Source organism: Polypterus senegalus, chromosome 7 (genome assembly GCF_016835505.1).
Source record: "Polypterus senegalus isolate Bchr_013 chromosome 7, ASM1683550v1, whole genome shotgun sequence".
In the NCBI taxonomy this organism is placed as follows: domain Eukaryota; kingdom Metazoa; phylum Chordata; class Cladistia; order Polypteriformes; family Polypteridae; genus Polypterus; species Polypterus senegalus.
Genome location: NC_053160.1, coordinates 65,319,822 through 66,471,948, shown reverse-complemented (window position 1 = coordinate 66,471,948; position 1,152,127 = coordinate 65,319,822). Strand labels below are relative to the sequence as shown.

The following is a 1,152,127-nucleotide window of genomic DNA, read 5'->3' as shown; positions in this document are numbered from 1 at the left end:
TTTATTAACAGAAAAATTCTCTGTGGCACAATAATAAACTTCAAGGACCATAAACTAAAAAATCACAGACGGCAATGCCTTGAGAATAGGAAATCCCAATACACAAAACCAAGCATTGTCAAAAGGCAAGTCCAGTAACGGTCCAGTAATTCACAATAATGAAAACAGCAATAGGCACAGGAACTCCCCAGAACCACACGAGCATTCACAATGAACCACAAGACACTGCAGCTTGTCCTCAGCCTTTATAGGGCAGTCCCTTGAGGGTGATGGGAATGTGGCCCTGCCTTTTGGGGGACCACCCAAAAAACACATGAAACATAAAATGAGATACCAAAGTACATAGAAAGAAAATGACCAACACAGGAATTAAAACTGAAGAAAAGAGACTTCAAAACAACACTTGAAACCCAGCCAGGGCTGAAATGTACTGTATAATGGACAGTGGTGTGCAAAAGTATTTAATGCCCTTGAAAGTCTTCAGAATTTTCTGCTTGACAAAAGATTTGTACACATTTATCCATTCAGTCTTTTTAACGTGAACTCTTATGCTGTAACAGGAGATTTCCAAAGTCAAAATAAACCATTTTCTGTAGATGTTACTGTAGTGTTTGCATAGTGCGTTGGAAGCTCCAGGTTTATATAGCTGACAAATTAATCACAAATGACACAAAGGTGACAGTCATTTGACCGTAATCAAACCTGTGAGTCCTTTATATCTCACTGGATATAAAAAAACACCCATCGTATGGGCCATAGTCTTTGTTGGACTGTCACTGCAAACGTCAAGGTAAAGGACCATTCATTTGGTATGAGAAACAAAATCACAAGTCGGGAACTGACTACAAAAAATATCAGAGTTTGAATGTCCTGTTAGGCACTGTCAGATCCATCATTAGAAAGTGGAAGGTTCATCACAGCACCCAGACTCTTACTAGAACAGGCCATCCCTCGAAATTAAACATTAGTGTAAGACATCAACTGGTGAGAGGGGCTACTAAAAATCCAACTGTCACTTTCAGAAGTCTGCAGTGCTCTTTGGCTTATACTGGAGTGAAGGTGCCTCGGTCCACTATTTCAAAACCTTTCCATAAAACAGGCGTCCACAGGAGGACAGCGAGAATAAAGCCATTCGTTAAGCAGGCCCATATAAATATGTGTGGTATTTACTACAAAAGCATGAGAAAAGATGTGGGAGAAGGTGTTTATGGTCAGATAAGGCCAAAATAGAACTTTTTGTTAGACATCAAAGAGGTATGTGGTGTAAAACTAACACTGTCCATGCTTCAAGAAACACCATACCTACGGTTAAATATGGTGGTGGCAGCATCATACTATGGGGATGCTTTTCATATGCTGATACTGGCAATCTTGTCAGAGTTGAAGGGACAATGGATGGACACAAATACAATATTTTAGGAGAACTTGTTTCAGTCTGCTATGAACTTATGGCTTAGAAGAAGATTTGTCCTTCAACATAACAATGACCCTAAGCAGAAGGCCAAAGCAATACTGGAATGGCTCAAAAACAGAAGGGTGAATGTTGTGGAATAGCAAAGTCAAAGCCGTGATCTTAACCCTATAGAGAATGTGTGGCATTGTTTGAAAACTGCTGTCCAGAGATGCCATCCCACCAACCTAGAGGATCTCTATAAATTCTGGCAAGAAGAATAAGGAAGAATCACTCCTGAACGATGTGTAAAAGAAGGACATATTTACTACCCAAAAAATTAAGGCTGTTATTGCAGCAAAAGGGTTTTTGACAAAGTACTGATGTGCAGGACTTATGCAAACACTAACCTTTTGAGTTTTTCTTCTTCATCTTTCTAGGGAATTGAATACTTTTGCACACCGCTTTCACTTATCTTTCTCTATCTTACTAGTAATGTGTTCATTTAATTTTTTTTATCCAGAAACTTGGTCAAGGACTGATAACAACTGTCAGTCTTAAATATTTGCTAGCAGATAACATCTACAACAAAAAGAGCCTCAGCTGTTAAAGGGAGTACAGAACGGTGGCGAACACAACCTAAAGCAATGCACAAAATGGCAGCACATAAGCCTCATAATTGATACAAAAAATAATTTACTTCGCATCAAAAGTAAGGTTTATATCCACAACATGTCAAAGCTAATTCCCTAAAGTTAAAGATCAAGACAGGTCATGTTTTACGTGCTTATTTGCGTCTTTTTTTGTACCACTTTATACATCTCTGCTAGTGCTTTTAGCACATTATTTTCTGTAATATTTGTGAGTTTTGTAATGCTTCTGATTGTTTCTTTTTGGCTGCTGCTTTTTTCATATTTCTTCAGTGCCATGCTGCTTTTTTTGTTTGCTCCCCAGGAGCTAGTTGGTTTAGGCAGACCTCTAAGCAAAGAAAAAGTTTGACCCTAAGGTCTACATAATGAGCTTCATCTTCAAGCGGAAGTGGAGTTTTGTGGCACGTGCTGAGCTGTTGCTGTGTTGCCTGTACTTTGGGAAGTCAGTGGACATTTGTATGCTTCAATAATTTTCTGTTTGTTTAAGCCAGTGTTGGTGTCTTGAGTCAGCAGAAGGCACCCCAGTATGCCATCCTACATATGCCTGTGTTATGTGCTATGAGTTCATCGAGTGAAGAGGAGTAGTGGTATGACACATGTGTTTAGTTCTCTCCATGGATTGCACAACAGACATGAATGACTGGCGAAAAGGGGGTTATGATGTTCGGCTGTGCCAAGGACCACAGTGTACAGTAAGTTACCAATTTTATGGATGTGTCAAATGGGTCCAGTGGGGTTTTCCAGCAGTGTCGTACATTGCAGTCAAATGCTAACTGTGACTAGAACTGTGGTTGAAGGACGGTGCTCACAGATGGGGGCCATCACCGTTCATCATGCATTGTGACAGCAAACCACTTTGCCATCAGTCAAGAACTGCAGCAGACAGTCAGTGAAGGCCTACAGCAAGCTGAGTGAACACTCGGAAGGAAACTGAATGCCATTGGTATCTGGAGCACATCAAGACAGAAGAGTCCCTTGTTAATAGCTATTGATAAAGCTGCACTATTACAGTGGGTGCAAAGCCACAAACGGTGGAGTGTTGACGTCTGGAAATGTGTTACCTGGCCTGCTTGAACATGAATCATGCAAGATGATGGGTACGTCATAAACCACAAGAAGCCTTCCATTAGGACTTTGTGTGAGATGCTATTCACACAGGACAGCTCACTGATGTTCTAGGGGTGTTTTCAATTACAAGGAAATGATGGCACTCCTCAGAGGGCGACGTTGCAGAGCTCTCCGTGTCAGGTTATTTCTTTTTCCTCTTCTTCTTCTTACTTTTTTGTGTCGAGTTAAGACATACTCTGCAAACGTTTTGTATGATTGGGCGACCTTAGTACAACTGAGAGAGCGCAGCCATATCGGACTTTTCGACCCGATCTCGCTGGAATTCTACCCTGAGCTAGCATGCTATGCTGACTCGACGCCAGGCCGGCCCCTGACAGGGAGCTCTTCTGAGAACAGGCTGAAGCAAAGGTGCGGCAGACAGGGAGGAGCTGACCAAAGGCTCCAGCACTTGGTTAGGAAGGGAAGGCTAACCCTCCCAGTCATATTGTTTGCAAACGTTCAGTCTGGAAAATAAAATGGACGAGCTCTACGTTCGGATTTCCATGCAGAGGGATTTTCAGGATTGCTCCATATTGTGTTTCTGCGAAACCTGGCTGGGGGAGAAGACACCTGATGAGGCAATAACACCAGACAGCTACATGGTCTTCAGGGAGGACCAATGTGCTGCGGACAGCGGTAAGACTCGCAGAGGTGGTACGGCCGCCCTTGTTAAACGTTTGTGGTAAGAACATTTCTAACTCCTGTTCTGAAAACGTGAAATATCTGACTTTGAAGTGAAGGCCATTTTACCTGCCCAGAGAACTGCAACGCATCATTTTGAGTGTAGTGTATATCCCCCCCTCCGATAAGGAGGAGGCTGCACTGAAGGAGCTACACAATATGATTAACAAGCATGAAAACACATATTCTGACTCCGCTGTTATCATTCTGGGAGATTTTAACCACTGCAATCTCTGAAAAAAACATGCCTAGACTGCATCAGTTTGTGACCTTCCCCACTAGGGGAAATAAAACACTGGACCACTGCTACAGCAACATCAGAAACGCCTTTTCAGCTGAACCAAAACCTCATTTTGGTAAGTCTGATGGAACTGCACTAACAGTTTGATGAGGATAAGAATTTGCCCTAACTCTGTGTAGGACGTGAGAAGTAGCTACAAAGCATTCCACGCCCACTTCCAGCAAGGAACAGGAGTGAATGATGTCAAGAGAGTGAGATGACATCAAGATTTTACCACACCCTGAGCGCCCACATGGCACTTGTGATGTTTTGTAGTTTTCTGATACTATCAATATAAAGATACTAGCCATGTGCACTCAACTACGTTGTGCGTGTTAAAGTTGTCTGTGATGAGCTCCCTGTTTAAATGCGGCTGCCAGTCGTGAACTGGGCCCTTCGTCGCACAGCATTATGATTTTTTATAAGGGAAACAAAATTACAAAAGAAAACCCTTGGACATTGATTCGATAGGAACGGCCTACTCGGAATCACTGTCGGAATAGTAATTATGTGGTGGTGTGGGAGCATTTATGCTTCTGTCCGTTCACAATCCGTCTCGTTTTCACGACGCTGTTGTTTCCTCTCACGATGTCTTCTCAACCTTTCTCCAATCTCGCAGGTTGCTTTGTGGCAATCCAAAGAGTAAAGCAATATACACGGAGCAATGGTTATAAAATGGGGACACATAGGTATCCAGGCTCTTTAAAGCATAAATAGGGATCACTTCACTGACATGTGAGCAAGCCACAGGACAAGGGTGAGACGCGCAGCACTCGACAGCTACAACGTAACAATAATAATTTCTGGAACGTGCTGTTACGTTGTTATTCATTTTACCCACTGTCTTTCTTTCATTCATATGTTACGTAGGCACGTACCTTTTATCTTCGGCAATCTCATTCTCTAACCAGGCCTCAGGAGCTAACCAGCGTAACACTGTCCACCACCCCTTTCCTTATTCCGGCACATAGGTGACATCCGTGAGTAACAACAACGTACTAAACTGGAAGGTGGTCTACGCATGCGTGGAATTCGTGGACAAACAAAGATCAAGATCTAAATGAAGATCTCTTTAGTTAATTTAAAGCACACCAATTTGTTTAGTTTGAATGTCTGTGTTTTGAGGTGTGACTGGAGTACTACAGTCTTCAGTAGTATAAGCCTGGAGGAGATTCTTAATGCAATTCGTATGTTTTAGCTGTCTTTCTACTGCCATCTAGTGCTTCTTCTTCTAATTCATTCGCGGACAAACAAAGATCAAGATCCAAATGAAGATTATATAGAGAGATTAATAGTAATAATAATAATGTCCATTAAGGAGAGGATATTTTGCCAAGCTCCACCTTACTGATGCCGCTTTGCAACAACATGAAGAATAACACTGTAAGGAGCACTGAGATGGAATGACCGAGACATACAAACTGACTGAGAGTAAAGCTTGAGAGTGACCATGCGTATTTAACAAAGAATGGTCCACAGTCGTACTTTCCAACTGTTATGGCCACATTAAACACCTTGTAAGGTCACAGTTATTGATACTAGCCACGGCTATTCTGGCACTTTTTATTTATTGAACTTTCTTTTGTCCCCTGGGGGGAAATTTGGCATTTTACAGAAGCTCTTTCAATCAACAGAAGTGTTCTGATCGTCTTCCACACTTTTTGCCATGTCTGTCTACCTCCAAGATCCTCCATGATAACTTCTGTGAGACTGTATGTATCTAATGCTCCAGGAGTCTCTGCCTGCCATCTTAAACTTCTGGGGGTTGTAAAGTGTGATATGAATGTTCCCGGGGTTCAGAGCTTGGCATATCTGTGTGACATTTCACGCTCAGTCACCCATCATGTCCCACCTGTCTTCAGTTTAATATGCTGGCTAGTACAGTAGAGTTTGTATTCCTTGACCACCTGTGTGTTGATACTGTGGTGTCTGTGTGCACATTCACACTTGGGGCAATGATCTATATGTACACCAACAACCCCAAGAAAACCAGCGCCCTGAGTGAACGCAGCTTGCATTAACATCGCCTCATGTAGAGTGGTGCAGAAACGTATAAATCAGCGTATTACCTCGTGCGTTGTATGAGCATTTAAAGTTTGGTGCAACATTTGCAAATCTGTTGGTTGTGACATAGCCAAATCATCTTTATTGCAAAACTGCGTTTTTCCTGTGCCTATAAGACATACGGTCACCAACACTCTCATTTTGGTTGACAGCACATGACTTCTTCATGTAGCTGGAGCGATCATGTAACCTACAAGATTTGCAATGAGTGTTATTTTGTCACTGTCAAATCTGTAACTTTATACAAGTTCACTGTTGTCCAGTATTTCCAAAACATTGGCCCGATTGCTGCCTGAATGCCACACCATCTTATGGCACCTCCTAGCAAGATAGCACACCTCAGGAGCTCTCGTAAATCCTGGTGAAGTTAGCAGTCGTTTACGTATTTAAGATAACTGCTGAAATGCTTTTTCTCCTAGAAGTAGGACCATGAGTGCATCACGCGGAGAATTTGGAGCCAGTAAGGAGCGTTTTCATTCCCTGAGACCCTTGATAAACATGGGCACAACTCTTTGTGTTTGGCACCCTGCGTTTTGAGATTGGCCTGAGTGTGTGTGATCCCAGTGACGAAATTGCTCTCTGGCTTCTCTTTCCTCCACGTTACACGTGTTTTTTTTTCATCGCCATGTAGAAATGTTTTATTAATTCTGTGGACTGGAGTCAGAAGCCTGTTTTGTAGTTTCTCATTCATTCATCATCTAAATTTGCTTAGGGTGCATAAGAACATTTAAAAACGTCATATTATTTCTATCCACGCTTCTGTTTACTGAATGACGTTTATCAATTTTTACATTCTTGGGGAGCTGGAGCCTGTCTTGGTAGCACTGAGCTCAAGGCATTATGGGTCATCAGTTCATCAGAGGACACACTCTCCCACAAAGCACCAGTTCTCCAGTGTCAGATAGCTTAATGTACACATGCTTGGAGTTTTCAACCCAGGAATCTGGAGATGTGAGGCAGCAACCCTACTTGCCTCTTCAACACGCTACTCACATGCTTTGAGAATGTAAAATTTGTTCATATAAAAACTGTAGCCACTAGAAGGGAAGCAAAATGAAACCAAATCGCCAAAGCTCATCCCTGTTAACTTTTCTGTTTTATGATGGCAATGACAAAAGGTCTTCATACTTACAATGCAGCTTGCACAGCAATACAGTAAATCCTCAGGAGGACGAGCCTGTCTTTGTTAAGCTGCAGTGAACTCAACCTAAATTTACAAATGTCTGTCTATAACCTGATGGAATAACAGGAATGATCCATCTGTCCAAAATCTAACTCAGAGCCACTTAGTAAGAGCTATAATGACGTGCACGGAGTCTCTCCGGTTGCTTTGGACGGAGCTTGGCTTACATTAAGATCAGTGGGGTGCATCTTGGTGGCACCAGGCTCTGTTATCACAGTGACAGCCCCAAACTCACACACACCCTCACTCGTCCACCTTCCAATTATCTCAATTGCATTTAATTTCATGATTATTTATAAAGCACTTTAAAACAGCAGGAATTGAACCCCAAGTGCTGTACAAACCATATATCAGGTAACACAAAAGGTAAGAGTTTAAATGACAATAAGTAAAACAAGTGACAGATAATTTCAAAATCAGGACAAACAGCTCTCAAGCGGAGTTAAAAGCCAGGGAATAAAAGTTAGGTTTTAAAACGATATTTAAAAACAGGCAGTGAGGGGGCCATCCTAACATTCAGGGGTAGACCATTCCATCAAAGTTTAGGAGCCCAGACAGAGAAGGCCTGGGGCCTCATGTATAAACGGTGCGTACGCACAAAAATGTTGCGTAAGAATTTTCCACGTTCAAATCGCGATGTATAAAACCTACACTTGGCGTAAAGCCACGCACTTTTCCACGGTACCTCATGCCTTGTCATACACAAGTTCTCCGCTCGGTTTTGCAGTTTTGCACCCAGCGTCAAAGCAGTGCTACTGTTCTTGTGTGATTACTCATTATTTTCATGACGCGGCTTTATAAATACACAGAAACTAACCGCATATTGTTTATTAGTGTAATGCATCTGATTGTAATTAACTTTTAACAATATAATGGTCCAGGGAACAGCCATAGTATTCCAAATACCATAACTGATTTAGCATTGTTACTCTCACTGCACCTTCCTCTTCTTATTTTTCTTCTTCTTCTTTCAGCTCCTCCCGTTAGGAGTTGCCACAGCGGATCATCTTTTTCCATATTACTCTCACTGCACCACTCAGAGTATTTATATCACTGTATCTGAGTGTGAATCACAGCAGCAGGTGATCGGAAAGAGAATTATAGGTATACAGCTTCATGGACACTCTGTCTCAGCCACTGCAAAATGTTTTAAAGCCTTTCCTGTACGGACCTCGCGGTTCAGAAACAGTTTCATCCCAAGAACTTTAAATGCACTCAATCAATTGCTCCTTGTAGAACGGTTTGTACTTATAAGTACAATCACCCCACTGTAAACTTGCATTACAGTTATAATATCGCACAACCTGAGCCACTTTATAAAGCGCGTATTTACATATGATGACGATATCATTTTAAGATGAAATGCAGCAAAATATGTTTATTAAATTATACAGATAAAACTTTAACTTCATTTAAATAATCTATATTCTTCACTGGGAGTGTCGTTAAGGATAGAATAATTAAACATGTACTACAAAGATATTTCAATGTTCTTTAAACGTTTTGAAGAATCGGCGCAAAGCTTACAGATGGCTTAACTTCTATTACAGAGCTGATTGTGTGGCGATCGGTTACTTGGGGAAAGAAAAGCACTGACTGCAGTGACGGCTACGCCAATATATATTGAATATAAAACAGTAATGATAAAATAACAACACAGCTAAAAACGCAGCGACAAATTTCGGCAAAAGTTAAATGCTTGTGTCATGAGCACGAGGCGGCTATGCAGCCATCCACCATGCATAAGCTACCTTACTGACGGGCGGGCGAAGGAGTCACCGATTCTTCCTCTGCCCAGTGCCACCACAAGCCTAGAGCCGCCCCTGAGTACTGCTGCAATAAATTATTTCATCGAAGTGAAACTCATGTTTAATAACGTGCTTTAACTCCTATCATCATGAAAATGACATCACGTATACATCTCAGTATTTTAGTTATTCAGAGAGCTGTAATATCACGAATTTAATGGACCCTGTGTCCAGTTGGAGGAAGAGAGCCAGTTTAAGAAGCAAGTAGTGATTCACACACATAGATCACATACGAGTAGAAGATCAAATACAAAACAAAGCATTTAACTTGCTACTTTAATTACGATGTGATTTGAGAAACTGGTTAATTAAACGATTTTAAGATGAAGTTTATGATGTTCTACTTTAATGACAAAATAAACTACGTGATTAAAGTGGAAATGTCGAGATTGAAGTTGACATTTCGTGCTTTTTCCCCACCGTGTGCCTTTTTTCTCTTCACCCTAATAAGCTTTCATATGACACTCAGACAGTGGGCTACAACTCGGCTTTTCACGGCGACTTTGATATGTGACTTCTTTTTTATTTCCGGCACTGTGCGATTTTGTGAATGTGAGCTTTCAAGTTTCTCCAACACGCTAAGTCACCCGATCAACTTCCTTTTGTTGATTAAACCACGGTTTATTTGAACGAATAGTATGCTTTTCCTTTGCCTCCTCTTGGTAGTCGCTGAAATTCTTATATTTTCCCCCGTGCTTTTCCTATTGTCTTTTCACAGAAGGCTGCGCTTAAGGGTGATTTATATTGATTTGCATATTCAAATAGGCGTAATTCTGGGAGGAGTTGGGGCGTTACATAATGCGCGTGCACGAGCGTTAGTTTTCACGCTGATCGGGATTTATGTAGCGGAAGAACGTGGAAGTTGGAGTACGCACAGATTCCTGCATCTGGATTTTTCTGTGCGTAAGCACATTTCGGCTTTTGTGCTTACGCCACGTTATAGTGCGAGTTCTACGCACGGCGTTATACATGAGGTCCCTGGTCTCCTCTCTGTTTCAGCCTAGCCTTTATGGCAATCAACAGAAATAAACCAGCATACTTGAGAGACTTGGGGTGAACTGAATAATCAGGTCTTTAAGGTAGATGGGGGCCAATCCTTTTATAGCTTTGAAAATAAAAATAAGAACCTTAAAATATATTCTGAATTGTATTGGAAGCCAATGGAGGGATGCAAGTATTGGGGTGACGTGATCACACTTCTTAGTGCCTGTAAAGAGAAGTGCTGCAGCGTTCTGTACCAACTGAAGGCAGGAGAGGGAAGCCTGACTGACCTTAGAGTACACGGCATTGCAATAATCGAGACGTGATGAGATAAAAGCATGGATGCGTTTATCGATTAAAGTCTTAATTGGAAAAAGCATGACTTTCTCACCAAGCTAATTTGATTGTCCATTTTAAAATCATCCATAATTGCTCCAAAAATTCCTTGCAGAGGATTAAACAAAAGGTTTCAAAGGATCTAGTTTAAAATAGGGGGAAATCACTGGTTCCACTAGGTCCAGAACTGGGGATATTGATTTTATTCTCATTAAAGTTAAGAAAATTCAAGACCATCCAGGCTTTGATGTCCTCCAAGCAGTCCAACAATGGTTTTGAAGGGTTGTTATCTTTCTGTTTAAACAGAAGGTTTGGGTGTCATCTGCACGACAACGAAAAGAAGAACCGTATTTTCATAAAGGGGACGAGTGTATAGAGAAAAAAGGAGAAGCCCTAGGACAGATCTCTGGCGGATTCCGCAGTGGAGAAATGCTGAAGAGGATGTTGACAGAAAAACAGGTATGATTTGAACCAGTCCAATGCGGTGCCTTTAATGCCCACACAATGCTCCAGGTGGGAAATAAGTATGTTATGGTCAACTGTATGAAACGCAAGATCTAAAAGAACAAGGATGGCACAATCACCGGAATCAGTAACTAATAGGTTAGCTTCCATTCCGGTGATGGCGGGTTCTGTCACTGGTTAGTGCAGCACTCGTTTTGCAGGCACGTCAGTGAGGAAGCCATGTGTAGCAACTTTATTATTCCTGAAGGGAATTGTAGGGTAACATTAGCAAACACAAAAAGCCACAAATATCAAGAGTTATATAATCTTAGGTATGCAAACAAAGTACAAATACAAACAAGAGTATAAATAAAAGTGTGTAGGGATTAGAATCGCACATCCTCCTAAGTTACAGTTTTACAGTACAAGATATTGGCCATTAGCGCAGCATGTGGCAGGCCCGCCGCCAGAAATATTTGGGCTCCAGACAACTGGGTAGGTGTGGGCCCCTCTGCCTTCCCCCGGGTCCCCACATGCCAAAACCTTCAAATACTGTACGTATACAAAATGATCGAAATGTAGTTTATCCGACAGCGACAATGCTGCATTTATGAATACCATACTAGATGAGTTATGCCTTCTCGCACATCAAAGTTTGACTGCAAGAAGGAAAGCCAGTGCTAACGGAAGCTCATAGCGGAATTGAAACAATACATTCATGAGATAGGCCTATGTATTATCTAACGTGTAACGGTACAATTATACCAATGCAATGAATAGGAGTAACATCTGAACATTTTAATATGTACTAACGGTTAGGGTTATCTACATGGTATACAACCAGTACGGTAACTTGCTGTATCAAACTTCAAAGTTTTCAAAAAATCCAGGTGATCCAGAATCTTTAGTGATACACACAAAACCAACGCACACTCGTCACTGCTTTAAAAGCAACAATAAACACCCAAGCGAATGAATTTTCAAACTACGGATACGAACTTCTGCTACACCATACACATCAACATCCATGATAGTGCACAACAATATTGCTGTTGTCTGAGACAGAACAGCGCCTGTGTTTGTGAAACGGAAGTATTCAATTACAGCGGCGAAGTCAATCCGTTATCCACGTACCTTGTACAATAAACATACTACTCAACGTCAAGCACAAGGACGTCAGCATTGGCTCTCCTTTGTCTTTGAGAAGCGTGCCGCTGCCGGCCCCGTTTAACAAGTGTGCTTCACACGACACGAGCACGATATCTGCTTGCGTGGAGCGTGCGGCTATTAAAACACTCACTTGTATTGTTGTAAGCTAAGTGATTTAACTTTTCTATTATATGTAACTCGAATAATTGTCCGAATATATATCTACGCGCACAACATCAGCATAAAAAAAATCAAGTGTGAAGGGGCCCCCTTCCATTAGGACCCCGGACCAGAGTCCCGTTTGTCCCCCCTGGCGGTGGGCCTGCATGTGGCCCAAGGTGCCCTCATCTGTTAAGGTGTCTGCTAGAACAGCTCAGTACCGTTCAGCACACTGGAAACAAGACCACCGCGGCTGAGGGGGAGACTCATTATGGAGTCTGATGGCTAAGGGTATAGCGCTCCTTGGACAAATGGAAATAGTTTGAATTTCTTTCTGCAGGGATGTGGATGTGTGCAATCTGAAGACGTGGATGAATATCTGATAACATTCTCATCTTACGCAATGGACGTGTTTGGTAAGTTTTAAGGCTTTCTTTTATTACCTATGGACCTGTGTACCCTTTGGAAGCTGCAAAAAGGTATTTCTAAAATTTTAAGTGGCAAATAAATTAATACTGGGATTGTGAAGAAATAACTTTTACTTGAAAAATAGTGAACTTATGCTACTGCTTACATTATCTATATATATAATTCACTAAGGGTACGCAAGACAGTGAGCACAAGCAAGAGAGAGAGCCAAGCCCGCCTGCCAACTCTAAGACCATGAGATACTCTTGACAGAGCCCGCCCGCCAACTCTAAACCTCCTAGCCTGAGGGCTTGCCGTTGATATCTCCCGGGACTCTGCCGGCTGCTGGTTGTGACCCCCGGGGTGATCCTCTGTGCCTCTCGAGTGGGGGTTGGGGCTTCTCTGGTGACGGCCTCCCTGGGGTCTCCGCGCTCTGGGGTGACCTCTGGATCTCTGGGCTTGGAACTCCCTCCATCTTCCGCACGTTTTTGGGAGCAGGTCTGTGGCCCTTCACACTCACTATTGGATGCTCCTATAGAGAAACCTTACACATACAAGCGTGCGTACGCACACAGGTGCTCACATGGTGATTTCATAAGTATGACTTGGACATCTTCAGCACATGATCTAAGGTTGTGGTGGCCCTAAATGCCTTAGTAAGAATTACTGTATGATTGTCAGCAAACATTTTTACTTTTATATATCTTCATGTAGCTAATGCAGCAATGTTTTTGTCTTGTGTTTTTTTTTTTCCCTCTCTTTCTGCAGGTCTAGAAGCGGACTCTGGTTCATTTATTGTTTATTCTATACGAAAACCCCCCCCTTCCCCCTTTACCTCCATCTCTTCCTTCTCTCTCTTCTTTTCTTTCACTTTTGTCTCCGTGTCCGGTTCGAATCTTAAAACATCTAAAATATTTTTAATAAAGTTTTGGTATCAGGCGTGACGTCAGCAGAAGCTGTAACGCTCCACCTGAGAGAAAAACTGTAAGGCTAGTCGCCAGCATTCAGACATCAATTCTGATTGCTTCACAGCCGAACAGGACACGGTAAAAAAAAAAATAAAATAAATAAATAAATAAACCTCCTACCGCGTCATGTGATACGCATGACAGAGCCACGCACGGCAACTGTAACCGTCCTCCCGCGTCCAGCGTCGCTCTCGAGGCATGTGCACTGCCTACTCGTGTGCTTGCATGCAGCAACTCACCAAACAGCCTCAGTCGCTTTCGTCTGTGCAAAAGTCCACATGCACCTCTGAGCCACATTGACTTTTCACCGCACACAAGACAGAGAGCCACCCCCGACAACTCACAGAGCCCCGCCCGCCAACTTTAACAGAGCCCCGCCCATGGGTTACTCACGAAAGAGCCACAAACGCCCACTCTAACCCACGTCATGGGGAAACGCACCACAAGGCCCTGCCCGCCAACTCTCACCCTTTGGAGGCTTCCAACATCGCTCTCGAGGCAATTATATGGTGACATCGACTTCTCAACTGTCACTCTGGAACAACTCGGTGCACGAGCTATATTAAGCATCACCAATGAAGACTCACTACACCTTAATGAACAGGTGCTGAAACTTAACCCTAATGACAAAGTAACTGCCACCAGCGTTGACTCCATCGTCACAGACGATCCTGTAGATCAACTTGCATTCCCCGAAGAATTTCTTAATAGTCTTACTCCCACTGGCATGCCTTGGCATAAACTCAAAATTAAAATTGGTTCAGTCATTATGCTTCTCAGGAGCCTCATGTCAGCAAAAGGTCTCTGTAATGGCAAGTGTTCACTTATCAATAAATAATTATATGTGGCGTATGCTACGCCGTGGGTTGGCTAGTGTGTAATATTTGATTAACATGGTGTTATACCTGCAGCATGGTGTTTCTAATCCTAATGAATGTTTGCGTTTTTGTTTTGGTGTTCTTTGGTTAACTCCAGTTTGGCGCGTTTGACAAATGGGGTTTTGTTCTGGTGACATTGCGGCGTGCTGGGCATCTGTGGTGCTAATCTCTATGGTTGATTAACAAGTCACTTGGCATTCATGCATTTTATTTAATTTATATTCTTTAGACTGCAATGGTTTTTTTTTTATTAAAATACTTATTAGAACCAAGGGCAGGATTTTTTTAATTGTATATTTATTAGTGACCTCCTTTAAAAATCCAAATGCCCATCTTAAGGTATTTGGGCAGAGGGTCCCCTTGCTCGTTCCACGGCCGCATTCTCTGTCAATCCTTACCAAGTGTGGTCTTCTCCACACCTATGGGCCTCATCCTCTTCAAATCCTACCCAGGAACTGTTTTAGGCTCTAGCTGCACGTGTGTGTCTTTTTCAAATTTATATTTTAACCCCCTTCTACTGTACACGTTCGCTTCTTGTCTGTTGGTTCCCATTATTAGTGGATGCTGACGGCGGCTGGAGTGAAATTCTGAAAACTTGCAATATGTCATCTGCAGCACTCTGTGGGTTTTCTGGGCCGGTAATCATTCTGCCCTTTCAGATCTTGTGGGTCTATTAAAGAAAACATGAAAGGCAAAAAAGCTTGCAAGTTTATAAATAAACTGCTCTGTTCAATCAGGTCCCTGCTTTTGCTTTTATTAACGTTTTTTTACGTGTATAAAGGAATGAAATAGATGGACAGATTCTGTAACAATTTCTGCCAGGACAATTGGTATTATAGTTGCACTTTTTGGTTTCCCTGGGTGTGAAGACGGCGGTTAAAATGAAGGAAACAAGAGTGAAACGAGGAAGGGCAGAGTGATGGTGGAGCTGGTGCAGCAGATGAGAGGAGGCTGGCGCTCGGGTATGGCCCGTGGAGATCACCCCTGCTGAGACCCCAGTGGAACAGGACTGGCCACGTGCTCAGTGCAGGCCGAGGAGTGGCGGTGTGAGAATTGGCCTGCGACACCGAAGGAAGGCAGCGAGAGACACGTCGGATTTTACCTGTCGGTGGAAATCTCCCCTTGCTGAAGAGACCCAAAGGGTGAGCAGAGGAGGTGTCAGATTCAGAGTGGCAACACTGCGTCTAGGGATTGTGCCTCTGGATATGTTTTAATAAATTATTCATATTATTGAATTTCAAACCCTCTTTTGATTGGTTTACGGTTTTTATTTATTGCAGCCGCACTGCACTGTTTGAACACTTGTTTGTTTAAAATAAAGGGACTATAAGCACTTCACATCTGTTTGGTTCATCCCAGTCATGTTCTTGATGGTTTTGGGTTCAAGGATGTTGTGACAGCTGGAGCCAACCCACACAGGGTGTTGACCTCTTCCTGCAAGGTGGGGTACACTGACCACCTGGCCACTGCCACATTCCCATCCAGGATTGGGCCTCACTCTGCACCTGAAAAGTTCCGACCCCCTACTACATTTCAAGGTTCACACAAACTCCCACCTCAGCAGAGCAGTGACTTACAGTACCCTCTCAACAGTGTGGTAACTCAAACAAGAACCAATGAATTCAAAAAGATAAGACCTGAACTGCCACCATCAGTGAGTGATGGGAGTATGAAGTGCCACAGATTTGTGTCGGCTGGTGATCCACTTAACACGGTGCACTGTAGCTACTGGCCAACATGACTGGCAGACGAGGCCCCGGTGACCTGGACAAGTGTTTAACTGCTGCTACTTACGGGCAGGCACTTCAGTGACCGAAGTGTAACACGTCATTACACGTTGTGAAGAGCGACGGAGGGCATCCATGGAGGGCAAACCACTTCTTTGTAGGAAACAGTGACACACAAAGCCACAGACGTCAAAAAATGGTACGTGCGGTGCCTACATTCACCATTTGGAAAATGGATCTGTTCATAGTGGCCTAAAATAATTACAAATATAAAAAAAAACCCAAAATAATTCATCACATTAAGTATTTACCCCCTTTTAAAACCCTTCATCATTCCCATGTCATCATCTTCTTCCTCTTCATCTTTTCCAACTTCTGTGTGGGGTTGATGTGCCTGATCAACCTTCTCCAAACAACTCGGCCCTGCACTTCCTCCCCAGTGAAGCCCTTTTCCTTCAGATCTCCTTTTATTTTATCCATCCTCCTCCTCTTTGGCCTCCCTTGCTTTCTATTCCCCCTGTACTTCCATTCCCATCACTCTTTTGCCCACATCCATTGTCTGTCCTCATCACATGTCCATACCACTTCAACTTAACGTTCTTGTACTTTCTTCGATATCTCTTCCACTTTTGACGTGCCTCTGATTGTTGAATTTTTATTTTGGCATTGTTTGTGAGTCCACACATTTATCTCAACATTCTCATTTCTGCCATATCTATCTTCTTCTTCTGAACTCTGTTTACTGCCCATGTCTCAGCTCCATACATCATTGTTGGTTGTACCACTGCCTTAAAAACCTTATCTTTAACCTTTGCCTTAATTCTCCAATCACACAATACTCCTGAAACATTCTTCCAAATATTCCATCCACACTGTACTCTGTTTCTTATCTCTGTATCTAGTTTCCCATCCTGGGCTCCCGCCGATCCTAGATATTTACATGTATCCACTCTTTTCAATAACTTTCCCTGCAGGCTAACCTCTGAATCCTGATTCTCAGTAAACCTCATATATTCTGTCTTCTTTCTTCTCCATTCTTCCAGCTTCCTCTTCGCTTCTTTGTAGAGGTCGTAACCTCTACGATTCACTACGTTTATAGTGATGTGTTAATTCCGGATTGCACGTCAACCCCAGACTTCCTTCGGACCCCTTCTTGCAGTGCCGAAAGATTACATCAACTAATAACATTTATTTATACAAAAATGACCCAATGTAATTAATGACATATGTACAAATCACACAAATTCCCCCAGATGTGCCAATTCCAAAACCACCCCCCCATTTTCCAACACATACAGTATAAAAATAACATGGAAACCATGGACTCAAAATATCACACAATGTCCACTCAGTTTTGTCTCCCACAATGTTTCCATTCTTCAGGTGTGCTATCCCAGAATTTAAAGATTGTTATTTGCTCACTCAGATCTCGATCCTTTCCACTGTCCAGTCCACTTCATTCAGTGTATTTGGATTTCTTCAAGGTGGCCACTATCAAACTGTAGAGGACTTCGGTGCTCCACATGAAACAATCTCTTTCCTGGCTTCAGATAGTTCACGTCTGTCCGCTCCACCATAAAGCTCGGGCTCTGTTTCTTCTTCTGCCCTTCCTGTCTTTTCGCGCTCCTTTTTTTAACAGTGTATCCGCATCTATTTCCATGGCACCCACCCAGAAATCGTGGCAACAGACCCATACCTCACAAAAGTCCTCCCTATTAACATGTATCCAATCTGCCCATCTTAAGCCTTACACTATATTTTATATGTGCTCCGATGATTGGTCAGAACGTAATAGAGAGACAAGAGATAAACCAGCAAATAAATGTACGTGGCAGTGCTACATCCTCTTTTCTGGTGCTACATAACACAATGTCATCAGCTCAAAGCCTGCACCGGGGGAATTGGTCTCTTATCTCATGACGTGACACATCCATAACCAGATCAAAGAAGTAAGGACTTCAAGAAGACCCCTGGTGCAGACCTGCTCACATAACATAAATGCTGGTTACAGTCAATCAAAATTTAGTGTGAACTATGATCGGCCGTCCATCCCGTCCAATACCCCCACGCCGCTAGATGGAGCTCTTCCGGCAAAGGATAGTGAAGACAGCAGAGAACATTATTGGGGTGCCTCTCCCTTCACTACAAGACATATTTTACAAACGCTGTGTCCGCAAGGCCTGCAGCATTGTGCAGGACCCCTTACACCCCTCACATGGACTTTTCACACTTCTGCCATCCAAGAGAAGATACTGCAGCATCAAAGCCAAATCTGCGAGGCTGCAGGAGAGTTTTTACCCCCAAGCTGTTAGACTCCTTAACACCAGGCTGCCCCCTGGGACCTTCCCCACGGCCTCAACCACCTCTACAAAACAGAACTTTTATACATGAAAACCACTATCCAGCTAAGAACTGAAAATCTCATACTGACCTCTAAGGATTTATGAAACATTCTGACCTGTCATTGTTTACACACGTCTTAAACAACTATTATCATACACTGATAATTTCTGTATTATCTATATCTATTATTTATTATTTATTTACTTATTATATTACATATCTTACACATCAATATTGCTGCTACTTGTTTGTCCTATCTTTGCACAATGTCTTGTCTTGTTTGTGTTTTAATTATAAATTTTAAAATTTTTATTCTATTTTTAATTTACTATTTGCACATCATGTTGTTACACTGTGGACCCTGAGCTTCGCAATTTCGTCTATCTGTATACTTGTATATGGTTGAGATGACAATAAAGTTCACTTTGACTTTGACTTTTGACTTTGAACATGGAGGTGCCCCGAATTCCAGCAGGGCATTATGGATATTGGAGTTTTCCTTTACAGCCCTGCTGGATACCATGGGGGCCGCAAGGAGACGCTTCAGGGAGGCTCAGAGACTTCTATTTGCCATATAACCTGGAAGTACGTCCTGGTCACAGTGACAGAGTAAATGACGTACATCCTTGATGAAAAAGAAGAGTTTTTGATCTGACCCGGAAGTGCTAGGAAATCACATGGACTGAGGGTTCAGAAGCACTTCCGGGTCAAGGACTATAAAGAATTGTGGGAAATCCTAGGCAGACGAATTGAGTCGGGAGGAAGGGTGGCAACACATCTGGGAGTAGGAGGATTGATTTGTGATTGATTATTGTTTATTGTATGAATATAGTGGAGTGAAGGGTGCTTTGTGCACTGGATTATTATAATAAATCCAAACTTTGGACTTTTACCTGGTGTCTGGAGTCAACTCTGAGGGTTCAAGGGATCGACAGCGACCCCTATCTACCACAGCAGCAAACTGAGGTTTAGAGTTTCCAGATGGACACCAGACCACAAGAACTGGGAATGACAGCCTGCTAAGTCAAGAAAGAAGTCCAACTTAATGCAAGAGCTGTTTGGGACAAAAACCTGCAGCTTCCGTGGCCCCCGGTCTGAACTTGAGGAGTCCTGATTTAATGTATTACTTTACTGGATTATTCATTATAATATTGTAACTGTTTATTCCCTTTGTGACAAGAACAGAGCAAAAAAATGTTTACGTTAATAAATCCTTTCATTTTTTTGCTGGTTTTAAAAATCTGGTACATCAGTTGAAAGTGAAGCAAACTGTTGAATGGTATTTTGACACAATTTCAGATGTTATCTGTGGATTTTTTTTCTTTTGATGCTCTTTTCATGTGGCAAGTAAATGAAGTGCTGCCTTTGTGCCTCAGCCCATTTCCTCAGGAGAACTAAAAACTGCAGACAGAAAATCACAATGGTCCCCCGCAGCACAGATGTTACGCAGTCACTGTTGTGGCATTCAGGGAACATGCAATCAGACATGGCCTCAGATCAAGCATCGCTCCACTTTCATTCTCAAATGCCTCCCACATATGGAGCAACGTTCCACTGCGCAGGATGCCCACAGGCAGATTGACCTCTCCTGGTGACTAACCGCTTCACTGAAGGTGAGGTTACAATCATCCATCCTGTCTGGATGGCCCTCGCCATGTGCTGTGTGGACATTCCTGCAGCTGTTTCCAGTTTGTGTCTTTTTATGTGTATCCATTATTCAGTTCACAGTCTCTGGAAGTCTTACCAAGTCTGGGCAGGACACCAGTCCGTCATGGACTCTCAGAGAAGCTCACCAAACAAAATGCCCAATTTTCTGAGGTGTGGAGAGAAACATGAGAAGGATGTGCAAACTCCACACTGAATCTGACCTAATGCAGGGAGCCCACCACCTTACATCTGTACAGCATTTTAAAAAATAGATAAAATTGCCCTTTTTAATGTTTAAAATTTGATTTTTTTCTCCAGCACAGAGATATAATACTGTTCTTGCATGCCCACTTTGTGAGGAGACACCAGCTGAGTCCTGTAACTGCCCATTTCGTCCATGGCACCCACATGGCAGATGCACATAAAGAACATCAGCCCCTGCCGAGGTGCACACCTACAGGAAAGTCTGTATGAAAGATGTCCGCTGCTTCTCTGTATTGTCTGAAGAAGGCATTGTGGCAGTGCTTTCTTGCCCACCCACCTCCTGTACCCTTACAGCTCAAGCCTTGGTCAATGGGGTCTCCCATCTTGGTGTGGCCTTTCTGTGACGATCTGGGTCGACTGCAGGCTGCCATGCTTCTTGAACCTGGGACCGCTGATGAGCCAGTCAATGAGGAAACTTAACAGGTAGGGGTGGTGCAAAGTGCATAAGTGCTTTTATTCAAATAAACAACACAGTTTCAGAAAGTGCAGTGTGCCTTCCACAAGTCCACAAAAAACAAGGTGATGTGGAGGTTAAACCGATCAATCAAGTCAAGTCAAGTTGGGAAGCATGCACTGGTACAGTGTGTTGCCGCACTCACTACACGAAGAAACAACTCGTGATCCTGGTTTGCAACCCCCCAGGCAGACACGCGGTCCAGTCCCATCCTCCAGAAATGACCCTCTATCTGCCGCAGTCAGGTGTTATGTGGGCAACCCCTTGGCCTGGTCCAGCCACTCAGGTCCCCAACAATGAGGATCTTATGAGCCGGATTACCCTCAGGGAAATGCGCCACATGGCCGTAGTGCTGTAACTGACGCTCCCTCACAGTGCAGGTAATGTGCCTCATTCGGGACCCCATGAGCAGCCGCTCATTCGACACAAAGTCAAACCAACGGTACCCAAGGATTTTCCGGAGAGACACAGTACCAAAGGAGTCCAGTCTTCATCTCAGATCACTGGATAGCATCCATGTTTTGCAACCATATAGCAAGACAGGAAGCAGCAGGACTCTAAAGACTTGGACCTTCATCCTATTGCATAGATATCGGGAGCACCACACACAGCCCTTTCCAGCGACCTCATGACCCCCCATGCTCTCCCACAGGAAGGGTCACCAGAGACATGAATGTCACTGCGAAGGTAAGTCCTCTCAACAAGGTCAACACTCTCTCCGCAGACAGACACACTGCTGATGGCTGTGCCCAAGAGGTCATTAAAGGCCTGGATCTTGGTTTTTATCCAGGACACTCGCAAGCCCAGACACTCAGACTCCTCACTCAGTCTCTCAAGTGCCCCGATCAGAGCCTCTATTGACTCCGCGAAGATCACAGCATCGTCAGCAAAGTCAAGATCCGTGAACTAGTGATGGGCGGAGTGAAGCCTCATGAAGCATCAAAACGTTTGAAGCAATTGTGTCGGAAATCGTATCGAAGCTTCGAAGCATTTGACACTCACCTCTTTAGTGACCCCTCCTGGCCATTTTCATTAACATTACACAAACTCATGATCCACTTCAATGACGTCTGTTATAACTCTTATTGCTTTTATTTTTTCGCTGCTACAGACTGACAACGAAGAGAAGGGTTCGTCAACAACTTCTAGTGTCTGATGTCTAAAATATATATATATATATATATATATATATATATATATATATATATATATATATATATATATATATAACTAACGACAAGCAGAATGCACTATACGATAGCAAGAGTTAAAATAAGACGCCTCACGCATGGATTCCCGGCTCTTTCAATTAGTATTTACCTTTGCACTGTATCATTATAATCGCTCCTATTATTAGTATTAGAATTAACCCTCATCTTTTCTTGAGATCACATTTAATAGCCTTAAATGTTTTCCTTGGTTTGACTTAATTAAAATGGAGTAGACGGAAAATAATGGTTTATCCCTGTACTTTGCCATGATATAGGTAAGCACATTTGAGAAAGAAAAGGTGAAATCCTTAAATCAGTTGTTATTATTCGATCAAGTATTGAAATATTTCATTTATTAGTACTTTACAATATTTTGTGGAGCACGAAAATAACGAATTAGCTACAACGAAATGACGCCGTCAATGGCACAATTAACTAAGATGGTTGCTTTTCAAATTCTGAACGTAGTGCTAGCCCGAGTTCGATCCCACTTAAAGACTCATCAAAATTAACAATAATAAAAAAGGATCAGAATTGAAATCTTTATAACCAATTTGAACTAAATAATTTTGAGAGATACTGTGGAAGGATCACATAAGAGATCTGTTCGGGAATCACCAAAATCGCCATCAAAATGCGATGTCTAATTGCGGATGGCAGCTCACGTATTTACATTAATCCATTTCTATTCATTGCCATTTGACGTCCATGAACCCCTCCATTGAATAAGGCAATGGTTCTCAACCTGTGGGGCGCGAAGTAACAAAAAGGGGGGCGCGAAGATGTGAAAAAAGAAAACATCTGTTGGAACCAAAACAAATTAACTTAAACTACATTCTGATAATAGAACAATAAATACTGTATAGAGTTAGATAAATGTCGATAAAAGTTAAGTAGGTATAATCAAATATGCATCTACATTTCAAAAAATGTTGGGGGGGGGAGGCGCGATTAAAACTGTTATGAAAACTCTGGTCGCAAATACTTAAAGGTTGAGAAACGCTGGAATAAGATGATAACAAACCCACTGTGGTAGATCAGGTTGAATTTGCTCTGCTGCACCAAACATTCAAAGGTGTCAATCCAGAGCACATCAGAGAGGCTGAGAGACACGGCGTAGATCAGTCACCGGCACACAGACACACACGGGACACTCCAATGTGAGCAGTGCACATATCAAGGTCGGTTGTCCAGTCTGTATCATTCCTAAGCAATCTTCCAGTAATAGAGGCGCAACCCCAGTTACTAACACATTAACACTCAAAGCAAGAACACATTCCACCTTATCAATTTAATATTTAAAAATTTAAACCGCTAAACCCGCCATCAACAACTACAAAAACAGTTGAAATCGTTACTCAAATATTTTTTTTGTTATAGACATAAAACAAGATGCACGTTTCCATTTGATATATCCTTACTAGTGTTCTCGCCTTGCTCGCTTCCGGTCCACGCTGGAATTTGCTGTTTAATAAAAAAAAAAAGAAAATCAGACTCTTTTGGGTCATAATTTACAGAGGGTGGACGTGGGACCCGAACCCACGTATGCTTTAGTATGAAGCGGTAACGCTAGCGCTGCACCACTAGTATTTTCAGGAGGATGGTATATAATGTATGTTTTTTAATGTATACATGTATGTATGTACTGAAGACGAAAACAATTATATATAGATGTATACTATATGACATACCTTCAGTGTTGCATGAAAACGTTGCATGAGGCGAAGAATGGATATTTAGGAGAGTATTATAGTGAGAGATGTGTCGTCACCCGTATTGCTAAAGCTCTTCTTTGCAGCATTATGCATTCAACAAGTCGGCGTTTGTATGATGTATAATTTATAATTCTATTTTTTGCCACAATGTATTATCGGGCACGATCATTTAACATGTATTGATCATCTACAAACTTTCATTTCAATGGGAATTCTGTTGAGTTTTTTTAACTCTGTTGATGCCATATGTAGCCTACTTCAAACGGTAGCTCGTTGAACAAATAATGAGTGGAAGCTTTGCGAGAGTACTGAGATTGCGTCATGACGGGCTTTGAACGGGTCTCCAAGCCTCAGACATGCGTACTAGTGAGATGATGACGGACATACCGAAGCCTCAGACATGCGTACTAGTGAGATGATGACGGAGCACCGAAGCCTCAGACATGCGTACTACTGAGATGATGACGAGGCAACTGAAGCCTCAGACATGCATACAAATGAGATTGCGTCATGACAGGCTTTGAACGGGCACCGAAGCCTCAGACATGCGTACTACTGAGATGATGACGCGGCTACTGAAGCCTCAGACATGCGTACAAATGAGATTGCGTCATGACAGGGCTTCGAGCAGACATGGTCACTGGTTACTGAATCTTTGTAAAGCCTCAGCACACTGAAAGGCATTGACCTCTTAATTTTGAGAGTCTATCTGACACTTAACTCTCTAGTTATATTTTGTAATTCGTATTGACATTACACATTTCAGTTGATATGGTTAAGCTACAATTCAGGTAGTTGCTGAGAATTAATTATTGTTCTTGTGGATTGCTGTGATTTCCTTTGTCTGATACATAGTGTCAAAGATATATTGTCATATATTAACTTTATATATATATGAAAAGATTAGGTAAATCGTTCAACCTTTTTATGGAACACTTAATTTTGTTCAAAACCGTACGTCATATAGTATACATCTATACATATAATTTTTTCGTCTTCATTAGGAGAATACAACAATGATACTCTCGTATCAATTAAACCATTTTAACGTGCATGTCAAACAACATATTTCATCCGCCGCAGTAAGAACAGTAGTAGTAGTTCAGTTGTGCAGAGCTCGTTAATTATCCGGATTAGGTGGCTCAGTGGTGTTGTCGCTCAGGTTCGTCGCTGATCCTCCTCTTGTGAAAGTTTTTTCTATTCCTCCATTTAACAAGCTTGGACGGATAGCGAGCGAATCGAGCTATCGAGGGAAGGTTGGGCCACCGTAGTCGGGCAGGTGGCACACGCCCCTAATTATATTGTGTATGTAAAGAGTTTCACTGTAAAATGTAATAAGCTTCATATTTGTGTGTTTGGAGACCCAGGTGTCGTACTGAATTTGTATTGTAGAAAAATAAACTACTGTCCATTATGCCTAAATGTGTCTTTTCGTGTCTGATCGCTATATGGCACTTCCAACTTGGGACAATTCGCTATAAACAGTTTCAGCCAACCAGCGCCTTCTAAACATGCAGAACGACAGTGTGAACCTTTATTATTACGGCGCAGCATCTTCGTTTCAGTCAGTCATTGTCCTGTTAGACTATTTACTGTTAAGTGCTGCTTGAGCTACCGTTTATAGTACAACAGGTGGCCTACGTAGTTCTTAAATCGATATTGAAATGCACACACAAGTCTCCTAAATTATTTATTGAAATGCCTACATTTACAGTGTCCGTTTTAGGAAGTCGTAGTTTTACTTGTTCCCGTTATTAAGAATTATAATTTCTCAGTGTCACATATTATTCGTTACTACTCGCGAGTCCCGTATCATTGAGATTCTGTTTTATATTCTGTATAAGGAAACTTTTAAAAGTAGCGTTGATTAAACTGACTATAGCAGACTTGTCATCTTCTTAAAATGATTTTATCGATTTGATATTGACAATTAATCATTAGGTCAAACATCAAGGAGGATTTGAGTTAGCATGGACTGCGCTGTTTCTTTTTTTTCGTGACATTGCGTCAGTAGAGAGTGCGTCACGTTAACAATGCATTCTGTCCTAAGTGACAGCGCACACGCTTTTTTATATTTCCTAAAGGCCAATGTGTCTCAATTTTCTCATTAATATATTTTGACAGTGTCTTTTAGTGAGAATGATTATAAACATATTACATGTGATCTGTAACGTTTGGTGAGTATAAATAAAAAGTAACAACACATATAATAGTTATGTTGCATTGTTTATGATTAACAAAATTCATCGTTTATCTGAAATGTTCTACGTATACAGTCGATTTATTCCACTTCTGAAGGTGTACATTGTCGGTATTACTTTATTACATGTTATTACTTTAACATGGCCTTTTTATAACTTCACTTTAACTTAATCCTGATACTCTGTATGTTCAATTCTTCATAATAACTATTCATGGTGGCTCCAAAATCCATACTGACCCCTACTCTCTCTTCTGTTTCTTTTTCCGGTGGCCTGCGCCACCACCACCTACTCAAAGCATCCTGATGCACCAACATTGATGGACTGAAAGCCAGAAGTCTACGTGACCATCATCATCAGGTCCTTCCATGAAAACCCTAAATACAAAGAGGACTGTTTGACTTATGTTAGGTAGATTGTCCAGAGGGGACTGGGTGGTCTCGTGGTCTGGAACCCCTACAGATTTTATTTTTTTCTCCAGCCTTTGGAGTTTTTTTTTTTTTTCTGTCCAGTCTGGCCATCGGACCTTACTTATTCTATGTTAATTAATGTTGACTTCTGTTTATTTTTTATTGTGTCTTCTATTTTTCTATTCATTTTGTAAAGCACTTTGAGCTACATTTTTTTGTATGAATATGTGCTATATAAATAAATGTTGATTGATTGATTGATATTCTCCATTGCATTTGCTCCAGAGTGTAACGTGTGCCAGTGTAACCGAGGGATGGCAGACGAGCTCACGTAATGGGTGACAAGGCACATTCTCATCCTGATGTCCAGGCTCTTGTCATAAATATTCCCATCTTGTGCTTTTCTCGTTCCTGCAAGTTTACTATTATTATTGGACATGTAGAGGAAATGTGTTTTATTTTATGTCTATGAAAGGAAGGACGGTAAAGCCTTGAATGAAACTGAGTGTTGATGCTTTGGGTAACAAGACAGGTTAAGGAGCAGAGAACATTGAATGTGACATTGACTGCGGGGGATTGTGTAACTGGAAGATGGTTTAAGAATACAGAAACGGCAAAAACTTAGTCTTTCAGTAATTCTATTTACATCAATTATTTACTCTGTTGTGCTGCACTTCGGAAGATTACTTATTTACCCCCCAGCGCAGCCTTTGATAAGATGAATTCACAACTAAAGGAATGTTCATGACAAAGTCAGGTGCTTTTTTGAAAGTTTGGCTCCAGATGTGCTTATCCAGCTGCTCCTTCTTCTCAGTACTTGAGTGATCTTTACGTTCACCTTTGGATGAATTTGCAAAGTTTCTTTACAACTTTTTTGTCTCATTAACGCAGAAATCCCGAGGCTTTCCTAAAATTGCAGAAGACACTGTTGATGGCGCTGATTCTGTTTTAAAGACAGTTGTGATTAGTTATGCAGAACACGCTTTTACTCACATTGCTTTTTGGAAATCAATAATACAAATCAGCAACAGATCTGGGAATCACTGAATAGTAAAAACGTTTAATGAGGAATGTCTTGCGCATATACTGGTGTAATGACCACGTCGGCTTTAGTGAAGCATTTCTTAGCCTCTGTGATATGATCGACATGGGGTAGAATAGATTCTGGATTGTTACAATACGTGCTACCTTACGCAAAATATGCTCATCGATTTGTTACAGATTCTTGGTGGACACAATTCCACACCGAGGAAAAAGGTGCCCCATGTAAATCGTTCATAATGTCTCCAAAATATATTTGTTAACTTTCAAACAAGTACTACTTAACTGTTTTATACAAAATCCTCATTTCAACATATGCGAGCCCCAACTAGGATTTGAACTCGGGTTAGCGTATTTTATCAATATAGCACAGACAACCGCTTTTACGCTTTCAGCCAAAGCACTTCAGCAGACTAGTTACTGACCAAATCGACTGCTGACTGCGCGGATATCAATGACGTCATTACGCTAGCGTGCTCAAAATCACGTGACTGGCACATTTGAAGCAAGCCTCGAAGCGGTGCTTCGATCTCCAGTGCTTCGATAGCTCGACACAGTGTCGAAACCTGAGTATCGAGCGGCCCATCACTACCGTGAACCTTTCTTCACCAACAGATGCCCCACAGCCGCTGGACCCCACAACCTTGCCCAACACCCAGTCCATACAAGCATTGAACTGAGCAGGAGCAAGAACACACCCCTGACGAACCCCAGAATCAACTGGGAAAAACGCAGGGGTCCTGACTCCACTCTGCACAGCACTCACAGTACCAGTGTACAGTAATGTACTGATGTGACATTATTCAAGCTGGAAAAGCATGTGTGTTTGTGTCCAAGTTTGCGGATTCAAAACCTGAACATGTTTGCAAGAACTTTATTCTGAAATCCAAATTTGGTTTTGACTTTCTGGTTTGACTTGACTGAACTCTTTGGTTTTGGCCAAAAATTTGGTTGATGTGTTGGGTTTTGTCATCTCAATCTTTTGCTTACCTGCTTGTGATGCTTGCTACTACGTTGTGGTCTTGCTTTCGTCTCCTGATCCTAACTACTGTAAATACTCACGTACTGTATAAGTCGGGTCTTGAAACCCGAAAAATCGATCATAAAATCAGACCCCGACTTATACGCCCATTCAAAAATGCGACAATTTATTTATTTATTTTTTAATATCCTCCAATCTCAAATTTTGTTGCAGCAGCGCAGTTACCAATTTCTTTCATTACTTCAACGACATTTAATTTGAAGCCAGCTTCATATCTTCTTCTGATCGAACACCCCATTGCAGATAAGGGATGCTCTTATGATAAAGGTGTATGAGAGTGTGAGATACAAAAAACATAAATCAGTGCAAACATTGCTTCGGAAAAGTTTGGGTGTTACCGTGTGGTCACGTAGGCACAATATATAGAGAGAGGGAGGTTAGGAGCACACGCTGATACAGTGCATTGCCGCACCCTCATAGAAAAAAAGGCAGTGTGCTCCGTGGTTACTCTCTCAGGTGGGCGTTAGCATATCATAACCTCTTGGACCAATAGCGTGAGTTTTCCGCATTCGACTTATATGAGCAACATTATAAAATACCAGAAATTATACTGTAAAATCAAGCCCCGACTTCTCCGCGGGAGAACTTATCCACGAGTATATACTGTATTGGAAATGTATCCACCCAAACCTTTCCTCAGAACGTATTTATTTATGTATATCTATTTTATGTTTCCTAATGTACCGAAAGTTTTCTGTATTTTCTTACTTCCTGTATAGAATTGTGTTGATCATCCATTTTTGGAAATGTGCTGATTTTTTCCATATGTATACAGTGATGGAGGCCCAGGTCTTTAGTCTTCTTTCTTTGTCTTTTTCAGTCTTCATAATTTTTTTGGTATTCATTCAATTCTCTTTTAACCTCCAGAAATCTGAGTTATGAAGAGCAGACTACGTACAGTATGTACACTTAGAGTCACAGCTCTAGATGTTTGACGTGGTGTCTGCCTCTTGCTGTTTTGGTGGTCTGAGCAGAGTGATGTCAGGCTGGTGGTAGACAGGTTTCTTCTATGGTTTGTCCCCACCATTCATTCATCTGTCAGAACATATGTGACGCCTGAACAGGTGGCTAAGCTGTCAGCTCATTCAGTGCACACAGCGTGATGGCACTTTTTCTCAATTCTGACCTCACCTTTACCTTCCCATTCTAGCCCGCCCTGTGTCTTCCATTGAGAGGAGCACGGATCACAAGCCTAAACTAAGGGAAAACTCACACTGGCAATTTGTTCAGTGCGTGAGCATATTTGTTTGCATGTAATCCACAAAGTCTAGTTCGTTGGACTAGTGTGATCGCTCTGTGCCAGGCCAACTGTACTGTACCCTGGCCCGCTAGGAAGAGGTGTACCTGGGCACAGTTCAGTACCATCGGGGATCATGCCCGAGCATGAAAAACAGAAAGGATGTCAATGATGTGACAAGTCAGATTCAATTCTCATTTCATTCAATACCATTTGAGTTGAAAACAGGTTTTTATTCTCAACTTGCAATTCCTCCCTTATCATCAGTAAAAATCTTCCTATACGTGTAGCACGATTAACATTAAAATACTGCACAGCACACTTAATAAATCTGTAAGAGGGTAGAGCGTTATCCTGACCAACACAACTCCAAAAAAAACACTAAATAAGAAAAATCGTTTTGACATGCATGCTGACACTTTTGGCTTTACATGACGTTGCATGGTCATGACAAAAGTGTGCCCAGGTTCAGAATGTTAAGCACAGTGTAAGTGCAGGCCAGCGGGGGAGTAGGTTTGGGGGTACAATCGTGCTTGGGTACGGTACAGAACAGACGTGACTAATGTGGGTACACCCTTAGTGAAGAGTTTTTAACTGAAGGCTTAAACATTCTTATTGTCTTATTAAGAGGAAGCAACAACAGCATGTAAAGATGTAACATACTTGTGTTCGAATCGAAAAGAGCCCAAAGCAGTAGCGGAGGACAACGTTCAACACTGGGATGGCCACCATGTCAGCGCAAGTGTTTATCTCAGTATTAGAGCCTTGCTCTTATCCTATATCACCTTTTCTTCTACAGTACTTGGCCCTTAAGGGTCTCTCATTATATAGGGTCTACCCACCTACATAGACATCTTCATTTATATACACATTTGCAGTATCACAGATCAGCCCACCTCCTCACAAGGCAGGCACAGAGAGATTCTATAAGGGGATGTGTGAGGAACTGCAGATGTGTCGATAAGTGCTCTTCTGTCTCCTCAGGAGAAGACAAGCCACATACAGCCAAGGCCATGCTTAGTCAGATCAGAAACACACAAGTATAAGAAATCCACTGCAGAGGTCCATCCGTTCACATCTGGCACCAAGCAGGTGTGAATTCTGAAGTGGGCCTTGACCAGACGACGAAAGAGGTGGCTTTATCCTGCCATAGATGTTGTCTCACTGTGAGCCTACTGAGTTTCCTTTTGTGATCCAATTAAAAAGAGCATCAGTTCTGCTAACTTAAATGAAAGCATCTCCTATCAGACAGACTGGAGACTTAACGCCTGCAGTTTGAAGTGTTGGCTGATGAAAGCCCCCCTACATGGTCACGATATCCTGAAGGTAATCCCTTTTATAACTTACTAACCTTTCATTAGTTTGACTTTCACGTACGCTACACTAACATCAAGCTGGCAATACAAAATTGCTTCTCACCAAACTTCTCTGTGTCCCTGTCTAGCCACTCTCTCCCAGTGTGACCTTGACCAAGTGCCAGTCCTTCAGATGAATGTGACAACTCATGTGATCATTGAGTGCGGCAAGGGAACAACCATTATGAAGGCCCCTGGATCCCATTTCAATTTAAATTGCAGTATCCACAAGATTATTACCCTTCTAATTATTTGTAAACTTCTTGCAGCCTTCGCTCTTACAGATGCATTCTGGTGCTTTTTATGTCCCTGCTGTTTTCTGATAAACACTTAGAGAACAACTCCAAAGTCATAATTAGAAACTGCCTGAAAGCAGATTGATCAGCTTCTACTGGGGCTCTACACACCACGGTGGGGCTGCTGACGGTGACAGACGGGTCGTCTTACAGAAAAACAAGCCTGATATATGGAGAGCAGTAAATTCAGCTACCCTCTGCTTTATTTACTGTGCTTTTAGTTTTACTGGATATCAATGAACTCTGTGAGTAATGGCCGCCCAGTCCAGCGCTATCGTCACATTCTGTCAGAGGTGTTCAATTAAAGCAGCTCAGTTATTAATACAAAAGAGCATTTTATCTCCCATTTTATAAGCGTTGTCACCAGGTGAGTCCTACCTGCCAGGTCATTTATTAACTTTATCTTTTATCTGTCCAGGTTGCTTCCTTTCACACTTTGGCCTCCAGTCAGCCCGCACTTAATCTGCAGACGTTCATTCACATTCATTCTTTTGTGTTTCATGTTCTGTATGGAAGGTGCTACATAAATTGTAGAAGTTTCAGCTGAAAAGGCCCTATATGACTTGCAGGGGCTCTTTTTAGTAAGCTTCTTTATATTCTGGTGATCGTCCGTCACAGCTCTGTGGCTGCACTTTGTTTAGGTGACCATTAAGTGCTTAGCATGACTACAATTATTCCACAGTTTACTTATCTGTGCATATCAGCACAAACCGCTATAACTGTGCGCTGTAGAAAACATTTTGATGATTACGGAAGAGTCCATATCCTATATGGAGAAAGACTATTTGGCCGGGATCTAGGCGGTTTTGCAAATGTTTGTCACCTCAGAAGACGAAGGTGTGACCTTGGCCAGACTGTGTTAAGCGGAGATGGAGAGGTGCTGACACCTTGTGAGGAAATTGTTGAGAAACACTCAACCTGATGGGCATACTTTGGAATCAGGAGGCAGAGTTGGACACATCTGGTGGGTTGGGAAGAATCCCATCACTGTTGCTGAATGTCATTGTGGTAAGACTGCTAGGGTGGATTAGATCGGAACAGAGATGTTGAAAGCACTGGAATACCATGCGTCCATTCAATGCTTCATGGAAGGGCGGATAAAGTACCCTAGTAGGGTGTATCCTGATGTCCTGGCTAAATTGTTCATCATGGCCTGGTCATTCTGCCCTGTCTCTAATTGACTATTTCTAACCACCTAATAGCTAATGTGTGGTGAGCGTGCTTGCACAAATATGGTTGCCGTCTCATCATCCAGGTGGAGGCTTCACATTGGCGGTGGTTGAAGTGGCTCCTTACTCACTGTGTAAAGCACTTTAAGTAGTGATAAAAGTGCTATGTAAATGTAAAGAATTATTAATATTTACCCTTGGACTAAAGACTGGTGTGGTAGTCCCAATGTTGAAGAAAGGAAAAAAAAAAAAAGCATGTACACTTGAGAGTCACCTTCTGGGCTCACTAAAGGTATGTGGTACCACCTTGGGATGAGACGGGGCGTTGTCGCTAACAGTCTGGTCTCCATTTTCCCTCACAGCTTCGGGGAACTGCCTCTTGAGGGAAAGGAAGCCCTTTTCCTCGGTATAAAATGGAGATGTGCCCTGTAGGTGGCATCTGACCACAATAGTAAACGCTAGAGAAGAGAAGAAGAGGAAGGGCGACCCTGACAGGGCACTGACTCAAAGGAATTCTCCATAGCAAAGGCGCCTCTGAGTGTGAGTTTTCTTTTTTTTTCTGTCGTTGTTGGAAGTAAACGGGTTTTGCCCAGTTGGCACTCCAAGCATTTGGCTTTTGCCCTGCCACATCATTCGCCCCGCTACAGCAGAGACATCAGCAGATGATTAAATGTGGTGACTTAAACAATCACTAATTTAAAGTCGACATAAAGCCAGTTGGCATCTAAGAAAGCGTGACACTGAAATAAGGTCATTAATAATTAACTTTTAATAAAATCAGATGACATGTTTAATACCGCAGTGCCAATTCTAAATCACTCGAACCCTCATCCTGCTCCTGTGTCTACAGCACTTCTTTTATTTTTTGCAGTCTTCATTGTTGCTGACCTCAACTGAAAGTCTCTTGTTGGCTCCGTCCTTCTTGTAAAACAGAGCAGAGATAATCCACCTTGACAGGATTCCGAATGCACAAGAGCACCCTGGCCCTGTGATTTTATGCTTTATTACTCTAAAGGGCCTTTTTGAAGCAGGTGATCTGCAGCACCGGGTGCAGCCATGAGTGAGAATGTACAAACCACGGTGGTGTGGCAGAGCACACGCGTCTGACTTTAACTTTCTGTGAACATTTTCAACAAGGCTGCAAAGCACAGTGACAGAATGCCGTTCGGCCGACCAAATGAATGCAATTCATTGACAAGAATGACGAGATTCTTTAGAAGTGCCAAACAGACACTGGAGGGTCACTTGAAAATCAACAGGGGGAGTGCCAAAACAAATAGAAAAGTAATTTAAATAGACAAGGAATGTACAAAAAGCTCAAATTCAGTTTGATTGAGAAAAACAGAGCTTTCAGCGCAACCTCTAGTCGACGCGGCCCTCAGAAGCATGTGTGAGCAATGGGATCATGAAGTTATGTTTTCAAGCCCACTCATTCCAATCTAATCCGAGATCCAAGTGAAATGCCAATGTGTCACAGGGCGGCCACACACACACACACACACACACACACACACGCACAGAGCAGGCCATTTTCAAGATTTAGAGTTAACTGGAGAGAGAGGCAAAGGCTGAAATGGGATTTGGAGCGGGGACTCTATGGTGGGAGTGCTGACCATCAGTAGAACCTGTTCAAACAGATGCAGTGTTCAAGATTTTTGGAATGCTAAGAATGGAACGCACATTTTTTTAATGTATTCCTATGCTAGAATATTTTATAAATCTTCAAAACATTTCAGCTATACACCAAAGGTATACAATATATAAAAAAAGATTTGTGACATCTGCAGTGGGCTGGCACCCTGCCCGGGGTTTGTTTCCTGCCTTGTGCCCTGTGCTGGCTGGGATTGGCTCCAGCAGACCTCCGTGACCCTGTAGCTAGGATATAGCGGGTTGGATAATGGATGGATGGATGGATTTGTGACATGGTCAGATTTTGGTTTTGAATTTTTTCATAGTGTCTGTTTATGTGTTTGTGTCTCAGGATGTGAGTGTAAAATGACATACTTAATCCAATCAGCATCTAAAATCTTATACGCCTACTAATTTTGAAAAAAAAACCCACAGAAGATAACTGCCTACCCTTAATACAATGCTTGTGAAAAACAGTATGACAAGGTTAGGGGGACATTTTCACTTCCACTGCGTCAAAAGATTTACACATTTTCAGCATCCCTGAATATGATTTGACCACTTTCAGGGTGATGTCTATAACCGTGTGTGTGTGTTTCAGGATGTCAGTCTGTGGACAAAAGGCCCAGAAATAAATCACACAGTAATAAGCACTAGCAAATGCTTGAGGCCTATTGATTTTGATCAAAATACTCCAGTAGGTTTTGTTCTAACTGGGATAATTTTGCAGTTTTTGTGCATAATTATGTCTTAACTGCAGCACAAATCAGGAAGTAGAATATAAAAAGTTCCAACAGGTTATAATTCTCCGTTTCATTCCTTCACTTTGCTTGGATTCAGTCATATTGTGCTTTTGTTGATGGTGGTCACGTTGGCAGCTTGCTGAACTGGACAGACTAGGTTCTCAACAATCTCTTCCAACTCCTCCCGTCAAATTCCAGAGATAGTTGAGTGATATCATCCCTTCAGCTTTTTCTGGGTCTTCTGCCAGTGGTTCACGCCTGATGCTCCTCCTGAGCAGTTCCAAATCTCCAAAGTTGAGCTCCTCACCCTAATCATGAAGAGCAACCCCAACAATCCTGTGCAATAACCTTCATTTTTACAGTCACTACTCAGAGCTTGTGACCATAGATGAGGAGAGGAATGTGCACATGTTGGTAAATACATCTTAGGATTTAGATCCCTCTTAGCTACCACAGTCTTGCAACAATGTCTGCTGCTGCACTGATCTTTTGGGCTAACTCATCTCTTCCCTCACACATGAGCAAAATCAAAACGTGCTCCTCTTGCTTACCACTTATCTAGACAGAGCAAACCACTGTTCTCCGGGAGACAACCATGACATCAGCTTTTGAGGCACAAATTCCCATCCTGACCACATCACGCTCAGCTGTGAACCATTCTGGTCCACACTGGAGATCTTTTGAGGCGCAAATTCCCATCTCGACCACGTCACGCTCAGCTGTGAACCATTCTGGTCCACACTGGAGATCTTTTGAGGCACAAATTCCCATCCCGACCACATCATGCTCAGCTGTGAACCATTCTGGTCCACACTGGAGATCTTTTGAGGCGCAAATTCCCATCCCGACCACATCACGCTCAGCTGTGAACCATTCTGGTCCACACTGGAGATCTTTTGATGCACAAATTCCCATCCCGACCACATCACGCTCAGCTGTGAACCATTCTGGAACACACTGGAGATCTTTTGAGGCACGAATTCCCATCCCGACCACATCATGCTCAGCTGTGAACCATTCTTGTCCACACTGGAGATGATTGCTTGATGGGCCCAACAAGACAACATTATCTGCAAACAGTAAAGAACATTTACATTTACATTTCCCTTTCATTTCATTGCATGGCTTACAATGTTTTACTTGTAAAATCGTGGCTTTATGTACTGGACGTTAAGTCGCGTGCTGGATAAATTATACTTTTTACAGAACATGTGGAGCCTGAATCTATCATAGCAGGACCCGGTCTTAAACTTGTCGAGCGGTACATGTGCACAGTCATGCCAGAGTAACAGACGGATAATGAATCCAAGGAGAACGTGCAGGGCTCCATCAGCTAGCACTCCAGCTAAAATCAAACAAGAGTGTTGTAAAGGGGACTGGTACTCATGGGTGGTAACTGGTACTGTGTACTGGCACTTGCACGTTGTGCTGTTTGGAGACCACACGTGTTTCCATGCATACGGGCAGTGTTTGAAGTCTGCTGGTACTCACCAGTATGCAACATCAGCACGTCTAATCACCTGTCAGCACTATAATCTTTGTAACCAGCCGCTATCTCCTGGCAATCGTAGCGAGAGGAACCACAAACGACTCATCCCCCACTTCTGGGGGTCTTTAAGCTCAAAATCTTTCCATCTTGAAAATTAGATATATATGAGGGAGCCTGAAGAAGCTGAAAAGCCTGGAGTGCGGGTTTCACAGGGTAATTTCTATTTTAGATGAGGTGAGGAGCAGGTCTCAATCTATGGCAACATCAGCTTGGATCAGGTCAATATGGAAATAAATTGCTGTATTCATGAAAGGTGCTTTGTCAGCTTAAATATGCAAAGGCAAATGAAAGATGGAACAGTAAGGGGGAGCTCAATACCAACATTAAAACTTTCTCATGTACTGTAGATAAGTGTGTTTGACCCTTGGACTTGTGACACTGCAGTCTGAATGATATCTGCAGACTATGTTCTCATATTTGTAAGGAATATTTTAAAAAAGTTCCAATCATTTACTTCACTTCTAAGTACGGTTCATCAACTGAAGTGAAAGTCTTGTGGGCAGTGCAAGCAGGAGAGCTTGTGACCTCCTTCGTCTCGTCAGATCAAAGGTTTCCTCTACCTGCTCAGGCCTGTTCACGCGGTCTTCGGTGCACTAATTACATTCCAGTCATTGTTTCCTTGTGAAGTCATCCGACTTGTGCCGGAATGCTGCAGTCGCTCATGTGACCATTCATTGAGTCCCTCACTTGTGAACTTTGCTTAATGGAATGAAAATAAAAAATGAAGGCTTTTATTGATTTGAAATTGTGCCATTTTCTTTGAAGTCTGAACCAAAAAAAGAAAGGCACCTTGAAGTCCGGGATAACAAAAAGGTGGCACAAATGGCCAAGCAAACATTCTGGCTGATGTTTCAAATGGCTGGATAATTCCTACATTCTGCAGATAATAAACCTGAGGACTTTGCTTGCTTCTCTTTTTTTTTTTGAGTTATTTTCTCTTTTCTTTTCCTGCCTACAACTTTGAGAGAATGCTAGGCGAAGTGGAGGCATTGATTTATTGTCCACTTCATCTGCTTTGCACCTTTGTTTGCATAATGTTCAGCATGTGGGCAATTAAGAGTTGATTGAGGTTGGTTACAGGCCCGCATAGGTGATTCGCTACCTTAGAGGGGAGAGCAGCAGATGGCAGCTGGCAAGGACAGATGGAGAAAGGCCCCTGGTAGCCATTCATGCAGATACTTGGTGGCAGCTTTTTTAGTATTTACTAGTGCTGCATGTATCATGATCTCAAGCTGGACTAGCTTTTGGGGCTCAGAAAGTTTTTTTTTTTTAATCTCTTTTATTTTTATTATTTGTTTGTACTCTTCGTTTTTGCTGTGTTCATGTTGTCATTTGGTTTCTCTTTAGCTTTGACGCTGTGACGCTGTTGTGCATGTCTCAGTCAATGTCACATGTATTAAATGGCACCTTTTTTAAGGCAAAGGGTTAAATTTATTATTCATCTGAAGTTCACTTAAAAATAAAGGAAAGACTTTGTTAAAAACAAGAAACACACAGTTTTGCTTGAAAATTATGAGTTCATGATGAAGCTCCTTTGACTAAAGTTTCTGATTTTGACCTCATTTGAAATTTCCTCTATTTGACTAATTGTTTCTTACAGTTGTGAATTAGGCGCTATATACTGTAAGCGCCCAACCCGGCACAGATTCACACTGAGGCACGTGTTAAAAAGACACAGGCTTTATTTTTCTTCACCTGTGGGGCACGTCTTCCCCATGAACCCCACAGGTAATACGCAGTCCCAAAGCACCTTAATACCAACACAGCAATCCTTCCTTTGGTGCCACCACTCTTCTCAGGCAACCTCGTCCTCTTCCTCCCGATTCTGGCCCTGAGTGGTGGTTGCTGGTTCCTGTTATGGCCCTCTTGGAAGTGCTCCCGGTGCTTGCTCACCTGTTGCCTGTGGCGGCCACCCCAGATCCCCACAGGGTTGTGGAGAGCTCCACCTGTGGCAAACTGAGGCACCATCGTCAACTAGGGAGGCAGCCACCAAGCATCCCGGGGGAGGAACTAAGGAGCCCATGGCTGCTCCCCCGGAACATAAGCAGAAGGGGACCCGGCCACCCGCCACACAGTTTATGGTTACTCCCAGCAACACGCTTTCCTCATGAGAGACATTCTGATTGGTTGATGCTTGCTTGAAGTCATCCATGGTAACTTCACCCAGTACTACAGAGAGCGGCACACTTCTAACACCCGAGTGCCAAATCGGTCACATCATGTGGACATCACGGCAATGCGGACAAAACCCAAACATCGTGATGGATAATCTGAACCTTCAAAAGCCATTCAGGAATGAGTGACTTGATCTTTCTACTTACGTATAGTGTGTTATGGATCGTTGTACTTTTAGCATGTTCTCTGGTCTCCTTTCATGTATTTTCTTCATTTTCTTCCTTGGTGAGGAATTAGGTTAGATTAGGTCAACTTTATTAATGGTCAAATTCTAAATTAGGTTGTTTTATTTAGTGATTTTGGTAACTTTTTGCGGTACTTCCTAATTTTTCACACCTCAGCATTGTGCCATTTTGGTTAAATGTTGTGTATAGTACCTAGCTCCAGTGGAACTGTATGGCAGCAGAAATGTCACAATGCATGACATCACCGTTGCAATGATATAAAAGTCAGTGTCACACACTTCCTGGATGTCCAAGAGTCTGGATATTCTCTGAAAAAAAATAATGTCAACGTATGGATTTAGGGCCTAGAACAGGGGTGGGCAAACTCCGTCCTGGAGGGCCGCAGTGGCTGCAGGTTTTTGTTCTAACCCAGTTGATTAATTAGAACACAATCCTTGGCAATAATTTAATTTCATGGCTTGTTAGTGCTTTAACTCTGCCATGTCAGGTCATTCTCAAATCCTAGACTTTTTTTTTCCTTTCTAAGGATATCATCCAAATGATTTGAAGTCTAAAACTCAGTCCTTCATTTTTCTCTCTTCACTTTCCTTCCAAGTATTTAATTAAACCAAATAGTGAACAATAAATCCACACAGGTGTAAATGGAAACAAGCTAAATGGAGAAATGCTGGTCTCTTTTATCATTTACATTATCTATACTAATAAAAGGCAAAGCCCTCACTGACTGACTGACTCACTCATCACTAATTCTCCAACTTCCCGTGTAGGTAGAAGGCTGAAATTTGGCAGGCTCATTCCTTACAGGTTACTTAAAAAGTTAAGCAGGTTTCATTTTGAAATTCTACACATAACGGTCATAACTGAATCCTACTTACGTACATATATACGTCCATAGACTGCAGCTTGGTCGCCGTGTGAGGTAGAGTTGCGTCCCCCATCCCCATTCCTCCCACGTAATTGGCTGCCTGCCCATATAAGGCCGTCCGTCAGCAGCAATCCAAGGTGTAAGAAAACAGTAAAAAGGAGGCGTGTCAGACGTCGTGGTACATTTTCTGATGCAGCTAGACGGAAACAACTTCGTGACGCTGCCGCCAAATACTCGCAGAAAAATCCACAAGTTCATAGAGACTCTGTTGCTAAATACTCGCAGGCAATTCCACAAATTAATAGAGACGCTGCCGCTAAATACTCGCAGGCAAATCCACAACTTCATAGAGACTCTGTTGCTAAATACTCGTGGGCTAATCCACAAGTTAATACCGGGAACGCCTGTTAAACATCTTAGATTCGCGAGTACCGATTTGGGTGGTGAACACTTCGATGAATGAAACTTGTTATCTTTACAATGGTTGACAAACATGGAATGTAACTTGAACACAACACATCCTCCAAATACGAACCCGATTGAAAAAAATAATGATAATCAAATCCTTGATGACAGCAACACTCATAGCACTCACAAAACAATTACATTGACAATCACGTTATGTTATCTTTAAAATGTTTCCTTTTCTTTTTCATAACTTCTTTAACACACTACTTCTCCGCTACGAAGCGCGGGTATTTTGCTAGTTGCTAATAAAGGGCAATTGAAACTGAGAATACAGCTGTTTAAAACTAAAATAAACAATAAGCGTTCAAAATCTTAACGAGCGAGACAACTAAAATAAGGCAGAAGTGTTACTTGAGCAATGAGTGCTTCTTATTATGTACCAGGGCTGGAACCAAAACCCGCAGCTACTGCGGCCTTCCAGGACCGACTTTGCCCACCCCTGGCCTACAATATATTTTCTTATGTGTATTTTTTTGTATTGGGCTTCATTATTTCTAGCCAGGTTTCATTTTGTTAGTAACCCCTGTTTGAATTGTAAGTTTAATTTTGCATAATGTCCATTTTGCAGTCCTTAAAAATCAACCCTTGGCAGGACACAGGAATGAAGCATTGCCACTTTGAATACCAAAAATCTTCACTGAGTATTCTTAGCTTGGAAGTTTAAATTACCTGATGAAATGAGTACAAATACTTGGTTTGAACCTGGCAAGAGTCTCTCACGGCAACAGGCTCTTCAATATCACAGTATGCCAAACAGTGCTGGTCAAAGCCCATTTGGAGCCCTAGACAGAGTTGACAAACATTACCCCTTGTCATCCATGGCAGGTATTTGGTATTATTAAACTTTGAGAACCTGTGTGTTGTCCTCTTGATTTCAGGAATGCATGGCCCTTCAATAGAAGATGCTGCACCCCTTTGTATGTATACCGCAGACTTCAAGAGGAACATGGAGCTTGCGCACATTTACTTTGATAAGCGTTAATGCCACCCATTCTGTATCATCACAGTTTGACAAGGGAGGGGTGGGAAGCCTTTCTGTGTCTGACATGTTTGTGCCTTGACTTTCATAAATGGTGTCCCTCAGGTGATGGTGCCTATGTCGCCTATTGGCCACCTTCATCAACATCAGAAATATGGCCAGAGAAGACACTTCAAAATGCAGTGTAGAAAATTATGAGGTGTAACAATTTATTTCCAGGAACAGCCAGGTAGGGTCTCATGTGTGGGTAAAATCTTTTCTTTTTTGTTTTTAAACAAGAGGATAGTCCCTCAAGAATTCATTGAAGAGGGGCAACCAGTCAACAAACAGTGCTGTTTAGAAGTTTTGAAAAGGTTGTGGGATTCTGTTTGAAGGAAAAAAAATCTGAACTTTGGCCTGATTAGTAGGTCATCCATCATGACAATGCCCCAAGCTGTGATGCAATCAGAGTCCATGATTTCCTGGCTAAGAAGTTAATTACTTCATTGGATCATCAACCCTATTCACCTGACTTAGCTCCTGGTGATCTCTGGCTGTTCCTAAAGATAAAAATTGCTGTGAAAGGATGAAGATCTTCAGACATTTCTAACAACCAGACAAAGGAACTCAAAGGTGCTCCAGAAACAGCGATCCAGGTGAGTTTCCAGCAATCGCAACATCGTCTAACTAACGGCATAGCTGGGGAAGAAGATGACTTCGAAGGTAGCTGCCAGTGCACAGATAGATGGATCTCATGTTGTTCTCCCAGCAATGCTACATTCATTTCTTTACACATTATTGAATTCTTAATTTTTGCAAATGAAGTACTTGACATGGTGCCAGACTTCATGAAAACATGCCAACATACCAACTGTCTACCTTTAATTTGCATGAAGTAAGCAACACAAATGGTTTCGGTTGGTTTTTCTTGCTCATTTTAAATGTTATCACTTCTCACCACTGTAAGTAACTGTAAATTTAATAAGCAAAAGTAACCACATATGCATGAAATTATACACAATACATTATTCGCATTGAAAGCCCAGATCTGTACAAAGATTCTGTCAAAACGTCATCCAGAATGTTTAGGATGCCATTGTTATCTTTCTGCCACACTGGTGTACCTGGAGACATCAAGAATGGGCCTCCAGTATTCCCATCCTAGATATTGGTGTCCATAGCAGACAAGTTTCGATTTGCTTTGAGCTCCATGAAGCTAACAATAAAAAATAGTTTTGCAGTCATTGCTCGATTGTGAAATACAAAAATTAATAAAGAGCTTCCTTGGGGTTTTAAATGCTTTCTTAGGAATGCTGTCACACCTCCGTCTTCACCTGCATTCTTACTCTGGTAAAGTCAATTCTGTTTGTGCCTCTCATTCACATCTCTGCGGAGGAATGTGGTGTGTGTTTCCAAGCGGTGACCTTCTGCATATTTTCGACATGAAGACACACTGAATTTCACTGTCATGTACATTGCTCGGTTTTCTCCACGGAAACACTCAGTACATGGAAAGCTGTCATTTTTTTATGATGTCTTTTTAAACACACAATAGTAATACAAGCTACATTTCTATTTTGTAGTGTCACTGAGTCCTCTTTTCCATTTCACCTCATCAATCTGGCTTTCAGCTTGAGAAGTGCAAAAATCTTCTTCTGCCTTGAGGTGACGTGAAATGAAGCCCACAGCATTTTTGTACATCAAGCTGATTCTAGAAGGGACTCCCCTTGAGCAAATATGTTTAGAATGTCACCTGTGGGCAAGTGACCTTCCAGTGACGATCACACTCTTCAGATCTCATTTAAAACGAAAATACCCAAACCAAAATGGCAGCTTCACTAGTATTAGATCTTGACTCACAGGGACAATTGTGTTTCTAGTTTTCTAAGTAGTGCGTGTCCAGAAATTGCACCTTCCACAAATTTTTGATTTATTTTCCTTTTAATTTTATTTTTACATACTCTCAGTAGCGTTTTTAGTGTGAGAATCCTAGTGGTTTCATAACCAGAACAATGTCTGTTAATGGGATGCTGGTCTGTGTCGATCAACATCAGATCATTGTGATATCCTCCGACATCGTCTGACAAGAGACAGCCAAATTGATTTAAGTGAGACCCTCACTGCCACCCACTGCTTAGGAGAATTTGTTGTCTATGAATTTCTTAAATCAAAACGGCAACACCTCAAGTTTAGAATCAAATGGCTGTGAGTTAAATAGCAAAGTTACCTACCGTGCAATCTGCTGATTGCCAACAAGCGAATGAAAAATCGACTTTTGACATCCACACCTCTTCTTTCCACACCAGATTCGTGCTGTTTTAAAATATTAGTGTCAAAGTGGAAGGAGAGCATGTAGGCTTCCTTCAAATTTCGTGCGGCCTCCTTAACACTGAGCAAAAAATCAAGATGCAGCACAATGTCTTGTGAATGATTCATTCCTGATGTTGAACTCCCTTCTTTTAATGTAAATCACAGTGGCTACCTTTAAGGGACCTTTTAATCTCTTTGCTGTGTGTACCGCCTGGCCTCTATTGGTAACAGATCAAAGTACAAGTGCAACTGCTCGACAAAAACAACAAATAAATGAAAACAGGTGATCTTTATTCTAGCCTTCAAGCCCCATTGCTAAACTAGAAAGATCAAATTGCATATGTGCACACATGGCCAAGGGTAGAGAACACTGCAGGGCCAGTTGGTCCAGTTGCTCAGTCTTGTACTACCTGGCATGAAGACCATCTCACACACACACTACAAGCCGCACTATGTGTCTAGATAAGTAATTATATTGAGTCTGTGATGGAAAAATGGAGAAACAAAGATTAACAAGACAAAGCTGAAGGTTCTTACAAACATTTAATTTACAGATCAAAGCTTTTAACTTATTTATACAAAATCTTTTGGAGCTCAATGGCCTGTAATATAGAAACACTACTGCATAATTTTATAGTGAAAGAACAAATATGGCATCCTACGATTCATTATAAAAACAAAAGGCTATGCTTAAAATATTTATTCTGATTCAGGATCACATGGTGTACAAGGCCGGAAGCCCTCCTGAACAGAATTTGTTTTGAATGACCAGAGCCTGCTCATGGAAGTTAGTTCTTGGGCCATTGAAAGTGATGGCTTACAAAAATATCAACCAGATACTAGTAACCTCATTTCAGCACTCAACATTTGGCATCTCCTTAGTTTAGGATGTATACAAATGTGTTTGTTGCTCATATACATTATGTAGCAAAGGCTTCCTTTTGATCTTAGTACCACTTACAAAGCATCAGTGAAGTGGCTGGTCAACTCTGTACAATGTGGCCTACTAGGAGCCTTGCATACGCTGCCAAAATTGCTTTGCTTTGTCTTATTAAGCTTTAAATAAGAATTCAAGTTTTACACTCAAGTATGCCATATAAAGAGAAATGCGTCTCACTTGAGTCACCTCAGACCATCCCAAAGTGAAGTTATGTGAACAGGCCACGTCACACAGACAAAGGGAAGAATCCACAATTCATTCTTTTAAGTACCACAATTAACAAACTTCCCTCTAATCTTTTGGATCTTTCTTGCTCTCAGTGGAGATTGTGATCTGCTTCAATGGGTGTTAAAGTCAAACCGAAATGCAATTCTCAGCCAGTAACCCTTTTTAAAATCACTGCATTACAAGAGCAAAACAAAATGATACTTCAGTCCAGTAATCTCATAATTTCATTCTAGCAGAAGCTGAGTTTCTTTTGTTTGCTCAAGTGATGAGTGTCGTGCTAACATCTTTACTTGTCGTGGTCTAAGCCTGGACTCCTCACAAGGTCATCTGCCCTCCTTTATTGTGGAACTGCAGTATGCCAGCATCACACACCGCACCACAGCCACAAGTTGTAAGTATCGGATAGGTTCAAAAAACATCACACAAACAATTCCAACTCGTTTCTGAAAAGAATGTTATCAAATCACAATTTGCTAAAAACTGATTCTCCACAGAGACATATTGTATGGTTGTCACGTCTCAAACAGGGTTCCTCCTCTAGCTGGGGTTCAAATTCAAGTTTGATTTCTCTTGTTTATTTTTGATTCTTTTATTTATGTTGTCTATGTGCATCATTCTGTATTTTTGGCTTTGTCTATGTAGGTAAACTGACTTTTTTATATTCCATGTGTGTTGTGGGTGGTCCTCCAAGAGGCGGAGTCACCTGCCAATCACCACCAGGAACTGCCCTCCGCCCTGTAATGTCCTAGCGGTTCATTGTGGAATGTCTGGCTTAATGATTTTTTGGATTCTTTTGACTTATTGCTTTGTTTTTCACTATCACTGGGATGTCCCATTGGGATTCTGCTTGATTTTTGGATTTGCTTTTAGCAGACATTGTATGCCTTTTGTGACCTTTGGAACTTCTCAGTGTTACAGAACATTTTTTTGTGAAAAATCTATATTTTTCTATGTATAAAGATTCTTGTTTGCACCCTTGTTATTAGTCGGGCTTGATGATTTCTCCCTCTAGAGGGTACTTCAGGGACTATGTGCTTTGGAACTTTCTGGCACTTGGAAGCAATGATTAGGCCTCAAGTATACTAATATAGCTATAATACAGTAGATTTGACCAGAATCTTGTAATCTGAATTTAAAAATGATATCAGCTACTATGATGCACAGGCTTTGGCATGTCTCCCTTCTTTTTTTTTATTAATTTAAGTTGATATGGACTAAAAAATCAAAACATTTTGTTAAGTTTAAGTTATTTTGTGCTCTCTGTTCATTTTGTGATCATGTGTGTTAAGAGCTATTTATCTGTTACATTTAAATATAACAAATGGTTATGTAGCCTTTTTAAATGTTATACAGTTTGAAAATATTTATTATTTACGTGCAGGTCTAAGTTGTAAACATATGCTGAAAAGCATCAAATCAGGCAGAATTTAACCTGAGACTGAATGAAACATGATAAAGAAGGAAGAAGGGCCAAACAAATTTCCTTAAAAAGTACAGAACGAATCAGACAGCATCACATGATCTGCACAACTGTCATTTTCTAACGCATTTTAGTTGTGAACACAGTCGCAGGGGTCTGGTAAAGCCAATCTCTGCTAGCATAAAGGTGCAAAACAGGAACAAACCCTGGATAGGGTGCCAATCCATCACAGGGTTGAACAAATTTACCCTTCCCATTTCATACGAGTGACTTTTCAAATATTTCTTCATTAAAGTTAACCTTGTAAGTGCCAGGCAAAATTATCTGGCATCACACCCGGGAAAAATGGGGGTCCCTTGCCGAGAAGGGCAGAGATGGACTGGCATCAACCTGGACAGGAGGTCAAAACAAAAGAGCAATGGGGGAAGGTGCCTATTTTTATTTTCCATCAACTTGATGGCAGCACCCCAGGACCTCAGTAAATATGTGGACACCTTCATGGCATGATAAGAATTGTAGTTCCATGAGTCAACCCTTCTGGATGCCATGGGTGTTGCCACAGGGTGCAGCAGCATTTCATAATCCCTGTTCCTCAGGGCTTCTGTTTGACCCAGAAGTGCTTCCATCACACTATGCCCTGGCACTGTAAATACTCCCACGTCCGATATTAAATTAAGCCGTCCATCCTCCTCCAGTTGAGTCAGAGTCCGGAGGAAGAAAGGCAACACTCACTGGAGGGAGGTGGACAGATAGGAAAGAGAAGAAAGGAAGAAGAATTTGCTTATTACTATGCTTGTGCAACCTTAGAAGAAACCCTTATGAGATAATTTGATAACAAAAATATCTGTTTTGAACCCATAACTGCATTTCTGTCCAGGTTTTGGGGCTTGGTGAGTCCCCCTATCTGTCACAACCTCCAGAAAACTGTTATTGCTGTACAATCGTCTTCTTTGACACCCTGGTACACATAAAAAGGCAAATTCATCAGAAGTGCAACTTGGCCCAGAAAATTCAGTCCAACAAAGCAATGAACATCTGCAGTAATGTTTGAAGCTGCGGGCTCTCTCCATTTGCGCTAAATGAATTTGTTTACACTGAGAAGGCCCTTTTTAACTTCTTTCAGATGCGGTCACAGCAATGTCTCACAGAGGGGACTCTTCTCCTTTACCGCTGTCCGTTTAACTTTGTTAGTGAGTCCCTTTCTTCAGCTCCTTGCTGCCTGCCAAACACTGGACAAGATGGAGTATCCCACTGGTCTGAGGCCGTCCTCTGAATTCTGGGAAGTCTTCTTTATATGTCAAGATTTGGGGTCTTTGCATATAAAATTGCATACAATTATCTGTAAATTGCCTTGGTGAGGAATTTGCATACACATCATCAGTCTGGGGATTAGGGAATGGCTTTGGAGTTCCTGTCTTGGTGCTAATTTATTAGTCTAATTGTTTATTGCATCCTGTATTCATACACAGTAGATACATTGATTCAATTAAGTTATAATTGTTGTGTAAGAAGTTAATTAGGCTAGAAGCAGCTGGAGTCACGCAAGTTGAATTAATCATCCAATGGCCATGTTTATAAAATGTCTCGCTGTCGGAGAAGGTTCTTTTGCTTTACTAGTGAATGGTTTATCCTGGCATTTTTATCCAGTGAGATGACTAGAATTCTACAATGCAATGTGAGAGCCAAACAGCAGGCAGCGTCAAAGGTGACGAGTGGGAAGTTCCCGACTGACTTGGAATATCAGACCGTGAATCAGCAGTCCTCTGGGACAGGAGTCTGTGCTGTGATATTATACGGACACGAGTCATTGAACTATGATTTAATACCTACAGAGTGCCAGTGAGGGAGGGCAGGCTGGACTGTGACTGAGGCTTTTGCTATGGTGACTCGATAGCTATGAAGCTGCATTTATGAACTTATTAATATTTAGTCAATTGTGAGAAATAATAGGCTTAAAACTGTTAATCTTCCGTAAGTATTGATGATTTTCTTAGGGGGCAACAGTAAATGAGGTTGAGACAAGTTTATTAACACAAAATGAGGGGAACCTACCACCAGAGTGGATGGTGGTCTTACAGGTTTATCTGGATTAAAAAATAATTTGGGTTGCGTTCAACAATAATATAATACAATACAACTTATTTTTTTGTATAGCACTCTTCACTGAGTGCAGGCTCTGTGCACCGTGAACAATTCTCAGTTAAAATACAAATATAGACAGTGATGTACGGTGAGGTTCATGGCTGGAGAGGCACTGATTCCAGTCAGAGTTGCAAATACATGAACCCCAAAGAGTAGCTTATTCACTATTCAAATGGCAGCATGCACATTGACTACTGGTTATGTTTCATATCTCATCAGCATTCTTTACACATACATAGGTAAGGTACATATTTGGATAAGAATGAACGTTACATTTACTGTATAGCAGCAAGAGACAGTGGAGAGAGTGCATTTGCTCCTCACCCTCTATGTGTTCTAAATTTGTCGTTGCAATTCCACAATTCATACTCCTTCAATACAAATGAATGTATAGCATGGTGTACACTAAAACAACCGGATTTCAATTTTGACCTTAATTAAAATCTTTAGATGTTTTTAAAAGCTTTTAATTCTGATGCTTTAATAACAAGAAAAACAAAAGATATTTTATTCAAGGTCAAATTTACATTTTTAAATATAGGATTTTTTTTAAGTCTGATCCCATTTTTTTATAAAATTGAAAACCATTTATGGTCTTACCTTTATTTGTAAATGAAGTCCATGTGCCTATCCTTCTACACGAAAATCTCTGTTACTTTCTTGTAAAAGTCCTCCTTATTTTCCTTTAGTTTTAAAAATCTTAATCTTCCATTTTGGCAATCAGTTGCAACAAAAAATAAAACTAAACAAGCCGCTGCAGTGCACTTGACTTTCTGATATCACTTACTTATTGGCACCTAGAGCCTCTGCATAGAAGAACAGTAACGAGCACCTGTTGGGCTAACATCCACCCCTTCAGTGAGGCACGGTACTGTCTGCCTCACCTTGTCCCTTTTCCCTGCAGTTTTATGTTTAATCAGCAAAACTAAATATGTCACACATATTCATTAAAGATATTAGCCAGACTGTGGAAAGTCAGGGTGTATAATACTGTAAATGTGTCTGCAAACATTATATTGGTGACATACAGAGAGACATCAGCAGGCACGCGCCAATTGTACTCATCAACCCAGTTTGTGAGGGATAGCGCAGTCTAAGGTGAGGTGGGGCTCATCTGTGTCGCACTTAGCATTTCTCCCCTGTATTTGAACACGAAATACGCCAATTCAGTGATTTTGACTATAAAAATTATCAAAATTATTGGAATCATACAGAAAACAAATTTATAGCACAGACAAGTGGACTTATTTATTTTTTTGTTATCATTATTAGTTTTTTTACTTTTCATGATGAGCCTCCCCTGACCACGTGTCCCTGAATATAGAGTATACAAATTAATGAATGCAGAACTGGCACACATAAAAATGCAGATTTGTTCAAACACAAAGAGAACAGGATAGAGTCGGATTAAATATAAATCAAAAACAACCATGTCTGTCCAATTAATTAATTGATGAACTCTGGCCAGTTGACAATGGCAGAGATTAAAATTGCAAAAGAGAAAATCAAAAATAAAATCTCCGTCCTGGAGACCTCATCCAAATGGCTGCCCACCCACTCCCAGATTTTCTATAGTGTAGTCTGTGTTGTCCGTCCAGTCTGATGAGAGAATCTTTCCATCTGATGATTCCAAAGTTCTTTTATCTGAAATGACTTTTCCATATACTGTACGAGAAGGCAGCCTGACAGTAGAGCATTGGCACCAAGTGCCATATCCAGATATGAAAAAGAGAAGCAGAATAGAGTAGTGACTTATTAATGTAAATGGCTAGTAATGTTTTACTACTTATATTTCTGTGCAAACGGCAACACAACACAAATCAATCAAACACCGAGCAACTTCTACAAACAGGCCAAGACCAAATCAAATAAAAACGAAAGTAAAATGGCATGGGTTAATCACCTCCAGGGCATTATTGTATGTCCATTATTTATTATTGGATACTATAGCACAAAATAGATATAAACTAAGCTTGTTTTATTATGCAACACTCTGAAAAGCCAATATGTGTGCAACAGAGAAACTTGTGCAAAATGCAGCCATTTCCGTAGTGGAGTATCTTACATTACATGCAATTTGCTGCATTATTTATCACGTTATGCCTGCTCAGACTTTGTATGAAAAATTCATAGATAATAATATAAGCATCAACACCATGTGCTGTATATTGCAAGAGGTCGATCATTGCAGGCTTACAGAAATTAACGAGGACTGACCTACAAATAAAGCAAACACTGAAATGGCACCACCAGTTCTACTGTGTGTGTAGAAATTTATAGTAAAGCAAAATTTCAAAGAAAATAAGTAAATAAAATGAACCTGTGAATGACACCCTCACACAGAACAGGACAGCTGTAAACATGTTTGAAGGTGGCACACTGAAAATCATCACTGAATAAATGACACTACTGCAAATAATGTGTAATTAATATTAACCCTATGCCATTACCCATTTCCATTTTAAAGCAATTAAGCCAAAAAACAATTAAAATGGCTAGCATAGTGTGAGTGTAAATATAAGCAATGCAGACATCTGCAAGCTAAAAGATAAATCTATGCCAATTTGCTGTGACTTCTTTTTATGAATGAAGCTGATATTCAACAACATCCATCACTGCACTATGAGACCCGAGCAACAAACTTCAAGCCAGTTAATCGAATGGAGACAAAGAGTACAGACAGAGGGAGACGCTCCATACTTTATCATCAGGGCCTGTGCTTGGATAATTACTACTGTCTGATTTTTATGACTGATGTTGATATTTAGGAAATTAGCCCACCGTAAAGAAGACATAGCAGCATCTGAGGCTACGCACGGGAGAGCAACCAAAAGCATTCCAGGACTAAAGCATGTGAAAAATAAAACTTTATCCTGGAGGGTCTGCAGTTGCAGTTACAGGTTTTTATTCTATCCATTTTCTTAATTAGTCACCACTTTTTGTGGCTAATTAACTTCATTTATTGTATTTTCTATGTAAGACTCAGACCCTTTAAATCAGGGGTGAGCAGTGTCAGTACTGGAGGACCAAAGTGGCTTCACTTTAAGTTTTTGTTCAAACCCAATTGCTTCATAAGAAGTTATTGCCGATAAGGAGCTTATTGCTCAAGTGACTCAGCCTAGTTGTCTCACTTGTTAAGATTTTGAACACGTAAGTGCTTATTTGTTTATTTTTTAATTGACTTTATTAAAAGCAAGTAACATTCCATACAATCAAGTCAAGCTTAACAAAACTAAATTCAACACCCACCTGAGAGGAAGACCAACATCCAGAGTAAAACTTTAAGAGTAGAAAAGAGGGAAGAGAATCCTCTTCCCCAATATAAATGTTTATTCTTAAATATTATTGATTAGATCCTGCCAGGTTTTTAAAACATTTTGAACAGATCCTTTAAGTGAGAATTTGATTTTTTCCAATTTCAAACATAACATCAGTTACTCACTGAGTTAAAAGAGGTGGGCTCAGCAAGATATGTCTACGTGCCAATAGTGTAGTAAAGACAATTCCAGTTTGTTTGTCCTTCTCCACTTTAAGCCCATCTGGACGTACACCAAACACAGCTGTTAGTGGGTTACGAGGGATTGTGACTCCAAGGCTGTCTGATAGGCATTTAAACATTTTGGTCAAGAATGATATTAATATGATGCAGGCCCAGAACTTGTGACTTATGTGAAGCAGGAGCTCGACTGCAACATTCACAGGTTGGATCTTTCCATGGAAACATTATAGACAATTTTAAATGAGATAGATGTGCTCAATAAATAATTTCAAGTTGAATAATTGATCGTTTTGTGCATATAGAGCTAGAGTGAATTCTGTGCATGGCTGCCATCCATTCCTTTTCTGAAATGTTGAGTAAGAGTTTCCTTTTCCTACAGTACTCTGGGATCTTTGAAAGGGAGTGACTTTAAAATGTTTTATATCTTATAGAAATGTTGTCTGGGTCTTCAAGACTGATCAATATTTCTTCTGGAATAGAAATAGGTGGGAAGTGAGGAAAATTAGGCAGACTCCATTTAGCAAAGTTTCTAATTTGAAAGTAGTCAAAAAATTGTGTTGACGGGACGCTAAATGTAAAGTGTAATTGTTTGTAGGATGCAAAAACATTATCTTTATACAATTCTTTAAGTCAGCGGTTCCCAAATTCGGTCCTGGGGACCCACTGTGGCTGCAGGTTTTTGTTCCAACCAGATTCACAATCAGTGAGAATAATCGATAACAACTGATCTCGTTTAATTAATTGGTCTTTTTTTTACTCTTCTCTTATTCTGCATTCAGAAAAAACACAGCAGTATGGTTTTTACATTTATAGGACATTTAGAAATATTTCCATTTTTTTTTCCCTAAAACTATAAATGCTTAACTCTCTTTTGTTGTTTTCCTATTATTTTCCCCTTTTCCTGTGTAGTTTGCTCCCTTCATTTAAACCTAATAGTGACAATTAACAACGAGCAGAGCAGATACCCAGGATGATGAAAACAGCAACGACTTCAGTGTCAGACCCAGTAATTAGTAAATAATCAATGAAATAACCAGAACACCTGGAAAAGCAGAATGAAAATTAGGTTGAAAATACTGTTAACGACTTAAGAAAACGACATACTCCCCAAATAACTGCTTATTACATTTTAATAAAAATATACCAAACTTTGTTTGTAATTTCTACATTGACTCCCAAACACAGAAACTGGGCAATAATGACTCCCTTAATTAGGCTAAGAGTCCAATGATAAATGAAAGTTGGTTAGAATTAAAATTTGCAGCCACATTTGGTCCCCAGGACTGAGTTTGGGAACCACTCCGTTAAGTGATTTAAATCCTGTATGTTTTATAAAAATTAACAACTGCATAAGTTTGAGAGGTTGGAAAAAGGTGGTTATTGTGTAGAAGTGCCACAGATAAGTACTTTCTTCATTGGTTCCATATTCTGAGTGAATGAAGGACAATTGGCTTGTTAGTATATTGACAAGATCTTGTATTTACTGGGGTACAAAGTAATGAAAATAAAGAAGTACTGCAGGATTTCATTTGTATTGCGGGCCAAGCTTGTGTGTGTTTATCAATTTGTGTCAATGTCCAGGTTTTTATAGCTTGTATATTTGCCACTCAGTAATAAAACTGAAAGTTAGGTAGAGCCATGCCACCTTCTGCTGTAGGCCCTTTGGAGGCGTGGATGTTTTGAATTTCAAATAAATTTGGTTATGTATATGGGGGTGTTCTGAAATAGAAACAGAGGCTTGGGAAGGATATTTATCTTGACAATATTGATTCTCCCTGCTAAAGTGAGATGGAGGGTAGACCATCTATGCATGTCTTGTTTCATTTTTTCCATGCAGACAGCAAAATTTTGTTGAATAAGAGCTTTATGTTTACTTGTGATGTTTATCCCTAGGTATTTAAACTGATCTGCGATGAAAAATGGGAAGGTGTCCCATCTAATATTGTGTGCTAGAGAGTTCACTAGAAAAAACACACTTTTATTCAAATTAATGTTGAGCCCAGATATTTTTTTAAATTCTGCTAGTGCTGTTAGGACTGCTGGCATGGAATTTTGTGGGTCTGCATATAGTGATATTTTCTGTTCAAGTCCTTATCTAATATTCCCCTTTATCTCAGATACATTTCAAAAGTGGCTCAATGATGATTGTAAAGAGCAGTGGTGATAGGGGGCATCCTTGTCCTGTACTACATTCTAGTTTGAAGTAGTCTGAAATAATGTTGTTAGTACAAAATGAAGATTCTGATACAGTAGTTTGATCCATGCACATATGTTCAGGCCTTACCGAAATTTGTGCAATGTGTTGAACAGTAGTTCCCATTCAACCATATCAAATGCTTTTTCTGCATAAAAAGATAATAAGATCTCCGGGTTTATAGGTGAATATATTACATTAAACTGTATTTGGAAGCTAAGTGTCTGCCTTTAATCAATCTGGTTTGGCCTTGTGATATTAGGAAGGAAGCACATTCTCAGTCCTTCTAGCTAGAACTTTGAAGAGTATCTTAACATCATTATTCAGAAGTAAGATTGGTCTATACTGTATGTTGCACATTATAACAAGTCCTTATTTTTCTTAGGAAAGACCTAATTAATGCTTGATGAAACATTTGAGGTAGAATTTTATTGTCACTGGCTTCTATAAATGCTGCGAATAATAGGGAAGCTAACTTAATTAAAAAATTTTATAAACTTGAGCAGGGTAGGCATCAGGGCCTGCTGCTTTCCCACTCTAAAGTGAGTTTATAGAATCTAGAAATTCTGAGAGTGTCAGATGTTCATCCAGTTCATCTGCTCTGAGAGTATCTAGCTGTGGTATCTCTAGTGCATCAGAAATTCATTAGAACTTATAGAACTCTCAAAATGTGTGTATTATATTTTGTATGGCCAATGATTTTATCTCTGTCTGTATTGGTAAATACTGATATTGCATTGCAAACTTCTTGCTTGTGAATTTGTTGAGCTAAGCTCTTATTAGCCTTCTCTCAGAGTTCATTGTAATGATGTTGCAATTCAAAAATGAGTTGTTCCATTTTTCTTGTTGTCAAGAGGTTGAATTCTGATTGCAAAACCTGTATTTTCCTATAAAGTGCCTCATCATGTTCATCTATGCAGGTAATTTCAACCCTGGACATGGGGGCTATCTGGACATTGGACACACTAATCCGCACACCTACACTCATTCCTGCACTGACCAGTTCAGCATCATCTAGCAGCTCTACCAAGCACAAAAAGCAGGTTACTTGGAGAACAGACCAAGTTGACAGAGAGAATGTGAAAACCTCCCACAGACGCCTCTTGGGCTGTAGCTGTGCTAAACTCTGTGTCATATAAAAGATTTAGTTGAAATGAGCGCATTTGTGTTTTAGAATCCTGTCACAGAGGGCAAGAGGAGAAACTGAGAATTTTAGAGTTACATCAGGTTCATGCAGCCTATTATTAAGACATGGGGGAATTGTAACTTCACGCCTTGTGCCATTCATATCAATGTAATGAGTCACTTTGACAGGAATATGGCAGAGCAAAAGGGACTTTCGGCATTCTTCCGGTGAGTTACTTGTGGAGTGCTTGAGATTCCTTTTCTACTGATGCATTACATTATGTCACTGATACAAATACTGGTATAATAAAAACAAAAGTATTCTGTTTCAGTTTTGATGAAATTGGTTAAGTAGTTATGTTTTTGTTTTAAATGTTACAATAGATTTATTGTTCTTTCTGGTAATTAGGCAGATCAGTGAAGAAAAAGGCCAAAAAGGCAATCAGGAAAAAATGTATGAGTACATTATTACAAATTATCTATCTATCTATCTATCTATCTATCTATCTATCTATCTATCTATCTATCTATCTATCTATCTATCTATCCATCGCTTTTTAAAGGAATATTCTACTCAAAAATGGTATGGCATGTATATGTTACTTACCCCATGTAGTTTATAGTGATGGCTGAGAAAATCATATTTTCTTGGAGCACAGAGATTAAAAAACTTCTGATACAAACTAAATCTATGGTGATCAATGCTGAATAAGAGCAAACAATATCAAAATGTCCATGAAAAAAAAAGTCTCACGTTACTTGTGTTGTATATGACCAATACCCTCCGAACCCCACCTTATTAATCCACCCAATCTCCCTCATTTTCTATATATTGCTTTTGATTCCTGTAAGTCTAATCATTTTCCTATGATGATGACACCTGGTGGGTTGTCAAAAACTGAAGAATTAAAAACTATTTTAGGATAAGTGATTCATTTTCTCCATTTGCAGATTACTAGCTATAAATATATATGTACTGTATAAATATATGTACTGTATGGATAATTTCTGTGAGATTAAAACTCAAGCCGTGAGGCCGTTTTTTTATGTCTGTATGCTAAACATTTAGTTTTCTTTCACAAAAAGGTGAAGAGACAAATGTTTTCTTTCCTCATATGCAAAACTAGTGCCATTAGCACATTTGTATTCATCTCATTTGCAATTTTCCATGTGCATAGCATGGCAACATTTATTTTTGAGCAGGGCATGAATTGGAGGGGCATATCAGAGGGGTGCAGCTAAAATGCACTGGGCTTGGGAAGGTAACTACCGATAGACCCCCATAAAGACCCTGGCTTGGAGTCGGTACAAGTTAGTGCAGATGCTGTTCCCTCTGCCCCTAAATGTGTGGTGTGAGGCAGGACGAGTGGCATGAATGTGCAGATGTGTAACCACATGGAAGAAGCCATGAAAGTATGGGTGGCTTTGGGAGGACAACTGTGGAAGGAGACGGTGGTTTGGGCTGCAGAATAACCCTTAGGCTTCTGTAATCTTTAACTTCCACCCTAGAAAAAGCAAAAATAGCTCTGTACTTTCAAATTGTAAAATCACATGTGAAACTAATTTAAAGAACAATTTTGTGATATGAAGAAGAAGGGTGGGTTTCTACAACTTTTCCATGCTTTCTGCAAACGCTTTTTACTTTCACAGCAACGCACTGAGTGTAAGTGCCTGGGGCAACCATAAAGAATATCATCTGTAAAAACAAAATCTGTGTAGGACAGGAAAAGAATCGAATGTCTTAGAGGTATATAAAAAATATACATTAAATAAAACACTTTGCAAATGAACCATAGAGTGCAGTACACAAGAATCCACTTCACCGACAGGAGGGTGCCCTGCTTATTCAATGTGGCTCCACTCTGACTGATTACAATGGCAGGGTGCTCCATTTCCGGGAAACTGCTGGGTTTTGTTCCTGCCATGTTTGTAATTAGAGACAAATTCAGACCATGGATTGGTTTTATTTTTTTAGCCTCCTTGTTTCTCAGTTTCCAAGCTCAGTGGGAGGATTTAAAGCGATTCTTCAGACGCTTCAGGGTCTGTTGTATTTCATTCCTCTCTTCAGCTGGAGAGGCGTCCACCCCTCTTGTTGACCTTGTACTTAGTTACGCTTCTCATTTTCCAGTTTTCATAAACAACTTACATCTTCGTAGCTCTGCTTAACCTTATAAAAATACATCCTGTTGTGACAGATAGTCCAAGATGAGAAATGGCTTCTTTAATAATAATAGTTAAAATAGTTGTTGGTCATCAAGCAATTGGAATGTTCTTTAATGAACACTCTGCAGATCAGAACTGGCATTTAAACACAAAAGCAAGAAGAATCTAGAACACTTGTAGAGACACCTTTCAGATGTTTGCAGCCCCGTATTTAGAGATCAGAAGCAGGGCAGATGGATTGTCTGCGTTTTGTAACAAAAGAGAAATGACGCAGTGAAAGGCATAAACATTTTCTTAGAAAATGAGAAGACGGGGACAACCTAATGATGATGATTACAATTATGGCGATGATGATGAAGAGACTGCCATCTTGAATCTCGTGATATTTTTATAGTATGGTTTATGGGGGGCGCGGAATGTTCTACAACATTGTGTATAATAAGAGTAATAACTTGACGATATCTTGAAGGACTGATTGGCTGCCTCTTGAACTTTCCTTTGAAGGAAAAGTCCAATAAAAAAGGAATCTCACTTAGTCAGTAGATATAAAAGCTCTACTGGAACACGAAGCTGCCCCCACTGTGGAGTCTGACACCTTGGGTCCACTGTTGTCCACATTATGTGATATCGGACCTTCTTAATACAACAAAGATTAGCCAGGAACTGAACCAGCTGCACGTGGAAAGTTATGTGCCAAAATATCAATGATCAGCCATGTTTTTCAAAAGTGATTTGCAGGTCACTGGATTTGAGATGGTTACTCAACCAGTTGTTTAATGATCCATTCTGCTTTCCAGTAACAATCATCTGATGAGGTAACATTTGTGACTTGTCCATAATAATAATCTAGAATACATGCAAAGATGCCTTTCAGACGTTTCTAATGCTGTATCTTGAGATCAGAAGCAGAATGGATTATAAAATGATTAGTATTGACAAGTGCTGGCACTCAGACAAAGAAAATAAATAAAACTGACCCGATGAGTAACCCTAAACTGGGCCAATGAGGATGTGTACTGCAACTGACTGGCACCTTGCACTTTACTGAACTCGACTCCAGTGCCAGTCACCATGACCTGGATTGTTCTGTTTCAGTTATTGATGAGTAGATAAAAAAACACATTATTTTAATGAAATATTTAAACATTTCAATGGCCTAATTACAGAAGGAAGCAAAAATCTCTCTGCATTTCTATTGTCACACACATGCGAATGGAGACAACTTCTGGGCCTGTCTGCTGGTAATTCCACCCCGAGCCACATGTTGGAGCTGTTTCTTCCGGCTCTCAGCCCTCAGAGCTCAAGATCGTCGGCGTGAGGAATTGTAACATCACTTCCAGCTCAGATGACTAGTCTTCCCAACCGCCACAAATCCTCTTCAGTCAGCGAATGGTCTTGTGTCTAAAAAGACGTTACTCTGCAGCGAAACCATTGCCAGCATCTTCTTCCAATTATACGAGGTTCACCACTGGTGCCCCAACACTTTATCACTGTTGTATTTAACACATTATGACCTGCCATACTTGATCTGTTTGTGCTCATCCACAGTATCACATGGAGGCCAGAGAGTGAAATGACTCCATTTTATCCAAACGAACAAGCCTGCGCTAAGCTAGCAGTTGACTAATATTTTTGAAGATATCTTGCTGGCATTTCCTTCATAAAGGTGCTGCTATTGATTTTTTTTTCTGCTCCTTATTTGATTTGTATTGGCTGAGCACTTGAAGAAGAAAGATTTTTTCATTAAAAAGAAGTAAAGAAATAATGAGGAAACCATAGAGCACCCTTCAGAAATACAAGCTTTGCTTTGTCAATAATTTCAACTAATTACTCCTTTGTGAGATTTTGAAGGTTTGCTGAAGCTGCTTGGATTCTGTGAGCCGTGAAGCCACCAATGGACTGCGTGTGCGTTGTGACTTCAGGCCGCGTGTTGGAGGGGCCTAGCGTATCCTGTGTCAGGATTTTATTGTGGCGTTTGCAGGGATGTTTTATGGAAGTAACCAAGGACCTGAGTTTAATTGTGCTGAGAACGTGAATAAAATAAAAGGCAAGAAAGAGTGTGCCTGTTGGAGATCCATCCATCCATTATCCATCCTGCTATATCCTAACTACAGGGTCACGGGGGTCTGCTGGTGCCAATCCCAGCCAACACAGGGCACAAGGCAGGAAACAAACCCTGGGCAGGGTGCCAGCCCCCCACACACACACACTAGGGACAATTTAGAATCGCCATTACACCTAACCTGCATGTCTTTGGACTGTGGGAGGAAACCGGAGTACCAAGAGGAAACCCACACAGACACGGAGAGAACATGCAAACTCCATGCAGGGAGGACCCGGGAAGCGAGGCAGCAGCGCCACCCACTGCGCCACCGTGCCGCCCGTGTTAGAGATCCATTCTAAAAATCCTCACAGTGGAACTCTCGCCAGCAGCTGCACTTGGAGGTCTTAGGTTAGAAATGTGTGTAACTCATTAGTGGACGGGCTTAATAATAAAACTGCTGACACCCTATGACAAGACAAGAAAGAAGAAGAATAAAACAAGAAAAAATGAACATAAGGGCATCAAAAATGGCCTCACAGCTTCAGCTTCACTTTATTTATTACAACGTACTTGAAATGCTTCAGTCTGGCTTTTACGCTGGTCATTGCACAAATATATCATTAACTCATACTGTTTATGACATTATAATGTAATGAAGCAAACACTACGGTTATTAGGATGGTAGATTTATGCACAACGTTTGACACGATTGCCAAGCTACTAATCCTACTCATGGAAATTAAAATCTGGTGCTTTGCAGTACGACAATGAGAGGAATGAATGGGCTTGTGTGCATCCTGTCCATAAAAAGTAAGAAGTCTGAACAACAAGAGGAGGCCATTGAGGGTTAAGCCGCCCCAATATCTCGTCTCCACCTGTCTAGCTTGGCCTCTGTGAAGGTGGGTAGCCAGCTGGCCTGGCCTACCACACCTGCCATTTTGTCTTACTGGAACTGTTATTGGTGTTAATTGTGGACCCCCCAGAGATTTAAACAGTCCACATATTCTGCTCACCAGGTTTTGTTTACCTCTTCAATATCATCAACTGGCTATATCTCAATTATAATAATAAGTCGCTTTAGATTATCACGATTTTATTAAACGTTAATCGCTAAATTTGCTCCGCCGAGCCGTGTGCTCAATTTAATTTGTGCATTTATGTAAATGTATGGCTTGAAAATTACAGCTAGTATATGAGCCATGCAACAGTAAACTGAATTGATGTAAAGTGAATGAAGAGCACAAGCCACTGCCAGATCTCATCACAGTTTCAGCTGCCGAATGCTCCTTTTCATGCACATTCATATAAAATGCAAAGCAGCGATTTTGTGGAGATTGGTTACACTTGTCAGGAAAGTTTAATTTTCTTTGAGATATCTCAAAATGAGAACACTGTACAAATCTGTTAAGTGTCAGAAGCTCCCATTTTAAAAGTGTTGTCAAGCCCTCAAAAATATCAGCCGTAAAGCAGATTAACATTCTCTGCAATAGAAAAGCAGGTTCAGAAAGAGGACGTCTTCATACAAACCATACACACGTGTTTTGAAGATGAATATTTCTGACACATTTCTGGCTGCCACTAACATTTGAATTGTTAAAGAAAACAGCTGCAAAGGTTTGGCCTCCCAGGTGGGCAAGTACTGTTTATTGTAGAAGTTAAAGTGGGTGCCGACATAGTCGCTGTGGTGTTTTGTGCACACTGCAGGAGAATCAAAGTCTGTCTTCCAAAGTGTCATAACAGATGCCTCGTAACTACAGCAGTGTGTAGAGAGTGCCTGGGAGGAGGTGGTCGCTGTAAAGATGGGCAGTGCCAGGTGGAGGTCACACAGTAATCCACAGTTTTAGTACTGAAAGGACAGAAGACAAACACACTCTGGCATCTTCTGAGCCAACTCCATTGAACACTCTTGACAGGCTGTACCAGCATATTTGAGGAGAGGATCCAGGCTGGTCACTGTTTGGAATTGTTTGCTACTATGTGTGATAGCTGCCATTGTTTTATTATAACTATTTTGAACACCAGGGGTCGCTGTTGCCCTGTTAGACCCAACAGAGAAGAATACCAAGAAGTATTCTTTTTATTCTTTTTTTCCCCTTTGTAGTGCCTCCAAAGCACCCCAGCCACAGCAAACAGGCAACACAATAATAAATAAACACAATAATTTTCTCCACTACACATCCGAGCCAGCTCCATCACACTCCTCCCAACTCCAGCTCGCTTGCTGGGTCTCCACCAGTCCTTTAAATAGTCTTTGACCCGGAAGTGCTTCTGTCCTTCCGGCCACGTGACTCCGGGTCAGATGGAGAATTGCATTTTTCTTCAGCCCGGAAGTATCCCTGTGACTTGGGAGTACTTCTGGGCTATACAGAAAATAAAGGTTCTCCCGTCACCCTGCAGCATCTCCTGGCGGCAGCCACGGGGTTGTAAAGTTGAACTCCAAATCCCATGCTGCCCTGCGGGAATCTGGGGTACCGCTATGCTACAGTGACATCCCCATCTGTCGTCCGGGTGGAAGTAGTGTCCCTCAGAAGTTGCTTTCCCCCATCTTTCTCCTCAATGGGCGTCCCAGCTGGGTTGAGCAGCTGGCCGTCCACCACACTATGAAACCAGTCTTTCCTCACAGAAAGATCACTCTAAAACCAGTCCTTGCCAGTAACAGATCTGACCTGAACTTCATGACTTGTTAGTGTTTTCAATCTATTATGTCAGGTCATTTTTATATCGTAGACCTTTTTCTTCCTGCGGATATCATCCAAGTGGTTTATAGCTTGAAGTGGATTATTTATTCTCTGTCCTTCACTTTTTCCTCTTTAGAATCCTTCCAAATATTTATTAAACCAGACTAGCTGCGCTACTTATCTAAGACAGGTTGAAATCTAATTAATCAATGTAGACCTCGATGTTAATGTTTGCAGTGCACTGTGCACTGTGCACTGTGCAATGCATATGTCTCTGTTATATACCATTTGGTATGGGATTTGTAAAAGCAGAGTTAATGTTTGTGTTGTGTCATCTATAAGAATTGACAAATGCAAAGCATTTTATTACTACAAATGTTTATGATGCGCCATCTGTTGGAATGACAGAGACACAAAAACTGGACTTACACACAGACAATTCTCCTTTTATCAAGATGGATAGTCTATGGTGAATACACACAAGTGTTAAATAAGAACAAGTTAGAAGGAGACCTGCTAGTTCCTTTGTAATTTGTATTTTATTGTTATTAAGGAGTGTGGCAGACAGCTGGGACCCTTACCCGGCTGGGATGCCTGGAGAACGAAGAGGCTAGGAGAGAGGCAATATCTCCTCCTCGGACGCAAGAGGGCAGCCCCCTACATTACATTGGGGTCACGGGCTTGGAGCATGGAAGCTGTGGGGGCCCGTGGCCACTACCAGGAGGAGCCTGGACAATCCTGGAGCCCTGGGGCTGCCTCACTCCATTCGGGGAGCCGGAGTCGGGAGGCAGAGAGCAGAGCTTGTGAGGAGAGGAGTGGAGGCGGCAGAAGAATAAGGAGAAAGACAATAGAAGGGAAAGGACTGAGAGTTTATTGAGGTGATTGATACACTGTGTATTGTGTGTGCTAAAGAAAAAGAAAATGAAAAGTGTGTGTTCTGGACATTGTGGGTCTGCGTCTCTTTCTGTAGCTGGGCTGATCTTTCCACAGGAGTCAATAAAAACAATGAATGCTGCTGTTTAGGAAAAAAATAAGCACTTAAGCATGGGGAATCACAAACAATGAAATAACAAAAATGAAGCGTAGAAAAGGTTGATTGAGCAGGAAGTGTTTCAAAAGCAGTAAGTGGATTGTTATCAAGAAACTGGGTTGGAACAAAGACCTGCAGCAACTATGGAATCTCCAGGACCAACGCTGCAGATCCCTGCTTTAGGGGATACTGCTGATGTGAAGAAGGGTGAATGAGACCTCAGAAGGCCTTTGAGTGGGCATGATGCTATGTTGCACCCAAGCTTCTTTCAGTTCAAGCTCAAATGGAGACTGAAGACTTGTTTTACTCTCTGGCCATTCAGTTACGAGCTTCAAAATATTGTGCAATTCACAAAGCTAACAGATTGATTATTGAATTTATTCAATCAAATTCATGGCGGCAAAGAGCAAGAGCGGGTTTCACCCTGTAATGGATGGGGAGTGGGGACACCGCCGGGCAGACTCTTCTCACACATGCACACTCATTCATACTGGTCCTGTTTAGAGCTGCCAATAAAGCCAATCCATTTGGACGATGGGAAACAGTCAGGCACCATCCTTGGACTGCAGACATGAATCCAAATGTGTCCCTTCCCAAAACTGTACCCAGAGTTGATGGAATGTCATTTGTTTTTTTATTCTTTCTAAAGTTTATCCTTAAATCCGCTATCAGAACCTGACATATTAGTAATGCCAATAAATACAGTGTATCTGGAAAGTATTCACAGCGCATCACTTTTTCCATATTTTGTTATGTTACAGCCTTATTCCAAAATGAATTAAATTCATTTTTTTCCTCAGAATTCTACACACAACACCCCACCTTTGGCAGCAATTACAGTCTCAAGTCTTTTTGAATATGATGCCACAAGCTTGGCACACCTATCCTTGGCCAGTTTTGCCCATTCCTCTTTGCAGCACCTCTCAAGCTCCATCAGGTTGGATGGGAAGCGTCGATGCAGAGCCATTTTAAGATCTCTCCAGAGATGTTCAATCGGATTCAAGTCTGGGCTCTGGCTGGGCCACTCAAGGACATTCACAGAGTTGTCCTGAAGCCACTCCTTTGATATCTTGGCTGTGTGCTTAGGGTCGTTGTCCTGCTGAAAGATGAACCGTCGCCCCGGTCTGAGGTCAAGAGCGCTCTGGAACAGGTTTTCATCCAGGAAGTCTCTGTACATTGCTGCAGTCATCTTTCCCTTTATCCTGACTAGTCTCCCAGTTCCTGCCGCTGAAAAACATCCCCACAGCATGATGCTGCCACCACCATGCTTCACTGTAGGGATGGTATTAGCCTGGTGAAGAGCGGTGCCTGGTTTCTTCCAAACGTGACGCCTGGCATCCACACCAAAGAGTTCAATTTTTGTCTCATCAGACCAGAGAACTTTGTTTCTCATGGTCTGAGAGTCCTTCAGGTGCCTTTTGGCAAACTCCAGGTGGGCTGCCATGTGTCTTTTACTAAGGAGTGGCTTCCGTCTGGCCACTCTACCATACAGGCCTGATTGGTGGATTGCTGCAGAGATGGTTGTCCTTCTGGAAGGTTTTTCTCTCTCCACAGAGGACTTCTGGAGCTCTGACAGAGTGACCATCGGGTTCTTGGTCACCTCCCTGACTAAGGCCCTTCTCCCCCAATCACTCAGTTTAGATGGCCGGCCAGCTCTAGGAAGAGTCCTGGTGGTTTTGAACTTCTTCCACTTACGGATGATGGAGGCCACTGTGCTCATTGGGACCTTCAAAGCATCAGACATTTTCTGTAACCTTCCCCAGATTTGTGCCTCAAGACAATCCTGTCTCGGAGGTCTACAGACAATTCCTTTGACTTCATGCTTGGTTTGTGCTCTGACATGAACTGTCAACCGTGGGACCTTATATAGACAGGTGTGTGCCTTTCCAAATCATCTCCAATCAACTGAATTTACCACAGGTGGACTCCAATTAAGCTGCAGAAACATCTCAAGGATGATCAGGGGAAACAGGATGCACCTGAGCTCAATTTGGAGCTTCATGGCAAAGGCTGTGAATACTTATGTACATGTTGCTTTCTCAGTTTTTTTATTTTTAATAAATTTGCAAAAATCTCAAGTAAACTTTTTTCATGTTGTCATTATGGGGTGTTGTGTGTAGAATTCTGAGGAAAAAAATGAATTTAATCCATTTTGGAATAAGGCTGTAACATAACAGAAGTGATGCGCTGTGAATACTTTCCGGATGCACTGTACAAACATGCGGTTTAGATGATAATACTTGGTATATATTTTTAATCATGCTGTACTTTGCAACCTTCATAACAAAAGCCTTTGTGGAAAGCATCATTTTTTGTGTGTCCTTTGGAGTTTGTCTTTTTGTCCCATCTGGTGATTCCCAGCAGAGTCTGAAAATAAATCTGGGTCAGTCCCTGAGCATTCGCATGACTAGCTGTCAGGCGTTTGGCCACACATACATCACTGATTCCATGGGCCATAAAAACCTGGCCAGTAATAAGCCGGTTTGTTTTTTAATGTCATATTAAAGAAAACTTTGACTTTCTTATAGGTGACTATGAGTATAGTTGAATATGAATTCTTTATTTACATTTCATTGATTGAGAATTTTTTGATGAAAAACGATTTCTCCTTTACTGAATGGAAAAAAAAAAGAATTAACACTATGGCTGTCCTCTGCATTTTCTCCTTTTTCTTTCCTACAGTAGGTTCCTTGTGGTGCCGTTTCCTGTTGTTCAGCAAATCGCTTGGTGAAATAAATGTCCTTGTTTGACTTTACGGAGAGTCTCTCTCAGTTGCTGGGTAATTACCTGTCAGCGAGTTCCCACATCTTCACAACGCTAACCCCCTGGTACTGAAAATGATTTCCTTAGAAATGGCTTCTACAACATGAAGAATTGAGGTATGCTTGGTTTATTCCAGCCCAGATGACCTTTATTAATCACGTCCAGGAAAAAAGTGAGGGTGAAAGTAATTAGTAATCATGGAATGGTGTGCAAAACTGGCACACTTGCTATGCTTTTGTTATTTTTAGCTGAGCATTTAAAAAAATAAATTAAATCTTTAATAGAGGAAAGTGAAAGAAAAATAGAAACTAGAAAAATTGATATACATTGCTTTTTTCAGTGACCTTGAATATTTTCAGTTATATTAAAAGATACATATTTTAATGTATATTTCATTTTCCTGATATGCACATTTTTTAAAGTATTTCTGGTATTTCGTCATTGAGTCAGAAAAGGAACACAACAAGGAAGGAGAGTTTTCTAATAACTGGATCAAATGGGTAGGCACACAGAACCCACATCATAGCAGCAAGCCCAAAAACAGATAATTAAATGTGTAATGTGTCACAATAACGAGACATAAACAGATAAAGGTTTGGGGCAGCCACCCGTATAACATGGTATCCCGGCTGCAAAAGTCATTTTTATCAAATAATCCACACTGAAGTGCATACAACTGAGTCCAGAACAAGACTGAGGGAAAAGGGAAAAAGGGCAGGCTTTTAAAGGGAAAGACAGGAAGTGAGGTCATAAGGATCGGGCCCACGTTCTTCATTCATTGGATCGAGCCCGGACGTGACATCAGAAGGGCCGGAGCCGGTAAGGTCTACTTCTATTGGCTCGGTCCCGGAAGTGATGTCAAGAGAGCCAGGTGGAATCTCCCGGGAATGGTCTACAGGAAAGGGAGAGAAAGAGTCAGTGCACTCTGCCACATCCCGGCATGCCTCCGAACTGCCTTCACTCAAGCCCTTTAGTTGCCTCCCATGCGCACGTGTGTGACAAATGTTACACAGAAATCCCATCAGCTATAAACTAAAGCTCCCTTGATTTATAACATTCAATGGTCAAGCACAGTGCACATCTGCATTGTTCAAAAGCACATTTACTCTTGAAATGGCCAAATAATCAGCACTGCACTGCACTCTGGGTAATACTATTATAGGACCGGGCTGACCAGACTGACATATTACACACAGGTCTCCTACAAGTCCATACATATAAGACACAAACACACTAACACATTTCCATTCTCCTACTGCTTGCACATTTTGTGTTTAAATATATTTCTACGTTTTCCACTAATTTATAGCTCACTACTGAGATCAGAGTTATATACCCTGGGGGGAGACAGGCTGTCCCTTCCAACTTTGGCTGCTACAGCTCAGTGATGTCAGGCTGGCCTCACAATGTATCATGGGGTGCTGGGAAAAAAAGTTTGTCTAAATGAGCTGCATGGCGAATTTCCAGAAAAATATGTGATGAAGAGAGGATATTCTCTATGAAAAATGATTTGGCAAATTTTACAGATCAACACAAGTCATCTACAATTTGGCAGCACCCTTACAAAAAAGATAATAATAAAAATTTATAGCAACATTCCTGTGGTGGGTTGGCACCCTGCCCAGGATTGGTTCCTGCCTTGTGCCCTGTGTTGGCTGGGATTGGCTCCAGCAGACCCCCGTGACCCTGTATTCGGATTCAGCGGGTTAGAAAATGGATGGATGGATAGCAACATTCCAATATTTGACCAAAGCATATAAATGTTCACTAATGAAATTCAAACAGTAACTACTGAAAATACTGACAGTAATTTTAAGCATTCAATCTGACCAAAAAGGCCTTCAAATTATTCTTCTACAATGTTGGAAACTAAAAAGCTTTGGTGAAAAGTACAAAAACTTAGTGTCAAAAAGCAGACAAAAGGAAGGTTTGTTCCCTGGCTGAAATATATTTTCTTTTTTTCTACTATTTTTGAATTACCAACAACAACATTTAATTATATAGCACATTTTCATACAAATAATGTAGCTCAAAGTGCTTTACATGATGAAGAAAAGAGAAAAACAGACAAAGGAAGAATTCAAATAAGACAACACTAATTAACATTGAATAAGAGTAAGGTTCGATGGCCAGGGAGGACAGAAAAAAAAAACCAAAAACTCCAGACAGCTGGAGAGAAAAAAAAAAAAATCTGCTGGGGTTCCAGACCCCAAGACCACCCAGCCCCCTCTGGACATTCTACCTAACATAAATGAAAACAGTCCTCTTTATATTTAGGGTTCTCACGGAAGGACTTGATGATGGTCATGTAGACTTCCAGCTTTTAATCCATCAATGTAGGAACATCATGGTGCTTTGATTAGGTGGTGGTGGCGCAGGTCGCTACCACAAAAAACTGGGAAAAGAAACAGAAGAGAAGCAGTATTTTATACTCGCGGATAAGTTCTCCTGTGGATAAGTCGGGACTTGATTTTACCATATAATTTCTGGTATTTTATAATGTTGGTTGTATGGTATAAGTCGAATGTGGAAAACTTGCGCTATTGGTCCAAGAGATTATGATATGCTAACTCCCACCTGAGTGAGTAACTGCAGAGCACACGGCCTTTTTTTTCTATGTATTGTGCCTACGTGACCACACGGTAAAATCTGAACTATTCTGAAGCGAAGATTGCACTATTTTGTATTTTTTTTGTATCTCACACCCTCATACACCTTTATCGTAAGATCATCCCTCATCTACGATGGAGCGTTCTATCAGAAGGAAATATGAAGCTGGTTTTAAATTAAACGTCATTGAAGTGGTGAAAGAAATTGGTAACTGTGCTGCTGCAACAAAATTCGATGTGTCTGAGAAACTGGTGCGAGTTTGGAGGAGGCAAGAAGATGTAAAAAAAAAAAATAATTATCATATTTTTATAAAGGGTGTATAATTCAGGGTCTGATTTTATGATTGATTTTTTTGGGTTTCAAGACCCAACTTATACACGAGTATATACAGTATTATCTGTCATGTACTTTTCATTATTTTGCTGGTATTTGATTTCTGAATTAGTACTTAAGCATTGTGTTTTTAAGGTATATATCCCTTGTATTTTGTGGGTTGAACCTCAAGGGTCAGGGCCACCATGATGTCACCACTGAGGAACCACCCTCAACTGTCATATGACTGATGTGGTGATGGTCCTGGCAGAGCTTCATTGACTGTGGAGGAGAGCGTATCTGTGAAGATTCATTTGTACTGTATTGGTCTTTTTTGTACTTTTTTGCTTTTCAATTGCTGTATGAAGGACTGGACTTGTTTCACATATTGGTTGTTTTTTCTTTGTCTTTCTTTCATTATTGTGTTAAAAAATGTTTAGAAAGACTCTTTTTGGCCCTTTCCTTTAAGGCAGATGCTTTACAGTTTTCTATACCTTGGAAGACATTTTTGTAAATTTGGGAAATTCATAAAGTCTGTGCTCCATTTTTGGGCCTGAGTAGGCCTTGAAGCCTGCCTGTTTATTTTGGGGGTCAGACTGCCAATTTCTAGGTGAAGGTCCTGGGGCTTCATTTATAAAGATTATATACCACAAAAAGAGGCTCAAAATGTGCGTTTGCAACTTCACACACAAACACTGGGATTTATAAAAGAAAAGCTGATTGGGGAACAAGTGTTTATTTAGCAGCTCTGACCCATACATGCACAACATTTTGGAGAATGTGAGAAATGACTGCACTCATTGATAAAGTATGGAAATGCAGGCCGTGACCTTCAGCTCTCTCTGGATCGGTTTGCAGCTGAGTGTGAAGCAGCTGGGATGGGAATCAGCACCTCCAAATCCGAGACCATGGTCCTCAGCTGAAAAAGGGTGGAGTGCCCTCTCAGGATTGGGAGTGAGATGCTGCCCCAAGTGGAGGAGTTCAGGTATCTCGGGGTCTTGTTCACGAGTGAAGGAAGAATGGAGCGTGAGATCGACAGGCAGATCGGTGCAGCATCTGCAGTGATGTGGGCTCTGCATCGGTCTGTCGTGGTGAAAAAGGAGCTGAGCCGTAAGGCAAAGCTCTCAATTTACCAGTCAATCTACGTTCCTACCCTCACCTATGGTCATGAGCTTTTGTTGGAGTGGCTTAACCCTCAGTTTTCCATATAGCCTGTACTATACATTGTAAAAACAATCATGTCATTATATGTTACTGTGATGGTAGGGGTTGGCTCCGTGCTAACTTTTCCCTCTGGAAGCCCCTTGAAAGCAGAACATAACCGGGATGAGCTAGGCAGATGAGGACACAACACACAAAGCAAGGGGTAGGTGAAATAGTGCCAGTGTTTGTATCAAAACAATCAAAAGCAGTGTCTAAAACACAAAACAGTGCAGTGTTCAAAATCCATAATAAATAATCCTATAGAAATATCTATAAAAACAAAGTTAAAAACACAGGCAGGAAACTGTCCTTTACAATTCTTAGCCCTGGTGTCTTTCCGTCTTATCCTGACTGGGCATCACGGCATGAAGTGATGTTCATTCAATAGGTGCAGACAACCTTTTATCCCGGCCCATGTCCCAGCGGCCAATCCTACAGTGTTCCACAGGGAGTTGTTGAACCCTGCTCTGCTCACACTGCTGCCAAAACCATGGCTCCTCCTGGCAAGAGCACACCCTGAGCAAAATGGCCACTTTAGTTACATGGTCGCTCAACAGGAGTATCCCCTCAGTCCCCTACTAAGTGCTGGCCACATGCTCCTTCCTTTCACTGGCTCTCACTCACTCCTGCCTATTACTCTTAGTTGCTCTCTTTAACCTCCCTTTCTTTCTTTCTTTCTTTCTTTCTTTCTTTCTTTCTTTCTTTCTTTCTTTCTTTCTTTCTTTCTTTCTTTCTTTCTTTCTTTCCTGTCCCGTCCTGTCCTGTCTTGTGCAGGCTCCCCATATACTACTACTCTTAACTGGGCACATGTTTGAACGTGCCATGCTCTGACTGGCCTGACTGGCACACACACTTGCATGTGCGTTCACAATCAGCCAGGCTCCCCCAGTCATCCTCAGAGTAAAACACATTTGCACTTCCACCCGTGCCCAATTGAAACCTGGACATTCAGAGCATGATCATTTATTTAAAAATGAGCCACAGACCCAGTATACCACAGTGCCAAGTAATAATACCTGCATGCTCAGACACTGGCACGTTACACTGTCAGAACGCAGAGAACAGGAACTACTATGCCACAAATGATTTTGTACTCTCAAGCAGGTGAAAGCAGGTGGGGGGTCTTGATGTGTCAGGTGGGGAACTGCTCTGCCAACCAATAATGTTCTGCAGTTTCGTGACTGCATATGTATGAGGCTGATTAGCATGCTCATGTATACATATTTACAAGGCAATTGTGCTTTTTTTTTAATCATTTTTCTGTTTTTTTTTTGGGGTGCCTTTGTTTTCATGCTGAAATCCACAGAAAGTTTTACGTATAAATGAGACCCCATGTCTGGTTCTGCTCCTTTATGATTCTTTACACCTTTTTGACCATTTTATGTGCACTTTATCAGTGCAACCCTAGCTCATTTGTGGCATTAAGGTTATATTATCAGGTAAGTAAGGACCAGCCACTTAGGATACCTCAGGCATGGTATTATTCTGCGACCACAGTTCTCAGTACTGTTAAACTTGAACACTGAGTGGGCTGGAGGAGTCACGCTTGTACTAGCGGGTCAGATACACCTGAGCCTAGCCTTAAAATGGTCCCACATCAATCACCTAATATAAGAATTTAACGTGAGTCTGCTTCAAATAGGAGATGAGCCACACTTTAGTGAGTGTATCAGAGATAGAGGCTTGCCATTGGGAATGCAGACAATAGTTTCAATATGCATCTTTTTATTAGTTTTAAAAAACAAGTGTAGACAGGAATATTAGAGTCACAGAGGAAAGAACTTCAGTACGAGAACAGGACCTCATAGAATTAATCAGTGGCTGGTATGTTAAAACTCTAGATTTAGTATTCTGTAAAGATCATGATAGAATTCGGGGGTAAAGGTCCCTGAGCCGTTAGAATCTAGCAAATATAATATGAAACAACCTAATACACGTCAGAGTGTTTGGCAGACTGGCCGTTCAAAAACTTTAATGGGCAAATGCTGAGAAAATATTGCAGATCTAAAAAAGGAAACTAAAATAAGCTTAAATATGTTGAATGAGCTGAGGAGAAGTGAAGGAGGCTTTAAAGTATTTTATGTACAATGCAGAACAAGTTAATCTAAAAATTTAAAAGCTGTAAGAGATAAAAGTGAACTTTGCAATGGATAAATAATGAGCTAGAAAAGATTGCCCAAAGAAAAGAAAACAACTGTATAAGACGTAGAAGACAACTAACTCCAAACATAGGCATGGGCCTATGAGAGCTTAGAAGCAACTGTTAAAATGGACATTAGGAATTCTAAAAGGCAATTAGAAGGAAATATGGTGCAAAAGGTAAAATATGATTCAAAGATATTCTTTTACTTTTTAGTGGTAAAAGAACAATCAAGGAAGAAGTGAAGTGTTACAGGAATGTTAAGGGCGAGCTGAAATTTACTGACCGCGAAATAGCAAATACTCGAAATTTTTTAGAAGTTGTTGTAATAACCTCCCAGCAGTTACAGGGAATATCAAGGAGGTACATAGTGATTAGATGCTTAATTTAACATGCCTCACATCAAATAAATCACTGAAGCCAACTCCTGATTGGCCTGATCCAGGCAGCTATAGGCCAGGAAGTTTACCATGCATCATGGGTAAACAAATAGAAGGAAGCATTAGGGAAAAGCACTGAGCAGCAAAAGGCAATGACAGGAGTGTTAGTGAGCAGTCAGCATGGCTTTAAACAGGAGAGATGGTGTGTTACTCACATACTGGGATTCTAGGAGTAAACAACAAAAGTGTTATGATATTACTTATGCCAAAATGTTTTGATAAGGTCACACATGAGAGGTTAGAGATTAAAATAAGTGACGTGGGAATTCAAGGTGCAGTGTGCAGATGGGTGCAGAACTGGTTTAAACCTGGAAGCAAATATTTATGGTATCAAGAAACTGGGTGGAATTCAGGCTTGGGCAGATTTGTGACAGATGAAATAAATGGGGAAATAAATACAAGGAATTATATGTAGGAAATATGAATGTTAGATTTAAAAACACAACGGCAGGTCTGAAACTTGTGCTCCTATGAGAATGAAATAAGAGTCTTAGTGGATGTTAAGTCAATATGCTTTATTGTCTGCTTATTCCTGTTAATTAAATTAAGAAGTCTAAGGTGCTTGTTACTGCTCAGAATGAGATGGTGTTGAGGTTCCACCGTGTTTGGTTGGCCCTGAGTCTCTTTAACCTTTAAAAGGTTGTTCTGGGAATTCAGTGTGCAACATCCGGAACCTTGGCGTGTAACAGGAAATGTGGGGAAGCTATTATTAGCTATTATTCAAATCTCTTTTGTAAGTCACACTCCATTGTCATTTCTGTCTTTCTTTAGCCTTTGCGCCTTATTTTGTGCATTCCTCACTGTGTTTCTCGAGCACTAGTTAGTTTTTGAGTACACCAATTGTTCATTTATTTTCATTGCCCCATTTTTCAACACAGTGGTGTTATTTTCTGAGCTCTTTAAGTGTTACAGTATTTTATTCAGCCATACCGGGGCATCTGACTCCAGCCTTGGAGGGCCACAGTGGCTGCAGATTTTCATTCTAACCCTTTTCCTAATCAGCGAGCAGTTTTCATTGCTAATTAACTCCTTTTCCCTTCATTTTAATAGCCCTATTTTGAAGGATTCAGCCCTCTGAATTGATTATTTTTTTCACTGAATGGCAGCCAAACAGAAATGAAATATGAAACGAGCCAACAGATGACCAGCTAAATCAAGGCTTCAAACTCCAATCACTTTCTTAATTAAAAGCAGACTCATGTTGTTAATCTAAACCCGTTATTTAATTCCATGGCTTGTTGCTTCCACAGAAGATGTTTCCAAAACTGTTTTTCTGTTTCTGTTTTTCTAAGAACACCATCAAACTGGTTTGGTGACCTGAGAAGATCAGCCTTACTGAGACCTTCATCTTTCTTTATTTTCAGATGTTGTGTGATGAGCACAGGTGAGCTTGTCATGTGGAGGCTCATTTTGTGTCTAATTATTGTTTGGCTTCCAATTAAGGAAAAGGAAACAACTAAAGAGTCTGATTCGAGTTAATCTAAACCATTTAATTAAAACAATTTAAGTAGCACCAAAAACTGGTCACTAATTAAGAAGATGGTTAGAATGAAAACCTGCAGCCACTGCGGCTCTACAGGACCAGAGCCGGACACTCCTGGACTATACTGTTCAGCACCCGGGTGTAGTATGAATTTACACTGTGCACTGTTATTTTGAAATCAACAAATATTTACTGTTGAATTTCAATAAGATGCTGCAGATGTTCTACCAGACGGTTGTGGCGAGTGCCCTCTTCTATGTGGTGGTGTGCTGGGGAGGCAGCAATAAGATGAAGGACGCCTCACACCTGGACAAACTTGTTAGGAAGGCAGGCTCTATTGTAGGAATGAAGCTGGACAGTTTGACATCTGTGGCAGAGTGATGGGCACTGAGCAGACTCCTGTCAGTCATGGAGAATCCACTGCATCCACTGAACAGGATCACCTCCAGACAGAGGAGCAGCTTCAGCGACAGACTGTTGTTACTGTCCTGCTCCACTGACAGACTGAGGAGATTGTTCCTCCCCAACACTATGCGACTCTTCAATTCCACCCGAGGGGGTAAACTTTAATATTATTCAAAGTTATTGTCTGTTTTTACATGCATTTTATAACTCTTTAATTTTAAATATATATATATATTTTTTTTTTGTGTCAGTATACTGCTGCTGGATTATGTGAATTTCCCCTTGGGATTAATAAAGTATCTATCTATCTATCTATCTATCTATCTATCTATCTATCTATCTATCTATCTATCTATCTATCTATTTTTCAGTAGTTGTAATTAAGCTGGCTGCATTGTAATCTGCTGATCTATACTAATAAAAAGCAAAGCCCTCACTGACTGACTCACTCACTCACTCACTCACTCATCACTAATTCTCCAACTTCCCGTGTAGGTAGAAGGCTGAAATTTGGCAGGCTTATTCCTTACAGCTTACTTACAAAAGTTGGGCAGGTTTCATTTCGAAATTCTATGCGTAACGGTCATAACTGGAACCTATTTTTCTCCATATACTGTAATGGACGTTAGCCCGATGGCAATGGGGGGGCGGAACTGCGTGTGACATCATCACGCCTCCCACATAATCACGTGAACTGACTGTGACCACAGTACGTAGAAAAGAAGGAAGAGTCCCCAAAGAGCGCTGAAGAAAAACGCTGAATACTTTATTCGCGAGATACAAGTTTAATGAGAAGACACAAGGTATAAACGAGACTTTGGATCACTTTGTAACGGAGTTAAAATTGCTGTAGCGAGAAACTTTTAAGTGCCGGGTCTTAGCTAACATTAAATAACACCGTGGACATCGCGAGATCGCATGAGATAGCACAGGCACAGCTCAGAAGCTTCGATGCATGTACTCCGAGCGGCTCATGTGAACTGACTATGAACGCAGTATGCAGAGAAAGCAAGACCTCTAAAGACCGCGGAGAGTTTTGCTCACGTGAACGTGTCTGCAAAAAGTGCCGTTTCCTGCACTGCAAAAATACTACAAAAGTCGGGCAGCTGGCGCACGCACGGGCATGCATAGTTGTGCCGGCCTTTGAGACGCTGACTGCGCTTCTGCCTTAAGTGAAAGTAAACACTTTTAATTTTTTTCCCCCTTCCCATGAGCTATAGCCCAGACAACTGTAAACACGGGATCCCATTTCTAGACCGCAGCAAACTAATATTAATGCGCTTCGCACTTTCTTTTACACGTATACGATTATGAGGTCGTCAGATAGGATTATGAAGACACGCACAGGAGTGGAGGACCGACAGTGCCATCCCGGACAGTTAATGGCAGGGCCGTCTCTCCAGTCTACACGAGACCCACCGTGACCCTCATATCGTCAGCGAAGACCTCTCTCTACACTATATTAAAGAAAATGTCAAGTTTCCTTTCTTTACACTTTTTTTCCTTTTATCCCCAACCAAATCCTTAACACTGCAGAGGACACAAAAATTATTTTCTTTAATTGCTGGTAAGGCACATTACCAGAGGCAGAAATTTGGATGTTCACATAGAAAATGTAATTTCTATACCGCAGCTGTCATGTAGCGCCTTTCAAAAGGGATCAACTACCGAGAGATGATCCATATACATTTTAGCTGCTGTTAGTACTACTTACCTGTTCTGTTACACAGTCTTTAAAATGTAGTTTGAGCACTACTGGAGTGGTTTTGGGTAATGTACCTGTACTTCTTAAAACGTTAATGTTTTACTGTTTAATAACTTATAGACTACATTTTATTATTGTTCCCTTGCACTCAGTGACCAAAGCTATACACATATAGACACAGACATATATATACTGTACACATATATACCTGTGTGTATGTATGTATGTATGTGTGCATATATGATGTAGATAGGTATGTATATATATATATATATATATATATATATATATATATATATACAGGTACAGTAATCCCTCGCTGTATCGCGCTTCGACTTTCGCGGCTTCACTCTATCGAGATTTTTTTTTCATACACGCTTACGTCAATACGCATGCGCTTTATGAGAACTTTTATCTAAGCCCCACAATGGCTCCTAAACGTGCTGCTTTTTCTAAGCTTTCTGAAAATAAAACTAAGCACCAGAGGAATATGCTTACCATCCAGGAGAAGGTGAAACTCTTGGATATGATCAGAGATGGCAAGAAAATCATGGAGGTTGCCCGGCATTACAACTTGAATGAGTCTACTGTTCGCTACACCGTAAAGATGAAAAGAACATCCGTGAAACGCTACTGTCTCTTTCAACAAAGAAGCAAAGCGCATTGTGACAAGTCGTAATAAGTTCATTGTGAAAATGGAGTCTGTCCTAGCAATTTGGATCAGCGACAGCTGCAAGAAAAACATTCCGCTGGATTCGCTGGTCATCCGGAGAAGGCAAGGCAGCTCTATCAGCTTTACGGCGGACGATCCTCAACCAGGACCCTCTTCTGCAACATTTATGGATTTCACGGCGAGCAAGGGTTGGTTTGAAAAGTTCCAAAGGAGGTATCATCTGAAGAGTGTCGTTCTCCACGGAGAAGCTGCCTCTGCTGATCAGCCTGCAGCAGAGGACTACGTGAACAACACGTTCAAAAAAATCCTTGAGGAGGGCAAGTATCATCCAGAACAGGTGTTCAATATGGACAAAACAGGACTTTTCTGGAAAAGAATGCCTTCCCGGACATTCATTTTCAAGGATGAAGCCAAGGTCTGTGGCTTCAAGGCGTATAAAGATCGCGTGACTATAGTTATGTGTGGAAATGCTGAGGGATTTTTGCTCAAGCCTGCCCTTATCTATAAAGCCAAGAACCCTAGAGCCCTGAAGAATAAAAACAAGAACCAGCTGCCAGTGCATTGGATGCACAACAACAAGGGCTGGATCACAAAGCAGCTGTCATCGGACTGGTTTCACGAGTGCTTCATCCCCCAAGTCAAGCTGTAACTCGCGGAGAAGGGACTCGAGTTTAATGTCCTTCTCCTCATGGACAATGCTGGAGGTCATGCGCAAGACCTATCCTACGGCGGTGTGCGGATCGAGTTCCTTTCTCCCAACACCACTTCGCTGATCCAGCCCATGGATCAAGGCGTTATTCGCGCGTTCAAAGCCCTCTACACGCGAAACACCCTGCAGCACCTCGTCGAAGGCATGAACTTTGAGGAGAACTTCTTGCTGAAGGAGTACTGGCGACAGTATACCATCGCAACCTGTCTGAAGAACATCCAGGCTGCATTGAAGGACATAAAGACGGAGACCGTGAAGGCTAGCTGGAAGATGTTGTGGCCAGAAATTGTCCACGACTACAGAGGACTCACCCCAGAGGATATAAGCGACTCGGCAGTGGATAAGGCAGTTAGGCTAGCCCACATGCTGACAGGAGAAGGTTTCGCGGATATGACTCGCGATGACGTGGATGAGCTGCTGGAGACACACTCGGACCCCTTAAATGACGAGGATCTGGTGGAGATGACTAAATCTGCGAGTGAGGAGGAGGAGCAGGAGCAGCCAGAGGTTCCTGGGGGTCAGGAGGAGGAAGTTGGCCTTACACTTGAGCGTCTCTCACAAGTCGTGAGAACTATTAAGGAAGTACAGGACATGATTGGCGAATGGGACCCACAAATGATGCGTGCATTGCACTTCCAGAATGCGCTTGATGGAGCGATCGAACCATACAAAAGCCTCCTCGCGCAAATGAAAAGACAGCGCAAGCAACTGCCTATCACGATGTTTTTTAGCCGCGCACCCAGACACCCACTGCCTACTCCTAGTACTGCTTCAGCAGAAGAAGGCAACGATGCACCTGCTGAAGATACTGAACCACCTTAAGACTCTCCTACTGAGGTCGTGCCTTCATAGGTTAGTGGTTGTGTGTAAGAACGGTGTGTGTGTAATTAATTGTACAGTACAATAATAATATTATATTTGTAACATCTGTCTTATTTTCTCTTATTTTGTGTAATATATTGGGTAATACGCGTGTAATGGTGACTAACAGGTGTTTTTTCATGTCTAGAGGGCTCTAATAATGTTAAAAAACGTATTTAAAAGGTCGTAAACAGGTTTTCTATACTCTAACTGCGAAAATCTTTGATTTATAAATAAAGAATCCTACTTCATTTATCGCGGTAGAGTCTGGAACGGATTAACCGCGATAAACGAGGGTTCACTGTATATGTAGACTCAAACCGATTATAACAGCAGCAATCCAAGCTGTGAGAAAACACTAAAAAGGAGGCGTGTCAGACGTTGTGGTACATTTTCTGATGCAGCTACCGAAAACAACTTTGTGACGCTGCGGCCAAATACACAAAACAATTACTTTGACAATCATGTTATGTTATTTTCAAAATGTTTCCTTTTCTTTTTCTTTACTTTAACACACTACTTCTCCGCTGCGAAGCGCGGGTATTTTGCTAGTCTATACTAATAAAAGGCAAAGCCCTCACTCACTCACTCACTCATCACTAATTCTCCAACTTCCCGTGTAGGTAGAAGGCTGAGAGTGGCAGGCTTATTCCTTACAGCTTACTTACAAAAGTTAAGCAAGTTTCATTTAGAAATTCTACACGTAACGGTCATAACGGTCGATAACGGTCAACAACATCCGCCATGTTGAACTTTCTTATTTACGGCACCATATTCACGAAATTTGGTAGGCGGGTTCCCTGCACTAACCGAAACCGATGTACGTACTTATTTCGATGGTATGATGCCACTGTCGGCTGCCATATTGAACTTTCCAACATCACTAATTCTCCAACTTCCCGTGTAGGTAGAAGGCTGAAATTTGGCAGGCTCATTCCTTACAGCTTACTTACAAAAGTTAAACAGGTTTCATTTTGAAATTCTACGCGTAATGGTCATAACGGTCAACAATGTCCGCCATGTTGAACTTTCTTATTTATGGCCCCATCTTCACGAAATTTAGTAGGCGGCTTCCCTGTGCTAACCGAAACTGATGTACGTACTTATTTTGGTGCTATGACGCCACTGTCGGCCGCCATATTCAACTTTCCAATGTCACTAATTCTCCAACTTCCCGTGTACGTAGAAGGCTGAAATTTGGTATGCTCATTCCTTACAGCTTACTTACAAAAGTTAAGCAGGTTTCATTTTGAAATTCTACGCGTAACGGTCATAACGGTCGACAACGTCCGCCATGTTGAACTTTCTTATTTATGGCCCCATCTCCACGAAATTTGGTAGGCGGCTTCCCTGCGCTAACCAAAACTAATGTACATACTTATTTCGGTGGTATGATGCCATATTGAACTTTCCAATGGTCTTTGTTACTTATGGGCCCATCTTCAAGAAATTTGGTACGTGGGTTCCCAACGCTAACTGAATCCTACTTACGTACATATATACGTCCATAGCTTGCAGCTCGGTCACCGTGTGAGGCAGCGTTGGGTCCCCCATCTCAACGCCTCCCACGTTGTTGGCTGCCTGCCTATATAAGGCCGTCCATCACTCCGGTCTCTACATTCCCTTCCTTGCTTTGCCACGGAATTCACGTCTCCCTGCTGATAACTACAGCCTTTTTATTTAATCCACGGCTTCTCTGCTGTTTTATTGTTCGTTTATTACGATTATAGTTATTGTTTAGGTATTTTAGACTTACGTTACATTGTTCAGGTACCCATTTCCTTTATCATTCCAACCGTACCCCCATTAACATGTCTATCGAGGTGATCACCATTGAACAAAGAACTGTCACTTACCGAGTGGTTTCCATGCCTGGAGATGGCACCTGCCTTTTCCATTCTCTGTGTTACATATTGCACGACCATATCAAGCTCACTCTTGATATCCAGAGGAACATTGTGTCTTATGTATTGAATTACTGGGACAGGTTCAAGGTGTGGACTGATGACAGTACAGGAGATAATTATACTACACAGGAGCACTATAAGAGTGAAATGCTTAAGCCCTTTACCTATGGATCTGCATGTGAGTTGATGGCTGCCACTGAATTGTTCGGTTGTCGCTTTCAAGTGTACCGAAATGGCCAAATATTTTACACCTTTCGACAACTGCCAGTGCCTCTTAAACATTTTAGACTCACAGGTGACGATTTCAGTAGTGGACACTTTGATATTTATGAAAGTTTAAACTCTTAAAAGCTGGATGTGAAGTTATCGATGAAACCGGTTGTATGCTTACAACGCTTGACAGATGCTGAATGTCAATTCAACACAAGTCCTGCAAATACTGTCGTAATTGGAACAAACCATGAAATTCAAATCGATTATGACAGCAGCAATCCAAGCTGTGAGATTTGAAACAAGATTACTGTTCACATGGCCAGCTGTACGTTGCATGCTCAAGAGTAAGCTCAGCGCACAGCTTGGTCATATTACAACCGGAGGGCCGAACTCAAAATGTGGTATACAAAGAGATTCTTAACAAATAATTATTGGTATATTTTCCCTCAGTTTAAAAAGGTTTAATAATAAAAGAAACTGAACAACTAATTTACAAATCCAGACATCATTATTATGAACATGGAGAGAAAGCTAATAAGCTTTTAGCTCAACAAATTCACAAGCAAGAAGTGCGCAACGCAATCTCGGTAATCATCAACACGAACGGAGATAAAATTGTCGAAAACCAAAATATAATGCACACTTTCAGAGACTACTATAAATCCCTATATACTACTGAGTTTAAAGAAGACAATACACAATCTAATACATTTCTAGATACATTACAGATACCACAAATAGACGCTTTTAGTGCGGAGGAACTTGATAAACCTCTGGCATTATCAGAATTACTAGATGCTATAAAGTCACTCCAAGGCGGGAAAGCAGCAGGCCCTGATGGCTACCCTGCAGAATTTTACAAGAAATTTTCCGCTCAGCTAGCTCCCCTCCTATTAGCAACATTTAAAGAAGCCAGAGATAACCAATCTCTTCCACAAACCTTTCGCCAAGCACTAATCACTGTTTTTCCAAAACAAAATAAGGACTTATTACAATGTGTGTCATACAGACCAATTTCACTTCTGAATAACGACGTTAAAATACTCTCTAAAATCATAGCTAGAAGGATGGAGAAAGTGCTCCCTCGGTAATATCACAAGACCAAACTGGATTTATTAGGGGCCGGTACTTATCTTCAAATCTTCGACGCCTGTTTAACGTAATATACTCACCAACTAAATCAAACACCCCAGAAATATTATTATCATTGGATGCAGAAAAGCATTGACATGATTGAATGGAAATACCTTTTACTACATTGGAGAAGTTTGGGTTTGGCCCAACATTTGTGCATGGATTAAATTACTGTATACTAACCCAGAAGCTTCAGTTTGCATCAATAACATTTGCTCAGACTACTTTAAACTAGAGCGTGGCACTAGACAAGGATGCCCTTGTCACCGCTGCTGTTTGCATTGCCATTGAACCACTGGCAATACATTGTCGAAATACTGATCAGATAAAGGGGATTAGCAGAGAAGGACTGGAACAGAAAATCTCATTATATGCAGATGACATGGTACTGTATATATCAGACCCAGAAAATTCTGTGCCTGCAGTCTTAGCAGCACTCACAGAATTTCAAAAGATCTCTGGTCTCAGAATTAATCTGAATAAAAGTGTACTCTTTCCAGTGAATTCTCAAGCATATAATATTAGATTAGATACCCTACCTTTTATCATTGCAGAACAGTTTAAATACCTCGGGGTAAACATCACAAGTAAACATAAAGCTCTTTATCAACAAAATTTCGCTGTCTGCATGGAAAAAAATAAACAAGACTTGCATAGATGGTCAACCCTTCATCTCACACTAGCTGGAAGAATTAACACTGTTAAGATGAATATTCTTCCTAAGCTCCTTTTTATTTCAAAACATCCCAATATACATTAATAAATCATTCTTTAAGCAATTAGATTCAACAATAACCTCATTTATTTGGAATTCAAAACATCCACGCATCAAAAGAGCGACCCTACAAAGACAAAAGGCAGAAGGTGGCATGGCTCTACCTAACTTCCAGTTTTATTACTGGGCAGCAAATATACAGGCGATAAGAACCTGGACACAAATAGAAGAACATACACAGGCTTGGACCGCAATAGAAGTAAAATCCTGCAGTACTTCTTTGTATTCCTTGCTCTGTGCTCCAATAAACACACGCTATCGGCAATACACTAATAACCCAATTGTGCTCCACTCACTTAGAATCTGGAACCAATGTAGAAAGCATTTTAAGACGGAGAAGCTTCTATCTGTGGCACCCTGCAAGAGAACCACCTCTTTCAACCTTCACAAACATATGCAGTTTTAATATCTGGAAAAATTTGGAATTAACTTGCTTAGAGATCTTTATATAGACAACGTCTTTGCATCCTATGAACAATTACATTCCAAATTTAACATTCCAGCTACACATTTCTTTCACTATCTTCAAATCAGGAACTTTGTTAAACAGAACCTTCCAGATTTTCCTCATCTTGCACCCTCATCCATGCTGGAAAAATATTGCTCAATCTCAAGGACTTAGACTCCATCTCTACAATATATAAAATCATTTTACAATCCCTCCTTTCAAAGATCCAAGAGGACACTGGGAAAAAATCTCTCAATTAATATATCAGAAAAGGAGTGGAAAGTAGCAATGCAGAGAATTCACTCGAGCTCCATATGCAAAGCATACAATTATACAACTAAAATTATATATCGAGCACATCTGTCTTGACTAAAACTCTCCAAAATGTTTCCAGGGCATGATCCAACCTGTGAACGTTGCAACCAAGCCCCAGCCTCACTAGGTCACATGTTCTGGGCCTGCACCAAATTAACATTATTCTGGACAAAAATTTTAATTACCTTCAGACAGCCTTGGACTCACAATCCCTCCTAACCCATTAACAGCTGTGTTTGGGGTTCTTCCAGAGGGCTTAAAGTGGAGAAAGACAAACAAATTGTGATTGCATTCACTACACTGTTGGCACGCAGAATTATTCTGATAAACTGGAAGAACCCAAACTCTCCTCTTTAAGTCAGTGGGAAACCGATGTGTTATATTATTTGAAATTGGAAAAATCAAATACTCAGTTAGAGGATCCGTACAGACTTTTTCAAAACATGGCAGGATCTAATCAGTAATATTTTAAAATAAGTTCATAAAGCACAGAGAATTTATTAATTTAGGTATGTTTAAAAGCCTTAAATTTTATGCCGTTTGGCTTGCTCTCTCTCTCAAGGGTGGGGATCGATCTGTACTTAACTCTATTTTTCTTTTTGTAAAAACTTGATTGCTTTGTATAGAGTGCAATAAAATTAATTAATAAAAAAAAATAAAATAAAATAAAAAGGTTTAATTTTCTTCTTAATAAAAATTATAAGGCAGTACTTCACCGCTGCGAAGCGCAGGTATTTTGCTAGTGTAAAATAAAATTAATCACTTTGTACCTGTTGAAGTAGAGTCCCCCTGTAATAATACCAATACATCAGAGTATTAGGCTGGGTCCATTAGACTGACCCTCATAGACTTTTTGCAGTTTTAGGTTTGAAGGTACAGTCCATCTTGAAATGGACTATCAAGTGCAATATATACATGTGTACAGAAAAGAGAAACCAGACACTTCCTGGGATAGACAGCTATGTCTTCTGACAAGGCAATGAACATCTAAATATTTAAACTTGAATGGAGTTGTCTTCATAGAACCTAATCAATGTGATTAATGCTTTCTGTTAAAGCAGCTCACCAGAGCGTAGGCCCACTAATATCACAGGTGAGTTATTATTCAGGGACTGGCATTGAAACTTACAGTAAAGAATGAACAAGGACAGCCAGCTGTGCCATGGCTTACCATAGATCTGGAGTTGGAGACAGGTATTGGGGAAAATTCATCAATCAGGGACTCCACATCCGCCAGGGGCTGTCATAGACAACAAACATGACAGCAATGGCCAAGAAAGGTCTTCAGAGGCTTCACTTTCTGAGGAGCCTGAAGAAGCACAACTCCCATAACAGCTGCTGGTTAACTTCTACAGAGTCTGTCATCACGTACTGCATTACAGCGTAGTGCTCTGAGTGCATCTCTGAGAACATATCATCAAAACAGCTTAGAGAATTAGTGGCGCTCAGCTACCATCACTGGAAGACATTTTCACTTACCTGCTGCAGCAGAGAAGTGAAGAACATTTGTAGAGAGCCAACCCCTCTGGCCATAGCATTTTTACTCCTCTGCCCGCTGGCAGGTGCTTCAGAGCACTGCATGCCCACACTACCAGCTTTTACCCCAAAGCAATCAGCGATTACTGCCCCTTTCTATGCAGAACCACCTCTGTATGTATTTGGAACAGTTAATAGTAAGTGTGCTTCTCATGGTTAAATGTTTACTTACAGTAGGTTTTTGTCTACTCTTAAATACTTTTATCTAAGGCATGTATAGGCTTGCTCCAAACTAATCAATCAATCAATCAATCAACATTTATTTATATAGCACATATTCATACAAAAAATGTAGCTCAAAGTGCTTTACAAAATGAATAGAAAAATAGAAGACACAATAAAAAATAAACATAAGTCAACATTAATTAACATAGAATAAGAGTAAGGTCCAATGGCCCTGGTGGACAGAAAAAACATAAAAAACTCCAAAGGCTGGAGAAAAAAATAAAATCTGTAGGGGTTCCAGACCACGAGACCGCGCAGTCCCCTCTGGGCAATCTACCTAACATTAGTCAAACAGTCCTCTTTGTATTTAGGGTTTTCATGCAAGGACTTGATGATGATGGTCACGTAGACTTCTGGCTTTCAGTCCATCAATGTTGGTGCATCATGATGCTTTGAGTAGGTGGTGGCGCAGGCCGCCACCACAAAGAAACCGGAAAAAGACACAGAAGAGAGTAGGGGTCAGTATGAATTTTGGAGCCACTGTGAATAGTTATTATGAAGAATTAAACATACAGAGTATCAGGATTAAGTTAAAGTGAAGTTATAGAAAGGCCATGTTAAAGTAATGTGTTTTTAGCAGTGTTTTAAAGTGCTCTACTGTATTAGCCTGGCGAATTCCTATTGGCAGGCTATTCCAGATTTTAGGTGCATAACAGCAGAAGGCCGCCTCACCACTTCTTTTAAGTTTAGCTTTTGGAATTCTAAGGAGACACTCATTTGAAGATCTAAGGTTACGATTTGGAATATAACGTGTCAGGCATTCCGATATATAAGATGGAGCGAGATTATTTAAGACTTTATAAACCATAAGCAGGATTGACTTTAAAATACTGAATGACACAGGCAACCAGTGTAGTGACATCAAAACTGGAGAAATGTGTTCGGATTTTCTTTTCCCAGTTAGGATTCTAGCAGCTGCATTCTGCACTCGTTGCAAGTGATTTATGTCTTTTTTGGGTAGTCCTGAGAGGAGTGCGTTACAGTAATCTAGTCTACTGAAAACAAAAGCGTAAATTAATTTCTCCGCATCTTTCAATGATATAAGAGGTCTAACTTTTGCTATGTTTCTTAAGTGAAAAAATGCTGTCCTAGTGGTCTGATGAATATGCATTTAAAATTCAGATTACAGTCAACGGTTACCCCTAAATTTTTTACTTCCGTCTTAACTTTCAATCCTAGTGCATCAAGTTTATTTCTGATAACCTCACTGAATCCATTATTGCCAATTACTAAAATTTCAGTTTTCCCTTTATTTAGTTTGAGAAAATTACTATTCATCCATTCAGAAATACCAGTAAGACATTGTGTTAGTGAATCGAGAGAGTCGGTGTCATCAGGTGCTATTGATAAGTACAGCTGTGTGTCATCAGCATAGCTGTGGTAACTCACGTTGTAACCTGAGAGAATCTGACCTAATGGAAGCATATAGATTGAGAACAGCAGCGGACCCAGGATAGAGCCTTGTGGAACACCATATCGGATATCATGTGTCTTTGAGATGTGATTACCACAACTCACAAAGAATTTTCTCCCTGCCAGGTAGGTTTCAAACCAATTTAAGACACTGCCAGAGAGGCCCACCCATTGACTAAGGCGATTTCTAAGAATATTGTGATCAGTGGTGTCAAATGCGGCACTCAGATTTAAGAGGATGAGAACAGATTAATGGCCTCTGTCTGCATTTACCCGCAAGTCATTTACTACTTTAACGAGTGCAGTTTCTGTACTGTGATTTGTTCTGAAACCTGACTGAAATTTATCAAGAATAGCATGTTTATTGAGGTGGTCATTTAACTGCATAATGACTGCCTTCTCTAGAATTTTACTTAAGAAGGGCAGGTTAGAGATGGGTCTAAAATTTTCAAAAGCAGAGGGGTCAAGATTATTTTTCTTGAGCAGGGGTTTAAATACAGCAGTCTTAAAACAGTCTGGGAAGACCCCCGTATATAATGACAAATTTACTATGTCAAGAATATTGTCAATTAGCATGCCTGATACTTCCTTGAAAAACCTTGTTGGTATTGGGTCAAGGACGCAGGTGGAGGGTTTCAGTTGAGAGATTATACTATGTAATTCAGGTAAATCTATCCTGGTGAAAGCATTTAATTTGTTTATAACGGAGTACCGGGGCTTTGGAGGTTCTGCAGTGTTGGGGAGATATACTATGTTATCTCTAATATCATTAATTTTTTGAGTGAAAAATACAGCAATGTTCTCACAGGTTTCAGTGGAACTAATTGTACTGTACAGTGACAATAAAGGTATCTTACATCCAGAGGTGTAGGCAGCTTGCTGAAGACCCCTGTGCAGCGCCCTGAGGTGGCCTTCCTGTCTAGCATAACTGTTAGTAATTCATTCACCACTAGATCCTAGGGGCTGGCTAGGCAGTGGCATCCGTGTCACTATCAGATCACACACTGGTGACAAACAAACCAGCTCTCTAAATAAAATTTGTAACAAGTTTTTAAATTACTTTATTACATCCGTTGTAAGTTAGCAAAAAATGAAATAAATTGTGGGAATGGAATGTGGGAGGCGTGGGTAGTAGTACTAATACAAACATCTATGTAAAATGTGGGCCCGCTTAATTTTCCAAAACAACTTTGTGAAAGAAGATGATTAAAATATAACGAAAGCTACAAAGTAGAAACTATTCTGTGCTATAAAATTGAGCCATTTCAATTTGTAACAAATTAAAACGACAACACCGGCTGACAGGATACTACTACACAGTCGACCTGTTTTACACAAGTTCTGAGAAAACGGACATCATAAAATGGTCACGTTCACAAATCCTCACTGTAGTGACACTAATGCACAGTAAGCCATACTAAGGTACACAATAAAACAGATTACAGATTTGTTCAAATGTTATGGCTTACAAAAAAGGAACTGACTGACAAGTCTCAAATCATATTACTTATAATGTCACTAGTACGGTAAAATACTCACTTGCATGCCTTCTGTTGCGCAAAAATCTCATGTTTGACACGTCAAGTTGTCTGGCACGGTTGTCTTTGATTGAGAGTACAGCCAAGCCACTAAGTCTATCTTGCGACGTGGTGCTTCTGAGGTCATTTTGAATGGGTTTTAACTTGGAGAACGATCGTTCAGATGCAGAAACAGTCACTGGTATAGTCAGCAGTAATATGTAAAACGTGTAAACGTCACTGAAAGTAGATGACGGTACACAGTGATCTATCAGCAACAGTTCAGCTACTTCGAAAACAGTCGACTTGGTTAACAGGATGGGCTGAAAACATGCACAAAATGACAACAATTGAGCGCAAAATACTGGTGACATGTCAGTGCTATTGCATTCAACAAGAAGCTCAGCAGTAGCATACAATATGCTGTCAGCCATCAAGGTCAAAATTGATGGTAACAAGAGATTGAGCGTTGAAGCCACTGCATCGACACTATGAAACCGTTGTTTTAGTTAAGTAATTAAAATTTTTCAAAAAATCTATATGGCCCTGAGTAGGCCCCCTAAGCTCGTAGGACCTTGTGCTTCACACAATCTGCATAGTCCATTGCTACGCCAGTTCTTGCATCTTTGTTTATCCAGGGCAAAGACCAAGAGTTGATACTGCAAATGCAGACAGAAGAAGAGGACGATCACACAAAACAGAAGAGAAGTTGGACACATCCCTGGGCAAACACTTGTGCCCACCGACAAGGTAAAGGAAATCATACTTTTCACACTGGAATTATGACATCTTTAGAGAGCCTAATCCATTGTGATAAGAATGACACAGGTACATCAAAAAGGTTTGGGGCAGCCACCCATATATTATACCCTGGTTGCAAAAGGTTAATTTTATGAGTTGTGTTCAGGTTGAAGTCTAAAACAGAACTGACTCAGGTTGGATAAAATGGTGGCTTTAAAGGCCATTACAGGAAGTGACGCCCTCTGGACCAGAATCGGAAGTGATTTCACCGGGACTGGGAAGTGACATCATCCGGAATGCTGGAACTGGAAGTGACGCCATCAGTGTTGCCAGTCATGGAAGTGATGTCATCAAAAGCGTCGGCACCTAGTGGGATTTCCCAAGAATAGTCTGCAGAGGACGGTGAGAGAGAGTTAGTGCAGCTCGCCACCCCCTGGTCTGGCTTGATATTACTATTATTTAAGCCCTCTAGCTGCTTACAGTTTTAAATATTGGCATCAAAACTTGTGAAAATGTGGAAAATGAGAGTCGACAGCATGGATGGGTTAACAGCTAGAGCCAAAGGGGAAAAGGTAAGTTGTACAGTAGTTGAAATAAAGACACAATAAAGTCACCACACACATCGACAAGAAGGATTGATGATTGAGGGGCTAAGGTAAATTGTTGTTGTTAAACAAGATTTAATTTCACAAACACTGACAAAACAAAAGAAAACTAAAAGTATTAGGCAGACTCGAGCAGGAATCACCAAGGCTCACTCTTGCACTTGCAGGGCGAGTTTACAGTCGCCTGTCATAAACTTGTCACTGGGGTGTGGTAAACACTACACCATGACTGAAAATAATGCTTTACGTTCAAAAATGCTATAAAGATGCTACAAAATTTTATATGGCAATATAAGCTTCAGCTTGGCCTATTTTGAAAAAGGCACTTGGCTGGATGGGCTTGCTATTTTTAGCTAAAGAAACAGAGGCAATTGAGCTGTTAACAGCACAGCACACGTTCAAGGAGAACCGGTTAACATTTTCAGTGTCCAGGGAAATAAGCCCACACAACATCTCATTTCAGAGGCTCCTGCACCAGATTTCCAATAAGATTACCGGAAGAGCTCAAGGAGGGGTAGCCTTTCAAAGTCCTACATATTGCAAATTTGCTTGTTACAAAAGTGACTACTTCTACAAAAACTCTAAACCACATTAACACAAAGCGTCGCACAAGCAGTTTTACTTAAGACCCACGCTTTGTGTTTATGGTTTCTATTTTGTTTCCTTTTATGAACATTCTCTTACTGAAGGAAATGTAACTGTGCACTTCACATGAAAACAGGAGTCTTGAGAATTTAGCTTAGCTATAAAAAAAGAGAGAAAATAGTACTTAAAAAATATATGTATTAAATCATAATATTATGATTATTATTACAGAATAATGGAACCAATACCAATAATATGACTAGAGCAAAATATTCTTGTATTTATTACCCACATTTATTAAATTCAGGTTTAGCCAGTCCTTTCAGGCACAATAATGTGAAGTCAGTTTTAGTAGTTCAGTTTAGTTCTTACAATAATATATTTTTCTAACACCTTTTTAAATGAACATATAAACTGAAAGCTGAAGTGTATAATAAATTGATTGAAATTCATCCTTAGCTGGCACAGTTGGGATCTTCACACCTTGCATTGCTTACGATTCTGCATGGAGTTTCTCCCCATGTTTGGCCATATCTCCTCCAGCAGTGCCAGTTCTCTCCTTCCTTTTAGCTGATTAACTACTTGAGAGAAGGCATCGTGGTTTTGTAGGTAAATGGCTGCAGTTCACTGCTGCGCTTACAGTAAGTGCTCAGCCCGGAGGCACATTAAACTTTCATTCGTCAGGAGTATGTCAGCAGGGCCCTGTAGCACAGTGGTCAGTGTTGTTGCCTTAAAGCTCCAGGTTACTGGGTTTCTTTTCTGGCCTGGTCACTATTTATGTGAAGGGTGTATCTTATGTGCTTATAGATTTGCTTTATTTTTTTTCTCTGGGTATGTCTGTTTTCTCAGATATCTCGAATAGATGAAATCTAAATTGATCTGGGTGAGGGTCTGCGTAAATGTGCTCTGTCTAGTGAGGTGACAGGCATTGCCCCATTCTTGGTCCTAGTGCTGCCAATGATTGAATAGTAAGTCAAAATTGTTATTACAATATATATATATATATATATATATATATATATATATATATATATATATATATATATATATATACATCCATCCATCCATCCATTATCCAACCCGCTATATCCCAACCACAGGGTCACAGGGGTCTGCTGGAGCCAATCCCAGCTAACACAGGGTGCAAGGCAGGAAACAAACCCCAGGCAGGGTGCCAGCCCACTGCAGATATAGATATATATATATATATATATATATATATATATATATATATATATAAAGACATCCTTTAATGCCAAGCAAGCATCCTTGCATCTTCCAACTCTACTTAACCTGGGTAGAGTTGTGGGAGCCTGGCTTAGCAAGCAGTGGGCGCTTGGCAGAGCACCAGTCCATCACAGGGTGAACACACTCACACACAAACACACACCAGGGACACTTTAGCATTATCAGTTCATCTACCCAGCATGTCTTTGGGCTGTGGAAAGAAACCTGCATGGACTCAGGTGACATGCAGATGCCATGCTGGGAGCACCATGGTGCCACCCACAAACAAATAGAAAATCTATAAAAGTAAAACATGCTAATGATGAATTATAAACAGAATGAATGATATTGTAATATGGAGAAGAGCAGATAAAACATACTGTAGACAGGAGTATTGCTTTCAGTAGAAAAGCTCCCTAACAAGGACCCCGCAAGTCGTCTGCTTTGTTTGTTCAGCCAGCCCCTGCTGTTTCCTGAGATCTCCTCTGTCTCTTTTAAAACATCGTGGTGGGGATTTTGTTTCAAATTAACAAGATTTTTTTTTCATACTGTCACAACCCTTTGTGTAAAAATATTGCTTAGTGTTCTGTTTTCTAAAGGTATTTGTTCTGTCAGGGTGATGTAGCATCCTAGAAACATGAAAGACAATTTAATGGAATTCATACCTTTTAATTTTAAGAAATGCATTAATTTTCTGCATTTTACCTCTTCTGGTACGTTTGTTTTAAGCAGACAAAAAAGTAATTGATGACTTTGTGCCCGCACACTCAACCCTGGGGTAATCAACAGGGGGCGCTACAGAACCCCAACCTCCAAACACAAATGCACAGACAAGTCCTGGATTCAAACCAAAGGTTTTTATTTGAAAGAAATACCTCCATACAACAATTACAAATACACAAATAATCTTCTTCTCTCTCCTCTTCACTACTACTACTCCCAGGAGAGTGTTGCCCATCTCCTCTCCCGGCTCTGACTTGACTGGACAAGGCAGTGCAATTCCTTTTATTGAAGACCTGGGGGGGTTCTTCTGTTGCTGGGGCTTTGCCTGTTGGAAGTACTTCTGGGTCATACGGAAGTGCCAAAATGTAGGAAGTGTAACTCCCTAGAAGCACCCATGGACACCAACAGGGCTGCACTAAAATTCCCAGCATTCACTGAGGGCGTCTGAATGGGTATTGAAGCTCAGGGAATGCTGCCATCCAGCAGGTTGGAGACAGCAGAGCCTTGAGACGGAGCCCCACCTGATCTCTCTGTTGAACTGGCCTCCTGGCCAGTTCAGAAACTGGGGCCAATCCCAGCAGGAACGCCATCTCATATGTGTTGTCCATTACATTGGATTATTTTTCATCTGTTATACAGTATATATTATTAAGAGGGTGCCCGTATGATAATTATATTTAGAAGAAATTCAGAAAATGCATTTTTTGCCACACTTAACATGTTTTCTCCTTTTATTGTATCTAAATATTGCCAATTAATGAAGTGCAGTACAAATGACACTGGGCGCTAAAGAGAAGCTGCTACTTCAATGTCATAGTTGTATGGTAATTAGTAAGAAAAGTGTTAATTAATCAGAAAATTTAAAAGGTAAAAAATCAATAAATATCAAAAATATTTCACCCCACCATAATATAAAGCTTGCTATAATCCAGATTCCAACAGAAGTACAATTTCTGGATTGAAACACACAGGCAAAAACTGGGAAATAAAGACTTGTTTAGTGAGGGCAATTTGGGATGAAGCCCTGATGTTAGAGTGGACTGGACCTCAGAGCCACTGGTCAAAGCCTTTTCTTACTAAACAGAATGACTATGAACGACTCAAGTGAAGTGGTGGCTCTCCTTTAGTATTCAGTGTCATTTGCACCCGTATCTGCATGGCCCATCACTGCTGCTATTACAACTAGTATTAATATACACAGCTGTACTCATTGGGATGCTTCTTCTATAGTATACTGTATATAAATATTGTAGGAAACGGCTGGCAGCTCATCCTGGCTGGGACGCCCCTGAAGTGGAAGGATTGGGGAAGGCAGTTTTTCCAGGACACTGCCTCCCCCAAGGGACTAGGTGGCAGCTTCCCTGGACTATGGTGGTGCCCTGGATTTCTGCAGGGCACTATGTGACAGCAAGTTCGGCAACACAGCACTGCTGGGTATCGTGGGTGCCGCCAGAGGATGCTGTGGGAAGATGGTGGGAGACAAAGCTTTCACCTAGCCCGGAAGTACTAGGGGATCACGAGCATGGAAACCCTGAAGTACTTCCAGGATGAAAGAACTTGAATTCTCCGTCTGACCCTGAAGTGCTGGCAAGTCACGTGAACGGAAGAGGAGAAGGACTTCCAGGTCAAGAACTTTATAAGGGACTGCTGAAGACCCAGCAGGTGAGCCAGAGTCGGGTGGAGGTGGACAAAACTTGCTAAGAGGTGAGGAGGAGAAAGAGAGAGAGAGAGAGAGAATAATGTGCTTATTTATTTGTGGCTGTAGTGCTTGGGGCACACTGTACAAGAAGAAAGAAGAATAAAAAGTAACTTCTTGGTGTTTTTAACCTGTATTCCTATGTCTGTCTGTTTTAACAGTAACCCCTAGCGTCCACTTCTTACAATATATAACGTATTGCAACAGCGCTGAACAAATTACATCAGCTTAGGAACACTAAAACAATGTACTGGCATTACATCTTCAAAAGCAGGAGCACCCTATAAAAACAGCAACTCTGCCCAATTGCAGGTGTTTTTTCCAACTAGTGCAGCATAAGGCAAGCAGTCCTTTTAAGGATGGTGAGCCACCTCAAGGAGTCATGTAAAGCAGCGTTTCTCAACCTGTAAGTATTTGCGACCCAAGTTTTCATAAGAGTTTTAATCACATCCTTCTAACATTTTTTTGAAATGTACAGTAGATGCATATTTTATTATACCTACTTAACTTTTATCTACATTTATCTAACTCTATATTTATTGTTCTAGTATCAGAATGTAGTTTAAGTTAATTTGTTTTGGTTTCAACAGATGTTTTTTTTCATTTTTTGATTCTTGTTTTCTTTTTTTCTCATCTTCGCGCCCCCCTAGGGGGGCCCGCCCCACAGGTTGAGAACCACTGATGTAAAGAACAGAGAATGCATCCATTGTGGATCTCAGCCATGTGTGTACACAAGAGTTCTATCGGATAAGTGACTACCAATCAGAGACCTCATACATTTCTACGTGTTAGCTTACTGCCGCTTGGTGTGCATTCTCGATGTTGCATCTTTCACGTTACCTAAATTTGTGTATTCATGTAGAGCAAGCCTTGTAAGTGCAAATACTTTATGCATGTGCATACACTGAAGTGAATATCAGGGCGGATAAATACATTTTGATTAAGGCAACTTGGCTGCAACACCTGCAATGAGCACAGAACACAACAGTCAGTCAGTTGTCAGTAGTAATCACACCACCGCAATAAACTCTGAAACAAGTGAGAGGTATTCCAAAATACGCCATCCAGCGGCGGCTTAAATAAATGCCCCACAGTGCCTTCAAAATAGAGGCCCATGGGGCAGCACACAGTGGGAGATCCACATCTGCTATACTGGGTAATTCTTTGGAATTAGCTGACACCCCTGCAATAGAATAGATGATAGCTCTAGAATCAGAACCCATTATTCATGGAGTTGGCTTAACTATTACAGTGTATATGCAGGCTTCAAGAAAACCACCTTTATTCCAATTAAAGCAGGAACACTCAGGGTCTTCATTCAAACAGGAGCTTCCTCTTTAATACACACAGACACAGCAAACAAGCAGTAATATGGCCAGGGTAGAGGTAGTGGTGGGGGATTGTCGGGGTCTCAAACATCTGGCTTGTGCAGTTCAATAAGCTATTGGAGTACCCATCATGGATAAACTTTACTGTACCTGAAGTCATCATGAACTATGGCATGTGCAGATTCATAGCTGATGTCCAAATATGCAGCAACAATGGGCAATTTAATTAATCTATCTTCTCTGAGGAAGGCATTCACCATGTCGATATGGGCTTGTGTGTTAGTTACACTTCATTAGTTACATTTGTTCTTCCCGCTTTAAAGCTTTCTACACACTCGTAAACATTGCAACGAGTCATGCTGTTTTCACTTCTGTACTGAGCCACTATCCTTTGGTGAATTTAAACAGGTTTCACTCCCTCTGGCCAAAGAAATGTCACTGTGGCATGTTGTTCAACACTAGTGCAATCCCGTAGATGGTGTCCATGTTCATTTGACCTTAACTTCAACTAGGCTACCAGCAGAGCGCTGTATTGTGTTAGTTTTTATCTGTTGAGGTTATGGATTTAGCCTTGTGTATATATGGGTATATATATATATATATATATATATATATATATATATATATATATATATATATATATATATACTGTGTATATATATACAGTGCATCCGGAAAGTATTCACAGCACATCCCTTTTTCCACATTTTGTTATGTTACAGCCTTATTCCAAAATGGATTAAATTCATTTTTTTCCTCAGAATTCTACACAAAACACCCCATAATGACAACGTGAATAAAGTTTACTTGAGGTTTTTGCAAATTTATTAAAAATAAAAAAACTGAGAAATCACAGTGGCCTCCATCATCCGTAAGTGGAAGATGTTCAAAACTACCAGGACTCTTCCTAGAGCTGGCCAGCCATCTAAACTGAGCGATTGGGGGAGAAGGGCCTTAGTCAGGGAGGTGACCAAGAACCCGATGGTCACTCTGTCAGAGCTTCAGAGGTCCTCTGTGGAGAGAGGAGAACCTTCCAGAAGGACAACCATCTCTGCAGCAATCCACCAATCAGGCCTGTATGGTAGAGTGGCCAGACGGAAGCCACTCCTTAGTAAAAGGCACATGGCAGCCCGCCTGGAGTTTGTCAAAAGGCACCTGAAGGACTCTCAGACCATGAGAAACAAAATTCTCTGGTCTGATGAGACAAAGATTGAACTCTCTGGTGTGAATGCCAAGCGTCACATTTGGAGGAAACCAGGCACCACTCATCACCAGGCCAATACCATCCCTACAATGAAGCATGGTGGTGGCAGCATCATGCTGTGGGGATGTTTTTCAGCGTCAGGAACTGGGAGATTATTCAGGATAAAGGGAAAACATCAGCATTAGCAATGTACAAAGACAATCTGGATGAAAACCTGCTCCAGAGTGCTCTTGACATCAGACTGGGGCGACGGTTCATCTTTCAGCAGGACAATGACCCTAAGCACACAGCCAAGATATCAAAGGAGTGGCTTCAGGACAACTCTGTGAATATCTTTGAGTGGCCAGCCAGAGCCCAGACTTGAATCCGATTGAACATCTCTGGAGAGATCTTAAAACGGCTGTGCACCGACGCTTCCCATCCAACCTGATGGAGTTTGAGAGGTGCTGCAAAGAGGAATGGGCAAAACTGGCCAAGGATAGGTGTGCCAAGCTTGTGGCATCATATTCAAAAAGACTTAAGGCTGTAATTGCTGCCAAAGGTGCATCGACAAAGTATTGAGCAAAGGCTGTGAATACTTATGTGCATGTGATTTTTTTATTTTTAATGAATTTGCAAAAACCTCAAGTAAACTTTTTTCACGTTGTCATTATGGGGTGTTGTGTGTAGAATTCTGAGGAAAAAAATGAATTTAATCCATTTTAAAATAAGGCTGTAACATAACAAAATGTGGAAAAAGTGATGCGCTCTGAATACTTTCCGGATGCACTGTATATATATATTGTCACACGTGCGCATGGGAGGCAGCTAAAGGGCTTGAGTGAAGGCAGTTCTGAGGCATGCCGGGATGTGGCAGAGTGCACTGACTCTTTTTCTCCCTTTCCTGTAGACCATTCCCAGGAGATTCCACCTGGCTCTTTTGATGTCACTTCCGGTACCGAGCCAATGGAAGTAGACCTTACCAACTCCAGCCCCTCTGATGTCACGTCCCGGCTTGATCCAATGGTTGATGAACACGTGCCCGATCCTTATGACCTCACTTCCTGTCTTTCCCTTTAAAAGACTGCCCTTTTTCCCTTTTCCCTCATTCTTGTTTTGGACTCAATGGTATGCACATCAGTGCTGTTTACTGTAAGAAATAACGACTTTTGCAGCCAGGATACCAGAATATACGGGTGGCTGCCGCAAACCTTCATCTGAGTATGTCTCATCTTTGTGACTCTATATATATATATATATATATATATATATATATATATATTGTGGTATCTGGCCGGTTTGTCATCCTGGCCAATACCCCCAGGCCACAGGATGGAGCCCTCCCTGCAGTATGGAGGTGCCCCGAAGACCAGCAGGGAGTCATGAGCTTTGTAGTTTTTATCCTCAGCCCTGCTGGTCTGCAAGGGGCCGCAAGAGGGAACTGCAGGGAGGACCGAAGATTCCTTTGTGCCCTATAACCCGGAAGTGTGTCAGAGGAAAAGCGACGTGCTTCCGGGGTGAAGGAAAAGGACTGGTACCTAACCCGGAAGTGATACAAGATCACATAGACTGGGGATTGGGAACACTTCTGGGTCAGGGAGAATAAAAGGACTGTGAGCGCTCCCAGACGGGGAGCTGAGCTGGGTGGAAGGGTGGCAACGCGTCTGGGAGTGGAGGATTGTATTATTGTGATTATTATTGGTTTGTGTATGAGAATAGTGGAGGAGAGGGTGCTTTGTGCACTGTGGCAATTGAATAAAGTCACTTTTACCTGGTGTCTGGAATCGTGGACAGAGGTTCAAGGGAGCGAGAGCGCCCCTATCTGTCACAATATATAAATATATATATATATATATATGTATGTATATAAATATTTATATGTATGTATTGTAGGAAAAGATTCTAACACAAGACAAGAAATAAGAGTTGGGGATTGTCCCTGTATAGTGTCTGGCGGTCTTCAGAAATAAAATGGAGGAAAAAGTGATCAAAATCATAACAGCTGATAATACATAACAGTTGAAGGTGAGTATTTATAGAAAATGGCGACAGGAAGGAAGTAGTGGTAGAAATGACGTCATAACTGTGCGACTGGAAGTGGTGTCATCAGGGGGCAACCAGAAAAGTGCCGTTGCCGGCATTGATGTGACTGGAAGTAATGTTATCAAAATGCGCCAAAAACAACTTTAAATGATGAAATGGAAGAGGAGCCACTTTGGAAATCCTGGACTATTGGTGAGTGAGTGAGTGAGTTTATTGTTTTTCTTCGTTAATTCTGGTGAAAAAGGAGCAAGGCGTTAATACCCAATACCACCCCTTTGTCTCGCGATCTTTCACTCTCCTCCAGGCTTGTTCACTGCCTTCTAACAGGACGACAGATTGCTGCGTCTGTGGAGGGCTGCTTGTCCGTTTCCCTGCAGCACAGCAGCATAGCACCGCAGAGGCAACTACGAGCTGATTGTGGTTGCACTATAAGCACCTGTCGTCGATGGGTGATGCAAGGAATATTACAAATGCAGGGAACAGTATAACTTGGCCACTGACCTGGTCCCAACCCTGCCTGTTTGCTGTACCAGTGTATCAGAGAGTGGTAGATCCCACTGCAATAAATAACTGTGCTGTTCCTGTTTCAAGTAGAATAAAGCTGGTTTTGATAAAGTACTGAGACTCAGCCACGTGTTTTTGGGTGCAAGACAGTGACTCATGCATCACTATATATATATATATATATATATATATATATATATACTGTATAATACACACAGTCTTGGATTCTAATGAAAGCACTAACATAGCACATTAATATAGTTAAATACCAAGTTTCATTATCAGCAAGGACTATCTTCTAATTAGGAGACTGTGCAACCACCAAAGCCCTCCAGGTACCGTGAGTGAAGTTCCCTGCTCTAGTCTGTGACCAAATATTCACGCTCTGTAACCTGGGAGAGACATGGCTTCAAATCAATCTGCACACGGCAGTAACAGGAGTAAAAATGCTTGTTGTTGGCTTGGTCAACAATCTCCTCTCAATGGGAGAATCCATTGGCAGCAAAGGATGAATGTAGCAAACCTCTGGACTGTCATCAATGGCTGTGCTTTCTGTACACAGGTTAACAACAGGACTTACACATATGATCGAAACTGAAGCTGACTCAAGTGCTGGCTTAAATGGATGGATCGGTAATAGACAGGTGTGAAGAGAAAATAGCAACTTCAGTGTGAGGTCAAGAGCTGAATGTTGGACAAACATTACACATCTAAAATAAAGAAGTGCAAAAACAAAATCAAACTTTTACAGATGCAAAAGATCAAAAAACTGAAGTCATCCACAAGCAAGTTTCAAATGTAAACAAATAAAACATACAGAAAAGAGACAATTAAATATGCTGTTTTCAAAACAAATTAATTATTAAACTTTCAGACATTGATCAGAAGCTCCATGTTTATTAGCCAAACATTTAGGGATCGCCTTCATTATTTTTTGTTTATATTTTGTAAACATTGTTGTTCTTTTGCTTGCAGAGCTTTTTTTGCAGTTCATGCTGTATTTGCAATTCATGCATACATGACTTCTGTCTGCTCAAGGCAGGTTAAACATGAAGCCCAAAGGGTGCCAATGAACAGTCCATTCACAAATACAAATATGGTAAGTACAGCCTGCATCTGAACCATCGTGTGGTACTTTTAGATAGATAGATATGTGTCCCCAGGTTTGGGCAAATTACGTGGCTTTTGAGTGTTTTGACTCCTTTGAACAGAAGAGTGCACCCTGAACACAAAGAGACGGGGCCTCTACTTTAGGCTCTGTTTGTGTCTTTCACAACATCTGGAGGCTGTTTGGTGTATTCAACTTATCAGAGTGTGTCTTCCTTCGGGCTGTCAGTGCCTCTCAATAAACAGATAGATAGATAGATAGATAGATAGATAGATAGATAGATAGATAGATAGATAGATAGATAGATAGATAGATAGATAGATAGAACTTAATTTGTCCTCACGGGGAATTGTGTTTTTACAGAAGCTCTTTACAGAAATAAATACATAAATAGACAGATGAATAAATATATATGCTGTTGGTATAACAAAGTGTGGAAGAACCGAACCGATGCAGACCGAAATAGTTCAATAAATTAATTTTAATTCAGTCACAGATGTGTACATGGATTCTATATTGCAAGGCAGAACAGCAAAGTCCCATTTTTTGATCGGCTTTTTATATTTTCTTCTTCCTCTCCCTTCCCTTTATTTATCCAAAACACAATTTCGCTTACTTTAGCATTTTATTTTATTACGCCGATGGGCAATCTGTTCTTATTTTTTTTTTACTTGTCAGATAGACCCTAAAGAAGGAAAGGTCATCTTTCCTATGTCAAATAGACGTGTGGCTAAAGAAACTGGAAGTTGTCCGAGGTCAGCTTACTGCACCCTGTCTTATGAATAACCTGCTGTTGTAGCAAAATAGCTTTGTCAGCTATTAACCCTAAGTAGCTTGCAAGCACTTAATATTTCTTTCACAGGAGCCCCAGTAGTGTTTTTTCACACACTTCTGCTCAATGATTCGTTGGCTGAAAGTCCTCAGAGTCAGTTTGTCAGAGGGAGCACATGCAGCATTGTTCATGATGGTATTCAGTTTTGTTTTAATTCTCTCTTCTGTTACAACCTCTAGGGGGTCCAGAGGGCATAGCTAGTTTTGCAGTCATCATTTTTCACTTGTGGAGGTGGAGATCAATTACATTTTGCGGTTTATGCCATTTTTTCAAAAATCTAATATCCACACAAAGATACACTAAAAACCAATATCATGTACATTACTGTGTATTTTCAGCAGGATAATCTCACAACACAGAAAGCTGCCCTCTCTACCTCAGCACTACCTAACTACTCCCTTCTTGTCATATTTCATCCAGTATTTTCCCACTGGCTGGGGTTCACAGTTGTGTTTCTTGTTTGTATCATCTAATTTTATGCCATTTTGGGTATGTTGGGAGAAGGATGCTAGGGATGGAGGTGCCAGGCTGGAGGAAAAGAGGAAGGTCTAATGGATGTGGTAAGAGAGAACATGCAGGTGATGGGTAACACAGAAAGATGTAGAGGACAGGAAGATACGGAGACATGTGATCCGCTGTGGCGAACCCTAATGGGAGCAACGGAAAGAAGAAGAACAAGAAGGTTTTCTTTTATTTCTTATGCACATGTTTCTTTGTGTTTATTTGTAAATTAGACAGATCTAGATCACGTTCCTTGTGTTTTGCGGGTGGTTCCCCAGGGGGCGGAGTCTCCTGCCAATCACTGCCAGATGCAGCTCTCCATAGTTCCTGGCAGTTCATTTCAAAAAACCTAGGGAGAGGAGAGTTTATAGTGTTTACTGTATCTTGTGTTATTGCTTTTTGTGTATTCTGGATTTTTTTAACCTCTGCCTTGTTTTTGACTATGCATCTGAATTCTGTATTGGGACTTTGTGTGCTTCAGGTATTGCTGCACCCACCACAAGACGAAACAGCTTGAGATCCTGGCTGGTAATCCCCCAGGCAGACACGCGGTCCAGTCAGAACACCTTGGAAATGACCATGTATTGTATCTCCTGCGGCCTGGTGTTACATGAGCGTCCCCTTGGCCTGGTTCAGCTACTCGAGTCCTTAACAAGGAGGATCCTGCGAACCGGATCACCCTTGGGGAATTGTGCCATTGGGCCATAGTGCCATAACTGATGCTCCCTCACAATGCAGGTAATGTGCTTCATTTGGGACTCCGTGAGCAACACAAAGTCAAACCAGTGGTACCCAATGATTCTACAAAAAGACACAGTACCAAAGGAGTCCATTTTTCGTTTTAGGTCACTGGATAGCATTCATGTCTTGCAACCATATGGCAAAACAGGAAGTACCAGGACTCTAAAGACTTGGGCCTTCGTCCTTTAGAAAAGATATCAGGAGCACCACACACCCCTTTCCAGAAACCTCATAACCCTCCCATGCTCTCCCAGTCCATCTACTGACTTCATAGGAATTCATATAAATATATTCATATTCACATTCATAGGAATATTGCAGAGCCTTTTGATAAAATAAACATTGTATTTTCTAGAGATTTTTGAAGGCCCTTTTGGGTGTCTATTCTGGGTTTGGATGGTAACTCCACACCTACAGCAGGCAATTTTGAAAGTGTTTTTGGAACTTGTGCTTTTGAGACTTCCCGATCACGACACTTCTACTGCATCATGATGCCTCCAAAAGAGGTTGAGGATTCACATTCGTCAAGTACCCTGGAGCTTTGAGTTATTTTTCAGTCTCCGATGTATCTTTAGAATTGTGATCATCAACATTGTCATCATAATTGGCAAAGTGAGGATCGTGCTACAAGAAAACATCAGGCAGCTCTACAAAATGCTTACATATGACAGGAAACGAGTCCAGTGATTTTGTTTTCACTAGAGAGCTTTATTTAAATATTAAATGACAGGCAGGCACATGTGGAGTCAAAGCATGTAAAAAATTCCCGACAGGACTAATTACCTTTCTGTCTATGGATTGAATTTTGCTAGAAACAAAATGTAATTTTGTTTTGCTTAAAAATTAGCACCAATTGAGTGATGATCATTTCAATCATCACTACTTATCGATAATAAAATGAAGTGCATTTTTAATAATTAAATTAAAATAATTTCTAATTCAGCTTATGCAGCAGGGATCAAAATAACTGAAACATATACCGACATTAATCCAAACATACAAGTCTGTGGATAGTTAAAACATTTTATAAAATAATTAGCACACACTTGTTGCAAAAGTTCACATTTCAAAGTTTCAGTGCACACTGTTCAGATTTCGACTTTACTCTTTAAACAAGCCTCTGTGCCTTCTATTCTGTCTTCTACTACAGTCAGGTATACTGATTGATCGATTACATAGGAACTCTTTTTGCTCCAACATACCATTTCTTCAATCAATGGGTATTTTAAAACTGCTGCTAAAGGAAAAGGCATGCTGGGAATGGCTAAAATCCTCATTAAGACCGACATATTTTCATATGCCTTTGAACAATGAGTAAGCTGTCAAGAAGAAAAGCAATTTAGAACAGAAAAGAGGCTTCATATTTCACAAAATCAAGACAGTTGTAATTTGAATTTGTCATTTAGCTAAGACACATCTTTAAAAATCATCTTTTTATCTTGTAATGTTTCCAAGATCAGCTCATTTTATACTAAATGTGATAAACAGAAATACCAGGTGGTCTGAGAATACAGCGAGCTGAAATGTATTTGAGCAATCTAATCCCAAATGAGTCCATGTTTCTGTCACGTAATAAAAGGCATGCAATTCAGCCTATCACAGCGTGTCAGTGTCTGCTCCTCTAACATTTCCAAACTATTGCCAAGTGGAGAAGTGAAGGTCCCCAAGAAGCTTCTTTCAAATCCTCTGCTAGGTAACTTGTCCCATGCATCAGGAGTCCCCAGTCTGAAGAAATAATTCAAGTAGGGGAAAAGAATCTTTGAATGGCCTTCATTTTCTTGTTGAGCATTTAAAAGTAGCAACTGGTATTCTTCATGGTTTATTCTTCATTATTCTGTCTTCTTTTAGCCTCAGTTTGCATAAAAATTCAAAGACTCAATTTCTCTTCATAGCACATACCAAGCAGTCCTGGAATCAGACTGGTAGTTCGACTGTGGGCTTTGTCTTATGCTACTATACTCTTCTTGTAATATGGTGAACAAACCTGTGCAAAATATTCCACATTCAACCATGTAAAAAGAATTCTAGACTCCTAAAGAATCCTAACTGTTTCGTTTCTTACCCTACATTCCAAAAGCAGTTGGTGTAACCCAATAACTAAATACCATTTTAAATTGCTTCTGTTCACTGCCGGGTTATGACCAATGACTAGTCCACAGGCACATCCAACTGTTTTTCACATAATGTACACTAACTAGTCCCTCACAGTGCTGTTTCACTTTTTTTCTTTCCTATGGACAAGAATTAACATTGATTCACACCAAATGTCTCAGTCCATCATTTTAAATTTTGTCTCACAAATTTATGCTAGGGTCATCTGAATATGTAACCAACTTGCACATTTATTTACATCATTTGTATAAATAAAAGATAATGGACCAGCACCAGGTATCAGAATGATGAGAAATACAACCTGACTGTATGGAAGAACGTACAGCTATGAGCGAATTCCAATAGTAGCGGCACGTAGGGAAACAAGTAACCAACAGGGTGGCATAATGGTTAGCATAGCTACCATCGACCCAGTGTCCTGGATTACAATCTCGAGGATTATACTTTCTTTTCATACTTTTGTGGGTTTTTCCTCTGTGTACTCAAAATATGTGGGCTAGGTAGATTGATTGGTGATTCCAAACTGGTTTAGCGTACTGAAAGTGTGAGTGTGTCTAGCGGTGGACTGGTAACTTATTCATGGTTTTTTTTCCTGCCTTTGCTCACAATTTGCAGAGATACAATCTAACACTCCACTAGGTTTGAAATGTTTATATTATTTTACTAGAGAATTACAGTTTGACTAGTCCTTGGACCATTCTTAACTCAAGGCTTGAAGAAGTACGAAACAGTTAACATGCATTAAACAACCACCGGAGTAGCACAGTTTACAGCCTAATACTGATTACTAGTTTTGCTCTGCATCCATTTGAAGTAAGATTCAGTTGTGCATAGTAAAGCTGCTTTTGTGTTCCTCAGTCACAACTATAAAACTATTGACATTTCAACACCAACTTCATTGAAATACTATATATGTTACCTTTCAAAGACATGGAAGAAATGGAATACATTTTAAAATATTTGTTATTTTTCTTGCCCTACATGTTATCTTCAGCACCATTCGTCCATGTCCTTGCATGTCTGAGCCTCTTGTGCCCTTCTATTGCTTCATCTCTCATTCCTGTTCCCTGGTTCTCGGACTCTGTGATTTCAAGGCGTTCCATCTGCTTTAATACTTCTCATCTATGAAGACGTCTCTCGTGTGCCCCCTAAGCCTTTACTCCTCCTAAATTTGTTTTGCATTTGTGCTTCCTGTTTTAACCGTGTCTCCAACGCAAAACTGACATTTTAGATTGCTGTGAGGGACTAGACACACACATGGGCCTCTTGGGCCTTAGCCTTTTATTATGTACAGTAGGACACTTTGTAAAGCATTGCTACATTTCTTCCTAAAACTCATATCACCATCAAGTTTAGAATTTTGAATACAAAAAGATTCCTTTTACTTTCAGTAGATTTTCAGCTACAACAAAGGCTCAAATTTATGTAGCTCTTCTTCATAGAAATCAATTTTTTTCATCAAAATTCCCAGTTGAATCAGTAAGTAAAACTGGAAGTCTATTTTCATCTAAGCAAATGATTGCATTATATTTTGGACAGTTTCTTTTTAACTTTGTATTTATAAAAAAAAACTACCTGTTTTATTCTCTTCATACTACTTTGCTTTTTGGTTATTACTGGGAATGTACCTTTTTATGTCTACATTATCAGTTGTTCGGAAGGAGACGACGTTCAGGTAAGAATTTCTTTGTACTATGTACACTACATGCAGCCATACCACCTGCACTTCAGAACTGGTCATCCTGAAGCTAAATATGTTCAGTCCAGCCAGTACTAGGGTGGGATACCATCTTGGCTCACTGCTAGAAAAGGCATTGGTGAGACCATCACTGGGTGCTTACCCCTGTGATCTCTGTGTGGATTCCAAAGCCCCAGTGCTGTAATTGGGACACTGTGCTGTAAACAATCGGTGCTGTCCTTCATATGAAATGTAAAACCAACGTCCTGACTAGCTGTGGTCATTAAAGATCCCTGGGCATCCTTTGAAAAGAGTTTGGTGCTTCCCAATGTCCTGGCTAAACTGCCCAACAAGGCTTCATTCATTCTGCCAGTCATCCCCTGTCCCGTTTTGGCTAATTTCTCTCTCATCTCTTCACCACCTAATAGCTAATGTGTGGTGAGCATGCTGGTACAAAAATGGCTGCTGTCACATCATCCAGGTAGATACTACACTCTGGTGTTGGTGGTTCCCTGCTGTTTATGTAAAGCACTTTGAGTAGATAGGAAAGTGCTACATACTGGAAACGTAATTAATGAATTACTATTATTATTATTATTATGTACTTTGTACACAATAATATACTTGACTTGACATCAGCTTGTGCTGTCACTATGGACTTCTCATATGAGCTAAAGAACTGCGTGTTTCAGCAGCTGAACTTGATTAACAAACCAAACCAAGTCTTTTGGTGGGTGAATAATTAGGAGAATGTCAGGAGTCAACTGAAGACCATTTTTTAAATCTCTGGGTTTGAGGTTTGATGTCATTCCTATAGTTTAGAAACTGATAACCCCTTCTCACTATGGGTTTGTTGAATCTTTTAATATACTAGAATAAGAAATTTCTTCTCCAGTTCTGTGGCAGAGCGACGGGCGCTGAGCAGGCTCCTGTCAATCATAGAGAATTCACTGCATCCACTGAACAGGATCATCTCCAGGCAGAGGAGCAGCTTCAGCGACAGACTGCTGTCACTGTCCTGCTCCACTGACAGACTGAGGAGATCGTTCCTCCTCCACACTATGCGACTCTTCAATTCCACCCAGGAGGGTAAACGTTAACATTATCCAAAGTTATTGTCTATTTCTACATGCATTTTTATTACTCTTTAGTTTAATATTGTTTTCTGTATCAGTATACTGCTGCTGGATTATGTGAATTTCCTCCTGGGATTAATAAAGTATCTATCTATCTCCAAGTCCATCCATTCCACCTAAAGATCAATCAGTTTATGGATTAATCTGTGACGTCATAATAAAAAGCATTCTTAATGCAGTCAGGAAGTGCCAGGACTAACATCACCACATGTTGAAGTAGGAGAATCTTACAGTTGTGGCCGTCTTCCTGTTACTTTGTTCAGTTTACGGAAAGGTGTCCCTTTAAACCTGCTTTTGACCTCCATTTTGGGTCAGAAAAGCCTGAAACTAATGTTAATAAACTAATTCAAAATATTCCATCAATGAGATGGACATGAAAAAGGCAATAAAAGGATGCTCCACTGTCACAAAAATGAAACAGCTTGACTATTCTGGTCACTTTCCCATCCGTCTTTAATTTGAAAATAACAAACAAGAAGAGACGTTTGGACCCAAGAACAGAAGCTTATGCATGCTCTTTCATCTCTTAAATAAATTGGTGGAATGACTAAAATGCCATCTCTCTTCCATTTAAATGGCATACTGAATATTCTTCTGGTTCATTCAGTTTGGAGCATGGCACAAGCTTTCTTGAGATTCTGGTTACTGTATTACAAGGCAGCTAGTAATTTGAAGAACCTGTTTTCATGGTTGTTCTTGGCTAAAAGCCTTTAGAGAGTGGAGCTGGAGATTGGGATGAAATAAAAGCTCAGAGACAGAATTCTAAACCTTATCTGCCTCTTTCAGATTCCCCTTGAGCTTCAGAATAGTAAGTTTACTTTGAAAAACAGGAAAGAGTGAGAAAAGATTGCACAAAGCTATCAAAGAAGATAAAAGACTACGAAGCTCATTTTACATGTTCTAGTTCCTGTCTGCTGGGAGATGTGACCTCTCCTGTTCCCCAACTCCAAACTCTACTCTAAACACATCTAAATCATATTATGTAATATCAACTACTGTTGAATTCTGCTCTGTACTTGTAATATTTCTGTTGCACTATTCTACTGTATTGACGATTACTTGTGTTCTGTTCTGTGTATTGTATTGCATTGTATTTACCCCATTTTTTTGACACCCACTGCCCACCCAACCTGCCTGGAACGGGGTCTCTCTTTGAACTGCCTTTCCCAAAGTTTCTTCCATTTTTTCTCTACTCTGTTTTTTTTTTGGGAGTTTTTCCTTGTCTTCTTAGAGAGTCAAGACTGGGGGGCTGTCAAAAGGCAGGGCCTGTTAAAGCCCACTGTGGCACTCCTTGTGTGATATTGTATTGTATTGTACAATGTACTCTTTTCTCCTGCCTTCATTTGCTTTGCCTCTCTTACTCTCCTTTGGAACCTCAGCCTCTGTTCTATGCGTAAAGAGCCTCCGCCTGTTTTGTCTCCTAACTGTTTACTCAGTAAATTCATGATCAGAAACCCTTCTGTAGTCATTCACATTCTTTTAAAGCCCTCCAGCCATTTGGTTGCAGTGTCCACTAGAAAAACCTGAAAAATGGTGTTTCCCTTAGGACCTTTAATTGTGTGATGTCCTCTTTCTATCCTCGACACTCTCACTTCATATTAGGGTAATTAAAGTTATGTTATATAAAGTTTTATAATTACAATGGTCTGCACCAAAATCCTCCAACACAAAAAAGCCTGTTTATAGATTTAGGTGTGCCGAGTCCACTTCTGAAATTGGAATTTCTTCAACACAAGCTGTGTCCGTGAGATACCAGATTCAGTGAAAAATGATGTTTGAAGAAAAGAAAAAATAAGTTTAAGTTTAAAGACAAAAGTATTTGTCATGCTCAGAGTATTACTTGATTCTTAACGTCGTTAGCTGAGGTGGTAACAACCCAAACTCAAATATCTGTGCCACATTTTTTTTCTCTCTTCTTATTCCTTCAGAATAGCAAGGAATTTATATTCAGAAGGTTAGAAAGCAGCATTTTTATCATCCAGAAGTGAAAATGTTGTTTAAATTTTTATTTTTTTTTACAGAAATACTAGGGAGCTTTGCCCCTTGCTTGCTTTGCTCATCAACCCCCCCGGCCTGCTCTACATGCCAGCCACTTCGCGTCTCTGCTGCTCACGTAAGTGGATTTCACTTTCACCAAACTACAAATCTTTTAATTCTCGTGGACAGGCCTCTTCATTGGGTAGAAACACTACTTTTCCCTGATGGCAGCACAAATTAGACAATTAACAAGTCTCAGGTTTAAAGTTTAAATCTGAACAATATATTCGATCTCTTTTCACTGTTCCATTATTTCACCGAGTAATCATTTCTGTTTGTTTGTGCTAATGTGATCTTTACTATCATTTTTTTGAGACTTTCGAATTTTAGTACTTTCATTATCTCTAACTTGCAGTGGACTATGGCCGGCCAGTCATCCCGGCCAATACCCCCAGGCCGCCAGGTGGAGCCCTCCCTGCAGCATGGAGGTGTCCCGAATGCCAGCAGGGAATTATGGACAATGGAGTTTTTATCCACAGCCCTGCTGGCTACCATAGGGGCTGCTAGAAGGAGCTGAAGGGAGGAGTAACGAGTGTTTTGCCTACAACCCGGAAGTACGTCCTAGTCACATGAACAGAGGGAATGACGTGCTTCCGGGTTGAAGAAGAGGAGTTTTTATCTGACCCGGAAGTGTTACTGGTAACATGGACAGAGAGAGAAAACACTTCTGGGTCAAGGACTATGGGAAATCCCAGACAAACGAGCTGAGCTGGGAGTAAGGGTGGCAGCGCGTCTGGGAGAGGAGGATTATTTATTGATTAGTGATTGTATCATGATTTATGAGTATAGTGGAGTGGAGGGTGCTTTGTGCACTGTATTGCTTTAATAAAGTCGATTATTGGACTTTTACCTGGTGTCTGGCGTCTGATCCAAGTGTTCAAGGGGACGACAGCACCCCCTATCTGTCACACTGCTCTGCATGTGTTTTTGAATTCTTTACGACATTCTACTTTGTCATCTACTCTTTGATTTATTTCCGGCCGCAGGCATTGTTAAATCTGTTGGCACAAAGTGAAAGTATCTCTCTGAAAAAGTCAAGTCTCGTCCCATGATTTTTTTTATTATAATAGAGAGATGCACAGGGTGGGTTGAGCCATGCATTGTCTTGACCAGGTAACGGGTAAGCAAACTGTGCAAGAAAAAATGGAGTTGCTTCTTATGAACATGGGGAGAGCGTCCATGGTAACGTCACTCAAATGGAGAGACGCTGCAAAGGAATGTGCGATGAGTCCAAGTTAGCAGACATCTGTTGGTCATTCCACCATTAAACATCTAGGGATTGTAAGAGGGAGAAACTAGGTGCCTACTTTTTGAAAGTAATAATTACAGTAAATGTAACACAATTCAATGTGTAATTTATAATTTAAAATAATACATTTTAAAATATATAATGTTTTTAACCTAAAATATTGGCTTTTTGTTCCCATTTTATGCCTTCTTCACTCAAAAACTGGATATAACAGAGCAATTCTGTGACCAAATGCAGAGTCAGCATCCTCAGATCTATAAAGTACACCTCAAATGTTTGTCTGAAGCGTAAAAAAACGTTTTTTTTTTTTTTTTGCAGAGCAGTGCTATTGTACATTTATCGGCACAGATAACTAATTGAGTATACCACACTCTGGCGTCTTGTTAGTTTTTCTTGTTATGTTTCTTTTCTTTAATAAAACACCCAACTTTGGGATTTAGCCACGATTTATTTGCTATTGCTGCAGTGTTATGCATACAGTATGTGTGGGGACAAGCATGAAGAGCTTTAACATTTTCATTTCCAGTATTTGTAAGAACAATTCCAACTATTTGCTTCTATTATTGTCAATTTCTTTGCTGTTCTCCCATCTAGCAAGCCTTTTCATATTTACTTTGTCATTTTCCTGTTTTAGTGCATACTGCTCTAATTATTATGTTTGGCCCTTGGTATTAAACCTATTAATACTTAAGGGGAACTGGATTACAGCATGTACATTGCCCCCCCATTTTAACTATACGAACCCCACCAAGTAAAACTGACAAGTAGTTAACTGCTAAAGGGCTTAATCTGATAAACAATTTATCATATTGGCTGCAGGCCAAGATGGATTTCAGACAAAAGTAATCAGGGATAATGGAAATAAAGAACAGAGAGGAGCAGTCGTGGGCACAGCTGGGGCTGGATCATAATGGGACTGTCTCCAGCTGATAGGCAACGGTTTCTGCAGTGCAATCGAACATGTCACTTGTCAGCCAATGTAACTTTTACTAATGTCACTTGTTTATTGGGTTCACACAAATGCTGCTGCTGAAGTTTTCCTCTGTAATTATAATATCTATTTAATACTCTTGGAATAGTTGCTTTTCCATCTTGACTTTGCCTGCTTTACATGCTGTTGTAGGCACATCGACCTAGTGTGTCACTGCAAAGCGGAGTGGAAAAAGTAATAAAAATAATAATTTTTGGCCAAGTGTTGTTTGATCACAACCGATTTTGTGATAGAGACTAGGTAGTCAGTCCACTAAACAAGCAAGTTGGTCAAAAACACCAAAAATACCCAAAATGATCCATGTCAAACATTTCTGTTGAGACTGAGACATTTAACAGAGACAGACAGACCTGGAGCTCTAGTCCGCACAACTGATCCAACACATAGAGGAGGAGGAGGTGGCTAATCTGCATTAGTGTAGAAATTTGACAGATGTTGCCCAGATGTTTTTTAGGGAGATAGTGTGCCCCACCATATGAAGAGATCTCTGACCAGAGAGGTAGGAGCAGGGGAGTCACAGCTGATTGTAAGTGCAAGGTAAAGGATCATCGATACCAGACTTGGACATTTCAGACCATTCTCAGGACTCTGCATAGCTGAACGATGATTTAGATAACTATGATGTGGGAGGCATTTATGGAGGACCCCAATGGTTTACCTCAAAACTTGTCCCCAGAAAGAGAGAAGCAGCAACAGTGAGAGACTCAGGCATTAGGGGGACTAAGACACAGATAGAATCTTGAATGGTGTGTCATATTCTAGGTACACAATTGTTTGACTTGCCTGGAAGGGTGGATAGGCTCCTGGTCACAGTGGGGGTGGATCCAGTAGTCAATGTCCAAGTCTAAGACTTGAAAGTTCCCCTTAAGAGAAGGATCTATGGGTTATAGTTTACTTATACAGTAACTGTCTCAATCTAGACAGTGTTCAGAAATCATTAAGAAGCCTAGCAGAATGTTAGGTTATATAGAACCTAAATGTTCAAGTAGGTTCTGCTCAAGCTTTGTAATGCACTGGTGAGGCCTCATCTGGAGTACTGTGTGCAGTTTTGGACTCCAGGCTACAAAAAGGACATATCAGCGCTAGAAAAGGTCCAGACAAGAGAGACTAGGCTCATTCCAGGGCTACAGGGGATGAATTATGAAAAAAGATTAAGGGCTGAGCTTTTTCATTTTAAACGAATGGTAATTCAGAGAATTTTGAAAACCTAAGAAAAAAATTGTACAGTGGATCCAGGCTGTTACTTTAAAATGGGTTTTTCAACAAATATTCAGAATTTTTTCTTCACTTAGCAAACCATATACACATGGAATAAATGACCAAGCATTGTGGTAGACAATAGGACTTTAGGGACCTTCAAAACGACTCTTGATTTTGTTTCTAGAATTAGGTGGATAGGTTTGGTGAGCTTTGTTGGCCTGAATTGCCTGTTCTTGTAAAATTGTTTATAATGTTTGAATAATACATAGGACCACACACTTAAACTTTACAGTATATACTGTTCTCAAAAGCAAGGTGAAGTTCTTTCTTTTGTTTTTGTTTTTCTAATAATAGCTTTCTTTTCTAAAATTTTGTCACAGACTTATGACACTTGACTTGTACTAAAGAAATACTGCATATCACTGCAAGCTTTCAATCTTCTTACATAAAAAAGTGACCTCTGTTACATTGTAGGCTGTGTGGTTTGTGTCACTGTTTTATCAATGACACCACAACATACAAAATTTAATCAAAATGAGGGGAGCAAACAAAATGTCAATACATGGGAAGACCGTTTTGTTGGCATACCTGCCAAAGTGAGTTGTGAATAACTGGCCAAAATGGTGAGGCAATGCCTGGGATGTGAGTGCATTTATCACTGCATGCCATTTGTTGATGCTGTTTTGTTGTGCAATCTTCAGTTAAGCCTAACAAAATATCACTGACTACACATCTCAGGACAATGCCGTTATTTTATACTTCCTGCTAAACAGAATGTATCAGTCAGTCATTTTCCAACCCGCTATATCCTAACACAGGAGTCTGTTGGAGCCAATCCAAGCCAGCACAGGGCACAAGGCAGGAACAAATCCTGGGCAGGGCACACACACGGGACAATTTAAGATCGCCAATGCACCTAACCTGCATGTCTTTGGACTGTGGGAGGAAACTGGAGCTCCCGGAGAAAACCCATGCAGACACGGGGAGAACATGCAAACTCCACATAGGGAGGACCCGGGATGCAAACCCGGGTCTCCTAACTGCGAGGCAGCAATGCTACCACTGCACCACCGTGCCACCCAACAGATTGTACAGGGTGACACAGAAAAACGGGAACTTTTGAAATGCATAGTGGCAGCCATGTACAGTTGGCAGCACTGCAGAACAGGCACCTTGAGCTGTAAACAATCTCGCTATTTAGTAATTTAGTAATCAATTGCAAGGCAATCAATGGCAGCTGTGCGAGAATTGTTCAGTAACCGTGTCATCTCAAGATTTGGTGACATTCCCTGGCCCTCAAGATCATCGGATTTATCCGTTTGTGATTTTTTCTTGTGGGGCTACCTTAAGAGTCGTTTCTACATGACTCTGCCAAGGACACTGAATGAATTGAAACAAAGAATTCAAGACGAAATTAGTGGTATCCCAGCTGAGATGTTGCAGCAATCAATGGGGAACCTCAACTGCAGATTGGAAGAGTGCATACGTACAGGAGGACGCCATCTACAGGACGTTATTTTCAGACATTGATAATTTGGATTACTGTCTCTTAAAAGGCAAGTTGTAGTGGTTCAATTTCTGTCAATAAATTTTTTTTTGTTGGATTTCTTCTATTTTTATTGGGTTTTTCAAAAGTTCCTGTTTTTCTGTGTCACCCTAGTATATTAAATTTAATTTTACTACGTGGCCTTTTTATTATGAAAAACACGCATTAAAAATGTATATACTGTAAAGACCCGGTGATGCAAGGGGCAAAGATATTTAATTAACACTGTGACAACATTGAACTTAATTTGTCCTTAAAGGACTTTCTGTTCCTATGTGGCCGATCCCGTTGCTCCAATGTGTTGTGGCTCCATACCTGACTTCTGCCTCACCCTGTGCTTACACATTTACACTGCTAGCTCTGATTCACATTGCTTAACTGGGGTCAGTGGCAACACCATCTGCCACAGCTTCCCAGGTCTATCCTACCCGGGGCATGGTGGTGGCCACAAACTCAAGCCAATGAACTTTAGCAGCAGAGGAGTTGTCTCCTGTAAGTGTTTCTCTCAAGAGCTGTGTTATGGCTGACCTCTCCAGGTAGCTGTGCCCCATCTGATAGTCCATGCCCACTTAAGAAACCTGTCCCCCACGGGTCCAGGACATTGGCATACTGGTTGTATGTTCGTTCTATTTCTCCTTTTCATTGCAGAAGTTGTACATGTTATTGGCACATGACAAGATGGAGGTGGTGACCTCTAATTTCCCATAAGTCATGCTGATATTTTCGTGATGTCACAATAATTCAGTCAAAATATAAATAAAACTGGGCTGACCCGCCCTTTAAGGCGACCGACTTTTAAGTTGACCACTTCTTAAGGCAATTCAATATGTAGCTCAATTTGATATTTTATACAAACTCATTAATTTGGTTATATTGCATTTGAGCGGTATTACTTTAATACTCGTAGTTTCTGTTATTTTTGTGATGAAATTTAAACTTTTTTTCTATATTGAGGCCGCCCTTTTAAACCCCCCTGATATTTACTACGTGGTGAGACATTTGTACTCCATCAACATTAATTATTTCCAGAGACATAATTTTGTCTATTTTTCCAGCGCATCGCGCACAAAAGCAAGGGAACGATGGGAGCACCAGAACTCTGCTCACATCATGTCGCTTCGTACCACAAGCTGCAAGTAGTAAGTCTGTGATCAGCGTAATACCGCTACGCCTTCCACTCACGGGATGGAAGGACAATCCCGACCGCTTTTATATAGTAAGAAAGAAGAAGAAGATATCGCACAGTCTGGAGTAGAAAATCATCTTTTACCTGGAAAAACGAAACTACAAATCCCATCGTGCATTGCAAAAGGGACAGGGCGTGTGTGAAACTCCGCGCTTGCGTAGCACTCACGGGACAGAAGGACAATCCCGACTGCTTTTATATAGAAAGATATTGAGTATATTGGTATGTCCCTTTCTCAACTGATGTTGTTACAATGATGTACCTTGTTTGTTCCATGTTAACACAAAATGAAAGAACGCATGCATGCATACTGTAAAACAATTTTTGCTTTTCATTTGCTTTTTCTACACATGTTGTAAATTCACTCTTTTCAATGAGTACTAATTACTTTCCTGCATTGCATTTAACTGCCGTTCTCTGGCCATATTTTTGAAATTGTTCAGTGAAACTTGACTGCAGGTTATCCTGAGGAGATTGTTGTGATGAAACATAGATTCATGCTATAAATACCCACTTTTATGAAAAATGTTTAATTTTCCTTGCCTTCAACTAACTTCTATTTCTAAAGCAATACTGGCTAGATATGATGATGATATGGGCATGAATTCTAGATTTTATTAACAGATTTCAAACAACATACCTCTGGCTATTCTAAGATGGATAAAGGATCTTTCCATTTGAATTTCACATAAGGAATGGAACATCAAAGGGTCATCTTCTGGCCTCGTCAGAAGTAGGCACTACAATCCCGGGATATTAGGGGGCACCATCGCTGACTCTCTTGTCTCTTTTTCCACCCACAGCTCCAAGAAGAAGCCCAATAAGAGCAACTCACTTCACCCCTTTCAGTCCACAGACTATAACAGCATTTGCACTCCTGGAAGGAGGCGTCTCATTTGGGTACAAGCAACCCACCAAACGGAGCTCCATCCTGAAGCCCACCTACTCTTCAGTGCCTTTTTCACACCAGCTAATGGCCGAAGCCGCATTTTGTTGCTTTTTGTGCCATTGTGCACCTGTTATTTTGTTCCATATTATTATTTCAGTAAATGTGTTGACTTGGTTGGCACCCCAAACTTTAATTTGGATCCTCGATCGATGACGCTATTCGTAAAATAAACCTCCTCTTCAGTTTGTGCAAAACCTGCTACTGTGTAATTCAGCAACAAATTGTGCATGATGTATGCATATCTCATGAGACATTGTCTAAAACGTATCCACAAGAACATCTGAATTGTGAACATTGTTGTCAAGTACCCATCTCACTTGGGAAGGCTTCTCACTCTGAACATATTAGATTAAAGTTTTTACACATCTCACTTGGATCTGCAATCATTCCTAGGCCTTTTAACATTAGTATCTGTAGTAACACTAGATCAGATAAAATTATTTATAACTCAAAGGGAAAGTGATCTCTTATATATATTGTCTTAAAATGGAAAAAAAGGAAATTTTCTCTCTCTCTCTCTAAGGGACAGTTTAAGATCAAGGTTAATCTTATTTGACATTCAAACCACACACAGCAGTGCAAAGCAAATGGAAATTGCGTCACTCAGCCCAGTTACTGCATGTGTAAAAATAGACAACAAAACAAGAATAACAACTGGAATAAACAAGAATAAACAACAGAAAATCACCATCACACATACTGACACACATACAACCTGCAATACAGCACAATCCATTACATACATCTAACAGGAAATGTTACTGAACAGTTGGTTTACTGAGTATGGTGTATACCGTATGGATATACCATACAAACTATCAAAGTATTGCACCAAAATTATTGAGAAGAAACAGACCAAATATTGCACATGTGTAGAATGAAAATAATATTTTAAAGCATGAAATACATTAGCATTGCATAGATAAGTTATTTTCATTTTGTATTATATTAACAGACTGATCATATTTGCTATTATTTGTCAGGAAGTTATTAATATTGTTGTAAAGTAGCTTTCCATTTTTTTACTTGACTTCTCCTACTGTCTTAATATATATGAGGAATGACTTTGGGCTAGTTTGTCAAATAGCTCTCTGATGTGTGTAGATGAGTGAGGTTGTGTGTTATTTCTTTAGCTTGACTGAACTTTTACTCCCTCTTTTGGAACACACTTACTGTAATGTATTGTTTATACAAGGGTGGCACGGTGGCGCAGTGGGTAGTACTGCTGCCTCGCAGTTAGGAAACCCGGGTTTGCTTCCCGGGTCCACCCTACATGGAGTTTGCATGTTCTCCGCGTGCCTGCGTGGGTTTCCTCCCACAGTCCAAAGACATGCCGGTTAGGTGCATTGGCGATTTTAAATTGTCCCGTGTGTGTGCTTGGTGTGTGGGTGGGTGTGTGTGCCCTGTGGTGGGCTGGCGCCCTGCCCGGGGTTTGTTTCATGCCTTGCGCCCTGTGTTGGTTGGGATTGGTTCCAGCAGACCCCTGTGACCCTGTAGTTGGGAAGTAGTGGGTTGGATAATGGATGGATTGTTTATACAAGTGCATCTTTGTGGTACTCCATGAAGTTTGTTTTCTTAAATGAGACTTACAATAAAAAAAATATATGGTTAAAATTAATTTAACATCACACTCAATAAATGACACGCTTATTATGCACAACATTTATTCCAAAACTGCAAGAGATGTGCAGAATAGGACTTAGACAGTTTAACCTGATTTCACGTCACTGCTGGCCAAAAGCGCTGCCTGACGGTATTAGTTTTTCTACTGCATATATCAGGGTGGCCCACGAAAAAGTAGCCCGCCTCCCTGGCGAAAAAAGGCGCCCTTCCATAAAGAAAGAAAGAACATGAAATGCAAAAATCTTTACTCACTCTTTACAGAAAGTGCTGAAAATGATCTCCTTGTGCGTCAATGCATGTTTGGGCGCGCCTTAACATGTTGTCATATACGCGACGCAACTCTGGGGCGCCAATGCTCCGAATTGCATTACGAATATTGTCTTTCAACTGGTGTAAAGTTCTCGGGTTATTAGCGTACACTTTTCCCTTCAAATTGCCCCACAGATAAAAGTCACAAGTGCTTAAGTCCGGCTATCTTGGAATACATGTCGCTCAGCTCATACTAACACGTTTGCACTACGTCTACACAGCTTTCGTGATGAGGGTAGTCAATCGGCGCGCCACTCTGGCAGGAAGGCGGGCTACTTTTTCATGGGCCACCCTAAATGATTAGCAATAGGCTGTGATCATTTACTTATAGAACAGAACTGAGTCCATTTAGCTTCAGTAGACCCTCAAATTGCTTAACTGGTGTTAACAAAATTCGTCAAACACCCAAATTGAAAAGCAACCAGATTCCCCTTATCTACTATCGTCAGTCACTAATGAAAGACGGTATCTTGACAGAATTACTCCTTTGATCAGAAGTTAAACAGATTGTGGTCAAACACACACCGTGTCACATCAGATATGTAGAGAGAAGTGGATTACTGGAGATGGGTACACACTGGACCACAGAGGAGACTAGATCTTCAGGAATCAGCTCTACTGCTTTTACCAACTTGCCTCCTGCCTCCACCTGCTCCAGCATCCTGAATTCTAGGAACAACAATCAATGGAAAGGAATGCAGATTTACAGGAAAATCAATCTCAGTCCCAGTGCCTCGAAGCTGAGGAGTGGCAAAGAGCCCCAATCAGGATGACACTTGCTTAATTATGGAATTGCCTGTGTATGATTTACTGTATCTGTCCTTACTTTTATCATTACTACTATTGTTACATTTAATCTAGGCATTCATTTTATTTTTTATTGCATTATATTATTGTATTGACAATTGGCACACCAAACAACTTCTACAGTATGTCCAGTCACTATTCAAGGAATGGATGTAATGGTGGTGCACTCCTACAAGTACTTGGGGGTCCACATTAATGACAGGTTGGACTGGTCTCTGAGCACAGAGGACCTCTGTAAGAAAGGGCAGAGCAGCCTTTTTTTTTTCTTAGGTGACTGTGTTCCTTTAATGTGGGTAGTGACATCCTTCACATCTTCTATAAGTCTGTGATGGCCAGTGCAAATTTCGACACTGTGGTGTGCTGGGCTGGTAACATCGCTTCGAGAGAAGCCAACTGAATGAACAAGCTAATTAAAAGGGCAGTCTCTGTTATGGAATGCACTCTGGACCCCCTGGATGTCGTAGTGATGGAGAGAATTAAAACAAAACTGAGTGCCATTATGAACAATGCTGCACCGCCTCTCGCTGACACACTAACACTGAAGACCTCCAGCCAACGAATCATTCAGCAGAAGTGTGTCAAGAAATGCAACTGGAGCTCCTTTATACCAACAGCAATACATCTCCATAATGCCTCTGTGATAAGTGGGGTGTGTGGCATAGAATAGGTTTGTAAATAAATAATCGAGTCCAAAAAGTGCGCAGACTCAGAACAGGTGCAGGTGCGTTCATGATGCCACTGCTCCACGGTTGATCGCAGTGCTTGGCTGATCGCACACTCACATTCAAATGGAGGTGGATCAATCAGGGGCCGCATTCACAACTCAGATTGGGCAGAGGATCTCATCTGGACCCGATTAGATGAATTAAAGGGAGAGGGGGAATAGGAAAACAAGAGACAGAAAGAGAGAGATGGAGGTCTAAGGGGATGGAAAGAAGGAAGGAATGACAGAGATGGCAGGATCGTGAAAAGCCAGTGTGCGGCAGAGCGGAGGCAGGCAGATGGGTAAAGAGCCCTGAAGAGGGGTGTATGGCAGGGCCTCAAAGGGGCTGAAGAGGGTCACTCCAGCTGAGCGTCTTCAGATAGCTGGCATGACCTGCTGCTCAAGTGAGCTCCTGTGTAAGACCAAGGGGTGGCATTGGGAGTTGGAGATGTGAGGCTCAGTGCGGCACTCTACCGGGGGGCCTCAGAAGGCAGCAGTGACCCAAGTCTGGATTTTGAAGGTTGGTTATTCCTGTTGGATGGATGTCTTCTCGTGGTGCTGAAAGAGGGTAAGCCGGGGAGACATCAGCTTTTAGAAAAAGGCACCAGGACTTGTGCGTTTTTAAAGAACAGTTTCCTGGGGTCATTTTGAAAACTCAATTTTTATGGAATTCTTTATTGCATTGTAACCTCCACATGGACACTGTGTTTTTTTTATGGATTATTTATTTATTATGGATGATTCACTGCACAATTTGCACTTTGATGTGTTGTTTGAATATTAATAAAAGCACCTATCACTTTTGCACCTCCTCCATTGTTGTGTGTCCTCTTTCGCCCAGCTCATGTCAGTGTATGACTATCGACAGTTTCAGATAAAGATAAGGGGGCATGGAGCCAACCCGGACCGTCACAGCTTCATTGTGACTGGGACTGCCAACTCAGGAGTTTTCTTTCTTTTTAATTTTCTTCTTTTTTAGTCAGTCTGGTGTGTGTTCAGACAATTGTGTGTGTCTGTCTATCAGTCTGTCTATCTATTTAAAGAGATTGTTTAAAAAGCCAGATTTCCTTTTCAAATAGAGTTCTATCTCTCTATTGAAGCTGATAAAATAAAAATTTTAAATCAAAGAAACTTAAGACTTCGTAAAGACACGAGACTGAAGATTTCAGGGAGACATTGAATGATGTGCCACTATATAACTGAATTGTGAGTTACCTTTCTGAAATGAGAAGCGCTAATTATATGTTATGTTGGAGGTTTTTACTTTTCAATTTTCTCATTATGTTCTGCTAGGAAACTATGAGCTGCAATTATTCTATTGAATTAATAGAAGGCTAAATTGTGTAATAAGTACAGCAAATTAAATGAATGCTTAATTGAGTGGATTTAATGAATGAATAAATACATTTCAGAATGAGGTAAGCAGTTCATATTTGGCACACGTGCTTTTCAAAGGTCTATAAATTCAGTCTCCTAACATTCTGCAAAATGCAATGCCCACAGTAAAATAAAAGAAATATCAAACGACAGAAACAAAATCAGCAAAGTGCGGTCTCAGCAGGATGAAGTGCAACATTTTAAAACCACATTATATTACCCTACTTGACAGAAGTGCTGATCCATCCAGTCACAATATTATATCTTATAAAAAATGGATGCTACCATAGCTTAGCCAGCGCACCTTACAGTGGGTTAACCCTTCCAGAGCCTTAAATAAGAGACCCTGGCGCCTGGTGAAAACGGATTCTGTCCACTAAAAGCAGAGTCCTCTTTCTTTTTAGTAACCTTGATGGGGATTAATCAGATTTGACAATGTAACAATGTAAGTAGTGTATGGATAAACACAGAAATACTGGAAGTATGAGTGGAGCTTTGTGTGTGTTTATATCACATCCTCCACAGTTGCAGTTGGAAACAAAGAGCTGAACGTCCAGACTACATTAGAAAACAGAAAAATCAGGAAAAAGAGATTAACTGCCTTGCAACTGTCCTGATTTCAGAGTGTCACAAGTGAACCTGAACACCATGTGCCTGGACTGAGACCCAGATGTTGTATCTTCTCCAAGTACTGAGAGGAATCCTAGGGACCTGCTGGCTTTTAGCCAGGACAAGCAGCTAGCTCAGAGTCAATCTTAAGAACTTGGCCCTTTGACGCCTCAGGGTTCTTGGGTACAGAGCAATGTTAACATAAAAAAAACTAACTAAAATAACAGAATAACAAAAAAATATCTTGCTAATTATTAGAAAAATTAAACTAAAAGCTGATTGAAAATGAAACTTTAACTGAAATTAAAATGGCATACTTGAAAACTAACTGAAATAAAAAAAAATGGGCTGCTGCTTCTGCTTTTAAAATAAACCAATTGCCGGTAGCATACTGTTGACTGCCCGTCCTTTTTCATGAACTGGTTATGTAAAATATGCCTACAGTTAGGTCCATAAATATTTGGAGAGAGACAACTTTTTTCTAATTTTGGTTCTGTACATTACCACAGTGAATTTTAAATGAAACAACTCGGATGCAGTTGAAGTGCGGACTTTCAGCATTAATTCAGTGGGTTGAACAAATCAATTGCATAAAACTGTGAGTGAACTAAAGTATTTTTTAACACAATCCCTTCATTTCAGGGGCTCAAAAGTAATTGGACACATTAAATAACTGGGAATAAAATGTTCATTTCTAATACTTGGTTGAAAACCCTTTGCTGGCAATGACAGCCTGAAGTCTTGAACTCCTGGACATCACCAGATGCTGGGTTTCCTCTTTTTTAATGCTCTGCCAGGCCTTTACTGCAGCGGCTTTCAGTTGTTGTTTGTTTGTGGGCCTTTCTGTCCGAAGTTTAGTCTTCAGCAAGTGAAATGCATGCTCAATTGGGTTAAGATCAGGTGACTGACTTGGCCATTCAAGAAATTTGCTTTAATAAACTCCTGGGTTGCTTTGGCTGTATGTTTTGGGTCATTGTCCATCTGTATCATGAAACACCGCCCAATCAATTTCATTGCATTTAGCTGGATTTGAACAGACAGTATGTCTCTGAACACCTCAGAATTCATGCAGCTGCTTCTGTCCTGTGTCACATCATCAATAAACACTAGTGTCCCAGTGCCACTGGCAGCCATGCACGCCCAAGCTATCACACTGCCTCCACCGTGTTTTACAGATGATATGGTATGCTTTGGATAATCAGCTGTTTCACACCTTCTCCATACTTTTTTCTTGCCATCATTCTGATAGAGGTTGATTTTGGTTTCATCTGTCCAAAGAATGTTTTCCAGAACTGTGCTGGCTTTTTTAGTTGTTCTTTAGCAAAGTCCAATCTAGCCTTTCTATTCTTGAGGCTTATGAGTGGCTTGCACCTTGCAGTGTACCCTCTGTATTTACTTTCATGCAATCTTCTCTTTATGGTAGACTTGGATATCGATACGCCTACCCCCTAGAGAGTGTTGTTCACCTGGTTGGCTGTTGTGAAGGGGTTTCTCTTCACCATGGAAATGATTCTGCCATCATCCACCACTGTTGTCTTCCATGGACGCCCATGTCTTTTTGCATTGCTGAGTTCACCAGTGCTTGCTTTCTTTCTCAGGATGTACCAAACTGTAGATTTTGCCACTCGTAATATTGTAGCAATTTCTCGGATGGGTTTTTTCTGTTTTCGCAGCATAAGGATGGCTTCTTTCACCTGCATAGAGAGCTCCTTTGACCGCATGTTGTCTGTTCACAGCAAAATCTTCCACATGCAAGCACCACACCTCAAATCAACTCCAGGCCTTTTATCTGCTTAATTGATATGACATAACGACGGAGTTGTCCACACCTGCTCATGAAATAGCTTTTGAGTCAATTGTCCAATTACTTTTACAATTACTAGCCCCTGAAATGAAGGGATTGTGTTAAAAAATACTTTAGTTGCCTCACATTTGTATGCAATCGTTTTGTTCAACCCACTGAATTAGAGCTGAAAGTCTGCACTTCACCTGCATCTGAGTTGTTTCATTTAAAATTCATTGTGGTAATGTACAGAACCAAAATTAGAAAAAAGTTGTCTCTGTCCAAATATTTATGGACCTAACTGTACATATGTAGCTGAATGAAGGTAATGGTCATCACCTACTATAGCAAGAAAGAATATGGACACACTGCAAAAACTGGATGCAATTGCTAATGTAGTCTGTCAGTACTGTGAGAATAACACTGACAATAACAACAGCTAGTGCATAACTGATATCATTATAGAAATAACCGTCAACATTTTAAAACATACCTAAACTGTTTTCACAAAGATGTCTCAAAACCTAAAAAAATACAAACCTACCAAAGCCAATAAAATTACAAGCTATGTTTGTCAATAAATTATAGTTCCTATCTGCAGAAAGCTGCTGTCTGGTCACCTCAGCTGATCGAATACGAAAAGAGACAAAGTGCGCCGGCACAGCAATTTATGGAAGCCAGAGTTTGTAGCAGGCGCCATGCCAGTTACTCGTCTTTGGAAGGTACTGTGAAGTATTTGACCCAAATCAGCCCAGGGATCCTAAAGTGAACAGCCCACCGCTTAAACAGAATGACACTGCCACAACGCCAGTGAGAAACATTTTGCAAAAAGTGTGGAAGATACTATCGGTATAGACTGCAAAAGAGCAAAGGTGCTCGCTGCATCTTTTAGTAGCATATCTGCATGTTTCTGCATATCTCTGTGCTATGGAGGCACAGTATGTGTTTCATAATCTTCATCAAATGGAGTATCTAGAAGGTACCAAATCTGACCAAAAAAGGTCACCTTTGGGACTGGCCTACAGGTGAATCACTGGTGAGCTTTAAAAATGGCTCCTTTTTTGAGGTTAAATTAAGCTGTTGTTGAAAGAAATAGCCAGAAGGATAAGAACATAAAGGCAATCCTCTTAAGGGACAGGAACAACATTTGTATTTGACAGACCCAGTGAGGCTTTAGGATTTTTTCTTATCTTTAATTTGCTTTGTTGCTTTCCCTACATTAAAAATAATAATAATTCTTTACATTTATATAGTTCTTTTCTCACTATTCAAAGTACTTTACACAGCAAGTGATGAGACATTTCAGCTACCACTAATGTCCAACATCCACCTGGATGATGTGACGGCAGCCATTTTTGCTCCAGTACACTAGCTATTAGGTGGGGAAGAGGTGAGAGATAGTTAGCTAATTAGATACAGGGGACGATTAGGGTGCCATAATGACTAGTCTATGGTGGGCATTTTAGCCACGACATCAGGATAAACCCTAGTCTTTATGAAGGATGCCCAGGGATCTTTTATGACCATAGAGAATCAGGACATCGGTTTTACGTCACATCCAGAGGAAGGTGCCATTTTGCAGCACAATATCGCCGTCACTCCGCTGGAGCATTGAGATCCACACACAGGGTAAGTGCCCCCTGCTGGCCTTACCAACATCTCTTCCAGCAGAAACCTAAGCTTTTCCTGGTTGGTCTCCTATCCAAGTCTGGCCGGACCTAAACATGCTTAGCTTCAGGTGGATGACCTCTTTTGAAGTGCATGTGATATGGCTGCATTCATTTTTGCTTTTTGGTTTTATGTTGAAATAAAATGTTTGTTTGATCTTTTGGAGCATTTTAGTCAAGGGTTAAGTGATCTCTGGAGAGCTCTTTATCCATCAAAGTACAGTATTTAATGCTTGTATATAGAAAACGTATAACAAGATGCAGAGGACAGAAAGATATGGAAGATGATCCGCTGTGGCAACCCCTAACAGGAGCAGCCGAAAGAAGAAGAAGAAGATAGAAAACGTATACACATTGTGTTACTATGCTGGGTCCAGTGGTGTTCAAAAGATTGCAAACAGAATACTTTTTTTTGTTTGCCTGCAATTTCACACATAATTTTAAATTCAAAACAAGGTGGGAGAACCTGGAAAAACTTTAGTTCAGATTAACACAGGAAAATCAGCAGTAGCCTTCTAAACAGAAGACGGCCAAGCTGAGCAAGATAGGTTGTCCTAATTCTGACAAAATCTACTAAAGAATGGCTTAAAAGGAAGAGATTTTGAGGATGGAATGGCCAAGTTACATCTGAACCAGAATTAGAAATGATGCAGACAAACAAACTGAACTAGATTGGCCCACATTTCAAAATTGGTCCTCACACTGTAACCAGAAACACCTTGGAAATGTCAGTATGGGTAAACCACGGTTATGGGGCAATAAGCCATATATGGTTAAACAGCACCCTAGATATAATGACTCAGTGGCTACTAGTAGCAGAGAGGACATACGGGATGACGTGGAATCCAGGAAAGTTCCCCAAAACAGGAGGAGCCCAGTTACAAGTTATGGAAGGCAGGCTGTACTGAAACCAAAGGCGCCTGGCCCTTAATTGTACACTGGCACTCAGCTCAGGAGTTCAGGAGTAGCTTGGAGAGGGCATTCCTGACCCTAATGTGTTTCCACAGGCTTCTCCCAAAGCTACATCTAACTGGAGTTTCAAAGCCATTCCATACCAATGGCCTGATAAAGACAGGAGAAGGGAGGTGAGATTGAAAAAGGCAGTGCAGGCAGAGGTAAGACAGACGGAGGGGAACGCTTGAGACTTCTGGGGATGGGAAAGCCGCTGCACCTGAATGGAAAAGACTTGAAACTGTCCAGCGAGGCCCAGAGGTGAAGCTTTGTCTTGTGCCTCACATGATATGCTTAGTTCTCTCTTTTTAATTGTTCCCCAGTCGATTCGTTGAATAACCTACCATTTTTGATGCAACTTTCTTCTCCGAGTTCAGGTAGAAAACAGTTGTTCTCATATTCTATTTAATTATTCAGTATGGAAATAATCTAATTTCTACATACTGTAAAGTGGAAAAGAGGTAAACATATAATAAAAAAATAAATACAAATACAAGTATGATTGTGTTTAATAAAGATAGTGTTTCTACCTTTAAGCATTACTCTCGTTTTTTTTATGTTTTCTGAGGTGGCTTTTTCTAACCGTTACATATACAGTAAATATTCCATCCCACCTCATGACTTCTTTGTGAGTGATTAGGATTTTCCCTTTTCCCTTGAGAATATACAATTGTGACTGCACTCAGGGTTCTTTTTACTTCAGTGGTTTCAATTTCAAATTTTCACCCACTCAGCATTCACCCTGTATTTTAACTATTTTACTAAGCAAGATTTGATTTTGCACTAATTTGTCACCTCCAAAAAAATCCCAAAATTTATATTGATATTTAGTGGTTAAATAAAAAAAATGCTGGCTGGTCTCATTTAAACCTTGTCTTGATGTTGGCCACTCAGCATTTCATGTGTCATGCAGAGACTGCAATGTGCTGCTTAGTATGGTAGATGAGTAGCCAGAGGCTACAGAAAATGATTTTTTATGTGGCATTGTGTCTAAACCCCATTAAGGAAAGTGCACTTATTGAACATTAATTGTTGTATGTAACACTGGCTGTTTGAAATTTTGTGGAGTAAGGTCACTTTGAGAGTATGCCCTGTAGTTCAGATGACTTTTCATTACTTTAATAACTTTGCCTTTTATCAGTCCATTGCTAGCTTTTAATCTGAGATGGCAGGTCTTTAGACTAGTTATAAACTCCAAAGGCAATGCCAGTTATTTGTTTTATATTATTAAGACAAGCTCAGTACAAATACCACTGTTAGCAAGAAAATAATCACTTTAACATTTTTCGATGCAATCACCTATGTGGCCAACAATGCATGTGAGTTAAAAATCAAAATCAAAATTAAAAAAAATAAAATACAAATCCACCTTGGAAGGGTCACAAGTCTACTGCAAACTGCTTGCTAGATTCTTAAATTAAGAAATCAGGTTCAAACCTACAAAAGAAAACCTGAGGAAGTTAATCATTAAATATGCAATTATCCAAGTGAAATACTGAATAACTAAAATGAATCACTTGATGGCAGCATGTGATGTTGTCTTAGCCAGTCTACCCATTTGTTTCAGATTAAATTTGTCATGGATCATTTTAGGTACTTTTTAAAGAGAAAGCAGTAGATGCACATAAAAGGATGAAATTCTGATTTTTACTCTTTCAATAGATATCTTATCATATTAAAAATAATATTTGAGTGATGATGTGCAAATACCATTTTATTAAAATTTTGGTCCTGATATCAAAGACTTATTGTCTGTCCTCTCATGGCATTGATTTTATGAGGGCGCTGTGAAATCCGGGTTGGCTGCAGCACATATACTCCCTTGAACCTGGGACATTGTTAATCATAGACTGAGGACAAGGCAGTGCAATGAGGACTTAAATGAGCAAAGGCTGTTGTGATCCAACAATGAATTAAGTGCAATGCAGTCTACTTGAATAAATAAATAATCCTCAATAAAAACAGTGTTCAGGTGGAGGGCAGAAGTCACAATAAATAAATAATAAATGCATAAATTCAAACAGGTTTAAAGTCAGAAGGCTAAAACATAGTTAGGATCTTCTTTAAAACCAACATGGAATCTCTGTACCTTTCATCAAGACCCCATCCCTGCTGCTCACATGACAAGCTCTACTCAGCTAGCAGACACCCACCAACACATGCAGTCATCTGTTACAACTGGCTCATGTCCGCCACCGCCATCCCTCCACCTTCAGACCCCACGATCCCTGCTCCTTTCTCCCACTGCCATTCCTCAGCCTTCAACAGGAGCCCACTGGGAGTGGCTGGTTGCAAAGTGCATTCAGCATTAGAGATTTTTCCCCCATGAGTACCATCTGCTTGCTCTTCCGTTCCACATCCCAGCCTCCTCTCTGCTCCACCTGCATTGTCATGAACCTAACCTTTTGTTTTTTTTCCATTAAACCCATCTTTTTCTTTCTTTCTTTTTCTCTCTCTTTCTTTCTTTCTGGCTTTTCTTATCCTTGAGTGGGCACAGTTGCCTAATTACATACCCCTAAGCTCTAATAAGGAACCGGCTAAACTACACACATGTACATGTGAATTCAGGCTTGCCATTTGCTTCATCACTTCCCTGGGGATGCTCCGCCACACTACCGCATGCATCTATGCCCCTTCAAGCCCGAGCACACCTGCAAACTGCACTTTACCAGAGGCATGGGAGTGCACAGTTTTGTTGCAGTAGCCTAACTTGCCTCTTCTCTACCATCTCAGGACGGTTGCATGCATTAGTTGCCCACTAGATGCCCTCCTGCTTCTCAAGACTTTGGAGAAAAAGAGATAGAGAGAGATGGCTTGCAGGCTTTCAACAGTGGAAACATTAAGACAAAGACATGCTCACTAATATTTACTTGATTTCCCCAAAAACACTTTACCTACAATAAACACAGACCTGATTGGCTCTGCAGAACTTTATCATCCTTCAGTTGGCTTTCTTTACATTATATTTTCAGTTAACCTATTTTTTCCAGTGTCACGTATTTAAAAAATGAGCAGTTTAAGGTTATATATTACATTTAGAAACATATCATGCCAGTTGTATCATTATTTAACATTTTTTTTACTTAATATGCATTCTAACGTAGCAATCACAAAGAATAACTTTATGCCAAGTGCTGTTAAAATTTAACATCTTTTGTTTTTATTCCACAAAAAAAAAAGGTTTCTCATGTCTTGGGTGTCTCCTATAACCAGCTGTTATTTTGTTGCCTCTCAATTGCATCATCTTTACATTCAGGTCAGAACTTACACACAAACATATCACTGTCACTGATCCTGTCATCTCCATAATGACTTTTGCTATGTCCATGCATCCCTAGCCTCTGACGCTTAACTAGAATGCTCTGCAGCCTGCGGCTCTCTTGCAAGCCATCTGCTGCATACTCTTCACTGCCCACGACTGTATCTCTCCTCCACTTCTGACGCTTTTTCCTGGCTTCTCCTTCAGAGGAGAGCATTCTGAGAGGGAGGAAGAGAAAGTGGCAAACATGGCAGGCCGGTTAAAGAGAGAGAGTTCAATTTATTAAATCCAACAATAGGCAATGTCATAAGCAACGATAATCTGCAAATGTGAAACAGGATTAAAGGAGCAGATGTGAATAAGATCAGATCACAAGCATAATGTCAATACATCATGAGGCAGAAACATAGACAAAGGTCATGTATAAGCCAATTCCACAATCAATAGATGAGGCTCCGGGATATTTTAAAAGCTAGGAGTGTGGAACAAAAATGAAACTCGGAGCTAAGATATAAAGCATGCAGGGCTCATTGGGTAAAATACTGAAACAAAAATTCTATTTAAATACTGGGACACTGCTGTGTTTTCTGAAAATAAAGTGATGGGGATAATGATAGGCAAGTAGCATGAAAAAATTCAGTCTGAGGATAGAAATGAGGATAACCAAAGCCATATCGCCACATCTGTCAAAATATATGAACAGCTATAGGTTAGGATACATTTAGTCAGAATGAAGAAATAACAATATGTGTTGAGTCATAGTTCCGAGTAATGGGCATTATATTTATATACCATGGGCAAGAATAAGTAACATTTTCTAAAAATAAAAATAACCCACTAAATTCTTTGACTTAAGTGTTTATTAGAAAGGTCAAACTGAAACCTTTTAATCAGTAAAATAATGAATAAATGTGTAAAACAGGTAAAAACAGTCCAACACCACCATGAAATTCAAGTCCCTCATGATCCTAACAGTATGTGAACCTTCAGCAATGTTCACAGGGGCCACCAGCCAAGTATATGGAACTATAAGGCCAGGTAAGAAGAGCCCCTACAGTTTCTACATTTTGCCATCTGCCGTTTCACTCGGCTGAAGTGGGGACCCAGATCCACAGTGGGACTGGGGCCTTTTTCCAGCCAGGTCACCCCCATAGTGAAAGGACTGGGGGAGAGGACATGAACAGGGCACTACCTCCCCTGGAGCTCTAGATGGCAATCCCTCTGGGTTGCAACAGTGCCTCTGATTCAGGGGAGTTGAGTTCAGCACAGTCCTGTTGGATCCCATGAATGCCACTGGGGGGTGCTGGAGGAGTGGCGGGGCCCTACTATATTGGGCTACCACCACACCTGGGAGTACATCTGGATTATGCTGATGGGCCAGCATAAAAGGGACCACCTCACTTCATTGAGGGAGCCAGAGTTGGGAGGAAGAGGGACAAAAGTTGCTGTAGGAGGAGTGGAGACAGAAAAAGAGAAGAGATGGCGAAGAAAATAAGTGCTGTGCACTGTGCTGTTTAGGTGGGAAACATTTTGGGAAGAGTTTCCCCATAGCTAGATAAAAGCCTGTCTTGTTCTGGTACTTGTGTCTGTCTGTGTCAGGTTTGGGGAGCTGATGCACACCCTGCAGGCTACAATAAATATACTTATCATCAAAGGAAGGGAATGGAACTAGAAAGACAGCCAGCTTTACAATATCTTCACATAATGCACCTTTACACAAAATATTGGATAGTGCTGGTTCATTAAGTGTCGGATATTAAAAGTGATGGTGTTTTTATGCACTTTTGCTTAGTTATTACATTAGTTTGTATTCATTTTAATTATGAATCAATTATTACTTTAGACATGTTCTTGTGTGTTTCAAACTATTCACATTACACTTAAAGGCTGTACTCTACTTTGCATGTCCATTGGCATCCAGATTAAAGTATAGCAGACTGTCGATTTTAACAGTTAACCTTATAGTCATCTAAGAATTAAAAGAATAAGTCCTGAGAATGTGATGTTGTACTACTGATTTGTCACCTGTAATATAAAGGCGCTATATTGCGCCAGACCCGGCATAGACTGACCCAGAGGCACATGTAAAGGCACAAAGACTTTTATTTTTCTTCACCTGTGGGGCACGTCTTCCCCGTGAACACCACAGGCAATACACAGTCCCACAAGCACTTAACTCCACACAACACAATCCTCTGGCACCACCACTCCTCCCAGGCAACCTCAACCTCGACCTCGATCTCGACCTCAACCTTTTCCTCCCGATTCTGGCTCCTGAGTAGTGGCTGCAGGCTCCTTTTGTAGCCCTCCCGGAAGTGCTCCAGGTGGTAATTGGCCTAATTAGGCTGCACTTCCGGATGCAGCCCACAGAGGCTCTTTAAGCCGTGAAGCTCCTCCAGGTGGTGGCCATGGAGCCCATGGAGCCCAACAGGTCTGAGTCCTGAAGTCCCGCACCTGTGGCCCCGATGTAACCCAGGAGGGCTGCCACCAAGCTTCCGGGGGACGTAGGGTGCATCCCTTGGCTGTTCCCCAAGATCCAGTGTTGATGGGGTGTCATGGCCGGGCATGGGACCCGGCCGCCCGTCACACACTGCAATCCTGAAAGAAGAATTGGGGCTATTTTTGAATTAAGCAGTTCTTTAGGTAAGAGTTTATGATTGTAGACCTTGTGAGAAGTCAAACAAAATGATACCTTTTATTGGCTAACTAAAAAGATTACAATATGCAAACTTTCAAGGCAACTCAGGCCCCTTCTTCAGTCAAAATGTAAAACAGAAACTGGAGTTCCCTGTGAACATATAGAGACCAGGACAGATACAACACTGGAAACCCTTTAAGTGAGATGTCTTAAATGTAAAAAATTAATAGACCTCTCCAGGCTAAGATTCATTAAGCAAGAGAGGAGAACAATGTATTCCACATCCCAAGAGTCAGTTTCTGTAGCTGAAGAGCCTTCGGCCACTACCCAATTCACACTGCACCCAACCTCCTTGGCCCCTCCCATAGGTGGTGAGCCCATGGGGAGGAGAACCCACGTTAGCTCTTCAAGCTGTGCCCAGCCGAGCCCCATGGGTGCAGGTCTGGCCACCAGGTGCTCTCCATCGAGCGCCACCTCCAAGCCTGGCTCCAGAGGGGGGCCCCGGTGACCTGCGTTCGGGCAAGGGAAAACGTTGTCCAAAGTTTTCTTTTGTCATTGGAGGTTTATTGAAAGAACGAGATCGCGAATACAAGGGGCTGAAATGAGTTTCCTCCGCAGGGTGTCTGGGCTTTCCCTTAAAGATAGGGTGAGAAGCTCAGTCATCCGGGAGGGGCTCAGAGTAGAGACGCTACTCCTCCGCATCGAGAGGAGTCAGATGAGGTGGCTCGGGCATCTGATCAGGATGCCTCCTGGACACCTCCCTGGTGAGGTGTTCCGGGCACGTTCAACCGGGAGGAGGCCCCGGGGAAGACCCAGGACACGCTGGAGGGACTATGTCTCCCAGCTGGCCTGGGAACGCCTTGGGATTCTCCCGGAAGAGCTGGAAGAAGTGGCCGGGGAGAGGGAAGTCTGGGCTTCTCTGCTTAAGCTGCTGCCCCCACGACCGGACCTCGGATAAGCGGAAGAGGATGGATGGATGGATGGAGAACAATGTACGGTCAAGATCTTTGGATGAGATAACTGTCCAACAAAGTCTTTAGAAGTTTCTGATGTGTTTTTCAATATAATGTGGGTCTGTAGTCAGGTTGTCTGTGTCAGTCTGAGAGATGCAAACAATCCTCATACCTGGCCATAAAACTCTTGTCTCTATTCAAACCATGTTGCAATGTGTTAAATTTTAGCATGAGTTTAACTTCCCACTCTATTCTCTCTTGCTGTGTTCTTAAGTTGCCCACAGTAAGCACTGTGACTTTAAAATCCCTCTCACAGTGTCCATGGCTGTTGAAGTGGGCCGCTACAGGAACATCTGTGTTGCCATGCTTGATGTGGAACCTGTGTAAATTCATTCTCTGGCAGAGTGTTTGTCCAGTTTCTCTCACATTGAGGACATTTCATACAGAAAACGAGGTAGACTACATTAGATGATCTGCAGGAAAACAATCCCTTTATGTGATGTTCTAGTTGGCAGTGTGGTATAATTAACAGAACATTATATTATAAATTATAAATTTATATATATAAATTTTCTGCAGGCAGGGAAATGTGCCATTTTCTGTTGGTCCACTTGCTTTAATTGGGTTTACTGTATAATTTGTCATTTCTTTTCTCTTCTCTTTCTTACTTAGCTAGGAGTTAGATGTTTGATCAGACAGTGCAGTTCATTGACGGTCTCAGTGCCGAGTGAATTTTTAGACTATAGCTTTTATGATTTCAGTGGCCAGATCCTAGTATCCAATAAATGTGGAAATAATAATTTTAGGTTCATTTTTGTTATTTTGTACATCCAGGGTGCTCCTTTTTGTGTTCATAGGATCAACTTCAGAACAAACCAGGTTTGAAGAAAAAGGGGAAAATCTAAATCCATGATGACATTTTTGGCACAAGGCAGAAACAAAGCCCAGGCAGGGTGCCAGCCCACCGCAGGGCGCACACACACACACACACCAAGCACACACTTAGGACAATTCAAGATCGCCAATACATCTACCTGTAACCTGCATGTCTTTGGACTGTGGGAGGAAACCGGAGCACCCGGAGGAAACCCACGCAGACACGGGGAGAACATGCAAACTCCACGTGCCACCATGCCACCCACATACATGATTGGTACATCCTAATTAAAATTTATCAAACTTAGTTTTGTAATTTCTACATTCACCCTAAAAAATTTAGACATGAGCGTCAGTAGGCTTTGCACCCTAAGAACCAAGTTACCCAAACTATTCACTAACATTTAAGTAATTATTTACTGCTCTAATGCTGAACTTTCTGATCATAAAAGAGTTCATTACGAGAGCAATTGCCGAGAAGAATTCAGAATTAATTGCAAAATTTCAGTATTTGAGGGTTCTTCTAGAGTGGTTCTTCCTCTTGCATGATTTGGCTCAAAAAATACTCAGCACATCGTCTTCTCATAATGGGCTTAAGTTTCGAGTTTGGTATGTTTCCGTCCAGCAGTCTTAACTCTAGACTGTTCTCAAGGAACTGTAACACAGACACACACACACACCCATCATCGAGATATCGATGTTTTCGGTATCAGGTAATCCTAAAATATCGAGATCCGTTGAAAACAGGAGATCGGAATTTTTGACAAATCTAAAGCTTTCCACAATAGGTTATGGTGAGGAAAGGCGCAAAGCAAAAATGGAACTAACAGCGTTGCTTGATAAGGCTTGAAGTCTAAATGTAAACAGAACTTGGCTGGAACAAAAACCTACATCCGCATGGGGGCCCAAGGACAGAGTTTGAACCATTTCTTGAGGTTACAGAATTAGGGAAGAAGTTTGTAACAAGTTGTCATGAGCCTGAATGCTCCTAAGGTGGGATTTCACATTTGTTGATCAGATGAAGTTTTGCAATAATGTTTCATATATAGTGTTGGAATATCATGGTGTATATTTGCACGGTAACCAACATCCCAAACAAAAATTTAATCACTGCCAGAAAACAGTGGGTAGTCTAAAATGATTAGTTTGTAAATAACCTGGCACAGTAAATAGGTTCTTGTTCCCAGACTCCAGCCTATTTAGTTCATCGTCCTCCCATTAACTATTCATCAAACATGGCAGCTACCTATGATATCCATCAAAAACAACATGCAGCTACTGAGATGTTAATATGCTAAAACAAACAGAAGTGATTACAAAAGGTTCGATACAACTGATAGGTTGGCAGTGTGAAAAACTGAAAGCAATGTGCAGGTACTGTATATAAACTCAATATGTGAGGAAACATAAACGCAGATTACAAGAAGGTGTTTTCTTCCTAATGGATGTGCATATCAAGTGTAACTAATTAGGTACATCTGGCCAGCCCACTTAATTAAGTGCTCAATTAGTGGCAGCATTATATGTGCAAATCCTGGCAATGCCTTGCATGCGGTAGAAAATCACAACCTAAATATTAACAAATACAAGACACAAAAATACATGTCTGTAGATTCTGTTGCAGTTTATCATGGTCAGCAAAAGAAAACATATGAGTTTGTATCATGCACACGCATACACCAGTCACACATATAATTATAGCATCCTGATCCAGATATGAATATTAAAAAAAAAGGCAACGAGGGGATGAGCTGTTGCAAGATTAGAAGATCACAGAATTAAAAAGCTTGCAGTCATTGGCGCAGTGCTGAATGCTGGATAAGTAAAATAAACCTATGGACACTTGATACAGTGTTACATTAAGGGCTCAAACTCCCATTAGAAGATGTTGGTAAGAGTGAAAATAAGAAGAGAGAAGGAAAACAGCTTTTTGTCCTACTTGGGATATGGGGAGGTGACAAACCATTCTGCCTAATAGCAGGGTGTACCTTGATGTTAGCTAGGCCCGGACAAGCTGCTGGGTTTTACTGCTGTTGTCTTTTTTAATGTACTTTGTGTTCTCCCCTCCATGAACCTACCGTTATCATTATAATAAAATGAGACATAAAGCTCCTTGCATTTATTCCACTTCTGAAGAGAAGTTACGATGGTGGCCTCTTTTTTCATTACAGTGCATATAGATGAGCTTTCTGCCACTTCTCATTAATAAATGCTAACAGTAATCAAGAAAAATGCAAGGTCCACCGCGGCTTTGCTTGCAGTATTAACAGTGGGCAGTCGACAAGACGCTTCAGCAGCAGGTCACTGTATACTCCTTAATCAGTCTAAAACTGATTAAACCTTATAAGCAGAGGAATAAAAAGCATGCATGCTTAATTTATTCAAGATGTGTTTCTCTTTGCAGCAATATAGTGTGATCATTTTCAGTCTGCTGATTTAATGCTGGGGCAGCACACTGGCACAGTGGTTGGCACTGTTCACCTGCAGCAGACCGGATTTGAATCCCGTGGCCGGTGGAGAGTGGCAGCTCTGCAGATGGACCAGGTTTAATGTTGGGGATGGGACTGTGGAATGCAAAAATGGTGACAAAATAGCTGCCATAAAAACAACTTCAAAAATAATTTGATACTTAACTTGTTTTTTTTTTCAGCTTCCAGTCAATAGCCAGGCATTGTCAGAAAGACTCCATCTGAATAACAGCAGGGTGAATGTTCACGTAGCTATCTTACTCTCCCTTCCTCTGTTCACTGAGGCCCTCTTGAGGTGCACGGACCGTTATTTTGTCCAGGTTTAGTTAAGAGTGTACAGAAAAATCTGGAGGGCAGAAGGCCCAGGTGCTCCAGCGGGTCCAGCAGCGGTGAGGTTCTCAAAACGTCAGGCTGTTGTAACTAAAACATAATGTTGATTTGGTACATCGGTGTCAACTTAACAACTCAACAGCCCATTTTCTAGAAACCTTGGAAAAAAGTAAGAACCTTCTCAATGTTTGTCTTGGCAAAGCCAAAGAAATGCTTTCTCAAATATTTCTAAAGCCAATGAATGAAAACAAATGCAAATATTGCAAAAAGGAAAAACAAACACTGTAACAGAGTGAGAGTAATAGTAATGAGCAGAAGTGAAAAATATATGTTGTATGACGTTTATAAGCAGCTCTATATATACATCTCTATACCAGGTGAGTCACAAAAATAACCGGATTGGTAAAAAAAAATATATTAATTGATGAATTACAGCTTTCTAAGCATTGTCACCTTCTATATACTCCCCCTCCTGATCTTTACACCACTCCAGACATAACCTCCATTAATTGAAACAGTGCTGGAAGTCTTCTTGCTTGAGGCTCTCCAACAGGCTTGCCGTTTTTGTCTTTACTTCATCCGTTGAAAAAAATGTGTTCTCTTCAGGTCACTTTTGATTTTCGGGAACAAATAAAAATCACAGGGAGCTAAATCGGGCGAATAGGGAGGATGATCGAGGACAGGAATGCTTTTGTCTTTTAAAAACTGATTTTACGGAACAGCATTGTGCGCAGGAGGGTTATCTTGGTGAAGCGCCAACCCATCGACCTGGATGTTGAAAGTGTTCCACATTTTCTTGTCCTTCCTTGAAACGTTTGTGCCACTCAAAAACCTTGTGTGTGAGACAAACTGGTACACTGTCTTTATCATTTAATAAGCTTCTGTGGCAGTTTTGTTCAATTTCGCGAGAAATTTGATGTTGATTCACTGTTCGATTTTTTTTTCTTTTTCGACATTATAACGGCAACTCGTGTAGCGATTGTTGTGCATATACTGACTGGGCTATTCACAGGATGCTGCCTCCCAGTGGACTGGGAGAATATAACTAATTTTGAAACAGCCTGGGCCTGGATAGTTATCAGCATGGCATCTCAACCAGGTTAACTCACCCCTAACTGAATGTGTACTTCCATATATCTCTCCCATTCTGCCTGCTTCCTTTTGCAATATATAAAAAGAAACATGCAAATATGTATTATGTGCACTGTATATGCTTTATTTTACATGCTGTTTATACTTGTTTTGTGCAAATCTTTTATTGGTGCAATGTTATTGTGAGCTGTTATGAAAAATTATCCATCCATCCTCCAACCCGCTATATCTTAACTACAGGGTCACGGGGGTCTGCTGGAGCCAATTCCAGCCAACACAGGGCGCAAGGCAGGAAACAAACCCTGGGCAGGGCACACACAAACACCAAGGACAATTTAGCATTGCCAATGCACCTAACCTGCATGTCTTTGGACTGTTGAAGGAAACTGGCGCACCCGGAGGAAACCTATGCAAATACGGGGAGAACATGCAAACTCCACGCAGGGAGGACCCGGGAAGCGAACCCGGGTCTCCTAACTGCAAGGCAGCAGCACTACCACTGCGCCACCATGCTGCTTATTCTTGTTGCCTTGACGTTGTCAAATTACACAGTAGGAAATAAACAAATTAAATGACTCCCTCATTACTTTTCAGTACAGTTTCACCTTTCCTATTACATTGCAAAAATGCACTTCAGTTTGACAACCAACTTACATACTGCCTGACAGCACCAGTGTCTGTACAAATGTTTTCCACATTCAGCTGTATAGGTCAGTAGTTTTCAAACCCGTTCTGGGGACCCACTGCGGCTGCAGGATTTTGTTCCAGCACAACTGAAATACGGTGATTTCATTTAATTAGCTGGTATTTGTTTCCTCTTCTCTTATTCTATACTGGGCTGACCCGCCTTTTAAGGCGACCGACTTTTAAGTTGACCACTTCTTACGGCAATTCAATATGTAGATTAATTTGATATTTTATACAAACTCATTAATTTGGTTATATTGCGTTTGAGCGGTATTACTTTAATACTCGTAGTTTCTGTTATTTTTGTGATGAAATTTAAACTTTTTTTCTATATTGAGGTCGCCCTTTTGAACCCCCCTGATATTTACTACGCAGTGAGGCATTTGTACTCCATCAACATTAATTATTTCCAGAGACATCATTTTGTCTATTTTTCCAGCGCATCATGCACAAAAGCAAGGGAACGATCGGAGCTCCAGAACTCTGCTCACATCATGTCGCTTCATACCGCAAGCTGCAAGTAGTAAGTCTGTGATCAGCGGAATACCGCTACGCTTTCCACTCACGGGACGGAAGGACAATCCTGACCGCTTTTATATAGAAGGATTCAGAAAAGCACAGCAGCATGATGTTTTACATTTATAAGACATTTAGAAATACTTCTATTTTTGCTATAGATTTAAATGCTTTATTTCTCTTTTGTTGATTTCATTATATTTTGCCCTTTCTCTGTGCAGTTTTCTCCCTTAATTGTATTTTAATAATGACAATTAAAAACTAGCAGAGCAGGCAGTCAGGCAAACAACTCTGAATCAGGATAGGCTGCAACTACTTTAGTGTTAGGCCCACTAATTAGAAAATAATGTTTTAATTAAATGATTAGAACATCTGGAAAAGTACAATGAAAATCAAGATGAAAATATTGTTAAAAAGAAAAAAAAAAAAGATTCCCATATAACTGCTTAGTATATTTTACTTTTTTTTTTTTTTTTTACTAAAGTTAATTTTCTCATTTCTATATGGTTCTCAAAACACTGAATTTAGGAAATAACAGTTCACTTAATTAGCCTAGGAGTCCAATTAAAAACAGATGTTGGTTGGAACAAAAACCTGCAGCCACAGTGGGTCCCAAGGACTGAGTTTGAGATCCCTTGGTCCAGGTCAGTCTTTCCTCTCTATTCTGTCATTGCACAACAAATCTGAAACATCAGACAGACCAGTTCCTTGTGCTGCACAATCCAAGACATTTCTGTTGTCCTTCATATGCATTGTAGCTCCTGTTGAGTGCTCATTGGTTGTCAGCTGTCACACACACAGGGGCTTTGCCCCTACAACTTAAACTGGTCTGATTTTGTCATGGCTTGTCACTGAGTACAGGTCTTGCTAAGTCAGGGCTCCTCAGTCACAGTCCTGGAGGGCCGCAGTGGCTGCAGGTTTTTGTTCTAACCTGGTTGCTTAATTAGAAAGCAATTCTTGCCAATAATTTAATGTCATGGCTTGTGAGTGCTTTAACTCTGCTATGTCAGGTAATTCTCATATCCTTTGATTTTCTTCCCCTTTCTAAGGATATCATCCAAATGGTTTGAAGGCTAAAATGGACGAGTAATTCTCAGTCCTTCACTTTTTTCTCTTCACTTTCCTACCAAGTATTTAATTAAACCCAATTGTGCCTGACAAATACACACAGAGGTGTAAATGGTAACAAGCTAAATGGAGAAATGCTGGTTTCTTTTGTCATTTGCATGTTATTGCTAATTAGGAGCAATTAAAAACTAAGAATACAGCTGTTTAAGACTAAAATAAGCAATAAATGTTTAAAATCTTAACAAGCAAGGCAACTAAAGTGAAGGAGAAATGTTACTTGAGCAGTAAGTGCTTCTTATTAAGCAACTGGGTTGGATGAAAAACTTGCAGCCACTGCGGCCCTCCAAGACCGTGATTGAGGACCCCTGTGCTAAATGATGGGCTGTTGTGGGTGCAGGCCTTGATTGTATAAATGAAGGCTACAAATAAAAATCATTGGAAAAGTTGTGTGGTGTATTGCAGGCTTTACAGTTAAGGGCACACAGCTGATGCACTGGGACTCTGCTAGCTGAAGGTTAACACAGGATAGGAACACAGTAAGGTACTGCATTTGTAATGGGCTACAACTCAGCATTATAAAGAAAATAACATTTTGGTGTGTTACTTAGAAAAGGCAGAATTTCTGGAAAATTCTGCTACAGGTTATTGCTGATGGCTATCTACAGGACATAAATATTTACCTGTCTTGCTAAAGAGTCACCTGCTTTGAATAGTCAGACTGCTTTGACTTAGTATCTCATCTACATACAATGTGGGGATACAGAACTGTCTGCTTCCTTGGAAAATTGGTTTCTAATCAAGGACTCAAAGTAAATGTGTTTACACTATTTGTTATGCAGAGGAAATTGGCTTGCACCATTGGCTCCTCAGCCAAGCACATACACCAAATGTCTGAACCTGCGGTTCCTCTCGTACTGAGCAGGATTGCTATTGCGACAACAAAGCTTGGCTCGAGGGCTGACTTTCAATAGATCGCAGCGAGGGAGCTGCTCTGCTACGTACGACACCCCGACCCAGAATCAGGTCGTCTACGAATGATTTAGCACCGGGTTCCCCACGAACGTGCGGTGCGAAAGAGGAAGAGGGAGCGGCCGAATGGCGGACTCTCGCCGGTCCGCCCCCATGGGGAGGGCGGCCTCCGGCTATCCCTGGCCCACCGAGGCGCCGCAGTGGTAGGGTATCGTCATGTTTAGGAGGGATTCTGACTTAGAGGCGTTCAGTCATAATCCCGCAGATGGTAGCTTCGCACCCCGGATACTTCACCGCAACCTCCTGCTGCCTGTCAATGACTTACCATTTGAAATAGACACTAAATCAAACACAGTGAAAAGGAAAATGCAAAGACCAGCAAGAACAAAGAGTGAGACACCAGACTCAGCGTCTGATCACTCCGATGAGGATGCAGAAACCTCATATGGTCCCCGTTGCTTGTCATGCTTTCCAGCACATGTCAGATCTGAAGTAATAGAATCTGAGTCACGCTCCAGGCTCAGAGCCAAGGCTCGAGAGTTCTACCCTGAACCACGAGAACCACGACAACCTGACAGAAATCCTTTGCAAGGAACATCAAGGGAACAAGGACTGGAAATGGAGAGCAGTGTTGCTGAACCCCAGGTGGAGAACATTGATGAAGTAGTGGAACCCACAAATGGTCAAGAAGACCTAGCAACAGAACACCAGAGTGACAGAGAAGGGGACACTTTAAGAAGATCGGCTCGCACTGTCAGACCCAGAGAAGTATTCACATACCACAGACTGGGGCAGCCATCATACCAGCCTTGGAATCCTGGTGTCCATGCAGTTATACAGAATCCTATGTATCTGTTGCCAAGCCACACAATAGTGTATCCAGCATACCCAGGATTTGATTATTATCTAAGACCACTAGTTGAGACACAATAGACACTGAACCAAAGGCTGAGCCTTTGGAGCAAGATGTCAGGAGACATCTCAAAAAAGTAGGGGAGAGTGTAATGGGCTACAACTCAGCATTATAAAGAAAATAACATTCTGGTGTGTTACTTAGAAAAGGAAGAATTTCTGGAAAATTCTGCTACAGGTTATTGCTGATGGCTATCTACAGGACATAAATATTTACCTGTCTTGCTAAAGAGTCACCTGCTTTGAATAGTCAGACTGCTTTGACTTAGTATCTCATCTACATACAATGTAGGGATACAGAACTGTCTGCTTCCTTGGAAAATTGGTTTCTAATCAAGGACTCAAAGTAAATGTGTTTACACTATTTGTTATGCAGAGGAAATTGGCTTGCACCATTGTTTTCACTGTTTGCCATGTTGATCTATGCAGAAACTGAAGTATATATATATTTCTGGAAAAAAGAGAACAGAGAAGTATGGTCTGAGACTCGGGACTGCTGTCTGTTTCTTTTATGCTTTACACCATATTGCTGTGGCTACACCCTGTAGCAACAGTGGCTTGTACCTGGCCCAGGTTCCCCTAGGCCTGAGGTCAGTAACACATTTGTATTTTAGATGTAGAGTTGTTACAGCACTCTGAGCTTGTACTCAGTAAAACAAATGCTATGCAAAATAAATTGACTTGACCAACAACTATTATGATTCATGCACAGAGAATTTCAAAATAGCAGATGACTAATAACAGCACATGATGTTGATGTGCATCCCAGGTCCTCCTGCGTGGAGTTTGCATGTTCTCCCCGTGTCTGCGTGGGTTTCTTTCGGGTACTCTGTTTTCCTCCCACAGTCCAAAGACATGCAGGTTAGGTGCACTGGCGATTCTAAATTGTCCCTAGTGTGTGCTTGATGTGTGTGTGCCCTGCAGTGGGCTGGCACCCTGCCCGGGGTTTGTTTCCTGCCTTGCTCCCTGTGTTGGCTGGGATTGGCTCCAGCAGACCCCCCGTGACCCTGTAGTTAGGATATAGTGGAATGGATGGATGGATGTGCATTCTAAGACAGGAATGATAGCAGGAAACTTGAAAATATGAAAAATTTGTACACATGTAAATCATTACACGCCATCCAACCAAACACCAAATCCTCAGCCCCAGTCTTCCTGAGATAGTTGCAGGGCCAGTCTAGTTAGTACACATGTTACAAATTACATGACAGTAAAGTGAGATATGTGTGGCTAGTTGAAAAAAAAGGGGAGGAGAAGAAAACCTGTAGTTTATAGTGCTTTAATTCAGACACAGTCACAGTTCTAATGACCAAAGTCAAGTGGCCGACCACCCTGTCCCATGCACAGTACAGTATAGATAAATTTGTGCTGGGTAGTCTAGTAATCATTTCATCTTTGAGTTTGAAGGCTATGGATGTTTCTGGTGTCTTTTCCTAGGGCACAAGATGAGCTTGACAATATAGCAGTGGCACCAAGTACCACAACAAGACAGCAAGAAGAGAAAGAAATTAGAAGGATCAGTAACAGTTTGTAGTTATGGTCATGTCTATTACTTCTCTTACTAGATTTGTTCTGAAGAAGATGCACTCACTCTTGTCAACTGCATTATTGATTAGAAATAATGTGATAATATCATTCTGTTTTCAAATGTTACAATACACAAAACATTACACAATTCATTCACCCGTATTGCTGCATATACAGCATTTGTTTCATATGTGTGTTTATCCTTTGTTATTATCTATTAAAAAACATGGAAATTGTGTTGTGGGGTAGGGACCCTAAAAGTTGTGCAAAATGATAACTTTTCATGTGCAAACATATTAGCTGATGAGTAGCAGTAGACAAGTGCTAATTTCATCCGATTGCTTCTGTCTTGAAGTCAAAACATTTTTTGCAGAATGTAGTCAAATCACAGCAACACTTTAACATTTTGTTCATTCCTATAGAGGGTGGTCCAGATCTAATTATGCAGATCCAGATCGTCTGGATGACTTTGATTTATGTGGGGACGAATCCAGTTCGGCGCGAAGACAAATCTTCATGTCATCAGTTCGCACACTTCTCGATGGTCTGTGATTTTTCGGGCCGATTTTCTATGTAATAAACTTAATAAGTTATAGCGTAATGAAAATTGCATAATTAGATCTGGACCAACAACAACAACAACATTTATTTATACAGCACATTTTCATACAAAAAATGTAGCTCAAAGTGCTTTACAAAATGAAGAATAGAAAAATAAAAGACACAGTAAGAAAATAATATAAGTCAATATTAATTAACATAGAATAAGTAAGGTCCGATGGCCAGGGTGGACAGAAAAAACAAAAACAAAAAAAACTCCAGACGGCTGGAGAAAAAAAATAAAATCTGCAGGGATTCCAGACCATGAGACAGCCCAGTCCCCTCTGGGCAATCTACCTACACAAATGAAACAGTCACCCTATAGAAATCCCAGAAATCATACCGACCTAGGATATTGCTAGGTGAAGTTCTCCAAAAAGGAAGTGTGACTTTAAGTTTACACATTATCTCCACCCAGGAATTGAAGGGTACATTCTTAGGATGGCCTGCATGCATCAAACAGGCTTATTTCATGTCTTCCAGCCTTGTATCTGTGACACCAGGTCAAAGAAGTCTATAAGCCAGAAGTTCTGTATGCTAGTGCACAACAAAGCTAAATGTCGGTCTTTTAGCAGTGGCATGGAGTGACAACATTACACTGGTACACATTTCATATAAAGTTATAGATCGGAACAAAAGAAAAGAGAAACTCTTCCTATGCAAGAGTCACTTTAGCCCTATTTTTGATGTAATGCAATGATTCCAGTGAATTCCTAGTGCTCTTTTTGAGCAGTTTATGGTAAATTAACAACATGTCTCAGATCCACTTACAGATGCTTCACCAGGTCTCATCTATCAGGTCTAAAGAGAAGCAGGGAGGAAGAGCTTCTTATTTTATTTGTTACCTGCTGTTTGCTTTGTGCAGAACTTGCAAGTACTTTAAATAAATGTGAAAGTCACTCAAGGAATTGTCCCATCAATTGGTTATTGCGAGTAAAACGTTTTGAGGCATTAATTGCTGAGCTACAGTCATTTGTTGCATCTTCTTATAAATCAATCACCCAATCAATCCGATCTTAATTTTGCAGAATGTATTCCATGCTGAGCTAAGACCAAAAACAAAGGGCAGTAAAACTGCTTAAACCCAGATTCTCGCTATTTTTTTTTTTTTTTTAAGGACTACTTTAGGCTATTTTTTTAAATTATTGAGCTGCAGCTACCTAGAGTCAGCGATATAGGAGAGTTACTGATCTAAAAGGTGATTAATATATACTCTATTTATAGAAATTTTATTTAAAAATATTGAACAAGAGCAGATCTTTCAGCTCAGCACGGCTTGTCAATTCCTTTTTTCTGGTGTCTCTAAAATTATATCAGTCAATCCATCAAGGTCCCCCAGGAGCTACTTTGCTTCAGATTGTTATGCAGAATGCTTTGCTTTATTTAGAATTTTTTGTATAAATGTTTCTCATCCTTTGTGTAAAATCTAACAGTCACTGCCAAATTATACATGGATCCACATTTTCCATATGTTCACTTCCATTTTAAACTGTGGATTAATTTGTGAAAACTCTAAACTACTTTGTCAAAATGAAACAACACTCAAAACCATTTTCTCTCTTCTCAAAACTGATTCCATGTACCAAAAAATACACACAGCTATCATACGTTTAGGTCATAGAGAGCATCAAATAAACACTGATGTGATTAATTTAAAGCACATCCAAAGTGTTCGTGTATGTTTTGGATTCATGAGGCCATGTTACATATTCAAATGCATACACATGTGTGGAAATAAGTTTCCTTTTTCTCATTTTTGTGAAGTGGAGGGTTTTTTGTCTAGAAATAGCATTTACAGTACTACATACTGTATATATGCAACACAAATGTTACCTATTTTATGTATGTAGCAAAACTCAGTAATGTAAGTACAGTGAGAAGCACACTATAAAGAAAATCAGTGCACAGATACAAAAGGTAACAAAAGAAATATTTGTTACTGCAAGACAAAGTGTCCAGCTGAACTGATAAGAAACAACTGCAAAATGCAATGACACAGATCACGTTACATCGCACCTCTGGTCCTGGTCAGGCCAGAGGACTTCATCCACATTGGCTGCAATGTTCTTCCTGGCCAAGCAAGCAGCAGGGAAAAATATGCCTGGCATGCCAGATCTATCGCAGGCATTCATCTGTGTAGATGTCATCACATGCCTCCTTCATTGCCAGGAGTAGTGCCATACACTCAGTCTGTGTTCATACACTTTCCACTGCCATGCTGAAAAGAATTGGATTTAGAAATGGGGAATATGGTGGGAGGTACATCATTACAAAACAGGTGTTGTTGGCAAACCAGTCGTCGACAAGAGCAGCCTGGTGGAAAGTTACATTATTCCAAATGATGACAAAGGTGTCTCTGTTTCTTCTTCATGTGGGAGGATGAGAACATGTTTGAGTTTGTCAAGGAATGTTAGCAAACAGCGAGTGTTATAGGGACTAAGTTTTGCATAGTGATGTTGACCCCATCCTGACCAACAGCGGCACACACGGTGACATTTTCCGCCACGCTGCCCAGAGACATTGCAAATGGCACAGTTGCCAATAATGTTCCTTCCCAGAATGCCTGGTCTTCTGCTGGTTGAACCCTGCTTTGTCAGTGAAGATATATTTATGGGGAACAGCACTGGCATCAAGTTCAAGCACTCTCTGACAAAGGGAGAATGAGCATATCAGACAAAAGGCATACACATAGGAACACTGAGATATATACTGTAGTAATATGTCTATAGAGAGTACTGAAAGGACGCTGTACTCACTTACACATATTGGTGTTATTGCTCCTTCACTCAGTCAGAGTTACGCTCAAATAGAACACAATATACTTGTTTAAATTCGCAGCTGGTGTTGATTCAAGACATGGTTGATTGTGGAATGGCTGACCTGGGGCCTCATGTATAAACGGTGCGTACGCACAGAAATGCTGCGTAAGAACTTTTCCACGTTCAAATCGCGATGTATAAAACCTACACTTGGCGTAAAGCCACGCACTTTTCCACGGTACCTCATGCCTTGTCGTACGCAAGTTCTCCGCTCGGTTTTGCAAACTGGCGGCACCCAGCGTCAAAGCAGTGCTACTGTTCTTGTGTGATTACTCATTATTTTCATGACGCGGCTTTATAAATACACAGAAACTAACCACATATTGTTTATTAGTGTAATGCATCTGATTGTAATTAACTTGTAACAATATAATGGTCCAGGGAACAGCCATAGTATTCTAAATACCATAACTGCTTTAGCGTTGTTACTCTCACTTCTTCTTTGTCTTCTTCTTCTTCTTCTTCTTTCAGCTCCTCCCGTTAGGAGTTGCCACAGCGGATCATCTTTTTCCATATTACTCTCACTGCATGACTCGGAGTATTTACATCACTGTATCTGAGTGTGAATCACAGCAGCAGCTGATCGGAAAGAGAATTATCGGTATACGGCATTAAGCACACGCTGTCTCAGCCACTGCAAAATGTTTTAAAGCCTTTCCTGTACGGACCTCGCGGTTCAAAACAGTTTAATCCCAAGAACTTTAAATGCACTCAATCAATTGCTCCTTGTAGAACGGTTTGTACTTATAAGTACAATCACCCCACTGTAAACTTGCACTACAGTTATAATATCTCACAACCTGGGCCACTTTATAAAGCGCGTATTTACATATGATGACGATATCATTTTTAAGGTGAAATGCAGCAAAATACTGTATGTTTGTTAAATTATACACATAAAACTTTAACTTCATTTAAATAATCTATATTCTTCACTGGAAGTGTCTTGAAGGATAGAATAATTAAACATGTACTACAAAGATATTTCAATGTTCTTTAAACGTTTTGAAGAATCGGTGCTAAGCTTACAGATGGCTTAACTTCTATTACAGAGCTGATTGTGTGGCGATCGGTTACTTGGGGAAAGAAAAGCAAGGACTCTTGGGCAGCCACGCCAATATATATTGAATATAAAACAGAAGAGAAAATAACAACACAGCTAAAAGCAGCGACAAATTTCGACAAAAGATAAATGCTTGTCATGAGCACCAGGCTCATGAAACACATGTTTAATAATGTGCTTTAGCTCCTATCATCATGAAAATGACATCACGTATACATCTCAGTATTTTAGTTATTCAGAGAGCTGTAATATCACGAATGTAATGGACTCTGTCCAGTTGGAGGAAGAGAGCCAGTTTAAGAAGCAAGTAGTGATTCACACACATAGATCACATATGAGTAGAAGATCAAATACAAAACAAAGCATTTAACGTGCTACTTTAATTACGATGTAATTTTGAGAAACTGGTTAATTAAACGATTTTAAGATGAAGTTTATAATGTTCTACTAAATGACAAAATAAACTACGTGATTAAAGTGGAAAATTCGAGATTAAAGTTGACATTTCGTGCTTTTTCCCCACCGTGTGCCTTTTTTCTCTGTACCCTAATAAGCTTTCATATGACACTCAGACAGTGGGCTTACAACTCTTCTTTTCACGGCAACTTTGATATGTGACTTCTTTTTTATTTCCGGCACTGTGCGATTTTGTGAATGTGAGCTTTCAAGTTTCTCCAAGACGCTATGTCACTCGATCAACTTCCTTTTGTTGATTATACCACGGTTTATTTGAACAAATAGTATGTTTTTCCTTTGCCTCCACTTGGTATTCGCTGAAATTCTTATATTTTCCCGTGCTTTTCCCATTGTCTTTTCACAGAAGGCTGCGCTTAAGGGCGATTTATATTGATTTGCATATTCAAATAGGCGTAATTCTGGGAGGATTTGGGCGTTACATAATGCTTGGCGTGCACGGCGTTAGTTTTCACGCTGATCGGAATTTATGTAACGGAAGAACGTGGAAGTTGGAGTACGCACAGATTCATGCATCTGGATTTTTCTGTGCGTAAGCACATTTCGGCTTTTGTGCTTACGCCATGTTATAGTGCGAGTTCTACGCACGGCATTATACATGAGGCCCCTGGTCAATACTGGCGAAATAGACTTTGCCTTCCAGGACTGTCTTTGATTTACCTCACGGTGAGGACATTATTTTCCAAAACCATGCGGATTATAGTGCGCTCTTCCTTGTCTGTGAATTTCTAGCCTCTGCAACCTCTTGCTGGCCATCTTTCTGTTCCGTGAAAATATATACACTCAATATAGGAAACATATTTTTTTTGTATAGCTACGCAAAAGTAAAACAAAACATTACACTATAGGGTGCATTTTTGTGAGCACTGTAAATATCCATAGAAACTATAAAGTTATGGTATACTGTAATTACTGTAGAGGGTACTGTACAACTTCTCAAGTGGTTACTTATGTTTTTCTCTTCTCTAAAGGCCCAGATAACTGTGACTACTGTGAAGCAGCTCAGATTCAGCTGGACTTAGTGCCCAACTTCAGCCATGGTTAGGCCATGACTGATTACATGGTCCAACAAAATTGCACAAATTTCATTACAAATATTGGCTTGATGTTTCCCTCCTCTTCCTGGATGGCCTCTACTTAGTCTCACTCTTCCTCTCCATTGTTGCTGCTTCATCTTCATGCATAACAGCTGTAAGTCACTTGAGGCCTCTTTTATACTCTGAAACAACTAAATTGTTATTCCAATTGAGTTTGCACAGGAGCAACGTGAGTGCGACTAATTGGTCATCAGGGTGTTACATTTTGAAGGCCAGTGTTTCTAGGTGAACTAAGTGTGCTAAATGGTGCAATCTGTGTTCAGACATTTGTAAAACTGTGATTTAGAATGATATTTGAGTGAGACCAATGGAACTCTGCTTAGAGTTTTCAGGAGTCAGAATTATGTGCATCGTTTTTTTGTGTGTATAAAATGGGAAAAAACTGTAATAGCCATTTGGTCTATCTACAATTATCATACACAAGTAACTTAAAACAAAATTTGAAGGTAATAAAATATAACCCTAAAGTGTAATCGCCTGCATTTTGGACTAAAATAATTGAAGTGATGAACACGTCCTTACTGATACTTTTTGTGTTTATTATTAAGAGGAAGATTATTTCAGGTATATGAAAGAGAAACAGAACACGGTTTAGTGTTCTTGACTACAGTGCCATCTTATGGTGCATAGTGAACTGGTCTTACTTCTTTCAGCAAAAACTTGGTTTCTTTTTTTCAAATGCACTTATTACAATGAAAGCTGTCAGGTTTTTGTAAAATATAAAAAAAATGGCAATAACAGTCACATTTTAGTGGCCTGTAAAATATATCTTTAAAACTATTAACTGCAAAAAAGAAAAACAAAAGTTAATATATTATGCTTGGATGTCATGAAAAACTAACAAACATAGCAATTTTATGATTTAATAAAAATGTAAATTGCAAACTACCATATATCAATTAACCGATGTAATGTCCTTTACTTCCCTCCAAAAATCCTATTCTGATCAATACTTTTCTGCCAGTGCTCCAGTAGAATCTGAGGACACACTTTTCATTAAACTCTTTGAGCCAGCCATGTGTAAACTGCAACAGAGCATGGTCTGGACAGCCTTATTTCTATAGTCGCTACATGTTGATTCTCTCAAATTATCATAACAAATTTTTTTTTTTTTTTTTGCTGCTCCCCTTTAAAGCAGTTTAGGTTTATGACCAACACTAGGTGGAGGTAGGTTGTCCATGCTCCTGTCTTTAAGGAGAAGATGGGTGCGGAGGATGCCATCATCTATATGCGACACCAATCTCTCTCCCACTTGGACAGAGGCAATGCTAGACAGTGCTATAAGAATTATGTTTCTGGACTTCTCTAGCGCCTTCAACACCATCCAACCTCTGCTCCTTAGGGACAAGCTGACAGAGATGGGAGTAGATTCATACCTGGTGCCATGGATCGTGGATTATCTTACAGACAGACCTCAGTATGTGCGTCTCGGGAACTGCAGGTCTGACATCGTGGTCAGCAACACAGGAGCGCCGCAGGGGACTGTGTTTTCTCTGGTCCTGTTCAGCCTATATACTTCGGACTTCCAATACAACTCGGAGTCATGCCACGTGCAAAAGTTCGCTGACGATACTGCTATTGTGGGCTGCATCAGGAGTGGGCAGGAGGAGGAGTATAGGAACCTAATCAAGGACTTTGTTAAATGGTGCGACTCAAACCACTGACAACTGAACACCAGCAAAACCATGAAGCTGGTGGTGGATTTTAGGAAGCCCAGGCCCTTCACGGACCCGGTGATTATCAGAGGTGACTGTGTGCAGAGGGTACAGACCTATAAATATCTGGGAGTGCAGATGAATGATAAATTGGACTGGACTACCAATACTGATGCTCTGTGCAAGAGAGGACAGAACAGACTATACTTCCTTAGAAGGCTGGCGTCCTTCAACATCTGCAATTAGATGCTACAGATGTTCTATCAGACGGTTGTGGCAAGTGCCTTCTTTTACACATTGGTGTGCTGGGGAGGCAGCATAATGAAGGACGCCTCACGCCTGGACAAACTGGTGAGGAAGGCAGGCTTTGTTGTAGGCACGGAGCTGGTCAGTTTGACATCCACTCTTTAATTTAATATTGTTTTTTTTATTTTTTTTTTTATCGTCAGTATGCTGCTGCTGGAGTATGTGAATTTCCCCTTGGGATTAATAAAGTATCTAAACTGTTTTACCCATCATCTGACACTAATAGAGCCCATGTCCTTGTCAGCTATTTCCTTTAACTTAACTGTAAATGTATAACTGAAGTGGGTGAGATGACAATACATACAATATCATGGATTTCAAAGTAATCAAATGCTTCTTGTGAATCCCATGACTCCTGTAAAGTTTATTTTTTTCAAATGAACACACGCATACACTGTATAGTAAAACAAAGAATTTGTAGTTCAAATCAGATCAGAACCATTAACTGATTTGTTTCTTCAAATGAAGAATAATGAACAGATGTGTAACTGCATAGTCAGCAGCCAGTATGGTACAATATTGGTTTGCTTGTGTGACGACTTGGTGCATTATCTGAGACTGGAGGTTGACGACACTGGAGAAGCTTTTATTGTGAGAATGGAGGGCAGAGTCAGGTTTTGTATGGTTTTTCCTCTGAACTGGTAACTGAAATGCTGATAAAGCTGCAGACATAAGTTTTTAATTTATAGGCCCATGGTTCTCAACCATGGGACTGTGGCAGGCAGTTTGATGTAGAGGTTAAAGGTTTGAACTTCACACCCTGACATTGTGGGTCTCAAATCCTGCTACTGACACTGTGTGGCCCTGAGCAAGTCAGTTGATGTGCCTGTGCTCCAATTGGAAAACCAAAACAAATGTGACTAATTGTAACTAAAGGCGTCAGCCAAATAAGTAAATGTGGCCCGCAAGGGGGCTCCAATTAACATCCCTTGGGGACGTAATGGCTGAAAATAATTATAAAATAGAAGCAAAATACAAAATCATTAAAAATCAAGCTAGAGCAGGGGTGTTAAGCTTATCTTTTACAAGTGGACTGCTTCATGAATATTTAAAGCAAGTAACATACAACATGCAATGGCTTTTTCAAAGACCCCTTTTAAAGTTTAATATATACATTATATCCATACATGGCTTAGCTGGATTACATTTACCCCTGGCATTGAAATGCATTTCCAGTGTCTGCATCATGTCTGGTTAGAGATCGGATAGATCCTCACTCACTGCAGCCACTAACCTGTGTTAAAATCATTATAATGACACAAGAAAAAAGGTGGTGCCACACTGATAGAAAAGTTCGGTGTTTTATATGGCAAGGATTTGGCAGTCTCATGAAGGAAGTAGTAGGTTGACTTCACAAATATCACTGCCGCTACTGTGCTCACTTTTTAAACTGACACAGATGTCAGCACTGACCACATTTCTGCAGACTAACTGACCATAAAGCTTGTGTTTATTTTGCTGACTTGATTGTTGTATGTGGAGAGAAAACACATTTTAATTTCCACTCATGTCAAATATAGCTGATGGAAATGTTCCAGTGCTGAATCCAGAAAATAGCAAAGTACACTATGTAATTAAGTACGAGGAAATGTCTGTAGTGACTAATTCTGCATTACCATTGTTTTCTTTACTTTCTGAAATACTTAAAAAAATAATGCAAGGGTAAGATAAATATTTTTCAAGTTGAAGTTATTTCCTCTCAATCATGGTATATGTTAATTTGCTACATTAAATTACATTATAAAGTGAAGCATATTTCATTAGTTTTAAAAAATAACTAGCCTCCTCTTGCCTTTTTATAATAGAGTACCATAGTCCCATTATTAGCCAAAAATTTTGTTGAATATTGATCGGCCCTTGAAATTCCACACACACTGCAAAACATTATATCCAAGTTTTCCAAGAAGGCCAAAAGCATAAAGCAGAATGTTGTAGTGTTATTCAGTTTTTTTTAAAAGGAGACTGGCAGTGCACTTTACTTTGCCGCTTGTCTTCCTTTGCAGCAGCTTTTAAGGGGCTAGGTGTGTGGATTCACCTCAGAAAGTTATGTGCTTTTTTTTGAAGATAGTGAATGTTGATGCCCAGATTTGTGGTGGCAACATGCGTTCCCGGATGCTTTGTCCTTTTGCCCACTCATGCACGCCACCAGGCTCCACCTCAATTCACTCACCTCTGTGAGCTGACCCAAGGCCAGGGTCCACACTTGAGACTCACTGCTAGCTTCGCAGCAGGACCGATGGACTCTAGCAGCAGGGAGACACATTAAAAGTGCTCATTAATTCTTGCGTTTGTACAGAACCAAAATATTCGAGCAAATTTTCCTCTTGGGGACCAATAAAGTGAAAAATACGTAAAAATTAATGCATGGCTTTAATTGCAGTACTTATCCATGCAGAACATTTCCTATAATGACAACACTTATAGCTCCTTCATGTACAATCAGGCTCAGAAACAGACTAAGCAGTTATTTTGAACATTAGGTATTGTGATCTCACACTTGCTTATCCCAAATAAGCCCACTTACCTACAGCTCAGTTCAAGGATAAAATGGACACCTATCTATTTACCAAAACCTGTAGACAGAAAACTCAAAGGGTCAAATATAAAATGGTGATATACTTCCTGAGTTCAATGCAACAGGCAGAAACACTAGAGATGGGGAAGCTCATAAGTTACATACATGGGAAAATAAAGCACAAACATCACAGTACACATCCTGCTGCCTGTTAAACAAAGAGCAAAGAGCCTGACCAGGTGACCCAAAATGGAAAAATGGGAAAAGGTAAACTGCTGCAGACTGAACACTATCTTTTTAGTAATATCAAAACTATTTATTTTCAGTATGTGAGCAGACATTATTGACAGACTTGCCCGACTAGAATCTGCCTAAAATATTAATAGACTCTCTCTCCAAATAAAACTGAAGTTCATTATATACTGTACATTTTTTAATACTAGTGTTGTTTGGCATATGCTTGCCATGCTGGGTTGGCTCCTGGATTGTATCCAATACTGCTGAGAAGGTATAAAATATCTATTTCCTTTCTTGGTACATTTCAATGCATATTACAAAATCCTTCGTTAAAAAATGGATACAACTGTGTACTGTCATTCAGTAAGAACATGATACAGTGTGTACAATTTTTTAATTCTTCAAAGATGTAAGGGTAGATCTGAAGCTAGGGATCTGCACCAGCAATTGAATGGTTGGCAGTTCAAAGCCTGTAAATGCCAAAAGTAATTCCACTTCCTGGGGCTCTTAACTTGCAATTGCTCTGTCCTGGATATGACGTTAACCTGTATCCAGCCCTGTAAGCAGGTTCTCCAAGCTGCAGGAAAACTCAGGAGTTAGTGGCAGGATCGGCACTCCAGCCACTGTAAAAAAACAGAAAAAACTCACACGGTTTTCATTCCATTTGAAATAGTGGGGTGCTAAAGTGTTGTATGGCTGCACTTGGGCCCTAATTTGGTATCCTGAAATGGTTCGTCATGTGGTGGGAGCAGCAAAGTGCTGCATCAGTGCATGCTCCAAACCTCTCACTCTCTAAAGATGTAAAAGGCAGGCTGGTGGGTACATTTTATTCTACTGTTGGGTTGTGAATACAGAGTATATTGTGAGACTTCTTGTTAAAGGAATCAAAAGAGAAATTAACAGCCTGACTAGTCATGGAAAGGAAACCCTACCCTAATTCTCCCCTACATGCTTTGTTATGTGTACAAGTTAAGATGATTTACCACCAACTAAGTAGAAATTTTGCAGTTCTTATAATATCATAACAGAGAAGGGAACAAAGACTAAGAATTTATTGTTAATTAACTACACACTTGTAATATATATATTATATATATTATATATACACTCACCTAAAGGATTATTAGGAACACCATACTAATACGGTGTTTGACCCCCTTTCGCCTTCAGAACTGCCTTAATTCTACGTGGCATTGATTCAACAAGGTGCTGAAAGCGTTCTTTAGAAATGTTGGCCCATATTGATAGGATAGCATCTTGCAGTTGTTGGAGATTTGTGGGATGCACATCCAGGGCACGAAGCTCCCGTTCCACCACATCCCAAAGATGCTCTATTGGGTTGAGATCTGGTGACTGTGGGGGCCATTTTAGTACAGTGAACTCATTGTCATGTTCAAGAAACCAATTTGAAATGATTTGAGCTTTGTGACATGGTGCATTAACCTGCTGGAAGTAGCCATCAGAGGACGGGTACATGGTGGTCATGAAGGGATGGACATGGTCAGAAACAATGCTCAGGTAGCCCGTGGCATTTAAATGATGCCCAATTGGCACTAAGAGGCCTAAAGTGTACCAAGAAAACATCCCCCACACCATTACACCACCACCACCCTGCACAGTGGTAACAAGGCATGATGGATCCATGTTCTCATTCTGTTTACGCCAAATTCTGACTCTACCATTTGAATGTCTCAACAGAAATCGAGACTCATCAGATCAGACAACATTTTTCCAGTCTTCAACTGTCCAATTTTGGTGAGCTTGTGCAAATTGTAGCCTCTTTTTCCTTTTTGTTGTGGAGATGAGTGGTACCCGGTGGGGTCTTCTGCTATTGTAGCCCATCCGCCTCAAGGTTGTGCGTGTTGTGGCTTTACAAATGCTTGGTAACGAGTGGTTATTTCAGTCAAAGTTGCTCTTCTATTCAGCTTGAATCAGTCGGCCCATTCTTCTCTGACCTCTAGCATCAACAAGGCATTTTCGCCCACAGGACTGCCGCATACTGGATGTTTTTCCCTTTTCACACCATTCTTTGTAAACCCTAGAAATGGTTGTGCGTGAAAATCCCAGCAACTAAGCAGATTGTGAAATACTCAGACCGGCCCGTCTGGCACTAACAACCATGCCACGCTCAAAATTGCTTAAATCACCTTTCTTTCCCATTCTGACATTCAGTTTGGAGTTCAGGAGATGGTCTTGACCAGGACCACACCCCAAAATGCATTGAAGCAACTGCCATGTGATTGGTTGATTAGATAATTGCATTAATGAGAAATTGAACAGGTGTTCCTAATAATCCTTTAGGTGAGTGTGTATATATATATATATATATATATATATATATATATATATATATATATATATATATATATATATATAAATATATATATATATATATATATAGTGGGAAGCAGCCCAGCTACAGACAGGTAGACATTGTTTAAATGCACCACACATGTTTATTTACAACTATTTACAATAAAGTGAAGCACACACAACCCACTTTCACCCCAAAGTCCAGGCCTTTCAAACAATGCCTTCTTCACCGCCTCCACTCCTCTCCTCCGAGCTCTGTCCTTCTCCTGTCCCGACTCCAGCCATCAAATGGAGGGTGGCGGCCCCTTTTATAAGCACCCAGACATACTCCGGGTGCCTCCCAATGAATTTCTGATGGCCTTTCCTGGTGTGGCAGAAGTGCCGACTGCGCACCTGGAAGCACTCCGGGTGTCCCTGGTCTTCTTCCCCCAGCAGTGGCGGAAGTGCTGAGGGCTAGGGCTCTTCAGGCATCCGGGCACCACCTGGTGGTGACCACAGGCCTACGGGTTGAGCTTCTAAGCTCTGTTCCTGTGGTCCCCAAAGCCACCAGGGCGGCTGCCCTCTTGTGGTCCAGAGGAGGCGTAATCCCTCTTCCGGTCCTTCTGGGGATCCCGGCTGGGTATCACCTCCAGCCGCTTGCCACAATATATATAATATATTAATTTCCTAAAGGATAGGTTTGACATTTTTGAAACTAAATTATTTATTCATAATCTTGGTATATACTGATTTGTTTTATAAATTATGTTCTCATGTTTAAATGAAGTTATTGCAGTGGGGACCAAACAATTACTGAATACATGCATTTTTAGGTAGCAAAGGTTTTGATTAAGAAAAGGTGCCTTTTGAAAATGTAAGGCATGTTTGTGACCACAAACAAATTGGAAGCTGACTTAAGATATATTTTATCACAGATTCTTGGTACTTTTTTCTTGATGTAAGCATACATTTCTTAGTCGCATGTCTGCTCACAGCAGCCATTGTGGTTAGAGTTTTACATTTTCCACCCCATATCTCCAATTGTCCTCTACCTCACAGTAGTTTCAGCTTACATATTTTCCTCCTTTATTCTGTTCTATTTCATTAACAGTTATGTTCTGCAATAGTTTTTAACAAATGATGCTCTGCACAAAAGTGTGCCGAGTGTCTGATACAGCAGCAAAGCAATCATTATGGCATGAAGTCATCCGATCCAAGTAGGCATATGCCATCAAACCATTGTGACTGTACATGATTCAAATACATGCCTGCATGTGCATACTCAAATGATTTTTTTTTCTTATGTGTACTTAAATCATATTTCTTTACATGCTATGCTAGCACACAAACTGAATCATATACAGACACAGCGATTTAATGATTCTATTATCATAAATGTCACCTCATGTTGAATCAGATTACATGTTGGATCAGCAATTAGAGCTAAAGTCTCAAATATGCGTCAGCATCAAGCAAATAAAAACTACTATTTATTGTCACATTTTCATACATTTGTTAGGTCTGCTGTGAGCATGCCACCTTCCAAAATTGCACTCTTCGTCTGCAACTTGCTCCTTCCACCGTGTATTGTTTTCTCTTTTCTCCATGTGGAAACTCATGTAGGCTGTGTACTAATTACTCCTATTTTTTTTTTTGGAAATCACTGTAATATAATTTCTGAGGATTTTATTTACAGCTTTACCTAATAGAACTCATGAACCTTAGAACTTCTGCTGTGGGGTGATCTGGCTGGGCTACTTTTTTCTACAACATTCTGTGCTGTTATATTTTATACAGCCTACGAAGTGAGATTCATATGTAGCAGCAGTGTGGTGTATGTTGGCCAAGTAAGCAGATAAGAGTTCAATTGTACTTTGTACACATGGCAATAGGCGGAATGATGGCTCTGAGTCTAAGGATCTGCGCTCGTATCCCAAAGGTTTTCATTTCGAATCCCCGTCACTGCCAATAGAGATCCTACTCTGCGGGGTCCTTGAGCAAGGCCCTTAACCTTCAATGTACAATGGCTAACCCTGCGCTCTGACCCCAGGGGGTATGCGATAACTAACAAATTCTTAATTCGAGAAATTGTATAAAGTGAAATAAAGAACAAAAAAAATAAATAAAAGTAAACACACTAAATGCATTTGTATTAATAAAAATCTAACGCCTTAGACTTGAAAAGCCAAGGCCATCTCCATATCGATACTAATTTCACAATGCCAGTCAAACAACACTCAGCATTATGTAATTTCTGTGTTTATGTGTACAAATAATAAAAATATACTTTTTCATTTCACAAAGACAGATTATGCGAAAGAGTCAGATTGAAGCAGCAAAACCCAGTTATCAAATTTTACAGTACACGCTGAGCCACTTTTGCGGAGGATATGCTAATATGAAAACATTAAGTGAGTAAAAGTAATCTGCCACTTTGTTTTTCTCAGTAGGCTCAAACCCCAAATAATTCTGCAATCTATGACTGAAATAACTAAAGCATCAACATTTTTTTTGAGATTTGTCTAGTATTTTCTTCATCACATTTAGTGGAAGACTAAGTTACTGTACGTGTGACATTTTGTCAGCAATTGTTGTCAACACAGACAGCAATTCACCCCCTGGCAGCAACATTTAATAATGTCTACTGTAACGGCAGCAAGAAGTGGAAGAGATTTTGAAGTGGAATGAATATATGAATATATAATCCTTGAACCGTCACCTTATCGTGGTGGAGGGGTTTGCGTGTCCCAATGATCCTAGGAGCTATGTTGTCCGGAGCTTTATGCCCCTGGTAGGGCCACCCAAGGCAAACTGGTCCTAGGTGAGGGATGAGACAAAGAGCGGTTCAATAAACCTCTGATGAAGAATAAAACCTTGGACGACGTTTTCCCTTGCCGGACGCTGGTCACGGGCCCCCTCTGGAGCCAGGCCTGGAGGTGGGGCTCGATGGCGCGCCTGGTGGCGGGCCTGCACCCATGGGGCTCGGCGGGCACAGCCGAAGAGGTAGCGTGGGTCCTCCTCCCCATGGGCTCACCACCTATGGGAGGGGCCAAGGAGGTTGGGTGCAGTGTGAGTTGGGTGGTGGCCGAAGGCAGGGACCTTGGCGATCTGATCCTCGGCTACAGAAACTGGCTCTTGGGGCGTGGAATGTCACCTCTCTGAAGGGGAAGGAGCCTGAGCTAGTGCTTGCGAGGTGAGAGGTTCGGCTAGATATAGTCGGACTCACCTCGACGCACAGCTTGGACTCTGGAACCAATCTCCTTGAGAGGGGCTGGACTCTCTACCACTCTGGAGTTGCCCCGGTGAGGCGCCGAGCAGGTGTGGGCATACTTATTGCCCCCACTGGAGCCTGTGCATTGGGGTTTACCCGGTGGGCGAGAGGGTGGCCTCCCTCCGCCTTCGGGTGGGGGGGAAGGGTCCTGACTGTTGTTTGTGCGTATGCACCGAACAGCAGTTTGGAGTATCCACCCTTTTTGGAGTCTCTGGAGGGGTTGCTAGAGGGCATACCTTCTGGGGATTCCCTCGTTTTGCTGGGAGACTTCAATGCTCACGTGGGCAATGACAGTGAGACCTGGAAGGGCGTGATTGGGAGGAATGGCCCCGATCTGAACCCGGCGGTGTTTTGTTATTGGACTTCTGTGCTCGTCACGGATTGTCCATAACGAACACCATGTTCAAGCATAAGGGTGTTCATATGTGCACTTGGCACCAGGACACCCTAGGCCTCAGGTCGATGATCGACTTTGTGGTGTGTCGCCGGACTTGCGGCCATATGTCTTGGACACTCGGGTGAAGAGAGGGGCGGAGCTGTCAACTGATCACCACCTGGTGGTGAGTTGGCCGATGGTGGGGAAGATGCGGTCAGACCTGGTAGGCCCAAGCGTGTTGTGAGGGTCTGCTGGGAGCGGCTGGCAGAGTCCCCTGTCAGAAGTAGCTTCAACTCCCACCTCCGGCAGAACTTCAACCCGTCCCGAGGGAGGTGGGGACATTGAGTCGAATGGGCCATGTTCCGTGCCTCTATTGTTGAGGCGGCTGACGGAGCTGTGGCCGCAAGGTGGTGGTGCCTGTCGTGGCGGCAATCCCGAACCCGTTGGTGGACACCGCGGTGAGGGATGCCGTCAAGCTGAAGAAGGAGTCCTATAGGACTTTTTGTCCTGTGGGTCTCTGGAGGCAGCTGATAGGTACCGGCAGGCCAAGCGGAACGGCTTGGTTGTTGCTGAGGCAAAACTTCGGGCATGGGAGGAGTTTGGAGAGGCCATGGAGAGCGACTTTGGACGGCTTCGAGGAGATTCTGGTCCACCGTCCGGCGTCTCAGGAGGGAAGCAGTGCAGTGTCAACACCGTATATGGTGGGGATGGTGCTGCTGACCTCACTCGACGTTGTGGGTGGTGGGAGGAGTACTTCAAGACCTCCTCAATCCCACTAACATGCCTTCCAATGAGGAAGCAGAGCCTGGGGACTCTGAGGTGGGCTCTCCCATCTCTGGGACTGAAGTCACCGAGGTGGTCAAAAAACTCCTTGGTGGCAAGGCCCGGGGTGGATGAGATCGCCGGAGTTCCTTAAGGCTCTGGATGTTGTAGGACTGTCTTGGTTGACACGTCTCTGCAACATCGCATGGACATCGGGACAGTGCCTCTGGATTGGCAGACCGGGGTGGTGGTCCCCTCTTTAAAAGGGGACGGAGGGTGTGTTCCAACTATAGAGGGATCACACTCCTCAGCCTCCCTGGAAAAGTCTATTCGGGGTTCTGGAGAGGAGGGTCCGTCGGATAGTCAACCTCGGATTCAGGAGGAACAGTGTGGTTTTAGTCCTGGTCGCGGAACAGTGGACCAGCTCTTCACCCTTAGCAGAGTCCTGGAGGGTGCATGGGAGTTTGCCCGACCGGTCTACATGTGTTTTGTGGACTTGGAAAAGGCATTCGACCGTGTCCCTCGGGGAATCCTGTGGGGGGTGCTTCGGGAGAATGGGATACCGGACCCCCTGATAAGAGCTGTTTGGTCTCTGTACAACCGGTGTCAGAGCTTGGTCCGCATTGCGGCAGTAAGTCGAGCCCGTTTCCAGTGAGAGTTGGACTCCGCCAGGGCTGCCCTTTGTCACCGATTCTGTTCATAACTTTTATGGACAGAATTTCTAGGCGCAGCCAGGGTGTTGAAGGGGTCGGTTTGGTGGACTCAGGATTGGGTCACTGCTTTTGCAGATTGATGTTGTCCTGTTTGCTTCATCAGGCCGTGATCTTCAGCTCTCTCTGGATCGGTTCGCAGCTGAGTGTGAAGCGGCTGGGATGAGAATCAGCACCTCCAAATCCGAGAGCATGGTCCTCAGCCGAAAAGGGTGGAGTGCCCTCTCAGGGTTGGGGAGAGATCCTGCCCCAAGTGGAGGAGTTCAAGTATCTCGGGGTCTTGTTCACGAGTGAGGGAAGAATGGAGCGTGAGATCGACAGGCGGATCGGTGCGGCATCCGCAGTGATGCGGGCTCTGCATTGGTCTGTCGTGGTGAAAAAGGAGCTGAGCCGTAAGGCAAAGCTCTCAATTTACCAGTCGATCTACGCTCCTACCCTCACCTATGGTCATGAGCTATGGGTAGTGACCGAAAGAAGAGATCGCGAATACAAGCGGCTGAAATGAGTTTCCTCCGCAGGGTGTCTGGGCTTTCCCTTAAAGATAGGGTGAGAAGCTCAGTCATCCGGGAGGGGCTCAGAGTAGAGCCGCTGCTCCTCCGCATCGAGAGGAGTCAGATGAGGTGGCTCGGGCATCTGATCAGGATGCCTCCTGGACGCCTCCCTGGTGAGGGGTTCCGGGCACGTCCAACGGGAGGAGGCCCGGGGAAGACCCAGGACACGCTGGAGGGACTATGTCTCCGGCTGGCCTGGGAACGCTTTGGGATTCTCCCAGAAGAGCTGGAAGAAGTGGCCAGGGAGAGGGAAGTCTGGGCCTCTCTGCTTAAGCTGCTGCCCCCGCGACCCGACCTTGGATAAGCGGAAGAGGATGGATGGATGGATGAATATGTCAGAAAAAAACATGACCCTGCAACTCAAAGAGTGCTGTGAGAGAGAGAGAGAGAGAGAGAGAAGCAGTGTTGAAGTACACAGCCGGTCTTCTTTTAAAATGGCCAAATATTACAAAAATGTTTTAATTTTTTGTTTCCTTCCTAAAATGACTTAGATACACCATTTTACAATATGCGCGCAACCTCAAGACACAGACCAGTACTCATTAACAAACTGAGTCTTTTTTAAGGCTTTCACCTTTTCATTCATAAGCATTGGGCTAAAATTTAAAAATGAAAGAACAGGCTTGTTTTTTTTTTAATTTATAAAACAATACTTCAGTTTAGAACATAATTTCACGTGCAAAAAAAAATGTATGGCATGACTGTAAAAATAAACTGGAAAAATACCAAACTTATCCTTTAAATAACTGTGCCTCAAATATAATCTTTCATCAAAACATTTCTTTTACTACATGCATGTCAGAGTTTGTCAAATGAAACCTGGCTTACTTACCCTAAGCTTCTCTCAATATCCAAAGCAGCTGTGATAAATATCTGAGATGGTGCTGCAGTGACTTTATAGTTAGATTTTCAGATAATGAGTGGAAGCTGGCCTTTGGTAAAACACACTCTTTTTGAATCTGTGAAAAACATAGTCAAACTCAACTCAAAATTGTACATCAACTCATACAAAACTGGAGACTATGCACAAAAAAAAAAAAAATCTGGATCAAGACCCAAATTGAGAGCAACTTTTCCAAGCACCTGCCTCACTGAATCACATTTTGGGAATGACACCTGCTCAGACATTATTAGAATAAAATGTGCTTATTTATCAAAACAGTCTTGAAATGGCAATAATTCCTAACCCTTTAGCAGCTCTATTTAGAACAACATACCACGGAACATTACTTCTTGGAAACAACTGATTGTTTTAACTTAGACTACGTTACCGGCTAATACACCATTTTATCTTGCTGAACTCAAAGAATCCTAACCCCTTTTACCATGACACACTAGGAAAGAATACCCTACTATTTTTATTTTACTTTAAATTGGATGAATTACTTATGATATTTCAGCATTTCTGGGCGATCATTTCATATTAAATATTTTACTTTCCCTGATCTCTAAATCATACAAAGAGCGGGTAGGTGGTGTGATTAGAACCAGGAGTAGTATTGTATGGCTTATGGATTTGTAATTCATTCATTGTAATGAAATCCTTAATATCAATAATATAAAAAATGTCTGCTTGCAGTCACCCTTTAGCTCCCTCTTCTTTAGAATATACAAGTGTGTGTACTTCTAAAATAAAACGGCCAAACAGCCACATCCTACAAAGAACATTTCCTTCTGGTTGTATAGTGCGGAACCAATATTTCTTGTTAAGAAAAAGTTGCAACAAGGAGAAAAAAAAAGTACCTTTGTCACCAAAAGCACAAGATAAAAGCTAACTAAGTGGGCAAGCATAGTGTGTCAATATGGCAACTACTGCAACTCTTCCAGTGGACAGGAAGCCTTTGCTGGGAAAAGCTACGCATGGTTGTGCTAAGAGAATTTGTCCACACTGAAATAAAAATGGCCAAGAGCATGAACACCCCTCACACAGCAGCAACAACATGTACTAGGAGGGTATTTCATTAGGAAACATTCAAATAAACAAACAAAAATAAAAGGTTAAGAACCACTAATTTATCATAAAGTCAGGGGCACGGTACGGTAATAGCTGTTGTCATTAGGAAGAGGAATATTATTATACACAAATAATTTTTTATGTAAGCCCAATTTGAACTAATTAGGAGTCAGAATGAATCAGGACCTCAGCAGGTCAGAGAATCACCAACAGAGTGCTATAGAGTTTCATATTTTAGTTCAGAGAGGTAGCCAGGGCAAACTGCCAGCCACTTTTGAATATGTAATGGTAATTCAATTAAGTCTGATCCATGTGCCTAGGATTTAGAAGACTATTTTGTACACTGGCCCAGGTACTGTATCTTTGTGGATGTTTCTCTGGGTAGTCCAGTGTTCCTCCCACATCCCAGATGTAGACAGTATGTTGAATGTGAATGTTTGTATAAGTGGGCATGCCACAGAGACTGGCGCCCCATCCAGAGTTGGTTCCTACCTCGCACACAATGCTCTTGATTCCCAGTAACACTGAATTGCACGCATGTGGTTGTAAGTTTCTTATGTATCATAATACACTGACTTTACTAATGTTTCTTCCCTGAGAAACAAACCATAAAAAAGTAGAATAAAAGGAAGGATTAGAAAAAGTTTGGGCTATACCGAATATATTTTTACTCCATATCTAGTGTTCAGAGCTTCTTGATTTGCAAAGTTTAATAACATTAGCAAATATGCAGAACAAAAACTGCATTTTTAATGATCATTAACCTCGAGCAGGTGCAAGATTTATAATCAAATGCTAGGAGCATTAGAAAATTTTCATTTACTTGATATTACACAAATAAACTAATTGCATTTAAAAGTACAATTATTTTCCCTTTGCCACCATAAATGCATTACTGCTTGTGTAAACATGTGTGAGACTTTAATTTAGCACTTATCCTCTGTGCTCTGTGTAAGAACTGGCTGATTAAGAACTAAGCAGGTTCAAAACGGCCCATTGCTATGAATGCAGATGAGCTGAAAATCTTTACTGTTGTATTATTCAGGGGCTGTGCACTTGAGTAACTGTAGAAGTTAGCCCCCTGCTACTTATTGGGTGGGGAAGGTAAAAAAATCCTGATTTTGACTAAATACACATACTATATATATTCTTTAACATGAGAAGCAGTTTGATTTAGAAAAAAACTTTAAACATAGTAAAATATGCAGAAAAATATGAGGTGGTTTAATAGAAAACATCCAAAGTCTGGAAACTCAGAAAACTATTACAGGATTAGGTGCTAAAGATAAGGATCACAACCTATTCGCTAATGACATTTTTACAAGATCTGAAATCAACAATTTCAGTATCCAAAATGAAAAATTAAGTAAGATTCTTTGTAAATATGTCAGAAAAATAGTACTGGGATGGAATTAACAACAACTAAAATGTAGAAATCTGTGTGTCAGATTAAATTCAATACAGCACTTTGGAAAGAAGGCCTATCAGGGTGGCTCTGTCCCATTTATTTGTTTTAAACTGGTTCATGTGCAGTGGTATACTTGCCTGAGATGTAGAAACTGTCATTGATGGAGGTCTCAAGGTTGCCAAGGTCATTTTCCCTCACCTCCATGCCAAAGAAATACTTTTGGCAAGAATAATTATGATACACATAAAGACCTTTCAAGACCACCACCATTTTACTTACTCTACAAACAGAACTGTACAAGAAGCACTGCTTGTTACTGTTACTTGATAACTCTGGCTTTCTATGTCAGAGCACTATTTGTGGATATATCTAATGTTCAGTACTTTTTTTTTATTTTATTAATTTTATTACAATCCATACAAAGCAATCAAGTTTTTACAAAAAGAAAAATTAAGTTAATAACAGATCGATCCCCACCCCTGAAAGAGAGAGCAAGCCAAACGGCATTAAATTTAAGGCTTGTAAACATACCTAAATTAATAAATTCTCTTTGCTTTATGAACTTATTTTAAAATATTACTGATTAGATCCTGCCATGTTTTGAAAAAAGTCTGTACGGATCCTCTAACTGAGTATTTGATCTTTTCCAACTTCAAATAATATAACACATCGGTTTCCCACTGACTTAAGAGGAGAGTTTGGGTTCTTACAGTTTATCAGAATAAGTCTGCGTGCCAACAGTGTAGTGAATGCAATCACAATTGTTCAGTGCTAACTGGCCTCTCATATTAATTGAGAAGCTGAAAAAATATGAATGTTAACTCAAATACTGCATTATGGATTCTGGACTTTCTTCTATATTGTTGACAGTCAGATTACACATTTTCAAAGGTCATTATACAAATATATGGGTTTCTCAAGGTTCTTTTCTTTCTCCTTTATTATTTACACTGAATACTAGTGATCTATGACATAACAGTGATTAATGTTCCATGCTGTTTATACTCTAGTCATAAGTTGCTACTAGGGAGGATGAAAGTCCTTACTTCAATCAAGTGAGTGTACTATTTAGTATATTGGTACAAAGATAATTACCTTTCTTTGAATGTCAAAGACTAAAGAAATGACATTCAACTTTATGACGCAGAAATAAGTACGTTCAGGAGGTAGAAATACCGACATACAAATATCTAAGAAATCACATTGACAATGATCTAAATTTGACTATAAATGCAAAAAGCATTTATTCTAAATGCAATCAGCACTTACTTCTGTCATGCTCTACTTTTACCACACTGTGATCCAGTCAGCTATCACTGCCAGCTCTACTGTCTGGTTTTAACAACTGACAAACATACAGCCAAAATCTCTGTAGCTGATGTGAATGATTTAACACACAAGTCAGAAAGTATTGATGAATAACTTGGCAATCATCTCAGCTCACACACATACACACACACACACACAATGTCTACAGCTTCTCCCCTTATTTAAAAAAAAAAAAAATGAAGACGACAGGTTTAGAGGTGGAGCGTCTCCGTATGCGTGGTAAATTAGTGTGGATGAAACCTATTGTCAATTTGCAAGATAACAGATTGACTGAAAAAATACTACAAGAATAGTGATTTTGCTATAGAACACTTATGCTTAATTGCTGTAATGTGTTTTTAAATACTACAAATGACAAAGCAAATTATGACATTTCCTAATCATTCTGCTGATCTTGCTCTACTTGGACAACTTCTGCAAACAATTATCCATCCCGCTATATCCTAACTACAGGGTCACAGAGGTCTGCTGGAGCCAATCCCAGCCAACACAGGGCGCAAGGCAGGAACAAATCCCGGGCAGGACGCCAACCCATCGTAGGGCGTGCGCGCGCACACACACACACACACACACACACACACACACCCACACCCACACCCACACCAAACACACACTAGGGACAATTTAGGATTGCCAATGTACCTAACATGCATGTCTTTGGACTGTGGGAGGAAACCGGAGCACCCAGAGGAAACCCACGCAGACACGGGGAGAGCATGCAAACTCCATGCAGGGAGGACCCGGGAAGCGAACCCAGGTTCCTTACTGCGAGGCAGCATTGCTACCACTGTGCCACCGTGCTGCCCTGCAAACAATTAACTCAGGTTATTGTTTATGTCACAAAGAGGAAATAGTCTAATTTTGCATGCACTCTGGTAGGATTTACAGAAAATCCGACAGCATTAACTGTTATACTTTGGCTACAGGCTTGATAATAAATTCAGAAATATGAGGGGCACTCAATAATTTATCTACCTCAGTAGGAATGAAAAGAGTTTTCAAAAAATGTGTTTTATTTTTCAATATACTCCCTTGAGCTCCATAACACTTCATCCACTCATTAATTCCTACAATGACTTTAACCCCTTTGAAAAAAAAACTTCTGTTTGACCTTCAATCCAGGGTGTCACAGCTGCCTTGACATCTTCATCCTTTGAAAACCACAGTCCAAAGATTTCTTCAAAACCCAGAACAGGAAATAATCTGAGGGAACCAGCTTAGGGCTGTAGGGTGGTTGGTTCAGTTGCTGGAACCCACATTCTTGGATGGCAGCCTCTGATTGACGTGACATGTGAACTAGCGCATTTTCTTGAAGAAACTTACTTGATTCGCATGACAACTCTCCTGACATCCTGTCTCTTGGAATGTTAGACTCGCATTGAGCCATGAGCTATGCACGAGTAACCTTGAGACATGTCACAACATGCCCAGACTTGTTTCAACATGCTTCCTACTTTCTTTCATGCTCTGGTAGATAAATTATTGAACATCCCTCTTAGTAACATCCCTCCTAGGGATATGCACTGACAATCGGAAGGTTGCCGGTTTGAATCCCGTAAACACGAAAAAGTGACTCTACTTCAATGGGCCCTTGAGCAAGGTCCTTAACCTGCAATTGCTCTGTCCTGGGTATGACATTAATCTGCATCCAGCCCTGCATGTAGGCCCTTCAAAACCTGCAGAGAAAATCCTAGGGGTTGGCGGCAGAACTGGTACTCCGGCCACCACAAAAAAAACTCACACTGTTTCCATTCCATCTGAACTTGCACTGTGCTGAGGTGTCACCTGTTGCATGACTCGCTTGTTAAGATTTTGAACCTTTAATTGCTTGTCTTAGTCTTAAGCAGGTGTATTCACTGTTTGAACTGCTCCTTATTAGAAATAAGATGCAAACGATAACGGAACCAGCAGTTCTACATCTAGCTTGTCTCCATTTCCACCCATGTGTATTCATCATTCACGATTTCGTTTAAATAAGTACTCAGAAGAAAACTGAAGAGAAAGTGAAGAACTGAAAGTTACTCATCCATTTTAGGCCACAAATCACTTGGATGATACATGTATCATTAGAAAGGAAAAAAAATCTATGATTTAAGAATGAAATTAAATGGTAGAGTTAAAACACTAACAAGTCATGAAATTAAATAAGATCTATTATTGGCGAGAACTAGCTTCTAATTAAGCAACTCTTTTGGAAAAAACCTGCAGGAACTGAGGCTCTCCAGGGTAGGGAGTTGGCCATCCCTGGTTTAGGGATTCTACTCTCACAGGAGATTCCACGTACTGCAGCAATACAGCACTTTTTTCCACTAATGCACATGCGTTTTTTCCACTAATGCATGTGTGAGTAACAATAATACATTATTTACAATTAAGTACTATTAAATACAGTTTTCAAAGATAGTACGCACACATACAGACACATGTAATTACCAAGAATATATTTCCATACCGCACGATTTTTAATAACGTAAGGATGCATCTTTCCATCACAGTGTACAAGGCAAGAATGACAAGCCAGAGTAGGCACACTGACAAAGGGAGAATGTGCAAACTCCACACAGACATGGGATCAGGGGACATGGGATCAGGCTTCTTTTCAAACTCAGGGTTAATTTAAACAAGGCTCCAAATGCTCTAAACAAGCAACATTTAGACTGTCAAATACTATAATCAAATACAAATACTGACATAAATAAGACACAAATACAGAAAGAAAGATGTAATTGTTCATCATAATATAGATCCAACTGTCAAAAAATAAAGGTGAGAAAAAATGATTTACTTACTTGTATATTGTTACCGATGGAAACTCCAGTGTTAAAGTGCAGAAAAAATTATATTTACTTCTCTTGAATTTGTTCTACCGCATTAAAATACTAGTAAATCTGCACTTATGTCTAGATAATCATATGACAAGTCTTTATAATGGTTCTTTATTGATATAAATTCTGGAAACATATGCATACAAAATAAAATTTTCATCATATTAAAAGATATAACAAATCTTAAAGCCACTTACATGTTCCTTAAAAAATGTTAATTAAAATCTTCCTTAGGAAACATGTCTAGTCCATGTGTCTGCTAGCATATTTGCTAATGCTTGCAGACACTGTATCCATTATCTGTCATTAGTTAGTGATGCTCTAACAGAACTCCTGTTGTCAGACAGGTGCAGAACAAACAATCCAAGGACAAATGCTTCTATTATAAGTCAAAAAGTCCCAATGAGCAGCTTCAAAGCTATGTATGGCAGGCTTGTGCTATGTAAAATCAATTCATAGGCAATTACAAGCCACATAAATATTTCACTTTGAAGAGGAGTGTTAACATTGATTTTCCAGGCATGCCATGCTATCCTGAAGTGCAGCAAGTGGTAGTTAACACACTGGTCGAAAACCTGAACTCAACTTAGTTCTTAAAAACCAGCTTCCAGAATTCTTGAGTTGTAAAATTTTTATTTCTCTCAACCAGTGCTCTGAGTGCAATTGCTTCCTTCTTAGACTGCTCAAAACTTGGTAACCATATCTCACGTAGTGGAGACTGCTTGGTGTGATCTGTTGAGAATGAGAAGGCTTTGGGAGCTGGGCAACTAAGATGATGTGCTTCAGCCTGCCATAACATTGGAGCCAAACCCTGATGTAACAGAAGAGATAAAGAATAAAAATATCATAATATGAAGAAGTGATACAGGAAAGTCTTAGAAGGAAAAGGGAATGGTATTCCAGAATATCAAAATAAATATAGCTGTGAATGTTGCTTATGAAGATAATGTGTGTAAACATATCAACATGTGAAAACATGGCACTAGTTTATATACATGGGACTGAGCTGAGGTTTTTGGTTTAATGTAATTGCGTTTCATTACTTTATGAGACTTCTTATCTTTCCCTGCAGTGTTCTGGTGCATCTGTGCTATTCTTTTTAACAGAAAAAAAACATGGAGCCAGCTGTTCTTCAATATTTTAACTCTTTTTGCACATTTCCACTAATATCTGGAACCAAATTTAGGCCAATGACTTGGTTCTGTGTGTTTATCCATTACATTCAGGAACACTAAAAATGTTGGAATGTGTACACTTTTGATACTAAATGAAAGTAATAGATAATTGCAGAATTACTTGCCTGTTTTAATGGTTATTTTTAGTGCTTTTTTATAGTATTGTTACAGTTATTTCTTCAGTGTAGCTTTACATGACACACACTATCCGTTTCCTCTCTAATATATGTCTGCATGCTACATTTTACTATGGTTCAATGTTTTCAAGTTGCTTTGAAAACTGTCATCAGCTCAAACTGCAATAAACAAACACTTGGGCTTCATCTGCAATCTAGGTATCTGTAACTCCATAAACTACAAAACAAAACCAATTCAAATAGCATAAATACTGAAGAAGAGCACTTGTGCTTAACCAGGCATAGCTTGGGACCACCTGCTTTAAATTACTAGTAGAAAGAAAGATTAGTCTATAAAGGGTGCCACAACTGCTGTGTTGGAACCTTCAACAGACTGTTTCGATGTAAGATCTATAAAATAAGCAACAACTGCTAAATAATGCAAAGCCTTTGCCTGTGATACTTAATTCCTTAAGGCAATCTATTCAGACATTTTTGCAGAGATTTCTAAAAAGGCTACAATAAAGCAACTTGTTAGTTTTTGGTTTATAATGAATTACCTCCAGTTGTGGCTTACCTGCTCTTTCCTCTTGGCATTTTCCCACACTCTGTTACAAACCATGCATTCAAATGCATCAATGTAATTGTCCTGGAAAACATCCTGAACACCCCATCGGCGACGCTTTATCTCAGAAAAGAGTTTCTTGTTTGATATTTCACCTTTCTTTTTCCACTTCAAGTAAACTTCATATGCAGTGTCATTTTCATCTAAATATTTAATATACTCAGCCAGTTCCTGTGGTGAAGAAAAATTTTTAACAAAAATTGCACTTTTATTACTAGGCAGCCAGTCCACAACATTGGGGGCCCCATAGTAAACAGGAACCACCCCAAGAAAGAGGGGTCGCCAAAGTTTTTCAGTGATGTAGTCATCACAAACAGCATTCTCAAAAGCAAGACTGAACTTATACTTTGCCAGGATCCTTAAAAAATGGTCACTGTCCATTGCCAAGGAACTGTTAAGGTCTGCAGGAAGGTCTTTGTTGTGCAGACACTCCCCGTAAGAGTCTACTTTAATGTACTTCATAAGCTCTTGAATATAGCTGTCTCTATCAGATGGAGGATTGCAGTCTGACTGCACATATACCAATGGAGCCAGCTTCTGTCGCAAACTCTTCTTTTTCAACAAATTAACAAAATAAGTTTGGGATGTCAAAGTCTGTACACTTTTCAGGTATTGTGTGGTGAGAGGCATGTGAGAGTTATTGCTAAATGTTGCAGTGTGATTAAAAAGTGTAATAGCTGGCTCATGGAAAAGTTTATAGTTGTTTTTTGGAGACTCTTCATGAAACAGGGCCCAGTGATGTGTTGGTTTACGAGGAAGTGGGAGACTTTTAATGTTAAAGTCTGTACCTATTGACAAAGGAAACAAAACAAATATAGTAATAGCAGATAGGTCAAAAAAATGAGCCACATGACACATTTATAAGTTCGAAAATGCACACATAGCATAACAGCCTGGTGTGTTTGGGGACTGGGTTAATTAATTTGAAGGTTGGAACATTTTATTTTTTTTTAGTTACTTAATCAATGTTATAACCTTGGTGTTTCAATATTTGTTTATAGCAGTGAGTCATATTACAAATAACAGGGATAACAGAATTCCAATTACATACATTAGTAGTATACATAAAAGACAATCTACATAAAATAAAAAAGGTTCTTTTAAACAATACGTTACCATGTTGGGTGGTCAAAAATATAACCCAAATAGGCTTGTTCTGGTGTTCAGTATATAGACAGACATAGATAGCAGATGCAGATTCAAGTGATGTACAAATTACATTGTTCGATGTTCTACTGTTAGTTGTGGAGGTATGCAACTAACTGTAGTTCACATTACTTAAACAAAACATTTGAAAGATATACCTGATGGAGTGTTAAACTCTCTGCTGACGTCTTAAGGTAATATACCACATAACTCATTTTTTTCCTCATACATTCTCTTAAAATTAAAAGCCTTTTTGTCTTTTTTTAAAGAGTTAACTTACCCCAAGCAGCAGCTGAAGTTGAGCTGGTGTGGCTTGCTTGTGGGTACCGCTCTGTCAGCTGGGATAATGAATAGTGCTCGCTGATTCTACCAGTGGGTTACCTAACGTAAGTGTATGTAACTAACAATAATAAATGGTTGCTTTAAGATTTTTTATCAAGCATAGAAATAACATTAAAGCTCCTAATGCATTTGTGGAACAAATCATGTATCTCATTGTGCAGCATTAATCAAATCAAAATATGCTTGTCATAGAAAGTGTTATGCATGCCTAGAAGCAAGACAAGCTTGTTAACAAAATGCCTCAGGCATTATAAGAATTTGTTAAAGGGCTAGCCTTAACAGTGTGAAGTGACAGTAATGTGATCAGCCATGAGGAATCTAGTCTGTTCTAAAGCCAAGTTTAAAAAAAAAAAAAAATAGGAAAACTCATTTCCGTAAATACTACTTTACCATCAATGGAAAACATCTACAATATAAAGCAAACATTTTTGCATTGTGTGGTAGGCAAGCTCAAGACAGCAAACTGTTAGAGATAAGGGTTGATTTGTTTTTGATCTTATTTTTGTAAAAATTGATTTTTTTGTAAGGGAGGTTGTGTGATTTCAATAAAATCAATAAAATAAAATAAAAAAGACCGCAAACTATTGTGGTCTGAAACATGGCTGGTGAAAGTCAAATATGAAGCAAAACCAGAAAGAATGGAGAGAAGAATAATCAGACAGTTATGTGGAGTTTCATGGAGTGAGAGGAAGACAAATACTGAGTAAAAAGAGAGCTTTGGTATAGGGATGATAGATGGAGGAGAAGCAGACCAAGGTGGGTTATATATGTGGTGTGAAAGGCTGAGGATGACAGGGTTACGAGGTGCACCAAGATTGAAGGGGTGGAGGTGAATTAAAGAAGGGGTTTGTTTTGTTTTGTTTGTTCTAGGATGACCTTGTATTTCCCTTCATACTCTTAATTATGTGGACCTTTATAAAAATACGTCAAATCCCATACTCTTAGTACTGTCAGGTACTGTACTTAAACACTTCACACCCTTCCCTTTTACATATATAACATCAGGCAAGAACAGAGAGTAAAAGAACAGGCAGGAGAGAAAGGTTACACTTTTATGTATTACAGATAACATATCCAATAAAATAAGCAGAGTTCAAATGAGTGTAGGCAAAATAATAATAATAACATGAACTGGGTAATATTCTGTTCAATTTACTTAGACTAACCAGTGGCTATGTCTTATGTTAGCCTCTGGTCCAGTATGGCCTTTGAATGAACATGACCTGGCTTTGTACTCATGGATGAAAATGGCAGACAGAGAGATAGAGAGAACAAACTTGTACTGATCACAGACCAATGGAGCGTCATGACTCTCCTTATTCGATGACCAATCCTAATAACTATAATCCACAATATGCCTACTCCCTACTTCATACCAGTTCATTCCAGCTCTAGGGTAATCTTATTGCCTCTTCATCTCAGCCTAGCTGGACAGCTTATGGCCTTTGTGGAGGGGGTGGCTCATCAAATACACTGTACAGAGTTTTAGCAAAACTTGAATTGTGAAACCAATTGGAAGTAGACTGAGGAATGCCTCCAACTCCCCACCACAAATACCACTCCCCAAAGAAACACTTAACAAAAAGTTCTTATCAGTGATAGCGTTCCTAAAACTTTGGGATATTTACAATGATGTTTAAATAACAGTTTTTTAAGTCACTAATTATTTCTTAAGCGACAATTTACAAACAATTATCAAAACATGAATCTATATTACGGGGTCAAAAAAGACGTTATTTAGAGGTTGTATCTGATAATACGAAAAGAATATGTCTCACCCCAAAAAAATGGCCAGGACCATGGAAGGTGAAAGATTTGGAGGACAATTGTCTAACCTGGGTAAACCTTGAAAATGGCTTTTAAATCTGTGATGATAATAATTGATAAAGCTTTATCATTAAAGTTACTGCCACTGAACTATGACTTTTGTTTTATAATATGTTTAACATTAAGTAATTAAACTGTTTTAACTAGAAAAATGCAATATATGACATTAAAGAACTGTTGCATAACAACATAGTGCCCTCACAATAGAAAAAAAAAATACAACCGGTAGTAAAAATTCAATTTTAGAATATACAACTAATTGTATATATTAACAATAACCCATTCAAAGTTAGGATCAAAGAATATTTATATACTGGGGAAAGGAATGGATTGAATTATTTTAATATATTATCATCCTATATCAGATCTACTCTTATAAAGTAATAAGAGGAGCAGATAATGTTAAAATATGCTAACCAAAAAAAGAAGTGAAACTGAAGCAAAAAACTATTTTATAAACAGTGAGAGACAAAATTCTCTTTACTTCCCATTTTGCTAGTTACAGAGTCTTCAAATGCTACCTAGTGGTAAAGTATATTTATCCTTCAAGAAAGCCAGTTTACTATGCCTCAGTAAAAAAATGCAGTACACTTGCCAGTACCTTAAATGACAAACAAATACATGTGAAAGATTTTATCAATATACAAGAGTAGTCAAAAAAAGAAAAAACCTAAAAGAATAAAAATATTTTCTTTATCTAAAGCAACTTGTATGAATACTATCCTCTTCTGCTGTAAGTACAATTAAAATAATTTTCTTCTCAGGTTTGATTTTTACCTTCTGCTCAGTGTTGCCAGGAAAGATACCAGCTCCCTGTGACCCTAAACTGAATAAGCCGTTTGAAAAATTGACAGATGGAGAATTTCTTACTACAAACAGTATTAATTTAAACTTTAACAAAAATGCTGGATTCAAACTTTGAACTTAAAACATCAATCAGTGTTTGGTTTCGCCATGTAAAAATCTCACTGTTGGACTTACGTAGTAAAATTCAGTGGGTATTAGAGAGTAAAAAGGCTGCATGGTAATAGAATGGTTCGCATTAATGTCTTGAGAGCTCCAAAGTGCTTGGTTCAAATTCCTGACCAGTCACTGATTGAATTGAGATTACACATTCTCCCCGTGTTTACGTGGGTTTCCTGTGGCCACTCCAGTTTTCTAACATGTCCAAAGGCTTTTAGTTTAGGATGATTGATGAATGTAAAATGGCCTGGAAAAAAGTGAACTGGCCACATGTTGCTGCCAGTACAGACTCTGCACACCTTAAATGTATACTGAAATAAGAGGATTCAAAATGATAATAAATACACAATAGAACAACATGATTATTTTTCATGCATTTTTCAATACAAACACATCAAATTAAATTGTGAAATAAGGACACAGCATAAGGAAAATGTGGTTTTACTGTTTATCTAAGAAGCCACTCTGTCCTCAACTATAAAGCCACGATGAGGCACTGTATTTCAGGAAAAGAAGCACCTCAGTATATCCTGCCTGTACATACTATAGGATCTGTGAGGTGTAGCTATGTTTCTTGTCTATAAAAAAACTCTTTTACTGCCTGTGATTGCCATTCACAATCAATACTATGATCAAATAAAATTGTAAATCCATCTAAGTACATTTTCTGTAGCCAATGATCTTTGAACAGCAAACATAAACCTACAATAAACAATCCTTTAATGATCATTATCTATGACCTTTAAATTTTACATTCTTTCATCAGTTGCTTTACTCTGCTTCACTTTACTATACTAATGAGAAGTGTCCAAAAAAAGATAAAGAAATAACACAAACAATGGGGTGCAGTCAAACTCCTCACAGACAGTATCAGGGCTAAAATTCAAAAGCTATGAGGCATTAACAATTACAACTGTATCACCATGCTGCAGGGTGCAACAGTTTAAGCACTTAAATGTCAAGTCTTTGTGATAAAATCTACAAATATCCAAGTGTGACTAACTTATCAAATTATCATTATTCATTTCTTAAATTCCAATAGCTAATTCCATATTGTAAATCTTTATTAATTAATTTAATGTGTTCAAATTACAATTTGGCATTTCACCTTATCAATTATTAATTAAGAATCTTTCATATGTACTTTTTTTCTGCTATTTTCTTCCACTGGTCATCATTTTAAAAATGCATTTGATTAAAGACACCTTATGTTTAAAATAATGTGTGTGCCTCCAAATGCCCCGTATTGATCCAATTAAGCATATAATTAGGGTAATTAAGCTACGAAGAGCTGAGCATGAATAAAAAGCAAGGGTATTTTAGAATTGTCAAGGACCAGAGTTGTGTACCCCTGGGCTATAACTAAAATACTGAAACTGTAGCAACAGTAAAATCATCTTAAATATACCCACAATACAATTTTCCATAGGAGTTAAATGAAACAAGAGAAAGATGATGAACATCATGTCCAAAGAAACTAATTAAGGTTGTTAAACCTTATCTGTTTATTCTCAAAACTTATCTGTTTTGAAGTTGTAACTTAATTCTAATCAGTTATAGGTATATTAAGTGACAAATTTTAAAAGTCATTCATCACAGCTAATGTTAATAAAAAAATGCCACATAAAACACACTGTTAGATTTTCAAGACAAAAACATTTTAACATCAAGGAAGATATTATTTTTAAAAGGAACATAATTTCAAGTTAGGCTGGCAAATATACAGAACCTTAGACAATTATAAGGGTTGGTATACTTGAATACAAAGAATATAGTATGTACATTTTTATTAACAATCAAGACACTTTCAAGTCTGAGGGAGACAACTCAATGTTAACTCAAAAAATAACAAATCTGGTTAAGGGTGCATAGGCATTGCCAGTCTAAAACCATATGTGAATTTCCCCTTGGGATTAATAAAGTATCTATCTATATGGAATATGAAACCAATGTCTTTTTAATGAAAATGAAGACATCAAGTCATGTGCTTCCATCTAGTGTTTATTTATCAAAGTTGGGAAGTGACTTAGCTTGCACGTGTTGCCTGTTAAAAAGGAACCTAAACTTTGTGCTAAGCTATCATCTTACAAATGTTTTAAATTTTTCTTTCACAAAATGTATTGTTAAAAGAACAGATGTATGGTATTTATCCCATTTAAAAATACTATTTTGTGCAATCTGACTCTTTAAAACCATGAGTCACCCTAAACAGCAATGAACATATTTTGACTATACTATATGACTGTCACTTTGAAATGCTGCTAACAGATGCTTTCTTTCCATATTTGGAACACTGAAAGATGTTTAAAATGTATTTCTATTGAAAGCGTGAATTAGACATTTTATTGAAAGGCTAAGCACATGGATTGCTCTTAAAGAGTAAACTGCAAGCAAAAGAAACCACTTTTTTTTTTTTTTGCGCAGAGGACACAAGGACACAGTTTTGTAACCACAATAAATTAAAGCAGTACTTTCAGGACATTCAAATTTCAAACCAATACCTGCTTGCAAACACAATTAGGAATTAATGGAATTTGTAGGAGTGAATACCTTGTTTTTGACAAAATTTAATTATGGTACTCAAATAAAATTTCCCTTTCATTGTGTCTAGTATCAAGCTGCTGGAAAAGTTGTTAAAAACTACTTTGCCAACTTGCTGGAGAGGCTGTCTGCTTAGTGAAGTTGTTGTGTGCATTAATTCTGTATCTTTCATTAACACTAGAATTACCAGAGCCCACGAAAAAACTTGTAGAACAATCTATGTACAGTAAACACATTGTTAAAAAAGAAACTTTTTCATGTTTTAGTAACAATTGACAAAATGTAGACATGAAGTGTATAATGTGTTAAGCCAGATTTCCAAATATCAAATAAACACTTTCACAAAAGGTACAAATATAACAGAACAAGTGTGCTCCTATTCAAGAATATAACTGCAGAAAAAGAACCTGTGTTAGGGTGCGACATTGACACGCATTTACTACGACCGCTTCGGTGGTGCAACGGTATCAACTGTTGACTGGTAATCAAAACTTCACGGGTTCGATCCCGGACAAGTCCGTTTTGAGAAGTGAGCTGCTCTTATTCTAGCTATTTTAGAATAAAAACATACATTTGATTTCAGTCTGTAACAGTCAGTTAGCTTTGCTTTGTTTTTTTTTTTTATTCAGTTTTATTCTCTCAGTCGTGTTCACGATCCTACATCCCCGTGACACTGCTGTTTTCACATAAAGACACACTATAGCTCTGCAGTCTGCTTGTGACTTTACGCTGTAGGAAGTAACTAAACCAAGGAAAATAAGTAAATAACATTCGATCTGGCTCTTATATACAAAGTACAGTGACGCCAGCTTCCACCTACAGGTATAGACTCCTCAGTACGCAAGCGACTCTACGCTAGTGTTTAGATCTGAACAGTGTATGTTCCCCCAAAAAAAGATTGCTTGAAAGTCTGCAAGTAGAAGATGAGGAGAATGGCAACCATAATGAACAGACAAAGAATAGAAAATTTGTAGAATGTTTCTATAATATGCTTAAGCCCAACCCACAGAAAGATAGTCAAGCATATTAAATGCAAGACCATAATTGATAATAGTTCAAATCACCCATAGTATAAAATTTCCTGAGTTGACCAGAAATCTAAACTACTGTAATGTGAGACTTCAAGTCTTCAATTTGACCTATTCTCAGCTGTTGGTATATATTTAAATGGAAGAAGCACACAATGAACCATACTTACCATAAAACAAGAATGCCTGAGTCATCTTATGATTATAAAAGGTTTGATTAATAGTGAAGAAACACGTGTCTTCTCCACATTTGCCTATTCTGCCAGTCTCACCAGTAAGTGGTGACCACCACACAAGGATAGGGTATGAAATTCCTGGATTATGATGTTTGATATTGTCAAGACTCTTTTTGCTCAGAAAGGCTCCACGAAAGGCCACACCTTGCTTGTTTCCTTTGAGTAGAGACTTCAGCATCTTCTTTTTTTCAAATTGTCCAAGTTCCGTGACTACCTTAAATTTAAAGAATAAGTCTTAAAAAGTGACCTATTCATAAATTTCAAAACAAAAATATATCCTACCGCTATAAATTAATCTTGTAAATTATTTTATTAAAATTTTAAAATCCATTCAACACCCTGAATAGTATTTATTTAGGGGATAAAACCTCATTAACAAACAGAATATTCTATAATGAAATAATGGAAACTAATGGAAACATGCAAACAAGTTTGATTGAGGGATATGCAGCATAACAATCATTAAAGTCAATCATTACATTTACTAAACCACTCACCCAGATCACATTTAAATTTTTGTCACATTTTTAAATATATTGTATAAAGAAACTTTTGGGATACTTATGTCCATTAAACACACATAAAAACAAAATTATATAAAATGCCACTGCATTCAACTTAAAATTCCAGTAGTTCATCAAATACTATTGAAAGTCTAGTCAATACAATTCAGAAAATTATTTTTCAAAAATATCTTTGATGTACAGTATTTACTATTACATGTTTCTGAATAGGATTGTAATTAATATTAATACAGGAAAGTCCATGTAAAAGGAAAAGTTGGTGTGTTATTACCAAAAATAAAAGTTTTTTTTTTAATCAAAGTGAGTAATAAAATAAACAACAATAAACTAAATAATACAATCCTTAGCCACTCTGGGGATTACTAAGACAAACAAATGGTTGTGATGGAGCAGCCCTTGTACTGACCAAATTTCCAACCAGTAACTCACCACTTCTCTTCCTCCCTACCAAATAAGCCCTTGCTACCACTCCACTCCCAACTCTAGTCACATCTATCTGGGCACTGGAATAGCTATTATTCTTCTGGGACTACTACTGGTCCCCAGCATTAAATCGCTTTCAGGGTCAAGTACATTCCATCAAACTGCTGATAACTTCCATGATAAACCACCCCTAGGTTTCTATGTAGATCTGAATTACTATCTACTGTATACAACAAGAGCCAGAGAATCCTGCAGCGGTCAGGTGTCTGTGCTAAAGCCAATATGCCTCTCCGCTGACAACCATCATCTCTGAAACTGTTATTTCCAGGGATGCTTCATTATCTACAATTTTGGAAACTCTGCCAGGACACAAATATTAACATCTGGTCCCTGAGAATACCTAATGAGCGGTTATTATAGTCCTGACCATTCAAACATTTACAATATATATATATATAAATAACAATTTATAACAAATACATTTTACAGGAATTATAGTATACAATTTTTTTTTCTAGTCAAAACCAAACATTTTACAGTATTTGTGTAATGAATGTTCCAAATAATGTATTTGTAATCATAATGTAATTTGAAGAGTTAAAACATTTCTACTGAATACTGGTAATACTGTATGGTTTTTAAAAACAATCGTGTTGCTGTTCTATTTATACTTAATTAAATGCTGAAGACAATTATTTGAAAAATTATAATTGGTACACTTTTATAACTTAGTCTGGAATAGATTACAAGCAGAATACATTAGCAAAATGAACCCTGGCAAATAGTTTCACTAACTAGATGTTTCTGATTAATGTAATATTTAAAAATGGTTGAAAAAAACAAAAAAAAAAAAACACACAAGTTAATAGAAAGGAAATTCTACAATTACATTTTTACGTTCTGTGTATTTTGTTTTAATATAAACTACTGATCAATCATTTTATGTTCCTATTTGGGTTGAAAAATAGATTACAGAAACTGGCATCATCACTATAGTTTTTGGTATCAGGTCGTCAATGGGAATATTTCTAAACGTTAGTCTATGTTCAGGATATGACTGATAAACCTGATGTTCACCATTCTCATGTGGAAAAAAAGGTATGCCTCCTAGGCCAACCAGCACAGTGGACTGACTTATCTCAAACAGAAATGTGACTGACTTGTCACACAAAGAACTACTGTATGCTGTGGTTTCAATTGCTTTCATTTTTTTGGAGATATATTATGAGACATTTATTGACAAATACAGGCAAAGCACAAACGCATCATAGTAAAATATAGGAGCTGGATGGGAGCATGTGAGTACCAACAGCAATAGGTTTATTTACATAAGCAGTGTAGCTTTCAAAATTTTTTCAGAAGCGGGTTTAATAAAATGTGCCTTACAGCAAAGAACAGTCCAGATACTGAATTATTGGGTATAAAAAAATTATATTATATATACTCAGGCAGTCCCCGGGTTATGTACGAGATAGGGACTGTAGGTCTGTACTTAAGTTGAATTTGTATGTAAGTCGGAGCAGGTACATAAATTTAATAAATGGTACTGTTGACCGACTAACCAAGTGCTCCATTAATGAATGATGAATTCACCTGTCTCTGACCTTTTTATTATTTCTACTTTATTTTCAAAGGTGATGGTTTTTCTCTTCTTTACTGTATCACCAGCACTTGTATCAGATTTGTGTTTCAGAGACATTGTTGAAGAGTGAAGACAAAAGATTGAGATGAGCTCTTCTGCACAGCACTGTACACGCTATCACAGCAGGAAGGCACCAGTAGTCAACACGTCTGATGTACTGACAAGAGACAACTTCCTGCTATGTATGTAACAGTACAAGCTGGCTTGCTATTGAGAATGAATGGGGGCATCGAGGGGCAGTTCATCACCAGCCCACCTCACAGTCACCTCCACTACAGTATGCTGCCTGCAGTGTCCGCCCACTGAGAACGAACACGGTGCGGCCAGAGACGGGTAGTGAATTGCCCCCCCATTCAATAGGCAGCCATTCGATGCACACTACAATGCTAACCCCTGCCGCATTGCAGCATTACCAGCTGCCCACCGAGAATGAACAGGGCAGCCGCGTGTGGTGGGTGGGCAGTGAAACTGATTGCCGCCGGTAGCCGCCCGAGGGACACTACACTGCAGGCAGCGAAATCGCCCTCCTCCAGCCACCACTTGCAGCGACCCTGGGCCGAAGATGACAGAGCCGCAGTTATATAAAATACAACAACAACAAGAGCCATAGATAGATACAATAAACTATTTGTCGCCTGCAGGAAATCTGGCATTATACTGAAAACTTGGATGAAGAAGAGTCAGATAAAGTGGGTTAACTGCATTATGTAAAATCCAGAAAGATATTTGCATAGTACTGCAAAACAAGTTTAATTTTTCTTCTGTTGTTATTGTTGTTGTTTTACATTCATCTTAAAGGCAAAGTTACTCTTTTTACTGCACGAATTATCAGTTACTAGCCAACCCGCGGCGTACCATACGGCGCATAATCAGGCCGTTTTTTAATGATTTTTAAGCACAGGGAGAAAATTAACATTTGAAAAATTGGTAATGTAATAAATCAGCAAGAAAAGCAACATTGTAACAATGCACGGAACGAACCAACACACAATCGTCCATGACAGAAAACTGGCGGACCACAGTTGCGCCTTCTCTTGCCAGACGAAGGGATGGGGGTGCACGGCGCGGAGTGTGGAACGAGAGGAGAGGAGAAGGACGTCCATTCGTCATGCTAGTCTGCTGAATTCTCGTTCAGTATGTACTGCCCGCTCATGTGCCCACCTCCAACTCGTCACTTGAGTCGTTGGCTGCTTTTCTAAATATAATCCACCAAGACACCCGACCACGGTAGTAGCGCGGTGGGAGGGGGGTGTGCACAAAGGGTAGGGACGCAACCAGTGGGAGCGTATGAGTCGCACTTAGTGGGAATTCCACGGTTTGCAGCCTGAATGGGGAATCAACGGCTTACCCATGCCTCTCTGTGCCGGGTAAACACACTCTCAATCTCATGCATAATTATTTTTTGAATGCTAAACACTTCTGGAAAGATACGGTTGTCTAAAACGGGTTGGTGTGAGAATACAACAGTAAGTGAATGAAAAGATGGAACTCTGGAGAGAGCAAAATGCAACACAATAGTGAACCCGCGGCATAACAAACGCCGCATAATTATTTATTGATGGTTGAACACTTCTGGAAAGACACAGTTGTCTAAAAAGGAAGGGTTTGAGGATACAACAGAAAGTGAATGAAAAGATGGAACTCTGGGGAGAGCAACATATAATTGTCCATGAGTGAAGAAGACGCATGTTTGTCGCGGATGCAAATTGCTTTATGTAGCGTGTAAAACAGTTTGCTATGGTGCACACGGTCGTGCGCCGTAATCGAAAATTCGGTTTTTAAAGACTGCTTACTTCATTGTGTTTTAACCTCAGTTGTAAAGGATTGTTTTAAGCATCCCATGGGATACCCTCGAAAACTGTTTTACACGCTGCATATGGCGACTCACCTCCCATGAGAAACATGCCTCTATGAACAGTCAAGGTGGCTCGGAGGTACATGAGGCCTCTACGACAGACGAATATAAATGACGCCGTTCTTTCTGTGTCGTCGCCCGAGTTGGTGGGCGTGGCTCTGCGAGTTCTCGTCGTATCCAATGGTCTTGGAGTTGGTGGGCGTGGCTCCTCCCTGCGTGCGTCATAGGTGTCTTACTTGTCGGCAGCTTAGTGAATCCACGCTGCTTTCCATGGTTGTCTTGCCTTAGTGAATTATATATATAGATAATATACTATGATATAATATGAATGTTCATGCAATTCATAATAAACAATGTTTCTTATTAGTGGATAATATTTTCTGTTTATTAATTTGTTTGAAATTTACATTGTTTTTATTTAAAAATATGTGTTTTGTACAACCTGACAAACTGCTAAGCCCTCATTTTTAGGTCATGTTATTGCAAGGTATAATCAATCTTTTTATAGTCAAAACTTTTTTTATTTGCATTTAGAAAGAATATTATATAAAATGTATTTTAGAAATATGAATGAATCTTTTTTTTTTTAACCTGACCAAGTGTAACATTTGGAATCTGGAAAAAAGAACAGGCACTATTCATTGACAATAGTGGTGTGAATTAGTAAAAAAAAAAAAAAAGGCAGATTTTTGACATAAGCATTGGTCCTAGTGGGTGTGTGCAAGTGCAATGGACCCCTGCAATGGACTGGTGCCCTGTCTAGAGATTTCTTCCTACCTTGCACCTATGTTTATTGGGACCCCCGTGACCCTACTCAGGAGTAACTGAGCTTAGAAAAATGGTATGGTATGGTCAATGACATGAAAAATCAATTCAATTTTAGTACATCTAAGAAGGCTTTCCACCAAAATAAGTATTTTAGTTAGTAAAATGTGGATCACTACAAACCTAAACTAAAGGTATAAAACAGCAGAAGCCATGGTAAATGTTATAATGAGTGTGTCAAAAATTGTTGACGACTACTTGGAAATTAAATCTTTGTAGTCTAACTATGTCTACTTTGTCTGACACATGCAATTGCCTGGTGAATTTTCTGAATCAATCTTATTTAACTTATGCTGGAAGGGCAACAAATATGCAAATAATAATGAAGAAAAACCAGCATAAAATAGAACAGAAACTTGTCTCTACAAATGACCAATAAACTGTAAATAAACCTTTGAATTAAAATAATTTTCTGGAAAGGCCCTGCTTTGTGTTGTGGTCCTTTGAAACATTATCTTAATGCAACGAATAACAAAATATGAAAACTACCATTTTTGCCTATAAAGGAAAATATGAATAAACTGTTTAATACTGTACTAGTAAAAATTGCAATGTATAAACAGCAAAAATATATATACTTTATTACCTGTTCTACCCAGCTTTTCCCAGAAGAGTGATAAAATGTACACTACATGAGTAAAATAAATAAAAAGTAAATCTGACACTTGTGATCTAATCGTGGCAGAAATAAAAACAGGTTTTTTTGCATTATTTAGGATCTTGTTCTTCTGAGCTTTTTAAGCCCATGAGAAACTTTACTGTAAAATTAAGTGTAAGGTTTAGAGAAAAAAGTAATTTTACAGCAAAGAAATTTTTCTAGAACAGAAATAATAATTATCTCTATTGTAATAACAACACTGAAATGTTACAGAGCATGTAGGGTGCTCCACAGTCATAATCTCAAAAGACTTTCATTACACCAGCTCAAGCATGGATCTCATCAAAAATTATTTATTTGATCAATTATTTGCCCTAGACAAAAACTGAATATGATCTTTTGTTTGTTATAAAATGAGCATTCAAAAAAGAGGGATTGGATTTTTAATATGATAAACTGTTAAAGAGTTATTAAGCAGTAACTGAAAATCTTGCTATTTTTTTTAAACACACTTATATATTTAAAAATTCTTAATAATTATGGTGGTCAACTTAAACACCTGAAACTGGCATTGTTTTGCTATTCAATCATTTCTAATTCGTTTGAAGTGAAAATCACATGGATAGCCTTTTGTGTTCTGGAGACAAGAAGGTTAAAAACTGCAAAAGTCCAGTGAAAATCTCAACTTTTATCGGCGTAAGTTTTTATTTTTTTCTAGTTATTTATGTGTAGAAAGTAAAGTCAGACTACACCAGAAATAACTGTAAAGTTTTATAGAACTTCATGTGATGATTTTCACATAATGCTCAGAGAGACAGAAATTAAATTTCTTACATAATAAGAATGAAACATATAATAGATTGACACTGACGGTGCGGGGCAGCTCCATGATTCCTCTCTTGTCTGGGAGCATCTTGAACCCAACACCATCGATAAAGTAACCGGATAAGTTGGCAGATGAGGATACAATACAAAACAAAGGGTAGGTGCAAAAGATGCAGAAGTGCTCTTATTAAAAAACCTAACAGTGTCCAAAGTAAATAATGCAGTGCTTGAAAAATGTTCACTAAATCAATAATCCATAAAAATGGTGGACAGTATGGAGGTTAAAATCCAATAAATAGACATGACTTCAAAAACTGTAGTTAAAATCTGAGTAGAGACCGTCTTTTACAAACACATAAGCCCAAATGCTTCCCTCTAAAAACTGGTGTCTCCTCCATTTATCCTATTCGGACCTTGCAGCGTAAAGAGACACCTGCCAACAGGTGTATTCAACTTCAGTAAGTCCGGGCTCGGATCACCATTGCCAATCCTCAGTCAAACCTGGGGTACAACGCCGAGCCACACTCGTCTCCCGCTCATGCTCAGCCCTTGCGGGAGACTTTACTGTCAGGCCACTCCTACTTCCTGGTGATAACGCAGTAGGAGGGCCCCTTCTCCAGCCCCTGGCTTCTGCATGCCCTGAAGCTCCAATCCCAACCACCTGCCTCCATTCTGCTGCATGGGCTCTAGGTCTCCTGTCTATCTTTGTAGTACTCTTGCTTCGTTCAACCACCTTCAATTTCGTTGTTCCTTTGTAAAAGTGACAATGACAATAAAGATCTATTTATCTATCTATTTCATCTCTCCTGTTGGCCAGTCTATTATCTCCTTTCCTTCAATCTGCTTCGTTCTCGCCTTCTAGTCCTTGCACATCCTGTTTAAAACAGTGTGTGCCTCAGCTGCAGAAATCAGAAGCTCCTGGTGCCAATCCTGCACGTGTTGCCTAAGTGCAAGGCTGTCCACTCCCGCATTGCACACAGGAACCGCTCTCGCCACGCTACGCCGCCCCACCCAGAGATGCGAATGTGGAAATTAATTGTTCATTTAAAATACACCAACCAGCCGCAGACCTCACTTTACCAAATAGACAGATTTTAAATAAAGTGCTATTCTTTCTAAGCAATTTCAATAAGGCACGCTATTGATCTGTTGCTGCCATCTAGCAGATATGTAATGCTATTAGTTTAGTATTATTTTAGCTGACAACAGCAACTTTTAGTGAGGTTTCAGATTTTATCTTTTTTTAGATATTTATATATAGAAAATATAAAATTTTATTAACCATATTCCAAATGAGACTATCACTGAAATAACTGCAAATGTTTTTAGAAATACGTGTGATGGCTTCAGTTTGATATTCAATTTTATACATATAAATTGTAAGTTCACAGGTCAGTTATACTAGAGAACTAGGGAAAGTTAATCACATTGGTATTTGATGGGCTTAGGTCATGTATACAAAAAAAATAATAATTGCTATGAATTGTAAACAATAAGAAAAGACATCACCTGCTTGACAAAAAAGGAAAAAAAAATAATGAGGACCTGTTTACAGAGGAGGGAGGGAGATGGGCTTAGTTGGATTGGTTAGGCAGATAGTACTTTATTGGTCCTAAAGGAGACAAACTATTATAATAAATAGCAACAATCCTAATCAAATATACACAAAGAATGAAAAAAAAAAAAAAAATGTCCGACTTGGCTAAAGATTAGAGAGCAGTCACTGTGAAGGATTTTAAAGGTGCACTGCTATAGATAAGAAGCCCCAATAGTATTTCTTTACACATTTCTGTTGAATTTTTCACTAGTTAAAAGTAGTCAGTGTTAGTATGTCCAAGAGAGGATGTGCAACTTTGTTCACAATGGCCATCAAATTCGTCTTCATTCTCTCATCCTCTGCCTGCTCCGGTGGTTCGAGAGTGCATCCCATAACTAAACCAGCTTCTTAATTTGCTTGTTAAAGGAACAGGTTCCAGATGAAAATAAAAAAGGTCTTCTCTGCCCTTTCTTATGTAGTTCCATTTTTAAAACTAGACCAGTCCAGCTTGTCACAGATGTGTAGCAGCCATGTTAATCAGTCTCAAAAATGTGTCCTCATAATTCCTTACAGAAGCGTTTTAAAATGAGGATCTAGTGCTGGTGTTTGTTGACAATGGCTTTGGATGAATGGAATATAAAAGAAAAAAAAAAAAACACCATCAGGCCTGACAACTTCGCTAATATGATCTGTGCAGTATAGCTTATGGAGATACTTCACGCCAGTTGCCTTGTGCATATGCTCACTTTGATATCTCAGGCTGCTATAAAAATTCCAATTGCCCACTTACTTGGCTGGGTGAGGCACAATGCATGCAAACTTATTCTACCATAGCAGTACAGTTATCCATGTGCTTAAAGAGAAGCAATATTTATTGGGATTTGCCAACTTACAAACTTTTGATTGATGCTGTCAAGCAATGGATCAGCACATCGGAAATGCTAGACAGACTTTTAGAACAACAGCCAGCCAGCCATTTCAGAAGCTCTGCACAATGTACAGTATATAGACAGACAGAGTGGTTTCTCCTGGTGTAACTGAAATGCAGGGTGCTTGTCTGCAACACATTCTCCACAGTTGCCCCATCATTTCTAAACAAGTGATGTGGTTTATCATGTAGGAATCTGCTGCCCTGTTCAGCTGCCTCAAGTTAGGGCTAGTCTCTCTGCTGACCTGAGAGATGTGGCAATGCTTTGCTTAAGATCTTCATAAAGCCTAGGTAAAATAACTTCACTCATTTGGTTTCTGGTTGGTAATGGCATACCATAGTTCGAAATCTTGTATTTGTTGAAAGCCCTCATTTTCAACAATGATGTGGGCTCTCATATCTTTACAGGTAAATACTACTAGAGATTATTTTTTGGGCACGAGGCAAATTAAATGAAAGTTTGTAGCTGCCCACTGTCTCCAGTGTAAATTCCTTAGGCTCTACTCGTTTGGATGTTGACTGGGATTATGTTTATGGGTGATGTCAGGATAAATAATATTTCAAATTTGTTGTGTTACAACAATATTAAACGTCTGAGCTTCACAGGTTACATATGACTTTGCTTTTATCCAGTTCTTTATTGATGCACCGTTTGAATTCGTAGGAAGTCGACACATCTGCTTTGTGTCTAAGGCGCAGATTTCAAAGGAAGAGGACACACCATTTTATGCAGTCCTACCTACAACTGGACCCTTCCCTTTCTATGCGATGTAGTAAAGTGCTTTTTCCATAGAAAGACTTAACAGATACATTAGTGACATCTACTGGATCAAACGAAAAACAAACATTAGGCAAAAACAAAGATAAGCAAAAATGTACAGTAATTGAGCAGGATAGAGATTCACAAGATTGATCTTGAGACTTTAAGAATCAATATCGAATCATCTAAACAAAAAATAACGATTAATCAGAAAATCAATATATCTACCCGGGCCTACTTGTCAATACACCCCATTAGAGCAGAATCAGAGAATTTCTGCAAGTGACATGGCGTTATATATTTAAAGTTCGAGTTGTACAGGGAGAAGAGAAATGGAGACAGGACTGTTAATTGTGGCACTCTCACCCACATCTGAGATGCAGTCCTTCAGCTTCATAAACTGCGGCCTGCTTGATAAGTAGTCCATTATCAAGGACACCATGGACTCACCCACCTGAACATCCCTGAGCTTGCCCCCCTAATGGATAGCTAGATGGTGCTGAAGGCACTAGAGATATTAAAATACATAAACCTCACACACACTGTGGTTAGCTTTCTCCACATGGTAATAAGCCTTTTGAAACAGATGGATAGTTGCATCATCCACTTCAGTCTTTGTCTAGTAGGAGACTGTAGCGGGTCCAAGTGGTCTTTCTCAAGAAGATGCAATTAATCTAGGATGTGGGGTGTAAGAGAAACTGGTCTGTAGTCCTTAAGTGAAGAGGTGCCAGCCTTCCTTACAACTAGATCAATACAGAATTTTTTCCACAGCAGCAGCACATTCTGGAACCTTAGTGATAGACAGAACAGGTAGCAGAGAATACCATAAAGTTGGCCAGCACAGGACTAATTTTATCAAGTGCTGAAGCTTTTCCAGGGTATAGACTTCAGTTGTCTCCTCAAAGCTGGCCAACATTTCTAGACTACCCATGCTAATTGTCAAAGGTGGATTCTTCACTGGGCATACCAGCTGAAGAAATAAAATTTATGATGCAGAAGAAACTGTGTTAGAGACTGGTCATCTATGGTAGGTGGTAGAAGTGGGAGGGAAAGCTATTTAAAAATTAGTTTAGGACCTTAGGCTTTTGTCCACGTTCCCTTTCAGTACCTGGAATGCTTGAGGTTCTGACCATACTGTATATTTTAAACTTCAAGCAGTAACTGCACAGAAAAATATACACATTAACAATCACTTGTGATTTATTGTCCCATTATGAATTATATTTTAAATTCAGTGGCATCCTCTCGTTAATACGGCAGATTTGGAATACTGCAAACTTGGAATTCATTAAAGAGGGCATGTAGCCTAATACCACTTAATGATAGAAAATAAATGGAGCAAGAAAACTATTTAACATCTAAACCCTTATTTTTTGATTACTTTTCAGTCTCTATCTGCTATACTCTCTAGACTTTGACCTATTTAGGCAGCGGTTATTATTAGGTAATTAGCAAATGGTGATTAATTATACAATTATGAGCTAATTATAAGGAGTTCATTGGTAAAAATCAATAAACAGATAGCTGCATTTGGAGAAAGGTAAACAGAACAGTGAAAAATATATTTTACTGCATATGGTACAATATGTAAAACATCCTTTATACAGTTTATGTATGTATATAAGTACAGTGGATTTAGAAAGTATTCAGACCCCTTCACTTACTGCAGACTTTGTGCTTTAGATTTAATTTTAAACAGATGAATTTGCAATTTTTGCCCATCAACCTACACTCAATAGCCCATAATAACAAATTAAAACAGGTTTTCAGAAAGTTTTGCAAATGTATTTAAAATCAAATCACTCATTTTTATAAGTATTCATACCTTTTGCTCTGGCACTCTAAACTGTGGTCAAGTGCATCCTGTTTGCTTTAATTACCCTTGAGATTGATTAGAAATCAATCATGGAATTGATTAGAATCCATCTGTGGCAAATTGAATTGATTACAAATAGTTTAGAAAGGCAAACACATGTGTGTATGTAGTTTTACATTTCACACTGCCTGTCAAGATAAAAATCAAGCCATGAAGTCCATCTAATTCTCTGTAGACCTCCATGATAAATCTGTGGTATGGCATAGATGAGGGCAAGATTACACATAAAACCATTTCTAAAACATTGAGTGCTCCCACATGCACAACGGCCTCAATACTTGCGTAATGGAAGAAGTTTAGAAGCATCAGGACCCTTCCTAGACTTGGCCATCCCCCCAAACTGAGTAACAGGGCAAGAAGGGCCTTAGTCACAGAAGCTACCAACAACACAATGGTCACTCTAATAGAGCTTTAAACTCCTGAGAGGGAAGAACCTGTTGGAAGGATGACCGTATTGGTAGCACTTCATCAATAAAGGTGTTTATGATGGAGTGGCTATATGAAAACCAGTCTTGAGTACCAGGCATATGACAGCCAAAGATACTTGGGTCTGGTGAGACAAAATTTAATTCTTTGGGCAGAACCTGAAGCACTATGTAATGTGAAGATCTGGCACTGCTCATCACCTGCCTAACACCATCCCTAAGGTGAAACATGTTGGTGACAGTTCTTAGTGGCAGGCATAGGGAGATTGGTCAGAACTGAAGGAATAGTGAATGCAGCTAAAGACTAAGAGGTCCTTGAAGAAAACCTGCTCCAGATTGCTCACAGCCTCAGACCAGGGCTATGGTTAAGTTTTCAGCACTAGTGGCCAGAAACATACAGCCAAGACAACACTGGATTGGACTCAGGACACATATGACTGTTCTTGAGTGGCATAGCCAAAGCCAGCAATTAAACATCATAAAACATCTGTGGAGAGACCTGAAAATTGCAGTTTACAGACACTTGCTCTCCAATCTATCAAAGCTACAAAGAATTGATCTGCCAGGAAGAACTGGATAAAAGACCTAATCTGTGTATGAAAAGCAAATTTGGCAAATTGCTGCCAAAGGAGCTTCTAAAAAGTACTGACTTAAGGGTCAGAATACTCATCTCACTGGGAGGTTTCAGTTTTTAATTTTTAAATAAAAATTTTAAAACAAAAACATTTCTGAAAACATGTTTTTACTTTGCCATTATGAATTGGAGAATGTAGGTTAATAGGCAAAAATGGCATACATTTAATATTAAATCTACAATACAATAAAGCATGCAGAAAGCGAATACCTTCTCAAGCCACTGTACGTATGTATATATGTATGTATATATACATATACAGCTTTATGCACATAAAGCTTTTTTCTTTAGAAATTAAAATATACTGTATTTATACAAAAACATATTTTCTATAGCATATTCTATACACAATCATCAGAATATATAACAAAATGACAAAACTGAATATTAATTTAATATAGGGCTAAAGTCAATGAAAAACAAAACTGAAGGATCATTATGTATGTATAGTGACACATATTAAATTTCTATTGCAATGAAAGTTAATCTACAACAGCAGATTTAATTTACAAAATTGGGCTTAAGCAAATTACTACTCAATGGTGCAAAGCACTGTGGACTGCTTAAAATATATTTTAAGTTGTTACAGGTAAAGGCAGATGCAGGATCTATGCCAATACCAACATGTTCCAAATTAACAAGAAAAAAAAAAAAAAAAAGGTCAAAGTCAAACACGCTGAAATTACTATTCTTTACAGGGGATTTTAATACCCATTCAGACTAAGATCTTCTGTACAGAAACTTAAATATAGCACATAATTTTTAAACAGATTACTGAAGTAAATATCATTCCAACTGAATTTTTATTGTAGCATAATTTTTATTGTTAGCATAAAGCAAAACTACTAATTCAGTTTTTTGAAAACCATTTTAATACACTGTACTATACTGTACAGATGCCTATTTATGAAATCCCCAGACAGGTTATGTGGACCGTCAATTCTAAATTTAACCCCAGTGAAAATAAGGGAGGTCGTGTGCACGACTACACCTTTAGATAAAATGGCACAATGTCCTGGGCTAATTCCTGGTTCATGCTCGGTGCTGGCAAGACAGGCACTGGCCCTCCTGTGACCACAAACTGAAAAAGTCTGATAAAATAATTTTATGTTATACCTTATGAATGGCTAATAATATCTTCAAGTGGGCTCCTAGCTTTTTTCCAACACCACCTCTAACTAAAGAAACAACTGTTCAATAGTCATGAAACGACTATTTTTTTCTCATATATTCTATTGCAGTATAGATAGATAGATAGATAGATAGATAGATAGATAGATAGATAGATAGATAGATAGATAGATAGATAGATAGATAGATAGATAGATAGATATTGCAGTTTCTGATTGATTTTTTTTTTCCCCCAAAGTGAATGATATGCTATTGAGATCACAATGACGTGATGTTATCAAGTGTAAACAATCGTGGTAGCAAGGAGAGTAATGATTGCCTGGTCTGAATAAGCATTAAACAAACACATGGATGTTATGGTGTAAAGCATAAATATTGTGTAGGGGTATGAACATTTTGTGGGTGACGAGTATATGCATTAAGTATTGGTTAATAGAAAGTTAATGGACTGAGAATCAAACTTTTCTGCTAATGCAGACTATATGTAAGAAATTAACATTTTGGCTTTGTATAAAATTATAAAAGCATTTATCTTGAGCAATTACAAGAACTGTCAACAAGAACTTGAAAAATGTTTCTGCAAATTTCAAAACTCGTATATGTGGTGTCACTTAACTTGCATCCTTCTATATAAAAGCGGTCGGGATTGTCCTTCCGTCCCGTGAGTGCTACGCAGGCGCGGAGTTTCACACACACCCCGTCCATTTTGCAATGCACGATGGGATTTGTAGTTTCGTTTTTCCAGGTAAAGATAATTTTCTACTCCAGACTGTGTGATATCTTCTTCTGCTTTCTCACTATATAAAAGCGGTCGGGATTGTCCTTCCGTCCCGTGAATGGAAAGTGTAGCGGTGTTCCTCTTATCACACGACTTGCAGCTTGCGGTACAAAGCGACATGATGTGAGCAGAGTTTTGGTGCTCCCATCATTCTCTGGCTTTTGTGCGCGATGCGCTGGAAAAATAGACAAAATTATGTCTCTGGAAATAATTAATGTTGATGGAGTACAAATGCCTCACTGCATAGTAAATATCAGGGGGGTTCAAAAGGGCGACCGCAATATAGAAAAAAAAGTTTAAATTTCATCACAAAAATAACAGAAACTACGAGTATTAAAGTAATACCGCTCAAATGCAATATAACCAAATTAATGAGTTTGTATAAAATATCAAATTGATCTACATATTGAATTGCCTTAAGAAGTGGTCAACTTAAAAGTCGGTCGCCTTAAAAGGCGGGTCAGCCTAGTATTCACTAATTAGAAAGAAAAAAAAAACACATTTAAACAATTCTACTAAAGTTTTACACATTGTCTTCTTTGGAATAGTACTGTATTTACTACCAGATGATGCAAAATACAAATACACTCACCCTAGAGCTTCTGACCAAAAATGTATGTAGTATACTGCAAATGTTTCACTATGTCTCACTTACCCTATTTCCACTAACAAATAGTTTATCAATTTAGACTTTAGTAATTTCCTTTAATTGATAAACAAAATGTTGCACATATTCCTTATACCAAACAAGCCGTCAAAAATCTAGCAAGCAGCTGTTCTTGGGTGAAGGTAGGAGAATTGTTTTTTTTTGTTCTTTGCTCACAATAAAAAGAAAGACAAAGACAGTTGTTAGTTGTGCTGAGGCCTGCAGGTTAAAAGTGTGCATTCCATATTTGTGAAAGTTTATTTGGTTTTCACAAAAACAACATTTATTTCTTTGAAACTCCACCATTTCAAAATAAATAAATAAAATAAAAATTTATGGCTATTCTCTTCACGTTACTCTTGGTTTCCCTATATAGTAGGTAACCTGTCATCCCAAGCAGTTCAGCTACAGGTAGCTAGCCTTCAGTAATGTTCCAGGAGAGATTTTTCAATTTGCCAGTATCGAATTATGAGATGTGATTAAAATGGTTAGGTTTAATATTAATAACATTAAATATAAAAACTGGATGACCTGGAACTAAATCTAGCATATAAATATGAAACTATAATACAAACAGAAACCTGACTAAATCCAAGAGATAGGAATGAGTATAACATAAATAAAAACATATTATTTAGCAAATACAGGCTTGCACATTCAGGAGGTAGAGGTGGACAGATACATAGACAAAATTTTAAAATTATGCTGCTATGAATGAGTGTGATGTACTGTAGACATTTCACAGCTACTTAGGGACATGTAAAATAGAAAAAAAATCAACCAATTAATCAATGATGTTGTTTCTAATCTAAATAAAAGAAATGAAAAATAGAAAAAAATAGCTTTTCTATAAAAATATCAACAACATTACATGCAATATTTAAGAGATTGACAAAACATTTACAGTTTATTTCAGTATATCCAAGTCATAATGTGTTGAATCTGACAAAAATATATTCATTTTTTTCTTTTCCAATAACCAACAATAACAAATGTAGCTCCCTAGTGTAATTGTACTTTCTGACTTAGCGACTTCATCTACATTTACTACATCGTCTTTGCCAAAATTACAATATATGTAGATTTAAAAACAAAGTTTGAAAATGTACAGATATTGTTCAGCACCATGCTCAGACTGATTGTTGACAATGGAAGGAATCAACCTGTCAGGAAAGCAGGACAGAAATAGAACCACAAAATAATTTTCAGATGCTTATATTGTAAATCAATATGTGATTTGGGAAATGTAATTTAAAGTGTTTAACAGCGATTAGTTATATTTTATATCACTTCCTAGTGCATTATAGTCACAGCTATAGTTAAACGGTAGTTGTATTATAATTGACCACCCACCCCCTTACTACTGTATGACTAGCATGTTAATTTGGTAAATATGGTACATACTGTACATTAAACTTTTTTCCACAAAGGGTAGGCATTGCATCTCCCATAAAATAAAACACCAAGGTCCACGTGTGCTGTCCCTCTGAGCAATATGATTGTTCGGTTTGGGTTTGGTGGTGGAACAAAAGAGGATGTATGAGTATGAGACACACAGGGAGAAGTAATGATGCATGCTGAGACAGTTACTGTCAAATATAAAACCGAACATCGAGTGAGAAAGGCACCTTGAAATAAATAAGAGTCTCAGAAAGAGGCTTTACAGAAATGCACATGACAGTGAAGCGACATTCAGACAAACACAGAGGAAAGGTGCTAAAGGTAAAGTAGGGCAAGAGACAGTAAATATTTTTAAATGATTCAATTATCTGTCTTTGACAGGTACTGTGGCTAGTTATTAATATTATACAATATCACAACTGGAAAACATCTCTTTCTTTAATGGTCTGTTTTTTGTATGCACTGTACTAAAAATGTTGCGCTTATTAAGTATTGTTATTGAAACATAAGCTTTTTAAATAAATAATTGAAAGAATAAAAAATTCCCTTTTTGAATTCCCAGGCTTTCACATGTATAAATTTCTGACAATTTTTGAAGCGCATGCTCTAAACATCTGTTGAAGTAAGCTTTTATAATGAAAGACTCAAAATCTAAAGAGAAGTGTAGCTTAATGTACAGGTTGCTCTGTACCTGAAGGGTTTCAGTTGTTTGAACTAAATTCTTTACGCAAGTAGTAGGGCTTATTATAAATTGAAAAAGGCAGTCTATAATTTTGTGAAGACAAGCTGGTTTATGTTAGCTAGTTAGTGAACCAGGTTGGAGACTTACAATATGTTAGTGGTTCCCAAAGTGTGGCTTTCACATACTATAGATACCTTTAGTAAAATTAATATGTAAATATATGTGCAAAGTGGAATTATGCTAACATGGCTATAATGCAGATGGTCTGGTGCACTCTTAACTTTGCCACTTTCACTACCAGTGACTGGATCAATAAATTACTTATTTCAAATGTTGTAACAATGTTTTTTCAATAAAAAGACACATGCACTGCTTGATTTGTAATTTTCTTTTTATTACTAATGAGACTAATTAAGTCAATTTCACAATTCTGATAACATAAACTATCATTTTGCATAAAGCCTATATTTGTTTATAATATTAGCCTAGATTTTATTTTCATTTTGTGCGTATATTGTGGGCTAAATAGTTGCATATATTTTACACTAGCATTTGTAATTCTATTGCAACTCTGACACTAAGGAAATATTCAGGAAAGAAATTCCAGAAGTCGAACCCACATGCGCTGGAGCAGCATAAAAGGAGCTGCACTGAACAAGAGCAATAAGTCAGAATGGAAAGGAATTAGGCAGATAGCATTATGAGGAGAATTCACAAAGATGGTGACCATCCAAGAAAGTTCAAGCACTTCACCGGGCATGTCCGTAGGAAGATGATAGAATTTAGTCTGGGTCCAGTCACGAAAGAGCTAATAAGCAGTCCTACTAAAGGCCATTAACTGCTGTTTGTGTCACTCAGTCCTTTTTTACAAAACGCATCAGGTTATGCCAATACATTGAATCTATTAGAAAAACTGAATGTTGGACGAGTTCAACGCCTAGCTTGACACTGACCGGCAACTTCATGACTTATGGATAGAAACTGTCCCTGAATCTGCTGGTATGGCTGCTCAAGGTCCTGTACAGTATACCACACAAAACGTACAACAAAAGCAGCTGTGCAAGATGACAGAATTATTTAAAATTATAAAGAAAAACTGATATAAAGCTCTTAGAAGTATTAAAAATGCATTTCTTCACACAGGAAACTATAAATACATTGAACATGCATAACCGAATTCAGTACCTTTGAGAAATTCATTTTATAGTTCAACTATAATCTGAACACATTGAAGGGACCTGGAACAAATGAATGATTTATATAGTTGAAGCAGAAATATTAATAGCTTTCAAAAAGAATCTGGATCAAACACAATTAGCTATTAACTAAACTGTAGTGATTGCAACTGCTATGCTTCACTAAGTTTATAGTGAAGATTTACCTACTGATTGCATGTCAACCCCAAATTGTCTTCAGACCCCTTCTCACAGCGCTGAAAATGACATCCACTAATAAAAGTGATTTTTACAAAAAATGATCCAGAGAAAAGATGCAGCAAAAAAAATGTAATTAAAACTTTACAATCCCACAAACTCCCGGTACATTAACCGATTCTGAAAACCACCCACCCTCTCCCAACATATACAGTAAACAAATGTCATAAAATCATGTACCCCAAAAAAAAAAAACCCACAATGTACATTCAATTTAGTCTCTTTATCAGATTATCATATCTCCCAGTATCTCAGTTTTTTTCAGACATGCCAATCCCAGAATAAAAGATTTATGGCTCACACTGATTCCGATCCCATCCACTGTCTAGTCCACTTCCCTCAGTGTATCAGGAAAATTCGAGGTGGCCACCCCAAACTGCATCGGACTTTTGGTGCTCCACGAGAAACAATCTTTTTCCTGGCCTTAGATAGGTCATGTCTTTCCACTCCGCCATAAAGATCTGGCTTTTTTTTCCTCTTCTCTTACTGCCTTTTCGCACTCCTTTTCAACAGTGCATTCATTTCCATGGCACTCCCGGAAATCACAATGGCAGCCCGAAATCTCACAAAGGTCCTCCCTATCCAACCTGCCCATCTTATGCTACAGTGTGCTCAGACGGAAACAGGATTCACATAAAGAGACAAAAGATAAACCAGAAACATAAATTTAAGTGGCAGTGCTACAAAACAAACTAGCCTAATGGACCAAATAGCCTTCCCTGGTTTATCAAACTTCTTACATCAGAAAAATGGAAATTGAGAAAGTATGATATCTAGGGTTGAATGGTTCTTATCAACACAATCTTGACCTTATGCTCTTATTTTCAAAATGCCACCAGCAACAGCAGTGCATGCCTCATTTACAAATCCTTTGTAACTCACAAATGTATAATTTCCCAAACCTGGGCTAATTCAAATTGATTTTTTTATCCTTTACACATTTGTCTGATGTGTACTAAACGTATAACCCATGTTTCAGTCAAGATGTAGTTTACCCAAACTTTAGAATGTACCTGTTAAATGAGATAGCCTGAAAGGTGCTAATACCCCAGCCCTCTAGCTCAGATATTCCGAGCTGATTGTAAGTGTGTAGGTGCTAAAGGAGCAGAAGAAGGGAACAGCTAAACCAACATAACAATAACTACTATTTTTTAATCGTGAAGCCACAAATTTGCAACAGCTACTGCACATGCACCATCAAAAAGTTACTATATGGAGACAAATAAAGTCCTATCAATCTTCAATTTAAAATATGATATAAATACTGCATGCTGTTTTTCCCATAATACCATACTGGTGAAAGGGTAGGGTATAGGCTGCACATTAATGCTAATTTAATAATAAAAGCTTTTAGTAATATAGTGTACTGCCAAAGAAGTTCTGGCTGTGCTCAGAAGTCACATTTGCTCACTGCCAATGCCAGCAAAAATATACAGTATATCAATAAGTGTCTTCCATTTTGTAATGAAATATATGCTATAATTTGAACTCAAGTTCTAGAAAAAGAAATGTTGTGTTTAAGGTCTGTGCCATAAAATCTATTAACGTTAATCTAAGGAACCATTTCATTTGAAAATGTGCAACCAATACACATTGATAAGATTTGCTTAACAGTAAAAACAATTAATGTCACAGTATAGTAAAACAATAAATGTATAGACACTGCTTAAAATACCTGGAGACATTTTTTCTGGTTTAATAGAACCATGAAAATTAAATATGCACAGTAGTTTATACAAAATTCCTACTTCTTGGTCATAATGAAAAAAGAAAAATTGTACTTCTTCTATTAGGATATTGTTTGAGGTTAGAATGAAATATAGAAAGACTAGTTGCTAAACTGAAAAATGTATTCCTGAAAGGGAGCAGAGTCTGTAAATAAAACTAAACACAAATTCTGCATGCTAAGAAGGGATAACATTTACCTAGAAAACTTAGCAGCCCTTAAAGTAATGTAATAGTGGTGTAGATTAAATTGGCCCTATTAATGTTCAAATCTGGAACAAATAAAAACCCAAGGTACATCTAATTATTTCAGAATTAACAGAACAAAATTATGTAAGTCATATTATCTATATAAAGTATCTGATACACCTGTCCTATACTCGTTTTTTCTATTTCTTATGCGATTATAACTCAAACTGCAATGATCAGCCACATGACTCACTCACACAAATTGCATTTGTAGGTCAGTCCCAACAGTGTCAACATTGGACTGCAAGAATAAACTGTCCATTTTCTTCAGCTTTTATCAGTGGCCTTTTAAGCTTATTTGACTGCCCTTTCATCATGAAAACAAGTCAGAATATCATCTGGATGGGAAAGAAGAAATGTATTTTTTTTTTTTTTAATTTTACCCTGAACAGCCGACACTGAAGATGGACCAGCTTATCAAAAAATGAAACAGCAGTAAAAACTCTCAACTTGATGAAAACAAGAACAGTTTTATTTCAACACCTTTGTCACAAAAGTGTTTACATTTATTGTAAGTAATAAAGGGGAACTACACATAGAGATCCACTGGGGGAAGTTAAAAGAACGTTGCTAGAACAAGTAGGAAGTTGGGGCTAGGGAATGATGCTATAGCGTGTCATAAACATATTACTTTTGAGATAATGATCTGCTTTGATAGTTTTTAACAGCAGATACGACATATCCACCTTTAAAATAAGAATAATACATTATTTTAAACATTAATGCTACAAATTTTATAATCAGCATCACACAGTGACTATTTCAGATATCTGACTTGATGTCTACCAGTCTACCATCTGAAAACTAAATTATTTCCAGTATATTACTGTTACAAAAATAAAAATAGCAAAATGAGCTTGACAGTACACTTTCAATAAATATTCAGTGTTTCAATGGAATATACAGTATGTGCAGTTTGGTGTTTCTTAATGCATGGATTAACAAATTTAATTAGAACCACCAAACAGCTGGTCAGACTTTGCACATGGTTGGTCTTCATGTTCTAAATGGAATGCTGTACAGTACAGGCTTTTTAAGTCACGCCTCTTTTCCCTGCAAGCAGAGTTAGAAATGCTTTTCTGTAATTTTGGTGCACCATTCTGTCATTTTTTTTTTTTTACAGCTACCTGAATTTCATACATTTTTCATTTTATTATACTTGCAACTCACTGAATGCTGAAAGTTATTTAAAATAATTGATCTGCTTTTCTGCACATTTCTAATAGCACACACCACATATACTGTACATAAGCTAACCAAGCTTTCCAAAGCCAAATTGCAATTGTCAGAATAAAGTAAAAATAAAGTGAAAAATGGCACAGCCCCTCTTAAAATGGTACAACAGTACAAAACAGTACAACTCTACCATAGAAAGGGATATAAAAATACCTAAAATGGAAAAGTCGAAGTTTGCTACATGCTGGAGTTAATGGTTTATAATGTATGAGAATCTCTGATAGGTAACACATAAAGGCACAAAGGGTCAGGAGGACTGCCGTATGGCTGCTTGTAAATTGGACGTTACATATAAAATTCAATAAACGGGTTTGATCAAAAGATCAAAACTCAAGAAGCCAACTCACAAACAACTCATGTGCAGTTTACACAGCGCTACCATATCTGTATAAAGGTGAATGAAACATGAGCACATTCTAAGAAAAATGTTATCGTTGTCAAAGTATTTGACAAAACAGGATTTAAGCAAAAAAAGTTACTTAAATTCTCATTACAGAGCGTATAGCTACAAACATAAAAAACATTATTTAACACACCAGACTAGCTCCTAAGAAGTCCTGCGAACTGATTTCGCTGCACATTTACAAAAGAAAAACACAGCTAAGTTCCTACAATCAAACCTCGCTTCTCTCGTTTGGAATAAAATGATGCTCTGATCAGTTTTAATACTAAAGAAAGTAAAAAGTGTATTTTTCATTTCATCTGTACCTGGAGTGTAATTATAAGAAAAAACAACGTTGAAAAACAGAAGCAATACACACAAATTTTCTTCGAACCCCATCGTGCCATGATACTGAAGATGCTGTTCCCCACTTTACTGCAGGAGTACTATAGTTTACATTTCGTCATTGTGCCTCTGTTTCCAAGACCGTGGAATTCCGCTCACCAAAGCTCCAATGAAATCTCTTCCCGGTGTTAATGCTGGAATTTTATTGGAGAACAGACCTGTCAATTAACTAGTGATTGAAGTCTTTGAGAGAGTCGCCATATTAAAACAATTTCTGGTCATGTGAGAAGGGCTTCGGACGTCCAAAAGCACTTGAGTACTAAATCTAAGAAGCAAGACTGCATGATGAAAGAACAGCGTAGTCTCCTTTTCATAATGAAATAATTACATACTTATTGTGTTCAGAAATATACGGAAAATGAAGAGAAATAAAAAAGAACTAAAATTAATGACTGAGAGTTGTAATAAAATGAAATTTCTCAATGGGCTAAGCGCCTAAACTTCTTTTAATCCAGTTTAATGTGGATATTTTAATAACATTGTACTACGTCACAAAGTGAATAAATTAAAAAAAATACTAATAAAATTAAAAAGACGCAAATAATTTAACATAATTCAGCTGAAACACGTTCCTTGGCTGGTGTGTGCTTCGTAATAGCTCCTTAAGGACAATATGGTACTGTTTTAGAAACCCTGATGAACAGCAACTGAGAAGTATTACTTAAAAGCCAGCTATCATCTACAAATTTATGGGTTCTTTTAAGTATGGTATATTAAGTCTACTAACTTTAATACCTGTTTTGCGGTTTATATGTGTTGTGTGGCTTGTTTACTTTGGGAATGAGTTTGTTGGTATTGGGTTCAACTGTGTGCAACATGTCATGTCATTTTGTAACCTGCATAATCCAGACTACGGGATTATGAGCAATGGCCTGGAGCATATTCCATCTAGTATAGAGGCAGGAACAAACCTTTGACAGGATGCCATTCCATCATTAGGTGAATATATACACACAAACACACCAAGCATACACTATGGCCAAATTAATGTTGCCAATTCACCTAACCTACATATCTTTGGGCGGCAGGGGGAAACTACAGCACCTGGAGGAAACCCACGCAGAAAGAACAGGCAATCTCCACACAGGGAAGACCTGAGACAAAAAAAAAACCCTGGTCTCCTTACTGCGAGGCGGCAGCAGCAGCACCACCGTGCCATTCACTGTGTGCAACATTGTGCAAGCCATTTCATTATTAAACAGGCAGTTGTATAGGGCACTAAGATGATAAGAGTTGGGAGGCATTAGAGAAGAGGGTTCCACAAGAGCACTTTCAAGAGTTATACTGTATAGTCTTATACAGTATATTAGCAGATTGAAAAACACAGATCATGCAATCTTGATTTCTAATTTATGTAATCTTTTATATATATTTCTCTTCTGGTTTGTCCTACTTCCTCTTCAAAACCGGTCCCCCCAACACGCAGCCCACACAGCATTTCTTGATTCTTATTGGTTCGTCCTGATTCCTCTTCAAAACTGGTCCACCCCACATTCCGCCCACACGGCATTTCTCACTTTCTATTCCTCCTCTTCCAAACCGTTCCCCACACTGCCTGCAGCCTCCTATACACCTCCCCACCGCTTTTCTCGATTCCTATTCCTCCTTCGGACTACTGCATTCCCCGCTCCTCTCTCATGACCCCATTGGTGTCACATCACTGCCCTATATGTAGCCTGACCGCATGACCTTTCACTTCAGCCATGTGTGTGCCTGGGTGTCCTTTCTGTAGCCTGCTACAGGAAGGTACTCTCTCGACCATCGGCATTGGTTTTGCTCCTTGCTATTTTCGTTATACTGCGACGGTTGTTTCCTAAGCCTATTTTTATAAAATGAATTACAATTTATCTCTGTCGACGGGTTTTTGTACAACGTCACCTGCAACTGCAACGGCAACTGCCTGTTCCTATCACTGGGTTATTTCTTGACACAAAAGGTTGACGAAGGCAATACACTGTCACTACGACATAGGGCCGTAGATTCCATTGCATCACATTGAGACAGATTTGGAGACATTCTTCCTGTTGTTCTTTCCAACGCAATTTGAGTTATCACAAGTCATGAGTACTATCAATACATGGCAACATCTGGAGTTTATGGTGGTGAAGCTGAAATTCAAGCTCTTTCTTAGATTCTCCATGCCACTATTGTCATTTACTTCAAACACGACCCCAACATCCCGCCTTGCATTACATTTGCAAAGATTTGCGTTAATCTACAACAACCAGTCTTCAGCCACGGTCAGTTGTACGTGGCTTTTTCTAGGGTTAGATCTTTCGACTCATTATCTGTCATCTCCAGGAAAACACCTATTCAAAACTGCGTCTTTCAAGAAGTATTTCTTTCCTCTTGATTTCTGAATTTCTTTCTCACCATTTTCTGTTGCTATTCTTACACCGTTGTATGTTACGGCGAGCGTCAGCTAGTATAATACTATTTTAATAAATTGTCTGGACCTGTAGTAGCTTGCATTATTTAAACACATAAATCAATATTTTTTCCATCCATCCATCAATCCATCCATCCATTTTATTCTCATTTAGGAAATACATAGAGCTGAAGCCTCAGCAGAAATGGGTCCAAATCTGGAAACCAGCCATTTAGAAGATGTAAGTCCATTGTTGTGTTCGAAAGTCTAATGAGGGATGGATGGATTAAATGACGGTTGAATATTTCTGTTAAATGCACACACTTCTCTTTCATAAGCCTTTCAGATTTAAAATTATGTGAACATAGAAACATTTTAAATTTATTTTCAGTTGTACTTAATTTGAAATGGCACAGTGTGGTTCATTTACATGTTCAGATATGTAAGTATGTCCAAACTTTGTATAAGGGGAGACTTTTATCAATTGGCTATAATTGTGTTGTTTCAATATAGCAAAAATGGCAGAATAACTCAATGCTGACAGCTTTGTGTACTTAACAGATGCATGAAATGATAATTTATATTGGCTTGTTACTCAATAAAGATGCCATCTTTGCTGAAGAAAAATTAAATATATTAACATATAATAATAAAATGAAATATTTGATGAAAGGATTGTTTTCTGTGTCCTGGTAAGCAAATGAAAGGCTTGAGTGCATTTAAATGCATCTAAGGAAATAACAGAGAAACTCAAAAAACAATAAAACAAGCAGCAAACATTACCTAGCAACTCTGAGTCAAAAGAAAGGCAAATTTGGTTTCAGAGCATGCAGTACAAGTGACTAAAGAAATGGGCTGACATATTTGTCCTTTGGCATTCAGCATTGTGGGAGAAAAATACTCTCACTTCCATTATGGCTTGCAAACATAAACTAAATACAGAAAACAGGTATGAATGTGGCATAAGATAACCAGTAGTGATGATAAGAAATATAAAATGCAAGGCCACTCTGAAACACAAACACAATCCTAGGGGAGAATGTGTGATATGCCGAGGTCGGATTATATCTGTATGCTCAAGCACTATAGGATCTCTGAGAAAGTGAAGGTATATTTCCTAGGGACAAATTAGCATCATGGTGTGCAGCAGTCTTCTACTGTAATTCAACTGATTTCTAAGAAGTGTCAGTGTTGTAAGGACAGAGTTTTTTTTTATCTTTTTCCTTTTTTATTTTTGTACTTGACTGATAGTGCCATTTAAACAAGCCACTGACATGTTGTATTTGACAAGAAAGCCATTGATTAAACAAGCCAAAATGAATACATTAGAGGGTCAGCTCAGATTGTACAGTTGGGAGACAAAATCATAGAGGTGAGATTGTGTTGGTTTGGACATGTGCAGAGGAGAGATGCTGGGTATATTGGGAGAAATATTTTAAAGATTGAGCTGCCAGGTAACAGGAAAAGAGGAAGTCCTAAGAGGAGGTTTATGGATGTGGTGAGAGAGGACATGCAGGTGATGGGTGTAACAGAGCACAGAGGTGTAAGATGCAGAGGACAGAAAATATGGAACAAGATGATCCTCTATGGCAACCCTTACGGGTGCTGCCGAAAGAAGAAGAAGAAGATAAACACATACCATGTTTCATTTTCTATGCTTGCTTTTTACCTGGGTTCTTATCTGAGTGATCAGGAGTCAGAGTCTACTCTTATTGGAAACACATATTTTGCAACACAACAAAGCATACTTTACTTTTATACTGTACATACTTTTAATGTATTTCTATAGTAAGATACTTTGCATACTAAAAGGGGTGAAATGTTTAAATCTGTATTTTTGAGCCTAGGAAAGTTAAGGGATTTGTTCTAGACAAGCAGATTTTAAGCAGGAACCTCATGGTCTACAGTCCAATACTTTAGCTGTTAAGCCACGATGACAAAATGTGAAGATTAGAAGGCAGGAATCAGTCATTTTGGATCAAAATTTTTAAGTTTCAGACAGCCTTGGTGTCACAATCCCTCCTAATCCATTAACAGCTGTGTTTGGTGTTCTTCCAGATGGGTTTAAAGTGGAGAAGGACAAACAAACTGTGATTGCATTCCCTACACTTTTGGCACGTAGACTTATTTTGCTAAACTGGAAGAATCCTAACTCTTCCCTTTTAAGTCAGTGGGAAACTGATGTTTTATACTATTTGAAATTGGAAAAAATCAAATATTCAGTTAGAGGATCTGTACAGAATTTTTTTTAAACCTGGCAGGATCTAATCAATAATATTTTAGAATAAGCTCTTAATGCACCGAGGAAGCAATTATCTCCACATTTCTTTTTCTTCTCCATTCATCTCTATTGCCCTATTAAACTCATCAATCTAGGTATGTTTACAAGCCTTAAGTTTTACTCCATTGGCCATGCTCTCTCTCTCAGGGGTGGAGGGGCGACTTGTTTTCAATCCTATTTTTGGTAAAAATTGATCTATTTGTATGGAATGATTACAATAAAATGAATAAAATTAAAAAAAAAAAAAGAAGGCAGGAATCAGCAATGGATGAAGTACCAAGACAATTCAGAACTGCCAAACCAACAAAATGATGCCTGTTTCTGTCATTTTCTCTTCTGTAATCAGTATATACTTCAATGTTGTATTAGTATGTTTTTTAACACGTTTTTTCAGCATTATAGAAATATTATACTAAATTAAATAATTTTAAAATCTCTAGTAAAATTGTGGTTTAACCGCTAACATATTGTGTCTCCAAGCTTCTTTTGACCTTTTTAGTGTGGAAAATATATAAAAATTATTTTTACCCTTTCAAAATAGAAGTGCAATAAATTTTAATGAAATCTAATTCTTTAAAAAATATCCTAAAAATGTAATGTGTAACAGGTAAACAAAAAAGCAATTTAGTTGGAAGTCAATACAGGAATGTACAGTAAAAGAGAAAATAATAAAGAAAAAATCTGTTTCCTTTTCTCATCTTACCACTAGGGGGCACATTTGAATTCTAGTTTCCTTTTACTACCAACAATGTTAAAAGTGAAAAGCTGAATGTTTTTTTTCTTCAAAAAAAAAACAAAACTCTTTCAACGATATACAGTAGATAGTAGTAATAAACTTATGGACTAATAAATGGAAAGGGGACAATAAAATAGATAGATAGATAGATAGATAGATAGATAGATAGATAGGAATACAGGCTTCAATCTGTATAATTTTCAAGGGATTATGAGATCAATATTTTTGTACTCTGTAGCGTACAATTTGTATATGCACAGATGGAGTGTCAGAGACACACAAGAGACATGGGAGGCAATTGTATACACAAGGCTACATGATGTCCGCACTAAAGTCTGGATGGTTTCCTCTTTTTCTAATGACTTCTGTTATCAAATGTGGCTTTGCTGTGCCCCTTACCTTACATTACCCTTTATGCCCTAATGCTCTTTTCCACTTGAATGTAATACCATCTAGGCAGGCATAACATTCCAAAACTGCTTTCCTATTATTCATTATCTGAATGAGAGCCATTTTAATATTCATTGAAAGTCTTCTTTTTTTCTTATATTGTTTGAAGAAACCACACAGTTCAAATGTTGTTTCTATACTGTTTTCTGATTATGTCATTATTGCCAGTAATTTGTTTTGTGCATATATTTATATATTTTTTGTATGTATTTACTATCATGAGCATATTCTGTTGGCACCTTTTGGACAAATACAAAAAAAATCCATACACCATCAGCAGTTCTGAGCTATTCATTTTATACCTCTCAATCCTCCCACATTGTATGCTGTCTTGTTCACTTGATTAATGCAATTTCTCTCTCTGCCGCATTAATGGCAAAGTCAAACAGTAACACAGCAACAGTCAAAACCTTAGGAAGAAGTATGTCTCTTCCAATACTACTAACATTGCTATTTTTTTCCAGAAAGCACTAAAAATAATACTCTGCAGTGAACTAGTGCCCTGCCCTGGACTGTTTCCTGCCTTTCACTCAGTGCTGTCAGGATAGTCTCCCATTCCTCTTAAACCTAAAAATGTAATGTTACTTTAAGATATTTGAAGCCAGTTTTAAGCTTGTATTATGTTAGGTGATGTATTATATTTCCAATGGCAAGCTGTAGACATTCATAATTTAAATAAAGCACAAACAAATCAAGAGATTGTGGGTGCAGGTCCCTACCTTATGTTCTAGTGATAATCCCTGGCCTGCCAGTCTCAATAATTGGGCAAGCCTGTTCAGAAATTGACAGATGGAAACGTCAGCAGGCCTCCCCAACTCCAATCTTTTCTGCTTGAAAGTAACATGTTCAGATTCTATTTGTAAAGGTACTATATAACATTCATTTGTTGTTCCCACATCACTGTCATGTTCAGTGGCCTGCTAAGTTTAACACACTGAGTTACTGGTGAGAACTGAATCTGCAGTCTTGCAGTTTACAGCTGAAACCCTTAGCCATTAAGACATAACACCTGAATCAGAACCTGCTAGATCCTTTCATTCCTGTTAGCTGGTAAGCTTTTGTGACAATGGTGCCATCTTGCATTATATTGAATTTGCAGAAGCCAGTAGATAACCAATCATAACCTACATTTTTTTATAGCTCCTTAACATTGATCACAAGTTGCTTTACTAATGCAACAGTGACAAAACCAAATGGAAAAAACAATACCTTTAATATACAAGGCATAAGAAAAGTACATGGATGCACTGTCAAAATGAAATGTCACATAGTGAAAGCTGAGTGCTGAACAGAGGCGTTAATTTTATTCTGTCAGAGTAGCCAGCATTTTCCTTTTCAAATGATAGTATTTAGCTTCTACAGCATTTCTGTCTGCCCATCACTCTTCTTATTCTCCATCCTGGGTGACTATTATCACTGACATTTTTTGTTTTAACACTTTCTCTAATCAGTAGACAATTCCTGCAGCTAAGTGTGTTTCTTTCTAGTACAGGCTCTTAGTGTTCAGAACTGAAGCAGAAAACTGATTTAAGTGGTGGTGGAGGAGCTCAAGTGATCCCTTACAGCTAATAAACTGTACTGAATGCCATTAAGGTCATGTTTAGATTTGGAATATTTTTAGTTTTCAAACATTTAACCTCCTTTATTCTGTGGCTGGCTATAGTTTAAATCTTTGAATACACTTTAAACCATATATCAAGCTGAATGGTATTACCAGTTGCCGGCAAGCACTGGGAACATTTTTTGATCTGAGGGGTTATGGCCATTCTGCTTAGCTGGGATCAGCTAGAGTCATGTCCACACAAAGACACAATCTTTGCTATTAGGCAGAAGTGGACACAGTTTTAGTCAGAACTAAGGCAGAGGGTAGTTTTAACAAACACACTTATCTGGAGGTCATATTGTTAATTTCACAAGGATGTGAACAGTTTTACTCTCACTACTACCAGATACTAAAGTTTTATTCATGTCAAGGAGCACTGCTGCTTCTTTAAATTACAAGAAAAGAATAATCCATCTACTGGGGTAGTGATTGGTGTTGTTGTTTTCTTTGTCAAATACTGTATATGCAGGGTATCACCCACCAGGAAAAAAAATCTACCAAAAAGGTACACACATCAAAAGCAAAAGGTCTCTTCAAATGAAAGATGCCATTTAGTGAATTGCCAGGTTTATCATTTAATTTATCTAACTGAAGCACATTTCTAAAGACTGTTGTACCAAATACCTCAAACATCAGTTTTATCCTGAGTTTGTGTGCAATAAAAGCTCTGTTATTTACATATTAAGAAAGTGGCTTCTATAAATGTGTTGAAGAAAAGAATGCGTTAAAACACAGCGACGGCGTCTTTTAAAAAAATGATTGAAAAAAAATGTAATGGCATATTCCCCAAATATACCACTCTTTCTGAAAGGTGGATGTTTTACTTTTGAGCAAAACTGACAACATCTGAGCATGCATTTGGAAGAATGAAGATACAGTAATGTCTGTAATTTAATATGCACTTAATAAAGTTAATACTTCATGTGTGAAATGGCATGTTTTCATTTTTTGTGTTGTCATCTTGTTTTTTACTATTTCAATGAGTGTTTGCATCATGCTTAATGATTTTGAGCCTGCAGCCACTGTAAGAAGGGGTAACATTTTAGCACTGTGATGCACACTGGTCATTCAGTTCTTAACATTGGTTACCATCATGCTGTCCCAATCCTAGCTTCTGCAATTTTTTTGTAATACAGTACCGCACCAGTAAATCATGTAGATTCAAAAATTAAACTGCGTGTGTTTCCCTCTAGGCTCTTGCAGCCAGTAACTATCTTTTAATACTGCATGGAAAAATGTGTGAATGAGCAATTTACAGAAAATAAGTACTGACTAATTTGATTTAAAAGCAGCTGTGTATTACATAACATCAGAGCAGAAGATGAAGGGTTTTCTTTTACTATATATATGTAAATATATATAGTAAAATAATCAGCCTCGATACACAAAAAAAAGTTTTGGGGCAGTCACGTGTATATTATCCCTGGTTGCAAAAGGGTATGAAGATTCACTCTGTAGTTTATTGTTTGGAGTCCATGACTGAACTGGACTGAGAAGGAAGTGGTCTGTTATTTAAGGCAGGTAACTGGAAGTGATGTCATTGAGGGCCAGTGCTGGAAGTGATGTTCTTGGGGCTGGGACCGGAAGTGACATCAGTCTTGGGTTCGGAACTGGAGGCAGTGTCTTCGAGGTTGAATCAGGCAGAATTTCCTGTATCTGGGGCCTCATGCATAACACCATGCTCAGAATTCACACCAAAACATGGCGTAAGGACAAAAGCAGAAATGTGCTTATGCACAAAAAAATCCAGATGCATAAATATGTGTGTTCACCAACTTCCACATTCTTCTGCTCCATAAATCCCAGTCAGCGTGAAAAGTAACGCACGTGCACGCGCACGCGCCTGCTGTCCCGCCCCGGCTACTCCCAGAATTACGCCTCTTTGAATATGCAAATCAATATAAATAGCCCTTAAGCTCAGTGTTCTGTAAAAAGACAATGGCAAAAGCACAGGGGAAAACAGAAGAATTTCAGCGAATACCAAGTGGAGGTAAGGAAAAAAATACATTTGTTGGTTTAAACAGTGGTATAAAAAACAAAACGAAGTTGATCGAGTGACATGGAGTATCATAGAAACTTGAAAGGTCAATTTCACAAAGTCGCACAGTGCCCGAAATAAAAAAGAAGCTGTCAGATATCAAAGTTGCAGTGAAAAGGCGAGTCATAGCCCACCGCCTGAGTGTCATATGAAAGCTTATAAGGGTACAGAGAAAAGAAAAAAATAGGGGGGAAAAATTTCGAAATGTCAACTTTAATCTCAAAATTTCCACTTTAATCACGTAGTTTATTTTGTCATTAAAGTAGAACATCATAAAGTTCATCTTAAAATTGTTTAATTTACTAGTCTCTCAAATCTCATCGTAACTAAAGTAGCACATTAAATGCTTTGTTTGGTATGTATTCTTCTATGTGCTCTATGTGTATGAATCACTACGTGATTCTTAAATGGGCTTTCTCTTCCTCCGACAGGACACAGAATCCATTACATTGGTGATATTACAGCTGTCTGAATAATTAAAATACTGAGATGTATACTTGATATCATTTTCATGATGAACACGGTGGCGCAGTGATTGTTCATGCCTCATGCAAGATGCTTGCTGCGCCGTGTGCGACCTTCGATGAAATAATTTATTGCAGCAGTACTGTCTCTTTCAAACGTACTTACCCCCATTTTCTGTCCTTCCTTTTATTTCTTCAAATACCCAATCGCCACACAATCAGCTCTGTAATAGACATTAAGCCATCTGTAAGATGACAATGCCGATTCTTCAAAACTTTTAAGGAACATTGAAATATCTTTGTAGTACATGTTTAATTATTCCATCCATCTATTCTTCCAGTGTCACACCAGTCCCAGCAAAAATACAGCGAGAGGCAGGAACAATCCATGAACGGAGCACCAGCTCCTTGCTAGTGCTGCGACACCGTGTCCTCACATGTTTAATTATTAACAATATAGATTATTTAAATGAAGTTAAAGTTTTATCTGTATAATATAATAAACATATTTTGCCGCATTTCATCTTAAAAATGATAATGTCTTGATATGTAAATATGCGCTTTATAAAGTGGCTCAGGTTGTACAATATTATAACTGTATCGCAAGTTTACAGTGAGGTAATTGTACTTATAAGTACAAACAGTTCTACAAGGAGCACTTGATAGACTGATTGATTGTGTTTAAATTTCTTGGGATGAAACTGTTTCTGAACCATGAGGTCAGTAAAGGAAAGGCTCTGAAGCGTTTGTCACATGAGAGCAGCTCAAATAGACAGCATGGCTGAGGCAGTGTGTGTTAGATCCTGTATACTGATAATTCTCTTTCTGATCAGCTGCTGTTGATCTGTGATTCCACACTCAGATACAGTGATATAAATATTCTGAGTGGTGCAGTGAGAGTAATATAGCCTGATGTGGAATTACCTTCACTTGGTTCATTCAGCTTCCACCTATATGCAAATGTGTGACAATATATATATACAGTATATGTGTGGGTGTGTATTTTTTTTAAACAACTAAAAGTATGAAATATTGGGACTTCAAAATTTGAATAATTAATTAAGTGAGCTACTTATTATTATTTTTTACTTGTGGTTTATTTCTTTTAATTTGTTAAAGATTAGTGGTGAAGGAATAGAATCCTGCTTCACAAAACCTGTTCTTCTACCATGCAGCTAGAATGGTCACTGGCACTCATAAACTGATGGTGCCTGAAGGTGTTCAACATCTCTAGGTAGGAAAATCCTTTGACTCAAAAATTTACTGCAAATAAAAATAGACACTGGTAATTTAATAAAGGTGTAAAATGTAATCAGGGTTTCTTCGTACTTACATCGGAGCTGATGTGTCTACCGGGTTTGAAAATTCTGAACCTTAAAAGCTTAAAGATCAAGCTTTGGATTGAATACAAATTCACAAAGTCTTTTCTTAAAGTTCTAAATGTATATGCTAAATTTTACAGACTTCTTGGAAGTGGGTTGGTTGTTGTTGGAATTTTCTTTAAAAAATTTTGACCTTAAAAGCACAGACCTGAATAGTTGGCATTCACACAAAACCTAATTAGCTCTCAAGACCAACAAGTGCAAATTGTCCACAAAATTTTAAAAGAATTAGTCCACTAATTCATTAGTTAAAAAATTTCAGTTTTTTTAACCACAGACACACAAACACACCACCAGACTGACACATGGACAAATAGGTTTTCAAAAATGATCGAAACATGTTGTAGGGATATCAAAACATGCTTCTCCACTGAAAACCATAAGTTTATTTTTTAATGAAATCAATACTTTCTTCATATAAGAATTAAGGAGAAAATAAAAAAAGAGAAGCAAAACAAATTTATTGTTTAAAACACAAAGCAGAGATGTTTATAATGATGAATCTAAGCAGAAAATTGCACCACGTATAAAATGGAAGTCTTACTGTCTATAACAATACAGGCTGAGTGCCTCACTGTGTGGCTGGTCAGCTTGCACACATACAAATTAAAACCAAGAATATAAAATATTATTTCTCATCTATCTCTTTTTAATTGTAGACTCTGGCTTTTCTTGTCCCTGCCAGTCAGCCTCACCCAACTCACATATTGATTGCAAGCTTTAATTAGATATTGCTGTGGGCAGACTTGTAAACCCTACTTTGGGATTACTTTCTGGCCAAGGATTAAAATAAGTTCTAGAAACAAGGATGGTAGCTTATAGTTAAAGGACCACAGCATCACAGTGTCCCTTGGTGGCTGCTGGTGTCCCTGCTCCCCTAAAGTTTCCCCCAAAGTCTATTAAGCAGAATATATCTAGTAGTAAGCTGACAACTCTAAATTATTTCACTTGTCTCTGCCTAGTTCTCCTGTACCTCTCTTTTACTTTAACACTCCCCAGAAATTCACCTGCTCATGAATGGCTTCTTCGTGGTCCCTTGCCTTTCAGAATGGCAAGGTCAATGACATTTTGATTTTTCTTGCAACACTAATTACCTGTCCAGACCAATTTTAATGTTTGTATTGGTTAATTATGGCTTTTGTTTTTGACAAAAATACACTAGTGGTACAGCCTTCAAATGGTCCTGAGTTTAAAATCACACCTAACATTTTAGCAGAGGTAGATGGAGTAGCACCAGATGGGATGAAAATGTGCTATAAAAACTACTTGTAATATCCTAAATAACATTCTATCTATCTATCTATCTATCTATCTATCTATCTATCTATCTATCTATCTATCTATCTATCTATCTATCTATCTATCTATCTATCTATCTATCTATCGCACACTACTTTACGTGAAGTTATTTTGCTCAGATGGAAGATAATAATTCTATATTATCTGAAATTAAGAGAAAATCATATTCTCTTTATGAGAATCTGTTCAGTTATTTATATAATCCTAAAGTAAACATCTGCTAAACCGTTCTAATTAACTGCTGTTTTACCCATTTTAGAGGGACTGTCGAGTTGTATATCTCACTTTGTTGACTGGGGAAATGATATGAATGATATTTTACTCGCTATTGTCTGTGCTCCCTTATAATATTTTGTTTCCAAATAAAAAGGAATTTAAAAAATCATTGTTTTCTGGTCAGCTCTGAACACTCACTTTTGGCATCTATCTTCATTTTCAAATGGTGTTTTTTTGTGTTTATACAACAGTTTATATCCCCTTTTTCTCATAGAGAATATCACATGAATCACCAGATTACCAGATCAAGGACATATGTGAATAAAACCAGAATGAAGTATCCTTATAAACTAAATTCAGTAATTTTTCAAGGTCAAGACCTATTAGAACTGCCAGTAAAGCACTGGGGCTGCTTATGTGTAAACAAAGCCATAACATTTCTTCACCAAATACGCAAAACTCCATTACAGTTACACATTAGGCAAGCTACACAGAGACCTCGATGTTTTGTAAATGTTTGATTGTTTAGCAATTAAAAAAGTGCACAGATTATGAAATAAGAGAAATAACCTGTAGTTAAGAGAAGGAGACACCAATGAACCATCAATTTCATAGCTGTTGTTTTCTACCACTAAAAGTACTTGGTGAGCACAAACAGCAACAAAACTGGCATAAAATGGACAAAGAGTAGTAGATGAAAATTTCCTTTGTAAACAGCCAGAACTATTTCTTACATAAAGGGTACTAGTGCAACCCAAGACGTACAGAGCCCAGTTTCTTGTGGCATAATTTAGAGGAATTGCCTACATTGGGTCTGACCAGACTCTAAAAGAAACAGCTCTCTGGACAGGTATGGCACAGTGGCTGGCGAAGCTGCCCAATGCATCTAGTGTTCTAGGTCTGAATATATCACCTGGTTGCTGTTTTACTTGAAGTTTGCATTATTTATGTCATTTTATGTCAGTATGGGTTCTCTGATGTTCTCTGTTTCTGTGATAGTTTTGTGTGTTAGTTTACTGTCAATTCTGCTGTGCTGAGTGTGATGAGGGCAGGTGAGTAAGAGAATTTTGCAATCGACTAGCACCTCACACCCAGGTTTGTTTCCTGTCTTCTGCCCAATAATGCCAAGACAGGCTCTATCTCACCTCATTCTTGAAATGGTTTAAGCAGGTTTGAAAATGTTATGTTATGTTAGACCTCTAGACATCTGCCAGTCGAAAGGATGACTTGACATTCTACAGTAGAAGGTTTAGCAACATTATAATGTTTGGGGTTACCTGGACTCTGTTTTCCAGCTGCCACAATTCTGGTCTAGTGCTCACTCACATCCTGAAAAAATACAGGGTGGTCCAGGTCTAATTATGCAATTATAAAAAGGCGAACACATTGCACCCGCTGTTCTAATGACAACCGTTTTCCCCGCCATTTTGGAATGCAGGGCGGGTGCTGCCATCTATCAGCAACAAAAATAATTTTTTGTGAATTCTCTATGTAATAAACTTAATAAGTTATAGCGTAATAAAAATTGCATAATTAGATCTGGATCACCATTGTAAATGTAATTATTCACCACTATTGTAAATGTCCAGTGTCCATATACTAGTCTCTGTGGTGTGTACATGGAGTGTTAACTTAGAGATCATGGTAAGGGATAAGACAGTATACTCACTTCCCATGGTCCCTAAGCTCACAGGAAGGTAACAAATTGGACAAGAAATGCAGTTTAATTTAAAAAAAAAAAAGAAAGAAAAATATATCAGCACACAACTCATTTGTTTTTAGATGAACCTCTCAATGTCAATATTTGCTGCATACTACGTTTGTAATTAATTACCGCATCATGACTGAAACACTTATCAGCCTCAGTAAGTGATTAATCAATTAATTAACTCATAAATATTTTAAACAGAAAAGTGAAAAAGAAAAATAAAATTATTGACGTTTTTTGAGAGTGTTCACATCTGGGTCTTTGCTGACCTTTTCACCACAAATTATTTATAACTTCTCAGCTCGACACTTCTACAGTGTGTAATTAATAAATGGCTCACTTTACATTTGCCTCAGTATTTGAATTTAGTCAGCTATTTCTTGAAACCCTTGTAGCTGACAAAATGTTAATACTTTCTCATTCATCTGAACATATGGAAGCTTTTATCAGTTCAGTTTTTTCACATATAGTGTGCTTTTTGGAGACAGACACAGAGTGCTTAGATTAAGAAGGTTAAGAAAACTATAACTTGAATATTTTTATAAACATTATTAAATTAGAATTAAAGAAACATAGGCTGCTCATGTGAGATTCAAAAATGCTTAACAACATAATAAATTATTTTATTCATAATTATTATATTATTTTTTATATTTATAATTATTATTATTATTAATTACAAAAAATAATAACACCTTATACTACTGATTCACATATCTTCAAACTATAATTTAGTGTTTGAAAATTAAATACTTTATAAAATGAAATCAGTTTCTTTTTAAGCTAACTATAACAAATAAGATGATGATTTATATAAGTGAATTATAGATATGCATTTTAAAGTAAAAAAGAAATAAAAAGAAATGATTTTATTACCTATTATAATGAAAACACATAAATTAATGCTGGATTAATGCCTAAGTGGACTAAAAGCATTCATGGTAATCGATGTTTCTTCATACACTTATCCCTCACACCCTGCTACGCCACACTGATTCAGCATCAAGCATTATCTTCTTCTCTGATACAGAGTGAAACAAACAAAGATTAATATTACTTTTTTGATTCAAATGGAGCAAAGTAAATGTTCCGAAACACAATGAAAACTGGACCCTGTGAACCATGCATAAAGAAGACACTTTGTGAGGAAAAGCAGGGCTTAAAATAGTGCCAGGATATAACTCACAATTAGCACATTCAGCCAAATTGGGTTATTTGAGTGGCATTAACAATATCAGTTTTTTAATATACAACGTACATTAATACAATCAAATGCAAACATCTGATCTTCTCTTTTTCCTTGAATTACAAAGCATTTGCATTCAAATCTTTTGTCTAACCTATGTATATCTAGTATATACTGTATAACCGATACTACTTGCAAAAATTATCTCTTGTTGTATTGTATGATCATAATACAGACAGTTTAGTTTTAAATTAAACACATTGCAACTATCTACAAGATAGCAAAAAACCTGAAGGAAGAATTCTGTGTATCATTTTTTTCATGTGTTATCTTAACTCTTTGAGGGCTGAATATTTTCTCCAAAAAAAACATAGCTTCTGACAAGCAATAGTTTCACACAGAAATCAACATAAAATGTCTGTTGCTGCATGCTGTGGCTGCCAGTTTGCCAAGAATATGTGGCAGGCTTGCGGCCAGGCTGTCTTTGCGTGGTTGGGACAGGGTCTCAGGGCATTGCAATCTGGTTTCTACCTCTTATCATTGTTAAGTGGCAGTCCTCCCTGGCTAACATTGTCAGTACAACGATTAACTGGGTACCAATCAGCTGAAGCTGGAATCTCACATTCATTTTCAATCACTTATATCAAAATCTGAGTCCGACAAGTCATAGTCTAGCTCAGAGATAATAGGCAAAATGTCATCCACTGAGTATTTTGCTTTACGCATTCGCTTTGATCTCTCAACAGATGTCAGTGCCATTTTTGCCGTTGATAGATAGATAGATAGATAGATAGATAGATAGATAGATAGATAGATAGATAGATAGATAGATAGATAGATAGATAGATAGATACTTTATTAATCCCAATGGGAAATTCACATAATCCAGCAGCAGCATACTGATACAAAAAACAATATTAAATTAAAGAGTAATAAAAATGCAGGTAAAAACAGACAATACCTTTGAATAATGTTAACGTTTACCTCCCGGGTGGAAATGAAGAGTCGCATAGTATAGGGGAGGAACGATCTCCTTAGGCTGTCAGTGGAGCAGGACAGTGACAGCAGTCTGTCGTTGAAGCTGCTCCTCTGCCTGGAGATGATCCTGTTCAGTGGATGCAGTGAATTCTCCATGATTGACCGAAGCCTGCTCAGCGCCCGTCGCTCTACCACAGATGTTAAACTGCCCAGCTTCATTCCTACAATAGAGCTTGCCTTCCTCCCAAGTTTGTCAAGGTGTGAGGCGTCCTTCTTCTTTATGCTGCCTCCCCAGCACACCACTGCGTAGAAGAGGGCACTCGCCACAACTGCCTGGTAGAACATCTGCAGCATCTTACTGCAGATGTTGAAGGATGCCAACCTTCTAAGAAAGTACAGTCGGCTCAGACCTTTCTTACACAGAGCATCAGTATTGGCAGTCCAGTCCAATTTATCATCCAGCTGCAGCCCCAGGTATTTATAGGTCTGTACCCTCTGCACACAGTCTCCTCTGATGATCACGGGGTCCATGAGGGGCCTGGGCCTCCTAAAATCCACCACCAGTTCCTTGGTCTTGTTGGTGTTCAGGTGTAAGTGGTTTGAGTCACACCATTTAACAAAGTCTTTGATTAGCTTCCTGTACTCCTGATGCAGCCCACAATAGCAGTGCGAACTTTTGCACGTGGCAGGACTCCGAGTTGTATTGGAAGTCTGATGTATATAGGCTAAACAGGACTGGAGAAAGTACAGTCCCCTGTGGCGCTCCTGTGTTGCTGACCACAATGTCAGACCTGCAGTTCCTGAGACGCACATACTGAGGTCTGTCTGTAAGACAGTCCACGATCCATGCCACCAGGTGTGAATCTATTCCCATCTCTGTCAGCTTGTCCCTAAGGAGCAGAGGTTGGATGGTGTTGAAGGTGCTAGAGAAGTCCAAAAACATAATTCTTACAGCACCACTGCCTCTGTCCAAGTGGGAGAGGGATCGATGTAGCATATAGATGATGGCATCCTCCGCTCCCACCTTCTCCTGGTTTGGTTGTTTGTGCCTTGCTACTCATGTGAGCGTAGGAAATCTCGGTCAAACCAATGAATCTAACTTACCTTCTAGTAATGAGAGTCCAACTAAAACATAACGGCTGGTTTTGTCACAGTTTACAGTCGATTACCATCGTCAACTCCTCCTTTTGACAGAAGTCGACATCAGCCCTGAAAGAGTTAAGGAGCCCCACCATACTATTATACAGTAACTTGTTCTAAGTGGTCATAGTAGGCTGCTCATCTGTGTATCTAATAATGCGATCAAATATTTATTGATAAAGTGAAAAAGAAATATAGTAAAAGGAAACCAACAATAATAACTTATTTGTGGGCTATGTAATAACAAAAACAAACACTCCCATTGGAAAATAACAGAGATGGCTGATTAAATAGAAATACAAAATGCAACAGGATTGCAAAATTAAGGAGCATGGAGGTGCCATCTTGACTTATTGATTTTTCCACACTTGTCTGTCCATGTTTGAAGGGCATAAGACACAATGGGTCAATAATACAAGAAAGGGACTTACCTTTATTCGAAAGAAATGGAAATGAAGTTGAGCAATGGGTAGAAATCATTTTAATTTCTATGGGAAACCAGATAGGATGAGGCTGGGGAGAGCATACCCAGCTCCAGACTGATCTTAAAATAAAGACAATGTGGTATAGCTAAAAATCTGGGTGGGAGATGCTACCATCTCACCTTTAGCGGATCAGAGTGGGGTCTTTAATAGTGAATCCAAAGGAATGAAGACACCAGAAACTTAAGAGATTGCCAGAACTTAGGAGGGGGAGAAAAAGGGAGTACAGGAACTAGAAAAAGAAACTAAGAAAAGAAAATCCAACTACATCTCTCCAGTTTTGATGTCACTACATTGGTTACCTGTGTCATTTAGAATTGACTTTAAAATACTGCTTATAGCTTAAAAAGTCTTAAATAATCTTGCTCCATCCTATATTTCAGAATGTCTTTCACCTTACACTCCAAATCATAACCTTAGATCGCTGTTTTATCTTGGTAGAGTAATATATATATTGCTCTACTGTCCCCTATTGTATTATTAATATGTAGCCTTAGAATACCTAATCTCACAGACTTACCACTGTATATAACTAATCCCCACCTTCCCTTCTATATCTATAACCTCAGGCAATTAGATGTAGTAAAAAGACAAGCAGGAGTTAAGTTACACATAAAATAATGTATTACTGATAATATTCATAAATAATAACAAAATGCAAAGTACATTTGAATATTGGCAACCATACAACCTGATAAAATGGTGATGTGTAATTCAGGTGGCACACAGACTTGCAGTTACTTAAAATGTCTCTAGTTAAGGCATCGTTGGTGCTCAGCTTTCAGCCACATGTCTGTTCAATATGGCTGCTGAGCTGTGCTCTTCATTGTGTTGTCTTCATCATTACAGGTTAGCAAGAGAGATGCTTCTTCCATCATATGTGAGTCAGAGAGAGAGATGCTTCTTCATCATATGTCAGTCAGAGAGAGAGAGAGAATGTGGTTGAGCAAGTACATTTATAGATGTTCTCTCCAATTCCTAGAACCAATAGGACATCATGGTACTTAAAGGCCTCTGAGACAAGCCAATTCCAAACAGCCATATCTCAGACCAATGAGAGAAATAGTACATTTTAACACCTCAACCCCCCAAGACCATATGTTAAGCTAACCTGGCTTTGTGTGGGAGATCAAACTGGTTTAAGACACATCCCCCCAAATCCTGTCATAAAATTACAAAGAGACAGTTGTAAAAAGGGGGATGGGGGAAGGCAAACACGAATACCTCTCACCACTTGGTTTGCCTAAATTATAAATAAAGACATACAAAATATTTATCAAATTATATGTAAAATCTCACATCACAACAATCGCCAAATGAGCATCTGCTTATAATTCAAAGAGCTAAACTTAAAAGAAGTAGTGAGGCAGCCTTCTGCTATTATGCAACTAAAATCTGGAATAGCCTGCCAATAGGAATTCACCAGGCTAATACAGTGGAGCACTTTAAAAAACTGCTAAAAACTCATTATTTTAATGTGGCTTTCTCATAGCTTCATTATAGTTTAATCCTGGTACTCTGTACTGTATATGCATTTAATTATCAATATCATTCCTGGTGGATTCATAATCGATACTAACCCCTACTTTTTCTTCTTTTCTTTTTCCGGTTTTCTGTGGTGGCATTTTGCGCCACAACCACCACCTTATCAAAGTACTGTGATGCCCCTACATTGATGAATTAAAGGCCAGAAGTCCACATGACTGTCATTATCAACTTCTTCCATGTGAACCCTGAATACAATGAGGACTGATTGAGGTCATTTATGTTAGGTAGAATGCCTAGAGGGGGCTGGGTGGTCTCGTGGCCTAGGAACCCCTGCAGATTTTATTTTTTTCTCCAGCCGTTTGGAGTTTTCTTTTGTTTTTTCTGTCCTCCCTGGCCATCGGACCTTACTTTTACTCTATGTTAATTAGTGTCCCCTAATTCTATTTTCTAATTTATTTTGTCTTTTTTCTCTTTCTTCATTATGTAAAGCACTTTGAGCTACATCATTTGTATGAAAATGTGCAATATAAATACATTTTGTTGCTGTTATAGAGCTAACAAAGTTAATTCTTGAGAGAAAATTCATTTTAATGTCAGTCTGAGCTGGAATGAGAGAACCTCATTTGATACATATAATATTAGGCATTCTGAGTGGCATTGTGGTACACTGGTAGTACTTCTGCTTCACAATTAGCAATAATAATAATAATAATTTTTCGCATTTATATGTAGACCAGGGTTCCCATCGTATGTCCTCACTGGAGTTTGTATGTTATCCCTGTGTCTGTATGGGTTTCCTCTGTGTGCTCCAGTTTCCTCCCACAGTCCAAAGACATGCAGGCTAGGTGGATTGACCACGCTAAATTGGCCATAGTGTGTGGCTGTGGGGTGTGTATGTGTTCACCCTGCAATTGAATGACACCTTGTTCAGGGTTTGTTCCTGCTTTGCGTCCTATGGTAGCTGGGATAGGGTCCAGAACCCCTCATGACCCTGTTCAGGACAAAGCACTTTGAAAATGACTGAATTGAAATATTAGGCATTTTGCATCCAGAAGTTATGAAAAGCTGCAAAAGCTCTATGCCTATGATTTTCTGGACTGAAACCTCATGGCATAGCAAAATGTTAATTTGTTGGATTAAATAAAAATAATTAGATGAGAACAGGCCATTCATTGCAACAAAGCTTGCCAGTCCAATCCACTTAATTTTTCCAAAACAGGATCAAGTCTAGTTTTGAATATCCCTAAAGTCTTATTGTCAAACACAATACTTGGTAGCTTATCCCATGTGTCCATGGTTTTCTGTGTAAAGTAAAATTTCCTAGTATCTGTGTAAAATTACAGTCAGATCCATAAGTATCTGGACAGTGACACAATTTTCCTAATTTTGGCTCTGTACAATGAATTTGACATTAAGCAATCATTATATGATTGAAATGTAGACTTTAGCTTTAATTTAAAGGGTTTCAGGGCCTCAGAGGTATTTGGACAAACTGATATAATCATAAATATAATGCTCATTTTCAATATTTGCTTGAAAATCCTTCACAGTTAATGACTGCATGAAGTCTAGAACACGTGGCCATCTCCAAGTGCTGCGCTTCCACTCTGGTGATACTTTGCCAGGCCTTTACTGCAGCTGTCTTCAGTTGCTACTTGTTAGTTTGACTTTCTGCCATCAGTTTTGTTTTCAGCAAGTGAAATGCATGTCCAATTGGGTTGAGGTCAGTTTATTGATTTGGCCATTGAAGAATATTCCTCTGCTTTGCATTGAAAAGCACTTGGTTTGGTTTCATAATATGTTTTGGCTTATTGCCCATCTGTGCTGTGAAGCGTTGTCCTATCAGTTGTGTAGCATTTGGCTGAATCTGAGCAGACAGTATAGTTCTATGCACTTCAGAATTCATCCTGCTACTTCTGCCAGCAGTCATATCATCAATAAACACTAGTGACTGACTTTCATTTCCAACCATGCATGATAATGCGCCATTTCTTGTCTTTGTCCATAATCTTCTCTTTCCAGCATTTCGGAATACATTGACTTTAGTTTCCTTTGTCCAAAGAAAATTGTTCCAGAACTTTAAAAAAAATGTTTTCTGAACTTTTAAATGAACTTTAACAAATGTTTTCTGTCAAATTCTAACCTCTCCTTCCTATGCCTCAGGTTAACCAGTGGTTTGCACTTGAGGGTAAATATTATCCGGTCTGGGTGATTTGTTTGATTTTAGCGTATTTAATCTGAGCAGTATTTCTCCCTCTGCGATTTCCAAATCACTACGTACATCTTTAATAGCTCCTTTTACCACTGAGAAGTTATCCATTTTGCCACAAGGGAAAACCTCAAAAAAATGCAAGTTTAGAGAATCTGCTACTTAGCTGTCTCTAAACTTTAATTCACCTTTACTATTTCTGATGCATTTCTCCTCCTCTTTGACTGTTCCTTTATTAAAATATTAAAAGAATCTCTTTGGGTCATCTTTTACCTTATCTGCAATATTCCTCTGCAACAGCCTTTTAGTTTCCCTAATATTCTTCTTAATGGTTGCTCGCATGCTCTCATGATTCCCTATGATTCACTATAGATTTAATTAATTCAATTTTAATTATTCTTATACACCTTATAGAGTTATTTTCTCTTTTGCAGTTTTTATTTTCTCTCCCTAACTACCCACTGTGGACCTTTGTTTAGCCACTAATTCCAAATGTCATGATGTAACTGTCTTGCATTATATGAACATTATTAAACCTGTTCCACTGCTCCTTTACATTTTCCACACTTAAAAGCTTATCCCAATCTATCACTTTTAGACTTTCCTGCATCTGCTCATAATTTATACTACCAAAGTTGAACTTAACTTTTTTGGTCTTTGTATTTATGTTCTTCCAAAACATTGAGAATTCTATTCTATAATGGTCACTTGAGCCTAGCAGTTCAATCACCTCTACATCCCGAATTCTATCCTGATTATTGCAAAATACTGAATCTAGAGACATTGGTGCTTTAACATGCTGTGTTAAAAAACAGTCATTAATTACACTAAAAAACTCTTGCTCTTGTACTCCACTACTTGCAAAGTTAGTTCAGTCAGTGTTTAAGTAGTTCAGCTACCCCATGACTATATAACATCCCCTTGTAAACTTGCCTTTTTAATATTATTAAAGAGATCCACACTAAAATTACTATCTGCATTCAGGAGTCTATAGAACACTCCTAAAAGAGGGCCTTTTTCCTTAAAGCTTTCCAGATGAATCCAGACATCCTCACTAAGATGGGATTCATCATCCAACTAAAGAAGAAGGCATGCATTTAAATTTTGTTTTGGATAAACAGCACCCCACCCCAATTTCTGCTGTGTCTATCCTTCTTAAAAATGTGTGCTCATGTATGTTATACTCATTTTTGTTATTTAGCCAGGTTTCTGTTATCACTATAATATCATAATTAGTCACAGCTGCATATAACTCCAACTTTTTGATGCTCTTAGAATTCAGGCAAACTATTTTTAATGTGTTACTTATATTACTTTTGCACATAAAGTTTTGGTTAGAATTTTCATCACTGTGCATATTTATTTTTACACTATTGATTGTCCCCTCATGTATAATTCTAAACCTGGTCTGTCTTAAATTCTCTGTTCTCCCATTCCCTAGTTTAAACAATCCTCAATTAATCTACTCATATGCCTCCCAGAAGGGGTAAGCTTTGTTTTTATGGTGATTTATTACACAGTTTTGTTTTAGATAGCAGCTGAGGTAATGAGCTGCCTGTTCAGTCTTCTCCTCTAACCTAGCGTGACCCTGAGCAAATCAATTAGCTCGCCACTGCTTTTATCATAAAAATGTTGCTTATATAATTTTATGTACTCTGATAATAATAGCTTCTAATTTGCAGTGAGAGCCTGATTTGTCTGAGGCATTGGCTTAGATTTGTCTTCAGTGAATACTGGATGAGTCCCCACACTGCACACACAAAATCAGTGAACTTTTTCTCCCTGTCTTGGAGAATTGCTTTAACTTGTTTCCTATGTTATGTGCTTTTTTGTGTGTTGTTAATACACATAGCAGAACATGTCAGTCCAAAACACTATAGACGAAGGCCATGTGAAAAAAACATACTTCTGAAATTAATACATTTCATGACTTGATGTTTTAATATAACATTTTCCTCATTTATGTAATTATTGTAAAAGGAATACATCCCTATTACAGCCATCTAAATTAAAAACTGTGTGCTATGAAACAACAGCAAATCATAATAAACATTCACTTTAATGCTTGGTTTTACAAGTTTGTTAGAGCACAACTTAGCTCAGTATGGATGGCATACACTGCTGAATGGACTAATAATGCACAATAATGCACATACAATCCGAAAAAACACTGGTAAGACAGAAAAAAGTGTACAGCATTTTGTGTGTTGATCTCAAGCCTGCTCCAGAATTGCTTCCTGCTCACGTAGGAGCCTTTTGCTGCCATCTGTCAGTCTGGAGGAGTTCTGCTGGTATCATGCCAGTCATATATATATATATACTCACAGTGACTGATACACAGTGCTTGGTGAAACAGAAAACAAGGAATAAAACATAATGTTAGAATTCAACAATTTATCCACATTTCTTTAGCCTGTAGTAGAACTTTATTGAAAACAGACACCTACATATATACTGCATTTACAGTTCCAGGACATCGGTCATTTGCTGTCCAGATACATACTGCAATTCTGTCTGCTGCACTGGCAGTTATTGTATATGACTCCATGTGGAGCAAGGCACAAAAGGAGTACAGTAATTCCTTTCCAGCCTTCCAACAAAGTGACTCTGTTTCTTGTTCCTGGGGTGTGTCCTAATGATCATAATATTATTTCTGCTGCTTGCACATGAAAGGATATCAATGCCTGATCAGTACGACTGACATGTCTATTGTGTTATTGTAGGCTACCACAGCATGTGGCTTAGTGACTTCCACATTTTCACCGACATAACCATTGACAGTTGCTGCATTGTGCAAGAAGGCTAATGTCTTGCTTATCCTTCCACTTGATCACAATCATTTTGAGTTTTGCCATGCTGAAGCCTCATTTAACTGAATTCACCAGTCAAATCATGGCAGTTTGGTCATGCGGTGCTGTACGTAGTTTCACTATCTGTTTCAACATCTGATGACCAATTCCCATTATCATCATTATTGCTTGATTCAACTAATGGCTCAGTTTCAGTTTGTTCTAAAACATTCTTTACCACTTCTCATTTACACACCACTGTGTGCTTTGGATGAAGGCACCACCCCACTCTACCACCTCACTCTTCTTTAGAGTTGCAAAATGCAGAGAAATATCCGCTATTTTTTTTTTTTTTTTTGCAGCACGATGCTATTTTATCCTCTAGATGGCAACAGAATGCTGTCTTGAGACTGTACATCAAGAGACACATTTTGTTAACTGTTTTTACATAGAATTCCAAGCCCAAGAAATTGAGATTAACGACAAGGAGGTTAAATATTGCGTTTAGTATTTATTGAATACGGTATGTTATCAACAGCACCATCTGCTGGGAGTTGAGGCTGCAGTGCCCCACTTGTCCTTAACGTAGAGACACCACTGATTATGTGTATTAAAAGATGCTTATCATATGAAATATTTTTTTTTTTACATTTTGTTATTATCATATACTGTATGGTCAATTGTATATAATATTTGGTAATATTTCTTCAAGTTTTTCAAAAATTGACAAGGTATTGTTGTTTAATTTTATTTGTAATTTAATTATTCATTTATTTATTAACATTTATTTTAATTTTATTATAACAATGTTATTTGATTTAGCAACGGATTCAAGTCTGACGATGAAGAGTGGATGTGAGTACATGAAAAGAATGCATCTTTTTAATTCAGCATCAATATTGCTTACCTCATTTATCTAGTAAATGCCACTGAACCAGCAGTCTGACTCCAACTGCATTTCTACCCAACAAAACATAAATTCATAGCATGCACACACCTCTGGATCTGATCCACTTTTAGCCGTTACCAGATTTACAGTTGCTTTATGATATTCAAAGCACTCAATTCAAAAGCAATATACGTAATAGAAAATGGCAATAAAGATATTATAGATTAACTTTATTTTGCTTGATCTGAAGCAGACTCTGTTTGCAAATCAGATTCTTTAGAATGTCCCTTTGTCAGGCTGTTTTGTCGTACAAATGGATGCGTCTCAGTATAGATGGAGTGCATTGCTGTCACAGGAGTCTGAAGAGGGAAGAGCATTCCACTTTGTAATTAGGCATTAATCTTGTGTCCTGTGAAATGAATTATTTCAATACTGAAAAGGAGTCAAGAGACCAAATGGGTTTCTAGGGCATTCTGCAATTGTTCTTAGAGATGGCAATTCACACTTGTGACAGCTTACATCACCATGCAGTGGCTCCATAGAAATAAAAATGCAAATAGATGGTTCATATAAATCCAGCACTGAGCTGATAAAATATAACTCATTTAGATGGCCTCCAGCCATAGAAATGAGTTCCCCAGATGTGTTCGTACCTAAAAGGCAATCAGAAACTCCTGAAATATCCACTCTTAGCATTTTCTAACAAGAACAACAGGACAGCTTTTAGGAGTGCACAGTGTTAATACTGGAAATTGCAGGTTATAAGTAGATGTCCAAATCGACAAAGCAGGCACAAATTCTTAGACATGTCATATCTAGAACATCAGTGTTAATATATTTTAGCTTTTATTTTGTTACTTCCTCATCTTTGTCATGTACAATACAGTGCAGCACATGGGAAAAACAAGAGCTGCACGGAAAGAAAAAGGGCTCCTTACAGAGTGTGTGAGTAGGGTGCATAAAGATGCACCAAGAAGACAAAGTCATTTACTATGCAAAAGATCAAGTGGGAAATTAGAGGACTGTGGGGCTTAAAGTAGGGGCTGACAGGAAAGCTTAAACGTACAGGATGTTCACAACATGCACGCACTAGAAATCCAAATCTTACACAACGTATTCTTACCCATTCTTCTTTACAAAGCTGCAACAGCTTCTCCTGATTTGTTGTTCTCCTGCATAAACAGACTGTTTCAGGTTTTTATATAAAATGTTATAGCCTGGTTGCATAGGGTAAAACAAAACTACTGTAGAGCTATTGCCAACTCTGCCATGCCTGCAAATGTGTTCAATAGCGTGGGAGAAGAAGAAGGAGTAGCCTAATACATAATAAGGGCACTTAGAACACACAAAAAAAAATCAGTTGGAAAAGCAAATGCTGTCTGGGATGTTTTCTTTCTGCACTGTTACACTATTATTATTTTAAATTCAAATGCTTATTCACACTCAGCCTCCTTCAAGGCTGTGGAAAGTTCTGTGCTCCCACACACAGCATGTATGACTATACTTAATAGGGTGTGCCAGTGGAAGCACACAATATATACTTGTCAGACTCTGCAGAGGCTTAAGTGGGACACTAGTGACAATGATTACACCAGTCACAACTCCTCCCTGAAATACTTCACCTCTATTTTACTACAAATAAACAAAATCAAAAGAACTCAAAGCCATATATGAGGCACTGGATTTTGGTATCCTTTTCGATAAGCCAATAAAGGAAAGATTGCTAAGATAAAAAGAAATCCTATTGATTTTTGGCTGCCATGCTTTGCTTTCTAAAATGCCACATCCTTCACAATACAAAGTGTCAGGGAGATGTAATCTGAAGACGTGTGTTTGTTTTAGGCATGATATAAACTGATTTCATTATATATATGTTCATTTCAACTGATTTTATAAGGTATGAACTATTTAACTTATTGAAGCAAACTGCAATTCCAAGTGTGATGTATTTCATAGCCAGCTTTCTTGTTTTTCTTTAAACTTTTGTGCAGTTAGGCCATAGCTTTAACTCCTATAGTGATTTTGAAAGAAAAAATAGGTGTGAATATTAGGACACAAATTTATCTTTCTGCAAAAGAAGAAATAATATAATTTTGTAGTAAACAGAGTGGATTAGGAGTATAATTTGCCTGGAGTCATGTTCTTAACACTTTTTGGAAAGAATTGTTTGTCCCTCTCACTTATGTAAGTAAATGAAGAAAGCGTGAAGTTTACTGGCATATGAGCATGCTTTACAATCATGGCACCACACACTCTGAAATCTGAAGGAGAGGATGCATCTCATTTTCCTTTCACAAAAAAACGAGGCACATTCAGTTACAGATAAGGAAGTTTGAGAAGCTGTAACTCTGTCAAAACTGGTATTACAGCACACCCAATTTCTTATTTCCTTTATGAGGTGTGGGTTGAAAATAAGTCATATTTTTACTGATTACCCATTTTGTTGAGAATAGTGCAGCTAAATTAGGTTAAAAGTTAAAGAAAATGCAGACAATAAAGCAAAAGTAAATACATTTCCTGGACAAAAGTCCTGTAAACCCTAATTTGGAATTTTTTTGTCAGAAAGACTAGAGGGCTTTTCCCCCTGCTCGCTTTGCTCGCCAATCCCCCTGCCACCGCTATGCGTTAGCCTCTTTGCATTTCTGTCCCTCGCGTGTGGGGATACAGTTGTACAATTTAAACAGATTTTTATTTTCATGGGAATTGTTACATATGCATAATAGAACTATTTTACATTACAGCGAGTAATTAACCACATTAAAAAAGAGTAAAACATAATAATTTAAAAAGTAAATTATGTTTCCTGTTGCGTTAGAGTTATTTATTGTGTAATACGATTTTGTTGTTTGGCTTTGAAATTAACATACAAATACTTTTTAAACTTACACTTTTACTGTAAAACTTCAGTTAAAACAATTTTTTGAATTACATTTTTTTTCAATATTGCATTGAATTTTGATTCTGTATTCAGACTTTCATTGTGACAACGCAACGTATAACTGCCCGTGATTGAATTTCGCATTGTTCTCTATATTAAATAAAATTACTTTTTCAAATGTTTGGCTCTGAGATTTGTTAATTGTCTTTGCAAAAGCTATTCTAATGGGAAACTATTAACGTTATAATACGAATGGCATATCAAGATCTCCTTTGTTGTGTAATGTTATCCGCAGAAGATGTACTACATTATCTGTCTTGGAATCATCCTTCTTTCTACTTCTGCAGTGGAAGACCGGATGGTGTTAACAGTTGTAGATATTCTTCTGCATGATCACCACCAACTGTTTCAGCATAGTCTATTGATACTCATTTAACCAATTTGCTGTGTAACTGATCGTTATTTTTGGCATTAATTTGTTTGACTTCATTGTTTCTTGGTGCTATGATTGGCCATGTACTCATTTTGTCTGTTGATAAACCTTTGTGATGAAATTCTTCAATAAGATTTGGACATAATACGACTTCTTTAATTGGGAACTTAACGTAAGGAAAATGTTAAAATTTATAAGAGCTGAGATAGCAAGAACTATGTCTGTCAAAAGCGTTCACACGAATAAGAGGTGAGAGTACCGTGTGCGTGGTTCAATATGGTTGAGAGGAGGGTGTGACTTGAAAAAATCTCATGGCCAAGGTCTCAACTTCCGGTACTTGTAAAAATCTTCCAAAAAGTCTTGTCGTATCGCAGGATATTTTTATATAAGAGAGATCTGTGTAGTCTTTTAAACAAAATTTAAGACAATGAAGGGCACAAATCCTGCTAAAATAAAATTGGCTGCTGTGATTTCACCTGTGACAATGGAGGATTTACTTAAATAAAGATTTCTACTGTGATGTCACATCCACAGCGACCACACACACATACCAAGCAGTAGTGCAATTCCTCAAAGCACCCAAGAAAAATAGTTAAATATTTATATTTACAAACAGAGAGAAGTGATTGTAACAGAATAAATAATAATTTAAGTATCTGTAAAACAGAGCACTGCCAAGGTGGGTTAATGGCAGGATGCGTCACAGGAAGGTTTATGTTTCATGCTCAGTGCCTTCATTTACCTGCAATTTGTCCTTGGCCACTTTTTCTGTGTCTGTTGTTGTGCAGTATTATTAATGGTTGGTTTGATGAGAATGGCACTGGTAATTAAAGAGGGAGCCTAACCAGAAGTCTTTGTTCTAATATTGTGCATTCTGGCATTGCGACAGACTCTAGACTGCTCACAGATTAGCATTTTGGATGTTTTGGTTTTTGATTTTCATGACTATTTGCTTCTTTTTAGATTGTGCCATGATTTAGAGCTTTTCCTACTTTTGTGTTAATTTTTCTTGTGCTTTGTTTCCTATTTTACAACTTGAATCTAAACACTGTCTTTCAGACAGCCACTCATGATATAAATAATTAAAATTGAATAATATTTTTCATGCCTTTTGAAGTCTCCATGAAGTCCTAAGGTTTTTGCCACTTCATCATACAGTGAAAATAACTTTACATATCTAAAATGTCAGTTACTGGAAGAGATACTCTATGTGAATCTGAACAACATGTTAGATACCTGATAGGCATTAGGCAAGCCGAAAATTTGATGGACGTGGTTTGTATGAATAATTTGGCTACCACAACTCCATGAAATAATATAGTAAGAGAAAAAGAAAAATCCGTAGCTAAAGAGTGTAAGACTGAAACTGTTCTTGTTAAAGTCATTCAGGTTGTTTATGATTCCTGTCTTGTGCTCTACTCAGACTAAAGCTTTGCCTCGTAAATCTAGCTTCAAGCTTCAAATTAGCCTACACAAAATATGAAAGGGGAAAAGGCCCAAAAATATATTTAAAAACTAAGAAAATACCAAAAGAGGCAGGAGGGGATCCATCAAAACTCAGGCCCACAATAACAAAACAATGTTTCTTTATAGTTTAAAGATTCTGTCAACACAAAAATAAAGTATAAGAGCAAAAGACTGAAAAAGGTATAGCTAAAAAGACAACCTACAAAATTAACAAAAATTGACCCTAACCCTTCACCCAGAATACATATGCTAAGGGTGGCCCATCAGCTGTGACACTGGGGTTTAACACAAGAAAGAAGATACAAAAACAGAGCAAACATAATTCAAAAATACAAAAGAATTGAGAAAACAATATTTATCGAAACAGAAAAAAACATAATCCATAACAGTTATTAAAAAATAAATAGACAAACGTAAGTATTGAACATAAGAAATTTGACAAATGAGGGGAGACTGTTCAGTCCATGAAGCTAATTTGTTTAGCTAATATCTAAGCTGTCCCAATATCTCATCCAGATTCTTCTCAAAGGCTGTCAATTTTCCCGCTTCAACTGTATGTCTTGGTATTTTGTTCCAGGTTCCCACAACTCTTTGTGTAAAGAATTGCTTCTTGGGTTTAGTTTTAAATGCCCTTCAATTTAATTTCCACTGATGTCCTCGAGTAAATGATTCATCATTAAGTTGAAAGAATTCTGCTGGATTGTCTTTGTCAGTGCCTATGTGGATTTTGATGACCTGGATTAGGTCCTCACGCACTCTCCTCAGCTTGACACTAAACAGGTTTAAGTCTGTTAGAGTAGGACAAGTACCCAAGTCCTGGAGATGCATTTGGTTGCCTTTTCTGCACAGATTGAGTGCTGTTAAGCCTTTCTTGTACCATGGTGACTAGAACTGCATACAAACTTCCAGATGTGGTCTCATTAATGCGTTATATAGTCTAAGCATAATGTCTTTTGATTTATTTTCAACGGTTTTTATAATATAACCTAACATTTTTTGCCTTTTTAATAGATTTTGAACATTACTTTGATGATGAAAATGTGTCAACATTATCCCCTAAATCCTTTTCAGAGGATGCTTCCTGATTGACATTGTCTCCTATCTTGTATAACTGACATTTCTTTTGCCCTCATGTGGCACTGTGCACATTTCTACATTTAACTGCATTTCACCCAGTTCTGAAGCTTGTCCAAGTCTTCATAAATGTTTTTTCGGCCTCCTCAATGTCTGCCATTGCTCCAATTGTAGTGTCATTTGCGAATTTCACAAATTTACTCACTATTCTGCAATCAGTTTATTTATATAAATCAGAAAAAATAACAGTCCAAGGACAGACCCGTGAGGGACTCCATTGGTGACCTCATTCCACATATAGCATTCTACTCTCATCTGCACTCCTCGTCTCCTGTTGAATAATCAACTTGAGAGTCAGTTTCGTAGGTTACCTTTGATGCCTACAGCTTTTAGTTTTAAACATAAAAAAAAAAAAAGAAACTTGAGCCAGGGTAAATCCCTTATTTTAGCATAACAAAAGTGAGTGCAAAGTGAGATCTCCATACAATTACATTATTTAGTAACACAGGGATCAATTATTTGTTACGGTCACACAAGATCATTGTCTTCAGCAAATTACCATATAAGTTACTAAGGATGCATTGGCATAATTTTTAATGTAATTTTATATCGGTCGATGCTAAAATAAGATTTCTTTTCATAGTGTTAACACATTACCTTTGATAGGCACCAAACATGACAGTTACCAATTAATCTCAGTTTAAACCAAACCTGCTAACACATAGAATTTGAAGAATTGAAACTTAATTTTGAGAATAATAAAGATGAGCTATATAGCTAAAATATATCTCATAAACTTGTTTTAAATATAGGTAGCTTCTGTCAAAGCAAAAGTAGTTTGAGCAAAAACTCCCTGTGGTTTAAAAATAGCACACGAGCTCTTAAATTAGAATGCGTAGATGGAGAACAACTAAATTACTGGTTTACAAAACAGCATGAACTGTGTTAAAAGTTTTATAAGGCTGTTTATCTGGTCCTCTCTCAATACGACTGAAAATTAATAGATGCAAAAGAAAAAAATCTTATATAAAAAAGTAGTTAATTTTACAAATATGAAGTCTGACATGGCACATAAAATTTTAACTGTACTAATTTTAACTAAATGAAAAAGGCAGAATTCAATGACTTCTTAAATGAAATTAACCGTCTATTCCTTAAATTGAGTCCTACCTTCAGAATCATTTCTTAGTGTTGTTAATACGTTCTTATTAAAAGATAATGTCCCTCGTGTTTATTGTCCATTGACATTCTATTAATGAAATGGAATTTTGATTTGAATGACTAATTCGTTATTTTTTTCTAAAGTGTCATATTTTTGGTCTGATTCTTTAATCTATTTGAAAATTTTTAGTCTGGTTTTTGCCAGGGTAAACCACCAAAGCAGCCTTATATTGTTTGCAGGATGATCTTTCAACTTTTGACACAAATGGCCACACCACTGGACTGATCACTGTTTCTGTTATGTGGTTTGGTTCGTTTTAATAAATAGTCATCAGTTGTTTTTAGCTGTGATGTTAGTACTCCATCATTATGTTCTGAATTTAGTCATGGTATCCCTCAGGGCTCAATGCTGTGCTACTAATATTTTCATTTTTTATGTTACATTTTGGAAATATCCATTGAAAGATATTCACTTTAGCTCATATGTAGATCACTGTCAGCTTATCAAACTTCATGAAGTTTCCCCAGTTTTAGTAACTATATGCAAGGCTGAGAAGATCTGCTGTAATCGAAAGAAGTTCTTAAGATTAGCGATGATATTTAAAAAAAACAGGACGTGTAAGCATTAGGCAAACCTGAGTTAGAATATGCATGAATCAGAAAACATCGTCACAGTGTTGAAACTGTGATATAACTCAGTTAGCTTTATCTGCACTTCACTATTTTTACTTCTGGGACAAGTTGTTGATTGGCTAACTCCCTTCTGTTTATGCAAAACAGTGGTGAAATCATTTTAGAGTGTTCAAACTGAAAACAAAAATAACCTAACCTGGTTTCTTTTGTTGCAAGAGTTTGGACTGATGAAAAACATCTCACAAGATGCCTTTTCAATCGGCCTGGTCAGTATCTAGAGCTTAACATAACTGCAATCAGATTTTTTTTTTTTTTGACTAATGATATGAGCTGTTAGTTTAAAACCACATCTAATGTTGTATGTTCATGTATTTCATGGCATGAATTTAATAACTAATATACAGCAAAAACCAAAAACACTTTTGAAAACCCACTGTATGTAGATAAATGTACTGTAGGTCACATGTCAGAGGGGAACATTTTTGTACAATGGGTGGTTTTATTTTTCTCTTCTCTTTAGATGAAGGGGCAATAGGCACACTTTGTTGAGACTGGGTGATAAATGAAAAGGCAAATTCCCTGAATAATTGTTCAATGAGTTATTATGGATGGCTGACTACAGGACATAGATATTTTCCTGTCTTGCAAAAGAGTCACCTGTTTTGATGATTAAACTGCTTTGTATCTCATCAACATACAAAATTGTGACAGCAGAACTGACTGCTTCCTTGGAAAATGGTTGCATTTACCTGGTTTGAAAATTAACACATTCTGGGGACAATTGGTTTCTAATCAGCATACACCAGTATATTTACTTTTTATAGCTGACAACAATAGTTTTTTTTTAAACCAATGAAAATGTGTTTACACTATTGATAAGCAAAGGAAATTGATATGTATCATTGTTTAATCGATCATCATGTTGATCTAGGCTGAGACTAAAGCAGTTATACTTCTGAGCAGTGTTCGGATGGAGCGAAGAGAGAGAGTGGGAGCAAAAGAGACAGAGGGATTCCAGAGGATGGTGTAAGAGGGCAGACGGTGTTGGAAAGTGGCAGTCCACTGAGAATGCTGTCAAGATCACTCGCACTGAGTGCAGGGACTCATAGGCATATGAGTGTATGTGGCTGACAAGACGGAAGGCTCATGGATGGTGACATCTACTTCCAGGGAGGAAGAGACAGTTTCACCAGATAGATGCCGAGACCAGCGAGAGACGAGAGACTCATGAGAGGACCGAGACGGTGGACAAGAAGCAAGACTTCTTTTGAGAAACAAGCATTAGGCCAACAGAGTGTTTCCATGGGACAGTTGGAAGACTAATTGTTATGCTAACACAGCATGCAACTTGGACTTCGCAGCACCAAAGGTTGTATCCTCTACTGTTAACGTTTAAACGGACTTTAGAGTGTATACTGTGTGCTTTTCTTTTTAAAAGATTTTCGGTTCTGGTATTTGGAAATTCTTATGTACTTTCATCGTCTTGGTAGATTTTATATTGTCTGGTATAATACAAATTACTGTTGCTTTTCTTGAAATTGATGTCTTTCACTGGGTGTCATAGTTGGATATTTTAAGTGTGTTTAGGTTAGATGACTTGACACCTGTGAAAAAAAAAACCTGGACATGGACACAAATAGATGAACATACACAGGCTTGGTCTGTAATAAAATCCTGCAGTACTTCTTTAAATTCCTTGCTTTGCACCCCAATAAATGCAAGTTATCACCAAAATACTATTCACTCACTCAGAATATGGAACAAATGTAGGAAGCATTTTAAGATAGAGGATCTTTTATCGGTGGCACCTCTGCACGAGAACCACCTTTTCAACCCTCGCAAACATATGCAGTTTTTAATGTCTGGAAAACATTTGGGATTAAATCACTTTCACAACGTCTTTGCATCCTACGAACAATTACATTCCAAATGTAACTTTCCAGCAACACATTTCTTTCACTACCTTCAAATTACAAACTTTGTTAAACAGAACCTGCCCAATTTTCCTCACCTCACCTCCCACCTCCCTCTATGCTGGAAAAAATATTGACCAGTTTCAAGGAATTAGACAGCATCTCTGCAATATATAAAACCGTTTTACAGTCCCTCCCTTTCAAAGATCCAAGAGGTAAGTAGGAAAAGGATCTCTCACTCAACATCTCAGAAAAAGAGTGGAAGGTAGCAATGCAGAGAATTCATCAGAGCTCCATATGCACAAAGCATACAATTATTCAACTCAAAATTATATATCAAGCACATCTGTCTCGCTTAAAATTGTCCAAAATGTTTCCAGGACAAGATCCAACCTGCGAACGCTGCAATCAAGTTCCAGCCTCACTGTGTCACATGTTTTGGGCCTGCACCAAATTAACATCATTCTGGACAAACATTTTTAAATGCCTTTCAGACAGCCTTGGTGTCACAATTCCTCCTAATCCACTAACAGCTGTGTTTGGTGTACTTCCAGCTGGGCTTAAAGTGGAGAAGGACAAACAAACTATAATTGCCTTTACTTCACTATTGGCATATAGACTTATCTTGCTAAACTGGAAGAATCCTAATTCTCCTCTTTTAAATCAGTGGGTAACTGATGTTATATATTATATGAAATTGGAAAAAAATAAAATTCTCACTTAGAGGATCTGTGCAGAAATTTTTCAAAACCTGGCAGGATCTAATCAATAACATTTTAGAATAAGCTTTTAAAGCACTGAGGAAGAAGATTCTCTCCACATTTTCTTTTTCTTCTCCATTTATATATATTCACTTATTAATTTATCTATTTACTTATTTTTACTAGGTTTAAGTTTTAATCTGCTGCCCATGCTCTCTTTGTCAGGGGTGGGGGTTGATTTGTTTTCAATCCTATTCTTGTAAAATTGATCTATTTGCATGGAATATTGTGTGATTTCAATAAAATCAATAAAAGTATTTAAATAAATAAAATACAAACAATAACTGAAAATTGGGCTTACAATCATGCCAAAATTGCACAGTGTGTGCCCAGTTTAAGGTGTCTTGCTGTGAGCATACCCAGTGTAGATGGACAATCATGTCATATGTGCTTTCAGCCTTTTTAGTATAGATGAAAATACTTTCATAAAGAACATGAAAATGATGGAAATCATTTTTGTTTAGACTCGCTGTTTTTAAATGAAAATGTTGTAGTGTGGAGGTGGCCATGCATCAAATGTGGCCCTATTTAATTTATATTACAATATACTGACATTTGTCAGAACAAGGTGAGCAAACATTAAATACAAAAAATGGTTAGCTGAATCTATCACCATATTGGCATAAGAAACAAATTAACACTGGTAATTATAAAGGAATACTTCCACAAAAAATGTATGGTCTTCTCCATTTTAATGCTTTTGTTGTGTAATGTTTTTCAACAATACCCTTTTATGGCAAAAATGGATTTTGCAAAGTGAAAGAAGAGAGGTGAAATAAGCATCATCCACTTCTGGATAACTAACAGGAAGCAGGTTTACCTATCAATGCATCACTTCTGAATTTTGTAGAAGGGGCTAATTGAAGACAAAGGGGACGGAGTTCCTTACATGAATTGAACTTCTAGGAATATGTGTTTCTGTTATTTTATAGGCATTGGTGTATTACACCTGATTGAACCTACAATCTTGTCCTTTTTGCATAGATAGCACTGTGACTAAGCATTATGTGCTTTATTTTAGCTGTATGCATTACTTTGTTATATTTCTTTTGTTCTATTACTGCGTGAGAGGCTAAAATAAAATTTTTTTGTGCTAGCATGTGTACATTTTCCTTCACTGTAAATAAGTTCTTCTGCTCCTCAAAATATATTACATGCCTGACAGTTTAAGGGCATCATTGACCATGGAAGCCATCCCAAGGGTATGTAGGTGTGTACAGTTTAAAGTGGCTGCTGGTGTGTTGGGTCACTAATTGTATAATAAATAAGCACCCTTACTCACTATAGCACTGCACATTGCAGGTCATCGATATCTCAGCTATTAATTTGTGCCTCAGGAACACCTGCCAAGGGCAGAACTTTGGAAATATCTATATCACACAGTCTGGAAAATGAGAAATGATATAAATGAGAAGAAATCATTCAATCCAGCAAGCCCCTCTGGATACGTAATAACTAAAAGATCTAGTGAATCTATCTCATTAAAGAAAACAGTGACATTATCTTCTTATATAATACTCTACCATGGCTGTTCGTTTGTCTGTCCAGGATTTTAAATCACCTGCAGCTCGCAAACTATTTCACCTATTGACTTGAAATTTAGTACACATATACTATGTGACGTCTACTATCCGCTTTCAGGGTGATGATTTTTATTAGTCTTTTTATTTTTAGTTTATTTTATTGTAGAATCAACTCTCGGCAGCACACAGCAGGACGGCTGTGCGGCGCATGTGTACAGGCGCCATTCTCATTCCCTACCACATTCGCTAATCATTCTTGAGGCAGATTGAAGACTTAAGTGCCAGCTTAAGTGAAAAATTAAAGGAAACGTACTAAGTAATTGCAACATAAAAACTAACTTAATCAGTTTTAATGTAAAAAGATGCAGAAGAAAGAAGAGAAGCAGCAGGTCGCTAGGGTGGAGAAAAGAAGAGCCGCTCAAGAAGCAGCAAGCGCATCAACCTCTGAACAAACGAATGCTAAACAGAGACAGAGGAAGAGTATGAAAACTAGGAATGCTCAAGTCAAGTGTATTCACTGCACGTTATCATGCAGTACGCCGTTACAGGTAGTCTTATAATATCAGTAAACATTGGGGTGGTTACATTAATACCAGGGCTAGGCCTTTAACTCAGAGTCAGAAGACAAAAAACTCATGTCTTAAAACATCTAGCATAAATGTTTACCTGAAAAACATGAACTAGGGATAACAATAACTCTCTAAGACTTCATGATGTAGATGACTAATGAGCTGCTATGGAGGCTTCTGCAGGAGTTCAAGTCGTTTTTTTCAACTATGCCTAGACAACAAATATAATGTGACACAGACTTGTGTGTGTAGCAAGATGACTCTTGAATAGTGTGGTATCTAAAGATATTTTGAAAAGACTCTATAGAATTTTCTTTCTATCCTTTCGAAAGACAGTTGGTGGGGGAGGGGATTAATAAAGACATCTTTTAGCAAAGGGTAACGGATTTAATAATTGTATTGTTATATGTTATTCTGGTTTTGTAACTCCTCATATGTTCAGTTATTTAATATGGAATATACTGTAGTCACAGGGCATGTTATTTCAAAAAAAATCCTAACAGTTTGTATGGTTTGTCAGTCCATATATTTTCTAAACCACACATTTGGATGGGGGTGTCATTTTGCTGTGGAACACTCGAACCCCTACATACTCAAATTGAATTCATCTATGGCTATGTCTCTGGACTGCCTGACAAAATCAATGCATATTGCTTTGTTGTTGGCGTGATTTTCCTTGATGTCACTGCCTAAGGAAGGGTTTGGTCAAAACCATTGTATAATCAATGTTAAAAATTTTAGTTTGACATCAGTATCACTCTGAAAATTACAAAATAAAGATCATAAATCATACATATTACAGTGCAAGAACAACTGTTGCTTATCTCAGTTCTACTGAAATACTGAGTGATGAAATCCAAGCATTCTTTTCAATTTCCTAGATGCAGTCTCAGTAGCACACGACAGTTCACGAAAAGCATCACTTGATTTAACTTCAACAGCATAATGTGACTGACTATGGGTGTGTTTGTGTGAGTGTGCCCTGCAATGGACTTGTGCCCTATGTTCTTGCCATGTCGCCATTAATCACATGAAAGACACTTGGTTGTTATGATCCAAAACTGGAGAAAATGCTTGAGTGGGCGGATAGATATTATTTTGTGTGTTCCCACAGAACAATCTTTGATTATTTAACCACTATAGCTAGCAAGTGAACACAGAGCTAAATCAAGGTGGCATATAGCAATGCTGACGGGTTTCTTCATTTTTAGAATTATGTAATTTTACATTTAGAAATTGCTCCCAGAAGAAATTCAAACCCAGTAAACGCAAGAAGGGATTCCACTCCCTTGGGCCCTTGAGCAAGTCCCTTAACCTGCAATTGCTCCATCCTGGGTATGGCGTTAACCTGCATCCAGCCCTGTAAGCAGGTTCTCCAACTTATAAGGAAAACCTGGGGGTTGTTGGCAGAACTGGCACTGCAGCCACCATAAAAAACCTCACACTGCTCCATTCCATTTGAACTAGTGTGGTGCTGAGGTGCCACCCCTTGCATGGCTGCCCTCGGGTCCTAATTTGGGATCCTGAGATGGTTTAATGTGTGGTAGATGTGGCAACATGCTGTATCAGTGCATGCACCCAACCTCTCTTCAAAAGAAATGCAAAATAGACTTTCCTGCCTGTCTTAGAGTGCATCAATTACATACAGATGTAGGGGTACATTGCAACATACTGCTTGGTATATCTAGAGCGGCTAAGACATTGAATTTCAGTTCCGTTCCCCTTCTCCAATGAATTGTGTGACCCTGACCAATTCACTGAACTTTCTTGTGCTCCAACTGTAAAGAAGGACACAACTGCAATGTAATTCCTATCTTGTAAATCACCTTGAGTCTGCTATATATAAAATAATGTGAATTGCTTTGTACAGTGCACATAAAAAGAAAAGATTAAGCAATCTACCTCAATAGTAAAGTCGCATCAAGAGCAATGCATCAAAGAAATGAAGATTAGACAACAGAAGAAAATTGAGTTTCACAACCTAAACAGAACAATGTCAATTTAAAAGTAAAAAAGGAAAGATCTGGGTCTTCAGCTTTACTGAATATGAAAAGTAAAACAAATGTCCTGTGTGGCAAGCTCATTCACAGAGAATAGAACCAGCTGGACTGCCTGGGGGTGACATGTTGATTCCCAGCAAAATGTCATTCTGGAAAAATAAATGTAATTCATTCTGCCTTGAAATATTTACTCAAACTGGAGAATACAGCCCATTTTTTTGCTATATTATTATCTACATTTTAAATGGATTTTGGCTTTTAATTATATGTATCTCACTATATGTTTTTGACCATATTCTTGTAATGTTTGTTTGTTAGCTTCTGTAATTTTCTGTTGGGATCAATGAAATATCTGTTTATATAAAAAAAAAGTATTACGTTATGATGGATTTGCAGATGAAGGATTCACATGTTTTTTTGGGGTTCATGTACAGTATTTTCCTTTATGTTTATCCAGCCTAGTTATAGCTGCTTTTAATGCCCACTATCATTTTTAGAAAAGAGCTGCAAAACCTGTTGCCAACAGACATAGACAGTTGGTTAATTAGATGCACTAAGCTGTCAAAGCACCTATTTTGGATTACATTCGCTTGCAGTGTGTGCAGTGATTATTTTCTGTAATAACTAAGGCGGCTTTAGTCCTGCTATTGGTGTGTTTTATTGTTGGTGACAGATGCATCACTGATTAGTTGCTGTGCAGAGTAACATTCATTTACATTATTCTTCTGCAAGGCCTGACAGCTTACATGAATTGCATTTAAGGTCAAAGGTTTATGTGTTTTTGTATTGACTCTAATGTTTTTAATTATGGAAGTTTATATTTAATAATATCACGAGAATAGACCACCCAAACATCCCATGTTTAATACGTTACATGACATATTGTTTATACTGTAAGTGAAAGAAAAAATTTGAATCTTATGCTTTCATGCAAAACAAAGATAAAGTTTCTGTTAGAAGAATTACAATGGTGAGTAATGCTGGACAACAGCAAACAATATTAAAAACTTTCATGAAAATTTCCCAAGTTAATCATGTCACATAATGCACATGACAAGTCATTCAGTCGTATGCTCACAACTACCCAAACACACATATTTTTACTAAAATGTTAAAACACTTACTGAAAATGTTCTCATAAAAGAAAATATAGCAAGCTCAAACAGGAGTAAGTATTTGAAATTTAGACCAACCTCCCCTCATTTCTCTTATATTTTTATAACCACAACCAGAGTGCCTCAGGATTATTTAGCCGCAGGCTATGAACTGCATAGGTTTATTTGATCCTCTGCCTTTCAAGGTATCTCAAACATACACAAGTGCATTTTTCTAAGCCTCACATTTGGATGGGGCATCATTTACCTGCAGAAAACCTAAACTCTCTTGTACACAGATTGCAACATTTTAAACTCTGTTTTCAACCTAATGGCATGTCTCTGGATGGCCCAACAAAATCAAGGCATATCATTTTGTTGTTGGGGTCATTTTCCTTGGTTCCTTGTAGATCTACCTCTCATCATTTCATTTATAGTCATATCCACAACTGTGTGCCACAGGATGATTGAGCCACAGGCTGTGAAACTGCGCTGGTTATATGACCTTCGGCTTCTTGAAGCATCTTGAATATGCACAAGTACGAGGCTCTACTTTAACTTCTAATCTTCAGTTGTGCTCATCTCTCAGTGCACTTCGCAATGTTGATATTACACGAACAGTAAAAATAGCACTTAGATTAACATTATATAGTAATTTAAGCTTTTAAACAAATAGTTATCATGACATAGGAAGGCAGAAGATTCATTTCAGCAAAGCTACATTGGGTACTTTCCACCTTGTTGCTCAGTTTGTTTCTCTACAGCTGTCTCAGAGAAATGGTCTGAATTGTGGATATCCTGATAAATTCAAACAAGACACCACTTAGATGTTAAATCACTGTGTTATAGCTTAAAACTCATAATATGCTTTTCTTAGTACATATATATAAACTGCTCAAAAAAATTAAAGGAACACTTTGAAAACACATCAGATCTCAATGGGAAAAAGAAATCCTCCTGGATATCAATACTGATATAGACTGGGTAATGTGTTAGGAACGAAAGGATGCCACATCATTTGATGGAAATGAAAATGATCAACCTACAGAGCCCTGAATTCAAAGACGCCCCAAAAATCAGAGTGAAAAAATTATGTGGCAGGCTAGTCCATTTTGCCAAAATTTAATTGCAGCAACTCAAAATTGTACGCAGCACTTTGTATGGCCCCTGTGTTCTTGTATATATGCCTGACAACATCGGTGCATGCTTCTAATGAGATGACAGATGGTATTGTGGGGGATCTCCTACCAGATCTGGACCAGGGCATCACTGAGCTCCTGGACGGTCTGAGGTGCAACCTGGTGGCATTGGATGGACCAAAACATAATGTCCCAGAGGTGTTCTATTGGATTTAGGTCAGGAAAGTGTGGTGGCCAGTCAATGGTATCAATTCCTTCATCCTCCAGGAACTGCCTGCATACTCTCACCACATGAGGCCAGGAATTGTCATGCACCAGGAGCCACTGTACCAGCATAGGGTCTGACAATGGGTCCAAGGATTTCATCCTGATACCTAATGGCAGCCAAGGTGCCTTTGTCAAGCCTGTAGCGGTCTGTGTGACCCTCCATGGATATGCCTCCCCAGACAATCATTAACCCACCACCAAACTGCTCATGCTGAATGATGTTACAGGCAGCATAATGTTTTCCATGGCTTCTCCAGACCCTTTCACTTCTGTCATGTGCTCAGTGTGAACCTGCTCTCATCTGTAAAAAGCACAGGGCACCAGTGGTGCATCTGCCAATTCTGGTATTTTATGGCGAATGCCAATCGAGCTGCATGCTGCTGGGCAGTGAGCTCAGGGCCCATTAGAGGACATGAGGCTCTTGGGGCACCCTCATGAAGTCTTTCTGGTTGTTTGGTCAGAGACATTCACACCAGTGGCCTGCTGGAGGTCATTTTGTAGGGCTCTGGCAGTGCTCATCCTGTTCCTCCTTGCCCAAAGGAGGAGATACTGGTCCTGCTGATGGGTTATGGACCTTCTATGGCCCTCTCCAGCTCTCCTAGAGTAACTGCTTGTCTCCTAGAATCTCCTCCATGCCCTTGAGACTGTGCAGGGAGACACAGCAAACCTTCTGGCAATGACACGTATTGATGTGCCATCCTGGAGAAGTTGGACTACCTGTGCAACCTCTGTAGGGTCCAGGTATCGCCTCATGCTACCAGTAGTGACACTGACTGTAGCCAAATGCAAAACTAGTGAAGAAACAGTCAGAAAAGATGAGGAGGGAAAAATGTCAGTGGCCTCCACCTGTTAAACCATTCTTGTTTTGGGGGTCATCTCATTGTTGCCCCTCTAGTGTATCTGTTGTTAATTTCATTAACACCACAGCAGCTGAAACTGATTAACAGCCCCTTCTGCTACTTAACTGACCAGAATAATATCCCATAAGTTTCATTGACTTTATGCTATACTCTGATTAAAAAGTGTTCCTTTAATTCTTTTGGGCAGTATATATATATATATATATATATTCAAGGCATTCGAAGTCTGAATCACAATCTGATTGTATGGGTGGTTACCTACCAGGTAACGCTTGTGGTTGGTCAGCAAGTCGGCTAACATTTGCCACGGTGCCCTCTTTCAGTTGCGAGAAGCAGATCATAGAATGGTTGAAATAGTTTTACTGTCAAATAATGCAAAGAGTATGCGACACGTGTTTCACCCTAATTCTAGGCTCATCAGGCGTACACACTCACTGCAGCCCCTCTTGGGGGACGAACCTCGGACGTCAGCGCTAGAGGCGAAGCCTTTTGCGTTGTGCCACGGCGTGTGGTTCATTTATTTGAGTCTACACTGATTATTTAGATTTTAACCTATATTAAATGGGTAACACAACTAGTTACTTGTTAAAGCAGTCAGAAAGCAACCATTGTATTTATTATAGTGGACTTGATGTAACTTCTAAATGTTTCCAGCTTGATGGTGTTCAGGACAATGGACTATGTGTTGAGCAGACCGCAGTTTGTGAAACTCCAGGGGTCTCATGTATAACGCTGTGCGTAGAACTCGCACTATAACATGGCGTAAGCACAAAAGCCGAAATGTGCTTACGCACAGAAAAATCCAGATGCAGGAATCTGTGCGTACTCCAACTTCCACGTTCTTCCGTTACATAAATCCCGATCAGCGTGAAAACTAACGATCGTGCATGCGCATTATGTAACGCCCCAAATCCTCCCAGAATTACGCCTATTTGAATATGCAAATCAATATAAATCGCCCTTAAGCGCAGCCTTCTGTGAAAAGACAATGGGAAAAGCACAGGGAAAATATAAGAATTTCAGCGAATACCAAGTGGAGGCAAAGGAAAAACATACTATTTGTTCAAATAAACCGTGGTATAATCAACAAAAGGAAGTTGATCGAGTGACATAGCGTGTTGGAGAAACTTGAAAGCTCACATTCACAAAATCGCACAGTGCCGGAAATAAAAAAGAAGTCACATATCAAAGTTGCCGTGAAAAGCCGAGTTGTAAGCCCACTGTCTGAGTGTCATATGAAAGCTTATTAGGGTACAGAGAAAAAGGCACACAGTGGGGAAAAAGCACGAAATGTCAACTTCAATCTCGACATTTCCACTTTAATCACGTAGTTTATTTTGTCATTTAGTAGAACATTATAAACTTCATCTTAAAATCGTTTAATTAACCAGTTTCTCAAATCACATCGTAATTAAAGTAGCACGTTAAATGCTTTGTTTTGTATTTGATCTTCTACTCGTATGTGCTCTATGTGTGTGAATCACTACTTGCTTCTTAAACTGGCTCTCTTCCTCCAACTGGACACAGAATCCATTACATTCGTGATATTACAGCTCTCTGAATAACTAAAATACTGAGATGTATACGTGATGTCATTTTCATGATGATAGGAGTTAAAGCACGTTATTAAACATGTGTTTCACTTCGATGAAATAATTTATTGTCGAAATTTGTCGCTGCTTTTAGCTGTGTTGTTATTTTCTCTTTCTGTTTTATATTCAATATATATTGGCGTAGCCATCACTGCAGTCAGTGCTTTTCTTTTCCCAAGTAATCGATCGCCACACAATCAGCTCTGTAATAGACGTTAAGCCATCTGTAAGCTTAGCGCCGATTCTTCAAAACGTTTAAAGAACATTGAAATATCTTCGTAGTACATGTTTAATTATTCTATCCTTCACGACACTCCCAGTGAAGAATATAGATTATTTAAATGAAGTTAAAGTTTTATGTGTATAATTTAACAAACATATTTTGCTGCATTTCACCTTAAAAATGATATAGTCATCATATGTAAATACGCGCTTTATAAAGTGGCTCAGGTTGTAAGATATTATAACTGTAGTGCATGTTTACAGTGGGGTGATTGTACTTATAAGAACACACAGTTCTACAAGGAGCAATTGATTGAGTGCATTTAAAGTTCTTGGGATGAAACTGTTTCTGAACCGCGAGGTCTGTACAGGAAAGGCTTTAAAACATTTTGCAGTGGCTGAGACAGCGTGTCCTTAAAGCTGTATACCGATAATTCTCTTTTCGATCAGCTGCTGCTGTGCTTCACACTCAGATACAGTGATGTAAATACTCCGAGTCGTGCAGTGAGAGTAATATGGAAAAAGATGATCCGCTGTGGCAACTCCTAACGGGAGGAGCTGAAAGAAGAAGGTGCAGTGAGAGTAACAACGCTAAAGTAGTTATGGTATTTAGAATAGTTTGACCATTCTGTGGACCATTATATTGTTACGAGTTAATTACAATCAGATGCATTACACTAATAAACAATATGCGGTTAGTTTCTGTGTATTTATAAAGCCGTGTCATGAAAATAATGAGTAATCACACAAGAACAGTACCATTGCTTTGACGCTGGGTGCCGCCAGTTTGCAAAACCGAGCGGAGAACTTGCGTACGACAAGGCATGAGGTACCGTGGAAAAGTACGTGGCTTTACGCCAAGTGTAGGTTTTATACATCACGATTTGAACGTGGAAAAGTTCTTACGCAACATTTCTGTGCGTACGCACTGTTTATACATGAGGCCCCAGGACTGTGTTTCTGATACAGATGTAAGCAACACTGGAACACCTCAAGGAATAGTCCTGTCTCTGTTTCTCTTTACTTTGTACATCTCAGACTATATATATATATATAACAGCAGGTCATGTCACTTGCTGATATTCTTAGATGATTCTGCACTCATGGGGTATATTGATAAAGAAGAGAAGACAGAACAGTATAGAATTCAGGTGGAGAACTTTGCTTCTTGGTGCAAACAGAATTTTCTGCATGCTAACATTAGCAAAATCAAGAAACTGGTTATTGACTTTTGCCACACCAAAAAGCCTCTATGTGCAGTCACTATTCAGGGAGTGGATGTAGAGGTGGTCCACTCCTATAAGTACTTGAGAGTCCACATAAATAGTCTGGAATGGTCTTGGAAAGCAGATAAACTATATAACAAAGGGCAGAGCAGGCTCTTTTTCCTTAGGAGACTGTGTTCCCTTTAATGTGGGAAGTAATATCCTTCACATTTTCTAGACCTCTGTGATGGCCAGTGCAATTTTCTAAGCTGTGATATGCTGGGCTGGTAACATCAAATCAACAGAGGCCCACAAGATCAACAAGCTAATCAAGAAGGCAGACTCAGTTATGGGATGCACTCTGGACCTCCGGTGGTTGTAGCAAAAGAGAAAATGGAGGCAAAACTGAATGCCATTATGAACATAGCTGCACATCCTCTCTCTGACCCACTAATGCTAAGGAAATCCAGCCAATGAATTATTCAGCAGAAGAAACGTGCGTGAAGAAACGTAACTGGGGCTCCTTTGTGCAAATTTCTTTGCTTTTTATTTATTCTGTTCAGAGCAAAGTGTGTGTATATTTATTAAAATATGTATTTATTTACCTATTATTGTATTTACAGTCAAGGCCAAAATTATCAGCACCCCTGGAATTTTCCCAGAAAATGCACCATATCTCCCAGAAAATTGTTGCAATTACAAATGTTTTGGTATACACATGTGTATTTCCTTTATGTGCATTGGAACAACACAAAAAAACAGAGAAAAATCTGACATCATGCAACACAAAACTACAAAAATGGGCCGGACAAAATTATTGGTACCTTTTTCAAAATTGTGGGTAAATCGTTTTATTTCAAGCATATGAGGCTCGTTTGAACTCACCTGTGGCAAGAAACAGGTCCTGGCAATATAGCAATCACACCTGAAGCCAGTTAAAATGGAGAAAAGTTGACTCAACCTTTCTGTTGTGTGTCTGAATGTGTCACACTAAGCATGGAGAACAAAAAGAAGAGCAGAGAATTGTCTGAGGACTTGAGAACAAAAATTGTGGAAAAATATCAACAATCTCAAGGCTACAAGTCCATCCCCAGAGATCTTCATGTTCCTTTGTCCGCTGTGCGCAACGTAATCAAGAAGTTCACAACACATGGCACTGTAGCTAATCTCCCTGGATGAGGACAGAAGAGAAAAACTGATGAAAGACTGCAACAAAAGATAGTCCGAATGGTGGATAAACAGCCCCAATCATCTTCAAATCATATTCAAGCTGTTCTGCAGACTCAGGGTGCAACAGTGTCAGCTCGAACTATCCGTCAATATCTGAACGAAATGAAACACTATGGCAGGAGAGCCAGGAGGACCCCACTGCTGACACAGAAACATGAAAATGCCAGACTGGAGTTTGCCAAAATGTACTTGAGGAAGCCAAAATCATTCTGGGTGAAAGTCTTCTGGACAGATGAGACCAAGGTAGAGCTTTTTGGCAAAGCTCATCATTCTACTGTTTACAGAAAACGGAGTGAGGCCAACAAAGAAAAGAACACAGTACCTACAGTCAAACATGTTCTGGGGATGTTTTGCTGCCTCTGGCACTGGATGCCTTGACTGTGTGCAAGGCATCATGAAATCTGAAGACTATCAAAAGATATTGGGGTGCAATGTAGGGCCCAGTGTCAGAAAGCTGGGTCTGCGTCAGAGGTCTTGGGTGTTCCAACAGGACAATGACCCAAACATACCTCTAAAAGCACCCAGAAATGGTTGAAGACAAAGCACTGGACAGTTCTGAAGTGGCCAGCAATGAATACAAATCTAAATCTGATTGAACACTTATGGAGAGATCTCAAAATGTCTGTTGGGAGAAGACGCCCTTCAAATCTGAGAGACCTTGAGCAGTTTGCAAAAGAAGAGTGGTTGGAAATTCCAGTTGAGAGGTGTAACAAGCTTGTTGATGGTTATAGGAAGCGCTTGATTTCATTTATTTTTTCCAAAGGTTATGCAACGAAATATTAAGTTGAAGGTGCCAATAATTTTGTCTGGCCCATTTTTGGAGTTGTGTGTGACATGATGTCAGATTTGGCTTTTTTTCTCTGTTTTTTTGAGTTGTTTGAATGCACATAAAGGAAATAAACAAGTGTATACTAAAACATTTGTAACTGAAACAATTTTCTGGGAGAAATGGTGCATTTTCTGGGAAAATTCCAGGGGAGCCGATAATTTCGGCCATAACTGTATTTATTTAAATAGCTTCTGTAAGTATGTAAGTATGTGAATTTCCCCTTGGGATTAATAAAGTATCTGTCTATCTATCTATCTACGTAAACAGCCAAATTTCTCCCAGGGCCAAATAAAGTTCTTTCTGTCTATCTAAAACTAAAAAAAGAAGAATGTAAACTTCAAACTATTAGCCTTGTTGAAGCCAGATCCTAGAAGCTCTGAAGTTTCACCTTTAATTACTGATCTGCTATAGTTTATAGTGATTATTACTGTTTATTTTATGTATAAAGCTTTTACAGCATAAAATGGTAGCAGACAATTTGAATGACATCATCATCATCTATATGTTCTGCCAACAAACATTTATTGAATCTATAAAAAAAGCAAAACGAACACTGCAATTTTCAACATCAACCCAAAGAAAATTGATTTATGCTAATTATGAATCTAGTCCAAAATGTTGATACAGCAAAAGCGAGGCAGAACAAGAGCACTTTGCAGGGTGGATAGTAAAATTGGAGTGGTCAGAGGTAAACTCAATAGCATGATTTAACTCTGGTAAATAATGGCAATCATCATTCAGACTCTATTATAATACACGTAGCAAAGAAAAAATATGTTGCATTATATTGATTATAGGGATGAAGCAATCAATCTACCAGATGCTGAAAAGTTGCAGGTGCCCTGTGTAATCCAAATGGGAGAATGTAATACTGCCAGTTATTACCTGGAGGACCCAAATCTGTCCTTAATCATCCATTAGGAGAACTTTTTAATAAACTTGCATTATTCCCAAAGTCATCATATATTAAGTTCTCAATAAACTAAAAAAATCATCCTTCTATATAAAAGTGGTCGGGTGTCCTTCCGTTGCGGAGTTTCACACACGCCCGGTCCATTTTGCAATGCAAGATGGGGTTTGTAGTTTTTTTTCCAGATAAAAGATGATTTCCTACACCAGACCGTGCGAGTAGCACGGAGTTTCATACACGCCTTGTCCATTTTGCAATGCATGATGGGATTTGTAGTTTCGTTTTTCCAGGTAAAAGATGATTTTCTACTCCAGACTGTGCCATATCTTCTTCTTCTTTCTTACTATATAAAAGCGGTCGGGATTGTCCTTCCGTCCCGTGAGTGGAAAGCGTAGCGGTATTCCGCTTATCACATACTTACTCCTTGCAGCTTGCGGTACAAAGCGACATGATGTGAGCAGAGTTCTGGTGCTCCCATCGTTCCCTTGCTTTTGTGCGATGCGCTGGAAAAATAGACAAAATTATGTATCTGGAAATAATTAATGTTGATGGAGTACAAATGCCACACCGCGTAGTAAATATCAGGGGGGTTCAAAAGGGTGACCTCAATATAGAAAAAAAGTTTAAATTTCATCACAAAAATAACAGAAACTACGAGTATTAAAGTAATACCGCTCAAATGCAATATAACCAAATTAATGAGTTTGTATAAAATATCAAATTGAGTTACATATTGAATTGCCTTAAGAAGTGGTCAACTTAAAAGTCGGGTGAGCCTAGTTAATAAAGAAAAATGTAACTTATAATTGATTTCTTAATAGTGTTTTGTATACAAGAGGCCACTATATGGCAAGGGCATTAATAGTAAAGGGATGGAAAGTACCTCACACATCATCTTGAGGACATAGAACAGCCTCTTATTATTCTTGAAGGAAAGGCTTTTAAAATGTGCTAGAGTGGAAAAGAGGAAAACCGTAAACCTCTGGTCCAAAAATAAACATAGCCAAGTTTCTTTAACATAAAAGAATTTAAAAACGGATCACAAAATCAATGCATGAAAAGGCAAAAATAGTTTTTGTCCAAAAGGCAAAACCAAAGGAAAAAAAATGTAAAAGCAGAACTGAAAAAACAGTAGATTAAAATAAAGCAGGAATGGGAGAAGAAAATACAAATATCAGAAGAAGCAAAATCCAAAAACAGGAATCCAAAACAAAGACACAATGTGAAAGCTCCCGTGTAACTTGAGAACTGCCTTAAATACTAGCGGGGCCAGGACCCCAACTGCCTCACCAGGTGACCCCACTTCCTTAGGTTGAGTATAAAGAAGACAAGGCAAATAAACAAAACTAAAACAATGAAACATTATACAGTAATACTGAATAACTGATAAATACCACAATATTACATATATGCAATAAAGACAAAACCAAACCAGAAAAAGAAATAACAAAACATACACAAAGTAATATTAAAAAAATAACAAAAACATCGGGATTAGATCCTGGCTGAAGATTATAGCCTGGTGCACTGACCAGGGTTGCTTCATACTAAGGACACAAAACTGGGTGGAAACACATGTTTAGAAAATAGAAGGATGTTGTTACTTTCCCATTGTTGAATTTTAAGTTTTCCCTTGTTATTTTTAAATGATTCTTTTGAATGTGCTGTGCTGGTGCTGACCCAACTTTAATGTAATAAACCCATTATTTCGATAGATTATACAATGATAAATATTCTGTCTTTGATTGGTTGGTTATTTCTTTTTAGTACCATGATCAAAAATCTACCTACTTGTGCAAAAATACTACTGAATGAATACACGTAGTGGTGTTTTGATCTTTACGAAAAGGCTATGAAATTGTGTGTCCTGGTAGGTTTCCAAATATCTGGCTGCAGATTTTCTTCTTTTATTTTGGACAAGCGTATTGTGGGTAGAATTCCAGGCCTAAAAGTAAAGCAAAGCTCTCACTTGCTTATCTGCTGTAGACAGACACATCCAGAGAAGAGACAACTTCAAAAGATTTCTATGGAGAAAATTGTACCCACTTTAAGATTTTAAGCAATATAATCAAAGTTGTGGGCATTTATTGGTCAGCAAGGCTTCATACATGTCATTTTTAATCACATGCCGAAGGAAATAATATTACTAAATTAACCTGATTGGTCCTTGTCATTACTTATTCATTGAACCCCTTTCTTGTTATCCTAATTTAAGTAGCATATCAGTTTAGTTGGAAGTCGTAAGAGCAATAGTTAGCATGTGACGGCTGGGCGGGAAGTGCAAATGTTGTGGAAAGAAACCTTCATTTTATGTTTTACAGAGACAGAGGGGCCAAAAATGAAACAGGAAGGCAGACTGATGCCAGAAATTCAGTTTAGAAGTTGAGGAATAAGAGTAGGCCCTTTACTGGTAATATATAAAATACAGTTTGTTTTTATTTATTTTTTAATATTTCATATTTTTTGTGCTTCATTTGATCTATTTATTTATTGTTTATTTAACTTCTTGTAAAGCCCTTTGACCTAAATGTTTGCCTAAAATTGTGCGATAAAAATATATGTTGCTTTTGTAGCTTTGATGCCAGAAGTCATCTTCGAGGAGACATGTTGAGATTAGAGTTTCTGTCAATAAAGGCAACTTTAAACAATTTATGGAAGTGTTTGCAAAATCGGATGATATGTTGTCAGCTCCCTTTGTCATTATCTGTGTTTTTTAGAATTCTAGCATGTCACAGTTCGTACAAAAAGATTTTATTGTTGCTACAGCAGCTACAGCTGTGGAACAGGTCAAGGATGAGGTCAAAGAATCGTTTTTGCCTGGCAAGTAGATATGAAAACAGGCCTTTCATATTGCACACAGCTGTCTTTTACAATGGGCTATGTGGATATTACTGTCTTAATTCAGGAGTGTTTTATTAGTCTCTTTGATGTATTAGGAGGGAGACATGCAGCATATTCTCCCTTAATGTAAGCAAAAAAAGATTGCTCATTGCTCCATCCATTGCAATAAAGGCTCATTTAAAGTCATTCAGTCATGCTAGACTTTATAATGTAAAATGCAATAAAATGGTGTACAATTCAAGAAAACATGTTCTGTACAGTGCATCCAAGGTTCTTCTGTTCAAAGCAACCAGGCAGACATGTTGGTGTCAATTCAGTTTCTACACAGGGGAGATTATGGAGCAACTCATCATGAAGGACTAATAAGGTTAGATGTAAAACTTAACACAAATCTACAGAGAGACAGGCCTATCTATAAATACATCTCCTAATTACTGTACAGGTTGCTGCCGTTGCACTTCACTGTCTCTGTTGTACAGAGTAAGGGCTTATAATCTTATGAAGAAAGACACAGTTAGCTAGTACAGAGTTAAACAGTAAAGGGAGATTCTTTTACACACTTTAGTAATTCAGTGAGTGTGTAGCATAATTTATTTTGTTTTAGCCACATATTCTGTACTTTATTTTGTAATTTTTGGAGCTTTATGTGCCCCACCAGCCAGCCACTGTCCGCACATCATGTCCTGGTAAGAAAGAAACCTGGAACTACCTCTGGTAGCAAGGGCTTTCTGTTAATCTATTATTAGAATTCTGTCTCATACTACATTATTAATATTGCCAAATAAAAAGCGTTTCATCAAATTTTGTATTCATTTCCAAACTGTACGTGGTGTAGGTGGGGCATGTTGTCATGTTAAATGCATATTATTATACAAATTAACTTTGCTTACTGCAATGTCATTCTTTTATTCAACAATAGTGTATGCTAACGTCAGAAATATAACAATAAAACTCTTTTGCTAAGTTCAGTTTTACACACATTTTCAGTTTAAATTTTGCACCAGAAGCTTTATATCTTTTATTATTTTTTAATTTTGGCTTAAAACAAATTCATATAGCCTATTGCTGTTGCCCTATATACAATGTGTTAACCTACATAGGAATCAGAACTTATTTGCCAAGTGAACAGGTACCAAGTAATAGGAAATGAATAACAGAAAAAAATCCAAAATGATTACAGCCAAGCAACACCATAAATTAAAAATGTATACAACATGTAGTTAAAGAAGGCTATGACACCATACATTTATATAAAGAATAAGGAAAATACTGAAAATTTCAAAAATATGACTCACCTTTACTATATATTCAAATGTATAGTATAAGATAAACATAAATAGTACTTGAAAATGTGTATGTACATATATATACATATATATATATATATATATATATATATATATATAGAGTATATATACTATATATATATATATATATATATATATATATATATATATATATATATATATATATATATATATATATATATATATATATATATATATATATATATATATAAACTGGTCAAAAAAATTAAAGGGACACTTTTTAATCAGAGTATAGCATCAAGTCAATGAAACTTCTGGGGTATTTATCTGGTCAGTTAAATAGCAGAGGGGATTGTTAATCAGTTTCAGCTGCTTTGGTGTTAATAAAATTAACAACAGGTGCACTAAAGGGGCAACAATGAGATGACCCCCAAAACAGAAATGGGTTAACAGGTGGAGGCAGGCCACTGACATTTTTCCCTCCTCATCTTTTCTGACTGTTGATTTCACTAGTTTTGCATTTGCCTACGGTCAGTGTCACTACTGGTAGCATGAGGCGATACCTGGACCCTACAGATGGAGTACCGTGGCACTCGATTGTCATTTGCCATTGAATACCAGAATTGGCAGGTCCACCACTGGCCCCTGTGCTTTTCACAGATGAGAGCAGGTTATGCTGCTTGTAACATCGTTCAGCATTTGGTGGTGAGTCAGTGATGGTCTGGGGAGGCATGTCCATGGAGGGACACACAGACCTCTACAGGCTAGACAACAGCACCTTGACTGCCATTAGGTATCAGGATAAAATCCTTGAACCCATTGTCAGGCCCTGCGCTGGTGCAATTGGTCCTATTTCCTCCTGGTGCACGACAATGCCCAGCCTCATGTGGCGAGAGTATGCAGGCATTTCCTGGAGGACGAAGGAATTGATACCATTGACTGGCCCACACGCTGGCCTGACCTAAATCCAATAGGACACCTCTTGGGCATTATGTTTATTTAAGTATGCAGTCCTACAATACTGAACTACTATTTTGTGAACTGGTTCTGTTTAATTCTTCTTCAATACATTTTTACTTTCACTATTGTAACTTTTATACTCTTGGGGTAATGAAGTTTTTAGTTTCACTTACATTTTGGTATCATTTTTTAATTAATACAGATTACTGTATATTTATTTGTTTACTATTTAATATTATTTTGTTTTGGCATTGCTTTTTCCATTTTGTTCTTTGATTGTTATGATATAACAACTAGGGAGGAGGTTACCGGAAGTCGCCATTATTACAATAATATTTAAACCTGTGTCAAGCATCTAGGATTTTGGACATCCACAAAACCATTTTTTAATGATAGGGAAGTTTTCAGATTAATTTGGGGCATAGAAACTCTTGCTTGTGTTCTTTTGATTACAATTTTGATTCTGTTTATAGCACATGTTTTAGTCTTACCAATATTAAAGCTTAGCCTCTTGGCCTCGATTCATATATATGGTGTTGATGTTTGCCCCAGGTATACCTGTACTGTTGAACACGCATTACATGGTAGGCTATAAACTGTGTTCCCTGTCTCTGCTGCTGATTTCTTATTTTTGCCATTAAAAAGGACTGTGCACAGCATGTTCGTAGGCTTGTGAACTACTTTGATGCCTGCTCTGGACAGGATACAAGCTGTACCTTCTGATACCCAGTGATGATAAGGAAGTGTGTGCTAGATGGGATGGGGGGGATCAAGTTGTCACACTTGCCACACGTATACAGGAACATCGCAATGCAGTCAGAAGAAAGGACCCTCTGATTTACACACATGCAAATTCGACCGGACACACATTTAAATGAGACTCGTAAAAGTAAAATTCAAGGCTAATAGTAAAGTGCCAGAGAACTGGCTGAAACATGCCTATAAAATGAAAATGTCATTAACAGACATTTGGACATGAACCCAGCATATGAAGGCTTGAAAGAAAGAACATGCAAATAATTAATAAGACTTTTGATAAACACCCTCTAAGCCCCACCTCATCAACCACACATATCCATCTCTTCTCTCCTCCTTATTTGCTATATATTGCCTTGAGTTCCTGTAAGTCTAATCATTTTCCTCTGATGATGATTCCTGGTAGGAATCAAAAGCTTAGGAATAAAAAACTATGTGATTCATTTTCAACCTTGTGGATTTCCATATATATCTATGCTACTAAAAGGCAAAGCCCTCACTCACTCACTCACTCACTCACTCACTCACTCACTCACTCACTCACTCACTCACTCACTCATCACTAATTCTCCAACTTCCCGTGTAGGTAGAAGGCTGAAAGGTAGCCTTATTCCTTACAGATTACTTACAAAAGTTAAGCAGGTTTCATTTCGAAATTCTACATGTAACGGTCATAACTGTCGACAACGTCCGCCATATTGAACCTTCTTATTTATGGCCCCATCTTCGCGAAATTTGGTAGGCAGCTTCCCTGCGCTAACTAAAACCGATGTACACACTTATTTACACCTTTTGACAACCGCCAATGCCTCTTAAACATCTTAGATTCACAGGTGACGATTTCAGTAGTGGACACTTTGATGTTTATGAATGTTTAAACTCTCAAAAGCTGGATGTAAAGTTATCAATGAAACCAGTTGTATGCTTAAAAATGCTTGACAGATGCCGAATGTCACTTCAACACAAGTCCTGCAAATACTCTCGTAATTGAAACAAACAATGAAACTCAAACTGATTATGACAGCAGCAATCCAAGCTGTGAGATTTGAAACAAGATTACTGTTCACATGGCCAACTGTACATTGCATGCTCAAGAGTAAGCTCAGCGCACAGCTTGGTCATATTACAACCGGAGGGCCGAATTGACAATGTGGTATACAAAGAGATCCTTAACAAATAATTATTGGTATATTTTCCCTCAGTTTAAAAAGTTTAAATTTTCTTCTTAATAAAAATTTTAAGGCAGTACTTCGCTGCTGCAAAGCACGGGTATTTTGCTAGTATATATATATTGTCACGCACATGCGAGTAAGGGGCCACGGACGGACCTAAATGAGATCGTAAAGTCATACACCAGGAGGGAGTGGCGGGGTACTAACCTTTCTCTCTTTGTTTCCTACAGAAAGAAAGACGCACTGCCGCCATGAGTCTACCTTCACCAGTTCCCGCACTACGCTACTTCCGCCCTTCCTCTGTCTGCTCCCTATGACGTCATCGATCCCATCAGCCATCTCGGCACCTACACAGCATATCTTCAGCCCGAAAGTACTTTAGTTCTTCCATCCCCGTGACTGGTAAGTACTTCCGGGCTATAATTGTGGGCATCCGGGGCACCTCCATGCTGCAGGGAGGACTCCATCTAGCGGCCTGGGGGTGCTGGCTGGGATAAACTGCCGGCCACCGAGGTAATATATATATATATATATATATATATATATATATATATATATATATATTGTGGTCCCCGGCGAGGGCTTGGGCCTCCTCCAGACCGAGCAGGGGCGTCCGTCCTGGTTATGCTGGAGGCCTCGGGTAGAGGGCTTGGAAGTCCAGCCCTGTAGGGACCCGTGGCCACCGCCAGACGGCGCCCCAGTGCCTGATTATCCCGGGAGCCCGGCACTTCCGCCACACCAGGAAGTGCCGGGGGGAAGATGACAGGGGACACCCGGATGGCTTCCGGGTGCGCAGCTGGCACTTCCGCCACACGGGGGTGTGTCCGCGGGAGATTGCCGGGAAGCAGCTGGAGCCCATCCGGGTTCCTATAAAAGGGGCCGCCTCCCTCCAGTTATTAGTGGATGTCGGGTGGAAGTGGACAGAGCTGGAGAGAGGATGGGAGGCGGCCAGGAAAGAAAGGCAAAAGGACTGTGAGGCCTGGACATTTGGGGGAACGGTGAGGAAGGCACTGGGAAGTGCACTGAGTTTATTATCTGTAAATAGTAGTGTAAATAAACGGTGTGTTGGGTGAAAACAAAGATGTCCGTCTGTCTGTGTCTGGGTCAAAGTTCGCAATATATATATAGTGATATAGTGGTATATGGCCGCCAGATGGAGCTCTCCCTGCAGCATGGAGGTGCCCCAAAGACCAGCAGAGAATCCTGGACAATGCAGTTTTTATCCACAGCCCTGCTGGATACCATGGGGGCCGCTGCAGGGAGGAACAAAGATTATTTGCCCTACGCCCCGGAAGTACATCCGAGTCACATGGACAAGAGGAATGACGTGCTTCCAGAGTAAAGAAGAAAACTTTTTTTAATTAACACTACCATTCATACTCATTTTTGAGTTCATATTTACATTTTTTAAGTATTTGTTTCATTTTTTTCTTATGATGGTGATGTAATTTTACTGCCATTTTGTACAGTTTTCCATAATGGTCAAGACCACTTCTTTATGGTTGTTATGCAGGTTTTTACGTTGTGGCTCTTATCACAAGATGTGTGTCTCATTTCTCTGAGCATACTTGACGGTGCTGCAGTAGTGTGGACATGGCTTTTGAATAAAAAACAAAAACAACCTCCTGTGTTTCATGCTTTCATGTTTGATTTGGGAAATTCTTTTGTTAGCTTGGCCCTTGACCTTTGCTCTCTTTTTGATCAGTCTAGCGTTTTGGCTTGTCAAGTATGTTTTTCTCTCTTATTTAAAAATTAACAAACTCATGCTTTTCTTTTTGATTAGTTTGACTTCTCTGTTAACCGTCTCACTTCCCGGTTGTTATCTCAGAGATACTGGAGTCCACGTTAACATGGATAAATCTGAAAAGTTTCAATTTTAAATATTTTCATTTCACACCAGTTTTTTTTCTGAACATTTTCTATAAGATTACCTTCTACTCTGAAAGGGCAATCTTATTGAGCGTGTATGGTTTATAAGCTAAGAGTGCTGTTTGTGAACGGTCATACCCAAAGTAAATCGATATGCCAAAAGAGTATGGAAAAAACAAGATGGACTTCTTTATGTGGAGAAATGATAAAGCACAGCTGCTTTTAAAGATTACAAGTGAGTTTAAGGTCGCGAAAGCCTTGACAAATATAGACTTGGAAGTCATGTGAAAATAAGTATAATTAAATATTCAAGGGTTCAAGGATTCAAGCTGCAGTACCCATCAACTGGTTCAGAGACATTTGGAAAGGACTATCCCAACTGTAAAGATGAGAACATTAATGAAACTACTAGGACATTATTAGTCAGTGCCTGATCACATGATAATCATACATCAGCATTATTGAAATCTCTGTTTCCCCGCTGTTATTGAAACACAAGACATGTTTTCAAATTTGTACACTTAAGAGAGAGATTTCAGAATGATTCCTTTTTGGCACTTGAAAACTTTGCTTCAGAAGATGGATGGCCAGCCAAAACCAGTAAAAAAAAATGTATTATCAAATTTATTTCTAATAAGTCCTATTTGGATGGCATTATGTTTATACCAGGAGGTGGGGTAAAGTATTCCTGGAGGACCCCTTTAATTTTATGCCCCGTTTGAATAATTTATGTCCATAACTTTTTATGGACTGTCTGTTCACATCTCAGTAAAGATTATTGAGCCCTTTACCTTCTATAAAAAGTCTGTAAAAGTAAAATCAGGTTAATTGACACGTCAGTAAAATGTAATAATTTGAGCAGTTTGGATGGAACTAAAATTACAGAGGCTGAATAACAGCAGCTGGGTTGGGGAAGTGGGAAAGTTCTCCACAGAGGTCTGAAGGCATACCAATATATATTTAGTTTATGTTGAAAATTGGGTTGGGTGAGCCTGGGTCCCCCGTGGAGGTGTGAATGGACATTTATATTGTTATTACAAATGAGGGTTGCTAATGGGGTGAGAACTGATGGTATGCATTTGTTAACTATGGAGGACGGGCTACCGGTACACTGATTTTACCCCACTTCCTGTCTGAAGAGTGCTAAAGTGTGAACTAAAGTCTTAATGGACATTCTGTTTTCTTCAGATTACATCACAACATACTTAGCAGACATTGCCTAATATTAAACAATGTGTACAGTATGCTAGTTTCAGTTATCCTAAGACAATCCTATCCCTACAGTATATATTCTGTTTCAGTTCATATTATGTGGTGCTTACTTTTGATTTTTTATCATTATCATTTTCTGAATTATTCTGGACAATGTATGATGCATGACCAATATCCATTGTTTTTTAATGTGATTATGCTTGCTAAGAAAGGTACAACAGTTTATAAAATAAAGATTATTAGATTAGTTTATTCTTCTTAAAATTTGTGTAAATGCTGAGTGGTCATAAAAATAAAATGAAATGTGTAAATACTGTATACGATGTACTGTACTTATTGTTCTTCTAAAATGATGAGGAGGTTCACTGCAGTAATAATCTGATTTAAGGTCACTTCTGAATGCCACATCAGATCTTAAGGATTCTTTAAGTTAATGCTCACAGATTCAAGCTCTGGCTTGTGTTTTTCCACACAATCTAAAGTGCTGAAACAGCAGCTACTTAAGACTCAGCAGCATAGCTGTATGTGATCGAAAAAAAATTAGGCCTCTGAGGAAGTGACAGGATACAGCAAAGCATCTCATTGATCAAAGTGATTTGATTGTTTTTTCTCACCTAGTAAGCAAAACAATGCATGCCTTAAAGAGTTCAATTTAACCACAAGTTTCAGATACAGACTACGTTTCCACAAATTTAAAATGGATTTGTTTTTCATTCATCCATTCAATTATGCCATGGAACATTTATAAAGAAATTAGTTCAAATTGGCAAATTAGAAAAAAGACAAGTGAAGGACATGCATATATGCTGTTTTGCAATGTTATTTTCAACAATGAAATAATAAAAAGTAGAAGAGTAAAAAATTTTATTTATAATGTACCTTTCTAAGCCCAAGGGCACAGTACAAATAAGATAGATAGACAGATAGATAGATAGATAGATAGATAGATAGATAGATAGATAGATAGATAGATAGATAGATAGATAGATAGATAGATAGATAGATAGATAGATACTTTATTAATCCCAAGGGGAAATTCACATACTCCAGCAGCAGCATACTGATAAAAACAATATTAAAGAGTGATAACAATGCAGGTATAACAGACAGACAATAACTTTGTATAATGTTATTGTTTAACCCCCGGGTGGAATTGAAGAGTCGCATAGTGTTGGGGAGGAACGATCTCCTCAGTCTGTCAGTGGAGCAGGACAGTGACAAAAGTCTGTTGCTGAAGCTGCTCTTCTGTCTGGAGATGATCCTGTTCAGTGAAAGCAGTGGATTCTCCATGATTGACAGGAGCCTGCTCAGTGCCCGACGGATGTCAAACTGTCCAGCTCTGTACCTACAATAGAGCCTGCCTTCCTCACCAGTTTGTCCAGGCGTGAGGCGTCCTTCTTCTTTATGCTGCCTCCCCTAATAAAACATCTGCAGTATCTTATTGCAGATGTTGAAGGACGCCAGACTTCTAACAAGGTATAGTCGGCTCTGTCCTTTCTTGCGCAGAGCATCAGTATTGGCAGTCCAGTCCAATTTATCATAACAAAAAAAAAATCATAGCAAAAATATTAAAAACTACTGTGCATAAAAAGATGCCAGAAAAGAAAAAAACTACAAAAATTACGAATTACAAAAAAGACTAAGAAAACAGGCAAGTCTATTTTTTAAGAACTAGTAGTGACTTGACTTCTCTGAGCTTCTGAGGATGAGTATTCCACAGGATTGGAATCGAAACACAGAAGGCTCTGTCACCCAATGTACTCTTCAGTCCTAAGAATGGTAAGTGAGGGCAGTGATTTGAGATGATCAGCAGGAATATACAGGTGTAAAAGATCAGAGAGGTAAAACTGAGCTTAATCATTTAAGGCAGGGGTCTCCAACTCCGGTCCTGGTGGGCCAGAGTGTCTGCAGGTTTTTATTCTAACCCTTTTCCTAATCAGCGAGCAGTTTTCACTATGAATTAACTCCTTTTTCCTTCATTTCAATAGCCCTGTTTTTAAGGATTCAGTCCTCTGAATTGATTAGTTTCTTCATTAAATGGCAGCCAAACAGAAATGAGATGTGAAACGAGCCAACAGATGACCAGTTAAACTGGGATTTCAAACTCCAGCCAATTTCACATACAACCAGTTTCTTAATGAGAAGCCAATTCTTGTTGTTAATTAACACCACTATTGAATATCATGCCTTGTTGCTGCTCTCATTCTGCCACAGCAGACTGTTGGTTTTCTGTTTTTTCTAAGACCACCGTCAAGATGTTTTGGTGACCTGTGCAGCCCTACATAACTGAGACCTTCACCTTTCATTATTTTCAGGTTAGCTGGTCATGTGGCAGCTTGTTTTGTGTCTCATTTTTGTTTGGTTGCTCATTAAGGAAAAAGAAACAACTAAGAGTTTTGAGTCACGTCAATTAAAACTAAGACAAAACAAGTTAATCAGCAGCAAAAACGACTCACTAATTAAGAAGATAGGTTAGAATGAAAACCTGCAGAGTTGGACACCCCTGATTTAAGGCTTTGTAAGTTAACAGAACTATTTTGTAATGAATATGACATTCAATTGTAAACCAATATCATTCTATCAAAGTTGGTGTAATACTGTATGTTCCCAGGCCTTTGGACTAACTGAGAACCCTAGAAGCAGAGTTCTGAACGTACAGCAGTTTGGGAGACAACAACAACAACAACAACAACAACATTTATTTATATAGCACATTTTCATACAAAAAATGTAGCTCAAAGTGCTTTACATAATGAAGAATAGAAAAATAAGAGACACAGTAAGAAAATAAAATAAGTCAACATTAATTAACATAGAATAAGAGTAAGGTCCAATGGCCAGGGGGGACAGAAAAAACAAAAAAACAAAAAACTCCAGACGGCCGGAGAAAAAAAAAATTAAATCTGCAGGGATTCCAGGCCATGAGACCGCCCAGTCCCCTCTGAGCAATCTACCTAACATAAATGAAACAGTCCTCTTTGTATTTATGGTTTTCACGAAAGGATTTGATGATGATGATGATCACGTGGACTTCTGGCTTTTAGTCCATCAATGCTGGGGCATCATGGTGCTTTGAGTAGGTTGGTGCTGGCGCAGGTCGCCACCACAGAGAAACCAGAAAAAGAAACAGAAGAGAGAGTAGGGGTCAGTACGGATTTTAGAGCCACCATGAATAGTTATTATGATGAATTGAACATATAGAGTATTAGGATTAAGTTAAAGTGAAGTTATAAAAAGGCCATGTTAAAGTAATATGTTTTCAGCAGTGTTTTAAAGTGCTCTACTGTATTAGCCTGGCAAATTCCTATTGGCAGGCTATTCCAGATTTTAGGTGCATAACAGCAGAAGACCGCCTCACCACTTCTTTTAAGTTTAGCTTTGGAATTGTAAGGAGACACTCATTTGATGATCTAAGATTACGATTTGGAATATATGTGTCAGACATTCCAAAATATATAAGATGGAGCGAGATTATTTAAGGCTTTGTAAACTATAAGCAGTATTTTAAAGTCAATTCTGAAAGACACAGGTAACCAGTGTAGCGACATCAAAACTGGAGAAATGTGTTCGGATTTTCTTTTCCTAGTTAGGATTCTAGCAGCTGCATTCTGCACTCGTTGCAAGTGATTTATGTCTTTTTTGGGTAGTCCTGAGAGGAGTGCGTTACAGTAATCTAGTCGACTAAAAACAAAAGCGTGAATTAATTTCTCAGCATCTTTCAATGATATAAGAGGTCTAACTTTTGCTATGTTTCTTAAGTGAAAAAATGCTGTCCTAGTGGTCTGATGAATACGCGATTTAAAATTCAGATTACAGTCAACAGTTACCCCTAAGTTTTTTACTTCCGTCTTAACTTCTAATCCTAATGCGTCAAGTTTATTTCTGATAACCTCACTGAATCCGTTTTTGCCAATCAATACAATTTCAGTTTTCTCTTTATTTAACTTGAGAAAATTACTATTCATCCATTCAGAAATACCAGTAAGACATTGTGTTAGTGAATCGAGAGAGTCGGAGTCATCAGGTGCTATTGATAAGTACAGCTGTGTGTCATCAGCATAGCTGTGGTAGCTCACGTTGTAACCTGAGATAATCTGACCTAACGGGAGCATATAGATTGAGAACAGCAGCGGACCCAGGGTAGAGCCTTGTGGAACACCATATAGGATATCATGTGTCTTTGAGTTGTGATTACCACAACTCACAAAGAATTTTCTACCTGCCATGCAACAAGGCATTACAGTAGTTTAGCCTAGATGTAACAAAAGCATTGGTTAAATACTCAGCATCTACAAACAACAACAACAACAACAACATTTATTTCTTTTGTATATTTTTATACAACAAAGTAGCTCAAAGATGGCAAAAAAGAAAAGAAAAACAATTCAGGTTAGCCAATAATATTAAAGAATAAGTAACAACAAAACAAGGTAAGATCAGATGACCGGGAGGGCGGAAAAAAAAAAAAAACTCCAGTTAGGATGGAGTAGAAAAATTAAACCTGCAGAGGTTCCAATTCCAAAGTCTGCTCAGCCCCCACTGGCCATTCTACCTAATAAAATATGTTCCTGAATGAAATCTCTTGGTTTTCATGCTTCACATGATAGGATTTGAAGAAGAGCTGAGACACTCACTCATCTTCATTCCATCATCACAGGGAGCTGCATGTTGCCTTGATCAGGTGGTAGTGGTGGTGGTGCAAATTGCCACCACTGAAGAACTGGAAAAAACAGCAGAGAATAGTGGGGATTAGTACAGAATACAGATCCCTGAGGAATATGACAATTCAATACCGTTATAGTCTATTAGGAGTACAACTGAACAGTAGCTACGGAAAAAAAAGCCAAATTAAAATAATGAATTTTTAGCAGTTTTTCTAAAATGCTCCATAGTATTAGCCTGGCGAATTTCTACTAGTAAAGTATTCCAGATTTTAGGTGCATAACAGCAAAACGCCACCTCACCACTTCACTGTAACATATTTGGGGTCCTGAGGTGGTAACCCACTATTAGCACCATGAAATGGGCAGAGTGACTATTTAATTAGCTTCAACAAAAGAAGAAAGATTAGCTTCAGTACATATCATAGTTTACCAATGCATATGACCCTGCTGTCTATCACATGACCTATGTAATTAACAAGTGACAATCAATACCACTGTTGAGGTACTGCCTTAATGCCACTGAAGAATGAAAGGTAAAATATCAAGAGCAGCTGGACTGGAGGTCAGAAGGAGAAGCATTGGGTATTATGAGCAAGAAAATCAATTAGCACGTCTAAGAAATCATTTCAAATGTGGACAACACAAAATATAGGACTTATAGTAGTGCACTGGTCTAGTGACCAAGATGAAGTGTATTCTACTATTAGAGCAGATGAAGATACACTAGTAGGACAGGTGCACCTGCATGAGCTAAAAGGAACTCTCCCTAAGCACAACACTGCTGGCAGTTCTGCCAAAGTTAAAGAGGGCCAGATCTCAGACGCTGTGTGTGTGCCATCTATATCTTTAGAATAGGTCAAATCCAATGAAGGGGTATAGTCTCACTGTTTTAGGAACATCTTGTGCCCATATTGTCAGGCCAAATTAGTAGTGGATCAGCAGCAGCCACCATGTAGTCTATGTTACCATCTGTTAGGTCATAATTAAGAGAGATACTGGTCAGCACATCCATTTGAAAAACTCCATCCCTATCTGATACTGCTGGTGCCAGAACAGCAATGGGCGAATGGGACTGGAGCGTGTGTGTTCATCTCTGGGGCAATAATGTCTTCAGGGGTGTGTTATGATTTGGGTTTTTGTTTTCTTTTTATTCTGGGTACTGTTCATTACCATTTACTTACCATTATAGGCCATCCTTCCGGTGATGGCATAAAGGTCAGCGTTGTTAGCTGTAGATTACAGAGTTAAGTTAAAAAAATAAATAAAAAAGTTAGCCTTAAGTGTTCAGTTTTTTTGATTTCTGGTAAGTACAAACTCTTGACTACTATTTGTTGTTTCTAGTTCTGATACAGAAGAAAAGTAGGACTGACTCTTGGTTTCGATATTGACGTGGTTTTTCATATACAGTCAGTCAGTTGGTCATTTTCCAACCAACTATACTATACATTTATTATCCTTGGGCTAATTAATAAATTAATCTGCTTTGTATTCTTCATTTGCAGAACGCGTTGGTGGACTGGGACTGCTGGGAGCTGTAACTACTTGGTAATGACCTTAGGAAATTTCCTATTTAAAGTGTGGAGCCTTGGGAAGTGATGCCGAGGTGATGACAGTAATTAGTGCGTGGATTCCTATTTATGGCTCCCTGTTTAACTATGGAGCACTGGATAGGTTGATGGGTATTTTTTCTGTTCAGGCAATTGTTTTACTCTTTATATACAGATATTTTGGAGTAAATAGTGACAAGGCAACCGCATGTAGTTTTGCTTAATTACAGTTGCTTTCTTTTACCATTTTTAATTTAGTAAGTAATGATTTTACTCTGCATGTTACAAGGATTTCCTACTGGGACATGACAAGTGCATTGAAAGGTGGCATCAGCCTTGGGATCGGGTTAAGACAAGACTAGTAAAATGGCAAACTCGTTTCATTTTATTTATTCATGTGAGCATTAGAAAATAGAAATGATGAAAACATTTGCTTTTTTGGGAGCACACTGCAAAGGGATTTTGAAACCTGTTATTTTTTCTATAAAGATTGCATTTATTCACCTTTTTAAAGTTTACTTTATTATGTTTTTATATTTTTTGCTATAATATACATGTCAACAGAAACTGACAGAAATCTAGGACCTCTTCTAATAAGTGACTGAGTTTTGCATACATATAAACAACTCTGAAGTGTTAAAGCTTGGGAGCCCATAGCTTGGTTTTCAGCACTCAGCACCTCCAAAGTGATGAACCTTTATTACTATTTCTAGTCAAAAAATGCAGTCAATTTAAACTTCCTATCTTTAGTGAAACTTCTTAGAAACCTTTTTCTAACAGTTACAGAGTTGCTATTGCTATTCTGTATTGGCAAAAAGAAAAACACAAATATATATCCCTGTTTTAAACTTAAAAGTTTCAATATTTTGGCCACACTGTGATTTCTGCCATCAATTGCAATACCACAGTGAGGTACTGTACATCCTGAAGTGCTTTTAGAGCGAATAGGGTGCAGCCAGGACATTCATTATTTCTTTTGTGTTAGAAGATGGGAATGGAAGATGAACAATCCATTGACTTGTAGCTGTGTTGATTCTCAACTGTGCTTTTGTACTTACAACATTCTCCATTTAGGTGGTCTCACAAAATAGTCTGTCACTTTTGCTGAGGAGCTCTTGCCCTTAATAGCAGTTCTGTACTTTGCAGACTGAAAACGAGTCTCTGGCACCTTTATTTTCTACCAACACAAACATTTGGCTTCCCAATTGTAGCATTTTTAGCTCAAAAACATGAGTGTTCAGTTTTTACCTCATCTGTTAGTTTGCACTTTTTCTTAACAAGCCGTTTTCATAACAAATAATTGCCTTGTTCTCCCAGTTCTCAACTGAGTTAAACTGCCATACATTCATTTCTTTAAACAAAACCCTCTGCGCTTTCCAATAATGTCTCCATACAGTAAGCACAGTTAAAGTACAAGTTCCTAATATCTACCGGTAGTGAATAGAATGAATAAAACAAACATTTTAGAAATCACTATAAATCCTAGTTAGACTAAAATGTATGCCTCAAAAAGACAACATCACTCTACACAAGCTCCCTTCACAATGAATTTATACTCATGACTACGAGACTTAGAATATTTATCATCACTTTGTTGTACAGATGTGGGAATATAAGTACGCAATCAGTGCATGCTCAGATTTACTGTGTGAATGAGGCCGATTGTGTGTCAGATAAATGGCAAACAAATCCCAGTTGAGTTTAGGCTAATTTGCTGGTTAGCTTTCTTCAGATGAAAAGTATAATTGCAGTAAATGGAAAAATGCATCTTAATTCAAACTTGAAAAGCAGCTCATTACTGATATAAGCTGTGCCCTCTTAAAAAGTGTTAATTTGCAACGAGAGGTTGTAATGAGACAAACATAAAGTAAGTGTCCTTTTCCTGACAGCGTTCATAAGGCTTATTGAGACTGATTGTTGGAACAGCTCGGTGTTCGTGAGATATCCCACAGTTTTGCCATTTTTTGGCAGGTTAGGATGGGCCAGCCTATGTATAGTTATCAGTCTATGCCGTGTGACACTCTCATTTTATTGCACCAGTGTGGAAATGGCTTTGTGCCTCGATCACTTATCACTGAGAAGGTGTGATGTGGGTGCATACTCAACATTTCACCTTTATTATGGATGTGTTTTTCTACTTACCCATGACTCACAGCCAGGTTTTACAATCATGTTCTCCAGCAAAGGAGAAGCATTTTAGTTTAGTGAGTTTAGTGAATAGAATTGGATCAATATGCTTGTACATTAAATGAATAAATCATCTTCCCACACCATCTTCCCAAGTGAACTGCTGCACAAACTGCTAGTGAACTCATTTGACAGCCCGTTGTGCTTACATCTTATGTGGCGTTTGAATTATGCATTTTCATACAATCTTATTTATCATGGCATCCTACAGTGGAGCCATGTTGCGTGTTTGTTTTAACTCTCCGGGAGACAATTACTACTACTGTTAATACTTCTACTACAAGTCCTTCATGTCTCCTCTGGCTTATTCAGGAAATACCCAAGTGCACAAAGGGCCCCAAACAGGATGTCAGGAATGCCTCATTATCACATGATCACTACTTCACCATCCTTGAGATAAAGCCCAGCATCACTGTCAGCCTTCCTCTTAGCCATGAGTGTAACATCTCCACATACCACGCAGAGCTCTCATTGCATACATTAAGTATTGAATATACCATTGGGCTGCATATACCATGAGAAAAATAAGCTTTTATACAGGTAGCAAAATATTTAAATCAAGCCTGAAGAAAAGAGAGGAATATTTCATATTCACATCTAATGCTACATAAAGTCGCGAGACTGATGAGCATTCATTTTAATGACACAAAAGAGATGTGCTCTGATTAGCAGAGATTACTTCCCCCAAGCTGGTGTTTAACTTGCCCCCCCTAAAGCCACATCTCACTGCTTTGCTGAAGGTCTTAGTTTTCTGTATTATCATAGGGCATGGCTCTGAATAATGAATGTTTGAAACCATTGAGAATGATTGTACTTTGTGGCTTTGACCTTTGTGATCCTTTTTCTGCTAAGCTGTAGATGTTAGATTTTATCATTTCCCCACTGAATAGAATAAAGCATGCAAAATAAATTGCCATTTATTTTTTTTTACACCTGTTTGGAAAGTTACTTTCAGGGAAAGCAGCCGTCAGGTTGGATGCTATAGCAACCACATCATAAAGGAATTATTTGCAGGATGAATAGTAGATGAGTGTTATGTAGAACAGAGCACATCTTTGTACGCACTACATTATGAACACAGCTTTACATATACTGTGGTGTTCTAATAGCAATATATAACAAAGATTCCATCCAATACCATAATTGTATGTATATACTGTAGTATACACCAATCACCCACAACATTAAAACCACCTGCCTAATATTGTGCAGGTCCCTCTCTTGCCACCAAAACAGCTCTGACCCATCGAGGATTGGATGTCACAAGATGTCTGAAGGTGTCCTATGGTATCTTGCACCTAGATGTTAGCAGGAGATTCTTTAAATCCTTTAAGTTGTAAGATTTGGATAACATGGATCAGACTTGTTTTTCCAGCATTTCCCACAAATGCTCAATGAGTTTAAGATTTAGGGAATCTGGAGGCCATGTCAACACCTGGAACAGTTTGTCATGTTCCTCAAACTATTCCTGAACAACATTTGCAGTTTAGCAGTGTGAATTATTTTGCTAAAAGAGGCTACTACCATCAGGGAATACTGTGTGCGTGGTCTGCAACGATGTTTAGGTAGGTGGTACATGTCAAAATAACATCCACATAAATGCCAGGACCCAAGGTTTCCCAGCAGAACATTGTGCAGAGCATCACATTGCCTTCATTGACTTGCCTTCTTCTCATAGTATACCCGGCTGCCTCCTGTTCCCCAGGTAAACAATACACACACACCCAGCAATGCACATAATCTAAAAGAAAATGTGATTGATCAGACCAGGCTACCTTCTTCCATTGCTCCATGGTCCAGTTCTGAGGCTCACATGGCCATTGTATGCACTTTCAGTGTTGGGTAGAGGTTAGCATGGGGACTATGAGCACTGTTCAGCTATGCAGCCCCATATGCAACAAGTTCTGACACCTTTCTCTCATGGACAACATTAAGTTTTTTCAGCAATTTGTTCTACGGTAGCTCTTCTGTGGGAATGGACCAGACAGACTGGTCTTCTCAACTAACACAAATCAATGAGCCTTGGGTGTTCATGAACCTGTTCACCGGTTGTACTTCCTTGGACAACTTTTGGTAGGTACTATCCATTGTATATCGAAAACACCACCACAAGACCTGCAGTTTTGGAGATGCTCTGACCCAGTCCTCTAGCCATCACAATCTGGCTCTTATCAAAGTAACTCAATGCATTCATCACCTGCAAGAACTGACTGTTAACTTGCTGTCTAGTATATCATACCCCTTGACAGGTGCCATTGTAATGAGATAATCAGTGCTATTCACTTCACCTGTCAGTGGTTTGAATGTTGTAGATGATCGGTGTATACCAAAATTATATTTTTTTTCTTCAACAAGCTTTGAACATTAGCTGAGGGTCATCAGCTAAATATGAACTAAATTACTGTATATACCAGGAAAGAACACATAAAGAGAACCTTATATCCTCAGAGTGTCCTCAAATGATTAATGGAGGTCTCCTACACTGTGTAAATCTAGAAGTTATAAATTGTGTATTATAGTTCTCAAACTCCAGAAGGGCAATTATGAAGCAGAATTTGGAATGGATGGGCAGAGAGTTGATCTTTGCTCATCATCATCATCCCTTTTGAATACAATCGGATACACAGAGGGGAGACATGGAGGCCATGCTGTTTAAGTAATAGGATACATTGACTAAAGAGTAATGATGATGGTTAGCTAATAGCTAAGATGTCCCACTATCTCATCCAAATCTCTATATATAATTCACTAAGGCAAGACACCCACGGAAAGAACGCCGGAAGGGGCGTGGATTCACTAAGCCGCCGACGAAGTAAGACACCTATTGCGCACGCAGGAAGGAGCCACGCCGGAGGTGAATCGCCATATGCAGCGTGTAAAATGGTTTGCGAGGGGTATCCCATGGGATCCTTAAAACAATCCTTTACAACTGAGGTTAAAACACAATGAAGTAAGCAGTCTTTAAAAACCGAGTTTTCGGTTACGACGCATGACCGTGTGCACCATAGCAAACTGTTTTACACGCTACATACAGCAATTCGCATACGCAACAAACATGCGTCTTCTTAGATGCTTCTACAGGAACACGGAAAGTCTACGTGAGTCACATGTGCATCTGGACTGTGCAAAGATGACAACGACTCAAGTGACGAATTGGAGGTGGGCACATGAGCGATGGCGGTCCGCCAGATTTCAGTCACGGACAATTGTGTGTTGGTTCGTTCCGTGCATTGTTTCAATGTTGCTTTTCTTGCTGATTTATTACATTACCGATTTTTCAAATGTTAATTTTCTCCCTGCGCTTAAAAATCATTAAAAAAACGGCCTGATTATGCGGCGTATGGTACGCCGCGGGTTGGCTAGTACTACATAAATGTTATGAAGGTTTCTACTTTAAACACATATCTTGGTTGTTTGTTCCTGATTCCCACAACTCTTTGAAGGAAGAATTGCTTCCTGGCTTCAGACTTAAATATATTTCCACTGGTGTCCACCAGTACTTGATTTGTTATTTTGGTGAAAGAGTTCTGCTGGATTAACTTTATCAATGAAGACCTGAATTAGGCCTTCTGCTCCAGGCTAAAGAGATTTAACTCCCTGAATATTTCATAGTTGGACATGCACTTTAGACCTGAGGTGAACTTGGTTGCTCTCCTCTTTACAGCTTCACGTGCTGCTATTGTACGTCTTGACCAGAACTGCACACAATGCTCAAGACTGCAGTTTTACTAGTGAGTTAAATAATGTAAAAACAACATCCCTTGATTTAAACTCAACAGTTCTTACAGTATAATCTAACATTTTAATTGTCTTTTTTAACTGTTTCAGCACATGGCTTAGATGACGAGAATGTGGTACATTAACCCTTGAATCCTTTTCAGAGGATGCCTTCTGTAAGATTGCATCTCCCATCTTCATATTCCTTTTAGGTTTCCTTGATGACTAAAGCAGAACAGTTGTTCTCTCAGCCTTGCTTTTCTCCTTCCTCAGTGGTAGATTTTTGAGATTCTAAGTTATTTGTGTGACGTCTGCATCTTCTCCATAGACCTGTATGGATTTTTGCTCAGGTATTTTATTTTCCTCCTACATTCCAATAGTGTGCTTGTCAAATTAATTGCTGACTTGCAAATATTCCACACATGTGTGAGTGTCGGTGTGTAAATGAGAGCGCCCTTTTAGGGGTGTGCTGCGCTATCTAGGGTCGTTTCCTGTTTATGTGAACATTACTGACAAGTTCCAGCAATCTGTTAACACTAATTTTGAATTAAGAAGGATAAAAATGGTTGGGTGAACCTTTTTAAAATGCGTTAGATGCCCTACTTATATGTGAAAGCACAAAATCAGCTGTGTGAAATAACCTAGAAGAGAGAGACGTTATTTAATTTAAGTTCTACTTTGTATAGTTGCTTTATATTAAATGACATAGAATTCTTTTAATTACTTGTTTTTTGAAAACAATAACAAAAAGAACAAAATGTCAATCTGAAAGCGTACTGAAAATTATTAACATAAGATCTTTTTTCTTTAATATGAAGCCTACATTTCTAGATCGGCAATGCAATAACACCAATCAATAGAAACTTTGCGGAGTTGCTCACAATGAGACACTTCAGTCAATATGGTTTACTGCAGGAGCCTTTAATCTATAGTACCTTTAAGCTTCAGATGACATTGTGTACTTATCCTGCTACTTCAGTAATAAAACATTTCAATCTCTCTGCATTAAAAGCACCCACGGTTATGTATGTTTATTAAAATTCAATTGAATAAAACAAAACCATTTAAACCCAAGCAGAAAGAAACACTTGCTATACAAATTTGTGACTAACAAAGACAAACACTAATTCTCTGCTTTCTTAACAGAAAGCAACTTCTTATTAAACAATGCCTTCAATCCTTTTAATTTCACCTTGATTAAACATAATTCAGTTTAATTCAATTCAGTTCCACAGGTCTTTACAAAATAGTTACCATCAATAACTCCAAATAGATCTTCAGATTCTGAAAGCAGTGTAAGGGAAGGGCAGTCTTTGAGAAAACAAACAACAGTAGTCCAATAAAAATGTAAATGGACTTACAGTTGGAAATGTTTCCAAAGAAAGCATTTATTAATGCAGATGCCTTATGTATTGACAGGAAATCATAGTGGTGCTAATTGACATCCTGTTAAACATCCAAACAAACACTGTGCACCAAGTGCATGGGTGTGAAGCAGGCTAAATTTGGTTTCCAAAAATGTCCAATGTAAGATCCAGAAAAGAGAGAACGTACATGTTGGAAAACAGCTTTAGGCACTTGAGAGTTTAATGGATGGATCACTTCCATTTCCTGTCGTTTCACAGACACTTGCATATTAGGATCATTTGAGACCCCTGCCTGGCCCTGTGCGAGTGACAGTGTATGTACCTGAGTTGTGCCCTACGATGAACTGGAGTTCTGTCAAGAAACGGCACATCTTCCTAACCTCCAATGCCTTTAAAGTACGCTCTGCTTTCTTAAACATTGTCCTGAATAAAACAGGATCTAAAAATGAATGGACAAATGAATAAACCTAACAAAGCCTAACATTTCAGATAAGCAAGATGTGGTAAACATCTTATGAATCCACACGCTTCAGTGAAGACATAGGGACACAAATAATTACAGTAGAATTTCATTTAAAATGAGACCTGAGATTCTAATTAAGTTCTTGGCAGGAAAGACAAAACAGCAGAAGCCATTGCAGCCCTCCAGCAATTGAATTTGGAATCAGTAATTACACATGTATATGAACTGTATAAAAAGTGATTTTTTTGTTGTTAGAGGTTTTTTTTAGGTATTCTCTTTTGTTATTTCGGGGGGATTACATTGTTTTATCTTTAGATCACAAGTCGTTGGTGGCTGACATGCAAGAGGACAAAAAATGCTGTTGTCAAAAACATTAAATTAATCACAGTAAAATTAACAATTAATTAATAACGACAAATAAATTAAAAACATTGTAAAGAAAATGTTAAATAAACAGTGATGAATGCTTAGTAATTTTACACAAAACAAATCTGAACTATTTACCATTAGAAATATCAATCTAGCTATCAGGAAATACTGTACTTAACAGCTGTAAGGGACAGCTGGTAGCCTTACCTGACCAAGACGCCCATGAGGTGGAAGGATGGGGGCAAAGGCAGTTATTTTGGGTACAGCTCCCCCAGGATCACCAGATAGTAGCCCTTCTAGATTGCAGTGGTGATACAGTTTCCCACAGGACATCATGGGAATTGGAGTTCTTTGACTCTATGGGTGGCACCAGGGAGTGCTGCAGGGACTTCGGATCCCTACTTTGTTGGGTTTCCACCTCACTCAGACGTGCTACTGGCCCACACGTACGGACCACTGGAAGTACTCCCGAGTGCAGGATAAAGAAACCCGCTGCCACTGTTCAAGGAACTAGAGGGACACAGCTTGCTGGAGAACGGGAGCAGAAAGACAGAGCAAGAGAAAGTCAAAGACAAGAAGAGTGAAGTGCTGTATTCATCTATTCTGCTATAGTGTTTTGTCCTGTGACTGTGCTGTGGGAAACAAGGGAAGCGTTTCCCACTGAATAAAGCCTGTGTTGTGCTTGTGAACTTGTGAATGCATCTGTCTGTGTCGGGTTTGGGGTGCTGGTGCACCCCCTGCAGTCCACACAGTATATGGTATGTTCATGTCTATAACTTTTCTTGTAATAATTAGTGTAATTTAGTTCACAATGAATATAAGGTTGCTTTTTAAAGTCAGCCAAGCGACATAAGAAGGTTGGTGTACATAGATTAGAGCTGACAAAAAAAAACATTAATTCTAAAAGCCGAATGTAATGTTAACAGGCACCTCATGGGCAATGGTTTAGAAGTGCTTTCAAGAGATCTCTCCAAATGAAAATTCAATAACTAATTATTATTTCTTATAATGAATTAGAAAATAAGCAGCATGGTTGCTAAGCTGAGCTGCTACCTTGCAACTTCAGGGGCTTTTGTCTGATTCGTTGTTTTAAGGAGTTTCCCACTATTTTCCTGTGTTTACAGTGATTTTCTCAGGATTAACCAGTTTCCCCTGATTTCCTAAACAGAGCACATTAGGACAAAAGGTGCTTCTATTCAAGTCTCAAATGGGCGAGTGTGCCCTGCAATCGAGCTGCTCCTCATCTGGGACAGCCTTCTGCCCTGCTCCTGATTTGGCCTGGGTATACTGTAGCTCCCCACATAGCTGTGCTGTGGAATTTGGATTTGTAAATTGAACAGATGAATAAATATGTTACCAAATAATTAATTTGACGATACACACAAACAGAAATGAAGTTGAAATCACAATGTCATCAGCAAACATCATAGTCCACGGGGACACCTGTCTAATCTCCTCTGTCAACCTGTCCATCACCATTGCAAATAAGAAAGGGCTCAGAGCCGATCCCTGATGTAATCCCACCTCCAACTTGAATGCATCCATCACTTCTACCGCAGGCCTCACTACTGTCACACTTCCCTCGTACATATCCAGTACAACTCTTATGTACTTGTCTGCCACTCCCGACTTCCTCATACAATACCACAGCTCCTCTCGAGGCACCCTGTCATATGCTTTCTCCAGGTCCACAAAGACGCAATGCAACTCCTTCTAGCTTCTTCTAAACTTTTCCATCAACATCCTCAGAGCAAACATTGCATCTATGGTGCTCTTTCTTGGCATGAAACCATACTGCTGCTCACTAATCATCACCTCACTTCACCTAGCTTCTACTACTCTTTCCCATATCTTCATGCTGTGGCTCATCAATTTTATCCCCCTGTAGTTACTACAGTCCTGCACATCCCCCTTATTCTTAAATATTGGCCCCAGTACACTTCTTCTCCACTCCTCAGGCATCCTTTCACTTTCCAAGATTCCATTAAACAATCTGGTTAAAAACACCTCCATGCTTCCATAGGTATGTCATCTGGACCAACGGCCTTTCCATTTTTCATCCTCTTTATAGCTGTCCTTACTTCCTCCTTGCTAATCCGTTGCACTTCCTGATTCACTATCTCCACATCATCCAACCTCTTCTCTCTCTCGTTCTCTTCATTCATCAGCCTCTCAAAGTACTCTTTCCATCTGCTCAACACACTCTCCTCGCTTGTGAGTATGTTTCCATCTTTATTCTTTATTACCCTAACCTGCTGCATATCTTTCCCAGCTCAGTCCCTCTGTCTAGCCAATCGGTACAGGTCCTTTTCTCCCTCCTTAGCTGTCTGTCATACAACTCATCATACGCCTTTTCTTTAGCCTTTGCCACCTCTCTCTTCACCTTGCGCCTTATCTCCTTGTACTCTTGTCTACTTTCTGCATCTCTGTGACTATCCCACTTCTTCTTTGCCATCCTCTTATATCTAAAGCTTATCTATAATTCAGAAATGAGAAATGAAATTAACGATCCACTGAATTCATTTGTAACATATGTATTGTGATAATATTTGTGATTTTTATATGATGAAGTAAATAACTTAAAAAAGAATTACTAATCCAAAGACCTTGATTATAATGCACACAATAAAACCTTTGTTTTGTTTATTTATTTATGAATGTATGTATGTGCTTGCAATGTGACAGTATCTGTTTAAATATACCTTTCGAAAACTGGTTAAGGTAAGGGTAAGTTAGCTTTATGAGAACCTACTGTAACCCACCCCAAACCTTAACCCCTTAGTCAGAGTGGGTGGACAATTAACTGACACGATTTAAACTTTTTTGAAACCATTTAACATTGTTTTATTTAGTAATGATTTTTAAATATTTTTGCTATTAATAAGATGTTTTTCAATGTGATTTTAAGCATATGTTTTCACTTATAATCAGCCATTTGGCATATTACTTCAGCAATGTAGTTGTGTTTGACGAAGGTTTCCAAATGGTTCAAAAATAGTTCAGATGACATTCTAGACATTCTGGCACTGGTATGACTCGTTGTGCAAAAATACTCTACAGTCCAAGTGCCTTCGTTTTAAAGCTTTAGTGAAATTCAAAGCAAACAGCCATCCATCCATCCATTATCCAACCCGCTATATCCTAACTACAGGGTCACGGGGGTCTGCTGGAGCAGTTCACACAAAAAAACAGAACAAAGTTCATAATTTACGCAAAGAAAAAAAAGGAAACTTATGATATTCTGCTTAAGTATCTAGGTTACATTCCTTAATTATGCATTGTTCTATGCAATGGACTTTCAGAAAACTATATGCCCTCAACATCGATCTGTCTGACCGTTCATGTTTCTTTGTAGCTGTCTAATTTCGATCTCTGGGCTTTTCTACTGTCACACAAAGTTAAGATTATGAACATTCCATTTTCTATAACTTATAGGGGGCTAAACTGAATCTTCCATTATCAATGTTATGCCATATTATATTCAAGTTGAAGCTAAGCAGACTACAGAAAATTTACCACTAACATTAACTTAAAGGATTTGGCTCTTACAAATGGCCATAGTCATTTTTGTTATTGTGATTTCCACACAAGTTACTTTGTGATGCCAATTACTAACTGTCGTGGTTCATCCATGGTTTTACTCCTGGCTCAAGGATATCTTGCTTATATTTCATGTTTTGTTGACTTTCATATATTATTTTACTTTTGGTTTTGTCCTTTCTGTGTTTTGTTTATTAATTATTTTGCATTTAATTATATGTTTTAAGTGTGTCGACTCCCTTTTCATGAGTTAACATACTGTGCTGGTTTAATGATTTTAGCTTTGTTGTTTTTTTGGTTTGCCTTTTTGTTCATGCCTTATTTTTTGTGCAACCCATTGTTGAATTTGCTCAATAAACATTTAAATATTAAAAGAAATGTACTAGATTTTCTAAGCCAGGGTTTTGTTAAGGCCCCCCCATCCAAAATTTTAAATTTGGGCCAAAGGCCTTCTCTTCTGTTGCAAGTCTGTAGTGGAGTGCTACTCTGGCTTTGCTTTTTGGGGTCTGCTTCCTTTTTTGAGCCCAACAGCAGACAGCTACTTGAGTAGACAGCATACTTCATTCTTCATCCATGTTTCTGAATACTGTAAAAGCAAACTATTGAACATATCTCTAGCAAGATATGGAAAGGGTTATAAGACTTTAGATTTGTTTTTTTTTGTGGTGGCATGCCTTGTTGTTTTAGGCAATAGCTTATCATTACTATCAAGTGACTGACAGCGGCATTTCAAGGGACATTATTATATCATTACTATTAAAAAAGGAGGCATGTGTGCCCAGGTATCTAGGCTTTGGACAAAAGACCTTTTTTTAACATTTTCATTTCCGGGCTAATCTTCATTAAATTTTTAAAAGCCCTTGCCCAGCCATCTTCATTAGGAAAACAAATTTTAATGGCAAAGTTATATTAAAGTGTTAAAAAAAAAGTTTGAAGATGAAAAAATAATTTTATATTGTAACATGGTTGCTTGGTAGTTCAATGGTTAGTGCTGATTTCAAATTCCAGCCTGGGCATTATCTACATTTCACTTACACATACTGTCTGTATCCATTTTTCCTTGTGCGCTACAAAGACAGGCCGTTCAGGCTGCCTGAAGACATTAAACTGACCCAGTGTGATTGGTCGTGGGAGTGTCACTAAATATGCTGTGTAATACGCTGTCTCCAGCTGCAGAACTGGTTCTTGTCTTGCACCACATGCTGCTGAAATAGGCTTTGGCTACCCATGACGTTAAAACTGAAATATGCTCTTTCAGTAAATATATGGGGGAACATACAAGGGTCTGACACTACTGCCTCAAAGCTTAAAAGATCTGGCTTCAAATCCCATACATACAGTTATTTATGGTATACCCATCCACTGCATTCATTTGTAATGTATGCATTGTGATGATAGTTTGAAGGAAATAATTAAAAAATGAGTACCCATCCTAAGTTGTTTGCTTTAATGCATGAAAAAAAATCAATGATTTATTTATTTAATTATTTATTAAAATCACAAGGGGGTGCCACTGAGCCCTAAACCACAAACACAATAATGCCCAAACACAATTCAGAGTTCAAATAAAATATTTTTATTCATCACCAGGAGCCTCATGCATAATGCCGCGCGTAGAATTCACATTAAAACATGGCGTACGGGAAAAAGTGGAAATGTGCATATGCACAAAAAAACTCAGATGCACAAAACCATACGCAAGTCAACATCCACGCACTTCAGCTGCATAAATCCCAGCCAGCATGAAAAGTAACGCATATGCACATGCGTGCCATCCCACCCCAACTCCTTCCATAATTTTGCATATTTTAATATGCAAATAAATACAAATATCACTTTATGTTCAGCGTTTGGTTAAACGACAATGGCAAAAGCACATGAAAATAAAAGAATTTCGCCGAATGTGAAGTGGAGACAAGGAAAATGTTCTATTTGTTGGCTAAAGCATTGGTAAAAACAATAAAAAGAAGTTGATTGGAGGACACAGAGAGGAGGAGAAACTTGAAAGTTCAAGTTCAGAAAGTAGTACAGTGTCTGAAATAAAAAAGAAGTGGTCAGATATTAAAGTCACAGTGAAAAGACGAGTCGTAGCCCACTGTCTGAGTGTCATATGGAAGCATATTAGGGTACAGAGAAAAGAAAAAAAATAGGGACACAGAGAAAAAAGGGTTGAAATGTCCACTTTAATTTCATAGTTTATTTTATCGTTAAAGTAGAATGCCGTAAATTTAATCTTGAAATCAATGCTTAATTTACTAGAGTTTCTCAGGTCCCATCGTAACTAAAATAGCATGTTAAATGCTTCGTATTCTATGTGTTCTTCCATGTGCTCTATGTGTGTGAATCACTATGTGCTTCTTAAGCGATCTTTCTCTTATGCCAACAGGGCACAGAATACATTACATCGATGATATTACAGCTCTCTAAACAATTTAAATACTAAGATGTATACTTGATATCATTTTCATGATGAAATGAATTAAAGCATGTATTAAACATGGGGCACAGTGACACAGTGGTAGTGATGAGCTGGCACCCTGTCCAGAGATTGCTCCTGCCTCCCACAAGATGCTTGCTGGGACATGTGCGACTCTCTATGAAATGATTTATTGCAGCAGTAGTGTCTATTTCAAACGTACCAAATCCCAATTCTTGTCCTTCGTTTTCTTTCTCCAGTCCCAGCAAGCATACAGCGTGAGACAGGAACAATCCCTGGATGGGGCGCCTGCTCATTGCTAATGCTGCTCCACTGTGCCCCCACATGTTTCATTTTTAACAGTATACATTATTTAAATGAAGTTAAAAAATTATCTGTATAATGTAATGTGCAAACATACATTAATGCATTTCATCTTAAAAATGACATCAAGAGCTCCAAGAAGATAGCTCTTGGAAATTTAAATCAACTTAGAAGCCAGTTGTCATCATCTGTAAATACACGCTCTCTTCTACTGAATTGAATTGAATTCCTTTATTTTTATTGTATGGCACAATGAGATTCAATAGCTCTTGGAATTAAACTGTTTCAGAACCATGAGGTCCCTACAGGAAAGGCTGTGTAGCATTTGCCGAATGGGTGAACTTCAGATAGACTACACGCATAGCTGAGGCAGCATGTGGTAGATGCTGTATCCTGATTATTTTCTGTGCTCTCAACACAACCCGCAGTAGAGCTTTCTGATCAGCTGCTGTACAGCTATGATTCCACACTCAGATACAGTATTCTGTACTCAGAGTGTATTTGGAATAGCTTGGCCATCCCATGGAACATTATATTGTTACAGGTTGATTACAATCAGATGCGGTTTATTTCAGTGTATTTGATAAAACCATGTCAGGGATGTGAATCTGAAAAAGAAAGGGAAAACACACAAGAGCAGTAGCACTGCTTTGACACTGGGTACCACCAGTTTGCAAAACAGAGAAGAAAACTGGTGTATGCCTTTGATTGAGCTGGCGTGAGAATGTACGTGGCTTTACGGCAAGTTTAGTTTATATACATTGCGATGTGAGCATGGAAATGGACGTACGCAACATTTTAGTGCATACACACAGTTTATACATGACACCCCAGCACTTTACTAAAAAAGCACCAGCCACAACACACAAATACAAAATTGTTTTCTTCTACCCCCCAAGTTAGTGTTGCCCACTGCCTCCTAACTCTGACTCAAATAAGTGAGGCATTCTTTTAAAACTGAACCAGGAACTGTTTCTGGTGCAACACACAAGTCATCCAGAGCACTTCTAGGTTGTGCAGAAACCAAGACAGTCCTCCAGCAGCAGTACCCTCTGTGGGTGTTTCTGGAGTCAAAGTCCCATGCCATTCTGCAGGTTTCCTGATTGGGTTCAGCCCTGAGGAACACCCCAGAGAGCCAGTTCTCCCAGTCCATCCATTATGGCCTTCTGGCCAGGCAAGAATCTATCCTTTATCCTGCCCAGGATTCCTGTTTTTCCTCCCTTGTACCTACAGTATATATACCTAACATGACAGTACAAGTTTTTAAATTATTTTTTTAACGCCTTTCCAAAAGTGGTTAAGGTTATGGGTGAGTTAGTGTTGGTCTATACAGGAACATACCGTAGCCCAGCTCAAACCCTGACCCCTCAGTTAAAGGATATTTACAATGATTTTTACATTTTGTAACCATTTATTATAACTTTATTAGGCTATGATTATAAATAATTTTGCATCATTATGATGTTTAGAGCTGCAGTGGACTGGCACCCTGCCCGGGGTTTGTTTCCTGCCTTGCGCCCTGTTTTGGCTGGGATTGGTTCCAGCAGACCCCCGTGACCCTGTAGTTAGAATATAGCAAGTTGGATAATGGATGGATGGATGATGTTTTGAGATTTGACTTGGACCATTTGTTTTCACTCATAATCACCACCATTATATGTATTATTTTAGTGGCCATGGCCGATTTTCTTTAAACATTATTAAAAGAAGCAGCATGCTGCCACATGTTCTCAACACAAGTTTCTTTGTGACATCATCTACTGGCTATCATGGTTTAGCTAGAGTTAGGTCAACTCTCGTTCTGTCACTCTACTGCTGTCTTTTGTCCACATAGATGTTCTCAGATTTTCTTGCTATCACCCACATCCCAAAGGCATTTTCTGTAGACTAAATGGAAGTAACAAACTGTCCTGATGCCAGTGAACATGATTGTAAGTGAGGGTTGGCCTCGCTATGTCAAGCTGGTAAAGGAAATGAGTAGAGACAGAGTCTTAAAGGCAAGTGTCCTGATTAGATAATAGGCTGTGGGAAAGGCCAATATGATCTCCTCAGCTAAACAACATTTACAACTATAAACTCCCTCTACCAGTTTCTGAATTAGTAATAAAGTCACTCCTAGGCTCTGAACTCTGAAAGAGCTTTAATCTGTGTTTCCGAGGTCCCTAAACTATTTAAGGATATATGCTAAGTCACTGCTTTCATAAACAAGCATATAATGTCAACATCTCAGACTGTAAAAATTAAATTGGATTCCGAACGTCTTTAACAATATCATTAAGAAACAACTTACCAATAGGTATGCCCTGTCATTAATAACAATCGTCTTGGATGAAATAGACGTGGTCTTGAAGCACCAAGAAAGCAAACAGAAAAAAGGAAGGTGAAAAAAAAAATGTACTTGGAAATATGGTGCCATCTAGTGGTGCAGGTTTGTAACAACTTTCATATTATTGTGCTTGGACTTACTTCCAGGTTAAACTACTTCATCCTGGAACATTCACCTGAAAGTAAGCGCAAGGAAAACAATACGAAAGTCATTTGGAGGTGGCAGAGTTAAAGATGTTAAGATTTGCATTCGCTGTAACAAGGATGGGCAGGATTAGCAACAATTACATTAGAGGGTCAGCTTGGGTTGGATGGTTTGGAGACAAAGCCAGAGAGGCGAGATTGCATTGGTTTGGAGGAGAGGAGAGATGCTGGGTATATTGGGAAAAGGATGCTGGGGATGGACTGTCAGACAAAAGGAAAGAAGGAAGGCCTAAGGGAAGGTTTATGGATGAGGTGAGAGGGGACAAGCAGGTGGTGGGTGTGACAGAGCAAGATGCAGAGGATAGCAAGATATGGAGATGGATCATCTGCTGACGTAACCCCCTAACAGGAGAAGCTAGAAGAAGAATTACATTGCTGCACCACTAGATGTCACCATTTAGCAAAGTGCTTGTGTGAATCAACATACTGTATTCAAAGGCTAGCTAGGTATCTGCACTGGCAATTGGAAGGTTGCCGGTTCGAATCCTGTAAATGCCAAAAAGGGACTCTGCTCTGTTGGGCCCTTGAGCAAGGCCCTTAACCTTCAATTGCTGAGCGCTTTGAGTAGTGAGAAAAGCACTATATAAATGCAAAGAATTATTATTAAAAAGTAAGGATGATATACAGTATATGAGACCAACACCTACAGTATCTGTGTACACTCCAATGTTTTACAGACATTTCTCACAACTGAAACACCAAATGGTTAAACGACTTAGTGCTTGAAGTCCAGTGCCTTAGTCATTACACCATACTGGAATTCAATTCAAGGTGGCTGCCTGTCTTACAGCAAATGTTGCCAGAATTGTCTCCGGTCCACAGCAAACCTGTGTTAGAATGAAACGGGTCTGGAATGTGAATGGCTGATATACTGTCAGAGATGTAATGTGTAAACCTGTCACATAAGTAGCACACTAACATCACCACTGTGCCCACATGCAGTGGCGGTTATTGATATGGGCAACATGGGCCGTTGCCCAGGGCGGCATCGGCAAAAATTTTTATATTTTTTTTTATTTTTGCGCGCGCCCATGCTGACCCGACATCATGTCAGCGCATTTTTAGGATTGCATGGGCACCGATCGGTTTTCTATTGCCCATTTGTGGGGAGTAAGGGCGCCCTCCATTTGCGAGGTGCGCTTGTTGCTTGCAGAAAAGGGAGAAATGTAAAATTTGATTTTGTCTCTGTTAGACATTACATTTCCAATAGTTTGTTTTATTGCACTGTATTTTTTCATTGTTTATTAGAATGCTTGGGGGGCGCAGAGGGGGGTGCGGGGGGCACGGGGTGTGCGAGGGTGCCAGGGGCACCAGAGGGGGTGTTTGCCCAGGGCACCAAAAAGGCTAAGACCGCCCCTGCCCACACGAATAGTAATGAAAGTATCCTGGCTAAAGAAAGGTGCCACACAGAACTGGGAAGGACAAAGCTGTGGGTCTCATGCCTGAAAGGTTTATGCAACAGGTGTGGCATGGGATGTGTACCATAATAGGTACAGAAAGGTCTAATATGAGACAGAGTGTCTGCTCTCAGTGATTGTGTACAAAAATGCCAATGTTTGAAGGGCTTGTTACAACTTTGCGCATGCTGCTGCTGCTCCTGCTGAGATCATGAATAATTTTATAAATGTGATTATGATATCCCAAAAAAATAACATATATGTTGCACTCTGTAATCTTTACAATGCAACATTTCAAACATAAAGAATAGTTGTTAAGAGAATGTGCCAAATTAACATCCCAATTTACATTCACTTGGTGATTCCAAACATTATACAAATGTCTCTTTCTGTTTGTCCTACAACAGACTGGCATCTCTTTCAGACAGCAGTCCTGCCAGCAGCTCATTTTTAATCACGACAGGCTCTAATGCACCCAAGTTACTTGAAAATGAAGTGAAAGAGCTTAACAGAAAATAACAGATGATGCTCACATATTATTATTACAGCTCAAATGTTCAAATGTTATTATGCAGAATCAAATTTGCAATGACTTACGTTTCAGTAGCACCCTTTCTTAGCCCAAGAGCCATACCTCATGTTAATTTCTATATGGTTACTGAATATGTACTGCGGTGGGCTGGCACCCTGCCCGGGGATTTGTTCCTGCCTAGCGCCCTGTGTTGGCTGGGATTGGCTCCAGCAGACCCCTGTGACCCCGTAGTTAGGATATAGCGGGTTGGCTGTTGACTGACTGATTGACTGACTGAATATGTAGAATATCAAAGGTTAATTTTTATGACAGATACTTTAACAAATCTGGCTGAGAGACTTCGGGAAACAGGCCTTAAGCCTGAAAGTCTTGTCATGCTAAACAAGAGAGCAGTGTATTCTGGGAAAGCTGAAAAACAGGCAAAACGGGTTTTAGAGTATTTGGCTTAGTTAGAAAGTGCAGTTTTTGATTTCCATGAGAAAATAGCTTATGATAATGATTTAGCAACATTTTATGGTTGTTTTGAGAAAACAGTATGCTCCCAGTTAACGGAGGAGAAAACAAGCATTCCATGTGTGTGAAGTTTTTCACAAAGTGTTCCACTCCCTCCACTGCTGTATGAAAATGGAGCTTTTAGTTGCTTTTCTGACACGTTTGTAAAGCTGTCAGACCTATCACTGCTACAGACACTTTCATGGAGCTTTTCTTTGTTTCTGCTGCCATGGACACATTGCAAAGAATCCTCTCTCCAGAAAGAAATCTTTTTATTTTCATTTTTCAATGGAGGATATGTAATTGGTAACTAAGAAACTGGACTATCTGTGAAAGTGTTCCCTGCATTCTTGCTGTTGCTAATTGGATCAAATGAAGACTGTGTGAATCCACCCGATTTTGTAATTCTTTGCATTGCTTGTATTTGCAGCAATTTTTTATGATACAATTAAATATTCTTTTTAAGTGAACGCTAAACTCATTATCTTTGTCTGGTTTCATTACCTTGTCTAGGAGGGGTCCTTTAGGGGAATGAGAGAATGTGCTTGTGAAGTTCTCTATTGGTGGTAAACCGGGTTGAAGTAAAAGAGTGAACATAAAAAACAGCCCTAGTGCCATAGAGGTCCCCCAGGGCTGAATATGCGGGGTACAAGACAGGCAGGTCACAGGTAACAGCTATATAGCTGGTTTTCTGGTTTTAACATTTTTTCCTGTCCCACAATAAGAAAAGAAACAAAGACATAAATTTGATGTAAACCATATGTTACAGATGATCTGACAACACAATAAAACAAGGATTTTACAAGGTAAGAAAACTGATGGATGAATAATACCTAAAAATGAAAAATGTATGTGCTAATAAGGGTCTGAAAACATTGAGGGGTCCACCAGACCAGAGTATGGAATTGGTGATTTCACAGAGAGGAGCAGGACTTGAAGGGGAGATGGTGACACTTCCAGGCAAGCATTGGCTGGTGACTTTGTTTGGTATAATAAGCTTACACATCCTTTAAATGAAAACTAGGCTATTCTGAACTGATTGTTGAGAAGGAGCCAGACAGCAGTGGGCCGTGAACCCTCTCTCCATTCAGTGCCCCCTCTATCCTTCTACAACACAGGTGTCAAACTCCGGTCCTCGAGGGCTGCAGTGGCTGGAGGTTTTCATTCTAACCATCTTCTTCATTGGTGACCAGTTGTTGCTGCTAATTAACTTCCTTTGCTTTAGTTGTAATTAACTTGACTCAGAATCCTTAGTTGTCTCTTTTTCCTTAATTAGCAGCCAAATAATAGTGAGACACAAAACAAGTCGCCCCGTGACCAGCTCACCTGTGCCCATCACACAATATCTGAAAATAAAGAAAGGTGAAGGTCTCGGTAAGGCTGATCTCTCAGCTTCACCAAAACATTTTGACAGTGTTCTTAGAAAAAAACAGAAAAATCAACAGTTTTGGAATTGTCTGTTGTGGCAGAATGAGAGCAGCAACAAGCCATGGAATTAAAAAACAGGTTTAATTAACAGCAAGAATCGGCTTCTCATTAAGAAACTGGTTGGAGTGAAATTGGCTGGAGTTTGATGTTCCAATTTAGCTGGTCATCTGTTGGCTCCTTTCACATCTCATTTCTTTTTGGCTGTCATTTAATGAAGAAAGGAATAAATTCAGAGGACTGAATCCTTAAAAACAAGGGTATTAAAATGAAGGTAAAAGAAGTTAATTAGCAGTGAAAACTGGTCACTGATTAGGAAAAGGGTTACAATGAAAACCTGCAGCCACTGCGACCCTCCAGGCCTGGAGTTCAACACCCTGTTCTACAGTATATGAGAAATACATCACCGAAGAGGCTGAGTGATTCAGTCCCTTTTCAGGGACTACAAATCAGTAGACATGTATGTAAGCTTAACATCAACAGAGCAAAGGATTCAGAAGCTTTTTATGTTAACATTCTGAATTTAATCTGTACAATATAAAGTGCATATTGATTAGCACATTCAAGTCAGAATTTCACTCTTTATATGTGACAATAATGGCATAATAAACTCTATAAAGTAAGTATTAAAGAGTGCTTATTCCCAGGGTGGCTCTTATGTTAAATAACATCATATTCTCGACTCCCCTTAAAGAGTTCCCAGAACACATCTCAGCAGCACCAGGCACAGGAGCCAGGCCTTGTAAAGGGGTGTCAGTCTGTGGCAGGGATGACTCGACCATACACACTTAGGGTGAACTTACACTAACTGAATTACCTGCATGTGGATGTGTGAGGAAAACCTGCACAGAAACAGAAAGAAAGTGTAAACTTCAGCAAGTGAAACAAAACTCTCCAGATGCAGGATTTACACTCAGGATGCAGTCTGTAAAGTGCCTGCTCTTACCACCATCTCACCATGCTGCCCTGGCTTGTCACTTGCTAAATAATACAAAAGAATCAATGCTACATAATTCACACTGTGCTGTGTAACTTTACTAAGGCCCATCTTTAAATACTGAAATATAATGAATAGTCGTCTGTGTTACTAATGGAAAGTACTACCTCCTCCTTCCAAAGGTCATTTTAGCATTTGTTTTAGCTGGTTTCTTGTAAGTCATAATTTATTAAATAAAAAATTCTGGCAGCTCCTGCAAAGGGCTCCAGTGGTTCAATAAATTTAACTTTTATTTTAGTAAGTTTTTTTTTTAACTTTTAACATTTCGCATTTGCTTTATCTGGACCTTTTTGTGATCTTCTTGGGCATGTGGGTCATAAAAAACTTGCAGTTAAAGGAAACAAACAGAACCTCTAACTTTCATTTAAGATGAAGTTCAAGAGTTTGCATTCAAGGACATATGCCTGGCAGAGGGAAGAAAAGAAACAGAAAGGATGATAAGGAGGCAGAAGCAAAGAAAGCAGTGGGCGTTGTGAAGCTGAAGGGATCAGCCGCTATAGTGATTGTCAGCCAAGTATTCAAGGACCACTTTTGGCATAAGAGTTCTCTCCTCACAAAAAAAAGGTGAACTAGCTTTGCAAATTTGCATTAAAGTATCAAAGTGTTGCTAGTAATTATTAGGTCTTTGGCTTCAAATCTCTGGAACACATTACCATTAAACATTAAAGCCTCAGATTTTGAAGTACATTTGAAAACATACATATTCAATTTTTTATTAATTTGTTTTCTACACTAATTTGTATTGCTTGTACAAAGAGTGGTTTTGCCGTTAGTCATGTAAATGCAATCTACAGTACTTCTTTAACAGTATTTAGTATATATGAGTAAAAAAGCAATTGACTGATGCATAATTCTGTCTCATGATAAAGTAAGTGCCCAGGTAATGGAGCCTCACATGTGGACAGACGATGATGCCAATCACTTTAGGTATGAGGCCTGAGTTTGCATGCAAAACAGATGTGGGATCTTCATGGTCATGCAGTATGACAATACATTCACAAAAGTCTGCATATGACCACAAATATTTTTATAAAATTAACAACCATTCTAAATCAGTTAGACCTGCTCACAAGTGTTAGTATACAACTTACTGTAGATAGATAGATAGATAGATAGATAGATAGATAGATAGATAGATAGATAGATAGATAGATAGATAGATATGAAAGGCACTATATGATATACAGACAGACAGACAGACAGACAGACAGACAGATAGATAGATAGATAGATATGAAAGGCAATATATGATATACAGACAGACAGATAGATAGATAGATAGATAGATAGATAGATAGATAGATAGATAGATAGATAGATAGATAGATAGATAGATAGATAGATAGATAGATAGATAGATAGATATGAAAGGCACTATATGATATACAGACAGACAGACAGACAGACAGATAGATAGATAGATAGATAGATAGATAGATAGATAGATAGATAGATATGAAAGGCACTATATGATATACAGACAGACAGACAGACAGACAGACAGATAGATAGATAGATAGATAGATAGATAGATAGATAGATAGATAGATAGATAGATAGATAGATAGATAGAAATGACCAAACCAAATAATTAGGCTCGAGGTATCAAAGTAGAAGGCGTTTCATTTAATTAGCACTGGTGTTTCACTAAATATACTGTTTTGTGCAACATGAGGTTGAGAATAAAAGTGCAAAGTGACTAAGGCCGTTTGGAATTGTAATGCAGTTTCTGCTGTGGCTTTCTCTTACATTTCGTTCAAACTGTCGCTTAGCTACAATGCACCTGAGTAATTTTTTATATTGTACTAAAATTCAAAAGAAAACTGCTCCACTAAAGAGACAAGTATAAATCAGGCGATTCTGATGAAACAAGACCTTGCTTTTGCTGCCTCATAACACAGTTTTCTGGCAACTGGAAAGAAATGCCTGAGTTGGAGGTCACGCAGTTAGCAGGTGCCAAAAATAATGCAATCGAACAGAAAATAAGTGCCAGAGTGGAGGCAGGGGGTGGAGAAAGACAGTGGCCTTGTGTCTCCTGCCAAAAACTAAAAGCAAAAATTGAAATGCATCCCAAAGGTTCTTCATCAATAATGTCTCTTTTTATAGGAATGTACCACACCATGCATAAATTGTATTATGGATCGTGATGACTGCCTGAAGTCATAAAGCTAAGCACAGAAAGAAAAAAGTAAAATATTTGCATGGATCTGTATATTTTTTACGTGAAATAAATAAACAATGAATCCTGCTGTGTCAGTGTGTACTGTGCTGTGTTTAGTAAAGTGTACTGCTTAAGGGGCATGCTGAGGCAAGGGTGTCTGAATGGATTTTGAGCAATATACTCCTTTTTCCCAGAAGACATACTGTACATGCCTGTTTGATTAGCAGCTCTAAACTGTCCATGCGTATCAGTGTAGGTGGGTAAGGAATTATAACCTGTGATGGACTGCAACCTCTCTAAGGCTGTCTTTCAGGCCTGGATATTGGCTTTATACAACCCTGAACTGGATAAGTGGCTTAAATGGCTTTGTAGTTCTTTGGTTAACACTAAAACCCACAGCTATAGATGTTTTTATTTCTGGTTTTCTTATCAAAGAAGTTACAGTACTACATACTATATTTAAGAAAATATATACTGTATATATATATATATAAGTGCCAAGCAGGATTATCTGGCATCCTGGCCAGGATGAGTACGGAATCGTTACTTGGACGGAAGGACAAGATAAGAAAACAGTGGGGGAAAGCTCCTAAATTTGCATATTTTCATACCCCATCCTCTAGATGGCAGCATTCCAGGACTGTGGTAATCATGAGGAACCTCGTGGGACATGAGGGGAGTTGCAGTGCTTAAAGTTAGTCCTGCTGGGTCCTATGGAAGCCACATCCAGCAGTGGGTGCTGCAGGTAGTTGCAATCCCTACTTTCAGTATCTCTGCCTGACCAGGAAATGCTTCCTTCGGGCTATGCCCTGGCACCAGAAATACTCGTTGGTCTGACATAAAAGGAAGAGTCAGAGATAGGAGCAAGGAAGGTAACACTTGGTGGAGGTAGGTGGACAGGTAAAGAGATCCCTGTCTCTTTCACCCGGCATACAAACCTCTGTCTAAATAGGAATTTCACTGACTAGCAGCCCTTGTATTGTAGATTAACTATCACGCTTTGCTCATTTGTCTTAACAGTGGCTACTTGATCCCCATCACATTTGTCCAGAACCCTTTTACAACTGCATTCCTTTATTTTGTACCTTACAGTACTCTCTTACCTATACAGCTGATGTAACCAGCCCCTCCTAGGCTTTGTAAATATCGTCCCATGGCTTCTATTGGAGCATTTGCAGTGTCTTCCAGTTCACACATTGGTGCCTTAATTATTTTCATTACTCTCAACAGTGTCTGAAGCAGAGATAATAACATCTCCACGTCTGTTGGATCAATTCACCATTCGGGCTAGTTCCTCATTCATTGGGTAAGACTTTAGACTTTTACGTCACACTTCACTGAGTCGGAAGTTATGCATATCTCCTGTGCATGCCCTGTAGGTTGTTCCCAAGGATTATGGGAGTTGGAGTCCAGATAGTCTTCATCAGGACCAGTCAGTCCCATCTCTACTAATTTATCAATGGACTCCCAACACTTATTCTGAAGATTAATATGTGAAATGCAAGGATTGATTACCACAACCTTTTCCTTTTGTGTTTTTCCTCAGGCTGTTTTGGAGATCTGGATGTCTGTGTTCCAGTCAGATCTTTTTTTCCCCAGGGTGCACCAGTTTTAACCATGTGATCTCCATTCGCGAACAGTGATTCGAGATTCTCAAAGCAAGATCAGCTTATCTGCTTATCTATGCCATCTTGTCTGGAGCGAAAATTGCACGACACGCTGCAAGTTGCATTTCTGCTGTCCAGGAGGTATGAACAAGACACACAGTTAGACAGTTCCCCAGCTAGGTTAAATCCAGTGACGGCGCATACCTCCTTTATGGTTCCATCGCCGATTATGGTGTTAGGGCAGTTCTGCATGCTCTCCTCCACATAGCTTTAGCTTTTCCTTCTCCATTGCAGAAGTGGTTCAGTGGGTTGTATTGCAGACCTGCACTCCTCACTATCCCTCAGACAGTTCAGGAGATGAGAGATGATTGGTCGCTTGAAGTTGTTCCATTCTTTTTCCACAAATTTTTTTCTCATTATTATATAAAAAAATAAAATCTCTTGGGTTATGGGTGGTACAGTTGTTCAGAAGCTTTCTGCCGTAGCAAAATTTTAATAAAATGGGTTCCTGTGAAACAGACAGGCAGAAAATCCTGCCAACTACACCAGTTGTGGCAGACAGGTGGCTCCACTAAGCCCCAAATCCCAGAAACAATGACACACAGATGGTCATGGGTTCCAAATAGAAGTTTATTATAAAATACCTGACAAGAGGTTTCTTTCAGTTCACAAAAATACAAATATACACAACTGTCTTCTTCCATTCCTCCTTCCATCTTTTCTCCCTCTGTCCACTTCACTCTAGAGAGTGTTGCCTTCCTTCTAGCTGTGACTCTCTGGAGTAGGCTGGACAGCGTCCTTTTATGTCCGACACAGGAGTTCCAGTGCCAGGGCTTAGCCCAAAAGAAGCACTTCTGGGTCCTGAAAAGTAGGGAATGTAAATCCCAGCAGCACCCTTTGGACCCAACAGGGCCAACTCTTGGCACTACAACTCCCACCATGCCCTGCCAGGATCCACATGGTTACCGTGGTCCTGGGATGCTGCCATTTAGTGGACGAAGGGATGAAAATACACAAATTTAGGAGCTTTACCCCACTGCTCCCTTATCTTGTCCTTCTGTCTAGGATACCAGATAATACTGCTATATATATAATAAAAGACCAGAACCTAGTCCTCTACCTATAGATGATTTCTCCAGAGTTTGATTCCTCTAATAAGCCCTTGTTAAAGTGAAATTAGGCATAAGTGCTACAATAGAACACCATGAGTAGAACAGATTATGATTAAATTAAAGCTAAAACCGAATCCACAATGGCACACTAAAGCCATTGCCTGGTAGAGAGTCACAGGCATCAATATGGCCATTCTATAAACAGCAACAGTCAAGCTTACCTTGTAACAAGACCTTATTTATCCAACAGGTACTACGAAAGTGGTCACTAAATATTGTCCTACATACCATGGAATAGCTGCCTAAGTGACTCAATCAGACAACAGCTAAGAAAGACAAAGAGAATAAATTAACAGAAGGAAATTGTGATGACTGATCAGCCTGACAGGCGCATTTTTGTGTTTCTCAGAGTGTACAGTTTAAATTATCTGTCACTGTCTTCCTTATCTATGATGTATTTCAAGCTCTGTCTATCATCAATTAATTTATACTTCTTCTTAACAGGTGAAATTTCTGTGTACATGCTGTGTTTCTTAACAGAATTCAAACATCTAATGGAGCACACAATTATTTAACAGGCCATCACTAACTGCTGCATCTAAAATGAACTCATGGACACTGATCAAATGTTCTTGAACACCTGATGACCTTTAGACCATGCTTAAGAAGGTCATGTCTTTGAAACTGGGTGGGCTCTTATTGTAGATATGCAAAGTTATATCCAATAAGATCTACATTAAGTCAGGAATAAAACTGAAACAATGAAATAGTGTGCTTGTGGTGTTGACAGCTCTGGTCATTTTTTAATTTCTAATTCAACAATACAAGATGCTGAGTTATATAACACACTGCATGCAGAAAAAGGCAAGAGTGGTTAAGGTTAAGTTGTACCATAATACTGCATCCTGTTACGGCTTAGAAGAAGGCCATTACAGAGCTTGACAAGATTCAATAAAAAAGCTACTGGACTAATTCTAGGAAAAGTTTAAAATTATAAAAGGGTTAACACATATAGATGGTGATAGGAACACAAGGACACACAGTAGATAGATTTTGGCTAAGTGCAAATTGCACTAAACTGTTAGCTACATGCAACAAGATACCAAGCAGTTTAGTGGAAAGCAGCATTGAAAGGATCCAGGAAAAGAAATCAAATCATTTTTCACTAACTGGATAGCTGATGTTATTTGTTTCTGTGGCAGAGGTTAAGCACCTGTGTACTAAATACAATATGGATCTGTAAACAAGCAAGGGCTTTTTTCAGAAAAGCATTTCAAACTTTGTTTTATCTTAAAGGTTAGAGACAAAACTCAGCGTTAGGACAAATAGACATTAAACCAGGAATTTATAAAAGTCAAGGTCTGTAAACAAAGGGTTCGACCTTTTACGCAGAAAATATTCTGATTAAACAAGGCACCCACAATGACACTGAAATGGTGACTGCATACACAATTGTTGACTATTAGGAGAATTAGGTGAAGAAAAAAACACAGAATGCAAGTAACAGCGATTGAGCAAGCAGTGCAGTAAAAGAAAGAAAAAACAAAACATGGCAGTTGTTGACAAATTATGGCTCTGCAGACTGCACAGATGAGACCAGAATAAATAACTTCAACAACTATAAATTACGATTGGTTAATGGCCCTTATACATAAAACTATTTGGCTGGTGAGGGCCGGCTGACTTACATAAATGCAAAATCATTACTTACTTGCATGTGACTGTACAAAAAAAAAAAAAGGTGAGTCACACAAAAACTGCTCTGTCTGGCTCAAAAGAAGTGGAATCCTGCCAGTCAGAGACACGCAGAAGACACCAGAGAAACAGCCAACTGAAATGGCATCACCAGGAGTCAGAAGTGCCACCAGGTAGTTGAACAATAAAACAGTGATCCCCCGTTATATCACAGTTCAGCTATCGTGCCCCTCTACATCATGGATTTATTAATACTATTATTATTACTGGGGGCACTGACACCTGCTTGCTTCGGTCGCCCACCACAGGGTTTGGCTTAAACAATTTAAAGAGATTGTTATTTTCATGGGAATTGTTACATATGTATTGTTTTCATTTTTACGTTAAAACTTTGTAAAAACAATATTTGTCCTTTATTTCCTGCCTCGGGCATGGTTAAATCTCTTTCTCGCGGCACTTATAACACTGCTCGCGTTGTGAAGGGGGGGTCTGAACGCACGCTAAAGAGATGCGATTGGTTCAGCTGGTGTCTTGCTGCTGGCCAGCTGTGTGTTGTGCTTGTCGCGCTTTGCGTCAGTCACTTAAAAGCCTGTACAGCAGCTTTACTTTTGCCACTTCGCATCTCTGCTGCTTGCTTTGTGAAAGGGGGGAGCTGAAAACACACTAAGCAGAAGTGGACGGATCTTCTACTGGCTTTGTGCTGCTTCTGCCAAGATGCCTGTTCTGCTTGTCGCTCTGCACATTCTGAAGGAGGAGGAGGAGGGGGCTGAACACATGCTAAGGAGAAGTGCTCGGATCATCTGCTGGCTTTCTGTGGCTAATGCTAGCAAACTGCGTGTTCTGCTTGTCGTTGTTTTAAGAGCTGGGAGCACCTTGTAGGACGTGTCAAAGTCACCATCTCACAGGTTTTGCTTCCTAAGGTTGTAATGTCTAGTCTTGCGTGTCGTCAAAGTGTCTGTCAGAGATGATCTGGTCTCGATCGTTTCACTCAAACCCCCCCGAGAGGTGCGCTACATTCCTGTCACTTCGCATTGTGAACAGGGGAACTGAATGCACGCTAAGGAGAAGTGGACTTTGTGCTGGCTTTGTGCTGCTTTAGCCAAGATGCTTGTTCTGCTTGTCGCTCTGCGTGTCAATCATTTAAAAGGCCGTACAGCAGCTGTTCTTCTGTCTCACTGCCTTGTCTTGAATGACGTTAAAATGTTTTATAATAGAGAGATGTTACTCATATCCTTAGCCTGACATCCACATATCATGTGTTTACAAAGTGTGTTTTAATAAGTTTACATGTGTTTAAAGCGGGTGGGATGGGCATTTTAAGGCTTAAACTATAAAAAAAAATGTTTATTTATGTAGTCTTTCTATATCGCGGATTTTCACCTATCGCTGACGGGTCTGGAACGTAACTTCCGCGATAGGTGGGGGATCACTGTAATCTACAAACTATAAAATCCCTTTGTAATCCTTGCTCAGTCCAAACCTGCAGGTCCCTGACAAGAAAACAAGCTAAAATGACAGCAAAGGAACAGGTATACATATATTTTATTCCATATTACATTTTTAAAAGTCAGTTATTTATTCACAGTCAGGGTATCCATTAATTTGTCATAGGAAATTGTGTAAGTGGCCGGGGAGAGGGAAGTCTGGGCCTCTCTGCTTAAGCTGCTGCCCCCGCGACCTGACCTCGGATAAGCGGAAGAGGATGGATGGAAGAAATTATGTAAGTCACTATAATCCATTTAATAAATTCCATGCCATCTTTGGACCACCAGTATAAAAATGAAAAACGTTTTAAATTGTACAGAACATGTCCATTTTTAAGCCAAGAATGCTCTTGAGCATCTTGAGATTAAATGCATATTGTAAAACAGCATATCCATATTATTTTCAGAAAAGAAACATTTTTTCTGAGATTCTGTAACTTGTGCTCTTCACCTCATTGTCTGCCTCCCTCTGTGGAAATCTTTCACTCCCAAGCGTGTTTTCCCATAGCTTGTTTTGTGCATGTCGCAGTTGTCATTTCTCTCAAGAGTAATTGCACAGTTGGGTCCCTGGGGGGCTGGCAGAAACCAGACACCCCCACCCCCACCCCTCCATCCAGATCCATTGTGAAAAGTGTCCGTTTTTCTGAATGGCAATGCATTCAGCTCCCACACTTGTTAAGTCAGTTTCACTACCGAGTTCAGTACTTTAAAATCTTCCTGTGTTTTAACTTAGCAAAATCCTCCATAAGGCTTGGTCCAGATTTACTTTATTTACGATGAAGTGCTGTGCTATCTAATTTTAAGTTGAGAGTACATCAGAGGTTATGTTTTTGTGTTAGATGCAGGCAGTAGTAGGGTAAACTTTACAAGGTTCATTCTTTGTTGCGATTAATTTTGTTTGATTTAAAAATGTTTATATGTTCTAATTAATAAGCTCTTTATGTAAAACCTTCAGTCCTACTATAGGCTTTTGGAGTCACAAAATTCAGTCCTTACTTTGATTTCTAGTTAGGGTTCTATTTTAAAACATTTTCCAGACATTTAGAAAGGCAGTTTCTACATTTACTTATTTGGTTGATGCCTTTATCCAAGGCAACTTACAAATTGGTTACATTCTTTTTGGTTTTCCAGTTGAAGCGCAGACAGGTCAAATGACTTTCTCAGGGTCACACAGTGTCAGTAATGGAATTTGAACCCACAACCTCAGGGTTTGAAGTCAAAAGCCTTAACCAGTACACTATTGTCACTACCACATTGCTAGCAAAGTAAATTAGAAGTGCCAACATCATCATCCCAATGGTGTAAAGCTCACTGGCATGTATGTCATTCTCTTCCAAGTTTGCGGATAAAAACAAAACTCCTTGTGTTCTTCACATTAGCTATCTGGCTTACACCTCTGATTTTTGGTTTCTGGGTTTGGTAATAAATGGGAGAAACTTTGAATTTCTGATTTACTGGCTTTTTTTATGTTTCTTCCCCAAGTCACCTCATTATATCATTCTGTCTATCCTTGCATAGATGTTATGAATGACACGTTTTATTAATTTTTAATGAGTCTACTGGCCAAGGTAATATTTATTTTGACAATTTTCAGAGTTTTCAGACACAAGGAGTTCAATGGTATCCTTTATTTTTCAATAATAGAGGCATCTCTAAAAATAATAGTTATTTACTGACATTTTCAGATAGTTGCTGGTCGTTGCCATGATGCCTTATGAGCATGAGACAGGTGAGGTCAGTGGCACAAGCAGACATAGGTCACCATGTGCATTCCTGGATTCATTTCAGTAAATATTCACCTGTCTGTTTCTCAGCAGAACGGCATTATGAATGTCAGGGAGGGTGGAATATTGATGAGGGTAGTACCAGTCACTATGCAAAGTTCACCATCTTAACAGCTTGATGGAAGAAGCTGTTACAGAGCCTGACGGTCTGGGACTTGATGCTATGGTATTACCTCTCTGAAGGTAGTAATGTGAACAAATTCTGGTCGTTGCCATGATGCCTTATGAGCATGAGACAGGTGAGGTCAGTGGCACAACCAGACATAGGTCACCATGTGCATTCCTGGATTCATTGAGATTGATTTAAATAGAGATTTTACTATTCTTGTTTTTTTGTGACTCCTAGCTTTAGAGACTAGCTTTGAACTTTTGATTTTAATTTCACAATTTAGCTTTCTTACTGACTTCTGGTATTAACCCTTGCCTGTTTTTTGCCCACTTCTTTTCACTGCTCATAATATTTTTTTTACTGACTACATTTTTATTCACTACAGTACTGAATAACATGTGTATTCCTATGTGAATCTTTAATTGTTAAATATCTTTCATTTTCTTTTTTTGCGTGGGACTGTATGTTTAGTGCGGTGCTGGGTTTTCTTTATGCATGATTGCTATCACCTCCATGCATATTTGATAGATACAATCCTGTGCTTGGCTTAAAGCAGAATCATGTAAAATACCTTGATTATGACATAATAAAATAAACAAAAGGAAATTATTATATTAAGAAAACAATGACAGAAAGCAGCATGTATAGACTGATGACAAAAAGATATTCATCCTTGGTGTGCAGTAGCTCAGTGAAATTATTCTTGTTTTCAAAAGCATTATTTTGCAAAAACTGCAGTCTTTCTACAAAAGGATGTTGAATTATATATTTAAAATTATTCAATGTTTTGATAAAATATATTACTTTATACTAAATTGGCACCCAATGTCAATCTTTTTCAGACTAACTGTTGCAAAAAGTGAAAAAATGTCCACAGACAGTAAACTGTAAAAGAGCAATGCAATAAGACTCAATGGGGAATGCTAAAGAAATAATGAAGATAAACTGGTGTTGCTCCTTAAGCAAATCAGTCTGCCTCATTTTTGACATTATAAATGAGCAGCAGCTATAGCCAGGCCAAAGTAATTTACAGAAGTGAGCTGTAAAATGTAAGGAATCCCAAGCCTGTAATTCATGAAAATGCTTTGGATGCCTACCACTCCTTTCTTTCTTCTATCTTTTAAATCTTTCCTGTCTTGACACACTCTCTCCATGCCAGCTTCTCTCTGTTATGACCACTCAGCACTTTCCATTAAAGTCAAGATGGACCTAATTGCTGAGTTAGAGAGATTGTAGGGAGACACTAAAGGGCGAGTAAAGTCACTTGGTTGTCACATCACTTAACACGAATGCACAGGTGAGTGAAGAATTTGTGTGCAAAATCCATAGCAGTAGAGCAATGTTAATTTTGAGTGCAAATTTACACAATAGAGTACACACATTTAAATATCAATTACTCAGTCAAATATTGTTCAAAATAAATGCATTTGGCATACCGGCAATTCATATATTATACAAAATTGTGGTTATCATGATTAGGTTTTGTGTAAATTCATTTGGTATTCTCGATGTCTTGAGCACTACTTTTATGTCCTTATATTGCCACTGCATTCAGAGCCGTTATTGCTGCCACTTCCAGTGTTGGTAGGGGTGTGGCTTCTAGGGTCATGACCTGCGGAAAATGGGCAAAACGGGATAAATGGTCTGTGGGTTCTTTTCATTATTCAGTCTGTGGATACAAACCTATGCTTAAAAGAAACCTTTCATTATTCTGCTTCTTGTGTGTTTCATTTCGCATGACCTCTTTACCTGTTTTATTGACTTCTTGTCTCTTGTTACAATCTGGTAGCTTGGTTTATTTTTATTTGCTTTGGTTTCATTTTTTACGCTTTCTACCAGTTCATTTCAGTAAATATTCACCTGTCTGTTTCTCAGCAGAATGGCATTATGAATGTCAGGGAGGGTGGAATATTGATAAGGGTAGTACCAGTCACTATGCAAAGTTCACCATCTTAACAGCTTGATGGAAGTTACAGAGCCTGACGGTCTGGGACTTGATGCTATGGTATTACCTCTCTGAAGGTAGTAATGTGAACAAATTCTGGATTCAGATGGCTGAGTTCGTTAATAATCTTCTTGGCTTTCCTTAGGCACTACCTAACTTTTATGTTGTGTAGATTAGGAATGTCATCTCCAATGATTTGTTGGGAAGAACACATTAATTACCCTCTCCAAGACTTTGTGATTGAGAGCAGCGCAGTTCCAATACTAGGCAGTGACACATCCAGTTAAGATGCTTGTAAAGGTGCAGAGACGTAGCTCGGGTTTTCAGCGCCCGGGGACAACTGAAGATTTCGTGCCCCCTCTTGTTTGTCAAAATGCAATAGGGAAGGGAAAGAAAATTTTTAAAAATGTATTTAAAATAATAGTATTTAAAAAAAAAAATTTCATATAAAAGTCTCCGAAAATTATAACGCTGCCTCGTGTTCGTTAAAATCTAAATCCGTCATTAGTTTTTGTAAGAAAAAAATTGTTTTCCACATTTAAAAATGATTTTAAAGAAAGTATATAGCAAATTATAAAGCAAAATAATTATATATTTATAAAAACGTACGAAAATATGATGGGGAAACGTCTAGACCTTTGCAGTCATCTACTCGAATACTTCACCACAGCCCAATCAATCTTCTATCAAACACATAAACACAAATCACTTGGCACACAGAAATGGCGTTTGCAACAACTTAGACAATGATACACTAATGCCTCATGTCAGTCGGGCGATCTGTTTAATAACGTCAAAATGTTTCTGGGTGCCCTTCGGACAGATGTCTGCCCCCAGCTACACCACTGTGCAGGTGTAAAATATTTTGAAGGTGCGCAGGCTCTTGCCAAGCTGCCTGAGATAAAAAAAGGCATTGTTGAGCCTAATTCACCACCTTTTCAGTGTGATCCATCCACGTGAGGTAACATACTGTACACACCGAGGAACTCAAAACTGCACATTCTCTCCACAGTAGCCCCCTTTGATGGTGATAGGGGAGTGTACATCCCTGAAATATACTATTATCTCTTTAGTTTTGGCCATATTGAGGGAAAGGCAGTTATCCTGGCATCAGTATGGCAGGGCTCTGATTTCCTCTCTGTATTTAGTCTCATTGCAGTTGGATCTGCCCTGATGATATGCAAGTTTTAGTGGGTCTAATGTGGCAGAAAACATGGAGCAGATACAATAGGGGTTAGATCAACAGAGTTCCAGTCATTTAAGCATGTTACTGTAGAGACCCTAGGTATAGGAACCAAGGTGGACATTTTGAAGCATGCAGGAACAACCGAGAAGGAGCTGTTAATACACGATTTTTGGTTGGGGTAAATTTTTATACTTTTGGGCAAAACAACATCTTGTTTGTTTATGTTTTATATTAACTTCCTTTTTATTTCATCTTGTAAAGCACTTTGAGCTACATTGTTTGTATGAAAATGTTGTTGGTACTGTTGTAAGGATGACAACTAAAATTTACTGCCACTAAAAAAACAAAGTTGTAACCAGAAGATTGTAAACCCGCGTGCTTACAAACAAAAGCTTTCTCACTAAATTGTTCCTTTATTTTGTAGCAGACTTCAGAGACATGTGAGAAAACATCATATATAATATGGCCACCATGATTTACAGATCACATGGCACGTGTCTAATGTCATGAAACATCATGAAATCCAGAAACAATAAGCTGTGCTGCTTAAGCAAACAAACACACAAATAGTGACAAAGTGATGTTAACTAAATCCCAGCAAAAATGTAACTAAATAAAGTAGACAAAATCAGAGTTTCAGTTTTGTACACCTTACCAAAATCTTACCAAACCTTACCAAAATCCAGTCCTGAGAACATGGCCACCAGCTTTAGCGAGGTGCATTAAATGAAATTACTATAGTAATCTGGGAACGTGAACAAACTTATCTTATACCTGTGAAGTGACCTCAAGACCAGCACCTTGCCAATGAACTTAATATCTGGCCACGATGATGAATGATTTTCTGATTCCACTGCACAACAAAGTTTTTGCTTCTTGAACACTGTTGGGTGTTTCTTATAGATTTTTGGGTGCTGATCACGAATATCACATCAAAATTTACTCATCACATAACGTTTCAGTTTTGTCATGATTTTTTCTTATATTTGTATTCAAACATTTTCGCTTCCGTAAGTGACTTATCAACAAAGGTTTGTGCAGCCTAAGCATGTCCAGGCCTGGAATCAGGCCAGGTTGGAAGCTGTTCTGTGGAAGTTGAAATCCTTACATGCCTGGGCAGGTGTGAATGAGCTTGACGCTGTCTCAGCAAGCTATAAGGGTGGTTTGCATACACCGATCCTGCTCATTTGGTTTATATGGACAGTCAGTGAGTATGTATAGTATCAGTATAGTAAAGTATAGTATCTGTAGCAATATAACAGTAAGTAAGCTTGATGCTATAGACGTTTTGGTGTCGGGCGATATGTCTCGTCAATGTCGTAACAGCCACAATACATTCTGCTATTTATTTTCTTTCTATTTTATTTTCTGCTATTTATATAACCCTGCAGATTTTATTTTTTTTCTCCAGCCGTCTGGAGTTTTTTTTTTGTTTTTTCTGTCCACCCTGGCCATCGGACCTTACTTATTCTATGTTAATCAATGTTGACTTATTTTTATTTTTTATTGTGTCTTCTATTTTTCTATTCTTCATTTTGTAAAGCAATTTGAGCTACATTTTTTTTTTGTATGAAAATGTGCTATATAAATAAATGTTGTTGTTGTATATCTGCTCCTCAGAGACGTTAGATGACTGCTCTTGTAAAGATAGCTTATCATCTGTATTTCGGCTGCAAAATTGGTGATCAAGACAAGGAATGGGCGCCTCACATTTGCTGTGCGACATGTGCTGTCAGTCTGAGAGCCTGGCTCAGAGGCACTCGAAAGACGATGCGGTTTGCTGTTCAATGATATGGAGAGAACAGAAAGACCATGTGACAGACTGTTACTTCTGTTTGACTAATATGTCTGGTTTCTCTGCCAAAAACAAGAAGTCAATTGAATATCCTAATCTTCCTTCAGCAATGAGACCCGTGCCACACAACGACAGTCTTCCAAATTCCGAAACCAGCAGAGGATTGGACCTTAGACGAACCAGATGAAGAAACTTCAATGCAGGGTACTGACAGTGACATTGACTTGGATTTTGAACAGTGCTCATCAGGTGATCCACATCTGATAACACAGCCCAAATTGAACGATTTGGTCAGAGATTCGGGTCTGTCAAAAGCAAAAGCCGAGCTGCTGGGTTCAAGACTGCAGGAATGTGTTTGCTGTCACCAGGTATGAAAATTTCTGTGTTTTGAGGCTGACATCATGATATAACCAAATTTTTTGCACAAGTCGACAGTCTTGGTTTCTGTTGTGACATTGAAGGATTGTTCTCAACCTTGGGTTTTGGTCACAACCCGGAAGAGTGGCGTCTCTTTATTGATTCGTCAATGTTAAGTCTGAAAGCTGTTCTGCTACACAATGGCAACGTTTAGCACACACGAAAGAAACGTATGAGAATATGAAACTGTTGCTGAAGCACGTCCAGTATAGCAGGTACAACTGGAATATGTGTGGAGATCTTAAAGTCATTGCTCTGTTACTAGGACTGCAGCTCGGCTATGCACAGTACTGTTGTTTCATCTGTGAATGGGACAGCCGTGCCAAAGAGTCACACTATTCTCGACAGAACTGGTCACTCCGTAAAAAGTTAGTTCCAGTAAAACCAAAACTATATTTGTGTATACCCAGTAGGTACCTGTCACAATCAGCAAAAACTTTTCAGGAAGCAAGGCTTTTCAAAAAAATTGTTGTGCAGCGTTCTCTGTCGATAACTGTTGGGGATGAGGTGTGGATATCAAAGAATGAGGCCTACAATGAACCAGTTTCAAATATGATACGTGGAACTTTTAAGTAACCAAATATGCTACAGTGTTTTCACAATTTATTTTTTTACAGTGGATTTAATTGAGCTTTTTTGACACTGATGAACAGAAACATTTTCTTTAATGTCAAATGAAATCTCTAGAAAGTGAACTAAGTTAATTACAAATATAAAACACAAAATAACTGATCGTATAAATGCTCATCCCCTCATCTGAGTCTTACAACACCATTTAGTGTTCTGTTTGTTGGACAAATATTGCCATTTTGTAGACATTTGTTTGTTTTTGTGCAGAGAAATCAAACACTCATTCATCAGAGCCCAACATGCTAATCCAAAATAAAAGATTAAAAAGAAAAGATCAAAGACAAAAGCCTGTTTAGCTGACATTTCAATGATATTTTGTGCTCTTTTACACAAGCCTTTCCACTCTGTTTACTACAAAGACGAGGTAAGAAATGTACTCGGGGTCAGACAGTGAGGCAGTGGTCAAGACTGAATCTTGAGATTTAAAGTCGGGAGTGTTAGTTATCAGCCTGTACTGCTTGCCAGAAATTCCACAGAAGGCACGACTCTTAGTATAGCTCAATAATATCATATAGATAGTCATTCTTAATAGTTTTAATTCATATCATTATATAAAATGGATTATTATATTATTATATTATAAATTAAATTGACTATTATATAAAATGCAAAGTTGACTGACTGATTCATGCATTCACTCATCCACAAAAACCTGAAATTGGGAAGGTTTATACATTCTAGACCATGTAGTCATTTTTAAAAATAATTTAATTAAATATTAATATCTTTTAAAATGAAATTTGAATGTACTGTTTTGGAATTACATGGGATGACCAGGTTTGCATTAAAATATCATCTGGCAGGGGTGAATCATAAGTGAATCATAATATCAGTTAAGCTGTGGTTATTCTCCTGTAATAAACAATGTAATAAAGTCTTCCAAATTAATTGGGCTGCAAGGATGGAGCAGATTAGACCGGTGGGTGGCCATGTTATGGAGCACAGCACATGCAACAATAAATATGCTGTTTTTTTTTTCTGGGGATGCTTTCGGACTCAGTCAAAGGTGTGCACCATGTCTTTTAGGACTCTGACTGTCCTTCCCATGTGAGAATAGGCGTTTTGATGGCCTGGACTGCATCACAGCGCTACAGGCTTGCCTGGATGGTGTGCAGGTGTCCGAAGGTATCTACTTAAGTGAAGTACTTGGTCACCTGGTAGTACTCAAGCCTGTTGTTAAAGAGTCAAACAGTGAGTGTGCTGCCTGGTCACCTGACAATAATATTATATTATCTGTGGTTTGTCAGTGTAAACCATTTGGCAATTGACTGATGCATTATTTTATCTTATGATAAAGTCAGTGCGCAGTAATGGAGCCTCACATGTGTCTCACATGTGGACAGTCAATGATGACAATCACTTTAGGTATGAGGCCTGAGTTTGCATGCAAAACAGATGTGATGGTGGGGTCTTCATTGTCATGCAGTATGACAATACAGCATTTGTAGACATTCACAAAAGTCTACATGATAACCACAAACATTTGTATAAAATTAACCACCATTCTAAATCAGTTAGACCTGCTCACAAGTGTTAGATAGATAGATAGATAGATAGATAGATAGATAGATAGATAGATAGATAGATAGATAGATAGATAGATAGATAGATAGATAGATAGATAGATAGATAGATAGATAGATAATAAATATGTAAATAAGTAAATAAATATACACAAATGTACACTTTGGTCTGAACACATGCCAGAATGACTGTAAAATAATTCCTCTACACACTGCAACTCTGCACAAATACACACTAAGACAAGATATACTGACCCTTATGTGTTTCCAGATCATTGTCACATATTCTCCTCATTGTACTCTCATTTCTCAGTCCATTAACCATTCACAAGCTTTTTGACACTCACTTTCCACCATGAGCATGATACCAAGACATCGAGCAGACAATGTGACCTAGTCACTAATGGACTGGACAGTAAACATTAAAGAAGGTGCTATATAAAACACGTATAAGATATGTATGATTATAGAAAGTGGGAAGCAACTCCAAATGTGTTTGGGGCGCTGGTGGGGATGGCAGCATGGAGCCACAGGAAGGACTGATATGTCAACACTGCTATATGACACCCTAGTACAGGACTGAAAGTGATATTCAATAATGTTATAAAGGTAATTAAAAATTATTCAAAGTTGACTTAAAATTGTCACAAATGACAATCTTGTATTGGCATCAAAGCATAAAAGGTAGAATTGCTTAAACACATTATGGATTTGAATAAATGTCTACCAGCAAGAAACAGGAAAAGTTACTAATTATTCTTATTCACTCAAACATCCTGTCCTCAAATGGTTGTTTTCTCTCCACCATACTGTATTCTGAACAAAAGTGACTCAGAGTGGTCCATTAAAATAATGGAAATAATGGAATAGCTAAGTTTAGCTTACACTTGTGCACTTCATGCCACAGATAATGCATAAACTGAGTGTGGTTTAGTGTTGGGAACTTAATTACCAGAATGAAGGCGGTAGCTCGTCAGTCACGTGACCTTCTGCGGTGAATCCTCTGGGACAAAGCCTGGAAAACAATCAGGAATGACTTAAGGATGTCTCTGCTAGGTAGAATACTCATAGGGGGCTGCCTGGTTTTCTGGCCTTGGAACCCCTGCAGATTTTGTTTTGTTTATTCTTCAGCTTGTGTTATATCTTTTAATGCAAGCTAAATATAAAATTATTACTTGTGTTTTTCCGGTGGTGGTGGTTATTTCTGTTGCTATTGTTGGTTTGTGGCTGTGTTGACATTCCCACAGTGCACTTCTCAGCATTAAACTAGGTGAATTCACGGCGCTCACACTTCCTCCTGGACACTGAGCTGAAACACGACTGTGACAATTAGGTGATATAGACTGAGCTCTTCTGGTGAGAAACAGAGGAAAATGGGAGTAGAAAAAATTATGAACAGTACCAAAAGTGTAACTAAACAAGAAACGATGAAACAGGGATATTGACAAAAAAATGAAGAAATTCTAGACAAGAGAAACATAACCTTAACAGTAATATCATAAATTCATTAACTTTCTACACCAGCTTATTCTAGCAGAGAGTTAGTCCCTGAGGAATAGCCTGATTTTGTAGTTATTATATTAACTTTACTCTTAGCAGAACATCCTGAGAACTTCCATTTTAAATGCGATTGTATGTGAGAAATGTTTTGTTATTATTATGAAATGATAATGTTATTAATACCATCACTCCACAACGTCAACACTGAAAGTGAAACTGTTCCATGAACGCAGAGCAGCAGTGCCATCCACTGTCACTACTGATTATGCTCCACTGCCCGGCCCCATTTTCACATGGAAACACAACACTCGACTAAGTCATTCTCCTTCGGTTAGGTGCGGAGGATTATGCCAGCTGTAAAAATTATTGATTTACATTAAGGCACAGCTTTCATGATACTAAAGAGTAGCAGTGATTTGAAAGAGTCATCTGCATTATTTAAGACTGCTAGCAAAAAATACTGCGCTACTGTCAGGGAAAACCTCCAAGGAAAGAAAATCAAATACGACTACCTTAAGTGACTTTCTTATTAATATGTGATAAAGGTCCATCCAACAATTACACCTTTCTTACAAGAATAAACAAACAATGCAGCAGTTTCTCTTGCATTTGGGTGCACTAACTGAAGAAACAAACTGACATAATATATGGACTAATGCGCCTTTTTGTGAACTCCAGCTCATTAAAATGAATTAGATTGCCTTCATTTTGCATTTTTCTCTTAATAGTCCTCTTCCATACAAATAAAATGCTTGAAATGTCATTATTGATGAGCTTGATTTGATGTTACATGTCTGAAAGTGACATCCCTGTGCCTACACATGGAGGGTCTTGTGATGGATGCTCGATATATGTAAGAGAAACCTTTTTTTAAGTTGCACTCATCGTAATACTTTATAAGGACACTGTGACCGGAAAGAACAAAGTCCTTCGTTCATCAGCTTCTGTGGCCTGGATTCTCCTAATTTAAGACAGACATAACATCAAAAACACACATAACTGGGGTCTGAAAGAAATACTGTATTATATAAAAACAAAAGTGTCAAGATACTGCTGTAGTCATCTTGTGCAAGTTGTTCTCCAGAATTTGTAACGTGTTGTCACTCTAAGGTATTTTATGGTACTGTATTGTAGAACAGAAAATCAGCTTTTACACAGAGTGCCCTTATAAACTATAAAGACATCATGCTGTGTCCACCAGCCACTTCAACATGCTACTTATGGCACAGCATTACATTTGAGTGTGGGAGGCGTAGCTGAAAACACCGGAATGTAAATATGCGGCCTAACATATTTTCCTAAAAGCCATACAAGTTTTAAATAAATTTGACTTGTGAAATGGTGGCTGAAGATTTTCTACCCGAATCTTGCTTTCCATCATGCTAAATGTTGCTACTATATTCAGTAACTATAGAAGGTGCCCTTGTGGCATCTCACCACAGCCTTAATGACACCAAGTTTTCAATCTCCTTATGCTCTGTGTATTCTGCATTTCTCATTCCCCAGTGACCACACCAAAGGAATTTAGTTAATTCATTAAATGCATGAATTGGAAATGACTAAAACTGAAATAGAAATGCTGTGTTCATCTATAGAAAACATATAATACATAAAATGGAGGAATTTGAGAGCTGCTGATAGCACCTCTTACTCTAAGATGGTGCTTATACAGCACATGTCTGGGCTACAGTAAATTGAAATTCCACCTATAAATATCTTATAAAATAAGAATATTGGACATTATAATGCATATACACACAAAGAGCAGTAAACATACTGACAATGCTTTGAGGCCTTGAACAGAAAGCAGATGGATGAGGATTAAGTGGATAAACACAACCATGCTTCCTTCTGCCAAGCTGCTTTCGATTGCATCATCTGATAGAGACAAGTAAAAGGAATATTACCATATTTACTTAGCATCAATACCATGTATTGACATAAAGAATTTAACTGACAATACAACATTTATGGAAAATGAGTATGTAGGAAAGTCCAGTCCCACAGTACAGAACGCTGCACCTTTTCCTGGCTTACCTAAGATGTGTTGAACACCACTCTAGGTGGCGACCAGAGTCCATTGCTTAAAAATGAGATGAGGTTTTTAAAGAACAATACTATTCATAAAATAGTGTAATTCATTACTACAGCAATTTTAATCAAAATCTCAGATGAAATGGCAATTTGTTTTTAAAGTTTCTGGTGGTCCGTCATGGAACAACAGTACTGAAGAAGATAATAGTGATTACCCAGACCTCATTGCTGGTTGTGAATTGGCTCTCATAACAGTTCAAGCTTCAGACCCCCAAAAATGTAGGTCCACCACTGGTTGTTGGGTATCAAACAATGCAGCATGGAAAGGTAGTTTTACCTGCAATACCACTTCAAAGCCAATACAACAACATCAAAAACTAATTACACAAAAATATTTTTATACTTGTAAAAGAATCATTTTTGTGAAAACCCATGTCAGGCTCTGTTAGGAAAAACCTACTAAATATTGAATTCAGCTGCAGCGGTTAGGATGTTAGCGCTCGCTCTTGCTCTGTTCTCTGTCAGCTGAGGAGCTCACAGTGCTCCAGATGTTGTCTTCTCCAGATTCTGTTGGAGTCTGCAGAAATTTTTAGCATGAATGGTTATGCAGAGTTGCAATTCAAATGTTCTAGAGTTGGACAGGTCAGCAGCTGTAGTGCTCCAGTATGTCTGGGGTTCAGCAGTTCTGGGGTTCTTTTTTTTAAAACACTAAGACAATATTTGGTACAAGAAGCCAAATATAGTTAAACTAGAAGCTTCTCCTCACTTTTGCTGGAAATCCCTGGAAACAAACAACTTTATGATATATTCTAACAGCTCGATATGGCATCATAGCAAAAACAAAAAAGAAAGAGTGTATAATAAAAGGAAAAGCAAGTAATGGAGCATCCATCCATTTTTTAAAGCTGCTTATCCAGAGCAGGGTTGCTGGAGCCTATCCCAGTCAAGCATTGGGCACAAGGCAGGACCAATCTCTGAACGGGACACCAGTTCATTACAGGGTGAGCACACATAAACACACAGCTGGGGCCAATTTAACATTGCCATACATCCTACCTATAATAAGTAGAAATAAAATAAATATATTGTATATGAAAGAGTAATATTTCATAAGCAAGTTATTTATTGTCTGTGGGTTCAAATCTTATCATAGGCCAAAATGTTATATTGAATGTTGATTAAAGTTCATTGCTGCCTACATCAACTTAGCTTGTCATATTCTAAAAACATTTCTTATCTATCTCACCATATTCAATATTTCACAGAAACACAATCCCTGCTTCCCGCTTACATAGTGATAGCTTGTCAAAATATTCTAGATAGTATGAACCTAAAAAGATTTTGAATTATTATGATACATAATTTTTCTGAAGGAACAGCTTGGCTTACAGCTTTAGACATGCACTGCAACCCATTAATCTTTATCAGTACCTCCCTCAGTGAGTTGCTTAACCTTCTTTGGTTCCAATTGTAAGAAATAGATATACAAGTAAAGTATACAACCCTAATTGCATGACAGTTCAGAAAATTGCTTACTGTATGTATAGAAATTCATATAACTAATGATATATTTTTAACTTTTAAACATGTATGTTTGCCTTATCCTGCCAGGATATGCAAGCTTTGTTTTATTCCTATGACGGGGAGGTCTTTTTCAAGGACAGATGTTGAAGGACATTGATAATAATAACTTCTTATCACCATAATTATTTTAAAAAATGTACAATTTAACATACATTATGATTCTGGACTTTCTTTTTTTATCTTGAACCTTTGCTGTTTTTAAATCTTTCACATTTTTTTTTACCTTAATTTTGTCGTTTAAGAGTTAAAAACTTTTCACAATTATATTTTCTTTGGTCACACCATTATTTTTTCTATTTGCGTGCTATTTGGAGGTTATTTGTTGTCGCGAGCACCGCTCATTGCTAATGCATCATTTTGCTGAGTGACATCATCTTCTGGGTTCTATAAAACACATGGTGACAAACAGCAGTTAGCATCTAAGTCTGTGGGTAAATAATAAAGACAGCATAAGGTAGTTAGTTTGACATTTTTAGTAGCCAGGACTCTCGGATTGTATATTTGAATTTGATTTCAAGAATTTGTGTTACGTTTGCATATTTTGGTGCATTAGGCATTCCAGTATCAGCCTAGGCTTGTGTTTTGTTGGGGTGGTATAACAAAGGGACCCCATTTCATCTATAATCCCCCCAATTTACCCTCTTCCTGTTTATCTATCAGTCAGGGGTCAGGCTGCTATATCTTTCACTCTAACTGAGCACAGACAGACCAAACCAGGACTGACTGTACATAATATCATTTATCATTAACTTAAGCTGATGTCACATTTTTTGTTGTGGGTCAGTTACTAATCTTGTCACACAACATGTCAAATTACACAACTAAGAATCGCAGCCCATGTGACGTTTACTGACCTCCAGCGCCGTCATACTCTGCCCTTTTTCTGACAGCCAAGAGTGTGCTCTCCAACTGACCCTGCAAAGTACAAAACTAAATGAGTCCAGTCTCTGCCCTTTATTTCTGTTTTCTATTATGTTATCTCTCTATTATATAAAAAAATTCTTCAACGCGACAAGACTTTTTGGAAGAGAGATTTTTTCAGGTCCTGCGAGACGAGACTTTCGCCTTGAGATTTTTTTCAAGTCACGCCCTCCTCTCAAAAATTTTCAAACAAGTCCACAGTCTGCTCAACTCTCATTCGTGGGAATGCTTTTGTTAGACACACTTCCTGCGCTCTCAGCTCTTCTACATTTTAACGTTTTCCTCACTTGAAGTTCCCAATTAAAGAAGATGTATTATGTCCAAATCTTTTTGAAGAATTTCATCACGTAGGGTTATCAACATAAAAAATGAGTACACGCACAATCCGAGCACCGACAAATGAGGAAGTCAAACGAATTAACGGCAAAACTGTCGAACGGTTACACAGCAAATTGGTTAAATGCGTATCAATAGACTATGCTGGAACAGCTGGTGGTGATTGTGTGGAAGATGAAAACAACAACTTATAATATCACAAAGAATATTTACAACCATTAACAACATCCGGTCTTACAACACACAAATTACTGTAGAAAGAAGGATGTGTCCAAGAAAGGTAATGTAGTACATCTTCAGGGGATAGTATTAGACAACAAAGGAGATCTTGATATTCCATTTGTATTAAAATGTTAACAGTTTCCAGTTAGAATAGCTTTTGTTAAGACAATTAACAATTCTCAGAGCCAAACATTTGAAAAAGTCATTTTATTTAATAGAGAGAAAGAAACAAAATTAAATCACGGGCAGTTACACGTTGCGTTGCATATGTAACAATTCCAATGAAATTAAAAATCTGTTTAAATCCTCATCCCCATATGCGAGCAGAAGAACCGCAAAGAGGCTAGCGGGTAGCACAGACCAGGGGTTTGGCGAGCGAAGCGAGCAGGGAAAAAGTCCCCTAGTGGAATATAAAATATGAGCCATCATACAGACGAGTATCTCTTCTCTTTGCAAGGTCCACAGCTCCCGTGATGCCTGACAAAGATGGCGTTATTTAAAGGGTAACACCTGTAGCAAGTTCAGAAATCTCTCCTCCTTAATTTCTTTATTCAACTCTGTTATATTATGTAACATACAAGACATCAGAGAGAGAAGCTTCTCTTCGATTTGTGAAGTTCACATCTCCTGTGCTCATTAACAGAGCAGGTGCTACACCAGCACTAAAAGAAGGGTTAATAGCTGTGGTGTGTTCAGCAGAAGTTTCTACCCTGCTTTTCATTCTGTTTAGTACATAAAACAAATGACATTAGACAAACAGACTTCTCTTCTATTAGTGAGGTTCAAACACATGCTCCTTTCTCCTTGTTGCTATATTCTACGCAATGTACTTCTGGATGAGCATTCATTGGTTGTCAGCTCTCCTGCATATACAGCCTGCCTCTCCGAGTAACAAGAAAATCAAACAGGTTTGATTAATTTGTAGCCAGTCACAGACTAGTTGGTCCCAGTTTTTACGCATGTCACATTAGGTGACCATCTTCACGAGAGTGCACCACCGACTGCCTCAGAGAGGCTAAGGTTATTTAAGTGGAGGCTACAACTGAAAATCACTGGAGATGTCATCTAATGTGACATGGGCTTAAGTCAGTGACAGTGAACAAAGTGTGTAATAATAAAGCAAGGGTACAGATTCAACTTTTTATTCCCTCTTTACACGTCTTAAGAAAACATGTTCTTAATTCCTAACATGTCCCTAAAGCTTAAGTAAAGCAATTACCTACGAGTGTGGCACTTACCCCAAATACAACCTGGATGGATAGCAGCGCTTCTCATCGAAGACCAGACACCCAGTTTGCCTAGTGCTCAGGTGAAAAGTCTTCTTGCATTATGCAGTGAGCTGCTCAGTCTTTCTGGCTGGGCCAAGCCATCGATTTGTCATGGTATTTATGTCTTTTTCACACTTTTTTGAGACTTTTTGGGCCCATGTGCCATTGAAGAGCAGGGGTTGACACTCTGCCCATGGTGGCTTCTGGCCCCTTTATGAATCCTTTCCAGGTCCTACCTTTCTTCTCAATTCTTCCATTAGTCAATGTTTTACCCATGAAAGAAGTCTCACAGGACATATATCATACTTCTTTTACACCCTCTTTCATGGTTTGTGGCAGTCATAAAGCAAGACAAGCAGCTCAGAAAAATCTTATAACAGCGCAATTTCTAGACAAAGCACAATTAACCTTAAACCTTCCTGTTTTACTAGTAGATGCTTAATCATTATTGTATTATGTGCTTAATCAATACATGCATAAGATATGGGAAGCGCACAGTACATAATTATTCATAGTCCATCATAGTTCCTCATGGTCCATCTTCACATTAACTTGTTTAAGACTTTGTATTGGAATATTTACAATACATCTCCTGATCATATTTCCTGCCTTATCATCTGTCATTTTCTGTCTTAACCATTACAGCACAGTAGAAAAGTAAAAACACAAAACATGTCAAAGTGTTGGGGTCCCTGGTGGGAATAAACCTGTTTAATTACCTGTGGCAAATTTGAAATAATTAAGTCAGCGAATAGAAGTTTGTAGACGTAGCACCAATCAGATAAATGACGGCAACTTCCTGCCTGGTCTCTTTTCTTTATGGCAGAAGTGACATCATGTATCTTCATCTTGGTTGAGTTCTTCCACACTGAGGGTGGAAACAGAACTGTGATTTGCAACAGTGCAACACCCTCTCTTTTCCCCCATGTAACTTTCAAGAATACTGAATCTGAATCTTGGATCAGTCAACATCTGTATAAAGTTTGCTCATTCATTCGTTTTGTGTGAGGACTTTCTCTGGGTCTAACACGTTTCCAACTATGTTAAAAAAACATAAAGATTAGGCCAGTCAGTGACTATAAATTGGCCTTGAATGTAGTACATCTAGGTATTCTCTCTAGAGACAGGTCCTGCAGTACTATCGATGCTGCTTGATACATGGAGCACACAAATTAATTCAGTTTCATTTATTTTTAGATAGCATATTTCTATTCACAAGCTAATGATTAAGTACAAATTAAGAGACACAAGAAACATAGAATAATATATGAAAAAGCACATTGGTACTGTCAGATCTGAGAGCTTATATCTCTCATTTAGTTTCTGTTTGCAACCTGAAGTTTAATTTCCTTAAGGTCTAAATCAAACATAAAAGGAGATTTGTCTTTTTTTCTTATGAAATACTGAAAATATTAATACACAGTGGCAGACAAAGATAAGCTGTTCTACAGATGTAGAGTTAGATCTTGCTTTGTGCTTGATATGGTCAGGATGGCCTCAGGCTCTCTGTAACTGCGTAGTGCAGAAAGGAGATTAAAAATGTAATTACATATTTTTTCCTGCATTTCTATTGGATTATGGATGTTTGTAAATGGGCAGCACAGTGGCACAGTGGGTAGTGTTGCTGCTTAGCAGTTAGGAGACCCGGGTTCGCTTCCCGTGGAGTTTGCATGTTCTCCACATGTCTGCGTGGGGTTCCTCTGGGTACTCTGGTTTCCTCTAACAGTCCAAAGACATACAGGTTAGGTGCATTGGCGATTCTAAATTGTCCCTAGTGTGTGTTTGGTCTGTGTGTGTGTGCCCTGTGGTGGGCTGGCACCCTGCCCAGGGTTTGTTTCCTGCCTTGCGCCCTGTGTTGGCTGGGATTGGCTCCAGCAGACCCCTGTGACCTTGCAGGTTGGATAATTGATGGATGGATGGATGTTTGTAAATGACATAAATACTACATCATTTAAAGAAGAGCATAGGACTATTTACAATAATCAGAGTTGTGGATGCCCTGCTACTTCAAACAGTACATTTCTACTTCAGCAACATCCCTGGTCAGTTTCTTATGGACTCCCACCACTGGGATGGAATCTACCCATCTAACAATTCATAGTACCTGCTTAATCCAATTAAAGGTTACTAACAGTTTTAGACCATTTCAATAGCATTTGAAGTAAGCCTGAAACCAACAATAGAAAGAATGGCAGTCAACTAGATAGATAGATAGATAGATAGATAGATAGATAGATAGATAGATAGATAGATAGATAGATAGATAGATACTTTATTAATCCCAAGGGGAAATTCACATAATCCAGCAGCAGTATACTGATACAATATTAAATTAAATAGTAATAAAAATGCATGTAAAAGCAGACAATAACTTTGAGTAATGTTAGCATTTACTCCCTCGGGTGGAATTGAAGAGTCGCATAGTGTGGGGGAGGGACGATCTCCTCAGTCTGTCAGTGGAGCAGGACAGTAACAGCAGTCTGTCGCTGAAGCTGCTCCTCTGTCTGGAGATGACACTGTTAAGTGGATGCAGTGGATTCTTCATGATTGACAGGAGTTTGCTTAGTGCCCGTCGCTCTGCCACAGATGTTAAACTGTCCAACTTTACTCCTACAATAGAGCCTGCCTTCTTAACAAGTTTGTCCAGGCGTGAGGCGTCTTTCATCTTTATGCTGCCTCCCCAGCACACCACCGCGTAGAAGAGGGCACTTGCAACAACCGTCTGGTAGAACATCTGCAGCATCTTATTGTAGATGTTGAAGGATGCCAACCTTCTAAGAAAGTATAGTCGGCTCTGACCTTTCTTACACAGAGCATCAGTATTGGCAGTCCAGTCCAATTTGTCATCTAGCTGCACTCCCAGATATCTATAGGTCTGCACCCTCTGCACACAGTCACCTCTGATGATCACAGGGTCCAGGAGGGGCCTGGGCCTCCTAAAATCCACCACCAGCTCCTTGGTCTTGCTGGTGTTAAGGTGTAAGTGGTTTGAGTCGCACCATTAAGCAAAGTCTTTGATTAGCTTCCTGTATTCCTCCTCCTGCCCACTCCTGATGCAGCCCACAATAGCAGTGTCATCAGCGAACTTTTGCACGTGGCAGGATTCTGAGTCATATTGGAAGACTGATGTATATAGATTGAACAGGATCGGAGAAAGTACAGTCCCCTGCGGCGACCCTGTGTTGCTGACCACAATGTCAGACCTGCAGTTCCCAAGACGCACATGTTGACTACTGAAGTAGTAAAAATAGTAAAAAGTGTCCTGGGAGCGATTCCACATAAAAGAAAGTGGTAGAAGTGATCAGTGAATTGAGAAAAAAAAAATAGAAAAAAAAACAGAAAAAAAGATAAAAAGATAAAGTCATACACAGAGCTGCTGGAAAGGCTGCCACTCGGATGCGGCGCAGGAATTGCTGCAACTACAAGGGAAACTTAATTCCACTCTGTTTCCAATTACCATCAGTGACAGCTGGTAAAAAAAATTGGGCGGGATGCAGTTTCTGAGGGGACAAACTGAAGCAGCACTTCATAGCTCAGGAGAAAAGACAAAACAAAAACACATACAGAAACTGTAATGTTGCCTAAACACAGAGTATATTGTAGTGACCCGGCAGCCAGCGCTGGCGGCATGATGCATTGTGGGTAATTTATGTAAAGTTTACTGTTGTGTTAAATTAGCAAGGCAATCAAATTATTGTTCCTGTTGTAATTGTTGTATGTGTTTGTGTTCAACTGGTGGGGTGGGTTTGGGTTATTGCCGTCCGGGGTTATTAAATTGTAAATAGTTACCATCAATGAGAAAGATGGCTTCGTTAATGACCTTGGCAATGGCTATGCAATGAGATTGAGCTTTGTTTTCTGACTATCTGCTCTAATAAAGAGATACAACAGGACAGAGCTGTGTATTGCTAAGATTTCATCTAAGCAATGATTGCCAAGACACTCGGAGTCGTGCGGTGTATGGGACACGAGTGCTCGCTTGCTTAATGAACTAGGTATAGCTGCGTGCATGGCGCTGGCATTCCGCTGGCCGACCAGCTTGGGGGAAGTGCACGGCTGAGCTCGGCTCTGAAAACTTTAAGACTCAACCACGGTTCGCTACAATATTGATTAATGAAAAAAATACTATATAAATGTAAATAATCATTATTATTATTAGTAGTAGTAGTAGTAGTAATTGTAGTAGTAGTAATAGTAGTAGAAGTTGCATAGCCAGAAATGTGTTGGTGGGTGCGCATATATGAAAAATGCACACAACGTTGGAAGATTCACACACACAAATTCAAAGACCCTGCCATTTAAAAAAAATATCTATTCTTGGCAATTATAAGAATAAAACTAAAAGTATGGCCTTATGATGTTGTAAAAAACAAAAATCAAACAAAAAAAATTAACATTCAACTGGTATGATAGCATCCAAACTAATGACACCAATAACAGCCTGCGGTGAACAACACTGTCAAGTCAATGTTTTTCAATCTCTCATGCTCTTGCTCAGTTCTTTGCCTGCATGACCTTAACAAAGAGTACACCTGCTATAACTAAAGCACGCTAAGGGAATAAAACACTCAATGTATATTTACATGTGTTGTAATTATATAGGATGATATTTAGTACTACGGTACACTATGAATTATGCAAACATGTACAGTTACTACATCATCAGATCAGCTATAAATATAATAATGTCAGAGGATTTCAGAAATTCCATTTATTGTCAAAATTATGACAAACAAAACCCAATATTTCAGACATTTTTGAAATATTGCTCAAGGCCATAGTCATCATTATTTTTCCATCTTAACTTTCAACCAGTTGCTAAGGCACACAAGTTTGTTCACATTTTCAGCTGCTAGAATAGTTCTCTTTTTGTGTACAATATGAAAAAGAAAAAAAGGAAGCTGCAGAGCAGCAAGGAACAAGAGCATCAAAGACTGATTTTGAAATGTTTGCCAGAATAATAACTACCTGAATCACAATATCCCAAATCTATTGCCAGGTTTTATGCAAATTATTTTGTTTGCTTGTATTTGTTAATATTTATTTTCTATTTTACTTAAATAAATAACATTACTTAGCCCAGCACTGAATTGCTTCTGTGGTTACATGTCGTGGATATCCTGAATGCTTATAGTTGCCGGAGCTGTAAAATGCCTAGTAAAAGGAGGCCCTTTGTTATCGAGGCAGCTGTTGTTACATAAGAAGTTTAGGCACCACAGCATTCTCCACATTTTTAATGCATGGTTTGAAGACGTGATCACTTGCATAAAATAACCCTAAAACAACATTAAAAACTAAGGAATTAAAAAATCTCAGGAACTGATCTCCTTGCAAATAATACACATACAAAGACCTGCCCTTTCTTTATTCATATTTGCTTACCGTATCTTAGCAAAAGCTCAAAAAAGTCTGTGTACTAAGCTCGTCCTCAATCAGCCCTCTGCTGAATTCTTAAGTTAGGTTGGTCTGGTACAAGGTCCTTTATCTTAATTTTTTCTTCAAGTGAACAATTTATGAAGGAGTGTTTCATTAAAGAAATAACCAAATTTTCTTTGATTCCTGAAGTTATGCTTGAAGTTGCCATCTTCATAAAGTTGAACTAGCTCATCTGTAGCTATATAAAGTTAAAGTCGGGTGTGAACTGTGAACCATTGATGTCAACATGACATAGTGTGTTGCTGATTGTCCAATCACATGAGATTAAAAAAAAAACCTACAACAATACTAATTTGCTGTCAATAAATGTGGGAGTGTTCTGGGCTCACAGAGCTGCATCCCTGGAAAAATCTAAAAGCAACCAATTAGAGGGCAGCCTCAGATCAAGGACTTCCATAGACTGTCATTTGGCCGGCATCCTTTTTTTTTTTTAATTCACACAGAAATTAAACAAATATAAGTCAGAACCATAACCTAATCTAACCTAACACCAGGCACATTGCGCAAATAAACACATTTATTTCATGATTATTCTCACATTACCTAATTAATTTAAATTGTTTTTAAAATATTAGTGGGGTGGGGGCGCCCCACATTACAAATTGCCACTGGTTACCATTGAGCAGAATTGCTCTGTCCAGGGTTGGTTCCTAACTTGTTTATGATGCTGTTGAGGCTCTGGTTCCCATGATCCTCAGTTGAACAAAGAAGTTGCTGAAAATAGATAGTGTATATAATAGATTGATAGATGGAAAACCTAACATTCAGGCATTGGGAGTGGTTGAGATATGACCACTTGCTTACTAGGTAACTATGAACAAGACATTTAACATTCCAAATAAATAAAAAATACAACTAAGAAAATGATGGTGTTCTGTGAAAGTAGCATTGCCTTCTGATATCTTGCTCTCTCACACTCTCTATCTCCTCTGCAAAGCCTGTCAATACACAGTATCTTCAGGGATGGATGGCGAACAGACGTGCCTTCAACAACATGTCCAAGTTTTGCATGGCAATTCTGGCACATTTGTATTCCATTAATGTTACCAATTACTGTGCTCTATTTCATTACTCAAACCGATAACATATTGAGCTCTATTTGATGAAGAGGTCAGTTCAATAAACTGAAATCACTGCTCTGCTTCCGGAACTTATATGGGTTTGTATTATTGGAAAGCATCCTGCTGAAATTTTTCAGGTATGCACGTTCTTCTTTTGTCTAAGTCTGGTTTTAAAAGTATTTAATTCATTCTTTCTGCTACACCCCCAAAGACCCCAATGCTTGGTTGATTGAGTCTGAATTGAACCTGTATGATAATGCAAATCCTGCTTTCTGGTCAGTGCTGCAGATATGGTGTTGGGCTGTCAACAAACCTCACATTCTATAAAATGGACAAGAACATGGAAGGATGAACACCAGCTCTTACACTACACAGCTATTATCACGCTGTGTCTAGCAGCAAGTCAGGCTCCTAGGCAGGCAAAGGGTGGTAGCCAAGAGGGTTATGATATTCTAATGTGGTACAGCAGGGCTATTTAAGGAGTACACAGGACAGTCAGTTTAAGCCAGCTAATTATCCTAATGCTATAAAATCATCTAAATCACAGCACCTCTAAGTATCTAAAATGGCAGGGGAATGGCTTTAGTAATCAAAAACTTCCAGATATACTGCAAGATGTGTCTTCTTTGTCCTTCTACCCCAAATTCTGCACTATTTGCATCCATAATATGAAATGTACATTAGAAGAATCCTTTCAGAAAATGAAGGAAACCATTTGCAAACAACAAAGGTTTCTTGTGAAAATATTAAGAGTAGCAAAAAAAGAGGCAAATTTGGCCAGTGATTGTACTTTGTTTTTACATGTAGGCCAGAAACGGACTTCAGAACGTAAAAAAATATTTCATGGGCTGAAAAGGTGGAACCACAGCTTCAGTTTTAGAAGAGGAAAAGCTAGCAAATATCGACATCTATCTAAATTTAAAAAAATTTCATTAAGTATAAACTATCACGCAAGGAAGTACTGTATGTTACTTCATAATATAGTTGAGAATATGCTTGTTGGTGAACTTGTGTCACTTTAAGCAGCAGACAGAAATGGCTGTTCCTGTAGTTTTTAATCTTAAACAGCATTAAGCTGTATTCATGGCAGAGCCATCTTGTATTTAGGAAACATCTCAACACCTCATTTAAATAGCCATGATCAAATGGAAGCGTTTTTGAAGACCTCAATGTCATGAAGATTCAATACGTATTAGAAGAAGGTTTTTGAAGGAACAAACAAGTACTTCACTTTTTATGAAATTGGTAGGGATGGCAGATTGTCTGTCTCATTCTCCACACTGGAAAGTCAAGACCTTAACAATCAATTTCATGAATGGAACTGCACACTAGGAATCACCAACCATGTCTTAAACTTGTGGATGGGTTACCATAAATGGGACGTGAATCTTGAAAAATGGAGGATGCTCATCTGAGGCTCATTTGCATGGTGCATATACTGAAATGCTCCAGTTTATTTGGTACATGCAAGCATGACTTCCATTTTAACTTTTACATGGAGCCTACTGTAAATGTGTTTAGACTGACTGTGCCATTGGAATTCACCAGCTTAATTTAGACTGATGCCACATGTAGTGTTTACAAGCCATGTAACAAATGTAACACATGCAGTAACACCTCTGATAAAGAATGACAGAGGGGACAATAAGACACACTAAACACTGAATGAATGACTACTGTGATGTGGGCCAGTCCCTCATACAAAATAGATGAACGGCTAAGTTATTGTATGGTAAGACTCTAAAGAGCTATTTAGGATTGCATACATTGTGCAAAATTGCACTGGGGATATTAATAAGCTTTAGAGCTCCACCTAAATGTAATTACTGGGTCATGACCCATATTGAGTGCACAACTGCCTGAACTACTTTAGCCTCAGAAATTCAATGATCAAGTTAAATAACAAAATAGTCAATCATTTTAATTTTTAAACAGATACATTAAATCAATAATAACAATGCTTAAAAACAGTAATCCTTGTGGTCGCCTTGAAAGGATAACTGGACAAGTCGGCAGCAATACCTCTCACTGTATCACTGCAAACAACAGATGACACACCAAGCACTTAACTCAAACAAATGTCCATAATAATGGCACCATTTTTTCCTGGGGATGATTAAGCAACAAAAATGCCGTGGTCTATGTCGAAAGTAAAATGAAATTGCTCAGCTGCAATACAATCAAATCAATATGGACTAATTCTGCAAGAAAAGCATCAAAATTAAAAACTGCAACATAAAATATGCAAATGATCAATGCAAATATAATAAAGTTCTTACTTTTAAAAGGCTACAAACATAATATGATGAATACACATCGTGCTTAGAGTAAAAAAAACCTTTCAGTCCATTTTTCATGTGCATGTGGAAAAGGTACAGTACAAAATCAGTGTACAATTATGTGGGCAGTGGGTGGTACTACTGCTACAGGCAGCTGAGTTGTATGTCAGTCCAGCCAGTCAACCAGTGTCTGCATGGACTCTCCACCGGCTAAACCAATTTTGAACAAGCTCCACAAACAAGGGAAAAATCAGGATTCAAAAACAAGTCCTAGGAGAGGTATCTCAGTATAGTAGGTACCGCTATGGTTTAATTATATATACAATGTTTATGTATTATAAATAGCAGGAAAACTCAATGGACCTGAGTGAGTGTGCCTGTCTGCAGCCTGATTTTTTTGTTGGTACCAATTGTATTACTTCTGGGCGCCACACCATGCATCAGCCTTTACATGAGAGATCTTCTTTTTTTAATATATTGTAATTGATTCAATAATGTTATGAATTATTAATGTTAAAATTTGGCCTCTGGCTTGTAACTATACATTTTTTGATTCATTTTTAAGTTAAATTGAAGAGATGCTGCTGTCAGTTCAGCCAAACAAACTGCACATTTGAGAGATGTCACAGTGTGAGCGTGTAGGATCTGATGGCTACCCACATCTATAATATATGAGAATGTAAGAGACACATAGGAACATAACCTGAGATACATTCAGTATTCCCCTATTCACCTAGTAGCACCACCAAAGGACCTCCGTTACAGTGTCACAGCAGTTGCTCATCCGTAGATAGAAAGGAAGGAAAGGCAAAGATGCAGAGCAAGGATATTAGTTGCAAAGTCATCCAAGGATGTAAGAGGTAAAGTTTCGGAATAAGGATAAAAGTAAGGTGTAAAGGATTCAGATCTGGCCTTACTCCATATAATGAGAAATATTCAGCTGCTTTTATGTAAGTTTTATGAACTGGTACATCTCACAGCGAGTTACGATGAGTACAGATACTGTGACATTTTGTGTACTTCAGAGAATTAGCTTTAACTGCTTATTTCAGATGCTATGTTAATGCTGGATGGGTTACATGAGACTGAAAGGAAAAAACAGGAGGGTGCATGAAGATTTATATGAATAAGCAATGGTGAAAAGGGAACACAGTACAATCAAAAGTAAATGTGTAATCTAGACAGTGAAATGCAGACAGAATTTGTCCATGTTACTGCACAGGGAGATACAAGTCACGTCATCCTGGCTGACTCAACAAAAGAAATGATTCACTCTGTTATCAATATCTTAATGAGGAATCATTCTGAATGCTGGTGACTTCAAATAAGAAATCAAGTGACTATTAGGCCTGCTCCATTTGTGGACACTACAAGCTGGGCTTGCTTTTCCCTAATATGAATGGTTTTAAATATAAATCTGTGGTAAAATCTGAGCAGGACTGGCATTATCTTACTGCCATTACAAGTCTGTTATTGACAGCAGCATCTCTCTGTTACCCAAGTGAGAAGTTATTATATGTGTTTGAAGGGGTTATTGTTTGGTATAATTTATTTTACTTTGAGATTCTGTAAAGTTTTTATTTTACCTTGGGGACAAATAAAGTATCTATCTATCTATCTTTTTAAATACATAATTAAATGAAGGAAGGAAGCTAGCCTAATGTCCATATAGCCAAAAACCACTGCCCTCGCCACAGAAATGACTGGGGTTCATCCTGAAAGAAAAGAAAGACAACATAAGCAGTACGTTTTTATAAGACTTTTGTCATTATGTGTCTTTGATTATGTGACCCTTGTAAACACATTTTACTGCATATTTGGAGCCTTAAATGTATGCATTAGTTGAAATACCTGCACATGCAGTTTGTTATATATTTATTATTCCCTCATTTGCTTTGCACAGAACTTTGTAAATGTCATTAATAATTTTAAATAAAAATGAATTGTTTGTCATATGTTTATTATTAACAGTCACAAGATACCCTGTAATTCTATACTTCCAGTCTTTCATTAGATACTGTGATATTTGCCTGGACACCTTATAAAAGGCACACATTTATTAAGCACAAATAAAGACAAGATTTAAGTCCCGAACACCACACAATGCACACAGCTATTAACCAACACAATAATACTCTTCTTTTTCCTCAGTCCTTGGCCACCTATCTCCTCCTGGGAGCTTTGTCCTACTCCCACTCCCGACTCTGGCTCCCTGAGTGTAAGAGGGCAGTCCCTTTTTTTCCCACCCAGATGTGCTTCAGGTGGCTGATGACGGCCTTCCGGCGGCACTTCCTGGTGTGGCAGAAGTGCTGCCCTTTGCCCCGGAAGCACTCCAGGTGTCCCTGGTAGGTTCATCCGCCATTTTGCCTGTTGTGACGGAAGTGACAGTTTTCCAAGTCCCACGAGGCTTACATCACCCCCTGGCGGTGGCCACGGGTCCCAACAGGTTAGGAGCTTTTCTTTCTTCTTCCGTGGTCCTCTCCTATTCCAAGGTGGTTGTCCCCTCATGATCCGGAAGCTATTAATGCCTCCTTCCGGTCCTTTCAGGCATCCCGGCCGGGTATGAACCCCAGACATCTGTGACAATATAAATTATTATTATTATAAAATGTTTTTTGCATTTATAGTAAATGCTTTTGCATTTGTCTCAGAGTTTGACTATCATTGTCATTTGCTTTTTTTTTTGATCACGTCCTGTCCCGACTGTAAGTATTCTCTAACATATAGAGAATTAATCTCCATTACCTTTGCTCCTTTGTGACTAAAATTTTTTATATAAGAAATTGACTAAATATCATGGTGAAGGCAGTGTAACACTGGGATTCTTGCATGTAAATTATCACCAGATTGTCGGATGTTATTACAGCCAGTCTGTCAGCTTATTTATAGCCAAAATCTCAGATAAAAGGACTCATTTTGCAACACAAACAGCAAAATGAGTAACAAAAACTATATGTGGCAACTTATATTATCCTGTAATTAAATATTTCATGGATTTTAAAATGCTATACTGTATATGGTATATACATCTAAATATTAATGGTTGGGACATCAACATTCTAGCAGAGGTTATGTAGGAGCCACCATTGATCAAACCATCTCATTTTATCTTAGGACTATTATTTGCCATTTTTGTTTCTTTATCACGTCAATACAAAAATACCTAAATGGAGTTTTAACTTAATTATCTGAGTGGTCAATGCATCACAATAGACTTGGCTTCCTTCTTGTCTGTTTTTAAAGCAGTAGCCTACTTCTTGTTGTTACTCTCTGTAACCATCTAAAAGGCAATCATGCTGAATGGAAGAAGTGAGAAATTAAGGAGGAATACCTAAAGACAAATCAAACAGGTCACTGTTGTTAAAATGGGTTGTGTGAATAAGGTGCTATATAAGCATCTGACCTGGCACAGATTCACACTGAGGCACGTATAAATAGAACAGAAATTTTTTATTTTTCTTAACCTGTGGGGCACATCTTCCCTGTGAACCCCACAGGTATAACACAGTCCCAAAGTACCTTACTGTCAACACAACAGTCTTTCGCTGGCACCACCAGTCTTCTCAGGCAACCTCGTCCTTTTTCTCCCGATTCTGGCCCTGAGTGGTGGTTGCTGGCGCCTTTTATGGCCCTCCCGGAAGGGCTCCTGGTGCTTGCTCACCTGTTTCCCATCGCACTCCTGGGTGGGGCCGATAATTAGAGCAGCTGGGCTCAACGATTTCTGCCACGCCCCCTGGCGGCCATCCCAGGTCCCCACAGGGTTGTGGAGAACTCCATCTCCCATGAAACCTTGCAGGAAACTGAGGCATTATCGTCAACCAGGAAGGTTGCCACCAAGCGTCCCGGGTGAGGTACTAAAGAGTCCTTGGCTACTCCCCTGGAACATTAGCAGAAGGGGCGTCCTGGCCGTGCATGGACCCCGGCCGTCCTCCACAGTTGTTAAAAAAAAAAAAAAAAAACTGGCATTTGCTTGTAGGTATCACTGGGATGCTAAGATTCACGCTGCCCGATGACGGTGATTTATTCATTTTATTGTAGGGACCTAAGGAACAAACCCATCCTTGACCTGGCACACACACACTTACACACAGAGACACTGATTAGCTGCTCAATGAATTACTGAATAATAAAGATAATAAAGGATATATTAATCAAATAATGAAATGAAAAAGCAATATTACAAAAAAACGCGTACACAAATGCACACCACAGTTCCCTTACAGCAATAAATATTTACAAACACTAATCAAATATAGCAAAAGGCACTGCTTAGTAAACAATTAACACTCATAATAAAGTCCAACACAGTTCAGCAGCAGCACATGACAATGGTGTGTGGTATAAAAAACCTTGTGAATAGATCTCTGAATGAAATGTAAAGTTTTGTCCTACCATGTTCGAATTGTAGTGTGAGTTGGCATGATTGGGAGCACTCCCCAAATGAAGATGCATCCAACCAAAATGAAATCACTGGAGAATCAGGCAAAGTACAGTACATATATTCTGAAGAAACTTTAATCCAAGGTAGTTGTATCTGTGGTTATAATCCAATGGCCTGTATGATGGGCAGAAACAAAAAACAAACAGATGATCGTGATTTCTTTGGTGTCTTTTTTTTTCAAGCTCTCTTGATTAATCTTCTTCCCAGCAACCTCTGCATCCTCCAAATCTGCCCAATAGTATTCAACTGCCGGGGCTGTTGGGAGACGTAGGCAATTTTGAGTTGTGATGCTACATGGTGAATTTTTATTTGTGGAATTTTTGGTCCTATTTGGGGTTGCGAATATTGGAGAACCTAATTATTTTGTTCATTCTCTTCTCAAGAGTGTTTTTCTTTAAATTAATCTGTGTCTTGCAATAACACTCTTATTATCTCAACATTTTTGTGGTATATTTGTTTATGGTTGCCCTAGTGCTCGGTGATGCAGTGGTAGTGCTGTTGCCTCGCAGCTAGGAGACCCAGGTTCGCTTCCCGGGTCCTCCCTGTGTGGAGTTTGCATGTTCTCCCCGTGTCTGCGTGGGTTTCCTCCCACAGTCCAAAGACATGCAGGTTAGGTGGATTGGCGATTCTAAATTGTCCCTGGTGTGTGGGTGTATGTGTCCTGTGGTGGGTTGGCGCCCTGCCCAGGATTGGTTCCTGCCTTGTGCCCTGTGTTGGCTGGGATTGGCTCCTGCAGACCCCCGTAACCCTGTGTTTGGAATCAGTGGGTTGGAAAATGGATGGATGGATGGTTGCCCTAGTGTTGCAATGCAGGGGCAGACAGAATTGCTACCAATTTTCAAAATGCTCCTCTTTTGTTCCCTTAAAGAAGCTGCCCATAGCTCATGGGTTGGAAGATATCTTTATTAAAGAAATTGTAGGGATGTATGGTTTCCTTTTTTATAAAATCAAACCATACTCCCTAATTTATTATTTGATTGTATGTTTTTGTCTGCAAAAGAATGAGTTGCGAAATTATTCCCACTTCTGGTTATCATTCAGTGTCTAGTGGCCAGGCAAAACGAATTAAATAAAACACAAAACGTAATCATGGTTACACAAGAAACTTGTCTTTGTTCCAGGCGTGCTCAGAAGAAGTCCTTAACACTCTGAACAAGAGAGAATCTCCCCCTGTACCATGCACAAGAATCGTCTCTAAGCTTTGCGACCTCAGTTAAGTTCTCAGTCTGCCCCTACTCTGTGCACATGACCCCCAGATGGCTCCATCCAACCCAATCATAGTGCAAATGTTTTTTGTGATGCCATTTGTTCTAGTTCAGGAATTAGTGCTATGGAAATCACAGAGTGTCAGCCATGAATCCACAATATCTGGGTTACAAAGATGCACTCAGAAGAACCCCATCAGTGCTTTGACAAAGAGAGGATCTCCCCATCTACCACACACAAGGACAGACTCTACTGATAATGTCAGCCCCCACACTGTGGGCAGCAGCATTGGACAGCTGGACACTTCTTGTGCTTATGAGTCTTATCTTTGAAATTCCAAGTGCAGATGCTAATTGAAATGCATCATGGTCTTTTATGAATAGAAATCATGATGAAACATATGTTTATAGTGGAATAGTATACTAATGAAAAATATAGAAAACACCAGCAATAGCATGAAGATATGAAGAATAACAACTCAAATTAAATTAAAACTACAATAAAACATAAAATAAACATTAAGCCATAGATTTAACCTTGGCTAAAACAGTGGGTAAGCAAGCATTAGAACCTGAGTTCAGGTCCTGTAGTGCAGTGATCCCCAACCTTTTTGACAACAAGGACCACCTTACTAGAAGCAAATTATTGCAGGGACCGGGGATTGGGGTTTGTGTTTTGGGGGCGTGGGGGGGATGGGTTTCTGGGATGATTATGGGCGGGTTCATAGGGCAGTTTTATACACAATTTACATTACATTTCTATTATTATGAAGTTCTAATTTAGTAATAGAAATTATATATCTTATCATAATGCAGAATCAGTGAGAGCAATGAGCTTGGTTTTCCTGCAACCAAATGATCCCATCTGGGGACGATGGAAGACAGTGACACGCAAAGTGTGTTGCTTATGTTCAGTCTACTCTGTAATCTCATTTAAGTTGCTTTCACTGCAGAAAATGCTGCCTCACAAAGATAGGATGTTGGAAATGGAAGCAGCTTCTATAGCTTCTTTCGTGTTAATTTTAATCTTCTCCTGTCTACACGTTATGCTGACGAGAATTTTTCTCAGCATTTCCTTTCGATAATACATTTTCAAGGTGTGAATGATGCCCAAATCCAATGGCTGAAGCACTGCCGTGCAATTGGAATTCAACATGAACATTATCTGAATGCGGAAGCATGTTGTGGGCAGCACAGTTATCAATCAGAAGTCAAATCATCCTTTTCTTCTTCTTCATATTGTGAGGTTTCTGAACTCTTTTGGGATCCCCCCACCCAACGGGAACGACCCGCTGAAGTGCATCCTGAGGTGTGATTGCCACGTCTGTGTAAGATTGTTTGTCCGTTGCCGGGGCAGGGAAACAGCAGGCTCAGAGCGTGTTGTCCCGTTGCCGGAGGTCCCAAGAGAGTTTAAAAACTTCAAATTTTCTTGAATGAGTGCCACATTAATAGGAATATATCTTGAAGGTGCATCACTGAACCACATTAAAACGGCTTTTTTGGTGTCTTCAAATGCAGTGGTTTACATACGTTTGCAACCCGAGATTTTTCTTCTTTTTTACATATAACAAAGACATATGCATTGCATTTGTCATTGCAACAGATTGCACAATACAAACATTAACACTGTTATCGTTTTTTTCGTGTCTGTCGTTTCTATAGGAGGGTGACAATAAGTTCAATTCCGATGGAGTACATTTTTTACAATGTTTCTGTTTGGGGATCGTTGTGCACAACTGAGCTGCGTCCACAGAACTAACTGCTCTGTGGATGATTCATTCAAGCATTTCAAGGTCACTTTGTTGTAATGGAAGTATCTGCTGCTGAATGTACTTCGTAGTAACGTGATTTCTATAGACTCGTATCATATGGTAACTGTCAGAAACATAAAAATACTTTGTTGTAATACTTTCTCACCTCGGTCTCTCTCCTTTCTCTGCGCCTCTGCAAAGCCCTGCCCGCTTAGTGTTCTGAAAAGTGTCCTCAGTGAAGGGGGCAGCTTTTTTGCTGTAGCCCTTCACTGAGTGAGTCTCCATTGCCGGCAGTTCTCTCACGGCCCAGGTGTCAGACGACCGGACCGCCGACCGAGGGTTGGGGACCCCTGCTGTAGTGTACTCATAGTTTAATCAGAAAGTGTCACTTTGAAATTATGGTTAATTTGAATAAAGCAACCCACTTTGTGTTTGAGTGGCAGAGATAAAGCATTGGAATCCATTAAGAACTAGACTGTAGAGAATTGATTTGCAGGCACGGGACCTTTACATGGAAGCCTGAAACACTTAATCAGCAAAGCCAACAAACAAATCAAAACAATTATTAAGAATCTCTAGTTGTTACGGCAAACAAAAGTATAGTTTGCTTTTTTTCAACTGAATTGGCTTAGCTCTTAAATTTGTAGTGCAGTAATATGAAATGAAAAAAGGTGTAAGGTCTCAAAAGAAAAGAAGCAAAACCAGACCAGGACCTTAACCGGTCTTTAGACTTTAACCCAGACAGCCTGACCCATAACTCAACAGGCAGGCTTGAAGGCCTACCCAGGCCCAAAAATGGGGTATAGGCTTTTAACAGTTCAAAAATATATAAATATATTTAAAACCATACTCAAAAAGACAAACAAAAGGCAAAAATAAGCAAAAAGGGCATGCCTAAAAAAGCAATCCAATGTGAACAAGTCCAATTCTAAATTCAGAAATCAAAACCCATGCAAAAGTCCCAAATCAATTCAATACAACACTCTCAGATATGCCCCCCTCCTCAATCAATGGAGTCCTGCTGGACCATCTTCACCACCTCACTTTAAAGGCTGACACAACAGTGACATCATGGTGACCCTCTCACATGGAGTTCCATCCACAAAACACAAGGGATATGATCAGACAACTTAAATACATAAGACAATAGTAATTTGCAAAAAAACACAGCATTATTAACAAAAAAACACCTTAAACAATTATTCAAAAACATCAGTAAAAAATTTACATGCACCAGAAAATGTACTTTTTTTCTTTTCTTTTTTTAGGACCAAAATTTAGATATAAATCAATGTGCACTGCTAACGTTTATAGTGTCAGTGCCGTGACATCACATTGCTGCTGACCATCTAAGTTACAGATGGGTGCTGCTGCCGTCACCAATATTGTCATGCCCTTCGCAGTTAGTCAGTCATTTTCCAACCTGCTATATCCTAACACAGGGTCACAGGGGTCTGCTGGAGCCAATCTCAGCCAAGACAGGAACAAACCCCAGGCAGGGTGCCAGCCCACCACAGGGCACACACACACCCACACACCAACCCTACACTAGGGACAATTTAGGTTCGCCAATGCACCTAACCTGCATGTCTTTGGACTGTGGGAGGAAACCCACGCAGACACGGGGAGAACATGCAAACTCCACGCAGGGAGGACCCGGGAAGCGAACCTGGGTCTCCTAACTGTGAGGCAGCAGCGCTACCCACAGCGCAACCATGCTGCCCAAAACTGGGTTCAACAGTCTTCCAAATGTCATCCTTGACTGCAGCATGGCTTGAAAAATAAGAAAATCTGAGTCTTTTGCCTGTTAAATGAAGATTCACCATTTTAGGTACTTCAACAATGGAAGTGTAGTGCTGTTGTCAAAGATCCTTTTGTTTCACCATTGTCAGCACTCTGGGCCTGTGGCCATTTTCTAGGTCGGGGGTTCCCAAGTTCAGTCTTAGAGAGTTTCAAAACCTTCAATTGACCTCCAGTGTGTTTCCCCAAAGACGATCAATCTTAGTGAACACAAACGAGATAACGAACGATGTAGGTAAAGAGCAAGTGCACTCTGCGATTACTTATCTGACATTTAATGAATGAGCAATGGGGATGAATAGCATAATAAATTAAATGCGATACATGATTAATCCTTTTGTTTTTCAATAAACAATGTAGCTTTAATGTTTAACTGCTTTGCAATGAATGTCAAATTAATTTAAACAATAGCATTATAAAGAATGCAGCAACATTAGATATGCTAATAAATCCTGTCACTAACAAAAAAAATGGTGGTAACGAATGATATAATTTAAACATCATTTATTTTCAATGGATAGGTTAGGCTGTAATGTTTTTTTTTGTAATGAACATGTAAGCTTAATTTAAATGAGAATTCTGCAATATCATATATGCTAAAAAAAAAATCCCCCTGTAACCTTTCACGAAGTTCTTGTTTCTCATCAAGTGGGAATTTCATGAACTCTCAATCCATAACACTCTGCTAAGTCATCCCTAGCCTGGTATGGAGCAGACTAAGACATGGCGATTAGCGGCCTCGGCTGCCAAGCACCACTTGTCTGAATCCTCTTTGGTGGAACAGAAATGTGCTTGGCGTCACGATTTAAAGGAGGCTTACTCATAATAACCCAGGATAGACAACACAGAATGGTGAAAGACTGCAGCTTCCTGAGCATCAGACCCACTAGTGGGGTCTTTAGTAAAAAAATGGCCAGGACACCTGGGAGATCAGATTGAAAATCATGATAAGGATGGTGAAAACCTTTAATGTTTAAATGAATTCTGTGGCCTTTCCGGAAAAGAAAGCTATCACTTCATACTGTAAAGAAAGCTGGTATAGTGGTATTGCTGACCATTTGAAATGATTTAAAACACTAGCAGAAAGTTAAGATACTGTAGATGACTGGAGAGTCTTGTATTATATTTTGTTTAATAGATTCTCAGGATCTAAGGATTCTTTTAGATGCGTTAGGAGAAAAAAGGCTAGTCAGTTACGCAATGACAGTCAGCTGCAAAGAAGGGCTGCGGCTATTAGTCAGGATGAGTCTATGCAAGTAGGATGCCCCTGATTTTCAAGGCAGGAGGTTTTGTAGAAAATAAAAGTGTCACAAAATTATTTTCCAGTGTTATGAGGGAAAGGCAACAATTGGAATAAAAGCCATGCAAAAGTGCAGGGATTGAAACTTGTCAGAATGCAGTATGGTGACCTCAAATGGTGGAATGGCACAATGACATATTTGCTGGCTATCTGTGGTGAAGTCAACTCGACAGAGGCAAGACAGCTAAATTACCAAACCTGATGCTTCAGTCTGTCTCCTCTTCCTCCAAGCAGGTCCTCTCTGATGGATGGCACAACGCAAGGACTGAGGATGGCTCTATAGCCCTCCCAGGTAGGATGTTCTGTTCCTTGGTAGGATTTTCTAAATTTTCAACTATTTTGTAGAATAATTCCAGTTGTAAAGATTGCATATTTTAGGGCGCGTTACACCTACAGCTGAGATCAGTAGGATTTTTTCGCAGATTCTTTTCACTCTTACACTGACAGAAAATACATTTTTACAGAATAACCCTGCAATGAAAAAAGCTGTCACAGAAAAGACAAGTGGATAATTTATCAGTTCTTGATTTTTTTCTTTTTAGCACAGAGCTCTCTGTTGTTTTCCTTCAGCCCAGTGTGTTTGCTTCCCATATGTTTGCACACAGCTGACAAGATGACTCAGCTCTCCAGAGCTTACTTTAAGGGTATGTCAAAAGGCCACCTCACACAGGCTTTGCTTTCTTTTTTTGAAAAAAAAAAAAGATTGACAAAATGTATAGCCACATAGGAATCTAATCGAACATTAATAACATATGAGGTAACCTGCTGCAACAATTCAAATTTTACTAAAACACTGAAGCTAATCACCCACTTTAATCAAACTAAAATGAGATTTTTTCCCCATTTCAATAAAATAATGCAAATTAAGCTGGAAAAAACCTGCAAATTTCATAAAGTAGTACTAGCTAATTTGTTAAGAAGTCAAATAATTGACAAGTAATTACAATTTCCAGCCATAATAAAACTATCATCAGTTTTAGATTAAATAATGTAACGATTTCTAATGCAGCATAATTATGAATAATGATGTGAATATATTAAGATTTCAAGCAAATAAACATTATTTAAGGGAACAGAAAAACATGACTCTGTATATTGTGGAGAAGCCCATTTAATGTAACGTATCTTATTTCTAAATGATTCGAAATGAGTTTCTGAAATAATGAAAAGATTAGGTTTTCCATTTACAAAATAAGAACTGGCCTAAAAGAGCAGGAAGCAAAAGTCCAACAGAGTAGAAGCTTAAAAACATCACACACCCTGCCAGCCAGCCTTCCAAGTAACAATAAAATTTTTATTTCTATGGCACATTTTCATATAAGGAATGTAGTTCAAAGTGCTTCATACAATATAAAAGAAGATTCACAAAAGAAAAAACAGTTTCACAAACTCGACCAACAGCCATAGCAAGGTTTGGGGAAGCCACCCATATATTGTTTCCTGGATGCAAACTTGAAAAAATGATAGCACTGACGTGCACGATTCAGAGTCCAACATAGAACTGAAGGGATAGGGGAAAGGTGACGGCTTTTAAAGGCCAATATAGGAAATGACATCAGGATGGTCGGAACCTGAAAGGTCTTCATCCATAGGTTCGGACCCGGAAGTGACGTCAACAGGGCCAGGCGGGATTTCCCTTGAACGGTCTGTAGAAAAGCGAGAAAAAGAGTCAGTGCAATCTCAGAGAGTTCGGACACGTCATTGTTGTTATTGTTTACATCCCTCCTTGGGTGGATGTGGAGAAAGTGGGTGACATCATCCGTTCCGTTGTTGCTAAATTACAAACACAGCACCGAGAGGCGCTTGTGCTAATTGCTGGAGATTTTAACCATGTGACGCTGGACAAAACATTACCTGCCTTCTCCCAGTAGGTGGATTGTAACACCCGGGGAAACAGGACTATTGACCTACTGTATGCAAACATTAAAGACGCATACAGCACCACCCCGCTGCCTGCACTTGGGAAAGCAGATCATAACCTGGTTCTGCTTCAGCTTCACTACAAACCAAGAGTGAGGGAACTACCTACAACCACACGCTCATTCAGGAAGTGGTCCCATGAGGCAGAGCAGGCACTGAGAGACTGCTTTGGAACTACGGACTGGGATATCCTGTAGGGGTCACATAGTGAGAACAATGAGGTGGTTGTTGACTGCACTACTGACTACATCAACTTCTGTATGGACATTGTAGTTCCAGTAAGAACAGTACGCTGCTATGCTAACAACAAGCCATGGATTACAAGTGACAACAAGGGCCTTTTAAACTAGAAGAAAAGGGCTTTTAAAGGCGGTGATCAGCATGAGCTCAAGCGCGTGCAGAAGGAACTCCAAGCCCAGCTCAGGGTGGCAAAGGAGCAGTACAGGAGAAAGCTGAAGCAGAAGTTGCAGAATAACAGCATGAAGGAAGTGTGAGATGGGATGAAAATCATCACTGGCTGCAGCTCGAAGCAGGGTGCCACCATTGAGAGAGACGTGGAAAGAGCAGACCAGATGAACAACTTCTTTAACAGGTTTGACCACCCTAGCCCACTCTCACCTTGGAGTACTGCACCCTCCACCCATCCTTCTGCTGATACCAGCATGGGAGACACATCACCACCCACAACTACAGCAGCCCAGGTGAGCAGAGAGCTGAGGAGATTTTGTGCCAGCAAAGCAGTGGGTCCAGATGGAGTATCACCACGATTGCTGAAGGCCTCTACAGCGCATTTTCAACCTGAGCCTGGAACACGGGGGAGACCCGAGGCTTTGGAAAACATCTTGCATGAGCCCAGTCCCAAAGGTATCATGTCCTATTGAGCTGAATGACTTCTGGCCTGTCGCCCTGACGTCATATGTGATGAAGACCATGGAGTGGCTGTTGCTTCACCACCTGTGGCCACAGGACCGCCATGCCCTCGACCCTTTGCAGTTCACATACCAGGAGAAGGTGGGAGCGGAGGATGCCATCATCTATATGCTACACCGATCCCTCTCCCACTTGGACAGAAGCAGTGGTGTTGTAAGAATTATGTTTCTGGACTTTTCTAGCACCTTCAACACCATCCAACCTCTGCTCCTTAGGGACGAGCTGACAGAGATGAGAGTAGATTCATACCTGGTGGCATGGATCGTGAACTATCTTACAGATAGATCTCAGTATGTGCGTCTCGGGAACTGCAGGTCGGACATTGTGGTCAGCAACACAGGAGCACCGCAGGGGACTGTACTTTCTCTGGTCCTGTTCAGCCTATATACATCAGACTTCTAATACAACTCGGAGTCCTGCCACGTGCAAAAGTTTGCTGACTACACTGCTATTGTGGGCTGCATCAGGAGTGGACAGGAGGAGGAGTATAGGAACCTAATCAAAGACTTTGTTAAATGGTGTGACTCAAACCACTTACACCTGAACACCAGCAAAACCAAGGAGCTGGTGGTGGATTTTAGGAGACCCAGGCCCCTCATGGACCCCGTGATCATCAGAGGTGACTGTGTGCAGTCAAAAAACAAGGGGAGCAAACACATGCATAGGAGGTTAGAGATAATGAAAACTGGAATTCAAAAGACTCAAAAGAAATGTAGGAGTGAAACACATGCAGAGTAAAATACAGAATATGAAAGAAGAAAAAAGCGACAGTGTCAAAACAAAGAAAGTAAAGATCGCATTAGCGCAAACAAAGAGAAATTATTATAACGAAAAAGGCGAATAGAGATCGAATATATAGACATAGGTGATATGTCAGAAGTATGTAAATATTGTAAGGCTTTTTAGTTTAAGTCAGAGAATTTCTAAAACGTGGTTTACCTCACATGCATTTATTGGTTACATTGCAAAAATAATTATTAACTGCTGATGATCTAGATTGTTTTGTCTGTGCTGAAATTCCAAAAAGAGAAACCTGTCTTGAATTATGGTAAAAAGTCAATAAACACGTCTCACAGAGCTCACTTAAAAGATTCGGCATGTTGGGACTCAAAAGATTCCAAATATTTTTTTTAACGAAGTTCTGAAATAAAAGTGAAACTAATGAAATAGCAACAATTCAAAAAAAAAAAAAATCTTAAAAGTGTGTTTCCAGAAAACCAAACACGGGGGTTGGTGAGCGAAACCCCCTAGTAATCTATAAAAAATAACTTATACAGAAACACACTTACACTTACATGTCACAGATATACAAGTAGTAGACTCCTAATTTGTCTCTTATTTTTATACATCCTTTAAGATAAGTCAGATCCTATGGTCATAAGGTCAGGATGGACAGAAAGAGAGTAAGAGGTTTGGAGGCTACACTGATACAGCGCATTGCCGCACCCACCACACGACGAACCACCTCAGGATCTCTAGTTAGGACCCGAGCACAGCCATCCGACGGGTGACAAATCAGCAACACACTGAATAGTGTGAGGTTTTTTACAGTGCCTGGAGTGACAATCCTGCCACCAACCCCCCAAGTTCTCCCTGAAAGCTGGAGGACCTGCAGATGCAGATTACCGTCATACCCAGGATGGAGAAATTGCAGATTAAGGGCCTTGCTCAGGGCCCAACAGAGTGGCATCACTTCTGGCATTTATGGGATTCAAACTGGCAAACAAAACAAAAAGAATACTCCAGGTATGAGATGCAGAGTTTTCAGGGCAAAGACCACCCAGCCCCTATAAAAAATATATCCATATAATTGGTAATTTCAATGTATTAGAAATGTATTATAAACACATAAGAAAAGTAGACACTACATTTTATTAAATATTAAGATGTGAGAGTTAGGAATAAAAAAGCTTATGCCAATATATTTTTATTACCATGTATAGCCACAGACCACCATTATCTCTCAAAGTTAAAGTCCGGACATGCAGGGGAGTTGAGAAGAGATGAACCCCTTGATAATGAGGGGAATGTAAACTCCTGAGTTGCAAATAATGGGTGAGCGCTGGGAAAGAAGGGGGGTGCAGGTAGGGGCTGTCAGACAGTTATGATGGTCAGCGAAGAGTTGGACACCCACCCAGCCGAGAGATAATGGTAGATTAATTAGAGGCAGGACTAGAGCAATGAAGTGCTAGAAGTAAGATGAGGAAGACTAATGATTAAATGATAAGAACTGTAATAAAAGAAAAAGATGCCATTGCTGGAGGCTCATTGTTCCACCTGAGATGAGTCTGTATGCGCGCCGTACAATAAAGCTTAATTCTGCTGTCTGTTCTGAGGTCTCCGGGTGCCTTCATTCAGGGTTAAGGGCACCCCAGCCTGCTTCAACACCCCAACTGGGACATTCTACCTAACATAAAGGTGCTAAAGTCAGTCTTATTCATTTTATTCTTCATTTTACACAATTCGAAGCAGTGGGTCTCATAGACAGTTAGAGTATCTATTGGGGAGATAGGGAGATAACCCAACATTGCACTGAGGACATCATTGCTGGACTTCTCATCATGAAATCCCCGTCTGGACAAATGAGATCTCAACCTGCAACCTGCCTAACCTGTACATGTGGGTTAGACAAGCTCCTGGATGTTGCCAGACATCCCTTATATACGGGACATGTCCCATACTTGATAATTTTGTCCCCTGTTCCATAGTGACCTTTCAGGGACACCCAAATGCCCCGTATTTAGTTCACTATTCAAATTTTGTAATTAAAATATATTTTTACTACCTTCTTACAGTACTTAGTTGTAACTTTATAAGTAATTATACTTTCTTTTCTCAGATTCTCTTGATGAAAATAACCCAAATGTAATGAGGAAACTAGTGTTTGCTGCCTGTTTGCAACTTGTTCAGTTGCTGTGGTTGGCCGAGGACAGCAACACTGTTACTGTTTTGCTCTCCAGCCGCACTGCTGTGCAGTTCTGGATCAGCATCGCAACATACAGTGCCATAAAATGCGTTGTTACTACTTGCCACGGCCCACTTTTTTTCTAACATAAAAATGAATCCATCTATCCATCCCAAGATGCCAAAACGTAAGTGTAAATTTTGTGATGAATATTACAGCGAATGGACATTTATCAAAAAGGCAGAGGCTGTTTTGAAGCTAACTGTGGTGTATGTAATTGCACTGTCAGTAAATCATTTTCAGATGATTTTACTTTTGTTTTCCTCATAACCCATTTCAATCCTTGCTTTATGTTTTAAACTTATGTCTCTACTTTTATATACTATATTGGTCTGGGTGTGTAGGGGGTATGTATAAATTTATATATATATAGTAATATAGAGAGATTTGAAGAGTGTCCCATATTGCTAATTTTCTAATCTGACACGCAATTACTAATCATCTACGTTGGTCCTTCCTCCGCACATGTACATTTAGTGGATGTTTAACATTGCATTTTATGTAGAGGGTCGCAATCCTCTTTTGATTTGTGTGTCTATCAAGTCAGTTTATTAGAACACTTTACAGTACCTCGTGAGTGCTTCTAGAAAATGCAAATGGCAGACAATTAGAAGGAGGGGCATGCAAAACAGGAGGGGTGTGTGAAAAATCCTGATGTCAGAAAATGAAAGGATAACATGAGCCACACACATAATATGTGTTAGCAGTATGAAGACGACGATTTAGTTTGTTGCCGTTTCTCGTATTTTCTGACACTAGAACAGACAACCTGTATTATCCAGCATCTCGGTGTATGATTTTCCACTATATCAACTCTAAGTTTTTCATATTCATATTCTTTGTCCAGCCATGACTATCTCACTATTGTGACTCTTTCTTAAATGTTCAATTTTCTTTGAAAAAAATACAGAACATTATCATTAAACAAATAATGATAACATAGTAGATACAACCATTTACTTCAAGTCAATACAGAGGAAACAAAAGAAAAACAGAAATGCACAGAAAAAAATGAGAAGAAGAAGAGACACAAGCAAAAAAATAGAAAACCAAACAACTCCATCTGACTTTTTAAATATAATTGAAAGATTAATAGCATGAGACCCAGCATGCTTAATCTAAAATAATACAAATTAATTCTTGTCCTGTTTTAGAAATGTGTGGACATATCCTGTAAGAGAGAACTTGGTTTTATTCTAATCTCAGGTAATACTGAACATCAGTTACCCACTCATTTATAGAAGGTGGGTTGGGATTCTTCCAGTTAAGTGAGATCAGAATGTGTGCAGGTTATTATAATCAATTTATCCCTATTTACGTTAACCATTCAGGAAAAGATTTCTAAATAATATGGGCACAATTTTAAATTGCATGTAATCAAAAATTTTATCAGAGCAAGCCAATCCATTAGGTGACCTACATGTTCTCTCAAGGAGGGGCGCTGTTTATGTAACTTAATATTGTCATTCTACCACTTATGCTTTATGTGGCTTGTTTGTGGTTGGCCATAAGTAACATAATATAGCTTCCCGATACCACAAACTGCTCTGAACTCCAAGTCAAGTCAAGTCAAGTTGGGCAGCATGCACTGGTACGGTATATTGTTGCATCCTCTAAAAGATGAAACAACTCGGATTCCTGAATGGCAAACCGGCAGACACTCTAGACACTCACATTCAGTTCTACCCTCCGGAAATGACCCTCTATCTGCCGCAGCCAGATGTTACGTGGGCGACCCCTTGGCCTGGTCCAGCCAATCGGGGGAAATGCGCCACATGGCCGTAGTACCGTAACTGACGCTCTCTCACAATGCAGGTAATGTGCCTCATTCGGGACCCCATGAGCAGCCGCTCATTTGACACAAAGTCAAACCAACAGTACCCAAGGATTTTTCGGAGAGACACAGTACCAAAGGAGTCCAGTCTTCGTCTTAGGTCACTGGATAGCCTCCATGTCTCACAACCATATAGCAAGACAGGAAGCACCAGAACTCTAAAAACTTGGACCTTCATCCATTTGCAGAGATATCGGGAGTGCCACACACCCCTTTCCAGCGACCTCATGACCCCCTATGCTCTCCCAATCCATCTACTGACTTCATAGGAAGAATAACCAGAGACATGAAAGTAAGCAACCCTCTCGACAAGGTCAACACTCTCTCCACAGACAGACACACTGCTGATGGCTGTGCCCAAGATGTCATTAATGGCCTGAACTTCACAATCCATTAATTTCTGAACCCGTTTTCTCTATTGCAGGGATATAGAAAACATCTTGCACAAAGCAGGAATTGGCCCTTCACATGGCACGCTCATGTACTCATGATGTAACCAATTTAGTGCCACCAGTTAACTTTACACAAGTGTCATTAAGATGAGATAGGCATAAACAGAGAAAACCCCCACAAGCAGAGGGAGGACATGAAGACTTGGTGAAGACATTGACCAGAGAAGGTCATGATGGGAAATCCCTGGAGTCACTGAGTAGCTGTGCCAAGTACCTGATACATATCAACAGCTCAAATGCATTTTTTAATAAAAAAGAAAAACATACCAAAGTTTGTATTATCCACTTACCATTTCTTGAAGTTCACAGAATCTTTAAGGGTTGACCACATGAATGTCAGCTAGCCAGTCTCAGCAGAAGACTGCCTGAAATAATTGAGAAAATGTGTTTGTAGTAACAAAGAATCATATAAATCCTCTCCATGAGAGATCAGTAAGTAAAAGTTATTAGTGAGACATAGTCCAGAAATGACGCTTTTAAAATTGTTATTGCCATACAGTTTCAGGTTGTGTTGGAGTTTTACTGCAAATAATATCCAAAATTTAAGTTTTGCAATGTGCATTAATAATAAGTAATAGTAGTAAGTTTTAATAATAAGTAATAGTAATAAGTTTTAATAATACAATGTCTCTACTTTTTCTATGTCATACTCTTATTTGATTCTAACACAAAGGCAATATATGATGAGGAATGATAATATACAATATTGTGCTCCGTAACATCTTTCTAATATAATTTTCTAAACTGCGACATTTACTTCCTTTATAACACAAGGGTAAACAAGGGTTCAACAAAAACACAAAATGTGTCAAAAGGCCCTGAGTGAACAAATAACACAAACATTATACAGTAATCCCCTGCTATATTGCGCTTCGACTTTTGTGGCTTCACTCCATCGCGGATTTTAAATGTAAGCATATCTAAATATACAGTATATCACGGATTTTTCGCTGGTTCGTGGCTTTCTGTGGACAATGGGTCTTTCAATTTATGGTACATGCTTCCTCAGTTTGTTTGCCCAGTTGATTTCATACAAAGGACTTGGCTGAGAAGCTACCCAATCAGAGCATGTATTACGTATTAACTAAAACTCCTCAATGATATACGATATGCTTCCAGTGTGCCAGACACTTAAAAGCTCTAACAGCCCGTATTGATTTTTGATTGTTTGCTTTTCTCTGTCTCTCTCACTCTCTCTGACATTCTCTGCTCCTGACAGAGGGGTGTGAGCAGACGGGCTGTTTGCTTAGAAGATACGGACGCTCCTCTAAAAAATGCTGAAAGGCTACCTTCACATTGAGCCCTTCATTGCGGCCACTTTATTGCGGGTGCTTTGTATACTTAAAAGCCCAACAGCCCTATTGATTTTTGTTTACTTTTCTCTCTCTCTCTGACATTCTCTGCTACGCGCACTCCTTTGAAGAGAAGATATGTTTGCATTCTTTTAATTGTGAGAAAGAACTGTCATCTCTGTCTTGACATGGAGCACAGTTTAAACGTTTGACTAAAGGGTGTTACTTCATGTCTAGAGGGCTCTAATAATGTTAAAAAACATATTTAGAAGGTCTTAAACAGGTTTTCAATGCTCTAACTGTGAAAATATTGGATTTATAAATAAAGAATCCTACTTCGTGGGAATTCATTTATCTGTCTGGAGCGGATTAACCGCAATAAACGAGGGTTTACTGTATAACTGTGCGGAGAATATTTATAAACAGTGTGGGAGAGTTTCTAAGGGCTTAAAATATATAAACATAACAATACAAACATATGGTTTCTACTTCGCGGATTTTCACCTATCGCGAGGGGTTCTGGAATGCAACCCCTGCGATCGAGGAGGGATTACTGCATTCTTAAGATATGAAATAGCCAATGCAATAGAGAAGAAGTCATTTCTGTGTTGGATTCCTTTTGTATCAGTGTAGAGTTTTTGCAGTGTTCAAAAAGTACACAGGGGTTTCCTTTTGGAGTTTGACTAGACTTCAGGTCACAAATATATTCTGGCCATTCATGTGAAAGAAAGCAAAAGAAATAGCAAACATCACGTGTGACAGATTATTGGCTCCTATAGCCTGAAAATAGCTTCTGGAGGAGTTGTTGTCTTTTTGGGCTCCAAATGAACACTGACTTCCTGGCAGAGGCTGGTTAAATAGTTAAGGAAGCGGAGGGGGTGCAGTCATTGACGTTCAGATTGGAAGTGATGTCCGTAGTCTTCCAGGGTGTTATTTTCTACTCTAAAGTAAACAGAAGTTATACTAGTGGTGGTGCCATATCAAATTGTTTCCCTGTATTTTTTGTTGACCCAACTAAAAGACACTTGGAATGCTTGCATGGATGACACTGTTTACACCTTACAAAATTAAAAAATAAACCTAGTTTGCATCCTGTATATGACCTTGCAAGCACTAGTATCACCTAATTGGCCCAATGGAACCTGGAACTAGGCATCTGCTTACAACATCTAGATCTTCAAGCAAAAGGTAACAATAACACAAAGAACACAACAGATAAAACATTAAGATTGAGACATGAGCAGCAGCCCAAACCAATATAGTAAGGAGTCACAAGCAAAAGTGCACTCTTTCCACAAATCAACAGCTCCAACCTGCAGCTTGACCTCTCTTCAGGGCCTTATCACTTTAGCCAAAGGCAGAAACCATCTTTGTTCTGTTTTGTGAGATATTTTGGTGGAATTTATTGTTTCACTAAATGGGGTAACTTGGTGGCCATCCCAACATTCATTTAAACTTACATATTCCTCTTGGTTGACAACACTGTGAATTAACTACATGAGCGACTCAATTACATAACACAAGGGGAGAAAGATAGGAATAAGAAAAACAATTAATGGAAAACTTTCAGACAACTGCTGAACCTGACACTGATGGTAAGTGAAAAAGTTAAGTTTAAAAATGGTAGAAATGTCTTCAATAAGACCATTTTGGTAGCGTATCCCATCAGTTGACCTCAATTATTCCTTTGAGTTCTTTTGTTCTTACTGGCAGGAACAAATTATTTTTTCACACAGTATGATGGACTATCCTGCATGGCAAATAAATTTAAAGAGCCTGACTTTGGTGTCACTTTTTCAATCAGACTCTCTTCCTCAATATACTGCTAGAGTCCATGAAATGATCAGACATAACTGACCATTAAAGTTATTATATATAACAGTGCAGAAAATCAGACTGGACTAAACACCTTCCTGCAGCATCTGACAAAACTACTGCACATTACCTAATTAAAAAAATATTGCTTTGAATTTAATCTTATTCTTTATTTTATGTTGGTGTATTTGTGCTGAAAATGTGGGAATTTACACGTTCAACACATTCAAGAAATTTTTATAAAGAAAAGTTAAGTACAAAAACACCTTTTATTATAAATCACTGTTTTTTTAATGTGCACAAGTTTCACGTATTTCTAAAGTGTGAGCCCAGACAAGTCAGGTGATGACAGAGATTAAATTTACTAACCTGTGGGTTTCAGTCGGACTCCTCAGGCAGGAGCAGCCAGTCTGACAAACAAAGAAATGAGAAACACAAGGAGCTAAAACAGCAACGAGAGCCCAACGTGCTGTATTCCTTAGCAATGCCAGGAGCTCCCAAAGGTTTTAAGGCAGAACAAATGTCTCCGCTATTATGTTATTGTATCTGACTACTCTAACTTAAAACAAATTATACATCAGCTCATTGATGATACCAAATTCATTCTATCTGGCCTTTACCTGAAATTCGAAATACCGCTCATGGGAGAGAGAGAGAAAGAAAGAAAGAAAGAAAGAAAGAAAGAAAGAAAGAAAGAAAGAAAGAAAGAAAGATCTCCTTTTCTAACAAAATAAATAATAAAGACCAAGTCTTTTGTGGCTTTCATTTAATAAAATCATCTCAGATTATACTGCTATGTGAAATCAATGTGTTTTTATAGAAGTGCAGACAATATAATATTATTCAACTACTTCAGCAGAATTACTGCATTTTACAAATATTTGAACTCTTTATTTGATGTTAAATTTTATAAAATTAAGCTCTTAGCATCCAGTAGACAAAGTGCAGTTATGCTATTGTTATTGTAGCTGGCTTTATTTGGTTCTTCCACCATTTTTAATGGTTATCTCCTTTTAAACAGCAGTACTTGACAATGAATTGCAGTGAGCATTTAGTGCATCCGAAAACAATCATCTTTGATCTTTACTTTTACTTATAATTCCCAGCTCAGTTTCATTTTTCATCCATTTAAATAACTGTTCTTGTGGAGAGGCAATTAGTAACTGCTGATAAATTAATTTTTTTATAAGAAGGTATACAATACATATGATGCTGACATGCATGTTAAGAGAGTGAAAATGTGAAGAGGTGCTTATTACAGTAAGATCTCATTCTGCCAAGGAGGTGTGCTACACCAAGAAAAAGTCAAATGCATTTTTTTCTGTACTGTAAATATAAGATAATGAATATGAAATATTGAAAATGATATGCAGTAGAAGATGAATGTTAAAATAATGACGAGCAATAAACAAAACAGCTGAGTTTCATTTTGTATGTTGCTTTATGACATTGCTCCTCAATTTTATTTGGTATGCAATTTTGCAAAATTCACTAAAATGTCTTTTTTTTGGTGGAAAGAAACGAATATTGTTCCCTATGGATTATTCTGCAGCCAAAACTGCTGTCTCCTTACACGGCCCCCCTCCAATGTTTCTGCCATCACATCAGCTTTCAACATCTCCTTCCATGCGGCTCCATGTGCTCCCCTCTGCCTCATGCCCTGGCTGCCTGCACATTCGCTCTGCCTATTTTGAGTCAGAGATATGAGTGAGAATTAGCGCTCACTTCCCTCAACCGCATAAAGTGATCTTCTGGAAACCCTATGGTGGCCACATACCCAGGATAATAAACTTTAGCAGCAGACTATCAGCCCCAAAGTCCTTACAGGTAAATTCTTTTTTTTTTTTACATACTTTATTAATCTCTAAAGGGAAATTGTCTTTTCGCATGCCCTTTGAGAGCCAGAGTGCAAGGCCAGCTATTGTACAGGACCAATTTTCAGGTTAAGAGCCCAACAGAAAGGGATCTCTTCTGGCAGTAACAGGGTTTGAACTGATAACCTTACAGATGCCAAAATGTCAAATGTCAAATTTATTTATATAGCACATTTAAAACAACATAGGAATGCTGTGGCCAAAGTGCTTTACAATAATATAATAAAAGAAAAACATACAATTAACATGAATAACATAAATAGAAATAAAATAAATGAACATAAATAAAATAAATAATAAACAGAAGTAAGATTACATAATCATAATGAGGAAACCATCAGTATTACTGAAGATCACGGAATACAAGTGAATAGAAATGAATCTTTAATCTTGTTTTGAACAGTTCAATTGTAGACGACTCCTTTATGTGATGAGGTAAAGAGTCCCACAGGCGAGGAGCAGCAGCTGTAAAAGCCCTGTCCCCCTTAGTTTTACATTTGGTACGAGGGACAACAAGAGACAACTGACCAGAAGATCTAAACACTCTGGATGGCTGGTGTAAAGCACACAATGCAGATAAATAGGCAGGAGCAAGCCCAAGTAAAGATTTAAAAACTAGCAACGAGATTTAAAATCAATTCAAAAACTGATAGGTAGCCAGTGTAAAGAAGCTAACATTGGAGAAACAGAATCAGACTTTCTTGCCCCATCTAGAAAGCGAGCGGAAGCATTCTGGACCAACTGTAACCTGCGTATCAGGGATTTGCTAATCCCAGAATACAGCGAGTTGCAGTAATCAAGGTGAAAAAAGATAAAAGCATGAGTAGTTTTGTTCAGATCCCTAGTAAATAAAAAAGGCTTGATCTTACCTAATAGACGAAGCTGCAAAAAGCAACTCTTAACTACAGAATTAATCTATTTCTCAAAAGAGAGGTTACTGTCAAAGATAACACCAAAACTGCAGACTTGAGGTTTGCAAAAGACAGAGAAAGAGCCGAGAAGTCCAAGGCCAATTTGGGCTTTAGCTGGTGGACCAACTAGAAGCACCTCCATTTTATTTTGATTCAAATCAAGAAAATTATTAGCCATCCAGGATCTTAGTTCAAAAAGACAGTTGTGGAGTTGATTTATTACAGACGTGAATATGAACCTATGTATCATCATCATGGCAGTGAAAAGAAATGTTACATTTCCTAAAAACAGCTCCAATTGGGTGAAGGTATATAGAGAATAAAATAGGACCCAAAATGGATCCCTGAGGAACACCACATTTAAGAGGAGCAGTAGACGAAAAAGAGGAATTTAAAGTCACTGAAAAGTGTCTACCAGTTAGATATGACCTGAACCAGTAAAGAGCAGCCCCTTTAAGCCCAACAAGATGTTCAAGACGCAACAGCAATATCTCATGGTCAATAGTGTCAAAGGCAGAGGACAGGCCAAGGAGGACAAGGATTGCAGCACCACCTGAGTCAGTAATAATAGAGATGTCATTGAATACTTTCAGGAGGGCCGTCTCAACACCATGATAACGCCTAAAGCCAGATTGGTAGATCTCAAATAAATTATTGGAGTTAAGGTGATAAACCAATTGATTATAAATAATTCTTTCTAATATTTTAGCCAGAAATGGCAATTGGGAAATCGGGAGAAAATTGCCTAAAACTCCAAGATCTAATTCTGCCTTTGTTAGACAGGGACACACCACAGGATGTTTAATTAATGAGGGCACAACCACCGCACTAATAGAAATATTGATAATGGCTAGTAAAATTGGACCCAGAACATCAAAGGCTTCCACTGAGAGGCGTGGTGGTACAATATCAAGAGGACTGAGAGTAGGTTTAAGGGTGTCAATGGTATTTTGTAACTGTGGAAGTGAGACAAGATCAAAAGATTCCAAGACAATACCATGATTAACAGTAGGAAGTTCATAGCCAGTTGGAACAAAACCACAGCAAATTTTATCAATTTTACTGACAAAGAAGGAATGAAACTACTCACATGAAAGAACAGTGCTATTTAATACCATCATAGAATGAGGGTGAATGGCCGCATTAATTGAATTAAATAAGACCCTAGCATTCTTAGAATGACAGGATACTAAATCAGTGAAGAAATCATGTTTAGCTTTCTTAACTGCAACCTGGAAGTTGAATAGAGAAGTCCTAAAATCTGTTTAGAAACAATCAGTTCATCTTTTTTCCAACACCATTCCGCGGTTCGACAGTGTGGTATAGCGGTCGTGTAGTTTCACTTAGCGAGGGAGCAGGTCTTCCCATATTACAGCGTATCTTGAGCGGAGCAATTGAGTCTAAAACCGCTTTACAAGAAGAATTAAATTCTAAGACAGAATCATCAATACCATCATATTGGACATGCACATCAAGACTAGAAAATATGGTTTTAAAATCGGATATAATAGAAGAATTTAAAAAGAGAGAGCAGTGTGGAGCACAATTAGTAGTAGGGACATCGACAGTAATATTCAAATCCATCATTATAGAAAAATGATCAGTAAAAGAAATGTCATATAAATCAATATTATTAACTGAAATATCATGTATAAGAATAAGATCAAGGGTGTGACTAAGAGAGTGAGTTGGCATATTAATATGCTGGATAAAATCAAATGAGTCCAAGGGTGATAAAAAGTCGTTAACCAAAGGTTTCAATTGACAACAAACGTGAATGTTAAAATCACCAACAATAAATACTTTGTCATGGGAGAGGGTGATATCAGCCAGGAGATCAGAGAATTCAGAAATGAAGATATAATTAATTACAGGAGGTCTATAAACCACAGCAAACAACGAAGAAGGGGAGCTGCACACTTGTAAGGCTCCAACACAAGAAAATACTTCTAAAAACAGTGGCAATGCCCCCACCCCGATGAGTCAGCCGAGGAGAGTTTAAAAATAAATAACCTGATGGGACCAAGTCAGTAAAACATGAAGAGTCACCATTTACAATCCAGGTCTCAGTGATGAAAAAGAAATCCAGATTATTTGAGATAATAAAGTCTTGCAGAATAAAACTTTTATTAGACACTGATCTCACGTTCAAGAGAGCAGCCTTGATAGACATTGAAGAGCTTGCTGCGCGATGAGCACGGGTGAGTGCAGAAGCTTCACTTTAGAGCTACCACTTCCCCATATGCTCTCTATCTATAACTCTCTTCCCATGCTCGGCAGCAGAATACATTTACTACAAAACAGGGAGTAGACACAGGGTTTCTACAACTACTTGGGAGTCCATAATAATGACAGGTTGGACTGGTCTCAGAACAGAGAGGAACTACAGTATATAAGAAAGAACACAGCAGGCTCTTTCTCTGTCGGAGACTGCATTGCTTTAATGTGTGAGGTGACATCCTTCACATCTTCTACAACTCTGTGATGGCCAGTGCGATTTTTTATGCTGTGGGTTTCTGGGCTGGTAACATCACTTCAAGAGAGGCCCAACAAATTAACAATTTAATTAAAAAGGTAGGCTCAATTATAGGATATACTGTACAGTACTGTGCACCCTCTGGAGGTTGTAACAAAGGAGGGAATTTAAACAAAACTGAGTGCCGTCATGAACAATGCTGAACATCCTCTCCCTGACAGGACACTAACACTAAGGACTTTCAGCCAACAAATTATTCAGTAGAAAGCTGTCAAAAAATGCTACGGGGGCTTCTTTACACCAACAGCAATGCACCTGCATAATGCCTCTCTGTGACTATGACTGCAAAGTCAGACATTTTTATTTCTTTTTAAATGTTCTTTCTTTTGGAGGTGCATGTTAGAGAAACGAGTACCAGAGAAGTTTGTGAGGATTGCTCAGGATATGTATGAGGGAGTGAGGACTCGGGTTAACGACAGTGTTGGGGTAACAGACAAGATCCAAGTTAGAGAAGGTCTGTACCAGGGATCTTCTTGAAGTCCTTACCTCTTTGATCTGTTTATGGTTGTGTTGAGTCATGGGATTAAAGACCAGTGCCCTGGTGCAAGCTTTTTGCTGATGACATTGTGTAGTGTAGCATCAGAAAAAAGGAAGTGGAGAGGAAAGTTGAAAGAATGGAGAGGTGCTTTGGAAGATAGAGGGTTGAAGATAAATAGGAAGAAGACAGAATATATGAGTTTTATTGATGATCAGGATTCAGAGAGAGCTAGTAGAAAGAATGGATAAATGTAAATATCAAAGATCAGTGGTAGCCCGAACAAAGACAGTTCTATCTAATCTATCTACTGTATTCATACTCAGCCAATTTAGAGTTGCTTTGAATTTAACTTTGCTAGCTTTTGGAAAAAATAGAAGTAATAGCTCCTAGAGAAAAAAAAAAACAAGTAACATCGTTAGAATCGAACATAACATCCCTGAAATACAAACAAGTGCTCTTTTAGATGATCCACTTCTTATCTTTAGTGAAACAGAAGTTGCTACACACTTAATGAAAGCTGCATTACACAGCCGAAATGTGTTTAGCCATCTTGACCTTTACCTTTTTACCTTTTGCAGATACACTCAGATGTATCTCTTCTCCTACCCCAAAATAAATTAAGATCTTGGGTCTAATTACACAATCAATGGATGATTTCCCCCCCATCCACTGGATAGAGTGCCTAATATACTGTAATTTCAAACCAGCATGATTCTTAAAGTTCTCTCATTCTTCATTTCTTCACCTTAATTCTCTGGTATCACCTCCACCTGATAGCAGTACTCTTGTTGCTACCATCTTTCACTAGGACTCGACATTCACTGGCCTAATGGCCAGATGGGAGTTTATAGTTTAAGATATATATATACTGTATGTTCACAACTTCTCTATTGATCTCTGGTGTCCCTTAAAATGAACTAGGAGGCAATAAGTAAGACAATGACCGTGCTATTGTTTATCCTGGGCTGAGGGGCCCTTGCACTGTATAATAGAATTGGCCTGTGTACTCCACTTCACCGCACTGAGGGACTCCTGGAGAACAATCAACAGCCCCCTCAAGCAGTCTTGGTTTTCCTGAGTCAAATGTCCATACATACAATCCCATCCCAGACGCAACCTCTCCTCACCACATGTTATGTGTTCTCTTTAAAATAATTGTTAAACTTCATGTTTATTCTGAATAAATAGATAACCATGTTTCCTGAACCTGAATGGGCCACTGTTAAGATTGCTTGTATATTTTTCATTAAAATGAAGGGGACGAATTCTTGAGATTTGATTTCTGTATAAATGACACCTGATTTAAACACTCTGCTGATGCATATCCAATACAAAGGAAAATAATACAGTGTGACAGTAGTTGTTCATCAATATACACAACTGCATATAATTATTGATCAACTTAGACAGCACTGATGTGCGCATGCAGTATACGTGAATTGATTTCTGGAGCTGAAAGTTCACATAATTCTTGCAGTAGCATTACATTGAGACAAAACTAACAAATAACTTCTCTATTGAGAATGAAGTTCCTTTAGACCTGGGGCTGTCAAGATTAATTAATAGATAAATTCCCAGAAGACACCTAAATCATATGAAGATGCTGGGTTTTTTCCTTTCAATAAATCTGTGCTGACAGACCAATTCCTGTCAGATGGAAGAGTGGTAGATATTGTCCCAGTATTTAAAAGAGTGATAGCGTCAGACCTGAACATTAAATTTCAGCCAGCACAACATCGATCACATGTCCAATGATGGAGAGGCTAATATAAGCAAAGTCCGAAGGATCGCTTACACATAAGCAATTGCGTCACGGCAGTCAGCGCTGCTATAAAGAAGGGGAAGAGGAGACCTCAGCATTCACTGCTTCTTGACCACTTGGCTGGAACTAACATGCCATTGACATCAGTCAGGTGCTAAAAGAAAGCACTTAGCAGTCAGGGGCAATTTCTTGTGACATTTGTCCTACAGTAAAATGTGGCTTAAATGTTTTTAATTGGTTTTTGGCAATTTTACTCATAAGAATTCAGGAACAAAGGAGGTCATTAGGTTGGTCATTCATATATGGCTATCCACTTTGGGAGCTAATTGATCCAGTTAATTCATAAACTGTCTCCAGGGTACATTGTACAATAAAATGAACAGTCATGTCTTAAATTCCATTTTACCTCATGCCCAGTCATCACATTAATCTACATTTTACATAACGTTATTCACAGAGACTCTTTAATGGAAGAGAAAAGAACAGATTTTTACAAAGAAAGAAAACAAGTACTGGCTGAAAGGCTGAGTTACTCAGAGCTGTGCAGTGAGTCAGGACTTGAATTGTCATCCTTTTGAGTTCAAGTCCATCTGTTTAGCCACCTGGTCTACTAGCTAAGGCACAGTCTGTATGGCGTGTGTCCGGATCACTTTATAGGGCTTCTGCTGCTACCTGTTTCTGGATCCTAAATATTCCTGAACTCCTAAATATTTTATAGGGCATGGAGGACTTTTTTTATTTAACCCGGTTACAGGACAGAGCAAATACTGTAAGTTTGTTACTGCTACTGATCTCGACCCTCTTCAGTTTGCATATCAAGCAAATAGATCTGAGGACAATGCCATCAACATGGGGAATTCACTTTGTACTGGAGCATCTGGACTCCAAAAGGAGCTTATGCCAGAATATTGTTTGTAGACTTCAATTGAGATTTTAACACCATTGCCCCTGAACTGTTGGTAAGTAAACTTCAACAGACTGAACTGAATCCTTCCATCTGTAATTCTGTAAATGGATACAGTTTTCTGTCAAATCAGAAACAATATGTTCGTGTGGCCTCTCACCTCTCAGACTGTCTCAGGCTGTTCACTTCCCTCCCTACTTTATTCCCTGTACACCAATGACTGCAGGCCCACTGATCCTTCAATTAAAATCATTACGTTTGCTAATGACACCACCATTATTGACTAATTACTAATGGTAATAGAACAGCTTACAGAAAGCAGACAACTCGTCTTGTGTCTTGGCGTTCTACCAATAACCTGGTCACAGTGGAAATGCTCATTGACTTTTGCAAACTAAAAATGAATGATTTCGGCACCAATATGGTGGAATTCTTCCCACTTCCAGTACTAATAAGGCTCAGCAGTGGCTGTACTTTTTACGCCAACTAAAGAAATTAAATATTTCCCTGCCAACCCTAGTTCAGTTTTACAAAGCCATAATTGAAAGTGTAATCACATTCTCCATTGTTGTCTCATTTGGTTCGGCAACGGCACGCACCAAAAATAAATTACACTGTGTTGTGAGGTCTGCTGAAAATATAATTGGCTGTGCCCTTCAATCTGTTGCAGACCTGAATGTATCTCGCGTCACTGACTGTGTCAAAAGGATCACCACGGACTCATCTCACCCAGCTCATCACAGAACCCCTTTCCGGTAAACGCTTCATGTCAATTAAAACCAAAACTAACAGACACCTAAAGAGTTTCTCCCTCAGAGCCTCAGCCCTCATAAACCAGTAACTTAGCCTTTATGTAATGTTGTGTTATGTTATAAGATGCTCCAAATCCAGCAAGCACTGGCGAATAAAAGTGATTCTGATTCTGATAACCTATAGAGGGGACTGGGCGGTCTCATGGTCTGGAATCCCTACAGATTTTATTTTTTTCTCCAGCCGTCTGGAGTTTTTTTTTTGTTTTTTCTGTCCCCCCTGGCCATTGGACCTTACTCTTATTCGATGTTAATTATTGTTGATTTATTTTGTTTTTCTTATTGTGTCTTTTATTTTTCTATTCTTTATTATGTAAAGCAGTTTGAGTTACTGTTTGTATGAAAATGTGCTATATAAATAAATGTTGTTGTTGTTGTATAGCATAATAGATAGATAGATAGATAGATAGATAGATAGATAGATAGATAGATAGATAGATAGATAGATAGATAGATAGATAGATAGATAGATAGATAGATAGATAGATAGATAGATAGATAGATAGATAGATACTTTATTAATCCCAAGGGGAAATTCACATAATCCAGCAGCAGTATACTGATACAATATTAAATTAAATAGTCATAAAAAATGTATGTAAAAGCAGACAATAACTTTGAATAATGTTAGCATTTACTGTCCTGGGTGGAATTGAAGAGTCGCATAGTGTGGGGGAGAAACGATCTCCTCAGTCTGTCAGTGGAGCAGGACGGTGACAAAAGTCTGTCACTGAAGCTACTCCTCTGCCTGGAGATGACACTGTTCAGTGGATGCAGTGGATTCTTCATGATTGACAGATGTTTGCTTAGTGCCCGTCGCTCTGCTACAGATGTTAAACTGTCCAGCTTTATTCCTACAATAGAGCCTGCCTTCCTAACAAGTTTGTCCAGGCGTGAGACGTCCTCCTTCTTTATGCTGCCTCCCCAGCACACCACCGCGTAGAAGAGGGCACTCGCCACAACCGTCTGGTAGAACATCTGCAGCATCTTATTGCAAATGTTGAAGGACGCCAACCTTCTAAGGAAGTATAGTCCGCTCTGTCCTTTCTTATACATAGCATCAGTATTGGCAGACCAGTCCAGTTTGTCATCCAGCTGCACTCCCAGGTATTTATATGTCTGCACACAGTCTCCTCTGATGATCACGGGGTCCATGAGGGGCCTGGGCCTCCTAAAATCCACCACCAGCTCCTTGGTCTTGCTGGTGTTCAGGTGTAAGTGGTTTGAGTCGCACTATTTAACAAAGTCTTTGATTAGCTTCCTATACTCCTCCTCCTGCCCACTCCTGATGCAGCCCACAATAGCAGTGTCGTCAGCGAACTTTACACGTGGCAGGACTCCGAGTCGTATTGGAAGTCTGATGTATATAGGTATGTATATTATTATATATATATATATATATAATAATAATATGCAGATATCAAACAATGAAAATTCAGGTTGGCCTGCATAGTTCACAATTTTAAGTAGCCAAAAGTTAGAAAACAAAAGAAAGTTAAAATTGTAGATAACAGCTCACAACCATTCAAAAGGCAATCTTAAAACCTTGAGAAACAGTAGCCCACAACTTCACATCGCCACCCTCTAGAAATGGTAAGGAGAAAACACACATCACAAGGCAAGGCAGTACACGGTGGGAAGACAGTGCTAAAGTATCCTTTGAAAACTCACACCATTTCTTTGTGAAGACGTGACATCATTGAAGCATTTACTTTACAGGGACAACACAAGAGCAAATCATGTGCTCTTTAAAAGTTCTTCAGAATTACAAGGCAGCAGTGACAAATCAAACAGATTTGGGGCCAACCTTTGCCCACTCTTAGGGACACTAGCTCCAAACTGCTGAGAAACCTTAAACCCCTCATTCCTCATTCCTTTTTAAGCAGCCTAACTTTATGGCTGCAATTATTTTCACAGTGAATAACCCTGAACAATTCTAGAGAACAATGGCAAGGGGACATCTGAATAACACCTCACACAATAGATGAAATGCAATAATTTACAACATACACTTTTCTTTAATTTATGAAAAAGTATGGTATAGATCTTCATAAATTTGTGAATCATGATTCAAGATTAACTCTTTCAGGGCGGGTGTCAACTTTTCTCAAAATTCAGAGGCACAGAACGATAATCTGCTGTGAACCGTGACAAAATTCGGCGTTACATTTTAGTTCAGCTCTCTTTGCTTGAAGGAAAGTTCGCTTCATTGATTTGACTTTGATTCCTTCTGTGTGCATGAGTAGCAAGGAGCAAACAACTTCTAAAATGGCATCAACGTCTGGCGAGAGACCAAAGCGAATACGCAAAGGAAAGTACTCCGTGGATGACATTTAGCGTAGTATCACTGAATCATGAACTGTCGGACTCCAATTTTGATTCTAGAGATGGAGATCAAAAATGAAAGTTAGGTACCAGCATCAGCTGATTGTGATGCTCAATACAATCTTAGTTGATGCGCATATGGCAGGGGTCCTCAATCCCAGTCCTGGAGAGCCGCAGTGGCTGCAGGTTTTTGTTCTGACCTGGTTGCTTAATTAGAAAGCAATTCTTGCCAATACAGCACTAACAAGCTATGAAATTAAATTAACTCTGCTATGTCAGGCCATTCTCATATCCTAGATTTTCTTTCCCTTTCTATCATGCAAATGATTTAAAGGCTAAAATGGACGAGTAATTCTCAGTCCTTCATTTTTTTTTCTTCATTTTTCTTCCAAGTATTTAATTAAACCCAATAGTGCAGAAAAATACACACAGGTGTAAATGTAAATACGCTAAATGGAGAAATGCTGCTCTCTCTTGCCATTTGCATGTTATTGATAATAATAATTAGCAATTAAAATAGCTGTTTAAGACAAAATTAAGCAATAAGGGCTCAAAATCACTAAAGTGAAGCAGAAGTGTTACTTTAGCAATAAGTGCTTTTTATTAAGCAACTAGGTTGGAGCAAAAACCTGCAGCCACTGCGGCTCTCCAGGACCGTGATTGAGGACCCCTGCCCTATGGCAATGTTTGCCTGGAAGGACAGCTACTTACGATGACAAGCGATATAAATGAGATCGCATTGCACAAAGACAGCCAGGTATCCAGCCCACCATGCATTCCTGCTGGCCGTCGAGCCCCAACAACAACAACCCCATTTCCACGTGCAGCCAATGCCACCAGTGATGGTGAACAGGGACCGACAGCAGCCACAGCACACAGAAACCAATGTGTTATGTTGATCTTGTGTGACACCATTGCTTTGTGTTGAAAAAATATTCAGCCTTCAAAGAGTTAATATTATGTAAACAAATCCAGGTGAGAATCCTAATTGCAAATAATTTCATCGTTCGCAGGACCTGATAATACTTTGGGATTATCATATACAGTACTAAGATCATTGTGGGGATAACGTGTCAGGTTGTGGTGGACTCTTATCCTGACCCCCTAATCACATTCTCTGGAGTAACATAAGATTATAGAATGATAGATTCATTATGAACTCCTATAATATGCTACACGTATGTCAACACGTCTTGCTATACTAGAATGATTGTAGGCCACTATCCATAACTAAATGAGAAGTCAATTATATTGTTATGATATCTTATATTATTTAAACCTAGAAAAAACTCATTTTCCTTACGGAGAACAATACAAAGCTTTATCAGAATTTAGTAAGAATTCACAAATTTTGTTCTAAAACTGCCAGCCTGGTTTCTGTCCCATTTTTGTGTTAAAATACAGAACATGAGAAACTCATAATGGGGTGGTGCTGTTAGGTGGTGATTAAGCTTTAACACACATATGAATTTTGTGGAATATTGTACTGATTGTATTTTAGATTTAATTTTGTTTTACTTAGCGTAATGTGCTTTTTTTTCAGAACATTAGCAGGATTCTTTCGACTTAACGGGGAATCGCATCCTCAAAAACATCAGCAGAAATTAAGAGGAAGTGTATTTAGGACTGAAGCCAGAAAGCACTTCTTTACACAAAGAGTTGTGGGAATCTTTTCATCTAATTTTCATTTATTTTTCTTTGTATGTAACTACTTCTTTGACAACTTGTAAAGCACTTTGAGCTACATTGTGCTATAGAAATAAATGTTGTTGTTGATGAGTCAGCAAACTACCAAGAAATGTAGTTGAAGCAGAAACCTTGACAACCTTGAAGAAGAATCTGAATCAGATACTGGGACAGCGTAACTATTAACTAAATAAATGGGCTTGATGGACTGAAAGATCTCCTCTCGTTTGTCTAATGCCTTATGTTCTACGTTTTGACAAAAACAGGCCATTCAGCCAAATACTTTAACCAATCCTCTTCACCTAATTTCTCCAAGTAACACTGAGCAGAGTTTTGAAGGTCTATAAAGTCCTGTTCTACCACACTATTTGGTAATGTATTCTTTATCTAAAACAAAACTTTCTCATATTTGGGAAATATTTGCGTTTAGAAAATTTCCAACTTTGTCTCTGTGTTCTTGTTAAATTCATTTTAAGGAACAATCTCAATCCAATGTAATAATTCCCTTCCTTGATTTTAAACTATTCAGTCGTGTCATCTCCTAATCTTCTTTTGCTTAAACTGAAAAGGCTCAGCTCTTTTAATCTTTCTTCATAATTCATCCCCTGTAGCCCTGGAATGAGCCTAGTTGCTCTTGTCTGGACCTTTTCTAGCGCTGATATGTCCTTTTTGTAGCCAGGAGACCACAACTGCACACAGGTCTCCAGATGAGGCCTCACCAGTGTGATAGATAGATAGATAGATAGATAGATAGATAGATAGATAGATAGATAGATAGATAGATAGATAGATAGATAGATAGATAGATAGATAGATAGATAGATAGATAGATACTTTATTAATCCCAAGGGGAAATTCACATAATCCAGCAGCAGTATACTGATACAATATTAAATTAAATAGTCATAAAAAATGTATGTAAAAGCAGACAATAACTTTGAATAATGTTCGCATTTACTCCCCTGGGTGGAATTGAAGAGTCGCATAGTGTGGGGGAGGAACGATCTCCTCAGTCTGTCAGTGGAGCAGGACAGTGACAAAAGTCTGTCACTGAAGCTACTCCTCTGCCTGGAGATGACACTGTCAAGTGGATGAGTGGATTATTCATGATTGACAGGAGTTTGCTTAGTGCCCGTCGCTCTGCTACAGATGTTAAACTGTCCAGCTTTATTCCTACAATAGAGCCTGCCTTCTTAACAAGTTTGTCCAGGCGTGAGGCGTCCTCCTTCTTTATGCTGCCTCCCCAGCACACCACCGCGTAGAAGAGGGCACTCGCCACAACCGTCTGGTAGAACATCTGCAGCATCTTATTGCAAATGTTGAAGGACGCCAACCTTCTAAGGAAGTATAGTCCGCTCTGTCCTTTCTTATACATAGCATCAGTATTGGCAGACCAGTCCAGTTTGTCATCCAGCTGCACTCCCAGGTATTTATATGTCTGCACACAGTCTCCTCTGATGATCACGGGGTCCATGAGGGTCCTGGGCCTCCTAAAATCCACCACCAGTTCCTTGGTCTTGCTGGTGTTCAGGTGTAAGTGGTTTGAGTCGCACCATTTAACAAAGTCTTGGATTAGCTTCCTATACTCCAGCAGCAGCATACTGATACATAAAACAATATTAAAGAGTGATAAAAATGCAGGTATAACAGACAATAACTTTGAATAATGTTGTTTACCCCCCCCCCACCCATGTAGAATTGAAGAGTCACATAGTGTGAGTGAGGAACGATCTCCTCAGTCTGTCAGTGGAGCAGGACGGTGACAGCAGTCTGTCTCTGAAGCTGCTCCTCTGTCTGGTGATGATCCTGTTCAGTGGATGCAGTGGATTCTCAGTGCCCGTCACTCTGCCACAGATGTCAGACTGTCCAGCTCTGTGCCTACAATAGAACCTGCCTTCCTCACCAGTTTGTCCAGCCATGAGGTATCCCTCTTCTTTATGCTGCCTCCCTAGCACACCACCGCATAGAAGAGTGCACTCGCCACAACCGTCTGATAGAACATCTTATTGCAGATGCTGAAGGATGCCAGCCTTGCACAGAGCATCTGTATATATATATATATATATATATATTGTAATAAAACGAATACAAAGACAGATAAACGTTTGGGGCAGCCACCCATTTAATTTGGTATCCTGGCTGCAAAAGTCGTTTTCAAAGCACTGGCACTGAAGTGCATACAACAGAGTCTAAAACCAGACTGCGGGAGAAGGGAAAAGGGTAGGCTTTTAAAGGGGAAGACAGGAAGTGAGGTCATAAGGATCGGGCACGTGTTCATTATTCATTGGATCAGGCCCGGATGTGACATCAGGGGGGCCGGAGCTGGTAAGGTCTGTTTCCATTGGTTCGGTCCCAGAAGTTTTGGTCTACAGGGAAGTGAGAAAAAGAGTTAGTGCACTCGGCCACATCCCGGCATGCCTCAGAACTGCCTTCACTCAAGCCCTTTAGCTGCCTCCCATGCGTGCGTGCGTGACAATATATATATATATATATATATATATATATATATATATATATATATATCAGTATAGATAGATAGATAGATAGCTTATTAATCCCAAGGGGAAATTCACAAAGCTTCAGCAGAACCTCCTTGGACGGGTACTCCACACAGCAGGGCGCTATATAACCAAATATTCTGTTAGCCTTCTTAATGACTTCTGTCCACTGTCTAGCTGTAGATAGTGCTAAGTCCACTGCTAGGTCCTTCTCATAAGATGTACTTTCAAATTTTAAGCTTAAGCATTTAAAAGAGACAGAGATAAAATTCAATGTACTGTAAACCACAAAGCCAACTAATCATATGTTGATTATGCACATAGCATCAACATGGCCAATTTCATAAAGTCTGATAAAGCACACAAGGATCAACTTCACCACAAAACATTGTGCTTAAAGAAATCAAAGGTTATTTTTAATAATCAGAGAAAATCAGTTGTGGTTTGGGATTTTGATTACTGTAAAACCAGTAGTTAGTACATCATGTCTCAAGGTATTGGGCTTCAGGTCTCGTCATATTTCACCACTTCTCCTCTAAGTAACAGTCCCCAAGTTCATATTACTCTAAGTGACCATCCCTGTACTAAATGACATGTTCTCCTCTAACAGGCTAAGGGAATTAAACCTCTTTTCAGCAGAAGAAGATGCATGGCGCCATAACTAATATCTTCTAAATTCTTAAAGGCATCAATCAAGTTGATCTAGTAGCAAACTTCCCGTTAAATAGCAAATCACATACTCAAGGACACCAATGGGAATTAAAGGGAAGTGCATCAGAGGCAGAAGCCAGGAAGAACTTCTTCACACAAAGGATAATGAGAATCCGAAACAAACTACCAAGTCATGTAGTTGAAGCAAACATCCTGACAACCTTTAAACCGTAGCTGAAGGAGATGCAGGGGTAACTTAGCTATCAGCTCACCAAAGGAGATTGATGGGCAGAATGTCATTGTTCAGACTGTTGATGTTCTTATAACTCACTGAGTGCTGAGACAATGAGCAGTTATCAAAGCTCTGAAATGCAATACCTCGATATGTTGATTCAGAGTTGATCAATTTTTTAACGTTACCTGCGCTAAGAAAAGAAGATGGAGTTGGTCTTGTCCGATGCGGGAGATGGACGTCTGAAGTGGAGCTCCGCTAGCAGTGGTGCTATTTTTCATATTATTTGCTTATTATTCTGAGATATCCTGTATTTATTCGACCCGAGAGGGACCGCTACAGTATATGTAAACACATATAAACATGGCCAACAAGAAGGGTCCGAAAGAATCGAAGACTAAAGCTACATCCAAGCTGCGATCAGCAAGCCCTAGTTCGAGATACGGCCTCTCAGAGACAGACCTGGATCAGATGGGCGAAAGTACAGACTCCTCGGGACCACGGTCCGCTACATCGCCGCCGGCTGAGAGCGAAAAGGGGAGCAAAGGTGCGATCGTGAGTGCAGATGTGGATAGCTCGCCGATTGGAGAGGATTACCTGAAACTGGAAAAGGCCGGGAGGTCCGCGGCTTCAGTTACGCAATACGGGACTGGAGCAGCGGGACACCGCTTCAGCAGAGTCTACTGCTTCATCTACGGCACAAGAAGGCACATTTGAGCTATCTGAACTGAAAGTGTTGCTCGCTGAGCTCAGGCAAGATATAAAGAAAAGCGAGAAGGCTAATGAGAAAGCAACGGCAAAGGCACTTGAGAGACTGAAACAGGAATTAAAACAGCAGATGAAACAGGCCAATGAATGTCTGCGACAGGAATTCCAACAGGCAAATGAAAGGCTGCGTCAAGAGGTCCAACTTGAACTTCGACAGGTGCTGGGTAAAATTGAAGAGCGCATTGAGAAAAACTCGCTAAACTGAGCACGCTTGCTGATCGATTGGAGCATCTTAGTGAGACATTCACGAATCAGATCGAAATAGCCGAACATCTAGCTGCCAGTGCCGAGGAAAGAGCAGTAAATGTCAGTTCGGAATGTAAAAAACTCGGAGAAAAACTTGGAGACAGACTGGCTGCTTTAGAAGATGGGAATAGAAGGTATAATGTCAGAATTGAAGGCTGCCGGAGAATCGAGAAAGTTTAAACCCGTGAAATTCGCAACTGAACTTTTTCTAAAATAATCGGGCGACTTTAAAGCAGAATCTGAGATAGCAGCGGCTTACAGACGCTGATCAAACACCGTCAGACCCCGACCAAGATCTTTTATAGTTCGTTTTGAACGATTATCATTTAAGTTAGAGGTGATGGAACTCCTCAGGAAAAAAGGAAGATATTATATATGAAGATTGCCACATTGCGTCTTCCCTGACTTCTCTCCAGCAACAGCTATCAAACGCCGCCTTCTATAATATTAAACAGCGCTACGGCAAGCCAATGTCAAATACGGCCTCCTGTATCCGCAAAACTGAAAGTGGAATGGCAGGGTCATTTCTATGTTTTCGCTAGCAAGGAGGAGGCAGAAAATGAGTTAAGAAAGCTGATCCCGGACTATTCTGATACATAATTGTGAGTCATGGCGGTAAATGATAAAGCTAGGATTAATAATCTACTGTCTGATCTATTTGTTTTAAAATACGGGTTTTTATCAGCATATATTCTCATATTCTTATATTATTATTACTTACTTATTACTTATCATTACTTAGTATTACTAGGGCTAAATGTTTATGTTTTATTGTGCTTAATTACGTTTTCCTCCTCTTTTTTCTTTTCTAATTATTTCATGTGTACCCTAAATGAGACTGTTCAATATCATACCCTTGGTTTGCTGTTATTGCTATTACTGCATTAAGACTTGTTATGCTTGTTTTGGACACATCTTTAACACCATCACCTGGGTTTATTATCTGGGGATATCATCTTAATGCACTAAAATTGATGAAGATTATATGTATGTATGTATGTATATATATATATATGTATGTATGTGTATATATATATATATATATATATATATATATATTAAGTGAAAAATTCTTTTTTTTTTTTTTCTTTTTCCTCTTTTAAAGACTATATTGGTAACAGATATCTCTATCTTTTAACCTTAAAGCGCCACTGCATGGGGGCTTGATGTGCTTTGGACGTGCTCTGTCTCTGGGTATGTCAGAGGACTGGGACTGCATGAAGTGGGTTTTAGCCTCACCTGGGGAGGCAAAAAGGGAGGGTGGGGGTTAAGGGGGGAAGAGAAAGAGAGCAGGCTTGATCTATATCTAATCTATCATCTCAATCTTTATAATTATAACTATCAACGTAATAATAAGCTGCATGGCAACAACTCTTGGGGGAATAGGAAATTAAGACCTAAACTATTTCACTTCCAGTTAAGACTATAATATGACACCAAAAACTCAGAATCAGTGTCTCCATGATGGGACAGTTAACTTCGTAAGCTGGAATGTTAAAGGCCTGAATCACGAATTAAAGAGAAAGAAAGTACTTTCTCACCTAACAGGTCTAAATGCTAAAATAGTATTTTTACAGGAAACCCACTTACTAAGTAAGGATCAGTTCCGCTGCAAAAGACTGGACTGGCCAAATGTTCCATTCTAGTTTTACAAAGAAAACTAGAGGGGTGGGAATTCTCATACATAGAACAGTACCATTTGTAGCATCAGATGTAGTATTGGATCCTGAAGGGAGATATGTGATGGTCATGGGAGACTTATCTAACTGTAAAATGATTTTGATAAATGTTTATGCACCTAATGTTGATGATAAGGAATTTATACAAAATTTATTTGCATCCATTCCCAATCTGAACACTCATAAACTTATAATGGCTGGGGACTTTAATTGTGTTCTAAATCCACTTTTAGATAAGACTTCCTCCACAGGGGAACGCAACTAACACCGCAAAGATAATTACAAAGTTTATAACTGATCACAACTTATCAGATCCCTGGAGGTTTTAAACCCAAATTCAAGAACATATTCTTTCTACTCACCAGTACATCATTGCTACTCAAGGATTGATTACTTCTTTATAGATAATAACTTCTTGCCTAAGATTAAATCTTGTAAATACGATGCTATTGTTATTTCAGACCATGCTCCGATGATCTTGGAGCTGAAATTACTAAGCCCCATACACTCACCCGCAGATGGCACCTCAATCCGCTTCTATTAGCTGACGAGAATTGTACTGAATTTATATCCAAACAAATTGAATTCTTTCTAGAGACAAATACATCCCCTGAGATCTCTGCAGGAATACTCTGGGAAACTCTTAAGGCCTTCTTAAGAGGACAGATTATCTCATATCTTTCCCACAGAAATAAATCCGAGAAAGAAAGTAGCAGAGATAAAAAGCGAAATTACTAAAATAGATGAAGAACATGCCAGACTACCAAGCGAGACTCTACATAAGAGGAGGCAGGCTCTACATTCAGAATTAAACCTCTTGACAACTAAAGAAACCGAACAACTAATTTACAAATCCAGACATCATTATTATGAACATGGAGAGAAAGCTAATAAGCTTTTAGCGCAACAAATTCACAAGCAAGATGTGCAACGCAATCTCGTAATTACTAACACGAATGGAGATAAAATCATCGAACACAAAAATATAATGTACACTTTTAGAGACTACTATAAATCCCTATATACTACTGAGTTTAAAGAAGACAATATACAATCTAATGCATTTCTGGATAAATTACAGATACCACAAATTGACGCTATTAGTGTGGAGGAGCTCGATAAACCTCTGTCATTATCAGAATTACTGGATGCTATAAAGTCACTCCAAGGTGGAAAAGCAGCAGGCCCTGATGGCTACCCTGCAGAGTTTTACAAGAAATTCTCCGCTCAGCTAGCTCCCCTCCTATTAGCAACATTTACAGAAGCCAGAGATAACCAATCTCTTCCACAAACCTTTCGCCAAGCACTAATCACTGTCTTTCCAAAACAAAATAAGGACTTATTACAATGTGCATCATACAGACCAATTTCACTTCTGAATAACGACGTTAAAATACTCTCTAAAATCATAGCTAGAAGGATGGAGAAAGTGCTCCCTCAGTAATATCACAAGACCAAACTGGATTTATTAGGGGCCGACACTTATCTTCAAATCTTCGACGCCTGTTTAATGTAATATACTCACCAACTAAATCAAACACCCCAGAAATATTATTATCATTGGATGCAGAAAAAGCATTCGACATGATTGAATGGAAATACCTTTTTACTATTTTGGAGAAGTTTGGGTTTGGCCCGAACATTTGTGCATGGATTAAATTACTGTATACTAACCCAGAAGCTTCAGTTTGCATCAATAACATTTGCTCAGACTACTTTAAACTAGAACGTGGCACAAGACAAGGATGCCCTTTGTCACCACTGCTGTTTGCAATTGCCATTGAACCACTGGCAATACATTGTCGAAATACTGATCAGATAAAGGGGATTAGCAGAGAAGGACTGGAACAGAAAATCTCATTATATGCAGATGACATGGTACTGTATATATCGGACCCAGAAAATTCTGTGCCTGCAGTCTTAGCAGCACTCACAGAATTTCAAAAGCTCTCTGGTCTCAGAATTAATCTGAATAAAAGTGTACTCTTTCCGTGAATTCAAGCATATAATATTAGATTAGACACCCTTCCTTTTATCATTGCAGAACAGTTTAAATACCTCGGGTAAACATCACAAGTAAACATAAAGCTCTTTATCAACAAAATTTCGTCGTCTGTATGGAAAAAATTAAACAAGACTTGCATAGATGGTCAACCCTTCATCTCACACTAGCTGGAAGAATTAACACTGTTAAGATGAATATTCTTCCTAAGCTCCTTTTTTTATTTCAAAACATACCAATATACATTAATAAATCGTTCTTTAAGCAATTAGATTCAACAATAACCTCATTTATTTGGAATTCTAAACATCCACGCATCAAAAGAGCGACCCTACAAAGACAAAAGGCAGAAGGTGGCATGGCTCTACCTAACTTCCAGTTTTATTACTGGGCGGCAAATATACAGTCGATAAGAACCTGGACACAAATAGAAGAACATACACAGGCATGGACCGCAATAGAAGTAAAATCCTGCAGTACTTCTTTGTATTCCTTGCTTTGTGCTCCAATAAACACACGTTATCGGCAATACACTAATAACCCAATTGTGCTCCACTCACTTAGAATCTGGAACCAATGTAGAAAGCATTTTAAGACGGAGAAGCTTCTTTCTGTGGCACCCTGCAAAAGAACCACCTCTTTCAACCCTCACAAACATATGCAGTTTTAATATCTGGAAAAAATTTGGAATTAACTTGCTTAGAGATCTTTATATAGACAACGTCTTTGCATCCTATGAACAATTACGTTCCAAATTTAACATTCCAGCTACAAATTTCTTTCACTATCTTCAAATCAGGAACTTTGTTAAACAGAACCTTCCAGATTTTCCTCATCTTGCACCCTCATCCACGCTGGAAAAATTATTGCTCAATTTCAAGGAGTTAGACTCCATCTCTACAATATATAAAATCCTTTTACAATCCCTTCCTTTCAAAGATCCAAGAGGACACTGGGAAAATGACCTCTCAATTAATATATCAGAAAAGGAGTGGAAAGTAGCAATGCAGAGAATTCACTCAAGCTCCATATGCGCAAAGCATACAATTATACAACTCAAAATTATATATCGAGCACATCTGTCTCGACTAAAACTCTCAAAATGTTTCCAGGGCATGATCCAACCTGCGAACGTTGCAACCAAGCCCCAGCCTCACTAGGTCACATGTTCTGGGCCTGCTCCAAATTAACATTATTCTGGACAAAAATTTTTAATTACCTCTCAGACAGTCTTGGACTCACAATCCCTCCTAACCCATTAACAGCTGTGTTTGGGGTTCTTCCAGAGGGTCTTAAAGTGGAGAAAGACAAACAAATTGTGATTGCATTCACTACACTGTTGGCACGCAGACTTATTCTGATAAACTGGAAGAACCCAAACTCTCCTCTTTTAAGTCAGTGGGAAACTGATGTGTTATACTATTTAAAATTGGAAAAATCAAATACTCAGTTAGAGGATCTGTGCAGACTTTTTCAAAACATGGCAGGATCTAATCAGTAATATTTTGAAATGATTTTATAAAGCACAGAGAATTTGTTGATTTAGGTATTTTTAAAAGCCTTAAATTTTACACCTTTGGCTTGCTCTCTCTCTCAAGGGTGGGGATCGATCTGTTCTTAGCATAATTCTTTTTTTTTTGTAAAAACTTGATTACTATGTATTGATTATAATAAAATTAATAAATAAATAAAAAAAAAAGAAAAGAAGATGAAGAAAAGGTTAATGATTTAGCATGGACTGAAAACGAAACATTGTTGTATGAAACTGTCAGCATCATTAGAGAGATAAAGAATAACTTGTGGTTATTAATATAATGTTGGTGGCGGCTCAGTATTACAGGCGTTTCATATTTAGCTTCTATTCGTACAAACTACAGTCGACCATTTAGTCTGACGTTTCCTTAATTACCAAGTCAACAGATTTAAAATGCAGATTTCTCCAAGCCTTTCTTTTTCTATTTCAAACAACTTCACTAGAATCAGATGTTATATCTTCAAATCCTCAGGGTAATATCGTTGTCACCGTGTCTACCAATAAAATTATGCAAGTGTATGCAAATGTGCCTGACTTGTACTGAACGCCTTATGAAGAGGCCCACAAGTACAATAAATCATTCAGCTAAAATAAATATTTAACTTCTGGTTTAGATATATATATTCTATGGTGAAAAGTATGTATTTGCATTCATTTTTTTCAGCGTCTCATAATTTAAGATTTTCTTGACAATCTTTTTTACAACTTATTAATGTGGGGTTTTATTTTATTGGGTTACTCTGACAGAACATCTATGTGGCGTTAAATTATGCAGAAATGAAGATGCAATTTGCAGATCTCGGTGATCCGCTGGCCTGACTTGGTCTTCTGTCTCTTTAGCTCTGTTTTTCCCGGAGACCTGCCGAAAGTGTTACATCACATCTTGTCAGCATGCTAAGTGTTGCAGCAATGAGGCGGTAGTGGGAACTGAACTGGTGGTCTTGTAGTTCTTCTACCCGCTATGATTATCACATTAACAGGTAAACGGGTGCCTGAGAGTTTCTCAGTATTACAAATATAGCATGTGAAAGATCATTCCCAAATACAGCCACAAAGCCACATTTCATCAAAAAAGGACTTTAACCAAACAGTAAAAGTTCCAGAAGAACACTATGTTTTTGTTTCAGGTCAGTCTTGTTTATATTAGCTTGTTTAGGAGTAAATTAGTGAGCTGTTTGCCAATGTCCTCGGAAAACATTTCCTAGCTGATTTTTCCCGGAGGTTTATGAAGAAGTGGATGTCTAATAAATTTAGAGGCCCAAGCACACCACTGATCTGTCCTCTTAGCATTGCTGTATTTGTGTACAAGGGAGGAAAATACAAAGTATTTCAGTTTTCACTGGATTTGAGCAAATGTAAGAAAGGCAGAGGATCAGAAGTAGCTCATATACCATACACCCTAAAACTGACTGTGAGGTTCAGCTAAGACGCTTCCCAACGTGAGAAGGAGACTGCCATTAATAAAACTTCATCCTGCGGACTCCTGTGGTCAGTAGGCACGTGACTTGAACCCATAAACATACGAGTTCATGCTATATAATTCTGAGCACATCACTTACTCTGCCTGTATGGCAAACTTAGCTGCAGGAATCACAGAAGTATAATGGCATGCAAATCCGATCTTAAATTTTAAGAATGGGCATCCATTTTCCAGACACATTTTTTCGACACACTGCTACAAGGACCAAGAATCCCTTCTAGCAGCACATGGCATGTACTAGTCCTGAACAAGACAGCAGTGAAGTGCACAGCAAATACAATCAAATAATCAATACGTCACTGTGGTTTGTGATTCAGATTGCTGTGAAGACATACACTCCTTAGATACGGCATATGCTCATATTTACACATTGGTATATCTTGCATTTACACACCCTTATTAAAATACAACCACAGTGTCTATCAAAGACTGGTAATAGAAGCATTTAACAATATTTGCTGTCTCTTGCCCTACATGTAGTTTCGGTACCTTCCATCTGTATTCACATGTGTCTGTACATCTCCCATTCTTAAACATCTTCCCATAAAGCCAATTGTTATTTTTCTTGCTTCCTGTACGTTTTTATTTCTTTGTTTTTTGAAGGCGATTCCCTCCAATGGCCTCATACTTCTTTACTCCTCATGTGACTCTCACTCCTAAGATCTTCTTCATCACATCACTAAAGCCAAACTGACCAATCACACAAAAGAGAAACTAACCACTGAGATTACTCTGAGAGATCTGACATGCAGATCTTAGTCTTTTATTACAGACTAGATTTGGTTTTTACAAGAGAACTGTCTTATGCTAAACCAGAATAATTTAATCATGATTTTAACCTAGATCTTTTATAGAACAAAGAACCTGCTAGATTTATTTTTTACTTACAGGAAGAAGCAAGAATAACATTTAAAGCAAATGTATCATGTATTGCACTAATCTTTGTTAACACCATATTTGAGTGAGAGGATAATAGAGTGGCAAACATTTGACTGCTTTTCATATTCCAGAGATAGATAGATAGATAGATAGATAGATAGATAGATAGATAGATAGATAGATAGATAGATAGATAGATAGATAGATAGATAGATAGATAGATAGATAGATAGATAGATAGATAGATACTTTATTAATCCCAAGGGGAAATTCATTTAGCTTTCTGATATTTCTTTACCTGAACCAACTCACCAGGGGACTCTTTAATAAAGCATGCACATGCACAAAAAGAGGCTTAAAATGTGTATATGCAGATTTTCACCCAAATGTCAGAATTTATAAAAGAAAACTTAATGGGGGAACAAGATTATATTTAAGGCAAATCTGCCCCATCTGAATGCAACATTTAGTGAAAGTGGGAAGTGATGACACCCTTGATCAATTAGAGAAATGCAGTCAAACCAGGAAAATGACAACTCATATGTATAATAAATCATATCACCAAGCCACTATTATAATTTGTGCTGATGTGACAAACACATTACACCTCAAAAGTGATTATTTTGATGTATAGACAGCATTTTAGTTGCCTTTTCAGAGGGTCAATGCTGCGTATTTACTCTAAATAACTTTTTTGGTTTTTCTTCACTCTATACCAGCTACCTGTTGTCACTTCTGAGGGAACTGGTGGACAGGTCAGGAATATCCCAGCTCAGGGCTGGATTAACCTTTAAGCAAAATAATCCATTACTGGATTTACCATGGACCATATGGTGCAAAACTGCAAATGGTGCAGCTGAACCAGGTTCCACAAAAAGGGGCTCAAACATTGAATGAAAAAATTACACGCTGTCATACATAAAAAGGATTTCCATGACAAAAAAGAGTTGGGGACTGTCCCTGTATAATGTCCAGCACACAAAGTAAAGAAATACTTGAAAAGGATTGATCAATGTACTCAAAAACAGCAATTGAGAAAATGAAATAGGGACATGGCATTTTTATACAGGAACAAAATGGCTGGTGGAAATGATGTGGCAGGAGGTGACGTTGTAACTGGAAGATGGATGTGATGTCATCAAGAGGAGACCGGACGTGACGTTATTGCCAAAGTGACGTTATCTTTGGGAGACCGGATGTGACGTCATCTTCGGGCGACTGGAAGTGACATCATCAGTGGGAGACAGGACGCAACATCATCAGTGAGAGTCAGATGAGGAAAAGACGTTTGGTGGCCATCTTATGCATCTGGATGTGTGTGAGGTAAGTGTACTGGATTATTTTTCTTCTTTTGTTCTGAAGAGAAAGAGAGAGAGGCGTTAGTATCATAAATCAACCCTTCATCTCACAATGTTTCACTCACCTCAGGGCTTGTTGATGGCCTCCTAAGCACATGTGTGTGACAATGCACATGTATACAATAATAAAAATACTAATAAAATATGAATATTCGAGGTTATTGATACATATATTAATCTTGCGAATACAATAAAATTAGAATCTGGTAACTGCCACATGGTCCACCGAGGATCATAAGATTGTTCTTGTCTTGTTCATGTCAGCTGTATTGTTCAGTCATTCACTGAGAGTGAGTGCAGCACAGCATTGCCAGATGTACGATAATTATCTTGCATGTATGATAATCTTATGGCATGTACGATAATACTTAGCATACCATTAACGTACATGTTTTATATAATAATTTCATGAAATATTCATTTTGTACGATAATTTTACATGGAAACAAAATAAATATTTTTTAATGTCACGTGTTTTGAATTTACACACAGAGATTCCCCTTATTACTGTACACGCATGTGGTGCTTAGCAATATAAGGGAGCACCAAAATCTGTGAGTTGGTTAGGGTCTCTAAAAGTCTTAATCCGGTCCAATCCCAGCCTAGCTTCACTCTGTTATGCCCACTGTGCTGGAAGCCATTAAGCAACCAGCGAAGTTAGTTAAGTGCTGTTCTTCACACTAAGGTTCACAAGTTTTGTTGTTTATCACCCATTTTGAGGTATATGCTTGTGGGCTAGCAGCTGGTACAAATATTGTCTGTACAACATAGACACCCAGTCCATTGCAACTTTTTAGTTCAAAAAATTGTTGGTGTATAATTGTTAGCCATTTACATGCATTTTAGGGGTGCTTTGAAAAATCATAAAAGTAATTGGAAAGTCTGTGGACAAAAGTAGGATTTGTTCTTTTCAGGTTTGCCTGGCACTATAAATTCTCCTTTTCCCACCTCTCAACATGTTTGCTAGGCAGCTTATTGAAGCAGGCAGCCATGTAATGTGAGGACTTTGTAGGTGTGTTTATACAGGACCACCTATGTACCGTATATACTCGCATTTAAGTTCTCCCGCGGATAAGTTGGGGCTTGGTTTTACTGTATAATTTCTGGTAATTTACAATGTCGGCCGTATAAATCGAATGTAAAAACTCACGCTATTGGTCCACGAGGTTACGATATGCTAACGCCCACCTGAGAGAGTAATCACGGAGCACACGGCCTTTTTTTTCTATGTATTGTGCTTACATGACCACACAGTAATACCCAAACTATTCCGAAGCGACGTTTGCAAATTTTTGTGTTTTTTCGTATCTCACACCCTCATACACCATTATCGTAAAAGCATCCCTTATCTACGATGGAGCGTTCAATCAGAAGAAAATATGAAGCTGGTTTTAAATTAAAAGTCATTGAAATAGTGAAAGAAATTGCTAACTGCACTGCTGCAACAAAGTAATTTGAGATTGGAGGAGGCAAGAAGATGTAAACAAAAAAAATTTAAAGGTCTGATTTTATGACCGATTTTTCGGGTTTCAAGACCCGACTTATACGCGAGTATATACGATAGCTGTGTGTTTGCCAGTGATTCTTAACCTTTTTTGAGTCACAGACCCCTTTAAGAATCTGATGAAAGCTATGGACCCCCTTTCCCCAGAAATATTCACATAAACACATCTTTGCATGCAATGAATATAATGTACTTTATTTATCGAGATTTATTGTTTCATACATATATGACATACACAAAGTAATAAACTTTAAAGTATACAATCTAAAAAAAAACACTCCTTTTTTATACAAAAAGTAATGGCCACTCATTATAATAATGAAATACAATCCTCTTGTGAAAATTAAAAAGATCTTCTACTACTACTACTACGTTTTCTACTACCATTACTACTACATCTGCTCTAAATCAACAGTACTGAGCTGTGTCATGAATATACATGTTAATACTTATGTAACCCTCACGGACCCCCTGAAACCTATCGGGGGTCCATGGCCCTCAGGTTAAGAACACCTGGTGTTTGCCGTCTTAAAGTAACTTGGTAGTGACTGTCATATTTTCAAATGCTATGGGATCTTCAAGTCCTTATTTCTCTGGATGTTTGCTTCTGCTGTGTGTAACTTGTCTTTTCTGCTTAAGACCATGTCACAATATACAACTTTTCCAATGATATCCAGTTGTAGACTTCATTTACATAATCTTAGGGAGTTGGAGGTAGTCATGGTGCTCCTGTGACCACCAGCTGCATATACTTACTCAACAACTTGGTCCAACTAGTCCATGATTCCCCCCAGACAAAATCAAACAAGCCTTATTTTGTTTTAAGTCCTGTGTATGCGAGAGCTGTACACTTGGAAGTATAATGCATATAATGCAGTAATGAAGAATATGGAACACAGATGTTCTGGAGTCACAAAAAGATGAGAGACTCATCTGTCTGATGTCTCATTTTTTGCCTACAATGACCAAATAAAAAAAAAGAAAAGAAAAAACAGTGTTGAGGCTGTGTCTGAACACTCCATACCTGTAAAGCCTTCTAACGGCACCATCTCTGATACAACACCTTATTGGGTTGAGTACGTAATTCTTTGGAAATGTGAGACTTGTAATACGCAAGCACTTGAGGAGCACTCTAAGTGCTTTGCTGATTCTAACTCTCCACCAAGCCATGAGGGGACACTATCTAATAACATTGTCTCTTCTCCTTTCCCTTCTGCAGAAAGGAAGACTGACAGATTCTCATCCATGATGTCACTTCCAGCTTCATCGCACTGGGACCCAATTCTTCTTCCCAGGATACATCTTAACGGGAACCGCCACCATCTTCAACAGTCCAATTGATCTTTAACCAACCACTCAACATAATTGCGCTGCACAACACGTTTCTTTTTATGCCTTTTGTGTACTTTCAATATATGGGGTTAGTAGTACAATGCCTCAGACCTCTTTCTTTCTTTCTTTCTTTCTTTGGTTGACTCATTACAAACTGTGCTAGAAAGTTGTCACACAGTAACAGTGACATGCCCTACATTTTCTAGTCATGTAAACTGAGAACAAGATCAGCAAATGCAGTCATCTAGGCTGAGATCCCCTCTGACACTTGCTTTGCTGTGTGCCATTCCATCCTTGACTTTTAAGTGTGATTTTAATTTGTAGGGCATCAATCCTAATAAGCAGCTTTATGGATTTCTTGGTTCTCATTTTTCTTATGGCAGAAGCTGCTACATGTGAACATCATAACCTCACCAGACTCAGCACTGCTCTGCTCCATAACCAAATGCTGGCCTTCCATTTAGCAAGACGCTGATGCAGTCTGTCAAGATGAACACACAGCAGTATTGATCATTTTTTTAGCCCAGGCATGGAATTAAGATCTACCCCTGGAGCTTTTGAGGTGACTACCAGCTTACACTTTTGAGATCCTACAAAACTTGTCACTATGAATTAAACTTCATCATGCTGAGGTTTCCAATCAAATTGGCAGACTTGCGGCAGAGTATTGTTTTCTAGTTGGGATCAGAGGGGATGTGGCATTTCAGACCAGTGGCAGGTTCTACTTGGAGTCTCGGTTGTTTCAGCACTCATCTTGAGTGAATGGCTTGTAGGTATGTTACCACTATACACATATGGCGTATGATATCATGACAACCACTTTATATATGATGTTGAGGGCCATGTGTTTCCCTTTTCTTAGCATTGTTTACCAAAGGGAAGGTGAAAAATGAACTTTTTAATAGGTTTAGGCTAAAGAAAAAAATTATTAGCATTTAAACATCAAATGTTTAGATTATTTAAGGTTGCTTTTTCCCCTTTTTGGACTAGAGAATTTGTGGATTTTAAACCTTGCCTGAATAATGACAATAATTGGGATAAGCGATAAGAAAATCAATCACTGACACTCAAATTAAATCACTATGCCTGACAATAGAGTTTCTGTGATTGATGAATCTGTAGGATTGTACAGCTAAAGGCCATAAAGCCTTGAAACTGGAGTGGAAGGCATACAGACAGGGATACTTAATATCATACCAAATAAAAGGTAAATGTATTCTGCAGTCCATTCAGTCCAACCTCCCAACACACACCTTTAAAGGGTAGAAATGCTCAGCTAACCTATCAATAGTAACAAAGGAAAGGCAATTGGAGGAGCTTTAGGGAATATCAAAAATTGTGCAGGTTTAGTTTTTTAGATTATTCATAACACATTGAACAAAGAATATGGACCTTTCTGTCCTTTATTTTGCCATGTCTGTTTCCCCATATTCCTAATCATGACCTTAGATCATCTGCAACTGGCTTGGTAGTGTTCAAAGAGTGAGGATTGAACACCCACGTGGTAATGCCATCTTCTGTTTTAAGCACCAAATATATGGAATATTTTACCACTAGAGATACCACTATGATTGAACACTTCCAAAAAACTAATAAATACCCACCTCTTTAATTTGGATTTTCCTTAATTTTTTCGTCTTCAAAATGGTGTTGGAGGGAGTGGTGATGATTGGTTCAAATCATAAATGCAACTATTTGATAGACTAGTCACTAATCACTACTTCTGTGTGTTTTCTTTTTCCAACATTCGATGGTGATGATCTGCACCACTCCCAAATGAGCAAAGGACATTGCAGTGACGTGTGATGAAGGGAAGAATGAATGAACTAGTATCATATTGTTGTGATTAATAATATGTGACATATTAGTTTGTCCTGGTTTGTCGCATTATAATTTGGAATTAAAATGGATTTTCATTTGGATTTTATGTAAAGGACTTAATATTATAGTCCAAATTGTTTTAAGTGGAATGAAACATTGTGTATATGTATATGCAGGGGCGGAGTGGTGGCTCTGAGGCTAAGGATCTGCGCTGGTATCCTGAAGGTTCCTGGTTTGAATCCCCGTCACTGCCAAAAGAGATCCTTCTCTGCTGGGCCCTTGAGCAAGGCCCTTAACCTTCAATTGCTCCAGGGGCGCTGTACAATGGCTGACCCTGTGCTCTGACCCCAAAACTGACATGCAAAAACTAACAAATTCTTAATACAAGAAATTGTATAAGGCAAAATAAAGAACAAAATATATATATATATATATATATATATATATATATATATATATATTGCATAGTTTACTGTCAAATAATGCAAAGAGTACACGACATGTGTTTCGCCCTTATTTGGGTTTAGCAGGTGTACACACTCTACTGCATCCCTCACGGGGATTGAACCTCAGACGTCAGCGTCAGAGACGAAGTCCCTTTACGCTGTGCCACAGTGTATGGTTCATTTATTTGACAGCCTGACATGCTATGAATATATATATATATATATATATATATATATATATATATATTGATTGTGGAACTTGACCCGGACACAGACAGACGGACATCGTAATTCACCCAACACACTTTTATTATTTACAATATTTACAATCGTTAGTGCACAAACCCAGTGCCTCCAGCACCGATCTCCCAAAGTCCGGGCCTTTCACAGTCTTTCAATGCCTTCCTTTTTGGCCGCCTCCAGTCCTCTCTCCAGCTCCGTCCTTCTTCCACCCGACTTCCGCTCTCTTTTATCACACTCCAGATGGGCTCCAGCTGCTTCCTGTCATCTTTTTGGTCGTGAACCGAGTTGTACGTGAACCGAGGTTCCTCTATATATATATATATATATATATATATATATATATATATAGTCGATGAGTGGACGCTAGGTGGCACTGTTGCCCACCATTTTCCTATCCTAACAGACAAACGCAGGACGCAGGTTAAAACACCAAGAAGTTGGTTAAAATCTTCTTTAAAATGAAGCCCTTCAATAAACAGGCAAGAAGCACCAATAACAATAATAATAATTAATCTCTCCTCAACACCTCCCAGCAAGCTCTGTCCTACACCTCCCGACTCCGGCTCACTTGCTGTGTCTCCAACAGTCCTTTAAATTGTCCAGGTCAGGTGGGGAACTTGTTTTTTCTTCATCCCGGAAGTACTTTGGGGCTTCCGTCCCCATGACTTTGGAGTACTTCCGGGTTATGTGGACAGTAAAAACTCCCTGCAGCATCTCCTGGCGGCAACCACGGTACCCAGCAGAGCTGTGAAGCCGAACTCAAGTTCCCTGGGTGCCCTACAGGAATCCGGGGCACCGCTATGCTGCAGGGAAATCTCCATCTAGCGTCCCAGGCCGGGTTGAGCTGCCGGCCGTCCATCACAATATATAGTATATATATATATATATCGATCCATTTTCCAACCCGCTGAATCCGAACACAGGGTCACGGGGGTCTGCTGGAGCCAATCCCAGCCAACACACACACAAACACACCCACACACCAAGCACACACTAGGGCCAATTTAGAATCACCAATCCACCTAACCTGCATGTCTTTGGACTGTGGGAGGAAACCCACGCAGACACAGGGAGAACATGCAAACTCCACGCAGGGAGGACCCGGGAAGCGAACTGCGAACTTTATATATATATATATAAAATAAAAGTAAAAATTTTAAAGTTGTGAGTCCATGTGCATTCATCCCCTTTGCTATGAAACCCCTACAACATAAGATCTGGTCCAACCATTTAACTTCAGAAGTCACATAATCAGTTGATTAGGGTCCACCTGTGTGAAACCAAAGTGTCAAATGATCTGTCACATGATGTCTGTATAAGCAGACCTGTTCTGAAAGGCCCTGCCTCTGCAACATCACTAAGCAAGAAACATGAAGACCAAGGAGCACTCCAAACAGGCCAGAGACAAAGTTGTGGAGGAATATTGATCAGGGTTGGTTTATAAAAAAAATATCTCAAACTTTGGATATCCCATGGAGCACCATTAAATTTGTTAAAACAAAATGGAAAGGATATGGCACCACTACAAACCTGATTAGAGAAGGCTGCCCGCCAAAATGTATAGGCTGGGCAAGGAGGACATTAATGCAAAAAAGACATCAAAAGACACACTAAAAGGAGCTGCAAAGAACCTTGGAGGAGATGGGAGTATCTGTCCATAGGGCCTCTTTAAGCTGCACATTCCATAGAGCGGGGTTTTATGGAAGAAGGGCCAGAAAAAAAGCCATTTCTTAAAGGAAAAAAGAATAAAAAATGTTAGGAGTTGGCCCAACAGCACAGACTCCCCAGAAACATGAAGGTTGTCTGGTCAGATGAGACTACAATGGGAATCATGATGTGTGGCACAAACCCAACACTTCCCATCAAGTTGAGAATACAATTCTCGCAGTGAAGCATGATGGTAGCAGCATCATGTTGAGGGTAGGGACAAGAAAACTGGTCAGGAACAATGGATGGCACTAAACACGGGACAATTCTTGCTGAAAACATCCTTTAGTAGGCCAGAAATTTGAGACTGGTATGAAGGTTCACCTTCCAGCCGGACAATGACCCTTAGCATACTGATAAAGTGACACTGAGGTGGCTTAAAGGGAAACATTGAAAGGTCTTAGACTGGCCCAGTCAAAGCCCAGACCTCAATCCAGTTGAGAATCTGTGCTATGACTTGACGATTGCTGGACACCAACACAACCCATCTAACTTGAAGGAGTTGGAGCAGTTTTGCCTTGAGGAATAGGTGGAAATTCCAATGGTTAGTTGTGCTAGACATTCCCCAAGAGACTTGAAGTGGGAATCGCAGCAAAAGATGGCTCTGCAAAGTATTGCCTTTCTTATGGGGGGTGAATACCTGTTCTCACTCAGGATTTCTGTTTTTTTGTTTGTTTTCTTTGCCTTAATTACAAAGTGGTAGGCAGAAACCAATTTTAGATCCAGGTTGTAATGCGACAAAACAGGACAAACACCGACGGGGATGGAAGGCACTATAAGTCTTACCCTACATGTACAGACAAGGGGCTGCACGGTGGCCCAATAGCATCACAAATTCAGCATCCAAGACTTGAAACCCATGCCTAGTTGTTGCCCATCTGCAGACGGCATGTTTTCAGAGTGTCTGTGTGGATATTTCTTAATGGTTCTCTGGTTTTCCTCCTGTCTCAAAAGATATGAATATTAAATTCACTGCTGATTCTCAACTGGAACCTGCAAAGGACTGGCGACAGAATAGACTTCTACCATCCATAACTGTAAAACGGGGTTAAGCAGGTTTAAGAATGTCATGTTATTATTATGTCTGCATTGATTCTTATCTGCTGTGGAAATATCTAACAAGACATTATAGGAGTAACTAAACATTAGTCAGCTGTAGCCAGTTTTGGTGCATAGAGAAATGTCAGGCCAGTCATCTAAAAAAACCACAGAATCCTTGGGATTAATAAAGTATCTATCTATCTATCTAGCATATATATATCATTTAAAATGATATATAAATGATATAAAATGGTATAAATTTTGCTTTGTAGACTTCTTTTGCGTCGTATTTGTTCCACAGTACACCAGTTGAAAACCGCTGCTCTAAATCCCTTGGTGCCTTGCCACACATGTTCAGGAAATGTCCCACTTTTTGGTGTGCATTGTGTCCCGAAGTTTCTCGCATTTATTCTTTTCTTCAAAATCCCTTTCTTCACTCAATTCCTCCTTCTTTTGGACCTTTGTGCTGGTTCTCTTTCTCCTATCCAGTAAAGGCTACTCTCTCTGTAGGCACCAATACTACTAAACTGGCCCTTGGCCTCCAGCTGGAAGTCTTTTAGTTCTCTATGCTTTAAATGCTTTTTTTTAATGTTACGTCACCTGAATCATCTGCAGTATGGATTTATGGCGCCTCCAGCTCTTTTCTGTGCAACTTGTCATTGACATAGAGAGGGGAGCTGTGATCCAGCATTCAAGTATTTATTTATTTATTTTTTATTTTTATACCTTTCCCCTTTGTTTCATTTTGGGGCTGTGTCTGTTCATACAAAGCCAGATGTGGGTGACAACCCGGGTGGAGGATTGAGCTCCTTGGGCTGCGTATTTTTTTGTCCAGTTATAATCTACTATGATTGTTAATGATTCCCATTCCACTAATAAAAATGCGATCAGAAAAGCTGACAGCTTATCTGCTGCAAACAAAGTCCTTAAATTTGGAAGGCAAGGTCAGCGCCATGAGGGGGCAGAACCCCATCCAGACACGTGTGCCCCCTAAAGCAGAATCTGTAAAAAAATCTAATAATTACTGTTTAGATATCTTAAACTTTATCCCTTGTAAAAGATGTGTTCTCTACATCAAAACTGTAAAAGATTTTAAAATATGATCCACTCCAGTTTTAAGACAAACATAACTTTAATGTAAAATCATCCAGCAATATATCGTAACAGTTTTGCCACCGGCGTATTCTCTTGAAATTCAAAGACACCCCCAGGACAAAGTGTTACACACTAGGGAACAGCTTTTGCTGGAGCTTTTAAAGGAACATTACACTTTATATCTAATGCACATTATGTGACACAAACGTCGAGCTTAATTGCCACCCACATGGTAGTACCGATTTGAGAGAGACTCAACATAACGTGGTGCTAAACATTTCACAGACAGAACAGCTTTATTCAGCTTTATAACAAGGGTTTGTGTTTTCTCTCCTTTTGGGCAAATATGTTTCTTTTTTCATTGGTGTCTTTTTAAATCTTTCTACTGCATAATTCCGTGGTAAAACCACTGTCCTCAAGGGGCTTCTATATCAAATCTGAAATTATATTTAAATGTGTATTGTATATGAAATGGAAATTATTAAGGGGGTGTTACCCGTAAATATTTAAACATATCTGAACCTGTTCATCTCATCCCACAATTCTGATGACTCAACACCCACTCAAGTTGAGTTTTTGACTTGCCAGGTTCACACCTTCAAAATTTTTTTACATTTCAGCTGGTGTTCCTCACCTGGCAGGGGATCAAATCCATTGTTTTATGTCCTCTTTGTTCTTGGCTGAGCCATTTATTTAAGTTAATGTTACTTATCTTAATAATCTGCTTTTTGCCTTTGTTATTTTTTATTCGTTTTATAGGTGGTCTCCAAGAGGTGGGGTATCCTGGCAGTCACCACCAGGAACTCCCTCTCTCTCTATTATAAAAGAAATCCTGGGAGGAAGACTAAGGAGACGAGATGTGATCTTCTCTGAAGACAATTTGACGTCCCGTGAGAGACACTTTAACGTCACGCGAGACAAGGCAGTGAGACAACATTTAAAACAAGTTCACGGACATCTAACCAAGTAGTTGTTGGAATCCTTTTGGCAGACAAACACCATGTACTCCCAGCTCTTAAAACAACAACAAGCGACAAGAAAAACACGCAGCTTACCTGCAGGAGCAGCAGGAAGCCAGCAGATGATCTGACCTCTTCTCCTTAGCTTGTGTTCAGCCACCCCCCTTCCCCTTTCACAACGCGAGTGGCATGAAGTGGCAAAAAGTCAGCTGCTGTACAGGCTTTGAAATGATCGACGTGCAGCGCAACAAAAAGAACATGCAGCTCGCCAGCAGAAGAAAGACAGCAGCTGATCTGATGGCATCTCCTTAGCGTGTGTTCAGCCACACTCCCTTCACAACATGTGTAGCGTTATACGTCTTGCGAAAAAGAGATTTAACCACGCCCAGGGCCGGAAATAAAGGACAAGTATTGTTTTTACAAAAGTTTTAAAGTAAAAGTGAAAATAAGGCATATGTAACAATTCCCTGAAAATAACAATCTCTTTAAATTGTATATCCGGTAAAACAAACCAGGGGGTGAGTGAGCGAAGCGAGCAGGGGGCTGAGCCCCTTAGTGTTCTGTAAAACTGGAGGATCTCCCATCTGACTGATGAAATACTGTGATCTTCTACTTTTATCGTGATTTTCAGATTTTGATTTTATCCTCGAATCCGATTCAATGGGTTGGAAAATCGATAGATGGATGAGTTTATGCTCTGTTTTTGACATTGTTTTGTCTTTCTGTATTGGGACTTTGGTTGCTTTGGATTGCTTTATTGTTTTGGGGTAAATCCTATTGCCTTTGCACTCCTCGGGCTTCATTATTATTGAAGATCATTTTTGTGAAGAATAAATCTTTCATTTTATAAGTTTCGACACAGCCCGTCTTGTATCTAGCCAGGGTTTTTGATGAGAGTTCCCCCTCTAGTGGACATTTTTGTAAGTGTTTTTGGGATTTATATACTTTGAGACTACCAATTATAACAAAGTTCAGTAGTTTAGCACCTGCCTTTGTATAACCTCACTAGCATTGTGCATCAGCCTTGAAGTAGTCTGACTTTATCTAGTGCTTTCATAATGAATTGTTGAAAAAGGCAACAAATAGATAGCGTAACCCTTCAGTAGTACCCCAGCCGAATTAGAGTTGTGATTGGTCTTTACTAAGTTGAAACTTAACCACGTTTTACTTTGAAGTTAGCTTGCTCCATTTAGTTTAGTACTGTTTCAGTAGCAGAGCACAGTTTTGTTCTTTCTAGTCCTTAAATGTGGACATTGGCATGTTTCAATATAGTAAGTGTAATTAAAGTTATGGTTCCTTAAAGTTCTGTATATAATGCATTACATTTGTATATCTATAGTCATAACATTTAAGGAAATCTAGAGCACTGAAGAGTAATGGCACTGCAAAGTCATATCGGCATGCAGATACATCATCCACAGTATGAGCTGCCATTCCATCTTGCAGATTATTAGCGTAAAACGGCAAGCCTGCCAAAGTCACATAAGAATTCCAACTTGTGCGGCAACAGTGAGCGGATCTTTTAAGGATAGTGACCTACCTAAAAGAGCGATGTAAGAGCAAGAGTGCGCTGGCACTCCACACTGACACTATACCACTTCAAACAGGCACCATTTCGGACATTACATGCATGTTGTTTAGTTCTAGGAACATTTTCAGCATGTCTGGTATTATTAAGTCAATATGTATTCATACATATATTTAAAGACAACTTTATATCTTTAAGTGAATTTTTTACATTATTATATAATTTTCATCCATATTGGTGGTAATTCTATATTTAATGTGCCATCTACCAGGTCAACACTTAAACTGTTTCATATTTTAATTGGATTGCTAACATTAGCGTTTAACAGCCAGTTACAAGCTAGGATTTAACTATTTCCAATAGCTAGTATTTAGTAAGAGTACACCATCAGGTCAAGCGAATCGTAAAAGAAAAGTAATACTTACAGTGCATCCGGAAAGTATTCACAGCACATCCCTTTTTCCACATTTTGTTATGTTACAGCCTTATTCCAAAATTGATTAAATAAATTTTTTTCCTCAGAATTCTACACACAACACCCCATAATGGCAACGTGAAAAAAGTTTACTTGAGGTTTTTGCAAATTGAGAAAGCAACATGTACATAAGTATTCACAGCCTTTGCCATGAAGCTCAAAATTGAGCTCAGGTGCATCCCGTTTCCCCTGATCATCCTTGAGATGGTTCTGCAGCTTAATTGGAGTCCACCTGTGGTAAAGTCAGTTGATTGGACATGATTTGAAACGGCACACACCTGTCTATATAAGGTCCCACAGCTGACAGTTCATGTCAGAGCACAAACCAAGCATGAAGTCAAAGGAATTGTCTGTAGACCTCCGAGACAGGATTGTCTCGAGGCACAAATCTGGGGAAGGTTACAGAAAAATTTCTGCTACTTTGAAGGTCCCAATGAGCACAGTGGCCTCCATCATCCGTAAGTGGAAGAAGTTCAAAACCACCAGGACTCTTCCTAGAGCTGGCCGGCCATCTAAACTGAGTGATTGGGGGAGAAGGGCCTTAGTCAGGGAGATGACCAAGAACCCGATGGTCACTCTGTCAGAGCTCCAGAGGTCCTCTGTGGAGAGAGGAGAACCTTCCAGAAGGACAACCATCTCTGCAGCAATCCACCAATCAGGCCTGTATGGTAGAGTGGCCAGACGGAAGCCACTCCTTAGTAAAAGGCACATGGCAGCCCGCCTGGAGTTTGTCAAAAGGCACCTGAAGGACTCTCGGACCATGAGAAACAGAATTCTCTGGTCTGATGAGACAAAGATTGAACTCTTTGGTGTGAATGCCAAGCGTCACGTTTGGAGGAAACCAGGCACCGCTCATCACCAGGCCAATACCACCCCTACAGTGAAGCATGGTGGTGGCAGCATCATGCTGTGGGGATGTTTTTCAGCGGCAGGAACTTGGAGACTAGTCAGGATAAAGGGAAAGATGACTGCAGCAATGTACAGAGACATCCTGGATGAAAACCTGCTCCAGAGTGTTCTTGATCTCAGACTGGGCTGATGGTTCATCTTTCAGCAGGACAACGACCCTAAGCACACAGCCAAGATATCAAAGGAGTGGCTTCAGGACAACTCTGTGAATGTCCTTGAGTGGCCAGCCAGAGCCCAGACTTGAATCCGATTGAACATCTCTGGAGAGATCTTAAAATGGCTCTGCATCGACGCTTCCCATCCAACCTGATGGAGCTTGAGAGGTGCTGCAAGGAGGAATGGGCGAAACTGGCCAAGGATAGGTGTGCCAAGCTTGTGGCATCATATTCAAAAAGACTTGAGGCTGTAATTGCTGCCAGAGGTGCATCGACAAAGTATTCAGCAAAGGCTGTGAATACTTATGTACATGTGATTTCTCAGTTTTTTTTATTTTTAATAAACTTGCAAAAACCTCAAACCACCGGATGCACTGTATTTTGGACATGCTCATTCATATTTTACCGGATGCCCATGATGGTTTTAAATTTATTTGAACCATTTCCTCACACCACTAGATGTTAAGGCACTGGAGTATTAATAGTATTTTTTAGTAGCCTTGTTAGTAACGTACAGTAGCAGGTTATTGCATTTGTGATCTCCACTTGCACAGTGGTGTGTGTCTTTTTTTGTATGAGTGGCTTGCATGAGTTTGATCAACACAGTCGCTCCACAGTGCAAACCTGTGGCGTTGAGATGTGCTGAGGTTCTGTTTGGTCTCATCTCTGTTGTCTTTGAGCTCGTCTGTCAAATTTGTTATAAATCAAAAATACTGTTGGCTTTCTTTGTATTATAATCATGCATAGGCCCCCCCTTACAAAAATCCATCCTGCCCCGATGCCAAATATCTCATGACTCCATCAATGGTGGAAATTATCAATGTATGCTGCCACGTGTGCCAAGTGCACTCGTGTCCTGCGGCTCGTCTAGTGTTAAAATTCAAAAGATAAGTGACCATTTCAAGTTATTATTTCTTACTTCTCGCCTGCTCAGTTAAGAATCATAACTACCAGAAAGTGCTCTAATCAGACATACCGAGTATAAATTGTTAAACGTCTCAGGAATCTTTTAAGAGCTGGCAGGAGAAATGAATTCTTGTAGTGGGCTGCTGTGTTCATCAGCCTTGAAATCTGCACTTAACTCTAACTGTATGATGGTGTCAGTACAGGATCTCCTGTTTTTGAGATTTTAGAACATCATTTTCAACAAACAGTACGACTGATTATGTGTTGGAACTTCAGAAAAAAGCCAAACTAACATTTCTGACAAGGGTTATGTTTTAATTTGATCAGACTTGGCCTGCCAGATTATATGTTTTTTAAAACCCTAAATAATAATTTTAAATTAGTCAGGTCTAAATCTTTAAGGTGTAAAACAGTGGCTGCATTGAAGGAATTTAGCAACAAAAACAATTAACGACGATTTATTAATTAAATTCAATCGAAGCTGTGAAACTACTGCTAGTGAATTTTTCAATAAACAGATTGCACCTGGGATTAATACTCATTTCATAGGAATAATGTAATTTGTATCAACTAGAATACCATGTAAAAGGCTTGACATATTATTATCCATCAGTACTGAATCACAAGGATGATTGCATAGTCTACCATCTAATGATTTCTGTTTTGTCAAGAGATCGAAAACGGTAGGTCATAAGGTCAGAGAATGACAGATTAGAAGATGAAATGTTTGTCAGAATTGGGCAAGGTCATACGAGACAAGCAAACGCTATCACTCGTCAGAAGCAAAACGTGGATGATGAATCCAGATTTGTGTGCCAGGAATCTCAGAAGGTATCAACAAACTTGGACAAAGAGTTACCTGCAACAGCGGCCTAAATACTCGTATGGTCACACTGATTGGTGACATCACCTGATGTAACTTCCATGGACAGACTCCTTAGCAACCCGCCATCGCATCCTAGCAACGATCACTCAAAATCCTAGTTCCTGTTAAAAACAGAAAGGGAATATTTCGAAACAAATCAGCAAATACAGCAAGTCCAACTATGCCAAACTAATTTTAACAATGGTTTGGGAATCTTTCAAAATGTAAGAAAACCGAAAAAACTTTAGGTTTGTCGCTTTATGCTTATTTAGGAAACATTCTGTTATGTCATTATTGAAAAAAAACTTATGAACTGGTTAATAATATTAGGGGAAATTTTCCAGGTAGATCTGACTTATTATTTTTCAGGTTAGCTATTTTTCTTAGAAAAAATCAAGGGATGGTCATAATAGTTATACAGGAGAGGCTGATGTTGAATTTGACGATAATACAAGAAACGTTTTCTGAACACTAACAAAAAAAGCAGAACAACTGAATGATCTCAATGCTGAAAATAAAACTGGGTCAAAACCAAAAAGCAAAAAGCATCTCAACAAAAATGCCAGAAAAATGAGATTTCTCCAAATAAGAAAACGTGCTGCTACTGTTATGTCTCACACACACAACTACAGAGCCACCATTACAAGTCTGTTTGAAATGTGCTACACTTATCTTTTACTCTAATTTTGATTTGGAACACTTGATTAATTTGTGGATGATTTATTAACATTTGCACACTGCCATTATTATTTCAGTTCTGTTTATGGGCAGCACCAATTTGAGAGTTTTGTTTTCGACAATGCTGCCGGTTGCTATGCTAAGACAGTTGGAAGTCACAATATGTGACATCAGATGAGCGCCGGTATCGAAGTCAGCAGAGCGGCTCATCAGCGTTCAAGTTTGAGGATGCTCAAAAGACTCTGTATGAGGCAAATGGTGATTATCTTTAAAGGAAACCAGAAAATGTTATTTTGACTTTGAATTTTAGTTTCCATTTTGGCTTTCGGAGAAACACATTTTTGACCTCAACATTTATTCTGTTTAATCTCCTGGCCCTTTTCATTGTGCCTATGGAGCCTGCTAGTCCCATCGGCCTTGGTAGAACTGCCATGGCCTTCTAGCAATGCACAATGCCGTAGTAAAAAAAAAAAATCAAAAACGGTGAAATGATGATATTATAATCATCATACAACATCGAAATTGCAAAAAACTGAGCAAATACAAATAGTAAAAGGATGCAAGTTTGTTTCAGCCAGTCAGTTTTAACTAAGAAGCCTAATGAGTAAACATCAACAAAGGCAATCCAATATATTTCATTTGAAGAAGAGGAGCACAAGCTTCAGGGCACAATATGAGATCTACTGCTCGCTCCCATATCAAGCCACATGATTTCAGGTTCAACCACAGTGGAAAGGTGGAGGTGAGCCACAGTCTGCAGTACACAAGATACTGGAAAGGATGCCTTATAAAGCTTGAGAAGTGGTTACTGAATACTGGAGCATGATTATGATGGGCCAGTGGAAGAAGATGATCACTGTTGGAGCACACAGGTTTGTAAAGATCAAGTGGCCTTGGGTAGAACTATGGTAGTGATGCCATAAGGGAAATGGCTCATTGTAAAAGAAACTCTAATAGCCTCTGTCACCTTCCACAAATGTTGTTAGGATATGTCTTAGGAATTTGACCCTGGACTATAAAACCTTCAAGAAGAGAGACCAGTGTAAAACCCCCTTAGAAAAACTTCAGAATACTGATGTTAATAACTCAGGAATGGAAGCTGTAGTTTTACAACCAGTGCTTTATGTTTTTGTCAGGTGGAGGACATACTGTGTTATGTTTCATTTCTCTGTGAAGTACTATGTAATGTCTAGAAGTCCTGGAGGTGTCAGCACTCCACTTCACTTCCACAACTTTCTCATGTACAATGACTCTGCATCATTGATATGGCTACTCAGCCTTCACTGGTGTGGCATATGGCTGGGGGTGGTACCCAGCTGGAATGCCCAGGAGGACCGGAGGAGTGCTTATGCCTCCTCTAGACCATGAGGGGGCGACCGCCCTGGTGGCTTTGGGGACCATGGGAACTGAGCTTGGAAGCTCAACCCTACAGGGGCCCGTGGTCATTGCCAGGGGATGCTCTGATGCCTGGAGAGCCTTGGTCCTCAGCACTCCTGCCACACCCGGAAGTGCTGGGGGGGAAGACGACCAGGAACACCCGGAGTACTTCCGGGTGCGCAGCCAGTACTTCTGCCACACTGGGGAGCCGGCAGAAGCTAATCGGGGGGCACCTGGAGCACATCCGGGTGTGTATAAAAGGGGCCGCCTCCCTCCATTTGTTGGCTGGAAACATGAGGAAGAAGGCAAGGGCTTGGAGGAGAGAAGTGGAGGAGGGCCAGAGAGGAAGGCAATGGAGAAAGGCCTGGACTTAGGGGGAGTGTTGGGTTGTTTGCTTCACTTTGTAAATATTAGTAATTGTAAATAAATGTGTGTAGGTTTGAACCAACAATGTCTACCTGTCTGTGTCCGGGCTGTGTTCCACACTGGGAAATGGACAGGCAGCTTTCTTTTTGGCGTGAGCAGCATTTGTGGAGGACTGTCTTTCCAGTAAAAGATCAGGGGCCTCATGCATAATGCCATGCATACAATTCACACTATAACATGATGTAAGCACAAAAGCGGAAATGTGCTTATGCACAAAAAAATCCAGATGCATAAATCTGTGCGAACGCCAGTTTCCACGTTCTTCCGCTGAGCGTGAAAAGTAGCGCACGTGAATGCGCCTGCTGTCCCGCCCCAACTCCTCCCAGAATTATGCCTCTTTGAATATGCAAATCAATATAAATAGCCCTTAAGTTCAGCGTTCTGTGAAAAGGCAATGGCAAAAGCATGAGGGAAAATAGAATTTCAGCAAATATCAAGTGGCGGCAAGGAAAAACGTACTATTTGTTGGTTTAAGCAGTGGTATAAACAAGAAAAGGAAGTTGATCAAGTGACATTAATGTCGGAGAAACTCGAAAGCTCAAGTCCACAAAGTCGCACAGTGCCCGAAATAAAAAAGAAGCTGTCAGATATCAATGTCGCCATAAAAAGGCGAGTCATAGCCCACCGTCTGAGTGTCATATGAAAGCTTATTAGGGTACAAAGAAAAAAAGGGCACACAGTGGGAAAAAAGCACGAAATGTCAACTTTAATCTCGAAATTTCCACTTTAATCATGTAGTTTATTTTGTCATTAAAGTAGAACATCATAAACTTCATCTTAAAATCGTTTAATTTACTTGTTTCTCAAATCCCATCGTAACTAAAGTAGAACGTTAAATGCTTTGTTTTGTATTTGATCTTCTATGTGCTCTGTGTGTGTGAATCACTATGTGCTTCCGGGCTTTCTCTTCCTCCAACAGGACACAGAATCCATTACATTCGTAATATTACAGCTTTCTGAATAATTAAAATACTGAGATGTATATGTAATATCATTTTCATGATGATAGGAGTTAAACCATGTTATTAAACATGGGAACATGTGGTGCAGTGATTGTTCATGCCTCACACAAGATGCTTGCTGCGCAATGCGCGACCTTCGATGAAATACTTTATTGCAACAGTACTGTCTCTTTAAACGTACTAACCCTCAATTCCTGTCATTACTTTTCTTTCTCCAAATACCCAATCACCACACAATCAGCTCTGTAATAGACGTTAAGCCATCTGTAAGCTTAGAAAGCCAATTCTTCAAAACTTTTAAGGAACATTGAAATATCTTTGTAGTACATGTTTAATTATTCTATCCGTCTATAATTCCAGCGGCGCGCCAGCCTCAGCAAATATACAGCGCGAGGCAGGAACAATACGTGAACTTGCTAGCGCTGTGGCACCATGTCCTCACATGTTTAATTATTAACGATATAGATTATTTAAATGAAGTTAAAGTTTTATCTATATAATATAATAAACATATTTTGCTGCATTTCATCTTAAAAATGATATTGTCATCATATGTAAATACGCGCTTTATAAAGTGACGCAGGTTGTGCTCTGAAGCGTTTGCCGTATGACAACATTTCAATAGACAGCATGGCAGAGGCAGCATGTGCTTGATGCTGTATACCGATAATTGTCTTTCCAATCAATTGCTGAGCTGTGATTCCCCACTCAGATACAGTGATATAAATACTCCGAGTGGTGCAATGAGAGTAATATGGAAAAAGATGATCCACTGTGACAACCCCTAATGGGAGCAGCTGAAAGAAGAAGAAGGTGCAGTGAGAGTAACAACGCTAAAGCAGCTATTATATTTAGAATAGTTTGACCATTCTGTGGACCATTATATTGTTACAGGTTAATTACAATCGGATGCATTAAACTAATAAACAATATGCGGTTAATTTCAGTGTATTTATAAAGCCGCATCAGGGATGTGGATCTAAAAAAGAAAGGAAAACCACACTGGAACAGTAGCACTACTTTGACGCTGGGTGCCGCCAGTCTGCAAAACCGAGCACAGAACTTGTGTACGCCAGGGTATGAGCTACTGTGAAAATGTGCGTGGTTTTATGCCAAGTTTAGGTTTTATACATCGCGATTTGAACGTGGAAACATTCTTACGCAAAATTTGTGTGCGTATGCACCGTTTATACATGAGGCCCCAGGTGTGTGGTCAGGTTATGCTTAAGCTTTATAATGCATAGTGAGGCCCACCTGGAGTACTGTGTTCAGTTTAGTTCTCCACATTACAAAAACATGACATACTGTAGCAGTGCTAGAGAAGAGAAGAGCAATCAGGCTGATTCTGAGACTTAGTGGTATGAGCTATGAGGAGAGACTGAAGGAGTCGAACCTTTTCAGTTTAAGCAAACAGAGGTTAAGAGGTGACATGATTGAAGTGTTTAAATTTATGAAGGAAATCACTACAATGAATCCCAGTTTTTACTTTACAATAAATTCTGCATCATCAACACTGGGACGTGGTTTGAAACTTGTTAAAGACAGATTTCACACAACTGTTAGAATGTTTTTCTTCATGCAAAAAAAAAAACAAAACAACATAGACACAGGGAATAAAACTCCAAGTAGTGGTGTCTCCCAACCTGAGCTAACCCTCTAATATCACTCCTGACAATCTTCTCCACCAATTCCATCATGCCTGCACTCTCTTCTTCACCTGTCTTCCACAATCCCCATTACTCTGTACTGTTGATCCCAAGTATTTAAACTCATCCACCTTCGCCAACTCTACTCCCTGCATCCTCACCAATCCACTGACCTCCCTCTCATTTACACACATGTATTCTGTCTTGTTCCTACTGACCTTCATTCCTCTCCTCTCTAGAGCATATCTCCACCTCTCCAGGGTCTCCTCAACCTGCTCCCTACTATTGCTACAGATCACAATGTCATCAGCAAACATCATAGTCCACAGGGACACCTGTCTAATCTAGTCTGTCAACCTGTCCATCACCATTGCAAATAAGACAGGGCTCAGAGCTGATCCCTGATGTGATCCCACCTCCACGTTGAATGCATCTGTCACTCCTACTGCAGACCTTACCACTGTCACACTTTCCTTGTACATATCCTGTACAACTCTTACGTACTTCTCTGCCACTCCCAACTTTCTCATACAATACCACGGCTCCTCTCGAGGCACCCTGTCATGTGCTTTCTCCAGGTCCACAAAGACACAATGCAACCTCTTCTGGCCTTCTCTATACTTCTCCGTCAACACCATCAAAGCAAACATCACATCTGTGATGCTCTTTCTTGGCATGAAACCATACTGCTGCTCTCTAATCATCACCTCACTTCTTAACCTAGCTTCCACTACTCTTTCCCATAACTTCATGTTGTGGCTCACAGTTCTGCACATCCCCCTTATTCTTAAAATTCAGCACCAGTACACTTCTTCTCCACTCCTCAGGCATCCTCTCACTTTCCAAGATTTCATTTAACAATCAGGTTAAAAACTCCACTGCCATCTCTCCTAAACACCTCCATGCTTCCACAGGTATGTCACTTGGACCATCTGGCCTTCCCATTCTTCATCCTCTTCATAGCAGTCCTTACTTTCTCCTTCCTAATCCGTTGTACTTCATGATTTACTACCTCCACATCATCCACCTTCTTTCTCTCTCATTCTCATCATTCATCAGCCCCTTTCCATCTGCTCAACACATCCTCCTCACTTGTGATTATGTTTCCATCTTTATCCTTTATCACCCTGACCTGCTGCACATCTTTCCCAGCTCAGTCCCTCTGTCTAGCCAATCGGTACAGGTCCTTTTCTCCCTCCTTAGTGTCCAACCTTTCATACAACTCATCATACGCCTTTTCTTTAGTCCTTTGCCACCTCTCTCTTCACTTTGTGCCTTATCTCTATGAGTCCTCTCTGACTATCCCAATTCTTCTTCATCTACCTCTTCCTCTGTATACTCTCCTGTACTTCCCAATTCCACCACCAGGTTTCCTTATCGTCATACTGCTATCCAGATGTCACAGTGTTTCTAATGTATTCATTATCTTGGAGCTAATATAGCTTTGCAAAGAAGACCCATACTGCTTTATGAAAGGAGCAAAATCTACACTGCTTGGAGGACATTTCGCTGACACTCAACCACATTAGCATAACCTCTCAGCAAAGGAAAACATTTGACAAGACACACTTAGGCTGGAAAGCAAGAGCTGACCAGTAATGGAGTTTCATACTTATAATGAAGGTGAGATGAGATTTTCTGTGATGCATCTGTGATTGAATGTGTTAAAAAATGGCAAACTGAAGCAGAGCAGGAAGCCTGTTTGCCACGGGTTATTTTTACACTTGTCTAAAAGCTAGCCTTAGCAAAACTGAGGCCTTGGCACCTTTCTTTAAATTGTTTCAGTAAAATAATGTAAAGATTCAATGAATACTTCTGAGAGCAGTGCACCTGAATTAAGATGTTACTTTTTAAGCCATAAACAAAATCTTGTTTCATCTTAAATGTTATATATATTATGGCAGCTGGCTGGCGTCCATGCCCAGCCAGGATGCGCCTGCACAATATATTCAGGGGGAGCAGCCCTGGACAGTGCAATACCTCCCCCTGGACGCTAGATGGCCGCCCCCCTGGGTTGGAGTTGTGCCTCGGTTTCCACAGGGCTCGCTGGGAATTGGAGTTGGGTGCAGCCCTGTTGGGTCACGCAGATACCGCCAGGGGGTGCTGTGCTTGGGACTCCTGAGCCCGTGCAGGCAACAGATTCATCACACCTGGAAGTGCTGCCGGATCTCGGTGATCAAACACCTGGAGCACTTCCAGGTGACCTATAAAAGGGAGCCAGCAACCACCACTCATCGGCCAGAGTCGGGTGGAGGAGGACAAGGTTGCTGGGGAGGAGTGATGGTACCAAGGAGAAGAAAGTGCTTATGCTTTACTGGGGAGTAATAGTGCTTGGGACTGTGTTGTGGCTGGAGGGATTACGGGGAAGATGTGCCATCCAGCTGAAGCTAAATAAAAGTCTGGTTATTTTACACGTGCCTCCAGTGTCCGATCTGTGTCGGGTCAGGCGCTATATAGCGTCTTCTTACAATATATAAATATACACACACACACACACACACACATATATATATATTTGCTATATATTTTTGAACTTACAGGTAGCATTTTATTAATATATCACAATTTGAATATTCTGTAAGCAGTTTACTATCAAACTGATTTAATCAAGCGCAGACTATAAGAAGTCCTTACGCAGCTATAAAGAACATCGGCAGAGCTCCCCACATTAAAGTCCAGAATCGCTTACTCCAGCAGGCTATTCGTCACTTTCCTTCCCTCACAGTATATCTAACGTGAATCTGACAAATGTGAACAGATAGATTTTCAGCCAGCATACTGCATTAGCAATAGATTGTAGGCAAATTTAAAGACTTCCAGGAAATATAACTTATCTAATTAATACTCCCTTAAATAAAATAAGAAAGAAAAAAATTACAGGGACATGGTCATGGACAGGCTATCATTACTGATTTTAAAATACCAAGTGACTGCAATGCGTACAGTAGGTTGCATTTATTCTTAACAGTGTGTCGCTGCGTCTTTTCCAGGTTCCCAAAATCGAGCAGCTATTGAGCTGACAAGGAAGGATCCAACATGAGTCAAATGCGTAACAAAATAAATTTCTCAGTCCAATAAAGTTTATTTTAAAAAGGTGTAGTGACAATTCAAAGTCAAACAATTATTACACTTGCAGGAGAAAAGATGAAAAAGGAAAAAATATTTGTTATATAAACTTAGCTTTTTCTTGTTAAAATTCAGTTACTTTCTATACTTAAAGGTTGTGTTATTTCTCTATGGCAAACTTACATATGCTTTACTTATTACATTCAGTACGTTCTATACACATGTCACATTCAATATGGTTAATACATTGAATACGAAACAATACAGTTTGAAAAGTTTTGTACTTCATGTCTTACCAACTGCAATGCAGATCACAAATTGTAGTCAGAGAGACAGACATTATTAAAATGCAGTAATCCCTCCTCGATCGTAGGGGTTGCGTTCCAGAACCCCCCGCGATAGCTGAAAATCCGCAAAGTAGAAACCATATGTTTGTATGGTTAGTTTTATATATTTTAAGCCCTTATAAACTCTCTCACACTGTTTATAAATATTCTCCGCACAGTTATACAGTAAACCCTCGTTTATCGCGGTTAATCCGTTCCATACTCTACCACGATAAATGAATTTCCACGAAGTAGGATTCTTTATTTATAAATCTAATATTTTCACAGTTAGAGCATAGAAAACCTGTTTACGACCTTCTAAATACGTTTTTTAACATTATTAGAGCTCTCTAGATATGGAAGAACACCCTTTAGTCAAACGTTTAAACTGTGCTCCATGACAAGACAGAGATGACAGTTCTTTCTCACAATTAAAAGAATGCAAACATATCTTCCTCTTCAAAGGAGCGCCGTCAGGAGCAGAGAATGTCAGAGAGATAGAGAGAGCAAGCGAGAGAAAAACAAACAATCAAAAAATCAATACGGCTGGTAGAGCTTTGATCTGCCAATAGCGTCCCTTGTATGAAATCAACTGGGCAAACAAACTGAGGAAGCATGCACCATAAATTAAAAGACCCATTGTCCGCAGAAATCTGCGAACCAGCGAAAAATCTGTGATATATATTTAGATATGCTTACATTTAAAATCCACGATGGAGTGAAGCCGCGAAAGTCGAAGCTCGATATAGCGAGGGATCAATGTAGTCCATTTCAGTTGAGCTTGTGGGGGATATAATAGAACCTCCCATAAACTATGCATTGATATATAGGCAAGTATTTTAACAAACGTGTTCAAGATTCCACAGGTTGGACAATGAGCAGCACTTCTTAACACTTGACATGGATTCTAAATTGGTCAAAAGCCTGGACTGTGGAATACTTCAAAACATTGACTTTTTTGTGTTTAAGACCTTTAAGGAATGATTCTCTCTATCATACAAAGTCAATATCCTGCAGGAAAGTGATCTTCAAATTCCCATATTAATTTCTATGTTTAAAAGTCCCACCTGTCCTCACACAGAGAAATGGCGCCACAGTCCATTATTGACAGACCTTGTATGTCATAACAAAAACAGTGGAATGGAATGAAATCTGTCATTTTCTATTAGGAATTTAGGCAAAACTGTAAACTTTACTTGTCAGCTTGAATTCTTTTGTGGTGACAAACTGTGTCATGATTAAAATATAACCTTTTCCAATTTCACAATGGGTAACACAGTGGTTCTCAAACTGTGGGGCAGGCCCCCCTAGGGGGGCGCGAACTAATGAAAAGGGGAAGATGTGAAAAAAAGAAAACAAGAATCGAAGATATGAAAAATACATCTATTGAAACCAAAACAAATGAACTTAAACTACATTCTAAAACTAAAAAAATAAATATTAAGTTAGATAAATGTCGATAAAAGTTAAGTAGGTATAATAAAATATGCATCTATGATATATCATTAATTTAAAAAGACCAAATTGGTATTAGTGGGCTCCTTCAAAAAACGTTAGCGGGGTTGCGATTAAAACTGTTATGAAAACTCAGGTCACAAATACGTAAAGGTTGAGAAACGCTGGGCTAACACAATGCCTTCCAGCTCCAGCGGCATGGGCTTCGTTTCCAACGTGGTCACAGTGTCACATTTATATTCTTGTACTGTTTACATGTGTTTTTACCAAACGCTGCTGTTTCTTCCAAACCACAAAGACAGACATGAGAACATAACAGACATCAACAGTTGGTGTGTGAGTTTAGGGGGTGCTTGAGTGTGCCAGCTGCTCTGCAAGTGAGAAAAATACGAGGCAAAAAAGAAAAATATGGCTACCAGCAACAAGAGATGAGTGATCATAAACTAACAAATGATGCAGAGAGAGAGAAAGAAAGAAAACCTACTGCCAAAACCCAATACATAAACCAAAAGTTAAAAAGGAACAAGCAAAACGTTCTGACTCTCTAAAACAGGCTCTAGAAATAACATATAAAGGTTTTTGAGATTATCCAGAAACCTGGATGTGCCACCATCTTAAATAGGAAATGGCCTGTGACATCATACTCATAGCGATGTATGGTCTTGTAGCAGAAACGGCCCCAGTAACAGTAAACTACATGGCCTCTGCTATAAACAAAAGCACAAAATGACCAAAAGCAAAAAAACAAAATCAATTTCCAACTGCTGCCACATCCAATAGCATACAAAAAAGTTCAAACATCACTGCAGAGACTTATTGACTTACCCTTGTAGAAATGTGAAGTATGACCTTAAGCCATTGCTTAACAACTTCTAGTTCTGCACTTAATATCAGTAGTGTCTTGAGACATTTGTCTAAAATAGTGACCATTACCAGCACCAAAAATGATTGCTAGCTTGCCAAGGTTACCTGAACCTCTTTGGAGATAGAGGGTTAGAGATCAATGTGGAAACACCAAATGTGGCAGCACCTCCTGGTCATGAGGGCATGCATGGACCAAGAGAAGCACATAAGAGGCCATGTTTCTATGATACAAGCAGCATGGCTTTTTAAAGCCAGTGGAAGGCTCAGACATGCAAAGACATTACTGACACTCGGCGCAGCTCCAGCCTGCTGTAAAAATAAGGCCTACCTGATGCTGGAAGTTCTTTCAGGGCATGACCAGAGATGGCCTCAGTCGAAAGTGATTTAATAAGTGAAGAGTAAGGAGTAGAGAAATTGGCAAGAGGCTTGACTGGAGGGGGAAGAAGGCCAAAATCTGAGAGACAGATAATAAGAAGTACAGTGAGTCTTTGACCATGGTGGACAAGTGGACTACAGCTCCTCTTTATAGTTAGGGGCTCAAGGATTACACAAGCAGGCCCAGATTGTCTGAAAGATTTTAGTTTCCAATCATCTCTTTGTAATTTTTCTGCTGCACAGTGGTCTTTTCTAATATATCTGACCCCTTGCTCTTGTTTTTGGTTAAGACATGCTGCAAAAGCACCCCAACTGTTCACAGTGTGTGTCGCTGGAATAGCTTTCTGTATTCCCCAGTTATGTTCTCTGTAAATTCTGTTAAAATGATTAAGGCTATAAGACAGAGATACAAGCAAATGTGAACTGTCATTGCACTCTTCCAGACTGTTCACAAAAACACACAGTCATGTTTGCCTCACGCCTACAGTTCAATATGATACCAGTCCAGTTCAAGGATGTAAAGCTCCACCCAAGAGGTGACCAACAGACTGATTTCTGGATGCATCAGCAAAAAATTCTAAGTGACTGGCATGCAGCTCAAAATGTACAGCAAACTCACTGGTTAAAGTCAAAAGGCCATTTCTTTATTTCATGAATCTTTCTTACTGCCACAAATATTGAAGGAGGTCAAATGCATTACACAAGGTCAGTACATTTTATTGCTTACCTACAGTTTTATCTTCAGGCAGCAATCCTTTTATCTTTGTTTTGTGGAAACAGAAAGAAACAAAAAAGAGCTGGCAGCAATGCCGCGACATTAAGGTTGCATTTTTCAGTGTTAAGTTGCTTTAATCCTGCCTGCCCCCTCCAGATACACAAAGATATGTGGATGCATGTCATCTCTGCCTTGTTTTTCTCCTACATTAAATGTCATGTCTTTGCCACAGTATAAGGACAGGCACATAAAAATACACAGTCTGAAGAACAGCAGCAGATCTGGAAGTACACGTTGAGAGCTGCATAAACTTGACCACAATGCAATAAAGAGACAAATGGAAAAAGTCAGCACTGCAACTTCAATATAGCTTATATAGAATGTGCCACAAATTGTTCATAAAGGAGGAAAACAGCTTTACTGAACAGAACTGTGACGTTACTCCACAAAATTGTATACATCTACAATCAGGTCCATAAGTATTTGGACAGTAACACAATTTTCATAATTTTGGCTCTGTGAACCACCACAATTGATTTGAAACAAAGCCGTGAAGAAGCGACTTTCAGCTTTAATTCAAGGTGTTTAGAAAAAGACAGACATACGTATACATGGTCCCCCTATTGCAAATGCAAATTGCACACTTGGAATCAATTCCAGACCTTCTACCTGCTTAATAGTTAATGAAATAATGAGGGAACTGCTCCAGCCTGGCTATGAAACAGCTTGTCAGTCAAATGTCCAAATACGTTTGAGCTCCTGGAAATGGTTGGGCGGATATGCAGAAAAATGGCTATCATTTCTCAAAGGCTCACACAATATTTTTGTTAAACCCCTTAAATTAAAGCTAAAAGTCTACACTTCAATCACATAATGATTGCTTTATTACAAATCTATTGTGGTGGCATACGGAGATAAATTTATAAAAATTGTGTCATTGTCTAAATACTTATGGACCTGACTGTATGAACCCTACAGAGAGACTTCAACATAAGTACGCTTTATTAAAAATCAGCAGAAACAAGAAAGCTGATATGGAAAACATAACAAATAACTACTCACCAGTAGATTCCAGAGAAACTGTGGACTTCCACACCCCTCACTGCAGCTTCAGGGGCTTCAGAATCACACGCAGCTGCACCCGGAGCAGCAGTCCAATCAACATGTAAGGCATCACTCAGAAACAAGTGCACGTCCAGGTAAGGGATGGTCAACACAGGCCGGGGGTAGCTGGCATTTCAAAATGTCGCAGGGAGATTCCTACCATGAAAGGTCTAACTGTATGATGTGTGACAGGACCTGACATATCGTTGTGCACCCAAATTCCCACTAACAAGTGACAGAAGTAAATGTTTACTGCAGACAATTACACCCCATAAAAACTGTACAACTTCTTTTTTTATAGAGATCTTCACTTAGTGCAGGTGCAGAGTACTGTGAACAATTCTCAATTAAAATACAATTATGGATTACACTAATTACTAAACACAGAACTGGTACACATTGTCATAAATGAATAGACAAGGAGCCACAAAAAGGTTTGGGGAAGCCACCCATGTAATTTTTCCTGGCTGCAAAATTGTTGAAAGTAGTGTAACGGTTGGAGTCAAGAACAGAACTGAATTGCTGAGGTAAAGAAGGCGGTTTTAAGGGAAAGCAGAGGAAGCGACATCAGTGGGGCTGGAACTGAAAGTGATGTCGCCAGGCCTGGAACCGGAAGTGACATCATCGGAATCAGTACACTTCACCACCCCTGGTCTGGTATGGAATTGCTCTCATTCAGGCCCTTTAGCTGCCTCACATACACACATGTGTGACAACATAAAGATACAGATTTATTAAAACACATAAAGAACAAGATAGAATCTGATGAAACATAAATCAAAACTAACCATATCTGCCCATAAATTAATTGATGAACTATGGTCAGTTGACAACAGAGGAGATTAAAATTGTAAAAGAGAAAGTCAAAAACAAAGTCTCAGTCCTGGAGACCTTGGCAAACTGGTCGCCTACCTGCTCCTGGGTTTTCTATAATGGAGTTTGTGCTGGCTGTCCAACTTGATGAGAGAATGATTTCAATGCTTTTTAGGGGAGGGTTAGTAACGGTTCAAAAATATTGTGATACGTATGTTTCTGTACAAATAACTAAAAAACAGAAAAGCAGTATGCTTAGCTAATCAGCAGCTCTAGTCAGGGTATACTAAAACGAAGTAGTGACTCCTCAGCTTGGATTTAAGAACTGAGACTGAAAGGGCAAGTCAAGTCAAGTCAAGTTGGGGAGCATGCACTGGTACAGTGCGTTGCCGCACCCACTACACGGCGAAAAAACTCGGGATCCTGGTTGGCAACCCCCTAGGCAGACACGCGTTTCAGTCCTACCCTCTGGAAATGACCCTCCATCTGCCGCAGCCAGGTGTTATGTGGGCGACCCCTTGGCCTGGTCCAGCCACTCTGGTTCCCAACAATGAGGATCTCATGAGCCAGATCACCCTTGGGGAAATGCACCACATGGTTGTAGTGTCATAACTGATGCTCCGTCACAATGCAGGTAATGTGCCTCATTCGGGACTCCATGAGCAACCGCTCATTCAACATGAAGTCAAACCAACGGTACTCAAGGATTTTCTGGAGAGAAACCTTCATCTCAGGTCACTGGATAGTGTCCATATCTCACAACCATATAGCAAGACAGGAAGCACCAGGACTCTAAAGACTTGGTATGTTCATCCTTTTGCATAGATATCGGGAGCGCCAAACACCCCTTTCCAGTGATCTCATAACCCCCCATGCTCTCCTAATCTGTCTACTGACTTCACAGGAAGGGTCACCAGAGACATGAATGTCACTGCCAAGGTAAGTAAACCTCTCAACAAGGTCAACACTCTCTTCACAGGCAGACACACTGCTGATGGCTGTGTCCAAGAGGTCATTAAAGGCCTGGATCTTGGTTTTTATCCAGGACACTCACAAGCCCAGACACTCAGACTCCTCACTCAGTCTTTCGAGAGTCACGATCAGAGCCTCTATTGACTGCGCGAAGATCACAGCATTGTCAGCAAAGTTGATCCGTGAATCTTTCTTCACCAACAAATGACCCACAGCCGCTGGACCCCACAACCTTGCCCAACTCCCAGTCCAAACAAGCACTGAACAGAGTAGGAGGGGATCCCATGAACCCTCAGGATGTCCCACAGGGCAGCTCGATCAACTGAGTTGAACGCTTTGCGAAAATCGATAAACGCTGAAAAGAAACTCTGCTGATATTCGAGTTTACGCTCTATGAGAACCCTCACTGAAAGGGCATCTCTTATAATAGCAGTCTAGATTATTCCACAGCTTTGGGGTCCATTAACTAACAGCACAACCTCCAAGTGTTATTTTAGCAGTCATTGAAATCTAAAGTAGGCCGACATTTTGAGATCTCAATGTGCACTTTGGTTTGTATGTAGAGATGAGTTAAGATAGGTAAGCAGGCCCTCAGCCATTTAAAGGCTTTGTATGTTAAAAGGAGATCTTTGAAATCTGCCCTAAACTTAATCATGAGCCAGAGTAATAAGTACTTAAGAAGAACTGAACTGAACTGAAGTGTTCTTATTTTCTTCTCCTTTTAATAATTCTTGCAGCAGTATTTTGAATGATCTTTATTTATTTATTTTTTTTTAATTTTATTAATTTTATTGCAATCCATACAAAGGAATCAAGTTTTTACAAAAAGAAGAATTGAGTTAAGAACAGATCGATCCCCACCCCTGAGAGAGAGAGCAAGCCAAACGGCGTGAAATTTAAGGTTTGTAAACATACCTAAATTAATAAATTCTCTTTACTTTAAGAACTTATTTTAAAATATTACTGATTAGATCCTGCCATGTTTTGAAAAAAGTCTGTACGGATCCTCTAACAGAGTATTTGATTTTTTCCAATTTTAAATAATATAACACATCGGTTTCCCACTGACTTAAAAGAGGAGAGTTTGGGTTCTTCCAGTTTATCAGAAGGAGTCTGCGTGCCAACAGTGTAGTGAATGCAATCACAATTTGTTTGTCTTTCTCCACTTTAAGCCCCTCTGGAAGAACCCCAAACACAGCTGTTAATGGGTTAGGAGGGATTGTGAGTCCAAGGCTGTCTGAGAGGTAATTAAAAATTTTTGTCCAGAATGACGTTAATTTGGTGCAGGCCCAGAACATGTGACCTAGTGAGGCTGGGGCTTGGTTGCAACGTTCGCAGGTTGGATAATGCCCTGGAAACATTTTGGAGAGTTTTAGTCGAGACAGATGTGCTCGATATATAATTTTGAGTTGTATAATTGTATGCTTTGCATATGGAGCTCGAGTGAATTCTCTGCATTGCTACTTTCCACTCCTTTTCTGATATATTAATTGAGATATCTTTTTCCCAGTGTCCTCTTGGATCTTTGAAAGGAAGGGATTGTAAAATGATTTTATATATTGTAGAGATGGAGTCTAAGTCCTTGTGCTTGAGCAATATTTTTCCAGCATGGATGAGGGTGCAAGATGAGGAAAATCTGGAAGGTTCTGTTTAACAAAGTTCCTGATTTGAAGATAGCGAAAGAAATGTGTAGCTGGAATGTTAAATTTGGAATGTAATTGTTCATAGGATGCAAAGACGTTGTCTATATAAAGATCTCTAAGCAAGTTAATTCCAAATTTTTCCAGATATTAAAACTGCATATGTTTGTGAAGGTTGAAAGAGGTGGTTCTCTTGCAGGGGTGCCACAGATAGAAGCTTCTCCGTCTTAAAATGCTTTCTACATTGGTTCCAGATTCTAAGTGAGTGGAGCACAATTGGGTTATTAGTGTATTGCCGATAACGTGTGTTTATTGGAGCACAGAGCAGGGAATACAAAGAAGTACTGCAGGATTTTACTTCTATTGCAGTCCATGCCTGTGTATGTTCTTCTATTTGTGTCCAGGTTCTTATCGCCTGTATATCTGCCGCCCAGTAATATTGAATGATCTTTATAACAAACAATTTGAATAGGCACTGAATAGCACATAGAAGTTGTTAATCCTACTAGAAATAAATGCTTGAATTCTTTTCTCAGTATCTTGCATATTTAGAAAATTTCTTAATCTTACAATATTTTAAGAAAATGGAAAAAAAACATGTGTTTGGGTAGTTTTGTAATATGTGTTTTAAATGACATGCTAGTGTCAAAAATAACACCTAAACTGGGATTGGCTCCAGCAGACCCCCGTGACCCTGTGTTAAGATATAGCGGGTTAGAAAATGACTTACTGACTGTGTGGTGATTCAGTTAAATCTGATGGTGATTCCAACTGAGTTACAAAGTGACAGAATGTTGTATGACTGTTCTGGTGGCATTCTATTTAAGAAAAATGTCCAGGTTATGTTTCTTTCAGGCCATTTCTACGAGTCAGTTTAATGATTAATTGTTCGACAACAGCAGAGTAGTAAGGTAGATTGCAAGTTCTACACCTCCTCCCTATGCTGTCATGAAATGGAGTCTTCACAAAGGCTGAATGAGTTTTGACCTTCAGAAACTGGCAAGGATCTTCACTAGAGGCTCACATTATCTCAACCAGGCCCCAAATATTACCTGCTGTCTTCAGCTAGAGCAGGCCCCAAAATAGGGAGTTGGCAAAACAACAGAAAATGTCTACAAATCTATCAAAAAGCCCTGTTAGAGGGAGGACAACAGTCAGCGCCAGGCTTGTGAACAAAAAGGGACAACAGACACTCTTTATAAACCGAACATTTGTCGACAAAAATAGCAAATCAGGACAAAATGCTCAATAGAGCAAGAAAATGCAAAAAGCAATACACAGCAAAGCCCCTCCTGAAGAAAAATCTATATATATAATCGACCAAGTCGCCCGACCATGGGGTATTCACGATGGAGCCCTGCCCACCAACTCTAACCCTCCTCACGCGCCCACTCTCGCTCTCGAGGCATGGGCACTGCCTGCTCATGTGTCCGCCCCCAACACCTCACCAAACACATCCTCAGTCGCTTTGGTCTCTGCTACAGTCCACATGCACCTCTGACCCACGTTGACTTTTCATTGTTCTTCTTGGTTCGGGCTGTTTTGCTTTGCTAACAGGTCTCTCTCATTGCTGCCGTCTTTATTTGTCCCCACAAGCTTCTGTTCTCCCTGTTGTTTCTGTGCCCCTTCTTTTTTTCCTTTGTTAGACCGACACCGAACCCGGAGTGATGGTCGCCGCTCTATCGCGATGCTGAATAGGGGATTGTTGAACTGTGTCTTTCAGGAAGTGTTCACCCATCAATGAATAATTATGCAGCGTATGCTATGCCAAGGGTCAGCTAGTACCAGAAAATAAGTCAAAAATATCATAAAAATAAGTAAATCCAAACAGAAATCACAATACTCACAGGACTCTGCAATAAAGCAATGACCCCAAGCTCCAGAAACCTCTCAACTAACTTAAATGGCCAGTGGGAGGGCTGATGTCACAGTGGCCCCGCCTCCTAGGGCTCCACCTATAAAATGCAAGGGTATAAGTGAACATAATCCCTAAACAGAAGACTATGAACAAAAAATAAATAATCACAAAAAGATATAAAAGAGGAACATAAACAGAGGCCAAGAAACACACCCTGGCAGACACATCACACATGCTAAAGATGGAGCTGGCGATTATGCACACCAAGTCCAGCATAGCCTAAGAAATGCAAGTTCAGTAACTAGCAAGACTGCATCTTTCTGTTTCCATTGGCACATTCAATGTCCAGCAAATTCAATCCTGGTTCACACGGGTCCAAGCTCCTCAAGTGATGCCAGTCCTGTCCCAGTCAGTGATGTCTAGTGGTCAGTGGCAAATGCCATAATGAATGTCATGACTAGAGTCATCGTTCCATTGAAATAGTCATGAGATGCTGCATTGGCCTATTTCTGAATCATCGTGACTTTCGTCTGGCCTTCACAGACACTTCCTGATAAATGTAAGCATCATGCCCGTCATATTCCCAACCATCACATCTGTATCAATTTAACTCAAATGAGTTTCTTTTTGCTATTGTAACCAATTATTTCTCTGTTGGATTCTGAGGTACAGAATACACAGGATGGGAAACAAAAATAATAAATTAACAAAAGGTCCGCCTCAATCAAGAGCATAATGTTGTTGCTGGCCTGAGACCAACGGCTAAGTGAATGCTGTTTTAAAAGGCTCGTCAGTAGGGTCAACTCAGGCAGGATTCCAGATTAATAATATTGCATTTTAATTAAATTACTTCATCTCTATACTTCCAGTCCCGACTTTATTCTTTCAAGTATTGTGAAGAGTAGGCGCCCGTATTGGCAGCACTGGGCAAAATCCTGGCGAACCTAGGCCAATGGCCAATTAATTACTTATTAATACGCATTTTTATTTAGGATTTGGGAGGAAACAACAGCAGCAGAAAAAATGCATGAGGATATGAAGAGAGGAGAGACGGCGACTGGGTGAGGAATCAAGTGCAGGACTTTGGAGACGTGAGACAGCGGCAGTAAGCACCACTCATGACATCATTTAAATTGAAATACAAATTATTTTGGACTTACCTTTTTTTAACTATACCCTTTTTTTATTCTAAAATCTATAAAAACCTATTTGTGGTAAGTGAATTGTTGATTGCTGGCCATATCTCTTGTACTTACCAACTGACTTTTATATTTACTCTTTAATACGTATGAAAGTTGATGGACCTTTTAAAAAAAAAGATAAATAACTTAGTAAAGCCAAAGAAGATGTCTAAAACTGGCAAAGAAAAGTGCCTCAGTGTAAGAGGTGGAGGAGGAGGGCATGTAAAGTGTAATGGATATTCTTTTCCACATACTGTACGTCAGTCTGTTCTGAGACATGCAGTGAACGGGCAGCACACCCCGCCATTCGTTATGGAGCCTGCTTCTGGGGAAATAAATGAGATGTGCAATCGGGCATCTATATGATCTCTGAACTCAGTCGCTGAAAAGATCCAACTATAATGGAGTTCAAGTCAAACTTGGGCTTATAAATGTATATGAAATTTGTTCTGTAAGAGGAGACTGCCCCTCAAACTTCCAACACTTGACTCTCATTCCCAATTAACATCAGATTTGGTTGGTTATCATATACCATAAGCAGGCTGTCTGAAGTCTGCCATCCAACATGAAGTACTTCATAAAATGCAACAAGAACGTGTTGGCTTGTTTTGTTAATTTTTGTTTATTGCTTTTCTCTTGGCACAGTGGTTGAACTTACTGCCTATCCATTCAAATTCCAGCAAGGCCACTATCAGATTTTTCAAAATACTGTCATGTCTGCAGGGATGTTGCTGTCCCGTCTTATCCCAAAGATAGACATAAGAATGTGAGATTGTGGGAATGTGTGCCCTCTGGTGCATTTGTATCCCACCCATTGCCACTTCCTACATTGTGTGTGATGTCACCTCTCATGACTATGATGTGGATCATCCACATTAAGCTGATCGGTGACCCTACTTTGGCCGGGTATGAGTAGGTAGGAGCCCTAATCCTAGGACTTGTAGTATTGGGTATTCTCACAGAGGAGAGTGCAGTGAAATCCTTCCTTGAATACAGTGCATCCGGAAAGTATTCACAGCGCATCACTTTTTCCACATTTTATGTTACAGCCTTATTCCAAAATGGATTAAATTCATTTTTTCCGTCAGAATTCTACACACAACACCACATAATGACAACGTGAAAAAAGTTTACTTGAGGTTTTTTCAAATTTAAAAAAAACAAAAAAAACAGAAATCACATGTACATAAGTATTCACAGCCTTTACTGAATACTTTGTCGATGCACCTCTGGCAGCAATTACAGCCTCAAGTCTTTTTGAATATGATGCCACAAGCTTGGCACACCTATCCTTGACCAGTTTTACCCATTCCTCTTTGCAGCACCTCTCAAGCTCCATCAGGTTGGATGGGAAGCGTCGCTGCACAGCCATTTTAAGATCTCTCCAGAGATGTTCAATCGGATTCAAGTCTGGCCTCTGGCTGGGCCACTCAAGGACATTCACAGAGTTGTCCTGAAGCCACTCCTTTGATATCTTGGCTGTGTGCTTAGGGTCGTTGTCCTGCTGAAAGATGAACCGTCGCCCCAGTCTGAGGTCAAGAGCGTTCTGGAGCAGGTTTTCATCCAGGATGTCTCTGTACATTGCTGCATTCATCTTTCTCTTTATCCTGACTAGTCTCCCAGTTCCTGCTGCTTAAAAACATCCCCACAGCATGATGCTGCCACCACCATGCTTCACTATAGGGATGGTATTGGCCTGGTGATGAGCGGTGCCTGGTTTCCTCCAAACGTGACACTTGGCATCCACACCAAAGAGTTCAATCTTTGTCTCATCAGACCAGAGAATTTTGTTTCTCATGGTCTGAAAGTCCTTCAGGTGCCTTGTGGCAAACTCCAGGCGGGCTGCCATGTGCCTTTTACTAAGGAGTGGCTTCCGTCTGGCCACTCTACCATACAGGCCTGATTGGTGGATTGCTGCAGAGATGGTTGTCCTTCTGGAAGGTTCTCCTCTCTCCACAGAGGACCTCTGGAGCTCTGACAGAGTGACCATCAGGTTCTTGGTCACCTCCCTGACTAAGGCCCTTCTCCCCCGATCGCTCAGTTTAGATGGCCGGCCAGCTCTAGGAAGACTCCTGGTGATTTTGAACTTCTTCCACTTACGGATGTTGGAGGCCACTATGCTCATTGTGACCTTCAAAGAGGCAGAAATTTTTCTGTAACCTTCCCCAGATTTGTGCCTCGAGACAATCCTGTCTTGGAGTTCTAAACACAATTCCTTTGACTTCATGCTTGGTTTGTGCTCTGACATGAACTGTCAACTGTGGGACCTTATATAGACAGGTGTGTACCTTTCCAAATCATGTCCAATCAACTGAATTTACCACAGGTGGACTCCAATTAAGCTGTAGAAACATCTCAAGGATGATCAGGGGAAACAGAATGCACCAGAGCTCAATTTGGAGCTTCATGGCAAAGGCTGTGAATATTTATGTGGTTTCTCAGTTTTTTTATTTTTAATAAATTTGCAAAAATCTCAAGTAAACTTTTTTCACGTTGTCATTATGGGGTGTTGTGTGTAGAATTCTGAGGAAAAAAATGAATTTAATCCATTTTGGAATAAGACTGTAACATAACAAAATGTGGAAAAAGTGATGCACTGTGAATACTTTCCAGATGCACTGTATCTGACCAACATCGACGTACCTCCAATGAGGTTGTGGGTTTGCACTGAAATGGCACCTCATCCACTGTCAGATCTTCCTTTGTATCAAAGCCCTGGCTCTCTGCACCGGAGCCAGAATGGGCAGGTTATGAGAATTAATGAAAGGATGGATGGATCTTGCATTTACTCGTTCCTCTCTTATATAAGAGTCACATTGTCATGAGTCTGGATATCATCCTTGAGCCACACTCCTCCCGTCATGAGGCGTGCGCTGCGGTGTGCGTTCACAGCTCGCTTATCACAAAGGTACAGTGGCCTTGTTTTATGATTGATACACAATAGCCCACAGCCATTCATTTAAAAACTGAGCACAAAGGTAACATATTTGAAGGCTGCCTTTAATTATGAATTTTATTTCTGCTATAAACCTAAAAGAAAAAAATCATTAAACTTTATAATGCTGGCAACAAATCAAGTGCAACAGGGAAGCTTACACAAAGAAGCGACTAGCAGAAATGCATGCGTTAACGGAAAATTAAATTCAATGAAATGAGGGAAACTGCAGCAGTCCTGAATGGCGCTTGGCTCCTCTAATCTCAGGATCCTAAAATGAAAACTGCAGGCTGACTCCCTCCTACTCGCGGAGTTCTTTACAGCAGTCACCCTGATTAGGAGCCATGGATACAACAGCTTCCCACAAATTAGCTTCTAATCTTTTTTTTTCTTTTCCTTAGGAGTTACCTGATCCACACCAGATGCTGACATTTAGCATAGCAACGTATAGAAAATAAAAAAAGAGGCAGTAAAATGATCTAAAGGTGGCTTAGTGAAAATCAAGTAGCATTCTAATGTGATGAATATACATTGAAGGTTAGCCTTTCATTTCTCCGAATTTAATTCTCACAAATGTACCTCTTTGGAAAAAGGTGGGAGATGAATAGGGCTAACCTTGGTTCCAGTCGCAGGCTTTTTCTAATTAAACGTTCCTTCCCGAGCGACTTGGATCAGATACGACTTCCGATCGACATGAGAAGATGAATAATAGATGTTTGTCACCATGACAAATTTCAGTGTTTTTGTCATGCACTGCAAGGTTCAGCAAGCTTCAGAATGGCTTACAGGGCTGATATTCTCAGAAGATCCCTCTGCCCCGAACGCTGGCTTTATTAGGATGACTAATGTTTAATTTGGGCAAAGTCGCCCCACTCTCCTGTAACGGTCAGTCGCCATCTTTATTCCAGTGCTCCCCTATTTTTGCATTCTACTCATTTCCCCTTTAATATCAGAGTGATTGTTTTTATTAAACTTGCCGTAATGGAACTGGGTGAGAAACCAAAGAAGCTAATTTTCCGTGAAATGTGAATTAATGCTTATAGCATTTTAATTTCTTTCATCTAAATATAAGCGACATTTAAAAAGCTGCCTGCTCTGTTTTGGGTTATGCAAACATAATTTACTTTCCCTCTTAGCCCATAAAGGATTGTCATCTTTCATCAGCCCCAGTGGTCATTATACTTGTAATTTTTAATACATTGCAGGACACCAGAGGAAGCTCATGACAAATGAGAAGCTATGCGGCCCACTATACAAATCGATAAAGTGTATTTTCATAATGATGGATCATCAGTCTCTTAAGTCACTAAAGTTTTAAAGCGTTTTACATGCTTGTCAGGAGTTCTGTGAGCTGGACAGTGAATCGGAATGTAATGTGGTATTGAGCTCCTGTGCCAGCCTTGCCTGTGGCCAGACATCTGTTTTGTTCTGGTCAGGGACTAACCTGGCACAATTACAGCAAGCATTATCTGACTTAATAGGAAGGTTGGCATTGCCAGCGTCCTGAAGGAGAACGTAGCCAGCAAGGTGCCATAGTGGTTGGTGTTGCTGCTTACTTGAGAACATGAGAAGAACAAAAGAAACCTGACAAACGAGAGGAGACCATTCAGTCCATCAAGGTTGTTTGCTTAGCTAATAGCTAAGATGTCCCAATATCTCATCCAGATACTTCATAAAGGTTGTCGAGATTTCTGCTTCAGCTACATGTTTTGGTAGTTTGTACCAGATTCCCACAACTCCTGAAGTGTTTCGTGGCTTAAGTCCTAAATACAGTTTCCTTTAATTTCCACTGATGTTCACGTGATTCACGTGAATACGTAGGATCTGCGTTATCTACTTCACATCTTCTGCTTCATGTCACAATCGCTGACTGTGATATAGTCTTTGTAGATTATCTCCACACATATCCCACTTGTGTGTTATGTTGTTGTAAACTGTTACTCTAAGCGGGCCAGCTGTGGTAGTGTATGTGGCCTGTGATGATCAAGCTCCACTCACCGCTACATCCTGCTTAGCTAAAACCCAGCAGCACAACAGCAACGTTTATTTCTGTAGCACATCTTCATACAAACGTCATGAAGTTGTTACATGCAACAAAAAGCAAATTAAAATTAGATAAGAATTATAATGCATAAATAAAACAAACATTTTGAAAACTCATCAGAACTCAATGGGAAAAAAAATCCTGCTGGATGTCTATACTGATATGGACTGGGTAATGTGTTAGGAAAATTATCAGCCTACAGGGGGCTGAATTCAAAGACACTCAGACAATCAAAGTGAAAAAATGATGCAGCAGGCTGCTCCATTTTGCCAAAATTTCATTGCAGCAACTCAAAATCTTACTCAGTAGCTTGTATGGTCCCCACGTGCTTGTATGCATGCCTGACAACGTCGGGGCCTGCTACTAATGAGATGACGGATTGTGTCCTAGGGGATCTCCTCCTAAATCTGGACCAGGGCATCACTGAGCTCCTGGACAGTGTGAGTGCAACCTGGTGGCATTGGATGGACCAAAACATAATGTCCCAGAGGTGTTCTATTGGATTTAGGTCAGGCGAGCATGGGGGCCAGTCAGTGGTATCAATTCCTTCATCCTCCAGGAACTGCCTGCATACTCTCACCACATGAGACCAGGCATTTTCATGCACCAGGAGGAACCCAGGAGTCCCTGCACCAGCATAGTGTCTGATAAATGGGTCCGAGGATTTCATCCTGATACCTAATGGCAGTCAAGGTGATGTTGTCTAGCCTGTAGAGAGGTCTGTGTGTCCCTCCATGGATATGCCTCCCCAGACCATCACTGACCCACCAACAAACTGGTCATGCTGACTGATGTTACAGGCAGCATAACTTACTCCACAGCTTCTCCAGACCTTTTTAGGTCTGTCACATGTGCTCAGAGTGTACCTGATCTCACCTGTGAAAAGCATAGGGTGCCAGTGGTGGACCTGCCAATTCTGGTATTCTATGGCAAATGCCAATCGAGCTCCACAGGGCCCACTAGAGGACGTCAGGCCCTCAGACCACCCTCATGAAGTCTGTTTCTGATTGTTTGGTCAGAGTCATTCACACCAGTGGCCTGCTGGAGGTCATTTTGTAGGGCTCTGGCAGTGCTCATCCTGTTCCTCCTTGCCCAAAGGAGCAGATACTGGTCCTGCTGATGGGTTATGGACCTTCTCTGGCCCTCTCCAGCTCTCCTAGAGTAACTGCTTGTCTCCTAGAATCTCCTCCATGCCCTTGAGACTGTGCAGGGAGACATAGCAAACCTTCTGGCAATGACACGTATTGATGTGCCATCATGGAGAAGTTGGACTACCTGTGCAACCTCTGTAGGGTCCAGGTATCGCCTCATGCTACCAGTAGTGACACTGACTGTAGCCAAATGCAAAACTAGTGAAGAAACAGTCGGAAAAGATGAGGAGGGGAAAATGTCAGTGGCCTCCACCTGTTAACCCATTCCTGTTTTGGGGGTCATCTCATTGTTGCTCCTCTAGTGCATCTGTTGTTAATTTCATTAACACCACAGCAGCTGAAACTGATTAACAACGCCCTCTGCTACTTAACTGACCAGATTAATATCCCATAAGTTTCATTGACTTTATGCTATACTCTGATTAAAAGGTGTCCCTTTCATTTTTTTGAGCAGTATAGTATAGAAATATAACTTAGGCACAGTAACATTCAAGATTTGAGGTTTATTCGTCACACACACACAGTTATACGGGTATAACATGCAGTGAAATTAAAAAACGTGCCTTCTCCAAGACTGTGCAAAACAAAAGCAAACACACAATAGAATAATAAGCAAATTAAGAAAGGATAAAAAAATGAAATAAATTAAGTCAGATTAAGTTAAATTAAGTTAAACTAAATTACATTTAAGTTCAAATCTGAAGCAGCAGAAAGTATAAAGTGATCGTGCAGTAAGTTACAGTGAGTGTGCCACAAGTTTTAGGTTTGAATGGCGGCGGCACAGTGGCGCAGTGGCAGCGCTGCTGCCTCGCAGTTAGGAGACCTGGGTTTGCTTCCCGGGTCCTCCCTGCATGGAGTTTGCATGTTCTCCCCGTGTCTGCGTGGGTTTCCTCCCACAGTCCAAAGACATGCAGGTTAGGTGGACTGGCGATTCTAAATTGGCCTTGGTGTGTGTTTGTGTGTGTCCTGCCGTGGGTTGGCACCCTGCCCAGGTTTCTGCCTTGTGCCCTGGGATTGGCTCCAGCAGACCCCCATGACCCTGTGTTCGGATTCAGCGGGTTGGATAATGGATGGATGGATTTTTGTTAGCATAACAAAGTTCAGGATTCTGAGGGTAAAACTCCTCAAGTCTTTCAGTGTTGGCCATGAGAAGGCTGAACAGTCAACAACATTTATTTATATAGCACATTTTCATACAAAAAAATAGAAAAATTGAAGACACAATAAAAAATAAAAATAAGTCAACATTAATTAACATAGAATGAGTAAGGTCCGATGACCAGGGTGGACAGAAAAAACAAAAAAAGTCTGGTACTGGGGTGGGTGAAGACGGGCCGTCTTAATGTATGGGCACAATGGGTGGTGGCCGGGAGTCCCAGGAGCATAGGGGGCCCACGATGTTTCTGATGTCTGTCTGTTTCTGTTTTGCTACCAAAACAGGGGCCCCATTGTACTACTTTGCCTGGGGGCCTATGAAGCTGTTAAGATGGACCTGGGTTGAGTACATTGGATGGATATATAATCAAGAGAAATAGAATCCTTAAATATAGAATTGCTTTTTTAAATCCTAATGATATGGTCAGATGCACACGGGCACTTGAATTGTAGACCCATCGCCTGTCATTATATTTATATTCATATTCCTAAGTGGACTGCCTCGAGATTGTTTAGCGGTAGGCCGTGAAGCCACCTGAGTGAACTGACCTTCTGCTTGCTGCAGCAGTGTGGATATGCACCAGTCTGAGGCACGTGGTCTTCCTGAGTAGGTTTTCACTCGCTTCTCTTGAACTTTTAATCTTTAGTTGTACAAGTCACTGAGTTAACTTTACACTGTTGATATCACATGAAATGCAATACTAGCTACAGAACAAGCTGTTATTGGGCCAAACTCGTGACCAATGAATGAAGAGGGGAGGCGGGACCTCAATTTAAATGCTCGGCTGTGTCTCAGCGTGCGTCATTTTAGTTCACGAGTGTGCTTTCCAGAAGTGATTGATTTCACAATATCTTAATAGACATGCTTGTGTTTGGGACAGCACATGGCTAGATAAGGTCACATTAGGATTATGTGACACAAGAAGCGTAAGTTTTTTTTCATGGATACTTTCATCAGGTCTGGTGCCAGTGAAGGCCTATGCCCACCCCCAATGAAAATTAGCCTATATTTCACTTATGCATTTTAATACACATCTTCTTTGAATAAAATGTCAATTATTAAACTTACCCAGAAAAATCGGCAGTGTAAATTTCATCACTATAAGAGTTTTAAAAAAAAAAAAAAACTGAATTAGCGTAAGCCACAATTATTCAGGTTGTGTTCATAGGAAATGGAACGATTTACTTCATAAGACAGAAGTACATAATAAACAAGAATAGTTGTGTTAAATATTTGAAATATTAAAATGTAGGCTTTGATTTAAATATTTAAAGTCTAAATATTCTTGATTGCAATAACAGCAACAACAATTTATTTCTTGCACATTCCAAAATTGCTCAAGGAATGGCTCAATGGGCTTTAAGAGGCCTTGTTTTTTGGGCAGACCCCCAGACTTGACTCTCTAAGAAAACAAGAAAAATCTCCCAAAAAAAAAACCTTTGTAGGATGTCAAAAAATGTGGAAAATGCAACCCACAAACGAGCAAAACTAATTCTCTTTACAGAGCTGGATGGCCAATCTCTCATTGCCACCTCAGAAGTACAATATAATATTACAGTATAATTGGCTTTCACATAACGCCCCTCAATAGGTACAGGTGCAGAGCGCCGTGACAACTCTCAAGGCAAAATGCAAGAATAGATCAGAGCACTCATTAAATACAGAACTGTCACATATTAGGACACAGATTTGTTCAGATATATCAAAAACAAAGCAGAATCTAACAAAACTAATAAACAACATCATCTGCCCATCAGCTAACTGTAGGACCACTGCCAGATTGTAGAAATGGATTCAGACAAGCCAGACACAGTCAGAGTCCTGGAGACCTCGGCCAACAAGCTGCCTTCCCCTCTAACAGCCATTTGACAGCAGAGTCAGCGCTGGGCCGGCCAAACTGATGAAAGGACCCTTCTACCCAATGATTCTAGGTCTCCTTCATCAGAGATGACTTTTCCATGGCAGGCAAACAACTTGGCAGTAGAGGTGCCACATGGGGATACTGAGGAGATAAAACTGAACAGGGGAGGCTTAGTAGAAATGTATTCTTTTTCATCCTCTGTTAGAGGTCCTCAGAGGGCCAGATCCTTAGTAAAGGGTCAAAAACAGCATCACTGACCTACAAATGGTCTAAATTGATTCCCCACATGCTTATGTTTGAAATGTATCACTTCTAACCCTCTGTGAGTGGCTCTTAGAGGGTTAGGACCACCAGTAAATAATCAAATATCAAAAATTGCATATTTGTGGTAAGCAACCTTGAAATAACATAAAACGACACTCCACGGGCCTATATTACCGATTGCCATTTTTTCAAAATTTTGTGAAAAGAAATAACTTTGACCACTTGTATCCCATTAGGGGGCAATTGATGTGTCATCCACAATTTCCATTTTTGCTAAAAGACACCTATTGGTTTTTTTCTTTATCACCAGGATGTAACTTCATGCACATAACATGGTCCAAAAATGACCAACACGTGAGGGTTTTTCGGGTCAACAACACCAAAAATAGGAGAGAGGGGCCTCAAAAAGCTTGCATAGCTAGACATCAAGACAAGTCGAACGGTTTATCATATGTGGGGGTTTTCAAATACCAGTGAGTTAAAAAAGAAGACGGAAGTGATTTCAAAGAATTGTTATGAACAAAATATTTGCAAAGTACAGGGTAGCGCAGGGAAACGGGAAATTTTAGAACTAGGTGTTGACAACTTTGGGGCATCGGCAATTGTTTGAGACTAATGAGACCTCGTTTAGAACCCCTTGACATTAGTTATAATGGAGCAGTGGAGTGGTGCGCAACAAGCGTTCGCTGTGAAAGGCTTTTATAAGACTGGAGATAGTGTGACTGCTGCACAAAGGGTATTCTGCCATCGTTACCTGTTAGGACAATTATGATCACGTCCCATCTGCTCATGCGATTACAACATGGGTGTGTCATTTCGAAGAAGTGGGTTCAGACTCAAAAAAGAAGTCCCCAGGTGGAGCCACTTCTCATACTGCCGGACAATCGATGGCACCTATTCAACGATTTTTTGGAAGGTGCATCATTTCACGCAACAGTGACATTCCATGGCCTCCGAGATCCCCAGATCTCACTGTTTGTGATGTTTTTCTGTGGGGACATCTTAAAAAACAAATGTACCACACACGTCTTGCAACCATTGCTGAACAAATCGCTGGCACTCCTCTTGACATGTTACATCGAGCAATGCAGAATTTACACAACAGACTGTCAGAATGTGTACGGAGAAATGGGCAACACCTTCACAATGTTTTCTTCAAAACATAAAATGAATGTTGAATGAATATTGATTACCATCATTGATTGAATATCCTGTACAACACATTTCATCATTAAGTGTATTTTGTTTTTAATCGTGCGCTGAACATCAATTGAAAATTTCTTGTTTCCCTTTATATATATATATGAATAGTCATTTAATGTCAAAAGCTAGCGTCTATGTAACAAGGTTTAGAAAATAAGGTTGACTTCAAATTTTATTAATCACAGACACTCAAAACATTTGAGTTAGCAACATAGTGAATTTACTAGTTGGGGGGAGGTAGGCCTTGTTGGAGGGAAACACGAACGGAGCAAGATATACATAAACGATATCTCGACAAAAAAATTCTTTTAAGGTTTTATAAGCAAAAGGAAACAGCCAGCCAGCACTACGACATATGCCAGACTCTGATGTTGGTATTGAAAATTTCGGCAATGTCCCAATAGTAAGTGAAGACCCCTGCCCTAGCTGTGCTAACTTCAGTGCTAGTTTTGCTTTCAGCACTACTTCCGAGTGTACTGGACAATCTACAACCACTCCGCCGCCAGATGTCGAAGGATAGGCAGGTAATAAATTTACCTGATGTTCATGAGACACCAAGTCAGTCGGTGTTAAAATCTTCAACATTTACAGTCGGTAAGGTAAACAGTTTTGTGGCTCAATGATACAAGAGATACAGCGCATAGCTGGAGTACGGTGTATTGAAGTTATGCGTTTTGGGCATTTCGCTGATAATCTAATTAAAAGGCAGATTCACTCGTAAAATTCAGAGACTGGAAACGCAGGCGTCAGGTATGCATACACAAATAACAAGGAATAGTAACAATGGTAATCCATTGCTGTAATATGATGTTACTGGTCACAATTATAACGGATTTTAGTCAGATGTTTGTGTTTTGTGATGGGCTGGTGTGTTGAATGTAGCATTAAAAGACAGGCAGTAAGTGGATTTGGGAAAAATCATTGAAACTAGCTATGCAAAAGAAAAAAGAAACATGGCGCCATTTATGTTGGCATGACTGGACTTTTAAGATGTTTTTTTTAACGAATGTATTGTAACAAAAACAACAATAGGCCCACTATTTGATGAAATCCTGGTGCCACTATTGGTTTCGATGCTGTTTGCTTCTGTCCAGAGTTGGTCACCATAGACCTCTGAAATTTTTTATTATCTCAGTTCCGCATGAAAACATAAGAATACATGTTTTCTTGAACATCACTACAAAATACGAGGAGTAAGTAAAAAAATTAAAAAAGAACATTTTTAGGTGGGATGTTCCTTTAAGGCTGTGATGCCCTGTGAGCCTATAATTGGATTAGATATCTTCAGACAAGTGGATAGGTACGAGTGTTGTTTCGTCCATACAGGGACAACATTAAAAGGCACACAGGAGCAGGGGCTTCACCAAATGCTTAATATGTCTGTCTATCATTTCCACACTTCACTCCCACATGGAAACATTCAAGGAAGCCTAACGTGAACAGCGCTCAACAGTCTGGTGACCAGTTGGGTAGATGGGATTCATGCCTTTAGAAAGGGAACGCAAGCTTGAACCAAAGCTGACAAAGATGTAACAACATCTCCACTTCAGAAAAATGGCAGATAAATAAATAACTGACACAAGAGACTGAGTGATCTGGCCCTAATCTACTGATAACATTGTGTCTTGTTGTGGGAAAAACATTCCTCTATTTTCAAATAAGTCAAACTTGGTGACCGGATGACAATGCAGAACGGTTCTTTATTTGTACATAGATATGCACAAATGTCTGAGTCCATGGTGTGAGCATTCAATAAAAAATTCATTCCATTTTGTACTTTCCTATTAGATAGATAGATAGATAGATAGATAGATAGATAGATAGATAGATAGATAGATAGATAGATAGATAGATAGATAGATAGATAGATAGATAGATAGATACTTTATTAATCCCAAGGGGAAATTCACATAATCCAGCAGAAGTATACTGATAAAGAACAATATTAAATTAAAGAGTGATAACAATGCAGGTATAACAGACAATAACTTTGTATAATGTTAACGTTTACCCCGCCGGGTGGAACTGAAGGGTCGCATAGTGTGGGGTCTCCTCAGTCTGGCAGTGGAGCAGGACGGTGACAGCAGTCTGTCTCTGAAGCTGCTCCTCTGTCTGGAGATGATCCTGTTCAGTGGATGCAGTGAATTCTTCATGATTGACAGGAGTCTGCTCAGTGCCCGTCGCTCTGCCACAGATGTCAAACTGTCCAACTTGTGCCTACAATAGAACCTGCCTTCCTCACCAGTTTGTCCAAGCGTGAGGCGTCCTTCTTCTTTATGCTGCCTCCCCAGCACACCACCGCGTAGAAGAGGGCACTCGCCACAACCATCTAGTAGAACATCTGCAGCATCTTATTGCAGATGTTGAAGGACGCCAGCCTTCTAAGGAAGTATAGTCTCTTAAGGAAGTATATACTCTTATAATCACAGGATCCATGAGGGGCCTGGGCCTCATAAAATCCACCACCAGCTCCTTGATTTTGCTGGTGTTAAGGTGTAGGTGGTTTGAGTCACACCATTCAACAAAGTCCTTGATTAGGTTCCTATACTACTCCTCCTGTCCACTCCTGATGCAGCCCACGATAGCAGTGTCGTCAGCGAACTTTTGCACGTGGCAGGACTCCGAGCTGTATTAGAAGTCTGATGTATATAGACTGAGCAGGACCGGAGAAAGTACAGTCCCCTGCGGCGCTCCTGTGCTGCTGACCACAATGTCAGACCTGTAGTTCCCGAGACGCGCATACTGAGGTCTGTCTGTAAGATAATCCACGATCCATGACACCAGGTATAAGTCTACTCCCATCTCTGTCAGCTTGTCCCTAAGGAGCAGAGGTTGGATGGTGTTGAAGGTGCTAGAGAAGTCCAGAAACATAATTCTTACAGCACCACTGCCTCTGTCCAAGTGGGAGAGGGATCAGTTTTAACATTACCTTATCTAATACATCACGTCATCTGACTCTACTCCCTGCTCTGTGCCCCAATAAACACACGTTATCGGCAATATACAAATAACCCAATTGCGCTCCACTCACTTAGAATCTGGAACCAATGTAGAAAGCATTTTAAGACGGAGAAGCTTCTATCTGTGGCACCTCTGCAAGAGAACCACCTCTTTCAACCTTCACAAACATATGCAGTTTTTAATATCTGGAAATAATTTGGGATTAACTTGCTTAGAGATCTTTATATAGACAACATCTTTGCATCCTATGAACAATTACATTCCAAATTTAACTTTCCAGCTACACATTTCTTTCACTATCTTCAAAAAAAGGAACTTTGTTAAACAGAACCTTCCAGATTTTCCTCATCTGACACCCTCATCCATGCTGGAAAAAATATTGCTCAATCTCAAGGACTTAGACACCATCTCTACAATATATAAAATTATTTTACAGTCCCTCCCTTTCAAAGATCCAAGAGTACACAAAAGATCTCTCAATTAATATATCAGAAAAGGAGTGGAAAGTAGCAATGCAGAGAATTCACTCCAGCTCCATATGCGCAAAGCATACAATTATACAACTCAAAATTATATATCGAGCACATCTGCCTCGACTAAAACTCTCCAAAATGTTTCCAGGGCATGATCCAACCTGCGAACGTTGCAACCAAGCCCCAGCCTCACTAGGTCACATGTTCTGGGCCTGCTCCAAATTAACATTATTCTGGACAAAAATTTTAATTACCTCTCAGACAGTCTTGGACTCACAATCCCTCCTAACCCATTAACAGCTGTGTTTGGGGTTCTTCCAGAGGGTCTTAAAGTGGAGAAAGACAAACAAATTGTGATTGCATTCACTACACTGTTGGCACGCAGACTTATTCTGATAAACTGGAAGAACCCAAACTCTCCTCTTTTAAGTCAGTGGGAAACTGATGTGTTATATTATTTAAAATTGGAAAAAATCAAATACTCAGTTAGAGGATCCGTACAGATTTTTTGCAAAACATGGCAGGATCTAATCAGTAATATTTTAAAATAAGCTCTTAAAGCACAGAGGAAGCAATTATTTCTGTATTTCTTTGTCTTCTGCATTCATCTCCATTGGCTTATCAAACTTATTAATTTAGATATGTTTACAAGCCTTAAATTTTACACCGTTTACCTTGCTCTTTCTCTCAGGGGTGGGGATCGACTTGTTCTTAATTTTACTTTTTGTAAAAATGGATTGATTTGTATGAAATGATTGCAATAAAATTAATAAAATTTAAAAAATAATAATAATGATATGCAGAATTCTATCATTTAGCCAATTGACTACAGTAACCAGTAACTGTGCACATGTCGATTCTTCCATTACTCTAAAAATCGCTTCATTAATAGGGGTGTCCTCCGAGTTTTCCCATTGATCTTATCACTGCTTCACAATAGCGGTGTTTGGGTTTTCTCTCTAGTTTGTCCCTGCTTTTTAAGGGGGTGTTTATCACTCATTTACTTCATTTTAACCTTATTAATTACCTTTATGGTTTCTCTTAAGATGAGGCAACCCTCACATGCTCAACCTTTAAGTCGTGTTTAGTTAAGCCTTTAGTTCCCTTCACTCTTACACATTTAATAACTTTTGATACAAGTATAAGTTGTATTAAATTGTAAAACTTATCATTGATTGATTAAAAACATTTGGTTAAAAATCTATAGTCTAATTTTGTTTTCAGTTTTTCAGCATCAAAATCGTTTTCTTTGTAGATGAACACACATGCAGCCTCTCACTATACAGGGTGATTCAAAAAGATTCATCCAATTTCAAAGTGCCATTAATTTTATAACTGTGAGGCGCCTCAGAACCAATCACATAGCAACTAAATGAGGGGGTCATAGAGCTTCTGACTGTCACCAGAAGATGGCTCCCTTCAGTCTGCGCGGAGATGAGCTTTTCTCAACAACAAGCTCCCTCATCGCTGGATTGGCCGTAAAGGAGCCCACGATTTGACACTCCACTTCTGGCCCCCAAGACCACCAGATCTCACACCGTGTGACTTTTTTTGTCGGGGCATGTTAAGGATTCTGTTTATGTGCCATCAATCCCAACAACACTGGATGATCTCCGAAATGGCATTGAAAGGGATGCGAGTACAGTGACACCCAACATGCTCAATCGAGTATGGGATGAATTTGATTATCACGTTGATGTTGCCCATACAGCTGCAGGAGGTCATATTGAGCACTAGAAAAATGAAGTAATAAACTTTATGCTCACCTAAACCATTTGCAATTTATTGCATTGTTCTGTAAAGATTTACATGTGAAATAAATCATTTTGAAATCGGATGAATCTTTTTGAATCACCCTGCATTATATTAAATAGACATTATATTAAAAACACTAAGAAAAGGCGAGTCAGGTAAAGCTTTTAGTCTGGGCCTCTGCTAATGACATTAGTGGACCTACCGTCAAAGACAGGACAGCATCAGTCTCTTCATCCTGCACTACCATTTCAAGTGAGGCTCCTTCAGTGTCTGGGCATTTATTGTGATGCTTTAGGAACGTCGGCATGGAAGTGGCAAGGTGCCACTTTATGTGCTTTGCTGGGATGGGGGAGAATCAGGCTGAAAAGCAAGCAGATGAAACAGTGTTTACAGCAGGTTTCAGCTCAGATGTTTAAGATCTGCTGCTTCTTGATATGTGCTTTGTAGCGACAGACTGCAGGCAAGCTTCAGCTTTGGTGAGCAGCCCGACAAGCGCCATGCCATCCGTCTTCATGCGCACACATTGCATTTTATTACATCAAAGCAGCAGCAAAAGCGCATCCTCTCCCCCTCACTGTCATTTCCAGTCTGCAAACAAACCCACAGGCTTAGCTTTATTCTTCTAGAGATGTGATCTGTGGAGAAAAAAAAACAGATTTTTATTAATTTAGGGTCAAGAACTTCAAATGAATGGAAAAAAAGCACACCAGAGAGTGTAGAGGAATGCCTCTGAATACACTGGGTTGGGTAAATGAGTTAATGGGACTGTGGATGAGAGGAAGTCGGTGTAAGAGTGCTGCAGGGGTGTTCTTGGCCTTATCAGCCATGGAGGCAGTGTCATCAACAACAGCAATCAGAATAACGGGTGACACTGTGGGGTTGTCAGGTGGCAATCCCTCCTCATGTACAGGTGACTTTTGAAGATCCACTTGGTTCTGCTGATCCAAATGAAGGTTCCATTTCTGTGTAGATCCAACATCTTTGGCCTAAGGGACAGGTCTACGTTGAGGAATCACTAGTTGAGGTGTCCATCTCTTTCTCCTCCTATGCAAACTGTCCATGTCTGAATGTAAATCTCTGCAAAGGATTTGGGAATTCTGTGCATGCCTTACAGTGGACTGCATGCTGGGTTTCAAGGAATCCAAACACGTGAGTAACTAACGGCCCACACAAGGCATTGCTCCGTTTGTATGGTGTGGAGTCCTGAAGTATTTAGTGTTAGCTGGTCGTCAACTGAGCCCTCTAGGGACTTTAGTGCTGGCCTAAATGTTTGCACTTCACCAATAGTGGTGGTGTGGCATGGAGGTGAGCACATGTATCTACCATGGTTTGCTCTCAGAAATGTGAATTGTGGTCCATTATTACTAACAAGGATTTCAAGTATCCCATAACAACTAAGGGCATTTCTGAGCACCTGAAGGCTCTTGTTTGTGCTCATGAAGTCCATTATTTGCACTTCTGCCCATTTCAAATGAACTTCAACCAGAATCATAAACACATGGTCTTTGCCCAGCAAAACCTACATGCAATCCATCGCCACAGGTTATTTGGCCAGAAAAATAAATGAAGTGCTGGTTAGCACAACGTGTTCTGACATTGTCCTGCATTATTTATTGTAGATGTTTTTTTTTGTGATTTCCATTCAAAGTGAACTTTCTCTGTCAGAGCCAATCTTCTAATAGGAGACATCTTTTTTTTTTGGATAGTATATAACAATCATGTTGCTTTTGTTACTATTTAAGCAGACTTTTTTTCGCCTAGTTACAGCATTTGGAAGAAATGTTGCATTGAAATGTAGCATGTCTAACTCTGCTTTTCCGGCTAAGGTGTTTTATCTTTGGACTACTTTTACTGACAGATCTCACTTGTTTAAGTGACACAACAATCAAATAAAAAAAGACACAACGACACACAGTAAGGCCGGTCTGAAAGGTAATCTGCATGCTTTCCGAGGAGTGACAGCTGCCATCTCTCTTTATCACTCTGTCTCTCCCTTCCCACTTCAGCCTCAGCTCTGCTAAAGAGATAAATAGCCATTGTGCAAGGGAACCGAGAAAGACTGGACTCACAGACAGACTGCCTGGTCGGTTAACAGTTTGTTTGCTGTCTCTCCTGTAAGGCACTATATACAGTAAGGATTTATTGATATGTCTTGTGACACAGAAACTTCTATAGGGGAGCAACCTATCTGAGTGGTCTGCAGTGAATTCAGGGGTACGACAAGGATACATTATCTCATTTTATCCATTGACTGAGTCATGAAACAGACAAACCTAGAGGCATACAGTGGACTCTCTTCCAACGGCTTGAAGACCTACTGACATGGGTCTTTTGTCATCCGCACATGTCCATCTACAAGTGAAGGCCAATGGATTGGGCAATTTTGCCGATCAAATGGGCCTCAACATAAGCACCACCAAAACCCAACTGATGAGCATCAATGCAAGATCTCATGAAGCCATTATTCTGAAAGGAAGTCCACGTTGAGGAGCTCACTTACCTTGGCCATCTGAACAATGCTGCACCTGAGGACATTAAGTAAGACTAGGGAAAACCTACAGTGCATTTGCTAGACTCCAGCCTATCTGGAAATCCACACAATACTCCCTCAGAACAAAGATGAGACTACAGGGGGTCCTCGGGTTATGACACAGTTCCGTTCCTACAACAGTGATGTAACCCGAATTTTGGTGTAAGTCGAAACACACCCTAGTCTAAGTCACTTACCTATCCTAACACATTTGCAAAATCATAATCTAGAACATAAAAACACAACTAAGCCAGAGGAAAAGGACATAAATATACTGTACTGTACACTGTACTATAGTAACAGAAAAAAATGAGTGTAAAAAAAAATCCTTACCTTTATTCCTTCTCGCGTCTCAATTTTTTAAAAGTTTTAATGGGAGTGAGCGTTGTAAACTTGAAATGTTGCAACCCGAGGACCCCCTGTATACAACAGCAACATGACCTGCTGTACAGGTCAGAATGCTGATGTGTCATCAAGAATGACAATTCCACAATAACTTCCGCAGTAGAATTTACCGTATCTTCTGGCCAATGAAGAGCTCAAATATTGAGTTATACCTGTACAAGAAGAGCACTTTTTATAGTGTGGAGATAGACATCAAGGCCCATGGAATGAAATGGCTTGGGCTTGTCCTTTGAATGGACCAGAACCACATTCCAAAAGTAGCTATGAACTGGACACCACCAGCGAAATGAAAGCAAGGAAGGCTGAAAACAACCTGGTGGAGGATTGCAGAAGCTGAACTGAAAGAGATTGGCATGGCCTCATGTTCCATAGGGAACTAGGAGACATAAGGGAGGAGGAGATGGGAAAAACCAAATTATGGTTGGGGATGAAACACAGCATCAAAAAGGCCAGGAAATTCCAAAATGAAGCTAAAAGTATTTTGAACTGTTAGGGAGAACGTTTAAAAATTTTAATCAAAAAGACTGATAGCTGTGCAACAAAGACTTAATGCTTGTAGTCAAGAATAAGTTACAAGACGTCTTTAGCCTAAATGTGAAACTCGCTCCGAATGGTTTCTGCTATCTACAGTCTTGTACAACCAAAAGATATACAGCACTGACCTTTATACTGTGAACCTGATGATGTCACAGGTCATGTGGTCATCTCGCCGTGGTAACCACATCAAGAACCTACAAAATGGCACCTCCCAATAACAAAATGGCCGTGCATAGAACATGTGAAAATATCAAACAAGGTCAAAACAAAGCAGAAATTAACAACTAGTAACCAAGTAACTGCAATGAAATTAAACAAGAAAAAATGAACAATATCAGGAAAAAATGAAGGAAGTCAAACTATGTCAGTGGTTCATTAACTGTATTTTACCAGACAGGTCTCTGCAATCTCATTAACCTTTAATCCTTTTATACTCACAAAAAAATGAGTTCTTCAGTGTGTTCTGCAGGGATTCACCATAAACTTTCTTAAATTAAATCCAAACAACTGAAAAACCTTATGAAGAAGTAGAAGTAGAAGACATGTTAATCATCACACTAGCAAAGCTTCACCAGCCACCATCTCCCACATCTTCCTGCTGGAGCCATTTATTCATCCACCTCACTGTAATTCCTGACGGCTAAGGCACTGCATTGTAAAGCCCAAGGCCTCCCCACCGTGACTCATTGGCTGACCCTGAGGGGGCACCTAACAGATAAACTGAAATGACGTCACCCGACCTCAGTGCATGTAACGCTACTTCAAATGAAGCACAAATGGGCACAGACTCTGCAGCACGCTGTATAAAGTAAATAGTTAGCTGGGATTAACTTCAATGAGCCGGTGCTGCCCAGCTCTGCTAAAAGGGCTCCTGTGCTCCTCCCTTATACCAATCGTAAACTGATTAAGTCTGGTCGAAGGAATTTCCTAAATAGGAAAAATCCATTTTTAAAGTCCCCCGAAGCTGCCGATTCACATTGACAGCCCATATTTCTTGATGAGTCACCCTGCCCTTTCAGCAGCCCGAAGCTCTAAAGCCGACTTCAAACATTTTTCTCTGCATAGATGAAAAAATGTACTTGAAAAAATAGTGAGGGGGAAAAAAATCCTGCAAAGTGCAAACACAACAACAAAGGCTCCATAAAAAAAAAATAAATAGGCAGCCTGGTTCAAAACATGTCAATCAGAATAAAAATGAGACTCCTGAAGACATCAAGCAGAGAAACTGCCGCCTTTGACCAAAGGTAAATGTGAGGGTCTCCCCATCACAAGAGCCAATCTGGTGGGGGTCATTCTCTATGGCAGAAACACTTTGGGTCAGAATTAGCCTTTTAACTAAAAGGAGAAGCAAAGTGGATCACAGAGAACAATGTATAGGCAGCGATGCCAGGTATGACCAAGATGGGGTGTTACTATCATGGTGCAGGTCCAGTCTGACCAGGAATCAATGTGATGAATGCGGATCAGCATCCCTAAGAGGCCTTCAAGGCAGTGTGTCGTAGCCTTGGATCTATGGTTTCAAATTGTTTGTTGGACTAAATACGAGTTCCAGCAATGGTTTTCTCACTCTGTGTTCCATAAGTCAGCACTTTATCTGATCATCCCTCCTCTGGACACCTCGCCTTTATCCTGTGTGGGGAACAGGCCGGACACAGACAGGCAGACATCGTTTTGTCACCCAACACACGTTTATTTACAATATTTACAATACTGGCACACACAACCCAGTGCCGCAGCACCAATCACCCTCAGTCCAGGCCCTCAGTACGATGCCGTTTGTCTCTTCACAGGTCCACCTCCACTCCTCTTCTCCGAGCTCTGTCCTCTTCCACCCAACTCCAGCCATCGAATGGAGGGAGGTGGCCCCTTATATACACGCCCGGATGTGCTCCAGGTGCTTCCCGACACTCTTCCGCCGGCACTCACCTGTGTGGCGGAAATGCCAGCTGCGCACCCAGGCGGAAGTGCTCAGGTCCAGGGCTCCAAAGGCACCGGGGTGCCCCCTGGCGGTGACCACGAGCCTTTACTAGGTGGAGCTTCAAAGCTCTGCACCCATGGCCCCCAAAGCAACCAGGGCGGTCGCCCCCTCATGGTCTGGAGGAGGCGCAAGCCCTCCTCCGGTCCTCCTGGGCGTCCTGGCTGGGTACCACACCCAGCTGCTCGCCACACCTTTAAACATATGCTGTGTCGCACCTCTCAGACCTCTTAACCTGGACAACTGTATGTTTAGGACGAGTGCCCCTCTGACACTACCTGAGGCAGACTAATGACAGGCAATAGCCCATATCCTCAGGCTCAGCTATGGCCTGGTTAAACTCTGCCAATGGAATTAAACATCCCATTTCTCATAAACTCCATCAAGACATCATACTCCTCAACACGATCATTTAAACAGGCAAGGATACTTTTCAAAAGGTCATAGAAAAGAGCCAAGGGTGACACAGACACCCACTGAACAACAGGCGACACTGGGCATGTTTCTCTGCATTCAGCCTTGGCGAGTTGCCTTTAATGCTAAATTTTTACTCTCACTGTCTTGCTGCTGAAATGTGTCCACAAACGGGATCCTCCTTTGGTCCTTTAAAAATGTTTAATGCTACTTGTTTTCATGAAGAAACTTTAATGTCCCGTGATACAAGGCAGTAAGACAAAAGGACAGCTGCTGCACAGGCTTTTAAATGATCGATGTGCAGCACAACAAGCAGAACACGCAGCTCAGCGGCAGCAGCAAGCCAGCAGATGATCTGTCCGCATCTCCTTAGCGTGTGCAGCCCCCTTACCACACAAGTGGCAGAGACATTAAGTGGGGGAGGGGTGGGCAAGCGAAGCGAGCAGGGGGCAAAGCCCCCTAGTTATTCATATATTTCTCTTTCTCTCCCTCAAGCTTCTGTAAAACTCCACTTTTACACTGGGGGCAAATAAAGTACTGTACATCTGTCTATCTATCAATCTATCTATCTATCGTGGACCACTTACACACCCAATCCAGACAAGCTGAGACACAAGGCTTGCCAGGCGACACACCTTTATTTAAGAGGGGAAGGGTTTTCTTTTTTATTCCCCACTTCAAAGCTTTGTCTTCCACCTCCCAACTCTGGCTCCTCGACTAATGGTGAGGCAGCTCCTTTTCTAGTGCACCCAGAAGTGCTCCAGGTTTTTCTTGAACTTCTTCCGGCTGCACTTCCGGGTGTGGCAGAAGATCCCAACAGGACTGTTCCAAACTACAAATCCCAACATGCTTTGGGGAATCTGTGGTGCTGTAGAAACCTAGGGGGGCTGCACTCTAGTATCTCGGGGAAGATAATAACTTCAATGTGGTCTCTCCCACCCAGCTGGCATCCCGGCCAGGTAATATCTATCAAATCCTACCGACTACGCTAAAATATCTATCAAATCCTACCAACTATGCTAAAATATCAATCTATCTATCAAATCCTACCTACTGTGCTAAAATATCTATCTATCCATCTATCTATCTACTTTGCTGCCAGGAGTGTTGGGGACCGTTACTTTTAAAAGCAATGTAACAACATAACTGTAAAAATCACACCAAAACCCATTGTGGAATGTGGCCCGGACACAGACAGACGGACAACAGTTTGTCACCCAGCACACACATATTTATTATATGCAATATTTACAAGTCAAGTGCACAACCCAGTGCCTCCAGCACCGATCCCCCAAAGTCCAGGCCTCACTCTCCAGTGCCTTCCTTCTGGCCGCCTCCACTCCTCCCTCTCCAGACTCCAGTCCGCTTCCACCCGACTCTTGACTCAGAATGAAGGGAGGCGGCCCCTTTTATACCAGCCCAGATGGGCTCCAGCTTCTCCCTGACACTCCTCCGCGGATACTCCTGTGTGGCGGAATTGCCGGCTGCACACCCGGAACCCCTACAGGGTTGAGCTTCCAAGCTCTGCACCCGTGGTCCCCAGTGCAACCAGGGCGGTCGCCCCCTTGTGGTATGGAGGAGGCACAAGCCTTCCTCCGGTCCTCCTGGGCGTCCTGGCTGGGTACCACCCCCAGCCGCGTGCCACACCATAAAACATCGACCCCACAACATGTGGGAAAAGATGAAGAGGAAGAACAAGAAAAAGACTGATTACTTACAAAAACGTAACACGTAACTAAATGTGTTATACAGTTACTTATTGTACCATGCAATGTGTTAGAAACAGTTAGTTACTTAGATAAGATTATTTCTTATCTTGTATGAAAAACTGCACATTTCCCTGGCCACCATTTGTTACTAAATCCAAAGTCTGTATATGAACCTTCGTGAATCTCATCAGAAAACAGCCAAATTAGTTAATTTTCTAGTGTTTTATAAATACGTTTAGTCCTTCATGTGCTGTGAAGTAAATAGCGCACATCAGCTTTTTCCACCCTCAACTGAGCCTACGAAGGCACTCAATCAACGAGCTGCTGAAGGACCGCCGTTCCAGCTTCACATACACAGGATGAGGCTGGTCCTTCGTCAGTGACATCACAGTATCTGCACCCAAAAACAAAACAAAATTAAAAAAAAAAAATACAGAAAGAAATACAATAACAAAAACAAAAATACACACATTCAATAAGAAACAAAGATGACACAGAAAAGGGACAACAAAAATAAGCCAGGGAACACAGCCCGGCCTGGAGAAACCCATGTTATGTTCTAACCAGGGCTTATTCAGTTACCACTCGGGACCTTTGGGTCACACAGCTCACCTTCGTCTGCTTAAATGGCTCACCTTTGGTTGACTACCTTAGAGGTCCTCAGGTTCACTGCCAGCCCCTTTGTGAGAGAACGAGAAACAGGGAGGGTCTGTCACGATTCGCTTTTTACAATTATTTCGAGGCTTCTAAAAATAACCTGAACAATTTGGGGTTTTAGAGGTCAAAGAATCCTGTTTTCATTGTACTGTACATCCCACCATTTTGAGAACCCATATGTAGGAACACATTCACAGGCTGCCAAGCGATGTCTATTGTGTTCAACATGTTTTTGGGGGATTTCAACACCAGGGACTTCATTTCTGACATTAATTTCTTCATTGTATTTGTTATCTAAAAGTCTGTCATTTTTTTAAAGTCAATCTCAACGGCGCTTGTTTTTGCTGATGGGCACCGGCATGTTTGAGTTTTCGCATTGCTTCATTCCATGGGATTAAGTCCCATAATGCATTGGATGGAACATAGAGATGACTTCAACAGTGTGCCAATATAAAGGTAACCTGAGCCAGCCTTCGATATCCAAGACTGTGTAAAAGCCACCACTTTTTGCATGCGATCTTCATATTTCTTTTGACACTTGACTTCTTGTGTGACCTCAGTTTCTGGCTAGTGTTTCAGGTCTGTCGATTGTGTTTCTGACTTGCAGTTTTGACCTATGCATCGTTTCTTGAACTACGTCTTTTCTCCTAAAGCTCTTTCACTGACTTCCTCCAGTCAGTACATATGCAGCTTCCCTGTTCATGTGAGAATGTGAAACCGAAAGTGACAGCATGTCATGTTTCAGCCAGCATTTTCCCCCTGGCTGTTGTTCACAGTTGTGCTTCTTGTCTGTTATGTTTAATTTTGTATCATTCATTTGTATTAATGTTTCTTTCAGTAACAATGTGCATTTTTCTGTGTGTGTGTTGGGAAAGGGGTGTGGCCTAAGTTATGACCCTTGTGTTTTGTGGGTGGCTCCCCAAGGGGTAGGGCCACTTGCCAATTACTGCTCGGATTGGCCCTTTACTCTGTTTAAGGGAGGGGCTCCCATAATTCCTGGCGGTTCACTGAACTTGCTTTTGAGTGGAGTGGTTTCTTGTGGTTTGGTGCTTTTGTTACCGCTTTGTGATTTTCTGGATTTTGAACCCTTGCTCACTTATTGACCTCATTTCTGGATTTCATATTGGGACTGTGTTTATTGTTATTTTGAACCTCTGCTCTGTTTTCTGACCACCATTTTTGGATTGTGTTTTGAGACTGTTTTTCCTTGCCTTTCAGGCCGTTCTTTGTGCTCTTCGGAGCTTTGTGCCTGCACAGACTTTGGTGAAAATAAACCTTTTTATTTGATAAAGAATCCTCTTGGCCCTTTGGCTTTCTAGTTAGGGTTTTAGATGGTGTTTCCTCCCTCTAGTGGGCAACTTTGGAAAGTGTTTTTGGTACCTGTGCTTTCAGGACTCCTGAGATCACAACACAAAACTCTTGAATGACTTCTCTCCAGTGTCTATGGAGCCTGCTAATGTGTAATATACCCTCCCAGTTGTCTAATCTGAGTGGCTGCTGTTCTTCAACTGGATAAACTCCGGCTTACGGACTTGGAGGTCCAAGATTCATAGCCAGCCTGTCCATGTGAAGATGTGAAACAGAAAGGGACAGGACCCCAAGCAATCTCTCAGCATTAATGGTCTGTCCTTGTCTCTCATGTCTGTTGCTAGCTGCATAGGCATTGGTGCCACGAGTCAGCTAGTAGTTTTGGAAGCCCACCTGGCTCACTTTAATAAGAGGTGAGTCTAGTACGTAAAAAAACTCCAAGAATTTGACCCTGTTTACATGATTTGTCAGACAACATATAAAGACAAAACACATAGCATTCACAAACCTGCTTATTTCAGTCGATGGCCATGGCGAGGGGTGGAATGGGGAGTCCAGAGCTTATCTTGTAACACTGGGGAGAAATGCGGCATAATACATTTTTTTGAAATGTAATATTCCTCACGTCATTCCAATGCCAAAACCCACCTGTTTGAGAAAAATAGCAAACACAAATTTAGAAAATAAGCAGCACGCTGAAGACACCCGAGAGCAAACCAATGGTGGTAATAGAGCAGAGCAGACAAAAAGTAAAGTCTGACCACAAACCAATGCAGCAAAGAGTTTAAAGTAGTGGACATGAGACTGAGAAAGAAGCCAGTGGGTACCGTCTCATGCTCCAAACACTGAAGGAGTTTTTGTTTCATGGATCTTTGATTAAAGAATCCAAGTGTGCAGGAGCAATTCTGATCATCTGTGGTTGCAGACACCGTACCAGCTGTGGCGGTGCCTTACGACAAAGATCAGATTCACAGACACGACTTATATGTATGTGGAGCCTTAAGAATGCTACGCGTTCACAAGGATGTGCTTTGTGTGTGGAATATATCTGGCTTTGTAGATAAGAGATGATAAAAGATGGAAAAAGATTCTGACACGGGCCCCTAAAGCAAAAAGCCACATGGCAACAGGCTCTTGTTAACAGAGATGGATGTGACAGCAGTGACTCTGTCAGGCATTGATATAGATCACACTAAAGACGGCGGTGATTTTTAAAGAGACATTCAGAAGCTGTCTCCAGACAATGGATAAACCTGTCACAATCACACGCACTTCTGTAAGAGTGAGTCAGCACAGCCTGTGGAGGCACAGTGAGCGGCCGATTCATCTGGGTGACATGTGGCAGGAGACAACTTAATGAGCTGGATAACATATGACTGAAGCAAAAATGTGCATAATACCAAATACTTTGATTACATGGAGAACCTCCCACAGGTTTCCATATTCTCTTTACTTTAGGCCCACATCCACCATTATTACACTGCTGCTTTCTCCACTTTATGGACACCCATATCCAGTAGATGGACAAAGAACACCAGAACTTGCCCCAGGAGCATTAGGAACAAGGCAGGAACATCCCATTGATGGGGCACCATCACTAACACCGTCTCACTAACATAACCAGCTCTGGAACCCGTAGGAAGCTTTTGTAGGTCAGCCAGCAGCATGACTGTAATGGCTGGAAACAAAAAGACTTCACTGCAGCCTGGATATGTGCTGGAGAGTGAAAAAAAAATAAAAAATGAACAAAAGGAAACAAAAACAGTAGAGTACAGCAACATGCAGTCAAAGTGATAAGCAGAAGGAAATGAGCATTGCAAATAAGCTTCAAAAGAATGAATTCCCTCTTCTTCCTCACTTCTCCTAATGGGACAACAGTCCATCCCAGGGCACACACTCCTACACTAGGAAGCATGTCATGGCAAGTTGTGTAGAGCCTGAAGACCTTTCTTTGAGCTGTTGTAGGGACAAAGAAGCTTATGATGCCCATTAATCAGATCATTGACTGAGCCCGCTTAATCCAAAAACTAGCAAATGACCACTGACAGTTCAACCAGCCTGTAAACTAAAGGAATGTCCACTTAGGTAAGAAGGCTACAGCACTTTCTGTACTGAATGAATGTTATGGCCAGGGGGACACAGCAGCACCCCTTCCCCGATTAAGATTGCCCTCAATAATTGTTAAAATAAAGTAATAAATAATAATAATTATTAAAATGTTAATAACCGCCCTCAACCTTAAGAAATTGTAGCCCAGTTTTTGCTCAACCTTAAGAAATTGTAACCCAGTTTTTTCATAATATGCTCAATCTAATTATGTTGCCGTTTGTGGTATGTGAAATTGTTTTTGTGTCAAGAGCTGCAACCCTGTTTTCAGCTCTAGCTCAATTGGCCCTGCAGTGTTCTGCTTCTGCCTTGCAGGGTTGTCATTGTTGAGGATCCGAGTGGCTGGATCAGGCCAAGGAGACACCCAAGTAACACCTGGCTGCTGCATTTCTAAGGGTGGGACTGGACTGCATGTCTGCCTGGGACGTTGCCAACCAGGATCCCAAGCCGTTTCGTTGTGTGGTGGGTGCGGCAACATTCTGTACCAGTGCACGCTCCCCAACTTGACCCGACCTAAGCTGTGTCTTCAGCAAAGATGATCAGGAGGACTTAAAGTTACCCATGCTACATCAACTAACCCCAGGGCTTCACCCACTAATGGGATATGAGGGGTCAAAGGTGCTCTTTTTCACAAATTTTGAAAAACTGAGGATTTGTAATACAGGCACGTGGAGTGTCGCTTTATGCTTTTTTAAGGGTTGCCGATTACAGATATATTTTGATGTCTGATTCTTTACGGGTGATCTTTGCCCTCTAAGAAACAGTGCTAGAAGGTTAAAAATAACAAATTTCAAAGCTAAACCTGTGGGGGTATCATTTAAGGCTATTTCAAGGTCAATGATTACAAAATATGTTATTTTTAATCCTTTATTAGGGATTACGAGCTCTGTGGATCTCTATCTGAGAGTGAAAAGTGACAAGTTTCTATTACAATCGAGAATATTTAGACTTCAATTTTTAAATTAAAGCACACATTTTATTATCTATACTAATAAAAGGCAAAGCCCTCACTCACTCACTCACTCACTCACTCACTCACTCATCACTAATTCTCCAACTTCCCGTGTAGGTAGAAGGCTGAAATTTGGCAGGCTCATTCCTTACAGCTTACTTACAAAAGTTGGGCAGGTTTCATTTCGAAATTCTACACCTAATGGTCATAACTGGAAGGTATTTTTCTCCATTAACTGTAATGGAGTTGAGCTGGAAAGACGTGGGGGGGCGGAGTTTCGTGTGACAGTGCGTAGAAAACCAGGAAGACCTCCAAAAAGCGCTTAAGAAAACATGCATTATATAATTAAGAAGGCAGCGAAACAATAAGAAGCGAGCGAGTGACATATACTACCATATTCATGAGTGCTGCTACCTCGGAAAGAAAGCAAGGTGTAAACCTAAGCTTTAAATTAAGTTCATAGACAGGCTACCGCTGGCGTTTGGGGGAGTCACGTCATCATCTCCCATCCCATTCAACTCATTTCGCTCTGAGCTGAGCGCCACGGCTAACGCCGTCTTCCGAAGCAACTTCGTCAGACTGCCAACAAATACTCACAGAAAAATCCACAATTTAATACACATGCTGTCTCTAGAGTTTCTCCACACTGAATCCTCCAGGCACTACTTACAAAAGGTTACATTGACAATCGTGTTACGTTATTTTTAAAATCTTTCCTTTTCTTAGCACAAGCACAGCTGAGAAGCTTCAATGCATGTGCTCCATAACGCGTTAAAAATAATGCATTTAATCACACTTTGCATTACAAGCAAAGGGGAGCTTTTGTCAATGCATGATTTTCTGGTACACGGATTACATTGATCAGCGCACCCCGATTCATTTTACCCTCGCACCACCTTAGTTTGAGAAGAAGTATGAAAAAATATTAGGTTAACACAGAAAAACAGATCACCAATTCAAGCATTATGAATAATCGATTCGCCATCAATAATTGTTTTGGTAAAGCCATCCTCCTTCCATTTTATAATTTTTCCGCCACTAGCCATGATTAAATGAGCGGTAAAAAGTAAGAGCAAAGCGAGGGTGACTTATTTAGGCAGGCATATATATGACAGCAACACTCATGACAATGTCAATCATGTTACGTTATTATTAAAATGTTTCCTTTTGTTTTTCATTACTTCTTTAACACACTACTTCTCCGCTGCGAGGCGAGGGTATTTTGCTATATATATATATATATATATATATATATATATATATATATGAATGGCCTCCAAAGAGCGCTGAGACTTTTGATATCATGAACGTGTCTGCAAAAACTGGGGTCTCCTGCCCAGCAAAAGCCGAGCAGCCACCGCGCGTGCATAGCTGTGCCGGCCTTTGAGACGCTGACTGCGCTTCTGCCTTAAGTCAAAGTGAGCACTTTTAATTTTTTTTCATCCTCCCCCTGAGCTATAGCCCTGACAAGTGCAAACACGGGACCCCTTTTCTACACCGCGGCAAACTAATATTAAGGAGATTCACACTTTCTTTTGCACGTATACGATTATGAGGTCCTCAGCTCGGATTATGAAGACACGCACAGGAGTAGAGGACTGACAGTGCCATCACAGCCGATTAATGGCGGGACGTCTCACCAGTCTACACAAGACCCACGCGACTGTCCCCAAAAGGCGATCATAACGTCAGCGAACACATCTCTCTATACTATATAAAAGAAAAAGGCAACTTTCCTTTCTTTACACCTTTTTTCCTTTTATCCCAAACCAAAGCCTTTCTCTCTTAACACTGCAGAGGACACAAAACTAATTTCCTTTTAATGCCGTTAAGGCACATTACCAGAGGCACAAATTTGAACATTCACATAGAAAATGTAATTTCTATACCACAGCCGTCGTGCAGCGCCTTTCAAAAGGGATCTACTACCGAGAGATGATCCATATACATTTTAGCTGCTGTTAGTACTACTTACCTGTTCTGTTACACAGTCTTTAAAATGTAGTTTACCCACAACCACTCCAGTAGTGCTCAATGTAGCTTTACTTCTTAAAACGTTAATGTTTTACTGTTTAATAACTTATACACTATATTTTATTATTTTTCCCTTGCACTCAGTGACCAAAGCTATACACACACATATATATTTATATACACACACACACCCCTATCTACATTATATATATATATATATATATATATATACACACACACACACACACACACACACACATACATACACACACACATATATATAATTTGTGTGTGTGTATGTATTGTATGTGTGTGTATATATGATGTAGATAGGTATGTGTATATATATATGTGTGTGTATATGTAGATATATATATATGTGTATATGTAGATATGTAGATATGTATATGTATATATATATATATATATATATAGACTCAAACCCATTATGACAGCAGCAATCCAAGCTGTGAGAAAACAGTAAAAAGGAGGCGTGTCAGACGTCGTGGTACATTTTCTAATGCAGCTAGACGAAAAAAACTTCGTGACGCTGCCACCAAATACACAAAACAATTACTTTGACAATCATGTTACATTATTTTTAAAATGTTTCCTTTTCTTTTTTATAACTTCTTTAACACATGACATCGCTAAGCTTGGTATTTTGCTATATATATATATATATCACAGCGACACTCATAACAGTGACAAAACAATTACATTGACAAGCATGTTACGTTATTTTTAAAATTTTTCCTTTTCTTTTTCGTACCTTCTTTAACACACTACATCTCCGCTGCGAAGCGCGGGTATTCTGCTAGTTTTAAATATTTGATGGAACTATTCTGGCTTGTTATGCACTTTTACTTCATGAAGTAAATCATTACATTTCTTATGAACACCATGAATTAGGCCAGTTTACGCCAATTCAGACTTTTTTTGTGTGAATGACTAACAAAGAGAAATAAAGTAAGCACAATCAGATTCTCAAGTCAATATGTACTTAACAGTAGAATCCCTGAAGCCTACGAAAAAAGTCAAAATCCTGGAGCACCTTAAATTCCTTCACACCTCTCCATTAGCGTCTTTTGTGTTGCAAATGTGTTGATCAGCACAAGCAGCAAGCAGCCTCCTACCCAATTCCCCACACCAACGGAGCTGAAGTCACTGGCAAAATTCTCAGAGCTCAAGTCTGATTATCTGGGTGTGAGGTGCCTCGAGTTGTATACGGTAAATAATATATTGCATTTCATGTGTGTTCCCTGTCTACAACAATCTGGGTAAGTGTAGGAAGGCAAGAAATGCTGAACACATACCTAAAACAGAAACTTTTTCCATGTTATACTAATAATGAATGACATGAAGTGTTTAATGTGTGAAGACTTTAGTCCAAATATCAAATAAACACATGCACTTTTATTCAAGAATATGACCAAAGAAAAAAAATATTCAGTCTACATGTTGCTGTCAATGAGTTAAAACCTTACACTTATTTCCATTAAATTTCATCTGCCAGAAATCTGTCCAAGCCTGCATTATTCTATTGCTCCATTACAGTAGCAATGATTAGTGGATGTCAGTTTTAAGAGTTAAGGTTTTTCATGGCTCTCACTGTTGTTGCTTAATAGGTCTTTCACAAAGTCATCTTAATGACTATTGGATAATTAGGGTACAACATTCTTACACTGATGGGGATTAATATGGAGGCAGTAATCAGAATCTCAATTTACAATCAATAGTTAAGTCCACAGCGGGTCACGCACCAAGCAGCAGGACTCAACAGCAAAGATCACTTCCTAGGTAAGCAGTAGATGACTACTAAGGCATCAGTGTGGATCTCAATGAAGCCATAAAGCACTTTATAAACCTAGTAGAAGATATTAGTTTTATCACAATTCAGAGAGCTGTAATCATTTGTGTGTAACCATACTGAAATGTCACTCTACATTATTTTCAGATGCTGTCCTTCACCAACACGGGAACAGTACTGCCAGACTGAGAGTGCTTACAATAAGCGGTGAATGCCGCATTAAAACAGCTTTCTTAATCACAGAAACGATTCAAGTGATCAGGCAACATTATAGAGCTACAACTGAAATAAAGGAGGCAATTTATCTAGCTAAAGAAGGCCTTCCAGAAAAGCTAGTCTAAGGAGCATAGCATACTGTAATAGAGTGATACGTCCATGAACAAGATACAGTGTGGAGCAATTTCAGAAAGAAGAACTCAGAGGACAAAAGATCACCTTGTCATATGGTCAGCCAGAAAGTACAGCCTGCGAGAGCTTCAGCAGAACAGTGCCTCTGTCTCTAGCCGACCAATCAGAAGTCCTTCGAGTAAGGCAAGCTAAATAAACATTTAGTGAGATTTCAGAATGCATTTTATGATATCTGGAAATACAGCTCAAATTTCTGAAAGCTGTCTTACATGATATTGTTAACTGCATTTTAAAATGTCTCCAAGAGATTTCAAGATATTTTGAAGAGATACTCTGATTGTTTTGAGATATATCTAATGCTAATCTAATCTAATAATAAGATATCTGACACATAATTAAAGACTTCTCAAGATACCAGAAATGTAGTTCAAGGCATCACAAAACGACTGTCTAGAAAATTGCTTAAGTTTTCAATGGGACTTCTGGAAATGGATTTAAGATTCAATATATCAAAATGAACAGAAGCTACTTTAAGATATCTGGTATCTCAAAAATGTGCTGGAATGTGTTACTTTGTATCTCAGGTATCTACATATTGACACGCTTCAGATATCTAAGATACATTTTTAGATATTTCCAATCAATTTCATTATATCTGGGCCTTTGCTCTATTTTCAGGTATTTTAAAATATATTTCAAGACATCTTGAATTTTATACCATAAGAAGTCTCTACAAAGACAAAAACTTATTTCAAGATATTTTAATTTTATTTTCAGATTACCTAAAATGAATTTTTGATATCTTAAAATGAATGCAAAATCAATTTGAGATATCTCAAAACATATTGCAGGTATCTTACAATGTAAAGAGCATATTTTGAGATATCTGGGAATAAGTTTCAGATATCTTAAAAGGTGAGCTGAATTTTGAAATATACCACATATTTCATATTAATTTAATGATACTTTAAAATAAGTGCCTGTTCCATTTGAGAGAATATATTCCAGGATATCGCAAATACATTTTAAGATATTTTTAAAAAGAGGAGTTATTTCAAGATATCTCAAATACATTTCCAAGATCTCAAAGTAATTCCCCTTGCATTTCAAGATACCTCAAATGCATCAAGATATCCTAAAATTGACAGGAACTCCCATGGAAAGAACAGGAACATTTTCAGGAAGTGATTTGGGATATCTGGAATGAAATTTAAATGCATGCAAGGTCAATTTGAAATATCCAAAAACGTATTTGAGGTATCCTGAAATGCATAGAATGTTATTTTGTGATTATCTAGAAATATATTTATGATACCTTGAAATGCACTTCAAATTTAAAAAAGCACTACAGGTACTTATTTTGGGTTATTCTTAATTTGGCTTGCCATATTAGACAGTTATTTAAGTTTATGTCACATTACTCAACTGGACAGTTTACATGATTGTCAAATTTAGCAGCCAATCTTCCAGCATAGTCAAGTTCACCACTCTTTCTGACAGATAATAGTGTGTCTCACATTCCTTTTTTTTCTTTTCCCCAATTCTGTTGTGGTATGTAAAACACAAGACATCAGAGAGATGAGCTTCTCTTCTCTTTGTTAGGTCCAAAACAGCCACATTGCTTATTCCTTGTTGCTGTTGCATTTTATGTAATGAACTTCCAGTTGAGCATTCATTGGTTGTAAGCTCTGCTCTCATGAACAGAGAGATTCTCCCTATGGCTAAAGACAAAGACCTATTTGAATTTGTCAGGGTGAGCCACGGACTAGTTGCAGTGAATTGCTGGGTATGTCCAACTAGATGACTGAACTCACTTGGTAAGATTACATAAGTGAAGTCTGCGACTGAGAATCCCTGGAAAATTTGTCTTATGAGACACAGCCTTAAACAGACTGAGCTAGAACTGCTCTGATGTGACTATGAGGTCTAAGCAGCCTAATTCTGAACTTTTAAATAAAACAGCTATTTCTTTCTTAATATTATTCCACTCCATGGTAACAAGAGCTGCAGCTTGGCCCTGATAGGTTTTAAAGTTAAAAGATTTGTTTACATGATGCCACTTTTAGTATGGTTCGTAAACAATCAGTGAGCACACACAGCAGGTTGGCAGCAAAATGATTGTAGATACTTGAAGTACAATTGGCTGAATGGATTAAACAGCAGGGTAATTTCATGGTAAAGGGGTGTTGTGCCTTGGCCATGGAAGTTTTGAATTGAGGCTCAAGATGCCGTTAAAGTCATGTTTATTCTCCTTGACGAATAACAGAAAAAATGAACATGACGGACGTGTTCAAGGTGTGTCTGATGCGGATTCGAGTGCATGCTGTGCTTTGATGGCAGGGAGGAAAGGCACATCAATTTAGCCCAATCAATCTTCTCGGTCTTCTCTTATGTAATAAGAAAGGAAAAGAGAAACCAAACACAGACTGCTAACCAACAGTACATATGGTACTTCTTTCATATTGACTTTACACTAGATTAATTAAGATTGCTAATTTCAGATAGAGGAATAAAATAATGATCTGAAGACAAGGCTATTTAAACTGGAAATGTGCTTCTGTTCCATTTCAATTGTAATATTAATTTAAGTTTGGGAGTGGATTACCATTCTTTCTGTATGTGACCTTGCTGTCCATAATGCAGTAGCACATTTACACATTAATTTTGTACTTATTTCTAAATTTCAGTTTAAGTTAGTTGTTTTTTGCACAGTTACCAAACAGAATGATTCAATGTTCTTATGTTATTGATAACAAATGACAAATAAAAGGAGATTACATAGAATTTTATTTTGCAGTCCTTCAACAGTTTAGGTACCACCTAAATCTTGAACAATGAAATATGCTTCTTCATATAAGAAACAAGAACCATCGTGAATGTCAATAAAATTAGCCTAACAACCAACAACATACCCAGGGCTTAAATTATATAAAAACTTATAGAAAGAATGGCAGAAAACATTATTTTCAACAAGTACACAGCTGAAAATTGTACAATATCACAGCTTTCAGAGATGTGTCCCTGGGCTCATCTTATACATAACACTTTGTATGTATATTTAATGAAGGTTTTAGGTACCAACACCCCTAGACACAGGCATAGGTGGTTTATTTTTTCCATATTGTTTTTAAGGAGACCATTTATATAATAATTGGTATAAGTGATGGATTGATGTATGTACAGTAATGAAATTAAACTCTACACAAAATGGTATGCATTTCTTTACTCATTTTTCACAATTCAGTTTCTCAGATAATAACTGTTTTGCCTGCAGTGACATATAAATAAATAAAAGGAACAAAACAGACCAAAATGGAATCAAAGTCCTACTGCTAGTCATTGCTGAGAACACACACTTAAGTGCTGCAGCCAAGAGGTTGGAGTTGAATTTTGAATACTTTGAAGTTTTCTATTTTCTTTTACAATCATTTAATCAATGTTAACATAAATTAAAATGGACTAACTGTAATAAAAACAGAAATTAAGATGTTTTCTAACAGGAACAGCTACAAAAATGTACTTGTTTGACTTAATGTGGAAAATAATGCAAGAAAATTATACCTGCATAGGCCTTTATATGAAACATAGTAAGATTATTTTGGCCTGAAAAATAAACTGGAAAAAAGGGGATTGAAAATTAATAAATTAACAAGGTTTTCAATCAGTACATTATATATATATATATATATATATATATATATATATATATATATATATATATATATATATATATATATATATATATATATACACACACACATACAGTCATGTGAAAACATTAGGACACCCTTTGAAAGCATGTGGTTTTTTGTAACATTTTTAATAAATGGTTATTTCATCTCCGTTTCAACAATACAGAGAGATTAAAGTAATCCAACTAAACAAAGAAAACTGAAGAAAAGTCTTTTCAAGATCTTCTGTAAATGTCATTCTACAAAAATGCCTATTCTAACTGAGGAAAAGATAGGACACCCTCACATGTATTCCCTCTTAAATTGGCTCAGATCTCACACAGGTATATCACACCAGGTGCACATAATTAGTAGATCGTTACTCTGCATGTTGAATGAGGCTTGCCCTATTTAAACCTCAGACATTTAGTTTGGTGTGCTCCTGACTGTTGAAGTGAGAGTGAGCACCATGGTGAGAACAAAAGAGCTGTCAGAGGACTTCAGAAAAGATTGTAGCAGCCTATGAGTCTGGGAAGGGATTTAAAAGATCTCAAAAGATTTTGAAATCAGCCATTCCACTGTCCGGAAGATAGTCTACAAGTGGAGGGCTTTCAAAACAACTGCCAACATGCCCAGGACTGGTCGCCCCAGCAAGTTCACCCCAAGAGCAGACCGCAAGATGCTAAAAGAGGTCTCCAAAACCCTAAAGTGTCATCTCGAGAACTACAGCAGGCTCTGGCTACTGTTGATGTAGAAGTACATGCCTCTACAATCAGAAAGAGACTGTACAAGTTTAACTTGCATGGGAGGTGTGCAAGGAGGAAACCTTTGCTTTCCAAGAGAAACATCGAGGCCAGACTGACATTTGCCAGAGATAAAGTTGACAAAGACCAGGACTTCTGGAATAATGTTCTTTGGACAGATGAGTCCAAAATTGAATTATTTGGACACAACAGCAGAGGACATGTTTGGCGTAAACCAAACACAGCATTCCAAGAAAAGAACCTCATACCAACTGTGAAGCATGGAGGTGGAAGTGTCATGGTTTGGGGCTGCTTTGCTGCAGCAGGACCTGGTCAGCTCACCATCATAGAATCCATGATGAATTCTACTGTGTATCAGAAGGTGCTTGAAGAACATGTGAGACCATCAGTTAGAAAATTAAAGCTGAAGCGGAACTGGACCATGCAACATGACAATGACCCAAAACATACTAGTAAATCAACCAAAGATTGGCTGAAAAAGAAGAAATGGAGAGTCCTGGAATGGCCAAGTCAAAGTCCAGATTTGAATCCCATTGAGATGCTGTGGGGTGACTTGAAAAGGGCTGTACGTGCAAGAAACCCCTCAAACATCTCACAGCTGAAAAAGTTCTGCATTGAGGAGTGGGGTAAAATTTCCTCAGACCGATGTCGAAGACTGGTAGATGGCTACAAGAACCGTCTCACTGCAGTTATTTCAGCCAAAGGAGGTAACACTCGCTATTAGGGGCAAGGGTGTCCTATCTTTTCCTCAGTTAGAATAGGCATTTTTGTAGAATGACATTTACAGAAGATCTTGAAAAGACTTCAGTTTTCTTTGTTTAGTTGGATTACTTTAATCTCTCTGTATTGTTGAAACGGAGATGAAATAACCATTTATTAAAAATGTTACAAAAAACCACATGCTTTCAAAGGGTGTCCTAATGTTTTCACATGACTGTACACACACATATATATATATATATATACACATACACACATATATATATATATATATATATACACACACATATATATATATATATAAATAAATAATATCTCTAGATATTATCTAGAAACAACTAACTCAGCAAAGACGTCTACTTTAAATGTAACCGTATTCATTGTACCCATGCAGTTTTTTGCATCTATTAAGGCTACTGTTATTAAATCCAAACATTTGATTGTCCTGAACAGAACCTGTATGCAGAATAAATTGAAAAAAATATTAAAGAAATACATTTATGAAAAGTAACATTCAGTATTGGGGTTTACTTCTTAAAACAATACAAATCCTCCTTAACTTTAAGTATTTATTTTAAAACTTCCAGCAAAACATTTACAACAAAAATGTTTACATCACTTTGTATTTTATTCCCCCAACAAGTGTAAGAATCAAAATCAGATTTAAATACAGGCAGACGTTTTTGCATCAGTATGAAATTTGAATTACCTTCAAATATATGGAGGGCAAATATCCCAATAATCTGGCTTTTGTATGTTTCTGACAACTCTTGTCGACTTGTAATTGAGGCATTATTTTGCTATACATAATAGAAATCTAGTATGTTAGATTTTGTTGAAAATACTCCGAACTGTACTAAGACAAGAGCTGACACAAATACTTACAGCGGTGATAAACTGAAGACTACACTATAATAAGAGGTAAACACTAACATTTTAAAAGTTGTGGAGTGTTTCTTCCCCAAACAAAAAAGCTAAAATGACACCTCAAATCAGAGGCACCTGAATTGTCAGTACCATGTCTAAATTAAAGCAGAAGGTATCTTACCTTCTTAGATTTCATGTACCTAAAGCAGCTACTCTTAGAAAATTAAAAAAATGACATTAAACATTTATCCAACTTGTTTTCTTTCAGTACCTCATAGAAACACAAGAACCATTAAATTAATGTAGTCATTAGACTACCATATTAACACATATCGCCACTGTATGCACAGAATAATTACATGTCCCCTCTATTTAAGTCAATATTTTAAACACTTTGAAATTGTATTTATTTTTATTTGTTTAAAATACTAGTTAAAGAATGGTTATTGTAATATTACTCTTATATTTATAAAATAGAAGGGGCAACAAATGTGAGAAAAATATATGATAACTCTGTACATAAAAGTACCTCGATTTAACTGGTGGTGAAGGAATAAATTTGTTCCCTTCTATTTTCAGTACAAATTGTTGGACACAATGACTATGTCTGTCTAGTCTTTGAATTAATTTTAATATCCACTCTAAAGGATTAAAATGACTATGAAATATATCGTACTAATGTTGATAGGAGGCTGTACAAGTGCATAATGCGTAAGGTAATAACAAATTGTGTAAAAATAAGAAAACAGCAGACAGACGCGCGCACAAACAAAATTATTTGAACACTGTGTTTAGCGGGCTGTTGCTCTGGGTTTTCCTAAACCCTTCAGTAATGCTGGCATTTGACAATGGCAATATGCATCAAAACAACAACTCAGTACTCTGCAGCAGCTTTTTAGACAATATGCTCTAAATCCTCAGTGAAGTGTCATACCACTGGGCAAAGCAGTCATGAGCATAACTTTAGCTGTAAAGTCATGTATGTATGCGTATCAGGTTTTGCCTTATAAACTTCAATAAAGAAAACAAAAAAGTCTCTACCTTCTGACACTCCTACCAAAATGGTGATGTTTTAAACAGCTTTGTAAACGGGCTTAAAATAAGTTATTTATAAAGTGCTCTATAAATACTAGTTATGTCTTTACAATATTAGATATGAAATTAGATTTCAAAATTACAGAAAATTTTATAAAAGACACAAATTAGGATAGTTGGCATTTACACTACTTAAAAAAAACCTTCTTTATATTTTGTAGATTTTACAAAATGAATGGTTCACCCTACTGAAGTAGAACTGTTATTCTTCCTTTTGTTGCTCAGGTTAATGACAATCCTCTTTAAACTCAACACGTTAACTGATGCTGCACTTTGAAGTAAAGAAACAGAAAAAGCACACACAGATAACACAAATGTAACACTATAATACTGCTTGACATTAGTGTTGACTTAACACGCTCAGATCTTGAAACAGGATAAAGTAGCCTTCAATTATGTGTTTTCTGCTACTTTACACCAAAAACATGTTCTTTACTTTTAACCAAAATAAACTTTAATATAACTTAGCACAACTTCTCAAAAGATTTCTTTTATCAAAAAATACATCAGCTTCATATATTTACAACTTAAAGTAAATTTTTAATGTCTGAAGTGAACTGAGCAGTTGAAAGGACACCTCTATACATAAAGGGGTGCTACTTACAATAGAATTTAAATGCTAAAGTATATATTTAAAGTACTGTACCATCTATGTTTTATATGGCTCTGTCAAAAAATATACTCACACATCACCTACAAACAATTAAAACCACGATAAACATCAACAGATAAGCCATCTATGACAATTGCCCTCTGTACCATGTCTGAATTTAATACAATTTATTTACATACCTCAGTTAAGAGGTGTGGACAAAAATTAATAAAATATCATTTGCTTTGCCTAAGAGACAGTAAATAGTTGTTCTGATACTCTATATACCCGACATTGCAGTGTAAAGTAAGGAGAGTGACACTTTTGTTTAAAGCCTTGCAACAAAATAAATTCTACAACCATTTATACAGTAAGCAACAAAATATACAATAGAAAATAATACACAAGCACCAGTCAGTAATTTGCTATTATTAATGGACTGCTGCTTTGTTTCTCTTTATTTTCAATCCTTTAACTCTCCTCTGGCAGTGCCAGATAGTTTTACATTTTATCTTTTTTTTTTTCTTTTTCATCTGATGCACTTGTTAAGAGAAAATGTGGCAACCTAGGTGATCTTTTGCTTTGAATTTGGTGCTTCTGGTCTGCAGTCTTTCCTTTCTGAGATATTGCGCTTGACTTTTGCGTTGGCTGGTGAAGACTCCTGGTTGAGTGAAGGACTTGAATAGGATTTCTTAAGCCCACTGCCGTCACTTTCCTTGCTGGGCAGCAGCTCTTTTACTCCTTCTTTCAGAAGTTTCACATATGTTTCATATCTGTTTTCCTATCAGAAAGGAAATTTACCTATTAGTCATGAGATTAGTAGATGAAAAATATTTTAAAACTGTAAATATTTTTGTACTAAACAGTATGCTTAACATGTACATTGTATGGAATATGAATGTTCCACTTCTTAAACATTTTAATTGTACAAAAGTACTAAAAAAAGGAACTAATGAGCCAAAACATTATGACCACTGCCATATGAAGTGACTGATGTCCTGACCATCTCATAACAATGATGCATCTCAAGTTCAGTGATATATTACAATAAAATCTGGCATTAGATACTCTTAGTTGAATGCAGAAGATATGAGCAGATTTAAAGACCTGAGTAACTTTGATAAGGTTTACATTGTTACGGCCAAACAACTGTGTCACAGCATTTCCAAACTGGCAAGACTTGTAGGGTACTTGTGGTCAGCTACAGTGTATAACCACTCACAATGGTCCAAGGAGGAAAAAAAAACCCAAAAAACCACAAACTACCAAAAGGGTGTTGCGTGGACATGACTCGTTGATGAGAGTGGTAATGAAGGCTACCCTGTCTTGGCATGAAGCAACAGAAGAGCTACCATGGCATAAATCAAAGATAGATTGGTTACAGGAATAATGTGTCATGACACACAGTAAATCAAACACTGTCCCACAGGCCAGTCAGAAATGCATATTGCTAACACATAGAAATGATTTGAGGAACATGGTGCAGAGTTCAAGGTGTTGCCCTGGTGTCCAAACTCCCAAGATCTCAATCTGATTAAGCACCTGTGGGAAGGTTGAAATAACAAGTCTGATTCACTGTGGCTCCACCTCTCAACTTGCACAAGTTAGTGCCAGATACCACTTTTTGTAGAGCAAGAGCAGTTTTAGCAGCACTCAGAGAAGAAACAGCACAATAGTCAGGTGGTCATAATATGCTGGCTCACTGGTAATCAGTATACTTGGGATTATACGAGGTGTGGCAGAAAAGTAATGAGACTGATTTTTTATTTACCAAAGTTTTTATTTTTTTCAAACATCAATGTTATCCCCTTCAAAGTAGTTCCCTTGGGCAGCTACACACCGATGGAGACGTTGTTCCCACTGTTGGTAGCAGCGCTGGAAGTCTTCAACCGGTATGGTCTTCAGCATGTCCTTTACACTCTTTTGGATGTTTTCTAAAGTCCCGAAATGACGTCCTTTGAGGACATTTTTCAGTTTAGGAAAAAGGAAAAAGTCACACGGACTGAGGTCAGGTGAATAAGGGGGCTGGGCAACCACAGGAATGCCTTTTGAGGTCAAAAATTCTGTTATGGAGAGGGCAGTTTTTCGGCACCATTTTGGCACAGACCTTTCGCATGTGCAAATGTTCTGTCAAAATTTGATGAACGGTAAATCTGTTCAAATTTAATTGTTCACTCAGCATTCTTAATGTTAAACGACGGTCTGATCTCACAAGAGTGTTCACACGTTCAATGTTTTCATTGGTTTTCGAAGTTGAAGACCGCCCTGAACGGTGTTCATCTTCAACGTGTTTTCTGCCTTCTAAAAATGATTTGTGCCAGCGAAAAACTTGAGCTCGGGATAAAGAATGTTCCCCATAGGCCTGTTTTAACTTTTCAAACGTCACACTTGCCGTTTAATGGCACAACGTTGCTCCAAATTCCGCTGTTCCATTTTGCGTGACACACAACCAAAAACACAACTTCGCTAATAGCAGTCACAAAAATCACGTAGTTAACGGAAGGAGTAGAAACTCGCACTGAGCTATGGGAGGGTACTGATACACCTGCTCTATCAAGGACAACAGCGCAGCGTTGCCAGATCGCTTGCAGTGTTGCCAGTCTCATTACTTTTCTGCCACACCTCGTACACTAATATAGCAAGACATGATTAAACCACTCTAGGGACACATCATCAAGAATAAAAAAAAAAGTGTTGCACAAAATAAGTGTGATTATCAAAGCTGAATTACAAGTCTGGAGATTTCACTTATGAAATGTCTTAAGCATTAAATAAAATTCAGAATTTACAGTATATAATGTTTAAATCCATTTTGAGCAATCTTGGGTGACCTATATATAGTATCTGGTAGCATGTGACTGTTTTCTCTTAAGCTATGAAACTTATGCATGGGGAAAGTATGCACACATGAAACTGCATTTTGAGAAATAATATTTTTAACATGTTTATCACAATCTTAGTAGAGTACTGATAATGTCATCAATAATTAAAATGTTTTAGTAAGCTGTTAACTACCTCTGTAATGATTAATTAGAATACAATTTGAGGCAAATGTTAAGAGATATATAAAAATCATTCAAAAATAAATTGGTCCTAAAATTAATTTAATATTTCCTACCTCAAACTCCAAATAGTGCTCTTTGAGTCTGTATTCATCAATCTCCTTCGCTTTCACCTTCTTATCAGGTGGATAGGATCGGTGTTCAGCCAGCTCAGTGGAAATATGCTTTAGTTTGGCCTCATGAGATTTTAGCTGTTCCTCCTGTCAATGAAAGGTAAAAGTCTTGGTTATTTTTGCACCAGCAAAATTATGGCAATATGAACAAAACTATAAGTATTATACATGGGAGGGCTAGGGAGGCCAGTTAGCTTGGTGCAGCAGTATTATCAATTTCACTATGAACTCCCCCGAAGTTTCAGCTCTCAATGAATGTTGTTAACCAGAGTTTTTCCTTTTCTTCGCCTCCTACTCTGGTTATGTTGGTTACACATGGAAGTATAAATTTCACTGTACAAAATGCAACAGAAAATACTACCATACTCCCATGATCATGCATTTGTTTAGTTTGCATTTGTGTTAGTATAATTTGATTTTCCTAGACTTACTGATTTCTCTGTTAATGTTTACTAATCTTGTATGCTTGATGCAATGCAATGCACTGTTGCTTTATAACAATTCTCAATCAGTATAGGTTCTCTGAGCCTTTATTCATTGATGAGTGCTATCTACATAAGAATAAATCAAATTGAAATTCTTCTTCCTTGAAGAAGGAACTACATGAAAAGCCTATGCTAATAATATGGATGGAATCTACTGTGGTTTGAGAAGTCATATATTTTGAGGATGGTCACATAAGTAGCACATACAGAAAGTTTAAAGTAGTGTGGATTAATTTGACTATGTGCTATGTTGTAGGCTCTACTGTACCAAACCATGCCTGTCTCCACTCAACAAAATGGATGGATAATACCGGTCCCTAAAATGCTGCACAACAAAAGACTGTGGTTCCAACCAGTTTTTCTTTTCTTTTTTTTTTTTTTACAAGACACTAGCACTTGCGATGAATTTCATGTTATTTGTTTTTTTAAGATACTTCATTAAAGCATATTCATAATAAAAAATACAGTTTCACATGCTGCTGAGTATCATTGACAATTGGCTAGGATGTCACAACAAGAATATTATTCCAACATTTAGGCCATGATACTATATCACTGCATTAGTTTTGTTATAATATATTTAAAAATATTAAGTATTAACATGAAATTCTGCAAAATTTACAGCTGCCTTTTTATTTGTCTCTTATTTAAAGCCTAAGGCACAAATCTGTCAATCCGACATCCCTAAAAATAATAGAGGTTCACATTTAAATCTCGTTTTGTAATTGAGTCACTACACAATATGGCTGTCAACCAATAAATGATGTAAGAGTAATACATATTACTTAATTACATAGAAATGCATTTTTGAAATAGTTTGGGCTATTTTGTCAGTAAATTATGAAATTATTACAAAAGCAAAATGTGTTGAATACCATCCAGTTGTCAAAAACAAGTTCCACATTTTGCATCTTAAGCACAGTGGTCTTCTTCTGTGAACACTGACTTGTAACAGCTTAAGTGAAGGTATGTTTGGCCAATTAGGAATATAACAAATATAGACTATATATATGCTTATGGGTGACTTCCAAATCAACGGGTTCAAGTGTTTCAGCCACACTTACTGTAAGACAGGTGCATAAAATCAAGAAAATAGCCATGTAATCTCCACTGACAAACACTGGCAGTAGAATGGGCTATACTGAAGAGCTTAGTGACTTTAAATGTGGCACTGTCATTGGATGCCACCTTTGAGACAAATCAGTATGTGAAATTTATGCTCTGCTAGATCTGCCCCTGATGTGAGTGCTAATTTTGTGAAGTGGGAATGTCTAGGAGCTACAACAGCTCAGCCATGTAGTGACAGATCACACAAACTCAAAGAGTGGGAACACAGAGTGCTGAAGCACATGGCGTGTGAAAATTGCCTATCCTCTGTTGCATCACTCACAAAAGAGTTCCAACTGCCTCTGGAGGCAACTTCAGCAGAAGAACTGTGTCAGGAGCTTGATTAAACCAGTTTCTATGGCAGACTCCAAGGCTAAGATCATTATGAGCAATGGCAAGTGACAGCTGGAGTGATGAAAAGAACACTGCCATTGGACTTTGGAGAGGTGGGAATGTGTTTATAGGAGTAATAAATTAAGTTTCACTATTTGGAAATTTAATGGGCAAATAAATATGGGTTTAGTGGATGCAAGCGGAAAACTACCTTTTGTACTGCACAGTGTCTATTGTAATATTAACTAGAAGAGGGGAGATTGGGGCTGTTTATCAGGGTTTTGGTTAGGCCCCTTGGTTCCCCTGAAAAGACATTTTTAGACCATTGCGTGCTTTCAATTTTGTGACAACAGTTTGAGAATGGTCTGTTCTAGCATAATTGTGCCCCTGTGCATAAAGTCGGGTTTATAAAAGCATAGTTTGATGAATCTGTTGTGGAGGAATTCTAGTGGCTTGCACAGAGGAATATCCATGATAATATACTCAAAGTATACTGAAAAGAGCACCTAGAGTGGGCAATTGTATTTTGTTATGCATGCACCAATAAAAAATGCATTGCTTTTACATTTCCACAGCAAACCTTGGGACTGCTACATAGACTCTGATATCAGTACCTGGGAAACCACGCAAAGAAAAAAAAAAAACATTCTATTAGTGTATTGATGACATAATGAGAAAAACATTACACTCCTCTGGTGCCAAGTTAATTTGTTATTATTGGCTGCTTTTTATTAATTTAATATTAATATGCTACTGGTTCAGACGAAAATGCAAGCTGAAACATAGCAAAGAATGTGGGTTATCTATCCTGCTAAACAAATGAATATTGTTGGTTTCTGAGGTTTAGGATGTGACTGTGAACAAGTAACTCAGAGTAATTTATTATAATAAAACAAAATTTTCTGATTATCCTTTTTAGTTTAACACTGTTTTTTAATTTGATGATATTATTAAATTGAATAAAATGTAGGCAGCACATCTATCTTTGTGAAAAGCGATCTGGCTTTTTCAGGCAGGTTCTTTAGGCATCTGTACACTTTGGTACAAATTATTGTATGCAAGTCTTCTCCACATGTTTCACTGAGTGTACAAAAACTACAATGATATGCTATTTTTTTCAAACGACTGTTACACACCATGTAAATACAACTGCCGGATGCAGAGCCAACAATTAAAAAAAAGTTTTAGCCAGTCTAAATGTTAAATTGATTCATCAATTATTATGTGATTGTAAGTCAGAAGCAGGATTACAAGAAGCTGCACTATTTCATGCTTGGGTTTCAGCAAGAAATCTCTCCAGCAAAATGCTAGTGAATTTGTTTAGAAGTATAATATGGAATTACTTTGTAAACTGCACAATATGAAGTAAACATTAAAAAATGATTGTTTGCATAAAAATCTTGGCAAAAGTAGTCATGCAGAGAATGACACGTTCTAACAACTTGATTAACATATAAAGAGATAAATGTTTTAAAACTTTATTATACTGTTTTCCAGTACTTCACATTATAGTATTAAGTATATGGATTTTAATATACTGTACAACATAATACAGTAAAACCTCAATTATCTGTCACTCGATTAACTGCATGCCACTGTCTACCTACTACTTACTGCCACACGATATTGCAAGCTATGCACATTGGAAAAACTCTTCCTTTTGCTAGCATGTAGTGTTTTTCCCCAGCACCATGTATCACGCAGCATTTTGAAATCACATACCTTCAGCTTTAGTGACATTTTGTAGTTTTTCTCTTTTGATACAACTAAACTACTTTATACTGTTATGGCCAATAAATATATGCATGTGGTGTTGAAATTGTAACAAAAAATTATTAAATGTTTACGAAATGGTAAAAGCACTTCCAAGTATTGTTTCAATTTATGGAGTAGGAAGAACAACAGTGAACGACATAAAGCGTGATGCTGACAAAATTGAAAAACATGTCAAAACGGTAACCACTGACAGTAATGTTATTCTGTATTAATGTTAAATTTCTTCTGCATTGTAGTCTTCTTTTTAAATTCTGTTATATTATGTTTTGTTAATATATTGTGACATGCAGGCAGCTTCTGATATGCTGTGCGGGAGCAGAAAGGGTGGAATGTTGTGTAAGTGATAGGACTGGGTGAAGGGTTATGTTCTGTGATGGACGGACACGCTTCTTAGGAGATGAGTGACATGAGAAGAAGTTTTGAGTAGGGAGTCAGGAGAAAATAAGCATGAGTGTTTGCAGTATAGAGAAAAAAGGAATATTAGTAGCAGGAAATAAACAGGTTGGTAAAGCTTTCTTTTACTGTTTTGGAGATATGCGCAGCAACCCAGATAGTGGAGTATAAGACAGGGCACTGTTTGTTACAGAACAAAGACTCCAAGTAAAACATACAAAACTCCAGTACCTCTGAATTGTATTTGTTTATTATGCTGGTCATTACATTATTATATAAATTAATTAATTCTGTTAATATAGTTTTTTTGTGTAAATAAATACAACTATTCTCTAAACTAGTCTGTTGTATATCATTTTTAAAGTAGCTGTTCTGTTATCTGTCACAGTCTCAGTCCCAAAACATGACAGATAATCGAGGTTTTAGTGTATTCTCAAACCCACTTAATTGAATTCAGGATTTCGGAGGCCAGAGGCTATCCCAGGATCATCAGGCACAAGGAAGGAACCAATCCCAGTCCACCACAGGTCACACCCATAAACAGACCCACACACAAAATCACCAATGAAACTAACACATAAGTCCCAGGATTGTGCATAAGAAACACTAGCTATCAGAACTGAAAAGAATTTCAGTTTTCTTGAAGGGATTGAATGTACTTTCCTTTTAGTATTTTTAATAACAGATTTTAAAAGGGAATCTAATTAAATGCAACTGTATAAAAAAATGGCTACAGTAAATACATTTATTTATTAAAATCACTATTTACTTGCAATGGTGAAATAATGATGGCTGCTTATGTTGAAAATGTACTGCTTAAATGTAACAAATCGAGCCATTCATAAAAGTACAGGTCATAATATATAATGCAAATAATAATGAGAGTTTAAAACTCACTCCGGAGATAAGATATTGATCACACCATTTCAAACTATCCCACCCCCACCAAAAAAAATGTAATTAAAAGAGATGTAATTAAAATTGGTAATATTGATGAGCACATTGGATGAGTCAGAAGTATTACACTATAGTACACTAGCACTATTCTTTCAACTATGCCTAATTTAAAGACATTATTCCTCTGTCTAAAAACATTGCTGTGTAAATAGACTACACAACTCAAGTACTGAAGCAGCAGTCTAAACCTAATGCAAACATCTTTGAAGTGGTTGGACAATTTTTGAAAATGACAAAGCATATACTGTACTGATATAATAAAATTATTTGTCATTGAGGAATTTGTTTAATATGACAGAGAGGAGAATAAAATATTATATGTTTGACAGAATTCAGCTCTAAATCTGATCATGATTTTGACTTGGAAAGAAACATTTCTAATTAAAAAAAAAACAACTTTTTCCAAATACAATTAAGCTTAAACACAGCAAAATGCAGATGCAGAGTATATATATATTTACAGTATTTTAAAGCAAATCTAAAATAATGATTCTGGAAAGGTATATAAATGTTATTTAATTGATAAGTACTGATGCTCTGATAAAATTACACAACAACAGATTTGATTAGTGATTGGCAAATTTGCTGATCACAAAAAAATTATTTTTTCAGCACCTTGCTTCTCTAAGCATTACGGCATTTGACTTGTAGTACTCCTTTACACAAGATACTACGATATTTCAGCTAGCGCACATTTCTCTATCTTTTTTGGCTACAAACTTCCTGAAAGAGACAGAAAAGACTGGAAAATGAGCCTTTGCGTTAAAGAAAGTGGAGTAATAAACTGAGGTAAAGTAAACAGAGGATTCATCCTGTGCAATTAGACAGACAGCAAGAAAAACTACTTTAATGAATTCAGACTTTTACATCCTTTAATTTAAACGGACATTTCTTGCCATAGTATGGATGGTGAGCAGGCTTGTGTCAAGTACAGCAGCTAACTATTAGCAAAAGAAAAGATAAGGAAGAATTTGAAATTGTTGCTTAGTAAATAATAGGCTGGGTAAATTAAAACCAAAATTTGACTATTTTACTTGTTATATAAACTTGTCAATCATGCTAGGTTGTTTCTTTTTAACACTGTAAACACCTTGTAAACATTTTATAGATCTGCATCTTTCTATAAAAGGTTTGCACTGTGTTTATTATTTATTTGTGTGTATCATACAATATACATTTTGGTTAGAAGCAAGTTCTACTTAATTAAAATGGTAATCCACATTTAGAATTACAGCTCAAGAATTGGGAATGTCTAGTTGATACAATGTAAAAAATGTATATATAATTAATGTATATTTTAACAGCAAAAAACCTGTAGTGCATTTATTGACTAAAAATGATTCCAAACAATAAATGCATGTATAATATATGTGAAGTGTAAAATGTTTTTTTAAAGGGATAATAAATACATACATACATAAAAAATCAGAATTCGGTATTGAAATCAGCCAATTCAGTAACATGAAATAAGTGATCGGTATTGGCCCTAAAAGACCTGATCGGAGTATCCTTAGCTGTACAAACAAGGTGATTGATACCAGGCATTGTAACATCACAGGGGCATATCTTGATGGCAGGAGCAGGATTCCCAAATTTGAACAAAGGACTATAATTGAAGGATGAGTAAACCAGTAATCACCCAAAAGGAAGGATCTATGAGCAGTCGAGAAACCAATAGCAAAACCGTCTACTTCATTCCTTTAGACATTAATGAAGACTCCAATTGTGACTCTTCTCTCATCAAAATTACAGTTCTTAACCTGCCCATAACTTGTGTTGTATAGTAGAGACCCAGTGTTTATAGGCTGTGGTCATAACAAAAGTTAGAGCTAACCTTTTACTCCAAAGGGCTACTATGCTGGACTGGAAGGGTGGAAGATTTGTTTGTAGTTGAGTTGAATGAGGTTACCATTACTCAAAACCTTGCTGAGGAATTGCAAGTGCATAAGCAGAGAGAAAGAGACCATATACATAAAGCCATGGGTTAGTCTTTCTAAAGAGGTTTGCTGACTGATTACCAGCCAACCAATCAGGTATATTGTTGCTAGCAACTGAGGACAGTGTGTGGGTAAAAAACCTTAAAGAGAAATGTCAGTAACTCCTGTAATCAGAAGATGTGACCAACAAGATGATAAGCTTCTAAACAAAAGAAAGATAGCACATTGAAAATCCTTCTGTGTGTCTGAAGAAAACTGACCAGGAAAGGAACAAAGCATAGCTAAAACCAAAACTGCATGTACACCCCACTTGATACTGAGAACTATTAATTGTAACTTAGTAGATAGGCCAAAGCTAGCTAATGTATGGTAGGTATTGGTGTAACTTTAATGGATAGGTAATGATCTTTGTGAAGGTTACGCCCTAGATGAGTTGTACATCTTCCAGAATTCACACCTGAAACTGTGTAAGTGTGAGTGTGTTTGGGTGTTTGTGGAGGAGAGGTCCCTGCACAGAAATTAGCTTTGAGTGAATGAACAATACTTCCTGGCATTAGAAGCGTTTAACCAGATAAAAAACTTTTCCGTCTTAACCACATGAAATGAAAGATCAGAATTTATAAGTTACGTGCCTTTTTCTATATTAGAGAAAAAAAAACTACCTAAGCAAAGAGATAGAATTAATAAGTTATGTGCCCTTTTCTATAAATAGGAAAAAGTTCAATTGAGCTTTTGTAATTTTTAGTTTTGTTTGTCACTGTCATTCTTCTATATATTTACATACACATGTCTCTCTGAATACTTGCATATATTCATCTTCTATTATCTTTATGTTATGAAAACATCTGCTCAATAGTTTAAAATTAGAAATCAAACAATTCAGACATGATTAAAGTGTACATTGCACACTTTGACTTAAGGGTATTTGCATACATTTCAGTCTATGTAGAAATAAAAAACACTTATTTTACATGGTCTCCAAATTATTATGGAAAAGAGAGGATAGTTGTTTGCGGAATATGCATTTTGCAGTCTTGGATAAGACTGGAAGAAGGGAGACAGAACATATATTCTCAATGGCAGATGGGTTGAGAGATGGTTTCATAATGTTAGGGATAACAAGACATTTCTTGAAATCAATGGGGAAGATACCAGAGGTCAGTGAGGTATTAAGATGAGAATACATGTATGGCTTGAAGGAGGGACTGATGGAATGAAGAAAATGTAAAGGAATAGGTTCCAGTGTACAAGTGGTGGGTCTGTGGTTACAGAGTGCGTAAAAAATATCTAAATTATTCAAAGGAAATTGAAAAAAAAAGAAGGACACAGAGGTTGGTCATAGGAAGGTTTGGGAGACTTAAACTGTTTTTGCATGCTTTTTACTTACTGCCCTTTACACCCTCTGGCGTGTAGGGCAGCTGCAAAGTTCTTCCACAGCAGTCTGTCTTTGGCCATAGTCTCCAGTGTGTCCCAAGTATTGTTTACAGCCTTCATTTTGTCAGCCACCATTGGTCGCCAGGTTGTTCTTGGTCTACCACATTTTGTATGTCCTTCTGGTGTCCAGTAGAGTCCCGTTTTAATGAATGTATCAGCATCTCTCCTCCTTACATGTCCCAACCACTTCCTGTGCCTCTTTATTATGGTATTACCCATCCCAGAAATGGACAAATTTTCAAATACAGAATTAAGCGTATCCATTATAAACCCATCACTAATTACTTTATTTTGTGCTTTGCAATCTTGACAGTTATACTGTATCATTCAAGTTTATCAAGCTATATGGGCAAATAAAGAGGTGTCTCCAATATGATGGGTCACTGTGTATTATTTTTTTCTAACTAGTCATGCATTCCCTATTCTTATTTGGAAGAATAAATTAACCTAGTGATTGCTTTGAAAGTTATATGCAGCACTCTTTAAGTTCAAATACTAATGTTTAAAAAATATGTTGCCTGTATATAAAATAAATTAAAACAATTTCTAATGATTTATTGTCCTTTTTTTAAACATCTATACATTTTATTACTTTATATACACTAGTGAATGATGCTATCGTAAAGCACATGCCCAGGTCGAATTAACTGGCAACTGTCTAGACAGCAAATATTTTCTTCATTTTTGGATTATTACTTTGCTATATTAATGGAAGTTTTTCTACAATTAAAATTGAGAGAAAGAATTGATTTATTCTTAATTATGTGAAGGGCATGGCACAAGAATGTTACATTTTACTGACACTGGGTTTAACTATATAAAAATGTGCTCAGTCCATTATCATGTCGCAACACCCTTATTACAATAACTGCATCAATAATTCTGTCTTCATAAATTCACTGCATCTCTTTAATTTGAATTTCAAAACCACAAACGATTCATTGAAGATACTGTGCGGTAGGTTGATCGCACAAAAATTTAACAAAATGAGATTCCACATCATGCTTACTGTATCAACGTTTACTGAGATGTGCGGATGAAAATTCTTGCTCATTTCATAACCAATTTAGAGAAGAGTATATTAAATACAGAGGATAATCTTAATTATAACATGTAATCAAAACCAGTCTGTCAATTTTTTTCTGCTTTCATTACCTTTAGTTTTACTACATTTGCTTAATCATTTTACAATTAAAATCTGTACACTCAACCCACACTTTATGAAGTGATGTTCATGCAGAAAGGGGTAATTTTCTCAACAGGTAGTAGAGGATAACGGAGCATAAATATTCATACATATGTGCATTATACTGTCTTGCTTGCATCCAGAAAGAATGTCACCATGCCAAATTATTCCAGATTTTCAATTTCATGAAGCTGCTTTTCATTATAGGCCTAACAGCATGGTGTGCACACATATGTGATATGCATGCTTGTCCATTTGTTGAAAGTTTATTGTAGAGCCTGTACATATATTAACAAATTATACCATCTTTTCTTTCTCAATTTAATAATTAAATAACTAGTAACATGATTTAGGGTTCTAATTACTTCCTACAGTTTGCAATTCTAATGTAATTCCAGCAAAATCCAGGAATATAGCTATTAGCTTGATGCACTAAGTAACCACCTCTCATTTGTGGAATTATTTATGTTCTATTACAGTTTAAATTCTGTGATTACAATAATTGAAAATGAGTGTGGAGAGGATGAAGTTACTGCAGACCTCAATAGTGCTTTTGTCATTTTGATATTACAGGACCTGCTGTTTTAAGTAAATCCTATAATTGTTTCTTCATTGCATATTTGATTTCTAGATTACATTTTTTTGCTCTGAAATATGAAAGAAAACTGCACCTAATTGTTTAATGACAATTGATAGAAACCTCTTTAGAAAACTGCATTCAAACTCTCAAAGCAGAAAAGAGAGCAGAATTCACTTCTTCAGTGCCAGGTTAAATTAAAAAATGGACAAATTACTAATAAGCAAGAAGAATGGAAAAGTCTATCTAGCACTTTGAGCATGGGAAAGTTGCAATTATAAATAAAATATATCATCAATATCAACATTATTTGCTGATCAACCATTAAATCTGCCCTTTGGAATTTTTTATTCTTGTTCAGGATTGTAACATGGACTGTGTTAGATGAAAACTTGTACATGGTTTTGTCCTAGACCAAACAAATTCCAATACAGGGTAAAAGCATGAAAAGCACCACTGTATTAACAGTTCCATTCCTAGTTTTAGTTATTTTTCTATGGTTTGGTGTTATGCACACCTCTTTTTTTCAGTATATATACAAATTAAAAAAAAAAAACAGGAATAAAAAATACACAAATATGCAAACACATAATTAAAGGAAACAAATTTAATTTGGTTACAAATAACTACTGTAAGTAAAACCACATCAAGACATGACTCACAGTCACTTCTATTTCTCCTCCTCCAACTTAGGTATGTGGTTTCATACTATGCAGATTTACAACCCGGGTAACAAGTGGTTGTATGGGTAAGGAGTGGATGTAGAAAGTAAATTATTGTCATCCTTCTGGATCTACAGAATGCATTACCCTTTATTTATCATGGCTTCTTTTGATATGTGAAAAACCTGTTCAAATTAGGGCCCACAATAAGAGTGCAAAAAATCTTAAGACAGTAATGTGTCACTCCCAAAATATTAACCATTTTATTTGACTGCTAAAAACACATTAGAAGCCTCTGTAGAAGTAAACATAAAAATGCATAAAATATACACATTAAAGTGACCTGTGAAGAGGAAAAGTAAACTCATCCATAACCGAAGTCATGGAGAATGTTCCTGTGTTTCACTCACCAATGTTTTTCAATTGAAGATTTATATATTTCAGAAACTTGTGCAGCACACTCCATTCGAAATAATCTCAATGAAAACTGATCATTCCTTTACAGATTTCCATGAAGAATAAGTGTGGAAAATTTCTACAAATTTAAGTCCTCTGAGGGATGAGTTTTTAAATGCGAACAGACAAACAGACCGCAGCAGAGGCTTTTTGCATTGTATGTAAATTCACACAAAAAGCTTAACTGATGCACTTTGGTCTATGTTTATTATAATCAAGACATAAAGTTTGTTGATACTTAAAGCCTTTTAATATAGACATTCTTCTTAATCGGATATTCGTTTATCTAATTTTTATACAACATATTTGGTATCTGGACTGGTTTTATGCCAAAAGATACACTTCATCTGATGAAAGTCAAGCCGTGCAAGTCTGCCTGCATAAACAAGCCTACTGCCATTGTCATTCACGTGCTTTGAGCTTCCTGCTACCAGTCTTGGCCCATTGTTTGCTTACCATTACATGCTTATGCGGCTGCTGCTGTTGCTGCTGCATTTATCACTATCTGTATTCCTGAAAAAACCTTTGAAAAAGTCAAAGTAAAAGCAGTTAAAAAGATAGAGTAATTTCTTCTTTTTTGTACACACATTTTATCAGTACATTTTGCTATGAGATCAGCCCATCACGATAGTTGTCCAGGGAGGAGAGCCATCTGCACGAAAGCAGTAAAGACCCAGTTGTTCTCTTATATCCCAAATACAGGCAAATATGCGGAATCACTGACCACATTAACAGATTTTTAATTAGGTAATTGATAAACTGTTTAATTTCATGAAGACATGAAGGCTGATGGTTATATAGAGGCTCAAGAGTGTTTTGGTGATTGGGAAAATTGACTGGGGCTGGCAATGCTGTTATTTTTCCCAATTAAAATAATAGCAAACAGTTTTTTAGTATTCAGTTTTCCGGTTTCCAACCCTACATAGTTATAATTAGATTAGAAAGGATGATTGTGCTAGATATTTAAATATGAGACATTTCCTTACATAACAGAAGCAGCAGTATTATTTAGGAAAAAATTATTGTATGCACTTGCATTTTAAACAGGCACCAATTATTACTAAGAAATATTCAAACATATAATTTCGATCTACTTTTATTCACCTTATATACAAACAATACTGAAAATAAACTCAAATATGCTTAAAACAGATAAAAAGCAAAACAAAATTACACTGTCCAAAACCGGTTACACCAAGAAGCTCCTTTCTGATGTTTGACCATCCACATTAAAGAAACTTAGGCAAGGTTAACATGCTTCAAACCATCATAGTACCTCCACCAAAAAACATATGGTTTCATTATGTTATATGACAGTCACCATGACTTAGTCTTATCATCTGTGTACACCAAGAACTGGTGTAAGAAATGTTTTGAGATTCCATAATTATTGGATGTTTGTTTTCCTCATCCCTAGTTACAGGCATCTTCCCTTATTTCCACGGAAGTGTGTAACACAAAGTAAGCCATTTTACATCTTAACTAGGATAAGAGACAACAAGTTGTGTATTCTGTTTTACTCCTCTTGATGTTACCATACTTTAATTATTTTAGTTCATCTGCAGCTATACAGAATTCCTTTCACTGCCCTCTGAAGTCTCACATTAACAAGCTCTCCTTAAGCACATCATTTCTTTTGGCTAGATGTCAACTGCTTATTGGATGGTCCTCAAAACACCTTAATGTCTGTTGTGTGTAAAAATTTCACCATTGTGTCCATGGTGCCAACTAGTTTTCCACAGCAAAAACAAGTGTTAAGTGTCATTTTTCATTGAAAATACACAAACTGAACACATCCAGAAAGCAGTATAACAAACTTGTACCCTAATTTGCTCAGCATGAAGTTTATAAAGCAAAGAATGGCCATGGACTTAATGATTCTACATAACAGACTGCACACCAAGTAAACAGTATAATCATAGCCATCTATACAGCATATATTTAGCATGACAAGAGAGAAGTATTTTAAAAAAAGGAATTTTGCCAAACTAAGTTTACCAGTGCAGGCTTGCTTTATGGCTTTTGTGTCCCTTTAATTTGCATATTAGGGTGCACATTGTATTATATTAGGGATAAACAAACCCGCACAGATGAGCTTGTTGTTTCTCATGTGAGGGCTTGAGACTAAAGGCAGCATTTTCAGTGGGCTGATCTGCTAAGTGAAAAACCAACTCATGCAATTAACCTTTCTGATACTTAAAAAACAAAAGCAAAGCAATTCCATTATTCAAACTAAAAACAATACATTTCAAGAAAATGAATCTAGTTATAGTAAGAAAATTGTAGATGTAAGATTTTTCCCTACTTGAGACATTTTTGTTGTAGTTGCTGGTAACAGAGGCCGGCTAAACTTCCTCTGTGAACCAATTGCTGCAGGAAAAGATGGTGCAGAGAACATAGCAGCCACTGAGTTGATCTTTCGTATCCAAACTTCCATTTCTTCAGCACTCCTGAAAGGTAAAGGAAAAGAAATAAATAATCTGTAGCCCTTTGATCAAAAATAATAAAACTCATAATAGTAATATAATAAATTTAGAAAATAAAAATATCGAAAAGTCTCAAAAGAAATTCCACTTTAATGCAAATGACAATCAACTGATTCTCCTCCAATGAGCTAGTAAGAACATGAGCTAGTATGAACGTGACACAATCTCTTGACTAATTTCATCTTAACGTTTATATTTTCCAGCATATTAATAAACCTGGCAGAATAAATCTTTTTTTTCCCCAATTCTCTAAATAGGTATGTGCATTTGTTTGAGATCACAGGATGGTACTACTTCTGCTCAGTTTTAGCCAGAAGTATTTACTTAAAGGCTGGTCAACTCTGATTAGTGGACACAGACATCAATGACGGTTATGACTTACTGTAATGTTTTACTGTTTACATCCGTGTTTGATCATCAGAAGTTCTCTCCTAATTGGGAATCGTTTAGAAGGAGGTAATTGAACAACAAAACAGGAACAGGACATCACAAACTAAAGCCATCAGCTTGCCTACCCCAGTTTTAGTAATGAAAGAAAATAATCCAATTAATTTGTGATATAAAATTTCTAGTTTTACATTTTTTTTTATTTTTCCTCTTTGAGTGTTCTCCTTATTTGCCTTATAATGTTACATTCTTTATTAGGAAGATCTTTTCCATAATTCAGCTAATAAAATAAAAATTTCCACAAAAATATGTATTAATGAATAGATAATCATAAAACATCAGTATATAAGACATATATACATCAGTATATAACATTTATTCTCAGTATGTAGAAAGTGCTTGGGCAAAGACCTGAACCAAGTGGTACTGAGGAAACTAATTTGGTTGAATTTCCCAATTGAAAAAGAAAACTTTTTCTTCTTATGATATGGTGCTTTCTCGAGCTTAGAGTAAATTCCTTTACTACTGCCCAGTGTCCTTTTGTTGCTGATTTAGATATGGATGAAAGTGTGGTTTTTAGCTTTTCATAAAAGTAAAAGTGACATTTCTTAAGAAGAGTTTATTTGTGAAAATACTGAGGATTAAAATGACATCTCTCTAGTGATAAATAACATAGATTAGAATGTGATTAGATTTAAAATTAGATTAGAATGTGCTTTTCATTTTTTTTTTTTAAATGTGTCAATATTTACTTGATGTGCTTTTAGAATCATCCTAAGAACAAATAATAGCTGACAGTGTCCTTTGAAACAAGGTCACTACATTGTACTACTGACCATGCCTAGAAAAATTCCTCCCAATGAGGTATTGTCAGACACCTTTTTAACTTAATGTATTACATTTTGCTTTTTCACTAGCTTCTGTCATCTGTTTTCATCTGAGGCTATATAAGTCTTCAATAAAGGAAGTTAAGTGCTTAGCCAGCACTAAGAAAACTAAATGTGCCCTATGTGCCATATTTTCCTGTATCTTTTTTTGGCAATGTGGAAGAGATTTATTGATTTCAGCAGGTCATGACTTCTCAAGCCCTCAGGTACAACAATTCACTGGGAAATGTTAACTTTAACAGTATAATTGCCTCATTTGTATTACATAAGACATATTCCTGATTAACCATTTCCTACTGACTGTAAATGTGATTAGGTTCTCTTTTCACAATATACATTATAACTACAATTGCTTGTGAGTTATCAATAAACCTGAAACCTAATACCTTTCTGAAAAAGAAAAAAAAAAAAAAAAAAGGTTATCTTTGTATGTTAGGTCTCTTATAGGTTTACTGGAAAAGCGACCAACATATTCATGACCAATATTAAGAGGCAGGGCCTGTTAAAGCCCAATGCGGCACTTCTTGTGTGAGTTTGGGCTATACACAAATACATTGTATTGTATTGTATAACTAAGATATTATGGTGAACAATTCTGTCATAATGAAATTCCTTCTTGCAAGTATTGCATTATATCCGGAGTTTTGTTTAAAAACTCCTTTATCTCATAGTGTGTTACTGGTCACAGACATCAAATACATGATGACTCACATTTAAAAGATTTTACTTTTTCTGTGAAATTTGCAGGCTCTTGACTCTACATATAATTTGATTGTAAGACATTATTAGATTTTGCTAAAGAAGGTTTAAAGGGCTGCTGCATAATTAACCTTTTGTAATTTTATTAGCAAATTACCCTGGAGAGACTTTTAGTTATCATGGTGCAGAAGACCTGCCTAAAGCATGAAGATTGCATTAAATCCTTCATTTTTTAAACACAAAACGTTATTCCTGGACAGAATCTACTAAAAGCTACAGTAAACAAGTCTTCAGATTTCTATCCCTGGGAAGAATGAAAAAGCATATTTTCTTGACATATTTAATTTAAGACAGCCCATATTAAACATACAGCATTTAAATTACAAAATGGAACAAACACACGTGAATTTCAAGAAAATGGTTAAAAGATGAATCGCCATTAATTACATAATTTTTCTCAAATATCACATTTTTTAAACGGTAACATTAATGAGAAAGTAGACATTTTTTCTGGTTTACTGGTTCTGGAAATACTCTATAAAGTCAGATGAATGGTTTGGTGGGCATGGTGATGACATGAAGTTCATTTTTCCAAGAGAACACACTAAAATAAAGTTTTTAAAATCATAGAATTCTTCTAACTTTGTAATCTCCAAACTTTAGGTTCCAGTTTTTGGATGGTTCTTGATTGGTGTTTTATTACTATTGTAGATTTCACTATGTTAACAAATTAATGCTGCTTTCTACAAGAAAACCCTTACTTTAATACAATATAACAAGTTTTATTATACATCTCTCTTTTTAAATAACACAAACAACTTGATTACTTGAAAAGTAACTAATAAGTGCCATACAAAAAAATAAAAAAAAACAACTATCAATCAGCTTTTCTTTCATTTATTGAAGCTGTATAACCATGTGTGTTTTGACTGAAAAATATCTGGGAAGGCTATAAATATTTCTGCAAGGCATGGCAATTTTTGTAACCTGTTTGAAAGCTAAAAGTGAATGGTGCAGACATTCACCTTTAAGTATGGGATCCAAAATGATTTTAAAATAACTGAAAAAAAAAAGTAAAGTATTAGTGGTTACTTACAGGTGCCGGTCATAAAATTAGAATATCATGACAAAGTTGATTTATTTCAGTAATTCCATTCAAAAAGTAAAACTTGTATATTAGATTCATTTATTACACACAGACTGATGTATTTCAAATGTTTATTTCTTTTAATTTTGATGATTATAACTGACAACTATTGAAAGTCCCAAATTCAGTATCTCGGAAAATTAGAATATCAATTAAGACCAACGCAAAAAAGGGATTTTTAGAAATGTTGGCCAACTGAAAGGTATGAACATGAAAAGTATGAGCATGTACAGCGCTCAATATTTAGTTGGGGCTCCTTTGGCCTGGATTACTGTAGCAATGTGGCGTGGCATGGAGTCGATCAGTCTGTGGCACTGCTCAGGTGTTATGAGAGCCCATGTTGCTCTGATAGTGGCCTTTAGCTTGTCTGAATTGTTGGGTCTGGTGTATTGCATCTTCCTCTTCACAATACCCCATAGATTTTCTATGGGGTTAAGGTCAGGCGAGTTTGCTGGCCAATCAAGAACAGGTATACCATAGTCCTTAAACCAGGTACTGGTAGTTTTGGCACTTTGTGCAGGTGCCAGGTCCTGTTGGAAAATGAAATCTGCATCTCCATAAAGTTCGCCAGCAGCAGGAAGCATGAAGTGCTCTAAAACTTCCTGGTAGACGGCTGCGTTGACCTTGGACCTCAAAAAACACAATGGACCAACACCAGCAGATGACATGGCACCCCAAACCATCACTGACTGTGGAAACTTTACACTGGACCTCAAGCAACATGGATTCTGTGCCTCTCCTCTCTTCCTCCAGACTCTGGGACCTTGATTTCCAAAGGAAATGCAAAATTTACTTTCATCAGAGAACATAACTTTGGACCACACAGCAGCAGTTTTGTCTTTAGCCCAGGCGAGACGCTTCTGACGCAGTCTCTTGTTCAAGAGTGGCTTGACACAAGGAATGCGACAGCTGAAACCCATGTCTTGCATACGTCTGTGCGTGCTGGTTCTTGAAGCACCGACTCCAGCTGCAGTCCACTCTTTGTGAATCTCCCCCACAGTTTTGAATGGGTTTTGTTTCACAATCCTCTCCAGGGTTGCTTGTACACTTTTTTCTACCACATCTTGTCCTTCCCTTCGCCTCTCTATTAATGTGCTTGGACACAGAGCTCTGTGAACAGCCAGCCTCTTTAGCAATGACCTTTTGTGTCTTGCCCTCCTTGTGCAAGGTGTCAGTGGTCATGTTTTAGACAACTGTCAAGTCAGCAGTCTTCCCCCATGATTGTGTAGCCTACAGAACTGGACTGAGAGACCATTTAAAGGCTTTTGCAGGTGTTTTGAATTAATTAGCGGATTAGAGTGTGGCACCAGGTGTCTTCAATATTGAACCTTTTCACAATATTCTAATTTTCCGAGATGCTGAATTTGGGACTTTCATTAGTTGTTAGTTATAATCATCAAAATTAAAAGAAATAAAAATTTTAAATACATCAGTCTGTGTGTAATGAATGAATCTAATATACAAGTTTCACTTTTTGAACGGAATTACTGAAATAAATCAACTTTGTCTTGATATTCTAATTTTATGACCGTCCCCTGTACATGATGCGAGTACAATTTATTTCCAAAATCACAGAATGACAGGAAAAAATAGAATATGCTATTAATGTAAAATAATATAAAAAATTCCTACTGAAATACAGTTTCTGTTCCTGCCTTGCATCCAATGTCTGCTGGGAAAGGCTGTAGCTGCCCTGTGACACTGCCCTGGATAAGTCAGTTTGGAAAATGAATGGATGGATCTTTGCTTTTGGAAAAGGCTCAGACAAATGATTAGCAGTGTGAAAAGGATGAGTTACTTATTAAAAAATTCACTACCTATTAGTACATTCAAAAGCTAATACAGGAATGACAAGCATTTACTTTGAAAATGAAAAGTGATGGCTTATTTCCATTTCACTGTGCTTTGTTCTTTTGTTTATTAAACAATATCATAGCTTTTTAAAACCAATGCAGAGATGATTTTAACTTTAAACATTTAAAATAAATGTCAGAGCAGGTATTATTTAATGAAACAAGTAATTGAAATTGTAATTATTTTGTTATTGAATTTTTTTTACTGGAAGTGAAAATCTTCACTGCATAATCAACAAAACTCAAATCAGGACTGTAGTACAAAGAAATTCAAGAACCATGCAGACAGACATCAATTCAGATTTATTATTTGTCTGTTTATTTAAAACTAAGGAAAAATACTTCTATCCATTTTAAGTTTGTGTGGAGAACTGTAGTTAATTATAGCAACAATGAGTGGAAGGTAGAAAATGTTATACTAAATAACACAGTACTGTTTTCAAAGTACTTTTCTCTCTATTATAAAAAAAAAATCTTGGAAGGAGACAAAACATGTCTAGGAGAGACACTTATACGTCCCGCGAGAAAGAGATTTAACCATGCCCAGGGCCGGAAATAAAATACAAAGAGCAGATGACAAAGTAGAACGTCGTAAAGAATTCAAAAATGTCGGCGCGGTACACATGCACAGCAGGTTAGAGATAATGGAAGTACGAAAATTTGAAAGACTCAAAAAAAGGATAGGAAAGATTGCATTAGTGCAAACAAACGGAAATTATTACTCTGTGAAATAACGGAACAGCGAAAAGAGATCGAATATATTTAAACTTTAAGTCGGAGACTTGTAGATCGTCTAATTTGGTACTGCCAGCGAGAATTAAAACATTCCAAACCAGTTGGTGCAGTATGAAGTCTCCTGAGACGGAGACTTTTAACATGAGATTCTTTCAAGTCACGCCCTACTTACAACTATTTTCAAACAAGACCACAGTCATCTAACCTCAGTCGTGTGAATGCTTTTACAAGACACACTTCCTGCGCTCTCAGCTTTTATAAATTTTACCAGTACAATAATTTTGTATGTTCTAGATGACAAGTCAACAACAAAGCGAAGAAGAAAGAGCATGGACAAACATTCAAAAAAGTCGTATTTATTAGAGCGAAAGAAACAATATTCACTCACAGGCAGTTATACGTTGCATTGTCACAATGTAAGTCGAAACACGGAATCAAAATTCAATGTGATCTTAAGGAAAAGTTAATTCCAAATATTGTTTATACTAAAGTTTTAAAGTAAAAGTGAAAATAATGCATATGTAACAATTCCCATGAAAATAACAATCTCTTTAAATTGTATATCCGGTAAACCAAACCTGGGGGTGGGCTAGCGAAGCAATAATTAAATAAACAGAAAAAAAAAGATTTAAAAGCCAGGCAAGGGCTCTGAGAAAAAGCTGCTTCTGTGCTTCTATTACACAATGTAATCAAATTTATCATTTTCGTATCTTATACAAAAACATCTAGAAATCTATGTATTAAATGACCTTGCATCCTGATTGTCTTCCAATGTTAAAAAGGCTGTAGGATAAACTGTAAAGTATCAAAAGAAAGAAAGGTCTTGACCAGCTAATTCTAACCTCATGGACAGCACTGCATTAAAATTTCAACAAAGCAGATTTGTAAATTTCAAAAGCAATTCTTAAGAAAATGTAAGTAGAAAAAAAAAAAAAAAAAAAACAAACAAAAAAGAAAAGTAACAACACGAAATTCTAAAAACTGTAATCCAATTTCTAGTTGAAGATGGTGATGAACATACCAGCATTAAGACAGAGAAGGCAGGAAACATGACTGGACAGAGTTACAGTCCACCACAATAAAATGCATCCACACTCTGATGGGACAAAGTCAAAATGTGTACCACAGCAAATATATTACTGCAACTGATTGAATTGTATATATCATTATGAATATACTAATGGCTTGGCATTAAAACCCCAAATATATTTCCAAAATGTGGCTATTTATCTTTTTATTATTTTCTCAAGTTTTGATATTTGACAAAATCCATTTATTGTCTCAATACACCAGTCTGGCACTGCAATCTTGAATAGGAACATTTACATTATTAAGGGGTGGAAGACCAAATATAAAATATAAGAAAACAATAGGAAAATCCAACTCTGCCATATTTCAAGTCTACAGTGCATCCGGAAAGTATTCACAGCGCATCACTTTTTCCACATTTTGTTATGTTACAGCCTTATTCCAACATGGATTAAATTCATTTTTTTCTCAGAATTCTACACACACCCCATCATGACAACGCAAAAAATGTTTACTTGAGGTTTTTGCAAATTTATTAAAAATAAAAAACAAAGAAATCACATGTACATAAGTATTCACAGCCTTTGCTTAATACTTTGTCAATGTACCTTTGGCAGCAATTACAGCCTCAAGTCTTTTTGAATATGATGTCACAAGCTTGGCACACCTATCCTTGGCCAGTTTCGTCCATTCCTCTTTGCAGCACCTCTCAAGCTCCATCAGGTTGGATGGGAAGTGTCGGTGCACAGCCATTTTAAGATCTCTCCAGAGACGTTCAATTGGATTCAAGTCTGGGCTCTAGCTGGGCCACTCAAGGACATTCACAGAGTTGTCCTGAAGCCACTCCTTCGATATCTTGGCTGTGTGCTTAGGGTTGTTGTCCTGCTGAAAGATGAACCATTGCCCCAGTCTGAGGTCAAGAGCGCTCTGTTGTACATTGCTGCAGTCATCTTTCCCTTTATCCTGACTAGTCTCCCAGTTCATGCCGCTGAAAAATATCTCCACAGCATGATGCTGCTACCACCATGCTTCACTGTAGGGATGGTATTGGCCTGGTGAAGAGCGGTGCCTGGTTTCTTCCAAACGTGACGCCTGGCATCCACACCAAAGAGTTCAATCTTTGTCTCATCTAACCAGAGAATTTTGTTTCTCATGGTCTGAGAGTCCTTCAGGTGCCTTTTGGCAAACTCCAGGTGGGCTGCCATGTGCCTTTTACTAAGGAGTAGCTTCAGTCTGGCCACCCTACCATACATCCACAGTGGACCACTGGAGCTCTGACAGAGTGACCATCGGGTTCTTGGTCACATTCCTGACTAAGGACCTTCTCCCCTGATCGCTCAGTTTAGATGGCCGGCCAGCTCTAGGAAGAGTCCTGGTGGTTTCGAACTTCTTCCAGTTATGGATGATGGAGGCCACTGTGCTCATTGGGACCTTCAAAGCAGCAGAAATGTTTCTGTAACCTTTCCCAGATTTGTGCCTCGACACAATCCTGTCTCGGAGGTCTACAGACAATTCCTTTGATTTCATGCTTGGTTTGTGCTCTGACATGAACTGTCAACTGTGGGACCTTATATAGACAGGTGTGTGTCTTTCCAAATGATGTCCAATCAACTGGATTTACCACAGGTGGACTCCAATTAAGCTGCAGAAACATCTCAAGGATGATTAGGAGAAACAGGATGCACCTGAGCTCAATTTTGAGCTTCATGGCAAAGGCTGTGAATACTTATGCACCTGTGCTTTCTCAATTTTTTATTTTTATTAAAATTGCAAAAACCTCAAGTAAACTTTTTCACACTGTCATTATGGGGTGTTGTGTGTAGATTTCTGAGGAAAAATGAATTTAATCCACTTTGGAATAAGGCTGTAACATAACAAAATGTGGAAAAAGTGATGAGCTATGAATAATTTCCTGGATGCACTGTCAATTAATGAAACCTTTCCATGTTTGAAAGAATTAGTGTAATGGTAAACAAAATGATTTGATTTACCAAGATACCTTGTATATCAAAGTAGATCCGAACATTTTGTTGAAAAAAATTAACAAAACATTTAGTAAACAAAAGATAAGGAAGAAAGGAAGAAACATCAATTTTTAACTTGCAAATCAAAAGAAACACAATGGATTCTCAAGAGGGCTAAAAGCTGTTTTTTCTGATTAAGTGCTTTTTTTGCTTTAGTACCACAAAATACTGCGAAACAACAATGGCGGCCTTAAGTGTCTAACAGTGAGATAAATAGCTTTTCATTTTATATTTCAAGTAGAGCATGAAATTAGATTTTCTTAAAGTAAAGCTCCTTAACCTACCCACATATCCATACACAAATCAGACACAACAAATAATATTTCTTCAAAAAAACATTTTTCACTAAATGACAAAATACATACTGAGCTTGGAAAAGGAAGACTCTCCAGTCGGCTGTTTTAAGCTTCAGCACATTGGGTCTCTTTTCATAGTCTGTTGCCTTTATAGCCAGAGCATGATGGATACTGATTGCATTTTTCAAATCTTCTTCTGACAGGGCTTTCTCAGGTTTGTATTCACCCTAAACAAAAGAATGAAAAAATAGATTTTTGCAAGATGAGCATTGCAGTAAGCTATGCTTTGTTACATTTAAAAGTAAGGTATACTAAAATAGAGAAAAAATATTTGAAAAATTAATTGCGAGAATACTAAATAGTGAGTTATGGGGAAGTTTCAGTGAAGAATGTAAAGAAATAATCAATACTATTTAGCAAAAGTATTTTTAAAGGAATACAGCATGAATACAATGACATTTTCCAGATTTCAAACTTGTATTGTAAAATAACGTCTGTAATAAATGAGAACACCTGGTGTAAACAATAAGTCCGTTGTGTTAAACAGTATGGGCAATTCAACAAGGCCCTAACTACTGCAAACTGACGTGGAAGAATGAAAATGTTACTTCATTCTCTATCTGCTTGTCCTGATTATGCTCTGAATGGCAAATATACCAATTCAGACATTTCAAGTCAAGTTATTCTTGTAATGCCAAAGTGCTCCCAAGATAGCTGAAAATAAAATCTCTCCCGTGTGCCCAGGGTCTGCCAATGGCTCGTCTCCTGGTTTGTCATACTTGATACACTCAATATGGAGGACATTCAGTGGACATGCTCAATGGCTTATTAAGGAGAGAGATAAACTGTATAAATTGAAACAGTTCAGTTATAAATGTAATTCAGTAGGAATTTTTTATATTATTTAATATCAGATTCTTCACCATTACAGTCCAGAGGGTTAAAAGTCTTCCTACTACAATGCAAGTTTTTTGCATTTCTTTAATAGAATAAATGGGGAATATTTTAATAAACACATATATAACAGCAGGGCTGAATATTTTATGCATCTTACAAATGAAAGTAAACAGCACATTTTTATTTGTTTTTAAAAGTTCCTACAAGTGACAATAATTTGGTTTGGAGTTTATATTTAAATTGTATTTCCTGATGTCATGTTGGTATGAAAAACACAGTTGACCACATTATTTTCAATTCTGAATTGACTTTAAGCATTGAAATACAAGGCATTTCTAGGTCATTTGAGGTTTGAGTATGTAAAACTCCCAGTTGTTGACATGTACGTCACAAATCTAATTTTTCTACTGCAGGAACTAAGGCTATTTAACTATAATTACAGTTGGGTCAGATTTTCAAACCAAGAAATTTAGCTAGGCCAGACATTTTCAGAAGCCGGTAAACAGCAGGTAATGACAAATTTGAAATCAACACAAAGGTATTTAAAAACAAGTAATGTGTATTCATTGTTTCACTTTTACATTTGGTCACCTCTGACACCTGCACATCAAAAATGTATAAAAAACCAACAACAAAAAAACCTGTAACTGAACAGAATTTGTGGTAGTAGCAATAGTTTTTTTTCCCAATTTGAAAAAATAAACATTTTGCTCACATCTGACCCAGGCACATCTTGAACTGCATAAAATCAAAAAAGTGCACAATATTAGCAATAAAATCCATTCATCCATCAATTTTCCAAACCGCTGAATCCGAACACGGGGTCACGGGGGTCTGCTGGAGCCAATCCCAGCCAACACAGGGCGCAAGGCAGGAACCAATCCTGGGCAGGGCACCAATCCACTGCAGGACACCCACACCCACACCCCAAGCACACACTAGGGACAATTTAGAATCCCCAAACCACCTAACCTGCATGTCTTTGGACCGTTGGAGGAAACACACGCAGACACTGGGAGAACATGCAATCTCCACACATGGAGGGCCCGGGAAGCGAACCCAGGTCTCCAAACTATGAGGCAGCAGCGCTACCACTGTGCCACCGTGCGCCCAGCAATAACATTTGTTTCCATTTTGAAATATGACATCCTCTCCCAATTTAAATTGGTGGTCATGACAGGCAAGGGATTTTTTTTTCTCCATAGTAGTTAAACTATTTCATTCATATGGTTTTAATCACTCATATGACAGAGGTTAAATTTGAGTTCCAAAACAAAGCCTTTCCTGTTGAAACTGTTTCCACACCCCCCAGAAAAACTAGCCACCACGTATGGCATGAAAGTAGATTGGCACATTTATTTTAATGATCTGACTATAAAATGTCTTTGTACAGAGTTCTTGGGTGTCAAGTAATGAATTATTAATTATAATTATTAATATTATTTTTTACTAAATACTATTTTCCATGTTTCTTTGTTGATCAGCTCCTGTTGAAGAATTTACTGTTAACAGAACATACAGTGTGCATGCCAAAATGACTGCAATAAAAACTAACAAAAGCAAAAACTAACATTTTTGATACCATTTTAACAAACTTTACTATCCGCCGTCAATCACAAAGGACCCTGGTAAAATGATTAATACACCTTCAACCTTAAAACGCAGACTAATCACATCAATGTGCGTGACAAAACAAAAGGCAGGCAACTGCTAGTACATGTTTACTGACGGTCCATCATAGAGCACTGATGCATTACTGACCAAAATTAAAATGGCCCATTTGGCCCTGTAGAGGTGAATGTGGTGTACGTGAGGGTGCCTAGTGATGGGCGGGCACTCATGGTTGGTTACTGCTGTATGCAAAGGCCACCAAAATCTTGAATTGAACAGGGATGAATGAACAAGGAGTAATCATTTTTTTAATAGAAGTTTGATAGTTTTAAAATACAAAATCAGTAAATGTCTATGCCAACATGTAAATGCATTTTTAGTGCTTTTTCAAATTTTAAAACACAAGACTCCAAAAATGCACAATTCTGGGTCAGATAGCTCTGGGGTCTGTCCTAGTCCACAAAGCATATGGACAGAACCTGCTTCGGTCCTAGTGTCAGTCTGCTGCAGTTAAAAAAGGCATGCGTTTTTAACCATTCTATACATATTTTCACCTATGAATGCTTGGCGGACTGAATCTGTTTTTATTTTGCCTAAACATCTGATTGAGGAAGGGTATGTGTGACGATGTGGGTTCTGGCTCCACACTCCCTTTGCTATTGGAAGCACTCGAACCCAACACCGTCGATAATGTTGCCGAGTGAGCTAGTCAATGGAGGCAATAATTGAGCATCTTAGCAAGGGGAAGGTAAAAAGTGCAAAAGTGCTTTTATTTAGAATCAACAAAACAAAAACAGTGTTCCATAAATAGTGCAGATCTTCAAGTTCTTCAATAAATAAATAAATAAATAATCCATTAAAAGAACACGTGGGGGTTAAAACTCAATAGAAAAAACAATCCTTAAAATCGAGAGGTTAAAATGATCAGGAAGCTGTCTTTAAAAACAACAACAAATAAGCTTGGTGCTTCTTTTCTGTATGCGTCTCACCTGCTTATCCCGTACGGGCTTAGCAGCAGGCAAGACGCTCTCTGCAGCTGCCCTCCTACATCACACGCTCGAGACTGGAGACCTCCCGATCCCTGGCTTCGGTCTGGCACTCATCCCAGTCCCCGAGACTTGATTACCCTCAACGGCCAGGTCGCCAACGTTGGGGATTCCATCACCAAGTCTCCCGACTTCCGCTGCCTTTCCGCGGCCTTCTGCGGCTCGTCGCTTTCACCTTGTCACTCCCGCTACCAGATCGCTCAGCGGGAGCGACATCTACACAAACACCTGGGTGTCGGCCTAACACCCAGCTTCCTCGCAGCTGCCCACGAGCGCCGATCGCGCTCACCACACGCTCCGCGTGTCCGTCTCTCTCCTGCACCGCTTGCTTCCACGCTCCCTGTAACCTCCGTCCTCTCCTTTCCTTTCTCTCCGATCGATTCTCTCTCTAATCGATTCTCCCCTCTTTCTCCCCAACCGACTTGCGCTTCTTTTAAAAACGTGAGGGGCCATCACAGCTGCAGCATTAGCCACGGGAGCAATCACGAATGTGGGCAGTTCCTCACCTGTGCACACGGTGAGAAACGCCCACATCGACGACGCCCCGCTGCTCGCATAACAACCCCCCCTCACGAAGCCGCCTCGGGTGCGATGATTATTTATTTAAAATCAATGGCCTTTTCTCCACGAGCTGTGGACCCATAACACCACAGTATGATTTTCAGTCTGATATGGAAGCAAACTGCATATGTATCAGTACTGTGAATGTGCAAAATTCATCTGCCTATGCATAAAATAAAAATAGACAGTAACATCCATTACAAAAACACAGAGTATGGAACACAGCAGGCAAGCTAATACACCATACAAAAATTTATAGAAGAAAATTTAGAGAAGTATTACATGCAAATTAAAAAATATACCAAAATTACCATTTTAGCATATTTAAGATCATTTATTCACTGCACCATATTTGTTAAAGGGGTGGTAAATTGCGGAAGATAAAAGTGTTGTAATAAAAGGGAAAAAACAGAATGAAATAAAGCTGCTAGTCATTACAGAGACTGTGTTGGTAGTAAGACCTGGCAAAACTAAAACTGTGAGTAGGTTGCACACTTTTTTTCTTTAGTTTTCTTTAGGTACGTGTGCCCTCCTACTGAACAACTATAGTTAATTTCTTGTGGGCGCATGAAGTGAATAAAGGGTTAGATTTAAACAATGCAGATTACAAATGTTATTCTTATTATATGATAGATGCTTAATCAAGGCAGTGTGTCAGCTGTCATATTTTCCTATTCATGCTAAATCTACCAAAAGCATCAAAAAATCTAACTACATCTAAAAATAAATTTGAAACGACAACTGCAACACTTTATTACAATGTAAATCCAGAGAAGTATCTGTAACACTGAGCAACCAGTAACATAGTATTAACCTAGGTTATTTTCTAGGTCCTAATTATTTTGCCAAAGATCATACTTTGTATGGTAGATACCTGAGCAAATAAAGGGAACAATAACCCTTGTGACAAAAATAACTTCTAAGCATCTTTGCTTGTCAAGTTATATTTCTACAAGTAATTTCAGAAGGACTTGTTATCCTGTTCCCTCACCCTTCCAAAATTTTAACCCTAAATAATACTTTTGGGAACATTAGTCTCTCTCAAATTAAACTGGACCTTAATGTTTAAAAAAATCAACAGCATCCCACTAATGGCTTGGCCAAAGGCAATATAACTGCAAGAGCCAACAAGGAGGTCAAGACTTGTTAAGAGCTAGGCTACAAATGCAACAATATTTTGTCTAGTCAAGTGTTGCAACTGAAGTCTTGGCTGAATCAGATTATTGAAATGGTCTCCTTCTAAGTGTAAAGAGGTTTTAATCAGTACCAGCAACTAAAAAAATAAGTTTTTGTCTTATTCAGTGAGAACGCATGCAGAATTCTCATCCTTTAGCCAATGAACAAGCAAATGGACATATACACACAGGTCATAACTTAAATAGTGAAAAAAACGCTAGATTTGTTTTATTTTTACATTGCCAAACATTGTACAATTCAATACAGAACAAAAGATATAACATTAAGGAGGCAGAATAAATTAGAGTGATTGTCCAGTGAACAATGAATTAGCTTGGTAACTCAACGAAAAAGCCAAGGCAGGAGAAATGACATGCAGTAATATTTTATCACTTCTCTTTCAGCATCTAAGTATCCTGCTAACAATTTAAAATTAAATCCATAAAAATAACCGGATAATTTACATGAAACTAGTAAAACAATCCTTAGTGGAATCACTGGGCCTCCAGCACATCCTAGATGAGGTTCGATTTGGCTGTTCAATCCCTATGGACCCTTGCCATAGTATAAAATGATAACTGGCAGGTTGCAATAATGTGAACAAGGCCCACTTTCAGGTAAGAAAATAAAATTCATGAATTTATTTCTACTTGAATAAAATACTGTTTTGCACTAATTTAAAAAATACATATATACAGTATATACACACACACGCACATACATTATATATATATATATATATATATATACATATATATATAAAATAAATTTGCAAAAATCTCAAGTAAACTTTTTTCACGTTGTCATTATGGGGTGTTGTGTTTAGAATTCTGAAGAAAAAAATGAATTTAATCCATTTTGGAATAAAGCTGTAACATAACAAAATGTGGAAAAAGTGATGCGCTGTGAATACTTTCCGGATGTACTGTATATATGTAGACTGGCAAAGGAACGAGGGATAAATCCTGGCTGGTTCAGGAAATTGTAATTGATTGATTTTACACATATATGTGTAACCCAGCTGGAGCGGTTCTCAGTTACTATCTTAGGAAGAAGATGGAAGAATAATGGATGGTCTAGGGGAGACTGACCAGCAAGAGCAATTACTTCCCCAGTACAATAGATAGTGGTGTTCCCAGTATGGACGTCCTCAGGACAGAGTCCATAAAGTGCTGTTAGTGGGCGTGGGGGAAGACCTCCTTGTTATGTGGGTTCTTCTTTAAAGAAGCTGCTCCACCTAGGAAAGGGGGTCAGAGTAGGTAATGCTGCATGGGAGAGGCAGAGAGAGAGGAAGGAGCAACAATTAAATTGCATATTACTATGTTATTGTGTCAGTAAAAGGCTTCGCTTGTCCACCCCACAACCCAATCCGGGGGCAGGCTTCACGCTAGCCACTTTGCGTCTCTGCTGCTCGTGTTGTGAAATTGGTTTGAATGCATGATAAGGAAATGCAGACGGATTAGCTGCTGGCTGTCTGCTAGCTGCTACCGAGCTGCGTGATCTGCATGTCGCGCTGTGCGTCAATCATTTTAAAATCAGTACAACAACTCCTGCTGCTATGCTGCATGATCTGCATGTCACGCTGCGTGTCGATCAATTAAAGGCCTGTACAGCAGCTGTCCTTTAACCCAGCTGCTGCTGCCATGCTGTGCATCGATCATTTAAAAGCCTGTACAGCAGCTGTGCTTTTGTCTCACTTCCTTGTCTCTTGGGACGTTAAAGTGTCTCCAAGAAATTGTTTGTAAGTAGGGCGTGATGTACAAGAAGTCTCGCAGGACTTCAAGGTGTCTCTCCGAGATGATCATGTCTCGACCCAAATTATATATATATATATAGTGGTGGATGGCCAGGGCCTTTGCCCAGTTGGGACACCTCCACACTGGGAGCACTAGGGAAGCAAGTGTGGCCAGAGCATTATCTCCCCCGGAACAATAGATGGTAGCCTCCCTGGGTTGCAGTGGTTTCCTCGGACTCCCGCAGGGCTTCATGAGAGTTGGAGTTTGGTACAGCCCTGTTGGGATCTGTGGGTGCCGCCAGGAGGTGCTACAATCATTGCAGAGCCCTGGAGAGCAGCTCTACCGCTATACCTGGAAGTGCTGCTGGAAACGCATCATCAGACACCTGCAGCACTTTTGAGTGCCCTATATAAGGGGCCAACAGACACTACTCCGGGAGCCACAGTTGGGAGGTGGAGGATGAAGTTTGCCAGAGGGAGATTAAAGAAAGAGAAGTAAAGCATGTTGGTGCTTGTTGGAACTGTATAAACAAAAACACGTGTACTATGGTACTTGTGACCTTAGCATCTGTCTGTGATCCGGGCTGTTCATTATATAATATACTAGCAAAATACCCGCGCTTCGCAGCGGAGAAGTAGTGTGTTAAAGAAGTTATGAAAAAGAAAAGCAAACATTTTAAAAATAACGTAAGATGATTGTTAATGTAATTGTTTTGTCATTGATATTGAGTGTTGTTGTCATATCTATCTATTTATATATATATATATATATATATATATCTGTATATATTTATATATATCTATATATATATATATATATATATATATATATATATATATATATAGCAAAATACCTGTGATTGGCAGCGGAGACGTAAAAAGAAAAGGAAACATTTTAATAATAACGTAACATGATTGAAAATGTAATTGTTTTGTCATTGTCATGAGTGTTGCTGGCATATATATATATATATATACACACACACATATATATACATACTGTATATATACACACACACACATATATACATACTGTATATACACATATACATATCTACATATATACTGTATATACACATATATATACAAATCTACATATATATATCCACATATATATATATATTAGGTGGGACTCGATTAAAAAATTAATCCAATTAATTAGAGGATTAATCGTATGTAATCGCACGTAAATTTGCCCCAAATCGCAAATGTTTTTTTTTAATTTAAAAGTGTTTTAGTGGGCGACAGAATCAAATAATAGACATGTACATGAATATTGTAAACTGAAGCTGTTTTAATTTCTGAAAAAAAGCCTTTAAACTGCATTTGAATTCAAAACAGAAACAAAAATATCATCCCTGGTTAAAATTGGGCAGACTTAAAAATAAAGTGGTAGTTTAAGTACTTTAAGTAGATTTTCAGAATAGTATTGTCTTTAAATAATAATAACCAAAATTTCAACATAAAGTGCAGTTTTCTTCTTAAAAAATAAGTCAGAAACATAAAAGGTAATTTGACCAACTTAATCTTTAAACTCTGAGTAACCTTAGCCAAAATTATTTTGTACATTAGGCTAAAACAGTGTGATCATTGAACATTTTGTAATTAGATGTATTTAGAATTACTAACGGTCACGGAAGTCCAATGATCCCCAGTAAGAGCCACAAAGTCCGCTTTCTGTAATGCATCTAATTTTGCTTGCTTTTCAGTGTGCACAAAACCATGCTTTTATCAAGGCTTTCGGGAAGTCGAAATGATCAGTCGTAGGAACGCGCTTTATTCCGACTCTAACATTTTTGTAGCTGTGATGTGTGCATCAGTGTAATGGATGTACCAGGAAATCATGCATTGACAAAAGTTCCCGTTTGCTTGGAATTGAAAGTGTGATTAAATGCGTTATTTTTTTAACGCGTTATGGAGGACATGCATCGAAGCTTCTCAGCTGTGCTTGTGCTAATAAAGGGAAACATTTTAAAAATAACGTAACATGATTCTGCGTTAACCGAATATTTTTTCATACGTCCCAAACCAAGAAGATCGAAGGTAAAATGAATCGGATAGCGGCGTACATACTCAGTGCATCCCTCTCGAATCGAACCTCGAATGTCGCATTAGAGGCGAAGATTCTACAATTGCCACAGCGTGTGGCTTGTCTATGCGAGTATGTACTGTAGATCGGGGTATATATATATACATTTAAATATATACCCGCGTATCGCAGTGGAGAAGTAGAAGTTATGAAAAAGAAAAGGGAACATTTTAAAAATAACGTAACATGACTGTCAATATACAGTATTTGTTTTGTGAGTGTTACTGAGTGTTGCTGTCATCAAGGATTTGATTATCATTATTTCTTTCAATCAGGTTCGTATTTGTAGGATGTGTTGTGTTCAAGTTACATTCCGTGTTTGTCAATCGTTGTAAAGATGACAGGTTTCATTCATCGATTCGTTTCTTACTGCATCAATAAACAGCTCGTCTTCTTCTTTATCTGAGACCTGACACACTGCATGCACGGGTTTTTTTTACACTGTCTTCCTTTAGCGGGACATTGACTTTTTCCACCGTGTGCTTTGTTTCCACAGTAGCAGCATTTATGAATATGCTGTATGTATCAGGCGCTTCATATTTTTGCTGCCTTTTCAATTGTGTAATTCGGTTTTGTTCAGCTCTTTGGAACTGTTGCCTTTTATCTGTGCACTCGCCAGTTCACGTGAGCGCTCGGTGTACATGCATCGAAGGTTCCCAGCTGTGCTGGTGCCATCTCGTGCTATGTCCATGGCTGTATTTAATGTTACCTTAGTCCTGGCACTTAAAACTTTCTCTCGCAGTTTCGCTGAGTTTGTGTCAAACACCACCCTGACCATCTCATCTTCCTCTCCATAAGCACAGTCCTTAACCCGTGAATATTTAGTGGAGTTTGCTATTGGATTGCCGCTGACGGACGGCCTTATATGGGCAGGCACTAAATTACAAACGCCAGCGCAGCCTGTCTATGAACTTAATTTAAAGTGTAGGTTTACATCGTGCTTTGTTTCCGAAGTAGCAGAACTCATCAATATAGTTGTATATGTCACTCGCCGCTTCATATTGTTTCGCTGCCTTCTCAATTATATAATGCATGTTTTCTTCAGCGCTTTTGGAGGTCTTCCTGATTTTCTACGTACTGCGTGATTACGTGGGAGGCGTGATGATGTCACACGAAACTCCCCACGGCGTTCAAGCTCATCTCCATTACAGTAAATGGAGAAAACAGCTTCCAGTTATGACCATTACGCGTAGAATTTCGATATAAAACCTGCCCAACTTTTGTAAGGAAGCTGTAAGGAATGAACCTGCCAAATTTCAGCCTTCCACCCACACGGGAAGTTGGAGAATTAGTGATGAGTGAGTGAGTGAGTGAGTGAGTGAGTGAGTGAGGGCTTTGCCTTTTATTATTATAGGTATATATATATATATATATATATATATATATATATATATATATATATATATACTAGCAAAATACTGCGCTTGCAGAGCGTAAATTAAACCTTTTTAAACTGAGGGAAAATATGCCAATAATTATTTGTTAAGAATCTCTTTGTATACCACATTGTGAGTTCGGCCCTCCGGTTATAATATGACCAAGCTGTGCGCTGAGCTTACTCTTGAGCATGCAACTTACAGTTGGCCATGTGAACAGTAATCTTGTTTCAAATCTCACAGCTTGGATTGCTGCTGTCATAATCGGTTTGAGTTTCATGGTTTGTTTCAAGTACGACAGTATTTGCAGGACTTGTGTTGAAGTGACATTCGGCATCTGTCAAGCGTTGTAAGCATACAACCGGTTTCATCAATAACTTCACGTCCAGCTTCTGAGAGTTTAAACATTCATAAACATCAAAGTGTCCACTACTGAAATTGTCACCTGTCAATCTAAGATGTTTAAGAGGCATTGGCAGTTGTCGAAAGGTGCAAAATATTTGGCCATTACGGTACACTTGAAAGTGACAACCGAACAATTCAGTGGCAGCCATCAACTCACATGCATAACCATAGGTGAAGGGCTTAAACATTTCACTCTTATAGTGCTCCTGTGTAGTATAATTATCTCATGTACCATCATCAGTCCACACCTTGAACCTGTCCCAGTCATTCAATACATAAGACACAATGTTCTTCCGGATATCAAGAGTGAGCCTGATATGGCCGTGCAATATGTAACAAAGAGAATGGAAAAGGCAGGTGCCATCTCCAGGCATGGAAACCACTCGGTATGTGACAGTTCTTTGATTGATGGTGATCACCTCGATAGACATGGTAATGGAGGTACGGTTGGAATGATAAAGGAGATGGGTACCTGAGCAATGTAAAGTAAGTCTAAAATACCTACACAATGACTATAATCATAATAAAGGAACAATAAAACAGCGGAGAAGCCGTGGATTAAATAAAAAGGCTGTAGTTATCAGTAGGGAGACGTGAATCCCGTGGCGAAGCAAGGAAGGGAATGTAGAGACCAGAGTGACGGAATGCCTTTATATAGGCAGGCAGCCAACAACGTGGGAGGTGTTGGGATGGGGGACCCAACTCCGCCTCACACAGTGACCGAGCTGCAGGCTATGGACGTATATATGTACGTAAGATTCAGTTAGCGTTGGGAACCCGTGTACCAAATTTCTTGAAGATGGGCCCATAAGTAACAAAGACTGTTGAAAAGTTCAATATGGCGACCGACAGTGGCATCATACCACCGAAATAAGTATGTACATTGTTTTCGGTTAGTTCAGGGAAGCTGCCTACCAAATTTCGTGAAGATGGAGCCATAAATAAGAAAGTTCAACATGGCGGACGTTGTCAACAGTTATGACCGTTACGTGTAGAATTTCAAAATGAAACCTGCTCAACTTTTGTAAGTAAGCTGTAAGGAATGAGCCTGCCAAATTTCAGCCTTCTACCTACACGGGAAGTTGGAGAATTAGTGATGTTGGAAAGTTCAATATGGCGGCCGACAGTGGCGTCATACCACCGAAATAAGTATGTACATCGGTTTTGGTTAGCGCAGGGAAGCTGTAAGGAATAAGCCTGCCAAATTTCAGCCTTCTACCTACACGGGAAGTTGGAGAATTAGTGATGAGTGAGTGAGTGAGTGAGTGAGTGAGTGAGTGAGTGAGGGCTTTGCCTTTTATTAGTATATAGTCGGGGGGCGCAGTGTGATAAAAGTCGGAATGTGATGTCAGAGTCTCTGGTTACTATCTACATGTGACAGAAATGTGCGTGCTTCGTTGTTTGATAAATAGTTCAATGTGGTGAAGCAAAATGCCAACATACAAATGCATCTGTGGTGCTTTTATATTCAAGCGTTGTATATTCCTGATCGTAATGACATGGTACATTATAAAAGTCTCACATACCATGTTTTGTGCCGTATTTTTTTTTTTTGCAACTTCACAACAGCAACATAATGTACAGTGCTGTATTAAGGACATGGTGAAAACGTGTATTTTGTGATTTAAATTGGAAATTTCGGCTTTAATCTCGAAATGCCCACTTTAACCTCGTAGTTTACTTTATCATTAAAGCAGGCCGTTGTAAACGTCATCCCAGTTTTTAATCGCTATGAGCTTCTTGGATCTGACAGCAGTGGCAAGCAGCAATAGATCACCACACAGAACACATTCCAACTCTCTGCAATTTTAGAATCTTTAGATTTATACTTGATATCACTTTCATGATAAAATGCATTAAAGAATGTATGTTATATTTTACAGATAAATTATTAATTTCATTTAAATAATGAATACTGTTAATGATTACACACATGGGGGTGACACGGTGGTGGAGCGGTAGCACTGCTGTCTCACAGGGAGTCATGTCGCTGGTATTCCCTGCTTGGAGTTTACATGTTCTCCTCTGGATTTCCACACTGTGCTCCGGTTTCCTTCAAAAGATGTGCAGATTTGGGGATTTGGTGCCGCTAAAATGACTCCAGTGTATATGTGTGCTTGCATTCACATTGCGATGAGCTGAGGCCCCATCCAGGGTTTGTTTGTGCCTCGTGGCCAATGCTTGCTGGAATGGACACATCACTGGATTGATGGATTTAACACTAGAATTACCAGAGCCTAAGAAAAAACTTGTAGATCCGTCCCACCTTAAATCCATTTGCACCTCTCCGTTAGCATGTTTTGTCCTGTAAATGTGCCGATTAAGACAAGCAGCCATTTTCAGTAATGAGCTGCTCCTATTGTTAATATTATACAGTACACACATGCATTTGGGTTTGCGTCTGTTAACAGACCGTGTACATTTATAGTACTGTACATGTAAAAGTTACTGTTTTTTTTTTTACACTTCACGATTACGATACATACTACCGCCCTAGGAATCTGAGCTTATTCAGTGCAGCAGGATCAACACACATGTACTGTGCAAGGTATGCACGTGGGTCACTGTGAAAAGAAGAATGTTCATGGCTCATATTGCAGAGAAACTTTGTCGTTGCATCTTACTAGAAAAGGCGATAGAAAAAGAAAAGAAGGATGCAACATCGACAAGCTTCTGTTCCAAGACAGCCGCTTCCCCAGGAAAGTAAACTGAGTCAGTGTCAAGTGCCCTTTCAATGTAATAGAAACCACAGCATAGAGAAAAGTGTGTGCATTGCAACAGGTACACACGTCATAAATGCAGGAAGGACGGATCTCGCAGCACAGAGAAAAAAAAGAAAGACAAATATATGGGACATTGGGTATAACTTTATGGTACTTGTAAAAGTTAGCTTTTTTCAGTTTTATTATCTCAATCACGATCACGCTCTAAACCCGGCCTCTCCTGATCTGACTGTAAGTAACAGCGCCAGCGTAAATTCATACCCGATCTGACGTTGTTTATTTTCAAAGAATATTGCATTAGTGCGATGATGTTTTCTGATTGGTACTACTCGGGTCATAAAATGATTTATTGAAAATGTCACATATATTGTCTCTTTCTTTCAGGTGTGTAACAGAAACCACAGCATAGAGAGGAAGGACTGTCCTTGCGGTATGTGAGAACTGTTAACATTTGAACTTGATGATTGCATATAGAGCTGAACTGACCTGATAAAAGGTCATAAAATGAATAATTCCAAATATCATATATACCTGTCTCATTTGAAAATGAACAGCATCAGGTTGAGTGTGAATTTATGCTGGAGCTGTTACTTAGAGTCAGATCAGGATAGGTTGGGTTTTTTTGACATCATAAACCATAACGTACATACTAATTCTGCGTGAGCAGGAACACTCAATAAAACTGAATGAAAAAAAAAAATAAAAGTGACGGTGAGTTGCGAAGAAGGCAGATTTACCTGTGTTTGTGTGTCAGCTTTTAACCCTCAAGATCAGAGAATGCCCAGTTCCATTGCCTCAAAACACTACTCACATCTACAGTTATTCCCAGTTTCAAATAAAAACTAACAACGTCAGATCCTAGGGTGGTAGTATGTATCGTCACTGAAAGAATAAAAGTGGGGAAAAAAAAAAAGTTAAACTTTACAAGTACAGTACTATAAATGTACACGGTCAGTTACAGATGCAAGCCAAATGTATGTGTGTACTGCATAATATTAACAATAAGAGCAGCCCACTACTGGAAATGGCAAATATAGGAGGCAGTGGGGATCAAACCAGGGACTCCTGATTACAAGTCAGCAAATCTTACTGCTACGCCACGGAAGCTGTTGTATCGTCCTTGAAACTTTTGTGAAAGTATTTATTTGATCTTTGGACTTCAGGCTTCACAAGTTCTATAGTTTATGCTTACATTTTGTAACATTTATTACTAAAATATGAAAAAGTTTCTGTTTTAACAATGTGTTTATACGGATTACTGTAGAAATGGAACACACATGAAATACATGTGTTCCAAATAACAATCTATTATTTCCACTCTAAAATTCCAGCAGTTCACTCCCAGATAATCAAACAAGGCAAGAGCTGGGTGAAGTTTGTGAATGTTCTGCGACAATGGGGGGATGGAACAGCAGGCTGCTTGCTGATTGTCTTAATCAGCACATTTACAGGACAAAAGACGCTCACGGAGAGATGCAAATGGATTTAAGTCGGGCCGGATTTAAGAGTTTTCTCATAGGCTCTGGTAACTCTAGTGTTGATCATTAAATATCCTTTTCAGAGATATTGCGTTAAGGTGTCATCGGAATTTAATGGATGTTTCAGGCAATTCACAACACAGCAAAGCCAAACCTGTTCTCACTGTGATGATATCTTGCACTGCCACCTGCTGGATCCCACCAGATTTATGTAAAGTATGCACACAAGTATAAACAGTAAAACGCTTGCATAGCAGAAGCGTCCGCTGAAGCATGCGTCACGTGAAGTATAAACTCGGCCTAAAAATTAAATAAAATTAAATTAAATTAAATAAATAGGCCCTGATCTAGAATTTGATAGTATCCATTCTTTTCATCCGCATTCCTCATTTAAAGCTTTTCAACCCAAGGCTCATAGGTCAACTTCTTTTTTTCTTCTTCTCTGTACTATGTTCAAGACTTTATACATGGTAATTTCTTTTTGAAATATAATATTTGCTTAAGCAAAGTGTCTATGTGCATTCTGTAGCACTTTAAGTAAATAAAGAGAAATATGGCAAACAACACTGAGATTTCAGTATAGCAACAAATATTTTTTACAAAAATAAACAAGGCAGCAAAACAAAACACCCACAGCAAAGAAAAATGACTTACTGCAATTAAGTAATTTTTGGTATACAACTGTGACTTCAACTACTGTAAATCTATCAAGAAGCAACTGTCAGACTATAACTAATGACTCAGCAGGCAGGCAGGGTGGTACAGTTTAGTGACTAATGGGGGAAACCTTAAACCGCAAGTTTAATTGCTGTGTATGCTGGTTTACTTGCTGCCTCTAGTTTACTCTCCGACTCTGAGAAAGTAATTTATGCTACCTGTGCTCTATCAATGAAAAAAAATGCCTGAAAGATATATAAAAATAATATTAACACATAAAATTAAGACAGAATAGAGATCAGTGAGAAGGACTGATTTAGGTTTAAGGATGAAGCTATTGATTTGTGTTGAAGAGAGTACACAAATTAACATGTAATCTTTTTTACCATATTCAGTTCATTTTTGTGTAGCACTTTTCACTAAGTGCAGGCGTAGAGCGTTGTGACAAGTTTTTAGGTAAAATGCAAATACAAACTTTACAAATTACTAATTACATAATGAACACACATAAAGATGCGTATTTGTTTCAAAAGACAGGAAAACAAAGTAGTTTAAAATAAATTAACACAACTGGAACCCAACAATATGTGTCTATTAATTAACTGTTGGACTGTAACAATGAAAATACTGGTAATGGCCTTAAAGACCTAATTAAAGCAGCAAGCGACTGTTAAAAGCTGCTTTCAGTTTGCCTTCTTTACATTACGTCCTACCAATACTTCTACAGTATGTGAGATAGTAAGTTGCACTTGACTGATTAGGCTACATGGAAAGTGGGAATCTGTGGTTTCCCAAGATTAGTCGTCAATTTCTTTCAAAACAGCATTCTCCAACTTTCAGCGCTTCCTCTTTTAATAGTGTGACCGGTTCCAGTGTATTTACATTATTTTTTTTTTAAATTCTTTGTACTTTTAAAAGTATCTCAGTAAAACAGGGTAAACCTTAACCTTGATAACAGGGACTGTTCTGAAAATCTGAGTTTGGCTCCTGCACCATCTCAACTCCTCAGTGAAAGCTTTATGTTAGTAGACAAAAAGGAGCTTTGTTATGTTGGTATGTTATTTTGCTACAACTGCAAACCTGACTGCTAGCAAGAAAGGCAGAGGTTAAGGGCTGAATCTAAAAATTAAATGTTTACTTTATGCAAAGGATAAGACTAACTAAAGAAATGGAGGTCAAATGCTTCTTCCTGAATTAGGCAATTAGCTGCTTTAAGAGCTATATAGAGTCAAAGGAACCCATTTCATATTAGAGATAAGTTCAACAATAGCCTTTAGAAAATGATTTAATGCTGTTCACAATAAATAATTCATAAGTTTTTCTATAAGATTTCTTTGAGAATACCAGTTAGGTGCAAAAATGTGTATAGTGGATAAAGAACAGATACTCAGTGCTTTTAAAGAATACTTTATATTTTCCCACACGAAAAAAAGCCCTGCTGTAACATACATCACATGCAGTAAATTTTTTAATCTCTGTATTTAGAAGTCAAAGCAGATGCCAAAGATTCATCAATACATGTATTTCTTATTTTGTAATGTGCATTTGTAGCTCCAATGATCACAATCTTATCAGATTCATGGTATACCATTTTGTTACTACAGAGTGGATCTTAGTACCAGACAGGCTACGTGTCCCAAACATGTGAATTATACCTGTGTTATTGTGGAATCACACCACATTCCATCCTAGTCTGGACATTTGTACTGTTGCACCTACCAGTGGGCAATAACAAACCTGCAATGTCTGGATTTCAAAGACCCTGACTGAAGCAGCTTCTTTTACACTGTGAGCTAATAGGAGACTAGATACTGATTTTGTTTTAAAAAATACAACTACAATAAATCACAAAATCTGCACAGACGAGTTGAAGCTGTTCTGATAAAAAATCTGGCTGAAAATAAAACTGAATAAAAAAAAAAAAAAACAAAGCTAACCTTTACAATTATCATAAATCACACCAGCTGTTACAGATTGGAATCAAATGTATGTTTTTATTCTAAAATAGTAAGAATACGTACAGCTCACTTCTCAAAATGGACTTGTCCGGGATCGAACCCGTGAAGTTTTGATTACCAGTATATAGTTGATACCGCTGCGCCACCGAAGCGATCGTAGCAAACGAATGTCAATGTCACACCCTAACACGGGTTCTTTTTCTGCAGTTATATTTTTGAATAGAAGTGCACTTGTTCTGTTATATTTGTGCTTTTTGTAAAAGTGTTTCTTTGATATTTGGAATTTAGGCTTCACACATTATACACTTCAAGTCTACATTTTGTCCATTACTAAAACATGAAAAACGTTTCTGTTTTAACGATTTGTTTACATAGATTGTTGTAGACACGGAACACACACGAAATGCAAGTGTTCCAAATAACAATATAGTATTTATAAAAGGTGTCATTTTCCTTGATTTCTCACTCTATACAACTCCAAGTAACTGACACGCAGGTAAACAGACCTGAGCTGAGAAAACTGTGCCTACTTTGGGGGTGTGATAGCAGGCTGCTTGCTGTTTGCTGCTTATCCACACATTTACAGGACAAAAGACGCTGACAGAGAGGTGATAAGTGATTTAAGGTGGGACGGATCTACAAGTTTTTTCGTAATTCTAGTGTTAAAAAGGTAAATTAGTTACAAATCATTATTTTGCAAAGCTCATTTCACTGCTACACTATGTGACTCATATACAGAAAAGACGGGGGCTAAACAGAAGTGCTTCATAATGTGTTCTGGAAAAGGAATCAAATCAAATTGGCTTGTGCAAGCTAAGTTGTTGCTCTGTTACTTTTTTGGGTATCTTGCTAATGCTCTGGATGAATCGTGATTTCCTAAAATGCAAACTTAAACATAATCAATGCTATAATTGTACAGTTTAAATTCCAAAAAAAAAAAACAAATTCCACTGACACATGTTAAAAGTCCATGAAACACTGAAAAGTATACAGTAATTAATAATGTAACCATACAAAGGTTTATCTTTGAATAGGTGTCTAGTTAAAAAGATGATGCAAATGAGTCTGTTGTTTTAAGAATATACTTTCTAATATTCATTTCTGAAATTTCATACATTCATACTTAACATTTCCTGTGACTTGATATAAATTCTTTCATCACATGAACAATGGCTTTTCTATCCTGCAGGGAAGCCGTACCTTTTGTATTTTCATAGATAAGAATTCCAAATACAGTAATCCTCGCTATATCGCGCTTCGACTTTACCGGTTTCACTCTATCGCGGATTTTAAATGTAAGTACATCTAAATATATATCACAGATTTTTCGCTGGTTCGCGGATTTCTGCAGACAGTGGGTCTTTTAATTTATGCTACACGCTTCCTCAGTTTGTTTGCCCTGTTGATTTCATACAAGGGACGCTATTGGCGGATGGCTTAGAAGCTACCCAATCAGAGCATGTATTACATATTAACTAAAACTCCTCAATGCTATAAGATATGCATCCCGCGCGGAGCTTGATTGTTTGCTTGTCTCTGCCTCTCTCTCACCCTCTCTGACATTCTCTGCGCCTGATGGAGGGGCTGTTTGCACAGAGGCTGTTTGCTTAAAAGATACTGACGCTCCTCTAAAAAAATGCCGCTTTATTGCGGTGCTCGGCATATTTAAAAGCACACATTGATTTTTTGATTGTTGCTTTAATCTCGCTCTCTCTGACGTTCTCTGCGCCTGACGGAGGAGATGTGAGCAGAGGGGCTGTTTGCACAGAGGCTGTTTGCTTAGAAGATACTAACGCTCCTCTAAAAATGCCGCGGCAAACTTAAAAGCACAAGTATTGAATTTTTGATTGTTTGCTTTTCTTTGCGAGCGCTCTCTCTCTCTCCCTCTGAAATTCTCTGCTCCTGAAGAGAAGATCTATTTCCATTCTTTTAACTGTGAGAAAGAACTGCCATCTCTGTCTTGTCATGGAGCACAGTTTAAACTTTTGACTAAAGGGTGTTATTTCATGTCTAGAGGGCTCTAATAATGTTAACAGTGTGGGAGAGTTTATAAGGGCTTAAAATATATAAAAATAACTACACAAACATATGGTTTCTACTTCAGGATTTTTAGTCTATCGCGGGGGGTTCTGGAACGCAACCCCCGCGATCGAGGAGGGATTACTGTAGTACAATAGATATTTATTATTATACTGCAGTGAGAAATTCCACAATGTGCATTTGAAAGATCATGAGAAACTCGTTGTCCTGGTGAACATCTCTCTATTATAATAAAAAAAAAACTGCGACAAGACAAGACTTTTTGGAAGATTTTTTCAAGTCCCACGAGTTGAGACCTTGGCCCTCTTCTCAACAATACACAACTACGCACACTGCACTCTCACCACATTTATGTGAATGCTTTTGGCAGACACATTTTCTGCTCTCTCAGCTCTTATAAATTTTAATGTTATGATCACGGTGAAGCGATGCAAAATAGAATCGAAAGAGTTAAACGATTGGCTGTATTAGAAATTTTACAACCAATAATGGATACAAATCCATACGTCTAAAAGTATCGCACTTTACACAAAATTTATCTGCAAAACGCTCACATGCCTTTATTGGTTACTTTTCAAAATAAATTATTAACTCCCGATGATGTATTTAGTCTGTACTGAAAATCCGAACAGAGAAATCTATCCTGAATTATTAACCTATACTGAAGTTATTAAACACATGTCTCACGGACCTCATTCAAAAGATTCAGTATGTTGCGACTCCAAAAAAAAAAAGTGTTTAAAGAAATTTCCTAAAGATTTCGTTAATCGAACAGATATGACTAAGGCTGGCTTTCCTGATTATCGATGCAGAGATAATCGTCACGAACAACACACTTATCACGGAAGGAAAGTTGTTAAAATCGTGATGATTGATAATTCAATGATTGTACCGTATAACCTGTATTTGCTCAAACGATTTGATGGTCATGTTAATGTCGGGTATTGTGCATCTGTTATGAGTATTAAGTGCATCCACAAGTACATTCATAAAGGACACGATAGAGTATGCATGAATGTATCCAAAGAACAGTCTTAGGACGAACTTCAAGCATATTTCGATATTTGGTATGTCAGTGCAATGGAATGTGGGGGTGGCATTTAATGGAATTGCCAATGCACATTCGAAGTCATTCTGTTGAATTATTACCAATTCATTTATCAGGTCAGAATATGATTCAATTTAAAGAAGGTGAAGAAGCACAAGCTTTAAAGGTAGAAAAAAAAGGCTTATTTTGAGAATTACGTAAATGCAAAAGCATATACATTTTCTTTCAATTTATGACGTTTGACTATTTTTTACGATGGATAATTATTCACTGCACTGTAAAATATTTCTATTATACATATGTAACAGTTCCCATGAAAATAACAATCTGTTTAAATTGCACATCTGCTGACCCAGACATGACCAGCAGAGTCCCCTAGTCTTTCATATGGATGTCTGATATAGCCCTGAAGAGCCAAAATTGTGTCATCCGGCAAAAGAAATGTAAAATCTCACATGTAAAACCAACTAATAATCACTCATTTGTGCACCCTGGATTTTGTACCCTGATGCTGAAATGAAACAGTTGCCTAACACTTGACAAAGGAAAAGATTTGTTTGTGAATAAAGTTTAGTTGATTATGGAAGGAGGTGTGCATGTGCAGAGGAACAAAAAAAAAGAAAGCTTAAAACTGCTGAGGACAGGAAGAAGGACAAAGCACCAGTGTTATTCCTGTTAAGGAAAACTAAAGTAATATGTTGTTGACAAAAAAAAAAAAAACATATTTTAACTCAAACTAAAATAAAAATCAAAACTAGAACTAAACGAAAATAAGAAAATAAATCCAAAAATGAACCTAGCTTTTGCAATTTTAATTTAGATTTTCACCACACTTGTCATTTTGCATAATGTGCACACGTGCATGCATATATTGGTATATTTAATAAATTATTTAAAAGCACAATATTCGGTTAGAGAAGAGCATTGAGGCATATGTGTGTTTTTAGTACCCATCACTGCTGGTGTTGGAATCTTTGGATTTCAATGGTCATTTTAGCTGTCAGTCAACTTTACCTTTTTGAACTGAGGGTGAATACCCAAAGTTCACCTTTTGCTACTTACCTATACTGTGGATTTCACTGACCACAACTGACTGTCAGTCATGGGTGTCCCGCTAATTGTCCATGACTCACAACTTTCACCAAACTTCAAAAAAAATGTATGTAAATTAATACATGCCAGATGTTACTTTGGAAGACTGTCCTGTTGTGAAAAACCTATGATTGTAGTGCTGCAGACTGTTTATATTAGGTTATAACTATTTTGCTGAAACAAATCAAGATGATTTGAATTTATTGGACTTTAATTACAAGCATTGCAAGACTTTCTTGTACATTGTTTTGTATTGTACTAGTAATTTATGAGTTTGTTCCAGTCAGTTTCTTTTCCAATTAGCTTATGACCTGGGAAAGGGAAATAAATATAGTTGGCACAGAACCTGTTTGAAATTAATTTATCCTGTGAACGGATGGATATTGTAAGACTAGGAATGACAGAACTTGTTTACAGCTTGACAAAGAAAGGAGTATGGAGTTAAATATAAGATCAAACACACTGATCAATCATTCGTTATCAGGATAAGACCGCCAAACAAATCTGTGCAATATCACATATCTCAAAACCCTATATGTGCATTTTAACATAAATATGAAGGACTAAAACAGAAGCAAAATAAAAAATAGAAATCAAGACATGTGAGACAACCTGATTTGGAAAATGTAACCTATGAATAATACCAATCGCTGAACCAAAATACACCCAGGCCAACATCCACCCCTTGACACTTCTGATTTTCAGTAAGCTTTTGAAAGAATATTTATATCCACATTTTGCTTTCTATTTTATTTTCTATTATGTTTTCTTCTATTTTGTATTGTTATATATTAATAAATATCACATTGCTTATATATTTCCTATATTTTGTCTTTTATCAAGAGTGACTGCAATAATAAAAGGGTAACCAAGTTTAAGTTATATTTCTATATTCTTATTCACAGAATTTATCAAGGCTATTGAGGTCAATCCTCAATTAGAAAAACTGCAATAAAAGCAAGACATAGTTTGGTTAATAAATAGCAAATAACCAAAACAGCTGCACTGACGCCCAGATGTTATATGTATGCATGTGTAGCTGTGTCCTATGTGGAATACTGCAGAGTGACTGACAATTGGCACCACTTGAGACTTTGTCTGGATAAGATCGCTATGTGCATGTGTGTGTGTGTGTAAATCTTTAAGAGGGAGAAAAGATGAACCCAAGAAACAATCCTGGTTAAGTCTCACAAATTTCTCGATAATACATACAGCTAAGTAATTTGAAAATAAGAGCCATGGAGGAGTTGTCAAGCTCAAATAGACACCCTCATGCATCGCATTCAATCAATTTTTAAACTGGAAAAAAATTTTATCTATATACTCCGAAAGTGGTATGAATTCCAAAAATTTCAGCCTTATTTCATAGATATTGCTTGTTTGCCAGCTGCACCATTGCAGTGACATATTAAGCAGATACACAGCATGCAATCAGTGCCATCAACCAAGCTGACATTACTTGTATATATTTTGTTTTAATCACGTGTTTAGTACAGATATTTCACCATGAGCGGTGTGCTGTCACAGAGCGAGCTCCTGTCACACTATCGTGACAAATTTCTCAATGTCAAATACTCCATCAATAGTAAATGGTCAGACTGCGATATTCTTATTATAATAAAATGCCACAGTATTGCACAGTTATTTTAAAAAGAGCAATGTACCAAATCGGCTTGATATTGAAATAAAGTCTGGCAATGGATCTATGTGCCATGAACTTTCTATATCTAACAATGACATGCTTATCATGACTCATCAGTGGTAAAGCACTACAACTATGTGATTCTTTGCAGACTGCAATATTGATGCATCATACAAAAATGAAAAAGGAAAAAAAAAAAAAACCTTGAGCAGTCTGAATCTCTAAATAAAGAGTGTTTAACCTGAAGAACATCGGAGATCTGAATGGGTTTTTTAGAACGGTAAATGAACATCTACTAAAAAGTCTATGTCATCCCAGTGTTTGGCTGTAAAGCAGAAAAGAAAATCCACTCTTATCCTATTAATCATTCCTCATCACTGTGGGTGATTATGACATCTAAATTTATATCCCTACATTTAATTATATACAAGTTGGATTACGTTATTCATTTCTTTCTTCATTTTGTCCATCTTGTTTCATAATCTAATTGACAGCGTTGACTTTCAAATAGTTCTCTCTCTGTTGTTTGGTGTTTAATGTTTGATATTAGTCTGTATACTGTGTTATTAACATCATCTTTGCTTTGTTCCTGTTAAAATTTTTGAAAGTACTATCAGTACGGGGAAATATGCTATATAAATAAAATATCATTATTATTACACAGTGCCATGAGTTCAGTACTGATTGCTAACCTTGTCAGTGTCGTTTTTATGTTCTCCCCATGTCTATGGTGACTGAGTGTGTATAACTTCAGATATTGTTTTTCCGCTGGCTATTGGAATTGTGTCATTAAGCACTCTCAATTGCCAAAATCTGTTTATTCCCATGTGTATTGTTACATTTTCCCAGTTTAGGCTCAAACTCAGGGTTTGCATGTTGCTTATAAAGTGAATGACTTTAGATGTTACTATAACAGATTTATTGAAAATAATATGCGTGTGGAAATGCACTATATGCACAGAGATCCTTTCACCTTTTACCGGCTATTATTGTTCTTAACACAATTTAATTCAAGTAGTATTTTTTAAAAAATAGCCAAATTAAAAATTCCCTGAAAAAATACACTTTATAAGTTTCAAAATGAGCACATGACATTTATTCAACATCAGGAATTATGAGAAGTATAAAATAAGAGTATAGGTGTATGGTGAGCTTACTGCTCGCAAAAGGAATCTCAAAACTAAAATTAAATTAAATGACTATTTCCTTAAACTTGATGTATGTTAAAGTAACAAATGACATTGGAGCATACATGTTTTTTGATTTTTTCATTTTTGGAAGCCTTCAACTGTCACATTAGAAGAAAACAGCGGTTTCTTATAGACACTATGTATAAGATGATAGGTACAACATGAATTACAGTTTTACATTTACAATATATTTAGAAATTTCTGTATTTTTACCATTACCCTATTTCTGTAGAGTTAGCTCCCTTAACAGTATCAATTTCAACATTGATTAGAGCAGATACCTTGGGAAATGTCACTAAATGGTGAAAGGCTGCAGCTACTTTAATGTCATTCCCACTAGCACTCTCATCCACCTTAATAAAAGGAGAAGTGTCTGTGTATTTCTGTGTCTACCTACATGTAGTTGCTAAGGTTAGGAAGAAATATTTAACAATAGGCTAAACATTAAGAAGGAGGGTCAAAAAATCAAAAATGATATTCTGTGGTTTAGGTCAGATGCTGGTAACAGCTGAGTGCTAGTGATTTTCTTGCATCTGCACAGGCCACGTGACAAGGTTTAAAGTTATAATGCTAATTTGCTGATAACTTCATGTGGTGGGCGATGGGTGAGCGAAAATAGTGACAAATCGACACACACTTCAGGAAACCAAAACCCCAGCAGGCCTAGCCTAGATTAGCTAAATCAGGCCAATGTCGTAGCAACCACTGTCGCATTTTCCCAGCAAAACACTCCAACTAAAAGAGTGGTCAGTTTGACAAGCGACGCAGAGAGGAAGTAGCGAAAATGGAAGACTCTATCCAAAGAAGTAATGGTTGCCAAATGGAATAGAGATCGGTTGCAGAGCTCACAAAATTAGTAGCCCGACATCTTAGGCCTATTAACTTTTCCTATTGGGCTACCAAAATGTAACACCACCCTGCCTGACAGGCTACCTGAAATTATACTCCAAGTGAAATCAAATTCCCTTCTTTATTAGTTTTTTCTGCTCTCATGACTTGCTATTTGAAAGGAAGAAAAAATGTTCATGGAACAAATAGGTTTTTAATCAGGATGATTTGTCTGCAGAGACACGTACGCTGTTTGTGTGTGTGTAATGAGTTTACTACTCCTCTCTTTCATATGATGTTTGAAGTACTATGGTGTCGTACCACGTTTGCCATTATGGATGTAATGAGAAGTCAAGCAACTCAGGCCCCTTCTTCAGGCAAGAATAAAGGGCCTAAGTTGCCTCGAAAGCTTGTATATTGTAATTTTTTAGACAATAAAAGGCGTCATTTTGTTTGGCTTCTCATATGATGTTTGGCAAATACAATTGGTGCATTGCTGCTACCCCGTGTAAAGGAGTGTAGGTCTCACTTCATTTATTTACTGTTGTTTTACAGAACCTCTAAAGGGAAATAGGCAAACAAGAAAGTCCCGTACAGTTTTGCGTGTGCACACGAAACCTTCTGATGCTCAAGTGAAAGTTTAAAACAGGGGTCTCCAACCTTTTTCCCCTGGGAGTTACTTTTACAAAATGAAAATGTCAGAGAGCTACTCATGTTTTCTAACGTTTATTCTCATAGCTTAATTTGCATTAAAACATCACAAAACATATTTAGTTCACCTGCAAGTGCATTTTGCATGTCTGTATGCATTTTCTAGTGTATCTCACACTATTGAATTAAAACATGAATGCTGTCAAAACAAAACAATTCAATAACAAATACACAGATATTACTTATTCATTTTTCATTTTGTTACAAGTCATTGTTTCACTTCACAAGAGTATTCACATGTTCAGTTGCATGTGTGATGTGATTTTTAGTTAGGGAGATGACTGGCACTGCATGGAGTCAACAAGAGAGGTGTATAGTGGAGTGTAGGCACTTAGGTTCACTCCTATAGAGTTATTTAAATGTTCATCTGTCAGTCTTGTTATGAACTTTGAACTCTGACTTCATGACATTCATGTCAGAAAAGGCAGACTCACAGAGGTATGTAGACCCAAACAAAGCAAACATTTTCAGAGCTGCTTGGTGAAGATTCTTATAGTTACCTGGCTCTACTAAGCTCCAGAAATGCTTGAGAATGCTGTTGAGACTTTAACTGCACATTATGTTGAAGGTTTACTAATATATAATATATAAAATCCAATGTCTGTCAGTCTGTACGTCTGTCCGCTCTTCATGAGAGAACTACTTAACGGATTTAGATTGGGTTTTATTCAATAATTTGCTTGAGAATTCTGGTTGATTTTGCTATGTATCATAGTTCACATGCAGTACCAATTTATTTGCACGAAACTGAGAAACACACAGAAGGCTGAGGGGAGGGGCCTTCCTCACTCACTCGCCAGCTTCGGGGCATGTTCCTTAATTAAGTTTAGCTAGTGAACAAGAGAACAATTGAATTCAACTTTGCTTGATATTTAAAATAAAGTGTTACTTAGGTCTTGATGAGTTTGAGTCTGGATATTCTCTTAAGTGTATGCCACATTGAAAAGATAGATTGCAATTCAGATTGTGGATCGTGATTTTGTGTTAAAAGGATCATGATATGATTTTTTGTAAATATTGCCCACCCCTAATTTGACTAATCAAGTTTTCAAACTTATGTAGGATTCATTAACCCTTTGGCGAGCTACTTGGAAAGGGGTTGTGAGCTACCAGTAGCTCGCGAGCGAAGTGTTGGAGACCACTGGTTTAAAATGACTTTTTTTGTTTCCCATGACCCTTTAGGGGCGCCATAGAGTTTGCATGGGCCATGAAGCTATTTAAATTATACCCTGTGAAATTGCCGACGTGTGTGTGCACACATGTGTGAAAATCTGAGAAGGAGGCGCTCCAAGTTCCAATTTACTCCAATATTTCAGCTCTGTTTGACTAAAACTGACAGGTCAGAATGAAGAACAGGAAACAGAAGAGGAGTAAACTGCCACAAAGTGGAAGAATTCAGAAATATCAATTTCCTACAATTTCTGACTTGACGAGTGGTTTTGTTACTGGAAGCTTTAATTTTAGGAAAGACCCTATCAGAAAGCATGACAAACCTGTGCATCACATGAAGTGTATGGGTGTCCAGTCTGCAGCTTCCTTCACTGAACAAATGCCAATAGCAAAGATCATAATAAAAATGAACAAAGCACAACATGGAAGTCCTGACAAAACCTTTCAGAACAGCATACTATGCTGCAAAAGTGAAATACCAGCTTTTGCAAACTTCAAGCAGCAAATGACCTAGATCTTGGTTCTGCTTATCATAATGATCATGCATGGAGAGAATTTATTGGACCAAAAGCACACGTCAAGAGATCATATTGAAAAGGAAATACGAGAAAGCAAACTCTTATCAGTTCTTGCAGATGGCAGCACAGGCACTGGCATCACAGAACAGGTGTGGATTAATGTCAGGTATGTGAAAGATAATGGTGACATACCCACTTACATGATCAGATGTCAGCTAGTGAAGAGCACAAATGCTGCTGGTGTTTAGAAGGTACTATCGAGGCAACAGACAACATGGGTATCAGTAAAGTGACACAGAAGGAGAAATTAGCGTACGAAAATTTTGATGGGGTTGCAATGAAGAAGGGGAAGAAAACAGAAGTAGCTGGAAGACTGAAAGAGTGGATACCCTGTATTATAACAATTGACTGTGAGGCACACAAGTTAGAATTAGCAGTACTGGATAGTTTGAAAGGCTGTTGAGTACCTGGTCAAGTTTGAAGATACACTGAAAAACATCTTTAAGATGTACTACAATTCTACAAAGAAGCGAAGAGAACTGAGTAAAATAAGTGAATTGCTTAATGAAAATGTGGCTCGTTTCAGTGGCCTGAAAAGCACATGGTGGCTGCCACGAAGGCTGAGGTGTCTAAAGGCCGTGGAAAAAAAAATTACACTCCCATCATTGTGCATGTGGAGAAAATGGCAGTGTGATGTTAAGTCAGAGGACGCTGTCAAAGCAAAGGGGGTGGTGCAGGATATGAAGACCAAGAAATCTGTTTGCTTCCTACATTTCATGTTGCACTACAGTACCATCTTACTTAACTGCAGTACTGATTTTCAGTATGACAACTTAAACATCATGCAAACAAATCAGTTAGGGGAAAGCACATCATCATGTTTACTCAGCCTGAGAACAAAACCAGGAGAATACCAGCTACTGTGGAAATCACAAAATGCCAATAACCTGCTAGAAGAAGCAAGAGCACAGACAAAAACACCCTTTGGTGAAGAGTTTCAGAAGATTATTGACAACACAATTAAGTACATGGATAGCAGATTTAAAAATTTGTCTGAAAAGCCTCTATCTTGTTGCAAAGAATCATCCACTCTTCCCCAATTTGCTATATGATGAAGAGAAGGAAAAAACTCCACAAGAATAGACAGATCTAAAAATGTGGCTTTCAGAGCATCGGGGTATCAAGCTAGATTGCTTGTACAGAGATCTTCTCACTGTGAATCCAGATCAACTCTCTTATATCTTGTTACTGTTAAAATTAATGTGGACACTTAAGTCTATCTACAGCAGGAGTGCTCAATCTGTCGATCGCGTTGCATTAAAAATTTTTTTTTTTTTTTAAACGTTAGTCTATCGTATATCCTCCGTATAGCATTTGCCACCTGATTGACATACAGGGTGGCCAGTCTGAGATCTCCTTTCTTCTAACACACTGATCATCCCACACGCACAATCAAACGCGCTAGCTACTGCAAAACTCCGGGCAGGGTAAGGGCTTTATGTGGAATTAGAAGAGGATTTTTTTCTCTCACAATGTCACAATCGAAGTGCGTTTGTCTGATCTGTCAATCTGTCATTGCTATTCCAAAGAATGAAAATTTGGAAAGGCACTTTCAAACTGTTCATAAAAACTACGAAACTGACTTCCTTCCGAAAAGCGATCTGAGAAAGAGAAAGGAGAGGGAACTAAAATTGCAGTTAATCGGACAGCCATCATTTTTCACTCGGCTGAATTCAAAAACTCTTTGACTGCATTATTCGGCTCTACTTATTTATGTGAGTCAGCCTTTTCCCACATGAAGATTATTATATCCAAATACTGTAGTGTCCACAAATGTATTGAATTGTTATTGTGCCATAAAGGTTATTCATTTATGCAAGGATACGACATACATATATATATATATATATATATATATATATATATATATATATATATATATATATATATATATATATATACACTCACCTAAAGGATTATTAGGAACACCTGTTCAATTTCTCATTAATGCAATTATCTAATCAACCAATCACATGGCAGTTGCTTCAATGCATTTAGGGGTGTGGTCCTGGTCAAGACAATCTCCTGAACTCCAAACTGAATGTCAGAATGGGAAAGAAAGGTGATTTAAGCAATTTTGAGCGTGGCATGGTTGTTGGTGCCAGACGGGCCGGTCTGAGTATTTCACAATCTGCTCAGTTACTGGGATTTTCACGCACAACCATTTCTAGGGTTTACAAAGAATGGTTTAAAAGGGAAAAACATCCAGTATGAGGCAGTCCTGTGGGCTAAAAATGCCTTGTTGATGCTAGAGGTCAGAGGAGAATGGGCCGACTGATTCAAGCTGATAGAAGAGCAACTTTGACTGAAATAAACACTCGTTACAACCGAGGAATGCAGCAAAGCATTTGTGAAGCCACAACACGCACATCTTTGAGGCGGATGGGATACAACAGCAGAAGACCCCACCGGGTACCACTCATCTCCACTACAAATAGGAAAAAGAGGCTACAATTTGCACGAGCTCACCAAAATTGGACAGTTGAAGACTGGAAAAATGTTGCCTGGTCTGATGAATCTCGATTTCTGTTGAGACATTCAAATGCTAGAGTCAGAATTTGGCATAAACAGAATGAGAACATGGATCCATCATGCCTTGTTACCACTGTACAGGCTGGTGGTGGTGGTGTAATGGTGTGGGGGATGTTTTCTTGGCATACTTTAGGCCCCTTAGTGCCAATTGAGCATCGTTTAAATGCCACGGGCTACCTGAGCATTGTTTCTGCCCATGTCCATCCCTTCATGACCACCATGTACCCATCCTCTGATGGCTACTTCCAGCAAGATAATGCACCATGTCACAAAGCTCTAATTGTTTCAAATTGGTTTCTTGAACATGACAATGAGTTCACTGTACTAAAATGGTCCCCACAGTCACCAGATCTCAACCCAATAGAGCATCTTTGGGATGTGGTGGAACGGGAGCGCGTGCCCTGGATGTGCATCCCACAAATCTCCATCAACTGCAAGATGCTATCCTATCAATATGGGCCAACATTTCTAAAGAATGCTTTCAGCACCTTGATGAATCAATGCCACATAAAATTAAGGCAGTTCTGAAGGCGAAAGGGGTCAAACATCATATTAGTATGGTGTTCCTAATAATCCTTTAGGTGAGTATATATATATATATATATATATATATATATATAAATTTGAATGTAGGTAGATCATTTCGACCTGGTCATTTTAAAAGTAGCACGCAAGCTGAACAAGTGTGGGTAACCCTGATCTACAGTTATTTGTGAGAGGATTTTCTTGCATGAACCGAGTAAAAACCTCATACTGTACCTGTCTACAATCTGAAACCCTGAATGACTTCATGCATCTCTCCGTTAATGGGTAATTATTTGAAACTTTTTGCCCCGAGAAGGCAGTTAGTTCCTGGATGTCTTCTAGAAAAGGCTTAAGACAACTGGAACATAACATCCCAGCAAGAACAAAGAGCAGAGAATTAGAGACTAATGCACAGAAGCCAAGGGAGGAAGCTGATAAAGCTGTGCCCTCAACAGCGAATGGCACTCTCTTATCTGTGATTTCAATTGAGATCTCAGATTTGGAGTCTGTCAAAGACTGCTTCATTTTTAAATTCATCATATTGTTCAAAAGTTTCAATTCAGGTAGAACTGAATGCATATTTATGCTGATTGATGTTGATGATTGTTACTTGATTGTTGAATAATTTATGTATGATTATTGCTATTTGTGTTTGGAAAATAAATATTTTTGATAGATTTTTCAACTATAGCTGACTTTCTACATTAAGAAATTGTCTTTTTTATTTGGGATAACCCTAACCCTAATTCATTGCGGAATATCAAAATCCGAAGAGTGCCTGCACGAAGGGCTACCAGGGATTTTGACATTTTGTGAGCTCTGTGGTGTGTTTTATTATAATAGACCAAATAGACAATCCATATACCAAATAAAAAACAACATGAGGTCTATATTGATGACTTAGATTTCAACCCATGTTAGACAGGTATGCAGAGCTAGTTACTAAAGAATGGCTTAAAGAACCAGAATACATGATTATTACTGATAAATTATTTTTATGATTAAAGATTTAACAAATAAGATCAAAAACACTAAATTATTACCAAGTAGCATACATAAATGCATTCTGCAATTCTGTAATAAAAATTAGTATACCATGGTTGTAACTTTGACACCAAACCACAGAAACAGAAAAACAGCAGCTTAATTAAAATAGGGGGCCAAATACAATCAAACGTTGATTGGAATGAAAAAAAACTGCAGTTACAATGGACCCCAGGGCTGAACTTAAGATCTTTCTGGTTTAGAAGATGAAAGTCTGCAGTTGGGCTTGGGGTCTGGGCACAAGGGGTAGCATAGTGGCTACAACATTTTCAAAATAAACAGTGCAAATGTTTTTCACATTAGAATGAAAGCCAGTATTATTTTAGACATAATTAATCACAATCTAGGTGGATTGTCACATGTAACTCATGTTTGAGAAACTTTCAGTGAAATATAAATTGTGGGCTTAGTACAATAATTAGTTATTCTGTAAAGATGGAGGTATCACGTTGCCGGTATTATCAGAACTGTGGTGGTGTGTAGAGAAGAAAGGAAAGACAAGATAAAAAGATAGAAAAAGAAAGAAAAAGTACTTGTGAAGAATTTAGTGCAACCCATAGCACTTAATGCCACATAGTACTTGATATTATCACTATTTAGTTCTCATTTGTACATTCTTATTATTGAAAAATACAAATATAAACAAAATTCTATGGTAAGCAGCTCAGTTTAAGTATCAAACTAAGAATTTTTTGACCACATCGTCTTCTCACACAAGTCAATTAAATCATATTCAAATATTATTTCCATGTTTTACAATTAAACATGAAAAATATTTAGCAATTTCTAAAATAGTGTAGGTCACTGAAATCCTTAAGCATTACCTTCTGTAAGTAAAGGATCATTCCCTTCAGAACAGCATAAAAGGTCTTCCATCCCCTTTTGCCTCTTGGAGCTGGAAGAGAAACATTTTTTTAAGGAGCTGGTTAAACAAAAAGGAAATATTCTACTTTTTCAAAGCATTAAAGAAAATTATGAATCTCAAACAGTGAGAAGTCTAGCATGTATGTATTTTGTATCTTGGCAGAAGCAGTGAAGAACAGTAAAAGGGCTTTCATTATTGAGATGCTGAAATGTATATGACAGATTATTTCAGTGAAGAAATGACAATTTACCTAGGAAATTCATCCCGATAGACCTCTTGCAAAATGACAACAGCCATAAATATGGGGTAGGCTTTACAGAGAAGACACGAGGACTGCCAAAAAACGAAGATGCACATCACTCATTTTCATTATGGGCCCTTGAGTTGAAAAAGCAGGTTCAAATGATTCAGACTTGTGCAATTTTAGCCTTTTCAATGAAACTGATAATTTGTTTCACACTTTATACCTCAACAAAACATTAACACTAGAATTACCAAAGCCTACGGAAAAACTCGCAGATCCATCCCACCTTAAATCCCTTCACACTTCTCCACCAGCGTCTTTTGTCCTGTAAATGTGTTGATAAGCAGCAAGCAGCCTACTATCACATCCCCCCATCGCTGCACAGTTATCTCAAGTCTGTTTACCTGCGTGTCAGTTGCTTAGAGTTGTATAGAGTGAGAAGTCAAGCAAAATGACACCTTGTATAAACGTTTATCGTTATTTGGAACACCTGCATTTCATGTGTGTTCCGTGTCTACAACAGTCTATGTAAACATATCGTTAAAACAGAAACATTTTTCATGTTTTAGTAATAATTGACAAAATGTAGACATGAAGTGTATAATGTGTGAAGCCTTAAGTCCAAATATCAAATAACACTTTCACAAAAGGTACAAATATAACAGAACAAGTGCACTTCTATTCAAGAATATAACTGCAGAAAAAGAACCCGTGTTAGGGTGCGACATTCACACTCCTTTGATACGAACGCTTTGCTGGCACAGCGGTATCAACTGTTGACTGGTAATCAGAACTTCATGGGTTTGACCCCGGACGAGTCTGTTTTGAGAAGTCAGCTGCTCTTATTCTTACTATTTTAGAACAAAAACATACATTTGATTTGACTCTGTAATAGCTGGTGTAAATTTATGATAAAAGTGGTGGTGAGAATTGAAGTCTAATTATCAGGAAAATAAATATGAAGCATTACACTTTTAAAATCTAACAGGTAATAAGTGTTAACTGTTACTTTGCCTGAAAATCTCATTAAGCACTAGTGAGTGATGCACAATGTTACTTTGGATATTGACTATATCAGCTAGCATTGGTAAGAAAGTAAAGAACATGTATTTGGCAAAACAATGATGTATTCAGTGGATTGATGCAACCGTCCTTGAATAATTGCTACAAATGATTGAGGTATTTTAGTAATTCTTGTCTTTCCTTTAAAGGTGCAGGAGGAAGCGGCTAACAGCTAAGTACTGCACTCATGTCAGTAACAAAATGCAATATAGCACCAAAACATATCACAATTTGAAATTCAATTTCTTAATTAGTTTGTGACCCTGAGATTTAGGTAACTTATTATTTGTCTAATTACAAAAAAAATGATCATAGTAAACTCACTCAATAGGTGTAAAACTTAAAGCATAATGCACAGATCTTTACACTTAGGCTTACTAGCTACAAAATATTGTGCATTTAGTTTTATTCAGAGTTTGAGGATTGTAAATTAATTTTACATAAGTAAATTCACTATTTAGAAGAAAAAAAAAGCCAAATTTACAGAAGGACCAAAAGAGTATGAAATATTTAACCTACACAAAACTGGATGTTATAAATTCTGTAAGTAAGAAACATTTATATATAACAGAAGTAGAATAAGAGAAATTTTTATTTGACACTACCTACAACGTTAAAATCATTCTAGAACCAACTTAACATATTTTGATAAATCATTTCCCAGGAATAGCTCTATAACAAAGGTTCACATATGACCATGTAAACCCAAGGTGTCAAACTGAGACCGAGGAGGGCCACAGTGGCTGCACATTTTCATACCAGCCACATTCTTAATTAGAAACTAATTACTGCTAAAAATTAAACAGGCTTCTTTTAGATTATTTTGCCTCTCATTATTGCTTGATTGCTAATTAAGGGAAAACAAAACAATTAAAGTGCCCAAGTCTTAAAACACAAGTGAATTAAAATGCAAGCAAATTTTATTACCAGTAATAATTGAGTACTAATGAAGAAAGTGGTTGGAATGAAAACTTGCACCCACTGTTACACTCCAAGATCAGAGTTTGACACTCTGATATAAACCACACTAAAATGGTTAAAATACTTTACACATTGTTACAAGTGTGTGCATAGGAGACAGTTTAAGGGCTCAGATGATGGTAATTCTCCACCAGTCCAAGGTGTGGGGTTGTGTGATAATGCTCTTTTTCTCTCTCTGTAGACAGTAAGACTGACAGCTCTCCTCCAACAATGCCACTTTAGGTGCCCGCCCACCTGGAACTACCTTTTCCTGCCTGGTAGCCATTTGAGAGAAAGAACTGCCATCTTGGACAGTCCGAATAGGACTCTGGTCTGAGAAGACTTGATCTTGCATTTAAGCACGCATAGTCTTTGATCAAAGCTATCTCAACTATACAGAGTTTGCCCAGAGGTGCCCCAACACTCTGACTGTCCCCTTTCATCTTATTACAACATACATACATACCTGAGGACTCATATTATATAACTTGTGCTTTTTTCATTTTTATAACCACAAAATGCATATTTAAACAGAATTTGTTTCCTATTAAAAGAGCCATACTTGTTGCTGTGAACAAATGCAAAGACTAAAATATTTAATTATATAGTATTAGAGTTAATCTTTTATAACAGACAAATAATTAATAAATCATTAATTGGCCAAATTAAAAAAAAAGTGCTTTAAGCAGTTTTCTTAAAACATTCAATAGTATTATACTTCTGTATTTTCATTGGTAAATTAATCAAGATTTTAGCTACATAAAAGATATGAGATTATGATAAGGAATATGTGAAGACAGGATTTTGGATAAATAGGTAGGTTCAAGGTTCCTGAGAGTATTACAGACATTGAATTATTTTAATATCAACCCTAGAAAAGGGTAGCCAATGTAATGTTACTAAAACTCATGAAATTTGTTTTAGGTTTTCTCTTATTTGTTAAGATTTAATTTAAGATTAAAGTATATAGTTTTAAATAAGCTACAGCAGATTGATATCATTTATTGGTAGTCTTAATCAAGTTGATCAAAAAGCAAACCATGTCTTTCATTTTTCAGCAATACTGTATGTAACAAATAAATTTTGCTACATTTCTTATATGATAAAACATGGTCTTAATAATATGGTGAACTGTGGTGAAAAATGTGCTTTTCACTGTTTTTTAAATAATACTTATGATTTTTAAATTTTTGTGGATATTAGGATTATTTCAATAAAAATCAGATATTATCAATTTTTATGTGATGCTTGCTATGGTGCTTAAACTTTATACTTACAAATTAACTGGCTTAAATAGGGGGATATAAAGTCAGAATATCAGGACCTAGAATTAATACCATTATCCATATCATACTCAAAAGGCTCTAGACTGTGACTAAAATGGTCACAAATACAAAAAATAATTATACTTGTTGTAAAAATTTAAATTTTTGCCGCCAATGGTGACTAACACTACAGCTTTTTTCTTTTATCTTCAGTTATTTAAGTGCAGATTTAACGTCTTTACCACCATCCCCTGCAGGTCGCATGTGCAAAGTTGACTTGTTGGTTATATGTAGGCACCAAACACTCAAGTTTAACTGTCATGGCATAAACAGCGTCCTCAGCTGATCGGCTGAAAAGTTTTGGCCTCTAGGGAATAAAGGGTCAGTACGAAGGGATTTATAGTGTGATTGGAGTGAAAGTGAGGAAGATAAAGGTAATAATAGCAAGCTCTATTACCTAGAAGGACTTTATTAAAGAATTTCATAAAGCTATGTCTGGTGTTTTGCCTGCCCATTTGTTTTTCAGCTCCTGAAATAGGGGACACAACTACTTTACTGCTGAAAAGCAACTGGTTGTCGTAATTAAATAACCAATTATACTGTGCATTGGATTCCTACGATTAACCAGGATATTGTATAAAATTAAAAGTGTTTATGCTGTGCAAAACATTGTTCAGTGATCAATATGTGGACTATTAGTGTATCCATTTTGATTAATGGCTTGGATATTTGCAAAAGCATATTCCTGCTATATATGCTTGCTTTGAAGGTGTTATTGTGTAAAACATAATGTGTAATACTGTGTAATATATGTGTGGTTTATTTCTAACTTTATCTAATACTAGGGGGCATCGCCCCCTGCTTGCTTCACTTGCCAACCCCCCCGGCCTGCGCTACGCCCCAGCCACTTTGCGTCTCTGCCGCATGTGTATGTGGATTTCACTTTCACCAAACAACAAATCTTTTAATTCTCGTGGATACACCTGCTCATTGGGAAGAGCCACTACTTTTTCCTGATGGCAACACGAATTAGACAATCTACAAGTCTCCGACTTAAAGTTTAAATCAGAACAACATATTGGATCTCTTTTCACGTTATTTCACCGAGTAATAATTTCCATTTGTTTGCACTAATGAGATCTTTACTAAAATTTTTTTGAGACTTTCGAATTTTAGTACTTTCATTATCTCTAACCTGCTATACATGTGTATCGCGTCAACATTTTTGAATTCTTTATGACGTTCTACTTTGTCATCTACTCTTTGTCTTTTATTTTTGTCCCCGGGCATGGTTAAATCTCTTGGCACAAAGCCTTGTCTCATGGGACGTGAAAATTCAGTCAGTTCGGATGGGCTGCAACACTTCCAGCATCATCACACTGAGCACTGGAGCGCCGCAGGGCTGCGTGCTTAGTCTACTGTTCTTCACCCTGCTGACTCATGACTGCACAGCCACACACAACACCAACCACATCATCAAGTCTGCGGATGATACAATGGTGCCGGGACTGATAAGCAGGGATGACGAAACAGCATACAGAGATGAGATGGAACGGCTGTCCTCATGGTTGAAGACAACAATCTATCTCTCAATGTCAACAAGACAAAAGAGATAATTGTAGACTTCAGAAAATCACATCCTGCCCACATCCCACTCAGCATCAATGGTTTAAATGTGGAGACTGTTAGGAGTACCAAGTTCCTTAGTGTACACATAACTGAGGAACCTACGTGGATACATAACACCTCATCACTAATCAAGAAAGTTCAGCAGAGACTACACTTCCTGAGGCGGCTGAAGCGAGCAAGTCTTCCCCGTTCCATCCTCACCATGTTCTACAGAGGTGAGGTGACCCCTTACACCACTCAAATGGACATTTCACACATCTGCAATCCAAGAGAAGATACTGCAATATTAGAGCCAAACCTGCCAGGCTGCAGAATAGTTTTTACTCCCAAGCTATCAGACTCCTTAACACCATGTTGCCCCTTGGGATCTTCCACACTGCTTCAACCACCTCTAAAAAACAGAACTTTTATACATGCAAGCCCCTTTCCTGCAAAGACAAATGTGCATGTAGAAAAGAACTGAAAATCTCATACTGATCTTTAAGTATTTTGCACACTGCATTTTGACATTCTTTGATATCCTCCTGCTATGAAACATTCTGACCTGTCATTGTTTACACATGTCTTAAACAACTATTATTATACACTGAATTTCTGTATTGTCTATATCTATTATGTATTTATTAATTATGCATTTATTGACTATATTTATGTATCTAGATTGCATAATACCATACATTGCATCAATGTTCATATTGCTTACTACACGTCAATATTGCTGCTACTTCTTTGTCTTGTCTTTGCCTAATGTCTTGTCTTATTTGTGTTTTAATTTTAAATCTTAATTTAAAATTTTAATTCTAATTTTTTATTTGCACTTCATGTTGTTATACTGTGGACCCTGAGCTTCGCAATTTTGTCAATCTGTATACTTATATATGGTTGAGATGACAATAAAGTTCCCTTTGACGCTTTGAAAAAGTCACGTCTCGTCCCTGGATTTTTTTATTATAATAGAGAGACAAGATTTAGAATATAATCCAGCTGATTATATTTAATATTTTCTATTAGCAAGGATCATACGTTAAGTAAAAAATGTAATGCAACTATGTAACTGCATGCAAGGGATTACAGTTGACAAAATCTTGCTAATGAAAAACAATGAAATGGGTATATAGAAGACATGATAACGACATAGCATGAGCTGAATTTATTGGGTGCTTTGCAGAGAACTTAATGTGCAAACACTAAATGGGACTGAAAAGGAAAACAACACCTCAGTCACTACAGACAGTGGAACTCCTGCAAATGGAAGAAATAATGTTTGAAACGTTTTTGAAAGTCGTAAGCCAGGGTGTCAAAATCAGATCCTGTGATGCCACCATGGCTGCAGATTTTCATTCTAGCCAATTTTTAAATTACTTGTCGATTTGCTGCTGCTAATGCAATAGCAAATTGCCTTTAACCGCTTTGTTTTTTAAGACTGTTGTTCTTTTGAGGGAAAAAAGTGAAGGTATGAGAAATATTGGTATGCACTGGCTCCACAAAATGTTTTGACGCTGTTCTTAGAAAAAATAAAAAAGTCATTGTTTATTTGTCTTGCCTATATTTTTAAATCAATTTACTGATGACTTGACATGAAATGTCACATTGTTTCAAAAGCACGAACATTTTTCATTTCAAACTTTTCAATACTAGCATACATAGAACAAAATTGCATTGAATGGTTTAGATAAAACACCCATTTAAATTAAAGAGAAATACTGTAGTAAGTATAAAGAGAATAAAAACGAATGAGCATACAATCTAGATTTTCATTTGTTGAGAAGCAGTGAATCTGAAATGAATGGATTTCACAAGAAGGTGTCAGCATTAGATATTAGAAATAAAAAATGATATTGAGATACAAAACATTTTGGAAAGTGCCATTTTTAGATTTCTCAGCCAATCTGAATCAGTGTACTTTTTTTAACAGAACACCTCCAAGATCAATTTCCACTAGCTGTCCACTTCACGTTTCAGTGATTAATAAAATAGAAGCATATCTAACCAGCTGTACTTGTACTAGAACAAGATTGGAAGTGATGTGCACACCACATTGCAACTGCAGCACACCTCCCATGTTTTAATAAATACTGGAGTTTAAGTGTAAGTAAAATGCATGGTGTGCTGTGGCTACTCACCAGCTGCAATGTGTTCATTAGCACAGAAAACTAAATGAAGTGGTGGCATTCTGTAATAGGTGATCATCTCCTTTCAATTAAGCAATATGGGAGTGAAAGTGAAATGTGATGCATGACGGAAGAGAATTTGTGTATATACTAACACAAGAATATAAGCAAAACAGATGGCTGCCAGAAACTGATGCATTGCTCTTACAAATTAATATGGCAGAGGAAATGAACTGGATGGTGAGATGTGACTGTCAACTAATTTCCATACATTTATTAAAAGTGGAGACAAATTTGAGACTGATTTTTACAGTATGAAATAAAATCGGCACATAAGTAAAGCAGATGGCTAATAGAAAACTTAGTCTGGCATTCGTGAAGCTTTAGTACATTTTCTTTTAACCAGTTTGCTTTATCATGTGCTGATGTGAACAATAGTTAAACAGGGATATCAAACTTTGTGAAGAGATGTGAGATGTGATATCTACTAGTTTTTGGGCAGCCCGACAATAAAAGGAATCTGATATAGGGGGGTGTAAATGGCTGTTTCAAACTAAAAAGTGGGAAACAGTCATAAGTTTTCATTAGGAAGGAGGAAGAGTGGCTTGCAAAGGCTGTAGGCTTAAGCAAGAGGGAGTGAAATGGTCATGCTGGAAAGCACTCACATTTCTAGGAACAGACTTAAAATTATTGAAAGTTATTAATTTCCTACTGAGCAATGATTTGATGTTTCTTTGATATCTGCTTTATTTATGGTATTTTGTGCTCTGGTGTTAACTGTCCTGTGAGGCTCTACAACAGTATTGCTTCAGAGGATTTAAATAACTTCACAGTTTACAGTTTTATTTCATGACCAAACTAATAAATATTTTGCCTGGCTTGCATAGAGAGATTTAGTAGTGAAGCACAAAGCTTCTCTCCAGACTGGCAAACACTGATAATGCACCTCCTGCAAAAGTAGCTTTAACTTTTGCTGATTTAGTTTCAGAGGTCCCATCTGCATGTATGACTAATGTCCCTAGAAATTTAAATTCTGGTTTAAGTCATGACTGGAAACAAAGTGGCAGAGCACCAGAAATTTTTGGACCTCCAGGCTCTCCTGATAAATAAAACCTTTAAGAGGCACTCACTCATATTTTAGCTTGCCACTTTTTGGTTGCACTCATCTTGCCAGACTTTCAGGAAGTCACACCCTGTGCTGAAAACTAGCTGCTGAGAATCCCTGTGTGTGAATCTGAGAAAAAAAATACATCACTGATTTCTACTGAGCACTGACTGCCTGCGGGGAATACCCTCTGTTGTGGAGAGGCACTGCCAAGTTCACTGTGTTAACCTTGATTGAAATTTTTCCAGCTTCTCTTATTGTTGTTTTGAGTATAAAACAAAGTTACACTGTAAGGATAAAAAAAGGGGTCCAGACAAGATATTCAGATTTTTTTTTACTTAGTACATAAGGTGTTGTGTGTCTAAACTAAAACAATCAGTTACTCTAACTCATCATTAAAAGTGCAACATTAACCTTCGATGTGACTGTTAACAATTATAATACTGTCCTAAGCCACTAGGAAATGAGACTTCAGGAATTAGAAACAGCACATAGTGTTTAGTGATTCAGAGGTGGAAAGGGATAATTAAGAATAACAAAAGTGAAGCTGCAAATTGATGAGAGGCACGAAAAGGTTTTATCAGTCTTAAGGTTAATTGCATCCTTTACCGTAGGTGTTCTCTCAATGTTGTTCACAGTATTAAAAAAGTAAAGAGTGTGGTTTAATTTATCAAAAGCTTGTCAATTCAAAGACTGTAATTAGCATTTCACAACAGCAAGATCCCTTACAGTATAAATGCCATTAGAAACAGTTTAGAAAATTGCCTATAAAAATATTATGTTTTATTGGCAATGACCCATCTACACAAAAACGCTTTCATATTTTTGCAGTTACATGGTTTGATCTGAGTTTAGATTAAATGCACCCTTCTCTGGGAAGTCCAACAATTACTTAGTTCAGCTTTAGAAGACTGCATCATGATGACAAAGTAAGATCTAAGGCAAGTTCAGGAGAGTTTCCTTATTTGGATGGAGCCAATAGCTGCTTTAAGATTTATAGAATTATACATGCTGTTGAATTATTATGAGATTTTTATGAGATGCTCATTTACCCAAAAGCTAACACATTTTTCCTTTAAATCTCCATTTTCAGAGACACATTTGCTAAAAAAAATCCATCAAATGAATGGTGGTCAGAGATATCTACTAGATGGATGGTTGAAATAACTAGTTAAAATGAAAAAAGAAAAGAAAAAAAAACTATTACAGGTTGAGTATCCCTAATCCAAAGTTCCAAAACTTTTTTAGCACCTATATGATGCTACATGTAGAAAATTGCAAACTCTGACCAAAAGTTTCTTCTTATTTTGTTTTTTTTTTAACTGATTAGAGGATGTGACTAACACAAGAGGTGGTGCTTACCGTTTATGACTTATAATAATAATCCCCCTCTGAATTTCAAGTGGCGCACCAACAAAAATTGACAAGTTACATGTGTGGGGTAGGAATGAATTACAAAAGAGAGAAAGGCATGATAACAGCTGTTCTGCTTGGAACTTCCAGACTGCTGTGTTGGAGGGGGAGTGAGCAGTGCAATTTATACGAGCTGCACGCCATAGGTTAGGGAAACATAGGCTCTGAACTCTGCTGGCACCAGTTTGATATCAATCATCATTACCGCTGGACCTACTTGCACTACTCACCGTGTGTTTTGCTTACTCTTTTTGTAACAGTAACCTTTTAATCAAAACACAGCATCGTAGGTGGAGAATAAAGGGCTGTTGTTTGTTGTCGCTTTTAGCTGATGTAGGTATTCTGCTGTAACATATTACATAAAACTAGCCATGTGCGCCCAACTACGTTGCGCATGTTAAAGTTGTCTGTGAAGGGCTCCCTGTTTAAACGTGGCTGCCAGTCGTGAACTGGGCCCTTCGTCGCACAGCATTATGATTTTTTATCAGGGACACAAAATGACAAAAGAAAACCCTTGGACATTGATTCGATAGGAACGGCCTACTCGGAATCACTGTCCGAATAGTAATTATGTGGTGGTATAGGAGCATTTCTGCTTCTGTCAGTTCATTGTCCGTCTCATTTTCACGACTCTGTCATTTCTTCTCATGATGTCTTCTCAACCTTTCTCCAATCTCGCAGGTTGCTTTGTGGCAATCCCAAGAGTAAAGCAATATACACGGAGCAATGGTTATAAAATGGGGACACATAGGTATCCAGGCTCTTTAAAGCATAAATAGGAATCACTTTACTGACATGTGAGCAAGCCGCGGTACAACTGTGAGACGCGCAGCACTCGCCGGCTACAACGTAACAATAATAATTTCCAGAACGTGCTGTTACGTTGTCATTCATTTTACCCACTGTCTTTCTTTCACTCATATGTTACGTAGGCACGTACCTTTTATCTTCGGCAATCTCATTCTGTAACCAGGCCTCAGGAGCTAACCAGCGTAACACTGTCCACCACCCCTTTCGTTATTCCGGCACATTGTTGACATCCGTGAGTAACAACAATGTACTAAACTGGAAGGTGGTCTACGCATGCGTGGAATTCGCGGACAAACAAAGATCAAGATCTAAATGAAGATCTCTTTAGTTAATTTAAAGCACAACCATTTGTTTAGTTTGAATGTCTGTGTTTTGAGGTGTGACTGGCGTACTACAGTCTTCAGTAGTATAAGCCTGGAGGAGATTCTTAATGCAATGCCAATGCTACTGCCATCTAGTGCTTCTTCTTCTAATTCATTTGTGGACAAACAAAGATCAAGATCCAAATGAAGATTATATATAGAGATTACGTTTAGGTTATGTGTATGAGAAGTGTATGAAACATGAATAAATTTTATGTGAAGACTTGTGTCCCATCCCCAAGATACCGTACCTCATTATGTACATAAAAATTTTCCAAAATCCAAAAATATCCAAAAAAAAACCAAAATACTTCTTTGTCTCCAGTATTTCGGATTAGGGATGCAAAAGAATTTTGATAATGTTAATTTTGTTTCTTTGCTTGGTGTGCGATTTACTATTTTTATCAGTTCTAAGTATAGAAAATATGTATGTACCAAATATATTTGTAATTATCAGATTGTTACCTGGCAAGAGTATTTATGGGTGTGTAAATATTTTGACACTCCAAGTATTTAGTAATTTAACTTCCAGTTCATGTTAACTAGTGGACTTGTTAATCAGGAATAACAGGCATTAAGTCTCAGAAAAAAGCTAATTCAAGGCAAAATTTGGGTAGCTGGTGGCAGCATTCAAACATTCATCACTCTCTTGCGTACAAAACGTGCCTCTCAGAATGAACTGCATTAGTTGCATATGTAATATAATATAGCTCAAAGTGGTGAGATGATGCAACTTCCACCAACATTGCTTTCAAGAACAGTGCTCTTAGCTCTTGTCCACCATGTATGATGCCTTACGTCAGCAGATTGTACCCTGTTTTTGTGCTGCAGTGTGAGGTCTGGAATGCAGATCAGATTAGACAAATAAAGGCAATCAGGTCTGAATTTGATTGTAGGGTCATGTTCACTTTTTTAATTAAAGTATGCAGACAGCACACTGCTATGGTTATCTGTATAATTTTAAACAGAAGAATGATGTACAAGGCAGACACAGCAAAATGTGAACAAATACAATGATGAAACCTGATGTATTCTTGTTTTTCTTCAATATGTATACTGTAGGTTTACACTGAAACTATATAAAGTGCTACAAAGACAACAAACAGGATTGCAATGTGCTGTGCATTCAGTTCACCCCTGTACAAAAACACATCTGGGCACATAAGTGAAGCAAAGTATCTCCAAGGCTATAGGGCATATTCATTTCTGACAGGTAAAGGGGAACACATTACTTTGATGACCTGAATAGGAGGTTTTTATATTTATAGTAGGTGTTTCAAACTCAGTTATATTGAGGGCCACAAATAACACTTGATATACCCAATATAAGTCAGACTATATAAACACATAAGTACAGTAATTCCTCGCTATATCGCGCTTCGACTTTCGTGGTTTCACTCTATCGTGGATTTTATATGTAAGCATATTTAAACATATATCGTGGATTTTTCGCTGGTTCATGGGTTTCTGCAGACAATGGGTCTTTTTACTTCTGGTACATGCTTCCTTAGTTGGTTTGCCCATTTGATTTCATACAAGGGACGCAATTGGCGGATGGCTGAGAAGCTACCCAATCAGAGCATGCGGTTAAGTTCCTGGGTGCTGATTGGATCAGCGATGGAGCGCAGAATTCAATTCCACTTTGCGTTAACCGGGAAATCTCTTCTCGATCATTCAGCATCAACGTGTTTCGCTGTGTAAAGAGTTAAGTTTCGTCAATGAGCTGCTCGATGCCCACTTCAAGATGCTGAGCGACGAAGATTTGGCCGAGATGACCAAGTCAGCGAGCGAGGAAGATAAGGAGCAAGAGGACCCAGCACAGGAAGAAGACACCAGCCTAACTCTCGACCGTCTCGCGACCATTCTACGAATGGCAAAAGATCTCCAGATATCGATTGAAGAATGGGACCCGCAAATGATTCGTTCTTTGCAATTTAGAAATGCTCTTGACGACGCCACGGAAGTGTATAAAAACCTCCTTAAACAAATGAAAAAGCAGCACCAGCAACTGCCCATCACAATGTTCTTTACCCGCAAAACACCGCCTTGTAACACCTTCAGTGGAAGAAGAAATTCCAGAAGACAACGCCGGTGCTACACAGTCGCCTGAAGAGGCTCCTTTAGAAGAACTGTAATGCTCTCCTTTGTTAAAATTAAACTCATAGTTATCAGACAAGTCATCGTGTCATTGTTGGTGAGTACCCATAACTAATTTTCTACATACTTAGTACATGTACGTATGTTTAGTGTAACTGTAACACATTTTACTGTATCCAATTTTTCTTGCATTGTACGTATTTATTGCTGGAGGCCTGTCATTCGTAATGTCTGTAACATATATGATATTGGAGATGCTCGATATCTTTAAAACAACATTTAGGTTTTACTGTATATAAACAGTGTGTTTACATACATAATTTCAACGTATCTTACCTAATATCTAAGAGAATATAAAGGGTTTATGCTGTATAACTGCGCTGGAAATGTGTATAAGTGTGTGGAAGAGTTTATAAAGGCTTAAAATATATAAAAATAACCATATAAACATATGGTTTTTACTTTGCGGATTTTCACCTTTTGTGGGGAGTTCTGGAACACAACCCCCGCGACTGAGGAGGGATCACTGTACCACCACATTTCCTTTACAAACAAGACACACAGGTATCTTAGTGCTCATCCTAATTATATATTCTGCCTCTTGAAACTTATGCACCTGTCATCCCTCTTTATCAGCTTTTCCTTCCTTGGACATTACAGCAGGTTAGGAAAACTAACAGCAGTCACTGGACCAAAATCAGCACTGAGTGAAAAAATTACATCAGAGCATAAAGCCAAGTAAGAGCGACAGTCAAGACAAAATAAAAATTTTATTTGCTGAGGCAAAGTACATCTGCTTATTCTTAGATTAACATGCATAACAATCAGATGACATTTCACCACATTAAAAAATAGGGTGCAAATGGACTAATGATGCATCACACAGACTACTTTTAGAGTTGGCCAAAAACAGAATGCTATTACATTTAACACAAATGAAAATTCAAACTTGTTTTCCAACCTCGTAGAAGAAAAGAAAAAATAGTTGTGTAGGGCAGTGGCGACAAGCACTGACACCTGTGCAGCTTTAACTAGTCAGTACAGTGGCATGTGTGAAGCTGAACTACCATCTCTTTCCTGACACTGTCATATCTTTGGCATCAAGCTAAATCACTAAAGATGTTTTTATGCACTGTAATGTGCCAATTTCTCTTATCTCTTTTTCTTTCTGGGACATTACAAGTACCCTGTCTCTGTTCTAAGTACATATTAGAAGCTGTGATGTCCAGATAATCTGAACAGGCACAGACACATTTCAGTGCCAGACTCAGAATTAAATACAGATACAATCAATATATGAAACACAGGTGAAAGAGGGACTGCAAGAAAAGTAACAGTCACCAAGGATCACGCACAATATGTTTAGAGTATTGATGAAATAGACTCTTTAAAAAGGTCCAGTGACTCAAGTTTGACACTTTGGATATAGATAATGTAGAGATAATTTATTAATGATGCCACAGTGACAATATAGCAATTAAATAATACAGGATGGTACATATGAAAGGTCAGCTTTTATTTATACATTTGCATATTACCTGCTTTTTACCATTGTTGAGTGTATTGTTGAAAGGAAGAAATAGGCTTTTTCTTGTGATCTTGCATGTTTCAGCTTTCAATCAAGCCAAATTATATATAGTATCTCTTTAAGAAATTAAATTTTGCAACATATTCTTAAAGCATATGTGTATGTAAGAAAAAAAAAAACTTCATATTTAACAACTTACTTTTCTTCCCATCCATGTCTGCATGAATTTTCCGAGTAAGAAAGCCTGTTTTGTACACTGCAGCATTTGGATCATAGGTGATGTCAATAAAGGGGTTACTGCCACTGCCGATTCTACTGATGGTTTTCATGTGTGCATTATCAGATTTGTTTTCGGCAAGCTCTGACAAAGATTTCTTTAGCTCATCTTCATCTCTAAAATATAAAAACAAATCAAATAGTAATTTCACTAGAACAAAAAACAATGTCCCTTCTGAACAGTTATAGTAAATTCTTAATTAATTATGATTGATGCTATAACAGAATCTCACATTAGAATAAATACTCAACAACAGTCAAATGTATTAAATATAACAGTATTCTTTAAAATGAGCACAGCAGTTATTATACCATACTGTACAATCATTAAAGAAAAAAAATTCAAAAAATTTTCCCTCTATACCAATATATATTTTACTATATATATTCTCTTCCTGAAACCAATCAAAATGGATAATTTTGAAAGCACAGAGGCATCTGTTTTTAAATCTTTATATGGAAGTTTAACAGCTTGGGAGGTTTAGAGTAAAATAACATAAAAACATTTCAGAGAATAGCTGAAGGAGCACTGGCTTAGTCTTATAATATTATAACCTTGACATGAATTTACTCATATGTGCTGTAATAGGCTTTGTATAAAAAAAAATATATATATTTTTACCAGACAAACTCAGTATAATGTATACACTAACTGTAATATATATTTTAAATATTAATAAAACTGGCATTACATGAAAAGCAACGGTGCATTTACTGTAAAAGTAACTTGCCCTGTTAAAGCAGAACAGTCGCACAATTTGCTGGGCTGACAGACAAGTGTTTTTAGTAAGCCAGATCCCTGTGGAACTGCCTGTTTGTCTCTTAGTAACTAGAGAATGCGGTCGCCATAACTACTGCATGTGCCTCAGAGACAAGTGCAAGATGCTCTTTTAACAGACTAACCTCTGCTTTTACGTCTCATCCTTTAGATGGCTGGGGTGTACATAACAATATTTAGCAGTGTAGGAATGAAGTAAGGCTGGATCATTCAAACATATCTACTAATTAGATTATAATCAAAACCAAGAAGCAAAAAAGTAATGGAAATTCAGTTATCAGCTATTTACAGAATTATTTCAATTCAGAAAAAATACTCAAGTGTAGGTGCATTTCCTTGAAGGTTTTAAATAAATTAAAGCAAGTCTTCACTATTCTAAATCAACCCTTAACTTCTAATGAAATATAATGCACACATTAGTAGCAGAAAACCTAAAATTGATGAATCCACATTGAATAACATATACAGTAAATAGATTACTAATTTTCTATGTGACACATTCTTGTTTACAAATCTAGCTCCAAACACAAATTGACCTTATGGTAGTCAAAAAATGTTTTGAGAGGTATGGCAAGTGCCATTACATAGTTCTTAGAAGCTTATGGGAGCAAACCTTGTAATAAATGGAGGAAGGCAGTTAGGAAGCCTGCAGGGACTATTAAACACAAAGGATGGAGAGTTAATCCATGTAGGTCAGGCACAGGCAAGCGATGCAACAATGATGGCTATGTGCTCATAAATTTAGGGGAACAAAAGTACAAAGAAGCAGAAATCTCACTAAAGAAAGGGATGAGCACAAAATAATATCATAAACACAGAAGTACACCCAAGAAATTTACTGACAGACGACGTAATAAAAATGGAAAAAACTTTTGTCTTGTACTGTTGCATTACACTTTTGCAGGCTTCCATATTAATCAATGCCTATTAATTTTTTTTTAATCTGATCTGAGGATGTAGTACACTTTTAAAAATACATATTTTTGCAGATGTTTAGAGACTGATGCTTGACCCAGGATTGCATTGCATCCAAAACAGTCATGGTACACAACAGCTTCCCCATAACCTAATGGGTTAGAAAATAGGTGGATGAAAGGAGATGTCAAGAGACTGGCCTGATAAATGTGATAAACACCAACAGTAATATTGTGAAAAAATGTTTTGAAAAGACTCCCCTATAAAATAATTTTTTACAACTCTATACTTTGTAAAATATTTTTTTTCAGATTTTCCTTCATTTAGTAAGAAAGAGTATTATAAATATTTCCCTTTGTTGACTAAATCATCTGTCTGGTCACCACTTGTAAATTATTCTTGTCTGGACAGGGTTTTTCTTGAGGTATTCCATTATTATTTGTTCCCATGGTATCATGGGTGTCAATGCTTTTGGGTCAGGTTGTGGGCTCCTGCAACCCAAAGCTGGATTAAACAAATCAAAAAAAAATATGCTGTCATCGTTCATATAATGATGTAGTCACCACTTTCACAAATCAATTAATTACCCGGTAATTAAAGAAAACAGAAGTAAAATGCCATCTCTTACTTATTTATGAGATCATTTTAAAATTTTAGGGCATTATCCATAAAAAATATTTTTCCACACCATCATGAATAAAAAAAAAAGAGGCAAAATGAAATTAACAGAAAAAAACTATGTATACTGAAAAAGATACCATTGCATGTAAAATGAAAGCATATTAGGAACTGTTAAAAATGTTCCCTTAAAGGTACTGACAAACATCTAACCAGTTTGCATATGACAATGATGAGTAGACCTACAGTGGATTCAGAAAGTATTCAGACCTCTTCACCTTTTCACTTTCTGCACACTTTGTGTTGTAGATTTCATTTAAATTAAACTCATACATTTGGCATTGTTGCTCGTTAATCTACATTCAACAATCCATAATGCCAAAATGAAAATATGTTTTCATCAAAGTCTACAGATTTATTTACTTTGCCCAGAAAATTTCCAAAGAGAATGGGCACTGGTTAGTAGTGTTTGTTGACTGGATGAATCAAAAGTACTATGTAACTAAGTACTTTTCTGTATACTATATATATATACACACACACACACACACACACACACACACATACAGTAAAGGGCTTTGCTCGCCAACCCCCATAATTCAGGATAGGTTTCTCTGTTTGGAATTTCAGCACAGACAAATGATCTACATCATCAGCTGTTAATTTTTTTTGCAAAGTAACCAATAAATGAATGTGAGGTAAACCCCGTTTTTGAAATTCTCTGACTTAAACTTTAAAGCCTTACAATATTTACATACTTCTGGCATATCACCTATGTCTATATATTTGATCTCTAGTTGCCTTTTTGTTATTTCTCCAAGTAATAATTTCTCTTTGTTTGCGCTAATGCAATCTTTACTTTCTTTTTTTTGACACTTTTGTTTTTTTCTGCTTTCATATTCTGTATCTTGTTCTGCATGTGTTTCGTGCCTACGTTTTTTTTGAGTCTTTTGAATTCCACTGTTTTCATTCTCTAACCTGCTCTGCATATGTTTGGCCCCCTTGTTTTTTAACCTCTTTATGACGTTTTACTTTTTTTATACTATTTGTCTTTTATTTCTGACCTTGCTTTGTCCTGCTTTTTTTTCAATGACACCTGGTCCATGGTGATTATTTTCCCTTTTTTCGAGTAATAATTTCTGTTTGTTTGTGCCACTGCGATCTTTACTTTCTTTTTTTGATACTTTCTAATTTTCCTGCTTTCATATTCTTTAACTTTCTCTGCATTTGTATAGTGCCAACCTTTTTTTGAGCCTTTCGAATCCCACTGCTTACATAATCTCTAACCTGATCCGCATGTGTATAGCAACAACATTTTTGAACGTCCTTATGAAGTTCTATTTTGTCTTTTAATTCTGAGCCCGATTGGACTTTTTTTTCCAATTCCACTTGTTCTGGGCTGATTATTACTTTCCTTATTTCCTGAATTTGCACCTAGATTATTATTTTTCTTTTTCCCTCCCTCAACGCTTTTGAGTCTCTTTTCTTTATGCTGCTTTTTCTTCTTCGCTTAGTCACAGACGTTTCATCTATAACGTATTGTCCTTATACGCTTTAGATGTGCTGAGAGTCCTCAAAGCCAAAACACGACTGAGTGTTTTGCTGCCCGTGGTCTTATTGGATATTGGTTGTAAGTAGGGCGTGTCTTGCAAGAATCTCATGTTCTACGTCCCCACGAGATGGTCCTGGGTCAATCTCTTGGCACATAGTCTCATGTTTAAGGTCTCCGCGAGATTTTCAGTGGCCAATCGCTTTAGTATCGCTGGTCTTTTAAGTGTCTTGCCTCCCTAGTCTCTCTCCCAGGATTTTTTTTTATAATATATATATTTTACCAGGGGCTAATGTTATCCATTCACTGGCGTTCCTTATTCTTGAATATACTACATACAAATACCAATGATTAAAATATTTATGCTGTAAATCAATGCATACTTTTCCTACTGAAGGACCTTGGCTTTTGTAGGTAGTCACTGGAGAACACCATTTTAAAGAGAACTGTGCTATTTTTAATTGAAACTGGTTAATTAGTCGGAATAACAGAAATTTTGAGTATAAATATAATTTCACCTGTGGAATATCTCATAAAAAAATGGAAAATTCAACCAAATTTGAATGTAATGCTCTGATCTGTAATCTTGAACGTTTAGGAGGGTTTACCTTAAAAGCAATATACACTGAATCATGGTTTAGTTTAACTTATTACACACATCATTGACATTTGCAGACTGCACATTTATGTGGCCCATGGAATGAACTGAACGTTTTAAGCAGTGTACAGAAAAGAACAGAGGAAATGAAATAATATGGTGAACTATGTACAATGCCAACTGTATTCAGCAGGATAATGTGTCCTGCCACACTGCAAAAACAGTTCATGAATGGTTTGAGGAACATGACGAATAATTCAAGATGCTGATTTGGCCTTCAAATTCTCCAGATCTCATTCCAATTGATCATCAGCTGTTTGAAAGAATATCTTATGCCTTGTCCTCTCACAAAATTTTGAATAGGTTCTGGTCTTGATTTTTGTTTTTGTGTATGGTCTGTACTCTGTACTCTTCTTGTTACAGTATAGCTGCCTGGATGTTTGTATCAACAGTCTTCTGGTACCAACAGCCATACCACCTACACTTCAGAATAAGTAATCAACCTGAAGAGAAGCATGTTTGGACACAGCCAGTGCTTCAATGGAAGGGGAGATAAGAAAAAGCTTGGGTTGCTACTGGAAGACATCTTGGTGAGGCCATCAGTGGACTCTTACCTAGTAGTCTGTATGTGGATCCCAAAGCCCCAGTGCAGTGATAGGGACACTGTGCTATAAAATGGTTGCATTCTTGGTGTGACATACTAAACTGAAGTCCTGCCTCTCTATGCTCATAAAAGATCCTTGGGCATCTTTCAAAAAGAGAAGGGTGTTTCTTGACTACCTGGCTAACCTGCTCACCATGGCCTGATAATTCTGGCCCCCTAAACTTCTTGTATCTCTAATTGGCTAACAATAGCTAATGCGTGGTAACTGTACTAACACAAGAATGGCTGCTACCACATCATCCAAGTGGAAGCTGCATATTGGTTGTGATTAAAGTGTTTACCCACTGTCTGGGTACGTAAGAAAAACGCCATGTAAATATAATCAATTTATTAATTATTTAATCATGGTCATTTTATATAACACACTTTCAGTTCAGTACAAGGGGTCTCATTTAAAAAACTCTACGTGGATTGGAGCATGAAAATATGCATACAGAAAAAAAAAAAGGAAAATGTGTATGCCAAACAACAAAAAACCTCCTTATAAAATCTGGTGAACAGGCATTTTTATGCAACTCACCCTTTATAAATCTCAATCATCCCGGAAATGTACATGTCACTGTGCATCAAATCTTGCCCATTTGCCACACTGAAACAATATATGTACTACGTTAACCTTAGTCTACTACCAACATTTGAGGAGTCTATGCTGCTTAGCCATACGCAGTATTATAGCGCCTATCATCTGCGTTCTGTGGGTTGGAAAAAGGCATAAAGCACCAGCACCTAAGCAAGTGGCCACAATCACCTGGAACATGTAATGACAAGATTGCTGTTACAATGAATAGTACAGGCCATATGAAACAGCAAGGGTTTGGCCAATTACCTTACAAACAAACCAGCCGACACATACAGTAGCACCAGCAAGTTGTCTGCCAAAGCTACTTTGTCCCAAAATAAATGAATTCTGGTTTGACCCAGACCACCATGACAAGATGTTTTTTAGTCTCATCCTGGCATCAAAAATGACTTATACATTAATGGCATGTAACTGCTTAAAGTTAACAAAAGCAGCATGATGCCTTTATTGCAATACAAGTCCAGTTAATTGCTCTGATTACATTAGGAAAATGGGACATTGCAACAAATTGATTGCTTTTTGTATGTACACCCACACCATACGGAAACTGAATGTAAGGCCTCATGTACTGGTTAATGGCTTCCATCAGAGCGGGCATGATGGAGCTATCAAGCTTGGATGAGATATTCCTGACTTGTCAGCCAGTTCCCGGAGAAATGACAACAGGCATCCTATAAAAACTGTTGAAAAACCAAAGAAATGATCCAGTGCACATACCCTCTTAAAAGGGAAATGAAATAGTTTGCTTATCATATTAATCTCTTATGAGGTTTAATAGGTTTGCCATATCAACACATATTATAGTAACAACTGATATGAAATACAGCTGATATTATTTATTATGTGCTTAAGTCTTTTATTAGTTGGTTTGGCTGCATTTCCCTACTTTATCAAAGGTATCGTCATTTCCCACTTTGTCCAAAATGTTGCATAAGCATGAATCTTGCAAAATTGCCATAAATAATCCTTTTATAAATCTCGACTTTGCGTGGAAAGTTTACATATGCACATTTTGGACCTCTTTTTGCGCATATGCAAGTTTTATAAATCCGTCCCCATGTAGCCTATAGACAACTCATATTATAATTTATACCTAGCAAAATTCAGACTTTTGTCAGTTTCAGCAACAAGTTCATTTGCTGTAGTAGCTAAGAAGCTCAATACTACTACATTGTAACCAGCAGATCTAAATGTGAGGTAATTCTACACGCTTTTTGACAAGCTTCAGAGGAAGAGGACTCTTCTTTTAGGAGAGAAGCAGTTTTTGCTTTGCTGTGATTCCATGAAGTACATTATGGTTTTATCATTTTTTGACATTTAACTTGTAAACTCATAACATGAGTTTTTCTGTGATCTACTTGTTAAGCTCTAATTTTGTGCTATGAGATGGTCTGGTACTATTTCTTCTCCTGGTTGGACACTTTTGACCACATCTACTTTGGCCTCAGGCTGAGCCATGAATCCTTGGGGTTCTACTGGGCAACAAAACCAAAACGCCTACATTTTGTTATCTTATTAGTTAGCTAATGAAAGGTGTCATATTTTTCAGAGCTTTGATTTAAAATACTTATATGTTGTTATAGTATTTGATTTCTGCTTATTGAATGAATAAGAATGATATAACAATAAGTATAATCTCATTTTATACCTTCTACTTTGATATTGTGACTGCTGGGTATTAAAATGAATTAAATATTTTACATTATGATTAAATTAAATTAGAAGGATGCAGGACTTAAGGACATCTTGTGGCTAAAGAGGGTGAGGCCAGGTGAATAAATATATTTTCAAATCCTCTATCACGAAGTCTGTAAGGCAATGGCTATGACCACTCAACCTTCCCACACCTGTATTATGGTCAACAGCATAGAAATATTGGCACAACTAATGGGATTGAAGAAACTTTCTCTTTTGCTATAAAATCCTACAGAGCAAGTAGGACCCAAAACATTTATAAATGATTGTGCAACTATTTTAAACTAATGAGTATTAGTAAATTATTTTTTTTAGGATCCTTTGAGAATTCTATACACCAGGAGTGGGTGCATACAGACTTATTTTTGTTTTAACCAATTTAATGATCAAAAGCTGAAAATTAATGGAACTGCTTATTTACAATTTTTGTTTTTTAGTCCATAAACCAAAAATGTCTGATTTGTTTTTAGTCTCTTTGTTTCAAGTGTACTTTTCTGTGAAACACTTCTATAAAGCTGTAAATTCCTAATGAGCAGAAACCAGCATGCATGAAAAATTAATTAATAACCTCTATAATCCTGATTAATTTGATGACTTGTTTTTTGCTTTGTGTCAGAAAAGGAAGTTCATGGCAGTTCCTTCAAATTAATTTTCATATGAATTATTTTCCTCTGCTACATGGACCCTGGTCAAAGTTGCCGGAATTTTATTTTCTTAATTCTCTATTAAACATTGTATACATCCATTATTGAGTATGCTGAATCTAAATCAGGTTTGCTGAAAAATAATAGCCTATCGTGGCAGGATTAGGTACAAGGCAGGAGCCACTCTGGATGGGAAGCCACTTTATCACAGGGCATATTTTTTAGTGCCAAGGGCGATTTTGAGTCCCTGACTCTACACTGGAGCCAGGCAGGCAGACTCTACACAGACAGTAAGCAGTTCAAGGTTAAGCCGAGTATCCTGAAGTTGTAAAACTAATCACTGTAAAATTGTGCAGCTCTCTATTGAGGCATTATAATTTTTGCTCAGTCCCCTTTAGAAAAACACTCATGTTCCTTTAGGAGATATTAGCATGTTCAGCTCCTTCAAAAAGCATTTACAATTTTACATGTGGACCTAAGCCCCATTAGGAGGCTAAACTTCTGAGTTCTGGCCAAACAACAAGAAAAATAAAAAATAGACTTGCTATATAGATTTACTAGGGCACATTTCAGTGGTGCCTTCGCTTGATGTGTAAATCAGAAGCATCTGTTAAGTAGTGTATTGTACACTGCACATTTGCTCAAGATGACAAGTATTTTCTAAAAGAAAATGGGTGGACTAGACCCAAAAACATGCATATAAAGAGAATGTGTAGTTAGACAGTGTAGTTGTATATACGTCTTTGCTTTACTACAGAAAATGTATATTTTAGTGGCAAGAGCAACAAAATGAAAAGAAATAACTGTTGCCCAGTGTCAGATCCAGAGAGATCCCTGGGTTATCCGAGTCTGTCCCCGAGCAACAAGCTAAAGAAACTGGTGAAAGCAGCCATTTCTACTAAAAAGATTTATGCATTTTAACACATTCTTATTATCATGGGACCAAAAAGTGGCAATGTGTTGCATTATGGTTGGACATGCAAGCAAGAATTTCACTGTATTATATACAGTTGACACTAGTACTAGTAATACTGTTACTATTAAAGCCCAGTATACAGTCAGCAGATAAATTTAAAAGCATTTGGGTAGATGAGTATATAAAAGGTAAAACAATCAGTGAAAAAATACAGTAATGATAATTATGACAATCAAAACAGCAAACAAAGCAATATTTGCACAGTATCGTAACTTTTCTAGAATTTTTCTGCTAAAGAAATTAACAATGAATGTCCTCCAGTTAATTTCTGCATTGATTCCAGGTCACCATAAAAAAACACAACAAAAAACGTGTCAGTTTATTTACCCAATTTTATGCTGAAACCTTTCATCCATCTTTGGTTCTTTTGTGAGGCACTTTTGTGTATTCTATGAATGACTTTATATAAAATAATGTTGGGTTATCATGCAGAACATATTATTGACTAACATGGTATTAAAATAGACTGAGTACAGTTCAGTTCAGGTTACACTGTACTTCAAGTTATATATACTTCTGTCAGAATCTAATAATTTCTTGCACACACCGATATTTTCCTTTTTTCCTCCCAACATCTTTCAAACAGTTTAACTACATGATAAAACATGACATCTTTCCTTGGTTTTTATCTCTCTCCATCTGTTTCTTTTTTTTTTGTTTTAATAAGTATCAGCCAACAAGTCAACAATTTCAAGAGGTTACTCAGTGCATCATTCAGAGTCACCCTACTACATTTATGTGTTATTTGGTTCAAATTCTTTAAATTGCAGGGACTCCAATAGTGTAACCAACTAATGAAAACATGCTCTTTTACTCTTTTAATCCATGTGGAATCACTGACTGTCTTTGACCCGAAGTGAACATTATGCCAAGCACAAAGGTAAAAGACTGGGATGGAATCTCCTTTCCTGGCATTACTCTTATGCAAAAGAGATAGTAAAATACTGCATGCATACCTCGCTTTTTTAACATTTAATTTCATTTTCGTTTATAAAAAAATAAAAAACAAGACAAAAAAAAAAGATCTTTAGTATTCTTGTAGGAGGAATACGAAAGGAGGTTTAACATTACTGTACTTCCTGACCTGTGCACCTACAGTCAACACAATTGCAAAGTGGAGTGCAAGTTATGTCAATACTTTTTTTTGAAGGAATATTATAGCTAAAAGAACTCAAATTTGTTTTCAGAAATAGTTAATTTTTTCATCTGCATTCAAAAACCATGGAAAGCCACAAAGCACTATACTCACAAATTATATTATAATAATCTTGACGAAACACCCAAAAACAGGAATGCACATTATTGTTAGTTTGGTATTGTCTGCAACCTAAGTGGTGTAACCCATCACTTTGCATTCTCATGTACACATCCACTGAGCTGAATCTTGCTGCTGTGTTTTATTGGTCACAATAAAGTATTATTCTTGGATAAAAACTGATCTACATGGATAGTTAAAGGGAATGACTTGCCAGCAGTATTTTTGCATGACTGCCAAAGGCTGCAAGGTTGAGAAAATAGGGAATAATGTTAAACTTTGCAATCAAAAGCTATCAAATATGGAATTAAGCAGCATTCCCAATCCAGAGTAGTAAGTAAGGCTTAGACTTGAAACCAGACTAAGATTTTGTGCACTAAGCTCCTCTGTGAAATGCAAGATTGCTTCTGCCACATCTTTGGCATAGCAAAACCATAGTCAGAAAGAGTGAGATTACATATAGGTGCCGGTCATAAAATTAGAATATCATGACAAAGTTGATTTATTTCAGTAACTCCATTCAAAAAGTGAAACTTGTATATTAAATTCATTCATTACACACAGACTGATGTATTTCAAATGCTTAATTCTTTTAATTTTATTAATTATAACTGACAACTAATGAAAGTCCCAAATTCAGTATCTCGGAAAATTAGAATATCAATTAAGACCAATGCAAAAAAAGGATTTTTAGAAATGTTGGCCATCTGAAAGTTATGAATATGAAAAGTATGAGCATGTACAGCACTCAATATTTAGTTGGGGCTCCTTTGGCCTGGATTACTGCAGCAATGCGGCGTGGCATGGAGTTGATCAGTCTGTGGCACTGCTCAGGTGTTATGAGAGCACATATTGCTCTGATAGTGGCCTTCAGCTCTTCTGAATTGTTGGGTCTGGCGTATTGCATCTTCCTCTTCACAATAACCCATAGAGTTTCTATGGGGTTAAGGTCAGGCGAGTTTGCTGGCCAATCAAGAACAGGGATACCATGGTCCTTAAACCAGGTACTGGTAGTTTTGGCACTTTGTGCAGGTGCCAGGTCCTGTTGGAAAATGAAATCTGCATCTCCATAAAGTTCGTCAGCAGCAGGAAGCATGAAGTGCTCTAAAACTTCCTGGTAGATGACTGCGTTGACCTTGGACCTCAGAAAAAGCCAAACCATCACTGACTGTGAACTTTACAATGGACCTCAAGCAACATAGATTCTGTGCCTCTCCTTTCTTCCTCCAGACTCTGGGACCTTGATTTCCAAAGGAAATGCAAAATTTACTTTCATCAGAGAACATAACTTTGGACCACTCAGCAGCAGTTTTGTCTTTAGCCCAGGCGAGACGCTTCTGACGCTGTCTCTTGTTCAAGAGTGGCTTGACACAAGGAATGCGACAGCTGAAACACATGTCTTGCATACATCTTTGCGTGGTGGTTCTTGAAGCACTGACTCCAGCTGCAGTCCACTCTTGTGAATCTCCCATACAGTTTTGAATGGGTTTTGTTTCACAATCCTCTCCAGGGTGCGGTTATCCCTATTGCTTGTATACTTTTTTCTACCACATCTTGTCCTTCCTTCGCCTCTCTATTAATGTGCTTGGACACAGAGCTCTGTGAACAGCCAGCCTCTTTAGCAATAACCTTTTGTGTCTTGCCCTCAACGTGTCAATGGTCGTCTTTTGGACAACTGTCAAGTCAGCAATCTTCCCCATGATTGTGTAGCCTACAGAACTAGACTGAGAGACCATTTAAAGGCTTTTGCAGGTGTTTGGAGTTAATTATCTGATTAGAGTGTGGCACCAGGTGTCTTCAATATTGAACCTTTTCACAATATTCTAATTTTCCCAGATACTGAATTTGGGACTTTCATTAGTTGTCAGTTATAATCATCAAAATTAAAAGAAATAAACATTTGAAATACATCAGTCTGTGTGTAATGAATGAATCTAATATACAAGTTTCACTTTTTGAATGGAATTACTGAAATCAATCAACTTTGTCATGATATTCTAATTTTATGACCGGCACCTGTAAATAAGAATGCAACGAACAGAAAAAAAAAGAAAAATCAGGTCTGGATAAGGCATGAACATCTCACCTAACTGGATGATACAGTAACACCAACAAGAATTCTCAAGTAGGCGGGCACAAATTTTATGTTTTGCTGATGTTTAAATCTGTGATTGCACAGTAGTCTCTAGCATCTTAAATGTACTGACCCTAGGAAATGATCTCAGCTAGACTTAAAAAAATATTTTTTTGGTAAGGGACAACGAACCAAGAGTGGGAGGTAGCAGCAACATATTAAGAAAGTTTAGTAGCATGAGAGGAAAACACTATAATGTTTTGGATGAAAATAAGCTGCATCAAAATGATACTGCAGTATAAAAGAGAACCAGTAAGCCACTTATATTTTGCATGCTTTGTATGGTCAAGTATACCGTATATACAACTACTAGATACGTTGTTCTTAATCACTTGACATACAGTACTGTTTCACACATTAAATGTGAAGAAACTGGGTTTGAAGAAACAGATGTTTTTTTTTTATTGAAGCTGAGCTATTATTTGCTTAATGAGTCCCAACAGTTCAAATTTCCTGTCAGTTTTACGGATAATACTCCTCTTAACAAATAAACCTGAAACTTAGATGCCTGGCTCTTCTGCTCTTTGACAAAATTGAAAAGGAATTCTAAGCTGTCTTTTTGAAATAAATAAATGTATTCTTTATGTTGTTTTTTTTTTATTATAATATATAGCACACGTTTCATGTTTTCTGTTCTGAGATGGCAGATACACATCTGGTCCACGCACAGGCAATTAAGACTTGATTTTTTGGACAAACCACTAATGACAGCCTATGTCCAAGCTTTCATTAACAAAATGCCAGAACATTCATTTCATTAAAATATCTGACATTCGAAAATCATAATTTTCTAGATTTCTAATGCACAATGAAACTGCCTCTGACATTATCATCAATAGGCTGTCATTCTGCTATGTGTCCTTTATTGCAGGTTATATAATATTAGACTTAAAAACATTAAAGCATTCTATGTGTGTTTTCATTGGAGTTGAACATTTACAGTGCATTATCAAAAGCATTTACAAATTAAAAAATGAACATTACTTATTTTCAACATACTGCACAGGTAATTAAATGCAAAAAGTACTGTAAATTAAAATGTTTCTAGGTAATTGCTTATTCTTTTTTCTTCATCTGTAACTGTACAACAACAAATAACTTATAATCATGATGCTTTCTAATATATTTTATGTAATCAAATCTTTAACACTCCAAGAATGTTTTCATTATATTATTTACCTAGTAAGCTTAAACTGAAATTTTTGTTCAAAATGCAACATGAAGAATTTTATTTTGGCATTATGAGCTTATTTTTGAGTTATGAGCTTGAGACTGTTGCTCAATAAAGTTCACTATTAGCTGAAGCACTGGTAAAGCAACAAAAATTTCCCCAACAATCAGGACAGGACAGCATTTTGATCTGAGAGATTTTAGGGCAGTAAATTTCACCACACAAAGGCGGGATGATACAAAAGATAAAAGTATGTCTATTGATTTCCTGTCAGGTCAGTGTATTCTTCTCAAGCTCCAATCTGGAAATGTGTAACAGAATTTGATTTAGGCTCTACCAGTGATTTGTTTTATCTTTACACAGCTTCAAGAAACTTTCTTGTCTCAACAGTTGCAGGTCCAAATAATAACTACGGCAAAAATCACTGAGCAGTATCTTTAGCTGTACAGTGACACCTATAATACTTGAACCGATCAAAAATACAAAACTGAATAAAACATTCACTGTCACCATGCAGCTTATGAAAACAGTACTGAACATTATTTAATACACTATTAAATTTTTTTTATTACTACTGTATAAAAATATACTTTCATTTCACTGTCACATGATATGTAAATTGTATGCCAATTTAATTTCATTTTAGATAACCTTTCTCTAAATATGTCCTCCTGTAAAAAAAAAAAAAAATAAATAAAAAAAATAAAAAAATACAGCCCCAAAGCACTGATGCAAACAACCCAATCCATGCTTAAAAAAAACATCAAAATTTTTGTTATGGTTTGAAAACATATAAAGTGTTTATATAATACAAAATAATGTTTTTATGAAGATTATCTTTTCGGTACTTTCTTTTAATGAAGACTAGACACAAGGCAAATGATAACATGGCTTTAAATGTAGTGTTTCTTCCAGATTGCAGATATATAAAAAAAACTCTGTGCTACCAACTGTGGTGGGGGCTGCTATCTGCAGGCCCACTTTACAGTTTCAACTTGTTTCCTTGCTAAATGCAACCTGTTTTTTAAGTTTGTGACATTTAAAGCATGAGATCGATTTCATTTTTACAGGTTCATCACAGACCAAAGCACAATTCTTTGAAACTGTTCTGCAATAAAGGACTCACTCCTTCCCAGTTTTCTTCAGCATGGCTAAGCAACATATAAACAACCACAATAATGAGAATTATAATACATTGAATTTATATGTTAAAACAAAATTCACAGTATCATCTTAATTGCTTTTGTTGTTGCAAGTACTGTATGTGCTCTGTGACTGGCTTGTGAACAGAAAAAAACAGATTCATTCTGTCCTGATTATGTACACTAGTATCGGAATTTTTTATGCATGTAATTTAGCCTACTAGTTTCTCACATTAACAAGTAAGAGTGAAGGGCAAAGATTATGACTTAACTAAAACTGGGAACAGATGCAAAAAAAAAAAACTTTTTTTCTATCATGATATATTTTTCAGCTATAATGTACCTACACTCTGGGGCTCACCGATGACTGTGCTGGAAACCTTCAAAGTTCTGCAACCCCTCATCTGTGAATATTTTTTCTTTTACATTTTTGTCATAACAAACCTCAGCTACTTTTAAATGACAACAAAACACACAAATGATATATATTTTAAAAGAAAAAAACTGTATGGCTAAATGTAACATAAAAGTACCTACTATTGAGCGTATAGCAGGTGACAGTTTTTGTAAGGACTACATGAATGGTGGGATTGAATTAGAATATAAATAAAGCAGCCAAAAATTAATTAACCACTTTATTCATCTTATCTTATTTACCAGTCTTAAATATTTAACACCACTAACCAATATATTGAATGCTGATGGCGCCGCGGAAACAGCCCGTCTCACACTTTGGTATTTTCAACCTTTCTTTTAGTTTTCCATGATCCAACAAACATGCCTTTCATACTACTGAAATTTATCAGGCCACTTTAAAATAGTACTACAAGTTTCCAAGCCCATGGATGTTAGACTTAATGCTAAATCTTCTTTGTAAATATTTGGATACAATTTATCACATTACGCTGAAAACATAATAAGGTGCCTATATACCACTACTGGACCCACTATACAGTATATACCCCCATCCTAGTAACTCACTGCCCACCAACACCTCAAAAATCACTCCTTCCTCATGCCATATCCATATTCTGAAGCAGCCACAGTTTTTCAGTAGTCACTTATGTGAAAATATTCTCTTAGTATACACACTACCAAACTGAAGAATGCTCCTGATCACTAATTCATTAAAAAATTACATAGGAGGTCAGCCATGAAATTAATGAGAATAATAATAAAGCTGTGTGCTGTCAATCCATTTTGGAGGCTTTCAAACACTAGCCAAGTTTCCATCCAGTTTTTTGCGACGTTTTGTTATCGACAAACAGAATATACGTAAAAAAAATGTGCGAAATTTGCTGTCTCCAGCCTGTTTCCATCCAACTGGCTTTTTATCGATAAAATGGTGTGCATGATGACGTCATCCCCCCCAAAACGAACTGTCGCATAAGTTTTGTTATATCGCCCGTGAGCCGTTTCCATACATAATTTTGTGTATGTCGCAAATTATCTACCTTTTGTTTTCCACGTTACACCCCCTCCACTAAACAAAGAAACAAAAAAACGGAGAGATTATTTAGACAGTTTTTTGAAATTTGCCAGCTTACTGTTATTTCAGTTTCACAAATAATTGGAATTGTACATAATATCCGAAGACGACAGCAGAATGAAGCAGTTGCTTGTCCGATAGCCCTAGAGCTCGAAGAAAGTACCCCAGTGCGACGAAACCCACGGGTATGGGAGAGACGACGGAATAAGACCTTCTGGGAGGAGGTGGTGGAGAGACACTTTACAGAAAATCTCTGGCTGCAACATTTTAGAATGACACGCCACGCGTTTGAGATGTTGTGTGGATTCATCAGTCCTGATGTTGCGCCAATCACAGGTTGCCATCGACCACCGGTTCCAACCCAAAAGCAGATTGCCATCGCCCTTTACAAGCTGGCAACCTGCGCCGAGTATAGAGTAGTTGGAGAAACTTTCGGGGTTGGTAAAACTACCGTCCATCGATGTGTATATGCTGTGTGCACCGCAATTAAAGAAAAATTAATGCGGCGTTATATCACACTTCCGACTGTAGCGGAGGCCAATGAAATTGCATACCGCAATTCCTTGGTGCATCCTGTGCCACAGATTTACGGTGCGCTGGATGGCACACATGTGCCTATTCTTCTCCTGACGGAAGGCTACCGCGATTACATTAATCGCGAAGGGTAGCCATCTATTGTTCTCCAGGCCCTTGTTGATGACAGGTGCATGATACGAGACATTTGCGTTGGCACTCCTGGAAGTGCCCATGATGCAGCTGTGTTTGCAACATCGGATCTGTACAGGTGAGCCTAGCTTTCAACATCCCTTCTCTGTGCGATAACAACTGAATTAGTACTGTAACCTGCTTTCCTTAAGGTTTTTAATTAAAACTGAAATTTGAATTAATACAAAATAACGACGTTTAATAAAAAAAAAACTAAAGTTAATATTAATGAGAGAATTTCTCATATATGCTAAAACATCTGCCATTTAATAATAATAAAAAAAATGTTTAGATAATGAAACACACGGGTTATTAAATATTTTGACTGGCACAGTAAACTACCTTTGCGGTTTTTGTATTATTTAGACATCCTGAGAGACACCCCCAGGCTACAGTTGATGTGGAGGGAGTTCAGGTACCCCTTTTAGTAGCAGGAGAGCCAGCCTATCCGCTACTGCATTGGCTCATCACGAGAAATAACGAGGCTCTTCATCAGACCATGCGAACCACTCCGCTATTCTCGTTCTGATTGCACGTGATGAAATTGTATCATGTGACACATTTATTTGCGTTAAAGCCCTTTTTTCCGACAAAAAATGTTTCCAATGAAGTTTTTGCAACATCTGAAGTATCGATATGGAATTTATGCGCTAAAGTTAAACGGAAAAATATTATGTCGACATGTACAACATTTTATCGATAATTAGCATTTCCATCAGCTAAAATTTGAAGCGCTAAATATTTTTTCGCAAAAACTCCTTGGATGGAAACCTGGCTACTAAGATTAATATCAAAACAGACTTTGTATTAATGTTTTTTTCTTAAAAACAATGGGACACATCACAGTTAACACGAACAGCACCCATGCATTATCCATCATTTAGAGTCCTTTTTCCAAATTACTCAGCTTGTTCTGAGATCAAACATCAAAACAAACTTGCTATCAAGGTAATGTATACCAATTAATGATTGATACATTGGTTTAAGAACATAGTAATTTTACATAAATACTCTTTGTTTGCTTTGTAGAAATGAAAAAAAAAAATCTAACAGGCTGGGGGCAGGTGTACAGTAAGGGCCCGTTTATACTTCATGCTCAGAACGTGTATGTCCTCTTGAGATTTACGTGACGTGTGCATGTGTTGCAGTACCAGCAGAAAATTGGGGGGCCCAGTGTGTTTAAGTTGGAATGGAACGTCAGAGTCTCTGTTTACTATCAACATATGACAGCAAGCTTATGGGTGCTTCAATGTAATGGTTTGATGCAGTGAAGCAAAATGCCGACATACAAATGTATTTGTGGTGCTTTTCTTTTCAAGTCTTGCATATTCCCAATCGTAATAAGACGTGTAAATTCCACATGGGTTGGACGGGTATCCCGGCCAGGAGAAAGGAAGAAGCCCCACCTGGAAATAAAGGCTGGAAGGGATGGACGGACAGCCCAGTAGGAATAAAAGATGCGGCAGGGACACAAGATGGCAGCAGCCCTCTGTATCGGCTTTGATTTGGGAACTAGCAGGGAATGCTGGGAGATATAGTCCTGCAACACAGCCCTGCTGGGTACCATTGGTGCCACAAGGGGGCACAGCAGGGAGATGACCGCCCTAATAAATGCGACTTCTGTATAATCCAGAAGTACTCCTAGGTCTTTAATAAAACGGACCACATTCCCTTATCCAAGTTAGTCAGAGCTGGCAGGATGTGGAGCAACTCTCGACTGGATGAGGGCAGTACAGTGGTGAAAGGATAGGTGAATTACAGAGAGAGAGAAAGATAGAAATAGAACCTGTGATTGTGCTTTTGCAACTTTGTGGAGGCGAGTTTAATAAAGCATCCTTTATTTGAACCTGGGATCGTGTTTGGGGCTTGCCAACACCCTGGGATCCATCACAAACAATCCATTTTAAAGGTCTCAAATACCATCTCCAGTTCCATCTTTTCTTTTTTTTTTGCACCTTCACAAGATGTAACAAGAATGCAAGTTTAATGTCACTGTGCTCTGTACAAGAAATTATTTTATAAATTCAATCACATATGCAGGCCAAAGTTAGCACACAGGGGCTAGTCAGCATTTAGAAACCACTAGTCTAGCAGTTTGGAGAATGATGGGGACAACTGCGAAAATAGGCATTGTACTATTCCTGTATGTTAGAGATGAAATTGAATCTTTTCCTTTCCTTGTTTGGAAACCAAAGAAGGGCCTACACGTGGAGAAGACAGTATAAATACGCGGACAAGCAGCCAAACACTTAGAAGATTGTCATCCGTCCGGAAAATCCTTTCAGTGCAGTGATAAAAGATGGCAGACTGTATTTATCAAGATCTCACCTAGATAAAGTTTGTCATGGCTTCCTCGTCTGTAATGCCATGTAAATCGTCATTAAAGAGAGCCAAGTTATTTTCTCTTATGTGATTTTTACCGCCATATCACTATGCGAGGGATATCTCTTTTTACATTATATCTATATAGTTTCTGGTTACTTAAAACCCGCAATTTAAAATAACTTATTCCAATTAGGGAGCTAGTGCCCTTAAAGGAAACACAAGAGCATCACAATGTACGGAAGCGTATTGAGCCACAGCGAAAAAAAAAAAATTAGGGACACAGTGAAAAGGTCTACTTTGTGATTAAAGTGGAAATTTTGGCATTAATCTTGAAATTTCCACTTTATTTCTTGTAGTTTATTTTGTCATTAAAGTAGACATAAACATCATCTTAAAACAGACCCTTAATTCCTATGTGACAGCAGCGGCAGTTAGCAATTGCCAGACAAAACACATTAAATTTATGATATTCCAGCTCACTGCACATTTAGAATGGTTAGATTTATACTTGATATCACTTTCATGATGAAATGTGTTAAACTATGTATGCTACATTTTACAGATAAATTGTTAACTTAATTTAAATAAATAATTACATATGTGGGAGTGGCATGGTGGTGGAGCGGTAGAGCTGCTGCCTTGCAGGGAGTCATGTGCCTGGTGTTCCCTGCCTGGAGTTTGCATGTTTTCCTGGTGGGTTTCATAGTGTGCTACGGTTTCCTTCTCAGGACATGCTGGTTTGGGGATTTGGTGATGCTAAGATGATGCTAGTGCACGTATGGGCTTGTATTTACCTTGCAATGGGCTGATGGTTGCCCGGAGATTGTTTCTGCCTTGTGCCCAATGCTAGCTGGAATGGGCGCGTCCCTGGATTGATGGATGTAATCATTAAACATCCATCCTTTTCAGAGATATTGTAGCAAAGTGTCCTGAATTTAATGGATGTTTTAGGCAATTCACAACACAGCGAAGCTGGATGTTGTTTTCTCACTGTGATGATAAGTCGCAATGCCACCTGGTGGAATCCTCCAGATTTACATAAAGTATGCACGCAAGTATAAACAGTACACGCTTCCGTAGCAATACCGTCCACAGGTGAATGTATCACGTTGCGTGAGGTGTAAACCTGGCCTAATGCTTACCAATATCTGCAAACTTCTAACTGAGTCAAGGGGCTTTTATTAAGTTAAATCAGAAGGAAAGCTGGATATTCTAACCAACAGGAAAAAAACACAAGTATGTTAGTTTTATAATGTGTTTTACCTGATTGTTTGACTCTGGGATAAAAACCGTGAGAACTGGAGAAGAATAAAACATATCATGCTGCTCTAATTATGAAACACTTTTTTGAAGTAAAGCAAAGGCAGTTACTATGATCTGTATTTTTTCACTTTGAGCTACTTTCAGCAGTGCTTATTGAAGAATGTAATCCATCAGCTTTAAAGCAAGCAGTTCATAGTGTTTATTTTACCTTAGCTTAAGAGAAAGCATTGTTTTAATAAGCTTTAAAGTTGAGTACAGTAGTTAAAAGAAATTAATTCTCTAAGAGTAAATGGTCTTACTGGATAAATAAAGCTATTTGACAAAAGTGACAATGTGGAGTACAGTATAACATATACTGTTCCAAATGACTTTAAGAAAACAGCATACTTGAATGATTTAAAAAATGCAAAAGTATTCTGATTTATTCTGGGGAAAGAATCTATGAAGAATTTGAAGGGGAAAAAATTATTTTGAGTTTGCACATTCTTTCTTTGCCTATGTCAGAATCTGTTTACCTACAGGTACAAAAAACTTATAGACTGGGTTTACTGGAGACTCTAACTTGTCCCAGTGCAAGTAAGCATTAGTGTATGTAGAGCAATAGTGTGCTTATAATGGACTGGTGCACAATCCAACGGCAGCTACTGCCATACTCAGTCAACTCAAATTCTTTATGGTGTAACACTAATCAGGCTCGCAAAGAAATTGTTAGGATTTGAGAAGAATTTAAATCCGAGAAAATTCATGTTAATATAAGAGAAGGTGCATTGGGAGTATTTTGGTGTCATCCTTTTAAAAAACTCTCCCTGAAATTATAGTGACCTTACAGTTGCACGCAGTCTCTGGTTTGATTACGCTGGCTTTAATATCTGTTCAGGTGTATATATTTAAATTTAAGAAGTCAGGAAGAAAAGAGTACATTGAAACATAATGAAACATATTCTATTGCAAACAAACTAAAGGTAATTTGAATTTAAATGACATATTATGCACAGAGCACTGTCATGAATTTAAAGTAATAAAACCTTCCTTCTCTTCAAATCAAAGCAAAAAACTCTTTTTTACAGTTCTTTTATTTTGCCATACATTTGACTGCACAGGGACAAGTTTTTGGAAGGAAATATATGACTTCATCTTTAGCTAGGTATCTGAAAAACAACACATGCTTGTTCCTTTTTCTGTACAAAAAATTTCCGTCTTTAGCAGCATAATTCATATACAAGATGGTTCAGTTTGTACTTAAGATCTGTTGCATTCCCACAATGAGCACACAGTCTACTGCTGGACTGGACTGACCACAGAGCTGTGGAATACAATGCATGCCATGTTGAGAAACAAGCCAGTGTGTTTAAGACTGCAGCATTCAGCATTCTGACAAGTGGTACACAGGGCTTACTGTTGATCTTATAATGGGGGAAAAAAACCCTGCTTGCTAAGGAAAATCCAAAGCCTTTTTTAGTTGAAAGGCAGCTCATACCAATCTTCAGTTGTGATAACATATGTTGTTTTTACAAAAAATTAGGTAATATTATAGATTCTTAAGCATATAATAAATTCAATCAGCATAACAGAAAAAAAAATCATCTGGTATGTACTGTAATCAGAAAAAAAATCTAGCTAGTAGGACAATTTTTAATTCAAAACATTAAACTGTAAATAAAAAAATGTAGAATGCTTTTTAGAGTAAACATAAAAAGGCATATCTATTCCTACATTAATTTAAATCTACAAAGATCAATCAGATGAATTTAATTTATTCACTAAGCTACTTCTTGGATAGTTATTAAATATGATTTGACCAGATGGCTGTGTATGCTGAATTGCAGCTTTCCAAAATCAATTTAACTGTCCACCATTCTACACTGTTGGGGATGCTAATTAAAATCTTTAGAATTATAAATCAAAACAGCATAACAATGTTGATTATTGCAAGCACTTGAATGATGAAAGATGTACGGGTGCTGGTCATAAAATTAGAATATCATGACAAAGTTGATTTATTTCAGTAATTCCATTCAAAAAGTGAAACTTGTATATTATATTCATTCATTACACACAGACTGATGTATTTCAAATGTTTATTTCTTTTAATTTTGATGATCATATTGTGATATGATCTCAGTTATATAGTATTGTGGGTACTGTGATAAGCCCAGAAATGGGGAACCACTAACACCCTTTTCAAGACCTTCAAAAGTTGAACTTACAGAAATTCTGTACACTTCATGGAAAAGAAAATTATTTCCTACACACAACACTCATGATGCTTTTATGAGTTGAGAAACTCCACTCTTGCTGGTGTGGAACAGAGTGCTGCACAACATTCAAGAGTGAAAAGAAAGGAAATAAGCATTTTTGACCTTGGAGATTTCACTTCCCTACTTAAACAGAAATTCACTATGAACACCAACAATATACTGAAAGTTAGTAGAGTAAAATTACACTGACAAAAGATTAATCTAAACAAAACACATAAGTGAAGTGTCTCAATAAAGGAAATGGTACAGTGTTAAACAACCAGTAACAGGAAAAGCCTTCACCAAGTCTGTCTTCCTTTGGTGGTTTCATATCCTCAAGAATCCACAGTGGTTCACTCCTTACTCATCAGTCATATGCCTGTAACTTAACCAGAATGCACCAGCCAATGGTATTCTGGTAATTAATCCAAGTCAGCTACATCTCCTGATCATCACTTTTGTTCTGCCTCCATTTAATTGCTGCTTCATATCCTGCTCCCCGTTCTCAATCTTACACCTTCTTCTCTCGTCATGCTGTGTTAGCTAAAGGTAGAACCACCACTAATCCTTTAAAACACCTGAAAATCATTCATGTGTGAATGTAAAGAAGCTATGAAGCAGCACGCAAGCTTAAAACATCAGAGTGCAACCTACAAACATTTGTTGATCAAAGCATAATTTTTGGCAGGCAAACCATATGACAAAAAAATGATATAACATACAATCACCTAGCTAAAGGTATTGAATTGACTCAGACTGATCATAGAGGTAAATTCAGAAAGTTGATTCGAACCTTGGACACAAGATACAAGATAACTGTACATATTTTAGTGAAATGTGTGTACCAGAAAGTCATGACTGGGTTGTGAATGACATAAGTAATGCTACATTCTTTTCTTCATCAACCGACTTCATTGTCAAGCCACACCATTTAGCCATATGGAACATACAAAAAGTCTTGCAATACACTATAATGACCACAAAGAAAGAAAGAAAAATGTATGCCTTTAAAATTCATACATCACAGATGATCACACAGGAGGAAAAAATTGCTTCAGAGCTAAGGAAGCTTCTTTCGTCTTGGAGCTTGAAAGAATTGTGTCATATTTGTAGAATAGTAGAACAAATGTGATTTTAGATGCTGACTACACATTGATATTGGTAAATTTAAATTGCCTAAACACAATGCTTGTTAGGAGATTCCTCACAGGTATATTTTAATTAAAGCATACAAAAGTTGTGTGCTAGCCTAACATCCAAATAAGACATGGTTTGAATTGATCATTAATAAATTAGAACGTGGTTTCTGCTTATGTTCTATACTTACCTTTAAAGTTACTATAAATGAGCTATTTTGTAAACAACCCAACCTCAAAAAAGGAAATATTTTCATAAACCTAGTACATGTAACACCAACATTTAAATTTGGTACTCTTTATTCCTAGTATGTTTAAACAAATTGTGTTATTTGTTCATGGCTTTCTTTTTTTCCTGCTTGTTTCTTAATTTAATTCAAAATGTTAGCTTTTAAATATATATTAATGTTTGACATTAGTTTGTATCATGTGTTATTAAAGTCATCTTTGCTTTTATTTTTATTGCAATCTGTTGACTATTTATGTAGCGCTTTGAGCAAATGGTGCTATATAAACAAAATATATTACTATTATTACTAATACACAGATCCTTGAATTCAGGACTGATTGCTAGCCTAGTCAGTGTCTGTATGGAGTTTGCATTTGTTTGTGTAACTTGAGATATTGTTTAATAGCAGAATATTAGAAATGTGCCATTTAGTACTCTCAATTTCCAAAATATGTTTATCCTGTATCTGTTGTTAAATTACATCCTCCCAGTTTAGGCTTGCAGGGAGTTCCCCAGCTTTAACATGTTGCTCATGAAGTGAAACATCTAATAATATGTTGCTACAACAGATGTTCAGTATTTAATATAAATGGTATGCTTGCAGAAATGCACTTTATAAATGGAAAAACTTTCATCGCTGTTTCAGCTATTATTGTTAATAACACAGTTTATGTAATGACTTCAACAGTATTTCAAAGCATAAGCAAAGTAAGAATTCCCAGAAAAAATACACTACCAAAGTTCTGCAATGAGTTAATGACATATAGTCTGCATCAAAAGATACAAAAATAAAAAATAGTATATGTATATGGTGACCTTACTACAAAGTGAAGTATATTTTTTTTCAAAGTGAAGTATATTTTTTTTAATAAATAACCATTTGTTTAAACTTGTTGCAGGTTCAGGCTACAAATGACATCAGAACACACATCATCTTATGCTTGCAGTTTTTGAGTATACTGAAAGCCTTAAACTGTCATATTATCATGGGAAAATGGGAGATCTGTCACAAACAATTTTACACATTAAGTTGACAGGTAAAACATTAATAATTTATGATTTGACAACTACAATGAAAACTGTTTTTACACTTGCAAAGTGCGTCTTTTGTGGACATTTTTGGTGAGTAAAACAAACCTAATTAAATGGAACAAAAGCTGAGAATTGCTGAAAAACTAAAACTAAATAAAAGCAAAAAAAGCATAAAAACTGAAATTTGAAAATGGTGAAAAACAAACTAAATAAAAACTAAAAAATATCTTAAAACTAGAAAAACACTGCCAAAAAACAACGAACGATACACAAAGTACACAACAGTACACAAAGTAATAAGATTTTATACAGTAAGAAAATTGAATTTGGAGAGTACATAATAATAATTCGGGGCAGCACAGTGGTGCAGTGGGTAGCGCTGCTGCCTCACAGTTAGAAGACCCGGATTTGCTTCCCGGGTCCTCCCTGCGTGGAGTTTGCATGTTCTCCCCGTGTCTGCGTGGGTTTCCTCTGGGTACTTTGGTTTCTTCCCACAGTCCAAAGACATACAGGTTAGGTACATTGGCAATCCTAAATTGTCCCTAGTGTGTGCTTGGTGTGTGTGTGTGTGTGCGCCCGCCCTAAGGTGGGCTGGCGCCCTGCCCGGGGATTGTTTCCTGCCTTCCGTCCTGTGTTGGCTGGGATTGGCTTCAGCAGACCCCCATGACCCTGTAGTTAGGATATAGTGGGTTGGATGATGGATGGATGGTGTGGTCCCCGGCCGGGACGCCCAGGAGGAGGAGAGGAGGGCTCGTGCCTCCTCCAGACCGCGAGGGGGCGTCCGTCTTGGTTGTGTAGGGGACCACGGGTACAGGGCTTGGAAGCCCAGCCCTGTAGGGACCCGTGGACACCGCCGGCGGCGCCCGATGCGGTTTACCCTGTGTGGTCTTTGGCCGGGGATGGAGCCCGGCCGGGACGCCTTGGAAGACCGGAGGAGGGCGAGTGCCTCCTCCAGACTGAGTGGGGCGTCCGTCCTGGTTAGGCAGGGGTCCGCGGGTACAGGGCTTGGAAGCCCAGCCCTGTAGGGACCCGTGGCCACCGCCAGGCGGCGCCCCGGTGCCTAATTATCCCGGGAGCCCGGCACTTCCGCCACACCAGGAAGTGCCGGGGGGAAGACTTTGGGTGGCGCCCGGAGAGCCGCCAGGAAAGCAGCCGACACTTCCGCCACGCTGGGGCGTGGCTAAAGAGAAGAGGCCGGAAACACCTGGGGCTCATCCGGGGCATTATTTAAGGGGCCGCCTCCCTCCAGTCATTTGGTGGAAGTCGGGAGGAAGCAGACGGAGCTGGAGAGAGGACAGGAGGCGGCCAGAGGAAAGGCACAGTGACTCTGGGCCCTGGACTTTTGGGGGATTCAGTGCCAGCAGCACTGGGGTTGTGTGAGTGCACGTGACTTTTGTACATAATAATAATTGTAAATAAACAGTGTGTTGGGCAAAATATGTCGTCCGTCTGTCTGTGCTGGGGCCAGCGTTCACAATGGATAATTATAATTCAGAATTCAACTGGATCCCTATGAATAGTAAATTCAAAAAGGTTATAGCTCAGGGGAATAAAAGAGTTTTTAAACCTACTGCACTTCAGCCCTGATATTCTATCTCAGCAGCAAATGAAACTTGTGAGAAAGAAATGGTTATTGAAAAGAGTTGGCTTTTCTTAAAAGTTTTTTTTAATATGGCACACTGACTGAGATCTGCTGCATACCAGTAAGTTTACTACTAATTTTCAAAATGATGTTTAGAAAGACAGTACTAAGTTTTCCAGACCTACATGAAAAGCAAATGTGATAAGACTTGTGACAAGACTTACACAAGCCGTTTCATGGTAGTTTTGCCTACTTAAAAAGAAAAGCCATTACTGCCTCTTACTACAGATGTGTTCTTTATTGAGATGAAATGGGCTGAATGATACACCCGGCTTAATTTTACTTTCCAAAGTGCTACTGCAAAGAAAGAGCTTAATATGAATCATGGAGTATGCAAGCATTTTATTTTAATGTCAGTTACACTAGTATACTTACAAATTAGACAAACTAGAATGATGCAATGAACAAAAAGTACTTTGGAGTATCAGTAATCTGCAACTAAAACACATTTGATAGATTTCTTCAAGCTAATAGAGAAGAACCAAAAACTCAAATACTGTTTGTTTACAACAATGGTGATTAGAAGGGCATCTGAGCACACTGGATCTTAAAGCAGATGGATCCCTTCCTCTCATGGCAATAGTAAAGGCTGGTGTTTTACTGTAAAAGTGTGGAGAATGTTCTTATGGCAAATACCAGACTTCTTAATATCAAATGAGCATCATTTGAAAGTCGCATCGTAAGGAAGTATTGTTGCCGACGGGGTATGTTCATTTATGACCACAGCTGAAATGGGACAGCTAGAGTAGGGCAATGCATCACAAACCACAGAGCACCTTAAGCAAGCTTCACATACATGACAGTGATTCTGGTTCCCCCTCCTCTCAGTGATCTCGGTTCAGTACCCCAGGAGTGTACTAAAATTGGACATTTATAGCCTTAACATGTAGCTAAAAAAGGTGCTGGAACTATGTGATGCTATCAGATCAGAATGCACCAGAGTCCAAATCTCAAACCGTTTGGCCTATTGACGTGAAATTTGGTACACATATACATCGTCAGTTATGCCTCTGAGAGGTTTGGTCAGATTGAGAAGGGTAAGACCAAGTCCACCTCATATACTATGAACCGCAGGGCTCTCAACATACATCAGATACAGCAAGAGCTTCGAACCCTCAAGAGGCAGTACAAGACAGCTGCTGATGAGGAAAAGCGGGCATCGGCAGAACTGCAGAACATCTTGCGGAAGAAGCTGATGACCCTTTGCAGAGCAGAGTGGCACAGGATGTGGGGAAGAGAGAGCGAGGAGGTGGGCGGCCTTTATTGCCAATCCCTTTGGTTTTACGAAACAACTGCTAGGGGATAAGCGCAGTGGGCATCTTGAGTGTTCATCAGAGGAAGTGAAGTGCTTCCTCCAGGACACATTGAGCGATCCTAGGAGGGATCAAGATCTTGATGCCAATTAAGCCCTCATCAACCCTGCCCTCCCAATAATAGTGTTCAAGCTGGGTGAGCCGTCTGAAGGAAGTTGAGGAGGTCATCAAAGCAGCCCGATCAGCTTCCACTCCAGGCCTAAGCAGCGTACCCTACCTTGTCTATAAGCGCTGTCCTGCACATCTCCAGCACCTGTGGAAGAACTTGAGGGTGATTTGGTGAAGAGGGAAAGTCGCTGACCAGTGGATGTGTGCTCTCTCCCTGCTGAGTGTACAAGGAAAGGTGTTTTTCAGCATCGTATCCCAAAGAATGACAGAGTTCCTCCTCAAGAATAACTACATCGACCCTTCTGTCCAAAAGTGGGGGATTCCTGGAGTCCCTGGCTGCCTGGAGCACACGTGTAACTCAGCAACTCAGCTTATCAGAGAGGCTCATGAGAACAGAGGCGTCCTTACTGTTGTTATGTATGGCCGGGTGTTCATCCCTGCCAATACTCCCACGCCACCAGGTGGAGCCCTCCCTGCAGTATGGAGGTACCCCGAAGACCAGCAGGGCATCATGGACATTGGATTGGAGTCTTTATGCACAGCCCTGCTGGATACCATGGGGGCCGCTAGGAGACGCTGTAGGGAGAAACAGCGAATATTTGCTTTACGCCCCGGAAGTACGTCCGAGTCAAATGGACAAGGGGAATGACGTGCTTCCGGGGTGAAGAAAAGGACTTTTGATCTGACCCGGAAGTGATAGGATATCATATGGACTGGGGATTGGAAACACTTCTGGGTCAGGGAATATAAAAGGACTCTGGGAACTCCCAGACGACGAGCTGAGCTAGGTGGAAGGGTGGCAACGTGTCTGGGAGTTGTGGATTGTTTATTGTTATTGAGTATTGTTTAATTTATGAGTATTGTGGAGAGGAGGGTGCTTTGTGCACTGTTTGTGAAGAATAAAGTCAATTATTGGACCTTTATCTGGTGTCTTGGACAAGGCTTCAAGGGAGCGATAGCGGACCCAATCTGTCACAGTGGCGTAGTCGGCAGGATTCTCTAGCGTCATTTGCATAGGACCTGTACCTAAATTTTCTGTGGGCAGAGAACCCTGAGAAGACGTCGTTCAGACACACCACGACATCGTCAGAAAACCCGTTTTCCAAGTCCATAATGGGAAAGAAGAGGGGTAAGCAGAGCGGCAGCATCCGCGGAGGTTCCACGCTCATCACAGAAGACGTTCGGGATGAGTTGAAGAACGACTGCACGAGTCGGGAAAGGCCTCCGGAGAAGGACGACTGCCAAGAGGTATGTGCTGGAGATTCAGTTACTAACATCTTTAAAATAACACATTTTGTTCCGTGCACATACTTCAAGGAAGATCATCCGGAGGTCCTGCGGGATGCAGACAAAAAACCCAGCGAAGGGGCTATGTTCTCGGTCCAGCAGACGAGCAAGAAGGACTTCCGCATGTTGGCGAGGGACACGTGACTCAACCCGAAACATTGCGGGAAGGAGGAGGTCCGCGTCCTACTGCTTACAGCCATACCTTGGAAAAGATGGACTCGGACATTTCGAAGGGGAAGGGGGAGGCGAGTGAAGCACCGCTCAACCCACGAAAAGGTAAAGAGGGCCGGGAAATGGCTGATCGATCGAACGTGGAAAACCCCCAAAGCAAACAGGACATCCCAAAAATAAAATCTCCTGAAAAAGAAAGAAAAGATATCGTGACCGAGGCGGCAGGGGTCTCCTCCTCAGCAATAAAAGGGGCGGACCTAACTTTTCCTAATTGTTTTAAGTCCCGCAGGGGGAGAATAACAGGAGGACGGAGGCAGTGCTACGGATGCCGAAGGTTGGGCCACATTTGGCAAAACTGTCCTTAGAGAGCGGGGGACCAGGTGTTGTTTTGGACTAATATTCCCCCTAGATTCTCCAGGGAACGAGAAACAAGGATCAGCCAAGGTTCGACCGGAAACTCCTCTTGGAGAAAGACTTCCCTTGCGGGGCTAGCCGCTCCAAATTATAATTGTTCGCTGGGCGAGGAGTACTATGATGTATGGCCGGCTGTTCATCCCAGCCAATATCCCCATGCAGCCAGGAGGTGCCCCGAAGACCAGCAGGGCATTATGGACATTGGAGTCTTTATGCACAGGCCTGCTGGACACCATGGGGGCTGCTAGGAGATGCTGCAGGGAGGAACAATAAATATTTGCCTTACGCCCCGGGGTGAAGAAAAGTACTTTTGACCTGACCAGGAAGTGACAGGAGATCACATGGACTGGGGATTGGAAACACTTTCAGGTCAGGGAATATAAAAGGACTCTGGGAACTCCCACACGATGAGCTGAGCTGGGTGGAAGGGTGGCAACGCGCCTGGAAGTGGATGATTGTTATTATTATAGTGATTAGGGATTATTTATATGAGTATTATGGAGAGGAGGGTGCTTTGTGCACGGTTGTGTATAAATAAAGTCAACATTTGGACTTTTACCTCGTGTCTATCGTCTTGGACAAGGGTTCAAGGGAGCGATAGCGGCCCTAATCTGTCACATTGTGTTGTGGTTGGACCAGGCCAATGCCTATGGGTCTATACCACACAAGCTGGTTGAGCTCGTACTACATCGCCACCATGTTCCCAGGAAAATCAAGGATCTGATCCTGGATTACTATAACAACTTCAGGATAAGGGTCACTTCTGGGTTAGAAATATCAGACTGGCATTGGCTTGGCAAGGGAATAATAACAGGGTGCACCATCTCCATTATTCGTTTTGCCCTTGCCATGAATATGGTGGTCAAGTCAGCGGAGGTAGAATGTAGAGGGCCCCTGACTAAGTCGGGTGTTCGACAGCCCCCGATAAGAGCCTAAATGGATGATCTAACCATTACGACAACATCGGTCCCAGGGAGCAGGTGGATCCTACAAGGACTTGAGAGACTCATCACATGGGCAAGGATGAGTTTTAAGCCTTCCAAGTCAAGGTCCAAGGTGCTAAAGAAGGGGAAGGTGACTGATAAGTACTGATTTGCTATCATGGGAACAGTCATCCCATCCATCACAGAGCAGCCAGTCAAGAGTTTGGGGAAAGTCTTTGACTCAAGTCTAAAAGACACAGCTGCCATTCAGAAATCCACCCAGGAGCTTGGGACATGGCTCACCAAGGTTGATAGGTCTGGCCTGCCTGGTAGGTTTAAAGCCTAGATCTAACATCATTCAATCCTGCCAAGCCCAGCAAACCTCCACGTGTGGGGAAAGCGAAACACCATCCTGCCCACTTTGTTCAGGAAGAGGCTCTCTAGTAGATGGCTGCTACTGGTGGCACCATGACAAGGTGCTCAAGGCAGTTGCTGAAAGCTTGGCTGCAGCCATCAAAACAAGCAAACTCCTCCACGGCTCAAAGAAGGCAGTTAACTTTGTTAAAGCGGGAGAGCAATCCCAGGCAAAGGCAGTAATAACAGGCCTCTTCCACACAGCCTCTGACTGGCAGCTGCTTGGGAAAGCAGCTAAAGTTCCAACAGCAAATTGTAACATAACCTCTCTGGCCAGACATGAACATTACCTCTGAGGCCTCAAAACAGCTGATTATGCTGGAACTGACAGTGTCCTGGGAAGAGCGTATCGAGGAAGCTAGCGAGAGGAAACGTGCCAAGTACCAGGAACTGGTGGAGGAGTGCAGGGACAGAGGCTGGAGGGTAATCTATGAGACCACAGAAATTGGCTACAGAGGATTTGCAGGACGCTCACTCTGCAGAGTCCTCACACGGCTGGGTATAACAGGAGCGGCAAAAAAGAGGGCCATTAAATCCGCAAGTGAAGCAGAGAAAGCCTCAAGGTGGCTTTGGATAAAGAGGGCTGGTCTATGGATCACTACTGGGATGCAAGTTAGGGTTTGATCAACCCCGGCTGGTTTGCCTGAGTGAGGGTGTATGATGTTGCGAGACCTGAAATGCCCGATGACCTCAGGATACATCACTGATGATGTGTCCTAGTGCATCCAGGTGATGTTTCTTATACAGACTACATGACCTCTACTTTCAGCTTTCGGGGTGATGATTGACCTCCAAGCTCAAAGATCAACCCAGGAAGGTCAAGGTCGAACATCAAATAACCTGTAGCCTGAAATTTGGTACACATATACTACGCTGAAACTCTGCACTACAGCTTTATATTAAAAGCAAAGAGTTTTGGAATTATTACTCTTTTATTTTTATTTCATTTGATTGTAGAATCAACTCTGTAGGTGTAGGTGTGTATTACTTGTAAATGGAATAGAATGGACTCTATAACTGAATAATTGTTACACATAAAATAAAAACAAATCCTTGCTGGTGAACTAATATTCTAGCGATTTGGGTTATGCATAAGAATTTCATACTTGTGAGTGGAGGTTTAGAGACCCAGCTCTATTTGTGAATGAGATGAATGAGTTCCAGGTGGAAAAGGCTACACTGGACTTCTTTTTACTGCTTTTTGACTCTCTTGAACTTCAGCACTAAGAGTGATCACCTGCCAAACACTGTTGAGGTAAATCACCAAAAAACAGTCCTGTATTACATAGAACAGTTCACAAACAGAAATTAAAATAAAACTTTTCTGTAAAGTCACATGAACAGCATTTAGACAGTTTTTGTGAGGTTCAGATTTATGAAACAAAATGAGGTATATACTCCTGTTTTCTATCTTTTTGTGTGTTGTATGACAGTTTTGAGTTTGTCAATTCTTTATTCTGAGTTACCTACTCTGTACACACAAGCATGATATTTATTTTAAAAGAAAATGCTCACAGTATGAAAAAGGATACCCTCAAGAGGTACATTAAAATGCAACCCAAGACAGAACTATATTTTACAGCAATTTATACAAATGAAAAACCAGCAAGCTTCAAAAAGCAAGTGGAGTTATTTTTAAATGGTTGATTCAGAAATACTGGTAAACCTTGACAAGCATAGGAACTATATTATTATACGATTTCCATGCTGGTCAAATAATATTTAAATTATAATATGTTCAAAAAGCCTTTAAGCAAAGAGTAATGACACCTCCTGAACACTACGCAAGAGGATTTTCAAGTTGTACTCTGTATTCACAGACTTTTACATTGGTACACATTAATTTAAATACAAGTACAGGTATATACTTACATTGCCCACTCCAGCTTCTCATTTTTAATGGAATTGTACAAGGCCTGTAAAAAAACAAGAAAATGTAACTATTGGTTTGAAGGCATTCTGATCTCTTTCCCAAGGAAATAGTGTCACATAATGGCATTTAGAAAAAAAAAATTTTAAGTCAGGAAATAAGTGGGAAAGCATTTATGTTGAATACTTACCGATTATTACTAAAGTAGGAAAAAGCTGCACTATTGATTAGGATAATGACCTTCCAGGTGAAAGCTATTAATACTTGCATCCAAAACATATATGTTGAATTACATACAGTCATATGAAAAAGTTTGGGCTCTCAGACTGCATAATAATTTACTCTACTTTCAGCAAAAAAGATAACAGTGGTATGTCTTTCATTTCCCAGGAACATCCGAGTACTGGGGTGTTTTCCAAACAAAGATTTTTTAGTAAAGCAGTATTTGGTTTTATGAAATTAAATCAAATGTGAAAAACTGGCTGTGCAAAAATTTGGGTACCCCTGAAATTTTGCTGATTCGAATGCATGTAACTGCTCAATACTAATCACTTGCAACACCAAATTGGTTGGATTAGCTCGTTAAGCTTTGAACTTCATAGACAGGTGTGTCCATCATGAGAAAAGGTATTTAAGGTGGTCAATTGCAAGTTGTGCTTCCCTTTGACTCTCCTCTGAAGAGTGACAAGCATGGGAGCCTCAAAGCAACTCTCAAAAAATCTGCAAACAAAGATTGTTCAGTATCATGGTTTAGGGGAATGCTACAAAAAGCTATCTCAGAGGTTTAAACTGTCAGTTTCAACTGTCAGGAATGTAATCAGGACATGGAAGGCTACAGGCACAGTTGCTGTTAAACCCAGGTCTGGCAGGCCAAGAAAAATACAGGAGTGGCATATGCACAGGATTGTGAGAATAGTTACAGACAACCCACATATCACCTCAAAGACCTGCAAGAACATCTTGCTGCAGACGGTGTATGTATACATTGTTCTACAATTCAGCGCAATTTGCACAAAGAACATCTGTATGGCAGAGTGATGAGAAAGAAGCCCTTTCTGACCATATGCCACAGACAGTGTCATGTGTTGCATGCAAATGCTCATTTAGACAAGCCAGATTAATTTTGGAACAAAGTGCTTTGGACTGAGGAGACAAAAATTGAGTTATTTGGTCATAACAAAAAGCGCTTTGCATGGCGGAAGAAGAAGAACACCGCATTGCAAGAAAAACACCTGCTACCTACTGTCAAATTTGGTGGAGGTTTCATCATGCTATGGGGCTGTGTGGCTAATTCAGGGACTGAGGCTCTTGTTAAAGTAGAGGGTTGTATGAACTTTACCCAGTATCAACAAATTCTTCAGGATAATGTTTAAGCATCAGTCACAAAGTTACGCAGTTACTCCAACAACACAATGACCCAAAACACACTTCATAATCTACATTCTATTCTATTCATGCAGAGGGAGAAGTTCAATGTTCCGGAATGACCGTCACAGTCCCCTGATTTGAATATCATCGAAAATCTATGGGATGATTTCAAACAGACTATCCATGCTCGGCAGCCATCAAATTTAACTGAACTGGAGAGATTTTGTATGGAAGAATGGTCAAAAATACCTCCATCCAGAATCTAGACACTCATCAAAGGCTATAGGAGGCATCTAGAGGCTGTTATATTTGCAAAAGGGAGGCTCAACTAAGTATTGATGTAATATCTCTGTTGGGGTGCCCAAATTTATGCACCTGTCTAATTTTGTTATGATACATATTGCATATTTTCTGTTAAACCAATAAACTTAATGTCATAGCTGAAATACTACTATTTCCATAAGTCATGTCATATATTAAAAGGAAGTTGCTACTTTGAAAGCTTAGCCAATGATAAACAAAAATCCAAAGAATTAAGAGGGGTTCCCAAACTTTTTCATATGATTGTATTGACTTCCTGTTACTTGGGAACCATCAAAAAAAAAAATAATTTTGACTTGCCTAACCAAAGTCTGCTGAGGCAAGCTTGAAGTAGGAGAACAAAAAAGAAAAACAGGCCAGTTTAAGAAAGGGAGATAACCAGGTATATTGACTGATTAGTATTACATGGACGTGTAGTGCATTTTGGCATTTCTCAACTGAGAGAGAGAATATTTTCATTAACTGGTCTGATGTGTTTACTGCAAAAGGTTTACAGAACCACAGTGTTTACTTAGGGCCAATGATATAGAAAGCAACATACAATGGAAATGTATTTAGATGCAATCTAGAAAGACCAAACCTACATCCCCAAACCAGTAGATTTGTGAAACTATTAGGGATTCCTATGCTAATTGGTCATTTGCTGTTCAATTTTAACTGCAGCTACCTAATGGAGTTTGTGAAGGACCACATAGGTCTCTTGAAACTGATGATCAATGATTTGGTGGAGCATTTAATGCCAGAAACCCATTTCTGTCAGATCTAACTCTGAGATGGGTTGTAGAGGAAGATCCTACTTGTAAGTAAGGGTGGCCAGATACTGATGGTAGAAAGGCAAGTGATAACTGTTGAAAAGGAGAAGAGACATTGGGAAAGAGAGTGGTGGGAAGGAAGCAGGCCACTCAAAACAGGAGAATCCTGTATCTCTGCACTTAGACCTGACAAAGCTTAAGCGTTATTTTTTAATGTGTACGTGTTCTTTGTTAATTTTTTTCCATATTATAGTTTTTTCACTAAACAAATCCTCAAAATTGAAAAGGTACATGCATCACTGAGTCCAACCACTTAATCCAGGGTGAGATGTGATGACATTGACTTCCTTGTGTGTTGTGTAATATGGGAAAAATAAACATTTAACTCAAGTTTTATGTTTCACCTTTCTTCTTTTAAAAAAGAAAAATCATCAATTTTCTATTTTTAGCAGTTGTGAATGTGATACTTTCTTAAAGGGTGAAAGGTTTAGTTCAAAATTCAATGGTTTAAAACAGAAACTGTGAATGTACAGTAACTCAACAGTGTTATGATGTAAAAATGACAGACCAAGAGTTGGAAATCAACACATTAATACCATGGGCTGGCATTTGCAGCAAGAACTATATGAGGGAATGAACTCATTCATAGCATGGACTGGACATGTGTAGCATTAAGAAGTATTTGAGGCTGTCACTGCAGTACTGACTCTCTGAAAATGTCTAAAGGTTTCACAGGTAAGTGTGCCCCACAACAAATCACAAACTTTATCAAAAACTTTATACCAGAAATCAACCTCCCGACTGTGACCATAAATATAGTAAGTTGAAACTGAGTTTCACAATTCAGTCTAGATTTGTAGTTGATTTGAAATTCAGAATTAGCTTAGCCTTCAGTATCACTCCTATGGCAATACAGTGATCCCTCGCTATATCGCGCTTCGACTTTCACGGCTTCACTCCATCGCGGATTTTAAATGTAATCATATCTAAATATATATCACGGATTTTTCGCTGGTTCGTGGATTTCTGCAGACAATGGGTCTTTTAATTTATGGTACATGCTTCCTCAGTTTGTTTGCCCAGTTGATTTCATACAAGGTACGCTATTGGCGGATGGCTAAGAAGCTACCCAATCAGAGCACTTATTACATATTAAATAAAACTCCTCAATGATATACTGTACGATTTCCTTCCCGCGCGGTGCTTGATTGTTTGCTTTTCTCTTGTCTCTCTCACTCTCTCTGACATTCTCTGCGCCTGACGGAGGGGGTGTGAGCAGAGGGACTGTTTGCCTAGAGGATACGGACGCTCCTCTAAAAAATGACGCTTTATCGCGGTGCTTCGGCATACTTAAAAGCCCAAAAGCACATATTGATTTTTTGATTGTTTGCTTTTCTCTCACGCTCTCTCTCTCTCTCTGACATTCTCTGCTCCTGACATGCACTCGTTGAAGGGGAAGATATGTTTGCATTCTTTTAATTGTGAGAAAGAACTGTCACCTCTGTCTTGTTATGGAGCACAGTTTAAAATTTTGACTAAAGGGTGTTATTTCATGTCTAGAGGGCTCTAATAATGTTAACAGTGTGGGAGAGTTTATAAGGGCTTAAAATATATTAAAATAACCATACAAACATATGGTTTCTACTTCACGGATTTTCACCTATCGCAGGGAGTTGTGGAAAGCAATATTTTATATATATATATATATATATATATATAAAATTATATATACAGTGAAACCTCGGTTTACAAGTGTTCCGAGCAAAAATTTTTAATAAATTTTGACTTGATAAATGAGCGATGTCTTGCAATACGAGTAGTATGGATATACTTTGTCTGCTGAGCGTTATGTGATCACAACTGAGCTGATGGTTCTTCTCTCTCTCTCCTTATCTCGCTCGCTCGCCCAGCGCGTCTCTCTCTCTCTCCTTATCTCGCTCGTTCGTCGCGTCTCTCTCATCTCGCTTGCCCAGCGCGTCTCTCTCTCTCTCTCTCTGGCAATCGACTCCTATTCTCCGTCTGAGTCTGTGTGCCTCACTCATATAGTCAACGTCTGTTTACTACAGCATTGTGACTGTGTGTGTGTGCGCTGTGAAGTGCGAGTCCCCATCTTGCTCCCCAAAACACAAAGCTGAGTCTCAGTACTTTAACACCAGCTTTATTCAGCTTGAAACAGCAACAGCGCTGCTATTTATTGTACCGGGATCTTTATAATGTTCCTTGTATGACCCATTGACAACAGGCGCTTATAGCATGTCTGCGATCTTTTTGGATGCACTTATACGGCTAACTGCTACAGCACTGGGAGACTGCGATTGCTTTGGGACGCTCTTCCGCGTGTCCTCCCGTTGGTGGAATCCCACATGAGTTTAGAAACTCACACCAGCCATGATTCTTTATAAAGGTAAAGTGCAGGTTAATTTGTATTATGTATTTTACTTTATATTTTGTATTAATCATTTTTATATGAATAGTTTTGGGTTGTGGAATGAATCATCTGAATTTCCATTATTTCTTATGGGGAAATTCGCTTTGATATACGAGTGCTTTGGATTGCGAGCACGTTTCCGGAACGAATTATGCTCGCAAACCGAGGTTCCACTGTGTATATATATATATATATATATATATATATATATATATATAGTAAACCTAGTGAGATAAGCAGTGTAATACATTAATGCAATATACTCAAACATATAATAAATGTAAGTCAAGCTAAATAGACAGAAGTGTTTTAGAAGTAAAAGACAAAAGTAAATCAAATCAAATTATATGTTTTAATTTTAGGTGACTTTTCTATTCTGATCATAATTCTTAATCTGGTTACTAACAGTGAACACAGACAAAATTTCAAGAATTCCAGGACAATATTGTTAACACTATGAATTTTGGCTCATGTACTAAATTGTTGGCAATAATTATACACTATATATATATATATATATATATATATATATATATATATATATATATATATATATATATTAGATATTAAAGCATATAAATAAATTCTATATCCAGAGAAGCAATAAGCAGTTTGTTCATTTTTAATTACATTGAACTACATGAATTAAAACCAAATATATCTTAACTTTCAAGTCCTGCCAAGACAGGCTCTGGGTTCCAGCAAATTTGATGTGGATTAAGTGGATTTGAGAATATGTTATATTCCACTTTAGCTACAAAGAATGTTTGTTATTAAATGCTGCCTACAATTCCTGCAAAACTTTGTTTGAGATTATAGCATTGACTTGCATACAACTGTGAACATGCAATGTTTCAAATGAACCGTTCAAAAATGTAGACACACACCGTTAAGTAGTGCCAAGCAGTTCTACTATTGCCAAACTACATTTTATACATGTTTCTATATCTAATGGATTACTGACATCTGGCTAAAGGTACCACAATTTTATGTAAAAGTAACTTTGATGATCAATCACACTCTTTCAGCCTTCTGATCATATATTCTAAAGATAACCAAAAGTAAACATAACATGTTATTGCAGCAGCTTACCAAGAAATTACCTATTATAGTATACTCACTCATGGTTTGATTTACTTCAGTTCTTTGTTTAGAAATTTTGCTGAAAGCTTTTAATGAACTGGGCAAAGACTATTATTTTACTAAGACTACGATTTAATTCAAGTTTATTAACAAAACCAAGTTAACTAGATGTATAGTATACACTGATGGTCTAAAACATTATGACCACTCCCAAGCGAATTACACTGACTATCTCATAAGAATGGTAGATGTTAAGGTCAGGGATACATTATACAGCAAAATTGAATTAGGTGTTCATTGTTGATGTATTAAACGCAGAAGATATGGGCAGGTGTAAAGACTGGAGTGTCTTTGATAAGGGCCAAATTGTAATGGCCACACAACTCAGTCAATTAATTTCCACAGCAGGAATGCTTGTCAGATACCACAGAACACCTTCAGAGGTTTTGTTGGAATCATTGTGAGAAAGGAGAAACAGCATATTAGGCGGGTGCTCACAATATTTTAGTTTTTCATAGCTCATTAATGTATACTAGCCGGCGCTAGCCGTAGCATACGGTGGTGTAAGAATAGGAACGAAAAACAGTGAGAAAGGAATTCCGAAATCAAGAAGAAAGAAATACTTCTTGAAAGACGCAGTTGTGAATAGGTATTTTGCTGGAGATGATTTGTGTCAAGAAATAACCCACTGATAGGAACAGGCAGTTGCCGGATCCCGGAATAGAGATGACGTTGTACAAAAACCCATCGACAGAGAAGATACTGTCATTCATTTTACAACAAAGGCTTAGGAAACAACCGTTGCAGTATAACGAAAATAGCAAGGAGCGAAACCAATACCAATGGTCAAGAGAGTACCTTCCTGTAGAAGGCTACGGAAAAGACTCCCAGGCACACACATGGCCGAAGTGAAAGGTCACGCGGTCAGGCTAGATATTGGGCAGTGACGTGATACCAATGGGGTCATGAGAGAGGAGCGGGGAACGCGGTAGTCCGAAGCATAGATATATATAGATAGACGCCGCATTCACTGTGTTGCCCAGTAGATGCGATACGTCTGCGCGTCCGCCCTGTTGCAAGTGGCAAAAGTGCCATTTAAACTAATACAGGTAGACGTGGAAAGTGAGTTTTCTGATGAAAAAACAATAATGTTTAAAACAGTATCGTTTACATAAAACAGATTTTGGTGAATCATTTAAATGCAATTATTTATACACTAATAATGGCAATTATTAAATAATAATAATAATAATATTATTAAATAATTCCTCCCATATAAGTAACATTTCTCGTACTGCCTTCTTCCATCTCCGAAACATTTCTAGACTTTGTCCTGTTCTTACGTAACACAGTACTGAAGTATTGGTTAATGCCCGAGTCACTTCACGTATAGATCACTGAAATGCTATTCTATCCGGCATCCCACAAAAACGTATCCATCGCTTACAACTTCTTCGAAATTCTGCTGCCAGGATAATAACCTGTTCTAAATCCACTGAACATATTACACATATTCTCTCTTAACTTCACTGGATCCCTGTTAACTACAGAACACAATACAAAATACTGGTCTTAACATTTAAAGCCCCCCCCCCTTCCCCCTTACTGATCTCCTACAGACTGACACTCCTCTGGCTCACTCAGATCCTCATCTGCAGCTCCACTTTCTGTACCACACATCAAACTCTGTGCTATGGGGCTTGGTGTGGGAGGGGCCGGTTTTGAAGAGGAAGCAGGACGGACCAGAAGAGAAATATATATAAGAGATTCTGAAACTTGCTGCACACTTGTCCCTAAAGTCCATTTAAGTTTTTCATTTCTTAAAAAGACTTACCCAGCAATACTGATTAACTACAAACTAACATGTTTAAACATTCCAGAAACAGTAATAATATGAAAATGATAGCATATTAAATTTTGCAACTCTCAAGGATATACAGTGTGTCATTTTTCTACATTTTTCTTTTTGGTACTGTAAGTGGTACAATAGAAAAAATAAAACAAGGTCTGCTTAATGACTTTTCATGAAATCCCCATGATGTCTTATGATTCATTAGTTTTCTGCAATGGTTCCTTCCATTACAGGGCAGCAAGACAGCAGAAACCAAGCCAGAAGAAATCAACCCTACATGGGACATCAGTGCACCAGTGGGTATGAACACAATTAAATTGGCACTTGTTCATCCTAAACCTATTTACAGTCCACAATAAACATAATATGCACATCATCGGAGGAGGAAAAAGAGAAGAGTGGTAGCATTTAAAAAGCAAAAAAAAAAAAAATCAAAAAACCTAAACAATGTGGCTACAACAAGTAGATGGAAATTTTCACACAGGCTGAGATGAGAATCAACTAACGGTCCCTGGAGCTATAAGACAGTATTGTTAACACTATAGTCTTATTTGGCTTATTTTCTTTACCAGAATAATTCTTTATTTTATTATAGCCATCAGTCTTCCTGGTAGAGAATTACGGTGACAATAATGGCAGAAATAATGTAAAAGCTTCAAAACCGATTCGAAAAACAAAGCTCAACCGAAAGGTTTGCTCATGTGTGTCAACAGCCCTTAATGAAATTAAACATCAACTGGCAAATATTGATGATGTTTCCTTCTTTTCTTTTGTTTTTCTTCAGTTATTTCACAGATTTTCCTTCAGTATTCTCCCCTGTTACAAACTGGATCTGACAGAAATAATTAGCTTTGTTGGTAAAACTCAGCATACTGATAAAACAAGAAAATGAGATGTCCCTGTTGCGGCGTTCGAATTGCTTGCTAGTTTAGTATAAAAAGGAGTTCTGCCTCTTCTGCAGCTTTTAGTTTACTTAGTTCTCCTGTGTAGTGATTACCACTATTTGAGCTTTTTGTTCCTTAAAAATCAACAGGAATGGTAGCAAATGGCACCTCAACACTTAGTGTACTTTTTTCTAACCACAACTCCTACACACTAGATAAGGCAGATATCAATGCTTTTAATGTAAATCATTTTTAAGGAATGAAATTGAAAAAAGCTTGCTTTGTCTGTTTTTTCAAGTACTCAACTCAGCATTCATGACTGAACTGAAATGGTGATAGGTGCTTGAGGTAATTAGTCATTACCATAATGTGATTGATTTATAGCTTTTGAAACATTCTAAACACTGGCCGTTTTATCAATGCAAGTGAAATGCATGTTTCCACATAAAATAATTGTTACAAAATATACAATATAGATATACATGCTTACAGTGCCTATAGTGACTTATGAAAAGTTAATAATAAACACAGTGCTACTATTGAAAAACTTTGTACTGTAGACTGGACGGAAGGGACACCTGATACTTAAATTTAAATTGTGTCCACCTGTCTAATTATGAGATCCTTTCAATATCTTCTTCTAAGAGCCCTGCAAACTTTTATTTGGTAATTTAGAAAAAAAAGACTATTTGCTTTACTGACCTGGACTGGACACAAGTAAAAATATATAAATGCTATTTAAAAATGTATACATTTTGCTTTTATTGTGTAAAGTTTGTTAAAACATAGGAATCAACAAGATAAATTATGAGAGTTAGTGAAAAGAGGTGTCAGTCAGAAAAACGCATTTGTGTAGCCTCCACCAAATTGACTAAAATGGAAAAACACTTCCTAAAATAAAAGTAGTAAATTGGATATCTGAATAGCATGAGGTTTTGCTTTAGAAAGCTGATCAATTTTCTTTGCCAGGCACTTTCAGCTGTAACAGGAGCCAATGTTATCACTTACAAATATGTTACCTAAGATAAACACTGTATTGGGACCCTCTGTAAAATCAGCTTACTGATCTGCAAAAGCAAAAGCACATGGAGGGGGTGAAACAGATCTTCATAACAAGTGTTTTGGAGCAGATTGTCACCAGCGATGAGACATGGGTCCATCGTTGTGAGCCAGAAAGTTAGAGACAAAACATGCAGTGGAAACACCAGTCCCCCAGTAAAGAAGAAATTCCCCCAGCCAAGAAAATCAAAATGACCTTCTTTTAGGATGTGAAGGGTCCTATACTGGTGCATTTTCAAGAATAAAGATAATCAGTGACCAGCAAGAAGTGCTGCACTATGCTTAGAGAAACCTGAAATTCAGAGCAAAATAGGACAAGGTAATGGAAGGTTATATTATCAAAACAACTGAAGACTTAAGCTGTGTTAAATTCCTGAGAGCCATGCAAATTGGGAAGCGTCTTGGAAACCAGAAAGGTGGTTGTTCTTTGATGTTTGCACCAAAGATTATAAAGTGACCTGGCTAGTCTGCACATTCCACAATGCTGAAATGATACATTATTATTAATTTTTTTGCTTCATCCATAAATACTTGTTTTTCAGAAAAACAAAGCACTGTGACTTAAGTGCTATTTTTCATTGCTAAAATCCTGTTTTCATTGTTCCATATAGACACCTTTTTTATTAAAAGCAATTTTAAGGAGATAGGTTTGAGTAAGAATTCCAGTGAACTTGTGTTTATCAATTGAAAAAATCAAAATTGAATTCAACTGAAAAAGCAGAGCTATTAATAATGTAGGTATACATACAAATTCAGATAAGCATGTCTATCATGAATAATTCTAAAACAGTTTCAAAAATGTTTTTTTAAATAATTTTAAGATAAACTTCAAAATATTACTCTTCATTAGGCATTGTTACTGTTTAAATATTGGGCTTATAAATAAAGAGTAAATAAGTAACTGTTAGCCTTTCTTATAAAACGTGTCCATGGTAACAATGCTGAATTAGCAGCTGGCATTACAGGCTTTTATTTACTTTTTTTGAATTAGCTAATGCTGTACAATATCAACAATAAAATAGTGTTTTTTGTCATCTATGCTGATGTGATCATATTCCTGAAATATCAATTATTTGCTAGTCATCGTATTATTTGTACTTAGTCCTAGGGTCCTTCATTCATATTACCACACTGTAACTATATGAAGTGTGAATATTCTTCTTCTGCAGGACTTTCTTCAAGACAACCAGTTTCCTTCAAAATCATAAAACGGATTTTAGGTTGATTGGTGACACTGAAATGGCTCAATATAAGTGACTGAGTATGTGCGGTTCCTGCCTTCATTCTATTCTGATTCACAAAGCAGTCAGAAATGTAATGTGTAGATTGTCAAATGTATTCAAGGTATACATTGTTCTGCCTGGATGGAAAAATGGCAGAATAAAAGGACAAAGTGATAGACCATGAGATAAAAGAGAGAAAATCAAAGGTCAAAAGCAAGCTGAAGTCCAGGAGATCAAAAGACAACTGAATACCTAACTGCAAAACATTGAGCAAAAATTTTAGTTGAAAAATAACCATGAGAAAAATCCTAATATCCTGAGGAAACACTGAAGCTAGCTACTGTAAGAATACATTTTGTGAAATATTTTTGTACTTTTTTGTGGAGATGAAATTAGTTGCAGATGAAAAAAGGAATATAATTTTGATTATACAAAGAGAATTATTATTACTAAACTAAAACAAAATAGCAAACAATAACCACATTTCAATTTAAAACTAAAAAAAGTTGCCAATAAATATAAACCAAAAATAATAATTAAAAAAATCAGTGGGTCTTGTATTATATCCTGTATATTTATGCATATTGTAATTCTTCCAGACCATATTCATATTACTAAATGAATGGTTTACAAATAAGTAAGACTAGGATGAATTCGCATGACAAACCATACACTGTACATGCATAGACAGATTTTTAACTATTGTTGCAACTAACACTGTAAACAAATATCTAATGTATAGCTCCCCTAAATGTAGATGTTATTTTTCATGGTTCCTTACTTCTTCACAGAAGACCAAAAAATCTCTTTACATTATGTTTAACAGTTTTGAAAAAATCCCTTTACATTATTTGATAAAGAGATTATGCATTAAACTAAAAGAAGTGGAAGTCCAGGGTGTAGTGTGTAAAAGGGTGTAAAATAGGCTCAGACACAGGAAGCATGGTGTGGTGGTGTGAGAGGCAGATGATCTAGAATCTGTTAAATCATTACAGAGGGACTTACCTGGATAACATACAGGGTTAGGCAGATTTGTGGCAAATGAAATTTAATGTAAATACATGTAAAGTATTACACAATGTGAGGTCTAAAAATTCAAAGTACACCTTATGAGAAGGATTTTGGAGTTAGAGTGGACTCAACACTATTAGCTGTCAGATGGTGTTCAGAAGCCATTAAGGAGGCTAACAATATTAGACTAAATAGCACAATGTGTAGAGTAAAATGCCAAGGAGTTTATGCTCATACGTTATTATTTTTTTTGTGTTTTTTCTTTAGATGCATTTTTGCATATAATGTCATGCCCTTCTTCAATTATTTTCCACTTGTACTTGTCAAGCACAAATTAGTCAAATACCAGAGAAGGTGGGTATGTACAAACAGGCTCACTTCTTCTGCTGTTTGTGGCGAGTTAATTAATAAATAGACGTAGAAGCTCAGAATCTATGGTCATACTTTAAATACACTGGTAAGGCCTCACCTGGAGTACTATGTACAGTTTGGGTCTCCAGGCTACAAATAAGGTCAAAGCATAACTGGGAAAAGTCCAGAGAAGAGCTATTAGGCTGATTCCAGGGCTACAGGGAAAGAATTTAAGGAAAGATTGAAAGAGCTGAGTCTTTTCAGTTTATGCAGCCTAGTTATATATATATATATTATCATATTGTGTAAAGTATAGGTCAATAGAGGTTATGCTGAAGTTATGTAACACACTGGTGTGGCCTCATCTGGAGTACTGTGTACAGTTTTGGTACCCAGGCCACAAAAAGACATAGCAGCATTTGAGAAAGTCCAGAGATGAGTGACTAGGTTGACTAAGAGGTATAAGCTATGAGGAGAGAGTAAAAAAGTTGAACCATTTCAGTCCAATCAAACAGAGATTAAGAAGGAATATGAATGAAGTATTTAAAATTCTGAAGAGAATTAGCACAGTGGATCGAGACATTTTAAAATTAGTTCATCAAAAACACAGCTGGAAACTTGTTAAGGGTAAATTTCACAAAACAAAAACATTAGGAAGTTTTTCTTTACACAGAAAATTACAGACACATGGTATAAAGCTAGCAAGTAGTGTGGTAGACAGTAGGACTTTAGGGAGTTTCAAAACTAGACTTGATATTATTTTTAGAAGAATTAAATGGATAGGACTGCCAAGCTTTGTTGGGCTGAAAGGCCTGTTCTTGTCTAGATTGTGCTAATGTTACACAATTTTGTAGGTGGTAAAGAGACAACTCCTGCTGGGCATTATTTGTTAACACACTAAACTGCTTTGGAAAATTCAGTAAGTAATGGTTGACCTGCTGGTTAAGCCAAATTAAGCCAACTTTGTCAAATATTTCCTGTGTTATTACCTGACACTGAGTATGCTTTATGACTCATAGAATAAAACACATGTCACATTTTGTGCTTTATTTTTTCCAGTCTGTTAAATTTGATAAATAACTAATATAATGGCATTAAATCTGCAAAAATGTTATGTGCAAGTTTGTTGCTCACAAAGGTTGTGCTATTTACACAAACTGTCTGTAGTATCAAAACATTTGCACACAACTACATAGTAAGTTGCACCATTTTCATGTCAAACTTGACTTCAACCCTGTCTCAAATCCATTAGTAGAGCTAAGAATTTAGAAAACCAAATATGAAATCTGAAAGGTTGGCAGAGGCACATTAACAAATTCTTGACAATTTTTAATACAGTAGAGTCTCGCTTATCCGACATAAACGGGCCGGCAGAACGTCGGATAAGCGAAAATGTCGGATAATGGGAGGTGTTAAGAAAAAGCCTATTAAACGTCAAACTATGTTATCATTTTACACATTACGAACCTCGGTTCACGAACGTCTCTGGACACATACAAATCAGGTTATGACCAAAAAGTTCAACAAACTTTTGCATCTGTTCACAACCACACACTAGGTATACGAACGAGCCAGTTTCCCTTTCGGTTTGTGCGCGCAGATGATTTCCGCACGTGTTCATTTCTCCCTGTGCATTCCCTGTGCAGCAAGAGAGAGAAAGCGTGAGAGAGAGACACAGACAGATGCGCACGCGTGAGAAAGAGACACACGCACACAAACACGCTCGAGAGAGACACACGCACACAAACACATGCGCGTGCCAGAGAGAGAGAGAGACATACGCTAACACGCGGGCTAGCGAGAGCGACACACGCACACACGCGCGCAAGAGAAAGAGAGACACGCGCAAGAGAAAGAGAGACGCGCGCGCGTGCACACACACACAGGCGCACGCACAAACACGCGAGAGAGAGAGACACACGCACACAAACACATGCGCGTGCCAGAGAGAAAGAGAGACATACGCTAACACACGCGCTTGCGAGAGAGACACACGCACACACACGCGCAAGAGAAAGAGAGAGACGCGCAAGAGAGAGACGCACAAGAGAAAGAGACACACGCGCGCGCGCGCGCACGCACACACACACGAGAGAGAGAGAGACACATGCACACAAACACATGCGCGTGCCAGAGAGAAAGAGAGACATACGCTAACACACGCCCTTGCGAGAGAGACACACGCGCAAGAGAAAGAGAGACACAGGCGCACGCACACACACGCGAGAGAGAGAGAGAGACACACACAGATGCACACACAAACGCGAGAGAGACACAGGCGCGCACACACACACACATGCCAGAGAGGGCTGGCCACATAATCCACTGTAATTATGTTTTACAACAAAACAACAGAAAATTTTAACTGAAAATATGAACTTCGCCACTAAAAATAGACTAAGCTCACGCTCGCAACTTGCAGTTCTTGTTGCCGATTGATGCATTTTTTTTTTTTGCGGTGGGACGTCGGATAATACAGAATGTTGGATAAGCGAGACTCTACTGTAAATGTTAAGGAGTTCCTTATATGAAAAATGTCATTTTTTCTTTTTTGAATTAAATAGAACATCCTTTCCTCACTGTATTTATAATGGATGGTTTAGTATACTTTCAGATAAATTAAGATAATGGAACAAGCATGTTAGAAGATATTAAAACAGATTTTTCCTCACACAGTATTATCTACTTACAGTAGGTCATACTTGTTCTGACTATATCAGTGGTTTATGAAAAATGTACATTTTTATATTCAAATTCATATTTTATAAACTATCATTAATTATATTATGAAGGGGAAAGTTGTTCTTGATGAGATTGCAAGGTGGTAATATCTGAATGAAAGCTGGAGACTATCAATCTCATGTTCCTCTTATTTATTTCCAGCTGCAAAAGTGCTGAAAATCCTGTATTGGAACTGTTTTTTGGCAATGGCAGTAGATACTCCAGAGTGATATCAGTATGTCCAGAATACTTGATAACATGTGGAGCAAAAAATATGTCAGACTTTGATATTAATTGCTTTAGCTGGATCCATGTTTGCAAACATATTTCTGAATCACTGCAATGTTGCCTCTGGCTCTGTAAAACAAATTCTGAATCATTCATGCTCTAAAGTTAATCATAAACTGTTCATTGATTTGTTGCTTAGAAATAATAAGACAGTTGCTAGGATTTGTGAATGAATCAAATTCTCTGTCACCATTAAAGACTTAAATTTTGTATGTTTCATCATATGGAAGAATATTTCAGACAAAATTAAATAAATAAATGCGTAAATAAATAAAAGTACTGTGAAATGTGAGCATAAATAAACAAGTGTGTCATGAAATGAGAGCCTAAATAAATAAATATGTCATGAAATGACAGCATAAATAAATAAATGTGTCACGAAATATGTTTTTTGTTGCTTATTTATTTATTTAATTTTGTCCGTAACATTCCTGCAAACCGTCATGAAATACGACTTGAAATAAAGCTGTCACTTTCACTTGTTTAAGTTGAGAGGGTGGGCTCTAACACGCCCTCTAGTTACTGATTGGTGAATCGAAGCACAAGAATTAATTAGAAAAATGCTTACTACTGCCGATGAAATGGATTCTGCCGAAGATATTACGTATTTCAGAGAGAGAATTGAAGATTTATCGGAAGAAATTACAATGTTGGCGGCCCTTTTAGACTCCGATGCAGATGAAACTATTTTTGAAATTATCGAAGAACAGGTGGAACGGACTCTACTACACTCCGGTTCAGGTGACACAGTTCCCTGCTCTGGATGTCCATCCTTTGACATCCCAGCTGATTCAATAGAACACCTTCTGTTATGCTGTTTAAAAGTACGACAGATTGTAGATCTATATGGTGTATCCGAGATGACGATCACAAGGCGAACGAGCCAGTTTGATATATACGGTAAGCTGCAACAGCTGTATTAGTTTAGGTACTTTGAAATGGAATGCCCAAAGCAACTCCAACTAATTTTTTTGAACTGAGTATTTGACCCTTGTTTTATGAGTATAAAGTCAGGTGCATATTCGCAGCTACTTTTTCATACAACTTGCTGTAGAGTATTCTATTAACTCTGCTGGAATGTCAAAGGATGGACGTCCAGAGCAGGGAACTGTGTCACCTGAACTGGAGTGTAGTAGAGTCCGTTCCACCTGTTCTTCAATAATTTCAAAAATAGTTGGCAGTAGTAAGCATTTTTCTAATCAATTCTTGTGCTTCGATTCACCAATCAGTAACTAGAAGGCGTGTTAAGAGCCCACCCTCTCAACTTTGATGAGTGAAAGTGACAGTTTTATTTCAAGTTGTATTTCATGACGGTTTGCAGGAATGTTACGGACAAAATGAAGTAAATAAGCAAGCAACAAAAAACATATTTCGTGACACATTTATTTATTTATGCTCACATTTCACAGTACTTTTATTTATTTATTTATTTATTTAATTTTGTCAGAAATATTCCTCCATATTATCATAGATGGTAAAGCCAAAAGAAGTTGTGATATGATAAATGAAAAACTTAATACTGGGTATCAGCCCGATTGTTATAAACATACAAACAATTATATCCAAGTGACAGAGGCCTAAAACAAATATTTTGTATTGTGTCACAATTTCTCAACTTTGCACTCCTTTCAGTATTTTAAAGTTACATGAAGTTCTAAACTTGGATGTTACAATAGCATCAAACTGTACTTAACAACTGAAGTCACACTGGTCAAAGAATAGTAAATCAAAACATGAACCATAGTAGATGAGGACACCCATACTATAGATTTTAAGATATGAAACCCACTGACCTGCCAACATTAACTTACAAAAGTTGCATTGAAAAACTATAAAGGCACATAGTCAGATCAATTTAAGCTGGGATGATTGTTGTGACAGAAGCTGTTGGGCTGTTGAAGGCTGTCCCTTCTAGTAGATAAGTCAGTTCTACTGGATGATTTATTCCAAAGACTGGGTACACCATGGTTAAGTCAGTTTTGTGAGAAAAGCTGATATTATGAATACATATGGCATTGCTGAGCTGGAGAGAGAGATAGATGGAGTAATGGTAAAGACGGTGGAGTTGTAAGAGAGGAAGAGAACTTGAGATGTGGTAAGCACACTGGAGCAAAAAGAGCAAGTGAGTGCAATCACTGCTGCTGAACAGAAGTGGAGGAGAGTAGGAAAAGAAACAGTGTCAGGTGAAATGATGAATGGAGTGTTTGCATTTATTGTTTTAGATGCATTATACATTGCTGCAGCAGTTGGAGTTTGTAAGTTGGGGAGAACCTATGTTGGGATGAACCTAATTTTTTAATTCACTTCAATAAACAGAACTGTCATTTCTTCTGGATGTCACAGATTTCCATCTTTGTGCATGTTACATTTTATGATGAGCAGTGTGAAATAAATATACCATAAATAAAAATAAAATGAGAAAAAAACTACAATATTTTGAAGGAATGCCTAATAGGGCAGTTTGACAACAAAAAAAAAATCAGAATTGGCACTCTGTTGCTCCTTTTCAGGCTTTTATGATGACCTGAACTCTCTGAGGCATGGACTTTACTAATGAAGAACAATATTCTACATCAAGCTTGTCCTTACTTTCTTGTATGTCAATTAACAGATCATCTTTGCAGGATTGAGCCTGGTCATGAACCAATTTTCTAAATTTCTACCATTAATTTCAATTTGATTGTGATCTTGACTGTTTGGTGGCCATGTAATTTAGTTTATAGCCTTTCCTGAACAAAAGCTTTAACACTCTTTGCTCTGTGGCAGGATGCATTATCATCCTGAAAAATGACTTTATCACCAAACATTTTCTATCGATGGAATGAGAAAAGTGTCCAAAATATCTAGGTACACATGTGCATTGACTGTTGAGGTAATGATTGCCATCTCGAATGATCCTTTACCTGACATGCAACCCATGATAAATAATGAGTGAGAATATTTGCTTGTTTTCTTCAGGCAGACATCTTTCCAGCATAATCTCCTTGGCCAATGCAAATTTGTGATTCATCATTGAATATCACTTTCATCCAATCATCCACATTCCATGATCGCTTCTCTTTTTTACCTGTTTTCTTCAGTTTAGATGTTAGTGCTGGTTTTGTTTAGCTTCTCTATGTGTAAATCCCATTTCATGCAGCAGTTTTCTTATATTCCTGATACAAATGTTGACTCCTGTTTGCGCACATGTGTTTCTTATTTGTTTTACTGTGCATTTTCTATTTTCAATGCATACAGCTTTGAGCTTTTATCCTGACACTTTGATGTCTTCCTTGGTCTACCTGTATGTTTGCCTTTTATAACCTTCCCAATTTGTTTATACCTGCACCAAATTTTAGACACAACTAACTGGAAGCAATCAATAACTTTTGCCACACTCTTTGTTGAATTTTCTGCTTGATGAGTTTCATATGACAACTTTTAATTAGCCAAGTCCAAGAGCTTGTTAGGTCTGTTAGCGCATTCTTTTAACTGCAGACTAATTTGTATTTTTGGACTTGTGGCTGTGTTTGTTTTAGAAGCAAAAATTATAAGGTGATTTCATAATGTTTTCCACAATATTGAGTGATTCCATACATTTTTCCTGTACTTGATCAGGAAATAATATGCCACTAATTAAAATTATGTAATTTTTTTGAGGTATGTTCCATGAAGATGGAATGTTCACCTATTAAGCAAAAATTGCTTAGTGTTATATCTGTGATTTGTTTGTGCACTTCAAAGTAAAAAAAAGCTGGGTAAATATCCTTTATGTGGGGTGATGCTAGGCGTTGCATGAAATCAAAGAAAAGAAAAAAATGGATGTAATTCCAATAAAGTCAGATGATTTTTCTCAAACGACAAAGTACAAATTAATAAATGTGATATACTTTACTATTTGTTTACAAGTAAATAGTTGTGCATAAAAGGTCACATGGGTCTCAATTCAAATTGCTGAACTGTACAAGGATAAGAACATGCCTGCTTTTTCCAATTCAGAATCCTTGATAAACATGTGACTATTAATCATTATTTATTTCTATGTGACTCATATTCATTAAGTGTGTTTTGCCTATTGGGTCAATTTTTAAACTCTAAGCTTATATTTTCCTATTTAAACTGCAATTAGTCTTTAAATGTACTCGTGGAACTGAGGATTGACAAAAAAAAAATATGTGGCTTCAGCTAAATTTGATTTTGTTTCAGGAAAGCAACAAAAAATCTAAGATAACAATTGTGTATTCAAAAGATTCCCCACTGTAATGGGAATCACTATGAAAACAGAAGCATTTGTGGCACGGGAGAGCTATTTGATGCCAGTGAGGATCACTGCTACATGAGTAAGCCTCTTAAGTCTGGCATCCATGCTGGCATTAGCTAGACTGGTCCTATACTGAACTATTAATCACATTTTAAAGCTCCAGTATTAATAGAAGACAAATCTGTACAGTGTAATATTAACATTAAACTGTAACATAAGACCAGCATTGTGGTGATATGTGGAGTTTGGCAGTCATACAGCTCTTAAACCCAGTATGATTTACAGTGGAGATATTTTCTGTGTGCATTTTGCATGTCCCCTTCTTATTTGCACAAGTTTAAAGCTCATTCTCCAGGTTCCTAACATAGTTTAAAGACAACTTTCAAATTGAATATTTTATTGCAAAATATGGGATGGGAAGTGGTGGTGTACAGTCTAGGCCTGTAGTTCCAGATCCATAGATATTTTCCTGATTTCCTAATTTCCTAATCTTGTTTGTTTAGAGTCAATATTTCCACATTACTGGTCAGTGGCCACCCAATCTCTCATCAACTAATGGGCAGACATCAGATTCTTGATACTGGAGCTGGATGACTCATTAATTCAGAAAACAGAAAGCTTATCAAAGTGTAAACGGAACACTTCCATTAACTGACAGAGACACGGTTGTGAAAACTAGATTTAGAGGCAGATGTTACCCCTGTCGCAATGGTACCCAAGAAAAAATCCTCTGATCTACAGAAGGAAGACACCGAGAAGATAGGACTGGGGTGGAGAAGCAGTATATGGGACTGAGTAAGAAATGTCAGTAGAGAGAATTGAGAAAAGAGTGGTAGAAATGAAAGAGCAGAATGAAGTAGCAGTGGGAAGCTCCAAAATATCTGGGGGATTGAGCCAGATGCATTTATAGAGCAATAATGACAATGTGGCCAGTCCCATAGCAAAATGCTTATGGCGCACAAGAAAATAATGGAATATATTTTTGAACTGGTGGTGATGATATCTTGACGTTTTGGAAAAGAATGCAATCGTTTTAAAAATAGGTAGAGTGGTGGAGGTGTCAGGTTACCCTGTAAAATGGAGTAAGGATGTAATTAATAAAGTATCTATCTATCTATCTATCTAAAAGGTTTTAAAAACTTGGAGAAAAATTAATGCTTTGAGCAAAACAGGGTATCCTTCCTTTTAAGCATTCCTGTAATAACAGTGGAATTTTGTCCTGTTTTGTTAAGAATAAAGATATGAGATCAAAGAACTCAGATTACACACATTTAACATCCATCCAGTTATGCTCACCAATCTATTTAACGGTTTTAAAGGGGTTGACCCACTGGATACTGTGTTACTGAATCTTATCTGATATTCTTTTTGTGTTCCTTAGATGTCACTCACAACAGACATCTTAGGAATTCTATAGGAGTACTTGTTCTTGATTAATTAATTCTTATGAGCCATTTTCCTGTAATAGGGCATCTTCTAGCTCACTTAATGTGTCTTACAGTGTTTATGACTAAGAAGCATGTGTGTGACTTGATTGTATACAGTAATCCCTCCTTGATTGCAGGGGTTGCGTTCTAGAACCCCCCGCGATAGATGAAAATCCACGAAGTAGAAACCATATGTTTGTCTGGTTATTTTTATATATTTTAAGCCCTTATAAACTCTCCCACACTGTTAACATTATTAGAGCCCTCTAGACATGAAATAACACCCTTTAGTCAAAAGTTTAAACTGTGCTCCATGACAAGACAGAGATGACAGTTCTTTCTCACAATTAAAAGAATGCAAACATATCTTCTCTTCAAAGGAGTGACGTCAAGAGCAGAGAATGTCAGAGAGAGAGGGAGAGCGTGACAGAAAAGCAAACAATCAAAAAATCAATACGTGCTGTTGGGCTTTTAAGTATGCGCACCACGATAAAGCAGCCACAGCAGAAGAGAGCAATGTGAAGGTAGTCTTTCAGCATTTTTAGAGTAGCGTCCGTATCTTCTAGGCAAACAGCCTCTGTGCAAACAGCCCTCTGCTCACACCCCCTCCGTCAGGAGCAGAGACCGTCAGAGAGAGAGAGAGAGCGCAGATTAAAGCAAACAATCAAAAAATCAATACGTGCTTTTGGGCTTTTAAATATGCCGAAGCACCGCGATAAAGCGGCATTTTATAGAGGAGCATCCGTATCCTCTTGGCAAGGATTTTTTTAAGAAGGCAGGCTCCATTGTAGGATTAAAGTTGGACAGTTTAACATCTGTGGCAGAGCAACGGGCACTAAGCAAACTCCTGTCAATCATGAATAATCCACTGCATCCACTTAACAGTGTCATCTCCAGGCAGAGGAGCAGCTTCAGTGACAGACTTTTGTCACTGTCCTGCTCCACTGACAGACTGAGAAGATCTTTCCTTCCCCACACTATGCGACTCTTCAATTCCACCCGGGGGAGTAAATGCGAACATTAATTTTATTTAAATTTTTTTTCATTTTTATTACTATTTATTTTAATATTGTTTCTTTGTATCAGTATACTGCTGCTGGATTATGTGAATTTCCCCTTGGGATTAATAAAGTATCTATCTATCTATCTATCTATCTATCTATCTATCTATCTATCTAACAACCTCTGTGCAAACAGCCCCTCTGCTCACACCCCCTCTGTCAGGCGCAGAGAATGTCAAAGAGAGAGTGAAAGAGGCAGAGAAAAGCAAACAATCAAGCACCGCGCGGGAAGCACATCATTGAGTTTTATTTAATACGTAATACATGCTCTGATTGGGTAGCTTCTAAGCCATCCACCAATAGCGTCCCTTGTATGAAATCAACTGGGCAAACAAACTGAGGAAGCATGTACCATAAATTAAAAGACCCACTGTCCACAGAAATCCACGAACCAGCGAAAAATCTGTGATATATATTTAGATATGCATACATTTAAAATCCGCGATGGAGTGAAGCCGCGAAAGGCAAAGTGTGATATAGCGAGGGATCATTGTACACAACAATAATATCACTATTACATCTACAACTACTAATATTTCAACCCATCATCTAAGAATGAACGTAACATACCATATAAGCACTACTTATTGAATAATTTATTTGTACATAATTAATTGCAAAAATAAAGTTAAGAAATGTTTTTTTAAGACAAAAGCAGACACTGAGACAACTGAATGTGTTCCCTTCTGCTAGATCACGTGTGCCTTTGGCACTAGTTGATTTTTTGACCTGATGGATGTGAACTAATGAAAAGAGTAGGTGTGTTAGTAGAATATCTTCATTAGAGTATGATTTTATTAAAGAAAAACACTGAAGCTGTAGTTCTTACAGTGTGTCTATAGATGAGGCCCTATAATTTAGAAGGTCATGGTTGGAATGTAGGTAGGCCATCATCTGTAGTCGTCAAAGCTATATAATCTCCAAACCTCTTCTATTAGTTCATGTTTATGCTGAATTTAAGGCAAAGAATAAAGAATTTTGCTCTAAAGGATCAATTAAGTACTATCTAAATAAATTCCTTATTAAAAATGGATTTGTAAAAAATAGTTTTGTTTTAAAGATTCTGATTGCAAGAATGAACCTGACTGTTACCATATGTTTTAATTTATATATTAAACCAAGAGTTTTTATAAATTATAGAGAAATGATACTTATCTTTATGTTATAGCTATCATCAAGATTTTTAAGTAGTGGATGACAAGACCAAGAAAAAGTCAAGAAATCTAGGGCACATGTAATAATATGAGGACATTATTTTAAAATTAATACAATTTTACACAAAAGTAACTAAGGAAGCTCCTGCAAATTAACCTTCCTTGATATTTTTTCGTTGAAAGTGGGGGTGTCTTTAACCTTTCCCCAACATGCAATTCTCCACATTTCGGCTACATTTAGAATGGCAGTGGTGGAAAGGGAGAGCATCTCCTTGGTGATTTTAATATAAAGGTGGGTGGATATTAGTAGTGGAGCTATGGCTGTTTTAAAATGCTTCTCTGCGTCACTACTAACATCTTTCAGAAACCACTGCTTTAAGCAATGAATACTTAATAAGCCTTAGTTTCTTCATTTACATTAAAAATCTAACATTTGCATGTATTAATTTAGTTAACTCTTTCCTAGCACAGTTGTTTAAAATTTCTACAGTTGAGGCACTGGCAAGTTCAATGATTTACAGAGAATCACATCGTCAGTTGGTAGGGTAAACTGAATGATGAAGTCATTTAGTTCACAGCATGCACTTTTGGATATAAAAACACAAAACTTCTACAAACACAGTACAATGAAGTCGATGAACTTGAGAAATGGGTATTGTCGTTTTGACAAGGATTCCAGTAAACACACAAGGTTTTCTATGCTAAAACATACATATGATGAAAAATGCAGTACTTTTCCTTTCCCAATGAGTGTTGAAAGTTATCTCTCTTGACATTCTGATGCACTGGGGAAAAGTCAAGTTTGAATTGTCTATACAGTAAATCTTGATTGTTAATGACAGGCAATTAGATCTCTTTCCAGCTCTTAAGGGCACACTAAAACACCTACAGTATAGGCTTCAAAAAGGCAGGCTCTGAGAAAAGCTAGCACACTGACATATATTTATTTGTGTGGCCACTCCTCACCTGCAGTTGAGCTCTAGCCCCATGCCATGAACACAACACAAAAGGTGGGTCAAGCAAAACCTTGCCTCAAAAAGAGAATTTCAGCACATTATCTCAGCAATATAGAAACCAGCAATATCAAACATTACCTTGGTGCCTCATGCTGTACCCAAGAAGCTATGAAGCAGATGGCATTAAGATCGTCAAATATAACAAAATTACATTTCATATTGTCTTCACAAATACACTATGTTTGTTAAATGAGTGGTCCAAGTGTCCAAAGTCACCGCAAGAATGTTCTGACATATATGTGAGTGCCACCACATCCATTTCTATGACAAACATGTTCTGAGATTGTTTAGGTTAAGGAAAGACAGTTATACTCACTGCTCATGGCGTTAAAGAGTGGTGATAGGTTGCATGTTGATAAGTACATTCCATTAAGAATTTCACTATAATTTGAACACATGATCCTATATAAATCTACAAACACACAACCATTTGAATTCTTCTCTGGAACCCTGATCAAAACCCATGGCATCAGTCCACAGAATGCAAGACAATGTCATGAAAGATGGAGTATTGTTACCTAATTTAGAAATCTTAATAGCTAAAGAACAGCTTGCCAGAATTTAGCTACATATTGCTTTCTTGCTTTTAACAGCTACTTTGCGACAAGGATTTGTAATAACAGCAATAATGCCAGATGGTATACAAACACATTCAATGATGTGCATTCTGAGCTTGTGTGTGCATTAACGCAATATAGTCTGAAGAACAGAGAAATGACGCACTTGATGCCAATTTCGAAAACAAGCTCAACACTTCTGCGAGTATTTCAGTTAAGTTTTTTAGGAAATGATTAAAGGTACATCAGAATGACAACCTCCTGAGACTTGTCAGCTATTTTGTCACCTCGCTTTTAAGTATGATATATACTTTTGAATGCATTCATTTGAATCATTCAAATATACCATGTTCAAGACAATAGTAAATCTTTTTCTACAAAGGCTTTCTAGCACAGAATCTCTCCAATGGCTGAACACTATTAGAGCGATATATGCACTGTTGTGTTCTAATTAAGTGTAATTATATTATTCTTTACATAAAACATGGTACGCTCCCTGCTAACACACTGTTCTGCTGTTGTAGATGACAAACTGATTACAAATTGAAAATGAAGCTACTCAATTTTAGGATATAGTTTATATAATGAATCACTGTTACACCTGACTGCATGGGCATAATAAAATATCATTAAAACTGCTGTAGCATTAAGTGTGAGAAGAGCAGTCATGCCCATCTTTTACAGTCAGAAGTACAACTCCCATTAAAGGAGGAAGCATTTTGGTATCCTTTGTGTGTTACAATATTGGAATACAAATTTATTCAAATTGCTCACTGCTGTGGAATAAATCACAAACATCAGATCCACACTCACAAACAACCAATTCCAAACCCAAAAAATATCTCATGAAGTAGGCATCTTCTTACCCAAAACCAGAATTCCATGAGGTTACACCCATTACTACACTCGTACAAAACTCTGGAATCCAAAGAATGCTGACTGATGTTTTCTATTAAGCAGATTAGAAAATACAAGGATGGGGGTTTCTTAAAACATATGTGATTTGCATACATAAATTAGGCCATTTGGCTTGGAGACCAAATTCACCAAAACAGTTGAGTAAAAGTACTGTCAGAATCTGTATCAAAATTCTCATTATTTGCATTGCTAAAACTAAAGTTAATAGTGAACTAAATATCACCAGTCTTTCAACATTTTTAAAAAGTACTTCTAGTATTGTTGCATGAACCTACAGAATACATTTTTCATGTAGTGTATACACTTTATGGCTTTCTGTATATTGTATTATTTCTATGTGACAAAGATGCAAGAAGATCCAACTGTATCTGTTTTCATATAAACAACACAAACAACTAGGGGCAGCTTGTACCAAAACCATTTATTACAAACTGTATAACTGTAGGTCAGTGATAGCTATAACAAATGTCAAGCTATGCAATTTGTTTTGGGAAAAAAAAGTAAAATCAGTTTGAATTCAAACCAATCAACCTATGACAACGATTTTAATTAGGGACCTACTTCACTGCCAAAGACATGTGTCTTAAGTTAATTAATGATTCTAAATTGACCCAAGTGTGTGAATGTTCCCTGCAACACAATGACACCCTGCCCAAAGAACAGAAACCGCTTACAAGATAAACAAGTTTCTGTGTAGGGAGCCAGCCTAATTAATGTTTTTTATATTAGCTAGCATCTACCCAGCATGTTCACTTTATGCTACAATATCAGCAGATCAATGTAATTTTTCTGTATGACTATATATAGAAGCTTTATAGAAACTAATCAAACATTTATAATGTACTTCAGTTTAAGTAGGTAGTTTCCAAAACAAGTCCACCATGTATTGTAGTAATCCGGGAATTCCACACCGAATCACAAGAAACCTTTACCTCACTTCTTACAAAGAACACAAGGAAGGTATGTGAAGGAAGATGCGTCACAAGTGGGTTGCTGTGACATCCAATCAAAAAAAGCAGGTCCATTACTATTTTCTGAAGGGTAGCATATACTCACAATTATTACATTTCCACACTTAAGCTGAACTTTAGGGAAAAACCTTCCAGACTATTTTATATTAAAAAGTATCTTGATTCACCAAATAGTATCTAGCATTCATATGTTTATAGTATATAAAAGTCACTGATACCACCTTCCCTATACCTAATTAAAATACCATTTAAAATATATAGCATAGAAAAATCTAATTTGTAATTTGATGTTAAATAGACAATTTTTACTCAAAGTTCTAAAATATTTACATTAACTACATCTCCAACATGCCTTATCTATTTTTCATTAAACCCTTAAAGAAATTATAAAGAGTACAAACTGTTAAGACAACAATGGTGTACATATAAATAATAAATGAGTTAGACTTGCTTGACTTCAACAAACATTTAAGGCTTCCAGACAGTCAGCCTGCTAATATGGTACTGTAAGTGATATTTGAAATCATACTCTTACTAGACATGTCATTAACAAAATGCCATTTTCCCCAGCGACAGAGCACTACGTATCTGAAAATACTACAAGTTATAAAATTGTTATGGAGTTATTATTTATTAATAAGGGTGTTAAAAAATTTTTTCAACATAATGAAGATGACCAACACCCCTTTTTGGCAAAATATAACAAGGAGGAGGTAAAGCAGTTTCAGTTGACATTATAGGTTTATAATTATCTTGGAATACAATTCCTTGTTTATGTTTTTCAAAATTTTCCCTTAGCCTTAATTTTATTATACTTTATTACACAAATTATATATACTACTGCATGCTGTATGGTCAAAACACTGTCATTTTATAATAAAGATGCTGATTTGCCTGGGGATAGAAAAGAAAATTAAGAATAATGTACATTTTACATAGAATCCTCATAACATGGGAAAGAAAATGAAAAAACACATTAATACAAAAAAAAGCCCCATGTGTAGATCTGTAATTTTGGCAACAGCTGCTCTAACATTAATATTTTTTCCTTTAACATGTATAAATAATCATTAAAATTTTAAATTACAATTTAATGAGCACAGTTAATCATACTATTTATTGTGAATTACTGTCATATGATTGCAGTTGAAAATTTCAAAATACAACCCCCCTCCTTTCTCTGTAAGTACTTTCATGGCATCTCTACCACGTAGCATTTTGTCAATGCATTAATAAGAATGTTACAGAAAAATACCACCTAAATTCAAATAATAATTTTCACTTATTAAAGTAGTATTTGAAACGCTTTTGCTGTAAATGAAAAAAATAATGAAAGAGGGAAAACTGACATCTAGAGGCAATTTGTCAGTTTTATTGATGAACCAGATATATAGAATTATTCATACTGTATTACCAGTTCTGTTTATACAGATGAAAGGATGAAATGATACAGCTATGTATCACAAAATATATGCTCGAATACTATATATGCAGCCCTTTTTTCTCTTTTTTACAAAAATGAGTCATAAGAATGCTGAAATAGAGAATCCCGGGATATTATGAATTAAGCCTATCATTCATACTTCTGCATGGGAATGAACAGGTGTCTCATGCCATAAGCAAACAAGTGGCTGGTTATCCTGCATAAAGAAAAACTGATAATAATGCCAGTACTTATAGTCTTTTGATTTTATTAGTATTTCAGGCAGCATAAACGTATTTCAAAGAAACAGCCATGGTAAAATGTAACAGCTTGCCACACATTTCTTTTCCATATATTAGATCCATATACTGTATAATGCATGCTTAAAAAGTGTTAACTGCTCTTTTTGTGGTAAGGGTACAACACAATGAACAAACCATGCTGTAATATGATACCGCTCCCCTACATTAAAGCATGCAGCAAAACATATTTGATTTTAAGTTATATTTTTAACATCAGTTCATTTTGAGAATGCGCTGCATAAAAAAGGTATAATTTACCTTGCTTTGTTTCTGTTGCCCAGTACAAAATTCAGAAGAGTTAGATACTTTCAAGGACTTTGAACGGTGAGCCTGCCGACGAACTGATTCATCCCTGGCATATTTGACTGAGCCAGTTGCTCGGACCCTCACCTTGCTCGTACCCTGGACACTGTTTACACCAATCATTTCCAAAATGAGATTCCAGTAGCTTTCCTCTATTTAAAGTAATCAGATGTAAAAATCTGAAATGTTATAATCTGTAAATTTTCTAAAATGCAGAAAGAAACATTCACTCCAAATGCAGTGGGTGACTGAGAAGCTGTCAGCTTCAAAGTCCGCTCCCTGCTTTAGCTAGCATCCTCTACTAGTGTTTTGATTCAGCCTGATTGTTCCAAGGCAGAGCACACGTCAGTGACTAGGAGTTAAAGAAAAATCACCCCCTCATATGCAGTGAGCCAATGGCATAGGGCCAGGCAGGCAATTCATTTATATTCCAAATAGCAACACTATTGCTCTTGCGATGCCGAGCTGCAAGCTCATTAATGTCTGCAGCGAGATGCCACAAATAAAGGCTTTGAGTAGCCTGTCAGCCACTGTAAAGGAGGCAGATTGAGGCAGAATTATCAAAGGGCAGGTGCTGATGGGCTCAAGAGTCTATCACAGGGTCTCTCGTCATGAATAAGAACTGTTCACATTTCTGCTGTTTGTGTGGTTTCATACCTTTAAGTACAGGCAAGCGTAATGTAATAAATTTTCTTTTTTGCTCTTATGATAGCTACGTATTTTTCTCTTAATCTAGGAGAAATTTCTGCATTATGACACTATATGTTGTAGACTAACTGTAAATGTTCAATTTTTACCGATAATCTTTTACTTCTTAACATTAGCTAGTGATTAAGACTATACTGAGAACTAGGCACTGTAATTTGATGGCTTTCACAAATATTGTTTTAAAACCTTTACAAACAGAAAATCTGGCTGCTAAGAAAGAGGCTAGCAAATGTATTATGAAGTACTGCTAAACACAATAGTAAATATTCATAAGAAAAGGGAATTACAGTTGCTTATTTTGAATGCTGTTTGTCATTTCTTAAAGTCTGCTTTATAATTATACATGTTGTTTACAGCTAAATTATCTTGCTAAATTAAGCAGTAACACATTATCTCTTAAAAAAATGACATATTTAATTAAATTAGTAAATAAAATTTACACATTTAATTGCAATTATGTATTAACATGCAAAACATATTTCCTTTAAGAGTAAACAGTATTTGTAGAAAACATCCAGATTAGTTGCAGTAGGACACAGAGTATTTTGGCTCAGTCCTGCATCATATAAATACACTACCACTCAAAAGCCTGGACACACCCAGATACATTCATGTTTTTGACAGAAATTGATAACTTTTTTTTTATCAAGATACCATTAAATTTATTTTAAAAATACAGCCAATGCATTATTAGTGTTTCAAATGGCTATTTCCAATTGAAATGACTAATTTTTCATTTATTATTCACATGTGACTGCATATTACTGGTCAGTTAGCTTATCCTTGGTCATTTAAATGCTAATGGGTTATTAGAGAAACCTTTATAATTGCATGAGCACAAGTGAATTTCCTGGTGTTTTGTTCACTTGGATTACAAGGTACTGGCATTCCTGAAGTTCAGTTCTGGGTTTAAAAATGGGCCAACTTTTGTTTTTTTGCAGAAAGAAGGCAATTTCATGTGACAGATAACTAAGAAACTAAAGATTTCCTGTGAAGGTGTAAGAGGGCACACTGGATCTAAACAGGAGTGAAAAAGAAGGGGAAGGCCCAGATGCACTCCTGAATAAGAGGATAAGGACATCAGAGTGTGCAGTTTCAAAAGAAACACACTACAGGACTTCAGGTGACTTTTTCCATGAACTTTACGAATGCCAGTACCTTGTAACTGAAGAGAAGAGAATAGCAGATTTTAGTGGTGATATTGAAAATACAAAGGTTTCTCTAATAATCAGCATTTATATTTTATACATGACTAATGAAAGATAAGCTAAGGGAGCTCACCATTAGGACACTGAAGGAATAGATGCTGAAAACAGGTGCTTTGCAGTCACATGTTAGTAATACAATTAGAATCATTCATTTCAAGAAGTAGTTGCCAGTAGAAACCCTAGCAATGAATTGGTTATATTTAAAATCGGAGTAATGGTAACTTGAAAAACTAAAATATAACTTTCTATCAAAAACATAAAAAAAAGACTTTTGGCTGGTAGTGTAAATATTTGGTACTTCTCACCATTAGGCAGCTTTTTGGCTTAAAACTTTTGTGCAGATAAAATCCTGTACAGATGATGTCACATAGCACAACTTCCACAAGTCCTCAGCAAAAGATGGCAATTAATTGAAACTGACTTTAAATCAGGAAAATGTTACTTTTGAATTCCATGTCATTTAAAATATACATTTACAGTAAAGGATCTTTTTTTGTTTTTTATTTCATATAACCATGTTTGCGTCATCTTGTGAAGCACTTTTGAGCTACACTGCTAGTATGAAAATGTGCTATGTAAATAAGTGTTGTTAAAAAGGAAAATTTATAAAGTATAGGAAAAATTTAACAAAACCCAAAAACTTTGAACCCAAAGCAAAAAACAAAATGATTGAGGATTGTGCAAAAAACATTTTTCAATGCTAACCACGACTTACTATTACATGCAATGTGTCTGATGGTAATAAACTTTAGTAATATGTTTGTTTTAAATATTATCAAAGTGGCAAATATTTGGAAACTTATATATTTAATCATGTTAGCAGAAACATCCATCCATCCATCCATCCATCCATTATCCAACCCGCTATATCCTAACTACAGAGTCATGGGGGTCTGCTGGAGCCAATCCCAGCCAACACAGGGTGCAAAGGCAGGAAACAAACCCCGGGCAGGGCGCCAGCCAACCGCAGTAGCAGAAACAAAAATGTGGAAATCAATGACAAGGAAATATTAAATGATCTCAGAAGTAAATCACTGCAGTCAGGTATGATGTCATAAGTTAAAGGAATACCCCACCCAAAAGTATTTTGTTTAAATGGCACCTAACCCATGTGCTTTGTAGTGAAGGCTGGGCATTTTTTTTTATTTAATGCTTTTGTTCAGTCCAAGATAAAAGTGTCTAAGACATAATGGAACAAAGAGTAATGGTGACCAGTTCTGCCCAATGACAAACAATATGAAAACATCCATGGAAAAATGTTTCAAATTCTCACATTAATCGTGTTTTGTAGGAAAGACGTTTTACCTGTTGATATTCAATGACAATAAAATGGGAAGTAACTTAATACATTTTTTGCAAAAAATGCACACATATTGTATGTTTTGACCACATGAATGGACTAACAGACTTGTGGATTATTGAACCAAACTTATGTGAGAATTTAAAACAAATTTTCCATATATTTTTTCACTCTGTTATTGAAATAAATTGTCACCCATACTGTTCTATTATGCCAAAAACACTTTTCTCTTGTCCTGCATGAAAACACGAGATTAAATGTTTTCTTGGTCATACCTTAATTTAAATTTTTACTTACCCCATGTGCTTTAAAGTACCATGTGTGGGTGTAGCATTTTGTTTAATAAAGCCACTCTATCCTATTAGATTTATATTATCATTAATGATCATTAATGTTTATATCTTGTTCAAAGACTTTTTAGAAATGTGTGTGTTGCCTTCTTAACACTTTCAGCACCTGCTAACAAAACTTAAACTTTTAATGTGAACTTTAGAATATCCGGCTACCCATATAATAATAATGTTTTTATTGTTATTTTTACAACAGCACAGTGGGTGGTGTTGTGGTCATATTTGGTATGTATGTAAAGTTGATCTCAGGCTGGACTGTTCTGTGCAGTTTACAGGTTATCCCTGTGACCAAAATACCCAAAGTTAGACCAACTATAAACTGTAAGTAAAACTGAGTGAGCGTGTGCCTTGCATTGGACTAGGATCCTGCCCAGATTTGTTTCTGCCTTACATCTTTGACTGTTAGGATAGGTTTGGACTATCCACATCTCTGTATTAGCAAAAAGTATATTTTGAAAAATTAATGATTTATTATTATTATTATTATAGTAAACAACTTTATCATCTTGTAAACTATACTGGACTATAATCTAATTCGCTTTTTAAAAACAATGTGGTGTGTGATGCATCAGGTGGTAAATAAAGGATAACTGATATTTATTTTTAGTCAGACCTAGTAAAAGTAGATAAGAGTCCCAAAAACAAAACAGTACCAAGAATATTACTGTCTTCTAGACAAAGAAAGGTCTGCAGCACTAATTAGAATGATGCAAGTCAGTTACCAGATTTTGTTCTATGTGAGACATGATGGTGACAATAGAGGTTTAAAAGTGATATTCACACCAGACTATAAATAGCATGCATGATCTGATGATAAGCTACTGTTATATTTCTTACAGCTGTCTATCTTCTGACTTAATACTGGACAAGTAAATATATAAAAAGCTAAACAAGTGTAACAGTTTAATATTTGTCAATTTATGGAAATAATTTCGTATGTACTACTCCACAATTCAGTATATAAAACTGAACGTGTGTGTGCTTGTACGTAATATATTAAAAATTTTAAAAAAGAGGCCAAGGGGATGCCCATGTAACGCCTGGCTGTTGCAGTTAGATGGTCATTTCCGGAGGGTGGAGCTGGAGGAGTGCGCCTGCTTGGCTGATTTGCCAACCAGGATCTTAAGCTGTTTCAACGTGTTCCCCTGACCTGACATCAGGATTGGCTGATATTAAAAATGGTGTCACACATGGTAAAATTCCGTTACAATGAACTCCCAGGGACCTAAAAAATATTTAGTTGTAATGAGAGTCTGTATTTGTTACTATAGTGCTTTCTTTAACTTGCGTCCAGGCGTTTGCAATTATTTCAATAGCTCCTATCGCATTAATTTTTATTTCCTCCTGCCTACAAGTTATGCTGACGAGAATTTTTCTCAGCATTTCCTTGCCATAATACACTTTCAGTGTGCGGATGATGAGCAAATTCAATGGCTGAAGTACTGCTGTGCAATTGGTGGGAAGAATTCAACGCGAACATTATCTAAATGTAGAAGCATGTTGTGGGCAGCCCAGTTATCAATCAGGAGCCGAATTATCTTTTTCTTCTTCAAATTGTGAGGTTTCTGAACTCTTTTGAGACACCCCCCACTCCCCACCCAAGGGGAACGACAAGCTGAAGTGTGTCCCAAAGCGCGATTGCAGCATCTGTGGAAGATTGTCTGTTGCCGGGGCAAGGCAACATCAGGCTCATAGCGCTGCAGTGAAGCGACACAGAAGAATATCATAAAAGATCTGGGTCGTGCTATAAGTTCCTGTCTTGCACCCCAAAACACGAGGCTTAGTCTCAGTACTTTAGGAAAACCAGCTTTATTCAGCTTGAAACGAGAATGGCACACTTATTTATAGTACTGTGATCTGCCACTCTCCTATACACAGACACAGCAGTCAGGCAGGGTCATGGCCAGATCAGTGACCAAGTAAACCTGTTGTCTGCATTTACAATGTACCTTGAATTACCCACTGATATCTTTTCTGTTTGCTTTGGCGGAGAGACGCAGCATAGCTGTGAGCCTGCTGTTGCCTAGGCAATAGATAAACAGTCTTCCATAGATGTGGAGATCGGACTTCGGGACGCTCTTTGGCGTGCTGTCTAGTTGGGGGAGGTCCCAAGAGAGTTTACAAACCTCAAATTTTCTTGAATGAGTGCCGCATTAATAGGAATATTTCTTGAATGAGCATCACTGAACAAAATAAAAAATGCTTTTTCAACGTCTTCATATGCAGCAGTTCACATACATTTGCAACCCGAGATTTTTCTTCTTTTTTTGCTTGGTCTTTCAAGAAAGCTGACAATGGAGAAATTCTGAATTCACTGACAATGCCTTTTCTCTTTTTGCCGCAATCGAGAGCTGTAAAAAGGTAAATTTTTTTTTCTAATATGAACCTGTTATCGTTTTTTCGTGTCTGCCGTTTCTATAGGTGGGTGACAATGAGTTAAATTCCAATGGATGTTTTTCAAATGTTGACGAGCAATAAGCAAAAGGTATCACTGAAAACCGCAGGAAACAAAAAAGGCAAAAAAAAAAACAAACAAACAGTATGAGGAAAGTTTGAAGAAAGAAATAAAATTGCAATGTTTCTGCTTGGAGATCGTTGTGCACAACTGAGCTGCGGTCTCAGAACTAACTGCTCTGTGGATGATTCATTCAGGCATTTCAAGGTCTTTTGGGCACTTCATTGTAATGAAAGTATCTGCTGAATGTACTTCGTAGTAACGAGATGCCTATAGACTCGCGTCATATGGGGAAACTGTCGGGACCATAACAATACCTCGTTGTAATGAAAATTTTGTTGTAAAGATATTCGTTGTAACGGAATTTTACCTGTAATTTGGATAGGAATATAAACAACAAGCTTGTTAAGTTTGCAAATGATACAAAGCTAGGTGGATTAGCAGATAATACAGAATCCACTGAATCATTACAGAGGGACTTGGACAGCATACAGGCTTGGGCAGACTTGTAGCAGATAAAACTTAATGCAAGTAAATGTAAAGAATTAGACATAGGAGTTTAATATATTAGGTATGAACGCACAACGTGAGGTCTGAAAACTGAAACTACACCCCATGAGAAGGATTTAGGAGTCATGGGGGTTTCATTACTTCCAGACAGTGTTTAGAAGCCATTAAGAAGGCTAAGATAATGTTAGGTTATATAGTAGGTTGTGCAGATAACAAGTCACTCTTTTCTTAGTAATGACAATGGTATTTAATTTGGAGGTCTCAATTTTTATCCATGACTCTTATAATTTAGCTGTGAACCTCTCCATTGCATGCCTGAGGTGACCATCTGATGAGGCCATGTGGATTTCATCATCCGCAAACTGCACAGATGAAACACTTAGCTCCCCAAACTGAATATTCTAAAAGCTTTAGGTTCAATTTGATCTGCTCTTCATGGAAATCACAAACAGGAAAGGAGACAACACTCGCCCTTATTGGAGCCTATATACCCATTCATAATATATCCACTGACTTAATGTTAAGCATCAAAACACAACTCTTACTATGTAAATGTAGAGAGAAAACGACATAAACAAACACTTTTTGCAAGTTCCACAAAACGTTATAAGGCATGAAGCCATAAGCTCTTTCAAAGTTTACAAAACTTATGTTGTCAGAAGCAACAAACTTCTTTGAACTGTCATATTGCTGCGCAATGAAAAAAACAGAGCTGGTCCACTCTCTCATGAACAAAGAAAAGAAATGAAAATTGTTTTTTCCTAAATCTCAGGTTCAATCATGGCAATCTCAACACTTGAACCCAGCAAAGACTTTCTGAGTGAAGCAGAATTTTGTGATACCTGGATAATTAGAATTTAGCTTTACTGTTATTTTAAAAAATGTGGACAACCACCACCACCACAGTCTGACAATCTCAAGACCAAACAACACAACCAAAATACCTCAGTACATGGCAAATTTTCCAAGACTTCTACCAAATGGACAACTTTAATCACTGCAGTAAGCTCAGCCACAAAACAGAATCAATTCCAGATGATACACCCCCTTTAGAAGTTGCAGTATTGGATACACTAGATGTGGGGAACATACAAGCTTTTTTAGATTATTTCCACCAAAATGTTTGTATGTTGTTTTACAGGTGTTAATAGTATGGTAATATTTGATATTAAGGTGTAAAAAATAATTTATAAATAAATGTTACCATCTTATTTTAAAGAAGGACTTTAGGGCTAAATGTAACTGGAACATGAGTGCCAAAGATTCACTGATGAGATTGTAGGCAAAAGCTTGCCTGTCTGGTCCAAAGTGTCAGAAAAAACAGTGCGGACAGTGCAATGCAGATTGCTCTATATGGGGCTGCATATCCATAGACCATTCAGAGTGTCTATGTTGATGCTATATACTGTTTGCATGTATGATATACAGTGAACATGCATTTGTCCTCCTCTTCCTGAGTCTTCTGTTTTTGCTTATTCATACAATTTAATTGTTTCTGATCTCCAAGCAAATTTAGTACAATACAAAAGACAACCCAAGTAAACACAATAGTTTTTAAATGATCACTTGATTTATAGAAGGAAAAAATCTCACCAACACCTATATTACCTATGTGAAAAAGTAATTGTCTCCATAGTCACTCAATCAACCAATGAACCAAATTCAAATGACAACTGGTTAAATCAGACTAAGCACACCCAAGCTTGATTGCTGCCAGCTCTATTGAATCTAAACATCACTTAAATAGAACCTTAAAAAGAAATATACTATACCTTGAACAAAAGAAATTCCAGAAGACCTGAGAAAGTAAGTTACTAAAACTAGATCAGTCAGGAAAGGTTTACAAAGCAATGTCTAAAACCCTGGGATTCCATTAGGAGAGCCAGTCTCTCCTAATGGAGAACACTTGAAACAGTGATAAAATTGCTCAGGATTGGGCATCCTAGCAAAATTACTCAAGAATGCATAGAAAACTCATCCAAGAAGATACAGAATACCCTGGATGAACATCTAATGAACCACAGACATCTTTCATATCTCAGTTGATTGTCAGTGCTCAAGATCTCGGCATTAGGAAGACACTGAGCAAATATGGTATCCGTGGAAGAGCTGCAAGGTGAAAATCACTGCTAAACATAAGGGACATAAAGGTTTGGCTGTCATTTGCCAAATAACACTTGAGACAAAAGGAATACCACTCACAGACTAAACACTGTGGTGGCAGTTTGATGGCGTGGGGAGGCCTTGCTGCGAAATCTCTATAGAGGTGTGCTCCTTTCTTATAGCTCCGTCTGGGAGTACCCACACACCCCGATAGGGTTGTTCTCCAAGACTACATGTCCCAAGGTTACCTGTGGGAATATCAATGGAAGCTCTGCATGACAGAAGCTGCCACCAAGTGTACTAGGGGAATAAACAGCCCCCAGAGACAACCCTTCCCTGTCTTTCCATTTTATCCTGGCCAGGAAAGGTACTGAAAATGCATCCAGCCAGGACGCCTGTCCATCTACCTGGAGCTTCCCACCCGGTTAAGAAGCTTTCCTCTCTTTGTTGGGATGCCAATTCATCCACCTGGGTCTCCCGCCCAGGTAAGGAACTTTCTTCTCTTCAGGTCAGGATGCCCATCCATCGCATTTGCACATTTATACAATTTAAGCATGGACCTATAGTTTAGTGGCACAGCAAGTGAAAATCGGAAATGAACCAGGTATGCTTCGTTCCTACATCGTCTTTAATTAAAACAATTTAAGCCTCTCTCCCACTAGTAAAGTAGCTCACATTGCAAACCTTTACTGCCAATCCAAATACTTAAATAGGTCACCTGTGCCGTTTCAAAATACTTTTGAGTTACCTGTAAACTAAGCACATCCACTTACATACATTTTCAAGAGCCCACGCTGAATGCATTTCTTTGCTCAAGCATGCACTATAAAGTAGTTATGAGATCTTATCTTGAGTGCAGTGTGCATTTCTGATGTCCACACAAAAAGATAAAAAGCAGTAAACTAGAAAAGGGGAACCTGTGTTGGAACATTATCCACCTCTTAAAATTCTCAAAAGCACACAGTTTTTATCCAGCAGATTTAAAAAAATTTAGTAAAAAATTAAAATAAGAAATTAAATAGACATAACATTCAAAACAGAAACCACAATTCTCCTTTTTAAATGTGAAAATCTGAAAAAAACACCAAGTGATGTGAGTAAAGTACAGTAAAGTAAAGTTGAATAAAAGGAAAAACTGTTTTAAGTTTTAAACGCTAATCCTCTAACCCAGGACTTCTCAGACTGATGATCAACCAATGTTCTCCCTTAGGATAGGTGCCAAACAATAACATTCAAGAATGCAGCATAACTTTATTAACAATTTTATCTAGCAATATACAACACCAATTCCAATGAAGTTGGGACATTGTGTAAAACATAAATAAAAACAGAATACAACGATTTGCAAATCCTTTTCAACCTATATTCAATTGAATACACCACAAAGACAAGATATCTAATGTTCAAACTGATAAACTTTGTTGTTTTGCAAATCTTCACTCATTTTGAATTTGATGCCTGCAAAATGTTCCAAAAAAGATGGGACGGGGCAGCAAAAGACTGGGAAAGTTGAGGAATGTTCAAAAAACACCTGTTTTGAACATTTCACAGGTGAACAAGTTAATTGGAAACAGGTGTTTGTCATGATTGGGTATAAAAGGAGCATCCCCAAAAGGCTCAGTCATTTACAAGCAAGGATGGGGCGAGGTTCACCACTTTGTGAACAACCGTGTGGGCAAATAGTCCAGAAGTTTAAGAACAACGTTTCTCAACATACAATTGTAAGGAATCTAGGGATTTCATCATATACTATCAATAATATCATCAAAAGATTCAGAGAATCTGGAGAAATCGCTGCACATAAGCGGCAAGGCTGAATACCAACACTGGATGCCCGTGACCTTCGATCCCTCAGGCGACACTGCATTAAAAACCAACATCACTCTGTAAACGATATTACTGCGTATGCTCAGGAATACTTCAGAAAACCATTGTCAGTTAACACAGTTCGTCGCTACATCTACAAGTGCAAGTTAAAACTCTGCCATGCAAAGTGAAAACAACATACCAGCAACACCCAGAAACGCCGCCGGCTTCTCTGGGCCTGAGCTCATCTGAGATGGACTGACACAAAGTGGAAAAGTATGCTGTAGTCTGACGAGTCCACATTTCAAATTGTTTTTGGAAATCATGGACGTCATGTCCTCCGGGCCAAAGAGGAAAAGGATCAGCGCAAAGTTCAAAAGCCAGCACCTGTGATGGTATGGGGGTGTGTTAGTGCCCATGGCATGGGTAACTTGCACATCTGTGAAGGCACCATTAATGCTGAAAGGTACATAGAGGTTTTGGAGCAACATACGCTGCCATTCAAGCGACGTCTTTTTCAGGGATGTCCCTGCTTATTTCAGCAGGACAATGCGAAGCCACATTCTGCATGTGTTACAACAGTGTGGCTTCGTAGTAAAAGATTGTGGGTACTAGACTGGCTTGCCTGCAGTCCAGACCTGTCTACCATTGAAAATGTGTGGCGCATTATGAAGCGTAAAATACAACAATGGAGACCCCGGACTGTTCAGCAACTGAAGTTGTACATCAAGCAAAAATGGGAAAGAATTCCACCTACACAACTTCAAAAATTAGTGTCCTCAGTTCCCAAACACTTATTGAGTGTTGTTAAAAGGAAAGGTGATATAACACAGTTGTAAACATGCCCCTGTCCCAGCTTTTTTGGAATGTGTTGCAGGCATCAAATTCAAAATGAGTGAAGATTTGCAAAACAACAATAAAGTTTCAGTTTGAACATTTGATATCTTGTCTTTGTAGTGTATTCAATTGAATATAGGTTGAAAGGGATTTGCAAATCATTGCATTATGTTTTTATTTACGTTTTACACAACGTACCAACTTCATTGGAATTGGGGTTGTATAAATAAAAATATATAAAGGATACAAGCAAAATAAGCAGTAAAGATTAAGACAGTATTACAATAAAAAAAATTACACTGACTAATCCTTTACTAATGTAAAAAGCAAGCCTTGGTCTCCTTTTCCAGCTCATGCAATCATGATTCAATGCAGGACAATATCACTTGCAATGGAGAATGAATGAATAATAATGGTATTTCTGTACTTCATCTTAATAGCACTCAAGAATGTAAAGGAAGTCTCAAGTTTTAAAATCAGCAGACTTATAATATTCCACTTTTACTTTTATCCAAAGGGAAGCAAATGACATGGTTTCAAAAAATCTCCATTTCACTTTAGCCAGCAGTGCCAATAACCTTTTCTCCATAGGGACAGTTAATTAATCTTTTAGGCTAAATTGAATTTTGATCTATCTAGTCTCTTTATGTGGATCTTCTAGTGTTGGAAAATAAAACTTTATGGCAATTTTTTCAAATGTTCACTGACAAAAAAATCAATAAAGTTTTACTATTAACTGCTTCATCTGAACTGGCAATGACTGTCACTAATTTGTAAGACATGTCCTAATAATCTTATAATATATGAGTTTCCTAGGTTCCCAATTTTTGTTTCTGGTTGTAGATCTTGTCTATGAATATTAAAACAAGAAGCCAACCTTTCCCCAAATTGAGGTTTTCATATCATTAAAGATGGCAAAGTTATCAGTTAAATATTCTAGCATGGCTATCCATTCCACCTGTCCATCAACATTTGTAACCCACTTGTTTTTTTGCTTCAAAAAACAACTAAACTCATGGCATAACTTAAACTGTCTTTGCAGAATGTTTCCCTTAAAAATCAAATGTATATCAGCATGCAAAAGGACATTTTTTTTAATCAGTTCCCATATTATCACATAATGCAATGAATTTTGCTTTTAAAACATTAATCTTCACATGGTTTAATATTATGATTCTGCGCAAAATGTTTTGCTCCCATGACAATTTTTTGTTTCAATACTTTACTGGTGAAGATAACTATGACCATTTAAAATCAGATGGAAGTGCCTAATCTGTTAACAGTTCCCAGTTGTCACCAAGAATATTGTAAGAGTACCATTAGAAAATATGCCAAAATGTTATTATAAATCCAGCCAAAAGAATTTAATGATAAAGTCACTGAAAGTTCTGAAGAGTTCAGATCTATATTTTTGGTAACACAAGATAAGAAAGAAGTATTCCTTCAAATCAATTTTATTTTCAAAGTGCACATCAGAAATGGCAAATTTTAGAAATCTGTATATTCATCTACCTGCAAACAAAAGCACTTTTATCAATTTATTTTGCTCTATGAGCGGTTTTCTTCTGCATCCTGTGCCAGATCTCAGATCTGTTGAGCTATAGTGTCATTTGAAAGCAATATCTAAGCCATTTTCTTTGTCTCCAGCTTAACTAGTAATTCGATACAGCAGCTTTTTGACAATTGTACAGAGCAAAAATAAACGTAAAAACCAAGAGTGGAAGGTGCTATAATAGTGAATCATGAACTATGCCTTGAGACATAATGTAAAATAATGCCATATGACTGTACCATTAAAGAAGAGGAAAAGAAACATTTCATTTTTTATGTTAATGAAATATACTGTACTTGATATTTTCAGACAAATGATTTCTGAATATGAAATGTATATAAATAAAATTTCAAAGATATAGGATGATTTCTAAGTACATGGAAAGTTGTTACCTTTGAAAGCAATATTGCTTGAAGCTGCTATCTGTCTTACTGATTTGAACTTTTAATGATTCATGGAAGCATAAGAGATAAATGTGAGAAAACATACTAATTATTTAAATGCAAAGAAAATTTAGATGCCAGGCACCAGTGAACTGCACTGATGAACAAAATATGATGAGCACAGAAAGCCTGAAATGGTTAGAAATGTGTACAGAGTTGCTGCACCTTGCACATGGGGGTGGTGAGCAAGTGCCAGACTTCATCTAATGACTACAAAAGGCAGATTGCTTGCGTTGCTGAAACTCTGTAGAAGGTGGTCCCCTACACCTTCCAAGACAGCTTGCAAGCCATCTGCTCCATGTGGTACGGGTCTGTTGTCAATAAAACACACCAATATAGATAAAGCACTTTTTTGGCATAAGAACACCATGTAGCGCATTATCGCTTTTATTAATCAAGTGGTCATTTCCCACTTGAAAAAATCACATAGGATGACAATAGTTGTTCTTATAGGGTGTTAATACTAAGATTGGTCATTAGTGAAAATTTTACAGCCAAGAATAGTGAACAACTTGCATATTCTATTAAATATGACTATTTCATTTCATTGAATTTGTATTGATCAACGACTCATAAACATGTGCTTATATTGACAGCTAAAAGAAGAAGAGATCATATTTCCTAATTAAGTTGTTCCTATCAGAAAGATCCATTTATACATATTATGGAAGAAAATCACAACTTTCACAGAAGGCCAGTTCGTATGTTCTGCAGATCCATCTTTGTGCATTCAGACAAAGTGACATGCTTTGATTGTCAATCCAGATACAAAGCTGCACCATCAAATTGCTGTGTTTCTGTGGACTTGTCTGCATAACCTCACAGCACAACAGCTACAAGAACAGCTTCAAACACAGCTGAACAGTGGTCAAAAAAGCAAGTTTCAATTTCTACTGTGAAGATGAGACTTTGTGCTGTAGATTGACAGGATGAGTGGAAGTAAGAAAGCTATTCCTTAAAGGACAAAATAGGTCCTTGAAATACTTCCTATGGACTACTGTAGACTGGATAACGTCTCCTCTTAACATAATAGGTACGCAAGATACCTATCACGCAAGCTACAAACCCTCAGAAACTAGTCTTCTGATTGGGTTGTGACTTTGGGTATGCCGGATCTGCTCCTATGAGAGTTTCTTCCAGTTTCCAATTGCCTTTGGATTGTGTAATGTACTCACAGACACATTAATTATTACTATTTTTTTTTGCAATTTCTCTAAATGAAAGGCCTACACTTCTAACAGTAATAATGCACTCATTTAATTTGTTAATTGCCGTTTTCTTGCCATTATCATTGAAATACTGTCCAAGTAGTACTTCAGAGGTTGTAGTAACACAGTCTGTTCCAATTCTGCTTTAAGGTAGACAGAGGGTTTTTAAGTAATCAACAGAAGTTGTGACACCTGTGCAAACTATTTGTTTCAACTTGCAAGGCTTAATTTACTTTAATTGCTGCAGAACATCAGTAGGTTGTAACCTATTAGTGGATCCCTGAAGAAGGTTCATTTGTAATACTCTGACATTTCCTTTTTGTTGACTTTTTGCTAACCTAAAATTTTAATGTGAACATCTGGCAGTTTACTGCTTACCTTTCCACCATGTTAGGTTACTCATTGCATTTCAACTGATTAAACTGAAGAAAAACTAGAACAACTGAGGTGTTCTAAAATTTATGACCGGTAGTGTATATAAAAAAAACTAATTTCTGATTTACTAAAAAGCAAGATGTTAATAAAACTACAATTTACTTGTATTTTAGTAATGATATTCAATAAAATGCTCAAACCTTAAGCAAAACAGTCACAATTAAGTAAAAAACAAAAAAATCAAAATGACATAAGAAAATCTTAAATGTACAGCATGTCTTGCAGCTACAGTTCTGTGAAAACTATGTACTTAGGGGGTTTGTATAATCAGTATTACAGTATTATAGTGGACCTGAAAGCAACTGTGTGCAGTTTTAAACTATCAGTATATAAATTTATTTACAAATATGTGCTTTCTCACATATGGAAAATTCAACACTAAAGAACAAATTTTAAAAATCCACAAAACTGTTGAATGTGTGTTATTAACAATAAACATCCTTAATTACTAACTTTATTAGCTCTTCCAGATGGTTCGAGCTTCTGGGGCCCAAAAGTGTGGTCTATTTAGATGGGCACTGCACATACTGTACAGTAAAGAATCTGTTATTACTCTGTTTGCAGTCCATTGCAACAATGACTCATCTCCCTAGTCGGCCATTCCATGGGGACTTTGGCAGAGGTTTGAGAGATTTGAAAGGTGGAAGAACAGTGCTGCCAGACTGTCCTGCAATTTGCTTCCAAAAATCTGTACTGAGAATACTGTTATTTTATACTGTGGACATGCCTTCTCTCCAATCAACAATTAAATGTAGTATTTAAAATATTTATAATCCATTGATATTACAGATGCTGCTACTAATCATACACCACAAATTAAATGACACTGCAATATTCCAGAATATCAAATATCATTTTGCGTTGAATTCATTTGTGTAAGAAAACACCTGCATATACAGCAATGCTGGCAAAAAAACACTTGCCTTAATGCAATAATATTATGTTTCAAAAAGCCTGATTGTAAGATTATTTATGTCTGCAGTTGTCTTATGGTGTGATGCCTATTGCGAAAGATGCTGCATAAAATAAAGGCTCATTGTTTGTCAGATATTGTTTGAAGTTAAAATGAAATTCATTATTTTTCTAAAAAACGACTAGAAAGTTAAGTATAGTGTGGTGAAGAGAAGTCAGTTTGATCTTCCCAAAATTAGATTCAGCTTTACCTAGTGAAAGTTGAGATGACAAGCTGTACAAGAAAGATCAGACTTTTTTTTTCCTTCCAGAAATTCCAAGTCTTAGTAGGAAGGAAACTGCTAATCATCAATTACTATACATCCTATTATAGTCTTATTTCTAATAATTTATAAATCTGTACAGTAAAATTGAAATTTAAAGATTTAAATACCAAACCATGCAAGTATTTTGTAGAAACATCACACACATCTTATTTCCAATTAACTTGAATTAATTCAAATAAAAGGAGTTTAACCACTATTTTAACAAGCCTGTTTAGGAATCCTAGAAATTAGAATACCCATACTGCTGGTACAGGCAACGGATTTAAGAAACACTAAACCAAACAATGCAGGTAGTGATATCAAATGAATAAGAGTACAAAACCTACAAACTATCTTGTAAAACTGATCTGCACATTTTTTTTTTTAATATGTATAATATATCCAACATACTTTCCAAAACACTTGAAGTGCATCATGATCGAGTATCATTTCAAAGCTCCTTTAAAAGCTGTTTTCACTTGTCCATCAGTCACAGTTGCTAAGCAACCCTAAAACATTAGTTTCTTGTTGAGGGGAACTTCAGCAAATTGAGGAGAATGAGCTACAAAAGCATTTTCTGAGCTGCTGCACTCCACAAGATTATAGATAAAAAGTCTGTACTGTTCCATGCCTTTAATAGGTCTATATAAAGGAAAGGTTGATTGATAAAAAGCTGTGTCTTCACTCCTCTGCCCCTGCATTGCAAAGTATCTATGTCTAATTCTCAGGCCACTCTAAAATTATTTCTAATAAAGTGTCTCAATAAATGCACACAGGTCAGAGAATTAGTTTTAAAAGCATATGTAACATATGAATCAGGTGCATCGAATGATAAAAAAAGACTATCCAATGGTAAAGTAGATTGCGACATGGTAAAAACATTGACAAAGTGATACAGAGAGAAGGATATATATTATAATGTCTCTTGTTTGTTGATGTTTTAATCAGACACCTGAAGAAAAGTAAGAGACAGTTATGTCCTGATGCTGAAGGTATGGAAATTAAAGGAAAGTTTGGGAAGTAAACCTGTTGAAACATGGGTAGCAAAAATGAGGTTTGGAAAGCTGGGCCAAAGAGAACACGGTGGTGGAACACTGAGGCAGAAACGGCATTTGAGGAAAACATGAAATGCTGTAGCTGTGAATCACGTTAAAAATGCTAAAGGGAACAATGTGACTGGTAATGATACAAGTAGGGATACCTAGAAGAAGTACACAGAGAAACAGCTGTATGAGATGAATGAGTGGGATAATGATTGTGTGAGAAAAGAAGGACAAATGTTTTTGAAAAAAAGACGCCATAAACGCATTGAAAAAGATAACTACGTAAAACAGTGTGTACAACTGGAGTGAAAGGTCCTGAAGTTGAATGGCTGACAGTCAAGTGCAACAAGACTGTGTATAAAGGGAGTATGTTCATTCCAGCCTACAACAGAAAGAGTGATCCATAGTGATGGATAGTGAAAGAATGATGTGAGCTATATTATGCAATTAGGTCTTTTTAGCAAATAGTGAATGCAGTTGAGAGAGTATATGTGAAAAGAAACAGGGATTAGTCAAATGTTAGGGATATATAGTTTGGTTTAATGCCTTGGAAGGGGATAACAAATGTGAACTTTGTTGACAGGGAAATGCAGGAAAAACATCAGGTGAAGGGAAAGAAAAAGCATTATTGATTAAACAGTGGTATAACAGATATTGAGAAAGCCAGGTGGGGCTGAATGGTTGGTGTCTTCAGTTTTGTTAATGCATGAGGAAGTAAGAATTGCAGTCAGGACAGCAGGTAGGTACAGTGAAAATTTTAGATTGGTAAAGGTGAGACTGCATAAGGGAACCACCTCTGAGTCAATTGCTTTTTATGATAATGATTGGGATGAAACCCACAGAAATGTGTGAAGAACTGCCATTGTACCTCTTGTACGCTAATGTACTTTTTCTGATGGCTAAAACTTAAGCAGGTTTAAATAAGAAGACACCAAGACAGAAAATCAATTTGGAAATGAAAGAGACCAAGTTGAGGCCTGGAAGTGAAGGGGAAGAATACACAGATGTGCAGCATGTGTCGTAAAGCTGCTGGTAAAAACAATCTAATGAATGGTTTGTCGAAATTAGGTGTATAAAAAATATAGTGATGTGAAAGATAGTCTGCAGGTGGAAAGTGCATTGGGCGGCTTAAAATGCTGATGTAGCAAGTATAAATAGAGAAAGTCATTGAACTGATCAGAAAGTAGGGGAGGTTTGCTGCTTAGGTGAATTGTTAAGAGCACAGATAAAGGTGCCTGCACAGCAATGACAGCCAGGGTGAGAGGTGCATGAAAGAAATCCTGTGGCCTATCTGACACTGAAGGAAAAAGTTTATTAAGCTATATGAGCAGTAGTATGGTGTATGGAAGTTAAAAAACGAATGACTAAAATAGGTAATGAAGTAAGGCTTAAAAGAACAGATTTGGGAATTAATGATTGGATGGATGCATAGAATGTCATGGAGTTAGTGGAATACGAATGCCAAGTTACAGGAAAGACTTGGTGTAGAGGTGTCATGTGGTGTGCTAAGACACAGACTACAGTGGTTTGTGCATGTGAGATGAAAGGCTGAAGACGATGGGTGGTGAGCTGTACAAAATGGGGGTGGAGGAGATGAAGCCAAGGAGGAGGATAAAAAGGACGTGGTTGAAGTAGTGTCATATGAAGATAATGGCTCTAATCCCAAAGGATGACAAGGACAGTGGACAGTTGAGGAAAACAATTCAATTTTAGGAGCAATCAGTTAACCTGGGAAAACCAAAAATGGCTATTAAACTAGTGATGATGATGATGCCTAAAAATTTTGCATAATACCGTAAATATAATCATTGCGCCACTGCTTACTGCTCATCTTATCAAAGATGCTAGGTGGAGGTCGGATACTGAATAAATCCTGCCAAGATAGGCTGAGCTCACAGAATTTTTAAACTTATATGTTGAGAAATTAGATAGATGAATGTATGTACAGGAACAGAAGTCATCTGGCAAACCCACACCTGGACAGAAAGAACAACATTTGCAGCTGTTAGTTCTACAAAGTTTTTACTTATTTTACAGCATCTCTCTGCACTCCTAGTTTTAAATTTAATTACCTTTTTCTTTACTGTCACAGGGCTGTCTAAATCCGCTGGTGGACTTCAAATGAATAGAATTTGACATTCTGAACAATGTGTTTTCTAAAGGTGGCAGAAAAATGATGCTCTTATTAGCTGTGGAGAGATTTTTTTAAACTAGGCAATGACAGAATGAGGAAAGCATGTATAGAGAAGACAATACAATACAGGCATGTGCTCATGTTCCAAATATGCTACCAGCTGCTTGAATGCCATCAAGTGCAAATTAATAAAAGAAGAGTCCATGGTGGCAAGACAACAGCTTAAATAATATTTCACTTTGTTCGCTTTTGGTTTTAATCATTATTAATCTTTGATGCCCTAATATGATAAAGGCAGAAAAGAAAATATAGTTTAAACTTTTGGTTTATGTACACTGCCTGCAAAAAGTATTCAACCCCTTGGAAGTTTTCACATTTTATTGTTATATAAAATTGAATCACAGGGGATTTAATTTGGCACTGATCAACAGAAAAAGACTGTATAATGTCAAATTGAAAACAGTGAACAAATTTCTCATTCAACACTGTGATCCAACTGTGTAAGACATTTTCTAGACAGATTTTGTTGTCCTACCCCTTTTGCTTAGGATAATCAGATGTAGAAAGATGGATGGATCCATATATTCTACTTGTCTTGCAATATGCTGAGCTTGACACAGCAGACTACTTTACCCTAAGTATCTACTCCCATTCTCTCCTTTGGATTTTCCAGATGCTCCCAGGCTACTCAAGGAATATAACCCATCAGAGTCTGCCATGGGTCTTCTCCTAGTGGGCTGTACCTTGTATACTTTCCAAATGAAGCACTGTTAGGCCATCCAAATTAGTTCAGAACTACTTCAACTGGCTCCTCTACTGAGAAACAGAGCACCTCCCATAAAGTTCTCCCATAATACTAAGCTCCTGACACTTCATGGACAGTGAAGTTGACATGGCCGATGAACCTAAATGCAGCTTGTATGCTTTATTTTAGTCATTACACGGTGAGGGCAGGAAAGTAAATTAACCAAGAAATCAAAAACAAGTGACAAAAAATAGGTAGTAACCTCAAGAAAACTGAAAAATAAAATAATTTGCTGCATTTTTAGGCAAGTAAAGCGCTTTGGTAACTAAATTAGTAAAGTCTTGTCTTGTATTCTGACTCTTGTTTGTTTTTCTAATGCTTTGTTTGTCCGGCCTTGCTGTTAAAGACGGAAATATACAGGTATGTGTTGATCAACAGCTCCCTTGGAAAGGCTGTGATCACTTAACCTTCATTAAACTTACGGAGAAGGTGGGCTTCCTTGTATTTTATCTAAAAAAGTATAATATACCTTCACTTCACCTGGACCTGAACCCCACCAAACAATGTTTTCTTTGTGGGATGCAGTGATACACTACAACCAGAAACAGGTAAATATATTAGTTACTTTACACTTCTGAAAATTGCATCTCAATATCAACAGGAACAGCATCTGGATGAATCAAATAAGATTTTCCTCCAAATTGTTCAGTTGTTTATTGGATAAACTACAACACATCAAGCTGTTCACTGTTCTTGTGCTTAGCCTCAGCTGTAACATGCATCTGGCTCAGCCTTGCTTCTGTTGCTCTACCAGTCATGTTATTTTGCCTCCTTCTTAAATTAGGGTGAATATTTTGACTGGATATCTTTGACTAGAGAAGATTTGTGAAATAAGTTGTGACATGTGAGCCCATGCTCCACTCACAAAGCTTACCTGACAGCAGCATCCAAATCAATACTGAAGGTCTGCTTAATGACTTGTAGTTTTATTCATTGATGTTTTGGAGTCATTTATGCTTTAGCAATGTAATGAAATGTCAACTGAATTTTTTTCTATGTACTAAAGGCTGAGTTCTTTCATTTTAATGAGAACAAGCATAGCAATAATTGAGAGGCCCTAGTGTGTTACAAACAACAAATAAAATGAATAAACTAATAGTTAATTGGTAGAAATAAACAATAAAATGCAACCATAAATACCATAAATAAAGGAGTACAGCTGCAGCAACTGGACAGAACCAGGAGGCACAGTGATAGTCTAGCATTCACTATGGTGAACACAAATGTAAAGGTTTAAGGGTGGCATTCAAAGTTCATGAAATAAAAATTAGATTTTTAACTCTGTATTTCAGACATGTTACAACTAAAATAGATCTATGAAATCATAATGAAAAATGATTATTTTACTTTACTCTGTAAACTAAACAAAGTACTATCAAAAATACCACTCTTTTAAAAAATAAACCTATTTAAGAGTAAACAGCGACTTCCATTAAGTCATTTTACTTTGAAGTCAGGAAATGAACTTCCATCTGATTTGTGTGATAGTTTTTGTCATGCTTTTGTTTGTTAAACACAGTTACGTTGTTATAATAAGCATTGCTTACTCAAATTCCTGTTGGGTTTTCAAAGCATTAACTGTCATATCCACAATTAGTACACATTCCTTTTACTGCACAATGTCAACAATACAATTATTAGCTCTACATAATGACCTTTAAAAAGGCATGTTTAGCAGTACATTCACCAATGTAATCTGAGACTTGCATCTGTTAGATAATCTATGACATTTTCTTATTTTATTGGTGTGGCTTAACAATAGACCCATTGTTTTAAAATGAAGTGCAAAGTCTTTTCCCCAAAATAGTCTCAAACATTCTCATGTACAAACTCCTTCCCTCCTTCCCACATCAAAACATGGCAATATTTTTTACGTAACTTATAATTTGATAAAGTAAACTATTTTTTCCCTTCCCAAAATACATTTAACTTGATTGAGAATTAAAAAAAAAATGAGTATAACTATAGTTAACAAACTTGTTTTACAAAAAGACCACTGCCTAGCATATTATATATATACAGAGAGAGGCCTCAGGTCGATGATCGACTTTGTGGTCGTGTCGTCGGACTTGCGGCCATATGTCTTGGACACTCGGGTGAAGAGAGGGGCGGAGCTGTCAACTGATCACCACCTGGTGGTGAGTTGGCTTCGATGGTGGGGGAAGATGCCGGTCAGACCTGGTAGGCCCAAGCGTGTTGTGAGGGTCTGCTGGGAACGGCTGGCAGAGACCCCTGTCAAAAGTAGCTTCAACTCCCACCTCCGGCAGAACTTCAACCACGTCCCGAGGGAGGTGGGGGACATTGAGTCCGAATGGGCCATGTTCCGTGCCTCTGTTGTTGAGGCGGCTGACCGGAGCTGTGGCCGCAAGGTGGTCGGTGCCTGTCATGGCGGCAATCCCCGAACCCGTTGGTGGACACCGCGTGAGGGATGCCGTCAAGCTGAAGAAGGAGTCCTATAGGACTTTTTTGTCCTGTGGGTCTCTGGAGGCAGCTGATAGGTACCGGCAGGCCAAGCGGAACGCGGCCGGTTGTTGCTGAGGCAAAACTCGGGCATGGGAGGAGTTTGGAGAGGCCATGGAGAACGACTTTCGGACGGCTTCGAGGAGATTCTGGTCCACCGTCCGGCCTCAGGAGGGGAAGCAGTGCAGTGTCAACACCGTATATAGTGGGGATGGTGCGCTGCTGACCTCGACTTCGGACGTTGTGGGTGGTGGGAGGAGTACTTCAAGACCTCCTCAATCCCACTAACATGCCTTCCATGAGGAAGCAGAGCCTGGGGACTCTGAGGTGGGCTCTCCCATCTCTGGGACTGAAGTCACCGAGGTGGTCAAAAACTCCTTGGTGGCAGGGCCCCGGGGTGGATGAGATACCGAGTTCCTTAAGGCTCTGGATGTTGTAGGACTGTCTTGGTTGACACGCCTCTGCAACATCGCATGGACATCGGGACAGTGCCTCTGGATTGGCAGACCGGGGTGGTGGTCCCCTCTTTAAAAGGGGACGGAGGGTGTGTTCCAACTATAGAGGGATCACACTCCTCAGCCTCCCTGGAAAAGTCTATTCGGGGGTTCTGGAGAGGAGGGTCCGTCGGATAGTCGAACCTCGGATTCAGGAGGAACAGTGTGGTTTTAGCCCTGGTCGCGAACAGTGGACCAGCTCTTCACCCTTAGCAGAGTCCTGGAGGGTGCATGGGAATTTGCCCGACCGGTCTACATGTGTTTTGTGGACTTGGAAAAGGCATTCGACCGTGTCCCTCGGGAATCCTGTGGGGGTGCTCGGGAGTATGGGGTACCGGACCCCTGATAAGAGCTGTTCGGTCTCTGTACAACCGTGTCAGAGCTTGGTCCGCATTGCCGCAGTAAGTCGAGCCCGCTTCCAGTGAGAGTTGGACTCCGCCAGGGCTGCCCTTTGTCACGATTCTGTTCATAACTTTTATGGACAGAATTTCTAAGCGCAGCCAGGGTGTTGAAGGGCTCCGGTTTGGTGGACTCAGGATTGGGTCACTGCTTTTTGCAGATGATGTTGTCCTGTTTGCTTCATCAGGCCGTGATCTTCAGCTCTCTCTGGATCGGTTCGCAGCTGAGTGTGAAGCGGCTGGGATGAGAATCAGCACCTCCAAATCCGAGAGCATGGTCCTCAGCCGGAAAAGGGTGGAGTGCCCTCTCAGGGTTGGGGGAGAGATCCTGCCCCAAGTGGAGGAGTTCAAGTATCTCGGGGTCTTGTTCACGAGTGAGGGAAGAATGGAGCGTGAGATCGACAGGCGGATCGGTGCGGCATCCGCAGTGATGCGGGCTCTGCATCGGTCTGTAGTGGTGAAAAAGGAGCTGAGCCGTAAGGCAAAGCTCTCAATTTACCAGTCGATCTACGCTCCTACCCTCACCTATGGTCATGAGCTATGGGTAGTGACCGAAAGAACGAGATCGCGAATACAAGCGGCTGAAATGAGTTTCCTCCGCAGGGTGTCTGGGCTTTCCCTTAAAGATAGGGTGAGAAGCTCAGTCATCCGGGAGGGGTAGAGCCGCTGCTCCTCCGCATCGAGAGGAGTCAGATGAGGTGGCTGGGGCATCTGATCAGGATGCCTCCTGGACGCCTCCCTGGTGAGGTGTTCCGGGCACGCCCAACCGGGAGGAGGCCCCGGGGAAGACCCAGGACACGCTGGAGGGACTATGTCTCCCGGCTGGCCTGGGAACGCCTTTGGGATTCTCCCGGAAGAGCTGGAAGAAGTGGCCGGGAGAGGGAAGTCTGGGCCTCTCTGCTTAAGCTGCTGCCCCCGCGACCCGACATCAGATAAGCGGAAGAGGATGGATGGATGGATGGACAGAGAGAGAGAGAGAGAGTCTCGCTTATCCAACATTCCGTATTATCCGACGTCCCACCGCAATAGAAAACCCAAAAAAAAAAAACGCATTAATCAGCAACAACAACTGCAAGTTGCGAGCGTAGTCTATATTTTATTGCTCCTGACTCTACCACAGCTAATTACAGTGGAACCTCGGTTTGCGAGCATAATTTGTTCTGGAAAAGTGCTCACAGTCCAAGGCACTGGTACAGTATATCAAAGCGAATTTCCCCATAAGAAATAATGGAAACTCAGATGATTAGTTCCACAACACAAAACTATTCATATAAAAATGATTAATACAAAATATAAAGTAAAAACACATAAAGCAAATTAACCTACACTTTATCTTTGAAAAGAATCATGGCTGGTGTGAGTGGGTTTCTAAACTCTTGTGGGATTCCACACAACGGGACGACATGCGGAAGAGCGTCCCAAAGCAATTGCAGTCTCCCAGTGCTGTAGCAGTTCGCCATAAAAGCGAATACGAAAAGATCGCGCACATGCTATAAGCACCTGCCATTGATGGGTGATACAAGGAACATTATACATGCGCAGGCACAGTATTACTTTCCCCCGACCCTGCCTGACTGCTGTGTCTGTAAACAGGAGAATGGCAGATCCCGCTATAATAAATAACCGCTCTGTTGCTGTTTCAAGTTTAATAAAGCTGGTGTTGCTAAAGTACTGAGACTCAGCTTCGTGTTTTCGTGTGCAAGACAGGGACTCGCACATCACAGCACAAACACACACACACACATGCAGTCACAATGCTGTAGTAAACAGTATACGCTCGTATGGATGTTGACTATATGAGTGACGGAGTTAAGGCTCTAGAAACTGCAATTAAATACATTGAGCAACAAGAAGAAGCTACGGGAATCGACATAATGATTCTGCAAAGATGGCGAGACTTGACAGCGAAGAAACGGCACTTGTCAGGAAAGCAGGCTACGATCAAAAATGTCATTAAATCATCACAGGACTGAACTTTTTAAGTACAGCACATACTGTATTTAACTTCAGACAATTCTATAACTGTAAGTTAATTTTTTCATTTAATTTATTCTGTCGTTTTGTTGTAAAACATAATTATTAGGTTCGTAATGTGTAAAATTATAACATAGTTTGACGTTTAATAGGCTTTTTCTTAACACCTGCCATTCTCCAACATTTTCGCTTAACCGACGTTCTGCCAGCCCATTTATGTCGGATAAGTGAGACTCTACTGTATATGTACATATATACACACACACACAAATAAATAAATATCTCTATTATAAAAAAAAAATCCTGGGGAGAAACAGTAGGGTGGTGAGATGTGATCTTATAAGATCACGGAAGACATTTAAAAGACCCGCAAGACTAAAGAAATTGGCCACAGGGCGTCTCGCTGGGACCTTAAACTTGAGACTTTGTGCCAAGAGATTGATCCAGGACCGTCTCGCAATGACGTAGAACATGAAATTCTTACAAGACACGCCCTACTTACAACCAAATAACAGCACAGGCAGGAACACACTCACTCGTGTTTTGGCTTTAGGCACACACAGATCCAGGACTCTCAGCACATATACAGTAATCCCTCGCTATATCGCGCTTCGACTTTCGCGGCTTCACTCTATCGTGGATTTTATATGTAAGCATATCTAAATATATAATGCGTTGGTTTGACTTTGTGTCGAATGAACGGTTGCTCATAAAGTCCCGAATGAGGCACATTATCTGCATTGTGAGGGAGCATCAGTTACGGCACTACGATCATGTGGCGCATTTCCACGAGTCTGATCGGGCTCATAAGTTCCTCATTGTTGGGGACCCAAGTGCCTGAACCAGGCCAAGTAGTCACCCACGAAACACCTGGCTGTGCAGATGGAGGGTCATTTCCAGAGGGTAGGACTGGACAGTGTGTCTACCTGGGGGGTGGCCAACCGGGATCCCGAGTTCTTTCGCAGGGTAGTGGGTGTGCCAATGCACTGTACCAGTGCATGCTCCCCAACTTGACTTGACTTGACTAATGAACTGTAAAAACTATTTAAAAAACTACTGGAACAATATGTACAAAGTGAAACTGACGCCATGGATGAAACTCAGTAAATTACTGAGCCAACTGACTTGAACTGGCTGCACGCAAGCACATAGAGGTAAGCAATGATGCTTGCAGGCCAGTCTTAATGCTGTGGCTCAATCCCTGGGAGAGTGAGGCTGCAGTGCTGCAGGGTGTCACGCTTTGGTCACAGAATTGCACAAAAAACACAGGAGATTGTAGAGACAGGAACTTTATTCAAACACTTCAAACAAACATGTCTCTTTCAGAAGTAAAAGGAGCTCAGCATGCAGTTAGCTATCGATTAATACTAGAATTACCAGAGCCTACGAAAAAACTCGTAATTCCGTCCCACCTTAAATTGCTTCTTAAATCCCTTCACCCCTCTCCGCCAGCGTCCTTTGTCCTCTAAATGTGCTGATAAAGAGAAGCTAGGAGCAGCCGGCTATTCCATCCCCCCACCAATTTAGAACGTGCACGAACTTCTCTCAGCTCATGCCTTGATCGAGTATCTGGAAATGAAGTGGAGTTTTAGAGTGGAAATAATAGATCGTTATTTGGAACACACGCATTTCATGTCTGTTCCGTTTCTACAGTAATCTGTGTCAACACATTGTTAAAACAGAAACATTTTTTATATTCTAGTAGTAGATGACAAAATGTAGGCATAAACTATATAATGTATGAAGCCTGAAGTCCAAATAACAAAGAAACATTTTCACAAAAGGTTAAAATATAATACAATTGCACTTTTATTCAAAAATATAACTGCAGAAACAAAAAGCCGCCTTAACTTGCGACATTGACAGCCGTTTATTATAACTGCAATAGAATCAGTTCTCGCCTTGGAATCAAAATGTTGCGAGTTCGATCCTGCACCACTCCGTTTTGAGAAGTAAACTGCTCTTAGTCTTACTATTTTAGAATAAAAGCATACATTTGATTTCAGTCTGTAACAGCCGGTGCAATTTATGATCCTTGTAAAGGTTAGCTTTTTTTTTAAATTCACTTTTCATTCTCTCAGTCGCGTTCAGAATCAATCCATACAACCCCATCTGACACGGCTGTTTTCACATAAAGACGCGCTATAGCTCTGCAGTGTACCACGATGCATACTAACGCCCCCCCAAAGGGTTCTGACACACAAACGCTGGCGAAGCTGCCATCTTCGTATCTCACTGTCACATGATTTTCTTTTTATTCAGTTTTATTGAGTGTTCCTGTCAGTCCCCGCATGTTGCTGTATGCTGTTTCTTTTGTACTCCAGGACATGCAGAGGAAAGAATGGTAAAGAGCAGTTACTTCGGCGCTATATGCAAGCATCAGACGCTCCCATCTGCCCGTGTCGCTCAAACACAGGAACATATGTTGGTGTAAAAGTATAACAAAAGTGCACTTTTATTCAAGTGCACTTTTTCCCATCGCCTTTTCCTGTAAGAAGCAATGTACACACTTCTCTCTATGCTGTGGTTTCTATTACACACCTGAAAGAAAGAGACAATATATGTGAAAATATCGCACTAATGCAATATTATTTGAAAACGAACAGCGTCAGATCGGGTGTGAATTTATGCAGTAACTGGAAATTCTCTGATGTGGGACCTTCCCCCAAGGAAGAAAGTACAGTGTCAGGTGCTCATTCAGTGTAATAGGAACCCATAGCACAGAGAGGTGTGTGCACTGCAAACAGTACACGTGTCGTAAATGTACGAAGGACGGTCCTTGGGTGTGTGGGAACTGTTACTATTTGAATGTGATGATTTTATATAGCACGGAATGAAAATCAGCACTTCTTAGCATTGCACCATGCAAGCTGTCGTATCAATTGCCTACTGTAACTTGCTTTCTTTTTTCTTCGGTTATACAGGTAGTGTTGAATAAAAGTGCACTTGTTTTGTTTGCGAAATGAAGTGTCTGCGTGCACTTTTCGTGGCATTACACGTGTATTTTTTGAGCATGCCCGTTTGAGCATGCTCAAACACAGGAACATAAGTTGGTGTAAAAGTATAACAAAACAACGGGCAGATGGGGAGTGTCTGATGATTGCATATAGCGCCGAAGTTACTGCTCTTTACCATTCTCTCCATTGATGAATAAAAAAAAGAAACGTTCCTTTTTCAGGACTGTGTATTTCAACAATAATGTTTTAAAAATCCAAATAACTTTACAGATCTTCATTGTAAAGGGTTTAAACAATGTTTTCCATGCATTTTCAATTAACCATAATCAATTAATTAACATGCACCTGTGGAATGGTCATTAAGACACAGTTCTAAAAACGCAGGACACTAAAGAGACTTGTCTACCGACTGTGAAAAACACCCAAAGAAAGATGCCCAGGGTCCCTTGCTCATCTGCGTGAACGTGCATTAGGCATGCTGCAGGGAGGCATGAGGACTGCTGATGTGGCTAGGGCAATAAATTGCCATGTCCGCACTGTGAGACGCCTAAGACAGCGCTACAGGGAGACAGGAAGGCCAGCTGATCATCCTCGCAGTGGAAGACCACGTGTAACAACACCTGCACAGGATCGGTACATCCGAATCTCACACCTGCGCGACAGGTACAGGATGGCCACAACAACTGCCCGAGTCACACCAGGAACACACAATCCCTCCATCAGTGCTCAGACTGTCCGCAATAGGCTGAGAGAGGCTGGACTGAGGGCTTGTAGGCCTGTTGTAAGGCAGGTCCTTACCAGACATCACCAGCAACAACGCCGCCTATGGGCACAAACCCACCTTCACTGGACCAGACAGGAGTGGCAAAAAGTGCTCTTCTTGTCTCTTTCTTTCAGGTGTGTAATAGAAACCACAGCATAGAGAGAAGTGTGTACATTGCTTCTTACAGGAAAAGGCGATGGAAAAAGTGCACATGAATAAAAGTGCACTTTTGTTATACTTTTACACCAACATATGTTCCTGTGTTTGAGCGACACGGGCAGATGGGAGCATCTGATGATTGCATATAGCGCAGAAGTTACTGCTCTTTACCATTCTCTCCTCTGCATGTCCTGGAGTACAAAAGAAACAGCATACAGCAACATGCGGGGACTGGCAGGAACACTCAATAAAACTGAATAAAAAGAAAATCAAGTGACAGTGAGATACGAAGAAGGCAGCTTCGCCAGCGTTTGTGTGTCAGAACCCTTTGGGGAGGGGGTGTTAGTATGCATCGTGGTACACTGCAGAGCTATAGCGCGTCTTTATGTGAAAACAGCCGTGTCAGATGGGGTTGTGTGGATTGATTCTGAACGCGACTGAGAGAATGAAAAGTGAATTTAAAAAAAAAAAAAAAAGCTAACCTTTACAAGGATTATAAATTGCACCGGCTGTTACAGACTGAAATCAAATGTATGCTTTTATTCTAAAATAGCAAGACTAAGAGCAGTTTACTTCTCAAAACGGAGTGGTGCAGGATCGAACTCGCGACCTTTTGATTCCAAGGCGAAAACTGATTCTATTGCACCACGGAGGCAGTTATAATAAACGGCTGTCAATGTCGCATGTTAAGGCGGCTTTTTGTTTCTGCAGTTATATTTTTTAATAAAAGTGCAATTGTGTTATATTTGAACCTTTTGTGAAAATGTTTCTTTGTTATTTGGACTTCAGGCTTCATACATTATATAGTTTATGCCTACATTTTGTCATCTACTACTAGAATATAAAAAACGTTTCTGTTTTAACAATGTGTTGACACAGATTACTGTAGAAACGGAACAGACATGAAATGCGTGTGTTCCAAATAACGATCTATTATTTCCACTCTAAAACTCCACTTCACTCCCAGATACTCAAACAAGGCATGAGCTGAGAGAAGTTCGTGCACGTTCTAAATTGGTGGGGGGATAGAATAGCCGGCTGCTCCTAGCTTCTCTTTATCAGCACATTTAGAGGACAAAGGACACTGGTGGAGAGGTGTGAAGGGATTTAAGAAGCAATTTAAGGTGGGACGGAATTACGAGTTTTTTCGTAGGCTCTGGTAATTCTACTGTTAAAGAATAGACAAACATCATAGGGGAGCACAACCTCCAACAGGAGCAGAGAATGTCTGGGGGAGGAGAGAGAAACAAAGCAATCAGCCAAAAAGTACAGGTACCGTTCAGGCTTTTAAGAAAGCGTAGCGTCACGCGAGAAGCCACAAGTAGGCCCAGTAAGTAAGGGAGGAATGTGAAGCTAATCTATCAGTGTTTTTTAAGAGGGGTTTTTTGAGGAGCGTCTGTGTCTTCTAGGGGTGTGTTCAGCTCCCCTGGTCACAAGGGGCTGCCGCTAAAATTCACACCGTTGAGAAGACAGTGATTTATTTATTTTTATTGTGGAGATTCCAGGGATACACCCAGCCCTGACCCGACCCACACACACTCACAAACAGAGACAAAGAAAAAGCAAACCGGTAATGAAACAGCAAATAAAGAATGTAATGAAAACAAATGAAATAAGAAAACAACAATACCATCCCCGTTCCCCTTATGGTGATTACACATTAAATATAACAAAGCACAAACAAAACACATTCAGTAAATCATGAAAAAGTTCATGAAAAACTGCAACGGATGAAATGTAATGATGAAAATAGATAGTCCAGAGATCCGCATGTTGAATGACAATGTACAGATAGTCCTACCGGTAGTTCCTGAAATGGTGAAGACGGGTGGATGGGCTAAGGAGCGCTCCTTTCTTTGCTGGTTGGCCATGAATCCACTTACAGTCCTCATGTACACAGGCAGACAATCCAGACGTAAGAAACGATCCAGGACAAAATAATTACAGTAATATATATATATATATATATATATATATATATATATATATATATATATATATATATATATATATATATATATATATATATAAATATAAATATACACACACATTTTTTTATGTTACCAATGTGGTTTGTTGTGATGGAAGAAAGAAAATGTAATATTATGTTTTCATGGATAATTGAGAGTTTCTGATGGACAATGTACAGGTGCTGGTCATAAAATTAGAATATCACGACAGAGTTGATTTATTTCAGTAATTCCATTCAAAAAGTGAAACTTGTACATTAGATTCATTCATTACACACAGACTGATGTATTTTAAATGTTTATTTCTTTTAATTTTGATGATTATAACTGACAACTAATGAAAGTCCCAAATTCAGTATCTCGGAAAATTAGACTATCAATTAAGACCAATGCAAATTGCATCTTCTTCTTCACAATACCCAATAGATTTTCTATGGGGTTAAGGTCAGGCGAGTTTGCTGGCCAATCAAGAACAGGGATACCATGGTCCTTAAACAAGGTACTGGTAGCTTTGGCACTGTGTGCAGGTGCCAGGTCCTGTTGGAAAATGAAATCTGTATCTCCATAAAGTTCGTCAGCAGCAGGAAACATGAAGTGCCCTAAAACTTCTTGGTAGACGGCTGCGTTGCATTTGGACCTCAGAAAACACAATGGACCAACACCAGCAGATGACATGGCACCCCAAACCATCTCTGACTGTGGAAACTTTACACTGGACCTCAAGCAACATGGATTCTGTGCCTCTCCTCTCTTCCTCCAGACTCTGAGACCTTGATTTCCAAAGGAAATGCAAAATTTACTTTCATCAGAGAACATAACTTTGGACCACTCAGCAGCAGTCTAGTCCTTTTTGTCTTTAGCCCAGGTGAGACACTTCTGACGCTGTCTCTTGTTCAAGAGTGGCTTGACACAAGGAATGCGACAGCTGAAACCCATGTCTTGCATACGTCTGTGCGTGGTGGTTCTTGAAGCACTGACTCCAGCTGCAGTCCACTCTTTGTGAATCTCCCCCACAGTTTTGAATGGGTTTTGTTTCACAATCCTCTCCAGGGTGTGGTTATCCCTATTGCTTGTAAAATTTTTTCTACCACATCTTGTCCTTCCCTTCACCTCTCCATTAATATGCTTGGACACAGAGTTCTGTGAACAGCCAGCCTCTTTAGCAATGACATTTTGTGTCTTGCCCTCCTTGTGCAAGGTGCCAATGGTCGTCTTTTGGACAACTGTCAAGTCAGCAGTCTTCCCCATGATTGTGTAGCCTACAGAACTAGACTGAGAGACCATTTAAAGGCTTTTGCAGGTGTTTTGAGTTAATTAGCTGATTAGAGTGTGGCACCAGGTGTCTTCAATATTGAACCTTTTCACAGTACAGTAATCCCTCCTCGATCGCGGGGGCTGCGAAGTAGAAACCATATGTTTGTATGGTTATTTTTATATATTTTAAGCCCTTATAAACTCTCCCACACTGTTTATAAATATTACCCGCAGAGTTATTCAGTATCCCTTTGTATTCTCTTAGATATTAGGCAAGATTCATTGAAATTATGCATATAAACACACTGTTTATATACAGTAAAACCTAAATATTATTTTAAAGATATCGAGCGTCTCCGATATCACATATGTTACAGCCATTACGATAGACAGGCCACCAGCAATAAATACGTACAATGCAAGAAAAATAGTATACAGTAAATGTGTGTACAGTGACACTAAAACGTACGTACATGTACTAAGTACTGTAAGTAGAAAATTAATTATGGTTACTCACCAACAATGACATGATGACTTGTCCGATAACAATGAGTTTAATTTTACTGCACAACAAAGGAGAGCGTTAAAGCCCTTGTAAAGGAGCCACTTCAGGCGATTGTGTAGCACTGCCGTTGTTCTTCTTCTGGCAGTCTTCAATGCAAATCCTTAAAGCAGATTCCATCCAGACTACTGCTTTATTACATCCACTTACAACTCGTTTTGCACCCTGGTTAAAAGGACACTGCGGCCGTAGATCTTATATTCCTTTCCTACTTTTTAAATAAAAAGAATCGTACCCTTCTATGGCGTTATTTCAGTGCCACTATTCTGAGCGCACGTAAAAAAAGATTGCAAGTGCAAGTGTTGCATTTTGAAGAGAAATTTATTTTGAGCGTGCATAAAAGCTGAATTTGAGTGAACAAAATTCATTGCTGCGTGCAAAAAATGTATTTCAGTGTTTGCGCTTATCCATATACACACACACAATAGCACCCCCTCACGCTCAGTTTTTTCATTTGCGCTTGCTCGCAATGTGTTGCTTGCGCTCACAACATTCTCTGCTGCGAGCGCTCAACTCTCTGTACACCGTTATAAGTGTGCCACAAAACCAACCAATCACAGACTTGGTTTCAAAAATTCTGATTGGCTCTTACGGTCTCCAATCAGCTCGCTAGCTGCTGCATTCCGGAAACAGTCCGAAATGTAGCTAAATCCAGCTAAACTCAATTAAACCCCAATTTGCGGATTAAAGATATTATAATACATTTTTTGCACGCAGCAATGAATTTTGTTCACTCAAATTCAGCTTTTGTACGCTCAAAATAAATTTCTCTTCAAAATGCAACACTTGCAATCTTTTTTTACGTGCGCTCAATATTTTTTTACGTGTGCTCAGAATAGTGGCACTGAAATAACGCCATACCCTTCAACAAATCCAAAACATTTACCTTTTCGGCAATTGTTAACATCTTCCGTTTGCGCTTGGGCACGGCCCCTGAAGCAGTAGCAGATCGTTTTGGAGCCATAATGAAGGGCTTGACTATGCACAAAGATAAACACAAAAGAGCACAACTCTTTACACAGAGAAACACGTTGATGCTGAATGAGCGAGACAAGACTTCCTGGTTAACACTGCATTCAGCACGCAGGAACTTAACTGCATGCTCTGATTGGTTAGCTTCTCAGTCATCCGCCAATAGCGTCCCTTGTATGAAATCAACTGGGCAAACCAGCTGAGGAAGCATGTACAGGAAGTAAAAAGACACATTGTCCGCAGAACCCGAGAAGCAGCGAAAAATCTGTGTTATATATTTAGTTATGCTTTCATATAAAATCCACGATAGAGTGAAGCCGCGAAAGTCAAAGCGCGATATAGCGAGGGATTACTGTATTCCAATTTTCCGAGATACTGAATTTGGGACTTTCATTAGTTGTCAGTTATAATCATAAAAATTAAAAGAAATAAACATTTTAAATACATCAGTCTGTGTGTAATGAATGAATCTAATATACAAGTTTCACTTTTTGAATGGAATTACTGAAATAAATAAACTCTGTCATGATATTCTAATTTTATGACCAGCACCTGTATATATTTTTGTGTAACATCGCTAAATTGGCTTAATTTACAATTGCAAGGCAACAACCACACCTTCTGTGGAAATGCATGAGGCCACCAAAGCCTTCTGGTTAAAGATGGTCCTGAATGACATCTATATGTAGGAAAATAGCACTTTACACTTTTGCAGCAACATTACAAGAAAACTGCTTGGTGCACATTCATAGCAAGACTGACAAGAGTTTCAAGAAACAACTTGAGAGCTTCATCTTATAAGATGAACTACTTATTCTACTGCAGCAGTTCTTTGGTTTCTGCAGAAGGCCAGTGGATTGCTAAGGACAAAAGGCTACTTCCAGCCTGAATAAATTATGTCTTCAACTGGAAATCTTACAAATACCAAAATAAGTTTTGCTTATAGAGAAAAACAAGATCATTAGTATGAGAGACCTCTTGCTAAACATGGTTTGCAAATTCTAATACACAAGAATGGCTGCAATTCAGCTCCTCAGAATATACCCCTATACCTACAGTATATGCAGTATATGAATCATGCTTCTCTTAAGCAAACATTATCAAAAGCCAAGGCAGGAATTGATCCCCCAGTGTACATCTGAGTCAGTGCCTTCGCATTGCTAAACTAGAAACATTAGCCTTGATTTGTGCAAATATTGTTGATTTGGTCATTTTTACTGTGTGTCATAGTTCAAGATTGAGGTATCTTTTTTGCCATCCTTTTCATGATTACTATTGAACTGCTGTGTGTCTCCATAACAGGGTAAAGGTCCAGGAAAACCAAAAGGAACCCCACAAGAAAGGTTTCCCTCTCTCTCCTTCAGGTCTCTTGTTCTCTTACCACTGTCACTGCTCTCACTGAACACTGAGTAAAGTCAAATATACCAGTAAGTCTTACATAGGTAAATACATTTAATACTGTAATATAAGGGAGCTGCAATAAAAGCTACAGTAGAATTATTTTTGTGATCAAATATTTATTGGATTATATATAAATATTAAAAGACACATATCAAAATTTTGATACTAAGCAATATGAGGCTGATGCACTGTTCTCTTGGTTTCACACTGTAATATATTACATGGATTTTTAACATGTATATGAGCAATAATTTTTGAACTGATATATTAAAAAATATGTACTCCAGAACATTTAGCAATAATGAACCACTCAGTTTCACTTTACCTAGAAAATCATCCACAAAACAGTAAGAAGAGCCAAGAAACTAGCATTAAATTTACAACTATACATGTAGTAATGTAAAAATGCTAAGATTCTAACATGCTTTATAACCTGAAAGTTCAGGTTTCTTATTAAATGGCAAATTGATCAAACTAAAATATTGAAACTATTTCAAAATTATTATCTATTATTTAATTAACATAAGTTTTGGTTTGCTCGTGTTCTTTAGATAGATTTTCCATTACCATTTACTATTTTACAAACATATGCATAAAATATTATTTTAAAAATAGACTAATTCAAAAATAATGTTTGAAAAATATATACATCAAGATATCAAGTACAGGGAAAGAACCTTCTTCTGACATACAGCACTGCATTAAACATTTACAGTTAGCTATTAACAAGTTGTATGCATGAACTAGTATAAGATTGCAAACTATAATAACCTCTGGAGTGGCACACGCTTGATACCATGAGCACTGATAAGTGAATACTTACAGATTAGGACACAGATATGCCCATTAAGTGATTGGTACTCTCATGCATTGAATTTGGAATGTCAAAAGTAGAGTTTACTGGCCAGCACAGGGCATCCATAAAGCGAATTGCGGCTTGTAACATGATCTACTCCTCAAAAAGGACACTTAATACACCCTTATAATAGTTACTGTTGAATATTTAAGCATAGCAACATTTCTTCTTAGCATATCTCAAGATGGTTGAACAGAGTCAAAACCTGACCCCAAAGATTTGAGATGTAATCTCATTAAAGGAGAATGGTTTACACTATACTATATATTCCAGTTGCCAAGACATCAAGCACTGAAGCAAAACATCAGATTGGACTTTTGTGGTCTAGAAAGTTTTGGTTACACAGACAGGGTTGCAAAAGTAGCAACAAAAATACACTAATAAAATTAATTTGCAGATGTCCACACCACATAAGCTTAAAGAGGTACATAATTTGTAGTGGTATTGATTAAGAATTATATAATAAACTTTTATTTTACATGACATATGAAAAATTAAAACTGACACTTGTAATGTGTCAGAATCTGCTAGAAACAATGCACAGCAGATCAATCCTCTCAAAATCATAATATATTCACTATTGATCAGAAGTTTTAGAACACCTCAATGTCTGCTTTAAGGCACACAGAGGGTTTTTAGTAATCAACAGCAGTTGTGACACCTGTGCGAATTTGGTTCAACATACAAGGCTTAATTTACTTTAATTACTAGAGAACATCTGTAGGTTGTAACATATTAGTTGTTCCCTGAAGAAGGCCCATTTGTCATGTTCTGATATTTCCTTTTCTGTTCAGTTATTGCTAACCTATTCTTTAAATTGCAATCTCTGGTAGTTTACAGCTTACATTTTCACCATTTTAGGTCATTCATTTCATTTCAACTGATTAAATTTGAAGAAAACCTGGAAAAATGGAGGTGTTCTAAAACTTTTGACCAGTAGTGTACATCTGAATCATCATTTAGGTTATTTTATTTTGTTATTATTTATTGTTTTGCTGGAAAGGTTATTATCATCAGTGCCATTTTATACTTTGTTGCTCACAATACTAGAGCTGTGCAAACAATTCAGGCGCATATGATTATGGGAGTCATCTAAAACTATGACATACTTGCCTGGCCTCTGCAATTTGTCTCTCAAAGACAAAAAAACTCATTGGCACAAAAAGACTACTTGTATACTCGACCCCATCCCCAGCACACTACTTAAATCCTGCCTTCATGCCATAATCCCGACTGCTACAACAATAATAAACTCATCACTTGACACTGGCTCTGTACCGCTCACTTTTAAAATCGCTTCTGTAACCCCAATGTTAAAAAAGTCTGGTATTGATGCTGATAATCTTAACAATTTTCGGCCTATTTCCCCACTTACCTTTTCTGTCAAAAGTTCTTGAGCGTGTTGTAGCTTCCCAACTCACCAATTACTTAACCTCTAATAATTTGATGGAACCCTTTCAATCTGGTTTTAGGGCGTGGCACAGCTGTGAAACTGCTCAGCTACGGGTAACTAATAATTTGCTTATGACAGCAGACTCTGGACAAACCAGTTTATTAATTCTGTTAGACCTCAGTGCAGCATTTGACACTGTCAGACATGAGATTCTACTGTCCAAAATGGAGAACATGCTGGGTATCTCTGATACTGCCCTCCACTGGTCTTGGTAGCAGCAGATCCAGCTCGGCGCCAGTCACACAAGGAGTTCCTCAAGGCTCTGTCCTCGGCCCTCTTCTCTTCTGTATTTATATGCTTTCCCTTGGCCATATTATTCGTAGCTATGGACTGGGCTATCATTTTTGTGCAGATGATACTCAGCTCTACTTCAATGTTAAAAGTGGAACTTCATCAGAGCTTTCTCAGCTCACAGCTTGCCTCTGTGAAATAAAAACCTGGATGGAGCAGAACTCTTTAAAATTAAATTGTAACAAAACTGAACTCCTGCAAATTGGGACTAAAATGCAACTTAATAAAATGAGCTCTTTCACAGTCCATCTTGGCGGTGATCTCATCAGACCTGCCCCTATTGCAAAGAATCTTGGTGTCATTTTTGATTCCTCCCATTCTTATTCCGCCCACATAAGTCACATTAAGAAACTTTCTTACTTTCACCTCTGTAACATATTCTGTGTTCGCTCCTTCCTCTCCTTTTCTAATGCTGATGAATCTGTCCATGCTTTTATTACATCCCGCATCGATTATTGTAACTCGCTGCTGGCAGATGCCCCTTCTAATCTTATATCACAGCTCCAGCTTATTCAAAACTCAGCTGCAAGAGTCCTTACTCGAACCAGCAGCAGCGAGAACATCACACCCATCCTGCTCTGTCTTCACTGGCTCCCTGTGTCTTACAGAATCGAATATAAAATCCGTGCCAAACTACATCAGTGACTCCCTCCATCACCATGTGCCTGTCCGCCCACTAAGGTCCTCTGATTCTGGTAATCTTGTTGTTACCCACACTAATTTACACTCCATGGGTGACAGGGCCTTCAGCTGTATAGCACCCAGACTCTGGAATGACCTAACAAAATTAATTCGATCACCTGACTCCATGAATTCTTTTAAAAAACAACTCAAAACTCATCTGTTCAGGAAGTCTTTTAGCTCTACTTGACTTTATTGGCCTTCTCTCAGTTTACCTCTCTGTCAAGATGCTCATGTAACCTGTGTGTGTGTATGTGTGTGTTCTAGACCATCAATTATGTTGTCTGTTATGCTTTTTTCTTCTTTTTTCTCTGAATTCACTGTCGTAATCTTCTTTATTAATTTATTTGGTTTGTACAATGCTATATACTGTATATCCTGCCGTTCTTTCTTATATTCTGTAAGTGCCTTGAGGATGGGAAAGGTGCTATATAAATAAAATGTATTATTATTATTATTAAGCCTCTTAAGCAGTTTTATTTTTCTTTTAATATTTGTTCTTGTTTCTGACTGGGCTTATCCAGTTACTCCTTTGCTAAGATTTCATTGACATTCATTAATTTATTGCCACTTTGGCATAAATAATCTGCTCTGCGTGATCACTTATTGGACAATGACTGTACTAGAACACCGATACATATTAAAAAGGCTAATATGATGTGAACTTTGGACCACTATACTGCGCAATTTTCTTTCAAATGTATTTTCATAAAGCAAAAAGCAAAGTTTCAAATCATTCAAAAATCCATGAAGATATTAACCAAAATATTACAGTCAAGTGAGATTTAAAGTCTGTATTTGCAAAATTAGATTTTTTTCTTTTTTTGCAACTGACTGTTGGTCAAGCAGCTATCCATATATCATAGCCAAACACTGACAAAGGTGTCCCAAATCTCTGGCCAGGGCACCACATCAGTTTTTTACTTTCACTGATAATAGCAAAAGTTAACATTGTAAGAGTTTTTCCTTTAACTGCAACTTACATTACATAACACATATACTGTGGGACATATTTTCATAGTCTAGATGTACTGACGCCTATTTTTAAAAAGACATCAAACCTGCAACCAATGCCATTGGCAGGTCTGATCATTTTCATACCAAGATAGTTAAGCATTTTAAACTATAACAGTGAGAAAGCACAGAAGACAGTGAATTGCATTTTTAAGAATGTAAAATACAATTGCAGGTTAAATAAAATAATTTTGTTACTTGAAAATCTTCCACAGAAGTTATTATTTTTTATGATCTAATAGAATTACAAAAGAATTAATAGTTTTTTGCCTAAGGCACTCTCAGAGATAAAAATAAACTACAAAATGAAGATTAAAATCTAGCCAGAGGAAAGATATAACACGAGATTCCCATTCCTGCTTAATCCACATATTATGGATCAGACCACTGTATAAAAACAATTTGCCAATTTTACCGTTTGATCTGAATCTAAGCATAAAATGTCATTAAAAGCTTCCAAGGACATATCATTTGCTTATTAACTACAAATTGTAATTAAAAAAAATCTTTTAACATGTTTTTGATTATTCAACACAAGCACTGAAAAACAGCAAATGTTTAATAAACAAGTGACTCACAGATTTTAAGAAAACATACATTTTGAACTGTTCTAAAACATTTTTTTTCTAACTGTAAATTTCTGAATGTGGCAATAAATAGTTATAACCATTGCAAATTATACTTTTGAATACTAAACCTCAGTTTATTTAATTCTTACTGAATGAAAATCTCTTTAAATGATGCTTTGCCATTAATAAAGCAGCCCCTTTGCATCCCAACAATCAGTAGTAATCAGAGTGATAATTTTCCCTTTAAAACTAATTTTAAATGGATGCATTATTAATGAGATTATAATTCCTCCTACATAATTAGTCACTTTGTTGGTTCACATACTGCCTGTGTATAAATTTGTTTGGAGAAATCTCATATTTTAAAAAAAAAAAGTGTTTTTACTTTAATGTACTGTAGAATAGCAGCAATCATGTCCTAATACAAAAAAAATAAAGATAATAAGTAATGAGGAAGAAAGGAAATTAAATATAATGAATATTATGTGACACCAGACTGAAAAGTTTTCAGGTTGAGCTGGACTGACTATGGTAATTTGCCTATAGGCACAGCAGCATTAAAAGTATGGGCTACATGTACACCATATATAATGAATGTGTGTCAACAAGTTTGATAACATGAGACTACAATTACAATATCAGGAGATTGGGAAGGCTAGAATTATGCTCAGATGAACTTCAATCTAAAATTGACTCTCTTCACTTTATGGCATTTTGTCAAACAGTACTGTTCCATAATATATACTCTTCATCAATCCATGCAAATAACAATTCAATTCACCTTAATACTATACAGTGTACAGATCGTTCTAGATCAGAACTGTCCAAATATATCAACAACATGACCCCTAATGATGCAATGTAAATCTGGCATCGCCTAATACAATACTTGGGGATCCTAAATTATTGCAACTTTGGGAAAGATATTTGATCACCTGTCAAGCAAGATACCTCTGGATTTAATTCTGGCAGTGTTCAGAGTAACACTATAAAATTATGCTATTTAGAGATAAAATCACTGTGATCTCCTTTAATACACTCTCAGCTTGCTAACTGATTACCTGTAAGAATCATAATGCAATGCAGACTAATTCTGTGGTGGTGGTGGTGGGTTTGGGGTTACCTAAAACATTTAAAAAAATGTACTTTGCATAGAATAGTGCAGATTTTTTGGGGGGGGATTTGGCAATATTTTATAAGTGCTATTTTAAAATCGACCTGCTGGGGTCCAGCCAATGATTCCACTAAACATTTACTGATTCAGTTAATATGAAGAAATTAAATATTTAGGCTTTTTCACATCAAATGTTTCACTGACATGGTAAGCAGTGTATGTTTGATTGTTAAGTTTTTGTAAATTAAAAAGATCATTGTTCCAGAAGTGATTTTTTTTAAAAACTACAAACTGCACATTTACTCATATGTAGTATTTAATTTAACAAACTTTGCAAAATGTGTAAGAAAATAACACAGACATAACAGTGCTTGAGCTATTTACCTAAACACAGGATTCTGGAGTCAAAATATAGGACAAATAAAAAAAACACATTAGGGAAAAATAAAAATATTTTAATGCTATATTTCTGTGTATATAATAGTCTCACAAGAGCTCACAAAAAGAAATGTCCCAACAATTAATTTGTATTTATACAAAAAATGGGTACAATTAATTTATTCTAAATGAATCACATCTGTTAACATGCTTTAATAAATGTCCTCAAGTATTACCACTCTACCCGGTACCTCATAGCTTGTATAGAGTTAATCAGGTTTTTAGATGATCAATTTTATCTGATATAGCATCATTACAAGGTGAATCTATAAAGCAAACAAAAAACTACAGTAATTAAGCATAGAGTTCCAATGAAAAGAAGTGTAGAAAATAAAACTTAAGACTGGCTATCACAGACTTTTTCACCACTGTTTCATTCTGTAAATGCAGTAAAGGACAGACAGGTTTTTGACTATTTAACTGACCAATATGGTTAAACAAACAAGGCTGTATTACTATGGACAGGTAAAAATCCCCATAAAAGTAAAAATCATAGAAGGAAAAAGCACACAATATTCTGAAATCCAAGAGTGAAGAGATCCATTGTTTATATGAAGTTAAAGGGAAAGTTTAATGAATCTCATTAAAATTTTTTATGATGTGATAAATGTTGATGCCAGGCAGTTAATAAAAACAGTAGGAGCAAGCCACAATGCCTCCAGAAATTATAAAGCTTAAGCACGTCCCTGTTTAAGCTTGCCAAGTTACTAATAATATGTTTCTGGAAGTAATAATGAGAATAAAAACATGTATTTATATACAAGAGACCAAATCATGCAACTAGGATATAGCAACATAGCCTATAATAGGAGTCAACAGCCACATGCTGGTATTCCAAAATCTCCTGTGAAATGTGCCTAACAGCAAGGAAGTGCAGACTGATGTGAAATTCTGTCCAAGCTGGTAAAAATCTCATGTTATACAGCTTTAGCCCTGGCAAAAACAAAATACTACACCATCAACAAAATTTTATTAGGGAAATGATTTATGAGCAGTCTGCAATTTAAAACACATCTTAAAGAGTCTGAAATCAAACTATTCCATTATTCATAGTAGGAAGAGGCTGCTGAACATTTCCCTGGTGGATATGTTCTCACAAATACCTAAGTACTTTTTTACCACTGTCTTGTTAATCTCAAATTTATTCTTCATGAGAGCAGGGCATGAAGCAATCTCTGACAGGGCATCAGTCCTTTAAAAGTCATACTTGCTTACACATCCTCACTAACTGAGGCCATTTAACTGAACGTGTCACATCTTCTTCATGTGACAGGTAACTGGTGCACTCAGAGAACCAGAAATAAATTCACCATATCACAAGAGGTGAATGAGGAATGGTGTAAAAGGGAGCATATTACAGTTAAAACTGTAGCTTGTAATACAGATGTTGAAATTCTGGCTGTTACAATTCATCTGTATCATTTGCCCAGGGAAATAAGTTACATGTTGTCACAGAAGACTGGGGGTCAGAACCAGCCGGGACGCCTGGAAGGAGCAGGAGGTGGTCTATACATCCCCCGGGCCATGAGGGAGCAATCGCCCTGGATGTTAAAGGGGACCACAGGGAAGGAGCAAGGAGGCTCAAGCCCACAGGGGCCCGCCAGGGGGCACCCCAAGTGCCGTGGAGCCCGGGAGATCGACACTTCCGGCACACCTGGGAAGGTGGAGGAAGGACCTTCCAGGGACCTGGAGCACATCCGGGTGGAAAGAAAAAGGGGAGCAGGACGAAGCTCCCGTGAGGACAGGAAAGGTGGCCCATGGACATTTGAGAGGAAGGCCCGTGTTAAGGGTGATTGGTGCGGGAGCACTGTGTGTTGTGTGGACTATTGGTGTAAATAAACGTGTGCTTTATATAGGAGCGGTGTTTGTCTGATGGTGTTTGGACCCGTGCTCACAATGTCCTTATTGATGTTTATATTGCTTCCTCTACAAATGGGGACTCGGCAACGGAAATGGTTTACCCTGTCACAAACACTTTAAAAGCAAATCATCCTGACCCTACAGTTATACTATGTGGCGACTTCAACCATGTGACTTTGGTAGAAATTAAGCCAAACTGTACCGCTCAAGGAAATAAGAAGCTGGATCTGCTTTATTAAAATATTAAAAATGTCTTTAAGTGCAAACTTCTGGCACCTTCAGGTAAATCTGACCCACAACCTGATTCATCGTATTCCATTAGCATAGCGAGGAACTGCAGCCTAGAGGTTGAAATAGCTCTAAATGACAGCTTCTAAATGACAGACTAGATAATTATGTGTGAGTCACATGGGGATGATTTTGACAGACTGTATCAAAGACAATATTAACTTTTGTGTTGACACAGTGGTACCATCAAAGACAGTGCATTGCTTTTCAAATAACAAGCCTTGGACTATTAAGGAGCTAAAAAGTCTACTGAATGAGGAAAAATACAACATTCAAATCCATTGACAATAAGGCTCTGAAGGACACATAGCGAGTGCTAAAGAAAATGCTAAGTAAAGGAAAGGAATCTTACAAAGCTACAATAGAAAACAAAGCAAAAAAAATGAAAGGTGTCTGGAATGGACTGGGTATAATTACTGGACTCAAGCAATCCAAGGTATTGGTGCTAGACAGGGATGTGGATAAGGTAATACCCTGAACCAATTTTCCCTCCCACACATTCTTTCAATGACCAGTCTCCCCACACCATCCCTAATACATCAACAAACTCTACCGTTTCAACTGGAATGGTCAGTGACATGTCCAATTCTGACCATCCGTATGAGCAGTCCATATCTGAACACCAAGTGATAAGACAACTAAGGAAGTTACACACTGGAAAAGCTGCAGGGTCCATTTACAAACAGTTCTCAAGTTCTTAAGGCCTTTTCACCGAATGACTACAGACTAGGGCTGTGCGATAAAACAATAAAAGATAATTATAATGAAATAACTTTTTCTCAATAGATATATAAGACATGCTTGATAGAAGTTTATAGTACTCATTCCTTCCATGTTTTGACAGAAAACACGAAAAACCGACGAGAATAGCGCCTCATCGAACCAATCATGTGGCTGGAACAGTTACAGACACATCAGGTTAGGTTGAGGCACACAGCACATAGTGTATCACATGGCAACACCACACATGGGCTGCAAGTAGCTACGCGCACACCAGAACATCAGGAGTGGGAGTGAGTTAAAAGAAAAAATGACAACAGAAATGTTAACAAAAACTCAAAAAAAAAAAACATTGTTACTGAAGAAAACGCTCTAACAAGGCTAGCTCAAAACTCAAAAGATGACAATGTTGCTGAAAAGAAGGGTCAGAGGAATTTGGAAGTGTGGAGATATTTTGGTTAGTTAAAGTCCGACAAGAAGCAGAGTAGCGTGCACTGCCAGTCGTGTCAAAAGCATGTTTACAAGAAGACAGGTAATACCAGTAACTTTTTGTAGCATCTGAAGCAGTGCCATCCTTTAAAGCACTTCTTGCGCCTTTGTTTTTTTTTTTTCGTCTTGGAGCATAAGATGAGCACAATTGAGTGAATATACTACACGTCAATATTACTGCTACTTCTTTGTCTTGTTTGTGTTTTAATTTTATTTTAAAATTTAAACTTTTAATTTTTAAAATTAAATTTTAATTCTATTTTTATTTTTTTATTTGCACTTCATGTTGTTACATTGTGGACCCTGAGCTTCGCAATTTCGTCTATCTGTATACTTGCATATGGTTGAGATGACAACAAATTTCGCTTTGACTTTGATATATGTTATGTTATCCTTCCTTTACATTTCAAAGCTGCTTGAATTTATACTGAGGATATAAACAGAATGTTTTTGTCTATTTTTTGGGGGTTTTGATCCCAACGATTTAATACAGTCTGAATATGTACAAATGATACAGTACAGAAGTAGTTTTTTTGATATTTGATTTTAATGTCGACTTTATTTATTTAGAACTGATTAAAGAATTTACTTTGCATTCTCCTGTATAACTTGAAAGCTTTAAGATTTTATCTTTAAATTGAAAGTTTTAGAATTTTAGAAATAAGATTTTATTTATTTATTTGGAGTTGACCACCAAATTTAGTGTGTTCTCCTGTAAAACCTGAATGTTTTTTACTGGTCAAAACTGAGACTTTATTTTGTATTAACTGTTGTATTTATTTGGAATTGACCAAAGAATTCAGTTGTGCATTTTATTTGTGTGCTCCAGTAACACTTCAAGCTTTTCATGATTTTATTTTATTATAGACTAGCAAAATACCCGCGCTTCACAGCGGAGAAGTAGTGTGTTAAAGAAGCAATGAAAAAGAAAAGGAAACATTTTTAAAATAACGTAACATGATTGTTTTGTCACTGTTGTGAGTGATGAGTGTTGCTGTCATATATATATATATATATATATATTTACACACACACACACACAAAAATATATATATACATATCTATACATATACATATATATATTTATACACATACACACACACACATATATATATATATATATATATATATATATATACATACATACATACATACATACATACATATCTACATATATACACACACAGCTATTTCGTATCAGTGCAATACGCTGCTTGTTAAAACGGATAACTCCCGCTCTTACGTGCAAGTCTGCGTGGATATTATGAACTATCAGATTTGTTCAAGTTCTATTTAAATTTTAAATAGAAGGAATTTTTATTTAGTCGACAGAAATATCTTTGGTAGGAATGGTAAAAACAGACAGGAATATTATTCCTGAATAAATCAACTCAAACCTTAAACAACTTATAATATTTTGCTCTCCATAAAAATATATCCTGTCTAAATTATACAAGTTAGAAATAAAGTAAACGTTAAAAGAACAAACATTCAAATTTCTTTACTCTTATGTAATTTTATATAAAAATAAACTTAGATTTTAAATATCCCAAAAGATTTTGCTCTCCATAAAAATATAAATATATCAAAATTATACAAATTCAAATATGAACATGCTGCATAACAAAACCTGGAAATATAAATAAAATGTGTTCCTTTCAGCAATAACAAATCAAATCATTCAGTTGTCTTTGCTCATATGTCATTTTAGAGCTGGACGCCTGGCATCTTTTTGGCAACAGGTTCGTTTATGTTTGGTGTGAGGTTCTGTGTTGTGGAGATTCTCAGGATGGATTGCAGGTGCTCATCAGTGAGGCGACTCCTGTGTGCTGTTTTGTTAGTCTTTATCACTGAGAAGAGCTTCTCACACAGATATGTGCTACCAAACATGCACAAGGTTCGAGCCGCATGTAGACGGACTTTTTTTGTTCTTCAAAGTCACCAAAGCGCCGTGCAAACTCAGTGCGCCAGTTTATCAGCAAAGTGCGTATTTGGGAACACCGTAGTGACGGCTTGGTTTAACATTACTTGGCAACAGGGAAAGTACAAGTTGCACTGGTGCATTTGTGTCTCCCATAAAAGAAGCTTCACTTGAAATCACTTTGTGATTGTGCACGGGTAAAAACGTCCGCTGAAGTGTCAGATTCTTATTTAATTCTTCTGCTTTCTGTATCTTCTGCATTGCATTCAGGTTACCCTGATGTTTTGTCTCATAGTGCCGTCTTAGATTAAATTCTGTAATTACAGCCACATTAGCTCCACAAATGAGACACACGGGTTCAGTAAACATATACTCAGCCTCCCATCGGTTTTAAAGGCTCTATTTTCAGAATCAACTTTTCTCTTCAGCATCGTGTGAGCTAGCTTCGCAATAACTTGCAGCATCATAAGGTAGACTTGATTAACGCGGTAAGTGTTCGGCAAGGCAGCTGAAGCGCTGCATTATGGGATCTGTAGTTTATTGTGTTACCAGCGCTTCATATACCCGGGCCATTAATAACAATAATACAGTATATAAAATGATCTTGGGCCGGATATAATTACACGCCGGGCGGATGTGGCCCGGCCCTTGAGTTTGACACATATGGACTAAATAGAACTTGAAAAGATATATTTTTCAAATGTGATCGCGCAATTCAGATAGAGTTGACGCGCACTACAGCCTGCATGCCTCAATAAGTCATCCTCCTCGCTCTTACTTTTTACCGCTCATCTAATGAATACACTGAGTATGGCTTTACCAAAACAATCATTGATGGCGAATAAAGTATCCATTATTCGAGTATGTAGATGTAGTATGTATATACATATATATATACCCGCGTATCGCAGCGGAGAAGTAGTGTGTTAAAAAAGCTAGAAAAGAAAAGGGAACATTTTAAAAATAACGTAACATGACTGTCAATATACAGTATTTGTTTTGTGAGTGTTACTGAGTGTTGCTGTCATCAAGGATTTGATTATCATTATTTCTTTCAATCAGGTTTGTATTTGTAGGATGTGTTGTGTTCAAGTTACATTCCGTGTTTGTCAATCGCTGTAAAGATGACAGGTTTCATTCATCGATTCGTTTCTTACTGCATCAATAAACAGCTCGCCTTCTTCTTTATCTGAGACCTGACACACTGCATGCACGGGTTTTTTTACACTGTCTTCCTTTAGCGGGACATTGACTTTTTCCACCATGTGCTTTGTTTCCGCAGTAGCTGGATTTATGAATATGCTTGTATGTATCAGACGCTTCATATTTTTTGCTGCCTTTTCAATTGTGTAATTCGGTTTTGTTCAGCCTTTGGAACTGTTGCTTTTTATCTGTGCACTGCGTCAGTTCACGTGAGCCGCTCGGTGTACATGCATCGAAGGTTCCCAGCTGTGCTGGTGCCATCTCGTGCTATGTCCATGGCTGTATTTAATGTTACCTTAGTCCTGGCACTTAAAACTTTCTCTCGCAGTTTCGCTGAGTTTGTGCCAAACACCACCCTGACCATCTCATCTTCCTCTGCATAAGCACAGTCCTTCACCCGTGAATATTTAGTGGGAGCTTGCTATTGGATTGCTGCTGATGGACGGCCTTATATGGGCAGGCACTAAATTACAAACGCCAGCGGCAGCCTGTCTATGAACTTAATTTAAAGTGTAGGTTTGCATCGTGCTTTGTTTCCGAAGTAGCAAGAACTCATGAATATGGTTGTATATGTCACCGCTCGCTTCTTATTGTTTTGCTGCCTTCTCAATTATATAATGCATGTTTTCTTCAGCGCTTTTTGGAGGTCTTCCTGGTTTTCTATGTACTGCGTGATTACGTGGGAGGCGTGATGATGTCACACGAAACTCCGCCCCCACGGCGTTCAAGCTCATCTCCATTACAGTAAATGGAGAAAACAGCTTCCAGTTATGACCATTACGTAGAATTTCGAAATGAAACCTGCCCAACTTTTGTAAGGAAGCTGTAAGGAATGAACCTGCCAAATTTTAGCCTTCCACCCACACGGGAAGTTGGAGAATTAGTGATTAGTCAGTGAGTGAGTGAGGGCTTTGCCTTTTATTAGTATAGATACCCATTTTATTTATTTGAAATATAGTCGTATAATGTTCTACAGCACATTTGTCATGTTCAACTTCTGACATAAAATAAATATTTAAACCAAAATTAACCTTATGGTATCTTCACGTCTCACTTAGGAGTAAAAAGGAATCTTTAAGATTGACAGAAATAGTAATTTGATTTATCTCTATATATAATCTTCATTTGGATCTTGATCTTTGTTTGTCCACAAATGAATTAGAAGAAAAAGCACTAGATGGCAGTAGAGAGACAGCTAAAACATAGCCATTGCATTAAGAATCTCCTCCAGGCTTATACTACTGAAGACTGTAGTACTCCAATCACACCTCTAAACACAGACATTCAAACTAAACAAATTGTTGTGCTTTAAATTAACTAAAGAGATCTTCATTTAGATCTTGATCTTTGTTTGTCCGCAAATTCCACGCATGCGTAGACCACCTTCCAGTTTAGTACGTTGTTGTTACTCACGGATGTCAACAATGTGCTGGAATAACAAAAGGGGTGGTGGACAGTGTTACGCTGGTTAGCTCCTGAGGTCTGGTTAGAGAATGAGATTGCCGAAGATAAAATGTACGTGCCTACGTAACATGAATGAAAGAAAGACAGTGGGTAAAACGAATGACAACGTAACAGCACGTTCCAGAAATTATTATTGTTATGTTGTAGCCGCGAGTGCTGCGCGTCTCACAGTTGTACCGTGGCTTGCTCACATGTCAGTGAAGTGATCCCTATTTATGCTTTAAAGAGCCTGGATACCTATGTGTCCCCCTTTTATAACCATTGCTCCGTGTATATTGCCTTACTCTTTGGATTGCCACAAAGCAACCTGCGAGATTGGAGAAAGGTTGAGAAGACATCGTGAGAGGAAACGATAGTGTCGTGAAAATGAGATGGACTGTGAACGGACAGAAGCACAAATGCTCCTACACCACCACATAATTACTATTCAGACAGTGATTCCGAGTAGGCCGTTCCTATCGAATCAATGTCCAAGGGTTTTCTTTTACAATTTTGTTTCCCTTATAAAAAATCATAATGCTGTGCGACGAAGGAACCAGTTCACGACTGGCAGCCACGTTTAAACAGGGAGCCCTTCACAGACAACTTTAACACGCGCAACGTATCAATATCGACTGCTATGAAAAAAAATACTGTGACAATTTTTTTTCCCTACCACCCGGCCCTACTACAGACCAGTGGCACTTGCATCTCAAATCATGAAGACTTTCGAGAGGCTGGTCCAGGACTATGAGTTCTCTTGTGATAGACTACCTGGACACATAGCAGTTTGCTTATTGGACAAAGACTGGAGAGGAGGATACAATTGTCTATCTGCTCTATGGTTTGGGATAAAACTACTTTACACATATTAAGCTTGATTTCTATAGAATCTTCAGATTTTTTTTCTACTTGTTCAAACACTAGCATAAGAAATGAATTGCAAAAGTTGAAAGAATTTATTAGAGTAATTAGAATATAATGCTACACTATTAAAATTATTATAAAATCCTGCATTTTTTAGGATATATTCCATGCTTCACACATCACAAAATAACAGCTTGCTAACCTTCTCGTTAGTTGTTTTGCTGCTTCAATATCTAAGGTTTAATTTACATTTTCCTACAATTAAATGCATTTTACATGTAGTTGCATCTGAATACTGAAACCTTCCTGTTTGTATATTAGATGACAGCATTTTCTAAGCAGCTGCTTCAGTCAGGAACACATAATCCTTATTCTAAAGACCAAAAGTATTTAGGACATAACAAAACATTAAAGAGTAACTTTTTAAGCATGCATCTGTTGATGATGGAATTCCATTCAAATAACATCTAAGGGACAAACAGGCTAAATGTTCTGTCTGATTAATGCATTTCAAAACCACTTCTGAATGTTAAGCTGATTTATGTAATAGCATAATACCTGACACATTGAGCTATATGTTGTAGGATTACATGCTACTGAGAACAGCTGAAGACAAAATAAGAATAATTTTGCGCATAAATAAAATAAAACTGAGTACCTTGAGCTTTTTACTAGCAAATAGTAAACACTGAACTGTTTTGTTTGTAACATAAACACATAAATATCCAAAGCTCCCCTGAAAAATATTTTTATTTCCAGTGTTTCCTTTCAGACCTGTATTAATATCCTTACTAAATAATTTACACTTCCTGAACCAGTAACGGTTGTTTTAGAGAGCCTGCTTTGTATTTACTCCTTCCCTTGTGACTGGAGACTTTTTGTGCTTTGATCTAATCTACCATTATGCCTGTACACCAAAGGAATGACGTTCTGTAGCCTGTAAGGTTGAAAAAAATGATACTTTTATCTTATCTGCCAAAGGATATGCATATGTAAAGGAAAAAAGGAGAGCTATCAAAGTAAACCAGCAGAACCACTAACATCATATAACATACAGTAAAGAAAGCAAACTCTTCAACTGTACTGTCTTTAGCCTTATTTTATCTAAAAGATATAACATCTTTTAATTAATTGTAAAGTGTAATAAACTACCTTTGCACAAAAGGCTATGGTCACTGTACCGTAATTGACTGCAATCGAATCTATGCAGAAAGGAAGGATATACTCTTAGGCTCAAGATTGCAGGGAGATAATATTAAAAGTGGAACTTTGTCAAACAAGCCAACTTCTTTACAAATGTTTTCAGTCATATTAACTTACAGCTGTCTCACTATGTCATTAAATAAGAAGCCATTACCTTAATGAAACAGCTTGCTATTTTATTATTGAAAAGGGATCCTCAGAAGTAAGTTTTCATTAATATTACGTACCAGCAACAGTGCCAATCAATTTACATGATACTAGAAAAAAAAACACGTACTTCTGAATTTCCAGAACGGTGTCCAGCAACTTAATAATAATAGTTCCGTGTGTTACTTACAGTATAGTAAACATTATTTAATATTGGAGTAATGTCTATTAGGTTCACTAGAATGAAAAAGTAAAATATTATACAATAATAATCAAAAGAAAAAAACTGGATTCAGACAGTACAGATATAAATATTGATTTTTGCAGCAAAACAGTATCTCTTTTGCAGTGACTTTTTGATGAGCTTAAGGAAAATGTCATATCAATTACAGATCTACTTAGTAACTGGAAATTATTATGCAGCATAATACCCATTAGAATACATGAATTTTTGAGCTTTAATTAATGCTCTCTTTCAGAGATATGCTTTCCAAGGTTTCAAGATCAACCCAGATGCAGACTAGATCAACTAGATCCTGCCTAAAATTAAGAGGTATTATACCTATACTGTATTAGCATTAATGTGTCAAGGGAGGTCTGATTTTTATGCAAATTTTTATTTTGTAATAGAAATGTAATTTGATGCATCAAAATATTAATATGAATCCTACTGATGTTTCTGGAAACCCTAACGAAAGAAATATTACTCAAGAAACAAAAAAAGTTCACATTGCCACATACCTCCTTTATATCTTAATAAATAAATCCATACATCGAATATCTTTGGTACCTCTTTCAAATATAAACACTCATACTAAGTTTACGACAAAATCACTTAAGAATTTTGAAAACAATACAGCGTTATGTTATTTTAAAGAACCAGACTGGGTTCAACAAGATCAGACACTCATTTTCAGGTGTGTATTTAATTTACGCTATACTTTACCTGTATCAGAAAACACACAGTTTAGCAATACCTAAAGAGGAAGGAAAGGCTTTCAACAGAACTAAATATGAATGTGTATTTGTTGTACTGTATAGGTCAGGGGTCAGCAACCTGCTGCTCACGATCCACATGTGGCTCTTTGACTGTGACTTTTCCCAGAATGATAGAAGCATTTACATTTTCCTGTCTTAACATATTATTTGATAATACTTTCGTAAAGTCTATCTATCTAAAGATAAATTATTTATGGGTTAATATTATTTTTCATTTATATATTTCTTTAGCAATATGTGAATCAGGTGGTCCGTCACGCGTCTTTGTTGCATTTACCCTCTTAACTCCATCGTCTACATCTTCCTCAAATTCTGTTCGACGAGATTACATCTTCGGTCAAATGATATGCTCTCCAGAGTTTTCTTCAGTATCAGAGATTGGATGTATGCTTCAATGTTTATTGGGATTCGTAATTCATTCATATACTTTTTATGGTTAATCGTCACCATGCCTTTCCAGGTCTTTGTAAACATTATTATATTTCCTCTTATTTACATGTTATAGCCAGCTCAGTTCAGAGTGGCGAGTACATTTTGCACTGCTCACTCAGCACAGTTAAAGTAGTGAAGTGAAAAGAGAAGGGCAGACAACTGAAGAGCTGAATGAACTTTACTCAAGAAAGGGAGGGTGAGGGTGAACCATATCATTACAAAACTGAACAATGTTGTGATATTAGTCACCTTTGCACTATTACACATTTGAGTGATTCAAAACTGAGGCTCAAAACTCTATGGGTCTTCTAAGACATCTAAATTGCAATGACAAGTTACATAATAACAAAAAATTAAATATCGAACACCAATTTTCAACAAAGCGCAACGCATTTGCACAAAAAAAAAAAAAATCATTCAGAGATAAAAATAAAAGCAATGACAGAATTAAAGTAAAATATGCAACAATCAGAATTTTTTTGCTGTTTCTCAATAGACTGCAAATCAGAGAAATCCTTTCACAGATGGGAAAATATGAAAAAAAAAGTGCTTTTGAAATTTGGCCAAACATCTCTACTATGACTTCAAAAATAAAGAAGATATTGTTAGGAAATTAAAGATACTCCACTGTCTGCAAAATACTGTTCACGACAGAATCATTAGGATGGGTTAAGAATGTGACAGATCAACAGATTAATGATATAATATTGGCATCTGTATTTTCTTTGGCATGTGATGAGTCGTGACGTGAAGGAAATCACACAAATTAGCCTTCTGGGACGGTATGTATGTTTATAATAAAGGTCTCCATGAAGAATTACTGGCTTTGATACCTGTTAAAGGACAAACTCGAGGTGAAGGTATCTCAACAATTTTGAAATTTCCAACTGTTAGGGAAATTGATATCAATAAATTGGTATCTATTGCTACAGAAGGAGCACCCAGTAATGACAGGTAAAATAAAGGCTTTGTTACTCTCTTCAAACAAAACTAGTTTTGTTTGCAAAAGACTTGAAAAGTGGAAATCTGTTTCTTTTCGAAACTTTAAAAATCATCTGGAAACTTCTGGAAGTGCCACTGACAGCAAGTTGTTTCTGGCAACTATTACAAAAATACATGATTCATTTGCACAATCACATCACAAATTTCAGAGATGAAAAGTCCACTTTTTCATTTTGAACAAAAACATTTGCGGCACATGCCAATTGAATACATTTTTTACTGATTCAAACGGTTGACAGACCTCAGTTTGAATTACAGCTAACAGACTTGAAAAGCAAAGATTTGTGGTCTTCAAAATTGACATCTTTACAAGTGGAACTAGAAAACCTGAAAAGAGAAATGGCAACTTTAACTATAAATTAGAAATGGGTGAAACTTTCCAACTGACTATTACTGTCAATTTAAAATAATAGTGTTTGGAATTTTGATGAGTTTTTGAATCCACCTATTCTTGTGAGCAGACGTTCTCCCAACCTGAATGATATCAAATGCAAGGTAAGAAGTCAGCTTTATGAAGTAAGCTTGGAATCATGTTTAAAATTGAAGACTTCCAACTACTCACCGAACATGAAACACCTCTGTGGAAATGCAATGTCAGAAGTCTCATTAAATTGTTTTTCTTTATTTCCTTCAAGTACTTGAAGTTTTGTTTTTGTGTTAAATGCATATATACTCATATTGTTTTAAAAATCGTATCTCAAACCTCCTTCTCTACCCATTGCAGCTCTTTGTAAGTATTGGGTCAAACATTTAGGATAAAATGGCTCTTTGCTATAAAAATGCTGCCAACTTCTGGTAGAAGTCAATGTTTCAGCCTAAGGTCATAGACTGGAATACACAATTTTACATAAATCATAAAAATAAAAACTCCAATTTCACATTTAACTCCAATAACACATTTTTTCTGATCTGATGCTGCATTTACACGCAATGGGAAAATTCATTACTGAACCTTGTGACATTTCATTGTCTCTCTTATTATGTTCAAATGAACGTCTGATCTGTGCTTAGGAAGAAAATGGAGATTGTAAATAATGTGTTACTTGATTCAATTTTTGCAAAAACAAAAGGCATACTAAATGTATTAAGTGTACTACATCAATTAATATACAATAGGTCCAATTTTAGTCACAAACTCGGCTCTGAACTCAGCTATCACTTTAAAGGGTTTCTACTGTGTTGCAAATGGTATATTCCCTGGGTTGCATTTACTTTCTGTTTTATGGTTGTTTTCTGTTAATATTATTTTTTCATGCTTTTATGTTATTTCTGTTAAATGTGTTTATTATTTGTATTCTGTCTTTTTAAATGCACTACCATTCTTTGGGCTTTGGGAATGGAGCTCCAGGAATCAGAGTCAACCTGACTTCACTGTTGCTCAGTCCTCCTTCCTGATTTTACACTGTGCCAAAAAAGAGAAACCCAGCAGCAGGGCATTGAGTTGTGTGAGTGCTGTCTATCTTTTAGTTGTTGGATTTCTTGTTTTCTTTTTAGGATTTGCTCTTTAAATTGTATTTTAGGACTTGTTCAGCACATATTGCCTTTTAGGCAAATCCTTTTGCCTTTTTTGCTCTTTTGAGCACGTTATTTTGCATTTCTATCATTGCTAATAAATTCTTCATTTATAAAGATTCTTTGTTCCCCTTTCTTTCTTAGGCCAGAGGTTTATGAAACCCCAAACTCACAGTTGAGAATTTTTGGAACACTACTTGTATTTTCATCTTTTAAAGCCAGTTCCCCACTTCTCAGCCTGTTTAGGCCACAGTCTGCAGGTAGCAGTTGGGACTAGCTAACTTGGACAAAGTGCCTCCTCTGGACAGGCTGCTGAAGTACTTTGCATGCTTTTGAAGGCCACATACCCTTTGCCATGTTTGTGATTTCAATTCACAACAGAGTCCACCTAAAACTTTCCACTAGGAGATTTATGCCTTTCATCGTCCTACAGAATATGAATACATCATATGATATAAAAGACTCCAGAAGGATACCCTCCTTCTCTCCTTTTCTTCATTGCTACAGTGATGCTGTAATAATGAAGATGACAAAGGTATATAAGCAGCAAACCTAAAACCAAAACTTTCACTGAATGCCGACAAAATGCTACTATATTTTACTAACCTAGGTAATTCACTAACAGGCACATATCAGATTTCTGGATTCATGAAAAAAACTGAATCAAATCATATTACTTTCTTTGAATGTTAGTATTGTCATTGTACGACTGAATAGCTTCTTTTTCACTTGACAAATAGACTTACATATATGTAGGAGTTATTATTATGTACACATGCACAGATATTATGATCAGGAGAACAAACTGCCTGCTTTGCAAAGAGAGAGGATATAGCATAGCAATATATGGCAAAATACTCTTGGCAAAGTGACTTTTGCAGACATATGTAAAAAAAGAAAACACACTACATAAAGTAATATCCGTTGGAGCAGATGTGTATGTAATCCTGTGGCTTCACCTTTTAGTTCCCTGCAATGAATTAAATCGTTAGGAAGTGCACAGCTGTATTACAATTGATTCTGCTCTAGCTCAGATTATGCTTGAACTCTCCACTATCATTCTGTTTAACAGGGTGCTGTGCAATGTGCCAGATACCTGCTTCTGGAAACATGGGAGTTTTGCCTAAGCACTTACTGTTTTGTGGAGCTGTCACTGGGTTTTCGTGACAGTGTGATTTAATATTTTTCTCTTAGTTATTCCTTTTTTCAAACTGAATTGTTTGAAATAAAGAATGAAATCGTTAAAATACAAAAGAACTCAGACTGAGGTCTACTGCGCACCACAGAACTCAGTATTATGGCAAATTCAGCACCTGCTTAACTAATATTTCACTTCTGTCATTGTCAGCATCAAACAGGACTCAAAACTCCAAATGACATAGTGCTCGTTCTCTTTTCATTGAAGGAAGGCACTGAAAGTGCAAATGACAGGACACACCCAAGAGGAGAAACTGGAAACACAGAGAAACCAGAGTGGCCTAGAAAAGTCTAGTAGGACACTTTAGGGATTCCCCTCTAGTTATGCCTCAGATCAAAGTGGACAGCAGTTCAGCTGACCATGGGCATCTTTTATAAAACTTTGTGGGTCTGAGCATGAAAGTATGCATATGTCAGAAAAACATGATGGATTGAAATGTGACAGAGACATTTCTGACCTGTTGGCCAGTTCCCAGAGAAGTAAGTTATTAGCTGGTTTGGCTGCATGTTCCTGTTTGATCAAGGGTGTCATCATCTTCCAGTTTCTCCAAAACGTTGTGTACAGATGGGTTATGGTTACTGTAAATATACACACATCCTTCTATCACATTTTCTTTAATAAATCCTGAAATGTCTATGGAAAGCTGCATATGCACATTTCGATTCTCTTTTTGTATGTACACAAGTTTTATAAACCTGGCCTAGGACAGGATCTCTGTCTGAAAGTCATATCCAGGAATCCCAGAGAGGAAATAAAAATCCACACGAACAGGAACAGTATACATCCATCCATTATCCAACCTGCTGTATCCTTACTACAGGGTCACAGGGGTCTGCTGAAGCCAATCCCAGCCAACACAGGGCACAAGGCAGGTAACAAACCCTGGGCATGGCGCCAACCCACCGCAGGGAACAGTATACAGTATACTATAAATAAATAAGCCAATATGCAGAGGCTGAAAGAAGTTCAACATAGTTGCCTCTCTTGATTTTCAAAATGTCCCTCAGAAATCACTATACCATATATACACATATGTACATGCACACAAAAAATCATTTGCTACTTCAATAAGCACACCTGCTCGCTAACATAAATAATCCATTCCTACAAACAGCCAGCCATTTGGCATAACTCAAAATATATTGCAAACAAGTACAGTAAAGTTGTTGCTATTTGATATTTAGGGATGTAATCAACAGTGTTGAAACAGATTTAAAATGATACCTATGTTAGTGCCTGATTCTCAGTGAATTTTGAGCCACAAATGTACTAAAACTTTGATGGCTATGTACACGGCGGGTACTCAAATATTACAGCCTGGCTAGAATAAATCTATGAGGGTTTTCAATTATAAACAGGAATTTTCATGCTCTGTTCTTATAAAGAGTGCAAGGTAGACATGCATGTTTGTACTTGTTGTTAGTAGTGCTAAGCTGCTCTTTCCCCCATTCCTGTTAGTTGTAATCAACATGTCGGATCAGGAGATACACAGTAGTGTCGCACAGCGAATTGTAATTACATTTTTGACACATGAAATAGTTATTCCATCCCATATTTATTTGAGACATAAAAATCAGTTTGGGGATGAGTGTCTCTCTCTGGAATATATGATTGGTGCAAGTAATTCAGAGAAGGACTATCATCTCTTCAGTACACTTAAGGAATTTTTAGGAGGGAAGAAATTCAAGTCGAATGAGGAGATTACTGATGCTGTGCAAGAATGGGTCAACATGAAGTCTCGGATTAAAAAGCTTCCTAAGCGTATTGCTGCACTAGCAGGAGACTACACAGAAAAATAATGTGTAAATCATTTCATTGTATTCAATAAATAAAGTGCAGCTCATAAATTCCTGTTTACATTTGAACACAACCTGTATAACAACAAGATTCAATAAGCTTATTTTAAATGTAATATACCAATTCATTTGTTCTTTCAAAGATCTACACATTTATTCAGTATGCCCTACAAGTCCAATACAGTGTCAAAATATCCAGTATTTGAAACAGTAGTAGGCAGCAGTTTCAGTCATAATATACTTAAAATAGTAGCAGAAGAATCAATAAATAGCTGTTCTTCCTACATTGTTTTAATTATCATCAAGACAAATATTAGGTTAAGCAGAGGTAAAAAAAAAATAAAAAATAATCAACTGTGTTTCATCACATACCTTAAGCAGATCCCTAGGGAAGTCCTGGCCATCATTAAATCCATCTAAATTGGTGATGAATTCTTGACAGGTCATCTTCTTCCCAATATTCTAAAAGAATATTCAATTAATTCATTAAGTTAGATTTATTTTATTAATTTGACAGGAAGTAGTTTATTAAAATGACAATGGTATATTAATGGAATCTACAAATTCATTTGGCACCCAGTACCAAACGTAAAACAAAACCAGAAATATCATTACTAGTACATTATTGCTTCATTGAATAATGTTCTGACTTATCTTCGTGTTTCATGCATAGCTTAGTCCAAAAAAAAAAAAAAAGGAAAAGTGGATGATACTAATATCTTCTATTAGTCTTCTGCAATATGCAGGCAAGGAAAAAATAATTGCATACACAATACACAAAAGTAATTAGAATTGAAAATGGTAAAATGCAAAACCCAAGTTCACTATTTGGCATTTGGAATGTGCTTTGCCCAAAATAATAAATTAAAACTGTTTTAAAATTATTTTATTGGAACACAGCGCTACATGAATAAGTGATGTAAGTAATTAAATCACAAATGCTTGCTACATGTATACAGCTAAAATATAACATCTCACCCCCAGAAAGACGACAAAAGCCCTGCAAGTAACATAATCATATCCTACAGAAACAACTATAATATTTTCTGAAACCTGCAATCATAATCCTTTAAATGGATCAGACTGTGAATAAAACTGTTGATGTATTCATGTAGTTGCAAGCGCAGACATAAAGATGCATGCCTTTTAGTATTTCCCATCTTATTGCAAAATTTCTTAAGTATTTTATGTTGGCAAATCAGTAAAGTAATGAAATGCTGCAACCTATAAAATTATGGATGTAGTTTCACATTTAAAACATAAGCACAGGTATTACAGAAGCAGTCTTCGCATTTAACTCTAATAAATTTTTTGTCTACGATTGTCACATGAAATACGTAATTAAACACACTGTACATATTTCTGTGATACAGCCTTTAATCTATATATTTACAAATCCACCAGTTACGAGGGTAGTGAGGCTTAAAAAGAAGTAGGAATGAGGGATTACACACAATAATTACTTAATTCAGGCTTACTGTTATATCTACATTTATCTATATCCCAGTCAATCATCCTATTCATCCAAAAATACTAATAGTTATTCCATGTGTAAAGCATTTACATTATTTATCTTTAAAGTGTTACAAATTCCACAATACCTATTTAAGGTTAACTTCCTGTGGCAAATTCACATTAGTTTGCAAGATAAGCAAAAATAGACACAATACAGTTAGAAATGTATTTTTTACCTACTTTACTTAATTCCCATGTGGTACGTCACCAAATAGTAAATTAATGAGCTCTAAATGTAAATACTGTATTATACTTTGGAGATTTTGAATTTCTACATCAATTTTGCTGTGAAAGGCTCTCTACCTTTCTTTTTTTTTTTACATGACAAGGCAAGGAGTACTGCTTGCTGAAACATTTTAGCCAAATTTACATTGCTGAAAAGGTTCCACTTAGGTAATGTTTTGATTCAATAGGACTGGTGGCAGTCAAGCTTAGGTGTATCTAGTCTAACGTAGCCCATTATCATTTAACTAAAGCACACTACAGACAGGAACACAGTCCTGAGAAATAAAAAAGATTTGCACTTCTTTTGGTTTATCCAAACAGTGATACTTTTTAGCCGCATACTCACATGCTGTTATGACATATGTTTGCCTATGGGACAGCAAATGTAAATTCAGCTTTTAGGTTAAAGCACCTCTGCTGGCTCAAGGACGCAATCTAGTCACAGGCATTAGCACTCCAATATGTGAAACAAAAATACTGTTTTCAGGTAAAAGCAAATTACCAATTCATTTAGAAAGAAGTTATCTTCCCTGACAGTTAAGTGTGATTTGTTGTGGGATTTTTGGCTACACCGCTAAACTAGTGGTTATCCTGGTCAGTGTTTTTTTTGTATGGCTGACCCAGCCAATGACTGAAAGAGTACTGTAACAAAGTAAAACCTACACTGATTATAACTGCAACAATTGAAATAATGTTGGCATTTGGATACTCTCATTGCAGCTTCACAATCGTAAAGAAGACATTGCTGTAAACAAACTATAGCACATGCAGAAGCTATGCAAGAAAAACTATTTAAATAAATGGAATGTTATAACTTACAATTAAAAACAGATTTATTAAAAATGATTAGCGAAAATAAGTTATATATTAAATAAAATATAGCAATCCATATAACTAACTTTTTTTGACATAAATTTATCTTTATAATTAGATTTATAAATGGATCCTTTAACATTGACACTGTTAACTTTTTAAGCAGGTAAATAAAGATATTAATATACACAAAACCACATGTCATTTACATTTTTGAAATATTTTAGTCACTGTCATGGTTACACACTGCCATCCATATCCCCAACTCTCACACATAGTATAGTATACAATACATACATATACTAAAAAGTCAAGCAAGTACAAACAAAAATATTTCTGAATCCTGTATACATATAAAGGGTTATGAATTCTAAATATAAAGACAAAAAGACTAGCTATGCATTGAATCTTTTTGCACTCTCTGCCAAGCGGTCAGTGTGTTTTGAAACCTTTTCAACTTTTGTATTACAGTGGAGGAAATAAGTATTTGATTCCCTGCTGAATTTGTAAATCTGCTCACCTACAATTTTTATGGTAGTTTAATTTTAATGGAGAGAGACAGAATATAAACCAAAAATCCAGGAAAAACACATTACATAAAAGTTCTAAACTGATTTGCATGACATTGAGAGAAATAAGTATTTGATCCCGTAAAACCCAGCCGGAATTCTGGCTCCCAGAGATTGGCTGTGTGCCCATGTGGCACACAGATTACAATAAATCAATCAATCAATCAATCAATTATGGATACTCTTGATCTCAACTCATTATGTGTATAAAGGACACCTATCCACAGAATCAATTTCTTCCATTCCAACCTCTCCACCATGGGCAAGACCAAACAGCTATCAAAAGATGTCATGGACAAGACTGTAGACCTGCACAAGGCTGAAATGGGCTACAACACCATTAGTAAGAAGCTTGGTGAGAAGGTGATAACTGTTGGCGTGATTATTCGAAAATGGAAGAAATATAAAATGACCATCAATCGCCTTCGGTCTGGAGCTCCATGCAAGATCTTGCCTCATGGGGGTGAGGACAATCATGAGAAAGGTGAGGGATCATTCCAAAACTACACGGGAGGAGCTTGTTAATGATCAGAAGGCAGTTGGGACTACAGTCACCAAGAACACCACTGGTAACACACTACGCTGCAATGGATTGAAATTTTGCAACACCCGCAAGGTCCCCCTGCTCAAGAAGGCACATGTACAGGCTTAAGTTTGCCAGTGAACATACCATTACAGATTCATTGCTTATAAATAAATGCTAACATAAACAATCCTGTCTTTCTGAAGAATTTTATAAATATGTTATTTATAATGACTTTTGTGCTTTTGATTATTAATTTTTTGTTAGATGACAAAATAAAACCCACTGAATAATGGAGATTCACCTGCTTTGTACAAAAACGTGCTTCCATTGGTATGCTCATGAAATCTATAGTTTTAACAATGTAAACTTTCTAAAAGAAAAGATAGTTAAGGAGTTTACATTAACAACATTAATAGAAACAAAGTCTTTTTTAAAATTGTTAGTATACAGTAATGTACTTCATAATGGTGTTAATATTGCATTAAATTATTGCTACTTGTTAAAAAGTTACCAACACAGAATCTAAAGAAAAAACTTACCACCTGTCAAGCAAAATAAGCAGAGTCAGCAGGTCCAAGAAAAATAACATTTAGAAAACAAACAAAAAAGGCATACAATTAAAATGCAATAACAGTAAAATTTGCATACAATTATAAAGAAAAATGTACAGCAATCACATACAAGCTATGTATTACTTGTAATTATATACCTAAAATACTGGGTTTTGCCTTTAAAATTCAGTTTTTATTATGAATTAAATCAAAACATAATTCTTTAAAAACTTAACTTTGCAAACTATCAAAACTGCCTATATAGAACATGTAAAAACAAATAATGTAGATAGATAGATACTCATAAGCATGCTTTAGCTCATCGAAGGTAAATGGCAAATGACCGCATGACATACTTTACAAAGGAGAGTTGAACAGCAAACACTACATGGAAGAATAAAGATTTACATTAGTTCTCTTTTAGGCTTTTAACTTAAACATATAACTACAACTATATAGTTATAGTTGTATATTACATAAAAGATATAACTATAACATTAAGAAGAACATACAAGGAGAGATCCCACACCTTATCCTGCTCATTGGAAATGACAGGCAGGATATGGTAAATAAAGGAGCTACATCTATATTACGAAAGACTCCAGAAACTCCTTATTGTCAACAAAAAGAAAAAGCTGCACAGACCGCAAGAAAAAGCTGGACACTTAATAGAAATAAATAAGAAGCAACAGACCTGTATTGTTAATCTCTCCTTATACACCACAAATGAAGCCAAGATTTCAGTAAATACAAAGGGACTCTTATATTTTCCTGCAAAGCCCATTGACAAAATTAGACTCTGCAGTGATATGGAAGAATTCTTCAGAAAACTCAGACTTAAAAGAATTTTTCCACAAGAAAGAAAACGTTGACACACATGAACAAACAACAAGCTTTTACAACAACCCCAATAATAAATCTACATGGACACCAGAACCTGGCAGAAACTCCACCATGGACAATTACATAGACTGGTTCTGACAGAGAGTCAAAACTGGGATCCTAAATAGACAGCAAAATTAGGATACAAAATATCACTATTCACAAGCAGAGAGCCACACATTCACTAAGAGAAAATACAGAGATCATTATTAAGCAGGCAAAGGGGGTGCCTTAGTTATCATGAACACATGTGACTATATACAGGAGGCACAAAGGCAATTGTCCAGTACTATGAATGAAACTACATGAAGACTCTACAGATCTCTACAAGAAAGAACAAAAAAAGATAGTAAATAGCTTTCCTCTTGACATCAGGGATCATGTAAACAGTTTAATTCCTGAGAACACCTAAATCGGTTACTTCTACATGCTTCCTAAGATCCACAAAGAAGGAAACCCCAGAAGGCCTATAATCACAGGACTTGGTTCTCTTACAGAAAATGTTTCAGAATGGGTGGAGTACATCCTTAAACCCCTCGCCCGCAATGCAAACAGCTACATCCAAGACACCATTGATTTCCTAAAAAAACTGTCTGCTATAGGCCCCTTACCTGAGGGAACCTTACTGGCCACATTGGCTGTTGAGGCACTTTACACAAACATCCTCTATGATGATGGCATATTGGCAAGTGAAATATCAAAAACAACATGATTTACCCACATAAATCAGTTACTCAAATGATAAAATTCACTCTGACGCACAAAAGACTTCTACTTGCAACAAAATGGGACTGCAATGGGCTGTTACCTTGACATCACCATTCAACTTCTGTTTTTCACAAACCAACAAACAGAAGGACCTACCTGAGAAGTGGAGAAGTGATAGCTTCCACCCCAAGCATATAAGGCTCTCCATCATTTTCAGCCAAGCAATACACAACAATCATATTTGCTCAGACCCAACAGACTGGGATAAACAACAGTAGCAGCTTAGACAAGATTTCATTAGACAAGGATATACTCCCAAAATAACAGACAAACAAATAAGAAGAGCTACTGCCACACCCAGAGACAGCCTTCTGGAAAATAAAAACAAAGACAACAAGAACCACCCCTTGTTATCACCTATTGAAACACTTAGAAAAATTATGAAAGAACTTGAGCCATTACTAAATAATAATGAAACACAGAGATTTCCAGAACATCCAATAATAGGGTTGTTCCTGTAGGAGCTCACTTCAACAGCAATGGACCCTGTGAGGAGGACTTTAAAGTAACAGTGCTTATGGGCATCTTCAAGACCCAGCAAGAGAGAGAAAAATGGGAAGTTACACTGATGCTAAAATTTAACAAATTACAACATGGTTTAAATAGAGACAAGAGTTTATCCTCCCCTCTCGCTAAATGAATCTGAGCCTGGAGAGGTCTACTTCCAATGCTGTACCTCTTCTAGTGTCTATATAAACACAGGGAATTCCAGTTTCTGTATTACATCTTGCCATAATAAGGGGCCTGAGCTTACATATTGTACACTTGTAGTTAGCATCCATAATGGCTAACACCCTAGTACAATTTAAATACTTAAAGGTATATACAAAACACAGCTGTCAAATCAGACAAACAGGAAGGTTGCACAGCCATCTTTTTTTTTTATTTTTACTGATGGCTGAGTGTGAAAGTCCTTCTCAGGACAACAAGTCTTAAAAGCAGCCATTAAAAGGTGTTGTGCTTTCTTACATTATTAATGCTTTTTTTTTATTTTTTTTACTTATGCATCAATACTCATCAAACATATTGAGATGTTTCTTGCTGTCAAACAGGCAAAGGCAGAGAAGTTTTAGATCAAAAGAAACACCGATTAGGGTTATTAAGAAAGCAACAAGGTCAGAACAAGTAGAGTAAAAAAAGCAGGCAAGAGGGAGGCAGGTCAAAGGTGGACTTGTTATTTTGAAGGGGTCCAACGGGCAGCGGCGTGGTTATGTTAACATCATGACATTCAAAATAAAAGCTAGTCGGCACCCATGGACTCATCTAGAAAAAATGGAATTATCACAGTATCAAGTCAGTGTCCACCCAATCTGTCTACTTTTTTCTTCTTTACAGATGCAGAAATATTTTAGTAAAGGTGACCTAAATATTTTTAATTACACCTAATTGTTTTAGACATTATGTATCAAACCAACAGCCACATAAGAGGGAGACTAATTGTGGGACATGATGTGTCAGTTGATTAAGCATTTTAAAGTCAGGATTTTAAAGAATAATAAAGGGGAAATCAGAATTATGACAGTTATTTTCCATTTGCTGAAATGAGAAATTCTTAGCATTAAACAAAAGTTAAGGATCTCATGTTTAAAACTGAATGGGACAGAATCAGATGCAAACTGATACTTTTATAGCACAGGAGAAGCATTTAGAAAAACTGCTCTGAGTACACTTGTAGACCAAAGTGAGGAGCAGTGAGGCAAGGAAAAAAAACCATTGTGAAGTGGTCTGGCTGCAAGTTTTACTAACAGACAATAACAAGCTGTTCATTGAAAATTACGAAAAAGATGATCATGGAAAAGAAGTGCAAAAACAGATCAGTAAAATACCGGAGCTTGGCATAGTACATCTAAAGTAACTAGATGCCAAAATTAGTGTGGATAAAACAAGCCTACAGTTCTTTTGACATTTGAATGTCAATTTTTGCCATCAAACAGGAACTTTTTTTAAAATAAATTAGAATTATATTTGAATAGCGAAGTTCAACCTGACAGCCCTAATACAAAATCAGTTTCTGCATGTGTCAAATGATTCTTTGGGTCACTATGGCTCACAGATCCCTATATAATGGAGCTTAATTTCTGTTTTTAAAATAATACACTATACCTTGACCATTTAAAATTATTATTATTGAAAGAAATATAGAGTAAATAGTAACTTTACAGTTTCCCTCTTAAGATTTTGTTTTTGCGTAACAAATATTTCAAATATTTGATGAGTCGCAGTTACATAGCCCATATGCCTTTGCAGCAGCAAACTAAGAAAAGTTACTGTAGGATGCAATAATGTGCAATAAAAAAATCCAGTAAAAATGTTCAGCTCTTATTTCAGCTGGACCATACACTAACATAGAATGCTGCTGTGTCATTCTGCCATGTAACAGATTTTTTTAACTGTATAACTGGCAAATGGATACTTATTTCAGGTGTAAATAAAAATGGGCAGTATACATATATATATTATATATAATGATTTTCATAATAGAAAACAGGCCATATTGAGTGAGTCTCTTGTTAATTAAAAAAATATCTATATCAATTACAAACTTCATTAAATTTCCTAAATTCAAGTTTTTCCTTATCAGACTTCACGTTGTCACATCCTGGGCCAGATGATATTATTCCAGAAACATAAACCTACAATGCTAACTTCAGGAACTTGCAAGCCTTTTGATTTTAATGAGACAGGGAAAACAGAACGGCTAATTAAGCTGTGCGCTTTTAAGGAATACATCATCATTTTATATTAAAAGCCATCAAAACATAATGATGGAACATATTACCTTGAATAAAACCTAAACTCTTAGTCTTTAAACTAGTTTACATTACACTTTGTCATCTGGAATAGTACACTTCTGTATTAGTTTAACAGTAGTTTACACATTCCCCAATAATGAACATCTGTTTCTACAAAAAGCACATTAAAAAAAAGCAAAATTCTTTTCACTGTGTTATCAAGAGTGTACTGCATGGGAACTCATTCAGGGACAATCACATGTATCCTGGGACAAAAGTCAATCACTGACGATTTAGACTGACAATTCCTGCAAAAAAAATCCTGTCATTACATAGTACAGCTAAAATTGACTAATGAGTGAAACATTTTCACCTTGGCCACAGTGCCTATTTCAGTAATGTTGTGTGCGTGTGCAGCTGTCATTCAGCTATGTACATAAATCTATTCAGGACAAGCATGGAGTTACTCAGGCATCTTTTTGTAGGCAGCTGAGGATGTACTCAACCCAAACAGCCACAATTAGAATTAATTTCCCTGGACTGAGAATCTGAGGAGCTATCAGATTTCTTGGCTCCCTAGTAACAGGACAGTCAACGTTTATGTTTTTGACGTGTCCAGATATGAGACAGTTGTGTTTGTAACTGATTCATTATGTCTTTCACAATTAAAATTCTGAAACCTGGTTTCTAAACTAATTGATTTAGGCATATATTAACATCTATTATTGTCTATTTGGAAAATATGAGCATATTTACTTTGTTGTTTATGTTGGCATAGTATTTACAATCTGAAACCTGTAGAAACCATTTAATTTAGAGTAGCAGCACTTCTTTTTAAGGTTAACAAATAGCCTTTCACATTCAACTATCTATGTTCCACTTTTAAAGTGAAAGGCTAAATATTTAAATTAAAGAAACTGTTCTAGGTGGGAAGATCATTTGGTCGGGAATTTTATACTACTTGGAAATCTCCTGCTGTCAAATTCTTTTAGCTTTAATGATGTCAAGGGCGGCATAGTGACGCAGTAGTAGCACTGCTGTCTCGCAGTAAGGGGACCTGGGTTCACTTCCTGGGTCCTCCCTGTGTAGAGTTTGCTTGTTCTCTCCATGTCTGCGTGGGTTTCCTCCCACAATCCAAAGACATGCAGGTTAGGTGCATTGGCGATCCTAAATTGTCCCTAGTGCATGCTTAGGGTGCGTGTCTGTGCACCCTACATTGCCCTGACCGGGGTTTGTTTCCTGCCTCCTGTAATTAGGATATAGCGGGTTGGATAATGGATGGATGATGTCAATGAGAGATCCCCTATATACAAGTACATTTCAAAATGAATAATATATTTTTACCTTTTCTGTAAATGTGATTATCACAACTGTACATTATATCTGTAGACAAATAATTAGGGCTGGGTATCAGCACTAATGTCCCAATTCCATTCGATTTCGATTCATGATGTCCTGATTCACTTCAGTATCAATGTTATCTTTATTTAATTAGCACGCACTGATATATTTAAAGTTTTAGCTTTTTTTAGACATTATTTAACCATGCACTGAGAACATTAATATAATGTGACAAATTTCAGTAACACTTTATTTGAAGGGTGTCTACATAGTGTGTTCATAATATATGCATAAGCATGGAATGACATTTAAGAATCAATACTTTATTACTTTATTAGTAATGAACAGTTAACATTAGTATTTGCACGATGTGGAACAAAATATTGCTCTTTAAAAAGAAACTTTTTCACAGCACTGCACTCATTCAAAATTGACTATAATTTAGCAAAACATCTATTGCCACATCAGATTCCACATATATTGGGGGGGCTCCTTGTATTAATACAATGCAGTGGCATTTACTTTATAAAATACCTGTATCATCTAGAAATTACTATTATTAAAAAAATAATTAAATATTGCTTCTTAAATACTAAACTATTCAGTAACCTTTGAGCCAAATGTATTACCCTTTTGGAAATTTTAAATTAATCTTGAATTAGTTGAAATTAAAGATACAGTGGGAAGATTCAAGTCTTTTTTATAATTCTACAATTTACACATACAGTTGCACATGTGTAACTGTTGGATTAATCAGTCTTTAAAAAAACTGTATGTCCTCAGACAAAAAAAAAAGGAAGATGCGTTTTAAAATGTGGATCTGTGCTGAGGCTTGCTGACAGCAGTGCTGGATGAATGGAACATAAAAGACAAACAGCCACTGTGACTCACACCTCCGCTAATATGATCTGTGCAGTACAGCTTATAGAGCTATTTTACATTGGCTGCTTTGTGCACATGCTCAATTTGGCATCACAGGCTGCTCTGAAAATTCCAACAGTTCCAACAATTGTCACAAGAGAAGAAAAGAGAATTGTAAAAGAGAAACAATGTTTACTGCACTTGCCAACACACAACCTTGGTCACATTGGAGATGCTAGAAAGGTTTTTGGAACAACGGCCAGCATCTAAAGAGCTCTACATACTGGGCAGCGAAGTTGTCGATGCCCCTTTGGCAGCAATTACAGCCTTAAGTCTTTTTGAATATGATGCCACAAGCTTGGCACACCTTATCCTTGGCCAGTTTCTCCCATTCCTCTTTGCAGCACCTCTCAAGCTGCATCAGGTTGGATGGGAAGCGTCGGTGCACAGCCATTTTAAGATCTCTCCAGAGATGTTCAGTCGGATTCAAGTCTGGGCTGTGGCTGGGCCACTCAAGGAAATTCACAGAATTGTCCTGAAGCCACTCCTTTGATATCTTGGCTGTGTGCTTAGGGTCATTGTCCGGCTGAAAGATAAACTGTCGCCCCAGTCTGAGGTCAAGAGCACTCTGCAGCAGGTTTTCATCCAGGATGTCGCTGTACATTGCTGCAGTCATCTTTCCCTTTATCCTGACTAGTCTCCCAGTTCCTGCCGCTGAAAAACATCCCCACAGCATGATGCTGCCACCACCATGCTTCACTGTAGGGATGGTATTGGCCTGGTGATGAGCGGTGCCTGGTTCCCTCCAAACGTGACGCTTGGCATTCACAACAAAGAGTTCAATCTTTGTCTCATTAGACCAGAGAATTTTGTTTCTCATGGTCTGAGAGTCCTTCAGGTGCCTTTTTGCAAACTCCAGGCGGCTGCCATGTGCCTTCTACTAAGGAGTGGCTTCCGTATGGCCACTCTACCATACAGGCCTGATTGGTGGATTGCTGCAGAGATGGTTGTCCTTCTGGAAGGTTCTCCTCTCTCCACAGAGGACCTCTGGAGCTCTGACAGAGTGACCATCGGGTTCATATATCTTTATTCGAGTTCCGGTTGAGTGAACGCTGACGGGACTGGTCGCCGCTGCTCGCCGGTAACTAGAATATTGATTTTGTTAAGACTAGTGATTTTGATGGTATTTCTTTTGCCATATTGCTGACATCTCTGCGTGGCTATATGCTATATACTACAGTGGAGGAAATAATTATTTGACCCCTCACTGATTTTGTAAGTTTGTCCAATGACAAAGAAATGAAAAGTCTCAGAACAGTATCATTTCAATGGTAGGTTTATTTCAACAGTGGCAGATTGCACATCAAAAGGAAAATCGAAAAAATAACTTTAAATAAAAGATAGAAATTGATTTGCATTTCATTGAGGGAAATACGTTTTTGAACCCTCTAACAAAAAAAGACTTAATACTTAGTGGAAAAACCCTTGTTTGCAAGCACAGAGGTCAAACGTTTCTTGTAATTGATGACCAAGTTTGCGCACATTTTAGGAGGAATGTTGGTCCACTCCTCTTTGCAGATCATCTCTAAATCCCTAAGGTTTCGAGGCTGTCTCTGTGCTACTCTGAGCTTGAGCTCCCTCCATAGGTTTTCTATTGGATTAAGGTCCAGAGACTGACTAGGCCACTCCATGACCTTAATGTGCTTCTTCTTGAGCCACTCCTTTGTTGCCTTTGCTGTATGTTTTGGGTCATTGTCGTGCTGGAACACCCATCCACGACCCATTTTCAGTTTCCTGGCAGAGGGAAGGAGATTGTCGCTCAGGATTTCACGATACATGGCTCCGTCCATTTTCCCGTTAATGCGATTAAGTTGTCCTGTGCCCTTAGCAGAAAAACACCCCCAAAGCAAAATGTTTCCACCCCATGCTTGACGGTGGGGACGGTGTTTTGGGGTCATAGGCAGCATTTTTCTTCCTCCAAACACAGCGAGTTGAGTTAATGCCAAAGAGCTCTATTTTGGTCTCATCAGACCACAGCACCTTCTCCCAGTCACTCTCTGAATCATTCAGGTGTTCATTGGCAAACTTCAGACGGGCCTGCACATGTGCCTTCTTGAGCAGGGGGCCTTGCAAGCCCTGCAGGATTTTAATCCATTGCGGTGTAATGTGTTTCCAATGGTTTTCTTGGTGACTGTGGTCCCTGCTAATTTGAGGTCATTAACTAACTCCTCCCATGTAGTTCTAGGATTCTTTTCACCTTTCTCAGAACCATTGACACCCCACGAGGTGAGATCTTGCGTGGAGCCCCAGAGCGAGGTCGATTGATGGTCATTTTGTGCTCCTTCCATTTTCGAACAATCGCACCAACAGTTGTCACCTTCTCTCCCAGCTTCTTGCTAATGGTTTTGTAGCCCATTCCAGCCTTGTGCAGGTCTACAATTTTGTCTCTGACATCCTTGGACAGCTCTTTGGTCTTTCCCATGTTGTAGAGTGTGGAGTCTGCTTGATTGATTGATTCTGTGGACAGGTGTCTTTTATACAGGTGACTAGTTAAGACAGGTGTCCTTAATGAGGGTGACTAATTGAGTAGAAGTGTCTAACCACTCTGTGGGAGCCAGAACTCTTAATGGTTGGTAGGGGTTCAAAAACGTATTTCCCTCAATGAAATGCAAATCAATTTCTATCTTTTATTTAAAGTTATTTTTTCGATTTTCCTTTTGATGTGCAATCTGCCACTGTTGAAATAAACCTACCATTGAAATGATACTGTTCTGAGACTTTTCATTTCTTTGTCATTGGACAAACTTACAAAATCAGTGAGGGGTCAAATAATTATTTCCTCCACTGTATATGCTGTGTCTGCATTTAGCTTCAGCCTAACCTCCGTTTCGTTTGAAACTTACCGGTTTATTCTCTGCACGTCTGAGCTGCTTGCGGCCTCCTCGCCTACAATGTGGACTGGTAGGATTTTTGCTTGGTTGTTTGTTTGGAGTCTTCTGTCACATGTTATTCAACCTGCGACTGGCCTGCTCCAGTACCCAGCTGCTGAGCTGCTTCGACTGCGTTTTCTCCAGTCTGTGCCTTTGCTGTCGGTGCTATATTTCGACCCGGACGTCATACTTCTCCCTCGTCGGAGATACATCCATTGTGGGTCCCGCCGGAGATTCCGAACGGACGCCTCGAAAGGAATTAACTCTTTTTGGTCTGATTTTCGGCACCCTCCACATAACAAAGATAGGAACGCCGACCATAGCATGTTGGCCAGCTTAGCTCGGTCGACTAACACCACTGTCAAATGCGACAGCAACATTGTCAGCTTTGGTCTATTGAACATCCGCTCACTTACGAGCAAGGGACATCTCATTCAGGATCTCCTCATTGACCGTAAGTTTGACTTTCTCTGTTTAACTGAGACTTGGCAGCAACCTCAAGACTTTTCACAACTTAATGAATGCACCCCCCCGGGGTTTGTTTACACTTGTCAACCCCGTGCATCTGGCCATGGAGGAGGTGTCGCGATAATTTATTGCGAGAAGTGGAAAGTCCTGCCGTTGCCTGCTCCTGCTGTTAGCTCTTTTGAATCGACTGTGTGTCAACTGTCTGGGCCAGTTCCAACCATCATTGCAACTGTCTACCGTCCTCCTAAGTCTAACAACAATTTTTTGAACGATCTTGCTACCTTCCTTACCAATCTATCTGTAATTACTCCAAATATAATTCTGCTGGGGGATTTTAATATACATCTGGACAATATCAATATCCCTCTCACTAGAGACTTTTTATCTTGCCTGGAGAGTTTTGGATACCAGCAGCACACTGATGTTCCTACCATTGTAAAGGACATATCTTGGACCTGATTTGCTGCTCTGGTGTTGTTCCTTTTGATCTTACAGCAGATGAACTCACTATAACCGACCACTTTCTCCTCTCATTCAACGCTAAACTTACCTTTTCTGTTCCTAAGCTTCCACGCCTCATAGCCTTTCGTAACATTAAGAATATCAACTTGAATTTGCTGTCTTCTAGAATTGATTCGCAAATGGACTTTTATAATTTATCCTCTCCCATAGAACTGGTCTCATATTATGACACTTGTCTTAATGGTATTCTTAATTCTCTGGCTCGCTAAAACCAGATCTGTTTCTTTTCCTTTTCTGCCCCTGGTTTACGCCTGAACTTCGCTTCTGAAAGCTAAAGGCAGGCAACTTGAAAGGTTGTTTAAAAACAGACTCTTTGTCCACAAAGAGATGTATAAAAATCATCTACTCTATTACAAGGATTGTATAGCTCAAACCAAATCTAATTATTACACTCAGTTAATTACTAGTAATACAGGTAACACCAAGTCTTTGTTTTCTTTACTTAATAATGTTACACAACCTCCAGACTCTTTACCATCTCACCTTCACTCAACTGCCTTCTGTAATTCTCTTATGTCTTTTTCAATGAGAAAATCCAAAAGATACATCAGCACCTTGGTCCAGATCCTTTCTGTATTTCTTCTGAACTACACTCACCTATTCACTCTTTCTCTTCTTTCCAGCTTCCCACTTCCTCTGAAATCTCAGATCTCATCTGCAAATCCAAGTCATCTACTTGTCAGCTGGACCCCTGCCTACAGTTTTGGTTAAAGCCTGCCTCCCTCTCTAGTCCCTCTTATTTCTGCCATCATTCACTCTTCTCTTACTACTGGTATTATTCCCTCATCTTTCAAAACTGCTGCTATAACCCCAATATTAAAAACCTGGTTGTGATCCTACTAATTTCAATAATTTTCGCCCCATTTCTAACTTGCCCTTTATCTCCAAAATTCTTGAAAAATAGTAGCTATCCAACTTCACACCCACTTGTCTCACAATAATCTATATGAGAAGTTCCAGTCTGGTTTTCGCCCTTCATAGTACAGAAACAGCACTTGTTAAAATTACTAATGACCTCCTTATGGCTGCTGATTCTGGTCTAATCACTATTCTCATCCTTCTTGATCTGAGTGCGCCTTTGATACTATTTGTCATACCACTCTCCTTAATAGATTATCTTTGATTGGCATTACTCACACTCCACTTGATTGGTTTAGATCTTACCTTTCAGGCCGCACTCAGTTCATACAGCTTAAAACTTTCACATCCCAACCCACGCTGTTACTTCTGGTGTGCCCCAAGGCTCTGTCCTGGGGCCTCTTCTTTTTATTATTTACCTTCTTCCCCTTGGCAATATTTTTCGCAAATATAACATTAATTTTCACTGTTATGCTGATGACACCCAGCTCTACCTTGCTGGTAAACCCACCTCCTCTTTTCCACCACCCTCACTTATTGATTGCATTTCTGAAATTAAATCCTGGTTCTCTTCAAATTTTCTTAAATTAAACAGTGACAAATGGAGGTTCTCCTCATTGGTTCAAAATCATCATTATCCAAAACCAATAATCTTTCTTTTATTATTGATAACTCTGTTGTTTCCCCATCATCTCAGGTCAAGAGTCTGGGTGTCATCCTCGACAGTACTCTATCTTTCCAATGTCACATTAATAACATCACCCGGTCTGCTTACTTCCACTTACGTAATATTAATCGCATTCGCCCTCCCTCACTCCTCATACCACTGCCATTCTTGTTCATAGTCTTGTCACTCTCGGCTGGACTACTGCAATTCACTCCTCTTTGGTCTCCCTAATAAATCTCTTCACAAGCTTCAGTTAGTCCAGAATTCTGCAGCACGTATCATCACTGGAATCCCATCTTTTCACCATATTACTCCGGTCTTGCAGCAGCTTCATTGGCTCCCGATCAAGTTTCGTATTGATTTTAAGATTCTGCTACTAACTTTTAAGGCCATCCATAACCTCGCACCTCCATATCTGTCTGACCTTCTACATGTTGCCATTCCATCCCGTAACCTTAGATCCTCTTCCTCCACCCATCTGACCGTTCCTCCCCCCGCCTAACCACCATGGGGAGCAGAGCTTTCAGCCGTTCTGCTCCCAAGCACTGGAACTCATTACCTGCGGATCCCGAAATATCAAATCATATTCATCTTTCAAATGTAAACTTAAAACACATTTGTTTAAAATGGCTTTTTCTTCTTCCTCCTAATTATAGTGGTTTTGTTTGGTTTTAATTTTTAGATTTTCTGATGTTTTAAGTTGTTTATAATTGTGTCTTTTATTTATTTATTTATTTATTTGTTTGTTTGTTCGGTGTCCTTGAGTTCTCTGAAAGGCGCCTTGTATAAATAAAATGTATTATTATTATTATTATTATCTCCCTGACTAAGGCCCTTCTCCCCCAATCGCTCAGTTTAGATGGCCGGCCAGCTCTAGGAAGAGTCCTGGTGGTTTCGAACTTCTTCCACTTACGGATGATGGAGGCCACTGTGCTCATTGTGACCTTCAAAGCAGCAGACTTTTTTCTGTAACTTTCCCCAGATTTATGCCTCGAGACAATCCTGTCTCGGAGGTCTACAGACAATTCCTTTGAATTCATCCTTGGTTTATGCTCTGACATGACCTGTCAACTGTGGGACCTTATATAGACAGGTGTGTGCCTTTCCAAATCATGTCCAATCAATTGAATTTACCACAGGTGGACTCCAATTAAGCTGCGGAAACATCTCAAGGATGATCAGGGGAAACAGGATGCACCTGAGCTCAATTTTGAGCTTCATGGCAAAGGTTGTGAATACTTATGTACATGTGATTTCTCAGTTTTTTTATTTTTAATAAATTTGCAAAAACCTCAAGTAAACTTTTTTCACGTTGTCATTATGGGGTGTTGTGTGTAGAATTCTGAGGAAAAAAATGAATTTAATCCATTTTGGAATAAGGCTGTAACATAACAAAATGTGGAAAAAGTGATGCGTTGTGAATACTTTCCGGATGCACTGTACGTGACAGGCGCCCAGTCATTTTTAAAGTAATGACATGTGATTGTCACATAGGAGTCTGCTACCCTGGATTTCCAGCAGTCACGTGTTAGGGATACTCTCTCCAATGAACTGCAAGACATTTGCTTAAGATCTTCATAAAGCCTGGGTACAATGACTTCCTCATTTGCTTTCCTTTAGGTATATAGCAGTTCCAAATCCAGTATCATTTGTTGAAAGCCATCGTTGTCAATAACAGTGTAGGGTCTGATATCTTTACAGATAAAAACTGAATTAGATTATTATTATTATTTTTTGGGCAGAGACAAATTAAGCTTGGAGTTAAACACTATATCCAGAGAAGATTGTTTGGGCTCTATTCGTTTAGTTGTCGACTGAGACAATGTTTCTAGGTGATGTCAGGGTAAGTGACTTCTCTAATTTGTTGTGTTACCACAATACTTAACTTCTGAGTTGCACAGCAGCTTTGCTTTTATCTAGCTGTGCTTTACCAACACACTGCTTGAATCCGTAGTAAGTCAACAAATCTAATTTATGTAAAGACAACTGATTTCAGTTAAGGAACACATGTCAGTTTGTGCAAAGTACTTATATGTAGATTTTTGCTTATCTTCGTTTAGTGTCAAAGATGCGGATTTCAGAAAAGGAGGAGGTGTCACTGGATCAGACGTCAAAAACTAAGATTAGCAAACATCTACATGTGGTAATAGAGCATGACAGAGATCTTCTAGATGAATCTTGAGACTTTAAGAATCAATATCAAATTATTTAAATGAAAAATAATGATTATTCAAAAAAATCTATATTTTTACCCAGGCCTAAAGATAATGACGTATATCTCTGTATACAATTTAATATATGAAGATCTGAAGATAATAAAGAAGTGCAATTGTGGCACAGTGGACTGTCAACTGGGCAATGGGTGCTATTAATAACTGTTATTTATCCTGTTTTAATGTTAAAACACTTTGTGTGAAAATATCATACATTTAATGTATTTCTTCAGTATTTACATATTTAGTATTAGCTAAGGAAAACTAATACTTAAAAAACATCAGCACAATCAGAACAAAATGTATTTGAAAAAGTCTTACTTTCTGCCCGTTTTTGTAATAGCCAGGCCTCCCCAATAATAGGATGCAACTTTAAACTGGAAGATGTTAAATCTGACATACAGTGTGTAAATGTATACACTGTAATGGGCAGCCAGGATGCTTATCTGGCCGGGACACTCCGTAAGGGAAGGACCGGGAAAAAAGAGGTTGCACGGGCAATACTTCCCCCGGGACGACAGAGGGCAGCCCACCTGGCTTGCTACACTGACAATCATAACAAAATGTATTTGAAAAAGTCTTACTTTCAGCTCGTTTTTGTAATAGCCAGGTCTCCCCAATAATAGGATGCAACTTTAAACTGGAAGATGTTAAATGTGACATACAGTGTGTAAATGTATACACTGTAATGGGCAGCCAGGATGCTTACCTGGCTGGGACACCTCCGTAAGGGAAGGACCAGGAAAAATAGGTTGCACGGGACAATACTTCCCCCAGAACAACAGAGGGCAGCCCTCCTGGCTTGCTACAATGCCACGTAGCAGGGAAGCTCGACCCTGCTGTGGCCCATGGACACCGTCAGGGGGCGTGTGGAGAACAGCTGAGCCCTCCTGTGTAGGGCTGCCGTCACATCCGGAAGTGTAGCCGGAAGGTGATCATGGAACAGCTGGAGCATTTCCAGGTCCTCCATAAAAGAAGACAGTTGCCACAACTTAGGCAGCGAGAGTTGGGTGGAAGGATGAGTAAGCTTGCTGGGAGAGGAGTGGAGGCAGCTAAGAAAGAGGAAGAAGGGACTGAGTAGTGTGGTGATTGGTGCATTGTGCTGTGCCAAGGAAAATAAAGGTGTGCTGTGTGGCAAAATTGTGTTGTCTGTCTGTGGTCCAGGCTTCTGTTACAACATACAAAGAATTTGTTTCTGTTTCCTACTTCTTGTAGGAAAAAAATCGCTAATCACATCTGGTGAATACAGAATCTTTGCCAGAAAAAAAACTTCTTATTAAAGTTTAACTCAACAAAGTTGATAAGTTTACTCACAAACACAAAGGATATTCACACAACAGCTAGGAAATGTATACATTTACATTTATTCATTTGGCTGACGTCTTTATCCAAAACAAATTACAACATGTGAGACACAATTGGTCACATTTCTTTTCTTTTACCAGTTGGAGCACAGGTGGATGAAGTGACTTGCTCAGGGTCACACAGTGTCAGTGGTGGGATTTGAACACACAACCTTGGGGTTTAAAGTCCAAAGCCTTAACCACTGTGCAACATTTCCTATTACATCTTAGCAAGAGAGCACAGTAATGCATGAAGACTTGTTTCATGTAAGGGGTGAAGTCAACAATGTGCATTATCATCTTTATAACTGTTAACATACAGTACATATAAAAGTTAACTGTTAAGTAAAATTTTCAGTTACATGTAAGCAAATAATAACTGAATAACCACAGTGGAAAAAAACAACAGAGTCAGAGAATTAAAAAATTAAAATATACAAGACCATTTTATTTTTTAAAACTTCTGGAATCAGGAAATAAACAGAAACCTAAAGACTCACAAGAAGGACATAATGACTTGAAGACCTGCCCCTCCCAGTCATTCATTGGTCCTGCCTTCAAATTCAAAAAGTCCATCTAATGAGATTTTAAATTTCCTGTTTATCTCCCCACTGGTAATACCATAAGTAACTATTTAACAGTATTTTAGCAAAGAACATTTGTTTTGCACTTTTTTAGCGATTGACTGCATAACAGACATGTGAATTAAGAGATATAAGTAAAATTATTATTTTTTTCTTTTTTACATGGCAATTTTACACATTGTTTCATTGTACAGGACTGGTCATTCTTAACATCTGTTATACCATAAACCTCTATCTCCAATCAGAATTCCTCATCTACTACTACAAAGTACATGGAGTAAGTAACATATAAAAATATATTTTTGGGTGGAGTGTTCCTGTAAGATGGAATGTAGAATCTGCTTAAGAGGTGATGAAACACTGGAACAAGCTGTCTAGTTAATGGAACCATTTAAATCAGTTAATCACTAACCTTAACCTAAACTGGGACTAGTCTAAGTGTTACGTTTACAACTGAAAAATGTTGTAAAAGTTGAATCGACTTTAATAAATATTATCAATATTAAATTATTTTTGTTTTTATATACTTACATGGCCATGAAGGTCAGTATTTAGCAGCATCAAGGCACAAGTAAGGCAGTGAACTCCATCTAAAATTAAATATTAACAAAACACATTTAAATAGCTAGAACACACCAAGAAGCTAATACAGACAGACTGCTGAAAACTGTTACTGAATACAATAATAACCTAGATCAGGGGTGGTGAACTCCAGGCATCGAGTGCTGCATTGGCTGCAGGTTTTCATTCTAACCAAGTTCTTAATTAGTGACCAGTTTTTGCCGCTGACTAATTCTTTTAATTAACTTGACTCGGGCCCCATAGTTGTTTCTTTTTCTTTAATTAGCAGCCAAATAATAATGCGACACAAAACAAGCCACCACATGATCAGTTCCTCTGTGCCCATTACATAATATCTGAAATTAAAGACAGGTGATGGTCTTGGTAAGGATGATCTCTCAGGTCATCAAAACATTTTGATGGTGCTCTTAGAAAAAACAGAAAAACAACAGTTTTCAAAATGTGTGCTGTGGCAGAATGAGAGCATTCCATGGAATTAAATAGCGGGTTTAATTAACAGCAAGAACTGGATTCTCATTAAGAAAGTGATTGGAGTGAAATTGGTTGGAGTGTGAAGCCCCAGTTTAGCTGGTCATCTGTTACCTCGTTTCACATCTCATTTCTGCTTGGCTGTCATTTAATTAAGAAAGGAATCAATTCAGAGGGCTGAACTCTTCCAACAGGGTAAAGTGATGGGGAAAAAGTTAATTAGCAGTGAAAACTGTTCACTGATTAGGAAAAGGGTTAGAATGAAAACCTATATCCACTGCGGCACTCCGGGCCTGGAAAAATGCCATAACCTTCTTATTGTGTGTATCCTAAAAATAATAATATAGATATTACAAACTAGCGTCCAAAGTACAGTGCCCCAAAACATAAGCGCAGTATCCACTTAGGGATGATGACATTAAACTGCTACAAAGAAAACAGTACATATGTACATCTTTGTCTATGGGTGTTTTAGCAATGTGTTGGGACTTTGATAATTGGGGAAATTCATATAATTTTTACTGCTTTAGATTTTTTATTAAAATTATTACCTTGTCCCTAAAGTTAATTCAAAACATTGCCAAGGAGATGAAGCCAAATTGAAAACACTACTCAATTTTTTCTATGTTAGCATATTCTAATTTGTGGTATAAACCACATATTTAAATGTATTTTGCAGCTTTTTAGTACATTTAGTTTGTTGTTCAATATTTATCACAGCATAAAATTCTAGAGCTCTCCAACCCAACTGATGGTCACAAAAGGTATGAGCCAGTGTTGGTAGCATGTTCGACACCGTCTCTTGTATTTTTCAACCAAAAATTGTTTAAGAATTTGAAATTATAATTAGGAAAGTGAAAAAGTTCTCTTTATTAAGTATTACATCTGAAAAGAATACCATTTTTCCTTCTAAAGTTTGAAATAAAAATGTTAGACCAGGATTGCATTTTATTTTTTTGTGTTTACTCTTAAAAGGACCACAACAGAAAAACTTAATTTCTCTTTTTCTATTATCACAGTTGTTGTTTAAAAAATGTATATCATAAATAATGACAAATTATGAACATTTGTTTTGAATATCTTAAATGACAAGGTACAAGTCATCTTTTTGTGTATACTTTCAGGAGATGCTGCCAAAGTTTGAGCTCTATGAAACTGGTGCTCGGATAGTACAACCTATACAGATTCACTGGGAACTGATTGTGCTGGCACAGTTTGTTTTTAAACCTTTCCATACCTAAAAGTGGTTATCTTTCACGATGTGCTTGTGTGGAAAAATGTACTTTGCACAACTAAATATTTAATATCTTAAAAACTTACTTTATGTTGTAAGACACTAGAGGTCGCTGTTGCCTCTTTCAACCCAACAGACAGATGCTGACACAGGGTAAAACCACCAAGAATATCTTCAATGATCTTTTCTTCTTTTAAACAGTGCCCGAAAGCATCTCCCCCACCATACACAAGCAAGATGACAATAATCAGCACACAAATCTCTCCTCCACTCCTCCCACCAAGCTCTGTCCTACTCCCTCGCTGGGTCTCTACCAATCCTTTATATAGTTCTTGACCCGGAAGTGCTTCTGTGCTTTCGGCCACACAACTCATCTGCACTTCTGGGTCAGATGGAGATCTGTGGATTCCTTCAGCCCAGATGTTCTTCTGTGGTTCCATCCCTGTAACTCGGGAGTACTTCTGGGATATATGGAAAGTACGGATTCTCAAGCCCCTCTGTAGCGTTTCCAGGCAGCACCCAGCAGGGCTGTGAAGCTGAACTCCAACTCCCAAGGTGCCCTGTGGGAATCTGGGGTGCTGCTATGCTGCAAAGGCATCTCCATCTGGTGTTCTAGGGGAGGCAGTGTTCCTCTGTACCTCCTGTCCCCCATCCTACTCCTTTCTGGGCGTCCCGGCTAGGTTGAACAGCCAGCCATCTGCCACAATGTCTAAATGAATCAAACTGTGTGCAACTACACAAGCAATTCCACTGTGTTACTGCTGTCCTCGGCCCTCTTCTGTATTTATATGCTTTCCCTTGGCCATATTATTCGTAGCTATGGACTGGGCTATCATTTTTGTGCAGAAGATACTCAACTCTACTTCAATGTTAAAAGTGGAACTTCATCAGAGCTTTCTCAGCTCACAATCTGCCTTAGTGAAATTAAAATCTGGATGGAGCAGAACTCTTTAAAATTAAATTGCAACAAAAATGAACTCCTGCAAATTGGGACTAAAACGCAACTTAATAAAATGAGCTCCTTCCCAGTCAATCTTGGCAGTGATCTCATCAGACCTGCCTCTAATGCAAAGAATCTTGGTGTCATTTTTGATTCCTCCCTTTCTTACTCCGCCCACATAAATCACATTAAGTAACTTTCTTACTTCCACCTCCATAACATATCCCGAGTTCACTCCTTCCTCTCCTTTTCTAATGCTGAGAAACTTGTCCATGCTTTTATCACATCCCGCATCGATTATTGTAACTCGCTGCTGGCAGGTGCCCCTTCTAATCTTATATCACAGCTCCAGCTTATTCAAAACTTGGCTGCAAGAGTCCTTACTCGAACCAGCAGCAGCAAGCACATCACACCCATCCTGCTCCGTCTTCACTGGCTCCCTGTGTCTTACAGAATCGAATATAAAATCCTACTAATAACCTACAAAGCCTTAAATAACCTCACGCCAAACTACATCAGTGACCTTCTCCATCACTGTGTGCCTGCCCGCTCACTAAGGTCCTCCGATTCTGGCAATCTTGTTGTGACCCACACTAATCTACACTCCATGGGTGACAGGGTCTTCAGCTGTATAGCGCCCAGATTCTGGAATGACCTAACAAAATTAATTAGATCAGCTGACTCCATGAATTCTTTTAAAAAACAACTCAAAACTCATCTGTTCAGGAAGTCTTTTAGCTCTACCTGACTTTACTGCCCTTCTCTCAGTTTACCTCTCTGTCAAGATGCTCATGTAACCTGTATGCGTGTGCTAAACCATCAATTATGTTGTCTCTTAGGCTTTCTCTGAATTTACTGTCTTAATCTTCTTTATTTATTTATTTGGTTTGTACTATGCTATATACTGTATACCCTGCTGTTCTTTCTTATATTCTGTAAGTGAATTGAGCATGGGAAAGGCGCTATATAAATAAAATGTATTATTATTATTTATCAGACTTACAAAAGGTCCTTTGAACCATTTTATGAGCTTTTTAGTTGCTGGGGTCTATCTAGAAGTGGTACAAACAGATTCCAAGCTATTGTCTGCAACTTTCAAGTGACTTTCTGGAGTGGACAAAATCAATTTAAATTATTTTTTTCTGAAAAAGGTGGGGGTGGGGTGGAGCGGATATCAGATTAAAGCAAATTCACTAACCTTTTTCACTGTGTTGTTTGTTTCCAGGGGATTTTTCAATGAAAGTGGAATGGCTAATAAAAGGTCTGACAATGTATTACTCGCTTTAACTGAATGTCAAAAAAAATGGGAAGATATGGAGACTTAGGGGTCACCTAATAATTTAGGATAAAGTGTTTTGATATGCTTTCCATATTAAAATATTGCATCCATTTTAGAAATATAAAAGGGTTAATAAATGTCAGAAACCAGTTCAGGCATATCAAGAAACCAAATAAACGTCAAGTGAACAACAAAGACAAGAATGTACCAGGAGCAGGTTGATGTAATACACCAAATGTATGATTAAGAGATCAGCAGAAGTCCTGTAAACAATAAAATTGGACCATTGTCACATACACTGAGGTTTCAAGGGTAATATCTAGGCTAAGAGATATTGAAGAAAAAGGATATAATCAAGAAAAGACTTTTATTTAAGCTGGTTGTGCTCTGTGCTAAACACCTCATGTATTTTAGCCAATCAGAGTATGATATGTAACCATTAATCAGCACTGTTATTTATATTCAGTTATCAATAAATTATGAACTTTGGCTTTTATTCTGTGATTATTCTGTACCAGACTGTTACTGTTGTGAAGGATTCTCACTCTTCAGCATGGTACTACAGTACAAGAGAATAAATGGAAAAAAATTAATGACTTTCCTCCTGCCTGATTTCTGACTCGAAGAGATCTTATCAACTAGAGGATAAGCTTCTTCCTTTAATTAAGATGTTCAATTTCTACTACAATACAACTATATTATATTGTCAAACTTACCTTTATACATCACTTTCTTACAGTAAATACTTCTTAAAAGTGCTTCTCAAATGAAAAGCTCCACTGCATTTGTTTACATATATAGTTTTCCAAATGAAGCTAAGGCAGTTTAAGGAATTCCTTTTGGGTCACTTTAGTGAGCCGCAGAAACACACTGAACCAAGTCCCTTAGTCACTTAGCCACATAAGTTTAAAAATGTCTGTTTAGCATATTTAAGGTGTTCTATAAACTTTAATACCCTGCAGCATTTTTTTGAAAAGATTTTATTACCTTGTGTAGAAAAGGTGCCGGGATTACATTGGTAATATCGATTGGAAAAGTGCATTAAGATCCGCTCTCTTTCCTGCGTTTCACCCATTAGTGCAAAGGCTTTCAAGAAACGTCTAAAACAAAAAATATAATTAGTATTTAAAAAACAAAAACACATACAGGACTGCCAGCATAACAACCTGTTTACATTTCTAATTAACATTATGGCAGAGGTGGCTGCTCCAAAGTATTTCCAACACAAAACACTTATTTGATTAATAACTAGGGTGTCTTCTGGAGAGTGCTGCTGATAAGTAGATTTTTTTTGTTAAAGATAATAAAACAAGCTAGAAGATGATTAACATAATAAAGAAATCACAAAATCAATATGCCACAAGTTTGTACATACAATGTGTATAAAAACCTGTCAGAATAATTCATTAATAGGTGTGCAGCCCATGCCATTTGAATTTGGTAGACCAATAAATCTCCTTAAACATCTACATACAACAGTGCACCACACCCTATTAAGTCACAATTTTTTATTAGTATCTGAAATAGGCAATGCAATGTACTTGTGAACAAATTACATTAGTCTGTCAAACTGGTGAAAAAAGACAACACACTAATACAACAGACAGCTTTACTTTTTCACAAATACTCCAAGAAAGGAATGTAAAGCTGAGCTCAGAAATAAACTGGTGGCGGAAATCTTGCTCATGGGAAAAAATTTGTAAATTTCTTCATGTCTGCATTTTTGGCTTATTATTTGAAGAAAATACAGAAACTACAATTCTTTGTGTTATTCTCTAACATTAAGACTGAATAGAATGTAGCAAGTTTTTTTCATGGTTTTATATAGTACAGAAAGCAAATGTGCATTATAAAACACCCAATAACACACATCAAAATAAAGAAATAAAGTACAGTCAGTCCTCTGTATCCATGGGTTGTGTATCTGTGGATTCCACCAACCATCGACTGAAAATTGTAGAAAAAATAAATTCCAGAAAGTTTCAAAAAGCATAACTTGAAATTTCCATGCACAAAGCACTACACTAAATCCATGTGAATGAAGTGACATATAAATATACCCTGCTGTAGGTTCCCATAGATCTCCAGTCTATCCCCAGCACTCAATGTTCGAACACTGTTTGCTACTTCTGTCTCTCACACTTACACACACTACACAACAGAGAGAGACAATTTATTTATATTTTCTCCATTTCTAATTATATTTTTGATATATACTTGTTATTTTACACATTCTGTTTTTTATATGCATTTTTCTTTCAGGTTGTTAAATGAAAGCAATCTGTAAGCACTGAAAGAAAGAAATCGTTACTTGGGTGCTGAAACATACTATGTTGTTAGGCCTATAATGGTTGCATCTGCACTGAACATGTATGGATTTTTTTTCTTGTAATTAATCCCTAAACAATACAATAACACAAATAATTATAATACCTAATACAATGTAAATGTTATATAAGTACCTAATACAATGCATGGTTAAAAGTATATGGGACATTATCGTAGGTGTTATGCAAATATTATTCCATTTTATATAAGGGACTTGAGCATCAGTGGATTATGGTATCCGAGGAGGGTCCTGGAACAAGTAAACCACTGTAACAGGCGCAGTGATTTTGGGAACAAAAAAAACACTTTCACAGGCCTATGAATATGCTAGCATTCTGAAGAAAAAAAAAAATTTAAGTCACTGATTAGTCATGTACTAGTCTCATGGGGCCAGACGAGATTCTCAAACAAAAATACACAGCTCAGTAACACAAGGTAACTGAAGCCTACTAATTAATTTACACATTGTAATGAGTGCTGCAACAGTAGAGACAGAAGACGCACACTCATAGATCACCACTACTACGCTCCACATATTTAAGAAGTGCCTCTGTCTGCCATGATAGCTTTCTGTTATTTTAACTATTGCATCCCTATGACATAGCAACAGCAAATAAAGTTTAGATCAGCATTATGGTTTATGCATATATAACAAGTGAAAATGCTGCAATTATTTTGCTATGGCATGTTTGCATTTCAAATTAAACAGTAAAGATAAATTTTGTATTAGTTACTCATTTAAATATGCAGTCAGAAGGTGGATGTTGTGCTGCCTTATCTGTGTACCTACTGCTGTTGTTCAGCAAATTTGTTGATTAGAGTATTTTGAGTTCTAAAATCTGCATCTCTTTTGGCTCTTCACTATCAGCTCTATTGACAGCAGTCCCTTTAAACAGTGTGGCACATTGTTTACTTTAAATGCCTATTTTGTAGTTCATATTTTCACGAATAGAAGCTAATTCTTTCATGCTTACCATTGACTCCAATGCTATCGTATTAATGCTGAATACAACAGAGAGCACATGCAGCCTGCAACAATATATTGTTCACTTTTACCATTCATCCATTGATGATGTCGAATGTCAATGTATAATCTCATGCTACAGAAAGAGTTCCCTTGCTTAAGGTTATGTTAAATTTGGAACAGGTTATGCTTATTTTTTAATAGGGTTTTTTAGGAGACTTTTTGACTGTAAATAGTACCTTATAAACAGAAGCTTGCTATCTGTCAGAGTAGGTTAACGGGAACATTTTACCCTTTGCAGTTCAAAATCACTGCCTCTACTTTGAATGCCTTCATGAGGTGTTTAATTGGTTCAGAAATATGACACCCAGTGATCCTTCTAATTGTTCCCACCGAGTTTTACACAAAATTCATTCATGGTTGTCTCCTTATACTATACATCTGGCTTCAGCGAGACTAGAGGTGTACTAATATAAACAGCAAGGTATTGTGTATGTCTGCTTGGAAAGATCACATCCTGGTACATCTAAAGTATATGTAATATTGAAATAAATAAAACTTACAACCTTCTGTTTGCTCACAAGCACCCATCATTCATCCACTTATACACTGTTGAAAACAATAACTAGTTCAGGGAGAGCCAGAGCAAATTCAGTTGGACTGTGGTATGGAAATAAGTAATATTTCATAAAAAGTACAAATAATGTTGGACACGGCAGTTAAATCTGCTTCAAAAGTTTGTCTGCAGGTTCTTGCAAAGAAAAGAAGGGAGCAGTTATTATAAAATTAATTCTAAGATTTACTAACATCAAGGTTGTAGTCAGTTTAAAGCCAGCAGCAAAGGTTTTTTTATAAGCAAAAAATGTAAAGTGTAGCATGTAGAATGTAGTGGTGGAGAGTACTTACGAAAGTACATTAACATGCACATGATCAAAGCACTCACACAACATAGTTCATAAACATTGTTTATTACGTCTAGTTTACAGACGTATTGATTCTTTTGACAGAACACTATTTATGATCGAAGTACTATAATTGCAATTGGTAGAAGGTCCAAGTCACATAATCCCAATCTTTGTTCATACTGAAGTAATAGTGACACTGTTGGTTAGAAAACAAGTCTCAGTACCAGATGAAAAGTAAAAAAAAAATGGTTTGGGAATTAATAAATACACATAATTTTCTTATTGCTATGGAGCTCCACAAAAGTTGAAGACATGGGGAAATCATTTCACATATTCTCAAAGCTTTTGTAAAATATACACTATCAGTGCAAAGAATGGAATCAACTGATTCGGTGCATGCCTTTAATCTTAAAAGACATTTTGATATAAATATATATGTTATTCTTACATATTTGTTTCTATTAAGACAAATATAAATACTGAACTTGATGTATTTCAATAGAAAAAGAAAACTTTTAAGCTTTAAAAATATTTTTGATATGCCCCAAAACCACTGTAATTTCTATTTAAAACTTTAATGAAACTTTAAGAGTTGTAAAATGTTGAACCTTAATCACTGTATCATTGTAAATACTGTCTCTAATTTTTGCCAAAAAATCTTGTTGTGACATGGCCGCATTGTGACGGTGTGGGTCAGCTCTACATTCCCAGTTGCTCTAGGAAGCCTCTTGAACCAGCTACCACCAATAATGTACCCAAGGACTGAGCCTAGCAGATAAAGACACAAAAAACAAAGCAAGAGGTATGTGCAAAAGTGCATCATTGCTTTTATTTAAAACTCCAAAACAGTGTTCAAAAGTGCAATGCGAAGGTCCATAATAAATAAATAATCCATAAAACAGTTAATTGTGGAGGATAAAATCCAAATAAATAATCCATTAAAACGAGGTTAGAATCTCGCAGGCAGGAGTCTGTCCTTTAAGTCACATGCTCCCCTGAGGCCTCTCCATACTGCTGCATGCTTGCTCTCTTGTTCACTTGCACTGGCACTCTCTCGTCTTCCTGCCAGCAAGCCTGCCTGGCTCTCTCTCTCCCCCCGCTTTTAACCTGTGTACTTTACCTTTTTATTTGCAATTCTCTTTCTTCACATGCCATCTATCCCTCATATCTTCTGTGGCTGCGGCGCCTCAATCACGCAATGCTGAAAGCTAATGAAGCAATTATGACAGATCACATTCTCACAAGCAGGTGCGTCTTGCCTTAACTACCTCACCAACCTCCCACAGCTACACAGGCACGCACACTCATGGAGATCAAGCCAGTCATTCAATTATTTATTTATTAAAAACAGGCCTCTAATCTCCCAGATGCGAACCCACCATTCCACGTGCATGGGTGCAAACAATTGTTTGGGTTGTAGCAGTCCATAATACAGTGACAAAATATCAACTTGTTGAAGAGAAATTACAGCTCTTAAAGAAATCTAGGACAGTCAATGTGTCAGATTTCAAGAACTTAGGTTTCTTTAAGTACACTCACAAAAAGCACTATGACCAAACAGGTTTACATGCGGATCTCTACAGGAAAGACAGACCAAGAGCTATCTATTCTGTACAGGATAAAATTATTAAAAGTTATTATTCTGAGAAACAACCAATTAACTACACCTTATATTATACCCCAAATATATACTTTACAGAATTCAAACAACAGACACTTACTTCCTTCAACATTGAATTACTACAAAGAAATCATTATTGAAAGAGACATATAAGAAGTGCCTTCCTTGGACCAGGAAACACAGGCAGTGAACATGAGATGAGGCCAGTGTAAATTTGATGCCATGATTTTAAACTTAATATTTTTAGGTCCAATGACCACGTTTCTGAAATGGATGATATCTGCATGTGTGGTTCCCACAGTAAAGCATGGAGATGTAGGATTTTGCAATAACATGCTGTTCCATCCTTTCTGGCTAAGACAGAGAATGGTAGAGTACAGCAGCAGGTAACCTGGCCACAACAGTCACCTGACATAAGCCCAAAATAACATTAGAACCATTTTAATGAGACAATACCATTTATCCCAGCAACATTCAATAAATCAGCACAACCGAATTTCTCCAAAAAGGACACCATCCAAGTTTAGACAGTCCCTAAAGATTAATTTCTACCACACTACTTGGTAAATTATTAAATGTGTGTACAGCTCTCTGTAGAATGATTCAATTGTGTCACCTCAGTCTTAATAATTACCACTTGCTCAACACTAGAATCCCTGAAGCCTACGAAAAAAGGTTTAATGCCAAGCCACTTTAAATTCACACCTTCTCATCATAGTCTTTGTTTTGCAAATGTGTCAATCAGCACAAGCAGAAAGCAGCCTGCTATACCATTCCCCACCAACGCAGCTGAAGTTCTCCCAGCTCAGGTCTTTTTATCTGGGTACGAGGTGCCTGGAATTGCACAGGGTAAATAATATATTGTTATCTGGAATACATACATTTCATGTGTGTTCCGTGTCTACGTGCAAATGTATGATGACAGGAAATGTGAGGCAAGAAATGTTGAATATAACTAAAACAGAAACTTTTTTCATGTTATAGTAATAATTGACAAAATGCTGACCTGAAGTGTATAATGTGTGAAAACTGAAGTCCAAATATCAAATAAACATTACTTGAAATGTGTAAAAACTGAAGCCCAACTATCAATCGACAGAGAGCAAACACGACTCTTTGGCTGGTGCAGTAAGAACTGCCACTTCACAATGAAGTGATTAGTGGTTCGAACCCGGGTTCTTTCCGTTTTGAGTAGTGACCTGCTATTATTACTATCAGATAATAAAAGCATATATTTGATTTGAGTCTGTAACACCCAGTGTATATTTTTGCTAACTGTAAAAGATATCGCTGAATGGATATACTGTAAGCAGACACAAAAACGCTAGTGAATAATGTCTTCTTGGTATTTTGTCACAATTTTTTGTTATTCAGTTTTATTCTTGAAGAAAACCACACTTGTTTTGTTATACCTTTGCGAAAGTGTTTATTTTATATTCCAGTAACAACTTGAATGAGATAAAATCTGTCTCTGCCTCTCTCATGCATGCACACACACATCCATGCCTGAAAACATCAGTATTTGAAAATGCTACTGCATATCATTTGAACATGGTTTTCTTTTTCCGATCTTGCCCAGTCTCCACATTATGGTGCATGGTACTGAGAATTCAGACAGACTTCTTTATTGGCACATACACCATCAGCATGGCACCGCCAGACCTAAACACTAGCGTGGAGAATTGCTCACATACTAAAGTGACTTTAGCTGCAGGTGGAAGTCCCACTTTATTTATGGTGCCAAGCAGAGTTGTGTTGTGGTACACCAGTTTATTAGCCTGCAAAAGAGATGGGAAGAAGTTGTTTGTGGTTACAATTCTGTCCTTGTCCAGAAATGGCTCCATAAGCTTTATGACCACACTCTCAGAAAGTCTTTCTCCCATGAGACAACAGATTTTTTACTAAATAAGGAGGGCCATTGCACATGTACTTTGTCTCCAAATCTACCACATTTGTGAGGCTTGGTAGAGATGTAAGGACAACAGACCTTGAATGGAAACAGTTGCTCCACAACAGTAATATGTTGCTCTTGGTTGTAATTCAAAACACAGTTCTCAACAAAACACTGTCAGATGTCCAAATTTACAGCAAATCTGTCATTTTTCAACATGTTCTGCAAGGGTGTTGTCAAAGCGCAAATGTCACATGATTGTCTGATAGCGGTCATGGGACACTGTATCTTTGGTTACTGGTACAAAAAATATTTCTGACCAGACATCAACCACATCACCAATTGTGGTCATCGCTGCTCTTGTGAAAAGAATAACCGATAAAACGCTATCAACTCAGAGAGGGAGAGGCAAGTTTGTTGTACCACATGAATGTGACTAACAGAATAAAATTGAATTAAAAACAAAAAAAGTTAACTTTTACAGGTAGCAAAAATGTACACTGGGTGTTAGATTTAACTCAAATGTATGTTTTTATTACATAATAGTAATAATACTAGCAGCTCACTACTCAAAACTGGGAGAACCAGGGCTCAAACCCGCAAGCTCTTGATTACAAGATACCAGTTCTAGCTAAGCAGACACATCAGTTTTCTGTCAATTGATATTTGGGCTTGGCTTTTTAGTCATTGACAGCAACATGTAAATTGAATGATTTCCTTTTCTATGGTTAAATTCTTAAATAAAAGTGCACTTGTTTTGTTATACCTTTTGTAAAAGTATTCATTTGATATTTGGACTTCACACATTATACACTTCAGGTCAGCATTTTGTCAATTATTACTATAACATGAAAAAAGTTTCTGTTTTAGTTATGTGTTCAACATTTCTTGCCTTGCATTTCCAGTCATTCTATATTTACCCAGATCGTTGCAGACATGGAACATACATGAAATGTATATATTACAAATAACAATATACTATTTACCCTGTGCCAGTGCATGCTCCCCAACATAACCTAATACAATTCCAGGCTCCTCACACCCAGATAAACAGGCTTGAGGTGGGAGAACTGCAGCTGCGTTGGTGGGGGGGGATGGGATAGCAGGCTGCTTGTGCCGATTGACACATATGCTAAATAAAGTATTACAACTTTTTAAAATCGGCTCCAGGGATTCTGGTGCTAAATGTAAAACTTTCAGCTCCTTTAGTCTTCCCCCATAGTTTATGCCTTGTAGTTCTGTAATCAGCCTAGTTGCTCTTTTCAGAATATTCATGTATGTTAAAAGAGGAGTGGCCCCAGCACTAATCACTGAAGGCCACCACTTCATTAACATTTAATTCCGAAAAAGTTCCTTGCATCTTTAAAACTTTGCTTCCTGGGTGTATGCCAAATTTTCACCCATCTACATATTGCACTATAAACTCAACACTTGTTTATGTTTCATCACAAGTCTCATTTGTAATCCTATGAAAAGTCTCCTGAAAATTAAAATAACTATATATACCAGAGGGGTTAAGTCCATAATGCCATTTAGTGGAAGCAGAAAAGCTAACTACTCTAATGACACATACACTATATGGACAAAAGTATTGGGACAACTGACCATCACACCAAAGGGGCTTTAACACTAGAATTACCAGAGCCTACGAGAAAACTCGTAAATCCGACTCCCCTTAAATCTGTTCGCACCTCTCCGTCAGCGTCTTTGTCCTGTAAATGTGCCAATTAAGGCAAGTAGCCGGCTATTCCATCCCCCACCGTCGCAGAACGTTCACTAAGTTCTCCCAGCTCGTGCCTTGTTTGATTATCTGGGAGTGAGTGAACTGCTCTAGTTTTAGAGTGGAAATAATAGATCGTTATTTGGAACACATGCATTTTATGTGTGTTCCGTTTCTACAGTAATCTGTGTAAACACATTGTTAAAACAGAAAATTTTTCACATTTTAATAATAAATGTTACAAAATGTAGGCTTAAACTATAGAATGTGTGAAGCCTGAAGTCCAAAGATCAAATAAACACTTTCACAAAAGGTTCAAGGACAATACAACAGCTTCTGTGGCGTAGCGGTAAGATTTGCTGACTTGTAATCAAGTGGCCACTGGTTCGATCCCCACTGCCTCCTATATTTGCTGTTTTCAGTAGTGAGCTGCTCTTATTGTTAATATTATACAGTACACACATACATTTGGTTTGCGTCTGTAACAGACCGTGTACATTTATAGTACTGACACACAAACGCTGGTGAATCTGCCTTCTTCGTATCTCACCATCACTTTATTTTTTTTATTCAGTTTTATTGAGTGTTCCTGCTCACGCAGAATTAGTATGCACCTTATGGTTTATGATGTCAAAAAACAAAAAAAACAAAACACAGATGTGGGTATAACCCCCTGATCTGACTCACATCCGATCTGACGCTGTTCGTTTTTAAATAATATTGCATTAGTGCGATGATGTTTTCTGATTGGTACTATTCATGTCATGAAATGATTTCTGCAAAATATCATATATACCTACGGCTGTGTTTTTTTGACATCATAAACCATAAGGTGCATACTAATTCTGCGTGAGCAGGAACACTCAATAAAACTGAATAAAAAAAAATAAAGTGACGGTGAGATACGAAGAAGGCAGATTCACCAGCGTTTGTGTGTCAGCTTTTATCCCTCCACATCAGAGAATGTCCAGTTCCATTGCCACAAAACACCACTCACATCTACAGTTATTCCCAGCTTCAAATAAAAATTAACAGCGTCAGATCCCTAGGGCTGCAGTATGGACCGTGATTGTGAGTGAGAGAATAAAAGTGAGAAAAGAAAGGTAACTTTTACAAGTACAGTACTATAAATGTACACGGTCTGTTATAGACGCAAACCAAATGTATATGTGTACTGTATAATATTAACAATAAGAGCAGCTCACTACTGAAAACAGCAAATATAGGAGGCAGTGGGGATCAAACCGGTGGCCCCTTGATTACAAGTCAGCAAATCTTACCGCTAGGCCACGGAAGCTGTTCTATCATCCTTGAACCTTTTGTGAAAATGTTTATTTGATCTTTGGACTTCAGCCTTCACACATTCTATAATTTATGCTTACATTTTGTAACATTTATTACTAAAATATGAAAAGGTTTCTGTTTTAACAATGTGTTTACACAGATTACTGTAGAAACGGAACACACATGAAAAGTGTGCCAAATAACAATCTATTATTTCCACTCTTAAACTCCAGCAGTTCACTCACTCCCAGATAATCAAACAAGGCACGAGCTGGGAGTGAATGTTCTGTGACGGTGGGGGATGGAAAAGCCGGCTGCTTGCTGCATGTCTTAATCCGCACATTTACAGGACAAAGGCGCTGACGGAGAGGTGCGAATGGATTTCAGGTGGGCCGGATTTACGAGTTTTCTCGTAGGCTCTGGTAATTCTAGTGTTAGTGACAATGCATTCAAATGCATAGATTTCAATATGGAGATGGTCTCCCCTTTGCAGCTATAACAGCTTCCACTCTTCTTAGAAAGCGTTCCACAAACTTCTACAACAGTTTGGAGTGTTTCTGTGGGAATTTGTGCCAGTTCATTCTGTACTGGTGTTGGACGAGAAGGTCTGGCTCGCAATCTCCATTCCAATTCATCTCAAAAGTGTTTGAAGGGGTTGAGATCAGGGCCCTGTGTGGGCCAGTCAATGCTCCCACACCAAACTCATCCAACTATTTCTTTATGAACCTTGCTTTGTGCACTGGAGAACAGTCATACTGGGATAGAAAAAGGCCTTCCCTAAACGGTTTTCACAAATTTGGAAGCATAGCATTGTCCAAACTGTCTTGGTATGCTGAAGCATTAAGATTGCCCTTCACTAGAAGTAAGGGGCCTAGCCCAAAACCCGAAAAACAGCCCCACAACATTATCCCTCCTCCATAAAACTTCACAATTGACCCAATGTAGTCAAGCAGGTAACATTGCCCCACCCTCTGTCAAACCCAGGCTCATCCATCTGAGTGCCAATGTGAGTAGCACGATTCATCACTCCATAGAAAACGTTTCCACTGCTCCACAGCCTAGTGGCGCTGTGCTTTACACCACTCCATCTGACACCTGCCATTGGATTTGGTGATGTAAGGCTTGCATGCGGCAGCTTTTCCATGGAAACCCATTCCATGAAGCTCCCTCCACACAGTTAATGGCAATGGAAGCTTGGAACTTGTCAGCTATGGAATCAGCAGAGCATTGGTAACATTTATGCACCATGCTCCTTAGCAATAGTTGACCCCTCTCTGTGACTTCATGTGGTCTTCCACTTTGTGGCCGAGTTGCTGTTGTTCCTAAATGCTTCCACTTTCCAATAATACCACTTTTAGTTGACTGTGGAATATCCAGCAGGGATGAAATTTCATGAACAGTCTTATTGCAAATGTGGCACCCCATCACCGTACCACACTTGAAGTCACTGAGCTCTGAGTCAGTGCAGTTTCACAAAGACATGCAATTGTCTGTGCTACCATAAAGCAGCCTACTTTGATTGCATTTTGATGGATGTGATAATTACAACAGTTAAAGCAGTTCTGTACTAAATCTTAGTCTAGAGGAATCCAAACAGACATTATGCAGTAAACATCTGAATGCTTTTGGGAAACACCTTGAAGAGAAACTGGACTGATTTTTATTGGAATAGCAAAGTGAAAAAATTGTGTCTTGCCTCACATCCACTAAGTGTTATTGATTAGCTAACTATTATTAAATATACAAATGAAAACAAATCTTGCAACACTTCATGTCAAATAACTGACAAAGTGACTTAATGGCACACATCTGAACATTTTTTTTTTTACAAATGCAGGTTAAAGTAGGACTGAAACAAACTGAACATAATCCAAGTATCACCAATGCAGATTTGTGTTGTTGACACTTGCCTCTACACAATGCTTCGATATAAATGTTTGCATGCATTAGGAAGAATAAAGGAAAAGGCATTGGAAATGGGTTGACCCAAACACTCCAAACTCTGGGAGTACTTCTCAAGTCAAACAAACCATACACTAAAATGTAATATCTGTAAAGCTGAACTTGCTTTCCACAGCAGCAGTATAATGATGCATGAACATCTGAAGTGTAAGCATCCAAGAATCAGTGTATCACCATCATCAAGCTGATAAGTGTTAGGAATCTGGCTAATGATTGCCTGGAAGCCAGTAAACTGAAATTATTCGAATGTTGGTCCTATACCCAAGTTTACCCATCAGTTTATTATATTACTGGATAATATATTGTTTGATGAAGACATTAAACATCATGATACAAAGAGATATTGTTAAGAATGACTGATTAGCAGGTTGTACATGCAATGTGAGACACCTCTCTGTGCATAACAGGAGTTCTCCCATTAGTTCACACAGAAACATTCCTGTTACACATAGAGGAAAGGTTCAACCAGCTCACAAAAACTTTGCAATAGTTATAAACTCAAATTTTACGTAAATATAGTAGAAACTCTGGTAGTGTGGAGACCAGACAGACAGTCTTCAGAGCTAGAAGCTCAGTATGGGAGTGGGGCTGAGTATGAGCTGGGCACAGAATAAAGTGTTTAGGCTGTACATACACTCTTATCCATCGCATTATTATGAGACTGTACTATGAAATTTGTGTGTAAAGGGGGCAAATCATTCGCTCAGAGTGAATCAAAATAGAAAATTATGAATTTAGTTATTCAAGGTAAACAGTTAATGTGGAGCAGTTGTGTTTTGATTTCAAAAGACAAAGGAAAACTACATGACTGAAAGATACTGAACTAGTGTATTTTTCTTTTCTTTTTTTAATGTTGTTCTCTCCCTGCCTTCTCTTTTTCATAATTCTTTCTCTGCTCTGTTTAAAAAGCACAAAAACATTACTATTAGAAAAATAAAGTCTCAAATAACTTACCTAAGTGACTGGTCTAATGTCATTCCAGTAAAGTCAAAAAAAGTGAGGTACTCTTCTGCTACAAGCTTGCTGAAGACATTGCTTTTGATCACAAACAGAAAAAAAAACAGCAGTTAATCTAATGTATGTCAATGAGTATCATTCAAATCTCAAATAAAATATTAGTTTTTAAACAACTTGTTAACAGTAAATTAAATTTGTGCAGCATCACTTAATTATAATATTCACCTTAATATTTTTTCTAAAATTACCATTACGTTAGATTGTTATTCACATATGGCTCAGAATCTCGTACATAAAACATTTAATAAGTTCTTGTGGAATATATAGACACCATAAACTTTGTGGAATTACCTTAAAGAATTTTGTTAAAAATGCCTTTAAGCAGGAAACTGAAGCTATTTTGCAGAAGGTTTAGTGCTTTACTTTACAAACTGATGATTGTTCTAAACTATGAAGCATGCCACTGTGCCACTAAACAATTCTAAGTACTTGCTTCTAGATGCATGTATGCTTCTTACCAGGGACATTTACTGTATGTGTACTGTATGTGCTTTAAATCAACATCTTGTACCAGTACTGCTAAGGGTGTACTCTAACTAGGCATGTTTGTTCCGCACTGTGGCCAAGTGCGATTGTGCCTCCTTCCTAGTACTCCCCCGCTAGCCTGCACTCACACTGTGCTTAACGCTTTGGGCCTGGGCATACTTTCATCATGAAGATGACCTCCGAACATGGAGTGACAGCATGCATGTCCAAACAATTTTACTTATTTTGTGGTTGCTTTGGAGTCATGCAGGGCAGGATAATGCTGTACCCTCTTACAAATTTCTTGAGTGTGTAGCGCAATGTTTTGCTGTTAATCGTTCTGCACATACAAGAAGATTTTTACAGTGACAAATCATGTTAGGGGAGCAATTTGGAGCTTTTCTTGCCAACTACAATTCATGTTCATGTGTAAGGTTAGGTTTTATTATATCTGACTTGTCGCATCATTGACGTTATGTCTGTTTTCCATGCTCGGGCACATTTAGCGATCACACTGTTCCCGTTTGCTACTGAACCATGCTCAGGCCCACCTCTTCCAAGTGGGGCAGGGCACAGTACGGTTGGCTTGGCACAGAGCAATCACACTAATCAAACAAACTAGACTTTGCAGGGTTACATGCAGACAAATGTGCTCGGGTAGAAAACAAACTGCCAGTGCGAGTACACTCTTAGAATGGAATTAATTTCCTAACAGCCCTGGAAGCGCTGTGCTATTGGGCAACATTGACTTCCAGAAACCCCTGTGACGAAGAAGAGGCACTACTTTTAAAAAACGTGTTCACAACCAGATCACAAATGCTAACTCCCTTTGGATTACTGGATTTATGTTTGTCCTGTGCATGTGTATTTATGTAATTTCTTATAGACTGGAAAATGTCTTTGTCTAGGGAGCAATTACAAATCTTCACATACATTGGCTTAGGACAATGCATTGCATTTCACGGATGAGGCTTTTCACACGGGGTTTCCTTCCATTCATCATCATCATTTGCACTATTTAACTGGATTATGGAATTAAGATTCCTTATTTATCGTTTCGTAGGGTTCCATTTGTTCAGTGGGAATTGCATGTGTGTTGTTTGTTCATTTTTTTCATTACTTGTAAAATATATTCCTTAACACTGATTTTCTGAACAGTCATTTTATGTGTCTCTGTTTGGGAGTGTGAATTCCAAATCACTGTTTCACAGCAGTGTGAATCGTAGCATCCTGTAACCACTACAAGCTAACCTAAAACTTCAAAATTTCACATTAGCTTTCTTACCTTAAAAAATTTTTATGGGCAACAGGAACCATGTTTTCCTTTTTATTTGATATTTCATTATTTTGCAATGTTGAGTTTAGTGTTGCTGCTTCACAACTCCAGAATCCTAATTTTGAATTTTAGCCCGAGTGCTATCTAAGTAGAGTTTGTATGTTTTCACGTTTCTGTAATAATTTCTAACCCAGTATTTTGGTTCTTCTTCCCACATCCTAAAGACATGAGTGTCAGATTTACAGGTGACTGTAAATTGGCCCAATTTGAGCGAGGGTGCTTTGAAATGATGCATAATGTAGAGTTGAGTCCTCGCATGCAGTGCTACCCTAAATAGGCAGTGGCTTTCTGCAATCCTGAACTAGAAAAGCTGGTTGTAGCAATAGATGGATAATTTTTGTGGCAAAAATTTTTATGAACAAAAAAATGTAAATCAAAATCATCTGAAAGTGTAGTCTGGAAGAAATACTTATAAGGTGCAGAAATTATGTATTACATTAAATATGCAGTAAACATGATAGTGTGTCATACACAATACAAATTTCATGGTGTCACTTCAGAGATGGACATGTACAAGGTGTGTCTTGTATTTGGATTTAAACAAGTATTCTCCAGAAATGTGTTTTCTATAGTCTAGTCCAAAATGAGTCAGTATATTTTTAGGTTTAATATGTCAATAAAGAAAAATATTCTACAACAACATATTATGATTCAATGTATGTTACAGTACTTATTTTACTAATCCTGCATTTGAGAGGGTCAGGCTATTTGTTTTTCCTTCATTTCTTATTAGGTACCTATGGGCTCACTCCAAGTGTTTCATGATTACCCTTTTAACAGCCTACGAAAAAACTCGTAATTCCGTCCCACCTTAAACTGCTTCTTAAATCCCTTCACACCTCTCCGCCAGCGTCCTTTGTCTTCTAAATGTGCTGATAAAGAGAAGCTGGGAGCAGCCGGCTATTATTGCAATATTTTCACATATATTGTCTCTTTCTTTCAGGTGTGTAATAGAAACCACAGCATAGAGAGAAGTGTGTACATTGCTTCTTACAGGAAAAGGTGCACTTGAATTTGACGTTAGTTTGCATCTTGGTACACTGCAGAGCTATAGCGCGTCTTTAGTGAAAACAGCCGTGTCAGATGGGGTTGTATGAATTGATTCTGAACGCGACTGTGAGAATGAAAAGTGAATTAAAAAAAAAAAAAAAAAAGAGCTAACCTTTACAAGGATCATAAATTGCACCGTCTGTTACAGACTGAAATCAAATGTATGCTTTTATTCTAAAACAGTAAGACTAAGAGCAGTTTACTTCTCAAAACAGAGGGGCGCAGGATCGAACTCGTGACCTCTTGATTCCCAAGCAGGGGCTGAGTCTATTGAACCACAGAGGAAGTTACAATAAACTGCTGTCAATGTCGCATGTTAAGGCGGCTTTTTGTTTCTACAGTTATATTTTTGAATAAAAGCGCAATTGTGTTATTCTTGTGAAAATGTTTCTTTGCTATTTGGACTTCAGGCTTCATACACTATATAGTTTATGCCTACATTTTGTCATCTACTACTAGAATATAAAAAACGTTTCTGTTTTAACAATGTGTTGACACAGATTATTGTAGAAACGGAACAGACATGAAATGCGTGTGTTCCAAACAACGATCTATTATTTCAACTCTAAAACTCCACTTCACTCCCAGATACTCAATCAAGGCATGAGCTGAGAGAAGTTCGCACGCTCTAAATTGGTGGGGGGATGGAATAGCCGGCTGCTCCCAGCTTCTCTTTATCAGCACATTTAGAAGACAAAGGACGCTGGCGGAGAGGTGTGAAGGGATTTAAGAAGCAGTTTAAGGTGGGACGGAATTACGAGTTTTTTCGTAGGCTCTGGTAATTCTAGTGTTAAAAACCTACTAGTTGTCCTTCGGCAAGTCTCCATAAGGATCATTCAAACACACACAAGTATTTTTCCAGTTGCTTTTAGTTATTGCTCTTTTAAAAATCCTTTTTAATTTTTTGCTAGGTTTTGTATTTTTCTTTGGTTCCTGCTTTCTTAACTTTCAGATTTTTTTTCTAGTTTGACTATGAAGTCATTTGTTGTACAAGTGCTGCACTAACACTGTATTCAATGTTATTTTCTTCAAATAAAATACAACTTTTTTATAAAGCACTTTTCTGTTCCCAATGATTCCTAAACTAGCAACGAAAAAGAAATGCTAATAAAGTTAATAGTTTTTAGCTATTCCATTCCATTTATTATGAAACCTGTCCACAAAATTCACTGCAAGTCTGATTACATTTAGCTGAACAAACAATATTTTAATTAAGAAAAGCACACTTCTTAGGATTTTATTTTTGCAACTGTAAGCACTAGAAGTACACATTGTCCTTAAATATGTTGACAGAGTCCCTTAAATGGAATTGAAGAGCACTGGCTTCTGATCAGTTCTCTCTGACAGTGGTAACTTTAGGGTTTATCACTGGTAAACTAAGATTCACCTGCCCTCTAGTGTCCTAGTAAATGTACCACTCAAGGCATTCTTTATCTTGTAATGCAACCCCATTACCACTGCTCTTCTGTGACACAACATCTGATAGTTTCTATTGCCCTTTAGAGACCCCTGCTTTCCCAAGGCTGGCATTTAGAGTGGCCTTCTTCATGTCTATGTGTATCTCAGAAAAATCCACAAGAAGACCTGCAGCTATCATTACTTATACTGCACAGGCGCTGAAATTCCAAAACAAAAGGCAATACCATACAGTAGAATTTGATTCATACATTTTAGGAACATGCTCTAAGGGAAACATATTAGACACAATGCAATTAAACACCCAAAACAAGATTATGAAGTAGAAAGGAAAATAATAAATAGACAGGCAAATAAGTAATTAGATGAATCCCTGTGGTGCCTCAAGTCTTTAAGGAATACAAGAAAAGAAGCCTATTTGGCAGTGCTAAGCAGAATTTCAGGTTGGTGATTAATGTAAATTTGTAACTGTAAAATTTTATGTGTGTGTGCATGTGTCTAGTATGTCTATATATAGACAGGCGGCCATGATTATTAGCCAGCTGGGGCACCAACTGAATGGAAGGACCAGAGAGAGAGAGCATCTGCAAGGCACTGCCTTCCCTGGTCCCTCCTGGCCAGCTGTGGCACCATGGATTCCCACAGGACACGCTGGGAGTTGAGTTTGGTGCAGTCCTGTTGGGTTCCATGGGGGTCACCAGCGAGAGCTGCAGAACCTTATCTTGCACTTCCATCACACCTGGGAGTAATTCCAGGTAATGCTAATGAGCCACCTGGAGCAATCCCAGGAGCAATATAAATGGGGTTGCCTCACTCCATTCAAGGAGCCAGAGTCGGGAGGAAATGGACAAAGCATGCTGGGAGAGGAGAGGAGGAGAAAGACAGAGATGAAGAGAAGAAAAAGATTGTACTTTGGTCCTTATTTGTATTGTGCTACTGTGGGGAGCGATGGAAAAGGACTTCCCCACAGAAATAAGTGTGTTGTGTGCTGCACTTGTGTGTCTCTCATCATATATATATATTGTATATATATATATATATATATATATATATATATATATATATATATATATATATATATATATATATATATATATATATATATATATACTAGCAAAATACCCGCGCTTCACAGTGGAGAAGTAGTGTGTTAAAGAAGTAATGAAAAAGAAAAGGAAACATTTTGATAAAATAACGTAACATGATTGTCAATGTAACTGCTTTGTCACGGTTATGAGTGTTTCTATCATATATATATATATATATATATATATACATACATACATATATATATATATATATATATATATACATACATATATATATATATATATACATACATATATATATATATATATACATATATATATATATATATATATATATATACATACATATATATATATATATATATATATACATATATATATATATATATATATATATATATATATATATATATATATATATATATATACATACATATATATATATATATATATATATACATACATATATATATATATATATATATATATATATATATATATATATATACACAGTGGTGTGAAAACTATTTGCCCCTTCCTGATTTCTTATTCTTTTGCATGTTTGTCACACAAAATGTTTCTGATCATCAAACACATTTAACCATTAGTCAAATATAACACAAGTAAACACAAAATGCAGTTTTTAAATGATGGCTTTTATTATTTAGGGAGAAAAAAATCCAAACCTACATGGCCCTGTGTGAAAAGTAATTGCCCCTGAACCTAATAACTGGTTGGTCCACCCTTAGCAGCAATAACTTCAATCAAGCATTTGCGATAACTTGCAATGAGTCTTTTACAGCCTCTGGAGGAATTTTGGCCCACTCATCTTTGCAGAATTGTTGTAATTCAGCTTTATTTGAGGGTTTTCTAGCATGAACCACCTTTTTAAGGTCATGCCTGCCATAGCATCTCAATTGGATTCAGGTCAAGACTTTGACTAAGGCCACTCCCAAGTCTTCATTTTGTTTTTCTTCAGCCATTCAGAGGTGGATTTGCTGGTGTGTTTTGGGTCATTGCCCTGTTGCAGCACCCAAGATTGCTTCAGCTTGAGTTGACAAACAGATGGCCGGACATTCTCCTTCAGGATTTTTTGCTAGACAGTAGAATTCATGGTTCCATCTATCACAGCAAGCCTTCCAGGTCCTGAAGCAGCAAAACAACCCCAGACCATCACACTACCACCACTATATTTTACTGTTGGCATGATGTTCTTTTTCTGAAATGCTGTGTTCCTTTTACGCCAGATGTAACAGGACATTTGCATTCCAAAAAGTTCAACTTTTGTCTCATCAGTCTACAAGGTATTTTCCCAAAAGTCTTGGCAATCATTGAGATGTTTCTTAGCAAAATTGAGACGAGCCCTAATGTTCTTTTGCTTAACAGTGGGTTGCATCTTGAAAATCTGCCATGCTGGCCGTTTTTGCCCAGTCTGTTTCTTATGGTGGAGTCGTGAACACTGACCTTAATTGAGGCAAGTGAGGTCTGCAGTTCTTTAGACGTTGTCCTGGGGTCTTTTGTGACCTCTCGGATGAGTTGTCTCTGCGCTCTTGGGGTAATTTTGGTCAGTCGGCCACTCCTGGGAAGGTTCACCACTGTTCCATGTTTTTGCCATTTGTGGATAATGGCTCTCACGGTGGTTTGCTGGAGTCCCAAAGCTTTAGAAATGGCTTTATAACCTTTAGCACACTGATAGATCTCAATTACTTCTGTTCTCATTTGTTCCTGAATTTCTTTGGATCTTGGCATGATGTCTAGCTTTTGGTCTACTTCTCTGTGTCAGGCAGCTCCTATTTAAGTGATTTCTTGAAACAGGTGTGGCAGTAATCAGGCCAAGGGGTGGCATACGGAAATTGAACTCAGGTGTGATACACCACAGTTAGGTTATTTTTTAACAAGGGGGCAATTACTTTTCACACAGGGCCATGTAGGTTTGGATTTTTTCTCCCTAAATAATAAAACCATCATTTAAAAACTGCATTTTGTGTTTACTTGTGTTATATTTGACTAATGGTTAAATGTGTTTGATGATCAGAAACATTTTGTGTGACAAACATGCAAAAGAATAAGAAATCAGGAAGGGGGCAAATAGTTTTTCACACCACTGTATATATACATACATATATACACATACATCCACATATATATACACACATACATATATACACATAAATATATATATATATACATACATATATATATATATATATATATATATATATATATATATATATATATATATATATATATATATATATATATATATACATATATATATATATACATATATATATATATATATATATATATATATATATACATATATATATATATATACACACACACACACACACACATTATATATATATATACATATATACACACACACACATTATATATATATATATATATATATATATATATATATACACATACACATATATACAGTCTTTCGGGTGTGAGCAACTGTTGCTGGGGGTGCCAGAATCCATGAATGAAGAAAAATGAAAAACATTATTTGTACAAAATCTTAATTTATTTATTCATTCCTAAATAATTAAATGGGCAGGCTATTTCATATCAGTGCAATACGCTGTTTGTTAAAACGGATGACTCCCGCTCTTTCGTGCAAGTCTGCGTGGATATTATGAACTATCGTTTCTGTTCAAGTTCTATTTAAATTTTAAATAGAAGGAATTTTTATTTAGTCGACAGAATATTATTCCGGAATAAATCCACTCAAACCTTAAATAACTTATAATATTTTGATCTCCATAAAAATATATCCTGACAAAATTATACAAATTAAAATATGAACATGGTGCATAACAAAACCTGGAAAAATAAATAAAATTTGTTCTTTTCAGCAATAACAAATCAAATCATTCAGTTGTCTTTGTTCTTATGTCATTTTATAAGAGCTGGACACGTGGCATCTTTTTTTGGCAACAATTTCGTTTATGTTTGGTGTGAGGTTCTGTGTTGTGGAGATTCTCAGGATGGACTGCAGGTGCTCATCAGTGAGGTGACTCCTGTGTACTGTTTTGTTAGTCTTCATGACTGAGAAGAGCTTCTCACACAGATATGTGGTACCAAACATACACAAGGTTCAAGCCGAATGTAGACGGAGCAGGAGCATTTCTGCGGGAATGGAGTGAATAAATTGTGCGGGCCCTGCAGTATCGTACTTTGCCTTCAGTGTGCCATTACACTGCAGCTCAATCACCTCCATCTGAATCTGCACAGGTGCAGTTTCCACATCGACGGCAAATGGGTTGCGAAACAACTCAAAATTCTTTTTCTTTTCTTCAAAGCCACCAAAGCGCCGGGCGAACTCAGTGCGCAGTGTGCGCAGTGTGCTCAGTTTATCAGCAAAGTGCAAATTTGGGAACACCGTTGTGCCGACTTGGTTCAACATTACTTGGCAACAGAGAAAGTGGGGCAAGTTGCACTGGTGCATTTGTGTCTCCCATAAAAGTAGCTTCACTTGAAATCACTTTGTGATTTTGCATGGGTAAAAATGTCTGCTGAAGTGTCAGATTCTTCTTTTAACTCTTCTGCTTTCTGTATCTTGTGCATTGCATTCAGGTCTTTCAGGTTATCTTGATGTTTTGTCTCATAGAGCCGTCTTAGATAAAATTCTGTAATTACAGCCACATTAGCTCCACAAATGAGACACATCGGGTTTACTGGCATTGTCAGTAAACATATACTCAGCCTCCCATCGGTTTTTAAAGGCTCTATATTGAGAATCACCTTTTCTCTTTGGCATCGTGTGGGCTAGCTTCACAATAACTTGCAGCATCATAAGCTAGACTTGATTAACGCGGTAAGTGTTCGGCAAGGCAGCTTAAGCACTGCATAATGGGATCTGTAGTTTATTGTGTTACTTAATTCTACTTAATTATATAATGCACGTTTTCTTCAGCGCTTTTTGTAGCTCTTCCTGGTTTTCTACGTAATGCGTGATTACGTGAGAGGCGTGATGATGTCACACGAAACTCCGCCCCCACGGCTTTCGAGCTCAACTCCATTACAGTAAATGGAGAAAAATAGCTTCTAGTTATGACCATTATGCGTAGAATTTCGAGAATTAGTGATGAGTCAGTCAGTGAGGGCTTTGCCTTTTATTAGTATATGTATGTATGTATATATATATATATATATATATATATATATATATATATATATATATATATATATATATATATATATATATATATATATATATATATATATGTATGTATGTATGTATGTATGTATGTATGTATGTATATATATATATATATATATATATATATATATATATATATATATATATACTCACATCTCACATACATATATATATATACACACACACATATATATGCATATACACATACATAAACACACACTGTACACAATAGTTTCGATTTAAGGATTAATCTAAAGACATTTCACTTTATATGACTTTCTCTTACATGTGGGGCTTAGGAATGGTACTCTAATATAATCTGACTGTACTGTAAGATCACCCAAAATGTTTGTAAAAATAAGCATTCAATTGGTTTCCAAATAAATACAGATATTAGCTCCTTTGTATGAAACACCAAAAGTGTATGGAATATACGGCTTACTCAAGTGCACTTATAATTTATTAATTAATATTAAATACTAGCAAAATACCCGCTCTTCACAGCTGCGAAGTACTGCCTTAAAATTTTTATTAAGAAAAAAATTAAGCCTTTTTAAACTGAGGGAAAATATACAACTAATTATTTGTTAAGGATCTCTTTGTATACCACGTTGTCAGTTCAGCCCTCCGGTTGTAATATGACCAAGCTGTGCGCTGAGCTTACTCTTGAGCATGCAATGTACAGTTGGCCATGTGAAAAGCAATCCTGTCTCAAATCAATGCCAACCTTTTGCAGGGTTTGTCCCTGAGACTTATTGTCATTGCGAAGCAGAGCCTTACTGGAAATTGAAGGCGTTTCAATTGAAATGGGAGCCTAGAGGGTATAACGGGGATGCGAAGAATAAAACTCTCTCACCTGAGCTACTGCCAGTAAAAATAGTTGCCTCAATTAGGTTGTTTTGCAGACATGTGACCTGAACTCTTGTGCCGTTACAAAGTTTTGGTGACTATAAGTTTCTCAGTAACATTATTGGTGCCCCAACCTTCAAAATGAGATTATGCTCAGGAGTGCCTGGAGGATTTAGAGTGTTGAGAAACTCTACCGGATAGTGTACCGCGTCTTTCACTTCTACAACTGAATCAAAAGACTGATATGTTTTCGGTTACACTTGAAAGCGACAACCGAACAATCCAGCGGCAGCAATCAACTCACAGCAGAACCATAGGTGAAAGGCTTAAGCATTTCAGTCTTATAGTGCTCCTGTGTATCTCCTGTACTGTCATCAGTCCACACCTTGAACCTGTCACAGTCATTCAATATATAAGACACAATGTCCCTCTGGATATCAAGAGTGAGCCTGATATGTCCGTGCAATATGTAACACAGAGAATGGAAAAGGCAAGCTCCATCTCCGGGCATGGAAACCACTCGGTACGCGATAGTTCTTTGATCAATGGTGATCACCTCGATAGACATGTTAATGGGGGTATGGTTGTAACAATAAAGTAAATGGGTACCTGAACAGCAAACTAAGTCTAAAATACCTACACAATAACTATAATAATTGTAAAAAAACAAACAATAAAACAGCGGAGAAGCCGTGGATTAAATAAAAAAGCTGCTTCCATGGCAAACCAAGGAAAAGAATGAAGACACCGCAGCGAAGGACGGTCTTATATGGGCAGACTGTCAATTACATGGGAGGCGAGGCGATGGAGGATGCAATATAGGCAGGCAGGCATCCAAAGAAGGGAATCAAGAAATAACTATAATCGTAATAAATGAACAATAAAACAGCGGAGAAGCCATGGATTAAATAAAGGAAATAGGTACCTGAACAGTAAACTAAGTCTAAAATACCAACACAATAACAATAATAATCGTAATAAATGAACAGTAAAACAGTGGAGAAGCCGTGGATTAAATAAAAAGGATGCTTCTATGGAGAACCAAGGAAAGGAATGAAGACACTGCAGCGAAGGACGGCCTTATCTGGGCGGGCAGTCAATTACATGGGAGGCGTGGGGATGGAGGATGCAATATAGGCAGGCAGGCAGCCAAAGAAGGGAATCAAGAGACCAGAGTGATGGACGGCCTTATATGGGCAGGCAGTCAATTACGTGGGAGGCGTGCTGATGGAGGACGCAACGCCGCGTCACATGGCGACCGAGCTGCAGGCTATAGACATATATATGTATGTAAGAAGGATTCAGTTATGACCGTTACGCGTAGAATTTCGAAATTAAACCTGCTTAACTTTTGTAAGTAAGGACTGAGCCTGCCAAATTTCAGCCTTCTACCTACATGGGAAGTTGGAGAATTAGTGATGAGTGAGTCAGTGAGGGCTTTGCCTTTTATTAGTATAGATTTTTATAAGCATTTTAATCTTTGCCTCAAAACACATTAGTAACACTTTTCTGTACTTTATAAATTAGATATTTTCTGTTGTAGGAATAAAATTAATAGGTTTATCAAAATGATACAATCACACACAAGTACACTGTGGATATGTGATGAAGCAACTTAGGAGCATGTTTTTGGACTTTCTGAAGATGTTAAGACAGATAAAATTAGGCACTTCTTCAATGTATGTTTGAAAACATATAACCATAAACAAAATCACAAAGACTTTTAAACAAATGCATATCTGATACTAGAAAAGGTAACCAGATATGAAGAACATCCAACATTTCTCAGCTCACTGATCTGCTTCTTTGAACTCAAGGATTTGTGTTTTTCTTTATACATACAAGTATTCAGCTTTTTCTCTCCTTATTAACACTTCTGTTAAAACTGTGGCCTTGAATTGGACTAAGGAAGATCAGATATTGGATTGATGGATTCCATTATAGACATTGCTTATTTTTGTTGAACATTGAGAACAGTAGGAAAGAGCATGAAGCAAAAGTATACCCAAAATATATTTAAAAAAAAAACAAACCTCACAATGTATTTGGTAATTCATTGAGATCTCTGTTTTGAGGTAACAGGATGAAGCACATTAATATTTTACAGAATATTATAAACAATTTCAAAATAATGTTTATTAATTTAAATAATGGCCAGTGGTTCTTACTTTTTTCCTAGGTGTTTTGCTACATCTGAGCGTCTAAATCCTTCTAGCTTGTAAAGTCTTTTAGCTAGTCTTCTTGCTGCTTCCAGATCACACTTGTTACTGTTATTCAGTGTGTCAGTGCTACCACGAAGTCTCTCTGTGCTGCCCATCTCAGAATCTGAATCCAAAAACATGTCCTTCAATCCAGCATCGCTATAGGAAGAAAGGAAATAAGTTACAGCAAGCAAATTATTGAAATTAAAGATCAAAACTATCAAGTGTTTTACTTGCTACTTTCCATGGCAGTCCTGTAAGGCAAAAAAAAAAACCTTAACTGTTGTTAAAAACAGACATAACTAAACTTCATAATCTTATTATTTTTTTTTTTAATGTTACGGCATAGGTCAACCTAAAATCATTTTGAACACTTTTAAGACTCCTGGACAATAAAGTAACAGAATAAGCACAACAAATGTCACAGCATTTTTATTTTTTGACTGAAAGTAAATTAAGTGGTACTAATTAGGGCAGCTTTGTTAACTGCTATTGCAATGCTATTACAACACAAGAAGGAATAACACTAAATTCACTAAAAGAAAACAAAGATGCAGAGGAACAAGAAATGCAATCCTAATCCATCCCATATGAGATCTCATTTCATAACATTCTTTTTTAATGAGCCTAATTTAACATACTACAATGCACTAATTAATATTTACACAAAAGCCTAAAGCAACAGCATCAGTAGTGAGGTGGCTGCAGCATACAGTATGTGCAGACTTGCCAACTGTAAAACCTCTTTTATGCCAGTAGATGGTGACAGCAAGCCACCATTGGCTTGACTATATTCTTTAAACAGGTTTTTTTGCTTGAAATTCAAGTCTTTGCAGATTTACCATATTGACAAGCTGTGAACATTTATTAAGTTAACATTTGTGACTACTCAGTTTTCCATATATTTCATATGAATTTCTGATTAGTGCTTCTAGAGAAAATAGAGGTCGCTGTATTTATAGTGAAAATGAAAAGAAAACTGAACAAGCTTTGCCCATTTCGGAGATTCTGGAAACTTTTGGGGCAAGAAAAAATTAAAACAAGTGTGGAGTGACAGTCCATTATTGGGCACATGTAAACTCCGTACAGAGACAACATTCAAAATGAATGGAACCTGGTAGGTAACAATAATATTCAAATAATAAGTGAAGATGTTGAACAAAGTACATTTGAGATATACAGTGGGTACGGAAAGTATTCAGACCCCCTTCAATTTTTCACTCTTTGTTATATTGCAGCCATTTGCTAAAATCATTTAAATTAATTTTTTCCCTCATTAATGTACGCACAGCACCCCATATTGACAAACAAAAAAAGAATTTTTGAAATTGTTGCAGATTTATTAAAAAAGAAAAACTGAAATATCACATGGTCCTAAGTATTCAGACACTTTGCTCAGTACTTAGTAGAAGCACCCTTTTGAGCTAATACAGCCATGAGTCTTCTTGGGAAAGATGCAACAAGTTTTTCACACCTGGATTTGGGGATCCTCTGCCATTTCTCCTTGCAGATCCTCTCCAGTTCTGTGAAGTTGGATGGTAAACGTTGGTGTACAGCCATGTTTAGGTCTCTCCAGAGATGCTCAATTGGGTTTAAGTCAGGGCTCAGGCTGGGCCATTCAAGAACAGTCACAGAGTTGTTGTGAAGCAACTCCATTATTTTAGCTGTGTGCTTAGGGTCATTGTCTTGTTGGAAGGTAAACCTTCGGCCCAGTCTGTGGTCCTTAGCACTCTGGAGAAGGTTTTTGGTCCAGGATATCCCTGTACTTAGTCACATTCATCTTTCCCTCGATTGCAACCAGTCGTCCTGTCCCTGTAGCTGAAAAACACCCCCACAGCATGATGCTGCCACCGCCATGCTTCACTGTGGGGACTGTATTGGACAAGTGATGAGCAGTGCCTGGTTGTCTCCACAAATACCACTTAGAATTAAGGCCAAAAAGTTCTATCTTGGTCTCATCAGACCAGAGAATCTTATTTCTCCCCATCTCAGAGTCCTTCAGGTGTCTTGTAACAAACTCCAAGATAGAGTTCAGTATCAGTTTGAACATTCGTTATCTTGTCTTTGTAGTGTATTCAATTGAATATAGGTTGAAAAGGATTGGCAAATCATTGTATTCTGTTTTTATTTACGTTTTACACAACGTCCCAAATTCATTGGAATTGGGGTTGTATAATGTGTGTGTGTGATAGAGTACACAACACGTTTCACCCTAATTGGGGCTCGTCATGGCGGCTGGTTCACTTACTTGATAGGATGAAGATTGGAGTATTACATTCATAAGTCTGAATCACAATGTGATTATTTGGATGGTTACCTACCAGGTAACGCTTATGGTTTTGCAATCTTTAATTTGTCTTATAATGTTTATAGCCAAGACAAGATTATATTATAACTTGTTTCTTGGCTCTAGTCAGTATCTATGAATCAAGGTAAGTCTATTTCCCTTTTTTAAATTAGTTTTTACTTCTATACTATTTTCACCTGTCTTTCGAGTTTAGTTTTCAAACTATTGGTAGTTTCCATTTTAGGCTTTAATTTTGATTACTTTCCACAATTATTTATTTTGAGAGAATTACTTTAATTTGTATTCATTTCAGCTTTTAAAAAAAAGGCTATTCAATGTTGATTTAAAAACACCATGCTGTATCTACAGAGAAAAGGAACTGTAGCCGTGAAACTTCTTTTAGCTCTATCCACCAATGAAGTTACTTTCTAAAGTGTTGAAAAGATACAGTTGTGCTTGAAAGTTTGTGAACCCTTTAGAATTTTCTATATTTCTGCTTAAATATGACCTAAAACATCATCTGACTTTCACTTAATTCCTAAAAGTAAATAAAGAGAAACCAGTTAAACAAACGAGACAAAAATATTATACTTGGTCATTTATTTATTAAGGAAAATGATCGAATATTGCATATTTGTGAGTGGCAAAAGTACGTGAACCTTTGCTTTCAGTTTCTGATGTGACCTCCCATTGCAGCAATAACTGCAACTAAACGTTTCTGGTAACTTTTGATCATTCCCGCACACTGGCTTGGAGGAATTTTAGCCCATTCCTCCATACAGAACAGCTTCATCTCTGGGATGTTGGTGGGTTTACTCACATTAACTGCTCGCTTCAGGTCCTTCCACAACATTTCGATTGGATTAAGGTCAGGATTTTGACTTGGCCATTCCAAAACATTAACTTTATTCTTCTTTAACCATTCTTTGGTAGAACGACTAGTGTGCTTAGGGTCGTTGTCTTGCTGCATGACCCACCTTCTCTTGAGATTCAGTTCATGGACAGATGTCCTGACATTTTCCTTTAGAATTCTCTGATATAATTCAGAATTCATTGTTCCATCAATGAAGGCAAGCCGTCCTGGCCCAGATACAGCAAAACAGGCCCAAACCATGATACTACCACCACCATGTTTCACAGATGGGATAAGGTTCTTATGCTGGAATGCAGTGTTTTCCTTTCTCCAAACATAATGCTTTTCATTTAAACCAAAAAGTTCTATTTTGGTCTCATCCGTCCACAAAACATTCTTCCAATAGCCTTCTGGTTTGTCCAAATGATCTTTAGCAAACTGCAGACAAGCAGCAATGTTTTTTTGGAGAGCAGTGGCTTTCTCCTTGCAACCCTGCCATGTATACCATTGTTGTTCAGTGTTCTCCTGATGGTGGACTCATGAACATGAACATTAGCCAAAGTGAGAGAGGCCTTCAGTTGCTTAGAAGTTACACTGGGGTCCTTTGTGACCTCGCCAACTATTATACGCCTTGTTCTTGGAGTGATCTTTGTTGGTTGACCACTCCTGGGAAGGGTAAAAATGGTCTTGAATTCCCTCCATTTGTACACAATCTGTTTGACTGTGGATTGGTGGAGTCCAAACTCTTTAGAGATGGTTCTGTACATTTTTCCCAACCTGATGAGCATTAACAACTCTTTTTCTGAGATCCTCAGAAATCTTCTTTGTTTGTGCCATGATACACTTTTGTTTGTGCCATGATACACTTCCACAAACATGTGTTGTGAACAGCAGACTTTGATAGATCCCTGTTCTTTAAATAACACAGGGCACCTGATTGTCATCCCATTGATTGAAAACACCTGACTCTAATTTCACCTTCAAACTAACTACTAATCCTAGAGGTTCACATACATTTGCCACTCACAAATATGTAATATTCGATCATTTTCCTCAATAAATAAATGACAAAGTATAATATTTTTGTCTCATTTGTTTAACTGATTTCTCTTCATCTATTTGTAGGACTTGAGTGAAAATCTAATTTTTTAGGTCATATTTATGCAGAAATATAAAAAATTCTAAAGGGTTCACAAACTTTCCAGCACAACTGTATGTCATGACATTGTGTAGTGCACATCTGTTGAAAGAGGAGGCAGGTTATACTTGCTGGCATTTGGTATTTTAAACTTCTGTTCCAAGTATGTCATGGCACCTTATGAAAACAGATAATTCACATAACCTTCTAGACATTTAATCGACAGCTATACCTGCATACTTACAAAAGAGTATATCAACATAAGCTGTAATTTTCCCCTTATTTTGTAGGCTTTTTCAGTACGCCACAATCTTTAGCTCTATCACATTCTTTTATAAAAGTAGTCTGACTGTTTTTAATTCTTCAAGACTCTTTAATGGAGTTCACAAACCTGACTTCCATATCATCAAGTAAGCACTTAGTCTTGTTACTCTTAGTGTTAGGCTCAATGTAGTCCCAGACAGTACTTTTCCCATTTGTAACTAATTATTTTCTGTGTATCCATGTTCAAAAATTTGTTGCGTCTTGGCAGCCAACAGCTGTCTTGCTCATTAGACCACACAACCATATAACGGACAGCCATTTAGAGAGAAAAGGAGGGACATTCAACAGTAACATTCCCATTAAGGATTGGGTTGGCAAGTGCAAATAAAAATTTTCATTTGTACAACCCTATAAAGTCTACTTACTGTTACAATATATAATAATTATTTTCTTTATATGTGAAATGTGCATTGAAATTTAAAGTTATGCCTGAACACACAAGCACCTCTAACGGAATACTGCTTAACAGTAGGCCACAGACAGGTGGTTTACTTCAAAATAGAAACAGTTTCCACCCATTTTTATTTTATTTGATGTAGTCCGAGTATGGAATTTTAATTTCAGTTTAGTTTTTATTTTTTTATTCCAGTTTTACCTTTTGTTTCGTATTTCATTTAACAAAATGCTTTTTAGTCATTTTAATTAAGAGTTTTTGTTAACAATAATAACCTTAGTAGGTACTGTGTGCATTAATTTCTTTATATTGTGTACTATGATGGACTTGGGCAGGTACTCCTGTTATGTTTAATGCTGTTAGATTGGTTTCTAGGACAACGCAATCTGTTGTGATCAATACAAGAAGAAAGGAAACTGCATTATGTAACAGATTGTTTGAATTTAGCTACAGTACCCTTTGTGCAAGCTATAAACAGGAGTTGCTAAATTTAAAATATAAAAATGGCAGCTGTGCTGTGTACAACTCTAGGTGAACTAACAACCCTGTTTATACTGAAACATAATTACTTGGTTGGTCCTACAAGATAACACAGTAACACATGACTTCATTCTCATATTCAGTATTTTCTCTCTCTGATCATGACAACATAGCTACCTATACCCTGTATGTATTCATCCTCTTGGAAACACCCAAACCTACAAAGACTCAAGGTTAATATGAAATAATGACATTTCACAAACGTATACTTAGAGATGATCTATTCCCATTGATCCACAATGTCTAATATACAAAAATACACATCTTTTCTGGTAGTTACTGTAACTTTGGTAGTGCAAGTTAAGTTAATTGAATTACTGTACAGGAAGCAATGAATAAAGGAATGTATTGAAGTGGGTTTTAGGCTACTCATAAGCATCAGTATCAAGACTTTTATGGCTCTGGCCACTTACAGAATGAAACAATTTTCTGTAAATGGAAATTGTGTGGTTTACATGGACAGTATCATACGTAGATAGAGAACAAAGCATTGACTGTGATCCAACAAATTTAAATGTTAGTAATTATCAGTCTGTAGTAAAAGACAGATCACTGCTAAATACATTTACCAAGACTAATACAGTGTACTGAATATGTTAAGAATTGTATTCAGAGGATCAGAAATGTTTTTTACAATTACAAAATTGTCATTTAAATGTTTTCCTTAAGTAGTCTGAAAACATGAGGTAGGTGTCATTTTTTCATACTGAAAAATGCAAAGGGTAGAAACACAATATTTACTAACAAGTTGCAATCCACCGTAAATATGAACTGTCACACTATGAACTGACAGTGTTCCTCAGTCTCTAGCAAGAAATTAGTTCAATTTGTGTCACCTGCAAACTAGGTTACAATATGCCTAAAAAACATCAGCAGTTCTTAGTATAAATAAAGTCTATACAGTAATCCCTCCTCGATCGTGGGGGTTGCGTTCCAGACCCCCCCGCAATAGATGAAAATCCACGAAGTAGAAACCATATGTCTGTATAGTTATTTTTATATATTTTAAGCCCTTATAAACTCTCCCACACTGTTTATAAATATTCCCTGCACAGTTATACAGCATAATCCCTTTGTGTTCTCTTAGATATTAGGTAAGATTCATTGAAATTATGTATGTAAACACACTGTTTATATACAGTAAAACCTAAATGTTATTTTAAAGATATCGAGCGTCTCCAGTATCACATATGTTGCAGCCATTACGATAGACAGGCCACCAGCAATAAATACGTACAGTGCAAGAAAAATTGTATACAGTAAATGTGTGTACAGTGACACTAAACGTACGTACATGTACTAAGTACTGTAAGTATTAAATTAATTATGGTTACTCACCAACAATGACACGATGACTTGTCCGATAACAATGAGTTTAATTTTACTGCACAACAAAGGAGAGAGTTACAGCCCTTCTAGAGGAGCCTCTTCAGGCGATTATGTAGCGCTGCCGTTGTTCTTCTTCTGGCAGTCTTCAATCCAAATCCCTAAAGAAGATTCCATTCAGACTACTGCCTTATTACATCCACTTACAACTCATTTTGCACCCTGGTTAAAAGGACACTGCTGCCGTAGATCTTATATTCCTTTCCTACTTTTTAAATAAAAAGAAGCCTCATTGATGCTGTAATGGCGTCCTACAGCATCATGTAGCTTTTCCCTTCCCTTAACAAATCCAAAACGTTTAACTTTTCGGCAATCATTAACATCTTCCGTTGGCGCTTGGGCACGGCCCCTGAAGCAGTAGCAGGAGCAGATTATTTTGGAGCCATAATAAAGGGCTTGACTATGCACAAAGATAAACACAAAAGAGCACAAAAGTTAACTCTTTACACAGCGAAACATGTTGATGCTGAATGAGCGAGACGAGACTTCCTGGTTAACACCGCATTCGGCACGCAGGATCTTAACTGCATGCTCTGATTGGTTAGCTTCTCAGTCATCCGCCAATAGTGTCCCTTGTATGAAATCAACTGGGCAAACCAACTGAGGAAGCATGTACAAGAAGTAAAAAGAACCATTGTCCGCAGAACCCGCGAAGCAGCGGAAAATCCGCGTTATACATTTAGTTATGCTTTCATATAAAATCCGCAATAGAGTGAAGCCGCGAAAGTCGAAGCACGATATAGCGAGGGATTACTGTACAGTTAAGCTGATGCCTCATTACACAAGTTGTTGGATATGTCTAACTTACTGACTGCAGGCAGTAATCTCATTGCCAGAACAGGTCATTTTACATGACTGAATCATCACTAAATTTGTCAAATTTAGTAACCGTGTGGTGGACTTACAGCACAGCTGTGCTTGCCCCTTTTTGCCAATGCCTACCACCTCCTCACAGGTGGCACAGTGGTAGTGCTGCAGCTTTGCAGTAAGGAGACTGTGGAAGATTGTGAGCTCACTTCCCAGTTCCTCCCTGTGTGGATAGCGCTTTAAGTACTGAGAAAAGCACTATAAAAATGTAATGAATTATTATTATTATTATTATTACCACCGACTGAAGCAGTCTGGTTTTAAAAAGTCTACCATCGACAGCATCCTGGCACTAAGGGTTAGCTCAAACATTATATAAGCAGAGTTTCTTTGTAGCCTTTGCTATTTTTGTAAAGAGTTTGAATTAGTTGATCAAGCTACCCTGTGGGACCATCCTGAGACTTTGCAGGACCACTCAGAAGTTGCTGGATATTTTGGCTGGCCTGTACACTGGTATTGAGTGTGCTGTGCAGAGTGGAGGTAGAACTTCTGCATTTTTCCCCACTTTATACAAGGGGTTGTCAGGGGTGTACTTTTGCGTTAACCTGTTACAATGCTTGCACAGACTGGGTGTTGGGCAGGGTCAAGAGATCCAGCGGATGTGGGAGATCTGTTGATGAAGAGAGGTTCACTGATCTTGAGTTTGCTGATAATGCTGTGATCTTCACAGAGTCAATGGAGGTTCTGATCAGAGCTCTTGAGAGAATTAGCAAGCAGTCTGAGTGTCTGGGCTTGCGAGCATCCCAAGATCCAGGTCTTAAATGAGTTCTTAGGCACAGCCATCAGTAGTGTGCCTGTCTGTGGAGGGACTGTCGACCTCATCAAGAGGTTTACTTACCTCAGCAGTGACAATCATGTCTCTGGTGACTATTCCTTAGAAGTTAGTAGACAGAGATGATGGGTGGTCATGAGATCATTGGAAAGGAGTTTGTGGCAAAAGGATGAAGGGTCTAAGTCTTTAGAGTCCTGGTGCTCCCTCTTTTGTAATATAGTTGTGAGACACAGACACTATCCAATGACCTGAGACGAAGACTTGACTCCTTTGGTACTGTGTTTCTTCAGAGAATCCTTGGGTATCGCTGGTTTGACTTTGTGTCGAATGAGCGGTTGCACACCGAGTCCTAAATGAGGCATGTTACCTGCATTGTGAGGGAGCATCAGTTATGGCTCTACAGCCATGTGGCGAGATTCCCCAAAGGTGATCTGGCTCACAGGATCCTCATTGTTCAGGATCCAAGCAGCAGGACCAGGCCAAGGGGATGCCCACGTAACATCTGGCACCAGCAGACATGGTCGGACTGGACCATGTATCTGTGTGGGGTGTTGCCAACCCAGATGCTGAGTTGTTTCGTTGTGTGGTGGGTGCAGCAATAAGCTTGTACCAGTGCATGCTCTCCAACCTGACCTGAAGGTTATTCTATAGTGAGACAAATGCTGTAAGGATGGCACCTGCCCCCCTCAATGATACTATATTAGATTAAGTGGGTTTATGAATTTATATTACATTTATTAATATTGCCCTTCATTGAAAATCAAGATGTAGTGGCAAATGAGAGAAAATTTCCAGAAGAACCTAGATCTGCCAATTAGTATAATTTCACTTTCATATTTCTAGCTACACCCCTATTATCTTTAACCTATACAAAAACATGGCTTGTTAAACTATTGGTTATCTCTAAAAATAATTAATTCATCATCAATTATTATTTAGAAAAATCATATTTTATTAACCCTGTGCTGGGTTGGCGCCCTGCCCCGTGTTTGTTTCCTGCCTTGCGACCTGTGTTGGCTGGGACTCGCACCAGCAGACCCCCGTGACCCTGTGGATAGGATATAGCGGGTTGGATAATAGATGGATGGATATTTTATTAACCATACTGTTCAATCTTTAATATCTTTGGTTCTGGTTCTGTATGTGGTTAATTTACGTTTGAAAATCTCATTTTGTACTTCCTCAAAAATAATAATCTTAAAAATACACTGTGTCTTATTTGTTCATACCTATATTCAACAAAGAAAATTGTACAAAACACCTTATATAAGTTAAATGTCAACAACAGCAAGTACCAGGTCCATTCCATGTTGTGTGGCCATTGTATAAAAATCTGCAAAAATGCTGTCTTTGTGGAATACAGAGTAGGTATTGTGAAGAGATGAATGGATTCCTCAAGGTTACTGACTGAAAATTACAATTTTTCACTGGTTGGTACACGGCCAGGAATTTCTCAGGTTGGCCATTAGTGTTTAAACTATTTTTCAGCACTATCTAATCAACATTTCCATAACCAAATACCAAATATATATATATTTTTTTTTAATTCCAAACCGCCTTCTACAAAGAATACAAAATACACTTTTAGATTAAAACACATTTCATGTCAATACTGAATATTCAAAAAGACATACATATGAAAAATATATTATATCTATTTTGTAGACAGGTGGAGATGTCTACATTGCTTTCCAGTCCTGGGGGGTAGTTTCAGCCACATAAATTGAATAAATTGAGAAAATGCTGCTTTATTAATGTTTATTATGAAGAGAGTTTTCAAGAAAAGGAACTGAGCTCAGAGTTTCGAACTTACATTTAAATAAAAAACAAGAAACTGTGACATCTTTAAGATTTAAAATAGTCTAAATAGATCTACACTTGTACTGAATGATGTTTCAAAAACACAATAAAAAGATGGCAGTATCTCTTTCCGATTTCTGATATTTAAACGAATGAAACATTTTCCAAAAATGTGACTGGAAAAAGTTATTTTCAGATTCTTCATTCCAAAACAAATAAATAATTCAGTGTTTATTATGACATGAAGGAGAAATGTGTTTTATTTACTGATGACATTTTAATTTTTCAACTTAATTTGGATTCAGGAACATTACTTCATTAAATATAAGTTGTAATGGTGAAAAAATCATTATTTTGTTAAAATTTAATGAGAAGTGGATAAAACTTCAAAAGGGAAAACATTGCATAGGAACCATTCCAAAGGAATAATTTATAATTTATTTGTATAATGTACAATAGACAGACATATCTAATTTCAAGATACATAACTATTATCAAGACCTTCTCAAAGATTAACCAATATTTAAGAAAATGGCCCCCAATTCATATTAGGTAGTTTATTTAAGAGTAGAAAAGGGTGAACAGATACTGAAAGGGGAGAAAAGATGATCTTGGCGGCCTTTATAAAAATATTAGTGGTAAAGTGCTTCCCTCAGGAGGTCAAATGAAGTATGGCACATAATTCTTTTCTCAGCATAAGCAAAAACAACAAAAATGAAGAAAGTGCCTGCTTTTCAAACATATTTAAAATCTAAAAAGATTAAAGATTTTTATACATTAAAATTAAACTAATTTTGACAGTACTAATAAGGGGTCTATTTTATTTTTAATTTCACAACAACAGAACAAAAATATTATTTATTTTCATGGCCAGTTATGGGCAATAGGTTTAGACTATGCAGCAAGTGCAATTCAGAAGCAAAAAAAAAAGTTCACACTCAATTATTAATAGATTCAGTGCAACAAAGAAACTACTATCTAAGCATGCTGATTCACTTAAACACAACATAAGAATAAGGGATGCCCACTTAGTGCAGTGCTGCCACAATATAATTCAGACTCAGAAGTGCTCACTATAGATGAGCTCCTTATCAGGTAACCCATAATTTGACAATCACTGTGCTATTATCATTTATGCAAATACTGTAACGGGCAGAATGGTACGCACATCATTGAGTATATGGACGTAAAGCTGTAAATTTGCATGAATACACGCAAGTCTCATCTGTTTTTAAACATTTCATTTAATAATTTATTGTTTAAACACACACCTGCTTTTCACAGATGCCATTTTAATATTTCATTGATCACATGCTGAAAGCAGAAAAAAAAAGATTTTTTTTTTTTATTTCAAGGGGAAAACAAGCAGAGGAATATCAGAGGCCAATATTCAATATTCCACATTTTCAGCGAAAGGGACATGACAGGCTGCAATCAGCTTTCAGTTCTTACTAACAACCCAGTAGGTTACCAAGGACACAGCATTAATGCCATATTATTTGATCAATTTACAATTGCCATTTGCCATTTTGAAGGCCACTAACTCCCTGGCTAAAGATATTACATTATGTTCAGGTGATTTTGTTTTATTAATTTTGATTTATAAGTTGAACTTTAAATTAAGAGGTGTTTATTTTACAATAGTATAGTTTCAAAAACATGCCCAATATACAATAGCAATGTAAATATTGATTTAAAAGAAAATACTGAATTTCTAAGCATGTCTATGGCAAACCAATTCAAATACTAATGGCATGATGTGAAAAGTACACTATATGGACAAAAGTAGTGGGAAGCCTGATGATTACATCCACAGGGACTTTAATGACACTGCATTCAAATACATAGACTTTAATATGGAGTTGGTCCCCAGCTATATGGAGTTTGTTTACAGCTGTAACAGCTTCCCCTCATCTTGGAAGGCTTTCCACAAGATTTTGAAGTTTTCATGTGGGAATTTCTGCCCATTCATTCTGTACAGCATTTATGAGGTCAGACACTGATGTTGGACAAGAAAGCCAGGCTCACAATCTCTGTTCCAGTTCACCCCAAAGGTGTTGATGGCATTAAGGTCAGAGCCCTGTGTGGACCAGTCACATTTTTCAACACCGAATGCATTCAACCATGTCTTTATGGACCTTGTTTTGTGCACTGGTGCACAGTCATGCTAGAATTCTCCAAACAGTTTCCACAAAGTTGGAAGCACAGTGTTGTCCAAAATGTCTTGGTATGCTGAAGCATTAAGACTGCCCTTCACAGGAAGTAAGGGGACCAGCCCAAACCTTAAAAAGCAGCTTCATACCATTATTCCTCCTCCACCAAACTTTACATTTGGCACAAGGCAGTCAGGCAGCTAACAATCCCCCAGCATCTGCCAAACCCAGACTCACACATCTGACTGCCAAACAGAGGAGTGTGATTTGTCACTCCATAGAACACGTTACCACTGCTCCGCAGTCCAGGGGCAGTGTGCTTTACACCACTGATTCTGACGCTTGGCATTGGACTTGGTGATGTGAGGATTGCATGCAGCTACTCGGCCATGGAAACTCATTCCATGAAGTTCCCACAGCACCATTTTTGTGCTTACATTAATGCCAGTGGAAGTTTGGAACTTTTCAGCTATGAAATCACCTTAACAGTCTTTGACCTCGCTCTGTGACTTTACGTGATCTTACCCTTCATGGCCAAGTTGCTGTTGTTCCTAAACGCTTCCACTTTCCAATAATACCACTTACAACTGTGGAATATCTAGCAGGGATGAAATTTTACAAACTGTCTTATTGCAAAGATGGCATCACATCAGAGTACCACGCTTGAAGTCACTGAGCTCTTCAGAACGACACATTTTATTTCACAAATGTTTACAAATGGAGACTGCATGTTTATATGCTTGATTTTATACACCTGTGTCAATGGGTCTGATTGAAACATGTGGATTCGATAATTAAGAGGCGAGTCCCAAAACTTCTGTCCATATGGTGTAGCATATATTACTGTACTTACTGGTATTCTTGGAGAAGATTTTTAACTTTGCCTTTAAAATCTGTATAATTACTAATCTGCAATATAGCCATGTTTAAATTAAAATTTCACAAAAAACATTTACTTTCAGGCGCCTAAAATGTACAGGAACTAGGAAACATGCAGACCTCTGGTCCTTATGCACTTCTTTTTCCATCTTACTATCATGGAGTCCACAAATGTCAGTCTGCACAGTCAGCTCTGTGTATTTATGGAACCTGCAAACTTAAGGAGTTTGGCCCATATTGACATGACAGCATCATGCAGATGCTGCACATTTGTTGGATGTGCATCCATGATGCGAATCTCCAGTTCCACCACATCCCAAAAGTGCTTTATTGGATTGAAATTTGGTGACTGTGGAGACCATGAGTACCGTGAACTCATTGTCATGTTCAAGAAACCACTGTGAGATGATTTGAGTTTTGTGACATGGCATGTTATCCTGCTACAAGTAGACATCAGAAGATGGGTACAATGTGGTCATAAAGGGATGAACACAGTCGTCAACAACAATACTCAAGTAGGCTATGGCATTTAAACAATGCTCAATTGGCATTAAGGGGCCTAAAGTGGAACAAGAAAATATCTCCCACACCATTACACCAATACCACCACTTAATCTAAAGAAAAGCCAAGCAAAATGCCACCTTTTATTGGCTAACTAAAAAGATTGCAATATGCAAGCTTTCGAGGCAACTCAGGCCCCTTCTACAGGCAAGATGAGAAACATGAGTTTCTGTATTACATTTTGCCTGAAGAAGGGGCCTGAGTTGCCTCGAAAGCTTGCATATTGCAATCTTTTCAGTTAGCCAATAAAAGGTGGCATTTTGCTTGGCTTTTCTTTAGATTAAGTGCAAAGTAAAGAGTTATAGTCACCTAAAAACATCAAAAAAGTGTTGGAATTATTTGTTGCAATAAATTGCTATAGGCAAAACCGTATTTAGCTACATTTAATTATGATGGTGGAAAAAAAAAATAATATAAAATTAAATGTATTACCAGGAACATGACGGGGACGTAGTAACACTGTTCTCATTATATCTTTATATTTACATGGCATGCTCAATGTTTACATGTTATTGTTAAACTAATGATGTATAAATTAAAGCAAAATTAATAATAGTTATTGAAAAAATATATGCATTATATAAAATACAGTTTTTAATATCATGTACACATTTATATTTCCAAGATATAAAACATGTGGATGGTTGTTTAAATAAAATACTACTTGCAGTTGAGTAATTTTTCTCAGATTTCCTATCTGTTTGCATTTTATTATTAATATCATCTATATAAAATTTGAATCATTCATCTGTAATTGTAGCCATAGTTTACTTTAAAATTTGCCTAAGTATTCAGTTACAGTAGCACTTCTGGTTGCCAGAAGTGACCCAAAAGTTGATAGGATTCCTTATTTTTGATATAAAGCAGGTGTACAAAATCTTTGAGTTATCGTGTTTACACACTGACAGACATAATTTCAAAAATGGTATTTTCAGACACAGGAAGGTCTAAAACCTCAATATTCATCAAAGACTCATGGTTTCATTTTTTTATGATTCCCTATACTTTCTCTATACATGGCATTTCCAGATTCAGGAAGATCTAAAAAGTCAAGATCCGTCAAAATCCTGAGGTCAAATTTGTTCATGATTCCTATACTTTCTTTGTGTAAATGTAAATGAGAAAGTAAAAAAGAAAAATTACATTTCTAATTCTAGTGAATTACGTAAAACGTAACTAAACAAATACTCCTAAAAATCTCTCAACTGTGAAATAACAAAAAATTCTCAAACCCAAATAGTAATCCAGCGAATGAAAAACTTCAATAACTTAAAATTAAATTTTCACTCTAAAGTTTACATATATAGAAACTTTACATTTACAGAAGCCAATATATAGCTGTGCCTAATAAGTTAGAGAAAATAATCATGTTAACATAACAAAGTTACACCAAGATAAAATGCTAGTGCTCCCAGTAAATCATTCTTATTGGCGGTTTGGTAAACACTAAACTGAAACATGTTCCACTATGCTTTGCAACCTCCCAGACCTTCCCAATTTTCAAAGAGATGTCATTTACTTAGGATCAACTATTAGGACTTAATATTTATATTGTCACAAAAACTGTGTTCTCCTATTTCAAGACTTAACAAACATGTCTGCCTTATTTTTACTTTAATCATACACAATAAAGTCAGTAGCATTACATAATTTATACATGATTTATGCTTTATTTGTAGACTATTATTCTCAATTTTTACAAATCGATTTAGCTTGCTTTAACAGCATACAGCACTAATGAGTGTACCCCCTCTGAAACTAACATATTCAGCTATGTTTATAAATAAGAGAAATGAGGGGCTCCTGCATGATGGTAGTTTATCAGTAACATTTATCATTTACCAGTGATACATGTCAGTGCTATTTAGGAAACTACTGCAGTGTGGATTGGTCTGTTCTAGATCCCGAACGATAATACTGGTTGCCAATATTTTGGGCAATATTTGGTCTCCGGCGATGCATCACTATTGGTCTATCTAGCACTGATATTATGATGTTGAAACTCTCTGAAGCAAAGCACATTTATTGCATTATTTTTCTGTTTGAAAAGACACTCCCCTTGACTAATACATATAATAACGGTAAACAAATTGAACCTTAATAATGTATATGCTAAACCAGTGTTTCACAACCTGTGGACAGCACTGCAGATGGGCTGCAGTCTGCCCCGGATGATACTGCCTGCTGTGACTGCTTTATTTGTCAATAGATACATACCAACCTGCTGCGTTTGTCCTCAACTCAATAGCTTGCTTTCAAACCTACAATTGCTTGTACTAAAACTAACAGCCTGCACATGTTACTGTGGCTCTTGAAAGAATCACATTTAATATGGAAATAAGCTTCCTAAAATGCTTACTTAAATTTGTCAAATGAACTGTTGTTTCTTTGTGCTTCAGATAAATTTTCAAGTTATAGATCCTTACAAAGCAGATTTGTTAACTTTTACTAAAATGTAAACATTTTCCGGTAGTTTTTTTTTTGGGACAGCATTTTTGTATCATGTAGTCAATGAATGTGTTGCAAAAACAATTACATATACAAATCAAAAAACTGCAGAAATAAAAAAAGAAAGCTTATCCTTTTGGAGTGAAGGCTGACATTTTTCAGTGTATAAGGTGATTTAGTTCAGGTCATGAGCAAAAAACAAATCTGTTCGCTCGCAAACAGTTTCTATTCAGGACAATTACCCGTTTTAAATCATAATACTGGAAAATTTTATTGACATTAATGACTGGTGCCCTTATTTTGGTTATGTTACTAAACTGCAATCAAATTGTACTTCTGCTCAGATGAGATAACAAACTGGTTGTCTGTGATGTTTCTTCTTCATATTTAAGTCAACATGAAAGAACAAGGGTACAAAAAGACTAGGGAATCACTGTTATTAAATCAAACTACAGCAGTAAATGTGGTACAAAAATGCAAAATATATGTCCTTCACTTGTGATAAACATCCTAAAAAGTTCAGTCTATCTCTGTAAGCTGTCACATTGTGATGAGCATTTTTTGCTATGAAAAGAGCAGGAAAATCACAAAGCAAGTGCCACAGAGCAAGCAAAAGTTGTGCATAACCAAACTGGAATTACTACTTCACCAAACTGGAGTGACTACTTAACCTCATACAGTAAGATGCATCCTGCATGGTTATGAAAGCCACTGCAAAAGCCAAAGTACAAGATGATCTATTTAGCCTTTGTCAAAGTAACCAAGGTGAAGACTTCTGAGAATCTATAATCTGGTCATCAATCTTTTTCAATCTGATTGTGCCCAAAATGAATGGTGCTGCAAGGAAGATGACTACATTGAGAACTGCATGATTCCTATAGTAAAGCACTCTGGAAAAGTTCTTATATGGGTAGGCACAAGAGCTAAGATGTGGGAGAATTATGCTTCATTGATGTAATCACAGATATTAAAAAAAGGAAGATGATGAGACCCATATGCAGGGTCGTCAAGCAGATTTTTAACATGACCCAAAAAATCCTTCCAAGACCAGTGCTGCATTCTGAAGTAAAATAGTGAAAGTGCTCATGTCACAAAAATACACAACCTCAACCCTATTAAGTTACCGTGGGTAATTTTGAAGACACAAGTTGCACAGCACTCCCTAACAACATCAAGGCAGTCACAGAGGTCATCCACGAGGAGTAGAACAGGACAGACATGACAATATGAACTGAACTTACATAATATAGCGTGAACATGTACTCAATGCCAAGATGGATCAGTGAAGTACAAATGGTGAAAATATTAAGTTCTAGAATACAGTAATCCCTCCTCAATCGCGGGGGTTGCGTTCCAGACCCCCCCACGATAGGTGAAAATCCGCAAAGTAGAAACCATATGTTTGTATGGTTATTTTTATATATTTTAAGCCCTTATAAACTCTCCCACACTGTTTATACATATTCCCTGCACAGTTATACAGCATAAACCCTTTGTATTCTCTTAGATATTAGGTAAGATTCATTGAAATTATGTATGTAAACACAGTTTATATACAGTAAAACCTAAATATTATTTTAAAGATATCGAGCGTCTCCGATATCACATATGTTACAGTCATTACAATAGACAGGCCACCAGCAATAAATACGTACAATGCAAGAAAAATTGTATACAGTAAATGTGTGTACAGTGACACAAAACGTAGGTACATGTACTAAGTACTGTAAGTAGGAAATTAATTATGGTTAATCACCAACAATGATACGATGACTTGTCCGATAACAATGAGTTTAATTTTACTGCACAACAAAGGAGAGCGTTACAGCTCTTCTAAAGGAGCCTCTTCAGGCAACTGTATATCACCGCCGTTGTTCTTCTTCCGGCAGACTTCAATCCAAATCCCTAAAGCAGATTCCATCCAGACTACTGCCTTATTACATCCACTTACAACTCATTTTGCACCCTGGTTAAAAGGACACTGCGGCCATAGATCTTTTATTCCTTTCCTACTTTTTAAATAAAAAGAATCAGCCTCATTGAAGCAGTAGCAGGAGCAGATCGTTTTGAAGCCATAATGAAGGGCTTGACTATGCACAAAAGTTAACTCTTTACATAGCGAAACACGTTGATGCTGAATGAGCAAGACGAGACTTCCTAGCTAACACTGCATTCAGCACACAGGAACTTAACTGCATGCTCTGATTGGTTAGCTTCTCAGTCAGGAGAACTTAACTGCGTGCTATGATTGGTTAGCTTCTCAGTCATCCGCCAATAGCGTCCCTTGTATGAAATCAACTGGGCAAACCAACTGAGGAAACATGTACAGGAAGTAAAAAGACCTATTGTCCGCAGAACCCGCAACGCAGCGAAAATCCGCATTATATATTTAGTTATGTTTACATATAAAATCCACGATAGAGTGAAGCCGCGAAAGTCGAACCGCGATATAGCGAGGGATTACTGTATTACATATTTGTAAATGGTTAACCAAGGACGTACACATTTTTGCCACCATTACACACAGAGCAGACAAGAAATGGTGTTTAGAGACATTACTGCATTATTACTGGACTAGCATAACATATAAAAAAAGCAGCTAACACATACTCAACATACCTTTTTATTCACGTGGCTACCCAGCCACCAAACCAAAGGACACAGCTAAAGAGCCACAAACTCAGCAATAATAAAGAAACTACACCATGTTCATGTTATGACTACTAGAAAACAAACTTTTGTGTTGTCTTGTTGTGTCTTGTCAGATTATTACAGAAGATAAGCAAGCATTAATAAAAGTTGCCTAATGTTTGTCCTTTCTCTTTACCTGGGCTACAATGTGTACGGAGGGATTAGGCAAACAGCCAAGGCTACCTGATAAAAGAACCACTTTCATGAAGTACGTGCCCCATGAAATATACACATAGTATTAGAGAAAATACTGTAACAGGGGCAAAATGATGACATTTTATGGATCACTGGACATGATTTTACCATTTCTGCCACAATGTATTGTATGTCTGTGTGTATATATCGGTTGGTATCCATGGCACACACCACTAGAGGGTAGAACAAGTATTAAAATCTAATCAAACTGAGCAATTTTGTTACAATCCTTAAACCCTAAGATTCTAATAATTTTAAACAAATTTGCTTTATAGGAACTTCTATTTTAAGAGCACAATTTCCTTATTTAATAAAAATAATGTATTTAATAAATTTATATTATTATTAAAATTAATATTTATTAAATTCCCTTTTCGAAAAATATTTCAAAGTATATTTTCAAAAAAATCAAATGTTTTACAGATTTCCTTCAAAATATATTCAGTGTTTTAACCATTTCTGCCATTTTAAGGTTATCACAAATTAAGGAACAAAGTCACTTCATTTTTCAAATGAAAGTAGCTGTGAGTAATATTTTGTACAGTATTTAAAAACATTTTTTTAATTTACAAATGATTTTGAGAAATCTAAAGTTATCTGGCTTTTTCCACTTTGATATTCTAAATGAGGAGGTCATTTCAGATTCAGGTTGAGATGAATTTTGGCCCAGGTCAAATATTATATTATGTATATATATATATATATATATATATATATATATATATATATATATACCTGTAGTCAAAATGCATCTTTTCCAATTCAGAGGAATTTGATCTGCATTCAGTATATATGTGCCTTAATTACTAATGCCTGTAAAAATAAAGAATATTTAAGTATTTGCATCTTTAAAAAAATTAGTTAAATTTGCAGTAAATTAATCACAACAAAAGCAGAGCTTCTTCTATACTTCCACTCTCTCTGCTAATCTGAAAACATATTTTACTTGGTTTTCTTTTCTTCTCATTTCACCTCCTCGTATCATTCAAGTTTTCACTACAAGAGAGAATTCTCTGTTGCCCAACCTCGCACACTTCCATCTGGAGACACTTGTAGCAATACAAAGGATATCAACAATAGGTCCTTTGCTATTGTCTATGAATTAGGTTCTGTGACAATGCTTATTTTCTTGCAGAATGCATGGTAAATATACTTTGCTGGCAGACTGAAATGTATACAGAGAAATACTATATTTTTAAAGATTACATCTTGCCTGAAGAAGGGGCCTGAGTTGCCTTGAAAGCTTGCATATTGTAATCTTTTTAGTTAGCCAATAAAAGGTGTCATTTTGCTTGGCTTTTCTCTAAAGTACTAGCGAAATACTTGGAATTTTGCATTTAAAAACATAACAGTATTCACATGAATGTATGAAAATGTATAGTTTTGGTTAGTTTCTTAAAGTGCTTATTTAATATCAGTCCACAAATACAAATGCACACATAACCCCACTACCACACATGTTGTCCCATTATAAGAAAGGAATAGAAGAAAAATACAGAAAGTACAGCCGACTTGTACTGTATAACACAAAAGGCATACAAAAATTGACACCAGCCAGTGTCAGTTATATGAACAGTGTGCTGTTTAGGAGTGGGCGACAAACCTGTTGATGCAGTTTATCAGTTAAAATTTTCTTATGGTAAAGATTCATAAAACAAATGTTTTACATATAATTGCAAACACATTTGAATATAAAACATTACATTATAAACTGTGCATGTGTGCACAAGAAAAAGAAACTGAAAATGGGATTTTTTGTATGCTATTGTTCTAATAGTAATATTTTTGTGTATATACTTATATGTAAAAATATTTGTAAGCATACCCTTTTAAGCGTTTTTCCAAGAGTGATATGCAGTTCAACCTGATTGCTGAGTTCATACTTGCTTGGCCCCCTCATGACTGCATGAATTAAGGAGGTTTGACAACATGCTGACATATTTCCAATGTAATCTCCCCCAGCTCCCTTACTTCCATAGTCTGTACTGCAGTTGCAATATTTGTTTAGAGGCGAGAATGTCAGAGAAAAAGAATTTTAAGTTTCAGTGTACAGATTGTCACGGTTAGTACCCATACCTGAGTTTATAACCAGTATTTTAAAAAAGAATTTTCCTGAACCTGTCTGAGACAGGGCAGCAACTGTTGAAGATGGGAGCAGTTCCTGCATTTTTTGAGTGGAGCAATGTCTCCTTTCCACTTTCAAGACAGGGGGTTTGGGAGAGAAGAGGAGAAACTGACCGACGGAGGATGACAATGATAAAATCCTTGAGGACCACAACTACGTTTTGACTCCAGGCAGTTATTGATGAAAACATGTCTCTCACAGAGGAGATCCTCCAGCTAAGGAAACAAACTGAGACCCTTACAATGAAGCAGTGGCTTGGCATTCACCGGTTTGCTTGCTCAGACAGAGATATTCACTTTATTACAAGGTAAGATGTCTAGCAGACTCATGTTATTATGTACTATAGCATCGGCATCAAGCACCACAATGAATGGATTGTCTGCTCTTTACATGGCTCTTTGAGGTGGTTCTCTATTCTTAAGAGGACTGCTTTCCGTTTGTCACATGTGACAATGCCGAGTTACTCTTTTTATAGGCGCTCCTGCTATTGAGGATGTAATGACAGTTCATTCCTTTGGTGAATCAGCCCTGCTGAAATAACTTGTCCATTGTCGCTGCAGTATTAAGCTTACATGCATATTCACTCATCCCTGAATAAAGTTTAATGCCTAAATACTGAAATTCTTATTTTTAAAATAAGCCTGACATAATCACATAATTATCCTATGTAAGTTTATAGCAGAAACAAGTTTTTAATATGTCTGGATATTACCTTTGTAAGTATGGATGTAGCTTGAAACCTATACTTTGAACCCAATCTTCTTTTTAGCTCCTGACGTTTGGCACAATGTTTGAATAATGCAACTTGTATCGTTTAATGCAAGTCTGGGCATGTCTTGAACCAACTGGGTGAAAAAAGCCATAGGTAGTCCGTTTTGATAATAGCACCAGAAGTAAAGCAGCTGGCTAACATGGAATCCAGAAGAAACTGTGTGTATTGCCTGGTTCCGTTAAAAGCCAGCAACATGAAACATTGAGGGAGGACAGAACGAAGTTGTGTCTTGTTCTGCGTTTGCTTAGTGGCAGTTCTAGTGAGAAAGAAGCTTCACTTTCATAAGGTTCAATTTCACAAAGATAAAATGCTGTAAAGAGACAGGAAAGACCTTGTTTGACCATTTCTTGAATGAAATTCACCATCTGGAAACTGGAAGTGTTTAGTGCTAAACTGGCAACTGTTTAAAAACTCTTTTTACCTGGACAAAAGAATAACATAGTATTGTCACACTTGAAGTAAATACAATATTGCATATTTTAACATTAATGAAGTAAAAGAAGAAACATATACAGTACTCATGAAAAACAGCAGCTGTACATCACAGCAGCAGCTAAAAGAAAATCAAACCCTATATCATAAAATTCTTGCCAATCTACCCAAAATAAATAACTTAATATTGAAAAAAAAACTGTCCTTTCTTTAGCTTTATTATTCATATTGTTAAAATAATATTTTTCCTAATAAAAATGCCTTCAGGATTTATGTAAGATAAGCTAAGTGTGCAAGTCAGGCGTTTTCTCTATAAAGTCTGATGACCACCACCCTACTGTGAATTCCATTGTTATGATAACAAATGGGTGAGTCCACCATATGTGAGCAATAAAGAACAAAAGTATCTGTTCCAGTTCTAAAATACTTTTTAATTATTCAATTAACAATAAGCGATCTCACAGAAAATGCTAATAATTATTTTCTTTTTACACCTTCTATGAATACCTATTTAGAGAACAGACAAAACAGCAACAAAACATTCACTTGAAATTTTTTTCTTTTAAAACAAATTGTCATTTTTTTTTAGAAATTCTAAAATTGTGACAGACATGGAAACACTGTGTTAAGATTGAAAAGTGGAATGGCTGTTGAGCAATAAAAGGTAACTTCAGGAAAATTTATGCTGTTTATATAAGCAAAGTTCTTTGAAGGAACAGCTGAAATCATAGAGCATAAAAATACAAATAGACATAGCTGTGTCACATCCAGCTTATGCAGTACAGTATAAACCCGAAAATGAAAACTACTCACAGACTTTCAGCTCTTCATTAATCCAGACAAGGGATGGTGGGTGGATGACAATGGATTGCTTGGAGCTCCTCCCAGCTACCATTAGGCTCAAGGCAGTAATAAATCATGTACAGGACGCTAGTCTATCAAAGGGCGAAACACACATCCATCTACAAACCAAACACACACTAGGGACAATTCAGCGTGACATTTCTCCTAACCACCTTTGGACAGTGGGAGGAAACTGGAGCACCTGGAGGAAATCCATACAGACACAGGAAAACAAGTAAACTCCACAGGGAGGACCCAACATGTTAACCCTAATCTCCTTACTGTGAAGCAGCAGCTCAACCACTTCGACACTGTGCCGCTCCTTCATGAAAAAACTATCAACTGTAATCAACAAAAAACTCCTCAATTAAGTAGCTTCTTACTTATATATTTTTTATTTACAATGAAAATAATAAAGTGTGTTGTGTTGTGCAATATTTGCAAAGTTACGTCTATATTTTCATTATATTTTGCTCAAGACAAAACAAGATTAACTTATATACAGGTCACTTGTATGGGCAGTTTAACATCAAAAACATTCTGTTTTTCTGAATTGTACAAATATCAATCACAGTACCATCTGTTTGAACTGAGAAGGAATTCGGGAGATGCCTCAAGCTGTACTGATAATTTTATCACCTCTGAAGGGAAGGACACCAGGACTAAATTGGTTTACAGCTTGAGACTTTATGACTTGGGAAAAAGGACATATTCAAATAGATTAAAAAGTCTGAGTGAATTAATTCATCATATTGACAGTCAGCCAATCAGAATATCTAAAAAACATGTGTTGTGAAACCCCTGCATAAAATCTATACTAATAAAAGGCAAAGCCCTCACTAACTCACTCACTCACTCACTCACTGACTCATCACTAATTCTCCAACTTCCCGTGTAGGTAGAAGACTGAAATTTGGTAGGCTCATTCCTTACAGCTTACTTACAAAAGTTGGGCAGGTTTCATTTCGAAATTCTACGCGTAATGGTCATAACTGGAACCTATTTTTTCGTCCATATACTAAAATAGACTTCTGCTCGATGCCCGTGGGAGGCGGAGTTACGCTTCCCACGTAATTTAGTGCCTGCCCATATAAGGCCGTCTGTCAGTGGCAATCCAATAGAAACACTGCTGCTGAATATTCACGGGTGAAGGACTGTGCTTATGCAGAGGAAGATGAGATGGTCAGGGTGGTTTTTGGCACAAACTCAGCGAAACTGCAAGAGAAACTTTTAAGTGCCGGGTCTTAGCTAACATTAAATACAGCCGTGGACATCGCACGAGATGGCACCAGCACAGCTGTGAACCTTCGATGCATGTACACCGAGCAGCTCACATGGAATGACGCAGTGCACAGACAAAAAGCAACAGTTCCAAAGAGTGCTGAACAAAAACCGAAATACACAATTGAGAAGGCAGCAAAAAAATATGAAGTGTGTGATACATACAAGCATATTCATAAGTGCAGCTACTGCAGAAACAAAGCACACGGTGGAAAAAGTCAATGTCCCACTAAAGGAAGACAGTGTAAAAAAAAAAAAAACCTGTGCATACAGTGTGTCACGTCTCAGATAAAGAAGAAGAAGAGCTGTTTATTGATGCAGTAAGAAACGAATCGATGAATGAAACCTGTTATCTTTACAACGATTGACAAACACGGAATGTAACTTGAACACAACACATCCTACAAATACGAACTTGATTGAAAGAAATAATAATAATCAAATCCTTAATGACAGCAATGCTCATAACACAAAACAATTACTGTATATTGACAATCATGTTACGTTATTTTTAAAATGTTCTTTTTCATAACTTCTTTAACACACTACTTCTCAGCTGCGATCGCGGGCATATATATATATATATATATATATATATATATATATATATATATATATATATATATATATATATATCCCGATCTACATACTCTCAAATAGACAAATCACACGCCGTGGTGCAATGGTAGAGAGGTTTGATTCCCGACAGGGGGTGTACGCGCGCTTCCCGATTCATTTTACCCTTGCATCCCCTTGGTTTGAGACGTATGAAAAAATATGCGGTTAACGCAGAAAGACGGATCACCAATTGAAGCTTTATGAATAATGGATACAAAGCGCGTTCCTAAGACTGATCGGAGGCAAATTTCATTTCAAAAGACTACCAGACGGAAGCCTTGATAAAAGCGTGGTTTTGTGCAAACTGTCCAAATACGAACCTGATTGAAAGAAATTATAATGAAATCCTTGATGACACCAACACTCATAACGGTCACAAAACTATTACATTAACAATCATGTTATGTTATTTTTAAAATGTTTCCTTTTCTTAGCACAAGCACAGCTGAGAAGCTTCGATGCATGTACTCCATAACGTTAAAAAAATAACGCATTTAATCACACTTTCAATTCCAAGCAAAGGGGAACTTTTGTCAATGCATGATTTCCTGGTATATCGATTACATTGATGCACACATCAGAGCTACAAAAATGTTAGAGTCGGAATAAAGCGCATTCCTACGACTGAACGGACGAAAATTTCATTTCAAAAGACTACCCGACAGAAGCCTTCATAAAAGCATGGTTTTGTGCACACTGAAAAGCAAGCAAAATTAGATGCATTACAGAAAGCGGACTTTATGGCTCTTACTGGGGATCATTGGACTTCTGTGACCGTTAGTAATTCTAATTACATCTAATTACAAAATGTTCAATGATCACACTGTTTTAGCCGAATGTACAAAAGAATTTTGGCTAAGGTTACTCAGAGTTTAAAGATTAAGCTGGTCAAATTACCTATGTTGAAATTTTTGTTATTATTATTTAAAGACAATACCATTCTGAAAATGTACTTAAAGTACTTAAAATACCACTTTATTTTTACGTCTGCCCAATTTTAGCCAGGGATGATATTTTTGTTTCTGTTTTGAATTGAAATGCAGTTTAAAAGCATTTTTTTTTTCAGAAATTAAAAGAGCTTGAGTTTACAATATTCATGTCCATGTCTATTATTTAATTCTGTTGCCCACTAAAACCCTTTTAAATTAAAAAAAAACATTTGCGATTTGGGGCAAATTTTCATGTGTGATTACATATGATTAATCAAGATTAATTCTTACACAGCCTCTAATTAATTGGATTAATTTTTTTAATCGAGTCCCACCCCTAATATATATGTACATATATATATGTAGATATGTATATATAAGTAAGTGTGTGTGTGTGTATATATATATATATATATATATATATATATATATATATATATATATATACAGTATATATGCCAGCAACACTCATGACAATGACAAAACAATTACATTGTCAATCATGTTACGTTATTATTAAAATGTTTCCTTTTCTTTTACTTCTCTGCTTAGCTGGTATTTTGCTATATATATACACATATACATATATATATATATATATATATATATATATATATATATATATATATATATATATATATATATATATATATATATATATATATATATATATATATATATATATATATATATATATATATATATATATATATATATATATATATATATATATATATATATATATATATATATATATATATATATATATATATATATATATATATATATACATATATATATATATATATATATATATATATATATATATATATATATATATATATATATATACATATATATATATATATATATATATACATATATATATATATATATATATATATATATATATATATATATATATATATATATATATATATATATATGGCAACAACACTCATATCAATGACAAAACAATTACATTAACAATTATCTTATGTTATTTTTAAAATGTTTCCTTTTCTTTTTCATAACTTCTTTAATACACTACTTCTCCGCTGCGAAGCACGGGTATTTTGCTAGTTTTATAATAAATATGACTTGTCTGAAGAAGATGACGTCAGAAGAAGAGGTGGAAACGGCGTCAACAACCTGTGGCGATTTTCATCTGATCGTCAGCAAAGCATCTCATGAACAACTTCAAGTGCTACAAACCGGATTCCAAAAAAGTTGGGACACTATACAAATCGTGAATAAAAACTGAATGCAATGATGTGGAGGTGTCAACTTCTAATATTTTATTCAGAATAGAACATAAATCATGGAACAAAAGTTTAAACTGAAAAAATGTATCATTTTAAGGGAAAAATATGTTGATTCAGAATTTCATGGTGTCAACAAATCCCAAAAAAGTTGGGACAAGGCCATTTGCACCACTGTGTGGCATCTACCCTTCTTCTTACAACACTCAACAGACGTCTGGGGACCGAGGAGACCAGTTTCTCAAGTTTAGAAATAGGAATGCTCTCCCATTCTTGTCTAATACAGGCCTCTAACTTTTCAATTGTCTTGGGCCTTCTTTGTCGCACCTTCCTCTTTATGATGCGCCAAATGTTCTCTATAGGTGAAAGATCTGGACTGCAGACTGGCCATTTCAGTACCCGGATCCTTCTCCTACACAGCCATGATGTTGTGATTGATGCAGAATGTGGTCTGGCATTATCTTGTTGAAAAACGCAGGGTCTTACCTGAAAGAGATGACGTCTGGATGGGAGCATATGTTGTTCTAGAACCTGAATATATTTTTCTGCATTGATGGTGCCTTTCCCGACATGCAAGCTGCCCATGCCACACGCACAGAACAGTTTTGCTACACTCCATTTTAAATGATCCCTGGCCCAGTGACAACGCCTGAGCTTGTGGATCTTGCTTAGAAATGGCTTCTTCTTTGCACTGTAGAGTTTCAGCTGGCAACGGCGGATGGCACGGTGGATTGTGTTCACTGACAATGGTTTCTGGAAGTATTCCTGAGCCCATTCTGTGATTTCCTTTACAGTAGCATTCCTGTTTGTGGTGCAGTGTCGTTTAAGGGCCCGGAGATCACGGGCATCCAGTATGGTTTTACGGCCTTGACCCTTACGCACAGAGATTGTTCCAGATTCTCTGAATCTTCGGATGATGTTATGTACAGTTGATGATGATAGATGCAAAGTCTTTGCAATTTTTCGCTGGGTAACACCTTTCTGAAATTGCTCCACTATCTTTCTGCGCAACATTGTGGGAATTGGTGATCCTCTACCCATCTTGGCTTCTGAGAGACACTGCCACTCTGAGAAGCTCTTTTTATACCCAATCATGTTGCCAATTGACCTAATTAGTGTTTATTGGTCTTCCAGCTCTTCGTTATGCTCAAATTTACTTTTTCCAGCCTCTTATTGCTACTTGTCCCAACTTTTTTGGGATTTGTTGACACCGTGAAATTTTGAATCAACATATTTTTCCTTTAAAATGATACATTTACTCGGATTAAACGTTTGATCTGTCATCTACGTTCTATTACAAATATAATATTGACATTTGCCATCTCCACATCATTGCATTCAGTTTTTATTCACAATTTGTTTAGTGTCCCAACTTTTTTGGAATCCGGTTTGTAGATTGCAAGCACCCTGGGACATTCATCTTCGGCATGTTTATTTTTTCGTAATTTTTTCCTAAAGAATATATCCAGACTTTACTATAAATCTTATTTTCTATTATTCTTTGTTCTATACGATATTACTATTAATGTAATAAATACCATGCTACTTTTAACTTTCTATACTTTGTCTTCATATTTAGAGTGATTGAGGTAATAAGGTAATTTTTATTAAGAGCACCAGGAGCACTTGGAAGTTTGCCATACGCTCTGATCTGCAAGGTTCATTAAGGAGACAGCTCCACCTAATGGTAAGGAACAGTACATAAAGTAAGGGATTCTTGGTTGATAAATGGCCTATAGACCAGTATGTTAAGCCTTTGTATGTTTAAACATATTCCTAGAGAACAAAGTAATATTTAGGTCTGAGATATATTTTAAACATTGTTTATTATTCATGCCGATAATAAGCAAGTCTCTTGAAGTGCTAAGAGAGTGACAAGTGGTACATGTGTTATTCATAAGGCACTTGTGTGCTTTGAAGTGCTACAGATTAACCAGTTATGTGTGTATCATTCATTGTGGTTAGGATCGGTATAAATGTGTATATTTGTGTGTGTGTGTGTGTGTGTGTGTGTGTGTGTATTACTCTTAAGGTGCGACAGTAGTTCAACCCAGTAACAAACCTGATGAGAACACTTATCCTTGAAGAAAATAGGTAAAGAATAAGTAGAGGGAAATATCATGATAACACAAAGTGTTTTTATGAATTAATTAACCATTTTGTAGCAATTTACATCTCAAAGTAGGTTGTTTATTTACTTTTAGTTAAAAAGGTAATTAAGTTAGTGATGAAAAAATGACATTGGTGCAAATGTATTTTTTAGGAGCTCCCATTGCAGCTTTCTGGGTCCTAGTCAAGTCCTCATATAGGCAAGAAACAATGCAGACTGGAAATCTTTAAGAATGCAAGCAGTAAACCTAATGTAGCATTAGGTTCCTTTCGCCCTTGAAGGAATTCCTACCCTGGGATAAACAAAACGTATTGCATTTTTTAAATGCAGACAACATTTTTGAAAATTTTAATGAAGTACATATACTGGGATTTCCAATCAATCCAAAGGGTCCAATAACAGCACACACTCAACAACCGTCAAAATAAAACAAATCCACATTTGAGAATTTGTGCATCAGATACTTATGGTAACATTAGTTTATTCTTAATTTTAAAATGCCAGCAGTCTAAGCTATGGTTTATAAGATGCTATCAGGGTAAACAAAAACTAGCTACGGAGAATAGACACTTTAACACCTCAGCAGAAGTGAACCATTATTACACTCTAAATCACAATAGAAAGGCAGAAAAACAGGCCAGAGGCACAGAGCTAACATGTCAAGGTTTAATCTCCAGGAACCAAGAAAGCAACATTTATATGACCTTCTACCATACTTATACCCAGACAAAGAGACCAACATGACTCGCTTCTTTAGAGAGGACATTAGATGCTACACCCAGCTACTTACAGCTGTATTGTCTTGTGTAGTCACCTTACATTCTCTTTATGGATAAAAAGACTGGCCAACAGCCACATTCAACCGTAGAGATGACACAGATACTGCATCTTCAAATGCTTGCCAAGTGGGCACTAACTGTGAAGGATACAGACTTGTGGGTTTTAAACAGCTTTTCACAGAAAATTTAAAGAAAGGCAAAGCAAAAAAAACTCATAAAAAAGACAATTCAGTTCCAGAAAAAAAGACTTGCTGAATTCACCAAGTGTTATATGGGAGTATTCTGTCGCATGTTCAGCCATGGACATGAACTTGGCAAGAAGGATGTACATCTCTGCTGATGAAATAGCTAAAGTAAAAAACAGTTAAAACCACCTTTCAGAACTGACTTTTATATTCAATAGTAACAACAATTAATTTTGGTGAACTGCAAAAACTATTATAATTCTGATTACTATCAGAAGAATTGCTGCCCTATAACTTACTACATACAAAATTAGAGGTAAACAGTGCCCTCTATGATGTTCAGGATAAAGGCACATTTTTTGTTGATTTACCTCAGTGCTTCACAGACAAAACTGATGGCAAGATCAATTGAGCATGTTACCAGAAAACACTGGAGGACAACTTGCATTCATCAGTCTAGAAGCCGTGCATGGGACGCACTTGGATCTTCCACCATGACAACGATCCAAAACACAAAGCTAAGTAGACCCTTCAGTGGCATCTGCACAAAAACGTGATGGTGTTGGAAGTGGCCATTACAGTCTCTTGACCTCAATATCATTTAGCCACTTTGGGGAGATCCCAAACGTGCAGTTCATGCAAGACATCCCAAGAATTTACGAGACATGGAAGCTTTCTGCCAAGAAGAATGGGCAGCTCCTCATCCAAAATTATCACAAAAGGTTGCATGCCATCAGTGATGCTAAACAGGACAATGCACAATATTATGAACTAAGGGTATGCAAACTTGTGGACAGGGACCACCTCATTATTTTCCTTATCACTATGTTTTGTTCAATGGTTGTGCTATTCAGTGATGCCTTATTCTTTAATTTGGATTCTATTAAAAGTAAATTAAATATGTTTTGCATGATCAGGCAACTTTTCTTTAAAGTACGGTACACATCTTACAAATTCTGCCAGGGTATGTAAAGTTATGAGTACAACTGTATATATGATAAGAGAAAAAACGAAACACAAAAACAGACCAATCAGAAAAAAATACTAGAAATTAGAGGACAGGTCATAAATTGCCTACCAACCCAGCCCCCAACACCAGTCCCAATGGGGAACCCATGTCTGCACCCCAGGCCACTGTAAATTAATAAATACCAAGTTGGCATTTAATGTCATTCATACCAGCTTTTGACTTCTAATCCTATTATCTGATGCCCAATTAATCTCTGAAGCAGAAACCTGAAAGAAATAAATTATAAAACAAAAACTTCCCATGCCAAATAGGTCAATTATTTCTGTTTTTAGGTGCCAAACCAGCAATAGAGGCAACAGAAATAACATATCTGTACATCTGAGAAAAGCAAACTGAAGAGATTTATAAATTGCTTTTTAATTAAAATCTAAATAAAAGACTGTCAAATCTGCAGCTCAATTTCTTTCTTCAAACTTTAAAGTGATGCTTACTTCAATTGCTGTTATGCTGTATTTGAAGCTGTTGTCCTATGAGGTGCCTATCAAGCAAGTTGTTGATTCTCAGAAACATGTCTTCTATTGTGGCTTTGGGTCTTTTCCAAATTCCTTTTGATAGTACAGGAAACTATAGTCAATGACACCTTGGCTTAAAAGTAAGAAACTGGTCGAGTGTCTGACTTAAGTGCAAGGGCAAACTTAATTAAGATGTATTTGAGAAGAGAAGCTGACAAAGCACAACCATGCACTTCAAAAGCAGATCTTACTTGAAGATTAAAAGAAAAAAATAGCAATTCAGAATAGAAAATTTTTCAGAGTGATTAAAAAGATTTAAGGTCCCAGGAGTCAAAAATTTCATCTTATGTATGAATTCCTGCATTAGACCACATAGCGAAAGAAACTGTCTAATTAACCTTGTGATTCAGCCTAAACTATACTAACGTGGCCAGTATAAGACATGTGGATCTGCATGATTGTGACATGCAAAGGACTAACGTCTAATCCAGCTTTGATCTCTGTCTTATGGTCAGTCCAGTTAGAATAGGTTTCAACTTCCACTGACTGATGTATATAAGCAATTATCTGCAGTTCCAGTTGTTTTATGAGTAAGATGTTTTAGTTTTTTTCTCTTTTCTGTTTATGAATTATTATTTTAAACCATATTTTGTGTCAATTTATAATTTTTGTATTTAATATTATTTTGCTGAAATATTATTTAACATTTATACACTGTGTATGTGTTTCCTGGTTAAATCCATTGCGTTCTGTGGTTGTAACCCCAAGAGAAGGGTTTGGATTTCTCATTTAGGCAAATTCTTTTTGATTATTTTTGTATGTATATTATTGCATAAAATATAACATCAAATAACTAATATTTCACTAAAAATGCTATGTGTTTGCCTTACAAAAACAACACTAATAAGACTCTGTGGAAAAAAGCAGAATGGTGGTGTGTGTGTTTAGCATATATTAAACAAAAGCAAAGACAGCAAACTTACCCGTGATGTGCACCTTTTAGCTAAAAGATAATTTATTATATCAAATAAATAACATTACACTAAAAATGCTATGTGTTTGCATTACAAAAACAACACTAATAAGATTCAGTAGAAAAAAAAAACAGGATGTATGCACCAAAACAAGATTTAATTCATACAACTGAACTGCAAATTAAATCACAAAAATAATTTATTTAATAAATAGTGTGTGGAAATATCAAAACTTAGATGTAACAAAATTATATATGCATATATATTAAAAGTAAATGCATCTCCTAATTACATACTGTATGCAATGTGATCTATACCAGCCACAAACATTCAGTTTCCAAAACAAATAATAAAGAAATAAAAAACAGTGCCTTTGTTTCAGTTTCAGAACGACAAAGGGAGATTAAATTAGCTAAAAGATAGATTTGTGAGGGAAGAAAGTAACCTTTAATTTGTAAAAATTAACTCACCACCAAACTGGTTACCTTTTCATGTTAGGTTTTGGATCACCATGAGGGAACTACCATTTAAGCAGGCGTAAGTTGCACTCTGTGCTAGATTAAGGAATTTGGGAGTGAAAGCTAAGACATTTTATCTATAGTATGAAAACAACATTTCTACTTAGGGAAGTGACTCGCTAATACAGTACTAGTTATATGTACAGCAACTTAGCATAGAGAAAGTATACCATTTACAGTATATCAAAACTATTTAAAAACAATGCTTTTGTAAAGTATATTGTGTTTTCAATCTAATTCCAGTAAATCAAAGAAAAATGGGCATGGAAATTCACAGCCCAAATTCCTCAACAAGCTTGTATGCGAGGGAGTCATCTCTGGAGTCAATTTTTGCAAGGGGTAATGACAAGATACTGTCAGTTTACTGTGAGATACTGCACATTCCAGCTTCTAGACATCTTGTAGTCCAGTGATGCTCTAAACAATGGTGATAGTGTACAGTGCAAAGTAGGGCCTAGATGTGAGACATTCTAGAGCAGAAGTGACACTAGGTGGCAATGATCATAGTTAATAACTTGGAAATGTTAATCAGAAATGTGGTGTTTAGCATATTTTAAACAAAAGCAAAGACAGCAAACTTACCCTGTATTGATCCATTACCAGTACAAGCTGAATAACAGTAAGAAGCACAAAGCTCAAAAATGGGCTTTGTGCTGAAAATTAAATGCTAAAATCATCTAGGTTTATCCAGAAAGCTTTAGACAACAGATATGGCAGCTTGTGCTGTGTACCTTTTAGTTAAAAGATCAATTATTATACTCAGTTTCACAAATTAAAGCATTCACAAAAAATACAGTTCAAGACTGGTGAAACAGTGAAGAAAATGCAAAATTCTAGTTAAACCATGAAAGCCATAAAAGTTGTCTGTTCTCTACACTTTCCTTCATTATATTTTTCTCACCTCCAAACAGTAAAAGTAATTTACCTATTTCACGTGATTAGCAATGACTCTCTTCCAATGTAAATGTAGAAATAGCATTTAAAATCTTAACACTGTTGAAAAACTGAACCAGTTTAATAACAAATGTTTAAAATAATGAAAACCATTTACAGACTTGTAGGTTTTATCTATATATATATAATTCACTAAGGCTAGACAACCATGGAAAGAATGCCAGAAGGGCCGTGAATTCACAGAGCCACCGACAAGCAAGACACCTATGGCGCACGCAGGAAGGAGCCACACCCACCAACTCCTGGCACCTCTGAGCCACGTTGACTGTTCATAGAGGCATGTTTCTTGCGGAGGTGAATCGCCATATGCAGCGTGTAAAACGGTTTGCGAGGGGTATCCAATGGGATCCTTAAAACAATCCTTTCCAACTGAGTTTAAAACACAATGAAGTAAGCAGTCTTTAAAAACCAAGTTTTCGGTTACGACGCACGACCGCGTGCACCATAGCAAACTGTTTTACACCCTACATACAGCAATTCGCATCCGTGACAAACGTGCGTCTTCTTCACTCGCGGACAATTATATGTTGCTCTCTCCAGAGTTCCATCTTTTCATTCACTTTCTGTTGTATCCTCAAACCCACCCTTTTTAGACAACTGTGTCTTTCCAGAAGTGTTCAACCATCAATAAATAATTATGCAGCATTTTTTATGCCGCGGCTTCACTATTGTGTTGTATTTTGCTGTCTTCAGAGTTCCATCTTTTCATTCACTTACTGTTGTATTCTCACACTAACCCGTTTTAGACAACCGTGTATTTCCAGAAGTGTTTAGCATTCAATTAATAATTATGCATGAGATTGAGCGTGTGTCTACCCTGCGCAGAGGCGTGGGTAAGCCGTTGAACCCCATTCGGGCTGCAAACCGTGGAATTCCCACTAAGTGCGACTCATACGCTCCCACTGGTTGCGTCCCTACCCTTTGTGCACACCCCCCTCCCACCTCGCTACTACCGTGGTCGGGTGTCTTGGTGGATTATATATAGAAAAGCAGCCAAAACCGCACAAAGCAATGAAACGTCTATGTGAGTCACATGTGCATCTGGACTATGTAAAGACCACAACGACTCCAGTGACGAGTTGGGAGGTGGGCACATGAGCGGGCAGTGCATACTGAAGGAGAAATCAGCAGACTAGTATGACGGAGGGAGCCGAGTGGACGTCGTCCTCCTCTCCTGCAATTCCACACGCGCCTTAGCGCAGTGCACTCGCATCCCTCCGTCTGGCAGGACAAGGCATTATGACGGTCCTCCACTTTTCAGTCACAGACAATTGTGTATTGGTTCATTCCGTGCATTGTTACAATGTTGGTTTTCTTGCTGATTTATTACATTGCCGATTTTTCAAATTTTAATTTTCTCCCTGTGCTTAAAAATCATTAAAAAAATTGGCCCGATTATGGGGGTTGGCTAGTAGTTAATATTTCATTCCTACTTTTTGCATCGAGAGTAAGGGCTTGTTTATTTTTCACGCTCAGAACGCGTACGCGCCCGCATCATGGCTGCCACGTGTTCCCAGCATTCATTTGATGCGTTCTCTGAGCAGGTCCTCAGAAATTAACGTGACGCGTGCACGAGTTGGAGTACCAGCAAAAAGTCAGGGGGCACAGTATGCAAAAAATTGGAATGTGACGTCAGAGTCTCTGGTTACTATCTACATGTGACAGAAAGCCACTTTGCGGATCCTACGAGATCGGTGTGCACGCTTCAATGTTTGATGAATGGTTCAAAGTGGTAAAGCAAAATGCCAACATACAGCTGCATTCGTGGTGTTTTTATATTCAAGCGCCGCATAATCCCGATTGTAATGACACGATACATTTTAAAAGTCTCACATACCATCTTCTGTGCCGTCTTTTTTTCTAGGGCTTCCTCCAGTCCTGACAGCAGCGGCAAACAGCAATAGATCACCACACAGAACACATTGCATTTATGATATTCCAACTCTCTGCACATTTAGAATCCTTAGATTTATACTTGATATCACTTTCATGATGAAATGCATTAAAGTATGTATGTTACATTTTACACATTATTTGGTAATTTCGTTTAAATAATGAATACTGTTAATAATTACACACATGGAGTGACAAGCTGACGGAGCGTTTGCGCTGCTGTCTTGCAGGGAGTCACGTCGCTGATATTCCCTGCCTAGAATTTATATGTTTTCCTGCTGGGTTTCCTCAGTGTGCTCTGGTTTCCTTCCAAAGATATGCAGATTTGGTTACACTAAAATGACGCTAGTGTATGTGTGTGCTTGTATTCCCCTTGCGATGAGCTGATGCCTCATCCAGGGGTTGTTTCGGCCTCGCGCCGAATGCTAGCTGAAATGGACAAATCCCTAGACTGATGGATTTAATCATTAAACATCCTTTTCAGAGATATTGTGGTAAGGTATCATCAGAATTTAATGGGTTTTCCAGGCAATTCACAACACAGCGAAGCCGAACCTATTCTCACCATGATAATATCTCGCACTGCCACCTGGTGGATTCCTCCAGATTTAAGTAAAGTACACGCACAAGTACAAAACATTACAACACTTGCGTAGCAGAAGCGTCCACTGCAGCATGCGTCGCGTGAAGTATAAACCCAGCCTAAGTGCAATAAACTAGCCCATCCTTACCTTTAATTTATCAAGTATTAATTACATGACAAATATATTCAAAAATATAAATACCGTACCAAGCTAAATTAGTCAACTAATAAGGAATACAAAATATGGCAAGTGTTATGGCATCATTTTGGTTTGTGCTGCTGTAGGGAACACATTAGACCGACTCATGGTTCCGTTATTATCTTTGTAGAGCTTGTATGATATTCTTGTGTCTGCAATGTGTATTCATTTTAAATATATATGCTCAGTGTAGCTAGGAAGGAATCTGGTGATGGAAAGAGAGGTTCAGAAAGTGGATGAAAAATACCTGTATGACTAAAGCATATATGGTCAATATTTATTTTTTATTTGATTTGATCATGGTCAATATTTAAACTACTTAAGCTCAATTAAAGTCAGCAGATACTAGTAAATTAAACTTGTCCTGAAAAGACAATATGGTCATACAAATTTTCCAAACAAATTTGTACATTTTACTTTCAGAAAATTAAGCTAAAATGTCAGTCATTAGGGCTATGTGATGTATTAAACATTTGCACTGTCATTTCAAAACATTAACAATGTACAGCTTGAGATTCTGCTTCATCGTGTAGATATTTTGCCTTTTCTTAACATCAAGCAAACAACGTGCTGCAAAACAAAGGGCATAACATCATTGACAGTTTGCATTATTATCTGTGGATCAGTGACCCACAGTATGAGATGACATTTCACAATGCAAATGACAAACTTCAGAGCAATAACGATGAGTGGACATTTTAAGGATAGTGAGCTGCCTAAAAGATAGGAAAATAGTTAAAATGTAAAGAGCAAGAAACCATGGGTACTCTGAGCCTGTGAACACTGCAGTGGCACAGTGCCATAAATATACCTGAACTACAGTATTCCCTTTCAAACTTTAGGCTCAATGTACTGATTAAACTGCCTCTTGTCAGACATGGGGCGCTTCTGGTGCTTGATGAGAAGTGTAGTCCCCTCATTTGTAAAGCTTTTTATATATATTAGACACCATTGTTCCTGTCCCAATTGCACAAATATTACTGTGAACTACTGAATCACGGAGACCTCTCAGACCAGGCATCTGTGTAAGGGATAGCTTGGCCAGTCCCCTGTTGCAATGCGCAAGTCTTTCGTAAAACTCCCACTTCATCCACTCGAGGAAGAAAAAACAAAACGGGCCATGATGCATAGCATAGGAATCTCACACTCTCCTACTGTGAATAAGACTGCTTGAATGATTTTTTGTGAGCATGAAGCCTGAGAGAATTAAACCAAAAAAAAAAAAGTCACGGCTCCAGTTTGGTAATTTGAGGAAATTTCTGTAAATATTTCAAGCTGATCATTGGTTTTATTTACATCAACAATGAGGTCAGCCAGTCAGCAAGGGGCAATATCAGCAACCATCGCCTCAACCCCTAATAGTCATTCCCACTTTAACTGTAGAAGGCACTCATGGCCATTACACGTGTTTTACAATCTTGGGTTTGAATCTGAGACCAGTTACGATTCGTATGACTTGAACTGTCCTCCCCTGTCTGCAAGAATTTCCATTTGGGAACTCTGGTTTTACTTCCACATCCAAAGTCGTGCAAGTTAGATTATGCTGGTCTCATATTTTTCCAGGTTTGTGAATATGTTTGAAAACTATTATTAGGCAGACCAATGTCACAATTAGGCTTGCTTTCTACCTTTTGCACAATGCTGCTTGGATTCACTCCAGGCCTTCAAGACCCAAAACTGGAATAGGCCAGTTTATTAATGAATGGCTGACAAAATAAAATTTAATAGACTATCAATATGAACTTTTCATCTGATCACTAAAAAAACAAAAAAAAAACGTAATCATGAAACATGAAATGCTTTTCTTAATGAAAGCATCTTTATTATTGTTATTTTTAATTAGTAACTACAAGAGTGGGTTATGTTATGTTATGTTTATTATATTTAAAGTAGTGACAGTAAAGGATTGTTGTAAAATGAAGAGGGAAGATGGCAGAGGAAAGTAGAGTTTAATACAGGTTGTGGAGATAGAAGGAGAGGGCAGAGAGAACAGCAAACTAAGCATGTTCTGCAGTTTGTGTCAGTAGCTTAGACAGACTGGATTGGAGAAGTGTCCTTTAATTCAACAGCGGTGCCAGCTGTAAAAAGTGGATTATCTACGTAAAATAAAATAAATAAACTTAATAGTGTGTCAAGTGTCAATCTCTGTTTTCACTAAATAATGAATAAAAAAAATTATGCAAAAACATTCCACATATGTTTTTGGTTTTCAAGTTCTGTGACTGGTTTCCTCAGCAACAGCAGCATCAGACCCTGTTTTCATTTTTCAGCATGAAGCCTTTAATTAAAGTTTGCATATACTTTAATAGTTATATGAAAGATGACCAAATGTAGCATTATAACTATGCAGCACTTGATATCAGTCAAGTGTAAGGTAATAACTATGAATTTCAAAGTAATTAAAATTTTTCATTTTTAAGGCTGATTGTACACTGTAAGCGCCAGTTAAGGTAGATGGGCATCCTTACCAGGATGGAAATGGAGGTCTTGACAAGACTGGACGCCTTAATGGAAGGATCACTGGACTTGACAAACAACCCACCTGAAACACATAATCTTCAACCTGGCTGGATAAGGAATGGACTGCGAGAAAGTGGGTTCCGGGAACAGTTTATACTCCGACACAGAAAGTGGCACTGTTCCTCAAAGTTGATCCCAATCGCGACATCTGCAGGATTGCATGGGAAATGGAGTGCAAAAGTGCAGCCCTGTTGGGGTCCTTGGGTCCCACACTGTTGGAGGGAGAATAATGTTGGTTTCGATGTGACCCAGAAGTGCAACTGATATGCAATTCGGCAACACCAGAAGCACTCTCAGGTCTTGCCAAAAGGGGCTTGCCACCTCACATCAATCTGGTAGTCAGAGTCATGAGGCAGCAGGTGGAAGGAGGAAGAATTTGACAGAATTGTGTATTGGTGGCTGAAATGTTGTGGTGTATAAATAAGTATCGTTTATTTAAACTCAGAATTGTGTTGGGCATTACTGTGTCTGCAGTTTAGGTCTCAAGAGTGTCCCCTGGTGGTTACAACATAAGACGATTTCACATTCCACAAGCTTTTTCACAAAAAAATGCAGATTCTGCAGACTGGCACACGAAGAATTAACCTGATCAAATTATTGTCAAATTTTAAAGGCTGTCATACAAATTGTCATATTCATGAAAACAAACCTTGGTCTGTTTGCTGTTATAACGATCATGTCAACTTATGACAACTTTAGTCCATATGATCTGCAAAATGACAACTTCTGGTACAGAAGAAGTTGCTTCTTAGTTTCTATTTACATAATTAGAAGTATGCTACATTTTATCCATTGCTGAATTGTTTGTTTTTCAAAAGCAGTCACAACAGGATACCATTCAACAAATGCCTCACATGTCAGCTTGAAGTAGTCTGTACAAACATGAAGCTCTCCAATCAAAATATGCTGTTCCATTGAATATGACATGTGTTCACTCCAGCAAGGCCATAGACACTGTAAAAGAGCTAACAAAATGAAATTCTAGGGGAAGCCCCTGCTAGCTTCTCCTGCTACATCTGCAGCAGCTAAAACTAGGGTGGAACTCCTTAACTTATGTAGGGCTGATTTTCCCGACATTAGCTGCGGACTCTGCACAACCGAAATATTACACAAGTTTTCCTTTTAAGATAGTTTGATCTACACAATAGGCAAAACTGACATTTGTCTACTCGCATAATCAAAAGAGGTACTTTTCAAATATATAAAAATAAACCCTGAAGATACCTTTTTCCATGCAAAAACATTTCAACCACAAAGCAGACAGGACAGTATTCATGACAGATACGCAGTTTACACCTCCTCACCCAAAATCTAAGGAAACTTTCTTTTTGGGGGGATAAAAATACCATAACATAAAGAATACTTTCCATGCTTAATCTGCTTGTTTAATCCAATTCAAAATCTCATTGAATGCGATGCAGGAACCAAATCAGGACAGGGTACTAAGTCATCAGTACGCACAATGTGACACATAGGAACCATGTATTGGGGTGTGGAAGAAAAACCATAGTATCTGAAGAAAAACTCGTATAAAACAGAGAATATTCAATCTCCACAAAAGCCCAACGTGAAATTTAAACCCAAGCTAATGAAACTTTTCAGGAGAAACCAATTTCATATCTAAATCTGCAGTACTACTGTCGTTGTTGTCCTTTATTTCTAAAAGGATAATGTAGCATAGTTGGTAAACAGCATCATCCCCAAGGACAGCTTCTGTTGCATACACTATGCAATGCATTACATAGCATCGCTAGGATATTTTAATTATCTGTTACTTATAAATATTCACATACTATCTACAACAGCTGCCTCTGTTAATAAATCTATTCTCATCAGAGAATCTTCTGATAAATTAGGTTATGTAAACATGATAGTAACCAAGATAAATGAATAGTTACATTCCACAAGTTGGTACCTAGTGTTATAAATACACGTACAACTAATTTTAGGATCTGTCCCATATATGGCAGTCTACCAACTGGTGTCACATCCAAACCTGACATTTACATTATGGGTGGTATGTTCATTAAGCTTAACAGCACCACCCTGAAGGGAGGGTGTTAAGTAAAGACATCACGGTTGTGAGAGTTAGTCAATTATTTGTATGCCTGTTTGGGGAATTCGGCAAATTTTTATGACCACCATATTTTGTGGGAGATGACATAAGATTAAGATTTCCCTAGTTTATGCACTCACTGAGCAAAAGTTGTGATTGCAAGAAGGAATAAATCCAAAACTGGATGTTGCCATTAAGGTAGGTAACGGCAGATGGTGGCTATAAACAAGCTTTTTCTGTGAAAACGGCACAAGATATTGGGGCCCAGTTCCTTATAGCAAATAAGATTCTTTTCCTTCAGTGCTAAATATTGGTTTATTGCTGCAGTCTGCACATGCTCTAGATAATAAAAGCATGGCTTCATCAAACTCAGTTTTTAAAACCTTTTAAGAAATAAAAAGTCAACTTCCTTGTCATAAAATACCAATTACCATTTTTTATTATTTAACATGATGATAATATCAGGCATAGTGGTTTAAATCCCGCTACTGACATTGTGTGACCATGAGCAAGTTACTTGATCTGCCTGTGCTTCAATTGGAAAACCAAATAGAAATATAACCAACTGTAGCAAAAATGTTATAAGTCACCTTGGATAAAGGTGTCAGCCAAATAAGTAAATGTAATACCAAAAGTAATGAGCAAACTGAAATTACCAACAAACACTGGATGATATTAAAACACAGAGATTCATAAGTAGCAGTGTCATCTACCACTTCACTAACGAATGATAATGATTACTAATGAAACCACATGTCTTGGTTACTTGAACATGGTTCAGCGAGTGAAAATTGCCTGACAAAGAGACCAGAAAATGTCATTTCAACAATATGCAATGACTAATCATTTTTTTGTGAAAGAAGAAATTATCCCAAGGCATATCCAAAAAGACTAAAGATAGTTTGGACAGCAGATGCCAAAACCTGGAAGTGCTAGTAGATCTCCATTCACCACCAACACATGAAGCACAAATAACATCTTTTCAAAGCAATTCAGAGTGATGAGAGACAGATGATGGCAAATACGTCATTTTGAAAGGATAGATGCTCAAGTAGTGTGTTTATCTAAAGCAGCATGTGCTGATTAGATCAATAAATGTAATGTACTATTAAACAAATGCAAATATTAGAACTTTACAATTAGGAATAGATTGTTATAAGTTATTGGCCATGGAAAACAGTGATCAGATAAAATCACAACTTACCTTGAGGTGAATATATATTTTAGGGAACTGACCGACTCATGACAGTATCAGTGCTGGCTCTTACTATGAAAAGTTAGGCCATGGTCAAACTCAAGAGTGTAAGATTCAAATGAAATGTAACAAATAGCCATATGCACAAAAAGAAAACTCGTATTATGCTGCTGATGGGTGTAAAGCAATTCTCCATTTACAGTAAAAGTAGGAACGACATTTAAGAACTTGCTTTATTCTTAATCTTTCCTTCTGTTCCAAGCAAAGACACAAGTGAAAAATGGTTGGGGGGGGCCCCTTTCTGCTTGAATGCATTTTTCCACTAATAGACTCAAATTAAGGGAACACCCACACAAAATGCTCTAGAAAAAATTTTCAGACAACCAAGGAGGATAAAATAAACTTGACTTGGATAATGTGTTAATAGGAATATAAATTAACTGTGATCTTTGCACAATCAGATTATGAAACTCTTTGGTGGTAAAACAAGAAAAGAATTTTTCAGCTGTATAGGTAGTTTATAATATACAGTTGGGCATATGCCTATCTGTATAAAAAAGTTAATAAATAAAATTAAGAGTTCAGTCTTATTTTCTACCTGCAGATTTGTTTGCCAAAATAAGTTGGCTGTAAAACTAAAAAAAAGCTAAAAGTCAAGAAATACTTTTAAGGTGCTTAAACAGTCTTGTAATGAACAAATAAGAAATTAAAAACCTAATAAATACTAGTGGCAAAAAACAAGCAACTTTGCTGCTCTGTATAGAAAAAAGTATAGGTCAATTAGACAGTTTATTAATGATCCAGTAGTTATAATTAACCTTAAACTGTTGCCATAGGACATCAGTTTCTTTTCTGAGCAGATTTCTTACAATGTCCAAATTTACAGCAGGCAATTCCTGCCTCCTTTTTTTAACTTTTCACACCCTGCACAGCTTCAAGGTTACATTCTTACTTCTTCCAAGTCAGTGCCAAAGTTAAACCGTAAAGCTCATAAAACTTTGTTTACATGCAACAAATAAAGGTTGTAATGGTCTCTTTTGCACTATGCTTTCAAGGTAAAGAAAAATAAATCTAGAAACATATACATAATGTACAGTTTTGTTTATTTTGAAATGCTGATCAGCCTCAAAAACTAGGGCCTGCAAGTCACTCTTTTTTTTTTTTTTACAAGATTACATTTTATATAGGCCAATTGGAAAATTATATACCTCTAATAATAACACTCAACGATTCTTAAAACTATGGCCTCTAAAAATAAAAAACTGCGTTTGATATTTTGGTAAAAGGAAACCCATTGGTCAGACAATATGCAGGTATACATGCACACACATTACATAGGTATTCAAATGATTACCCTGCTTTACTACTTATGTAAAAAATTAAACTAATATTTGCAGATTCAAAACAAAATGCATCAAACATAAATTTGAGCATGAGATCAAATTTCACAAGTTTGTACTTAATTATTATCATGTAAATTCTGATAAAATCAGACACCCTTCTATAAACCCTTCAATACTATTAACAAGCTGACACAATTGCTCAGTACTGCAAATTCATTTTCTCTTTTTATGACAAACTCTGCAGAGTCTCCTCCTCTTTACAAGCCCACAATACTGTTCACATTCACAAATATTTATTCTAGCAAAGAAAAACATTAACAAATATTGTATAGATCACAAAATAATATGTTCAAGCCTGTTAAATCTAATTCAGTAGCAACATTTAATTAGATATAGCATATTTTAGTTTAGCTCAAAGTGCCTTACAAGAAGTAAATAAAAAAAAGAATTATAATAAATTGGGAAATATAAAAACAGATAATGCAAATAAAACAAATTAAAAAAATACAAATGTAAGTGTCACTAGTGCAATTAAGCATAACTTAAATTACTACTTAGTGCAGTATATTCAGTTTTCAACTCTCTAATTGTTATAATAGTAAAGGTCAGCGTCCAAAATTACAAAGAGATGGCCAGGAAGGAGGTGAAAACAAAATCTCCAACCAATACGATGCTTGAGAAAATAAACCTCTAAGGATTCCAGAGTCAAAACTCCCAACCCACCAAACCATATAACTATTTAATAAACAAAACGGAATAATATTATTTGTTATTAAGACACACCTATAAGATTAATTAATTGCAGTGGATCTCACCATTGCAATCCTGACGATCCAGGCACCACTGTAGCCAAGGCAGAAACCAACCTTGGGAGTGACACCAATCAATCAAAGGACCCACACTTACATACATCCAGAATCAGAAAAAGACTAATTTGTAATCTGGGATGCGAGATGACAACCAGAGTACCTGAAGGAAAAACCATGCAAGCCAGACAGTTATAGAATGTCTTATTTTGGAGTTTGAACAATGTGGGATTTGATTTCAGGATGCTGGATCTGTGAGGCAGTACACCGTATCTCACCATGTGCAGTACAAAAACAACTCAAGATTATATGCAACAACATACAAAAACACAATATTTACTTGGAAAATACATATACTTGCTTTAAATTACTTTGAAAACTAGGAGTCCACACTTAGTTTAACTACCAAATGGACGGATACAAAAGGCTAACAGGAGCTAATCAATTAAGTCACTTAAGCATACTACAGTATACAATTAATTCACTTAAGCATACTACAGTATAAGTCAGAAATTATTTGTCCAAATTATTAAATACTATAAACATATCTTTAATTTAAGACACACTAAAATTTTTCATTGTTAAGATTTAGAAATCTGGTGTTTATACATTAAAAGGCCAAAAACACAAACTGAAACATTTTATACTTTCCAAGTATTTAGGAGGACTTGTGTATTACGCTGTGCATACCATTACCATTCATCCATCAATCAATCCGTCTGTTTTATCAGAATAAATGTTTAATAAAAAGATCCATTATTTTTAAAGGTATTAAAAACATAAAACTCTCAAAAGTTACTTGATCTAATTCAGGGTCACTGAGGGCATATACAAACCTTTCAGCACCGAGAATAAGACACCACTAACATTAATGCACACACTCACTCTCACTCACTAATTAAATGTCCATTTGGAATTGCCCGTCCATTCAACAAGCATATCTTTGAGATGTGAGAGAAGAACCAGAGTAACCAGCAAAAATGCATGCAGCCACATGGAGAACAGCATTCTAACCCTGATGTTCAATCTATGAAGTAGCAGCAGTAGCATGTATCACTGTACCACCATGCTGTGGCAAAACAACACTGTGAAATTCATAAAAATTAATTAAAAATGAAGCATCAAACACATATAGTGGGTGGTAATCCTACAATTTGTGAAAACTTTATTGAGAAAACCTATGATGACCCATGTCTAGGTTTTAAGTGTTCACTTCAAGCTGCCCAACAGTAGCAATAGTTTTTAAGGGCCCAAATAAACTCCGACTACATGATTTTGACTACACTACAAGTATAATCATATTACAAAACAATACAGTATGCACTCCTGGCAGAAAAGGTACAGAACCTCAAATAGCAAGCACTACTGCAAACCACTTTAGTAAGCAGTCGTACTACTATTCAACAACATGGTCAAGTGTAATTAAATATGTACTCTGTCTAACCACACTGTTTTGATTTTTTTTTTACTCATATATGGTACTGACTAACTCGGCATATCATATCTTAACTCAAGCATATCTATCCAACAACTTTCCAATTAAGCAACTAGATAAGGTTTATCTAAACTGACTTGCAGATTCAATAACTAGACACAGAAATTAGTTTTAATCCGTGAGTCTGAGTATGCCTAACTAAAACATTTTTAGTTAAGTACTTTTCTAAATGATTGTACATTTACCGTACAATTGCAGATTTTGATGTGTCACAGGGCTCTAACTTTAAACCCAAGGGCGTGTAACGTGAAGTGAATGACCGTGGAAGTCTTTGAGGAAGGAAATAAACGTATTTTATACACAGAACCACATGTCGTTAAATCGGTCTTAGTGGTAAAGAAGATAACACTTGCCAATTGTGTATTTCCAAAGATGTGCTTATTTCCTGGCACTAGTCGGCGGAGCGCTGCTTCCCCGGCGGCCGTCGACTGCCACGAATCAGAGCCAGATGTAGCTTGCGAGCTGCCTGCATCCAGAGCCCCAGTGACAGACGCCGACAGCTGGGTGCGCACAAAAGCTAGCACCACCATTGCCACCTTTTAAGTGTCTGCCTTCAGGAACAAACGATCACGCATACTGGGTACGCGTTAAAACAGTCAACGGAACAGAGACAAGAGCTAGGGCGGAAAGGTACCACAGGATGAATAAATGCAGGTGTATGAATGAAACATCTGCCTTCTTGTAGCACCTTTCGTCGGGACCTTTCCTTGCCACACCTGTGGAAGACCTAAAATCTGCCCGTGGAGCAACGCAATGATCGCCCGTTCTACATCGCATCTGAAACTTAAATGTTCGCTTCCAGTGACAAACTAGCCTTTGATGGTTCCACATATTATACAGAACTTTAAATCTAACACAGCTTTTGGTCCCAAACTTATAGTAACAAACAAAGTCCTTAGAAAACTCGCATACAAAGTAAACATTCTTACTTAGCTATATACCTGAAGTCCCAGTACCATTCCGGTAGTCGACTTGTTCTCAAAAGTTGCCTTTTCATCGCCTCACTTCTGTCTTTTCAAAACCATTAAGTTACAACGAGGACAGGACAGCTGAGTTATCCGTCTACCGCCTATTCTGAAATCCCGCAACTTCCCATGTGTTACAAAAAGTTTGTGGTCTTCTAGAGTGCAGCTGCTGCCCCGAATTTCCCACAAGCCCCCGCATTCGAGTCCTGCAAGACAGGGGAGCTGAAGCTTGGACACAGGCGGCGAATCTCCGAAACGGCCAGCCTCCTGATTCACTGCAACTTCCCCTTCATTCGGCCGACATCGCAGTTAACACTTTCAACGCCCCCGATCCCTCTGCGCTGACGTTTCTACGTGTTAGGATTATGGTGGTAAGAATGCCAAAATGAACCCGATCGCTCATTTTAAGCGTTTAAATTTTTAGTTTAGCAAGTTCATTTTTTATCAATAGCATTCTGGGTAAAAATGCCTCATGCGTCTACAAATAGGTGGGAGTTTGTGATAACGGAAACGTAATTTATTTTAGGTGATAGCTGACAATCTCGTGCTTAAAGATGCAACTGACATGGCACAGACTGTGCTCACTTTTTGTACTTTCTTTTTCTGGGAGCGTCTCTCTGTTTTCTAAAGATCGGTTAGTTGTTTTTTAGTGTTAGGAGTAAATTAATGCCCGTGGATCTTAATAAATAAGTAGTAAACAAATAAGCTCTTTTCACTGTTACAGAATGGACAATTGTATTTTGCAGTCTCCGTTATTTTGCAAATATCCATCCAGTATCCAGTATAATTCAGTCCAGGATTGCAGGGATTTTAAAGCTTAAGTGTGACATTTCTGAAAATTGTATATAATTATGGCATTATTTGTATTATTTTAAAATTAAAAAACATCTGCGCTGTTATTTAGATATACTGGTAAATTATTACAGTGTGGTAGAGTGGGTAGTGGGTTGGTGCAAATCCTGTGTTTAGATTACATCCATTTGGAGTTTGCATGTTCACCAACATGTCTACACTCCCATGAAAAATCACATTTTCCTCTGTGTTGTGGGTGTTTGTGTTAGAGAGAGGAGGCCCTGCAATGGTCTGGCACCCCCTGTCCAGCATTGATTCCTACTTTGCACTCTGTGCTGCCTGGATAGGCTTTTACCCTAATGACCCCAAATTAGACTAAGATGATTTGAAATTTGTCTGTTATTTTGAAAAAGTATGGTGAATATTCCTGCATATTGATTTTGGACATTCTCTGCGTCTGCATCAGTTTTCCACCTCTATTATTTTCATCATGATTTCTCTATTCACAATTATTGTATTCACCATAAATTATTTATTAAATATGACTGCATAATTTTAACCAGTTATTCCATTAATTTGCAAAAGTGCTGTTATTTTGCAAAAATGGTTTGTAAAATAATACAGCCATTGTCAGGGTATGGACTTAAAGAAGTACATTTTTTAATTGGCAGAGAAATATTTTGTCAATACGCAAACTGTATTAATGTTCATCCATGCATTTCCAAACCCACTTTGTCCAATTTAGGACCTACCTTGGCTGCCATGGATGCAAGAAAACAAGTAACCCTGGAAGAAGCTCAGGTTAGAGTCGCTAAATCAACTATCTTCTTCACCTTTAAGATTTGGGGGTAAACCAACAAAGATCCTCAGAGAAAAATTAACAGGACTAACTGAAAACATGCAAACACTACACAGATGATGACCAAAACCACATATGAGCCTAGTTGTCTGGAACTTTGAGGCAGCAGCAGCACCAACCATTACATCATCCCACTACTTCACTGTATTAATATAGGAAATGAATGAATAAATAATTAAATAATCCACTGCCATACACACAGCATAGGCACACTTTGCTTTGCAACATTTTATGTTTGTACCACTAGCAACATCTCCCATACTTTAACTTAGAAGCAAAGCAAATACAGTAATTTTTATCATTACATTTTCTCTGTATCTAGATGTTTCCAAAATAACACTATTTTGTAAAGTAATGTAATCTTTTTTTAAATAATATTTTTGTGACATATAAATTAATCTTCTACTATCTTTCTTTAAGTTGGCACTTAAAGAAAAATGTTATTGCTGATAAATATGTAATCGTTAATGGTATTATGAACGGCCATGGTCGTTATCCTGTTGGGACATCATCTGGATGGAAGGACTAGAGGAAAGAGCATCCACAAGGCATTATCTTCCCTGGGACACTAAAGGGCAGCCTCCCTGGATGGGTGTGGCACCACGGATTCCCAAAGCACACACAGGGAGTTGAAGTTTGAGACAGGGTGTTGGGCTCCGTAGGGATCACCAAGTGGGAGCTGCAGAGACGGCAGAGCCCTGCTATGCTAGGCTTTCACTTCACCTGGAAATTATTCTAGACCTTGCTAATGAGCCATCCACCTTCATTCAGGGCCGGAGTCAGGAGGAAGAGCATGAAGATCACTACAGAGGAGTGGAGAGAGATGGCGGGCAAAGTGCTGCATTGTATACCGTGCTTAGTCTTGTACTGTGCTGTGTCGTGGGGAGCGAGTAAAAAAGTGCTTTCCACGGGAAGAAACGTGTGCTCTGCCTGTCTGTGTTGGGTTGGGGCAGCTGGAGCACCCGTGTTAGTTCACAATGGGTACATTTACTACCAAGATTAAACCCCCTTACAACTGCCAATTTTGTATGTGTCAATCTTTCAATCGAAGGTCGCATCCTTTTTTTAGCTGGTCTCCAAAGCTAAAAATATAGAAAAATGTATTCTTGCTGCAGCCATTAAACTCTTTAGTTTGTGCAATGTCAATGTTCCCATTTTTTGGAGTAGTAATCTAAGATCAATTTTTATGTTTAGTGTAGCTGCATTCTTCTTAAATTGTTTCTTTAAAAAATCAGAATGACCAAAATGAAAAATCATGTCTACAACAGAGTAAACAAAAATGTACTTTTAGGCTTGTTTGAAAATAAAGACCTGAAATGTCAGTCATTCATTACTTCATAGGCTAATACATGAATACTATATATATTCAGTTAATAAAAATTTGTCTTGCATTTAGAAATTGGGCTGAACATTCATCAATAGAATAAACAAAACCGAAACCATGACTGAATGTAGCTGCAGCAAAATATTTTTTTGTCTTTGATGACAGCCATATAACTGCTTTTAGCCTCCAGGATTTACTGGAGACACAGTCAGCTTTAAGTAAAAACTCTTGTCAGTCTTCATTCCTTAACAATTGCTAGGTGTGACTTACACAATAGCCATTGCAAGTCCTTGGCACTGAGGAAAATGCACTGTTCTGACTGTATTCAAAACTACAAGTAGATGAGTAACATACAAAACTGAATCCAAATTAGGGCAGTGACCAATAATTATACCCATTACACAATGGCTGAAACAAAGTCCTGTGTTAAATAACTGAAGATACTATACATAGCTTTTTCTACTGTACACTGCAGCATGTCTGTATTTAAAATGGTATGATGTGGTATGCTTTGGATAATGAGCTGTTCCACGCCTTCTCCATACTTTTTTCTTGCCATCATTCTGGTAGAGGTTAATCTTGGTTTAAAGTTCTGGCTTTTTTAGATGTTCTTTAGCAAAGTCCAATCTAGCTTTTCTATTCTTGAGGCTTATGAGTGACTTGCAACTTGCAATGCACCCTCTGTATTTACTTTCATGCAGTCTACTCTTTATGGTAGACTTGGATATCGATACGCCTACCCCCTGGAGAATGTTGTGCACTTGGTTGGCTGTTGTGAAGGGGTTTCTCTTCATCATGGAAATGATTCTGCGATCATCCACCACTGTTGTCTTCCGTGGACGTCCAGGTGCCTCATGCATAACGTCGTGCGTAGAATTTGCACTATAACATGACATAAGTACAAAAGCCGAAATGTGCTTACACACAGAAAAATCTCGATGCAGGAATCTGTGCGTACTCCAACGTCCACATTCTTCCGCTACATAAATCCCGGTCAGCGTGAAAAGTAACGCTCATGCATGCACCTTCTGTCCCGCCCCAACTCCTCCCAGAATTACACCTCTATGAATATGCAAATCAATATAAATAGTCCTTAAGCTCAGTCTTCTGGGAAAAGCATGGGGGAAAATATAAGAATTTCAGTGAATACCATGTGGAAGCAAGGAAAAACTTACTATTTGTTGGTTTAAACAGTGTTATAATCAACAAAAGGAAGTTGATTGAGTAACAGAGTGTCAGAGAAACTCGAAAGTTCAAGTCCACCAAGTCGCACAGTACCCGAAATAAAAAAGAAGTTGTCACATATCCAAGTCGCCGTGAAAAGGCGAGTCGTAGCCCAACATCTGAGTGTCTTATGAAAGCTTATTATGGTACAGAGAAAAAAAAAATAGGCACACAGTGGGGAAAAAAGCAGGAAATAACAACTTTAATCTCGAATTTTCACTTTAATCACATTGTTTACTTTGTCATTAAAGTAGAACATCATAAACTTCATCTTAAAATCGATTAATTTACTAGTTTTTCAAATCCCATTGTAACTAAAGTAACATGGTAAATGCTTTGTTTTGTTTTTGATCTTCTTTGTGCTCTGTGTGTGAATCACTACGTGGTTCTTAAACCGGCTTTCTCTTCCTCCGACAGGACACAGAATCCATTACATTCGTGATATTACAGCTGTCTAATTAAAATACTGAGATGTATGCGTGATATCTTTTTCATGATAGGAACGAAAGCATGTTATTAAACATGGGAACAATACAGATTATTTAAATGAAGTTAGTTTTATCTGTATAATATAATCAACATATTTTGCTGCATTTCATCTTAAAAATGATATCGTCATCATATGTAAATACACGCTTTATAAAGTGGCGCAGGTTGTGCAATATTATATCTGAAGTGCAAGTTTACAGAGGTAATTGTACTTATATGTACAAACAGTTCTACAAGGAGCAGTTGATGGACTGATTGACTGTGTTTAAAGTTCTTGGGATGAAACTGTTTCTGAACCGCGAGGTCCATACAGGAAAGACTCTGAAGCGTTTTGCCATGGCTGAGGAAGCATGTGCTTGATGCTGTATCCCGATAATTCCCTTTCCAATCAGCTGCTGCTGTGATTCACCACTCAGATACAGTGATATAAATACTCCGAGTGGTGCAGTGAAAATAATATGGAAAAAGATGATCCGCTGTGGCAACCCGTAACAGGAGCAGCTGAAAGCAGAAAAAGAAGGTGTAGTGAGAGTAACAACGCTAAAGCAGTTATGGTATTTGGAATACTATGGCTATTCCCTGGACCATTATATTGTTACAGGTTAATTACAATCAGATGCATTACACTAATAAACACTATGCAGTTAGTTTCAGTGTATTTATAAAGTCGCGTCAGGAATGTGTGTCTAAGAAAGAAAGGATAACCACACAGGAACAGTAGCACTGCTTTGATGCTGGGTGTCGCCTGTCTGCAAAATCAAGCAGAGAACTTGCGTACGACAGGGTATGAGGTACTGTGGAAATGTGCGTGGCTTTACACCAATTTTAGGTTTTATACATCGCGATTTGAACGTGGAAACGTTCTTACGCAACATTTCTGTGCGTATGCACCGTTTATACATGAGGCCCCAGGTCTTTTTGCGTTGCTGAGTTCACCAGTGCTTGCTTTCTTTCTCAGGATGTACCAAACTGTAGATTTTGCCACTCGTAATATTGTAGCAATTTCTCAGATGGGTTTTTTCTGTTTTCGTAGCTTAAGGATGGCTTCTTTCACCTGCATGGAGAGCTCCTTTGACCATATGTTGTCTGTTCACAGCAAAATCTGAGTCAATTGTCCAATTACTTTTGAGCCCCTGAAATGAAGGGATTGTGTTAAAAAAATGCTTTAGTTGCCTCACATTTTTATGCAATTGTTTTGTTCAACCCACTGAATTAAAGCTGAAAGTCTGCACTTCAACTGCATCTGAGTTGTTTCATTTAAAATTCATTGTTGTAATGTACACAACCAAAATTAGAAAAAAGTTGTCTCTGTCCAAATATTTATGGACCTAACTGTATGAGTAGATTAAGTCATGCAGTATGAAAAGCACTGCAACATTCAATAGTAGAAAATTCAATATACAGGGCAAAATGATGACAGGAAACAGTTATGTTTATGCACAAAAGCAAAGAGTTAATGTTGATTTTTTTTTCTTTGATTTGATATACTTTATTAATCTCCGAGGGGAAGCAGTCTTTCAAGGTTCAATTTAAAGTACATTTCATAATTTGTATCTCTTGGGTATGCAAAATTTCCTCAACTTGGTTGTCTGAGCTTTGATTCTGTGGTATCACCAGCTAGATTTTCAAGAAGAGAACAGTTTTTGTTTGAGGTGTTGGACTTCTATATACAGACTTTACTTCTGACAGTGATTGATGTAAATTCCTTCAGCCAAAGGTAAATCAGATCATAGGGCTTTTTGTGGAGGTCATGCCCCAGTTCTGTGGTTTTTATGTCCTTCCTTATCATATGATAATGGTGTCAATTTCTTGTAGAACTTTTCATAGTCTATGCATTTATTTATTTTCTCCCTACTTAGACCAAAAACTATCACAGTGAGCTAGAAATTATCCTTGTTAAAAAGCTTAATGTATTACCAATTGTTAAAGCTAATATATTTTTACAGTAGTTGAAAAAGATCCCCTTCAGCTTGTGTTTTTTTTTTTTACATTACATTACAATACATTTTGCAAAAGCAGGCTGACTCGTTTAATTCATGTGATATAAGCAGTTTGTTAGTTAAAAGAAAATATTTGGAGGAGTTTACCTTCAGCCTAACAATTTTGATATAAGCAGAAAAAGTAAGCTGAACCTATAGGTGCATCAATGCACGTTTTTAATCACCTATCGAATCCTGTGATTATAAATATTACACGTCAATGAGCCCATTAGTCAGATACCTTGGGTTTAGCCATATATGCATCCAGAAAATGTCACTTCAAGTGAAAAATTAAAAGCCGTAAAACAGAAAATACCAAGCCTCCAACTAAACAAGAACATTTTTAACTCCTGTTTTTGTAAATTGTAGTGCTGCCAAAACTGATCTGTTTTGATGTAAATTATAGAGTTTATCAGGTAAGTGGAAAGGCACTTACTATGAAAAATGAAGTTGGTGCCCTGGGTCACAACTAGAGTGGGCAACCCATAATTTTGTGACCAGCTAAATGAATCACTCACTAAAGAACTATCAATAAAGTACATTTTGCTGGTGGTACATTATAGCCTATCCCTCCTGACACTGGTCAAGAGAAATAAAAAAAATAGAAATTCTTGGCTCAGCTCACGAGCTAAATCAATTAGTTTCTGATGTAAAAATACATCTGCAATAGTAAAAGGGGAAACACTTAAAAGTGGCAAGGACTCTGGAAGACACAAATGTGTGTTTAGTGTCAACAGTATAAAACTGGAGCAGAGAATTTTAAAAATGCAAAGAGTCTATCCTGAATTTGTTTCAGGGAAATCTGGTCACTACACTTACACAAACAGGAAAATCGAATATTTGGAATGCAGTCCCCAAAAAATTCGCCAATTTCTACTGGATGCCAGAATGGCTTTAGTAATTTGCCAGTCAGAGCTGCTTGTTGTCCTCAGTACTCCAGTTTTACAGAAAGAATTTTCAGACACAGGCTCCTTGTCATCCAGAATTGAATATATGGGTTTGGGATAGAAAATTAACATATACAGAATAACAGATCCACTGAACCATTCCATACATTTTCTGAATTTGGACCAGGAGGCTTGCTGTAACAGTGTTCTGACCCATCACAGTCCAATTTGAATACTGATTAAGAGCCTACTGCCCATGTACTTAACAGGGAAAAGAATTTAAAACTATAGAAATAAAAACGCTTATGTAATAATATCTAGCAAAGCATGATGAAGAGAGAGAATGTGGATTGCTTCGGCCGAGAACAAGTAGTGATTCATAACACTGAAAAAAGGAGAAATAACAGTAAAATCCTTCTAACAGTAAATTTGAAAACAGAATAAAAATATGTAAAATATATTCTCAAATATATTATTTGCACACACAATTTCAAAATATAAAAGAATAGATCCAATAAAATTGCTATAATCTACCATTTAAAAGTTCACTTAGATGTCCACTGGCTTTAATTATCAAATATATTGTGGAATGTTTGAAATACTCCACTCAAATTAGTGGTAGAAAGTTCAGAGAAGTGTCTCATGTCTATTCAGCATGAGAATTGTGCAACTGTGTCAACAAAAAGGAGTGCTACAAATCCACATGTGCTAAGTGGAATTGCCTACTTAACCTTGCAAAGACAGAGGTCACAGGATATCTGTAGTGTATCAAGGCAGAGGATAGTTCAACAGCCGGTGAAGCAGCTAAAGTTTTGTGCCTCCAACAAATACCTATTGTGGCATAGCACAAACAGATAGTGGACAGCCTTTCAAAAGGGTTTAAATGTTTATTCACAAGTAAAATGTGTCTGTGCACTTCAAAATACCATGACTTCACCTTCTTACTGTACTTCATCAGTGCACTGGTGTTTTACTGTTGGCTTTATGATGAAAACAAATCCTACAACATCTTTTTTACTGTGTTACTTTGCTAGTTGTTGCTACTATAAAGAAAGTTAAATGCCATAAAGACTTACTATTTATCATTAATAGCAAGAAAAAAAGAAAAAGTAGTTTTTAATTCTTTGACCTTGAGATGTCAGCATTTGATTCCTCTGTTGTTCTCCAACCATAAATGTTAGGAGCTTTGTTACAAGATAACGGACCATTACATAAACACATGGAGTAGTACATTTCCCTTTTAGCATTAAAAGAGTCCCCTATGCAGTAATCACAAAGAGATCTGGATATCAACACTGCATCTTACGCAGTTCAAAAGAGAAATTCTAAAATGAAAAATTTTATCTGAATGGGAAAGACATTATATAAATAAAATGTATTATTATTATTTAGTATTATTATTACTATTATTAAAAAAGAAAACTAGCTGAGAATCCAGCACCATTACTACATCCTGCACATTCTCCCCATGTTGCTTTGATTTTCCTCCCACATCACTAACCGGAGACTCAAAATTGGCCCAGTATGACTGTGTGTGGGTCGATTGGTTCTGGCCTTGAAATCATTGGTGACAGGATAGGTATCAGCTCCCCTGGACTCTTAAAAGAATATGCAATTTAAAAAATGGATGGATAAATAGTTTGATTAAATGTTGAATGCCTTTGCGTATTTGGCAAATTAAAGATAATTGAGATTTGTTCTACATTTAAAGTGAAACAGTACAAAACTCCTGAATGTAGCAAAACCTACAGTTGAAGTCAGATGTTTGCATACACTTAGCTTGAATGCTTCAAAACTCACTTTACAGCCCTCCACAGATATTATACTAACAAACTATAAATTTGGCATATCGTTTAAAACATCTAATTTGTGTAAGGCAAAATTTATTTTTTCCAACAATGTTCACAGACTATTTCATTTTTTATTGACTACAGTACACCCTGAAAATTCATGGGGGTTACGTTCCTAGAGCACCTGCGAATTGTGAAAAACAGCGGCTTTTGAATGTGGTTAAAAAATGCCTTTTAAATGCCTATTTTTATAGTTTAAACCCTAAATACAGTATGCCCCCAAAGCACTTTAATTTCGTTGCAAACTCAGCTTAATACATTAATACATGACCTAAAAAATGACCTAAATACATTACATAAAAACAGAATGGTAATGTACTGTACTGCTATGTCTCCCGCAGTGTTAGAATGTAAAATACCGATGTTACCGCTATACATACTGTAATTCATGCAAGCACATTTTCTTTGGTATGTGCTGTCATTTTCTTTGTTTGGGGTTTCGTGCTGGCTTTTCTTTATAGGTTTCAGGAACATTGTGATCGGAAGTTGCTACATTGTCTCCTGTAGTGAACTGCTGGTACAATTTCCGTGCTTTCTCAAAGATGATGTTACCGTCCAAGGGGATGTTCTTCTTCCTGCAGTCGGTGATCCACAATGCCAAGGTAGATTCCATCCTGGCGATATTTTTATTCCTTACGGTCATTGCCATTTTGGAACTATCACAGAAACTTACAGATACGGTACTCCAGATCACTGCTTCGTTTTTCGTTATGAAGCGTGTGGTGCTTTCATTAATGCAATAGTGGCGCGCTACTGCAGCATAACTTTTTAGTTCCCGGAGAAAATCCATTAGTTCTACCTCCTCCTGAAGTGTTTTAAACTTCTTCTGGCGCTTAGGCTCAGTGCCAGAAGCCTTAGAAGGTGCAGGGCGATTCGGCGACATCTTGTGCGTTTAAGAATAACAAAATTAATACAATAACAAAATGGAAAACATGAGGACACTCAGCTGGAGTTGCATCACAGGGCAGCAACAAATCAGCAGCAAGGAGAAATGAATAACTCTCTTGGATTGGCTACTTTCACCATCCCAAACCGCATTTTCCTCAGTGATGGTAAACCCACTCACCTGGAGGTGCGCCACAGGGCAGCAGTCAATCAGCAGCAAGAAGAAATAAATAACTATGTGCCTGCCTGCCCACTAAGGTCCTCTGATTCTGGTAATCTTGTTGTGCCCCACACTAATCTACACTCCGTAGGTGACAGGGCCTTCAGCTGTATAGCGCCCAGACTCTGGAATGACCAGATCAGCTGACTCCATGAATTCTTTTAAAAAACAACTCAAAACTCATCTGTTCAGGAAGGCTTTTAGCTTTACCTGACTTTATTACCCTTCTCCCAGTTTACCTCTCTGTCAAGATGCTCATGTAACCTGTATGTGTGTGTGCTAGACCACCAATTATGTTGTCTGTTATGCTTTTTTTCTCTGAATTCACTGTCGTAATCTTCTTTATTTATTTATTTGGTTTGTACAATGCTATATACTGTATACCCTGCTGTTCTTTCTTATATTCTGTAAGTGCCTTGAGCATGAGACACTATATAAATAAAATGTATTATTATTATTAACGCTCTTGGATTGGCTACTTTCACCATCCCAAACCGCGTTTTCCTCAGCGGTTGCTTCCTGTTCTCTCTACAGCACAGTATTGCCATGAAAAAAAGCCATAAAAAATTGCGGAGGATATTTGCGCTTTCCTCTAACAATTAATAGTTAGGTTCTAAGGAAAAATCCGTGTAAGACAGAGTCCACAAACCTTGAACTGCGACTTCGCAGGGGTCTATTATCCCATTATGTCAATCAAAGAGGTAGTGAATTTAATGGTAGGCCGTAACATATATCCACATGTTGACTCCAATTAGGCTAATTGGCTATCAGAAGCTATTTTTCTAATTGCCTAAAGGCTTGACATAATTTTCTGGAAATTTTCATGCTGTTTAAAGGCACAGTTAACAAAATGTATGTAAACTTGTGACCCACAGGAATTGGAACTGTGATAAGTCAATAAAAAGTGAAATACTATGTCTGTGAGAATTGTTGGAAAAATTGCTTCTACTCTGTACAAAGTTGTTTTAAATGATATGACAAATTTGTAGATTGTTAGTATAAATTCTGTGGAGGGGGTTATAAAGTGAGTTTTGAAGAATTCACCGTGAGTGTACGTAAACCTCTGAATTCCACTGTATCTGCATCAGACTAACAACTAATAACAATATAAGTTGTTATACTGTTTAAAAAGAATACAGTTGGTCTCATTTAATACCATGCTGCACATCACATTCTGAAGTGAATGGAAAATGTGAAAGATTCAAATGTAGGAAGCTTGCAACCTGAATTCTAAACCCTTACTCCCCCAGTTATGGTTTCAAAATGTAATTGTAATAGTGAATGAGTTTTCAAAATTTGAATGAATTCTAAGATTCTGCCAATGTAGCAAAATAAAACAACGAATAAATAGGAATGGCTACAGTGTTATGAAAAAGTGAATTACAAATGCAAAACAATTTAATCCTTTTAACTTTTCCTTAGCCACTTGTGCAAAAAGTGTTCCATTAGTGGGACAACACTATATTTCACAGTTATATGTGTAAGTTTTAATAAACCCACAAATAAATCAAAAGCAAAAATAGTATTATTATATACCCAACGTTGTCTATTTTCAAATAAATCTTTCCATGTTGTCTATTCTCTTTCATTAGTAAAATATGCAATTTGCACACATACATGTCAAGTCAAACAGCATGTTACTACTGAGTGAATAGGCTTTTATCAAAGATCCCACCTAAATCGAGTCACAGAGTGAAAGGCTCATTATCACTGGATAGCTGAGTCTCGTGTCTTTCCAATGGTGTATACAGTATTTGTCTGTGATTAGTCATTTCTACTACATGTCAAAGCTGTGTGTAAAAGGCAAGAAATACATCGCATGTGCAACAGCTCATCTTTTTCACATTGTTGTGAGTAAAGTTTCAGTCAGATTCTGATCACAGTTTTGACTCTTTTAAAAATTATGTGTTTGCTGAAGTACTCAGTGCTACGCTTGATTTGTAAGTGCTGCTGATAGTATAACTTTGAAGCGTTGCAGCATTCAGTTTTACAGTTCAAGCATCACGGGTTCAATTACCATACGCAGATGCTTTCAGCTGCATGTTCTCCCTATACAGTACACCCCCAAAATTTGTAGGGGTTACGTTCCTAGAGCACCCATGAATTGTGAAAAACCACAAATTTTGGATGTGGTTAACAAAATGCCTATTTTTATAGTTTAAGCCCTAAATATGCTCCCAAAACACTTTAATTTCAAACTCAGCTTCATACATTACCTAAAAATAAAGAATGTAAAGGTAAACCCGTATACTGTGCAGTACTGTACTGTTATGTCTCCCGCAGTGCTAGAATGTAAAATACTGATGTTACCGCTATTTTTATTGTAATTCAAGCAAGTGCGTTTTCATTGCCAGAAGCCTTAGAAGGTGTAGGGCGTTTCAGCAGCATCTTGAGGCTTTAACCCTTAAACTTCCACATCCTTGTGGGTTAATGCATTCCTGGATGCCAAATACTTTTTTGCTGCACTTTTTAAGTAAATGTTACAATTCACAAAGAAAAAGTGAAATTTAATGGAACACATTTTTTTTCATACAAAGAGCATCACAATTACTGCAACACTGAACATTTTACACACTGCTAATGAACTGTAAAAACTATTTAAAAAACTAAACTACTGGAACAATATGTACAAGGTGCAACTGATGCAATGGACGAAATTCAGTAAATCACTGAGCCAACTGCACTTGAACTGGCTGCACTCAAGCACAGAGGTAAGCGCTGATGCTTGCAGGCTCGTCTAGTGCAACAGCTCAATCCCAGAGATAGTAAGGCTGCAGTGCTGCAGGGTGTCACGGTTGAGTCACAGAATTGCACAGTAGATTGTAGAGGCAGGAACTTTATTCAAACACTTCAAACAAACATGTCTCTTTCAGAAGTAAAACCAGCTCAGAATGCAGTTAGTTTTCGATTAAAGAATAGATAAACATCATAGGGGAGCACACTGGGAACGGGACCCCCAACAGGAGCAGAGGGGGATGTCTATGTCTGGGGGAAAAGAGAGAAACAAAGTAATCAGCCAAAAAGGACAGGAGCTGTTCAGACTTTTAAGTATGCGTAGCATCACGCGAGAAGCATATCACGTGACAGAGCAGCCGCAAGTAAGCCCAGCAAGTAAGGGAGCAATGTGAAAGTAGTCTATAAGCATTTTTTGATGAGCGTCTGTGTCTTGAGGTGTGTTCAGCTCCCCTGCTCACAAGAGGCTGGCAGTGGTCATGAGTTGGCTGCTCAACAAATGTGTGACACTGACTAATCGCTCCTGCGTGCTCTCAAATGACACTGGGAAACGACTATAGCCGGTTGTGGCAGTTTAAGGGTTAAGAGGAACAAAACGGAAAACACAAGAACACTCAGCTGGAGATGCATCACAGTCAATCAGCAACAAGGAGAAATGAATAACGCTGTAGCAGTCCGGTGCTGCTAAGATTCACACAGTTGAGAAGACAGTGATTTGTTTATTTTTATGGTGGAAATTTCAGGGACACACCCAGCCTTGGCCCGACCCGCATGCACTCACGGAGACAAAACAAAGCCAACCGGTAATCAAACAGCAAATAAAGAATGTAATGAAAACAAATGCAATAAATGAAAACAACGATACCACCCATGTTCCCCTTACGGAGATTATACATTAAATACAACAAAGCACAAACAAAACACACACAGCAAATCATGAAAAACGTTCATGAAAAACGGCAATGGATGAAATGTAATCATGAAAATAGATAGTCCAGAGATCCGCATGTTGAATGGGAATGTAAAGATAGTCCTACTGCTAGTTCCTGAAATGGTAAAGACAGGTGGAGGGTTCAGAAGCACTCCTTTCTTTGCAGGATGGCCATGAATCCACTTACAGTCCTCATGTACACAGGCAGACGGCAGACAATCCAGACGCCAACCACGAAACAATCCAGGACAAATACGAATAAGCACAGGTAACATAACAGAAGGCAGACAGACAGGAAGCTGAAACACAAATTACAAAAACTTTTTTTTTTGCCTTTGGTCACCGACCCCCTTTTGAAAAGCTGCACTGTTATTCAGCAGAAAACCAATCAGAGCCACTGCAGGGACTGTTGGGAGTTGCAGTTTCAAATTCAATTGGCTACTTTCACCATCCCAATCCACGTTTTCCTCTATAGTTGCTTCCTGTTCTCTCTACAGTGCAGTATTGCCATGAAAAAAGCCGTAAGAATTGCGGAGGATATTTGCGGTTTCCGCTAACAATTATTAGATAGGTTCTAAGGAAAAATCTGGGAATGACTGAGGTTGCAAACTCTGAACCGCGACTTTGCGGGGGTCTACTATATTAGTAACTTAAGAATACCAGCAACATGTCTTAGAGTACTGAGTACAGTTACACTGTACCTGCGCCTCTTGGGGCTCAGTAAAGCTCTCCACTTCAATCGAATGTCACTGTCAATGTGTCATGCCGCTTGCTTTGTGGGGTTATAAGAACCAGAAAAAAAAAAGTGCCATTTCAGCTTGTGGTTTGTTCACAGTATAATCCCACTCACCAGTTTCACCAAACATCATTTGTTGGACAACCGTGTGCACTGTTTTTTAATCCCTTTTCTAACTGCAATTACCTCCACCAGAGCCTCACAAGTAGAAACAAGTGCAATTACAAGTGGTCTTTGGGGTGGGAGCGAGGAAAATGGGTTGAAGTGAGCACTTGGTGAAGCAAGCACCATTAGAAACAGGATAAAAAAATCTTGCCCAGTTCGATCAATCCCTTTTGTGGCTGGGACGAATTATACAGTGAACAAGTCACGAGCTCACGATGCAGCAAACACGTTTTGAGAGATTGTTTAGGTTCAAAAGACTAAATGTTTCCAAAATAAAACACCATATGTTTTGAAAAAAGGGGAACACCTTGTTCCAAACAGTATAACTGCAGTGCTATGGGATTTGACACGTAAACTTGGTATAATGATAGCTGACAGACTGTGGCACAAAAGAAAATTGATTCCAGGGCTGTGCATTATAAAATGTTTAGGTTATGTACTGTAAAATCCAGTTTGTTGGAGAGAAATCCCCAGTTTGTTTTTTTTTTTAGTTTTATTTAATCGATTTTGGTTAAAACAAAAGGTATTTAATCATACAGTTTAAATATTAAATAAGTCTTGTACTTTGTACTCTTCAGCTATATGCAGCTCATTTATTTCATTAACAGAATCATATCCATTTTCTTTTGGGGATGTAATTTAGACACAATAATGCCAAAAATCCTTAAGGGCATAATGGGTTAAGGACAAAGCTGCTTTTCCATTAGAAACTTATACTGCCAGTGAAAGCGAATTATTCACTAAACTTGTAAACATCACAGAAGTCAGAACCATTGTTAAAAAACAAACTGCTAATCCAAACTCATACTCAAGAATAGACTAGTAAGATCTGTAACTATAAATCGCATCAAAATGCCCACAAATATATATTTTTTAATCATAGATGCAATCTTGGCTGCACTGACATATAAAGTTACATGCTGATGACTTCACCACATAGTTTTTCCTAAGGTGACCGAATCCCCAGAAACTGTTTGCATCTCATCAAGGGAACTATAACAGACAAGGGCAGCACATGGAACAAAACAAAATGGTGGTGTGATAAAAACCAAAACACAGCAATAAAAATAGAAAAAAAAAAATCAACAAATGCCCAAACACCATAAGAAGCAATATGAATTCAAAAATATTTAATCCTTTTTCATGTTTGAGAATTAAGTCCACAGAAAAACTTTATTCCGAAACCAAAAACAAATTTAATTATGCCTGACTCGTAATAAAAATAATTTACTTTGTAACGGCCAACCCCTTTACCCAGCCGGCAGCTACACCTCCAAGACCTGTGGCCTGGATAATTTACTGAGAATCTAACTATCAAGCCGTACTTCTACACAATTAAACTTTTCCCCACAATCGACGGTATAAATGCAAGTACACAAAAAACAGAATGTAAAATTAAACGGAGTAAATGTATTAAATGAAACAAGACATGCCACAAAACAAATGCAAATATAAATATTCCTCCACCCCAGCAACCTCAAGACAGCACCAAAATATACATACAAAACCCCTCCCTTGTCCCTGTAACATATAACACACACCACACAAGCAACAAAATGACTAATAAACGGAATGGTTGTGAACTTGAGTCCGAAAGTAAAAATGTCCTGAATACGGATGACTGAACTAGCGGCAATAGTGGTGTTTGATTTTCCCGGCGTTTTGGAGCAACCTCACCGTGATTCCTCGGCGTATGGTGGATGATGAATCGACCCCGGGGTCTCAGCAGATGCAGGTTGGAAGACAGTCCGGATTAATGAAAAACAAACTGGAACAAAGCGCAATGTGATGAGACAGCAAGCAAGTTGAAGTGATTGACACAAAACACGGTTCTTTTTTTCTTCTCTCTCCTTCCTCTTAAATAGTCAGTGACGGTAGTAATTGGTTGATTAAGCACAGGTGTTTTCCAGGTTTGCGGCTGTGGTCTCCTTCCATCATCCGTCCTCCTTTACGGGGATGGCATTAACTGATACACATACAAACAGCCAATGGGACAATGAAACGAGACACACTCAGAACTGACATTTAAACACTAACTATGTGGCCCCGCTACAACTTTTTTAAGAAAAATCTGAAGCACACTTCAGAGAAAAAGAAAGATTTAAGCAAAAATCATGTTTCCAGTAAAAAACAGTTTAGAGTAATTAATTGAACTACAACACATAAATGATGCTTGCATACATCCTAAGAAAAAAAAACGTTCAGCAGCATCATAGGCAGTGAAGTTTGATTGAATCCAGTTGTGTCAAAAGCAGTGAGTCTTATCAGAAGGGCAGCTACTAAAAGAAGTTTGTGTAAACTAACCAAGCCCAACAGAATTCCTATTGCCTTTATTTGGGGCAAATACACCCAACTACTTCTGCCATATTATACTTGATTTCTTATTTTCTCCAGAAATTTTTTTTCCTGAACAGCTGCAGAGACTGAGGGGCAGTAAACTGTGCACATACTGTATACTGTACCTGCAATATTAAATACTATACTGTAGATCACATTAAATAGTACAGGTCATAGAAACTATGGCATTTTAGGAAAAAATACAAGTTTTCTATGAAGGCTTTAAGAGTGATCTAATTGAATAGTAACTAAAATGTACACAATAATAAAAATAATAATTATGTTACCAACATAAATTACCAATACTAAAACTAAAAATTATAGTGATGCTATTTTAATGTAAATCTCAACCACAATCACATGATTGTCCAATATGGCTTTATTGCATAGTACTTAACTTCACATTATTTATTGGTACAATAACACCAGTTGCACAACATTTAATTTAGTAAAGCTCATAGAAATAAAACATCAGTACAAGCTGACAAGAGTAAACTGTATTAAACACAGAGGTCAGCTTAATACACTATTGCCACTTCCAGAAAATTATTAGGAAGCATTTTCACAAAAAAAAGTAGCTGTTAAAAATAATGTAAACAAAATTGTTCCTTACGAGCACTTGAACAATAAAGAGCAATGATAGAGCTCCTGTTTTACTTTTCCATTAACTTTAACTACACTAATTAAACTCCGATTTAATTTTTTGATGCAAATTTAAAATATGTCTTGAGAGATTAGTAAAACAAACTCTTAAGTCATTTGAAATGTACCTTTATCAGCAGACTATGTTCAGGGTGTGAAGAATTTCCATAATGCAGGATATAACAAATCATGAATAGAACTGCAAACACTAAAGAATAACAAAATAAAGCTGTAAGCACGGTTTTTGCATGCTTATGTCATGTGTTTATTTATACTGAAAATGGTAAAATAACAGTGAGAATATCATTAAAAATGTTTAATTACATTAATTTTGAAAATCCCGGTCTAAATAAAACAAATTTACCACTTGATAGTGAGAGTGCAAAAATGGGGATAAATGAGCATTTTGCATTCTCATGTACTTCCATGTCATGCAGCTAGCAGACAAAAGTTTCAAAATAAATATGTCTGCAATTAAATAAATGTATACTGGTTAAATAGTTGAAAGTTGAATTGTGTTTTGTGCGTACATTTTTAAAATGTGTTTAAAATAAAGGTAGTCTTTTGGAAAAATTAATAAATGTCCTATGTGAATTACAGATATAGACACATTTGTTCGTACCCTTACAGCTCATTGAAAAAGTACTTTTTGCCTCCTAAAATGTGATTAAATAAAAAGCAACTGACCCATGTACTATATACCTGTATTCCTTTAATCTTATCGAGTAAAGAAAAGGAAGTGTGAAAAGAGATAAAAGCATTTCTTATTCTACGAAGGTATTCTAAAGTGGCCTGGACACATTTGTTGGTATACTTACAATAACTGGATTAGAGTGATATTTCAAAGTAGCAATTTTCCCATTTTCTTCCATTTGTATCACACTTGTCTCCAATCATGCATTCAGTCACTCAGCCTATTTAAATGGAGAAAAGTAGTCGCTCTGCTGTCTGGTATCATTGTGTATCCCTCACTGAACATCAATCAGAGAAAGCAAAGTAGAAGAGTTATCTGAGGAGACCAGAAATAAAATTCTAGAGAAGATTGTTAATGGGAGAGGCTATATGACCATTTTTAAGAACTTGATGTTCCTGTGACAACAGTTGCAAATGTTATTGAGAAGTTTAAGGTCCATGGGACTGTAGTCAACCTCCTTGGCTGCAACTACAACAGGAAAATTGACCCCAGAATGGGCAAAAAGATAGTGGGAATGTTAGACAAAAGCCAAGGACCATTCCAAAAAGATATACTGTAAGTTGAACTCCAAGATCAAAGTCAATCAAGTGTCTGATCGCACCATTCATCACTATTCAGTGATAGTGGGCTCAATGAAAGAAGACCCCTGAGGACTGCAATGTTGAAAGAAAAACAAAACATAGACAGTAGTCTCCCCTAGACATTCTCAAATTAGTTAGATATGGGGATGGTTATTTGAGGAGTAAACCACACGACAATGACTATATTTTTATCTATACTAATAAAAGGCAAAGCCCTCACTCACTCACTCACTCACTCACTGACTCACTCACTCACTGACTCATCACTAATTCTCCAACTTCCCGTGTGGGTGGAAGGCTGAAATTTGGCAGGTTCATTCCTTACAGCTTCCTTACAAAAGTTGGGCAGGTTTTATATCGAAATTCTACGCGTAATGGTCATAACTGGAAGCAGTTTTTCTCCATTTACTGTAATGGAGATGAGCTTCAACGCCGGGGCGGAGTTTCGTGTGACATCATCACGCCTCCCACGTAATCACGCAGTACATAGAAAACCAGGAAGACCTCAAGAAAGCGCTGAAGAAAACATGCATTATATAATTGAGAAGGCAGCGAAACAATAAGAAGCGAGCGAGTGACATATACAACCATATTCATGAGTTCTGCTACTTGAAACAAAGCACGATGTAAACCTACACTTTAAATTAAGTTTATAGACAGGCTGCCGCTGGCGTTTGTAATTTAGTGCCTGCCCATATAAGGCCGTCCGTCAGCGGCAATCCAATAGCAAACTGCCACGGGTAAATATTCACGGGTGAAGGACTGTGCTTATGCAGAGGAAGATGAGATGGTCAGGGTGGTGTTTGACACAAACTCAGCGAAACTGCGAGAGAAAGTTTTAAGTGCCAGGACTAAGGTAACATTAAATACAGCCATGGACATAGCACGAGATGGCACCAGCACAGCTGGGAACCTTCGATGCATGTACACCGAGGCTCACGTGAACTGGCGCAGTGCACAGATAAAAGCAACAGTTCCAAAAGGCTGAACAAAACCGAATTACACAATTGAAAAGGCAGCAAAAATATGAAGGTCTGATACATATAAGCATATTCATAAATCCAACTACTGCGGAAACAAAGCACACGTTGGAAAAAGTCAATGTCCGCTAAAGGAAGACAGTGTAAAAAACCCGTGCATGCAGTGTGTCAGGTCTCAGATAAAGAAGAAGACGAGCTGTTTATTGATGCAGTAAGAAACGAATCGATGAATGAAACCTGTCATCTTTACAACGATTGACAAACACGGAATGTAACTTGAACACAACACATCCTACAAATACGAACCTGATTGAAAGAAATAATGATAATCAAATCCTTGATGACAGCAACACTCAGTAACACTCAGTAACACTCACAAAACAAATACTGTATATTGACAGTCATGTTACGTTATTTTTAAAATGTTCCCTTTTCTTTTTCTAGCTTTTTTAACACACTACTTCTCCGCTGCGATACGCGGGTATATATATATGTATATATATATATCCCGATCTACATACTCGAATAATGGATACTTTATTACCATCAATGATTGTTTTGGTAAAGCCATACTCAGTGTATTCATTAGATGAGCGGTAAAAAGTAAGAGCGAGGGAGGATGACTTATTGAGGCATGCAGGCTGTAGTGCGCGTCAACTCTATCTGAATTTGCGATCACATTTGAAAAATATATCTTTTCAAGTTCTATTTAGTCCATATGTGTCAAACTCAAGGGCAGCGGGCCACATCCGCCCCGTGTAATTATATCCGCCCGAGATCATTTTATATACTGTATTATTGTTATTAAAGCCGGGTATATGAAGCGCTGGTAACACAATAAACTACAGATCCCATAATGCAGCGCTTCAGCTGCCTTGCCGAACACTTATCGCGTTAATCAAGTCTACCTTATGATGCTGCAAGTTATTGTAGCTCACACGATGCTGAAGAGAAAAGTTGATTCTGAAAATAAAAACCGATGGGAGGCTGAGTATATGTTTACTGAACCCGTGTGTCTCATTTGTGGAGCTAATGTGGCTGTAATTACAGAATTTAATCTAAGACGGCACTATGAGACAAAACATCAGGGTAACCTGAATGCAATGCAGAAGATACAGAAAGCAGAATAATTAAATAAGAATCTGACACTTCAGCGGACGTTTTAACCCGTGCACAATCACAAAGTGATTTCAAGTGAAGCTGCTTTTATGGGAGACACAAATGCACCAGTTCACCTTGCCCCACTTTCCCTGTTGCCAAGTAATGTTAAACCAAGTCGTCACTACGGTGTTCCCAAATACGCACTTTGCTGATAAACTGAGCGCGCACTGAGTTTGCACGGCGCTTTGGTGACTTTGAAGAACAAAAAGTCCGTCTACATGCGGCTCGAACCTTGTGCATGTTTGGTAGCACATATCTGTGTGAGAAGCTCTTCTCAGTGATAAAGACTAACAAAACAGCACACAGGAGTCGCCTCACTGATGAGCACCTGCAATCCATCCTGAGAATCTCCACAACACAGAACCTCACACCAAACATAAACGAACCTGTGGCCAAAAAAAGATGCCAGGCGTCCAGCTCTAAAATGACATATGAGCAAAGACAACTGAATGATTTGATTTGTTATTGCTGAAAGGAACACATTTTATTTATATTTCCAGGTTTTGTTATGCAGCATGTTCATATTTGAATTTGTATAATTTTGACAGGATATATTTTTATGGAGAGCAAAATCTTTTGGGATATTTAAAATCTAAGTTTATTTTTATATAAAATTACATAAGAGTAAAGAAATTTGAATGTTTGTTCTTTTAACGTTTACTTTATTTCTAACTTGTATAATTTAGACAGGATATATTTTTATGGAGAGCAAAATATTATAAGTTGTTTAAGGTTTGAGTTGATTTATTCAGAATAATATTCCTGTCTGTTTTACCATTCCTACCAAAGATATTTCTGTCGACTAAATAAAAATTCCTTCTATTTAAAATTTAAATAGAACTTGAACAAATCGATAGTTCATAATATCCACGCAGACTTGCACGTAAGAGCGGGAGTTATCCGTTTTAACAAGCAGCGTATTGCACTGATCTGAAATAGCTGTGTGTGTATATATGTAGATATGTATGTATATGTATATATATGTTTATATATGTGTGTGTGTATGTATGTATATGTATATATATGTTTATATATGTGTGTGTGTGTATGTATATATATATGTATTTGCGTGTATATATGTGTATATATATGTGTATATGTATAGATATGTATATATATATGTTTATGTGTGTGTGTGTAAATATATATATATATATATATATATATATATATATGACAACAACACTCATCACTCACAACAGTGACAAAACAATTACATTGACAATCATGTTACGTTATTTTCAAAATGTTTCCTTTTCTTTTTCATTGCTTCTTTAACACACTACTTCTCCGCTGCGAAGCGCGGGTATTTTGCTAGTATTACATATATTAAAGCACCATCAACAACAAATCAAATAAAATTAATAACATATTGAACAATTATTATAAAAGTAAAGTTGAACAAGTTAGACTCTGCAGCTGCAGGAATAAAAAAGTACCACTTCCGGTTAGTGGAAATAGCTCAAAAGTACTTAGAAATCTACATTTTGTACCTAGTACTTGTATGCAAAATTTGGTTGACCTAACTAAAAGCGTATTCAAGTCATCGTGTTTACATATACACAGACATAATTCTAAAAATGGTATTTTTTGACTCAAATGGATTTTTGGGAGGTCAAAAGCATTGAGATTCTTTAAAATCTCAAAATCGTACTATTGGACAATTACAATACTTTCCCTATGAGAAAATAAATCGGACCCAGGGAAGTCTAAAACGTTGAGATTCATCAAAATTTTGAAGTCGAATTTTTGAATGATTACAATACTTTCCATATACTTTGTATACAAGAAAGTAAAAAAGCCAGGCTTGAAATTTGCTAAAATGCATATCGACATGCTTCTGGGAGAATAGCCTTTGCATGGATGAGACAAAATTGGAACTTTTTGGTAAGTCACATCAGCTCTACATCCACAGACAAAAAAAATGAAGCTTTCAAAGTAAATAACACCTCACCTACTATGAAACATGGAGGAGGCTCGGTTATGTTTTGGGGCTGCTTTGCTGCATCTGGCATGGGGTACCTTGAGTCTGCAGGGAACATTGAAATCTTAAGACTATCAAGACATTCTCAAACCAAACATACTGCCCACAGTCAGAAAGCTCTGTCTCAGTTGCAGGTCATAGATCATCAAACAGGATAATGGCTCAAAACACACAGCTAAAAGCACCCACGAATGGCTAAGAACAAAACATTGGACAATTCTAAAGTGACCGTCTATGAGCACTGATTTCAATCCTATCAAAAAACAAGTACTGAAACATGCAGTCTGGAGAAGTTTGCATCAGGAAGCGTAGGTTAAACTTCGTGTTGACAGGTGCAGAAGTATCACTGGGGGCTAAATGAATGGCTTATGGCTTGTTAGCAGTGATTGCCTCTAAAGGTTGTGCAACAAAATATTAGGTTGAATCTTAGGTTAAGGTCCGATAATTTTTATGCCATTTTCATTTGTGTTATTTAAAATATTATGTTAAATCAAAAGTCTAAATCTAGGAATAAACAATGATGAGTGCCAATTACTTTTGTTAGTTTCAAGTTATTTTAGAGACAACTGTGAGTTCTTCCTTTTTTGTGGAGGGGTACCAACAAATTTGTACACACCTGTATAAGGAATAAACTGACAACTGTGTTTTTCAATCAGAAAACCTGTTTAAATGCTTATTATTACCACAACTTTTTAAATTCTTTTTAATTTTTTTCACCTTACAATAATTAGTTAGCACATTATTTTATTAATATTGCATTACCGTGTACACAAACAGTAAAACTAGATAAAACAATCTAAATACTTTCAAACTGGATTTTTTCGCTATTGAATATTATAATTTTTAATGGCTCACAATTATGTAGGGAGGAATTAAAAATGTTTTACACTATGTAAATTGCTCCACTGTTCAGTAAATTAAAATTTTAAGAGCATTACAAAACTCATTCAAGCACAATTATGTTGGTATGGGTGTACTTCACTAATGACGTCCAAGAAAGTGTTAAGTTCTTGTGATATTTATCAAGGTTAGATTTAAATAGGCTGAATCTTATGTATGTTACTTCCTTAATAATTAAGTTCTTAACTGCAAAACAAGCAAGTATAGTAAAGGAAAGCAACAAAACACATGCCTTTAAAAAGGAAGAAACTTGAGTTCTTCTGAATTTGAATATCCACAAGCCAGCTTAGGTTTCCCTGCAGTGTTTCAGCTTTGCAAGATGTGACAAAAGCATTTTTTTTTTTGCTTTTGCTAAGTAAATCCTGGCTGGTTTATGCTAAGATTTTTCAGTGCCTTGGCAGCAAGAAGGATTATGGACAATCAGTCTCTTTTCATTAAATTATGCTGCACACGGCCAAAGCAAGCAAATACGAACACACAATGCACATATTATAATGAAATCAGAACTGCACAGTTACCATACTGCATAGACTATGCCACTCACTAAATATAGTGCCCTCCATATGTAACATGTAAATGAATTCAAAATTTGCATTTGGTAATATATTCAGTATGGATCTGAAATAAAAAAAAATATGAAGAGGCTTTTTTTTTCTTTTGCATGTTTCTGCTTACATACTGTATAACAGAGTAATATCACCATTGATGTTACATCCCTGTACTTTAGGTGAACAAAAATATTATACCAAATTAACTTAAAGTAAGATAAAACAGTGTGTGTTAGCCTTACCACAGAGTAACTTAATCAAGCCTGCAACCATAATATTGACTGGATTTTCTTTGTCAAGTTCAGTTGCAACTTGTTTTTGTGGGTTTGTAATTTGTCTCCTTTTTATAAGTTAAATCAGAAAGTATTGACATAAACAGTCTTAAAACTTTTACTTTCTTCTCTCTGACAAGCTTAATAGTTGAACTGGTAGTGTGTTTTGAGTTATTGTCTTTCTACTTGATAAAATACGGCCCAACAACCCAGGAGACATTTCTTTATACAAAGATAGACAAGGTACTTATGTATGTATCTGTAGTCAATCTGTTGCTACGGTCATTGGTTACAGCATCCTACCAAAATATTCAGACCCTTGACCAATTCTCCAATTTTACGGACAAACAAATCCTAACATGATTATTTTTCTCTGTGATATTATTGTAAAGCACTGAAATTCAAAAATATTTTGATATGTTTTACTTTAGGATAGAAAAAAATCCCAATGATGGACATGCTGTTTGTATATGTATTTATTCCTTGAGTTTAATCCAGGCAACAACCAAAACTGGACTGGTGCCAGTACATCACCAGCAAGCTCACCCCCACGCCCAGATTCGTTGTTACTACTTTTGAGTCACCGATACGTCTAGAATGGATGACTTTGAGATGGGTAAGTAAAACTACTTCACTCAAAGAAAAACTCACACATACAATACATAAGGAAAGCATGCAACCTCCACATAAGTAGTGCCTTTGCCGGGAGGTAAGAGGGAAGGACAGGGTCTGAATCCAGTACTATTGTACACATTCACAGGATTGTGTGTCCACAGTGAATACAACGGAAAACATCTTGCAACCAATTGTTGCAAAGCTCACGTAATAGTAAGGGAGACAAGAAAACTAAAGTAGTGGAATTTGAAAATTCCAAACCTTGAATGCATGTAAATACCTTTCCTGCAAATTCTGCTTTTCTCCTGACAACCACATTATCTCTCTATATAGCAAATGCAGCTATTTAAATTTTAAAGTTTAAAGAACTAAAAGGCACTGCAGTATACAATGTCGTGCTCTATATTTTGATACAATTTCCCTTGCCCTGAAGTGTTGGTTAAGCATGTTAGAGAATGTTACGTATAGTTAACAACATTTGATGCATCTAGTTCTCAGATAGGCACTCTGCTTATGTTTAGGATTATGACAAGTTTGTGTCTGAAGTTTACCAGTAACTATTTTCTTTTTCGGCAAAATGAAACTGCACCATTAGTGGTTGATCAGTGGGGACCACTGGCTCCTTGGCTGAGACTGTGTATGATAAAGTAAATCCAAAGTAAATAACTGGGATGGATAGGTAGGAGTTTTCTCAGTCTTTTACACGTGAAAGACACTTTTAAGACCCACTTCAATCAAAGAAAGACAATGTGTAACAGGTTTTTTTTTCAGTTTCACCAAAAAAAATTACAATAAATATAAAACAATTAGTTGCCAGTACAGCAATTCAAGCATGCAAAGGTATTCTGTCCACATGAAAGACATTATTTTCTGCAAGAAAAAAGATTTATGCACATATTTACAGTATCTATTTGGTGTTTTTAATGCAAACTCTTATGATGTAATAGTACATTTCCAAAGTCCAAAATAAACCATTTTCTGTAGATATTTAACTGGTGTTTGCACAGGTATGTAAGGTTCAGATTTACACAAATGATAAACTAATCACAAATGAAAAAAATTTGACAATCAAATGGCCATAGTTAAAACTAATTAGGTATTACTTGTGAGTCCTTTACAGTCAGGTCCGTTAATATTTGGGCAATGACACAATTTTCATAATTTTGGCTCTGTACGTCATCACAATTCATATGAAATAAAGCAATCATTATGTCATTCATGTGTAGCTGTTCAACTTTAATTTAAGGGATTTACCAAAAATATTGGATGAGCCGTTTAGAAATAACAGCCATTTTTATACATTGGCCCTCTATTTTTAGGAGTTCAAAAGTATTTGGTCATTTGACTGACAAGCTGTTCCATAGCCAGACTGGAGCAGTTCCCTCATTATTTCATTAACTATTAAGCAGGTAAAAGATGTGGAATTGATTCCTAGTGTGGAATTTGCATTTGGAAGCCGTCGCTGTGAACTCTCAATATAAGGTCCAAAAAGCTGTCCATGCAAGTAAAAACAGTCCATCTAAGAAAACAAAACAAACCCTTCAGAGAGGTAGCAGAAGCACGAGGAGTCATAAAATCAACCATTTGGCACATTCTTAAAAAGAAGGAATACACTGGTGAACTCAGCAACACCACAATGTCTGCAAAACCACAGAAGATAACTGTTCTGAATGACTGCAGAATTCTGTCTTTGGTGAAGGAGATCCCCTTCACAACATTTAGCCAAATCAAGAACACTCTCTGGGAGGTAGACCTATCATTGCCAAAGCCTACAGTCAAGAAAAGACTTCATGAAAGTAAAGGCAGAGAGTTTACCACAAGGTGCAAACCACTGGTAAACCTCAAGCATAGGAAGGACAGATTAGACTTTGACAGAAAACATTTTTTTAAAGCCTGTCCCGTTCTGGAACATTTTTCTTTGTCAAAGTAAATGAAGATCAATATATGCCAGAATGTTGGAAAGAGAAGGGTATGGAGAAGAGAGGAAATGGCCCATGTCCAGATGAATATCATATCATCTATGAAACAAGGTGGAGGCAGTTTTCTGGCATGATCATGAATGGCTGCAAATGGAAGTCAGTCAGTGGTTATTCATTGATGTTATGACTGCTGGCAGAAGTAGCAGTAGTGCTGCAAAACTGATAGGAAACCCCTTCATAGCACAGATTGTGAAAGCAAACCAAGTGCTTTTCAAGGCAAAGAAGAGGAATATTCTTAGGTGGCCTAATCAATCAACTGACCTCAACCCAACTGGAAAAGCGTTTCACTTGCTGGAGATAAAACTGATGGCAGAAAGTTCAACAAACAAGCAACAACTGAAGACAGATGCAGTAAAGGCTTGGCAAAGTATCACTAGAGTGGAAGTGCAGCACCTGAAGATGGCCATGGGTTCCAGAATTCGGGCATTCATTGACTGTAAAGGATTTTCAACCAACTATTGAAAATGATTACATTTATGATTATATTAGGGACCATGTATAAAAAGTCTGTCTTTTCTGAACCGCTCATATGATATTTTTGCTAATCTTAAATTAAAGCTGAAAGTCTACACTTCAATCATATAATGATGGCTTTATATCAAATCCATTGTGGTGGTGTACAGAGCAAAAATTATGAAAATTGTGTCACTGTCCAAATACCTATGGACCTGACTGTATACCTCTTTGGATATAAAAAGCACCCTTTGTAAGGGTCATAGTCTTTGTTAGGCAGTCACTGCAAAAATGAAGACAAAGGTGCATTCTGCTGATGTGAGAAACAAAGTCATTGAAATGCACAAGTCAGGAATTGGCTACAGGAAAATATCGAGGAGTTTGATTTCCCGTTAAGCACTGTTGGATCCATCTTCAGAAAGTGGTATGTTCATCACAGCACCCAGGCTCTTCCTAGAACTGGCCATCCCTCAAAACGAAACATCAGAGCAAGACATCAACTGGTGAGAGAGGCTGCTAAAAATGCAACCATCACTCTCAGAAGTCTGCAATGCTCTTTGCCTGAAACTGGAGACAAGGTGCAAGGGTCCACAATTTCAGGAGCTCTTCATACAGTAAATTAGACCTCTATTGGAGGGTAGTGAGAATGTAGCAAGAAGGATGCCATTCCTTAAAAAGTTCCACAAAAAGCATGTATGGCATTTGCTACAAAGTATGAGAAAGACCCAGTCAAGATGCTGGAGAAGGTTTTATGGTCAGATGACACCAAAATAGATGTTTTTGGCAAGACTTAAAAGAGGTATATCTGGCGTAAAACTAACATTGCCCATGCCTCAAGAAACACCATACCTACGGTTAAATATGGTGGTGGCAGCATCATACTATGGGGATGCTTTTCATATGCTGATACTGGCAATCTTGTCAGAGTTGAAGGGACAATGGATGGACACAAATACAATATTTCAGGAGAACTTGTTCCAGTCTGCTATGAACTTATGGCTTAGAAGAAGATTTGTCCTTCAACATAACAATGACCCTAAGCAGAAGGCCAAAGCGATACTGGAATGGCTCAAAAACAGAAGGGTGAATGTTGTGGAATAGCAAAGTCAAAGCCGTGATCTTAACCCTATAGAGAATGTGTGGCATTGTTTGAAAACTGCTGTCCAGAGATGCCATCCCACCAACCTAGAGGATTTCTAAAAATTCTGCCAAGAAGAATAGGGAAGAATCACTCCTGAACGATGTGTAAAAGAAGGACATATTTACTACCCAAAAAATTAAGGCTGTTATTGCAGCAAAAGGGTTCTTGGGCAAAGTACCAATGTGGAGGACTTGAAAACTTGTTCAAACAATAACTTCTTTGGAAATCTACTGTTACAGCATAAGAGTTCACATTAAAAACACTGAATGGATACATATGTGTATAAATCTTTTGCTGCGGTGGGTTGGCACCCTGCCCAGGATTGGTTCCTGCCTTGTGCCCTTTGTTGGCTGGGATTGGCTCCAGCGGAGCCCCGTGACCCTGTAGTCGGATTCAGCGGGTTAGAAAATGGATGGATGGATAAATCTTTTGTCATGCAGAAAATTATGATGACTGTCAAGGGGATTAATTACTTTTGTACATCGCTCTAAAATAATGTTGCTCAATTTTCTGCAGCTTTATAACTATATACAGTATTCTGTAATACGAAAGGGGTATTTCAAAAGTCAAGGTGACTTGAAACATGGTATAAAAGTACAGTGCATGAAACTGTAGCTGAAAATAATCTGACTTCCTATAAAATGAACATTTTTTTAAAACCACAGTTACTGCTAGTCAGCAGTGTCCTGCACATTCTTTATTTCAATATATACCTTTCTATTTTTAATTAAAACAATCACTTACTAAAATATCTAAGTCAGAGACAGTAGCAAACAAGTCCACTCAAAGGGAGCAAGTTTATCAATTTATATGAGAAGCCAAACTTGTCCCAGCCAATGTGGAAGTTAACATTTTCTTGTAGAAAATTGTTTAAATAAAAATGACATCTTAATTTAATGGTGACACATACAGAGGAAGGAGCACAGCATCACTACATCATAAGGTCAGCTTGATACTATAAATACATCAAATTAACGTAACAGGGGTCATTGCTGTCCTGCAGGGGTCAAAGTTGGCTTTGCAAATCTGTGCAGTAAATTGTTAATTAGTTAGTTTCATGTGCATATTTTGTAATGTTAACAAATTATTCAGAAAAAATGTAATGTATCGCCACAGAAACAACATTGTGCATTTTCTCTTTTGAACACATCACTATATTATGAGTGTATCAAAGCACAGAGGCTGTCTTAAGTTACTTAAACCAGAGGTAAAAAAGACAAGCTAGTTTTATTAAAAACTGCAGATTATCAGTTCAGATCAGTAGGGTTACTGCTGCCACCACTGGAAAATGCAGACACACACAAGTCAGCTCTGTCATGCAAGGACTCTGCTTTTTGTGTTACTGCTGAGATAATTTTCCTGTTATCATTAATCATTAAATAAAATCAAACAGTAAAATAGGTAAAATATCACCATCTGTAACACGCATCTAGTGGTATAGAAAGACATGAATACCAATGTCAAAGAATACATTTTTTCAGAGCGATCAAACACAAACATGACTACACTGGCATATAATCCCTGGCAATACAGGGATATAAACAAGACCCAAATGCACACAAAGGAAATGTTCAGAACTTCCCTGGAAAAAAGGTAGAAACATGCATATATCACACAGAAATCACCCCAGGCGCACATCAAATTATTTAGTTGCTTGATTTGTTTAACTTTAGTGTAATTAATCAGATTAAAATCTACTGTGCACAAAGGTAACTTTAAAAGGCACATAATCAACCTACACAAGTCTTCTCCTACATCACATATATTAGCAATCACCTACTGATATGAGCAGCCCTAGGAACAATGTTTTAATTTATGATAGTGAGGTCTTCTGTACTTTTCAACAAAACCGACAGATGCACCCTTTTGTATAACTTAACAATTTAAGGTATAATTAACAAATGTGTGCAGAACAGGTTAAAAAAACAATGCAGGTAAAAAAATAATGAAAGTTTTTCAATTTTTTATAGAGATATTTTTTATCTGCCTATGATGAAAATATACATTATAATCCAAAGACTTAACTATTCTCCATCACATATACTAGAGACGATTGTGCATAGCATTTAAGATACAAAGGATTGTAAACATCTAAGTCATAATGATCTGTTCTTTCCCAAAGCTGGAAACAAAACCACATTGTACAATATATTTAAAGTTCCTAAATATACAAATGTTTACATTTTGCCTCTCTGTATTTATAACCATGCATTAAATGACAAACATTAACTTAAAAAAAAAAAAGCGTGCATGTGTGTGTGTGTGTGTGTGCTTGTATAAATCAAAATGCTTAAAAGCATATCTTCATTTCTTAGAAACTGTATTTGTATTATAGGCCTTCATTGTGATGCCCACACTCTTTGTACTTAAAGTACTAGAATTAAACCAGTAAGATGCATCTGACACTTTGCAACATTTTTCTTAGTAAAGAAATTAGTATCACCCACGCCAGCAAACTGTTTCACACAAATACTGCAGAGCTTAGCAAGTGGGCTGAGGCAATGTCTGCTCTCTCTGGATGTAGACAGCACTACCTGCCAGCGTCATGACGATAAAGGATTATGTCATGCATACTGAAGGTCAAGACTTACTGAGTGTAGCCGTGTTCAGCATCAGATAGGCCAGGATGGGAGAAACACCCGGACACAAAGGAGCCCATAAGAGCTTCTAAATGGGAAAGTCAGTAATAATCACCTCTGTTTGCAGGGCCATGTGACTGCCCTTCAGTAGCTGCACTGACCTACATGGAGACAGAGGAGCAGTTGTTCCTTTCGTAGCAGGACACAGGTACCAAATTCTGCTTATTCATACAATCCTGCTATAAGTGTGGTACGATTTCCTCACAGCCAAATGGCAATTCAATCACTGGGTATGTATGTCTGCAATCCTCTTCGAAAATGACTTGGCGTTTCCTTTTAACTCTGTCAGTACCATAATAGATAACTTGCAGTCTATGTGCTGAATTATATAGTGCAGACCCTAGGCTTAAACCAGCAGATTTTTCAAACACTTATGAGGTAGAATTTCACCTTGGTTTCAGTTGTACTTTAACATAACTGCAGCATTTGGCTATGGGGCATTTTTTGAATGTAATGTAATGCAATTGTGTTTCACCTCTTGCTTTGTTAAATCACAGGAAAGAAATATGAGACAGTGCATTGATAATTGACAGAACTATGTAAGATAATTTTAAAAATATTTTAAAATTAAAGCAAAATGCAAATATTATTGCAAGTACTGAACTGTGTACAGTATGTACTTTAATAACTATATTTGTATAACATTAAAAACCTGTATAAGCACTATAAAGCAGGTTTGAAAAACCATGTCATAAACCTATCATGTCAGATTTTATTTGTAGTAATGTGGCTAAGGGCTTATCTGTATGGTCACTTTAGCAATGATTATACAAATAAAATCTAACATGATAGGTTTATGACATGGTTTTTCAAACCTGTTTAATAGTGGTTTTACAGGATTTTAATGTTAAACTACATCTTGCCTGTGCCCTGTATAAAAGGAATAAAACAAAATGTAAATAGGAAAATTCAGAGTACATTTTTCCTTCAAAGCTAATAGTTTGCAGTTTTAGAAAGATTGGAACTTCTATGCTGAACACTAGGACACAGTTTCAGAAGATAAATACAAGTTTCCAAGATATATACCTTCAGAAAATATCTCACTTGTGACTTGAAATATTGCATCTTAATGTGCCACTAAAATGTTTAAGTTGATGCCATGTACAATTGTGTAGATTATGTAGGATTATGGAGTTACACCAAGTGTGAGTAAGTTTGGGTGTTTTATATATGGTTGCTTACTATGTCTTCCTGAGCTTTGCCAAACTTTCCTCTTTTCACTTCATTGCTCAATCTCCATGCCACATGTCATCACATCTCTTTTTGTCCTGGAAACCTCCTGTTCTTCACTCATCCGCCCACCCTATTGGTCAGTGCCACTATTCGTGTACTCTACCCATCACTTCTGCTGACAGCCTTCATTTGCATGAATTGACAATCCCCAAACAGTCGGCTGGCACTGTTTTTCTGTGGGCTGTAGCATTACCTACTCACTACCTTATTATTATTGACCTATAAAAAAACATAGGAGTTGGATTGTGTGTTCCCATTGGTCACTAAATATCAATTAAATCAGTCAAAGCATTTTAAGATGTTGGATTATGTAGTTTTTCTATTGCAGGGGTTTTTACTCCTACATATTGATATATTGAAATGCCCTATCTTGGCAGATATATACTGCCCTAGACGTATAATTTCAGTTTTTAAATTAAATTTAAAATACTGTTTTTGCTGACAATTCAGTCAGTCAATTTTGTATTTTACTAGGGAGCTCTGCCCCCTGCTCGCTTTGCTCACCAACCCCCGGGCGGGTGCTACATGATAGCCATTTCATGTCTCCACCGTTCGTATATGGGGAAGTGGACGTACAATTTAAACAGATTGTTACTTTAATGGGAATTGTTACATATGCATAATAGACCTAACTTTTTTACATTACAGCGAGTAATTAACCATAGTAAAAAACAGTAAAACATAATAAATCAAAAGGAATTTATGTTTCATGTTGCGTTAGAGGTATTCGTTGCGTTATACATTTTCATTCTGTTTGGCTTTGAAATTAACAAGCAAATACATTTTAAACTTACACTTTTACATAAAACTTCAGTAAAAACAGTATTTGGAATTAACTTTTTGTCAATATCGCACTGAATTTTGATTCCGTGTTTGGAGTTACATTGTGACCACGCAACGTATAACTGCCCTTGAGTGAATAGCATTTCTTTCTCTCTAATAAATAAACCGACTTTTTCAAATGTTTGTCCCTGTGATTTGTTAATTGTCATAGCAAAAGCTATCGTAACGGGAAACTGTAATCATTTTAATATGAATGGCATATCAAGATCTCCTTTGGTGTCTAATGTTATCCGTGGAAGATGTACTACATTACCTTTCTTGCCGCCTGTTAAAATTTTACATGTCAGAACTGTTTGACCAATTTTGAATACAACTAATCTTGTCCTATAGCATAGCCCATCACTCATACATAAATTACGCAATAACATTATGATACATCCTTCTTTCAAAAGTAATTCGGCCGATGGAAGACCAGATGGTGTTAATGGTTGTAGATATTCTACGGGATATTGTAAGTTGATGTTTTCATCCTACACACCATCACCACCAACTGTTTCAGCATAGTCTACTGATATGCATCTAACCAATTTGCCGTGTAACCGATCAACAATCTACGCGTTAATTCGTTTGACTTCATGGTTTCTCGGTGCTAGGATAGCCTGTGTACTCATTTCTTCTGTTGATAACCCTTCAGGATGAAATTCTTCAATAAGATTTGGACATAGTGAGTCTTCTTTTATTGGAAATTTAAAAGTGAGGAAAACATAAATATTTATAAGAGCTGAGAGCGCAGGAACTGTGTCTGACAAAAGCATTCACATTGATTGGAGGACGGGACTTGAAAAAATCTCTTGGCAATAGTCTCATCTCGCAGGACTTGGGGAAAAAATCTCCTGGCAATAGTCTTGTCTCAATATTTTCTTCTATAATAGAGAGATATATACAGATTATTATTATTATTATGTTGTAACTATCATTACTATATAAGGACTGTTTATTATGCTTTGCATGTTTGAACATTAAATGTTATTACTGCAAGTTTGTTGGGATTAATAATACTTTAGTCATGCAGACAAAAATAGGCCTTTCTTTAAAATAATTTTTCTGCTGCTACATCTCTTACTGAATGTTATTTGAGTTAGAGATCACTATTATAGATGTCTGCCCCATTTAGATAAATGTCAGAACAGTTGTATTTATTGGACAGTATACTTTGAACATGAGCATGAACGTATGTACTTTTAATGTCTTTCCTCATTCTATTATTGCCTGTTTCAGGAAAAAAAATAAATCAGTTGATTAGGAGTGGATGATCAAGATGGAAGGCTCATCCATTTACAGTTGTATAAAACTGCCTTTGTAAACAGATTCAACTGTAACTGTCATCTGATGCACACCATGCTAAAGCATTCTTGAAAATGATAGGTAGTTGTTTGTCAATGTAGACAGGACAGAGAACTGCTCTTAAAATTTTAAAATGTATATCTATTGTTGTACTCAAATGACTACATATCAAAAACCCTTTTTTATATCAATTTACACTTGTGATGACCACAGGTGCTCTTATGATATAACAGCTAGCATATTCCCAAGCCAAGATCTATTCACAAGGCAGTGGAAAACCAGACAAATATTGGTGGCCCACAAACAGCCTCTGCAACAGTAAAAACGGGACTTTAACAAGAAAGACCTTGTATATGATGTATAATCTGGTTAAATAAAAAATCCAATACAATGGTTCTGCTAGAACTGGATTTACAAGCCACAATATGCTATTAGAGCTAATACTCCTACCTTAACCAACATTCATCAATAAGGGGGAATCCATACTTTTGTATATTCTGAGCTTAAACATACAGGTGCCGGTCATAAAATTAGAATATCATGACAAAGTTGATTTATTTCAGTAATTCCATTCAAAAAGTAAAACTTGTACATTAGATTCATTCATTACACACAGACTGATGTATTTCAAATGCTTTTTTCTTTTAATTTTGATGATTATAACTGACAACTAATGACAGTCCCAAATTCAGCATCTCGGAAAATTAGAATATTGTGAAAAGGTTCAATATTGAAGACACCTGGTGCCACACTCTAATCAGCTAATTAACTCAAAACACCTGCAAAAGCCTTTAAATGGTCTCTCAGTCTAGTTCTGTAGGCTACACAATCAGGGGGAAGACTGCTGACTTACCAGTTGTCCAAAAGATGACCATTGACACCTTGCACAAGGAGGGCAAGAGGCAAAAGGTCATTGCTAAAGAGGCTGGCTGTTCACAGAGCTCTGTGTCCAAGCACATTAATAGAGAGGCGAAGGGAAGGACAAGATGTGGTAGAAAAAAGTGTACAAGCAATAGGGATAACCACACCCTGGAGAGGATTGTGAAACAAAACCCATTCAAAACTGTGGGGGAGATTCACAAAGAGTGGACTGCAGCTGGAGTCAGTGCGTCAAGAACCACCACGCACAGACGTATGCAAGACGTGGGTTTCTATGGCGTTATTTCAGTGCCACTATTCTGAGCACACGTAAAAAATATTGGCGCGTAAAAAGATTGCAAGTGCAAGTGTTGCATTTTGAAGAGAAATTTATTTTGAGCGTACAAAAGCTGAATTTGAGTGAACAAAATTCATTGCTGCGTGCAAAAAATGTATTTCAGTGTTTGCGCTTATCCATATACACACACACACAATAGCACCCCCTCTCGCTCAGTTTTTTCATTTGCGCTTGCTCGCAATGTGTTGCTTGCGCTCACAACATTCTCTGCTGCGAGCGCTCAACTCTCTGTACACCGTTATAAGTGTGCCACAAAACCAACCAATCACAGACTTGGTTTCAAAAATTCTGATTGGCTCTTACGGTCTCCAATCAGCTCGCTAGCTGCTGCATTCCGGAAACAGTCAGTTGGCATGGTTGTATAATGCAACTACATTATACTACACCAACGATAGTCTTAACAAATAATATATTTTAAAATAAAATAATTAAAGATATTATCCGCAAATTGGGGTTTAATTGAGTTTAGCTGGATTTAGCTACATTTGGACTGTTTCGGAATGCAGCAGCTAGCGAGCTGATTGGAGACCGTAAGAGCCAATCAGAATTTTGAAACCAAGTCTGTGATTGGTTGGTTTTGTAGCACACTTATAGCGGTGTACAGAGAGTTGGCGCTTGCAGCAGAGAATGTTGTGGCGCAAGCAACACATTGCGAGCAAGCGCAAATGAAAAAACTGAGCGAGAGGGGGTGCTATTGTGTGTGTGTTTATGGATAAGCGCAAACACTGAAATACATTTTTTGCACGCAGCAATGAATTTTGTTCACTCAAATTCAGCTTTTGTACGCTCAAAATAAATTTCTCTTCAAAATGCAACACTTGCACTTGCAATCTTTTTTTACGTGCGCTCAATATTTTTTTACGTGTGCTCAGAATAGTGGCACTGAAATAACGCCATAGGTTTCAGCTGTCGCATTCCTTGTGTCAAGCCACTCTTGAACAAGAGACAGCGTCAGAAGCGTCTCGCCTGGGCTAAAGACAAAACTGCTGCTGAGTGGTCCAAAGTTATGTTCTCTGATGAAAGTAAATTTTGCATTTCCTTTGGAAATCAAGGTCCCAGAGTCTGGAGGAAGAGAGAAGAGGCACAGAATCCATCTTGCTTGAGGTCCAGTGTAAAGTTTCCACAGTCAGTGATGGTTTGGGGTGCCATGTCATCTGCTGGTGTTGGTCCATTGTGTTTTCTGAGGTCCAAGGTCAACGCAGCCATCTACCAGGATGTTTTAGAGCACTTCATGCTTCCTGCTGCTGACGAACTTTATGGAGATGCAGATTTCATTTTCCAATAGGACCTGGCACCTGCACAAAGTGCCAAAGCTACCAGTACCTGGTTTAAGGACCATGGTATCCCTGTTCTTGATTGGCCAGCAAACTTGCCTGACCTTAACCCCATAGAAAATCTATGGGGTATTGTGAAGAGGAAGATGCAATACGCCAGACCCAACAATTCAGAAGAGCTGAAGGCCACTATCAGAGCAACATTTTATTTTTGTATAATTTTAAATTATAAATTTTGTATAAGAGATACTTGGAAAAATGTCACCCAGTTTGAGGAATCGTGATTTCTACTATGCCATGCAGACAACAGAGCAGAGACAGAATTTAGTGCAAAAAGCATGAACCCATGGGTCCATCCTTTATTGGCTCAATGGTACAGATTAATGGTGGTGATGTGGGGAATCTTTTCTTAATGCACAACAGACCTACTGAAACTGAATACTGTGTCTTTTTAATGTCAAGAACATTGCTAAATAATGCCCATTTTCACAGGTAAGTATTAAATTCAAAGCCCAGTGGGTAATTCATGTTCCCAGCACTTTAAAGGAATACCCAACCCAAAAATTATATAATTTTTTTACATGTTACCCCATTTAGTCTGTAGTAATGGTAGAGATAAAATTGTAATATTATGCTTTCATGGAGAACAAAGATTAAAAAAAAAAAGTTTCTGACAAAAAATAATTTGTGAGGTAGTAAGCATATGACTAGATGACTTCACATGTGGATTATGCGACACGAGTAAAGTAACATTTTTTCATGGGTGTTTCATATTGTTTGCTGTTGTCCCCAGTTAGTCAACACAGAATTCTGTAAAATCAAAAACTTTTTTTTTAATCTCTGTTCTGAATGAACACACAAGGTTAAACAATTTTCGCGGCCATCACTACAAACTACATGGGGTAAGTAATATGTAAAAAAAAATATATGTCATTTCTGGGTGGACTGTTCCTTTAACAAAGATACTCCCTCCATCATACTGAAAAATCTTTCAAATGAAGGAGGTTGAACCTCAGTTTACTCATATCAATTATTAAATTAATGTCTCTGCACAAAACATAACACAAGTTAAGTAAGCAGTATTAAAAAATAAAATACAACTGCTAAGATGAATTCTATGCAGGTACCGAGAAAGATTTTCCAAGGTTGATTTTGTCATAAATGCTTTATTTCTAAGGTCCATTACTTCAGAGAAGTCATCTTATGCCATGCTACTCTGTTTGCGTTTGTGAAATACACAGAAATTTTGGAATGTTGTTATCATTTAAACAACAAAACATGAATATTATTTGAACCCCTCATTTCACAAACCATTCTGTTTCCTTCTTTCACAAGACATTAAAATAATTTGGAAAAGAGAATTTACAGAAGCCAACATCTCAACCGCAGCTTGAGCATTTTTTATCTTTAGTATATTATTTGGTCTCTGCATATTATTTCAAATTAGTCCTGGAACATGAATGTGGGTGTGTTCATGACTTTAATGATTTTAATGATTTTAACGTTTGCGTTACAGTGTTATTTTATTCCTTGGATTATTACTAAAACTCAGGGAAAGGAAAATTCCATTTCGTATTACAATCCCTATACAGATTAAAACCTATCAGAAAGTTACAGGCTAGTGTCTTGCATAAATATACATTTTCTTGGCTAAAACAGTTTTTAGTTTTCCCTGTAATTATGTCCACATGCCTTTTGGTACAGAGCTGAAAGTGACTTGGTTTGCGATGAAGCACATTTTTCAGCCTCCACTTTTTATTTCAGAAACAAAGAGCTCAATTGCTTTGGAAAAACTATTATTCATTTTGGGTTACCCTTTCAAATAACATTTCTGATTTTGCCTCATTTGCAAAGCCTTAAAAAGGTGCCATCATCATTAGGTATATGGTCAATAAAAGACTATTATTAGAGATCACTTCATCATTGCTTTACAAATTAAAACTAACATTAATTTGTTTATAAATGAAATTATTATTATAAATGAATTTTTAAATATTATTAAATGTAATATTATTTAGATATATAAATAAAAACTCAACACACAATTGTTGTCTGTGATCCTCATTTGAAGGAAAAGTTAAATATTTTCAAATTGAACTTATTTCTTGATGATCATGGTATATATTAATTTCCCACATAAAATTTTGTTCTAGAGTGAAGCATTGTTTTGTTTTTGTTTTTTTTTTTTTTTAGAAACAACTATACTGTTTTTGTACTTTAAAATGGTCCAAACATAAAAACAAAAGCCTTACACTTCATGCATACATCCATCTTTCAACCCAAGTGGGATTATTGGGTATTGATCCGGATTTCAAGATTGTATACTTATTGCAAAATAGTATTTCCATGTTGTTTTAGGAATGAAAAGTCAAGAAGAGCAAAACTTTTGTGATTCAGCCATTTTAAAAGGAGAGCAGCTGTAGAATTCACCTCGCTACTTGTCTTCCTTTCAGTCCCAGCAGCGCAGTTTCCTCCAGGGTATACTTTTACCTCAAAAAAGTATCTCCAAGCACTCATACTGAAATTGCTAAATGCTGATAAGCAGATGTGAATCGGTATTCCTGTGCTGTAGGCAACAAGACAATTAAGACTGAAAAAAAAAAAATCTCAATAATGTTCCATGCACTGGCACTTCTACTCAGATTCAGAAACTCCAGGCATCTGTAAACATGCCCGAATGGACCAGTGTTATAAAAATTCTAGCATGCACCACCTCAGTAGTGCCTTTAGTGTTCACACATCTCCTGTGCTGGTGGTTTATTCTCCAGCCCTTGTCATTGCTCTGTTAACTTTGCTCAAAGGCTGCTTCAACAGAGCCAAATTGTATGTCAAAAAACAGACTTTTGTGTGTACGCCAAAAAAAAACCAAAATCAAACTCTCACCACTCATCCCTCTGCTGTTACCAAATGTAACACCCTGTGTACTGGCATCTCTGCATAGATTTGCAAACTCTGAGCATCTGCAGATGCACCTAAGCAGACCACTAGTGCTAAAATGGTAGCACAAAAGTCAGCAATTGTTCAAAAACAAATATTCCTTATTTGCTGTACCAGCAAAACAATATTCAAGAGTTTTGTTCTCAAAAATTTAAAGTTAAATGCAGTCCCCTGCAACGACACAGAATATGTATACATAATACACAATAAAAAGCAAAACTAAGTGACAGTAAAGCTGAACACTATCTACAGTGGCTTCTAAATAATAACTGACACAAAACAATACAGTAGAAAACAAACAAGCAAACAATTCTTTTTATACACAATTAAAAGCCTTGAACAAATCTGCAGTATATAAATAAATGAAAAAGAAATTTGTTCTGTATTGCAATCTCTTTATAGAAGCCCACCCACAAACATTAGTTGTTTTTTCATTTCATTTGCCAGGCCACATTTATCTAACCAATCACATCACGCGTCAACCTGGCGCAAGCAATCAATTACACCATCATAACGTCCACCTCACAGAGCTTCTCTTTCAGTGGATTGTCTCCTATATTTCAGCATCTTTCAATGCACACATGTTGTCACCTGCAGGCATACCTGCATAAATCCACTTTCAGGAACTTTTCGAATTTGTCAGAGACTTCAAGTGTCTCTTCTGCACAACTGGCTTACACACAACCCATGCATATTAAACAGATGTCTTTACCTCGGCAGGCACAAAGTAACGCTTGGATGTTAGCTTGCCAGAACTTGAGGGTTTAAGCGGGGTGACACCCCTGACTTGAATGGTCAACATTGCTTTCCTTCACAGCATGCCACCATGCTGCTGCCAGCCATATTTTTCACTCCATAAATTGACCTTAGAGGTAAATGTACTTCTTAATAAGTACTTATAAAAAAAAGTAAAGTTTAGGCATAAAAAGTTACTTTTCAGCAAATGGCACACTAGGATACGGTCACAGTGTCTTTATACTTCCATACATAACAAGATGTACACCTGGAAAAAAGGGGGTGAATGTAAGTTACTTCACAGCACATGAAGGACTAACACACCTTCGGTAATTGGTAAGTACTACTGACACATTTCCAGTACTCAGTATTAAAACAGGTAATCTTCCACAGCTAAACACACTGATTGATTCCAATCAATGTAAATACACTTAAGCACCATTGGTGCTGTGAGGCAGAAATGACAGCTCTGCACTACCACTCTGCCTATGTTAGAACATCTATACTAAAACTTACTAAACTTTAACATGATTAAAACTAAATGTTATGTCTGTTCTGTTCTTATCACTTGACTGCTATAATTGTGCAAAACCTCTTTCTTACGTGCTGTTTCTAGACTATAAGTAATGTGCATGAATGATGATGCCAGTAGCAGTAGGCACTAGTAGTTATTGCAAAATAAAACAATACATTTTTATGGTGGCAGCAATAAGATTCTGTATCATTCTGTTTGTTGTGGCAGTATTAGGGGTGTGCCCAGGGAACATGTAAAAACTCAACCATGATGGCTTTGGCATAGAAATAGCTTGGACTTGAAAAATATTGAACTTATCCTTATGTATATTTCTGATTCTACATAACAGCCTTCCACTTTAACTCACTCTGGTCAGTAGCCACATTTCCTACTGACAGTTAAGTCTGATTCATTTCTCCGCACACAAAATCACTACACTTACTGTATGCAGGCAGGGTCTCACAAACACAGTCTCTAGCATTCCTATTTAAAAAGGCTCTGCCTCACACACTTGTGCATTCTTGCACACCTACTTAAATGCAGCCTCCCTAATATTTATCAAGCATCTGTTTAATGTAATGGGGCTCCTCTGCTAAAATGATATCTTTCCACAAGCTGGGCCTCATTCCTTCTCTGACAAAAACACACACACTGTTACTTTTTTAACTCAGTCTTACAGAGAATCCCAGAGTGCCCCTTCTGTGTTAAGTTACATTAACTTACCTGTAATTTCTTTGGTAGTGAAATATCTAAAAGCGTATTTTTATGCAACAAAAATAACTTCGTTATTTTTTGATAAAATGATCCGATCTTTATTTTACAACTACCAGTCACAACAGTGGATCTGCACTTATTAAGATTACAATAAATAGGAACCAGTCAAGGTGGCCTGGATGTGAAAATAAAATGAAGAGGCTCTAGCTGAGTTGGTTTGGTTATGTCATGAGAATGACTCTGTGATGTCTTGATCACTGTGACAAAACCCAAGGCCTGAACACATTGGGGAGACTCTCTTAAATGGTCAGGAAATATCCCATAAGAGCCTTCAGATGGTTTCAGTGTGGTCTGGTTTGTCCAACTTGGTTCATTTCCATACATAATGTAGTAACATTTACAAGGAAAAGTAGATGGAGACTGAGTAAATGACTAAGTAATCAGCATAAAACTAACAACGACAATTTTTCTCTGTGGCCAAGAGAGGCATTATTTATGTTCTAAAGATGTGTATGACTTTAGACTTCCCTGAGTTCAGTGACAGGGTAACTTTATGCAATGCAGCCTAAAATGAGTTGTGGGTAAAAGTGTTGTGCACCTGGAAGGCATTTTGTAGGCCGGAACAGATCTTTATTTCCACCATTAAGGTGAATACTAGCATTTGATATAAATGGAAAAGTAAATTAAACAAAAAATTTACTCCACCTGAAAATACCTGCAAGCCATGAACTTAAACATATTTGGACACTACAGGAAAAAACAGCTTTTACTAGGGCCGTTGTATGATGATAAAATTTAATTGGAAATAATTGCACAATTAAAATTTTGATCAAAATTAACTGAATATTAATCAAACTTTTACATATTTCCTTCATGTGTTCTTTTTTTCTATAAAGCAGGAATATCTCAGTGATCACTTTCTTGCACAAAACAGTTTTAATAAACACTCCACTCGGTTTATTGAAAAGTTTTGCATAACTCAAACAACTGTATAAACAGTGAAACACTAATCTGTCACGGGCTCAAAGTAATTTTTTTATGAGCCATATCACAAATTAGTCTAGCACCTTGATTGGTTCTGTCAATAATATTGTCTTTAGAATGATATCAAGATGAAAAATAATACATAATATTTAATAGTAATAAAATAGTAATAGTCAGCGAGGTCACAAAGGACCCCAGGGTAACTTCTAAGCAACTGAAGGCCTCTCTCATATTGGCTAATGTTCATGTTCATGAGTCCACCATCAGAAGAACACTGAACAACAATGGTGTGCATGGCAGGGTTGCAAGGAGAAAGCCGCTGCTCTCCAAAAAAAACATTGCTGCTCATCTGCACTTTGCTAAAGATCACGTGGACAAACCAGAAGGCTATTGGAAGAATGTTTTGTGGAGAGTTTGAGAGCAAAATAGAACTTTTTGGTTTAAATGAAAAGTGTTATGTTTAGAGAAAGGAAAACACTGCATTCCAGCATAAGAACCTTATCCCATCTGTGAAACATGGTGGTGGTAGTATCATGGTTTGGGTCTGTTTTTCTGCATCTCTGCCAGGACGGCTTGCCTTCATTGATGGAACAATGAATTATATCAGAGAATTCTAAAGGAAAATGTCAGGACATCTGGCCATGAACTGAATCTCAAGAGAAGGTGGGTCTTGCAGCAAGACAACAGCCCTAACCACACAAGTCGTTCTACCAAAGAATGGTTAAAGAAGAACAAAGTTAATGTTTTGGAATGGCCAAGTCAAAGTCCTGATCTTAATCCAATTGAAATGTTGTGGAAGGACCTGAAGCGAGCAGTTCATGTGAGGAAACCCACCAACATCCCAGAGTTGAAGCTGTTCTGTACGGGAAAATGAGCTAACATTCCTCTAAGCCGGTGTGTGTGCAGGAATGATCAAAAGTTACCAGAAACGTTTAGTTGCAGTTATAGCGGCAAAGGGGGGTCACATCAGATACTGAAAGCAAAGGTTCACATACTTTTGCCACACACAAATATGTAATATTCGATCATTTTCCTTAATAAATAAATGACCAAGTATAATATTTTTGTCTCATTTGTTTAACTGGTTTCTCTTTATCTACTTTTAGGACTTGAGTGAAAATCTGATGATGTTTTAGGTCATATTTATGCAGAAATCTAGAAAATTCTAAAGGGTTCACAAACTTTCAAGCACAACTGTACATGCAGACTGAGGAGTAGAGACATTTGTGGAGAGCTCAATGTAGTACCGTTGCTCTTCTATATCAAAAGGAGGAACAGGAGGTAGTTCAGCTTCTGATTAGGATGCCTCCCTGGGGACATATCTCCAACTAGAAGAAGACCTCGGAGCCAACCCAGGACAACCTGGAGAGATTATATCACTCAGCTGGTCTAAGAATGCCTCCAGATCCCTCCTGGAGGAGTTGGAGAAGGTGGCAGGGAAAAGGGATGTGAGAACATCTTTGCTTAGGCTGGTGACCCTGTGACCTGGACCCGAATAAGTTGTCAGAAAATGGATAGATGGATGTATAGATGGATAAATGGTCAGTTCAAGGGATGCTATTTTTTATGAACTTTAATTTTTCCGCTTAACAGAATGAGATCTTGGCACTCAAATCGAACATATCACAATTTATTTTTTCTTCTCTTTTTTGTATTTAGTGACCTGACCTCCAATTGACTACCGATCAGAGCAGTGTGAAGCATGGTCAAAAATGTGATTACCTCATTAATCTCACATATTAATGGTGATTAATAAGCAGCCCTAGTTTTAACACCAAATCACCACAACGTTGTGCTAAATACTAAACAGTCTACATAATGGAACATTCAACTGTGTCAAAAACTTTTTGACAAATCAGTAAACAGTGAAATACAGTGGTTTCTGCTATAAAGGGTCTAGATAATATCTTAAAGGAGCAATGTAGCAGAAGTGCCATAGTTTCAAAATTCTATACTGCAAGGGACTGAAAACAGAGCTGATCCATTAACCATTGATTGCAATTAAAAACACTGCATTGGAGCGTGCCCATTTACTGGTTGCTGAGCACAATAAAAGAGAACAATTCGCTGGTTTAGTGTGACAAGATTCACAACAGTATTCATAGCTTTAAAAAAATGCTGAACTAACCTTGAGCAGTTACTTAGGTCATGTAAATCTCTCCTGTTGGTGCTATCATCTTCCCGAATGCCATTTGCAAAGGGCTCTAAAGATGTTCTCTTGATGGTGTCATCCGATTTGCTGCTACTTACTGAAGAACTTGTCCTAACCTCAAGGAAAGATGAAGTTATCTCTAAGTACTCCTTTCCTTTCCTCTTATTGGTAGCCACACGCAGTATCTCTTGTGGTCCAACATGCAATGAGTTCTCCAGAAAGTCATTATTTTCTTTAATACGTTGCTGGATCATTGGTGTGAGAGGTAAATCAAAGCTGAAGTGAGTTTCTGATTCATCCGCAGATGATAAAGCATCCAAGGAATCCATACTACAATATAAGGTGACTTTGGAGTGTTGAGATTCCAAAATGTTTTCAAATTGTGAGCTAAAAACATCAGTTGTGTCCTCACTCAAAGTTCCTTGTAGCAGGTTCTCTTCATCATCCTTTTCATCCAAAGGCCTGAAATGTAAAGCAATCTGATTAAAATTCTAAAACACAGAACATTATAAATGTACTTAAATTGTTGACATAAAATCAGGGTATTACATTGATTTAATCATAATGCTATATGTGATTAGTTAAAAAGAAATAAATATTTAATTGCTGTAGAAAAATATAGTGGTACCACAGTAGCTAGCTGCTGCCTGGCTGCATTTTGGATATACTTTGCACATTGTGCGTGTGTCTGTATAGCTATTTCTTTAAATACTCTGGTTTTACTTCCACGGCTCAAAAACATGGACAGATTGGCTAATGAGTCTAAACTAGCTATGTGTATGTCTGTGTGCGCAGCCTGCATATAATTTTGTCCTAGGCTGGGTTACTTCCCACCCTGTACTCCATGCTGTAAAATTACACTATGCTTGCTTGATAACAGAAAAAGAAAATGTTGAACAGAAAAAAATCTTACAACAATTAAGACATTTTTTTCTTTCTCTTGCAACGCTTGAGAGCAAAACAAAAATCATTAATTAACTCATTCACTAGAGGTAAGAGATACACCCACTTCTGGAACACGTAATCTACACTTCTTAGCTGCTATATATGCTTACAAAGCAGAGAATTATCTGCTTGCGTGATAAATATTGTTGTCAGACCAGGCCAGAAGGACATCATTATCTTCAAAGGGAGGGGATGACATCTTCATTCTATCCCTCCCTACCTCCCAAAACTGAATACCCTTTATGTGAAGCTGCCTTTGAAAGACTGAAACATGAAGCCTAACAAGAGAGGAATGATGCACAAGACTTCAACAAGTCAGACACTAAAAGTAAGGCAGTCTCAGATACTGTATCATTATGGAACTAGAAGAAAAAATAGAAAGCATGACTAAAATTACCACTGCATCCAAATGAGGCAACCTCCAAAGCAAAAAAGTTAAAATATTCTTCCTGTCTACAAAAGTACACTATTGTTTGTTAACTGAAACATAACACTTTAATTTAGTTGTTGTGAAAGAGATAAATCCATGCTTTCATGAATATTCTTTCTCAGTGAAAACCTGGTTTTTGACAACATTTTTTCTAAAGTTTATTGTTTGTATGCTTCAAGACCAGAGGATGTCAGGTTTGCAATATAACTTCATCCATCCATCCATCCATCCATCCTCTTCTGCTTATCCGAGGTCGGGTCGCGGGGGCAGCAGCTTAAGCAGAGAGGCCCAGACTTCCCTCTCCCGGCCACTTCTTCCAGCTCTTCCGGGAGAATCCAAAGGCGTTCCCAGGCCAGCCGGGAGACATAGTCCCTCCAGCGTGTCCTGGGTCTTCCCCGGGGCCTCCTCCCGGTTGAACGTGCCCGGAACACCTCACCAGGGAGGCGTCCAGGAGGCATCCTGATCAGATGCCCGAGCCACCTCATCTGACTCCTCTACTCTGAGCCCCTCCCGGATGACTGAGCTTCTCACCCTATCTTTAAGGGAAAGCCCAGACACCCTGCGGAGGAAACTCATTTCAGCCGCTTGTATTCGCGATCTCGTTCTTTCGGTCACTACCCATAGCTCATGACCATAGGTGAGGGTAGGAGCGTAGATCGACTGGTAAATTGAGAGCTTTGCCTTACGGCTCAGCTCCTTTTTCACCACGACAGACCGATGCAGAGCCCGCATCACTGCGGATGCCGCACCGATCCGCCTGTCGATCTCACCCTCCATTCTTCCCTCACTCATGAACAAGACCCGAGATACTTGAACTCCTCCACTTGGGGCAGGATCTCTCCCCAACCCTGAGAGGGCACTCCACCCTATTCCGGCTGAGGACCATGCTCTCGGATTTGGAGGTGCTGATTCTCATCCCAGCCGCTTCACACTCGAACCGATCCAGAGAGCTGAACATCACGGCCTGATGAAGCAAACAGGACAACATCATCTGCAAAAGCAGTGACCCAATCCTGAGTCCACCAAACGGACCCCTTCAACACCCTGGCTGCGCCTAGAAATTCTGTCCATAAAAGTTATGAACAGAATCGATGACAAAGGGCAGCCCTGGCGGAGGCCAACTCTCACTGGAAGCGGGCTCGACTTACTGCGGCAATGCGGACCAAGCTCTGACACGGTTGTACAGAGACCAACAGCTCTTATCAGGGGTCCGGTACCCCATACTCCCGAGCACCCCCACAGGATTCCCGAGGGACACGGTCGAATGCCTTTTCCAAGTCCACAAAACACATGTAGACTGGTCGGGCAAACTCCCATGCACCCTCCAGGACTCTGCTAAGGGTGAAGAGCTGGTCCACTGTTCAGCGACCAGGGCGAAAACCACACTGTTCCTCCTGAATCCGAGGTTGACTATCCGACGGACCCTCCTCTCCAGAATCCCCGAATAGACTTTTCCAGGGAGGCTGAGGAGTGTGATCCCTCTATAGTTGGAACACACCCTCCGGTCCCCTTTTTAAAGAGGGGGACCACCACCCCGGTCTGCCAATCCAGAGGCACTGTCCCGATGTCCATGCGATGTTGCAGAGGCGTGTCAACCAAGACAGTCCTACAACATCCAGAGCCTTAAGGAACTCGGGTATCTCATCCACCCCGGGCCCTGCCACCAAGGAGTTTTTGACCACCTCGGTGACTTCAGTCCCAGAGATGGGAGAGCCCACCTCAGAGTCCCCAGGCTCTGCTTCCTCGTGGAAGGCATGTTAGTGGGATTGAGGAGGTCTTGAAGTACTCCTCCCACCGACCCTAGCGCCGAGTCGAGGTCAGCAGCCACCATCCCCACCATATACGGTGTTGACACTGCACTGCTTCCCCCTCCATGACCTCTCCAAACTCCTCCCACGCCCGAGTTTTTGCCTCAGCAACAACCGGCCAGCGTTCGCTTGGCCTGCGGTACCTATCAGCTGCCTCCAGAGACCCACAGGACAAAAAAGTCCTATAGGACTCCTTCTTCAGCTTGACGGCATCCCTCACGCGGTGTCCACCAACGGGTTCGGGATTGCTGCCACGACAGGCACCGACCACCTTGCGGCCACAGCTCCGGTCAGCCGCCTCAACAATAGAGGCACGGAACATGGCCCATTCGGACTCAATGTCCCCCACCTCCCTCGGGACGTGGTTGAAGTTCTGCCGGAGGTGGGAGTTGAAGCTACTTCTGACAGGGGACTCTGCCAGCCGTTCCCAGCAGACCCTCACAACACGTTTGGGCCTACCAGGTCTGACCGGCATCTTCCCCCACCATCGAAGCCAACTCACCACCAGGTGGTGATCAGTTGACAGCTCCGCCCCTCTCTTCACCCAAGTGTCCAAGACATATGGCGCAAGTCCGGCGACACGACCACAAAGTCGATCATCGACCTGAGGCCTAGGGTGTCCTGGTGCCAAGTGCACATATGAACACCCTTATGCTTGAACATGGTGTTCGTTATGGACAATCCGTGACGAGCACAGAAGTCCAATAACAAAACACCGCTCGGGTTCAGATCGGGGGGGCCATTCCTCCCAATCACGCCCTTCCAGGTCTCACTGTCATTGCCCACGTGAGCATTGAAGTCTCCCAGCAAAACGAGGGAATCCCCAGAAGGTATGCCCTCTAGCACCCTCCAGAGACTCCAAAAGGGTGGATACTCCAAACTGCTGTTAGGTGCATACGCACAAACAACTGTCAGGACCCTTCGGGCGGGGGGAGGCCACCCTCTTGTCCACCGGGGTAAACCCCAATGCACAGGCTCCGAGTCGGGGGGCAATAAGTATGCCCACACCTGCTCAGCGCCTCTCACCGGGGGCAACTCCAGAGTGGTAGAGAGTCCAGCCCCTCTCAAGGAGATTGGTTCCAGAGTCCAAGCTGTGCGTCGAGGTGAGTCCGACTATATCTAGCCGGAACCTCTCGACCTCGTGCACTAGCTCAGGCTCCTTCCCCTTCAGAGAGGTGACATTCCACGTCCCAAGAGCCAGTTTCTGTAGCCGAGGATCAGACCGCCAAGGTCCCGCATTCGGCCACCACCCAACTCACACTGCACCCAACCTCCTTGGCCCCTCCCATAGGTGGTGAGCCCATGGGGAGGAGGACCCACGTTACCTCTTCGGGCTGTGCCCGGCCGAGCCCCATGGGTGCAGGCCCGGCCACCAGGCGCTCGCCATCGAGCCCCACCTCCAGGCCTGGCTCCAGAGGGGGGCCCCGGTGACCCGCGTCCGGGCAAGGGAAAACGTCGTCCAAGGTTTTATTCTTCATAAGAGGTTTGTTGAACGCTCTTTGTCTCATCCCTCACCTAGGACCAGTTTGCCTTGGGTGGCCCTACCAGGGGCATAAAGCCCCAGACAACATAGCTCCTAGGATCATTGGGACACGCAAACCCCTCCACCACGATAAGGTGACGGTTCAAGGAGGGGAACCGTCAATATAACTTATAATCACTATATAAAACTCACTATATAAAACTGTGCTCTAATTCTTGATTAAAACAATGTCATTTCCCTTTAGGGCTATATGATAGATCTGCGGTGGACTGGCGCCCTGCCCAGGGTTTGTTTCCTGCCTTGCACCCTGTGTTGGCTGGGATTGGCTCCAACAGACCCCTGTGATCCTGTAGTTAGGATATAGTGGGTTGGATAATAAATGGTTGGACGATGAATGATAGATGTGCAGCAAGTTATGTATACAAGTTGGATAAACTTTACATAATATATTTAGTTATAATAGTTTATTTCACAGGTATACAACACCGCACAAGAAAGATTTACCTTCCTGAACACGTTTGGGTGTAACTTATGAATTCTGGCCTGTTGATCACAAGAACTGAATTTTCTTACCATATGCCATTTTATTGCAGTCACCTACTTTGTGATTTCTACTCATACTAGAAGTATACATATGCAGTACAACACCTAAATCTGGAACATTTGTGGTGCTCTAAAGGAAACAGCATTGCTACGAGGACTGTGGCTCAGATATACAGAGTGCTGTTATTTTATTAGTAAAGCCATGCTAAAGAGTCTCAAAAGATTAAAAAAGGAACTGGCCACTCCATAAGCATTTGATTCCAAGGCACAAAGTGTGGCACATAAACTATCTGTCGACCCTTTATTTTACATTTATATTTATATTTTTGGCATTGAATAACACTTGGTTTGCTTTGCCTGTTTGATGTGGTACAGTACCACAAAAAGCTGCCTGATGTGACCCATCTAAAAACTGGTAGCCATCCAGCCTGTAACCAGACAAAGGGAAGATATTTCTGCAATATAAACATAAAAGTATAATAAGAGAAAAGGTTTGTCACAATAATTATAGGATGGAACATTTATTTGGTCGCAAAACAATTTAACACAGAGTTTAGAGAGTAAATGTGTGTTGCTGGACACAATTTTCTAAATATTTTGTGCACACATTGCTAATGGAAGAATTGGGTGATAATGAAACTTACTTGTCATCCAGTAAGTTATCATCCAGTGTGTAATGGAAAACTATTCTGATGGATGATTTAATTATCATTATTTAATAAATTGTTTTAAAATGAGGCCCCTTTACTAAATACACAAGCTGGCTTAACACACATTTGGGACACTGGCCCCACATCTTTACATACTCAGCACATGGGTAAATTTAATGCATGTATTTTTTCTCCATAAGTGAAGTCTGCAATTGGGAACTATACATTTATGACAAGGACTGACTAAAAAGGGATAGGTGAACAGAATTAGTGCATGAAAGAGATGGGATGGAATGCTACTAAATAAATCCTCTAACATTATCGCCCATTATGGTTCTTTTTATATGTCAATCACCATCCATCCATCTATTATCCAACCGGCTATATCCTAACTACAGGGTCACGGGGGTCTGCTGGAGCCAATCCCAGCCAACACAGGGCGCAGGGCAGGAAACAAACCCCGGGTAGGGCGCACGCGCGCACGCACACACACACACACACACCAAGCACACACCAGGGACAATTTAGAATCACCAACGCACCTAACCTGCATGTCTTTGGACTGTGGGGGGAAACCGGAGCACATGGAAGAAACCCACAGAGACACGGGGAGAACATGCAAACTCCACGCAGGGAGGACCTGGGAAGCGAACCTGGGTCTCCTAACTGTGAGACAGCAGTGCTACCCACTGTGCCACCCCCATGTCAATCACCAAGGCTGTGAAAATACTTTCAAAAAAGTTAAATATATCTATTGTCAGCAAGTGGTCCAGTACTTATATTTTACATTAATTACTCAGTTACCTAAATATAAGGTGTCACATCTATGGCACTTTCTTAGCACCTGACTAACGCATTTTAATGGTTTTTCACTATGCTCATAAAACTTTTGTTAAAAAATATGGCATTAAATTTAAAGGTTAAACATAATAAATTTCATTTTGAGCAACTATTTCCATTGAAAGACAAAATTTAGAACTTCTAAAAGGTGTACAAACAGTTGTCAATGAAATACCAGCTTTTCTTACAAAAATTACATACTACAAAAATACATAGTATACTATAATTAACATTTTATGAAATGGTTTAGAGTGCTCAACAAATCAAGAAACTCAGAAAAGGTAATGAAAGTGTCAAAATCACACAAAAGTAAAAATATACAGCACAAGCCATAAAGATTCTAAATACAGAACATACACCTAAAACTTAAGTGGCCACAAAGACATACTGAGATAGCCGGGCAAATGAGGACACATAAATCTAGCCAATGGGTAGGTGCAAAAGTGACTTAGTGCTTTTATTAAATACAAATCAAACAAAGAGTGTTCCACAGTGCAGTGCTTCTAATCTTCATCACGTAAATAATCCATAAAAAGTCAACAGTGAAAGTGAAGGTTAAAAATAGTCCAAATAAATAATTCAATAAAAACAACAAGGTTAAAATCCAGAGCTATATCATAATACATATGAGCCCTAATTCTTCACCAGTCTTTCACTGTATGCGGGAGACACCGCATATCAGGCTGCTCCTACTGCCAGGAAATCACTCAGTGGGAGCACCCCTTTCTCAGCTTCCGGCTGACGCAGCCCTGAAGCTTACATCCTAACACCTGCCTCTCACTTCTTTCAACACAAGTGTTCTCTCTCTCCATCTCTGTTCTTCTCTCATTTTATCCTCCATTCACTCCTTCTGTTCTCTCCTTTCCTTCTTCTGTAAGCTTTCTATTTTCTACTCCCCTTTCTTCCATGCTTGATACTTTTTACCTCTCCTGTGTAATTGGGTGCAGGTGCGACACGCCATTCCCTCCGAGGCACATCTGGTGCCTGACTGATCCACCTGCCTCTGCACGTGTATGCGGTGTAATCAGCCAAGCACCCTAGTCAATCAAGTAGTGAAGCCTGCTTGCACACACTCACACACAATTATTTATTAAAAACCTGCTCTACGCCATGGACCACTTATCACATATCCTCATCAATTTTGTTGTAATTCTTTACCAAAGTTCTTAACTGCCTTTCACTCCACATGCCCAAACCACCTTTATCTGTTTCTACTTAGTGCAACACCTATCCCTTACACAACAAATCTTACGCTTACGTGAGCATTCAGCTTTCTCTCACTATGTAACAAATTCACACATCTACCTGCTCAGTCTTATTCCCATTCTATCCAGCTTTGCTTCATCATCTACCTTTAATGGACACTTCCACAGAGAATACTATACTCCTCACACAGCCTTCATAAATATCTCCTTTCAAAGGTAGAGAGACACATATTACAAGTGAGAACACGGGACAGATCCCAGAATCTCTCCCACACATCTCTTACCCTGGCTATCACTGTACCACCATCTGAACGCAACATGTCCCCCATTTAGCTGAACTTGCCTACTATCTCCAAAACAACTCCACTGCCAATATATGATACTTACTCACTCAGCATTTTGCATCCCTCTCAAAGACTTAATACAAACAAGATCAATGGTAAATAAGAGTTCCCATGGCAATCATGTATGCAATTTTATGGTCACCACCTACATCACTGTCACGAAAAAAATAGACTCAGAAAGAAGCATTGATGCAACTCTACCTTCACCACAAAACTCTCACTATCAGCATCCACTTTTCTGACTACCATTTGTGCTTCCTCATAAAATAAAACCACAGACACTAACCATTTGTTCTCACCTTTTTCTCAAGTCACACTGTGATGCTCTGTACCCAACTATGTAACCTTGTAACAGTTTAATCATTGTGCATTGACTAGTACAGAGGACAAATCAGGATGAGTTGAGGGAGACACAGGCAAGATGGTGCAAAAATAAACAGACCTTTATTAAAACAAGGGAATATCAAAATAGCAATGCTTATTAAAAGTTGAAGTTCAGTCAGTGAAATAAAAAAATAAAAAAATATCAATAATATGTCCATCTATTCACAGTTTATGTGTATGAATAAATATAATGAAATAAAAAGAAAAGTGTTCAAAACCAGACAAAAACTCATCTACTCTCGTCTAGTGCTGGTTTGATATTAAAATCCCTGCCTTGCTAAAAGCATGGTCCCAATTTGAATTCTCGAATGCGTTGCAGTTGGCCATGCCACAAAGAGTTTCCAGCTTGTCAAACATGCTGTTAGGGGATGGAGCCATGGGTTGGAGGAGCTGTGGATTGTCCATCGCAGAGTCTAAAGCATGTTGAAGGGATGGGGGTGGTTTAGGGGATTGCTCCCACGGAGTGTATGCACCTCGCTACCAGCAGCAATTCTTCTTTGAATTCTCTAGTGCACTGAAGGTTGTGAGGTTTGACCCACGTACAGTCTACAGTACGTTGGAGAGTGGAAGAGCTTAGAGCTCAGCACAAGTACTTTCAAAATTACTGCTTACTTCCAGTACCAAAATTACCAAACTACTGGTACCGTACCGTTTTAAAAATTGGGTTTTTCTGTACGTTTTAAGTATCAGTACACAATGCAACCCTACTCTAATCCTGTTCCTTCTTCCTGGCTGTTAGAAGAGATCACGAAGAACTTTTAGAGTCAAAAATAAAAATACATCAAAAGTCCCAAACATCACATGGGAGCACACCACCCACCCCAACAGGAGCAGAGAATGTCTGGAGGAGGAGAGATAAACAAATCAATTAGCCATAAAGGACAAGTGCTACTCAGGCTTTTAAGTAAGCATAGTGTCGCGCAAGAAGCCGCAATCGAGAAGGCAGTGATTTATCTTTATAGTGAAGATTCCAAAGACGCACCCAGCCTTGCGATTACACATTAAATACAACAAAGCACAAACAAAACACATCATGAAAAACAGCAACAGATGAAATGTAATGATGAAAATAAAAATATTCCAGAGATCCGCACGTTGAATGGGAATGTACAGATAGTCCTACCAGTAGTTCCTGAAATGGTGAAGACGAGTGGACGGGTTCAGTCCTCATGTACACAGGCAGACAGCAGACAATCCAGACGCATGAAACGATCCAGGACAAAATGAATAAGTACAGGTAACCCAACAGAAGGCAGACAGACAGGAGCATGAAACACAAATTACAAAAACCTTTTTTTTTTTTTTGCTTTTGGTCACCGGCCCCCTTTTTAAAAGCTGTGCTAACATCTTTTGACCTCAACAGCCCCAGCACCCTCAGCAGATGACAAATCAGAGCCACTGCAGGGACTGCTGGGAGTTTCAAATTCAAATTCTATTGGCTACTTTCACCATCCCAAGTCGCGGTTTTCTCTACAGCTGCTTCCTGTTCTCTCTACAATACAGTATTGCCATTAAAAAAAGCCATAAAAATTGCGGAGGATATTTGCAGTTTCCGCTAACAATTATTAGTTAGGTTCTAAGGAAAAATCCGCGAATGACTGAGGCCGCGAACTCTGATCCGCGACTTCGCAGGGGACTACTGTACTACAGTGCACCCTCTACTAATGAGAGAATAAACTGCAAAATGAAGATGACCTCCAACATCCATTTTTCCCTTCATATATGCCCTCAGGATCCCTTACACCAATCCCAACTCGTTGCATTATTCTGTTTCCTACAATTAAGCGCACCCCTGCATAGTCTGCTCTATGTATCGTAATTCAGAAGCAAGCCTATACATTAAGTCTGGGCCTGTACCAGTGCCAAATCTCAAGTGTTTATTTGTGTGGTATAGCAGGTCTGTGCCTCTGAAAAAGTGGCCATTTTAATAAATAAATAATTGGTTGCACTCATGCTGAGGAGTGGAGCAGGTGCGAATGATCTGCTGTGAAGACGCCTCATCTCTGGGTTGGTGCAAGGCACGTGCAGGTGGTCTAATTGACTTAGTATCTGCCTGGGATGGCAATCAGGCTATCGGACCTGCAAGTGATCCCCAACATATAAAAAGGGGAGTGCAAGATCAACAGAAAAGAAGAAAAAGCAAAAAAAAAAAGAGATGAATGGAGCAGAGGTTAAAGGATAGGAGAAGAAGCAGGACAAGGAAAGAGAAAGAAAGCAAACTGGTGTAGAGAATGGAGGCAGGTGGATAGGAGTACAGCCCCAAGGAGAAGTGTGTGGCCATCAGTCAGGAGGGAGCTGTGGGTCACTCCTGTTGAGCGCCTTGGAAGCAGGAGCAACTCATGTTGCTCTCACCAGGTGGAACCAATGCCAGCAGTGGAAGTATAGAGCACCCATGCTGGGTAAGGCCAGGATTGGCAGTGGTTTGGGTAGAGCAGGGCTCAGTGGTTGCCCATAAAGGCCGTGGTACTGGTGACGGGGACAAGGGCCAGATGAGATAGGTGTTTGCAGTCTCTCTGGGCTGCAAGATCCGAACAGGATAAGCCAGAGAGTCATCAGTTTTAAAGGAAGGCACCAGGGCTTGTAGCTTTAAATGAGAGTTTCCTGTACTGTTGTTTTTTAATCTCATTTTTGATGGATTTTCTATTATTGAATTTTAACCTCCACCAGCACCTTTACATTTTAATTGGATTATTAGATTATTTATTTATTGAGAATTTTTAGAGCACTGCACTGTTTTTTGAAAACTTTGATTTTGAATTTTTTTTATGAAAGCACTTTAGCACTTTTCCACCATCCCCTTGCTTGGGGTGTTTATCCTCATCTGCTCAGCTCACCCCGGTCATGACTATCGACTATTTCAGGTTCAAGAGCCTCCCAAAAACAAAGCGTTAGTGTGGATCCAAACAGCTACAGCTGCTCCAACTCTAAACTACCCTCACTTAGATCTCTCTGGCCCTTTTATCTTACCAAAACTGCTTCCCTTTATTTTCTTTCCCTCACAGCTTAGTATCTCACGCCAGGATGCCTCCTTTTGTCCCAAACAGGTCAAGTGGCACAGCACTCCACCACTCACACCCACTGAACCACTATGCCAGTGCACAATCACACATGTGCTATGCTGTTTCTCTTTACCAGAGTTCTTTTGGCACCACCTTCCAGCACTCAAGGTAAGTGCCACCACATAACACTATTAAAATTCAAAGTAAAATTTGCAAATAATCACACACACTCTTTCCATATCCAGGTATAAACACAGTCACAATAGTGTAACTTACCACATACACACTCACAACTTCTCATAACCTGTCAAGCTGACACCTTCTCCAGATCTACAAATGTATAATGCAACTTCCTGCCCTTCATCCTACGCTTTTCCTGCAATCGCATGAGAACAATAACACATTTGTTGTTCCCTTCCTATACGTGAAACAAAACTGCATTTCCACTCATGACTTTTTTCTCTACCATTTTCTTCAAACCACATTTGTTACCTGCTCCAAAAGCCTGACCACTTGATATGACCCACAATAATGATGTACGAGCCTGTCAATAAAACATTATGCCAGGAGATACAATATATTCAACATGCTTACTAAAAATAAAATGCTTACTAAAATGTATTTCATATCCGTAATTTAAGGCCCTTTCAGTCTTGCCAACAGTGACATGAATTTTTTTAATTTATTTTCTGACCAGTGCATGCGTATTTAAAATTGTCCTTTAATTGAGTGTTATATTTTTAGGTATGCAAAGAAAACTTCTTAAAATAAAACATAATGATCTTAAACCTAAAAAGTCACAAAAGAAACATTTGCTCAATGTACTTAACAAAACTGACAATGTTTACCACTTTTTGAGACAAATCTGACACATTTTAAGAACTGAAATAACTTTGCCAACATTCTTTGGTTAGCCAGCAGCTAGGCTTAAAGGACTCCCACAATCAAATAATTAAATGGATTCCATATGTTTGCTATCTTTAGATTTTCGCTTATGTTTTCATTTCTCAGTTCACAATAAAAATGAATTTATTGAAAATAAATGTTTTAGTATTTGCTTGGCACCTAAACTTTCCTACAAAGACAATGTCTTAGGGATATAGATTTTTTCCAAGGGCAATACTGATAATCAATATCCTGTTACTGGACTGTCCCCTCCAAATCCTAATGAGGGTTTAGTATCTTTTCAAACAAAATTTCCACTAAGCTCTTGTAAAACCAGATATAGCGAAGCCTTAAGTTCTATATTAAAGTGTTAACTTTGGTCTTTTAAGAATTAAACTATAGACCATAGGTGTTAATTGTTTAGTTTGAAATGAAATGAAATGAAAATGAAAATGAAATTATGTAGGCTTAATGTTCAGTGACCATAAAATGACTAAAATAAACAAAATTACTTTAAAATGCAAAGTTTTTTTACTAATAAAATATGTAGGGAAAATATTTATCCATAACACATACAGCATTATGTATTCTTTTTATTTTTTTATTTTTAATAAATTTGCAAAAATCTCAAGTAAACTTTTTTCAGGTTGTCATTATGGGGTGTTGTGTGTAGAATTCTGAGGAAAGAAATGAATTTAATCCATTTTGGAATAAGTCTGTACCATAACAAAATGTGGAAAAAGTGATGTACTGTGAATACTTTCCGGATGCACTGTGTATATATACTGTATATATATACACACACAGGTGCTGGTCATAAAATTAGAATATCATGACAAAGTTGATTTATTTCAGTAATTCCATTCAAAAAGTGAAACTTGTATATTAGATTCATTAATTACACACAGACTGATGTATTTCAAATGTTTATTTCTTTTAATTTTGATGATTATAACTGACAACTAATGAAAGTCCCAAATTCAGTATCTCGGAAAATTAGAATATCAATTAACACTAGAATTACTAGAGCCTACGAAAAAAACTCGCAAATCCGTCCCACCTTAAATTGCTTCTTAAAATCGTTCACAGCTCTACACCAGCGTCTTTTGTCATCTAAATGTGCTGATAAAAATCAGGCTGCAAGCAGCCGGCTATTCCATCCCTCCACCGACTTAGAACGTGCACAAACTTCTCCCAGCTCATGCCTTGATTGATTTTCTGGGAGTGAAGTGAAGTTTTAGACTGGAAATAATAGATCATTGTTTGGAACACACACATTTCATGTCTGTTCCGTTTCTACAGTAATCTGAGTAAACACATTGTTAAAACAGAAACATTTTTTATATTCTACTAGTAGATGACAAAATGTAGGCATAAACTATATAATGTATGAAGCCTGAAGAATAAAAGAAATACTTTCACAAAGGATACAATTCTAAAACAACAATTGAACTTTTATTCAAAAATATAACTGCAGAAACAAAAAGCCGCCTTAACATGTGACATTGACACCTGTTTATTATGACTGCCTCCATGGCGCAATAGACTCAGCTGCCGACTGGGAATCAAAAGGTCGTCAGTTCGATCCGGCACCACTCCGTTTTGAGAAGTAAACTGGCACGGACATGCTCGTCTGCATGCACTTTTTGTGGCATTACACATGTATTTTTTGAGCATGTCCGTGCCAAATACAGTACATAACATTCGACATTTTATTTATTTACTTACTTACTTCCTAAAGTCTAAAGTCACAAGTAGTGTGCAGAGGGCATGCTCAAAAATGTGAGGCTCGTGAATGCTGCTGAGATAATAAAACTGACTTAAAAAAAAAAACAAAAACAAAGCTAACCTTTACAAGTATCATAAATTACGCCGGCTGTTACAGACTGAAATCAAATGTATGTTGTTATTCTAAATAGTAAGACTAAGAGCAGTTTACTCTGGTAATTCTAGTGTTAAGACCAATGCAAAAAAAGGATTTTTAGAAATGTTGGCCAACTGAAAGGTATGAACATGAAAAGTCTGAGCATGTACAGCACTCAATATTTAGTTGGGGCTCCTGTGGCCTGGATTACTGCAGCAATGCAGCGTGGCATGGAGTCGATCAGTCTGTGGCACTGCTCAGGTGTTATGAGACCCCATGTTGCTCTGATAGTGGCCTTCAGCTCTTCTGAATTGTTGGGTCTGGCGTATTGCATCTTCCTCTTCACAATACCCAATAGATTTTCTATGGGGTTAAGGTCAGGCGAGTTTATTGGCCAATCAAGAACAGGGATACCATGGTCCTTAAACCAGGTACTTGTAGTTTTGGCACTTTGTGCAGGTGCCAGGTCCTGTTGGAAAATGAAATCTGCATCTCCATAAAGTTCGTCAGCAGCAGGAAGCATTAAGTGCTCTAAAACTACCTGGTAGACGGCTACGTTGACCTTGGACCTCATAAAACACAATAGACCAACACCAGCAGATGACATGGCACCCCAAACCATCACTGACTGTGGAAACTTTACACTGCACCTCAAGAAACGTGGATTCTGTGCCTCTCCTCTCTTCCTCCAGACTCTGGGACCTTGATTTCCAAAGGAAATGCAAAATTTACTTTCATCAGAGAACATAACTTTGGACCACTCAGCAGCAGTTTTGTCTTTAGCCCAGGCGAGATGCTTCTGACGCTGTCTCTTGTTCAAGAGTGGCTTGACACAAGGAATGCGACAACTGAAACCTATGTCTTGCATACGTCTGTGTGTGCTGGTTCTTGAAGCACTGACTCCAGCTGCAGTCCACTCTTTGTGAATCTCCCCCACAGTTTTGAATGGGTTTTGTTTCACAATCTTCTCCAGGCTGCGGTTATCCCTATTGCTTGTACACTTTTTTCTACCACATCTTGTCCTTCCCTTCGCCTATCTATTAATGTACTTGGACACAGATCTCTGTGAAAAGACAGCCTCTATAGCAATGACCTTTTGTGTCTTGCCCTCCTTCTGCAAGGTGTCAATGGTCGTCTTTTGGACAACTGTCAAGTCAGCAGTCTTCCCCATGATTGTGTAGCCTACAGAACTAGACTGAGAGACCATTTAAAGGCTTTTGCAGGTGTTTTGAGTTAATTAGCTGATTAGAGTGTGGCACCAGGTGTCTTCAATATTGAACCTTTTCACAATACAGTAATCCCTCCTCGATCGGGGGTTATGCTCCAGAACCCCCGCAATAGATGAAAATCCGCGAAGTAGAAACCATATGTTTGTGTAGTTATTTTTATATATTTTAAGCCTTTATAAACTCTCCCACACTGTTAACATTATTAGAGCCCTCTAGACATGAAATAACACCCTTTAGTCAAAAGTTTAAACTGTGCTCCATGACAAGACAGAGATGACAGTTCTTTCTCATAATTAAAAGAATGCAAATATATCTTCTTCTCTTCAGGAGCAGAGAATTTCAGAGAGAGAGAGAGAGAGAGAGAGCGCTCGCAAAGAAAAGCAATCAAAAAATCAAAACATGTGCTATTAAGTTTGCCGCGGCATTTTTTAGAGGAGCGTCAGTATCTTCTAAGCAAACAGCCTCTCTGCTCACATCTCCTCCGTCAGGCACAGAGAACGTCCAAGAGAGAGAGAGCGAGATTAAAGCAAACCATCAAAAAATCAATAAGTGTGCTTTTGGAAGCGGCATTTCTTAGAGGTGTGTCCGTATCCACTAGGTAAACAGCTTCTGTGCAAACAGCACCCCTGCTACAGCCCCTCCGTCAGGCGCAGAGAATGTCTGAGAGGGTGAGATAGAGGCAGAGACAAGCAAACAATCAAGCTCCGCGCGGGACGCATATCTTATAGCATTGAGGAGTTTTAGTTAATATGTAATACATGCTCTGATTGGGTAGCTTCTAAGCCATCCGCCAATAGCGTCCCTTGTATGAAATCAACAGGGCAAACAAACTGAGGAAGCGTGTAGCATAAATTAAAAGACCCATTGTCCGCAGAAATCCTGAACCAGCGAAAATCCGTGATATATATTTAGATGTGCTTACATTTAAAATCCGCGATAGAGTGAAGCCGCGAAAGTCGAAGCGCGATATAGCGAGGGATTACTGTATTCTAATTTTCCGAGATACTGAATTTGCCACTTTCATTAGTTGTCAAGTTATAATCAACAAAATTAAAAGAAATAAACATTTGAAATACATCAGTCTGTGTGTAATGAATGAATCTAATATACAAGTTTCACTTTTTGAATGGAATTACTGAAATAAATCAACTTTGTCATGATATTCTAATTTTATGACCGGCACTTGTACAGTGGAACCTCGGTTCACAAACGTCTCGGTTCACGACCAAAAAGTTCGCCAATTTTTTGCCTCGGTTCACGACCACACACTCGGTATACGAACAAAGCCAGTTTCCCTTTCGGTTTGTGCGTGCCTATGATTTCCAGACGTGCCTGCCTGCTGCTAAGAAAGAGAGAGAGAGAAATAGAGCTAGCCACGTGCCTGCCTGCTACTGACGGGGGGGAGATGGGTTTGCGTGCACGTACGTGCCTGCCTGCTTCACCGGTTGGGGGCTTAACAGCAGAGAGAGAGGAGCCGTGTGCCTGCCTGGCTGCTTCATTTAAACAGAGCCGCTCCCTGTTCATTGTTCTCAGTCAGACGTGCATGCTTTACTTGAGCTCTCTTTGTGCTCTACAGTATTTCGTGTGCTTTTGCAGTTAACTATGGCTTCTAAGCAAGTGAAGAGTGGTGAGAAGAAAGTTTTGAAGAAAATTGAAATCGAAGTAAAGAAAGAAATTATTGAAAAGTTTGAGCGTGGCGTTCGTGTTACTGATCTTGCCGCCGAGTACAAGAAGTCAAAAATCTACGATTTCGACTATTCTAAAGCAGAAAGAATCTATTAAAGCAGGTGATATTGCAAAAGGAGTTACAGTGTTAACCAGGCAGAGGCTTCAAGAGCTGGAAGAGGTGGAAAAACTGTTTACCAGTTTACTCATTTACCAATCTGAGAACCCTCGTGCTTTCAAGCAGCATAATGTAAACAAAGCCAGACTGCCAGTAATGTGGAGGGCAAACACGAAGGTTGGGTCACAAGAACTTTGTTTTTGGAATGGCTGCATGAGGCTTTCACTCCCACCAGCTAAACAGCTAAAAACACCAGAAACCCAAGAAATCACAAGAGAGAAAACACCTGAAGGAAAACACTTCATGCCAGAACTCGACTCATGCAAGGTTAGTTTTCTTGGTGGTTTTTGTATTACAGATTTTTCAAAAGTTAATTTTTCAGATCGTAGCGTGATTAGTTGCAATACTACTTTTCTCTTTTTTCAAATGTTCACTTTTTTCCCTGTGCTTAAAACTCATTAAAGTGTTTACAGATAGAATTGTTCATAGCGTGATTAGTTGCAATGTTACTTTTCTCTTTTTTCAAATGTTCCTTTTTTTCCGCTGTGCTTAAAACTCATTTTAAAAAAAGTGTTTACAGCGATCGGGCTGTAAGGCTATTAGCATGAACTCCTGCAATGTTTTTGGTTGCTTGTGGTTGGTTTTTAAATTAAAAGTTCGGATTTGTTCAAATGTTCCCTTCTGTTCAGAGAGAGAGAGAGAAAGCGAGTGGGGGGTGTGCGTGTGCTACAGAGAAAGAGAGAGCATAAGCAAGCGCGTGCCGCTGACAAACGGGGTGATAGTGGGGGGTGTGCTACAGAGAGAGAGAGAGCGCGAGCGAGCATGCTCGTGTAGCTGAGCAGGGAGCCTGGGTGTTTTGTGTCAGTGTTATTCAATGTTTTACATTAGTTTACTATTACACTGTGCATTCTATGGTGTAATTAACTATATTTGTGCTTAATCTTTACATATATTTACATATTTACATACAGTTCGTACGGTCTGGCACGAATTAATTGTATTTATATACAATCCTATGGGGGAAATTGCTTCGGTTCACGACCAGAGTTTTGGAACGAATTATGGTCATGAAGCGGGGTTCCACTGTGTGTGTGTGTGTGTATATATATATATATATATATATATATATATACATATACACACATACATACAAACACACACACACACTAGGGGGCTTCGCTCGCTAACCCCCAATTCTGCCGCTCACGTATGGGGATGCGGATGTACAATTTAAACAGATTGTTATTTTCATTGGAATTGTTATATATGCATAATAGAACTAACTACAGCAAGTAATTAACCATATTAAAAAACAGTAAAACATAATAATATGAAAGTAAATTATGTTTCATGTTGTGTTAAGAGTTATTCTTTGCGTAAAACAATTTTGTTCTGTTTGACTTTGAAATTAACATGCAAATACTTTTTAAACTTACACTTTTACTGTAAAAATTCAGTAAAAACAATTTTTTGAATTAAATTTTCATCAATTTCACACTGAATTTTGATTATGTCTTTGGACTTTCATAGTGACAATACAACTTATAACTTCCGTGATTGAATTTCATTTCTTTCTCTCTATTAAATAAAACAACTTTTTCAAATGTTTGGCTCTGAGATTTGTTAATTGTTTTCGCAAAAGCTATTCTAACGGTAAACTGTTAACGTTTTAATACGAATGGCATATTACGATCTCCTTTGTTGTCTAATGTTATCCCCTGAAGATGTACTATATTACCTTTCTTGGATACATCCTTCTTTCTACAATAATTCATGCGGAGGAAGACTGAACGTTGTTAACGGTTGTAGATATTCTTCGGGATATTGTAAGTTGATGTTTTCCACACGATCACCACCAACTGTTTCAGCATAGTCTATTGATATGAATTTAACCAATTTGCCATGTATCCGATTGACATTTTTAACGTTAACTCGTTTGACTTTCTCGGTGCTAGGATTGCCCATGCACTCATTTTTACTGTTGATAACCCTTTGTGATGAAATTCTTCAATAAGAGTTTAATTGGGAACTTAAACTGAGGAAAACGTTAAAGTTTATAAGAGCTGAGAGAGCAAGAATTGTGTTTTTCAAAAGCATTCACACGAATGAGAGTTGAAAGTACCATGTGCTTGATTGAATATGGTTGAAAGGAGGGCATGACTTGAAAAAAATCTCATGAATCTCATTGCCAAAGTCTCATCTCACGGGACTTGAAAAAATCTCTGGAAAAAAGTCTTGTCTCATACGTGTATTTTTCTTTATATACTAAATATATATCTCCTTTCCATTCACTCACAAGTGTAAATAAGATGGCAGTTTTAGTAGCATTAGAGCCTTCATCAGCACACTTAACTGACAAAGACTGCAGCTGTGGTGGTGTCTGGAAAAACCTTGTCTGTGTGGCTATTAGAAAACCACAAGATACATGCAAGCTTGTATGTATGATTTCCAATGAAAAATTGGGATGTACCTTATTTCTAAATTACGATAACATAAGGAGGTCTAAATCTTTAAACTATTCCATTTGAAGATGTGATGTTTATTTTTTCTGCAGGTCCTACCACTATAGGACTCAATCACTCCCTCAATTTTTAAGCCTTTGTCGCAAAGTCTGCTACCACAGTGTGCGACTTTTTTTTATTTTGCAATTTTAAAGTTACATTTTATCACATTTACTACATAACGTAGGTTGCTGTATCTTTTCAGTGCTCAAATGCATAAACAGTGGCGCTACTCCTCCGTGTGTTCACACAATGGGCTACTGGGTGAGTATTCAGAATGTCAGAGCTCACTGAAGAGCATGTTTACAAGTTAGTCTTTCTTGCAAAAACTTTGGTAGTTACAAAAACATCATAGTTTGTTCACACAAAAATATAATGTGCACTGTACACGTTTATGCAAAGCTTTCAAGTATGTTAGGGGTCTGTTTGTGAGTTACTTTTCTGAACATGTTTTTTTTTAAGAGACCACATTAATGTTTATTTTACATGAATGTTTAATGGTTTCATGTACACTGTTTACAAAAGGTTGCAATACTTACTCAATTAATATTTAATGACATTTGTAACATTTCATTGTACTACCTCAGTAACAGTATTTGATTTCATTAATGTAAAAAAGTTTGACCAGATTTAAACTTCTTTAGTTTTTATTGTTCAGAGAAATCTACTCTTACATTTTAGAAAAGATTGCACAACTTAAAGTACAGTACTTGCAATTAATGACAAAATTTTCTATTGTTTATTTTCATCAATGTTAGGATTTTAATACAAACAGAATTGCAATTTATTGAAATAATATTTTTATTGCATTACATTATGTACTGGACTGGGTATCGACAATGGTGTAGAATTTCAATACTTTTCCTAGTATCATGTTGAAGTTTTAAATTTTGGTTTTGTGACAACCCTAAATTGCACTACAGTTTATTTTATTGTTAAAATATAGATTTACTATATTTATATAGTTTTTGTTTATTTTCCAGTATACCAACTCGATATTTATACTTCTTAAGGTGTAATTATAAATATAGATTACTGTTTTAATTATGCAATACTTCTTTCATACCAAAACATAAACTGTATGATACATGCAAACAAATAATAAACACAGTACAAACTTTTAAAAAAGCTGCTGATCTATTATATATTCAAAAGATTTATATCAAGAAAATACATGCTAAAGTGCCAAAAAAGTTTACAAGTTAAATATACAGATTTTTCTGTTAAGCAAACAAGCCTTTTGTTTATTAAGCAGCAATTTTTTTTTTATCTTTTTCTAATTGAAAATGTGAGCTGCAGTACTAAACACAAGCTCATTCAACGTGCAAATTCAGACAAGCAGTGTCCATTTTAATTAAAAGACAAAACAAAAATGCTTGAATTCATTAAAGCAGCTATACTTGCTGTTTGTCTAATTGCACAGGACAACTCCTCTTACTCTTTTTTTCTCAGCTTATTCCTCCACTTTCTTAATGTAAAGAAAATTACAAGCTTATTCCTCTCCTATAATGTCTATCTTACTGCAATCTACTGGACGGACACAGCAGAAAAAGCTCAACTACTCTAATACCTTATGTAAAGGAGCACTAAATTATCATAACCATTAGAAAAACACATGCTGAAAAAAGATTTTATGTTCAGCCAATTTAGTGATCACAGATCAAGTCTTGTACAGTGAAACTCAGCATATCAATTGGAGCAACACTGCTAGCTGTTGTACAGCTTGGTAATGTATTTCTCTATAGAAAAAAATTAAAAGTGTGCAAAATTTACCCTTAACCAGTTATCATTTGTGCTTCCATGTTCTTGTTAAGGATTTAAATTTACTGATAAAGCAACAGCTTGATTCGACCATTGTAATTCCCTTCATACTTTACAACATTTCTATCATGTTAGCTCTTTAAATGAATGGATTCAGTTCCTTTTAACTTTTGTAAAAGCTCACAGCTAGTCTCTGGACTTTATACACTGCTATATGTTATATAAGACCAAAACTGCACACAATATTCCAGCATCACTTTCCCTGACAAGTCCTCATTATAGCAGTGCCAGTCATTAAAATGCCAATTGCATGTAACAGTAAAACTAGTTTTGTTTTATATATAAAAATTTGTACTGAGATACAAATACTTCTGAGTAGCATGACACCACTAGAGGTAGAATGCCTTCTTACAGCATGAAGGAAGCAGGCTTAAAACCAGGAAGATATGGCTTACCGTATTGGTCTGAAAGTTCAACAAACAGTATACTGCCCTTCATTTCCTCCCACATTTTGAAATGCTACTTGGTCATCTTCTAACTCTACAGTATATATGCGTGCACAGCTGTTATTAGTGTATGTTTTTTGGAAGACTGTCACTCTATTCAGTATTTGTTCCTTCACTAGACTTTTTCTTCAAGGTTAGAATATAATTTATAGAGTCCTGTCACATTAAACCAAATTTTTTTAAGTACTCTGTTTTTTGTCCTATATTCCACAGATGTGCCTGTGGTTGATTTGTAAATTTAAACTGGTCCTGTTTGAATGCATCTGGTAAAGGAAAGGTGTCTCAATCGGGGATGGTTTCTCCCATACGGCTGGCTCCTCACATCTTTAAACTTGGATCAAGTATACAAAACAGACAGATAGCTTCATAAAAAAAGAGATATAGAACTGTAACTAGAGAATTAACAAAACCCAGCACATCAAATAGGATAAAAAAAAATTTGCACACTAAACATGGTTCAGATGTGATTTCCTCTAGATGTATAAAAAATATTTATGTTAATTGGGGAAAAACTAAAAACCTTGATTAAGTACAGTTAGTCTAAAATGTTTGTTTTTCAAGTCCACTATTACAAATCAACTAATAAAACTACTCATGTAATAAAATACGCTGCTTAATCACTTAAGTACTTCTAATTAGTTTAACTATCAAACATCAAAACAGTAGTAGTAATCTGAGTTATCAGGGTGTGTTCATCTGGGTTATCTGGGTGTCAGTGATCCCAGTAGGGCAAGATTAAATTTAAAAGGGGCCTTCTTAAAACTCCAGCTGTTGGAAGCAAATCACAGAGATGAAGCCTGAGGACATAGTGTCTTTAGGGATCCTTGTATCTTTATAGGTGAAGTATCGGAGCAAACATCATATAAGGAGCCCTGGAGCAATGGTGACAGCATGGCCATCCATGTTTGAAAACAGTAATGCTCCACTAGGACACCATGTAAAACATTCTCATAAAAACATTATTTAAAAAGCTGCTATAAAGAGATCTAAACTTTACCCATATAGCAACAGGAATACAATTTTTAGCATTCAAAATAATTCACAGTAGTACTAAACATAAAACTGTGCTTACACTGCATAGTCTGTCATGAGTGAAAATTTAGTATTTCATAATTTTACTGAATTTACCAAGAAGGTAAAGGGAGTGCACATTTCTATTTGATAAAGATGTTAAATTTTTTGAGAAGGTGATATTGAAGGAAATGTTAAATGTTCAGTATTCTGAAAATGCACATTACTTAGGATTGTTATGTACTGTATCAACCTGAATTTGTGTATTTCAGTTGTTATTTACCATATTTTTATTAAATTTGATTATATCTAAAATATTGCACTGTCACCATAAAGTGGCATCCATTTAATGTGCTCTACAGGTGGAGCCACCCTGACATCACCAATCCTCAGATTTCTTTCTAGCTATTTACATCAGAAAAATTAAGAGCTCATGAGCAGTGCATTCAGTTTAGAAGGAATTTACTGGTTGTCATACTCTTTTGCCTCTGTTTATTATATCCTACTCTGGGATTTGTGTCTGAATTGTTTGCCTTAAGATTGCCTTTTGGTAACTCCTTTTTGGTCTTTTCAGCTTTTCCTGTTATTTCTTTATTATTTCAATATAATACATAGCTTGTCAAAAGCTCCTCCATCTTGTGAGGCACCTTTGAACATTTAAGTTTACTGGTGAACTTTTATCCATTTACCCCTCTTATTTAGGCTGAACCTAACTGCTGTAGTTTGTTTGAGCCTCATTAAGGCTGGCTAGTGAGGGTCCTGGCCTGCTTCAGTAGTTTCCTTTGGAGGCCTCACATCATTTTCTCATGTTTCAGACACTATATTGTAACAATGATACCAAGAGAAGCGTATTTAATATTTTATTTACTTTACTCTGAGGCACCATTTATTCCTATAGTTATTCTTGATTTAAAAATAAGAGTTGGGAAAAAACACTAAAAGAAGCCTCAAAATAAGATTTAAATAATGAAATTAATAAGACTAATTTTTGTAATGCATACTATGCAAAAACTGCTGACATACCCACACCCACCTTGAAGCTTGTTGCTGGATTGCATTTCGGCGCAACTAGACTTGTTGCAACTGGCTTCATTAATTGTATTTCAATTAATTGTGAAATAACTAATATGTATGTTGACCACATCACAAATAGAAGACAAGAATTTTGTGCATAATCATGTTATTAATTCTTTTGAGTATCACTCCACAAAAATGAAATGAAAAGATACACAAAGTTGATGGCAACATGTGGAGATATTTTTTATTAACCTCCTTTGATCGGAAAATGCCAAAAAAATTCAATCTTCCACCATGATGATGCTTTTTACCTGCTGTGGAGTTTCTTGCCAACAAGTACATCCCAATGCTTGTGCATCCATTACATTCACTAGATCTGTCACAATGTGACATTCTTTTCTTCTCAAAGTTGAAAAATTCACAAAGAAAAAATACTTTTTCCAAAAAGCCAAGACCAATTTAATGACATACTGAAAAAGGCTTAATGTAATACACCACCCAAAATGATTTTTTTATAGGTTACTTACCCCAACTAGTTTGTAGTGATGGTCAAGAAATTGTTTATTATCATACTTTAATGCAGAATGGAGATAAAACAGTTTATGGTATAATACAGGCCAATGGTGTAGAACAACAAATGATGTGAAAATCATCCATGGGGAGAGAAAAAAAACTCACTTTGACAAGTGGATTATGCAACAAGAGTAGTTATCCAGTGGTATATTCAAAACATGCAAAACATATGCATTTCATGCTAAAATATCATTAAATATATATACTTCTGAAATAATAAGCACACATAATCAGGAAATGCAAGTTGCCTTGGGTGTGTCTTTTTATATCCATTCATCCCAGTCAATACTTACAGTATTTTTTACCAATTTATTATATTGTAAGACTACCCATCATGAACAATATCTTAATATAGAGTATGATAGCTGAGTAAAGTGCACTGGAACAATCTTAACACTGGAAAAACCCCACTGTTATTTATGCTTCATGAGAAGTACTCTACTTGAACAAGATACATCATTGAAGTGAAAAAGATTTGTCCTGTCACACACATTGGGCTATACAGCTTGTAGCAGAAAATCCAGATGATGTATTTCTGGACCATTAAAAAATTAGGCTGCCTGTGAATATTCATTTTCTCCATTGTGATTCTTGAATAATATTACAAAAGGTATTAATCCCTTATCCAGTTTTTAGCTTTACTTCTCCAAGTGCTGACAGAGTCTATATAAAACAATGTCAGTGTCGGTCTTACTTTTATATACATTTGAGAAGACCAGTGTTCACTCTCCATTCCGCTGCAAGGAGCACAGAAATATGCAAACCTCCTTCATACAAATTCCAAACAAGATTCTTCTTAATACAAACCTGTGAACCGAATGCCCAAAAGGGATATTGCTCTTGAATGATCAAAAACAGGCATGAGGCTGCAATCATTGCTGAAGTGATACTTTCTATAATAGTATGCTTTACAAAAGGAATTGTAATATTTATTTCCTCATCCAAGTTCTGCATTTGTTTTACCAAGAAATAAACCACATTTTCTTGTTATAAATGTCTGTTTTAGGAGGTGTTCACTCTAGAATTTGAAGTGAAACTCACTATCTATTAATGCTTTTAACTTTGAATGTGGCGTTTGGCTTTTCCTGACCTGTGTCCAGTATACTCCGGCTTTAACAGTAAACACATCGTGACAGTCCACAGTTAAAATGCTAATTATATAGAATTTCAACATTAGATGTCAGATGTTGGAATATGAAGCTGTAAATGAAATATACTTATGGTAAGACCATTGTGATGTTTGCTACTAATATTTTCCAGAATTCAATGTATTAGGAAAATTTCAACAAATGTTAATACAGTATTATCCAATAGTGAGTTAGTAAGCAAAATTAATAAATGGATATCTGTCTGTAATATGGCTTTTCATTTGATGTTTTAAACTAATAATGCTTAATGTTTCAGAGCGAACTCTTTATTATGGTTACAATCTAAAAAAAAAAACAACTTAGTATACAAGAAGCAGAGGTTGTATTTAATAGAGAATGTGGTGTTTCAAACAGGGAGATCATAAATAAACCAAAAAAAATAGACTGACAACCATGCCCAGATTTTTTAGACAGAATCACTAACTATTGTGAAGGGAGCTTGCATACCTCTCCCCAGTCAAACAATTCTTTCCCTGAAATCTGTTTCTTTGACCAACAGGTAATTCTACTTTCTGCCTCCTGCTCCAAGTAATCTATTCTTGTCAAAACTTTTTAAACCATCTACCTGAGGTAGCGTTAAACTTAAAATACAACTAGCCACCCTGAAGTATTGATTCCTGCCAAAATGTTCACATAGCTCCTTTAATTTTCTTTTTAAATGGATATATATTTAGTTTGCAGCATAAAACAGCAGTAATAATCTTTCAAGATGATAGCAATTTAATGTAGACAGAATTCACTGAAAAAACAACAGATAATAGTCAGTCTTTGAAAAATAAATATCCAGTAAGTTTTCATAAAATCCTACTACATGATAACTAAAAGAGTAAACAGGTTTTCAGCATGCTTTCAGGGTAAGGTTACACAGACAAGTTATTTAAAAGTTTAACCTTTTGCCTTTTCTCCCTGTTGTTGCTAAGTAGACACTACGATAATGGGTGTGTGCTAACACCAGGCCTACAATTAAATAAATAGGTAGATCTACACATTATGTTCTAAATGGCATCTTGATCTTTCTATTTGGTAAATTCAGGAAAAATGGCATGTGATTGGTTACATTTAAGTCTATTAGATATCTTTTTGAGTTTTATTACTACATTCACAAAATGACCTAAAAATCACATAAATGACTACACATTGTGTAAATAATTTAATTAACAAAATTTACAGTTACCTTCCTTTGCATATCTCAGATGCTAAATCGCTCTCAGAGCTCAAGGCACCATTTTCAGAACTGTTTGCAAAAACATCATCTTCTTCAATAACTATCTGGGGAGCAGATGAAACAGCAGAAAATGTGGACAACTTAGATTGTTCGGAAACATCCTTGTGCTCATACTTCTCCTGACTCATTGTGGAACTGACATTTGTAGTCTCCGTGTTCTGCTGATTTTCAAGCTCAAAAACTGCACTTGTGCCCTGCTCTTCAGCAACTTCATTCTGAGTGCCTAATGTTTCATTTTTATTTCCCATAAATCTGATTCTCTTATTAGTTTTTTCTTTTATTTGGGCTCCACCCAGAAAGGCAGAAAAGATACCAGGAATTTCAGCCAGGATTTTGCTTGACTCCTCGGCAAGCTCCTCAAATTCTTGTCTATCCTCCTCAAAAGTCCAAATGGGGGCCCTAATGTCTTTTTCAATTAATTCACAAGCTTTTTCTTCGAAGGGTACCACTGCCTCATTTTTCAAAAGGAATTCAGCTGAAATAGGCCTTTCTGTAAGTTTTTCTTGGCTTGAAATATCCATCTCCTTGTCTTGATTTATTTCACGTACAGTCTGTGGTTCTTTTTCCACGATTGCTGCTGAATCCTCAGAAACTGTATCCTTTGTGAGTACCTCTGTCTGGAGTTGTGAATGTGCTGTTATTTCTTCAAGTTTATTTTCAAATTGGTGGCTCCTCGATTCTTTATCAATTTCATATTCTGGCTGTATTTGTACATCCTCATTAGCAAAAACTGACTGATTATTATCCAAGTCATTAACTAATAATACTGAGTGGGTCATTTCACTTGGATCTAAATCTAAATTGGCATCTGCTTGTTCATCTATCAAACATACACATCCATTAACATTTGTTGTCCCCTTTGGTAAGTTAGGTGGTGTTTCAAAAGTTTGTTCTGCTGCATCATATTCATAGCTTGTGTTAATACTAGTACTGCTGTCGTCTTGCAAAGTGTGCGAATTTCCTGTTGGTTCTAGAAAACAAAACATGAAAAACTTGGAATCACCTTTAGTCTTTATGATCATTAAATTGATATGCTAAAAAAATAACAAAACAGATGTACAAACACTAAAACATATATTACGCATATAATATAGGTAAAAGGCTTTATGAAAAACCCTTTATGGCATCCAAAATTGAAACAAGATCCAACTTTTTTTTTCTCTGCCTCAAAAGGTTTGGTTTGAAAAGCTTTGATTTTTGGACCACTTGATAATACCAAGTGGACTTTAAATTCAAGTAATTAATGTATAAATTGTTTTGGGATGCAACATTCATTTAACGGCCAAATGGGAACTTGCATCATTTATGTAGGTCTTGTAAGCCAAACTATTGATACTGACCATAGGCCCTGGGGTTCATGCCATACAATTCCCTAGAAAGTGGCATCCCACTACAGGTGAAAACTTTATTTAAATGGCAGTAGATTTCAGTCATTGTAGTTCTAAATTGTTCAACTGATGATTTTATCTAGATCATTAATAGACAAAACAGTTAGTGATCCTTGTTATACAATAAGCAACAGCAATACTTTTGGATCGGTAAAGATGAGCGTGAATATACAGTAAGAGCTACAGTAAATCAAACGCTTTGAGATTGCATTTTTTGATGTTTATACAAGTAAAAATGCTGACAGCATCCCAAAAGTAACAGATACTATTAAGGACATGCTTAGTGATTTGGCGATTGTTGAGGGAGAAGCACAGCTTAGATTAAAGGGCAAAAAAAAAGCACACAATAATATTATTTATCTTGACTTTCAGAAGCTTTTTGATAAGGTACTATATGAAAAGACAGTGATCAAACTAAAATAAACTAAAGTGGGACCTTAAGGTACAATGTAAATGTAGGGAAAAATTGGCTCAAACACAGGAAGCAAAACATTACGGTGAGGGAAACATTTTTTAGAATTGGTGATGACGATCCCTCAGGGTTCAGTGCTAAGGCTGCTGCTCTTTTTAATACACATAAATGATCCACACAAAATATAATCAATAAGCTAGTTACGTCTGCTGACAATACCAAACTAAGTGGATCAGCAAATAATATAGAATGTTAGATTTGAGTACACAACAGGAGGTCTGAAACTTGTCGATAGACTTTATGAGAAAGATCTAGGACTCATCATCATCTACATCAATACAGCGTACACAAGCAATCAAGAAGGTTAATAACATCCAGATGTGTGGAGTACAAGTCAAGAGCACTTTTGCTTAAATTATATAATGCACTAGTAAAGCTTCACCTGGAGTACTGTGTACAGGTTTTGTCTCCATATTACAAAAAGATGTAGCAGCACTTGAGGAACCCCAAAGGAGAGTGAATAAGCAGATTCCGTGACTGAGATATATAAACTATGAGGAGAGGCTAAAGAAGCTGAACCTTTTTAGTTAAAGTAAGCAAATATTAAATGTGACAAGATTGAAGTGTTTCAAAATATGAAGTGAATTTGTACAATGGAATTAGGCTGTTACTTTAAAGTAGATTTTTTTTACACAAGGACGTGGCTGGAAAGGCAGATTTCACATTAATGATACAAAAGTTTTTCTTCATGCAAAAAACTATAGACAAATGGAATAAATTACCAAGTACTGTGGCAGAGAGCACAACTTTAGGAACGTTGTGACATTCACTGTATGTAAATGGTTTGGCTTCAGAATGATACAGAACAAAATACTGTTATATGCAACTTTGCAAAGAGAGAAGTAGTAACAAAGACCGGCAACACGTAACATTCAATCATTTGAAAATAAAACATGTTACAAGGTATGAAGAATGTATTAAACTTCACGAGGCCGCTGCTCAAAATGCAATAAAGTTGCAAAACAAACCAGAGTGACAGCAACGTTCTCTCACTGCATACCATATGATAAGACCAAGCCCTAAATGTAAGGAAACAACAGCTGCCGTAACATACCACACTGCATAAGATATGGTTCCTATTGCTACTGCTGAAAAACATGGATTTCAGAAACTACTGAGAATGATTGATCCCAATATGTCCTTCCCAGTCAGAAATACTTTGCCAAAGAAGCACTACCCAACCTATACAATGAGAAGGAGAAAATTTGGAATCATCTTCAGAACGTAAGTCACTTTTCCACCACATCCGGTCTATAGACTAGTCATACCATGCAACCATACATGAGCCTAACAATCGATTTTATTGAGAAATGGGAGATGAAGAGAGTCTGTCTTCAGACAGGCTATGTGCCAGATAACCATACCAGACATGTGTTTAAAGAGTGGAAATTAGATGATGCATGACAAGTTTGCATTACCACAGACAGCACTGCCAATGTGATTAAAGTCATTAATTTGAACAATGGAACAGACTACAGTGTTTTGGTCACTGGCTGCATCTAGCAATCAGTAAGGGGTTTCTATGTGTTTGTGTGCGTGCATGTGTGTGTAAGAGAAATATTTTAAATTTAAAAATAATGAATATTGCATGAGAGATTCCAGCATTGAATGGGCCATTGGCACTATAAATTATTTAAAGTTACTAGCTGTACCCCGTGGCTGCACCCACATAGTAATTAAACAGGACAAACTTTAAAAATCAATAGACATCGGCACTATATCTCATTGTGCTCAGCTCTGACGGGAGAGCGTTCCCTGTGTGGGGAGAAAAGCACATGGCTGCGATATCTCTGGCAATCAGCAGCAACTCTCTAAAACACATGGAGCTTTGATCTCTCTCTCTCTCAAAAACGTCAAACGTTACTCCTTAACAATCTGTAGGTGATAATGTAGACCAACTCGAACAGAGGCTGGCGAGTGAATGAGGAAGGCCCCGCCCCCCTGCTCTCGGCCCACAGCTACTCTGATGGATTTCCAAAAATACATCGGTACTGCAACCGGACTATGGTACATAGCGCAATGACAGAAGTCGCAAAATCAACCGGAAAGTTCATGCAAATTATAGAAAACAACCAGATCTAAATCTGTTAAGTAATTCTCTTGTGAAAAGCGGACAGACATACAGGCAGAATGTGCTTGGACCACGAAATTTTTAAAACCGTTTCTTAGTGAGCACCTATGGGCTAAGGGTAACCTACATTCCAAATTTCAAGTGACAAGTCCTCATGGTTCGGGTGATTTCGTGATGAGTCCGGAAAGTTCATGCAAATTATAGAAAACAACCAGATCTAAATCTGTTAAGTAATTCTCTTGTGAAAAGCGGACAGACATACAGGCAGAATGTGCTTGGACCACGAAATTTTTAAAACCGTTTCTTAGTGAGCACCTATGGGCTAAGGGTAACCTACATTCCAAATTTCAAGTGACAAGTCCTCATGGTTCGGGTGATTTCGTGATGAGTGAGTTAGTGGTATTTGGCTTATATATATATATAGATTACTATGCAATTAGATACAAAGAATGAAATATAAGAACAACATAACTGTGTGACTTTTCTTTTGAGCAGAACTGGATAGGAAAAAATTTCAATGCATATTGTACATCAACATTTGGTCCAAAACTACCGTGATTTGAATTTTGAACCATATCACCCAGCCCTAAATAAGGATTTTGATCAAAGTCTTTTGAAAACTCAGGATTAATGAATTTATTAAAATCAAACACATAACTAAGTACAAACAAATGTAAAGAAGCAATAATTAGCCATTTCCGTATCTCCCAGTTCTACCTGTTATTTGTTTAAGGACAGTACACTGTAAAAAAGTAAAAAGGATGAACTTTATCATTTTTTAAATTATTCATCCACCTTCCTAGCCTTTTTTCCATCACAGGTTCAGGAGACACCAAAGCCCATCTCAAAAGCATCAAATGCAAGTTAATAACCAGACCTGGATAATATTTAAATCCACTACTGTGCAAACTCACCATAAGCCATACTATGCCAGTTTAGACTCATAATTATCCTAGTATAATAACATTGTAGGATTATGGTAAGAAACTCTAGTATACATAACAAACTTAACTAGAACAGAGAAAATGTGCAAACTCCACGGTGGCGGTGATCAAGCTGGAAACTGAACTCACGTCCCTGAAGCTGCTAGGCAGTAGTAAACATTGTGGCACGGTGCGTCCCATAATTTACTTACAATTTCAACATTATATGTTCATATGGAGAAGAACTTTGTAACATTAATGCTACATTTGAAAGAAGTGTATTTAGTAAAATTACCATACTAGGGTGAAATTCTGGTATAATCCATTAGGTGGCAATCTTTATCCATTATTCTCCAAAGTAAATGACAGAACATATTTGCACATTCAGAACATGCGGTAGGGCATTCTTACATATTTGTGTCTCATCAGTGCTTTTAGTATAGTGCAAATAAAAGATACCAATTCTACAAAAGATGGCAGCCAATTACCAGGCACACATTTATAATATATTAAATAAAATCTAGAAATTTCAATATTGTACTAACTGTGATTCCAGTGAATTCACAGACAGAGAAACAAGTTTGTATAAATCAATCAATGTATTATAGTGTGTTTCACAAAGAACTTTAACACAATGTTTCATAAACCATAAACACAATTATAAAGACAAAGCAACTCACAGAAATAGTAACTGCCTAGTAAAAAAAATACAGCAAATGCACCCTAGGTTAATTGGTCTAGCACATAAGGCACCTACAGTGCATCCGGAAAATATTCACAGCGCATACTTATGTACATGCGATTTCTCAGTTTTTTTTATTTTTAATAAATTTGCAAAAACCTCAAGTAAACTTTTTTCACATTGTCATTATGGGGTGTTGTGTGTATAATTCTGAGGAAAAAAATTAATTTAATCCATTTTGGAATAAGGCTGTAACATAACAAAATGTGGAAAAAGTGATGCGCAGTGAATACTTTCTGGATGCACTGTATATGTAGACTACAAGGAAGACGTACTGTAGCCATAAATTACAATAAACATTTTTTTAAATTACAAGCCAAAGGCAGAACCTGTGGGCTCTGTGCCAGTTTTCATTTCTGTACTTTATCATATCAAAATAAAAATGATATGACAATTAACAGAGATACACCTTAATGCTTTGCCATTTGTCCCGCAAGAACACAGTTGTTGTTTAAGTAGTGATAAGGATTTTTAATGTTATTTTTTCTAAATAAACTTAAATATGTTGCACAGAGGTGAGTGACAATGAAAAGATCAGACATATGTACCCATGTTTATTTGCTGGTGATTAACACTCTTCTTTAGGAACTGTCTTCATTTCATTCAATCATCAAGATAAGGTTTTTCACCAAAGCCAACAAAATGTCTTCTATGCATAATATGGCTTGTGCACCGCTCTGGTTCACAAACCAAATTAGTAATAGGTATTTAAATTTGAAGTCCAGCACCTTAGTTTTCAGGTCACAGTGTTCATTTCATGTTCATTCAGACAGATAACCCCCTAAGACATATGTCAGAGTAACATCATCCATTTAAAAGGGTTGAATAAAACTTGGGTTGGGTTAATCCAATAAATCAGAAATGAAACACTAACCGCAGGGATATTCTGTGCCCTTAGTCTCACTACTGCAAATGGCACAGATAAAGTATCAGACAGGAAGCCTACGTTGTTGAGCCAGCTGGAAAATAATGTGCTAATTACATTTAGCCTGTGTGAAGACTCTGGTAATGCAAGATGAATCTGTTAAAATCTGTTTTTATTTCGTACCTGAAGCTGTAGTAATAGATGGGAAAGGCCATCGGTACATCATTTGACAGTTTGTGCTCCACATGTTGCCTCAGACTCTGGAAATGCTTTGATTAACAAAACAAAAAGGTATAGAACACTATGCTATCAGTATTTTAATAAGAGGTAGAACTTCACAATATTCCACGTTTAATGCTATTAACTGACTACAATGACCAGTTTAGAAATCTGTATTTTTCTGGTAGTCCAGATCATTTACATAAATATATCATTTTTAATCTTTATATGATGTGCAACTACCATATACATTATTAAACTGCACCAATTGCTCTCCAGTCTTTCAATTTTCTCTTTTTCTTGTGTTGAAGACTCTTACATGGTCCACCCCTAAGCTCCTGAAGGATCTGGGAGCAGGCGATGAAACTGCATCACAGGGTGATGTATAAGGGCATCCCATAATCTGACTAATTTCGAAAAAATTATGTAGAAACATCTGTACCTTCCCTTCAATCTGGGTATTATTATTTCTTGGACATCACAAAGTGAGTGACTTCCACATACTGTAGGACAACATTATTTTATAGACTTTTCTGGCACTGCACTGGCATAGGTAGATATCCACAACCATGGATCACCTTGAGAGACAATTACCAATACATATGCTTAGTTAACCACAACCAGCAGACTTCTTCAAGTGTTAAGTGTCTTTGCAAGTCTTTCCCTGAAATAGCTTATGAAGCAATTAATTTAGAAGCTGCTGGGCAGAAACTGAGAAGGAAATCTGAGGGTGGAAAACTAGAGGTGTTATAAGAAATTAGTCATACCTTTCATTCTTGCCATAAACACAATAATCTTGAATATTCATCCCTTCAACAAGGTTTTATATTCGAGATTGCAGTAATGGCTAAAGCCACTAAGAGGCAGCAACATATGTCTTTAAGCTATGTTGAATAATCACTGACATCAAAATCAATGTACAATGTACTTGAATGTCTCCTCATGACAGGATATACAAAAATATGTAATGCAACATTATATATATGTGTGTGTATATACCATTTTCTAAACCTATTTATCCATATATATATATACATATATATATAGCATTCGTGTTCTGAGTCCCGATCTGATTGTATTGGTGGTTACCTATCAGGTGGTTAACCACCCATACACGGATGCTATGAATGTAATTACTCCGATCTACAGGCTGTCAAATAAACAAACTACATGCCATGGCGCCGCGTAAAGGGACTTCGTCTCTGACGCTGACGTCCAAGGTTCGATCCCTGCAATGGGGAGCACTGACTGTGTACACCTGATGAGCCCAAATAAGGGCGAAACAAGTATCGTGTACTCTTTGCATTATTTGACAGTAAACTATGTATTATATATATCTATATATATAATTCACTAAGGCAAGACAACCATGGAATGGCAAGACACCCATGGAAAGCACGCCGGAAGGGGCGTGGATCCACTAAGCTGCCGACAAGTAAGACGCCCACGGTGCACGCAGGAAGGAGCCACGCTCACCAACTCTAAGACCATTGGATACGACGACAACTCGCAGAACCACGCCCACCAACTCGGACGCGACGACACAGGAAAAACGGCGTCATTTATGTTTGTCTGACGTAGAGTCCACATGCACCTCTGAGCCACGTTGACTGTTCATAGAGTCATGTTTCTCGCGGAAGTGATTCGCTATATGCAGCGTGTAAAACAGTTTGCGAGGGGTATCCCATGGGATCCTTAAAACAATCCCTTAAAACTGAGGTTAGAACACAATGAAGGAAGCAGTCTTTAAAAACCAATAAGCCCTGTGCCTCTGTTTCATTACCATCTCACCTGCTTCACCAATGCAGGCGCTGCAGCAGTCGAGACGTTCTCTCAGCAGCTGACCTTCTCTGTGCCTGACCGGTTCACACAGAGGCAGCGCAAGAGAAAGCCGCGCACACACACAGGCAGCGCCAGAGACAGACAGAGGCCCACACACAGGCAACTAGTGGGCGGGTCTCCGTGAGTTTCTGTTGCGAGCGGGCACATTTCCAGGCGGCGTGTATGCTTCGAGAACGACGGTGGACGCGGCAGGACTATCGAAGAACAGATATGTTTGTCACAGATGTAAATCTCTGTATGCGGCATGTAAAACAGTTTGTTTGTCGCAGATGTGAATCGCTGTATACAGCGTGTAAAACAGTTTCTGAGGGGTTTCCCATGGTGTTACAGTTGGTGGGCGGGTCTCTGTTGGTTGCTCTTGCGAGAGGGCACATGACCAGGCAGTGTGTATGCTTCGAGAGCGTGGTTGGACACGAGAGCACCATCTAAGAAGAATCATATTTGTCGCGGATGTGAATCGCTGTATGCGGCATGTAAAACAGTATGTCGCGAATGTGAATCGCTGTATGCAGCGTGTAAAACGCTGTATTGTATGTTGCCCTCTCCAGAGTTACATCTTTTCATTCACCTACAGTCGTATCCTTTACAACTGAGGTTAAAACACAATGAAGTAAGCAGTCTTTAAAAACCGAGTTTTTGGTTACAACGCATGACCGCGTGCACCATAGCAAACTGTTTTACACGCTACATACAGCAATTCGCATCCGCGACAAACATGTGTCTTCTTCACTCACGGACAATATGTTGCTCTCTCCAGAGTTCCATCTTTTCATTCACTTTCTGTTGTATCCTCAAACCCTCCCTTTTTAGACAACTGTGTCTTTCCAGAAGTGTTCAACAATCAATAAATAATTATGCGGCGTTTGTTATGCTGCGGGTTCACAATTGTGTTGTATTTTGTTCTCTCCAGAGTTCCATCTTTTCATTCACTTACTGTTGTAATCTCATACCAACCCATTTTAGACAACCGTATATTTCCAGAAGTGTTTAGCATTCAATATATAATTATGCATGAGATTGAGCGTGTGTCTACCTGGCGCAGAGAGGCGTGGGTAAGCCGTTGAACCACATTCGGGCTGCAAACCATGGAATTCCAACTAAGTATGACTCATACGCTCCCACTGGTTACGTCCCTACCATTTGTACACACCCCCCTCCCACTTCGCTAATACCGTGGTCGGGTGTCTTGGTGGAATATATATAGAAAAGCAGCCAAAACCGCACAGAGCAATGAAAAGTCTACGTGAGTCACAGGTGCATCTGGACTGTGCAAAGATGACAACGACTCAAGTGACGACTTGGAGGTGGGCACATGAGCGGGCAGTGCATACTGAACGAGAAATCAGCAGACTAGAATGACGTAGGAAGCGGAATGGACGTCCTTCTCCTCTCCTCCCGTTCCACCCTCCGTGCCTGAGCGCCGTGCACCACCATCACTCCGTCTGGCAGGAGAAGGCGCGATGGCGGTCCGCCAGTTTTCAGTCACGGACGATTGTGTGTTGGTTCGTTCCATGCATTGTTACAATGTTGCTTTTCTTGCTGATTTATTGCATTTCTGATTTTTCAAACGTTAATTTTCTCCCTGTGCTTAAAAATCATTAAAAAACCGGCCTGATTATGCGGCATATGGTACGCCGCAGGTTGGCTAAATATTTATTATACAGTCATGGCCGAAATCATCAGCGTCCCTGGAATTTTCCCAGAAAAAACACCATTTCTCCCAGAAAATTATTGCAATTACAAATATTTTAGTATACACATGTTTATTTCCTTTATGTGCATTGGAACAACACAAAAAAACAAGAGAAAAAAAGCCAAATCTGACATCATTTCACACAAAACTCAAAAACCAGGCTGGACAAAATTATTGGCACCCTAAACTTAATATTTGGTTGCACGCCCTTTGGAAAAAATAACTGAAATCAAGCACTTCCTGTAACCATCAACAAGCTTGTTACACCTCTCAAATGGAATTTCCGACCACTTTATTGCAAACTGCTCAAGGTCTCTCAGATTTGAAGGGCGCCTTCTCCCAACATCAATTTTGAGATCTCTCCATAAGTGTTCAATCGGATTTAGACCCAGACTCATTGCTGGCCACTTCAGAACTCTCCAGCGCTTTTCTTCAACCACTTCTGAGTACTTTTAGAGGTATGTTCGGGTCATTGTCCTGCTGGAACACCCATGACCTCTGATGCAGACCCAGCTTTCAGACACTGGGCCCTACATTGTGCCCCAATATCTTTTGGTAGTCTTCAGATTTCATGATGCCTTGCAAACAGTCAAGGCATCCAGTGGCAGAGGCAGCAAAACATCCCCAAAACATCTTAGAACCTCCACCATGTTTGACTGTAAGTACTGTGTTCTTTTCTTCATTGGCCTCATTCCGTTTTCTGTAAACAGTAGAATGATGAGCTTTACCAAAAAGCTCTACCTTGGTCTAATCTGTCCACAAGACGTTCGCCCAGAAGGATTTTGTCTTCCTCATGTACATTTTGGCAAACTCCAGTCTGGCTTTTTTATGTTTCTGTGTCAGCAGTGGGGTCCTCCTGGCTCTTCTGCCATAGCGTTTCATTTTGTTCAGATATCGACGGATAGTTCGAGCTGACACTGTTGTACCCTGAGTCTGCAGAACAGCTTGAATATGTTTTGAAGTTGAATGGGGCTGTTTATCCACCATTCGGACTATCATTTGTTGCAGTCTGTTATCAATTTTTCTCTTCCGTCCACGTCCAGGGAGATTACCTACAGTGCCATATGTTGTGAGCTTCTTGATTATATTGTGCACAGTGGACAAAGGAACATGAAGATCTCTGGAGATGGACTTGTAGCCTTGAGATTGTTGATATTTTTCCCCAATTTTTGTTCTCAAGTCCTCAGACAATTCTCTGCTTTTCTTTATGTTCTCCATGCGTAGTGTGGCACATTCAGACACACAACAGAAAGGTTGAGTCAACTTTTTTCCATTTTAACTGGCTTCAGGTATTTAAGGTACTTCAACAAAGTATTGTATACTTGTCTGTGTATACAGACTTGTCTGTGAGATGCACGGTATATACACACACACACTCAATTTTATACTATATGAGGTGTTCCACTCTGCTTCAACCAGAAGAGTGATAAAATACATGTTACATGCATAAAATAAAAAGCAATTCTGAAACCTGTGAACTTCTCATTGCGGCAGAAAGTCAAGTATTTTTTTAGCTTTATTTAGCATTTAGTGCTTCTGACTTTATGAAGCCATTTGCAAATTTGTACTGTGAAATTAAGTATGAGTTGGTAGAATTAGAAGTAATTTTGAAGCACAGAACAATAATAACAAATACAGCAATAGTTCAGTAATAATGCTAAAGTAATTGCTAAAGAGCAAATAAGAGTACAACAGTTGTAACATAACTCAATCGCTGAGTGGTAAAATAACGTTGAATGGCACACACACCCTCCTTCTCCCTTAGCAGTGCTCCTGGAAGACTACCACAAAGTGTTTGCCATCTTAAAAGATTTTTGTTACTTCAGCTCAATCTTATCTCAAACAGGTCTTTTGCTCACTTATTATTTACCCTTGACAAAAACAGAATATGACCTTTTCTGTTTGTCATAAAATGAGCATGCAGAAAATAAGAAACAGATTTTTTATATGATTAACTGTTGAAGCACCAAATGTAAATTTTGTTTTCTTTTTCAATATGCTTAAATATTTCAAAATTCAAAGAATAATGATGGTCAAGGTAGACACTTGAAATTGGCATTTTGTAACACAATCATTTGTGTTAATCACAATCATTGTGTGTAAATTTGCAAAAACCTCAAGTAAACTTTCTTCACGTTGTCATTATGGGGTGTTATGTGTAGAATTCTGAGGAAAAAAATAAATTTAATCCATTTTGGAATAAGGCCGTAACATAATAAAATGTGGAAAAAGTGATGCACTGTGAATACTTTCCAGATGCACTGTACATGCATACATATGTATGTATACATACACACACACACACACACATTATATTTATTTATATAATATATAATATACAGTATTTGTTTTGTGAGTGTTACTGAGTGTTGCTGTCATCAAGGATTTGATTATCATTATTTCTTTCAATCAGGTTCGTATTTGTAGGATGTGTTGTGTTCAAGTTACATTCCGTGTTTGTCAATCGTTGTAAAGATGACAGGTTTCATTCATCGATTCGTTTCTTACTGCATCAATAAACAGCTCGTCTTCTTCTTTATCTGAGACCTGACACACTGCATGCACGGGTTTTTTTTACGCTGTCTTCCTTTAGCGGGACATTGACTTTTTCCAACGTGTGCTTTGTTTCCGCAGTAGCAGAATATGCTTGTATGTATCACACGCTTCATATTTTTTGCTGCCTTTTCAATTGTGTAATTCGGTTTTTGTTCAGCGCTCTTTGGAACTGTTGCTTTTTATCTATGCACTGCGTCAGTTCACGTGAGCCACTCGGTGTACATGCATCGAAGGTTCCCAGCTGTGCTGGTGCCATCTCGCTATGTCCATGGCTGTATTTAATGTTACCTTAGTCCTGGCACTTAAAACTTTCTCTCGCAGTTTCGCTGAGTTTGTGTCAAACACCACCCTGACCATCTCATCTTCCTCTCCATAAGCACAGTCCTTCACCCGTGAATATTTACCCGTGGCAGTTTGCTATTGGATTGCCGCTGACGGACGGCCTTATATGGGCAGGCACTAAATTACAAACGCCAGCGCAGCCTGTCTATGAACTTAATTTAAAGTGTAGGTTTACATCGTGCTTTGTTTCCGAAGTAGCAGAACTCATGCATATGGTTGTATATGTCACTCGCTCACTTCTTATTGTTTTGCTGCCTTCTCAATTATATAATGCATGTTTTCTTCAGGGCTTTTTTGAGGTCTTCCTGGTTTTCTATGTACTGCGTGATTACGTGGGAGGCGTGATGATGTCACACGAAACCCCACCCCCACGGCGTTGAAGCTCATCTCCATTACAGTAAATGGAGAAAAACTGCTTCCAGTTATGACCATTACGCGTAGAATTTCGATATAAAACCTGCCCAACTTTTGTAAGGAAGCTGTAAGGAATGAACCCACTACATGGCGAAACAACCGAGATCCTGGTTTGCAACCCCTCATGCACACACGTGGTCCAGTCCCAGAAATGATTCTCTATCTGCCGCAGCCAGGTGTTACGTGGGCGACCCCTTGGCCTGGTCCAGCCACTCGGGTCCCCAACAATGAGGATCTTACGAGCCGGATCACCCTCGGGGAAACGTGCCACATGGCCGTAGTGCCGTAAGTGTCACTCCCTCACAATATAGGTAATGTGCCTCATTCAGGACTCCATGAGCAACTGCTCATTCGATACGAAGTCAAACCAACGGTATCCTAGGATTTTCCAGAGAGACACAGTACCAAAGGAGTTCAGTCTTCATCTCAGGTCACTGGATAGCGTCCATGTCTCGCAACCTATAGCAACACAGTAAGCACCAGGAATCTAAAGACCTGGACCTTCATCTTTCTGCATACATATCAGGAGCATCACACAGCCCTTTCCAGCGACCTCATGACCCCCCCATGCTCTCCCAATTCATCTACTGACTTCACAGAAAGAGTCACCAGACACATGAATGTCACTGCCAAGGTAAGTAAACCTCTCAACAAGGTCAACACTCTCTCTGCAAACAGACACACTGCTGAAGGCTGTGCCCAAAAGGTCATTAAAAGCCTGGATAGAGGCTGTGCAGGATAGAGTTTTATAATACAGTTTGGCATTCTAAGGCAGCGTCCGTTGCATATTGTATTCACTGAACAGAAGGCATGGGTGCCAGTAACTGTGCCGTCTTCACCGCACTTTGCAGTGCTTTACATTCTTGAGATGAGTGGGTGCCATACCAGGATGCTATGCAGCCACTGTTGCACCTATAGGAGTTAGTGAGTAGAGATGGAGAAATTAAAATGTTCCTCAAATGTCTGCAGAAGATGTAGCTTTGTTGAGCTTTCTTGACAACAGCAAAATTATGTTGTTCCCACCTCAGTCCATCAGTGACAGTAACCCCTCCAATGTACTGTAGAGGGCAGTGAGGTCTGCCTTCTGATTTCTGAAGGCTATAACCACCTCCTTGATTTTGCTGACATTAAGTGTGAGACTGTTGTCCTGGCACCACAGTATCAGCATGAAAACCTCTTCTCTGTAAGCAGTCTCATTAATTGTTGGTGATGAGGCCTATGATGGTGGTGTCACCAGGAAATTAAATGATGGAGTTGGGGCTGTATGTGTTCCTTATCAGGGTGTACTGGTAGCAGTGATCCAGAGCATTAACACTGTGAACCAGGTGATATGCTAATGATATTTAAGGTAAACATTCCTTAAATTTGCTTTGTTTTGATGTCCCCAACAATAACAATAATCCCTCATGATGTAAATGATGAGTATTCTGTAATAACATTGTATGGATTGTTTAGCACATTGTCTGTGTTAGTTTGTGGAGAAATATAAACAGCAATCAGAAAAAAAAACAACATTTAATAATGTATTATTCCATATCAGGTGAACAGTTTCTGATGGACCATACACTATTCATCATAAAACACTTGCTTCCCCCTTTGATTTTAACTCACAGTTCAATCTGACCCACACAAAAGACAAGTGCCATCTAGCTGTATCGCAGTGTCTGGTCCCTCAACATTTAGAGAAACTAAAGCAGAGCAGATTCTGATTTCTCTCTGTGTAGCCAGTGTTTCTGACTGTTGTGGAATTATTATCCAGTGACTGTGTATTGCCACAAAAATGCTAATCATTGGGAGGTTTGGTGTGCTGGCATTTCTTTGTAAATACGATGCTACCAGTTTCATTCACGTTTTCTGTTTTTTTGGTCCTGTTAGTCTTAGTTGACTCATACTGGTTATGTTTGCCAAGTATAAGCGATAGCTATAGCAATTTAATAAGTTAAAAGTTGAATTCAGAATACCTGTTTAAATAGGTTTGTCGAATAGTCACAATACCCATCCATCCATCCATTTTCCAACCCGCTGAATCTGAACACAGGGTCACGGAGCCAATCCCAGCCAACAAAGGGCACAAGGCAGGAAACAATCCCAGGCAGGGTGCCAACCCACCGCAGGACACACACAAGCACACCCACACACCAAGCACACACTAGGACCAATTTAGATTTGCCAATCCACCTAACCAGCATGTCTTTGGACTGTGGGAAGAAACCGGAGCGCCCGGAGGAAACCCACGCAGACATGGGGAGAACATGCAAACTCCACGCAGGGAGGACGCGGGAAGCGAACCCAGGTCTCCTAACTGCGAGGCAGCAGTGCTACCACCGCGCCACCATGCCGCCCTTAGTCACAATACCTCACTACACAAACAATAAAAATAACACAACTATATACAAAAATAAAACAATGGTTTGCAAGGAATATTGCATCGCCACACTACAGTATCAAGAGTTTTTGTTGATCAAATGAGGATTCAGAGGCAACCATTCCTCAGAGGAAAGAGTGATCATGCAGAGCACAATCTGTCATACCATTCACAGCTCACTCCTTTTCTAAGCGACTTCATAGTGGCAGAGAGTTGCTATCCTGGCCTCAAAGGATACAAACAAGGTGGGAAACAACTGTGGATCAGACAGCACAGGTGGCAATCACACACACATTCCCTTCTAGCAGGCCTGCTTAGGGTTTTCCAATTAACCTAACATGATCATCTTTGGGACTGGGAGCAAATCGGAGAATTTATGTTTAATGTTTTCTAAAAATGTTCTGTCCTCCTTCTATTGAATGTCGATATTGCAAATATGCACTATTTAACACGAGGTTTTCTCTAATGCTTATAGCTCTTTTTCATAAATGCCTGCAAAAAGTGTACAAATGTGAAAACAAAGGCAAAAACAAAACAGTGGTATCTATACAATTTATTAAAAGTACTCTGTAATGCTGGATAATCTCTCTCTGAGTCTCATCTTTTGATGCCAAGCAATTGAGAGCACAGATGTATAACAGAGACACATGACAGTAGCCAGGCTCCAGAAAATGTGCCAGCTGTCATATAAATCTCAAGGGAGCACAAGCTAAGTCGGACATCTATAATAGATAAGACATGTGTCAGTCAAGTGTATGAAAATGTGTCACACTGCCAGCACAACAGTCAGCAAGGAACAAGAGAATAAAGAGTTTTTACATGAAAGAAACTGCAAATTCAGCTGTACCTTTTATTGCCTTGTTAAAATTTCACAATGCACCCTGCTTCATTATAACTATTATGGGACTACTAGAGTTCTTCACTTGTTAAGAAAGAAAAAAATAAAACTGTGAATGTATTTTGCTAATGCTTTTTTAAAGGATTTTGTTTTGTTTTGAGTTAAAGTATTTTTTGTTTAGAAGCAATAATTAAAGGCTTAAATTCTTCTAACAAGTCATTATGAAAGATTCAATTTGCCAAAGCATTACTTTCAAACTAATTGGCACAAGGTGAGGCGCAACTGTGAATGGGATACCAGTCAATCACAAACACAAACTCTTTGGGTCATTTCAATGTTGCTGATTAGCCTCACATGGGCACAACTAAAGTTTGCAATGGAAACAAGAATTCTGGAGGAAAAAACATTCAGGCACAGGAAAACAGTGGAAACATCACACAGACAGTAACAAAGCCAAGATTTTAACTAAAAAGCCCAAGCTAAAAGCCTCTAAATTCTGATGATAATTCACAAAGTTCAGAGGTAAAACAGACAGTCAGGTTATCAACTTACTGCCAGTAAACAATGTCAACATAATCAATCACAAACATGTTTCTAGGATATGACTAATTTCACTTTTACAAAGTCGGATGTCAGGTTTTGGTGTGTTCTTTGCAAGGCAATCAATCATTTCCATTCCTCCCACTCAGCTTTCTTCTTGATAAAAGGTTTCACTCATCGCTTGATCTGTATGTACATAATGCATTTTGTATGCACATTGATTTTACATATTTTATATAATAATAATAATAATAATAAATTTTATTTAATAGGGGCGTTTCTTGGCACTCAAGGTCACCTTACAGTGAAGTTAAACAACATTAGTAAAATAAAAACAAGAGAATGATAAATCAAAAGGAAATAATTAGCAAACAAACAAAGATAACAGGCAGTAACAGTGCAAAATTCACAACTGGTATGCCAGTTTGAAAAGATAAGTTTTGAGGACAGTTTTAAAATGTGATATTGAATCGAGCTGACGAATATGAGAGGGAAGAGAATTCCAGAGTTGAGGAGCACTATGAGAGCTGATGTGAGGTACAGAAAGTAGAGCTATAGATGAGGATCTGAGTAAGTGAGAGGCAGTGTAAGTCTGTAAGAGATCAGTGAGGTAGTGGGAAGCAAGGTTGTGGAGAGCTTCAAATGTTAAGAGCAGTGTTTGTATTGTATTCTGTAGTTAACAGGGAGCCAGTGAAGTTGGGAGAAAATAGGTATGATATGTGCAATATGTTCAGTGGATTTAGAAGAGGTTATTATCCTGGCAGCAGAATTTTGAGTAAGTTATAAGGGATGTATAAGTTTTTGTGGGATGCCAGATAGAATAGCATTACAGTAATATATAGGGTGGTCCAGATCTAATTATGCAATTTTCATTACGCTATAACTTATTAAGTTTATTACATAGAAAATCACCCAAAAAATCCCAGACCATCGAGAAGTGTGCAAACTGACAGCATGAAGAATCGTCTTTGCGCCGAACTGGAATCGTCCCCACATAAATCAAAGTCATCCAGACGATCTGGATCTGCATAATTAGATCTGAACCACGTGAGGTGACTAGGGCATTAACCAATACTTCACTACTGTGTTGTGTAAGAACAGGACGAAGTCTAGATGTTTCAGAGATGGAAGAAGGCAGTCCAAGAAACATTACTTATATGGGAAGAAAAGGAGAGAGTACTGTCAAGAATGACACCCGGGCTCTTCACCTAGGTGTTAATATCCATCCATCCATTTTCCAACCCACTGAATCACGGGGGTCTGCTGGAGGCAATCCCAGCCAACACAGGGCACAAGGCAGGAACCAATCCCAGGCAGGGTGCCAACCCACCACAGGACACACACAAACACACCCACACACCAAGCACACACTAGGGCCAATTTAGAATCGCCAATCCACCTAACCTGAATGTCTTTGGACTGCGGGAGGAAAACGGAGCGCCCGGAGGAAACCCACGCAGACATGGAGAGAACATGCAAACTCCACGCAGGGAGGACCTGGGAAGCGAACCTGGGTCTCCTAACTGCGAGGCAGCAGCGCTACCACTGCGCCACCGTGCCGTCCGCGCCACCGTGTTGCCCTGTGTTAATATCCATCCATCCATACATTTTCCAACCCGCTGAATCCGAACACAGGGTCACGGGGGTCTGCTGGAGCCAATCCCAGCCAACACAGGGCACAAGGCAGGAACCAATCCTGGGCAGGGTGCCAACCTACGGCAGGACACACACAAACACACCCACATCAAGCACACACTAGGGCCAATTCAGAATCGCCAGTCCACCTAACCTGCATGTCTTTGGACTGTGGGAGGAAACCCACGCACACACGGAGAGAACATGCAAACTTAATATTGTTAATTAAAATAGAAGACTGGTTAACCTTAGCAAGTGTGGATTTAGAACCAATGGGGAGCACCTCAGTTTTATTGCTATTTAGTTGGAGAAAATAGTGAGTCATCCATGTCTTTATGTCTTGGAGACATACAATAAGAGTATCTGTAGGGAAAACAGAAGTGGATTTAGTGGATAGATATAGCTGTGTGTAAATACCATGGAGCCGGAAGATATTAACTATTGGGAAGATATAAATGAGAAAAAGAAGCGGCCCCAAAACAGAACCCTGTTATATAAACCAGTGCGAATGTATATTTCACTGCAAACCCTATGAACAAATAAATAGAATGCTACAAAATGTAACTTGTTATAAAAGTGAATCATCACCGAAGCGCAGACCAACAAAGGTGTGTAGATGTTGAGACTATAAACAAAGCATTGAAGGGGGTCAAGAGCAAGCCATTGAGATGATTGAGATTTAAGTATGTTCAACAGGCCACAAGTATTCCACTATCCATGACTACAAATACATTATACATAAGAATATATTTTTCAATTATCATATGTAAGCCTTTCATTAATTGTGATTTAACCAATGGCAAAACAACTCATGTAACTGAAGAAAAAACACTACATCAAAACCATATAAATAAAGGGCTACCTGTACTATGCAATTTTTAACACCACATTATGTGCAATCCCTCGCAAAATGTATAAAGTGGTACCCATCCATATGCTGTTTTGAATTGTTGCAGGTGACACTTAAGCTGTACATACTTCAATTTACACACCTCCGGACATGCAGGGGATGTATGCACTACTTATGCAATGGACACATCATCCTATATGATAAAACATTTTACCATGCAGGAAAACATTTTCTCACCAAAAACTTTCAGTGGTAAATTAGTTAATAAATAAATTTAGACTTTAACATCAGTTGCTAAGAAAATAACTTAAGCCTAAATTTTCTAAATGTAGTACTCGTTTCTAACAAACATAAAATGTCTCCTACTATGAGACTATGACCTAATATTATCCTCTTTCTGCTTCCAAACACAGGATAGTGTTTATTGCCAGGGGGTCACTTGATTCATAAGTGTGTGTTATGAGATGTAGGTCTGTACCACAGATATTTACGAATGTACCACAGTCAGTATGAGTAGAAGAGAAAAAAAAAAACAAAATCAGAACAGTCAGCTTGGTAACAGACACAGTACCATTCCATCTGACAAACTACATTATTCTTGTTTTCTTACACATTATATAATATTCTTTCATTCCCACAGACATAAGTGAAGAAGTAAGTGAAGGAGTTGTGTGGGAAAGAGGATGAAAAAAATGAAATTACTTTATAATCAAATAAACCTATACTTAAACACACTTCATTAGCACAACTTAACAAAGTGTTCCTTCAAGTTAGAGTATTTCTAAGTGGCACTGAGAGGACTGCCCTAGTCTCCCTGTACTTTCAAGCAGTCATTCATTATTTTATTCCAGCGTGATGTGGCAGACAAAATGATGAAAAAATTTACCTTTGTGGTTAAACACTTAATGCAGGGTTAAATAGCTCCAATTTCATTAAACCAAACATGGAGAATAGTTTGTCTTACCAATGATCACATGATATAGCAGAGAAATATTCTTCTAGTTTGCGAAGGTAGCTGTACAAGTAAAGCTTGTGTCAACATTCAGCTTGATGCCATACATTTTAATGAAATTCTCTTGGTTAAGTACACAGTCTCAAAACATGAAAATGCTGCCGAGCTGAGGTCAAATGTTTTAAGCGTTATAGGCTTTATTGGGCATGGCAAAATTATACATCTACCAACCACTGGAGATTTTTTGCAATAGATAACAGGGCTAATTTAAGGGGAAAACACAGATTACATAAGTGACCCCATATCAGCAGAATTAAACCATTATAACAAGGTCTTGGAGTACCCACTTCTACCTCTTACTGCATGAATGATAAAAAACATGAAAACTGCAAATAATGCATGTATCATTTTCCCTACATTATAACAGACTTTCATATTCATTGTTAAATTGTTTTTTTTAATGTAAACAGAATATCAGACTATTTTTCTTTTATTTTATGACATATACCTTCTGTGCTGATTGTTTGTTTTTAAGAGGACTTCTATGCTTTTTTACCGAAGCATCATGGATCTTATTAGCATTACACTACTCCATATCACATCTCTCTATTATAAAAAAAATCTTGGAAGGAGACGAGATGTGATTGTCTGAAAGACACTTTCATGTCCCGCGAGACGAGTCTTCGTGCCAAGCGATGTAACCATGCCCAGGGCCGGAAGCCCCACGAGACAACAGCTTATGCAAAGAGATGGGGAAAAAGTCCTGCATGGTTATGTCAGACACATTTCTTGTAGAGAGAAAGAAACGGTATTCACTCACGGGCAGTTATACCTTGCATTGTCACAATGTAATTCCAAACACAGAATCAAAATTCAATGCGATATTGATGAAAAGATAACAGCGAAAAGAGATCGAATATATGGACATAGGTGATATGACAGAAGTGCGCCATGCAAAATGCAGATCACGCGGCACAGCAGCAACAGCAAGCCAGCCGCTGATTGAGCAAAGAGGAGGTAAAAAAAAACAAAAAAAAAACTGTATATGCTTCCCATTGTATCACCGTTTAAAAGGGGGTGTCAGAGGAGCGATCATGTCTCTTCACAATGCGAGTGGCAGAGATGCAAGTGGTTGGCGCCTAGCACAGGGAGGGGGGATGGGGATGAGGGGGTTGGGGTGGGCGAAGCCCGCAGTTTATAAAAGACAAAAGTATTGTTTCATTTTTATTCTAAATGATTAAGATGAATTTCTCTGTAACCTTACATATATTTACTAGTTCATTATCCAAACCTGCTTATTCTAAAATAAAGCTGCAGCAGCTAAAGCATAATTCTACAGCATCCTGCACACATTGGGAATTAACCCTGAGCAGCCTTCCAATCCATCAAATGCAAACTTTATTAGACAAAATCAATTCAGAGTCTACAGTCATCAGATTTACACTTTCTGGAATGTGAAAAGGAATAAGAATAAAAAGAAAAAACCTTCACCGTGCTGTCCATCACAGGAGTAAGTAGCACTAATTTAAATGCATGGCTTATCACTACCATCACCGCAGGAATACTGCACATGTAAAGTGTATTAATTTTTCTCTCTCTCAAGCATAACTGTACATTCTTTAAAAGTAAAAACAATTTTCCAGTAAAAATAACCTCATGCTCAATAATCTGAAAACTGATTTTTTGTCAGATCCGAGAATGAGGACAGGACAGGTCAATGTTAGATACATGATGCTTTCAAAAAAAAAAAAAAAAAATCAATGGCAACATCAGAAACTATCCCCAGACTGAAAAATGTATTATGTATTTTGTTACAGTCTGACACAAAGCTCTTGTGGTAATCAAAGTAAAAAACGCATTAGGATTTTAAATTGTGGTAAAATGTGAAACGCCTATACAAACAGACACTGCTATCATTCCAGTGGGAATTATTTCATACATTGTTATAATGAGTCAAATATTGCACTGCAATTGTTCCTTTAAAACATTAATGAATTAAATTTACATAAAGTTACACTGCATGTGCTTCTTTTATATAGAACATAGTGGAAGATTAACATTACCTTATTCTAGTTCTTGGCATACTTAAAAAATAAAAAATCAACCATATTCCATAGCTGTCAACAGCATATATAGCACTTCTCAAAGTGTTTTTATTGCATGACAGCTCAGCTGGTAGGGTGAATTATGAAAGAAAAGTTCATATTCTTCAAAAGGTGCTAGAATTTCCACAAAACAAAGTAGTGAAAATACTTGCCAGGAAGATACTGTCCAGAAAGAGAAATTACTAAGCATAAAAAATCTTGAGTGAATTATTAATGCCTAACAAAAATTGGAAAATAAGAAAGCTGTTCATACAGATGGTTAATTTTGTAGGACATTGTTTTTTTATTAATTTCACAGAAGGAGATCCATTGTTAGAGATTTTTTTAAGTTTTTGTTAAGCTCATAAATTCACTTCACAATTCCTGCCTGCATTATGGTATTTAGTTACTCAAAACCTTATTCCCTTATATTAGTTTCAATCAATACAGAGTCCTAAATCACATTATCACATCCAAATTTGTATAAAGTAGTTTACTTGGTTTCCATTACTTAATCAAAACAAAATGGGTACAAATAAATGGTATAGTTATGACAAAATAACAACAGTTCTATTACTTCAGAATTTAAAAATACTGTACAATGTAATAACACAAAAAATACAATGTAAAGGGTGATATTTTATAAATATAAAAATACTCCTTACCACTATTTGATAACTTCTCCTCTTCATTTTTACCAAAAAGAAATTCATATTTAGCTTTGGCAGTATTTTTTGCATGCGGAGAGGTGCTGTTGACCCGAACAAAAGTTTCTGCCTATAAAAGGAAAAAGATTAATTATATTAAATACGAACAGTTTTAAAATTATTGCTTGTATTGCACAGAAGGAGATATACCATGTCCAAAGTGGAAATGGGAAGTTTAAAACATCAGAGAGTGTACAGGAAGCTAAAAATAAACAAAATGTGTTTATTTTTCTCCGTCATTAGCCTAGATTCCAGATAAAGATACTTTGTAAGTGATCTGGCCCAACTGCAGCAAGCCACCTGATACCACGATTACAAGAGACTACAGCCTATTCCAATAGCACTGACAGCAGGGCAGGATTCATCAAACCTTGCTTAGAGCAAAAGTTAATCATTGGTTACCCCAACAAACCCACACAATTATTTTCATTCTGATTTACAAAAGGAAACCCTTTTGTACCTGCAAAGTAAAGTGTTACATTCACTGAATTACTTCATAGTAATTGAAACAGAGATGAGGAAAATGTTTTAAATAGTTTAAAACTCGCAAAGCCACTGACCCTGATACCATCCCTTCATGTGTTCTCTAGAAAAGCACCACCCAGCTGTCACATGTGAACACTGGCATCTTCACCTTGTCTCTGCTCTCCAGTACAGTCCCTCTGGGTTTTAAAAAGACTACAGTATAATCATGCCCGTGACATGCCTCAATAACAACTGCCCCAAAACTTAAACCTCCATTTTAATGAAGTGTCTGGAAAGACTGGTCATGACACAACACAAACTGTAATGCCCTTGCCTCTCTGGACGCATTTCAGTTTGCATATCGACGTAACAGACCTGTGGATATTTCCATCATTGCTGCTCTGTACACTATTCTGTGAAATCTTAAAAAACAACAATCTCAAGAAACTATTCATTGAGTACAGCTCATCATTTAATGCTTTTATTCCATTTGGATTGTGATGAAGCTCATGAACACTGGTCTGTGTAGCACCATTCATTGCTGTTTGACTGCGATGAGTGGTCCGTGGTGTGGAGCAGGTTTTAAATAAATAATTGTGTGCGGGCTCCAATTAGTGTGCAAGAACACTTTGCTCCGTAGTTGATTTGGGTTGCTTGGCTGACCGTGACACATACATGTGCAGGCACATCTGTCAGGCTCCTCAGTTGTGCCTTGGAGGTAGTAGACTGTCTCACCTGCACCCAATTATACAGAAGAGTTTTAAAGGAGGAGTCAAGAAATAAGTCCAGAGTCGAGAAAAGACAGACAGAGAGGGAGCAACAGAAAGTAGGAGGTTGAAATGAGAGGGAGTAATGAAAGAGGTGGCAGTTGGTGAATAAGCAAGTACAAGAGGCTGGAGGCAGGCACCTGGGAGAAAGAGTGCCAAAGGGAGCGTAGGACAGGTGCTCGAGGGGGCTGAAGAGGGTCTGCTCGGTTGAGCATTTATGGGGAGCTGGAGTGACGTGATCCTTGATGCAGGTATCACTCCTAGTACCAGAAAGCCACATTTTTTTTATGTTTTTAATGCCCTTCATAAAAAGGGGTACTGTAAGAAAAAACCCAGCAAACCTAATAATACATTCAAGGTATTTTATCAGTATGGTTAATAGATTGGACCCGTTTAATAGTTACGAGTATTCTGCTGCTGGTATTATTATTGCCCTTCATGTTTACAGCGGTTTTCACAATAGCCAATAGTAAAAACAGAGTATTTATATAATTAGCATGCAAAAGCAAAAGAGAAAGACGTGGTAAAAACAACCATCACTTTAGATAGAATTGCAGTCTCAGTCAAGTTTAAGCACAATAGTAACATTAATACATTTAAAATTATTACTAATATTATTAATGTTGGTGACAATTTTTGCACTTGCGAGCTTTAAGGGATAGAATTGCTTAATCTGGGCATATTTTCCTATTGTCCCTAACAAACAAAAATATCTTTATCTGTTTTTACCTTAAAAAAATAAAAAGCCCTCTAAACTGGAAATCGTATAAACCCTATTTCTTCTTCAAAACAGACAACAGGTTTATGGTAAAAAATACAATGTGATTTGAAAATATTTTACTCTATTATTTCACAAGATCTGACTAAATCTTTAAGGGGTGGGTGTTTTTTTTTCTAATTTCCAACATCTATTTAATGTAATATATAATACAGTATCAGGGAATACAAAGGTGTTTCTAAAGGCATTCAACTGAGTTGAATGGAATTACAAATTTCCTACATTAAATAATTTTGGGATCAGCTCCAAAATTACTGCTTGGATTAATTTACTGTATGCAACTGTTGGAGCCTCAATTCATTCAAATAACCATCTGCAATGCACTTGTTCTAAGCCATGGTACTAGACATGCCTGCCTCCTCTCAGCTTTTCAATTTGTAACTGCAATTAGACGTATCTAGATTTAGTAGTAGCAGTAGCATTGTCACATATACAGAATACAGCAAAATTTGTGCTTGCTGGTCTGACAAATATTCAGCATGTTGTCACTCTCCAGCACTATGACTATTAAGAACGTATTAAAATATATAACTTCATTTTTTTTTAAATATTAATGCAATTTATCTCCCCTAATCTGCTCTTTACCTGTTTCCATACTTGTTGAACTGTATAATCATTTGCGAATTTGAAAGGCTTTCCTTACGTGCTGACAGCATTTTAATCCAGTTCCGAACCTAGACTCCATGTACAGCTAAAAATGGGAAATTTTTATAAGATTTTGGGTTTTACAGTGCATCATGTCTTTGACCCATTTTTTTTATCTAATAGGCAAGAATTTTTACAGTTCTTTTGATTTTTCTAGATCAGTAGCTATAATGTGTTTCAAACCAAGGAATACTTTAAAGCCAAAGATATAGAAAGGGTGCAACAGTCACAGCATGAAACCTTAAAAGAATTTTAAACAACATTTTTGTCACTTGTCAAAATTCAACATGAGCACATATAAAAAAAAAATAATTTCTCAGTTTCAACATTTGATATGTTGTACTTCAATTTTATACAGGGTGTGATTTGCAAAACATATTCAGTTTTTATTTACATTTTACATGGCATCCTAACTTTTTTTGGAAAGGGGGTTATATATGTATATATTATAGTAATTGGTGTGCTGCACTTTATTCTATGGCAATTAAATTTCAAACAAAATTTAGAAAGAAAACACATGTAAACAAAGCACACAAGAGCTTTACTGATTTCAACTTAAACTTTTTTGTACACAACACATGTAGCAAAAGGAACTCATCTTCAATTGTAAAGCAATGGAATGAGATTTAAATTTATGGAAGTTCATAAATATGAATTCAATAAGACAACCATGTTCTTTACTTAAAGTTTGTTTAAAAAAATGTACATAAACTCAGCAGAAAAATTATTTCTACCAAATGTCAAAAATGATAATGATAAATGATAATGTCAAAAATTAGTAAATGATATTATTCCAAATATTGAACAAATATGAAAGAAGGATCCAGTGTCATCGATTTATTTGCAGTTTCTACTGAATTTCAACATTTCATTTTCATTTTCAAACCAAAATCCAAATAAACAGCATAGCAGCCACAATGCAAATTGTATGATTGCATACTTCCAGCAAACTGAGCCCTTCATAAGCTGCATTTAGCTTCCCTAAAATGAAATTTAAATTTATGAAAGCAATAGCAGATTTTTTATTGTTGACGTACAGTATCATAAACAGAACCTTCAATAGAGGCTCCAGTCACAAAGAACCACATTGAGCAGTGTCATCTCCAAGCAGAGAAGCAGCTTCAGCGACAGACTGCTGTCACTCTCCTGCTCCACTGACAGATTGAGGAGATCATTCCTCCCCAACACTATGCGACTCTTAGACTCTTTAATTTAGTATTGTTTTTTGTATCAGTATGCTGCTGCTGGATTATGTGAATTTCCCCTTGGGATTAATAAAGTATCTATCTATCTAACTGCAATGCGCTACATGAACGTCTGGGGGCAGTATCATTTGTTATTGTTTGTCAAGACTGCACACAGTCCTACAAACGAAGAACAACGTCTGAGGAGAAAAAGAAATTGTTTGCAATTTCATCAAACTCTCGCTTCCCTTAAAAGGGAAAAATGAAGCTATGATTCCTTAAAATTTGACAAAAATGCAGTAGCTCTGGTAAACGGTCAATGTACTGAACATCTCTTGCCACAGAGACTGCATTTTATTGTTAATACCAATTTAATATATCTTGTAGTGGAACATGAGAGCGAGATGTGGTCGCTGTTACTAGTCCCACAGACTTTCTGGGTTCAGGCTTGTGAGCTAGCACACACTCACCTCTTAGATGCCCATCTAGGAGCCAATAAAACACTCAAGTTCCGATTATGGCTGGGAATAAATAAGGAGGTCCAACACCTTTGCACTTCCTATCTTGAGTTCCAATTACCAGATTCCTCAGATTCCTAGGGGACCGTGGTCCTCTAGCCCCTGTTCCCTTCATAGACATTCGATTCATGTACATAAGGATAAACATTGTAGCACCCCTTGAACCCTCAGACAGAGGAAATAAATATATCCTCATGTAGGTCAATTATGAGACCCGATATCCTGAGGCTATCTCACTGCAAACAGCCAAATCAACAAATACCACGCAAGAGTTGGTAATGGTCTTTGCATGTGTCAGCATCCCTAAGGAATTCTTAACAGACCAAGGGATGCCATTTACCTCAAAGACATTCAGAGAAGTTGACAAATTACTCAAGATTCAGCACTTAAAGACCTCAGTATACCATCCTCAAACTGATGCTCTAGGTGTGCGGTTCAATAAGACCTTCAAACAAATGCTATGCAAGGTGGTCAGTGAGGATGGATGGAACTGGGATCAGTTACTCTCCCTTGTAGTATTTGGCTATGGGGAAGTCTCCCCTACCCAACCCCCTTTGAACTACTATATGGGCGATAACCCTGAGGGCTATTGGACAAACAGTATTTGAAGAAGGTTTGGAGGAAGAAGCAATCGCCTTCTACAAATATATTAGAATATACTATGCAGTTACACAATGAATTTGTGAAAATTTGACCTATTCTAAAAGAGCACAGGCTCATTGCTACAACCATGGCACGTCTGTAAAGGTGCCCCAGAGAGCACGTCATGTTTTTCATCTCTACCTGCCACTCCAAATTACTAACTCACTGGCAGAGCCCTTACGAAGTTAAGGAGAGGAAAGAGCTTGTTGACTATTTGGTGAAACAACCTAATCATCGACTGAGTAAATAGGTGCATAACATCAATCTGCTGAAACCATGAAAGAATTGGGACCCAAATCCCCATTCCAGTCAGTCCCATTCCTAGTTTGCTCACAAACCAATCTTTAACTTTGGCACCAATTCAACAGCCAAACAATGACAGTAATCAAAAGTAGTTGTCCCATTTATCCTGGAGGTGGTGAGCGAAAATCCTAGTAGGACCTTATTGTGCATGACATTGTGGCGGAACCTGCAGTGATCAGATAATGCCCATATCGACTCCCAGAGGCAAAACAAGCAGAAGTGGACCTTGAGATTAAGTGTGTGTTATACCTTGGTGTGACTGAGGAAAGATATAGTCCCTTGTCTAGCCCCATCATGTTGGTCCCCATACTCCAGACATTAGATCGGGTGGGCCTCCAGATAAACCCTAAGAAATGTTATTTTGGGATAATGGAAGCCAAATTTTCAGGGCAGGGGTATGGGTTTGACTACAGTGTTCAAAAATCGATGCTATCCTCAAATGGCCGCATGGTGGTACTACCACGTGTTTACCTCCCATTTTCCAAGAGGGCAATGCCCTTAACGAATCTAACAAAAAAGCAGGCTCCCAATATGGTGGTATGGAATTCGAAAGCAGACACTGTAATTCTTGACCTTATGCAGGCCCTTATGTCAGCATCAGTCTTGATGGCTCCTAATTTCTCTTTGCCTTTTATCCTCCAGACCAATGATTCAGACACAGGTCTTGGTGTCATGCTGAGCCAAAGCGTCAATGGTGTTAAACACCCGACCTGGAAACCAGGTATGCAGCAGTGGAATGGAAGGCTCTTTGTGATCACATGGGCTGTTAACCAACTGAGGTATTACCTCCTAAGCCATGGGTTCACCTTTATCATCGAACATGCCTCTCTCCAATGGATGGCGGTGCAAAAGGAATCGAATCTGTGACTCAGAAGGAGGTTCTTGGACTTCCAGCCTTATAGATTTACTGTCTTTCATTGTCGGGGCACCCTCTTTGCCAACGGTGATACCCTTTCATTGGCTGACAACCCCTCGGTTCGGGTCACCTGACATATGGGAGACAGCTTACAAGCTTCAGTAAGTGTGATCACCCGCCAAACTAAGGGTTGGTGCTGTGCTCTAATCCTTTCCCTCTTACTCCCTCTTCAGACAGGATGACTGTTATATCTACTACCAATGACATCACCTCCAGTTTCTGGTCTCCTAGACCCACCCTTCACGGTTTATCTTCCATATTAGCTGGTAACCTGAACCCATGTCTGTAAAGATGTGCTTTATTTCATTGCCTAAACTTCAAGTATATGGGGTTACCAAGGTGGTACCCGAAAACATTTTTCCTGTGGTTTATCCCCCTTATTTACACAACATATTGCAACTTGACAAAAGTAAATTAACTGGACATCGTTTTTGGCATCTTCCAGCAAGTGTTTTAGTAAATACACTGATGTAATATGTAGAATCGTTTTTGTTTTACATTTCACTCAAGTATAATGTTTTCTATCAAAGAAAACAATTCCTGTGATGGTAAATGAAAAATTACATAACATATTAAAGTTTAAGGTCTCTTGTCATAATATAGCAATACATCATTCTGAAATGACAAATGGCTTACTCAGAAAATCCTCAAACTGAAAATGTAATTTAGAAAGTAATCCCGTAGGCCATATATTCATAGCACTGTCGGTGACTGCCACAATTACAAATTACACAGCCGTTTAGTTCAAATGAAAAAGGTAATAATGGAACAATAATTCACACAAGAAATTTACTTTACACAGTAGGAAAAATTATGGAATATATTTTAAAAGTGACTTAGGGTAACAGAGAGATAGTCTAGGGCAGAATAGAGATAATTCATTAGTTTTATAATGATTTAATTCAAATCTTAGTATATAAAATAGAACCCAACCTGGAATTTCTGTTTATGGAAATAAACAAATACATGAATTTACAAATGAAATCTACATATACATACTGTATATGTACAGTGCATCCGGAAAGTATTCACAGCGCATCACTTTTTCCACATTTTGCTATGTTACAGCCTTATTCCAAAATGGATTAAATTAATTTTTTCCTCAGAATTCTACACACAACACCCCATAATGACAACGTGAAAAAAGTTTACTTGAGATTTTTGCAAATTTATTAAAAATAAAAAAATTTGGAAAGCACATGTACATAAGTATTCACAGCCTTTGCCATGAAGCTCAAAATTGAGCTCAGGTGCATCCCGTTTCCCCTGATCATCCTTGAGATGTTTCTGCAGCTTTATTGGACTCCAACTGCGGTAAATTCAGTTGATTGGACATGATTTGGAAAGGCACACACCTGTCTATATAAGGTCCCACAGTTGACAGTTCATGTCAGAGCACAAACCAAGCATGAGGTCTGTAGACCTCCGAGACAGGATTGTTTCGAGGCACAAATCTGGGGAAGGTTACAGAAAAATTTCTGCTGCTTTAAAGGTCCCAAAGAGCACAGAGGCCTCCATCATCCGCAAGTGGAAGAGGTTTAAAACCACCAGGACTCTTCCTAAAGCTGGCCGGCCACCTAAACTGAACGATCGGGGGAGGGAGGTGACCAAGAACCCAATGGTCACTGTCAGAGCTCAAGAGGTCCTCTGTGGAGAGAGGAAAACCTTCCAGAATGACAACCATCTCTGCAGCAATCCACCAATCAGGCCTGTATGGTAGAGTGGCCAGACAGAAGCCACTCCTTAGTAAAAAGGCACATGGCAGACCGCCTGGAGTTTGCCAAAAGGCACCTGAAGGACTCTCAGACCATGAGAGACAAAATTCTCCGGTCTGATGAGACAAAGATTGAACTCTTTGGTGTGAATGTCAGGCGTCACGTTTGGAGGAAACCAGGCCCTGCTCATCACCAGGCCAATACCATCCCTACAGTGAAGCATGTTGGTGGCAGCATCATGTTGTGGGGATGTTTTTCAGCAGCAGGAACTGGGAGACTAGTCAGGATAAAAGGAAAGATGACTGCAGCAATGTACAGAGACATCCTGGTTGAAAACCTGCTCCAGGGCACTCTTGACCTCAGACTGGGGCGACGGTTCATCTTTCAGCAGGACAATGACCTTACGCACACAGCCAAGATATCAAAGGAGTGGCTTCAGGACAACTCTGTGAATGCCCTTGAGTGGCCCAGCCAGAGCCCAGACTTGAATCCGATTGAACATCTCTGGAGAGATCTTAAAATGGCTGTGCACCGACGCTTTCCATCCAACCTGATGGAGCTTGAGAGGTGCTGCAAAGAGGAATGGGCGAAACTGGCCAAGGATAGGTGTGCCAGTTTAATCCATTTTGGAATAAGGCTGTAACATAACAAAATGTGGAAAAAGTGATGCGCTGTAAATACTTTCCGGATGCACTGTATATGTATATATATATATATATATATATATATATATATATATATATATATATATATATATATATATATATATATATATATATATATAGTATCTTGCTACTAATATATGATTATTAATTACAGTTTTTTAGAAACTGCTGCAGCTACAGAAAGTTTAGAACAAACTGTTTTTCCCAGAAAACATTTGAAGAATAAGGCTTCAGATTTTTTATTAAGATACAAAAAGCACCATCTGTGAATCTGTAGAACTTACCTGCATATGCCTTTGCTAAAGCCAGCACCCATAACTCCATCTTCAAAAAGATCTTTGTCCAGAACAGCAAATTTAAAGCTACAGCCCAATCACTGGAAAAGTTAAAGCTTCTGAGAGCTTTCCTTTTCAGCATGGAAATAACCTTTAATAATTTGTTTTCTTTGATAGAGGCATACTGATGCAGCCTTAAACTATTAATATCTTAGTATTTAAGTTATAAATGTGTGTAACCACTGTGAAATTCTTCTCAGTAAAGAGTGATATAAAAGAATTAAATAGAAGTGAAACTTTGAATCCTACTCTATAGTCAAAGGCGCCTTTAAGAAAATTTCAAACTATCTGTCAAAGACTTTCTGTGTAGATCTAAAAAATGACTATATGTCAAAAAACCTGACAGGAAAAAAAACTGAGGGTTTTAGAATGACTTAGTCAGAATCCAATCATCAGTTCCAATCACATGTTGTCACAATCTAAAACAATTATTTCATGTTTGAAAACCCACACATGTCATCAAGCAGCTTTGCGAGGAGAAGTGACTAGTGATAAAAAAAAATGTTTTCACAGCAATATAATGAACTTTGGTATCGATGCCATCTTTCAGACCACAGTACCAATACCAAAATGGTTCAGAAGCAAATAGCTGATAACTCCAAAACCACTAAGCATGGCTTCCCTCTAGAAAGCTGTGACTACACAACAGGGGTTCCATTAAGTCCAGGCAAACTTGGGCCTTCTGTGAAATCTCAATGGCGTTGAAGCAATAACAGGGTGGGGAGGGTTCCTGTGAACTTCTAAGTATCTTGAAGTGTGCAGTTACATAGACTCCAAGAAACGAAAACAAAACTGCAATAGTAATTTCAAGAGAATTGGGTGAGTGGAGTGAGAGGAAAACTATGTTTAACTCCAGCACTGAACATTCCAAAATGTTGGTACCATACCATTTTAAAATTTGTGTTTCTTGGTTCTTGTCCAGTACAGGCATACCATGCAACCTTTGTGTGGATGACAAAGGGACACTATTTTTTTCCCCACTGAGTTAACACCAAAGCAGCTGAAACTGATTAACAACCCCCTCTGCTACTTAACTGACCAGATCAATATCCCAGAAGTATCACTGACTTGGTGTTATACTCTGATTAAAAAGTGCTCAATTAAAAGGTGCTCCTTTAATTTTTTTGAGCAGTATATATTGAAACATTAAAAGAAAAAAAATGAAATAGGTTAAGCAGAGGCCAAGTAGCCTTAATTTAGAATGGCATTAAAGAATTTTTGAAAAATTCTAAAGAAGCTTTGCACCATTCCTCAAATGAAAATGCTACTTTTTTCCTAGTTTTGATAATATAAGAGAACATTTTCCCATTGCGTTTCCTAGCTGAGTAGTTAACACACAAGCTATGTAGTGTAAGATATCAGAATAGACCTTTCATTGCATAATCTTAACTCATCCAGTTATACTCAAAATAAGGCTATTAGAGGATTAAGAGTAATTCCAACACCTTCTGACATATATTTTTTACCAAAAACGGTTATGAGCTATTACCAAAATATGACCTATTGAGCCTAATGCATGATGGCATCATTTGTAGTTTGGATTTTTTTTCCCCCAATAGTGATGAGCATGACAGAGTTGTGTTTCACTAAATTGTCATTAAAATTCTTTTTGTATGTAATTTTGCAAAATTGCAAAATTCACTATGGAGTTTTTGAGGGGTGGAAAGCAAGGACTATTTCTTTTTAAAGGTTATCCAAAACTAAAACTGTTGTTTCCTTCCTCCGGCACCCTCCAGTGATGCTTGTGTCATAAATCTTTCAATGCTTCCTGACGCATTCTTATCTGCCTTGTACACTGCCTGCTTTCTGCTATGCACTCCGCATTTTCGATGAGATATCACCATCTCAGCTCTCTTTTCCCAACACTGTAAGTGGATCCAAAGCAGTATTCTTTTGGATACTCACTGGCAGACACACACCCAGGTCATTGGATTTTATACAGTGAAGTGTTTGCATGTAAGTGCTGTCTGGGCCAACCCCATTTTTAGTATAAAATGGTAAATTTCCCCTTGGTTCTGCACATGGGAAAAAAAGGTTACAGAATAGATGAATATATATATATGGTAATGGTGTGAATTTAATTGGCTGCAAACGACAATTTTTTCATGAATAAGTTTGTTAAAACTCTATTTTTACTCTCAAATAGTTGTTAATTTTAATTGAGACAGATGTGTGTAGTTGGTCATTTTAAGGCGAATTACACCATACTTCACAGAGAATGAAGAAAAATGTTGATCGAGATGTCCCTCTCACATTTTCTAAAACATTCTCATGATTCACACTTCGAAAATTACTTCAGATAGTCTACCGATATCCTATTTGTTACTAGCTAGTATAGATTCAAGCACGGATACTGATGACAGAACAGGGAAGGTAGATACTTTATTTTTTTACAAATGGATTTTGCTATCATCTGTTTGTCATGCATGGAGGCTAAAGTCCAACCCTCCTTCAGCAGTAGTGCTATAATCTTGTTATTCTCCAACTATTCAAGATGTCATGTATTTTGATGCTACTGGTGGTGATTCTTACAGCACAGAGGACACTATGTCCTAAAACAGAAAGCTTTTCAACTGTCACTGTGGCAGAAATAAATTGATACAAACTGAGGCAGAGAAAGAGGAGACGTATGTTAAACTCACAATGGACCCTAATCTGCCCGAAGTGGTCAAAAAACCTAGTTAGAAAAAATTACAATTAATACTCAGAGTAAAATGAAGATGATTTGTATTCAATTGAAAAGCATGAAATACATTAAGATCCCACAGTAAACAGCTGAAACAAATGGTGACTGCTACTGACAAAAGGAAGACCACCTTAGAAAATGTTAATTTGGAATTTTTGACAGGCAGGAATGTACAAATCTTCCAAATTTCTTCACCAAAATCCTAGAGGACATCATTAACAAAAGCCAGAAAGTTAAAAAAGCTTATTGCACAGATCATCAAATTTAACTAACTCTAGTGATAATAAAATGCATTATTTCATGATAAAGACAACAAAGTGATTCTTCAAAAACTATGTCTATCATGCAGGATTTTTGTGATGATCACTATTTAAAAAAAAAAAAAAGACCATTATGCATTTTTTATATATCTATTCCTCTTTCAACGTCAGTAGCTACTTTACATTATGGTCTATTTTGGGTCTTGCCCCTAGAGCCCTTTAACAGTCTTTGAATTTTGTGTTCTGCATTTTTCTATACGTTCTGTTTAAGTTTAGTTTTGTTATTTTATAATCATTTATTTTCTTTCATTGCATTTTCTTAGTTTTGTTGACTCTCTTTTGGATTCTTATGGGTTGAACATCTGCCCTTCTCAAATTTTCCTTGATGTTAAATTTAAGCCTACTAAATACACATTAGCAAATTTGATGCCCACAATACATTTTCATTCCATAGTTTTTTCTTCACAATTTCATTTACACAAAGTACGTATGCTATAAAGAGCAATTTACGTTCATATAAGTTAGTATCTAAAAACAATGTTTATCTGCAGGTTTACTTATTTAAGTATGTGGTAATTTGTGTAATTCACTCAACAGTACAAGAAATTGCTCTGACAGCACCTCAACAAAGTTATGGATAGTTTTACAGGAGCTTTGATATTTTCTGAAAAGCATTTTTAACAGAAAACTAGAAGACAAAACATTCAGGGAGCTACCATAGCTGCTGAGTGGTCTTCATAAGAATGCTGTTGTCATGGATTCCTGAATGTGGCCTAAAATTGAAGCCATCTATTCAGAAGCAAGTTTCACAAACTGTCAACTTGCCATTCCCACTGGAGTATTAATTAACGAGTCCTTTTGTTTTGAAATCATTGACAGTCAAATGGTTCTGCAACTAGAAAAAAATTAACCCTTTCACAATGATGCATATTAAACTGGAAATCAAGGACTGATACTTTTATATCAAACACAATCAGATCTTTAAATTGTTGCATCTTTCATTTTACAGTAATCATGTTGGGACTAAACATTGCTATCAGTCTTGGTTTATAAATTGAAATAATAGGAATGCACACATTCTCAGTAACAAAAGTGCAGCAGCATGGTGCTTTGATTTTGCAGGTCATCTCCATATATCAAAATTCAAAACCTATACTTTGCTTTTAAGTGTAATATTATAATATTTTCCTATTCAAAGTTCACTAACCACTGAATAACACTTCTGGAAAAATGTGTTTTTATAAAGGCTGTATAACATATAGTTGACAGAGCAATGATAAAAAAATAAACATAGACCCTACCGACTTCACCAAGTATTTTTGAATTATCATTTACAGCACAGTCATCTCAGCCAATATCAATCTATAAATTGTTGAATTAAAAAAAAAACTTAACAGGTTATTTTGTTAATCAATCATTATATACCTACACTATTGATAATTTAAAAAAAAAAGTTAACACAATATTATATCTCACATTAAAAAAGTGCAGTTAATCTGTCTTTGGTACTGACAAGCATCATGTTGAGCATGCCAGTTTATTAATCAGAAAAGAAGACATAGAATAATAAATAACTGGCATAAATGGTCCAAGAACTATAACTACAAAAACAGAAGTTAACAAGTGGAAAGAGAAACTCAGGTGACAAATATTGGAGTTGAGACTGTCACTGTCCATTAAGACACATGAAAAAGTTGTAAAAAGTTTTTTCAACACATATGTTAATCTGATACACTTAACACTATTCTTTTTTTTTTTACATTTTCTGCTATTTGTCAAACTTGCTTGCTTTAAACAACATCTTGTATGCAACTTATCCAGCAAGCATAGCATTGTTATAGTAAAGATCCATCCTCATGCAGACAATAGTTTAATATGCCTCTTTTTCATAATATTAAAATATGAAATGTTTACAGGGGAATGTTACAGCAATTATACAATTACTAACTGGGATAACATTACAAACAGCAGAAGACAATAATAATATTTTGGAGATGTACTTGGGGTCTGTTTTTAACAAGTTATATCAAGGTATCAATGAGAGTTAAAACCAGTCTACATTTATTATCTCTCTATTATAAAAAAAATCCTGGGAGAGAAAGACTAGGGAGACGAGACATTATCTTCATGAAGATCACGGAAGACACTTAAAAGACCTGCGAGACGAAAGAGAATGGCCACTGAGCGTCTCACGGGGACTTTAAACATGAGACTTTGTGCCAAGAGATTGACCCAGGACCGTCTTGTGGGGACGGAGAACATGAGATTCTTGCAAGACACACCCTACTTACAACCAATATCAAATAAGACCACGGGCAGCAAAACACTCAGTCGTGTAAAGGCTTTGAGCACACACAGATCCAGGGCTCTCAGCACATATAAAGCATAAAAGGACAATACGTTATAAATGAAACGTCGACCACTAAGCGAAGAAGAAAGAGCAGCACGGAGAAAAGAGACCCAAAAGCGCTGGGGAGAAAAAAATGCAAAAAAGAAAAAGAATAATCTAGGTGCAAATTCAGAAAATAAAGTAATAATCAGCCCCGAACAAGTGGAATTGGAAAAAAAGCATGTCCAATTGGGCTCAAAATTAAAAGACAAAGTAGAACTTCATAAAGACGTTCACAAGCAAAGCAGGTTAGAGATTATGAAAGCAGTGGAATTCGAAAGGCTCAAAAAAAAGTTGGAGCGATACAAATGCAGAGAAAGTTAAGGAATATGAAAGCAGGAAAATTAGAAAGTATTAAAAAAAAGAAAGTAAAGATTGCAGTAGCACAAACAAACAGAAATTATTGCTCGAAAAAAAGGAAAATAATCACCAAGAATCAGGTGTCATTGAAAAAAAAGCAGGACAAAGCGAGGTCAGAAAAAAAAGCGAAAGAGTACAAAAAAAAGTAAAACGTCATAAAGAGGTTAAAAAACAAGGGGGCCAAACACATGCAGAGCAGGTTAGAGATAATGAAAACAGTGGAATTCAAAAGACTCGAGGAAAACATAGGCACGATACACATGCTAAACAAGATATTGAATATGAAAGCAAAAAAAAATGACAGTGTCAAAAAAAAAGAAAGTAAAGATTGCATTAGCGCAAACAAAGAGAAATTATTACTCGGAGAAATAACGAAAAGGCGAATAGAGATCGAATATATGGACATAGGTGATATGTCAGAAGTATATAAATGTTGTAAGGCTTTGAAGTTTAAGACAGAGAATTTCAAAAACGGGGTTTACCTCACATTCATTTATTGGTTACTTTGCAAAAAAAATTATGAACTGCTGATGATGTAGATCGTTTTATCTGTGCTGAAATTCCAAACAGAGAAACCAATCCTGAATTATGGTAAAAAGTCATTAAACACATGTCTCACAGACCTTATTAAAAAGATTCAGCATGCTGGGACTCAAAAGATTTCAAATATTGTTTTTAACGAAGTTCTGAAATAAAAGTGAAACTAATGAAATACCAACAATTCAAAGAAAAAAAAATCTTAAAAATGTGTATCCGGAAAACCAAACACGGGGGTTGGCGAGCGAAGCGAGCAGGGGCCGAAGGCCCCTAGTTCTATAATAATAATAGAATTCAGAGGGTATAGGCGATCAAACTATCCAGTGGCCATAAATTAATACATTGCAGAGAGTGTTGACATATCACCTACAGAAGAAAAAAAACTGTTAACTTTAATTTTGGAACAGAAATTTTTCTGCAGAGGTGGCAAAGTCTAAAAAGGATAAAGGGGACAAGTTTTAAGTGTGGAAACAGTCCAGAGGGGGTAGAGCAGGTTTAAAAGTATTGTAGGACAAGTTCATCCTGAAAATTTTGTAGAAGGATGGATACATAAAGAGCAAAAAAATAGTGCTGCTCCACTATGTATAATATGTTCAAGACCACTATCTGCAGCACTATCCTGCAGGGCTTATGACATAATGAGAGAAACAGTTAAAGAGAGTATTAGGAAAGCTAAAATGCATTTACAGAGAAAAATTGCAGAAAATGCAAAAATGATAAGATTTTTTAAAACTATTTTAATAGTAAAAATAAGTAAATAAAAAACATATTCTCCCAAGCATGTTACATAATAGTAAAGCCATTTAGTGCTAGAATGACACTGAATTGGATTAAGCAGATTTAAAAATGAATTGTTTCCCCATACTGTAGTGATCATGGCAAGGAAAGATCTGCAAAATATCTGAATGTGCAATTTTGAAATTCATTCATTCAGCTCTCACCTTTTGTTTACTTCTATTAGCAAATGAACTCATTGTTCCTATACTATTCTTTTACCTCTGCTATATTTTGTGTCTTATCAACATAAATGCTCAAACATTTAGTTCTGTACTTATTTTTTCATTGAACCCCTATCAATAACTGCTTTAACAACAGTCAATAAGACCAACATTTTTTAATTAGATGTCAGCTTATTTATGAAGCATGTCACATACACATTCTTCTGGCTTAAAAGTCTTTATAAGTTGATGCACTGAGTTTGTATTGTTTGAAACAATAAGATGTCAAACGTTTTTTAAAATGTCATGGGAACCTTCAATTCCCCTTATGCCATTAAAGGAGCGCTCCTACAAAACATGATCATTGTATCTGCTGCTCATCTCACCTTGCTTACAATAATGGCTGAAAAGATTTTACTCATACATTCATAAAGAACCAATATAAAAAAAATCCTGTTCCTTGCTGTGCAAATCAAAACGTCTTTACTCTCTGGTTCCAAGATTGGTGAGTATACCTTGAAACTTCTAATTTCTTACCTGAAAAATCCAAGAACACAGTTTAAACGAACAATACAAAAACAAATCTAACCTAGCAAGGATTAACATCTCAATTTGACTGTCTCCGGATGGCATTGTTTTGTCACTACTTACACAAAAATGTTATTGAATAGAGGAGGAAAATCTACTCATTTAACTCAAATATTCTTGCTTTGCGTTTTTGCTTTGTACACAATTGGCTGTGCAAAAAGTTGAAGAAAGGCAATTTATTTGGCTTGACAGCCGAATTTTGTATTAAGTTTTCTAATGGCCTACTGCAGTCTTTTAAGAAATGCAACAAATGAATAAAAAGGTTTCAAAATTAATTGTTTCATAAATGTGACTGGTACCTTTCCAAATTAAAAGCCATTGAGATTCGTTTGCATACTAATACTACATAATGAAACTCAACTACACTACTCACTGGCTGTAGGCATTTTGTTTCTGTTTTAGCATGCCTCTGGACAATTACCTTAGTAATCATGATTATTTTCTAAAGGCAAATCGTCAAGAGAGAAAAGCCAATATTGGACAAGCATTAATATGCTCACAATGTCCCAAACACATTTATTTTTTTTTTTAAATATTGCAAAGTAAACCATCCATCCTTCTATCTATCCACCTTCCAAACTCACTTATTCTGGGCAGGTTCACTGGGCAGCTGGAGCCTATACCAGCATTCAAAGGGAGCAAGGCAAGAACAATCCCGAGACACTGGGCCAGTCCCACACAGGGCAAACAGGATCAAACACAAAGGCCTATTTAGCAACACCAATTCACCTAACTAGCATGACTCTGAGCAGAAACTCAAGAGCCTACAGGAAACCCACGGAGACATGAGAAGAACATGTAAACTCCATGCAGATAACACTAGAAACACAAACCTTGTCTTCTTACTGCGAAGCAGCAGTGCTAAAACTGTACCACGGTGCTGCAAATAAATAAACCATCTGCAGTAAATCTTTTCATGAATCACACTCAAAAGAGATCATTCAGGATTATTCCATGGCAGTATGTGAAACTGCACCAGTGAATTGACCTTCTGTTTGTTGAACCATCTAAGAGATGCTAAGTAAGAGGCATATTTTCACCTGAATTTGTGTTCACTCACTCACTCTTTCTTTCACAAATCTAATACCAAATTAAAGTGACATGATAACCAATAAATGAACTATTACTCATGACCAATGAATGAGATGGAGGACAGGCCTTCAATTCAAAAGCCTCATATTCCTGAGCACATTTCATTATCATGCAAAAATGTCTTAACAATATGTTAGCAACAATAAATGTGTTTGGGATGTGGAGATCTTGCGACTGAATATCTGACACTCAGATTGTGCCGCATGAGTAATTTGACATCTTTTCATGGATGTTTTTGATATGGTTTGCTGCTATTTAATTTGGGACTCCACTGGAGCCCATTTTATCAGAAATGTTGCTCTCTCAATTCTCTATGAAGTACATTAGATTACTAATTTTTCTCAGTCGGTAATACAAGTCAGTAAGCAACACAAAAAGTATTATTTTTCAGTAGGGTGTTCCTTTAAATATGTTCAAAAACAGTTGGTTTCAACACAGGTTGGATCGTTCGTCTGAAAATAACTGCCTGTATAGTAACTGTTGCTATTCAAGTTCCATAACCACATGCAACATTATCTATATTCGACTATTCAGCAGAGAGTTGTAGAAATGTATTTAAAAAGAAATATTCTACTGAAGCAGGCTCTTAACAGGCACACTGAAAAGATGATGAATGAAGATCTCACATCTTGCCATAATAAAATTACATCTTACCAATATCAAATGTTTTTATTAAAATCCAAACCAAGAATCTCTGTATAAATGCATGCAACCTTTAAACAAAAGTAGATTTACAATTTAAACAACTTACAAGCAGCTTTGAAACTCCTGGAGTTGTAATCCCACTGAAAAACTAACCACAATGAAGTAGATTTCATTTGGGATTTTTTTGTTTTCGCCGTAATTTAGCACTCGGCCTTCAATGATTTAAATTGCAAAAGTGTGATTGAAAACATGACTAAAACTATGTGCCTGTTTTCAAATTTTGTTTAACAAAATAATTATTACAAATATGGTGAATGTTTTATGCATAAAGGCGCCACTTGTCAGAAAGGAAAGCCTCTATTCTCAGGTGCTGCGCTGCCAAAATTGCTACTAATAGTAGAGAAAATCAGATCTTTTAGCTTCATAATATTTTATTACCATGGAATAACACTTTTAAAAAATGATACTAATTTTTTATTTTCAGTAAAACAGAATATATGGTTTTATGTACCTCATATGGATAAGATTTGGGATTCCATTTCAGACACATAATGGTATATATTGTAGTGACCAGAAAAAGTTCAGTGCTGTTGTTTTAACATGTCTAATGTTCAGGGTGACTTTGACACGTGGTGAGTTATCTTGGTTGTTATGCACAGTAAAAGTGCAGTTTTTTTGGTTGTTGTTTGCTCACAGGTTTTGTGTATGGATGCACACTAAAAAAGTGCTCCGTACTCTGAGCTAGAGCAACGACCTGTTAAGCAGCATCTTTTTCATTAAATTCTAAATTATAAATGTATTGCTAAATAATTCTGGATAACGTTTAGTTAATTATTAACGGCTTCTTGGCTATCCTTGTTGTGGACCAGTTTTTTACCCATGCCGCATGGACAGTACGCATATTATATATACTGTGTGTGTGTGTATATATATATATATATATATATATATATATATATATATATATATATATATATACACATATATACAGGTGCCGGTCATAAAATTAGAATATCATGACAAAGGTGATTTATTGCAGTTTCAAAAAGTGAAACTTGTATATTAGATTCATTCATTACACACAAACTGATGTATTTCAAATGTTTATTTCTTTTAATTTTGATGATTATAACTGACAACTAATGAAAGTCCCAAATTCAGTATCTCAAAAAATTAGAATATAAATTAAGGCCGATGCAAAAAAAGGATTTTGAGAAATGTTGGCCAACTGAAAGGTATGAACATGAAAAGTATGAGCATGTACAGCACTCAATATTTAGTTGGGGCTCCTTTGGCCTGGATTACTGCAGCAATGCGGTGTGGCATGGAGTCGATCAGTCTGTGGCACTGCTCAGGTGTTATGAGAGCCCATGTTGCTCTGATAGTGGCCTTAAGCTCTTCTGAATTGTTGGGTCTGGCATATTGCATCTTCCTCTTCACAATACCCCATACATTTTCTATGGGGTTAAGGTCAGGCGAGTTTGCTGGCCAATCAAGAACAGGGATACCATGGTCCTTAAACCAGGTACTGGTAGTTTTGGCACTTTGTGCAGGTGCCAGGTCCTGTTGGAAAATTAAATCTGCATCTCCATAAAGTTCGTCAGCAACAGGTAGCATGAAGTGCTCTAAAACTTCCTGGTAGACGGCTGCGTTGACCTTGGACCTCAGAAAACACAATGGACCAACACCAGCAGATGACATGGCACCCCAAACCATCACTGACTGTGGAAACTTTACACTGGACCTCAAGCACTATATATATAGTGATGTATGGCCAGCTGTTCCTCCCGGCCAATACCCCCACGCCGCCAGGTGGAGCCCTCCCTGCAGTATGGAGGTGCCCCGAAGACCAGCAGGGCATTTTGGACATTGGAGTCTTTATTCACTGCCCTGTTGGATACCATGGGGGCCACCAGGAGTCGCTACAGGGAGGCCCAGAGACTATTTGCCTTACGCCCAGGAAGTTCGTCATAGTCACATGGACAAAGAGAACGATGTGCTTCCTGGGTGAAGAAAAAAGGATTTTTAACTGACCCGGAAGTGTTCCAGGTCATATGGACAGAGAGGGTGAAACGCTTCCGGGTCGAGGAGTATAAAGGACTGTGGGAGATCCCAGACAGACGAGCGGAGTTGGAAGTCAGGGTGGCTAAGCATCTGGGAGTTTAGAGGATTGGTTTATTTGTGATTTGGTTTATGGTTTATTATTATTGGAGTATTTGGGCGTGGAGGGTGCTCTGTGCACTTATTATTATAATAAATCAATTATTTGGACTTTTATCTGGTGTCTGACGTGTGGTCTGAGGGTACAAGGGTGCGAGAAAGCCCTAATCTGTCACAATATATACTGTGTATATATATATATACATATATATATATATATATATTGTGAACTTGGACCCGGACACACACAGACGGACATCTTAAATTCACCACACACTGTTTATTTACAATATTTACACAAATTAAAGTCACATGCACAAACCCCAGTGCCTCTTGCACTGATCCCCCAATTGTCCAGGCCACACAGTCCTTTATGCCTTTCTCTCTTGACCGCCTCCCGTCCTCTTTCCAGCTCTGTCCACTTCCACCCGACATCCACTGCTGACTGGAGATAGACGGCCCCTTAAATAGGAACCCGGATGGGCTCCAGCTGCTTCCCGGCAATCAGTCCTGGCCACACCCCAGTGTGGCGGAAGTGCCGGCTGCGCACCCGGAAGCCGTCCAGGTGTCCCCTGTCGTCTTCCCCCCAGCACTTCCTGGTGTGGCGGAAGTGCTGGGCTCCAGGGTTCCTCAGGCACTGGGGCGCCGCCTGGCAGTGGCCACGGGTCCCTACAGGGCTAGGCTTCCAAGCCCTGTACCCGAGGCCCCCAACATAACCAGGACGGACGCCCCCTCGCGTATAAAAACAAACAACAATCCCCCACCAACACATTCCAATTACACATAAGAACTCCTGGCTTGAATAATAAAAAACTGAAGTTAATAATAGGCTTGATAACAAAAAGTGTAACACTAAAAGAAAAGTATTTTATAATAAAAGCATAAAGAGAAGAACACTGGAAAGTTAACTTAAAATCACACAACTTCAAAACTTCTATTCTCCTTAAAATTCAGTGCATTTAAATGTTTCTATTATCCATCTATTAGTCAGACATAAATTTTGCAGCTGGAACTAGAAGCAAAATTTTCAATAAAAGATTCTCATAATTTCAGTATCTGTTCTGAGTATATCATTCATATCAAGTCTAGACATTTTTTTTCTCCTAGGAGGCCAGCTAGTTGCAAAACTGGTGTGAATGGGTGGTGAAAGGGCACGAATATGGCAGAAGGGTAAGTCTAACAGGAATTCTCCATGCATAAGAGAGAGGGCCACAATGGATTCTAGGGGTCAACAACCCTTGTGTACATGATAACAGTTTTAAGGGGGTGCAAGCAGGAGTACCAACGTGACACAGAGAGAAAACAGCCTCTACGAAGGAATGCTAAAATTGCCAGGATTGTCTTACCCTTTTTCAAGAGAGAAAGTGAGGATAAGAAAGGAACACCATTACTGTCAACAACTCCTGACTCTTAAGAGGACAAAGAGTCCCATAAAACAATATATGAGACCATGCCGGCACTCAGATAGTGCAGACATCTGAGGAGCTGCCTTGAATAAATACCAGAGCCCTTAAGGTGCATAAGTTAAACTAGCAGTTTTTAGAGGTACCCTTGAAGCAAGTGGACTACCATACCTGACTCAGTAAATAACTGTGCAAAGTAACCCTATGGTGGAGTTAGTTAATGATCACCTTACAACCACAGGATGCTTAAGAGCAGATTCAGAAGGACAGTGGGACAAACACTCAAATAGGAGACAGAGAGGTGATCTAAAACAAGAAAGAGAAGGAATGTCAGAAAAAGAGTGCTCTTTGGTTGTGGAATGAAGTGCAAAGGACAAGCCACTCCATATAATAGATTATGGTTCAAAAACTTTATGCAGGGGCAGACTGCAGGTTTGTCATGTCATGCCTATTTATTTATACTTTTTATTTTCCTTCTCCTGGCCCAATTTATGTTAGTAAAAACATTAAAAAAACTGACAAATGAGAGGAGACTATGCAGTCCATCAAGCATTGGCTGATTAACTAATATCAAAGTTGCCCCAATATCTCATCCAGGCACTTCTTAAAAACTGTCAAGGATTCTGTTTCATTAACATCCACAACATTAAAACCACTGGCCAAATACTGTGTAGATCCACCTTATGCCACCAAACCAGCTCTGCCCCATTGAGGCATGGACTAAACAGACCTCTGAAGGACTGTGGCATCAAGATGTTGGCAGCAGATCCTTTATGTCCTGTAAGTCATGAGATGGGGCCGCCATGGATCGGACTTGTTTTTCCCACACATACAGTATAAACTGAGGCCAAGTGAATACCTTGAACTCTTTGTCATGTTCCTCAAACCATTCCTGAAGAATTTTTGCAGTGTGATAGGGTGCATTATCCTACTGAAAGAGGCCACTGTCTTCAGGGAATATCATTGCCATAAAGAAGTGTACATGGTCTACAAAAATATTTATGTAGGTGGTGCATGTCAAAGTAACATCCACGTGAATGCCAGGACCCATGGTTTCCCTGGAAAACACTTCCTCTACCAGCTTGCCTTTTCCCATAGTTCATCCTGCTGTCATCTATTTCCCAAGCAAATTACATACATGCAACTGAAAGCCAAAATGATTAAAAAGATAAAGTAAATCATGAGCCCAGACCACGTTCTTCTTTGTCTCTATGGTCCAATTCTAACGCTCAAGGGCCAGCAGTTATGCAGCTATATATGCAATAAGCTGCAATGCACTGTGTGTTTTGACACCTTTCTCTCATAGCCAGCATTAGGTTTTCAACAATGTGTGCCAAAGTATCTCTTCTGTTGGATTGGACCAGGTGGGTTAGCCTTTGCTCCCCATTCTCATAAATGAACCTTGGGCACCTATGACTCGCCGGGTCACTGGTTGCCCTTCATTGGACAAATTTTGGTAGACACTAACCACTGCATACTGGGAACACCCCATAAAACCTGCAGTCTTGGAGATGCTCTGACCCAATCATCTAGCCATCACAATTTAGTACTTGTCAAAGTCGCTTCTATTCTTACACTTGCCCATTTCTCCAGCTTCCATCACATCACCTTCAAGGACTGACGGTTCACTTGCTGCCTAATATATACCACCCCTTGACAGGTACCACTGTAACTCCACCTATTAATATTTTTCACTTCACCTGTAAAGAGATAATCAATGTTATTCTTGTTACCTGTCAGTGACTTTAATGCTGTGAATGATCAGAGTACAGTATATGTCTTAGTAGTCAGTTCCAGATTCCCACAACTCTTACATAAAGAAGTGCTTTCTAGATCCCATCCTAAACACACTTCCCATTAAGAAACACTTCAATTTGTTTCAATTCAGTTTTTTCCCTTGTGTGTTAGTCTGGTTGAGAGAGGCCACCATGAATGTCCCCTAACCAGGGTAACAGAGGAGATTTTATATATATTATACTGTATATATATTGTAAGGTTTCTAAACTGAACACGGCAAAGAGCATCCCGAAGCGCGATCGCCATGTCTATGGAAGACAGCCTATCAGTTGCAGAGGCAACCGCAGTCTCCCAGCACTGTAGCAGCCCGCAGCGAAAGCCAATCCAAGCCAATCGCCTTTGCGCTATAAATGCCCGTCAGCGATGGGTGATCCAAGGAGCATTATAAATGCAGGGAACGGTATTACTTGTCCATGACCATGCCTGATTGCTGTGTCTGTGTGTAGGAGAGTGGTAAATCCTCGCTACAATAAATAACTGTGCTGTTCCTGTTTTCAAGGTGAAAAAAAGCTGGTTTTGCTAAAGTACTGAGCCTCAGCCTCCTGTTTTGGGGTGCAAGACAGGGTATATATATATTTATTTGGGCAAGCGGCTGTGGGTGGCACCCAGCTGGGACGCCCAGAAGGACTGGAGGAGGGAGTATGTCTCCTCCAGACCACGAGGGGGCGACCACCCTGGTGTCTTTGGGGAACAGAGCTTAGAAGCTCAACCCTAAAGAGTCTCGTGGTCACCGCCAGGGGGCACCCCAATGCCCGAGGAGCTCTGGCCCTCAGGACTTCCACCACACCCAGAAGTGCTGGGGGGGAAGACCACCAGGGACACCCGGAGTGCTTCCGGGTGTGCAGCTGGTACTTCCACCACACTTGGGAGTGCCAGCGGAAGCTAATTGGGAAGCACCTGGAGCACGTCCAGGTGTGTATAAAAGGGGCCGCCTCCCTCCATTCGATGGCTGGAGTCGGGAGAGTAGCAGGACAGAGCTCAGTGGAGAGGTGGACCTGAAAAAGCATTGAGGAAGAAGGCCTAGACTTTGGGGTGAAATGGGTTGTGTGTGAGCACTAATTGTAAATATTATTGTAAATAAACGTGTGTGGGTTGAAACCAATGATGTCTGCCTGTCTGAGTCTGGGCTGCTTCCCACAATATATATATAGGGTGGCCCAGATCTAATTATGCAATTTTCATTGCGCTATAACTTATTAAGTTTATTACATGGAAAATCACCTGAAAAATCCTGAAAAATCCCGGACCATAGAGAAGTGTGCAAACTGACGACATGAATCGTCTTTGCGCTGAACTGGAATCATCCCCACATAAATCAAAGTCATCCAGACGATCTGGATATGTATAATTAGATCTGGACCACCCTGTATTATACCATATTAGAAGACAACACAAAACTAATTTTCAAATAGTCATTGACACAAGTATATTCTTGATTTACCCGTGGGTATTTTTCTGTGAATGGATTTACAATTGTGCCACTTTGGGAGATCTGCCTAAAGTATTACATCACAGTTCAACTACCTCCTAAAGTACCTTGTGTGTGTAGTTAACATGTCCTCTCTGTGCTAATGTGCTATTTAACTACACCAGTACTATATGCCTACGAAGTGTACACACAGCCACAGTAACACATTCAATGGACTGGTGTCTTGTCCAGGACTGGTTTCAGCAAAATAAAAAATAGCCTGTATTATTTTACAACCCATCATTTGATTAAGTAAAGAAATGGATACTTGAGGAAAAAAATCTGATATGGAGTTACTGTATAATAATAGAGAGGCCATTATGCAATAAAAACTTAATTTTACACTGACAGTAATAGCTGATTTAGACTAGCCTTTAGTTAGTTAAATTATACATTTGTCCTTTTGTCAATCTATATTCTTTATACCATTAGCATGATTAAGTACCACCATTTTTTGCTTTCCTAACACTCTTTTTGTTTGAGTACATCTTACATCTTTCTCTGCACTGTCAATTAAACAGATCTCCATACCAGGTAAGACCCAAATTATACATTTGTCCTATTTGTCAATCTACAGGGTGGCCCACGAAAAAGTGTCCCACCTCCACCAAGATGACTGCATTACATGGTAAAGAGAAAAATGATCAAATTTGGTAATCACATTTACAGTAGATGCTGAAAGTGATCTCCTTGTGCGTCAATACATCAATACAAGGCAGGCAACACGACCACAGCCACCTATTGGGCAGCAGACGAGACGGGAGTCATCTCAGTGGAGGCGGGCCACCTTTTCGTGGGCCACCCTGTATATTCTTCATACCATTAGCATGATGAATTACCACCATTTGTTCGCTTTCCTAACATTCTTTTTTTGTTTGAGTACATCTTACATCTTGCTCTGCACTGTCAAAACTGAATTTCCTTAAACTAAGAAAATTGCCTTGTGTTGTGCACATGATGAATGCATATGGTACAAGCCTTACTTTGAAAGTCAGCGACATTAAATTCCCAACAGGGTAAGCAGCACTCTTGTAATTCATTGCATTTTATCACTACCAAGTAAGAAATACCAATTTTTCAGACAAATTTAAATCTCCTAAAAATCTCAAAAGCAGTAAAAATTAGATATGCTTACAACCAACCTTGTTCTACTGACTTACTTAGAAAGATTAAACCAAATAATCTCATCAATTAAACAATTTAAATATGTATTGGAAAATTTAATTGCCTTGCTACACTGTAACGCCTAATATAGACCTACTTGGACACACATTGTTCATTTAAATTGACATGAGGGCAGTAATTTAGCAATGTCAGATCATTTAACATTCAGAAACAGAATAGATGCCTTGAGAATTTCAAGCAAAAAGCAGACAATATATGCTGCAAACTGCACAATGATATGCCAGAATACAAAAGTAGAACATCTAGAATGCATAGCCTCATAAAGGTCGAACTGCAGAAAAATACCATATTGGTAGTTAGTACAAATAAGGAAAACTTGTAATGACCAGCAGTCAGGAGGAAATCACACAAAGGGTGTGCATAGTGCAACACAAGGTAAATTATCATTCAACATATTTTGAGGACATTAGGAGCTAATCAATTATCTTAAAACATAATACCTCAATTAATCTAGAAGACATATCCCCAGCCATATTGAAAAATATTTTATCAAAAGGACATGACAGAAGAAACCCAGGTATTCACACTTGAAACTCTTGCCCTCAAAACTAGACTCTATATGCAGTGTTAACAACCAAGTGGTGTATCATATATATAAAGAATGGCAGATGTGGTATTGCAGACACAAAATGTTCTAGGTTGATATACACCTGACAGCCTTGCCTTACTAATTGTTGAGGTTAGACATGAGGATTCTCAGGTAAAGTGGCTTCATGTGTTCATGATAATGCAACCTCATGGACTGGGCCTTTGAGGCATGTTTCAGTCATATGCTACAAGTAACAGTTAATGATTTTTTTAACAAGCATCTTAACCATAGGGAGATGCTACATGAATGAACATACCAAGAACATCCACACTATAGTTATGCCTGTTCTTCAAGGTTGAAAACATGAGTGACAAATCATATTTTCAACTGCACTGATCTGCATGCATCTAACAGACAAAATTATGTCATTCTGACATCTGGAGCAATGACCACACATCCCCATTTTTGTGTCCTTGCTGACAACACAATTTTATCAAATATTACCAAAGTGCATCCCTAGTAAAAACAAACTAAGGATGCAGTCACTTATCTTTGCTAATGGCAATGGTTCGTAATTTTTCTGCAATGCTCACTCTTTCAAAGGCCAGAGGCATAAAGACAAAACAAAAATAAGCATCTAGACAAAAAAGCGGCAAACAAAATCCAGCCCAAGGCCATGTGACTTAAAAAACAGTACTGAAACATGATCTCTAAAAGAAATTCCTACAAAGCAAATCTATGCAAATTCAAGTATTAGGGCACAATATTCACGTTCAAAACACAATTTCAATTTTTTTCATTTAGCACTTCATTCCAATAATGTAAAATAACTTAATAAAACAGTGTTAATGTTTTTCTTAAGCTGCACATATTCATAAAACATTGGCCTACCACATAGTTTTAGAAGTAAAGATGGGATCCAATCCTATACCACTGCCTAAAATTTTAAAATAAACTTCTCTGCTTTTGTCTTCCATAAGTAATATGAATTCAAAAGTAATTATTCTAAATCAATGTTATACTATAATGAGAATAAAGACTTTCCAACATACAACACAACAAATATTCAAGAGGTTGTACAATATGTGAATAACTGCGCATCTCTAAAAAATAAAGCAACAGCCAGTAGCTCTGCCATGTTCCCGCCAAGTTGTTTGAAGGAAAGCGGACCATGCACTCTACAGTGCAAAACACCCCTTATATCAGATATTTTATGTGACAACAGAATTACATTTTAACTATTGCAGGTAAAATGAAGCACACCGAAGCCATAAGAATTGGAAAAGTACTTGCATTTTAATATGATATTTCGCTAGTATTACTCACTTTAATATATTCTCTTTCAACTTTTTTCATTTATAGTTTTTCACCATATTACAGCATAGTGTCATCAGCATGCATAATAATTTCACCGTAATCTGTACTCTAAAACTATATACATCCCCTAAATAGCAAAGACATTTGAATGAATAGATGCAAAATGGAAAATAATAAACCTCCCTCTGCACTCTGGCTTCTACTACGTACTGGCCTAGCCGGCACTCTTCAATTACCCACTCACATACTTCATTACTCCGGCTTTACAATCTCTCCACACAAGTTCAGTCTGTGATTATTTTCTGCTGAATGGATTGCTGGCTAAAAGGCACCAAAATTCCATATCCTGTATCTTTGTAAATTTTTAAATGCAAACTCAATTCTAGATTGTGTTCCATTAGTGCAAACCAGCAGCAGTATGTAAAACAAGATAGAAAAGCAAGCTGAACGTTGAAACAATTATACTTGATATGGATAATAACTTTGCTTCAAGGTTGAAAACTACAGCATTCATTTGGCTCACTGACTAAAATGAAACACGTCAGAGGCAGGCAGCTACAATTGAATGATTTTACAATGAAACACATTTTTATGATTTTAAATGCCAACTGTTGACTCTAAACAAACTGCAGGTTCAAAGCATTGGCATCAAAGATGTTATATGTGTAGTGAAACAAATAATGTGAAAAATACAAGTACTTTTGGATCCATCTAGTCAAATATTTTTAAACCAACTTAGTTTAATGCCGAATCCAGGGGCCAATACCAATAATGGCAGCATTAATCAGGGTAGGAACAAGCACTGGACTGAGTGCCAGGCCACCACAGAGCATATCACCCCTCACTTGTGCTGGACAAAACCTACAGGCATTAATTTAACCTAACATGCAAATCTTTCAAATATGGGAGAACTGTCAGAAGCTGGAGGAAAACCAACATGGACACGGGGAGAGATGCAAACTCCTCACAGACAGTACTTAGGGGGAGATGCAAACCGAGGAACCTCGGGATAGGGCAACAAAAAAACAAGGAACCCAGAAGAATAACCAAAACTGACATGTGGGCTGGATGCAAACTCCACAAAGACAGGGCTTACTTAGGCCAGGACTTGAATCCAAGCTTCTGGAGCTGAGCAACAGACACACTAACTAATTCACCACTAAAAGCAAATGACCATAAATTAATATATACTATTTATTAAAGGGTGTGGTTGAATTTAAAAAGGAACATCCACTTTCTATAATGTGACAAATAGCCTAAAACTGTCATCTGTATACAGTACTCTGATTTACTAATAATTTGAACCGTTTTCATTTTCACATCCTGCATATTATGCCATAAAGCACTTTAATAGTAAAAAATTAAAACTAAATAATGTGTGGTTATTGTAATCAAAGACTTGTTTTTGAAGTTCAAGCGTGGGTGAATGGATTTCAAATTATATGTAATACCTCAGTAACCTTATTGCTTCCATTACTGTTTACCAAGAAGAATAAACTTCATTAGCTTCCTCCTAAAAATTATACAAGTGATCTCTTTTAAACAACCAAGACAACTGAATGACAAGACCACTTGTTCTTTTTACTTCAATACAGTGACTACATTTTCTTATTAATCGCTAGAGTAGAAGTTCACTGAGATGCAGGACTTGTTTATTCATTCATACATTTTACCTGCACTCACTGGAAAAGTAGAATCCTAAAATAGCCCCAGCAGAGCAAATCCCTGCTGACTCAATAGAGCTATTAGAGGGAAAAAACAGTTAAGTAAAAACACGGAGTTGACAGGAGACTGTGCAACTCACTTAATGAAAGGTGACTCAACCAAACCTCACTGTAATATTACACTGCACTTCTCTGAATTTGATTTCACTCAGCATATAACTGGATTTTCAGAATTAGTATCTTGTATCTTTATGTTCCTACTTCACACAAAAGTCCATTTTATGCCAAAAAAAAAATGATGTGCTATTTACCTATAAGTAAATATAGCAAAACATTGTTACTTTCTGAACTTTTTGCAATTACTTGTAAAAGATTTCAACTTGTTTGCTTATAGTGACAAAATACACATTTTGAACATTTGCTGTTGTTACGTTTACTTTAATAAAGACATGCATTTTACAGTAACTGGAGATTGTGGAGTATGCACTGGCATGCCCTCCAGGGTTCATTACTGCCTTACAAAGGGAGTCTGAGAATTTTGTATTGGTATTTTTCAAAATAAAAATACAAAAATACAAATCTAATATAAATATAACCAAACATACAGAAAATGCACAGCAGCACCAACATTGTTCTAGTTATTTATAAAATTTTAACCATATACACCTTATTTATACACAATAGCTCATCCTTGTTGCAAATGTATTCTTTCAATTCTGAAACATTGTTTTATCAAATATATTTAACATGGGATTCCCAACTACGTGTATATTTTTTAATTGAAGCACAATATCCACAAATACAGTTTCCATCAAGGACAAACCGCTTATAAAAATAATAATTAAATAGTGTTAAATCACTAAAACAGAAACGTCTTTGTGTGTTTTCATATTACAATAACGAAATTACTTTTGATTTTACTAACTAAAATGCTTTGTCTGGATTTTGCTAATAAGGCGCCATACAATACAATTTAAGATTCTGGTACAAATTTAAGTCCTCGTTAATTAACGCCTTTAATTGCTAGAGTTTATCGAATATTTTCCCTGTCATTCCTGAAAAGCTTTATATCCAGAAATGCCAAGCCTGTACACTTTTCGGGTCTCATGTAGCTTTTGTCTTCCCTTCCTTTCTCACACTCTCCCTACAGTTAAACTGACGGAGACACAATAAGTCGATTTGCTCTGCTCCTGTGCCAAAGTGTCACTAAACTGAGTTTTATACAAAGTGCATCCAGTGCCTCGCAGCATGTGCATTTAGCACGCTCTCTGATGGGAAGCTCTTATTCCTAAAACGACTCCCCTGTCTCCAGTCCCATGAGAGAGTGCCAGTGTCGTCTGTCCTAGAACGAGAACAGCCGACGTCCAGGAACTAGGGGTGCATCAAAAATCACACGTAAATTGCGATCTCGGAAGAAACGGAGGTGCGTTCTCACACCTACGAGACATGCTGCTACACAAAACCTCACAAGTGCCCAAGGCACAGCCAGCATGTGCAGAGTCGTCCGCCCTTACCCCATCAGTGCTCTCTTCCATGTCTCTAGTTGCTCTCTGACAGCCGGCCAGTCGAGATCGCGCTGCGAGAAACTCTAGCCTCTCGACTGCTGCATCTCCAGGCGGTGTGAAGAAGCGCTCGATTGTTGCTAAACACAAAGGTCTCGCAGCGCTCTTCGCAAACAACGCCGGCCTACGTTCAAGCGTGACCAGCGAAGCATTGCCATGATCTCCAGAAACGTCAGAAGGGAACTGGAAGGCGTGACAGTTCACTCCAGGAGAATTCAAAAAAGCAGTGAAAAGGAAAGACGAACATACACACGACTCCAGTCTCTCTGTGGTTAGCCCCCCTCCTCCGGTAGCTTCTGCAACATAATTGCCTCGCTCGAAACAAACATGAATTGTTTTCGGAATTCAGTTAATCCATCTGAATCTTATAGGTAGCTTACATTGCTGTGCTCAAGATTATAATTTTATCAGAAGGTAATTATGTCTGTTTTAAAACTCTCTTTTTTACTACCTCTCCCCCTGGACAATTTCTCATTTGGTACGTTCCTCATTAAAGCGCTTCCTCTTTTTACCTTCATCCACCGATCATATGTGCTAACGTGTGTATCTGGTCAGACTGGAGGTGTTCTTTTTGGAAAGGAGCTCTACTGACGTTCTGGGAACAGAGAAGCAAGGCAGCAAAACGAAACGCTTGGCTAGAAGGATTGTTGCGCAAGTCTAGGATGCATCTTTATCCTAAAATTTAAGAATACACGGAGCAGCGGTAATGTGTATTAGATATAAAATGTTTACCAACAGTTTGACGTTGCAAAGGTGAAAGTTACGGGCCAGAGTGACAACATATAGTGCTGAACTCAATTAAAATAAAGCGGAATACTTATGTCTTTATGCATATATATATTATATATGTATATGTTGGTTGCTTGTACTATAGTTGGAACAGAAGGACTTGGATTGGTAGCTATCCTGAACTGCATTAAGCGAGCACTGGTGGTTGGATTTAAAACGAAGTTGAGCCAATTCGGTACACGAAGAGCCACAAAATCTACAAAAATCACTGCACATGTCCAGTTCCTTCCTGTATTGATTTTTTTGTGTTTTTAAATATTATATGTAGATTTGTGGATTTTTTCCAATTGCATCCTTTTGAAAAGAAAAAGGAAATTTTACTTAAGAGGAAAGTAAACGTGCAAAAACAAGACGAATATATAAATCACCGGGGTGAGATTTGAACCCACATCTTTAAAATACACTTTTAAGCAGCACCTGCAACCGCCGTGTTGAGATCTACTAACAATTATGATACTCTCCCTCAGTAGATAAAAAAATTGTTCAAATACTCCACTAACAGCAACGTTTTAATCCCCGCTCAAGTTCAAATTTATTATCACGTATACATAGTACAATGACATTCTTATTTTCACGTCTTCTTATAGTAGTGACAGTGATAGAATGGAGACATTCATAAAGAAAAGTCATATACAGAATGCAACATACAGTTTATATATGTTTTTATAATGCCAACATACAGTGTATATATACGTTTTTATAAGTATTAAGACTAGCTTTTTGTACAGTATTCATTGTGACTGACTGTCCAGGATACATTACCTCTTGTTTATAGAAATTCTTCAAGTCTACTAATGTAAGTGGTTATGGACTGGGAGATCTGAGGAGTGATAAAAGTGACTTACAGGATGCCTGAGGTCTTTGAGGTAGCATGTATTACATATCTACTGAACAGAAAACATCTGAATGCAGGTAATATTCTGAGCCACCATCCTAACTTTCTGCAGTGTTTCACAGTCTTTGCCAGGATGTTATGCAGGCAATCAGGTCAATCCTGTTGTCTCACAGGTAGATTGGCTTATTTGGTTAATTTACAGCTCCTAAGAGGCCGGGCTGCTAAAAGTATTTGTACCCTGCGACAAACTAGCTCCCTGTCCAGTTCCAGGTCCATCCATATACCAATTTATGGGAATGTTGTATCAAATATGTGAACCACCTGATACCTTATTCTGAATTTCTTAGAGGGAAAACTTAACTACAAAATGAAAAGTTTAAACAAACAGTATGACTTTATTAATACCTGCCAAGTTTAGGATTAAGCAACAGCCTCCATGACCCAGATCTGGGTGTGGTTGAAAAGGTAAGTAAACAAAGTGAATAAAGCAAATATAAAGAATTCTGACGTGTAACAATTGGAGTGTGCATCATTGTTCGCTTTGTTTCTTTACAGATGATTTGCTGTTCATTCCGTATTTGTGATGCACTGTGAAAAACGCTATATACAGTAACACATTGTAAAGTTTAGCATGGAATTGGGACCCCAAATAATAATGTATGGATAATCTACTATTATAGGTTATGCATATTTCGTAGAAATATTTTGCTTTGTACTGCAATGCCACATGTGTAGTACAAGAACTGGTTTCGAACACCATTGCAGTAATGGTTCTAATGTGTTTGCAAGCTGAACGCTGTTGTTTTTCCTGGCTGTGCTTAAATCTGCAACCATCATTTAAAGGCAGGCCACTTCACATTGCAGCTCCACTTAAACTATAGCTCTCATATGCTCCAGCAGAACTACACAAACGTGACCTAAACGACAGAGCTAAAGATTTTAATAACACAGACTGATAGCATCACTGCACTATAGGAGGCTCACATGTCCTCCACAGCCCTGTGCCAGCACTTCGCAGCACCTCCAGCTGCAGGCCCCCGAATGACATTACAGGGTCCAAGGGGTCTGCCTGTCGAGGTCTGCAGCCAAACGTTTCTCAAGTCTTAGACATTAGGCTGAACTGAAAATATGCTATTTGGTTACAGTGGCTTTGCTGTCTAGTTTAAACTTGGTCATGGTACACATAAGAGCAACATACAGTAACTGAAAATCATAGCCAATACACAGTCTAACTGAACAGACAAAAACTATCAGAGATATTTTACATAATTTAAGAACTGGAGGATTATGATTTTCTATAGTATCTCTATACCTGGCAAATGCTGCATTACAATAAGATTTCATTTAGTTTCCAGTTTATTTCTAAAAGCTACTTTTCCAATGAACAATACTTATTGCTCTGATGCATAAACAAATGAGAATGGGTTTATGGATCACCCAAAGGAAAAAATATACTTCTTGTGTTTAATATAAACTGACTGTGTTAATCAGGGTTGGCAGACAACCCACAAAAAAAAAAAGTAAAATGAAGGTTATAACTAAAAGAGCCTTCAATGACTTTATTTAGCTAGTTCATACGAAAGCAATCAGATTCAGACGCTTTTCTATAACTTTAAAAACTTTAAGAGTTTATTATACTAGTTCTTATGGTGCTATAGTCATTTTAGCATTAGTCCTATTTTGAGCAAAAAGCAGGGACCAGCCTTTGGTGAGATGACAGTCTGACATAGTTATCATTCATGTGCACCCTCAAAGGTGTTCATACTGGAAGATGAATTATGTGAATTTCAGGTATATCACAAACGGCCATGCAGATGCTAGTAGGAAATTCAAAAAAATATACACAGTAGCCAAATGGGACAGGAGTGGGTAAAAATCAGATAACACTACTTCTGAGACAGAAAAACAATTTCATGCTTTGGTTGGATAAATTATTACCACCAGATTCTTTTTGGCATATTTTTACTGCTGTGTCTTGTCAGTAGTAAAAACAGATCTCCTGAGATTTAGTTAAAATAACAATAACAGTGTAAAATGGATTTGCTGCACATTTTGTAGTTTTTGTAAGACTCTACCAAATAATTATAAAAGAAAGATGGTCATATTTTTCAAAACTGTTTCACTGATTTTATTTTTGTGTGAACAGAGGTTTGGATGTAAGTTTCAGTGTAGCATATTTTATGTCTAATGCATTTTATTACTGGTGAGCTGATGCTTATAAACCCTCTTATTTTTGTATAAGGGAATGCCGGTGGGTTAGCTTAAGCAAAAATCCTAAGCAACTGGAAGCAACTTGGACACATACTTATATGAGACTGAGCAAATCTGGAGTCACATATCAAAAAAGCTGTATATTTTTAATGTTTGGATAAAACTGGAGTATTAGAAATGTTGAGAAGGTGCAAGCTCCAAAGAGTGTGTTGTGTCTGAGCCAGGATTAGAATTAAGAACTCAGGAGCTGTAAGGCATTATCAATAGTCACTGTGCAGCTCTCACTTTGTATACTTGATCAACAGGAAATACACAAAGGGTGTGTTACATATGTCAGGCATCTATAAGGAGTTTAACTTTCAAATAACTAAAATCACAATTACAAATGCAAAATCACAATTACGAATGTGCCATATTATGTTGCTTGCCAATTAACAGGATGTGTCAGCTGTTTGATTTCTGTGTTTTTAATCTAACTTGAGGCAACTAGCAGAGTTCCAAAAAGGCCAAATGTTTGGTACTCAATGTATAAGTACTTCAGTCTTAAAACCTGCAAAATTATTGTGTTTATCAAGAGGAACCCTCTTAAAAATAATGACAGCAAACTTGGAAAAACTGCATTGTCAAGACAAAAACAGTGTTCATAGGTTAAAATACTGACACTGACAAGACAGCCACTTCACAGGATAGTTAATAAATGCCATAAACATGCAGCGTAAGAATTTGCCACAGAATTGAATCAGCACCTCTATGACCCAGTCTCGGCAAAAAACATGTCAAGTTGTGAATGTCACAACGCTATAATTTACAGCATTTGGAAATAGCTTATATCCAAGTCCAGAACACATAGACCAATAACCTGGTGTGAGCAAAATAAACCTGTGCCTTTAAGCTATCATGTAAATATGGTCCGATGTAATATTTTTCTCCACACTTGCTACATCTGAACAGGCTTCCATTTGGGGAAACCAAAAGAATGTCCTCTACTGATAATATCTGTTAACAACTGTTTAAATGTAACGCTATGCTGTATATAATGGCTAAGGAATATGAGGCCATTCTACAGGATCAGGTGCATCCTATAGTGCAAATACAGTTCTTTCGAGATGTCCACCCCTATTCCAAGATAATAATGCTCCTATATATACTACTAGGTAAACTCAAAAATGGTTTTTTGAACACCAGGGTGAACTCAAAAGCCTTGCAGGGTCTCCCCAGCCTCCAGATCTAAACATCACTGAACATAGAATGGGCGTCCACTCTATAAAGGCCTGAAGGATGTATCTTTTAAGAAAAGATGTACTTCCCAACTATACAAAGCTCAGGATCCACATAACCACCTTTCAGGACATACTGAAGTTGTTCTGAAGGTGAAGAATGGCCCTTCTTATCATTAGGTCAGTCAGTCATTTTCCAAGCCTCTCTATCCTAACTACAGGGGTCTGCTGGAGCCAATCCCAGCCAGCACAGGGCAGCAAGGCGGGAATAAACCCTGGGAAGGGCACCAGCCCAGCGCAGGGCACACACACACAGGACAATTTAGGATCTCCAATGCACCTAACCTGCATGTCTTTGGACTGTGGGAGGAAACCCATGCAGACATGCAAACTCTACGCAGGGAGGACCCAGGAAACCAACCCAGGTCTCCTAACTGTGAGGCAGCAGCGCTACCATTGCGCCACTGTGCCGCCCTCATTATTAGGTACTTGATAAAATATATGGTACAGTATTTGTATATTGTTTAACATTTCCATTATTTTGTCCACCCTGTTACACTTAACATGAAGATATTATTCAGGTAACTGGATCTACATTTGCTCTGTTGGAAAATTATAAAATGGACCGAACTTAGTGTTGTGGTTCAGGTCCTTACCACCCTCAGCATGTACAGTTGGTTTATAAATTCAGCAGATGGAAATATATTTTTAATTTGCTAAATTTCACATATTTCATTTTCTAGAATTGCTTTTCAAGCTGATAGTGTATTTTTGAAGTATTTGAGCAAATCCATAGCCCAGACTCCATAAAGAAGGAATTTTAACTCATACTTAAATAAGGACTCAAATAATGTGCGGTATTAATATTAACTCTCTATCCACCTCACCCTTCTATAAACTGTACATATTGGTTTAAAATATTACAATATGTGGTCACTGTACATGGAATAAAAAATGCAAGAAATTAATAACTGCATTGTTTTCTGTACCATTGGCATGAAACACTGACAGTAGTAAAAATGACTGAATTCCACCTGATATTGCAAGAAATATACTTTGGGCTTTTGATGTTGAAAGCCTGGACTCTGATTCTTTTTGTTAGCACTGCAAACTTATTCAGTGGATTGGTGTAATCTAAATATGACTGCCTGAAGGGAGGGACATGATGCAGCAATGACATGCTGTACTGCTGTTTTTAGGCTGATGAGAGGCATGTGACAATGAAAAGTATGCTTTTTTTGTCTTTGTACCCTGATAGCACTTTGACACATCCACAAATAAATCAGTGTTTTCTATTTAGCACAACCCAGCATACTGAAACGTTTTAATAAGATCTTTCTCTCTCTCCCTGTCTCTCCTACCCCCAACCCCCATTCAGGACTTGGCTATGTGGAGCAAAGGCTAGATAAGAATGTCACCTTTGAGACTAAATGAAGGAAGTGCCTGAAACAAGGGGAAGAACTAAAAGTCATATCAGTGCATGCAAGTTGCTATTGGATAGGAATGTCTGTGGTTCCTTTTTACTGAAAAGAGCATGGCGCAACTGCTGCTTATATCATTTCACAATGCTCACTTAGAAACAGATGCATTTTTATTAACCCTTTCAGATTTTTACATTTTATAGTGATAAGACTTTATAGCAGATCTGTTATAATCAAAGTAAGCAAACAGCACATTTGCCTATTTTGTGTTTCCATCTGTTTATTGTTGTAATTGATGAGGGCATTTTGATATGTTTTGATTCTGTATAAAGTATACAAAACTGGCACAAATGACAAAACCTCCCATCCCATGAGCAGATTAACCTGTTTCTGAAAATGTGTTTGTAAGAAATAAAAAGCCACATCCAATGGTGAAATGTTTGAGATTAAATACAATTTAATATTTTTAAACACTTATAGTCAAAAGGGTGTAAGGGTAAGCAAGCATATTGAATCTAGTTTTAAAGATGGCAAAAACCACAATCTTAGACATTAACTAAAAAATATACTACCAACTTTCAGGTAATATCGTGCTACTGTTATAATTTTGTGGGTATTTGTTTTTCTAGTTTAGTTCTTATTTTTATCTATTTATGCATTATTTTTGTTTGTTTTCATAATAGTAGTACTTTTTATCTTTATGTTTATTTATCAGTTTGTTTATCACAAAGACAAAAGACAAGACAAAAATATCTGTTGGTGGACTTCCAGCATGCCTCTGAGACCAGTCTTCATTCAGGGGAGGATGTGGAAGTGGTGCAAACAAGACTGGTTTGACAACACAGTTGGGCAGTACTAGGAGGGCCAGAGCGACTGGACTTGCTAAGGTGACTCGGGTCTTCTGATGTATGCAGCAAGCTGCTGAAAATGTTCTATCGGTCCATAGTAGCAAGTGTGGTGTTCTACACTGTGGTCTCCTGGGGAAGCAACCTTATTTCAAAAGATGCACAATGCTTGAATAGACTTACCAAGAAAGCCTGCTCAATCACTGAGCAAACACTGGGCTCACTGGAATATGTTGTAGAAATGAGGATAGTGGAAAAATGTAATGCCATTATGAAAAATCCCCTCTTGGAGCACTTTTAGTCACTGGCTCATACCAGCACAGTGTGCTAAGGAGCACCTACGGGGGCCGTTTCTTCCCACTGCTATCAGGTAATTCATTGCCTCTTCCTGACCTACTCTTCCACTTTGTTTTGAAATATATGCATAATATACATTTTAATATTTTTATCTATTTAGTTATTTATCAGTTTATTGATTGCTTAGTTGTATTATTTGTCCTGTGAGTCTGAATCTTTGTTTTTTAATGTTTCTGCTGTTGTATGCATCTGAATTTCCTCATGGAATACAGACAGACACAAGTTCAGCACACACGTTTTTATTTCTAGTGCTGGGAAGAGCTTTTTCCTCACTCCACAGAGCACAGCACAGTACAAAGTACCAAGCATAAAATATAGTCGTTGTCTTCTCTTCCTTTCTCTCACCTCCACTACTCCACCAGCAAGCTTCGTCCCCTTCCACCCGACTCTGGCTTCTGGAGCAGTGGCTGCTGGCTCCTTTTATAAGGAACCCGGAAGTGCTCCAGGTACTCGTCGACCTTCTTCTGGCAGCACCTGCGGATGTGGCGCAAGTGCTGCAAACAAGAGCACAGCAAACATCCAGGCCACCCCCGGCAAGCCAGGAGGGCTGCCCTGTATTATCCTGGGGGAGATAACGTCCTTGATAAGCTCTCTCCCTCAGTCCTTCCTTTGTCAAGGCATCCTGGCTGGGTAAGAGCCCCAGCCGTCCAGCACACGGTTTATTTAATCTAATGTAATTTAATCAAGTCATAGGCACCAGTATTTTGTGGGCTGATGAGTTGACTGTTACTAGTGACACATTACACTACCACATGATGCCCGGAAGTAAAGCAGAGAGATGTCATCACAGGAAAAATACTTAAGATGTTGACATGCTACTCCTGGTGTCCAAGATTTGGATTCAGTATGAAAAAAATTATGGAGTTTCTTAGTGGTTTTGACAGTTTAGAGTATATTAAATTCTGCCGTGAAGTAAGACTTTGATTCTGGTTTGGCCATTGCTGTCTGGTTCATTTTGATCTTCAGTGCCCATTTTGACCTTCATCTTCTGGTCACAAACACATCTGCCAGTTTTAATTGACACACCAACAACTAACTACATACATGTATAATTACTACATCAAATGATAGTAAATGGTGATGCAAAGTTTAACAGTCCTTGAAACTTGGTTTGGTTCCTAGTCAAGATGTCTTCTGTGTAGAGTATGCAAGTTCCTGTAGGGACTCTAGTTTCCTCCCACAGTCCAAAGACATGGTGTGAGTACAAATAGCATTTCTATATTACCCTGGTATAGGTGGGTGTGACTGTGCTCTTCAGTTTACCATGTGATTAATATGTGTTTGATTTACAGTTGCTTCCTACTTTGCATATTTTGCTGTTGCCGGGACCCTGAGCTGGAAGACGTGGGCTCAGAAGAAGAAAGGTTGAATAGATGGGTGAAAAATAATATATGAATACTCTAAAAAGTTCATATGTAATTTCACATGCAATGATTACTTTATATGGCAACAAGTCAGAACATAAACAACCAGCAGACAAATATTGAGCTTCTGGGTCACCAGAACTTGCATATATTATCCATGTTTGCATCTTGTAAACAAATTAAAACCTTTCAAAGCAATACTGCCTGTACACTGGCACTGTGAGTGCTGTGCAGAGTAGAAGCAGAACCTTTTTATTTTTCCCAGCTGATGTTAGGATTTGTCAGGTGTGTGCTCTTGCTCCTACTCTGTTCAATGCTTACATGGACTAGGTGTTGGGCAAGGTTGTAGAGTCCAGCAGCTATGGGGCATCTGTTGGTGAAGAAAGCTTAACTAATTTTGACTTTACTGATGATGCTATGATCTTCAATGGAGGCTCTGATTGAGGCGCTCGAGAGACTGAACGAGGAGTCTGAGCGTCTGGGCGTGTGAGTGTCCTGGATAAAAACCAAGATCTAGGCCTTTAATGACCTCTTGAGCACAGCCATCAAGCAGTGTGACTGTCTGCAGAGAGAGTGTCAACCTTGCTGAGACTTTTACTTAACTCGGGCAGTGACATTCACATCTCTGGTGACTCTTCTCATGAAGTCAGTAGACGGATTGGGAGAGCATGGGGGGTCATGATGTTGCTGGAAAGGGATGTGTGACACTCCCGATATCTATGCAAAAGGATGAAGGTCCAAGTCTTTAGAGTCTTGGTGCTTCCTGTTTTACTATATATGGTTGCGAGACGTGGATGCTATCCAGTGACCTGAGACAAAGACTGGACTCCTTCAGAACTGCATCTTTTCTGAGAATCCTTGGGGACTGCTGGTTGCTCATGGAGTCCTGAATGAGGCAGATTACCTGCATTGTTAGGGAGCGTCACTTACGGCACAACAGCCATGTAGTAGAGTCCCCTAGTGTAGTCCAGCTCGCAGCATCCTCATTGTTGAATACCTGAGTGACTGGACCAGGCCAAGAAGACGCCCACATAACACCTGGCAGCAGCAGATAGAGGGTCATTTCCAGAGGGTGGGAGTTGACCGCGTGTCTGCCTGGGGAGTTGCCAACCAGGATCCTGAGCTGTTTCATCGTGAGGTGGGTGCAGCAACACGCTGTACCAATGCATGCTCTTGACCTGACCTGAAAGCAATACTTACTTGCTCTGAATTTTGTGTTTTTGCTCAGTCACTCTAACATACCTTCTGTGTTGTAAAAATGTTTAGGATCTTGCTGTAAATAGGACTTGAACTTCATAAACAGTAAACACTGAATTGGGCTCCATCTTCAGAAAACCAGCTATGTCTGTCAGACAAAAGGGTTCATTGTGATCACTGAAAAACCCATATACCTGGGAAACACTGTACTTCTTGATATCTATATATATGAAAGTCAATGTGTGTATGCATGTATGTTCCTGCATCACGTCTGAACGGCTGGAGCGATTTTCATGAAACTTGGTACATGTTTCTCATTGGCCGACAAAAATCCTGCAGGGTGAAATCAGCCCTAACCCACCCCCTTCTGGGTAGGGTGGGGGGTAATCTTGTGGTCTTGTATGCATGTTATCATCCAGTTGATACTCGGAGCGACCACCAGAGGGCAAACTGGAGGTGACCGCCAGCATTCTTTATGTTTGAGCACTACCACACCCCTGTTGCTTTGAAATTAAATAGAGTTGGCTGGTTCCGAGCGTCAACTAGATGATAACATACATACAAAACCACAAGACAAACACATTAGTGAGTCTTCATTGTTTGCTAATTTAATTTTATTTTTAAAGGTGTGTTTTTTTTAATTATATTTTTCTCAATTAAAAAAAAAAAAACTTTATTTTCCTCCTGGGCAATGCTGGGTATTTCAGCTAGTATTTAATATCTTCTGACCACATTATCAACAGATTAAAACACATTTACTTTAACTACTTATAACAAAATAAACATGCATGAATAAAAATATCAATCACACATGTATGTTGGCATGTGAAGGGACTAACCATGTGGTAAGGCTGTAAATAATAATTTATTACTACTGACAACAATTTATTCAAGTCAATTCAAGAAACAGGGAAATAATAAACCAACATACTGTATATCTGAAAAATCAGTTTTAAAAGAAATGCATCCTAAAAATGAATGTGAAAGATGCTCAGAGAAACTCTTACCTTGATATGTACATTGGGCCACTCGGTTTATTTTTATTTTTTCTAATCTTTGCAGTTCAGGGTCACAGCAGCAGGGAAATAGAATGTGATGGAACACTGACTGACACACACACTGATCAGTTTATTCATCGGCTCAATGAAGTCAGTTTTAAAACCACTATATATATCTTTCCTCAGGGCACTCAGAATTTTCCTCATATCCCACTGATGTGTCTCTTCCTGAATTGGCAACTCTAAACTTGACCCACATGATTTATGAAGCATACACGTGTGTGCTCTGTGGTGGACAGGTGATCCTGTTGTGGATGAACGGGGCGGCAGGAGGTAGCATTTTAGTGCGCATCGGATTGCGTCTCTGCTTATGCCTTTTTTTAATTTTTGAACTTCTGCAATGTTTTTGATTTTTGCCTTAGATAACTCTTATTGGGACTTTTTTTCTTCAAGGTTTCTCTTTTTGCCTTTATGTGCTTCACATAGCTTACTGTTATTTCAGAGCACTTTTGTTAATAATACATCATTTGTTTTAGGTGCTGCCCATTACATTAGCAGCAAACCTGTAGCCTCACCCTAACACCAACAAAAGCAATAAAATAATTATAAGCCGTGAGAGATACCATGTGGGAATTGGTATCCCAGATGGAACAGAACTTGGTTCCTAACGCAGCAGGGATGCCCATTCAATGCAGAGCAGTTTCTTCCCCAAAACATTAGAGGGCAAAATCCCTAGCTTTAGTGTCTCACTTGGACACTCACAGGGCATGCTGGATTATTGTATTTCTGTGGAGTAGCCCTGTCAGGGTCCAGGGAAGCCTCCAGGGGAATCAGAGGGCATACACAAGCCCTACTTTTCAGGACTTCCGATTGACTGGGAAGTGTTGCCTTCGAGGTGTGACCTAATACCAGAAGTACTCCCGGGTCTGGGATAAAAGAAGAAGCCCAACCCCAGCCAGGGAGTTGGGAGTCAGGAGAGAAGAAGGACAACACTCCCCTGACGGAGATACATTTACTGGTGTATTGGCAGTGTCATATTGGGTTGTATGGAAGGAAGGAGTTATTGGAGGTATTTTTATTAATAAACCGTGTTGTTTTTACACAGGGCTGTTTTGTGTGGTTTTATCTGGGGTATTTGAGGTCTGTTGCGCCCCCTACTGGTCACAAAGCCAAAGATGTAAAATAGTTAAAAATAATTCAACAAAAAAAAGAACTTAAAGAGGTTAATTAAAAACATGATTAACCAAAATGAAGTTAAAATATCACATCTTAGAAAACACAGAAAACAAAATACAAAAGAAGCAAAAACCAAAAGTCCACTGTGAGACTTATATCAAAGCATATCGGGTGATTGCTGTATAAACTTTGTCGTCAATGAACATTAGTCACTGGTTTCTTTCAAGTAACTTGAAAAAGCTCAATGCAGCAAGCAAGGTAAATTAACTGTACATTACTAAAGTTATGTGTCGTTAAAACACTATTTGTATAGTAAAATGCTAATTTGAATGCAGAGTTTGTGTTATTTCAGTGCTGTGTTTTCCTACTTACATTTAATCAGCATTGAAGATATCATATTACTAGCCATCCCACCAAAGGGCTCTGCCCACATAAAAGTGAAAAAGGACAGAGAGGAGGGCCCTGCCTGGCTCCCTACTCCTGACTTCATGCTTCCCCCTCCCCTTGGCACACAGCCTCTGTCGAGGATTAGCACGAATATATAGTTCCTGCAAGCCAACTATGATCATTAGCGCAATGAGAAAAGTCGCAAAATCAACAGGAATGCTCAAGCAAATTCTAGAAAAAAGTTCTCTCGTTCGTTAGCTAAGTGGAGGTAAGGTACACGCCCGAAGCTGGCGTGTGGGTGAGGAGGGCCCCAAAAGCAAACTATGATATTTAGCACAATGAGAGAGGTTGCAAAATCAACCAGAATGTTCAAGCAAATTATAGAAAAAACTTGATCTAAATCCATTAAGTAGTTCTATCGTGAAAAGCGGACAGAGAGACAGGCAGACAGCCAGACATTGGACTTTATATATATAGTGATTTGCAATGCAGCCAAAAGAAGAAACAGAATAAGATTACATGAAACTATGCAAAAATGAATCAGAATTTGAATTGCATTAATATTATTAAATTGATTAATAAAGTACAAATAAGCTGCAAAGAGTACTCTTGACATCCACACTCCATCTGCCTGTGCAAATTCCAATATCTCTTGCAATACATGTAATTGTGAAGCAAGGTTGGCAAAAGAACTACTTAAGTAGTGGCGGGTAGGGTTTGTGAGTTACTGGATTTTCATGAGGGGAGGTCAATGCATAGTTACAGTACAAAAAAAGCCAACATTATTGTTGATTCACAATAAATATGACTGAGAGTGCATAAATAACAGATTACAGCAAATGTCGCAGGTTCACAATGCAACAAGTGAAACACAGGTTGTATCAATCAAACATCTGCAAGGTGGCAATGTTAGTTTTGGTGTTTATTTGCTTTTTCAATATTTGTTGTGAGCTCATTTGTAATTTTATTTCCTCAATTGAATGAGTTTCTAACTGGCACAAAAACATTAAAAATGCAGTATTGCATTTTGAGCTTCCATATTTTTGTCATTGAGTGAAACCTGACTGTAGCTACTGTGATACTGAAGAGATTTTGCACCAAGAAATTCTCACCACTTTTACAGAAGTAGTATATGAATATACAGTATCAGAAATGAATCAATACCTGTTTTTAATAGGAAACACCAACACAAGGGGTGACTGACTGATTAATTTGAAATATGGTATATTTTGAAATGTACAAAAGGGTTTATTTAATTGTGACATTTGAAATCTTTACCTCCGTAACGCTAAAGCCTGGGCAATAAAATTTGAACAAAAGGGGAGACAAAAATATAAGAATTATACATATCGTCTTGATAAATTAAAATATATAATACACGGCCAACCTGCCAAACTTTCTCTAGGAGCGAAGTGTATATTTAACTAGGAAGCCACAATACATAAATAAATATCAATAGAACAGCAGGAGTCTCTTGCATAGGTCAAGCAGTGGGCATAACTGGCAACTGGCAGAGGGTAGCAATGTTAGTGTCAGCAATGCACATTTAGCTATCTCGGCCAACACGCGGTATCAAGCAGTTTAGTCTCCATCGTATATGGCTGCAGGCTTAATTCATAACGTCTAAAATAATAAGGCATAATTTAAAACATTCAAGCCACATTTATAGATTTTTGTTACATTAGTATAGAAGAGAAAAAGACCCCAATTAATAATCCCATCTGTTACGCTTTGACAGCTGGCTCCTGCCTGCAGCCATCAACTGCCTCCTTTTGTAACACACCTCACACGTCTGTGTCTACATTGCACCGCTGCATTTATTTTTACTTTTTTTTTAAAAGACTACTTCCTATACCTCATATAATTTGCTTTAAAATGTTCTCTTTACCAGGAAACTCCTAAGTCATTAATTGATAAACACCCAATCACACCTTCCAGAATTTTTAAGTTTCTGCATATAAAAATATATTTGCTAAATAAAAATTATGACTAAAATGATCATTACAATGCAACATTTAGTACAGTGCATCTGGAAAGTATTCACAGCGCATCACTTTTTATACATTTTGTTATATTACAGCCTTATTCCAAAATGGATTAAATTCATTGTTTTTCCTCAGAATTCTACACACAACACCCCATAATGTCAACGTGAAAAATGTTTACTTGAGGTTTTTGCAAATTTATTAAAAATAAAAAAACTGAGAAATCACATGTACATACGAGGGGGGGACCCAAAATAACCAGAAATATTTTTAAAACGTGTTTAATTTAATTTTCTGTACAAACTACAATTAGTCTCCTTCAAAGTACTCTCCATTGGCGGAAATACACTTATCTAACCATTTGTTCCTTTGTTCGATACATTTTTTAAATTCATCTGAAGTAATGCCCATTAATGCTCTGGTCGTTTCTTGTTTTACCTCTTCGACGTCAGCTAAACGCCTTCCTTTGAAGTCTTTTTTCATTCAAGGGAACAAAAAGAAATCACACGGAGCTAAATCCGGTGAGTAGGGTGGGTGGTTCAGGGTTGTCATACCGTTTCAATAACAATAGTTTCTGCAACACTTTTTTCAAGAAAAAAACAAAATTTCACTGCTGCACATTGCTCGCAATAATCGGCCATCGTAAAAAAACGATGCTTGCACAAAACTACTTTTACAAAATTCACTGAACACAAGTACAACCTTCCAGACTGATGGCACTTGGCAGACTGACTTGTGAGGAGTGTAACTAGATCACCCTACCCCTAGTTACATCGCCCAACCACATACTACAAGTACCAACCTAACAACAACAAAATTCCGGTTATTCTTGGGTCCCACCTCGTAAGTATTCACAACCTTTGCTCAATACTTTGTCAGTGCACCGTTGGAAGCAATTACAGCCTCAAGTCATTTTGAATATGATGCCACAAGCTTGGCACACCTATCCTTGGCCAGTTTCACCCATTCCTCTTTGCAGCACCTCTCAAGCTTCATCAGGTTGGATGGGAAGCATCGGTGCACAGCCATTTTAAGATCTCTCCAGAGATGTTCAATCTGATTTAAGTCTGGGCCCAGGCTGGGCCTCCTGGTGGTTTTGAAGTTCTTCCACTTACGGATGGTGGAGGCCACTGTGCTCATTGGGACCTTTAAAGCAGCAAAAAATTTTCTGTAACCTTCCCCAGATTTGTGCCTCAAGACAATCCTGTCTCAGAGGTCTACAGACAATTCCTTTGATTTCATGCTTGGTTTGTGCTCTGACATGAACTGTCAACTGTGAGACCTTATATAGACAGGTGTGTGTCTTTCCAAATGATGTCCAATCAACTGAATTTACCACAGGTGGACTCCAATGAAGCTGCAGAAACATCTCAAGGATGATCAGGGAAACAGGATGCACCTGAGCTCAATTTTGAGCTTCATGGCAAAGGCTGTGAATACTTATGTACATGTGCTTTCTCAATTTTTTTATTTTTAATAAATTTGCAAAAACCTCAAGTAAACTTTTTTCACGTTGTCATTATGGGGTGTTGTGTGTAGAATTCTGAGGAAAAAAATGAATTTAATCCATTTTGGAATAAGGCTGTAACATAACAAAATGTGGAAAAAGTGATGCGCTGTGAATACTTTCCAGATGCACTGTACATTCAGTTACCTCAAAAAGCCACCTAGCTAGGGAAAAGTAAATAATAACTGTGTTTAACGTGTTTAAGCGATCATGGGCGGCTTTTCTGAGCATTACATGCATTACAAGCTGTACAAAGCGTGTTCAGTTCTACTTTCTTTTTCACATCATTTTGTACTCACAGAATCCTGTTTTTGTGAGGGGCTTTGTTTTCAAATAACCCTTTTTTTAAGGCTTCAGTGTTCACTCATAAGCACACTTGGCAGATTCCTTTCTTATCAATAGCACCTGATGACACAGACTCTCTCGATTCACTAACACAATGTCTTACTGGTATTTCTGAATGGATGAATGGTAATTTTCTCAAACTAAATAAAGAGAAAACAGAAGTTTTAGTGATTGGCAATAATGGATTCAATGAGGTTATCAGAAATAAACTTGATGTATTAGGATTAAATGTTAAGACAGAAGTAAAAAACTTAGGGGTAATTGTTGACTGTAATTTGAATTTTAAATTGCATATTCATCAGACCACTAGGACAGCATTTTTTCACTTAAGAAACATAGCAAAGGTTAGACCTCTTATATCATTGAAAGATGCTGAGAAATTAATTCACGCTTTTGTTTTCAGTCGACTAGATTACTGTAACGCACTCCTCTCAGGACTACCCAAAAAAGACATAAATTGTTTGCAACAAGTGCAGAATGCAGCTGCTAGAATCCTAACTAGGAAAAAAAATCAGAACACATTTCTCCAGTTTTGATGTCACTACACTGGTTACCTGTTCAGAATTGACTTTAAAATTCTGCTTATGGTTTATAAAGCCTTAAATAATCTCGCTTCATCTTATATATTGGAATGTCTGACACCCTATATTCCAAATCGTAACCTTAGATCTTCAAATGAGTGTCTCCTTACAATTCCAAAAGCTAAACTTAAAAGAAGTGGTGAGGCGGCCTTCTGCTGTTATGCACCTAAAATCTGGAATAGCCTGCCAATAGGAATTTGCCAGGCTAATACAGTAGAGCAGTTTAAAACACTGCTGAAAACACATTACTTTAACATGGCCTTCTCATAACTTCACTTTAACTTAATACTGATACTCTGCATGTTCAATTCATCATAATAACTATTCATAGTGGCTCTAAAATCCGTACTAACCCCTACTCTCTCTTCTGTTTCTTTTTCCGGTTTCTTTGTGGTGGCGGCCGCCACCACCACCTACTCAAAGCATCATGATGCACCACATTGATTGACTGAAAGACAGAAGTCTACGTGACCATCATCATCAAATCCTTCCGTGAGAACCCTAACTACAAACAGGACTGTTACATTTATGTTAGGTAGATTGCCCATTGGGGACTGGGCGGTCTCTTGGTCTGGAATCCCTGCAGATTTTTTTTTTTTTCTCCAGCCAACAGGAGTTTTTTTTTTTGTTTTTTCTGTCCACCCTGGCCATCGGACCTTACTTATTCTATGTTAATTAATGTTGACTTATATTTTCTTACTGTGTCTTTTATTTTTCTATTCTTCATTTTGTAAAGCACTTTGAGCTACATTTTTTTGTATGAAGATGTGCTATATAAATAAATGTTGTTGTTGTTGTTACAAGAAAAAAAGGAAAAATATTAAAAATATTAATAATAATGTAGCAAAGTATAATGCCAGGACACGTTGCTCCTAAGGACTTAAGTTCCTTTTTATGGATGATTTTATGGTTCGCTATCCTAACAGGGACTTGCTCACCCAGCTGTCACTACTAGATTAAAGACAAGACGGCTGTGCAGATGCTTCCCTTTTATAGGGCACGTCTGCACAGGACTGTTATACGTACATAACAGTTGCCAGGGTACCACTCAGATTTTTACCTGCTTAGATTGTGCTGTTTTTTGTTCTTGATGTTCCAGCCATTGCCACGATAATAAAAGTATAAAAAATATACTGTATGTAGAAACACACATGTAGCACCCAGAATAGAGTGGTGGCTCTGAGGCTAAGCGCCTGCACTGGTATCAGGAAGGTTGCCGATTCAAATTCCTCTTAGTGCCAAAGGGGATCCCAGTCTGCTGGGCCCTTGACCAAGGCCCTTAACCTCCAACGGTGCTGTACAATGGCTGATCCTGTGCTCTGACCCCAAGGTGTATGTGAAAACTAACAAATTCCTAATACAAGAAATTGTATAAGGTGAAATAAAAAACAAAAAAAAATTAGTTAAACAGTTAACCTAAGTTCAAAACATATTTGAATATTTACTTTTTCCTAATTTGAATAATAAATTAGTTTCTGTATCAGAAAAGTCTTAAACAGAATGTCTTTTGTGAGCCGAAGCTGAAGTGTAGTTGAGTCACACAGAAGGTTAATGATTAAAAACACAAAAAGTCTGATTTAGCATAAACCACCCTAATTGAGAGCATTACTAAGAAATGTAATAATTTACTTCTTGAGGTAAAAGTATAAAAGAAACCACAATATTTGAAATATTGCAATGTGTGCTTCAGTTTAAATGTTTAAAATTTAAATATTCCTGATTGTAATAGGAATGTGTCACTTTTCACACTCTCATTGAGGTCCATAAAGATTTAGATCCCTAATAAAGGATTCAAAAATCAAAAATATTGTTGCAGTCATAACCACTGTTTTTGAAATAGTCTAAAACAATACCCCACATTTTTATATTGGAAGTTTGTCATTTGTAACCTTCTGGCAGTTGCTCTTAGAGGGCTAGCACCACCAGTAAAGAATCAAATATCAAAATTATTGCAATATTCATGATCACCCACCTCAAAAAAGCAATAAAAAAATCACACTCCACATGGCTATATTACAATCATAAAATTTTAAACGTTTTGTGAAAAGAAGTACTTTTGGCCCCTTGCATCTCACTAATGAGTGAAACCCTAGAGTAGACTAATATGGCATGCACAACATCAAGTCCTTCTGATCATTTTTGCTGAACACACCCATTCGTTTCCTCTTTATCACAAGTATGTAATTTCCTGAATAAAATTTTCCTCTAATTCTTTATCTTGTTTCGGATGCTCCAGTTAGGGGTTACCACAGCAGATCATCTTCTTCCATATCTTCCTGTCCTCTACATCTTGCTCTGTTACACCCACCTCCTGCATGTCCTCTCTCACCACATCCATAAACCTCCTCTTAGGCCTTCCACTTTTCTTCTTTTCTGGCAGCTCTATCTTTAACATCTTTTTCCCAATATACTCAGCATCTCTCCTCTGCACATGTCCAAACCAGTCTCACCTCTCACCAATCGTCCAACCTGAGCCAACCCTCTAATGTCCTCGTTTCTAATCCTGTCTATCCTCACACACCAAACGCAAATCTTGGCATCTTTAACTCTACCACCTCCAGCTGTCTCCTGCTTTCTCCTTGGTGCCACTGTCTCCAACCCATATAACATAGCTGGTCTCACTACTGTCCTGTAAACGTTCCCTTTCACTCTTGCTGATAACCGTCTGTCACAAGTTACTCCTGACACTCTTTTCCACCCATTCCACCCTACCTGCACTCTCTTTTTCACCTCTCTTCCACAATCCCCATGACTTTGTACTGTTGATCCTAAGTATTTAAACTCATCCATCCAATTTCCTTAATAAAATATGGTCCAAAAATGGGCTAAAATGACAACTTTCAAGTCTCAAAATAGGGGGTAACTCCAAATAATTTGACATCTTGTTTAACTAGACATCAAGACAAGTCGAACAGTATAACGTATGTGGTGGATTTCTTGTACCAGTGAATCAGAAGGTGCCAGATGAAAAATCTGTAATGATTTCAAAGCATCTATAAGTAATTCTTATGAACGCACAAGTAAGCCATTATCAGAATGACTTCAAAAGTAAAATTAAAGTTTTAGACTGGCCTTTTCAAAGTCAAAACCTAAACAAAATAAAGATGCTATGGCTGAACCTAAAACAAGCAGTTCTTTTTCAAAAACCTACCAGTGTTTCTGAGTTAAAGTAGTTCTGTAAGAAAGAGGTGGCCTACATTTCTTCACAGTCTGACACTGAATTACAGGAAGCATTGAGCGTTTAGTCATTGCAGCTAAATGTGATGCACCCAATTATTTCTTTTCACACAGTGCCAGTTGGAATTGGAAAACTTTTGTTAATTTAAAAAACGACATAAGAAAAAAAATGTTCATTCTGTGTCATTTTGATTTTGGCTGAAGATGTGAAAACCTTTAGTGTAAAATGTAATAAAACGGAGCATATTTTCCATATGAAGTTGCTTTGTATCGAGTTAAGTACCACTTCATGTACACCCAAATGTCTCTTGATGTACTCTGTGGTGGATGCAGAAGGCACTGGGCCCAAAATGATATTTCTGAACGGTTAAAATATCTATTAATAAAAGGACTGCAGATGAATTTTCTACTCATAGCATTATCTTGAACCATTTGCTAGTAGCTATACAGATATTCAGAAGTTTCAAATTTAGAGCATTTTCAGTAATCCTACTCCACTGATAATTTTACACCTTTTAACACAAAACTGTTGTCTATATTACTAATACTAATAACTATTTCAACAAGTAATTAATAATTTCTTTGAAGATGCTATGTTGATAAATTCTCAGAAGAGTTTTGAGTATATACAGTGAATAATGTCCAGGGCTCATCAGTAGTGTTTGCTAAACAAGTGTGTCACAACTGACTGACTTATCAGCATTTTGTTTTCATAAAGTGGGAAAGCACAGGGCTAAGATTCATATGCAGGCTGCACTTCCTGGCAGCTTGAATCAACCAGTTCTCAAGAGTACTTCTGTCTGTGCTGCTCTGCCCTTATATACCTGTACGATACAGGTTTGACAGCAATTCGGTAAATATTCACTGAAGTACTATTATCAAGACCCTTATAGCTATTTCAAAAGCTGAAAGCGTTACTCTTAAATAACACTCCACTTTACATAACCCAGTCTATATGTGATGGTGCCTTTACTCTCAAATCTAAAACCTCTGTTTAATTCATTTAAAAGCTGTTACTCTTACCTCAAATATGTTCTTTTCCTCATTGATTCATTGATCTCATGTACTTAGGTGAACTGTGATATAATTAAATGCTTCAAAAGCACTTTGTAAGAGTGCTTGCTATGAATGGTGCCCCTTTATTTTGTGACCACAAGGAGGCGCCAGAGAGCCCCATACCCAAGAGACAGGAAAATAGCAAACATTTTTAGAATAAAATAAAAGGTATTTATTCCTCTGAAGCACTTTCCACAATCACCACTCCAAATATAAGCTACAATTATGCAGAACTCAAACAATAAACTAATCATTCTTCTTTCTTAATACCTACTGCTGAGTGTTGCCCACTGCCTCCTGACTCTGACTCCATGATATGAGGTAGTGGGTTCCTTTTATGTTTGTTGTGATGTGAGATTTTGCATATAACTTGATAAATGTTTTGTATGTCTTTATTTGTAATTTAGGCAAAGCAATGTAATATAGTGTTACTTTGATGAGAGGCATTCATGTTTGCCCCCCCTTTTACGACTGAGTCTATTTGTAATTTTACAACAGGATTTGAGGGATGTGTCTTAAATCAGTTTGGCGAGTGTTTCTTTGCTAAAGTATTTCTCTCATCCCCCACACAAAGCCAGGTTAGTTTAACATATGGTCTTGGAGGGAGGTTGCAGGTGTTAAGATGTACTATTTCCCCCCATTGGTCTGAGATATGGCTGTTTGGAATTGGCTTGTCTCAGAGGCCTTTAAGTACCATGATGTCCTATTGGCTGTAGGGGTTGGACAGAAAACCCATAAATTTGCTTGCTCAACCACATTCTCTCTCTCTCTAACCAACGTAGGATGAAGAAGCATCGCTCTTGCTAACATAACAGCTTCAGCCATATTGAGACAGACTAGAGGCCTGTTCACCAATGATGCCTTAACTAGAAACATTTTAAGTACCTACAAGTCTGTGTGCCACCTGAGTTACACATCACCATTTTATCAGGCTGTATGGTTGCCAATATTCAAATAAATGTACTTTGCATTTTGTTATTGTTTATGAATATTATCAGTAATACATTATTTTATGTGTAACTTAACTCCTGCTTGTCTTTTTACTACATCTAATTGCCTGAGGTTATAGATATAGAAGGGAAGGTGGGGATAAGTTATATACAGTGGTAAGTCTGTGAGATTAGGTATTCTAAGGCTACATATTAATAATACAATAGGGGAAAGTAGAGCAATATATGTATTACTCTACCAAGATAAAACAATGTTGTACCTGGAAATGCTTCTGGTCTCACACCGGGTTTTCCTGGAAGCATTTTCTGGCCATACAAAAAGTAAGAAGGTCCTCCCCCAACACCACTGTCTATCAGTACCCACAGACCCTGACAGGGGTGCCCTTCCAGACTCCAATTTCCAAGGACTCCTGCAGGTGTCCCAATTGGGTTACCATATGAGGACCACTGACACCCAGTGTATGGGGGATGGAACCAGTCCTGAACTTCGATGCTCCTCAGTCTGTCTGGCCTCCTGTCTGGTTGATGAAAATCTTCTATCCTGGGCTGGATGCCCGTTCTCTTCCTACAATATATAATATTGACTTTCTCCAGCCTGTTGTGATAAATTTATGATGAAAAAGTTTCCTGTATAGTCATCACTTGTCATCATTGTAGACATGATATAGGAGAGCAGAACACATCATTTTAACTGAGCTTTTCAAAGCACTAAATATAATTCATCCTCCTCTCTTGAAACATATGTTCCATGAATCAATGGAAAATAGGTTTTCCATTCATTTTTAAACAATCCACTTTCACAAATCCCTGACTGTAATTTATTTTTTTATTGTTTATAAGTGAAATATTAAAAAAAATCTTTCCTTTTCTTCAAACTGAAGATGTCATTCTTTCATTTAGTAAAAGGGCAAAATACATTGAAAAATACAAAGCAACATTCCAGTTAAGAAAAATATTATCAAGGTTCAGTTTAAGCATCAGTGACTCTTTTTTGAACTTTTATATTTCTTAATACATTTTGTTGTACACTATATTAATATTAAAATTACTAATATTAATATGATTACTATTAATATTCTTATCAAGTTGTAGATTGTATTATAAATTAATTGACACAAACATTTACACCTTTATAATGTAAAATATTAATTTCTGTACAGAAAAAAGGCTGTATAACTTTATTTTTTGGAAGGCAATCTTTCATCTAATAGGTATAATATTAGCTATAGGATTTAGGTAATTAATAAAATTTACTGAGAAACGGTCCTATTCATAGCAGTCCTATTGGTTTCACACTTGTCCAAATCAATCAGCATAGCAAAAACATCTATCTTGCTTAATGAATGCAACAGCATATATAAAATGAGTTCAGCGTATAGCAATAAATATGGAATCAAATTAAAATGTTACCATAAGCTGCCTCTTTCAGGCATGCTACACTACTTCAAATTAAAAAAAATACAAGCATTTTTTCCACACTTAAATGCAGATGCCTACAGTGTTAATAAATGTCAACTAATATGAAACACAGTGTAGAGAAAGGTAATAGACAGAGCTCAGATGGAAACCTCAAATTATGTTTCTGACACAAAAATTCCAGTAGGACAACAATTTTCTCATGTCCATGCTATCTACTGAATTTTACCAATACTCCTTTCCATGGCTGGGCTGGAAAGCTTACTCAGGCCAAGAATCCCAAGTCCACAGGCACAGACTCAAAAAACCAACAAGCACCATTTTGTCTTGGAAATTTTTTATTAATGAGGAGACAGTAGATTCAGCTTTTACACATACATTTCACTCTTAAAATATTAGTCTCAAGACAACCTCTGATAAAGTGTGGAACACCACTTCAAAAATGTAAACACTTCATAAATAAATAAACCATGTAGTTATATAATATTTGTATCAAAACAAATGTGCAAAAAGCACTGAACCACAAAAAGTAGTTGTCAGTGGAATCCACAGTGCATAGATTATTTTTGCAGTTTCAACTGTGAGTCTGGAATCTACACAGCCACTGTCAGTGTTTGGATGGTAATGCTGAATACCACAAAATTTGAAGTGTTGCTCAAAAAAGACAACTTTGAATGTCTTCAATACTACTACCCCGCCTATCTCCTGCCTATCAAAAAAACACACAGAATATGACCCTTTTTATAATTCCTCAGTGCATGACTTGGCCAGTCATGTGGACCAAAGTAAAATCACTAAGCCTTATAATCATCAGGAAGCTCTCACTCAGACAATGCCTTTAGTCTGTGATTTAGACATTTAAACTGTGCATTTAACACATTTAACAAATGCAAAGTTTAAGTGACCTTTGTGGGTGTCTTTTATTATTATTAAAGAATAATTTTAATGAACATCTGGATGCTGTCTATGCGGGGTTTGCACTTTCTTCCTGTTTCTGCTTTTTTCCTCCAGTTACTCTCGTTTTCCTCCCACTTCCTCAAAGGCATACAGAGTTGAGTCAATAGGGTTAATTGTTCTTGTGTTCATGCTTCATGGACTGACACCTTGACTTTCATCCATTGTTGCCAAGAAAAGCTCCAACCCCATGCAACTCTGAACAGGATTAAGCAGATTTAAGAAATGTAAATTATTTTAAGGCAGAATAGAGGTGTAGGGTTAGTACCACTGTATCACAGGTTCAGACAACTGGTTTTATATACCTGACCAGTCACTATCCATATAGTTTTATTTTGTTCTCTCTTTCATAATATCTATGAGTTTGGAATTTTTTGAATGGTTATTTCAAGTTCCTTTACTAATTTTGAATTCCTATTTTTATTGTGGCACTGATTTATATTTATCTATATTTATATTATTAATTTATTTGCATTTACTTTTAATTTTGACTTCATGTTCAGTTATCAAAAATAATTTCCATCATTCTGTGACCTTTTTTTATTTTTCCAGAGCAACATCATTTTGAACTAACATGGTCATAACACGACTTTGGTTGCTATGAAGTGCAGTCCCTGAAATTATGCAGTTGATGTCATTGGCATGATGCTGTAATTATCAGTGGGTGACATTTGTCAACATCTGGAATTACAGATATTATAAAAAATTTTAAAATAAAAAGAACATTTGTGTTTGTGTGTGTGCAGTAATACTGCTATTTAGATTTGTAGGTTCCTGACTTTTTGTTCTGTTTTCTTCAACGATTTACTGGCTAACAATTCTGGTTAAACAAGCAATAGGACTGACTCTTGAAATTTTGACTTTTCAGCTTATTATTTCCAATCACTCTGATTGCTCTTCCTAGTGCTAGGCATAACACTTCCCAAATTTGTGTGTTTTTTATCCAAGGTACACTACGCTCCCCCAATATCCCAACAGACATGTGTTTTAGTTTAATTTGTTACCCTGGTCCAGTTGTGATTGTTTGTGTGAAAGTGACCTTTGATGAATTGAGCACCCTGTTTAGGGACGCGTTTAGGGACGCGTCCTACCATGCACCCAGTGCTGCCAGGATACATAGTATTTTATCTCTGCAGAATCCTAAATTTGGATTAAGGAAATTTAGCATATTGATTGACCTTTTAACTGTCCAACTTTGCAAATTAATGGCCAGACTGTGTCTGTGGTTCAGTTGTTTAAATTCCTGGGGCCCACTTTCACTAATAAGTTAAAACAGGACAAGCACATCAACTCTGTCATCAAGAAAACCAGGCACGGTCTGTTTTATCTTCACCAGCTTAAGAAGCTTGGCATATCAAGACGTATATTACTAACTTTTTACTCAGTCATCTGTGAGAGTATTGTGATCTCTTACATCACCGTTTGGTTTCCTTCTGCCTCCTCTCTTTCTAAGAGTCAGTTGCAGCAGATGATTTGTTTAGCTGAGAAAATCATTGGCTGTTGTCTCCCAACATTAAAAGATTTGTTTATCACCAGAGCAAAGCAAAAAAGTAAGTGGGAAAGATTGCAGTTGACTCCACCCACCCCAGTAGCCATCTGTTCATTAAATTACCATCACAGAGGAGGTTAAGGTCTACTGCAACCCGAACTAAATGCCATCTCTGCAGCTTCTTTCCTCAAAGTATTCAGATCCTAAATAAACTTACATAGGGTTACTCCTAAGTATTTTTGCAACATATAACTGGTAACTCTGCTGTTTGTCTCATTGTAAATACTTCATACTTGCTCAACTTGCACTATTTGATATCTATATTACTTTCTATGGTTTTTCTGTTTATTTCAGTTAACTGTTGAGAGTTTGTATATGTTTTGTTCAAGAAATTGTTGTTTTGTATAGTGTCAGGTTAATGGTGGGTTGAAATTGTGTTGTCTTAAGTTGGTTATGTTTTGTATTCCATGTTTTCAACCTAACCAAAGTCATTTTTGGTATGTTTCACATGCTAAAATGATTCTGATCCTGATTTTTTAAACATTTTACCTATAAATTGACTCTTTTATTTGTTGATATTGTTCACATACTGATGATACAGAGTAATGAAATTAATCAATTAGCAAACAAGATGAAAACTAATCTGTACTTAAAATTTGCTTTACAGACACATCTTTGCTTAAATTAAAAAAAATAAATGCTATACATTTAAACAAAAAAGTTTGTCTAGAAATAAGTGTGTTTTTTTAAGCTGATCCCTATATGTAACAAGAAGTATGATTTAAAGTAGGACTACACGCCAAGCAGGAAGGTACACAAGAGATAAGAGCCAAGTAATAAAAAACTGTCATTGCTAAAAAATTGAAAAGAAGCAGGAAAGGAGGGGAGAAGATGTAAATCGTAGGGGAAAATGTTTGGACATCTGCAATCGGGTATACATGCTAGATTTTATCAAACATGAGTCTCAAAATATATTCCACCAAAGTAAATATTACACTATTAATTCTGTTATTTAAAGCACCTCAAGCATTCAGTGTATTAATTTGCATATTTCAATTATCATGCACAGGAAAGTTAAATTTTGTGACTTGCTCTGACCTCCACCAGAAGTCAGCAATGGGCATTAAATGTGTTGCCTTCTTCAAAATAATGCATAAAGGCTGTGTGTAATCTGACAGGTAACGTAAAAACAAGGTTCCTTTTTCCATACCAGACAAGTTTTCTTAAATGTTTAATGTACAAATTGTGGAAAGAGAAATCTGAAACAGAAAACAATATCTAAGTATTACAGTTGTTCTCAATTGCTTTGGTGCATTTCTTGAAACATAATTTCTGTCTGCACAACAGTATGTGCATTTCTCAGAACAATATGTGCCAACAGCAACAGAGTGTATTACCTGCAAAAGCAAGTAACTTGTTCAAAATACAAAAATGCAAATATTTGTGTCAGTGAAACCGTCAGTGGTATCAGAATGACAAATCCTTGCACCATTGCCTATGAACAAGATGGTCAAAATGTGTGAACATGTTTTCAATATTGTTTGATCTGTATTGAAAATTTTGACAAGGATTTTGGTAATACTGTCCGAAAATCAATAAGGCAACATATTTTATGTGTGGTATAACAATTTCTATACTACAAAGTTTCAAATTACTGTATTTACTGTTCAGGGATTGATTGCAAGAGACTAGATATACAGTACTTGTAAGTAGGATTTTTGGAATATTGTTTGAAAATGCACAAATGACTCTAACATTTTTTCAATGTCTTTCAATACTACAGTAAAACCTAGTAGAAATTGTTTTGGTAAGCTACAAAGTACAAACAGTACTGAGGGGATTGATTGCCAGAGACAATTGACAATTGATTGCCAGAGACAGTATTTTTTATACTGTATTATACAGAAGTTTGTTACAGTAACATCGTTATAAAGAAAAGAGTTCTTTTACAGCAACTAATTGTATAAAGGAAAAAGTGCAAATGAACAGAGGAAACACTCCATAGAATGTAGTAGTGTGGGCATATGTGGAAGGTGCTGCCAGAGAAGGAGCTGAGTTTATATGCAGCACTTCCGCCACACCCGGAAGTGCTGCTGGATGTCAATCGGGAGACACCTGATGCACTTCCAGGTACAGTATAAAGGAGGCCATCTCACTCCTATCGGGACCTTGAGTCGGGAGGAGGTGGACAACGCTTAGAGGAGTGAAGTGGAGGAGGCAGAACGAAAGAGAAGAAGACGAAAAGAGACCAATTACTCAATACTGTTATAAATTTCAGATTTACCAAATACATAAATAAACATGCTAGACAGATTATGACAACTAGTTCATAATTTTTGCACAGAATGACAAAAGCAATGAAATAATGGGTAGATGGTTTGAGTGGATGGACTCATTAACAGAGAACAAGCATAACACATTTTGACTGAGATGACAAAAGCAAATAAGATCATAAAATACAGAAGACAATTGTACACAATTGGTTGCATGGGTGTACAAAGCATTTGCTATTTGTTCAAAAACAATGGGAATTTGCTGTTATGATCTGCACAACTAATAAGCAAATATTGAGTTTGAACAAGTAGTTTTGGGAATTTCAATTCTGATCTGAGAAATTCACCGAAGCAATTGAGAAAACTTGTAATGTACAGAAAACAAAGACAATACCGTGGCAGTTATGTGAGCTTGGGGAGTGTTACACAGTTTTGGGTCCATCTAAAAATGGTACGAGGAGGGCAACTGATGTGACACATCAAGTAACGCCATGTCCGTTTTTCCTAGAGTGGAGGAGGTATTACCAGAGTACAACTCACATCAATTCTTGTCTCTCATCTAAAACTCCTCCCCTTTTATCTTCCCCCACCTCAAATGCTGGCATCCCCTGAAGGTCAATGTCAGACGTGACAGTAACTCCATCCACAGTGGAGATTTCTGAGAAGAAACCCAAAACAACCTATTTTTTCATCACGTTGCTACCAACAATTCTGATTGCTTTTTTATTTTTATTTTTAAAACTTCCAACAATTTACATTGTTACCCATGGTACCCCAACCCTTTATCTGCTCTCTGTGTTTGCTTTACAACATGAAAGATATGAATATTACTGCTAACAGTACCTGAAAGAGAGCATACACCACATTTCAGAGTCATACTGAAATTACAACTCAATATATAACTGAAATTACTCTAATACAAGGATTATCACACCCTACAATAAATACATACATAAAGAATATTAAACAAATTGACAATGCTTTGCGCAACTTGAACAGTAATGAGGATTGAGTGCATAAGCACAACCATGCTTCTTCCTACCAGTTACTACTGATTGCATCAATTTGGTAAACTGTATAAATAAGGATTGATCAAATTAATATATTGGAGTATAAAAACTTAGACACTAAGGTTTTACTCTACAAACAAATGGCTTTAACTGGGTTACAGCTTCACTGACAGTACAACATTAGCATGAAAAGTAATGTAAAATTGTCAAAACTCCAAAAATGGGCTTCAGTTAATTGAATATGTAGGCAGGTTGTAATAAAAAAATACACAGCATATATGCTTGAGAATAGTTTTTGTTCAAATGAATTATTAATGATGCAACTAAAGTTTCAAATACCTGTGAGTAGAGCAGATATCATGTTGCGACAGACAGACAGACAGACAGATAGATAGATAGATAGATAGATAGATAGATAGATAGATAGATAGATAGATAGATAGATTATACTTTATTCGTCCCTGCAAAAGTATTTTACCTTTATTAATACAATTATGCATTGCAAAGTCTTGAAAAGAGAAATTTGAGTGTTTTGTGGGCATGCTTAATCACGAAAGTGGATTTCCAAAAACAAACACCAGAGATAATAAAGCAGGAAGACCATATTGGTGCAGCAAAAACAGCTTGATCTTGAAACCCTCCAAAAAAGAACTCAAAATGGACTTGAGAAGATACATACAAAAATCGGCCGATCCGGATCAACAGTTTAAACCATTAGATGTTTCAGCTGTAGGGTGTCCAGGCTGACATCAAAAGAGACATGACTTTTTTTTTTTTGAATATTGCTTTATGTTATATTGCTTTTCTGTATTTTGTTTCTATCTTTGTGCTACCTAATACATTGAGAAGATTTGTTTTCCAGCAAGGCAACAACAACTCTATGCATAAAGCCAACGCTACACAGGAATGGGTTTAAAACAGCAATGTTAATGTCCTGAAGTGGCCGACTCACAGTACAGATCTCAGTCCAATTGAAAATTTGTGACTGGCCTTACAAATGCTGTGCGTACCAGTAATACCTAGTGAAACCTCTGGGCACATGAAAAGACACTGTAAAGGAGAACGTTAACAGATTCTGTTTAAATTACAAAAGAGTTTATATATGTAATGTGATGCAGCTAAAAACTGAGTATTTCAGATGAGTGAGTTACAACAAAGGTGAACCGGTCAGATACAGTACACACACAAGTCTAGAGCAAACCTAAAACAGAAAGATGGATTACGAAAATATGGAACTTACTTACTAGGTAATTTGATAACTTGTTTGCGAAAGGGAATGTGCTGTGAAGTACTTCAAATGTTTCTATCTCCAATTTATTTTAAAATCTATTACATGATTTTCTTTGATACTTTTATTATTACTAAGGCAAAAATAAGAACTGGGTCCCATGAATTCCTAGGACATATAGGAAAAACAGGTTTACATTTTGTAGGTGTTTGAATATACAAATCTTTTAATATGCAATTGAAAAACACACATTTTATCTATTCTAACAAAATGTTACAGTCTAAGAAATTAACTATTGACATTACTGTAGATTTTATGGTAAAATAAAAGGGAAACTGTAATTTCTGTACACAGTATTCTTTTACCTTTCTTCTTATTTATGACTAACACTCACACAGTAATGTCATACAAACACAGTTTAAACATTTCAGTCAGCCTTGCTATTAACTACTTAAAATTATTCGGTATATTACTTTGCTGCTTTCTTACACATAAATAGCTGCAGGAGTACCCATCTGCAGAAAATTCAAGACAGTCATTTATTTCCATTTCACTGTCTTACATTCAGGGCGGCATTTTGCCTGAAACAAAATTGCACAACACTTACCTCATGACAATATTTACTGGAACACAGTGACATTTACATTTGAAACGCTCCTAAACATGCATAACAATGCTGAATAAGGCATTTTTGTATTTTTAAAATACAGCATCTGAGTTGACAATATATTGTGACTTTTTGTAGCTAAGCTACTTATTTTCTACTTGATTCCTCCATTTACAGAAAGGAAATATTGATTTCTTAAAAGACAAATAAACTGTTCCATAAACTACAAACACGCATCTTACTAAAAACATGCAAACCCATCTTTTTTTAGTCTACTGTTATGTTTAACTGGAAAATTGTTTGTAAAGGTTCAGATCTAGGAAAAATGAAAATAATTTTTATTAAATTTCCAGAGCAGGGTTGCTAGAATGCATTGGAGGCTAGGCAAGAACAATCCAGGCTCTGGATATGTACATTTTGAAAATGGGTGGATGGACATTAAACTGCCTACATATACCATATATATCAGGAAAATATCATGATAAGGTCAAAATTTCTAGTTTGGATTTTCAAAGGACATTTACATGTTTTAGGCACTCCTGAATACAATCTGATATTTTTTGTCATACACGTGCACTTAGGAGGCAGTCAACAAGCCCGGCGGTGAGTGAAAAATCACGACACAGGGGGTAGATATACGGTACTAATGCCTCTCTCTCTTTCTCTCTCTCATCAAACAAGAAGAAGAAATATAAAGCACCTTCTGTACTTCTGAGTTCCCAAGATCCAATCGTCACTTCCACCTCTGACTCCCAAGGACAACATCACTTCCAGTGCGTTCAACATGACATCTCTTCCGGTGCCACCCCTGTGACCTCATTTCCAGCACCAATTCACTTCCGACTTCCAAAGATGACATCACTTCCAACTGACAGCCATGACGTTATCTCATGCCAACTCACTTCTGTCCGCCATTTTTTTCTGTATATAAACGCCATTTTTTCTCATGTACTTTGTTCAATTACTGTAAAGCACTTTGATCCAAATTCTTACGTTTTTTTGCATTCATTTTCCTTTTACATTGTACTGGGATAGTCCCCAAGTCTTTTTTGTTGTTTTGGAGTCCTATTTTCATCACACTTTCAAAACAATATCTGTGTTATTATACTTATATTTCTGTAGACACAACAACAATTCACTCAGTTCAAATACAAAGTAACAGTTTCTAACATTGTAAAATGTTAGAGGCCTGCTGATTTACAGCAAAATTACTTAAGTAGATTTTGCTCCACAGAAAGTTATTTTGTATATACTTTCCCTTGAATAGAAGCCTTCACTATAAATACTGTAGTGTTCACCAAGATTCATAATAAATTCCGTAATCTTAAAAAAAAACATCCTTTACCAGTAGTCATAATGAATTAAGAGGTCTAGGTTAGGAATGTAGACTAAATTGTTGTCAGCATGTAACAAAGGCCCTTTTTGTACTTAACCTTTTAAATCCACAAACCATTTTAAAGTGCAAGCATAGAAACAGTAGTGGGAAATATATTAGCTAAGTTGATTTGTGTTTTTCATTAAATAAAATGATGCATTTTAATTAATTGACTATCATGTTGCTGGAGAGTGAGAACATTTATTAAAGTAGTCAGGTATGCAAGTACACTTTGTTCATTTCTACTGGTACTACCACTATTATTGCATCTATATTAGATATATAGTAACAAGACGAGACTTCAGACATGGGAAAGGTTTGGGGCAGCCACCCGTATAATATGTTCCTGGCTGCAAAAGTAAAGAATTGTAAGACCAGAGTAGTTTACAGGACTGAGTCCAAAACAGAACTGAATTCCAGAGGAAGAGAGTTAGGCTTTATAGGAGATCTGGGGGAAGTGATGTCGTCCTTGGGGCTGGGACCGGAAGTTATGTCGTCCTCTGGGCCAGGGCCAGAAGTGATGTCGTCCTTGGGCCGGGGGCCGGAAGTGATGTGTCCCGAGTTGAGGCAGTGGTTACTGGTGGGATTTCCAGGGAAGGGTCTGCAGGGGACTTAGAAAGAGAGTTAGTGTATCCTGTCGCCCCCTGTGCAGATGTGTTACCATTATTCTTTAAGTCCTTCAGCTGCCTCCTATTCACATGTGTGTGACAATATGCTGTATATATTGTGGAGAATGGCCGGCCCTTTATCCCGGTCAATACCCCCAAGCTGCCAGGTGGAGCCCTCCTTGCAGTATGGAAGTCCCCAGAAGACCAGCAGGGCATCACGGACATTGTAGTTTTTATACACAGCCCTGCTGGATGCCGTGGGGGCCACTAGGGGATGCTGCAGGGAGGTATAATGGCTATTTTCCCTATGCCCCGGAAGCACGTCATTCCTCTTGTCCAGAAGAAAAGAACTTGTACCTGACCCAGAAGTGATTGAGAGTCACATGGACTGGGGATTAGGAACACTTCCGAGTCAGGAGATATAAAAGGACTGTGGGAGCTCCCAGAAGGACAGCTGAGCTGGGTGGAAGGGTGGCAACGCGTCTGGAAGCTGGAGGATTATTTATTGATTGTGTATTGTTAATTTATGAGTATATTGGTGGACTGTGTGCTTTGTGCACTGTGGAGATTGAATAAAGTCAATATTTGGACTTTTATCTGGTGTCTGGAGTCGTGGACAGGGGTTCAAGGGAGCGGGAGCGCCCCCTATCTACCACTATATATATATATATATATATATATATATATATATATATATATATATATATATATATATATATATATATATATGTATATAGTGAAACACATGTGAATGGGGGGCAACTGCAAGACTCTGAAAATATGACTATGACTACTGACGTCACATCCTCTGCCTTCAGATAAGAAGGGATATAAAGAAACTTGATGCTGGAAGCCAGCATTCATTATGGAATCCATGTTTGATTGTGCAGTATTAACACATCAGCTGCGACTCCTTGTATATGTGATTTTAAACAACCTGAACAATCCCTGTTTTGTTTTGTGTCATTTCATCCTGCTTTTTCATTACATTATATGGGGCTTTCCCTAGGGAACTCCAACTCTTTACCTTAAATTGTCACTTTTGTTTAAATATATCTACAGACTGTATATACACAGTAGATACAGTACCATACAAAAATCTTAGTCCACCAAAGAAAATTATTTTTAAAGCTAGTTACTTATGGTCATATAAATGCTATTGCAACGGGATTAGAGACGCTTAATTGGGGAAGGACAATAAACACATTTGAACAAGATGTGACTCTTTCATTTTTTTCAGTATAATGAAGTTTTGGTAAAATCACAGCCTTATGTATGGGAAAATTCATAGACTGGATTTTTAAAAAATTATATGTAGGAAATTAGATATATTTGTATGAAATACTGCCTTGGAACAGTAAATGTAGACTTGGCATAAATGCTTGCTTGACATTTCATCGTCGCCTTGGCTTGGCAACTAAAAATGCCTTTTTTTAATTTCTGTTGCCACTGATACCCATGATTATTAGTAATGGAAATGCTGAAACAAAGCTGTGCCTCTTTCACTTGCATCTGCACCTAATTAGATCAGTGGCTGCGCTCGCTTCTTATAGATTCAAACAGAAACCTTTTGTCTGACTGTTTCAGAGTTTTATGCCATGCTGTAAAATATAGCTCATGTTACACACAGCCTTAAAATAACAAACTTGGCAAAAATACATGGAAAAATTATAAAATACCTTTCTACAGAGAAAAGGCGCATTAGGTTAGTTTACATTAGGAGATATTCAAAGGTGGTAAAATAATTTTAAGCATTTTTAATGAAATATTTAAGAAAACTGTAAATCACATTTCAGTCATCACCTGAGCCATGTTAATCAAATGTAAATAATCAATTATAATGGCATTAACTCAATGCACCAACACAAACGGCTCTTCTAAGCTAATAAGGCTACAATACAGATGGGTTCCATCCTCCTGCTAATTCTTTATTCCAAGCATTTGCTGGTTTATCATACAGTGACGTATTTGGAGGGCAGCTCAGTGGGCACCAATATCGGCTCACATATAGTTTTTTTTTTAATGCTTCAGGCTATCCCCTAATCTAAAAATGTAAATACAAATTCCCCAAACATGCTTAATCTAGTTGTAGGGAGGACAGAGACTTTACTTTCAGTACTGGGCACAATGCCAACCCAGAATGGGGCACCAGCCTATTGTAAGCCCTGCATAACCTGACTTAGAACTGCCAGTTAATCCAACACACATCTCTATGGGATGTGGGAGGAACACCAGAATAAAACACACACTGACAGCAACCAGGGTTGGGCTTCAAATTCTGAGTCCTGGATCCTTGCTGCAGCAGCGCTTACCATTGTTGCACTATAACTTCAAATATAAAAATTTAGTTCTGTAAAAAAACCCTTAACTGCCCCGAAAAGGATTATACCTTACAAGGGATGCCAGTCAGAAATCGGACTCACTCCCAATCCCAAAATCAGTAAATGTGGCACAGCCAATGAACTGAATAGTCTTTTTTTTTGACACTGAACTTGAGAAACCCAAGGCTTTCTGAAAACACTACGCATTTTTGTTAACCATACACATACAATGCTCAAAGCCTTAAAATGTGCTCCATTTCTATATTACACATTTTATTTTAATAGTATCAGCTCAAGCCAAACTGCCTAATAATTATGTAGGATGTGTTTTTTGCAATTCTTACTTCAATAGCCTTCACAGCAGCAGAATCAAGCTGTGTAGATGAGAGCAAGTCTGTGCTCAAATTTTATAAATATGAATTTCTAAATAGTGTTCACCACAGGTATGCCCCATTATATAAATAAATATGTTTAAAAGAATGAATAGATTACAAGAACACTGCAGTTTCAAGTCCATGGGTTCAGTTTCTCCAGGTATTAATATCTTCCACCCACATCCCAAAGCTAATTGGCACCTCTACATTAGCTCTTTATGAGAGGGCAAGTGTGTACCCTTGTGCCCCATATTGGACCGAAATCTTACCCTGGTCCACGTCTTGCAATCAATTCTGCCTGGATAGGCTGTGGCCCACTATAATGGAAGAAATTAATTCAGAAAAGTTGAATTTATGGATACTTACTTGTTTGTTAAACAGTTATGAGGGACCAACAGGTGACCCTGCTGTGATGGGTCCTGCTCTCTTACCTGGCCAGGAGGCCATGGGAAAAGAAGGACAACTGGGGGGCAATGATATTCCCCTGCCCAACCAGGATATGGATGCAGGGAAATGCTACAGCCACAGGTACACCAGCAACCTCAGAAAGACACAGAGACTGGGCTTGTGTACCAGGAATGTTTTTACATTGGGAGACTACCTGCTATGGGCAAAATGTTCCCTCGTACACTGGGTGGCAGCATCCCGTCTGGAGGGCTCCAGTATGGACACCCATAGGGTAGCATGGGAGCTGTGGTCCCAGGGGTCTGTCCTGCCTGGTTCTGTGAATGCAGCCAGGCGGAGCTATGGAATACTGGTGGCACAAGGACCATTGGGGTCCTGCCAGACCTGGAAGTGCCTCCCGGGGGTAACAGAATGAGCACTGGAAGTATTCCTGGGTCTGGAGTTAATTGTGAGCCTTCCACTCAACTCAGCAGTCAGAGTCAGGGAGGAGGTAATTGAACAGAGAAAAGAAAGTGTTGTACAGAAGATATTGTTGCCATTAAATCACTTTAATTGAACTTGGACTGTTGTTGTGCAATTGTGCCTGGCTTTTGGGGGTGCTGCTACGCCCCCTAAAGGCCACACAGTACATTAGAGTCAAATATATTTTGTTTATTACATTAAACATTAATAACATGATAGTAATGTTTTGGTTGGCAACCTTAAAATGCTTCTTTGATAAACATGTCTGTGTGTATAAAGGTGAACTCTTACCTTATCAAGGACTGCAAAGGAGCATCCAAACACAGCAACTAACACAGCACCCAGCACAGCAATCAAGGAAAATATTTAAGAAATACTCCAAGGTTTTAGTAGTTCTGAAGATGCTTTACAAAATAATCAAGTAAAATATAAAAAATCAGAACATGGGTCGAAAAGCCAGAGAAACAGGTGAAAGAAATATACAAACTGATAAGTTACAGGTGCTGTGGCGGGTGGCTGGGGGCTGTGCCCAGCCGGGATGCCTAGAAGGACCAAGAGAGGGTCTATGCTTCCCTCGGACCACGAGAGGGCAGCTGCCCTGGTTTGTTTGGGGACCACGGGAATTGAGCATGGAAGCTCAACCCTATAGGGGCCCGTGGCCACCACCAGGGGGCGCCCGGACGAGTAAGGAGCCCTGGACGTCAGCTCTAGAAATACCAGTGACACCCAAAGTGCTTCCAGGTGCTCATGCGGCACATCTGCCACACCAGTAAGTGCCACAGGAAGTCCATCAGGAGGCACCTGAAGCACATCCGGGTGGGAACAAAAGGGGCCGCTTCCCTCCAGTCATTAGCTGGAGTCAGGAGGAAGAGGACAAAGCTTGGGAAGAAAGACGGAGCCAGCAAAGGACCAGCAAAGGGCCATTGTAAGGCCCAGGAAAGAAGGGTGATTGGTGCAGGGGGCACTGTGTGTTGTGCGGGACTTTGGATATAGTGCGTAATAAAAAATGTGTAAATAAAAGTGTGTGTTGGACTTATTGGTGTCTGCCTGTCTGTGTACGGGCTGAATTTCCACAGTGCTTAAGGATGAATATTAATTTGTCACCATCAGTTTAGGAATGTAGGAAAGATGTGCCTTCATTGTTTTTGTACCTTAATATTTGCTGCTTTTTATAGATGTTTTAATTATTGACCCAAACACAGTAAGTCATTATACAGAAATACACAATTTTTTATAGTGTTTTATAGTATGCAAACACTTTAATGCTAAACAAAAAAACTGTAACATGATTACATTTTCCATTATTTTAAAAGTTTCAGGCATTTTATATAGAAAACTGTTACACTTGGATAAAGAAGTTATCATCTTTGTTGTTTCCTAATAATAGTTAATAACTAACACATTTAAAGCATGTGGCTTATAATATTCATTTAAATATAGACTGCTATGTACTGAATATAGTTTCAGTATAAATAAAAATGTAAAAATTCAGCCAATCTGTATATGCAAAGTACACTAAAACAAATTTTAGAGCATACATTAGAGTAGGTGAAATATGATGTAGTAGTACTCCGCTGCACGTAATCACAATAAGCATCAATAACTGCTGTTAGCATTGGAAAACATAAATTAAGATGTCAAAATTAAAGTAATTCCTTTCTCAAATCATGACACTCATTTAGTTAAAGTTAACACTACTTATTCCTGATGCCTGCATTTATTGGCTCTTGAGAGAGAAATGACACCCAGCGCCAACTACCCCAGGCTAATATTTGCCTCAGGATTTAGTAAACATTAAAACAATGCTTGCATTTGTAGCAAAAGTATGATGTCACTGTAAAAGAAAATTAGCACCCCTGTGCCTTCTATTATGGCTCGGCAGCTTGCATTCCTCCTCTAAAACCCTTAGAAACAAGACATGTTAAGCTTAGTTTGAGAATTCCAGTCAGGTTTTGTGAGAGCGTATACATTTGTGTACGAGCTCACTAGACAATTATAATGGCCAACGCAAAAAATGAGTGAATTACACACATTTATAAGTAAATATTTAAAAATATATAATATTGCAAGAGTTAAACTCAAATAAAAACAAATTGAAATAGATATATAGATCTATAAATAAATAAATATTGAAATACACAAATATACACCAAAATTACAAAAAAAAAAAGAAAAAAAAAAAGAAAACTAACTTGGCTAACAATAAAAAGAGCACTCACTCACCATTAGGTGTTATAAAGGTTTTATTGAAATAGGCATGAAGGAGCCCTAGCAGTGTTTCTTCACACACATCCTTGAATAATTCATTGACTAGGTACTCACATGTTAGTGCGTCAGGCAGAGGATGTTGAGAATTGTTCATAATGGCCATCAGTTTTGTCTTCCTTTCTTCACTACTATCCCACAACTGAGCCTCCCCTTTTTATCAGCCTGTTGATTCAGTGGGCCTCTCTCAAAGTGATCTTACAAGCCCAGCATACAAGAATGTAAAAAATCACTGGCTATCTTACAGTTGTAGAATATGTAAAGGAGGTTACTATTCACATTAAAATAACACAGTTTCCTTAGGGAAAAAAAGTCTGCTCAGTCCGTTCTTGCATAGTTCCTCTGTGTTACTAGCCTGTCATTTATGTGGACCCCCTGGTTTACATGCAGTAGTACGCCACGTTCACATCAACACCCTTAACAGTGACTAAAAATAAAGGCTTTTTAATGTCAACAGTCAATTCCTTCAGTGGCAGCTGTAACATTTTTACTGCCTTAGACAAATGTCACGTCCAAACCGTGTAGTCTTGAAAGCAATTGCTAAACATATTATTGCATGGAAGAGAAGTGGGGTTGTGACGGGGGTTCCCCTTTGAGTTTCGCGCAAGTCATGCATAGATGTAAGTTTGAAAAGCTGGTTGTCCCATTTTGGATTTCGAGCAAGTCATGCATGTACAGTATATCATATTGAAAAGCGGGAGTACTTCGTCCTTCTTGGAGTTTCATGCAAGTCAGGCATGGATGTAAGATCGAAGAATAAGGCGTGTCCCCCTTGAGTTGAGTCATACATTTATGTCAGCACTACACTCTAGACGTCATTGGCTACATCTACATAATATTTGAAAAAATGCTGCCTTGGGCAACCACCAAGTTCATCTACGTGTCAGAGTTAGCCTTGAGTTCTTTGGTTTTACTGATGTTTAGTTTTAGACAATTCTACTTGCACCATGAAACAAAGATCTCAAACTATACGCCATCTCATCCTCCTTGTCAATATACCCCTGTAGTTCAGAATCAGAGAATTTCTGCAAGTGACATGACCTGGTGCTATATTTATGGTGCAAGGTATACAAGGTGAAGACAAAATGGAGACAGGACTGTTTCTCGTGGCGCTTCAGTGTTGCTCACATCCACATATGTCACTAAGCATCAAAAAATGCAGTCTGCCCTAGATAGTCCTTTATCTAGGACACCATACTCTCATTTACCTGTACCTCTATTAACATACCCCTTAACAAGGATGGTTGGATGATACTGAAGGCACTGGAGAAATAAAAAAAATAATCACAGAAATACCAGCTTTGTCCAAATGGGAACAAGACTTGTGGAGCAGATAGAAGATTGTATCTTCCACTACAATCTTTGTCCGATAAACAGACTGCAGAACGTTTAAGTGGTATCTCAAAAGAGGACTCATGCAATCTAAAACCAGATTCTCAGAGGTGTTAATGATGTGGGATGTAATGTAATGTAGACATTAGATGAAGAGGGACCTGCCTTCTTTAGAACTGGAGCAATACAGGATGTTCTCAACATTGCCTTCTGAGCCCTAGATCACTTGATTCCCGAATATGTCCAGTCCATTCCAAACATTTTTCATTTTTTTTATTTTTATCAGCTTTTTCTTCACTATTCTCTATATGTCATTTACAGCCACTTTGTCATCGGATTTCAATGCTCATCTCTACTCATTCAGAAGACATTTTGACTACTTAGTAATCCAGGGCTTGTTGTTTAGAAAGCTGCACACTGATTTTGAGGGTGTAATAGTGTTGACACAGAAGTAAATACAGTCTGTGATGTAGTAAGTAAGCCTCTCAATAGAGAAGTGGACAAAAGAAAATACAGTAGGATGCTAATCCTAAAAGAAAACCAAACCTTTGTGGGCTTTCAGTGTATGCAAAAAGAATATATGCCATAAGTGTCTCCTATTCTAGCAGCAAAAGAAAAAAGGCAAATATGTGCACAACGGCTCAATGTAAGTAGCCACAAGAAAACATCCCTGGGTCAAAAGCACCACCATTCTTCCCAATCATAGATTTTTTTCCCAGTATCGTCAGTATCAGTGCATGCACTCGATTGATTTTTTTAGGACAAGACTGCTGGTGTAGAGACAAACAGATGTTTTATTTATTTTTCTAGCATATGACAAAAAACATGAAGATGAGTGGTGAGAGGAAATGCTGGAACACCTCATCACTATTAATCTAACACCTTTATTAGCTGCTGAATTGTATGCATTTAAAAGAAAATAGTGTAAGGCTTATCGTAAAAAAGAGAAGCGGCAAGCCAATGATGACTATGTATATGGGTGAGTAAATGGCTTTTGATGTTAAGATTAGATGTAAGTATGCCTGGTCTTTTCAAAACCTACCATTTAACAGGTTTTATTAGTTTTCTTTTTCTAGTATTTTGTTTAGTTTTATTTTACAAATGAGTGTTTACGGTATGTTATGACTTAATTTAAAAGGATTCCTTCAAACACACAATTGAGTATTTCAAGAAGCTCTGTAAAGCTCTCAAAATTGGAAGGAAATTTGGTCATTTATTCCAGCCATTTGAGTTTCTGGAAAGTTACAGCTTTTATATTCTAATTTCACATTTGGTAACTAATAAGCTATGAATGGAGAGGAAAAAGTGACTGTGAATCATAACTGTGTTTTCTTTAACTAGAATGGCCATGCCACCGGCAATCCTACTAATTTGTGGAAAGTATGCTGGAAGATGTCCACGTGTTGAACTGAAGGAGTTTCATGTGTATCCCCTAAGCAAATGCACTTATATGGGTATATATACCTAAAAGCAAGAATAAATAGTTGGTCATTAAACATCTTGTAGTCATCCTTTGATGTTTTTGCTTTAGGGTGAGCAACAGGGTCATGAAAACACTTACCCCAGTCTCCATGGTATGAGTTAGTGGCCACCACTCAAAAAATTGATTTATCAAAAGCAAGTTTTCTCAATCCTTGCACACTTCTGGGCAAACTTGCGATTTATAATTGATTTAATTGATTATTTAATTTATTTAATTGATATAATTGATTTATTTCATTGTTACTTCCACTAGCTGTGCTACCTATCTGAGATGGGTTAAAATGTTTGCGATACTCCATCTATTGGAATGACAATGACACAGCAACTGGATGGACACACAGACACTTATGCTGTGGTTTTGCTACTGCCTCGCAATAAGGAGACAAGGGTTTGCATCCTGGGTGCTCCTTGTATGGAGTTTGCATGTACTTCCTGTGTCTGTGTGGGCTTCTTCAGGGTACTCCAGTGTCTTCCCATAATCCAAAGACTTGCAAGTCAGGTAAATTGACAACACTAACTTGCCCCTGGTGTGTGTGTGTGTGTGTGTTCGCCCTGGTTTCGTCCAGGTTTTATTCCTGCACCCTATGCTAGCTGGGACAGCCCATCACAACCCTGATTTGGATTAAGCAGATTGGAACATGACATGACATGACTTTATAGACTTCTACTGTATTTATGTGGCCCCTGCACTTATAAATAAACTGCACAGAAGAAAATATCTTATACTTGAGACTAAAATATATAGTTTTTATTTTGTATTGTGTTTTCTGATTATTGTATTTGGCTAAAAAAAAATTAAAAGTTTCAGGGGCTGAAAAAATTGCTAGACTGGACTTCTTTTACAAGGGAGAACTCTTCCATACAAGTCATGAAAACCAATAATCTGAAATGCAGCTATAGATTCAGACTGAAAGAACAAAAGCAGTCTTGTTTCGTTTGCTTAACTTGTAGAGGAGACTCAGCCAAATTTGTCATTTTATATTGGCTTTCACATATATGAACATAGATCATGGGGTCATTGAATGAAAAAGTGTGCAGCCAGAAAGGTCTTTGATCCTAACAACTCTAACAATGCCACAAGAAATGTGTAGTAGGACAAAAGGGTGTAGTGTCAAATGCCCAGAGGACAAATATGTGCAATTAGTAAACTCCCTTGAGGTTACTTTAGTTTAATGGAAAAGATATTATTTTATAAGAGTGTGTGATGGACCCTTACCAGCCAGAAAGTTTTGTAATGGAATGACCAGGGGATAAAGCATGCTTAGGGCATTATCTCCCTGGATTGCTAGGTGGCAGCCCCTTAAGGTTGCAGCAGCGCCCTGGATTCCCACAGAGCAGCAAGGGACTTGGAGTTTGCCAACTCAACACTGTTGGGGTCCACGGGTGCCACCAGGGGGAGCTGCAGGGAATGGGGAACCCTACTTTGTCGGGCTCCCACCTCACCTGGAATTGTGACTGGACCGTGGTAACGGTCCACAGGAAGTACTCGTAGGTGCAGCATAAACGGAGTAGCCTCACTTCATTCCTAGAGCCAGAGTCAGGAGGGAGAAGACAATACTTACTGAAGGAGGAGTGGAGGCAGAGAGAGAAAAGAAGTCAATGTGCCGTGTGTTTTGGTATTTTATTGTACTTGTGTTGCTGCAGTGGGAAATGCATAGAGAACAGTTTCCCACAAACAAAAAAACTTTGTGAGTTGCTGAATGTGTGCCTGTGACTGTCTGTGCCAGGTAAGGGGAGCTGCAGCATCCCCTTCAGGCCACAAGTGATATAAACGAAATGAAACTGTGGTAAAATAAAAACATAATCTGAGGAGAAAAACTTAATGCAAGTGAAAAGAAACCATAAAACCATGTAAATAAAAGGATAACTGTACTGTGAAAGATATTGCACCACACTATATGCAATCCTTTTCAAAAAAGCCTAAAAGTGGCATTAGTCTATATCTTAGTATTAATTTGTAGGCAGCAAAAAAGCTGAACATATGCCTAACTGTTCATGGAACTGTACAGCATGGCCAAATATGTTTCATACTACATTATAAAGAAAAATTCTGACAGCTCAGGGGATACGGATATAATGTACTTGTATACTTGTATACTTCCCCTTGAGTGTGAATTTCCCCTTGGGATTAATAAAGTATATATCTATTCAGGATGAAACATATCTCTCTATTATAAAAAAAAATCTTGGAAAGGAAAACCATGCAGACGAGACGTGATCGTCTCGGAAGACACTTATAAGACAAAAAACATTGGCCACAGAGCATCTCATGAGGACCGTAAAAATGAGACTTGGTGCCAAGAGTTTGTCCCAGGACCGTCTCGCGGGGACACGGAACATGAGGTTCTTGCAAGACACACCCTACTTACAACCAATATTAAATAAGACCACGGGCCGCAAAACACTCAGTCGTGTAAAGGCATGTAGCAGACACAGATCCTGTGCTCTCAGCTCATATAAAGCGTATAAGGACAATACGTTCTAGATGACACGTCAATGATTAAGCAAAGAAGAAAGATTAGCACGGAGAAAAGATACCCAAAAGGGCTGGAGAGAAAAAAATGCAGATAAGAGATTATGAAAGCAATGGAATTCGAAAGGCTAAAAAAAAATGATGACGTGATACACATGCAGAGAAAGGTAAAGAATATGAAAGCAGTAAAATTCGAACATACTGTAGCATCCCAGCCAGGTTGAAACCTTTTTTTTTTTGAGTGACTGTGAGGTCCGATTGAGGGAGGGTGGAGTACAGCACGGAAGACTGACAGCGGTGTATTGATTGATGCAGTAAATGGGAGGGGGGTGGGGTTGGACTGGAACGGGAGGAGGGATTGGAGAGGTTGTGTTTGGGGTTACGGAGTCGGCGTTCTTTTTCTTGATTGTTGTGAGACTTTACTACATCTCTCGATTGAGGAAGGGTGGAGTACAGCACGGAAGACTGACAGCGGGGTATTGATTGATGCAGTAAGTGGAAGGGGGGGTGGGGATTGACCGGGACGGAAGAAGGGGTTGGAGAGGTTGTGTTTGGGGTTACGGAGTCAACGTCTTTTTTCTTGATTGTTGTGAGACTTTACTACATCTGTCTGTTTATTTTTACTTCTTCTCTTTTCGAGCCGGATGCGGAGGTCACTACAGTATCAAGAAAAAAGATAGTAAATATAGCATTAGGACAAACAAAAGGAAATTATCACTCTAAAAAAAGGTAAAATAATCATCACTAACAGGGGTAATTGAAAAAATAGAAGGACAAAGTGAGGTCAGAAATAAAAGACAAAGAGTAGAAAACAAAGTAAAATGTCATAAAGAGGTTAAAAAATGAGGGGGCGAAACACATTCAGAGCAGGTTAGAGATAATGAAAACAGTGGAATTCAAAAGACATAAAAATACGTAGGTGCGATATACATGCAGAGCAAGTTAGAGAATATAAAAGCAGAAAAACTCGTAAATATCAAAAAAAGATAAAGATCACATTAGCGCTAAAAAAGATAAATTATTACTCAGTGAAATAACGTCAGGAACAAACCCCGGGCAGGGCGCCAGCCCACTGCAGAATCCACAAATACTACAGGCAAAATATAAAAAGTCTACAATAATCTTTTCAACTTTACATTATTCAATGCTCAAAACGTAGATTTACACAATAATGCACTATACGCTATGAGAATCTGTAGTCCCGCAACAGTCAAAGCAACGACAAGTTTAATTTTGAAGAAAACACAGTTTGGTCAGGTGTATATTTATGATCACGGAGAAGCAATGCAAATATTAACAGGTGACAAGAAAGGTAATGTAGTATATATTCCGCGAATAACATTAGTGGTGGAAGTGGTGGAAGTTTTCAGCCATAAGTAGATAACAAACTGATGACATTAGTTACTTCTGAAGGCTGAGAGACGTTTTAAAGAGTCAGCTGTCATTACACTAATCTGGTATATCTTTCTTCCCTTCAGTCAAAAGCAAACTTTTATTTTTAGATAGAGAGATGGAATTAAGAAATCATCATACTGGAAAAGCAAAAGCTAAAGAAGTAAAGAATGCAGAATTCTGAATTCAAAGAGAAACTTCAAAAATGGGCATCAGCAGCACACTTAGAACTTGTTTTCGGAGACAGTTTATTTAAAGTATAACACATCACATTTGTGAGTATAGAGAGAGCTACTCATCTATTTGTAGATTCTTTATGCATGATTCTGCTGTACCACCTTCATTTCTAGGATTAAAATTGCTCAGTTAGTGATTTTGTGCCATATACTTCATTCCAGTTTAAGTAACACATCATTTAAATTTATTTCCTGGCATCTGCTGCCTGAGATTAACAATAACCAATAATGAATGATCAATACAGTGTTGCACTGAGGCATGCAAGCCAAATGCACATATCTTTTCAAATCTGCCAACATATATAAAGCTTCACAAAATAATAAAAGTATGATATGCTGTTCTGTACATTAAAGCTTGAGGTGCTATTCAAGATGACAGACTTATAGAGAAGCTCAGTAGCAAGTCGGAGAAGCAGGGATGTTAACATCTAAAAGGAGCTAACATGTTCCAGTAACCTGAGGTTTACTCTCAGCAGATGCAAAAGATCTGTTTAAATGTATAGCAGGTGCTCTGAGAATAAGGTGCATCCAGCTGCCTGCCCGTATTCAACAGTGAGTAAACAAGTATTAGTCAGGTTACCATTTGATTATGTATGAAATGCATTCACGCTTAAATTTTGAAGCAACAAATTATCTTAAGATTCATGCATTCAGCTTGACCTTGCCTTAATGCACAGAGAAAGTGTGTCTTAATACCGCTCTGTGTAGAACCAGCTCACCTAAAAGGGACACAGATTACCGCAGCAGACCATGGGGACTAACAAAAGAATTTTAACAGTTTCAGGAGGGCTACAATTCTTAAAAGGCATATTCTCAGTAAGTGCACACCCTCTGCTGGATATAGTCTAACATATTCACCATAAAGAAAACTCACTCTTAGCAACAATAGTTCAGATCAGCTTTGAAGTTACACTTAGTTAAAATTATTTTTAAGTACTTCTGCATCCTCTCCAGTTGTCTTGAATGCTCAAAAGATCCCAGGGGAAGGAAAATGCAACCTCAAGGCCAGACCAGCTTGTGCAAGGTTTAATTAAACAACAAGAGAGGTTCTATCTTGTCTACCATTTTTTGACAATAACAATTCAAGTGGAATTTCCTTTCTCAGCCTGTTATGTTATTTAAAGGTGAAATCCAAATGCAAAATATATACCTAAAATAATTATAGTGTTTACTTTCTATGAACACTGCTAATGAAATTCTGCCCATTTATCCAAGGAAAATTTCCAGTTTTTGACTGTCCCATAATTCAAGAGAGCAGTTTTAAGAAAGTATGGGCGCTTAAAGTAAAGTATTTCACTCACTCCAAGAAACCTATCACATAAGCATAGTATGAATCATAGCTACATCGAAGATTCCCAACCAAAGATCATTGCTGAAGTAACAAATTCAGAAACTGAATTTAATCGGGGTGAGACAACTCCACAATGCTATGTTTAAAACCCACACCCAGCCATTGTCATTGTGGGTGCTCTGGTTTTCCTCTTATATCCCAAGAACAGCTCTAATTGTCCCCCATATGGGACAGGCGTGCTTACCCTGAATCAAATTTATCAGATACGAGGTGTTATTTTGTTATCTTATCCCATGCATTATGAAACAACATGTATTTGGCTGTGAAACACGAAGTGCAGAAACTTGACAATTGACAGAGAACAAACTGGCCGATGCTTTTTCCGTGTAAAACATGAAAGGTAGGTTTACTCTGTGAGTTTCAGTTCAATAAGAAATCAAATAAAAAGTGAATTAAACTACATTTCAGTAAGGATTCACTTTATTTTGCCTTGATTTTAATTTGTTTATTTTGCAATTGTTGGTGCTTCATCTGAGTCATCACGATGATTTTTTAGTCTGTATTCTACAATATAAGCTACCCGACCACCCTAGAACTCAGTTGTGAACAGTGGCGGTTCTACATTAAATTGCTCCCCGGGCGAGACTCCTCCGCGCCCCAAAAAATAACATGACAAAACTACACATTTTGTACACACCACACGTTTTATTGTAGTAATTCCGTCATTCCGTAACAGACCAATTTTTGCAAAAAATAAATAAATAAACTGCTCATAACTTAATTATACTCTGTACAAACCAATATTATTTAAGAAAAAATATTTTAAATTATTCAGAATAATATACAAATAAATATAGAATAAATCACACTAAAGAAAATTAAATTATTTCACTGCAGAAGAGAAAACACAAACTGAAACTAAAATCTGACATTTCTGGCCTTTCTAGATGCAAAGTCAATAATGGCATCATATGAGCTATGCTCCCCTACTGAATGATTAATGCTTATGACAGCAAGGCCAGTGAGCCGTTCCTGAGACATGGTTGACCTCAGGTATGTCTTGATTAACTTCAATTTGGAAAAGCTCCTATCTGCTTGAGCCACAGTCACTGGCAGGGTAAGTACAATCCTGAGAGCAGTCCAAAAGTTGGGGTAGATCTCAGATAGATCCTTATCGTGCATGAAAATGATAAGCTCAAGGAGGCTCATGGTTTTTGATGGCAGGTGAGGGAAGTTCTTGATTTCCTGCAAAAGCTCTCTACTGTCCAAATCAGAATGCCCTTCGAAGTGCAGTGTGGTACCTAGTGCATTGCACTGCTCTGCCAGCTCCTCATCTGCAAGACTAGGGAAATTTGTCAAAACCCCAAATTTGTTTTCCACATTTTCCAATGTGGTCAATCTCTCCGCGATGGCTGACAGGGCTGCATCAAGAACAACATTGAAGAATCCAATCTCCAACTTCCTAAGGGCATCACTGAAAGGCTCATCATGTGATTCATATGAGAAGTGGCGCTTTGTGGACCTCAAGCCTTTTTTGTTTCAAAACAGCTTCCACATTTAGTAGGTGGCTCATCCTGACAAGTGGCAGAGGATGCTCCAAAATATTTTAGAAGTGCCCCTAAAACAGGACACAGTTGAAATTGACATCAAAAGACAGTTGGCAGTAATTGACAGTAATTTTTAATATTACTCTTAAAAATTGCAAATTTAAATAAACATTCCCTAACATGTATACAATATAATCTAATCTAAGGGAGGAACAATTAGCTCCTTGGTTAATTTACTGCCTCAAATTATATGCTTTGTCACATAACAGAGTTATAGCAAATGGAAAATGTTTGTCTTTTACACTATCTACACATATGTAAATTACACTGGCTATTTACAGTAGCCAACACAAACAATGGAAATAAATAATAACTGTACTTGCAACAGTTTTGTTGCAAAGCATAATTTTGTGGTTAAATTTAATTAGATCTCGTGTTGTATACACTGCTGAAAAAACAATAGAACCCTGCCCAAAAATAACAGAAAATGTAATGGATTTAATGGTTATAATGGGAATTGTATTGGTTTTAATGGTAAGTATAACAGTGTCTGCTGGTATATGATGGATTCTATGGGTGGGATGGTAAATCCTATTGGAAAAGTGCCCAAAACACACTACAATAAGGAATTTTGTAATAGTTTCACTGGAAAAAAGTTAATGGTTCACAATGGTATTTAATAGAAACCATTAGAATTTCTGTGATGGTTTGTATATTAGGCTTTTACTGTGTTTTTTTTTTTTTTAGCAAGGTAAGCATAGCATGCATCATAAGCAAGAAGGCTAACAAAGTAAGAGTTAACGTTATACCACTAATTAACACAATGACATGAATACCTTAATCATACAGAGAGAATATTGTTGCATACCTTTATCTTTTGCCCGTTTCTCCTCATCATCTTTTCTTTTTTTCCTAAATTGGGCATCTGACAGCTTTGGCCTTTTTCTCTCCATCGCTGTGTTTACTAAGTAATCGGCAATCAACAGATTTCCCATCATCCCCCAATGCTGTCACTCACGACCAGAAGTCAAGACTAAACCAATTCACCTCCACATCATAATCGTTTTTATTACCTATTTTATTAGCCATTTCACACAATTAAATAAATAAATAAAAATGTGCCAATTATTGGTCTGTGTTTAAAATATTTTGAATGAAATGTGCGTTATTTGTAAGAAAGTCAGGTGTCACTGACATAGTTTAGCCCCCCTCCTTGTCCGCTTCATTTGGGAGAGGTGAACTGTACTCTGCGCCTCTCCCTCCCAACCCCCCACCGCCCCTCATCCCCTCTCCTGTCCGCACGCTCAGCTTCTGTGCGGCTCCTTCAGCAGCAGGGGCGGCACAGGTATCATAGATAATAGAAAACCGCTTAGCGGCACAGATTATTTTTTTTTCCCTCCAAGTTCGTGTGCCGCCCCCCACGTGTCATGAAAAAATGCCGCCCAGGGCAGCTGCCCCGTTCGCCCATGCCTAAAACCGCCACTGGTTGTGAAAGGGGAAATGCAGCTTTATTAGGGCACTGCATTTCTGTAATAAGAACCAGAAGTGTACAATGTCGTTAGTTTGATAAGCAGATGTGCTGAATGAATAAGTAATACAATAATGGCACCCTTATGTAATAAGTATATAAGTTTAATATGTCACTGTGCTCTGTGCAAACATATTTTATAAATTTGCCTTTTTCTACTCACATGCACAGTTGACACAAAGCCAGATTTAGCACAGGGGTTCACCATATAAGAACTGATAGGCAAGCAATATAAGACAAGAAAGTTAGGGACAACTGCGAAATGTGCAGTCAGACTAATGACTACTGTATACTATTTTTGTGTGTCAAAGTCAGCATGAAATTATATCCTTTTTTGCCTTATTTGGAATGGCATGATTCGCCTAAGTGAGGGCCTGCACATGAAGAAAGAGTATAAAGCCTTGGAACATTGACCGGCACACATTTAAAGCCGACAGACGGATGGAAGATAATGCCATCTGATCCTGAAAATCCTTCCACTGCAAGGCGAAAATGGCAGACTCTACACATCGGGCCCCCACTCCCGAACCGGGTTCTTGCCATTGGCTTCCTTCATCTATTATGTAGCATAAGCCATCATTAAACAAAGCTAAGTTATTTCTCCTATGTGATTTCTTACCGCCGTTCCACTAAGAGAGGGGTATCATCTTTTTTATATTATATCTATATAGATTCAGGTTATGTAACACCGCAATTGCAAAAGAATTCATTCCTTGGGAGCTAACGCCCCTGTTGGATATGACTTATTAGAGTGAAAAAACCACCAAGATACTGTACTTACAGTGAAAGGTGGTTTATTTCCATGTCCTCGAAACTAGGCCACTTCTTTAATATTTTAAGCATGGGCATCTCTGGTGCAAATTAGAGAATTCATTGCTTTTAATTATGTGATAAAATAAATGACTTAACCACCGATGTAAAATTAAATGCACAGAACACATAAAGAAGACAACAAGGAGTATACACAAGACTCCAGTAGTCATTTTGTTCTTTTTACTTTAACTGTCTGTCAATTAGTTCCCATATCTTTGACTCACTGACACTGCCCTTCTTAAGAAGCGGGTCATCCTTGTTATTAATAATACTTTTAATTACTCTTTCATTTATTTTCTTTTATTGGACCCCCTTCCTTTAATGCAGATATGTGTGCAAAGCAGGAGCTCAAGATGCACAAACAATCTGGACAAGTGTTATGTTCATCAGAGGGTAATTTACTGCCATGTAACTTGGGTGTCTTTGGGCTATGGGTGAAACCTGAATACCTAAACCTGGGCAAAAGGTGAAAATTCAGTGAAGAGAGTAAGCTGTCCAATATTTCAAACAAATATCCTAAGAAAATACACAGAAACACTATCTACTGTACCATTCATCTTGAATATTTCCTCAGTTCTTTTGGACATACATTGTTAATCCCCTTGGAGAAATTGTCTTTTTGCATGACCTTTTGAGGGTTAGAGCACAGGGTCAGTGATTTCTGAACATTGTCTTTTAGGTGCCAGCTTGAATTAATGATTTCTATACATTATAAGCTGAAGTATTTATTTTTAGGGAGGTAGTTATAGGCCCTTTATGCCAAGATTTGGTAGTTTTCCTCTATCTTTTGTCTTTCATGGTAATTTACAGTGTACATTTAACTTTTTTTTCTTTGTGGGTCATCACTCAAAGTTTCACATGTTGATGATGCTGTTTGCTGTTAGCCAAGAAAACTCACCCATAAGGATAAGGATTATTATTATATAAGTAAATGGACCCATGAGGAGTTAGAATAAAGATCAGACAGTCAAAAATTAAGGCTAAGTTCAAAACCGAAAATAAGAAGAAACGATTGACAAAGCCCAATAAGGAAAACAAGATTTTAAAAGTCTTAAAAAAATCCAAAAAGATCCTGCCTGAAATCATTTTCTCTAAATAGTTTTTTGAAATTTGTGAAGGAGTGAATTTGGATGCTCATATTACTGCAATGCTATGCCAAACAGACGTTACCAACCGTGTCATCATTATCATCGAACATTGCCGCCAACAACAAAGAGATCACAGAAAAATGTGATAATAACATAAATATTATTCAAAACCTAAGAAAAATAAGCCCAGAATATTTCTCAGGTCAAAAAAAATATTATCATAATTGGGCATTGTGTAATGCTGTTCCATAGGTGCCAATGCATGAATCTACTCCTTTAACATAAACACATATGACGGGCTCATACCTTTGCTAGTCTTTTAAAAGGTCAGAGCAGACGGAGATACTAATCCTCAGAAAACATATTTGAAAAATACAAAAAGATAAAGGAAGCGAAATTACAGGACTTTGTAAATTGTAATTAATTATATAAGCACATCTATTAAAATTCTATAAGTCATTTGAAAACATTTATCCTGTAAACTCTTAAGTGCTACAGTAACAGATTAAAAGTTTCCACAATGGAAAATAGCCCTCGCACACACAAGGGAAGATGCAATGCTGTGGCTCACAGCGTCATGGTTAATTGCTCCATTAACTTTAATTTCGTCTTTATATCCTATAGATGTTAAAACACTTTTATAAGCAAAACATTTTCTTTTGTATACTGTGAAATAAGCAGAGGAGCAGTGGCACAAATTTCAGAAAGTGAACTGTGAAAAGCTTAAAATAATTTGTTTTAAACAACTCAGCTGCTTTGACATGCTCTACCTCTAGCAGGATTTAAACGTAGGACCTCTCATTTACCCAGCAGGTCATGCTCTCCGCAGATGGTGTACTGTATATCCAGCTCTCTAAAAGAATATTTCTTTACTGACATGGCTGTTCAGCCTCTTGACTGTGACTGTTCTAAAGTCACTTGAAACAGGCTCATTCACTGCCACAGTCACCCTACTAAAAATCGCCTTCTGTAGTGAAGTGTCACCCTAATGATATGATATGTCAATTCAGGTTAAAGCACCAATGTAATATTTGGTTTTTGTTTTTTTTTTTTTGTTAGTGGTGGTGGCCTTGCTACAAATTGATTCTCTGCCGCAAAAGTACAAATTCAGTAAATCAAGAGACTACTCAGGTTTTCAACTGCAAGTGTTCTAGTGTTATTTATAAGATGTTCATGGGTTTGTACCACTTTAAAAAGGCTTATTCTCTGTCTAAATTCATGGGTGTCTGTACTGTTCATCACTAACTGTCAGTATGTGGATAAAATTAAGGGAGTAAACTCGACAGATGGTGAATTAAAAAGAATATGGTAAAAAAATAGTTAACATTTAAAGATGTGGCAAAAGCACAAATTTCTGAATTTTGTTTACATGTAAATATACATGCGCATATTTCTGAAAGCAAAAAAAGAGAAGAAAATAATTAAATAATCAATTAGATCACTAGAAGGAAGACATAGACATTTATTTCTTAAAACTAGAATAAAAACCCCCAGCCACAGTGGTATCCCAGGTGTGAACTTGGGAACTCTGCTGTATAAGATTGCATAGTATACGGTACTAAATATAATATTTGTATGACTGACCTACAAATTAGGACCCATAGACTTATACAAATCCTGGCTAAATGCTAAAACATATCTTTTTTCTTGTAACACACTAAATTTCTATCTCAAAAAGAAAAATCTCGAACTGTAAGCTGGAACCTTAAAATGAGGCCTAAAAATAAATTACATGTGAATGTACTGTACATGTGAGTGTTATATATACTGTGTGAGCCCTGTCTAAGAATAAAAAGCTACTGTTTGCCAGTTAGGTGTGGGCATTGGGCATCTTGCCAGTGTAAACATGAGCTCCCCGAAGGATACGTCTTTTTTGTTCATTAAAAAGCAAAGAAAAGTTCTGAAATTTAATTAGGTTTTTAAAAAGCAGCACACACTACATATTTGAAATGCAAAATAAATCAAATGAATATGAATTCTTGTGGTAAAGCATTTCACTCCTGATTTTGTACAGTTAATGCAGCTTATGTTAGACTTTACAAATACTGTAGATAGATGTGACATCTTTACATGGCAAGTAGGAAGGTTAATCAGCCTTTTGACATTCTGTATAGTGCCTTCAAAGTTAACTGCCTATCTAATGCATTTTAAACACAAACAAGAGAACAATGCAAAGCAATACAACTTTTATCTTTATTATACATTTTTTATATATTGTTATGTGTTGTTTCAGGGCGGCACAGTGGGCAGCGCTGCTGCCTTGCAATTAGGAGACCCGGGTTCGCTTCCCGGGTCCTCCCTACGTGGAGTTTGCATGTTCTCCTCGTGTCTGCGTGTTGTTTCCTCCCACAGTCCAAAGACGTGCAGGTTAGGTGCACTGGTGATTCTAAATTGTCCCGTGTGTGTGCATGCCCTGTGGTGGGCTGGCGCCCTGCCTGGGCTTGGCTGAGATTGGCTCCAGCAGACCCCCGTGACCCTGTAGTTAAGATATAGTGGGATGGATAATGGATGGATGTGTTGTTTTAGGATAGACTTATCTAGCCAACATGCAGTACTGAAAGGAGGAGCAACAGGATTGGCATCCCAACAGCCATGGATGGGAACCACATACCCAGCTGGGATGACACTATGCACAGGAGGTACAAAATGGATGGAGTATCCAAACTGGAATAAGTAATAGAGTCTTTCCTGGATGGGAGTCACTGCCTTCCTGCATTCCTCCTTACACTGGGTGGCAGCAACCCTTATGGAGATTCCCAGTATGGACACCTGCAGAGCAGCATGGGAGTTGTTGTTCTGTAATACTGGCCTGCTGGGTTCCATGGTGGCCACCAAGGGGAGCTGTTGGGAAGTGAAGGTTCAGGATCCACCTGAGAGGAAAGTACTTTCTGAAGACAAGCAGTTGGCACCTGAAGTACTTTGGGGTTGGGGCTTAAAAGGAAGCCGTCCACTTCACCGGAGAGTCAGAGTTGGGAGAGGAGACAAACAAAACTTGTCTTTAAAAAGTGGAGGACTGAAAAGAAGTGTGTTAAATGTTCAATAAAAAATATTTGGTTTAAACTTGGTAGCTTGTGTCTGTGGAGTTGTGCCTGGGATTTGGGGCTTGGTGGAGACCCCTAGTGGCCACAGTTGCTATTTTCTTCTTCATAATTGACAGTATTCTTAGTGTTTTCTGTATCTGTATCTAAGTCTGTGTTATGTTTTTTGTGGGTCATCCCACAAGAGGTGGGACCACCTGCCAATCATCACCAGGAACTCCCCTCCACCCAATAAATCCAGAGGATCTCCCATAGTTCCTGGCAGTTCATTGTGAATGTGCTGTTGAGTTATTTTGCCTTTTGCTGTGGTTTTTGTGAAGATTTTGGATTTTGACCAATTCTCTGCATTTTTTTACTTCACCGCTAAATATCTGTATTAGGACTTGTTTGCCTTGGATTGCCTTTGTGTTACAAGCATTTCCCATTTTGCCTTTTGTACTCCACAGAGCTTTCCTTTGAACCAGAATGTGACACAAAAACACTAACAGAACCCCCTGAATACCATAGGACATTCCACATACTCATCATGGGTCCACACACATCCAAACTTTTTCAAACAGAGGGTGTTTATATTCTGTTTATATGTATCATGTCACATTATATGAAACATACATGTTACAAGTTACACCAAACATACCCATACCTAAATTTTGAATGAAAAAGAAATGATAAGTGAGGTAAAATGTTCTCTTCTATATATGTACTTAATTACATATACTTATATGTTTAGATCATACATGTTTATATATCTGTAATATATATCTGTGTAATTTAATTAAAATTATCTTTTTTGTCTTCTTTTAAGTCCTTAAAATCTTTTTTTTTTGGTTGCTCGAAATGGTGGCTGTCCCTAGTATGAAGTAATTCTGGCCACTTTCAATCAAGTGATGGACATTAGTTAATGGTGGGAAGAACTTGAAGGAGACTTCTTCTTCTTCTTCTTTTGGCTGCTCCCATTAGGGGTTGCCAGAGCAGATCATCTTATTCCATATCTCCCAGTCCTCAACATCTTGCTTTGTCACCTCCAACACCTACATGTCCTCTCTAACCACATCCATAAACCTTCTCTTAGGCCTTCCTCTTTTCTTCTTCCCTGGTAGCTCTATCCTTAGCATCCTTCTCCCAAAATACTCAACATCTCTCCTCTGCACATGTCCAAACCAACGCAATCTCGCCTCTCTGACTTTGTCTCCCAACCATCCAATCTGTGCCAAGGAGTAGAGTACTTTACATAAATCCTAAGAAATGTAATATAAACGGATGCAGTTCCTAGTTAACCACTTGCACCATGGTCAAGTCTCGTTGTTACAGTATTGTGTAAAAAAGAATTTTGTTGTGCAACTCCATCTGAGCTCTGAAGCTGCCTTCTTTCAAGAGAGTGTACTTTTCTCCACAGCATAATTTGGTGACCACCTGAGCCCCCTCCCTCCCCTCAACCCCACCGTGATATGAACACAGCCTAAATGATTTCATGTCATAAGTCATTAAAATTAGACCATAAATAACAAATGTCACTTATGTGAGAACTCTGACAGCTGGGAGTTTGACATGTAAACTCTCACTCAGGTCCCTCATATTCAATAACATCCACAGAATGTGGGACTACTTGTGGTCACAAGTGATCATTTTTGTTTAAATTTCTCTTTAGCTCCAGCACAGAATTGTTCTGTCATATTATTTAGAGCAGACAGGAACCAGTGAAGCAAAATAATATGCTGACTTCATGTAGCAGTGAAAGAGAATATGTGAACCATTTATGGTACATTGTAACTACTAATCAGAATAAATCAGCATAAAGTTCTGTTTGTGGTCCTATTAAGGTGACAGGGATTCATGGGCAAAAAATGTAGAAACTTTTTTTTTCCAAGGTACTATTAATTTTATATAAAAATATATATTCATAGATAGGACACCCGGGTTCGCTTCCAGGGTCCTCCTTGCGTAGAGTCTATATGTTCTCCCCGTGTCTGCGTGGGTTTCCTCCCACAGTCCAAAGACATGCAGGTTAGGTGCATTGATGATTCTAAAATGTCCCTAGTGTGTGCTTGGTGTGTGTGTGTGCGTGCTCTGCGGTGGGCTGGTAACCTGCCTGGGATTTGTTTCCTGCCTTGCACCCTATGTTGGCTGGGATTGGCTCCAGCAGACCCCCGTGACCCTGTAGTTAGGATATAGCGGGTTGGATAATGGATGGATGGATGGATTACTAATACTGCATATGATTATAACTACTTGAAATGTCCTGGCAAACACCTTTGCATGGAATGTATTAGTTTCTTAGCAGTGTAGCATATGGAAAAATCTTAATCTCTCTATTATAAAAAAAAATCCTGGAGAGAAACAGTAGGGCGAAGAGACGTGATCTTCATGTTAAGATCACGGAAGACACTTAAAAGACCCACGAGACTAAAGAGATTGGCCATTAAGCGTCTCGTGGGGACCTTAAGCATGAGAGATTGACCCAGGACTGTCTCACGATGAAGTAGAACATGGGATTCTTAAAAGACACGCCCTGCTTACACTACTTACAACCAAATAAGAGCACGGGCAGCAACACACTCAGTCGTGTTTCGGCTTTAAGCACACACAGATCCAGGGCTCTCAGTGCATATAAAGCATATAAGGACAACACGTTATAAATGAAACCCAGATGACTAAGTGAAGAAGAAAGCAGCGCAGAGAAGAGAGACTCAAAAGCGTTGGAGAGACAACAAAGAAAAAGAATAATCTAGGTGCAAATTCAGAAAATAAGGAAAGTAATTATCAGCCCGGAACAAGTGGAATTGAAAAAAAAGCACGTCCAATCCGGACATTGGTGCTATACACATGCAGAGCAGGTTAGAGATTATGAAAGCAGTGGAATTCTAAAGGCTCAAAAAAAAAAACGTTGGTGCGATACACATGTGGAGAAAGTTAAAGAATATGAAAGTAGGATAATTAGAAAGTATTAAAAAAATAAAGATCGCGGTAGCGCAAACAAACAGAAATTACTACTCAAAAATGGGAAAATAATAACCACGGACCAGGTACCATTGGAAAAAACAGGATAAAGCGAGGTCAGAAATAAAAGACAGAGTAGAAAACATAGTAAAATGTCATAAAGACGTTAAAAAACAAGGGGGCCAAATACATGCAGAGCAGGTTATAGATAATGAACACAGTGGAATTCAAAAGAGTCAAAATAAACGTAGCCGCGAAACACATGCAGAGCAAGATACAGAATATGAAAGCAGAAAAAAAACAACAGTGTCAAAACAAAGAAAGTATAAACCGCATTACCGCAAAGAAAGAGAAATTATTTCTCGGAGAAATAACGAAAAGGCGAATAGAGATCGAGGTGATATGTCAGAAGTATGTAAATATTGTAAGGATTTGAAGTCTAAGTCAAGAGAATTTCAAAAACGGAGTTTACCTCACATGCATTTATTGGTTACTTTGCAAAAAAAATTATTAACTGCTGATGATATAGATCTTTTTGTCTGTGCTGAAATTCTAAACACAGAAACCTATCCTGAATTATGGTACAAAGTCATTAAACACATGTCTCACTGACCTCATTAAAAAGATTGAGCACGTTGGGACTTGAAAGATTCCAAATATTGTTTTTACAGAAGTTCTGAAATAAAAGTGAAACTAATGAAATAGCAACAATTCAAAGAAAAAAAAAATCTTAAAAGTGTGTATGCAGAAAAACAAAAACGGGGGTTGGCAAGCGAAGCGAGTACGGAGTGAAGCCCCCTAGTTTTGCAAAAATAAAAAATCAATGTGTTTCTTAAAAAATATCTATTTTGTTCTGGCAATTTTTTAACACAGAATTGAAGATTATGAATGTCAGCACCCTGCATCCCAAGTAAGTCAATTCACTTGCTTCAGTTCATCTCTGTTAACAAAATTACAAAGGTTTCTCAAATAACCAATTAACATTTAATCCTGATTAATTAAGGATGAGCCAAAAGAATTTACGTTTAGGACACTGGAATAATAGCTGCTAAATATGGGGCTTTAAAGACATATGTGAATAATAAATTGTAAATCACTCACTTTAAGCAGAAAAAGCCATTTGCAACATTAGTAATTTCTTGGCTGTTTTTTTAAATAATTTAAATAATTTTAAGTAATAGTAATAATTAAATAATAATTTAAGTTAAATCATTTTAAATAATAATATTTTTGATAAAAATGTATCCGTGTCTTTTAAAAACAAACACATTTCTGGGTGAATCCAAACTTTTGAGAGCTAGTGTATATGTAATATGTGCAGACATATTAATCAAACATTCTTTCAATGAACTTTAAATTCATGGTACATCTGATATATGCCATACTGCAGAAAAGAAGACATAGTGGTGTAGAGCTCAGTCCGGGAGGGCCGCAGGGCCTGCAGGTTTTTGCTCCAACACAGTTGCTTAATTAGAAAACAATCCTTGCCAATAATTTAATGTCATGGCTTGTTAGTGCTTTAACTCTGCCATATCAGGTCATTCTCATATCCTAGATTTTTTTTCCTTTCTAAGGATATCATCGCAATGATTTGAAGTTGAATATTGATGAGTAATTCTCGGTCCTTCACTTTTTTCTCTTCACTTCCCTTTGAAGTATTTATTAAAACCACATAGTGCATGATAAATACACATACTCTAGGTGTAAATGGAGAAATGATGGTCACTTTTGTCATGTGCATTTTATTGCTAATAAGGAGCAATTAAAACCAAAAATACTGCTGTTTAAGACTAAAATAAGTAAAAAAAAAACAAAACCTGCGGTCGCTGCAGCCCTCCAGGAATGACTTTGCCCACCTATGGCTGAAGAGGGACGTGTTGTTAACTTATGCAGTTTCCTCCTAGAAAATTTTTATTAGTGGGTAGCATTGACTGCCACACTTAATGAGGTTGCACTGCTAAATCAAATAATTAATAATTATAATAAGCTGCACTGCAAAGAATGTTTTTTACAGTAAAAAAGGAATCTCTATTATAATAAAAAAAATCCTGGGATGAGACAAGACTTTTTAGCCTGGGACGAGACATGACTTTTTAGCCTGGGACGAGACATGACTTTTTAAGTGAGATACTTTCATGTCCTGCGAGACAGGACTTTGTGTCAAGAGAAATAACCATGCCCAGGGCCTGAAATAAAAGACAAAGAGTAGATGACAAAGTAGAACGTCGTAAACAATTCAAAAACGTTGGCACGATACACTGCAGAGCAGGTTAGAGATAATGAAAATAGTAAAATTCAAAAGTCTCAAAAATTTGATAGTAAAGATCCCATGCAATAGTACCATCTTCTGCCTTTGAACAAAACACTGTGATTGGCAAACTGTCATCGTTTTTTCAACATTTTGAAAACTGCTCTTTTACTTTTTCTAGAGTTTTTTTTCCTCTTTTTAACTGGAACACTGATGTCATTATCAGAGCTTTGGACTTCCCAGATGATGGGGCAAGTACCCTGACTATTTTCATTTTGTTTGATGCTACATGCATGTATAGAAACCATCTGGTGGGTACTGCTTTTGTGAAGATTTGTTCGCCTGTTTTTTGTCTCTTTAATGGTATGCCTCTGAGATTCTCCAGTTAGTATTTAACCCTTAGTTCTTGTTAAAGTCAGTTGCACATAATTGGTTCTGTAATAAAGGGAAATTGGATAACTTTTTTATTTTCTGTTTTTACTAATCTTTATTTAAAATAATATATGTATTTTACGCTAAACAGAATCAGAAACATTTTTATTTGTCAGTACTTGATGTACAGGAATTTGACTTGGTAGATTTGGAGTTACTTATTTTTAGAACTACCTTGAAGCTTTCCCATTATAAGTTTTATGAAAATCATTTATTTATAATAAATACCCTTAAGTGTAGGTAATGTACGAAACTAAGCAAATTATATCTCTTTACTGGCAGAGTGAGGTGTTCGGCTCACAATCTATCACAGAGCACTTACAGAGATGTTTCTATCTATTGACATGAGTGTGTTTCTGTTTTACAATCCTGTCACAGAGAGCAAGAGGAGAATCTGAGAATTTTAGAGTTACACCAGGTTCATGCAGCCTATTATTAAGACATGGGGGAATTGCAACTTCACGCCTTGTGCCATTCATAACAATGTAATGAGTCACTTTGACAGGAATATGGCAGAGCAAAAGGGACTTTCGGCATTCTTTCAGTGAGGTACTTGTGGAGTGCTTGAGATTCCCTTTCTACTAATGCACTGCATTATGTCACTGATACAAATACTGGTATAATAAAAACAAAAGCATTCTGTTTCAGTTCTGGTGAAATTGGTTAATTATGTTTTTGTTTCACATGTTACAATAGATTTATTGTTCTTTCTGGTAATTAACCAGATTAGTGAAGAAAAAAGCCAAAAAGGCAACAATGTACTAGTACATTATTACAAATTAGATAGATAGATAGATCTATCATATAGTGCATTTTACTTCTATCCTTAGGGAGCTCTACATCTTCTTGTTTGTCTGTCCATTTTGAGCCTTTTCTGTTTATCTATCTACTAGCTGTGCTACCTGTCTAAGAGGCTGAAATTTAAGTCATCAATGTAGACCTCATGTGTTTTATTCGATACATGTGTTGACCATGCACCCAATCCCTTACCTTCATGGCAGCCCACTTTTTTCATTTCGTCTTGGAATCACTTTTTGAACTGTCCACTCTTACAGTCAACGTGCTTAGCTGGGAAAATGCTGAGCTGGCCGCTATCGCATTACCCTGGTTTCGTGACTCCAGCTTAGTAGCATCGGGGCCTTTGGTTTTCCAACATGTGTGCGATCGATTGATCGTTATTTTCATGCATTGCCCAACACACAAAGTCATCAGTCATTAGTATTGCAGCTATTAGCCTCATTCAGGTGGCCCAAGCAGGTGCAGGAAAGTTGAATAACAGAATAGGACAATAAGACCATTCTTTTTTTTTAGACCCTAATTTGTTATTTTTACTGTCATTTTTGATGTTTTGACCCTGTATCAACATGTTTTGTCTATTTTTGATTTTTTATTCCTAACTCTAACAACTGGACAGATACAAAAAACACACAGACAGACACTTGTCCTTTTATTAAGGTGGATTCTGCAACAAGAACATGGAGACAAGGTTGGAAACTTTTTAAGGGCAGATTCTGCACAAGTTAGAAAGTTTGGCTTCTCAAAAAGCACCATAGATATATTCTGCATTAATGTTTACAGCCCATTCCCTATTTGAATGTATTCTGTAATGCATGTAGTATTAAAATGCATTGCATTTTTCCAACAGATGGCGCATCACAAACATTACAACTGCTTTTACGAATCGCATAGCAAATTGCATATAACAGAGACAAGATACATACTCACAGACTCTTGATATTTTATTAAGCTGGATGAACATGGCAATGTATAATTTTTAAGCAGGAGTTTTACTGGGTTTCAGAGATGCTGAAATGAAATGAAATGCTGAGAAATTTTCTGTACATTGCCTATAACTTACATTTTACCAAGAAGAACAGATTGATTTGTATCTATTATCTCTGAGTTAAATGTGGATAGGCTCACAAGTGTGGGGCTATGAAGCATCATAAATAGCTAAGGTCATTTGAAACTGTTAACTGAGGGAATTTGTTGCTTTATGGTGGATTTGTGCAGATTACCGCAAGTTGACTCTGCTAACATGGAGGCTGAAATACACCAGAGACAAGAGCCTGAAGTGCAGTTGAAGCAATCAGATAATCAACATTAAGTGGAGGTTTTTTTCATTGAAGTGACTTGACACAAAGTCAGGTTTTCAATCTGTTGATTTCTTGAGAGCATAGTTTTATACTGCCATGTATCCCAGTACCCAGTTTTTCTACTTTTCAAGCATTTTTAGCATTCAGTGTATTCAGGAAGTTATAGAATATGAAAGAATACTCTGAAAGATGATGTTATTTTTGAAGAATAAACACAAGAACCAATTAATGATTGTGCTACCATGAAGAAGTAAATAAAATTCACAAAAGGTGTCCAATAGAGAATTAAAATCAACATTATGTAAAAGACCACTTTTGTGCAAACAGCCATGAACTGAACATTAACTCAGTTACTCCTGAGGCATTGTAACAACATGAACTGGGAATTTGTTTTGCCATCTGAACCAGCTATCGTAAGTGTAAAAGACCAAAACACACCAATGTCCTCTTTGAAGGTAAATTAATCAGTAATTGATGTCATACACAATGTCTTTCTGTTTTGTGACAATTTAAAAAATTCACCAATAATTTTTTAATGGAAGTTTTCAAAATTTCAAAAATATGTAAAGTTTGCTCTATTCAAGATATCTTAATGAAAACTGAACTTTCTTGACAAATGTTTTTGAAGAATACGTGTACCAGATTTCAAAGAAATCAGTGCACTGAGTTGTTTCATGTGAACAGACAGACATGACAACAATCTTTTTGATATTTCATATGAAATTGCCAAAGAATGTTTGCGCAAATGATATGAAAAGGATGGTCTAAGAGTCTGCATTTGCCAGAAGCCATTCTGACAAATATTTCTCTGCTATAGACACTGATTTAACATTCTTTTCAAATGGGTGTGAATGGTTGCTATTATTTTATTTTCTGCACAGACTCTTGTGTTTTATAAAACCAGTAAACATTTTCTAAAAGTTTGAAGGCATCTAATCCCAAATCCAGGAACTTACTGACAATAGGAAGTATAGGCAGTCCTAATTCTTTTAAACAGGTCTGTGTGTGTGTGTGTGTCTGGATAAGAGTGACATATATAATAATTCACACAGAAAACTTCACCACCAGAGTGAGTAGGGATTGGCATTGTGTTGGTATATTACCAATAAAAAATCCACTTCAAAATGGAAGTACAAGGATGTTACTTACTCAGGATTTACACTGAACTTGCTGTGTGTGAATGAAATGGGATATGATATGATAGAGGTTGCAGAAAACACTCAGAAGATAAAAACAAAACTTCTGTAAGTGGCAAGTGAATGACAATTAAAGAAATTAAATGCTTGTCAGTGTTTACACGGTTGAAGCAATCTGGTTATGCAACTCAGTAAACTCAAGCACATGATTGTCTAATTATAGAATGCTGGGGGCAGTTAATGGAAGTGTGCTGTCAAATCATATCTTCATAAAGATGCCTAGTTTTAATTCATATTAACTGAACTGTGCAAATCCCAAAACAAAAAAACAATAACCAAATGAAATTTACTGTAAGCCTATGATTTTGAGACAAAGGGTCTCAGAACTACAGAGGCAGATCACTATTCATTCATTTTAGCAGTTTTCTTAACGTGGGTATTGAAAAAAGAAAAATCAAGGATATTTCTATAAAGAATTGTGTGTCAATTAATTTTTTGAGTGTCAGGAAAGAAATCTGAAATCTAACTTGAAACTAGAAATACAATACAATACAATACAGTTTATTTTTGTATAGCCCAAAATCACACAGGAAGTGCCGCAATGGGCTTTAACAGGCCCTGCCTTTTGACAGCCCCCCAGCCTTGACTCTCTGAGAAGACAAGGAAAAACTCCCAAAAAAACCTTTTAGGAATAGACACTCGCTATGTCATAAAGGCATTGTAGGCTCAGGTTTATGAGACACAGGATCAAAAAATATAACAAAAGGGGTCCCTAACCACAAAAACCATCTCAATGCAGCTGTACTCCAGTATCTTTTCATTATTTAGAATTAATTCAGCATGAAGTAGTTTATAGGTTTGTTTATAGCACCGAGTACTGTGAAATTCTTACTTGCATGTGTTAATCAACACATCACCACCAGTCTATTCTTGGGAACCATAACTAGTGAGTGTAACTACCTTAAACATGAAATGCCCGTCTTCTTTAACTGAAAAATCTCAGAACACAGTTTAAACAAAAAATATGAAGTCTAATCTAGCAAAAGAGTTCACTTTGAAATTGAATTTAGCTCTCCTGTCACGATACATTGACCAAATAAATAGTTAGAATGATTCACATCTCCCAACTACATCTCAATCCTAAGATTTTATGCTGTTTCTTCATTAATTAAATAAAAGTGCAGACCTAAGGCTTGGGCTCTAAATAGATCCTTCACAGTGTGTGCAGTCACTGCTGTGTCAGCCTGACAGGAGTCCTCTATTAGACATGCCCTTCCCCTGTCAAGATTCCTGCAAACCATCCTAGCTTTCACAGGATGATTATAAAAAAACATCCATGGAGAGCCAGAATATCACAGGGCACCCTCACTCACATCAGGCCGATTTAAAATTGTCAGTTTACCTACTTTTCATGTCTTTGGTAACGTGCCCTACTGCCTAAGATACTGGAGGATAATGGTTGTTCAGTTCTCACCATTAACTGTACGTGTGACACTGAGTGGGTCTGTGTTCCAAATTTAGAAAGAAAAAGAAAAACATAAACATAACATTCCTTCCAAGAATAACTTCAATTTGTGCTTACAAGGTCTTGACAAGACATTAAAAGTGGATTATAGTGACACCAGTTTTTATCAACTCCATTACATGCTATAGTAGAATAAGTGGTAATCTCTGCTCTGAACACTTCATTCCCTCTCACCTCACAGTTGCTTGAATTGACTGAGATTTGGTCACTGAGGAGCCACTGTATTAACATGATTTCACTACCATGTTTCTGGAACCATTCCAGGACTTTTTTTAGCCTTGTAGCATGAAGCATTATCCTGCTGCTCAAGCCCACTCGCAGTTGAGTGCACTCCTACCTACAGTACAAAGATATGCTGCTGATCAGCAATAAGCTTCAATGTCCTGTGAAATTTCATATAAAAAAAACACAATGTGTGTTCAAAAAAACATTCCATTACACTGTTAAAACCAGCCTCAACTGCAGATTCTTGGCTGTAACAATTAAGTTATTAATATTTCTCCATATCTAGTCCTTTTAGCAATGTGTATAATTTAGAATCAGGATTCATCAAAGCAGGCCTCTAGTTTTAGGTTTTTCTACTCCTTTAGATCATTTCAAGTTTACATGCTTGTTTTTAAAGAAGACTAGGGGGCTCGCTCCCTGCTCGCTTCGCTCGTCCACCCCCCGGGTTTGGTTTACATGATACAGTATACAATTTAAAGAGATTATTTTCATGGGCATTGTTACATATGCATTATTTTCACTTTTACTTTAAAACTTTTGTAAAAACAATACTTGTCCTTTTTTTCCGTCCCCGGGTGTGGTTACATCTCCTTCTCGCAGGACGTATAACGCTGCTCGCGTTGTGAAGGAGGTGCAGGTGAATGCACGCTAAGGAGATGCCATCGGATCACCTGCTGTCTTTCTGCTGCTGACGAGCTGTCTGTTCTGCTTGTCTCGCTGCCCGATCATTTCAAACCCTGTACAGCATCAGTCTTTTTGCCACTGTGTGTCTCTGCCAATTGCATTGTGAAGAGGGCTGAACACATGTTAAGGAGAAGAGGTTGGATCATCTGCTGGGAAAGCCTGGTGTTTTGCTTGTTGCTTGTCGTTGTTTTAAGAGCTGGGAGCACATGAAGCGTGTCTGCCAAAAGCAATCCAACAATTGCTAGGATAGATGTCCGTGGACTTGTTATAAATGATGTCTCACTGCCTTGTCTCACGTGACGTTGTAAAAACAATACTTGTCCTTTATTTCTGGCCCCAGGTGTGGTTAAATTTCTTTCTCGCAGGACATATAACGCTGCTCGCGTTGGGCGGTTGAACACATGCTAAAGAGATGCTATCGGATCATCTGCTGTCTTTCTGCTGCTGCTGCTGTCGCGCTGCCCGTCAATCATTTTAAAGCCTGTACAGCAACTGTCTTTTTGCCACTTAGTGTCTCTGGTGTTCGCATTGTGAATTTGGGGTGGGGGGGAACTGAACACATGCTAAGGAGACGCAGTCGGATCATCTGCTGGCTTGTTGCTGCTGCCTGTTCTGCTTGTCATGCTGCCCAATCATTTCAAAGCCTGTACAGCAACTGTCTTTTTGCCACTTCGCGTCTCTGGTGTTCGCGTAGGTTGGGGGGGGGGGGCGTTGGGGGGGTTTAGGGGGGCTGAACACACGCAAGGAGAAGCGGTTGGATCATCTGCTGGCTTTCTACTGCTGGCGAACTGTGTGTTTTGCTTGTCGTTGTTTTAAGAGCTGGGAGCAAGTTAAAGTGCCTCTCACAAGACTTCAAATTGTCTTCTGAGAAGATCATGTCTCGTCTCCCTATCTCCCTCCAAGATTTTTTTTATAATAGAGAGATGGTTGGGTCATCTGTCGCCATACTCTGTCTGTGATGATGTACAATGAGTTGTGTGTTCTGATATTTCTGTGTCAACATTACTGTTGCACTCAACTGAATGACTGCAGCTTGCACAAGTCACATCAGCATCCTTCAGTCCAATTCATCAGCAGTCTGTTACGAGGAACAGGACTGATATTAAAACTGTACCTTTGCAAAAGATTGCAGTATACCTTTCAAGGAACTGTCAAGCACCTTGCAAAGCCTTGACTACAGACAGTTATTTGTATTTGTATGGAGGAAAGCCAAACTATAGTACAATGGCCACTTTTAAAGTAGTATTTACTATTTTCTACCTTCTTTTGTGTTTTGACAGGATCTGTAGTCAATACTGCCGCTTTAACTACAACATGCAGTTTAAACTTACCAGAATACAGGGCTGACCATGGGAGAATAGCAAATTAGGCATTTCTCATAAGCACTACCCATAACATTCGAGCAAATATTTACTATGTTACAATCTGTCACATTTATTGTTGGCTGCAATTAATGTCTATGATCTTCATGGACCTAGAACCTCAGACTTTTCCATCCATGCATCCATCCATCCATTGATTTTGAACCCCAGCAATTCAGACTTACCAAGCCCAAAGGCTACCGAGGCAGCACCAGGCACAAGGCAGGAATCAACTAATACATTATAGGTATATTTACTGACACACCTACATTTACAATGACTGAGCAGTTCAAAGTCAATAATTAACCTAACCTGAACATCTTTGGGGGAAACCACAGTATGCAAACACAGAAAGAAGAAAACACTAAGTCCACTGTGACAGTGACTGGGTCATCCTTCTGCAGCAGCACTGAATACTGAATCACCATGCTGTCCTTTCTGATGATCAGTCAACCTTAATTTTTCAAAATGACCTCTAAACCAAAATGCCTTACAATTTCAACAATAATATTACACACTAGCCGAAGCCCGCCGTGTGTAAGAATAGGAACGGAAAACGGTGAGAAAGGAATTCAGTATAACAAAGGCTTAGGAAAACACCGTCACAGAATAACAAAAATAGCAAGGAGCAAAACCAATGCCAATGGTAGAGAAAGTACCTTCCTGTAGCAGGCTATGGAAAACATAGACATATATAGATAGACGCCGAATTCACTGTGTTGCCCAGTTGACACGATAAGTCAGCGCGTCTGCCCTATTGCGAGTGGTAAAAGTGCCATTTAAACTAATACAGGTAGACATGGAAACCGGGCTTTCTTGGCGGGCGGTGCTCTGTCGAGCGTATCCCATGGTCTTAGAGTTGGCAGGCGGGGCTCTGGCTTGCTTGCGCTCACTGTCTTGCGTGCCCTCAGTGTCTTGCTTGCGTTCAGTGTCTTGCGTGCTCCTAGTTAATTATATATATAGATTAACATCTCCACACCTTATGACTATTCACACTATTTCACTCATTAATGCGCAAAAAAAGGCAAATATTTCCTCTCCAATCCTGCCTCTACAGTATTATTTTCCTTGAGGGAAAATAAAAGAACACATTGTCTGTGTTGCTTTTCTTCCCATAATAAAAAGCATAATGTTTAAAGCAGGCCTTTATTTTAGAAAAACATATACAGTGACCTCATTGTCTCTTGGCCTGGTCTGGGATGCTCATTTTAACTCAAGCCCTTTAACATCAACATTATAAATGCTTCCTCTTAAAGGATACCACTCAGTGAGAGGTGACTGCATGGATGTTTCAGTCTTAACCTAGTTAACCCAGGCATATTATTTACAGTATGACCTCTTTGTGACCGCTTATGGGGATTGCCAAGTCCTAAAGCATGTGACACCATTAATGGTACAGAATGATGAAGGCTCACTGTATCTTGCTCCACATCTTGGTGTGGGTTTAAGGCGTATCTTTAGCAATCTGTCCTAAATGTTTGTTGAATTTGCTCAGCGGTGCCTGAATCCCAGGAGACCCTTCAGGCCTGTGACACAAACTTTTTTTTATATAATAAATTAAGAGGCAATTAATCTGACAAGCCTTTGGCCCTCTAAAGATTTAGAAAGCTGTGCCTACAAACTGTATTAAAAGAAGGAAAGCTCCATATGAAAGTGTGACCTGGTGACTCGCGGATCAGCATTACCACAGTGCATTCAGAAAGTATTTACACCACTTCACTTTTTCCACATTTTGCTACATGACAGAAATACTCTAAAATAGATTCAATTATTTTTAATAATCAATCTACACACATTATACCGTAATCAAAAAGCAAAAACATTTTTATGAATATCATGCAGTATTGAGACCCTTTACTCGGTAGTTTACTGAAGTACACTTGGCACCAATTACAACCTCGTGTCTTCTTGGGAATGATGTTTCTCCTAGAACCTCCGAAGCACTGTCAGCCTGAATGGAGAGTGTCAGTCAATGTACAGTAGCACTATTTTCAGATGTTTATTCTAGGGGCCACTCAAGGACATTCACTGTTGCATTCCTGGCTATGAGCTTCGTGTCATTGTCATGTTACAACATAAACCTGCTCCCCCACCTGAGGTCCTGAAACACTCTTGAAAAGGGTTTATTCAAGGATCTATCTGTTCTTTGATCTATTTATCTTTCCCCAGTCCTGACAGGCCTCCCAGTCCCTATTGCTTAACAATAATTTCACATCACAATGGTGCCACCACTGTACTTCACTATAGGGGTGACGATGACCAGGTGAGGAGCAGTGCCTAGTTTCCTCCAGACATAGCACTTGCCATTGGCATCATCAAACCATATAATCTTTTCTCTCATGGCCTCAGAGGTCCCTTCTGGTAAACTCCATGCAAGAAGTTATGTGTCTTTTACCGAGTGCTGCAGACCTGGTCATCCTTCTGGCAGGTTCTCCCATTTCCACAGAGAACCTCTTGAGTTCTGACAGAGTGACCTTTGTTTTCCTGGTCACTTTCCTGACTAAAGTTCTTCTCTCCCTTTACTCAGTTTGTGTGGGTGGCCAGTTCAAGGAAGAGTCTCAATGGTTCCAAAGTTCTTCTGTTAAGAATGGTGGAAGCCACTTAGTTCTTATTCAGCTCTGTGAGGTGACACAATGTTGTCTTGGAGGTTTGCAGACAAGTCCTTTTAACTCATGGCTTGGCTTTTCCACTGCCAGTTGTGTGGCCTTATATTAGTCTATTCAAATCAGGCCCAATCAGTTGAATTTAAAAAAGGGAACTTTAATCAAGTTGCAGAAAAATCTCAAGGATGATAAACAGAAATAACAGAGCAAAAATGTTTCAATACTTAATGAACATGTGATATTTCAATTTAAATAAAATTGCAAATAAGTGTACAAATCGCTTTGCTCCCAGCTCGCTTTGCTCACCAAACCCCAGCCTGCGCTACATGCCAGCTACTTTGTGTCTCTGCCACTTGCATATGTGGATTTTACTTTCACCAAACAACAAATCTTTTAATTCTCGTGGACAGGCCCCTTCATTGGGAAGAAACAGTACTTTTCCCTGATGGCAACACAAATTAGACGATCTGCAAGTCTCCAACTTAAAGTTTAACTCTGAACAATATATTCAATCTCTTCAATCTCTTATTTCACAGAGTAATAATTTCCATTTGTTAGCACTAATGTGATCTTTGCTATCATTTTTTGAGACTTTCAAATTTTAATACTTTCATTATCTCTAACCTGCTCTGCATATGTATCGTGCCAATGTTTTTGAACCTCTTTACAACGTTCTACTTTGTCATCTACTCTTTGTCTTTTATTTCCAGCCCCAGGCCTGGTTAAATCTTTTGGCACAAAGTCTCATCTCGCGAGACGTGAAAGTATCTCTCTGAAAAAGCCACGTCTCATCCCAGGATTTTTTTATTATAATAGACAGATGTAATATTGTGAGTAGATCAATAGCTATATTGTGTAATAAAATTTGGAAAAATTGAAGCGGTTTGAATACTTTTGGAATGCACTATATTTCACAGTGCCAGGGTCTTGGGTTCATTCACTGTGTACAATTTGTGTGTTCTCCCTGGTCCTGTGTGTGACCCAAACACATGCACATTTGGTTAATTGGCACTTCTGAGCTGCGTGCTTCTGAGAAGACCCTACAATGAAATGGTATCTCATCCAGGTTTGATTGCACTTTTATGCCTAATGCTGCTGGGACAGGTCCTGGCCTCCAAGCCCCTAAACTGGATGAAGTGAGTTTTGTAATGAATGTTTTGGAATTTCATCAAGAAGTAACCAAAATATAATTCAGTATTTTCACAGTGTGGCATAGGCTGAAGTCTGAGAATGCATAAATAGTAGGAAGTCCACATGGTTTGTATTTTTCTCTTTTAATTGAGATTAATATCCTCCCACGTTCCAATTCAGAGAACAGAGGCTCAAGCCTGCAGCATATGCTCTCTAGGGAGGCTGGGGGCGCACACTGCATGACGTGATTACTATGTGGTGTCTGACCAAAGTTAACGGGGAAGGAAACAATGTATAAATCATCAGGTTGTCACCAGCGCTACCTACAGGTTTGGAGAAAGTAAAGCGACGTGTGCTTGGAAAAGCTCTTGTTCTTGAGAAACTCCTGACTAAAATCTGGAGTAGAAATGTAGCAAAAACAGCGAGTGTCAAAATGATTTGCACTGCTGACTCACAATTAAAAGGACTTGACTTCAATTCCCATTGCAGTGTCTTATGGGGTTTGTGCTGTCTCTTGGTGTTCAGTTTCCCTCCCAAAACACAACAACACTAAAGTAGCTCAGGTTGGATCCTGCCTGACACTCAGCTCTCAATGACCCCTTAACAGAAAAAAAAAAATAGGAAAAACAGAATTTCAAAGAAAGTTATAATTATTATTCATAGAAACTGCTACTTCTTATAATGTTTACCAGCACTGTACATGTGCAGACTGTCCAGAACTAACTTGGAATTATTAAGGTTTACTTAAAATTGTACAGAGACACATCACCCTAAGATTAAATGTCAAGTTACTGTACTATAAACGATGGAAGTGTGCAGTCCAAAAAACAGGGTGCTCACTCCCTAACTTTTCTATTGAATAACACATTTTGTCAATTTCTGTTAATTAATGCTAACAGAGGAAGCCAAAGCAGCCACTTTAATCGTCTCAGTTAGAGATGCCCCACTTGCTGCCACTAAATACAAGCAGGTTCTTCTGTGAGCTATCTGGCCAGGGTCATCCCAAGAACGGCTATATTAAACTAAAAAGCCTCCCCACAAATATGTCTCATTTCTACATGTCACACTCATTAATGGAAACAGACTTGATTTGACAAAGTGCCTTTCAGGCCTGGTGCCATGGGGGGAAATTCTGCATCATATGAACTGTCTCACACCCTCAGTTTTGAACAAAAGTATTTCTGAACACTTCTTAATTTGTACCACGTGTATTCAGCACAGCATAAGGGCTCATCCGTTCATTTTGCACCAATGCTGGTTCCATTCTTCAATTTAACACTGCAAAAAATAAAAAGAGTAGCTTTCATTGTTTTTTAATAATATTTTGTGGTAGTTTCTCATCGTTCTTGCATCAGTGTTTTCTGGCGATTTTACTTTTGTATTAAGTCTTGTATTGTTTGTTTAGAAAGTGAATTGTGCTCCAGTTTTCAATAGTTGTGCACATTCCATATATAGCGTGTTTATCTTGCATTAATATTTATGAATACTGTGAGGAAACATGCTGGGTAGATATCCATGGGTGCTGGAGCTGCCCTGAACAGTATGGTAGGCTGGAGTGGAAAGATTAGGAAGATGGACAGTATATTGAGGAGAGCTCACGAAAATGCCAGTTCCCCCTGAGCAGGCCGGAGTGCTTAACTGGATGTTTCTCCAGGTCAACAGTGGTTGTTTAGTCCAGGTACCCATCGCAAAAGAGTTGGTAAATGGTCCTTCCAATGACCAGAATGTAAGTGTGTGTGTGGTTATGTGTGTGTAAGTCCCTTCTCCATCACACTTCCATTTGTTCAAATACACAGATTCTGTTAAGTAATTTAAATAGTGTAAAAAGTCAAAGATATGACCATATTACATTTGGCAGAGGACATTACTGGCACAATGAAAATATCAAATAATTAGATAAATAACCTGACTTCTTTCATAATACAAAATTTTAGTATTCTTTGATGCTGCACCGTTTATTGTAACTGAACGTGAAATAAAATTTTCACTTGGGTAGTTGCAGCAGCTCCCCCCTCCCCTTAGAATTTTAGATCCCCACCCCACCCCCCAGAGATTTTTCTTTGTCTCTTGACCAGGTGTCTTATCATACTGAAAGTATGTCCATCCATTTCACAACCTACGTTTTCAAATATAGGGTAACTAGGAGCTATGCTGATCCAGCTGTGGTTCAGATGACTACCCATCACAGGGCTCCAATTAACACATACCTTAGAAAGAGTAGAACATCAACACACACATAGGGGACACCTGCAAAGCCCACGCAGAGAATAACTGGGTCTGGAAATGAGCCCAAGTCCATGGAGCTGTGAGGTAGTGGTATTCATGGCCACAACAATCTTTCACTCTCCTGGGTTACTGAGAGTACTACCATACTACCCCAGGGTTACACAGAAAGTTAATGGTGCAGAAAGAACCTGTGGCTTTGATTTACAGTTTAGTTCCTTGGGCCAACATTTACACTAGCAGGTCTCAAAGCCAGTTACATAGTGTGATATACTCAGCGACTCAGCACCCTGGGCTGATTTTGTCTTATGTAGTAGGAGTGGGCAGTGTGTGCATAATAGCTGAAAATCAAGGAGTGCCCACATGAAAGTACAGTGCATATAATGCAGTGACTACAAATAAGGAATGCGGGTATTTTGGACCTCACAGAGGGAAGAGATGACTTATGTTCAATGTACCACAAAAGAATGAAATAAAGAAAAAAAGGCTGAGATTGTGGCTAACCTAACTGTATCTGTAAACACTTCATACAGCACCGGCACCTTCAGGCAGCACATTATTGGTTTGTCAGAAAAAAAAGCCAACCATGTGCATCTTTGGAAGTGCGAAACTGTGCTGGAAAGTCATCACATAGTTAGCTAATTTGACTTCCCCAGTGATATCTAGTCATATAAAGTGTGTATGTCATGAAAGGGGACTGGACTCCCTTCCCATACCTGGCCAGGAGGTACATGAAGAAAACAGAGCTGAAAACAGGCAGGTGGTCTCCATCTACACAAAGATTGTAGTATGATGCCATATAAGGAATGGCATCCTGGCAGGATCCAATGGAGGGACATTACCCGGCCGAAAGGCCAGCTTAAAGTAAGGACGGGAGAGTGCAATTATTATATGTCCCCCCAAACTGCTAGGTAGCAACATCCCTGAGAGCAGATGGACAACCATAAGGCATGCTGAGAATAGTTGTGTCATGGAGTGGCCCTGTGGGTGTCACTGGGTGCCACCAGGGGGGTGTTGTTGCAAACTAAGCACCGTGGTCTTTGGCACTTCCGACCAACCCAGAAGTGCTTCTAGTAGGCTATGCCCTTGCTACTGGAAGTACTCCTGGATTTGAGATAAAAGGAACTGCCCCGCCACATCCAGGCAAGTCAGAATTGGGAGGAAGAAGGACAATGCTCGCTTGGAGGGTGAAGGAGAGGATAAAGAAAAGATGAAGAAAAGATGAAATAGGTACTGTGTGTATTAGAGATCATTTGTGAGGATTATTGTATTAAATTAATCACTTATTTAAGCCTAGGACTTGTGTTCGTGTGCTGGTGTCTGAGGTTTGCGGTGCTGCAGCGTCCTCTACTGTCCACAAGTGTAATAGACAAGGTGCCGAAATCAGCAACTGCGGTCATCAAGTTTGACATACCTCCCAAGTTAGCTTGAGCAGTTTTAATAATCTGTAAGTCATTAAAAATTAGCTTTCTTGTTACACCACTGATCATTTGCTTCATCTGCCGTGATTGTTTTAACATGTCATATAATGCTTAAGCCACTTTAATAAGTAAAACCTCAATCTGTTTAAACTCTGGTTAAAGGCAATTGGCATTAAATTGGACTTCAGTACCACATATAAAAGCAGGCTGCATCCAATCTTGAAAGAAACTGGATAACAAAATCCGCTCTGTGTGAGATACAGTTGTGCTTGAAAGCTTGTGAACCCTTTAGAATTTTCTATATTTCTGCATAAATATGACCAAAAAATCATCAGATTTTCACTTAAGTCCTAAAAGTAGATAAAGAGAAACCAGTTAAACAAATGAGACAAAAATATTATACTTGGTCATTTATTTATTGAGGAAAATGATTGAATATTACATATTTGTGAGTGGTAAAAGTATGTGAACCTCTAGGACTAGCAGTTAGTTTGAAGGTGAAATTTGAGTCAGGTGTTTTCAATCAATGGGATGACAATCAGGTGTGAGTGGGCACCCTGTGTTATTTAAAGAACAGGGGTCTATCAAAGTCTGCTCTTCACAACACGTTTGTGGAAGTGTATCATGGCACGAACAAAGGAGATTTCTGACGACCTCAGAAAAAGAGTTGCTGGTGCTTATCAGTCTGGGAAAGGTTACAAAACCATCTCTAAAGAGTTTGGACTCCACCAATCCACAGTCAGACAGATTGTGTACAAATGGAGGAAATTCAACATCATTGTTACCTTCCCCAGGAGTGGTTGACCAACAAAGATCACTCCAAGAGCAAGGCGTGTAATAGTCAGCGAGGTCACAAAAGACCCCAGGGTAACGTCTAAGCAACTGAAGGCCTCTCTCACATTTCCTAATGTTCATGTTAATGAGTCCACCATCAGGAGAACACTGGAACTACAATGGTGTGTATGGCAGGGTTGCAAGGAGAAAGCCACTGCTCTCCAAAAAAACATTGCTGCTTGTCTGCAGTTTGCTAAAGATCACATGGACAAACCAGAAGGCTATTGGAAGAATGTTTTGTGGCCGAATGAGACCAAAATAGAACTTTTTGGTTTAAATGAAAAGCGTTATGTTTGGAGAAAGGAAAACACTGCGTTCCAGAAGAAAAAACCTTATCCCATCTGTGAAACATGGTGGTGGTAGTATCATGGTTTGGGCCTGTTTTGCTGCATCCAGGCCAGGACGGCTTGCCTTCATTGATGGAACAATGAATTCTGAATTATATCAGAGAATTCTAAAGGAAAATGTCAGGACATCTGTCCATGAACTAAATCTCAAGAGAAGGTGTGTCATGCAGCAAGACAATGACCATAACCACACAAGTCCTTCTTCCAAAGAATGGTTAAAGAAGAATAAAATTAATGTTTTGGAATGGCCAAGTCAAAATCCTGACCTTAATCCAATCGAAATGTTGTGAAAGGACCTGAAGCAAGCAGTTAATGTGAGGAAACCCACCAACATCCCAGAGTTGAAGCTGTTCTGTACAGAGGAATGGGCTAAAATTCCTCCAAGTTGGTGTGCAGGAATGATCAAAAGTTACCGGAAATGTTTAGTTGCAGTTATTGCTGCAAAGGGGGTCACACCAGACACTAAAAGCAAAGGTTCATATACTTTTGACACTCACAAATATGTAATATTCAATCATTTTCCTTAATAAATAAATGACCAAGTATAATATTTTTGTCTCATTTGTTTAACTGGTTTCTCTTTATCTACTTTTAGGACTTAAATGAAAATCTGATGATGTTTTAGGTCATATTTATGCAGAAATATAGAAAATTCTAAAGGGTTCACAAACTTTCAAGCACAACTGTATATGGAAGACTGGAAATTAGGTCACATCAGAGTGGCAGAGTAAATGCAGCTTTTGCTGCTAAGCCATGCTGGTCAAAAAACATCAATGTGAATCATAAAATGTCTGAGTACCCTCCACAAACAGTACAAAGCAACTTTAGGAGCCTGCTATCTGCTTCTTGCAAGCACACCTCTACTGTCCTGTGGCACACAAATTATTTAAATAAAGATGCCAAAAATTACCTGCACAATGTTATTAAAATAAAACCAAACTCAAAATCATCAATTACCTGCATGATGTTATTAAAATAAAACTCAAAATCATCCAAAATAAAAAAAAAACAAGATTCCTCACTAAAATGAAAAGGTTACATTAAAAAGAAACCCATTAAACGTTCACAGTGAAAGCTTTTTCATATCTGATAGGATCAGAAGCCAATGCAGAGACGTACCTTCTGACGCCCAGAGACAGACGGTGAGACAGTATTATAGTTTCCGGTTAATCTTGCAGTCTTCTCCAAAACAGCTGAAGTAAAACTTTTACTTTCTGGGTTTTTGTAACATATTGGGGTTTCAACTACTGTCGGTTTGCAGACTTCCACTTTCCACCAAGAAACATCTTTTTTACCACTTGTAATCGAGGGGCTCCGCAGCTGGGGACCTTGCCTTTGACAGGCAGGCTGATGTTCATCCAGGCAACTCATCTGTGTCTCTGGGTGGGCTTCTAAACTCCCGGCTCCAGTTAGAGGCCCCTGGCTGTCCCCAGTCATGGCTGTACACACCAAATTTGTCTGTCCACAGTCAGCAAGTGCCCCAGTTTCCAAACAGGGTGTTGCTTGGCTGATATCATGGCCAGCAAAAGCTCCGCTCGAAGAATGTGGTGTCACACTGCAGACAGGAGTCAATTTGTCTTCAGAATTCATTTCAGCACCCCTGCTGTCGAACTGGGACAAAAGAGGAAGCTGAAACATTCCTTCAAGGTTCTCCCCACCACTGTGAAAAGTGAATTTGCTGTTGTTTGCAGGTTTGTTTTCTTGTATTTCGGGGGCATTTCCAGCTCGAGGATCATTTGCAGGGAGCCATTCCTTGTAACTTACTGTGCTGCCTGAGTCAACAGGACGTTTTGGACCAGATGCCTTGGTGGGTGACTGCAGCTGTATAAAGAGGAAGGAAGTCTTGACCTGATGATGATCACCCATTTCCTTTTAAATGAAATTATCTGTTTGCTGTTTTGGGAGGGAGAAGGCCATCCAATTACTAACTGAAACAGAGTGGATTGTCAGGAGGATTCTAAACTGCTTCATGCTTTTTATCTTCAAAGACCTATGGAAGAAAGGAAGGAGAATAAAAGCTTAGATAGCTTCAAAGCTTAGATACTTAAAGCTACAGTTACACACACCATGGGATTAGCAGGCTAAAACAATCATAGAATGGGTTGCTGTTAGACAACCTGTAGTGGTCATTTCTGTAGACTGGCCAACTAAGCAGGTGTAGATGGGCTGGAGGCAGCTGTTTCTGAGTGACACTGAACCTTCTCCCGCATCTGAAAGGCTCATTTCAAGGTGTTAAAGCAGGGGTGTCCAACTCCGGTCCTGGTGAGCCACAGTGGCTGCAGATTTTCATTCTAACCATCTTCTTACATTTGTGAGACGTTTTTGCTGCTGATTAACTTGTTTTGCCTTAGTTTTAATTGACGTGACTCTGATTCCTTAAGTTTCTTTTTCTTTAATGAGCAGCCAAACAATAATGAGACACAAAACAAGCTGTCACATGACCAGCCAAACTAAAAATAACGAAAGTTGAAGGTCTCGGTCATGTTGTCTGTTCAGGTCAGCAAAACATTATGACGGTGGTCTTAGAAAAAAACAGAAATGCAAGTCTGCTGTGGCAAAATGAGAGCAGCAACAAATCATGATATTCAATAATGGCTTTAATTAAAAGCAAGAATTGGCTTCTCATTAAGAAACTGGTTGGAATGAAATTGGAGATTGACATTCCAGTTTACCTAGTCAAATTTTGGCTCGTTTCACATCTCATTTCTGTCTGGCTGCCATTTAATGAAGAAGCAAATCAATTTAGAGGCCTGAATCCTTAAAAACTAGGCTTTTAAAATGAAGGGAAAAGGAGTTAATTAGCAATGAAAACTGCTCACTGATTAGGAAGATGGTTAGAATGAAAACCTGTAGCCACTGCAGCCCACCACGACCACAGCAGGACACCCCTGGGTTAAAGTCTTGCAGTCTGGTGTTTCTCCAGAAAGATTGTCCAACAAGTGCTCACGTGAGGAAGAGCCAGGGAAGATAAAATAAACTGATGACGGCAGATCGATAAGAAGTTGAGATCATGAGGAATTGACTACATGCATTTACAGGCATGCAAAAAGACTATGAGTGCAATTATCAAGTGTGCACATGAAAGTGGATTTCTCCCAGTGATTAGGTGTGTAATTGTTATTTTGGAGACATTTCCTGTGGCCCTCAATAGTAAAGAATCACTTGAAACAACTGCCAGCATTGAGTAAAACTACAAATACTCCCATTAATGATGCGAATGATCAGCTTGTTCTGTGAGGTGTCTGAGCCTCTCTTATCTCAGTGCTCATTACACCTGTACTGCATATGGTTTGGGAACCTTCAAAACTCAAACTTGTGTTATTTGGGATAAATTTAGTGAATAGTATTGGCAAGTCTGTTGGGCTAAATGGCCTGTTCTCATCAAAATTCTTCTAATCTAAACAGCAGTTTGTTGGGTTAGTGGTTGACACTGTAACCTTACAGATCCAGAATCTTGAAAAAAATCCATACACCATCACCATCTGTGTATAGTCCGCATGCTCTTCTCACGTTTGTATGGATTTTCCTAGCACTTAACTAGGTTGATTGATGAGTCTAAATTGGGCAACTGTGAGTGGTAATGTGCCTATGTGGGGGCCTTGCAATCAACAGGCACCCCATCCATAGGTGGTTCCTGCTTGATAATGCTAGGATAGGTTAAAACTCGCTGCTGCCATGAATTACGAGGGACATTCAAAAAGTTTCCATACTTGCTTTAAACTATTCATTATGAATTTCAAAAAGAAATTACATCACTTTTCTATATAGTCAATCTTGTTTGCGATGCAATTCTCCCAGCGTCATACCAACGCTATAATGTCCAATTATTGGTACTCCTCCCGCCTTCACCGCCTCCAATGAAAATATAAAAGTGCAGAAACTTTTTGAACGTCCCTCGTACAATGCTGAAGTGGTGATCTCTAACAAGACTCTCACTTTCGCTTTTGTTGCCCCTCATATCACATGCCTGTAATGTGATTATAATTGCACAGCAAAAGATACAGAAGGGAGAGGCCCAAAGGCAAACTTTACAGAGACACAATGGACTTTCCATATTTCCAAGGTTATCTTCTGCCTTGTGGCCAAAGCTGTCATCAACACTCCAGTTTCCAGTGACGATAAGTGATTTCAGAAAATGAACGGATATATGAATGAATAATTGTGGAGTCTACAGCTAATAAGACAGCAATGATGCACTCAATTTATTTTTCTTGATATGTATGTTATCTCTTACTGGGGATTATCACCTTAGGACTAAGTATAAATTCAAATACTGATCTGATTTTAGAACCACAGCAGCTATCATTTTTTTATTCATACTTCCTACTGATACTAAATATTTCAGTCCTTTCTGGTCCTTTATTTTCTTAGCAGGTGTTCCGCACACTTCATTCAAGCACTGAACTTAGCTCATAAGTATTTTTAGAAACAACAGATTGAGCTACAATGTACTACTAATTCTGTTTTGTCGGCATGTTGATTAATTTGCTTAAGAAGTAGTCCACCAACTGTACAATATACAGGAATTACACTCTCCCTCCAAGCTCCCCAGCTTGCAACTAAGTGAATAAAATATATAATGCAATATCAAAATGTACATGTTTTAATCAGGATGTCCTGCATTGGAGAGACACTCTAGCCAGCGCGGGTTCCTGCCTTGTACTCAGTGCAATTGGCTAACCTCCAGCTTGCTGTGGTCCTGAATTGAAATAAGCGGCTTCAGCAAATAAATGGATGGCGGTGCCATTCACACAGACCAAACCCATTAGGTCAGCATGGTTTCTTTGCTTGACATTGCTTTCTTATGTTATGCCTCTGGTGGCTTCAGCTGAACATTTACAATAACCATTTCCCAGATTTATTTTGTACATACTGTATGATGTGATGAAATATCTGAAGGAAGTAATCATGTGATTTTAACAATTTATTGCTGCAATAGCTGCAGTCAGATTTAAGAAGTACTGTTTCTCAATGTCAACTGTGAAAACACAGTGTTTCCATTTTCCTATTCAATGCTTTATTGGAATGCCTACCACATTTTTAAAATAAATATAAGACTCATTCTTTCCTCTGTGTTAGGTATTCCGTTTTTTCATTCCAAGGCCATAGAGAACCAAATTCTGAATGTTAAATATTTTATTAATTTGACACTTCTTCTTGTGCCTACCTTGAATGTACCAAAATCCTTCTGACCAGTCCGGTGGTTATGGTTGTTACAATACACAAGATTCAATATAAAGGTGAGCTTCACCACAATACTACAGCATACTTTTTGATTGCTGAGTGTATTTTCACAACAGAAGCAATCCTCTATTGTCTTAAAGCTACACTTACAGTATAACAAGATTAGAAAATGTAAGCTTTCTAGGCCTGAAGTTGTCTATGAACACATCTAAAGTTAATGGTGTTTGTCTGAATAAGTTAACATTCTCAAACATGCTTAATTTAAATTCAGTATTCTAGGCTGCCAGTGTCTCTCATAGCAGAGACCAACCCTGAAGACAGTGCCATTCAATCACAAAGCCTACTTTCGTGCACACACGTACTTCCTCTCAAGCTGAGGCTACAACAGAATCATAAGACAATCTAATCTGCAGATTTTTGGGAAATGAGAGCAATATCAGAATACCACAAATAAACAGGAAGAATGTGCACTACAGAACACTGGAGAATGCACACCCACATCTGTCATCCAGTGGTACAAATAGTACATTCCTTCTTTTCAAACCTGCTGTGTGCTCCTTAAAGCAGTATAGGACAGGCGAAAAATCAGAGTGTTCTGATTCAGCCCTCTTTGCTCTGGGACTACACATGCATGAAGCTACTTTAAAATCTGTAATGGATTAATAACAATTAATCTGAAGCTAATTTTCATGTTGAGGTTTAAATTCCACTTTATTGTCATGTGCACAAAATGAAATGAAATTCTTACTTGCATGTGTCCTCAGAATAGTGAGAGTGACACAATACCACTAAAAGGACATGTACACACACAAAACCATGCATACATAAAATTATATTTTTATATATATATATATATATATATATATATATATATATATATATATATATATATATATATATATATATAATATATATATATATATTGTCACGCACGTGCGAGTAGGAGATCGCGGACGGATTCAAACGCACCTGGGGACACATTCGCCGGCAGGGAATGGCGGGGGACTAACTTTCTCCCTCTGCTTCCTCATAGGAGAAAAGACCTTCCTCCACCATAAGCCGGGTTTTGACCTCAGTACGGTACTTCCGCCCTTCCTCCGCCATCTTGTCCTGACGTCATCAATCCCATCCTCCCTCACGGTCCTTCCCAGCATTCCTCCACTTCTGTCTCCTCCCTAATAAAATGGCGTCGCCCATATGAACTGTTTAGTTTATATTTTGACCTGCTTTTTCATTTAATTTATTGTGGATTGTCTACAATATACGGGGCCGGAAAACCCCAAACCTTTATGCTGTCTACTTCTGCATCTTTTACTATATATATATATATATATATATATATATCTATACTAATAAAAGGCAAAGCCCTCACTCACTCACTGACTCACTCACTGACTCACTCACTGACTCATCACTAATTCTCCAACTTCCCGTGTAGGTAGAAGGCTGAAATTTGGCAGGCTTATTCCTTACAGCTTACTTACAAAAGTTGGGCAGGTTTCATTTCGAAATTCTACGCATAAGGGTCATAACTGGAAGCTATTTTTCCCCATATAATGTAATGGAGTCTTGAGTTGGAGATGGCGGGGGGAGTTTAGTGTGACATCATCACGCCTCCTACGTAAGTGCGTAGAGCACAAGGAAGAACTCCAAACAGCGATCAGCACAGAAGCGCCATTTCACAATTGAGAAGGCAGAAAAACATTATGAAGCAAATGATGCATACAAGCATATTCATAAGTACAGCTACTGCGGAAACAAAGCACGGCGTGAACCGTAAGTTTATATTAAATTAAGTTCATAGGCTGCCACTAGCGTTTGTAATTTAGTGCCTGCCCATATAAGGCCGTCCATCAGCGGCAATCCAATACAAACACTGCGGTAAATATTCACGGGTGAAGGACTGTGCTTATGCAGAGGAAGATGAGATGGTCAGGGTGGTGTTTGGCACAAACTCATTGAAACTGCGAGAGAAAGTTTTAAGTGCGGGTCTTAGCTGACATTACGAGATGGCACCAGTACAGCTGGGAACCTTGATGCAAGAACACCAAGCGGCTCCGTGAACTGGCGCGTGCACAGACAAAAGCAACAGTTCCAAAGAGTGCTGAACAAAACCGAATTACACAATTGAGAAGGCAGCAAAAAATATAGGCGTCTTATACATAGAATCATATTCATAAGTGCAGCTACTGCGGAAACAAAGCACACGGTGGAAAAAGTGAATGTCCTGCTAAAGGAAGACAGTGTAAAAAAACCCGTGCATGCAGTTTGTCACATCACAGATAAAAGGAAGGCGAGCTGTTTATTGATGCAGTAAGGAACTAATCGATGAATGAAACCTCTTATCTTTACAGCGATTGACAAACACGGAATGTAACTTGAACACATCCTACAAATACGAGCCTGATTGAAAGAAATAATGATAATCAAATCCTTGATGACAGCAACATTCAATAACACTCACAAAACAATTACTGTATATTGACAATCATGTTACGTTATTTTTAAAATGTTCCCTTTTCTTTTCATAACTTCTACTTCTCCACTGCGATACGGGTATATATATAAATGTATATATATACCCGATCTACAATACATACTTTAGCATAGACAAGCCACACGCTGTGGCTAATTGTAGAGTCTTAAGCCTCTAACGCGACATTGAGGTTGATTCGAGAGGGATGTACTGACTATGTGCGCGCTACCGATTCATTTTACCTTAGCATCTCCTTGGTTTGGGGCGTATGAAAAATATTAGGTTAGCAGAATCATGTTACGTTATTTTTAAAATTTTCCCTTTCTTAGCACAAGCACAGCTGAGAAGCTTGATGCATGTACTCCATAGCGTTAAAAATAGCATTTAATCACACTTTCAATTCCAAGCAAGCGGGAACTTTTGTCAATGCATGATTTCCTGGTACATCCATTACACTGATGCACACATCACAGCTACAAAAATGTTAGAGTCGGAATAAAGCGCGTTCCTCGACTGATCATTTCGACTACCGGCGAAGCCTTGATAAAAGCATGGTTTTGTGCACACTGAAAAGCAAGCAAAATTAGATGCATTACAGAAAGCGGACTTTGTGGCTCTTACTGGGGATCATTGGACTTCCGTGACCGTTAGTAATTCTAAATACATCTAATTACAAAATGTTCAATGATCACACTGTTTTAGCCTAATGTACAAAATAATTTTGGCTAATGTTACTCAGAGTTTAAAGAGTAAGCTGGTCAAATTACCTTTTATGTTTCTGACTTATTTTTTAAGAAGAAAAACTGCACTTTATGGTGAAATTTTGGTTATTATTATTTAAAGACAATACTATTCTGAAAATGTACTTAAAGTACTTAAACTACCACTTTATTTTTAAGTCTGCCCAATTTTAACCAGGGATGATATTTTTGTTTCTGTTTTGAATTCAAATGCAGTTTAAAGGCTTTTTTTCAGAAATTAAAACAGCTTCAGTTTACAATATTCATGTCCATGTCTATTATTTGATTCTGTAAGCCCACTAAAACCGTTTTAAATAAAAAAAAACATTTGCGATTTGGGGCAAATTTCGTGTCGATTACATACGATTAATCAAGATTAATTCTTACACAGCCTCTAATTAATTGGATTAATTTTTTAATCGAGTCCCACCTAATATATATATATGTAGATATATATATGTAGATTTGTATATATATGTGTATATACAGTATATATGTAGATATGTATATGTTGTATATACAGTATGTATATATATGTGTGTGTATATATACAGTATGTGTATATATATATATATATATATATATATATGTGTGTATATGTGTATATATATATATATAACTGTATATATATGTGTATAGATGTGTATATATATATATATATATATATATGCCAGCAACACTCATATCAATGACAAAACAATTACATTAACAATCATCTTACGTTATTTTTAAAATGTTTGCTTTTCTTTTCAGAACTTCTTTAACACACTACTCTGGCCTGGTATTCTGCTAGTATATATATATATAGTGACGGGGCTTGGCGTCCTTACCCAGCCGGGATGCCCCTGCACACTATATTCAGGGGGAGCAGCTATGGACATTGCAATACCTCCCCATGAACGCTAGTTGGACGATTCCTGGGGTGTGTTGGCAACCAAGTCGTTACACCTGGAAGTGCAGCCGGAAATCAGGGATGAAGCACCTGGAGTACTTCCGGGTGAACTATAAAGGGAGCCAGTGACCACCACTCAGTGGCCAGAGTCGGGTGGAAGGAGGACGAAGCTTGGTGAGGAGTGGTGGAGAAGGAAGACGATATTAGTGTTATTGTGTGCTTGGGACTGTGTTGTGTCTGTGAGTATGGGGAAGGCGTAGCCCACAGACGAATAAAATAAAAAGTTTATTTAATTTTACACTTGCCTCCCATGTTTAATCTGTGTCGGGTCGGGCGCTATATACTGTCTTTCTTACACTGGCGTAGTCGGCAGGATTCCGGTTCGTCCATTTGGACCGGGACCTGTTTAAAAAAATGTAGTTTAAGGCACGTCAGCAGCACAGTAGCGCACGAAGCACACACCCGAGACAGCACAAGGAAATGCGCACTGTTGGCCTAAGCATGTCGACCCATGGGATGACAGAGAAGTGAGCAACTGCGAGAGCATTCCTGATGTTGACATGGGCCCGCTGCTTGCCGAGAGACAAAGGCTGGAAGACGAGCGCCTGGAGTCTCTCCCCGATGACGTCATGTCGATAGGGGAGGGGGCGGTGGAGAGCCAGGAAAACCTTACCGAGTCAGGTATGGGGGTGGAGGAGATGTGTCGACTCCCCACTGGAAAAAACTCACTGGCGGAGACGACGAATCTCCATCCCGAACCCAAAGAAGACCCGAAGGGGCTGCTGGGAAGAATGCAGGGCTTGGGTGGCTCGCGATCGGCAAGAAAGGACCAGGGGAGCCAGAGTCCTCCGCCAATCGGAGAAAATAACTTATTTTAGATTGCAGGGGACATGGAGGGCATTTTTCTACCCCTGCAGTGCTTTTTTCAGATTATCCAGGTCCTACAAGAAGCAAAGGAAGGGCTGCTATATAGCATCTTTCTTACTGTATATTGTGGTGTATGACCAGCCGTTTATCCCGGCCAATACCCCCAAGCCGCCAGATGGAACTCTCCCTGCAGCATGGAGGTGCCCCGAAGACCAGCAGGGCATCATGGACATTGCAGTCTTTATCCACAGCCCTGCTGGATACCATGGGGGCCACTAGGAGACACTGCAGGGAGGAACGATGATTATTTGCCTTATGGCCCGGAAGTACGTCCAAGTCACATGGACAAGGGAAATGACGTGCTTCTGGGGTGAAGAAAAGGACTTTTTATCTGACCTGAAAGTGATAGGAGATCACATGGACTGGGGGTTAGAACACTTCTGGGTCAGGGAATATAAAAGGATTGTGGGAGCTCCCAGACGGCAAGGGTGGCAACGCGTCTGGAAGTGGTGGAGAGTTTAATGTAGTATTTGTGAGTGATTTAATGAGTATTGTGGAGAGGAGGGTGCTTTGTCCACTGTGCAGAATTAATAAAGTCTACTTTTGGACTTTTACCTGGTGTCTGGCATCTTGGACAAGGGTTCATGGGAGCGATAGCGCCCCCTATCTGTCACAATATATACAGTATATATATATATATATATATATATATATATACACACATACACACATACTTTCACACTACTGCTCAAAGGTTTTAGAACACATGAGTTTTTTCAGTTTTTAGGTAAATGCATGTAGTTTAATGCCTTAATGTTTCATGAAATCAAGACATAGAACAAATAAACAATGCCAAGTAAAAAAAATAAGTCAAGGATTAATTAAATGTACAAAGTTTTATTCAAATTTTAATTAATCAAAGTAGCCACCATTTACTGCTTTTAGAGCCAAACTTTTGATTCAGAATGCCAGTCACTCTGTGCAAGTCACCAACTCTGTGTCCAGCAAAAGAGCCCCAGACCATCACACTTCCTCCTCCATGTTTGACATTTGATGTCACACACTGAGGATCCATTCTTTCATTTACATTTACACTTATTTGCTTAGCAGACATTTTCATCCAAAGTGATTTACAAAAGAGGTAAACAATCATTAATTTCACCAACTCGACGGTGAAAAAACACGCCACATGAAGAACCGAAGATTTCAGACTTTGATTCATCGGCCCATAAGACTTTCTTCCAGTCTGCAGTAGTCCACAGCTATTATTTCAAGGCCCTATTTTGTCCTTAAATGAATGGCTTTCTTACTGCTACTCACCCTGTCAAACATACAACACAAAGTCTCCTCTTTACAGTAGAAACTGTTAAGCTGTGCTTTGAAGCTGTTGCACTGTTAGGCGCCTATCACACAAGCTGATGACCCTCAGAAGCTTGTCTTCTGATTGGGTTGTGCCAGACCTTTTATTTATTCCAGATTCCAATTCCCTTTGGATTGTGTAGGACACCACTGTACTCACTGACACTCACTGATTTTTTTTGCACTTTCTCTAAATGGAAGTCCTATACTTCAAAGGCTAATAATGCTCTGTCTCATTTAATTTGTTAATTGCAATTTTCTTACTATTATCACTGGAATTTACAACTTTATACAGTGTACTATTGTCTAAGTAGTACTTTAGTGGGTGTAGTAACACAGTCTGTTACCACTCTGCTTTAAAGTAGATAGAGGGCTTTAAAGTCATCAACAGAATTTGGGACACCTGTGTAAATTGTTTGCTTCAACCTGCAAGGTTTGTTCCCTGAAGAAGGCCCAATTGTAATATTCTGATATTTCCTTTTTCTATTTTTGCCAACCTAAACATTAAACGTTAACCTCTGGCGGTTTAGTGCTTACCTTTTCTCCATTACAGGTTATTCACTGCATTTCAACTGATTACATTTAAAGAAAAACTGGAAACTTTTGACCTGTAGTGTACATGTATACTATACATATACAATTTTATATGTGTAGATTATATATATAAAACAGGTGAGACTTAGGCATGTCTAGCAGATTTAGGTGTGTCTTTAAATATAGGGGAACAATTTGACATGACACCACCATTAACCTGATTACTGTTTGCTTTAGTGTAGAGAACTTTCCGAAGGACTGCTGATGTCACTTCCGTGCTGAATGATCAAAGCCCCACCCCTTCCACTTACCTCCATTACTTAAACCACATGATTCTAACTGTCATTGTCATTGGAGATAGAGCTTTTGAATGGTGCGGTAGTTTATGAAGAATCTACCACAAACAGCCTCATCACAGCCCTTTTGAACCCTTACTTTCCCAACATTACTTTTCCCTACATTAAATGGAGTCATCCCTGATGCCCCAAACCTTTCTATTATTCTGTTCTCATATATATACAGTATATACAGTATATACAGTATATAAATATATTTTATTCAAAGCATCAATTTTGAAAGCAACAATATTTCTGTCAAACACAAAAAAAGTTTTATCTTTTAATTTAATGTTGAATTAATTATGCTACTTTGAGAGCAGCATGCAAATTAACACACTTTATGAATCTGTTATGCCTTGTCAAACAGGAATGTGCACAAAGTAAAAACCAAGATGTCAGCCATCTCTGGACTGTCAATGTCAGTGACCCAATCTACGTGAAATGTAGAGACAGTCACCATGTTGGGAATCACACCCACTTTGTATCAACGTTTGGCCTGTTAATAACCCATATCCCATGCCCCCATTTCATAACTCACTTAATCTAATTTCAGGGGTGCTGGAAGCAGGAGTTCATGCTGGCTGCATACTACATGAAATAATTCAGTACTTACTATTATAAAATTCCATAAACACTTACTGTTTCCCATCTAATAGAAATCATGCTTTTTTGAGCAGATAACAAAAAGAATGTTAAGATTTATAAGATGAGGGTGTTGGAAGTGACCTTCTTTGTCTCCACTCGAAAGTACTAACTGTAAGTACAGAGTGAGGGAGAAACAGACTCGCAAGTCCAGTAAGCACTGAAAGAAGGACCAGACCTAGACCACAATGGTGCATAAAAGGGTGGGCTAACATTTCCCAGTCAGAGGAGCACTTGGCAGTCAAGGCGGAATACTGAGTGAAAGAATGTCAGTGCCTCTAAACTTCAAACATCATGTCTCCTGCTTTTTGAGATGTGACACTTGCTTCTCCCTTTTAAAACAAGTGTTGAAACAGTGTGCCCACTTCCCCCCCACACACACACACACCTCTTCCTTCTTTTAGTTCCTGCCTGCTCAAGTGCCCGTAGCCACAAGGATCATTATTCTGTCAAATCATTTTTCAAACTAGTCTTTTAAACAAGTTCATCAAAAAGAAAGGAAAAAGCAATCTCCTAAGCCATTTCTTCTATTTACCTAATTACCTTTGGGAAATCTAATAAATAAACCTGGGTTTGGGATTAACATTTCATGGTCATCTGTTCTGTTAGTGCTATTGCAGACACTGTATTAAGAAACTGTCAAAAACAAATTTTAATTGGATGACTTAAACTGAAATTGCATAAATTAGAAATCATCCACATACAAACATCTATGAATAATTTAGCTTGGTTATATTTTATGATTTTTATGTCTTCTAGAATTGTTCTGCTCTATAATCTGCATACTCTCATGAATATTAATAAGCTAAACAATGCTTACCCACATCCATTGGGCCAATATATCAGAGGTCTTTGAAATGGAGAAAACCCACCTAAAGAGAGGGAGAACCTACAAATTCAATACAGAGTGAAAAACCTGGAAGTGGAACTCAGATCCAACCACTGTGCTCCCATGGAATATCACAGAATCATTAAAAGAGAACACATAATAGACCATCCATCCATCCATCCATTTTCTAAGCCCACTCATCCAGAAGCTGCAGCCTATCCAATCAAGCACTTAGTGCAAGGCAGGAACAACCCCTGGACAGTACATACAATTCTGAAACTTGCTTAGTCTAGTTCATGGCCGTGGAGGGCTAGATCCTATCCTGACAGCATCAGCCTCAAGGTAGGATCTAGCTTTGAACAGGGAGCCAGGCCCATTCATACACACATCCATAAGCTAATTTGGAATTTAAAAATTACCCGCACGTCTTTAACGATGTGGTAGGAATCAGAAGAAAACTCAAGACACACATGGGGAGAATGTTTAGACTCGGCACAGACAGAAACCAGGTGCTCGATCCATGGGGCAGCGGCACTAACCACTGTGCCACCCTGCCATGCAATATAAACATAAAACATGTATAAACTATTAAATAATACTATAAATTAATTTTTTTGCTCTTTGTTTCATGGCAGGGCCATTTTAACAGCATTATAGGCCCCCGGGCAAAGCAGTGCACTGGGGACCATACCTACACAAGCAATCAGCAAGTCACAACATACATAGATTAGCATGGAGCCCCTAGGCAACTGTCCAGTGTGCCCATGCATTACAATGGCCCTGTTTCACCGTATACAACTTCTTGTATTAGGAATTTGTTAGTTTGCATAACCCTTGGGGTCAAAAAGCAGGCTCAACCATCGTACAACACTCCTGAAGCAAGTGCAAGTTAAGGACCTTGCTTAAGGGCTTAACAGAGTAGGATCTCCTTTGGCAGTAATGAGGATTTGAACCGGCAACCTTCTGGATACCAACACTTAACCTCTCAGCCACCACTACACCTCCTAACCACCACTCATGTTTACTACAGAAAGGCACGGCTGTATAAAAGATTTGAAGCTATCAATTATTCAAGATCGATAAATGGATGTAAAAGAGGCTATACAAAAGACTGATTGTTTTAAGATTAATTTGGTTATCAACAATAAAACAAATCTCTACAGACAGTAACTGGTAGAGGGACACATGCCAAGGTTTGATTTCTTACATGAGAGTTTTTATTATAATTTCTGTTTCTGTAAGGTCACCCCCCGATGAAGTCAAGGTCAATGAATACACCTTAAACAGCGAGTGCTACTAAAGGAAAAACTTTGTATGACCTGTTCAACAGCAAGTTCTGGAAAGACTCTGGAACATTTATTGCTTGATGGAAACACAGTGTACTTCTGTGTACTTTATTGTAAACGGCAGCAATGAAGTGTGAAAAAACACATCTTGTCTTGCTGGCCAAACACAAATGGCCTTCAATAAACATTACCTACACATAATTATATCCCAAGCTTCATTTAGTTACACATTTTAACTTAACAATAACTAACACTGTGGCTGCAAAATGTTAAATTGACATAAAATAAAAAAGGCGAGAAGAAAACATATGTGAACACTGTTTCCATGAAGGCCAGACAAAGATGTTCAGATCTTCTACAGCATTCAAAGTTTGGTCTTGTTGTATGAATGTGTGCTTTTGAAAACACATCCTGCCCCATAATGCTGCCTTCACACTATAGATACCTGTAATGATGGATCTGCCATTATTTCCATATGCATGTCCTCCTGTTTCTGCTAATCAGTCTCTACATGCTGTTTTTCTAATGTTTTCCAGTGTTCAGTGTTTATATTCTTTGATCCACTACAATCACATTATTTTTTGTGTTTTTTGTTTTGGCTGACTGGACTCCTTTGGTATTTTGTCTCTTTGGAGAAGCCCTGGGTATCACTAGTTTGTGTCGAATGAGTGGTTGCTCATAGAGTCCCAATTGATGCACATTACCAGCATTGTGAGGGAGCATCAGTTACGGCACTACCACCATGTGCTGCGTTTCCCCGCGAGTGACCCGGATCGTAAGATCCTCACTGTTGGGGACCCGAGTGGCTGGACCAGGCCAAGGGGTCACCCACGTAACACCTGGCTGCGGCAGATAGATGTCATTTCCGGAAGGTGAGACTGGACCGTGTGTCTGCCTGGGGGGGTTGCCAACCAGGACCCCGAGTTGTTTCGTTGTGTAGTGGGTGCGGCAACACATTGTACCAGTGCATGCTCCCCAACTTGACTTGACTCTCCTTTTTATCATCTCTATCTTGTATATTTATGGCTGCTGAACTTTTAATTTGGACATTTTGTATGCCCTGTATTTTAGGACAGGATGGTTTACAGAAGTACCCCCTGTACCATGAAGTATTATTAAAATTAAAGTGGGCTCAACATAGAGGCTTTGGCCCTTGGTAAATGAGGTGCTGCAGTACTTATACCCTAATTTCATAACAGACAATCCTATGTTTTTCACTCAGAAAATAAACCCTCATTGCCTGTTTAAATTAAAATCCCATCATTAAACTGTAGACATATAGTTTAGTAAAAAAAGGAAACTGTGGTTTATGATAATCCATGGCAAAATTCATAGCATAGTGATCGAAAAAGCATATGTGCCTCAAGGAATCCCAAACAAGCATAATTCTTCTATCAAAAGGGTAAAATGCTGTGGGACAGCATATCTTTCTGAAATAACATTTTTTGTTGTTTGCATTTCTACATTTCTATGCATTTTAAGAGGGTTGCAATGGCTCCTGCTGTCTGACCAATACATCCATGTTTACCAAGATAAATGGATACTATAGTATGACATACTGTAGCTGAGACCAAAACTTACTACCATTTTCTTGAAATAAAGCATTATTTACTGAGAATTATAATTTAAAATTGTTGACAATTGAACAAACTATATAATCCATTTATTCTTCACAATACCATACTAATTAAAAGAAAGTTATTGGAAGAAAATGCCAATATTCCAGTCACTGTAAGTCTTGAGAGGGTACTCTCAAAAATGGTTTGTCAGATAAAAGACAAGATTTTCAGTTTAACAGCACAACATTGGGTGGTATTCCACCTCCGAATTCAATATTCTCCAAAGCAGTACATATCAAGTTAACTTCACTTTATAAATAAAACACATTCCTGTCTTCAAGCATTCAGGTATCTCTACAGCATCCATGTAATGTATTGTAAATTAAGTAACCAGTGCTGTAAAAAACTGTTTAAAAGAACAAGAAAATCAGCTTTCCTTCTAGAAAATGTGTTATTTCAGTTTTAGCATTTCAGGGGGCAAAGCGAAGTTCCCTCCAGGATATGCACTGCTAGTAAAAAACATCCATCCATCCATTATCCAACCCGCTATATCCTAACTACAGGGTCACAGGGGTCTGCTGGAGCCAGTCCCAGCCAACACAGGGCACAAGGTAGGAAACAAACCCTGGGCAGAGCATCAGCCCACCGCAGGGCACACACACACACACACACACACACCCACCCACATACCAAGCACACACTAAGGACAATTTAGAATCGCCAATGCACCTAACCTGCATGTCTTTGGACTGTGGGAGGAAACCCACGCAGACATGGGGAGAACATGCAAACTCCACACAGGGAAGAATCTGGAAGTAAACCCGGGTCTCCTAACTGCAAGGCAGCAGCGCCGCCCCTAGTAAAAAACACCTGTATATATGCAGTTGTGCTTGAAAGTTTGTGAACCCTTTAGAATTTTCTATATTTCTGCATAAATATGACCTAAAACATCATCTGATTTTTACTCAATTCCTAAAAGTAGATAAAGAGAAACCAGTTAAACAAATGAGACAAAAATATTATACTTGGTCATTTATTTATTGAGGAAAATGATCGAATATTACATATTTGTGAGGGCAAAAGTATGTGAACCACTAGGATTAGCAGTTAGTTTAAAGGTGAAATTAGAGTTAGGTGTTTTCAATCAATGGGATGACAATCAGGTGTGAGTGGGCACCCTGTGTTATTTGAAGAACAGGGATCTATCAAAGTCTGCTCTTCACAACACGTTTGTGGAAGTGTATCATGGCACGAACAAAGGAGATTTCTGAGGACCTCAGAAAAAGAGTTGTTGATGCTCATCAGGCTGAAAAAGGTTACAAAACCATCTCTAAAAAGTTTAGACTCCACCAATCCACAGTCAGACAGATTGTGTACAAATGGAGGAAATTCAAGACCATTGTTACCCTCCCCAGGAGTGGTCGACCAACAAAGATCACTCCAAGAGCAAGGCGTGTAATAGTCAGCGAGGTCACAAAGGACCCCAGGGTAACTTCTAAGCAACTGAAGGCCTCTCTCACATTGGCTAATGTTCATGTTCATGAGTCCACCATCAGGAGAACACTGAACTACAATGGTGTGCATGGCAGGGTTGCAAGGAGAAAGCCACTGCTCTCCAAAAAAACATTGCTGCTTGTCTGCAGTTTGCTAAAGATCACATGGACAAACCAGAAGGCTATTGGAAGAATGTTTTGTGGACAGATGAGACCAAAATAGAACTTTTTGGTTTAAATGAAAAGCGTTATGTTTGGAGAAAGGAAAACACTGCATTCCGGCAGAATAACCTTATCCCATCTATGAAACATGGTGGTGGTAGTATCATGGTTTGGGTCTGTTTTGCTGCATCTGGGCCAGGATGGCTTGCCTTCATTAATGGAGCAATGAATTCTGAATTATATCAGAGAATTCTAAAGGAAAATGTCAGGATATCTGTCAATGAACTGAATCCCAAGAGAAGGTGGGTCATGCAGCAAGACAGCGACCCTAAGCACACAAGTCGTTCTACCAAAGAATGGTTAAAGAAGAATAAAGCTAATGTTTTGGAATGGCCAAGTCAAAATCCTGACCTTAATCCAATCGAAATGTTGTGGAAGGACCTGAAGTGAGCAGTTAATGTGAGGAAACCCACCAACATCCCAGAGTTGAAGCTGTTCTGTACAGAGGAATGGGCTAAAATTCCTCCAAGTCGGTGTGCAGGAATGATCAAAAGTTACCGGAAACGTTTAGTTGCATTTATTGCTGCAAAGAGGGGTCACACCAGATACTGAAAGCAAAGGTTCACATACTTTTGCCACTCACAAATATGTAATATTCAATCATTTTCCTCAATAAATAAATGACCAAGTATAATATTTTTGTCTTGTTTAACTGGTTTCTCTTTATCTACTTTTAGGATCTAAGTGAAAATCTGATAATGTTTTAGGTCATATTTATGCAGAAATATAGAAAATTCTAAAGGGTTCAGAAACTTTCAAGCATAACTGTATATATATATATATATACTGTAATATATACTGTATATATATATATACAGTATACTGTATATATATATATATATATATATATATATATATATATATATATATATATATATATACGCACACAAACACAACCAATCAAAAGTTTTACAACATCCCAGTTTTTCAGTTTTTGTGGAGATGCTCAGTTTAATGTCAATGTTTTATGAAATCAGGGCACAGAACAAACAATGTCAAATAAAAAATTAGTCAAGGAATCATTCAGTGTACAAAATTTTGTTGAGGTTTTTTATTCATCAAAGTAGCCACTTCTTGCTGATATGACAGCCAAACTATGGTAACCCTTTTGCTTCAGAATGCCAGTCACTCTGTGCAAGTCATCAATTCCACCTCCATCAAAAGAACTCCAGGCCATCACACTTCTACCTTGCAAAGGAGACTCTGTGCTGCAGGTTGACAGGGTGAGTGGCAGTAAGAAAGTTATTCCTTAAAGGACAGAACTGGGCCTTGAAATACCAGCTATTGACTACTGCAGACTGAACGTCTCCTCTTAACAGCAGAAACTAAGACTTGCTTTTTTCTACCACTGTTAAACTGTGCTTGAAGCTGGTGTGCTCTGAGGCACCCATCACGCAATCTGGTGACCCTCAGAAACTTATCTTCTGATTGGGTTGTGACTTTGGGTCAGCCAGACCTCTTCCTGTTAGTTTCTTACAGTTTCCAATTGCCTTTTGGGATTAATAAAGTATCTATCTATCTATCTATCTATCTATCTATCTATCTATCTATCTATCTATCTATCTATCTATCTATCTATCTATCTATCTATCTATCTATCTACTGACACTCACTAATTTTTTGGCAATTATTCTAAATGAAAGGTCTACACTTCAAAGGGTAATAATGTTGTCTCATTTAATTTATTAATTACTATGTTCTTGCCATTATCACTAGGATTTACAGCTTTCTACAGTGTACTACTGTCCAAGTAGTACTTCAGAGTGTGTAGTAACACAATCTGTTCCAACTCCACTTTAAGACAGACAGGGGGTTTTTAAATAATCAACTCAAGCTGGGACACCTGTTCAAATTGTTTGCTTCAACTTGTAAGGCTTAATTCAGTTTAATTGCAACTGAAAATCTGTAGGTTATAACCTATTAGCTGTTCCTTGAAGAAGGGCCTATTTGTAATATTCTGAAATTTCTTTTTTTTTCAGTTTTTCTTAACCTAAACTTTAAATTTAAACCACTGGAAGTTTACTGCTTACCTTTTCACCATTTTATGTCATTCACTGCATTTCAACTGATTACATTTGAATATAAATGGAAAAACCGAGGTGTTCTAAAACGTTTGACCAGTAGTGCATATTCTAAATTATATTAGCACTATATAATATTAAATTATTCATCAATCTGAACCTACAGTATTATGCCATCAATGAATTGTGGGAAGTGATCAATAATACACTGAAGAAGGGAGATGAAATAACCCCTGGATGGGACACCAGTGTACTGCAGGGCACGCTCACACACACTTATAAAAGGCAAATCCAGGTCAACCTAGTAGCATTCATCGTGACCATGGCAGAATTCTCACATGATATGTTGCATGTTGGAAGGACATGCAAGTAGGAATTTCACTGTATTCTATACACATAATAATAATTCTTTACATTTCTACAGTGCTTTTCTCACTGCTCAAAGCACTCTTCATAGTGAATGGGAAGCAACTTCAACCACTACTAATGTGTTGATTCCACCTGATTGATGCGACGGAAGCCTTTTTCATGCCATTACACTCACCACACATTAATTATTAGGTGGTAAAGTGGTGAGAGATAGTTAGTCAATAAAAGACAAGGGATGATTAGGAAACCAGAATGACAAGACTACGGAGGGCAATTTAGCAAGGACGTTGGAATATACCCTACTCTTCACAAAGGATGTCCAGGTATCTTTTATGACCAGAAGAGAGTCAGGACCTCAGTTTCATGCCTCATCTGAAGGACGGCACCTTCACTGCACTGGGGTATTGGGATCCACATGCACCCCCTGCTGACCTCTCCAACACCTCTTCAAACAAGTAACCCAAAATTTTCCTAGATGGTCTTCCATCCAAGTATTGGCCAGGCCCGACCATGCTTGGCTTCAGGTGGATGACCTCTTCTGAAGTGCATGTGGTATGGCTGACCCTACTACTATTACTAAATAAACACAGGGATAATGGCTAAACTTTATACTAATGTTGAGTCAGTCCTGTTGAATTCACTTTCTCTCAAATTCAGGAAAAACTTGGAAAGGTTTGGTAATTTCATCTAACTGGGCAAAATTCAATGAAATCAAATAGAAAGGAGAAACAGGTAGTTTTAAGTAGATTATAAAGGTGCAATGGTCTTTTAAGTCCTTCTCTGCATCTCGTGAGCTCCAATCACTATGACTAATTAACACTGAAAAAGCCTGTGATGCAAGTGATCAGCGTTATATACTAAGGGGGCTTTCCCTGTCACTACCTGATCTGTGCTACATTCTACACAAGGATCATAACATGCTTAATCCAGCAGTGAAGACATACAGTATTACAATTAATCTAAGCAGAACAACAAAGCATTTTAATAATATTCTCATTATGGTCAGCTAATGTACCATTCAGATGAAAATATTGTGAATTGTGTATCCATATGTGCAGTTCAGATCAGGCCACTGTATCTATACTACTAAAAGGCAAAGCCCTCACTCACTCACTCACTCACTAATTATCCAAGTTCCTGTGTAGGTAAGAAGGCTGAAATTTGGCAGGCTCATTCCTTACAGCTTACTTACAAAAGTTTCATTTAGAAATTCTACACGTAACAGTCATAACGGTCGACAAAGTGCGCCATGTTGAACTTTCTTATTTATGGCCCCATCTTCAAATTTGGTAGGCGGCTTCCCTGTGCTAACCGAAACTGATGTACGTACTTCGAAACTGATGTACGTACTTATTTCGGTGGTATGACGCCACTGTCGGTCGCCATATTGAACTTTCCAACGTCACTAATTCTCCAACTTCCCGTGTAGGTAGAAGGCTGAAATTTGGCAGGCTCATTCCTTACAGCTTACTTACAAAAGTTAAGCAGGTTTCATTTCGAAATTCTACGCGTAACGGTCATAACGGTAGACAACGTCCACGATTATAGTTATTGTGTAGGTATTTTACACTTCCTTTACATTGTTCAGGTACCCATTTCCTTTATCGTTCCAACCGTACCCCCATTAACATGTCTATCGAGGTGATCACCATCGATCAAAAAACTGTCACTTACCGAGTGGTTTCCATGCCCAGAGATGCCGCCTGCCTTTTCCATTCTCTTTGTTACATATTACACGGCCATATCAGGCTCTTGATATCCGGAGGAACATTGTGTCTTATGTATTGAATGACTGGGACAGGTTCAAGGTGTGGACTGATGATGGTACAGGAGATAATTATACTACACAGGAGCACTAGAAGAGTGAAATGCTTAAGCCCTTCACCTATGGTTCTGCATGTGAGTTGATGGCTGCCACTGAATTGTTCGGTTGTCGCCTTCAAGTGTACCAAAATAGCCAAATATTTTACACCTTTGGACAACCGCCAATGCCTCTTAAACATCTTAGATTCACAGGTGACGATTTCAGTAGTGGACACTTTGATGTTTATGAATGTTTAAACTCTCAAAAGCTGGATGTGAAGTTATCAATGAAACCGGTTGTATGCTTACAACGCTTGAAAGTTGCCGAATGTCACTTCAACACAAATCCTGCAAATACTGTTGTAATTAAAACAAACCATGAAACTCAAACCGATTATGACAGCAGCAATCCAAGCTGTGAGATTTGAAACAAGATTACTGTTCACATGGCCAACTGTACGTTGCATGCTTAAGAGTAAGCTCAGCGCACAGCTTGGTCATATTACAACCGGAGGGCCGAACTGACAACGTGGCATACAAAGAGATCCTTAACAAATAATTATTGGTATATTTTCCCTCAGTTTAAAAAGGTTTAATTTTCTTCTTAATAAAAATTTTAAGGCAGTACTTTGCCGCTGCGAAGCACGGGTATTTTGCTAGTAGAGTATAATGTAGAGGGGTTTTTTTTTTTTTTAGTAGTGACATCAAGTATGTGTGTATACACTGTAAATTATTCATATATATGTATGAAGGAGATCAGGCAGCACCATAAAGGGGGAAGTGAAGTACGCTTACAGTATGCACTCATGAAAGCTCCGACATGCACAACGCAAATCGGGCAGGTAGTGCAGAACAAGTAGTAACATACCCATGTGACATTAGCTGCTACAGCTGTCTGACATCACACTGACCTAACAAAGCTTCATGGGGCACTAAGCAGGCTGCACATCGACTTTTCATGGAAAGATTTGGCAAACAAGGTCACCAGCAACTTCCAATTATTTTACTGCGAAAAATACAGTACTTTAGCAAATTTCACCAATCAATACTACTTTATAAACATGGCACACATAAACAAAATGAAGCCTAATGCTATAAGATGAAACAATACTGCCCAAAGTCATTTTATAATAACACTGTACAGGATGAGCCAAAAAGAAGTACCACATTTCAAACATTTATTGTACAAAAATGCTTCAAGATAACACAAATTTCAATGCAACACAAGAAAGGGTAAACAAAATAGATTTTTTTCACTGTGTGTTAAAAATAATGTCTTCAAAGTGGTGGCCATCATTAGCGATGAACTCTTCAAGACGATTTCTGAATGCTCGCATGACTCATTTGGCCGTTTCTAGGGGAATAGCAGCAATTTCATGAGAACAGCAGCATTCCTGCAGACTGAGGATAGCCTGGAGATTTTCTGTTCAATGTTGTACCTTCTTCTTTTTTCTGCTGCTCCCGTTAGGGGTTGCCACAGTAGATCATCTTCTTCCATATCTTTCTGTCCTCTGTATCTTGCTCTGTCACACCCATCACCTGCATGTCCTCTCTCACATCCATAAACCTTCTCTTAGGCCTTCCTCTTTTCATCTTCCGCAGCTCTATCATTAGCATCCTTCTCCCAATATACTCAGCATCTCTCATCTGCACACGTCCAAACTAACGCAATCTCGCCTCTCCGACTTTGTCTCGCAACCGTCCAACTTGAGCTGACCCTCTAATGTACTCATTTCTAATCCTATCCATCGTCGTCACACCCAATGCAAATCTTAGCATCTTTAACTCTGCCACCTCCAGCTCTGTCTCCTGCTTTCTGGTCAGTGCCACCGTCTCCAACCCATATAACATAGCTGGTCTCACTACCATCCTGTGGACCTTCCCTTTCACTCTTTGTTCAATGTTGTACCAGCCTGTCTAAATTCAGCCACCCACTGAAGAACTGTTCTCCAATTTGGGACATCACCTTTAGGAGGAATGCTGAAGTGCTTTTGGAAGATGTGCTGCATAGTGATAATGGATTTGTTGCTTTTGAAGAACACTTTGACAGCAGAAGCACCAGACCAAGGCATGTTGCCGACTGAAAACTACAAGTGATTGCCTATCAAAGGACCCGTACCCCATCCCACTCGGCTGCTTCTACCTCGTGCAATAATCTTGAGAAATGTGTTAGTTCATTTTAGCTCACCCTGTATATAAAATATTCTAAAACAATTCTTTGAGTGAATATACATTTTTAAAGCAGAAGAAAAGAAAAAGAAATAACTCCTTTTCATAGAGAGAGATATTCACCAAAGAAATTTGTAAGAAACTTTATTTAAGTGAAATATTAAGTGACGAACACCCTTGATACACTCACTCCCTTTGAGTGAATAATGTTATCCACTGGAATGGACTAAACATGAAAGAGCCAGTGCAGCCTACCCACCATATTCAAGACCTCTGGCCTTTTCTAACAACACCCCAGAATTTGCTGTTTGAGACATCACAAAGATAAAGATGCAGCAAGTATAAGAGCACAATTCCACTTATTAATTGGCATTCAATCAATTAATTGTCCCAACCCAAGCTGATTAACAATTTGGTAGGTTAATTTATACAAATGACCACAAGTTATTTTCAGTTGCTTTGTTTTATCTCTTGACGTAAACAGAGTGACAAAAGCACACCGAAAGCATACCAAGCAAACATCCACAAAGGAAAAGTAGATCAAATTCTCCTCCATTTGATGTTTCTGAAGGTGGATGTACAGCCTGAGCCCAACCAGGCCCAACCAGACAAATAAAGTTAAGAATCACCCAAAGTAGGTGCTTATTCATGCTTTGCATGCTGTGAAAATGGCTGGGTACTCCAGCATTGCTCACTAAACTACGTCATGCAACCATGCTACTCCAGTCTTCTGGAAGTTAAAGCTTTTTCACAGTATTTCACATAATGTGAACGTGTAGATTGTTGCCAGTATATCAGGTCAAGCTTGTTAGCTGCAATGTCAGCTTAGATAAGGAGATTGATTAATGTGGGTGTTTGTGTTTTATGTGCCCCTCCTACTGTGTGCCTTCACACTGAGTCCCTGCATCAGCATATGTCAGTGCTTAATCTGTCTTGATTTGGATCAGATCGTTTCAATCCCCCCTGGCATCATCATTTGCCAGAATATAGCAGAAGAGATTTTCAGAAAATTGTGAACCTTACTGCCACCCACTGCCCAGGAAAATTACATCACCTGCTTAAACTGAAAGAATATAAACATGCAATGTCAACTCTCAGAATTTTCAGGTGACAAAAGACAGCCAACAATAATATGGAAAGAAGATACAAACTGCAAATGCTGTATGATTTAAACACAGAACTCTGGAGTTGTGTGGCAGAAGAGCTAACCACTGTGCTATCAGAGAGTGAAGGTGGCAAACCACTGAAACAACATTCCTCTACATCAGAGGTGGGAAAAGTCATTCCTGGAGGGCCGCAGTGGCTGCAGGTTTTTGTTCCAACCCAATTGCTCAATAATATTGCTCAAGTAACGCTTCTGCTTCATTTTTATTGTGTCACACATTAGGATTTTGAACCTTTATTGTTTATTTTAGGCTTAAACAGCTGTATTCTCGATTTTTAATTGCTCCTTATTAGAAATAAGATTCAAATTACAAAAGAAACCATCAGTCCTCAATTTAGCTTGTTTCTATCTACACCTGTGTGTATTTATCATGCACTATTGGGTTTAATTAAATTAATAATTAATAATTAAGCAACTGGGATGGAACAAAAACCTGCAACCACTGCGACCCTCCGGGACTGACTTTGCCCACCCCTGCTCTACATACATTTTATTTTTCAACATAGGACATTGCACTTGTTTAAAACAGGAGCATCCAATTCAAGCTGTTTTTCCAGGTAGAGATGGTCCTCTCTTGCCTTCTTTTCCACAAACTAGAAGAAGCATGCATACAACTTCAGTGGCGGCTTTGACAAATTTAGATGGCAGCCTCACATGTGTATTGGTGGTAAGTGACGATCCAATGGTGTTCCATAGCTATAGTCTGATTGGTTTAATGTCTTGTGCTCAAAGAACTTCCTTGTATAAGATCTGCTATCTTTTTTTAATATTTTGTGACAATGTTTAAAGGAATAAAATAGAACATTACAACAATCTAGATGAGAAAAGGCCATTCAGTCCAACAAAGTTCACCAGTCCTATCCACTTAATTCCTCTAAAAAATATCAAGTCTAGTTTTTAAAGTCCCTAAAGTCTTACTGTCTATCACGCTACTTGGTAGCTTATTCCAAGTGTCTATGATTCTCTGCGTAAAGAAAAACTTCCTAATGTTTGTGCAAACTTCACCCTTAACAAGTTTCCAACTGTGTCCCCTGCTCTTGATGAACTCATTCATTCACTAACAGTCTTGATCCACTGTACTAATTCTCTTCATAAATTAGTTCTGGATTTAAAGCTGGTGGCTTGACTGCCTCATCTTGACTGTGAAAAGCTCAAATCAGAAAGGTAAATATGATATTAAAAAAAAAGATAGCACTCATTTTCCTGCTGGGAATATTGTGGTTAACATGGACAGACGTAAAGATGCAAGGTGGGCGACTGGAAGACACCAAAACATTGTTGAATGGAAAAAAAAGATCAGTAGCCAGTCATTCCAAAACAATACCAGCTTGCCTTCCCTTTTTTAAACCCACTCATTACAGTTGATGGTCACAGAGGAGAAACCAAATTTAACATGAAAGGGTGAAATCAAAAGCAGACAGCAATTAAAAAAATGGCAAAAAAACAGCAAATGGCATAGTAAATAAACAACTGCTTGACAAACTCATTTGATTTCCAAGTTGATACCAAGAAACCTTCTAAGTAAGAAATGCATTTGAACAAAATCAGTCTCAGGAGATGTAACCAGCAGGGGGCACATGCTCCCTGGGAAGAGGTTCATTATAGATTGCAGCCTTAACTAAACCAACAATATAAACATAAAGACATATCTTTCCCTAGCAGTATGGCAGTGATTCTAAAAGGTACTGTACAAAGAATCAGTAACCCTAAAGGAAGATTATACTAGTGTTTGCTTAACATAGGCTTAACACTCACACAATTATCGAAGAAGAGCTATACTTGGCCAATTCCTGCAATCGGCACTTGTCCAACTTTGAGACAGAGTGTGGGAAAGCATGTTGTCCTCGGCATGGGCAGGATCAATGGCTTCCATCTGTCAGTAGGTGAGCTCTCTGAGCTCCATGCAATTGTTCGATTTGTATACCTTCTCTTTGAACATGTAATCTACAAACATGGGTACAATGTGTTTGCTGACAAGCATGATCAGGAAATAGCGCACCGTCACAGTAGAGGTTGCATGCTTGGGAAATCTTGAAATACCTCTGACCAAACCTGGCACATTCGCACTTTAGCATTGTTAACACTTGACTCATCTCATCTCCCTGTCAGATTCACCATGTCAGTTGGATTCCTATAAAATAATGGGTATGAATAACCCTCAGAGATCACAGTGACACACCTAAATTCTTTGCCTACAGGAGGTAACAAACTACAGCAGGGCTGTCAGATCAAACTTCACTATTTGAATATAATTTGAGTTTATTTGAAAAAGGTCTTATTCAAATGCAAAGGCTTGCATTCAGTTGTAAAAGAATGGATGCTTCTTTCACATGACACTAATTTCAGCATTGTGTTACTCCAGAGGTGCTTTTGAAAGGGACATATTTTGCACATCTGGTCTTGCACATTACCCTTTTTTTAATGTTGAACTTTTTATCTTCATTACGCACAACGCTTCACAATGTCATTTGAGAAAGTTTTGTCTATCCCACTACTCCACTTTTTTTATTAATTTGAGCAGTTTTTCTAAACACATCTATAGTACCCGAAACTGCATTCTGCTTCTGAGTCTGTTCCAATTCACTCCTAAACCTGTGATCCCTGACTGTCATTTAACGCTAAGACATTCTCATTAATGCAATTGAAAAACAGCAGTCAAAAATCTGTTTTTCCTTTTATCATTGTAAGAATTTTAAGTCTCCACTGTAGCCTCTTCAGTGTTATGGCAACGTCGATGTCAATTTATTTATACAGCACATTTAAAACAACATCAGTAATACTGTAGCCAAAGTGTTTTACATTAAAGAATACAATAAACATAAATAAAATAAATAGAATTAAAGTACAATACAGTAATCCCTCGCTATATCGAGCTTCGACTTTCGCGGCTTCACTCTATCGATTTTATATGTAAGCATATCTACATATATAACAGGGATTTTTCGCTGGTTCGCGGATTTCTGCTGACAATGGGTTTTCTTATTTCTGGTACATGCTTCCTCAGATGGTTTGCCCAGTTGATTTCATACAAGGGACGCTATTGGCGGATGGCTGAGAAGCTACCCAATCAGAGCACGTGGTTAAGTTAAGAGCTCCGATTTCAATTCTGCTGTGTTAACCAGGAAATCTTGTCTCGTTCACTGAAAATCAATGTGTTTAGCTCTGTAAAGAGTTAACTCTTTGTGCTCTTTTGTGTTTATCTTTGTGCATAGTCAAGCCCTCCGTTATGGCTCCAAAATGATCTGCTCCTACTACTGCATCAGGGGCCGTGCCCAAGCGCCAACGTAAGAAAGTAATGATTGGCGAAATGTTAAAAGCTAAAAGGGAACAGCTACACCGCTGTAGGACGCCATTACGGCATCAATGAGTCCATGTTTTTTTTCATTTAAAAAGGAGGAAAAGAGTATAACATCTACGGCCACAGTGTCCTTTAACCAGGGCGCAAAACGAGTTGTAAGTGGACGTAATAAGGAGGTAGTCCGGATGGAGTCTGCTTTAGGGATTTGGAATGAAGACTGCCGGAAGAAGAACAACGGCGGTGCTACACAGTTACCTGGAGAGACTCCTTTAGAAGAGCTGTAACACTCTCCTTTGTTGTGCAGTAAAATTAAACTCAATGTTATCGGACAAGTCATCGTGTCATTGTTGGTGAGTAACCATTAGGGATGCACCGAAATTTCGGCCGCCGAAAATTTTCGGCCGAAATAGCATTATCGGTTTCGGCGAAAGCGTAAGAAAGCGCCGAAAATAAAGCGAATTGTCACCACGCCTCTCCCATCCTCCCGTCTCGTTCGCGCTGTCATTACGCATCAAACACGGAGTATGTCGGCGGTTTGGAAGCACTTCAAAGTTTCAGATGAGGACAGCAAAGTTGCAATATGCAACATTTGCTCTGCAAAAGTTTCAAGAGGGGGTTCAACAGCAAAGACATTTTCGACTACAGGTTTAATACACCACCTTAAGTCAAGACACGCAATTGAATTTGAGGAATACCGTCAAACAACGTTGGTTAAAACTAAGCCAACTAGCACATCAACACCCTCGGTTGCCACATTTTTCGAAAAAATTAAGAAATTTGCAAATGACAGTGCTAAAGCACGTGACATAACAGAGAAAGTAATGGAATTCATTGCTTTAGATGACGAGCCGTTTTCAGTCGTGGAGGACATCGGATTTCGTAGGCTAATACACCACATTGAGCCGCATTACACACTGCCAAGCAGACGGTATTTTGCAGAGACCTCTCTACCTGAAATGTATGACCGTGTTGCAAAACATGTTCATGAGCTCATGACCACAGATATCTCTGCTCTAAGTTTTACCACAGACATATGGAGCTCTGACGTTAGTCCAACTAGCATGCTCAGTTTGACAGCGCAGTGGATAAACGCGGAGTTTAAATTGCAAAACATTCTGCTTCATGCACAGGAGTTTGTCGGCTCACACACTGCAGCAGCAATATCCGATGCTTTGGCTAACATGTTTGAAACTTGGAACATAGACAAGTCTAAAGTGCATGTGATTGTGAGAGATAATGCACGGAACATGATAAAGGCTATGGATGACAGTGGATTAAAGAGCATACCTTGCATGGTACACACGCTGCAGTTGGCTGTGAATGAGGGAGTGCTTAGTCAGCAGCATATCAGAAATCACAGCAACTGGGAGAAAAATTGTGGGACATTTTAAGCATTCTCCGCTTGCTTATTCCAGACTACAAGATTTGCGAAAACAGTTTGGGATGCCAACAAAACGACTACAGCAAGATGTGGCCACTCGCTGGAACAGTACATACTATATGTTGCAAGAGAAGCGGGTTTTAGCTGCATACATGACAGATCACGACCTGCCAGCAACTTTGAGTGCACATCAGTGGATGTTGGTGGAAAACATTGTCTCTCTTCTCGCCCCGTTCGAACAGTTAACCAAGGAAATAAGCTCAGCTTAAGCGTCTGTTGCTGAAGTTATTCCACTGATCGCAGCACTGAAGCGCCTGCTTGGAAAAGAGGCGGAAACAGATCATGGCGTAAAAACAGCTAAAAAAACTCTACTGGAGGCTGTTAACAAACGCTTCCAAGACATTGAGTCCAACCCTCTTTACGGCATTGCAACCATATTAGATCCACGCTTTAAAGACCATTACTTTGACGATGAGAAAAGGCAGGATGTATGCGAAATGGTGCAAACAGAGCTTACGGCTCTTGAAACCTCTGGTGAAGCACAAGCCGCGACGGGGAGAACAGAGCAAACTGTGCCTGAGAAACGGTCACGTACAAGTGATGAGGCGCACATTCCTTCGCTTTCTGATATGTTTGACGACATTTTACAGGAAAGCGTCCCAACCCACAGCGGTGTAAGAGCAAGCGCAGCCTCACAAGAAGTAGCAACCTATCTAGCTGAACTACCCATTGGCAGAAGTGACAATCCACTTGACTACTGGCGCGAACAAAGATCGCTTTCCTTTGCTTGCATGGACTGCGCGCAAGTACTTATCTGCCCCAAGCACCAGCACAGACAGTGAGAGATTATTCAGTGCAGCATCTCATGTTCTTGATGAGAACAGAAATCGTCTCTCTAGCCAGAAAGCTGAACAACTTTTGTTCATAAAGAGAAATCTGCCACTTTTGCTAAAATAAAAGCAGCCTAATTTGATGTTGTTTACAGTTAAAGGTTTGATTTATTTATTCTGTTATTGCAATGTTGTTTTGCACAGTAATTTAATGCAGGTAATATTTTGCACAATTCGTAAAGGCACTAAAAGCTAGCACAGACTGAGTGATTTTATTCAGTGCAGTATGTTCTTCATGAGAAGAGGAACTGTGTCTTCAGCCAGAAAACTGAAAAACTTTTGTTCATAAAAATAAACCTGCTTCTTTTGCTTAAATTAAAAGCAGACCAATTTAGTGTGTATAGTTATGTTGTTTACAGTAAGAGGTTGGATTTATTTATTTTTCTTCTGTTTGTGCACTGTTGTTTGGTACAGTAATTTAAAATTGAAGTAAAAAAGCAGCTAGCATTTTTTTTGCACAATTTTGTTACAGAAAGAAATTTTATTTAGTTTTGTTATTGTTAAACAGCCTTATTACTGTTATTTATTATCAATAAAAGTTTGATTGCTTAATTAATTTGTAGTTTTTTTAATACAAACAAAAAGAAAATATTTTAAACATGTTTTTAATGAAGCCATTTTCGGTTTCGGTATCGGTTTTCGGCCAAGTGCATCCAAAAATTTCGGTTTCGTTTTTGGCCCAGAATTTTCATTTCGGTGAATCCCTAGTAACCATAACTAATTTTCTACGTACAGTACTTAGTACATGTACGTACGCTTAGTGTCACTGTACACACATTTTACTGTATACAAATTTTCTTGCATTGTATGTATTTATTGCTGGTGGCCTGTCTATCGTAACGGCTGTAACATATGTGATATTGGAGACGCTCGATATCTTTAAAATAATATTTAGGTTTTACTGTATATAAACAGTGTGTTTACATACATAATTTCAACGAATCTTACCTAATATCTAAGAGAATACAACTGTGTGGGAAATGTTTACAAGAGTGTGGGAGAGTTTATAAGGGCTTAAAATATATAAAAATAACTATATAAACATATAGTTTTTACTTTGCAGATTTTCACCTTTCACAGGGGGTTTTGGAACGCAACCCCCGCGATCAAGGAGGGATCACTGTAAAACAAAATACAACCAGTAGTGAATTAAAGAAAAAGAAAGAAGATTACTAAGAGTAGGGAAACCATTAGTTATCACTGAAGGTCACTGAAAGCTAGAGAACAGAAATGAGTTTTCAATCTAGATTTAAACAGTTCAATTGAAGGTGACTCCTTAATGTAATGAGGTAAAGAGTTCCACTGAGACGACGTGCAGCAGCAGCAAAAGCCCTTGTCCCCCTTAGTTTTGCGATTAGTGCAAGAGACCATAAAAGACACAACTTACCAGTAGATCTAAGTTCTCTGGATGGCTGGTGTAAAACACACAATTCAGATAAATAGGCAGGAACATACCCATGTAATGATTTAAAAATAAGCAACAAAATTTTAAAGTCAATTCTGAAACTAACAGGCAGTCAACGTAAAAAGCTAGTATTGGAGAAACAGAATCAAACTTTCTTGCCCAAACCAGCAACATTCTGAACCAACTGCACCATACATTACTGATCCCAGAGTTGCAGTAATCAAGCCGAGAATGTAAAAGAATGAGTCATCGATGTTCATTTTGGTAACTTCCCCAATATGCGGTGTCTCACGTGACTGCTTGCTTGACACATAACGCCTGAAACAATTTGACGGAATTGAAAATATGCAGTCCAGCTTAATTAGAGCTTTGCTGAACCTGTAAAGGAGGAAAATGTAGTTTAATCCCATCTGGTACTCACTGACTGCTGTTGGCTCCTCCCTGAGCACTCAGCTGGCGTTCAGTGTTACAAATCTGTCAAGTCAGAGTTCACACACTCTACTTTGCATCAGTGGCATTTTTACTTATTTATTATTTTTATTAACTACATCCTATGTATCTTGTGATGTTCCTCAAATTTTATAGTTAATAGTTTGATAAACACTCCAACAGAGTTTAAGCAGCTTTGAAAATGTCTGCTAAATGAAAATTATAGTTACTTCATTCATGAGACACAAATGCCTCAATCTATATAAAGAGTGACCTCACATTTTCAGCTTCAAAAACAGTCTGGGCATCATATGAGCATTGCAGGCACTGCTAAGCATGTCCAGTTTCTACCTTCTTTTTGATCACATCAATTTGAATGCATAGAGAATCCCGCTTTTTAAACTTCTGTTTTAGTTGAAGACTGCAGTATCCATGCAACAGTGGTGTAAGCACTTCATGCTTTATAGATACACCATGAGTAAAAAGCTAAAAAAAAATATTAAATGTAGCTAAGCACAGTGCTAGTGTACGTGGCTCATTAATTTTAAGCTCCTTTTCACAGATGATTTCATGGCTCACTGTCCTAACAAGTATTTGCTCACCATGCCGAAAGACGATAAGGTGGTCATGCACATTGTACTCTTTCATAGGGTGCTGCTGAGCAGGATTTTGATGGCTCTTATGTTTAAATAACAGTTGCCCAAATACTGCTACGACTTTTTCCTTTTGTTTTTTGTGCTCTTGTAGTGGTTGTTCTCGCCATCATTACCGACATGCAAACATGTGAACCTATATTAAAATATATTCAGATACTTAGTTTTTTATTTAAATATTAAAACCGTATCTGTTAGCTAATTGGAAAGTCTTATAACAAACTAACTTCCATTACCAGGAATGGATAAATAAAAGCTGGAGCAATGGACATCATCACCTACTCCAAGGTGTGAATGGAACACTTGGCTGATCTGCTTGTGTTTGCACATGAATCTACGATCAGCCAAGCATCCCAACCATCCTCGGAGCAGCGCATGCATGTTCTAGGACTTCCACTTATTTATTTACAATCTGCAGCACCACGAACATGTCTGATCAAAATGAGTTAAAGATATTGTTGCGTATGTGTGTAGGAACACAGTCATGATTCTTAATGCAGATTAATACATTAACATCTATATTACAGACAGGTTGCAAGAAGTTCATTTTCGCAGGAAGACCATTGATATGGGAATAATTCTAAAGTATCTGAGTAGAATAATCCTTCACTTGAGTCTGAAGTTATAGACGAAAGATGCTAGAATGACATTTTAACCGTAGCTTAAAAGTGAAAGTCAAATATGGGGTTTCTGTCAGGCTGTTATGGACAGTTAGGTCAGCGGCACAATATATTTAATATCAGTCAGAGTGCATGTCAAATGAAATGATTGCAATTTCTGAATATCATCCTTTTCACTATGTCATGTTATACTATTAAGATCACATGGGATGGCAGATTACACAACTGCCTTACGACTTCGTAAGTATCAAATTTACCACATTTTGAAGGATAATTAACGTGCTAGGTGTACAAATGTTTTCCAGTTAGGTGAGTTCAGTTACAGTCTCCTTCCAGCTCTTTCATTCTACCATTCTGTTGTGGTACGAAAAAAATGGGACATCAGACAGAGAAGTCTCATTTCTGTATTAGCTGTCTGTTTCCCTTTTTCTGTGCCATGGCTGGGTATGCTGACTGTCAGATTTTGCATACACAGGAGCTCACCCCTATAACTTAAAAGTAACTTAAAAGTAAGCTGCAGACCAGTATGATCGAATCACTGAGGATGTCAAACTACATGACTGGAGGTTGCAGGTATGCGTATGACTGCCCTCGACTCTCTAAGATTAGATAATGAAGCTTACAACTGAAAACTGCTGGAAACGTAAAGTAGTGTGATGAGGGCTTAACCTGGAATGTGTACACAGCAAATAAGAGAGAAATATTGGTGGTTGTGAAACACCACAGACATAACACTGGGCCCTCAACATTACTCTGAGCACAGTGGCAGTCCAGTACCCTGGGTTTATACTAGCACAATGTACCAGAATAATGCGTATGCTTGTAGCACCCCCATCTTTTTGTTATACTATAGCCAGAATTCCTCCTCTGGCTCGAGTTCAAATTCCTGAGTCAATTTTGTTTGTGGGCAACGTCATTTTGTGTAGTTGGTGACATGCATTGTAATCTTGTTGTTTGCTGGGTGCATAACACAATGATGCTATCACGAGACATACCTTGGCACCTCCTTTGACACGAGTTTCCCATTTGTTTTTTTTTTACTTTTTTTGTTTATGTATTATACCAATATTTAGATATTTTAATGATGTGATTGCCACTATTTTGATGCCTCTTTTTGTTTGTGATTGCCATCAATTGCATCAGGATCCATGGCTGCCTTTGTTGTAATAACCAGCACCACTAATACAACATGTTTTCTTTGCTCATTTTGCCTTTATAATGTGAAAGAATGTGTATCTCAATGTCCAGATTTGTGGGCAAACCTTTGTATTAAAATATAAACATATTTTAATGCACATTTTGGATGTAGTTTTGTCAGTTCTAAGAACTTTCTCTTTGATCATGTGACCGTCTAGGCTGGTTAAATACAAGACAGGCCACTGCATTCTGGATCATTTGCGGTGGCTTGATAGCGCATGCAGGTACTCTTGCCAGAAGCGAGTTCCAGTAGTCCAGACACAACAAGACCAAAGCCTGGACCAGAAGCTGCACTGCATATTCCATCACATAAGGTCTAATCTTGCAGATGTTGTACAGTGTGAACCTACATGAACGAGAAACGAGTTATTCCAGGATGTCGGCACTTTGGCTAACTGGCACTACTGCTCGAGTACACCTCCATTCAAAGTATCACTTTGGGTTTTGGGTTGCCGCCTAGCTGTTTCTCCCTGGAGCCTTCTCTGTCAAAACCTTATAAAGCCAAAGCAAGAGCACTGTATATCTAGTTTATAAAATGAAAAGCAGAGTAATAGTTTGAATGTTTATACAGATTAAACCCTGTCATGCAGCCTATCACACTGTTCACTGTAAACATAACAAAAAGATGCTGGAGCCCATCTAATACTGTCCTAGTTTTTAGAAAATCTAGAAAACAAGAAAAATAAGAATATTTTTTTTCTGGTATTGTTAGGAATAATAAAAACAAATTAGAAATAGAACCTTTATGTTCGGTTTTGTTTGATTCTCTAGTTTTCTGACCCTAATTTTTTTGACAATGTTTCTGCCTTGCCCTTTCACATTTTAATCCAGTTCCTGATTTTTCTTGGAGTATTAGTAATGGTAGTAAAAGTAATAGTAATAATGCATAAGACCCTTGTAATCTTTGAGCCCTAACAATCCTGACACCGGACAAGAGGGTGATCAGTGCTATATGATAGACGGGGTATGCTGGAGGGATAAAAATCATTTTGGAACTGCAGCCACTTTATTAAAATCATACTGCAAGCTCCCTATAAAGTATTTCTTTGTGACTTTTTAACACAGAACAATGCTGGTTTATGTTATCTAAATCTATGCATATTTTCTTTCATTGTTATCTAAGTGTATAATCTTAGAATAGAATGACCACACAGTTTACAACCTAAAAGTAAATGCAACTGGAGTCAGCAAAAACATGCACAGATAAAGTTTCCAGGATCAAAGCTTTTGGGCAGGGCTGTCCAACATCAGAATAGTTAGCCAATTTTCTGTGTATATCATCACAAGGTTCAGAACCCCAGGAGGCTTTTTGACATGAAGAATGGGCCATTGGAAAGACAAAGAAGGACATCAGAGACTTTAGAGAGAATGGGACATCAGAAAGACAGTAAGGTTGTACTCACACTAGGCACTTTTGTTCTGTATCATGGCCAAGAGTGAGTGTCCTAGCCTCTCTACAGGGTGCGCACAAAGTCTGTATACCCCTATCTTTAGGAGCATTTACAGGAATAACCATGACAATTTGGTTCCTGTGGACATCAGCCCAAGTCTTCCTGGTATTTCGAGGTGTGTTTCTGACATCCTGTCTGGTGCTGCCACCTGCTGCCGCTCAAGAAATTTCAACAACGTGGCGGTTGTTCCATGACAAAGCGATGGGTGACGAGTGTTTTCACGATCGAGGAGCGTTTGGTGGCCACTGTGTGGGTTCATGAGCGGCCTGTTACTGGGAAATTGGTCAAAAATGTCATGGATGACTTTGTTGTGCGTTTTGGGAAGGCATCGCCGACAAAGAGGACGTTGTTGCAGTGGGAGGAGTAGGCTTTTGCAACGGGCAGCGTCCAAGATGCGCTGCGAAGTGAAAGACCATCCACAAGGCATGAAACATGTGCAGATGTGGCAGAGTCTGTTCAACGATCCCCAATGAAATCCACTCGTAAACGTGCTGCTGAGTTGGGAATAGCGGAATTGACAATGCGAAAACACATCAAACAGGACTTGCAAATGAAATGTTGGCATCCGTTGCACGTTAACGAGTTATCAGATGCTGACTGGGACAGACATCAGGAAGCTTATGATCTGATGCTGCAGAAATTTCCAATAAATGCTGAGAAGGAAAAGGTTATGTTCTCTGACAAGTGCGCAATTTATCGCAGTTCCCGCAATCAAAACGTGTTTTCAAAATCCTCCAAAAGATAGGGGTATACGGACTTTGTGCGCACCCTGTGCTCCCCCGCTGGCCTGCACTAACACTGTGCTTAACGTTCTGGGCCCAGGCACGCTTTCATCATGACCATGCAACTTCATGTAAAGCCAAAACATGATCTGAACAAGGAGTGACAGCATGCATGTCAGACTGATTTTACTTATTTTGTGGTTGTTTTTGAGTCATCTAGGGCAGGTTAACTCTCACTGATTTACTGAGTGTGCAGCGCAGTGTTTTGCTGTTAATCGTAATGGACATCCAAGAAGATTTTTATGGTCACAAATTATTTTATGGGAGGAATTTTTTTTGCCAAATACAATTCACATTCATGTGTAAAGTGAGAATAAATACCTGTTTTTAACTCAAAAGATATTGAAAGAAATGAGAACTGCACAATCTGACTTGTTGATGTCATGTTTGTTTTCTGTGCTCAGGCACATTTAGCGATAACTCTGTTCCCCAATGCTACTGCACTGTGCTTGGGCCCACCTCTTCCAAGTGGGCCAGGGTACGGTACGGTTGGCCCGGCATGGAGCAATCACACTAGTCAAATGAACTAGACTTTGCGGGGTTACATGTGGACAAACATGCTCAGACACGGAACGAATTGCCAGTGTGAGTACACCGTAAAAGACTCCATTCACCTCAACATTAAGGAGCCCACGCACGCATTAGCCTGGGATGACACCCTCTTTTAACACTGAAGTTTTCTTCACTGCTAATCTTCAGTAAGCTTTCAGTCTTTAAACCAAGGTGGGAAACTTACTTAGAACTATACACTTAGGTCCATAAATATTTGGACAGAGACAACTTTTTTCTAATTTTGGTTCTGTACATTACCGCAATGAATTTTAAATGAAACAACTCAGATGCAGCTGAAGTGCAGACTTTCAGCTTTAATTCAGTGGGTTGAACAAAAAGATTACATAAAAATGTGAGGCAACTAAAGCATTTTTTTAACACAATCCCTTCATTTCAGGGGCTCAATAGTAATTGGACAATTGACTCAAAAGCTATTTCATGGGCAGGTGTGGGCAAGTCCTTCATTATGTCATTATCAATTAAACAGATAAAAGGCCTGGAGTTGATCTGAGGTGTGGTGCTTGCATGTGGAAGATTTTGCTGTGAACAGACAACATGCGGTCAAAGGAGCTCTCCATGCAGGTTAAAGAAGCCATCCTTAAGCTGCGTAAACAGAAAAAACCCATCCGAGAAATTGCTACAATATTACGAGTGGCAAAATCTACAGTTTGGTACATTCTGAGAATGAAAGCAAGCACTGGTGAACTCAGCAACGCAAAAAGATCTGGGGCCTCATGTATAACGCCGTGCGTAGAACTCGCACTATAACATAGCGTAAGCACAAAAGCCGAAATATGCTTATGCACGGAAAAATCCAGATGCAGGAATCTGTGCGTACTCCAACTTCCACGTTCTTCCGCTACATAAATCCTGATCAGCGTGAAAAGTAACGCTCGCACGCACGCTTTATGTAACGCCGAACTCCTCCCAGAATTACGCCTCTTTGAATATGCAAATGAATATAAATCGCCCTTAAGCTCAGCCTTCTGTGAAAAGACAATGGGAAAAGCACGGGGGAAAATATAAGAATTTCAGCGAATACCAAGTGGAGGCAAAGGAAAAACATACTATTTGTTCAAATAAACCGTGGTATAATCAACAAAAGGAAGCTGATCGAGTGACATAGCATGTTGGAGAAACTTGAAAGCTCATTTTCACAAAATCGCACAGTGCCAGAAATAAAAAAGAAGTCACATATCAAAGTCGCCATGAAAAGGCAAGTTGTAGCCCACTTTCTGAGTGTCATATGAAAGCTTATTAGGGTACAGAGAAAAAAAGGCACACAGTGGGGAAAAAGCACGAAATGCCAACTTCAATCTCGACATTTCCACTTTAATCACGTAGTTTATTTTGTCATTAAAGTAGAACATCATAAACTTCATCTTAAAATCGTTTAATTAACCAGTTTCTCAAATTACATCGTAATTAAAGTAGCACGTTAAATGCTTTGTTTTGTATTTGATCTTCTATGTGCTCTATGTGTGTGAATTACTACTTGCTTCTTAAACCGGCTCTCTTCCTCCAACTGGACACAGAATCCATTACATTCGTGATATTAAAGCTCTCTGAATAACTAAAATACTGAGATGTATACGTGATGTCATTTTCATGATGACAGGAGTTGAAGCACGTTATTAAACATGTGTTTCACTTCGATGAAATAATTTATTGCAGCAGTACTCAGGGGCAGCTCTAGGCTTGTAGTGGCATTGGGCAGAGGAAGAATCGGTGGCTCCTTCGCCCGCCAATGTCATGCACGGTGGATGGCCACGTCCGTTGCAGACACTGCATAGCCGTCTCGTGCTCATGACACAAGCATTTAACTTTTGCCGAAATTTGTTGCTGCGTTTTTAGCTGTGTTGTTATTTTCTCTTTCTGTTTTATATTCACTATATATCGGCGTAGCCGCCACTGCAGTCCTTGCTTTTCTGTTCCCAAATACCCAATCACCACACAATCAGCTCTGTAATAGAAGTTAAGCCATCTGTAAGCTTAGAGTGCCAATTCTTCAAAATGTTTAAGGAACATTGAAATATCTTTGTAATACATGTTTAATTATTCTATCCTTCACGACACTCCCAGTGAAAAATATAGATTATTTAAATGAAGTTAAAGTTTTATCTGTATAATATTATAAACATATTTTGCTGCAATTCACCTTAAAAATGATATCATCATCATATGTAAATACACGTCCGTACAGGAAAGGCTTTGAAACGTTTTGCCGTGGCTGAGGCAGCGTGTGCTTGAAGCTGTATACCGATAATTCTCTTTCCGATCAGTTGCTGCTGTGATTCACATACAGATACAGTGATATAAATACTCTGAGTGGTGCAGTGAGAGTAATATGGAAAAAGATGATCCGCTGTGGCAACTCCTAACGGGAGGAGCTGAAAGAAGAAGAAGAAGAAGGTGCAGTGAGAGTAACAACGCTAAAGTAGTTATGGTATTTGGAATACTATGGCTATTCCCTGGACCATTATATTGTTACAAGTTAATTACAATCAGATGCGTTACACTAATAAACAATATGCGGTTAGTTTCAGTGTATTTATAAACCCGCGTCAGGAAAATAAGGTGAAACCACACAGGAACAGTAGCATTGCTTTGACGCTGGGTGCCGCCAGTCTGCAAAACCGAGCGGAGAACTTGCGTACGACAAGGTATGAGGTACCGTGGAAAAGTGCATGGCTTTACGCCAACTGTAGGTTTTATACATCGCGATTTGAACGTGGAAAAGTTCTTATGCAACATTTCTGTGCGTACGTATCGTTTATACATGAGGCCCCTGGACGTCCACAGAAGACAACAGTGGTGAATGATCGCAGAATCATTTCCATGGTGAAGAGAAACCCCTTCACAACAGCCAACCAAGTGAACAACACTCTCCAGGGGGTAGGCGTATCGATATCCAAGTCTACCATAAAGAGAAGACTACATGAAAGTAAATACAGAGGGTGCACTGAAGGGTGCAAGCCACTCATAAGCCTGAAGAATAGAAAGGCTAGAAAGAACATCTAAAAAAGCCAGCACAGTTCTGGAAAAACATTCTTTGCACAGATGAAACCAAGATCAACCTCTATCAGAATGATGGCAAGAAAAAAGTATGGAGAAGGTGTGGAACAGCTCATTATCCAAAGCATACCATATCATCTGTAAAACACGGTGGAGGCAGTGTGATGGCTTGTGCGTGCATGGCTGCCAGTACCACTGGGACACTAGTGTTTATTGATGATGTGACACAGGACAGAAGCAGCGGAATGAATTCTGAGGTGTTCAGAGACATACTGTCTGCTCAAATCCAGCTAAATGCAGTCAAATTGATTGCGTTTCATGATACAGATGGACAATGACCCAAAACATACAGCCAAAGCAACCCAGGAGTTTATTAAAGCAAAGAAGTGGAAAATTCTTGAATGGCCAAGTCAGTCACCTGATCTTAACCCAATTGAGCATGCATTTCACTTATTGAAGACTAAACTTTGGACAGAAAGGCCCACAAACAAACAACAACTGAAAGCCACTGCAGTAAAGGCCTGGCAGAGCATTAAAAAGGAGGAAACCCAGCATCTGGTGATGTCCATTAGTTCAAGACTTCAGGCTGTCATTGCCAGCAAAAAGGGTTTTCAACCAAGTATTAGAAATGAACATTTTATTTCCAGTTATTTAATTTGTCCAATTACTTTTGAGCCCCTGAAATAAAGGGATTGTGTTAAAAAAATACTTTAGTTCACTCACATTCTAATGCAATCTTTTTGTTCAACCCACTGAATTAAAGCTGAAAGTCTACACTTCAAATGCATCTGAGTTGTTTCATTTAAAATTTATTATGGTAATGTACAGAACCAAAATTAGAAGATAGTTGTCTCTGTTCAAATATTTATGGACCTAACTGTTGTGAACGCTGGTCCCAGCACAGACAGACGGACGACATGTTTTTCACCCAACACACTTTATTTACACTATTTACAAAGGTTGTGCTCACGTGCACCCCCAGTGCCTCTTGCACTGATTCCCCCAAAGTCCAGGGCCCACAGTCTCTTTGCCTTTGTCCTGGCCGCCTCCCGTCCTCTCTCTCCAGCTCAGTCCTTCTGCCTCCCGACTTCCACCACCGACTGGAGGGAGGCGGCCCCTTTTATGGGGAGCCGGATGGGCTCCAGCTGCTTCCCGGCACTTAACAGCGGCCACACCCCTGTGTGGCGGAAGTGCCGGCCGTGCACCCGGAAGCCATCTGTGTCTCGCCGTCGTCTTCCCCGGCACTTCCTGGTGTGGCGGAAGTGCCGGGCTCCCGGAATAAACAGGCACTGGGGCGCCGCCTGGCGGTGGCCACGGGTCCCTACAGGGCTGGGCTTCCAAGCCCTGTACCCGAGGCCCCCTGTCTAACCAGGACGGACGCCCCCACTGCGTTCTGGAGGAGGCACACGCCTCCTCCGGTCCTCTAAGCGTCCGGCCGGGCTCCATCCCCGGCCGAGGGCCACACGGGATGAACCGGCATCGGGGCGCCGCCTGGCGGTAACCACGGGCCCCTACAGGGTAGGGCTTCCATGCCCTCGACCCGTGGCTCCCAATAGAACCAGGACGGACGCCTCTGGGTCTGGAGGAGGCACAAGCCCTCCTCACGTCCTCCTGGGCGTCCCGGCCGGGCTCCAGCCCCGGCCGGGGGCCACACTGTATATCCAGACTTTTCAGACATTCCATTTATATTTTTATTATTTTGTTCTGCTACCATTACTCTATTCCTAATAAACACTACTTTGGTGTTACCGGTAATTTGTTTTCATATCTTGAATGACCGAAATGGTAAAGTAAATATAGGGCACCTTGTGTGTGAAGACTGACTCTTTCTTTCTCACAGGATTAGCAAGCAGAAGAAGATGTCCCAACAGAGACCAGCATGGTGGAAGTAACACATTGTTGGTAGGCAAATGGCATTAATTAGGCTTTGTCAGCCTTCAGATGTCAAGGTTATTGTCATGGAGCATGGTACTGTATATGAGCTTTTAGGTCTAGGTTATATGCGGGGAGAGCAATGCGTTTTGTTTATGCCAACACTAGTTAACCACTCTGTAATATAAGTATCAATTATAATCAGTGCTTAAGTAGATACGGTCATGTGTGAGTGAAACCTACAATGCAAACTAGACAAATCAAGAAACCTCCTTTTAAGTCCTACCCACCCCATGATAATACGCAGGGATATAACAAACTTTACTGTAGGTTTGGGGGCATGCAATGGTACAGTGTGTTACCGCACCCACCATATGACAAAACAGCTCGGGATTCCAGTTGGCAACTCCTATGGCAGACATGTGTCTCAGTTCCATCCCCAAAAAATGACCATCTATCTGCTGCAGCCAGGTGTTACGTGGGCATCCCCTTGGCCTGGTCCTCAACAATGAGGACCAGCGTCACATGGTTAAAATCGCCAGTGATTAGCACAAGCGCCTCTCGGTGCTGTGTTTCCACAATGCTGGCCTACCTACCTACAGCCACATGCTCATTCAGAAAGTGGTCCCCTGAGGCAGAGCAGGCTCTGAAAGACGCTATTGCTGTATTTTTCAACCAAAAAATTAATGATATTAGAAATAACATAGTATATCTCCCCAACACTAAGGATCCTCCTAAACCCCAGCATTCCTTTATAAACAAATTAAACTCTTTCACTAGGATAGATTTATCTGACTTACAAAAAATAATATCTCAATTAAAACCCTCCACCTGCGTCCTTGACCCAATACCAACAAATTATTTTAAAGAAGTATCGGGTGTGCTAATTGATAATGTTCTTGACATAGTAAATTCGTCATTAGATACGGGGGTCTTCCCAGACTGTCTTAAGAGTTAAACCCCTACTTAAAATCATAATCTTGACCCCTTGGCTCTTGAAAATTTTAGACCCATCTCTAACCTGCCTTTCTTAAGTAAAATTCTGGAGAAGGCAGTCATTATGCAGCTAAATGACCACCTAAATAAACATGCTACTCTTGATAAATTTCAGTCGGGTTTTAGGACAAATCACAGCACAGAAACTGCACTCGTTAAATTAGGAAATGATTTGCGGGTGAATGCAGACAGAGGCCTTTATCTGTTCTCATTCTCTTAGACCTGAGTGCTGCATTTGACACCATTGATCATAATATTCTTAGAAATCGCCTTAGTCAATGGGTGGGCCTCTCTGGCAGTGTCTTAAATTGGTTTGAATCCTACCTGGCAGGGAGAAAATTCTTTGTTAGTTGTGGTAATTACAACTCGAAGACACATGATATCCAATATGGTGTTCCACAAGGCTCTATCCTGGGTCCATTGTTATTCTCAATCTACATGCTTCCATTAGGCCAGATTATCTCGGGGCACAACGTGAGCTACCACAGCTATGCTGATGACACACAGCTGTACTTATCAATAGCACCTGATGACCCCGATTCTATTGATTCACTAACACAATGTCTGACTTGTATCTCAGAATGGATGAATAGTAATTTTCTCAAGTTAAATAAAGAGAAAACTGAAACCTTAGTAAATGGCAATAATGGATACAATGAGGCTATTGGAAATAAACTGGATACATTAGAATTAAAAGTTAAGATGGAGGTAAAAAGCTTAGAGGTAATTGTTGACTGTAATCTGAATTTTAAATCACATATTAATCAGATCACTAGGACAGCATTTTTTCACTTAAGAAACATAGAAAAAGTTAGACCTCTTATATCTTTGAAAGATGCTGAGAAATTAGTTCACGCATTTGTTTTCAGTCGACTAGATTACTGTAACGCACTCCTCTCAGGACTACCCAAATAGGACATAAATCGTTTGCAACTAGTGCAGAATGCAGCTGCTAGAATTCTAACTAGGAAAAGAAAATCCGAACACATTTCTCCAGTTTTGATGTCACTACACTGATTACCCGTGTCATTCAGGATTGACTTTAAAATTCTGCTTATGGTTTATAAAACCTTAAATAATCTCGTCCCATCTTATATATCGGAATGTCTGACACCTTATATTCCAAATCGTAACCTCAGATCCTCAAATGAGTATCTCCTTAGAATTCCAAGAACAAAACTTAAAAGTGGTGAGGCGGCCTTCTGCTGTTATGCACCTAAAATCTGGAATAGCCCGCCAATAGGAATTTGCCAGGCTAATACAGTAGAGCACTTTAAAACACTGCTGAAAACATATTACTTTAACATGGCCTTTTTATAACTTCACCCAAACTTAATCCTGATACTCTGTATGTTCAATTCATCATAATAACTATTCATGGTGGCTCTAAAATCCGTACTGACCCCTACTCTCTCTTCTGTTTCTTTTTCTGGTTTCTTTGTGGTGGCGGCCTGCACCACCACCACCTACTCAAAGCATCATGATGCTCCAACATTGATTGACTGAAAGCCAGAAGTCTACGTGACCATCATCATCATCAAGTCCTTCCGTGAGAACCCTAAATCCAAAGAGGACTGTTTCATTGCAGTCTAATGGTCTGGAATCCCTACAGATTTTATTTTTTTCTCCGCAGTACAGGAGAAAGCTGGAGCAGAAGTTTCAGAATAACAGCATGAAGGAAGTGTGGGATGGGATGAAGATCATCACTGGCTGCAGCTCGAAGCGGGGTGCCACCATCGAGAGAGACGTGGAGAGAGCAAACCAAATGAACAACTTCTTTAATAGGTTTGACCACCCTAACCCACTCTCACCTCAGAGTACTGCACCCTCCACCCATCCTTCTGCTGATACCAGCATAGGAGAGGCATCCCCAAACACAATTACAGCGGCCCAGGTGAGCAGCTAAGGAGACTTCGTGCCAGGAAAGCAATGGGTCCAAATGGAGTATCGCCACGACTGCTGAAGGTCTGCGTGCTGGAGCTGGGGAGTCCTCTACAGCGCATCTTCAACCTGAGCCTGGAACAGGGGAGAGTCCCAAGACTTTGGAAAACATCTTGTATCACCCCAGTCCCAAAGGTATCACATCCTGGTGAGCTGAATAACTTCCAGCTTGTCACTCTGACACCACATGTGATGAAGACCATGGAGCGGCTGCTGTTTCACCACCTGAGGCTAAAGGTCTGCCATGCCCTCGACCCTCTGCAGTTCGCATACCAGGAGAAGGTGGGAGTGGAGGATGCCATCATCTATATGTGACACTGATCCCTCTCCCACTTGGACAGAGGCAGTGGTGCTGTAAGAATTATGTTTCTGGACCTCTCTAGCGCCTTCAACACAATCCAACCTCTGCTCCTTAGGGACAAGCTGACAAAGATGGGAGTAGATTCACACCTGGTGCCATGGATCGTGGATTTTCTTACAGACAGACCTCAGTATGCGCGTCTCGGGAACTACAGGTCTGACATTGTGGTCAGCAACACAGGAGCGCTGCAGGGGACTGTACTTTCTCTGGACCTGTTCAGCCTATATACTTCGGACGTCTAATACAACTCGGAGTCATACCACATGCAAAAGTTCGCTGACGACACTGCTATCGTGGGCTGCATCAGGAGTGGACAGGCGGAGGAGTATAGGAAGCTAATCAAAGACTTTGTTAAATGGTGCAACTCAAACCACTTACACCTGAACATCAGCAAGACCAAGGTGCTGGTGGTGGATTTTAGGAGACCCAGGCCTCTCCTGGACCCCATGATTATCAGAGGCAACTGTGTGCAGAGGGTACAGACTTAAAAATACCTGGGAGTGCAGCTGGATGATAAATTGGACTGGACTGCCAATACTGATGCTCTGTGCAAGAGAGGGCAGAGCTGACTATACTTCCTTAGAAGGCTGGCGTCCTTCAACTTCTGCAATAAGATGCTGCAGATGTTCTATCAGACGGTTGTGACGAGTGCCCAATTCTACGCGGTGGTGTGCTGGGGAGGCAGCATAAAGAAGAAGGGACGCCTCACGCCTGGACAAACTGGTGAGGAATGCAGGCTCTATTGTAGGCACGGAGCTGGACAGTTTGACATCCGTGGCAGAGCAATGGGCACTGAGCAGACTCCTGTCAATCATGAAGAATCCACTGCATCCACTGAACATGATCATCTCCAGATAGAGGGGCAGCTTCAGCAACAGATTGCTTTTACTATCCTGCTCCACTGACAGACTGAGGAGATCGTTCCTCCCCCACACTATGCGACTCTTCAATTCCACCCGTAAACGTTTATATCATACAAAGTTATTGTCTGTTTTACCTGCACTTTTATCACTCTTTAATGTAATATTGTTTTTTTTATCAATATGCTGCTGCTGGAGTATGTGAATTTCCCTTTGGGATTAACAAAAAGCATCTATCTATCTATCTATCTATCTATCTATCTATCTATCTATCTATCTATCTATCTGTCTGTCTGTCTGTCTGTCTGTCTGTCTGTCTGTCTGTCTGTCTGTCTGTCTGTCTGTTTACTTTTCCACCTGTTGGAGGTCTACACCCTGCAGTGCTAGCAGCTACTGCTGAAATGGGAGGTCAAGTGCAGTACCAATACAATAATAACTGTGAGCATAACATGAAGAAACAACCTGGACATACAACAATCTACATGGTCCTCTCCAAATAAGCAGCAATACAGCCATTCATAAAAAAACAAAAAAGGTACTCAGCATGAACGAGCTTCAATAAGCAACCTTGAAAAAACAGGAGTTACATCATAATATGCAAATAGGCATCTGCTTCAGAAAGAGCTTATTTTTGGAGAGCTATTCTCAACATCTGATTCTTTTTAAGCATGATTGGGGGGCGGGTAGTACTTCCGCAATTAGTCGCCCACTGAAGCAGGGTAGTGCTTAAACTTATAGCAAGTAATGAGGAAGCTAAGGCTGTGTGCACTCTGAGGTCAAAGAAGATTTGAAAGATAAAGCACACACTGAATGTGGTTACTTTCACATTCCTTCAAAGTCCAGCTCTCACTTGTACCAATTTAGTTGTCAGTCTTTCGTTTGTATTGCAATCATGCTTGTTTTCATATATGTCAAGATCTTATGCGATCTTTTGCTGAAAAGATGTTCTAAAGCGGTTTTTGTCAGCCTTTATGGTATGAAGTCCCCCAGTTTACCTTATAACAATGAGCAAGATTGTAAAAGCTGGACGTTGTCCTACTAACTGAAACCAGAGAGTTTAGAAGAGCAGGAAGAGAGTTGTTCCACTCAGTGAATCAAAAGTTTTGGTCCCCATACAACGAAACGAGCACGGTTGTAATGTGAGTGGGGGTCCCCCAAGAGGGACTGGGTGGAGGCCGTTCCCCTCAGTGAAATGAGCACGATCATAGGACCTTATGTGGTTGTGACTTAGTGGTTGAGAAACACTGCATTAACGTACCTTCAAGATTAGTGAAAATGGGTGATGCAAACTATTTTAAGGGGAATAAACATCAAGCACCATTGACAGAACTTCTGTACGTGATTTTTATGTTAAATTAACATTTAAATGCCTCAGTTTTCACGGAACTTACTGGCACGCTGTAGTGATCCTTTTCACAGTTTCAGTGCTAAAAAGCAACTTTCTGCCGTACTAAATATTGATATTTTATACAACCCACAAACCAGACCAAAAATATATAATATGAAACTATTTAACAGAGTTTAAAGTGAAAGGGGTGGCCAAAATAATGGAATCACTTTACAATATGTTAATGAATGAGAGGGCCCTATGTAGGCTGCTATTCCATGTAAGTTTTTTTATAATCATCCAACGAAACCTAGGGTGGCAGGTAGCAATCCTGTCGTGAGGATGGCAATAGAGAATAATAACAGAACACCACAGAGAGACTGCACACTTTGTTCAAGATCTATTTGGAGCCCCAGACTCAGGTCGGCCTTTTAATTAAATGAATGAACAAACAGAGTACAATCGTGAAAAGCATTAATCACTCTAAACATTAATTTGGTAACATATCATGTACTAATTATGATGAATATGTTATTGAAAGCCAAGTCCAATTTCAAAGTGAACTCCTTGCTAGATTACATTTCTTTTTATATTTTTACTGAAACTGTATTCTGAAAAAAATCAAATAAGGTAAACTAAAATTTTGAGGTAAGGTGGTTATATACACTAATAATGGTGCTGGAGAGTGGTAACATGTTGATTATTAAATTTGCTTTGCACTCATAGTTCCCACAATACCTTTAAGGTGCTTAGATTTGATGATTGAAAGGCATTTGAGTTCTTCCAGGTATCCATGAAACCACTCCTAAAATAATTTAGCAGTGTGTATTGTAGCATTATCATTCTGGAACAGGGGAACATCATGAGAGAACAGAGTGTGAACCACATTGCACCTGATCCTGTTACATGTTCTTATATTCCTTGGCCATTAAATGACCATATAGAACAATCATCATACCTAATCATTCAAAGCACATAGAAACTCTCCCTGGTTTAATGAAAATACTCGAGCTCTTAAATTAGAGTGTCGAAAACTGGAGCGTAGATGGAGAACAACAAAGCTACATGTCTTTCAAATTGCATGGACAGAGAGTGTAAATAAATATAAAAAGGCCCTCTTTAAAGCTCGCTCAGAATACTATTCTACATTAATAGATAGCAATAATAAAAATCCTAGGGTACTTTTTAGAGCAGTGGCTAAATTAACAAATGGGAATTCAGATCTACAGTGCAAAATACCAACAGATATTAGCAGTACAGACTTTATGAACTTCTTCAATGAGAAAATTAAAAATATAAGATCCCAGATCTCAGCATCACAGTACAAACCAAATACTAGCTTAGCAGACCCTGTCGCACATTGCATTCAGCACTTTAATAATTTTAATCCTGTAACTCACCAGGAAGTCTTAACTTTAATTACTAAAATGAAGCCCACTACTTGTTCCCTAGATCCAGTGCCAACAAAACTAATAAAAGTGCAATGGATGTTCTTGCAGCCTATTCTAACCATTATCAATAGTTCATTACTGCATGGCACCGTACCTGATGCACTAAAAGTGTCAGTCATTAAACCTTTACTTAAAAAGTCAGACCTAGACCCACACATACTAAATAACTATAGGCCTATTTCAAATTTACCATTTCTCTCTAAAATACTAGAGAAAGTAGTCGCCAGTCAGCTTCAGTCACACCTTACGCATTACAATTTATTTGAGAAATTCCAGTCTGGCTTTCGCACTGGTCATAGTACAGAAACGCACTAACACGGGTTGTAAATGACATTCTGATATCCTCTGATGAAGGAAATTCCACTGTAATTATGTTGTTGGACTTAAGTGCAGCATTTGACACCATTGACCATTCTATTTTACTGCACAGGCTAGAAAACGATGTTGGGCTTACAGGCCCGTGCTCGCTTGGTTCAGTTCTTATTTATCAAATCGATTCCAGTATGTACAGAAATGTGCAGACAGTACTCCATCATTATACACAGAAGTTCAATATGGTGTCCCGCAGGGCTCAGTACTGGGACCTTTACTGTTTTCACTTTACATGCTTCCACTGGGATCTCTCATTAGGAAACATAATGTTAATTTTCACTCGTATGCAGATGACACCCAGTTATACCTTTCATTTAAATCAAATGAAGTTTCTCCGATGTTGTCTTTAATTAGTTGTGTTAGTGAATTAAAGGAATGGATGAATGAGAACTACTTGTCTTTAAATACAGATAAAACAGAGATGTTAATTGTTGGAGGGAATGACGCTGATCACAGCAATATTTTGTCGTCATTTAACTCAGTTGGAATCCCAATTAATTTTACTGAATCAGCCCGCAATCTAGGAGTTATCTTTGACTCTAGCATGTCATTTAAAGCATATTACAAAGTCGTCCAAAACATGTTTTTCCATCTTAAAAATATTAGGAAATTAAGGCGCTTTCTAAATAAACAGGATTGTGAGAAATTAATTCATGCATTTATCTCTAGTAGGATTGACTACTGCAATGCGGTGTTCACTGGCTGTTCAAACTGTTCTCTATACAGCCTCCAGTTAATCCAAAATGCGCTGCAAGAATTATTACAAGAACAAGAAAATATGAACACATAACCCCAGTTCTTAAATCTTTACACTGGCTCCCAGTTAAGTTTAGGGCAGATTTCAAAATCCTCCTTTTAACATATAAAGCATTAAATGGCCAAGGTCCGCTTACTTGTCTGAACTTATCATGACTTACAAACCTGAGCACATTAAGATCTCAAGATGCCGGTCTGCTTAGGATTCCAAGGATTAATAAAATAACAGTGGGAGGTCGAGCTTTTAGTTACAGGGCCCCTAAACTGTGGAATGGTCTTCCTGCTTCCATAAGAGATGCCCCTTCGGTCTCAGCCTTTAAATCCCGGCTGAAGACTCACTACTTCAGTTTAGCATATCCTGACTAGAGCTGCTGATTAACTGTACATACTGCATCTCTGTTGTTAGTCATTAGCACTATAACATAAGTAACATGATAATTATATTTGAATACTAACCCTCACCTATTCTGTTTCTTTCTCGGTACCCAAATGTGGCCATTGGTGCCACGCCCACCTGCCAAGTTGTTTGCCTGCCTATGGTAAAGTCATCCCTGATGGAGGATCACAGGAATCATGGGAAAGAGGGGTCCTTTCATCGGAGCAACGTTTCAGCCGTGGCATGGCCAAATGGGGAGGCAGCTAGATGGATGAGGTCTCCAGGACTCTAAAAATATCCAAACCTAATTATGTCATATCATCTACTGTTAAACCGTACTTCTAAAATTTTTATTATTATGCTGTCTTAAGGAATTGTTCTGTTCTGTGTATTGTATTGTATTGACCCCTACTTTTGACACCCACTGCACGCCCAACCTACCTGGAAAGGGGTCTCTCTTTGAACTGCCTTTCCGAGGTTTCTTCCATTTTCCCTACAAGGTTTTATTGGGAGTTTTTCCTTGTCTTCTCAGAGAGTCAAGGCTGGGGGGCTGTCAAAAGGCAGGGCCTGTTAAAGCCCATTGCGGCACTTCCTGTGTGATTTTGGGCTATACAAAAATAAACTGTATTGTATTGTATTGTAAACTGTACCAAATGTGGCCATTGGTGCCACGGCCCACCTGCCAAGTTGTTTGCCTGCCTATGGTAAAGTCATCCCTGATGGAGGATCACAGGAATCATGGGAAAGAGGGGTCCTTTCATCGGAGCAACGTTTCAGCCGTGGCATGGCCAAATGGGGAGGCAGCTAGATGGATGAGGTCTCCAGGACTCTAAAAATATCCAAACCTAATTATGTCATATCATCTACTGTTAAACCGTACTTCTAAAATTTTTATTATTATGCTGTATTAAGGAATTGTTCTGCTCTGTGTATTGTATTGTATTGACCCCCTACTTTGACACCCACTGCACGCCCAATCTACCTGGAAAGGGGTCTCTCTTTGAACTGCCTTTCCCGAGGTTTCTTCCATTTTTCCCTACAAGGTTTTTATTGGGAGTTTTTCCTTGTCTTCTCAGAGAGTCAAGGCTGGGGGGCTGTCAAAAGGCAGGGACTGTTAAAGCCCATTGCGGCACTTCCTGTGTGATTTTGGGCTATACAAAAATAAACTGTATTGTATTGTATTGTAAACTGTACCTAATGACTCCCACAAGACGGCTTCCCATACCACTGAAGATCCTAATCCACGTTTAACAGTTAGCAACAGACACTGTGGATTTAAGCCATCCTTTGGTCATCTCCAAATATAAACCTGTCCAGATGTAGGAAATACTGTGAGAAATGACTAGCCATGCTAGACTGCTCTTCTACATTGTTAAGGAGGTCCAAGTTTTCTGATCCTTGCACCAGGTCACAGTATGTATCATTTTGTACTGTCCCCTCAGATCCATTTCCCAATGGCAGGTCTGATAAAAATTCCAGCTTTGTGAAGCTCATGACATGTACACCTTTCTTGACATTGAGTCACAGAGCTGCTGCTTCAGTTCAGCATTCATTTTTAAAACAATATTTTTGTAAGAGTTAGCAACTATCCTGTGTAATGTCCTTCCATACCTGCCAGTGAGCTTTGCCTTGAAAGTACCATTTCTGTTTCCTGTTGAAATTTGTCTAAATGGTGTCATTACTTTCATTTTGTAGTTTATATTACTGAAGCACCTGCACTTTGGTTGCCCACTATCTGGCCTTTTTGCAACTTCTTTTCTCTACTCCCAAGTAAGAAACAACTTCGATATTGTTCACTAGTTTATCATTCATTCTTGGGACTTACCATATTTGTAGTGGAACACTTCCTCAAGTTAGAATTTTGACCTCTATTGCTTGTTAAATTTAAAATTTGTGAACTCTCATATTACATGTATTATGTTTTGTCGTTGTAAGTCATCTTTGATAAAGGTGTCTGCTAACTAAAGAACAATAAAAATCCTTTTCACAATATATAAGCTTGCTTAAATTGAAGACACTGACCAAAATGCAAATAAAATCACTAACCCCACCCATTTCTTTATACACATGTGCTTAATCCTCCATAGGCCTGAGGGAGTGAGTGCTAATGAAAGGAGCAAAGCAGCCAGACAAAACACCTGCCTGTTCATTGGTAATATTCATGCATACATTCACACTCACTTATCCCAACTCAGTTGAAGCGTCTGTCACAGTTCTCCCCTGCTTGTGATATTCAAGATGAAAGGGAAACAGTTTATTAAGTGCTTATGTCTCACAGTATGTTCTGTTATTCCTCAGGCAGAAACCACGAAACAGCAAAGTCAAGACACGCCTAGGATGTCATGGGAAGTATTATTACCAGCTGATCACGGAACATTCTGCCCTAAAGTAGATTAGATGGCTCACAACAAGGAAGCCAACAATAGAGTCACCCAGTGGTTCTAAAACCATCAACCATGCTGTTTCATCATAGAATACCATAAGGGGATTACCACAGAAAAGATGGTTTGACGTTGATGTAGTACAGACAGCTTCAACCTGTAAGGCAAAAAGTCTGGGTGGGGGTTGTATCACAGGTCCCCTTTTCGTGATATTTGATATGGACTCATTTTGGTCTAATTTTGTCAACTTATTTTCATTTTGATCGTTTCAATATTTTTTTTATTTGTGCCCTCCTCCACTAGGAGCAAAAGCTTTAGATCCGTCAAAAATTTCGACCTCCAGTTTTCGACAGATCTCATCATTTTAAGGTCCCATGATACTGAAAACATTGATGTCTCAATAATAGGTGTGTCTCTGTCTGTGTGTGTGAGTGTCTGTTTGTCACACTTTCTTGATGACGGTCTAGAGCAAAAACTCAAAACTTAAGCCTGTTATGAGGTGACAATGTGCTGATTAGTTTTTGAGTCAAATCATGCAAGAGAAAGAGGCACTGTAGATGAACCCTTAAATTAATTATGAATTCTTCTTGTCAATTGCTATCGTAATGACTTATTTTATGATCAGAAAGATCAGCATCAGAGCGGTAAAAACTTACTGAAATGTTACAGAATAGTTTGGGTAACTTGGTTCCTAGGGTGCAAAGCCTACTTACTGACTCTCACATCCAAATTATTTATCATTATAATTTTAGATGTACTGCACCAGCATTTCATTTTTTTATTCTCAGCAATGGCTGCTACCGTTTTGTGCATTTTTCCAAGCCTTTCGTTGCTAGCAATGACTCTTGTTGCAGTCATGTCTCTTCTGAAAATTGAGATAAATTACATCATTTGGATACCTCTAATTAAAGACACTATTGTGCGTTTTTAAATCATCTTTGTGATTCCAAAAAAATGTACACAAGTTTTAAGGCTTATTTTTAAAATGTTATTGGGTTCTGAACATTGCCATTTTCTAGACATTATCTTTGGTTAGAATTTTGGGCTTTGTTCTTCTGGATATTTTGGTCTCCTATGATTTCGACCCAGCCTGGTATTTTCGTATCATTTCTCTGTGTCGTCGGTCCTCAACCTGCCTTTTCTCACTTCAGGCAGAGTAGACCTTGGGAAATAGTTAATGAACACCTCAGGCCTTAAAGCGTGTTCTTCTCTGTTCTCAGGTACTCAGGCACAGGCCAGGAAACAGTAAGTTAAAAATATGCCCAAGCAGGAAGGTCACTGGAAGTCTGAGGATCAAAAAACCTCCCAGTGAGGTCCATGATAAGGAAGACTCCTCTTTTAGTTATATGACAGAGAGGATCAGTAAAAAGAGACCATAAGAAACCCATAAGAAAGAGTTGGTTAACTTCAAATCAAAAAAGGAGTCACTCCTTCATAGTACGACTGTTCTCTTTGTATCTGGAGGGTCATCACTGTGCATTGCTGAAAAACCTGGCATGTGTAAGGGGCTCAGTAGAGTAAAAGAAAACTGTGAACTTTGTTGAAGGCTATTAGGGTAGGGTATTAATACTGATGCTCTTATAATGTACCCAGTATTGTTTAAACTATCTTTGTTCAATAAAATAACAATTTTGTTTAACTCACCATGGCTTGGATAAAGGATTTTTTTTCTTTTCTGGGTAGCCACATGTCCCTAGCAGCCACAGTCATCAATTAGCATGAAAGCTGTGTGGAAAATGACCTAAAGATGAGCGCTGGTGTCTCGTTTTCGTGGGCTGACTGTTCCAGGAATTGGAGTGTTTGCTGCTGGTGTACATTCTTAAAAGCTGGAAGTTGCTGCAAGATCTAATGCAAAGGCAAATCTGCTTTAAAACTGCTGAATTAAGATGTAGGTGGCATGGGATGGAAACCAAGCAAGTTAATGTAGTAATAAGGCAAGTGGAGAAAAATTTGGAACATTAAAGAATCCATAAAGACAGAAAAAAAGCAACAAAACCTCTTAGAAATGCTAGCTGGACTGACAGAAACACATGTGGGCCATTCTCAAAGCTAAGATGCACAAAATGAAGCTTGCTCTGCTTAATTATGAAAATTTTTTCTGATCATGAGACTGCAGTATAAATAACAGAGACAGCAAAAGGGATGTGATTAGCAGTGAGCAGCAGAGTATGGGGAGTGAGACACAGTCTCTGAACTGGGATCCATCTAGTGAGATGGCAACATTACATGCCACAGTGCTACGTAAAACAGGAACATTCAAAGATATGCAATCAGTTAATCATTTTTTAAATTGTTAATGACATTTAAACAACAAATGTTAAAATCCATTTAACTACTGTTTTGTGAATTGCAAATGGAAGATGATTGAGAAGCACACAAGAAAGTCAACATAAAGAAAAAAGAACTGGCATGGTAGCTAAGTGGGATGCCTCCCCAACCACAAGATGACTGAGGAGGAATTTTCCTTTCGACAAGCACCATTAAGAAAGTGCAAATGATTCACAAGCACAAAATTACATACTCAAGACAAGTCTTCTTTTCCACCTGTTTTTGTTAAGCTGTGGTAGCAACTCATTAAACAAAAAAAAGTCTCTTAAAAATACATTCACAGTCTGACAGCCACAAACTATGTACTTTTCTCCCTGTGGTTGGTTCTCATAGTCGTCCTCTATGTGTATATTGTTGTGGGCAGCATCAAGAGCTGCCAGTTAGTGGTTTTTCTTCCACTTATAATTTTTGCGTCATTTATGATGGCTACACTAACTAATATACTGAGCTTGTGGAGCTGTATGCAGACAGAATCTCAGCAAACAGAAACCCTGTCAGTTTGTTTTCATATGGTGTAGTACAGAAAATCAACTCCAAGAACTTAATGGATCATGAAACATCCATCAATCGGCTTTAATTGAATATTCTGACTTTCATTATATTAGCAGGTTTGAGAATGTTATGTTTTATTGTATTTTGTTATGTTATGTAATTTCGAGTCATTAACAGTGTATATATAACATCACAAGGACTCTCATACAGCCAAGACAACTATAAGACATCATCAGCACATCTGAAGTATGTGTGAGACATGTTACCACATACTGTATGTTTGTTATTCATGACATGCCACAAAAGAAGTCAGTTCATCAAAAACAGCACAACACAAAATATGTTCTAATTGATTAAATAGTAAATGTATAATGTTGTTTCTCCTTCTCTTTTAAAGTCTTACAGCATACAAACTGCACACCTTAATTTTTCTAATGAAAGAATTTGCTGTAAAGATTGGATTGTTCCACCATTTAAGAGGTACTGCATACAATCTTGTATACAGAAATGTTTAAAAAATCAGATGACCAATTACAATTTATGCATTTGCTTCTTTAAATCTGTTTTTATTTTAAACCGGTAATTAGCAGTTCGAGCAAAACTGAATTGTTTCTCTTTGCAAAAATGAATTGTGAAACTACGCTGTTAAGAACCAGTTAAATATGCACCATTCAGCCAGGAAGAATGGTGTGTAATATTTATATATATAAAAAAAAAATTCCTCCCTAAATTACCGTCTCATCTGTAACCTTGTAGCAGTGCCAAGAGGGGACTGCACTTCCCATCAGGCAGCAGGAGTCTACTGTGGCTGATGGGAGATAGCTTGACCAGTGTGCTGCACACAAAGTTTAAATGGGATGTTAGGTTTTTTTTTTGTTTCCTCCACCTCCTGATTCAACAATTTCATTGTTTCATTTATCAAACAGTATGCTTTTTTGTCTCTTCATGGGTTGTCTTTATCCATCTGCAGGGGTGTACAAAACTGCTAAGCCCTTAATGTTCAATGTTTCTGTCTTTCCACTCCCAAAAAGCCTTTATAATCTACTATATAAACTGTGAAGGAATTTTAATGTCAATCGCAAAACTGAATGTGAACAGAAACGTGCCTCATTTGCTCATAACATCCTATTATATTGTTGGGCTGAGCTGCTGCGATGCTTGCCAGTGCCGAATGTCCATGTTACTCTTGACGTCTCTCTTTTAGGTAGCTCACTATCCTTAAAAGGGCCACTTGCTATTGTTGCACAAGTGTAATTTTTATGCGACTTTGGCAAACTTGCCATTTTTATTCCCCTGCATCTGGCTCTGAAGTTGATCATTTGTGTGACGGAATGGCTTCTCTTTCTGTTGGTGACTTACCACGATTTCAAACCTAGACTGATGTGGCTATTCAGTGCCATTACAATATTTGGTGATGACTTATTTTATATAACCTATGGAGTGAGATGTTGGCGTCAGGAGTTCGAGCAAATAGGAATATCATTGTACTGTGCACACAAAATAATAAACCTGACTTAAAATGACAGCACTATTGTTATATCAAAGCAATGTCTGATTTTTTTTTAAATACAGTGTTATTATATACCTTCACATTGCAAGTTTGTAATACCATTTAACACATTGTTACGTGTTTTTTGCAGAATGTCATTGGCATGCATAATAGGGCGGCACGGTGGCACAGTGGTAGCGCTGCTGCCTCGCAGTTAGGAAACCCAGGTTTGCTTCCCGGGTCCTCCCTGCGTGGAGTTTGCATGTTCTCCCCGTGTCTGCGTGGGTTTCCTCCGGGCGCTCCGGTTTCCTCCCACAATCCAAAGACTTGCAGGTTAGGTGGATTGGCGATTCTAAATTGGCCCTAGTGTGTGCTTGGTGTGTGGGTGTGTTTGTGTGTGTCCTGTGGTGGGTTGGCACCCTGCCCAGGATTGGTTCCTGCCTTGTGCCCTGTGTTAGCTGGGATTGGCTCCGGCAGACCCCCGTGACCCTGTATTCGGATTCAGCGGGTTAGAAAATGGATGGATGGATAAAGGAAATGGAAAAAAAGGCCACACCACCATGAAACTGAATGAAGTATGATTTTTTCTATAATGCACATCAAGTCACTTTTGTTCAGAAGATGGCAGAAAGAGAATAATTGAGGACACCATGTTTGAGTGAGTAACAGCAATTTATACCTTTTTACTGTTTCTTGATAGTAGACATTTATTCAGATCCATTTCATGATGAGGCAGATCTCATTTTAAAGTTTGATGGCAATAATTATCATTATTTGCTGCAATTTTAAAATTAACTTGGGATGAATCACTGGAACATAGAACATACATGCAGGAAGGTGATAAACCTGATTACCGTATATGCTCACGTATAAGTTGGGTCTTGAAACCCCAAAAAATCGATCATAAAATCAGACCCTGACTTATATTCTTGTTCAAAAATGTGACGCTTTTTTTTTACATCTTCTTGCCTCAAATCTCGCATCAATTTCTCAAAGTAGCATCGAATTTTGTTGTAGCAGCGCAGTTACCAATTTATTTTGCTGCTTCATGTTGAATTAATGTTTAATTTAAAACCAGCTTCATATTTTTTTCTGATCAAACGCTCGATCGTAGATAAGGGATGCTCTTACGATAAAGGTGTATGAGGGTGTGTGATACAAAAAACACAAATCAGTGTAAATGTTGCTTCGGAATAGTTCAGGTATTCAGGCACAACAGAGAATGAGAGAGAAAGAGGTCAGAAGCACGCGCTAATAGAGCACATTGCCACACCCACATAGAAAATAAGGCCGTGTGCTCCGTGGTTACTCTCTCAGGTGGGCGTTAGCATATCATAATGCCTTGTACCAATTGCATGAGTTTTCCGCATTCGACCTATACAACCGACATTATAAAATAACAGAAATTATACAGTAAAATCAAGTCCCGTCTTATCCGCGGGAGAACTTATCCGCGAGTATATATGGTAGATGTTTGTCACGTTATAGCAGAGGCTCAAATAAACCAACTCTTATTAACATTTATCATACTATAATAAGATATGTATTTGATTATGGTAGCCAAGCTTATGAATCAGATGCAAAATACCTGCTGTACCGACTCGACGTGACACAAGCTCAGGCTTTATGGCAGAGTGTGGGAGCAATCCCAATGACACCAGTTATAGCCTTACAGGTGCAGGCAGAGGAGATCTGAAGAGTTCAATTAGACCTTAACTTATGGGCAAGATTAAAGAGACAGGGAAAATTTCTTTCAAAAAACAACATTTTAAATTATAGTTGGAGTATGATTCTCAAAAAAGATTTACAGGATTCGGTTAATGAGCAATAGGGTTCTGTAAAATTATTAACGCAAAGTTTGATAATATAATATCTTTTTTGTCCAACCAATAGTCACTCGTTGGCACCTAGGGAAACCTGCTATAGATGATACCCTATTAGAATTTAAAAGAGAAATGAATATTAACATAAAATATTTAGTGGAGGATTATTTATGAAGCAAGTGGACGGGGTATACACAAATATTTACTGATGAAAAAAAAATCAAATTCTAGGGAACAGGGAGCAGAATTCTGTGTAACAGACTTTAGAGTAGGTACAAGGAAAAGACTATCAAATGATTAAACAAGCTATACGGCAGAATTGATGGCAGTAATTTTACAACTAGAATGGGTAGTAGAAGTAAAGCCACCAAGAGTAGTTATTTGCTCAAATTCCCACTCACATTAATGTCAATTAAAGCAGGCCAATTTTTGTCCAGGCAATATATGCTTTTGGAAAACTTGCAATTATATAACAATATAAGAAATTGGGAATATTTATAGAGGAAATAAAACTGATGATGCATTAGCCAAAAAAGCGGTAGAAAATGGAAAGAGTTGAAACTGAAGCAGGAATGAGTTATAATGAAATTAAAAGTAGAATAAAAACAGGTTTTGCAGTTATGGAAAAAACAAATGGGAAGGAGCAGTTAAAGGCAGACACTTGTATGCAAATCATAATAATATAACTTATTTTTAATATGAAAGTAAAAACAGAAGAGAAGTAATATTAAGTAGATTAAGACTAGGTCACTGTGCCTTAAATCAAGGATTATATTTAATAGGTAGACACGGAGATGGAAACTGTGTACAATGTGGCTCAAAGGAATCAATTGAGCATGTTTGACTCCATTGTGTTCTACAGGTATATAAAAATCAAAGGCGATCCCTAATTCCCCTTGGGATTAATAAAGTATCTATCTATCTATCTATCTATCTATCTATCTATCTATCTATCTATCTATCTATCTATCTATCTATCTATCTATCTATCTATCTGTCTGTCTGTCTATCTATCTAATTAAATGTCTCTGCCAAACTAAAATGGACACGATATAGTTAAATGATCTTTTGCGGGAAAATTACAACAGTGCTGCTAAATATGAGGAACTAATTCCTTCAGAATTCAATAGAAATACAGGACTGTGGAAAAGAACTTAACATATTTAATAGAATGAGAGTTTTTCCTCCCTATATTAGGTGGCAGTAATTTACCAAGAGTATCCAAGCCACCATAAAACAGAAGAAGAAGAGGTCCTGAGGCTACAATGAGGCTGTGATTATGAAAAAGAGGAAAAGGAGAGAAGAAAATCTCCACGGTAGGAGTCTGCCATGTCTCAATTCAGCCTGCAGCAGAAAAATCTTCAGTGTGCACCGGGGTTTTCAGATGAGTCACAGGTTTTTCTTCTGCTGCTGCCTCTGCTGTGCCCTTGTACTTTTTGTTTGCTTGAAAATAATGCACCCAAAATGGAGGGATGCATAGCATGGGCTTTACTTGCAGCTCCTCGCTTATCGATCAATTTGCTTAACGACCTAATCATTGGAACAGAACTTAGTCTTTAAGTGAGGAGAGTTTGTACTATCTTACGGAGCCTGGACCCTTGATTCACTTCTGCTTTAGTTTTGTCATGACATGTCCACTGCTATTGAAGAGCTTGTGGGTACTTGTCCTCCAGAATTAGTGGCACCCAAACTGGAGCAGGCAATAAACCGACTGATCAGGTATACTGGATAAAATTCATTCTGAAAGACTGATTATGAAAAAACGCTGTTACCAGTATGCTAAAATTTCTCAAACAAATTTAAGTGTAAAATATGTCCTTTCACAAGACTTGTAAATCTGTGCAGGCAAAAGAAAACAGGAAATGAGATTTTAGATTTGTGTATTTAAAGTCTTAAAGTTTTAGTGTATGGCCATGTACGTAAACTGTGTCTGTCCTCTTAAGGAAATTACCCAAAGTCATGGGCAGTTCACCCTACTTTGTGAATCAATATTGGCACCAGCCTCTTTTGACTTTTATTTTACATGCTGATACCCTGCAATAAAGTGGCATCACATCCAAAGTGAGCTTGTGTTATTTTTGGGAAAGGCTACAGCCCCTTAGCTATCAGACATCTTGAAGTCTACTCATATGAAAACCTATATACTCATCACTAAACACCCCAGTTAAAGTGTTCAGTGCTCTGAAATAAACTGGCTTCTGGATTACACAGGTAGTCAAGAATCAGCAGGTACCTGTTGTAGGATAAGAACAGGAATCCTGGCCTGGGAGGAGCATGGTTTATTACCTGGACGGGAGGCCCAAGAGGAATGATGGATGAATTGGTCGGCTGGATGAAAAGATAATTTTGTGCCCAGCCTGTAGAAAATAATGAATTGACCAGTGGAGGCTGGAACTTGGGAGTGGTTCTATCCCCCATGTGCTAGGTGGCAGTGGTCCTCACATAAGAACCCAGGGGTACTAGGGAAATGGAGTCCCTAAGGGGGACCACCCTACTTTGTCTATGGCCTGGAAGTGCTTCCTTCAGGAAACAGAACGGCACCAGCTTAAAAATGAGGCTGCTGCCGGACATGGACAAGTTGGAGCTGGGAACGCAAACAGGCAACACTCAACTAGAGGAGAGAGAGGGCAAGAGAAAGATGAAGAAACATGAGATTTAATTGTTTATAGGAGGTATTTTGTAATAAACACTCCTTTGATTTGAACCCAACACTGCGTTAGTGGATTCGTGCTTGGGGTTTGGGGATCAGTGGTGCTCCCAAGCCTTCAGACTGCCTATCCCGATCTCTCATTTATAACCAGTACCAGAATCAAACTGTCTAAGAAGACACTTTAGTACTACAGCTAAAGTCAGAAGCAAGAAGCCAAGAAAAAATAAGGCAATAATATAAGCAAGAGATTACAAATATTAAAAAATTAATTAGCCGGGGGGGAAAAACATAGTATAAAAATCTGAAAACAGAGTAAGCTCAATGGTTCTTAAAAAGAAAATAGCCTTAATGATGGGATGTTAGTTTGGCGTCCAGCAATACAAAACTGGCCAAAGAAGATACTGCAGGTAAATGAGAAAAAAAATCTAAAAAGAAAATGCTAATTTATATATGCAAAGCTGACTGACTCACTCACTCACTCACTCACTCGCTCATCAACAAAAACATGTGGAGCAGTAGGCATCCACAATGAAAGGACATTTTCATATATCGATATTTAGGTGTAACCCCACCAAAACAGAAAAACTAAATATCCCAAAATCTCAAAAATGCTTTGACTGCTTTGATTCAAATTTGGTCACATTATAGACTATAAATATGTCTCTGGTTTCCTATGCAGCTTGGAGCCGTCGCCAGGAGACAATGCCTGACCCCAACCCCACCAAGCATTGGAAGCACCATCCCCAGACACATATAAATGGGGCATTTACAGATCACGGTCCTTATTTAGACCCAAAAGAGAGACAGAAATAGAAAGAGCTCTTCTCGTAGCTCACTATACTGTACAGAGAGCAGTGTCATTAATAAGTTCTGTTGTGCCGAGTTGGCACCCCAACAATTCTTACCAATCTTCTCTGCCATCCTTTGGTTCACAGCTTTAACCAATACACCAAACTGACTGCCATTAAAATTAGGCTTTAGTCAAAAAACTACAAATATTGTATACAGAAAAGCACTTAGTTAGTCACCTGGTGCTTACCCAACAGCACTCTAACTGACGTCCATTGTCTTATGAAATTTCTCAGGCAAAGCCAGAATACACAGCTAGTGTACAAATACAAAAACAAAATTTGAACAGTCAGGAGTGTATTCTCAGACACAAGTCCTCTTCACAATCAAAGATCATTCCTGAGTAAAAAGTATAAAGTCCATTTTACACTTCACGCTCAGAACGCGCAGACATCACAGCTGCCAAGCATTCCCAGTGTTCTTTTGATGTGTCCTCTAAACACCTTGTTAGAAATTAACGTAACGCATGCGTGAGTTGCAGCACCAGCAAAAATAGGGGCGGCCTGTGTGTTCAACTTTTGGTATGTGACATCAGCATGAGTGAGTATTATCAAAATGTGACAGCAGGCTTGCAGCTCCAACTGGATCAATGTGTGTGCTTCATTGTTTGATGAATGATTCAGTACAGAAAAGCAAATCATTAAACTTAAATGTTGACACACAAATGTCTTCGTAGTGCTTTTCTTCATCCATTTCTTGCACAGTCAATATAAGCATCGCATATTCCCCATCGTAATGGTGCAATACATTTAAAGGTCTCAAATACAGTCTAGATATTCTGTGTCGCCGTTGACGTCTTTTTTTTCCTACCTTCACAGCAGCATCAAAATGCAAAGAATTTTTATTTTTAACATCTTTATTCCCTCATACAAGCATTGAACAGAGTAGGAGCAAGAACACACCCCAGACGAACCCCAGAATCAACTAGGAAAAACGAAGAGGTCCTGCCTCCACTCTGCACAGCACTCACAGTACCAGTGTACAGGCCAGCCATGATATCCAAAAACCTTGAGGGGATCCCACAAACCCTCAAGATGCCCCACAGGGCAGCTCAATCAACTGAGTCGAACGCTTTGCAAAAATCGACAAAGGCTGAAAAGAAACTCTGCCGATATTCGCATTTGTGCTCTATGAGAACCCTCAGTGCCAGGATGCGGTAGACTTCTTAGGCGTAAAACCAGACTGTTCCGGTCTCAGGTAGGTGAGCAAGTGATCATGTATCCTATTGAGGACGACCCCAGCAAGGACCTTACCTGGCACCAAGAGCAGTGTTATCCCCCTGTAGTTGCTGCAATCCAGGCATTCACCCTTCCCTTTCCAGATAGGGACAAGTCCCGTTTCCAGTCAGTTGGGATGATGCCAGTCTCCCAAATGGAAGCAAAGATTGCTTGCAATGCCAGGAGGACAGCCTTACCACCAGCCTGGAGAAGTTCACCCCGGATACCACAGGTTCCTGCAGCCTTCCCCCCCTCAGCTGGTTCACCACCTGTGCAATCTCAGTGAGATTGAGTGGTTCACAACTAATTGGAGGATCAGCCTCAAGAACCGTGGACCCAGAGATATACAACATCTTAGCCGGAGGATCAGCATTGAACAACTGCTCAAAGTAGCCAGTCCAGTGGGTCACAACTGCAGTGTCATCCGTAAGGACCATTCCATCAGCTGCCCTGACTGCGACTCTCCAAAAAACAGATTCAGATGTGTGTAATGCTTTGATTCTTCTAACAAATGCCTCTTTATCTGCCCTCAGAGCCCTCGCAGTCGTCCTTCTCAGTTCCCAGTACAGACCAGAGTTGCCATTGAGCCGTGCACTATGACTCCTCTCGATGATATCCAGGGTGCCCTGTGAGATAAAACACCTTCTTCTGGGAACACCAGTAACACCAACACAACCCTCAGCAACCTTCAGGGTCTTGCTGCGGAAGGTCTCCCACATCACATTAGGATCAGCAGTCATCGATGCTCCTACTCAGTTCAATGCTTGCATGAACTGGGTGTTGGGCAAGGTTGTGGGGTCCAGTGGCTGTGCAGCATCCGTTGGTGAAGAAAGATTCACGGATCTTGACTTTGCTGACGATGCTGTGATGTTCACAGAGTCAATGGAGGCTCTGATCGGGGTGCTCGATAGACTGAGTGAGGAGTCTGAGTGTCTGGGCTTGCAAATGTCCTGGATAAAAACCAAGATCCAGGCCTTTAATTACCTCTTGGGCACAGCCATCAGGTCAGTCTGTTTGCAGAGAGAGTGTTGACCTTGTTGAGAGGTTTACTTACCTTGACAGTGACATTCATGTTTCTGGTGACTCTTCCTGTGAAGTCAGTAGACGGATTGGGAGAGCATGGGGCGTCATGAGGTCGCTGGAAAGGGGTGTGTGGCGCTCCTGATATCTATGCAAAAGGATGAAGGTCCAAGTCTTTAGAGTCCTGGTGCTTCCTGTCTGGTTATATGGTTGTAAGACATGGATGCTATCCAGTGACCTAAGACGAAGACCGGAATCTTTTGGTACTGTGTCTCTCCGGAAAATCCTTGGGTACTGTTAGGTTGGCTTTGTGTCAAATAAGCGGTTGCTCATGGAGTCCCAAATGAGGCACATTACCTGCATTGTGAGGGAGCGTCAGTTACAGCACTACGGCCATGTGGCGCGTTTCCCTGAGGGTGATCCGGCTCATAAGATCCTCATTGTTGGGGAGCCGAGTGGCTGGACCAGGCCAAAGGGTCGCCCACGTAACACCTGGCTGCAGCACTGGAGGGTCATTTCCGTAGGGTAGGACTGGACCGCGTGTCTGCCTGGGGAGTTGCCAACTGGGATCCCGAGTTGTTTCGCTGTGTAGTGGGTGCGGCAACACACTGTACCAGTGCATGTTCCCCAACTTGACTTGATTTTATTCCCTCAACTTACAGCACAGCAAAATCTGACATTGTTTTCTTACCGTGATGATTTCTTGCTCTGCCATCTGGTGGAATCCTCCAGATTTACTTAAAGTATGCGTTCAACTATAGACAGTACATTTCTTGCATAGCAGCAATGCCCGCAAGCTCACACGTCGCATAGCGTTAAGTATATCCTGGGCCTTAGATTTATCGCACTTGGTAACAAATCTCCATACTTTTATCTAACAGTGTAGGCATGAATCCAGGTGGAGACCCCAGAAGAGACAGAGTCTAAAAAGGAAGGCAATCCACAGCTAAAGCAAAACCAAAATATGAACCAAATGGAGAGAAATAAAATTATATAAAAATTCAGAAACAGAAAAATACATATGAAGAAAATATCACTATCACTATTAGATGGTAAGTCAAAGTTAAGTCAAAGCTCAGAGAAAAATGATACATCTCTTTAATGTGATGATGACATGAGATATGATGGTACAGTAACCTGCACTGGACATCAGCAGACTAATAATGATTCAGAGCAAATACCACAACCTGAATACAATAGTGCATAAAATGTGTAAAGGACCTCAAAATAGATATGTATGATTAAATCTGTATATTAGTAAATTCTCTTCAGGCACTATATGAAACAAAAATATTATGCCTAATGTCATTTATTTAATTAACTAGCAAAATACCCGCGCTTCGCAGTGGAGAAGTGTGTGTTAAAGAAGTAATGAAAAAGAAAAGTAAACATTTTAATAATAACGTAACATGATTGACAATGTAATTGTTTTGTCATTGTCATGAGTGTTGCTGGCATATATATATATATATACATATATATATATATATATATTGTGGTTGGGCTTGTGCCTCCTCCAGACCGCGAGGGGGCGTCCGTCCTGGTTATGTTGGGGGCCTCAGGTAAAGGGCTTGGAAGCCCAGCCCTGTAGGGACCCGTGGCCACCGCCAGGCGCGCCCCAGTGCCTGTAGAAGTCTGGAGCCCAGCACTTCCGCCACACCAGAAAGTGCTGGGGGGAAGAAGAAAGTGGACACCCGAAGGGCTTCCGAGTGCGCAGCCGGCACTTCCGCCACACTGGGGTGTGGCTAGGACTAATTGCCAGGAAGCAGCTGGAGCCCATCCGGGTTCCCATTTAAGGGGCTGCCTCCCTCCAGTCTGAGGCAGAAGTTGGGTTGAAGAGGACGGAGCTGGAGTGAGGACTGGAGGCGGCCAGGAGAAAAAGGCACAGAGACTGTGAGGCCTGGACTTGGGGGAATCGGTGCAAGAGGCACTGGGGTGTGAGTGCGCAGTTTGTAAATATTTGTAAATAAACAGTGTGTTGGGTGATGAACAACATGTCTGCCTGTCTGTGTCCGGGCCAGTGTCCACAATATATATACACATACATGTCTACATATATAGACACACACATATACATACATATCTATCTATCTATCTATCTATCTATCTATCTATCTATCTATCTATCTATCTATCTATCTATATGTATATATCCATCTATCTATATAATCTATATATCTATCTATCTATATATGTATATTGTCAGGGATGCCAGGGGCCATGACCCGGCCGGGACGCCAGGAGGGACCAGAAGAGGGTCAGAGCCCTGCCTGGATCACGTGGGGTTTGCCTTCCGGGTTGCTTTGGGGGCCACGGGTCAAGGGCATGGAAGCCTTTCCCTGTAGGGGCCCGTGGTCACCGCCAGGAGGAGCCCCAGTGCCTTGGGGACCTGTTACCCCAGCACTTCCGCCACACCAGGAAGTGCTGGGGGGAAGATTTATGACGGCGCCCGGAGAGCAGCCGGGAGGGCAGCCGGCACTTCCGCCACGCTGGGGCGTGGCCAGAAGAAGATTGCCGGGAACACCTGGGGCTCATCCGGGTCCTCTATAAAAGGGGCCGTCTCCATTCATTCGAGGCTAGAGTCGGGTGGAAGGAGGACGAGGCAAGAGGAGCTGTGGAGGCGGCCCGAAGACAAGGCATTGTGGCCAGGACTGTGTTTGGGACTTTGTGCACGTGACTGAGTCTGTGTGACCTATGAACTGGGGTCTTTGTGACCATATTTATAATTGTATATAGTGTAAATAAACGTGTGGTGGTTAAAGAACAACATGTCCGCCTGTCTGTGTCCGGGCCAAGTTCATATATATATATATATCTACTTTGGGGTGCGAGCAGCTGTTGCTGGGGGTGCCAGAATCCATCAAGGAAGAAAAATTAAAAACATTATTTGTACAAAATGTTTATTTATCTATCCATTCCTAAATAATTAAATGGGCAGGCTATTTTGTGTCAGTGCAATACGCTGCTTGTTAAAACGGATGACTCCTGCTCTTATGTGCACTTAGTGCTGCGTGGGTATTATGAACTATCGTATCTGTTCAAGTTCTATTTAAATTTTAAATATAAGTAATTTTTATTTAGTCGACAGAAATATGTTTAGTAGGAATGTAAGTTAAATTTAGTCATCATTGCATAAATTTTTCTTCACCATAGAAATTTAAAGACTAAATTCAACTTCCATTCCTACCAAAGATATTTCTGGCGACTAAATAGAACTTACTTATATCCAAATTCGAGCTATTGAGCTGTCGCCTGCCTGCCTGAATAAGTCACCCTCGCTTCGCTCTTACTTTTTTACCGTTCATTTAATCAGGGCTAGTCGCGGAAAAATTATAAAATGGAAGGGGGATTACACTGAGTATGGCTTTACCAAAACAATTATTGATTATTGAATTATTGATATGAATCCATTATTCATAAAGCTTCAATTGGTGATCTGCTTTTCTGCGTTAACCTCATATTTTTTCATACTTCTTCTCAAACCAAGGGGGTGGGAGGGTAAAATGAATCGGGAAGCGCTGATCAATGTAATTGGTGTACCAGGAAATCATGCATTGAGAGAAGTTCCCCTTTGCTTGGAATGCAAAGTGTGATTAAATGCGTTATTTTTTTAATGCGTTATGGAGCACATGCATCGAAGCTTCTCAGCTGTGCTTGTGCTAAGAAAAGGAAACATTTTAAAAATAACGTAACATGATTGTCAATGTAACCTTTTGTAAGTAGTGCCTGGAGGATTCAGAGTGTGGAGAAACTCTAGAGACAGGGTGTGTATTAACTTGTGGATTTTTCTGTGAGTATTTGGTGGCAGCGTCACAAAGTTGGTTCCGCAAGACTGCGTTAGCTGCGGAGCTCAGCTCAGAGCAAAATAAGGTGAATGGGAGGGGAGATGATGACGTGACTCCCCCACCCGCCTTAACTGTCAATCCCCCAACAAAGACAGTCTCTCGGAATTTGCATAAGCACAGCCCTTCAACAGCAATTTTAACTTAGTTACAAAATGATCAAAACTCTCGTTTATATCCTGCGTCCTCTCATTAAACTTGTATCCCGCATTAGCCATGGGCATGACAAACGCCAGCGGCAGCCTGTCTATGAACTTAATTTAAATTTAGGTTTACACCATGCTTTGTTTCCGAAGTAGCTGCACTCATGAATATGGTTGTATTTGTCAGTCGCTCGCTTCTTATTGTTTCGCTGCCTTCTCAATTGTATAATGCATGTTTTCTTCAGCATTTTTTGGAGCTCTTCCTTGTTTTCTACGTACAGCGTTGACAGTTCACGTGATTACATGGGAGGTGTGATGATGTCACACGAAACTCCGCCCCCCACGGCCATCGAGCTCAACTCCATTACAGTATATGGAGAAAAATAGCTTCCAGTTATGACCATTACGCGTAGAATTTCAAAATGAAACCTGCCCAACTTTTGTAAGTAAGCTTGTAAGGAAAGAGCCTGCCAAATTTCAGCCTTCTACCTACACGGAAAGTTGGAGAATTAGTGATGAGTGAGTGAGTCAGTGAGTGAGTGAGTGAGTCAGTGAGGGCTTTGCCTTTTATTAGTATAGATAAGCCATTTATAGAGTTAGAAGTTTATTGTTTTTCTCTCTATGAAGATAGGGAGACAACATTAATAAAAACATTAGCCTTAACTTTAACATCCTCACAGAAGGCATTGAAGGCTTCATATTCTGTGAATTATTTATGAAGTATTCCTCAGCTGCAGCTGAAAAAACATATGTGCAAGATAGACCAGAATTAATATTCTGCATATAATGACTGAAAAATCATATTATTTTCCAGAATTGCCATCTCCTATATACCATGAGCCTTCAGCTATGAAACAAATGAATGGCTACATTTTAGTGTAAACTGAGTGTATGTTATCTCCAAAAACATTCAGTAAATAAAGGAAACAGTAGACTTAATTTTATAAAAAAAATCTATAAGGATGGTGATAGTTTTACCATCTAACATACAGAGAACACTTCAAAACTGAGCAACAATAGCTTCCAGTTTCTTGATGCTTGAGCATAACAGCTTAAAAAAAGTGATATAACTGAAATTTTACAACAGGATCAGAAATTATAACCTATTACAAGTGCAAATGTCCTCTCCAGTCATGGTGTCGATCTACATGTCAAAATCATGTCCTAAGGCGGATGTTATGCTCGAGTACTACAGCATATTCCGCCTGTATTAATATTGATTTTTCTAGGACTACTTTGGCTTTTTCTCTTACACTCTAAAGATGTGCAGGTTAGTTAGTCACCCTCGACTGACCTTGTGAGGGTGGAGGTACAAGAGGGCCTGCGATGGACTGACACCACATCAAAGACTGATTCCTGCCTTTAACCTGAGGCTGCTGAGTTCTGGCTCCTGTCCCCGAGCAAGCTGGATTATGTAGGTCTCAATACACTGTGTGTTATACTTTAATTTGAATGCATCAATACATTTATTAATGGGCACTGCCACTGAAATTTTGGCATTGTTTTCTTTTAATCTATACTAATAAAAGGCAAAGCCCTCACTGACTCACTCATCACTAATTCTCCAACTTCCCGTGTAGGTAGAAGGCTGAAATTTGGCAGGCTTATTCCTTACAGCTTACTTACAAAGGTTAAGCAGGTTTCATTTCGAAATTCTACACGTAACGGTCATAACGGTCAACAACGTCCACCATGTTGAACGTTCTTATTTATAGCCCCATCTTCAAGAAATTTGGTAGGCGGCTTCCCTGAGCTAACCGAAACCAATGTACGTACTTATTTCGGTGGTATGACACCACTGTCAGCTGCCATATTGAACTTTCCAACGTCACTAATTCTCCAACTTCCCGTGTAGGTAGAAGGCTGAAATTTGACAGGCTCATTCCTTACAGCTTACTTACAAAAGTTAAGCAGGTTTCATTTCGAAATTCTATGCGTAATGGTCATAATGGTTGACAAAGTTCGCCATGTTGAACTTTCTTATTTATGGCCCCATCTTCACAAAATTTGGTAGGTGGTTTCCCTACGCTAACCAAAACTGATGTACATACTTATTTCAGTGGTATGATGCCACTGTCGGCCGCCATATTGAACTTTCCAATGTCAGTAATTCTCCAACTTCCAGTGTAGGTAGAAGGCTGAAATTTGACAGGCTCATTCCTTACAGCTTAATTACAAAAGTTAAGCAGGTTTCATTTTGAAATAATATGTGTAATGCTCATAACGGTTGACAACGTTCGCCATGTTGAACTTTTTTATTTATGGCCCCATCTTCACGAAATTTGGTAGGCGGCTTCCCTGCTCTAACCGAAACCAATGTACGTACTTATTCGATCAAAGAACTGTCACTTACCGAGTGGTTTCCATGCCCGGAGATGACACCTGCCTTTTACATTCTCTTTGTTACATATTGCACGGCCATATCAGGCTCACTCTTGATATCTGGAGGAACATTGTGTTTTATGTATTGAATGACTGGGACAGGTTCAAGGTGTGGACTGATGACGGTACAGGAGATAATTATACTACACAGGAGCACTAGAAGAGTGAAATGCTTAAGCCCTTCACCTATGGTTCTGCATGTGAGTTGATGGCTGCCGCTGAATTGTTCGGTTGTCGCTTTCAAGTGTACCAAAATGGCCAAATATTTTACACCTTTCGACAATCGCCAATGCCTCTTAAACATCTTAGATTCACAGGCAATGATTTCAGTAGTGGACACTTTGATGTTTATGAATGTTTAAACTCTCAAAAGCTGGATGTGAAGTTATCGATGAAACCGGTTGTATGCTTACAACGTTTGACAGATGCCGAATGTCACTTCAACACAAGTCCTACAAATACCATCGTAATTGAAACAAACCATGAAACTCAAAGCGATTATGACAGCAGCAATCCAAGCTGTGAGATTTGAAACAAGATTACTGTTCACATGGCCAACTGTACGTTGCATGCTCAAGAGTAAGCTCAGCACACAGCTTGGTTATATTACAACCGGAGGGCCGAACTCACAATGTGGTATACAAAGAGATTCTTAACAAATAATTATTGGTATATTTTCCCTCAGTTAAAAAGGTTTAATTTTCTTCTTAATAAAAATTTTAAAGCAGTACTTCACCGCTGCGAAGCGCGGGTATTTTGCTAGTTTGAGTTATAACAATGAATTAAAAAGTTTAATTTTAATAAAATGAGAATTCTGGTTAAAATCTATTGATAAATTAATTTGAGTATGCCAATTGGATCTGGTAATCAGATGTTTTAAAAATCACACACTAGAAGACTGGAAAACAAACAAAAATAAAAACATGAACAAAATTTTGATGTACGCAAAATCAATGAATATTCAGCTTGTCCCGATGGTCTGTGTATGTAATAAGCTTTGCATCTGCTTATGAAATAATGTTCTTTCATACATCATATATATTTTATTTCTACTTATTATTAATATTTTGATACATCATTTGCTTTCCCCTTTTATTATACATTCTTTCTTTAAACGTTCTTTATTATGCTGTATTAGCCTGTGAGAAAACTATTTTTTACACTCTCTCATGAGAAACACAGAGAAAGTCTTTTATTTCCAGAGGTTCAGCTCCTAGCTAAACATTAATTAGCTTATTGTAGCAAAACAACATTGCCTTAAACTTACAAAAAGTTCTCACATTTGAGAACTCAAAAACCACTTCCTTCTAGACATACTGGAGCAACACAACCGTAAACCTGTTCAACACTGGGCCCTCTGTAACTTTCCATCCTCCAGCCTCTCCTGCACACTCTGACAGAACCTGGAGAAGACAACTGCCAACGCATTGAGAGCAGTTTACCTAACAAAGACAGCGACAAAGAGAGTGTCCTGACTGCTACAGCACCATTCATTTGACTAGAGTCTAATTCTTTACTACAAGCAAAGTATACACTAATTAGTAGTGTTCTGGATTGGTTTTGATTGCTATTCTGGTGATTTTGTCATCATGGTGACTTTGAAATGGTACTGTAAACATCTTTACCACAGTGGATTTTCCAAAACTGACCCCGGACAATTGATGGAGCTAAAGCTGCTTGGTCTCTCGCGTCTTATTCAAGTTTTCTCATTTTTTCAACAAAGGTTTTGATCCTAAAAATGTGTTTGTTTTCCTTAAGTATTTTGGAAAACGTTTCACAGTCGCTATCTTGCAAAAAAGAAAAATATCCCAGCATACTGTGCATTCCATATACTGATACACAAAATGACACAGGCAGACATCCTCCAGCATCTGTGCATATGTAATAACAACATCAGCAGCCTATCAATGTGTGATCTGCAGCATGCCCAATCATGTCATCAACACACACCGCACCAAATCAGAAACAAAATAAGGGTAAGGGATCAAGGCAAAACACCCACATACAAGGTCAAGAAAAAGTTAACTGTGGCCAGACACCCCCACAGGACTGACACAAAGCTGAATGGATAGGACCACTTCCTGAAAATCTCCAGCCAGTCCCCCGCGTTTAAAACATAACATATAGTCTTCACATGAAAAGGGTAGCAGTTGAGTTAGAGAGATTCGTCTCATTCTGTTGGCTCACTTTGCATCTCATTATTGTTTTGTTGATGGTAAAGGAAAAAAGAATCCAGGATTTTCAAACTTATGCTACATTCATGCTACTATGTTTTCATTTAAAAACGCAGACATTATAGTCTCCATTTTCACCTTTCGTCCACAACACCCTGATGTATTTAACCCCAGAAAAACAACACTTTTCAAAACGTCCTCCAGATGGACTTAAAAGCACAGATCCTAATTGCGCTCTGATTTGTTGCTTTTGAAGGACTTCCCTGACTGGATTCTGCTCATTACAATGTCATATTATCTAATTGGTTATGCTTCACTGAATTAAGACAAATTCACACATAGTGGACACAAAAAGATTTGCTTTCCTTAGGGCTTCGTCTGTGCCTTACTTTGATGCATCTAAATAGCGTTTTCTACAGTTTGAATGCTGCGTACATTTGCAAAAGGCAAATACTTTACCAGCTGCTACAGTTTTGCTATAAATTCCATGGCTAGCAGCATTCCCATCCCTTCAAGGATTTTTCTGCTAATGTGGACATGCCCAGTGTAGGCAAACAACTGTGTCATATGCATTTTTGGTTGTTTTAGTGTGGACAGAGATATTTTTGTAAGTGATGTGAAAGCGCTAGAGTGAACGCAGATTCTGTTTCAAATCGCCAGTTTTAAATGAAATCGTAATAGTGTGGACATTGTCTTAGAAAGTAAGTCAATTTAAATGAAGACAAAAGAAGTGTAATTCATCAACTACAGTAATTGCTTCCTAAATAGAAAAATGACTGGGATGAAAAACTGCAGCTACTGTGGCCCTCTAGGATCTGAGTTTAACCCCCTGCTCTTTGAGAATTAGGTTATAAGTCAGGCCAGCATGCCAACAATTCATATGTGTTTCACGTAATGGTACCACTTCTTAAAAAACAGACACTCCATCCATCCTAAGTTAACAATTACAGGTCTGTCTCTCTCCTTTCTTTTCTTTCCAAAACACTTAAACGTGCCATTTCTAACCAGGTGTCTTCCTTGTACAGAACGGATTGCTCAAAAGCAGTCTTGGTTCAAGAAGAACCCCTCGACTGACATGGTTCTACTGACTATGATCGACCAGCTGCGATCTGCTAGAGTTACCAACATGTCATCACTCTTGATCTTGCTAGATCTCTCTTCTGCCTTTCACACAGTCAACCACAACATCCTTCTTTGACACCCTTTCTAAAACTGGTGTCCTACAGACAGCCAGGCACATCAGACATACACTGGAGTGCCCCAAGGATCAGCGCTGGGTCCTCTACTTTTTTCTCTGTACAACACCTCAGTGGGCTCCATCATCCACTCCCATGAGGATACACAGCTGTACCTGTCATTCCCTCCATAGGACAACATGGTATCCAATAGTCTCTGCTTGTTGTACTGATATCTCAACCAGAATGAAGGACCACTATCTGTAGCTCAACTTCTTGTGATCCCTGCCAGCCAGACTGTTCAACTCCAATCTCTGTACAGCTTGGCTCATTGTAACTAACACCTGCCAGGACAGTACGCAACCTTGGTGTGGTGATTGATGAGCAGCTCTCATTTTCTGACCACATTTCTACCGTTTCTCATTCATGCAGGTTTACACTGCACAACATCCGCAAGATCAGACCTTATCTGACAGAGTATGTAACACAAGTTTTGTTCCAGGCTTTGGTCTTGTCACATCTGGACTACTGCAACTTACTTCTGACAGGAGTACCCGCATATGCTATCAAGCTGCTGCAGATGATCCAGAAACTACGGGCCTGTCTTGTATTTAACCAGCCGAGACGGGCACAAGTCATTCCTTTCTTCAAGTTGCTACATTGGCTCCCTGTAGCAGCATACATTAAGTCCATATCCCTGATGCTGGCCTACAGAGTAGTCAGTGAGTCAGCACCCAAGTATATGGAGACACTGGTGAGATGCTTTATGCCTGCGCACCCACTCAGGTCACCCAGTGAACAACTTCTGGTGATGCCACCTCTACGTGGCACCAAGTCTCCATCCAACCTCTTTTCCTGTGTAGTTCCTAGTTGGTGGAACAAGCCGACTCCCTCAATGCATTTAAGAAGCAATTGAAGGCCCATCTGTTCTGTCGAAATGAAAAAAAAAAAAACATTGCTCTGCAATATTTTAGATTGTCAGTTAATTTCTTAAGTTTAATTGCTGTATTGATTGTAATCTATGATTGTATATTACTAGTTATTACATCTCTTCACTTGTGGCAATCAACTTTTCTTACCTGTCCTACTACACTTGCTGAACAAACAGGCCCTAACTTTATGTTACTCCATTACGTTTACCTCTTTTGTAAGTTGCTTTGGATAAAAGCCTCTGCCAGGCAAATAAATGAAAATGTATCAGGATTTTGTCTGTGCGCAGATGCAGTTCAGTGAGGATGAAAGAAATGCCCAAGTGAAAAACACCAACTATTGAGCAAAAAGCCAGCATACAGTCTTGGCAGGTTCTTGGTAAACTGGTAAATGAAACCCTACAGGAGTAACAGCTGGGGTGTGATGCATGCAGACCAGCACAATAACTCCATTATACATAGAAAAGGAGCACTGCATAAAAAACAAATAAATTAAGGGTTTAAAAATGGTGTATAAAAATAAACGTTGGGGTAAGCCATTCTCATCTGCCTTATTGTATGAACTATAAAAACCTGCCAGTAACTGCCATGTCACTATGTTAACAACCCACACTTTTAAAAATAATGGTTCTTCAAGGACACTCTATGGTTTTTCACTGGGTCGTGTGGTTCCTTGTAGCTCCATTGCTTGACAAATAATCGGTTCATTCTGGGACGGGTTCTTTGCATGCAAAGTTGGTTCTTTGTACCTTGAAAAACCTCCTAACATGGAGAAAAGCATTGAAATCTTTAATGTATGGTTGGCTACCTAACAGGACTCTAACAGATTAAGAAAAACTGAACTTAGCCTAGGGCGGCACGGTGGTAGTGCTGCTGCCTCGCAGTATGGCGACCATGGGTCGCATCCCGGGTCCGCCCCATGTGGAGTTTCCATGTTCTCCCAATGTCTGTGTGGGTTTACTTCAGTTTTCTCCCACTGTCCAAAGACATGCAGGTCAGGTGGATTGGTGATGCTAAATTGGGCCGAGTGTGTGATCTGTAATGGACTGGCACCCAGGCTTTGTTCCTGCCTTGCACCCTATGCTGGCTGGGACAGGCTCCAGCACCCTCAAACCCTACTCAGGACAAAGTGGGTTTGAAAACGAATGAATGGGCTTAGCCTGAGTTGTCCCTGAGCAGTCCTTTTACTGTTTTTTCACAAATCTGTTACCATCTATTCATAGTTATTTAGTGTATGGTGCCTGTTGTGGATCTTAATAAAAGTTCTTTCTGGAACCTTCATGTAGATGGGTGTTTTGGAAACCTAAAATGGTTTCCCTATGGCATCACTCTGAAGAACCACTCGGACACCTTTATTTTTAAGAGTGCAGCACATGTACCACATAGAGAGAAATTTCACATCTGGTTCCAGGAATCTCCAGGATCAACTGAGCAATCTTATGTCTAGTGCTTTGAGGGTGGACCTTGGGTTCTGTCGTATGATCCAATAATCTTCTGAAAAAAGCAACGGGAGGAAAACAGAAGCCATAGATGTGCATCCTTAGAGGTCCTCAGACTCTGTGTGAATACGCCACATGTAAGCAAACCTTAACCAGTTGAACAGGCCACTTGCATCATGCTAAGAACCATTTTGTTATATCGTTTTATTGTATTGAACAAGCCAACCCTGAAAAGTGGTGCACGACAACTAAAAAGTATTACTATTGTAACTGGGACATTAAAAGTCTGCCTGCATTGTAACCCATGCTGCACAAACAAACACGCATATGATTGAACGCTGTATGAAACCTTACACCGCACAACGTATTGTCAGAATTAACTGAATTTTATGGCTCAGACTTACTAATTATTTTCCACGCTTTCCCTCACAATTCTAAATTACCAAACAAAAACAATATCTGCACCATCCTCTCTTCTTTCCACAATTGATTATGCAGCTTAGTGTCGTTTCAAGGTAGAGCAAAGCAATAACGGAACTGCACCGGAGTTCTGATTCTAAACATTTCTCCAATTGAAATGACAACACGAACTATCTACAAACCTCGCATTACTTGTTTAAATTACGCGTGCTTAAAATAAAAAGGTTAAAATGGAGAAAGAACCCCAAACCGCTCGATCGCCACTCGCCTTCCTTTCAAAAGCCTCTCGTCTCTCTTTCCCCATCCCCGAATGACATCAATTATAAGGCGCGTTGCCATTCATCAGCGTGATGTCTGCTGCCAGGTAACCCTGCGCTTTCCTCTACTCAGCGACTTTCAGTCAAAGAAGGCGACAACAGCAAGCCTGGACGTGGCTCGGCCAACACAGAAGTGACTTCAAGCTTGCAAAAACTGGCAACCCCCCCAGGCTGTGGCAGCCAAATAAAGGAGACGGTAGGTTTGAAAACTTACCATGTTGTGAAACAGTCCGTTGGGGGTAGAAGAGAAGAAGAAACACCCCGTCCGAAAAAAAGGGGACGGATGGTTCTGTCTGGTGGCTTAGCTGAAGTTAATTGCGCGCTGCTAAAGCGAACTCATAAAACTGCGCACCCCGCGCGCTTCATTTGCGTGTGCTAAATGAAAACAGAAATCAACTCTGGGCAGACGGAGCGTCAGCTAGTTGTCCCCGGGTGTAATCGGCACACAAGAGGCACAGTCCCCTAAGTTGCTTATTAACTGTTTTTCTCTCTCTCTCTCTCTTGCCATTTCCTCACTCATTTCTTCCACATGTTTGACAGCAAAGCCCTCCTGGTTTTCATCTAGGAAGGGTCTCTCTCGCTCTCTCTCGCGCGCGCTCTCTCCTTCACACACACACACACACGCGCGCGCTGAGCTCTTTCCCGGTCGCTGCTGTATTTTACCCCATCTCTGCTCCTCACTCCAAGTTCTGTTCTTTGCGGCGCACCCATGAAGCAAAGCACCATTTTAAATTTTTGGACGCACGTGGGTTTGCTTACTATACATTTTAATCCTACTTTCATTACTCAACTTAATGTTTTACAATACCTGACTCTGTAACACCGTTTAGAAACCGGCTGTCGGGTTGCCTTTGAATTGCTTTCTGTGTTCTGCAACAATTCAAGTTTGCTGTTTTTTTTTTTCCTTATTTTGGGAACATTTTACTCCCATAATGATTTTTTGAGGGGAGCTGTGTACGCATCCAAGTTAACCATGGGCAGTGGCTATCGAACAGGACCCAGCCGTGGACAACGCGACGGTGCAGTGAACGGGTTACTCCCGAGCGCGGGCCACATTAGTGTTGACTCAACGCTCATGTCTGGCCAATGTGTTAGAACGATCAGTGATGACCCGGGGAGAATGAGCAAAGTCCACACGGACTGTCATCGACGCAGAAAAAAAAAAAAAATAACATAACGTGAAGTTCATTGTGGATTCTAAAGTGATGCATTTCTGCCGCTCCTCCTTTCTTTTTCGTGATTTTGAGTTTGATATTGTTAATATCTGTGCTCAGTTTTCTTTCTTTGGACAAGTCCAAAAACTACTTTCAAAATAGTGCGTTATGGAGCAAACAGTAGATCCACAATTTTAAAAGAAGAAACAAAGTAAATGCATTGAAAACTGACATACCGACCATTTATAGCTTTAAAGTTTTATGTTATTTTTAACTGACTGGCCCCTGAACTTGAATGGATATGCTTGATGGTACAGGGACTGGTTCTGTCACCCATTAATTACGCTGTGGTAGTGCAAGTAACGTTTATTATCCATCGGCTTGGATATTAAGAAATAGGGTCGGAATTCCCATGATCCTGTATTTGTAAAAGTGCGTCAGAAAATGAATGAACAAATGCAATATAGACATGAGGATAATTTGGTTTGCAAATAATACATACCACCTCTTCACCTAATTTTATTTGTGCTCCAGGTTTGATTCTAGACTACAAAGCTTCCTGCCAGCTCCTCCATATTCATTTGGGGTTTTCTTCTGGGGGCTTCTGTTCTTTCCACAGTGCAAAGGCATCTTATGAGGTCAACTGCTGCTCCTAAATTGTTCCAATATGTTCGTGGCTGTGCTGTACAACAGAACTGTCGGTTTTGTTCATGGCAGTTTCTAAGAAGAAACTAATTTGTTCAAGGGGCATTTTACGATGAGTGGCATGATGGCACAGTGGTTTGCACTTCTGCTACACTGCCTCGGGGATGAGTGTTTGAGTCCTGGCTCAGGCACGTCTGTGTGGATCTGAATTTTTTTTTTTTAGATACTTTATAGTTTCCTTTCTACCCAAAGATGAGCCACTATGTTGCTTGCTAATTCTAAATTGCCTCAATGTGACTGTGCCCTGTGATCTTCTGTCACCCAAACAGTACACACAATAAGTAGCATGGAAAACATTTAAAGAGTACATCGGGTATGTTGATTTGTGAGTGCTTTCCATTACGTAAAATTAAGTTTTATATTTTAATACTTTCCTGTTTATCGTGGATATTGAAGAGCGGCAATGTGTACATAAGACAGCACCAACACAACTACTACAAGGGTTGGTTAATGCCTTGTGCCCAGTGCGGCTGGAACAGGTGCAGGTCTCCCAGAACTATAATGCAGAAACAAGTTCAGAACATGGTTCAATGGGTTAGGCAATGATTAAGAATAACAATTAGCACAGATGGGTAGGAATGGTGTTTTAGAAAGTTGCTGTAGATCAGGGGTAGGCAACATTGGTCCTGGAGGTCCACAGTGGCTGCAGGTTTTTGTTCTAGCCCAGTTGCTTAAGAAGTCTCTGGTTGGGCCCATTGCAGTAGGGAGAGTGGGTATCGGCTACTTCCTGGCAACCAGGATGGACAGAGCCCAGGGCAAGGAGCGACGACATCTCATGCAGGAGGAAGTTTGAGCTAGCAGCATGGTAGAGAAGGGACAGCAAGGAGCATGGATGAGATGGGAAGGAGCACTGCAGCAAAAGATCACATGGGCTAATATTTGGTAAGCAGACTACCACTGGATAAGGTTCCTGGTACAAACTGTCTGCAACACCCTACCCCATCCAGCAAACCTCCACATCTGGGGTAAGAGTGAATCACCTTCCTGCCCTCAGTGTTCCAGAAGAGGATCTTTGGAACACCTATTCAGGAGCTGCTCAAATGACCTTAGAGACAGGCACTATTATCACTGGCACCATGATCAGGTCCTAAAGGCAATTGCAGGCAGTGTAGCCACGGCCATAAAAAACTTCAAGTGCCAACATCAACTGAGGAAAATCACCTTCCTGAGAGCAGGAGAGAAACCCTGCTCACAAAATGGGTAAAAACCTGGTCTCATCAGTACTGCCATTGACTGGCATATGGAATGGTCTTGCGCAGAATGCCGAAGCTTCCAGCCTCGATAACATCATCATGGCTGCAGCCAGAGATGCTTGTCATTTCAAAATTCACCAAGCAATGATTATGCTAGAGTGTACAGTGCCATGGGAAGAGCATATGGAGGAGGGCAACAAGAGAAAGCATGCCGAAGGAGCAGCTGGTGTACCTGTGGAGGTTGGCTGCCGGGGTTTTGTAGACCGTTCACTCTGCAAAGCATTTACAACTCTGGGCATAACTGGGAAGGCAAGAGAAGAGTCATTAGACTCACAACTGAAGCCAGAGAGAAAGGCTTTGGATCAAGAGGGTGGATCTATGGGTGAATGCTGCTGGGACACAAGCTGAGGTCTGATCAACCTCAGTGGGGGTCGACTGGGAGAGGGTGTCTGATGTTGAAAGCCCCGAAACACCCAATGACCCCTGATGATGTATACCACTACTGTACATCCAAGTGATGTATCATTTATCTTATCAATTAGAATCCAATCCTTGCCAGTCTCAGACCTTATTTAATTTTATACCTTGTTAGTCTGCAATGTTAGGTTCTTATATCATAGATTTTTTTCCTTTCCAAGGACATCATCTAAATGATTTGAAGCCTAAAACAGATCATTTTCATTTTCTCTTAAGTGTTTTATTAAACCAAATAGTGCATGATGACTCCACACAGGTGTAATCTTAAACAAGTTAGATGAATGACTGCTGGTATCTTTCTCATTTGCATCTTATTGCAAATAAGGAGCCATTAAAAGCAGTGAATGCAGCTGTTTTAAGACTAAAATAAGCAAATAAGGGTGGGGAACCTTAACTAGCGAGACCACTAAACTGAAGCATCAGATTGTCACCTGAGCAATAAGCGTTTCATCAGCAATAACTGACTTCTCATTAAGAAATGGAGTTGGAACAAAAACCTGTGGCCCTCCAGGACCAACGTTGCCTACCCCTGTTGTAGACTAGTTATCAATGATTTGTTATTGTTTGTCCACAAAACAGGTTGGATGGCGATAGTCTTTGATCCTAAACGTTAGTGTCTGGCAAGGTAAAGCTTAATACTGTTTTGAGAGTCACAGAGGGTCCAGTCAAGTCTTAGGCTAGGTGCCAGCATGCAGTGACAAATATCTGCATACCCACAATCACTTACTGTATACTGGATCTTCAGTTTCTCCAAAGACATGTATGTTGGGTGAATTGGCATTGTTTAATTGGCCCTAGTGTGTGTCTGTGTTCACCTTGTGTTGGCAGACTGGTGTCGTGTCCAGGGATTGTTCCTACAAATGTAATCAGGCAGTGTGGTGTGGTGGTTAGAGCTTTGGACTTTACACCCTGAGGTTGCAGCTTAATTTTTAAGAGTGCAGGGTGACACACTATATCTCAGCTACAGACAAGAAGTCTCACAAAAAGTTTTTATGTGAAAACAGAAAGAATTGTAACTAACTGCATCTCCAATGTTGTGAGTTGCCACGGATAACAGCCTGTCTTGCAACTGATAATGGCTGGGGCTTCAGCTAACCATCAGGTTAAGTTAATGGATGGATATAAATTACACAAATAATCTGTCTCACAGTTCCTGAATCCATAATTCCAGCCAAGTCACCATCCTTGTTTGAACATTCGCTAATGCCCCAAAGGTGCAGACTTTACAGATCTAAAATGTTTGTGTGTGAATGTGCCCGGCAATGACCGCGTCCCGTCCATGTCTGTTTTTTTCGCTTTTCAGTTAAACGTCGGTATAGCTACCAATGCCCCAAAAGTGGGTTCTTAAGATGGAATAAACTGCCTGGATGCATGGAAATACGGTTGTATTTCCTGTTATTATTTTCCTGTCATTCACACTGAATCAGAACAAGCCAGATCGAATGATGAATGAGCGCAGAGTTTTGTTAAAAAATTCCAAACGTTGATTAGTTGATTAGAATAAAATTAATTAAAATAGGATCTCCTTAAACTTTTACAGCTAAGCATAACTACTACCGATGTCCCTTCTAAATGTATTTCCCTAGAAACTCTTCGTCAGTGATGATAGCCCAGCGCACTTGTATTAACCGTTCCGAGCCCAGCGGCACATTAACTTCCTGCCACGCAGAGAACAAGTGAGAGTCAAAGAGCGCTTTGTGGAGCGGTGGGCAACTCTGAGCAGCTATGCAGGGAAACGTCTAATCATACAGGCTAATAACCATCGAGGACTGACAGAAAGAAAGAAAGGACCCAACTTGAGGTCATTATTGACGTTTCTAATTAAGTTTCAAAAATACGGTGCCTGAAAGCACATGTTGTTTTCCCCCAGGTAACACGAAACATTTTTAAATAAAATGTTCACTCTGTATTTTCCTTTGTTTGAATCTGATTGACAGTGTCATTTAACACAGACTGCAGGCGGCTGATATAGTGAGATAGCTGAAACAATGCCGGCCCATAGGCTGGCCTGGAAACGTCAGGGAGGCTTTCCTGTTTAAAACTGCCCATATCAGCGTTTGCATTAGACAGAGTACATTGGAGAGACATTGTGTTTGCTCACGACCGACGGTTAAATGGACAGTGAACGAGCTATTGTACTGCAACTGCAAACCAGCGCTGTAGGCTGGGCACTCACCATAAAGACGGAGCGAGCGTCTGCGTGCTCCTTTGAACTGACGTTGAGTGATTGTGCTCTGGCATAGACTGATGTCCAAAAGTCTGATCCAGGCTCGGCTCCTCCGTTATCCCCGACGCTACAGGAATGGGCTCCAGCCACGCGATTCTGCACTTGCCAAAGCGGGTTTAAAAAATTGAAGAGTCATCTTTTCTGTTATTATTTTTCAAGCCGCGTGTGCAGGGAATGCCAATAATTAGATACTATTCATTGAGCAGACTAGCGCAGCATACATTTTTACAGATTTGGTATACAATTTTGGCCACCCTCTACAATTGGATTTCGGCAGACTAGTCTAGTTTGTGCAGACTGGCCGCCTAACTTCTCCCATATTGACCCTGATTACATGAGCCATCAGCGTAGTGTTCCCGTCTCCAAATGTACTCCTCCGTCATCTATGACTGTAGACATAACACACAATCTATCATTAAAACAGTTTAGTATGCCACCATAATAAGCCTGATCATCAATAAAATTTGACTTCTGACACAGTGGTAGACAAAAGCCTCACAATTTACAGCTAAAAAAACAACTCATACTTCACAAAGCAGGAGACCAGGCACAATCCCTTCTGCATCCTGTAAAGAGAATCAGCGGCACTATATATGACCTTCTGTCATAAAAATAATAGTTTCATGATGGCAATTTATTGGGTTGTGTGGTTCCTTGTTGAGCTATTGCTTGACAAAGAACTATTTCATTTTGGGAAGGGTTCTTTGCATATTAAATTGTTTCTTTGGACTTTAAAAAGGTTTCCAATACGTGAACTAAACAGAAATCTTTATTGAATAGTAGGCTACCTAGGTGGATACTGAAAGATCAAGAAAACCTGAATTTAGATGTGTTACTCTCCTTTTACAGTCATTATCTCATCAGAATCGAAAAAATCTAGTATCATGTATTCTTGATTATTCATCCACCCTGTTATGGATCTAAAGCAGTGGTCTCAAACTCCGGAATTAATTTAAAAGAACTTAATTAGCAGCAAAAACAGGTCACCAATTAAGAATAGGGTTAGAATGATAAGCCACTGCAGCCCTCCAGGACTGGAGTTTGAGACCACTGGTCTAAAGCAGCGTTTCTCAACCTTTAAGTATTTGCGACCCAAGTTTTCATAAAAGTTTTAATCGCGCCCCCCTCTAACATTTTTTTGAAATGTAGATGCATATTTTATTATTCCTACTTAACTTTTATCAACATTTATCTAACTCTATATTTATTGTTCTAGTATCAGAATGTAGTTTAAGTTAATTTGTTTTGGTTTCAACAGATATTTTTTTTCATATTTTTGACCTTGTTTTCTTGTTTTCACATCTTTGCACCCCCCTAGGGCAGGGGTCCTCAATCCCAGTCCTGGAGAGCCGCAGTGGCTGCAGGTTTTTGTTCTGACCTGGTTGCTTAATTAGAAAGCAATTCTTGCCAATACAGCACTAACAAGCTATGAAATTAAATTAACTCTGCTATTGCAGGTCATTCTCATATCCTAGATTTTCTTTCCCTTTCTATCATGCAAATGATTTGAAGGCTAAAATGGACGAGTAATTCTCAGTCCTTCACTTTTTTTTCTTCATTTTTCTTCCAAGTATTTAATTAAACCCAATAGTGCAGATAAATACACACAGGTGTAAATGTAAATAAGCTAAATGGAGAAATGCTGCTCTCTCTTGTCATTTGCATGTTATTGATAATAAGGAGCAATTAAAATAGTTGTTTAAGACAAAATTAAGCAATAAGGGCTCAAAATCACTAAAGTGAAGCAGAAGTGTTACTTTAGCAATAAGTGCTTTTTATTAAGCAACTGTGTTGGAGCAAAAACCTGCAGCCACTGCGGCTCTCCAGGACCGTGATTGAGGACCCCTGCCCTAGGGGGGCCTGCCCCACAGGTTGAGAACCACTGGTCTAAAGGGTTTTTCTGGAACCTTCATGTGGATGATCCTTTTGGTTTGTTGAAGTGGTTCCCCTTCATGATTTTAGTGTGATCATTAAAGTGGCAACTTGACATAACCGGTAGTAGCTCACTTCCATTGTAGTGTGACCCAACAGCAGGAAACCCTGTGACCCAAAAGTGGGTGTCAACTCACTGGCTGAGAAACACTGCCCTATGGCATCGCTCTGAAGAACCATTCTGGCACCTTTACCTTTAAGACTGTAGGGTGAACACACTGTTTCTCAGTTACAGTCAAGAAGTCCAACCAGAGGTTTCACTTTCTCAGACATATGGTGAACGGTCATGTCTCCATCTACGCTCACCAGCTTCTATAGGTGCTCTTGTGGAGTTTACTCTCACAGGTTGAATTACATCCTGACATGACACCTGGTTAGTTGAGGACTATAAAATACAGCAGAGGGTGGCACAGAATATTTCTGGTGCCCAGCTTCGCTCTGTTCAGAACATAGATGGCAAGACAAATGCATGCAGGATATAACAGCATCAACAATGACATGCCACAGCAAATGCAAGAAGGAAACATTTGCACAGCTAATAAAGGGTCATTGTACAATTTATAGTGCCACAAATAAAACTTACAAAAACAGAACACATAACACAAGAAAAAACACCATACACAAATGGAATGAAAGCACAAAACCATGTGAATTAAACAATAATCATACTGTGCTTTTAGTCTAATTGCACCACCCATCTACATGGATATTTCGGTGTTAATTAACTGTAGTAGGTGTTGATTACTGTATGCTGGATATAACTTGTATTGGACACCTCTGGTTCTGCAAGAAAAGTATTGTAATGAGCACAGAGGCACAAGCACAGACTGACACCACGCTGAGCAAGCAGCTTGATCTCTTAGATAAATGGATACATTTATTGATTTACTTCACAGAGGAACAGGCAAATTTCTGAACCTGATGCACACTTCCCTGCTGTTAAAGGTCACGGGGAATACCAGCAAAGAAACAAATATGCAGCACTTGGACAAGTTGAGGCTCACCTTGCTTTTTCCTTCTCAACGCTGACTCGGGATGATTGAAGGTCATACTCCATTATGCACCTGGCGGATTGTGATCCTCTGTCCCAGATGTGAATCCTCAGAGCTCCTGCCTCCAAGACTACTCCAGTGAAAGCAGTCTCTCTCTTAACTCCTACAGTCCTTCCACCTGCAGACCAGTACTTCATCCCCAGCATCCACCTCCTGTCTGTCATCGACCTGGGGATCATCCTCATGCAGCAGCTAATCTAAACCACCTTCTGGTAATCACAGCACTCCTATTTAAATCTTCCACACTACGGATTGCCTAAGCTAAGGGCAGCGCATCCTAAAACTGTGCAACTCTGGGGATCTTCTGTAGTTTGTAATCAATCTGGCAGCTCCACACCAAAGTGTTATCTCCTGCAATTAACACTGCAGGCACCTGTGCCCAGTCTATCAACTGGTGCTTCTGGTCTACGGGTCACTACAGTATTCATGATCTCCTCGAAAGCAGTGATCACGTCATCATAAGGTAAAAAACGTAACGTTAATACCATTAAGACCTTTTGCCTTTCTATATGTGGTGCTTTGAGCTGCACTGTACAGATACTCTGTAATTCACCTGGTTTTGTTCTTTTTTTCTCACTTTATATTTTTTTGTGCAAATTTTGCTTATGGCTCTATATATTGCACAATATAGTAACCATTTACTATGATTTGTGCAGGAACCCTTCTGTCAGTACACCATCAACACATTCCCCTCTAATAAAAATGCAAATACTATTATTCAAGACCTCAGCACCCTGCCCTGACACTTTTCTCACTCCTCCATTCCGGCAAACTGTACCGGACAATTACTATTCACACTCCTAGATACAGGGACAGTTTTTATTCTCAGGTTCAAGTTTAAGTTTACTGTCATGTACAGTATACACAGTTAAATGAGATTGTTACGTGTATGTCTCCCAAAAATGACTAACAGCAGTACAATGCCAACATCAAACAGACAATACAGCAGTCACTCATACTGGCAATTTGTTTCCTACAGTGTTTATTTCATCTTATGCTGTTACATTTAACTCCTTGAGGGCTGAATATTTTTTCCATAAAACTGTTTTTTGAAAAGCACACAAAGCAGTTGTTTCACACATAAATCAACATCCGTTGCTGTGGCTTCTGTCGGTGCCTGTTCGCCATATCTGGAAACTGCGTGGGGACGGCTCGACGGCAGCAGGAATGCACGGCGGGGTGGCTGCCTGACTGTCTTCCACGCAGTGCGACACAATCTGGTTTGTACCTCTTGTTGTTGTAAGTGAACGTTGCCGTAGGCGCATCAGCTACACGAACGTGTTCAGCACCACGATCAGCCAGGGCGTGATCAGCTAATGCCAGTACCTCACTTTTGTTTTGGATCCCACAAGTCAGAGTCTGATGCAGCGATAATAAGCAAAATGTCATCCACGATGACTTTGCGCATCTGCTTTAGTCTCTCGCCCGATGTCGATGCCATTTTAGAGATTGTTTGCTCTTCGCTACTCATGCACGTGTAGGGAATCCAGGTCAAATCAAGGAAGCTAACTTACCTTCTAGCAAAGAGAGTTGAACTAAAACATAACAAAAAGTTTCGGCGCAGTTTACGGCTGATTAACATCCTCTATTCCTAAATTTCAACAAAAGTCGACATCCACCCTGAAAGAGTTTTAATGTAAGGAGTTGTAGTCACTGTCAGCCTTATCCTGACTGTCTGTGTTTCATGTTATACAACACTTCCACTAGACAGACAGATATACAGATAAGACCGCAAGTCAAGCTGTTCAGATTTTTCAATCATTACTAGAACTTGGAAATACTACCATAAACTGTATGTCAGTTAAGTTTTGGGTTAATTTCAAACTATGTATGTGTTTCAGTCCAGTATGCAACAACATATTACATGATGAATACCACATGCAATGAGGAATTTATGTGTACTCTGTACATGTGACAGTAATTATCCATCCATCCATTATCCAACCCGCAATATCCTAACTATAGGGTCACGGGGGTCTGCTGGAGCCAATCCCAGCCAACATAGCGTGCAAGCAGGGCACCAACCCACCACAGGGAGCGCACACCAAGCACAATTTAGGATCGCCAATGCACCTAACCTGCCTGTCTTTGGATTGTGGGAAGAAACTGGAGTACCTGGAGGAAACCCACACAGACACAGGGAGAACATGCAAACTCCACACACAGAGGACCCGGGAAGCGAACCTGGGTCTCCTAACTGCGAGGCAGCAGCGCTACCCACTGCGCCACCATGCCGCCCAGTAATTAGCCATTAAACCAATAATTTACAAAGTATAAAAAGCAAAGTATTCATTTTATGTTCTGGGATGTACACTACATTTGGAAGAAGGTATTCCTCAAAAAATGCAGAAAAGATAACAATATTAATGTATGAGGTCAAGCCTTTAGCTCCAGGGCCCACAAACTTTGAAATGGTCTGCCTGTTCCTGGAAGGAATACCCCATCTCTTTAAGGCAAAGTCTCCATTGCTGTACGATTAGCTGCTGATTATGTTATTCTAATTGTGATTACTTTTGTTACCTTTTACACCAAAAATAAAATTTGGAAATCACTACTGACTGTTGCTGACTCTTGTCTATCCTCTTTCTCTTCTCAGCATTCTCCCATTGCACAGGATGTCATGTTTTTCACAAAGCTGTGCTGTTCCTCTTGAAGGAGAATAAGTTCATCATTATTGGCAACCTTAGGAATCACACGCTACTGAGACAGCGCCAGATCTTTTATGTTACACTGCAGTTAGGGACTTCAGCATACAGTGTACCCAGAATGCCAAATGCCCAGAACTGGGAAGGAGGTCATCACAACTAGGCTTTTAAAATCAAAGTCAAAGTGAACTTTATTGTCATCTCAACCATATACAAGTATACAGACAGACAAAATTGAGAAGCTCAGGATCAGTACCGCTGCTCCCTATATGCAGAGTACGCAGTCTGCGTAGGGTACCAACTCCCAGGGGGGCGCCATCCCAGCTGCTCTAAAAAATCATTTTTATATATTATAATAATAAATTAATATTAATAATATACATATACAAATAAACAAAAATATAAACATATATATTGCATTTTACGGTGAACGCAGAGTAGGCTAAGCACACGTGATGACGCGCTCGCCCTCATGTATTTACTTTTATTTGAATAAAGTTCTATTTTGCCCCCTATAGTAGGTGTTTTTTTTTTTTTTTTTTTTTTATTTATTAATTTTATTACAATCAATACATAGCAATCAAGTTTTTACAAAAAAAAAAGAATTATGCTAAGAACAGATCGATCCCCACCCTTGAGAGAGAGAGCAAGCCAAACGTGTAAAATTTAAGGCTTTTAAAAATACCTAAATCAACAAATTCTCTGTGCTTTATAAATCATTTCAAAATATTACTGATTAGATCCTGCCATGTTTTGAAAAAGTCTGCACAGATCCTCTAACTGAGTATTTGATTTTTTCCAATTTCAAATAATATAACACATCAGTTTCCCACTGACTTAAAGAGGAGAGTTTGGGTTCTTCCAGTTTATCAGAATAAGTCTGCGTGCCAACAGTGTAGTGAATGCAATCACAGTTTGTTTGTCTTTCTCCACTTTAAGACCCTCTGGAAGAACCCCAAACACAGCTGTTAATGGGTTAGGAGGGATTGTGAGTCCAAGACTGTCTGAGAGGTAATTAAAAATTTTTGTCCAGAATAATGTTAATTTGGAGCAGGCCCAGAACATGTGACCTAGTGAGGCTGGGGCTTGGTTGCAACGCTCGCAGGTTGGATCATGCCCTGGAAACATTTTGAGAGTTTTAGTCGAGACAGATGTGCTCGATATATAATTTTGAGTTGTATAATTGTATGCTTTGCATATGGAGCTTGAGTGAATTCTCTGCATTGCTACTTTCCACTCCTTTTCTGATATATTAATTGAGAGGTCATTTTCCCAGTGTCCTCTTGGATCTTTGAAAGGAAGGGATTGTAAAAGGATTTTATATATTGTAGAGATGGAGTCTAACTCCTTGAAATTGAGCAATAATTTTTCCAGCGTGGATGAGGGTGCAAGATGAGGAAAATCTGGAAGGTTCTGTTTAACAAAGTTCCTGATTTGAAGATAGTGAAAGAAATTTGTAGCTGGAATGTTAAATTTGGAACGTAATTGTTCATAGGATGCAAAGACGTTGTCTATATAAAGGTCTCTAAGCAAGTTAATTCCAAATTTTTCCAGATATTAAAACTGCATATGTTTGTGAGGGTTGAAAGAGGTGGTTCTTTTGCAGGGTGCCACAGAAAGAAGCTTCTCCGTCTTAAAATGCTTTCTACATTGGTTCCAGATTCTAAGTGAGTGGAGCACAATTGGGTTATTAGTGTATTGCCGATAACGTGTGTTTATTGGAGCACAAAGCAAGGAATACAAAGAAGTACTGCAGGATTTTACTTCTATTGCGGTCCATGCCTGTGTATGTTCTTCTATTTGTGTCCAGGTTCTTATCGACTGTATATTTGCCGCCCAGTAATAAAACTGGAAGTTAGGTAGAGCCATGCCGCCTTCTGCCTTTTGTCTTTGTAGGGTCGCTCTTTTGATGCGTGGATGTTTAGAATTCCAAATAAATGAGGTTATTGTTGAATCTAATTGCTTAAAGAACGATTTATTAATGTATATTGGTATGTTTTGAAATAAAAAGGAGCTTAGGAAGAATATTCATCTTAACAGTGTTAATTCTTCCAGCTAGTGTGAGATGAAGGGTTGACCATCTATGCAAGTCTTGTTTAATTTTTTCCATACAGACGACGAAATTTTTTTGATAAAGAGCTTTATGTTTACTTGTGATGTTTACCCCGAGGTATTTAAACTGTTCTGCAATGATAAAAGGAAGGGTGTCTAATCTAATATTATATGCTTGCGAATTCACCGGAAAGAGTACACTTTTATTCAGATTAATTCTGAGACCAGAGAGCTTTTGAAATTCTGTGAGTGCTGCTAAGACTGCAGGCACAGAATTTTCTGGATCCGATATATACAGTACCATGTCATCTGCATATAATGAGATTTTCTGTTCCAGTCCTTCTCTGCTAATCCCCTTTATCTGATCAGTATTTCGACAATGTATTGCCAGTGGTTCAATGGCAATTGCAAACAGCAGTGGTGACAAAGGGCATCCTTGTCTTGTGCCACGTTCTAGTTTAAAGTAGTCTGAGCAAATGTTATTGATGCAAACTGAAGCTTCTGGGTTAGTATACAGTAATTTAATCCATGCACAAATGTTCGGGCCAAACCCAAACTTCTCCAAAATAGTAAAAAGGTGTTTTTTTATTATTTTATTTTTACTTCCGTAATATTTTGGGGGATGGGGGACAAAAGTAAATTTCTGCTTAGGGCACCCATTTGGCCAGCAGCAGCCCTGCTCAGGATCCACAGTGTAACAACATGAAGTGCAAATATAAAATGTGAATTAAATTAAAAATAGAATTAAAATTGAAATTTAAATTTACAATTAAAACACAAACAAGACAAGAGATTGTGCAAATACAAGACAAAGAAGTAGCAGCAATTTTGACGTGTAGTAAGCAATATGACCATTGATGCAATGTATGGTATTATGCAATCCAGATACATAAATATAGTCAATAAATATGTAATACCAGTAACAGCGCACTGCACACACTTGACCTGAGCATTCATAGCTTTCATCCTCTTTCTCTTTACATTTATCATTTGTTTGCTCAGAGGTTGATGTGCTTGCTGCTTCCTGAGCAGCTCTTCTTTTCTCCACCCTAGCAGCCTACTTTTTCTCTTCTTTCTTTCAGCATCTTTTTGCATTAAAAGTGATTGAGTCAGCGTTTGTGTTGCAATTATTTAGAATGTTTTCCTTAATTTTTCAATCTGCCTCAAGAATGATTTAAGATATGAAAAGGTAGGGGATGTGACAGCAAAGGTGTTAGGAATGAGAACGGCACCCATACACATGCGCCGCACGGGCGCCCTGCTGGCTGCTGCCGAGAGTTGATTCTACAATAAAATAAAATAAAAAGAGGAATAATTATGGAGGTCAATCATCACCCCAAAAGCGGATAGTAGACGTCACATAGTATACGTGTACCAAATTTCAGTTCAATAGGTCAAATGGTTTGCGAGCTACAGGTGATTTAAAATCCTAGACAGACAAATGAACAGCCATGGTAGCGTATCATATAAGAAGATAATAAATAAATAAATAATAGATATAGATAATACAGAAATTATCAGTGTATAATAATAATTGCTTAAGACATGTGTAAACAATGACAGTATCAGAATGTTCCACAGCAGAAGGATAGCAAAGAATGTCAAAGTGCAGTGTGCAAAATACTTAAAGATCAGTGTGAGATTTTCAGTTCTTCTCTACATGCACACTCGTCTTTGCAGGAAAGTGGCTTGCATGTATAAAAGTTCTGTTTTTAGAGGTGGATGAGGCAATGTGGAAGATCCCAGGGGGCAGCATGGTGTTAAGGAGTCTAACAGCTTGGGGGTAAAAACTATCCTGCAGCCTGGCAGATCTGGCACTGATGCTTGCCATCTTCTCTTGGTTGGCAGAAGTGTGAAAAGTCCATGTGAGGGGTGTAAGGGGTCCTGCACAATGCTGCAGGCCTTGCGGACACTGCGTTTGTAAAATATGTTTTGTAGTGAAGGGAGAAGCACCCCAATAATGTAGTAATATAGTTTCATTTTGCTTTGCTGTGTCGTCTACGGAGGTTTCGACTACACTGTACCTAAAGACACTGAGCTCTATATTTATTTCATCCATCCATCCATTATCCAACCTGCTATATCCTATCTACAGGGTCACGGGGGTCTGCTAGAGCCAATCCCAGCCAACATAGGGCACAAGACAGGAAACAAACCATGGGCAGAGCGCCAGCCCACCACAGTATTTACTTCATATTTATTTAACCGTATCTGCAAGCTTATACATATAATTTTTATAGGATTATATACCTTACTGTTGCCTTATTTATATAGATCTGTGTAAGCTCTTTAAATCCGTATATAGTTAAGCTGGTTTTATAGGAATAAAGTAAATCAAATTGAATATTTAAACAGTAACTGCATGTATAGTCAACACAAAAGTGCAGTGGTTAGTCCTGCCACCTGACACCTCCTCCTCCCCAGTCAGAAGTATCTACGTGTTCCTCATTATTTCAAGCAAACTTCACTTTCCTTCCACATGCCCAACATATGTAGGATAGCTTGATTTGTGTCTCTAAATTGGCCTGGCATGAGAAAGTATGGGAAAGTGTGATATAATAATGCCCATCCTGGAGTGGTTCTACCTTATTCCCTCTACTGCATTATTAAGTTTCACTCTTCATAACCCTGAGCCCAATTAGATATGCAAGTTAAGTGGATTGGTTTTGCTAAATTGCCCCCCTGATGTAGATGTGTTCGTCCTGTGATAGACTGGATTGTTCCTGCTTTGCACCCATTGCTTGTTGGGATAGGCTCCAGCTTCCCTACCACACTGCTCGGGTTAAGTGAGGATAGAAATAGATGGTGTATTTGATTAGGAGGACTTGCAGGATAGAATGTATTTCAGTTATTTACAGGTGCTGGTCATAAAATTTGAATATCATGACAAAGTTGATTTATTTCAGTAATTCCATTCAAAAAGTAAAACTTGCATATTAGATTTATTCATTACACACAGACTGATGTATTTCAAATGTTTATTTCTTTTAATTTTGATGATTATAACTGACAACTAATGAAAGTCCCAAATTCAGTATCTTGGAAAATTAGAATATAAATTAAGACCAATGCAAAAAAAGGATTTTTAGAAATGTTGGCCAACTGAAAGGTATGAACATGAAAAGTATGAGCATGTACAGCACTCAATATTTAGTTGGGGCTCCTTTGGCCTGGATTACTGTAGCAATGCGGCGTGGCATGGAGTCGATCAGTCTGTGACACTGCTCAGGTGTTATGAGAGCCCATGTTGCTCTGATAGTGGCCTTCAGCTCTTCTGAATTGTTGGGTCTGGCATACTGCATCTTCCCCTTCACAATACCCCATAGATTTCCTATAGGGTTAAGGTCAGTCGAGTTTGCTGGCCAATCAAGAACAGGGATACCATGGTCCTTAAACCAGGTACTGGTAGCTTTGGCACTGTGTGCAGGTGCCAGGTCCTGTTGGAAAATGAAATCTGCATCTCCATAAAGTTCGTCAGCAGCAGGAAGCATGAAGTGCTATAAAACTTCCTGGTAGATGGCTGCGTTGACCTTGGACCTCAGAAAACATAATGGACCTACACCAGCAGATGACTGGACCTCAAGCAACATGGATTCTGTGCCTCTCCTCTCTTCCTCCAGACTCTGGGACCTTGATTTCCAAAGGAAATGCAAAATTTACTTTCATCAGAGAACATAACTTTGGACCACTCAGCAGCAGTCCAGTCCATTTTGTCTTTAGCCCAGGCGAGACGCTTCTGACGCTGTCTCTTGTTCAAGAGTGGCTTGACACAAGGAATGCGACACCTGAAACCCATGTCTTGCATACATCTTTGCGTGGTGGTTCTTGAAGCACTGACTCCAGCTGCAGTCCACTCTTTGTGAATCTCCCCCACAGTTTTGAATGGGGTTTGTTTCACAATCCTCTCCAGGGTGTGGTTATCCCTATTGCTTGTACACTTTCTTCTACCACATCTTGTCCTTCCCTTCTCCTTTTTCTTAATGTGCTTGGACACAGATCAATGTGAACAGCCAGCCATTTAGCAATGTCCTTTTATATCTTGCCCTCCTTGTGCAAGGTGTCAATGGTCGTCTTTTGGACAACTGTCAAGTCAGCAGTCTTCCCCATGATTGTGTAGCCTACAGAACTAGACTGAGAGACCATTTAAAGGCTTTTGCAGGTGTTTTGAGTTAATTAGCTGATTAGAGTGTGGCACCAGGTGTCTTCAATATTGAACCTTTTCACAATATTCTAATTTTCCGAGATACTGAATTTGGGACTTTCATTAGTTGTCAGTTATAATCATCAAAATTAAAAGAAATAAACGTTTGAAATACATCAGTCTGTGTGTAATGAATGAATCTAATATACAAGTTTCACTTTTTTAATGGAATTACTGAAATAAATCAACTTTGTCATGATATTCTAATTTTATGACCAGCACCTGTACATACACTAATTTTATGTGCTCACAAATACAGTGCTGGGAACTGCACTGAGGAAAAGTTGTTCAGTGGAGTCTCAAATGCAAGGGGTTGCGACACCTTTCGCAACTTTAAGATAAATGATTTTCTTTTGGTGCACTAAAATTAATCAGTTTTTAACTTGGAGCTTAACCTCCACCTTTTCTAGAAATCTTGGGAAACAAAGAACCTTCTCAGCGCTTCTCTTGGCTGAGCCCAAAAATACTTTCTCACTGTCTTAAAAAAACACAACAATGAAAAAAATCAAAAAAGAAGAAATATAAAATAGTTATAATAGTATGTAGAAATGTGATATATATTGTATACCAGTAACGGTGCGAATAAACTTGACTTGAGCATTCCTAGCTTTCATCCTCTTTCTCTGTACATTTAGCATTCGTTTGCTCAGAGGTTGATGTGCTTGCTGCTTCCTGAGCAGCTCTTCTTTTCTCCACCCAAGAAGACCGCTTCTTCTCTTACGTTGGCATCTTTTCGCATTAAAACTGATTAAGTCAGTGTTTGTGTCACAATTACTTTGTACATTTTCTTTCATTTTTTCACGTAAGCTGACATTTAAGTCTTCAATCTGCCTCAAGAATGATTTAAGATGTAAAAAGGAAGGGGAAGTGACGGCAAAGGTGGTAGGGATGAGAATGGAGCCCGTAAGCACACGCCACATGGCCACCCTGCTGGCCACTGCCGAGAGTTGATTCTAGAAAAAAAAGAGGAATAACCTTGGAGGTCAATCATCCCCGAAAGCAGACAGTAGACATCACGTGGTATATGCGTACCAAATTTTAAGTCATTGGGTCAAACGGTTTGTGAGCCGCAGGTGATTTAAAATCCAGGACAGACCAACAGACAGCCACGGTAAGAGTATTACGTATATATAAAGATTTCTTACACAGGCCTGTTTATGAGTTCAAACTTTAACGTAGGAGTACAGGCAAAGCAAGGGACCCAGTGAGAGTCATATATTGAGGCAAGGAGAGAAAAAATGAACTGGCATCCTTCTGGTTTAGTTCAGGGCCTCAGCCATTGTGTATGGTGGGTATCTCTCTGGGTCCATCATCACAGTGAGAGTCGTTGCTGGCACACAGCACCATTTAAGGACACATTCACAATGAAATGCTGCTGCCACAGCTCTTGTACCAATTACAGAAAACTGTTGTAATTTAATGTTACTGGGATCTTTTCCTTGAAGGCAAAGGAGGCACTATATGTAATCATCTAGCTAATCACTGCCATGTTATCTCTCTAGAAATGTCATATCTCATCTGTGTACAAAGACTCCATCCAACCTTTGAGTATTACAAGGCTCATTTTACAGTAAAGATCGATCTTTTAATTTCATGAGCATTCAAATCATCTGTTTTGAAGAGGACAATAATCACAACAGGATAACAGTAATGAAAAACACAAAGCAGCCAGGAACCTTGGCTATATGGCACACTTCCAATATAAAATGTTAATTTCTTATCTCTCATGTCACTGTCTTAAGAAAGAATTTCAGAGCACGTGAAATGTGGGCCATCAGGGACATGTGGTGTAAGGCGACTTAATCTTCCTTAAGTCACAAAAGAAGGTTGTTGTCACATTTATTGTTTAGTTCTAGAAGGTAATTAAGACTGAATTACAAGATGTGTTTAAGTGGAATGTTGTTTAAAATTGACTTAATAATCCAGGATTATAGTGCTCAAGTATAACACAAACCAGCAGCAAAGAGGGTCAGAGTCAGCAACTGCTGGTCTAGACTACAAGTGAAAATAAGTGAAATAAAGCTTACTGCAATAATGTAATTCAGTCCTGCGTGGAGGAAGAAGAAGTGTCACAGCATTCTAACAGATGTGAAAACTCGTCAGAAAGAGGCAACCATTCATTTTCTAAACCCACTTAATCTGATGGTAGGTTGCAAGTAGGGGAAGCCTTTGCCTGAAAAGCCTTAAGTGTGGATTTGAGAGCAGTCTACAGTACAACATGGCATACTCTCTCTCTCACACACACAACCAAATCTGCACAAAGGCAAACAGAACCACAAGCTAGCAACCTTTTAGCTTTATTTCATGTTACATATATTTCACATCAGTAAAGGTTTGTTGGCTAATTTTAGACTTATGAAAAAAAAATGAAGATCACTTACAATAGACCATTGGTTCATGCATCTGTTCTTTTAAAGTCCTGTCCATTTTCTGTGTGGTGTTTGCATGCTCTTCTCATCACTACTGAGACCTCTAAAGTGCCCTCATATTAGCAAATGTGCTCTTGCACGGATTGGTGTCTCTGCTATGGATAGTTTTGTTTTGTACCCAATGCTGCCAGAATTAAGAAAGAAAGGATTAAGAAAATGAATGGAAGAATTACAGCTTGTAGTGTGTTCTTTGATGAACCTAGGAATTCAATAAGAGAGCATATCACTTTGCATCTAGAGACTTGTAGAGGCTACAGCTAACTATAAGCGCTCCTTGGGAAATGCTTTGGAAAACAACCCTAATTTTACAACTAAACAGTTTTCATTTTTAAGGAGAAATATTCACATTTCTAATTTGTGTTGTATTGTGAACCAAAAACATTGAAATGTCCTGTGAGAGCATAAATGGAGAAACCTGAGAAAAAGCAGTAGGCGACTTCATTTGGAGTCTGCTGATATGCAGTCATGGCACACCCTTAACTCTTTGAGGGCATATGTCGATTCTTGTCAACATAAAGGGTTGAGGAGCAAAAGGCGCTGAAAGCTGTAAACATTGATAAACTCACCGTTATGTTCTGGGTAGACCCTCTTTATTAGGAGGACTGCTAGACTTGTTGACAATGAATCCCTGCGTGTGGGTGAGTAGCGTAGAGTAAACAACGTCTAAAATGGCAGCAGCATCAGACGAGAGAGCAAAATGAATGAACAAAGCAAACTACACTGTGAGTATTATTTATTTATTGTGCATTATTGCTGAAGTGGACTATGACATATTGAATTCGGATTTTGATGCAAGTGATCTGGAGCTTGGAAACAAAAGTCAGGTACCTGCATCAGTTGATCGGTCCCCAGCTGATCGTGCGGCTATCACGGCTACACCAAAGTTAACCTGGGAGAACTACACAGATGTTTAACAAACTCTGACTTTGATGCAAATGATCAGGAACTCAAAAATGAAAGACGGGCACCTGCATCAGCTGATCGCTTCCCAGCTGACAGTAGTGCTGAACACGCTTGTGTAGCTGACGCACGCTTGACAACATAGATCCATGAGAGGCAAACTGGCAACTGGACTTCATCAAGTGACACAGCGTGCTAGTGGACACTATGGTTTACCAGCCACTCGATTACTTCAAGCTGTTTCTTTACAGAAAATGCCTTTCAGCTTATGAGTGATGAGACAACAGGTTTGTAATAATTATATGAATTTACATACTGTACATAATTTACATACTGGAACATAAAACAGTGCGATATTTACCATTAATAAGTATTTGATGTTGACTTATGTATGAAAGCATGGCTTTGTGTGCTTTTCAGAAAATGGATTTTTTTGTAAAAATATTCAGCAATGGACCAAAAGGAATTAAAAATAATTAGCCCTAAAAGAGTTAAGGAAACAGGCAACGCAGACTGCTTTCTCCCATAATCTCTTTTTGATGTCTTCACTTTTTCCCTCTACAGGGCTGCTCAGTCAGGAATATGCATTAACTAAGTTGACATCTCACTGCTTCTTTTTCATTTTGTTCTCTTTTTTCGGGAGATAATTGTAGGAAGATCCTCTTGGAAAGTGCATAGTTAAAATTATCGTGAGTTATGGTGCATCACTGTCTCTTTATAAACAGTAGTTTTGAGATTATTAAGGTGACATTATGTCTGTGGAACACTACTGGGGTTGAGGTTTAGAAAACACATGTCTGCAGTTTATAGCTTCACATCCAAAAGCTTCTTTTTTGTGATTGGGAGTGAATGACCTTTACCTGTTGAAGTAACATTTACGAGGCTTGTGTGCGACTTTATGAACAGCTATACCTGATTACTTGTGTTTGCCTTGTTTTTCCTGGATGTGTCATCAGTAGCACATATTCACAGAGGCAAAGTGTTTAGTTTTTCTGCCTAGGAGATCCAGTGTCCTGGGTTTAAATCCCACATCTACTGAATTAAACTGACAACATAAAACTTCCTAGAGCACTATGTGGCAGTAACGTGCTGCAATTTAAAATCATAAGGTTGCTGGATCAGTTCCAAACACAGCCCTCCTTTGTGACCCTTAGCAAGTTGCTTAAATGCTCACATTTAAAAATATTACTCGAAACAGTTGTAATATATGCTCAACTTATAAGTTCCTTTGGATCAACATATCAACCAAAACACAATAAAAAAGACAACTGATACTCATATTCATCAATGCAAAAGATTACTACATATGAAGAAAACAATATACATCAAAGGTCCCTTAAGAATTTAGAAGAGGAACACAAAAGTTACAGCATGTAGTGGACGAAGGAGGAAAAAAACTTGATTTGATTTGGACTTTATACATTATTTAATTTTCCGAGATAGCTACTGAAAGTGTCCCTGTGTAAGTAAGCCTTTTCCAGACACCATAGTCTGGGAAATGTATCCTGTGCTCTAAGTTCACACTAATATCAATTATCCTACGTGCCAAAGAGCAGAAAAGACAGCAACTGAAAAAAAAACCATTTTCATTAGAGCTAAGTGTGCACAAATCCTTGCATTTTATCAATGGAAACCCCAGTCCTCTGCAAGGCACATGCACGAACACACAGCCAGACAGAAAAATTTAGATCTGTCAATTAACCTAACATCCATGTCATTGGGATGGGTGAAGAAAATCCCACAGACACAGGGAGAGCTAGCAAATCCCACAAAACAAAAGCCAGGATCCTGGAACTGTTAGAAAACAGTTTTAACCACTGCACCAGAGATATACGTACATACAACAACATCATGTATCAGCCGTAGAACCAAGTTCAGTCCTGGGGTACCACTGTGACTGCCGGTTTTCATTCCCACCATTGCATTTGGAAAGATGTGCATGTGTATTTACATATAAATGATATTCAGAAGTTTGCATTTTTTGCCATATCTTTAAAGTGCTTTAAAATATTTTTAATTCACCTTTTCCTCTGGTATTTAGTCCCCAAATTCATTCCAAATACTAGTGATGAGCAGTACAGACATAGGTGCAAATAACACCGAATACTGAAGGGAAGAAGCTATTGCCATATTAAATTCACTTCTGAGCTAATCAGCAAGATGAGGTTTAAATGGGTAGAATATATCTTCTCTCTATTATAATAAAATATTCTTGGGAAGAGACTCTCAGAGTGACACTTTCATGTCCTGCAAGACGAGACTTCATGCCAAGAGAATTAACCTTGCTTGGAGCCGGAATTAAAAGACAAAGAGTAGATGACAAAGTAGAATGTCGTAAAGAATTCAAAAACGTTGGCACGATGCACATACAGAGCAGGTTAAAGATAATGGCAGTACAAAAATTCAAAAGTCTCAAAAACCGGCAGTAAAGATCGCATTAGTGCAAACAAATTATTACTCGGTGAAATAACGGAACAGTGAAAAGAGATTGAATATATTTTTTGGATTTAAACTTTAAATCGGAGACTTGTAGATCATTTAATTTGCATTGCCATCAGGGAAAAGTAGTGTTTCTTCTCAATGAAGAGGCGTATCCACGAGAATTAAAAGAGTTGTTGTTTGGTGAAAGTAAAATCCCACAAGAGAAAATTTCAAGCTCCGCAAGACAAGACTTTATGCAAAGAGATTTGGAAAAGTCCTGTCCACATCAACCACGTTTACAGCTCAATCATTTCTCATTTGCGTGAATGCTATTGTCAGACACAGTTTGTGTAGACAGAAAGAAATGATATTCTCTCACGGGCAGTATATACTGTATGTTGCGTTGTTACGATATAATTCCAAACACGGAATCAAAATTCAATGCGATATTAACGAAAAGGTCAAAGCAAAAAGAGAGCGAATATATGGCTATAGGTGATACTGTATGACAGAAGTATGTAAATATTGTTTGGCCTTAAACTTTAAGTCAGAGACTTGTAGATCATCTAATTCATGTTGCCATCAGGGAAAAATAGTGTTTCTTCCCAATGAAGAGGCCTATTTGAGAGAATTAAAAGTTTTGTTGTTTGATGAAAGTGAAATCCACATATGCGAGCAGCAGAGAAGCAAAGTGACTGGCGCGTAGCGCAGGCAGGGGGGTTGGCGAGCCAAGTGAGCAGGGGGCATAGTATAAAAGAGCAAAAAGTACAATAAATAGTATCAGTTTAGATCAGGTGTCCCTAATACGCTGAGCTTACAATGTAATTACAGAGTAACTAGGCACAACTTACTGTGTAATACAATGTAATGCTATAATTAAGTACTCAATTGTAATGGTTATTCTACAATGTTTATAAGTACGTATGTATATAAATAGTGGAATAACCATTACAACTATGTGCTTAATCACAGCATTACATTGTGTTACACAGTAAACAAGGCAATTATGTCTAGTTACTCTGTAATGATGCAGGTAATTACATGAAAAGTAAAACATAATTAGAGACACCTAATCTAAAGTGCTACCCAATAAATAATGTCACACACACACACGCTTGCTACATTCCCTTAAGGGCAGCTTGTTTAATAAAAGCAGGAGTCAAATTAAAAGCAGAAGGTGGTTGGGATGAAAACCTGCAGTTAAGGAGGTCTGCAGAACTGAAATCGAGGACAGCTTAGTTAAGTGTTTTATAGCTAATTAGCATACAACTGAATGTAATATTGAAGTATTGGCACTGATTTAACACTCAGTGTCATTTGCACCTGTGTTTGCACTGCTCATCACTACTCATCAGTATTTAGATACCGTTAAGGGAGTAAAGTCCACCGGAAAAGGTGATTTGAGAAGAGTATGGTAAAAGTAATATAACATTTAAAGATAGGGCAAAAAATGCACATTTCTGAATTTTGCTTACAAGTAAATATACTAATGGCAAAGTAAAAGAAGAAGACTAATCAAACAATCAGATCATTTAGAACAGGGGTGGGCAAAGTCAGTCCTGGAGGGCCACAGTGGCTACATGTTTTTGTTCCAACCCAGTTGCTTAATTAGAAAACAATCCTTGCCAATAATTTAATGTCATGGCTCATTAGTGCTTTAACTTTGCCATATCAGGTCATTCTCATATCCTAGATTCCTTTTTCCTTCCTCTAGCACAAGGGTTCTCAAAGTGGGTCCTGGGGGCCCACTTTGGCTTGAGGTTTTTGCTTTAACCAGATTCATACACAGTGACAACACTGATCTTAATTAATTGGCTTTTTTTTTCTCTTATTCTACATTAAGAAAGAGCCGCAGCATGATTTTTACATTTATAATACATTTAGGAATATTTCTGCTTTTGCTAGAGATTTAAATGCTTAACTCCCTTTTGTTAACTTCATTATATTTAACCCTTTCTCTGTGCAGTTTGCTCCCTTCATTGTATCTTAATAATGACAATTAAAAACGACAGCCAGGCAGACATTAGAACAATCTAGACGAGAACAGGCCCTTCAGCTCAACAAAGCTCACCAGTCCTATCCACTTATTTCCTCCAAGAAAACATCAAGTCGAGTTTTGAAAGTCCCTAACGTCTTACTGTCTACCACACTACTTGATAGCTTATTCCAAGTGTCAATCGTTCTTTGTGTAAAGAAAAACTTCCTTTTTTATTACTATTTAATTTAATATTGTTTTTTGTATCAGTATACTGCTGCTGGATTATGTGAATTTCCCCTTGGGATTAATAAAGTATCTAATGTTTGTGCGAAATTTACCCTTATCAAGTAGTTTCCAACTGTGTCCCTGTGTTCTTGATGAACTCATTTTAAAATAACAGTCTCGATCCACTGTACTAATTCCCTTAATAATTTTAAACACTTCAATCATGTCACCTCTTAATCTTCTTTTGCTTAAACTGTATAGGCTCAGTTCTTTTAATCTTTCCTCATAATTCAACCCCTGTAGTCCTGGAATCAGCCTAGTCGCTCTTCTCTGGACCTTTTCTAGCTCTGCCATGTCCTTTTTGTAGCCTGGAGACCAAAACTGCACACAGTACTCAAGATGAGGCCTCACCAGTGCATTATAAGGACAACACTGAATAAGCAAAGGCTGCAACTACTTTAGCATCGGACCCATTAATTACAAAATAATGGATTAATTAAACAATTAGAACACCTGGAAAAATAGAATGAATATTAAGATGAAAGTATTGTTAAAAAGAAAAGAAAATACATTATTCCCATATAACTGCTTAGTACATTTTAATATAAAGTATATATATATATATATTTTTACCAAACCTAGTAAACCTTCTTATTTCTAAATTGTTCCCAAAACACAGAACTTGGGAAATAACAGTTCACTTAATTAGCCCAGGATTCCAATTAAAAACATAAACTGGCTGGAGTAAAAACCTGCACTCTCAGGGGGTCCCCAGGACCGACTTTAAGAACTCCTGCTCTAGATAGCATCCAAATGATATGAAGGCTAAAATGGGTGAGTAATTCTCAGTCCTTCACTTTTTTCTCTTCACTTTCCTTCCAAGTATTTCATTAAACCCAATAGTGCCTGATAATACACACAGAGGTGTAAATGGAAACAAGCTAAATGGAGAAATGCTGGTTTCCTTTGTCATTTGCATCATATGGCTAATAAGGAGAAATTAAAAACCTAGAAAACAACTGTTTAAGACTAAAATAAGCCCTCCAGAAACAACCCCTGATTTACGAGGACAGAACCATTTATTTGTGAAACAGGTTGGAATGAAGACCTGCGGCCACAGAGGGGCCCCAGGACTGAACTTGGGAACTCCTTTTCTTGAGGACAGGGAAATGCAAAATAAATAAATACTGGTAAAGACTGCTGGTCTGCACTGGCCTCTCTTCTGTTTTAGAAAAGACAATATGGAGCACACATGCCGTGCACCACCAAACACACTAAAACACACACCTACATACTTCCAACCTGTGCTTTACTATACAAGGTAGAGATACAAACCTCACAGTAGAACACATTCATTCAAACTAACTGCACAAGAATAGTGATGGTTTACTGGAAGTAAGGTCAATGCTAAATTTAATAAACCTTTTTTTTAGTGAAAAGAAGATGATTTATATTTGCTAGCAGATGTCATTCTATATTATTAGCAGACATTGAGGGTCAACAAATACAGGGAGTTTTAGAATCGATGAACACTAATTGTGTACAAAATGAGCCATGGGGAAGATTCTGCATTCATTTTTAATACTTGATGCATGTTCAATAAATAGTTCTGTCTTCACCATACTTGTACCTTCTCAGCCATTATTTATCTACGCGGTTGAATACAAGACAGTTATTTCAGAGTAAAGGATATAATCAGATCTAAACAGTGACACATAAGCAGAAGGCTTTACAGCCACTGGCCCAAGGGTTCAAACCTAGAAAGACTAGCATTTCTTTCAAATGCGCATTGTCTCATTTTTAAACCTTTATTAGATCATTAAGCACTGTTTAATGTATATTTATTATAATCTTTCGTACTTCTTAATGCTTATTTTACCTGTCAGTGTCCTTGAGCTTAATAGCTAGCTTTAACAAATTTAACTTAGTCTGCTATGTCTTTAAGTGTGTGTGTGTCTGTGTGTATGTATGCTTTATCACAGCCAGTGCTTAAAGAGAAATTCACCAGCCAGGCAGCTGGAGTAGCTTCAGAGTTGGAAGACACTTTTGCTCAAAGTAATAATTTGCCCAAAAATGTGACTATAGAAATACTGTACGCAGGCTGTCTTGGCCGCAGACCTTACAAAAAAAAAAAAAAAAAGTCAAAATATTTTGCATTGCTATTTGAAATTGTTCAGAAGCTTTCCAATGAAGAATATAATGATTTGGAAAAAGTTATGCTTGTTATTTTTCCAAAAAAAAAAAATCTTTCTGGTCACAAAAGTGCTGAAAAGCAAAAGTAACAAAATGGAATGAGAGCATATCCTCAAAGTCAGTAGTACAGGAGTTAGTGTCATAATCCCCCCATTTTGTTTTGCCCACTGATTATTTCCAGGTTGTGTACTTCCTTCCATTCAGTCACTACGAATGAAAATCCGGACAGTTTCTTTAATATATTTTTGTCTAATTTTCATCCAGATTGCTTTATGTTTTGAATTTATGACATAACAAAAGAAACATTTTAATGATGAAGAACAGCTCAATTTATTGTTCTGCTTGGTTTAAGGAAAACAATCCATCAGTAATGCAGGCACCTACAACATAGCCTTACTATTTAATTGCATTACCGTGAAAACGTTTTACTGTTGATCTACATCCCACTTATAATTATAATGCTATATAATGTTTGGTGCAGGTGGTCACTTCAAAAGTCATATATATCTCAACCTAAAAATCAACGTGTATTATGTTGTATAGCCGTTCAAAAAATGCTTCACTTATACCTACATGTCTAAATGAAGTTTTTTCAGTTACTTAAAGCACTCCAACTCGGCTTGAAGTGTAACAAATGGAAACAATTACTGTTAATGATGTCATTGCCTAGTGGTGAGAGAACATTTCTACCAAAGTCTGCAGACTGTGATTTGAGGTCTGATATACTGTAAAACAAGATGAGTGCAAGGAGAAAACAGAGCCACCGATGTCTACCCAGCTTAGTCCACTGTGAATGGAAAACAAACTCAGTGAACACGGACGTGTGGAAAAACAACTACAGTAAAACAGGATTGATGATAAAAAACCTCAAAGTTATACCACGATTAGCTTTCATATTATACGTACCCTAAGAGCACACAGATGAGTCCATACGTTTTTGTTTGCTTTTGTGTGCTCTTGGGGTGTTGAGTGAATTGTTTTTCTGCTTATGTCCTGGTGCAGTGGTTCTCAATCTGTGGGGCGCAAAGTAACAAAAAGGGGGGCACGAAGATGTGAAAAAAAGAAAACAAGAATCGAAAATATGAAAAATACATCTATTGAAACCAAAACAAATTAACTTAAACTACATTCTGATGCTAGAAAAATAAATATAGAGTTAGATAAATGTCGATAAAAGTTAAGTAGGTATAATAAAATATGCATCTATGATATATCATTAATTAAAAAAGAACAAATTGGTATTAGTGGGCTCCTTTCAAAAAAACGTTAGGGGGGGCCGATTAAAACTGTTATGAAAACTCGGGTTGCAAATACGTAAACGTTGACAAACGCTGCCCTGGTGTGATTTTAATTTTGCCATCCAGGACAATTCTAACTTATGTCACACTCCATGTCTCCTTACTCTCCAGCATTATCCATACTCACGGGTCTTGACAGTTTTATGCACTAGTTTAAGAAAATAAAAATGACAATGAGCATACCAACATTTAATTTCTTAAAATATTTTTGATATTTCCGGGTCCTCCCTGCGTGGAGTTTGCATGTTCTCCCCGTGTCTGCGTGGGTTTCCTCCCACAATCCAAAGACATGCAAGTTAGGTGCATTGGCGTTCCTAAATTGTCCCTAGTGTGTGTGTGTGTGTATGCGCCCTGCCCAGGATTTGTTTCCTGCCTTGTGCCTTGTGTTGGCTGGGATTGGCTCCAGCAGAGCCCCGTGACCCTGTAGTTAGGATATAGCCGGTTGGATAATGGATGAATGGATGGATTTTTGCTATTTATTATTATTATTTTTTCTCCAGCCGTCTGGAGTTTTTTTTTGTTTTTTCTGTCCCCCCTGGCCATTGGACCTTACTCTTATTCGATGTTAATTAATGTTGATTTATTTTGTTTTCCTATTGTGTCTTTTATTTTTCTATTCTTTATTATGTAAAGCACTTTGAGCTACTGTTTGTATGAAAATGTGCTATATAAATAAATGTTGTTGTTGTTGTTATTTAGAGATGCATGTCTGTTAATTCTTTAATATGACAGTTCATTTAGGAACACAGGGAGACCACTAGGGAGAAGGCTGAGAACTGCAGAAGCCTCATGATCTGCTTTTCTATTTCCTAAACGCCAGTACACATTTTTGAGAGAACACTAGAAGTATTTAAAAAACATTCAACAAGGGCAAGAAGGTGGTAAGAGAACTGCATATTTTGTTTACACTCCTGCTATCAACTCCTTTGCAAGACATCTATTCCTCATTCCTTAATGGTTATGACAGTCACATTTGAACTCATTAAAGGACAAAGAAATTACAATACTGTAGTTCCAAGTTCTAAAAGCCAAAGTTCTTAATGTCATGTTGTGTTCCCCCTTGCACTCCAGCCCTTGTCAATTTTTACAATACAGTGCCCTCCACAATTATTGGCACCCCTGGTCAAGATATGTTCTTAGGCTTCCAATAAATTCTTTTTTTTTCCCCAAAAAATATAGGCTCACGACACAAAAAAGAGAAAAATTCAACCTTTAATTGAAGAACATTTATTCATTGGGGTAAAAAATCCCACATTAAGAAATAAGTTTTTTACATGAAATCATGTGTGGCACAATTATTGGCACCCCTGCTGTTAATATTTTGCACAACCCCCTTTTGCTAACAGGACAGCACTTAATCTTCTCCTCTAACATTTCACAAGATCGGAGAATACAGAGACAGGGATTTGTGACCATTCCTTTTTGCACAAACTTTCTAGCTCGTCCAGAGTCCTGGGTCCTCTCCTCTTCAGCTCACCCCACTGATTTTCAATTGGGTTGAGGTCTGGGGACTGAGATGGCCATGGAAGGAGCTTGATTTTGTGTCTGCTGAGCCATTTTTGTGTAGATTTTTCCATATGTTTCAGGGCATTATCATGCTGGAAGACCCAATGACGACCCATCTTCAGCTTTCTGACAGAGGCCACCAGATTACCAGATTTTGATTTAAAATGTCCTTGTATTTCAAGGAGTTCATGATGCCATACACCCTAACAAGGGCCTTTGGAAGAGAAACAGCTACACAGCACCACATTTCCTTCACCATACTTTACAGTGGGCACGAGGTGCTTTTCCGCATACTCATTCTTAGATTTACGCCAGACCCACTTAGAATGTTTGTTGCCAAAAAGCTCAATTTTAGTCTCATCTGACCAAAGCACACAGTCCCAGTTAAAGCCCCAGTACCACTTAGCAAACTCCTGACATTTACGTTTGTGATTGTAGGTGAGAAAAGGCTTTCTTCTTGCATGTCTCCCAAACAGCTTATTGGCATGGAGATAGTGCCCAAGATACCACTCTTTGGTGCAGTTCTCTAACAGTGAGCTTTGGAGAATTTTTTACTTCTCTTACCATCCTCCTCACTGTGCATGGTGGCAAGATAAACTTGGGTCTTCATTGTTTGTCACTGTTCATGTTGATTTACACATCTTTATTATTCCTCTGACTGTAGACACAGGCAGGTTTAGACGAGGAGCTATTTTCTTGTAGCCATTACCTGACTTATGAAGGTCGACACACATCTGCCTTACTTGAACAGCATGTTCTCTTGTGTTTCCCATGTTGAAGAGTGGCTAAGAGCAATAAGACTCTGTGTCATGCCATATTTATACCCCAGGGACACAGGATGTCATTAATTACTAATTAAATGGTCCAATTTACTCTGATCATCTTTAAAAACTAAACTAGAAATTTCAAAAATGCTTCAATTACATTTATTTTATAGGAATTGTTAGGGGTGCCAATAATTGTGGCACACATGATTTCATATAAAAAATGTATTTCTTAATGTAGGATTTTTTTCCCCCAATGAATAACTGTACTTTAATTAAAGGTTGGAGTTTTCTCTTTTTTTGTGTTCTGAGCCTACATTTTTTGGGGAAAAAAAAGAATTTATTAGAAGCCTAAGAACACATCTTAACCTGGGGTGCCAATAATTGTGGAGGGCACTGTATATCTTAAGACAGTTTGCTTTGAAAGCTCTGCAAAATGAGTTATAATTAACTGTTACTTTCATCATCATGCTTATCAGATATGTGCCCTTTTATTTGCTCTAAATTCTAACTAGATTTGATTATTAAAGATCTTTTCGATAATTGCTACTAAAATGTGTCAGGTTTACTTCAAGTTCCTCTGCTGCATTTTTGTTGTTTCTCCATCTACTGTGATGTGATGCCCAACGTGCAATGGGCTTTCTTGAAGGAAAGGCTGACACAGGACAGGACAAGGACCAAATCTGGATGTAACAAGTGTGACACCCGGGGTGCGTACAGCCACCCTAACTTGGCACAGAGAGGCAGAGACACGAATTGCCACACAGCACACCTTTACTTACTTCTGGGAAAGCGTTTCTTCTTCATTCCCCAAAAGTGCAGCACAGTCCATAAAGCACCACAACACAGTCCTTCCTTCAGCTGCCAATTCCCAGTCCTTCTACCTCTACTCCTACCTTGCAAGCTTCGTCCTTCTTCCTCCCAACGTTGTCTCCCCGAATGGAGTGTGGCGGCTCCTTTTATTCAGGTCCTGGGAGTATTACCTGGAATCGCTCCCACGTGTGGTGGAAGTCCACTATAGGGCTCTGCAGCAACCCCTGGTGGCCCCCATAGAATCCAGCACGGTTGTGCCAAACTCCAACTCCCAGCATACCCTGCCAGAATCCATAATGCCACAACCGCCCAGGAGAGCTGGCCTCTAGTGTCCCGGGGGAGGTATTGCCTTACCGATGCTCTCTCTCCCATGGCCCCTCCATACAGTTGGCGTCGGCTGTGGCCGCCCATCACACAAGGTAAAACAGAGACCTGACATCAGATCAATATCAGGGGATGGGTAGAGCCTGAGGTGGGTTTTTGAGTTGTGTTGTGAGACAAGTGTTGGGAGATTCTTGTGTGAAGTGGTGGAAACAGGGAGCAGCCATTAGATGATGAAATTGCTACCTGACATATGCAGTTTTTGTTAATGCAACCTTAATGTTGATTTCACTATTCATGTCCATTTCTTTTCGTTCCTGTTTTTTTACAACAAACCTTTCAAAAGACCCTTTTTTGTGCCACATTTGCATCCTCCCTTTTCTGCTTCCTTTTTCTTTTCATGCAACAACTGTAGTAAATTCTATACTTGTGCTGGCCATTTTTCCACCAGTATTGTTACCATTGTTATGTTCAACTAATGACGTAGTTAGTTCGGGATGGAAACTCCTCCACTTTTAAATAATACATTTACTCTCTCAGCAACATAAGACGTCAGATATGTGGGTTGTTTGATTAAAATATCGAAGCATGTTGTGAACATTGACCCGGACACAGACAGGCAGACACGCTCATGTCACCCAACACATGTTTATTATTCATTACTATTTACAGTTCAGTGCTCACAACCCGACAGTCCCCAAAGTCCTGGCCACACAACACACTGCCTTTCCACTCTTCAGGCCGCCTCCTTGTCTTCCTCCCGACTTCGGCCAACTTCCACCCGACTCTTGTCTCTCTCTGAAGGGAGGCAGCCCCTTTAAATAAGCACCCGGATGTGCTCCAGGTGTGTTCCCGGCAATCTCCCACCGACATGCCCCAGTGTGGCAGAAATGCCAATTTTCTCCCCGGAAGCACTCCGGGTGTCCCTGTTCCTCTTCCTCCCAGCACTTCCTGGTGTGGCAGAAGTGCTGAGGTCCAGGGTCCTCCAGGTATTGGGGTCCCACTGGTGGTAACCACAGGCCCCTACAGGGTCGAGCTTCCCAGCTCTTTACCTGCGGCCCCCAGGGCGGTCGCCCCCTTGAGGTCTGGAGGAGGCACAAGTCCTCCTTCAGTCTTCTCAGGCCTCCCGGCTGGGTACCACCCCCATCCGGGTACCACAATGTATATAAATCTGACTCACCCTTGAGGCGGATTTGCTACAAGTGGTTATATAACTCAGCATGACGTTCCAGGAAAGGGCAACTCGCAGGGACTCTATGCTAAGAGGAAATAAAGAGTGACCTTGGGGGAAATATCTATTTTTTACCCAATAAGCTAGACACTGAGGCCAGCTGTATTTGACCCTCTCCAAAATGAAGGAGTCTGCCTAAAGTTAGAAAGCAATGGCCCGGGTGGACGTCAGAGAACACCGTAGTTTTGTGACTCTGACTTTTATACACCCATCCCTGATTTTGTGGTCTAACTGGAAATTAAAGTATGAGGGAGGAAAAAGTTGCCTAATTCTAGCTGGTCCACTGAGCCTAAAAATAAGGAGTTAAGTTACGCTGGGGAAAAGTCACAATGGTTAGAAAAAGTGGCCATGATCACTAGAGATAGGGAGATGGGAAGCAACAGAAGGAAGTGCTTCTGTGTCTGCTGGAGGGTATGCAGGAGTTTAAGACCTATTTAAGAAAGCCCGGTGAGGCACTAACGTTTTATATCTCTCTTTCCTTCTTTTACTGTTGTATTATCCTTTGGTTTAACTCCCTCCTGTGTGTTTTGTTCAATAAATGCACCACTTTTTTCAACTTGCATTCACTTAAAATACAAAAGCAACTACAGTCGTTGTCATGTCAGTCTGTCTGTCTGTCTGATTAAACTCCTTGGCTCCCAGTGGAGTAATTGTAATTAAATTTGGTCCATTTACTCTTCAAGGAAACTTGACAGGAAATGTTCAATAATTCTCAAGATTATCCTGAATAAAGAGCGCTGTATAAATATTTTAAATGTCAAACTCATTTGGGTATTTAGAACATTTTCAAAATCATTTATCTAAAAACAGAGGAATACTCTGTGCGATTTCAATTACAGAATAAGTCAGTCTTTCAAACTTAACTTCTGATGGGTTATTTCAGATTGGATATTTATCTCTTTTATGTGTCCAATAGCTGCTTCTAATTGTAAAACAAATTCAAAATACATGATATTACAATGGCAGGAGAGTCACTCGCATAGTCAGGAACTCGCTGTCACCTCAGCCTCTTGCACAAGTGTGGACAGACTTCAACACATATTTTGCCAATCTATAAAGCACTTCTTTGAAAACTGCTATGTTTATGAAATATGAGCTATAAATTAGACATACTCTCCATAACCAACAACTAAAAACAGCATATCAATCGATGTAACATTACTTGAGTTGGAATCCCGTGCATCTTGAAAGCTACTTGAGTCACCATAAACCTATTTGGATATTTTTTTTCCAAGTACGTGATATTATAAAATGCTATTGAAAAGCTTGTATTTTAAATACACAGCTGCCACATGTAATTTCATTCTATCATCAATGTTATTTTTTAATATGACTCATTTAAAAGATAAACATTTAATAGATAAAAGCGATATCTCTGTATTTCATGCAGTACATAAACAAAAATACCAAATGCTCCAACTTAGTTAAGCAGGTCCTGAATGCCACTCACTGTTATGCCATGCACATGTTTTTTAACCCGTTTTACAGTACTTTTAACCTTCTTAACATTCTTGTATAAAATGGGGGTCACAACAAGAACCCTCCTCTCATCACATGATATTTACTGTTTTTGGCACTGATAATTTGTATATTATATTCTCTATAGTATTGTTGCTTGCTCTGCAGAGTGCTTTTTGGTGGTGTTTACTGATAATGGCACTATATATAACTGATTTATTAGTCATTCACTGGTACAAATAACACATCATTAGAGCAGCTTTAAAGACTGTGGCGGCCTGGACACCCTGATTATGGAAGGACTGGGGGAGAGAGTATTTTCAAGACTGTTTCTCCACCGGACCAACAGAGGGCAGCCCCCTTATCTTACAGTGGGACCGTGGGTTATGAGTATGGAAGCTCAACCCTGCTGGGACTCTTGGCCACCACCAGGGGGCACCTGAATGTTTATTTGGCAGCACTTCTGCCTCACCTGGAAGTGCTGCCAGAAGAAGCTCATTGGGCATCTGGACTCCTCCTGGGTGCCCTATAAAAGAAGCAAGTCACCATCGCCAAATGGTCTAAGTCAGGAGGAAGTGGACAAAGCTGTTCAGGAGGAGTGGAGGTGGAAGGACTGGCGGCAAAAGGGACTGTGCTGTGCTCTGTAAGCATTGTGTTTTGAACTGAATAAATAAACTGTGCTGTATGGCAAAGTCGTGTCCTGTATGTCTTTGTCGGGGATAGGACGGCTGTGTGCGCCCGGGCTTTCACAACTGCTAATTAATGTCAAACTCTCTAGAGCCGTGTAGGATTAAGGAGCATCTGTGGGGAAAAAAAATGGCTCTGCATGTTCTCCAAAATAAATGTAGGCTTCTAGGCTATAGCATTGTAGCTAACAAAACTTTTGTATAACTTACATAACATAATATTATTAAATTTGCACAATACAATTTGTTAGGGGGTCTGCAGCTTATTCCAGCAGCACTGGGTAAAAGTCAGAAACCAACTCTGGATAAGGCCCCAGCACAACAAAATGCCCACACATACATAAACCTCCATGCACATGCCAGTTTATAATCTCCAGTCACCCTAATGCAGGCGTCAGCAACCTATGCCACACATTCCAAGCATGGCACGTGGAACGATTTTGAATGGCACGCTGAGTGAACTGAAATGCAGTAATTATGATCTCATAAAAATGATCTCATAAAAATGTAATTTTAATTAAACAGAAGCATATAATTCTTTTAAAGCTATTCTAGTTTGTACATTCCTTCAAAACGAAAGTTGTTAGGCATTGGAGGTAAGAAAGTGCAATCTGATGTAAACTGTAGAGTGATAGTGACTGACCTTGACTGAAATGTATTTCCATCCCATCCTTAATCTCTCTCCCGACCAAACCCACCACAACCTCTACAGTTCTCTCGGGTGTCGCATACTCAGGTCAGTACAGTCCATGGAAGGTAACACAACAGTTGGTGTTGTTATTAAGTAGTGTGGTGCCCTTAAAATGACTTTAAAAAGGCAAAAACTTCATATCCGCTCGTTTCAAGACTTTTGGACAAATGAATACGGATTCATAGAACAAAAGGATCGTGCTGTTTGTACTATGTTGGGAAACAGTTGTGTGCCGTACGTATGTCAAGTGTACAAAGACACTATCAAGCCAAACATCAGTCCATGTTTAAAATTCTGAGGAGAAAAGTAAAGCCATAAAAAGGACTGTTTCTGGCCACAAAAACCAAAGTCAGGTAACTGGAACCAAAAATAAAGCTACAGAAAGTAGTTAAAAAATTAATCAGTGTGTGGCTTCAAAGGCCAGCTCTTTCACAGAGGGAGACTAAATAAAGAAGCGGATTCGAGAAATACCGGCTTCTGCGAGATCACTCAAGCTGATGTATAACTGATATGGCTGAAAATGTAATGGTAAAACAAACAACCGGGTTACAACAAGCTGTTGTATTTAGTGTCGCTCTTAACGAAAGTGTCAATGTGAATGACGTGGCTCACCTAGCAATAGTGGGACGATATTGTGACAATGACCGTATTTGTGAAGAACAGTGCTGCTTGATATCTCTTAGTGGTACAACCAAGGGATAGGACATTATAGCTGCATTTGCATGCTATTTTGAAAATCAGAACATTAACATAAATAAAATATTTTGTGTTACTACTCATGCCACCCCTGCAATGGTCAAAAAGAACAAGGGATTTGTTAAACTTCTTCAGGATCAAAGTGGACGTCAAGTATTGAGTTTCCATTGCATTATACACCAGGAGAGTTTGTGTGTGAAGATTTTGTCATTGTGATTGAACTCTGTAATGGAAACTGTTATCTAGATATTTAATCGCATAGTATCTCGCTCTTCACTGACCAACAGGAAATTCAAATGTCCTCTAGTCTACAAGAAATGGAGAGTAGATATGCAGAGTTCTTATTGTACAGTAATGTTCATTGATTGTCTTAGTCGAGATAATGTTTTGAACAGATCTGTATCAAATCAAGAAGCAATCAAGGTGCTTCTTGATGAAAAAGAACATTTTTTGAATTGAATGATGACAACTGGCTGGGCAAGCTGATGTTTCTGCCTGACATAACTAAACACCAGAATGACTTAAACTCGTGTTTTACAAGGACAGGGTCAAACAGTACTTGAACTTTTTTTGAGCACTAGAAAGGATTTGCATTAACATTAGATATATGTTGCCGTGATATTACCACTAACACCTATAAGCATTTTCCAAACATAAAGGCCCATTCAAATCGATTTACTGTCAATAGAGATGAGCTCAAAGGAGAGTTTGCTAAATGAGGTCAAGACTTCCAAGTTCATGGGCCCAGGTTTTCTTTTCTCAAGTCTGACTTAATTGATCTTACTACCTATCTATTTTCAAGTGGATTGGTACTGACAATTTTGAAATGCAACACATCAAATTCAAGTCATCAGAGTTATGGATGATAAAAATGGTAGAACTGCGGAAACTCTCGAAGGAAAATGCTTGGGAAAGTCAGCTGCCATCCTCAACTGCCGGACATCCCTGCCTGAAGTGTTCACCTGTTTGAAGAAAATTGTATTTGCTCTGCTCTCAGCTCATGGGTCAACTTATACATGCGAACAAATTTTCACACACATGAAAGCTGTTTTAACACGTGTGCATTCAGAAGCCTGTGTGAAGCTGAAAGTGGCCAAATACACACCTGATACTGGACAATTAACTAAGGAGAAGCAAAACAAGGGTCCCATTAATTGATTAATGACTCGGATCAATAATAATCAATGATTATTCATATTTAATATTTTAATAATGTGTTTTATGTTTGGTTTATTTAACTGTTTTGTTCTTGAAACTATTCGACCTTCTGTCTTGACAAAATATCCATCCATCCATTTTCCAACCCACTGAATCCGAACACAGGGTCACGGGGGTCTGCTGGAGCCAATCTCAGCCAACACAGGGCACAAGGCAGGAACCAATCCTGGGCAGGGTGCCAACCCGCCACAGGACACACACAAACATACACACACACCCCAAGCACACATTAGGGCCAATTTAGAATATGGATTTGACAATTTTATAATAAAACTTTAAAACAATGTGTTCAGAAATTACATTATGCAAAATGTAGTTTTTGTATATTTTCCCATTTATATTAAAATATTTAGTTATCAACAAAGAATAGAATAGTTATTGTATTTATAATGTGTTAATACAAGATCAAGTTAATGTCTTTCAATGGTTGCTGTATATAAAAGTTTGCTGGGCTTAGGTTGGCATTTTGAGTGACTTTGCAACATGACATTGGCACAACACTGCTATAAGGTTGCCAACCCCTACCCTAATGTATACATCTTTATGACTTGGGAGGAAATCTGGTGTACCCAGAGGAGAAATAAATAAAAAAAAAATAAACACATAGACACTGGAAGAGTGAGTAGACTTCACCCAGATGAAAACCAGACGTTGAAAATAAATGAAGGATCCACGAGGCAAAAGTCCTAACCACTGCTACCAATCCTTCATCACCCAGGTTAAATGCACACATACTGTCTATTATGGAGATAATGACAGAATAAAACTGCTTAAACTGTTTTTAATAAAAAAGAGTTTGATTCATATTGACTATGTTTTAATTTCATTCTGGAATCATGAGGTGCCAAGTATTAAGTACAGGCTGTTATTATCCTTATACTGTATTAAGAAATACTATACTTTCAACTGTCAAATTTCCTGAGATGATGTCAAGATGCACCTTTAATCTATATTTGGGCTTAGCTGATAAATCTTGCCTCCTTTTTCTAGTTTATTTACACAAGGGCTTTACTTGATTGTCTAGTACAGTGGTAAGGAAGAGCTGAAAGAATCAGTTGTGCAAACTCACCTACTGCGCAGTACAGTATGTTCAAGGTGTAGCTGCTGTCTGGCCACTGGACACCTCTGACTGTTTACAATTTATACAAATCCACACAGTCTGTCAATTATTTCTGCTCAGCCAATTTTTTGAATTATAAGAAAACCATACCTGATCAAAACACAATATTGTTGGGGGGTGTCTAAAGTATTTGAAATGTAAAAAAAAAGATAATTCCAATTTTCACTTAAAAGGCCACACTTTGCATCAAAAGCAATTAAATGCCCAGTAGTTTGCGCATGCAAAAACAATCTGTTGTACAAAAAACCTGAAGCAGCACTGCTTCTGCTATTTTCAAGTGTAAGCTGTCTCAAAACACTGTCCCAGTGTATTCCCACCTCCCAAAGACATCTGTGTGTGGTTGATAACTTAAAGCTGAGTGAATGTAAGAGTGTGCTTGAACTCTGTTGTGCACAAGTCTCTTATTTAGAGAATGTCGTGAGGTGTTTCCCGTCAGCCCTATAGGCTCATAAGGTCACTATTGTCACATCGGTAGACTACAGTGACATTCTTACTTAGTAATAAAGCATAGCATAACCCAAAATAACACTAACATTCTACTTAACTTAAGTCATGGTATTAGAGGATCCAAGCCTGTCCCAGCTGCACTGGGCACAAGGCAGTAAACAGCCTGGGACAGTGTACCAGTCTGCTGCAGGGCCCATTTATGATATGTACACTGTGGTGTATGGCCGGCCATTTATCCCAGCCAATACCCCCAAGCCGCCAGGTGGAGCCCTCCCTGCAGTATGGAGGTTCCCAGAAGACCAGCAGGGCATCATGGACATTGCAGTTTTTATACACAGCCCTGCTGGATGCCATGGGGACCACTAGGAGACGCTGCAAGGGGGAACAATGGTTATTTTCACTACGCCCCGGAGGCACACATGGACAAGGGGAATGACTTTTTACCTGACCCGGAAGTGATACAAGATCACATGGACTGGGGATTGGGAACACTTCTGGGTCAGGGAATATAAAAGGACTGTGAGAGCTCCCAGACGGCGAGCTGAGCTGGGTGGTAGGAGGGCAACACGTCTGGGAGTGGAGGAGTGATTATTATTGTATATTTGTGTGAATTTAATGAGTATTGTGGAGAGGAGGGTGCTTGTGCACTGTATTTGTCCAAATAAAGAAGATTATTGGACTTTTACTTGGTGTCTGACGTCTTGGACAAGGGTTCAAGTGAGCAATAGCTCCCCCAATCTGTCACACCGGATAAGCTGTGCAATGAGGACAAATCAAACTGAGCAAGGGGGTGGTGTAAAGGTGCCAAAGTGATTTTATTAAAAAAAAAATCAAACAAATCAAAACAGTGTCAAAAGTGCAGTGCTTTAAAATGTCCACAATAAATAATCCATAAAAACAGGATGAATAATAGTGGAGCTCCCAGACGGAGAGCTGAGCTGGGTGGTAGGAGGGCAACGCGTCTGGGAGTGGAGGATTGTATTATTGTAGTATTTGTGATTTGTATGAGAATAGTGGAGGAGAGGGTGCTTTGTGCACTGTGGAGATTTAATAAAGTCAGTTTGGACTTTTACCTGGTGTCTGGAGTCATGGACAGGGGTTCAAGGGAGTGATTCTGCCCCCTATCTGTCACAACACACACACACACACACACACATTAAGGCTAATTTAGAATTTTCAGTCAACCTAACCTTCAAGACCAGAACACAAGGAGAAAAACCCACACAGACACAGGGAGAAACATGTAAACTCTATGCAAGACAAAATCTGGGCACAGGATTTGAACCCAGAATATTATATATTGGTGGTAGCAATGCTACCATGAGTAAAGCAGGTGCAGATATTTAAAGTACATACTGGCATTCACTCATTACTGGTCAGATTTCTATCACCAATTAACCTAACATGCCCGATTGAGGAGATAAGTAATGAACTTAATAAACACAGACAATAGTAAGCCAATCTGAGAAACTGAAATCAACAAATGGAAAGATTCTGTCACCAGATTAGATGGCCCAGCACAAACTCTAATGTAGAAGGTTCAGGATGGAATGGGCAGCCAGTTGGGCAAAGTTTTGACGACTGTGACTATTGTCTGACTTCTTCTTCTGACTTAGTCTCTTATATTTGACCACTGACCCTCCAGAGATTTGTCTTCTCCTGGGGTGTTGCTTGCTGGAGTTTTGTATTTTCCTCTCCTCAATTATCTACTGGCCATCCTTCAACAATCAATTAATGGCCATCAGATTACTAGATTCCACTTATGTTAATTAGTTTCTATCCATTTTGTTTTCCTGCCTGTTTAAGCAAGCCCGTGTATTCATTATCTAATTAGTAATCGGTAAAGCTTGTATTGGCATCTACCTGTGAACTTGTCACAGCACTCGGTGTCTGCACACAATAAAGAGTGCCTGACGGGAACATTAACTCCACACAGACAGTGACTAAATCAGGAGTAAACCCCAGGACTTTGGAGCTTACAACAACAGCATGTAATTTGTATAGCATGTTTTCATACAAATGATGTGGTTCAAAGTGCTTTACAAGGTGAGGAAAGAAAAAGGAAAAAATACCAAAATTAGGAAATACTAATTAACAAAGAATAAAGTAAGGTCTGATGGCCAGGGAGGATAGAAAAAACAAACAAAACTCCAGAGGGCTGGAGAAAAAAACAAAATCTGCAGGGGTTCCAAGGCCATGAGACCGCCCAGCCTCTATTAGGCATTCTACCTAATATACAGTAAATGACCTCAATCAGTCCTCATTGTATTCAGGGTTCACTTGATGATGAACTTGGTGATGACGGTCATGTGGCCTTCTGGCCTTCAATCCATTTGATCAGGCACCACAACAGAAAACTGGAAAAAGAACAACAGAGAAAGTAGGGGTTAGCATGGATTCTGAAGCCATGAAAAAAAAATTATTAAATGGATATATAGCATATCAGGGTTACACTAAAATGATGCTCTGAGAAAGCCATGTTAAAGTAATGAACACTAATTGATGTCCCTCCCTGCAAAAGACAAAGTAATGGCACAACGTTTGCAGTCAGAAATAAAGAAGGTACGTAAAATAATTTTCTCTTTTAATCACATTAGTTGCTATGCCATTATTTATGATATCTTTCAAACACACTTCAAATCACTGACTGAAATAATCCATCCATCCATTTCCAAAGCCTGTTTAATCCAGTTTGGGGTCGCAGGACGCCAGGCATCATTACAGCAACAATCAATCAAGAAAATAGGACCAGTTTACTAGAAAGAATAAGCCACTCAAGTATTTTACTACATGTCTATTATACATGTTCATGTGACTTAGAAGCTGTTATTAAAGTTAAGTGTCAGGAAATTATCGAACGTCTTTGAGTAATTTTTATTATGAGAGAATGACTGCCTCATAACAGTTCATGTCCAGATTGTATTTGTCCTAGCACACCTCCTGCTTACCAAATGAATATGTAAAAGTAATTAAGAGCACATTTTTCACCAAAGACAAAAACAGAAAAGTCAAACCCAAGAGGTTATTTATGAGATGTGAGGCAGATGAGTTGCTCTGTACAAATAATTTGCAGCTCTCTTGAGAGCCTGAGGAGACACAGATGCTGACCTTTTAAAAGTTCAGCCTAATTGCCCTGGAGAATTTTTCATGAAACAATATCAGGCAATACTGGTTTTGAAGTGGTTGTATCTGTGTACTCATGCTAATGCTTTGTTCTTATTTGCTATAATTAACCATGAATTAACCTTCAATGCCCAAACCTTTCCATATGTCATTAGAAGAATTAAAATATTGTCCATTTTTTTAACTTATAACTTCCTCACTTCCAGAGGTGGACAACCTTCTTATAGTTACAGATTAACATCCAATCTTGTTCTGAAATGATCCAAGTGATAACCCCAGTGATGTACAAAATAACATACATACTGCTGTCTGAAGTGAAATGCTGCTCAAATTACACAATACGCCGAGCTGTGCCATAGGGGACCTCCCCGGGGTCCTCAGGAACATGGAACAGATGGAGCAGGACCACTTGAAATAAAAGCTGCTTTCTTTTAGTTCTTGTTTGAATGAGTAATTATTCCTCTGGTGCACAAGGGAAGGAAGATAGGACATATAGTAACCCAAAATAAAATACAGTAATAAAAAGTTTAATTTAATTGTATGGACCTAAAAAAATCCCCTTATGTAGCCTCCTGAGAGATGCCTGCATAATTCTCCTTGTTTCCTTAAACATTTAAGTTCATCTCCTCTCACCTCCAAAAACATTCATTTGTCAAGGAGTCCCGTGACCGTGAATTGTTGCTTTATTTCTTCATACTATTGGTCAACCACTGTGACAGGGTCTGACATTAATTTTTCCTTGACAGGCCATTTCCAGGATCAGAGGTAACCCTAAAATGGCCTGGGGCTGGTTTGCAGTTTTTTGTTGCACAATGCTTTATTTTGGGCCTCTTCTTTTCATCCACACTTCTTTTATGTATGATTCGGTCCATCTGTGTTTTTAAATTGACCTCTTGTTTATTTTCATCCTATGATTGACTGAAATCCCACTCAAGACCAGTTCCAAATCTTTATGCACCAAAACAGGGTTTGCATCTAGAGAGGACATGTGTTTGATTTCTATTCTTTGTTTTCCAGTTGCTTTTAAATTTGTAGCACTGTGCAATGATGATGTAACCAGGGTGCATTATGGGTGTACTTTGTATATACATGAGTATACATGCACTCATTTAGGATATAACCACACCATTACTATACGTCTGTATGGGAAACAAAACATTATGGTTGTTGCTTTACTTATGATCCAGGTGAGTGAATCAATAACATCAATTATATGTTTTTTTTTAATGCCTACTATATAGGCGGCATGGTAGTGCCTCGCAGTTAGGAGACCCGGGTTCGCTTCCCGGGTCCTTCCTGCATGGAGTTTGCATGTTCTCCCCGTGTCTGCGTGGGTTTCCTCCCACAGTCCAAAGACATGCAGGTTAGGTGCATTGGCAATCCCAAATTATCCCTAGTGTGTGCTTAGTGTGTTTGTGTGTGTGTGTCCTGCGGTGGGCTGGCGCCCTGCCTGGGGTTTGTTCCTGCCTTGCGCCCTGTGCTGGTTGGGATTGGCTCAAGCAGACCCCCGTGTTCCTGTGTTAGGCTCTAGTGGGTTGGAGACTGACTGACTGACTACTGTATACTGTGTTCTTATTTTTAAGTAGAAGATCAGAAAAACATAGACATTAAAAAATGTGGTTAAAATTAAATAGTGAATCACAGCCAGTTTCCAAGTTCAGTCCTGGGGGACCACTGCAGATTTTTGTTCCAACCAATTTCACAATCAGTCATTTTACAAAGATTGATGTCATTATTTAATTAGCTGGTCTTTTCTTCAAATAGTCTGGATTTAGAAAAAAGAAGTATGGTGACACATACTAAGGGGTCTATGGCGGTGTGATTTTTAATACTGTATATTGACAGTGCTGCAGCTTGTGCTTGTGAGTGCATTGGTACTTCGCTGCAAAGCTGTGCAGCCGCTGGGTGTTCAATGGGGAGGCGAGCTGACTGCTTGTTATGTACAGGCACAGGTACAGTCAGTTCAACTGTTCTAAACTGAAATTCTGCAGGTTGCCAGGTGTAGCACCTATACACACAAAGTATAAAAGGAGTCTGGGAGAGAAAAATGAGGAGAGGAAAAACAATCAATGGACAGAGATGGAGGTACAATTAAGTGGAAGTGAAAAAGAACGTGAAGATCAAGGCAGAGCCGGTGGAATGGAGAGGGGGGGTATGGCAGTTGGGGATGAAGCCCTGTGTGAAGTAATGGTGCTCTGTGAGTAGGGTCACTCATGTACAACATTGCAGTGGTCGATTCCTTAGGTTAAGGTTTCACGGGCACCAATGGATGGCGTTGGGACAGTGGAGCAGGGTTCAAGGGGATAGCAGGCCCAACATGAGCCACTAAGCCAATGAAACAGGGGTTCAAAACCTCATTGTACAGTGCAATCAATAATTAAAGTCAAAACATAATCCATCATAAAAATGGTCATCCAGTAGAGGTAAAACATCAATAAATAAAACACTAATAAAATACTACATAAACAAGGTCCCAGGCAGTAACCCATCCTTTAAAAATAGACAAGAGCTATAGTGCTTCTTTCAAAAAAACCTGATGTCTCCTGAGCTTTACTGCTATTGGATGTTGACCAACAGGTACAGTCAACTATTAAATCCTGACTCATTTACCTTGTTGTCATAACCTCGGCATCCCAGGAACCTTGCAAGCCCTGCTACTGTCTCCAACTGCCATCACACGGTGTCTGCTAAATGTGGTGCTCAGCAGGAGTGACCCCTTTCCCTTGAACATTGGCCACATGCTCTTCTTGGGACCAACACTTCCGACCACCTGCCTCCACTCACTATCAGCACCAGCTCTCTTGATCCTGCCCTGTCTTTCTTCCTTACTTTCATTTTAAATTCATTCTGTCTCTCTTGTTCTTTCTTCCTTGTTGTCTGTCTCGCTCAGACCCTCCTTTATACTTTCATAGGTGCAATGTCCTAATTACAACCCATGGAGAGTTGATGAGGAAACTGGAACCAATCGTCATGTGCAAGAGCGACCAGCCACAAACCCAATCACTAAACATCCCAGCCACATGAACACGCAGACCCACAGAGTTTGACCCACACTGTCCATCCATCCATCCTCTTCCGCTTATCCGAGGTCGGGTCGCGGGGGCAGCAGCTTAAGCAGAGAGGCCCAGATTTCCCTCTCCCCGGCCACTTCTTCCAGCTCTTCCGGGAGAATCCCAAGGCATTCCCAAGCCAGCTGGGAGACATAGTCCCTCCAACGTGTCCTGGGTCTTCCCCGGGGCCTCCTCCCGGTTGGACGTGCCCGGAACACCTCACCAGGGAGGCGTCCAGGAGGCATCCTGATCAGATGCCCGAGCCACCTCATCTGACTCCTCTCGATGCGGAGGAGCAGCGGCTCTACTCTGAGCCCCTCCCGGATGCAAGCAAACAGGACAACATCATCTGCAAAAAGCAGTGACCCAATCCTGAGTCCACCAAACCGGACCCCTTCAACACCCTGGCTGCGCCTAGAAATTCTGTCCATAAAAGTTATGAACAGAATCGGTGACAAAGGGCAGCCCTGGCGGAGTCCAACTCTCACTGGAGACGGGCTCGACTTACTGCCGGCAATGCGGACCAAGCTCTGACACCGGTTGTACAGAGACCGAACAGCTCTTGACCCACACTGTTTATATTTAAAATCTTACATCACCACAGACCCAAATGTGAGAAAGAGATAGATAGATAGATAGATAGATAGATAGATAGATAGATAGATAGATAGATAGATAGATATCTCCCCATGTGAAATTTGGCTTTTTACAGAAGCTCATAAATTAAACTAATAAATACACATGCTTTATATAGGATATATACGAGGAGCAGTCAAAAAGTTCCTGGAATTGTGATATAGCAGGAGAGTGGGAGATCTGATTACCCACACATTGTTGTGGAGCATGTCTGCACAGCATGTCTGTAGATCAGTTACAACAGGTCTGGATTGATTTTGGCGTGTAGTATTGTTTTCATTTCTGTTTGGGTTAGACATCTGCATCATCATTCAGCACAATGTTACAGTTCGAACAACGTGCTAACATGAAGTTCGTGTGCAAATTGGGGAAATCAGCTTCAGATACGCTAGTGAGATACGCTTAAGTGATATTACCAGCACTGCACACCGCAGAGTAATGGAACAGTCCCTAAAGAAAAGAGCTTCCACTGCCCTTTTTTATATAGCCCCTCTGTGTTATGAGACCAGTCCAGTATATCACTGATGTGGACCCCCAAGTACCTGTAGGAGGGGCTACAACCTCTACATCCTTTCCCCGTTAAGTGACCACGTGTAGAGGATCTTTGGTGCGGCAAAAGTCAATAACAAGTTTTTTGATTTTGCTGATGCTATGTTGCAGACAATTCATTTCCCACCAAGAAAAACTTCTCCAACTGACTCCTACACTCTTGTCTCATTCCACTTTTTGATACATCCCAGAAGTGCAAAATCATCTGAGAATGGCCTGGTGTTATATTTATAGTCTGAGGAGTACAGAGTGAAGAGAAATGGAGACAGGACTGTTCCTTGTGGTGCTCCAGTGTTGCTCACGTCCATATCAGAGACACAGTCTTTGAGCCTCACAAACTGCGGTCTGCCTGACAGTCCACTATCCAGGACACCATAGGCTTATTCACCTGCATATCTCCGAGTTTTATGCCTTAACAGGGATACCTCGGTGGTATTGAAGCATAATCCTCACATTGCTTCCAGGTTTGTTCTGGTAAAAATAAGCCTTGTGGAGCAGACAGAAAATCTCCATCCTCTACTTCAGTCTTTGTTCAATAGGCAAGCTGCAGTCAGTCCAGGTGGTCTACCATGACAGGATTCATAGTCCAGGACCAGCCTCTCACAGGTCTTCATGATATGAGACGTAAGTGCCACTGGTCTGTAGTCATTAGGGGAAGACGCGTCTGCTTTCTTTGGAACAGTTACAATGCAGGATGTTTTCCACAGAAGCAGCACTTTTTGGATCCTTAGAGACAAACTGAACAGTTGACAGAGGATACCACAAAGTTGGTCAGCACAGGCCTTAAGAACTCGAGGACTGACTCCATCTGGTCTTGCAGCTTTTCCTGTATGTAGCTTCTTCAGTTGTCTCCTTACTTGGTCTTCAGTTATGGATAGTCCATACTGATGGTCAGAGGTGGACTCATCACTGGCTACTCCAGTTGAAGTGACAGGAATTATTGATACAGTAGGGATGGTGTGGGAAGGCTAGTCACTGAAGAAAGGTGGCAGTGGGAGGGATTTGGGTTCAGAGTGCGGCAAAGTGAGGTCCATGGCTGGTTGGTGAGTTTTAAATAAATAAATAAATAAAGGCAACACTTGCATCTTTGGTTGGTGCATGGTAGTGTGGTCTGAGTGGCTTCAGCGCAAGATGCGGGAGCAGACAGCCCTGTACTTCATGCACACTTACAGGGTCACTCGCTCGTGTCCCTCAGTAGTGCTGGAGCGGTGATTGCCACAACTGTGCCTCACCCCACTTTAAAAAGGAAAGCATGAATATTAGGAGGGGGAAGGAAAAGAAATGAGAGAGAAAGAGCGACAGAGAGAGAACATGACATTGTGGAGATTGTCAGGATGAGCCAGTAAGTGAGGGTGAGAGGCAGTGCAAGTCATTGGCCTGTGAGGGACTAAAGGGTCTGATCATTCCCATTGATTAATTTTCGATCAGTGGGTGTGATCGAGATGACGTCCTTCTCAGGGATCCGAGGTATGCTGAGGGTGCGAGAAGGAAAGTGGAAGGACAACTCTGTGACGATGCAGGTCCTGCTCCACACTCCTTCTTCCAATTTGGGAGTTTCTACAACCCAACACTATCAGTAATGTAACCAGATAAGCTGTGCAATGAGGACAAATCAAACTGAACAAGGGGATGGTGTAAAGTTGCAAAAGTGATTTTATTTAAAAGAAAAAATCAAACAAATCAAAACAGTGTCCAAAGTGCAGTGATTTAAAATGTCCACAATAAATAATCCATAAAAACAGGGTGAATAATAGTGGAGGTTAAAATAATCCAAATAAATAAACCCAACTAAAATGAGGTTAAAAACAATGGCTGGAAGCGGTCTCTTTTAAAAACCCAGTACTTTCACTTTTCATCTTAGAGCTCCTCAGCTTATCTCTCTCAGGCCTGGCAGCAGAGGAGTCGCCCCTTTCAGCAGGTGCAGCTGCCTTAAAAACTGGTCCGGTAGCCTTCTGTCCCCCGGCAATATACAGCTGTAACGCTGGGCCGAGACTCAGGTTCTCCAATGACCAGGGCGCTCACATTGGGACTCTCCCTCCCAAGCCTCCATGACTCCTGCTGCCTTCCACGGCGAGCAGTCCTCGATCCTGGTCACTCCTGCTCCTATGAATAACTCAGCAGGAGTAATCCAATCCATCCGCCCCCGAGTGCCGGTCAAACACCCGCCAGGGCTCTCTTCCCAGCTGCCTGCCATTAATCCAGCGAACCTGCTCTCTCTCTCTCTCGCTTGCTTGCTTGCTCCTGCACCGGCTCTCCAATTCTTCAGCCTTCTTCTCCCTTAACCTCCGTCCTTCTCTCTTCTCTTCCTTCCCTCTGCTCTCACGCTTCTCTTATTTATAATGGGGACACAGCACAGGTGTGGCAATTAGCAGCTCCTGGCATCAATTACGGATACAGGCGATCACGCACTTGTGCACTTCAGTGCAGAAACGCCCATGCCCGTATCGCGCCTGAGAACTGCTCCGGCCACTCTACCACGCCCCCTCCTTAAGCCTTATTTAAAATGGCAAACAGCCGTGGACCTCACTTTACCACAAACTGACTGTCTGGCTAAGCCGCTCGAGGCAGTTAAGATGGGGATCGGGAAGGTGGGACCACAGCTGCTAGTATCTCTACTATTTGAGTGAGCAATGGGTGAGGTGGAGATGGAATTGGAGAGGTGCTGGGCTTGTCGGGCAAGACTTGAAGGACCCGATGGCTGTTTGCTTTTAAATTGCTTTAATCAGGATTTTAAACTCACAGACTGGCACTGTTTTTATGGATTATTCATTTATTATGGATGGAGCACTGCACTACTGAACACTTTTTGTTTGACTTTATTGTAATAAAAGCCCTGTGACTTGATGCACCTAGTCCTTGCTAAGTGTGTGTGTGTGTTGTGTCCTCACATGCTGGGCTTACCTTCTGAAACTTTATCAGTAGTGGTGGGTTCCTGGAAGGACCTGGGAACGTGGAGTGACCTGCACCATCATACAGAGCTTTAGCTTTGTCCACTTTCCCTTGAGCACCTGAGGCCTGGATCGCCTGAGTTCAGTAATTACAGTATGCCCAGCCCATTCCAGACATGTCATTTTGTGTGACTTTGTTTTCTATTTTAGCTTTGCTAGTTTCCTTTCCTTCATTTAGCTTCTTCTTCAGCACTTAAAGCTCTTAAAAGCCTTCAGCATTTAAAAGCTCTCTTTTCCTCATTCAGGAGACTTTTTAGCTCCTCAGTAATCCAAGGTTTGTTGTTTGGAAAGCAAAATGCAAAAGTCAGCACAAGCTGGAGTTTTTCACAGTTTCTCCCTCTTAGAACTTTTTGGGTGTATTGTGAACTTTTGAAAAGCTTTCCCAGTTTTTTTGTTAGGCAGGCCAAAGTCAGTTGATGGTAGTTGAGAGTACGTGGTCTGAGTAAAGCTACTCTGGGCTGGTCAGTAAAGGCCCTGACCTGCTTTTATGGTCTTTTTTGGAGGCCTCATCTCCAATTTGTCATTTTTGAGATTCCTACCTATGACAATTATGATTTTCATTCAATTTTTTCAGGTATTCATGTTAAACCAATATTTACTAGTGACCATGCTTCAACCTGAGCCTGGAACAGGGGAGAGTCCCCAGGCTTTGGAAGACATCTTTTATCACCCCAGTCCCAAAGGTATCACATCCTAGTGAGCTGAATGACTTCCGGCCTGTCGCCCTGATGTCACATGTGATGAAGACCATGGAGCGGCTGCTGCTTCACCACCTTTGGCTACAGGTCCGCCACGCCCTCAACCCTCTGCAGTTCGCATACCAGGATAAGGTGGGAGCAGAGGATACCATCATCTATATGCTACACCAATCCCTCTCCCACTTGGACAGAGGAAAGTGGTGATGTAAGAATTATGTTTCTGGACTTCTCTAGCGCCTTCAACACCATCCAATCTCTGCTCCTTAGGGACAAGCTGACAGAGATGGGAGCAGGTTCATACCTGGTGGCATGGATTGTGGACTATATTACAGACAGACCTCAGTATGTGTGTCTCGGGAACTGCAGGTCTGACATTGTGGTCAGCAACACAGGAGCGCCGCAGGGGACTGTACTTTCTCAGGTCCTATTCAGCCTATATACATCAGACTTCCAATACAACAAGGAATCCTGCCACGTGCAAAAGTTCGCTGACGACACTGCTATCGTGGGCTGCATCAGGAGTGGGCAGGAGGAGGAGTATAGGAACCTAATCAAGGACTTTGTTAAATAGTGCTACTCATAGTACGACTCAAACCACTTACACCTGAACACCAGCAAAACCAAGGAGCTGGTGGTGGATTTAAGGAGACCCAGGCCCCTCATGGACCCCTGTGATCATCAGAGGCGACTGTGTGCAGAGAGTGCAGACCTATAAATACTTGGGAGTGCAGCTGGATGATAAAATTGGACTGGACTGCCAATACTGATGCTCTGTGCAAGAGAGAGACTGCTGTCACCGTCCTGCTCCACTGACAGACTGAGGAGATCGTTCCTCACTCACACTATGCGACTCTTCAGTTCCAACCGGGGGGGTAAACATTAACATTATACAAAGTTATTGTCTGTTATACCTGCATTGTTATCACTCCTTAATTTAATATTGTTTTTATCAGTATGCTGCTGCTGGAGTATGTGAATTTCCCTGTGGTATTAATAAAGTATCTATCTATCTATCTATCTATCTATCTATCTATCTATCTATCTATCTATCTATGCTAATGACTTTTGCCATTTAGTGCTATTTACCTTGATGTCTGCTAGTTGTTAACTGTCATTATTGGGATACAATTGTGGGAAATAGCTCAGTTGAAAAAGGTGAATTAATGAGAAAGTGAAAGAAAGTTAAGAAGTTAACAAGAGTTAACAACTTAAAAAGAGAAATAGAGAACTGACATTTATGGCAAAAATATACATATTTTCAAATAATCTGAACATGGAAACTATGTGAGCAAACCTCATAATCATGGAAAAGTTAGTGTCAAAATCAGGAGTGCATGCTAAAATCAGGGTTTTTAATGGCAAGGTCAAAACGAAAAAGCATAAGAATAAAAGGCACTGGTGAAGTTGGCTTGCATGACACAGCATCGGAGTGGACAGAAACAAGGCTTGTTGGATGAAGACAGGTTGAAGGCAATGGCCTGTTACTGTGAGGTGACATAATGGATGTGAACAATAAAACTGCTCTGAGGCATATGGCTGCTAGCTGGACAGGTAAACCTTTTTCATGGGAGATCCTACTCATTCCAGAGCTCCTAAATTACACCACTGAGGAAATTTCAAGCTAAGGTAATAACAATCACTAATCCTGGCGCTGGACAGTGGCAATGTGTTGCATATTGATTTGCACATATAAGTAATACTAGGGTGTTGTACCATGTTAGCCATTATGAATGTGGTGAGAAGTCAAGCAAAATGACACCTTTTATTGGCTAACTGAATAGATTACAATACAATTACAATTACAAATGTAACATAAACACAGAGAATTCCAGTTTCTGTATTACATCTTGCCTGAAGAAGGGGCCTGAGTTGCCTCGAAAGCTTGCATATTGTAATTTGTTTAGTTAGCCAATAAAAGGTGTCATTTTGCATGACTTTTCACCACATAGAAGTAAGAATTTCACTGTACTCTGTACACGAGACAGTAATGACCCTATAAGCCTAAATTGTAATTTGCAAGCTGCCCAAAACAATGGACTGGGAATGAAGTAGAACAGAAGGAGAAAACAGAAGATCAAAACAGGAATGAGCTAAATCTAGTGTTTATTCCAAAATCAATAGCTCAGACATTCTAGTCACAACTGAGAGCAAAACATCCAGTCAAGCTAAATTTAAATTGTTAACCATAAAGAAGTTTGTTTGAGAAACCACTCATAAGGTTGGATGTCCATCCATCCATTCATTATCCAACCCGCTATATCCTAACTACAGGGTCATGGGGGTGTGCTGGAGCCAATCCCAGCCAACACAGGGCGCAAGGAAGGAAACAAACACCGGGCAGGGTGTACACACACACACCCACCAGGGACAATTTAGAATCATCAATGCACCTAACCTGCATATCTTTGGACTGTGGGAGGAGACCGGAGCACCCAGAAGAAACCTGCGCAGACACGGGGAGAACATGCAAACTCCACGCAGGGAGGACCTGGGAAGCGAACCTGGGTCTCCTAGCTGCGAGGTGGCAGCACTACCCACTGTGCCACCATGCCGCCCAGGTTGGATGTCAATCTTACTAATAACTCTCCTACTTTGCTTTAAGTACCTATGCCACTTGAATTTTACTAAATATCCAATTGTACACACCTTTCTGTACAATTAAAACATAAAAGATAATATAATTAAACACTAATTTAGGGACGCATAACATGTCTATTTATTAATTTCATATACACATTATTTTTGTAGTCAGTTTTTTTTTTTGATTAAAAGTATTAAACACACACATAAAGAGGGTCAGGTGAAAATTGGAAAAACATACCCATCCCAAGCACAGCCTAACAGCAAAGTCAAAAATCACCAAAATGCATAGCAGTAGATGAGGAAATAATTAGTGAACAAAAGCATTCAGCACACCGCCAAATGAACCCAAGTACGCTGGAACTGTAATATCAGTGGGCTCTGAGTAATATCACTTAAATTATTGAGAAAAGAGTGGATCTGCTCTCAATGAATTCTAAGGATGCACCAATATTCTGAGAGTTAGACAGCTCTAAAAGAACTTGATAAAAAATCCTTTCAATGTTTGTGAGAAGGGTGCTTGTTCTCCCTTTGTCCTTCTAGCATTTCACCATATAAATACATTTTCTGCAAACATTCTAAAAACGGTTAGGTTGTCTGCTGGCCTGATATAAGCAAGTGAGTGTCCTCCACAGTGTCTTTTTGTCTCACCAAGAACATATGTTGGAAAAAGCAGTTAAAAAAATGCATGACTGGAAGATTTAAACTACCCAGTAATTATACTGATAAATGTCCTTCTTTACTTACAAGTATATTTTTTATCAGATTCTGACTTCTGCACTGCCTTTTTTAAATAGTAAACATGTCTGAGGTATTCAAGAATGTAAGACATTAACCAACAATATTATTTGGACGTCAAATTTTGTGAATAATCAAATTGCTGGAGTAATGTGATACGTAATTTCTAATTTTCTGAAGTGCTATTGTGGTCTGTGGTAGTGCTTTTCAGAAAAACAACAGCAGAATGCCAGCATTCTAGGGCCGAGTTTTCATTCTTAAATTATAATATAAGAAATCTATGTCAGACATGAAAAATATCAGCCCAATTCTGTACACGTGTCATGTCATAGCTGACAATAGGCAATTCCCATGTCGGACTCATTTTTATTTTGCGTTTATTAAGGAAGATGTTAAACTAGATGCAAAAATATAAAGGTTAGATAAAAAATAATTTAAGATATATACAGAATATCCATCCATCCATTATCCAACCTGCTATATCCTAACTACAGGGTCACGGAGGTCTGCCGGAGCCAATCCCAGCCAACACAGGGCACAAGGCAGGAACCAATCCTGGGTAGGGTGCCAACCCACCGCAGGACACACACAAACACACCCACACACCAAGCACACACTAGGGCCAATTTAGAATCGCCAATCCACCTAACCTGCATGTCTTTGGATTGTGGGAGGAAACCGGAGTGCCCGGAGGAAACCCACGCAGACACGGGGAGAACATGCAAACTCCACGCAGGGAGGACCCAGGAAGCGAACCCGGGTCTCCTAACTGCGAGGCAGCAGCGCTACCACTGCGCCACCGTGCCGCCTGTCAGGAGACCCGGTTTTCCTTTTCCGGGTCCTCTTCTTGGGGGGTGGCGCTCTGGCTGCTGGCACTTACAAGCCAATGCCTTGCACGCACCTCTGCCATATTCACCTCCACTGCGTGATCAATCATCACACCTGCATCCTCTGTCAGAGATCTGGGTATTCGCCTTTCCTCAGGTTTTGCATTAGGAAGCAAGACACTCAGATCTCCTTCTTTACTTATGGTACAGGAAACACTCTCCTGTATCACTGCATCACATCGGCCAGAGAGTCCAGCATCGCACCGTCTCAGCCACTCTTGCGCTTCCTCCAGGGGCGCCTCAGCTGTCCTCTCCAGCTGTTTGATAGTCTGCCTCAGCAGACCCCGCACCTGTAAGAAAGACTGTTCATGTTTGCCAGCTGAAAGCCATTGGTGCCATGTACTTCCAAGGTAGGGTCCATCTGGTGTCCTCAAAGATTAGGGAGGAGGTTCTCTGTCCCCGATGCCATACCTGTACGCACCCTCCACCCTTTTAACTGCTTCGTGGAGGGATTCCTGGCTCTGCACCACCCCCTCCTCTGGTCGGATTAGCGCCATTGTGGCGAGACTCCAGGCGCTCGTCCTCCAGCTGTTGTTTCTCAGCGAGCAGTGGACCCAGGTTGAAATCGCTCTCACTTGAGCTTGCCCAGTTGTTGTCCCACAGATTGATATGCTTAGGCCAGCAACAGGGATCCAGCACATCACTATCTAGGAGGTAAGCATACGGAATAGATGTAAAACACTCCCAGGGCAGATCATCCCTGGGGCCGGTGCCTAACTCTTTGTGGACCCCGTCTCCCGGACCTTCCATCTTCCGGATGGTCTCTTTCCACAGAATGCCAATCCGGGCTTCCTTCGTGACAGTGTTTGTGTGGCCGCCCGCTGCTTTAGGAGCCATCCTAGATTTTTTCTTTTCCATTGGGGAGGGGGTTAATGTCTTTAGGGAGCCTGTTTAGCGGCTCTCTTCCTTTTTTAAGCGCGGCTTCAGTGTGTGCGCACGCATGCCGCTCTGCCATCTTGTGTGCGCGCCTCGCTCTGCTGTGTTGGGTTGCCACAAGACTAAAATGCAGGTCCCTGCCTTGCAGACAGCCAGGTATCCTGCCGACTATGCCACTTGTGGATCACCAGGTTTGCACCGGCACCTCAATCCGACATAGACAAGCGTGTGACACAAGTTCAAGGCACACACTGATTTTGTATTTTTCTTTTACCAAAAGGGTTCAGCAGATCCTGCTGCAGCACCCTCCCGTGGATCCCAATAGGGCTGCACCAAACTCCACCTCCCATGAAGCCCTGCAGGTGTCTGAGGCATCGCTGCCATCCAGGGGGGCCGCCATCTAACGCTCCAGGGAAGGTAACACTCTGGCCACACTTGCTCCCCGGTCCTCCCAGCATGGAGGCGTCCCAGCCGGGCAAGGGCCCTGGCCGCACGTTACAATGCACACATTGTAAAATAGCTTATACATGTGACTTCTGAACAAAAACAAACACAAATATTATGAGATTCAGACATTTTAAAAGGAAACCACTACCTCAGCACATGTAGTCTTCTGCTAACCTCACACCCCCCACCAGGGAGTGGTTACCTCCAAATCAGACCAAATCACAGTAAACTGTTTGTGCCACAGGGTGGGTTTTGTTTTGACTTACTTCAATATTTGTGTAGAGAGCTCAAACCCTGAATTTCTAGTAATCACTGAAACTTGGTTAAAAAAGTCTATTTCTTATCCTGATTTAAATTTACCTGGCTACAATTTATTTAGACAGGACAGGTCCTCCAAAGGTGGTGGCGTTGCAATTTATATCAAAGAACATCTTAAGTGCTCAATTGCCTTATCTAAGACAGTTCCCAAGCAATTTGATTTGCTTGTTTTAAACATTGAATTCACTAACAACTTCACTCTGTCAGTGGCTGGGTGTTATCGCCCTCCATCAGCCCCGGCCTGTACCTTAACCACATTGTCCAGTGTGTTGGCGCCCTTGATCAAAACTGAATTCGTGCTTCTTGGTGATTTAAATTGGGATATGACCAAACCACCCGATAAAGTCATTCAACAATTCGATGCATTAAACTTGCATCAAATTATCTGCTTCCCCACTAGGTATGACTCCAAATCTATAGACAAGGCTACGCTGATTGACATTATTTTAACTAATTCTCCTCACAAGTATAACTCTGGGGTATTTTGTTCTGATATTAGTGATCACTGTTTTACTGCATGTGTTCGAAATGGTTGCTCCATCAAGAAACCAACTCAATTCTGTTGCAAACGTGCTTTTAAAAACTTTAATCACCAAGCTTTTCTACACGATATGGCTGATGTTAACTGGTCAAGAATCAGGCTGGTTCCAACGGTAGACGAGGCTTCGCATTTATTTTATATGCTTTTCAGGGCTATTGTTGATAAACATGCTCCGATGAAAAAACTTAGAGTAAAGGATCGACATAGTCCTTGGTTTACCCCGGAGCTCACTATGCTTTTACAACAAAAAAATACTCTCTGGCGCAAGGCACGACACTCTAGATCCCCAGCAGATATTTTGGTTTTTAAGCAACTTAGAAATAAATCCTTACAAGCCGTTCGCAAGGCTAAAACAGACTATTTTAAGAAGCAGTTTTCTCTTAGTAGCTCTGACCCTAACAAATTCTGGAATGCGGTAAAGGAGATGGAAAATAAACCATCTTGTAAACTACCTCCTTCACTCTACTTAGAGAACATTGTAGTATCAGACAAGAAGTGTATGTTGGAGCTCCTTAATAAACACTTTATAACTTCTGGTCTAACCCCTGAATTTTCAAATTCTGCTTCATCTTCTATAAATTCTACTAATTGTTCTACTGCATCTTCTTCAACTCTCCTATACAATACTTCCTTCCTCCTCTCACAGTTTCACCTTGCGGGCTTTTTCAAAGGAAGAGGTTCTGGATGAATTGCTCAGGCTGGACTCCAATAAATCTGCTGGGTCTGATGAGGTGGATCCTGTCTTTTTTAAATTGGCCGCTTCCATTATCGTTGCTCCCATCACAGATATATTCAACTTATCTATATGTACAGGGCAAATTCCTCGTGCTTGGAAGTCAGCATTAGTGTTCCCTCTCTTTAAGGGTGGTGACCGGTCAGATCCCAACTGTTACAGGCCTATTTCTGTCTTGCCATGTATCTCCAAGGTTTTGGAAAAACTCGTAAATGGTCAACTCACTGATTATTTGGAAGCACACAACATCTTATCATCTGTTCAATCAGGATTTAGAACTGGGTTTGGGTGTATAACAGCTACTCTTAAAGTCTTAAATGATATCTATTCTGCTTTGGATTCTAAATTGTACTGTGCTGCTATTTTCATTGACCTGGCCAAGGCCTTTGACTCTGTCAATCATAAGCGTCTTATTGATAGGCTTCATGACACAGGTATCTCCGACAAATCCTTGTCTTGGTTTTCCAATTATCTTACTGATAGAGTGCAGTCCGTGAAATCTGAACTACTCCTTTCACAGCCTCTCCCAGTCACCAATGGTGTCCCTCAGGGATCAATACTTGGACCTACACTTTTTTCTATTTATATTAATACTGTTGCTAATTCGGTCACAGATTCATCTATCCATCTTTACGCTGATGACACAATTCTTTACTCTACAGGTTCTTCCCTGCTACAGTCTTGCAGCAACTTCAACTTAGTTTTAATAGTTTGCAACTGACTCTTTCTAATTTGCACCTCCAGTTAAATATTTCCAAAACTAAACTTATGTGGTTCGGTAAAAAAGGTCATATTCCATCAAGCTCTCCAGGTATTTGTTCCCTTGACGGGACACCACTGGACCAGATTACTGAATATAAATATCTGGGAATTTGGCTGGATAATACTCTGTCTTTCTCAAAACACATTGACAATCTGAAGTCTAGGATCAAATTAAAACTTGGGTTCCTTTATAGAATGCGTTTTGCATTTACATCATCTGCTAGGAAAACTTTGGTTCAAATGACAATCCTTCCCATGTTTGACTATGGTGATGTTATTTACAGATCAGCATCCAAAGGCCTGCTTCAGAAGCTCGACGTTCTTTATCACTCTGCCATCCGGTTTATAACAAATGCTCCTTTCAAAACCCATCATTGTACCCTGTATTCTTCTCTCAACTGGTCTTCATTGTACACCCGTTGTAAAGTCCATTGGCTTATGATTATTTACAAAACTCTCCTTGGTTTTTCCCCTCCTTACTTACAGGAATTGTTACACTTTTCTTCTTCTGTGTATAATACTCGTTCTGCTAATTTGATTCTGCTGACAGTTCCTAAGGCTACTTCTGTACTTGGCCTGTCGTCTTTTCAGAACGCTGCTGCTAGAGACTGGAATGACCTGCAGAAAATGTTAAAACTGAATAACTTCATTCCTAAATCAGTTTTCCAATCACGGATTTCAGCTTATTATAAAGATGTGTGTCGCTGTTACTTAGGCTAGCTGCTCCAATTCACTGCTGCTCTACTCATTGTTGCTTCAATGTTCTTATTGTTTATATAATATTTTTATGACATTTTTTTTTGGTAATTTCGTTTATATTGTATATATGTATCTTTCTTAATATGTTTTATTTTTTTTTCTTACCCCCATTTCCCTCTTAAGGCTTTGCCCTTTCCAGGCCACACTTGTAAATAAGAAACATGTTCTTAATCTGTTTTGCCTGGTTAAATAAAGGTAAATAAATAAATAAATAAATAAATAAATAAATAAATAAAAATATTTATGTGCAAACTTAGACAAGTGAATAGAAAATGTGAATCCTTATCTTAAGAAAAATAAGGCCAGGAACATGCAATAAAACTGTTATTTTCCAGATCCCTTTCACTGTCACAAATGTGTCAGAAAAACTAAAGACATGTTTTCTTTTATCAAAACTCAAAGAGGACATATTCTGTAATATTTAAGCTTTTATTTTCCAGTGGTGCCTAATGCCCCATTGTCTCCATTATAAAGGATTTTAGTTTGGTATTTTTCAAGTCAATGTTATTTTTTTGCAAACACTTTATATATGCATTTCACATGTCAAATTATGTTCTAAAGTTAAGTGTTTCCTATACATACAAAGAAACTATTTTTCCTGCTCTTTACAATGGAGTGTATGGGGTACGGAAAAGCTTACCAAATATGACAGCTTTTCAAGCCAAAACAGCAGTCAAGAATTGATCTGTGACTTCAATGCTTTCCAATGCACATTTGTGACAACAAAAGGGATCTGTAAATACTCATTTTTCCTCATATTCCTAATACTATTTTATTCATGGTTAGGATACATTTTCTATTTGCTTGTGCGAATTTTCACATAAATACAGACATAAATCAAAACAAAACTAATCACGTTGCACAAAAGTTTACTGTGCTTGTGTGTGTCGGCAGAAAAGCACCCCCAGTGGGTTGAAAGGTGGTTGCAGAGGAATACAAAGTCCTGAGATATCACACACGGCTGGTCTTCTTTTAAAACGACCACATCTCATAATACTGGTGTTTTTTGTTCAAATATTACATGTATAAACTATTTACAATGTATGTAAAATGATCCATGAAGCAAAAGTACTAACCACTGCTACCAATCCTTCATCACCCAGGTTAAGTGCATACATACTGTCAGATAGATAGATAAATAGATAGATAGATAGATAGATAGATAGATAGATAGATAGATAGATAGATAGATAGATAGATAGATAGATAGATAGATAGATAGATAGATAGATAGATAGATAGATAGATAATGTCACTACTGCCAAACAAGACACAGCACAAGAGACAGCTTTTGCTCTTTGCTTTCTTTCAGCTTGCATAACCTTACCAATCAGGTTGAGCCACACATCACTCTGAATAACATTCTTAAAGAGTGCAAAAAAGTCAGAACACAAAGAAATTACCTTTAATACACTAAAACACATGCAAAATGATATTTCCTGTTTCCTTCTGCATGTTTTGTCATCTTCTTATATAATATGCTACCGTGGCTGTCCGTTTGTCTGTCCAGGATTTTAAGTCGCCTGTAGCTCACAAACCATTTGACCTATTAACCTGAAATGTGGTACACATATACTACGTGACCTCTACTCTCCGCTTTTGGGGTGATGATTGACCTCCAAGGTTGTTCCTCTATTTTTATTTTATTTTATTGTACAATCAACTCTCGGCAGTGGCCAGCAGGGCAGCACATGTGTATGGGTGCCATTCTCATCTCTACCACCTTCGCTGTCACTTCCCCTACCTCTTCATGTCTTAAATCATTCTTGAGGCATATTGAAGACTAAAGTGCCAGCTTAAGTGAAAAATTAACGAAAACGTACTAAGTAATTGCAACACAAACACTGACTTAATCAGTTTTAATGCAAAAAGATGCCAAACGAAAGAAGAGAAGAAGTGGGCCGCCTGGGTGGTGAAAAGAAGAGCTGCTCAGGAAACAGCAAGAACATCAACCTATGAGCAAACGAATGCTAAACGTACAGAAAAATAGGATGAAAACTATGAATGCTCAAGTTAAGTGTGCCGCTACTGTATAACATATTTAACATTTAAATTTTTTCATGTTTTCTACTACTTAAACTTAACGGTAAATCAGGTTTACTCCAAATCAATACCAGAAGAAACAATCCGTCCGCCTACTGTAGAGCATACTCTGGAATGAAGTGATTCTCACGCTCACCATAAAAAGGCATTTAAAGCAGCCGTGACATCAGTACTCATAAAACAATGCAGGGCTCTTTACTAAAGTCAGCAGAATATCAAAGTGTGGATTCACATATTTCTGTAAAAATAAATTAAAGTACAAATGCAACACGCAAAGCACTCTGGGGCTCTGGGAAGTTTACACTGAATTATGAAAGGCATGGCAGCAGAAATTTCAAAACTGGGTTTGCTATATTGTATTATAGATAGATAGATAGATAGATAGATAGATAGATAGATAGATAGATAGATAGATAGATAGATAGATAGATAGATAGATACTTTATTATTCCCAAGGGGAAATTCACATACTACAGCAGCAACATACTGATAAAAAACAATATTAAATTAAAGGTTGATAAAAATGCAGGTATAACAGACAATAACTTTGTATAATGTTAACATTTAACCCCCCAGGTGGAACTGAAGACTCTCATAGTGTGAGTGAGGAACGATCTCCTCAGTCTGTCAGTGGAGCAGGACAGTAACAGCAGTCTGTCGCTGAAGCTGCTCCTCTGTCTGGAGATGATCCTGTTCAGTGGATGCAGTGGATTCTTCATGATTGACAGGAGTTTGCTCGTGTCCGTTGTTCTTCCACGGATGTCAAACTGTCCAGCTCCATGCCTACAATTGAACCTGCCTTCCTCACTAGTTTGTCCAGTCGTGAGACATCCTTCTTCTTTATGCTGCCTCCCCAGCACACCACCGCGTAGAAGAGGGCACTCACCACAACCGTCTGATAGAACATCTGCAGCATCTTACTGCAGATGTTGAAGGACGCCAGTCTTCTAAGGAAGTATAGATCAATACACTGCTTTGGCTTGAAAAATTTATATATTTGGTAAGTTTTTAAGCTTTTTCTCTGTGCCAAATAAAGTGAAATATAAAGAGCCAATTTGTTTTTAATTTATAGAAAGGAATTAACTTTAGAAAACAATTTTGTGTGGCAAATGCCTATATAACATGTTTGTGAAGAAATAACTTCAACTTGGAAAATGCCAAACTTATACTTTAAATATAACTTTTCTTGACTTTACTCAACACATCAGGTTATATAACCTAAGCTCATATTAGTCTTCTGTATACGGTCTAAATGTAGAAAATTAAGAGTCCACTGCAACAACTAGGTCCTGCTGTTTTGAAATTGCCACTTTGTATTCAGATCTTAATATTTTGACTTCCTCCATGTAATGCTTTAAATTTTATTACATACACAAATCTGCCCAAGCCTGAATAGTTCTGCCTAAGTTCCCCTTTAACAATTCATCTGATTCTACATTACTGGGCCTTCCAATAGTTTAGTATAACATGCACACCTAATCAGCTTGCCATTTATAAATTCATATGAACATAATTTTTGTATATTAAAAAGAACATCTGCTTCAGCACTGAATCCTGAGGGACACCACCAGAAATGGGAAATGTTTGCTCACACACACTGTAACTTTTTTGTGTTATTTTTTTTTTTGCATTCATCTACATTCATCTTCAGCTGCACATTAAATTTCCATTTCTTTTATTTTGATGATGAGCGTCTCTTGTGGAACCTTACCAAAAACCTTTCGAAAATGGTGATAGTGTCATGTCTCTGATCAGATACTTTGTTGCTTTTACATAGAATTCCTGACATTTTAATGAAACACTGCCTCCCTTGTTTAAACTCATGCTGACTGCTCACTAATACACCTGTTTTTGCTGTTTTATGTTCAGTCCTTTTTCAATAATTACTTGCATCAATTTTCTTGTTGAGTTCAATGGGGACAATTAAAGCTAGAGCCTATACAGATAGTACTGCATGCAGGATGCAAGGCCACAGCACTGTACACTCAAACAAACATTTCTAGATTTGTGATCATTATTATGGATGTGGTGAATTTCTTTGCCTTTCCCCATATAACCTGAATGCAAGTTCCAGTGAAAAGAAGATTTGATATTTGAGGGTATTAATAAAGTTACAGTGGACTTGGTTGATGGTTTCGTCAATATAGAAGGACCAAAAAGAAACATAAGAAAAAAACCTAAAGAGATGTATTATTAAGGACTTGGACTCAACCCTACACAGATTATCATGTACATCACCAAGATTATTTACTTCAGACAATGCCATCTTATTGAAGGTGCCAACCTAGCCATCCATAGAGAAATGGAAACTGGCATAGTGCAAGACTGTCAAAATTAATGTACAGCCTCTTGGAGTTTAATTATATTCTGCTACTACAAGTTTCAGGTGCATTTATCTGGCTCACTCCACATGACGAAACAACACAAAAAAAATACACCATTTCAAAAGATGCATTCATATTACGAGTCTATTTTGACCTCAGGGATGTTTTCTAGTCAAACCGCATTACAGTTGATGCTGTCCATCTGCAGAGAGGTAAGCCCTGTAGTTGGCTTGGGGCACAATCTTCCCTTAAAAACAGGTTTGTTGATTTAACTCCCAATTGCAAATACACACTTACCACACGTCTCAAAACGGGAGACAAAGAACAAAATGCTCATGGATTAACGACTAATACTACTTTGCTTGACTTTCATCTACTGAAAAGAAACAAAATACGTGAATGGAACACATCATCAGAAGAAGAGTCTCTGGTACAACATGAATACAAAAAAAGTTTCTTGTCAATGCCTGAGGTCTTAGGTCTTTAACTGTGTTCAGGACAACTTAATCATTCATAACGATATTAAATCATGGAGACTAACAGACGGCTGCATGTGCCAAGGTGCAGCAGCTACTGGATTTATTATGTTATTCAAATACCATCTGCAAGATTTAACGCAATAACTGATAAACTGGAAGAATCCTAACTCTCCTCTTTTAAGTCAGTGGGAAACTGATGTGTTATACTATTTGAAATTGGAAAAAATCTAATTCTCAGTTAGAGGATTGGTACAGAATTTTTTCAAAACCTGACAGGAGCTAATCAATAATATTTTACAATAAGCTCTTAAAGCACCGAGGAAGCAATTCTTTCCGCATTTCTTTTCATCTCCATTCATCTCTATTTAAACAAATCAATTTAGGTATGGAATGACTACAATAATGTTAATAAAATTAAAAAAAAAAGATTTAATGCAATAATTGAATAAGTTATTAGACTTTTTGTTCTGACAACTGATACTGAACAGCATCTAATACTAGTACAATCTAAAATACATTTATATTTATGAATGAATGTAAGCTAAACATATTTGAAGAGGTGAGTTCCAAAACCTGCTAAGTACATTTTTTGGTACACTCTTTAGGTGAAGCATAGTTGTGACTCATCAAAGGTTCGGCTATGTGCTTGGTATTGAAAGTACCAAAATATAGTGCTATAAATTTTGATGTGAGTTCCAAAACCTGTTACATACATAACCAGCTTAGTTCCAAAAGCTGCTGAGTACACCAGCCAATCATCTCAATATGCCACACTCAGAGTTTTAGGAAGAGACTGGCAGGTGCTTAACTACAAGTCTGCAACTGCAAAAGTCTGCAAAAAAAAAAAACTCCCATTTCACTTGACAAAAGTTTGAGTGGCGGAAATAACAAGAAGCAACATAAACATAAAGACCACGTATTCGGGCGACTTTTGCAGTCGCAGTATTGTGAAACGTGGCAGCAAAATAAAAAAACTTGTCAGCTGACCCACTTCCACTGAATTGTTTTGTTAATCCAGCAAAAGCAAAGGATGTTGAAATGTTGCTTAGCAAAATGGGAGTCAATATGGACAATCTGCAATCAGAAAAAGTTAAAGAGTTCTACGTCCCAATCATTGGAACAGCCAACAAAAACACTAAACCAATGGCAGACAGTGATACCGAAATATATGATGAAGACGATGTAGAATATTGACATTCTAGAGATTGCTTATAACTTGTTTAATTTACTACTTAAACAATGCTTAACAGGAATTCATGACTTTTAGCATTACTTTTTAGCTAAATAGTTTAGAGACTAAAAGCTCTGTATTTCTTTTGTTATATAATAAAAATATTTCAAGATCCAGAGCACTTTTGATGAAAGTTTCTACCTATAGGTTTATGGAATAGCATTGATTTAACGTCAAAACCTTCCCTATTTTTAACAAAAATGTAAAATATTCAGATTTCTGAGATGTCCAGAAATTGACCTTCAGTAATGTAACAACCAACATTCTGCAAAAAGAATTAAAAAATATTTCAAATACTTAAAAATTATTTTTCTCCTTTTCACAAGAAGTTGTCTCCTGTACTTAGCTGATTTTGCAACTCAGCTCTTCATTTGCAAATCAGTAAGTATACCAAAAAATATCATTTTTGTTTACATAAATATTTAAAGACCAGTAACGGTTCACTGCATGATAACGTGCAGTGAATACACTTGACTTGAGCATTCCTAGTTTTCATCCTCTTTCTTTGTACGTTTAGCATTCGTTTGCTCAGAGGTTGATGTGCTTGCTGCTTCCTGAGCAGCTCATCTTTTTTCCACCCTAGCGGCCCGCTTCTTCTCTTCTATCGTTGGCATCTTTTCACGTTAAAACTGGTTAAGGCAGTGTTTGTGTTGTAATTATTTGGTTCGTTTTCTTTAGTTATTCACTTAAGCTGGCACTTAACTCTTCAATCTGCCTGAACAATGATTTAAGATATGAAGAGGTAGGGGAAGTGATGGCGAGGGTGGTAGGGATGAGAACGGCACCCGTACACATGCACTGCACGGCTGCCCTGTTTGCCGCTGCCGAGAGTTTATTATACAATAAAATAAAATAAAAAGAGGAATAACCTTGGACATCAATCATCACCACGAAAGTGGACAGTAGATGTCATGTAGTATATGTGTACCAAATTTCAGGTCAAATGGTTTACGAGATACAGGGGATTTAAAATCCTGGACAGACAAACGAACAGCCACGGTAGAATATTATATAAGAAGATACAAATCACATCGGCATATTGATTATCATTTTTTCAGCATACAACAATCTGATCAGCTAAACATTCAACATTCTTCACAAATTGTGAAATAAACTCCATTTGCTGAGTATACTTGCTTAATCCAGATTAAGGTGTTTCCACCAGCGTGCACACGTAGGTTCTTGTGGAGTTAAACGCAAACTTTTAAGCTTATAATGTGCCACCCTAGCTCCACAGGCAAATCTTTGGGTTATTTATTGACTGGGTAAGGATGTTTCTCTTACATACATGCTGCCCAAGTAGTCATTTTCAACTTCCTGTAAGTGGTTCAAATTGGAAAGAAATCAAAATAGACACATTAGAAACAAAATAAAATATAAAAACATTTAAAAAGCCAATGAGGACCTTCAAGCAGAACTTTGGAATCACATAGATGATCGGCATTTCAGTGGTTGACAGATTATTATTGTGACATGTTTATTCCAGGAGTACAGAAAACTGGATACCAAAATAAAACCATTTATAACTTACAGTTAAAGGTAATTTCTAGTTGAGTTTATATATCTGCAGTGTCACCTACTCCACAGAAGGCAGTGAACATTAAAATTAATTGGTAATGTAATGTTTTTATATTGTCACTAACTAATGCAAAATGCAAACAAGTTCTACACTTCTTATACTTAGTTGGTCACTTGTCCATAGAATTAAAAAAAGGAAACTTTTAAAGTGACAAGTTTAAGTAAGGTAAGAATGGCTAAATAAAATAAAACTGGACAGGAGGCATATGAGCAAGGGAAAAAATAATTTTATGAAAAATTAAACAGGAAAGTTAATGTTGTTGGATAAAACTCGAACTATAGGTACTGTGATAATGAATCAATACTCTTCTCAGGTTTATACTGGAACTGTACAGATAAAGCTGCCTGTGTTAATGTGCATCAGTGCTTGTCCGGTATGTAAATCCACACCATTGAACTTATCTTTGCCCCATCTTGAACCGATTCACCATTTGTAAAGGGCTATATTTCATTCTGAAAAATTTTCCCTTGGGGAAACTTCATTTAGTAACCACCCCTACATTTTATTAGGGAAGTGCCCATATGAGGTGTTTTTAGGATTAGGTGAAGGAATGTAAAGTTGCTCAACACAGTGGGCTTAGTCAGTTTTGGTTTGGGGCTAAAAGTTTTCCCCCCAGTGAATTTATTAAGTGACTGCACCTGCATTTTATTCCGCCTTGGGCAGTGTGAGATGTATCAAACATAAATACACAGTATACATACTTTCACATACACAAGCTTCAGGAGTGTCTCACAGGTGTTAGTATGAGGAAATGAGGAAGAAATTGTCACTGACACAACCACTAAGTCAGTTTCTATTTTTTGTAGAGTGGAGGAAAACTCCCTGGAAGATAAATGAAGTCATTTCTGCTCTCATTCTTGTTAGCGCCACCTCTTTTGTCTCAGCACCTATACAACCCACAGCCTAACCTGTTCTTTGACAAACCAGCTTCTGGAGAAGACAGATTATCTGTTTTCTTCGAACATTTGACAGCAGAGTCCACTGTAACTTTTCAAATACAAGTTGTTACGTCTAATCTTTCACTTTTTTCCTCCTGGTTTCTAAACAGGGTGTCTCCTAGAACCTCATTCCTTGTTTTCCTTTGCTTTATTCAAAATGTAGTGAGAAGTCAAGCAAAATGCCACCTTTTATTAGCTAACTAAAATGAATACAATATGCAAGCTTTAGAGGAAACACAGGCCCTTTGCACAGGCAAGATGCAATACAGAAACTGGAGTTCCCTGTGTTTATATGTTGAAATTTTAAAAGTATCTGGATGAGATACTGGGTCATCTTAGTCATCAACCAACTAACTAAGCTGGATGGACTGAATGATCTCCTCTTGTTTGTCCCAATTAGGTTCTCACTCCACTTCACTTGTTATAATTCATTTGTCCATTTTTTAAACCAGGTTCTTCAGTCAATGTATCTATTTTATTCATTTAAGGATGCTAAGGCATTGGAGGTTGTTCTGAGAGTAAATACTGCAAGATATAGATAGATAGATAGATAGATAGATAGATAGATAGATAGATAGATAGATAGATAGATAGATAGATAGATAGATAGATAGATAGATAGATAGATAGATACTTTATTAATCCCAAGGGGAAATTCACATAATCCAGCAGCAGTATACTGATACAAAGAAACAGTATTAAATTAAATAGTAATAAAAAATGCATGTAAAAGCAGACAATAACTTTGAGTAATGTTAGCATTTACTCCCTCGGGTGGAATTGAAGAGTCGCATAGTGTGGGGGAGGAACGATCTCCTCAGTCTGTCAGTGGAGCAGGACAGTAACAGCAGTCTGTCGCTGAAGCTGCTCCTCTGCCTGGAGATGATCCTGTTCAGTGGATGCAGTGGATTCTTCATGATTGACAGGAGTTTGCTTAGTGCCCGTCGCTCTGCCACAGATGTTAAACTGTCCAACTTTACTCCTACAATAGAGCCTGCCTTCTTAACAAGTTTGTTCAGACGTGAGGCATCTTTCATCTTTATGCTGCCACCCCAGCACACCACCGCATAGAAGAGGGCACTCGCCACAACCATCTGGTAGAACATCTGCAGCATCTTACTGCAGATGTTGAAGGATGCCAACCTTCTCAGAAAGTATAGTCTGCTCTGACCTTTCTTACATAGAGCATCAGTATTAGCAGTCCAGTCCAATTTGTCATCCAGCTGCACTCCCAGATATTTATAGGTCTGTACCCTCTGCACACAGTCTCCTCTGATGATCACGGAGTCCATGAGGGTCCTGGGCCTCCTAAAATCCACCACCAGCTCCTTGGTCTTGCTGGTGTTAAGGTGTAAGTGGTTTGAGTCGCACCATTTAACAAAGTCTTTGATTAACTTTGTGTACTCCTCCTCCTGCCCACACCTGATGTAGCCCACAATAGCAGTTTCATCAGCGAACATTTTCACGTGGCAGGACTCCGAGTCATATTGGAAGCAATACAGCATGGTCACACAGATGCACACTCCTACAACCAATTTACGTACAAATAATTTAACTAATTTTGGTTAGACTATAGGAGGAAACCCACTTGAACACAGAGAAAACAATGGAAATGCCACAAAGTAAGAACAACAAGACAGAAGCAAACTGAGGTCCAAGCACTGTATGACAGCTTTACCAATGCAAAAATGTCCATAATGAGTGTTTGTTTGAGGTAATGAGTTCTAAACAATTCCTTTAATAATAATAATAATAATAATATATTTTTATCAGTAAACAGTTTCACAGTTGTAAAGTGGTAAAATAAACAACTAAGGAACAAGTGTATGTCACTGAAATTGGCTTTTTCATAACATTTGTTTCCTACTCTGTGGTAATGTACATACACAACATTAGAGTATCATTTTTGTAAATCTGACAAACCCTGTACTGGAAAATGTCCAAAAATGAATGAATGGATGGATTCCTATACACCTCAGTTGTTGTGCATTACAATAAGCAGGGTACTGCCTATAATTACTGTATATCTTTATAGGGTCAGGAGCTTGTTCTAAGTAAAATCAGAAGGCAGGACTATTTTTACATCTTGATAAAACAGTTTAATTTTCAAAACATTCATATATTTATACAGTATGTATGTAAGAGAAAATTGAAAAAAGTACTTGAAAGTGCCTGCCTATTAAACTAGAATATCCTGACTTCATTAGTAAAAGTAAATTTAAATTAGAAAATTAGATCAAATATTGATGGCAACTCCAGTCTGTACTGGGAACTGAGAAGGGTGGCAGTGAGGGCTCTGAAAGCAGATAAGGAGGTGTTTGTTAGAGGAATCTGTGAGAGACTGACACTCCATCTGTGGTCTTGTGACCCACGTTCTGCTGACAGAGGAATTGAAGCATTATGCACATCCAAATCTATTCCTTGGAGAGTCGAAGTCAAGGCGGCTGAAGGAACGGTCCTTGTGGATGACACTGCAGTTGTGACCTACTGGGCTGGCAACTTTGAGTAGCTGTTTAAAGATGATCCTCCAGCTAGGACGCTGGATATCTCTGGGTCCACTGTTCTTGAGGTTGATCCTCCAATTAGCTGTGAACCACCCAATCTCACTGAGATTGCACAGGTGGTGAGCCAGCTGAGGATAGGGAAGGGTGCAGGATCTGTGGTATCCAGTGTGAACTTCTCCAGGACGGTGGTAAGGCTGTCCTCCTGGCGTTGCAAGCAATCTTTGCTTCCATTTGAGAGATGGGCGTCATCCCAACTAACTGGCAAATGGGACTTGTCGTCCCTATCTGGAAAGAGAAGGGTGATCGCCTGCATTGTGGTAACTACTGGGGGACAACCCTGCTCTCTGTGCCGGATAAGGTCCTTGCTAGGGTCATCCTCAATCCTCAAACAGACCAGAGCAGTCTGTTTTTACACCTGAGAAGTCTACCATCGACCACATCCTGGCACTCAGGGTTCTCATGGAGCGCAAACACAAATATCAGCAGAGTTTCTTTGCAGCTTTTGTCAATTTTCCTAAAGCGTTTGACTCAGTTGATCGAGCTGCCATATGGGACTTCCTGAGACTTCACAGGATCCCCCAAAAGTTGCTGAACATCATGGCCGGCCTGTACACTGGTAATGTGAGTGCCGTGCTGAGTGGAGGCAGAGCATCTGTGTTTTTCCCAGTTGATTCTGGGTTTTGTCAGGTGTGTGTCCTTGCTCCTACTCAGTTCAATGCTGGCATGGACTGGGTGTAGGGCAAGAATGTGGGGTTCAGTGGCTTTGGGGCTTCTGTTGGTGAAGAAAGATTCACTGATCTTAACTTTGCCAACAATGCTGGGACCTTCACAGAGTCAATGGAGGTTCTGATCGGGGCGCTCAAGAGATTGAGCGAGGAGTTTGAGTGTCTGGGCTTGCGAGTGTCCTGGATAAAAACCAAAATCCAGGACTTTAATGTCCTCTTAAGCACAGTCGTCAGCAGTGTGTCTGTTTGTGGAGAGAGTGTTGACCTTGTTGAAAGGTTTACTTACCTTGGCAGTGTCATTCATGACTCTTCCTATGAATGCAGTAGATGGATTGGGAGAGCATGGGTGGGGTCATGAGGTTGCTGGAAAGTGGTGTGTGGCGCTCCTAATATCTTTGCAAAATGACAAAGGTTCAAGTCTTTAGAGTCCTGGTGCTCCCTGTTTTGCTATATGGTTGCGAGACATGGACGCTATCCATTGACCTGAGATGAAGACTGGATTGCTTTTGGTGTCTCTTCGGAGAATCCTTGGGTATTGCTGATTTGACTTTGTTCCGAGTGAGGCACATTACATGCATTGTAAGGTAGCGTCAGTTACGGCACTATGGCAATGTGGTACAATTCCCCAAGGGTGATCCTTCTCGCAGGATCCCCATTGTTGAGGACTCAAGTGGCTGGACCAGGCTAAGGGTACGCCTACGTAACACCTTGCTGCAGCAGACAGATGGTCATTTCCAGGGGGTGGGACTGCCTGAGGGGTTACCAACCGGGATCCTGAGCTGTTTCGTAATGTGGTTGGTGCAGCAACGCGCTGTACCAGTGAATACTCTCCAACCTGACCTGACCTGGTAACAGTTTACATATGAGAAATCATATTTCTTTTAACCAGATATTTACTTAGGGCTTTTAATATGTTTCAATAATTTGAGACTCTACATAATGCTTAACATCATAAGGGGAGTCACAAGAATGTGCCATTCATATGTATGCTAATTGGTGTAACTAAAATGCTTCATTGTCATTATATATAAACAAACCTAGTTCATTAAAGGAAGCTATCTGTTACATTTCTTCAGTCTACCATGTTGCATTAAATAAAAGCCCATAGGACTCCACCAGTTGGTGTAAAAAAAGGATGTCTATGTTGCAGATCATTTGTAATGATGGTTTGTTAAATTCACTGAAGAGACAAAATTGTCTCCAAAAGTGAGTGTGGGGATGTCGTTGACACTACCTGGTGACAGGCTGGCATCCCATTCAAGACTGGTTTGTGCCTTCCACCCAAAGTCCACTATCCAAGACCTTAAAATGCAAGGAATAAGTAAAATCAAAAATTGGATGAATGCATGACAGTGGAGTTCACCAGAAGATTAATGCACAGTATTATCCTTTCTCCACGTTTTTTTTTTTCAAAAGACCAATTGTTACAATGCACTTCAGGATTTAGAATTAAGAATCAAAATGAATTAAATAAAGTTAAGAACAAAATGTCATTCTACATTTTCCCTTAGAAAAGGAACATGGTTCAGTCTCACATACTCTCTAAGATAAGATCAAATATTTTGTAAATATGGTCAAATTAGACCTTTTCGCCTTAAGCAAACAGGAAACATTTAAGTCCAAAAGCAATATTTGAGGGAAATTGAAAGAAAAAGAAAGAAAAAAGTTCCACTAATTCTTTAAAAATTGAATGACAGATTCAACATTTTAATTATAAAAGCATTTCAAAGAAATCAGTGACAATCTAATAAAGCGAGACTTAGAAATTACAAGGTAAGGAAAGAATTTAGGCCCATATTACTAATTTTAAAATCTGCATCATAGAGTTTGAAAAATCTGTAGCATTGAGGAAGAATTTATCAGCCTGACAAAGATAAATATGACATAATAGTATTGTGAATATTTCTTGAGCTGGAGTTTGCCATTGTCTATAGGATGAGGACCTTGGACTGGAAGAACTGCTGCTTTGCATTGACAGGTGGTGCTTCATGTAATCTTTTTAAAAACAAAAGGGCATCATTGAGCAATTCTTTGTGTGTGGGCTATTGAGAACTGAACTAAAGTGCCATCTAACAACAGGCTATAAATGTGTTATGGTTTATTGTTTATGTGTGATCACCTACCTCCCAAGAGTAAGATGTAAGATACCTTCATTGTCACTGTACTATACAATGAATTATCATTTGGAGCAGGCCTATAGATGCCTTAGATAAAAGTTTGTAAGAGCAGACATTGAGCTACAAGAAGCATACAATAAAAGTAAGCACTAAACTAACAGAAGCACAGTTAATATTAAAAGTTTCAAATAGACACAGAATAAAAGTAAAGGTAAATATGTAAGCATAAATAAATAAATAAATAAATAAATAAAGTTACAGTGAGAATTATATTCAACGTAATGGTCTTGAGTTCCACATGGGTCATGTATAAGTTTGTAACTATGTGTGTATTTAAAGATACTGCTGAAAATTAAAGACACATCTTTAGAAGTGTCAGACTCACCAAGATTACAAGAACGATGCTTTTATTAAATTTCAATCAATGTAGAAATTTTATTTCTTCAAAGCTGTAAATTTAAATGACCTTCACTTTGTTCTATTAAAAATTGGTTTATAAAGATTAAATTAGACAACCTTGAATTCAGGAATTAGATTCCTGGAGGGGAAAAACAAGAGGAATTGGTTCATATAATGATAAATGACAGTATGCCATCCACGTTGGGAACTTTATCAAGTCTACATCTTATTGTCAGACATGAGGACTTCCTGTTTAAAGAAATGTAAGCCTAAGATCTTGAAGGTCTGACTCAGACACAGCAGAGACATGAGGGGTTTGTAGAATAAAATAGTTCAGTGGGAACGATTACCACCAAGAGTTTGTTAAAAATTTGCCATTCCATTAATACTCACCAAACTCTTTGGTAGTTTATTGCTCTAAGACACTTTGGTTTCAGGGACCAATCACAACAGATCGAGATTTGTATAAAAAAACACAATGCATGCCGATGTATGCCCTGTGATATAGCAGGTCTGCGGCTCCAAAGGATGGCAGGTTTTTTTTTATTATTATAATTTTATTGATTTTATTGTAATCATTCCATACAGATAGATCAATTTTTACAAAAAATAGGACTGAAAACAAATCAACCCAACCCCCACCCCTGGGAAAGAGAGCATGGCCAACGGAGTAAAACTTAAAGCTGGTCAAAATACATAAATTGATGAGTTTAATAGGCAGATAAAAAACAAACAAAAAAAGGAATATGGGGAGAGAATCTGCTTCCTCAGTGCTTTAAGAGCTTATTCTAAAATATTATTGATTAGATCCTGCCAGATTTTGAAAAAATTCTGTACAGATCCTCTAACTGAATATTTGATTTTTTCCAATTTCAAATAGTATAAAACTTAAGTTACCCACTGACTTAAAAGAGGAGAGTTAGGATTCTTCCGTCCATCCATCCATTTTCCAACCCACTGAATCCGAACACAGGGTCACAGGGGCCAGTTTACAAAATAAGTCTGCATGCCAATAGTGTAGTAAAGACAATTACAGTTTGTTTGCCTTTCTCCACTTGAAGCCCATCTGGGAGTCCACCAAACACAGCTGTTAATGGATTAGGAGGAATTGTGACACCAAGGCTGTCTGAAAGGCACTTAAAAATTTTGGTCCAGAATGATGTTCATTTGGTGCAGGCCCAAAACATGTGACCCAGTGAGGCTGGAACTTGATTGCAGCGTTTGCAGGTTGAATCTTGCCCTGGAAACATTTTGGACAATTTTAAACGAGACAGATGCGCTCGATATATAATTTTGAGTTGAATAATTATATGCTTTGCGTATATGGGGCTCAAGTAAATTCTCTGAATTGCTACCTTCCACTCCTTTTCTGAGATGTTGCGCGAGAGATCCTTTTCCCACTGTCCTCTTGGATCTTTGAATGGGAGGGACTGTAAAATAATTTTATATACAGTATTGCAGAAATATTTTTTCCAGCATGGAGGAAGGTTCAAGATAAGAGAAATTGGGCACGTTCTGTTTGACAAAGTTTGTAATTTGAAGATAGTGAAAGAAATGTGTTGCTGGAAAGTTAAATTTGGAATGTAATTGATCATAGGATGCAAAGATGTTGTCTATGTACAGATCTCTAAGCAATTTAATTTACGATATTAAAAACTGTATATGTTTGCAAGGGTTGAAAAAGGTGGTTCTCATGTAGAGGTGCCACAGATAAAAAATTCTCTATCTTAAAATGCTTCCTACATTGGTTCCATATTCTGAGTGAGTGAAGCACAATTGGGTTATTAGTATATTGGCAATAACTTGCATTTATTGGGGCACAAAGCAGGGAATATAAAGATGTACTGCAGGATTTTATTTCTATTACAGACCAAGCCTATATATGTTCATCTATTTCTGTCCATGTCCAGGTTTTTATAGCTTGTATGTTTGCTGCCCAGTAATAAAACTGAAAGTTAGGTAGAGCCATGCCACCTTCTGCCTTAGATCTTTGTAGGGTCGCTCTTTGGATACGTGGATGTTTTGAGTTCCAAATAAATGATGTTATGGTTGAATCTAATTGCTTAAAAAATGATTTATTGATGTATATTGGAATGTTTTGAAATAAAAAAAGAAGCTTAGGAAAAATACTAATCTTAACAGCGTTAATTCTTCCAGCTAGAGTGAAATGAAGGGTTGACCATCTATGCAAGTCTTGCTTAATTTTTTCCATACAGGCTACAAAATTTTGTTGATAAAGAGCTTTATGTTTACTTGTGATGTTTACCCTTAGATATTTAAACTGATCTGTGATGATAAAAGGGAAGGTGTCCAATCTGATATTGTATGCTTGAGAATTCAATGGAAAAAGCACACTTTTATTTAAATTATTTCTGAGTCCAGAGATCTTTTGAAATTCTGTTAGTACTGTGAGGACTGCAGGCACAGTATTTTGTGGGTCTGATATATATAGTACCATATCATCTGCATATAGAAAACTTTTCTGTTCAAGTCCTTCTCTGATAATCCCCTTTAACTAATAAGCATTTCAACAGTGAACTGCCAGTGGTTCAATGTCGATTGCAATTAGCAGTGGTGACAAAGGGCATCATTGTCTGGTACCACATTCTAGTTTAAAGTAATCTGAACAAATGTTGTTAATACAAACTGAAAATTCTGGATTGGTATACAGTAGTTTGATCAATGCACAAATGTTCGGGCCAAACCCAAATTTCTCTAATGCAGTCAAAAGGTAGTTCCATTCAATCATGTTGATTGCTTTTTCTGCATTCAACGATAATAATATCTCTTAGGTGTTTGACTTTGCTGGTGAATATATTACATTAAACAGGCGTCGAAGGTTGGAAGCTAAGTGTCGACCTTTAATAAATCCAGTTTTATCTTCTGATATTACTGAAGGCAGCACATTCTCCATCCTTCTAGCTAGGACTTTGGAGAGTATCTTAACATCATCATCAACATTGTAATAAGTCCTTATTTTGTTTAGGAAAGATGGTGATTAATGCTTGGTGAAAAGTTTGAAGTATAAGTTGATTGTCTCTAGCTGCTGTAAATGTTGCTAATAGGTGGGGAGCTAGCTGAGTGGAGGATTTCTTATAAAATTCTACTGGGTAGCCATCAGAGCCTGCTGCTTTCCCGCTTTGAAGTGACTTTATAGCATCTAGTAATTCTGACAGTGCCAAAGGTTTATCCAGTTCCTCTGCACTAAAAGTATCTATTTGTGGTATCTGTAATGTATCTAGAAATGCATTAGATTATGTGTTGTCTTCTTCAAACTCAGTAGAATATAGGGATTTATAGTAGTCTTCGAATCTGTGCATTATATTTTTATGGGCAATGATTTTATCTCCGTTCGTGTTGGTGATTGCTGGGATTGCATTGCGGACTTCTTGCTTGTGGATTTGTTCAGCTAAGAGATTATTAGCTTTCTCTCCATGTCCATAGTAATGATGTCTTGATTTAAAAATGAGTTGTTCAGTTTCTTTGTTTGTTAAGAGGCTGAGCTCTGAATGCAAAGCCTATCTTTTCCTATGAAGAGCCTCACTTGGACACCTGGCATGTTCTTCATCTATTCTAGTAATTTTGCTGGTTAGCTCTGATACCTTATTGGTTTCTAATTTATTTCTGTGGGAAACATATGAAATAATCTGTCCTCTTAAGAAGGCCTTTACAGTTTCCCAGAGTATTCCTGCAGAGACCTCTGAGGATATATTTGTCTCTAGGAAGAAACTGATTTGTTTGGATATAAATTCTGTATTGTTCTCATCTGCTAATAGAAGTGGGTTAAGACACCATCTGCGAGATGAGTGTGTGGGGCCTAATGATTTTAGCTCCAAGAGCAAAGGGGCATGGTCGGAAATAACAATAGCATCGTACTTGCAAGATTTAATCATAGGTAAGAAATTATTATCTATAAAGAAATAATCAATTCTTGAGTAGCAATGATAAACTGGTGAGAAGAAGGAAGATATTCTTGAGTTTGGGTTTAGAAATCTCCAGGGGTCTAATAGGTTGTGGTCAGTTAAAAACTGTGTAATTGTCTTTGCAGTGTTAGATGTCAACCATTGGTGACAGGAGACCTATGCATGAGTGGATTTAAAACAAAAAAATAAAAAAAAGGATGGCAGTTTTTAAATAAATAATCGCTGCCTCGTAAGAAGGGGGCATGGTAGTGTGGCGGAGGTGGTTCCCGGGCACGATGCAGGCTTGGGCGTATCTGCACTGAAGTGCACAGGTGCGGGATTGCCTGTGTCCGTAACTGATGCTGGAGCTGCTAATCACCAGATCAGGTTTGTTGATGAAGGCAGACAGCTAGAAGAAGAGCCCCTAAAGAGGAGTGTGTGGCCGACACTCGGCAGGTGGGGGCAAAAAGAAGCAGTTGCTCCAGCTGAGCAATTTAGAGGAGCTCCAGTGACCAGACTCGCTGCTTAAGTCCCTGGAAGGCAGCAGGAGTCATGGAGGCTTGGGAGGGAGAGCCCCAGAGTGAGCACCCTGGTCATTGGGGACCCGAGTCTTGGTCCAGTGGATGAGCTGTACGGAGCCAGGGGACGGAGCGCAACCAGACAGAAGTAAGGTCAGGTGCACCTGCTGATAAGGCGACTACCTTGTTGCAAGGCCCGTATAGGAGAAGCAGGGGAGCCACCAGCTAAAAAGATTTTTTTAAAAAGGACAGCTTCCAGTCTGTTGATTTTAACCTTGTTTTAAGGATTATTTATTTTGGATTTTAAACCTTCACTTTCATCACCTCATTTTTATGGATTATTTATTTATGGATGTTTTTGAAGCACTTCACTATGGACACTGTTTTTGGTTTTGTTTTTGTTTTAATAAAAGAACCTTTGCACTTTGCACCTTCCCTTGCTCCAAGAGTGTTTTGTCGCTATTTGTGCAGCTCATCCAGCTACATTAACGATGGGAAGAAGGAGCATAGAGCAGGACCCGCACCGTCACAGACTCCATTAAAATGTTAAAAGAAAATTATAAACTACAGTATGTTCAATAACAAGATTTTGTTAGTACTAGATAGAATTAAAACATCTTTCTTTACTAATGTGTTCATTTAAAATAAGCCATAACATTACTTTTTATTTTGCATAATGAATATAGTAAATTTAGAATATACTGTGTGTATCTGTGTGTGTGTGTATATATATATCTATATATATATATATACTATGGAGGCTGGCCCAGACACAGACAGGCAGACACGTTCATGTTACCCACAAACACGTTTATTTACAATATTTACAGTCACAAAGTGCACCACAAAACCACCAAAGTCCTGGCCACACAATGCCTTCCTTCCTTCAGGCCGCCTCCTTGCCTCCTTACATCCGGCTCAGTCCTCTCCGTTCCCGACTCTCACCTCGAATTAAGGGAGGTGGCCCCTTTTATTATCACCCGAATGTGCTCCAGGTGGGTTCCGGCAATCACCTGTCGACACGCCCCTGTGTGGCGGAAGTGCCGGCTGCATCCCTGGAAGCACTCCGGGTGTCCCTGCTCTTCTTCCCCCCAGCACTTCCTGGTGTGGCCATGGGTCGCCACCCCAGCCACCTCTGACAATACATATTGTGAAGGACAGCCGGGTCCCATGCCCGGCAGGGACGCCCCTGCTACTTATGTTCCGGGGGAGCCGCCATGAGCAGTCCAATACCTCCCCCGGGACGCTTGGTGGCAGCCTCCCTGGCTGACGGTGACTCCCCAGCCGCCCGCAGGGCTCCATGGGAGATGGAGTCCTCCACAGCTTGGTTGGGGCCCGGTGTGGCCGCTAGGGGGAGCTGCCTGCTTCCCACAGCCCGGCTGGACGAGCTTTCAGCCCCACCCGGAAGTGCAATTAGGACCATGTGGTTAATCACCTGGAACGCTTTCGGGTGGGCTATAAAAGGGCCCAGCCACCACCACTCGGTGAGCCAGAGTTGGGAGGAAGCAGGAGACGAAGCTTGTCTGGGAGGAGTGGTGGAGCAAGGTGGAGAATTGTGGTTTGCTGTGAGTTTGTGCTTTGGGACTGTGTTTGGGCTGTGTGGCACGGGGAAGACGTGTCACACAGCTGAAAAAAATAAAGCCTGTGTGTTTTTGTACACGTGCCTCTGCGTGGTCTGTGCCGGGTCAGGCACTATATAGCGCCTTTCACAATATATATATATATATATATATAGAGAGAGAGAGAGAGAGAGACAGTATATATATACTGCCACTAAGGCACACAAAGAACATCTTAATGTCACGTTTGACAGACCTTCTAACAACTAAGTAAGCTTGACATGGGTAAAATTATTCATTTTGATGAAGCCTGCTGTCAATATATACTGCCTGAACAGATGTGACAGAACAGTTATGGTGCTGACAACAGTTACTGGAGGGTTTTTATCTCCATATGCCAGCATGGAGTAACACCATGAGAGAACCAGCAGATTGAAGGATTGTGGGACAGTTTATTACATAATGCCTTAGACTACTATGACCCAAGGAGGCTAGACTCTATTCATTGCATCAGTTCTGATGTGTGCCATTGCCTAATTGCCATCTTTGACTAACAGAGGCAATAAGGATAAATAAGAATCAACTCCTGTGGACTGGCATTGATTTTTTTTCTACAACAAAGTTTTCATCTCTTTTGAGACTGATAAATACAAGGAGTGATGGCAACATCACAACCTATAGGCAATAACACACAGATAGATAGATAGATAGATAGATAGATAGATAGATAGATAGATAGATAGATAGATAGATAGATAGATAGATAGATAGATAGATAGATAGATAGATAGATAGATAGATAGATTCCTCTGCCCTTTCTTATGTAGTTCCTGGTTATGAGACTAGTCCAATCTGTCATTGATTTGGCCCCCCAAGTACTTGAAGGAGTGCACCACATCTACATCAACTCCCTGAATAGTGACTGGACATAGAAGGGTCATTTGGTGTGGCCAAAGTCAACAACTAGTTCCTTGCTTTTGCTGATGTTATGTTGCAGACAATTCTTTCTGCCCCAAGAAATAAAGTTTTCTGCCTAACTCCTATACTCTGTCTCATTCCCCGTATCACCCACAGATGCAGAATTATCCAAGAATTTCTGCAAGTGACCTGACCTGTTGTTCAGTGGCATAGCTGGCTTGCTGAAGACCCCTGTGCAGTGCTTTGATGTGGGCCACTCCTGTCTATCATAACTGTTAGTTATTCATTCACCACTAGATCCTAGGGGCTGGCTGGGTAGTGGTGTCCACGACACTATCAGAGCACGTACTGGTGACAAACAAACTGGCTCTCTAAATTAAATTTGTAATAACTTTTTTAATTGCTTTATTAAGGTAGGTGTAACTTAGCAAAAATAAAAACAATTGTGGGAATGGATTGTGGGAGGTGTGGGTAGTAGTACTAGTACATACATCTATGTAAAATGTAGACCCGCTTGCTTTTCCAAGACAACTTTGTGAAGGAAGATGATTAAAATGTAACGTAAGCTTCAAAGTAGAAACTGTTCTGTGCTATAAAATAACAAATTGTAACAAATAAAATAACTACAACACCGGCTGACAGGATACTACTACACATTCAACCTGTTTTACACAAGTTGTCAGTGGTCAGTTGTCTCTTGTTGTCCCTCGTACCAAATGTAAAACCAAGAGGGGACAGGGCCTTTGCAGCTGCTGCCTCTCGCCTGTGGAACTCTTTACCTCATCATATAAAGGAGTCGTCTACAACTGAACTGTTCAAAACAAGATTAAAAACTCACTTCTATTCACTTGCATTCCATGAACTTCAGTAATACTGATGGTTTCCTCTTTGTGATTATATAACATTATTTCTACTTATTATGTATCTTATTTTATGTTCATATATTTTATTACTACTTATGTTTTATGTTAATTGTTTTTGGTTTTCTTTTATTCTATTATTGTAAAGCACTTTGGCCGCAGCATTACTATGTTGTTTTAAATGTGCTATGTACATAAATTGACATTGACAAGTTCTGAGAAAATGGACATCCTAAAGTGAGGGCTCAATGGTTCCAAGAAATTTGTCTTGTCGGTAGGAAATTGCTTGGCCATATATATTGCTTGCTTGTCTTTAGAAGTTTCTCCATTTTTAACGGTTTCAGCAGATAGCACCTGATCTCAAGCCGTTGTATCACTACTTCCAGACTCGATAGTTGAAATCATTTCACTCACTGCATTGTCTGCATAACCTGCTTGTGACCGTTGCGACAATTCACCAGCATAAGCATTCTCTATTCCTACCGCTGGCGCTTGCTCAGTTTTGAGAAAGGCAGAAATCTTGGTAAGCTTAGCGTTTTTCAATTCCTGTTGCAGGCGTGCCTTACGTTTAGCAGCACCACTTTTATAATGCTTGCCGGATCCGCTGCTACTGGCCGACATGGTGTTGTTTGGCGAGAGTATAAAAAGTGTCAGGTTATTCTAATATTTGGCGTTTGCCGTCTAATGGGGATCATAACTTAACAACAGAATTTCCATGATTTACCGTTTATGAGTTCAGAGGCCTATCTTACAGATAATGCACTTCAAAAAAACTTTACAAGACTTTCTCTAGTGATGGTTATCTTATCTCTACATTTTATTAGTTCATTGTTCTCTTCTTTCAGGATTAATTCAGCTAAGGTTTATTAATTCTGCTAACATTTGAACAAAAAGTTTGTTAAGATGAAAGAAAAAATCACCTTGCTGTCCCAATATAAGTGAGAGTATTTTTCAGTTTCTTTGTTACACCTTGCCTGACGAAGGGGCCTTAGCTGCCTCGAAAGCTTGCATTTGTAATCTATTTAGTTAGCCAATAAAATCTGTCATTTCACCCTACTTTCTCCTGTTTATAAGTTCGAATTTCGAAAACTGTTGACATCAAATCAAAATACAAAAGTAACAATAATTTACGATAATAATGTATTTTTACATTATGCATGTGATGTGCTTCAAAACTTTTTCCTTTCATGCCCGCTATGGCACACCAAAGGTCGCCAGATTTGGGAATGTGCACTTCTCTGTAAGTCAGACTAGGACGTGTTGTGCCTCTGATTAGGCTTGTGTAAACTGTAGGCCTGCCAAATATGTAATATCATCATGGATTGGACTGGACTTGCCTGGCGATGGTGCAAACATGTCACTGAAACTGTGAATTATTAATGCAATGAACTGTGCATGTGATTTAAGTTATTCAATCTTTTTTAAATCTATACAGCCCCAAGTGGGCCTCCCCAAGCTCGTAAGCCCTTGTGCTTTTCACAATCTGCACAATCCATTGCTATGCCACAGCTGGTGTTGAATTTATAGTCTGAGGTGTACAGAATTACAGAAAAGGAGACAGGCTATTCCTTGTGGTGCTGCAGTGTTGCTCACATTCATATTAGAAACACAGTTTTTCAGTTGCACAAACTGCAGTCTCCATGACAGATGGTCCGTTATCCAGGACACCATAGGCTCATCCACCTACATATGTCTGAGCCCACCCATTAACAGGGGAGGCGAGGCTGGATGGCACTGAAGACATTGTGCTGCCAGCTTTGTCCAATTGCATTCTCCATTTCAATCTTTGTCTCATGAACAGTGGGTCAAAGTGGTCTACCACAAGAGGACTCAAAATCCAAGACCAGCCTCTCAAAGGTTTTCATGATGTGAGATGTAAGTGCCACTGGTCTGTAATTATTAAGTGAACAGGCGCCTGCCTTCTTTGGAACAAGGACAATGAAGGATGTTTTTCACAGCAGTTGCACTTTCTGGAGCCTTAGGGACCGACTGAAAAAAGATGACAGAGGATACCATAAAGTTGATCAACCCAGGTCTTAAGAGTGAGAGGACTCACTACATGTGGTCCCATGGCTTTTCCTGTGTGTAGCTTCCTCAAGCTGTATGCATTCCATCGTCTGCCCAAACACATACAGAGTAAATATCGTAGTGCTCTGACACTTCCACTTCCATTACTCGTTCAGCGGGCTATATGATAGCCATGGTGGCCAGACTAAGCCCTGCAAGATGTCAAATGCTTTAATGATGGTACTATGCACATACAGTATCTTGCACTAATGCAACTCCCTAGATAATGCACTGTCATTCTTTCTGTCTTTATCTCTCTCACATGTATAAACTGACAAAAACTTGAAGGTTATGATGAAAAAAAAACTTTTCACACAATTCAGACAAGCAGCGTACTTAAACGGCTAAAAAAACATTATTCACTTAATGATATATTTTTAGAAGTGTTCACATTGAACCACAGAGATCTTAATTGCATCTTCTATTTTAATACCCTGTGCTAGTTCATCCTCTAGAAAAATTATAGCCTGTCCATTCGGTGTGTCCTGTGTCACAGTACTTCAGAGATAGTTTTTGTGGCTTTGAGAAGCTGCATTCTTCTGAAGGCACAAAGTCTGGGAAGAGTGAAGAGCACTCGCTCTTCCTAAATGCATTTGAAGAAACTGATTCTACTCCAATTTGACAGATGAACTCAAGTGCAGCCAATGTTTTAGTTCCCCATAGCTAAACATATTCTCCAAAAAGTTCATTCCAATCAATATAGCTTGGTTTGCCATGTGTCAGGGCAATCTGGCACAACTAGCACAGTTTCCCTGTCCTTGAATAAAGGAAAATCAAACAAGATTTCCAATACTGTATGTCCAAAGGCTCCCAGGGTCAAGAATAGCATTTCTCCACAGATTAGATGGAGTAATTAGTTAAAGAAACCCACCAACATTTTGTTGAAGGTGCCTGACAGTTTCAACTCCTTTGTAAGGACACACTATTTTACTTTTTTGCAGCCAAAGAAACAGTTTGCAGTGGGAAGTAGGTCTCTATTTCCAACTCCTCTGACAATTCCCCTACTCTGGACAAAACTCTCTAAAAATTACTGTCTGTGCAATAAGTAAAAATTGTTTTATTAAATGTTGATCTTCCAAGATGAACAAAGGACCAGAAGATGATAAGTAATAATCAACAAAACCTAACCACGTTTGAGGCCAAAATATCAGACCGATCTGTCATTAAATCACAATCAGAAAATAAAAGTTGTACTAAACATCGAAGCAAAAACTTGTTCACCAGAGATCAGTAAATAAAAACACACGTGTTAAAGGTTTTTATAGTTTAATGACCAATTGTAGATAATCACGAACAGCACATTTATGCAATCACTTTGACGATTCCATTTGCCACATGCTGCCAATATCCCTTGATAACAACACCATAGCGCCAACAGCAGCATAGTAAGATGTGACATATAATTAACCTCAATAAAAAAAACAAATGTTAGATTTGAGCTCTTCATTGTCATAAACATGCTGAAAAAAGGAAAAAATCAAAAAGAACCAAAATCATAACAAGCTGCAATGCCATTTACTTAATATTCACATACCTCTTTTTAATTTCACAAGCTTCAATTAGAAATACATCTTTTGCCACATGATAGACTGGAATCATTTCCACTCCCAATTGGTGTTAGATGGGGTTGAAAAGAAAAAATGTCATTATGACAGGTTAAAGTCTAAACCCAAAATCAGTCCTTCCTTCACCAAAACCCAATCATTAAACAAAAACTGTGGTCAGAAAAAGTCTGTTCTTTTAAGGTCAAAACCATAGCAAAGCAAACACCAGCTAGTTAAAATTTTATCCACAATCTTGGATAATCAGAAAGTAAGAGGCACTGATCTTTATACTGTTGACCCACTGACATCACAGGTCACATGGTAGCAACCTCCTAGCAAAAGTATTCAAGGAACCTACAAAATGGCATCTCCCATGAGAAAAAAGCAGCCTTGGGAAAAGATAGAAAATATTTGCAACTCATTTAAAATGAATTCAAAACTTGAAATAAACACCAGAAATGAATTCAGCAACCCAAAATATATGCTCCATGTATAGAAACATAAAATATGGAAAAAATGTTAACAAAAGCAATTCATAACATTTGTAGTGTCATACAAAAGTCCACTGCCTACTGACAACATAATGCCATGTCATCAACTGCTAGGTTACAGGAGTGGTAAGACGTGCAAGACGTGAACACAGCTCTTTGGCGCACCTCATTTGATTTTTCCGGTGAACTAATTTTCAAAACAAACCGTATTTTACGACTCTAATCAGAGTCGGAGTAATAATTATGTTGGCGTGGTCATTTTAGATCTGAGGTCGGCTAAAATTTAAAGAGTTACTGTTGTTAATACCCAGCCGTTATTACTCAGTTTGCCAATAGATTTCAGGACAGATGCCAAAACTGAACTGCCCAAAGATAGATTTCGACGTACCAAGCAAATGGCGTTACATTCTAAATTACTTACAGTTCCGGAGCTGTCGAAGGGTTTAAGTCAGTCGACGATGTTAGTCCTGGAAAGTAGTACACCCCACCAAACCAACGTTCCAAAAACCAGCCAAACTTACTGTTATCTGCTCGTACCAACACCGACTTACTATACTCGGCCGTCCAGCGGCGTCACTGAAGCATTCAAACATTCTTAGCCAATCATGCAATATTGCGTCCGTGTTTGCCACGTTATGTTCTAACTACAGAGGCAGAGTCCTATTGCATGGTTTCAACTTGTATTGAGTCGAGATATTGACGCGAACGCCATACATACGGGGTATTGACGCGAACGCCATACATACTGGTTATTGACACGAACACCATACATACGGGGTATTGACGAGAACACCATACATGCGGATAGTATCAAATTATATATAAGGATTTGTCCCCTAAACCCCCTAAAGTCTGAATCACAATCTGATTGAATGGGTGGTTACCTACCAAGTAACGCATATGGTTGGTCTACAAGTCGGCAAACATCTGCCACAGGTGCCCTCTCAGTTGCGAGAAGCAAATCATAGAATGTTACACGCGTTACCTGGTAGGTAAGCACCCATACAATCAGACTGTGATTCAGACTGCTAATTCTATGTATGTAATTACCCTGATCTCCAGGCTGTCAAGCAAACCAGCCACACACCATGGCGCAATGTAAAGAGCCTTTGCCTCTAATGCTGACGTCCAAGGTTCGATCCCCAGTGAGGGGTGCAGTGGAGTGTGTATGCCTGATGAGCCCAAAATAGGGCGAAACACGTGTCGTGTACTCTTTGCATTATTTGACATTATACACATACAGTTGTGCCTAAAAGTTTGTGAACCCTTTAGAATTTTCTATATTTCTGCATAAATATGACCTGTATATATACGTACTAGCCACGTAAGCCCATGCTATAAAAAGCCCAGGGTCCTAGAAACTATTGAAATCGTCAATAAAAAAATTGAAATGTAGAGATGGAAAGGAAAAGAACTACTCTGGGCATCTCACTCCTAGGAGGTTTCATCTTGTAGACTTGCTCTCGCTTAGGCATTATTGGCAGTAGAAAAAGTAAAAGGGATACCATTTTGCTGATGTTCGTGGCTAAGTGACTTTGTCTTTCTTCTGAGGTTTCGTTTTGCGGACTTGCTGGCCCTGTATGTGTTATTAGTGGGTAAGGGAGTTTTCTGTTTCTTCGGAGGTGGAGCCCTTACTCCGTCACCACCTTTCATTTCTAGGCTGGACAGACACACACACGTAGATGTTAATTTATTGTCACATAGGGCTGGGGTCCTTGCCCGGCCGGGACACCTCTTCACTGTATGGAACGAGAGAGCAAACCTGGTCAGAAAAGTACCTCCCCCAGGACACTAGATGTTAGCCACTCTGGGTGGCAGTGGTGCCTCGGATTCCCGCAGGGCTCCATGGGAGATGGAGTTCCCTACAACCCTGTTGGGATCCAGGGGTGCCGCCAGGGGGTGCTGCAGTTGTTGCTGAGCCCAGTGCAGCCAGAAACAGTTCATCAAACACCTGGAGCACTTCCGGGTGGGCTACAAAAGGAGCCAGCAGCCACAACTCCAGGAGCCAGAGTCGGGAGGAAAGGGACTAAGTTTGCCAGAGAAGAGTGGTGAAGATAGACAGTGAAAAAGAGAAGGATTGTGATTGGGATTTGTGCTTTGGATTGTGTTGTGGGCTTGTGGGGACAGGGAAGATGTTCCACACGAGCGAAGAAAAATAAAAGAGCTTTGTTTTAGTAGTGTGCCTCCCATGTCTGTCTATGTCGGGTTAAGTGTGGTATAGTGCCAGCCTTCGTCACATTATATGTGTATGTGTATATATAAATATAAATATATATATATATATGTATATATAAATAAACAGTTTGTAAATATATACTGGCATATTTGTATATTTAAATGTGGGCAGCACAGTGATGCAGTGGTAGTGCTGCTGCCTCACAGTAAAGAGACCAGAGTTCAAGTCCTCCCTGCATGAAGTTTGCAGATTCTCCCTGAGTTCATGTTGGTGTGCTCTCATTTCCAAATATAGTCCAAAGATATGCAGGTTTGGTAGATTGGTGATGCTAAATTGGCTGTGGTTTGTGTGTTCACTCTTTGACACACTGGTGCCCTGGCCAGGGATTGTTCTTGTCTTGTACACTATGCTAGTTGAGATAGGTTCCAGCTGAATTGAGTTTAGAAGATGGATGGATATTTATTTAAAAATGCATGCTGCCTGGTGTTTGGCTTAAAATTAGGCTTCTTGTCTTTTTGTTGCATTTAATATTGTATTAATTTGTATTTGTAACATTGTACAGCATTCTAGGTACGTTACATAAATAAATATAGTTGATACGGAATTTGATAAGACAGTTATGAGTCATCTGTTTAAGGATAACTGATGTCAACAAGATAGGAGATCTGGATTTGTGATAAACTCTTATTGTACCCTTTAACAAAAGTAGCTCCTGCTATTACATCATACACAGTAGTCATTGGCAGAGATACTGATGGATGGAATCAAATTTTGTGGGTGACATAGAGACATGTTACAGTATGGGTGCCTAACAAGTTGCACTTTATTATGTGTGAAGTACTAATTTGGCAAAATAAATAGTTTATTAACTGCCATTCAGCATTTCCTACAGGATGCTTTCTAACAATCACAGGAAGCAATCATTTTTATCCCACTTCTCTAAATGACAAATGCACAAGGTAGTGTGTGCAGCAAAAAGTATAGTATGGCGCCATCTTGTGTTAACAAAAAGAAGGCTCTAATATTTATTGTGTTAGTAGACTTTCATAATGCTTATGAGAATATTAGGTAAAAGTTACTTTCACTGTGAAAATATAATGAGAAAGTTGGAGATACAACTGTTCAGTTGTAAAGTCTTCACTACTTCTTCCACCACATATAATAATGCATAACCTAAGTACTAGTAAGTAATTTATTTAATCTTTAATTTAATGTACTTGCATATTTAAATACACAAATTTCAGACATGTTTAAGTATTTAGACCCTCTGATCTTGAAGGTTCTAATTGAACAAATATTAGCAGTTTTTGGCACAACATGACAAAGCAGATCTTTTTATTGTCATAATCACTTGTAATGAAGACCTTTCTTTGTGGTTGCAATGGTGGTACTAAAGTGTGTACAGTAATGCTATCTCGCAGGCCCAGGGATGAAGCTTCAGTTCCCACCACAAACTGTATCTCTGCTAAGTTTACATGATTGATCCTCAGTTATGTGAGTGTTAATGCATGTATTCTGATTTCTACTCAGTTCTGAAACAGGTTCATTTCACTTTAGTTTGTGTGTCCAGTATGGCTTGGTGTGGGTGACTATATTAACATTCCCTATAGACTTGAGTTCTGTCCTGAGTTTGTTCTGATGCTGATGCTGCCAGGTAGGTTCTTGTAAAACTGAGTTTAGCATATGGACACTATAGTCCACACGCTTGTTTATTTAACTCCCATTGCTGACTTTGTTTGCGACTCTGAAAAAGTCATTTAACTTGCATTTACACCAACTGCAGAAATAAAATGACCAACTTTACTTTGTTTATAAAAAAACAGTAACGGTGCACTCCACTATAACGTGTAGTGAGTACACTTGATTTGAGCATTCATAGTTTTCATCCTCTTTTTCTGTACATTTAGCATTCGTTTGCTCAGAGGTTGATGCACTTGCTGCTTTTTGAGCAGCTCTTCTTTTCTCCACCCTAGTGGCCTGCTTCTTCTCTTCGTTTGTCGGCATCTTTTCATATTAAAACTGATTAAGTCAGTGTTTGTGTTGCAATTACTTAGTACGTTTTCCTTAGTTTTTCACTAAAGCTGGCACTTAAGTCTTCAATCTGCTTCAAGAATGATTTAAGACATGAAGGGGAAGTGACGCCGAAGGTGGTAGGGATGAGAACGGGGCCCAGACACATGCACCACACGGCCACTCTGCTGGCCGCTGACAAGAGTTGATTCTACAATAAAATAAAAATAAAACAAGGAATAACCTTGGAGGTCAATCATCACCGCGAAAGCGTATAGTAGACGTCATGTAGTATATTTGTACCAAATTTCAGGTCAATAGGTCAAATGGTTTGCGAGTTACAGGTGATTTTAAAACCCTGGACAGACAAACGAACAGGCATGGTAGCATATTATATAAGATCTTCAGATAAACACAACTGTCATTTATTTTAAGGGAAATCTGGATTCTGTCTTTCCATAAATGCATGATGCAAAAAAGTAGATTCAGCAAGTGGACTATTGGATGATAAAGTGTCAAGACTCCAAACTGTTGGTTTCTGAGCATTACACATTCATTCATTTTATAACTTAATTTTCTAGTGTCTATCCTGGCAACAATGGTTGCAAGGTGGGAACTGTCCTGGGATGCCATGTCAGTCCATTGAAGGACAAAGTCACACTCACTCATGCAGGGCTAATGTAGAGTGTCGCTTGTCAACTCAACCTGCAAACATCTGAAATGTAAGATAAGACTGGAGTACCCAGAAAAAAACTAAACATACATGGGAAAAAACATGGAAACTTCATGCAAACAGTGATTAGACTCGAATTTGATCACGGTGTACTATGGCTAGTGCTGCTGTCTCACTGGGTTTGAATGTCACTCTTTTCACAATTCTATATGATATTTGCCTGTTCTCCCTGTGTTTGTGTGAGCTTTTCTCCAGGTGCTATTATCCTGCCTTCACATGCCTAAAGAAACGAGTGCTAAGTTGGTGACTTAAACTGGTCCCATGTGAGTGTGGGTATAGGTGTGTCCATGAGTGCGCTCTGACTGGCATGCAGTTCAGAGTTGGTACCTTCATTCCACCCAGCCCTCAGGACCCTAAATTGGATGAAAGAGGTTTGAGAATGTTATGTTTTATGTAAGCAAGTACACAAATTCTGTAATGTGGCTTAGCAGGCAAGGAAAGGCATCATATGAAAGAAAACCTGACTGTTTAATATTCAATATGCCAACTGGGTGCAGCATTCTGTGACACCTTATTTGTATTAGAACATTATTTTTTATTTTTGATCTCTGGCACATTAAATGAGCGAATATAACCAGTTTGCTCAAAGAAACTTACAGTATTCTCATTTCCCAAATTTTCTAAGAATGAAGTGACAGAGGCCAAAAAGCGCACATCTATATATATAAAATTCTTTTCACGTTTGAAACGGAAATTGCATATGACCACGCAAAATGGAAATTACGTATGACCACAGAACATATTATAATACAGGAATTAATCACTTTGTTTGTGGACGCCATTTTTATATCATCTTTACGAATCTATACTAATAAAAGGCAAAGCCCTCACTCACTCACTCACTCATTCACTCACTCACTCACTCACTCACTCACTGACTCATCACTAATTCTCCAACTTCCCGTGTAGGTAGAAGGCTGAAATTTGGCAGGCTCATTCCTTACAGCCTACTTACAAAAGTTGGGCAGGTTTCATTTCGAAATTCTACGCCTAATGGTCATAACTGGAAGGTATTTTTCTCCATTAACTGTAATGGAGTTGAGCTGGAATGGCGGGGGAGTTTTGTGTGATATCATCACGCCTCCCACGTAATCATGTGAACTGACTGTCAACGCAGTACGTAGAAAACCAGGAAGACCTCCAAAAAGCGCTTAAGAAAACATGCATTTTATAATTGAGAAGGCAGCGAAACAATAAGAAGTGAGCGAGTGACATATACTACCATATTCATGAGTGTTGCCAGCTCGGAAAGAAAGCAAGGTGTAAACCTAAACTTTAAATTAAGTTCATAGACAGGCTACCGCTGGCGTTTCACATACCCACAGGTAATGCGGGATACAAGTTTAATGAGAGGACGCAGGATATAAACGAGAGTTTTGATCACTTTGTAACTAAGTTAAAATTGTAGGTGAAGGGGTGTGCTTATGCAAATTCCGAGAGACTGTGTTTGTGGGGGATTGACAGTTAAGGCGGGTGGGGAGTCACGTCATCATCTCCCCTCCCACCTCATTTTGCTCTGAGCTGAGCTCCGCAGCTAACGCTGTCTTCCGAAGCAACTTCGTCAGACTGCCACCAAATACTCACAGAAAAATCCACAAGTTAATACACACGCTATCTCGCGAGTTTCTCCACACTGAATCCTCCAGGCACTACTTACAAAAGGTCACATTGACAATCGTGTTACGTTATTTTTTAAATCTTTCCTTTTCTTAGCACAAGCACAGCAGAGAAGCTTTGATGCATGTGCTCCATAACGCGTTAAAAATAATGCATTTAATCACACTTTGCATTACAAGCAAAGGGAGCTTTTGTCAATGCATGATTTCCTGGTACACGGATTACATTGATCAGCATCACGATTCATTTTACCCTCGCACCACCTTAGTTTGAGAAGAAGTATGAAAAAATATGAGGTTAACACAGAAAAACAGATCACCAATTCAAGCTTTATGAATAATCGATTCGCCATCAATAATTGTTTTGGTAAAGCCATCCTCCTTCCATTTTATAATTTTTCCGCCACTAAATGAACGGTAAAAAAGTAAGAGCAAAGCGAGGGTGACTTATTTAGGCAGGCATATATATGACAGCAACACTCATGACAATGTCAATCATGTTACGTTATTATTAAAATGTTTCCTTTTCTTTTTCATTACTTCTTTAACACACTACTTCTCCGCTGCGAGGCGGGTATTTTGCTATATATATATATGAATGACCTCCAAAGAGCGCTGAGACTTTTGATATCATGAACGTGTCTGCAAACTGGGGTCTCCTGCCCAGCAAAGTCGAGCAGCCAGCGCTGCGTGCATAGCTGTGCCGGCCTTTGAGACGCTGACTGCGCTTCTGCCTTAAGTCAAAGTGAGCACTTTTAATTTTTTTCATCCTCCCCCTGCGCTATAGCCCAGACAAGTGCAAACACGGGACCCCTTTTCTACACCACGGCAAAATAATATTAAGGCGATTCACACTTTCTTTTGCACGTATACGATTATCAGGTCCTCACCTCGAATTATGAAGACACGCACACGAGTGCAGGACTGACAGTGCCATCACAGCCGATTAATGGCGGGGACGTCTCACCAGTCTACACAAGACCCACCGCGACTGTCCCCAAAAGGCGATCATAACGTCAGCGAACACATCTCTCTATACTATATAAAAGAAAAGGCAACTTTCCTTTCTTTACACCTTTTTTCCTTTTATCCCAAACCAAAGCCTTTCTCTCTTAACACTGCAGAGGACACAAAACTAATTTTCTTTAAATGCCGGTAAGGCACATTACCAGAGGCACAAGTTTGAGCGTTCACATAGAAAATGTAATTTCAATGTACCTGTACTTCTTAAAACGTTAATGTTTTACTGTTTAATAACTTATAGACTATAATTTATTATTTTTCCCTTGCACTCAGTGACCAAACCTATACACACACATATAGACACATACAAACATACACACAAGTATATGTATGTGTATATATATATATACACACATACATACATACATACATACATACATACACACATATATATAATTTGTGTGTGTGTATGTATGTATGTGTGTATATATGATGTAGATAGGTATGTATGTATATATATATGTATATATATATATATATGTGTATATTTAGATATGTATATAGATATGTAGATATGAAGATATGTATGTGTATATATATATATATATATATATATATATATATATATATGTATGTATGTATGTATGTATGTATGTATGTATGTATGTGTGTGTGTGTATGTATGTGTGTGTGTGTATGTATGTGTGTGTGTGTGTGTGTATATATATGACAGCAGCAATCCAAGCTGTGAGAAAACAGTAAAAAGGAGGCGTGTCAGGCGTGGTGGTACATTTTCTGATGCAGCTGCGAAAACAACTTCATGACGCTGCCGCCAAATACACAAAACAATTACTTTGACAATCATGTTACATTATTTTTAAAATGTTTCCTTTTCTTTTTCATAACTTCTTTAACACATGACATCGCTGTGAAGCGCGGGTATTTTGCTATATATATATATCACAGCGACACTCATAACAGTGACAAAACAATTACATTGACAATCATGTTACGTTATTTTCAAAATGTTTCCTTTTCTTTCTCTTTTCTTCTTTAACACACTACTTCTCCGCTGCCAAGCGCGGGTATATATATATATATATATATAGATAGATAGAGATATATATATATAGATAGATATGAGAACAACATATATATATATATAGATACATAGATATATATATATATATAGATAGATATGAGAACAACACTCATATCAATGACAAAACAATTACATTAACAACCATGTTATGTTATTTTTAAAATTTTTCCTTTTCTTTTTCGTACCTTCTTTAACACTACTTCTTCTGCTGGCCTTGGTATTCTGCTAGTTGTTATTATTTGTGTGAGAGTTATTTTACTGATATTGAAAAGAAGTAAACACAAACACGCTGATCTATCCCATAGAAGTGCGCCCCGCATTGCCGTCTCCCAGCCCACCTCTCTGGACTTCAGCGCTGAGCCGTCCGCCACCAGGCACGTTCTGACAGAGAAGTTTTATTTATTTGTCCAAGTGACTGTCGCGGAAACTGCAACTTTCTAACTTTTTTTTTGATTGGCAGTACTTGATAGTAGAAGAGATTAAGAAAACAGCTTTGCGTCTTTCTACATGTTAACTGCGCCGAGCTGTAGAAGACCACCTTCAGCGGTGAGGGGTCGTGACAACAAAGTGGACACTGGAAGGCGCGGAATGTGGGGCTGCTCTGCCGGGTCGACAGCTTCACAGTTTCAGGCAGCGTCCTCTCTTCTCGCACTGTTTGTGACACTTCATGTGCCCTGTCGGTGCCTTGGACAGTGGAAATCGGCGCCATCAAAGCATGACTCTCTTGGTAAATTGCGGTGCACGGCTACTTACTGTTCCTGAAGGTGAGTTCGGGTCACTAAAAACCCCGCAACATTCAAGGTTGCTTTTGTGATGAATTCTTTTAAGAATCTTCTAAGAATATGTACCGACCTCTTCATGTGAAGTATTGGACTTGGGAATTCTTTGGACCTTCTGCCCGTTAAGCACGGAAGGGCAGCATCCACATTTCTCAGAATAATTTTTCTCTTAAATCACAGGCACGTAGTGCAAGGTTGTCAAGCAGGTAGTTTACCCGAAACCACTGCAGTAGTACTCAATGTATCTTTACTTCTTAAATGTTAATGTTTTACTGTTTAATAATTTATACACTTCTTATATATCATTCAAATTCTCTTATGGAAATGTTTTTCTGTTTAATGATTTATACGCTTCTTATATGTTCTTCAAATTCTTTTATCAAAATGTTTTACTACTTATTAACTTATTTTATAAATACTACATTTTATTTTTTTCTCTTGTACTCCCCCTTGGGATTAATAAAGTATCTATCTATCTATCTATCTATCTATCTATCTATCTATCTATCTATCTATCTATCTATCTGAACAAAGCCACTGGGTAATCAACTAGTGAGATATATTATTAAACTTCTGTATGTAAAAGAGTAAGGAAGCCTTTAAACATAGAATTTCTTCTAAACATGTAGTCCAACAGTGATGTTATTTTCTGTCACTGGTATCCTGAAGGTCAGACTTAACTGGAACGCCCTCCTCAAACACACTATAAACTATAGCCATCCATTCTAAGGAACCAGCAGCAGCTGGCATGGTGCAGACTCTTATCCTGAAAAGAATGGCCAGAACACGCTCATTACAAACGCTTACACACACACACAGAGCCAATTTTGATTGCCTTTTAACTGTACAACACACCTCAAACTCCAGAAAACCTAGGTAAAGACAGGGAAGAACAAATTAATTCCATTTAAACGTTATCGCTCAGCAAAAATCAAATGAGTTGCCAATCCGACTCACTGTGCCACTTTGCAATTCACAGTGTGCTGTCATCACAAAACCACTTCATTAAAACGCCACTTTGTTTAAAACTATCTATCCATTCCTTCACCAAACTTGCAAAAAGTGCCAGTTGCAAGGTATATTAAAGTACACACTGGGAGAGTTAAAATCCAAGAAATTTGGTAACTGTTTAGAATAAATAACCAGAAGCATTTAAACATTTAAAGAACATTGATGTTAACTTCAACTCACAGAAGCTCAAAACTGGCGCATTTCATTTTTAGTATATTTTTTGCTTATTCTGTTAAACACAGGAAGGTGACAGGAACCATACTGCACATCTGGAAGGATGGTATGACGGGACGGGTCTACTAGTCGCTCCATGTTCCTGACTTACAAACATTTATCACTCCAAGGAACAAATCCACAAGTGAAATGAATGCTTGGCTCTCACATGCGAGACTTCCTTATATAAAATGGGAACAAAGACACACAGTCTCATAAAAAGTCATTCACTGCTCTTTCGTTCACTAATGTCACTACTGCCAAACAAGACACAGCACAAGAGACAGCTTTTGCTCTTTGTTTTCTTTCAGCTTGCATAACCTTACCAATCAGGTTGAGCCACACATCACTCTGAATAACATTCTTAAAGAGTGCAAAAAAGTCAGAACACAAAGAAATTACCTTTAATACACTAAAACACATGCAAAATGATATTTCCTGTTTCCTTCTGCATGTTTTGTCATCTTCTTATATAATATGCTACCGTGGCTGTCCGTTTGTCTGTCCAGGATTTTAAGTCACCTGTAGCTCACAAACCATTTGACCTATTAACCTGAAATGTGGTACACATATACTACGTGACCTCTACTCTCCGCTTTTGGGGTGATGATTGACCTCCAAGGTTGTTCCTCTATTTTTATTTTATTTTATTGTACAATCAACTCTTGGCAGTGGCCAGCAGGGCAGCACATGTGTATGGGCGCCATTCTCATCTCTACCACCTTCCCTGTCACTTCCCCTACCTCTTCATGTCTTAAATCATTCTTGAGGCATATTGAAGACTAAAGTGCCAGCTTAAGTGAAAAATTAACGAAAACGTACTAAGTAATTGCAACACAAACACTGACTTAATCAGTTTTAACGTGAAAAGATGACAAACGAAAGAAGAGAAGGAGTGGGCCGCCTGGGTGGTGAAAAGAAGAGCTGCTCAGGAAGCAGCAAGAACATCAACCTATGAGCAAACGAATGCTAAACGTACAGAGAAATAGGATGAAAACTATGAATGCTCAAGTTAAGTGTGCCGCTACTGTATAACATATTTAACATTTAAATTTGTTCACGTTTTCTACTACTTAAACTTAACGGTAAATCAGGTTTACTCCAAATCAATACCAGAAGAAACAATCCATCCGCCTACTGTAGAGCATACTCTGGAATGAAGTGATTCTCACGCTCACCATAAAAAGACATTTAATGCAGCCGTGACATCAGTACTCATAAAACAATGCAGGGCTCTTTACTAAAGTCAGCAGAATATCAAAGTGTGGATTCACATATTTCTGTAAAAATAAATTAAAGTACAAAAGCAACACACAAAGCACTCTGGGAAGTTTACACTGAATTATGAAAGGCATGGCAGCAGAAATTTCAAAACTGGGTTTGCTATATTGTATTATAGATAGATAGATAGATAGATAGATAGATAGATAGATAGATAGATAGATAGATAGATAGATAGATAGATAGATACTTTATTAATCCCAAGGGGAAATTCACATACTCCAGCAGCAGCACACTGATTAAAAACAATATTAAATTAAAGAGTGATAAAAATGCAGGTATAACAGACAATAACTTTGTATAATGTTAACGTTTACCCCCCGGGTGGAATTGAAGAGTCGCTTAATGTGGGGGAGGAACGATCTCCTCAGTCCGTCAGTGGAGCAGGACAGTGACAGCAGTCTGTCGCTGAAGCTGCTCCTCTGTCTAGAGATGATCCTGTTCAGTGGATGCAGTGGATTCTCCATGATTGACAGGAGTCTGCTCAGTGCCCGTCACTCTGCCACGGATGTCAAACTGTCCAGCTCCATGTCTACAATAGAACCTGTCTTCCTCACCAGTTTGTCCAGACGTGAGGTGTCCATTTTCTTTATGCTGCCTCCCCAGCACACCACCGCGTAGAAGAGGGCACTCGTCACAACTGTCTGATAAAACATCTGCAGCATCTTATTGAAGATGTTGAAGGACGCCAGCCTTCTAAGGAAGTATAGTCGGCTCTGTCCTCTGTTGCACAGAGCATCAGTATTGGCAGTCCAGTCCAATTTATCATCCAGCTGCACTCCCAGGTATTTATAGGTCTGCACCCTCTGCACACAATCACCTCTGATGATCACAGGGTCCATGAGGGGCCCGGTCCTCCTAAAATCCACCACCAGCTCCTTGGTTTTGCTGGTGTTCAGTTGTAGGTGAGGTGGTTTGAGTTGCACCATTTAACAAAGTCATTGATTAGGTTCCTATACTCCTCCTCCTGCCCACTCCAGATGCAGCCCGTGCAGGACTCCGAGTTGGGAGGTAGGCAGCATCAATATGTGCTATGATGTGTCCCGCTTTGAGGTGGTGGCTCCTGGTGGGATTTTCCAGGAAAGACCTGTAGGGAACTTAGAAAGAGTGTCAGCGTACCACGCCCCCCCGGGCAGATGTATAATCAGTCCTCTCTAAGCCCTTCAGCTGCCTCCTATGCACACGTGTGTGACATTCCCAATACTGGTCTTTTCTTAAATACAGAATAAGAAAATAAAAGATGACTTAATAAACAAAGAGTTCAATGACTTGAATGCAAAACTGTGTGGACCAAAAACTGGGAGCCAGTGGGGTTGCTGGGACTAAGGTTGGGAAACACTGGGACAGAGAAATGAACACAAGTCACTGGAATTGTGGGCAGCAGTGCTAGCCATGGTGCTACCTGACAACCAGTTTTCTAAACGCTGTCCATTTGGATAACAGATGGGTTCAAGCTGATCCCAGAAAACAGGAAGGATGTGCAATGCAGGAAAGTGTTTCACATAAAACAACTCATGACAGGATATTTGTTCATTTCATTTTTTGAATCTATCCAGCTATCCATCTTATGTATCTGCTTCATCCCCTTTATGCAGCTTATTAAGTGCAAGGGAAGAACTAGCCTTGGACAGGGTGACAGACCATTTCTGGGCACTCACTAACCCACAGTGGGCTAATTTAGAGCCAACACATCAACCAACAGGCATGTTTTGGAATATGTGAAGAAACCCAACCTGGAATCTGGGTGAATTTAAAAACTTCAGACAGGCATTGACTACACTGAAATCCAGACTTAGCCTACTGTGTTTTGCTGAAGACAGGAACATCTGGCAAAAAAGAATCCATGTGGCTGACCCTTAAAAGGAAGGTTTTCCTCGAGAGAGAAAACCTCTGGGGCCCAATGGTTGGTTATAACTAACAGACACAGTCACCGTCCTAATGACTCAGGCAAACTGGTTGTCCACTACCATGGTGGCATTCTACAACACTATATATAAATACTTCTGGAAAATGACAGTAGAACACAAAAGTAAAGTGAATTAATGAGAATTTAAGTTTCTGAAATGAAGATAGGGCTCTTGAGCAATGAATGGGGTAGGTTAGGGTGGGCTTGAATGTGCTTGACCATGCTTCACATTTGTGCAAAGCTCTCATTTTCTGGAAAGATTTCTTTAAGAATATTTTGGTAAAAAATAAATGTTTTTGGACGTTGTGAGCATATGATTCCAGAAGTGTTGATGTTGTTTAGCATCTATCCCCACTGATCTACAGTACATTTAAGCCAAATATATCAGAAGTTTGTTATCTCTGTTCTACATGAAAACACAAGATTAAACATTTTTTTCATTCATCATAATAAACAATGTGAGGTGAGTAATAGATAAAAAATAAGTATTCCATTAAGTCTAAATTTAACAATGTAATAATTCATACCAACTGGAATGAGTAAGGTGACTCCAAATTTGCATGTTATCTACTTTTTAGAAAGGAAACACATTTAAAGTAACTGTAAAACTGTTGGGTGGTAGTGTCACTGCCTTGCAGTAAGGGGACCAGGGTTTGCATCTCAGGTGTCCACTTTGTAGAGTTTATACAGTATGTTATCCCTGAGTCCAAATGGGTTTACTACCAAGACATCTGGGCTTGGTAAATTGGCACTTCTAAAATGGCCTCTGTGTGTGTGTGTCTTCCCTGTATGATGAACTAGAGCTCTGTCTAGGATGTTTTCTCACCTTGTACCCAATGATTGCTGGGATAGAGTCCAGCTACCACACAACTTGCCCTGGACAAGCAGGTTAGGGAAAGGGATGGATGGATGTAAACTTGTATGCCAGGCACGGGAAATGCCGTCTTCCTTATGTCACACTGAAATTCCAGTTACTGTCATACTCATAAATGACTAGAACAGTCAGTTTGGTCAGGTTGGGAGGCATGCACTGGTACAGCACATTGCTGAACCCACCACACAATGAAAAAGCTTGGGATCCTGGATGGCAACCCCCCAGGCAGACATGTGGTCCAGTCCCATCCTCCTGAAATTACCATCCATCTGCTACAGTCAGGTTTTAAGAGGGTGTCCCCTTGGCCATGTCCACCCACTCGGGTCCTCAACAATGAAGGTCCTGTGAGCTGGATCACCCTCAGGGAATTGCGCCACATGGCCATAGTGCCGAAACTAACGCTTCCTTCACAATACAGATAATGTGCCTCATGCGGGACTCCATGAGCAACCGCTCATTAGACACAAAGTCAAACCAGTGGTGCCCATGGATTCTCCGAAGAGTCCAGTCTTCATTTCTGGTCACTGGATAACAATAAAAATTCTCCTTACCTATTTAGCAGAACTTTATTTCTTGGGGTAGCATTCTGCTTCTGAAAACTGGATGTTTTTTGAAATATGTACAAATGGTTAAATGTTTAAAACAATAAAAACTTCATGAAATGTCAAAATTCTTAACCCCACTTACCAACAAATACATAGTTTGCTAATGCTGCTCCCTAGCGGCACCTGATGGCCATTGTGTTACAACCGTTCGATGAAGCAGAAAGGTGGTGTGGCTTGTGGCAGAAGTCTCGTGAGAGCTCAGTTCTTCTTAAAACATTTTAAACAATCGGACATACAGCTTTGTCCCTTTGTTGATTCACTTTAAATTTGCTGTTTTTCGTTTTCCTAAACATGACGCTGTTTAGGTCTTATTCATTCAGTTAAGTTGCACGAAATACTTGTGAATTCAATACATCGAATACTGCATCTGACTGTCACTGCATGCCACTGTAATTTCTTCTGCCTTAAAGCTCCAGGGGGTGAAGGTTGATGCAGTGGTGGAGAGATGTTTGAAGGAGGCCAAAAAACAAAAGAAAATAGTCTCTTTAACAACATTATGGTACATCCATCTATAAAGTCTCGAATAAATAACCTGTATAACAGAATGCGGTTTTGAAGCTGAAAAAGTACACATTTATTGCACATCAACACCATGCCGTTACAAGGCTATTGAGCACATTCTATTTTGCCAAAAAAATGGAGCGCACAAAACTGCGACAAACCACCACTTTTATTTCAACGTTGATGCTGCTCACGCATTAATTTGCTTTAGTCCGACTGATAAACTACACTTGGTGAAAGCTGCAGTGACAAAGTGCATGCAAAATGGAAATGTGGCGAGGCTGAAAGATTGTTCGATGAAGAAAGCAACCAGGAAAATAACACCGAAAACTCTGCAATGGATGCAGTTAAAAACTACAACAACAAATGAAAGGTAAACTTTCACGATGAAAATGACAGGATCAGTGGTCCATTTTGAAAGTGCTAACAGTGCCAGTGTTGCACCGTGGTTCAGACTTAACCCTCAAGAAAGCAATTTAACCAATCTCTAAAATCACCTTGATGTTGTTTCAACCGAAATTGATAATATGGCTAATCCTTGAAATTTGTGTGTACATTAAGAAACTTGAACCTCAATCCCTTTCCCCCAACTCTCCTGTTCAAGAGTCACGCTCCACCACTGGCTGGATCAGGTAGAAATTCGAGTACTACAGAAATGGTTTGTCAAAGTGAAGCAACATTGCATTTGGATTTTGGTTCTGTAGCGAGGGACAATCAAACTTTTTAGATATCTCATTACCTTGGATGATAATTTAAATAGGATCACCGGACAAAAAATTGGACACTGCCCATGTAAGAGGTGATATATACTTCAAATAACAATAGAGGACACCCTAGTAAGTACTGTATACAAATAGCTGTGTCATGTGCTATGGGATTTGTGAGTCACAAGGAGTAGTGGTGTGCTATGTAGGTTTGATTCTCTCTGTGAAAAATGGGTTGCAAAACAGGTGTGAATAGGGTTATTGTGTTCAGCTATACCTAAGGGCATAGAAGAAATGCAGATTGCAGACTTTGTAGCAGTGGCATATACTGCAGTCAAGCACTAATCATCTCTAGAACCATGGTCGATGGACAGTACTCACAGATAGAGACTGTTGCCGTTTGTCATGCATTGTTACAGCAAACTGCCATGACACCAGGCAAGAATTGTTGCAGAAAGTCAAAGCAGGCCCACAGCAAGCCATTTCCAAATGAAAACTCAGAAGGGGACCTCGTGCCATGGATATCTGAAGTAGAGTACTACAGATGAGTCCCTTGGTAACAAGTACTTTACAAAGCTGAATGGTTACAAAAGCACAGAACTACAAACAATGGGCTGTTGTTATCTTTAAATGTGTTATCTGGTCTGATGAGTTGTGTTTCTGCTTGTACTTGAATGATGTAAGGAAACAGGTACATCACAAACCACATAAAGCTTTCCATGAGGACTGTGTGCAAGGTGCTATTCAAATTGGTTGAGTCTCTGATGTATTGGGGGTGTTTCGGTTATGAGGCAACACACTTGAACCAGAAGGGCTATAATGAGTTTCTGGATGACCATGTATTATCTTTTGAACACAGAAAAGCTACCCCATACTTACAAGATGACAACTGACATGAAGAACATTATGGATCATTCAAAGAAAATTCTTGGTATAGTTAAATTATCCATATTTTACGGGTTGCAAGTGTGCCAAAGGTGGGATTGAACTGTAAATGCTTGAGCCAGTTTACTATAACAAGGTTTTCCAAGATGCAACTTCACTCTGTGAAAGGTGCTATATAAAATAGTTATTACCCGACAAAATGAAATAAAGTTAATTATACCTAGGACCTACAGTAATAATATGTTTAGAACTCTTCCTTGGTACAGGTGTGTCATAAGTTAATTGAAAACTAAACCGTGAAGATTTATCACAAAGTTGAGCATGAATGAGTCCTTTGAGTCCTTAGTGGGAGTTGCATGCAAATCTCAATTTGACTTTCATACTTCTTGACTCTCATGAACTGAGCTTTCTGCATAAAAGCTGACTTGAGCATTGCAAAGTAAATCTGGAACAATGCCATAGTGGCATTTTTAAAATAGCAGAAAGGAGAAGGGATTTTGAGAAATTTTACTGGTTAAATAAATATGCACCTATTTTACTCTAGAGATATTTGTATGTTGTGGCAGGCGGCTGGCATCTGTGCCCCTGCACACTATATTCAGGGGGAGCAACCCTGGACACTGCAATACCTCCCCCTGGATGCTAGATGGCTGCCCCGCTGGGGTCAAGCAGTACCTCGGTTTTCAACAGGTCTCCCTGGGAATTGGAGGTGTGTGCAGCCTTGTTGGGTCCTGCAGGCACCACCAGGGGGTGCTGTGTTTGGGACTCCTGAGCCAATGTGGGCAGCATATACATCACACCCGGAAGTGCAGCCGGAACTCGGTGATCAAACACCTGGAGCACTTCCAGGTGAACTATAAAAGGAGCCAGCGACCACCACTCAGGGGCCAGAGTTGGGTGAGGAGGAGGACAAGGTTGCCTGGGAGGGGTGATGGTGCCAGAAAAAGAAGAAGAGTGCAATGCTTAAGTGCTTGGGACTGTGTTGTGTCTGTGGGTACGGGGAAGGTGTAGCCCACAGATAAAGAAAAATAAAAGTTTGTTTATTTTACACATGCTTCACGTGTCCAGTCTGTGTCGGGTTGGACGCTATATAGCGTCCATTCTTACAATGTCTAATGATTAACGCACCCTGTAAAACACGTGCACAGCTCTGTTTACTTTGGCAGGTAGATCAATGCAGTATAATGCACATGAAGGACACAAAATCTTAGTGGCTATGCTCTGAATGGAGATGCTACTGTATATACACTGCAATAAGTTTTCACCAACTCAAGTGCAATTTCTCAGGTTAAAAGTCTGAAGTGACTGTTTCTCCCTGAATCCTTTTGATTCAGATTATATGTAGAATATCAGGTAGTCAAACAGTTTATTTATTCAGAACAAATTTGTATAAGATCCCTCAGTTTTCTAAACTCCCCTACTGTAATCTAGCTCAGGTTTACAGGGGCCGGGCCTCTGTATTCTACATTGGGCAAAAGGCTGAAACAAACTATGAACATGGATCCAACCAAAACCATAGGATGTAGGAGGAAACCAGAGAATCTGGAGAAAAACAAGCACAGAAATCAAACACGCAAATTCCACAAAGGCAATGACTGTCCAGGAATTTGAGCCCCATTTCCTGGAGCTGTGAAGCAGAAATACAGACCCCTGTGTCATAGCGCTATTCAGTTTATAAAAGATGAAAAAGGTAAATGTTAAATTTTGTACATATTCATTTCCATATCAGCATATTTTGGAAGCAATAAGTCTCACTCTAAGCCTTCTTTGTAAATCTTGAAATGTTTGCCCATGTTTCTTTAAAGATTTATAAACAATCTGTCAGACTTGGAAAGAAAATATCACTGAACCAGGGGGCTCTTATAATGCAAAGCAGTATTAGTCTCCATGTTTGACAATACTGATTCATTTTTATAACCTGTTTGTTTAATCTGATTCAGTGTAGTAGTGAGGCAGAAGCAGTTCCAGGATCAGTGAAATTACTTATGCGATTACATACATTATATTGAGATTCTCAGCAGCATGTCTAGTCACAGCATAATAATATCAACAGTGGTCAATAAATATAACACCAAAAATCGACAGTGGTCTCCCCTAGACTATCTCGTATACTCAGATATGGGGATAGATATTTGAGGAGTAAACCGCAAGACAATGATTATACTTTTATATCATGTACATTAAAGAACCATCATCAACATATCAAATCAAATTAATAATATATTGAACAATTATTATATAGTAACCTGGGTTTGCTTCCCGGGTCCTCCGTGCGTAGAGTTTGCATGTTCTCCCCGTGTCTGCGTGGGTTTCCTCCGGGTACTCCAACTTCCTCCAACAGTCCAAAGACATGCAGGTTAGGTACATTGGCGATTCTAAATTGTCCCTAGTGTGTGCTTGGTGTGTGGGTGCCCTATGGTGGGCTGGTGCCCTGCCCGGGTTTTGTTTCCTGCCTTGTGCCCTGTGTTGGCTGGGATTGGCTCCAGCAGACCCCCGTGACCCTGTAGTTGGGATATAGTAAGTTGGATAATGGATGGATGGATTATATAAGTAAAGTTGAATAAATAACAGGTAAAGTACCACTTCCGGTTAGTGCAAATAGTCCAAATGTTGATAGAAATCTACATTTTGTTCTTAATATTTGCATGCAAAATTTGGTTGACCTATAGTAAGTGAAAGCGTACTCAAGTTATCGTGTTTAAATGCACACACACACACATGCAGACAGACACACAGACATAATTCCAAAAATGGTATTTTCGGACTCAAGGATGTCTAAAACATCAAGATTCATCAAAACCTCAAAGTGGAATTTTTCAACAACTACAATACTTTCCCCTTACTTCGTATACGAGAAATTTAGGGAGGTCTAAAACGTCAAGATTCATCAAAATCTCGACATTGAATTTTTGGATGATTACAATACTTTCCCTATACTTTGTATACGAGAAAGTAAAAAATACAAGATTAAAATATTGTAGCGACCCGTGGAGGAGTCTTTTAAGATTTCGAGCCGAACTCTGCCGTGCACCTCTCCGAAGCTGTCGGCTAGCGGCTTGCCAGCGTCATGCACGCAACTGCACCCAGCTCTTTAAGAAAGAGAACACTCGTGCCCCATACACCGCACGACTCCGAGTGTCTCGGTAGTTTGCTTAGATAACATCTTAGCAAATAAACAGCTCTGTCCTGTTGTATCTTTTTATTACAGAAGATAGTCAGAAACAAAAGCTCAACATTATTGCGCGGCCATTGCCAAGGTCAAGCACGAAGACACATTTCAATAAATTGGTACTTTTACAAAATAAATAACCCCCGGACGGCGATAACCCAAACCCACCCAACCAATTAAATACAAACACACCATTATTTACAACACAAATGACAATACGTAAATTCCGACATACAATAAGCTTTTTATAAATTACCCATAATTTCCCCAAACTATTTACATAAATTACCCATGAGGCGTCACTCCGCCAGCGCTTGCTGCCGGGTTGTTACACAGCCCCCTCCTAAGAGGGTTAGTGTCCCCACAACCCTACTCATCACAGATAAAATCACGTAAATGTCCTGGCCGTCGACGGACACGCTTTGTCCTGCCGGAGGTGCCATCACTGGTGTCGGGCTCAGTCCTGTCACTGTCTGACTCGGTGCCGGGGGTGGAGGTTGGAGAACCGCTTATATTTTCGAGTTGTTGTTGCTCTGGGGCCAGTGGGTGGTATGGTGCTAAACGGTCCTTGTGCAGCACCACCCGTCTGCCTCGTCCAGGCATTCGGACTCGGAAAACTACCTCCGATATTTTGTCCAATATTTCTCCCGGTCCTTGCCAATGGTGGGCTAGTTTTGGGGACAATCCCCGTTTCCGTTTGGGCAAAATACCCACACTTTGTCCCCTGGCTTCAGCGTCGGGCCATGAGCCCGAGTCATAAGCCCGTTTTGGCGTGCTCCAGCTCCCCCCAGGGCCCCCCCTGGCCAGTCGATGAACGGTGTCCAGCCGCTCTTTTAGCCGTCTAAAATAATCCATTTCGGGCCCACCAATAATCTCAGGCTCAGGGGGTGAGCCAAACACTAAATCCACCGGCGCGAAGTTCCCTTCCAAACATCAGCCCCGCTGGCGTGCATTGGCTCGACTCCTGCACTGCTGTCCGATATGCCCATAGGACCAAAGGCAGATGTTGGTCCCAGTCCCGCTGGTGTTGACTGGTCAGAATTGCCAGTTGAGTGGCCAGGGTGCGATTAAATCGCCGACCAATCCATCACTTTGTGGGTGAAGGGGTGGTCCGGTCTTTTCACCCCAGTCGCTGACACACCTCTCTGAACAAACGGCTCTCAAAGTTCCGCCCTGATCGCTGTGGAGCTCGTCCGAACTCCAAATCGAGTGAACATTTCATCCACGAGTTTTGGGCAGCTGTGGGGCACTCTGATCCGAACTGCATACGCCTCTGGCCATTTGGTAAAGTAGTCCATTGCTACCAAAGCGTAGCGATTTCCGGCTTCCGTTACAGGAAAAGGACCCAGTATGTCCACGCCAATTCTCTCCATGGGTGCCCGACCAGGTATCGTTGCAATGGCGCGTGAGAACGTTGACCAGGTCCTTTTGTGCAGTGCAGACGTCACAGCAGTGGGCGTGTAGCTCTGCGTCTTGCCGACACCGGCCAATAAAACCGCTGCCGTAGTCGACGCACTGTCTTAGCGTTCCCGTAATGTCCGGATCCAGCCGCTCCGTGGACCCATCGGAGGACCTCGGGCGCAAAGCCTGGGGAACCAGTAGTTGTAGCCGGTCAATTCCTCCCGGTGCGTGCCACCGCCTGTAGATTACGCCATCGTGCAACTCCAAGTTGCCCAACTGAGAGTGGAGTATTTTGAGTTCAGGCCCCTGTGACGACACGGTTTGCCAGTCGGGACGTTCTTGTGTCTCCAACCAGCCCTTTACCTTTTCTAGTGCTTGATCGTTCGCCTGTAACTGCCTCAATTGGTCAATAGTGTACGGCTCCCCTACTCCAACAGTGTCATCTATCCTTGCGGATGCGGCGATGGCCCCAGCCCCTTTCTTCCTGTCGGCGGCAATATCGACATTCATTGCTGAGGCATGGACGCCTGGAGAGGGCATCAGCGTTGGCATGCTGCCGTCCCGGTCGGTGCTGTATCTCAAAGTCATATTCTTGTAGAATCTCCATCCACCTTGCCACCTGGCCCTCTGGTTGCCTGAAATTCAACATCCAGGTGAGGCTAGCATGGTCAGTCCGCAGTGTGAACCTAGTGCCCAATAGGTAGGGCCGAAAGTGCCGTCCCGCTAGGATCACTGCCAACAGTTCCCGCCGAGTGACACAGTAATTCCTCTCCGGTCGACTGAGGCTGCAGCTGTAATAAGCTATCACTCTTTCTCCAGCCTCCCCCTTCTGTGAGAGCACGGCCCCAATCCCCACATTGCTAGCGTCAGTGTCCACCACAAAAGGTTGGTTGGGGTCAGGGTACGCCAGGACGGGCGCTGACGAGGGCAGCCTTTAACTGTTGGAAGGCGGCTGTGCAATCCTCCGTCCACCCAAACTGTTGGCCCTTACTCGTTAGTCGGTGCAAAGGGCTGGCAATGGTCGCAAAGTTTTTTACGAATCTTCGGTAGTAGGAGGCTAAACCCAAAAAGCTCCGCAGTTCAGTGATATTGGCTGGTGGGGCCAGTTGCTCACGGCAGTCACCTTGCGGGTCTGTAGCCACCCCACTCGCTGATTACGTGCCCTAGAAACTGAGTCTGTCGGGCGAGAAGATTGCATTTCTCAGGGTTTAACCGCAACCCGGCGCTACGAATGGCGGTCAGGACCTCCCTTAAATTGTGCACCGCCTGGTCAAAGTCTCTGGCATGAATCAGCAGGTCATCTAAATAGACCACACAACGGGTTCGGGGAATGTCTTTAGGACCCGCTCCATTAGTCTTTCAAACGTGGCCGGCGCATTACAAAGTCCAAACGGCATTACCTTAAACTGCCACAGCCCTTGTCCGATGGTGAATGCAGTTTTGGGTCGGTCCTCTGCTGCCAGTTCTACCTGCCAATATCCACTGCGCAAGTCCAAAGTGCTGAACCAACGGGATCCAGCCACATAGTCCAATGCATCATCGATGCGAGGCAATGGGTAAGAGTCTTTTCGAGTGACTGCATTTAATTTACGAAAGTCCACACAAGGGCGCCAACCCCCCGTTTTCTTCCGCACCATGACCATGGGTGCGCCCAGGACTGTCAGAAGGCTCAATGATGTCGTTGGTTACCATCTCGCGAATCAATTCTTCGGCAGCTTGGCGTTTTGCAAGAGGCAATCTGTGGGGGCGCAACCGAATGGGGGCGCGTGGCCAGTGTCAATGTGGTGTTTGACTAACGAGGTTCTGGTGCAGTCCTCTTCTCGAGCCGCAAAAAGTCCACAAAGTCGTTCAATACTTTCTGGAGTTGCTCCTGCTGTGGCGTGCTCAGCTGTTCACCACTTCGATGGCCCAATTCTTCCACAGCAGCAACCGTCTCAGTGGATGGGTGGTCGTGTGAGGAAAACCGTTGGGGAGCACTGGTCTGAGCTGCAATACTCTCCTGGGGGTCTCTTCAGTCCCTGCATCTTCCGAACAACGGTCGGGAGCCGGTGAGCCGTGGTGTCCAGGCAAATCCAAGCTAACAGCCCTTCCAGGATGATTCCAGCCCGATTGGAGCGACACAGTCTCATTACCTACGCGGAGGATGGCCCTGGACACATCAACACATGCTCCCCAGTGGGCCAGCAAGTCTAACCCAATTATGCATTTGTCTTTAATGTCCATGAGCCAGAATTCGTGGCTGGTCTGGCTCGTCCCTACTACTACAGTCAATAGTTTCTTTCCGGCATTTTTGTCCGTTCACCCGTAACCGCGCAGTTCGATGTTAGAAGGAGTCCAGTCTTTTGGAAGAGGACCAGCTGTTTCGGCAACACTCCTCTCTGTAATAGACAAATAGTGGACCCGTGTCCACTAAGGCACTGCATGGCCGTCCGTCTATAATGCAGTCTAGGTACAGTCCACCTGAAAACCCACAGCGCCCACTTTAGGGCAGTCATTGCGGAGGGATGATGATGGCTGGGCGACTGACCTCCACACCCTCAGGTTGGTCCCTTTCTACCACTCGCTCAACTGCTCGTTAGCGGCTTGGGCGTGATGATTGACGTGCCGGAGACCCAAGCTGTAGTACCTCTTCAGCCCGTTCAGCCTCCCGTAGTGCCTCACTCAAATGTCTGGGCGACAGCAGACAGACGTGCTGGACGGAGACGCTCTGGTGTAAGGCCCGCAGGAAAGCATGAACACTGAGTTCTTCCCTTGCTGCTGTCGAGAAAGTAGGGTAACCTTTCCGTACATAGACCCTGATGTCAGCTGCAAATGCTCCCACACTCTCACCTTCACGCCGATGTCGGTTTGTCAGCTCCTCCCTGTTGTGTTCCGCTGAGGTTCTCTGTCCAAAACGACGGGTGAGAGCATCGGTGAGGGCCTGAAGATCACGACACTCCTCAGGCGGCAGGTCGATGAGTACCTGAAGTGCGGGACCCTCCAAGGCAAGGGCCAAGTGTGTTGCAGCTTCCTCGCAGCTCCAACCATTGTGAAGAGCAGCCAGATCCACTTGTGCAAGGTATGGCTCTAGGGGCGTCAACCCGCTGTATCGTGGCAGCTTAGCGGGTGACCGTGTGGGGAGGACCGGCCGACTGGTGATTTGGGGTGTCGTTGCGGCAGCTACAGGTTCATTCGGCCGTGCCTAGAAGATCGCAACACTGTCCGGGGAATACTGGCACCCTCAGGCCAGTTTGTCCTTATTCTCCGTGCAGTTCTGCTGATCAGGCGCTCCAACATAACGCTATTTTCCGAGATGGCACGCTCTATTTCTTCAAGACTCTGTTCCATGACGGCGTCTTCTTAACAGCCTGGTCTCCCACTTCTGACACCAATGTAGCGACCCGTGGAGGAGTCTTTTAAGATTTCGAGCCGAACTCTGCCGTGCACCTCTCCGAAGCTGTCGGCTAGCGGCTTGCCAGCGTCATGCACGCAACTGCACCCAGCTCTTTAAGAAAGAGAACACTCGTGCCCCATACACCGCACGACTCGAGTGTCTCGGTAGTTTGCTTAGATAACATCTTAGCAAATAAACAGCTCTGTCCTGTTGTATCTTTTTATTACAGAAGATAGTCAGAAACAAAAGCTCAACATTATTGCGCGGCCATTGCCAAGGTCAAGCACGAAGACACATTTCAATAAATTGGTACTTTTTACAAAATAAATAACCCCCGGACGGCGATAACCCAAACCCACCCAACCAATTAAATACAAACACACCATTATTTACAACACAAATGACAATACGTAAATTCCGACATACAATAAGCTTTTTATAAATTACCCATAATTTCCCCGCAAACTATTTACATAAATTACCCATGAGGCGTCACTCCGCCAGCGCTTGCTGCCGGGTTGTTACAATATCTACATGTGGAAGTGTGTGTATCTCTCTGTCCAGCCCGGAAGTGTGAGGCGGCTTGGAAGTGCGAGGCTACAACATGATGCTCAAAGAGCCAGCAAGGCAGCCCCAAGTTAACGAGTCGGAAGAAGAAAGAAGTGCGAGGCTACAGCATGAAACTGAAAGAAAGCGAATCTGTTGTCAAAGTGAAACCGCCGAGGAAAACTTGCTTAGCCGCTGATACACAAGCGAGGCAAGCACATTGGCAAAACAAAACCTCTGAGGAGAGAGGAACTCACATAGCCGCTGATAGAAAAGGGGGGTGAGCACGTCCGCAAAACAATACCACCATCTCTACATTTCAGTTTTTTTCTGTTAATTTCAATAGTTTCTAGAAGCCCGGGCTTTTTACAGCACAGGCTTACACAGCTAGTATTAAATAAAATTTGGGAGAGATGTAAGACCAAGGTAGAAGAGCCACAGGTAAGCCAAAGTCAAAATGCATTTATCTTTCTTCCCTAATACTCACAGAAATATGTTTTCTTTTTTCCGTTCTTCTATAATCAAACAAAAAAGGATTAGTATTATATTCAGTCTCAAAAAAATGGTTGCTGAAAAAAAAAATACTCAATATGTAACATTTCACATGTTCATGACTTCCCATGGCTTCAAATGTACTCACCACCATGGTTTTGGCCTTGCCCCCATATATAGTTTTTATCTCACCTCTCCTCTGCTTTACAGTTTGAAATTGGCCCCAACTATATTTCTTTTGTGTTTTCCATCTTTGCCGCGTCCAGTTTTTCTCTCAGGGCCACATCCCGTGTAGGCAGTTTACCTTGGGCCACAACTCCCACATTTGTTTCTGACCATGAATATTTTGTGTCTCTGGGCAAAATCCTTTTTTAACTGAATGGCAAATACAACCACATAGTGGTCACCTGTGGTTCACTTAGCAACAACAACATGTATTTATATAGCACATTTTCGTGCAAATAATGTAACTCAAAGTGCTTTACATGATGAAGAAAGAGAAAAAAAAGACAAAAGTAAGAATTAAAATAAGAGAACACTAATCAACAAAGAATAAAAGTAAGGTCCGATGGCCAGGGAGGACAGAAAAAACAAAAAAAAAAACTCCAGGCAGCTGGAGAAAAAATAAAATCTGCAGGGGGTTCAGACCATGAGACCACCCAGCCCCCTCTAGGCATTCTACCTAACATAAATGATCAGTCCTCATTGTATTCAGGTTTCTCATGGAAGGACTTGATGATGATGGTCATGTGGACTTTTGGCCTTTAATCCATTAATGTAGGGACATCACAGTGCTTTGATTAGGTGGTGGTGGTGCTGGTCGCCACCACAGAAAACCGGAAAAACAGCAGAAGAGAAAGTAAGGGTTAGTACGGATTTTGGAGCCACCATGAACAGCAATGATAATTAATTGAATATACAGAGCATCAGGACTAAACTAAGGTGAAGCTATGAGAAAGCCATGTTAAAGTAATATGTTTTCAGCAGTGTTTTAAAGTGCTCCACTGTATCAGCCTGGCAAGTTCCTATTGGCAGGCTATTCCAGATTTTAGGTGCATAACAGCAGGAGGCCGCCTCACCACTTCTTTTAAGTTTAGCTTTTGGAATTCTAAGCAGACATTCATTTGAGGATCTAAGGTTGCGATTTAGAATATAAGGTGTCAGACATTTCAATATATAAGATAAAGTGAGATTATTTAAGGCTTTGTAAACCATAAGCAGTATTTTAAAGTCAATTCTGAATGACACAGGCAACCAGTGTAGTGACATCAAAGCTGGAGAAATGTATTTGGATTTTCTTTTCCTAGTTAGGATTCTAGCAGCTGCATTCTGCACTCGTTGCAAACGATTTATGTCTTTTTTGGGTAGTCCTGAGAGGAGTGCATTACAGTAATCTAGTCGACTGAAAACAAAAGTGTGAACTAATTTCTCAGCATCTTTCAATGATATAACAGGTCTAACTTTTGCTATATTTCTTAAGTGAAAAAATGCTGTCCTAGTGATATGCGATTAAAAAATTAAGGTCACAGTCAACAGTCACTCCTAAGTTCTTTACCTCCGTCTTGACTTTTAATCCTAATGCATCAAGTTTATTTCTAATAACCTCATTATATCCATTATTGCCAATCAGTAAATTTTCTGTTTTTTCTTTATTTAGCTTGAGAAAATTACTACATTTAGAAATACAAGTAAGACACTATGTTAGTGAAACAACACTTAAGTTGACCTTCTCTTTATATAACTATCCCCCTAACTAGTTCTTAATATCATTTATTCTTAACAACTTTGGTGTGACTATGCATATTGCGCTTATGGCTAACATGTGTTTCTTTTTCTACATTTGTGTGAATTTAGATAATGTGTTTACTTTAACCCAAAGTCAGATTAAGACCCCCCACCCCCCACCGGCCCCTGGGCGATTTAGCTCCTTAACAGAAAGTTGATCATACTTTAAAAAATGCAGTGAGTGGACACCCTGTTGTTTAATGCAGCGTGGCATTTCTCACTTTTGATTTCAGTGTGTGACTTGATCACTCCATCTCAATCCCCTCTGGCATTTTGGTGTACAGATACTCAACTGTTTAATTGAGTGTTATGAACTGGGAGTCCCAAAGCATGTAAGTCCCAAAAACACTTCCAAAAATGCCCACTGGGGGGATTTATTATCAAACCATGGCTAGTAATAAGTTCAAACACATGATCTTAACAAAATAGAAAGTTTATTCTCACAAAGTGCTCTGCTACACTGTGAAGCTCTGAAGTGAACAAAAGGCATAAAGAATATGCCAGTTACTCAAGGCAACCCAAGTGAACAATGTTGCAATACAGAATCCTAATCTAAAAACAGTACAGGTTCAAAATATTAAAAAAATACAAATTCAGGACATATTACAGTAACTCAGCAAACACTCCTAAGCATATATGAAATGAACTGCCAGGAACTGTGGAAGACCCTCCGGATTTATAAGGCAGAGAGCAGTTCCTTGTTGGGATTGGCAGGTAGCCTCACCTCTTGGTGGATCACCCATAAAACACTTGGAACATAACAAAGACACCTTGAATAGACTGAAAAAAATCAACATATATAAAAGAATCTAGAATGAACAAAAGAGACATACAGTAAAACATTCATTTGAACCCCAGCCAGAGGAGAAACACTGGCTGAGATATAACAATGGGTCCCTGGTTGCACACCCAGAATGCCCTAATGGCAGATTCGCTCCTGCTTTAACCTCTTTGTCACCTGATGGACTTGCTGACTTTTCTCATCTTAAAAATATCCTCATATGAGACTAGCTGCCAGCCTCACATTTATGAACTCATCTTTTAATACGGTCTCTTCCAAATCTCATTTTGTCTAAGCGGGTGACATGACCAATGTAACAGGAAATGAACTGTAAAAAGAAAAACTATGTTCCCTGAATGTTACAATTCCTTCATACGTTTAAGAATGAGAAGATACAACTTAAAATACAAGTTCTTCAATTATAAGGCTAGAAAATATCTATTAAATTCAAACTCACATATCTAGGTCATAGTCATGGGATTCTGGGCCCCATCCAGCAGCACTGGGTAACAGGGCGGCCTTCTCTCACAATTGGCCAGTTCAGAATCACCAATTAACCTAATGATGGGAGGGTTTAAAATAGAGTACCTGAAGAAGTACCCATTCAAAAATGAGAAGAACCTGTAAACTCCACATTGGCATTGGCTCTGCGTCAGGTTTGAATCCTGAAATCTTTAGCTATGAGACAGCAGCATTAATCACCATGCCACTGTATGTTTGCTTTCAATATGATATTACTTTATTTTGGTTTTATTTTAATCTCAATTACCTCTTTTAGGAAAGAAGAAAATTATCGGCATCCCAGGAATTTTCCCAGAAAATGCACCATTTCTCCCAGAAAACTGTTGCAATTACAAATGTTTTGGTATATACATGTTTATTTCCTTTACGTGCATTGGAACAACACAAAAAAACAGAGAAAAAAAGCCAAATCTGACATCATGTCACACAGAACTCCAAAAATGGGCCAGACAAAATTATTGGCACCTTTTTCAAAATTGTGGGTAAATCATTTTATTTCAAGCATATGAGGCTCGTTTGAACTCACCTGTGGCAAGAAACAGGTGCTGGCAATATAGCAATCACACCTGAAGCCAGTTAAAATCGAGAAAAGTTGACTCAACCTTTCTGTTGTGTGTCTGAATGTGTCACACTAAGCATGGAGAACAAAAAGAAGAGCAGAGAATTGTCTGAGGACTTGAGAACAAAAATTGTAGAAAAATATCATCAATCACAAGGCTACAAGTCCTTCTCCAGAGATCTTCATGTTCCTTTGTCCACTGTGCGCAACATAATCAAGAAGTTCACAACATATGGCACTTTAGCTAATCTCCCTGGGCGTGGACAGAAGAGAAAAATTGATAAAAGACTGCAACGAAGGATAGTCCGAATGGTGGATAAACAGCCCCATTCAACTTCAAAACATATTCAAGCTGTTCTGCAGACTCAGGGTGCAACAGTGTCAGCTCGAACTATCCATCGACATCTGAACGAAATGAAACACTATGGCAGGAGAGCCAGGAGGACCCCACTGCTGACACAGAAACATAAAAAAGCCAGACTGGAGTTTGCCAAAATGTACTTGAGGAAGCCAAAATCATTCTGGGTGAATGTCTTGTGGCCAGATGAGACCAAGGTAGAGCTTTTTGGTAAAGCTCATCATTCTACTGTTTACAGGAGACGGAATGAGGCCAATGAAGAAAAGAACACAGTACCTACAGTCAAACATGGTGGAGGTTCTAAGATGTTTTGGGGATGTTTTGCTGCCTCTGGCACTGGATGTCTTGACTGTGTGCAAGGCATCATGAAATCTGAAGACTACCAAAAGATATTGGGGCACAATGTAGGGCCCAGTGTCAGAAAGCTGGGTCTGCATCAGAGGTCATGGGTGTTCCAGCAGGACAATGACCCCAAACATACCTCTAAAAGCACCCAGAAATGGTTGAAGACAAAGTGCTGGAAAGTTTTGAAGTGGCCAGCAATAAGTCTGAATCTAAATCCGATTGAACACTTATGGAGAGATCTCAAAATTGCTGTTGGGAGAAGACCCCCTTCAAATCTGAGAGACCTTGAGCAGTTTGCAAATGAAGAGTGGTCGGAAATTCCAGTTGAGAGGTCTAACAAGCTTGTTGATGGTTATAGGAAGCGCTTGATTTCAGTTATTTTTTCCAAAGGGTGTGCAACCAAATATTAATTTGATTGTGCCAACAATTTTGTCCAGCCTGGTTTTTGAGTTCTGTGTGACTTGATGTCAGATTTGGCTTTTAATAAACATGTGTATACCAAAACATTAGTAAGTGCAACAATTTTCTGGGAGAAATGGTGCATTGTCTGGGAAAATTCCAGGGGTGCCGATAATTTCGGCCATGACTGTACCTCAGCAACCTAATATAGTATATTTTATCTGAAATTCAAGCTCTGCCAATACGTCTAATGCTGTAGACTCTGCCTTCACACTACACTGCACTCTATGTTTTCAGTCATGATTGCTACTGCTTGACTTAATACTAACAAAAACATTGGCTGTCTATGAAGAGGCCCTTTGTAAGGCAGACACTGTCCTTTGGGAAATGTTATTCCGTGGCTGCAACACAAATGTGCACATTCAGGCACGCACTTCCTCACACAATCACACACACACACAGAGTTTGCCTGCCTTTATTTCTTCTGAATTGTAGGACTGTATTCAAAATTTTGAACTCCCCTTCTCTATTTACTGAACCTCCAGATGGGCAATGCAAAGGTCAGAAGGCAGGAACATACATTTTTTTAACTTGTAGAACAGAAGTGGGCCTCCTTAGAGTCTCTCTAAAACCAGAATACTTCCAAGAAGAGTAAATTTTGATCAAAAATACAATATTTGTTCAGTAAAATGCTTGTAAGTGTGGAATGATTATTCAGAAAACATGTAACATAGTAAGTTACATGTAAGTCACATGAAAGTAAATCTTGTGTGCTACTGACTATCTTTCCTATATGGTTGAATTGACTACTTTGGCATTTTGATGAGTTGGCATCCTCATTGTCTCATCTTTCAAAGTGACGCAAGTAGAATTATTCCTGCAACTCCAGACCTCTTTTCCTTCCTGCCTGTGAGCCTTCACATCGTCAACCACCCGAGTATCTGGGGACAACCTTTACACCCAGTACTGGAATTACTCCCTTCTGGGCCTGCGGTACGCTGTATAAGTCTACAGCCAGCACCTTACAATGACATTAAATGGCCTCTGGCTAGAGCCGACCCTAAGAGCCCCAAGAGACATTCAAAAGAGCCAAGACTATAAAGCCACTTATGGACTGCTTGCAGTTTGTTTTGGATGACATGGTGCCATCTGTCTCTGGTGGATTTCTTTGCCTCTACCTCTCAATCTTGAGGAGTTCAAATGGCCTCCTGCCAGTCCCCCATGTCTTTCTTTCTTCCCGGATTAGAGAATTAACTTCTAGGTCACTATTCACACTCAAGTGGAATATTAACCTCTTTCCTATCTAACAGGCAAGCAAAAGAACTTTCCATTTCCTAGTGTGAATTTCTTTTCCTTGGTGTCCCTTTTGAGGCTGCCCTCTGGTCATGTACCCATCTGAAGTCCTTTTTGAGGCTGCACTCTGGACATGTACCCATCCTCACAGTACCTTAGCCCGCAATGATCCCTTCAAGGTCTGAAATTCCTTTATAATAAATGCTGGTGACATATGCAAGGCTCTTTCTATGGTGTTACTTTTACTTTCACAAGGTAGTTGTTAGCAGTGCAGGTCCCCTTACTTTCTGTCCAGAATAACTAATGCTATTCTGTATTCTTCTTCTTAAGTGTTTGTCACTACCAAATAAACAGTGGGTTCTTTTTCATTCATTAAAGTTTATATGTTACAATCTTTGAATATTGTGGTTCTGCATACACTTTCCTCAGGTGCTCATCCTGCAAACCTCAATAACATTATTTACAAATGCTTTAGTGTTTTTTTTTTTATCCAGAATCTGTTGGGTTCATACTTGTCTCCTTATCAGGGTCTGCCGTCCCTGTGATCTCCAACAACTTGTCCAGGGCACAGCCCAAGTATTCAAATCTCTTGGGAGTCTGTGACAGTTGTGTTTTGCACAATACTTGTCTGACCTTCACATCATCTTGAAATGGGGGCACTATTCACTGCCTCAAGGACAACAATGGAGTAAACTTCCACATCTCTTTTTCTGGTTGAGTTGAACCCAAGAGTACGCTTGCCTGACAACCTCTACAACCATTCACAGCCTGTCCTGCATGGCCTGCATTTTAAGAAAGTGATCTAATTTCCAACAAGATTTGTGTTATCTCACTCACTAGGTGCCATTAAGGTGTTGAGGTCCTACAGTGATTGCGACATTAGTGTTTCTGTGTTACCACTTGAGTTGCTCAGTGGTGAAGGCACAGGTATGATTTAGTCTAGCTGCTAGATATAGTTAGATACAAAAAGGGGATTTCCTTTGGACCTGAGGGTGTTCTAAAAGCAGCATCCGCTGGTATCAAAGTCTCCTAGCCAAAAAACAAGACAGCAGGAATGTAGAGTAGACTCCCGTAGTGCTATAGAGAGGCTCACAGGGAGATGCTTGAACTTATCCCAGTTCTGTAGGACCAGCTTCATATTGTGATTGTAGGCCTTAGTACAATGTAATTGATTGGCAGTGTTGTACTATTAACATTGTTGTATAGTCATTATAATATTTTATTGTTATGTTTATGATGGTTCTGCACTGATATTTTGTTTTTTGTTATGAATGGAGATTGCTCCATTTTGTACACGGCCATTTTGTTAATTGAAATAGTGCCGTGTTGCTACCAAGTGGCATCTGATAGTTGTGACTTCACAGAACACTTGCTATTTTAGTTGCTGGCTGTTTGCCAATCAATACTGTTGTCAAGGCTAAGCAGTAAATTATGGACAAAATCAAAAAGAGAATAGCCAGATGTCAATTACTAGAGGATTTTCTGACACAAAACCTAAACATAAAACTGAAAACAAAGTCAAAAGGTGAACTGCCAAGAGTCAAAATGTACTGTCACTAAAAACAACTAGATGCCAAATTGTCAAAGAAGCCAAAAATCAAAAAGGTGTGCTGTCAACCAAACTAGATGCAAAACCATTAACAGAGTTGAAAAGTAACTGCTACAGGTTGCTAATCAAACGACACAGTGTTTCCAAAAATTTAGATGACAAGTTGCGGACAAAGTCAAAAATAAAAAGCTGAACTGGCACAAGCTAAAAATCAAAAGGTGTTCTTTCAGCTAAACTAGATGCATACGTGTTAATGGTGTCAAGAGGGTAATTAAAGTACATTCACCTCCAATAGCACATACTGTACTGCACTTGTTTAATGCTTGGATCAGAAACCTTAGATGCTGCACCGAATGTGGTGTGGGGTCATAATGCATAGCATCAGTGAAGTGATGCATCATACCTTCTGGGACTGCCATCTTTTAGCACAGTGTGTCTTATCAACACAACCATTACATGTTAAAGCATACAAAATGACAACAGCGGCAGTCCAATTATTAATACAAGATGCCTATATATTAACATTCCCTGATGTATACACCTTCCAAGAAACCACTATAAATGAGCAGAAAGGAATTCCCATAAGCAAAAAAAAAAATGATGTCCAAGTTTCTTGGTAAGAAAACAGGTTGTAGTGCATTTAGCTGGTTACAAATCGTTTTAGATAGCCATTCTGCTGACTACAAGTGACAGCTAAACTGCCTCACCAGTTCTGGTCTCACAGAGGTGTGGTGCATATTGTGTGCCATTCCAGCCATTGCTATTCAGTACCTCAGCACCCACACCCTGAACGCAGTGCACTTGGGTGTTTACCAAATCTGACATAACAAGAGTGCATCTAAGAGAATGTTGTGAAATAATATACTGCCAATAAGGTATACTTGTTACCTTCTTTGCTTCTTGGAAAAGCTCCATCACATTAGCACCTTCCATTCCAATTGGGACAAAAGCAGTGCAGTTGTTACGTGATGCTCTACATGAAGTCTGAGATGACTGAATAGCCAGTGTAAAGTTCTCCCAGCTATAAAGTGCTGTAGACCAAGCTGGCCGGGGCACAAAATACTTTGACTACCCATGACTGGGATGCATAGCTGCCTGGGCCTAGCTTTGGGTACATGATCTATTGATAGACATTTCTAAGTGTCCTCTCTTTCCTGTCCTATATCTCAAAATAATATTATGACTGGTAACAATAAACAGCTCTCAAATCACCAAAGGATCAAAATGAAAAGGATTATGTAATCTTAATAGATTTTCAATAAGAACTTTTTTTTCATTGTTTTCATGGAGACTCATGATTCAAACATTATATCCTTCACAGATGGTATCACAAGTTCAGCATAAGTAATAAGTGATAATGAGTATTATATGTTGGCTGTATATTTTACTTCAATAGTTGACACATCTGTTTTATCAATATTTAGATTGTCTAGCCCTTTGGAAGGGATGATCCCAAAACGTTTCAGTCTGAAGAACATGATGATGCTGAAACTTGTATACCCTTTGAATTTCAGTATGGAAGAGATTATGGCTTTGACAAACATTTGCATTGTTAATGATGTGTCTAACCAAAAAAAATGTAGTAATGGAAGCTGATGAGCAAAGGTATTAAATACTGGAAACCTTGTTGTTCAAATATAATGTTCCTTATGTTTGGAGATTAGTAAATGTATTAAATGTTTCACTTTACCTGTTCGCTAATTATTTGTTGTTCCTGCTGTAATATAACTGAGCCAATCTCAGTCAGGATGCTTCTCGATACTCTCCAGCAGCCACTTGTATAGTGGGCTGGCCAGTGGATTTATGAGGTGAAGTTGTTCTCATAAATGCTGCAATTTAAAAGTGGTGAATCACACTATCTCTCTTGCTCACTCATATTCTGTTTCTGTCTCTTACTTATTCTCTCACATTCACACACACTTGCATATGCCCATACGGAGCTTCTCAGAATAGCTTTGTCCCTTCTGAGAGCATCTCTCTCTCCCAGGTTCTCTTACCAGAATTTCCATGCCAAAGACACTACTGCTCCTCATTATAGCTCAATAAATGGAAAACCAGGGGTGTAACCTAAATTAATTCTTGGGGAGAGAAAATATATGAATCATAATTCCAGCTGTGTTCAAAAAGTTGGATCTGTCACAAAATACATTTCAGGTACAAAGCCAAAATAACACCCCTGGCTACACATATAAGTCGAACATTACTTAAAATGTGGAAAAGAGAAGCATTCAGAAAACACATGCTGGGTACCAAATACAAGTTCAAAGATGAGTTTTCCAGTAGAGCAGATATCACACATACAGCAAGTAAAATTCAGATCAATCATGACCTGCCATTTAACAACAAAATGTAACAGAGAAGCAAAATCATCTGTCATATAGATTACAATTTTGCAGATATTAAAGGAAATCCAGAAAGAAAAATAATGAAATTCATAATGTATACAGGTGCTCAGTCAGTTTCAAGTATTTATGTAGATCTACTCAGTAGTTTGAAGATCAGGACTGCGCTGCAGCTTGCATATCTCAAGCTGCCAGGTAATAAAGGGGCATACAACTGGATTGTAAAGGTATATGACAAGACAGAGAATTGTTCTAAATTATAGATACACTAGACATTAAGCCCGTTACAATAACGGGCTCTAGAACAGTAGTGCATAAACATTAGTAGGAACAGTCTATATTAAATGGCAAGGGACCTTGTATGTGGCTGTAATATGCGTCACTGTATTGTGTGCCTTTAATTTTCTCTCTCAGTAATACTGGTTTGTATTTCCGTAAAATGCCTGTAATTTTGTCTGACAGTAATACAGTGGAACCTCGGTTCACGACCATAATTTGTTCCAAAACTCTGGTTGTAATCCAATTTGTTCGTGAACCAAAGTAATTTCTCCCATAGGACTGTATGTAAATACAATTAATCCGTTCCAGACCATGTGAACTGTATGTAAATATATATTTTTTTAAGTTTTTAAGCACATATATAGTTAATTATACCATTGAATGCACAGCGTAATAGTAAACTAAATGTAAAAACATTGAATAACACTAAGAAAACCTTGAACAACAGAGAAAACTAACACTGCAAGAGTTCGCGCTATAGCCTTACGACCCACTTGCTAAAAACACTTTTTTTTAATGAGTTTTAAGCACAGGGAAAAAAATGAATAATTGAAAATTCCGTTATTTAATAAACAGCCAAGAAAACTAACATTGCAACAATGCACGCACGCACCTGTGTGTGTGTGTGTGTGTGTGTGTGTCTCTCGCGGGCCTGCGTGTGTGTGTGTGTCTGTCTCTCGTATGTGTGTGTGTCTCTGTTAAGCACGCGCCTCTGTGTCTCTGTGTGTGTCTGTCTCTCTCTCACGCGCGCCTGTGTGTGCGTGTGTCTGTCTTACGCGCTCCTGTGTGTATGTCTGTCTCGTGCGCGCCTGTGTGTGTGTCTGTCTGTCTTGCGTGCGCCTTTGTGTGTGTGTGTCTGTCTCGCACGCACCTGTGTGTCTGTCTTTGTGTGTGTGTCTGTCTCGTGTGTGTGTGTCTGTCTCGCATGCGCCTGTGTGTCTGTCTTTGTGTGTGTGTCTGTCTCGTGTGTGTGTGTCTGTCTCATGCGCGCCTGTGTGTGTGTGTGTCTGTCTCGCGCGCGCCTGTGTGTGTGTCTTTGTGTGTGTGTCTGTCTCTCTCTCTGCACAGGGAATGCACAGGAAGAGACTGAACACGTGCCGTGTGGCCCCACGCATGCGCACTTCACCAGAAGACACACACATACGGACACCTGGACGCACACAGGGGTTTTATTAAAGAGGATTACTTTAGGACATCCACTGACAGATGCCAAGAATACATTTATTTATTCATGATGTTTCCATTTTGTCCTGATAACTTTTTCATTTTTATTCCTTTTTATTTAGATTTTTTATTGTTCTTCTGCCATATTATGTCCATATTTTTTCTACAAGCACCAACATAGATTTTAGCATGGCCACTACAATTGTGGCCATGGCACATTACACTATAAAAGATGACAAGACAAACAATGAAGCATCTGAACAAAGGGAAGATTTTAGTGAGAGGCCAGAAATTCAAACAATAATCAAAAAAGAATGTCAATTAGGCAATGAGTTACTTGTGTTTAATTTTTGGTTATACAATCTGCTTTTGCCCTAGTAATGTGTTGCTTGATTTGATGATTTCAGTGCATTGACTCTATTAAACGACCATGACAATCCCCCTGACTCTCCTCCAACATTTTTAATCTCTGACACTTGCTGAAACATTTGCTCCTTATGACTTTACTTTTCATCTGAGCAAATTAGTAGATTTGAAAGCATGTGTCAGGTATGTGCCCAATTAATTGTATGGTTATCTACTACAATCACAAAATCTAAGCCAGTTTGCTGGCATATGTTATTGTGATTACACCATTATAAAAAATCTGGGGAAATCAGTCAGTCTTTATTTCAAAAAGCACCATAAGTAACAAGTACCCTGATTGTGAGATGACTACCACTCAGTGGTGTTTCAACACTGAAAGTCAGTGCGGCATAGCCTAAGCAGATGTTTTGCAAAACAAGTAATACGCTTCCTTCAACAAATTAATTTACAGCTGCAAGAGGACAATGCGTATCCCAGCCAGATCGGAAGATGTTTCATTACCTGGCTGAGACAACAGTACCAAGATGCAGACAAAGTGGCCGGTGGGAAAGGAAAAAAACATCTGGTATGATTTAATGAATGGGGCAGCAGAAGCCGAGAGTAGGGGGCTGTTCCAACCCCATAAGCTAGGTGGCAGTGGTCCTAATACAGCAACCTATTTGGGACAACCACAGGGGTGCCTGGTAAATGGAGTCTGGAAATGCAGCTCTGCATAAGTCCATACATGCTGATGGAGGTCTCTGTGTGTGTGGGGGTGTGGGGGGAGGGGAATGGGGGGGTCGGGACCTCCCTACTTTCTTCATGGTCCGGAAGTGCTTCCAGGAAGACATGGTGTGGCACAAGAAGCATTCCTGGGTCCGGCTTAAAAGATAGTCTGCTGCCACACATGGAGGAGTCAGAGCTGAGAGGAAGAAAGGTAACACTGAACTGGAGGAGAAAAGTGGAACAATTGTTTTGTATTTTGATTTATTATGGCTGATTATTGGAGAAAGAATTTTAGCAGGGTGCTTTTTGTGAATAAATATCTTCTATGTTATCACATCAACATGTGTTGTATTGCTGTGTCTGCAGTTTGGGGCTCTCTGTAGCCCCCTGGTGGTTATACTGTGATATTAAAATACTTATAAAAGCCCTCAGCTTTGTCTTCCTAAGCATTTTCTCCAATTTTTTATATGTTTTATGTAATTACTTATATAAAAATACTGCATTTTTTAGTATGTGAAATTGTCGTCATGTCAAGTGCTGCAAGCCTAAGGAACTAAGGAGCTGGACATTTTGGCCCTGCAGTGTTCTCTATGTCTTTGGGTGTGTTTGCACTCATACAACCTGAACTTTCCAGTTAAGCGATAAAGCTATTAAAAATGAGACCTGTTGTTTTCCTTTTTTAATTGTGTATTTGCACTTCTAGTACATGCTTTTTTCAGTCGTGCTTATGCAGCACAAGCCAACAAAGAGATAAAAATAAAAGTGCAGTACAATTTTCACCCTTAAAGGCTGACACAATAATCTGAGAAAAAAAAGTAAGGAGATCATTCACAAGACATTATGCTGCCAACTGCAAACGTGTCTAAGCAGTCTTTTAAAAGTCTTGGCAGATGCCATTATGCCAACCTAAAGAACATATAGCGTGTATAGTGGCTGCGGAAGGAAATCACCAGTGGCCTCAATACCACCGATGATACCAATCTGCCAGGCAGACTAAAACTGTGGTGCTTGCAGTTTAGGCTAATATCACAAGTACTTATGTCTACTAACAGTCTATGAGGTTCCAACTTCAGCAGTGGTGAAAGTGGAAAGAACAATCACAGAATATGTCAAAAAATGGCCGGGGGTTTCATGGTGTCTAAGCAACATATAGCTGTATGGCAACAGTGTCCTCAAGCTGCCCCTCACTAGTCTCACGGAGGGCTGCTAAATTAAGGCTTCAAATGACACTAGAGGAGTTCTGGAACACAGCGATCAGCAACAACAAAACAGAGTTGGCATCTTGTTGAAAGATGACACACCCTAAGAATGTGCAGCTCTTAGATATAGGGATATGGATTTTGCCATAGGTTTTTGGGGATAGGTTTCCTTTCTATTTTATCTATGCAGAACATAACTTGGCTGTCAAAGCAATGATGAAAACAGTCTTATTTTTCTAATTTTAATACAAAAGGAACAGAGATTCTCAAAGTGTGACAACTGGCTTTACACCAAAATAGCCCACCTTTTTTGTGTTGTCTCCCATCATTAGCACCAAATTGATTGTCAGATGGGTCATATCCTTTGAAAATGATAGCATACAGTGATTATAAAATGTTTCCACTCCCTTGGATGTTTTCACATTTTATTGTTATACAACATTGAATTGCAGAGGATTTAATAATACAAATCTACTGATGTGGTCTACCTACTCATGTGCATACGACGCCCCAACACTGGACTGTATGTAGGGGAAATTGGTCAGAAACTGCGCCAGTGAATGAACTCATATAGATTTCATATCAATCAGAACAGTGTCGATCTTCCGGTGGCAGCACACTTTACCAGAATTGGCTACAGCATAAAGGATCTGAAGGTCACTGTGCTTATGGGTAATTTCAAGACCCAACAGTTGTGGAGAAAATAGGAATACAAACGTATGCTTAAATTCAATACTCTACAAAATGGTCTGAATAGAGACAAGAGTTTTATGACCATATATGTGGACTAACAGACTGATTGACCAGTGGCCTATCTTACAGACAATGCACTTCAAAAAAAAACCTTACGGGACTTTCTCTAGTGATGGTTATCTTATCTCTACATTTTATTAATTCATTGTTCTCTTCTTTCAGGTTTAATTAATCTAAGGTTTATTAATTTTGCTAACATTTGAACAAAAAGGTTTTTAAGATGAAAGAAAAAATCACCTTGCTGTCCCAATATAAGCGAGAGTATTTTTCAGTTTCTTTGTTACACCTTGCCTGACGAAGGGGCCTTAACTGCCTCGAAAGCTTGCATTTGTAATCTATTTAGTTAGCCAATAAAAGGTGTCATTTCACCCTACTTTCTCCTGTACCAATCTATGGCTAACACAGTACAACACTCTACTGCTATGGATTTAATAGTAAAAGACTCTTTAATGTCAAAGTGAAAACAGAACCTTGCAAAATGGTCTAAATTAATTACAAGTATAAAATACAAAAAATCAATCACATACAGTAAGTATTCACCCCTGCACATCAGTATTTAGTAGATGCTCCTGTGGCAGACCACTTTTCAGAGATCTGAAAACAGAAGGCATTACAGCTTAGGTTTAGGTCCTCAATAATTTGAGAAACAAACACCTCCTTGCATGAACATTAACTGGTCTAGACGTATACAGCTATCTTTATTTTTTTATGTTTGAACAAGATCATTTTAGTGAATCTCTCACTCTGCATTACATATGGTCTCTTTGGTTGGCAAATATTTTGCACTTACAGTATATGCAAAGACTCTAAATCCTTCACTTATTAATACCTTGTGTAATCACTGCAAGGTACTTCCTGTTTAATTTTTGGAAAGAAAACCGACACATGCAAACCCCACAATTACTTTCATGTTTCAACAACACTGAATGAGTGGCATGCTTTCCTAATGACACAATTCTTTCAAAAGCCAGAGGTCAAGATAAGACCAGTCCTATCATTGTAATTGTCATTGTTCCAGATCTCAGTTGTTTACTTGTGCTTATTTCAACAGAGCAGTCGTTCTCAACATTTTGTTTTTTTTACTGAGGGCTTCAGCTAAGTTGTCTGCACAATAAGAAATCAAGATGTTTCCTTGTTAGTCTTTATTTATTTAATATTAAATAGTTTAAAGCCATATTAGTACTTTGATTTTTATTCCTTTTCTTATTGATTAAGTGAGAAGTCAAGCAAAATGACACATTTTATTGGCTAACTAAAAAGATTACAATGTGCAAACTTACGAGGCAACTCAGGCCCCTTCTTTAGGCAAGATGTAATACATAGACTGTATCCAAGATGTCTCACTTAAAGATTTACCAATGTTGTTACTTGTCCTAATGTGTATATAAACAAAGGGAACTCCAATTTCTGTATTACATCTTGTCTGAAGAAGGGGCCTGAGTTGCCTCAAAAGCTTTCATATTGTAATCCTTTTAGTTAGCCAATAAAAGGTGTCACTTTGCTTGACTTCTCACTACATTCTTAATGGATAACACGGTACAACACCCTAGTACTTACATGACTTACATTACAATGACATTAATTTAAAAAACAACCAAACACAAAAAAGTTTCAAGGCACAGACCAGTAAGGGAGTGGAGCAGGGCTAGCTCTGCTGCCTAACAGTAAGGAGACTAGGCTTCATGTCTTGGGTCTTCCCTGTATGGAGTTTGCATGTTTTCTTAGTGTCTATGGCAGTTACCTTCAGGTTGTCTGGTTTCTTCTCATTGTCCAAAATCATGACAGGTTAAGTAGACTGGTGATGCTAAATTGTCCCCATA

At 38.7% G+C, this 1,152,127-nt stretch overlaps 2 protein-coding genes and 1 long non-coding RNA gene across 5 annotated transcripts; 1 reads left to right on the top strand and 2 right to left on the bottom strand.

The window, feature by feature from the left end:
• Window positions 1-169,094: 169,094 nt before the first annotated feature.
• fut10 (fucosyltransferase 10) lies at window positions 169,095-202,016 on the bottom strand. Of its 2 annotated transcripts, none has more exons than XM_039758769.1 (4): window positions 201,840-202,016; window positions 178,933-179,212; window positions 170,868-171,703; window positions 169,095-169,810 (listed from the first exon to the last, which is right to left on the bottom strand). In XM_039758769.1, exons 1-4 carry the CDS (start codon window positions 201,918-201,920, stop codon window positions 169,586-169,588), a joined length of 1,422 nt encoding a protein of 473 aa, XP_039614703.1. In that variant the 5' UTR covers window positions 201,921-202,016; the 3' UTR covers window positions 169,095-169,585. The 2 variants fall into 2 exon arrangements, with proteins under 2 accessions (XP_039614703.1, XP_039614705.1); XM_039758771.1 differs by having other exon boundaries at window positions 178,933-179,208.
• Window positions 202,017-444,516: 242,500 nt separating this feature from the next.
• Window positions 444,517-1,024,148, bottom strand: psd3l (pleckstrin and Sec7 domain containing 3, like). 2 transcript variants are annotated; one of them, XM_039758767.1, is made up of 17 exons: window positions 1,023,907-1,024,148; window positions 945,809-946,679; window positions 836,527-836,638; window positions 813,020-814,040; window positions 785,913-786,398; window positions 692,410-692,601; window positions 679,840-679,920; window positions 667,198-667,310; window positions 662,239-662,297; window positions 641,712-641,801; window positions 553,655-553,698; window positions 520,299-520,492; window positions 505,473-505,543; window positions 472,606-472,763; window positions 463,299-463,443; window positions 449,634-449,777; window positions 444,517-447,296 (listed from the first exon to the last, which is right to left on the bottom strand). In XM_039758767.1, the coding sequence occupies exons 2-17, from the start codon at window positions 946,553-946,555 to the stop codon at window positions 447,081-447,083; spliced, it is 3,873 nt and encodes a 1,290-aa protein (XP_039614701.1). In that variant the 5' UTR covers window positions 946,556-946,679; window positions 1,023,907-1,024,148; the 3' UTR covers window positions 444,517-447,080. The 2 variants fall into 2 exon arrangements, with proteins under 2 accessions (XP_039614701.1, XP_039614702.1); XM_039758768.1 differs by lacking the exons at window positions 945,809-946,679; window positions 1,023,907-1,024,148 and adding an exon at window positions 868,034-868,514 and having other exon boundaries at window positions 641,712-641,802; window positions 662,237-662,297.
• LOC120532616 lies at window positions 868,581-874,983 on the top strand. Its single transcript, XR_005634329.1, has 2 exons — window positions 868,581-868,784; window positions 874,512-874,983. It is a non-coding gene; the product is annotated as an uncharacterized LOC120532616 (long non-coding RNA).
• Window positions 1,024,149-1,152,127: the final 127,979 nt, after the last annotated feature.

What these genes read in the sequence shown, in the direction of transcription:
- psd3l (XM_039758767.1), bottom strand. Translation starts at nt 946,555, where the DNA reads ATGGGTGATCATCATCAGGTCAAGACTTCCTTCCTCTTTATACAGCTG. An exon ending in GCAAAACACCTAGGAAAAAA is followed by an intron (nt 679,921 to 692,409) that starts GTAAGAACCACT and finishes TGTGATCAAAAG; the next exon opens with CAATGTCTTCAGCAAGCTTG. An exon ending in TCCCTAGGGATCTGCTTAAG is followed by an intron (nt 553,699 to 641,711) that starts GTATGTGATGAA and finishes GTTTTTTTACAG; the next exon opens with GCCTTGTACAATTCCATTAA.
- fut10 (XM_039758769.1), bottom strand. Translation starts at nt 201,920, where the DNA reads ATGGCACGATGGGGTTCGAAGAAAATTTGTGTGTATTGCTTCTGTTTT. An exon ending in TTCTTATAATTACACTCCAG is followed by an intron (nt 179,213 to 201,839) that starts GTACAGATGAAA and finishes TTTAAATTTAAG; the next exon opens with GTAGTCACGGAACTTGGACA. An exon ending in TCAGGCATTCTTGTTTTATG is followed by an intron (nt 171,704 to 178,932) that starts GTAAGTATGGTT and finishes CTTTGTCAATAG; the next exon opens with GTACAGACTTTAACATTAAA.